Source organism: Chlorocebus sabaeus, chromosome 19, assembly GCF_047675955.1.
Source record: "Chlorocebus sabaeus isolate Y175 chromosome 19, mChlSab1.0.hap1, whole genome shotgun sequence".
NCBI classification, from domain to species: Eukaryota; Metazoa; Chordata; class Mammalia; order Primates; family Cercopithecidae; genus Chlorocebus; species Chlorocebus sabaeus.
In genome coordinates this window covers 16,589,624-17,743,056 of record NC_132922.1, presented here as the reverse complement: position 1 = coordinate 17,743,056, position 1,153,433 = coordinate 16,589,624, and the positions used below count along the sequence as shown (strand labels likewise).

Genomic DNA, 1,153,433 nt, shown 5'->3' with positions numbered 1-1,153,433 from the left:
AAAATGGCAATTAGATGCAGGGGCGCTTAATGGTTTCTACTGAAAATTCAATGTATTGTACACTTCTCAATATATATCACCAGCGGTTTTGCAGTAATGAGGTTCTGCCATCATGCATTGGAGGTCAGCTGCATTCTAGCATTATTTATTCTTATGTACTGAGCTCATGTAATGAAAAACACCTGAAAACAGAAAATCACCTTCTGTAGAGTCAGTCCCTTTTGCTCCTATCTCCTCTACCTTAGACATCATTTAAAGCTGGAGAAATGGCTTATGATTTTATAAATTGCTGAGTTTTGTATACGAGAGTCAACATGGATTAGGAACCAGGAGACCTGACACTGAGCCCTTGAATAAGTTCTCTGAACCTTCTTCATCAGTAGAATGAGAGCTGACAAAAGGTAACTTCCTAGAAGATTTTTAAATTTCTATTTGTACTCCATGTTTCTTTCGGGGGAATATATATATATTTTTTTTTGGTATGGTGACCTGGCAATTCCCGGAGACAGATTCTTTCACAATTTGCCAATCCTCAACTCCCCCAAAAATCCTTGAAGAAAGGATGTCATCTAAGTTGAGCCAATTGGATGCTCACTCCTGGGACTTTCCCTCTCCCAAAAGTGACAAAGATGAAGAGAGAAATTGGACATAAGACTGCTTGCTTACAATGATGGTGGTGGCAGCAGTTTCCTGGACTCTTGGTCATGAATCTTGTCGCCCAACCTCAAGAATTTCCTAGATTTCTGTTTCTTAAGTCTGGTCCTGCCATCCCTGTCCCCTCCCCAATCTCATTTGGTGAGTCTCCCATCTCTGTTAAACTGTCTTCTTGTATTAGCCACTCCAATTACTTCTCTTGCTTTTAACCAAAAATCCTCATGGATCTAGGAAGAAAAGAAACACATTGCATCATATGATCCTTTCCCCAGGGCAGCAATTCAGCGCAGGAATTTGCATACAGATGGATGCACACACGGCGATAGGTATACACGTTCCCTCACTACTCAGTAAGAAATCCAACCCCGTGGGATGGTGGTGGTAGTGTTTAAAAGGTTATTTATTTATTTATTTTTTTAAAGAACCCAAGTCTGCTATTCTTAACAGACCTTTTTTTTTTTTTAAGTGAGCAGGCTCTTATAATAACAAAACCACTCTAGAAATAGCCCTCTCGTATGTAAATTTTGTAGTTTTTCAAAGTACTTTCATATAAATTCCCTCATTTCATATGCACTCCTGTGAAGTAGGCAGAATAGATAGTATTCACAGTTTATAGATTATTATAATCATAGCTACCATTTACTGAACACATGTTATGTACCAGGCACTGCTAAATGCTTTATATACCCATATGCCGATCTTGTTAAGGAGGTATTATTATCCTCATTTTATGGATGAAGAAATGGAGTTTGGCCCAAGCTCACACAGATAATACATAGTTGAGGTGAGAACTCGAACTCAGTTATCTGTGACAACAAAGGTCATGTGTGGTTTTAGCACACACAGCTTCGTGTCATGTAACATAGCTGGTGAGTGACAGAGCTGTACCTGGGAGCTAGGTCCTAATTCAGGACAGTTTCCACTTCATTCAGCTAAGGCTTAATTATACTGACCGGCAAGAGTGGAGTGTTTTTGGTTGTCCATCTGCAGCAAGCTTTTTAAGGCGATAGGAAAAGCTTGTTAATATTTTCCCCTACATACCTATCATGGTGCCTAAACTCCACATCATTAAAGATGAATTGCTAGGTGTGAAAACTGATGGGAGTGTGGGTACAAATTCAAACCTGTCCCTGAGGGGTAAAATGCTAAGTTTTACCAGCTGGAGGAGTAAAGTTCTCTTGCGTCTTTTCAAAGAGGTTTCAACGACAAGGTGAAAGTAGGACAACTGCTTGGTTTCACCTGTTTCCTATTTGAATTAAAAAAAAATATTTTAGGAAGATGGGGAAGTTAAGGATAGAATAAAAGAAAATTTGAAAATATAAGTTTATTCCTCAACATGAGGCAATTTATCTCTGAGACCTGGTCAAATGAAGAGAGTGTTTAGAACTTCCTAACATCTGTGGTTCTTTCCTGGGATTCCTGAGTAAAGGCACAGACGTGACAAGTCCTGATCGGGTGCTGAGGTTCATTCTGAGCTGAAGACGTTAGGAGATTTTTGTGCTAGCTTGTTTGCAGCACAGAGCATTTTTGCTGACGTTGCAAAGGATTGTCATGGCAACCAGAGAAATAAGTTTCCAAGTCCTTGGAGTCCCCCTTAAAGGGAGGCAGATGTCAGTGGGTGTTCATTTGTAATTAAGGGTGCTTGAAGGTTTTAGCTGATCATGTCACTTTCAAAGGTGCTGTTCTAATACATCTGCCTCCACGACTCACCAGGGAGCAGCTGCAGCAAGGCAGAGAGAAGACTAAGTCCAGTGGGAACAGCCATGAAAAACACCTTGGCAGCAGTTCTCACTGCTGGCTGCATGTTAAAATCACCTCTAGAACTTACAACGCACCAGTGACCTGGCCTCCGATGCCCTGGCCCCTGATTCCCCAACCAAACCAGTTGATAGGGAGCGGGGCCAGGGTTTCAGAAGGTCTATGTGTTTTTTCAGCCTCCCAGATGATACTAATGTATAGTCAAGGTTGAGAGGACCTGAGCTGAAGTTAACATCTCAGATCCACTTCCTGGACCTTGTCTAGCCTCTTCATTTCAACTTCTTGTCTGCTAGCGTCTTCATGTCTCCAAACTTCGGGTGGGTTGCAAGGTCAGTTCAAAACCAGCCTGGCCAACATGGTGAAACCCTGTCTCTACTAAAAATACAAAAATTAGCCAGGCATGGTGGCGTGCACCTGTAATCCCAGCTACTCAGGAGGCTGAGGCAGGAGAATCGCTTGAACGCGGGAGACAGAGGTTGCAGTGAGCCGAGATCACACCATTGCACTCCAACAGGGCGAGACTCCTTTTTTTTTTTTTTTTTTTTTAAAAAAAAAAGGTAAAATGGGCTTTGAAACCACACACACCATGGTTTGGGTTCCAACTCTGAACTTCCTAGCTGTGAGACACTCTTTATGCCTCAACTACTTTGTAATAATAGCTACTGCTTAGTGTTGAGAGGGTAGGGCTGAAGGTACCATTGACCCTGGAACAATGGGTATGAACTATTCAAGTGCCTTCTGATATTAGGGGCTAACTACACCCTAGTGAAGATCAATTTAGGACATTTCCTCACCAAACATTTTCCAATCCCAATCACGCATCCAGCTTGAAATGTATCTATTTTGTCCTTTATAACTCTAAGCCAATCCTAAAAACTACATTCTATTGAGTACGTACTATTTGTCAAGCCCTTTCAATAGCATTTGCATATTTTTATTTTACTTAGGTTTGACAAAACCCTCTAAAGTTAGCACTATTGTTGCTTAGAGAAGAGAACTGTTTGTTCAAGTTTTTAGCACTTCTTTGTTGGTTAAACTGATTAATTAATCCATGCATTGTGTGCCACCCTTCTGAGATAGTGTATTTATGTTCTTGTAAGAACCTTCTGGAGACTTAATGCTTTTTCTCTGAAGGAGGGCCATTAATAAGGGAACTCTCAGGGATGGTTGCAGGCTAACAGGGTTTGTGCTTTGTCAGGGGACTCTGGACACCCTTCAAATTCTTCCATTTACACATCAGCTTATCCCTTCTGTGCATGATCTATTTTCCAGACCCATCTGTTCCCGTGCATGTGGTGTTATTTAATCAAGAAAATATTTTATCTCATTTCCTCTTTGGTGTCGAAGGAATAATTCGGCAGCAGTAACCCTCAAACGACAATGTGCATCAAGAGAAAGGAGATGAGACTGTCTCAACATTTAAAATGCTCATATGCCATAAATCAGCTGCTTTACCTCTAGGGACTGTCCCTTATAACAGGTTCTCTCACGTGCTGAAGGAGGAGGGCACAATATGACGATACCCATTGTAGCATTGTCTGAAATCATCCAACAGTTCATCAATAGGGAATGGGTAAGTATACAACAGCAGGGCCATAGATGTGGAATATTACAAAGCAGTAAAAAGAATGTGGCAGATCCATATGTGTTCTAACGGCCAAACGTTATTGCTCAATGAATAAGGCAAATCGAAGAAAAATGGATGTAGCATGTATGTACACACATATACATACACATACACATCTACTCTAAGAACACAAAAAGGGCCAGGCTCACGCCTGAAATCCCAGCACTTTGGGAGGCCGAGGCGGGTGGATCACCTGAGGTCGGGAGTTCGAGACCAGCTTGATCAACATGGAGAAAACCCGTCTCTGCTAAAAATACAAAAATTAGCCAGGTGTGGTGATGCATGCCTGTAATCCCAGCTACTCGGGAGGCTGGGGCAGGAGAATCACCTGAACCTGGGAGACAGAGGTTGCGGTGAGCCAAGATTGTGCCATTGCACTCCAGCCTGGGCAACAAGAGTGAAATTCCATCAAACACATACACACACACACACACACACACACACACACACGCACAGAAAGTGCTAATAATTATCTCTAAGGGCAGCAAGGAGGGAACCTCGTTATACATGTGTTTTTATGGGTGGATTCCAAAGAAGGCTTTAGCCTTTTCCATTATGTTTAAATTTTTATGATGTTATAATTATTATGGATATACAGTAATTAAAATTTAATTAAAAATCCAAACTCTTGCAATTTATGTTTTTATTTGAACAATACAGTACCATATTTTAAAATGGGAGGTTTTTAGAATGGAAACTTGAAAAAGGGTTCTGTATTCAGTGCCATAAAAAAGAAAGCGCATGAGACTGGGAGTCAGGGCGTTCGGCTGTGTGACCTCAGGCAAGTCACTTCCCTCCTCTGGGTCTCTGTTCCTCCTCTGTAGAATGAGGGGTTTGGGCCTACTCAATGGTTTTCTAATTACTTAGGATTAGCCAGGATTTGCCAGAGGTGGCTCAGGTGCCCCAGGATTTGCCAGAGGTGGCTCATGTGCCATTGCAAAGTGTGTGCATGTGTTTGGAGCAGGGGGCAGTGAGGCATGGAGAGACAGAGATAGAGAGAAAAAGACAAAACAAAGAGGGTAAAAAAAGAGAGACAGAAGGAAGGAGAATTGAAGGAGGAGAAAGAGAGGGAGAGAGAAAGAGAGGGAAAAGATTTCTTTTGTAAACGAACCACTTTATTCAGATATGATTGACATGCAAAAGAGAGGATTTCTAAAATCCATTCAGCTCAACTATTCTAAGCAGAGGCAAGTAGCAACAGAAGCTAGACGACTGGATTTAAATTGTACCGTGTGTGTTGCGGGGAGGCAGTAGAGAAGCACCTGGCTGGGATATCTCTAACTTGACATCAGCAAGAACAGATTCAGCCTGAACTCCAGCCATCCGGCCACACACCAGTACCTCCACGCTGGACTCTAGAGACACACTGATGCTTCCAGTCCTTTGTGTCCAGCAGAACAGGCATGAGAGGAGGACCAGCTGACTGGCCTTTCTTCAGGCTCTATAAGTCTGGATGCTGAGTTCCGGCAGCATTCCTGGTCACCTTCTGCTCAGGCTGGCTCCACTGCACTGGGAGAGGGGCTCCCTCTCCTGGTTTTCAAGCACCTGGAAGGAGAGTAGAGCTTAACTTCAGAAGCAGATCGTTGCTTTCTTCAAAACTATCTCCATCTGGACTTACGAGGAGTAAGCATACCATATTCAGTGAAAGAAGGCATTTAAAAGCACTGCTTGGTCTAAAAAATACTATATCACATAGAAGTTGAAAATAATCATTGAAAGAATACATTCTAATGGCTTTTCCTTTCAAAGAAGAAATGAGATAATGGCAAAAATTTACCTTGGCATTACTAGAGATTTGGGTTCAAATCCCGGCTTTACCACTGACATAGTGTGTGTGATCTTAAGCAATAATGTTAATAATAATGATTAATAATAATACACTTATGCACCAACCTCTTTGCTAAGTGTTTAACCTTCATTATCTTACTGAATTCTTTCAGTGACACTTTAAGATAGGTATTAATATCCCCATTTTACAGATGGAGGCATAGGGGCTCAGAGAAGCTAGGAAACTTACTAAAGTCACACACTTTATGAGTGCCAGGGTCAGGAATTGAACTGAGGTCCACGTTCTTTGAAAAGCATTGCTCTTAATCATTCATTCTAAAGACTTTTCTGAGGCTGGGTGTGGTGGTTCACGCCTGTAATTCTAACACTTTGGGAGGCCGAGGCAGGAGGACCATGAGGTCAGGAGTTTGAGACCAGCCTGGCCAACACAGTGAAACCCTGTCTGTACTAAAAATACAAAAAATTAGCCAGGCATGGTGGCAGGCACCTGTAATCCCAGCTACTCAGGAGGCTGAGGCAGGAGAATCACTTGAACCAGGGAGGTGGAAGTTGCAGTGAGCTGCGATCACACCACTGCACTCCAGTCCGGGCAACAGTGCAAGACTCTGTCTCAAAAAAAAACAAAAACAAAAACAAAAACAAAACAAAAAAAACTTTCTGTCTATTGAAGTTCAGTTCTTTCTGTCTTGTGAGATGATCATAGGGATCAATTGCACCAATTTATGTGACCTGTCCTGTAATCCAGAACCTGGAATGTATCATTAAAAGCAAGTGACACAGAGAAAACCATGGCTTTTTACATGGAGGGAAATATTTTATTACTAATACTAAAACACACCTGTGGCTGTGATTTTTCTGATTGGGTCACTTCATTTTGGGCAGGTAGCATTTTAATCCCTTGAGATTGTGCATAAGGATTTTTACCACCTTCAAAATGGAAATTCTTCTTCTTTCCCCCAAATATCTCCATTACGCTGCTGTACTAGCAGGATGGGCAAAGCACATTCAAGACAGATAGAGTTAGGAATTCTGCAATGCACTCCTCTGGCTGTGGCCACTGCTCCCAGAGTGACTATCTCTGCTCATTCATTCATTGCTCTTCTGGGAATTGGTAGTCTCCATCACTGTGTTGCCAGGCAACCAAAACCACAACTGCGTCAGGAGGTGAACAAACCAATCAAAACGCTTGAAGGAAAAGCTTTACCTGGTTGGCCTCCAAGATGGAAAAGGGGCTCTCGGGGTGAACTCAGGGCTGTGGTTGCTGGAATCAGCATCAGAGTTGGAGGGGAACCCAGGAAACTAGAAACCTCTCCTTTTTGTTGGTTAAGTGGAGGCCTGTTTGTGTGAGTGTGAAGTCCACAAGGTTACAAAGAAACTCTGTGAACAAGTTGGATCTCCTGGTACTAGTCTAATGTTTCATTCCTTATACATCATTGCCATCATTTCAAGTCATGTGTGTGGCACCGTCTATGTATTAGACTCCCTGCTTGTGGTGTGAAGGATGCAGAAACCATTTAGACACCATTCTTCATTAGGCTATCTAACAATGCTTTATTTTACTTCCTTAATGGAGGCAATGAAGCATAGTAATTAAAGATTCAGACACTCACAGCCAGACAGAGCACAGGGTTCAGTTCAGCCAGTTACTACTTATGGGAGAATGGAGGTTACTTAACCTGTCTGTGTCACGTTTTCTCAAATAAAATGATGTTAAGTATGAGAATTAAAGCACAAAGGAAAGTTCTGTAAATGTTGGCCATCCTTGGAGATAACACTTGGGGCTCTTGAACTTAGAATCTGAAACTGGGCTGCCTGGGCTCAAGTCTCAGCTCAGCCTCATACTCACCACATGATCACTGTCAAGTTACTTACAATTTCCAGGCTTTAGTTTCCTTATCTGTAAAGTGAGTGTAATAATAGAACTTACTAGGTTCATTATGAGCTAAAACAATTTCATAGACATGAAGTGCTGAGAATAGTTTCTGGCATACCGTAAGTACTCTAAAATTTTTGCTAATACGATCCATCAATAAATATTTATTGAATACATTGTATGTACTAGGCACTGCCCTAGGGGCTCTGGATATTTAAAAAAATCAAAAAAAGGTAAGTGTCTCTCTGCCTTCATGAAACCATGACTGTTATTACATTCTTTTTTATTTTCTGAGACGGAGTTTCGCTCTTGTTGCCCAGGCTGGAGTGCAACGGCATGATCTTGGTTCACCGCAACCTCTGCTTCCTGGGTTCAAACTATTCGCCTGCCTCAGCCTCCCGAGTAGCTGGGTTTACAGGCATGCGCTACCACACCCAGCTAATTTTTTATTTTTAGTAGAGACAGGTTTCTCCATGTTGGTCAGGCTGGTCTCGAACTTCCGACCTCAGGTGATCAGCCCGCCTCTGCCTCCCAAAGTGCTGGGATTACAAGCATGAGCCACTGTGCCCAGCCTGTTATTACATTCTTAATAATACCTGTTTATTTCTCAATTCCTGCAAGCACCTGCAATTCCTGCAAGCATGCTAAATGCCCGGTATGTGTTTGGTTCACATTTTTATTACCTGTGCCTGGCCATGGGCCAGGTGTATAGTACATGTTCAGTAAATATTTGTTTAATGAATGCTGGACACTGTGCTATGTATAGGAGAATGGTTTGCAACCAGAGATGACTTTGATCCCTCTGGGGATATCAGGCAATGTCTAGGGTTGTCTTTGGTTCTCACAGCTTGTGGGATGGGATAGAGAAGGTGGTGGTGGTGCCCCTGGCATCTAGTGGGTAGCAGCAAGTGATGCTGCTAAAATCCTACAGTAACCAGCACAGCCCCCATAACAAAGAATTATCCAGCCCCAATATCCGTAGCATCAAACTGAAAAGCCTTGGTAATAGAACGGAGATAAACAAAGCCTTGTAATGCCCCCTTCCCTCCAAAAGCTCTTGTTCTGTGCAACCATGAGAGCATAGCCCACTAAGTGCTGGGCGGGGGGCGGGACTGTGAGAACATAGAGAAGAGGCACCTGTACAGCTGAGGCTTCTGGCGGAGGTGGTGTCTGAGGGGAATCTTCAAGAACATGTGTGAGTGTTCCAGGCACATTTTGCGTGTTCTGGGAGAAGCTGCAGGACTTGGGGAAATGCGCAGACAGGATGAACAGCATGAGCAAAGGCTCAAAAATAAAAAGTAGTTTGGGTTCCTTAAAGTGCAAGAACAGAACAAGAGTGGGAGCAGAGGCTTGGCAGGCAATCGTGGAGAGCTGGGTGTGATGCGATCAGCCAGAATCTACAAAGTCTGTTTTCTAAACACCAGTCCTTCAACACATGCCAAAAAAAAAAAAAAAAAAAAAAAGCCAACATCAAATAAGAATGAGAAAGTAGTGATTGCTGCCTCCTCCCCTTTCAGAGATTTGCAAGGCATGTTGGTATCATGCAGCCTCTGACAAATCCCGCATTAAAGAAACTTGACTGATTTCGGGTGCAACACACCAGCGTGGCACATGTGTACATATGTAACAAACCTGCACGTTGTGCACATGTACCCTAGAACTTAAAGTATAACAACAACAACAACAAAAAAGACACTTGACTGATTTCATTTAGTTTAACCCAGACTCTTCCAAAGGTTTTTGACCATGAAAACGTCTTTCCCAGACACTTAGGTACCTGGATTCTACAGACCACTCTTTGGGAGGAGGAGCCACAGGCTATGAAGATCTTTATGGATTGTCTTTCAGTGTTGGGATGATCTCTCTGACTCCTGTGTGAAGGTGGATTCAGTAGGTAGGAGACGTTTATATATGTTGTTAATGTGTGTGTCATGATGCTGTGATTTATTGATTCCTGGGCTGTCTCCTCCACCAGCCTCTGAAAGTTTTGTTGTAGGGGGCACATTTATTGATCACTGTACCCCAGTGCCTAGATAAGCCAGACAGATGACAGGCACAAGCTCCTATTTTTAAATGAATAAATGGATATTGTTTTCAGGCGTTGTACTACGCATTGAGGCTAAACAAGATACATGGAGTCCCTGTTCTCACACAGTTAACAGACCAACAAGCAGGTAGATGATACTTTATGTTAATACATGTTTATGGACTGGTGGAATGACTAGCGTGATAAATAAGACAGAAAGCAGCGAGGATCAGAAATTGGGAAGGGTCTATTAATCTGTATTGTAAACTAGTTACTTGATTACTTCTGATGTCCAGGGGCCCACATTTGGGAACTGCTGTGCTGCTAATCAGAGATGAGGTCTCTTTAATTGGCCTACCGAGATCAAGGCCCCAGCCTTCCTACACTGGCTGTTCCTGACTCTTCCCACTTGGGGCTATCAAGCCTCTGGATTCTCTGTTCTGGAGCTACTACCGTGCTGTTTCTGATCTTGTTTTGATCCTCTAAATGCAGCTTGGAGCACTACGGGTCCTTTATAGCCCAAACCCTGATGGGAACCATCACTTAACTGGATGCCAAATGGGTTGCCTGCTTCTGGTTTCTACCTCCCTGCCTTCCACGTGCAGAATGTACTCCTCCCTCATGGTATACCATCACATCCCTGGGTCCACAAGCGTGTCTCTCGAGATCTGCTCGAAAATGCCTATGAGGCAAAACACATTTCTGTTTTAATGTAGGCTGTGTACACAGTTAAGCTCTGTTTTATTTTTGATGTGCAAATTAAAAAGAAGAAGAGGAGGAGGAGGAGAAGGAGGAGGAGGTGGGGGAGGAGGAGGAGATGTCTGTGTGGTATTTTAAGAGAGGCTGGAGCACTTTTCTTCATTTTGTCCTGGATAGGATTTTCCAGGGAAATGAAAAACAGTAAAAAGGCCTTGATTGACTGGTTCATGGCAAGGAGAATCATTTATTTAGCTGGCTGATCAGGAGAGAATAGACAGTTGTGATTGACTTAACTGGTGGTTTTTCAAATTCCTGCTGGTGGATAAACTTCACCAGAATCATTTGGGAAGCTTACAAAAAAGTGATGCTCAGGCCTCATCTGAGATTTATTGAATCAGGGCTCCAAAGGTAAAGTACCTGAATGTATACTTCTAAAAACATTCCGTGGAGATACCAATGCACAGCCTGGATTGGTGGGTGGTGGACTAGTGTGGGTCCGTGATAGAGCACGTCTCAGCTTGGCACAATCTCATTCTCTCATTCAGTCAGTTCTGACTCTCTCTCCCAAGTCTAAATCCAAACTCAGCGTCGCCCACCCCAGGCCACAGGGCATAGCCTGAAGACCCTTTATGATTCATTCTCCCGCCCAGCTCATGCCAGTGAAGGTTGTTCACAGTCCTGGCTGTCAAACACTGGTCTATGAAACCCCAGGGCTAGCCTTCACTCTGGTCACACTGTCTGTGAATAATGCTCAGCACAGAGCATTTCTGGGCAAGGGAGAAAACCAATTTTTCCTGCAGCCGTCTCAAGGGATATGCATTTCCTATCATTACAGTTCATAATTTCCCTGATGATGGGAACATCATGTCAACTTTCATCCAATTTAAACAGGTCGTCTGTTGACTGATTTTTTTTCCCCATTGGGGTTGGGGTAGTGGTGAAATACCTTCTATTTCTGTTCAGGAAAAGACAGAGGATTTTGTTTTATGTACTTTAAACTTCATTCCTAAAGTTTAAATAAACTTTGCAGACATTTTCTCATTTGTCTTCATCAACAACTCTTCCGTACAATAAAGGGTCTTGCAGGTCCTAATCCATCTCTGTAGAGTGGGGCTGAAGTTTGAAGGATCTGTGTGCACATACATAAGCCTGATTATTGAACCCTGGACCAGCCTCTGAATATTCAAAATCATATTTTTAAAAGTCCAATCTACCAATCAAAAGGAATTTTAAAGGAGTTTCAAGCTATGCCTGGTTCTCTTGAAGACCAGTACATGGAATCCAGTTTATAACCTAGAACAATTTTCTAAACTCCTCCTTAGTCTTTCCCTCCATTCTCTCCCACCTCTTAGATGCTGTAGAGCCCACCCCTCATAAAGTCTCCTCCACTCTCTCTGATACCCTGCAACTTTTATTTTTATTTCCTCTTGGCATTTCTTTTGGATCTCTGAGCCTGTCTTCCCATTCACATTCTTCCTATTCTTTTGAATTGATATCACAAAACCCTACAAATTGGGATAGCAAACCAAAACAGCACTGATTGCTAACCAAGTAAAAAGAAAATTGCTTTAGTAGGAGTGAGATAGAGGATATGGTAGCCGAGAACATATACGTGCTAATAAACCTTATCTCCTTCACATGTACGTTTGGGGTTATCATCTGTACTCCAGACCACAGCCCTGCAGACAGCAACTGGAAGTAATGCTTTTCCTATAATCCTCCCATGGCAGCATGAGGGCATCCACATCTCCTACCTTTCCTAACTAGAAGCTTCCTTCCTGGCTCTGGTTCTCTCCTTTTCCCCTTAAACTCGTCCAGGCTTATTATCTGCTCATTCTGGTGATTCATACTATGTTTCTATGCTCTGGACTGATGTCAACAGGAAAGCAGCGTGACTGGCTGAATCAGCTGAGATCTAGCTCAGCACTTGTAAATGTCAGGAGGAGAACATGTGGCTTGGCTTTGTGTCTACCTCCTCACTCTTCTCCTTTATGGCCAGGATCACCTACTCCTTCACCGGGACCCCTTCCCACCTCTCTCCTCCATAGAATTCCATTCATTCATACATTGTTGTGAGTTGCAATAAAGTACCTTTGATAAGATTTTCCTACATAATCATGACCACAATGTGAATCATGATCTGAGCAAGGAATGGTCTTAAGAAAAATAAATATATAGAAGTCTTTGTTCCAGCTGGGTGTGGTGGCTCACGGCTGTAATCCCAGCAGTTTGGGAGGCTGAAGCGGACAGATCACTTGAGGTCAGGAGTTCCAGACCACCCTGGCCAACATGGTGAAACCCCATCTCTACTAAAAATACAAAAATTAGCCAGGTGTGGTGCCGCGTGCCTGTAGTCCCAGCTACTCAAGAGGCTGAGGCTGGAGAATTGCTTGAACCCGGGAGACGGAGGGTGCAGTGAGCCGAGATCACTCCACTGCACTCCGACTTTGGGCGACAAAGTGAGACTCCATCTCAGAAACAAACAAACAAGCAAAACAAACAAAAAAGGAAAAAAAAAAAAAACAAAAACATTGTTCCATAGTAAGCAGATCTACAGAGGAGAAAGGGTCCTTTGTCTTTAGTCTTATATCTGGGAAGTAAGTGAAGGGGGTCTTTGCCCTAGGGGCCTGGATTACTTTAGTCCAGCGTGTTCTCTATATATTTGACATTGAGTATTATGTACCAGATAATGTTCTAAGTGCTTTACACTTGTTAACATTTAAAATCATCATAACATAGGCATGTGATAGTTATTCACATTATCTACAATTTGCTGATGAGGAATTCCAAGCTTAGAGAGCTTATGTAACTTGGCCAAAGTTACTCAGGCAATGAGTGGTGGAACCAAGATTTAAACGCATACCAGTGTTATAGCCTGCACCATTAACCACTATGCAACACCTGCTTCTCCCTTTTAATCCAAGTAGCTAATTGGATTCTTTACCAAGAGATAGTGATAGCCATCATTTCAATGAAATAGCTATGTTTCTGTAGCCTGAAAAGGTAAAGGCTTAGCAGGGAGGGAGTTGTGGTAGCTATTATGTGACAGAGATGGAATCAAGTCCAGATCTTCTTACTCCAAGTACCATGGTCTTCTAACTTTAGAATAGTTGAAGAATTTCATTAGTAGTCACAAAGAAAATCCTGTGTCTATCTGTAGGAGGATTTACTTAATTCGTTTTATCAGAAAATGTATTTGATCTCCCTTAGGTGAATCAGTCACCTGTGCCTCATTTCCAAGCAGAGGAATGTTTCCTACAATTCTACACCATGTGGTGAGAAATTGTCTCATTATTCCTCAATGCCCCATTAAGGAATCCTAAGTAAAACAGCCCTCATCATATAGATAAGAGTACTGAGGCTTGGAGAATGTTAGTAACTTTCCATAATTACATCGCTAGTAGGTGGTAGAACCTGAATAATTGTTGAAAGGATCTTGGAGGAGAAAGATTTATGGCAACTCTTGTTTACTCAATGAAGACTTCTTTGAAAAGCTTTGCACTGACTATTATAGTAAATATGGTCTTGAGTAATTAAATCTATAATTCTATTTTCCTTCACAGTATCACATTCCTTCCCCTTCAAAGATGCTTCTCATAGCTATTATAATTGAATAGGATTAGAGAAACATAACAAATGGAAAATTTTCCTTTCATGAGCTCTGGGGACTATCCACCTAAAATGTATCTTCCAGATAAGATGATGTCATGCAGATTAGACATATCTTTAGAAAATGATAACACGTTTACTGTGAGTGAGTCACCTTCCTTTGGGATGTCAGAATTAGGCAGTATCAAATCTAATAAACATCGATAGGCTGGAAAGAATTCTAATGTATTCAACAAGGTCAAAGAAAGTCAGTGTCTATGGCAAGGACAGTAGTAACTTGGATCTATTTCTCTTCTACCTGACCTTGAAACTCATTTTCAACCTATGATTTCAAATATATTAGGAAACAGGAAATAATAAGTTATACTGTTAGGAAATAAGTCTCCCTAACTGATTGGATAAGAAATTTCTCTGATACTTAAATCAGAGTACCTGACTTCTTCCTTAATTCGTATTTGAGAAAGTGCCATAGTAAACCACACTCGTGTCACTGAAGATACACACAATTCTGCTTAATGGTGACAGTATACTTGTGATGGGATTTATTATAAGTAGATTAGTTCTAGGAACTTAGTTCTTGGCTTCGGCTGTGTGGCCTTGTGGATGCAATTTGCATTCTCTGTTCCAAGGACTTGTGTTTTGTAATTTCTAGGATTCTTCTGAAGATATTTTTGAGTACCTAATTGGATGTGTGTGTATCTGTTTTGAAGCACCAGATTTTCATGAATACTGAAAGGAAAACTTCAGATTTATTCTGTCAATGGGATTTTTCCTGCTGTCCGTGGTGCTGAATTGTATTATACAAGTCCTTCAGATTTCAAGTATGAATATTTCAACTAGAAGAGGGAAAGATAAAAGAGAAAGAGTTAGACTTCATAAACGCCTACAGATCTGTCAAATAGTGTTTATCCATATGTCTACAAACAAAATGAACACAAATAAGCTTAAAATAAGCCATATACCTATGGAAATCGTAACTTTTTTGAGAGAGAGACTCTTTCTTCTTTAGCCTTGTATCTTTAGAGCTGGGATGTTACTTGACCCCGAGTTCATTCTCAATGGATTTTTTTTTTTAGTGAACAGTGAATAAATTCAGTCACAGTGCTCAAAGAATTGGATATATATTTAATGCTCAAGTAGAAGGTCTCTGGAATCTGACTGCCAGGGTTCCTATCGGGGTTGTACGACTCACTGGCTGTGTGACCCTGAGCAAGTCATGTCACTTCTACCCAATAAGACTATCTCAAAGGGTTGCTATGAGGATCAAAAGAGTTAATGCACAAGAAATGCTTAAAATTGAACCTGCAACAGTGTAAGTGCTATGTATTATTATTATTATTATTATTACCCCTTGTTTGCATTCCTTTTCTAAAGGAGATTTAGGAATAGCACATACAAGTTACATAATAATAATTAAAGTTATTGGGTGCTTATTATGTACCAGACATACTAATTTACTAATTACTTACAACAGTACATGATCTAGGTACTTATTACTATTCCCATTATAAAGTGAGGAACCTCATAGAGTGCGTAACTACCCCAGAGTCAGATAGTAATTTTGGAACTCAGATTTAAACCTAGGCTGTCTAGAAATCTGGGCTCTTATTTAGGTTTTAAAAGACTAATAAGTCTAAATAAGACATGACTTTACTGCTTCTCAATATTTGGATTCCATAATGTTAGTAATGTAGAGAGCAGATTAGATATGAAAGGGGGATTTTCTGTAAGTGATCAAGTCTTTCTTTAATACTGAGCTATAACAGTCTCACAATAAATGAGATGAATTTCCACAATTTTAATCTTTTTTCCTTGAGGGGATAGAAAGAGAAGGGATATTTGTCCATGCCTTTTCCAATCAGTATAATTAGCATGTAGATCCTAAACATATACTATGCATACTTTACCTGATCATCTTAACACAGGGATTAGAACATTTTATGGTTTTTGGTTTACTGTCTTCACCTCTAATTCAGTTATTAAAATAATTTTGATGGTGCAGTTTAAGGTTCATTTCATCATTAGTCTAAATTTTAATACTGAACATTCTTCACTTTACATTTCACTTATACACTGAGTATAATAATCTGTAGTTCATGCCCATCCAGGATGAATGTGTTTATCCACCATTGCTTCGTTTCCTTCTTTTTTCAAAACTAGTCTCCTTTTCAGCGAAATCTGAATTGCATGTACTATTTCCAATTTGCAGTAGAAGACTGGCATGAAAAAGAAATAATGAAAGCTACATTAGTATTGTCCCAGAAAATAACTGGTAATGGTGTAATCAATTTTCTCAGATGATTTCTCTTTCCCTAGTTTTGACTGCTTTGCCTCTGTCCATATGAATAGGAAAAAATGCTGGGTGCTTTTGCTGATTGCTGTTGGTCGTGGACTAAATTACCTAGAGTCCTGCAGCTTACAGACAATTTGGTTTTCACCTCTAAGTCTGCCAAGTTGTCATCATTTAGCCATATTCATATGAGGCTCTTTTCTCATTAGTCAGTGATAGGCATAGCTATAATACATCTTTAGTGAGAAATGTACCAGGAAGCTCAGGCAGTAGGAGCCAACTTTTATTGAGCACCTACTATGTGCTAGGTTAAGTTCTTTGCTACATTATCTAATTTAATCCATGTAATAATCCATTACAACAAGTACTGTTATTATACCCATTGGATAGGAGGAAAATATTGAGGCACAGAAACATAAATTAGTATGTCCATGGTCATACCAGCTAGTTATGAAAATTACTGACTAGGATTCGAAGCCAGGCAGTCTGACTTCACAACCAATGCTATCTGTCACTATATTGTATCGCCTTCTGTGCACTCATGTTTTTTGAATCCTTACAAATCAATTTAATAACATTGAATTAGCCTTTATTTTGTGCCAGGGACTGTGCAAGACACCATAGATGCGAAGATTATTAAGATGTAGTCTCTGCCCCTAAACTACTCATGACTTAGTGTGAAATTTGTTGTAATAAAGGCAGAGAAGGTCACAGAAAAGCAAGTGACTGCCTCAAAGGAGAGGGTTAGAGGTGAGGTCAGGGCAAGCTCCACAGATGAGATGTCTCTCGATCTAGGTTTTAAAATGTCAGAGGAAACATCACGTGCGAAGGCATGGAAGTGTGAAACTGCATAACACCTTAAACAGGTGAGAGACAGCACAGCACACTAACTACAAGCATGGATGCTGGAGCCGGACGGCTTTAGCTTGAACCTGGCTCTACTTGGTGTCAGTGGTGAGTTCCTTAGCTTCTTGTGCCTCAGTTTCTCATCTATGCCATGAGGATGGTAATACTAGTAACTCCCTGGTAGTGTAGTGTGATGGTTAAATGATTAAGGTACATAAAGTCCTTAGAAGCAGCAGTGCCTGGCATAAGTCTCCATGATATCTAGTTATCATTCTTTTTTTTTTTTTTTTTTTTCTGTCGCCCAGGCTGGAGTGCAGTGGTGTGATCTCGGCTCACCGCAAGCTCTGCCACCCTGGTTCACACCATTCTCCTGCCTCGACCTCACGAGTAGCTGGGACTACAGGCGCCCGCCACCAAGCCCAGCTAATTTTTTGTATTTTCAGTAGAGACGGGGTTTCACTGTGTTAGCCAGGATGGTCTCGATCTCCTGACCTCATGATCCACCTGTCTCCGCCTCCCAAAGTGCTGGGATTACAGGTGTGAGCCACCACACCCGGCCATCTAGTTATCATTCTTATTACCTACAAATTTTATTATTTTTGATGCCTATTGACTCCTCACTGCTATGTTACTGATAAGATAAGCTAGAGTGGACCACACTCTATTATTTGCTTTCAAGTGTCTCTAAGCTTTTCAGAGCTACCAACCCAGTTTGTTTAAGGAAACTCTAGTTTCCTTACAAAGTTGGTTGGCAATAAATGACTTGTCCATTCTGCTTAGAAGAACCTAGCAAGTAGTGTTGCTTGGAACTTTCCCTTTAAGACACAATTTTACTCTGAGCCCTAAGAAAAGAAGAAGGAAGGAAAAGATGATCAGGAATGACCTATTGAGGGCAAAACCCATGAAAATTGATCACGGCTCTTTTCTCCGACAATGGCATCATTGGCCTGGCAGAGCACAAGAGAGCCATTGGGGGACCGTCCTCTTGCATGTGCTCAGGAACTTGTCCTCATTCCCTCGCAGCGCTGGGTTTCTTAGAGCCAGAGGTGGCAGGCATGTGGAGGTAAGGCTTCTGTGGATCCTCCCCTCTTCCTTTCAACTGTTCCTTTGTAGATTTAAGAATTAAAAAGTGCAGTAAAATTTGTTTTATAATTATAGCCACAGGAAACATGAGTTTTAGTCTTAGCTTCGACATTCATTGAGTAGTAATTATTGCAAGCACTTATATAGTGTCTACTATGTGCCAGATGTTTTGGAATCATGTTACTTGCATCACCTCATTTAATTCTCACAAGAGCTCAGTGAGTTGGTATATATGTGTATTTGTCAAGCTTAGCTAGGTTATGCTGTGATAAAAGCAACCACCAAATCTCAGTAGTTTGTTTCTCACTCATGCTCTTTGTTCATTGTAGGTTCATGGAAATTCTGTTCCACTCTGTCTCCACCCCAGGATGCAGGCTAGGATAATGACTTTCATATAGAATGTCTCAGATTTTGTGTCAGAGAACATAAAATTGGTTCTTAAAATTGGCTCTCACATTGGCTCTTAAAAGCTTCCACAAGGGGATGACACAGTCACTTCAGCTCGCGTTTCGTATCCAGACCTGACTTCATGTGGGCATGGAAGATATGGCTTATGTGCCTAGAAGTAGAAGAACCAGAATGCTGGTGAACAGCTCTAATGACTGATATAATATATAATTATTAGCAGCATTTTGCAGATGAGGAACTGAAGAACAGAGAGATTAAGTAACTTGCCCAAGGTTACGTAATTTATAAGTGGCAAAGCTGGGATTTGAATTCAGGCAGTTAGCTCCAGAGAATACTTTTATCTGCTGTCCATAAACATTTTCTGAGGCACTGAACCTGTCCACTGTTCAGTTTCGGGAAAAGAAACTTTTCTTCTATACCTTACAGGGATTCACTCAGAAGTCATCCATCCATTCATCCATCCATCCATCCATCCATCCATCCATCCATCCATCCACTCTTGTATCAATTGGCACATTGTTCTGGACTGAACTGTTTTGCCTCAGAATTAATATGTTGGATCCCTATGCCCCAGTGTGAGGTATGTGGACACAGGGCCTTTTGAAAGTAATCACTCTCTGTTTGCCATGTGACAGCATAATGAGAAAGTGGCCATCTACAAGTCAGGAAGAGAATTTTTTGTTTGTTTGTTTGTTTTTTGTTTTTTTGTTTGTGATGGAGTCTTGCTCAGTCACCCAGGCTGGAGTGCAGTGGCACGATCTAAGCTCACTACAAGCTCCACCTCCCGGGTTCATGCCACTCTCCTGGGTTCATGCCACTCTCCTGCCTCAGCCTCCCTAGTAGCTGGGACTACAGGTGCCCGCCACCACACCCGGCTAATTTTTTTTGTATTTTTTTTTTAGTAGAGACGTGGTTTCACCATGTTAGCTAGGATGGTCTCGATATTCTGACCTCGTGATCCACCCGCCTCGGCCTCCCAAAGTGCTGGGATTACAGGCATGAGCCACCACACCCAGCAGGAGGAGAACCTTAACCAGGAACTGAATTAGCTGGCACCTTGACCTTGGACTTCCCAGCCTCTGGAACTGTGAGAAATAAATGTCTGTTGTTTAAATTACCCAGTCTATGCAGCAATCTATAGCTGCCTGAACAGATTAATACAGATACAATAGAAAGTAACTGGAGAAGAGTCTTTGGATCAGGGTGTCAGGGAAGGACCATCTCCAGAAGTAACCTGTGAGCTGAGTTTTGCATGTGAAGACCTAGGGAGGAGAAAGAATGATAAGTAAAAGACTGAGGCAGGAAGGAGCATGGCATCTTTGAGGAACAGAATGAGTCAGAGTAGTTGGAATACAGTGATTAGGAAGAAAACAGTAGGCAATACGGGTGCAGAGGGAAGCAGGGGCCAAGTCATAAAAGAAAGATAACATATACCAGGGATTTTTTTCAGCCTTTTTGAGGGATTAACCCTTTTTGAGAATCTGCTGAAAACTATGGACATGTTCATCAGAAAAGACCACATTCATATGACACTTTGCAGAAAATACCAGAGGTTTTGTAGCCTTCTACCCTCATGTCTATCCAGAACCTAGACTGGGAACATCTGACAAATATAAAGGCACTTTGAATAGTACATAGGGAGAGGGAGGGGAGAAAGAGATTTTCATTGTCTGCAAGCTTTCTCTGTGCTGGGAACTCTGCCAGTTATGATAGATTAATTATTTAACATTTTTCATGATCCCATTTTATAAATGATAAAACCAAGATTCAGAGACGATAAGCAATATGCTTTAGGCTAAATGGGTAATAGACAAAGAATTTAAATCGAGGTCAGCTTCACTCCATAGATATTATTGTTGTTGTTGTTGTTGTTGTTATTAGGTGTAGGGTCTAGTTTTACCCTGCCAAGGATATTTTAATTATTTGGTGGAGGCTCTACCTTTTCAACCAGCCAAGGCCGTATCCATTTCCTTTTCACTGGCTCTAGTTGAATAGCAGAGCAGCTCAGATTCTAAGTTTCTATTTCTCTACTGCCACACTGATTATAATGTCGGCCTTTATTACTCCCAGCAGAGCAGTGAAATACAATCCCTACACCACTACCAATTAAAGCAGCTTCAATTCTATCTACATGTTCTTCCTCTGTGCAGATGCCAGCAGATCTGTTCCAAGACCCTTCCGGTTGTTTAGTATTCTGCTCAGAGGAGTCATTTGCAGATCATCTTCTTTCTTAATTAGGGATCTAATGTATTGCAGCTGATCCTTGAACAAGAGAAAGATGGAGACATGACTGGAAAGGAGGTGTGACCATTCATTTCAAGGTAATCAGCTTTGAAGCTGCTTGACATCTGATATTGATTTTCTTGTGCCTGGAAAATCTCCTGAGAGAGGTTTCTAATCTCAGAAGTCTGAGCAATCTACGCATTTACTTATTCACTCACTGTGCAAGACCAGGAAATGGCCTGCAATGAAATGAGCAAAGAAATACCTTCTCTGAAAAACCAAATGCATGGGAATGATTTCAAGGCTCCTTCCGGACCACAATGAAGGAGAGACAGTTAGCAACAGACAAGTTCCCTCCCCTCCGTAAAGCCTTATATAGAAACTAATACTTAATAAACTGCTGTTTACAGTAGACACTCTAAATATATCACTTCTAATATCAAAACACTGTTGGTTTTATTGCCCCTTCTTACGAACGAGGAAATTAAGGCTTAGAGATGTGAATTACTTTGCATAGTGTCACACAGCAAGTAAGTACCTGAGGTGGGGAGGAAAACCCATGTCAACGTGAGTTTCAAGTCTCTGTTCTTTCACTATGCTAGGCTGCCCATAATTTTCTAGATATGCATTTGCCTTCCTTGACTTTTCACTTGTTGTAATTTTGGGCCAGTTAAGTCAGCATCATTCAGATAGGGACTCCCTGCTGATGGAATTTGTCTTCCTTAGGTGTCATATCTAAGTAATTACAGAGTGCAGTAGAGCTAGATTACAATACTACACATTGTCAGTAGGTGTCACTATCTTATCTAATGTGATTATTTGTTCGACAGTACTCACTGAGCACTTGCTGTATGAAAGTCTCTAGGGATACAGTCATGAACTGACAGAGTCTCTGTTTCACTTAGCTTACATTTCAGTGGGGGAAAGTCTGAACCACGAAAAAATATATAATATTGTATCAGATAGTGATCAGTGGAATAAATAAATGCTGAAATTCAAGGCTAAATTAATCAGCTTTGTGAGTTTAAAGTGTGTTATATGAGGGAGGACTGTCTCTAGTGACACGAAACCAGCTGCCATACAATGTAAGATGTCATCTCTCAAGAAAGGTCCCTGCCACTGACTCAGTTCAATCAAGCAATGAAAATGATCAGTACTCCCATTTCCACAGTGAAACAGATTGAGAAAGGAAAACCTCCTGGAAATAGAGTTTACAGGGTTTACTGCTTGAGTGCTCAACTTTAAACCCTTAGCTGTCACCTATAGAATAAGTCCCAATCTTAGCACAACCTACCAGGCCCCACATGATCTAATTTGCCTCTTTAGCCTGATCTCCAGCCATATCTTCCTTACACTTTACACCCCAGAATTGCTTTTCGTCTCCCACATGAGAATGCTACTTCACTCCTATAGCCCATTGTTGATAATGACCATTCTATTGGAAAGTAATGTTTCTTTTTTCTCATTTATTTAATCTCTACTTCTCTTTTAAGGTCAAATCCAGTTACCACCTCCTCCAAGAAGTCCTCTTTGCTTTCCCCAAGCTGAGTTAGGTACACTCTCTGATGCTTCTTTAGCATCTTTGAATTCTATCCCTTGAGACTTCCACAGTGTTTTATGATGGGCTATCTCTGTGTTTAGTTTTCTGCTTGAGGGAAGGAACTAGGTCTTATTGATCTCTATACTCTCATTGCTGTCTGATAGAAATATAATGCAAGGCCAGGCACAGTGGCTCATGCCTGTAATCCCAACACTTTGGGAGACCAAGGTGGGAGGATGGCTTGAAATCAGGAGTTAGAGACTGGTCTGGACAACATAGTGAGACCTAGTCTCTCCAAAAAAAAAAAAAAAAAAATGCCAGGTGTGGTGGCTCACACCTGTAGTCCCAGCTACTTGGGATCCGAGGTGGGAGGATTGAGCCCCAAGAGGTTGAGGCTGCAGTGAGCCGTGATAGCACCACTGCACTTCAGTCTGGGCGATGGAGTGAGACCTGGTCTCAAAAAAACAAAACAAACAAACAGAAATATAATGTAAGCCACATATGTAATTTCAAATTTTCTAGCAGCCACATTAAAAAGTAAAAAGAAACAGATGAAATTAATGCTCATAATGTACTTTATTTAGCTCAATATATACACATATTACCATTTCAACATCTAATCACTATGGAAAATTATCAAAAAATAGTTCACATTCTTTTTATCATAACATCTTCAAAATCTAGTGAGTACTTTACATTGACAGCACATCTTTATAAGCTAATTTTTATCAAAAATATTTTATCTATATTTGGATTTTATAAAATATATTCTCAAAAACAGTAGAATTGGCCAGGCATGGTGGCTCATGCCTATAATCCCAGCACTCTGGGAGGCCAAGGAGGGTGGATCACCTGAGGTCAGGAGTTCGAGATCAGCCTTGCCAACATGGGAAAACCCCGTCTCTACTAAAAATACAAAAATTAACCAGGCGTGGTGGCACGCGCCTGTAGTCCCAGCTACTCGGGAGGCTGAGGCAGGAGAATCACTTGAACCCGGGAGGTGAAGGTTGCAGTGAGTTGAGATCGCGCCACTGCACTCCAGCTTGGGTAACAGAGCGAGACTCCATCTCAAAGAAAAATAAAAAAATAAACAGTAGAATCACATGCTCAAGCTGTTTGAAACATACTTAAAAGTTTTCCAAAAACAGAATGGAAGACCAAAACATCATTTTCATTTAATTTTTAAATATATATTGAAGAAACTGACTCATCATTTTTAGAACAATCAATTTGACTTTGAAGCCAAAGCATATTCCTTTCAAAATCATGTCTGTCCACCGTAAATTCACTAACTCATGTCAACTCAGTATCAACATTGGGTTCAAAAGGGTATTGCAAACATTGGAAAGCAGCTCTAAATTTACTAATATCAATACAATGTTCTTCAAATTTGTCTTGTCATTTTTGCAACCAATGTACATAATACTGTCAATTCCAATCTGCATATTAATTCACATTAGAAAAATGCATAATATAATTATTGTTGATTTGTATAATGAAAATTATAATTTCAGCAAATTCTCATACTGGTCTTGCTGCGTCACAGATAAACATTTCCTTTCCATGAAATTTCAAATGTAGCTTGTTTATGTGAGTGTGATATTGTCTAGGAATGTAAAATCACAATGTCATTTTTTGTCTTTGATTTGGTGAATTTTGCTTCAAGCAAGTCTTGAAATGAAGTTAATAATACAGTAAATTTTTGTATAACTGTTCCACCACATGACTGATGAACACTGGAAACATCACAAGATCATTAAGTTAACTGTTCTATTTTGTTCAATAGATCCATAACTGACAGTGGTTCACAACTTTTATATGTATATACTGAAGAATTTTAACACCTGTGCACCTGAGACCTTTCACAGAATATGCTTCAGAAAAATACACTTCAGAGTACAAATATTTTCACAGTACTTAGTGAAATGAAGCAATAAAGATAGTATCAGTCTGTTGTTTTAAATTCCAGTAAATCTGGATTTAAAAAAAAAAAATCTAAAATAGCTTGAACACCATCCACCATGATAGAAACATTTTTTCCCCCACATCTAAGTAAAATTCTTCTTTGGCAAATATAAAAGAGTTTAAAATAACTTTGCGACAAGTTCCATATTTTAGGTCACAGGTTGATAACAGATTTTTTTCTTCTTCTAAATTTGCAAGCATTTTGAGACAACCTGCCCCCAAGGTATCAATTGGGTACTGTCTCTATTATTTTCAACTCATTTAAAGCTAAAATACAGTCCTTTCAATTTTTTCAAATTTGAATAAATCTATCTTTGCTAGTGTTAGAAAAGTCTTCAATTGTATGGACAATTGTTTGGTGGCATAATGGAAGGTCTTCTACTTTTTTTTTTTTTTTGAGACAGAGTCCTTCTCTGTCACCAGGCTAGGGTGCAGTGGCGTGATCTTGGCTCATTGCAACCTCTGCCTCCCAAGTTCAAGCTAGTCTCCTGCCTCAGCCTTCTGAGTAGCTGGGATTACAGGCACGTGCCATCACACTCAGCTCATTTTTGTATTTTTAGTAGAGACGGGGTTTCACTATATTCACTAGGATGGTTTCGATCTCCTGACCTCGTGATCTGCCCACCTTGGCCTCCCAAAGTGCTGGGATTACAGGCGTGAGCCACCATGCCCGGCCCCACTTTTTGTAAAACATCATTTTTAGTCTTTTCCGTACTACAAGCTTGGATTCTGTTAAAAATCATTTAAATTTTTTGACTGATTAATTCTGATGCCAGGTGGCTAGTTCAGTTAATCATTTTTTAATTGTTCAGGAGGAACTTATCAAATTCACTAAGTATTTGCTATAAATGTCTCGATATTGTCTATTACATTTTTTTTCTGCTTTGTTTCTTTCTTTTTTTCTTTTCAAAACAGAGGGTTTCTTAGATTTGTTCTGCTGCAGTAAATTGCAATTGGAGTTGTAATGACCTAGTTTGAAACCAGGATACTGTTGGAACCCAGAGGAACTGGTGAGGAAGTAGATGGAAAGGAATCAGGAAAAGAAGGAAATTCCCAGAAGCTCATCCATGGGGGACTCAGCATGGATGATAACTAGAGGTTGGAGGGGTCTAGACAACCTTCTGTAGTTGACGGCATCATGGCGTCATGGAATAAGCACTGAACCTTGGGCCAAATGACTTGGGTTGTAGTTCCCATGCCACAGCTCATTAGCTGTGTGTGTTAGGTTTCCCTTCTTCAAAAGAGACAGCTTATAATACTCCACATATTTGCTGTGAGGATCAAATAAAAATATTTCTATTCACAGGTTTTAAAACACAGTCCAAATGTTAGTGTTTTTATCTTGTCTGTGCCAGTAGGAAATCTGTCTCGGGCTGAATGCCACCCCATTCAGAAAGTATCCGTGTCATAGGAAGCAGGATGGCTTTGCTATGCTGTCAGGGAGGCCCGTGTTACTGGCAGAGCATGTGTAGGCTCAGTCAATACCAGAGAGATGTCTCACTGTTAGTCAATCAGTTACACACAAAATCCAGACACTAGTACTTTTTGTTTTGTTTTGTTTTGTTTTGAGACGGAGTCTCGCTCTGTCACCCAGGCTGGAGTGCAGTGGCCGGATCTCAGCTCACTGCAAGCTCCGCCTCCCGGATTCACGCCATTCTCCTGCCTCAGCCTCCCGAGTAGCTGGGACTACAGGCACCCGCCACCAAGCCCAGCTAATTTTTTGTATTTTCAGTAGCGACGGGGTTTCACTGTATTAGCCAGGATGGTCTCGATTTCCTGACCTCCTGATCCACCCGTCTCGGCCTCCCAAAGTGCTGGGATTACAGGCTTCAGCCACCGCGCCCGGCCCCAGACACTAGAACTTAATCATAGTTTTGTTTGTTCTTTGGGCAGTGGAACTTAATAGTTAAGGGTACAGGCTCAAGAGACTAGGGTTTTGAATCCCCAACTTCTAGAGAATTTAAGATTTAGGATTAGGACTCGTATGACTTTGAGCACATTAACTTGCCATCTCTCATTTTTCTCATCTGGAAAATGGGGATAATACTGGGTCATATTTCACAAGGTTAATTACAGTCTGAGATATTTCTTAGAAAGTGTTTATGGCCGGGCGCGGTAGCTGACGCCTATAATCCCAGCACTTTGGGAGGTCGAGGCGGGCAGATCACGAGGTCAGGAGATGGAGACCATCCTGGTTAACACAGTGAAACCCCGTCTCTACTAAAATTACAAAAATTAGCCTGACATGGTGGGTGGCGCCTGTGGTCCCAGCTACTTGGGAGGCTAAGGCAGGAGAATGGTGTGAACCTGGGAGATGGAGCTTGTAGTGAGCCGAGATTGTGCCACTGCACTCCAGCCTGGGCGACAGAGGGAGACTCCATCTCACACACACACACACACACACACACACACACACACACACACACACAAAAAAAAAAGGAAAGAAAGTATTTAAAAGAGTGCCTGGTGCATGTTCAGTTCTCAAGAAATGGTTAGCAATTGTTATCATCCATGCTGAGTCCCCCATGGATGAGCTTCTGGGAATTTCCTTCTTTTCCTGATTCCTTTCCATCTACTTCCTCACCAGTTCCTCTGGGTTCCAACAGTATCCTGGTTTCAAACTAGGTCATTACAACTCCAGATCCGGTTCACCACTGGAGGAGACAGTAAGTCTTTCATTTTCTTCAGAACAGAGTATTTGTTAAGACAACGCTTCTTGCTGACTTTGACCACCAAATCCACCTCAGAGCTGAATTTAGATGTGTTACCATGCTAGGTTGTTTCTTCTTCTTCTTCTTCTTCTTCTTCTTCTTCTTCTTCTTCTTCTTCTTCTTCTTCTTCTTCTTCTTCTTCTTCTTCTTCTTCTTCTTCTTCTTCTTCTTCTTCTTCTTCTTCTTCTTCTTCTTCTTCTTCTCTTCTTCTTCTTCTTCTTCTTCTTCTTCTTCTTCTTCTTCTTCTTCTTCTTCTTCTTCTTCTTCTTCTTCTTCTTCTTGCATCTTCTTCTTCTTCTTCTTCTTCTTCTTCTTCTTCTTCTTCTTCTTCTTCTTCTTCTTCTTCTTCTTCTTCTTCTTCTTTCTTCTTCTTCTTTCTTCTTCTTCTTCTTCTTCTTCTTCTTCTTCTTCTCTTCTTCTTCTTCTTCTTCTTCTTCTTCTTCTTCTTCTTCTTCTTCTTCCTTCTTCTTCTTCTTCTTCTTCTTCTTCTTCTTCTTCTTCTTCTTCTTCTTCTTTTCTTCTTCTTCTTCTTCTTCTTCTTCTTCTTCTTCTTCTTCTTCTTCTTCTTCTTCTTCTTCCTTCTTCTTCTTCTTCTTCTTCTTCTTCTTCTTCTTCTTCTTCTTCTTCTTCTTCTTCTTCTTCTTCTTCTTCTTCTTCTTCTTCTTCTTCTCTTCTTCTTCTTCTTCTTCTTCTTTCTTCTTCTTCTTCTTTCTTCTTCTTCTTCTTCTTCCTTCTCTCCCCTCCTCCTCCTTCTTCTTCTTCTTCTTCTTCTTCTTCTTCTTCTTCTTCTTCTTCTTCTTCTTCTTCTTCTTCTCTTCTCTCCTCCTCCTTCTCCTCCTTCTCCTTCTCCTTCTCCTTCTTCTTCTCCTTCTCCTTCTTCTTCTTCTTTGTTTTTTATTTTTTGAAACAGGGGTCCTTGCGTTATCACTCAGGCTGGAGTGCAGTGGTACGATCATCACACACTGCAACTTTGAACTCCTGGGTTCAAGGGATCCTGCCACCTCAGCCTCCTGTGCAGCTGGGACTACAGGCAGGTGCACCACATCCAGCTAATTTTTACATATTTCATAGAAATGGGGGTCTCACTATGTTGCCCAAGCTGGTCTCGAACTCTTGGGCTCAAGTGATCTTCCTGCCTTGGTCTCCCAAGTGCTGGGATTACAGGTATGATCCACCATGGCTGACCTTTTTCTGCTTCTTTATGTAGCCTTACAGAAGAACTTCCTCTAAGAAGCGGACTGAGAGTGAAATGAAGTCTCATTCGTTTATCCCTGTATTCATTCTACAAATACTTACTGAGCACTTACTTTGTGTCTGATACTGTTATGTGCTTAGGAGTCAACAGAGAATGAAATGATTAAAAAAATGCCTGCCCTTGGAGTTCGAGACCAGCCTGGCCAAGATGGGTGAAATCCCGTCTCTACTAAAAATACAAAAATTAGCCAGATGTGGTGGTGGGTGCCTGTAATCCCAGCTACTCAGGAGGCTGAGGCAGGGAATTGCTTGAACCCGGGAGGTGGAGGTTGCAGTGAGCCGAGATCGCGCCACTGTACTCCAGCCTGAGTGATAGAGCGGGACTCCATCTCAATAAATAAATAAATAATAAAATAAAATAAAATAATAAATTCCTGTCCTCATGGAGCTTCCATCTTAGTAGGGTGAGTTGAACAATAAATAATTGTAAATAAGCTTATTATTCACTATGTTACAAAATCATAAGCCCTGAAAAAAATGAGCTGACTGAGGGAGATGGGAGGTGTGAGATGTAGGGTTGGGTAATAATTTAAACAGAATTCTCCAGGAGGGTCTTACTGAGAAGAGCACTGGGCACATGCTTGGAGGAGGTCGTGAGATAACCACATGGCTATTTTGGAGGAAGTGGGTGAATGGCAGAGAAAGTAGCACTGGAAAACTTCTCAGTTGAAGCACAGCAAGGAAGCTGATGTGTCTGGAGTGGAGTGAGAGCAATGGGGCCATAGCATGTAGGGCTTTGTAGGACCTTGTAAAGACCGTGAGTTTTACTTCCAACAAAATTATCTGGGGACACAGGATGTAACCATGGGGTTAGAGTTCCTATTTCCTCATTATTTCAGGTCTGATTTAGGCAGTGACAGTATAAATAGACCACAAAATTAGATTGCCTGAGCTGTCAGAGGCCTTTAAGGAAATTGAGTTCTCTTGCTTATCAATCCTCGAATTCTTTACAAAGCATTGGTACCATATAGTCAATTAGCCTCTTCTTGGACACCTGGTGATAGGGAGCTCTCTTCTTCCCAAGGCAGCCCTCTTTCTAGTCCTGTATGGTAGAAGTCTCCCTTTTATAGAGTTGACATCTGTTGGCCTGTCACTGCCATCCATCATCTTTATTTCTAACCCTTGGAGGCCTTTCAGGATAAACATAATCTCTCTTCCTCATGACAACCCTTCAAATATTTGAAGACGATTGCCATATCCCTGGAGTTTTCTCTTCCCCGAGCCAATCAACTCCAGTTCCTGCTATCATTTCTCACATGACAATTATGTCTGGCATCAGATCTCTCTCCTCTGACTCTGCTGCAGGTCAATATATTTGATGCCTAGAAGAGAACCCAGGTGTGTCCAGCTGGGGAAGACCAGACCAGAGACACGCCATCTTTGGGCTGGGCGCAGTCGTTCACGCCTATAATCCTAGCACTTTGGGAGGCAGAGGTGGGTGGATTGCTTGAGGTCAGGAGTTCAATACCAGCCTGACCAACATGGTGAAACTCTGTCTCTACTAAAAATACAAAAATTAGCTAGTGTGTTGGCAGGCACCTGTAATCCCAGCTACTTGGGAGGCTGAGGCAGGAGAATGGCTTGAAGCCATGAGGCAAAGTCTGCAGTGAGCCAAGATTGTGCCACTGCACTCCAGCCTGGGTGACAGAGCAAGACTCCATCTCAAAAAAATAACTAAATGAATAACTAAATAAATAAAAACAAAAAGAGACATCCTATCCTTGGTCTGGGCCAGGCTCTAGATGATAGCATGGTAAAGCGAAAAGACTTTGAAGTCAGATAGACATGGACGGAAATCCCAGCTCTGCCCCTTCAGTGTGGTGTGAAAGGTGGTTTAGTTTCTCTGAACCTTTATTTCTACATCTGTAAAGCGAAAATGGTAATACCAACCCTGGAGATCCACTATGAGAGTTTAGTGATTTGATGTGTTTACAGTTGCCTGGTACCTCATAGAGGTTCAAAGTTAATTTCTTTATCTCCTCTATTCCTTTAATATTCTTTTCCTTCCACTATCTGCTATAGAGTTTCATTTTCAGAATCAAATCCACAAATCCAGCTTCCTGAGTCCCCAGCAGAAATAGTCTTCTTCTCCTTCTCCTTCTCCTTCTCCTTCTCCTTCTTCTTCTTCTTCTTCTTCTTGAGATGGAGTTTCACTCTGTCACCCAGGCTGGAGTACAGTGGCGCGGTCTCGGCTCATTGCAACCTCCGCCTCCTGGCTTCAAGCCATTATCCTGCCTCTGACTCTTGAGTAGCCGGGATTACAGGCACCCGCCACCATGCCCAGCTAATTTTTGTATTTTTAGTAGAGACAGGGTTTCACCATGTTGGTCAGGCTGGCCCCAAACTCCTGACCTCGTGATCAGCCTGCCTCGGCCTCCCAAAGTGCTGGGATTACAGGTGTGAGCCACCGTGCCCGGCCTATGCTCTTCTTCTAAATCCTTAATAAGACTATCTAGAATCTCCAGGGTTTTTTTTTTTTTTTTTTTTTTTTCTGTTTTCTTCAACAAAGTAAGAAATACAGGAGAGAAGTTTCATTGACTCCAGGTCCAGCTCCTCGGAGGCTGTAGAGGTGGTTTGGAGTCATGGGCAAGTCCCATGGGGAGGAGGGGTTCAAGTGATCTGTCTATGTCCTGGCTGCCTAACCTTATGACAAATAAAGTGTGGACTTCTTTTCTTTTCTTTTTTAAATTTAAATTTTATTTTATTTTAAGTTCCAGGATACATGTGCAGGACGTGCAGGTTTGTTACACAGGTAAACGTGTGCCATGGTGGTTTGCTGCACCTGTCAACCCATTACCTAGATATTAAGCCCTGCATGCATTAGCTATTTATCCTGATGCTCTCCCTCCCCCTACCCCACCCCAGCCCACAAGAGGCCCCAGTATGTGGTGTTCCCCTCCCTGTGTCCTTGTGTTTTCATTGTTCAGCTCCCACTTATAAGTGAGAACACGTGGTGCTTGGTTTTCTGTTCCTGCATTAGTTCGCTGAGAATAATGGCTTCCAGCTCCAACCATGTCCCTGCAAAGGACATGATCTCACTCCTTTTTATGGCTGCAGAGAGTCTCATGGTGTATAGGTACAACATTTTCTTTATCCGGTCTATGATTGATGGGTACTTGGGTTGATTTCATGTCTTTGCTATTGTGAATAGTGCTGTAGTGAACATATGCATACATGCGTCTTTATAATAGAATGATTTATATTCTTTTTTTTTTTTTTTTTTTCTGAGACGGAGTCTGGCTCTGTCACCCAGGCTGGAGTGCAGTGGCGCAATCTCGGCTCACTGCAAGCTCCGCCTCCCGGGTTCACGCCATTCTCCTGCCTCAGCCTCCCGAGTAGCCGGGACTACAGGCGCCCGCCACTGCGCCCGGCTAATTTTTTTCTATTTTTTAGTAGAGACGGGGTTTCACCATGGTCTCGATCTCCTGACCTTGTGATCCGCCCGCCTCGGCCTCCCAAAGTGCTGGGATTACAGGCGTGAGCCACCGCGCCCAGCCGAATGATTTATATTCTTTTGGGTACGTACTCAGTAATGGAATTGCTGGGTCAAATGGTTTCTGGTTCTAGATCTTTGAGGAATCACCACACTGTCTTCCACAATGATTGAACTAATTTACGTTCAGATAAAGTGTGAACTTATTTTCACCCAGGAGAATGAGCTCCTTTCTTGACAATATGGGACAAAGATGTAACTAGAACTTTCTAACTATTTCAGAACATCATGGGCACAGCTCTGCAATGAGTCTGACTTTCATTGCTCATCTAAAGCTGATGATAAGGGAGACATTTTCTCTCAATGGTTGTAACTGTAGGGTTGAAAAAGAAAGGCTTCCCCATTGCCCTTTGAAGAGTCTCTGAAAATGAACTGACAATAGGCGAATTAATAGGAGACAAAGGCATAAAATTTATTTAACATGTATGGGGAAATGTCGGTAATTTTGAGGGGTAGTAAATAATTTCAGTAAAAGTAAATGGACCCAGGAGACAGAAATTATCTTGTGAAGGATTCTCTTTGGAATCTGAATGAGCCTGAGAGGGAGAAAATATCTTGCAACAAAGTCTATCCAGGTGTGGTTACATTCCTCAGTCTTCTTTCCTGCCATAGATGATAAAATTTCAGGGATGAGATGGAAGGCAATTGTGTTCTCTTTGGTGGGTCTAGTCTTAAGGCAGGTAAGGGAATATCAGAGTAAAATTCTATTCTGGGTATGGGGGCGGTGGGGTGGAGGGGCTGACCGGAGTGGTCAGAGAGTCCTTGATTCTAAGGCAACATTTTTTTTTTTTTTTTTGAGACGGAGTTTCACTGTTGTTGCCCAGGCTGGAGTGCAATGGTACAACCTTGGCTCACCGCAACCTCTTGCCTCCTGGGTTCGAGCAATTCTCCTACCTCAGCCTCCTGAGTAGCTGGGATTGCAGGCCTGTGCCACGATGCCCAGTTAATTTTGTATTTTTGTAAAGATGGGCTTTCTCCATGTCAGTCAGACTGGTCTCAAACTCCCGACGTCAGGTGATCTGCCTGCCTGAGTCTCCCAAAGTGCTGGGATTACAGGTGTGAGCCACTGCACCCGGCTATTCTAAGGCAACTTCTAAGGCCTTCCTATTTTAGCTCAAAGTGCTCAGCTTGCATTGAGCATACTTTTGGGAAATCATTTTCTGAGCCCAAAGCACCATTCTTTCAGGGTTATCATTTTCTGAGCCCCAGCATAACCATTTTGATATGGGAGTTAAGGAGCTGAGGAAAAGGCCTGTCTGGAACGTGATGAGGGCTGGTTGCTCTGCCAAATCAGGCCCTCTTCTCCACTGTCCGGGTTAGAGGCTCCCCATCTCCTGCATGGACCATTACACTAACTGATTTTACCAGGGCCCTGCCTCCCTGTCAACTCCAATTCCCTCTGTGACTGACGGTGATGCTCCCCTCAGCATCTCCCCTGGCAATCAGGCTCCTACACGATCCACACTCTGCTCTCAGCTGAACTTCCCAGCCTCACATCCAGCCTATCCTTAGCTACAGCCTTTCAAAGTTCTTTGCCACCCTCTGACAATACCATTCGAGTCCAGACCTCCAGTCCTTTGCATTTGCTGTCAACTCCACCTGATATAATTTCTTTCTCCAATTTTTTTCTTTTTTTTTTGATTAATGAACTCTTCTTATCCATTCTTTCACATCCTACTCAAATACCACCTCATCCATGAGGTTCCTTCAGGAAGAGTTTCTGACTCTGTCCTCTGCGTTCTGTTTTGTTTGTTTTGTTTTGTTTTTGGGATAGAGTTTCATTCTTGTCGCCCAGGCTGGAGTGCAACGGCACGATCTCGGCTCACTGCAACCTCCACCTCCCGAGTTCAAGCGATTCTGATTCTCCTGCTTCAGCCTCCCGACTAGCTGAGATTATAGGCATGCACCACCACACCTGGCTAATTTTGTATTTTTTAGTAGATAGGATTTCTCCATGTTGGTCAGGCTGGTCTTGAACTCCTGACCTCCGGTAATCCTCCTGCCTCAGCCTCCCGAAGTGCTGGGATTACAGACATAAGCCACCGTGCCCAGTCTGTCCCCTGTGTTCTTACAGCACTTTGCATTGCATTGCACTTTGCATTGTATTATTCTTGGCTTATCATATTACAACGTTCTGTTCATGTATCTATCTCCTCCACAGAGTCTATATTCCTTTCCTAGGGCTGCTGCAACGAAGTATCACAAAGTGGCTTAAATCAACAGATATTTATTGTCTCACAGCTCTGGAGGCTAGAAGTGCTAAAATCAAAGTGTCAGCAGGGCCACGCTCCCTCTGAAGGCTCTGGGGAAGGATCCTTCCTTGCTTCTTCCACTTTCTGATAATTATCAGCAATCCTGATTGTTCCTTGGCTTGCAGCTGTGTCACTTCAACCTCTGCTTCTGTTGTCATATGGCTTTTTTTCCTGTGTCACTGTGTCCTGTCCAATCTCCCTCTCGTTTCTCTTGTAAAGGCACTAGTCACTGGATCAGTGTCCACCATACTCCAAAATGACTTCATTTTAACTTGATACATACAGAGACCCTATTTCCAAATGAGGTCATATTTACAGGTACGGGGAGGGTGAAGACTTCAAAAATATCTTTTTGGAGGAGAACATAATTCAATCCACAGCACTAGAGGAGAACATATGTTTATGCATTGCCACTGTCTGTAAAAGGTGCATAAAAATGCCCATTAAATGATGAAGGAATAAATGAAAGAAGAAGGACAGAATAAGTTATCCCAATATACACATATTCGCTGTGTGCCCCATCTATGCTAGGTCCCATGCTAGGCACGGAGGTCACAGAGAATAAAATGTGGTTTCAACCATCATTTCCTCCCCGCGATGTGCCTGAGCTTCCCAGTAGTGTGTCCTCTGCAGTCCTCAGCTCACCCTGAGCCCCTTAGCTTTAAATAGACCTATCCGTGTGTTTGATACCAGAGTGTTCATGACTAATTCAGGACCTTCCTAGCAGTGAGTTTTGGAGCATGGGAGTCCAGCTGGAACCCCCATTCCCCTAGGATCATTGGATCCTGCTCCCACTTGACAGCTGTGGGGATTTTACTTTCTGCATCTAGGCATAGAATTAACCCATGGCCTCTTTTGAAACAAGTCCCACTTCCTCCACTCTGTTTTCCTTTGAGTTTTATTTCCCCATTAGTAGAAAGGAGACAATACCCAGGCCAGGTGCGGTGGCTCATGCCTGTAATCCCAGCACTTTGGGAGGCCGAGGTAGGTGGATCACGTGAGGTCTGGAGTTTGAGACCAGCCTGGCCAATACGGTAAAACCCCATCTCTACTAATAATACAAAAATTAGCTGGGCATGGTGGTGCATGCCTGTAATCCCAGCTACTCTGGAGGCTGAGGCAGGAGAATTGCTTGAATCCGAAGGCAAAGGTTGCAATGAGATGAGATCGTGCCACTGTACTCCAGCCTGGGTGACAAGAGCGAAACTCCATCTCAAAAAAAAAAAAAAAAAAAAAAAAAAAAAATTGTCAGCAATTTCTCAACTACCAGTTTCTCAAAGTAGTTGAGATAGGAAATATGGAAGTAATTGATGAAGCTAATTATTAGTTATTTAGCATTCAACATTTATTTTGTTCTTTTGTTTGTTTGGTTTTTGAAACAAAGTCTCACTCTTTGCCCAGGCTGGAGCGGCAACTGCTGTGGGAATAAGCCTAGGTTCATCTACTGGAGACATATGGCCCGGTCATCTCCATCACCCCAGCTAATAGCCAACACCAACTGTCAGACATATCAATGAGACCCTCCTAAAACAACAGTTCTCAGCTGACTTGTCAGCTGTGTGAATGAGCTAAGAAGGACTGCCCAAGAGATCTCAAGTCAAAGTGCCAACCCACAGAAACATGAGCTAATAGGTTATGATTGTTCTAAACTACTAAGTTGTGGGATTGTTGTTATGTAGCAAAAAATAACTGATACACTAGCTAAGTATCCACGGCACTTCCTTTGATACATACAATAATTGTATGTATTCAGCACTCTTTTAGGTTCTTTCAGACTATCTATACAAAGTACTCCCAGTCTTAGACTGAGTGCTCCCAGAAGCCATGGCCTGTTTTGTATTTGCTCAGTAATGCACATAGTCTGAAGAAAAAAAATCATCAATAAGTGAATATAACACTATTGATAAGGCTCAGGGCATCTGAGATTACTGGATTCCAAGGGCAGTCTGAACCCTGGGGAATACTCAACTGTAAAGTGTAGTCCAATATTTTGCCTAGGTTTGGCCAGGCATGGTGGCTTATGCCTGTAATCCTAGCACTTTGGGAGGCTGAGGTGGGTGGATCACCTGAGGTCAGGAGTTCGAGACCAGCCTAGCCAACATGGCAAAACCCCATCTCTACTAAAAAAATACAAACAAAAAAATTAGCCAGGCATGGTAGTTTGTAAGAGCCACCATAGCAATAGGGATTTTGAAGTATATCAATGATATTACTGGGAAATCCTAGAATAGTTTTGCTTTGAGCATGGCTGGATCCAGGGGTCCTAATGATGTAATCAAGGCTTCATATCACTCTCTGTCTCTTTGCTCTGCTTCTCTTGGTAATGTTGGGTTCAATCCAGGCTCCTTTTTTTTTTTTTTTTTTTTTTTGAACAGTGGAAACATGCCCTCCATCAGTTACTCATTTGTGATTTTTGTCAATTCATCCAGACTTAGAGGATGGGCTAAGCCAGGGCATCTCCAAGGAACTCTTCTGGGGTTTCTGGACTCATTCTTTTTAGAGTTTTCTGGAGGATCTGGAGCATTTTTAAAGTATCTGGGTCTATTCACTTGATGACCAGATATGTTCAAATCTGAGTTCTTTTACTGCAGATTATTGGCTGTAGTTTTAATCTGGGCAAGACTGGGGAACCCCCAAATAACTCTCCAGAGGCTTCTTTTGCTGGAATTGGAGTATTTTCCACACACACACAAAAGGAAAGAAGGAGTGAGTGTTTAAGTACCACCCTTGGGTGTCTTGGGGTTTTTATGACCCTCACCTGGGCCCCCTTACTTTGCCTCCTGAGACACAAGATGGGTAGCCCACGGAGGAAACACAGTACTGGAGGAAGAGATGGCCAAGGATAAGCCTTGGGCACATGTACATTCAGGGGATTGGCAAAGAAAGAAACAGTAGCAAAAGAAAAAAATGAGAGAGGTCGGGAAGTCTGGAGGAGAACCAGGAGAAAGCAACTCCATTTATTCTCCTTCCCCCAGAATGGCAGAATTATCAGACATCCTGTCTATATCTTGCCCTTCTGTCCTCTGGAGTCCTCTTCACCAGACAGTTAATTTCTTCAAAATGTTAAGTACTTCACCAATTGCTATAAACAGCCGTAAGGTGCACATTCAACACCCACCATGCAGATTAAACTATTAATATGGAGAAAAGGAGCAGCAGAAGAGACAATCAAGTTTAATTTGATTTTTCCCCAAGTAAAGCATAAGTCAGTACAGAGTGCTGTATGTTAATAACCTCTGAAGACACCTACTACCAAGATAATTAGCTCCTTTTCTCTGGATATTAGCACTACCGGCTCCAGTGCCTCCTATTAAGAGATCTTTGTTATTCCAATTATTTCTAATATGGTTATAGCTAATTAAAGAATTAACAGTTGAGGTCAAATAAGAGGAAAGTGGTTGTACTTTTTCTGATTGTCAGTTTCTTCATCTAAAATAATGGGTATAATATCACAACTCTCTCAGGGTTATTGAGGAAATTAAATGATATGTTTGTCCAGTCCTTTGAATGGTCCTGGCATACATCAAGAACTTAATTATATGGTAGCCATTACTATATAACTGAACACATGAAACCCTTGGAATGTCCATTTTTCTATGTCAAACATTTAGCATTTGCCTTCATAACGTTTTTATTGAAATGAGGCCATACAAATAAGCTAGTAAAATATATAAGCCAGGCACAGTGGTCTATGCCTGCAATCCCAACACTTTGGGAGGCCAAGGCAGGAGGATCTTTTTTTTTTTTTTTAAGACTGAATCTCACTCTGTCGCCCAGGCTGGAGTGCAGTGGCACGATCTCGGCTTACTGTAAGCTCCGCCTCCCAGGTTAGCCATTCCAAGTCATGAAGATCTCTTGAGCTCAGAAGTTCGACACCAGCCTGGGAACATGGTGAGACCTTGTTTTTACCAAAAGTAAAAATAAAAAAAAAATTAGCCACACGTAGTGGTGCATGACTGTAGACCCAGCTACTTTGGAGGCTGAGGTAGGAGGATCCCTTGAGGCTTGAGGCTGCAGTGAGCTATGATCACACACCACTACACTTCAGCCTGGGTGACAGAGCAAGACCCTGTCTCAAAAATTAAATAAGAAAACTTAAAACATAAAAATAAAAAACACAGTATGTGGAGGGAATCAAAATATGCCACCCCAAAATGTGCCACTTTGGTGCAAATCTTACTTTGAGCTGGAGGCATTTGTGGTTCAATAGATACAGAAAAAAGCCTTCCTAGAGCTTGCTTTCTTTAACTGAAAGTGGAAAGTTCTGAGAAATGAGGACTGTTATAAATCCCACCCCCCATCGCACTTTCTCCAGGGAAGTTTCATGGCCGTGAAGAGGACAGAAAGTGAGTGCCAAGATGGAACTGAATAAACAAGCTTCACACTATTAGTTTCCTGATATGCTTACCTTCCCACAGATGCCAACCTTGGAGGCCTAAGAGGCCTAAAACGTTATCCTTTGTTGATCATTTCTCTACAAATTTATTGTTCTTTGTTAAGATGCTACATAAGCCCAAATTCTAACCACCCCTTTGAGTTACCCATCATCAGGTTTCTCCCATGTGTTAATAAACTCTGTTTCTCTCCTCTTAATCTATTTTGTGTCAGTTTAATATGCAGGGTCCCAGTCAGAGAACCTAGGAGGGTAGAGGAAAAAGGTTTTCTATCCTTCTGAATACATGTGAAATGGTACAGAGCAAAATAAGGCATGGAAAATAGCTATGGAGTGTGGAAGAGGGGGATGCTAAGTTAATTAATGAATTAATTTTTTCGAGATGGAGTTTCCCTCTTGTTGCCCAGGTTGGAGTGCAAGGGCCTCATCTCGGCTCACCACAACCTCGGCCTCCCAGATTTAAGCGATTCTCCTGCCTCAGCCTCCCAAGTAGCTGGGATTACAGACATGCGCCACCATGCCTAGCTAATTTTGTAGTTTTAGTAGAGACAGGGGTTCCCCATGTTGGGCAGGCTGGTCTCGAACTCCCCACCTCAGGTGATCTGTCCACCTCGGCCTCCCAAAGTGCTGGGGTTACAGGCTTGAGCCACCGTGCCCAGCGAGGATGCTAATTGAAAATAAGATGGTGGGCAAGGCGTGTTCCCGGTGAACATTTCTTTCCTTTTACTTATGACTGAGGCATCCTGAAGGTTATATTATGTTTCCTAATAAGGTTTGATTGTAGGCTTGGACAGCTTGCAGTTGGCATTGAATATAGTTGAGTAACCAGAGGATGACACTAAATACGTGAGCATAGGAAAATGCACAGGTTGTTGAAGAGGTGCATAGGTGTGCCAGGCAGGGAACAGGATTGGCCAGATCATGAAATGCCTTCAGTGCTGTGATTTCACGCTTCCTATGACACTCTGGCCTGAGTCAGGAAGAGACTACAAAATCCTCCACTGCATTTCCATAACAGCTGTTTCAAGACTGGGCTCTTAATAAAACTTTACAGAGATTTTTGAATCACAGAGAAATAAACACAGGGGAACAATAAATCTAGAACCTGTAGTGTCTAAAATGGTAGCCACTAGACACATGAGGCTATTTAAATCTAAATTTGGCTGGGCGCGGTGGCTCACACCTGTCATCCCAGCACTTTGGGAGGCTGAGGCAGGTGGATCACCTGAGGTCAGGAGTTCGAGACCAGCTTGGCCAACGTGGCAAGACCCCATCGCTACTAAAAAAATTAAAAAAAAAAAAATTAGCCAAGCGTGGTGGTGCATGCCTGTAACCCCAGCTACTCGGGAGGCTGAGGCAAGAGAATCAGTTGAACCTAGGAGGCGGAGGTTAAAGTGAGCTGAGAGATTGCGCCACTGCACTCCAGCCTAGGTGACAGAACGAGATTCCATCTCAAAAAAAAAAAAAAAAAAAAAAAAGTAAGACTGCACTGGTCTAGGTAATATTTTTAGAGTGGTGCTACTCAAGTTTAATGTGTACATGTATTACCTGGTGATCTTGTCAAAAAGCAGAGTTTGATTCGTTAGATGCAGAATGATTAATTAGGTGCAGATTCATTCATTCTGCATTTTTAATGAACTCCCTGGCAATCCAATGCTGCTGGTTCACTACCACCATTTAGTAGCAAGAGCTTAGAGACTGCATCTTGTTCTCCAGTGCTTCTAGAAAATACGTGGTGCCAAGGGAGCTTCTGCATTAACTTCTCTTTTTTTATTTTTTTGCGACGGAGTTTCACTCTTTTTGCCCAGACTGGAGTGCAATGGTACGATCTCGGCTTACTGCCACCTGGGAGGCGGACTCCCAGGTTCAAGCAATTCTCCTGCCTCAGCCTCCTGAGTAGTTGGGTTTACAGGCATGCACTACCACACCCAGCTAATTTTTTATTTTTAGTAGAGACAGAGTTTCTCCATGTTGGTCAGGCTGGTCTCAAACTCCTGACCTCAGGTGATCTGCCTGCCTCGGCCTCCCAAAGTGCTGGGATTACAGGTATGAGCCACCATGCCTGGCCTGCATTAACTTCTTTCACATCCACTCGTGGTCTTATTTTGCCTTTGGAGGTAGAAGACCTGCAGTATATAATCCTCACCATTCCTTACTAGAGGTTCATAGCCTATGGCTGGTGCATGGACTAAAGACCTAAATCCTTACATTAAATTTCTGGCTTTAGCATTTATCAGCTGTGTGAACTTGACCAGGTCACTTAACCTCTCTGTGTCTCAGTTTTCATAATCAAAACAGGGAAAATAATAATATCTTAGGATGTTATCTGAAATTCTGTAAGTAATCTATACATGTTAGCTATTGTATTTATTAATCAAATAGGTTCGATTGCAAGACTCATTTTCTCATGTATCTACGCTGTGCTAGGAACTAGGAAAAATAGATGTGATCAAGTCCCAGTTTCTGACCTTGAATGACTCTCAGACAGGATTCCCAGATGTCTGGCATTGGCATGGGTCTTTGGGAATGAGATTCTATATATTGTGTTTAATCAATGAAGTAGATGTCTCACGATGTTAGATGGCACACATTTCTATGAAAATCAGTGCTTCTCTTTTAACTTGCTGCTTGGTGTTTCAGCTGACGTTATAGGGCAACCCTGCTTGTAGCCTAACCAGGCAGATAAGGTACCTACATGTGCAATAGGAAGATATGTCACCAGGCTCAGTCCCTGCACAATGTCACATTCAAGGAAAGACAGTGCAGCAGCCAACATTATTCAAAACAAATTTATGTTGTCGTAGGTTCCTTTCAAAGCATGTCCCGAAGGATGCAATTTATAACTGAAAGCAGTGCTTTTAAAATCTTTTTTTAAAATTCCTTTCAATTTCCTTTCTTATTCTTTTTCCTACCAAATGGTTACCTGAAATGAAGTCTGTGATTCTTTCCTGCCTCTTTCTCTCCATTTCCCATTCATGCGGTGGCCTGAAGCCTCGCCTCTCTCATATGCCCATCCCCTCGCCCATAAGCTGTTTCAGTTCCTTCCTCTTCCTCCAGTCCTGATGTTCATAGGCCCAATCCCTTTCTCTCTCTCTCTCTCTCTTTTTCTTTTTTTCTTTTTCTTTTTCTTTTTCTTTTTCTTTTTTTTTTTTTGAGACAGAATCTCATTCTGTCACCGGGCTGGAATGCAGTGGTGCAATCTCGACTGACTGCAACCTCTGCCTCCCGGATTCAAGCGATTCTCCTGCCTCAGCCTCCTGAGTAGCTTAGACTACAGGCATGTGCCACCACGCCCAACTAACTTTTTTGTATTTTTAGTAGAGACGAGGTTTCACTATGTTGGCCAGGATGGTCTCAATCTCTTGACCTCATGACCTGCCAGCCTCAGCCTCCTAAAGTGCTGGGATTACAGGCATGAGTCACCACGCCTGGCCCCCCTTCCTTCCTTCCTTCCTTCCTTCCTTCCTTCCTTCCTTCCTTCCTTCCTTCCTTCCTTCCTTCCTTCCTTCCTTCCTTCCTTCTTTCTTTCTTTCTTTCTTTCTTTCTTTCTTTCTTTCTTTCTTTCTTTCTTTCTTTCTTTCTTTCTTTCTCTTTCTCTTTCCTTTCTTTTCTTTCTCTACTTTCTTTCTTTCTTTTGTTCTTTCTCTTTTTCTTTCTTTCTCTTTCTCTCTCTTCCTTTCTTCCTTCGTTCCTTCCTTCTTTCCCTTCCCTTCCCTTTTCCTTCCTTCCTTCCCTTCCTCCCTTCTTTCTTTCTCTCTCTCTCTCTCTCTCTCTTTTCTCTCTCTCTCTCTCTCTTTCTTTTCTCTCTTTTCTCTCTTTCTTTCGACGGAGTTTCACTCTTGTTGCCTGGGCTGGAGTGCAGTGGCAGGATCTCGGCTCACCACAACCTCCGCCTCCCAGGTTCAAGTGATTCTTCTGCCTCAGCCTCTTGAGTAGCTGGGATCACAGGTGCCCCACCACCATCCTAGCTACTTTTTTGTATTTTTAGTCGAGACCAGGTTTTGCCATGTTGGGCAGGCTAATCTTGAACTCCTGACCTCAGGTGATCTGTCTGCCTCGGCTTCCAAAGTGCTGGGATTACAGGCATGAGCCACTGTACCTGGCAACCCCATTCCCTTTCTACGAGCCTGCACTCCCGGCCCTTTCCACACCTTGCAATCTCTTAGGAGAGGAAATCTGGCTCCATTTCTCACTGTGTCTGGGTTGAAATCTACCCATTTCCTGGATAACAAGGGAGAGTCAGAAACAGAACCCCCCAAGAAAACTTCTTGCTTCATAGAAAGGATCTTGGAGGATGTGGTATGCAGAATTTTTGGACGTCCCCTAGGATCGCCTCTCCGCTCCCGGTGTATAAGCCCTACATAATCCCTGGGTCTGTGAACATGATGGATATTATTCCTGTGATTAAGTTATGTGAGATGACACATTCACTTTAAAAAGGGAAATCATTCGGCTGGGCACGGTGGCTCATGCCTGTAGTCCCAGCACTTTGGGAGGCCGAGGCGGGTGGATCATGAGGTCAGGATATCGAGACCTTCCTGGCTAACACGGTGAAACCCTGTCTCCACTAAAAATACAAAAAATTAGCCGGGCATTGTGGCAGGCACCTGTAGTCCCAGCTACTCGGGAGGCTGAGGCAGGAGAATGGCGTGAACCCGGGAGGCGGAGCTTGCAGTGAGCTGAGATCACACCACTGCACTCCAGCCTGGGCAACAGAGCGAGACTCTGTCTCAAAAAAAAAAAAAAAAAAAAAAGCAGGGGGAAATCATTCAAGGTGCACTTGACCTCGCATGCGCCCCATCTCTCCTATGGAGCGTTTGACAGTGACCAAATGAGTTCTTTAAAAGCAGAAGTGTTTCTCAGGTTGGTCACTGAGGAAGGAGTCAGAGCGATGCTCTTGCCGGGCTGGAAGAAGTAACAACCATGTCCCAAGCTGTTCATGAGGACCATGTGGCAAGGAATGTGGGTGTCCTATAGGAGGTAAGAGAAGCCCCTGATAAGGAAACAGGTACCTCAGTTTACAACCCCAAGGAGCTGATTTTGGCCAACAACTTTAATGACTTTGGAAGTTGATATCGTTTGGCTGTGTCTCCACCCAAAACTCATCATGAATTGTCGCTCCCATGATTCCCACGTGTTGTGAGAGGAGATAATTGACTCATGGGGGCACTTTCTGTTCTCGTGGTAGTGAATATGTCTCACGAGATCTGATGGTTTTATAAGGGGAAACCCTTTTCACCTGGCTCTCACTTGTCTCTTGTCTGCCACCATGTAAGATGTGCCTTTCACCTTTTGCCATGATTGTGAAGCCTCCCCAGCCACATGGAACTGTGAGTCCATTAAACCTCTTTTTCTTTCTAAATTACCCAGTCTCAGGTATGTCTTTATCAGCAGTGTGAAAACAGACTAATACAGAAATGGATTTTTTTTTTCCCCCAGAGTATCCAAAAAGAAACACAGGCTGGCTGACACCTTGATTTCAGCCTTGTGAGACCCTGCAAAGAGAACCCAGCAATGCCGTCGCTGGACCTCTGACCTATGTACAACTGTGAGCTAATAAGTGGGAGTTGCTTTGGACCTCTAAGTTTGCCATTATTTGTTACCTAGCAGTAGAAAATCAACACAGAGCGAGAGTAAAGACAGATAGGATAAGAAAGCTCCTACATGAATGATTTATGTTTCTGTTGGAGATGAAAGTATTACTAGTCACACAGAGCAAGGCCTAGGGGCTAAATGAGCTGCACTGATGGTAAATGCTGATAGAGGCCTGTGGAGGGGACCCTGTGAGCCTAGAGCAGCAAGAAATGCTCCATAGGAGAGATGGGGCACATGCGAGTGACAATGGGAAGAATTGGTAGCTGGAGAGAACAGGGAAAGCCTTTGGGTAAGGGGGGGGGTGATTTAAGCACAACTGTGTGAGCAGAAATATGCAAGGGGTGCTATAGGAAGACTAGGGAGCTGCCACCGATCCCATCTATCTTCCCTGTCTGACTTGGCTGAGGCCATTCCAGACAATTCTCTGAATATGTTATGCATTTTCATATCTCCAGGCATCTGCAGAGACCCCTTCTTCTCCCTATAACTCCCTTTCTGCCTCCCTCCCTTGTCTTTCAAGACCCAGCCCAAGGCTCTTCCCCTACAGCATCCAGCCTCAGAAAGGTGAATCTCAAGCCCATGTTTTCACGGCTCATAAATAGAAGCTGGGACTTCAATAGACTTGTTCTTTCTTTCTTTCTTTTTTTGATGAAGTCTTGCTCTGTCACCCAGGCTGGAGTGCAGTGGCACGATCTCTGCTCACCGCAACCTCCACCTCCCGGGTTCAAGCGATTCTCCTGCCTCAGCCTCCCAAGTAGCTGGGATTACAGGCGTGTGCCACCATGCCCAGCTATTTTTTTTTTTTTTTTGTATTTTTAGTAGAGACGGGGTTTCACCATGTTGGCCAGGCTGGTCTCGAACTCCTGACCTCGTGACCCACCCGCCTTGGCCTCCCAAAGTGCTGGGATTGCAGGCATGAGCCACCGCGCCCGGCCTAGACTTGTTCTTTCTACTATCCCACATTTAGTAAAGAAAGGAAAGAAACTCTTTGCCACGTCAATAATCAACCTCAAATGTGTCCTTTTGCTCGAATTCTCATTTCCAAATGGCAGGCTTTCTTACAGCGGGGCGCACCCCCCAGGCTGGCCAGGCTGACAGCCCAATTCTGTAGGAGCCTTTGGCTGTGAATTTCTACAGCAGCTGGAACTGCGAGGAGCTTCCCGAGGCTCCCCGAGAGAACTGGAGGGCCCCAGGCTCTTCCCACGGCATCCTTGATCGTGTTCTCGTTTCCTCCTCCAGAAACATGGGGCTAAAATAAGCCCAGAAGCTGAGCAAGGGCTGAGTCAGACCCTCAGAGTGGAGCAATCACTGCACGGCTGCTCCTTGTAAGAAACATCCCGTTGCGCCTGAGTTGTTTATTGCCAAGAGCTGTAAGTGAAAAATGAGCTCTCCTAAGACAGGCTGGGAGCAGGCTCCTCTTTGTGGAGATGGCACGATGCTTCACAGCTTGGAAATGTTCTGTGCCAGTATAAAAGGTGTGGCATACATCCCTTGGAGCAGGAAAATCTGGTGACAAAGGGGAAGGAACCTAGGCTGGAAGCCAAGTGGCACGAGGGTTAGTCTCAACTTCATTGCTTACCAGGCACATCAAATGAATGATGCCCTTACCTGCTGAGAGTCTCCCTTTTCTCAGTCGCAACAGGAAAAGGTAAGCCCAGATGATGTCTGCATTTCTTTCTGGCCCCGGCTTTCTTTTGGTTTGTCCAAGCAGCTCCCCAAACTCACTCTCAGGCCCTAAATAATGGGAGCTGGTAACGGTGGAGAAAGGAATTCCGACGTGGCCTATGGCAGCCATTGCTTCATTGAGTCAGGTTCAATCATCACCCACTGATCCGACACCTCTGCTGTCCAGGCATCTGGGAAATGGCTGGGGATACAGAGGTGAAAAAGACAGGGTTGCTTCAGGAACTCACTTTCCAGCAGGTGAGAGTATGAGTAGAAAATGTGGAGAAAACCAAAAGCTGACCAACAACACAAACTCCTTTGCTAAGCCCTGAATGAATGATCTGGAAAAGTAGCTCAGAATGAAGAACGGTTCACAAGAGTTCAGATGGGAGTGGGCTTCAGCTGGAAATTCAATTCTGTTACCATTAGGTTGGTACAAAAGTAACTGCGGTTTTCGCCACTCCTTTTTTTTTTTTGAGACGGAATCTTGCTCTGTCGCCCAGGCTGAAGTACAATGGTGCGATCTCGGCTCACTGCAACCTCCGCCTCCCAGGTTCAAGAGATTCTCCTGCCTCAGCCTCCAGAGTAGCTGGGATTACAGGCATGTGCCACCACGCCCAGCTAATTTTTGTATTATTAGTAGAAACGGGATTTCACCATGTTGCCCAGGCTGGTCTTGAACTCCTGAACTCAAGTGGTCTACCCACCTCGGCCTCCCAAAGTGCTGGGATTACAGGTGGGAGCCACCGTGCCCAGCCATGCCATTACTTTTAAATAGCAAAAACCACAATTACTTTTGCACCAACCAAATAGATTTTTCCCGTGTCAGTCAAGTTTTATTGAGAAAGAGGTCAGTAAAAAATGATTAGAGAGATCAGAATTTACTTTCTTCCGATGATCTAACGTTTTAATGTCCATGTAGTTTTTCCCAGACAGCAAGAATAATTCAGGTTGGTTTTTATCCCAAGTTTCCCCATACTTAAGAGAAAAACCATTCATATGTGGCGATGGGGACCACTGAACTGAAAACAGTTCTAATGCAAAAGAGTAAGAGACTAAATCATTACTGAAGAGTTCAGGTCCTATTTCAATGACACTCTGTCTCTCAGATTCACCACAGTCAGCACTTCCAAAACGTCTTTCAAACATTTAAAAAACATGTATTCATGGCATTTGCCTTTTAAGCTATAATTAAAACAAATGTTAAGATTTAATGACATATTTTAATATTTCTAAATATCACACTGGACGCAATGGCTCATGCCTGTCATCCCAGCCCTTTGGGAGGCCGAGACAGGCAGATTGCTTGAGCTCAGGAGTTTGGAAGCAGCCTGGGCAATGTGGCAAAACCCCATCTCTACAAAAATTAGCTGGGAGTGGTGGCATGCGCCTATAATCCCAGCTGCTTGGCGGGCTGAGGCAGGAGACCTGCTGGAGCCCAGGAGGTCGAGGCTGCACAGACCCACGTTCGCACCACTGCACTCCAGCCTGGGTTACAGAGCGAGACTTTGTCTCAAAAAAAAAAAAAAAAAAAATCATTTAAAAGGTTACATTTAGTTGGGCACAGTGGCTCACGCCTGTAATTCCAACACGTTAGGAGACTGAAACAGGAGAATCACTTGAGGCTGGCAGTTTGAGACCAGCCTGGGCAACAAAGCAATACCCTGTCTCTACAAAACAAAAAAAAAGTTTTAAAAATGAGCTGGGCACAGTGGCACATACCAGTTGACCTAGCTACTAGGGAGGCTGGGAAGGAAGGATCACTTGAGCCCAGGAGGTCGAGGCTACAGTGAGTTATGATTTTGCCACACTACCCCAGAGCGAGATGCTGTCTCTAAAATAAATAAATATTTTGAAAGGTTTTATTTAATTTTATGATTTCCTCTTTGGGATTTTTTTTTTTTTTTTTTTTTGCCATCAACTTTTTAGTTTGAAGCTTGAAACATGAATTAAAATAAGCAAAATTTGAGACATCATGCATGCGGAAAATGAATAAAACAAACGGAAGACTGAATTAAAACGTACTACATTATATATTTATAAAGCAAATGCTGTATAACCACAAATCAGGTTCTGTGGTTCTATAGATTTCCTCTGTTTTCATCTAAATTACACGTGTGCCGCTTGTAACCGTAACTATAATGCAGCACATAAGGCACCTAGGGTGCTTCCTGATATACACTCAGTACTCATAGGTACTTATCCTAATTGTGAGTCAGTGATTCATTCAACAAACATTCACTGAGTTTATATTCTATGCCAGCTTTGTACCAAGCACTGGAGAAAGAAAAATGGCTAGACATAGCGCCCCATCCCAGCACCACGAGGGAGACAGACACGTGCAACTGAAAGTGACTACAGCTCAAGTTAGTGGAGCGCTCTCCCCAGTGGCCCCAGGGTGTAGAAGAATGAATGGTTTTTCTGCAGAAGGAAACGGAGTTTGCCAGTGAGCATGGTGGGAAGAGAGCTGTTGTTCCACCACCACAAGTAACGACATGAACCGAGACACAGACACCTGGGTGAGCAGGCTCATCCCTGCGCACAGTGGGGCGGGAAGGATGGGGGTTGGGAGATGGATCAGGGGAAAGCTGAACTTTTTCTTTGGGAACAAGGAAACTAGTAGAATCATGTAAGTACATCAAACCTATAGCGAAGATTTTTCTCACAATGGGGTGGAAGGTTTTTTTTTCTTTTTCTTTTTTCTTTTTTTTTTTTTTGAGACGGAGTCTCGCTCTGTCGCCCAGGCTGGAGTACAGTGGCCGGATCTCAGCTCACTGCAAGCTCCGCCTCCTGAGTTTACGCCATTCTCCTGCCTCAGCCTCCCGAGTAGCTGGGACTACAGGCGCCCGCCACCTCGCCCGGCTAGTTTTTTGTATTTTTTTTTAGTAGAGACGGGGTTTCACCGGGTTAGCCAGGATGGTCTCGATCTTCTGACCTCGTGATCCGCCCGCCTCGGCCTCCCAAAGTGCTGGGATTACAGGCTTGAGCCACCGCGCCCGGCCAGGGTGGAAGTTTTGAGCTTATGTGGAAATATCTTTTACTTCCACATAGTAATAATAATAATTACTGATATTATTATTAGCAATTATACTACTGCCGCTGAGCCTCCTGAGCATTGCGTATGTATTATGTCATTTATCACCACAAAAAGCCCCTGAGGTGTCTACTATTATTACCAAGAGGCAGTAGAATTTACTTATTATGAATGCATGCTCTGAAGCTAGATTATTTGCATTAAGGTCCTGGCTCCACATTTAGGCAAATAGCTTAACCTCCCCATGACCCAGTTTTCTTATCTTTATAATGAGGTAATAAAAATGCCAAGCTGATGAGGTTGTGGGAAGGATTTAATAAGATTCTACCTGTGAAATGTTTAAAAGAATGTCTGTCGGATACATTGTGTTAAGTGAAGGTTGCCTTTTATTGACCCATTTCACAGAGGAGAAAACTGAGGCTTGGGGAGAGGAGGTCACATTTCAAAGGTCACCTAGCCAGTAAGTTGAAAGTTCTGGATTCAAACCCAGGAAGTCTCAACACAGAGCCCCATCCCTCCACCATCTAACAAGCCAGGTTTAGTTGCTAAAGTTGGGGTTTTCTCTGGCAAACTTTTGACATGCTTAACTCTGTTTTAAGGACTTTCTTTCTTTTTTAAATTAAAAAAAAGTTAACAGACAGGATCTGGCTCTGTTGCCCAGGCAGGAGTGCAGTGGCTATTCATAGGAATGATCATGGCACACTGCAGCCTGGAACTCCTGGGCTCAAACGATTCTCCCGCCTCAGCCTCCTGACTAGCTGGGACTACAGGCATGCACCACCATGCCTGATTCAAGGACTTATCCTAAGTCATCCCCTGCCAAAAGGTCCAGCCAGAAGGCGATGAGGAAATGTACCTCTATTTGCTTATTGCTACCTGAAGGAAACATTAATTAATTAATGGATTTTATCAAACATTTATTCACTTATGGATATAGTTTCAATGTTTGCCACCTCCAAATCTCATGTTGAAATGTGATCTCCAATGTTGGATGTGGGGCCTAGTGGGAGCGGGAGGTGTTTGAATCCTGTGGGCAGATCTCTCAAGAATGGCTTGGTGTCCTCCCTGCAATAATGAGCTCACTGGAGATCTGGTTGCTTAAAGGAGACTGGCATCTCCTCCTCTCCTTCTTGCTCCTGCTCTTGCCATGTGACACCACCTGCTCCACCTGCATCTTCTGCCATAATGGTGAGATTCCTGAGGCCCTCACCAGAAGCAGACGCTAGCAGCATACTTCTTGCATAGTCTGTAGAACCGTGAGCCAAATAAACCTCTGTTCTCTATAAATTACCTGGTCTCAGGGAATCCTTTATGGCAATGCAAAGTGAACTAACACACTTACTCATCCTCTAAGTGTTCAGCATCGAATTTTGTCATTTCACATATGTTATCTCAGATACTGTCCACCACCAAAACTGTCTGACTATTCCCATTTTCTAAGTGGGGACATTGATGTTCAGAGGAGTTAAATAACCTGTTCAAGGCCAGACAATTGCTATTGACTTTGCAATGTCTACCCCACACCATCTGCACGGGTGGGGCCTGATTAATGTGAGCTAGTCACAGAAATCACATCTCCGTTTCCGATGGGAGGATTCAGGCCTAAGCCAATTAGTGCAGAGCATCCTGCCAGCTGTAGGGATTCGTTCAGAAATGAGCATACATTTGAGTAAAAATGGTGCAAGGGGAATGTTTCTGGGGCTTCTGCAGATATTGGCCTGTCTCTCTGGAGAAAGCCTCAGCAGGAGACAGTTTGATCCTTTGACATTGCTGTGTGTGGATATGAGGTCTGGGGATACTGCAGCCACCTCACAATAAGCTTGTGCATGACACTGGTGCAGGGGTGGGAATGGCCAGGCGAATCACAGAGACCGCTGGATAAAGCCAATCCTGAAGCTTCCTGCTATGTGGGCCAACAGATGTCCTTATTGTTCCAACAGTCTGAGTAAGAATTTCTGCACGGTTTGCACAGCGCGGAACTTGGTTCCAAGTCCAAGTCCAAACTGGGGCTACTCCCCAGTCCGTACCTTCCTAACATGCACGGCTGCAGACATGGTTCTTCTACTCAAGTTGTTTACCATCTGGCAGGAGGTTTTTGGCATTCTGCTACAGTGGCAGATTTGGTCATCAGTCACCATGCCAAGCTGGTGGTGGTTTGAGTCATTGTTTTTCTGTTGGCCTATTTCTTTCATAATAAATATGTATTGCTTAGATAATAAAAACAAAAAAGGGGAAAATTCCATGGGAGGCAGAGGTAAACAAAAACGCTGTGCTTTTAGGAGGCTTATATAAAGATCAAGCTGTATGATGTGTGTTAGCATGATTTAAAGAATGCTAAACTGGGTGGGGCCCAAGACAGATAAAAGAGGCTAAGCCGGCCGCGCGCGGTGGCTCAAGCCTGTAATCCCAGCACTTTGGGAGGCCGAGACGGGCGGATCACGAGGTCAGGAGATCGAGACCATCCTGGCTAACACGGTGAAACCCCGTCTCTACTAAAAAATACAAAAAAGTAGCCGGGCGAGGTGGCGGGCGCCTGTGGTCCCAGCTACTCGGGAGGCTGAGGCAGGAGAATGGCGTAAACCCGGGAGGCGGAGCTTGCAGTGATCCGAGATCCGGCCACTGCACTCCAGCCTGGGCTACAGAGCCAGACTCCCTCTCAAAAAAAAGAAAAAAGAAAAAAGACGCTAAGCCTTTTATCGTACCACTAGGCACTAGTGACTTTTGAGACCTGATGATTAATTAGGAAGAGCTGGTTGTAGTTATTATCAAACCTCCCTAATTTCCCCAAATGAACGGATGCAGGCTGGGTTGAGGATAGATGGGGGAAAGGTGGTAAGAATCCTCTGAAGCCCATTTCTGGAACCTTGGTTTCTCAGGATCGCTGCTTCCTTGGTGGATTTCCTTTCTGCTCTCCTGCAAGTGACCCTTGTGAGCCTCTGACTCCGTAGGACCAGCCCCAGCTACCCTTTTTGCTAAGGATGTATCATCTTGCTGGGCTTTACCAAGGGCGTTACTAAACCAGCTTCTATCATTGTAGCCACACAAAGGTAGGCAAGGAAAAGACCCTAATCTGGAAAGCAGAAACCCAGTCTCCAGCTGGAGTCCAACTCCTGACCTTTCCACCCCCAAAGGCATAAGCTAAGATTCCTTTCCCCTCACTGACTGGATTAATTTCAGCCTGACAATTCCCCCCGCCTCCAGACTCATTTACCTACTGTTGTTTATAGCCTCAAAAAACGTCATGGCAACAAAGATCAGAGGAAAGATCAGTGTCTGGAGTCAGAGAGATATATGCATTTGCATCCAGACTCTGCCTGTTGCTAGAACTCTGATTTTGAGCAGGTTCTTTGAGGTCAGCTCCCTCATCTGCAGGGGTTTGAGATGAAATAAATGATGTAATAGAAACCTTATAAATGCATGAAATTACTGAGGAATTTATGTGCTTTTGCGGAAATTATGAGGCAGGGAAGCAAGAGAGATGCCTTTATTTTCTCCCAGGGATGAGAGTGGAAGGCAAGGAAGCGTGTTACAGCTGAGCGAACAGACGGTGGAAGGCCTGGGGACAAATAAAGTCCAATATAGCTGGAACGTAGAATATAGGAAATAAATTAAGCCTGGAGAGCTAAGGGTAATCAAAGTAGTTCAAAGCCATATAAGGAGTTCACACATTATCCTAAGAGAAGGGAGGAGCCATAGAAGGGTCTTAAGCCAGAGAATAGCTTGACATGTGTTTTTAAAACTTTACTGTGCCTGTGTAGAGAATAGTTTGCAGGGGGTCAAGGCTGGAACTGGCAGCCCAGTTAGGAGGCTGATGACCTAGTCCAGAGGATGGGTGGCGGCCTGAACCAGAGAGACAAAAGTGGAATCAAGAAAACTGGATGTCTCTGCCACTTGCTATGGCTTCAAGGAAGTTACTTACCCTCAGTTGAGTTACTTAACCTTCACTGAGTTCAGTCTCAGGTTTTCTCCCCCATTGTTTATGGAGGACAGTAATAGTATCTGTATCCTAGAGTTTTTAGGGAATGAAACGAGAGAATGTATATAGAGCGCATTGCACAGCATCTGCCACATCATATGCGCTGGCAAGATGGAAGCGACTATTACCATTGTTAGTAGTGGAAGTCATGTGGGCAAATATCACAGGGTGCATTCGGGGCATGCTGCTTAAATGAATGAAATAAGTGAATAGTCAGTGAGTGCCAGAAAATGCCCTTTTCAAGACTGAAATCTTGTTTAAAAGGTATAAATAGCCCTGGTGGGGAAGGACAGAGAGAGGTAGGGAGGGTTGTTGTCTAAAGAGGTCAATGCGCTCTCTTGGTGAGCTCTTCTGAGAGTTAGGACACAAAGAGAATGTGTCCAAATGGTGAACAGGTGGGGCAACCAAGCTGGAGTCCTTTTGAAGAGGGTCAGGAAACAAAAGCCTGCAAGCAGCACAGATGTGTGAAAAAGCTATTTTTAGTCTGGTACAAGAAGCCCACAGGAGAAGTACCACCCCTAACCCTAGTCCTCTTTGTCTCTGTCTTCTCTGCCGGGAAAATCAATCATCATGTCAGGAGGGCAGGTGTTAAAATTGGTCAGAGGAAATAAAAATCCAAGAGAGCTGAAGATATAGTGAGAGAATGTCATGCTCTATTAAATGCATTCAAGTCTCATTGCTCAGAGAAATGACATGTTAGGGTTCAACTGAAAATACAAATGTTTTGTTGTTTTCGCAGGTTTTAAAGGAATATATGCTCATTTTAAGACTCCAACTATCAACAGAAACTATTTTGAGCACTAACTGTATGGCAGGAAGTAAGCCTAGAACTTTATGTATATTTATGTCACTTTATTATTATTATTATTATTTTGAGATGGAGTTTTACTCTTGTTGCCCAGGCTGGAGTGCAATGGCGTGATCTCAGCTCACCACAACTTCTGCGTCCCAGGTTCAAGTGATTCTACTGCCTCAGCCTCCTGAGTAGCTGGGATTACAGGCATGTGCCACCACACCCGACTAATTGTGTATTTTTAGTAGGGACGGGGTTTCTCCATGTTGGTCAGGCTGGTCTCAAACTCCCAACCTCAGGTGATCTGCCCGCCTTGACCTCCCAACGTGCTAGGATTACAGGTGTGAGCCACTGCACCCAGCCTGTCATTTAATTATCACCCAAACTTATTGTATGCCTAGTATCACTTACCCATTCTACAACTAATGAGCCCAAGATCAAGAGAGCTTAAGTGACTTGCCCAGAGTCACACAGCTAGTTCTATGACTTGCTCATTTGGACAAGTTACTTAATCTCCCTATGCCTCAGTTGGTTCAACTGTTACAGAGGATAAGGACTCCCAGTAGACTGAAGTGTGCTTAGACATTAGAACCATACTCTCGTTCAAAATCTTCTTGTATAACTTACTAACTTTATGCCTTTGGGCAAGCCATATAGCCGTGTGCCTCAGTTCCTCTTCTGAAAACTGGGGATCTTAATAGTGACAATGGGCTGTTGCAAGGATTAAATTAGCTAATACAGGCTAAATGCTTATAAAAGTACCTGCTCTCTCATAGCTAATAGCTCGTATTAATATAATTGGTAGCAGTAGTATTTCTATGCTGTCTCGTTAGGACAACATAACTTATTCCAGCAAGGCACATTAGAAGAAAAAGAATGGACTTTCCAGGGCAGGCAGATCTCTTCTGAGAATTCAAGGAGCTCACACTGTGAAACACTCAGAATAGTGCCTGGAAAATAGTCGTGCTTATGCCCATGTGTTGTTATTATTATCTATAAATTCCACAACACAAGCTCTTAACTTCTATTTGCTACTTCTTCACACTGCATTATCAAACCTAAAAAAATCTCATCATCCAGAGACAAATAATAGTTTCTAGTGTATCTTCCTTACTTTTGAAGCAACTGCATAAATGTGTTTCTATGCCATGTTCGCATTTAACTGAGTTAAACATAGTGGGTGTGAACTCTGGCATTGGCAGATACTAGCTCTGTGACCTTAGGGAGGTAACTTCACTTGCCTGAATCATCGTTTCTTTATCTGCAAAACAAGGAGAATAATCATAGTTTCCTTATCTGCAAAATGAGGATAGTAATCTCATAGAGTGGTAGTGAGGACAAAATGTAGCATTTTAAGGCACTTAGAACAGAACCTTGTCACACAGGCTTGAAAAAAGACTTAGTAATTTAAAATAGGTGTTCTACACAATGGCCAGAGTAATCCTTATAAATCAGACTGTGTTACTTTTCTGCTTAAACTCTGAAATTTTCTTACTGTATTTGGAATTAAATTCATATGCCTTACCTTGGTCTATGTGAAGGGTCTTGGTGTTCTGAAAACTGTTCTTTTCATTTCCTACCTAGTTCAGAACTGAGGGAGATACAGATGAATGTTTGGTGTGTGTCGTTTAAATCTGTGGGATAGTAGGTGTTATGAACTAAATTGTGCCCCCCACCCTCCCAAATTAACATGTTGAAGCTCTGAACCCCCAATGTGACCATATTTGGAGATAGAGCCTTTAAAGAGCTCCAAAATATTCCAGTTGCAGTCCTAGCATACGGAGACATGAGAAGTAGGGGATAGGAATTTTCCTACTAAGAATCTACAAAGCCAGGCTGGGCGCGGTGGCTCATGCCTGCAATCCCAGCACTTTGGGAGAACGAGGAGGGTGGATCACGAGGTCAGGAGTTCAAGACCAGCCCGGCCAAGATGGTGAAACCCATTCTCCATTGCTCCTGCCTGGGCGATAGAGTGAGACTCCCTCTCAAAGAAAAAAAAAGAATGTACAAGGCCATGAAGGAGAGGCCCTAATTCAATATGACTGGTGTCCCTCTAAAGAAGAGGCCGGGCACGGTGGCTCATGCCTATAATCCCAACACTTTGGGAGGTCAAGGCGGACAGATCACGAGGTCAGGAGATTGAGACCATCCTGGCCAACATGGTGAAACCCCGTCTCTACTAAAAATACAAAAAAACTAGCTGGGCATGGTGGCACGCACCTGTAGTCCCAACTACTCAGGACACTGAGGCAGGAGAATTGCTTGAACCAGGAGGCAGAGGTTGCAGTGAGCCAAGATTGCATCACTGCACTCCCTCCTGGCAACAGAGCGAGACTCCTTCTCAAAAAAAAAAGAGACACCAGGGATGCACCTATAGAGAAAAGGCTGTGTGATAACACAGCATGAAAGTGACCATCTGTAAGCCATAAAGAGAGGCCTCAAGAGAAACCAAACCTACTGACACCTCCATCATGGACTTCCAGCCTCTAGAACTGTGAGCAAACAAACTGCTGTTGTTTAAGTCATGCAGTCTGTGGTATTTTGTTATGGCATCCCTAGAAAACTAATACACTAGGCGTCCTAGGACAGCACCCAAAAAACAATCTTATATTCCAGATCACAGGCAAAGGTGGACATTGACGAGGGTGGACCTAGGGACTTAAACAATGGCAGGACAACGTCTTTCTCTTCATATTTCAGATCCATCTACCTTCGTCTCCTGCAGGAGCTCTTACTGTAGCAGGTCGATGGCGACTGGCACTCCTAACCCTCCATCCTTAACAGGCCATTTTGCAAAAGGAGGGGAGATTTGTTGTTTTCCAGCCACCTAAGATCAAACCTTAAGGTACTCTTTTGCCTTTCCCTGATTGGTTTCAATGATTATTTCTGGGCCAATCACTGACTGGCCAGACAGCCTCATGCTCTGGGTGGAAACAAAAGGGAACATGATTTTTAGCACGCTGTGAGGTTTTCATAAAGTGGGGATGGAGCTGGTTGTTGAGGGGAGGCGGGGATTCCTATGTAAGTCACAGCTTAGGAAAATAGAGCATACTCCATGTTTTACAAGTACCACGGGATTTAAAACAGAGCATTAGATGCTTCTAAAACTACAGTAAGGGGCAGAGGGAAATAAGAAAGGTCACAACTAATATTCGTATGCTGCTTGTTTTCAAGGAAACAGGAAGGTGGAGGGCCCTAGGAAACTGCTGGCAGTGACAGATACCTTCAGTACTGTGGTGGGTGAGACACAGGAAAATGCCTAGAGGCCTCTCAAAGTCTCACGTCTACTGAAGTTCATTATATCTTATTGCCGTTTCCAAAGGAGCAGTGATTCTCTGTCTCTCTATCAATCATCTAGCTACCTAGTTACCTTCCTACTTACCTATCTAATTCTGGTCTTCCAAAACTTGTGTAAATTCCTCACACTGGCAGACCCTAGTTTTCAGAGATTCTGGGATATGTGACTCACAATCACAGGTTTCTGGCCCCTTTGATACATGGAAGAGCATAGACGGGAGGATGGCATTGAGTTGCTAACACACTCTGGTGTAGATCCTCAGAGAAAAGGATGCTGGACAAACAACACCTATGCTATCCTGAGTCATAGATATTGTAAGTATTTCTCTCACATTATTAACTTTTTTTTTCACATGTAAGGGTTCTAAGGGAGCTTAATCTGTTTGAACAGCTTAGGGAGTCTTGAAGACATTGAGGAGATTGGGGAGGGTCAGGTTACAGGAAAATATTTTCATTTCCAAATAGAGAAAGAAAATCAAAGTCATAAGCTAAAAGTTGGTAAGCTTGGTGGAAATTCTGGGGGAGTTTCTAGATGGGAACATCAAGATGGTACATGAGGACTTGGAAAATAAAACAGTACTTACGAAAAGGCATCAGACATTTACAAAGAACAGATTGTACCACAATCACCTTACTTATTTGTTTGTTTATTTATGAATGACTGAGGGGATTACTGGACCCATGGAGCATATGGATTTTCATGAGGCATTTACCAAAATCTCATTATGTCTCTGTGAACAAATGGCGAAATGCTGGTGGCACTACTGCTAAGTGCAATCATAACTGAAGGGCTGTATCCTGAGAATGTCGACTAATGGACCCATGTCAGCCTGGAAAAATGGTCTCAGTTAAGCAGTCCTGGCTTTGGTTTTGTCCGGTTCAACCTTTTAATCATTGTTTCCTTTCAGAGCAATGATGGCTCTCTAATCAAATCTGAGGATGCACCAAGGCAGAGAGAAAGGATAAATGGATTGTATAATAAAATTAGGATTCGCCAAACTATCAATAGCCTGGCATGAAGGGCAGAAGGAACAAGTTGAATTGTACTAGAAATAAATCTAGAACATTGCTTCTAGACCTCCAAACAGTACAATGAGGGGAAGAGGGGGTTGGCTTAAGAGCAGACTCTGAAAAAAGAATTGTTACTATTGTAAACCACCTTAGACTGTCGGGTCGCATTAAACTGTCAAAATAATGAGATGACATTTTGGGTGGCATTTATAGTATTGCTTTGAATAGAATAATGCCAGGCACATAGTACATGCTCAACAGATAACTATGTAAAATAGCATATGAATTAATGTCTTTTCTGGAATATTATGTTTGATGCAGGGCAGGTTCTCAGCTTCACTCAGGAAAGGATTCGAGAGAGAGCCAGTGATGGAAGAAAGCAGCTTTATTGAGGCGGCAGCAGTGTTACAGCCCTTTGTGACTGCTCCTTGCAGGGCAGGGCTAGCCCGTAGGCAGTGCATCAAGAGTAGTAGCATACGGGTGATTTGCCGTCATATTTATACCCACTTTTAGTGACATGCTAATTAAGGGGTGAATTATTCAGAAATAACTAGAAAATTAGCGGTGACTTCAGGGTGTTGCCATGGGGTTGATGGGAGTGTCTTACGGTGCTGGGCAGTGAGAACAACTGGAGGTGCTTCCGGCGCCTCTTCCCAGTTTCCACCAGTCTTCAGTCTGGTGCAGAGATGAGTCCTGCCTGCTTCCTACCTCATTCCCCACTTAGAGATCAGAACTTCTCCTTAATCTTCAGAGGGTTGCAGAAAGGCAGAGGTCCATCTTCCGTAACTGCTTCCTTCAGATTTATGGGCATAGGCCCTGCCTGGCATTGAAGAAGGAAACATTTCTGGATTCCTGATTTAAGAGGCCCAAAGGCAGGATGCTTTTATGCTTTGGGTCAGAAGACAGGATAGCGTGGAAGCCTTGTGCCAGCATTGTCCTCACGTTGAACTGTTGTAACTTGGAAGACACAAACTTTACTAAGACGTTAAACAAGCAAGGGCCTAAAATTAGTAGTAACAAGACAACTATCAAAGGTCCTAGGAGAGATAAAAACCAGGTGAGACTTGGCAGGGCATTCTTGTTGATCAACCAGATATAGTTGGGGTTAGTTAGTGCCCTGTTATATGTATGTAACCAGGTATCTTGCTCATAAATCTTTTGAATGTTAACCTCAACCTTTCTGGGGTTGTTCATTTGTGTGCAGCAGGTTTTATTAATACCTACATAGATTCCACCTTTTTCAGCTAGTAAACAATCCAATGCTAGTCTGTTTTTAAGAACTATATTTTCCAAAGAGTCTAAGGACTCTTGAATTTCCTTCATACCTGCCCTGTGTTGGTGGCTTATGATTATAATGATTCTAAAGTTTGAGTGAAGTTCTTTAGGGTTGACTTGTGGTAGGCGAAGCCACCCCGGGGGGCTGCTAGTCCTACTGCTCCCCTGATTTCTGCCAGAAGGATTTCCGTTGATCATTTATTTCTGGTATTCTTGGGTCTTATGGAATATAGATGGTGACCCCTGGAGGGGAAAGGGTGACCAATGCACATTCACCCTGTTCCAAGTGTTTGTTATACAAGGAAAAACAACTTCTAAAATAACAGGTGGCTCCCCAGGGAGTCAGGAGTGGTTATGGGGTATGACATTTTCTCACTCGTGACCACAAAGAAAATGAGCCCAGGTGGGGTGCAAACAGAGGCCCTATGGGGTAGGACATCTATATTTTGCTGCTAAGTTGGGTCCATAGAGATATGCTTTCCCTGCTCCAATGGAGGTGGTCAAACAACTCCTGTTTTCCAGAAGTGAGCTATACTCCCACTTTTCAGAGTAGGCCGTTGTTTTTCCTCCTGTATGTTTTGATGTGGGAGGAGGCACCATCTATGCTTTTCTTGCCCACATCTAGAGTAGGATCAAAGCATTACAGGGAAAATTCTGCCTTTGTGTCATTAACACCACAGTGGGTGTGAAAGGTAGACTCATTAGTGCACTGGAGATACAGATACCCACCTTCCCAGGTCCAGGTAACGGTGGTGGTGGTGGATGGGGGGCAGGTGGAATCCATTAAGTTGGGGAACGTTCCACCCAACATGAAGGGGTCTAGGGATTTGGGGATTGCTATGGTTAGTTAGGAGGTCTAGGGAGATGGCTGTGAGATTTTCCAGATGAGTCAGCAAATGGAACCGTCTATCCTGGGGTGTTGATGGCAAATCCAGCATCCATGAAGATGATTTCCTGATGCTATAATTTTTGAAATATTTACTATAGAGTTTTGTTCCTACCTGCACTGGATTAGGTTAATTGGGAGAGTAAACAGGATTAACAGTGGCAGCGTACTGTCCAGTTGGGCTTTGGAGTAACCTTTACACCTAGTGTATTAGGCTGTTCTTACATTGCTATAAAGAAATACCTGAGGCTAGGTAATTTAGAAAGAAAAGAGGTTTTTGGCTCACAGTTCTGCAGGCTGTACAGAAAGCATGACCCCAGTATCTGCTCAATTTCTGGGGAGACTTCAGAAAACTTACAACCAAGTTGAAGGCAAAGTGAGAGCAGGTACATCACATGGCAAAAGCAGGAGCAAGAGTGCAAAGAGGAAGGTGCCACACACTTTTAAATGACCAGATCTCACGAGAACTCACCAAGTCAAGGACTGTCCCAAAAGGGTGGTATTAAACCATTTATGGGAAACTGCCCCATGATCCAATTGTCTTCCACCAGGCCCTGTCTCCAACATTGGGAATTATAATTCAACATGAGATTTGGGTGGGGAGCCACATCCAAACTATATCCCAGCAAGGACAAAAGACATGTTTCCCAGGAGGAGGCAGTTGGACAAAGCATTACAAAAGAAGTATTATGGATGGGCACAGTGGCTCATGCCTATAATTCCAGCACTTTGGGAGGCCAGGGTGGGAGGATCACTTGAGCCCAGGAGTTCAAGACCAACCTGGGCAACATAATGGAACCCCATCTCTACAAAATAAAAATAAAAATAAAAATAAAAATAAAAATAAAAATAAAAAATCAGCTGGACATGGTGGGATGCACCTGCAGTCCAAGCTACACAGGAGTTTGAGGTGGGAAGATTGCTTGGACCTGGGAGGTCAAGGCTGCAGTGAGCCATGATCGTGCCACTGCACTCCAGCCTGGGTGACAGAGAGGGACCCTGCCTCAGAAAGAAAAAAGAAAAGAAAAGAAGTATTACAGTCAGGAGGAAGAGAGACAAACAAGGACAATTCCCACCCACAGTATCTCATTACCACTTCTGGCTGAGTGTTGATTCTTTTAAATAGGTAGCAGCGTTGCTCCAAAAGTTCACAGATGCAGGCTGTGGTATCCTCCTTTTGCACATGTGACTCATAAGTAACAGATCTAATCTTGGTCCCCAACCAGTTATTTCCTGGAGTTTAACAGTAGTGCGGGTACTCATTACCACCTGATGACCTTTCTCTTTTGGTTGTAATTGATCTTCAGAGGATCCATCTTTATAAGGTTTCACTAAGACTAAGTCTCCTAGCTGAATGGGAGAGTTTATTTTTTTTCCCCCGTGGGAAGAGGTAATACTACATTTTCATATTCTTGAAGGGTCTTTTGAACCTGTTCTAAGTTGATAATGTGGGTGAACAATCTATGTGTCTCTTCATCAAACAGGAGGTCTAAAGTTAACAAGGGCCTTCCATTAAGTCATTTCAAATGGACTAAACTTTAAGATTTCCTTTGGAGCAAAAAGGGCTATGGGTGGGAGAGAAACTGGGCCTCTGAGGTCTCTTGAGAGTTTTGCTAATGTCCTTTTAAAAATATGGCTGGCATTTTCTACCTTCCCAGGGTATTGAGGACTCCAGGAGGAGTGAAGATGATAGGTAATGTCTAAGCTAAGGAAAACTGCTGAGTCACCTTAGCTGTGAAGGAAGGTCCGTTATGACTTTGCAAATATTTAGGTAACTCAAATCTTGGGATGATCTCTTTAAGTAAGAATCTGGACATTTCTAATGCTTTTTTTTTTTTTTTGAGCTTTCTAGGGAATGCTTTCTTTTATCCACTCAGTGAAGTGCATATGAATACTAGCAAATATTTTAGTTCCCTATAAAGTGGCATCTGGGTGAAATCTATTTGCCAGTTTCCCCCAGGGTATGTTTCTCAGTGTTCTATAGGTTTGAGTAGGGCGGGGGGCATGGGATGGCTTCCTAGGCTGTTATGGGCACAAAGTCCCCAGGCCCTGATGCCTTTTTTTCCCCCCATGGTCTAGAACAGTTCCTCAAAATGTGAGAAGCCAAGTTGAATAGATTCCTGTCCCAAATGTGAATACTCATGGAAATATTTAATTATTTTCAATGACTTAGCTTCAGGGAGAAAGAATTTGTTGCTTTCTAGCAACCACCCTGAGGGGTCTTTTTGTAAGCCTTTCTGTTCTACCCATTTAATTTTGTCAAGGGTATTGTAGGGTGCCACATGTGGAGTACCTGGTATTAGTGCAGTGACCTGTAATGCTGGTATTTTTTTCAGGTGTGGCCTTGGCTGCCGTGTCTGCCAGAGCATTTTCTCTGATAATCGAGGTGTCTCCTTTTGATGTCCCTTGCAGTAGATAGCTGTTGTCTCCTTTGGGAGCTGAACAGCAGCTAAACGTTCCAAGCTCTCAGAGAGATGTTGTATGGGGGATACCCTTGCTGTTAATAGTCTTTTTTTTTTTTTTTTTTTCATATGGTCACATGAGCATGGTGCACCAGGAACCCATATTTGAAATTAGTAAATACATTGACTCTTGCAGTAAAAAAAGTATATATTTTTATATGCTTAAGAGCAAATATGTGTGTGTATATATATACACACACTCTCTTAAGTCTCTCTCTCTATACACACCTATATGTGAATACTCATGGAAATATTTAATTATTTTCAATTGCTTCGCTACAGGGAGAAAGAGTTTGTCGCTTCCTAGCAACCACCCTGAGGGGTCTTTTTGTAAGCCTTTCTGCTCTGCCCATTTAATTTTGTCAAGGGTATTGTAGGGTGCCACGTGTGGAGTACCTGGAATTAGTGCATATATATATGTGTGTGCATATATATCACTCTTAAGTCTTTTCCCAATCGGAGGACCCTAACTAGAGTCATTAATTCTGCTTTTTGAGTGGAAATCTGGAAAGGTAAGTCTTCAGCTACCATGACTTCTTGCTGGATAACCACATCATAACCTGTCTTTCTTTTCTTTCTTTCTTTTTTTTTTGAGACGGAGTCTCATTCTGTCACCCAGGCTGGGGTGCAGTGGCGTGATCTTGGTTCACTGCAGCCTCCGCCTCCCCGGTTCAAGTGATTCAGAGTCGCTCCCTCAGCCTCCAGGGTAGCTGAGATTACAGGCTCCTGCCCCCATGTGCAGCTAATTTTTGTATTTTTAGTACAGACGGGGTTTCACCATGTTGGCCAGGTTGGTCTTGAACTCCTGACCTCAGGTGATCTGCCTGCCTCAGCCTCCCAAAGTATTGGGATTACAGGTGTGAGCCACCACATCCAGCCATAACCTGCCTTTCTTACTCCCTCATGAATAAAGCTACTCCTGCCTGTAAACCACTCAATATCAGGATTATGCAGGGGCTCATCTTTGAGGTCAGGCCTGCTAGAAGAGGTCTGTTCTGTGGTTTCCACACAGGAATAAATGAGTTGGGGGATCTGCTTTTTGGGATGTGAAGTTTGGCAACAGAGTAGCAGGGTTGAGAACTTGACATACTTTAAGGGTAACATCTGTGGTGTCAAGCAGAAGGGCCTGATATTTAAACAACTGACTCCCTGTTAGCCGTTGATGTCCTTTTGCCTCTAGGACCCCCTGTACTTGGTTAGGGGAAGGGTAATGACATCTAATTGTTGTTCCAAGGTAAATTTACTGTCTTTTATTTTCTCCCCAACAGAGCAATGGTAGGCACAGCTCAAAAGCATCCTGGCCACCCAGCTGCCAACTGGTCTAGCTGTTTAGAAAAGTAAGCCACTGGTTTACGATTATTCTTGAGCTTTTGAGCTAGAACTCCCAAAGATGTCATTTGCTTTTGTAGTCACACAGAGAGTGAAAGGTTTGGGACCTGTTCCCAGCATTTCTTTTAGGGTTAAGAATGCCTGTTGTGAGGTTCTGTTCCAATTCAAAAAGCTTGTGATCACTCTCTTTTAGAGCTTTATAGAGTGGTTTTGATATGATCCCAAATCTGGGAATCCAAATCTGGCAGAATCTGGCCATTCCCAAAAAGACACTTAACTGTTTCTTAGTCTGAGTGGGCTGCAGTGCCAGGATGGTCCTTTCTATTCCTGGGCTAAGGTCTTTGTCCTAGGAGTAAACACACATCTCAGATACTTCACCCTTTAAGCAGAAATTTGGGCCTTACGGGGAGATACCCAGTACTCTTGTGTATTAGTCTGTTCTCACACTGCTAATAAAGACATACTTCAGACTGGGTAATTTATAAAGAAAAGAAGTTTAATTGACTCATGGTTCCACATGGCTGGGGAGGCCTCACAATCATGGCAGAAGGCAAATGAGAAGCAAAGTCATGTCTTACATGGCAGCAGGCAAGACAGCTTGTATAGGGACCTCCTCTTTATAAAACCATCAGATCTCATGAGACTTATTCATTATCATGAAAACAGCATGGGAAAACAGCTCCCATGATTCAATTACTTCCCACCAGGTCCTTCCCATGACACATGGGAATTATGGGAGCTAAATTCAAGATGAGATTTGGGTGGGGACACAGCCAAACCATATCCCCTTGTTTTCCCAGAAAATTAAGAATCTGGATTTTGTTTCTGTTAGAGGATTTTAATCTTTCCCCTGAGTTATTTCTCTAATCTTGTCATAATAACTGGCTTGACCACACACTTTTTCATGCCTTCTATTAAACAAGTTAGCATGTGATTTCTGCATTCAAGATCTTAGGAACTGATATGGACCTGCCTAACCCCCCCACACAATAAATGGTGTGGCCTTGGTTATGAGTAGCCACTCCATCTGCATGTTCGTGGACAGTATCTAGAATCTAGAATCTTTTTTTCTTTTCTTTGTTTTTCCTTTTTTTTAGACTGAGTTTCACTCTTGTCACCCAGGCTGGAGTGCAATGGCACTGTCTTGGCTCACTGCAACCTCTGCCTCCAGGGTTCAAGCGATTCTCCTGCTTCAGCCTCCTGAATAGCTGGGATTACAGGTGCCTACCACCATGCCCAGCTAATTATTATGTTTTTAGTAGAGACAGGGTTTCTCCATGTTGGTCAGGCTGGTCTTGAACTCCTGACCTCAGGGGATCCATCTGCCTCGGCCTCCAAAAGTGCTGGGATTACAGGCATGAGCCACTGCGCCCAGCCTCTTTTATTTTTTTCTATGGCATAACAAGTGAATATTTGCATGTCATGCCACTTTAAATCAAAGGACATGGCCAATTTAACAAACTCCTTTACAAACTTTCCTGGATCCTCTGAAAACTGGCCACATTTTCTTGCATAAAGCCAAATTGGACATGGAAACGGTACATATATTCTGATTGTTCCACCATCTCTGTCAGCTACCTCCTTATACGGACACAGGTTTGATTTGAGGGGCTGATACGGGGCCCTACTCCTGGTGGTACTGGTTGGGCTTACTTCCTTGGGCAGCAGGGGGCATAGGGTGGGATCTGTTGGATAAGGGGGAGAAGTTCTTGATGACCTTGGAGTGGAATTCTGTGCTACAGAACTGGTGGGAACCTTCTTAGAAATGAAGGACTGAGGAAGTTCCAAGGCAGGCATGCAGGTGTTCTAGCTGGAGCAGCTAGGAAGGGGTAATCTAGGATATCTGGGGTAGCTTCTTGGTGCCAGAGGTGTTATGAGCCAGACACATTCTACAGCTATCTCTGAGGTTAGGATCTTGGTAGAAGGCCATAAAAACTTGCATATAAGGAACTTACCCCCATTTTCCTTTCTTTTTACAGAATAAATCTCATAGTAAAATAGCATTATAACATAAAGAGCCATTTCTAGGCCAAATTTGTTGATTCCCCAATTTGTATTCGACCCAAACAGTGTTGCCTTTGAAAACGAGGGGTTTTTTCCTCTTTAAATCATCTGATTTGAATTTACTCCACTTGCCTAAAAGACATCCCAGTGGCAAGGCCTATAGGATATTCACTGCTGTTCCCACGTCTAGTAAGGATTTCTACAGGAGTTTTTTAGTTAGTCTAAGTCTAGCAAAAGCTTAGTCACATTTTCCTTTCAAATTTTCACTTTTGGCAAAGAAGGTGTAAGTATAGGTAGGAAAGCATTACAAAAGCCAATTATGAGCTATAAATGAGTAGCAGAATGATGAGAGTGAATTCTACAGAGAGCAATGAAAGCATCTTAGTTTGGGTAGAGAGGGGCTAAGCAGAAAGTAACCACAGAAGGGAGGAAGGGAAGGGGTGACCAGCATTTCTCAAGGAGAGACCTTGGGAGTCCTGATTCACCAGAGAACGTACTCAGCAATGGAGACACCTGTGTGCAGGAGCCAAAATGGTGCCAGCCAGGCTTGTGGAACTGGGCGAAGGCCTGCTTAGGTGACCCCTAGCTTGGGTGGGCTTGGCTGCTGGAGGGGAACAAGTGTGGAGACCAGCAACCTGCCAGCTGAAGTGGCAGGTCCCACTTGAGGCGGTGCTATGGCCACTTGACTGTCCTCTTGGCTCCACTGCCTGCCAGGATAAATGACGGCTCCGGCCAGGCGTGGTGGCTTATGTCTGTAATCCCAACACTTTGGGAGGCCAAGTGGGGCAGATCACTTGAAGTCAGGAGCTCTAGACTAGCCTGGCCAACATGGTGGAACCCCATCTCTACTAAAAATACAAAAATTAGCAGGCGTGGTGGTGGGTGCCTGTAATACCAGCTACTCAAGAGGCTGAGGCAGGAGAACCCCTTGAGGCAGGAGAATCTAGGAGGCAGAGGTTGCAGGTTGCAGTGAGCGAAGATCACACCACTGCACTCCAGACTAGGCTCCAGAACAAGACTCCATCTTGAAAGAAAAGAAAGAAAGAAAGAGAGAAAGAGACAAAGAGACAAAGAGAGGAAAAAGGAAGGAAGGAAGGAAAGAGGGAAGGAAGGAGGGAGGGAGGGAAAGCAGGAAGGAAGAAAGGAAGGAAGAAAGAAAGGAAAGAAGGAAGGAAGGAAGGAAGGGAAAATGATGGCTCTGAAAAAACTTTTGGTTAATGTTACATCTCTCTGCAGTGTTAGCAGCTCTTTGGTATTACAGTCTTAGTGTTACTGCTCTTGCAGTTTTGATCACCAATTTCCTCACCATCTCTTGCTGTCTTACTGATTGTTGCCTCTTGCTGTCTGTCTCGCTGCTTGCTGTCTCTTGCCATCTCTCACTGTCTCACCAACATTATCTCTCACCATTGCCTCATCAATCACTGGCCACCATCTTCTCTTCGCTCCCGGCTGACTCATCACTGATGCAGGCCAGATTCTTGACTTTGCTTAGGAAAGAACTCAAGAGCCACCTGTAATCCCAGCCCTTTGGGAAGCCGAGGCAGGAAGATCGCTTGAACCCAGAAGTTCGAGACCAGCCTGGGCAACATAGCAAGACCCTGTCCCTATTTAAAGAATTCAAGAGCAAGCTGGTGATGAAAGAAAGCAGCATTATTGAAGTGGCAGCAGTGTCACTTCTCTGTGACTGCTTCTTGTGGAGCAAAGCTAGCGCATAGGCAATGAACTGAGTAACAATATATGGGTGGTTTGCAGTCATATTTATATCTACTTCTAATGGCATGCTAATTAAGGGCAGTTCTATTCAGAAATAGCTAGAAAATGGGTGATAACTCTCTGGGTATTGCTGTGGCAAAGGGTAGTAACTTCAGTCATCTCCAGGCATTGGTAAACTGTGGTAATGTCTTAGGGGATGGACAGCAAGAGCAACTGGAGGTTCTTTCAGCACCTCTTCTTGGTTTCTACCAGTCTTCAGTCTGGTCCAGAGATGAGTCCTGCCTGCCTCCTACCTCATGTGGAGTTACTCATTCAGGCATTCACTCAACAAATATTTTTTGAGGACTATAGTCAGAATTTGGTTAGGTGCTGGGTACACATACATGAAAAAACAGACAAGATCTCTACCATGGAGGAATGGGGACATTTATTGAGCATCCTACATGTATCATGCACTGTATTGAGACTGTGAAGATGAGTACAGTTCCCGCTTTCAATTTTTTTTTTTTTTCGAGACAGAGTTTCACTCTTGATGCCCAGACTGGAGTGCAATGGCATGATCTTGGCTCACCACAATCTCTGCTTCCCAGGTTCAAGCGATTCTCCTGCCTCAGCCTCCCAAGTAACTGGGATTACAGGCATGAGGCACCACGCCTGGCTAATTTTGTATCTGTAGTTGAGACAGGGTTTCTCCATGTTGGTCAGGTTGGTCTCAAACTCCTGACCTCAGGTGATCCGCCTGCCTCAGCCTCCCAAAATGCTGGGATTACAGGTGTGATCCACCGTGCCTGGGCTTTGCTTATGGGGATGGGCAGCTTTGCTTTCAAATTCTTGTTAAAGAAACAGATATAAACAGTCACAGTCCAGAAATTTTACATGCCATTACTAGAAAGAGGAAGGGTTCTAAGAATTGGGTACAATGAACTCATTATAGAGGGTGTCTGGGAAAGACTTGCAAATTATACCAGTATCACCTTGTTTGCAGGTTTGTTTATGAGTGGGACATAAGCAGGTTGTTTTTTGTGCATGTGATGAAGAGGTATTTGATCATAATCGGGACCCACCTTTACAGATTTGTTCAGAGTAAGGCAAGTAGAATTGTGGGTAAGCCTGAAACCTGTATCACATAAAGTAACAGTAGTAAGGAATTTGGATTAGGATTATTATTATTTTTTGATACAGACTCTCACTCTGTTGCCAGGCTGGAGTGCAGTGGTGCAATCTCAGCTCACCTCCGACCCCCAGGTTCAAGCAATTCTCGTGCTTCAGCCTCCTGAATAGCTGGGACTACAGGCGCACGCCACCACGCCCAGCTAATTTTTGTGTTTTTAGTAGAGATGAGTTTCACCATGTTGGCCAAGATGATCTCGATCTCCTGACATTGTGATCCACCCGCCTTGGTCTCCCAAAGTCCTGAGATTATAGGCATGAGTCACTGCACCAGGCCTATTTCTTTTTTAAATACATTTTTTTTAAATTTTATTTTATCGCCCAGGCTGGAGTGCAGTGGTTCAATCTTGACTTGCTGTAACTTCCGCTTCCTGGGTTCAAGCTATTCTCATGCCTCAGCCTCCCAAGCAGCTAGGACCACAGGTGCCTGCCACCACGCTCAGCAAATTTTTGTATTTTTTGTAGTGACGAGGTTTCACCATGTTGGCGAAGCTGGTCTCGAATTCCTGACTTCAGGTGATCCACCCAACTCAGCCTCTCAAAGTGTTGGGATTACAGGCATGAGCCACAGCGTCCGGCTGGAATTTGGATTATTTCTATAACCTTGAGATGAGAAATCCTAGGTGTGGGATTTGCTTAATGGGCACACAACGTATGAAGAGCTGTTATATAAAATGAAGAATGGTCATGTACTATGTGGCTGCCAAGGATGGCTTTAGGACATGGCTGGAAGTTTCAGGAGCACACTCAGGGTTAGATGAGGAAAATCTTTCTAACGGAGCAGTTTATCAGTGGAAAAATACATTTCTGAAGTAGGCATTTCCATGTGATTGAAGACATTCAAACCAAAGCTGGAGAGGCCACTTCTAACATGTGATGAAGACTTACTCACTGATTTGTGTTTTGGACTAAATGGCCACTGAGGTCACAGTTAGCCCTGAAATTCTTTGATTTTATAAATCTTTATATGTTGCATTTAAAAATTTTTATCATGCATTGCTATTTTGCTTTGTGTATATAAATCAATATTTGCTTAATTCAATTGTGAACTTCCCCAGAGTCTGAAAAAAAAGACTGGGTGGTGTATTGAAGATATGGATTTGAAATCTGTTCTAATACCAGAAAGTTGTGTTCTTTGTGGGCAGGGTGCTCCCCTTCTCTGCAACTCAACTTTCACATCTCTAAGATGTATGTAGTCAAACTTAATTTATTCTGTTGCATTGCTATGGGACAAGATATAACGTGTGGTAAAGCACTTTGAACAGAGTGACATACAAAATGCGTGCACATTTAATGGAAGTTCTATTTGCTTCACTTCATTCTCATATACTGCTACCCCACTGGCACCTGACGCTGTGAAATTCACAGATAAATTCTGTCCCCAAAGATATTGGAAGATGAAGGCCAAATGCTGGTTGCAATACTGTGGCCTAAGCCAGAGAATCCAGCATGGCTGATTCTTTCCCCAAAGGCAGGGGGATTTTGCTCCGTATTCTGTTCTTTCATAGCTCTCTCTTCTCCTTCTTTGCACTATTCCTTCCTGGGATCTTCAGTGTTCTTCACTTTAGGTACTGAAGCTGCTTGTGTCTGGATCAGTGGTTTCTGAGCACCCTCTAGAGACAACAGAGGGATTTGTTCCATTTGAGAGAATAGATTTTTCTCATCATGTAGTTGCTGGATCAAATGGAATGCATAGGAGCGCGTGAGGAGGACCCAGTTTTCTTCAGCCCAGCCCTCCCTAGCACTCCAGTGGGACTGCCTTCTCCTATATATCCAGTCCCCAGGTGTCCCTGAGACAATGAGCAACTAGGATTAACAAAAAGATTCCCTTCTCTTCCTAAGCACAAGTGGTCAGGTAAGAGTGTGTCTCAATGGGAACATAACTGAATCTCTAGTGAATTCTGAACAAGCCAGTGACTCAAGTCCAGAGTCAAACTCACTAAATATGATGCATAAATGACCTCTTCTGACCCTTCAGGAGGCATGTCTTGCTCAATCCTCAGGAAAAAGAAAAGAAAAACTTACTCAAGTACCATAAACCACAAAAAGCAATATGAACTCTTATTTTTCTTTAAATATTTCATCTCTAGTTCTTTCTCATATTCAGTTCTTTTAAAGATCCACATCATTCCTGTCCCAAAACACACTTAAAGAACAACGTTCCTGTTTCTAGGATAGTGGGGAAGACAGTGAGGGGTAAGAGAACAAGGAACTGGGATAGGTAATAATAAGGAAGGTATGATTTCAAAAACCCTTCAGGATTGTCATGCCTTGAATAAGTAGGAAAAATGATGGACTTACTGAGAAATCAGACCACATATCCCTTTCTGAAAGAAAATGATATAAATTTCCTAGAATCATAGACTGAGATATTGGGAGATAGAATTTCTGACATCTGTCTTGGAATTCACTGAGTTCTTGGCACTGCAAGTTAACGTTGTTCATCAAATCTGGAACATTTTGTCCATTCTCTCTTCATGTGCTTTCTACCCCTTTTCTTTCTCTTCTCTTTCTAGGATTCCCCTCATGCATATATTAGTATGCTTGATGATGTTCCACAGATGTTTGAGGTTCTGTTCAGAGGAAAACCATTTTAAAATTATTTTTCTTTATTCTGTCCTTTTAAAAATAATTGCTAGCTTTGATGAGGCTGTGGAGAAATAGGAATGCTTTTACACTGTTGGTGGGAATGTAAATTAGTTCAGCCATCATTGTGGCTCATGATGGAAAACAGTATGGAGATTTGTCAAAGAAATCCCTTTGACCCAGCAATCCCATTGCTGGGTATATACCCAAAGGAATATAAATCATTTTATTATAAAGAAACATGCATGAGTATGTTCACTGCAGCACTATTCACAATAACAAAGACATAGAATCAACCCAAATGCTCATCAGTGATAGACTGGATAAAGAAAATGTGGTAGGCCGGGCGCGGTGGCTCACGCCTGTAATCCCAGCACTTTGGGAGGCCGAGACGGGCGGATCACAAGGTCAGGAGATCGAGACCATCCTGGCTAACACAGTGAAACCCCGTCTCTACTAAAAACACAAAAAACTAGCCGGGCGAGGTGGCGGGCGCCTGTAGTCCCCACTACTCGGGAGGCTGAGGCAGGAGAATGGCGTAAACCCGGGAGGCGGAGCTTGCAGTGAGCTGAGATCCGGCCACTGCACTCCAGCCCGGGTGACAGAGCAAGACTCCATCTCAAAAAAAAAAAAAAAAAAAAAAAATACAAAAATTAGCTGGGCATGGTGGCAGGCACCTTTAATCCTAGTTACTCGGGAGGCTGAGGCAAGAGAATCTCTTGAACCCAGGAGGCGGAGGTTGCAGTGAGCTGACATTACGCCATTCCAGCCTGGGGGACAAGAGCGAGACTTCATCTCAAAAAAAAAAAAAAAAAGAAAATGTGGTAAATATACACCATGGCATACTATGCAGCCATAAAAAGGAATGAGATCATGTACTTTGCAGGGGCATGGATAGAGATGGAAGCCACTATCCTCAGCAAACTAGTGCAGGAACAGAAAAGCAAACACCACATGTTCGTACTTATAAGTGGGAGCTGAACAATGAGAACACATGGATACAAGGAGGGGAACAACAATGAGGAGAGTTGGGGGAGGGAGACATCAGGAAAAATAGCTAATGTGTGCTGGGCTTAATGACTAGCTGATGGGTTGACAGGTGCAGCAAATCACCAGGGCACACGTTTACCTATGTAGCAAACCTGCATATCCTGCACATGTACCCCGGAAATTAAAATAAAAATTTTTAAAATTGCTAGCTTTTAATTGATATTTTCTATTTGGTGAGTCATAACCTCAAAAGACTATATATTCTATTATTCCATTTATGTAACCTAAGTAAATGATCAAATCTAGTGATGGAAAACAGATCAAGGATTGACAGGAATTAGGGATGGAGAGGTGAGACTACAAAGGGGTAGCATCAGGGAGTTTCTCTGGGATGAAGAATCAGGTTTTTATCTTAATTTTGGTTGTGGTTACATGCATGTATACTCTGATGCATTTTCATACAATACTTAACAACAACAACAACAGAACAAAAGAAAAATACAAAAGCATATGAAAACTGGTGAAATCGCAGTAAGGTTTTATACTTGATTACTATACCAAGGTCAATCCCGTGGTTTTGATCACTGTATTAGAGTAATGTAAAAAGTCATCTGTATTAGTCCGTTCTCACACTGCTAGGAAGAAATGCCCAAGACTGGGTCATTTATAAAGGAAACAGGTTTAATTGACTCACAGTTCTTCATGGCTAGGGAGGCCTCAGGAAACTTACAATCATGGTGGAAGGCAACAGAGAAGCAGGCACCTTCTTGACAGGGCAGCAGGATGGATTACGTGCAAGCAGAGGAAGTGCCAGATACTTAAAATCATCAGATCTCATGAGACTCACTATCACTAGAATAGCATGGGGCAAACCACCCCCGTGATCCAATTACCTCCACCTGGTCCAACCCTTGACATGTGGAGATTATGGGAATTACAATTCAAGATAAGATTTTGGGTGGGGACACACACAGCCAAACTGTATCATCATCGTGGGAAGGTGAGTGAAAAGCACACATGAGCTCTATTATTTTTGCAAATTTCATTCTAAAACTATTTTAGGGCCAGGCACAGTGGCTCATGCCTGTAATCCCAGCACTTTGGGAGGCCTAGGTGAGTGGATCCCTTGAGGCCAGGAGTTTGAGACCAGCCTGGCCAACATGGTGAAACCCCGTCTCCACTAAAAATACAAAAATTAGCAGGCATGGTGACGCATTCCTGTAGTCCCAGCTACCCGGGAGGCTGAGGCTCAAGAATCGCTTTAACCCAGGAGGAGAAGGTTGCAGTGAACTGAGATTGCACCACTGCACTCCAGCCTGGGTGACAGAGCAAGACACTGTCTAATAATAATAATAATGATAATAATAATAATAATTACTTTAAAAAATTCGAAGTCCACTTGCTCAGAGGCCACACAATGGGCATACTCCAGGCTATCTGTGCAAATGGGTTTCAGAAAAATGAATGCCAACTGGCCCAATTGCCTTCTAGCTAAACAATAATGAGGTTACTAGCCCCCGGTCAGGAAAGACCAGAAAAGTAAATATTCAGTGAAATCAAAGTGTTGGACTATTCACCTCAACACCTTGACCCTCAGCAAGTGAGACAAGAACAGGACAGGTGAGAAAGCAACCATAAAAAAACTTCATCTGTAAGTCATAATGCTTCGGGAAAGTTTCTGAAAGAGATCTTCCTATGAGATTTGCAAGTGGGTGTACTGTTTAAGGACTAGAATAATTAAATACATCTCTTGTATTAGAACTACTTTCCCTTCTTTTAACCTGCTATTATAGCCCAAGGTAAGGATCCGTGTAAAACCTACAAAGTTTCTACTTTTGTCTCCATCCCTCTCTGTCTGACTGTGTTCTCTCTCTCAGTGTGCCACTGTGACTCTCTGTTTGAAGTTTTTCCTTTTTTTAATGGCCTTTTTCTGCCTTCCTTTATCCCTATACCCATATGTTTTCTCATGTCTCATTGCCTATTCTCTCCCTAGCCTCTTGTATTAGTCTGTTCTCACGCTGCTAATAGAGACACACCCTGAGTCATTTATAAAGGAAAGGGGTTTAATGGACTCACAGTTCCACATGGCTGGGGAGGCCTCACAATCATGGTGAAAGGCAAAGGAGAAGCAGAGACACCTCTCACATGGTGGCAGGCAAGAGAGCATGTGCAAGGGAACTGTCCTTCATAAAATCATCAGATCTGTGAGACTTATTCACTATCATGAGAAAGTATGGAAAAGACCCATCCTCAAGATTCAATTACCTCCCCCTGGGTCCCTCCCAGGACACATGGGAATTACGGGAGCTACAAATTCAAGATGAGATTTGGGTGGGGACACAGCCAAACATATCACCTCTGTATTCGTCCGTTTTCATGCTGCTGATAAAGACATACCCGAGACTGGGCAATTTACAAAAGAAAGAGGTTTAATTGGACTCACAGTTCCACATAACTGGGGAGGCTTCACAATCATGGCAGAAGGCAAGGAGGAAAAAGTCACATCTTACATGGATGTGCAGAAAATCTCCCGTTTTTAAAACCATCAGATCTCATGAGACTCAGTCACTATTACGAGAATGGCCCAGGAAAGACACACCCCCATAACTCAATCACCTTCCACCAGGTTCCTCCCATGACACATGGGAATTGTTGGAGTTACAATTCAAGATGAGATTTGGGTGGAGACACAGTCAAACCATATCAACCTTCATAACTATTTATTTATTTATTTATTTATTTATTTATTTATTTATTTGAGACACGGTCTCACTCTGTCACCCAGGCTGGAGTGCAGTGGCACAATCACACCTTATTGCAGCCTCGACCTTTCTGGCTCAAGGGATCCTCCCCACTCAGCCTCCCAAGTGCCAGGGGCTACAGGCATGCACCACCATGTCTGGCTAATTTTTGTGTTTTTTGTAGAGACAGGGTTTCACCATGTTGCCAGGCTGGTCTTGAACTCCTGGGCTCAAGGAATTCTCCCACCTAGGTTTCCCAAAGTGCTGGGATTACACGCATGAGCCACTGCTTCTGGCCTCCGTAACTATTTAAATGTAATGTTGAATTGAAAGTCATTATTAGTATTTTTGTACTTAAAAATTTAATTTGGAAGCTCAAGTTTTTATGAAGCAAAGGATTTTTTACTTTTGATTTCTCAGCCTAATAACTCCTCATATATGATAGAACACACAGCACTTAAATTAAAATTCATTACAGAGAGTCTGGTTGTCTAAGATTTTTTTCTGGCCTTTCAGCATCTACAGGTTCTTTGGTCCTTCCTTGATGTGTCCAGCCTCCTCAAGTAGCAAATCATTTGCTTCTTTTATTCCTCCTCTGATTCCCACCATATCATTTCCAGACTGCCCTGGGAAAACGAAATTCTTCGTCTACTATCGTGAGTGTAACATACACTTCTAAGACGATAATTTATTGTTTCCCATCTTATACTTTCTTTGTAAGGCTCTGGTTATTGTGTCTTGGGACATTTAGGGCAAGGTAGGAAGCAGAAGCTTCTTTAAAGATATTTCCCCAATTGGTTTTTATTTCGAAAAGACTAAGGCCATTGAAGAAATTATGTCTCCTTTCTTTCTTCCTGGAGAGAGATGAAATAGTTTTTCCTTTGAGGAAGATGTTGAAGAAGGGTTTGTTCACATAGGAAAAAAAGATTTCAGGAGATTATGGAGAAAAATCACTGGGTCCTATAGGAAGAAGAAACAATTACCTGAGCCAGGACACTTATTTTTATTTTTTTTATACTTTAAGTTCTGGGGTACATGTGCAGAACGTGCAGGTTTGTTACACAGGTATACATGTGCCATGGTGGTTTGCTGCACCCATCAACCCATCATCTACATTAGTTACTTCTCCTCATGCTGTCCCTCCCCTAGCCTCCCACCCCCCAACAGGCCCCAGTATGTGATGTTCCCCGCCCTGTGTCCTTGTGTTCTCATTGTTTAACTCCCACTTATGAGTGAAAACATGCAGTGTTTAGTTTTCTGATCTTGTGGTAGATTGCTGAGAATGATGGTTTCCAGCTTCATCCATGTCCCTGAAAAGGATATGAACTGATCCTTTTTTATGGCTGCATAGTATTCCATGGTGTATATGTGCCACATTTTCTTGATCCAGTCTATCATTGATAGGCATTTGGGTTGGCTCTAAGTCTTTGCTGTTGTGAATAGTGCTGCAATAAACATACGTGTGCATGTGTCTTTATCATAGAATGATTTATAATCCTTTGGGTATATACCCTGTAATGGGATTGCTGGGTCAAATGGTATTTCTAGTTCTAGATCCATATCGCCACACTGTCGTCTACAATGATTGAACTAATTTACACTCCCACCAACAGTGTAAAAGCGTTCCTATTTTTCCACAACCTCTCCAGCACCTATTATTTCTGAGTCAGGGCCTTTTTTTTTTTTTTTTTTTTTTTTTGATGGAGTCTCACTCTGTTACCCAGGCAGGAGTGCAGTGGTGCAATCTTGACTCACTGCAAGCTCCACCTCCTGGGTTCACGTCATTCTCCTACCTCAGCCTCCTGAGTAGCTGGGACTACAGGTGCCTGCCACCATGCCCGGCTAATTTTTTGTGTATGTGTATTTTTAATAGCGACAGGGTTTCACTGTGTTAGCCAGGATGGTCTCAATCTCCTGAGTTTGTGATCCACCTGCTTCAGCCTCCCAAAGTGCCGGGATTACAGGCATGAGCCACCGCACCCGGCCAAGCCAGGGCACTTATAAAGAGAATGTGTGCTGGGTTAAAGATGATTTCTCATTTTAAGTCTTCAATATATTATTTTTCATAATGATCATAAATCATTTAATAATTCAATAAGCATATTTAAGAAGTAACCATGTTCAGGGAGATCAAATAAATACAAAAGTTCACAGTACAATGAAAATCAAAGACAATCACTCCTTTGACTAAGTCAATGCTACACTAGGATGAGTGCTGTGAATGAGGGAACCACAGGAACCAGAGAGGTTCAGGAAAGTTAACTTCCCTGTAAACCAGCAAACCAAATTTGAAACTTGATGCATTTATTTCTAAAGTCAATGAATGATCTTGTGCCAGTACAGGCTGTAATTCTACCCACGTCATAGTCTGCACTCACAAAGAACTCCTCTTTTTTTTGAGACAGTCTTGCTCTGTTGCCTGGGCTGGAGTCAGTGGTGTGATCTCGGCTCACTGCAAGCTCCACCTCCCGGGTTCATGCCATTCTCCTGCCTCAGCCTCCCGAGTAGCTGGGACTACAGGTGCCCGCCACCACGCCCGGCTAATTTTTGTATTTTTAGTAGAGACAGGGTTTCACCGTGTTAGCCAGGATGGTCTCGATCTCCTGACCTCGTGATCCGCCCATCTCGGTCTCCCAAAGTGCTGGGATTACAGGTGTGAGCCACTGCACCCAGCCAAGAACTCCTTTTAATTTCCACATTCTAGGTTTTAGGATAGTGGTCATACCTGTCTTAACAACAGCAGTCACTGAGCATGTAGAAGTTGCTGGAGCTCCAGCACACCCCAAGGCCCCAGAAGAAGTGGGGCCTCCTAGTGCACCAGCTAAGAAGTCTGTTTCTTTTGCTTTAAAACGCCCCTCTCCTTTTCTTCTTTTGGCTGGGAATGTCATCCTTCTCCTAGGCTCAGAATCTTGGAAAACTGATCACTGTAGAGTGATCATCAGCCCGAATCATAGATCCAGTGGGAAAAAAAAATGAAGCTTTCTGGACCCAGATTTCTTTTATATGTGAAGAGTCAGATTCGTAAGTGGAGGCAGATCTATGGTAGGGACTGTGAAGCAGAGTTACCACTTGTGATCAAAGGGTGCTGGGGCTGGGTCATCTGCCTGGTTTACGGCCAGGAAAGAAAGGCAGCAATAACTTTAGCAGGGAAGACAGCCCCAGGAGAAAAGCAGGCTTGAACCATATTAACTGGGCCAATACCAGGTTATCCTTGGGTTGGCTCTCAGTGAGCACATGGGTGTAGCAGAAGGATTCATCTTAGACACCACCCACTGTGGAAAAGGCCTGCAGAAGTCATTTCCTTTCAAGATTGGCTCAGGAGTGGATGGGACTTGATGCTTCTCTCCCTGTAGCTGAGTAAGGCTGGATCGGATGAGAGTTTCAGAGAAGTCCACACATTATGCAAAGGCTTGCTTTCTTCTAACAGCATAGTCACTGGATATCCAGGTGTTGTCCTGCCTTGGGTTCAAGAGACTATTGGTTTGGTGACTTCCAGTCTCATTTATTTGAAAGATAAAAGAACAAGATTCTTGGATTCAGAATCTCCAGGAAGAACAGTATCATTAAATGCATTTTAGATTAATCAGAATTAGGGGAAAATAAACAACATTCCATAAATTTGCTGCTACATTTTTCTAAACCTTCATCATGAGCACAAAACCTAATCTAAAAGTGAGAAGCCGACCAGACACAGTAGCTCATGCCTATAATCCCAGCACTTTGGGAGAGCGAGGTGGGTGGATCACCTGAGGTCAGGTGTTTGAGACCAGCCTGGCCAACATGGCAAAACCCTGTCTCTACTAAAAATACAAAAATTAGCCTGGCATGGTGGCACATGTCTGTAGTCCCAGCTACTCGGGAGGCTGAGGCAGGAGAATTGCATGAACCCAGGAGGCAGAGGTTGCAGTGAGCTGAGATTATACCACCACACTCCAGCCTGGGCAACAGAGCAAGACTCCATCTCAAAAAATAAAAAATAAATAAATAAAAGTAAGAAGCCAACAGAAATAAAATAATAGTTTATATTCATTTAGAGTTGCTGTTTCCCTGACACTGTGTGGTAAGTACTTTTATTGGATTGTCTCTTTCCTATCTTCTTGAAGCTTCATAATAGTCCTATGATTATATGATTGTTTCCTCCTCCTCCATTGTGTGGTCAAAGAAACGGAGTCTTGGAGAATTTAAGTAACTGGACTAGGTGCTGGACAATAGGACAGAGGTGAAATGTGGTTTGCTCTATTTATAAACCAAAAGTTCATATACTTAAAAATGATGCTATGCCAAATGTATTAGTCTGTTTTCGTGCTGCTGATAAAGACATACCCAAGACTGGGTAATTTATAAAGAAAAAGAGGTTTAGCAGACTCACAGTTCCACGTGGCTGGGGAGGCCTCACAATCATGGTAGAAGACAAAAGGCATGTCTTACATGGCAGCAGACAAGAGAGAATGAGAACCAAGTGAAAGGAGTTTGCCCTTATAAAACCATCAGATCTCATGAGACTTATTCACTACCATGAGAATAGTATGGGAGAAACCGCTTTCATGATTCAATTAATTTCCACTGGGTCCCTCCCACAACATGTGGGAATTACTGGAGCTATACTTCAAGATGGGATTTGGGTGGGGCCACAGCCAAACCATATCACCAACAAAGCAATTTTTTTTACAATTAACCTACAACAGGGTGATAATGTTGAATTGACACCCTAATCATTGCTTGGGATGGTTAGGGCAAAATAGGAAATACTTGAGCAAGCATGGGGGATTTATTATAAATCCTGGGAACTTGGGAAGGCAACACAAAGCCCCAAGATCCAATTAGGTTCATGACCATTTAGGTCCAGAAATAGCCATGGTTGAAGTCAAGGATAATGAAGCTTGGGACATGTGATCCAGGGAAAGGTAAGTATACGGATCAGGGTGGGGTGGGAAAAAAAAGAGTAGGTATTACATTCCAAAGTGGGTTGTTTTGAGGGCTCTGTTAGGGGAGGAGAAAACTGAAGCTGATATTAGAACCACAAATATTAGGATCAAGAAAAAAATAAACTGGTGACCTATATGTCTCAAAGAGAGCTTGTGAAGTTCCATAGCCATGAAATGAATGACTAAATGTGCCCACTGAGATGTCAGCTGCTCATTGGTTATTTCTCATTTTTCCTGGAATGTCCTGGTGCCCCAGGTTCACCACAATGTACAGGAGAAATAAGTGAAATGACAAAATGCCCCTGCCTAATATAGAAAGGTCAGCTTTTACCGTGAAGCTCAGTGGAAAACTTCCTCCTCCTTCCAAGCCCATCATCTTCACAGGAGTCGTGTACAATACCCAGAGGGATTTAAAGGAGGCCATGGAAGTCTCTGCTTGCAAGGTGCCTGGGAATTACTACTTCAGCTTTGATGTTGAGCTGCATCATTGCAAGGTGAAGGTTTGACTAATGAGGAAGCAAATATTGGCTACTGAGGAAGAAATTTCTAAGCAGCAAAGCATTCAAGAGGTAACTTGGGTGCTGTTAAAGGCATTCAGTTTTATAAGGGAGACAGAGCCTAAGAGTTCAGAAAATTTGCACCCTGACAATGTAATAGAAAAGAAAAACCCATTTTTTGAGGAGAAATTCAAGCTGGCTGCAGAAATTTGCATATGTAATGAGGAGCTGAATGTTAATCCTCCAGACAATGGGGAAAATATCTCCTGGGCATGTCAGAAGTCTTCACAGCAGCCCATCCAATCATGGGCCTGGAGGCCTAGGAGAAAATGGTTTTGTGGGACAGGCCTAGGGTCCCTGTGCTGTGTTCAGCCTAGGGACTTGGTACCCTGTGTCCCAGCTGCTTCAGCTGTGGCTTCAGAGGGTGCAAGCCCCAAGCCTTGGCAGCTTCCATGTGGTGTTGATCCTGTGAGTACAAAGAAGTCAAGAATTGAGGTTTGGGAACCTCCAATTAGATTTCAGAAGATGTGTGGAAGCCCCTGGATGTCCAGGTAGAAGTTTGCTGTAGGGGCAGGGTCCTCATGGAGAACCTCTGCTAGAGTAGTGCAGAAGGGAAATGTGAGGTGGGAGCCCCCACACAGAGTCCCTAGTAGAGCTGTGAGAAGAGGGCCTCCATCCTCCAGACTCCAGAAGAGTAGACCCACTGACAGCTTGCAGCATGTGCCTGAAAAATCCACAGACACTCAATGCCAGCCTGTGAAGGCAGCCAGAACAGAGACTGTACCCTACAAATACATAGTGGCAGAGCTGACCAGGACCATGGGAATCTACCTCTTGCATTATCATGACCTGGACATGAGACATGGAGTCAAAAGAGATCATTTTGGAGCTTTAAGATTTGACTGCCCTGCTGGATTTCGGACTTACATGGGGCCTGTACCTCTTTGTTTTGGCCAATTTTTTCCATTTGGAACCACTGTATTTACCCAGTGCCTATACCTCCATTGTATGTAGGAAGTAACTAACTTGCTTTTGATTTTATGGGCTGGTAGGCATAAGGGACTTGCCTTGTCTCGGATGAGACTTTGGACTGAGGACTTATTTTTTTGAGGGGGGCAGGGAACAGACTCTCACTCTGTCATCCAGGCTGGAGAGAAGTGGTGCAATCTAGCTCACTGCAACGTGCACCTTCTTGGTTCAAGTGATCCTCCTGCCTCAGCCTCCCAAGTAGCTGAGATTACAGGTGTGTGCCATCATGCCTGGCTATTTTTTGTGTTTTTAGTAGAGATGGGATTTCACCATGTTGGCCAGGTTGGTCTCAAACTCCTGACCTCAGGTGATCTGCCCACCTCGGCCTCCCAAACTGCTGGGATTGCAGGCATGAGCCACCACACCTGGCCAGGACTGTGGACTTTTGAGTTAATGCTGAAATGAGTTGAGACTTTGGGGGATGGTTTGGAAGGCATGATTGGTTTTGAAATGTGAGGACATGAAATTTGGGAGGGGCCAGGGGTGGAATGATATGATTTGGCTGTGTCCCCACCCACATCTCATCTTGAATTCCCATGTGTCGTGGGAGGGACACAGTGGGAGGTTATTGAATCATGAAGGCAGGTCTTTCCCATGTTGTTCTCGTGATAGTGAATAAGTCTCACAAGATCTGATGGTTTCAAAAAATGGGAGTCTCCTTGCACAAGTTCTCTCTTTGCCTGATGCCATCCATGTAAGACATGACATGCTCCTCCTTGCCTTCCACCATGATTGTGAGGCTTCCCCAGCCATGTGGAGCTGTAAGTCCAATTAAACCCTTTTCCTTTATAAATTACCCAGTCTTAGGTATGTCTTTATCAGCAGTGTGAAAACAGACTAATACAGGTGATATCTCATTGTGCTTTTAATTTGCATTTCCCTGATAATCAGTGATGTTGAGACATTTTTCCATGTGCTTGTTGGCCATTTGTATATGAATTGTCTATTCATGTCCTTTGCCCACTTTTTGATGGAATTATTTGGTTTTTTCTTGCTGATTTGTCTACTCCTTACTCTTTTTCCTCTCCTTTTGTTACTTCCTTTACACATTTGTCAGTTCAGTTAATGGGGTCCTTCATTTCTCTCAGACTGTTTATTTTCTCTCACTCTTTTTTTCCTTCTTAGGATCACAAAACTTTTATCGTTTTCCTTCAAGTTTGCTGATTATTTCTTCTGACAATTCAAATCTATTCTTATACCCCTGTAGTAAATTTTCTATTTCAGTTCTTTGCTATAGTTTTTAACTCCAAAACTTCCACTTTCTTTTTTATTTTATAATATCTATATCTTTATGTGCTATTCTCTATCTGGTAAACTAGCTACCCTATGGTTTAGCTTGCTATTCTCATGGACCTACTAGCCTCTTCTTAATTGGTTACAACCAAAATCTACATTGCCCTTAAGGGAACTCTTAGGCTTGACTTTCCCCATGCTCTTTTCCAAAGCCAGTTAGCTCCTTTGGGGAAAGCAATGACCTTTCTCTGTGGTCATTGCCTTTCTCTCCCCATTTGCAAATAATCTCTGGGCCATTTCTTCAGAGCTAGTGGGTGCAGAGGTGGTCTGATTCTTTTGGAGTGACACTCTTGCTTTATGATCAGGAAGCTGGGCTGGAGGGCTGCCTCTGGTCTTCTTGGCTTGCTTCTCCAGAAATGGAACCTCTGCCCTATGAATGAGTTGCAGGAGATGGGGGTGGGGAGGTTAGGGCCCCATTATTCTCAGCCTGCTGTGTCTGGGGTAGAACTTCCTATGAGTAGGGGCTTGGTGGAAGAACTCTGGGCTGCCCTCTCCTGGAATTCAGCCTCTGGAACATGGATCTGGCAGGGGACTGGAGATGGTGGAAAATGCTGGCAGCCTACCCCTTCTGGGAAGATGCTGTGGTCCTCAACTGGGAGCTGGGGGAAGAAAGACCAGTCTAAGTGGCCCTACCCACCCAGAGCAGAGCTCCATCATACAGAACAGTGGGTGCAATGGGAAAGATGGGGATAAATTGTAGCTCAAGTGCTATAGTCCCTTGTTCTTACTGAGATTTAGTAGATGTGATGGTTAATATTGAGTGTCACCTTGATTGGATTGAAGGATTCAAAGTATTGTTCCTGGGTGTGTCTATGAGGGTGTTGCCAAAGGAGATTAACATTTGAGTCAGTGCGCTGGGAGAGGCAGACCTACCCTCAATCCGGGTGGGTACCAGCTAATTGCTGCCAGTGTGGCTAGAATATAGCAGGAAGAAATTGAAGGGGCTTGACTTGCTGAGTCTTTCAGCTTTCATCTCTCTCCCGGGGTGGATGCTTTCTGCCCTCGAACATCAGACTCCAAGTTCTTCAGCTTTTGAACTTTTGGGCTTACACCAGTGGTTTGCCAGGGGCTCACAGGGCTTCGGCCACAGACTGAAGGCTGAGCTGCTGGCTTCCCTACTTTTGAGGTTTAGGGGCTCGGACTGGCTTCCTTGCTCCTCAGCTTGCAGACGGCCTATTGTGGGACTTCATCTTGTGATTGTATGAGTCGATATTCCTTAATAAACTCCCTTTCATATATACATCTACCCTATTTGTCCTGTCCCTCTACAGACACAGAAGATTTTCTTGAAAAAAATATTTCTTTTCTTACTGCATGCCCTTAGGACAATTTAAAGATATTTTACATTAAAAAAATTGTAACAATTATGGTTGCTGGTGAAGGAGTCATTAAAGCTCTTCATGCTGCCATCCTGGAGATCATCTTTGCCCACAAATATTAATAATTAGAACATAATATCTACTTAGATCTGTGGAAAAAATGATTTACACTCTGAAAGGAGTCAAGCCATTCTCAGAATCTCTCTCTCACACACACACGCACACACCACTTTGAAATTCACATAATAATCTATCCTCCTTATATGACAAAAAAGAATAGCTCTAAAAACTGGCCTCGAAGATTGCGCATGAAGGGTTCGGCAAACTTCAGTGTTCCTTGTAGAACTTGTAGAAGTTACATATCACTGAGAAGTGTTAGTGTTTGAAGAAAAATAAGGAAAATATGAAGACCAAGTATATGATCTACATTTTATCTGCTGTATTCATAAAACACTCAAACTTTATAGCAAAATAATTTTTTTTGTTTTTAAATATTTCTTGCCTTTTTATAGTTACAGACATATAGGTATAAAATACATACAAATTATATCTATATTATACTTATATGTATGGATAATTTTCTCATCCAAAGGAAAATTTTTAGAGTAAAAAGGACCGTAGTTATGATGCTGTCTAATACAATATGAAATTGTATTGGCATGGTGTATATAAACTGAGGCTGTTCCAAGCCATTTAAGACAAGCGCTTACTCTACATACAATATGAAGTGAATTGTGAAGGCACCAGGGTGCGTTTTTGGTATATGTAAGATAAGTTTCTTGAACATATTTATAACAACTGTTTTAGGTTTTGTCTGCTAAATCTAATATCTGGGCCTCTTTAAAGACTATTTCTACTGATTACTTTTATTCCCTGCAAAAGGGTCACACTTTCTTGTTTCTTTGCATATTCTACATTTTTTGTATTTGAATGTCATTACTAGTAGATTGTAACAATTTTGGATTCAGGTGTCACCAATTTATTCCATACTCTGTTGCCACTGATGTCTCTTACAGCTCAAAATTACTGATTATTTAAAACAACAACAACAACAACAAAACTATTTTTATATCCTAAGCCTGGCTTTCTAGGGATTGCCTCAGGGTCAGGATAGGTTAGTGGTCAGCCAATGTTTGATCAGAGCTTGTGCTTAAACAAAGGTCAGGCGATGTTCAGCTCTGTCTGCCTTTACTTTCTGTGTTTGCAGCCTTCATAGTCAGCCAGGGACAATTGGCTTTGTGCTGCTCCTTCTGGTCTTTTCCTGAGCTTGAAAGAAGCCTGTGCATGTGAACAGCCTTCCAGACCACAATGGATAAATAGGATCTTATCAAAGCCCTTGTTGGCTCTCGCATTCCCCCAACTCCCTCGTCAAATTTCTTGTGGATCTATTGCTTGCTCCGGCTAGTATGAAGAGCTCAGACTAGCTGTGGCGTTGGCCTTCCCTGATCATGTGCTACTTACAACGCTGTTGTTTCTGGCAGTGCCCTTGGGCATATTTCCCTCTTACTGCTGAAGATAAAGTCAGTACCTTCTGCTGCCAGTCCTCTCTGCCTGCCACACACTGGTAGAACTTCTACACTCCAGAGCTGGAAGTTAAATGAGAGTAACCCCAAAGGAAGAAACCACAGGCTGTCCTTCCTGAGATTCAGTGGACAGTTTTGAATAAATACTCAGTTTTTGGTATACATTGGTCATTTTCCAAAGTTTTTCGTGTTTGTTTTTTGCTATTTTGCCCAGTTTTATTGTTGATTTTTGTGAGAACTGCCAAGCTCATCCTCAACGATTTTCAAAGGCTCACCCTCAATTAATTCAATTTTGATTAACTTGGGTTTACCTTGGCAAGCACAGAGCCTCGCTGGCACATGTGAGGATGTCAGTAGAAGGATTATTATAGCAAAGCAGAAAGTTATCAGAACATATGGAGAGCAACGGAGAGACAGACACTGGAGGAAAATGTTTGGGCTCTAAATTAGGAGGCAAATCTGTATTGTCCTATATTTAACCCCGATTTGATCAACTAAGCCACTTCCTCTACCTGGCATCATTTTTTCAGACTATAAAATCATGGATTTAGATGACAGGAAATGAGACCTATTCCTTCTCTTATGTCTCTGGAATAGCCAGAGATGGGTTCACAAGGTGATATTGATGAAATGATCAAGAGAAAGGGAACAGCCAAAACACAGTTGATTGGCATAAGAGGCCCAGGCTTGGCTATAATTGGAGGTGGCTGGCTATCAGAAGTTGGTGAACATAAGTGTTTCAGTTTGAATGTCAATGGGTCAACTTTCCTTAATGTATTTAAAGATTTAGCTACTCTGGTTAAAAAATAACCCTGACTTCAGCCTGATGAGGCCAAACAACCAAATATTGAAGGAAATCAATATATTAAACCATCTACCAAAATGTTTCAAAAATCAAGCAGATATATCAGTCATAGGACAGGTAAGAAGACGGTCACCAAAGGAGCTTCAATGCCCAGAGAAAGGGGAAAAGCTCTTTCTATGAGCATTGCAGGTAAGTTTTCTTATTAATATCTATCACAATAAAATTAACCCATTGCATGAGTACAGAGCACGTTCTTTATTTTTTATTTATTTATTTATTTTTGAGACGGAGTCTCACTCTGTCACCCAGGCTGGAATGCAGTGGCACGATCTCAGCTCACTGCAAACTCCGCCTCCTGGGTTCAGGCCATTCTCCTGCCTCAGCCTCCTGAGTAGCTGGGACTACAGGTGCCCACCACCACGCCCGGCTAGTTTTTTGTATTTTTAGTAGAGACAGGGTTTCACCGTGTTAGCCAGGATGGTCTCGATCTCCTGACCTCGTGATCTGTCTGCCTCGGCTTCCCAAAGTGCTGGGATTACAGGCGTGAGCCACCGCACCCAGCCCAGAGCACTTTCTAAAGCACTTTCTTTTCCCTGCATGTGCCTTTTTTTCATTAGAACAACTCTGGAAGACAATTACCCATAATTCTGGACAAAAAGAAAGACACCTGCTTAACCTTGCCAATTGGATATTACAAATAGAAGATATTAAAAAGAGTAGAAGCCAAATCTAGCAACCAAGACTCTTGCCTTCCATATAGAATTAATATCAAATCATTCAAATTAAATTGGAATCATTAGTACATAGATAAGCAAGAGTATGAACAACAAAATCCATTATACTGACTTTCAATTAAATCTTAAAATTTAAAATGAAGATGCTCATAGTCAAAGTGAACCAATAACATACTACATTGCTTATATGTTAAAATTTTCTTAATGTCTTAACTCTTCTTGGTATCTGTTTCTGTTTCTGCCTTTCTTTATATTGATTTAATTCCCAGATGTATTTTGTTTGACCATCCATTATGTTTACTCTTTATTTTATTTGATTCTGTTTTCTATTTACTATCTCTCTTGTCCTAAGTCTGTTTCAATATACTGTTCATTATCTTTCAACTTTTCTTTTATAACTTCACTTCAGTTTTGAAAGAGTATCACTTGAGTTGAAATTACGGCCTGATTTCATGCCCAAAAAAGTGATTGATGGCTTGTTTCAATTTGAAGGCATGTTCTCAAAGTTATGGTTACTAATACCACTTAGAACACTCTACTTTCAAGGTGTAATTGATCATATTGAAGTTAATTGTGTTTCCTGAAACAAAATTCTATAGTTTTTAATCATAAGATTAATAATTCTATAGTTGTTGCATAGAATCAATAATTCTATAGTTGTTGCATGTATTGACAACTACAGAATTATTGATTCTATAGTTGTTGCATATATTGAGTTATATGTATATATATACACACACATATACAGTTGTTGCGTATATAGTTGTTGCATAAATGTTGAGGTTGATTATTGGAGGCAAATAACAGATTCAGGGTTTAATATAAGAAGTGCATTCATAGAAGTGAGAATAATGCAACCAAATTGTTATTGGTTTGACATCTCAGAGTGAAATGAAAGCCACTTAACTAAATAAAAATGCCAAAGGTGGTGGAAAAGAGTAGCTGGCTAATTCAGTGTTTGGTATTAATTCATTCACCATCTAAGAATTATTCATCATACATCTTTTATGTTCCAAGCACGTAAAGATAGAGCAGTAGCCAGAAGACATAGAATGGGAAATGGGCAAAGCAAATGCTCAATCATCATAAGAGCATGATTCCTCAAACTGATTATTTAAATATAACTGCTAAACAGATGGCAGGAGGCTCCAAGTCCCCAAGAAACAACCTCTAGAGTTGGCATGAGTTTGAGAAAGCAGAATAGTTTTCAAGCAGAATGTATTCACGCAGAATGATTTTCTTGTGCCCAATATGAAAGCACATCAACTCAAAGTGCCTCATAACCTTTTATGTATGTGTCATAACATCGATGCATGTTGTGTTTGCTAGACCTGAAGACCAAAATAACATTGATTTCTTGGAATTGTAAAACCATGTTGTTACTTGACAAAGTTGGTAGTACTATTCCTTCAAGGACAGCTGACCCATCTCCCAGCCTACTTGAAACTTTGTCCATTTTCATCTATTCCAGGTTTCTGGATTTTGGCTTCATTCATCTCATTGCTTGTGGTTGATGTGCAGTCTTCAGGAGATCCTCCACCATTTGAATCTTGAGAACCCCTAGGACTTCCACAGCCCAGAAGTCTTACAGGGCTGCCTGGTCCACCAAGTGAAAAAACCCATTTGCTCTATTAGTCTTTCATCGTTTCTCTTTGATTGAAATGTTCATAGACCCAGTTGAACTCTTGCAGGTGATCTGATGAGAATATTGATCACTGAGTTAAGTCACTTTTGGTAACAAATGACAATAAGATTTTTTTTCCTCAACTCTGAGTAACCACAAGATTGATTTGCTAACAGCTTCTGAATCCCAAGAAATCTGTATGTTAAAAGAACTCTATGGACACATGCAGTCCAACTTGAGATTATCCCTGCAGCTGTACATCAGGGTAAATCACTCACATTGGTGTCAGACAGGGTAGGTATTAGTTTATTTTTTAGATTTTTTTTAATTTTTGAGACAGAGTTTCGTTCTTTATTGCCCAGGCTGGAGTGCAGTGGCGTGATCTCGGCTCACTGCAACCTCTGCCTCCTGAATTCAAGCGATTTTCCTGTCTCAGCCTCCCGAGTAGCTGAAATTACAGGTGCCCACCACCATGCCTGGCTAATTTTTGTATTTTTGGTAGAGACTGGGTTTCACCATGTTGGCCAGGCTGGTCTCAAACTCCTGACCTTAGATGATCCACCCACCTCAGACTCCCAATGTGCTGGGATTACAGGTGTGAGCCACCAGGTATAAGTTTATTAAGTCATACTTCAGGCACATGGAGTCAGCAGATGTGTTGGCCTCTTGTTCTCTTGTCATCCTGTTGAGAGGTATACCAGGCTAAGCTCAGATGGGAATCCTGTCAACTCTGAACTTCTACTGAAACTCTATGGCTCTACAGCAATGATTTTCAAATCTAGTTGAGCACCGGAATCACCCATGGACTAGTTAAACATGTAAGTTCCCAGTCTCCATCCCCAGAGATTCTCATTCTCAAGGGCCACAGCATAACCTGGCCCTGAGGGATGGGGAGATAGGTTGGGGGCAAGGCTCCACAACTGGCTATACTAAACAGGCATGTTAGGACACCACTGCTTAAAACTCCCATTACATTCTGGCATATGTTACCTGGATTTTTTTCCAGGTAACTTTTTCCCACTAGTGATCCCTCAGCTTTATAGTAAAGACATCACAGTGCTTGTCTGAAGATTGATTTATATATTTATTCATTTAATTATTCATTCACTGAATATACTTCGAGGGCTAACATTAAAACTGATACTGAGAATGACATTTAGAAACAAAATTGAGTAAGACCTTGGCTCCCAGTCTAGACAAGAGAGGAATTTCAATTATTTGTGATCATCCTTTGTAGCTATGGCAACAGTAAATACCAGAGGTGGTATCTCATGGCAAAGACATAAAACTTTTCCAAGTCTGGAGTGGAAAGGAGAGGCTTCTTGGAAGTAGTAATGCTTCATTTGGGCCCTGACAGGGGAGGAGAAAGTAGTTGGAAGGGGAAGGAGGGAGATGTGCACGTACTATGAAATACAAAACCTTGAAGTTATATGATTCTATTTTATGTTTCTTTTGGAATCTAGGACCCCAAGGTATACCAGCACGAAGAGGCCCACCTGGGTTACCTGGAGGTATTGAGACATGCCACCCCTACCACCATGTGCCTTCCCTATAAAGCTGAATGGGCCATTACCAGGACCATCCCAGTCCACTGTCTTCCAGGAAGCTCTCTACAACCATCAGAACCATTCTGACCTGGCCACTGGAGTGTGTTCTTCATTCTCCTGTACCACCCCAGTGTAATACCACTTTGGTTCTGACATTGCACTGTTTCAGAATGCTGTCAAGGTGGGTCTCATGAGGAATGGCATCCAGGTCAGGAACAAACAAGGAGAGGCCAAGGACAGCCATGAGCAAGTTTCAGGAAGTTCCATCACACAGCTGAGAAGGGGGATATGATGTGGCCACAGTCTAAGCTGGACAAAGCGGAGTCTGAAAAAGGAACTTCTCTGACTGTATTCTATGGGTATTTACTCAGTGGAAATTCAGAAGGCTGGAACTAACAGCACGGGCCTTTTCCTCAAGTACCTCTGCACTTAAGAAAAGATGCTTTCTACTCCTCTCAGCCCAAGTATTCCCTCTAGTGTCATTCAATGGTGAATAGCTCACCAAATTGGCAATGGCTAAGCTTGAACAAAATGAATGTATTAGCAGTGACTGAAACCAATAAAGACCAACAACTCATCAATTTGTTGACAGTTTCTTATTTGTCATTCTCAAAATTCAACATCCTGGGTGGCAAAAGTATGGGGAAAATCAAACAGAAACCTCACAATGAAACAGGGAGAGATAGGAAGCTACCCAGCCAGTTTGCTAGGAATACACCAGGAAAACTCCCATTCAATTCCTTTATTAAGCATTTTTTCCCACCTCTCTAAGGGACAAAAATCTTGCTCAAATTCCAAACCTGCATTGGGAATTAAGTATATGAATATAAAAGTAAACATCCTTGGGACAAATAGCAAGTTACTTAAAGGACCTAATGAAAATGCTTCCCATCAGGAGATTTCCTTAAAGCACAATTGCATGGGTGGTGGTACCTGGAGACAGGAGGTCAAAGACAGAAGTGAGAGAATTTCTAAGGCTTCATAGATTTTAGACTTTTAATTTACTTCAGACTGTTAGTTACTTACCTAATATCCATTCTCCCTTTTTCCTAATTTCTATTCTAGCTAATTTGTTTGAGTTGGCTCAATGAGCCCAGTTAAGATATCTAATACAATTGGTCTCTATTACAATCAGGGGGGCTATAAAAAGCACCGTCCTTTCCAATGACATGTAAGTTAGTAGTGCTTTCAGGATTCATATTTAAAAAGGGAAAGACTCAGTTGGCTTATGTCTTCAGGCTTTGGCCTCTGCCCTTTACTCTCCATTTCTTCCTTTGAAGATTGTGGTTCTCGGGGTTGCAACAATCATCTTGCAGGCAGCAAACCCAAGCCACGTATTCCACGGTGGAGCAGGAGAAGTGGCCCAGATCCTTGCATACTTCCCTGAGCATCTTGTCAACTTTATACTACTTAGGACTAGACTTTGGAAAAAAAAAATCTTGGCAGGTTTATTCAGGTTTTAGTCAGCAGGAGAGATGATTTTGAGACTGATCTCCCATCTCCTCAGCTGCAGCACCCGATTAAAGGCTTCTTCCCTGGCAATCCTCATTGTCTCAGTGGTTGGCTCTCTGTGGGCAAGCAGCAGGACCTGTACTGAATCCCTGGCATTTCAGGAACAATGTGATTAGATTGGGCCCATCCTGAAAATTCAGGATAATCTCCCCAGTGTGAAGTCCATACATTTAATCCCTTCTACAAAGTTAAAAATATGTGTTCTCAAACTCCAGAGATTAAGACATGATCATCATTAGGAGGACATTCTGTTTACCTCAAGATTTATCATTCATATTTAGTTTCTGTATAAAGTGTGAGACTTAGGTTAAGGTTCAATTTTTGCCTATGGAGATCCAAATATTCCAACATCATTTGTGTAAAAGGCTATTATTTTTCTACTGAATTGTGTTTGCATGTTGGCCAAAATAAATTTGCTTTTTTACTTGTATGGGCTTATGTGTGGACCCTCTCTTCTATTCTATTGATGTGTGAGCATATCTCTTTGTCATACCATCCTGTCTTGATTACTATAGCTATACAGTAAGTTTATAAATCCTGTAGTTGTAGTGTGATTCGTCAACTTTTTTTTTAGTCAAAATTGTTTTCCCTAGTCTAGTTCTTTTTCTTTTCAATATAAATTTCAGAATCAGCTTATCTGTATCTCAAAAAAATTTGCTGGGGGTTTTGAGAGGCAGTGCATTCAACCTGTAGATATTTCAGGACAACTGACATCTTTACTATGCTTAGTCTTCCCAAACATTAGGCACAATATGCCTCTCCATTAATTTTGGTCCTCTTTGATTTCTTTGAAGAGGAGCATTATGTAGTTTTTAGCATACATTTCCTCTATAGGTTTTATTAGACTTTTATGTAAGAATTCAATTTTTAGAGCTATAATTTATAGTATTGTGTTGTTTAAATTTATATTTCCAATTGTTCACTGCTAGTATATAAAAATATGATTCACTTGTGTGTGTGTGTGTGTGTGTGTGTGTTTACCTTGTATCCTGTGACCTTGCCTAACTCACTAAGTACTAAGAGTTTCCTTTGTAAATCCCTTGAAATTTTAATGTAGACAATTATGCCATCTGCAAATAGGAACAATTTTATTTCTTTTATTCTCAGTTGGATGTCTTGTATTTCTTTTAATTGCTTTATTCCATTGGCTTCTAGTGCTATGTCAAATAGCTGTGAGAGAAGACATCCTTACCTTTTTCCTGCTCTTAACAAAATGGAATTCAGTCTTTCACTGTTAATGGTATGATACTAGCTATTGTCTTTTTGTTGTTGATACTTAATCAGATTGACGAAGTTCAAGCTATTCATAGTTTGATAAGAGGTTTTATTGTGAGCAGGAGTTGAATTTTTTTGAATGGCTTTGTCCATTCATTGAGACAACTGTGAGACTTTTCTTCTTTAATCTGCTAATATGATTGATTTTTGCTCACTGAAACAGCCTTGCATTCCTGCAATAAAATCTGCTTGGTTGGCCAGGCGCGGTGGCTCACGCCTGTAATTCCAACACTTTGGGAGGCCGAGATGGGCGGATCACGAGGTCAGGAGATCGAGGCCATCCTGGCTAACACGGTGAAACCCCGTCTCTACTAAAAATACAAAAAATTAGCCGGGCGTGGTGGCGGGCGCCTGTAGTCCCAGCTACTTGGGAGGTTGAGGCAGGAGAATGGCGTGAACCCAGAAGGTGGAGCTTGCAGTGAGCCGAGACTGTGCCACTGCACTCCAGCCTGGGCGACAGAGGAAGACTCCGTCTCAAAAAATAATAATAATAAAATAAATAAATAAATAAATCTGCTTGGTTGTGGTGTATTATTCTATTTATATATTGTTGAATTTCTTTTGCTAATATTGTATTATGGATATTTGCAACTAGTTCATGAGGAATATTGGTTTGTAGTTTTCTTCCTTTGTATTATCTTTGTCTGATTTTGGTATTGGGGCAATGTTGGCCTCAAAAAAAAAAAAAAAAAAGAGTTGTAAAGTGTTCCCTCATCTATTTTCTGGAAGTGATTGTATAGAATTGTGTTTATTTTTTCTTCAAATGTTTGATAAGAGTTGCCAGTGAAATCGTCTTGGCCTGGAGACTTCTCTTTTTGGAAGATTTCTAACTTCAGTTTATTTAATGACCCTGTAGGCATTTACACATTCCTAGCTCTGCCAGCTCGTGTCTCTCCAGGCCTCATGATTTCCTTTCCAATGCCAATCCTTGCCTGAAGAGCAAGTTTTCCTCTAGAAACATACCAGCCCACTATTGCCTGCATCAGCTGAGAATTCTCCACCAGCTACAGTGACATTCTGATTGGGCCCAGTGGCATGCTGACCGGTGCTGGCTGATGCTGACCAAAACTGCACCTCTTCTGTGGTGCAGGCAGTGTTTCAAAGAAATATTTCGATTCCTTGCCTCATGACATGTGGGAAGAGAGTGCCTACTGGCCCTAGCATTGTGCTGGCCATAAGATTCCCACTGGTCCCAAAACACTAGCTCATATTGGATCACACCAGCTGAGAAGTCTTTTCAGTTCTAATCATAAGTTGACTTGTCACCTATTTTTATGGAATATAACTTTTTTTGATTTTTGATTTTTATTGTTTTTAAATTTTTAACGGTTAAATTTTAAATATTTGTGGCTACATAATAGGTGTATATATTTATGGGTTACATGAGATATTTTGAAGTATATGCCTGTGATCTGCATAGGAGAGTCCTTACAACACAGTGAGTGGATAATAAGTGTTAGCTGTTATTTTATCATAATTTACAGCAACATATTAATTGTATTTCTGGAAACAGTGGGTCTGAATACTGAACCTGCCATTAAACAGTTCTAAAGACATAAATTATTTAAACTCCCAAATACTTATTTTCCTCACATATGAAAGGAACTTCTCTACAACTAAACAAAATGTGGGTAATCTATGTGAATAATCTAATCAAGAGTGGTTCTCTACTTTGGTTATGTATTAGAATTTGTTGCCTAGAATATTTTTTAAAATACAGATGCGTCTGCTCCACTTTTAGGAAGCTGAATTGAAATCTACTCAAATAAAAATTCTAAGCATAGGAGAACCAAGCACATTTTGACATTATGTCCACAAAAAGTGGAATAATGGTCTAGTTCCTACAAAAATTAGAGACAGAATGGTGTCATTGAAAGGATCCTGGGCTGGAAAGCAGAAGGACACTGAATATTGCAACTAACTGGCTCTTTCATTTGAGTAAATCACTTCATCAACTTAGAGCTGATTTTCTTCACAAGGAAAAATTTAAAAGTTGGAGTCATTTAACGGGTATCAATTAATGACCTAGTGAAGTAGGCACTTGAATGTCAATTCAAGTTGCAAAAACACTATTTTTTTAGACAAAGTTATTTCACATTTAGAGTTCATGCACTTAGCTTTATATTTTGAGAATTATTTCTGCTTATCTGCTGGTGAGTATAAACAGATAAAAAAGGAAGATTCAACTAAAAAATACTATTAGTGAGAAAACTCAAGAACAAGCAATCATGTTAAGTTCAAAAGTTTGTTTTGGCTTGGGTTATAAACTCTCGTTTTTGGAGTTTTGTGATGTTTACATATAATATAGCATGTTTTCTAAAAATAAAATTCATTCCAGTTTCTATAAAGAAATTATCAATCTCAATATTTTATGGAGATCTGCAGTTAAAAAAAAGGAGCAAACATTCTCTATCACATAAATCCCTTTCAGAATAATGAATAGAGTATTATAATTGTGTTTTCCCCAAATTTCTCTGTAATATGATTTTTTTCTGGATATTGTTTATGATGCGAATTCTCCACCCCTATCCTAGGAACTCTGATTAGTATATTTTACCTCCTAATAATAATGTGCTAAGTATCATGTAATAAGATTATAGTGCTCTATTCGAGAACTTCATGAAGCATACACAAGTATCAATAGTTAAATTGATCAAGTGGAAGACAGGATATCAGAGATTGAAGATCAACCTAATGAAATAAAGTGAGAAGACAAGATTAGAGAAAAAAGAGTAAAAAGAAATGAACAAAGCCTCCAAGAAATATGGGGTTATGTGAAAAGACCAAATCTACATTTGATTGGTGTGCCTGAAAGTGACAGGGATAATGGAACCAAGTTGGAAAACACACTTCATGATATTATCCAGGAGAATTTCCCCATCCTAACAATGCAGGCCAACATTAAAATTCAGGAAATACAGAGAACACCACAAAGATATTCCTCGAGAAGAGCAACCCCAAGACACATAATCATCAGATTCACCAAGGTTGAAATGAACAAAAAAATGTTAAGGGCAGCCAGAGAGAAATGTTGGGTTATCCACTAAGAGAAGCCCATTAGATTAACGGCATATCTCTCTGTGGAAACTCTAGCCAGAAGAGAGTGGGCGCCAATATTCAACATTCTTAAAGAAAAGAATTTTCAACCCAGAATTTCATATAGAATGAAACCAAGCTTCATAAGCAAAGGAGAAATAAAATACAGACAAGCAAGTGCTGAGAGATTTTGTCACCACCAGGCCTGCCTTACAAAACCTCCTGAAGGAAGCACTAAACATGGAAAGCAACAACCGGTACCAGCCACTGGTAAAACAGACGAAATTGTAAAGATCATCGACACTATGAAGAAGATGCATCAACTAGCAGGCAAAATATCATAAAGATAGGATCAAATTCACACATAACAATATTAACCTTAAATGTAAATGGGCTAAATGCCCCAATTAAAAGACACAGATGGCCAAATTAGATAAAGAGTGAAGACTCATCAGTGTGCTGTCTTCAGGAGACCCATCTTACGTGCAAAGACACATATAAGCTCAAAAAAAAAGGGAAGGAGGGAGATTTACCAAGTAAATGGAAAGAAAAAAAAAAAGCAGGGTTGCAATCCTAGTCTCTGATAAAACAGACTTTAAACCAACAAATATCAGAAGAGACAAAGAAGGCCATTACATAATGGTAAAGGGATCAATGCAACAAGAAGAGCTAACTATACTAAATATATATGCACCCAATACAGGAGCACCTGGATTCATAAAGCAAGTTCTTAGAGACCTACAAAGAGACTTAGACTCCCACACAACAATAATAGGAGATTTTAACACCCCACTGTCAACATCAGACAGATCAATGAGACAGAAAATTAACAAGAATATTCAGGACATGAACTCAGCTCTGGACCAAGTGGACCTAATAGACATCTAGAGAACTCTCCACCCACAATCAACAGAATATACATTCTTCTCAGCATCACATTGCACATATTCTAAAATTGACCACATAATTGGTAGTAAAATACTCCTCAGCAAATGCAAAAGAATGGAAATCATAACAAGCAGTCTCTCCAACCACAGTGCAATCAAATTAGAACTCAGGATTAAGAAACTCACTCAAAACTGCACAACTACATGAAAACTGAACAACCTGCTCTTGAATAACTACTGGGTAAATAACAAAATGAAGGCAGAGATAAAGATGTTCTTTGAAACCAATGAGAACAAAGACACAACATACCAGAATCTCCGGGACACATTTAAAGCAGTGTGTAGAGGGAAATTTATAGCACCAAATGTCCACATGAGAGAGTAGGAAAGATCTAAAATCAACACCCTAACGTCACAATTTAAAGAACTAGAGAAGCAAGAGCAAACAAATTCAAAAGCTAGAAGAAGACAAGAAATAATTAAGATCAGAGCAGAACTGAAGGAGATAGAGGCATGAAAACCCCTTCAAAAAATCAATGAATCCAGGAGTTGTTTTTTTGAAAAGATCAACAACAAAATAGATTGACCACTAGCCAGACTAATAAAGAAGAAAAGAGAGAAGAATCAAATTGACTCAATAAAAATGATAAAGGGAATATCACCACTAATCCCACAGAAATACAAACTACCATCAGAGAATACTATAAACATCTCTACGCAAGTAAACTACAAAATATAGGAGAAATAGATAAATTCCTGGACACATACACCCTCCCAAGACCAAAGCAGGAAGAACTCGAATCCCCGAATAGACCAATAGCAAATTCTGAAATGGGGGCAGTAATGAATAGCCTACCAACCAAAAAAAGTTCAGATTCACAGCCGAATTCTACCAGAGGTACAAAGAGGAGCTGGTACCGCTCCTTCTAAAACTTTTCTAAACAATAGATAAAGAGGGAATCCTCCCTAACTCATTTTGTGAGGCCAGCATCATCCTGATACCAAAACCTGGCAGAGACAGAACAAAAAAAGAAAATTTCAGGCCAATATCCCTGAGGAACATCGATGTGAAAATCCTCCATAAAATACTGGCAAACCAAATCCTGCAGCACATCAAAAAGTTTATCCACCACAATCAAGTTGGCCTCATCCCTGGGATGCAAGGCTGGTTCAACGTACCCAAACCAATAAATGTGTTTTATCACATAAACAGAACCAATGGCAAAAACCACATGCTTATCTCAATAGATGCAGAAAAAGCCTTTGTCAAAATTCAACAGCCCTTCATGTTAAAAACTCAATAAACTAGGTATTGATGAAACATATCTCAAAATAATAAGAGCTATTTATGACAAACTCACAGCCAATATCATACTGAATGGGCAAAAACTGGAAGCATTCCCTTTGAAAACTGGCACAAGACAAGGGTGCCCTCTCTCACCACTCCTATTCAACATAGTATTTGAAGTTCTGGCCAGGCAGTAAGAAAGGAAGAAAGGAAGAAAGGGAGAAAGAAAGAAGGAAAGGAAGGAAAGGAAGGAAGGAAGGAAGGAAGGAAGGAAGGAAGGAAGGAAGGAAGGAAGGAAGGAAGGAAGGAAGAAAGGGAGGGAGGAAGAAAGAAAGAGGAAGGGAGAGAGAGAAAGAAAGAAAGAAAATTCAAATAGGAAAAAAGGAAGTCAATTTGTCTCTGTTTGCAGATGACATTACTATATATTTAGAAAACTCTATTATCTCAGCCCCAAATCTCCTTAAGCTGATAAGCAACTTCAGCAAAGTTTCAGTATACAAAATCGATGTGCAAAAATCACAAGCATTCCTATACACCAATAACAGACAAGCAGAGATCCAAATCACGAGTGAACTCCCATTCACAATTGCTACAAAGAGAATAAATTCCTAGGAATATAACTTAAAAGGGATGTGAAGGACCTCTTCAAGGAGAACTACAAACCACTGCTCAACACAATAAGAGAGGACACAAACAAATGGAAGAACATTCCATGCTCATGGATAGGAAGAATCGATATCATGAAAATGGCCATACTGCCCAAAGTAATTTATAGATCCAATGCTATCCCCATCAAGTTACCATTTACTTTTTTCACAGAATTGGAAAAACTACTTTAAATTTCAAATAAACCGAAAAAGAGCCTGCATTGCCAAGACAATCCTAAGCAAAAAGAACAAAGCTGCAGGCATCACGCTACCTGACTTCAAACTGTACTACAGGGCTATAACAACCAAAACAGCATGGTACTGGTACCAAAACAGATATATAGACCAATGGAACAGACCAGAAGCCTCAGAAATAACATCACCCATCTACAACCATCTGATCTTTAACAACCTGACAAAAACAAGCAATGGGGAAAGGATTCCCTATTTAATAAATGATGCTGAGAAAACTGACTAGTCATATGCAGAAAATTGAAACTGGATCCCTTCTCTACACCATATACAAAAATTAACTCAAGATGGATGAAAGACTTAAATGTAAGACCTAACACCATAAAAACCCTAGAAGAAAACCTACGCAATACCAGTCAGGACGTAGGCATGGGCAAAGCCTTCAAGACTAAAAGACCAAAAGCAATGGCAACAAAAGCCAAAATTGACAAATGGGATCTAATTAAACTAAAGAGCTTCTGCTCAGCAAAAGAAACTATCATCATACTTAACAGGCAACCTATAGAATGGGAGAAAATTTTTGCAATCTGTCCATCTGACAAAGGGCTAATATTCAAAATCTGCAAAGAACTTAAACAAATTTACAAGAAAAAAACAAACAACCCCATCAAAAAGTGGGCAAATGATATGAATAGAGACATCTCAAAAGAAGGCATTTATGCAGCCAACAAACTAAAATGCTCATCATCACTGGTCATTAGAGAAATGCAAATGAAAATCACAGTGAGATACCATCTCACGCCAGTTAGAATGGCAGTCATTAAAAAGTCATGCTGGAGAGGATGTAGAGAAATAGGAATGCTCTTACACTGTTGATGGGAGTGTAAACTAGTTCAACCATTGTGGAAGACAGTGTGGCATTTCCTCAAGAATCTAGAACTAGAAATACCATTGGACCCAGCCATCCTATTACTGGGTATATACCCAAAGGATTATAAATCATTCTATGATAAAGACACATGCACACGTATGTTTACTGTGGCACTGTTCACAATAGCAAAGACTTGGAACCAACCCTAATGTCCATCAGTGATAGACTGGATAAAGAAAACGTGGCACATATACACCATGGAATACTATGCAGCCATAAAAAAGGATGAGTTCATGTCCTTTGCAGGAACATGGATAAGCTGCAAACTGTCATTCTCAGCAAACTAACACAAGGACAGAAAACCAGTCACCGCATGTTCTCACTCATAAGTGGGAGTTGAGCAATGAGAACACATGGACACAGGGAGAGGAATATCACACACTGGGACCTGTCAGGGCTGGGGGACTAGGGGAGGGATAGCATTAGGAGAAATACCTAATGTAGATGACGGGTTGATGGGTGGAGCAAACTCCCATGGCACGTGTATACATATGTAACAAACCTGCACATTCTGCACATGTACCCCATAACTTAAAGTATAATAATAAAAATTATAATTTATGAAGAAAAGATTATAGTGCCTTATTAAATAAAACAATAGATATGGATATTTAATATATTAGAGAGAACATTTATTCTTTTAATTATTCATTTAACGAACATGCACGGCATGTCAGTTCAATGTCAAACTCTACCCTCTAAATCTGGATGCAGACTTTGTATCTCCTGCCCCAAGTAACACAAAAAGAGAGAAAATATAGAATTAAGACAAGGTTCAAAATTCCTATGACAAGGACTATCATCAGTGTTAGCACATAATGCTGTGATTCTCATATCTTAGAGGATAAAGGAAAAAAATCTCAGTCTAAAGTAGATAAAGAAGAAATATTTGAGTTGAATCTTAACAGATGACTAGAGGTTGCTTGGAATGGGCGGATGTGGGATGGTGTAGGAAACCACTTAGCGTGAAAAGGATCAACTCAGAATCACCCTGTCTTACTTGATATGGTTTGACCCTACATCTCCACCCAAATCTCATCTCAAATTGTAATCCCCATGTGTCAAGGGAGGGGCCTGGTGGAAGGTGATTGGATCGTAGGGGCAGTATTCCTTCATGCTGTTCTCATGATAGTGAGTTCTCACAAGATCTGGTTGCTTGATAAGTGTGTGGCTCTTCCAGCTTCACTCTGTCTCCTGCTGCCACCTTGTGAAGAAATTACCTTGCTTCTCCTTCACTTTCTGCCATGATTGCGAGTTTCCTGTGGCCTCCAGCCGTGTGGAACTGTGAGTCATTTAAACCTCTTTTGTTTGTAAATTACCCAGTCTTTATAGCAGTGTAAAAACAGACTAATACACCACTTTTATTTATTTTATAATTTAGGAAGTCCTGCATCACTAGGATAACGAGGGCCAAATGAGTTTCCAAAAGATATTGAGCAGTGTTCATACACACAAAAGTCTTCCTCTGTCATGAAGCTGAGTGATATCTTCCCAGGCCCCTTCTACCCCCTTGCCTTAAAGGAAGTTCTGCACAACCATTAAGGCCACTTTGATCTGAACACTGGAGTCTTTATGCCATTCCTGGAATCCACCACTTTTGTTTTGATGTTGAAAGACACCAGCATCCTGTGAAGGTGATACTCACGAAGAAAGGCATTCAAGTCATGCAGAAGAAGGCTGAGGCTTAGAATGGGCATGAACAGGTTTCAGGGACTGCTGTCTTAGAGCTGATAAGTAGGAACAGGGTTTGGATGGAGTCCAAAGTGAACCCAGAACATGAAAAATGAATTCATCAAACTATAGTTTTTGGGATTTTGCTTTATGAAAGTTAACTGGGGGAGAAGCAGTAATTTTTTTTCCTTTCTTCAAAAAGTCTGACTTGAAGAACAGAATATTCTCTTCCTCCTTAATATACCTAAGAGGATAGTAGAGTTGAATAATTCCTAGTATACCAATGTGAATTTAGTGCTAATGCTGAAACCATACATATTATACCAATTTATATTTGAACGCTCAACTATAAACTACTGGCATCCTCTCATGTTTCCAGAATTATAATAAAATTTATATGTATCCTTGTCTTACTCCATTTTCTGTTGCTATTCCTGAGACTGGGTAATTTATAAAGAAAAGAAATGTATTTCTTACAGTTTTGAAAGCTGAGAATTCCAAGAGCATGACACTGGCATCTGGTGAGGACCTTCTTGCTGCATCATAACAGTGCAGAGGGCATCACACGGCAAGAGGGCAAGAGCATGCGTGTCAGCCCAGGCCTTGATGTTTCTTCTTATAAAGCTACCAGTCCCATCATAGGAGCCCCACCCGAAGAACCTTACCTAATCCTAATTTTCTCTCCATTATCTCACCTCCAATCAACATATGAATTTTGAATTAGGTTTCCAACACATGAAATTTGGAAGGTATATTCAAACCACAGCAGTCCACACATGCAGCTATGGGGGCAAAAGCTGTGAAGGAGTTATTCTAAATCAGAACCACCCACATGTACAGAGGAAGACAGCTGTCATTTAGAATGAAGTTGGAGCACTAGAAAAGCCCTTTGCTCCCTACACACTTATACCTGGATCTTTCTTTTCTTGAGCAAAATCATTCCCATATTAATTAAGGACGAGGTTAATGACAGAAATAGTCCTGGGAAATATAAAGTTTTTGCTTTTATTACATGAAAATTTATATGGCTTCATGATGCTTTCTGTGAGGCCAATTTCATGACAGAAGAGCAGAGAAGGACAAGATGCATGGGTACTGTTTGGGGAAATATTTCTGTTATTCTGTCTTTATGAAGTTCCACTGTGGTCTCCTGGTAGCTCCTTAAATCAGTCTAGTGTTTTACTCTTCTGTATATCCCAACAATTTTTCTCCCTATTATTAAACTAATTTTGGGGTTACTCATTTATTTGCTGGGTTTCTATTTGCATTCAATTAGACTAGCAACTGCCAGCAGACTCCTTGTTACGGAAATGGTGGGCAGGTTCAAAGGTTTTTTTGTTGTTTTTTGTTGTTGTTGTTGTTTTTGAGACGGAGTCTCGCTCTGTTGCCCAGGCTGGAGTGCAGTGGCTGGATCTCAGCTCACTACAAGCTCTGCCTCCCGGGTTTACGCCATTCTCCTGCCTCAGCCTCCCAAGTAGCCGGGACTACAGGTGCCAGCCACCTCGCCGGGTTAGTTTTTTTGTATATTTTAGTAGAGACGGGGTTTCACTGTGTTTGCCAGGATGGTCTCGATCTCCTGACCTCGTGATCCGCCCATCTCGGCCTCCCAAAGTGCTGGGATTACAGGCTTGAGCCACCGCTCCCGGTCCAAAGGTTTTTTACTTCAAATACAATTTCCTCCTTACTGATTTACTACTTTAATCCCCTGCTATGGTTTGAATGATGGCATCTGTTCCAAAATTTGTGTTGAAACCTAATGGCTACTGTGATAGTATTAAGAGGTGGGGCCTTTAAAAGGAGATTAGATCATGAGGACTCTTCCCTTGTGAATGGGAGTAAGGCCTTTTTAAAAGAGAAGTCATGCAATATTTTGCCTTTCTTGCCCTTCTGCCTTTTGCCATGTGAGGACACAGCAGTCCTCCCCTCTGGAAGATGCAGCAACAAGGTACCATCTTGGTAGTGGAGAGACTGGGCCCTCCCCAGCCAGCACCTTGATCTTGGACTCCCAACTTACAGACTTGTGAGAAATAAATGTCTGTTCTTTACAAATCACCCAGTATCAGGTATGTTGTAACAGTAGCAGAAATGGACTAAGACACTCCCCTTCACACCTGAGCGATATAAATTTGAGTGGCATACATTTGAGATAGTTGATAAAATAAACAAATGTAAATGACATACGAAGAGCACATGAAAAGATGCTCAACATCGTTAGCTATAGGAAAATGCAGATCAAAACCACAATTAGATACCACTTAGGCCCACAAGAATGGTTATGATTTTTAAAAGATAACAGGTGCTGATTAGATCATAGAGAAATTAATACTCTTGAACCTGCTAGTGGGAATGTAAAACGGTGCAGGCACTGTGAAAAACTGGCAGTTCCTCAGAAAGTTAACCATAGTGTAATCATGTAACCCAGCCATTCCACTCCTAGGCATATAGCCAAGAGAATTGGAAGCATATGTTCACACAAAAATGTGTCACAATTATTCATAGCAGCATTATTCGTAACAGCCAAAAGGTGGAAACACCGAAATATCCGTTAACTGATGAGTGAATCAATAAAATGTGATAAATTCTTGCAACAGAATGTTATTTGGCAATTAAAAGCAATGTAGTGTGAATACATGCTACAACCTGGATAACTCTTGAAAACATTGTTCTAAGTGGAAGAAGCCTATTACAAAAGGGCACATATTGTATGATTTCGTTCATACGAAATACCCAGAATAGGCAAAGCCAGAGACAAAAAGTAGATTAGTGATTTCTGGGGGCCAGGATCGGGAATAGGCATGAGGAGTGACAGCAAGTAGGTAGGGACTCCTTTTGTGGATGTGGTTCTAAAATTAGACTGTGGTGACATTTGCATTACTCTATGAATAGAAAAACCATTGAGCTTCACACTTGAAAGGGGGTAAATTACAAGGTTAGTCAATTATGTCTCACTAAAGCTGCTTAAAGACATGTAAACAGGAAAGAAGGCGAAGTTTTTCTTTATAGTAGAATGTAGAACTATATAAGGAATAATAGAGTTATACATTTAAAATAGAATCTAAAATCAGTGGATGAAATTTTTATGAAGAACAGGTTCAATCCAGCAGTTTAATTAACATAATCTTTATTTAAAGATACATGATTTTATGGAGTATGTACTGTATACATGATATTCTCTTTTTATGTATTTTCATTATTATACCATATCTCAGATCAATTGATGAGCATAATATCTCCATTTTAAAGATTTGTTACTGAGGCTCACTAAACTTACCTAACTAGTCTGAAGTTACACTGCTAGGAAGTGGCAAAGACAGTATTTGAACTGAGACATTCTTCAAATGAGCACATTGTTAGGCTATTAGGCTGCATTACTTTTTTTTTTTTTTTTTAATGTAGTCTCACTCTGTCACCAGGCTGGAGTGCAGTGGCGCGATTTTGGCTCACTGCAACCTCCGACTCCCGGGTTCAAGCGATTTTCCTGCCTCAGCCTCTCAAGTAGCTGGGATTACAAGCACCTGCCACTACACCCGGCTAGTTTTTTTGTATTTTTAATAGAGACGGGGTTTCACCGTGTTGGCCAGGATGGTCTGGATCTCCTGACCTCGTGACCCACTCACCTCGGCCTCCCAAAGTGCTGGGATTACAGGCGTGAGCTAGTGCACCCGACCTTTTTTCTTTTTTTTAGATGGAGTCTTGCTCTTTTATCCAGGTTGTAGTGCAGTGGTATGATCTTGGCCACCTCTGCCTCCTGGTTCAAGCAATTCTCCTGCCTCAGCCTTCTGAGCAGCTGGGATTACAGGTGGATGCAACCACACCCAGGTAATTTTTGTATTTTTAGTAGGGATGGGTTTCACCATTTGGCCATGTCGGTCTCGAACTCCTGGCCTCAAGTAATCTCCCTGCCTTGGCCTCCTAAAGCACTGGGATTACAGGCATGAGCCACCGCACCCGACAGGGTATATTACTCTTGACTATTTTGCAGTCAGTAACCAAATATTGAAACTAACAAATGATTAAGGTAAAATATAAATAGTCCAATAGACTTGAAATGTTTAATATTTGAGTTTAGAATTTTTTATTATATATTAGGGTTCTACAGTCCCACAGCATAAGTGACCAGCTGCAAAATTTAGTACATAACACTCAAAACTTTTTGCCCTTTTACACTTTCCTGTTTCTGTTTGTTTTCTCCCTTTCATATTGTGTGTGCGTGTGCCTGTGTGTCTGTGTGTCTGTGTATCTGTATCTCTTTCAGTTATGTGTTCACGATTGATTGTCAACAAGGATGCCAAGACAATTCAAAGAGAAAGAATAGTCTTATAAAAAATTGTGTCAGACCCTGAATAGTCAAAGCAATCTGGAGAAAGAACAAAGGTGGAGGCATCACACTCTGATTTTATTGTATTATAAAGCTATAGTAATCAAAACAGTGTGGTACTGACATAACAACAAATTGATCAGTAAAACAGAAGATAGTCCAGAAATAAACCCATGCCTATGTTGTCTACTCATCTTTGATTACAGAATACACAGTGAGGGAACAACAGTTTATTCAATAAGCTGTGTTGTAAAAATTGGATATCCACATGCAGAAGAATGAAATTAGACTCTTATCTCAAACCGTATACAAAAATCAACTCAATGGATGAAAGAGTTAAGTGTAAGACCTGAAACCGTAAAATGCCTAGAGGAAAACATAGGAGAAAAGTTCCATGACATTGGTCTTAGCAATGATTTTTTGGATCTGATATCAAGGGCACAGGCAACAAAAGCAAAATTAAGCAGGTGGGAGTACATCAAACTAAGAGCTTTCTGCAGTGTAGGAAACAGTCAACAAAATGAAAAGGCAGTCTACAAAATGGTAGAAAATACTTGCAAATCATATATCTGACAAGAAGTATCATGTATACATATATTAAAATATGATATATAAGGTATATAAGGAGCTCATCTCAATAGCAGAAAAGTTAAATAACCCAATGCAAAACTGGGCAAATGAACTGAATAGACATTTTTTCAAAGACATACAAATGACCAATGGCTACATGAAAAAATGATCAACATCACTGATAATCAGGGAAATGTAAATCAAAACCACAATGAGATAGGACTCACACTTGCTAAGATACCTATTATCAACAAGACAGGAGATAACAAGTGGTAGCAAGGGTGTGAAGAAAAGGGAACCCTATACACTGTTGCTGGGAATGTGTATTGTTACAACCTTTATGGAAAGCAATATGGGAATTCTTAAAAATAGAAATACCACATGATCCAGCAAGCCCACTTCTGGGTACATATTCCAAAGTAATAAAATCAGTAGTGGCTCAAAGAGATGTTTGTACCCCTATATTCATCCCAGCATTATTCACAATAGCCAAGATTTGAAAACAACCTAAATCTCTATTGACGGATAACACACACACACACACACACACACACAGAGTAAACAACCTAAGTCTCTATTGATGGACACACACACACACACACACACACACACACACACACACACAGTATTTAGCCATAAAAAAGAAGGAAATCTGTGATGGCATCAATTGCTCTGGAGCCCATTATGCTAAGTGAAATAAGCCAGAAACAGAAAGGTGAGTACTAGATGACATTCACTATATGAAAGAGAGATTATATGTGGACACTAAAAAGTCAAACTGACAGAAGCAGAGAGTAGAACGGTGGTTGTCAGGGGCTGGGGGAGGGTAGAAGAAATGGACAGATGTTGGTCAAAGGGCACAAACTCCCAGTTATAAAATGAATAAGTTCTGGGGATCGAATGCACAGCATGGTGACTATAGTTAATGATACTGTATTATTTACTCAAAATTTGATAAAAGAGCAGATTTTAAGTGTCCTCACCGCCCCTACCCCCCCACACAGTGGTAACTATGGGTGGTAATGGGTGTGTTAATTAACTTTACTGTGGTAATCAGTACTATATATATATATATAAAATACATATAATATCTTTATGCTATATACCTTGAAAATATATAATTTTCATTGGTTAATTAAATATTTTAAAATAAAAAATTGAAACTGTGTTGAGAGACACATGTTGAGCAATGACACAAGGCCAAAGATTTTCAAATGCTTGAAATCTTATAGAGTAAATAACAGGATTACAATAGAAACAAATTATAATAAAATACTAGAAAAGCTGAAAATATTTAGAAGGTAAATGCTACACTTCCAAACAAACAAGAGTCAGAGAAGAAATCACAAGAGAATAAAAAATATTATAAATTTAATTATAACATAATTACATCATATCATCACTGTTGAGAAGTATCTAAAGTAATTCTTTACAAAATTTTATATCTATAAATTTGTGTATTAATAAGAAAAAATGGTTAAAGTAAGTTACCAAAATCTTCACCATAGGAGTTAGAAAAAGATAAGAAAATTAAAATTACAGTTAATAAAAAGGAAGTAAATTAGGAAGTCTACCAGAAATCAGTGAAAGAAAAAAAACAAAAAATTAATCACGGGAATGAAAAGATAAGCTACAGAATAGGAGACAATATTTGCAAAAACCTATCTATACAAAGAACTCTTAAAACTCAACAATAAGAAAATGAACAACCTAATTCTAAAAATAGACAAAAGACCTGAACAGACATCTCACCAAAGAAGATATACAGATGGCAAATTAGCATGTTTAAAAATGCTCAATATTATTTGTTAAGGAAGTGTCAGTTAAAACAATGCCATGATATCACTAGACACCTTTTATTATGGCCTAAATCAAAAACATTAACCATATCAAATGCAGACAAGGATGTGAAGCAACAGGAACTATTACTCATCGCTTCTGGGAATTCAAAATGGTACAGCCACTTTGACAGTTTGATAGTCTCTTATAAAATTAAACATAATTTAGTGTATGATCCAGCAATCACTCTCTCTGGTATTTATCTAAATGAATTAAAAACTTATGGCCACATAAAAACCTTTATAGGAACATTGATAGTAGCTGTATTCACAATTGTCCAAACTTGAAAGCAACCAAGATATTTTTCAGCAGGTGACTGGGTAAACAAACTGTAATACATCCAGACAATGGAATATTATTCAGTGACAAAGATATGAGCTATCAAGCCATAAAAAGACATGGAGAAAATTTAAGTGCGTATTACTAAGTGAAAGAAGTCAATCTGAAAAAGTTACATAGTGAATGATTCCAACTATATGGCATTCTGGAAAAGGTAAAATTGTGGAGACAGTAAAAAGATGAGTGTTTGCCAAGGATTCAGGTGGTAAGAGGGATGAATTGGTGAAACATGAAGGATTTCTAGGGCAGTTAAACTATTTTGTGTGATACTATGATAGTGAATCCAACTCGTTATAAAGTCATAGAGACCCACAGAATATCTAACACCAAGAGTGATCCCTAATGTAAACTGTGGGCTTTAGGTGATAATGATGTATCAGTGTAGGTTTACTGATTGCAGCGAATGTTCCACTATGGTATGAGATCTTGAGAGTGAAGAGGCTGTGTGTGTGAGGAAGGGGGCGTATGAGAACTCTCCGTAATTCCACTCAATTTTGCTGTGAAACTGTTCTAAATATAGTTTACTTACAAAAATTAATAAAACCGAAAGTCTGTTCTTTGAAGAAATTAATAAAATCGTTAAGTGCCTTTGAAGACTAATAAGAAAATAAGAGAGAAAACACAATTAGCAATGTTAAGAACAAAAGAAGCTCTATTATTAGTGATCCTACTGACGTGAAAGAATATTAAGGAAATATTATAAAGAATTTTTAACAATAAGTTTGACAAATTTGATCAAAGAAAAATTACTAGAATTTATACCTTATCAAACTAGCACAAGATAAAATAGAAAATCTGAATTACTCTGTAGCTATTTAAGAACTCAACTTTAAAAAGTTCTTTATAATCAAAACTTACAAAAAAATTCTGGGCATAGTTTCACTGTTGAATTTTATCAACCAATTATGGGGGAAAAAAATCAATCCTCACACGAATTCAGAAAACAAGGAAGAAACAACATTTTCCAATTCATTTTATAATGCCAGAATAATACTGATACCAAAACATAACAAGAAAATAATATGTCAACCAATACTTTTCAGGAATATAGATGCAAAAAATCACCAAATGTTAGCAAATCAAATCCAGTGATACATAAAAAAGTTAACAGATCATAACAAAGTTTATCTCACGAAGGCAGGTTTGTCTTAACATTTGAGAAGTAGCTAGTGCATTAACAGAATAAAGATAATGAATTATGTTGATTAATGTAGCAAAAGTATACGACACAATTCAGCACCCATTCATAATGTACCTCCCAGCCAAATAGGAATAGAAAGCTTTCACTGCAATCTGAAAAAAAGTCACATACAAAAATCTTTGAGCTAACATAATTTTTAATATTGAAACACTAAACACTTTCTCCTAAAGATTTGAAATTAATTAAGTATGACCACTCTTATTACTTCTACTCGACATTCTACTGGGAGTCCTAGCCAGTGGAATAAAGTAAAAACTAAATAAATTAAAGCATAAGTATCAAAAAGAAGGTGATTGTTTACATTGAAAATTCTAATAAATCAAAAACAAAACAACAAAGTAAAAATCTATTAGACTTAATATATGAGTTTAGCAAGGCCACATGATATAATATTGAAATATATAAGTCAACTGTGTCTCTACATGTTAGCAGCAAACATTGAGAAATAAAATTTTGAAAATTAATTCATAATATAGAGATGAAATATTTACATATATAAATTTATGTATCTGTATATTTTCTAAATGTTCAAAGCCTTCAGTACAGCAAGATGGTAGGTTCATGAATTATGTATCCTGTCTCCATTAGTGTCAGAAATAGATGCACACTTATATGGTCAATTGATTTTTGAAAGGCACCAATGTGATTCAAAGTATAGCCACTATGAAAAATAGCATGGAGGTGCCTCAAAAAAACTAAAATTAAAACCACCATATGATCCAGCAGTCCCATGACTGGGTATATATTCAAAGGAAATGAAATCAATAAGTTGAGGAAGTATTTGGTCCTCCATGTTCATTGCAGCATTACTCACAGTAGTCAAGATATGGAATCAAACTATGTGCACATCAATGAATAAGCTCAATAAAGAAAATGTGGTATATGTACATAACAAATACTATCAAGTTTTTAAAAAGAAGGAAATCCTGTCATTTGTGACATGGACAAACTTGGAGAACGTTATGTGAAATGAAATAAGCCAGGCATAGAAAGACAAATACTGCGTGATCCGACTTATATGTGGAATCTAAATAAGTTGAACTCACAGAAGCAGAGAGTAGAAATGTAGTGCTCGGGGATGGGAGTGAGGTGGGATGGGATGGCGAAATGTTAATAGAAGAATAGCAAATTTTAGTTACATAAGGAAAATAAGTTCAAGAGATCCATTGTACAACATGGTGACTGTCATTAATAATGATGCACTGTAGTCTTAAGAATCACTAAGAGGAGGCCAGGTGCGATGGCTCACGCCTGTAATCCCAGCACTTTGGGAGGCCGAGGCAGGCGGATCACGAGGTCAGGAGATCGAGACCATTCTGGCTAACACAGTGAAACCCCGTCTCTACTAAACAAAATACAAAAACAATTAGCCTGGCATGGTGGTGGTCACCTGTAGTCCCAGCCACTTGGGAGGCTGAGGCAGAAGACTGGTGTGAACCCAGGAGATGGAGCTTGCAGTGAGCCGAGATTGTGCCACTGCACTCCAGCCTGGGTGACAGAGTGAGACTCGGTCTCAAAAAAAAAATAGAATCACTAAGAGGATGGATTTCAAGTGTTCTCACCACAAAAAGATAGTGTGTGCGGTAATGTCTATATTAATTAGCTTGATTTAGCCATTCCACAACGTATACATATTTCAAAACATCATGTCATATATAATAAACATACTCAACTTAAATGCATCAATTAAAGATTTTTCTAAAAAAGAAAATGTTTTTGCTGATAATAAATAAATAGTAAATAAATAAATACTCTTGTTCATAAGCCACCCATCCTATGGTATTTTGTTATAGCAATCCAGACAGACCAAGACACAAAATTAAGGAGAAACTCTTACTGGACACTAATCAAGGCAGGATGCATAACTCATGAACCCACCATGCTGCCGAGGCCCAATCTGCCCATTTTGAACCGGGTCAATACTATCCTAACCAATGAGGAGGGGCGGGTACAATACAGGTCCATCACTAAGGGGAAATGGGATATACAAGACTAAACTCACTCCAGGCCTGGTGCAAATGCTACTCGACAATGGGCAGCCTCTTGCGGCATCCAATAGACGATGCATGACTCATATCATCCTCAAGCTGCTGGGCTGAGAGAACATTACAAAGAGTGACTAAAGCAACAACTAAGGTGAGGGTCACTGCAGGGCACCTTCAACGGCTGAACAACGAGGTTGACTAAAGCCATCTGGACTCTAAATACAAGCACACGGCAGAAGGGAACCAGGCACTGAATCACTTGCTTGGATATAATGACAATTGGAGCGGGAGGAGTTGCCAGCCTCATTCTTATGGTAGTCCTACTGCCCACACTCCATACTCCGAACCACCCTATATGATAGCCAGACCACTGCCAATTTGTATCTCATGTGAGGGGATCTGCCTGCTTTGAGTTTTGTGATCCCCAGGAAGGCACTTGCAGGAGGTTGTGGGACAAGGGCACCTCTCTATTGCCTGTCAGCAGTGACCTATAAAATAGGTGCAGTCATGGGCTATGTCAACGTGGTCACCAACATTGTCCACCCAGTGGGCTTCAATGACCACGGACACAAGGTATGGGCACTCTCAGCCAGGGTTGGGTGCCCAGTAAAGTTATGATCCTTGGGCAAAGCCAGAAAGACTGGGCAATACAGGCCAGTCGGGCAATCCCCACATTGCCAGTTTAAGAACATCTGAGATCCCAAGAGGTCCACAAAGCTGGAAAGAGTGGGAATATCAACCTTTCTTCTCATTTCTACAGTAGCCTTTGGTGTGCCTCGCAGGGCAACATCCTGATAAGAATTAGCACAGCCATGCCAAGAGAAGGCAAATGCACACAATGCTGGCTTTGTCACCCCAGAATGAAGTCCCCAAGCTCCCATTGTAATAGCTTGGCCAGTACACAATGACTTGGACTTTCCTCAAGACCAACAAACTCACTAAACTCCCTATCCAAGGTGGTGATGGATGACCAAATAATCCTCAATTATCTGACGGTGGAAAAATTTTGGACATTCTACCTTTTTCTTTCTCAGTTCCTTAACACACACACACACACAAGCATACACACACGCACAAGTACACACACACACAAGTACACACACACACACACACACACACGATATTCACTCTTTTTATTGCCCTACTTTCTAGTGGAAAGAAGGGACAATCACATGACCTCTACTTCCCTAACTAGGGAAAGGATCTCCAAGATTAACAAATCTTTATAAAATTTGTGGGTGGTTCCAGTAACAAAGACTGCCACATAATTCCCCAGATGGAGGTTGTAAGGATGGAGGACAAGCCCCAGTGCTGCTGGAATGTGGGAAAGAGCATTGTGGAAATGGAGTGGTGAGATGGTCAGCTGGGAAGAGAGGGCACAGACTGTTCCATCAGTTTTCCACACATTCACAGAAGCAAGGAATATTCATCGCAATATGCCCCAGATCCAGAGTTAGGAGTTGAAGGTAGACGAGTATTGGGAGTTACACTATCGCAGGGAGAGGGCACAGCAAGGACAGCCAGGCTGGCTGCATCTAAGCTTTTGACACCAGAATTCACAAGAAGTTGTCCAAAGGGACAAACGGACAAAGGCTTTTCCTTCCAGGGAAAAGCCAGGCTACTTCACCTGTCTACACTACTGGGATTATCTAAGCTCATATTTTTATGAGATAATTAATATTTAAAACTGACTTGAATTAGCAGTAAGCAATGAGAAGAGATGTGTAGCTTGGAGCTTGGTCAATATTTTTTTTTTTTAGCAGCAGCTCAATAGTGCTGGGGGGATTATGTAGAGAATTGGGAAAGTAAGATTTGCTCTTAAAACCAGGTCTTCCTGGAGACTGGGAAGAGTGCTGTTACTCCCCAGCCTTCTTAATTTCCATAGAGTACATAAAAAGAACGGAGTTTGAATATTTCCTTTTTCAGACTTCCTATGGCTTAGACCCCAGCCAGACCATGTCTTCCTTCTCCAGCTGCGATACGGCTCCTTCTCCAGCTGCAGTATGGCTTCAGCTGCAATATGGCAGTTCCTGCTCATAGCCATCCTTGGCCACAGCATCTTTATTTCTCATATGGATGTCATTCCTCATAATACCCACATTTACACAGCTCTGAAACAGCTCAAATTCAAAACCAAAGTGGTACACATGAGGGATGGTACAGCTGAATCCTCCACTAGAGAGATGGAAATGGAACTGAGTATTATAAAGGGCTTCCTTGAAGACAAGGGCTAGAAGGGCACTGGGAGGGGTCTGATCAGTTTTACCGCAAATGCAGATCTTGGTGGTGATGAACATTTTTCAATATCTCCTTCTACTGCTCTTGGCCTTTGTTGTCCATAGAAACTAGGGACTCCTAGACTCCAAAATAAGCAGAAGGTAGAAATAGATGACTTTGAAATAATGCATTTTATACTCAATGTATTTCTCCCTTCACTGCTACTTTCTTTTTCCTAGTCAAGGCTCAACTTAAGCATCTTATAGCCTGGGAAATCTTTTTTTGCCTTTCCTGCATTTGGTAAAGCTCTCTCCTCTGCACCCTGGTAATAGGAGCACCTTGTGCTAAGTTTTATCACAGCCCTTAGCACTATGAATTGTAATTTCTCTTTTTAAACACCTGTTTCCTTGACTAGGCTGTGAGTCTATGTTTTCTTCAATGTGGTATCTTAAGCACTCGCACAGTGTGTGGCATAGTTGACAGTTTATGTATGTTTGCTAAATGAATTATTGAATAAATTTATAAGATGTTTTTTCAATATTATTTTACACAACTGCCCATAGGGTTTCATTACATAAAATATAGAGTTAAAGATGAATATTGGGATATGATGATAGAAACAGATAAAGTTATGTAAAAAGTACATTCTGCTACAACTAAAAAAGAATTTAAACAGCAGTTCCTAAACTTACTTATTTATTAGAACCATTGACAGAGATAGTAAAAATAAAATTGCATCTTGGCTATTCTCTGGCTTTTCTGAATCAGAATCTCTGGAGCGGTGCCCAGGAACTGACATGTTTAATGAGGTCCCTGTTTGGGAAAGCCCATAGGTCAGTCTGATGCACAACCAGGTTCAAGAATCCCTGCGTTTGAAATAATGTCATTGGTTTTCAAAGGGTCTTCGTGGTAAGATCAGATATTTAGAACTAAAAGGAGACCCCAGATTCCTAGTCCATGGTTTCACCCACAATGCTACTCAGACCCCAGAGTTACAGGTGCTGTTGAAATGTTGGCCAGTGGTGCTGGCAAGGTGAGCACAGACATGAGTGGGCCACGTGTCGGAATGTAACTCTGAGAGTGCCACAACATAATCTACAGGGTTTCTAGAAGGGTCATGTAGGCATTGGTGAGTGGCCCTTTCAGTGTCCATGTTTATTTGTCCAAAATACATTACAGGAATAAAGTATTTAAAATTATAAAAATTTAAAATTGAATAGAAGGGATCATGCAAACATATTTCTTATGATGTGTTCACTAAGCAAACTAATCATAGATTTTTCCTACTAATGAATCCTTAAACATTTTAGAACTGGGCTCTCATATGACTTCAAACATAATCAGAAAAATTTTTCTGAAGATTCTTATATGAAAACTGAACATTAAACATATCTAAACATACTTCTTACTTTCCAACCCTGGATTAAGTGTCAAACTAAAAAGCTTTTCATTTTATCTTCTGATTTTAAGAAAACTACTTTAAAAACTAATCTTAGTATCTATTGTTATGAAAGATAAATGCAGTGACTACATAAAATTTTGTGGAAGAGTTTTGCATATCATTAGGGGTAACATTAGTAAAAGGAATTATTATTTGCCCTTTTAGAAGTGAGGGAACTGAGACATCTAAAAGGTGTTTTGATGAATATCTCACTTGTGTGTTAACTCTCAAAGCTCCTTGATGCTCTGTTGGAACCACTGCCCATTAAAAGAACTTTTTTCATAATCACCATCCCAGCAGGTGTGAGGCGGCGTCTCATTGTGGCTTTGATTTGTATTTCCCAGATGATTAGTGATGTTGAGCATTTTTTTCACAAACCTGTTGGCCATTTGTGTGTCTTCTTTCGAGAAATGTCTTTTCAGTTCTTTTCCCCTTAAAAAAAAATCTGGTTGTTTACTTGCTATTGAATTGTATGAATTTCTCACATAGTTTGGATATAAACCTCTCATCAGATGTACAGTTAAATATTGTCTTCCATTCCATGGGTTGTCTCTTTGCCCTGTTAATTATTTCCTTTACTGTGCATAAGCTTTTTAGTTTGATGAAACCCTATTTGTCTAATTTTGCTTTTGTTGCCTGTGCTTTTGGGATCATATTTAAAAAAACTTTCCCCAGATTATTGTCAAGAGGCTTTTTCTCTGTTTTCTTCTAGTGGTTTTATGGTTTCAGGTCTTATGTTTAAGACCTTAATTCATTTGGAGTTGATTTTTGTGTATGGGGTGAGATAAGAGTCCAAGTACATTCTTCATATGTGGATAATTAGTTTTCCCAACACCATTTATTGAAGAAATTGTACTTTCCTCAATGTATCTTTTGGTATCTTTGTCGAAGATCAATTAGCTAGTAAATTAACATTTTGAAATTGCGTTTTAATTTTTCCATTTGTCCTAGTTTTCGTTTTATTTCTTTTTATTTTTCATGTGTAACTTTATTCTGATTCCATTTATTATATGTGTGTGTATGTGTATGTGTGTGTGTGTAATACTCCGGATGCAATGAGGAAAAAAGAATAAAGAGGGAGAGACTGAGAGAGAAGAGAGTGGGTAAACAAAGGAATGAAAAAAGTATAGTTTAGCTAATTTCTGGATATTTTCATCTAAATCGTTAAGTACAACCCATTTTATTACTTTTTAAAAATATTATAATCAGGGAAAAAGCAAGAGAATTTAAGGAAAGAATAGGCAGGAAACCATTTAAATAATATTGGCGAAAAGCAAAAAGAGAGACAGTAAAGAAATCAAAGGAAGAAATGATAAAATAGGAGGAACATCACAGCAAATCACATATGGGTAGAGCAATAAAGAAAGAAGCAGAGATAGATATAAGAAATCAGAAAGATAATCAGAATGCATTAATGTGCTGTGCAATGCATTACACATCTGGTTAATACAATATAGATGTCGGCTGGGCACGATGGTTCATGCCTATAATCCCAGCACTTTGGGAGGTCAAGATGGGCAAATGACTTGAGGCCAGGAGTTCGAGACCACTCTGGGCAACATAGTGAAACCCCATCTCTACTAAAAATGTAAAAATCAGCTAGGTGTGGTGGCGCATGCCTGTAATCCGAGCTACTCAGGAGGCTGAAGCATGAGAACTGCTTGAACCCAGAAGGCAGAGGTTACAGTGAGCTGAGATCTTGCCATTGGACTCCAGTCTGGGTGACACAGTGAGACTATCAAAAAAAACTTATAAATACAGTGAGACTATTAAAAAAACTTATATATATGTTTCTATGTTTTATATATATTGTTTTTATATATTATATAATGTTTTATATATGTTTATATATTATATTATATATGTTTGTATATTATATATGTTATATATTATATATGTTTATATGTTATATATGTTTATATATGATATATAATTTTATATATAAAAACATAGATGTCACATTATTAAAACAATATGTGTTAATAAAATATAAATTGTATAGTATCTGCTTTATTCATGTCATAAATTTTTATACTTATTTTTTATAATTCATAGTTATTTACATAAAGACTAAAAGAGAATTGGTCCCAATTTGACTTCCTTCTCTTCTTCATTCTGTTTCAAAATCTATTGGTAAAGCTAAATGAAATCTGTTTCTTTGCCCAAAGTTATGGTGAAATTGTTTCCTGGGGTTGTTATGGGCATCAATTAATTGCAGAAGAAAGTGCTTTGAAAAGAGTTCTAAACCAAGAAAAATGACTTATTTTATTGCAATCATCCTTAACATAAAAACTCACCTGAGAATTTCATGGCATGAACTCTTAGTCATTCCTCAGACATCCAAATTTAAAGGACAGAAGGTCATTTGCCAAGTTTTTTTTAGCTGTCATTTTCCTACCCCATCAATTTGATTTTCAAGGTTTAGAGATGGATAGTTTATTCAATTGATTAAATTTTGGATTTTAGTCTCTTCTGAGCCTAATGTCTGAGTTATATGAAATAGTTTTATTCTAGATATTAGGAGAAGTTGACATTGAATGTTAAGAACTTCCATCCATCCACTTCTTGCAGTCTCTACTAAGATTAAGGGTCACAACTGAGCCTTGGAATTACACAAAGTTTGGTTTGTGGCTTCTTCTCTGGCCTCTTTTCAAGCCCCACCCTGCAGGCCACATTCTTGAGATGCCAGGGACACGGAACGATAGTGCTGGAAGGCTCATAAACTTCCATATTCCAACTGCATAATCTCACAGAAAGGGGAAGAGAAAGCCAGAGTGAGAGAGTGACTTTTGCCAGTGAAATCAGCATTAAACCTAGGTTGATAGAAAGAGTTCTCTTGACTCTCAGCCCAGAGTCTTAACCATCTGCTATTCCCCAAATCTCTAGACAACTCATTGCTCCGATATTTTAACTACCCTGTCAACAGCCTAAAGTTGCCCAAGTTTTTTCAGCTTGCTAAGGGGATAATACATTAAAGGAATAAATTAACCAACGATTTCTTTTTTAAAATCTCTGTTCAAGCGTTTATCGGGAAATGGTGTAGTGTATGTGTCTGTATCAAGTTATCAGAACTGTCATATCTCAATCAAGATTTAAACTGGTTACTTTTAGTATAGGAAAATACCCTTCTTTCAAACAGATGCTCCTAAATATGATAACTATGTATCTCCAAAAGGGGTAAGTTGACAACTCCATAATTAGACCTTTGGGCATTCCTCACTCAGCAATTGGTAAAATAGTAAGCAGAGAAATGATCTGAACATTATGAACTACTCTGAACTAACTGCTATCTGTAGAAAACTCGACCCAATAATTGCAGAATACATATTAATTTTAAGATTTTATATTATATTTATCAATATTGGCTATATTTTGGGTCATAAAATAAATCTTAATAAATTAAAAGATTGAAATTACCCAGAATACTTATCTGACATCAGCAGAATTAAATTAGACACAAGTAACAAAAGGGTAACTAAGAAAACCATAAATATTTGACATTATAGATTTAAAATAATGTATGGGTCAAAGAAAAAATCAAAAAAGAAACTAGAAAACTGTTTAAATTAAATGAAAATGCAAATATATCAAAATCTATATGATACAGCTAAGGCAATGCTTAAAGAAATATTCATGACACTCTACACTTCTATTAAAAAAGAAGTAATGCCTAAAATTAATTTCTTTTTCTTTTTTTTTTTCTTTTTCTTTTTGAGACAGAGTCTTGCTCTGTTGCCCAGGCTGGTGTGCAGTGGCGCCATCTCGGCTCACTGCAAGCTCCGCCTCCCGAGTTTACGCCATTCTCCTGCCTCAGCCCCCTGAGTAGCTGGGACTACAGGTGCCCGCCACCACGCCTGGCTAATTTTTCTGTAGGTTTAATAGAGACGGGTTTCACTGTGTTAGCCAAGATGGTCTCGATCTCCTGACCTCATGATCAGCCCACCTCGGCCTCCCAAAGTGCTGGGATTACAGGCGTGAGCCACTGCGCCCGGCCTAAAATTAATTTCTTAACATACTACCTTTATAAACCAGAAAAAGAAAAGCAAAGTAAACCCAAAGTAAATTAAAAAAAAAAAAAAAAAAAAAAAGGAGTAAGGATAAAAACAGATATCAACAAACTAAAAAAGAGAGAAACAATGGAGAAAAATAATAAAGCCAAAAATTGTATCTTTGAAGAGAGCAATAAAATTGATAAATTCCTAGCTAAACTGGGCAATAAAAGACAAAGAGCACATATAACATATAGGAAAGAAAGCAGGGTTATCACTAGAGATGCTGCAGACTTCAAAAGGGTATGAAGCAAATATCGTGAACAACTTTATTGCATTCAATTTAATAAGTTAGATGAAATGGGGAAATGTATTTTTAAAAGCAGTTACCTAAAACAATGCAAGATAAAACAGAAATTCTAAGCAAACATATATCTATTAAAAATAAAATATGTAATTAAAAATTATTTTTATTAAGAAAACATCATGCCCAGATTGCTTCACTGATAAATTATATCAAACGGCAAATGAAGAAGAAAATTCACCTTAAATAAAATTTTTCACAAAATAGGGAAGAGGGAACAGTTAGTTCATTCAACTTTGAGATCACCATAGCAATAATAGTAAATACTAATAAGGATATTATAAATGAAAAGAGCAAAAGGATGAGGAAGAGAGAGGGAGAGAGGAACTGAAGAATAAGAAAGAGTAATAAAAAAAGTAGAAAGAAGAAGAGGAGGAAAAGAGGGAGGAGGGTGAGAAAGGATGAAAAAAGAAGAGAAAAGATAATTACAGGCCACTATGCCTCATGGCTTTACACTCAAAAGTTCTTAACTAGCAAAATGAACTACACAATACTAGCATAATGTAAAAAAAACATACATACAACATACTAGCATACTGTATAAAACGGATAATTCCCCATGATGTAGTTTTCCCAGAAATTCCATGTTAGATTAACATTTGAAAATTAATGAATTAATTCAATATATTAACAGAATAAAAGCACTTTTGATTATTTCAACAGACACAGAAAAAAACATTTGACAAAACGCCATATACTTTCATGGAAACAAAACTCAGAAAAATAGTAAGAGAAGAAATCTGTTAAAGAATAGCTACAAAAATCCCCCTGCCAACATAATTAATGGTGAAATATTAAATAATTTCCCACAAGAGTGGAAACAAAGCAAGGATACCTGCTCTTTTAACTTATATTCAACTTTGTATAAGAGGTTCCAGCAGTGCAGTAAGGCAAAGATACGTAAAATAAAACAAAGAACACAAATGTTTGAAAGGAAGGAAAACTGTCTTCATTTACAGAAAAGGTGATTGTTTATAAGTAAACTTCAAATAAATTATAAAAATAATTACTAGAGTTAAAAAGTGAATTTATTAAATTTGCAGAATATAAGGTTAATAAAATTCAATTATTTTATCTCCTAGGAATAAAAAATGATAAACTCAATTAAAAATTAATTTCATTTATACTAGCACCAAAAACATAAACATAAATTTATTTAGGATTAATTTAATAAAAGAAGTGTATTATCCCTACTATAAATAAAGAGTACTGTTAAGAGAACAGTAGTTCTAAATAAATGAAGTTCTGAATAAATGAAGAGATGTACAATATTTTTAAAATTGAAGTCTCAATTTTGTAAAGATGTCAATTCTCCTCAAATGAATTTATATATTCAATGCACTCCCAATCAAAAGCCCGAAAGGCTTTTCAGAGACACTGATAATCTAATACTAAAATTGTTATGTAACTATAAAAGGCTGAGAATAGCTAAGCAGTTAAAAAATAACAGGGGTAGAACTGATATCAAAATTGACTACAACTCTGTAGCAATCAATTAAGTATGGAATTGGTATATAAACAGACATATGGATCAATGCCACATAATAGAGTCCAGAAACAGACCCACTAAAATGTGGTCAAATGATCTTCAACAAAAGGCTGTGCAACAAAAAGACAAAATTTGTATATATATAAAACATTGACATCGACCCTCAGCTCAAACCACACATGCATACAAAAAATAGTTTGAAGTGGATCACAAATCTAAATGTAAAAGCAAAAATATACAACCTCCTGAGCAGTGCAGTGGCAGGGCGGAAAAGGAGAACGACATTGATTAGGAAAATAATTTTAAAAAATATAACAAGTACCAGGTATTAAGAGAAAAATACTAATGAATTGTATAAAGATTAAGAGCCTTTGCTCTTTGAAAGACATCTTTAAGGAAAGACACTTTTAAGACATCTGCAAGCTATGACATAAAATGTATGTATTTGAGACAGAGTCTCACTCTGCTACCAGACTAAAACTAGAATTTTTAGAATTTTTGGAATATTCACCAGAATAGTGAATATGGTACCCAGTAGGTGATTTTTCAATCCTCACCTCCCTCCCACCCTCCAAACTTTTATAGTATATATACACCATGAAACACACACGCACACACACACACACACCCACACACATATGTATATATAATACTCTACTACATGGAATGTGAGATACATATATATAGAACATTGTCTTCATCCAACCCTCTGTAGATGGACACTTAGGTTAATTCCATACCTTTGCTATTGTGAATAGTGCTGTGATAAACACACTAGTACCAGTCTCTTTTTGATATAATGATTTGTTTCTCTTTGGGTATATACCCAGTAGTGGGATTCCTGAATTGAATGATATTTAGACTTTTAGTTCTTTGAACAGTTTCCATGTTGTTTTCCACAAAGGTCATCCTAAGTTACATTCCCACCAACAGGGTATAAGTATTCCCTTTGCTCCGCATCTTTGCCAACGTATTGTTTTTTGACTTTCTGATAATAGCCGTTCTGACTGGTGTGAGATGGTATCTCACTATCTCATTGTGGTTTTAATTTGCATTTATCTGATGATCGTGATGTTGAGCATTTTTTAATATATTTGTCGGCAGCTTGTATGTCTTCTTTTCAATAATGTCTCTTTGTGTCCTTTGCTTACTTTTTAATAGCATTGTTTGTTGGGTTTTTTTTTTTTCTTATTGAGTTGTTTGAGCTCCTTGTAGATTCTAGATATTAGTCCTTTGTTGGATGCATAGTTTGCAAATACTTTTCCCCATGTTGTAGGTTAACTGTTTACTTTGTTGACTGTTTATTTTGCTATGCAGAAGATTTCTAGTTTAATTAAGTCCCATTTATCTACTTTTGTCTTTGTTCCATTTGCTTTTGAGAACTTAGTCATAAATTATTTGCATAGGCCAATGCTCAGAAGAGTTTTTCCTAGGTTTTCTTTTAGGATTTTTATAGTTTCAGGTCTTATATTTAGGTCTTTACCACATCTTGAGTTAATTTTTGTATATGGTGAGAGTTGTGAGTCCAGTTTCATTCTTCTCCATGTGGCTATCCAATTTTCCCAGCACTATTTATTGGATAGGGTATCATTTCTTCAGTGTATATTTTTTTGACTTTGTCAAAGAGCAATTAATTGTAAGTATGTGGCTTTACTTCTTGGGTCTCTATTCTGTTCTGTTAATCTATACGTCTAGTTTTATACCAGTACCACGCTATTTTAGTTACTATAGCCTTGTAGTATAATTTGAAGTCAGGTAATGTGATGCCTCCAGCTTTGTTCTTTTTGCTTAGGATTATTTTGGCTATTTGGGCTCTTTTTTGGTTCCATATGAATTCTGGGATTTTGTTCCTAATTCTATGAAAGATGATGTTGGTAACTTGAGAGAGATTACATTGAATCTATAGATTGTTTTGAGCAGTATGGTCACTTTAACAATATTGATTCTTCTAATGCATGAGCATGGAATGTTTTGCCATTTGTTTGTGTCTATGATTTCTTTAATCAGTGTTTTGTAGTTCTCCTCATAGAGATCTTTCACCTCCTTGGTTAAATATATTCTAAGGTATTTTCTTGTAGATATTGTAAATGGGATTGCCTTCTTGATTTGCCCCTCAGCTAGATTATTATTGGTGTATAGAAATGCTACTGTTAATGACCTCCAGTTCCATTCATGTCGCTGCAAAGGACAGGATCTCATTCATTTTTATGGCTGCATAGTACTCCATGGTGTATATGTACCACATTTTCTTTATCCAGTCTATCATTGATGGGTATCTAGGTTGATTCCATGTCTTTGCTATTGTGAATAGTGCTGCAATAAACATACACATGCATGTGTCTTCATAACAGAATGATTTATATCCCTTTGCATATATTCCCAGTAATGGGATTGCTGGGTTGAATAGTATTTCTGTCTTTAGGTCTTGCCATTATCCTTAGCAAACTAACACAGGAACAGAAAACCAAATACCGCATGTTCTCACTTATAAGTGGGAGCTAAATTATGAGAACACATGGATACATAGAGGGGAACAACACACACTCGACAACACTTCCCTTTTGGAGGGTGGAGAGTGTAAGGAGGGAGAGGATTAGGAAGAATAACTAAGGGGTACTAGGCTTAATACCTGGGTGATGAAATAATTTGTATAACAACCCCCCATGACACAAGTTTACCTTTATAATAAACCTTCACTTGTACCCTTGAACTTAAAATAAAAGTTAAAAAAAAGGAAATGCTGCTGATTTCTGTATCTGAATTTTGCATCCTGAAGCTTTCCTATTCATTTATCAAATCTAAGAATTTTTTGGTGGAGTTTTTAGGGTTTTCTAGATATAAGATCATATCACCAGCAAACAGGGATAATTTGATCTCTTTGTTTTCAATTTCTTTTTTGATAAAAGGATGCCTTTTATTTATTTCTTTTTCCTGATTGCTCTGGTGAGGACTTCCAGCACTGTGCTCAATAAAAGTGGTGAAAGTGGGCATCTTTGTCTTGTTCCATTTTTCCCCATTAAGAACAATGTTGGCTGTGGGTTTGTCACATAGGACTTTATTATGTTGAAGTATATTCTTTCTATGTCTTGTTGAGGATTTTTATCATGAATAGATGCTGAAATTTATTAAATGCTCTTTCTGCATCTATTGAGATGATCATATGGTTTTTGTCCTTAACTCTCTTTATATGATGTATCATGTTTGTTGATTCATGTATGTTGAGCCATCCTTGCATCCCTGATCAGCCCCACCTGATCATGGTATATTACTTTTCTTTTTTTTTTTTTTTTTTTTTTTTTTTTGAGACGGAGTCTCGCTCTGTCGCCCAGGCTGGAGTGCAGTGGCGCAATCTCACTGCAAGCTCCGCCTCCCGGGTTCACGCCATTCTCCTGCCTCAGCCTCCCGAGTAGCTGGGACTACAGGCGCCCGCCACTGCGCCCGGCTAATTTTTTCTATTTTTAGTAGAGACGGGGTTTCACCATGATCTCGATCTCCTGACCTTGTGATCCGCCCGCCTCGGCCTCCCAAAGTGCTGGGATTACAGGCGTGAGCCACCGCGCCCGGCCGGTATATTACTTTTCAAGTGGACATTGAACATTCACCACAATAGACCATATGCTGGACCATGAAACAAGTGTCGACAAATTATAAAGGACTGAGATCACACAGAATGCAACTAAATATTAAAAATGCATGCATTTAAAATAAAAAATTAAGTCAAAGAGAGTGAATTATTTGTATCCTGAAGCTCTCACTGCCATGTGGCCATAAAACTGGACCGTCAAGGTGTCATCCTATATAGCTCTTGCTTATTTGCACTCTGATTAGGACATTTGCCTGGGTGAGTAACATGGTCATAAACAGGTCCAAGAAACCAACTGCTTTATCTATGTAAAGGATGTTGCTCAGAATATTATGCTATTACACCATGGGAATAATTGTATTTCTCCTTAGCAACAGATTTGCTTTTATTTTATTGTCCAGGTATCAATATATTAATTCAAATAATAACTTCAAATAATTAACTTGCCAAGAATTCATTTTACAGTGACTGAGAACATTCATATTCAACTCTGTGTCTTACCCTCACAGCAGATATGAAGGACTTTATGACGAGCATTTGCATATTCGCTTTGACCTTGACTCTACTTTATGTTTTATATTTGCTTCCCCCCCACCCCCGATTTATAACATATTGTTTTACAGTATCTCATTGAGACCAGCCTGGCCAACATGGTGAAATCCCATCTGTACTTAAAAAAACAATGAAAAATTAACCGGGCCTGGTGGTACGTGCCTGTAATCCTAGCTACTTGGGAGGCTGAGGCGGGAGAATCACTTGAACCTGGGAGGCACAGGTTGCAGTGAGCCAAGATCGCACTATTGCACTCCGGCCTGGGCAACAAGAGCAAAACTCCATCTCAAAAAAAAAAAACACAAAAAAAAAAACAAAAAAGAAGTGTTACAGGTGCTAAGAAATGCCAAATGTGATTATTGTTATCATCAAAACTGACAAAACAACAACAACAACAAAAAAAAAAAACCAAAAAACCATTTACCAAGCAGTCCTTTTCATTTACACTGGTAGAGGAGATTTTTGTCTGGAAAAATACCAATTTGAGTGGCCCATTTTCGTCATACCATATAAATGTAAAACAGTAATCGGCCTTTCTGTTTGTTTTGAAGGAAAGTAATATGAGGTTTTGGGGGGCAGGTTGGCAAGCTTGGCTTCATGTCCTAGCTATAGCAGTTGCCCTGATCTTCAATTTTGTGTTCTCCTACAATTCTTAGGTTGAAATCTTAATTCTCAAGGAGATTAAGAGGTGGGGCATTTGGAAGGTAATTAGATCCTTTGTAAATGGGATTAGTGTCCTTATAAAAGAGGCCGATTGAACCTGCTCACCCCTTCCACTGTAAGATGAAGGAAAAAAGTACTATCTTCAGGAAATGAACCTTCAGCAGACACAGAATCTGTTGGCACTTTGATCTTGGACTTCCCAGCCTCCAGAACTGTAGGAAATAAAGTGCTATTGTTTGTAAGCTATCCAGTCCATGGTATTTGGTTATGGCATCCCAAACAGACTAAGACAGCAGCAGAGAGAGTCCTGATACCTCACATCCCCACATCAGTTGAGATAAAAGGCTAAAAGGCTCTTGGGAAGGCTGGACACATGTGCATAGGAGAACAGAGCCTTTTTTGAAAAAATGATCAAGGCCGGGCGCAGTAACTCACGCCTGTAATCCCAGCACTTTGGGAGGCCAAGGCAGGTGGATCACGAGGTCAGGAGATTGAGACAATCCTAGCTAACACGGTGATACCCCGTCTCTACTAAAAATACAAAAAAAAAAAAAAAAAAAAAAAATTAGTCAGGCGTGGTGGCGGGCACCTGTAGTCCCAGCCACTCGGGAGGCTGAGGCAGGAGAATGGCGTGAACCCAGGAGGCGCAGCTTGCAGTGAGCCAAGATCACGCCACTGCACTCCAGCCTGGGCGACACAGCAAGACTCCGTCTCCAATTAAAAAAATAAATGATCAAGATTGTATCCTCTTCTGTATGGGGTCGATTCTTATTAGAATATCTCTGATAAACTAGAGAAATCTTGGTTGAGTTTACCATCAAGAAAGATGACTAGGGGTACCAAGCAGAAAACATATGGTGAGAGAGAGTTAGGGGAGGAATTGTGCTTCTGGAACTTAACACTGGCCCTGTGTTATTGGAGAGGGCTGGTTCTACACACATTGAGTAGCTAATGCTAACATTTCTTTAAGCCAGCTGCCCTGGCATTGCGTGTTGTCCTAGTCTAGCCTGCTAGGTGTGCAGATATGTTTATGCATGTACTTATTATGAATGCTTGTATGTATAGGTGACCCAAAAGAACAGTGGTTAAGAGCACAAATTTTGGGGGCAAATTTTCCTGAGTACAAATTACAGTTCCATGAACTACGTGCTGCATAATCTTGGACAAACTACTTAATCTCTATGATACTCAGTTTCCTCACTTGAAAACGAGGAAACTAACAGCGTCTGCCCCATAAAGTTGTGGGGAAGATTGAGTGAGTAACTACGGTGTCAAACAGTAGCATGGAATAAATACACAACAGTATTTACTGTTTTCTATGTTTATTTCAATTTATCCAACTAATTATTATCGTGTGCTGTCTTAGTCCAAGGTGTCACTATAAAAATACCATGGACTGAGTGACTTATACAACAGAGATTTATTCCTTGACCATTTTGGAAGCTGAGAAGTCAAAGATCAGTGTATCAGCCAATTCAGTTCCGGGTTGGAGCTCTCTTCCTGGTTTGCAGACCACTGCCTTCTTGCTGTAATGTTCACATGGCGGAGAGAGAGAGAAAACAATCTCCTTGGTGTCTCTTCTCATAAGTGCACTAATTCCACCATAAGGCCTCCACCCTCATGACCTAATTACCCCCAAAGACTCTATCTCCATATATGTCACACTGAGGATTGGGGTTTCAGCACAGGAATTTTTGGAGGACACATTCAGTCCATAGTATGTGCCTGGTATGTGCAGACATTCTTTTTTTTTTTTTTTTTTTTTTTGAGAAGGAGTCTCACTCTATTGCCCCGGTTGGAGTGCAGTGGCACAATCTCGGCTCACTGCAACCTCTGCCTCCCGGGTTCAAGCAATTCTCTGCCTCAGCTTCCTGAGTAGCTGGGATAACAGGTGCCTGCCACCACTCCTGGCTAATTTTTGTATTTTTAGTAGAGACGGAGTTTCACCATCTTGGTCAGGCTGGTCTCAAACTCCTGACCTCAGGTGATCTGCCCGTCTCAGCCTCCCAAAGTGCTGGGATTACAGGCATGAGCCACCATGCCCGGCTGACTCTCTTTTAATTGCTAGGAAACGTCAGTGAACAAAAGCGACCAAGATTCTTCCCCTTATAAACTTTCATTCCAGCAGGGAGAGACAGATAAATAGAGTAAATAAGTAAATTATATAGAATATAAAATACCATAAATCACAATGAGATATTACTTTACATCCATTATAATGGTGATATCAAAGAGAAAATAACAAGTTCTGGCAAGGATGTGGAGAAATCAAAACCCTCGTACATCGCTGGTGGGAATGTAAAATGGGGCAGCCACTTTAGAAAATATTTTGGTAGTTCCTCAGAAAGTTCAGCGTGGAGTTACTATGTGATCCAGCAATTCCACTCCTAGGCATATACCCAAAAGATCGAAAACATATCTCCACATAAAAATTTCTCACGATTTATTCATAACAGCATTATTCATATTAGTCAAAAAGTAGAAAAAACTGGAATGTTCATCCACTGATGAATGGATGTACAAAATGTAATATATCCATACAACCTGGATATGTCCTACAACCTGGATGAAACTTGAAGATGTTATGTTAACAAAGAAGGCAGGCACAAAATGCCACAGATGTTGTGATTCAACTTACATAAAATGTACAGAATAGTCAGATCCATAAAGACAGAAAGTAAATCAGTGGTTTTCAGGAGCCAAGCAAAGGAAACATTGGAGAGGGAGTGCTAATGGGTTCAGAGATTCTTTGGGGGATGATGAAAATATTCTGGAATTAGACAGTGGTGATGATCGTCACAACTTTGTGAATATCCTAAAAAACCACTGAATGGTATACATCAAAGAGGTGATTTTCTGGTGTAAGAATTATCTCAATTTTTTTTAAAGGTCATGGTTTCTATGAAATGAAAGAAAAATAGAACAGGGCCGGGTGCAGTGGCTCTCGCCTGTAATTCCAGCACTTTGGGAGGCTGAGGCAGGTGGATCACTTGAGGTCAGGAATTAGTGACCAGTCTGACCAGCATGGTGAAATCCCATCTCTGCTAAAAATATAAAATTAGCTGGGCATAGCAGTGCTTGCCTGTAACCCCAGCTACTTGGGAGGCTGAGGCAGGAGAATCACTTGAACTCGTGAGGCAGAGGTTACAGTGAGCTGAGACTGCGCCATTGCACTCCAGCCTGGGCAGCAAGAGTGAAACCCCATCTCAAAAAGAAAGAAAGAGAGAAAGAGAGAGAGGAAAGAGAGAGGAAGGAAGGAAGGAAGGCAGGAAGGAAGGAAGGAGAGAGACAAGGAAGAAAAGAAAGAAAAGAAAGAAAAGAAAAGAAAAGAAAAGAAAAGAAAAGAAAAGAAAGAAAGAAAGAAAGAAAGAAAGAAAGAAAGAAAGAAAGAAAGAAAGAAAGAAAGAAAGAAAGAAAGAAAGAAAGAAAGAAAGAAAGGAAGGAAGGAAGGAAGGAAGGAAGGAAGGAAGGAAGGAAGGAAGGAGGGAGGGAGGGAGGGAGGGAGGGAGGGAGGGAGGGAGGGAGGAAGGAAAGAGAAAGACAAGGAAGAAAAGAAAGAAAAGAAAAAAAGAAGAAAGAAAGAAAAGAAAGAAAGAAGGAGAGAGACAAGGAAGAAAAGAAAGAAAAGAAAAAGAAAGAAAGAAGGAAGGAAGTAGAGAGACAAGGAAGAAAAGAAAGAAAAGAAAAAAGAAGAGAAAGAAAAGAAAAAGAAAGAAGAAAGAAAGAGAGAGAGAGAGGGAGGGAGGGAGGGAGGAAAGAAGGAAGGAAGGGAGAAAAGGAAAAATAGAACAGGTAAGGGGTAACTGAAATGGATTGGGCAGACAGCTTGGAATTTGAAATAGAGTGGTCAAACTTATTTTCACTGAGAAGAGGACACCCAAGCAAGAATTTTCCCAAGAATGGGAAACGGTCAGGTCATCATCTGGGAGAGGTACTCCAGAAAAAGCAGAAGGACAGGAGGGAATTTGGGAAACAAGAAACGCCCAGTGTGGCCTGAGTAAAGAAACAGAATGGAGGGGACTGAGGGTCAGAGAAGTGATAAGGGCCAGATCCTGCTGGGTCTCGTAGGTCATCATCAGAACTTGAGCTTTTACCATGAACGAAATGGAGATCCACTGAAGCGTTTTGAGCAAACAAGTAGCCTGATCCAAGTTACATTTCAAGAATCATTCTGGGCCGGGCATGGTGGCTCACGCCTGTAATCCCAGCACTTTGGGAGGCCGAGGCGGGTGGATTACGAGTTCAGGAGATCGAGACCATCCTGGCTAACATGGTGAAACCCCGTCTCTACTAAAAATACAAAAATTAGCTGGGCATGGTGGCACTTGCCTGTAGTCCCAGCTACTCGGGAAACTGAGGCAGGAGAATCACTTGAACCAGGGAGGCGGAGGTTGCAGTGAGCTGAGATCGTACCATGGCATGATAAAAAATAATAATAAAAAAAACATTCTGGCTGCTGTGCTGAGAAACGTAACAATTGTTATTACATTAGGAGCTTAGATCTGCTTTGATATGAAGCACTGGGACAGTGGACCAGAGAGTTACTCTCCCCACTCCAAACTTTAGAATCCAGCCCCCGACAGGTGAATATGATCCACCATTTCTATACTGTGAACAGAGTCTGTGCCACATTCAGCAAGAGTGGTAGGTCTCTTTGACCTCAGTGCTTCCTGGGGTGGACAGACTATGGCCACCTTATCTTTCCACATGATAACCGTACTTCCTTTCTCAGGCATGAAACCATAGGCCAGCTTGGCCTTCTTAATCAAAGGGATCTTGAGGGCATTCATTTCATTCATTTTATTTCAAGAAGACATGAAATTATGTTCTATACCAGGCCAATCAAGGATGAGACATCATTTCCTTGGGCTTACAATATTTCTGCCTTTGGAAAGGTGTCTGGGAACTAAATAACCCGAAGTTTACTGTCTAATACAGTACAGATTGACAGCAGCTGCTCAATAAAGCATAGTGCCATTCTTCCTATCCCTTTCTCATTCGCCTTGTTTTCCCCAAGGTCTTCATTTTCAGAGATGGTAACTGATAACTAGAAACCCCATGAAGTTCTACAGTGTTTACATCAATCCCTCAAATCTGGTTAAGCCCAAGAGCCAGAGACCTGCTGATTTCTCTGGAAAAATGTCTGTCTTAAAGAACCAAAGGACACAGTGGAAAACACAGCACCTAAAAGTTAGCATGGATGGAAGAGAAAAGTTCCTGGAAAGCAAGGCATTAGCAGAAATTGGCCAAGTTCTTGTCCGCCCTTTGCTAGTGATGGTTCATTTTTGTAGGATAATAATATGATAAGGCTTTAAAAATTAAATTTTTAAATTTTAAAAAATTAAATTCTAAAGTTTGATAGGCAAGATAGAACCTAGAAAAATAGAGTCTAAACTCTGTGTGTGTGTATGTGTGTGTGTGTGTGTGTATGTGCATGAGAGAATGAGACAGAAAATGACAGACAGACAGAGAAAGGCTGGTGATTCAATTCAAGGTCCCAGTGAAGATAAACAGATTCACTCTTTCTACTCCCCAAACAAAACTAGATTTTTTTATCTGTCACACTTGAAGTTTCATCTGCTTTCCCACTCCCTCGTTAAAATTCCGAGCTACTGCAAGACAGTCTCATACAGGATAATTAGAGCCTGATCTCCCAGGAGAATGCTGGGAACCAGGCTTGTGAATTAGCCTTTCCTCTTGGTGGGTGGACACTGCCACCCTGTGTTCAGATACTGGGAACCACTGAGCGGTGATCCTTTTCTCTGGCTCCTTAACTTCATACTGCTCAGTGTATTCCCAGGTGTGCCCACAATATCAACATGTGTTGGTTATGGTGTGAAGGCTGCCACAGCTGTCAGTGTTTTCAGCTGGGGGATGGAGAGGTTATAGCGAGGGGAGAGAGGCGTGAGATGAAGCTAGGGAGGCAAGCAGAGGTGATAGAACGTATGCTGGCCGGGCGCGGTGGCTCAAGCCTGTAATCCCAGCACTTTGGGAGGCCGAGACGGGCGGATCATGAGGTCAGGAAATCAAGACCATCCTGGCTAACACAGTGAAACCGCATCTCTACTAAAAATACAAAAAAAAAAAAAAAAAAAAAAAAACTAGCCGGGCGAGGTGGTGGGCGCCTGTGGTCCCAGCTACTCGGGAGGCTGAGGCAGGAGAATGGCGGGAACCCGGGAGGCGGAGCTTGCAGTGAGCCCAGATCGCACCACTGCACTCCAGCCTGGGAGACAGAGCGAGACTCCGTCTCAGAAAAAAAAAGAAAGAAAGAAAGAAAGAACGCATGCTAAGGAAAACCCCACGAGGAACTGCTCTGGATTTCCCCCAGCAACTCAAGCATTTGGGTTTCTGTGACTTTGTTGCCGCTGCTACCTCTTCCCAGAACGCTTTTCCCACAGACTCTGCCTTGCGAAAGCCCAGGCCTCTCAGAGATCTGGCTGAAGCCTCACCTTCTCTGCGAAGCCCTGCCTGATCACCACTCCTCGGGCCCTACCCTGGTAGAATCAGGGATTTCATTCTGCCCCGTCATAGCCTCTTCCCTACACAACTTAAAGGTGGGTCTCAACATTTCCATATTTTTCTTCCATGAACCCTGGAGGCCCTGGAGTGTGACTGAACTTGTCTTACTGTTCTGCATGTCCCTAAGGCTTAGCAGATCTTTCATTAATATCTGGGAGAGCAAATGAATGAATGAATGAATGAATGAATGCATGAACAAAATAAACAGTATGCATATAACATTTGGAAAAATCAGATTAAAAGCCTTTAAAGCAGGAAAATCAATGTTATTAGGAGAGGGGAGAAATACCAGAACTGAGGAAAGAAATACCAGAATTGAGGGGCTGGAGAGAGCTGAAAACTGATAGGGAGTGTTACTGAGTTGTAGAAAATAACTCATTTCACTGCCAGAGAAGGAGCTATTGATGTAATACCAGAATTAATATAATAATGGTTATTATCTCAGAAGCACAAGAGAGTCATAGAATGGCTTATTTAAAGGGTTGCAACTCAGAAGATCACTAAAATCATCAGAGAGGATTCCAGCTTTGCATTTCACTAAAATGTAAGACCTTTTGCTTGAAAACGTCTCACTTAACGGGCTTATCAGCTTCCCAATCTCGGTATCTTCAAGACTCCTATAAACCTCCACTCTCCCTGATTCTAACACCTAATTAATCAAAGTCAAGCACTGTTATCCCAGAAATGTCTCTTAAACACCTTAAGTCACCTCCAAACACTTACACTTCTCCAAACCTTTGAGCAGAAATGTGCTATTTCCTCTAATGTGAATATGTTTGGATCCCTTTTTTTAAAAAAGGTAAAATTAGAGGTCTCCCTTAGAGACTCAGCTTTGGGAAGAGACTTCCCCAATTTCACACAGCAAAGGTGGCCATTCCTCAACTGTGTTCCCCTTGCACTGTGTTTATGCCCTAATTCCCGTGTTTTTTTTTTTCAAGCCTCTATTGTAGGAATTACGATACAAAGTTTCTGTTGAAAGTATCCTGACCTGTTCCCCAGTGTCTGAAAGCAACATAAGGGAGGTACACAGCTTCAGTATCTTTGTAGTCTTCCATTCTAGCACATGGATGAAATATAGCAAAGGAATGCTCAGAACACATTTATGAAATAAATGAATAAAGAAATGGAAACAAATGAATGGACAAGCATGAAGGACATGTTAGGCTGAAAAAAAAAATAGCTTTACCAGTCTGTGTAGCTCCCGATCACAACAGTATATACTGGTCACACCTTGTCCCATTATTTCCACCCCAAATCATACCCATTCTTTAAGACCTGTCTCAAATGCTGCCCCCTTCCAGCTTCTGTCTATAATTGATCAACATACAGCCCTTTGCTTCTGGGCAATGCTCACATGGCACTCACCACTTACTACATTTTATGAAAGATCATGCACTAAAACAATAAAAAATACACAAAATAAATTGGGAGGCTGCTCTGTGCCAGCCACAGGGAAAGTCTCTTTCCAAAGCTGAATCTCTAAGGCAGACCCCTAATTCAGCTTTGAAAAAGTTCCTGATGCTGAGCACAAAGACTTGAACAAAATAGAAAAGGTCTCTGTTCTTTTGAAGCTTATATTTCAGTGGATGGAGACAGATAATAGATAGCATATAAGCAAATAAATAAAAAGAGAGTTTCAGTGTTTTAAGGACAATGAAACTGGGTAATGTAATAGTGTTTCCCTCAACATTCTCATCTGTAGCCGACAGAATTCAGTTTCACAAAAGGAGAATTTATTAAGTAGGATTCCTCCAAAAATTCATCAGAAAGACCCAAGAAACAGGTTTTTGTCAAGTTTCCAGCAAGAAAGAAAAAAAAATGGACATTTCATCTCTAGCATATGATACATGTGGAGAGTCACTGATTTAGTACTACTCAAGACAGGAGAAAACATTCATTGGAATCTGATTAAATTGTGTGACTTTGTTATTGTTGTTTTGGTTTTTTTTGAGACAGTCTCCCTGTGATACCCAGGCTGGAGTGCAATGGCCCGATCTCAGCTCACTGCAGCCTCCACCTCCCAAGTCAAGCGATTCTCCTGCCTCAGCCTCCTGAGTAGCTGGGATTACAGGCGCCCACCATCGTGCCATGCTCTTGTTTTTTTTTTTGTTTTTTTTTTTTTTAATTGAGAAGGAGTCTTGCTCTGTCAACCAGGCTGGAGTGCAGTGGCGCGATCTCCACTCACTGCAAGTGCCGCCTCCTCCTGCCTCAGCCTCCCGAGTAGCTGGGACTACAGCCCGCCACCACGCCTGGCTAATTTTTTGTGTATTTTTAGTAGAAATGGGGTTTCACTGTGTTAGCCAGGACGGTCTCGATATCCTGATCTCGTGATCTGCCCGCCTCGGCTTCCCAAAGTGCTGGGATTACAGGCGAAAGTCACTGCACCCGGCCTAATTTTTGTGTTTTTAATAGAGACGGGTTTCACCACATTGGCCAGGCTGGTCTTGAACTCCTGACCTCAAGTGATCCTCCTACCTCAGCCTCCCAAAGTGTTGGGATTACAGGCGTGAGCCACCGCAACCGACAGAATTGCATGACTTTTTATTTCCATTTTGCCATGCAAGTTTTCCCTTCCCTACGGACTGACTTACCTACAGATTCAGATGTTTTTAAACGAGTTTACGCTTTCTATGACTTTTTGCATTAGGGTTGAAACTTTCATTCACAAGTCCTTTGGGACAGATAACTTAGTCTAGAACAAATGACCAGTCACGTAAGGACATATATGCAGGCTGGCATGCCTGCAGTCAAAAAGAAACCGTATGGAAAGCATAGGACAGTCAAAAGGGTCTCTGCTCCTCCTTAATAACTCTCTTTGAGAAAAGTTGGATTCTGTGTCTAGTGTGAAACTCTCATAGTTTTTTGAACAATCATGTACATGGTGGACTACAAGACAAAATGATTTTATTTTTCTTCTATCAGTCTTCAAACAAATGCTGTTGGCTGTTCCTTTCCAGATCCTTCATGGCATATAGGGCAGATCCCGCAGGTGGTGTTAAAATGTCCAGACCAGTTAGTCCAGCTTGAAATTTTATTTTTATATTCAATTCAAAGCATTTCCTCTCTCCAGTGCAGAACTGCCTTGCACACTGGGAAATAGGCCCTTTTGATTCTCCTTCATTACCACTTCCCGTTTCCTCCTAATGCTTTGAAGTTCTCTAAGATCAGGATCTGAAAGCGAGGATTATGGGTAAGTGGCAAAAGCTCTTTTACTTTGCAGCTACACAGTTGACGCTTCTTCCCTGCTATTTCAGTGCTTCCGGAGGTCCCTGAGGCCTCTCACTGCATAATTCTCTTATGTGGGAGAACCTTTTTGACTTGACTTCCTCCAAATATCTATTCCCCTTCTGCCCCAGGTAATACTTTCCAAAATACCTTATTGCTATGGTACTTCTCCCCTGCTGGCTAGATTCTTTGCAGGTGGGAGGGAGGGCACTGGCAAGACAAGCTCAATACTGGCTGACTCTCATTTCCATGTGGCCCATTGAAAACTCATGATCCTCAGCCACCACGGAGTGAGAGTACCGGTGACCCCATTACAAGCTTCTTTTTCCACCCATCCATTGTTCTATTTCTTTCTTTTTCCTTTGCTCACACAGACAGATTGAAGATTGGCAAGTCCACTGCTCCAACAGGTATCCAACAGGGCAAAGGGGATGCCAGGTTCTTGTCTTTTAGGCATGCGTAGTCTCTGCAAGAGGTCCTTGCAGAATACTCCCTAGTTTGACGTGGGTGGGGAGCAGGCCCCATTAGGAGGGGAGGGGAAAGGGAAAAATAAAGTTTTTCTCCCCTAAAGGCACAATTACTCCACATTTTCACAAATTCCATTGAGTTGAGGCAATGTTTTCAAATTTCTAGTCTTTTCTTTAGACTGGAGAGGGTACGGATGAGTGTTGGCCGTAGAACTAACTTTACCTCATTTTAACAATCCTGAAGAGGAAAGCCATGCTTTCATTTTACAGAATGGGATGCTTAAGGCTCACTGCGCTGTTTCAGGGCACTAGCTTCCAGTATCACCAACAAATATATTTACCATCTTATTATACCTGTTTAGATGCAGGTGTTCTAGAAAAGAGAGGAATTAGGGTGAGGATTTTAGAAATGGAAGGCCAAGGAAATGAGATCTATGAAAATTGTATAGGCCACATAGAACAGGCTGGACGATCTCCCTCTATTTTTTCTTCCAAGAAACTAAGAATATGTCAGTCCCCTCCACCTTGCATGGATGTTTTAGGTTTCAAGCAATCCAGGTCTTCAAAGACGCTTGGGTTTCTTAGCAATCAACAAGATAAGTACAAGGTAACTATGTCACGAAGATCAAACATTGTTATTCATTGTAGTCACTGCATTCCAAACTTTCCCAGTGTAGTAGTCATTGGAGGTCTATGAGCATCCTTCTAGAAGAAAGGAGAGTCTCAAATGGACTCTTTATTAACCTTTAAAAACAAGTCACTTTTTTTTTTTTTATTATTATTATACTTTAAGTTCTGGGATACATGTGCAGAATGTGCAGGTTTGTTACATAGGTATACATGTGCCATAGTGGTTTGCTACACCCATCAACCCGTCTTCTACATTAAGTATTTCTCCTAATGTTATCCTTCCCCTAGCCCCCCACCACCGGACAGGCCATGGTGTGTGATGTTCCCCTCCCTGTGTCCATGTATTCCCATTGTTCAACTCCCATTTATGAGTGAGAACATGCAGTGTCTGGTTCTCTGTTCTTGCTGAGAATGATGGTTTCCAACTTCATCCATGTCCCTGCAAAGGACATGAACTCATCCTTTTTTATGGCTGCATAGTGTTCCATGGTGTATATGTACCACATTTTCTTTATCCAGTCTATCATTGATGGGCATTTGGGTTGGTTCAAAGTCTTTGCTATTGTGAGTAGTGCTGCAATAAATATACGTTTGCATGTGTCTTTATAGTAGAATGATTTATAATCCTTTGGGTATATACCCAGTAATGGGATTGCTGGGTCAAATGGTTCCTTGAGGAATCGCCACACTGTCTTCCACAATGGTTGAACTAAACAAGTCACATTTTAACAACTGTGTATTAAGCCCTTTACCGCTTTCATTGCCTAACTTTCTTTCTATAGCTCTTTTCCACCACCTTCATCCTCCAGAACTAACAACTGCAAAGGTAGGAGGTAGCAGATGCTATATATGGTAATTTTCCTCCAACATTAGGGCTCTTCAGTGATAGAATATTATGAGACTCACACAGGGTGCTACATAAAATGTATGTTTGTTAGATACCTTTCAAATTAAATTCAATCATATGAAAATATGATGTGGTGGGTTCAATTTCCACACTCTGACCCCTGCTCCAAAAAATCCATTCACTTTCCTTTATTCAGTTTTGCTCATAAAAACAAACTCCTAGAGTACATTTCAACTGTAATTCAATTGATAAATATTTGCTCTATGTACAATATCTGGATTCACAATCGTAGCCTACAGTAGCAGTTCTCAATCGTTTCTTTTAAATAATAGAGACGGTCTCAGGGTCTCCCTCTGTCTCCCAGGCTGGAGTGCCGTGGTATAATCACAGTTCACTGCAGCCTCGACCTCCTGGGCTCAAGTGATCCTCCCACCTCTGCTTCCTGAGTAGCTGGGACTACAGGAGTGCACCACCAGGCCAGCTGACTGTATTTTTATTTTTTTGTAGAGATGGAGTCTGGCTATTTTTCTCGGGCTGGTCTCGAACTTCTGGCCTCAAGGGATCCTCCCATTTCAGCTTCCCAAAGCACTGGTATTACAGGCATGAGTCACCACGCCCGGCTGTGGTTCTCAATCTGAATCATCTTGGCTCTACATTAAAACTACTGGGGGATTTTTCAAAACGCTCAGTGCCCACCCCAATCCTCTACTAATTCACACAGAAGTTCTTGAGGTTGGGAACCAGGCATCCTTTTTTTTAAAGCTTTCCTTGTATGCAGCCAAAGTTGAGAAACACTGTTGGAAAGTCATCCGGAGCTGTGTTCTCCAGATCCAGGAGTCTGTCGCTTTCCATTAGCTCCTTCTCAACCTTGGTCCTTGACCCAGCGGTCCCCTACCAGCCGCCCTCGCAGCCTCCACAGGCCTTTGGAGCGTGTATCCTCGTCCTCTTTGCCCTCCACAGAGCACGGCCTGGCGCAGATAGACGGGGTGGCACAAGGGTGACATCTAGTGGTTAAAAAAATGAAGTTCGTCTTAATGGACCCATTCTCTGTAAAATGACAAGAGAACGACACCCGTGGAATCTGGTCTGTGTGCCGCCGGGAATTGGCTCAGCCATGGTTTCCTGTCCTCTGCGACTGACGATGTTCTGGGAGGCCTACAGGGCTGAACCTCATTCTTGGAGGCCTCAGAGGGAGGTCCTCCTTGAACTCAGTCTTAGCCTTCATGATGTTTCGCCTACCCCGCCACCAGGCCCGCTGCTATGGTGGCTGTTCCCAGCCCTTGTATCACCGGCAGACATGACCTGATGGCATCTTGCCTCAAGCCTGACCCATCGCACCATGCATACTTCCACTCTTGGTGTTGTAGAGAAGAAGTGGGCGCTCACACGCCACAGGCTCACCTGGCCTGGTTCCTTGGACTGCTGGCGGATGGTGGACCGCTCTGACCTCTCTGGCTCTCCCCTGTTCCCAGGCTGCCCCTATGCTCTCATCACAGATGCCTCTGTGGCTCCCCAAAAATGTGGGGGAGTCATTGCCCAGGGGCCTTGCATTCCTTGGCTCTGGCTGCCGTAACAAGGTACAGGCAGACCTCGTTTTCCCGCACTTCGCTTTATTGAACTTTGAAGATAGTCGCATTATTTACAAATCGAAGGTTTGTGGCAACCCTGCATGGAGCAAGTCTGTTGGTGCAATTTTTCCAACAGCCTGTGCTCACTTTGTGTCTCTGTGTCACATTTTGGTAATTCTCAAATATTTCAAATTTTTAATTATTATTATTATATCTGTTACGGTGATCTGTGATTTGTGATGTTACCACTGTAATTGTTTGGGGGCTCCAGGAACCGTGGAAGACAGAGAACTTAATCTACAAATGTTCTGACTGGCCATTCCCCCATCTCGCTCCCCTCATCAGGCCTCCCTATTCTCTGAGACACAACAGTACTGAAATAAGGACAATTCATAACGCTACAAGTGTTACACTCACAAGGCTCTAAGTGTTCGAGTGAAAGGAAGACACACACCTCTCACTTTAAATCGGAAGCTGGAAATGATTACACTTAGTGAGGAAGACATGTTGAAAGTGGAGACAGGCCGAAACCTAGGCCTCTTGTCCCAAACAGCCTAGCTGTGAACACAAAGGGAAGGTTCTTAAAGGGAATTAAAAGTGCTGTGAGGCTGGGCGTGGTGACTCAAACCTGTAATCCCAGCACTTTGGGAGACCGAGGCGGGTGGATCACCTGAGGTCAGGAGTTCGAGACCAGCCTGGCTAACATGGTGAAATCCCGTCTCTACTAAAAATACAAAAAATTAGCCGGGCGTGGTGGCACACACCTGTAGCCCCAGCTACTCAGGAGGCTGAGGCACGAGAATTGCTTGAAGCCCAGAGACGGTGGTTGCAGTGAGCCAAGATTACACCACTATACTCTAGCCTGGGCAACAGAGTGAGACTCCGTCTCAAAGAAAAAAAAAGTGCTGTGACTCCAGTGAATGCACACATGATACAGAAGCCAAACAGCCTTATTGCTGATACAGAGGAAGTTTGAGTGATCTGAATAAAGATCAAACCAGCTATAACATTCCCTTAAACCAAAGCCTCGTCAGGGCAAGACCCTAACTCTTCAATTCTGTGATGGCTGAGAGAGGTGAGGAAGCTGCAGAAGGAAGTTTGAAGCTAGCAGAGATTGGTTCGTGAGGATTAAAGAAAGAAGTTGTCTCCATAATACAAAAAGTACAAGGTGAAGCAGCAAGTGCTGATGGAGAAGCTGAAGCCAGAAGATCTGGCTAAGATCGTTGATGAAGGCGGCTCCACTAAACAGCAGATTTTCAAGGTTAAAACAAACAAACAAACAAACAAAACAAACAAAAAACAGCCCTCTAGGACTTTCTTAGCTAGAGAGAAGTCAATGCCTGGCTTCAAAGCTTCAAAGGACAGGCTGCCTCTCTTGTGAGGGGCTAATGTAGGTGGCGACTTTAAATTGAAGTCAGTACTCATTTACCATTCCAAAAACTTTAGGGCCCCTAGAATTATGCCATATCTACTCTCTGTGTTCTATGAATGGAACGACAAGCCTGGATAACAGTGTATCATTTACAGCATGGTTAACTGAATATTTTAAGCCCAGTGTTGAGCAATATTATTCAGAAAAAAGATTTCAAAATATTACTGCTCATTCACAATGCATCTGGTCATGCAACAGTTCTGAGGGAGATATATAAGATTAATGTTGCTTTCATGTCTTTTAACACAACATCCATTCTGCAGCTCATGAATCAAGAAGTACGTTTAACTTTCAAGTCTTCTTATTTAAGAAATACATTTTATAAGGCTATAGCTGCCATAGACAGTGATTCCTCTGATGAATCTGGATGAAGTAAATTGAAAATCTTCTGGAGAGGATTCACCATTCTAGATACTATTAAGAATATTTGTGGGCCGGGTGCAGTGGCTCACGCCTGTAATCCCAGCACTTTGGGAGGCTGAGACAGGCGGATCACGAGGTCAGGAGATTGAGACCATCCTGACTAACACGGTGAAACTCCATCTCTACTAAAAATACAAAAAAAATTAGCCAGGTGTGGTGGCGGGTGCCTGTAATCCCAGCTACTTGGGAGGCTGAGGCAGGAGAATGGCGTGAACCCAGGAGGTGGAGTTTGCAGTGAGCTGAGATCACACCACTGCACTCCAGCCTGGGCGACAGAGTGAGACTCCATCTAAAAAAAAAAAGAATATTTGTGATTCATGGGAGGAGGTCAAAATACCAACATTAATAGGAGTCTGGAAGAAGTTTATTCCAACCCTCAGGGATGACTTTGAGGGGTGGAAGATTTCAGTGGAAGAAGGAGTTGAAGATGTGGAAATACCAAGAGACCTAGCATTAGAAGTAGAGTCTAAAGAGGTAGAGCTGCTGCAGCCTCATAATAAAGCTGGAATGGATAAGGCGTTGCGTCTTATGCATCAGCAGAGGAAGTGGCTTCTTGAGATAAAATCTATCCATGGTGAAGCTGCTGTGAACACTGTTAAAATGACAATGAGGTATTTAGAATATTACATAAACCTAAATGATAAAGCAGTGGCAGGGTTTCAGAGGATCAACTCCAATTTCGAAAGAAATTCTACTGCGGATAAAATGCTGTCCAACAGCATCTCATGCTGCAGAAAATCTTTCATAAAAGGAAGAGTCAATCAATGCGGAAAACTTCATTGTTGTCTTATTTTAACGAATTGCCACAGCCACCCCAGCTTTTAGCAACCACCAACCTGTCAGTCAGCAGCCATCAACATCAAGGCAAGATCGTCTGCCAGCAAAGAGATGAGGATTCACTCAAGGTTCAGATCATTGTTAGCATTTTTGGGGCAATAAAAATTTAAAGTATATGTAAATTAAGGTCTATACTTTGTCTTTTTAAAATATAATGCAAATGCAAACTAAACAGACTGCAATTTAAACATTACTTTTATATGTATTGGGAAACCACAAACTTTGTGTGACTCACTTTATTGTGATATTTTCTTTTTATCTTTTCTTTTTTTTTGAGACGGAGTCTTGCTCTGTCTGTCCCCCAGGCTGGAGTGCAATGGCACGATCTTGGCTCACTGCAAGCTCCGCCTCCTGGGTTCACGCTATTCTCCTGCCTCAGCCTCCCAAGCAGCTGGGACTACAGGCACCTGCCACCATGCCCGGCTAATTTTTTGTATTTTTAGTAGAGACAGCATTTCGCCGTGCTAGCCAGGATGGTCTCCATCTCCTGACCTCATGATCCGCCTTCTTTATTGCAATGGTCTGAAATGGAACCTCCAATGTCTTCAAGGTGTGCCTATGCCACAAACTGAGTAGCTTAAACAGTAGAAATTTATTTCTCACAATTCTGGAGGCTACAAGACCAAGATCAATGTGTTTACATGGTTCATTTCTTCTGGGGTCTCTCTTCTTCACTTGTAGATGGCCATCTTCTCCCTGTGTCTTCACGTGGGTTCTCTTTGTGTATCTGCTTCCTTGTCTCTTCTTCTTATAAGGACACAAGTAATATTGGAGTAGGGCCCAACCTAAAGACCTAATCTTAACTTAATTGCCCTTGAAAGTCCTGTCTAGTACTTCAACACACAAATTTGGGGGGTTGGGAGGAGCAAAATATATAAATAACAGGCATGTTTGGCCAGTGTGAAAAATGTGCTCAAATAGAAAAATTCCTCTCCTTTCCTCTTCCCATCATGTATTTGAAGACAGTCATCTGAGGCAGCCCTTCGGAGGATGACCTCAGAGACCAAGGAATCTCCTGGCCCTGTACAAGGCTGTGACCAGTCGCCAGCACACTCTTCCGTTTGCTCTCCCTCCTTCCTTGCTGCACTCCCTCTTTGATCTCGTACCTTCTTTGCTGAGAGAATGGCTCCCTACTGAAATGTTTGCATGCAGAATTTTCCTTCAGGTTCCATTTTCTAGGGAGCCCGGTCTTTCACATGAAATGTATCTGTTTTCACCAACCTAAGGCAGAATTAGAATTTTCTGGGGCATTGACTTTGCAATGTGGCTTTATTCGTTTGTGTTACAGCCTGGTCTCAGCTGGGGCAGGTGAGGAGTGCTGGACCAGAAAGGAGGGAGTAAAGACTTGAGGTGGCGCTGGACAGCAAACCCCAAGGTCACACGAGCACCCTGGGTCCTCCTGGTGCCCTGGAAACCACTCTGCCCCCAAGGCCCTACTCTGGGCCTATAATGTGAGGAAGAACCTCAAAAATCTCTGATATACTTTCAGGGGCATTCTTCCATTTTCTTGGTGACTACAACCTGGCTTTCTTACTTGGCCACACCCTTGATTTTCTCTCCAAAATGTGCTTCTTTATTTTTTTCACATGGTCATGCTGAGAATTTTCCAGATCTTTACATTTTGCTTCCCTTTTAATTATAAACTCCTTCTTTAAAGCATTTATCTCTTCTTGCATTTTACTATAAGCAGTTAACAGAAGCCATGCCACACCCTGAATGCTTTGCTGCTTAGATATTTCTTCTGCCAGATATCCTAGTTCATTGCTCTTATGCCCTGCCTTCCATAAAGTCCTAGAATATGACATAACTCAGCTAAGGTTTCAGCCCCTTTATAACAAGGATGGCCTTTCCTGCAGCTTCAATACCTTGTTCTTTATTTCCATCTGAGCTCCCGTCAGAATGTCCTTTACTATCTATATTTCTACCAATATTCTAGCTTGAAACCTTGTTCCTGATTTCCATCCCAGATCTCATCAGAATGCCATTTACTATCCATAGTTCTACCAATATGCAAATTAAAACCACAATGAGATACCACCTCACACCAGTTAGAATGGCGATCATCAAAAAGTCAGGAAACAACAGGTGCTGGAGAAGATGTGGAGAAATAGGAACACTTTTACACTGTTGGTGGGACTGTAAACTAGTTCAACCACTGTGGAAGACAGTGTGGTGATTCCTCAAGGATCTACAACTAGAAATACCATTTGACCCAGCCATCCCATTACTGGGTATATACCCAAAGGATTATATATCATGCTGCTACAAAGACACATGCACACACATGTTTATTGTAGCACTATTCACAATAGCAAAGACCTGGACAAGCCTTTTCTATGCAAGTGAAACTCTCCCACATGTACACAATATTCATAGCATCATACAAAAGAATCTGGAAGCAACCTAAATATCTATCAACAGTAGAATGAATAAATAAATTATGATAGGTAGTTAACAATAACAGCAAAAAAATAAATAAAATAAATAAATAAATAAATAACGAGCAGTAGTTCTCCAGGACTGATAGCATTGGCATCATCTAGGAACTTATGAGAAATATTCATTCCTGGGTCCTTAGCCTGACTGCAGAAACTCTGGGGGTTGAGCTCAGCAATCTGTGTATTACCAAGCCCTTCAGGCAATTTTAGTGCACACTAAAGTTTGAGAACCACTGAAGTTGAGCTATGGCAGCACAGATTAGTCTCCCTAACATAATGTGGGGCAAAAAGTCGGGTACATGATAATACGTTCATATGACACCATTATAAAAAATGTTTAAATAATCACTATATTATTATGCCCATGAATGCATATATCTGAAGTAGTAAAATGAAACAGAAATGCATGGGAATGATAAATACTAAGTTCAGGCTGGTGATTGCCTCTGGGAGGGAAACGAATAGGATATATAGTTTGCAGGGGTATACAGGGGACTTCAACTGTATTGATAATACGGTATTCCTTAAATAATTTATCGTATTATTCCTTATAATAGGAAAAATGGTTTAAAAAACATACAACATGAAATTTACCATCTTAACCAGGATCTCACTGTGTTGCCCAAGCTGGTCTTGAACTCCTGGCCTCAAGTGATCCTCCTCTACTTAGTCTCTCAAACTGCTGGTATTACAGGTGTAAGCCACTGCAGCTGGCCTTATCATAACTTTTTTTTTTTGAGATGGAGTCTCACTCTGTTGCCCAGGCTGGAGTGAAGTGGTACAATCTTGGCTCACTGCAGCCTCTGCCTCCCAGGTTCAAGCTATTCTCCTGCCTCAGCCTCCCAAGCAGCTGGGATTACAGGTGCCTGCCACCACACCCAGCTAATTTGTATATTTTCAGTAGAGATGGAATTTCATCATGTTGGCCAGGCTTGTCTCTAACTCCTGACTGCAGGAGATCCTCCCACCTCAGCCTCCCAAAGTTCTGGGATTATAGGCATGAGCCACCATGCTGGGTCCCATAACTTCTTAATTATCTTCTTGAATACTTCATTTTTCTGACATTTAAGTCACCATCACTCACCTATATATTTCAACCATATTAAATGTCCTCTGCACATCTTTAGTCCTTTTTCTCTGCTATGCCTATATGCATACCATTGTTTTTGCTTGGAATACCCTTATCTCATACCTTGCATGCACAAATACTATTCATCCTCCAAAACGCAGTTCATAGGTCAATTCTTTGAAGTCTTCCCTGATTTCAATATTTGTAAGTGGTCTCTTCCCTGTTCCAAATCCCCGTAACACTCTAACTTCTCCTTTCTCAGGGTACTCACATCTGACTACCTTGTCTGTACATGCCATGATCTCCCTGGGACAGAATTCATAACTAACAGCTAAAATGTATTGGGTGCCTACTGTGTGCCAGGCACTGTACATATGGTATCATATTTATTTGCTCCTATGATCCTTTTATCAACCTGATGAGGTAGGCAGTGTTAGCTCCATTTTACAGATAAGGACAGTGAGATTTAGAGACTCAGCCAAGTTTACACAATGTGGCAAAGAAGGCTACGGTCTGGCAAAATGTGTTGTTTCATTGCCATGATATAGAGTGGTTGCATGGAAGCGGAACCCAACATGATTATTCCCCAGCCACCTTGCATCTCGGCAGGACCTGTGACTAGTTCTCAGCAACAGAATCCAAGTGCAAATGATGTGTGTCCATTCCAAGCGAAGGCATTTAAGAATCAGTTGGCCGGGCGCGGTGGCTCAAGCCTGTAATCCTAGCAGTTTGGGAGGCCGAGACGGGCGGATCACGAGGTCAGGAGATCGAGACCATCCTGGCTAACACAGTGAAACCCCGTCTCTACTAAAAAAAAAAAAAAAAAAAAAAAAAAACTAGCCGGGCGAGGTGGCGGGCGCCTGTAGTCCTGGCTACTCAGGAAGCTAAGGCAGGAGAATGGTGTGGACCCGGGAGACCGAGCTTGCAGTGAGCTGAGATCCGGCCACTGCACTCCAGCCTGGGCCGCAGAGCAAGACTCCGTCTCAAAAAAAAAAAAAAAAAAAAAAAGAATCAGTTGTGCCTTTCCCCACTTCTGCCTTTATCTGCTATCCGGATGCAGAGAACTCTAAGGAGGCCACCGGAAAGAAAGGCTCTTGAGTCTCTCTGACTACACCAATCAACCAGGAATATCCACCTGGAAGCACCACCTACATGAGAAACAAATGTATTGAGGCACTGAAATTGGGGAGTTTACACAGCAGCTGGCATTATCTTAACTAATTCAAACAGCTAATAAGAGGTGGAACTAGGCTTCAGATTTTAGAGGCTGTGATTGATATGACTCCATACTATAAGATCAGAAGCCTGCCCTTTACTGTTTTTTGTTTTGTTTTGTTTTGTTTTTGAGACAGATTCTCGCTCTGTGGCCAGGCTGGAGTGCAGTGGTGTGATCTTGGCTCACTACAACCTCAGACTCCCTGCCTCAGCAGGTTCAAGCAATTCTCCTGCCTCAGCCTCCCAAGTAGCTAGGATTACAGGCAGGTGCCACCATGCCCAGCTGATTTTTGTATTTTTAGTAGAGACGAGGTTTCACCATGTTAGCCAGGATGTCCTCGATCTCCTGACCTCGTGATCCACCTGCCTCAGCCTCCCAAAGTGCTGGGATTACAGGTGTGAGCCACTGTGCCCAGCAGAAGCCTGCACTTTTCACCACGAAGCCAGTGTCTCTCATCGTGTCAGTCAAGGGTCATTTCTACAAGGATTACAAAGCTGCCTGTAAAAGATGTAGACATGGGACCTCACTCCAGATTTTCCAAATTAAAATCTTCTGTATTTGTGATTAAAATCTGCCTTGTTAACAGTCTTCCCAGGAGAACCTGGCATAGGCTAAATATTGAGAAAGGTTTTTATGAACGATATCGTCTCCCTCCTAATATTCAGCACAGCATTTTACAGAGAATAGGGGATCAGGCAGCATTGCATAAGTGAATGAACAAAAGTGTGAGCCAATAGGGCATTTCTGCGGAAAGGGACCCCAAACTTTCCATCTCTTCTGGATCCTAAATCCAGTGCTGACTCCTTAAATCCTAGTGGACAGCATCCCTCAGGATTCCTTCTCGAGTCAGAAAGGCGTTCAGCCATTGCCAGAAGTGATCCTCTGCTATTCTTGATGCTGAAGCCTCACTTTGAAGCTGCCAGAACTCAGACGCCATGCCTGGTGGATTTACCGTTCAGCCTGCCCACGGAGCAGGTAATTTGTTTGAAACACAGAGCAACAGTGAAGGTCAAACTCCCCCAATGTCACAAGGGACCCTTTGTTCCCAACAATCTCTCTCATAAAGGACCTGGAATCCTCCCCTGACACAGCCTTAGTCCTGAGAAGAGAGAGAGAGAGAGAGAGAGAGAGAGAAAAAAAAAGAGAGAGAAAAAGAAAAATGCTTTCTCATAACAGTCCACTCTAACCTTGGTTTTTGTTGTAGCGTTCTACAAGGGCTGATAACTGCTGGGATCATACAGCCGACGGTGAATTTGATTCAATCCTGAATTCCACTGCAGAGGGCTCCTGTGAGAACCGCTAACCTGTGTTAATGGAAGAGGACAAAGAAAGGCCACCTTTGGATTTGTGAGGTCACGCACAGCCCAGGAGGAATGAAATTTACCGAGTTTGCTGCAGTTCAAGCCATTTTCTCAAAATTACCATCTCTCTAGGGAGAGATATTATGTTAATACTGTTAGAAACTCGGAGGCTAGGTAATAAAACGATATACGTTTGCTGTTTTGTCAGCTTTGGTTTTGGCTTTAGCAGTTTAAAACGTGAAGAAAATCAAGGAAGAACAGAAAAATAAACAGGCAAAAAGACTAAAGAGGGAAACGGAGAGTCAGCATACAAGGGGGAAAGAACAGAGTAAATATAGAGACAGATAAAAGAACAGGGTGGAGTGAAAGGGGAAAAAAATAGATTCTACCTCCCTCCCTTTTCATTTGAAGAAAGCTTGGACATCAGCTTTTCACTTTCCTGACCCATAAAAATTGTCAGCGACCCTGTTTCTTCTCTCCTCTGAGTCTGGAACAGGTATTGAGGGATAATCTTAGAAAGTTTTAAATTGCCTGAGCACGGTGCTGAAGCTGCCCATTGACTACCAGGAGTCTGGTGTGTTCAACAGAGGATGCAGAACAGAAAAGGAATCAATCTCTGAATCTTGTACCTTTATCGGCCCATGCTGGCTGCCCTCCTCGCTCTCCTGCCATCTCCCGGAAAAGCTTTCAGCTGAATCCTTCACGCTCACTCTCTCGGATAAACAGCTGCATGTAATCCCTTGCTATGCAGGGGACAGAGATTCGGCCTTGCACGGTTAGAGCAAGGATTCTGGGCTCTGATCTCGCGATTCCTCTCTCTCTTTCTCACTCCCACAGGAATGAGGCCCTGAGAAACTGGAAGATCAGGGAAGATTCCTGTGGGACCCCTGGGTTTCCCCTTCAGCACACCCTCCCCAGACACACCTGAAGGCAAAAGCAGACATCCCCCTATCACTAAGAAACTTACAACATTATAAGGTTCATCTAGCTTCAGCTTAATACCTTGCCGTTGTTAGAGAGAGAGAGGGAGGGAATAACACAAAGGAATTAAGCCAAAGGTTATTTCCACACACAATTCTGATTACAAATTTAGTGCCGTTTATATCTCTAGCAAGGTCAATTACAAACATCGAGGGGAAATGGCTGTGCCGTTTTTTTCTCATCTCTCCACTCTCTCTCTCCTGCCAATCTTGATATTCTTCTGCAAGGGGTCACCTGCTGAGTAAAGGGTGGGACATAGTTTTAAAGTCAAAATTTTGCTGCTTCTTAGCATTAAAAAGATGCAAGTTATTTAAAAATGGATATACATCTTCAAGGTCACTATTCTGGAATTTAAAAATCAAGCAAATGTGGATTAATCAAAGGAAATTTGCATTTATTTCAATAATTGAGGAAAAAAGACTAGGAAAAAATGTAACCCAGCTATTAGATGGGTATCTCCTTATCCCCAAAAGACGGACTTATATCGGCTTGTACCTCTCCCCAGTCCACGGCCTGTGGAAGTTCAAAGCTCTTTTCTTGTATTTTTGAAAATTCTTGGAATCTTCCTTTTCCATACCCCCCTCTACTTCCTGGATACTGACTCATTGTGGACTGCCTCTTTTCTGGGCTTTGGGTTGACCCAGATATGAAACTTCCTGAAACCTCCACACACCAAATAGGAACCAGCCCCACCAATCATTTGTGAACACTAAGCCTATACTAAAGATTTTAAAAGGGAAAGGAGGTTTATATGATAGCAATAAGAACACCATAGTCCTCATCCTTCTTAAAATATCTATGGGGGGGCTATATATCAGCTAAACATTTTCTTTGGCCCCTCAGCTTGTTCCACTTAATTCTGCTAGCTCTTTGCCATTTTTCTCCCTCCCTCTCTTTTCCTTCCTACTTCTTTCTGGAGCATTAAAACATAATTTCTCTCTATTTCCACTAAAGCCTTAGCTCTAGCCAGCATGTGGGATGGGTGACAAGGGAAGGACTCACCAAGGAATCATTTCAAACATGACACTTAAAATACATTTAAGAAAAAAGAAAAAGGGCAGAGAAGTTGGTGGTCACCACTGATGATGCAAGCAGACTGCGTGGGACCTTCCTGTGCCTCTAGGGTGCTGCATCTGAGTGCTCCAACAGGAGAGACAGCCAGGATTAGGGGTTAGAAGGGAGGGGTCTAGAAGGGAGGGTCACCAGCATGAACCTGGGGTCTGCACTGCTGAGAAAGAAGGGCCTTGGGGAGAGCATTTATCCTCCATTCTTCATGTTTTCATATTGCAGCATGTTGAATGGTGCCGCCTCCAATATATATATATATATGTGTGTGTGTGTGTGTGTGTGTCTACATCCTAACTCCCAAAATGTGCAAATGTGACCTTCTTTGGAGAAAAGGTCTTTGCAATGTAATTAAGTTAAGGACCTCGAGATGACATTATCCTAGATTATCCGGGTAAGCTCTCAGTCCAATAGCAAGTGATGTTATAAGAGCTGGAAGAGGAGACTCACACACAGGAGGAGAAGACCATGTGAAGACAGAGGCAGAGACTGGAATGATGCAGCCACAAGCCAAGGAACCCTAGAGCCACCAGAAACTGGAAGAGGCAAGGAGTAGAGACTTCAAGGGGAGCGTGGTCTTGCCCACACTTTGATTTGGGACTTTTGGCCACCAGACTGCAATAGAATAAATACCTGTTGGTTTTGGCACCTGATTTTTTGGCAATTTGTTACCGCAGCCCTAGGTACCTCATTCACACCTAGAGGGGTCTCCATTTGAGTAATATTCCTGGCCTTTTTCCCCAGAGGAAGCAACATGACTTAAACTACAGAGTTTCAGAACCCCCCCACCAGTCTCCCCTAAATGGGGTCTGCCTACCTGCACACTTTTTCTCACCTGCTCGCTTACATGTTGTAAAGAGCCTGCCCCTATCAAAGGAGACGTGTGGGTGTGAAGAGGTTGTGCCAGCATCTGGATGAATAAACATGCCTTATCCAGGATTAGTTAGCAAGATGGCTTTCCAACAGGCTGACCCACTGTACTCCAGTTTCATTCGTAATAACGGTGATATTTTCATCTCCATCTGCCTGATTCTTTGGCCTCTCGGGTGGAGAAAGTAGACTGTTATTCGTTCGCTTCCTAAAGCCTTGATATAAGTCAAAGGGACAAGACAGATGCTTGAGCAGAAAATGAGCCAAGAATTTGATGGTAGGCAACATCCAGATTAAAAAAAAAAAACAAACATGATGCCTCATGTGATGCCACTTGGGCATTTCAAGAATCGACCTGTGCATTTGCTAAAGGCACCTTTTCATCAAGATACTTTACTTCCATCTACTAGAAAATGATTATAGTGGGCTGATCGGGATAGAACCAGAGAGTTTACTGTCATCTGCCTGGAACTGCCACAATTCAGATGCAAGCAATGCCTAAGATGAGAATGACGCCCTCCAGGGTTGTGTGGTGCCCGATCTGTCAAGTGGTCAGTAAGTGATGGTTCTTATACCATATTAGGGAAAAGGGTGATACCCATACACCACACTTCTCCCTCCCTCATTCAATAGAAGCAGCTCTCATGCAATTCAGCCCCTCAAAGGTCACCTACTGGATTAGGCTTGCATGTCTGCAACTCGGTTTAGACTCAAGGAACCGTGCTTGTTATATGCTTACCTAAAAATGTCAAGTTCTGCCTGGACCAGCCTTTGACGTTATCTTACTTTAGGTCTGGTACCAGACCCTTCCTCTCAGAACTACAAAGCACCTGGCCCTGCAGCTCGTTTTTGCTATACACCAGTCAGTCAATCCCAAAACAATTCACAAATGCTCACCCAGCCCCACCACTGGTCGGCATCCTTGTATGCTCACAGCCACCTGTAGGCCCCCAGCTCTGCAACAGCCTAGGATAGTGAGGGGCACATAGAAAAGTGCTCAGGCCGGGCGCGGTGGCTCATGCCTGTAATCGCGGAACTTTGGGAGGCCGAGACGGGCGGACCACGAGGTCAGGAATCAAGACCATAATGGGTAATGCGGTGAAACCCCGCCTCTACTAAAAATACAAAAAATTAGCCACGCGTGGTGGCGGGTGCCTATAGTCCCAGCTACTCAGGAGGCTGAGGCAGGAGAATGGCGTGAACCCGGGAGGTGGAGCTTGCAGTGAGCCGAGATCATCATGCCACTGCACTCCAGCCTGGGTGACAAAGCAAGACTCCTTCTCAAAAATCAAAAACAAAAAAAGAAAGAAAAGAAAAGAAAAAAAAAATGTGATCCAAAAGTGCTGGGTGAACAGATAGATGAATAAATGCTCTGCATGTGTAGACAGCTCAGCTTCCTCCCTGAGTCAAATTTGCCTACATGGTATTCTTTCATAGATTGCCTTCATGACTTTTTCCATACCTATATTCTGCCAACACTATTATCTCCTTTCAATTGACTCACTGTTTCCCTTAAGTGATTTGAGTAAAAAACCTAACCTAAGGAGGAGCTCTATATGCTAAGTGAAAACAGGTGTCTTTCTACTGCAGTAAAGTGTTCAGTCCACGTACCACGGAAAACCATGTCATCTGTTACCCGTTGTGCACATACGACACTTTGAGTAGTGTGGGTCTAGGACTTGGGTCCACTGTAACCTAAACCGAGATCCAACAAGCTCCTTGGTGCCAGCTGAATAGTGCGTCTGATCCCAGCCTGCATGCCTTGTCAAAGGCAGCACAGAGTGTCACACTTGTTAGCAACAGGACAAAAAGAGCTGGTGTCTAGAAGAACAAGGAGAGGTAGGCCACAGGCTCACAGGATGTCAGCCCCTGTCAGAAGAAGACAGAGCCAGGCCTGCCAGCCAGAGGAAGTGAATCAGAACAATGATTCAAAGTCATTTGTTTGGAGGACAAGGGTGAAGAGATTGATTTTTCTTCTTTTGCAGGAAATGCTTAGGTGAGCGCAGACCCTGCAGGGTAGGCAAGCACCTGCCAGGTCACTGGCTGGAAACCCAGATAATTCTATACTCCACATTTTCTGGATGAAGGTCCCTCTGGCATGGGCTGTCAGGGCTGTCAAATTGTTCATTGAGAAAGCTCTGCTCAGAATGCCAACAGAAGACACTGCTTTTCCACATCCACTCTGATGTCGGGGAAGAGGTGTCCCTGGGTGGTACAGCCTTGCGTGTGATAGAGATCAATCAGGAGAGGCAGGGTAGGACGGTCTGCTTGGCAAAGCAATTGAGGCTGTTCTAGGCCTGGGAGCAGGACACAAGGAAGCCACTGCCCTCTTGGCACTAGTTCTGGGTGCCTTGGGAGGACCTTAGTTCACAAAGGATAAAAAAGAAAAATAAGGGGATCAATGATTGAGCATCTGCAATGTGCTGGGCACTGTGTTAGCTGCTTTAAGAATAAACATTGGATGCCCATCTTCTACAGATAGTTAAATCTTTATTATTATTATTATTATTATTATTATTATTATTATTTTGAGATGGAGTCTCGCACTTTCGCCCAGGCTGGAGTGCAGTGGCGCAATCTTGACTCACTGCAAGCTCTGCCTCCCGGGTTCACGCCATTCTCCTGCCTCAGCCTCCCGAGTAGCTGGGACTACAGGCGCCCACCACCATGCCCAGCTAAATTTTTTTGTATTTTTAGTAGAGACGGGGTTTCACCATGTTAGCCAGAATGGTCTCGATCTCCTGACCTTGTGATCCACCCGCTTCGGCCTCTCAGAGTGCTGGGATTACAGGCGTGAGCCACTGCACCCGGCCAAGTCTTTATTTTTAAATAATCAAATAATATAAGCACTCATCCTACAGCTTGCTGGAAGGTCAGGGCATTTTCCAGGCATTTCTGGTTTTTTCTTTTCATTTCTTTATTTTCTTTCTTTTTTTAACTTGTATCTTAGGTTCAGGGGTACATGTGCAGGTTTGTTATATAGGTAAACTTGCATCATGGGGGTTTGGCGTACAGATTATTTTATCACCCAGGTACTAAACATAATACACAACAGTTTTTTTTGTTTTTCTGACCTTCACCCTCCACCCTCAACTAGGCCCCAGTGTCTGTTGTTCCCCTCTATGTGTCTATGTGTTCTCATCATTTAGCTCTGACTTATAAATGATAACATATGGTATTCTGTTTTCTGTTCCTGCAGTAGTTTGCCGAGGATAATGGCCTCTAGCTCCATCTATGTTCCTGCAAAGGACATGATCTTATTCTTTTTTATGGCTGCATAGTATTCTATGGTGTATATGTACCACATTTTCTTTATCCAGTCTGCCATTGATGGGCATCTAGGTTGATTTCATGTCTTTGCTGTGGTAAATAGTGCTGCAATAAACGTTTGCGTGCATGAGTCTTTATGGAAGAACTTACATTCCTTTGGGTATATACCCAGTGATGGGATTGGTACATTGAATGGTAGTTCTGTTTTTAGTTCTTTGAGGAATTGCTACACTGGCATTCTGAGAATTTCCAAAGACTAGTTTATGTTTCAAAAATATTTTTGCTGCTTGTCCCCTCTCCTATTGGGCTGCTTCTCTGAGCTAAAGTCTGTTCACCATGGTTGCCTTGAAATCATGTCTCCACATTGCCACCAGCCTCTCAGGGCCACTTTGCACATTTATTTCTCCACCATAGTAGACCCAAAGGTCTTCTCAAAGTCCCAATACACAGCAAACACAAGGTCTTCAGGTTGGATGTGTTTTGCCAAAGTGCAAAAATAAAATGAGGACACTACACTGTGACTGGATGTCAGACATCATTTCTTCTAGGACACATCCACCCTGTCTGTTCCTAGGAGGCCACTCCTGTCACTAGGACCTAAAGCCACTGACCTGTAGCCATGAGGAGCTCAGCTTCACTTATCTACCCAGACAAGAATCCACCTTTTAAAGTCCTACAATTCCAATTCCAATACCTTCTCATTCTCTGGACCTCACAAGAGGAAGTAACAAAATAAAAAACTTAACGAAAACATCTCACTAGAGATGCATCCACCTATGATAAAGATAACTTTTAAATTATTAAGTAGAGGTTTTAAATAAGTGTCCAAAGCATATGCATTTGAAACTCACCATTCATCTTTAACTCTGAGTGACTATATTATTTATTTATTTAACAGATCCTTACGTGAACACCTACTAAGTGACAGCTACTAAATATTAGCTCATTTAATTTTTTTTTTTTTCAGAGAGCAGAGGTGCTCTCTGCAAAAAAAAAGAGGTGTAGAGAGCCTTGCCCAAAGTCATACAGCCAGCTAGTGGCAGATTAAGGTTTACAGCAGGTCATTTGGCTCTGTAGTTAGTGCTCCTGACTACTAGACCATGCTGCTCTGCAGTGGTTCCCCTTCTGCTCAGAGGGAGAGCCAATTCCAAGGACAAACCCAAACTTAAATGGTGAGGCCTTAGAGAAGAAATGATGTGTCCACTCCTTCCATCATTAGGAGTTCAGAAGTACTATGACTCAGACATGGAACTCCCTCACCCAGTTACATTATCTAAATTAGTCTTCAAAACAGCCCTACTAGTTTATCTCTCCATTGTTCACTCTACAAGTGGGGAAACTGAGATACAGGAAGCAGTAAAGTTTGGATTTGACCTCAAACCTGTCTTTTAAAAATATGCTCTTTCCATTATACAGAACATTGTATCTACAGGATGCTACCAAAGATCATTTTAAAATTTGCTTTATTTCAAGTCTTCTATCTGCAGTTCTAAGAACAGAAGATTTTAGAAGAAGTAAAACTGGATCTAAAAGAAAAAGTTCCACAGTGCTTAGCTACATAAGTAGTGTGCTTGGAGCTATGTATGGGGGGAAAAGGACAATTTGTCATGGTTCTAATTAAAAAGTAAACCTTTGGGCTGAGCACATTCCTATGCAACCTACTTAATGTAATTCTTGCCTGTAGGTTTTCTTGTTCATCCATCGTCTATTTGCTCACAGTCAGCAAGGATCTATTTTAAATGCATTCTTCTTCCCCAAAGATAATGATGATGATGACCACAGTAATGGTAATAATTTCAACACATTTCTATTCATTCATTCAACATATGTTTATTTAAGTGCTCACTTAAATAAGTATGAGGCTGTAGCATTAGAATGCCCAGATTTGAATATTGGCTCTACCACTTGTGTGACCACGAGCAAGTTATTTATTCTCTCTGTGCTTCAGTTCTTTGTTGTAAAGATAAAATGGAATTATGTATCTAAGGTATTTAGAGCACTGCCTGGCACATAGGTAAGAGCTCAATAAATGTTCTTTGTTATTCTTTGCCAACCGTAACAATGGGTAGCAGTGACACAGATAAATGCAGCATAGCTGCAAGTCAAATTAAATCATTATAACGAAAATGGAAGTGCATCCTTACCCTGACTGCTACATTGTTAGGCAAATGTTACACGGGAGTAAAATTTTACCCAGCACAATTGTTCTGCTTCTTGACTAGTGTCTCAAAATCAGAGTGGTGCTATGGAAGCTACTCTGAAGTTAACCCTGCAAATTCTTTCAAACATTGGCTCTATCTGAAAACTAAAGATTCATGATATTGGGTGAAGGCAACCTCTAACAACTTGGCAGGCTGAGCTCATGTTGCAGGACTTCCTTAGTACCATAAACACTGGCCAAAGTCAGGAAAAAAAGTAATACACAGTCTTTTAATTAAATACATCTTTCTCAGCAATACCAGCTTTGCTGCTGGCCTTTATGCTGAGCTCAAAGGAAAGAAAAAAATACTTAAGGGATAAAAACAAAATGGAAAATTAAGGCAAGAGTGTTAAGTAAGAGATAATGTTACACTGATTCACAGGAATCTTATCAACCAGTGACTGGGAGTTTTACAACCACACAGTGAGTAGGAGATTTGGCCTGGGGAGGTGAAAGGGTGGAGAGATAGAAAAAAGGGTAGGTGGAGAAAGAGAGAGAAAAAGGAAACAAGTTGTAACAGAGACCCTTGCATAAGGCTGGGTACCTTTAAATGCCATTCCATCTATGAAAAGGAGATAACATTTAATTCAGCTCAAGGAATTTTTTATCTAACTGTAAGTGAGAAAATAAAGTTACCATAAGAAATGGAAATGCCAAGCCTGAAGCTTATGTTGTAAGTGATCTAAATTCACATTATTGCCATAATTTTTAAAACTCCAAATAAGAAATAAAGACAAAATTTGTTTTGAAATTAGTGTGACTACAAGGATCTTGGCAGCTACAAATTCAAAACCACTGTGTAAGAATAGTTCCAAGACACATGACCCTCCCACAGAAGAAACAACATCATCCAAATATGAGTTTGCACTTAAGATTATAAACTAACAAAATAAATTATAATGAAGGAAATTCAGCAAGTAATAATGAGGAAAATTAGCATCTCACCAACTAGAAAAAATAATTTACATATATATGCGTGTGTGTCTGTGTATATATATATATAATTAGAGACAAAAAGACAAAACAGAAATTATAAAGGGAATACGAAAAAAGAATATGCATATTTTAAAAATAAATAATACTTTGAGGAATAAAAGATAGTCATTAAAATTGTAAGCAGCATGGTAGATTTAAATAGATTAGATGCAGCTGAAAAGAGACTTAGTAAACTGGAAGATAAACACAAGGAAATAAAGTAGAGTTTAGAGCTTGTCACAGAAATTATGAGATATTTGAAAATAATAACATAAGAAGGTTCAAGGACATATCTTACAGGATGTTCAGAAAAGGAAAATTAGAAGATTCTAGTAGGAGGAAATAGAAAGATGGAGTGTAGGCAATATTTGGAGAGACAATGGCTAAGAATTTTTCTGAGTGGAAAAAAGATGACTTGAAACAGTACACTGAGTCCTGAGAAGAATAAATTAAAAACCAATCCATATCTTAACACATCATGATAAAACTTCTGAACAATAAAGACAAAAGCAAAACCTTAAAAGCAAGGAGAAGGGGAAAAATATCCTACAAAATAATTATAGTTAGATTGACAGCAGAGTCTCATAAACAACAACTGAATTCAGAGAACTATGGAGTGACATTTTCAAAGTTCTTTGGTTTTTTTTTTTTTTTTTTTTTTTTGAGACAGAGTTTTGTTCTGTCACCAGGCTGGAGTACAGTGGTGCGATCTCTGCTCACTGCAACCTCCACCTCCTGGGTTCAAGCAATTCTCCTGCCTCAGCCTCCCTAGTAGCTGGGACTACAGGAGCATGCCACCATGCCCAGCTAATTTTTGTATTTTTTTCTAGTAGAGATGGGGTTTTACCATGTTGGCCAGGATGGTCTCGATCTCTCGACTTCGTGATCTGCCCAACTCAGCCTCCCAAAGTGCTGGGATTACAGGCTTGAGCCACCACACCTGGCCTCAAAGTTCTCATGTAAAATAACTGCCACACTGAAATTCTGTGCCAGCTCTCTCATATTCAAGAGCAATGGTGAGACATTGCTTTGGTGAGATTCCTAGAGTAATTATTTCTAAGTCTTACTCTTACAGAGCAGCAGATTAGAAGGACCCTGAAAATCAGAGAAAAAACCAGTATTTATAAACCTAGAATTTCCATAAAGAAAACAAACATGTCTTTTTCTCCCAAGAAAAAGAAAGGAAGCCCAAAGCTGGTAAGTTTGAGCTAATTTTAGGTTCTTAATCTATTCCAACTTCTGAGAGAAAATCCCTTCTCAGAGATAGGTGGGGCTCATATTATAGGTGGGTAATTGGACTGGCCCATGGGGCCTTAATGGTGGACACACAGTTGTCTGCACTGGTCAGAAGAATTTTGAAATTGTCACAGATCTCAAAGAGCTTATAAATAGCTTACTAAAGGAAATAGGTAAGTTCATAATCATAAAGCATGTGTGTGCTCAAAAAGAGACCATTCAGACCATCCATAGACACCTCTATGACCATCCAGAGAGCAGGTGTCCAACTCCTCATCATCTGTAGTTCAGACTTAGATTGACATTCTAGGTCTTTCGCCATCATGTCCTATTGTAAATTTTCAATATAATATAATCTTTATTATATTGAAATATAATCTTTCAATTGTCCCAGAATTAACCCTCTCCTTCTCCAATGGACTCTTCTTTAACCCTTAAAAAAAGTCACATTTTAATAACTATGATTAAATAAATATTGGTAAATACTGGTTGTTTGTTGGTTGATTTGTTGACTGTTTTAATAAACAAAAACGGTTCTTATGTCCTTATATCTTGGCATCTAATCTGTGCTAAACCACTGTTGACAAATTATAGCACAAGACTGTACATTAAAAAAATGTAAATCTTCTCTATCAAACATGCAAGCCATGTGTCCTCAACTCTGGGTTGTGACAACTTTCATGGTATAGTACAGAACAGGAGTTTAGACAGAAGTTTTGGAGTCAGGTTCCTGAGCTGTAATTCTGATTCTCCAACTAGGTCTGTAACCAGGGGTAAGATATTAGATTCCTTTGTATTTCAATACCTAACTATAGAAATAAAATTATGATATATTTCACAGGGCACTTGAAAGAATTTAATGAAGCAATATGTGTAAAATTGAAATGTGTTTGATACATAGCACATGCTCAATATAAGTTAGCACAGGGTGCCATTATTTTTATTAGCATTTAAATCACACAGAAGAAGTAAGAAACATCTGCTATTCAATTTATATGTTATTGCAGGTGAAGAGAAGGCATCTAAATGAAGATTTGGAGGAGACCATAAAACTTTTCCAATTTTCTGTAATTCTATACTGACTCTCAAAATGTTGAGAAACTATGAAGACTAATCCAAGTCTTTTGATTCTCAGTCTACCACTTACTCCATTAATTCAACTGCTTGTACAATCCAACTCTCCTGGCTCCTCTCTAGCACTTTCCATCACTTTACTTTTTGCTATTACAACTACAACTACTACTAGTACTCATAATACTACAACTATTGCTATTACTACTACGACTACAACCATCATTAATTCTGCTGTTGTGCTCTCCTCTCTACTAGAAACCATTTATGATGCATAACTTTTGCCAGACACTTTAAAGGTATTATCTCTAATCATCACAACAATCCTGAAAGAATTGTATGCATGTCCCCATTTTACAGATGCAGAAATTGTTAACTGACTGACTTACTATTCACAGCCAGTGAGCAGAGGGGTCAAGGTTCCAAACTAGACCCCTCTGCTTCATAAGACCATGCATTTTCATTTTACCAGTCTGCCTCTCTGCCTAAAAGTTATTTGAACACAATAGAACAGATTTTCACCAAAGTCTTACAGCTGTTTTTCTCAGCCTGCAAAACAGATTGCTCCCAGTTGCTAAGCCTAAAGATCTGTGCCAATTTGTCAAAACGCCCATGGCGTTTTAATGCTTTAGAAATGCACAGGCCAATAGCTTTTTCTACACACAGCAGATGCCTCTGTTCCAAGAACTATAACAGCATCAAAGTGAAGGGCACCCACTGATTTGCAATGTTTCCTGCAAGTGACAAGTCCATGGATTTCATCTGCTGGGAGACAGGGGGAACCAATGGCAAGGATGAGTTCTATCATGCTCATCCGCCAGGAGAAAGGGAGCAAAATATGACCAAGATAAAACTACCTCAGGGTGGGAATCTGGCAGAGGATGGACTGAAGATTAGCTTAAAATAATCTTTTCTTCCTTCTGGTATTTGGAAAGCCTTCCCTTTAGCTAAACCCTTTAGCTTTCTTATTTTGGCTTTTGCATTCCAGCTCCTGGCCTGATTATTTTGATAAGTGCATCCCTAAATGATGGTCTCACTGGAGTCTAGTTGACAGAAATGCAGAGCAGTAAAGGGAAGAAGAAAGCTGTGCAGCATGGAAGCCGCAGATAAATGGGGCCTATTCTCAAGGCAGGGTGAAAAATGGGGGAGTAATGGCAGCCATTTTGCAAGGTGCTTGACTTATGGACTCATAAGTCTTTTAGAAACTGGAGTTAGTGCTTCAAAATGATGGAGAAAAACGAGGAAATGACTGCACACCAAATATAACCCATGTTTCCGGGGACAGGGAGCAGGAGCCTGTGCTTACGCCTCGTGTGGTATTTCTGTGCACCATTCATCATCTGGCCTGGGGGATTCATGAACCCTGGAAAACTCTGCAAAGCTTCAAAGGTTGAATGTGCTTTGAATTCTAAGTTATTTGAACTCATTCAAATTCTCATTTTTCCAAGGGCTGCTAAACCTCATCAGGAGCTTGTTTTCTAAAGCAGGTCCAGACATCTGAGCATGCAAGGTAGCAAGAAGAAATTTCGAGTAGACTCTGGGGAGAGACAGAACAGAATGAGGGTGGAGGAGAGGTAACTTCCAGGTATAGGAAGTTGTCTAAGTCAGGTTGTTAGCAGCCTGTGTGGTGGTGGTGTTAGTGATGATGATGAGATGATGATGATGATTGATGATGACAACAATGATGATACAATAATAGCAGCTACCACTAGTAAAGCATTCACTTTATGCCAAGCCTGTGCTAAGAACCTTTATATGTGACATGTGTCCTATGTCTACAGATGTCATGTTTTCTCCTTCCTCTTGTCCTCTCTCTGGCTTTCACCCCATTCCTTCTTTACTTGGCCTCCTTCCTCCCTTATGTTTAGTCTAGGATTGAAAAGTCTAGGCTGTGTGGGGTCTCAGACCATGGAGAATGCATGATCAGAATTCCTGGGATAGAGGTATGCTTGGGCAGATGAGAAAAGAGTTCCCAGACAAGGGATAGGGGAGAGGGAACACCTAGCTGCTGCTTTTTTTTTTTTCTTAGACTTTTGATATCCTCAGTCATTTTTTAATTATTATTATACTTTAAGTTCTAGGGTACATGTGCACAATGTGCAGGTTTGTTATATAGGTATATGTGCGCCATATTGGTGCGCTGCACCCATTAACGCGTCATTTACATTAGGTATATCTCCCAATGCTATCCCTCCCCCCTCCCCCCACCCCACCACAGGCCCCAGTGTGTGATGTTCTGCACCCTGTGTCCAAGTGTTCTCATTATTCAATTCCCACCCATGAGTGAGAATATGTGGTGCTTGGTTCTCTGTCCTTGCAATAGTTTTCTCAGAATGATGATTTCCAGCTGCATCCATGTCCCTGCAAAGGACATTAATTCATCCTTTTTTATGGCTGCATAGTATTCCATGGTGCATACGTGCCACATTTTCTTAATCCAGTCTATCATTGATGGACATTTGGGTTGGTTCCAAGTCTTTACTATTGTGAATAGTGCCGCAATAAACATACATGTGCATGTGTCTTTATAGCAGCATGATTTACAATCCTTTGGGGACACCTAGCTTCAATGTTGGTGAGAGTCCCTAAGAAAAAGGCCTCGTAGTTTGACACCCTAAGAGATAACTTTCTTTGCTTTTTAGGGCTGCTATAACAAAGTAACACAAACTTATAACCAATGGAAATTTATACATATCCTCATGATTCTGGAGACTAGAAGTCCAGAATCAAGGTGTTGACAAGAGGAGTTTCTTGTAAGATCTCTCTCCTCGACTTGTAGATGGTGTTTTCTCTCTGCATCTTCAACTGGTTCTTCCTGCCATTTAGATTGGCGTGCCTCTGATATACTAACTGTGAAATATTTTGAATACATCTTGCCCTATACTTCTATATTACACTGCTTCCCATGAACCAAAGTGTCCTACCAAATGCCTTCGCCCTAGGAAATGCATTGCATCATTCAAGATAGGCTGCAGTAACAGCCTTCACACCCAGCAAATTAATCTACAAAAGTCTTACTCATGTTACATATCCAGCGTGTGTCAACAAGGAGTCTCTGCTCATCCAAATCACTCAGGGGGCTAGCAAATGAAGCCTTCATCTCACCATGTGCTTGCACAATGAAAATGCTTGCAGAATGAGACTATGGCATATTAAACTCTGACTGTCAATGCTCCTTCAAGGAAGTGACATATATCATGCCCACTTAAATTTCATTGGCCAATGTGAATCACATTGGCATATGCCTGCCTTCAAAGGGAACAACCCTGCTCATCATGTGTCTGGAAGGAAGAAAGTAGAAATGTTTGGTGATGAGCATTAATGACGGCCCCACATACCTAGCACTTAGTGACAAGACAACAGAACCTGAGAATCCTCAATGTTTTGAGATTATGTTTATGACACAGTGGATTTATAATAAAAAAGCAAGTTGATTTTTTGTTGTTGTTTCTGTTTGTTTTTTGAGACAGAGTTTTGCTCTTGTTGCCCAGGCTGGAGTGCAGTGGCACTATCTCGGCTCACTGCAACCTCCACCTCCTGGGTTCAAGTGATTCTCCTGCCTCAGCCTCCTGAGTAGCTGGGATCACAGGTGTGAGCCACCACGCCCAGCTAATTTGTATTTTTAGTAGAGGTGGGTTTTCTCCATGTTGGCCAGGCTGGTCTTGAACTCCCCACCTCAGATGATCTGCCTGCCTCAACCTCCCAAAATGCTGGGATTACAGGTGTGAGCCACCACATCTTAAAAAAGCAAGTTCTAATAACATTAATTGTATTTTTTAAAAATCTGAGTTCCCCAACTGGAATGTGTACATGCTACACATAAATTATTTCATCAAATAATTATAAGAGCACTTTGAGATGAATATTTTGATTCCCATTTTACAGACCACAAAACTGAGCTATGACAAATTAAATAACTTGCATGAGGACTGAAACAAATGGTACAGCTAAAATTTGGACCCCAGTCTACTTGACTCCCTTCTAACTTGAAAACACATACTTTCATTTGTTTATTCATTCAACATTTCTTTATTGAGAATCAACTATGTGTCCAACACTGTTAGGTAGTTGCCAATAGTGCAGTAAGCAAGAGAGACAAGGTTTCTCCTGCATGCAGGTTAAATTTTAAGGGAAAGAGTAGGAAATCTGGAATAAAAACCAGTAGACAAATACATAAACAAGAGAGTTTCAGATATCAATAAGTACTATAATGAAAATAACAGGGGTTATGCATTTGAGTGGCTATTTTGAGGAGGTAATATTTGCCCTCAGACCTGTATGTTAAGGAACTGTCCATGTGAATGCTTGAGGGAAAAGTCATTTGTACAGAAGGAAGAGTTAGTTCCAAGGCCCCAAGTTTGGGACAAGCTTGGTGCATTTAACAAACAAATCTCTCACGTAGTTGCAAATGTTGGCTAAGGCTGTAGTCACATGAAGGCTCCATTAGACTGAATGTCCAAGGTGGTTCAGGCATATGGTTGGCAAGTGATGGTAGCTGTTATCTAGGAGCTTAACTGAAGCTCCATCTAAACATCTTCTCCCTACATGTAGCTTCTCCGGGTGGCATGGACTTCTCGTAGTAGGATGGCTTGGTTCCAAGAGAAGATGTCCAAGACCAAACATCGTGGGAGGCGAAAAGCAGAAACTAGCTTGAAACAGGCACAGAATCTCTCCTCCAGTATTCTAGTGGTCAAAGCAATCACAAGACCTGCTCAGATTCAAAGGAATTATACTGGGTAGAAAATGTCCTCTACAATTTCTATCTGCCCAGAATGTTGGGGTATGGCTTTATTTTATAGGTTCTTTGCAGGTATAATTAGTTAAGATGAGGTCATACTGGATTCCAGTGGGGCCTAAATCCAATGGCTGATATTCTTACAAGAGGAGATATACACACACGGAGGGATGCAGGGAAGAAAGCCGTGTGATGATGGAGGCGGCGATGAGTGATGCAACCTTCAGTCGAGGAACACCAAGGGTTGCCAGCAACCACCACAGCTGGAGAGAGGCATGGAACAGATCCCTCCTTAGATCCCCCAGAAGGAACCAACTCTGCTGTCACCTTGACTTTGAACTTCTGACCTCCAGAACTGTGAGAGCATAAATTTCCCATTGTTTTGAGCCTCCCATTTTGCATGACAGCCCTAGGAAACGAATACACAAGTGGAGAAATACCCGGCCCGAGTGGGTTAAGGTTGCATTACAGAATAATACAATGATGGGAGACTCTGGTGCCATCTTTGGAAAAGACAATCTGCTACAACTCTTTATATCCAAAAGCAATAATAGACTCAGTAGTTGCCAGCTTGGTTTCCTTTTTCTTTGGGAATTCACATGTTCTGTTTCTGTTCATGACTGTGTGTATGTGTTCCTTGTGATAAGTCTCCCAAAAATCTTCTTTGGGAAGTGCTGGAACGTGAGCAAACCAACATTTTCCCCTGGGTTAGTACTACAGCTTACACCTCAACCTGCAAGTTTCATGATTTTTTCTGCCAGATTGAATTTCAAACACTTTCTCAGCAGGATGTAAACACTGAACTCAAGCTTTGACAATTTCTGAGCTCCTGCTGTGGCTGAGATCAAGGAACCATAATTAATCATGAAGGTGTTGGTAGATGCTGCTGCTCCTCTCCATGCTCCTTCCCACAAAGCATTAGGACCAGTCTAGCCCAAACCTACCAGGAGACCACAGGAATTGGGTAGATGTGGCAGCTACCTCAGGGTCTGAAAAGATGGAGTCTGTTGCAATCATGGGAAAGAGAGACTGAAGTAAGTGTCCTGGGCCTTCTGAACATGCCTGTATAGGATAGGAGATTGAAGACATGAAGCCTAAAGACCATCGAATCACTGGCATCTCATTGTCAAGTAAGACAGTGGATGTGGACAAGCTTTGACATGTAACAAATGTAAGAGAGTAGAGATCATCATGGGCAGTTAGAATTGAACCATAACGGTGTTTTAGTCCAACTCTTAACAAATCCTGCCACTACATCCCTCTGGAGATTATGCAGCTTGGCCTGAATTTCTTCACTGACAGGGAGCTCACTGCCATATGGACATCTTAAGGATCCAGCCATCAATGGTGAGGAAACTTGCTCTCTGTCCAATTTATTAGCAAAATGTCATGACTTTGCCATGCATGAGTGTAAGAATTAAACATGCATGGTATATGTAAACCGTGATAAGTTTAAACATGCACAGTAAGAAACACAAGTTGAGAAAGGAAATCTAAAATTAGCTCAAGATGCTTGAACTCTGTGGTTTCCTGGTTCTCTCCTCTTGATTTAAAAGCAAAAAAAAAAAAAAAAAAAAAAAAAAAAAAAAAAAAAAAAAAAAAAAAACAAAAGTAAATCCTGCTAAAGTTGACTTTGCTAGGGAAAAAAAGAATATTTAATGAAATGAATATTTATGAGGTGATGTAATAAGAATTACTCCCCCTGAAAAAAAACAACCTGCAACTAATACATTAAATCTAAAAGAACTAGAAGTATATTTCAAATGAACAAAGTAAGAAGAAATAGAAATACTGTAACTGGCAAAAGGGTCTGGCTGCTCACCACTTGTGGAAAAAAGTCAAAACTAATAACGAGTTGTGATAAAAGGGAGTGAGATTTCATTATCCATGCTAGCAGGGGAAGAGCAGAAAGCAATTCCACTCTTCAGGCAGGTGTGGATTCCATCCTTGAAGTAATCTTTTGTTGGAAAGAGATATCCAGCGGTGCCTGGCCCCTATCAAGATCCGACTCCTGAAGCTTCTAAGGAAATCTATGACCAGATGAGACAGCATGGTCCATGCTTAACAAGCACTTAGGTAAATAAATGTGCATAAGGCATGGGAGTATAGTATGGTAAAGGAAAGGAAGTGGAGGTTCACAGCACATTCAGAGGCTGTATTTTAAGATGAAAGGTAACATATATGCATTCTGTCTCAAAATTACGTCTTGAGACTGGGATGGGGAAGAGGAAAGGGGACAGAAGAAAAAGGTTTTAAATGCAGTTTGAGGCTCAGCTGCTAAGCTGCTAGTTACAATAATAATAAATTGGAAACAACCACCAAATAAAGCTGTTTAGAATTTTTAAAGGAGTAACAAATATAACTATAATTAATTAAAAACTCAGTAGTTAGGTTAAAATCAAATTAGATGCAACTAGAGAGAGAAGGAGTAAACCAGGAAAATTAGCCAGAATGCAACAAAAAGAGATAAAGAGAAAATATAAAATAAAAGTTAGAGACATAGGTGATAAAATGAGACTGGAATATATCTTGAACCTGGAAGTGGCTAGCCAGAGAACCTCAAAAATTGACATAATTGCAAAGAAAAAGTAATACATCTATAATCATAGGGTGTGATTTGACAATGTCTGTGCCAGGAACTGATCTATTTAGTATACCAGATATTAGTGGGAATTAGAACATTTAAATAATCTCATGAGCAAAGTTGAGCTAATGAACAAAATAGAGAAATTTACCACTAAAGAAAATACATTTGCTTTCTGGCTCATATGAAATTATTGAAAAAATTGACCACAGAATAGCCTGTCAGTAAAATCTCAGCAAGTACCAAAGAATAAATATTTTAGAGTGCCATAAAAGTAGAAATCAATAAAAAGAATACAGAGTCACACTCACTTGGTAACTGAAAATACACATCTTTATAATTCATGGTTTGAAGGAAAAATTACAATGGAAGTAGCAAACATTTAGCATCATATAACAATGAAGTACATACCGAACCCTTTATGACATTACTGAAGTAGTGGTTCATGGAAAATGTCTAGCCTTAAATTCATAAATTGAGAAATAAGGAACACAGAAAATAATTTAGGAAGTGGTTACATTTAAGAAGATCAAAGAGAAATAACAGATTAAATCCAAAATGAATAGAATGGAAACAATAATAAAAGTAAGAGTCAAAATTAATAAAATAGAAAAAAATAAGATCAACCAAATCAAAGTTATCTTCAAAAAACAAATAAATTAAAACTTTGGCAAGATTAATCACAAAAAGGAGAGAGAAAGCAAAAATTAACTTATTAAGAATGTGAAAAAAAAACCTCAACAGACCTGCATATTTTATAAACTATAATAGAATGCTATGCTAAACATTACTGTTTCTCTGTTCATGCTGGAATTTAAGGGGATGGGTACATACCTAGTGAAACTGCTGCATCAAAGAGTGTATACATAGTCTACTTGAATACATATTGCCAACTTCTTTCCGAAGTAATTAGTGTAATTTACAGTCCTACCAGGAAGATACTGCCCACTTACACACAGGCTGGCCAGCATTTAGTATCGACAGATTTTTGTTGTTGTTGTTGTTGTTTGAAACCAAATGAGTGTGAAATGGTATATCACAGTGGTTTTAATCGCACTTTCCTGGTTACTAAACTGACGATACTTCCATATGTTTCCTCCGTGAATTACCTTTTCACATCTTTTGCACCCCTTCCTATTATATTCTTTGCGTTTTCTTTTAGATTTGAAGAACCTCATTATAAACTCTAGCACTAATCTTATGTCAGTTAAACGCATAGCAAATATCTCCTGACGTGGGAGAATATATATTTGCAAATCTTCTTGTGAACATATGTTTTCAGTTCTAGGGACCCAGATGCCTACGAGTGAAAAGCCTAGTCATCGTGGAGAAGTGCATTCAACTTTGTAAGAAACTGCCAAAGCTTTATTCATAATGGTTGTATAATTTTTACATTACCACCAATAATGTATGAGGGTTCCAGTTGCTTCACATCCTCACCAGCATTTTGTTTTGTCTTTTTTCCTTTGGTTATTCTAGTGGGCATAAGATATAATAGTGTCTCTTGTGGTTTAATTTAAATTCCACTGAAGACTAATCACATTTGCATATTTTTAATTAATAAGCCTTTTAAAGTTACTTTTCAAGTCTTTGCTCATTTTTATTAGATATTTGCCTTCTTATTGATTTGAAAGAATTATATTTATATGCTTATATTCTGGTTGTAAGTCCTTTGTCATTATTTTCCAAAACAATATTCAGTTGTTTCTGTACCACTTTCCTTGCTCTTTTGAATTGATTTGGTGCTTTGGCCAGAAATCAATTGACCACATACGTGTGGGCGCATCTCCAGACTACCACATTCCGTGTATCTATTTGTCTCTCCTTGTGCCAATAACACTCTGTCTTGATAATGGTAAGTTTTGAAATCAGATTGTGTCAATCCTCCTAATTTTTCCTGGGTTTTCAATATTGCTTTGTTTTTTAAAAAATTTGTATTTTCATTTACATTTTAGAATAAACTTGTTAGTGGGATTTTGATTGGCATTGCACTGAACTCGTGGATCAATTTGGGGAGATTGGGCATTCTTATATATGGATCCTGTGGCCATCAAATTTAAGAACTCTTTCTCATCCATTACTAACTCAATCTAGGTTCAGATGCTACTTGTTTTCTGCTCAGTCTGTGTCTGAGCCCTTATGCTCTTCATGTTGTCATCCAATTAACCTCAGCTTTGCATCAATACTATCTCTTGCTTTGGTGACTCTTACCTCTCCTCTAATCACCAATCCACAACTTACCTCCAAATTCAAGGCATGTCTCATTCTTCCGAGGGAAGTGCTGCTCAGTCTATCTACTTAGTTTTTTTTTTTTTTTTTTTTTTTTTTTTTTTTGAGACGGAGTCTTGCTTTGTCGCCCAGGCTGGAGCGCAGTGGCCGGATCTCAGCTCACTACAAGCTCCGCCTCCCGGGTTTACGCCATTCTCCTGCCTCAGCCTCACGAGTAGCTGGGACTACAGGCGCCCGCCACCTCGCCCGGCTAGTTTTTTGTTTTTGTTTTTTTTAGTAGAGACGGGGTTTCACCGTGTTAGACAGGATGGTCTCGATCTCCTGACCTCGTGATCCGCCCGTCTCGGCCTCCCAAAGTGCTGGGATTACAGGCTTGAGCCACCGCGCCCGGCCTATCTACTTAGTTTTATAATCTCTCTGGCTTGGTATCAAGGCACTCCCATTTCTGGCTTCCATGAGATATCTCAGAGGGCATGCCGGGTGTAGCTGCGTGGTCAAGCTTCTTCATATCTCTCGCCTCATCACTTAAACTCACTATTTTGTACTCCTGCTTCAGCTATAGGGAGCTACTGTTGGTTTCTTGAACACCTATGCTCTCTCTTTCACACATCTGGACCTGAGCACATCCTGTTACTGCTGCTTGAAACAATGTGATCCCCAGGCACACCCCATTAGCTTAGAAGCTTCCCCTGATTCTTCAAGGCTGGTTGAGTCCCTTCTCTGTGCTCTAATAACAACAGTTTGCAATTCCTCGTTGCAGCACTTAGCTCATGATGCTGTTTGGAGGCAGAGACTGAATTTTTCTCACTATTGAATTTCTAGCATTCATCACAGAGCCTGGCACATACAAAGCCCTCCATCATATGTATTGAGTGGATAAATGAAAAAAAAATTACATATATATGTATATGTTTGTGTGTGTATATACGCAATGTGTATATATACACAATGTACATATATACAATGTATGTGTGTGTGTTGTTGCTGTTTGAAACCAAACGAGTGTGAATATATACCAAACAAGTGTGTGTATATATATACACACACACACACAGTGAAATACTATTCAGCCTTAAAAAGGCGGGGAATCCTGTCATTTGAGACAATGTGGTAAACCTAGAGGACACTAAAGGCAAATCCCACATGTTCTTATTCACAAAATCTAAACAAGTTGAACTTGTTTAGAGTAGAGAGTAGGATGATGGTTACCAAGGGCTGGAGGACGGGAGAGGATGGGGAAAGCAGAGCTGTCCATCAAAGGGTAGAAAGTTTCATTTAGACAAGAGGAATAAGCTTTAGTGATCTATTTCACAGAATGGTGACTATAATAAACAATAATGCATTACATAATTCAAAATTGCTAAAAGTATATCTTAAATGTTTTCACCATAAAAAAAAGTATGTGAGGTAGTGAATATGTTAATTAGCCTGATTTAATCATTTCACATTGTAAACATATGTCAAAACATCACATTGTGTCCCATAAATATATTTAAAATATTATTTTTCAATTAAAAATAAATTTTTAAAGATCAAGAATGAATAGTAAGTAGACTTTCAGTATATTCATAGAATACTGTTAGCAGGTGGGAACCCTGAATCACTAATGACCTCAGGGCAGTTATGTACCTCTGGTGGGGAGAGGTGATTCATTCTGCTCCTGGCACTTGTTAAAAATATCCCTTAACCAAATTCAATTTATATGCACCTATCAATCTTCTAGTCTTAATGCACTTCCCCAAGTAGATTTCTTAAACTGGAACAGAAATGTGTTGGCAGAGTGATACATTCTCGGTCTATTGCTAGATAGATTGCACACTGTAAGTGAGTATGTTGGCTCTGTACTTTTTAAAGCTATTTTACATAATTTTGGTTGACATGGACGCAGTCTCAGCACTCCTGCTGGGAACTAACAGAACTAAGTTTTTCTTTCCCTTTTTTTCGTATATATGTTATCCAAGGAGGACAATTTTTATTTACATTTTTCTCACAGGGTCTTGCTGGTGCTCAATTAACATAGTTGAGCAGTTAGTGAACTGAGAACTAAACTCTAGGGATATGTATGAGTTTGCTAGGGCGACTGTAACAAAGTACCACAATTGGTGGCATATGAACAGAAAAGTATTGTCTCATAGTTCTGGAGCCTAGAAGACTGAGATGTCACATAGGGTTGTTCCATCTGAGGACTGTGAAGAACAGCCTGTCCCATGTTTCTATATCAGCTTCTGGTGGTTTGCTGCCAATCTTTGACGTTTTTGCCTAGTACAAGCATCACCTCCATCTCTGCCTTCCTCTTCACATGGCATTTCCCCTGTGTGCGTGTCTATTTGTCTGAATTTCCCCTTTCTCTAAGGACATCAGTCATATTGGATTGGGTGCTCACCTTTCTCCAGGATGACCTCATCTTATCTAATTCCATCTGCAATGACTCCATTTACAAATAGCCACATTCTGAGGTAGCAAGGGATAGGACTTCAACATATGAATTTGCATGGGGGGCAGGAGAGCTAACTCAACCCATAAGAAGACAGAATTAACAATAACCATTGAAAGCTTTAAATAAAGCTTTATATCAAAACATACTTTTAAGTAAAACTTTATTCATATATATTTATGTATATTTTAAGTGTACATTTTGATGCATTTTGACACAGGTACACATCTATTTAACTTCTACCACTATCAAAATATAAAACATTTTTATTACCCCAGAAAGTTCCTTTGCTTCTCTTTTTAATCAATATTCCCCACCCCAGTCACCATTCTGGCAACCACTTATTTGATTTCTGTCACCAATGATTAGTTTTGCCTGTTCTAGAACATCAGATATTCCTTGGAATTATATACTTTGTAGTCTTCAGTGTCAGGCATTTTTTCTGTAAATGTAATGCCTGTGAGATTCATCCACTTTATGTGTATCAGCAATTTTTTCCTTTTATTGTTGAGTAGTATTTCACTTCAAGAATATGGCAACATTGGCTGGGTGCGGTGGCTCACGCCTGTAATCCCAGCACTTTGGGAGGCCGAGGGGGGCGGATCATGAGGTCAGGAGATCGAGACCATCCTGGCTAACATGGTGAAACCCCGTCTCTACTAAAAATACAAAAAAATTAGCCGGCCGTGGTGGCGGGCGCCTGTAGTCCCAGCTACTCTAGAGACCGAGGCAGGAGAATGGCATGAACCCGGAAGGCGGAGCTTGCAGTGAGCCGAGATCGCACCACTGCACTCCAGCCTGGGTGACAGAGCCAGACTCTGTCTCAAAAAAAAAAAAAAAAAAAAAAAAAAAAAGAAAGAAAGAAAAAGGAAAGAAAGTGTTGAGTCATGCATAAACAGTTTTCAGGTCACTTTTTTTTTATTCTGAAAGTGGTAAAATCAGCCAAGCACTTCATTGGCATTAGCGACTACTCGTGGAGCCCATTCTTGATAAAAGTCCTGAAACCTACTCCAGGCAAAAGTGTAGGTTTCATCATTCCAGTAGTAAATAATATGGTCATTTCACTTTGTGTGGTGGTTTACAGTTTTTAAAGTCTTTTCATATTCATTGTCTAGTTCAATTATTGTCACAGATTCTAAAATCTGAGCAAAGATGACCATCCTCATTGTGCAGATAAGGAAACTGAGTCTCAAAGAAGCTAAGCAATTATTTAGAAGAGAGCTGGAATATGAATCCAAGCCTTTAACTCATCATTTTGTGCTCCCTGAACTCCATTCTTTAGCCTCAATTTTATCCAAAATTCAGTTTGTTTGGATCAAAGTGGAAGGGAGTCCCTAGAAGAAGCACTTTGCAGGACAACCTAAGCCCCTTTGAACATGGGCACCAGATCTGCCTTTAGGGGTCTTCAAAGAAAAGATATACCCTAGTTTCGGTAGGCAGTTAGAAATCAACTATGCCTGCCACAGCTAAGGATCTTTAACTGATGGCGTAAATCATCATGTCTAAAATCTGATCCATTCATGAAATAATGAGAAGAAAGAATGTTGAAATAGTGGAGCTCTTAGTGATCACCAGGATGCTTGTAATCATAGAGTGTATGTAAGGAGGGGGAGGGGAAGTGGATAACAACTCCAACAACTTAAACAGTGGCAAAAACAACAGCCCCTACCCTCAAAATGCCCCATCAAGTCTTCATACAAGGGGACTTCAAAAAGTTTGTGGAAAAATAAAATTAAAAGATAAAAACAAAAAATACAAATTGTATTTCTCAACATAAGCGCCATCAAGTTCAAGACACTTTTGTAAGCAATGATACCAGCCATTTAGTCCATCCGTAGAGAACTGAAGGTCCTGGGAATTTAACTATGTCAATGCCCTCTTTTTTCGTTATTAACTGAAGAAAACTGAGCGCCCTTTAAAGATTTTTTATGATAAGGAAACAAAAAGAAGTTAGAAGGAACCAAATCAGGACTGCAAGGTGGTTGTCTAACAATGCATTGAAACACTTGCAAATTAGCCCTTGTTTGATGAGAGGAATGAGCATAAACTTTTTTGTATTGTTAGTAGAGACGAGGTTTTACCATGTTGGGCAGGCTGATCTCAAACTCGTGACCTCAAGTAATCCCCCCCGCCTTGGCCTCCCAAGTGCTGGGATTACAGGTATGAGCCACCGCGCCCAGCCTGGGTCTTAAAGAGATATTTGTACAACCACGTTAACAGCCGTATTATTCACAATAGTTGAAAGGTAGAAGCAATCTAAATGTTTACTGATGAATGAATGGATAAACAGAATGGGGTATACAGTGTACATATAATGAAATAACTTTCTGTGTTAAAAAGAAAGGAAATTCTGGCACATGCTACAATATGGATGGGTGTCGAGAACATTATACTAAGTGAAATAAGCCAGTCACAAAAGGATAAATACCATATGATAGCACTTATAGGAAATGTCTGTAGAAACAGAAAGAGGAAGGATGGTCACCAGGGTCTAAAACAGGGAGAAGTTGTTGGCAATGGGTGTAGGGTTTCAGTTTTGCAAGATGAAAATGTTCTTGAGAACTACTGCACAACATGTGAATATACTTGTAGCACTCCTAAACTGCACCTTTACAAGTGGTTAAGATGGTAAATTTTTATGTTATGTGTATTTTATCACAATTAAAAAATTTTTTAAGTTGTTGGTTCCCTACTTCCTCCAACTTCAGAAATCTTTTCCCAGCATTTTTCACAGGCGGTTACTTGCTTTTTCTCGAAAGCATCCAATGATGACTCACTGCAGATGGACTAAATGTCATTGTCAGACAGTAACATTCAATTTTTTAAAAAAGTATTTCTATTTGGAGTTTAAATCCCCTGCTCTGTAGGTAATGAGATACAGATTTGTTGACTGAAGTAACATAGAATAAGTCGACTCCTTCTATGTGGTAGACTTTCAATGATTTGAAGAAATTTCGGTCTTTTCTAAGCTAAATGCACAGGACATAGTTCCCAAACCATTTGAGTGTTGGTCTGGGCACCTACCCTTGCAGACTATGAGATTTTTAACGTCTCAAACATGCTGAATCTCAATTTTATTCATTCATTCATTTAAACAATCTTTATTAAGCACTGATACTTTAACCAAGCATTGTCTAAGGTACTAGGGAAATAACATGGAAATAAACAGACATAGTTGCCACCTGCATGAAGCATGGAATCCAATGGGAGTAATGATAACGAAACAAGCATAACATGAAACTGAGACAGGTGTCCTGAGGTGGAAACTACAGAATTAGACAGAGGCATGGAACAGAGTTATTTAATGTAGAAAGTACAAAGTTCCTCTTCAAAGTTTCCCTTCTTATTAAAGAATAAATCATAAGTGTTAGAAATAATAGTTTCTTTTAAAGACTAACTTCCTTCAAGCTTCCTTGCTTTGTGCTAATAACTCTTTATTAAGCCCTATCCTATGTAGCTGTTAAATATGCTCCCAGGCACGTTCCAGCTCACAGCCTATGCCCCTTCCGTATTTGGCATAAGCAACTTCCTCTTTTCCTTTGTCTTTCCAATACTTTTACCTGTTTAGAAAAGTTTTAAACTGAGAGCCAATCGGATTTTAGTTTATATTGTGAGGTCTGGCTCCAGCCAATGGAGCCGGGATACAGTAGGAAGGACAAACTGTGTGCTCTTGCCATTGTTCCATCTGTGATGAGCACCCTTTCTGCAGAAAGTGAAAATGGCCTTGATGAGAGAATTAAATTTATGTTTGAGTGCTATTTATTTGCAGCACTGGGGAACAAGCATTCTGTTTCTAAATAAACATTTTGCATGTAACATCTAACTTTGGGAATTAGGGTGGAAAGCTTTTAAGATTTGCCCCGAGGAGCGACATCTAAAGGAAGTCCTTAAGGGTATAGAGTAGTTAGTTAGGTGATGAGAATGTGGAACCAAGCTTATGGAGTTATCAGGAAGATTCAACTGGATAAAATGATTTAGGTAAATGTTATCCTCATACTCCCATTTATCCCTATGGACTCAACTCATTCAGATTCTACTGTCATTTACTGAGCTTCCTACTGTGTGTCAGGCTCTGTGCTGGCTTCTCGTATCTAATCTTGTTTCTGTATGATGACCTCATGAAAACAACTCTTAAAGTGCCACCATCTTTTAAAAAGTGAAAATAAGAACTACCACACTTTGGGCCAAATAATGCAAACTGCAATAGGAAAAAACACACAGAGGATGAAAATGTTTTGCTAAAACTGTATTGTGAAATGATAAGCCATTATTATTATCATTACTTTATCATGTATCTATGCCTGGATATGGTTATTAATGTAGCCTGCATTAACGTAGAGTTGCATTAATGCTCTAGAGACTGAACTGGCACAACTGAATTTGTGGTGCTACAAATACCCTCGCTTTCGTTCTCGTAAGAACTCTGTCCATTTGGGTGTCCTTCCAATCTACACTGACACAACTGATTTTTTAGAACCTACACACACATTTTCATTTGACACTATACAAATTTACTTAGTTGATTTAGACACGTCATTCCAGTCTGTTGGGATAATCTTTTAAAATATTTTTTTATTATACTCTAAGTTCTGGGATACATGTGCAGAATGTGCATGTTTGTCACATAGGTATACACGTGCCATGGTGGTTTGCTACGCCCATCAACCCATCACCAACATTAAGTATTTCTCCTAATGCTATCCCTCCTCTGCCCACCAATCCCCCAACAGGCCCCCGTGTGTGATGTTCCCCTCCCTGTGTCTATGTGATCTCATTGTTCAACTGCCACTTACGAGTAAGAACATGCTGTGTTTGGTTTTCTGTTATTGCGTTAGTTTGCTGGGATAATCTTGAGTCCTGTTTTTGTCATTCACCATTAGATCTTACCCAGTGGGTGTGATAAGCTTCCCTTCGGTGAGTACATCTGGGGTTCTGATAACAGATTATAGCCCCACTTTAGTTCCTTTGCTTCTGCTGACTCTGGGCTCAGGAATCTGGAGCCACCATTGGCTTTCGCCTCTCTCAAGCTCCTGAGAAGATCTGAGCTGAAGCAAGGTTCGATTACCTTCTCCCATCCCTTATCAGCAACAAAGCTTTTTTTTTTTTTTTTTTGAGATGGAATTTCGCTCTTGTTGCCCAGACTGGAGTGCAATGGCGTGATCTTGGCTCACCACAACCCTCGCCTCCTGGGTTCAAGTGATTCTCCTGTCTCAGCCTCCGGAGTAGCTGGGATTATAGCCATGCACCACCATGCCTGGCTAATCTTGTATTTTTAGTAGAGAGAGGGTTTCTCCATGTTGGCCAGGCTGGTCTCAAACTCCTGACTTCAGGTGATCCGCCCGCCTTGGACTCCCAAAATGCTGGGATTACAGGTGTGAGCCACCGCGCCTGGCCAGCAGCAAGGCTTGTAGTTAAGTCTTGCTCTCAGACCCTGTGAGTTGGTGGCCCAGCTATGCCTTTAGGTCTCTCTTCTGCCTCTGATTAGGGAGTGAAGATGACATGCTGAACCATTCCTGGCATGGTACATTCCATTCCACGTCCTGACCTCTTCTTCCCCTACCTCATCATTTCCAGCTGTGTGCCAAGAGTATACACCCTACCCAAAATAGCCAATGGTTTACAGGTAGTTTGGCAGTGTCAGAAATAAAAGTCAGGAAATAATTTTGTTCATATATTTGAAATTAATTAGAATTAGTTATAATGTTTATAGCAATCTCATTGTTTCCTAAAATCATTACATTCTTAAAAGTTTTATGCATACCACAAAGCCATCCTAAAACATTATATATCATTTATATAATTAGTGTGGTTGCTTTTATTTGTTAACTTTTCATTTTACTATATTGTGCTACATTATGATCCAAAATGTTCTCTAAAAAATGTACCATTGGCTTAAAGTAGTTATTTAAAACATAAAAGTAATGAAAATAGTAATGATATTGTAAGTATAAATTGTGGAAAAGTGTTTCTACAATATAGAGTAAAAAATACTCATCCGCCTAGGCGCGGTGGCTCACGCCTGTAATCCCAGCACTTTGGGAGGCCGAGGCAGGTGGATCACGAGGTCAGGAGTTCAAGACCAGCCTGGCCAAGATGGCAAAACGCCATCTCTACTAAAAATACAAAAAAAAAAATTAGCCGGGCGTGGTGGCGGGTGCCTGTAATCCCTGCTACTTGAGCGCTGAGGCAGGAGAATCGCTTGAACTTGGGAGGCGGAGGTTGCAGTGAGCTGAGATTGTGCCACTGCACTCCAGCCTGGGTGACAGAGCAAGACTCCATCTCAAAAACAAAAACAAACAAAATTCATCCAAAAACTGAAAAATGTAAATAAAAAGATAATACGAAGTATCTGAAAATGTATTTTATTGAACTTGCAATTCATTGGCTTCTGCAGCTCAGGGAACTGTCAATCTTGAAACCTTGCAAATACTGCTGTAGCCATAGAAATGTACCATTTTAAAATAAAATGGCAACCTCTTTGGAAATCCAGTGAAGTTCTTTCCTCAAGTCCTTCCACCAAATAATGCTTTTTAGGGTGATATGAGAATTTTATGTTCAAGTGTAGAAGAGTCCAAAACTGAAGAGACATCATTCGAAACATGTACAAATCACACCATTGCTAAAAACCCCACCATACTAGTCAACACTTTAATGGAAATTTTGCCAAATTTCTTAATCAAGTAACACTTTGGGATATTATGTACTGTCAATGATTTTATAAAGTAAAGTGGCCAGGCGCGGTGGCTCACCCCTCTAATCCCAGCACTTTGGGAGGCTGAGGCAGGTGGATCTCCTGAGGCCAGGAGTTTGAGACCAGCCTGGCCAATATGGAGAAACCTGGTCTCCACCAAAAACACAAAAATTAGCCAGGTGTGGTAGTGCGCACCTGTAATCCCAGCTACTTAGGAGGTTGAGGCCAGAGAATAGATTGAACCCAGGAGGTGGAGGTTGCAGTGAGCCGAGATCATGCCACTGCACTCCAGCCTGGGTGCCAGAGCGACACTCCATCTAAAAACTAAAGAAATAATAAATTTTAGAAAGTGAAGAGAAATGATTAAGAATGAATTTCCAGCACATATTTTGCTTTACATTTGGATTAAACCACTGATATGCAGAGTATGAATCAATTTCTCAAATATGTGTAATGTATATATGACACAGAGTGTGGTCAACAGCTTCTTGTCACTGAAAGCCTGTGGCACAAGAAAAGCCTTTAAAAACATTAAAGTGATTTTGTGAGCCATGAGAAGAACAGCACAAAATGTGTTGGGATCTATGCCAACAGTACACATAAATTTTCTCTAGCATTTTATTCACAGAGAATAATCAGTAGCCAACAACATGTCTCACTTAAATCTTGATCTACGGTTGAAAGACACCGTGAACATTTTTACTGTGAGAGAATTGCAGCCAGTATGTGTGTGTGTGTGTGTGTGTGTATCTTTTCAGTGTGATGTGTTAAGAAAAGGTCAGTGAATATAAAACTCTACTTTTAAAATACTGGTACATAGTGGTTCAATAAAAAAAAAAAATGTTCTTTTTTTAAAAAAAAGTTAGGCATAAAAAGGAAATATTTCTTTGTGATTTAATGACTTCAGTTACTTAGAATGAATTGATACATTTCAAAATTGTAGTCAGTATCTAGAATAAACTGAATCTATCATTTCAGAGCTGAAGGAGTATAATTTATAATACTCAGGACACAATATTAGAATGTCTTAAGAAGACCAAGCTGTGAAGAAATTTGTCAATCATTGCAGCTGATAATTTTCTTCCTTTGTCAGTGAAAGAAACTAATGATATATTATTGATGATGTTTGAAAAATCACATCCAGATACTGCCACAGATCATGTAAAAATATTTTCCAGAGACATATTCAACCAAAAAAATTGACTGATATTCATCTTTCAAGTTGAAAGATTAGCTGAAAGCTAAATCTTTACACATGCTGTGTTTATGTCTAATGAAATATGGACAATAATCGTCAGTGACAAATCTATTCTTTCTGCATCAATGTTTTATTTGAATATCAATAATTATCTAAGTGTTCTTATAAGTGTGAATGGGAATCTTCCAATATTGATGGGATAAAGAACAAGGCAGTGTACTGATTGTTGAGCCTGGACATACGTCTCAAGCTATTCATTATCAAGCTAGATATAGATAACCTGACTGGTGCCTTGCCTGCAACAGATGCCCCTGAGCTGGTCTGGAAATGCAGAGGAACTGAGAAACACTATTCCAGAAATTCTCACTAGGTTTCTCTTACTTCTGAAAGCCTCTGACCCCGGACCAGGGAATTTACCCTGAATCACCAACTCTTGACAAATTTAACAATAGTACTCATTCTTGCCATTTCCTTTTGCCAAGATTGGAACCTCATAACTGAGGTTTGACCCGTGACTCTTTCTGATTTCTTCTTTTTTAAAGTCTTTACTTTTTAAGAGCAGTTTTAGGTTCACAGCGAAATTGAGAGACGAAGATACCGAGAGTTTCCATATGCCACCTTCCCCGACACATGCAGGTGTAGCCTTTGTTTTTTTGTTTGTTTGTTTGTTTTTGTTTTTGCTTTTTTTTTTTGAGACACAGTCTTGCTCTGTTGCCCAGGCTGAAGTGCAGTGGCGTGATCTCGGCTCACTGCAACCTCTGCCTCCAGGGTTCAAGCAATTCTCTTGCCTTAGCCTTCTGAGTAGCTGAGACTACAGGTACATGCCACCACGCCTGGCTAATTTTTTTTTGTACTTTTAGTAGAGACGGGGTTTCACCATCTTGGCCAGACTGGTCTTGAACTGCTGACCTCCTGATCATGATCCACCCACCTCAGCCTCCCAAAGTTCTGGGATTACAGGCATGAGCCACGACGCCCGGCCACGTGTAGACTTTCTATCAGCACAGTCCACCACAGTGGTCCATTGGTTACAATTGATGAACCAACATTAACGTGTCATAATCACCCAAAGTGCATAGTTAAGAGTTTACTCTTGGTGTGGTCCATTCTGTGGGTCTGGAAAAATGTATAATGACATGTATCCACCATTATAGTATCATACAGAGTATTTCCACTGCTCTAAAATTCCTCTGTGTAGTCAGCTCCCAAGGCTCCCTCCCCAACCCCTGACAACCCCTGATCGTTTTACTATCTCCACAGTTTTGCCTTTTCCAGAATGCCATATAGTTGAAATCATACAGTGCATTGGCTTTTCAGACTGGCATCTTTTACTTAGTAAAATGTGCATTTAAGGTTCGTCCATGCCTTTTCATGACTTAATAGCTCATTTCTTTTCAGAGCTGAATAATATCCCATTGTCAGGATGTACCACAGTTTATGTATCCATTTACCTACTGAAGTGTATCTTGGTTGCTTCCAAGTTTTGGCAATTTTGAATAAAACTGTTATAAACATCCACAAGCAGGTTTTCGTGGACATAAGTTTTCAACTCCCTTGGGTAAATATCAAGGAGTGTAATTGCTGGATCATATGATAAGAGTGTGTTTAGTTTTATAAGAGGCTGTCAAACTGTCAAATCAAAGTGGCTGTACCATTTTGCATTCCAAAAGAAATAAATGAGAGTTCCTATTGCACCTTATCCTTGCCAATGTTCCAGATTTTGGCCATTCTAATAGCTGTGTAGTGGCACATTTTAATTTGCATTTCTCTGATGGTATATGACATAGAGCATCTTTTTATATGTTTATTTACCATCTGCATCTCTTTGGTGAGATGTCTGTTAAAGTCTTTGACACATTTACTAGCTGGCTGCATTTTTTCTTATTGCTGAGTTTTAAGTGTACTTTTTATACTATGGTTAGCCGTTTCTTATCAGATGTGTCTTTTGCAAATATATTCTTCCAGTCTGTGGCTTGTCTTCTCATTCTCTTGATATTGTCTTTCACAGAGCAGAAGTTTTCTATTTTAATGAAGTCTAGCCTATTAGTTATTTCTTCCACAGATGGTGCCTTTGGTGTCATATCTAAAAGTCATTACTATACCCAAGATCATCTAGGGTTTCTCCTTTGTTATCTTCTGGGAGTTCCATAGTTCTGGGTTTTACATTTAGGTCTATGACCCACTTTGAGTTAATTTTTGTGAAGGGTATAAGTCTATCTCTAGATGTATTTTTTGCATGTAGGTGTCCAGTTGTTTCAGTAACATTTATTGAAAAGACTATTTTTGTTCCATTGTATTGTCTTTGCTCCTTTGTCAAAGATCAGCTGACTACGTTTATGTGGGTTTATTTCTGGGCTTTCTATTCTGTTCCACTGATATAGTCATTCTTTCACCAATTCCACAGTGTCTTACTATCACTTTATAATAAGTCCTTCAAGTCAGAGAGTGTCAGTCTTCCAACTTGATTTTTCTCTTTCAATATCATGTTGGCTATTCTGGGTCTTTTGCTCCACATACAAACTTTAGACTCAGTTTTCCAATATTCACATGATAAACTTGCTGGGATTTGAATTTGAACTGCATTGAATCTACAGATAAAGTTGGGAAGGTCTGATATCTTGGTAACATTGTCTTTCTATACATCCATGTACGTATCTCTCCATTTATTTAGTTATTTGATGTAATTCATCATTATAGTTTTCCTTATATAGACCTTATGCATATTTTGTTAGATTTTTACCTATTTCATTTTTAAAGGTGTTAATGTGAATAGTCTTGTGTTTTTAATTTAAAATCCCACTTGTTCATTGCTGATATGCAAGAAAGCAATTGATGTTTATACATTAACCTGGCATCCTGCAACCTTGCTCTAATTGCTTATTAGTTCCATGAGTTTTTTGTCAGTTCTTTCAGATTTTCTACACAGCCAATCACGTCATCTGTGAACAAAAACAATTTTATTTCTTCCTTCTCCATCTGTGTACTCTTCTTTCCTTTTCTTGTCTTATTGCATTCACTAGTAATGCCAGTATGATGCTGTAAAGTAGTACAGGAGATATCCTTCCTGATTTTAGTGAAAGAGCTTTAAATTTCTCCCCACTACATGTGATATTAGCTGCAGGTTTTTTGTATTATTTATCAAGTTGAGAAAATTCATCTCTATTCATACTTTACTGAGAGTTTTAATCATGATTGACTTTTTGATTCTGTCAAATGCCTGTTATTCATCTACTTATATGATCATGTAATCTTTCTTCCTTGGCTTATTGATGTAATGGATTACATTAGTTGATTTCAAATGTTGAATCAGCTTTGCACAGCTGGGATAAATCTTACTTGATGGCATACAATTCTTTTTATGCATTGGTGAATTTGATTTGCCAATATTTTGTTCAGGATTTTTGCATTTATGTTCATGGAAGATATTGTTATGTAGTTTTATTTTCTTATAATGGCTTTTTCTGGTTTTGGTATTAGGATAATGCTTGCCTCTTAGAATGATGTAGAAAGTATTCCCTCTGTTTCCATCTTCTGAAAGAGATTGCAGGGAATTGGTACAATTTCTTCCTCAAATGTTTGGTAGTCAGTCTTATCTCTTAGTGTTGCTCACTACCTGGGCCCTTGACACTCTACACTACTGGCCTTCTCCTACAGCCAACTGCTTCCAGCTTTGGCAGTAAGATACTGTGTCTTTTGGATATGGAACACCCATGTGTCCATTCTGGAGCTCATTGTTAAGAAAGACGTGCCTCTTCTTTACTCCTGATGGCTCTTTGTGGAGGGAGCTCAACTAGTGAAACACACCTGTACTTAACTATTTTTGTTTATCTGATTTGTGATTTTTGGAGAAGAGACTGGGTATGCATCAGCCAGTGACTTCCTGCTCTGTTTTTTTCTTGGTATCATGCCAAACATGAAATAGGGTCTGTTGTCACATGGGCAATCTGGACATGATTCAACACTTCCTGTGACATGGTGGATATATATGCTTAATTCTAGTACTAAAGATTCTCCTGGCCTGAAGATGTGTTACACTTATCAATAGCAACTCCTGGTAATAAAGGCAGAATTTTGGTTTTCCCTTTACTTGTTATTTTTATATCTCTCACCCTTTGGTAAATTAAGTTGGAAAAAGAGGTGCTGTTATTTAGCTTATTTCAAACCCCATTGCAAGCCTCTATTGCCAGATCAGTTTCTGCCATAGCTGTCCAACTTTGGTGATGGGAATCTGCACAGTCTTCCAGCTCAATCTTTCTCACTGTTTGGGGAACAATATGCCTGGCTCATAAAGAAGTGCAAACTATGGTAAGGCTGACAATTAGACAATAACCTCTGTCTATGGTGATCTATCCAGCTGAGTCAAAATTTAACAACTACCAGCCAGTCCATATATCTCCATCTGGTCCATAAGCTATTAGAGTCTATCTCACAGAGCTTGCTGAAGTCTAAATGCATCCCAATGTTCTATTCAGTCGGCAAAAGCAACAGAAAAGGAAGTGACACTAAGTTTGTCCTGACCTTTTGTTAGTAAAGGCTACGCTAGATGGATGGCAAAGCTAAATCTTATAAATTTTTTATTACCTCTATATCTGGGATATACTGCACAGTCAACAAATGTTTCATGAATGAGTTAATTACTCAAATAAACTTTTGCTAACTCCTCATAATTATCTTTTTAAGTTATAAATATTTATAAGCCACCTTTTTAATGATAATTCCTTCAGTTTTCCCCCCTCATTTCAAACTTATTAATACATATCTAGAATCCCTCCTTTTTTCCTTGTTGGTAAAACAAATCAATATTTACCTTACTCTAGTCTTCCAGCCTAACTCTCCTTCTCCATCATTTCTTAATGAGTAGTAATGATGACTTCATCAACATGCATGCATTTTATTAATACATTCTGTGCCCTGAGATGTAATTATTCTGGTCCTGGGAATTTGAATTCATTTAAAGCATATTAAATGTTCTCTTATTATTATCTTCTATCTTTAGGGAAGTGTCCTCTTAAAGATAAATTTTCTACCATTTATAGTTAGGAATTGTTCCCTTTGGCAGTGAAGCAAAGTAGGAACTGAGTCATTTATTTTTCTGCCTTTTAAGTTTTAACACTCTAACATTTGCCCAAAGACGTGTACCTTCCTTTGTTTGTTGGTGCTGTTATTTACAACTTTGTCAGCCTCTGCTCTTCCAAGCCACATTCTTTTGGGTTCATGTAATTCTTTGTTGGTTTTTCTTTTTGGTTATGAGTCCCATCGTATTATTTACAAATGCTTAAAGAACAGAGTTTAGGAGACACTCTTTCGGGTCACTCCCTTTTTCTGAGAGCCCACTGCTAGATTTAGAATTTGTGTAACGTCATCATGCTCTTTGACCAAAGTTTGGTAGACAAGGGATGGATACATGAGGAATCAGACTCTTTCTCCCAGCAATTTGGAGCTGAGACTGAATTGGCATTTTTGGTCTGGGCTGGTCATCAGAATGGGGAGAGTATGAGCTCAGAAGGTGTGAAGTGGAATGTGACTGGATTGTACAAAATGAATTGTTGAAAGGAGAATGAACGGACGTGTCAAGTGAAGTGGAGACAGCGAACCAGGCTATGAGACCCTGAGAAAGCTGCTTAGCCACTCTGTTTGCTCGTAGATATAACAGGGATGATGCTGCCTATCTTATAGGGTTGTTGTGACCATTAAATTGATTAAAAACATAAAGTTCTTAGAACCATTATAATCATATCATAAGGGAACTAGTAAGTGTAAGTCATTTTTATTACCCTTGTTTTTCCCCCAAGCCTTAAACTAATTAAAGAGTAGTACTACATGTCTCAGAGGGTGAAAGAAGATGGAGGAATGCCTCTGAGACCATGAGTGTGTTGGGAGGAAACAGACTAGGTAAAGAACAGAGATTACATGGCTCATGCCTGTAATCCCAGCACTTTGGGAGGCCTAGGTGGGCCTTAAGTGGTGGATCACTTAAGGTCAGGAGTTTGAGACCAGCCTGGCCAACACGGTGAAACCCTGTGTTTACTAAAAGTACAAAAATTAGCTGTGTGCAGTGGTGGGCGCCTGTAATCTCAGCTACTCGGGAGGCTGAGGCAGGAGAATTGCTTGAACCCGTAAGGCGGAGTTTGCAGTGAGCCAAGATAGCACCACTGCACTCCAGCCCGGGCGACAGAGCCAGACTCCTTCACAGGAAGAGCAGCACCTCGTGCAACACTCTAGAGTAGTGTCTGAGGACGGGGCTGCACCTGGGAGGGGAAGGCTGCCTCCTGAGTCTGAGAAAGCAGGGCCTGACTGGCATGCTTTGCCAAAGATCCCTATGCCCAGGGGATGGTGGGTATGACCAACACTGCTAGCTCCTTCCCAATTTTCATTCTTTCCTTCTTCTTTTGTTTTTTAGTAAAAGAATGCCAAATCTTTAGCTGGCCACCTCTGTAAAAGACTACATTTCCCAGCCTCCTTTTAACAAGGTTTGGTTATGTGACCAAGTTCTAGCCAATGAGATGTGTGGGAATAAGTGAAAGTTACCCAAAGCGGGAGCAAACTGGCTGTTTCTTCAGAGCTTGCTACAGCAATGAAAGCAGCCACCACCACGTGCATTTGGCAGGGACTTAAAGACAGGCTGAAGAGTGGGAAACCTTTTCATGAAAAAAAGGGCAAGGCTTCAGGAGTGCTCTGATTGGAGGTTTTTGGCCTGGGGAAGCTGGAGGTGGGCTAACTAGAAATGGGACATTGTGCGTGACTGGTTTGGGGAGGATGTTTGGATTTCTCTGGTTGGGCCTGTGTTGGAAGCAGTGGACAAAAAGTAGGACAGTTGACAGTCTTTGACCAAGCTCTGACAATACTAGGCCCATTGTTGAAGAGGTTGTGGTTTGCTTGGTTGCTACAGAGGTTGTGGGTTAGAGTTCCAATGTCAGATATGGCCTGGCCATTGTCCACTTTATATACAGTTTCTCCGAGCTAAGCAAATGTGCTACATATCACTCTGGGGACATCTCCTTTCAAAGGAGGGATATCTAAGGCTATAGACTCCAGAGTCAGAATGACTCAGTTTAAATTCCAGGTCTGCCACTTAGAAGCTGTGTGACCTTGAGCAAGTCACCCAACCTCTCTGTGGTTCAATTTCCAATTCTTAAATGGGATAATAATAGAACCTGCCTCACTGGGTTGCTAGAAAAAGTAATGAAATAATATGTAAAGCACTTAGGACAGTCTCTGGTCCATAGTACTTACTAGGTTTATTGATAGTGTCATTCTTTTTTTCTTTTTCTATTTGGTCTATAGTTCAAGGTCTTTAAACTATCTTGGATCTTAAAGCAGAATTCTGAGGCTGGAGGTGGTGTCATAAAAGGAGCTCATATCTAATAATCTCGTAGCCACTGTCCCAGTCCTGTATGATCTACCTCTAGATTTCTTTTTTCTTTTTGAAATGGAGTCTCACTCTGTCACCCAGGCTAGAGTGCAGTGGCGAGATCTCAGCTCACTGCAACCTCCGCCTCCCAGGTTCAAGCAATTCTCCTGCCTCAGCCTGAGTAGCTGGGATTACAGGCACCCGCCACCACGCCCAGCTAATTTTTGTATTTTTAGTAGAGACGGGGTTTCACCATGTTGGTCAGTCTGGTCTCGAACTCCTGACCTCAAGTGATCCGCCCGCTTCGGCCTCCCAAAGTGCTGGGATTACAGGCGTGAGCCACTGTGCCTGGCCTGGGAAGTAAACTTCTATCTTAGTTGAGTCACTGCTATTTTGTTTTTAACTTTCACATTTTGGTAATACAGAATCCTTTCTCATATAGCAGGAAAGTAGTCAAGTTGCTAGATCTGAAATGCAGACTAAAACAGCAGGAAAAACGGAACAATGCATGGGCACTCTGGACTGCTGACCAAATGCTGGAGAGGCTTCCTCTGCTCTCTGGTAGCCCCTTGGATGAAATTGGGTGAGGATGTCTCCAAAACAATCAAAATTTTGTGTCCCTCTAGTCTGGCAAAATGAGAGAATCAAACCCAGATGTAAGTTGATTTTAATCAAAGGAAGTCATGCAATATTCTTGTATATCTGAATTTGTTGCTTGAGATTAACAGAAAGCTACACAGGTGTAGCTGCCCTTGGGTTTTTAAATTTATCCCAGAATCCTTCAAATGCATTCCCCTTTATTTGATTTTTTCAGTTAACTCAAAGTGAATTTGTTACTTGCATTCAAAAGGACCCTACCTAAAACATAGGTTGTATCTGTGCAGCCCACATTCGTTGCTTAAACTATCTTCTTTTATCTCTGGCTAAGAATATTTTGAATTATATTGTCAGACTCATTTTGAGGGTCCTGTTATTCAACTTGAGGTGTTTTGCTTTTGAAGAGTCAGTTCCTGGGATCAAGTCCATATCTCACTTCCCATTTGACAGCCGCATTGTCAAAGTTTAGTGCCCGGGGCTTCCTGCCTTCACCCTCTGCAGATTCCACGCTGACCTGTTTCTTTCATTTCCTCGTCATCTCCAGACAACCAGTCAGTTGTCCCTTAATGTTCTAAATCGAGTCCAGAATGGCAGTTCTTGCCGCTTCCTCTGCCAGCGAAGCAGGGAACTGTCAGCAAGACAAGCCAAGAATTTATCAGCTGTAATTCTTCCTGCAGAATTAGTCTACCTAGAGAGGTACAGCTTCTTCAATCTTCCAAATGTGGTTTTGCACATCTGGAGGACAATAGAAGAGATTCTCAGGTGTGGTATGAGTAATATCTATGGGGAACGTCTGTGTTATTTAAACCATTCACAGAGCCAACGTTCTTTGAAATGGGTTGACTGTTAAATAAACTGAAGCCGAAAGTTGGAGAGACGTTGAAAAGAACACAGAGAAAAATGGGCACCAGGAGTGTGAGACTTAAACCTCCTGCTCTGCCACTAATTCACTGTGATCCTGGGCAAGCCATTTTCACCTTCTAGGCTTTACTTTTCTCATCTATGAAATGGGGATAATTAACCTCTTTTCTGGATAGCTCACAACACTGTCTGGTAAAGTGTTAGGGAACATAACAATGTATAATATTGCCATGACCTGAATATGCCAACAATCCCAGCCTTCCATTCCCATATTAATTCTTGTTCCATCATGCATGTGGAAGGAGAAGAAAGAAAAGTAGCATCGATTCAGCACCAAGTAGGTACCAGGCACTATGCTAAGGATGTTACACATGCGTTTTCATTTCACCTTCACCCTAGCATCATGCGGTCTGTATCAACTCATATATTTCTGTTCATTTTCTTTGTATATTCATTTTGTTCGTATATTCATTTTGCAGACAAGACTCAAAGAGTTTACATGATTAGTTAACCACAGTCTCAGAGCTGGTAAACTTCAGAGACAAAATTCAAATTTCTCCAAAGCTGGTGATGACACACAGGTGAGGCTGGGTGTGGTGGCTCACATCTATAATCCCAGCACTTTGGGAGGCCAAGGCAGGTGGATCACCTGAGGTCAGGAGTTCGAGATCAGCCTGACCAATACGGAGAAAACGTTTCTTTACTAAAAATATAAAATTATCTGGGTGTGGTGGCGCATGCCTGTTAATCCCAGCTACTCGGGAGGCTGAGGCAGGAGAATCGATTGAACCCAGGAGGTGGAGGTTGTGGTGAGCCGAGATTGCGCCATTTCACTCCAGCCTGGGCGTCAAGAACAAAACTCCATCTCAGAAACAAACAAACAACAATAACAACCACAATAAAAAATGGAGGCGAAGGTTGGGCATAGTGGCTTGTGCTTGTAATCCCAGCACTTTGGAAGGTGGAGGCGGGGGGATCACTTGAGCCCAGGAGTTTGAGACCAGACTAGGCAGCATGCTGAAATCCCATCACTACAAAAAATACAAAAATTAGATGGCACACACCTGTAGTCCCAGCTACTTGAAAGGTTAAAAAAAAAAAAAAAAAGGCAGAGGTGGGAGGGAGGGAATGAGTAGCTGAAATTCCAAGTGAATCTTAAAGAAGCCACTTTCTCCTGACTGTGAGGAGGACGTAGACCTCCCTCGGAGATAACATGTCTCCCCACAGGACACCGAAAGCCTTTAAACAGCTGTGAACAGGATGGGAGCAGGAAGGGCTTTAGAAATCACCTCAACACACCCTCCCATGCTAGGGACGAGGAAGAGGAAGCTCAAAGAGGGGAATAATTTGCTCGAGAATGAGCAGCTGTGGAGAGGTGGGTTTAGGAAGAGAATCTACATTCACTCGTCCACCCATTCATTTAACAAATACCTGTGGCCGGGCGTGGTGGCTCACGCCTGTAATCCCAGCACTTTGGGAGGCCGAGGTGGGCGGATCACGAGGTCAGGAGATGGAGACCATCCTGGCTAACATGGTGAAAACCTGTCTCTACTAAAAATACACAAAATTAGCCGGGCGTGGTGGCGGGCGCCTGTAGTCCTAGCTACTTGGGAGGCTGAGGCAGGAGAATGGCATGAACCTGGGAGGCGGAGCTTGCAGTGAGTGGAGACTGCGCCACTGCACTCCAGCCTGGGTGACAGAACGAGACTCCATCTCAAAAACAAAATAAAACAGATATCTATTTAGGACCTACTACATGTTAGGAACTGTAGCTACTCTGGTGAATAAAAACAGTTCCAGTTCTTACCCATATGTAGAAGTCACAGCCTTGAGAGAGAGGTAGTCATCAAACAAATTGTTGCACAAACAAATGTGAAATTTGGCAGTGACTGGTGTTAGGAAGGAGAAGTACTTGGTGTTGTGAGAGCATAGGTTGGGGGGATTGACCTGGATCGGGGGGATCAAGAAATGTATTTTTTTTTTTTTTTTGAGACTACGGAGTCTTGCTCTGTCACCCAGGCTGGAGTGCAACCTCTGCTCTTGGCTCACTGCAACCTCTGCCTCCCGGGTTCAAGTGATTCTCCTGCCTCAGCCTCCCAAGTAGCTGGGATTACAGGCACCTGCCACCATGCCTGGCTAATTTTTGTGTTTTTTAGTAGAGATGGGGTTTCGCCATGTTGGCCAGTCTAGTCTTGAACTCCTGACCTCAGGTGATCCACCTGCCTCGGCCTCCCAAAGTGCTGGGATTACAGGTGTTAGCCACCATGCCCAGCCAAGCAATGCATTCTTGAGGGAAAGATGCTAGAACTGAGTGCTGAAGAGTGCTTGAGAGGTTGCTGGGTAAAGGAGCAAAGGCCATTTTAGGCAACTGGATAGAGTGTGGTGTTAGATGTGGAGAAATGGAAGTGTCAGAGGCGTTTGAATCAGAGCAACTCCATCTTGAGTGAGGACTAGGAACATGAGGCTGGGACTTTCTGGGCTGCATTTCCAGAAAGTTCGGTATTTCTAGTCTGTAGATGTTTATGGTTAAAGGAACAAATTAATACATTTGCTAAACAAACCCAGATTGGGAATGTCCTGATATCCTGATATCTTGAGAACAGAAGCATTCCTAATTTTGTTTTAAAGATAATAATATCAATTCTTGCAAAATATAGTAATTAATGTGGTAATTAAGAAAACTAATTCTTTATTACAAACCCTTGTAGCAGGGTACATCTCCCCATGATCTTTTTTTATCCTATATATAAACAAGTATTGTACCTAGGGTGGACGCGTTCCTCCTCTTACTTTGGGAACAGTTTACTCTGCTTACAGAGTAGCTTTACTTTTACCAGTTAACTTTCTTCATAAACTAGCTTTAGCTTTGTTCCGTGGACTCGCCCTGTTTCCTTTACCTCTCTCAAGGCCTGGATTGGGACCCCTTTCCTATAACAGAAGGAGAGAACAGAACCTGCAGCACCATGTAGGCCTTGATATAAACTTTATCTTTATTCTTTTTTTTTTTCCCAAGACGCAGTCTTGATCTGTCACCCGGGCTGGAGTACAGTGGTGCGATCTTGGCTCACTGCAACGTCCGCCTCCCAGGTTCAAGCAATTCTCCTGCCTCAGCCTCCTGAGTAGCTGGGATTACAGGTGCACACCACCACACCTAGCTAATATTTTTGTATTTTTAGTAGAGACGAGGTTTCACCATGTTGGCCAGGATGGTCTTGAACTCCTGACCTCGTGATCTTCCTGCCTTGGCTTCCCAAAATACTGGGATTACAGGCGTGAGCCACTGCACCCGGCTGACTTTATCTTTATTCTAAGAAATGCTGAAGGGTTTATCTGATTCTTGTTCTCATTTCTTACCTTTAACCACACTGACAAATGATGTTAAGGACAAGTGAGAGAGAAGGCAGATTCAGTTACTATCCATAAGAAATCCAAACAGCAACACACACACACTTAGGAAAAAATTCCTTCAGTTTCTTGCCACATCATAGTTTTCTAGCAACCTGGCTGGTCAACTGCCTTCCGTTTCCCTGCAAGCCTGATTTGTGTGTGCACAGTATGTGCGTGTGTCCATGGACAGACACACACTTTACATGTACGTCTTCATCTTAGCAAACAATGTCTTGACATTTCTGATACAGGAACTACAGAGCTTATTCTGATTGATCTCATTAAATTCCAATTAGTTTACCCACTTGGGTCATTGAATCCACAATCACTTGCTGTCATGACGCTGAAAAGAATGCCCATCCTGGCTTCTCCAAATGACGAAAATTCAATGGTGAGGTCTCTCCTGGTGTGATGAAGTTCCACTGTCTGCTTCCAGAAGTTAGAGAAGACCCAGGAGTGCCATTCTTAAGCCACTTTGGAAGGTCTGTGCGGCAACCTGCCTGCCTTGTTGAGTGTTGCTCTCCTGTATCTACCATGTGTGTCTGGTATTTTGACATCTGGGGCCCTGCTGACCCTGGAGAGACTGGCCCTCCCAGGGCTGGCCAGTTTGCCTTCCATATGCAAATTAACCAAGCCCATGCTTATAACCACCCTCAACTCCCTTAATCAAGCAGTTTCACTTTGGGCCATTATTCCCTTGCTGTAAACATATCAGGGCCAAGTACCGAGCAACTACAGATCACCCTTACACCGCAGAGCTCACTGAAATTGTTCACACTAGCCAATCCTAAGCCTGTTTATCCTACCTCACCTGCTCCTCCCCACTGAAACCCCCCAAAGGCTATTGCCCACGTTTTCTTCCCACTCCCCTGCCTCCTGACCCACCCTGGTGCTTCCCCTGTGGCCCTGTAAGGTGTGGCATGCCCCCTCCTCTCCTCTGGAACGGTGCGTAACAAACCACCTTTTCAACGGCATCCCTGAATCGTAAAACCAACATTTCAAAGCACCTTTCTCAGACTCTCGTCTTTCCTTTGCTTCTGAGAATCCCCACTTGAAATCTCTCTGGCCTCCTTGGCATGTGCTAACTGGAAGACTTGGGTTTTGGGGTCTGGCTGGCCTGAGCTGATAGCCCCACTGTGCCCCTTTCCAGCCGCTGGACGGTGAGTGTCTTATGCCACCTTCTCGACCCATCTGGAGAAAAGAGGATCACGGCATCTCTTTCATAGGGTTGACTGGGGATTAAATGAGATAATGCCGGCCATGCATCCAGCAGAGGACCCGGGAAAGGGGTTTGCTTAACCCACATTAGTTGCCTTCAGTGAACCGAGAGCCTCCTTTGCTGTCTGCCTCTGCCTGCCAGTTTTATTGTTCAGTCACGCAGGAATCTCGAGAAAAACCGTGGAAGATTTATTGCAAGCTTTCCAACCTTTGCTTCCTTTATTTGTTCACCTCCATCCAACCAGAGTCTTTTATTTTCCCCTTCATAAGCCCCTTGCAGGCTCTGGCAGGCTCTGAAAGTAGTTTTGATGAACCGCTTGGACCCAGCGCTCACCCTGGCTGCTCTGTCTTGCTGATGGCTCATCGAAGAGTGCTCCAAAGAGCATGGAACTTGAAAAAGGCACATCCCCACCCTAGAAATGTCAGGGTTTTCAAAATGAAATGCCAGTGCATTGCCCAAAGGAAGAACCATGCCTGGCATGACCCAAAGTAAGAGCAGTTCAGTCTCCGGAACATTATGGAATTTCAGTCAACACTCATTCAGCATGCGTGTACCAGCACCCCTTCGTGCTCGCCTGTGTGCTGGAGGTGGGGACACAGCGGTGAACAAGACACGGTCCTTTCTCTCAAGCAGTGCCCAGGTAAGCCTGAAGACAGGAGGGTGGAGGTGGTTACTTATTGTGACAGCTAGAGGCTTCTCCACACAGTACTGTAGCTGATATTCTCGTGGTTTCCCTTATCTATTCTATCTTGATGGAAATTTTGCCATGTTTAAACTTCCAGAGAACAATGAAATGGAGGCTTCCGGAAGTGTTCTGGGGCCCTATATCAGGCTCCCTTCTCTTCTTTACCTATGCTCACTCCTTAGACGATCTTACGCTGCCTCTTCCAAAGGCACTTGGGCCATTTTTCTGTGTCCCAAATTCAAATTGTAATTCAAACGTGGCTCTCAGAAGGAGAGCGTGTGTGAAAATCTTGTTTCTTTTATAAAAGGTATGAAAAAGAAAAATAAATGAACAAAAACCAAGACATAATACAAAACAAAAATCAAAAAAGAAAAAAAAAAACCATAACCAGCATTTGATTTGTATTTGATTCCAGAAGTTGAGGAGAGTGAATTATACTGACTTTCTGTCAGTGTGGGGAGGTGTGAAGAAAATGAGACTCAGAATCAGAAGACAATGACTGCTCTGCTAATGAGTTTAGAAAATAATGCTCTTTTTGCCTGTTTTCTCATCTCTGAAATGATTGATTCTCTCTGTAGTAATCAAACTGTACAGCAACCAGTTACAGTGCTGCCTGTGATGTTTGCTCTCAGCTCTTAAGAGCAATGCCTCAGAGGAATCTCTGTTGCAGGAATGTTCTTAAGAACCAAACTCTTGGCTCCCTTTTCCCACTTAATGAAGCACTACGTCTGAACAAGAGAAAAAAAATAACGGATAAAGAGTTCTCTAGCAAACGACGCCATGTACTGATGGGATGTTTGGAGTTGACAAAGTATCATAAACACTCGTGTTAGCGCCTTTCATCTCCACGAAAGCCTTAACAGACGGGCAGGATTTCCTCCTTTTTTATAGTTGAGCAAACCAAGGGCAGAGAAGTAAATCGGCTTCACCACCACCCGGCTGTCTAGCGGTGAGTAGAGACAGCGGCCCTGGCACGTCCGACTTCAAGAATGGAGCTCTCATGACCAGGTCCACCGCTTCCTAAAAGAACTCCTGGAAATTCTCCCTTTTCCTTTGATTTCAGTCAAACCCTTTCTGGGAGTACATGGAATGGTTAGGAAAGTCCCATTCCTTTCTGTTGGAAGCCCCATAGTCAGTCATCACTGTGGTTGCTGGTCTACGACTGGGCCTCCTGTAGCCAGGGGACACAGGCTAGAGAGGGCCCTGGGTGCCCGTCAGTGGCCCCAGACCATTGCTCCTCCTGAGCACACCTGCCACTCCTGCCATCTTGCTTCCCCATGAACTGTTTCCTCTGCTGGAAGACCTTCAGTGCCCCACCTGTCAATGTTGGACTCAGAGTCACCTCCTTAGGAACCCTTCACTGATGCCCAGCCTGGGTCAGGCAGCCCCTCCACAGTCCTGCAGCACTCTCTTATGCCTGCTGGTCAGGATGATAACCAACGATCTCATTCTCTGTCAGAGGCAGTGGGCTCCCCTTGCAGACATCCTTTCTTTGATCACAAATTCCTATCGGAATTCCCCTCTGTGGCAGACAGACTTCTAAGAGGCCCTCCAAGATTCCCAACCCCTGGTGTATCCCCCAGCATAATTTCCTTTCCTTGAAGATGAACAGGACCTGGGAATGTGATGGGATATCACGCCTGTGATTATGCTGTTATAGAAAACTCAGGCTCAGCAGGATGAAGGGAGAGGTGCTCTTGCTGGCTTGGAAGAGGTGAGCTGCTACATGGCAGAGAGGACTCCTTTGCAGGGAGTGGTGTGTGCTCTCTAGGAGCTGAGAAAAGTCCTGGCTCAACGGCCATCGAGAGAGCAGAGCTCTCAGTCCTGTAACCACCAGGAACTGAATTCTTCCAACAACCAGTGAATGCCACACACGCTGTTAAGGCTCCACAATATCTGCAAAATAAGGGGATTCTTAAAGGTGTAAGGAGACAGGGTTATGTGTGGTCCTCTGCATCACAAGGGGGTTCGTTAGAAAATGCAGCATCGCAGGCAGCACCAACAGAGTCGGACTTTCCTGAGACCCTCATGAACGATTCATATACATATTCAAGTTCGAGAAGCACTGGCATAGGCCAAGGAAAGGCACATTCCCCAAGAACTAGGCATATTTTAATGACTAAAGTCCTTTCTAAAGCAAAGATTCCTTAATCTTGTGTTCATCTGAATCCCTGGTAAACTATCAAGACAAATGAAGACATGAAAATATAAGATGGGATAAAAATCAGTAAGCAAGAACTCAATAAGGAAAAAGAAAGAAAGAGAAAGAAAGAAAGAAAGAAAGACAGACAGACAGACAGACAGACAGACATGAGCACTGGGGCCATCTCAAAAAAAAAAAAAAAAAAAAAAAGCCCTGAAAATCAAACCTTCCTTCCTTTCTTCTTTCCTTTCTCTCTCTCTCTCTCTCTCTCCCCCCTCCCTCCCTCTCTCTCTCTCTCTCTCTCTCTCTCTCTTTCTTTCTTCTTTCCTGACCTCAGGTGGTCCACCTGCCTTGGCCTCCCAAAGTGCCGGGATAACAGGCATGAGCCACGGTGCCCAGCCAGGGCTCTTATTTAAAACCTCTCTGAGCTTCTGTTTCCTTATCTTTAAAATATAGAGAATACTACATCATGCTTCCCATTGCTGATTAAATAAGGAAACGTATATTGTCCAGCATACGTTTGTTCTCCATGACTCTCCAGCAAAAGTATGAAAAGGCTAAGATGCTAAGGGGGGGCGGGAGAGAACAGCGGGTCTGGCTGAGCCTACATATGACGGGTTTGGGAACATCATATGAGGCCAGCCAACAGACTCCTGTCTGCTGATTTACTCCATGCTCCCTGTCCTTATACCTCACACTCATTTCACTCCCATTCAGGAAGCTGTAGAGAACAGTCTTGGAGTCAGAGGGAAAAAAAAAAAAGAGTTTGATTTATGACTCCACCAATTACTCAATCTCACCAAGCCTCAGTTTCGTCGTCTAGTAAAATAATAATACCTTCTCATGGCCAGTCACAGTGATTCACGCCTGTAATCCCAGCACTTTGGGAGTCCGAAGCAGGTGGATCACTTGAGGCCAGGAGTTCGAGACCAGCCTGGCCAATGTGACAAAACCCTGTATCTAGTAAAAATACAAAAATTAGCCGGGTGTGGTGGCGTGCGCCTAATCCCAGCTACTCAGGAGGCTGAGGCACAAGAATTGCTGGAATCCAGGGAGGCAGAAGTTGCAGTGAGCTGAGATTGTGCCATCGCGCTCCAGTCTTGGCAACAGAGGGAGACCCTGTCTCAAAAGAAAACAAACAAAAAATCGAAAAAATCCCTTCTCTCATGGGAGTCCTGTAAGCTACAGAAGCAACAAATTTAGCACACCAGCACCCAAGTGCTCCATCGATGGTAGCTGCAATTGCTTAACGACAGCTCTGAACAATATTAGAACGTTGAAGGCAGATCTGTTGTCAAAGGACAGGATTACATCAAAGTCTTCCATCAATTTCTTTCTGCTGAATTAGACATGGGTTGTGTTCAAACAGCTCAGCGTTAATGAAATTGTGAAGCTCAGAATTGCCTTTTGTTTACTACAAGATGCACTAGACTGCAGAACACGTTACTTACGAGGTTTTCCTGGGATTCGGGGGTCGGTCTGAGAGTGATCAGCTGATTGTGACCCAGCACCCACGGACCACCAGGAAAACAGAGGCATTTCTTAGAGACTTCTGAGTGGAGCTTTTGGCTTTGAGGCCGGATTGCCAGGCCACTGCACATAAAGAGGCTTCTATGCTCTCCCATTGCATTGGTATTGGAATCAGGAGGGTGAGGCAGTTTTCTATCACTTCCGTAAAAGATGTTTCTGCTCTTCTCAATGTTAAATGTTCATCTTAACATTCATGGGGAAGGAAACCAAGTCACTCAGTTTTATCTAAGTATTACATAATCTTTGGGGAGGGTGAAGATTCAAAACTGGAATATTAAAGAGCTAGATTATGTGGACCCATGCATAATGGGAAAAGTCAATAATTTTTTTTTTTTTTGAGACGAGGTCTTCCTCTGTTGCCCAGGCTGGAGTTCAGTGGCGCAATCTTGGCTCACTGCAACCTCTGCCTTCTGGGCTCAGACGATTGTCCTCTAAGCCTCCTGAGTAGCTGGGATTATAGGCACCTGCCACTATACCCGGCTAATTTTTGTATTTTTAGTAGAGATGGGGTTTCACCAATGGCCAGGCTGGTCTGGAACACCTGGCCTCAAGTGATTCGTCTGCCTCAGCCTCCCGAAGTGCTGGGATTACAGGTGTGAGCCACCATGCCCAGCCCCCAAAAGTCAAAAATTCTTACATAGCCGTTTTGATATATCTTTCTCCTTGTATATATGAGAAACTAAAAAAACTAAGAAGGTTCACATTTATATCCACACATAATAGACATGCATTCTCACACAAAAAGCATTTCAACTGATAAATATATCTTAATAGCTGTTATAAAACTTTTTCTTTTTTTGAGACGGAGTCTCGCTCTGTTGCCCAGGCTGGAGTGCGGTGGTGCAATCTCGGCTCACTGCAAGCTCCGTCCCCCGGGTTCACACCATTATCTTGCCTCAGCCTCCCAAGTAGCTGGGACTACAGGGGCCCACCACCACGTCCAGCTAATTTTTTACTATTTGTAGAGACAGGGTTTCACTGTGTTAGCCAGGATGGTCTTGATCTCCTGACCTCGTGATCTGCCCACCTCGGCCTCCCAAAGTGCTGGGATTACAGGCATGAGCCAACGCGCCCAGCCTAGTTGTTATAAAATTTTTAAGCAGGTAGAAAATAATCACTTTCATTGTCTGGTAATAAGGCGACTAAGTTAGTGACATACTATGGTACACATTGCGTTAGGGACCCACCTATTGAATCATCTCAGAAATGTATACATCATGATGGTAAACCTTCTGAATCTGGCTTTTTAGCACTACCAGCCATAAAATTTTGTCACATAATATGCTATATAATATTAATAAACTCAAAAAATCACATATGCATACAGACATATGCATTGCCTTGTGTATGCATGCTTATTTTTCATTCCAAACACTGAACTAACGAAACAACTTCTGAATTTAACCCTTGTATTTTGGTTATACAAGACAATGTCATGTTTTTAAAAAATATTTAAATTTAAAGGGGCATGGTATCTACAATTCATTTTCAAATGTTTGAGGAAAAAACTATGAAGATTATGTGGCAAAATGTTAACAAATGGTTAATCTAAATGTAAGGGATAAAGTTCTTCATATTATCCTTGCAATTTTCTTGTAAGTTTTCAAACTTACAGCTTCAAAAATAAATGAAAATAAAACAAAACTAAAACTGTTTATGTGAAAATCATAAGGTGAAACCAGCCTTGGCATTATCTATTTACTTTTCTGCTGTCTAGTGAAGTGCACTTACATCAAAGTAGACTGTACCTGGTTCACTGTTGCATTCATAATGTCCATCACAGAGTAGATGCTCAATAAATTACTTGTGGAATTCAGAAAAAAATGATAAAAAGTACAATGAAATTACTGATGTCACTGGAGTCCTTCTTTTCTTTCTTCAGCACCACTGCAACATTACTTACCCAGGAATCTGTCAAAGCTTTGCTCTCAGTAAGCCCTGTCAATCATTTCATGACATTGTCCTGGCCTCATTGATCAGATGGCCTTGGTACCACACTTTGGGCAACACTTTCCCAGACTGCCTGGCATGTTTTCATTCCAGAAGACATTATCTCTTTTTTTTTTTTTTTTTTTTGAGACGGAGTCTCGCTCTGCCACCCAGGCTGGAGTGCGTTGGCCGGATCTCAGCTCACTGCAAGCTCCGCCTCCCGGGTTCACGCCATTCTCCTGCCTCAGCCTCCCGAGTAGCTGGGACTACAGGCGCCCGCCACCTCACCTGGCTAGTTTTTTCGTATTTTTTTTTTTAGTAGAGACGGGGTTTCACCGTGTTAGCCAGGATGGTCTCGATCTCCTGACCTCGTGATCCGCCCGTCTCGGCCTCCCAAAGTGCTGGGATTACAGGCTTGAGCCACCGCGCCCGGCCTATCTCTTAAGACTATATGAATGTGTTAGAACAAACCAATGACCAAATCCATTAAATATTCACAATCAGAAACCCTACATTTTTGTGGCACCCCCATTACCTCCTTTTGGATATCACCAGTTATTCCTTGAAATTAAAGGACCCTCATTAAAAGTAGTTTTGTTAAATGAATGAAAACAAAGATCATGGTATGTCCGACATTAGATTCTATGGGTCTGAAACCTCTTAGAATGCATATGGTAGATAAGTGACATTTCATAAACTTGAATGGCACTAAGCTGAAGAATAAACCCCTAGGGCTAAAAAAATAAGGAAAACAAACCATATGAAGCACATGAAGATACGACTGTATAAGCCTCGCAGCTAAGCTGATTTCAGTATTGTATGGGAAGGCAGTAGTACATTTTAGTGGGAAGACAGGGGTTTTTGAAGCCAGCCAGATTTTGGTTCAAATTCTGGCACTCCGTTAGCAGCCTGTGTGATCTTGGGCAAGTCACATAATTTCTCTGCGAATTAGTCTTATTAGCTAAATAATGGGGATAATAATACCTCCCTTATTTTATAACATAGCTGTGAGGATCCATCATTGCCAACTACCATAGAAGTCTTGGTTCAATAAAGGGTAGTTCTTATTATCTCTACCAAGAGTGGCAGGAGCTGTGTCTGAGAGGGGATTTTAATCACATTTCTTTCACTAACACAGAGCTCCCTAAAGGCCTGGTGACCACAAATGAAGCCTTAACTCAAAGACAGTAGAGTCTTTGAAAAGAACAGAATTAAAGTAGGGTCTGTCCTTTCATGATGGGGCACAAAGAGGCTATTAGTCAACTCAGCAAATATGTGCTCTGTAAATCAGTTCAACACATTCAGAGAGATCACTCTGAGGCAGCATCCTAAGTCGGAGTACAAGGCAGAGCTTAAAACTTAGTGACTCTACCTGAGCCATGTAATCTAAGAACCAACCAAGGAGAAGCAATCAATTACTACCCCCTAGAGTGGAAGCCAGCTGTCTGAATATGATTATAGATCACCCAGGTCTATTTCAAATGAATTTTCAGGAAGTCCATGAGCATAGCAAGATTTTGAGTTATTTTAGGAGACATTACTGTCTGGATTGTGTGTGTTATTGGATGGATGTTGAAGGAAGAAGACTAGAAATCCAACAATCTTCCTACATAGGCTCAAATTCTCTTGTCTGTCACTGTTTCATGTCTGTTTCCTTCTTATTGGGAAAGGAAGTAGCATTGCAGGTTATGTGGCTTTGGATTCAAAGAAGTAGGATCTGGTTTAAATTCTAGGTCTGAATTTCGGGGGAGTTACTTAATTACACAGAATGCAGTCAGGTTCCCCATCTAGGAATGTTAATATCCACTTTGCAGTTTTGCTCCAAGGGTTTGGTGAACTCATGCGTGCCAAAGGCTTCAGTACATAGTGATTACTGAAAACATCTCAGTTCCCCTGCACACTGACTGTTAAGGGGACCAAAAGAGGGAACCTTGTCCTTCCTCTCAACTGAAAGCCAAGATGGTATTGGCTTATTTAAGCATGAAAACATCAGTGTGATGCATTTAAAAGCCTGTTTTACCCCCCAGGGGAATTGATGCAAAGGAATCAACATCTTTTGCAATTACCTCTGCCCAAATGGCTGCAGCTTCCCACACAGGAGCCGGGGCTGGCAGTGAACTGCTGCTCCCAATGTACGTTCTGGGAAAGCAGGCCGTTGGCTCTGCGGACCTCAGCCTCCATTGAGTTGGCAGCTTCTCTGTTGAAGTTGGGCATCCGCCAATGTCTGAGTTCCAGCTTTAAGTGAGACTGGCTTACGGTGTCAGGCACCTGTCTTTGGGGAAATAGGATTTTCTCCTGTTGGTGTGAGTATCAGTTTCTGGCCTTAATAAATTCACTGTACATGAAGCTACATCGTCTTCTAGTTTACGCCTATTGTGTAAAAATAATTAGCGCCTTTCATTCTCAGAAGTGACCCGGTTTAGATGACAAATTATATAGTCACCAGCTATGCCCATAAAAATGCAAGTGAAAGCAAGGTGGCTGGGCAGGAGTCAGGCGCCAAGCAAAATTTTAAAAATAAAAAGGCTTTAGAGAATTAAAAATTGATTTTTAACATTGAGGAACCAGTGCTGCCACCAGGTTTTCACTTGGCTCAAGTAGTCGGTAATGATTAACTCAAAAACTGTATTGGTACATGTACATCGCCTAACAGTGATTCTCTCTAGGGAAGGAGGAGAAATTAGTGAGTGCCTCTGTGTCTGTGTATCTGTCTGTGTGTACAAAGGGGACAGAAAAAGTCAACGATGTGCTGCTGGTAAATATTTAACAACCAGTTCTTGGGGATGGGCAGGGAGGAATCACTGAACATGGAAACTGGAGATACGCTCACAAAGATCTTGTGGGCATGTAGAAGCTGGCATGGCACGCCACTGAAGAAATTGGACTTTTGATATGTACTCTGAAAACTTTCTTTGTTCTGCTTTACACATATATATCATTTTATTTATAAATGCTTATATATATGCTATATATGTATATGCTCTATTATATCTCTCTACATATATACATAAGCCTAGCTATATGTATGCAAAAATTAGTCCTAATTGTAATTTTCCTAATTCTTGTATAAATTTCAGTGCAACATCCACGTGAACGTGTTAACATACTGAGTGATCTCACAAACCGGATTGCTATAGGGTGCCACATGACTACCAGGCCCAAGGATGGAATGTTTCCTTTACAATTGATTACCAGGATTTACCCTCCCAGCCCACATCTGGTAGAAGACAACATCTGGCTTCAGTGTTGAGAAGGATGCTGAATGGAAAAACTTGAAGATGGTTTGAGTTAGAGACAGAGTGGGATCTAACCTCAGGCAAAAGGGGGAAAAAAAGGGTTAAAGTTCAAATGATGAGAAAAATAGAATGGGGGAACAGAAAAGTGTGAAGTTGCTCTTTATCCATTGCAATTTACCTCTCTCTGTCAAGGTGTGTCTCAGTAGCTTCTTGCAAGAGTGGGAGGGGAATGGGGAAGAAACAGTCTGTACTTTCATTTATTAAATGCAGCTTTCGCTGGTCACATTGCAACTCAATACAAACAGCCCAGCAGAGGGTAGGGCATTAACTCTCGTTCTCATCAATGTAAACACAACATTAATATTGAAGATTAAAGAAAATGGGTAAAAAGTCCAGTGTCTCCTCAATCTGTGTGAAGGTGAAGGTGGTTGCCTACCCTTGGCCAGGTCCCAAAGGGAGACTGAGGTTGTCACCTCTTCCCATCCACAGTGAAGCAGGCAAGAACCAGAGGAACCCAATTGCGTTCTTCCTGTAGGTCTCTAGATGGATACGTCGATCTTCAGAACTGGGCTTGCATGAGTTATTAAAGTTCTTCTAAAGGCCTGAGAGGTTCGTACCTTGCGTGTGCACTGAAATAGTTCCTTCAAAGCCCTTTCCCATGAATCAGTCACTGCCAATAGAAAATGTGACCGGTGTAAAACAGTCAGCCCTCGTAATTCCGCAGTCCCCATCGTGGCCCCTGGATTCTGGACAGTAGGGAGTTCAAAGTCACGGGAGCCTTGGTGATCATCCTGAAGGACGCTGCCCATGTTTCAATATTGGCTGAAGATGGTTAATCTCCTTCCCGGGCCACTGCTGATAGAGGGTGATTGGTAGAGGCAGCTGATTTTCCTGCAGAGCCTCAAAGGATCAGATTTTCTGTTTTGGATTGCCAGTCCCCAAAATAAACAAACAAAATCCCCAAAGAAAAACAAATAAAAACAAAACAGGAGTGGCTTTGGGGATAAGGAAACCTATTGACCTCACCTCCAGGACCCTCTGGCTACAATGTCCCCATTGGGTTTTTCCATGTGGTTGGTTCAGGTCATTGGTTTCCCCTCCATCTGAATGCCCAGCTACATTGCAGGGCAAAGGGGAAAGTTTCCACTAAATAAAGACAATTTCGCTTCTATTTCCTGGGATGAATAACCCCTAGCACCCTGACTTCCCTTTCTCCCTAGTTATGATGCGAAGTATAATTATTAAAAAGCAACCAGAACATCCTAAAGCCCTGCCTTGATCTTGTGGCTTTGCAGTAAGATGAAAACCCTTTTACTCCCTCTCACCCCTTGATTTCCCATTCTTGCAGAGACTCATCTAGGTGGGCTGCATATCTAACCTCTGGGAATGCAGGGTTGTGGGCCAGAGAGGGACTGGCTGGATCCTTGTGCAAGGTCTCTGTAGTGAGGGCAGCTTGGCTGGGCCAAAGAGATAAATAAAAACAAACCAAAAAAGCATGGCTCAATTTTGAATTTGAAGGCTGGGCCCCAAACAGCGAGTGGCACTTCCTCTGCAGCATGTCTCCCCCTAGTGGTGGGCGTCTTGGTGCTAGCTGTTGTTCTCGGCTGTGAGATATTTCAGGGCAGCAAAGCCATAGCGGCGGGACATGTCCTGCTGAAACTCTTCCTTGAGGGTTTTGAGACAGATGCGGTATTGCTTGTTGGAACGGAACTTGGTAATGTCGAAGCTGGGGGCATGGGGCATGTGGATCATGTAGGCGTTAGGCAGCACAATGAATTCATACTCCTGGAAGAAGACAAGAGCGGCGTGAGAACCTGCCAGAGCCTGGCCGGAGTCGTGCATGATGAAGGCCCAAGCGAATGACTGAATGGTTAGTGAATGAATGACTTGATAATGGCACCCACAAGCACGGGGTACATGGACAGCATGATAGTTTTGGAGTGGGGCAGTTCAGGGCTGTTTCCATGACCTTGGACCAGGAAACTGGCTTCTCTGAGCCTTCATGTTCTCATCTATAAGGTGAAAGTAATAATATCCTTGAATGATGACCATGACGGGGAAGCCAATACTGTATAAACAGTGCTGAGCCAAGCTCATGGCCTAGAAAAGGTTTCTTAATAGATGTGGGCTCACACCCACATGGACACTCTAGGGTGACACACGCCATGGGATATTCTCTTGCTCAATTAACTGACATCTGTTTATGATTCCTCATAGGACTTAATGTGATCTGACAGCCTCAACAGATGAGTGCAAAAGAAGGTACCAAAAAAAAAAAAAAAAAAAAAAAAAATGAGCGACACGGTGAAATAAAAACAAATGTTTCGCTGGACGTAAGCTCACCAAGAACAAACCTCTCCCTGACACACCCTTATAGCAGGTCACACTGTCATCCCGTATTCTCAGCTTGGCAAAATACAGCTTAATTCTCAGGCCAAAAATAAAAGGCCACTGAAGAGCCAAAACAGGTGACCCAGATTTAGGTCATATCGCTTAGAGGAGAACTCAGCACACTTTTACTCACATCTATTTACTCTCATTTTGGACATATTGTCTGATAAGCTTTTGTTATCTAGTTTCCCAGCCCAGAGCAGATAAGAATAAACTCGGGGAAAATTGGGATGGGGAAAGGGGGCTGTTATAGGTAGAAGAATACAACAGCAGCCAGAAAAGACAGTTGCTGGTGAGGAATGAGTGAGAAAAACCATCAAAAGAAAATGCAAGATCTCCCAGAGCTGGACTGTCTGGGACATTTAGTGGAGGGACAAAGATCCCCCACCAACCGCACTAGCTCCATGGGTATGCGTGTTATTACCTGGCAGGTGTGCACTCATTGCTTCCTTAAGGTATTGGAAAGGGTAAGAGTATGTCTGGGACATGCTATTGGCAGAGAAAAGAAAATATGCAACATATTTTCAAGAATTCTGTCAAAATTGTCTAAAACAAACAAAGTCCAGGTCTCATGGCTGGAAATATTAACTTTCTTTGAACCAGTTCATCTCACAGCACTGCCGGACACATGAACATGACATTCCTTTGAAGCAGAAGCTGAGGCAGACTGAACACTGTTGCCCGTGAGTAGCACTCTGCTCATTCAAAGTATTATCAAAAATATGGATACTGACAGCCCTGCTTTCTGTTGTTAAACATGGACATGATTCTATAACCTTCTGTCTACATCAGTGGTTCTCAACCCCAGCGCTTATCAATCACCTGGGACTGCTCTCAAACACTGGAACTATGGGAAGGAAAGTTCTCCTGATGATTCTCATGAATGGCCAGCACTCGCTGTCCAACCTTAGCTTTTTCTGAATTGGAGGTGCTCTTGTTGAAAAATATGTGCACTGTGCACCAGGAGGAGAGGTCTTGGAGAAGAGCGCGCGCACACACACACACACACACACACACACACACACACACCAAAATTGGGTTGGAGGGACCCAGGAATCCTTCTTCTAATTCAACCAGAGCAGCTTTGCTTTTGTTTGTTTAACACAGGGGCTGAAAAATTAGAGCATGTCTGGCCCATTTCATGTTTTTGTAAATAAAGTTTTATTGAAACAGCCACACCCATTTGTTTAATGACTATCTAAGACTGAACTACAATGGCAGAGTTAAGTAGTTGAAAAGGAGACCTATAGGTCCCATGAAGCTCAAAACACTTACTATCTGATCCTTTACAGAAAAAGTTTGTTGATCCTTGGTTTCACCTATTAGAATTCTGTAGAGGATCTACTTTGAAGTAGGAGTTCAATATGTATCAATCGGATGAATGAAGGAGTTCGTGACTAAACACAGTCTCAGAGTCACCACTCTGTTAGTAATGATATATGCATCTACAAATCTTTTAGTAAAGGGTGGAATAATTAGCTGCATCTTAGCAGCATGCTTTGTCGTGTTACGTGACTCAAAGGCCAAGTGACGAATGGTCACATTTGCGTGTCTTCATTACCAGGTTGGGTGAGGATGAGGAGGTGAAATGGTTTGTCACAGGAAACTCATGTTTAACTGGGTCCTGGCTAAGAACCCAACTCTCACCCAAGGGTTGAGGAAGGAGCAACGGTTTGGGATCAAGAGCCCGAGGATCAGTACTACTACTGGTCCTCGAGCATACTTTGTTCCCTCTTAGCTCTTGGCTTTCTCGTCTCCAAGGTTCCCTTAAGCTCTAGGATCTAGGCCTCTCCCCGGTTGGTCGCACCAGGTGGATGCTCCGTTCTTCTCACCTGCACATCCAGTTCCATGATATGCGCCACTTTGTTCCAGCCGAAGCCTACAAACCTCCGGTCGTACTCCGGGCAGTCGCGTCTCACGACAACATACGGCTCAAAATCGGCCTCCCACTCCACCCGGTAAGGCGTGGTGGCGGTACGCCACTTGGCGAAGTTTGTGGGTGCGTGGCCTTTCGTCCAGACGTGGTACCTGAGACACACGGAGAAAAGCCACTGGGTGGAGGGAAGGAAGGCAAGCTCTCCAAATGCAGCCGATGTGGAGGAGGAAGAGGTGTACCCGGATGTAGTTCTCGGGTGAGTGGAACTGTCTCTCTCCCAAAAGCTATGTTGAAGTCCCAACCCCCAGTACCTGTGAATGGGACCTATTTGGAATCAGGATCTTTGCAGATATAATGAGGTTATGACAAGATCACAGTGGATTGGGGTGGGCAATAATCCAATGATTGTTGTCCTTATAAGAAGGGGAAAATTTAGACACAGAGACACACCACAAGAATACCATGTATAGGCATCGGCAGAGATGGGAATGATGGGTGCATCTGTAAATCAAAGATTGCCAAACACGACTGGCAACCACCAGAAAGAGGCCTAGGACCTCAGGGAAGAAGCACGGACCTGCCGACAGCTTGACCTTGGACTTTCGGCCTCCAGAATCGTGAGAGAATAAATTTCTATTGTGTTAAACCATCCGGTTTTTGGTATTTTGCTGCAGCAGTTATAGGAAACCCTAATCCCATCTGCTATCTGCACACTTCACTAACGAGGAGATTGCCAATATGAAAAGGAACTCCTGGAGGGCTCCATGCTATTTCTCAGGAACTGACTGCAGGTCAGCTTGTGTTCAGTCATTGCTGCCAGAGGCCACTGTGGTAGGCAGGAGTATAAGACGGTCCCCCATGACTCTCACCCTGTACAGTACTCTCCCCTTGGGGCAGAACCTGTGAGTATATATGTGATCGCTCCTGGGATTATGTTACATTATATGGCAGAAGGGATTGTTGTAAATATAAATGAGGTTACTCACCAGTTTACTTTGCATGAAAATGGGAGATAATTGAATCATGTGACCCTTTAGACCTGGGTCTGGAAGAAAGCAAGGAGCTACGTTGGGAGCTGCCTATGGGGGCCATGTGGCAAAGAACTAGACTCTAGGAGAGCAGTCCCTGGCCAAAAGCCAGCAGGAAAATGGGACCTTAGGCCTAGGAATGAAAGGAAAGAAATTCTGCTAACCACCAGTGATCTGGGAAGAGGAGAATTGCAGGTCTGCTGACTCCTTGATTTCAGCCCAGTGAGATCCCGAGCAGAGAATCCAGTCATGCCGTGGCCGGATCTCTGATCCCTAGAGACTGTGAGATCACAAATTTGTTTCAAGCCGCTATGTTTGTGATAAATTGTTATACAGTAGTAGAAAACGAATACAGTCATATAACCACAATAAGAAGCAGCTAATATTAGTTAACCACTTACTGTGTACTGAGACTATTTTAAATCTGTCTCTCTCTCTCTCTCTCTCTCTCTCTTATTTTTGAGATGGAGTCTTGCTCTGTTGCCAGGCTGGAGTGCAGTGGTGCAATCTCGGCTCACTGCAACCTCCGCCTCCCCAGTTCAAGCATTCAAGCGATTCTCCTGCCTCAACCTCCCAAGTGTCTGGGACTACAGATGCCCACCACCACACCTGGCTAATTTTTGTATTTTTAGTAGACACGGGATTTTACCACGTTGGCCAGGACGGTCTCCATTTCTTGACCTCGTGATCCACCTGTCTTGGCCTCCCGCAGTGCTGGGATTACAGGTGTGAGCCACCACGGCCAGCTGGGTCACCTCTCTTACATGTCCCTGTCCCCCACACTTCCTGGCCTATTGAACGAGTACTCAACAATCGTGCACTAAACTGAATGAATGAATGACTAGCCTAACAACATGACAGGCACCCGAGATGGGCCCACGTGTGGGATGGCAATATGCCTCTGGAAGCTACAGAGAGATGGCAGGAAGCTGGGCGTCTAGTGAAGGAGTAAGCAGGGACCAAGAGAAGGGTTAGGAAAAGGAGTATCCAGAGCTGGAAAGAAAAGCTTCATGAAATGAAAACAGGACAGAAGGGTGGGAACCCAAGAGCTTAGCTGCAGAGAGAGAGGAAGTGGAAGTCCTGGATTCTATCTCATCCTGCGGGCAGACTCTCCAAAGCAAGGAAGGCGTTCAGTGAGGGTGAGTGTTCTGTGTGGCCAAAGGGACACTTTCTGGCAGGGAACGCAGCTGCTTCCTTCTTTTGGTTTTCTACCACTGAGGCCGGACTCCCCCTAAACCCTCAGGGAACTGGCCAGTGTGGATGAACGGGCACTGGCCAATAGGTGGGCTTTGATCAAGCTGTGCTGTTGGGTGAGACAGCCAGGCTGAGGGAGGGCAGGAACTTGAACTTCAGCCCCATCAACACAGCAAGTTCCATCAAAACCAAAGCCACTTAAATGGAAGAAAAATGAAAGGTGAAGCAATGTTATTTTCATGGAGTGTGGAAAAGGGATATTGCGGGAGATGTCAATCTTGGGTATGATCCAAAAATCAGGCCCCAAAGCAGTTGCTTTTCCATTTGCGAACTTGCTGAACGGACAGTCTTGACATCTGATGCCTTCGACAGAACTGGCACAGCACAGCTGATGGCCGTGAACTTGTATGAGGTTTAAAGCACAGCACAATGGAGCGATCAGGCCAGGGTTCAAATCCCACCTCTGCCACTTAGGAGCTGAACGCCTTGCAGAACCAAATGCTTTAACTAGGCATTAATTTCCTTTTGTGTCAGCTGGGGAAAATAGTACCTATCTGGTTGAACTGCCAAGGAGACTGAATGAGAAAATGTAAAGAGCCTGGCACAATATCGGCATAGAAGAGGAATTCAATAAATGCTAGTTTAACAAAGTGGTTAAAAACAATGGTTCTGGAGGCAGCCTGCCTGGGTTGGAATTCTGTCATTCAACAGGTATGGGTACATTAACTAATTGGCACCTTTGTTTCCTTCTCTTGGCAAAACAGACATAGCTGTATCTACTTCATAGATTTGTAATGATTATGTGACTTGATTCACACACAGTACTGAGCAGTTTCTGATACATGGTAATTCCTCAAAAAAAAAAAAAAAAAAAAAAAAAAAGAGAGAGAGAGAGGCCGGGCACGGTGGCTTAAGCCTGTAATCCCAGCACTTTGGGAGCCCGAGACGGGTGGATCACGAGGTCAGGAGATCGAGACCATCCTGGCTAACATGGTGAAACCCCGTCTCTACTAAAAAATACAAAAAACTAGCTGGGCGAGGTGGCAGGTGCCTGTAATCCCAGCTACTTGGGAGGCTGAGGCAGCAGAATGGCGTAAACCCGGAAGGCGGAGCTTGCAGTGAGCTGAGATCCAGCCACTGCACTCCAGCCTGGGCGACAGAGCCAGACTCCGTCTCAAAAAAAAAAAAAAAGAGAGAGAGAAAATTCTCTTTATTATTTTTCCTTGTTTGCTTCCCAGATATGACGCCGATTCCTAGTGGTCTTGCTCTCAGTGATATTGACAGCCATATTACTGGCCATCCAATTTTAGAATCTAAACTGTTGGACAATGATAATGTGAAAACGAAGGGAAAAGAACAGGGGAGACGGTGCCATTGCACTCCACTGTAGGGACAGCTGGGTCAGTTCTACTCATCTGGCTGAGGAGGCAGCTTTGATCACTTCAGCCTGGACACTGACAGCCTGCTGAATGGCTGGGCAGCACAGGGTGCAGTCAGGTTACAATGAACCTATTGTTCAAACAAGCCCCAGCCTGCGAATGACCTATTGCCAGGCCAGTAGACACTGAACTTTGAGTCTTGCTGTCTGAGACTAGCAATGCCAGGTAGCCTCCTTCCCCGCTCAAAAAGGGATGGGAAGACGAGAGAGGTTTCCTAGGTACGCCTTACAGGATGCTACTGGGGAGAGGAGATTTGGGGCACTTTGCTTTGAGCAGTGGTTCTCAAACTTAAGTATGCATTAGAATGATCTGGAAGACTGGTTCCAACTCCAGAGTTTCTGATGCAGGAGGTCTGGGCTAGGCTTGAGCCTCTGCATTTCTAACACGTTCCTAAGTGATGCTGAAGCTACTGGCCCAGGGACCACATTCTGGAGCCACCGCCCTAGAGGACTTGTAGGGTTGCAGACGCTTTCTCATTCCAGGTGTGGTAGGGAGCAGATTTCGGCTGCTTAGAGGCTGAAGGGTTTGTTATTTGGAGAGCAGGTGACAATAGCAATCTCTCAGAGACAGGGGCTGTAATATAGCACTTAGCATGATGGCTTGCAAGCTGCTGGACACAGCGGCAATCATGGACACAGCAGGCCACACCCCAGCTCTTGTGGCCACAAATGTGGCTGTGAAATGAGAGTTCTCGGTTCACCGTGGTATGAAGATGGCAGGAAGGATGCCTTGGAAATGTATCAGATGCTCAGACTACAGCATCCATGGGAGACTTAGACTCAGGTTTGGTCTGAAAGTCTCAATTTCGAGGAGCAAGTTTTTACCCTGCATTTTAAAACACTGGGTTTAAAAAAAAAAAAAAATCCAGGACTCAGTCAGTAGCCAGATGGTATTCTGACGAAGAACACACAGGTTCCTCAGACCTGGGCAGAATCCAGGCTCTGCTATTCACTGGCTGTGTGTCATTGGCAAGTTATTAAACTTCTCAGAGCCTTAGTTTCATTATCCAGGCAATGGGGATAACAGTATCTGTCACATAGATTTATTGTGAGAATTAAATATGTAATCACAGTGCCTGGCACATGCTAAGCACGCAATAAGTGGTAGTTATTTCTTTCAGAAAAGAAGGAAGGCTTGGGTTGGGTGGGGGCCTACTAACTCTTCCAGGTCACTTTCTAGAATTCTCGATAGAGGAAGAAGGCTGGAGTTTGAGTCCTGGCTCTACTGGGACCTCTCCACTCCTGTTTTTTCGTCTGTATAAAATGTGAAAAATGATAACCTCCGAACTGTTGAATGAACTACCCATCTCATAGTTATTTTCACAAGATATAGTTTATTTGAGGAAACTTTCTAGAAATTTCTAGAAACTTAATCGTGGTATGAAAACCCAAGTTATTATGACTATAGTGTTTTCAGTAAAACTCCGATGGTCTAGAAAGGTATGATTTTTAGCTCCAAGGAAGTGTTGGCCGTTCTGACATCATTCACAACAGTGGCCTCACTTTAAAACTGGAGCAGGGCCAGGTGCGGTGGCTTACGCCTGTCATCCCAGCACTTTTGGGAGGCCGAGGTGGGCAGATGACCTGAGGTCAGGAATTCGAGACCAGCTTGGCCAACATGGTAAAACCCTGTCTTTACTAAAAGTACAAAAATTAGCCGGGTGTGGTGGTGGGTACCAGCTACTACTCAGTAATTCCAGCTACTCAGGAGGCTGAAGCAGGAGAATCGCTTGAACCCGGGAGGCAGAGGCTGCAGTAAGCCAAGACCACGCCATTGCACTCTAGCCTGGGCAACAAGAGCGAAGCTCTGTCTCAAAAACAAACAAACAGACAAACAAACAAACAAACAAACTGGAGAAGGCGGAAGCACCAGCCCTCTCTTCAGACTGCTCAGTTATGGCACCCAGCAGGCCACCTACTTTTCCCTGGATCACTACATGTAATGCTGCTGCCTGTCCCCAGGACATGGAACCTGTTTGCACTTGTGCAGTGGCACAGACTCCTGCAACACTCGGGACAGGTAACAGGGGAGCTCCCTGGCAATGTTCCTGTAGGACTCAGGGGCCTGGGAAAGAAGGAAATCAGGGTTCCATTTGCGACGGTCAGTTGGGCAACAGGAAAGCTGGCTGCCACATGTGCTGGGTCACCTTGATGACTTGAAGTTGTTGACACAACGGCTACACATCCCCCAGGCCTCAGGGGCTCAGAGAACAGACCACTCATACCACAAAGAAGAAGGAAAACCACCGCCATGGTGCTAATAGAATGAAACCCACCTACCAAATGAATGGATGGACAAGCACACAAGAGAGAGAGCTCGGAGCCAGGAGATGGGAGCAGGAACCTAAACTGAGTTTAGTAAAAAGGACAAACAGAAATAAGCTAAACCTTCCTACCCTTCAGCTCTCCAAACATGCCTACGCTTCCATCTGAACACATAACGTCTGTCATCCATGCACAAAAGAGTACATGGCACGTACCGGCATGGGGAGAGGAGGGAGATTACACAGACGTTGTCTGGAGAAAGTGGTGCTTTCCTGGAGTCACAATGGACTAAGGTGAGCAACAAACTTCCAGATCAACAGCTTTGGCATCTGGGTTTCCCAGGAGAAAGAAGGCCTTTGAGCACCCCCAGAGTACAGCAGATAGAGCCACTCACCTGAATGTGAAGAGGGTCCCCATGTCCAGCATTGACAGCAACTCCGCTTTCGACTTGGGGAAGGAGAGCCGGTAGCGCAGCGTCTCGAATGCGGGGACGATCATTGCTTTCTTGGTGTTGGCAAGGTCGAGCTGGATGACAGACTTCCTGAAAAGAGGGGACAGGCAGAGAGACAGAGTCCCTGTGACACCAGGCCAAGGTCTTTTCCCCATGAGGGCGGGGTGGTCACTGGCCCAGGGAAGTGTGGGAGAGAAAGCTCAGGTCAGCCTCTCTATTAAAGATGGGGAAACTGGGCCAGGTGCGATGGCTCACATCTGTAACCCCAGCCTTTGAGAGGCTGAGGCAGGCAGATCACTTGAGTTCAGGAGTTTGAGACCAGCCTGGTCAACATGGTGAAATCCCGTCTCCACTAAAAATACAAAGAAATTGGAGGGGCGTGGTGGCGCACACCTGTAGTCCCAGCTACTTGGGAGGCTGAGGCACGACAATTGCTGGACCCCGGGAGGCAGAGGTTGCAATGAGCTGAGATCATGCTGCTGCACTCCAGCCTGGGTGACAGAGATAGATTCTGTCAAAAAAAAAACAAAAAACAAAAAACAAAAAACAGGCAAAGAAAGGAAAGAAAGGGAAGAAAGGAAAGAAAAAAAAAAGGAAAGAAAAGAAACAGAAAAGGAGGAAAAGAAAGAAAAAGAAAGAAGAAAAGAAAAGAAAAGAGAAAAGAAAGACAGGGAGCCCTGGGAGGCAAAGCAGCTTGCCAAACACTTGGGGAACCCAGAGTGGAACGAGATCTGTTGTCCCCGAGACAGAGAGCTTGGTCTTCCTGGAGAATAAACAGAGGGCAGATCAGACTGAGGGGCTGGGAGAACCTCCCACACATTTTCAGTGTGTGCTCCTGCCAGAGTCAGACACAGAAGGAAGGCTTCAAAGGACCACAGAGGTTACAGCCCAGCCTGCTTGGTTCCCTGGGCTGGTCAATCACTCCGACTGCAGCCCTGGCCACACCAGAGCAGGTGGACGAAGAGCCAATGAGAGAATCACCCAACTGGGTACTTGCAGGTTCCATTTCAGTGACTCCTCAACTCCTTGAATTTTCCAGACTCCAATCCTTTAAAGTAGCCAGAGCCACCCTAGGCAGCCAGCGCTGGGAAGACAGCTCTGGTAGCCCCCTTGGGGGAAGATTCTGCAAAGTCTTGCCTTAGAGCCTGGCTTTCGACTCTGCTCCTCTGAGCCCCGATCCTGCACGCCTGTGTTTGTCTGCCTTTTCCCTGCTCTGTGGCTGACACTTGGAAAGGGAGAAAGGCTCATGGTGGGCCATAAATGGCCAAGCATCTAGTGCCATATGGTATGAGGACTTTTTTTTTTTTTTTGAGACGGAATCTGGCTCTGTCACCCAGGCTGGAGTGCAGTGGTGTGATCTCAGCTCACTGCAATCTCCGCCTCCCAGATTCAAGTGATTATCCTGCCTCAGCCTCCCGAGTAGCTGGGACTGCAGGCGCCTGCCGCCACATCCATCTAATTTTTGTATTTTTAGTGGAGACGGGTTTCACCATGTTGGCCAGGCTGGTCTTGATCTCTTGACCTCGTGATCCGCCCGCCTCGGCCTCCCACAGTGCTGGGATTACAGGTGTGAGTCACCGCACCTGGCCAGCATGAGGTTTTTAATAAACACAGACTGGATGTGAACCCCGGCAAGGTTACTTTATGGGTCCTGCCATCCTGGGAAAGAGATTTAGCTCCTCACTACCTTCGGTCCCTCATCCCTAAAATGACGGCAATAACATCTACCTCCTGGAGACTGAACAAAGTCATATACTGCCACTTGGCACATGTGGCCAGGGGCAGGCATGCTGTGACAAGTGGTCACTATTCTACTGCAGTGCTATCATGACTCTGACTTGGATCTTCTGTGATGTCTTTCGGCCAGGACCTAGGAATTCATTCTGGCCTCCTGCTTGGACACTGACCCTTGGGTCTCAAGGTCATCATGGCTGTCGGTGTCTGTCTCTAAAATAGAGAATGCAGACTTTCCTGGGGAAGAGGTAGGCATTGTAAGGCATTTTGAAAAAGCACTGAAAGTAGCAGCCCTCCGTGGCCATAAAACTGTCCATTGAAGGCAGGCACAGTGGCTCACGCCTGTAATCCCAGCCCTTTGGGAGGCTGAGGTAGGTGGATCACAAGGTCAGGAGTTCGAGACCAGCCTGGCCAATATGGTGAAACCCTGTCTCTACTAAAAATACAAAAATTAGCCAGGTGTGGTGGGGGTGCTGGTAGTCCCAGCTACTCGGGAGGCTGAGGCAAGAGAATCACTTGAACCTGGGAGGCGGAGGTTGCAGTGAGCCGAGATCGTGCCACTGCACTCCACCCTGGGCGACAGAGCAAGACTCTGTCTCAAAAAAACAAAAAACAAACAAATAAACAAAAACCAAAAATCAAAAAACCGTCCTCCACTGCTGTATTATTAAAGTTGCTTCACTCAACCAGACTTGGAGCGTGTGCATTAGCAGGGACTAGAGCTGGCATGCAAAGAGGAATCACACCATAAAGAAGTGACTAAATCAGCCCAGGCCTGAATGGGACAAAACAGGGTGGCAGTCCCAGAAGGACACAGGACATCAGCAGGGCTTCGTATCACTGAATGATGAGGGGGAATCTGGATCAGGTCAGAATAAGGACAGTTTCCTAAAACCATCCTTGGTTAATGAATCTCATCAGCTCCCAGTAGACAGGGGGTGGTTGGGATGGGCTGGAAGTTCATTTTGGAACCCTCTGAATATCATTTGCAGTTCACTCTTTACCACAGTGCTCACGTTAACTACATACCAAATAACATATAGCTCTCTCACCACTATTCCAGAGGAGGTTCCTAAAGGACGACAGCAAGATATAGCATGTGGCGAGCTCTACTCAGCCAGTCTGAGGGCTAGAGGTTTGAGTCAGCCTGTCCTGGCCTGGATTCTTTTCCCACTTTGTCTGAACAATGTTAGTTTTCAAACATCCAAGATTCCCTCCTCTATGGCCAGGCGTCTAGTGTCAGCTAGCACTCTCCTTGGTATCAAACCAGGATTAGATGTGGGCAGAGCTAGGCTCTTTACCATTGCCCCTGGAAAGGTGGGTACCTTATCTATTGATTCTGGGTATTGGGGGTGGGATATATGGGTCTAAAGAATATCCTTGGACCAAGACAGCAAAGTCCTTGGAATCCCTGGGGCAGGGGGGAAGGTGTCCCTGTACTGGTGGGTGGTTGCTACCCATTCGACTATCACCCAGCACCTATGATGTGCCAGGCACGTGAAGATACAGGGTGAAAAGAACAAGCAAACTCTCTGCCCGCATGGTGCTTACATTCACATAAACATCTCAGGATGCTACAAGCCTAGGGACAAATCTCTATAAACTGGGGCCCCAGACTGTATTTATAGCTGATTATTTTATAATACAATGCTATAGAAACAGAATAGAAGGCTGCGAGGGCAGAACTATAAGGGGGGTGGGCAAAACATAAAGACACATACACATATATGTGCAATGGATACAGAGCTCTACAAACATGGATGTTTGTATCTATATAAGGCTCAGGTTACTATTATCATCAGTTGCTATAGGAGCTGCTTCTTGGAGATTAATTCCTGCTAGAAAATAATTCGCCTTTCTATGGGAGCAACCTGCCCCCTATACATAGAAGCAAGCTCTCAGAGTTCTCTGCCTGTCCTACCTGCACCTCTGGCAAGGGCAGGTTTTTTAGGATTAGACACTTGACCCAGGCTGAGCAATCGTGGGCCATTGTCTTAACACTCCGGGCTTTTGTTTCCTTATCTTGATAATAATAAATGCTTTATGGACTTGGTGATTAAGAGAATGAAGATAATATATTCATCAATTAATGAATATTAATGAAGCCAAGACCTAGACGCTGGGTACAGAGCTAAATGAACAGATATAACCTTTGTCCGTGCATAGCTCACAGTGTAGGGAGGGAGGAAGACAGAAGCATACTCCTCTCTGGGTGTAGAGTCATGAAGACTTCTCATCACAGAGATGTGTTCCAATCAAGAAGCAGGAGTTAGCCAGTCAGGAAAGGGTGTTCCAGGTTATTTGCAAAGCTCTGATAACGAGGAAGCATATAGGATTGGAGAAACTGAATTTCTTAGCACCTGCCTGGTATATTGTAGGTGGTTGATAAATGATAATAAATGCTTACATGCATTGGGTATCAAGCCCTATGCTAAGTGCTTTATATGCATTACTTCTCTTAATCAGTGCAACCTATGACTTACGTACTCGTGTTTTCAGTTTAATGATAAAGGTATTAAAGTTCTGAGAGGTTAACAAGTAACTACCACACAGCTAGTAGTTATCGTCATCATCATATAATGATGTTAGTAAAGTCTGCACCAGCTTAAAATTAAGCAGGAAAGATCAATAACCAATAAAGATATATTGGGGCCAAGTGTGTTAATGCGGGGATTGTGTCTGTCTTCCCAACCCTGAAACTGGAACAATGAACTTCTTTGAGTTCATGGGTCAAGGCAGTGGTGGGAGAGTGGCTGGGAATGGAAAAAAGGGAGAAGACAGGAGGCTACGATGTGTGTACCTATGTTCCTTAAATGCAATCTCATCCACATGGCAGATTCCACCTTGAAGAAGCAAACTGCGGTGGAGGTCAGAAAACAGAGAGTATTATGAGATTAGGAAACATGTATACTGATCCTACATGTCACTGGCTGACTGAGCCTCCTACACTGGCTATTTCCTTTCATTACCAGCCATGAGTTTCTCAAACTACTATAATCTGTCTTTGACTCTATGATCTGGCCAAAGTCAGCAATGTCCCCTCACTGTCAAGTCTAATAGATTTGTTCATTCTCACCTTGTTTGAATTCTCTCTGAATTTAGCACTAATGACCACTCCTACTAGCCTTATCTCAAGAAGCCCATCCCATAATTCTGAAGGCATCTTTCTACTCTCTCTTGTTCTCACCAGGGTAACTGCCGTTCAGCCCACTGGATGCTGGTAACCATTTGGGACCTCTTGTGGCCCCTACTCCTTGGGCAGGGGTTGGGGAGTTCCCCCCCGGTCTCTGCTGTGCAGGTTTCCATGCCTGTAACAGCAGTGCCCACGCTGACTTCTTTGTGGTGTTGCAATAAATGGTGGAGGCCAATGCTGACAAGTGACAAACTATTGGGAATCGCAGAGCTGAAGGCACTGGGGCTGCTGTCAGAAATGCCAGGAGAGAGCCACACTAGTCAGCTCTCAGAGCCCTGGGTTTCCACAGCCCTGTTCTGCAGCATCAAATGTCAGAGAGCCCACTGTTTAATGAAACCTGAGTCATAAGAAATCCATGTGGTTCTCATACAAGTTCTCAGGGACTCCTATGAAAGTTATATTAAAAGGGGACGGGAGGAGGTAAAGAAACCTGTGCTGGAGCGTGCATCTGTTTCAGAACCCCGGAACAGCATCGATTTCTCCTAAGGCTTGGTGCACAGGCAATTAGAAAAACTTGCCTCCCCGCACCTCCCTTCCCCACCTCCGTGGGCCTTGATGTGTCTCCCTTCAGGCTCCCCTTCACGTTGGGTCTGCATCTTCTTTGGGACTGGTTCATCCTAGGCTGTTTCGCTCATTGGTGGTGGCTGCCTGTGCATGCACCTATTAGCCCTGCCGGGCTTGAGGTCTGGGGTGAGCCGCTGTTCATGGTTACGTTTCCAGGTGCTGCACAGTGCCAGGCAAACAGTAGGCGCTCAGTAAGTGTATAGGGAATGGAGGAATCTATTTGTAATTGTCCTATGCGGTAGAGAGGATGGGACTGTGAAGAGGGCTCTTTGGAAGTGACAAAGACCTGAGTTGACCTGATAGCTCTGCCATTTAAATACCTACGACCTTTGGGCAAACTTACCTTCTGTGTTTTAATATCACTTGTATAATGGGAATAAAAGCACTTATCTTTGACTAGCTTGTCATAAACAAGACAACATTTGCCCAGGGCCTAGCACAGCACCTGCCACGAGAGAGGACACTTATAAACAGTGTTTTTTCCTTATTTGGTCCTTCACAGATGGTCATGCGCTCATATTCTGATGGATGCTCGTAAGAAGTGGATCAGCCAGTGGGGGTCAAACACAAAGCAGAGGCCCGGGTCTGAGATGCACCATCATTTTCTTATTTCAGCTTATTCCTGGCAAGGTATGTGGGTATGAACCAGTGAGCTAGTGATGTGCGGTAAGGAGCAGCAGGGCCAGTGCAGCCACAGGTGCGATCAACCAGTGAGAGGCAAAGAAGGGCACACGTGCGTGTGTGCACGCGTGTGGGTGCTCATGTGACTTTGGGAGACTACGAGAAGCCCTCTTGTCTCCAGCTGTCCCTCACAGCCGTTTAAACTGACATCATAGTGCTAGACGTAAGCGCTGCTTTTGACCAGTGCAATGGGAAATCATGTGAATGACACCTGAGGATTCAGCGACCTACCTCAGGGTGACAACCCGTGGGCAGAGAGGAAGGAAGGAGTCATCTGTGCTACTCACTCTGGAGGCAGACCTCAGCACAGCCCCGTCCTCCTCTTGTCTCATCCCTAAACATAAAAGCCAGGGAGTAGGGTTTGCTCGATTCTACGCCAGTTGTCTAGGAAATGAGTTCTTGGCAGACTGGCTTCCAGGAGCTATGTGGGGACAACAGCAAGGACTTGCAAACGCAGGAGACAGTGCGGCCCACAGGGTGCCACTGTAGAATACACACGTAATACACGAAGTCACACATGGGCATGGCCTCTGAGAGCCAGAAGGGCTCCCAGGCATGTGCAAGATCCGGTGGCTCCTTAATGGATGGTGTTAAGATTTCCAGAGGGAGAACCTGTCAGTCAGAGAGGGGCAGGTGAGAAAGAGAAGCTAAGAAGCTTTTGGGGCAAATGTTACAAATAACCAGTAATAACGATTGCCACAGTTTACTGAGCACTTGACCATGTGCAAGGCTCTGGGCTAGAGACTCTGTGTCCATCATCTCAGGTAACGCTCAACATTCCTCTCTAATGACCCCATTGTCCTGATGTTTACTGTTACTAATAACAGCTAAACACTGTAGAACACTTGCCATGTGCTGGCATAGAGTTAAACCCTGGCTGGGGATCACGGGGGCCTGGCACTAAGGAGGGCAGCTGTGTGGCACACTGCCCAGATTCAGAGACCACCTGAGTGGACACTCACCAGTCATACTCTTGAACACATTCCATCTTTGTGCCATCACAGTTTTCTCCTCTGTGAACTGGGGACTGTATTAGTACCTGTGCTGTGCGACTTTGTAAGAACGACACGGATTATCTGGTGCAAAGATTAAAATAGTTCCCTAGTGGATAGGATACACTTGGCAAATGCAAGCCACGATGACGGTCATAGCCATCATGATGAAGAGAAGATGGGCCTATCGGGCCACTGGATCAATAAACAGGCTAAGCATAGAACACCTATGGATAAGCCTAAGATGAGCCAGTTATCCTTTTTCTTTTTCTTTTTCTTTTTTTTTTTTTCTTTTTGAGATGGAGTTTCTCTCTTGTTGCCCAGGCTGGAGTACAATGGCGCAATCTCGGCTCACCGCAATCTCTACCTCCCGGGTTCGAGCAATTTTCCCGCCTCAGCCTCCTGAGTAGCTGGGATTACAAGCATGCGCCACCATGTACAGCTAATTTTTGTGTTTTTAGTTGAGACGGGGTTTCTCCATGTTGGTCAGGCTGGTCTTGAACTCCCGACCTCAGGTGATCTGCCCACCTTGGCCTCCCTAAGTGCTGGGAGTGTGCCCAGCCCACCACTTATCCTTTTAGTACTGCTGTGCCCGTGGGCATGTTACTTAGCCTGAACATCCTCATTTGTAAGATGAATTGCGGTGAGCTTTAATGGTAAAACACAGGTGAAAGGGCTCGTAACAGTGCTTGGCGCATAGTAAGTGCTCAATAAATGTTAAATGTTATAGATACAGCAGAGTTAAAACAATGAATGAGCCCAAGGAAATGTCACCTGGTAATGTCTCCGGGCAGGCAGCCAGTCAGCTTCGCCTGGTGCCACCCCTACCTGGCTTTGTTCACATGTCTGCACTCATTCAACAAGTATTTATAGAACAGCCATGATGTGCCAGGGAAAATGTAAGGGGGTAGGTGATTAGATGTCAAGCTGGGCAGAAAAGAATCAAACAGAAAGCTGGCATTCCTACACAGTGTCAGAATATAGTCTCTACCCAGTGTGGCACATCTGTCCTCCAGAAGGGTGCCGGGTGCAGTGGCTCACGCCTGTAATCCCAGTACTTTGAGAGGCAGAGGTGGGCGGATCACTTGAGGTCAGGAGTTCGAGACCAGCCTGGCCAACATGGCAAAATCCCATCTCTAATAAAAAATACAAAAAAATTAGCCAAGTGTGGTGGCATGTGCCTGTAATCCCAGCTACTTGGGAGGCTGAGGCAGGACAACGCTTGAAACCGGGGGGCGGAGATTGCAGTGAGCCAAGATCAAGCTATTGCACTCCAGCCTGGGCGGCATAAAACTCTGTCTCAAAAAAAAAAAAAAAAAAAAAAAAAAAGAGGGGTTTGTCCCCAAGAAGGCAAAGGCAGTGAGGACAGGAGAGATACTTTACATTTTGGGCATGGATTAAAGATGAGGATTCTTCACGCCTGTAATCCCAGCACTTTGGGAGGCCAAGGCGGGCGGATCACCTGAGGTCAGGAGTTCGAGACCAGCCTGGCCAACATGGTGAAACCCTGTCTCTACTAAGAATACAAAAATTAGCCGGGCGTGGTAGCAGATGCCTGTAATCCCAGCTACTCAGGAGGCTGAGGCAGGAGAATCGCTTGAACCTGGGAGGCAGAGGTTGCAGGGACCGAGATCATGCCATTGCACTCCAGCCTGGGGACAAGGGCGAGACTTCATCTCAAAAAAAAAAAAAAAGATGATGAGGATTCTGCAGGGTCCGCGAAAGGGGTCAGAAACCTGTGCCAGTCTCATGAATGTGGAAAGTCTCAGCAGAGTGAAGCTGTCCAGGTCTTGGAAATGCCACGATGTCTCAGGCCCTTCTCTCCCCTCATTTAGAGACCTTCAGTGTGCACCCACGTCGGGTCATTCGCTTGTTAGTTTAAGCTCCTGTATCTCTCAGCCTTCTATCTGTGTGAATCCCGATGCTAGCAATGGCACATACAGTTGCAATGACCACCAGGGTGCAAACCTCTGAGGCCCAGAACTTTGTCTTCCCTGTTCACTGTTCTAGCCTCAGCACCTGAAACAGTGCCTGGTCACGCAGACACATGGAACAAAGAATGTTTCGGGCATTCCTGGGTGCTTTCCAAATACTATTAGCTCTAATCTTCTCAGTTCCTTAAGAACTGGGGAAGAGGAAAAAGCAGTATGATTCCCATTTCACAGATAAAGCAAGTTAGAGAGGTTAAGTGCATTTCCCAACGTTAAATACATTCTAAATAAAGAGTACTCAGCATCAGTCAGTCACGGTGGTTCACGCCTGTAATCCCAGGGCTGTGGGAGGCTGAGGTAGGAGGATTGCTTGAGCCCAGGAGTTTGAGACTAGCCTGGACAATATGGTCTGGGTTATGTTTATTTTTCTAAAAGGAAATTTAAAAATTAGCTGGGCATGGTGGTATACACCTGTAGTCCCAGCTACTTGGGAGGCTGAGGCAGGAAGATTGCTTGAGCCCAGGAGTTTGAGGCTGCAGTAAGCTATGATTGCATCACTGCACTGCAGCCTGGGTGACAGAGGAAGACCCTGTGTCTAAAAAGAAGTAAAGGAAAGAAGAAGGAAAGGAAAGGAAAAAGGAAAGGAAAAGGAAAGGAAAGGAAAAAGGAAAGATGGAAAGAAAGAGAAAAGGAAATAGAGAGAGAGAGAGGCCGGAAGCAGTAGCTCTTGCCTGTAATCCCAGGACTTTGGGAGGCCTGGGAGGGCAGATCACTTGAGCCCAGGAGTTCAAGACCAGCCTGGGTAACACAGCGAAACTGTCTCTACAAATGGTTAAAAAAAAAAAAAAATTGGCCGGGAGTGATGGCGCATGGCTATAATCCCAGCTACTGGGGAGACTAAAGTGGGAGAATCACTGGAGCCGGGGGAGGTTGAGGCTGCAGTGAGCCATGATTGTACCATTACACTCCAGCCTGAGCAACAGAGAGAGAGAGAGAGAGAGAGAGAGAGAGAGAGGAAGAAGCATGGAAAGAAGGAAGAAAAGAGAGAAAATGAGAAAAGAGAGAAAGAAAAAGAGAGAAAGAAAGGAAGGTAAGGAAAGGTGTGGAGGGGAGGGGAAAAGAGGGAAGGGAAAGGGGAGGGAGAGTCCTCTGCACTGAAATGCAGGTCTGAATGACCCTCAGGGACAGCAACGTCGCCTACAATGTAGTATACTGCCTGGCACATAGTAGATACTCACTACATAGTTTTTGAAAGAATGAGTATCAATATACAGTTTCTCATTTTCAGAAAGAGAAAAGATGTAGATGGTCACATGAAGCTGCCCAGGCTGCACAGAAGGTGGCAGAGTTTGCAATGGCAGGGGTTGGGTTGGAGCAGGGGCCTAGCACAGAAGTCCAATCAGAAGCCCAATAGTGAATAGGCCAAGGGGCAGAAAATGAACTCCCCCTGCTGGGCACCTACCATAACCCCACAGGAGGCTATGATCAGCTCCTATGTTAATTGAGGAAGTGAAAGAATGGGGAGATGAAGCAAGCAGCCCCAAGCCACACACTTGATTAGTGTTGTGGAACCTGGTTTCAAAGGCAAGCCTGTGCAACTTGTGTCATGCCCCGCTGACTTTCACTTGACATTTCTGAGATCAAGAGTGAAAGCTGGACATCCAGGAGCTCATTCTTTAGAAAAAGTAGGTGACGGGGCTGGAAGGAGATTTTTGGACGGGGCTGGAAGCAGCTATTGTCCATGCATACAGCTGATTCCATTATTTTCCGATTGATCTGTTTGTTATGGCTGTACTATTAGCTTGTTGCTAAGCAACTGCTCAAAGAGCTAAGATGCTGAACTTTTTTTGGTAACCAAGTAGAACCCCAAAAAGGGTGATATAAATAAGTGTTTGGGGGTACAAGCTGAGGGCTGCCAGTCAGCCTGCTCTGGTGCCCTGGAGGTTTGGGAGTAACCTGGCCCCTTTGACAGTGAGCAGGCTGGCATGGAGGAAAGCTGCTTTCTTCCTCCTCTAATGCTAACATTTAACCTCTCTGGGGCCTCAGTTTGGTCACCCATAATGGTAGTTACCTTAAAGAGCAGTGTGAAGAACAGAGGTAATGACAGAGCGCAGCTGGCAGGGTTTCTGGTGCATGGTAAGGGCTCAATAACTTGTAACTGTCATCATTTTTCATAATTAAAAAATGTGTTTCTTTGAGATAGGGTGTTGCTCTGCTGTTCAGGATGGAGTGCAGCGGCACAATCATGGTTCATTCTATCTTCCATTGCCTGGGCTCAGGCGATCCTCCTGTCTCAACCTCCCGAGTAGCTGAAACCACAGGTGTGCTCCACAATGCTTGGCAATTTTTTTAATTTTTTTTTGAGATGGAGTCTCACTCTGTTGCCAGGCTGGAGTGCAGTGGTGCGATCTCGGCTCACTGCAACCTTCACCTTCCGGGTTCAAGCGATTCCCCTGCCTCAGCCTCCTGAGTAGCTGGGAATACAGGTGTGTACCACCATGCCTGGCTAATTTTTGGTATTTTAGTAGAGACGGGGTTTCACCATGTTGACCAGGATGGTCTCGATCTTCTGACCTCATGATCCACCTGCCTCAGCCTCCCAAAGTGCTGGGATTACAGGTCTGAGTCACGGTGCCCTGCCAATTTTTAAAATTTTTCATAGATATGGGGTCTCACTATATTGCTCAGGCTGGTCTCAAATTCCTGGGCTCAAGCGATCCTCCCGCCTCAGCCTCCTAAAATGCTGGGTTACAGGTGTTAGCCACTGCACCTGGCCAATATTAACATCTTGATAGAGCTTGGGTAGAGCATTTTGTGGGAGATCAGTGCTGAGGAAGTCAGTTTCTAGAAGGGTCTGGGGGCTTCATTGGAGTCCTCAGCTGCCACAGCAAACAGCACCCTTAACCTCAGCTCACACCAGTGATGCTATGGTGTGTACAAGGGGCATCTACTGGTAACGTCTGGATCAGAAACGAATCTGTCTACTCACCTGAAAAAATGTCCCTGAAACCAAGGGTAAGTTGAAGTGATTACTTCATATGAAAAGAACAGTGCCTGCTTATTTGGGGCTTCGAAGAGAATCACATTCCTCATTGATTCTCATAAATACTCTGGTGGCCTCGGAATTGTCTAGGTCAAAGGTTACACTCTGGTCGTTTGGGGTGGGGTTGTGCGGGGTCAAGGCAGCCTGAAGACACATTTGGTCGGCCTCAACAGCATTCGAAACAATTTTTTTGCTCCAAATCATCATCCAAAAACAATTTTTGAAAATTAGTTGCCAACATTAAAGAAAACATTTTATATGAAAATCCAGATTCCCAACTCCTCTTGAAAAATATGAATACCCAGTAACCTTCCCTGCCTCCCTAAAGCAATAATTATACAATTGTGTGGAGAGATGACTGGCTCCTTGAGACCAGGCTCCGGTCTCTCTATTGAATTGTATTCTGCATTCTTGGGAAAAGTCTGGGAAGAAGGTAATAAAGTTTTAAAACCAATTTGCAATATTTCAAAACCCCTGAGGGGAACCACATACCTTCTTGTGACAAGGTGGCTAAGGCCAACTACTACCTCAAGTGACTCTGCATTAAGCAAACGCTAAGTAGAAGGGCACACGAGCTACCTCACATCAAGTAGGGTTTGCATTAGCAGTGAACGATGTCTTTAATTAATAAAAACATAGAAAGACAAAGAAAAAAAAAACCCAGCCTGTTCATACGTATTGTTTTTTAAAACATGATGCCCACGAGGTCAAATAATTAAACAGTCCTTGCACAGGAAGAAGAGAGACCACAGACTCATATGGGGCCAGCTCACTTTCAATTGGTTGGAGCGATGGAAGAGTCCCAGAGGGGTGGAGGGTGGGCAGGGGTCCAGTCCTGAAGCCTCTTTTCTTGGTCTAGGGTGGCACTTACTCCCATCATCTATCTGTTCCCTTGGGAGCCTGTCATCCCGCAACCTGCCCAAGTTTCAGAATCTGCAGGGATCAGAGGCTGTGAGCCCCATCTGGCCACATGGGGGCACCCTGGCTCCACACACTGGATTCCAAGACCCAGCAGGTACTGGCACAGGTGCTGGGGCTGGAGGCAGAGCACCCTTTCTGCAGCCTGGCGGTTCAAGGGTTCAGGCTTATGGTGCTGGGTACCACAGCACCTTCCATCCCTGATTCAGGGTCATGCTGCCTAGGGGTAGCTCACGTTACTGTTTTTAACAGAGTCTGGTAGGGACTCCTCCCGCCCTGGGGGAGGGATTGACACTAGGAAACCCGAAGATGTCCCTGGAAGGACACAGACTCAGAAGCCGGAGACAGAGCACAGGCTGCCTAACTTTGCTCCAGAGAGCGCAAGGCATGGAGGGTACGCAGACTAAACCGATGCTTTAGCTTCTCTACAGAAGGTTTAAAGACTCCTAGAAGCTCTTTTAAGAGAGAAAGAGACAGAGGCGGTAAGAGAAAGATACTAAGAGACAGAGAGACAGAGTCAGAGGGAGGGAGGGAGAGCAAGAGAACAAGAGAGAAAGAAATCAGACCCTGTCTGGTTTGGGACAAATAAGAAATCCCAGCGCACGCCAACAATGTGTAGCAGCGTGACCGGCAGACCTGGGGCTGCAGACGCTGGTTCACACCCTGGCACAAGCTCTCGGGACTTGAACTGTTATTTTGCTTCTCTGAGCCCCACTCTTCCTCCCTGTAGAATGCAGGTAGCTGTACCTGCCTCTGGGGCTCGATGTGTAGAACCAATGGGATGACATATGCAAATCACCTCTCCTGGTACCTGGATCTAGGCAGGCCTAATTCATGCTGACCAATGGCAGTAAATAAAGGATTTTTTTTAAAAAATGTCATTGGACCATGATCCCGTGTAACTTTAGTTTTCTCGTGTGAAATGGGACCTTTGGGCCACGTGACTTCCAAGGTTCCTATCAGTCGTAATTGTGTACTATTCTACAATAAATGCACCCTTCACACAGCCATCCATCTAAGCCTTCCATTAGCCGAGTGCTTTCTCCAGCTGCTGACACCCTGTCCCACGAGGTCGGGGGAGCTGGAAAGGGACACTGCAGATTCACAGAAGCAGTCGTGATGGTCCTTACGTACTTGGCTCTGCCGTCAGACTGGCTGTTTTGACCCCAGCTTCCCTTTACTAGATGAGTAACCCTGGGTCAGCGGCTCCTGGTCTCGGTCCTACAGTTCCCCGTTTAGAAAAGGAAGGTCATATTACCACCCATGGCAGGGGCTCTAGGGGAGGAAATGAGATCCTATCTGTCAAGCACTCAGAACAGTGCCTGGCACGCAGCAAACACTTCCGTAAATACTAGGCATCGTCATCACTTAGATTTGTTTAAAAGGCTGGGCAATAATCTTTCTTGGGTTACATGAAGGTTGTCTGGTCTAAAACCGGAAGAAGGAGGGTATGTTTTCTTTATTATTATGATTATTATTTGAGACGGAGTCTTGCTCTGTCACCAGGCTGGAGTGCAGTGGAGCGATCTCCGCTCACTGCAACCTCCGACTCCCTGGTTCAAGTGATTCTCCTACCTCAGCTTCCCAAGTAGCTGGGATTACAGGCTTGTGCCACCATGCTCAGCTAATTTTTTTGGTATTTTTAGTAGAGAGGGGGTTTCACCATGTTGGCCAGGATGGTCTGGAACTGCTGACCTCGTGATCCACCTGCCTCAGCCTCCCAAAGTGCTGGGATTACAGGCGTGAGCCATCGCGCCCGCCTGAGGAGGGTATGTTTTCATAGATGCTACAGAAAAAGCAACAGACTGGCAGACAAAAAGAGATGTTCCCTGGACCAAGCTCTGCCATCAGCATTTCCTTCTGCAAACTCAGGTTGCAGTCTGTTCACTGGGAACTCTATTGCTGGGTGGCTGTGGGCAGTTCCCTTCCGCTTTCTGGGTCTCTGCTGCCCCATCTGGAAAAGAAAGCTGTTGGACTAGACGATGACTCTAAAGGCCTTCTGGTCCTGGCACTGCATGGCCCTATGTGCCTTCTGGCCTGATGGCCAGGCCCCTGCAGGTCCTTACCTGAGGTACTCATAGAGCCCATACATGGGCAGGAAGTCAATGTCAGACAGGAACATGTAGGGAGTGCTGATGTGCTTCATGGCCACGTTGCGCAGCAGGTTCACAGGGTAGAACTGGCCCTCCTTGTACACGATGTGGTAGCCCACGTTGTGGCGGCTCATAAGCACCTCGGAGCCCTGCGCGTAGCGGAGGAACTGCTGGGCCTCAGCGTCTGACAGGTAGAGGGCCAGGCTGATGGGCCCCTCCCAGTGCTTGCAGATGGCCTCCAGCATCTGGAGCCTGGAAGAGACAGGGAAGGTGAGCCGTGGGACCTGGGCCATCCAGGCATCATCTGCCCGGCCTGTCGTGGGGCTCTGCCTCCAGTGATGCTGGATCAACCAGCTGTGGATCAAATCCCTGCTTTCAATGTGACTCATTCAGTTCCTTTACCTATAAAACAGGCACCAACACGCTTACCTTGCTGGTTCTCGTCCTTCCCTGCTTCCAACTGAACATGTGATATCAAGTCGTATCCCACTATAAGCCTCGGACTCCTCATTTCAAAGCCGGGTGGTGAGTATATTAAATGATCTGAAGACCCCCTTCCAGCCCCAAAGTCCTACACTTGTCTCTCTGCAAACGTGTAAAACAGCTCTGCTGATCTCCTAAGACAGTGACCAGCCAGAGAGGACTTAGACAAACTAAGAGGCCACTAAGTTACAGGAATGGTAAAATAAACAGTAAACACAAGAGCAACAACAACTATAATAGAAGATGTGCTGCGATGTGCCAGGAGCTTCCCAGAATTCTCTCAACAACCCCAGCACTAGCTGTCATTCTCCCCATTTTCCTGATGGAGGAATGGAGGTGCCATAGGTTCAGTCGGCTCCGCCTCTTGCACTGAGAGGCTAGACATGTGGAGACAGGTACCCTGATGGGACCTTGGAGTCAGTGAGAAAAACATAACACTAAAAAATGGAATAGAAAAACATGTGAATGTTGAAAACAAAAGTCTACCTGGGGTGATGCCGTCATCACTGTCTTCAGAGCCCTTACTACCCCAGGGTGCCAGTCAACTTTGCAAGGCTACCTCAGAGATGCTGAGCCAGGGAGAGGGGGAAAAACAGAGCCCAGTGAAAAAAAATACAAAAAAAAAGGGCGGGGGGTGGTTTGCAACAGAGAGGGTTCTGCAAAAATGTTTGAAGATAAATCTATAAAGATATTTTCTTTCAAAGGCGTTAGAAGTGTCTGGTACATAAAATCTATGGCTAAGCAACAGCAAAAGCCTACCTGAATTGTTTTTCCTTACCCAGCAAGAGGTACATAATCAGCAGTCTTCTGGTCAGAATGCCCACTTTATTCGGACCATTACCAGGAAATCGATTGCATGCATTTCCATGCTTCTAAACAAAAGGAAATGGGCACACCTATCTTTTTTCAATGGCCTTTTTGATGACTTCCAGAGTTTTCTCTCAGTAATTCTGTGAATTGGCACTGCCTAGATTAGCCTCTCGTTCAATCGGGAGGGTTAAGATATTCACCAGTGCAAAATGCTCTCCGTTTCTCATCCATTATAACGCTTGCTAACCAAATTGACCAGAGCCATTTCTTACAAAGGCACTGCATTCTCCATGACGCCTAATGGCACTGAACTTTGTGCCAGGCTTCTGCTGCGGGGGCCTGCCCTCTCCTGGGCTCTGAGGATCTGCAATTTTGAATTATGCCTCCTGCACCTGTTTCACCTTCTGCAAATGTGGGGGACTCTGCGCTTCACGAGAGGCCATTTGTACAAATCCTCTGAGAACTGGAGAGCAAAAGGCAAGAATAATTTCCAGCATGTAGACATGAGACCTGCTGAAGGAAGTGGGCGGGAGGAGGGAGGTTTGGCTGGGCATGAAGAGAGGATCACCTCTTGGGATTCTCCCACTGGCTTGGTTTTTGCCTCTGTGTCTCAGTTTTCCAAGAAAGGAACCCCTCCCCTGCCCAGTGACCTGCCACAGGCCCTCTCCTAAGCTCAGTCAAGAGTTCAGAGTAAGAACACAGAGGCCAGGCATGGTGGCTCACACCTATAATCCCAGCACTTTTGGAGGCCAAGGCGGGCAGATCGTTTGAGGTCAGGAATTTAAGACCAGCCTGACCGACATGGTGAAACTCCATCTCTACTAAAAATACAAAAATATTAGCCAGGCGTGGTAGAGCACACCTATAGTCCCAGCTACTTGGGAAACTGAGGCAGGAGATACTCAGGAGGCTGAGGCAGAGAATCGCTTGAACCCAGTGGGGCGGAGGTTTCCGTGAGCTGAGATTGCACCATTGCACTCCAGAGTGAGAGTGTCTCAAAATAAATAAATAAATAAATAAAATTTAAAAAGTAGAGAAAAAATACTCAAGGTTCTCAGAAGAAAGGTGCTCTGCACGTGAAAAATAAGTCGAGCTTTAGAGATAACGCAGCTGGATGTTGTCCTGTGGAACCTCCACAAGCGAGACGGAATGGTGACACAACGCACTGCTGTTTCTATGTCCCCCAGCCCCAATCTCTCCAATCTTTAGTCCCTTAGAACCAACCTTCCTGCCAGGACCTGAACAACTGTGACAAACCGAGCTTTCTATAATGATAGTAATATTTAAGGTGTGATCATGATCTCAGTCATCTCTCCCTTTACCTGCTGCTTGCCATGTCTTTGCCACACTGTGGCTATCACATTTAATCCTCATAGTAACTAAAACATTGAGATTCTTATCACCATCTTACAGGCAAGGAAGCTTAAGGGGATGAAATAACTTCTTTCACGTCACCCAGTCACAAAGTGAAGGACCTAGATTCACATTCGGGTCTACCTAACCCCAAAGCCCGGATCCAAGTCATTATTTAATACGGATTGGAGTTAGGCTGAGAACAAAGTTCCCAAATACCTTTGCTTCATTGCCTGTTTCCCCAAGTAAGAGCATGTTCTCCTCCTGGTGTCAGTGCCTCCCTACTCCTTCCCCTCCTCAGTCCCTCTTGGTATCTGTCTCAAAGTTTCACAATCCCCTCGGCCCTCTCTTTAGGTTCTATTTCTGCCTCTGAAACATGTCTTCACCTAATACAAATTTGTTATTTCCAATGCATCAGGTATACGACACAGACAAGGCGCCTAGGCACCTGCATTTCAGGAGCCTTTATTCTAGTGGAGAAAAAAGACAAATCAACAAACCAGAGGTTTGATTAGGGAGGTGATTAGGTTATGAAGGTGGAACTCTCATGAATGAGGTTCATACCCCTTTTCTTTTCCTTTTTTTTTTCTGAGACTGAGTCTCACTCTGTTGCCCAGGCTGGCGTACAGTGGTGCAATCTTGGCTCACTGCAACCTCCACCTCCCACGTTCTCTCCCCTCGTCTGTTCCCTAAGGGTCGTCCCAGTGCAGTTCTTGCTGATGCCAAGCTCTGTGGCCAGACTTTCTTTCGCTGGATGAGTCCATGGAAGAGCTGATCCTAAACCCAGAAGGCCTGTCTCTGTCCCATGCTGGTTCCCACCTCCCCATGGAGACCACCATTGCTTCACCTAGGGAGGGGCGGGCAAAGGCTCAGAAATGTCTGGCAGATCTAGAAACAGGCGGGGGCTACTCCATAGAGTCCCACTAAGGCTGGAAGCCTCACGCAGTCTCTGTAGTCATAAAGGAGCAGGTAGGGAGATGGCCGGGTCAGAAACCCAGAAGACCAGGGCTGGAAGGAATTCTAGAGCATCGGTAGGACCAAGCAGCGCAGGCAGTGACCACTCAGTGTCTGCTGGGATAGGGAACTCACGCCCACCAGGGCAGACCATTCTAATCCGGTGTACGGCCCGTGAGGCAGGCTGCGCAGCATATCACACAGCGTGCAGCTGTAGGTTTTGGGGTCAGACAGACCTGGAGTTGTCCTCTGAGCTGTGTCAGTATTCCTGGGCAAGTGACAGTTCTTTGGGCTTCAATTTCCACATATGTATTTTGGGGATAATAATGCCTTTGGTAGATTACAAAATAGCTATAAATCATCCCTCTCCCTCTGTCCATACCCTCTGGAAATAATCTCCCATGTGAATTCTGGCCACACAACTTGCTTTGGTCCATGGGCTGTTAGCAAGCATGACATGAGCAGAGATGAGATAACGGGCTTGTGCCTGCTGCCATGTGAACTAGCCCTACACCACCTTGCCCTGGTGTAACCCTGGTCTCTGCTGATAGCCAGACAACTCCCCCAGAAAGCTACCTAGTTTACGGCAGACACACGAATGAGCCCAGCAGAGTCTAGCCCACACTGCCAATCCAAAGAATCACAAGCTCATTCCAGTTCCTGTACTAAGCTGCTAAGACTCAGGGCAGTTTGTGAAGCAGTAACATCTAGTTGGATTTGAGGATTAAATGAGATAATGGTACAAAGTGTCTGGTGCAAAGCTAGATATACAGCAGGTACTCGGTATACGATAGCTGTTATTTCCTCCTTAGGTTCTATTTCTGCCTCTGAAGCATGTCTTCACCTAATACAAATTTGTTATTTCCAATGCATCAGGTATACGATACAGACAAGGGGCCTAGGCACCTGCATTTCAGGAGCTTTTATTCTAGTGGGGAAAAAAGACAATCAACAAACCAGAGGTTTGAATAGCGGGGTGATTAGGTCATGAGGGTGGAACTCTCTTGAATGAGATTCGTGTCCCCCCGACTTTTTTTCTTGAGACTGAGTCTCACTCTGTTGCCCAGGATGGGGTGCAGTGTTGCGATCTTGGCTCACTGCAGCCTCCACCTCCCAGGTTCAAGTGATTTTTCTGTCTCAGTCTCCTGAGTAGCTGGGATTACAGGTGCCTGCCACTATACCTGGCTAATTTTTGTATTTTTAGTAGAGACGGGATTTCGCCACGTTGGTCAGGCTGGTCTCGAACTCCTGACCTCAGGTGATCTGCCTGCCTTGGCCTCCCAAAGTGATGGGATTACAGGCATGAGCCATCGCACGCAGCCTTCATGCCCTTTCAAGAGGCCCAGGGAGCTAGCTGGCTCCTTCCACCATGTCCCACACAGTAACAAGGCACTCTCTGTGAACCAGGAAGTGCACCCTCACCAGACACCAAATCGACCAAAGCCTTGATCTTAGACTTCCAGCCTCCAGCACTGTGATAAATACATTTCCAGTGTTTATACACCAAATAATTTATGGCATTTTGTTATAGCAGATAATGAGAAGGATCTGGCATTGTGAAAAGTCTGGGGGGAAAGCTTTCTAAGAAGAGGGGATGGCCCTTGGGGTAACAATGGGCTTAGCATGTTCAAGCTGGAAGAGACGGGACCAGTGTGGGTGCAGCACAGGACAGTGAGGGGCAGAGGTGAGATGAAGGCATCAGGGGTTGTACAGATGCCAGGCTGGATGGGCCTTGAAGACTACAGCAGGCAGGTGGGACACTGTTCCACATGTAACGAGAAGTCATCTGAGGGTTTTAATGACGTGACCCGATTTACATTTTTAAAATATCACTCTGCCTGTTACATGGAGAAATAATTACCTTTCACTCTCTAGAACGGTCAGTGCTTTCAAATGTAAGCTTGTTTAAGATCACCTGGGGGGCTTATTTAAACCCCCACTTCCAGGCCCCACCCAAGAGATTCTGGTTCAGGAGGTCTGGGGTGGGGCCTGAGAATCTGTATTTCTGACAAGCTCCCGTGCAATGCTGTGTTGCTGGTCCCAGGAGCAGGCTTGAAGCAACACTGTTCTAAAGAGTGGGGCCTTGTGAGCCCAGCACATTCTCTCTCCTTTACTAACAGAGAGCAGAGAAGTGACTCGTCATTCCCATGAGGCCCCGCAACTGTAGTCAACACTTAACATCTTTGTCAAAGACACACTAAAGAACCAGGCTCTCCCTGGACAGGTGTCAGAAGACAGGTGACCCCCTTGTGATCAGCTCCCTCTGTCCCTTCACCACTAGTGTCTTCTGCTGGGACGGGAGAGAAGGGTGCTGAGCTGCTGAAGGAGAAGCAGATCTCCTGGCTTCACGGCCATGGTTGCAACGTTCACTCTTTCTGAACGGAATTCCAGAGGGAGCTAGGCACGGGAGCACGAAGGCCGGCTCTCCTAATTTGTTGTGGCATTCACGTAGGGCCTACTTCTGACTCGAAGGTTTACAAACACATCTGAAACGGTTCTTAAATTAAAAATCAATCCAACACGCACCAGTCAGCGTGCTGCATTGTAATCGGATGTGTTGACAGAGTAGAAGTGGCTGCAGGAATTTCCACCATTCTACATCAGCCTGCAGTGCCACTTTATCATTTTTAATTGCGGCCCGCTAAGCACCTCTCATTAGGGCTTGGAATCCCTTGGGTTCTCTTGAGATATTGTCCTGATGGTGATACATGTCACAGTACAGGAGTGGGTATCGTGTGTCTGCTACACGTGGGCTGTCCAGGCTTTGAAGGGAAGACCGCTATGGTCAGTGCTTGCTGCAGACGTGAGTGGGGCCTAGACTTTTTTTTTTTTTTCCGAGACGGAGTCTCGCTCTGTCGCCCAGGCTGGAGTGCAGTGGCACGATCTCCGCTCACTGCAAGCTCCGCCTCCTGGGTTCATGCCATTCTCCTGCCTCAGCCTCCCGAGTAGCTGGGACTACGGGCGCCTGACACTATGCCTGGCTATTTTTTTGTATTATTTTTAGTAGAGATGGGGTTTCACTGTGTTAGCCAGGATGGTCTCCATCTCCTGACCTCGTGATCTGCCTGCCTCGGCCTCCCAAAGTGCTGCGATTACAGGTGTGAGCCACCGCGCCTGGCCACAGACTTTCTTTTAAATGGATTGTGTCTGCAGTCCAGACCAGAAGGATGGATCCCACTGGCAACAGAAGGAGGGACTCGGTTTTGCCTGTATTCTCTTCTTGCTAACAAGTGTATACAGAAGCATGGGTTTGAGCTGTTAATAACTAGAAACATGTTTGTTCTACTTGTTTGTAAATTCCAGATAGCAAATTCTATAGTCAGCAGAGAGGTGAGAAACCTTAAGAAAAGAGAAATCAATATTTGTTCACATCAACTACTTACTAGGCACTTTACATCTTATTTTGTAGAACCCAGACAAGAATCAGTGAATTCCGTGACATTATCATCATCTCATAGATGAGTCAAGTGAGGCTCAAAAAGGCTAAGTAAGTTGTTCAAACTTACACAGCTAGGAAGTGGCACAAGTGTAGTTTGAATCCAAGTCTTGCTTTTTTTTCTTTTCTACTACATCACTTTACCTGTCCTAAACAACTGTCATGTGCACATGCCTTCGTAAGAATGTTCAGATCTAGCCAGTATTTACTGGATGTCAAATACGTGCTCAGGGCTTTTATAGAGGATCTCTTATTTACTCCTAACCAGGACCCTATGAGGCAAGTAATTTTAACCCTCTTTTATAGGAGGAAACAGAAAACCAATGATGTTAAGTGACTTGCCCAGAACACCAGCTGAGGATTGAATGAGTTGGTGGGATTTGAACCTGGGGCTCTCTGTCCTTCCGATTCTGGTCAACATACTGGTATCATTTAGGGAGCCTCTGAATGTATGTTAAGACTAAGCACCGGGCATGCCTTCTCTCATTTGATCTTTACAACAACCTTAGGGATAATGAGGATAATGATATAATTATCACTTTCAGAATACAGATGAAGACACTGAGGCTTAAAGAAGTTAAGTGATGCACTTTGGGAGGCCGAGGCTGGAGGATCACGAAGTCAAGAGATTGAGACCATGCTGGTCAACATGGCGAAACCCCGTCTCTACTAAAAATCCAAAGTTAGCTGGGCGTGGTAGGTGTGCGCCTGTAGTCCCAGCTATTGGGAGGCTGAGGCAGGAGAATCGCTTGAACACAGAAGGCGGAGGTTGCAGTGAGCTGAGAGATTGCATCACTGCACTCTGGCCTGGCGACACAGCAAGACTGTCTAACAAAAAAAAAAAAGTTAAGTGACTTGTCCAAAAACAAAGTGACAGGGCAACGAACAACCCACAGTGCCTGACTCCAGGGACCAGGTGTCCTTCACTGTTACGCTACTCTTTACTTTGATTAGAAAGTATATCAGATTTCTTTGGAAGCCACTGGCCATTAATCTTGACTCAGAATATTTTGCTGATAATCTGAATGCATTATCAGGAGGCCTGAATGCAACAGAGAGCCAGCGATGGTTGGAGAGATGGGGACCTGGCTTTAAGTGAAACCCTCTCATTTGCACGGATTATAGTACCTGAGTTTCAGGTAGCTCACGGGAGGGGCCGGGTGCAGTCAAAAGAGACCAATCCAGACCATCATTCAGCACTGATGTGGAGTATTAGATTTTTTTTTTTTTTACTATAAATGCCATGGAGGAGAAGGAAACACACATGTGAAAAGAGGGACTTCTGTGGTGAGGTGGTTTCCTGATGTGGCTGCTTAGTGGCGGGGAGCCTGGGTGTCCAAACTGAAATCTGGTTTGTGAGAAGCCAAAGGGGCTTGAGAATTTTAGGGGTGACTCTGGCACACTAGTTGGGTGTCCCTATGGAGCCCCACACAGGATGCCAGATTTGAGCCAGAAGGGCTGGCCACCTCCCCTGGTTTCCCTGAGGCCCTCTGTGATCCAGCCCTGTCTACCTGGCCATGTGTATTTGATCTCTTTCTTCCTCCTACACCCTAAGCCCTAACCACACTTCACTATTGTGTTCCCCACTGGGCCTGACTTCCTCTCTGTCCCGTGAACATGCTGCAAGCACTACCTTGGGGAGCCTTCCTTCTCTCCTTCTGTGCCTTCTACTCTCAGTTTACCCAGCCTCCCACTCAATTCAGGTGCTACCTCCCCTTGGACACATTCCCTGCCTTTTCCTTTTTCCACCTCTGTGGGATCTCATCGCATTGGTGCACCTCCTGCACGCCACTCAGAACTCAACATTCTACTGTAGACCTGTTTACCTGTCAGCGGCAGGCAGAGTTCTATGAGGGCCCCCCAGATTCCCACCCTGCTGGTGGACATGCCCTGTGTAATCGCCCTCTCGGGTGTGGGCAGGGCTTGTGAATATCACATTGTGATCACGTGATGTTATAGAAGACTCCGGTGTCGCGGGCCAGAGAGAGATTCTCCTGCTGGCCTTGAAGAAGTGGGCTGCCCTGCAGGGACGGGGCTGCATGGCTGGGAACTGAGAGTGGCTTCGAGGGGCTGAGGGGGACACCCATCAACAGCCAGCAAGGAAACGGGACCTCCATCCTGGAACTGAATTCTGCTCCAACCCAAATGAGCGTGGATGTGGATGCCAATCCCCAGATGATATCCCAGCCCTGGATAATCCCTTGAGATTTCAGTCCTGAGACCCTGGGCAGAGGGCCCTGCTAGCATCTTCCAGATTCCTGACCCAGAGCGGCCACAAGGTAACAAAGGTGTACTTTTTAAGCTGCTCATTGTGTGGTACGTTGTCACCTAACAAGAGAAAACGAATGGGTTGCCTGAGCCCCCAATAGGCTGCATACTCCTTAAAGACAGGGATAGCTCTTTTAACACATATTCCTCTCCCCTTAAGTGCCTGGTGCAGAATGGTGAGCCGTATTTGCTGAGTGATCACGTGGATGTGGAGATGAGAAAACTGTGGCCACAAGAAAGGACAGGCCTCGCTAGGGCCCTCACAGCAGGTCAAGCATAGAGCTGGTGCTAGAGCCTCCGGGCCTGTCCCTTGCTCTTTTGTCCCATGCTGTCTTTACCTGTTACCTGCTAGGATCTGCAAGTTCTCTGTGCACAGGAGTCCCCGTGGCCTTTCTCCAAGTTCTTTTGGAGCTGTGACTCCCCAGGAGACTGCCAGCCCCTGAAGCCACTGAATTATGCATGTGGTCATTCGCTTGCATGTGGCGGGACTCACAGAGCAAGGAATCCACTTCCTTGAGCCACCTTCAATATGAATCATCCCACGTTGCCTCCAGTGCAAGGTTCCTCTCACTTCCTGGAGCTCTCAGGTGCCTTTACGAAAACGTTTTTGCGTCCAGGTATTTGTTCTTTCATCTGTTTGTTTATTCTTCAGTCATTCATGACTAATAATACCTGGCATTTATGGAACACTTATTATGTCCCAGGCACTGTTCTTCGCATTGTACAGGCATTAGCTCATTTAATCCTTAGAACAATCCCATGGAATCTCACCCATAGGCTGGATAGGCATCTCTGAGGTGGCTCAAAAGACAGAATGAGGAATCAAATTTCCTTCCTAATTGTAGGAGCTGAGCGGGGATGACACAAGAGGGAGTTGGGGCAAGGGCAGCCACTGTGGGCCATGTGTGAATGGAAGCAGAAGCCAGTCAGACAAGGCGGGAAGGGGCACCTGAAGTGGCCAGGTATAGAAAAGCCATGTAGCCCTGGCTGAGTGACCTTGGGGCTTCAAATCCATTCACTTCTTGGCAGGCAGAGAAGTTTTTAAAAATATATAAATTAGGATGGGTGCGGTGGCTCACATCTGTAATCCCAGCACTTTGGGAGGCCAAGGTGGGAGGATCACGAGGTCCGGAGATCGAGACCATCCAGGCCAACATGGTGAAACTCTGTCTCTACTAAAAGTACAAAAAATCAGCCGGGTGTGGTGGCGGATGCCTGTAGTCCCAGCTCCTGGGGAGGCTGAGGCAGGAGAACTGCTTGAACCTGGGAGGTGGAGGTTGCAGTGAGCTGAGATCGTGTCACTGCACTCTAGACTGGGTGACAGAGCAAGACTCCGTCTCAAAAAAAAAAAAAAAAAAAAGAATATATATATAAATTACATTAGGTCACTGCATAAATTTGTTCAATAACTCCCTACCACACTTAGGATATCTCATGAGTGTCTAACCTCCTACAGTCTTATCTCATGCTGCTTTCTTCCCAAGCCATTGTTATACTGTGGCCACTCTGGTCTTCTGTGACGTTCCTGAATGTGCAGGCATCTTTCCCACTACAGGCCCTTTGCACTTGTTATTTCATCTGCCTGGGAAACTCTTCTCTCAATAACTCGCATGCCTGACTCCTTTTCTTGTCCTCCAGGTCTCTGTAGAAATGTGCCTTCCTCAGAGAGCCTTCTCCCGACCACACGACCTAAAGAGGTCTCCAAGCTGGCATTGGGATTATCCTCCCAGTGCCTTCCAAGCACTTATGCAATTACAGTCATTTAAAAAAATTGTGTATTGCTGTTTATGTGACTAGCTCCATCTTCTCAGACCTGGCTATACATTATAAGCTTAAAACAAAACAATGCCAAGGGCTCTGTCCTACAAAGGTCCTTATTTTACTGCTCTGCAAGGCAGCCTGGACGTGAACATGTTATACAATTCCCGAGGTGATTCAATCTCCCTGGACAAGGTTGAGAAGCAGTGCATGGACCTGTAAGCTACATCAGGGCGGAACTCATGTCAGTACTGCCTGGAAATGCTTGACGGATGTTTGTTTCATCAATACACATAGAAGGAAAAGAAACAGCATTGCTTTCCAGTCGCAATTGTGGCTCCAGTCTCCCCACTCCCCCTCTTCCTGGGGTAATTCGAGTAGGGCTCTACTTCTTAAGAATCGATCCTTTCATCTATCCTCAGACAACAACCATAAGACAAGAGCCCTTGGTTTTCAGTGCTGGGGCGGTGGGGGGAATGTGACCCAGCTCACCCTTATCAGTACTCTTTTTTTATTTTTACTTTTTTGAGACGGAGTCTTGCTTTGTTACCCAGGCTGGAGTACAGTGGCATGATCTCTGCTCACTGCAACCTCTGCCTCCTGGGCTCAAGCAATTCTCCTGCCTCAGCCTCCCCAGTAGCTGGGATTACAGGCACATACCACCATGCCCAGCTAATTTTTGTATTTTTAGTAGAGACGGGGTTTCACCATGTTGGCCAGGCTGGTCTCGAACTCCTGACCTTGTGATCCGCCTGCCTCGGCCTCCCAAAGTGCTGGGACTACAGGTGTGAGCCACCGCACCCGGCCCAGGCTTCAATATTCTAAGCCCGTGCGCCATCTCTTCCTGCTCCATCCTCCAATTTTAGCACGTGTGCTGTGGAATCGAGCACACCCTTCTCCATTCTCTATCCTCCATGCAAAGCGCCGCCGTGAGGAGACTGGGGTGGGTGAGGCCGTCTGCCATACCTGTCCATGGACAGCTGAGCGACCAGGGTGACGTCCGTGCTGTCTGCCGCAGGCTCGTACTCGTAGTGCAGGAAGTACAGGTGGGTGCGGTGGACAGTGAAGCGCTCTCGCCGGAACTCATAGCACAGGTCATCCTCGTCCAGCTCAGACAGCTGCTTCTGGAGCTGCAGGGTAGGAGAGAGGGCTTGGGCACGTGAAGAAGAGGTCCCAGGGTGCCCATGAGCTTGCCCCTCGAGCCCTGCCCTCCCCGGAGTTTATCACCCATCAGGACATTGACGGGTCAGAGGTACATGGAAGGGATCACCACTTTTATTTCCCTGTGCAACTTAATCTAATTTCAAGAAGGTGGTAAAAATCAGATGCCTGGGGACCGGGTGTGGTGGCTCACACCTGTAATGCCAGCACATTGGGAGGCTGAGGCGAGCAGATCGCTTGAGCCTGAGAGTTCGAGACCAACCTGGGCAACAAAGCAAAACCCCATCTCTACTGAAAATAGAAAAATTAGCCAGGCATGGAGGTGTGTGACTGCAGTGCTACCCAGGAGGCTGAGGTGGGAGAATCAACTGAGCCCGGGACATGGAGGCTGTAGTGAGCTGAGACGGCACCACTGCACTCCAGCCTAGGCTACAGAGCAAAACCCTGTTTCAAAACAAAAACAAACAAAAACAAAAAGCAAACCAAAAAAAGAGGATGCCATTAACACCTGAGAAACAAATCCCCTCTTAGCTAAGAACAAAGGTGGTGCTCACTGAAAAACATATAACCAACCATAAACTCCTTAGAAACAAATCACAAATGTTTTCCTAGACAACTCAGCATAAGAATTTCAAATAACATGGGAAAACGGGCCAGGCACGGTGGCTCATGCCTGTAATCCCAGCACTTTGGGAGGCCAAGGTGGGTGAATCACCTGAGGTCAGGAGTTCGAGACCACCCTGGCCAACGTGGGGAAACCCCGTCTCTACAAAATATATAAAAATTAGCCGGGCGTGGTGACGGACGCCTGTAATCCCACCTACTCAGGAGGCTGAGGCAGGAGAAGCTCTTGAACCCGGGAGGTGGAGGTTGCAGTGAGCCGAGATCGCACCACTGCCCTCCAGCCTGGGTGACACAGTGACATTCCATCTCAAAAACAAAACAAAACAAAACAAAAATAACACAAGAAAATGCCCAAAGAAGAAAACGGTCAAAATTGACAAGGACCTCCGTATGACCTGATGCTTTTTTCTCCCTAGAGCTACTGATTTCAATCTTTGTACTAGGTCTTGGAAAAAACAAAACAAAATAAAACCAGCACACTAACAAAACAGAAATTCTTTTCCTTTCATTTCTCCTAAGTTTGGGTGAATGACCTAACCTTTCTGAGCTTCAGGATCCTCAGCTGTAAAATGAGGACAATGGTCACTACCCCAGAAGGTTATAGAAGGATTCTGAAAGGTGCTGCATAGAGAGAAAACAGCGGTTGAAGAAAACCTTCAATGGATGTCACTTATTATCGTAGCTATTATCACAGGAAAGGGAAACACCTGGGCCCCTGAACACACCTACGTGGACACTTTTTGTCCCCAAACCTCACCTGAAGGAGACTGTATGGCAAGGGCCCAGAGACAGGGTTTCACCATGTTGGCCAGGCTGGTCTTGACCTCAGGTGATCTGCCTGCCTCAGCCTCCCAAAGTGCTGGGATTGCAGGCACGATCTACTGCATCTGGCCTCTCCTCCTCTATGTGCACACACAGGTATATACCCTTGAGTTGGGGAAAAAGACATTTCCAGGTAAATGGTTCCAGGAACCACTTTCTAAAAAGCACCATATGGTGAGTTCCTAAGAGCAGGAGCTATATCCCCTTCATTTCTGAACCATCTGAACCTAGAATATCCAGGTTCTATAACGAATGTTGAAGATTTTCTGAGTGGTGGATTCACAGATGAATTTTATTGGCTTCTTTACACTTTTCTGTAGTTAATTAATTCCCTGCAATTTTCTCAAATGAGCTAATGCATGTGAAGTGTTTTGAAAACTATAAAGTGCTGCAGAAACCTAAGCAATGTGGTTATGATTATCTCATGTACTTTTTCAAATTCTAATCTAGACTTGCTTAGTGCTGACTGCGTGGCCGATGTGATCCATCTTGGATGCTCAGCAAGCCTCTGTTGGATGTGCCCAGCCCCTGCATATGACGAGAGGGAGTACTGATGAACGGAGGTGCTCTCAGGGCTTCTAAAGTACACCCTGCCTTACTGGGATTGACTAGGGCAGTCCTGGGGAAGAGGCCACCTCCAGCTCTGAACTTCATGGTACCAACAATGGGATTCGGTGGTATCCACATCCCAAGCTCACCTGCAGTCCCTGCTGTGGTGTTTAAAGGGTATTACCTAGAGAATACTGTCATTTACCAACCACAGTGGGTATTGTAGAAAAAAAGTCAGGTGGTCGGGCACCGTGGCTCATGCCTGTAATCCCAGCACTTTGGGTGGCTGAGGCAGGCGGATCATGAGGTCAGGTGATCGAGACCATCCTGGCTAACATGGTGAAACCCTGTCTCTACTAAAAATACAAAAAATTAGCTGGGTGCGGTGGTGTGCACCTGTAATCACAGCTACTTGGGAGGCTGAGGCAGGAGAATCACTTGAACCTGGGAGTGGGAGGTTGCAGTGAGCCGAGATCTCACCATTGCACTCCAGCCTGGATGACAGAGTGAAACTCTGTCTCAAAAACAACAGAAACAACAACAACAGTGGCAACAACAAAAAGGAAAGAAAGAAAGTCAGATATGCTGTCAGACACACCTGTTCCCAGGACTCTGGGCCAACCAGTTGCCATCCTTGAACTTGCATGTTCATTTCTCCTCTACATGGTGTTTTGTACCTTGATGTAGCTAATACTAACTAGGTACCTACTATGTGACTGATGCAATGCTAAATGTTTTCAGGTGCATTGCTTCATCAGTTTAATCCTTCAGCACAGATATCTGTTGTACAGAGGAGGAAACTAAGGCTCAGAAGCTTTCAGTAATCTACTTCAGCGAGCAAGAAGCAGTCTGGGATGGGAATCCAGTCTTCGCAACTCAAACCAGGGACGTTTCACAACACAATTACCTCTTCCCAGGGGATGGAGGTGAGAATCAAATGAGATGGTGGAAGACCCAATGTTCCATGAACAAAGCAGGCCATAAAAAAATGTGGTCCCAATGCAGGAAAAAGACAAAAGAAAAAAGAAAAACCCACTCAAAAATAGAAGGGAACACATTACAATGTTAACAAAGATTTTCTGAGTGGTGGATTCACAGATGAATTGTATTGGCTTCTTAAACTTTCCTGTAGTTAACTACTTCCCTGCAATTTTCTCAAATGAGCGAATGCACGTAAAAGTGCTTTGTTAACCTTCAAGTGCTACACAGACCTAAGCAATGTGGTTATGATTATATTATGTACCTTTTCCAATTCTAATTTAAGCTTGCTTATTCCTGACTGCGTGGCTAATGTTATCTCAGTGGTGAGACTCTAGCAGTTTAGGAACTGCCTCCTTGGCCAGATGCGGTGGCTCATGCCTGTAATCCCAGTAATCCCAGTACTTTGGGAAGCCGAGGCAGGCGGATCACCTGAGGTCGGGAGTTTGAGACCAGCCTGGCCGAGATGGGGAAATCCCGTCTCTACTAAAAAATACAAAAGTTAGTTGGGTGTGGTGGCGGGTGCCTGTAATCCCAGCTACTCGGGAGGCTGAGGCAGGAGAATAGCTTGAACCCAGGAGGTGGAGGTTGCAGTGAGCTGAGATCACGCCACTGCACTCCAGTCTGGGCGACAGAACAAGAGTCCATCTCAAAAAATAAAAACAAACAAACAAACCCCCCCAAAAAACCAAACAACAACAACAACAAAAAACAAAAACAAAACCTGCCTCCTTTTCACCCAGGGTTTGGGTAATTTCTCTGGAGGGCCGTGGAGCCGGAGGGAGTATTTCATTAATAGGGTCTGAATGCTACTCTGCCCTGCTCTCCAACCACTGCCACAGGGAACAGAGGGTTCCCGACCAGGGAGGCACAGAAACAAAAGACAGATTTCTCCTGAGATAAAATGCATTTGCTAAATTGCTTCTTTGGGCAGCCAGCTGAGGGAGATTTGGACTCACAGGAAAATGGCCCTTTAGGCAGTCTGCATTTATTTCTCCTCATCCATAAGGACAGTGGCCTAGATTGACCTTTTGAGCTGCCGGAAATGATGGCTGGTTATGCCCGAGGATCCAGAGGGAGTACAAGTGCATCCTGGGCTCTGGCCTTACAGACTTCTGTTCACAGTTGGGCAAACTAAGGAGTGAGATTATGGGGATAACTGAAAAGCGAGACCTGATGTCTCTGACACTCATTTTCTATGTGACCTTGAGCAAGTCATGCCTCTGAATTAGTAAGACAAAGGGTTTGGGATTCATAAAGTGACTCTCAAGGATCACACACTCACTGGATCAGGTAAAGAGGGGAGAGCTTTGCAGGTTCTTTCTCATGTAAGACTCACACCAACTCTATAGATTAGGAACCACTCTTAGTCCTCTTCAGTAGAGGAAGACATCCATCATCTGAAAGGTTTAGCCATTGCTCAAGGTTACACAACGCACGAACAGAGCAGCTGAGATTCCAACCCAGGTGTATTTCCTCTGTATTCTTGCAGGTAACCAGGTCACTACAATGCCTAGTTGGTCAACCTCTGGGCTTCTTTCTCGTTCTAACAGTAAACAATTCTGTGACTGCAGAGGACTCAACACATGTGTTTCATGCGGTGGCAGAAACATCCCGTGCTCACCAATATCCATATTCTCCTCTCTTCCATGGCACAGAACTAGGCTGTATCTCCAGCCCCAGTTAAGAATAACTCTGTGATAGAGCTCTGGCCAGTGGCATCTGAAAAGGCTCTGGCTAGTACACGGACCACTCTGAAGCCTTGCTCAGGCACAACCTTTACTGACCTTCTTTTCCTGGCTGACAGCCAGAGCAAGAGAATCCTGTAGAGCAGGCTGGGGTTCTGTGGAGGGCGGAGCCACAAGATGAAAGGAGCCTGGGTCCTTCAGCCTGCAGGAAAGCTACCTGCCAATCATGAACACCCATTTGGACTTTCTGCAAGTAACAAACTTCCAGCAGGTTGAGCCACATTACAGCTGCTTGTGCTACCTTAACTAACAGGCACATTTGAATGCTTGTAGCCTGTAAGTGATGGAGATATAGTACAATGGACCAATTAAGGAGTCTGGGAGGCCACCGTTTCTTTCTTCCTGGGACACCCCTCCTTCTGATGTCTTGGGGCAACGGGTGAAATTGCTCATGGGGAAATCTCCACTCAAGCATGTTGCTTTGCACTTTGAACTTGCTTTCACTTTTTAGTGGCTTCATATCCACTATTTCATTTTTTCTCCTCCCCAGTTCTTGTATGAGACAGGCGAGGCTGCCCTTAGGGCCCTCAGTTGACAGATGAGGGACCAAGTGCTCAGAGAAGCTGGGGCTCCAACTCTGGTCTCCCGAAACCTAACCCAGAGCTTGTCCCTGTGGTTTCCACAAAGCTGTTACATCTTCTTAAGTCACACAGACAGGTAGAAAAAGCTCACGACCTCCCTCGTTGCCTGCTGTGTGTATTAATCAACAAGTTCCAGGAACCCGAAGCATTTTTTACTAAGGAAACCAAACTATGAGTCCATTTTCATTCTTTTGCAGGGAGGTAGGGGCTGCATTCAGGACTGTTGAGTGAAGGTTCAGAGAGGGTCTGCCCAGCCCTGACCTCGACTTAGAGGAGGTAAGAAAAAGGATCGGTCTCCTCCCTCCCAGTTATCAGTATTAATTGACGCATCACATACAATTCGTAGGCTCTTATTTTATGTCAAGTCTTGTGCTATGAATGGGGAATGAGCTCCCGCTTCCGCATTTATATTATTCCTATGGTCTAGGAGGAGAGGCAATGAAGTCAGTCACTAATTACAAACACAGTGCAATCATAACACAAACCTTAATTTTGGGGGGCCTCTGCCATCTGCCACATTGTTCTAAGCTCCTGGCCTGTCTTACCTTCTTGATTCTTCTTAAGTCTATCAGGTAGGAATAACTGATTTCCATCTTACAGATGAGAAAACTGAGGGGCAGGGAGTTTAAGCAGATCGCCGGGAATCCCGCAGCTGGCAGTCCAGCTGGGATTTCACATGAGGCAGCCTCATTCCAGAGCTGCCTCCTTATGTACTGCACAAGTAAGAGACGCCACTGGAGAGAGGGAGCTCTAGTAGAAAGGAGAGGAAGGGAGTGCGCTGCTTTATAGACAAGGGAGGGCCGAACACCTGGCAAGTACGGAAGGATGACAAACAGCACCCAGAGGGGTCAAACAGGGCTCTGTGTAAGTTGCAGCCGAACAGGATCAAAGCAGCCAGGCCGCAAGGGGAAACCGGGGCCCAGACTTGTATCCACTGAGTCTCCTGATCCCACAGCTCCTCTTCCCTTCACTCCCTCTGCTCTGGAGCTTAACACATTCCTAGAGGGTCTATGAAGACTGGCCTTGAGCAGCCTAGCCTGTCTTAGGGTTTGGGGTGCTGTCCATCCTGGGCTCTGCTGCCTGCTGTGTGACTAAAGAGTTGGTGACATGTGGCTCGCACGTGAGAGCAGGAATGCATTCTGGGCTTTCTCCGGGGTTTTTCTGAGATACAGCTGTTTCCACAGAGCCACCTGTTTCCTGGTATTGCCTTGCAGGGTGATGCCATAAAGTGTTTATAGAATCTGTGTATATGTGTCTTATTTTTAACTTCTAATTGAGGTGATGCTGTTGTCATTTCTTCTTAGTGGGCTGAGTGTCAGGGAACGTGGCCTTGGAAGTGGCCTGTCACCTTCATAGCGTGAGAGAATTGAGCTCGGAAGCCTTCTTCATTTCAGAAGTGAGGCAGTGATCTCACAGCAGTTGAGACAGCGGGTAGCCAAGGCAAGCTTTCTGGAAAGTACTCGTAACAGTAACTGCCTAGGTGGCGCAGTTAAAGGGGTTGAATACTTTAACCCCTTTAACGTTCCTCAAAGAGCCTGGTGTGGGTACATTTACTGACCATTTTACAGATGGGAAAACTGAGGTTCATATAAGGCTAGAGTTAAGCCTAAAGTCATAGGTCTAGTCTAGGGCCAGAGGGTCTTGTTCTGTCGCTCAGGCTAGAGTGTGGTGGTGCCGTCTCGACTCACTGCAGCCTCGACCTCCCAGGCTCAAGTGATCCTCCCACCACAACCTTCTGAGTAGGTAGGACCACAGGCATGTGTGGTTTGCTTATTTTTCACAGAGACGAGGTCTCACGATGGTGCCTGGGTTGGTTTCAAACTCCTGAGGCTCAAGTGATCTTCCTGCCTCAGCCTCTCAAAGTGCTGGGATTACAGGTATGAGCCACGATGCCCAGCTTGGGCCACATTTTCTGCGTCCAAGTGGAGGGATGTTTCTGGCACACCACAAATGCTTCCAGAAAAGGACTTGTTATAGTTCATTTGTTCAACAAGATTTATTGAGCATGGATCCGGTGCCAGGCACTCTTTAATGAAGATATACTGATGAATAAAACAGATAAAAAGCCCTGTAGTCACAGAGCTTACATTCTAGTGGGTACAGACATAATCAACAAAAATAAATAAGTCATGAATATATTAGTGATAAGTACTATGGAGAAAAATGAAGGAGCCCTGGAGAGAGGGAGTGCTGGGGTACGGGGCAGGCATAGCAATTTTAGAGAGAGGAGTATTTTAAACAGCCGTAGAGAGACCACTCAACTATGAATCAGGGCTTGATACTGGCTTCAGCTCTGCCACCAACCTGTTCTGTGAATTCACCTCTCTGAGCCTCTATTTCCTTCTGTATAAAATGCAGATAACAGCAGTGGCTCACACCTGTAATCCCAGCACTTTGGGAGGCCGAGGCGGGTGGATCACGAGGTCAGGAGATCGAGACCAGCCTGACCAAGATGGTGAAGCCCTGTCTCTATTAAAAATACAAAAATTAGCCAGGTATGGTGGCAGGCACCTGTAATTCCAGCTACTCGGGAGGCTGAGGAAGAGAACTGCTTGAATCCTTGAACCTGGGAGGTGGAGGTTGCAGTGAGCCGAGATCGCACCACTGCACTACAGCCTGGGTGACAGAGTGAGACTCCGTCTCAAAAAAAAAAAAAAAAAAAAAAAAAAAGAGAGAGATAACAGGAACTACCTTGAAGGGTTAGTGAAAGAGTAAGAAAACTGTATCCATATAACAACTAGGAGAATTGTGGAATAACCTGGATATATGTAATAATGTAACTTGCTATTACATTAATACGACATACATAGCTACATCCATTTGGGAAGCTGTTCCTTGTCTTGTGGCTTTAGAGTTAGGTAGACATGATTTCTAATCTCGCCCCCAGCACTCAGGAATTGTGTGGCCTTGAACAAGTAAATCATTTCTTTGAAGCCTTCCTTTCCTTATCTGTGAAATGTGACTCATAATGCCTCCCTCCCTTTGTGGTGAAGATTAAAGTTGTATTTGCCTTTCTCTTTCTTTCCCTGCAGAAAATTTCCAATTCCCAAAATCTAGAAGCAAGCAGAGAAAGGTCTTAGAACAGCACAAAGAGCTGTGCTCATGCAGGAGAGACCAGAATGACTAATACCTATCATAGGGATACCGAGCAGGCTTTGGTTCCCTGCTATCACTAGGAGGCTAGGAGACCAATACTGATTACTCAGCGTGCTGTCTTGAGGAGGAGAAAGAAGTTGGGCATAGATGAATAATGCAGCCATCAATTAGTGATGTCTGCTGTGGGCAGGGGAGGGAGACACTGGCTGTTGACTTGCAATTCCATATATATTCAAAAATTCACTGGTGTCCAGTCTTTTTTTTTTTTTTTGGACTTTGTGGATGTTTGGTATGTTTCATAATCTAGCTTTTAACATAACAACAGATCATTCTTTTACCATCAGGCTTTCTAAATTAAATACCTCTGTGGGGTTTTGTGGGTTTTTTTTTTTTTTTTTTTTTTTTTTTTTTTTTTTTTTTTGCGGGTTGGGGGCGGGGGGCGTTGGCTGCCTTGGAAAGAAGGAACAAGGAAGCGAGCCCAGAAACGGTTGTTCTGAAGCTGATAAGCAGAAAGTGACAGCTGTCAGAAAGGAATTCACAGAATAAGCAGTGAATAGTCTGGGGCCATTTCCTGCCAGGATAAACAGTATGTTTCCTCCTCTGGCCACCCCCGCAACCTCCTCCAGCCTTTTCAATGCAACCGTAGTCATCAGAAATTGTAAACTGAGTTTAATACTAAACTGAGTTTAGTATCTGGTTAATAAAGGAAGGGCATATGCTTTAGCAGCAAGTTTCCTGTCCAAATTGGTTAAAACCCATCTATTTTAATGGGTTTTGCATTTAAAAAGATGAGGTTCCTTTACTTGGAAATACCCTTAGGTGGAGTAAGGCCCTTTTGATGATAAAGCATCGCCCTACAAATATGATACTTAGGGGAGTCCTGTGTTTCTAAATAGCAAACTGAATGGAAACTTCCTATGCTATCTTCTGGGCTGTCAGGTACATGGGAGGTGGAAGGATCCTTATTTCCTTATGTTTCATTAAAAAAACCCAACAAAACACACACTCCAGAGGACAGGGCTCAGATCAGTGGGTTCTTTACAAAGGGGAATATTTCAGCCCAGCATGAGGTAGAACAGTTTAGCATCTGGAGCTTTCCAACAGCAGAGTAAGCTGCCCTGAAAGGTGGTGAGCTCCCTGTCTTTGGGAGGATTCCAGCAGAAGCCAGATGCAAGCCTATTAGGGATACTGTGGAATGATTCTGAATAGATAAAATGGTTGAGAATAGCTCTGATTATCCAACTATGTCCTGGGAGAGTCCCGGGGTTTCTTGGATATTCTTTTATAAACTTAATTTAATTTTAGGGATGGGGTTTCGCTCCATCACGGAGGATGGAGTATAATGGATCGATCATAGCTCACTTCAACCTTGAACTTCTGGGCTCAAACAATCCTTGCGCCTCTGTCTCCAAAAGTGCTAGGATTACAGGCATGAGCTACTGCACCCTGCCATTTCTTGGATATTCTTCAAGGGCTGGGTTGCTAAGGAAAAGGGAGAGAAATGCTAAGGTACAGAATTCTAACCTCCGTCCCTATTTCAATCAATCAACTAATAATAACCAATGCATACCAAATGCTTACCGCATTACATATAGAATTTACGAGTTCCAGGGAGAGATGCCCAAACTATGGGAGACAAGTGCCTGTAGCCAATCAGCTGCTGTCATTCCATAGCACTGGGGGAGCCTGTTCTCTTGCAAATCAAACTGTCTTGTCCTAGAGCAAGTAGCCCAACCAGAGGCTCTGAAATGGGGCTCTGCCTCTCACAGCTTAGCTCCTTGATGAAGAATTGCATCTCTGACTAGATGGATTTATTTTTATTTTTATTTTGGCAGCAAGGCAAACCAAATGGCCTCTTCTTCCTACCCTGAATTTCTGAATTGATGGGGATACGCGGGATTGTCTGACCTACAGCAAATGTGAAACCCCCTCACATTCTTCACACACAGATTTCTCAGAGACTCTACGGGTGCCCTTCTCTGCTAGATCTTTTTATCCGAGTTGCTAATAAAACCCAAAGCCTATTTGTGGAACAGTGGATTATGATCACATGGGCCAGACACTGGGGTCTGTGAAGAAACTCATCCCACGGCACACTGTGTTCCTGGTGCCAAGTCCTTCTTTTTTGGCCATAAATTGTCCATAAAACCCCATGGCAATGGCGCCATGGACCCATTTCTCAAATGGTAAACCCAAGGCTTAGAGCATTTAGATGACTTCTCTGAAGTCATGTGTCTATTAAATGAGCGATTCAGATTACCAGAGAGCTCACACCCTCATTGTCATTATCAATTTCCCAGTGAAAAAATTAAAATAATGCAAAAATTCACTTGTGCAGCCATTTCTTTCTTTCTTTCTTTTCTTCTTCTTCTTCTTTTTTTTTTTAGGATGGAATCTTGCTCTTATTGCCCAGGCTGGAGTACAATGGCATGATTTCAGCTCACTGCAACCTCCACCTCCCTGATTCAAGTGATTCTCCTGTCTCAGCCTCCCGGGTAGCTGGGACTACAGGCGTGCACCACCATGCCCAGTTAGTTTTTGTATTTTTAGTAGAGACGGGGTTTCACCATGTTGGCCAGGCTGGTCTCAAACTCCTGACCTCAGGTAATCTGCCCGCCTCAACCTCCCAAAGTGCTGGGATTACAGGCGTGAGCCATCATGCCCGGCAGGTTCCTCCTACTTTATATCTCCACAAGCACCGTGTGTTTCCCTTCCTAACACATGGTTGTCATTTTACACTGAAGTGCATTTGCATGACTCTGTAGTTAATGTCCACATCTCACACTAGGCTATAAGCCACTGAAAATCACTTGCTTTGGGCTCGAAGTGCTTTCGGCCTCCCGAAGTGTTGGGATTACCGGAGTGAGCCACTGTGCCCCAGGTGCAACCATTTTTATAGTTCTCACACTGCCTTCATTTGAATCTGAGCTCCCAACAGGTCCTGGAGTGATCACGCTTGTGTTCGCTCCTGGTCTCCAGTGCTCATGCTGCTCCCTCCCACTCACCAAGTTTACCCTTCAGACTCCTTCACTTCTACTTATTCATCCTTTAAATCTCACCTCCTCCAGGAAGTCTTCCTTGATGCACCTTCTCTCCCTAGTTGTGTAAAATGCCCTTCTCGTGTGCTCTCAAAGCACTACCACTATTCTGGCGCTAATCGCACTACTTAATAATCCTCTGCTTGTCTGTATCCCTCTCTCAACAGGCACTGCAAGAGCCGAGCTTCAATCTGTAATACTGCCTGCTGGAACACTAGCCCTGTGTCTGGCAACTAAGTGAATTATCAACTGGGTAGATGATATGGTTTGGCTGTGTCCCCACCCAAATCTCATCTTGAATTGTAGCTCCCATAATTCCTACATGTTGTGGGAGGGACTCAGTGGGAGTTAACTGAATCATGGGGGCAGGCTCCCCTCATACTGTTATCATGGTAGTGTATATGTCTCATAAGATCTGATGGTTTTATAAGGGGAAACCCCTCCCACTTGGTTCTCGTCCTCTCTCTTGCCTGCCACCATGTAAGACGCCCCTTGCTCTTCCGCCATGATTGTGAGGCCTCCCCAGCTGTGTGGAACTGTGAGCCAATTAAACTTCTTTCCTTTATAAATGACCCAGTCTCAGGTATGTCTTTATCAGCAGCATGAAAATGGACTAATCCAGTGGATGAAACGAGTTTAAAGTCACTTAGATACTGCCATCAGAGCCTGCTCCCATCTAGGATCTCAAGTCCAAAGAAGAGGTTCCTGACTTGGTTTCTTTCAGACTCACCACCATCTGTGCACTTATCACAGTTCTAATGACCTCCTGCTACAGAGCTGGGAGCATCGGCTTTGGGCTGGATCCAAGATCGTACCCTTTTCCTCCGGTTGTGTTTGCAGATAACACTTGACATGCTGCGGAGGACCAGGTGGTAAACTCCCTACAGAGCTGTGGTTCAGGAGTGCAATATTTACAGACTCTCTCTTTGCCCCAACTCCAGCTCCAGCCCCTGCCAGCAGAGGAATGGGGCTGGAGCAGGGCACAGGAACCTGCTTGTCTTGATTTATGAGTGCTAGCTGCACCTGCTCCTATGTTCTTAGCACCCATGAAACAATCCATCTGCTCTCTCCATTCCCACTTCTACTGTCCTAGATCAGAGACGCGCCCAACATGTTTTTGCCTGGGATGGGGCATGTCCTTTAAGTGGTCCCTCCAGTTTTGTTTTTTTCATTTCATCCTCTACCTTGAGTGATTTTTCTCTAATATAAATCTGCCCATCACTAAAACCCTTTGGGGGCTCCTCACTGCCATGAGGAGAAACTCCAAGCTTCTAAGCACAGCCAGGGTGCCTCCTGGTCAGTTTCGTTCCTAGCCATGCCCCCAGCATGCCTGTGCTCTGGTACACAAACTTCCAGCATGTTCTCTTTCAACAGTTCACTTTTTCTTCTGCTCTTCCCTTTACTTGGTGGTACTTCATTCTTCCTTCTTAAATTTGCTTAGTACATTCATCCAATAAAGATTTATTAAGTGCTTATTATGTGCTTGATTCTATCCTGTGCTAGGGCGGAGAACCTCAGAGGTGAATAGCACAAAGTCTTTAAGAGTCTTATGTTTTGGTATTACATTTATGAAAAAACCTAGGAAACAAACATATGAATCGGGTAATTGTAAACAGGAGTAGATGCTCTGACAAAAAGAAAACAGGGGCTGGGCACAGTGCCTCATGCCTGTAATCCCGGCACTTTGGGAGGCTGAGGTGGGTGGATCACCTGAGGTCAGGAGTTTGAGACCAGCCTGGCCAACACAGTGAAACCCCGTCTCTACCAAAAATACAAAAAAAGTTAACTGGACATGGTGGCAGGCACCTCTAATCCCAGCTACCTGGGAGGCTAAGGCAAGGAGAATCACTTAAATTTGGGAGGCAGAGGTTGCAGTGAGCCGAGATAGTGGCACTGCACTCCAGCCCAGACGACAGTGGGAGATTCTGTAAAAGAAAAAAAAAAAAAGTCAGGTGCAGTGGCTCATGCCTGTAATCCCAACATTTTGGGAGGCCGAGGCAGGTGGATCACAAAGTCCAGAGATCGAGACCATCCTGGCCAACATGGTGAAACCCTGTCTCTACTAAAAATACAAAAATTAGCTGGGCGTGGTGGCGTGTGCCTGTAGTCCCAGCTACTTGGGAGGCTGTTGCAGGAGAATTGCTTGAACCCGAGAGGTGGAGGTTGCAGTGAGCTGAGATTGTGCCACTGCACTCCAGCCTGGCAACAGAGCAAGACTCTGTCTCACAAAAAGAAAAAAAAAAAAAATCAAAAAGAAACACGGCATGCCATAGACAGTGACTTAATAGGTTACTTTGTGTGCAGGTGGGGGTAGGGGATTGGAAAGTTTCTGTGATGTCACAGCTGAGATATTTAAACACAGAGGGACAGGTATTCCTGCCAGTGAGAACAGCAAGCACCAAGGCCCTATTGTGAGCCCAGAATGGAGGCACAGAAAGGAGGTGGGTGTGGCCCATAGTGACTGCTTAGAGCAAGCTGCTCTCTCATTCTTGGGCCTCCTGGGCAGACCTTCCTCTTGGCATCTCTAAGAGTTGTTAAGCGGCAGGCCACTTACATACAGTGGGGGGCTCAGTCTCTAAGTTCAACCCCCGTGCTCTACATGGCACCTGGCAGATGGCCAGCATTCACGCATTGTTCCTGAGCAAATAAGCAAATAAATATGGTCACAGACTCCGAGAAAGACCACCGACGACTTCTTCACCTCGACGATCGACGATCCCCCCAGGGGAAGGAGATGGTAGGAAAAGCTGGTGAGTCACTTATAAAACGAGTCTCATTTCTTATGACACTGAGCAGCAGCAGGGCACGGGAACGCACCGATACAGATGATTAACTGACGGCTTCATCCTGCAAGGCTTTTTATGGGAGCCTTGTCCATGGAGGGGGGAAATAAACGAGGCACGAGAACAGTTTCCATTTAACGTTTGGAAAAATGTGCCGAATGGACCCTCGAATCTTGATGATGACAAATACGGATGTGAGCAAAGAGAACGGAAGGAAAAACCGAAAGAACAGTGTTTGTTGAGCCTCTAAGTGCTTCCCAGAATCTGAGAGAGTTGGAGTGCCTGATGGTTTTTTTTCTTTTATCACCAGATGTGAAGGAGGGCAGATGCTGAGAAGGCCTCTAGGGTGATGGGGAGAAGGGCCAGGGCCAGTGGCAATCCACTGTGACTTGGGGACCCGATCACAGAGAGTAGGGGTGCACTGTGACCAGCGTCATCCTGATAAAAGACCAGGCCAGCACAGGCCTCTGGTCCTTCCATAGGTGCCCTTCCCTGCCACTGGGAGCCTAAAAGAATTCTCACTACATCCAAAATAACTATAAAAACAGCAACAACAACAACAACAACAAATCAAAATTCCGACTCTTAAACCCAACATACAACCTCATACCAATCTGGCTCCTGCCTACCTGAGCCTTCCCTCCCCACCAGCTCCTGGGCACACTGGCCATCCTTCTGTTCCATACCCCAGAGCTGTCCTGCCTCAGGGCCTTTGCACCAGCTACTTCCTCTACCTGGAATGTGCTCCCCTTGCTCTTCTATGGGAGGCTCGTTCATGTCATTTAGGTTTTAGACTCAACGTCACCTCCTCATAGAAATCCTCAAACCAGTGGAGCTGCTCAGCTGCTCACTAATACATTGCTATGTAGCGGTTGCCACTGGCTGATCACTGTTTTCTGAGACTTTAGTTATTAACTGTGTCTCCTCCACCAGAATACAAATATCATGAGAACAGGAACCAAAGTCCTTTTTCACCTATGACTACTCAGTGCACAGAATAAGTACAAGGTCCTCAGTAAACGTTTGCTGCCTAAATGAATGAACCAGATTCTTCTGTGTCTAATACTAAGGGTCAAGGGAAGAGCAGAGTGCAAATATTTACTAAGCATCTAACACAGGGCCAACACTGAGCTAGGTGCTTTGCATGCATCTTCTCAGCTGCTCTCAAAACATCCCACGTAAGATTTACTTATTGATTGATTTATGTATGTATGTATGTTGTTTTTGAGACAGAGTCTCACTCTGTCACCCAGGCTGGAGTGAAGTGGCATCATCTCGGCTCACCTCAACCTCCACCTCCCGGGTTTAAGCAATTCTCTTGCCTCAGCCTCCCGAGTAACTGGGATTATAGATGCCTGCCACCATGCCTGGCTAATTTTTGTATTTTCAGTAGAGACGGGGTTTCACCATGTTAGCCAGGCTGGTCTCGAACTCCTGACCACAGGTGATCCGCCCGCCTTGCCCTCCCAAAGTGCTGAGATTACAGGCATGAGCCACTGCGCCTGGCCCCAGAAAAGTTTTTATTCCCCATTTGACAGCTGAAGAAAACGAAGCACAGAGGTTGAGTCACTTATTTGAGATCACACAGGTAGTAACCGGAAGGAATTAGAGTCAGGTCAGCCTGACTCCCCATGCCCTGCTTTTTCTGTTAAAGTGTCTCTTCTCTATATCCTAAGAACTCACAAAAAGTCTCAACATTGCTCCTTGTTTCCTGTGGGACCATGGGCAACCTGCCTAATCTCTCTGCGCCTCAATTTACTCAACTCTAAAAAGTGGGTTTGGCCGGGCGCGGTGGTTCACACCTTTAATTCCAGCACATTGAGAGGCCGAGGCAGGCGGATCACGAGGTCAGGAGATCGAGACCATCCTGGCTAACATGGTGACACCCTGTCTCTGCTAAAAAATATAAAAAATTAGCCGGGTGTGGTGGTGCATGCCTGTAATCCCAACTACTTGGGAGGCTGAGGTAGGAGAATCGCTTGAAACTGGGAGGCAGAGGTTGCAGTGAGTCGAGATCACGCCACTGCACTTCAGCCTGGATGACAGAGTGAAACTCTGTTTAAAAAAAAAACAAAAAAAAAAATTAAAAAAGTGGGTTTCTATGAACATCAAATGAGATACAACATGAACAAATTGTAAGTGGTGAAGTAACAGAGAAACGGGAATAGCTATAGTAGACTATAGCCATGGCGGTGACTGAGTACCTGCCTAACACTGTCTTCACTCATGCTGACCCCTGAAAGAGCCAGTTACTTGTGAAAAGCTCTTTTTGTGTTTCCCCATGCACTGACTCCACTGAATCCTGGGTCTCCCATGCGGATATCATGTCCGCAAAAACGCTGGCATTTCCTGGCTATGAGAGACACTTGATCTTTCCTTTCAATGGTGGTTTTGCTTAATGTTTTTCTTCTGCTTGGAAACTCACTTCTGACTTCACCCCGTCTGGATCAAATATACTCTGTCTGCATCCACAGTGACCAGCATGCGAGGGACCCGCTGATGTACCTGTCTCCCCCACTAGACGGTGGACCCTGGGCACCGATGGCATTGTGTTCATCTAGGTCCTGCCGTGAGCCTGACGTAGAGCCTGGCATGGGGGAGGTCCTTGATGATGGATGAGCAGAGAAGCCGCCCCTTCCCTGTCGAGCCTTATGAGCCACTTACGTTTTCACTGTTGACATCAGCCTCACTGGGGCAGCCAAACAGTTCCCGCCTCAGAAGATTGCCGTCATACTCCAGGAAAGTCAGGTAGAGGTTACGAAAAAACTCCACGTGCTTGTTCTTCACCCGGAGCTTCTTGGGGGAGTTCCAGTGAATGACCTGGCAGGGAGATAAGGAGGTGGTCATGTGCGGCATGGGTGGGGGGGCCCTCATACCTGTAGGAAGCCACAGCTCAGCACTAGGCTAAGCATTATTTGAGGGTCTGCTCGTTCACTCATTCAACAGTTTGGCAGAGTGGTTAAGGGTAAGGGCTCTGAGGCCAGGTCGCCTGGGATCAAACCCTGACTCTGCTCTAGGTAGTCCTTTAATCTCGTACAAGTGACTGAATCTCTGTGCCTCAGTTTCCTCATCCGTGAAATGGAAATAATCTGTGCCAGTTATTACACTGTCATCTCTCAGCCCTAAGATGTGATGCTTAGGATGCGACTCTGCAAACCCTGTTTCTGCTTGGCCACCTGCTGCCTGTAGGTGCCGCCCAGAGGGGGCATGAGTGGGCCATGTTGCCCAGGCTGGTCTCAAACCCCTGGGCTCAAGTGATCCTCCCACCTTGGCCTCCCAAAGTTCTGGGATTAAAGGTGTGAGCCACTATGCCTGGCCTAGAACATTTAAATAGTACTAAAATTTGTTCTAAGAAAGCACCTTAATTTATTATTAATATCTGGTGGCATTCATTATTAGTATTAAAAATGATTCATTATTACTATAGAATAACCATGATTAGTAAGACATAATTTGTATTAGTTTATTGAATACTTATAACAGGCCTCCGGGCAGCACGATTATTAACTTCATTTTACGGATGGGGAAGTAGAGGCAGAAAGACTCTGTAATTTGCCTGTGGTCACAGAAAAGTAGGCTTGGAACCTCTGTAGCCTGATTCCAGAGTCCACCTGCTTAACTACTCACTGGGCTTGCACTGTGTCTGAGATCAGCACACAGGGACCGAGGAGACTGATGACTATGCCAATGAGATGGTCTCTCACAGCTGAGCCACACGAGCTGAACCCTGAATGATGGGTGGAGGCAGAACATCCAAGGGGACAGGTCGAGTCCAGATGAGGGAAATCGCACACCATCAAAAACAGCTAAGCCAGGGAAAGACCCCAAGGGGGCTGCACTGTGAGGTGGCCCTGGTCACATACGATCATATTCTCAATGCTCCTTGGCAGATACCAAGGCAAGGCTGAGCGCAGTGCAATGGCGTGAATACCTGAGACAGTCTCCAGAGAACCCTCCATGGGACACCTGTCACGGGAAAGGGAAGCCTGTACTGAGTGGCCACTTTTCATGCCCTTGGCTGGGAGCTTCTCCTGAGGGGCTCACCCATGGGTTGAACACTTCACCAGCAGTTTTACATTCACTGGCTTCTTTTAGTCCTCACAATGACCCTAGCAAGGCATGCAATCATAAAGAGGAAGAAACAGTCAAGAAGTAACTTGCCTATGGCCACCTGGCTGGTAAACATGGGAGCTAGGCTTCAAATGTAAGCATGTCTGATTTCCAAGCTCACATTCTTTCCTCTACACTGTGGAGGACAGAAGTGAAGCTTTTAAAACGTTCTGTTTCATGCTTTGTCTGATTATAGAGGAAACAAAATAGCCTTTCCCTCAATGGCCCCCTACTGCCCTTACTCTCTCCTCCTGCGGGAGTTGAACAGTATATCAAATGTAAGGGACTGTCTTCCACTCCCCCACAAAATTCACATGCTGAAAGTCTAATTGCCAAGGTGATGACATTAGGAGGTGGGATCTTTGAGAAGTCATTAGGTCACGAGGGAAGAACCCTCATAAGTGAATTAGTGCCCTTAGAAAAGAGACTGCAAAATGCTCCCTTGCTTGCTTCCACCATGTGAAGACAGATGGGAAAGGTGCCAACTATGAACCGGAAAGCATGCTCTCACCGTACACCGAATCTGCTAGCGTCCTAACCTTGGACTTCCCAGCCTCCAGAACTGAGAAATAAACATCAAGCAGCCAGACTGGACTAAGACACTGAAGGAAGGAACTGAGTGTCCACAGCTCAGTCACTTCCTGCTTCCCTCCTTTGGTTGGGTTCTATCTATGAGAGTCTGCAGCAGGGTCCAGAGCCTGCCATCCGAAGGGAGGACTGGAAGACCCAGCTCCCTCTGCCCTGTTTTGGGAATATGCATTAGCAATACCCATTGAAGCTGGCTGGATAAATACTGCTCTAGAAGACCAATTTTCTCTCTCATGGCATAATGAAGGATGGGAAACCTATTTGGTCCAAACCACATCCCCACGACCTCCCATAACTAACAGTGAATGATACAGTAGCCAGAGTTCGAACTATGGAACTCAGACCAGCTGAGGTCTGGATCCCAGCTATGCTCTTTACTTAGCTGTGTGTGTCTTTGAACAACTGGTTTCTCTTCTTGGAACCTATTTCCTCAAGTGCAAGGAGGGGATCAGCAAGCTGACAAAGTAGGTAAGAGGGTTAAATAAATGCCTAGCTCTGTGCTTGCATGTCAGAGTGGCTCCATAAGTGTGGGTTTCCTTCCCTCTCAAAGATGCGGCAGGGAAGGAGGAGTTCTGCCCTCCTTTCTCCTTGCTGCCAGCATCAGTCAGGAAGCAAGCACTCAGCATTCAGGAGGGTACAGAGGGCTGGCAGGGATGAAACTATTTGATGAGGTTTACATTTCAGGGACGGATGAGTGTGCAATATGTGGTTTTCTTCTTGTGCCTTTTGAAGGGTAGGAGAGGGAAGACTCTCCCCTGAGAACACATTCGATCTGGGCATAAGAAGATCCTGGGCCATGCATTAAAATAATTGCATGTGGGCTGGTGTCACTCATACCCAGTGGGGATCGTGTCTTCTCTGAGAATGATTCTGGTGCTTGCCAAGTGCTGAGCCAGCAGGAAAGGTGATGGATGTGGATCTGACTGAGGAAATGTAAGCTTCCTCAACAGGCAGAAACTTAAACTAAGTGAAAAGAAGGGCTGGCCTATGGGCCCACAAACAAACAAAGCTTGATGTATTGTGCACAAATCTGCCAGGTACTTAAGAGACATGGTCTCATTAAATCCTCCAAACAAGCCCATTTGAATCCCACTGTCCACTCTATGGAGATGGTATGTGACTTGCCTGTATCTCACAGCTGGTAAGTTGCAGAGCTGAGACTGGAAGCCAGCTCTAAAGCCTAAACCTGAGGCTCTTACCTACTATCATATCTAGTCCTAAAGGGCTGAGCATTTTACAGACGAGGAGAGTGAAATTTACAGAGAAATGAGTCCGCTCCACATCACATGGTGAGTCTGTGCCAAGTCAGGGCTGGAACTAGGACCCAGGTCTCCTGGTGCCCCACAACACACCCCAAGCCATCTGTTAGCTCATCAAGCCTCATCCTGCTCTGCAACTGTCTAGTCTGTGTATTCACAAACTAGATCTGGGTTTGTGTATTTACTTCAGGCAAGTGCTGGTGTTATATAAGAAGGAAGATTGGGGACTGGTCATGGGCAAGCAAAGGGGGTTCTGAAGAGTTCTTTGCAATCCAGCTCCCTCTGACCGGCAAGCCCATTCAAAAGTCTATTAAGGTATATTCAGATTTACATTTTGCTCCTGAGTTTTTAATCATCAGGATCTAGAATATTCCATTACCTTGTGCTAGGATCTAAATAAATAATATTTAGTTCGGTGCAAAAAGTACTTGTGGTTTTTGCCATGAAAATAGCAAAAACTGCAATTACTTTTGCACCAACCTAAATACTTATCATGTATCTAATACCCATTATATGCTAGACATTAGGCTGGTGTTTTTTGTTTGTTTGTTGTTTTGGAGACAGGGTCTTCCTCTGTCACCCAGGCTGGAGTACAGTGGTGCAATCTGGGCTCACGGCAGCCTCAGTCTCCCAGACTCAAGTGATCCTTCCTCTTCAGGCTCCTGAGTGGCTGGGACTACAGGCACACACCACCATGCCCAGCTAGTTTTGTTTATTTTTTGTAGAGATGAGGTCTCACTCTGTTGCCCAGGCTGGTCTCAATCTCCTAAACCAAAGTGATCTTCCTGCCTCAGCCTCCCAAACTGCTGGGATTACAGCACTTTGAGCCACTGCATCTGGCCAGGCCAGGGTTTTTAATGTATGTGTATATCCATATACATATATATGAATATTAAATATACAATACCTATTATTTACTTCTCTACATTGAATATGATCATGGGATTAGACAGGAAACAAAATAGCTCTCACCTTTCCCTGAATAGCCCCCTATTGCCCTTACTTTCTCCTGTGGGGGTTGAATAGCTTATTAGACGTAATGGACTATCTCCCACTCCTCTTCAAAATTTATGAATGTGATCATGAGATCACACTCAATCAAAACGACCTGGTACGGTGGTTTCTATTATTATCTCCATTTTTACAGAAGATGAGTCTGAACCTCAGACTAGCCTAGGGTCACTAAGTGCGTACGTGCTCAAGCTTAATACAAAATCAGATCTGTCTTGCTCAGGATATTAGTCAGGGTTCTCTAGAGGGACAGAACTAATAGGATAGATATATAAAGGAGTTTATTAAGTCTTAACTTACACGATCACAAGGTCCCACGATAGGCTGTCTGTAAGCTGAGGAGCAAGGAGAGTCAGTCCAAGTCCCAGAACTGAAGAACTTGGAGTCCGATGTTTGAGGGCAGGAAGCACCCAGCACGGGAGAAAGATCTAGGCTGGGAGGCTAGGCCAGTCTCTCCTTTTCACGTTTGTCTGCCTGCTTTATATTTGCTGGCAGTTGATTAGATGGTGCCCACCAGATTAAGGGTAGGTCTGCCTTCCCCAGCCCAGTGACTCAAATGTTAATCTCTTTTGGCAACACCCTCATAGACACACCTGGGATCAATACTCTGTATCCTTCAATCCCATCACGTTGACACTCAGTATCAATCACCACACTCAGAAATGATTTTCTTTCTTTTATATCTCATGTATTTATTCAACAGAGAGTAAGATGAGCACTGATTTTGTGCCAGACACTGATCTAGGGGCTGTGAATGCAGAGATACACACAAAAGAGACCCTAACTCTCTTTCTGAAACTTACAACTTAGAGAGGAAGGTATCATAAAACTGTCCATTTTTAAACTGCAAGTATGATAATGTGCATTTAAAGAGGCAGTTGGTGATTCTTCCTGGGTAGGGTCACATTAAGTGGAAAGAAACCAAGGCCCAGCGTGGGAAAGTGACTTACCCAGAGTCACACAGCAGAGGTAGAGGTAGAGTCCAGCTTCTGTCTACCGGGCCACTGCTCTGTCCACTAAACCACATTTCTCACTCTGGAAATCTGACTTAGGATCTGTGTTGCTGATATATATATATATATATTTTTTTATCACTGCTTGTTTGACTACTAAGAAATGTCATGTCCTGGTCCCTTGAGGGAAAGAATCACCCATTATTGCTGGCTTGGGGGCAGCAAGCTGGTGACTACTAAGAAATGTCTTGTCCTGGTCCCCTGAGGGAAAGAATCAGCCATCACTGCTGGCTTGGGGGCAGCAAAAGCTGGTGGTGTAGACATTTATTGACAGGCTTTCACATCTGGGACACAGTGACACTGGAGAATGCACCCAAAATAGATTTTTCTGAGGAGCTGATAAGTGCATGTGGATCTACAAGGATTGTGATAAAAATCTACGATACCTTGTTCCACTTTCTGAGGCATATTATCACTGTAGTAATAATAATAATGATTAGCAGCTAACATATATCCAACACTTACTGTACGCCAGGCACTGCTCTGAAAACTTTACTTCTAATAGCTCGTTTACTCTTTACACAACTCCATGAGACAAGTGAAGCTCTCACTATGTTACCTGTCAGGTGAGAAAAGTTTAGCACGTTGCCTGAAGTTACCTAGCTAGAAAGTAGGAGAGTCAGGATTGGAACCCAAGCAGATAGAAAAATTAGAAATCTGTGTCCCTTATTTCCCCCATATCTGTCATCACATTAAATAACTCTGTTTACAGAAATGAACACGAGACTGACAAAAGATGACAGGATCAGAAATGAAACCTACTTTCCCCTTCTAATACCCACCCCGGGATACTAAGGCTGCAGGGTGATTCAGGATTTCCCAGATACACAGGTGGAGCCTCCAGTCTGGCAGGAAGTAGAGAGAGCGGAGCATGGAGGTTGCATGCCAGGTGGACTACGGGAGCTGCCAAGCATCAGGGGCCCCATGGGTGTGATCTGATTGGATCTGAAATGCCTATAAAGGCGGAGTATATGTGCAGACTTGGAGTCAGCCTCTACTGAGCCAGAGAAAATTGACAGAAATTGATTACTGTCCAGGAAACTTAAACATCATCTGGGAAGGCAGCAGAAGTCAATGTGATTAAAGGAGACATGAAAAACTCTATCACCCATCAAAGGCACAGGAAAAAGCAGTTCAAAGGCAGAAACAAGACCTCAGTACAAGGACAAGGCTACGGAAAGAGTTCAGCCAACACTTCTGATGCACTCAGACCCCAGAGGGTTCCTAAAAGTCATTAATGGCGCAAAAGAGCGAAGAAATCAGAGCCTGTGTGCAAATGCCCAGGTGAATAAAAACATAGATCTTATCTCTTCCAAGTTACTGGGATAAGAGGCACTGGAAAATGGGTCTCCATCTCAACACTCCTATCGACCTTCTACGATCCACAGAATAACACCTAGTCTGACAGGTAAGCCTGATGCAAACTGCCTTCCACTTATGATTCCAGCACTATATCTAGGCTAAAAGCATTCCTGGTATTTCTTAAACGTGTTTCTCATGATGCTGGGTCTTTCCATATGCTCTCCCCCTTGCTAGAATGGCCTTACTTTCTCTCTACAATGCCCTACCTTCTTTTCTTTTCTTCTTTCTGAGACAGAGTCTCGCTCTTGTTGCCCAGGCTGGAGTGCAATGATGCGATCTCAGCTCACTGCAACCTCCACCTCTCAGGTTTAAGCAATTCTCCCGCCTCAGCCTCCCGAGTAACTGGGGCTACAGGCATGCACCACCACACCTGGCTAATTTTTGTATTTTTAGTAGAGACGAGGTTTTGCCGTGTTGGCCAGTCTGGTCTCAAACTCCTGACCTCAGGTGATCCGCCCACCTTTGCTTCCCAAAGTACTGGGATTACAGGCGTGAGCCACTTCACCTGGCCTCCTACCTTCTTTTTTTTTTTTTTTGAGACGGAGTCTCGCTCTGTCGCCCAGGCTGGAGTGCAGTGGCGCGATCTCGGCTCACTGCAAGCTCTGCCTCCCGGGTTCACGCCATTCTCCTGCCTCAGCCTCCCGAGTAGCCGGGACTACAGGCGCCCGCCACCTCGCCCAGCTAGTTTTTTGTATTTTTTAGTAGAGACGGGGTTTCACCGTGTTAGCCAGGATGGTCTCGATCTCCTAACCTCGTGATCCGCCCGTCTTGGCCTCCCAAAGTGCTGGGATTACAGGCTTGAGCCACCGCGCCCGGCCCCTTCTTTTCATACCAATGCCAGCTCATCCTTCATGGCTGAGCTCAAATGCACATCTTCTGCAAAGCTTTCCCTGAACACTCACGGTAGAAGGTTGCCTCCTTGCGTGTCTCCCCCTCCACCCCATTCTTCCTAACAGAACACTAATTTTGTTTGTAGGTGCAATGTCCCCCGCCCCTGTGAATGGATCATGACCCAAGATTTAAGCCAATCATGATCCAAGTCTCTGATTTCCCAGACTACCTTGCAGTCAAGGGTGGCCACGTGACCTAGGAACGCCTAAAAAGTTACATAGGGAAGCACTGATTTCCTAATAAAAACGTTCACATATGGCTAGTGTCCTCTTCTCACTTCACTCACCTTTCTATCGTAAACAGATGTGATGACTAGAACCATGACAGCCATCCTGTGACCATGACAGGTCAACACATTGCTCTCCTATGAGCCAATGTCTGTGTTTGCCTACTCTGGAGTCCTTAGGTAAGACAAACCCCCTACTTTATTTTAAGCCACTGCAAATTGGGTTTTCTGATTCACATTGTAAGTATTCCTAATATAACACCCTAGGCAGTTGCTAGGTCCTTCTCCAGTGCTCTACAGGCTCTTGCAGTTAGCTCTATTAGAGAAATCTTTGTATGCTTCTTGTAATTATTTATTTACATGCCTGCACCTGGCAGCACTGGGATGTGAATTTCCAGGCTGGCAGGGAACTTGACTTGTTATTCTTTTGGAGTGCCACAGTGCCTGGCACGTAGTTAGTATTCAGTAGCTGCCCTTTGGTTCAAGAATGGAAATAATGATGATGACATTCTCAATAATCCTCACATTCTGTCTGTCTATGGTAAATCAATTATAAAAGCTCTACTAATGTGGGTTTTGGAATGGAGAAACATATTCCCCTTTTCTTTGTCTAAGGGACAAACAGCTTGTCATTTTTTCTTGAAGGAGTTTAAGCTCCCGCTGTTATCTCCTTGTTTGGATTTTCAAAGAGAAGGGCAATATTTTCACAAGTCCTTTTCCTTGTCATCTTTGGGATTACGACACATGAGAGAAAAGGAGGAGCAGACAAACCTACAAGCCAGACCCAGCTCCAGCTCTGATCTGCATTTAGTTGTTATGTAACTCACACCTAGTTGCCTAATATCACAGAGACAGCCCCTCATCTGTCGAAGGAGCATAACCACAACTACTTTGCAAAGTTGTGGTCAATATCAGGACTGATGCAATGATGGAGATAAAGGTATATCGCATGTGTTCATTCAGTTATAAAAGACATCTGGTTTAGACTTCATGAAAGAGTCACCTTACCAATGAAGAAGGCTGGATGAAAACAGAACCTGTATGGGGGAAGGAGGAGTAAGAAACAAGATTTTAAATAAGGGACTGCAGATAGTCACACAACCTGAGGGGCAAGGATAGGGAAGGTACAGACAACACAGCCCAGAGATTAGGACAAGGGCAGGTCCTCCTGGCTAGACTTCAAGGAGAGACCGGAAAAGGGGACTATTCTGAAACACAGGCACTTTAGGTTGGGTTTAAAGTACTGGGCAGATGGGAGGCGGAGGTTGTGATGAGCCAAGATTGCACCACTGCACCCCAGCCTGGGCAACAGAGTGAAACTCTGCCACACACACACACACACACACACACAGACACAAAAGTACAAGGCACAGATCAAGAGTGCTATTGGGCAAGGGCAAGGCACTGATCTGGTAAGACTTAGGTTCAAATTTTACCATTGCCTTTTCTGTCACTCCAAACTACCTACTATATTTGAACCTCTATTTTCCAAACTCTTAAAAGAAAATAATAATACCTGCTGCATAGGATCAATGAAACAAAAGCTGTAAAGGCATTGTGGTAGGTAATTTTATGTATCAACTTGACTGGATCATGGTGTGCCCCGATATTTGGTGAAGCAATTATTTCTAGGTGTGTCTGTGAGGGTGTTTGCAGATGAGATTAGCATCTGAATTAGTGGACTCAACAAAGCAAATGGCTCTTCCCAGTACAGGAAGCCATCGTCCAATCCATTGAGGCCCTGAATAGGACAAAAAGCTGAGGAAGGAGAAAGTTGCCCTTTTTTTTTTGGCTCACTATTTGAGCTGGGACATCAGTCTTCTCCTCCTTTCAGACTGGGACCGATATGGTTTGGTTGTGTCCCCACCCAAATCTCATCTTGAATTGTAGCTCCCATAATCTCCAGGTGTTGTGGGAGGGTCCTGGTGGGAGGTAATTTAATCATCGGGGTGGGTTTTTCCTGTGCTGTTCTTGTGATTGTGAATAAGTCTCACAAAATCTGATGATTTCATAAAGAGCAGTTCCCCTACACATGCCCTCTGGCCTGCTGCCAATGTAAGACATGTCTTTGCTCCTCCTTTGCCTTCTGCCATGATTGTGAGGCCTCCCCAGCTCGGTGCAACTGTCAGTCCATTAAACTTCTTTTTCTTTATGAATTACCCAGTCTCAGGTATTTCTTCATAGAAGTATGAAGATGGATGAATACAGGGACTTAACCATCAGCTTCCTTGGTTCTCAGGCCTTCAGACTCAGACTGAAATATATCACTGGCTTTCTTGGGAATCCAGCTTGCAGACAGCAGATAGTGGGCCTTCTCTGCCTCCATAATCCATGAGTCAATTCTCATAATTAGTATCTTTAGATAGATACACATTCTATTTCCTATTGGTTCTGTTTCTCTGGAGAATTTAATGTAGGTGTCCACCATGGAGCCTGCAGCAGATCTGTGCTCAGTGCTTGTGATATGAATCAAGTCTGTGGAATAGACATACTCCATTCCCACATGATGCTCTCTCTGAGGAAGGCTCAGCATTAGCTGAAGTGACACTGTCCAACATCCCAGATTGTTGGATCCTTGAATGCAAGAGCTGTGTTCTATCCAACTTTGCAGGCAAAAGGAGACTTGGCCAATGTTTGTTGACTCCCCGTGGATTGTACCTCAGCTTCCCCATGAGCTGCTGAAGTTTCCTTCACTCTTCCTTTTCCTTTTCAATTCCTGACAATTATCAGGTACTGCCATTACATAAAAATTAAATTAAAATGGTGCCCTTTATACCAAGACATCTCTTTCAGCCACAAAAGTTTGCCACAGTGCATTCTGGGGTCCTGGCACTCATAACTCTTTGGCTCCTGTCACACAGATTCCTGTTGCCTTTTGGTTTTTAGTAGTCTCAGCCAAAAAAGAAAAGAAAAATTTCTTCCCAGACAAAAAATACATCATTATCCAGGAAAGGGGAAGAAAAGAGATCCAACTCATTCATGACTTAGTCTTCTCATGTGGAAAATGTAGACACTTAGGCCAATGCATGAATCCCAGGCCTTGCGTTATATCCTATCATTTCTTGTTCTGTCCTCTGTAACATTTCTTATTTTTCCCTGCCCAAGGAGGTAGAGGCTAAGGAGGGGACAAAAGGACAATAGGAAAATGGAGACTCTTCACAATATTCAGGGCTGGGAAGGTCATGAATCCATGAGACGATTCAGCTGTATTTTCTCTAAAGTTCATCATGTTCAATGTGTTGGGTTCCTTTACGCTATAAAATGGGGGTAAAAACCAATTTGAACTGGATTATGTTACATGCAAAGAATTCCTGATGCTGCCTTGATAGCAGGACATGAAGAAAGATGCAAACAGCGTTAAGTGTCCTCAATGACTGCTGCCTTTATGCAACTTCCCTGCAGACAACCCACACAAGACCAGGAGTGATAGCCAGCCCGTATTCTTCCTGTCTCTCTGGAATGAATTACTAAGACTGTATTCACATTTTAGCCTCCCCACAGTGTCCTCCTTGGGGGTGTGATTGGAGGACAGGCAGGCTAGAAGGAAGCAGATCCCAATTCTAGAGGTTGGCATGGGATCCTTAGCTGAGGAAATTGGCCAAGGTGGGTTGAGGAGCAGCTGGCTTGAGTCCCATGGGATGTTGCCAACTTGGCTGAATTTCAATAATGTCCTTGGGGGTGAGCACCATAGGATTCGCTGCTTGGAAACCCTGGGAGAGGCAGCTGAGCTTCCTGGTTCCCAGCAGGCACCTTCCATGGGGCCCACTATCGCTCTTTTGTCTACCCTGCATCACCGTCCTTTGCAGAAGTAGACCAGGCCTTCTTCCCATGATTCTTCTAATGGGGTTGTCAGTCATGCCTGACCTGCCAGAAGCACGGACATGGACTCTGACCATTCCTAAGAACACACAGATGGGTTCTTGCACGGACACCTGTCCCACGAAGGGTCAACAGAGTCCTTTTGAGGAGACATCAAGAGCAAAAGGCCTCTCTCTTCAATCTGGGTTCATGAGTACTAGTAACTCTTCCATTAGCCTTTGCTTCTTTTATGTTTTCATTGCACATTTTGCCTGAAATGACAATTGATCGTTTGTTTTCTTGTGTGATAGCTGTATTCCACACTAGAATGTAAGTTCAAGGACAGCAAAGGCCTGGACTGCCTTGTTCATTGTTGCGTAACCAGTGTCTAGGTCATAGCAAGTGTGCAATTAATATCTGTTGAATGACTAAGCTCATAGCAAGTGTGCAATTAATATCTGATCAATGACTAAGCTCTAACTACTGGCTGGAGGCCTCAGGAAGCCACCCTGCCATAGCAGAGAAAAGCAAAGGCAGAGAGGGAGAGGGAGAGGCTAAGTCATGTGAGCACCCATATCTAGCTGCATCAATGCAGAAGGCATGATACGGTGGCACTGCGCTCTCAAATATTGAGGTGTTCTGGCAAAGTCTTCTACCAACCAACTATACTATTACTTATTCTTAGTGTATTTCATTAGCATTATAATTACTAATACTTAATTAAAATAGCCCTCACAAAATGAATGGCTTAAAGAAGAGTCCTGCATTATAACCCAAAGAATAAAATAAATGAGTGCATATAGATATAAATGATTTTTAAAATAAATAAATATAAATGGAGAAAAAGTGACCAATCTTCAATTTCAGAGAAATTCTAATAACATATGTAGATACTACTACCCCCTTTTTGAGGAGACGCATCTTAATCCCTCCATTTCCAGTGCAGGGTAGATGTAATGACTCACTTCCCAAAAATAGAGTATGAAAGGGAAAATTAGAAACATTTATTTATTTATTTATTTATTGAGACAGAGTAACCCAGGCTGGTGTGCAATGGCGTGATCTCGGCTCACTGTAACCGCTGCCCCCAGGGTTCAAGCAATTCTCCTGCCTCAGCCTCCCGAGTACCTGGCACTACACGCACGCACCACCACACCCAGCTAATTTTTGTATTTTTAGTAGAGACGGGGTTTCACCGTGTTGGCCAGGATGGTCTGGATCTCGTGCATTCATGATCCGCCCGCTTTGGCCTCCCAAAGTGCTGGGATTCCAGGCGTGAGCCACTGTGCCTAGGAGAAAATTAGTACCTTTATAGTGGAGAAACCTAGCCAACATTGCCTTTACTACATAAGAAGGGCTAACATCCCTAGTAATGCTGTGTGTGGGCATCGTGTACCTCCTGATACAACGTGAGGAGGAGGGCACTTCACATCCGTGATATTCTTTCCAAAAACCTATCACCTCAGTCTAATTGTGAGAACGTATACTAGACAAACCTACTTAAGGGACATTTTAGAAACTACCTGACCAGAACTCCTTAAAACTATTAAGGTCAGTCAGAAAAACCAGGAAAGACTCTGAAATTATGACAGACCCAAGGAGACTGAGGAAATAACGCTTAAATGGAAAAATCGAGTGAAATGCAATGAAAACTTGACGTTTACTTGAAAAGCAATATATTGATGTTGGTTTGTCAGTTTTGATGAAGGTACCACTGTTAGAAGATGCTGGCCAGGCACGGTGGCTCATGGCTCATGCCTGTAATCCTGGCACTCTGGAAGGCGGAGGCGGGCAGATCACCTGAGGTCAGGAATTCAAGACCAGCCTGGCCAACATGGTGAAACCCCATCTCTACTAAAAGAAAATACAAAAATTAGCCAGGCGTGGTAGTGGGCGCTTGTAATCCCAGCTACATGGGAGACTGAGGCAGGGACAGAATTGCTTGAACCCGGGGGGTGGAGGTTGCAGTGAGCTGAGATCGTACCACTGCACTACAGCCTGGGCGACAGAGTGAGACTCCACAACGCCCCTCCACCAAAAAAAAAAAAAAAAAAAAAAAGATGTTAACGTGAGGGGAAAGTGAAACCGGATGACAGATATATACAAACTCTTTATGCTACCTTTTAAACTTTTAAGTCTAACATCCTTCCAAATAAAAGCTTATAATTAAAAAAGGGAGTTCTACAAAGGAGCTACAGACGGAGAATAGCAATAAGACCAGTTGATGTGAGTAGTAAGAAAACAGCTGAGCTGACACTTCTGTTCCCAGTACAAGCTCTTCCTTAGCTCCGTTACAAAGTAGAGAAATGACTCCCTAATTGGATCTGACAAGAAATTGGCAAAAAATTTAAATTCTCAAGACTATTTGAAATATGAACTTACAACCACTATCATTCAGGGAGAACTTCAAACTGTGTATTACGCCTTGAGATATTACTTAATGTTAGTATAAAGATGCGTGATTAGCAAGACATTTAAAAACAAAAGCATTCAGAATACGCAGACGAAGTCTCCCTAATTTCTGGATGATGTTTAAAGTCTTGTGATAGTCGGTCTTAAGCTTAACAATGTTTCACTGAACTCCGTGAAAAGAGGTTAGAAGTCTCTTTAGAGATTTCTTTCATCAGAATAAAGGATAATGAAGTCCAGTTAGGAGAATACTTGCTTTTCTTACTTTTTTTTTTTTGCCTTGGCAAAAATGGCTGTAAAAATATACAAAGATAATATGGTAAGAAAATGAACTAAGTTCCTTTGTCAGCAAATATTGCAGGAAGAGTCAGAGAAAACTACGCTGAAGGACTGAAGCAACTAGTATTAGACTGAATTACATGGGAGATTTGCTATGGAATTACATCAAGGTACAGAGTACTGTGTGTGGGCTTACGCTATTTGATAGATTCTGTTTAGATAATGAAAGACACAAAGAATGACTTTTTTGTGAGTACTAAAGGCAAGATGTCCTGCAGAGTTATATACTGAGCGGTAAATTCCTACTTTAATGATAACAATATTTTATGAAAAGAGAGTATGTGGAATCATTAGCGGTACAGTGCTTTAACTGGAATAACAAAAGGATTCTGGAGTAAGGTCACAGAGTCGGCAACCTGCAATGAATTCCTTTGACTCCATCATTGCTAAGCAAGCCTGCAACAAAGTACTTGAAACCAGCAGGCACAAGCACTGCTAGATGCCATTGATTTAGATAATTTTATACAGGCAAGACTAAAAATAGCATTACAATTTTACAGTACTTTCTAATGACATGAGAGGGGGCAATGAAAATGTGTGTAACACACAGCTTTGCTGGCTAACTCAAAGCAAAGGACATGTAAGAGATGGCACACGTGAAGAAAGGATGGTTGCTGGTGGTATTCTATCTCACACTTTTGAAAAAACACACCTACTTTAAATCTGACCCTTCAGTGGAAAGGTGACAAATGAGAAAGTAAATATTGTGCGTTCAGACGGAAACTCTGAAACAGGATAGAGCTTTTAGAAAATAAATGTTTGAAATTGTTTCCCTCATTATGGGATTGCGAGGCCAAAAAATGATGTTACCTATCAAAGCCCTCATTTCTATATACTTAGAAAACTTCAAAATAGATTTAACCTTCCAAATGAACTTCCAAATAAAAAACATTACAGTCTTCACTTAAAGTTGATAGATACTTGGAGGCTGCAGCTTTAAGTGAAATTATATACCCTATAAAGAAATCAATTTACCTTGTTAGTTGTTAAACAAGAGTTAAGTTCTTATGACACATAGTGTGTTGTTTCACTTAAAAGTCACAGTTCCCGTGAACCTGTTGACATTAAAGTGAGGACTTACTGTACAGTGGGTTTTGAATGTGTTATCAAAATGCTAAAGAATATTTAATAAATTATCAAAAGCAAATGATGGTCATTAAGAGAGACTTAAATATAATAGCTGACTGCTACAAATATTTTTGTATGACTTTCAGATTAAACTGAAACAATGAGTATAAAATATATGAAGCACAGTCAATGATGTACTTTATTTCCATTTGGATCTGTGAATTTTAGGAGGCATCTTTTTTTTGCAGTCATAGCCATTAAATCCAAGTACTTGTATAACATGCCTTTAAAAGTAAGACTACGAATCACTGGGTCATAAAGTACTAAACCAACATTTCAAAAATAATGAAGCACATTCAATAATATTGCTATGTTTAAACATGAATACTTATAATGTTTTTCATAAGAGCAAAAGGGTTTATTATTACTAAATTACTTGAAATTACTCAATATATAATAAAATGAAACTTTTGTTTTATAGTATATTCATGTGCCACGATAAAAATATGTTTGCACTGGAATAGGTTAGATAAGAAATATTTTAGTACTGTGACCCACAGAGTCCAAGCTCCTTAGTACACAGCCTGAACTCTCTGCCTATTTCCTTGTTATTTCTGGACACCATGATCTTTTAGGCCCCTGTGTTCATTCATACTATCCCTTTTTATGTAGCACCTTCATTTCTGACCTGGATACCTCTAAGCAATATTGCACAGTATTGTTTACATTATGTGGAAATTAGCAGTTGAAACTTCTGTCTCCCCTGTTTGTGAGGCTCTTTGAGGGCAGGAATTATGATGAACTTGTCTCTATATCCTCAACTTCACTAAGTGTCTTCAAACCCTTGCATACAACGGGCACTCAGTACTGGGTAGCTTGTGAGGCTGAAATGCATTTTGCAGCCCTTTCCTCAAGGGTAGTTTGGATCTTCAGATGTACACCTGGATATGCTACCTGTCTGCCCCCTTCGTTATAACTGGAAAATTAAACCTTGGTCTCTTGCTCACCTTGGTTATTCTTCTCTGATCACGGCCAAGCTATGAACCCATGATCCATTCAATTTATGGTCTTTTCCAGAATCTCGAAAGTAGATCTTCTAACTCCTCCTAGACCACCCTTTCTCTGCCTAGCCTGCTGGCTTTCTGAGGCCCAGTGTTAATATTATGCACCTGAGCCTTCTGTATGGGAGGCTCTCAGTTAGTGGCTCAATGTCCATGGTCGTCAAATACTGCTTTACAATGGTGCTTCCTTTGCTCAAAATTGTGTTCTTCTTAATAGAGCCAGTATTTATGTAAGGAAGAATGGGCTTCTAAGGAACTTGTCCAACCAGGCATTCTATAATCAAAGGGGTCTTTCCTGTGTGTTGATATAAAATAGATGTGGAAAGTGCTGGGATCAATAAAATCAATCAGATTTTCTGGCTGCAAGACTTTCTAATACAGTATTTGGTATGCAGTACATAGAACTCCTCTCTCCCCATCCTCCTCTCCAGTTCCCCCATTTTATTTATTTATTTATTTATTTATTTATTATTTTTTTTTTTTTAATTTATTTATTATTATTAAACTTCAAGTTGTAGGGTACATGTGCACAACGTGCAGGTTTGCTACATATGTATACTTGTGCCATGTTGGTGTGCTGCACCCATCAACTCGTCATTTACATCAGGTATAACTCCCAATGCAATCCCTCCCCCCTCCCCCCTCCCCATGATAGGCCCCGGTGTGTGATGTTCCCCTTCCCAAGTCCAAGTGATCTCATTGTTCAGTTCCCACCTACGAGTGAGAACATGCGGTGTTTGGTTTTCTGTTCTTGTGATAGTTTGCTAAGAATGATGGTTTCCAGCTGCATCCATGTCCCTACAAAGGACACAAACTCATCCTTTTTTATGGCTGCATAGTATTCCATGGTGTATATGTGCCACATTTTCTTAATCCAATCTGTCACTGATGGACATTTGGGTTGATTCCAAGTCTTTGCTATTGTGAATAGTGCTGCAATAAACATACGTGTGCATGTGTCCTTATAGCAGCATAATTTATAATCCTTTGGGTATATACCCAGTAATGGGATGGCTGGGTCATATGGTACATCTAGTTCTAGATCCTTGAGGAATCGCCATACTGTTTTCCATAATGGTTGAACTAGTTTACAATCCCACCAACAGTGTAAAAGTGTTCCTATTTCTCCACATCCTCTCCAGCACCTGTTGTTTCCTGACTTTTTAATGATCGCCATTCTAACTGGTGTGAGATGGTATCTCATTGTGGTTTTGATTTGCATTTCTCTGATGGCCAGTGATGATGAGCATTTTTTCATGTGTCTGTTGGCTGTATGAATGTCTTCTTTTGAGAAATGTCTGTTCATATCCTTTGCCCACTTTTGGATGGGGTTGTTTGTTTTTTTCTTGTAAATTTGTTTGAGTTCTTTGTAGGTTCTGGATATTAGCCCTTTGTCAGATGAGTAGATTGCAAAAATTTTCTCCCATTCTGTAGGTTGCCTGCTCACTCTGATGGTAGTTTCTTTTGCTGTGCAGAAGCTCTTTAGTTTGATGAGATCCCATTTGTCAATTTTGGCTTTTGCTGCCGTTGCTTTTGGTGTTTTAGACATGAAGTCTTTGTCCATGCCTATGTCCTGAATGGTACTACCTAGGTTTTCCTCTAGGATTTTTATGGTATTAGGTCTAACATTTAAGTCTCTAATCCATCTTGAATTAATTTTCGTATAAGGAGTAAGGAAAGGATCCAGTTTCAGCTTTCTACTTATGGCTAGCCAGTTTTCCCAGCACCATTTATTAAATAGGGAATCCTTTCCCCATTTCTTGTTTCTCTCAGGTTTGTCAAAGATCAGATGGCTGTAGATGTGTGGTATTATTTCTGAGGACTCTGTTCTGTTCCATTGGTCTATATCTCTGTTTTGGTACCAGTACCATGCTGTTTTGGTTACTGTAGCCTTGTAGTATAGTTTGAAGTCAGGTAGCGTGATGCCTCCAGCTTTGTTCTTTTGACTTAGGATTGTCTTGGAGATGCGGGCTCTTTTTTGGTTCCATATGAACTTTAAAGCAGTTTTTTCCAATTCTGTGAAGAAGCTCATTGGTAGCTTGATGGGGATGGCATTGAATCTATAAATTACCTTGGGCAGTATGGCCATTTTCACGATATTGATTCTTCCTATCCATGAGCATGGTATGTTCTTCCATTTGTTTGTGTCCTCTTTGATTTCATTGAGCAGTGGTTTGTAGTTCTCCTTGAAGAGGTCCTTTACATCCCTTGTAAGTTGGATTCCTAGGTATTTTATTCTCTTTGAAGCAATTGTGAATGGAAGTTCATTCCTGATTTGGCTCTCTGTTTGACTGTCACTGGTGTATAAGAATGCTTGTGATTTTTGCACATTAATTTTGTATCCTGAGACTTTGCTGAAGTTGCTGATCAGCTTAAGGAGATTTTGGGCTGAGACAATGGGGTTTTCTAAATATACAATCATGTCGTCTGCAAACAGGGACAATTTGACTTCTTCTTTTCCTAACTGAATACCCTTGATTTCTTTCTCTTGCCTGATTGCCCTAGCCAGAACTTCCAACACTATGTTGAATAGGAGTGGTGAGAGAGGGCATCCCTGTCTTGTGCCAGTTTTCAAAGGGAATTTTTCCAGTTTTTGCCCATTCAGTATGATATTGGCTGTGGGTTTGTCATAAATAGCTCTTATGATTTTGAGGTACGTTCCATCAATACCGAATTTATTGAGCGTTTTTAGCATGAAGGGCTGTTGAATTTTGTCAAAAGCCTTTTCTGCATCTATTGAGATAATGATGTGGTTCTTGTCTTTGGTTCTGTTTATATGCTGGATTATGTTTATTGATTTGCGAATGTTGAACCAGCCTTGCATCCCAGGGATGAAGCCCACTTGATCATGGTGGATAAGCTTTTTGATGTGCTGCTGAATCCGGTTTGCCAGTATTTTATTGAGGATTTTTGCATCGATGTTCATCAGGGATATTGGTCTAAAATTCTCTTTTTTTGTTGTGTCTCTGCCAGGCTTTGGTATCAGGATGATGTTGGCCTCATAAAATGAGTTAGGGAGGATTCCCTCTTTTTCTATTGATTGGAATAGTTTCAGAAGGAATGGTACCAGCTCCTCCTTGTACCTCTGGTAGAATTCAGCTGTGAATCCATCTGGTCCTGGACTTTTTTTGGTTGGTAGGCTATTAATTATTGCCTCAATTTCAGAGCCTACTATTGGTCTATTCAGGGATTCAACTTCTTCCTGGTTTAGTCTTGGAAGAGTGTAAGTGTCCAGGAAATTATCCATTTCTTCTAGATTTTCCAGTTTATTTGCGTAGAGGTGTTTATAGTATTCTCTGATGGTAGTTTGTATTTCTGTGGGGTCGGTGGTGATATCCCCTTTATCATTTTTAATTGCATCGATTTGATTCTTCTCTCTTTTCTTCTTTATTAGTCTTGCTAGTGGTCTGTCAATTTTGTTGATCTTTTCAAAAAACCAACTCCTGGATTCATTGATTTTTTGGAGGGTTTTTTGTGTCTCTATCTCCTTCAGTTCTGCTCTGATCTTAGTTATTTCTTGCCTTCTGCTAGCTTTCGAATGTGTTTGCTCTTGCTTCTCTAGTTCTTTTAATTGCGATGTTAGAGTGTCAATTTTAGATCTTTCCTGCTTTCTCTTGTGGGCATTTAGTGCTATAAATTTCCCTCTACACACTGCTTTAAATGTGTCCCAGAGATTCTGGTATGTTGTATCTTTGTTCTCATTGGTTTCAAAGAACATCTTTATTTCTGCCTTCATTTCGTTATGTACCCAGTAGTCATTCAGGAGCAGGTTGTTCAGTTTCCATGTAGTTGAGCGGTTTTGATTGAGTTTCTTAGTCCTGAGTTCTAATTTGATTGCACTGTGGTCTGAGAGACAGTTTGTTATAATTTCTGTTCTTGTACATTTGCTGAGGAGTGCTTTACTTCCAATTACGTGGTCAATTTTGGAGTAAGTACGATGTGGTGCTGAGAAGAATGTATATTCTGTTGATTTGGGGTGGAGAGTTCTATAGATGTCTATTAGGTCTGCTTGCTGCAGAGATGAGTTCAATTCCTGGATATCCTTGTTAACTTTCTGTCTCGTTGATCTGTCTAATGTTGACAGTGGAGTGTTGAAGTCTCCCATTATTATTGTATGGGAGTCTAAGTCTCTTTGTAAGTCTCTAAGGACTTGCTTTATGAATCTGGGTGCTCCTGTATTGGGTGCATATATATTTAGGATAGTTAGCTCTTCCTGTTGAATTGATCCCTTTACCATTATGTAATGGCCTTCTTTGTCTCTTTTGATCTTTGATGGTTTAAAGTCTGTTTTATCAGAGACTAGTATTGCAACCCCCGCTTTTTTGTGTTCTCCATTTGCTTGGTAAATCTTCCTCCATCCCTTTATTTTGAGCCTATGTATGTCTCTGCGTGTGAGATGGGTCTCCTGAATACAGCAGACTGATGGGTCTTGACTCTTTATCCAGTTTGCCAGTCTGTGTCTTTTAATTGGAGCATTTAGTCCATTTACATTTAAGGTTAAGATTGTTATGTGTGAACTTGATCCTGCCATTATGATATTAACTGGTGATTTTGCTCGTTAGTTGATGCAGTTTCTTCCTAGCCTTGATGGTCTTTACATTTTGGCATGTTTTTGCAATGGCTGGTACCGGTTGTTCCTTTCCATGTTTAGTGCTTCCTTCAGGGTCTCTTGTAAGGCAGGCCTAGTGGTGACAAAATCTCTAAGCATTTGCTTATCTGTAAAGGATTTTATTTCTCCTTCACTTATGAAACTTAGTTTGGCTGGATATAGAATTCTGGGTTTAAAATTCTTTTCTTTAAGAATGTTGAATATTGGCCCCCACTCTCTTCTGGCTTGAAGAGTTTCTGCCGAGAGATCTGCTGTTAGTCTGATGGGCTTCCCTTTGTGGGTAACCCGACCTTTCTCTCTGGCTGCCCTTAAGATTTTTTCCTTCATTTCAACTTTGGTGAATCTGGCAATTATGTGTCTTGGAGTTGTTCTTCTCGAGGAGTATCTTTGTGGCGTTCTCTGTATTTCCTGGATTTGAATGTTGGCCTGCCCTACTAGGTTGGGGAAGTTCTCCTGGATGGTATCCTGAAGAGTGTTTTCCAACTTGGTTCCATTTTCCCCCTCACTTTCAGGCACCCCAATCAGACGTAGATTTGGTCTTTTTACATAATCCCATACTTCTTGCAGGCTTTGTTCATTTCTTTTTCTTCTTTTTTCTTTTGGTTTCTCTTCTCGCTTCATTTCATTCATTTGATCCTCCATCGCTGACATTCTTTCTTCCAGTTGATCGAGTCGGTTACTGAAGCTTGTGCATTTGTCACGTATTTCTCGTGCCATGGTTTTCGTCTCTTTCATTTCGTTTGTGAGCTTCTCTGCATTAATTACTCTAGCCATCAATTCTTCCACTTTTTTTTCAAGATTTTTAGTTTCTTTGCGCTGGGTACGTAATTCCTCCTTTAGCTCTGAGAAATTTGATGGACTGAAGCCTTCTTCTCTCATCTCGTCGAAGTCATTCTCCGTCCAGCTTTGATCCGTTGCTGGCGATGAGCTGCGCTCCTTTGCCGGGGGAGATGCGCTCTTATTTTTTGAATTTCCAGCTTTTCTGCCCTGCTTTTTCCCCATCTTTGTGGTTTTATCTGCCTCTGGTCTTTGATGATGGTGATGTACTGATGGGGTTTTGGTGTAGGTGTCCTTCCTGTTTGATAGCTTTCCTTCTAACAGTCAGGATCCTCAGCTGTAGGTTGTAGCTGTAGGAGATTGCTTGAGGTCCACTCCAGACCCTGTTTGCCTGGGTATCAGCAGCAGAGGCTGCAGAAGATAGAATATTTCTGAACAGCGAGTGTACCTGTCTGATTCTTGCTTTGGAATCTTCCTCTCAGGGGTGTACTCCACCCTGTGAGGTGTGGGGTGTCAGACTGCCCCTAGTGGGGGATGTCTCCCAGTTAGGCTACTCAGGGGTCAGGGACCCACTTGAGCAGGGAGTCTGTCCCTTCTCAGATCTCAACCTCCGTGTTGGGAGATCCACTGCTCTCTTCAAAGCTGTCAGACAGAGTTGTTTGCGTCTGCAGAGCTGCTGCGTTTGTTATTATTTACTGTGCCCTGTCCCCAGAGGTGGAGTCTACAGAGACAGGCAGGTTTCCTTGAGCTGCTGTGAGCTCCACCCAGTTCGAGCTTCCCAGCAGCTTTGTTTACCTACTTAAGCCTCAGCAATGGCGGGCGCCCCTCCCCCAGCCTCGCTGCTGCCTTGCCGGTAGATCACAGACTGCCGTCCTAGCAATGAGGGAGGCTCCGTGGGTGTGGGACACTCCCAGCCAGGTGTGGGATATGATCTCCTGGTGTGCCTGTCTGCTTAAAGCGCAGTATTGGGGTGGGAGTTACCCGATTTTCCAGGTGTTGTGTGTCTCAGTTCCCCTGGCTAGGAAAAGGGATTCCCTTCCCCCTTGCGCTTTCCAGGTGAGGCAATGCCTCGCCCTGCGTCAGCTCTCGCTGGTCGGGCTGCAGCAGCTGACCAGCACCGATCGTCTGGCACTCCCCAGTGAGATGAACCCAGTACCTCAGTTGAAAATGCAGAAATCGCCGGTCTTCTGTGTCGCTCGCGCTGGGAGTTGGAGACTGGAGCTGTTCCTATTCGGCCATCTTGCTCCGCCCCGTTCCCCCATTTTAAAGAGTCCAATTAGGACATATACTCTGGAAAATGCTGTTGTAGGGTAAAACTTCCAGAGACATCACTTTGCTTCTAGGAATCTTGTTGCTGTGTCTAGCAATAACTGCATCAGAAGTTTATCAGCTATGTGTAACAAAGCCAATGAAGGACAACTGAAATCAATAAAACTCAAGAGTTCAGTTCTGAAAATTAACCATGAGCAAAAAATGGATGAGTGCTGAGGGAAGACAACAGACTCAAGCTTAAGTCATCCAAGGTCCCGTCTGCTTAGCCTGCCATTCTTCGGCATGATCCAAGGACACATGAGGTGAAGGTCAGGTACTTATCTCAGCTGTGCCACCAACTGGTGTTTAGCCTTAGGCAAGTCATTTCCCCTTTGTGTGTCTCTATTTCCCATCTTTGAAATAAGAGAGTTGGCCAGGCGCAGGGGCTCATGCCTGTAATTACAGCACTTTGGGAGGCTGAGGTGGGTGGATCGCTTCAAGTCAGGAGTCTCAGACCAGCCTGGCCAACATGGTGAGACCCGTCTCTACTAAAAATACAAAAATTAGCCGGCGTGGTGGTGTGTGCCAGTAATCCCAGCTACTCGGGAGGCTGAGGCAGGAGGATTGCTTGAACCCAGGAGGCAGAGGATGCAGTGAGCAGGGATCATGCCATTGCATTGTGCCTGGGCAATACAGCAAGACACCAACTCAAAAAGAAAAAGAAAAAAAAAGAAAAGAAAGAAAGAGAAGAGAAGAGAAAAGAAAAGAAGACAGAACAGAGAAGTAGGAAGAATGCCTTTTTATGTGTCTGCCCACCAGCCAAATGGAAACTACTTGCAGAGAATGCTTATACCTTGTTGGTGGGAATGCAGATTAGTACCTCTATGGAAAACAGCATGGAGATTTCTCAAAGAACTAAAAATAGAGCTGCCATTCGATCTAACAATCCTACTACTCAGTATCTACCCAAAGGAAAATACATCATTGTATCAAAAAGAGAGCTATACTTGTGTGTTTACTGCAGCACTATTCACAATAGCAAAGATGCAGAGTCAGCCTAAGTGTCTCTCAATGGATTAATGGAGAAAGAAAATGTGAGGTGTAGGTATATATATGTATGAATACTATTCAGCCGTGAAAAAGAATGAAAACATGGATGGGACTGGAGGCCTTATTTTAAGTGAAATAATCAGAAACAGAAAGCCAAATAACCACATGTTCTCATTTTAAGTGGGAGCTAAATAGTGAGGGCACATGGACGAAGAGTGTGGAATAATAGACATTGGAGACTCTGAAGGGTGGGAGGGTGGGAGAGGGGAGATGGATGAGTAATTACTTAATGGGTACAATGTACATTATTTTGTGTGATGGTTATCCTGAAAGCCCAGACTTCATCACTATGTAATATATCCATGTAACAAAACTGCACTTGTACCACTTAAATTTATACAAAACAGAGGCCTGGCACAGTGGCTCATACCTGTAATTCCAGCACTTTGGGAGGCTGAGACAGGCAGATCACCTGAGACTGGGAGTTCAAGAACCAGCAGGACCAAAATGCAGAAACCCCATCTCTACTAAAAATACAAAATTAGCCGAGTGTGGTGGCCCATGTCTGTAATCCCAGCTACTCAGGAGGCCGAGGCAGGAGAATCGCTTTAACCAGGGAGGCGGAGGTTGAGGGGAGCTGAGATTGCACCATTGCGCTCCAGCCCAGGCAACAAGAGCGAAACACCGTCTCCAAAAAGAAAAAAGATATATACACAAAAGAATAATAGGTTTACTGGAATGTCTCAAAGCCTTGTACTATTTTATGTATTGTCCCTTTTAAATCTTTCCATCTCTTCTATAAAGTCATGAGGATGACTACAGTCATGAGGAAAAGTTCCTAGCTTTTCAGATGAAAAGACTTGGTTAAGGTAAGCTAAAGAACTCAGTGACAGCCTGGCCCAGAGTGGGTACTCTGCCATGTCTGCTGGGGGAATGAGAGATCCCTGCGTACAAGCCACAGGGCAAGAGTCCCAAAGGACAGGCTACTTAAACAGGAGCCAGCTGCCTCATATTTCATCCTGAGGACTCCTTGAGTTTACTGGTCACAGCAGTGTACACAGAGATCATAAAACACTGACAGCCCTTGGACGTAGGTCATGCAATGAAATGAAATCGGCACTGGCCTGAACTGAAAAAGAAGTCTGACTGGAAGCTAGTAATTCGAGATTTTAGATCTTCTCCCCCAAACCAACTGTTTTTTTTCTTCCTTGATCTATCCCAATCCTCCAAAATCAACCTTAACATTCATCATTCTTATTACCCTGTGTTTTCCTTGCCTCATTTTTCACTGTAGTCTGCTTAGCTGTGACATGTTCAGTACGCTGATATATGGTAGCCCCTCATCTTCCCCCAAAGATGTAGAAACTGACACAACTCTAAGTATTATAAAATGTTTCAGTGCTTGAGTTATGGGCTACTCATTTTATGCAAATGCTACAAATTGCCCCTAAGAAGATACATCATTTCCTCCTATGGCTGGCATGTTTTCTCTTGGTTTTTCTCTTCTGCTTTAGGATTTTTCTTTTTAGGTGTACTCAATTCCCAATTTATAAATGGACTGGGGTCTAAAATTCAGCCTCGGAGTCTGTTGTTTAAAATTCAAATGTCCTGTCCGGGTGCGGTGGCTCATGCCTGTAATCCCAGCACTTTGGGAGGCTGAGCCAGGTGGATCATGAGGTCAGGAGTTCAAGACCATCCTGACTAACACGGTGAAACCCCGTCTCTACTAAAAAAAAAAAAAAAAAAAAAAAAAAATAGCTGGGGGTGGTGGCAGGTGCCTGTAGTCCCAGCTACTCGGGAGGCTAAGGTAGGAGAATGGCGTGAACCTGGGAGGCAGAGCTTGAAGTGAGCCAAGATTGCACCACTGCACTCCAGCTTGGTGACAGAGTGAGACTCCATCTCAAAAAACAAAAAAATAAAAAAATAAAAAAAATAAAAAATTAAATAAATAAATAAATAAATAAAGAAATTCAAATGCCCTTTCAAGGATACAGTTCTATTAAGGGTCTCTGTTCTGGAGTTAACCCTCGAAAATCTACTTAATCCAAACAGAGTTCACGCAGAATAGCCCTACACAAGAGGGCTGCATACAGTTCCCACACAATAGTTCTATGTAGTCATTATGTTATATATCATGTTTTCGTTGGAAAATATCTTCTTTTTTTTTTTTTTTTTTTTTTTTTTTTTTTTTGAGACAGAGTCTTGCTCTGTCACCCAGGCTGGAGTGCAGTGGCAGGATCTCGGCTCACTGCAAGCTCCACCTCCCGGATTCATGCCATTCTCCTGCCTCAGCCTCCCAAGTAGCTGGGACTACAGGCGCCCGCCACCACACCCAGGAAATTTTTTGTATTTTTAGTAGAGATGGGGTTTCACCGTGTTAACCAGGATGGTCTCGATCTCCTGACCCCATGATCCGCCTGCCTCAGCCTCCCAAAGTGCTGGGATTACAGGCGTGAGCCACCGCGCCCGGCCGGAAAGTATTTTCAGATAGAAACTCACTGCTGTATCAGACGAAAATGCTGCGGACTTTTGAATCAGACAGATGTGAGTTGGAACCTCAGCTCTGTCATATTTAGCTGCGTGACTGGGCAAGAAAAGTGACTTCACCTGTGTGATCTTTCATTTTCTGACTTATAAAACAAAACAAGATTTACCTTGTGACACTTGGGAAGATTAAGTGAGGCCAGGCCTGGAACACTATTCCCACCCAATCATCCTGGAAAACTCCTTTTCATCTTTTGAGGCCCACAATGAAGCTGTGACAGCTTACTTCTGTAGGGTAAACACACCTGAGAACAGCAACTTAAGCATACCCTTAGAATGACCCTGTGTGGCAGACTCATCTTAACGTGTGCTCTGAGCTAGATAATCTAGGAGTGGCCAACCCAGAGATTCCTTCCTTGTCTCTAAGGAACATCTGAGCCCATATATGGGACCAAAGTCCGGAGTTTTGGGTTAAATGAAGGTTGCCAGTTAAGAGTTCTGTATTAGTCCATTCTCACATTGCTATAAAGAAATCACATCTGTAATCCCTGCACTTTGGGAGGCTGAGGCGGGCAGATCCCTTGAGGTCAGGAGTTTGACACCAGCCTGGCCAACACAGTGGAACTCCGACTGTATTAAAAATACAAAAATTAGCCAGGCGTGGCGACGTGTGCCTGTAGTCCCAGCTACTTGGGAGGCTGAGGGAGGAGAACTGCTTGAACTTGGGAGGTGGAGGTTGTAGTGAGCCAAGACCATGCCACTGCATTCCAGCCTGGGCAACAGAGTGAGGCTGTGTCTCCAAAAACAAAAACAAAAAACCCTCAGAGCTGGTAATTGATAAAGAAAAGAGGTCTGATTGGCTCATGGTTCTGCAGGTTGTACAGGAAGCATGGTGGCATCTGCTTCTGGAGATGCCTCTACTGGAATTTTCCATTACTCATCAGTTAGGTCTCACTAGAGACTTTCCTGAGAGCAGGAACCATGGCTTACTCAGTTCTTGGACTCTAGAAACCCCTAGAGAGAACCATTGGTAGACTCTCTGCTTGCCCTTTCCTGGTCATTAACAACTGATTCTGACCAGAGCTTCATTCCCTAATGGTCCAACAAAGGCGCAAGAACTAGAGCAAAGTTTCACAGAATCTCTCTCATGCTGCTTTCTCTAAACCAGCACACTACAGAGTCTGGTCTCCTAAGAGTTTGTGCTACTGGTAAGTGATAAAAAGATGCTCCCTTGGGCCTTTCCCTTCTCTTCTTAATTTAAGACTCAGCCAGGGAAGGCTGAGTCATCAAGCGTAAGGACTAAAGAGATAAAAATGAAGGTCTCTGAAACACAAAAGAATGAGGTAAAGTCAAGTGTATTTCTATGGACCACTCAAGGGGCATGGCTGAGAATGGGGCAAAGAATAATGGCTTCAATTTTCTCAATAATATAACTGAACCTGGGAGAGGTTAAGTGATTTACTCAAATCCCTCGGTTGGTAAGAAGCAGAACTGTCATCAGAATTTACAAGATTGCTTGGCTCCCAAAGGATATACACTTTTGCCTCTTCAGTGAAAACACCTCTCCCCTCAGAAGTTCTCTTAACCAACCTCTACTTAGCACAAAGTTCTCCATGGACACCTAGGGCAGACTAGATGCCCAAGGCTGGTAAGCCTCTCGCTAGCAGGATGTCAGAGGATGTCTGTTCCTACAAATGGGCTCTATGCTCAGCAAGAGTGAGCTGTGATTGTTACCGAAGGTGTTTTTATATCTTGTAGTTCTAATGCAATTTGAAATCTAATTAGATATTATTTGAGTTCATGGCATGTAACTGTAAAGAATTGCTGTTTCCCTGAAAGGCAAACTAAATGCTTTGCAACAGCTCAGTGAAAAGAAGTCTCTAAACAAATTTGCCTTTGCGTTAGGTGTGGGTGAGACTAAAGAGGGGGGAAAAATAGAACTAACCCAGGACTATCCTCCAATTGTTTTGGAAGAGTCCTTGAGTTCTTGTTTCACTTTGAATGAAAGGACACTGATAACCGTAGAAGATTCATTGGGGTGGTTTATGCAAGTTAATACAGCACTCAATTAGCAGACCAAAAAAACTGGCCTGTGGATGAAAAGAAAGCAAATCAAGGTTAAAATATTTTTATGATTCTTGCTTTAACTGACATTTTCAATCATCTGACCCAGCATGGGGCCCCCGCATTTCCCACAGGTGGGCTGTGCAGGTTGACTTTCCTTTGAAGTAGCAGAGTGTGAGCTGAGGGAGACCAGGAGAGGCGGGATCTCCCTGACTATAGTAGTATCTGCACACATTCCAAGACTCAGAACGGGTGCCTGAAACTATGCAATAGTGCTGTATAATTCCATTTTCACACTGCTGATAAAGACATACCCAAGACTGGGTAATTTATAAAGAAAAAGAGGTTTAAGGGAGAACTCACAGTTTCATGTGGCTGGGGAGGCCTCACAATCATGGTGGAAGGTGAAAGGCATGGCTTAGATTGGCAACAAGCAAGAGAAAGAACGAGACCCAAGTGAAACAGGAAACCCCTTATAAAACCATCAGATCTCGTGAGACTTACTCACTACCATGAGAACTGTATGGGGAAAATCGTCCCCATGATTCAATTACCTCCCACTGGGTTCCTCCCACAACACCTGGGGCTTATGGGAGCTACAAGTCAAGATGAGATTTGGGTGGTGAGACAGCCAAACCATATCAAGTACCTAACCCCACACCACGTTTTCTCCTATATATGCATACTTATGATTAGTTTAATTCATAATTAGGCACAGCAAAAGATGAATAACAATAACATAATAAAACTGAATAATCATAATATGTCAGCACCACTGCTTTTGTACTTTGGGGCCGTGATGAAGTAAAATTAGGGCGACTTGAACACAAGCACTGTGATGCCCAGAGAGTCAATCTGATAACTAAGATGGCTACTAAGTGATTCGCGGGCCAGTAGTGTAGACAGCATGGAGATGCTGGATGAAGGGAAGATTCACCTCCTGGGTGGGACTGAGCGGGATGGGGAGACCCTCTAGGTCCTCTCGGTGCCTGGATATTTCCGTGGAGCCCTCAGGGATGACCTAAGAACTCCGTGTATCCCACCAGGCCAATCTGGGTCTCAGAGTCCTGGTCATAGTGCATCTTTGCTATTTTCATTCTTTTTCCCCGCTTCCTCCCATCTTTTGTTTTTTTTTGAATCCGGTTCCACATTTATGAAGGACCTCCTGTTTGCTGTTTTTTATGTTCCTCCCTTGGGAGTACAACAGCCCCTCTTTACTTGCGGTTTTGCTTTTCTCCACTTCAGTTACCAGCGGTCAACCGCTGCCTGAAAATATTACATGGAAGATTCCAGAAATAATTCATATTTTAAATTGCATGCCATTTTAAGTAGCATGTTTCATGCCACTTTACATAACTCATTTAAGTGAAATAATACAGTATTCGTCCTTTTGTGTTTGGCTTAGGTCACTTAGCATAACGTCCTCAAAGTTCATCCAAGTTATAGCATATGTCAGTTTTTTGTTTTGTTTTGTTTGTTTTTGAGACAGGGTCTCACTCTGTTGCCCAGGCTGGAGTGCAGTGGCACAACCACAACTCACTGCATCCTCTGCCTCCTGGGTTCACGGGAACATCCCACCGCAGCCACCCAAGTAGCTGGGACTACAGGCACACGCCACCACGCTCAGCTAATTTTTGTATTTTTTGTAGAGATGGGGGTCTCACTATGTTGCCCAGGCTGCTCTCAAACTCCTGGGCTCAAGCAATCCACCTGCCTCAGCCTCCCAAATCTCCCAAAAGAGATTACTGGCATGAACCACCACGCCTGGCCTTCAGAATTTCATTCCTTTTCAAGGCCTGCCAAAGTTTTTAGTTGTACTTATTTTTATGGAATTTTTACGTTTTTATTTTTGATATAAAAAGACTTGAGAGTTTAGAAGTCTCCTGTGCCATGCCTGGTCAAGAAATGTCATTTATCAGGAAGACACAGGCCTTCCAAAGCACTACTTCTATCTGTTGTAATTTGCTCACTGATAGCTGAATCTGACTTTCTTTAGAAAGTCATCCACTTCTCCATTTGTGACCAATTACATCCAAGACCCAGATTGTAAGGTATATTCCACTTCAATTTTTCAATATAGTGCCAAAGTGTTTTCCAATTTGGTGTATCCATACACACTCCTATGGGTAACATAAGAGAACACCACTGATCAACTAAGACTTGATAGTATCACTCTTCCAATTTGGTGGCTATAACATTATTTATGATTTTAATAATGTGGTCTTCCTTTTCATTTCCCTGATTAACAGTGAGGCTGTATATCTTTTCATGTGTTTATTGGCCATTTGCCTGACAACCAAGTAAAAGGACTGTTTACATCTTTTACAGATTTATCATTCATTAAGAATTGTTTATATATTTTGTTTACTGCTCTTCTGTCAGTTACATGTGTTGAAATATCTATCTTTTGCTTTTCTCTCTCTCTCTCTTTTTTTTTTTTGAGACGGAGTCTTGCTCTCTTTCCTAGGTGGGAGTGCAGTGGCATGATCTCGGCTCACTGCAACCTCTCCACCTCCCGGACTCAAGCAATTCTCCTGCCTTAGCCTCCCAAGTAGCTGGGACTACAGGCCTGTGCCACCACGCCTGGCTAAGTTTTGTATTTTTAGTAGAGATGGGGTTTCACATGTTGGCCAGGCTGGTCTCGAACTCCTGAGCTCAAGTGAGCCACCTACTGTGGCCTCCCAAAGTGCTGGGATTACAGGTGTGAGCCACTGTGCCTGGCCTGCTTTTCTCTTTTTAACGCCCCTTTGATGGAGTTATTAATATCAATGTGATTGAATTTACGGATTCATTCATTTATGATATGTATTTTTGATGTCTTGTTGAATACATACTTCTCCATTCTGAAGTCTTAAAGCTAGTTTCCCTTTTCATTTAAAAAATAGTTTATTTTAGCCCTTCACTTTTTCTAATCCATCTGGAATTAATTTTGTGCATGGTATGAGACAGAGATCCACTTAAATTTTTTCCATGTGGATAATCAGGTGTCTCAGCACCGTTTATGGGAAACTTAATCATTTATTCAGTGATCAGGTATGTCGCCTCTTCATATACCAAAATACTTTCATAAATGTGTGCGTGCTCTTGCACATTCTCCTCTTTCCAACTGATTAATTGGCACGACCCAGAGCAAATGCTCGCAATAGTTTACTGTAGGTTTTCACTAGTTACTATTTATGAGAAGTTTTATCATGAATGAGCATGTAATTTTGTCAAATAACTTTACTTCATCTGTTTAGATGATTATTTGGTATTTCTCCTTTAATCTATTAACACGCTGAACAACACTTGTGGATTTTTCAATGCTAAATCACTCTTGTCTTTCCTGGAATAAACTCAACTTGGCCATGATATATTATCTATTTTATACATGGCTAGATGTGGTTTGCTAAATATTTTGCTTAAGATTTTTGCATCTACATTCATGTGTGAGACTGGCTTGCAATCCTCCTATCTTGTGAGGTGACTTTGCTCCTCTTTTGCCTTCCGCCATGATTGTGAGGCCTCCCCCGGCTCTGTGGAACTGTGAGTCCGCCATGATTGTGAGGCCTCCCCCGGCCCTGTGGAACTATGAGTCCGCCATGATTGTGAGGCCTCCCCGGCCATGTGGAGCTGTGAGTCAATTACACCTTTTTACTTTATAAATTACCCAGTCTTGGGTGTGTCTTTATTAGTAGCATGATAACAGACTAATACACTTTTTTTTGGTCTGATTTTGGTGTTGATAATATCCTGCTTGTGGAATGGGTTAAAAAGTGTTCCTCTTTTCATATTCTCTAGAAAAGTTTATTTAAAGTTGGAAATGTCCTTGGATTAAAAAAATGAGTAGAACTTATTTCTACTTACTGTCTAGGGGTACTGTTTTCAAAGGTTCAATGGCCATAAGATAATCTAAACTTTATATTTTTTTCTTGAATCGGTTTTGGTAAATAACATATTTCTAGGAATTTGTCCATTTAACAAAAATTCTCAAATTTATTGACATAATGTTCACAATATTCTATATTTTTCACTTCTGCTAATTGATTGAAAGCTCCACCAACTGAGACTGTTTGCTTTAATCTTTGCTGTATATCTAGAACTCAGAAGTCACTTGCTCAAAAACATTGAGAGAATGAGTAAGTGGACCTGGAATTATGCATCCCTATTCACTTCTTGGTGAATTCACTTTCTTTTTTCTTGATGAGTCTCACCATAGATTTTACTGGTCTCTTTCAAATTTTTGACTTTATTGAACCATTTGTTGACCAACTTCAATTATATTTTATTTTATTTGAATTTAATGTTCTGTTTTATTGTGTTTTGTTTTTAGAGACAGAGTCTCATTCTGTTACCCAGGCTATAGTACTATGGTGCAATCATAGTTTACTGCAGTCTGGAACTCTTGGGCTCAAGTAATCCTGCCTCAGTCTCCCTAGGAGCTGGGACTCGAGTAGCTACCACCACTGCCCCACCCCCAATCCTGCATTTATTTATTTTTTTGCAGAGACGGGGGTCTTGCTATGTTGCTGAGGCTGGTCTCAAACTCCTGAACTCAAGGGATCCTCCCATCTCAGCCTCCTGAGTTGCTGGGATTACACGCATGAGCCACCATGCCCGGGTGACTCTCACGTTATATTAATATATCATCTTGATTTGTAAACTTGGCTTATTAATTTTCAACTTTTCTTCTTTTCAATATAAATATTTAAGGATATACCTTTCCCTACATGTTATTTTATCCCACTAATTTTGACATATTATTTTTATTTTCATTTAGGCTCTAAGTAGTTTTCAGTTTAAATTATGATTTCTGTTTAGAACCATGAGTAATGTGAAAATATGTTTTCAATTGTAATCAAATAGATTTTTAAAAATCTTGGCCAGGCACGGTAGCTCACGCCTGTAATCCCAGCACTTTGGGAGGCTGAGTCGGGAGGATCATGAGGTCAGGAGATCGAGACTATCCTGGCTAACACGGTGAAACCCTGTCTCTACTAAAAATACAAAAAATTAGCCGGGTGTGGTCGTGGGTGCCTGTAGTCCCAGCTACTCGGGAGGCTGAGGCAGGACAATGGCGTGAATCCGGGGGGCAGAGCTTGCAGTGAGCCAAGATTGGGCCACTGCACTCCAGGCTGGGCAACAGAGCAACACTCCATCTCAAAAAAAAAAAAAAAAAAAAAAAAAAAAAAAAAAAAATTGTTACTGCCTTCTTATTTAATTTTGCTTTCTTCAGAGAACTATGGTGTAATATCATTCTTTGAAGTGTACTTATGTCTAGTACTTGATTTATTTTTAATTAATGTTCCATATGAGCCTAAGAAGGATGTATACTCTCAGATCACTAGGTGCAAGGTTCCTTATTTGCCCAATAAGTCAAGCATGTTAACTGTGTAGTTTAAATCTTCTATAGTCTTAGTAATTTTTGTCTTTTGATATTTCAACATTTGAAAAAAATATGGGCTGGGTGCGGTGGCTCATACCTGTAATCCCAGCACTTTGGGAGGCCGAGGTGGGTGGATCATCTGAGGTCAAGAGTTTGAGATCAGCCTGGCCAACATGGTGAAACCCTGTCTCTACCAAAAATGCAAAAATTAGCCGGGCATGGTGGAGGACACCTATAGTCCTAGCTACTTGGCAGGCTGAGGCAGGAGAATCGTTTGAACACGGGAGGCGAAGGTTGCAGTGGGCTGAGATCATGCCACTGCACCACAGCCTGGGCAACAGAGCAAGACTCTTTCTCAAAAAAAAAAAAAAAAAAAAAAAAAGGAAAAAATAAAAAAACATGTTAAATATTTCACAGTGAAAATGGACTTATGAATTTCTCCCTGGAGTTCTAATGAGCTCTCTCTGAGAGTGTGTGTGTGTGTGTGTGTGTGTGTGTGTGTGTGGTGTATTTGGACAGATATATACATATACAGGCATAACTTGGAGATATTGTGGGTTTGGTTTCAGACTACTGCAATAAAGTGAATACCACATGAGGCAAGTCACATTTAAAAATTGTGTTTAAACTACACTGTAGTCTGTGAAGTGTACAACAGCATTATGTCTAAAAAAAATGTACTTTAATTAAGAAATACTGTATTTCTAAGAAATGTTAATGATCACCTGGCCTTCAGTGAGTCACAGTCCTTTTGTGGGTGGAGGGTCCTGTCTTGGTGTTGATGGCTGCTGACTGATCAGGGTGGTGGTTGTTGAAGGTTGGGGTGGTTGTGGTAATTTCGTAAAAGAAGGTAACAATGAAGTTTCCCACAAGGATCGACTCTTTCTTTCATGAAAAGTTTCTCTGTGGCAAGTGATGCAGTTTGATAATTTTTACCTACAATAGAACTTCTTTCAAAATTGGAGTCAGTCTTCTCAAATCCTGCCGCTGCTTTGTCAACTAAGTTTATGTAGTATTTTAAATCAGATATAATAATAATGAATATTACCAAAATGTCACAGGAGGAGAGAGACACGAGTCCAAAATCCTGACATTCTCTGATAGGATTTATGGAATTTTCTTTGCTCTCAAGAGATTGATAAGAAATAGAATGGGATTCTCCAACATGAAGATGTGCCAGGTTTTCAGATTCCAGCCAATTACAAGGCTTTCCTCATGCATGTTTTTGGATCAGCAGTCATAACACGGATCATTTGAACTCCCCAAGCTTCTTTTTTCTTGTTTTTTTTTTTTTTTTTTTTTTCCCCAAATTAAGAGTTTGTGATTATATGGATAACACAAAGAGTCTTCTTAGTTCTCTATCTCTACTTTTTTTACTGCCTACTTTAAATCTGTTGACTTTTTTTCCTTTTCTTTTTTTTTTTTTTGAGACAGAGTCTTGATCTGTCGCCCAGACTGGAGTGCGGTGGCACAATCTGGGCTCACTGCAACCTCTGCCTCCAGGGTTCAAGCAATTTGCCTGCCTCAGCCTCCTGAGTAGCTGGGATTACAGGTGCACACCATCACACCTGGCTAATTTTTATATTTTTAGTAGAGACCAGGTTTCCCCATGTTGCCCGAGCTGGTCTTGAATTCCTGATCTCAAGTGATCCACCTGTCTCGGCCTCCCAAAATGCTGGGATTACAGGCGTGAGCCACTGCGCCTGGCCTACATCAGTTGACTTTTCTGCTGGTGTTGAGATAAAATTCAGTGCTTATGGCATTCTAGCCAAGATTAAAACAAAAAAGTGTTAAAGGGCTTTCAAATAAATGGCTTTACATATTAAACAGCTCCACAGTAACCAATAACCTATACATCTTTTGCAAATGTAAATTTGGGTTTGCCTGGCTACCAATTGCTTAGGGTGCTAGAGCAGTTAATTAAGGGGATTGACAGCCTAAAACAATAAAAATTAGATAAGTGATTATGAAGGTTAGGCTCTCAGGTCAAAATCTTGAGGTCAGAGCAGTAATACAAGGTATCTCTTTCCAGCATAAAAACTGTTGTGTCTGCCATACAGAGGCTGTTAAAAAAAAATAGCTGGAAAACAAAACTCTTGTTAAGATGCTTCCCCATAACCATTGACTAGCAAAGGGGATCAGCGAACAAAAGATAAATGTGTTACTAATTCAAGGCCACTGGCGATTTTGTTTTTCTTATACAATTCAGTCAGTCCCAGCTAAAATGTAAACTCATTTGAAGCTGAAGAAAGCAAACAAAAACAGGTAAAAGAGGTTTTTTTAAAAAACCAAACTGCTTTATCCAAAACTTCGATCCATTCAATTGCTTTGATAGCATTCAATTGTTAGCCTTCATTAGATTAGCAATTGAAGCAAATAAAGTTTAGCCATGTAAAAAGGTGCCAGTTTTGTTGGAAACATAATTTGAATCCAATCGTTGTTTTGTAAATGGGTGAATTTGTATTACTATCTCATGGCTAAAATTCTAAAATAAAAGCAGTAAGATCTTTGTGTATGTGTGTCTATGTGTTTAGGTGTGGTTACCAACATGTACAGGTATTATGTTATATAATATGATGTATTTACAAAGTAAAATCTGGAATAGTTGTTATAATAATACATGTTATTATATAACATTATTATATATTATATTGTATGAATAATACACATAACAATGAATATTATGTTAATGAATATAACATAATGAATAATATTCATAAAACATAACATGAATACATGTTATTATGTAACATTTATGTTTTATAATGTTATGTTATATCTACATAGTAAAATCTTAGAAATGTATAATAAAATGTATAATGAAATATGTTCATAGTATATTATTCATATAACAATGTGAATACCTGTTATATAACATGTTATATGAATAATACATACTATATAACATATTATGTTATATAATATATGTTATGCTATAATCTACATAGTAAAATGTGGAACAGTTGGTCAAAAAAAATCTAAGAAATTTTATTTTGATTGGCTTAGATGAATTATCACACATATAAAATACATAGTAATTAACCCAAATGCCTTTTAGTTCCTGTGACTTAAATAAAACTTTGATAAACAAGTTGGTTTTTAAATCACTGGTAAAGTAAAAATACAAATATCTTCAAAACTGGCAGCACACATTTTTGCTGGGTTTTGTATTTGTTTCTGCTACATGTTTTAAAGTCATGAAATATGAACTCAACTTGAAAACAGAATAATCTTTGTGTAACTCTTTGATAAGTAGGGCTAATTTAATATTATTGGTTTAATAAAAACAGTTGTAGCTTCTGAGTTATACGCAAAATACTCATGTATTTTACTTTCAGGTTCTTACTTAAGCAAATACCTGGTATTCACAAAATACAAAAATGGTTAACAGTAATATAACTTGAAATGATGATTCGCTTTGTGTAGTATTTCAGTTTTCATAAGCAATGTAGGTGAATTGTTAAAAATAAGTAAATTAGGTAAATGTAAATGGAGTAAATGTTTATAAAATAAACATTCGGAATAAATGGAATGTGGAATAAATGTTTATAAAATAACTTTTCATATACTTTAAAATCATAAGGTTATGCTATGTTATAATAAATAATAAACACTCATCAAATGTCTGGGTCATTTCCATAAAAATAAGAACAAATTGTTGAATATAAATAAATAAAAGTTGTTTTTGGCTTCTTAAATATATTTGAGTCTATTAAAACATGTTTCTAAAAATTATGAAATGATTCTTATTATAAAATGCTGACATGTGACAAAGAATTCAAAATTTTGGCTTCCTAGATTTTCACTAGAAATTCAGGTTACTAAGAATAAAATCCTAATTAATTTATATATAATTCTGTATACAAAGTGTATTAATCCATTTTCATGCTACTGTTAAAAACATATCTGAGACTGGGTAATTGATAAAGAAAAAGAGGTTTAAGGGACTCACAGTTCCACGTGGTTGAGGAGGCCTCCCAATCAAGGTGGAAGGCAAAAGGCAAGTCTTACATGGCAGCAGGAAAGACAGAGTGACAGCCAAGCAATAAGGGAAATCTCTTATAAAACCATCAGATCTCGTGAGACTTATTCACTACCATGAGAAGTTTATGAGGGAAACTGCTCCCATGATTCAATTATCTCCCACCAGGTCCCTCCCACAACATGTGGGAATTACGGGAGCTACAATTCAAGACGAGATTTGGGTGGGGACACAGCCAAACCATATCACAAAGTATACCAAAATAAGATGTGTTTTTGATGAGCAAAATTACAATGCATAAAAAATACATTCCTTATTGAGAAAATAGAATAATTTTGTCCAGTTCAGAGGTTACTTAAAGGTTGCCTTGAAAAGTAAATTTAAAAAAGAAATAGAAACAAGATAGGAATCAGTAAGCAGGAGAGTAATGTGAAGAAAGTTATGGATATAAGGATATATTTTTGGTAAGGACAGTTAAAAAGAAAGAATTTTCTATGAGAAAGAATCTTATTTGGTAAATTTTTGTCTTAAAGTAAAATGACTGGTTATTTAATAAAGAGAAAGTAAATAACACAGCAGAAAGCTTAAGCATGTTGTGAAAGGTCTGAGTAAGTCATGATAAAGTTTGTAAAGGATGAATTTATAAAAGAAATTGCATGTGTGATCCAGTTGCCTGTAATTAGAAGGGAATTGTTTCTAAGTCTTCCTAAAGATTGAGCTTTGCTATCAACAAAATACATTAAAACAAAACTAAAAATTTCATCCCCTATGTTAGAACAAGGTTTTCTTGAGGTACTGATCTGCTCTTAGTAAAACCCCAAGAGATTATAATTTTTAATTCTGAAATCTGTTTAACTGCCATCTTCTGAAGAGCAGTTTCTATTTCTGCAAAATTTCTTCCTGAGATATATTTAATTTCCCCAGTTTCAGGTCAGAACTGCTGTCTTCTTCACACGTATAATCCAGCACTTTGGGAGGTCAAAGCAGGTGGATCACCTGAGGTCAGGAGTTTGAGACCAGCTTGGCCAACAAGGCAAAACTCCATCTCTACTAAAAATACAAATTTTAGCCAGGCGTGGTAGCACATGCCTGTAATCCCAGCTACTCAGGAGGCTGAGACAGGAAAATCGCTTGAACCTGGGAGATGGAGGCTGCAGTGAGCTGCAATCGTGCCACTGCACTCCAGTCTGGGCAACAGAGCAAGACACCATCTCAAAAAAAAAAAAAAAAAAAAAAAAAAAAAAAAAAAAAAAAAAAAAAAAGAAAAGAAAAAAAGAAAAAGAAATGCTGTCTTCTTCATTTAGAATGGTAATTTCACTTCCTGAGGTAGAGTTTTCCTCTGGAAGCTTTTCAGATTCATATCTCAGAAGTTCAACTTTTGCTGTATCTTGCTGCATGTGATTTTCAGGTCTTACATCATTGCCTTCTGCTCGTCCTCTTTCTACCATTGAAAAGGCCTGGGATAACTCTTTCCTTTAAGTTTTTCATTCCTTCCTGTAACTTCCCACCCCTACCCCCACCCCCACCCCCACCCCCACTCCCACCCCCCACCACCTGTTCTAACTCTGCTGTTATGGCTTGTCCATTAAATGTTTATCTTGGGCCAGGTGTGGTGGCTCACACCTGTAATCCCAGCACTTTGGGAGGCAGAGGTGGGCTGATCATGAGGTCAGGAGATCAAGATCATCCTGGCTAACATGGTGAAACCCCATCTCTACTAAAAACACAAAATATTAGCCAGTGTGGTGGCATGCACCTGTAGTCCCAGCTACTTGGGAGGCTGAGGCAGGAGAATCGCTTGAACCCGGGAGGCGGAGGTTGCAGTGAGCCGAGACTGTGCCACTGCACTCCAGCCTGGGGACAGAGCGAGACTGTCTCAAAAACAAACAACAAAAAAGTTTATCTTGAAGGTCTAAAAAGGCAATGTTTTCACCAGTATACCTTGATTTTGTACCCTTGCCTTTTCTTGACATGTCTGAATTATCCCATGTAACCAAGAAACTTCCCATGCTATTACTAAGGGCCATGTATTCCCCTGCTCAAGGTGCTAGTTTTCTTGTTTACATTCCTGTATAATATGGTCTACACTCATAACCTTGGACCCATTCCTTCTGTGTCAGATTAAACTCAAGTACCCTTTTCATCAGGTCGACTACCTGGTTATCTATTATACATTGGCTTCTCATAAGGAGAAGCAATCAACCTGCAGAAGTTGTTTTTCACCTTTTTAGTAATTGGCCTAAGAAACAAACATTTTATATGTTATCAATATAATTTCCTGTGTTATCTTTCTTCAGTATTTGATTACTTAGGAAAATGGAGTTTTGAAAGCACTAAGCTTCCACGTAAGTTTCCGTATTGTCTTTTGATAATCGCTCTGGTTACATGAATGACTATTACTTCACAGTAACTTCTCATCAAGTGCTTTCAACCTTTTAAAATCTTTGGCAGGTTTCCCTGAATCAAAATTCTAACTTAAGTTTTATTGACCTGAAATCAACTTTTGGATTTTCCAGAAGGACCTCTGGAGAGTCTCAAAGAATGTATCTCTTATCTTATAGAAATATTAAATGATTAGTCTTATTTTGTGAACTGCATGCTAAATGCTATCAAATAATAAGTGATGCCAGATATTTGCATTACATTTATGGGTATGTACCCAAATTATATAAAATTCTTAAAAATCTAATATGACATTAGTTAAAATTCTAGACATGATGTCATGTGGCACAAAAATAACTAAATTTCCATGTTAATTGCTTATTATAATGAACTCCCATCAGATTTTTAGCCATGGGTATTCTAAGTTTTTATTCACAGCTATTGTTTTGAATTCTTCTTTAAAGGCATTTGCAAGCAAATTTATGGAAGCGACTCCAACAAATACTCCTAGATATAGGTTAATAACTTTAAGATCAATGGACTAAATGCAAATGTTTGAGAACTCTAATGAAGAAACATGAATTCATGAAACTACTAACCAAGCTCAAGCAGAACAAAAATAAACTGCATGAGATTAAGTAACTGATAATGTTTTTGACTTTTATTTAAAACACGGTTAGTTCTTCACTTAAATGTTTTGTTTTCCAGACTGAAGGAAATTTTCTTCCCTAAGCTATCTATAGTACACAACAATTTGGTACACTATACATTTGTGAACAAGGTAGAAGCATTTCCTTTTTCTTCCAATTTTATCTCTCCAAAGTTTGGAGAGTTTTTGTGAGTATTCTTATTTTTATGGCAATATGGTTATTTGTACAAGTTCAATAACATTTGCTCTCTCCACTTGCCACAGTGGCTCATGTCTGTAAGCCAGGTGGGCAGATCACTTGAGGCTAGGAGTTTGAGACCAGCCTGGCATACATGGTGAAACCCTGTCTCTGCTAAAAATACAAAAAAAAAAGAAAAAAAAAAGAAAAAAAAAATTAGCTGGGTGAGGTGGCACATGCCTGTAAAGCCCAGCTACTCAGGAGGCTGAGGCATGAGAATCATGTGAACCCGGGAGGTGAAGATTGCAGTGAGCCAAGATTGTGCCACTGCACTCTGGCCTGGGTGACAGAGTGAGACTCCATTTAAAAAAAAAAAAAAATTACCCTCTCTTTATAGCAGGATACAATGGAAACAATTTGTTATATTATCAAGGCTTTGACTGAAATGTCATATCCGAGAATATGTATAAACTGCCTGACTTCTAGGGTTCTCAGCCTTATAGTAAATGAATAAAAATTATCAATTCCTGGCAGGTCCAGGAATCTTAGGACTGTAAGTATAACCTAAAGTCTGTCTTGGGTTATCTTATTAACCTCAAGAAGTTTTTATTTATGTTTATTATTTTTTTTTTGAGACATGGTTTCTCTTTGTCACCCATGCTGGAGTACAGTGGCACAATCACAGCTCACTGTAACCTCAAACTTCTGGGGTGAAGCAATTCTCCCACCTCAACCTCCCCAGTAGCTAGAACTACAGGCACTTGCCACCAGCTTAGCTTCAAAAGGTTGTTAGATCTGAGATTACTCTGTGGTTAAATCACTATTCTTGCAGGCAATATTTGATAAAAACTAAATTTATTTTAGAAACAAATTTGTCTTACTCTATTTTTGGAAAAGTCAATATCACTGTAGGAGGAAAAAGTTATGTTTCTTTTCTTTTTTTTCTTCCAGAAATATTTTAATAAAAATTGATCATTTCCAAGAAACACTCACTGCATGCCCATCAATAAAAGAGAACCACAACAAAATAGAAAATTTACCATATGGCTATGATTTAAAGAAAAAAATGCAGACATGAGTTATGTTGCTAAAGAAAAGCTAGAATACAACTGTTATTAGATGATAGCTGTGTGCACTGTTCTCAAGTTCTTATTTGCCTATAGAGCAATTTGCTATTTGTTATTTGCCTATAGAACTCTTCTAAATTTCTACAATCCTCCTTTCTTCCATGCAGTTACCAAAAATGGCAATTTCTGTGTTTTGGAAGCCCTATAAGCTGAAACTAGATGAATTTTAAGAAATAAGTCTCATGCCTGATGTCTAGGCCACACAAAGTTCACTAAACTGCCCGATGCCATTACCAGAGACATTCAAACTGCAAACCAGGATGAGAGTTGATTGTTTCCATGCTGTAGATAGCTTTTTTCAAGATGTCAGAACAAGACTCTATGTCATAATGATATAGTAATACCCACCTTTTTCACTTGGTAGGTTAATGGTCATTTTGTTTATTTAATTGGTTGTCTTTAAAGCCTAGGTTTATTGCTCAAAGTCCCTATGCAAATTGTTCTTGTCACATCACTATTAATTTTACTTTGCATTTTCTTCTTTAATTTTGTATCTGTTACTTGTTCAAGTTTTTTATGAAGTACAAATCCTAACAGTATAATGCTAACCCAGCACTTTGAGATGGTAACATAGGCCTATGGAACAGACAAAATTGAACTTAATTACAGACTCCAAGTAGACAGCCAGGGAACACCCTGCTTAAACTTCCTCAAGCTTAAACTTAAGCTCAAATGTGGTTAAAAAGGTTTTGACATTGACTCCTAGCTGTCATTCATTCTCTCCAATATGAAACAAGACCAGAAACCTGGGAGAGGTCCATCCTGGCACTGAAAGACATGAAAAACTAACTAAAGGATGATTGATCAGTGACACTTTTGGAGAAACATCTTGATCAAAAGGGTGAAATGTGAATGTTGCCAAAATAAAAATGGAGTCATTTGTGTTAACAAAACCCTGACAAACAGAACCAGGAAGGCCACGGAGACAGGCTTTTCAGCCATAAGTGTCTGGTAACGAGAATGATCACAAAAGACTCCGTAAAAACCACAATCTTGCACAAATGCCATCGTAACTTTACACACACAAAATAAAAACTTTGGCAGGCATGTCTGCCCAGCAACTGCCTGTCCAGTCTTGGACTGGTGTCAACTTTGTTACTGATCCTTTGGCCAAAGATAATTATGTCCAATTATAAAAGCCTCTTCATTTTTCCCTTAAAAACCTTTCTCTTCTTTTACTTCCCTGGGTATGCACATAGTTTGCTATGGCATGTATATTCTCATTGCAATGCACTATTCCAGAATAAATATAATTTTCTTTTAGAGAGAATCTCTTCGCTATTAAGGCTGACAATACTTTATAAGTTTCTTTGCATGTTTGCAGAAAATTCTCTTTGTTATCTTATGCTTAAAAGATTATTCTTATAGGTATACAACCTCTTATTGTTTCTTGGCATACTGCCTCACTTCCAATTTTCTCTATTATCTCCTTCTGATAGTCCAATGAGACATATCCCAATTTCTTTGCTTCTTTCTCAGTTTTTCTCTCTCTCTTTCATTCTGTGTTGAATTTTGGGTAATTTCTTATACCTCTTCTAGTTCACTAATTCTCTCTTCAACTGTGTTTAAGCTATTGCTTAACATATCCATTTAATTTCAATAATTATATCTTTCACTTCTAAAAATACTATTTAATCCAAAAGGGCTATTCATTTTTTTGAGAATCTACTATTCCTTCATCCTACTTTCAATATTCATTTTTTATTCCTATATGTAAATAAAAATACTTATGTTTTATATCGGTAAGTCTAATATTTGCAGTCTTTCAGATTTAACTCCAGTCTTCAGTTTTTGCACTTTCTCAGGGTAGCCTACTTCCTTATGTGTTTTTTGATTCCTAACTGAGAACCTTGCTTTCCTTGTAACTTCCCCTAAAAAATTTTGAAGACTTGTTTTTAAGAATATTCTTCTAGATCAGATTTATTAGTTTCTGCCAGGTACCTGGCAAATTTTTTACTTTTTTCTTTCCATTTTTGCTCCCACACATGTAATTTCAGCCCCCGAAATAATATAGGCATAGACTTAAAATAAAATCTCAAAGGAAACATTTCCCCCTTATTCTACCTAAAACCAAGGATGAAACAGACAACAACCTCTACTGTCTTCTTCTACACTCTGAGTTTTATTAACTGTTTATCCACTGAGGATAATACTCTTTATGGATCCTGATTTTATGTGAGGCCTTTATGTGAGGTCTTTCTTCCTGCGGGCCTAAGGTCCTATGTATAGTATGTCAACAGAATAATTCTATGTTTTGCCTGTTGGCCTATTGTCCCTCTGTAACCCATGATAGCATTCCCTTGTTTGCACTATAAATTATACAGTTACCTATTGAGAAAAACCACTGTTTTTCTATACTCTCACATAGAAGACTTCTGATGCCGGATATTGTGGGGTTATTTTCCTACAATGACCAGTTCTCCAACACTAGCTGGGTCCCCATACTTTAATACAACAGTGACACTACCTCCTTGAAAAAGCATCAGACGCTATGGGTTAGTGGCTTAGTCCCATGAGGTGGCCCACTTCAGATGCCAGTTGCAAGTCCCGGCCTTCTGTCCTCTGACAGATTTGCTGTAAATCAAGGATTCCTATGATCCCCTCCTTGGGTTCCATAATTTACTAGAATGGCTCCTGAAACTCTGGAAAACACTTACATTTACCAGTTTATTATCAGTAATGGAACCTGGGAACAGTCAGAGAGAAGAGGTACATAGGGCAAAGTATGGGGGTGTGGGGTGAGGCGGGTATGGAGCTTCCATGCCCTCTCTGGGCACATCACCCTCCAGCAACAATAGTGTTCACCAACCCAGAAGTTCATCAAATCTTGTTATTAAAGAGAATTTAAAGAGCTTGATTTCTAGCACACCCTCCTGCCTCTCGCCTGGAAAGGCGAGCTACAACAATATTGGAGGGAAGAGCTTCATGGACAAACCTGTTAATTAAGATATAATTTATATTTATGAAAATTTGAAAACAACTAAGGTCAAGGGAGTGGCTAGGTAATAGTCTATTAACTGTTGGATATAATGTTCATTAACACCATGTGGCTGACCCAGAAAACGCTTATGATATGAAACAAATGAAAAGCAGAAAACCACATTTAACATGCATTATGACGTAAATAAGATATAATATCCACATGGGGACATGGATCAGAAGCCAAGTAGAAAAGACTAATTTATTAGAAAAGCCAGCTTTGCAATCCTTTTTCCTTTTTAGAACTTGCAATGGATATAAACTTCATATGAAACAAACTCTTTAAGGATGCATGTATCTAAATCCTCCGTGATACAACCTGAGAGGCAAATGACCTTGCTGTCAGACAGGCCTGTGTTGAAATCTTCGTTCTGTGTGAATAGTTCTGTGAATAGTTGTGGTCAATTCTTTACTCCTTCCACTGTAGGGAGGAAATTCTGACACACACCTTAACTCACACTCCTTACTCAAAGTAATCATACGGGATCAGCTATATGGTTACTTTGGCCAATGAGGGATGTTAGCAACCATGACTCAGAGTTGTCTCCTGTGTATTAAGGCTTCCTCTGCCACCTCTGCCTCACCATGAGAAGACACCACACTGGCCTGCTGAAGGGACAGAGGACACACTAGAGGACAGCCAAGTTGCCCCAGTCACCAGCTGTCCCATCTGAAGCAGACCACGGATACTCTGTTAAAGTAGTAAAAAAACGAACCATCCAACCAGCCTATAAACTCATCAACTATATAAATGGTTGCTGATTTAGGCCACTATCAGAAAGTTTGTTATGCAGCATTATCTATAGCAGTAGATGACTAATACACCCTGTCTTCTTCCTCTTTCTATAGCCTGGTCCATCCACAGTGTTTGGTACCTACAGAGTGGTGATGAAGGCTTTTTCTGTCATTGTCCCCCCTCTGTGAGGAAGAATGAGACATTTATGCTTGCATCTCCCCCACTCACACACCCACACCTGTCACAGCACTTGTCCTTTTTTAAATACCTACTTCTTTGCACATTTCTCTCCTCCTCCAAGTCATACATGAGTTGGAAGCAGGTTAGTTATTCACATCCACATCTACAGCACCTGGCAGAGCAGGCCCTCAATAAATGTTTTTGCTTGAGTTGAATGAATAGATTTGGGGAGCTGACATGAACCAAAAGAGCCAGCAGCAGATGGTAAGAATAATAACCACACAAGCTGGTTCTTACGCCAGGAGGCTTCAGGCTTTCCAGAAAGCCCAAATAAGGGTGGAAAAAACCCAACACCCCACAAAGATGAAAAGCATACTTGTTCTGGTCTCCTGTGCCCTTATCTCTCCCACCACATTGCACATAAATCTCCTCGCCATCCATGCCCCTGAGAGGTCCCCTCAGCCCACCTCACCCTACCTCCGGGGATGTGCCTGTGTTGACCCTACCTTTAGATCAGACACGTCTCTGTAACACTGCTCGGAGCGGGTGTGGTCCGACAGCTGCACATTCCAGAAGCAGGGGAGCTGGTACACAAGGAACGGGTTTTGTTTGATGACGGCATTGAAAATATCCTGGGGGATGAAAGCCAAAGACACAGTCAAGACAATCGGATGGTCCAGCTGCCCATTCTGGCTCTCAAGGCACTGCATCCCCTGTGATAGGGCTTCTCTTGAACCGCCTGCTCTGAACACAGGCTGGCTCGCACTGTGGGGCATCTCTCTTGCCTGTTATCTCTAGGAACCAAGCAATAATGTTTGGATAGAGACTGGGGAATGCCCCAGGCTGACTGGAAGCTCCAGAGTCCTGCTGGTCTCATAAAGCCCTATCCAGTGAGCTCACACATGCAGACATGCGGTGTCTTCCCTACCCTCGCTGGCATATGAAAAATGAAGTCTCCTTCCCCTCTGGCCTCCTAGGCAGGAGCCCTGTGTTATCCATCCTGAGCCTCCTGGAGAGGAAACTGCATGATGACAAGTGGCCCCACTCATTCAGGGACTGAGACAAATTACAGATCCTCCCTCTCAGCAGTGCTTCCTGGGGCCTGCGGTGGACTCAGTGATGGATGCTCCTTGGATTTCTGCAAGCCATGGTGCCCAGGATATGCATTCTCCATTTCAAAATCCAACCCTGACTTGTCTGGGGAGGTTTTACCTTTTCTGGGCTCTTCTCCAAGCTCTTGCACCAGGCCATACTTATTAACTAGCTGCTGACAGGTGGCGCCGGGAGGTGAATTATGGGCCTTCGTGGCAGAAGATGGCTGAATAAACTATCCTCACTGGACACGGGCACACAATCGCTAGCTTTGGGGGACATGCTCAAGTCACGGTGACCTGACTTGAAATATGAGGCTGGTGGACGATTTCCCCCTCAGGTTTAAAACAGCTACCTGGGTATTATTTTTTTCTTAAACTCATTCATTATACTCTATCTCATGTTCGAAAAAGGAAATCAGTTTCTAGCTGCTTGGGAAATACTGAATAATAATGCTTTAAAAAATAGGAAAGTAATCATGCAGGGTTTCTTGTTTCCTCCGTATTATGAAACTTTGCAGGCATTCGACGAACCAGGAAATTGCACTTGGAACAAAAACATGCAGAGTGAGCTGGCTCTTTGGATGAAAAGGAAAGGGTGAAATGCAGAAAACTCAGAGAAATCATCTTCGTGCTTGAAGACAGCTATCAGTGCCACAGGAAGATGAAAATTTAAATGAGTGATTCTGGTAGACTCAAAGTCAAAGACTGGAGCCCTCTGACTTTCCTAGGACGTCAACATGAGGAATGGGTTTTTACAAAATGAGTATTTGTTGGCTGGGTGCAGAGACTCATGCCTGTAATCCCAGCACTTTGGGAGGCCGAGGCGGGCGGATCATCTGAGGTCAGGAGTTCGAAACCAGCCTGGCCAACGTGGAGAAACCCTGTCTCTACTAAAAGTATAAAAATTAGCCTGGTGTGGTGCCGCACGCCTGTAATCCCAGCTACTTGGGAGGCTGAGGCAGGAGAATTGCTTGAACCCACGAGATGGAGGTTGCTGTGAGCCGAGATTGCACCACTGCATCCCAGCCTGGGTGACTGCGAGACTCCATCTCAAAAGTAAAATAAAATAATAAAAATAAATAAAAATGAATATTTGCTAACAGTTTGGTGGAGTTTCTGAGGCTGTCTGCATAGCAAGGTGGTTTCCTGGCAGTTTATCCTTTCTATTTAAGTGCATTTCCCTTGAGTAAAGGGACACTAGTGCAGCATCTAAGTAAAAGGCTTAGATTAAAGGTTAGACTTGGGGCTGGGCACGGTGGCTCACGCCTGTAATCCCAGCACTTTGGGAGGCCGAGGCGGGCAGATCACGAGGTCAGGAGATCGAGACCATCCTGGCTAACACGGTGAAACTCCGTCTCTACTAAAAATACAGAACAAACAAACAAACAAAAAAATAGCCGGGCGTGGTGGTAGGCGCCTGTAGTCCCAGCTACTCAGGAGGCTGAGGCAGGAGAATGGCATGAACCTGGGACACGGAGCTTGTTGTGAGCCGAGATCGTGCCACTGCTCTCCAGCCTGGGCGACAGAGCAAGACTTCATCTCAAAAAAAAAAAAAAAAAAAAAAAAAAAAAAAGAAAAGTTAGATTCTATTTGCCAGCAAGGCAAGTGAAATCTTGCCTGGGAAATATGCTGTGGCATTCTGGGGTCCCAGAGAGCAGGCCCTATGCACTCCACCTGGCGATGAAGAGGTCATCAACATCTCCTTATAAGTCTGCATCAGTAGACTCTAAGCTCTATGAGGGCAAGTGTTGCGTCCTTCGTCTATTTCTGTCATCCTTTTTCTGAACTTGGCTCCTGGTGTACACAGTACTCAGTGCGAGTCTGCTGAACAAACGAATGAACAAAGGGAAGGCACTAAAGAGTTGAGCTGCTGTCTCAGACTGGCAAGGATAAGGCAGCTGTATCAGAGCATACACCAGCGCACTCAGGAAGAGCTGTACCTTCGGACCTGGCCACTCACCTGGTCAGCTAAGGATGTAGAGAGCATGCCCATGAGCTCCCTCTCTGCAGTCAGCCTCCACATCTGCTCCCATTTCATCTTCCGCAGCTTATCCAGAAGTAACAGGATCACCCCTGGGCAACAGCACAGGATAAAAGAGAAAATTAAAACATAAGAAAGTAAGGTGGAGAGCTAGGCACACCTACTCACAGCACAGCCACAGTCTCTCGGGGATGACTGTCTTATGCAGACAAGAGGCCTATGCACTGCTGCAGATGAATCTTACTGGTCATACAGGCCTCAAAGGACTGTTGTAAGGAGTACGTGAGGAGGGCAGGGAGAGCCTAGCATTGTCTGGAGATGGGCAGTGGTGGTGGCTGCACAACAGTGTGAATGGACTTCATGCCACTCAACTATATGTGTAAACATGGTTAACATGGTAAACTTTTGTTATGTATATTTCACCACAATAATGAAAAAAAGATTCTAGCTCTGCACTGGATGCAGAGCACATTCTTTATAGATATTAGGTTCTCCTGTGTTTTTCCCCAGAGATATGACCACCTACTAGGTTGAGCTGACAGGTGGAATTTGTACGATGTATACCATTTATCTGTACACACAAAAAGCAGCTCCTCTGTGACTTTATTCTGGGTATGGCTTTGCCAATTTGTTTGATGATTACTGACAAGCCACATGGGCCTGTCTCAGTCTTCCTGATTTCAAGGGGGTCTTTATGGTCCACCCACACTGGGTCTTTAAGGTGAGCTCCAGAAGCCTGTAAGCTCATAAGAAATGAATAATAAGAGGTGGTTCCTCTTTCTTGATACATTTTCTTGGTTATTTTCTGTGGGAGGGACCTGGGTGAATGGAGGGTTGTTTAGGGAGGGAAATTCCCATTGTTTATACCCTTTTGTATTTTTTAAAATGCTAAAACAACAGTGGGGTGCAGTAGTGGCTCTTGCCTGTAAACCCAGCGCTTTGGGAGGGCAGGAGGGTGGATCACCTGAGGTCAGATTAGCCCGGCCAACATGGTGAAACCCGTCTCTACTAAAAATACAAAATTAGCTGAGTGTGGTGGTGCATGCCTATGATCCCAGCTACTTGGGAGGCTGAGGCAGGAGAATTGCTTGAACCTGGGAGGCGGAGGTTGCAGTGAGCTGAGATCGTGCCACTGAATTCCACCAGCCTGGGCGACAGAGCAGCTAAATGTAATATTCAGGCAAAAAAATAAATACATCAGTTAAAATCTAAAAAGGAAAAATACATTTAGGCTTAGCTGAATGGCTGAGAAGCAACTATCTACCATCAGGTCAGTTAGAGCAAGCAGAAGAAGCCCAGAGCATAGAACACAGAAAGCCAAGAGAATTTCCCTGCAGGCCACTGCAGTCAATTTGGTGGGGGGAACTGTAGCACGCACGGGCCCCCAAATCAGTCCTCTTCAGGATGCTTAGCTCAGCAGAATGGTCAGTCGGGAAGACTCAAGGCAGTTGAAATATGATCTTAGTTGAAAACTAGTACCTGCATTTCCAAGACTCAAGGAAAGAAACGGATTTCCCCAAATCACATACACATGCCAACTCTAAGCCTTTTTACTTATTCCAGTGGCACATATTTGGAGAAAAGACATATTCACCATTTAGTGAAAGGTGGTTGGCCAGGTAGAGTTGAAACAAACAAACAAAAAATAGTGTCTATATGGTTATGGGAAGAATGGGCTAATACCCAGAGATCTGAACTTGTAAGTCTGATGGGCAAATTATATCTGCTGCATAGGTCCTTTGTGATTTGTTAGGTTTACATGACATATCATTTCCCCTAATGCTCCTCCAGATCTCTGTAAGATAGATTTCGATGTCCTTATTTTATAGGTGAGGAAACTGAGGGGGCTAAATCACATACTTGTGAATTCACAGTTCAAAAGTAGCTATGTCAGATTCAAACTCGGATCTGCCTGATTCCAAAGCCAGGGCTTCTTCCACTCAACCACATAGACTACAGCTCCAGCAATGTCACTTTGGGACCATGGGACTCAGGTCAAGACTTGTCTTTCATTGACTCTCAGTTTCTACAAGTGTTGAATGAGAAAAATGCTACTTGCCCTGCACAGCTCAGAAAACTGTCAAGCACTCTTGTAGTAGGCTGGTAATATTTAACCATCAGCTCTCTGGGGGAAGCAAAGGGCCAGATTTGTAGCATTTGCCAATTGCCAAGGTGTAAACACTCCCGTCATGGCTAATTTCAAGCTAGCAATGTGATGTCACTGAACACCGAGTTGGGGAGGAAGGTATACAGTGGAAATTGTTCACCATAAATGTCTTATCTGATTGTTTTACTCAGATAAACAATGGGGAGAGGGCTAGAAAGAAAAGAAACATTTAGAAAGTTACAAACCAAGAGAATATATTTATGTAAGTCACTGGTGACTAAGAAAATATATTCCAGTCAAAAATACGAATGAAGCTTGGCATGGTGGCTCACACCTGTGATCCCAGCACTTTGGGAGGCCAAGTCGGGTAGATCACTTGAGGTCAGGAGTTCAAGACCAGCCTGGCCAACATGGTGAAACCCTGTCTCTACTAAAAATACAACAAAATTTGCTAGGGATTGTGGTGTGTGCTTGTAATCGCAGCTACTCAGGAGGCTGAGGCAGGAGAATTGCTTGAACCCAGGAGGCAGAGGGTGCAGTGAACCAAGATTGCGCCACTGTACTCCAGCCTGGGTAACACAGCAAGACTCCATCTCAAAAAAAGAAAAAAAAAAAGAAAAAAAAAAAAAAAGGGCGGGCGGGCATGGTGGCTCACACCTGTAATCCCAGCACTTTGAGAGGCCAAGGTACGTGGATCACTTGAAGTCAGGAGTCCAAGACCAGCCCTGCCAACATGGCGAAACCCCATCTCTACTAAAAATACAAAAAAAACTAGCCGGGTGTGGTGGCACACGCCTGTAGTCCCAGCTACTCGTGAGGCCGAGGAATAAGAATAGCTTGAACCCAGGAGATGGAGGATGCAGTGAGCTGAGATTGCACCACTCTCCTCCAGTGTGGGTAACAGAGTGAGACTCTGTCTCAAGAAAAAAAAAAAAGAAAGAGAATATCATTAATCTTATTACAAAAATGAATTATAATTAGGTTGGATAGATGCTCCAATGAACTAAAAAAATGAGGGGGGATGGTGGGAAGCTAGAAACAAGCATGAAATACATTAATGCACATTTTGAAGCCTCTAGAGAGGTCCAGGATAAATCTATGAGTCTCTGGAGACCAAGCTGAGAACTGATGTTTTTAAATGGTGTGAAACTTGGCAAGTCCTAAGTGGCAGATGTGATTTGCCAGGTTGCTTGAAAAGTGTCCTGTCTAAAAAACAGATTGCTGAATGCAGAAATGCAGGATCATTCTCCCTGTTAGCCAGTCTTTTCTTTTGTGTGACTTTCATTTTTAAGATTATGAACTACTTCAAAATAACAGGAAAGCACAGAAACTAATGTAATGAATACCCACCACCTAGATATAATGGATCCTAGAATACATTGCCACCTTTACTATTAAAAAATTAAAGCATTACAGATAAATCTAAAGTTCATCTCATTCTATCTCCTCTCTTCCTCAAAGGCAGACAGTATTCTGAGGGATCTGTGTTTTATTTCTAGGCTTGTTTTTACATTTTTATCCTCTATGCATATAATAACAACACATGGTATTTTTAGTGTGTTTTGGATTGCGTATTTCCTCTTCTAACTTGCCGTTTCACCCACTGTTAGGTCTTTAAGATTTAACCATGTTAGTATTTCCTATGTAGTTTAGTCACTGTAACCATATCATCCATTTTATACATATGCCACAATTTATCCATTCCTCTCCTGAAGCACATTTTGGTTGTTTACTATGTTTTTGCCATTATAAATAATGCTGCAATAAATATCCTAATCTTGACTGATGTCTCGAGAGCTTAGCTAGGTACAGCTTCCAAAGGTGGACCGGGATTGCTGTGTTGAAGGCGCTCCTTGTCTGGAGACATCTTCAACTACTCAGTCTTCCTTTTCTCTTACAGTCAGTCATTACTGAGTCCACAGATTCTAAATTTAAAATGCCTTTCACATTTCTTTTATTCATTCATTCATTCAACAGTTATTTATTGAGTAGCTACTATGTGTGAATTTGTAGAAATAGCCTTGTACTTATTTTGCTTCCCGACTTTCACCAATCTCATGGGCTTTTTTATTTATATTTTTTTAGACAGAGTCTTGCTCTGTTGCCCAGGCTAGAGTGCAGTGGCGCGACCTTGGCTCACTGTAACCTCCGCCTCTCGGGATCAAGTGATTCTCCTGCCTCAGCCTGCCAAGTAGCTGGGATTACAGGCACCAGCCGCCATGCCTGGCTAATTTTTTTTTGTATTTTTAGTAGAGACGGGGTTTCGCCATGTTGGCCAGGCTGTTCTCAAACTCCTGAACTCAGGTGATCCACCCACCTTGGCCTCCCAAAATGCTGGGATTACAGTTGTGAGCCACTGTGCCTGGCCAATCTCATGGGCTTTATTCAACATATTAGCTCAGCATATATTTAGTGGAGGTATAACATTCATTCTTTGCCAGGCCCTTTTGTAGAAACACACATAAGACACGTACATCATTAGGATTCAACGTGATGACTGCAAACACTGAGAACACGCAGTACTTATGAAGAGAGCTCAAAGGAGGGAGGCCTGAGTGGCCTGGGCTAGGACTTGGTCAGGCAGTTGGGGAAGCTGTCTGAGGAAACACCATGGCCAAAGCATGGAGGTAGGAGATGCATGATAAGAGTGGGCTACACAAGAACTAGAGTGTATCATGGCCAGACGGTTTCAATAGCAGGCTCAGGCAAATGCCAGGACAGAAGCCTGAACACACGAGCAGGCAATAAATCAGGAAGAGGGTCGCATCTATGCAACACAGGTGCATTCCAACCATGCTTATGACATTTCCTACAGAGAAAATACTATTCGTAAAACCTACTGGGAGTTAAGGGGCTTATGGCTGGAAAGGCTGATCCAAGGGTTTCAGAGGCCCCAGGCCCTACCAAAGTGTCCCCAAGGCTGAGGAGATCATTTTGTTGGCACTTGTCACTCATGTGTGACACACTGCTTGGGAAGCCCTACCGAGGACAACTAAGAGCCAGAGAAGGATGTGGGGCAAGAGAGTGACTGCAACAGAATGTTTTAGAAAAGCCAAACTAGCTGGGCGTGGTAGGTCACGCCTGTAATCCCAGCACTTGGGGAGGCTGAGGCTGGCAGATCACCCGAGGTCAGGAGTTTGAGACCAGCCTGGCCAACATGGTAAAACCCCGTCTCTACTAAAAATACAAAAATGAGCCGGATGTGGTGGTGCGTGCCTGTAGTCCCAGTTACTTGGGAGGCTGAGGCAGGAGAATCACTTGAACCTGGGAGGCGGAGGTTGCAGTGAGCCGAGATTGCACTACTGCACTCCAGCCTGGGTGACAGAGCGAGACTCAGTCTCAAAAAAAAAAAAAAAAAAAAAGGAAAAATCCAGGCTAAAATGTTGCTGTCATTTATCCTGTCATTTCACAAGATCAAAGGCCTCCAGTATTTCAGGGTGGTCTTCAGAACAAGCTATAACCCCTTGGTTGGGGCCAGACGATCTGGTTCTCGGCATAATTTAATTTTCTTTCATCAAACCACTTCTTCCAGGAAAACTGGCACAATGGCACTCTGCCATAAAACCACCACAACCTCTGCCTCTGTGAACTTGATGAGCTGATTCTCAGGCTGCTTTTCTCCTTGGAATTCCAGAAAGTTTACTAAATATGCCACTCTCTGTACCCCGATTCAAGCAAGAATCAGAATCCAAAACAAACACAAACGTTCATGAGCAAACATGTCACAAAGCTTATGAATTTCACTCTCAGCTTCCCAAGCCGCCTCTAATCTCACAACATTCTTAGAAAGGGGGCTGGTTACACATTCCTACTGAGTTTGCCTCGATGTGGGAAGCGAGGTGCTGAGGACAGAGGTGATGTTTCCAGTGTCACAGTGCTGGCAAATGCTTCCTACTGCCCTGTTTACCTTACAACATTAGAACTGATAAAGACCCTGTGCTTCCTGTGCCAGCAGAACCCATGGATGGCTCTTCTTTGTACCTCGACATTTTTAAAGACCATGCTTCTTCCTCTTAAACATGAATGTCACATGTGTGTTTGGCTGACATAGGCTCATGTGGGAATCAGGGCTCCCAGACACAACAGCTGGGCCACAGGCAAGCTGCCTTTGGCATGCCAAACCAGAGGGGACACTGTCTGCCTTTGTTGTGTGTGTGTGTGTTTTTTTTTTTTTTTTTTTTTGAGACAGAGTCTTACTCTGTTGCCCAGGCTGGAGTGCAGTGAGTGGCACGATCTCAGCTCACTGCAACCTCTGCCTTCCAGGTTTAAGCCATTCTTGTGACTCAGCCTCCTGAGTAACTGGGACCACAGGTGCCCGCCGCCATGCCTGGCCAATGTTTTTTGTATTTTTAATAGAGATGGGGTTTCACCATGTTAGCCAGGCTGGTCTCGAACTCCTGAACTCAAGTGATCCGCCCACCTCGGCCTCCCAAAGTGCTGGGAACACAGGTGTAAGCCACCATGCCCAGCTGACTCTGTCTACTTTTAATCACAGGTCCTGCATTCAGAAGGTATTTCGTCTATGATTCCTTTCAGAAATTTTTTTATTTGAGCACCTGCTTTGGTTCTATTCATTAGTTAACTGGGGACTTGGAAGTTTTTAAAATACAGTCCTTGTTCTCAGGGAGCAAGGCCTGATAGGGAAGGGAGATAGGTAATCACAAAAACACAACGCACTGTGAAAAATGGGAGGTGGGGAAGAACTATGGGAGCTGGGGTCCAGGGAAACTGACTGTGTCCCAAGGGAAGCATTAGGGAAGGGCATCTTGAAATGATGTCTACACTGAAACTTAAGGATAAAAAAGGTTATATAAGTGAGACACAGGAAGAACAAAGGTCAAATCAGACAGGCTTCTCTCTCTAGGACACTGATTTCAAAGGAATGGGTTGCTGAATATCTAGCAGGTAGCAAATACTGTCCACTACATTTGAACTGCAGACCTCAAAAGGTAATGACCCACGTCCCCCCTCTTCTCCCCAAAAACAAAAGTTTAGAAAGGCTGCATAAAGTTGTCTAGCATGGGTGAAAACATTTGTGTTTGCTCATAAATCTATAATTAACCGCAGGTTCTTTCTTTCTTTTTTTTTTTTTTGGGACAGAGTCTTGCACTGTCTCTCGGGCTGGAGGACAGTGGTGTGAACTCGGTTCACTGCAACTTCTGCCTCCCAGGTTCTAGCGATTCTCCTGCCTCAGCTTCCCGAGTCGCTGGGATTACAGGTGCCCACCACCACACCCAGCTAATTTTTTATATTTTTAGTAGAGACAGGGTTTCACTATGTTGGCCAAGCTGCTCTCGAACTCCTGACCTCATGATCCACCTGCCTTGGCCTCCCCAAGTGCTGGGATTACAGGCGTGAGCCACTGTGCCCAGTCTACCACAGGTTATTCCTGTAACTGATATCCTCACATCCTCAGAGTGACATAGCAGAATGAATTCTGGGAACACAGGCTTATTATTATTATTATTTTTTGTAGCTATCTCAGAAGGGGAAGGAGTTGCATATAAAGAAAAAACTGCAGTGGACCTGGAAAACACACTCCTGGCTCTGAGTGCTGATATCACTTAGTATCAATATGATTCTTGAAAAAAGTCACTGTGTTTCCAAATCTCAGATCTTTATTTGTAATATAGTGACAATCCCACATTAACTCCAAGGTGATTATGAGGAACAAAAAACAAAATGGGGGCCAGGCGCGGTGGCTCACGCCTATAATCCCAGCACTTTGGGAGGCGGAGAAGGGTGGATCACCTGAGGTCAGGAGTTCGAGACCAGCCTGGCCAACATGGTGAAACCCCATCTCTACTAAAAATACAAAAATTAGCCAGACGTGGTGGTGGGTGCCTGTAATCCCAGTTACTTAGGAGGCTGAGGCAGGAGAATTGCTTGAACCTGGGAGGCGGAGGTTGTGGTGAGCCGAGATCACCCCATTGTACTCCAGCCTGGGCAACAAGAGCGAGACTCCGTCTTAAAAACAACGGGCCGGGCGCAGTGGCTCACGCCTGTAACCCCAGCATTTTGGGAGGCCGAGGCGGGCGGATCACGAGGTCAGGAGATCGAGACCATCCTGGCTAACACAGTGAAACCCCATCTCTACTAAAAAAAATATAAAAAATTAGTCGGGTGTGGTGGCAGGTACCTGTAGTCCCAGCTACTCGGGAGGCTGAGGTAGGAGAATAGCGTGAACCTGGGAGGCAGAGCTTGCAGTGAGCTGAGATCCCACCACTGCACTCCAGCCTGGGCGATAGAGCAAGACTCTGTCTCAAAAAAAAAAAAAAAAAAAAAAAAAAAAACCCCAACAAAAACAAGAAAAATAGCATCTTTAAATTATCTGGTACAGCAGAAGAGTATCCATCAGTGCTGTAGTGGGAATTATTAATGGATAATTAATGTCCACACCTAGTAAATCATTTCTCTCTATAATCCACTGATTATTCTAATAATCTTTAAAATTTCCATCAGTGTGGAATGTACTGGACAACTTGAAATATTTGCAATATTTGGAAATAATTCCAGGCCCATAGCCTTCTCAGTGTTCTGAAAATAGTTGACTTACAGTGTCACAGCCTGCATGCTTAGGAGATCTCTTGAGGTTATTCGAAGTGGCAGCTAAGAGATACATCCACAGGAAGGAAACAAATAATAAAGGAAAGAAAATCCACTGTATGGAAAATTATGTGCATAAATTGTATTAAGCAGCTAAGGAGTCTGTTTAGGATGTTAAATATAATCATCATATTGATATGAGCTTATAAGACTATCTGCCAGTTTCTTCAAAGGTTAAGAGTTTGCACCCAGGTCATAAAAGACTTGAGTAACAACATTTCCAAGAGAAACAGAACTCTATTTATTGACCTTGCTCCTATGGGGCTGTGGAAATATCCTAATTAATGGTTGTAAAGGGCTTTCAAAATATGAAGTGGTATATAAAAGCTTAATAAATGACAGTTACAGAAACTATACATTTCCTCATTAAGGTGCCTAATTATCCCTCACTGAACTTGCATAATTCCTACTGGATTTCATATAAATTATGTGCATGCGTGCAAAATAGAAACAGGATTTTTAAGTGAATACTGCTTCAAGTTATGAAAATGGCTCCGTTTGAAACTGGACCCTTTTAAGCTGAAACAAAACGGATTCGGCTTTGGAATGCATGCCCCAGATCAGACTTTTGACCCTGCTTTTCTGCTGTCAGGAGGAAGGTGGTGCCCAAAAGCTTGACTTTGACTTTTGCCTGGCATTTGTTGCCGCCTGATCCTCCCATTCCCATCCTTGTCGTCGGGGTCTGGGAGCTTGGAGCAAGCCCCTTGCCCCTGAGTGCTCTGCGCAGAGGCAATGTGCCTTAAATTTGACAAGCACTGTCAAGGGAGCTGGCTGGGATGCATGTGACCCGCAGCGCTTTACCTACAGCTGTTGTGCTGGGAGCATAGAGACCAACGCTAAGTAAATAAATGAATAAATAAATTAAAAATCAAAGGATCCTCTCGTGAACATCTGGTCAAGTGGTAGGGCTTTTCATGTGTGGATCAGAGGGCAATGTTTTCTTTTTAGCAATAGCTCAGTAATCAAGATGGCAGGGAAAGAAAAGGTGGTATCTGCGCAGAGAGGAAAGCGAGAATAATGCTTTTTTGTGAGCTAGACATTATTTTTTGCCAGTGCAATTGCAAAAAAAAAAAAAAAAGAGAACAAGCTAAAAATGGTGACGATGATGATAATACCTACCATTTATCAAGCAACTGCTGTATACTAGAGAGAAGGAACTTAACTTAGATGACCTCTGATTTTTTATTTATTTATTTTTTTGAGACAGAATCTTACTCTGTCACCCAGGCTGGAGTGCAATGGCACAATCTTGGCTCACCGCAACTTCTGCCTCCCGGGTTCAAGCGATTTCTCCTGCCTCAGCCTCCTGAGTAGCTGGGATTACAGGCACATGCCACCACGCCCGGCTAATTTTTTGTATTTTTAGTAGAGATGGGGTTTCAGCATATTGGCCAGGCTGGTCTCGAACTCCTGACCTCATGATCCACCTGCCTTGGCCTCCCAAAGTCCTGGGATTACAGGCGTCAGCCACCGCACCCAGCCAGATGACCTCTGATTCTTATGACAAACTTGCAAAGTAGATGGAATTATCTCCATTTTACAGATGAAGAAACTAAAGCTTCCATATAGCTAATGTGTGGCAAAATTAATTTCACTCTTTGATTTGTGGTCTCAACCATACCATGTTGCCTCCTGAGATGTGTGTGTGTGTGTGTGTGTGTGTGTGTGGTGTGTGTGTCTACGTACATGATCATAACTAAATATGGTGAGGCTTTGATGAATCAGGGGTCTAAAACCAAAACAAAAGAGTAACTCCTGGAGGAGCAGTAAGTAAATGTTTGAAGGGCTTTGAGAAGACCACAGGTTATAACCAGACTGCCTCTGTAAAAACCTGGGAGGATCCCAATCATTATAAAAGGCCAGAAAAGGGCTGGGCGCGGTGGCTCAGGCCTGTAATCCCAGCACTTTGGGAGGCCAAGGCGGGTGGACCACGAGGTCAGGAGATTGAGACCAACCCGGCTAACACATGGTGAAACTCCGTCACTACTAAAAATACAAAACAATTAGCTGGGCGTGGTGGCAGGCGCCTGTAGTCCCAGCTACTTGGGAGGCTGAGGCAGGAGAATGGTGTGAACCCGGGAGGCGGAGGTGGCAGTAAGCTGAGATCGCACCACTGCACTCCAGTCTGGGCGACAGAGTAAGACTCTGTCTCAAAAAAAAAAAAAAAAAAAAAAAAGCCAGGAAAACTAGGGCTTCCCTGAAGACAGTCCTGTGTGAAAAGGAAGCTGTAGGCCTAGGGTAGGGCCTGATCAAGATTAGTGATAGTGGGTAACCGGATGGAGCCAAGATATATTCAACTCGGGACACTGCGTCAGCGCTAACTTATGTCAGCTTTCTCTCCTGCGTGTTAGGGAGACTCCCTTCTTTCCGCATCTGAAACTACCCAAGTAACTTCACAGCATGTGCAGGACTACTTCTTGCAGGCAAGAACTCTTTAAAACTTTTTCAGCAAAGAGGAATGCCTTAAGCTTGCATTATGAAAACTTACTGTTTAAGAAAAGGTTCTGCCACTATTCCCTCCCTGGCCCATTTTCATTCTTTAGCCCCGCTACAAGAATGTAGCTAGAATTGGGTTGGTCAATTCAGACCACATGCTTCCTTGGCTCAGGAGGAGAAAGTAGGACCCAAAGTTCCTGGATGACTCCTTTGAATGAGGTTCAGAGCAAGTTTCAGATTAAACCTGTTATTCCTAAACTCAGTGCTTCTCACAGCGTCTGATGTAGCATTCTGTAGGATGCTAGTAAATGTTGTGGAAGCAGGGCGAAATAAGTTAAATAAGTGTAGGATATTATTTATTAGGGTTAAATCAAGTTAAACAGGGTTTGATATATCAATGTGCACAGTGAATCTCAAAGGTGGTTATGGCTTCCAACATTGTCAGAATGATTTGCCCCTTTCCCCCCAGGAATCTAATAGGATATTGCTTGTCCCTTCAGTTTGAGTCCTCACTGGCTTCTGTCTGCACTTCTTCGCCTCTCCACCTGTCATGCAAGAGCCACTATGTGAAAATGAAGATTAGATCCTTAGTCCTTCAGTGGTTTTTGAGGCTCTGCTGGTTTGAATCAGAGAAATCCTAAGTGGACCCAGTACAGCTGCTCAGCAGGAGGCTCTGGGGAGTGCGAGGACTCTCATCTCCGAAATGCTGATGAAAATCATCCTCACAATCACGACCTTCCTCCCTTCTGCTTTGAAGCACTAGAGTTCTCTTCTTATTCATAATCCGACAGAAAGTAAGTTTATTAAAAACCACTTAATTTAAAATCCCCTGCTGATTTTACCTGGGACTCACTTTTGATCATATAAATGAAAAGGTTCTGTAATTCAGCTTTTGCTTTTTAAATTATTTCTTCCTGAAAGCTTTTTGAGAGAGAGAAAGAGAAAGAGACAGAGTGAGAGATAGAGTGAGATTGAGTGTGTGTGTGTGTGTGTGTGTGTGTGAGAGAGAGAGAGAGAGAGAGAGAGAGAGATAGGGAAGGAGGGAGGGGTGGGAGAGAAAGTGGAAATCTTTCCATCTCAAACCTTCCCTAACTTGCTTGGGTTTTTCTCAAGTGTGAATGGAATGGAGTGTGGTCATCCACTCACTCATTCATTCAATAAATACATATTTTAGCAACTTCTACAGGCCAGGCACAAGGTACACAGAGACAAAGAACACAGTGGTCCCTGCTTGAGGGAGCACGGAGGTGTTATAGGTGCTCAAACAGAGGTATGTTCTAGGCAGACAGGGTGTGGTTGGATCTCATGTTGCGGGAAGTGGTCCTTTTAGACAACACTTCACCTTTCCTCTTCATCTCACTGGACAGAAATCATCTGGCCAAGGTTGCGATAGAAACAAGAACACAAAGGGTTTGGTGGCTGGCAAATACTTTCAACAAAAACTTGCAGAGTACTTTTGTTTTTTACTTTTATAAACAAACTTTTTATTAGAGTGGAATGTACATTCAGAAAAGTGCATAGATCCTAACTGTATAGCTTAATGAATGTTCACAAACTGAATAACTAGAACCCAGACCAAGAAACAGAGTATTACTAGACCAGAATCCTCCTTACAGCCAAAAACATACCCACTATCTTGCCATCATCTCTCCTTCTTTTTTTTTGAGATGGAGTTTTGCTTTTGTTGCCCAGGCTGGAGTACAATGGTGTGATCTCTTCTCACCGCAACCTCCGCCTTCTGGGTTCAAGCAATTCTCCTGCCTCAGCCTCCCGAGTAGCTAGGATAACAGGCATGTGCCACTATGCCCGGCTAATTTTGTATTTTTAGTAGAGACGGGGTTTCTCCATGTTGATCAGGCTGCTCTCAAACTCCCGACCTCAGGTGATCCGCCTGCCTCAGCCTCCCAAAGTGCTGGAATTACAGGTGTGAGCCACCGCGCCTGGCCTTGTCTCGCCTTCTTACACAATAGCATAGTTTTATCCATTTCTGAGCTTTATATGCTTTGGATCATACCGTACATGCCCTTTGTATGAATATTACGTTTGTGAAATCCATCCATCCTATGCATGCTGTTGTCATTTGTTCGTCTTAATGCTGTATAATAATCTATGACGTGAATATCTTACTCTACCCATTGTGTCACTGATGGACATTTGGGCTGTTATAAACATTCTGGAACATGTCTTTTGACGGCATGTGTATGCATTTCTGCTGAGTACAAACCTCCAAGTGGAACTTCCAGGTCATTGAGTGTGCACGTGCTCAGGTTAAGTAGATGTTGCAAAGTGCTTCTGAAGTATTCCAATTGCTCCATCGTCCCACTAAAAACTGGCATTATCTCAATGTTTGCATTTTAGGCCTTCGGGTAGGTCTACACTTTGTATAGTGGTATAGCAATACGGATTTTAATTTGCATTTTTTCATGACTAATGAAGCTCATAGTCTTTTGATATGTTAATTGCCCATTTTGTCCTCTTTTGGGAACTGCCTATTCTTTGGCTCGTTTTTCTATTGGGTTGCCTGCCCTTTTTCTTACTGGTTTGGACGAGTTCTTCATATATTTTTCTTTCCACTTTTAAAGCAAAGGAATGTGGGTCCCAAAGCTGACTGGAAATGAGTGAATTTCTGGCTTTGCGTGTCCAGCTATGCACCAATAGAGACCCCCTTCTCAAAGTTGGCTGGGCGATGCCTGCTGCCTACTTTGCTAGTCTTTTCTGGAATCTATATCAAGCTAGAAAAAAAAAACTCAAAGAAGGTTATCAAATCCATGTCCCTTCTCTATCCCCATTGGCTTGAGGAAACTGAGGCTCAGAAAGGCTAAGTGGCTGGTCAAAGCAAAACAACTAATACAAAGTTAAAAAAAAAAAGGGTCAAGGATCTAAGTCCCTGAGACTCCTGCCACCTTTCCTCCTGAGCTATTTCCTACGCCTCCAACTCTCTGCTTCTCTATAATCCATCTGTTTAAGCTCATCTCAGCTTTCCTTAGTCCGTTCAGACTTACTTGCCAAACTAGAGGGATAATTCGTGGTCAACCCCGCAGATCTGAGGAGATTCCACAAATAGTTTCTTTTAACCACAGAGTGCTTTGCAAATAAAAAGTTGAGGAAAAGTGTTCTTATGGAATCAGTCAGGATCCTTCCAAAAGGTATGTTCAAGTCCTGACCCCCAATGCCTGTGCACGTCACCCTTTTTTTGGAAACAGTCTTTGCAGATGTAATCAAGTCAACATGAGGTCGCAGTGGATTAGAGTAGACTCCAACCCAAGGGCTAGTGTCCTTATAAGAAGAAGAGATAAGAGACAGACACGAAGGGAAGAGGCCCGACAGAGGCAGGGGTTGAAGATACGCCCCTAAGGAATGCCTAGTGCTACCAGAACTGGAAGAGGCAAGGAAGAATCAGAAGAATCCTCCCCTAGAGGCTTCAGAAAGAGCGTGGTTTGGCTAACACCTTCACATGGACTTCTAGCCTCCAGGACTGTGGAAGAATAAATTTCTGCTTTTTTTAAAAAAATTTTATTTTATTTTAAGTTCTGGGATACATGTGCAGAACATGCGGTTGGTTACCCAGATATACATGGGCATGGTGGTTTGCTGCACCTATCAAACCCTCATTTAGGTTTTAAGCCCTGCATGCATTAGGTATTTGTCCTAATTCTCTCCATCCCCTGCAAGAGGCCCCCATGTGTGATGTTCCCCTCCCTGTGTCCATGTGTTCTCACTGTTCAACTCCCACATATAAGTGAGAACATGTGGTACTTGGTTTTCTGTTCCTGTGTTAGTGCTGAGAATATTGGCTTCCAGCTTCATCCATGTCCCTGCAAAGGACATGAACTCATTCATTTTTATGGTTGTATAGTATTCCATGGTATATATGTGCCACATTTTCTTTATCTAGTCTGTCACTGATGGGCATTTGGGTTGGTTCCAAGTCTTTGCTATTGTAAATAGTGCTGCAATAAACATACGTGTGCATGTGTCTTTACAGCAGAATGATTTATAATCCTTTGGGTACATACCCAGTAATGGGATTGCTGGGTCAACCATTGTGGAAGACAGTGTGGCGATTCCTCAAGGATCTAGAATCAGAAACTTCTGCTTTTTTTAATTTTAATTTTTATTTTTTGAGATGGAGTCTTGCTCTGTCGCCCAGGCTGGAGTGCAGTGGTGCCATCTTGGCTCACTGCAAGCTCCATCTGCTGGATTCACGCCATTCTCCTGCCTCAGCCTCCCAAGTAGCTGGGATTACAGGTGCCCACCACCACACCCGGCTAATTTTTTGTATTTTTAGTAGAGATGGGGTTTCACTGTGTTAGCCAGGATGGTCTCGATCTCCTGGCCTCGTGATCCGCCTGCCTCGGCCTCCCAAAGTGCTGGGATTACAGGCATGAGCCACCGTGCCCGGCCAACTTCTGCTTTTTTTAAGCCACTGTTTGTGGTGCTTTGTTATAGCAGTTCCAGGAAAGTAATACTACTGTCATTTTCCAGATTTGGACAGATTTTCAGCTAATCATTAAATCACAGAAGGCAAGTAATTTTGCACATTGTAGACAGTAAATGATAAGAAAAACCCAAGGCAGAAAGTATGCTCACTGGTCTGTGGTCGTCTCTTCTCCCACTCAGAAATCCACCAAGATGTCGAGTCCCTTAGACGTCCTGCTCTGAGACAAGACAGCTTTCACAGGCAGTCCATCAGAATGCGGGAGATAACATTTACTGAATGAAGATATTCTGGCTGTGTCCAGGTCACCGCAGTTAAAGTAGTTACTAAAAACTCTCCAGCCTATTTCAGGAAGGAGGAAGTATTTTCTGCAGCTGTATAGCAGGAACAATATACAGAGTAGTGCCAAGATATTGGTGTTAAAATTGGCACTAAATAAAACAGAGCACAGTGCAATGATTGGAAGAGCTGGGGTAGATGCAGAAGCATAGAACAGCACTGCAGAGCCACCTTGGGGAGGGATGGGAGGGTCTGACACCCCACGGGCTATATACCAGCTACTGAAAAATGGCTACAACTCTCAACAGAAATCGGATCTGCTGTCCAGTTTGTTGGATGGTATGGATATTTTAATTTTTTTTTTTTTTTAAACAAATAATGAATCTGCCTGTCTCTATCAGGCCGGCTAGATGCTTCACGGCACACGATGTCTCATCTGCGTCCCCAGAAGGGCAAGATGGCGTGGATGGCCGAGCAGCTCTGACCAGTTGAACGTGTGCTGGCACCTGCTGGAATGTGGAGCTCCTAAACAGCCGAAAGGGCAAGAAGCTTTTTGCAACTTCTAGCTTAAACAAAGTGAGCCTGCATGGAAGGGCACAACTGAGTACGCCTTCATTATTCACTCATTCACATGCTCAAAACAAAGCAGATGCTGAAAACACACTCCGGGAGGGATGCAGAGGTTACAGGCGTCTTCTCCACTTTTCCCTTCTCGTTTATGAGGTGGGAAGGATGAACACTTAGTGAGTGCCCCTTCTGTGCCAGACACATATTCTCAGTTTTTCCACTCCCAGGTCCATACTCTGCCCTTCTCTGTGCCCGGGGATCACCTGGCATCCCTGGTGGCTGGTTCCTGATCGGAAGCTTCGGCAACAGCTTGGAGGGTGGGAGGAAAGAGAGTGCGTTTCTCCCTCGCACACTGTTGCCTGTGGGCAACGTTCCCAGCAATGGCTGTGTCCTCCATTTCAGCCTCTGCTTGGCAGCTATCTCCATGGTTCAAGCCTTCAGTAGCTTCTGGCATCATTATTGCTTCTCTTTATATCTTGTTACGAGTTGATCGTGTCCTCCCCCAAATTCATCTGTTGAAGCTCTAATCCCCAGCAACCTCAGAATGGGACTGAATTTGGAAACAGGGTCTTTAAAAACGTGATTAAGTTAAAATGAGGTCAGACGGGTGACCAGTGCCCATTCAACTGGTCAGAAATGCTTGGCCATCCACACTGTCTCGTCCTTCTTGGGAGGCAAATGAGACATCATCTTGTGCAGTGAAGCATCCAGCCAGATTGGTGGGGAGAGGCCGGCCCATTATTTGGAAAAAAAAAAAAAAAAAAAAGAAAAGAAAGAAAATCTCCATGCCAACCAGCCAGTCAGCAGATTGGATTTCTGTTTAGAGAGTTGTAGTCATTTTTTTAGTAGCTGGTATATAGCCTGTGGGGTTTTACCCTCCCCTGAAGAGGCTCTGCAGTGCTGTCCCAGGCTAATCCAATAGGACTGGTGTCCTCATGTGAAGAAGCAATTAGGATGCAGACATGCGCAGAAGGGAGATTATAGACGTAGGCAGAGGAAGCATCTATATATACAAGCCAAGGAGAGAAGGGTGCGATAAAACCAACCCTGTCAACACCTTGGTCTCAGACTTCTGGCTTCTAGAACTGTGAGAAAAAAATAAATCTATGTTGTTTAAGCCACCCAGTCTGTGGTATTTTGTTATGGCAGCCCTAGCAAACTAACACACATCTCTCAGCCCAGAACTGATACCAGCTCTCAGCTCCAGCTAGTCCCTGGGTGCCCCAGCATCCCTTGCTGATGCCTTTGATCCTGCCCATTCACCCCCATATGCAGTTCCTTCATTCAAATATGTTGACTCCCAAGGGCAGATGTCTTTTGTGATGGTATCCTGATTGTTATGTTATTTCAGTGAGTCCTCGGAATAGCTCATGAAATTGGTTTATGCTTGTTTTTACAAACAAGGAAACTGAGGCTCAGAGAGGTCACACAGCTGGTGAGTGACAGAGCTGGGGTATCAGCTGAGGTCTTTCTAACTCTGATGACATCGTGTGCTGGCTTTGGTAGATCTGCTGTGTGATGAACGAAAGAGCCATATCCCAGAACCAGAGGCCCAGGGGCTGGGCGTCACTAAGTCAACGTCTTCATTTTATAGATGAGGAAACCAAGACTTCGAAGTGAAGTCAGTGGCCTGAGGTCAGGAAGCTGATGCAGTGGTAGAATTTGGGCTTGAATACAAGTCTCTTGATGCTAGATTTGGTACTTTTTGCTGCTTCTCTGACTGATATGGGAATGACAGCACAAATCGACTCACTGCAACCTCTGCCTCCCGGGTTCAAGCGATTCTCCTGCCTCAGCCTCCTGAGTAGCTGGGATTACAGGTGTGCGCCTCCATGCCCGGCTAATTCCGTATTTCTAGTAGAGACAGGATTTCTCCATGTTGGTCAGGCTGGTCTCGAATTCCTGATCTCAGGTGACCCGCCTGCCTCAGCCTCCCAAAGTGCTAGGATTACAGACGTGAGCCACCACGCCTGGCTAATTTTTGTATCTTTAGTAGAGATGGGGTTTTGTCATGTTGGCCAGGTTTGACTCAAACTCCTGACCTCAGGCGATCCACACATCTCCCAAAGTGTTGGCATTACAGGCGTGAGCCACCACGCCCAGCCCATACTAGCTCATTTCTATAAATTTCTCTTTCCCAGTTTGCAAAGTAGTTATGATGCTATCATGTTTTTCGTTACACCAGTATGTTCTGCAAGTCTCCTATGTACCAGAACCCATCTGAAAATAGAAATCCTTGTCCTCGGGAAGCCTATGTGCTAACAGAAGAGGGATAAACAAGTAAGTAGGTTAAACATATAGTCTATTGTATGATAATAATAAAGCAGGGAGGGGAGATAAGGAGAGCTCAACTGGGAGACGTGGGGAAATTTTCAATGAGTGGTCAGCGAAGACTTTTCCGGGAAGATGATGTTTAAGACAGGATCTGCAGGAGGCGAGGTAGCATGCCATGCTGATAAGGAGGAAGAACTCAGGCAGAATTAGCCACAAGTGCAAAGGCCCTTAAGCCAGCTGATAAATTGGAAAAACAGCAAGAAGTGCCTGCCTCCTAGGCTGCTGTGCAAATTAAATAAGATCATAATCCATTTGCAATGCCACATTCATAACCACTGCTCAATAAATGTTAGCTAGGACTATTAACATTATTTCCGGGGGCAGGTAACGGTCCCCTACCTACTAGAAAGTGGCTCTGGCGGCCATAAGGCCATAGTAATCCTTGGGGTCTGAACGTGCTCTCACAAACGAGCCTATCTACCCTCTGCCAGCCTGATCTGGGCAAACCCACAGGCTGTCCTCACGAGGGAGGATTTCCTAGAAATTGGATTAGCGAGGTGCGCATTTAGTGCTGGGAAGTAAGAAGGGAGAACTAAATCCAGCTTTCTCGTGTCAATCGTTTAAACAGAATGTGCAACATTACCCCGGCTCAAGCTTTCAGGCAAGAGAGTGATAAATGTACTTTCCTTGATCACTTTTCCAGTATTCAACAACCCCAAAGTAAGGGGGAAAGGGATTGGAGCCAAACTGCGTGGTTCTTTGCAGGATCTACTGAGTGCAGGGTGAACTTTCTCCCTAGCAAGGAATTTTGCTTCTGTTCAGTCGGGGGGAAGGAAAGTGTGGTGAAAGCTATACCTGAGTAATTATCTGGGGTGATTCTTAAGTCATCATGGCCACACAAGAGGCTCCCAGTTGGAAGGACTCTGCACTTTGCATTGTGTAGTGGGGAAAAGGAGCATAAAGGAGTTTGCTGTCCTCCTCCTGTTGGCTTTTAAGGGAAAGGGACTGTCCTAAGCTCTGCGTCCTTTATTTTTGTCTTTGTTTCTTTATTTCTTTCTACGGAGAAAGACTGTCCTGCATTCAACAGATCCTTAAAAGGACAACGCAGTTGTACCCCTCGTTCCCCTTACTTTGGAGCTGGTGAACGTTGGATCCCTTGAAAGCCGATTATGGATCTCTTTAAGATTCCAGAATTCTGAGCTCTAATTCAGCGAGGTATAATTCTCTACTTTTCTGTCACTTGCATTTGCTTTTTCTTCATCATTTCTTCATTTGCTTTCTACTCTCTCTTCTCTTCCTTCTCTGCCCAGCCTTCTCTTCTGAAGTCTTCCTGGATCCTCCTGGCAGAGATGGCCACCTGCCTTTGTACCTCCACTCCACCCTGATGCAGTCTGGTGAAAACGTTGATCTCCTTGCCCAGCAGTTGTTTGTTTACAGGAACCCCCCACTAGACGCTGAACTCTCTAGGACACAGCTGGTGTCATCTCTCTAGCCCAGGGCCTACCAGAGGCATAGCAGACAAACTCAGAGAATGTCTAGGAATGAGCTGGCGAATGGATGAATGAGTTCAGAAGACAGACAGTGGTCCCGCCCACTGATGGTTAACAGAGACTCAATTAACATCTGCAAAATGACTAACTGTAAAAAGTGCTGTGACACTCATCCATTGACTGATTAAAAACAAGGATCCCAGGGACTCTGGAGGAGGTAGTTTGTCCTGGATGAATGGGTGGGGTAGGGGCCCACCTAGCCCCTGTCTTCAGCAGAAACCAAATAGACCATGTGGTCAAAACTCATCTTCCGTTAAATGATTACCCATCTCCACTCATGGCAAGAGATGTCAAAAACTTTGCCATCAGGCAGTTTTCTCTAGCCAACTCCCCAGCCCATTTGATATTTTCAGGCCACTGCAAAGGTACTGGAAAGAGCCTGGTCTCGGAGTCAGATCTGGATCTGAACCTGGTCTCGAACACTTTCTGGCTGTGTGACGCTGGGACAGTGAACTAACCTCTCCGTGTTTCTGTTCTTATCTTTGTAATGAGAGCAACAGTACAGTCCTTTTCCCCAAAGGTAGGTTTCTATTAGGGAATAGTCAACTCTGGGCAGGATGATATCTGTGGATCTTGTCCTCTAACAGAAGCTTTTTAACTTTAATCATACGAAGATTTTGAATGCACCTGTTGGTGATAATTCCCAAAGAAAGAGGAAATGGGGGAGCAAGTCAAAGTGGTAAGTAATGCTGCAGCAGCCCTCCTTCCCGGGCCCCTCATTCCAGCGTCCTCTGGACTATCCTACCCTGAGTGCTGGAGGGAGCCATAAGGGGTAGTGACATGAAGCTGGTATATCTCTGAGAAACACACAATGATTAATAAAGGCTACCAAGAGTCTATTTTGTCCCAATAATCTAAGCCACAGTTGGAACACTGAATTAGGAATCATACAAACATTTGGTGAGAGGACCAGAAATGAGGGATGGGTGGAGAAACACCTCTTAGAATGCCTGTCAAGCCAAGTAAAGGACATTAATAAACAGCTGATTGAAATGCATGGAGGTGGTCCTGTAAAGTTACTACTGAACAAAGAATGATGCATATAAATTAATCGTGCAATACTTCTTATTGCTACTGTTCAGAAGCTCATGGATATTCTCAGTCAGGTGCCATCTTTGCCAGTGCGTTACAGAACAAAATGCAAATTCTGTGTCATCACATCATGGTCCAGGAAGCTCCAGCCTAGCTCCCCACTCTCAGCTCAGGTTCCTCCTTCCAGCCTCCCACCTGTCAGTTCCAGAACAGGCCAAGCTGGAGTCCCCATCAGGGCTGCTCCATTCTCGTTCTCTGGCCGATTGTGTGGCTGGCTTCGGGACACGCTTCAGATCTCGGCTAAACTGTCACCTCCTAAGAGAGGTCTGTCTCTGTTGTCATTCATTACACAATCCTAGTTAATTACTTTCGGGAGTAATCAACATGACTATGTGGAATTTCTTTCTTCCCTCTTCCTTTTTCCTAGGTGGGGAGTGAAGATTTCAACAGACCACATACACTACAGACCCTGCACTACAGGGCAGGGGCCTTCTGCTTTCAATACAGAATGGTCCATGTTCCAATCTTGACTTGGCTGCCAACTAACAGTGACATTTTGAATAAATGGTATAATGTTCCTTATAAACGATATAGTGGGCATTAAGTGAGAGAAAGTACAAGAAGCACTTAGCACAGGGCCTGGTGCAGAGTCAATGCTGAATGAAAACTCGGTGATTTTAGTACAACACTGGGCCCTTACTATGTGTGAATCCCTTCCTTGCTCTCTGTGAAGATCGATAGTCCCTGTTTACCAATCTGTGGTTACGTTAACTCATTAAATGAAGTCCATTAAAAATCAGAGTCAGGAATCTTCGGAAAGATTAACAATCGCAATGGGAATGCACTGCCATTTCCCTTAACACATACATTTCCTCAGTCTTATCCAATCACTAGTATAGAGTCAATCCAAAGAACTTGGAAACCAGAAATAAACGGTGAAACTAGGCTGAATATGTGTTTGGTAGAAACAGGTATGGGATTCATTATAAGGGAATCTGACGATACATTCTTATCAGATCTCCAGACATAAAGCAAGTGAGTAGTGACTGCAATCTTCTCAAGTCCAATCCTAAGGCTTCCTCCATGACCACAGCTCTTCTTGCCTGGCCACACCCGTTCCACAGCCTGGTGTGTGCCCTCCACCTGCAGGTCTTCCCTTTCCTGTTCTGTTCAACAGTCTGTGCAGTCCCATCCCTTGAGACCTGGCCCATGAAGCTGTTCCTTAAACAATGATCCTTGCCAGATTTGCATCTTGAGACCTTGCAGGATTTCCTGCTTACTACCACACCAAGACAGAGTTCAAAGAAGCCTGTGTGAGGAAACATCCATGTTTTGACTTGAATGCACACACCCTCCCTGTTTGTCTGCCTTTCCCTCTTTTGGATTGCAGAGCTATCTGGCACACTTTAAATCTCATTCAGTCTTCAAGACGATCCTACGCAGTACGTTTTCCCATGACCTGCATTTGCAGGTGTGAACACTGGCACAGAGAAGTTGGCGTGCCCAGGGCTGTGTGATGGTGTGTGGAGGAGCAAAATCTGGGGCGTCATCCTGATGATGACTCCACAAGTAAAACGTTTGACAAGTATATCAATTATTAAGAGGGCTGAATGCGAAAATGCATTTATTTATTTTTTTGAGGAGTTTCGCCCTCATCACTCAGGCTGGAGTGCAATGGCAGGATCTTGGTCCCCTGCAATCTCCACCTCCCAGGTTTAGGCGATTCTCCTACCTCAGCCTCCTAAGAAGCTGGGATTATAGGCACCTGCTACCAGGCCCAGCTAATTTTTATATTTTTAGCAGAGATGGGGTTTCACCATGTTGGCCAGGATGGTTTTGGTTTTGAACCCCTGACCTCAGGTGATCCACTCACCTCAGCCTCCCAAAGTGCTGGGATTACAGGTGTGAGCCACCACGCCCAGTTGAAAATGCATATAATATATACTGCACGCTATGCCTTTACCATATGCCAGGGACCACTCTATTATTACTTTTTTAAAGACCAGGTCTTACTATGTTGAGCAGGCTGGAGTGCAGTGGCCATTCACAGGCATGATCATCGCACACTACAGTTTTGAACTCCTGGGCTCAAGCAATTTTCCTGACTCAGCCTCCCAAGTAGTGGGAACTATAGGTGTGCACTACTGTGCCCAGTAGGACAACTCTGGCTGCTGGGGAAAAAAGGATTGAATAAGAGTGAGAAGACTCTGCTCTTATAAAGTATCCAATGAATGTATTAGTCTCATTCCCTTTCCTTCTATTTCTTGTGCATAGCTTTCCAGTTGAGAGTAGAACTAGCCTCATGTAATTCTATCTTTCTTTTTGTGCCTATATAGGAAATTATATTTGTATATAATTAAGGTGGGTGAAGGTAACCAATATTTACTAGGCCTCAATACTAGTTCTAGATCACTGGGGTTTATGTTACCTTTACAGTGGCTTTATTCAATCTCAGCCTGTTAAGAACATGTTATTATTCCTATTGACTAGATGTAGAAAGCTAACTGGCACAGGCAAGATCCTAACCCAAGTCTGCCAGACTCCACAGACCATGCTCTTTCTGCTATGCTGTGGACCTTGATCAGCAAATTGTTTCTGAAAGGGCCAGTAAATATGTATCTTTGGCTTTGGAAGCTAAAAAGACTCTGTTACAACTACTTAATTTCTGTTTTTGTAGCCTCAAAGCAGCTGTCAATCTAAATAACAAGCAGAGAGACACTCTATAAAAGAAAATATATTTGGGAATTAAATATTGTAATGGGAATACGCATGTCATAGTGAAGTATGCGTGCATTCAGGGTGGTAAAGAACATAAACTGTTTTTTTTTTTTTTTCTTTTGAGACGGAATCTTTCTCTGTCGCCCAGACTGGAGGGCAGTGGCACGGTCTCAGCTCATTGCAACCTCTGCCTCCTGGGTTCAAGAGATTCTCCTGCCTCAGCCTCCTAAGTAGCTGGTATTACAGGCGTTCACCACCACGCCCAGCTAATTTTTTTTTTGTATTTTTAACAGAGATTTTTGTCATGTTGGTCAGGATGGTTTCGATCTCCTGACCCCAGGTGATCCATCCGCCTCGGCCTCCCAAAGTGCTGGGATTACAGGCGTCAGCCACCGTGCCCAGCCAAAGATAAACATTTTTAAAGGAAAAAATAAGGAGGAGTACATAATTGTTTTGAGTAATTATCTTTGGCTACAAAGATCAATAATAAGGATGACACTGGTCCAAGGCTGGAGACGCAGATGTCCTTGCACAAATGTTTTTGTGTAAGGTTGTGAGGTCTTTGTGCAAGGTGGTGGTTTTTGTAGAGTCTGTTTTGTTATCAGGCATATAAGTGTGAGAATCGTGCCTTCGTGGCCTTCCCCTGTTTATCAGGGTTTTCTCATATTAGTGATTCCATCTTGATCCTGACAACTTTCATACAGCCACGGACAAAATAAAAATGAATGCTGTGGCTGTGAGCCCATACAACTTTATTAGCGGACACTGCAATTAGAATTTCACATGATTTTCATGTGCCACAAAACAGACCTGTCTTCAAGTTTTCTCAACTATCTGAAAATGTAAAAACCCAGCTTGGGATATACAAAAATGGGCAAGGGGGTCAACTCCTGCTGTCAATAATTAAACATTCAATGAACAGATATTAAATAGGCGTTGAAAAGGGTTAAAAAAGAAAAGCATTGTTTCCTCCGTATATTCACTCGGCCACTCCAACTTAATCCTGGGTTTGTTGACAAGGGCTGTGTTTTCTATTTCTTTTGTTCCCTCCCTTGAGCCTTGCTAGAGGTGAGCCTGTTTGCATTGAGCTGGGTACGAAGTCTGCTTCATAAACATTGGCTCAATAAGCAAAGCAGAATGATGCCTGCTGAGATGGGCTATTTCTCTTAGATAATTGTCTTCATGGAGATTCCCTTCACTTGGAGCAGTCCCCCAGGGCTCTGCCGACCAATTCAGGGACCCTCTGTGCCATTCGGATTCAAATACGTCTGACCTGCTGTGGTGAAATGTCAAATATGCAATAAAGGAGATGGCAGCAGGCAAGGGCTCAGGGGAACAAGGAGGGGCTATTGAAGCAGAATGGTGGATGACAGGGAACAGTTTACAGTGAGACAGAAGGAGGAGGAGGAGGCTGGTCTCTTTCTCTATGTGATGTCACTGGCAGCCCCAGGGGAAAGTGTAGGATAACAGGTCAGGATCCAGGCAACAATAGGGATTTAAATAAGCCACTGGTGGTATATCACTGCCTGTCCCCTTTTGCCTGCTGTCTAAGGGCTTTCTCCATCAGGGCACTTCTGCATCCAAATGGCTTGTGTCTATAGGTCTTCCTTGACAGCAGTCTGAGGCTAGGATCCTTTGTTCCACTGAAGCATCCCCAGAGCCCAACATGGGGTCTGACATTATACACAGTTAATAATAAAAATAATAATAATAAAAAGTCCACTTGGGGAGGCCAAGGTGGGTGGATCACAAGGTCAGGAGATCGAGACCATCCTGGCTAACACAATGAAACCCCATCTCTACTAAAACTACAAAAAATTAGCCGGGTGTGGTAGCACACGCCTGTAGTCCCAGCTACTCAGGAGGCTGAGGCAGGAGAATCGCTTGAACCTGGGAGGCAGAAGTTGCAGTGAGCTGAGATCACACCACTGTACTCTGTCACCTGGGTGACAGAGTGAGACTCCATCTAAAACAAACAAACAAACAAACAGAAATCTTGGTTGAATGTTCACAAATTCAAGCAGCTAAGGAGTCTAGGAGTCCAGTCATGGTTAGAAAAATAGGGTACAGGTAATGAGGGAAAGCAGGTACAGAGTGGCTGCATTACAAATGGTATCTTTATAATGCAGGCTTTGGAAGGAAACGAGGACATGCCTGTCCAGTATAAAGGGATCACCTGCTTGGTTTTAGAAACTACTGAAGGAGGAGTCTCACTCTAGAGGTTCTAATTTAAGTGGTTTGAGATAAGCCCTGGATGCCAGGATTATTTCAAATCTCCCAGGTGATTCCAATACGCAGCCATGATTGCAAGTACTACTGTAAATTTAGTAGACAGCACGATGTTGTTGTTATGGTCCATAGCCCTCTAACCTTATAGACTGGGGAGGGAGCTAGAAAAATCCCCAGAGCTAAGTAACTGCTTGATATGGTTTGGCTGTGTCCCCAGCCAAATCTCATCTTGAATCGTAATCCCCATAATCCCTACATGCCTAAGGAGAGCTATGGTGGGAGGTGACTGAATCATGGGAGCGGGGGGCAGTTTCCTCTATGCTGTTCTTGTGACAGTGAGTGAGTTCTCACGAGATCTGATGGTTTTATAAGGGGCTCTTCCGGCTTTGATGCTCACTCTTCTCTCTCCTGCCGCCATGTGAAGAAGGTCCTTGCTTCCCCTTCACCTCCCACCGTGATTGTAAGTTTCCTGAGGCCTCCCCAGCCATGTGGAACTGTGAGTCAATTAAACCTCTTTCCTTTACAAATTACCCAGTCTCCGGTATTTTTTTTTTTTTTAATAGCAGTGTGAGAATGGATTCATATACTGCTCTACCAACCACTTTCAAGCACTGAAGGCCCAAGAAGAGATTGGAAGGCAGGCTTAAGCACTGGGCTCTGACATTTACTGGTTCTGCTAACTTGCGAAATCAACGAACCTTGCTGAGCCTCCATCAGCTTCCTCTGTAGAATGGGAATTACATGAGCTAGTGCACATGAAAGCACAAATCAAATCTAAGCAATTAGTACTGTGAACCTGAGAGGCCCCAAAGAAATCAAGTGCCTCTTCCCATCACAAATATGTCTTCAAGGAAACCATGTGCTGAATGATGGCCAGATTATTTTCCTTATGTCAGGAAGAGTTAGGATTCAGGGGAGTTAGGATCATATCCTTCCTTCTTTCCTTTCTACTGCACATGGAACCATACAGGTGCCTGGGTGCTTGGGTCATAACTCCTGTTAGCTCTTGCAATGCTAAAGACCTGAGTGAGTGACAGAGAAAACCCCTGACCTTGTATGGGTTAGCAGAGTGGGGCAGACACATTTTCAGGAATGGCCACCTCTGTGTAACTACTAAGCCAGGTCAATTCACTTAACCAGGTGTTGGAATGTTGGAGCCAGGCAGAGTTAGCCACAGCAAGGAAACGTCTTCATTTCACTTGGCCACTGGTCAACGATCCATGGCTTCAGACGCCTGGACCTTTTAGTCAGAGATCATCTCCCTAAATTGAAAAAGCTCAAGTTGGTTTCCCATGAAGTAGCTCCTTGGAAAAATACTGATTCTTTGCAAATACACAGACTGTATGCCCAACACAGAAAACAAACAAGCAAAACACATGCATACATAAACACGCACACATCTGTTTAATTTAAAATTTTATCTCAATTGTAAACTGACACATTTGGCAAATTTAAATTTTGATCTATCAGAATTTAAAATATCCATAACATTTAATATAGCAGTACCACAATAGCTTAGGAGCTATTGTGTACGAATACTTGAATAAGCAAACAAACATGGGTAATGAGAAGACTTATGTATGGTATTGTTTATAATTGAGGGGAAAACCTAGGGACAGCTAAAATACCAACTCATAGAAAATGGAATAAATGAATTACAGTACCTCTAGCAAATGGCAAACTATGCAGTTCTTAATAAGAAAGAAGAAAATATACCATTGTTATTAATGTAGAAGATACCCAATATTTTATTTTTAAGCAAACAAGTCTAGTCTATTCAAAAAGAATATGCATATATAGAGAGAAGTAGATAGTTACATATGTGGAAGGCAAACTGTCAACAGTACTTACTTTCAGGGAATGTGAAAAATATATATTATTGGCTGGGCGCGGTGGTTCATACCTGTAATCCCAGCACTTTGGGAGGCCGAGGCGGGTGGATCACCTGAGGTCAGGAGTTCGAGACTAGCCTGGCCAATATGGCAAAACCCCATCTCTACTAAAAGTACAAAAATTAGCCGGGTATGGTGGCATGCGCCTGTAGTCCCAGCTACTTGGGAGGCTGAGGCAAAAGAATTGCTTGAACTTGGGAGGTGGAGGTTGCAGTGAGTCTAGATCGTGCCACTGCACTCTATCCTGGGTGATGAGAGTGAGACTCCATCTCAAAAAACATTTTATATATATATATATATAATTATTATATTTCTGTTGTATGCTGGTAAATGTTCAACAACTGACTCTTCAGAAAGAAAGCAAACCCCTGATGGTAGTGTTTTCCAATTTCCAGGCTATAATAGTCCCACCAGGGAAGATTTCAAGCTACCAATGCAATGCTACTGAACGGTTATGAAGACATGTGCAACAGGACCCCACTGCACGGCATTTCCACCATACAGACACAGCAGATGCAAACAACCTTAGAAGCATAGAGAGTAAAGTGATTCGGAAGTAACAGGTTTTAAGAGTTTTGAGTAATTGTTACCTTTGGTTTTCAAATGACATATTTCATTGTAAGTTTACATCATTTGATTTTTATTTTATTTATTTATTTATTTTTGAGACAGAGTCTTGCTGTGTCACCCAGGCTGGAGTGCAGTGATGTGATCTCAGCTCACTGCAACCTCTGCCTTCCTGGATCAAGCGCTTCTCCTGCCTCAGCCTCCCGAGTAGCTGGGACTACAGGCATGTGACCTCATGCTGGGGTAATTTTTGCATTTTTAGTAGAGATGGGGTTTTCCACATTGGCCAGGCTGGTCTCGATCTCTTGGCCTCAGGTGATCTGCCTGCCTTGGCCTCCCAAAGTGCTGGGATTACAGGCGTGAGCCACCGTGCCTGGCCTTGATTTTTAATAGTGGCTATGTTTAACAATTGGATCCCATATTTTCTAAAAATTTAACAATAGGCTTTCACTAGCAGATGTGACCTAGGAACCCAGCACATCACTGCATTTCCGGACTATTCGTCCTTTGTAACAAATGTCAATATGAGTTGTCAAAATTCTATTAATAATAGTCTATTAACAGACTATTAAAAATAGTATTAAAAAATCCCATTCTTCAGTGGTAATCTAGAATCAGAATCTATTGATTCACTAATAACTGACAATGTCTATAGTGGAGTTTTAAAGCAACTGAACCACTCTTTCTGAAAGAGTGGGTGTAATTGCTTTCTTTACTTCTAGACTTTATAAGATCTCCAATATGCACATATGAATCTCCAAAGGGTAGACACAGAATGCAGGTGCGATCTCGGCTCACTGCAAGCTCCTCCTCCCAGGTTCAAGCGATTCTCCTGCCTCAGCCTCCTGAGTAGCTGGGACTACAGGCGTGTGCCACCTTGCCCAGTTAATTTTTTTTTTTTTTTGTATTTTTAGTAGAGACGGGGTTTCACCATGTTAGCCAGGATGGTCTTTATCTCCTGACGTTATGATCTGCCTGCCTTGGCCTCCCAAAGTGCTAGGATTATAGGTGTGAGCCACCGCGCCTGGCCTCTGTTCACAATTTCTAAACACACATTCACATCCCTTGCAATGACTTCTGGAATTAGCCTAGAAAACGCTAATCTCCAGGGGTTATGATACTAGCGCAGCGCTCATGATGAATTCTGGATCTCAATCATGGAAGAGGCTCAAGCCATACTAACTTTTTTTGCAGATATGCAAACACTTCTCTATTAGACTATAAACTTTTTAAAGGAAGGTTCTTGGTATGACCCATTAAAAAAAAAAAAAAACAAACAGTTTTCTACCCTATCCTTGCCAGTATTATAGGTATTCCGTAGCATGTAATGAATGAATAAATTATATTTAAATGTAGTTTCTCTGGATGCAATTATTACAGACAGAAATCACCCAATCACAGTATTCTTTCAGAACATGAAGAGATCTTAGTTCCTGACAGCAGAGACAATTAAGATGCAGAGAAATGAAGGGACTTACCCAGGGTCCCAGAGTGCTGGATGTCAGAGGCGGAAGTAAGTTGAGCCTAGGTTGCGTATTTCTATTTATCCCACTAAGCTATTTGTTTAACAGTCCTCTGGCAAACTGTCCAATGTTTTCTCCTTTTGAATCTCTGCCACGAAATTTTCCGTGGTATCTGACTTGACGGCCCATCACCTTCCATGGTTTGCTCCAACCTCAGAGGTCAGTCCTTAAGCGTTCCAATTTTGTTGTTCTGCAGAGAAGGATTTCTAGAGAAATTCTTCCTCCCTCCCTAAACAGCCAGGTCTCTCTCTGCCTGTCTCTGCCCTAATTTGGGGGCTGGATGAAACAGGATACATTTTATTTTTAAATTGTTTTAAAAAGCACATTCTCTGGCTAGTGTTACGCCCTTCAACTTGGGGAGGATGCACCTTGTGCTTCAGTCGCCTTTGGGATCCCATGCAAATAAACCTATCTGCAAACATGCCATCTTCTTTCTACCGATCTGCCTTCCCTCACCTCATTCTCCAATCCTCTGCTACGTTTAGCCCTCCTTCCCCTTTTCTTTGCTGTTGTTTTTAAGATATTCATCCATCAGCTTAGGAACTGAAGAGAGCTGAATCTCAATGAGCCTGTCAAAATCCTAGGTGTATTTTCGTTGTTGTTGTTTTCTAAGTCCTGCTCACAGCTGAATGCTGGCTGAATGACAGCTTTTTGCATCTAGGAGATGATGCCTGGGCAGAGTGGCTAGAAACGGACCCATCTCCATATAAGACTGTGAAAGACGCGCCCGTAATTCCACCTGAACAGTTATGGGCAAGAGCTTTGCGCTAGGATCTGCCTGGTTATCCATCCGAAGCTGCGGTGGCTCAGTAGCTTCTGGAATTAAGTTGGGAACAGCTCTAGTAAGAAGGGAAGGAGATAAATGGGAGATGGTGGAAAGAGCTTCTCTAATCTTTTGTGGCCGTGTAGGCTTTGAAAATGCAGACTGGGAAAGAAAAGCAAACAAAGAGAACGGGGGATCCTGACTGGCCCTTGTAAGAGGAAAAGTCTAGTTTATAAGATAATGCAAGGAATTAACAAAGCCCACGCACGCTATGGTGCCTGGTGTGATGCCTGGTGGAATGAGTGAATGAATGAATGTGTAGTGAAGAGGCCGTGTTTGATGTCTGCGGTTGAATCTGAATTACCTGAAAAGAGTTATTCAGTTGGGCTGTGGTTAGGAGGATAAATACAAATCACAACCAACTTCCTAAAGCACTTTGGTTTACCAGGCACACATGGCTGCACGACCACAAGGGAGCCTCTGAGTGGGTTCCGAGGTCCCCAGTTCACAGATGAGAAGCCCAAGCCTCCCTGAGCTTGGGGAAGCTTTCTAAAAGGCACAGAATTTAAACGCAACAAAGCCAGGTCTTGAAGGTAGAGCTTCCAACACAAACATCTCGTATGCGTTTTCTGGGGATTTTCAAAGTAAAACACAGCGAGGAAGCTGATATTCGAACTAAACAGTCATTTTTTTTTCAATGTGATACAAAAAGCTAACCTTTTCAGATAGTGAAGAGATACAGGAAACGCTGCTAGGTAGCTGGATTACACCTGGGGAAAGTAAAATACTTGTTCTTTCTGACCGAAGGGCTTGGGAGACCTTAGCAAACCCCAGTCAGTCACATAACCTCCTTTTTCCAGTGTGTAAATCTCATTTCCTGATAGAGCAAGGAGCAGAAAAATGCAAGAGGAGAAAGACTAAGATTTACTAAGTACTTATTTTGTACCCTCAATCAGGCTAGGTTCATTAGACAAGTTACAACATTAATTGCTAATCCTCACATACTAGGTTTGTTATTTTATTTTATTTTATTTTTTTTGAGACAGAGTCTCAGTCTGTCGCCCAGTTAGAGTGCAGTGGCGTGATCTTGGCTCACTGCAACTTCTGCCTCCTGGGTTCAAGCAATTCTCTGCCTCAGCCTCCCGAGTAGCTGGGATTACAGGCACCCACCACCATGCCCAGCTAATTTTTTGTATTTTTAGTAGAGATGGGGTTTCACCATCTTGGCCAGGTTGGTCTTGAACTCCTGACCTCATGATCCACCCACCTCGTGACCTCCCAAAGTGCTGGGATTACAGGCATGAGCCACCAGGCCCGGTCTTGTCTTATCTTAAAAATGGAGGGAACTGAGGTTCAAGGAGTGAAGCAGCTTGGCCAAGTGCATACGAAGACGAAATGTACTGCAGCTGTAACCCAGATCTGCCTGGGTTCTTAACATCAAGCTGAAGGCATACGACAGGAGGCTCTGCTGGAGATACCCTTTTTGGAGGCTTCAGATGTGCTGGGATTTAGGGTGGCAGGTTCTCTCCAGTGGTGTCCTCAGTTTCCATGAGAATCTACATGTCTGGATGACTCATTCACTGTGTGGCGCAATCCTTGGTTTTAAAGCGACACATCCCCATCGTGAAAGCCAATGCATTTTGATGTTGCCTAAGTGCTTTCATAATAATCACTCAGTGTCACTGGCTTGTTTAAATGAACACATCACTTCAACAGGGCTTTCCCCCTTCTGCTCTGCCCTTTCAGTACCAGCGAGGAGGGAAGTAACTCACTGCCTTGGCATATCAAGTGGGAACTGGAGGTGGTTTATGTGCTCCTGTGTCTCCTGATGCTACATTCTATAGCAAATAGGGACGGGCAGGAGGAGACATGTCATTTTGGTCATAATAAATTCCCCAGTGTGCTATATTCTTCTTTTCCCTGCAAACCCGGATTGATGACCACTGGCTTTTGTTTTACACAGGTAACCGTGATCTTGATGCAGCATCCCTGAGGCACTGCAGTATATTTCTATGTGACATTTTCTATTATGTATTTTGGAAGACAGAAACGAAATGTATACACCAGGGTTTTCCTGAGATTTCCTTTCTCCCACCCAGAAGCTTGGGTGTCTTCACCTCCATGAAAGTTTGGAAGGAACGTGTCTGAAAATCCAGGCACAAAAGATCAACACGGGGTGACTAGTCGCTTGCCAGAGGAAAGCACGTGGAGCCCCCGTCCCTGGCCTGCTGTGGGTTCATGGAGGGTCCAGTCTCCAAGGTTCTGAGAAAACAGCATCTGGGAGAGCTTGCTGGGGCAGGAAACGGAGTGTCATGTTTAATCAGAGCAGACCCTTGGATATTTCTGCCCCAGAAACATCCTAGAGGCTTCCTGTAGGGCAGAATCCCAGTCTCCTGCACAGAACCAGTCAATCAGACTCTTGAAGGGCAGAGCCCGGGAATCTCCATTGTTGGAAAGTGTTTAATGCTGAAGCCATTAAAGTTCAAGCAAGACAGGTTGGTAGTTAACACCACAGCCTCCTTGATTTTTCAGCGTTGCAGCCTTCAATGCTCTAAGCTTCAGTTTCCTCTGGCATAGAATACAGATAAGCATGGCACCTGCCTCATGGGGTGAGTATGAGGATCAAAGGAGACTGACACCCATAAAGCACCTAACATGGTGCCTGGCTAATACTCAGCTGATATATAGAGGCACTGGCTGACCCATTATTGAAAAAGTGAAATACCTCCTGACCTGCTAAGAGAACCACTGCTCTGATGCCCTCAGTTGCCTTTCCCCAACCCAGCACCTCTCAGGAACTCCTCAGACTTCCCCACCATCCAGCAACTAAAGGGTTAATGCCCAATACAGCATGGGAGACTCCAGGGTGGGGCTCTGGGGTCTGTGAAGGGCTGGTGGTTGACATTCTTCAACTGCAACCTCTGTTACCTGGTAGGCGTTACAGGAAAAAAAAATTGCATAGCACAAGGCATATCTAATACTCAAGCAAATGTTAGCTAAGGAATATCCCCGTCTCTCAGGATGGCCTTCAACAGAGGTCTCCCTGGCTGCCAGGCCACCTCTGGACATTGATGCTGGACTTTCTTTCCTTGTCCTCCTCCAGCTTTGACCCCCATTCTGACCCCATCTATGAACTCTCACCTCTGCAAGCTTGACTCATGTCCCTTCTCCTTTGTTCTCTGGGGCCCTGTGTTTGCATTAGACTTTTCTGGAGTCTGACCATCAGCTCTCAGAGTTTTGATCTCTTTTTGGCCGATCCCACTACAGACTGGCCTCAGCCTCCAGGGCAGGCTTCACCTATCACTTTTAGGTGGTACTGTCCCCAGAGTCAGATACCTGTCGCAACCCACCTCATTTGCTGGTCTCAGATGCCAAGTTCCAGCGCTTCTTGGTCTCACCCACCCTACTGTTCCCTGAGTTCCACATTCTAGTCTCATAAAGATCAGGAGTCTGCATCCTTTGAGAATGGGATACCACAGCAGTGGCAATGAGGATGGAGGAGAGAGGCAGAAGGATCCAGAAGCATTTCAAAGATAGACACTGATGGGAATTGAGCCTCAGGAGGAAGAGGCTGCTCTAGTTTCACTGCTTATATACTCCATGAGGTCATGGACTGTGTCTGCCGCAGCTAGCATAGGGCTTCGTACACAGTAAGCATCGAAGAGATAGCTGGTGAACAAGAAGGGTTGATGGATGAATGAAGGACACCAATAACAGAGAAAGAAACTAAAAAGGAGACGCAAGTTTGGGGCTAGTAACAAGGTAGAATAATGGATTTTATTTTAGACATATGGTTAGAGGTCTGTAGTCCTCAAAAGAGCTGATTACCAAATATTTCTGCATTTTCTCCTGCCAGGCACATGTGGTCCTCAAAAGTGCTGATTAGCAAATATTTCTGCCTTTTCTCCTGCCAGGCACATGGTAGACTGCCCTTGCCCACACTCTTTGAAGGGAGGCATGGCCACACAACATGCTTAGCCAATGAAATATGAAATTGTGTCACTTCTAAACAGAAAACTTTAAGAGATAATACGACTTCTGCTACTTTCCCACCACATACATGGAAGTGTGCATGGAGATGAATCCTGAATACCTACAGTGAACCCAGATCCCTGAAGACCTCAAGTGGACGTGGAATGTGATTGGCAAAAATACATATCCGTTGTGTTCAGAAACTGAAAAGTTGGGGTTGTTACTGAAGAATGATCTCTGGTCCATATTAACAGAGCCAGGGAATGTACAGGTCATACTGATAAAGATATCCAATAGGATTTGGATTAGAGGTCAGGAGAGGGGCTTTCTGGTGAGAGACGCCACAGACTGCCATGGCCCAACAGCTACTCCACCTGTGGCTACAGCACCAAGAAGGAACTGGAATGCCAACTGCCCACATACCATCCACTGCTGAATTCAAGCAATCAGGTGGCCTCCTCCTGAGCTTTTGCAATCTCCTCTCCTGAGAAAGGAGCACTGGGCCCTCACATCACCTTTTGCAACTCTGCCCATACCACGCTGAGGATTTACCTGTGTTGTAGCCCCTTCCAAGGGCTGGCCATGGGCGGTGATTTTTCCACAGGTTTCCAAGGTACCAGTCACTCTGGTTCTCCACCAAGCCCAGGACTTGCTGACCTGTAAAGTACAGAGAATACAAACACCTTAAAAGGAGAAGCCAAGCCATCTGGATCAGTGACTACTGAACACACAGTGTAATGACAAATCATCACAACAATAGTATTCACTTATCGAGAGGTTTTATGAAGTGCCAGCCTCTCACCTAAGAGCTTAACTTGCAATAACATATTTAATTCTCACCATTAGGCAGCTATTTTTATTATTTCCATTTTATAGAGAAGAAATGGAGGCCCAGAACAGTTAATTGATTTGCCCCAGGTCACCTAGTGAATCTGATAAAGCTAGAATCCCAAACCATGCATTCACTCACCATGCATTTCTTTCCTAACTCATGTAGCACATATTTATTCACCACAATCTTAACCCTAATACCACTCGCCTCCCTAACTGAAAATAAACTACTCAAAGGAACCTGTCCTTGTAGTTATTCTCAAGCATTCCCATTCTGGTATTTCCCGCTGTACATTCATTTACTGGTTTTCTGGGCAAGGACTGAGATCGGTTTCTCACATCAGGGAGGAGGGATTACCCTTGTTTGCTCAGAGAAGAGCCCAAAGAGAAGAGCCACTCTTTGTCCACCTTCTTACAGGGATTTTGTTCTCACCCTCACTGCTTCCTCTCAAATATATTTATCTTGTGTCAACAAGCATCATGTCAATATCATATTAATACAAGAGTGTTGTCTAGATAACAGCTGCTCCTCTGTCCCCAGAACTGGCGTTGATGTTGGCCTCAGTCTCTGCTGCATCTTAGCAACTTAGGCAGTTAGCCTTGTAGTCAATCTCTTAGGGCATACATGTCTCTGGGCCTCCGCATCAGATCCACAGACAACTCCATCACACAGAAGGTCTTCTCTTGCAATTATAACCAATACCACGTCACAGCCTAGGAAAAAGGCTCACAAAGGACCAGTGATGTGCACAGCTAAAGATGGAGCTAGGATACACATCTACATTTGTTTGAAACAAAGATTCCTCCCACTGTCTCGATACATTATTGCTTATCCTTACAAAAACAAGTATTTGAGGTAGGAATTATCAATCCACATTTTGTAGAAAGGGAAATTGAGGTTTAGAGAGTTTAAATAACTTGCAAAAGTCACACAACTAACAATGACTCTCTTCCACAGCTAACCAATACCTTTTGAATTTACGCTGTTATATTGTTGGCCAATCTGAGAAATAAAGACCTTTCTGACCAAATGAAAGCCCAGTTGCACTTAAGAAAACAGAGTGGTTGTTTCGGAACACCACGCTGGGTGATATAGAATCTCCTTCGTAGGATGACAGCTCCCTGAAACGATGGTGTGTGGGTTTGGGGTAGTTTATTTGATCAATTTTATTAAGCTCCTATCTAAATCACCACCCCGGGCACAAATACATAAATTAGAGGCATGGGGAAAACACTACCACCCACTTTGTCATTGTATATGATTACATCTAAAACTTGTAGAATTCCTCAGAAAAACATCTCACCAATTCAGGGAATATATGAGTCAATCAATTCCATGTGCAACAAGCTTAGGACATTTGTGCAGAACAATTAGATCCGAAAGGCGTGGTGCCCTTAGTTGGGAAAGCCGTGTGTCCTGTCCTGATGCTATGCCCCGGCTAGAGACCTCATTTAATAACCTCACAATGAGGATGGGACGCAAAGGGGAAGTGTCATTGTTGGGGGAGAGGGGTGATACATAATTACTAAGGCCCCAGGTGGGTATCCCAAGGGTTTTTTTTTTTTGAGACAGAGTCTCACTCTGTTGCCAGGTTGGAGTGCAGTGGCACAATCTGGGCTCACTGCAACCTCCGCCTCCTGGCTTCAAGTAATTCCCCTGCCTCAGCCTCCCAAGTAGCTGGGACTACAGGCGCGCACCACCACACCCGGCTGATTTTTTGTATTTTAGTAGAGACCGGGTTTCGCCACGTTGGCCACGATGGTCTCGAGCTCCCGACCTTGTGATCCGCCCGCCTCAGCCTCCCAAAGTGCTGGGATTACAGGCGTGAGCCACCATGCCCAACCTGGGAATGATCTTTTATTGAATTTAGGGTGTCCATCTAAATTTCAGGTAAGGTCATCTTCAGATATCTGAAAGTCCAAATTTTATACTGTGGCGTCCCATACATTTTATTTTGCCTGTTTACTTCTTCAGACAAATACTCTATGAGCTACCCTTTATTCCTGCCAAACAAAAATAAATACTTTTGTTGCCTGTGGTCTAATTTCTTTTTTTCTTTTTTTTTTTTTTTGAGACGGAGTCTCGCTCTGTCGCCCAGGCTGGAGTGCAGTGGCGTGATTTCGGCTGTCGCCCAGGCTGGAGTGCAGTGGCGTGATTTTGGCTCACTGCAAGCTCTGCCTCCCGGGTTCACACCATTCTCCTGCCTCAGCCTCCCAAGTAGTTGGGACTACAGGTGCCCGCCACCACGCCTGGCTAATTTTTTGTATTTTTAGTAGACACGGGTTTTCACCGTGTTAACCAGGATGGTCTCGATCTCCTGACCTCGTGATCTGCCCACCTCAGCCTCCCAAAGTGCTGGGATTACAGGCGTGAGCCACCGCGCCCGGCCTCTTGTGGTCTAATTTCTACCTTGCTCATATAGGTCTCCCTTGGCAGGCATTGCCCTTACCCCCCTGCCAATCCCCACCCACAATCCTTTCAAGGCCCGTCTCTAGCATGAAGCCTAATATGAATAAGCCCAACTCTGAACTTTCAATTACTTTATCTTCATTCCCATATTAGATGGAAGACATCACTATTTAGTACTTCCTACTGTTTTATTTTGTTTTGTTTTTGAGATGGAGTCTCACTCTGTTGCCCAGGCTGGAGTGCAAATGGTGCCATCTCGGCCCACTGCAACCTCCGCCTCCCAGATTCTAGCGATTCCCTCGCCTCAGCCTCCTGAGTAGCTGGGATTACAGGCGCCCGCCACCATGTCTGGCTAATTTTTGTATTTTTAGCAGAGACAGGGTTTCACCATGCTGGCCTGGCTGATCTCCAACTCCTGACCTGAGGTGATCCGTCCACCTCAGCCTCCCAAAGTGCCGGGATTGCATGAGCCACCATGCCTGGCCCCTACTGGTATTTTTGCCATCAGCTGACTGACACCCTATAAAGGATGAAGTTGGTAATATTCAGGCACATGCACACCCCATTTGTAAATATCCACTTCCTGCATTACTCCAAGGGCAAGATACTACAAGGTGTAGTACTGAACACGCAGTAGGTGGTTAATAAATGCCTGCTAAATAAATGACATCTGGTGGGTAAATCTTTCCTGACTGGGTGTGTGTTAGTGTCCCCACAAATCATTTCACCCTCTCTGCAGTCAACAACATTAACAGACCTTCCACCCAGCTCTGGGAACTCAGGTACCCGCCTCCCCTGTATGTAAAACTGCAAAGATGGGGAGGCAGCACCCACTTGGGTTGCTCTACCTAAGCCTTAAACTCAAGGTCTTAATTTCCAGAGAAGGAATGATTTTCATGGTTAACCTAAAGTCACGTTATCCCAAAGAATAATATCCAAATTGCTCTTCTCTCAATTTGCACCTGGGCTGCATTGCTTTTGATAGTACCCCATAACCCTTTCACGCATGCCAATCCTCTTAAAAAAAATCTTTCATTAGCAACATGATAGTTAGAACTTTAATATCCATTGATGAGAAAAAAAACAGAATAATCAACAGCTACTGAGACTTCACTTCGCTTTTTAAAAGAAATTCATTAGCTGCCATATCAATGATCAAAACAGTAGTAAGGGTAAGCGATTTTGCTTAGCCTGTCAACGGTGTTGAGTTTTGCTTTCAGGCTGTGCTTTCCCTGCTTCTGTGTGAAGAGGGAACCGTGAACGTCAATATAGTTGGAGATAAAGAGTGTGGACTAGGCGGGGCGTGGTGGCTCACGCCTGTAATCCCAGCACTTCTGGAGGCCGAGACGGGTGGATCACAAGGTCAGGAGATCGAGACCATCCTGGCTAACACGGTGAAACCCCGTCTCTACTGAAAAATACAAAAAAAAAAAAAAAACAACCTAGCCGGGCGTGGTGGTGGGCGCCTGTAGTCCCAGCTACTCAGGAGGCTGAGGCAGGAGAATGGCGTAAACCCGGGAGGCGGACCTTGCAGTGAGCTGAGATCCGGCCACTGCACTCCAGCCTGGGCGACAGAGCGAGACTCCATCTCAAAAAAAAAAAGAGTGTGGACTGAACTCAGGCCGCCTGGTTCCACTTCCTAGCCCTGCCACCTTCTAGCTGCGTAGCCATGAAAAAAATTACTTAACCTATCTCTGCCTTGCTATCTAAAACTCTTAGAGGTGCTGTGATTTCACATGCTAAAATGACTTCATGTATGTTCAATACTTAGAAGCTGGAACTCTAAGCACTGTACATATGATAGCTGTTTTGAAATGTCATTGTCCATCCAACCGGTAAGCCCCTGACAGACAGAAAGCTTATCCATGAGGTTTTCTTTGGAGGTCATCCAGTACAACAATTAGGCCATTCTAGAACTCTGCCTCTCTAAGTATGGTCTGAGGACTATCTGTTTCAGAAACACCTGAGGTTCTTGCTAAAAGCACAGGCTCCTGGGCTTCACTCAACCTAGGAGTTAGTGGGAGGCTGCTTTCCCCTACTTCTCTGGTTTCTAGAAGGAGGGATTTCCTGGCATCTTGAGCCAACCTTTTCTCTCCCCCATGGGTGTGGAAGGAGTTAACTGACTAGTGACAGTTATGTGACTGGAGACAGATAACTCCTTCCACATCCATGGGGAAGAGAAAGGTGAGTTTCAGAGGGAACCAAGTTGATGTGGCCTAGCCTTTTCCTCTGTCCTTTCTTCCAGGAGCCAGCATGCCGACAGATAGCCTGCATCGAATCTGTTCTTTCATGCTGTTAAGTTGCATAGAGCAGACCTCCTCTCAATGAGGCTGTGGTTGCCTAACACTTCTTGGGATAGCTGAGCCAATTCCAATTTTGGAGCTAGGAATAGCCATTGTAGATACTGAAGGGCTCTAAAGTTGAGTCCTCCAATTTCACCTTTATCACTAAAATAAGGTGACATCTGGCTCTCCCTCCTTTATCTCTAAGTTGGTTCAATATTGGCAGGGGCGGGGATGGTGCATATGGGGAAGTAATATCCCATATTAATTCCCTCACTCCACAATATTTCTGCATAAGAATTCTGGCCATGGGTCTAGTAATCTGAATTGAAATAAACCAACTCCCCAGGTAATTCAGATGCATATTAAAGTTTGAGAATCACTGATTGGAGTTTGGAAGCTCTGGCTCTGCTTTAGTCAAGGGTAAACCTGTAGGGTGACTGGCACATAATAAACTCATGTGTGTCTACATTCACCTCATAAACCAGCAGAATTCATTGGTAGTCTCCAGTACCATACTTCTTGAGTACAGTAAAGAGGCGAAGAAAATGAACACCAGGGCCAGACGCTTGGGCTCAAATCCTGGCTCCTCCACTTATTAGCTGTGTGACCCTGGACAAGGTACTTAGCCTCTCTGTGCTTGCTTCTTCATTCATTTGTAAAATAGAGATAGTAAGTACATACCTCACTGAATTCAATTTTTTTTCCCTCTAAGCACAAGTTAATTTGTGAAAATGACACTGTGTTTTGTGCTTATTCAAACATTACCACTAAAAGCGTCGAGAAAATAGTGAAGCGTTCAGTAGGCATTTGCTCTTCTGGAAGCACCCAGAACTCCCTGTCCCTATACCCTGCTCCATCTGCCTGGACCTCCAGCTCAGCCATCTCCTCCCGCCCTTAGCTGACATGGCTCTTAGTTTGCTGAGACAGTGGTTCAGCTTAGTATCGATTGAGGGTTTGATTTGTGTCAGACATCACACAAAATACTAAAGACAAATAAAACATAGTTCTTGCCCTGGGGGCAGCTAGAAGAGGGGAAAGTAAACAATTCTGAAACAGCATGATATTAGCAATGACAGAAACACTGAGAAGTTGGAGGAATAATGAGTAGGGAGTAATTGATTCTGTGGGAGTAAGTGGGTGATACCTGCTTCGCAAGCTGGATGTGTCCCCCCGCACTGAGTCACCTACCACATCCCTTGCAGCACTGCAGCCAGGCCTCCCTAAAAGCTTTTCCGATAAGGGTTCTGTCGGGTAACACCCTTCTAGGAGAGAAGTCCCCTCTGCTACCAGGTGACAGCATGGATGATACAGGTGATCTGTGACAGCTCCGGCAATTCCAGCCCATCAACCAGGTGGCATCTAAATCCTGGTCTCCAGAGGCCCAAGTCTAAAGCTGTGATGTTGATGATGCAAACATCTTCGGCTTGTGTGAAGAGGTAAAATCCCAGGGGATTCCTTGGGGGAAGATGACACAGGTGGCCACAGGGTGCTGGCTCGCTCAGCATGCTGCACCGCCTGTCTCGTCTTCTTAGGAGTTATTGTAATAAAACACTGTGACTCACGGAAAAGGCTTTGTCATTGTTTTCCATGCTGGGCCTGTGGTTACGATTAAGTGTGCTGTTCTCCATCTTCCTTACTCTAGGCACAAGTTAACTTATGAAAATGAAGCTGTCTTCTTTGCTTATTCATACATCACCACTAACAGCCAGACAAGAGCGAACAAGCTTGCTATTCTGCTGGGGCCCTGGTGTTGGTGTCACCAGCCAGCAGACGGATGGCTCTAGGCAGGGAACTCCCTTCTCTTCTCCCTTCTGCAGCTTTTGGCTCAAGGCCCGGCTCCTGCTGCTCAGGAGGTGAGAACCAAGGAGCAGAGAACCACAATTCTTCCATACGGTGCATCTGGCATGAAAAGGTTGAGCTGAGCATTTGTCCATTGGGTATAAAGAAGGCAGCATGATAAATTAGGAAGACAAAGGATTTTAAAACTTGGCAAAATAGGGTTCTAGCCCCACTTGTGTATGATTTGACCAAGGTAGAGCTTCTCTGGGCCTCAGTTTCCTTATCATAAAAGGTTAAGTATAAAATCTATCTCTGACCTCCAAGAATGGATATTCAGATCAAATGAAGATGATATAAGGCCGGGTGCGGCGGCTCACGCCTGTAATCCCAGCACTTTGGGAGGCCAAGGTGGGCAGACCACTTGAGGTCAGGAGTTCAAGACCAGCCTGGCCAACATAGTGAAATCCGGCCTCTACTAAAAATGCAAAAAAAAATTAGCTGGGTGTGGTGGCATGCACCTGTAATCCCAGCTACTTGGGAGGCTGAGGCATGAGAAGCACTTGAACTTGGGAGGCGGAGGCTGCAGTAAGCCGAGATTGTGCCACTGCACTCCAGCCTAGGGAAGAGAGTGAGACTCCATCTAAAAAAAAACAGACGATATATGCAACGTGCTGGCTCATGGTAGATGCTCAACTAAAAGCACTTCTCTTCCTCCCTTTTGGGATGAACAGTGTTCACAGTGTCTAGGTTTTTCTACCCAAGCGCTGACATTAGCTGCACAGACTGGACTCTGCAAAATCTGGCTACATTACCCCTCACCCCATCCCTGCTGTCTCTGGATTTCACCCCACTCCACCTTTCTGAAGCCTTTAGCGCCTGTGACATCAGTCCCTTGGCTGATGTACTCCCTCTGAACATCCTTCCACTACCTCCTCCATGGGGCTTCCCTTTCTCCGCCTCCCTTAACATGCTGGTGCTCCCCAACTCCCCTTCTTGGCCCCCTTTTGTTGCTCTCTATTTTATCCACAGATGATGGGATCTACTCTGGTGGCTTCGGATACCATCGACTAGAAGATGATCACCAATCTCCGTGTTCAGCTCAGACTTCTTTCCAAAGCGCCCTACTCTTCAATCTATGTATCAGCCCACCATCTTCTTAGGTGATTTGGCTGTTCCACAATGACTTTCAATGCAGGCTGACCAAAACTAACTCCACAATCTTCTCCTCCTACAAAATAGGTGTGACCCCTACCTGTTTTCTTGGCTGGCAGCATCAAGATCAAACTTGTCACCAAAGCTAGAAGCCTTTTAATCAACCTTGAATGCTCTTGCTCCTTGTTCCTCACGTCCTCGCCACGGCCAAATCCCACAGATTTTATCTATGGAGTATTTCTCAAATTCATCCCTTCCCTTGCTCTACCATGCCTTCCTCCTCTCTCTCTCTCTATCTCTCCTGGATTAGCAGATTTGTACCTGATCACATTTTCCTTAGGGTAGCCCTGTGCCATTCCATTCTGCCTACCTAGCCATAGAAATGTTCTGAAAGGACAAATTTGATGATTCTGCTTCCTTGATTAAAAAGCTTCAGAGCCCTAGGGGTCCATTATACTGTGGGTGTGTGGATGAATGGATGAATGAATGGGAGAACGAACAAAAAATAAACATTATCCACAACCCACCATCCTAGCTCATCTGGAATTGGTAAGTTCTATCTGAATGGAGTGGAAGTAGGTGCGTACTAGTTAACTTCTCCAGGTAAACACCAGGAACAGGCGGCTCGAGCTGTGATCTGCAGGAGGCTTTCAGTGCTGTCTCCTTTTTTCCACCCCCAGAAAAGCTCCTGGGCACACAGAGGAAGTGTGCCAATCACCGCTGCCTATCAAACCAGTTGTGCTTATACCACTAGGTGAATATTAAAATATTAAAACCAGAGGCTGCCCTGACTATTAGCAGAGAACCTAATAGTGCTCTCCCAACCTCATATTCATTCTAATAAGCTATTTTAAAATAGAAAAGCCTTTAATACTACCATTCAATGTGTGTCTGAGTGTAGGATGTCTATAAACAGGAAAACATATAGTATCATATTACCGTTTACTAAACATCCTGAAAGAGCTTCTATACAGCCCCAGGTGTTCCTGGCTAGTCAATGTAGAATAAGAAAACATTTTCTGAGAAGATGCACACAGAATGATATTTAAACAACCCTGAATAGATCGAAAAGGAGAAGTTCTGAACCTGCGTGTTTCACAGCTCCTACTTTGCAGTTCAGCTCCAGCTCAAAGCACCCTAGGATCACAGACAGTCAGATGAGCTGTGATGGTCTTAATGACTTCTCTGGAATTACCTATTACTGCACATGAAGCCCGCCAAGGGTGAGAAGTGTGTATAGAAACACGCAGTCAATGGAAGAGCCAGGAGCCAAAACTCTGGCTTGAAGCTCTTTTTTTTTTCTATGCGTCTCAAACTCGGCTGCTTCTTCTTTCTTTGAACTTTTTTTTTTTTTTTTTTTTTTGAGAGGATGTTTTGCTCTTGTCGCCCAGGCTGGAGTGCAATGGTGCAATCTCGGCTCACTGCAACCTCCACTTCCTGGTTCAAGAGATTCTCCTGCCTCAGCCTCCCGAGTAGCTGGGATTACAGGCACTTGCCACCACGCCCGGCTCATTTTTGTAGTAGAGACGAGATTTCATCATGTTGGCCAGGCTAGTCTCGAACTCCTGACCTCAGGTGATCCGCCCGCCTCGGCCTCCCAGAGTGCTGGGATGACAGACGTGAGCCACCGCAGCCAGCCTCTTTGAACTTGAATATAATTTTCCACCTGGTTTAAGTTCTACCTCTTCTATATTTCATAGGTAATTCTCTCTCTCTCTAATAAAGAGACAAGGTCTCACTATGTCACCCAGGCTGGAATGCAGTGGCACGATCATGGCTCAGCGCAGCCTTGAACTCCTGGGCTCAAGCTATCCTCCCGCCCCAGCTTCCTGAGCAGCTACAGGACTACAGGTGTGTGCTACCACATCCAGCTAACTTTAATTTTTTTTTTTTGGTAGACATGGGGGTCTCACTGTGTTGCCCAGGCTGGTCTTGAACTCTTGGCCTCAGATGATCCTCCCACCTCAGCTTCCCATAGTGCTGGCATGTGCCACCACACCCAGCTCATAGGTAATAGTGAGTAAACTCTCAGTTCTTTATTTTTCTCATGTGTAAAATGGTATGTATTTCATAGGGCTTCACTGGGACTCTGAAGCAGGTTTGGGAAGCCCAGGTTTATTTATTTATTTATTTATTTATTTATTTATTTTTTGAGACGGAGTCTCGCTCTGTCGCCCAGGCTGGAGTGCAGTGGCCGATCTCAGCTCACTGCAAGCTCCGCCTCCCGGGTTTACGCCATTCTCCTGCCTCAGCCTCCCGAGTAGCTGGGACTACAGGCGCCCGCCACCTCGCCCGGCTAGTTTTTTGTATTTTTTAGTAGAGACGGGGTTTCACCATGTTAGCCAGGATGGTCTCGATCTCCTGACCTCGTGATCCGCCCGTCTCGGCCTCCGAAAGTGCTAGGATTACAGGCTTGAGCCACCGCGCCCGGCCGGGAAGCCCAGGTTTATATTGCATGTCCTTCAGATGGAATCTATGTACTCCAACCCATTGCCACTCAGTTTGATTCCTCGGGTTTCAGTTACTTGACGAAGCACCTCTACCTCAGTTTATTCATCACTCGGCCCTCATTTCACTTGGAAAAAAATACTCTACCCTTACTGAACTATGGCTCAGGGATAATCCCTTCTCAGAGGAAACAATCTGTGTCACTCTTGAAAGAAGAGTTAGGTTGAATGAGTGAAGATGAGAGGAAGAAAGATTTTGCTTATTATAAGCAAGACCATAACTAGCCATCAGTTAATCAAAACAGAAACGAGCTGCCTTTCTAGGGAGAAGCTTTCCGTCACCGGAATGGTTCTGGAAGAGGCTGTGTGATTCAGCCCTCATCCAGCAGGTATTTATGGAGTCTCAACTCTGCACCAGGATCTGTGCTAACTGGTACACACACAGCAGGGAAGAAAACAGGCATGCTCTCGGCCCTTCTGAATTTTATCTTTACAAAGAGCTTCTCAAACGGTCCAGCTACCACTTGCCAGGCTCTGCCTCAAATCTCACAGATGCAGCTACTCCCAGGCTGAGCCCTGGGAATTTCTTTTTCAACAATAGCCCCCATTAATTCTGATATAGGGTAGGTTTGGGGACCTCTGAAAGGGGGTGGTCACCTACCAGGCATGCTGTGGGAAGGGGGATTTCTGCACTGAGCAGAAGACTAGATTTGAAGACCTCAAAGCTCCCTTCCAACCTGATGGGGAGCTCTCTTTATGCTATGCCAATGATGAGTTTTCTCAACATCCTCATCAAGAACATCCCCATACTTGTTCTTCTTTTACTTGTGCCGTCTATGTGTGTATGGACAGCTGCCCTATGAGTAGAGTCAGTTTTTCTCAGTGCTGCTCCCTCTAGTTAGTACTTGGTGTAGGCACTAGGATAGTGATTGCTTTCTTTTTTTTTTTTTTTTTTTGAGATGTAGTCTTGCCCTGCCACCCAGGCTGGAGTGCAGTGGTGTGATCTCCGCTTACTGCAAGCTCCGCCTCCCGGGTTCACGCCATTCTCCTGCCTCAGCCTCCCAAGTAGCTGGGACTACAGGCGCCCACCACCATGCCCAGCTAATTTTTTGTATTTTTTAGTACAGACGGGGTTTCACCATGTTAGCCAGGATGGTCTCGATCTCCTGACCTCATGATCCACCCGCCACGGCCTCCCAAAGTGCTGAGATTACAGGCGTGAGCCACCGCGCCTGGCCACTGATTGCTTTCTATGCATCATCAAAGAGATACAATAATACCACGAGGTGGGCCGTGTACTTATTTCTACCTTTCAGAAGGGAAACTGAGGTGCAGAGAGTTAAAGTCACATGTCAAGGTCAAGAAATCTCAGAGCAGGGGATTGCATTCCCACCTCTCAGTTACAAAAGCCCATGTTTTCACACCTACACTCATGGTTAGGACCATCTGCAAAGCATTTCTCTCCCCAAGGCAACGGCTACAGCGGGCACCAGCATGGGGCAGACTCTAAAGGGCACAGAAAGAAAGAGGAGAAAGGGTGGTCGAAGTGCATGTGCCCAGCCCACCTGTTCCTGTCTGCACTGCCACCTGGGGTTACAGGCAGGAGCCCAAGCCCCTCTGCAGAACCCTCTGGTGCCCACGGGGATGCTCCGAGTTTAATTTCTTTTGGCGTTAATCCCAGTACACTGAGCTGACAGGACATCCTACCCAGGGCACCTCGGGAGCATAGAGAAGGAAGGCCCAAGACGCAGAAAAATGTATCCAATCCAATAAAGGTCCAGATAATGATTCCTTCTGCCAAGATCCAAGAACAAGTCCACCCTCCCAACCCCCAAGACATCCCCAACAGGCGCACGTTAACTTAATTTACAGGTTAAAACTTCAGTTCCATCTGAAATAATGATTTTTCTCTTCTTCCTCCCGTGATCTTTGGTCTTTAGAAATGGGAAAAACTAAAAAAGGAATGCAGAGCTGCTGGGCTCTCTTCCAAGGCTGCTTTTATCCCACTGACTCCCAGGACGCATGGCTGCCACCACCTCTCAGACGAGGCCTCCACGAGGCGGCAGAGCCTACAGCTACAACCTCCATCCATGGAAATTTTCGATTTGTCTTTTTTAAAAAACAGAATTTGTTGGCATCTTTTAGATACTTCACTCACAGACATTTCTTTGACTTACTATTATTAGTGTCTAGGAGAAATTGTTTGTTAATTTCTCCAGAATGCTGCAAAGAGGGGTTGTAGAATAAGCACTTGTATACCTACAGGATAAGGCCAACATTTAAGTTCTGGCTTTTTCAAGTATGAACTGTGCCACCTGGGTCAAATGACTCAATTTCCGAACTTTAATTTTTACTTTTTTAACAGTGAATAATAGTAAAACTCACCCTATTCCTATCATAACATTGTTTTGACTGTAAAATGAATTGTTAAATTGTAAAATAACTATCCAATTTTGATTAAGTATTATCACTATCACCAAAAATTTCTGAGTTTTAAGTAGTTATCGCTTAATTTTTTTCCCCCCTGTAGTATTCCTTTTATCTTTTTTGAGATGGAGTCTCGTTCTGTCACCCAGGCTGGAGTGCAGTGGCACGATCTCCATTTACTTCAACTCCACTTTCTGGGTTGAAGCAATTCTCCTGCCTCAGCCTCCCGAGTGGCTGGGGTTACAGGCATGCACCACCACGCCCAGCTAATTTTTGTATTTTTTAATAGAGACGAGGTTTCACCATGTTGGCCAGGCTGGTCACAAACCCCTGACCTCAGGTGATCTGCCCGCCTTGGCCACCCAAAATGCTAGGATTACAGGCATGAGCCATCGTGCCCAGTCCCCCTGATAGTATTTCGAAAATTACCTTATTACTCACGGCTATTTTACTTTTCCAAGAGGCTGGACTTTACACAAATGTTATTCTCTGAAACAGAATCTGAGAGATGAAACCACGGATGAGAGAGGCCCTCCTTGCATGGTGAAGTGGTCAGGAAACTTAAGCAGAAAATCTCGTTATATTCTTAAGCCTGTTCCTTGGGCAGATTATAAAGATGTAGTAATTCTTGTTGAATGAGAAAGAATGTGGATGAAATTCAAGCCAGGGCTTAACAAAAGGATAAAGGTATGCTGGCTTGGTACCATTCGGTATAAGGTTAATGAAAGGCATATTTCAAAGGTCTCTGTCAACATCATGAGATAAGTTATTCATCTATTCAACAAATATTTATTGCATCTATATCAGAATCACAGTCTAGCACCACGCAGGGCAGAGGCGGTCCCTTCCCTCGGTGGAGCTTACAGTTTATTTTATTTTTATTTTTTTGAGACGGTGAGACATTGTCTTGCTCTGTCGCCCAGGCTAGATTGCTGAGACAGAGCTCTTAAACCCCTTGGAATTTCCTGGGTGACAGGGGCAACACCTTTTGTTCTAAGGGGGCCACTCTTTTTTTTTTTTTTTGAGACCGAGTTTCACTCTTTTCGCCCAGGTTGGAGCACAATGGCGGGATCTTGGCTCACTGCAACCTCTACCTCCCGGGTTCAAGCAATTCTCCTGTCTTAGCCTCCCGAGTAGCTGGGATTACAGGCACCCGCCACCATGCCTGGCTACTTTTTGTATTTTTAATAGAGATGGGAGTTTCATCGTATTGGCCAGGCTGGTCTCAAACTCCTGGCCTCAGGTGATCCACCTGCTTCAGCCTCTCAAAGTGCTAGGATTACAGGCGTGCGCCACAGCGCCCGGCCCTAAGGGGGCCACTCTTACTAGGCCCCTAGAGAGCTTCAGAATGGGGACTGGCTGACAGAAATAATAGGGCAGAATTAGAGGGTTGGAACTTTGAACTCCACCCTCAACCTGAAGGAAGGGGGCAGTGGCTGGAGATTGACTTAATCACCAATCATTACTGACTTAGTCAACATGCCTATGTAATTAAACCAACATTAAAACCCCTAAATGATAGGGCTCAGAGAGCTAGTGGGCAGGGAAACACATCCAGGTCTGGGAGGGTGGCATGTCTGGAAAATGTATGGGGGCCCCACGCCCTGCCCCGATAGCTCACATCTCTTCCATATGGCCGTTCCTGGGCTGTATCCTTTACAACAAACCTGCAACAGAAAGCAAAATAACTTTCCTAAAGCTCTGTATCCTTCTAAGAAATTATGGAACCTGAGGTGGGTGCTGTGGGAACCTCTGACTTTGCAGCCTGAGGACCCACTACGTGTGGCTGGCGTCTGAGGTGATGGTGGTTTTGTGGGACGGAGCTCTTAAGTCCTTGCAGCCTGACACTAATTTTGGGTAGTTAGCGTCGGAATTGAATTGAATTGAATTGCAGGACACTTAGTGGGTGTCTGCACAGAATCTGATCATCGCTTTGTGTCGGGAGGGAAAAAACACTTCCGAAGGGACTCAAGGTCAATGTGGCTGAGACGAATAGACCAAGGAGGAGATGGTGCGGGAGAAGAGGCTCAAGTCAGGAGGGCTGGTTTGGGGGCCTGTGGTCACGGCCAGAGTAAGCGGGTTTCTCCATGAAGGACAAGCAGGGGGAACCACTGAAGGGGGCAGGTGGGCAGGACCATCCTGCTGTATGACACTGGGGCATCGTCTGCACAGAGGCAACGTGAATAGTGTCCCTTGGAGTTGAGTGACATGGCGGTGTTGAGAGTAGGTGCTGATGTGGTCAGAACTGTGGGTTTTGTTTGTTGGTTTGTGTTTCTGAGATGGAGTCTTGCTCTGTCGCCCAGGCTGGAGTGTGGTGGCACCATCTTGGCTCACTACAACCTCCACCTCCCAGACTCAAGCGATTCTCCTGCCTCAGCCTCCCAAGTAGTTAGAACTACAGGCGTGCAACACCGCACTTGGCTACTTTTTGTATTTTTAGTAGAGATGGGGTTTCACCATGTTGGTCAGGCTGGTCTGGAACTCCTGACCTCAGGTGATCCATCCATCTTCGCCTTCCAAAGTGCTGGGATTATAAGGCAGGAGCCACCGCAACCGGCCCAGAATTGTGTTTTGAAGAGAACATCCTTGCTGCTATAAGGGAATGATTTGAGGGGGTGGAAATCAAATGTTTACTTTTCATTCTTTGTTTTAGAGATATTCCATGATGGATACACAAACCCGGAGATGAGGGCAGAGAATCATGGTCAGCAACATCATCCGACGGGCTTGTGTGCAGGTGACATGCAGGGGCTGAAGGCCAAACCAGGAGCCGGGAGGCGAGAGTGCTCGTCTCCCCTGTGATCTACGTAAGGGCTTGAGCCCAGAAGGAAGGGGCACGGCGGGCTCTGCAGCTCTGGTAACCCCAGCATGTCCCAATGCACAGCCTCCTAGCACTCTCTTCTTGCTTGCTGAACAGAATCGTTGAAAAGGCCACACTGTGGCTTGTGTTAGGAGCCAATCTGGCTCTGCCAAAGAGGTGGTGAAGGTGAATTCAAGGAATGACTATGGTGTGTGTCTTGGGGATGAAGAAGAGGTGCTGCTGGGCGTGGGGTAAGTCCCTCGGGAGCAGGTGGGCTGCACCGGTGACACAAAGGCAGGTGCAGCACAGACAGGAGGAGGAGGGACAGGCTGGGCAGAGCAGGTGGAAGGAGGAAGGGCTCAGCTAAGAACACTCATGCACACTCTGAAGCTGGTGCGGGGAAAGGAACGGAATAATAAAATAACACATTCAGCCATAAAAAGGAGCACAGTACTAACAGATGCTGCCACCTGGATGAACCTTGGAAACCTTATGCCAAGGGAAAGATGCCAGACACAAAATGTCACATATTGCATGATTCCTTTGACATGATATATCCAGAATAGCCACATTCATGAAGACAGAGAGCAAATGAGTAGTCAATGGGAGACAAGGAGAGGGGGTGTGGAATGATTATTTGGTGAGTTCGGGGTGTTTTCCTGGGGTGATAAAGACGTCTTGAAACTAGAGACATCAAGTGGCTGCACAACATTGTGAAAACACTAAATGCCACTGGATCGCACCCTTTAAAACGGTTAACTACAGGGAAGTATGTGAATTTCACCTCCACAGAAAATGATGAAGCTAGCATGAAAGTAATACTTGGAGGTAATGCGTATGTCAAGTAGCTTGATTTGCTCATTCCGCAATGTGCACAAATATCAAAACATCGGCTTGTATACCTTAGTATACACAATTTTATTTGTTAATTAAACAATAAATTAAGAAAAGAAAGTATTATTTGGTATATGTCGATAATATTCTCACATAGTTTATCCTATTTAGTCTTCACCGCAAATGCTGGGGCTCCAGGACCCAGTCCTCAGAGCTCTGCTGCTCTCTGTGTACCCCTGTGGCCTTGGTTGTCCCCTCGCGGCCACTGATCAGCTCAGCATCTCTGACTGTAAAGTGTCCCAGATCAAACCCTTGTTTTCATCCCTCATACCTGCTCTTCCCCCAGCCTTCCCCATGTCAGTCAACGGCAATCCATTCTCTCCCTTAAGCCAGAAAACTGTGGAGTCATCCTCCCTGCCTCCCCAACTTGATTGAAGTACCATACAATTCAATGAATTCACCCATTTTAAGTGCAGTTGAGCAAATGTTAGTAACTGGGTACAGTCATGGGTCCAGTGGCTACAGTGTACCATAACCATCAAGATACAGAACTGTTCCAAGGACCTGAAGTCTTCTCGTGTTCTTTTTGGGTGAATCCACTTCCCCACACACCCGCTCCAGGCAACCACTGATTTTCTTTCTGTCACTGCAGTTGGGCTTATTCTAGAATTTCATATAAATAGAATTATAATCATATAGCATGTAGTGTTTCCTGTTTGACTTCTTGTACTTGGCATGATGTTTTTGAAATCCATCCAAGTGTTATGTGTATTAATACTGCCTTCCTTTTTATTGCTGAGTGGTATTTCCAAGTATGGATATACCATAATTTGAGTGGAATCAAGACTTCTGTTTTCCCTAAGTTAAGCCTGAGATCCAAGCTGCCTGAGATTCAAGTTATAGATTTGCATATCATTGGAACATGAATAGTATTTTAAAATGTGAGCTCATTTAAAGGAGACGCTTATAGAGAAGACCAAGGCAGAGTGTTGGCGCTCTCCGATGCTTAGCTGTTGAGCAAAGAGGAAGGGAACGAAGAAAAGGAGTCTCCCTGGGCAGGGCTGTGCAGAGCTCCCTCAGGGTAACAGCAGCAGTTGACTCTGTGGTATTGTATTAATACAAAGGGGAGGCAATGGAAAATCCACAGGCGCGGGTTTTAGATTATCAAAGTAGCAGAATTTTCCAGATGTAAAATTTGCAGTTGAGCACTCTGACTCCAAAGATGGTATGTATTGCCAGTTCATTACAGCTACAACCTCATTTCACTCACAAGACAAGATGCTCTGTCTATGGTGAGATTCACAATTGGCTTCCTTAACATCCTCAGTGAAAAACCAAGGTTTCTGAATCATTCTCATCAACTTTGGGTTAGGCTGCCTGGTATATATACAACTCAATGCACATGCTTCGAGGAGAGCAATCAATTGCCAGTCTTTTGCCAATGGAACAATATGCTGGCCAAGCTGGCCCACTTTCAAAAGAAAGCTGAGCCCCAACCCACATTCCTGGCTGTCAGTGCCCTGAAACTGTCCATCAAGAAGACTGTGTCCCTCATGTTTATAAACAGTCTGCTATGTCCTGTACTGAGGATGAGGCTTTCGTATTTTTTATTTTCATTTTTTGAAAAGTCTTGCTCTGTTGCCCAAGCTGGAGTGCAGTAGTGCGATTTTGGCTCACTGCAACCTCTGCCTCTTGGGTTCAAGTGATTCTACTGCCTCGGCCTCCCAAGTAGCTGGGACTACAGGTGCCCGCCACCATGCTCAGCTAATTTTTGTATTTTTACTAGAGATGGAGTTTTTCCATGTTGGCCAGGCTGGTCTCGAACTCCTGACCTCAAGTGATCCATCCGCCTCCACCTCCCAAAGTGCTAGGATTACAGGTGTGAGCCACTGCACCTGGCTGAGGCTTTTGTACTTTGATCAAATTTGATGCAGCATCACAGCACGGGAATCAGAGTTGCAACCGTCTGTACGATGTTTTGAACCAAACTTCTCACTTGAATGATGAGAAAAAGAACATGAGAACTCCAATATAAAGAAGAGATCCCTTGGGAGGCTGAAGTGGGCGATCACGTGAGGTCAGGAGTTTGAGACCAGCCTGGCCAACATGGTGAAACCCCATCTCTACTAAAAAAAAAAAAAAAAAAAAAAAAAATTAGCCAGGTGTGGTGGCAGGCGCCTGTAGTCCCAGCTACCTAGGAGGCTGAGGCAGGAGAACAGGAGAATTGCTGGAATGCAGCAGGCAGAGGCTGCAGTGAGCTGAGATGCTGCACTTCAGCCTGGGCAACAGAGCAAGACTCCATCTCACAAATAAATAGATAGATAAATGAATGGATATCCCAATATGGTTAAAAATATTACACCTGGAAGAAAACCTTAATATTCATCTAGTCAACCTTTTCATCATATTACTGATAAAAACTGACTTGCTGTGAGGGTAAATGATATTCCCAAGATCACACAGATGAGTAAAGGCCGGAACCCTTGTTTCCTAACAAAACGGTCCTTATCAGCCACGTGGTATCAGCCTGGAAATGAAGGTTGCTGAAATGAATAGCTAGAATGGGGTGTCTGGATGGATCCTGGCTTTGTTTAGGCCATTGCACAAGAGCCTTCTCATCCAACACCTCCAAATGCTGAACAGCACACACTCACACTCCACATAAACCACGGGGTAGAGCAGAGTGGGCTCTGTCAGCAAAGCCAGTGCAGATGCAGCCCGCTGATCTCCCTCTTGCCACTGCCCTCTTCGGAGCGGATTCTCCCTTAGCAAGCCAAGGAGAACACAGCTACAATGGCCAGCTAGTGGTCTTCTCCTGGCATGGCATTAAATCACCAAGAATTCCAATGTGTAAGACCTTGCCTTTTCATAGTTTTGATATCCTTTCCGACGGAGGCATCCAAGTTCAGGGTAGAAAACAACTTCGCCTGGCAAAGTTTCAGAGATGGGGGTGGGCAGCAGTGGGAGAGAACAAGAGAGGGAACACATTTATCTATGTGCACGTAGGTGACCACCAAGAAAAGAACGCTCAGCTGCCAAAAAAATTCTTATCTTACTTTATTTCAATAGGTTTTTGGGGAACAGGTGGTGCTTGGTTACATGAATAAGTTCTTTAGTGGTGACTTCTGAGATTTTGGTGCACCCATGAATCGAGCAGTAGACATTGTACCCAATGTATAGTCTTTTATCTCTCACCCCCTCAAACCCTTTCTCCCTGAGTGCCCAAAGTCCACTCTATGGGACTCTATCATTCTTACGCCTCTGCATCCTTATAGTTTAGCTCCCACCTATGAGTGAGAACATACAATGTTTGGTTTTCCACTCTTGAGTTACTTCACTGAGACTAAAGGTCTCCAGTTACACCCAGGTTCCTCTTCACAAGGAGCCAGAGACCGCATTCCAACCTGAATTTGCTCATTTGTTCATTCAGCTGTTTGTTTATTCATCCACACATCTATTCATACAAAAGTTACTTATTGAGCGATGATCATATGTCAGGCACTATTCTGGGCTCTGAGTGTTAAAACAAAAAAAACAAAAACCAAAAAAAACACAAAAACCCAAAAAATTCCTGCCTTGTTGGCACTTTCATTCCAATGCGGAAGCTAGATCACAAATAAACACCTAATGAAATGCTAAGTGGTGACAAGAGATGCTACAAAAAGGAAAGCAGACAAAGGGACACAGCAAGGGTGCAGGGCGGGTGGTCTATGTAGAAGACAGAAGGTGGGGCTTGGGGAAGCACAGCTGAGGTGACATTTGAGGAGAAAGGCCATTGCCCTTGCTCAGAGCACTGCCAGCAAAAGAAGAAAGAGTGGCAGAGAAGGCAGAGGTGGCGGCTTTTCCTCCAGGGAAGGGTCCATGGCAGGCCTGGTACACCTGTCTCAGGTGAGCTGGCCATATAAACAGGCTGTTGTCACAAGCTCAATCTGGAAAAGGTCACTAGTTTAGTAGCAAGTGGCAGGGCAAGTCTGCCTGGGGGGACGTCTGTTCCTTATTTAGGGCTCAAGGCCACTTGAGAATTAATCGGTGACGAAGGCCACGCAGCGGATTTGTCAGCAAAGCATTTCAGCGCCATCAAAGGTGCTGGCAGGAATGCCCATCTCAGGTACACAAAGAGGACTGCATAGAAACAACACGCTCCCTTAGCTCAGAGGTCTAGATGTTTAAATAGGACCCCTTGAAAATAGCTGAGGCATGTCCATCCTTTTCCTTACTCAAAATTATTGCAATTTTAATTAATGGATACTATAGCTTACAAAATGCTCATTTCCTTTACTTCAAGAAATGAACCCTGCACAATCTACTGTATATGGCTTGCCAAAGGCCTGGTAGAGAGGAGTTACCATGATGGAGGATTGTTTGAAAGGCAGCAAGGAACCACAGAATGCTGTGTGCTTAAGCCATACCACCCTGGCCTGCCCTCCAGCTTTCCCAAAAGGAAACTGAATAGACAGAGACAAGCCATCTTCATCATCTCTACAGAAAGGTTTGTAGTGCTAACGCTAAGATGTTGGAAGGTTGTTGTTTCAGGCCAGGCGCGGTGGCTCACGCCTGTAATCCCAGCCCTTTGGGAGGCAGAGGCGGGTGAATTATGAGGTCAGGAGTTCAAGACTAGTCTGGTCAATATGGTGAAACCCCATCTCTATTAAAAATACAAAAATTAGCTGGGCATGGTGGCACGCGCCCGTAATCCCAGCTACTCAGGAGGCTGAGGCAGGAGAATCGCTTGAACCTGGGAGGCACAGGTTGTAGCGAACCGAGATCATGCCACTGCATTCCAGCCTGGGCGACAGAGGGAGACTCAGCCTCAAAAAAAAAAAACAGTTGTTGTTTCACTCTTAACTTGGACAGCTACATACTTCAGTTTGGTTTCCTAGGGAGCAACCAAAAGTACCACCACTGGTGGTGAGGGTTTATCAAACTACCAAGAATATGTAGACAGTCAGCTACAATCAGTGAGATAATAGTTCACTCTTATCACTGAAAAGCCAGGTCCTCTGCATGCACCGTGATATGGAGTACATCTGACTGGCAGTCTGAGGCAGTCCATCTTCATTCTGTCTGTGTCCGTCTGTCTCTCTCTCCTGGGTCCTCGTTTTTTGCACTTGGTTCTCGCTAAACTCACCTAGAAGTGGACTTCGTTCCAACTTCCAGTTTCTATGATGGTTTTGCTTCCACTAGAGATCTAGGTTCTCTCAAAGTTTTCTCATAAGGGACTTCTAATAAAATCTCTTCTGAAAAATGGGAAAACCAGGTATTTATCTTTTTCCTACTGCATTTTGAACATCTCTCAGAGGCTGTTTCATTTGAACGTCTAATCAACACGCTGAATTAAGCAATTGAGATAACACAAAGGATCAGATTCACAAACATCAGAGCTCATGCCTTGGTGTCAAGTAATTATTAGGCAAGGCAGAGAGAAGCCCAGGACCACCCAAGCCACCCTCCAATTCCTTGGCACATGGAAAAGTGTTCTGGCCCCGATTTAACACATGAGGTCTCTGAGTTGTGTATGCATCACTGCTTACACTAAACGGAGCTCTGTGGGTCATGAAACATCTCAATTTTATATTCCAACAATGACAGAGTTTCTGTGCTATTTTCCAGGGGGTGCATGTCCCATAAACCCATTAATTACAGATTTGTTTCCCATAGTAATCCTAGTCCAGGTATGTATCAGTCCATTCTCACATTGCTATAAAGAAATGCCTGAGACTAGGTTAATTATAAGAAAAGATGTTGACTTTGGCCGGGCACAGTGGCTCACGCCTGTGATCCAGGCCCTTTGGAAGAAGGCGAAGGCTGAGGTGGGTGGATCACGAGGTTAGGAGATCGAGACCATCCTAGCCAACATGGTGAAACCCCGTCTCTACTAAAAAACAAAAAATTAGTCAGGCGGGGTGGTGTGCACCTGTAGTTTCAGCTATTCAGGAAGTTGAGGCAGGGGAATCACTTGAACCCAGGAGGCGGAGGTTGCAGTGAGCTGAGATCACGCCACTGCACTCCAGCCTGGGCGACTGAGTGAAACTCTGTCTCAGACCAAAAAAATAAATAAATAAATAAATAAAATTGCTATTGGTTTAAACAACTGGGAAGGATAGTAGAAGTCTCCCCAGAGTCCGCATTCTTGTATTTGAAGAGTGAGTTTGAATACTATCTTTGCTTTAAGTAACTGGTGTTTGAAACTGCATTGTGGGTATAGGCACTGCAGGAAACACGACACCTAATTCTAATTGGTGGACCCTCACTCAGTGACAAGATTGTGACTCCAAAGTATCCCTACCCACAGCCATTCTCTCATCACACAGCAATGACTTGTCTGTACATTTTCTCCGTATGCTATGGCCAGCTTTGTGGCTGGCTGAGCAATTACTACAGGTAAGCACTGGAAACAAGCAACAAGAGGTCTGAGTTCCAGGCTAGGCCCACTTGTTGTTAGACCTGGACCTCCACTCTTGCAAAATAAGATTATTAATATTTCCACAGAAGAACCCACAAAGATACTTGGAGTTCTGACGGTCCAGGATTCTGTGGTTGCCAATTATTTCATAGCTGTTAAGCCGCTGAAGACGCTAGACACAATCACCAACCCCATCTGAACCGAGACTCTTCCAAATGATCTAATGACTCTGACCTACCGCATTTGCTGTATCCATACTCCCCAATTTGGGGGTACCGTGAATTTTTCTTGGAGACAGGCCGATTTTGGAAATATTATTGTTTTAATAGTTTTTGAAACATAAAGCTTTTGGCTTGCCTGTGGCTTCCACATCTATGCCTCATCAAAGCATGGAATAAGGCTAAACATCTTGTAAAGTCCTTTTTGCTTTTTGCCTTTGTGCTTGATCTTTTCCATTTCAATTAACTTTCTATTGAAGTGTCACTGAATGAAAGACATCACAGAAATGGCAGAACCTGTTGTAAATGCAACCTTTTAGCTCCTGAGAGATTCTAATTCCATTCCACTTATGCAATTTTTGAGTGACAATGACCCAGTAACTCAGGTGTAAGTCTCCTCATGATGAATCATTTTAAGAACTTGTTCACGGGAGCGGCTGCAGCTCTGAGCTAATAGAACTCAACATGCGGTCCAGTGACCTTCTGTAAATGTAGAATTATGTGACAGGTAATGAAGAAGCTGGAGGGGCCACAGATAAAGACCTGGACTGGGAACAGGAGATACGATCAAGTCAAATAAACTTCTGCAACTTATAAAACTTGAGTAGACAGAAGCTCCTTCACTTGTGCACTTGCAATGTGGAAACTTCACAGAGAGGGGCAAAGCCAGGCACTAGGGCAAATGTGTGTCAACTTTTTCCCCCGCTAACAGATGGTAGTCACTTGTATAGCATCACTGAAGATTTAAGGACAAACATACTTAAGAATGTATCTGTCTAACAACCTTTCTGAACATTTTATTATTTATTTATTTATTTACTTATTTATTTATTTAGACGGTGTCTCACTCTATCACCTAGGCTAGATGGAGTGCAGTGGCGTGATCTTGGCTCAATGAAACCTCTGACTCCCAAGTTCAAGCGATTCCTGTGCCTCAGCCTCCCAAGTAGCTGGGATTACGGTGCCTGCTACCACACCTAGCTCATTTATTTATTTTTTTGTATTTTTATTAGAGACAGGGTTTCACCATGTTGGCCAGGCTGGTCTCGATCTCCTGACCTCAAGTGATTCGCCTGCCCACCTTGGCCTCCCAAAGTGCTGGGATTACAGGCGTGAGCCGCCGTGCCTGGCCTAATTTTTATTTCTTAATTCAATAAACATTTAATAAACATCTACAAAGCATAAAGGTAGTCTGTATTAAATAAGAAAGAATAAGATATAACTGCTGAGTTCAAACATGCTACAAATAAGTGCAAGAGACATGTATACGCCTAAGAGACATAAGACAAAAAATGGAATATAAGTGTACAAAAAAGTGTACAAAAATGGAATGTAAGTAAAATCCCATGAAAATATTGAAAAAGAGTAATTTTTTTTTTGCACCTGAGGGAGCCAGAGCCTCTTCACAAGGGAGGTAGCATTCGTGTTAGGTCTTAAAGGATACGAAAGAGTTTATTGGGCAGAGTGGGATGTGAACGGCCTTCCAGGCTGAGGAAAGGCCCTGAGCACAGCAATTGTGGTAGAGAAGTGTAAGGTGAAGGAGAGGCTGTGTATGTATACAGAAAACAGCAGAATCTTAGTTTCAAATCCCAGCTTACCCACTGGCCAAGAATATAATCTTGCAGCATCGTTTACTCTCTGAGCTTTGATTTGCTCCTGTCAAATGAAGCTAATAAAACCTACCTGGAGTTTATTATAAAGACTAGAGACCAGCCAGGCGCGGTGGCTCGTGCCTGTAATCCCAGCACTTTGGGAGGCCAAGGTGGACAGATGATGAGGTCAGGAGATTGAGACCATCCTCGCTAACACAGTGAAACCCCATCTCCGTACTAAAAACACAAAAAAAGTTAGCCAGGCATGGTGGCGGGTGCCTGTGGTCCCAGCTACTTGGGAGGGTGAGGCAGAAGAATGGTGTGAACCCAGGAGGCCGAGCTTGCAGTGAGCCAAGATCGCACCACTGCACTCCAGACCCTGGGCGACACAGCAAGACTCCGTCCCCCCAAAAAAGACTAGAGACCACGTCTGTAAAGCATCTAACTTGGTGCTGGATACTTCAGACTTGTTTAATAAATGAGACTCGTTTAATAAATTTTAAAAATGTATATTTTTACTGTTATTTTTTATTTTTAGTTTTTGAGACAGAGTTTCGTTCTTGTTTCCCAGGCTGGAGTGCAATGGCACGATCTTGGCTCACCGCAACCACTGCCTCCTGGTTCAAGTGATTCTCTCAGTCTCAGTCTCCTGAGTAGTTGGGATTATAGGCATGTGCCACCATGTCTGGCTAATGTTTTTGCATTTTTAGTAGAGACGGGGTTTCTCCATGTTGGTCAGGCTGGTCTCGAACTCCCAATCTTGGGTGATCTGCCCGCCTCGGCCTCCCAAAGTGCTGGGATTACAGGCGTGAGCCAACGTGTCTGGCCCATTTTTACTTTTTTTATTAGGAACTAAATCTAGAAGGGAAGAGTTGGCTCAAGCTATGGATACATAAGTCTGGTCTTGACTTGAATGCAGAGGTGAGCAGGCATTATGTATGCTAAACACAAGAACATGGAAATAATTCTTGCCCTACTTATCTGTTAGAGTCTTTCAGAATCACAACAGCAAAAATAATAAACAGAAATTTCCACTAGATACCAGGTACAGTATAGGGCATTTAAAATACATTGCTTCACTTAAGTCTTGCAATAACTTTAGAAGATAGGTATTTTTTTTTTTAATTTCTTCTAAAAAAAGAAAAAAGTGTGCAGAACATGCAAGTCTGTTACATAGGTATACGTGTGCCATGCTGGTTTGCTGCATCTATTGATCCGTCTTCTAAGTTCCCTCCCCTCACCCCTCGGCCCCCACCCGGCCCTGGTGTGTGCTGTTCCCCTCTCTGTGTCCATGTGTTCTCAATGTGAAGATAGGTATTTTTACCTTCCATTTAATAGAACGAAAACTGAAGCTCGGAGACAGTGAAATTCCTTGTCATGCTGCTAATAAGTTGTAGAGCTGAGATTCAAACTGGGTTTTTTCCCTCCAAATGCACAGGCCTCAGGCACTGTTAAGCATCTGCTCTCAATATGAATCGAGGAGCATGATCCACGGTGAAAGTCTTTTACAGGGCAGTGAACAGTAAAATCAAACAAAGCTCTCTCTCTCTCTCTGACATTGCAGGGTTTCGTATGGCTCTGGGTTGTGAAATAATAGAATCCAACCTTCTGAGAGTTATCCCCTCTACAGAATCCTCCTTGCCACATTTATCTGATATTTACATTGCACCGCCAGCCCAGACAGCCCAATTCATAACCCCAGCAGCACCAAGAACAATGCAGGTAAGTTCCTGCTCTGTAAGCTGGTCCACAGTGGCTCCGAGCCTAGGCAATGGGCAGGTAAGTGGATGGGCACTGACAAATGCTAGGGAATCTTATCCTACAAAGTGGCCAAGTCCCACGACCTTGCTCCACACACCGTGAGATGATGGCTGCCTCTGGACATTCCCCTGGGGTCTTCAAACACATGGCATGATGCTCAGGTGCTTACGTACCGTCAAGTTAACTGTAGCAGTCAAAGGATGAGAGGAAATGTTTAAAAAAGGCAAAATGCAATTTCCTCCTCTATAAAGTCTTCCTCAGTTTTATAGGCCAAATTTAGCTCTCCTGTTGAGCTTCCACGGCTTCCGGACCATGTCTTCATTATAATAATTATCTTTGACAGTGACAGGCATCAGCATCCTCTGGGGAGGTTTTAAAAAAACACATATAGGTAGCTGGTACCCATCTCAGAAGATTCTAATTGCTAATTTCCTAACTCTAGGTTGGGCCGGCAAATTCGTATTTCTAAAGAGCTGCCTGGGTAGTTTGGTGTCCGATACCATAGAGAAAAATAAATCATGGAAAACAAAACTCTGGCATAAAAATGCTACGTGAAAATAATGTATGTATATATGCACATAGGTGTGTTTATATGTGTGTAACAGAAATAGATGAGGAGGCAAGAACATAAGGCAGATCCTCAGTCAATAATGGAAACTGATAAGATAGCACAAACCCTGAGAGCTAAGCAAGCTGAAGGCAGTGCCTGCCCTGGGAAGGATGCCTATCACTAGTGGAATTAAGCATTAGTTTTAATGGCGCAAACACAGCAGAAGGAGATGAAGACGAGGATTACATAAAAACACCCCGGAGAACAAAAAGCAAAGACAGGATCCCCCAGAAGTCACACCTTTGATGGGTAAAGAAGGAAGGAGCCAGTTCTATAGGAAATTTGCCTGTCTTAGCCTCGGGTCTGGGTAAAAGACATTGATCTCCATTGAGAATTCTTAATTCAAAGCTCATTCTCAGGTAGTTTGGGGGCCAGAATCATAGCTACCTTGTTGGTCTGAAAGCCAACAATCTTGTAGCCTGGCAGAAGCAAATACAAATCCTATTTAGAGGACTGTATTTTAAAAACTGGCCTCAAAGATAAATTTCCAACAACGTGAACTTACAACGACAATAAACAAAAACTGCAGAAGTAACAATGAATTCAACCCCAGAACACTGATAAAATCATCATGCACAGAACATAAGGAAAATGTGTTTAATATATTTCAAGAAATAATAGGAAGTAGGTGGTGGTTTTAAAATATGTCTCCAGGGATTGCTAGAACCCAGGAATTGGAGGTTACAGTGAGCTATGATTGTGTCACTGTGCTCCAGCCTGGGTCACAGAGTGAGACCCTGTCTCTAAAAAACAAACAAACAAACAAGTAAAATATGTCTCTAAATTATTTCCCTTTCTTCTCTTTAAAATGCAGAGATTCCCTCCCATTGAATTGTTTCAGTGACTCATTTCTAATAAATAGAATGGGACAGAAGTGATAATAAATAGAATGGGACAGAAGTGACACGTGAATATAAGTATCAAAAACGTTATGACCCTTGGACACAGGGTGGGGAACATCACACATCGGGACCTGTCATGGGGTAGGGGGAGGGGGGAGGGATAGCATTAGGAGAAATACCTAATGTAAATGACGAGTTAATGGGTGCAGCACACCAACATGGCACATGTATACATATGGAACAAACCTGCGCATTGTGCACATGTACCCTAGAACTTAAAGTATAATTACAAAAAAGAAAAAAAAAAGAGAAATTAGAAAAAAAATGTTATGACCCACGCCTGGTGCACACACGCGTGCGCGCACACACACACACACTCTCTCTCTCTCATTGTTTACTCTCTTTGGAAGAAGCCAATCTCCATGTTGTAGTGACACTCAGGATGCCCTATGGAGAGGCCCACACAGAGGAGAAATGAAGCCCCTGGCCTACAGCAGGGCCCAACTTGCCAGCTACTTGAGCAAGCCACCTTAGAAGTCAGTTATCCATCCCATGCTAATGTGTGACTGCAGCTGCAGGAAAGTTCCCAAAGGACATTTGCTTAGCTGAGCTCCTCCTGGATTTCTGTCTAACAGAAAATCTGAGACATAATAAATCCACTTATTTTAAGCCAGTAAGTTTTATGGTAATTTATAACTCATGAATAGATAACTATACAGAGTATACAATTTTATGATAAAAGAACAAGAAAACTGTCAAAAATGACCAGGTGTATTTGAAAAGGAACCAAACAAACGTTGCAGAAGTAAAAATTGCCTAGCAACTGACTTACCAACAGAGACAAGGTAAGCCTTAAGGGAGTGGAATACCTTCAGTGTACTGAGAGAAAATAAGTGTCAACCGAGAATTGTAGATCAAGGAAAAACACCCTTCAGGATGGCAAAATAAAGATATTTTTTCAGATAATAAAAAACAGATGCTACTAGTACCTGACACCTACATGAAGGGAAATTTTAAAAGATATACTTCAGGAGGAAGGAAAATAATCCCAGAAGGAAGGTCTGAAATGTGAAGAATAGTGAGAAAAGAAAACAGCAACTTTATAGATAAACATTTTAAAATATACTAACTGAGGCCAGGTGTGGTGGCTCAGGCCTGTAATCCCAGCACTTTGGGAGGCCAAGGTGGGTGGATCACGAGGTCAGGAGTTTGAGACCAGCCTGGCAAACATGCTGAAATCCTCTCTCTATTAAAAACACAAAAATTAGCTGGGTGTGGTGGCGCGTGCCCATAATCCCAGCTACTCGGGAGGCTGAGACAGGATAATCGCTTGAGCCCAAGAGATGGAGGTTGCAGTGAGCCAAGATCGTGCCACTACACTCCAGCCTGGGTGGTGGAGCAAGACTCCATCTAAAAAAAAAAAAGATTATCTATCTATCTATCTATCTATCTATCTATCTATCTACTGAAAAATCAGCAAGGATATCTAATTAATGAAATTAGAACAAACACACTTTTAAAATAACAAGCATGTAACCCAGGAGGAGGTGATGAAACTTTCTAACATTCTCACATTGTGTTGGAGAAGAGTGAAGATATTAATTTCGGACTTGAAGTTAAATATTCATGTTAAGATTCTTGGTGTATAACTTTCAATCTAGTGGGGGTTAAAATTAGAATGAGAAATAAAAATCTACAGTCATTCTAAAGAAGGTTAGAAATGAGAAATGAAGAAATCTAAAAAGTATGCCAACTAGAAAGCACAATATCAAGTAGTAGAAATAACACCTGCCATCTTGGTGGCCGCAATATTAAGAGTAAATAGACTCTTACTTTTTAGGTGAAAGATTTTCATTTGGAAATTTAAATAAATCCGACTATATATCAAAGAAAAACTCTGAAAATAAAAAGAGGGAAAAAGAAAATACAAATACAAAAAAAGATGATGAATTTGTATTCAAAATAGACAAAAGATACATTGCTAGATATAATCTTTACATAATAAAAAATTGAAGTCTACTGATAAATTATACAAGATGTGTAAGACTTTAAGGGGAATATTGTAAAATGTTATTGGATGATATTAAAGAACAAATAAAATAATAACAAATCAGGTTTATAGATAGGAAGATTCATTATCACAAAGACAATTCTCATCAAATTGATTTACAGACAGAAATAAAATTGCAATGAAAATCCCAATGTGTGTGTGTACATATGCAAGGAACTTGACAAACTTATCCCAAAATATATACAGTTAAGAACGGCCAAGATTGTGACAATTAATTGAGCTGGTACTATACTTTTTTTGAGACGGGGTCTTACTCTGTCGCCCAGGCTGGAGTATAGTGGCGCAACCTCGGCCCACCACAACCTCTGCCTCCCAGGTTCAAGTGATTCTCCTGCCTCAGCCTCCCTAGTAGCTGGGATTACAAGTGCTTGCTGCCACGCTCAGCTAATTTTTGTATTTTTAGTAGAGATGGGGTTTCACCATGTTGGCCAGGCTGGTCTCGAACTCCTGACCTCAGGTGATCTGCCTGCCTTGGCCTCCCAAAGTGCTGGGATTACAGGCGCGAGCCACTGCACCCGTCCTATATATGTTTTTAATAGTTCAATTTTTAAGTCATAAAAAAGAAAGGAGAGCAGGTGAGAAAACTAGCACTACTAGCTATCAAGATTATTACAAAGGCATAATAATCTAAACACATGTAGTTTTGACTTAGGAATACATAAACAACTAATGGAACTTATTCATTCATATATAGGAACTTGATCTGTGACAAATAAGCGTGGAAAAGGTAATAAAAAAAATATTGGGACAAATCATTACCATACAAAAAATATTTAATCTCATATGAATGAAGGAGTTAAATGTGAAAGGCAAAGCTTTCAAAAACCTGGAATACAATAAGAAGAGCATTTTTATGACCCTAGGTTTTAGTTTATTTTCATAAGTCGAATCCAAAACCATGTAAGATCGTAAAGAAAATGACTGATAAACTCAACTTCAGTGCAGAACTTCAGCGCATCATAAGACATCATAAAAATTAGACATGCAATAAACTGAGGGCTGATATTTGCAGCATATAAAATTGGCAAAGGCTTAGTTCGCAGAACACATAAAGTGTGGCTACAAGTCAATATGGAAAAGATGAGCACCGAAAAAAATGGGCAAAAGATATAAACAGATATTTCTCAGAAATTCTACCAGCCAATGAACATACTAAAAATGTACCACCTCATTAATGATGAAAAAAATGCAAATTAACATCTCAGGTATCGTTCTTCTAGATTGGAAAAGATCATAGCATGTAAAACGATAATGAGTAAGAACTGGTTAAGATGGGTGGCAATAAGAACTCTTCATCACTAGGGTAGGGGTATAAACTGGAATAACCAAACATTTTGGAAAACCACTGGCAGCCACTAATAAAGTTGACTGTGTGTATACACACGCACGTGCATACACACATGCACACACGTGCACATGCACACCCACGCGAATACACACATGCACACAAGCACGCATGCACACATGCTCACGAGCATACATGCACACACACGCACACACACATGCACATATACACACACGCACATACACATGCACACATACACACACGCACACATACACGCATTCTCTAACCCACTCCTATGTGTAACCTCTCAGGAAAACCCTAGGAGATATATAAATAGTACTCATAGAAGTATTAGGAATAGCCAAAAATGGCAAACATCCAAACGTCCTATGACAAAAGAATAGATCAATCTAATGTGACTTATTCACATGCAGCAGTGAAATGAATGAACTCAATGTATATGGTGCAACATTGATGCATCTCACTAACATAATTTGAGCAAAAGAAGCAAGTCACAGAAGTATTAATATAGAATGCTTCCACTGTATAAAGTTAAAAGAGGCAAAAGAAATACACATTGCTTGTGACCGTGACTGTTAAAACCACAAAGTACATGGAAGTGATAAATCCAACATTTGGTGCAATAGTTAGCTCTGGGGCAAAGACAATATGGAGCTCCAAGTCTTTGGGTGAGGATGTGTCTTAAGCTAGACGCTGTGTGCATGGATGTTAGGTTTATTATTCTTTAAACAGAATGTAAACATTATATATGTCCCCCCCCAAGTAGAACATATGCCACAGATTTCACATATACCAACAAATACAAAACAATAATGATTGCAACAAAACAAACATGGGGGTTGTGGATGAGGGAACAATAGGCTTTGCAGGACATTCTTCAGAAAACCTCTAGGTGGATGCCAGTACCATAAGGCATTCTTTAAGTGTCTATTCACACATCCATCTTCCTGTTCTGACTGTGAACCCAGTGAGGGAAGGAACTGCATTCTTTTTTTTTTTTTTTTTTTTTTTGAGACGGAGTCTCGCTCTGTCGCCCAGGCTGGAGTGCAGTGGCCGGATCTCAGCTCACTGCAAGCTCCGCCTCCCGGGCTTACGCCATTCTCCTGCCTCAGCCTCCCGAGTAGCTGGGACTACAGGCGCCCGCCACCTCGCCCCGCTAGTTTTTTGTATTTTTAGTAGAGACGGGGTTTCACCGGGTTAGCCAGGATGGTCTCGATCTCCTGATCTCGTGATCTGCCAGTCTCGGCCTCCCAAAGCGCTGGGATTACAGGCTTGAGCCACCGCGCCCGGCCAAAGGAACTGCATTCTACACTTGTTTGCTTCTCCAGCCCTGGCACAGACAAAGTGCACTGCTGATGTGCCATGAACTTTCCTTAAAAGGCTGAGTGACAGTGACTCCATCCTCCTAGTGTGACTCACAACAGAAATCTGCCAGTCTGCCCAAATTCCTCCTCTCCCTCACCAATGGCATCCTTGTCATGGTAACTCCAAAATATATCTTGGATCTTGCCACCTCCACCTGCAAATGCTGCTGTACCAACTTCCTTACCTGGTCCTAAGTGGTCACCTTGTTTCCATGACATCTTCTCCCATCCAGTTCCCTACTTGAAAATTCTAGACATAAAAACCCAAACTTACTGTGGTGGTCTATACGTCCCTATCCAATATGCCCCTGCTCGTTTCCATCCTCACTTCCTAATACCACCTGTCACTCCCTATACCCCTGCCATGTTGGACTTTCCATCCTTTCAAGACCACCTGCTCTGTCCTGTCTCAAGCCCACACACATGCTAAAATGCTCCCCCCAACTCTTGTCACGGTCAGCGCCTTTCTATGTTTCCAGCTTGAATTTCTCCTCCTTGGAGAAGCCTTCCTTCATGTCCCTCTCTCCAAAGTAGCTTTCCCTGCCCTTCCTTACTCTTGTTCTCTCTCTGTTGCCTTCTAATGCCCATCACTGTTTTTTTCTTGCTTTTTCTCTTGCCTCTCTCTCTCTCTCTCTCTCTCTTACTTGAACACCCAGGCTCTTGAGGGAAATCTATGACTTATTATTTCTAGGACCCAGCAGGAATATAGTAAGTGCTCAATAAATATTTGTTGCAGGAAAAAAAAAAAGGAAGCCTGGATTAAGTCTGAAGATATTTCTTAGATGAGCTGTGAATGTTACCTGTCATCTCAGATATTTCTTTTTTGTTGTTGTTGTTTAATACCCTTATGTAAATCAAACACCCACTATCCCAAGGAAATAACACTTCCCTTGTAGAAAGGGCAGCAGATAATGAGCCCTGGCCTCATTTACCTCTCTCTCTCTCTCTCTCTATACACACACACACACACACACACACACACCCCTTAAGAGTTTGTTCTTACCAGGCATGGTGGCTCACACCTGTAATCCCAGCACTTTGGGAGGCTGAGGCAGGTGGATCACCTGATGTCAGGAGTTCACAGCCTGACCAACATGGTGAAACTCAGTCTCTACTAAAAATAAAAATAAAAAAAAATTAGCTGGGCGTGGTGGAGCACACCTGTAATCCCACCTACTTGGGAGGCTGAGGCAGGAGAGAATAGCTTGAACCCAGGAAGCAGAGGTTGCAGTGAGCCGAGATCATGCCATTGTACTCCAGCCTGGGCAACAAGAGCAAAACTCTTTCAAAAAAAGAATCTGTTCTCTCATGTTGATCCTAGTTTTCATTACTTACAAAGGAATGATATTGTTTCAACTGGGTCTCCCATTCTTCCAGAGGCAAGTGTTAATTCCAAGAGTGAGGACATTCTCTCATCTCTTGGCCACCCTTCTTTGCTCTCTCTCCCACCCCATAGCTGTATCTGAATTTGTATAAATTGTGACCCTCAGCTCGGTGTGTTCAGTGTTGAGATATTTCTCAAAAGGAAAGAACAATTCAAAATAAATGGTGTTGGCTGATAAGCGACCCAGTGATTATCGGCAAAAGTCCTCCAATCTTGAGCTGTTTTCCTAATTAACTAGTCCCTCTTTCCTTAAACGACTGCATCTTCCAATGTTTTATGACAGCTAATTCATTAAGAGGCAGAATCCAAAGAGAAGGCCTTTAGACTTTCCTCAAAAGGACTCAGTTTAAAAGCAAATAGGTGAAGGATTAACAGAAGGTTCAAGTTTCATTAAGTAGATGTGTTGATGTTACCGGAAAGTAAAGTGCAGAGGGCTGAGTCTTCCATCCTTTGGACCACAGCATCGCCCGTAATGAATTCTGTACAGCATTGCTTTCAACCCTGCGATATTTCATTCATTGATTTTATTGTCAAATGAAAAGGCACTGGTTCCAAGTGGCATTTAGTGAGACAGATGGGGAGTGACCCAGACTTCATTACTTGGCGGTTGCTCTCTAATTTTAATGCTACAGGGGTGGAAAGCAACAGAGGCGCCGGATGCTCTGGCTCTAACATCTGGAATTGCTTTGGTTTTTGTCCAAGTTACCAAAACTTGGCTCTTCAGTTCCATCTGTCTTTGGAAATTGGCAGAGCTCAGTCTACCTTAAATGCCAGTGGAGTGCCTGACTGAGCTTCTCTCCTGTCATTCTGAGGCTTTGAGGGGCTCATTTGAGGCTGTGACCTCAATGTTCAGGCAAACCTTGCTAGCTGTGGCAGAAGACGAGCCATCTGAAAGGAATGTAGATCTTGAAGGTAACATCTGGAAGCAATCCGCCATGTTTCCTAAGATGGGGTAACGCTAATGAACAGCGTTGACGAGCGCATGGAACACCAACAGCCTGGTCTCTGTTCTGATCTTCTGACTCTTTGATCAGAGCATTCACTCCTTTGTTGAGGACTCTCCAAATCAATGTCTCTGCACAATTCACCCCTCTCAAGTCTCAGTTGAGTTCTGGCCCCATATCACCAATTCTACACCAGACATCTCAACTAGGCTGTCACTCAAAGTTAACATGTCAAAAACCCATTGATCTGGGTACAGTGGTGCATGCCTCTAGTCCCAGTCCCTTGGAAGACTGAGGCAGGAGGATCACTTGAGTTCAGGAATTCAAGGCCAGCCTGGGCAATACAGCAAGATCCCATTTCTTTTTAAAAACACAAATAAACAAACCCCAACATCTAATTTTTTGATTACAGTCACCATCTTTAGCCAGCACATTCTGAAGCCTCAAATCCCATTACTTATCAACCGCTGATCAATCATTCCTTTGGCAAAAAGGAGGACACAAAATCAAAACATTTATTGAATATTGCCTAGGAACACAAGATCTGCATACATCTATTTTATTTTTTCCAGTGGCTCTCTGAGATACGTATATTAATCCCCATTCGTATGGATCAGGAAACTAAAGTTGACAGCTTAAGCTACTTGTCCAAGGGCACATAGCTAGAATATGGTAGAGCCAGAATTCAAATCCAGGTTTGTCTGACTTCAAAGCCCTGTTCTTTCCATCATACAAAGCTACCTCCCAAAAAGTCTCATAGAATCTGCATCCTATCTTCCCCAGCAGACTCCCTGTGGGCCCAAATCTCCATCAGCCCTGCATGGGCACATGCTCTCCCTCACCTCCCTGGAAGGGCCCCTCATTCCTCTCGTCCATAAGCCCTCCTCACCTTGTGAGTTCCACTTCCTCCACACTGACCTCGACCTCTTCGTGGGGAGCACTGGCTTCTCTGAATGCAGGACCCCATTCTGGTCTGGCCCACACCATCTAATATTTCATTTAGATTCAGTTCAAATGCCTCCTTTGAGGAAAAGGCAGTGTAGTCTCATAGAAACACCATGTATGAATCCGAGAGAGCTATTTTACAGCGTGTGACCCGAGTTTCCCTGAGTGTCAGGTTGGACTTTTGTAAAATAGAATATTGAGTTGGTTGTTGTGAGGACCATGTATGGCAATGTTTGTAAAATGACTTATAAATGTGGTAGGACTGATGAGACTTAATAGTCTTTCTTCTTCTTCTTTTTTGAGAGAGTCTCGCTGACTCCTAGGCTGGAGTGCAGTGGCGTGATCTCTGCTCATGGCAACCTCTGCCACCTGGGTTCAAGTGATTCTCATGCCTCAGCCTTCCAAGTAGCCGCGGTTACAGGCACACGCTACCACACCTAGTTCATATTTGTATTTTTCGCAGAGACATATTTTTAGCAGAGATTTTTAGCACCATGGTGGCCAAGCTGGTCTTGAACCCCTGACCTCAGTTGATCTACCCACCTTGGCCTCCCAAAATGCTGGGATTACAGGCATGAGCCACCACGCTCAGCCCAGTCTTTCTTCTAACAACAAGATATTGATTCTGGAAAGCCCCGAACAACCCCATAAAGTATAAACACAATAATAATAATAATAATAATAATAATAATAATAATAATACCTCTTATTATAACCGTTGCTTTTATATGCAAAGCATTTGCTCAATTTTCCAATGTGGCTCTTTAATAATTTATTATGGTCTCTTCTCTCTCCTCATGAATTTTTTTGTATTTTATTCATTGCTTGTTTCCAACTCCTGCGCCCCACCCAAAAGAATGCCCATATGAACCACGCTGAATAACCGGTTAGGATCAAACACAAGGCTGCCCAGGAAACTCTTCCACTCAGAGAGGTGTAGGCCTCCTTCCCAGGTGCCAAAGTACAAAAAGAGGCTGAAAGCACTGGGCTGATCTTATGATCAATAAAAGATAAGTAGGAGTGGCTCGCCCCTGTAATCCCAGCACTTTGGGAGGCCAAGGCGGGTGGATCATGAGGTCAGGAGTTCAAGACCAGCCTGGCCAAGAGACAGGCCTGGCCAATATGGTGAAATCCCATCTCTACTAAAAATACAAAAACGAGCTGGGCGTGGTGGCGGGTGCCTGTAATCCAAGCTACTTGCGAGGCTGAGGCAGAAGAATTGTTTGAACCCGGGAGGCTGAGGTTGCAGTGAGCCGAGACTACACCATTGTACTCTAGCCTGGGTGACAGAGTGAGACTCTGACTCAAAAAAAAAAAAAAAAAAAAAAAAGATACAGAGTAGAGCCTCAGTGCACAGCCAGGGGAGACAATGGGAGGACCATCCAATCAATTCAGTTACAGGTGGAGCTGAGCAGGCAATCCTGATTTAATGCCATGGGTTATCTTTGAGCTGATTCATTCAGTTGATTTCATATTGTCAAGCATACTTTAAGCTCTCTGGAGGCAAAGATGGTAGTTACCTGCAGACTTTCCCAAGCACTTTGCAGGATGTTATTAAACACAGAGAAATTGTCAACAGTTTGTACTGATGAAGGAGAAGGAGAGGGGCATGCAGAGGGAGAGGAGATAAAGAAAAAGGGATGACAGAGAAAGGATCTCACGGTTGCTTACCTCTTTTTCAGTATTTCTTTCTTTTCAAATATCTAGTATAGTGGTTTCCAATGAGAGCAGGACTGATTCCTAGCGGGGTATTTTGGAAATCTCTGCAGGTGGTTTTTGTTGTTGCTATAATTAGAGGATGCCATTGGCTAAATTTAGAAGGTGAGGTCAAGGGATGATCAATATTCTGCACCGTACGGGGAAATTCCACACCACACACAATAGTCCCTTGCCTCTCATGACTTTCAAATGTCTCAGCAGATTGTCATTTTCGTGAAAAAGACGTCAATAAGCAGCTATGTATAAAATCTAAACCACATTTTACATTTAAACTCTGAGTGTTTCTGCACATTTTAATATATGCTGACTTTTCCAGCAAAGCCTCTACCATGTAAATTGAGGGAAGATCGTACTCTGCTTTGTTTGGAATTTTACCAAGAGCTGCTCGTCATTTTGTAAAGTAATGATACCAGTAGCAGTGCTGCTGGCAGCATCTGAGTCATCAAACGACGCACCTGTATCTTTCTGCATTTGTAGCTGTCACGTGTACAGGAATTCTGTTGATGCCTGCACAAGACCATTTCATCTTGTCTTCCAGAGCATTGGGTGGTCAAGTATCTTGGCTTGCCTGGGACTGAGGAGTTTTCTGAATGTAGAACTTTTAATGCTAAAATTGGGAGAGTTCCAGGCAAACGAGGATAAGCGAGCCACTCTACTGAGTATTAACATATTGAGATGCATTATACTTTCAAAATGATACAACCTATACTTTTTCATCTCTCTCTATCTTTTTTTTTTTCTTTGAGATAGAGTTTTGCTGTTATTGCCCAAGCTGGAGTGCAATGGCACAATCTCGGCTCACTGCAACCTCCACCTCCCAGGTTCAAGCGATTCTCCTACCTCAGCCTCCCGAGTAGCTGGGTTTACAGGCACCCACAACCACACCTGGCTAATTTTTTGTATTTTTATTTTTTGTTTTTTTGAGATGGAGTCTCACTCTATCGCTCAGACTGGAGTGAAGTGGTACTATCTCAGCTCACGGCAACCTCCGCCTCCCAGGTTCAAGCGATTCTCCTGCCTTAGCCTCCTGAGCAGCTGGGATTACAGGCACACGCCACCACCATGCCCAGCTAATTTTTGTATTTTTCTAGAGACAAGGTTTCACCCTATTGGTCGGGCTGGTCTCAAACTCCTGACTTCGTGATCCACCCATCTCGGCCTCCCAAAGTGCTGGGATTACAGGCGTGAGCCACCACGCCCAACCAATTTTTTGTATTTTTAGTAGAGATAGGGTTTCACCATGTTGGCTAGGCTGGTCTTGAACTCTTGACCTCAGGTGATCCACCCGCCTTGGCCTCCCAAAGTGTTGGGATTACAGGTGTGAGCCACTGCGCCCAGCACTTTTTTATACCTTCTACATACACAAGGTGCTGGGCATATGAAAAGTGATGGAAAAAATATTTATTAAATGAATGGGAGAAGAGGGAGAGAAAAAACAGGCCATTTTCTCAGAGTTGCTAAAATTAATCCTGTTCTATGACTATGCGCCTTTCTAGGAGTGTGCAGCTGATACCAAGGCACACCTTCTCACCATCCCACAGTTTGAAGACATCTCATATTCTTATATTGCAGAAAAAGTATTCTCCAAAACATCTTTGGAAGGGAAAAGAGGTTGGCCTGCCTTCTGAAAAGGAATCATGGTATCACAGAATCACACATTTCACGGGAACTTCAAGGTTACTAAATCTCGATAATCTTTTTCACTCAAAGGGCCTCAAACATATATTGTTGGTCAATGTATCGTGCCTTTTATTTTTATCTATTGATTTATTTTTTGAGACGGAGTTTCACTCTTGTTGCCTGGGCTGAAGTGCAATGGTACAATCTTGGCTCACTGCAACCTCCGCCTCCCGGGTTCAAGCAATTCTCCTGCCTCAGCCTCCCAAGTAGCTGGGCTTATAAGCATGTGCCACCACACCCGACTAATTTTGTATTCTTTAGAAACAGGGTTTCACCATTTTGGTTAGGCTGGTCTCGAACTCCTGACCTCAGGTGATCCACCCGCCTCGGCCTCCCAAAGTGCTGGGATTACAGGCGTGAGCCACTGTGCCCGGTCTAGTCTGTCTTTTAAAAGGCTATACAACTAGACATATATGTGCTTGGTGACAATGGTAGAGACATGGCACTTACTCCCTTACACCCGGCACGCTTTGCATATTGACAGTGCCTGCCTTCCACCTGCATATATGTGAGTCTGAGACCTCACTGTTATCAGGACACAAATCACCTCTGGAGTCTTGATAAGTCATCCTGAGCCTCACCTTGAACATCTGCTTTGAGATAATAAGGAATAACTGGGAAACAGTTCTCTTTTTGATTCGTTTGCGGTCACAAGAGGAAACCGACCACAGCTTACAGGAAAATAAGGAGCATGGAGAAAGAGTGGGGTGCTGTGGGTTAGCCGATGTCCCTAGAGAAAACGCAGCTGTCAGCAAGATGGCAACGCCCCTGCATCCGAAACACAGCTGCTCATCTGTAATCTTGAGGCAATTTTGTTCAGGGGATAACTGGCTGAAAAGGAGAGAGCAGAAGCGAGAGGCCAGGAACTTGTTTCTGACAGCAATATCAGAATAATATTATGGAGACGGAATGCCCTCTTTTGTCAAACCGCACCTCTTTTTACTCCACCATCTACAGGAGGTGCTCCAGGGACGGGGAGCCAGGCTGAATTTGGGGGCAGGGAATGGCATAGTCTCCTCGCTAGAACAGAGTTTTTGTGTTTAATATGATGAGTTTAGAAGCTTTCTCAGGAATCTTGCCTGATCCCATAGAGAAGATGAATACTGGGGTGGGACTACCAGGGTTTGAATCTCTGTTTCTTCCTATCGGCATCACTTTACCAGTCAAGGGCAAGTTGCGTATCTCTTAATCGGATTCCTTACTTGTTAAACAAGGATGATGATAATAGGATTTATGTGATAGAGATGGTTATGAAGACAAACTGAGGGAGATCAAGGTAGAGAAAATATGTAGTCCAGTTCCTAGTACTTACATGATAATCAGCATTAGTAAGTCATTATTTTTATTTATTTATTTATTTATTTATTTATTTATTGAGATGGAGTTTCGCTCTTGTTGCCCTGGATGGAGTGCAACGGCGTGATTCAGGCTCACTGCAACCTCTGCCTCCTGGGTTCAAGGGATTCTCTTGCCTTAGCCTCTCAAGTAGCTGGGATTACAGGCATGCACCACCATGCCTGGCTAACTGTTTTGTATTTTTAGTAGAGATGGGGTTTCTCCATGTTTCTCAGGGTGGTCTCGAACTCCCGACCTCAGGTTATCTGCCCACCTCAGCCTCCCAAAGTGTTGGGATTACAGGCGTGAGTCACCGTGCCTGGCCTAAGTCATTTTTTTCACAGCTTTACTGAGATATAATTAGCACACTGTACAATCAGCCATTCTTTTCAACCATGTCTGCGGCCCAAACACCATCCAGAGCCCCTGATTTGGATAGGTGTTATTAGAGAATATTGTCTGTGAAAGGAAAATAAATCGTGGGACCCCAAAATCAGTAAGCCAAAGAAAAAAGTCAAGCTGGGAACTGCCTCAGGAAAACCTGCTTCCCATTTTACTCCTAAATAAGATAGCTACAAAGATTTTTTAAAAAGCTACATATCTCCCTCACAATTTGCCCACAAGGAAATTCCCTGTGAAACTCAGTATCTTTATTCTACAACAATTCTGTTGAACTTCACCTGGCAATGCAAATGGATAGATGATTAGCTGACCTTCACAGGTGTGGGACAGAGAGTCCTCCTCCCTCTGCTCACCTGAGACAAACACATACCTGATTGCTTCCTCTGCCCCATTTATGTAAAAATGCAGATTCACTGAGCCAGACTAAGGCATAAGTGACTAATTATCCACCCCTCTTCTCACTCTAAATGGTGGATTCAGTGAAGGGATGATCAAAGACTCAAAAGAATGCAACCCTTTGTCTCTTATCTACCTATGACCTGGAAGCTCCCCCCACTACTTCCACTTGTCCCTCCTTTCTGGACCAAACCAAGGCACATCTTATACATACTGACTGATGTGTCACGTCTCTGTAAAGTGTTTACAAGCAAGCTGTCCCCTGACCACTGTGGGGCACACTTTGTTAGGACATCCTGAGGCTGTGTCACAGGCACATCCTTAACCTTGGCAAAACAAACTTTCTAAATTGATTGAGACTGCTCTCAGACACTTTGGGTTCATATGTCGTTTAAATGAAGTAGCATTTCCTTTTTGGTTCTCTTCCCTATCCTGCCCCCCAGCCCCTCAGCCCAAAGAATACTAGGGTATTAATTACATCCAAAAGGTGCTCTCCAAAGGTATATACTCATGAACAGATTGTAAACGAGGAGGGCAGAAGCAGAGAAACTCAAATGGCGATGATGTCCGAGTGTGGATAACTAACATTAGCAGAACGTGCACGCAGGACCCTCTTCATGCACGCAACAGGCAGCTTGGGTGACATGACTCGGATGTGAGTCATGAGGTGCTGCCCTGCGATTCTTCGGCTCAGTGACACTCGCTGGAATCGAAGGACAGTGGGGAGCCTTCTGAGCCTGTCACAGTGCTCTTTTCTTAGGTCACAGACATAACTTTCCTGGGAAAAGTTTCCAAAGAGATAAAAAAGAAACAGCTCAGAGCTGCGTGGCGACTCACCGTTAAGTTTTCAAAGTGCCGCTGGTGACAAGAAATTCTGGGAGGAATGTTCTCAGAAAAAGCCCCACCTGGAGCGTGAGAGACCCTGGCACTTCGTATGTATAGATTTCTTCCTTCTTAGATGAATCAGGAGATCAATGGACTATAATTACGGGGCTGCAGCAAAAGCAAGGCAAGGCCGATGGGTCCCTTCCAAGAAAGGGTTTGCTGTCAGTTCCAAGGAATGGGGAATTTTGCAATCTCTAAAGAGCTCTTTGTTAAAAGTTTCTACTTGATAATTATGTCTTCTAAAGATTCTTTGTCAAAGTCCCTCTTTGTTTAGCAACTATGCTTGCTTGTTCTTTTGGGTTCAACAAAAGATCAGGGAAAGATTTGTCAATCTGTATTCCAAATAAGGTAAATGAAAACTGCCTGTCCTCATGGGACCTTAATTTCATGTCCAAGAAAAGTAGTAAAAGCATTCAGAATACCCCCAAAGCTTGCCTGTGGTTAGACACAACTCCCCCCAGCCATGCACACACCCACCCCCACGTTCCCCACAAAATGCCAGTGAGCTCTTCCAGGTCTTAGGGCTCAGCTGAGTAATCCACCTTCAAGCAATGGGTTAGAACCATTGACCATGACCTAGGAAAGTACTAAGCATTGCAATTCATCGGTAACAAATGGAGAATTAAGGCCTTTGGTCACCATCAGTCTGTTGATGTCCTGCAAATTCCACTTCATTGCAGTAAAAATGGTCCAAGCGCTTGGATAAAGGATCCTTGACTGTCGCTGATCTAAAATACCCTCTGCCGAAACCTAAACCTCTTTCTACATTTCTCAAACAGGCAGCATCTCTATTTGCATCTGAGTCACAGGTCTAACTCCTTCCTTTCCTGGAAGCCCTTCTCTAACTCAATGGCTCTTTCCTCTACCTCTTCAGGGTTAAAGGTGAGCCCTACTTCACTCACCCATCCTTAGGTTGATTAAGCTTTAATTATGTCAAGTTCAATGGGCACTGGAAGAGGGAGGAGGATAGGGCCCCATCTCTGCCCACAGTCCAGAGGGAGCAATAACATGGACCACAGGGACCATTCTCAGAGGAGAAGCTCATGAAATGCTTGGGAAATAAGCAGTACTTTCCAAATGGGCTTCCACTGGACACCAGTGCCCTGAGCCATTGTGTGCCTGCCATAGTTTCTTCTTTGAGCTTCAAAACACATGGAAGTACACTGAAGGCTAAAGGAGCTCCAGGCTTAAACCAGTTTCACCCAGAATCTCCCCAGTGTATTTAGCCATGGAGGCTCTTCTGCTTAGAACACTGATTAACATCTTGTGTTCTGCAAAATAGTCTGGGAAACAACACTGCATTGCGAAGTAGGATGAAATAATGGCCATGAAAGAACTTCAAATAAAGAGCCAAAGGGCGAAACTTCCTCCATGCTGCTTTCCTAATTGCAGAACGATGAAGAGGTCAAACAGATTTGTTTGGGAACTCAGTTTTGCGGTTTGCTACCTGTGACCTTGGCCAAGTGAATTAACCTCTCTGAACCACAATTTCTTCATCTGTAAAAACATAATGAACTGTCACAGAATTTCTGTGTGAATTAAATGAGATAGCACATGAAAGCATCTGGCACAATGCCTAGGAGGAATCTAGTAGGTGCTCGATAGGCGTTTCTTTCTTTCTTCTCTTAGTTCCACTGTGTTCCCATAACAGGGATGGTCCAAGTCCCTGATGTAGCACTTAAAGATGTGAGAGAGCATCGCTAACTATCTTCTCCAGTGGACAGATTTCCTAGAACATGGATGTTGGGTACTGGGGGACTTAGACCTTCCATTTAGCCTCCGGAATGGAGCAGGTGGCTCAACATGTAGTTGATGCCAAGGATTTTTATTGTACAACAGCTTTTCCCCCAAGGAACCTCACCATTCATATCAGTGTTCCTGGTAGCACGTGGCATCCTTTTTTGTTTAAGCCTGAATTCCTGAGGCCAACTTTCCTCCTGCCAGCAGGTGCCAGTTAAAGAGGCTCCCATGCAACCCTTGGTGCTGCCCTGGGGTTATACCTGATGTTGCATTTACTAGACAGCCCTAACATTGTCCCCTTCCCCCGATGAGACCCTATGCTCTTTCAGAACGGGAACACGGTCTTGTTTATTGGTATCCTCCAATGCCTAGCACAGCACCTGGCACCTGATAAGCATTCGGCAAGTGATGGGGGATAAAATGAATGGATGACTGGATGGACTGTTGGATGAACAAACGGAAGGAAGAGGGAAAGGGAAGGGAGAAAGTAAGGAAGGATCTGTCTCCATTCCACGGGAAGATAAACTCCGTAAAAACAGGGACTTTGTCAGTTACTTCTGTAGTCAACAGGACTAGAACAGTGCCTGGCATAGAACAGAAACTAAATCAATGTTTCTTTTTTTTTTTTTTTTTTGAGACAGAGTCTCGCTCTGTTGCCCAGGCTGGAGTGCAGTGGCCGGATCTCAGCTCACTGGGAGCTCCACCTCCCGGGTTCACTCCATTCTCCTGCCTCAGCCTCCCGAGTAGCTGGGACTACAGGTACCCGCCACCACACCCGGCTAGTTTTTTGTATTTTTTTAGTAGAAACGGTTTTCACCGTGTTAGCCAGGATGGTCTATGTTTCTTAAATGAAAGGATGAATGACTGAATAAGCCAAGCTGCTATTTGGAAAATGAGTGGTAAATAATTGCTACTCACCGACAAATCAAATTGCTCTGAGATTACCTCCTGATCTGTTTGTTCCCCATAATTACTAGAATAGTTTAATATTCATGTAAATCAAAATGAGGAGCAAGGGATATTAACAAAAAATAATGTCTTTCTTATTTTATTTTATTATTTTTTTGAGACGGAGTCTCGCTCTGTTGCAGCGCTGCAGTGCAGTGGTGTGGTCTCGGCTCACTACAACCTCTGCGTCCCGGGTTCAAGCAATTCTTGTGCCTCAGCCTCTCAAGTAGCTGGGATTACAGGTGTGCACTACCACACCCAGCTAATTTTTGTATTTTTGGTAGAGATGGGGTTTCACCATGTTGGCCAGGCTGGTCTCCAACTCCTGACCTCAGGTGATCTGCCTGCCTCCACCTCCCAAAGTGCTGGGATTATAGGCGTGAGCCATCGCACCTGGCAAGAACGCCTCTTGTTGGTCAAGCAATATACAAAGTTCAGTGATTACATCAAGATGCTGACCCCGCCACCCAGGAACTACAGAAACCAATGGTGCCTAAACTGAACACAGGAGAGTGAATGACAACCGAGGCACAAGGAACAGGTACCCTGGACGGCTTCACACAGACCTTGGAGCAGGGCCGCGCCATCCCAGCTAGAGTGTGTTCTACTAGAAATGCAGAGAGTGACAGCATCAATTAATCCCTTCATGATTCTAAAGTCAGAAATGTAAGCCTTTTATGATGCAGTAAAACAATTTTTATGGGTTTTCCCATCCGTCTCACGTCTTGATGTATTTTTTAATCAAAAAGGATAAGAACGAGAAGTCAAGCGGGTATAAATCTCCTGCTCATTTCTCTGGTTCTCTGCCCAGGGAGGGGAGGTGAGCCCCGCAGAGGTTCCTGTCCTCCCAGGGAGTATTTTCCAGAAAGCAGCTTTCTTCCAGTAGAGGAGAACCAGGCCCTGCTTTAAGTAATGTATACATTCTCCAAGGGCCGCATGATTACATGAAATCTCAGTAAACCAAATTTCATGTTTCCAATAACGTTGGATGCATTTTATCTTTATTTCTGATGACAAAACCAAAAAAATCCTTTCATGAAATGTGCACACTTGAAAAACCACAAAAAGAACAAAAGTTACTTGCAATCTTACCACTTAGAGATAATTTTATAATGCAATCTTAGACTTTCATTACGTGTTTAGATATACTGATATATATTTTGACAAAAACAGGATAATGGTAGAATTACTATATAACCTACTTACTTTTAACAGCTGTTCTATAAATACGTTATTAACATTTCCCAATGTCGACACTCCACATTTTATGTATGATTTCCATGTTATTCAATTGTATAGATACATCAAAATTTAACAACTTAAATTTAAATGTATCTCTTTTTGGAAGTTGCGTATGTTTTCAAAATTTCCTCATTATCAATAATACTAAAAGCTCCCTATTTTTATCTCTTAAAATTTCCTGGAAATGAAATGGCTGTATCAAATACATACATATTTTAAAACTTAGATACATACTTTCAAATTGTCCTGCAAAAAAAAAAAAAAAAAAGCTTTAGTGATTTATACTTTTTCCAGCAAGGAGAGGTAGTTATATTTTAATACCTTTATTATCATTGGTACTATAGATACACAAATACACACACACACAAACACACGTACACACACATATTTCTTTTTTTTTTTTTAAGCACTGCCACTGTTTAATTACTGCCTTGGTTTTCAAGTTTTTGTTTACTTTGTGAAGTAGAGTTTTTTTCATGTGTTAAATGACTTATTTGGGTTTACTTCTTCAGTGAGGAAACTTCATGTCTGTGGGCCACTCCTCTCTTTATTTTTCAAATGATTTGTAGGAACATTTTACACATTGAAATACCGATCCATGATTTTTAATCTATGGTGTAGATGTTTTCTAGAGTAGTTTGTTTCAAACAAAAATTTAATGGTGTTTTGTTACCTCTTCTTACGCACCCTACGAATTTTTCATTTGGCTTCTTACTTGTCAAACAGTACCTAGTAAAGTCATACTAGGGCAGATGAGAGAAACACCACCATGCACGGCAAGTATATCACTAATTTATCTGTTGGATGAGCAGAGATTTCATTCAAGGTAGATATTCCCTAGGTAAACCTCACCCATTAGAGCAACTGCCAACATTCAAGGTGGATATTCCCTGGGTAAACATTGCCCATTAGAGCCACTGCCCTATCGAAACAGAGGCTGACAGACGATGTAAAAATTGGTCATAAAGAGATTGGTACCAGTTCTCTTAGCAAAAGTCAGGCAATGGCTGCCTCATTTAGGACAGTAAAATTTTGAGTGACATACAGGTCACAGACAGAGTCAAGAATCTGCAGTGAGGAAACCTGCATTAGAGTTTCTTCTTTTCTACCTACCAGGCAGTTAGGTCAACTTCTTTGATTTTCAGCTTTCTTACTGCCTATCAGATATCATTACCATCATGATCATATCTACCGTACTCCACAAACTAGCTCTTAAATCTAACTGAAAGCGCTTCCTGAACTGTTAAATGTTATCAAAATGATTGCTACATTTTATGACCGATTTGAATCAGGAATTAGGTGGAATTACTTGGTTTGAGGTCAAAAGCAGGAAGGAGTCTTGGAAGCTGACTTGCAAGAAAGGCCATAACCTAGAAAAACCTCTTGGGCACTTTATCCCTCTTGCAACGGGTTGGTGATGGCTATAATATTAGCAAATACAAGGTGTTGTTATTCATGCTTTTCTCCTCCTCTTTCCTTTTTCCTTTCTTCTGTTTTTGTATTTCTCACACATTTATCGGGCATTAACCTATGGTGTTCTATGCTGAGCCCTGTCCCAGCAACTGGGGTCTCAGGGATGAGCAAAATATAATAGGGATCCTCAAGGGACTCACAGTTTCTGGATTTGGAAAACCACTTCCTGCTTGTTAAAGGAGGGTCTCACTGCGTGTTAAAAGAGCATCACACACTGGGGCCTGTTGGGGGGCTGGGGGCTAGGGGGATAGTATTAGGAGAAATGCCTAACATAGATGATGGGTTGATGGGCACAGCAAACCACCATGGCATGCGTATACCGATGTAACAAACCTGCACATTCTGCACATGTACCCCAGAACTTAAAGTAGAATAATAAAAAAACCCAAACAATCCAGTTATACTCTTTCAGTTATTTTAAAATGTACAATGACATTATTACTGACTGTAGGCACCCTATTATAAAAAAAGACTCTTGTCCCTATTGGGGTGTTGGGAAGCAAAACCGAAAGTTGGCTCCATAGATCCTGGCAATGCCAAGAGTTTGAGCACTTGAGGCAGCTCCAGGATGGTGGGGGTACAAACGGCACCTTCTCCACCTGATGCTGGGAAGTCAGGAAAGCAGAGATTTCATGCGGGATGGATAGGACTTGGAAGCAAACCAACCAATGCAGCTCTAGAAACCATTGCCGTGTATCTACATTAGGTTGTTGTTATGCGTCCTGTGATCTGTTTACTATTATCATTTTCTTCCATGACCTTTCTACCTGTAAGATTTCAATCTTTTCAAAAGTCTTGGCTGGTCCGCCTTCCATTTGGTTGACACTTGAGTGAGAGCACTAAGGGTTACATGGCATCATCCGGAGGCTGGGCAGAGACGTCTCACCTGGGAAGGTCAAATTCAGACGACCCCAATATGAGCTTTCATTCAGCTCTCTCTCTTAGAGAGGAAGGTATTTTTACTTCCAGAGCCACTCTGGAGATCCAAGATTTCATTTTATTAATGGAAATGCTTCCCCTCGCAACCGCCAGTCCAGCAAAGCTTGGAAACACACTGATACTGGGGGCAGAGGTAGTGTCATGCAGAACTGGCTATTGAGTTCTCATGTCCAGAGGACGGAGAGGGTGATGGTGAACAGATGGGGACAGAAAGGACGGAGGTAAAATGGGGACAGAAAGGACGGAGGTAAAAGAGTAAGGGCAGTGAAGAGGCAGGTTAAAGACGGTCAAACAGCAGCTCTAGGCATTTAAGGAAAGAGACAGGTGAGTGTAGGCAAGGAAGTAGCCAAGGGGAACGAAAGAGGAGGGGTTGGGCTGAGATAATGAATGCTGGTAATGATCGCTGATGCTCTTAATTATAACCACAAGGCACTGAAGATCCTGCCTCGTTAAAGGACGATTAAATTATCTTCACTCTGTTAAACCGACAGAGGCAGGACAGTGGGCCACTCGCTTTTAGAATTTTCTTGAGCGTGTGGGGTGTAAACAGTGAAAAGCTGTGACCTGGGCCTCAGTGCTACAAATACATTTATCTACCTGGGTTGTACACGTGACACCTTCTAAAGCTGCACCTCGCCAAATACACAAAGAGCCTGGGATAACAGACACCTTGGGGAAGAGTTTGATGTTCCTGGGTTTAAAAAATTAGTCAGCTACAGTTCTAATGTTCCTCTCACTTCATCACACAATCTTTCCTGATAAAATCAATAAATATTTATGGGGCTAGGTGCTATCGGTGATTCAAAGAAAAATGAGCCAGGTCTCTAACCTAGAGGAGTTTCAGCGTAACGATTATATAAGAATCTTTCTTATTCTAAAACCAAAGTCATCATGATTTAAATGCAGCAACAGGACTTATTCAATAAATCTTATTGTGACTCATACTTGGAAAGAGAATAACGTTTCTGGAAAACAAATGTTAAAGGATGATCAATTTCCTCTTTTCCTGTCTTCTTAGAGTTTCTGCATCTTACAGGCAAGAGCTATGTTAAAGGAGGGTTTGCAGGAAGGCTCTGAGGGGCTGTGACTGTTTCCGGAGATCAGAGCTTCAAAACTGGAGTTCTGGCCTCCATGACAGAGGGGCTTCCATGACAGGAGAGCGGTGGGTTCTACTGCCTTGCTGACTTTAAGTTAATGAGTCAATTAATGGTTGCTTTTACTTTCTTTCCTCCAAATTCTTTTGCGCCCGTCTGTCAATAAGTACAGCATCAGGACTAAAGCCATGCCCCCCGCCCCATCTGGTTATTTCTGTTCAGTCTCTCTTCCTCTTTACATCCTCTGACCTCTCTTACCCATTCTTCCTTATTGTCACTTTTGTGACACTATTGCCACAATTGTCACTATTGTCACTTATTGTCCTAGAGTGATATCCACTCACCCAAAGTAATTAATGAGTTTTTTGCTTGTTTGTTCGTTCGTTTGTTTTTGACAGAGTATCGCTCTGTCGCCCAGGCTGGAGTGCAGTGGCATGATCTTGGCTCACTGCAACCTTCAACTTCAGGGTTCAAGAGATTCTCCTGCCTCAGCCTCCTGAGTAGCTGGGATTACAGTTTCCCACCACCATGCCCGGTTAATTTTTTGTATTTTTAGTAGAGACTGGGTTTTGCCATGTTAGCTAGGCTAGTCTTGAACTCCTTAGCTCAGGCAATCTGACTGCCTTGGCCTCCCAAAGTGTTAGGATTACAAGCGTGAGCCACCGCGCCCAATCTGAGTCTTTTGTTTGTCTGTTTGTTTGTTTTGAGAGAGTCTCACTCTGTTGCCCACGCTGAAGGGCAGTGGCACAATCTCGGCTCACTGCAACCTCTGTCTCCCAGGTTCAAGCAATTCTCCTGCCCCAGCCTTCTGAGTAGATGGGATTACAGGCATGTGCCACCACACCCGGCTAATTTTTGTATTTTTAGTAGAGACAGGGTTTCACCATGTTGGTCAGGCTGGACTTGAACTCCCGACCTCAGGTGATCCGCCCGCCTCAGCCTCCCAAAGTGCTGGGGAGTCATTTTTTTTTTTTTTTTAAATAAAAAAAGGAATACATGTTCCTTGCAGGAAATTTGGGAAATAAAAATATACAAAACTAGAAATAACTGTAATCCCATTAACTAGAGATTGGGATGGTTAACATTTTAGTGAATATTCCAGGACTTTCTGTCATTTAGATGTTCAGTTGTTTTTAAACTCTTGTCCTGACTTCTACCAAATTAGGTTCTAAGTTAGATCATCTCCCAAATTCAACCCTCAGTTCCAATGCCACATTATCCATGAGGCCACTCTGATCCACACCCCCTATTTAACACAGCATCGCCTCTCCCCTCACACTCTCAACCGCACTTACTCAGCTTTATTTTCCACCATGGCTCGTATCACCATCTGACATACCATATATACATTTATGTATTTCCCCAGGGGAGAACAGAAGCTCCATGTGGGCAGAAATTTTTGTCTGCTTTGTTTGCCGCTATACCTCTGGGGCCCAGGGATACATAAGCCCTGATTATCTCAAGAAGAGCAGGTGCTTCTCTTTCACAACAGTAAATCGCTCGTAGAGACAAGGACCATTGCTCAGGACAATGGCCTCGCAGATGTGCTCCCTGGCACTTCTGCCAGCAAAGGGAAGAAGAGGAAAGATATTCTGAGACTTGGCTCTCAGTGTCAGCTCTGTTGCTAACTCTCTGGGTGATCCAGGTCATGTGGCTTGCCCACTCTGAGCCTCAGTTTCGCACTGATAGAAATGAGAGGGCGGGGTGTGGGTGGTGTCTGAAGGCGCTTCCATGTCTTTGTTCAGTGAGATGATACAGCGTCTAGAGAGAAGACAGCATGAAGTTCCTGGGGCTCTAGCCCAAAGCCACGGAAAGCAGGATCTGATCACCTATCCCTCCTTCCACTGGTGCAGGACTTGACAGTTTACAAAGTGCTTTTGCTTAGATTATCTCATTACTTTTATCAATTGGCTAATCAGCCCAGGAATCTCAAACAGAGCATCAAAATCAAGCATGGAGAGCACCTAAAATGGCATGGCAGAGTCAGCAGGACTAAATAGAAGAGAGAGAGAGAGAGAGAGAGAGAGAGAGAGAGAGAGAGAGAGAGAGAGAGACAGCCAGGAAAAGACTGAGGAAATCCATTGGGGAAATTAACTGCAACTTCAGAGAGAGGGAGAAAAAGAGCACCAAAAGGCAGCAGAGTTAATTTTCACAGAATTCATCCAATTCTTATTTAAATACCCCTTTGGCAACCATCAAACTTCACCAATCCAATGGGAATTACACAATCTGCTGTTGATCTAGCCGTCTTCACTGACTCCTGTCGCTTTCTCCTTGTCCCTCTGATGGAGAGGGAGGACCTGGATGAGTGTCTCCGGCTCTCGCCCCCCAAACTTGGCTTGAAGGTTGCAGAATCCTCAGATATCTGAGGCTGAAACTTCTGCAACACATTTAGAAGAACATATCTAGGTCTCTGTCAAATCTGTTTACTGGGTTATATAACTGTGCTCTTATTGTAATTCTGTGACTTTTATCAAAAGGCTAGATCCAAATTGCAGACGCGAATATTCCTTTTTACATTCGCTCTGGATGACTGACTATAGCCTAAGTCTATTCTCTAGCCCTTTTGGATTGCTGCAAGCTTGCAGGAGCAAGCTTCCCCACTCCACCCCACCCCCTCCACCCCCTTAAGAAGGAGTGTGCTTCAGGGCAACAGTAAACTTATGCTTCTCAAATTATTCATTCATTCACCTGTTCATCCATCTGATGGATAATTACTGTGCCTGTAACATCAACAAGACACTGATTCAGGCAATCGGGATAAAGAGTCTCATTCAAACTGGTGAGAAAGATGCAATTCACTAGCATCAGGAGCTGGAAAGCTGCCTCCTGTCCTCACCACAGGTCTGCTGAATTCCCTGATCTCCACTCCATGTTGGTGATGAAAATCACCAATTCCTCTCATTCTGATTTGCATCCGTCTAATGGGTTTCTTGACAGCAGCCTAAGGTCCTTCCCCCCAGTATCTACTCCTCTGCTTGCTTTTCCGGCTCATGAGTTTCTCAAGGCAGGACCCTTTGGAGAGTACTTTAGTTGTAAAGGCATTTCCTCCAGCTGCCAAGCTGGGTAATCAGAGAAAGTGCCTATCCATCTCTCAGGGTCAGTAGACTTACTGATCAAGAAAGACGAAGAACCTGCCACAAAGGATGCAGAGCTTGTGCTGTTGGTGAGATGACCTCCTTTAGCTGAGTAAGAGGATAAAACTCACTGAAATCTAGAAAATAAGATTGCTTCTTGGCCTGGTGTACTGGAAAGCACACACCGACAAGGAAGCTCTGCTCTGCTGCTCATGACGGCAAGACCTCCTGAGCACTTGATGTGAAACTGAGTTTCTGTTTCCCTATCTGCAAAACAGAGATCATGATATCTCCCTTTAGGCTTGCCATGAAGATTAAATAATTGTTATCATTTATTAAGCATTAACTATAAGCCAGGCACTGTGTGAAGCAGCTTATCAACCAGAATCTTATTTAATTCAATTGTGCTACTCACGTTAGCCTCAGAGTGAAAGTACTGGGGAGGAATTTTGCCATTTGTTTCCCAGAAAGAGGCTTTGGTGCCCAAAGGACTTGGTGAAATTTCAAACAGAGTTGACTTCCAAATGTCTAGAATTGTGCTTGTTGAACACAGCAGCCCCTAGCCACATGTGGCAATTTAAATTTACATAATTAATCAAACTCAGATTAAATTGAAACTCAGTTCTTCACTCATGCCAGGCACATCTCCTGTGCTCAGTGACCACATGGTAGTGGTTACCATATCAAACAGCGCAGATGTAAAACATTTCCATCAGTCCAGAAAGTTATGTTGGACAGAGCTTAGGGATGGAAAATAAGACATGGGAGGAGAAATAAGAGAAAGTGAACGAGAAGGCAAGAGAGTCAATTCCATGGAGGTTTGTAAAATGTTGGCATGTTTTCAATAATTTTTCAAGGCTAACAGAGTGAGGCTGTTCTCATTTTGAGGCTGTCTTAAGTACTTTCTGGGGTATTTGGATGGTTTCATAGGACAGCTTTAGTAGCTATGGTTACTAACAGTTCAGCACCATTCAGAAGTATTGTATCTTACTAATTAGTAAAGATAAAAATAAAGACATTAAAAAGTCATACAGAATCCATTGCCATAAGCCAAGTGGCTCACCTACTACCATGTGCCCTGACAATGTTAATTATAATAACCTAGCACTTAAGGAAGAGTTTCCCCAAAATAAATCACGCACTAATCATGATCTGGGGAAATGCTTTGTAATATTCCAAGATGCAAGGAGTCATCATTCCAGACATAACCTACCTCTCTAAATCTCCCTGGGACCACACCAAATGCTCCTTACGAAGTGCAAATGTAATCACAACACCCAACTTCAAAAACTTCACAAAGCAATCCTTTCCCTGGAGTGCCTATCGAAGTCCTTGGCTTGGCATAGGATCATCGGTTTTCTCAAGATAGTCCCAAATGTCCTTGCGCGATCACCACAAACTCAGTGATTGGCCCAAGTCATTCCTGGGTGCCACGAACAGTAACTGGTGTGCAGCATTAGAACAAGGGGACACGGCCTTGATTCTCTTCTGAGTAACATGAACTGGCATTTCTGCCACCCCGATCTCGGCTGCCAACTCCAAAGAAGTCGTGAACCCCTTCACAACCTACCTGTAGTTCACCACCTCCCCCTATCTGCTCAATCCGCCAGCAGTCGTCTCATTTGGTCATTCATTTATTCCACAAATATTTATCAAGTGCTTCTATGTCTACATATGATGATAGGTGCTGAGGCAACAGAGGTGAAGAAAACAGAATGCAAAGTCAGGTGCCTATCCTCATGGAACTTATACTGTAGCAGGAGAAAACGGGCAGCAGAAAAATAAATATTGAAGGTACGCAATGCCAAATGGTGATAGGTGCTACGAAGATCACAAAACGCGTGGTGGTGGAGGGAGAGGGAAGAAGGCAACTTTATGTTTAGATGTTACCTTCCCATGTCTTTTCAAACTGTCATTCATTCATTCAAGAAATTTTTATTGAACACTTTACTATGTGCAGGCCAGCGTTCTGAGCGCTGGGATGAGGACAATGATAGGGTCTGGCTGTGTCCCCATCCAAATCTCATCTTGAATTGTAGCTCCCATAATTCTTATGTGTTGTGGGAAGGACCCAGTGGGAGAAAACTGAATCATGGAGGTGGTTTCCCCCATACTGTTCCTGTGGTAGTGAATACATCTCACGAGATCTGATGGTTTTAGAACAGGTTTCCCCTTTCGGTTGGCTCTCATTCTCTTGTCTGCCACCATGTAAGATGTGCCTTTCCCCTTCTGCCACGACTGTGAGGCCTCCCCAGCCATGTGGAACTGTGAGTCCATTAAACTGTGAGTCCATTAAACCTTCTTTTTCTTTATAAACTACCCAGTCTCTGGTGTGTCATTATCAGCAGCATGAAAATGAACTAATAGAAACAATGAACAAAACAAAGTTCTGGCTTGAGGGAGCTAACATCCTAATGGCAGAGAGAAACAAGAAGCAAACACCACACTGCAGGCGCTCAGATGAATGTAAGTGCTAAGGGGACACTAACAAGCGTTGATGGGGCTGGGTTGGGTGGTGTTGCTGTTTCCAAAGAGGGTCCCTATCCTGGGGAAGGCAGTGACTTCACATGCACATCTTATTATTTTGCTAGAACACAGTTTCCCTGCCTTGTATCCCTGGCCACTTCCTCCTTTTCCAACTCCTGACTCCAGCAGCACTTTCCTTCTGGAGCTGATGGGGGGCAGGGGTGGTGCTCTGCTCAGGCATAATTACTTGCTCCCTCAACTGGATCATTGTAAATTGTAAAGAACTTGATTAATCTAGCATCATGTAATATTACATCATATTTATATATTTGGGTAAGTTATTCCTACCAAGTTCACATTACTAAAGGGCTGGGACTGCGTTGTATCCATCTTCATTTATTCACGCCAGAAGCTCCATGGAACATCAACCATGAACCCTGCCCCGCTTCCCTACCAGAGAATGAAGAGGAATCCCTGTCATTTTTGTCCTTATTTTCTTTCCACCTCATTCATCTCTCACAAAGGACTGAGGTGTTATTTAAATGAAATAGTGCAATTTAAATGAAATAGTGCATGGAAAGTGTTTAGCACAGTGCCAAGAACATGAAAACGGCTCAGTAAATATGTGTTGTTTCGGTAACTATTACTACACTAAATAGAATTATTTGTATGCCAACTGTTTTCTAACTACATCACTCCATTCGTTATCCAGTACACTGCTGCAGCACTTCTGATTTTAGTCTCCAACTAGAATAAGATCAATCTGATAGTGGATGCCACAGGACCTGGGAATCCCATACAGCTTCCCTGCTCACTAAAGAGAAGGTTCACATTTGAAGGCATTGCCCCGAGTTAGAGGCAGTTACTGACTCTTTACATCATCTCTGACACTCTCTATATTCAAATACGGTGGAGATGCTTTGTCTTCAAAACCCAGAGGACTGACACTTCGGTAGCTCTTTGCCCGTGACCCTGAGCTGCAGAGCTGCTCCACTTCTTGAGTTTTCTCTGTTGTTCACCTCTTCCTACCATTGTCACCAGTTTGCTGGGCACACTTGTCTCTTATTGCACTTTTTCTCTTTATTGTTCCCTCCATGTTCTCTGGGAGAAAGTGGCAAGAATTTCAGCAACCCAGCCAGACAACTGAGCCTGATACCCAAACATCCCCCTTCAATTGCTGTGAGACCATCTCAGCCAGACACATCTTTGGTCTCAAGATCTTCTCTTGTACAATTAGGACAACACAAAGCTGCTTTGAGGGCAGTTGAGTGGATATACATCTCTTAAGATGACAGTGTTGGTACACAGTATATGGAATTGTTAATAGTATTGTTGTTCTATGCCTAACTCCAAATTTAGGGACATTCTAAAAGCTCGAGGGCACTAAAATGCTGTTTCCCGATAGCTGGCCACCTACTACCTGTAATAATGTAAAAATGCAGTGCAAGAATTTTTAAGTAGGAAAGAGCAGGAAGCGGTTTTACATATAACTGCATACAGCTAGAAAGAGGTTGGGGTCATTATACCCACATGCATGGAGAGTCAGATAGAACCTCTGATAAAAGTAGTTAAAAAAGATGAATGCATTTTCCCAACTGAGCTATCCCATCCAGCCCACATTCAATAATTTAAAAGACAATGCTCGACGCTCACTTCAAGGTGAGAGAAAATTCTGAAGATGCAAGAATCTTCTCAAAACTTCCTTTTAATTAAAATGTTGGTTGGCTGGATTTCTCCTGAGCCTCAGCTCTTTGCCTATGAAAGAGAAATCACGAGGGGCTCTGCCTAGACAATAAGACACTTAATCTGAAATTGGAACTCAATCATAAGTCAGTCTTATAACCCCATTTTTGTGCCCAGCATTGGGTAGGTGCTAAAAGCTTTGGAATAGTATGAATTTATCAGTCTTGAAGGCTAGTGCTGCATAGCTGAAACAAAATAAAACTGTCAAACTCAAACAGAAAAGACGAGGAATTCAAGATGTGGCTAAATTACTATGAAATAAAGCCAAGGTCAGGGCCAAAAGAAAACCATTCCTGAGGCAGCTGAAACGCAAAATTTTTGCTGCGATGAAAGGCCGACCCCTTGATGTGACTGTATGGCTCCATAAATGGTAAGAAGAGTTTCATGGAATATTTCAAAATAGAAAGATACAGAAGTGTCACTGGCAGTGCTCTAAACAGAGTGGGTGCCAGAATAGTGTTGAATTACTAAATGAGTGATGACAGAAAGAAGAAAAAGCAGGTAGATAAATAGGTAACAGCAAGACTGATGGGGCCTTGTCGGCCACTGGCAGGTGACAGATGAGCCAATGCATCATCCCGGGAGATGCAAGGGAGGCATGGCGACACTCCAAGCTCCCAGATGAAGCCCCTATAGCTGAGAGGCACAAAGAGCAAGGAGCTGGGGCCGCAGAGTCCAAAGTCCAGGCAGGAAGCAGGCCCATCCTGATTCTCCAATGTCTGTTCTGTGTGGAACATTGCCAATGACGCGTTTGCATCTTTCAAGCGAAGGCAAAGGAGTGGGGGGATGACAATGGCTGCAAACCACCTCCTGGGCACCGCACTCTCCCTTTACATCTGTGAATCTCCTTTGTCCCCCAAAACCCTTTGAAATGGAAAGTGGTATCTTGATTTTCAGCAGAGGAATCTAAGCCTCTAAGTAACAAACTCCAGTTGCACAGCAAACAGGAAGCAGAGTGGGGACTCAGCGCTGGTCTGTCTGAAGGCACAGGCTGTAAGCTCCCAGAGCTTTGCAAATTCTTTCATTTACACAATTCCCAAGAGCCCTTGAGAATGAATATACAGCTCAAATTAGCCTGCCAATGAGCCAGTGATTTCTTTGAAGTCTCCATTTTTAATCAATTGTGCACATTTTAAATTTTACCTCATAATATGGTTGTTTGTGTGCTAACTGAAAAAAGAAAAGTTTTAAATTACTTTCATATGGAAGGACGTCCTGTCCTTGTCCTGGGCGCTTTGAACAGCATCTGACAAAAACCGAATCTCCACAGCGGGGGAGGAGGGAAATGCAGGCGGTGGCGGTGGGCAAATGTGTATGTACCCTGTTTTGAAAGGCAACATACTCTACGGTGATGCTTCCTCTCTAACAATCCATTTGCAGGACAAAAAAGAAATTATCAGGGTATCCCATTAAAGTCAAAACTGTGCTTAATGCCTGTGTAAGTGAGAAGAGTAGCAGTGCTCTGGCATATAACTCGAGGGTCCTCTTTCAAATTCCTTCCTGCTAAAACTATCTTTGTCTAAATGGATATCCCTACAAGCATGGTGGGCTTTTTTTTTTTTTTGAGACAGAGTCTTGCTCTGTCGCCCAGGCTGGAGTGCAGTGGTGCAATCTTGGCTCACTGCAACCCCTGCATCCTGGGTTCAAGCAATTCTCCTGCCTCAGCCTCCCGAGAAGCTGGGATTACAGGCGCGCACCACTACGCCCGGCTAATTTTTGTATTTTTAGTAGAGATGGGGTTTCACCATGTTGGCCAGGCTGGTCTCGAACTTCTGACCTCAGGTGATCCTCCCGCCTCGGCCTCCCAAAGTGCCGGGATTACAGGTGTGAGCCACCGCGCCTGGCCTGAGCATGTTGTTTTTGAATATGTTCACATCTGACATTTGTGGAGGTGACAAAATGGTTCAGCCTAATGGTGATGACAGCGGAGTCTGAGTGCTGGTCCAAGTATTGGGCAATACGCTTTATTTATGTGGATAGTTCCAAATCAGCACCCACCCCTACACCAGCAACAACCCTATGAAGTAGGCAGTACGATCATACCCATTTTGCAGATGAGGAAACTGCAGACAGAGGGACTGAACCACTTTTCCAAGGTGACCCAGTTGGGATGTCCTGGGGCTGGGATTCATAGCCACACAGCTGCACTCAAGATCCTTGATTTTCAACAATGAGTCGAAGTACTCAGCCTCTGTGGCCCACATCTGCATAGTACAAAGCTAATAAATATCAGTGTGCCCAGACTCCTGAAATAATTAAGAGGCCCTCCAAACCCAGGTGCTGACAGGGGCTCTCCGTCTTCCGACTGGGTGGCAGTCATAAGACACTTTCTATTTCAAAGTACGCAGCAGTTGCTCAATCTCGAGTGAAGGCTCTCATTTAAAAGGTGCTACTTTGTGCAAGGCGATGCCCACTCTGGCTAACACAGGTCCAAGGACAAACACGAGAAATTAACTTTTTAAGCTCTTCAGCACAGATGCCAAGTTTGAACACTAGCTAATTTACAGACGGCACTGATGCTCAACAGCTGTATAAAGCTTGGCTGAGACAAAGCTTTGCATATGGTCTTTAATGAGCTCTGAAGCCAGCCGGGCACGATGATGGCTCACGCCTGTAATCCCAGCACTTTGGGAGGCTGAGGCGGGCGGATCACAAGGTCAGGAGATCGAGACCATGGTGAAACCCCGTCTCTACTAAAAATAGAAAAAATTAGCCGGGCGCAGTGGCGGGCGCCTGTAGTCCCAGCTACTCGGGAGGCTGAGGCAGGAGAATGGCGTGAACCCGGGAGGCGGAGCTTGCGTGAACCCGGGAGGCGGAGCTTGCGTGAACCCGGGAGGCGGAGCTTGCAGTGAGCCGAGATTGCGCCACTGCACCCCAGCCTGGGCGACAGAGCGAGACTCTGTCTCAAAAAAAAAAAAAAAAAAAAAAAAAAACGGTCTGAAGCCAAAAAATCCTGGGGGTGGATCTGGAATTTTTCCACTTACAGGTTATTGGGTCCTGCCTGGGCAATGAATTGAACTGATGTGCCTCAGTTTTCCCACCCATAAAATGGAGATGGCCTGTTCGTGCTGCTGTCAAGATTAACTGAGGAAGTTTCCCTTGGTTTAATGCTACTTGATCGCTTACGTAAATGAATGAAGTGACTGAGCTGCTGCTAAAATACAACAAAGTTTAATGTATGTGGAAGTGCTCAGTACAGTGTCGAACAGTTAGTGCTCAAAGTAGTAGAAGAAAACGATGATGATTCCATTAAAAGATTAGATATCACGCCACCATATTCGATTTTAATTGGTTAGATCCATAGCATGGATGTATTCCTTACCAATTCGTATATTTTAAATGGTTCCAAATTCTTTTCCCACCAATTTTCCCAACTGATATTCACGACTACCCTAGCAGGTAGGCAGCTTAACTACGATTACATTCATTTTGCAGATGACAAACATGAGGTTTCGTGAGATTAAAGGACTTGCTCAAAGCCACTAGGTTACTTGGTATCTCTGTCGCAGCTAAAGTGAGAAATCTGAGTCTTGTTTTCTCCTCTGCCGGTGCTGTTTCCAAACCGCCTGCAGGTTCTGCAAAATCACAGTGAAGATCATCGGCCTCTCTGGGATCACAGGGCAAATCTGGGAGAGGGCAGGCAACTGTCCTCAAGTCTCTGTTCTCTCTCGGCGCTGCCTCTATGCAGATAACTGCATGCTAGGGCTCAAGGGGAGAGCCACACTCCGCTCAGTAATGCTATCCCAGTCTGGAACTGCTGCTGATTTCCTCGTTCCCTCTATTCTCTCCTCACAATTCATCAGCAAGGCCCACGTGAACATGATTCCACTGTCTAACACTCTCTTTCCCACCCACCCACACACACACAGAGGCCTCCTTTCTCTCCATCAAACATCACAGGCTCTCTTCTTTGCATCCTTCTTTCCTCTGCTTAGTACACTTCCTCAGCATCTTCTCTTGGTGGAAGCTTCTCATCCTTTGAATTTCCCTTTGAGTCTCCATCATGTTGCAGTCTTACATCTTTCATAGCACTGACTGCTATCTGAATTATCTTGCTTATTTACGCTCTCCCAAGCCCTTGACTGCCTTGGTCGCCTTATGCAGTGCATGCTATATAGTGTAAAAACAAGTTTTCCATCCCCTGCAGCACTTGCCCAGGACACAGCAAAACTAAAGTTTGGCTGGATGTGGTGACTCACGCCTGTAATCCCAGCACTTTGGGAGGCCCAGGTGGGCTGATCACTAGGTCAGGAGTTCGAGACTAGCCTGGCCAACATGGTGAAACCCTGTCTCTATTAAAAACACAAAAACTAGCTGGGCGTGGTGGCATGCACCTGTAATCCCAGCTACTCGGGAGGCTGAGGCAGAAGAATTGCTTGAACCTGGGAGGGAGAGGTTGCAGTGAGCTGAGATCGCACCACTGTACTCCAGCCTGGGTGACAGAGTGAGACTCTGTCTCAAAACAAAACAAAACAAAAACACTAAAGTTTGTATTTCAATGCGACTGCTTTGAAACAGCTGAAACCATGAAGGGATCATGATCATGGCAGACTCTAACTGGATCTGCTGTGGTCTGAGTGTCTGTGTTCCTCCAAACTCCTCTGTTGAAACCTAGTCCTCAGTGTGGTGGTACTAGCAGGTGGGACCTCTGTGAGTGTATTAGTCACGGTTCTCTACAGGGACGGAACTAATAGGATAGATGTTTCTATAAAGGGGAGTTTATTAAGGAGTGTTGACTCACACACAATCACAAGTTGAGTTCCCATAATAGGCCGTCAACAAGCTAAGGTGCAAGGAAGCCAGTCCGAGTCCCAAAGCTGAAGAACTTGGAGTCCACCTTTGGAGGGCAGGAAGCATCCAGCACGGCAGAAAGATGGAGGCCAGAAGGCTAAACTAGTCTAGTCTTTCCACGTTCTTCTGCCTGCTTTTATTCTGGCCGTGCTGGCAGCTGATTAGACTGTCACCACCCAGATTGAGGGTGGGTCTGTCTTTCCCAGTCCACTGACTCAAATGTTAATCTCGTTGGCAACACCCTCATCAACACACCCAGGAACAATACTTTCCGTCCTTCAATCCAATCAAGTTGACACTCAATTTTAACCATCGCAGTGAGTGATAATGTCAGGAGGGCAGAGTCCTCATTAGTGAGATTAATGCCCTTATAAAAGAGTCCTCAGAGAACTACCTTGCCCCTTCCACCAAGTAAAGACACAGCGAGAAGGGTAATCCATGAACCAGGAAAATGGCAATTACCAGACACCAACCCGGGTCTGCCAGTAACTTGAACTTCCCAGCCTCCAGGACTGTGAGAAATACGTTTCTATTTATGAGCCATTCAGTTTACACTATGTTGTTAGTCGCCTGAACGGACTACGATAGGACTAAAGAAACATTCTTCTTTTCTGGCCAATGAACTATGCTATTGTTTTCCACAACTTTGTACAAACCTATGAACTATTCTGTCCCGCCCAGAGAACAGTTTTCAGACTCAATCTCTCATTCCACCTCTTTCATCCCACTTTTGTACTTAAAAACTCCTAACTTTCTCTTTGCGATGCACTCAGTAAATTTTTACACTGGCATCTGTTCTCTTGCCTATCAGAAAGTAAATAATAAATTCAACATTGTTCGGTTTATCTTTTTCATTTTATTTTTGCTTTCTGTTTATTTTTGTTTGGGATCTTGTTCATAAAAATAGGCTCTTTCTGAAGAAATCTTATACTTGGAAAGGCAGTATATGCAGGGACTCAAATTCCAGACTCAGGAGAAAGACTGAGAAGTTGGAAAACTAGTTCTGCTATTTTCTTTTCTTTTCTTTCTTTTTTATTTTTTTTGAGGCAGAGTCTCACTCTGTCACCCAGGGTGTGGAGTATAGTGGTGCAATCTTGGTTTACTACAACCTCTGACTCCTTGGTTCAAGTGATCCTCCTGCCTCAGCCTCCCAAACAGCTGGGACTACAAGTGCACACCATCATGCCCAGCTCATTTTTGTATTTTTAGTACAGATAGGGTTTCCCTAAGTTGGCAAGGCTGGTCTCAAACTCCTGACCTCAAGTGATCCACCTACCTTGGCCTCCCAAAGTGCTGGGATTACAGGTGTGAGCCAACACGCCCAGCCTGTTATTTTCTTAGGCAAATGAAATGACCACTCCATGTCTCAGTTTCTTCACTATCAACTAGGGACAAAAATAACAATGCCTGCCTTATGGTGACTGGCCCAGAGTAAGGGCTATGTAAATACCAGCTATCATAATTATTCTGCACAGTGTCTAAAAAGAGTCTTGTGCTTCAGCAGAGATGATTCACGTAAGATCACTGCCAGAAGCTTAGGGCTATATTCTTGTCAATTCGATGTGACAAAATATACAAAGTGTCCAGTATGTGTTCAGTAAAGGACAGTAACTCTTCTTCTAGAATAAGGCATCAATACATTATTAATTACTTATAACTACTTACTAACACTCTGCTAAATAACTGTAGTTCATATAAGTAACTAATGCTAATGATAACAATTCTATATTACTGGCATCTTAGTGGTTTAGAAGAGCTTTTGCGTACTTGACCTCAGTTCATCTGTACTGTACAAAGCAAGGAGTACAGGGTGCTTACTTTTCATTTATTTACTTGTCTATTTATTTATTCATTTATTTATTTTTGGGACAGTCTTGCTTTGTCGCTCAGGCTGGAATGCAGTGGTATGATCTTGGCTCACTGCAACCTCTGCCTCCTGTGTTCAAGCGAGTCTCGTGCCTCAGCCTCCCGAGTCGCTGTGATTACAGACGTGTAACACCATGCCCAGCTAAACTTTTTTGTATTTTTAGTAGAGACGGGGTTTTGGCATGTTGGTTAGGCTGGTCTTGAATTCCTGGCCTCAAGTGATCCATCCACCTCGGCCTCCCAAAGTGCTGGGATTACAGGTGTGAGCCACTGTGTCCGGCGGGGGTGTTTATTTTTCAGATAAGAAAACTGGGGGGCGGAAATGGAATTGTGCCTCATCCCTGGCCCCGTGGTGGAGGGGAGGGTTCAGATTTAATTTATTTTGCAAATTGCAAGATTTCCTTCAGCCTCAAATAACAGTAACAGGCCTTCAGGCAGGGCTGTTCTCTTGAAATAATCTCTAGAACTTTTTAGAATGACTTGGTAGGAAAAAGCAAGCTGTGAATAGAACATTTTCTTCTCCAGAACAGTCATCAAGGAGGCTGGATACATATATTAACGACGGTGCTATTGTTAAAATTACCACTACAGCAGCCAAGGGTTTTGGAACTGCCCTCAGATTCTAAAACATACTCTTCTAAACACGTAAGCGTTGGCATACTTTCCCTTTCAGAGTTGATTTAATTTTCAGAACAAGCCAACAATCCCATACACTTCCAAATCATGTAAATAAGATGAGTACTAATAGAGGATAGTAGGACATACCCTACTGGCCTGTTTTATTTTTTATCAAGAATATGCCCTACTCACAGTGGCTCACGCCTGTAATCCCAGCACTTTGGGAGGCCGAGGCGGGCGGATCACGAGGTCAGGAGATCGAGACCATCCTGGCTAACACAGTGAAACCCCGTCTCTATCAAAAATACAAAAAAGTTAGCCGGGCGCGGTGGCGGGGGACCTGTAGTCCCAGCTACTCGGGAAGCTGAGGCAGGAGAACAGTGTGAACCCAGGAGGCGGAGGTTGCAGTGAGCTGAGATCGCGCCACTGCACTCCAGCCTGGGCGACAGAGCAAGACTCCATCTCAATAAATAAATAAATAAATAAATAAATAAATAAATAACAGTATAAAACAGAGACTCTTGTGGCTTTAAAGGCAATTGTGTATATGATTTTTGGGATGACAGACATCTGGAGCAGTCTCTTTGATACTGCAGTTTACCTGCTACCTTTCAAACCATGAGGCTGTGCTTAGTAGCAGGGTGGACTCTAGGGTCAGAGTGGAACCCAAGCCCAGGGCTTTCTGCCTTGAACAGGATTAGCATGCCCCAGGAAGGTGCCTGTAGCCGGCTAGTGCTTACAGTTTCCTCCTATTTCCTACTCTCTTCTCTCATTTTGTGACAACTGTTAGGTGTAGATGGAACTAACCTCATCCCTGTTCAAAATACGGGCCCTGTCTAACTAAGGCAGTCGGCAATTATCCACTTATTTAGCTATAACGATTGTTTAAGGAATGGGCATGTGACCTGAGATGGCACAATCACGGTGCAGCACAGGACTCTTCCTCCCTGAGAAATAAGAGTGGAAGCCTGCAGCCCCAGGGGCAGATGGAAATCATCCACTACCAAAAGGGGAGCCAGCCTGAGGACACGGATGAGAGAACCTTGGAGAAGTGAGCCAGAGGCCGATGACACCTTTCCTATCTGTTTTTTCAGTTATATGAAGCAATCCATTCCTTTATTATTTAACTCAATATGGTAGAGATTTTCCTGACTTACAGGCATGAGGAGTCCTAAGCTCCTCTGTCAGTTCCTACAGCATCTTACGCAATTATGTGTTGTAATAGGTATTAGGTATGTAAAGATAAAATATGCAACCTTTTTTTTTTTTTGAGATGAAGTCTTGCTCTGTCACCCAGGCTGGAGTGCAATGGTGCGATCTTAGCTCACTGCAACATCTGCCTCCTGGGTTCAAGCGATTTTCCTGCCTCAGTCTCCTGAGCAGCTGGGATTACAGGTGCATGCCACCACGTCTGGCTAATTTTTGTATTTTTAGTACAGAAGGGGTTTCACCATGTTGGTCAGGCTGGTCTCGAACTCCCGACCTCAGGTGATCCGCCTGCCCCAGCCTCCCAAAGTGCTGGGATTACAGGCATGAGCCATCAACCTGGCCTAAGATATCTAATTTTATATCATAAAGATACCATGTATACATTGAAATATATATATATATAGTATATCTATAAGATAATATGTAAATCTGCTTCTATGTTTCTTTTTTCTTTTACACATAAAAGCTTCTCAAGTAGGAAGTGGGTCTAATTCACCTTTGAATCTCCCGTGATTAGCACGCTACCAGTTAGGTGCTAAGTGGGAGACGATTTTCTCAAAAGACCATTCAATTTAAGCTTTGGAACATCTTCAGGCAGCAAAGGAATTAACAAGGCACTTACTTTATCTCAATCTTCGAAAACTCCTAATCGTACCTGTCCAATTATAGGTACAAACACTCTTTGAGGACCATGATGTTGACAATTAAAGCAAAAGAAAAACATCATTAAAGTGTGGAATATCCCGGGGGAGACTATTTGGCTATAAAAATTCTAGTGAGTTTGTTAAAGAAAAAGAGGTCTCACAGCTTCCTGGTTTACAACGTGGGTAAGGGGACAGGGGAGCATCCCTCTGCCTGACTCGAACTGCAGAATCTCTCCTTGGTGACTCTTTGACTTCAGGCAAACCACTTAACCTCTCTAAGTCTTTGCGTCCTCATCCATAAAATGGGGATGATGAAAGCACCTTTGCTTACATGATTGTTGGGAGATTAAATAAGGCAGTACACAGGAAGCCATTAGTCTCATGAGTGGCATTATCAATAAATGGAATGGATCATTATCATCATTACTTCAACACCGGCTTTCACAGAAGCCCATCCAAACAAGTGGTTTAATGGAAATTCACAGCTAAACCACAGGAAGGACTGTTAGCCCCAGAAGAAATGGAAGAGGATCATTCACTCCCAGCAAAGGTGCCAGCTCAGGGGAGAGGGACGACTATCATTATCAGACCAGTGAAAAGGGTTTAGAGACTGGATGGAGGTGGGGGCGCCCATGGAAGGCTTCCTGGACGGCCTAGGACCCTCCACAACTAGAACACCCCGAGGAGGAACCAAAGGCGGAGGGTGGGTGATGACACTTCAAAGAGGCTCCAGGGCTGTATTTGAGAGGGAAAGAATTGAAGTGGTACATTAGAGAGTCATACTCAGAAGGAGAGTGGATTAGAGCCACTCTCCAAGTAAGGGACGAAGCTAACGAGGCTTTTCTTGTCACCATGTGTAAAAGTTTATTACGTAGACTTCAAAGGCAGTGAGCGGCAGAGGGGCTGGGGAGAGGGGGTGCTCTTCACAAAAACAGGAGCAGGAAACAGAAGACGCTGACCTGGGGAGAGGATGCGAGGTCGCCTCTGTGTCTGCTATGAAAGGAGCCAAGCCCTAGGGGGGATGAATCTGGACGCTTACACCTGCGATAATCGGTAGCTGGAGGTGGCCAAAGGGGAGAGGAGGATGGAGATGAAGGAGGATTGAATATATAGAGTGGGAGATGGGCTGGTTTCCCTGGAACTGCCCACGGGCAGCCCTCGATTCTGATCTCAACGCGCTCTGGGTTTCTCTCCTGGAACTGTTAGCAAATGCTCCAAGTCGTTCTTAATCTCAACCTGCTTACCACCTGACTGTCCATCAACACGTATTTGAATTGAACGCCAGGCCTGGCACCCGGATGGGGCGGCAGGCGGCTGGACTATATGACTCTCCACTCACCCAGGCATGATGTGGGTGATGCTCTCCTTCGAGCCCAAAGCAAGTGATTTTCAACGGCTTATAGGTCTAGTGGGAGACGTGGATGTTAGCTACAGAGTCATGCAAATGCACTTCAGTGTAAAATGACAACCATGTGTTAGGAAGGGGAAACACACGGTGCTTGTGGAGGTACAAAGTAGGAGGAACCGGCCGGGCGTGATGGCTCACGCCTGTAATCCCAGCACTCTGGGAGGCGGAGGCGGGCAGATCATCTGAGGTCAGGAGTTCGAGACTAGCCTGGTCAACATGGTGAAACCTCGTCTCTGTATTAAAAACACAAAAAATTAGCCGGGCATGCTGGCAGGCGCCTGTAGTTCCAGCTACTCAGGAGGCTGAGGCAGGAGAATCGCTTGAACCCAGGAGGTGGAAGCTGCAGTGAGCCGAGATTGCGCCACTGCACTCCAGCCTGGATGGCAGAGTGAAACGCCATCTTAAAAAAAAAAAAAAAAAAAAATAGAAGGAACCTATCTGGACAGGTGACACACTCCCAAGGCAGTGACAGCGGGCTGAGGTTGGAAAAACATGCAGAGATCAGTCAAGCAAGGGTGGGATGGTCGCCTAGGAAACAGAGGAAAGAAAGTTCCAGTACGAAGGAAGAGCAGGTGTAAAGGGCCTGAGGTGGAGGGAGAGTTATTTGCTTTGGAAACAAGGGACATCAGGGTGTCTGCAGAAAGTAAGCCACGGAGCAGGCATGTGGGGAGAGGTGAAGCTGAACAGGCAAGCAGGAATGGAGAACTGCCTTTCTTCATCCTCCAAATGTAATGTTGTATAGGTACCGCCCACCTCTGCATATCCTGCCACCTGCTTTTATTTTTTTTTGAGACAGTCTCGCTCTGCCACCCAGGCTGGAGTACAGTGGTGTGATCTCCGCTGACTGCAAGCTCCGCCTCCTGGGTCCGTGCCGTTCTCCTGCCTCAGCCTCCCGAGTAGCTGGGAGTACAGGCGCCCGCCACCACGCCCAGCTAATTGTTGTGTTTTTAGTAGAGACAAGGTTTCACCATGTTGGCCAGGATGGTCTCAATCTCTTGACCTCGTGATCTGCCCACTTCCGCCTCCCAAGCCACGTGCTTCTACAATGCACAGCAGAAATTGAAGCGTAAGTGCTGGGTGAATGAAAGAGTGCTTGCTATGCTCTAGGCCTTGTACCAGGCTTTTATACATCATTATCTCATTGAATCCTCATATCCATTGTCTGATACAGAAAGAATAGCTGAAAAACCCAAGGCCACTGAGGTGGTGAGTCCAGGTTGAGATTTGAATCAGGTATGCTTCAGAAACTCTATAGCATGGCTGCTTTGTGCAGGGAGGTCCAAAACCACCAGGTGAGTTGCTGAACTAGAATAAAATGGATGTGAGAAGGGTTATCCGCAACACCGAAGACGTGATTCCTTTACTCAAAAATGCAGTGAAGAACAGTGGCCGAGAAATGGTCCAGCTGCTTTGGAAAATGGCTTAGGAGTTCCTCTTTCTCTCTCTCTTTCTTTCTTTCTCTCTCTCTCTCTCTCTTTCTTTCTTTCTTTCTCTCTCTCTCTCTCTCTTGCTTGCTTTTTCTTTCTCTCTCTCTCTTTCTTTCTTTCCCTCCCTCTTTCTTTTCTTTTCCTTCCTTCCTTTCTCTCTCTTTCTTTCTTCCTTTCCTTTCCTTTCCTTTCCTTTCCTTTCCTTTCCTTTTCTTTTCTTTTCTTTTCTTTCTTTCTTTCTTTCTTTCTTTCTTTCTTTCTTTCTTTCTTTCTTTCTTTCTTTCTTTCTTTCTCTCTCTTTCTTTCTTTCTTTTCTTTCTTTCTTTCTTTCTTTTTCTCTCTCTCTCCCCCCCCTCCCCCCCACCCCCCTCTCCCCGCCCGCCTTTCTTTCTTTCTTTTTTGAGATGGAGTCTTGCTCTGTTGCCCAGGCTGGAGGCCAGTGGCATGATCTCAGCTCACTGCAACCTCCACCTCCTGGGTTCAAGCAGTTTTCCTGCCTCAGCCTCCCGAGTAGCTGGGATTACGGAGCAGTTCCTTAAAATGCTCAACACAGAGTTACCATATGAGCAGCAACTCCATTCTAGGTACATACGTACCAGGAGAATGAAATACACATCCATGCAAAAACTTTTATGTGAGTGTTCATAGCAGCATTATTGACAATAATTAAGCACTTTGGGAGGCCAAGGCGGGTGGATCACGAGGTCAGGAGTTTGAGACCAGCCTGGCCAACATGGTGAAACCATGTTTCTACTAAAAATACAAAAATTAGCTGGGTGCGGTGGTGGGCGCCTGTAATCCCAGCTACTCAGGAGGCTGTCGCAGGAGAATCACTTGAATCCGGGAGGTGGAGCTTGCAGTGAGCTGAGATCGCACCACTGCACTCTAGCCTGGGCGACAGAGCGAGACTCTGTCTTAACACCACCACCAAAACCGTGAGAACAACCTACCTAAATGTCCATCAAACTGATGAATGGATAAACAGAATGTGGTTGGGCCATATCGTGGAGTATTATTGTGCCATAAAAGGAATTCCATACATGGTATGATGTGGACAAACCTTGAAAATGTCATGTGAAGTCAAAGACACCAAAGAGAAAAAGCCCATATTTTGTATATTATTCATTTACAGGAATTGCTTACAATAGGCAGTTCTGCAGACAGAGAGTAGATTAGCAGCTGCCTAGGACAACAGTAATGGGAAAATGGGGACTGACTGCTAATGGATGCAGGATTTCTTTTGGGAGAGTTGAAAAGTTTAAAGTTGGATTGTGGTGAGGTTCACATATCTCTGAATATACTAAAATCCCATGAACTATACACTACAAATGGGCGAATTTTTATTTATTTATTTTTAGTCAGAGTCTCGCTCTGTTGCCCAGGCTGGAGTGCAGTGGTGCGATCTCACCTCACTGCAACCTCTGCTTCCCAGGTTCAAGCAATTCTTCTGCCTCAGCCTTCCGAGTAGCTGGGATTACAGGTGCCCACCACCATCCCTGTCCAATTTTTGTATTTTTTAGTAGAGACAGGGTTTCACCATGTTGGCCAGGCTGGTCTCGAACTCCTGACCTCAGGTGATCTGCCCGCCTCGGCCTCCCAAAGTGCTGGGATTACAGGCGTGAGCCACCGGAAATACATATTTTTAAAAAAGAATATTGACTAAAAGTTCAAACATTAGAGACCGGCAGGCTGGTTTCAAATCCCAGTTCTACTCATTACTAAGCCATGTGAAATAGATCAGATGAATTTCTCTCTCTTAGCTTTAGTTCCCACATCGGTCCAAGATGTGTATAACACCAACTCACGGGGTTGCTATAACTATAAAATGAAATATTTCATACGAAGCATTAGTCTCACATTTGCTATAAGATATTCACATTAAAAAAAAATACATAGAGTAGTTAACAAAACATAATACCTTAAATAGACAATGATTTTGGAAACCACAAATGGCATTTAAAAGCACAACTAATGAAAATTCGCAGGCAAGTACTCTACTGCTAAAGTGTATAGCATCTATCCTCATTTGGATGCAGCGATAGGGCCAAGGTGGCAACCTCCAGGTGGCAAAGGCGGTAACCTCAAGCCATGGCCAGAGGCATCACGTATGAGGAGGCAACTACATCTCTAACTCCTCAATACTGAAAGTTAAAGCCACTCAACACACAGAGGATTCCTGAACAGCCTGTATTACTCAATCTTGTGAGCACTCAACAGGCACGCAGTTTCAACAGCTTGTCTGTCTCCTGTCCTGTCCCCTCCCTGTGTCCCGAAGTACGCAGAGGAGACCTGGGCTCAGGACAGAGCCACGATTAGTGGAACAGAGTGGCCTGCTAGAGCAGACGTCCGTCCTGTAGCCTCTGCAGAGGCTGGGTTAAGCTGAGGCTTTGAACTGTCAGGTTTGCAGGGGCATGCCAGGTTTCTCTCTGGAGCTACTGCTAATACCATTATTGTAGTAGAGATGAGAGGATCCAAATGGGCTTTACTAATCCTCTGCCCAGCTCATGTGTCATCCCCACCCCTAGAAGGGAGGCAGGGACTGGGCTGGTTTCCCTGGAAGAAGAAAAGGCTCACAGGGCCCATTATAGATGCCTCACACATCTGAAGGGTGATGCTGGGAAGAGAGATTTATTCTGCATGGTGAGGGGTAACACCCAGAACAAAGGGAGAAGTTACAAGAGGAGATTTGGGGCTGAATATGAAGAATGTTCAAAAGCCAGAGCTCTTTGTAGACACAACGAGCTGTCATGAGAGGCAGCGAGTTCCCCGTCACTGGGGAGTCTGTGCACAGGCTGCCTGATGACTTGGGTTAGGTGAGTGGCCATCCCAGGCTTTCAGGATTCCTTGTCATGCTGAGACTGTGTCATTTCGGGAATCATCTCTCGATTCCTGTCACTTCCAATCAATTTCCCTTCTTTTCTCTCACTTACCAATGCTTAATAAATGATGGATCTGACAACTTTGCTTTCAGAGTGCTCTGTGTTCTGCTCTATTATACAAAGCACCAGATAGTTTGCATTGGACAAAATTATCATGCCAATCCCCAACACCCCAGAGACCTGAAGCATAGTAGGTGCCAATGTGCAAATCAAAGTGGCAGCATTCTGCAGGCTTTACAACTGCCACTCAATTAGGGGACTCACAGCCACTTACTCAGCTTCCCTTTGAGATTAGATCTTCCCTGAAGGGAAGAATGGGGCCTCATTTCAAACCTTCCCCTCAAAGGATGCCCTGAACATAGTATGTGCTACACACACACACACACACACACACATATATATATATATATAATGTGCTATATATAATATAGCACATATATAATGTGCTACTGCTGCTTTTGAAACAATTTTCCATTTAAACCGAGCAATCACCCCTGGACTAGGCACAGCAGCCATACATCTCTTGAGGCCAGAGATCAGCGCCCCCAGAGCAGGGATCTGGCATCAGAGATATGCTACTATTCCTGTGTCCTCCAGGAAACCCTTCCTCTTCCCGTAGGCTGAATCCAACACGTACAATCCCACCTGGGGAGGAGCTGAGAAAGGGGCATGGAGCCAGATGATGACTCTGCCTCGTCACAAATGTATCAATTTCTTGAGTTAAAACTGGAGGAGAATTCTGTCTTGTCTGGCGTTTGTCTAGCAAGCTGCCCACCTCTTCTTAAGACTCAGGAGAATTGGCCAGGCATGGTGGCTCACGCCTGTAATCCCAGCACTTTGGGAGGCTGAGGCGGGTGGATCACCTGAGGTCAGGAGTTTGAGACCAGACTGGCCAACATGGTGAAACCCCTTCTCTACTAAAAGTAAAAAAATTAGAGGCTGGGCACGGTGGCTCACGCCTGTAATCCCAGCACTTTGGGAGGCCGAGATGGGCGGATCACGAGGTCAGGAGATCGAGACCATCCTGGTTAACACGGTGAAACACTGTCTCCACTGAAAATACAAAAAAGTTAGCCGGGCGCAGTGGTGGGCGCCTGTAGTCCCAGCTACTCGGGACGCCAAGGCAGGAGAACGGTGTGAACCCAGGAGGCGGAGCTTGCAGTGAACTGAGATCGTGCCGCTGTACTCCAGCCTGGGCGACTGAGCGAGACTCCGTCTCAAAAACAAAAACAAAAACAAAAACATTAGAAAGCTGGGTATGGTGGCACGTGTCTGTAGTTCCAGCTACTCAGGAAGCTGAGGCAGGAGAATCGTTCGAACCCAGGAGGCAGAGGTTGCAGTGAGCTGAAACCGAGCCACTGCATTCCAGCCTGGGTGACACAGTGACTCTGTCTCAAAAAAAACAAAAACAAAAACAAAACAAAACAAAAAAACTCAAGAGAATTATTGAATTACTTGAGCCAACAAAGCAACAAAACACAGACTGTACCCCAAGACTTTATGTCAGATATTTGGGAGACACAAGAGTGAGGCAGAGTCTGCTTTTAAGGTACTCACAGGCTGAAGAGGTAAGGGAATCAATGGTCATGATGGTATCACATGCTGTGATCCAAGTACACATTCCCCAACCCCTGCCAAGATGATAGTCAAGGGAAGCCTTAAGAGTGAGCTGGAATTCAGCAGGCTGATGACATGAACATCCCAGGCACAGGGACCAGCTTCTGCAGTGGCATAGAGACCTAAGAACGGGTAAGCTGTTTGCATCAGAAAGTTGCAAATGAAACAAGGTTGTCTGAATGGGCATCTGGTGCTGGGAGTTAATCCTAGAGAGGGGCTTTGAGTGCATAGCCAAGGACGCTGACAGTCCTGAAGTATATGCCCAGGGGAGGGAAATTCTCATACATGCTACAATATAGATCAAACTTGAAGATACCATGCTAAGTGAAATAAACCAGACATACACTAAAAAAACAAAACAAAACAAAACCAAAAAACCAAACATCGTATGACTCCACTTATATGGGATACCTAGAATAGTCAAATTCATAGAGACAGAAAGGAGACTGGTGGCTACCAGGGGCTGGAAGAGGGAGAATGTAAAGTTATTATATATATTAATGGGTATAAAGCTTCAGTTCAGGATGACGAAAACATTCTGGAGATGATGGATGGTGGCAATGGCCGCACCACAACGTGAATGCACTTAATGCCACCGAACTATGTACTTTAAAATGGTTAAAATGGTAAAATTTTGTTAGGTGCATTTCACCATAATAATGTTTCTGAAAACAACATGCCAGGAAGCATGGTGTTCTGGTGGAAGACACAGGTATGACCACCCTTTTCTCATCTGTGGAAGTTTAGGAACCCCAGCTTGCTATACACTGGTGTGGTACCAGAATTATATACCTAGGGGGACTACTGGGGATTCACACGTTACAATCTAGCAGCTTTTAACAGCTATCACCTCCTGGAAGAGGGGGGCCTTTAAATCCCACAATTCCTGCCTCCTCCTCATGTTTCTGACAAACTTCCCTAATTTTATACCTTTGGGTTGAAGGAAGAAAAGAGACAGAACTGAAACAGCCATGCTTCCCTTTGATAATGTGCTCCCTCTCCTAATTAACAAGACCTCGCACAACTAAACATCTGCCAGCCTCAAAAACTTTCACAGAGATGAGCTTTGATCACAGTGGAGCACATGGGATCTACACCGAACAAGAGAATTTCACACAGCCAAAACCAGGTGGTGCTGGATCCAACTCTGCTCAGTTTAATCTGACATTCTGAAGACTCTACTGGTGGGTGTCACCCTGGGCAAGGCACAGGGGCCACTGGAGGGCACTGGGAATGAGTAAAATACAATCACTGGGCCGGGCGCGGTGGCTCACACCTGTAATCCCAGCACTTTGGGAGGCTGAGACGGGCGGATCAAGAGGTCAGGAGATCGAGACCAGCCTGGCTAATATGGTGAAACCCCGTCTCTACTAAAATACAAAAATAATTAGCTGGGCGTGGTGGCGGGCGCCTGTAGTCCCAGCTACTCGGGAGGTTGAGGCAGGAGAATGGCGTGAACCCGGGAGGCGGAGCTTGCAGCGAGCCAAGATCGCGCCACTGCACTCCAGCCTGGGCGGCAGAGCAAGACTCCATCTCAAAAACAAACAAACAAGCAAACAAACAAACAAAAAAAATACAATCACTGCCAACTTTAAGGAGCACATGGGTCCAAGGCAGCCTTTCTCCTCTTCCAATGCACACTACACTCATGGGTAAGCAGGTAAGAGGGTCATGTTAACTACACCCTTACAATTTTTTTAAAAGGGTTTTCTAAAGCCTACATTTGGTAACTCAACACTGAAGTGCACCTATTTGACTTTCTATGTGAAAATTCTCTTCTCTTGGTTTCTCTTCTTTCTCGCACCACTCTCACCAAATGCAGAGAACTGTCATGTGGTGATCTCATCCAACAATTCGTTACGCTCATAAATCACTTTTTGCTCCCTGGAGAAAGTTACAACGTACATCCATGACATCCTGTCGGAATTATGTGGGTGTATCCAAAAGGTTGATTGGCAACTTTCATACATACCCCAACAGAACAAGCTCATCCTGGCAAGCATTAAAAAACTCATCGCCTATTATTATTTCACGTGACATTTGTCTCCAGAGAAGCATCCATCCAACTGCGATGGTGCCTGCATGCAAAAGGAAAATATGACAGGGAAGTGTGGGAAAAAACCCAGAGTGAATTCAAATGGTGGGGATGTCTTTGAACCACAACTGTTTTCCTCTCTAGAGTCATTAGTGCTAATTACTAACAACTACCCTGGTGACAAGTGCTGGCAGTTACTTAGCTGCTAATTGGCTTCAATTTACCGCTCTGATTGTGTGGTCACAGGTATATATTTGCCTGGGGAGTGAGGAAAAGAACAGGTATATCGGGCCTTAGGCTGTCTTTCCAAAAGACATCACCTGCCTCAAACGATCCACCTAACCCAGTGAGTTTCAAATTTTCCCATGCATTATAATCACTGACGGCGCCACCCCCAGGGTTACTGATTCAGTAGGCCTGGGGCGCACCCCAAGACTTTGAATGCCAACAAGTTTCCAAGTGATGCTGATGCTGCTGGTCCCAGGGCCACCTGTTGAGAACCACTGGCCTCATCAAAACTCTCCCTCAACCTGATCCAAGGCACCCTCTCCCCATCTCATCTGTCTCATCTGCAAAATGGAGGCAATGCAACAAAAACAATGGTTTTGGAGGTCCCAAGCACACATTCCATTGCAAGGATGAAATGGTGCCATGTTTAATAGATACACCTCTATGGAAAGAGGGAGGTTTTTTTTTTTTTAAGAGACAGGGTCTTGCCCTGTCACCCAGCCTGGAGAGCAAAGCACAATTATACCTCACTGCAATCTCAAAGCCCTGGGCTCAAGTGATCCTCCCACCCCAGCCTCCCAAGTAGCTGGGACTACAGGTGCATGCCACCACACCCAGCTAATTTTTAAACGTTTTGGTAGAGAGAGGGTCTAGATATACTGCCCAATCTGGTCTCAAACTCCTGGGCTCAAGTGATCCTCCCACCTTGGCCTCTGAAAGTGCTGGGATTACAGGTGTGTGCCATTGTGCCCAAGATTTTATAAATGTTCTGTGTTTTTATAAATGATCTGCGTTTTGCCCAAACCTAATTGGGCAATTTAAAATCTCTCTCGTCTGCTTTCATTTAGACAGAAATGAATCACAGCGAGTGAAGGAAAAGTGAGCGATGCATGTTTACCTGGGCTTCACCGAGCTATGACAATTTGGCATTTGGGAAAAAGTCTCGCCGCTCCCCTTCGAGCCCTCATCTCTGACCTTGCTTTGATCTACATTGGAAACCTAAAGAACAAGAATGTGTGAGTACAATAATAAAACCAAATCAATATTCCAGCACCTACCTAACAGATTAGAGAATAAACCTGAGAAATGAGCTCATTATTCTACTTAATAAACTACCATAAGCAAGCAATGTACTGGGAGTTAAGGATGTAAACACAATCATAGTAACTACATTTATTAAGCACCGACCATGCAAGAAGCAGTCTAAAGATGCAAGTCTTAATCCCCGCAGCCACCTTGTAAGGGGGTAGTGGTGATGACAGCAAATTCGAATAATGTGCCTACTAGGTCCCAGGTCTCCTCTAAGCATTTTATACGTATTTACTGATTTAATCAATAATGATAGGAGTTAGGAACTGTACAGATGAGGAAATTCAGCCATAGAGAGAAGACCTCTACCAATTGGCTTGTGTCTCTGTGCTAGCAAAAGGTGGAGGTACAGTTGGAACCCAGGTTGCCCGTCTCCAGAGGATGTGCTAATGACTGCTATACTCCATCAACTCTGCTGGTAAGTAGCATTACCCACATTTTACTGGTAAGCAAATACCAAAGCCCACAGAGGCTAGAAACTGGCTTGTTGCTTTTTGTTTTGTTTCTGAGACAGGGTCTGGCTCCAGGAGGGTAGGCTGGGGTGCAATTGTGCAATCTTGGCTCACTGCAAGCTTGGCCTCCCAGGCTCAAACGATCCTCTCACCTCAGCCTCCTGACTAGCTGTGACTACAGGTGCATACCACCATGCCTGGCTAATTTTTTGTATTTCTTTGTTGCTGTTGAGACAGAGTTTCACTGACTTGCCCAGGCTGGTCTTGAACTCCTGAGCTCAAGCAATCCGCCCACCTTGGCTGCCCAAAGTGCTGGGATTACCAGGAGGGAGCTACTGCACCCGGCCTGGCTTAGCTTTTGGTTCTGAAGTCTGTGCTACATGTCCCAGGCTCTCCGATGACTGGCAAATGGTCCCTGTTCTTGAGAGAAGGCAAACAGATATACAAACGAACCCAATTCAAGGCGGTGGGTGCCGATATAGTTCTGTATTGTCAGGCAATCCATCACACACATAGTGATTTTCTTCCTGTTTTACTGATGGGCCATTAAATGACTGATGAGACCAAACTGGGGCAGCCAGACTTTCCTCCCATTTGGACAGATGTTTCCACATGTGGCAGCTGTACTCAAGGTATCTTCACACGCAGCTTTTACTGCTGCTATTTCTTCATGTTGCTGAGGCCACCCACATGAGTTGTACCTATGTGTGTACTGCCTTATGCCTTGAGGTGGGGTAATCTGGAAGCTTAATACCCCATGTGGTAATATTTATTGAGTATCCTTTACACTGTTAAGAATACTTGAAGAGTCTGATACAGACAACAAGGGTGGTATTTCCCTGGCATTTAAAGAGGTTTTCTGTGTTGTTACTCAGAGTGAAGGGGGATTCGGTTTTGCATCATAAACTCCAGGGCACGTCTAGCTCTGTAATCATAGTTCCCAAATACTCTATGGATTTTAGGTGACCTAAGAAGTACAACAGTGGGATTGACCTCATGATCCAGTCTAGAGAATGGACCCTTCCTCACCCCAGCAGCTGTGATGTTTGCAGACCCTATGACAGCGATGGAGAGCTTTACCCTGGAAAAGGACTTGGTAGAAGGGATGCATTCAGCTATGCACGGCCCTAGTCTGTCTTCTTATCTCTGACTGCCTCCACTGTGAACTGTGTCTCTGGCAAGGCAGTTTCTGCTCACTCCATCCTGGTAAGACAAATCTGAGTAATGTCAAGGTTGCTTGTTTTCCATGAAACGAAATGTCATTTTTCTACTTAGTACCCAGCCTTTCCTCCTTTGATTCCACAGCTAGAGATGGCTTTTGTCAAACTGTCTAACTGCAATGGCTACCCCCCCCACAAGTAGATGGGACTGCAGTATATCATCTTGTCTCATCTCTTTATTGTACCTGAAGCCCAGGAAAGGGAACTGTTTACTTGTGGGTTGATCACACAGTTGCTTTTTGTAAAGCCATGTTCTTTTCCTTATTCTTAAAAAAGTCCTGTAAAAAATTAATGTCATAGAACTTCATTATGAGCTAAAATATTAAATTTACCTCTGACAAGGCTCTCTGACATTTTGGTTGCAGTATAAAGAGACACTTGCCTCTTAGGAAGGAAATTGACAATATAGATTAAGAATCTTAAGAGAGGCCGGGCGTGGTGGCTCAAGCCTGTAATCCCAGCACTTTGGGAGGCCGAGACAGGCGGATCACGAGGTCAGGAGATTGAGACCATCCTGGCAAACACGGTGAAACCCCGTCTCTACTAAAAAATGCAAAAAACTAGCCGGGTGAGGTGGCGGGCGCCTGTAATCCCAGCTACTCGGGAGGCTGAGGCAGGAGAATGGCCTAAACCCGGGAGGCAGAGCTTGCAGTGAGCCGAGATCCGGCCACTGCACTCCAACCTGGGCAGCAGAGTGAGGCTCCGTCTCAAAAAAAAAAAAAAAAAAAAAAAAAAAGAATCTTAAGAGAATTCAAATCCTTTGACCCAGAAATCATACTATGCTAATTTATGTTAAAAATGAATCTGAAATAGGGAATGTTGTATGCCAAAGAAATTCAACAGTCTTTAATTAAATCTTCAAAATACCAGAAACATCCTAACTGGCCCAAAATAGGAGAATGTCTTTCAAAAAATTATGATTTATCACTAGATGGAACATTACCCAGCCAGTGAAAGCAATAGTTATAAAGATCCATAATGTTAAGTGAAAATAAAAGGCAGAAGTCAGAATTACATATAGGAGGAAAACAACTGTCTTAAAAAACACACAGAAAAGTAGATTGCAAGTAACTAATCAAATAATGGTGGGCCAGGCACAGTGGCTTATGCCTGTAATCCCAGCACTTTGGGAGGCTGAGGCGGGAAGATCACTTGAGGTCAGGAGTTCGAGAAAAGCCTGGCCAACACGGTGCAGCCCCATCTCTACTAAAATACAAAAATTTAGCCGGGAGTGGTGGTGGGCCCCTGTAATCCCAGCTACTCGTGAGGCTGAGGCAGGAGAATCACTTAAATACGGAAGGTGGAAGTTGCAGTGAGCAGAGATCACACCACTACACTTCAGCCCAGGCGACAATAGTGAAATTCCATCTCAAATAACATAACATAACATAACATAACATAATAAAATAATGGTGATCTTCAGGTAGTAAGAGATTCTTCTCTTTCCCCTTAATTTTCTCTTGTCTTCGACGTACCCTGTGATGCTCACAAGGTACTCTATAATAAGCAAACACATTCACTGTTTTTTTCATACTGTTTTTTAAACGCCTGAACCAGATGTGTGACATCACTCTAACCCAGGTTTATGCAAAAGGAGGTGCCTAATGCCCGAGGATCCCAGAAGATGCAATTCTTCCACCTAGATGGTTTTGCTGGGGATACACAAGTGGAAGGATGGCTGTCGGGATGTGTACGGGTGTGACTATTAATCAAACCACTCAAAAGTAAGGAATGGAAAAGAAAGGCACTGCGGGAGAATCCCTGTTGCAGAAAAGGAACCTTGTGCTGGCTAGGAAAAAAGATTTGTAACAATGCCGCCAGTTAGTAAGATTAATGAAAGGAGAAACCACTTTGCATGGTGGTCAATCTTCAATAATTTAAGGGTAATCGAGACTAATTTCAAGGTAATAAGAAAAGCTACCCATGTCTAAATTCTGGCTGAGATTCCTCTGTGAGCTGAATGGGCTAAACCTTGTGAAATCCGTGCATTATGGAGCATACAGCAACTCAAACACTTTTTGGTTCCTGTTCCAGATTGTTGTATGGCCAGGGTCCTGAATCTTACAAACGGCATATCCAGAATGATGGAGACCAGCAGCAGCAAGAACACACTCTGCCTGAAAAGAGTGTTGACAAGTAGATCCAGGAGGCAGCGAGATACAACTCTCTCCAATACACAAACAAAACGGACACGTGCAAGAGAGGAAATTAAGTAAAATCTGTCTGGATTGCAACAGGACTGATAGAACCCTTGAGTTGGAAGAGACATGAGTTCATTTTTCTAATCCCGGAACGCTCCCGCATGTGACAAAGCAGCATCTCTCAGAGATGGGAATGTTGGCTGAGAGACTGCAATGACAGACACAGAAAGCTCTGGAGACTTAAGAGCTGATGTACACACACACACACACACACACACAGAGTCATGTGCCACACTGGTGACAACAGACAGTATAGTGTTGTGGACCCATAAGATTATGACACTCTATTTTTACTGTACCTTTTCTATGTTGAGCTACACAAACGCTTACCATTTTGTTACAACTGCCTACAGTATTCAGTATAGTGACAGGCTGTACAGGTTGTAGCCTAGAAGCAACAGGCTATACCATAGAGCCTAGCTGTGTAGGAAGCTATACAATCTATGTTTGTATAAGTACACTCTGTGATGTTTGCACAATGATGCGATCACCTAATGATGCATTTCCCAGAACATATCCCCATCATTAAGTATCACAGACTGCATATATGTTTATGCGAATAGTCTCCTGTGGATACTGAGGGACGACTGTGTGTGTATATATCTCACATAGCCTTCTTTCAGTTGGCTGGTCTATGTGTGTCCACACACACACACAAATGACGCATAGTTATGCCTACATATGTGTGTATATATGTGTATATATAGACATATGCACACACATATGTATCATAGGTGTATACAGCCAGCCTTCTGTATCTGCAGGTTCTACATTTGCGACTTCATCCAAATGTGGATCAAAAATATTCTAAGAAAAAAACAATAAAAATAAAAGTAAACAAAAGTAATAAAAAATTAAAAAATTAACACAGTATAACAACTATTTACATGGTACTAAGTATTATAAGTAATTTAGAGATGATTGAAAGTATGCAGGAGATGTGCACAGATTATATGTAAACACGACACCATTTAATACAAGGAACTTGAGCATTGCCACATTTTGGGATCCACAGGGTTCCTGGAACTAGCCCCCTGTGGATGTCAAGGGACAACTACGTGTACATATATCTCACATAGCCTTCTTTCAGTCGCCTAGTCTACATGTGGAGGAGAGACAGTCACGAGTTTCAGTACTATTAAAGTGAATCAGAAACACAGACCTATAAAGGGCTGAAACAACCACTTCATTTGACAGAAGGGGAGAGCCAAGGCCCAAAGACAGTGACCTTAGCTCACTGAGGCTGTCAATAACGTGAACACACAGCCCTGCGTGAACAGCACGAACCAGGCACTGTGCTCAGTGCTTTAGATAAAGGATCTCCGCGCAGGCAGGTAATGTTCCTATCCCTATTTTGCTATTGGAAACAAAAACAAATTGATACTGAGCAGGTCATTTGTTCAAGTTCTCAGAAAACAGTAGAGCCAAGAATGAACCCCTCCCATTTCAGCAGGTGTAGCTAAAAAAAAAAAAAAATAAATCAATAAAAAATAAAAAAAAACAACAAAAAAGAATGAATCCTGCATGATGTGATGCCAGACCACAAGCTCTTGACCCCAAAGCCACCCTTGTTGGTGCTGAGGCCTTGAAACCTCGATTTTAATGCAGGTCTCTAGACTTTTGCTCCAAATACTCCTTTTACAGCATTACGAGTGGCTTTTCCAGTGCAAACTGATGCAGAGAGACCTAGAAAGACAGCAGCAAATCTATCCATGACAAATTGTTCATCCCTGCAGACATCCATGAAAAGGTAAACTCCGGAGGGTGTGCTTGCTGTGTGTTGCTACTGTATTCTGAGGGCCTGGACGAGTACCTGACACATGATCGGCACGTGATACGTATTTGTTGAACAAATGAACTAATTTTCACAGGGAGCAGAAAATAGACAGCCAGGACGATCTTTCCCAGAACACTGGAGCTAAACAAGAACTCTGGACTCATCAACAACACATTCAACGAGAAAAGAGCCAGAAAAGCTGCCCCAGAAACCCCCTCATATTTTATACACTGAAGAACTCAGGTAGGGGAGGCGGCAGTCCCTGGACTTTATCTGCCCAAAGGCGGTGCATGGAAGGTTCCGTGGTCAGTGCCCTGGATCTTACGAAAGGCATCCAGAACGATGAACGCTGGCAGGAAGATGATGCTCCTGCCGGACAAGATCAGGACGAGAGGTGACGAGTCCAGAGTCACCCCTTGCCCTCCCCTTGGCGCCTCACCCTTTGGCTTGCCTTCCCCAGTTAGTAAAGAACACTCCTACCTGTGTATTCCACACATACAGCATCAGCCTGGCACCCGGCACCTTGTCAGCCTCAGAGAGTCTGGGAGTGAGCAACGCCACCTTACCCAGGCCCTCTAAGAGCGTGCGCTTTACCAGCGTGAGAAGAGCGATAAATGGTAAACAGATAAATCCATTGTGAAAGCTGAGTGTTTGTTGTAGAGGACGCAGGGAGGGTGTGAGGGATGCTGTTTGAGAGAAGACTGATGGGGGAGGACCCTCTGCTAAGGTGAGCTCTGGGCAGAAACCTGCAGGAAATGAAGCAGGGAGCGCTAGGGCTATCTGGGGAGAGAGGCTTAAAGGCGGGGGAACAGGAAGCACAAAGCAGGCAAAGCAGATGTGTGACTGCGGTGATGAAGGCAGGCAAGACATCCAGAGGGCTGAAATGGTGTGGGAATGTGGGGAGAGGCCCACATCCCTATGTCTCACCAGGGCCAGCTTCAGGGACACAGGATCTAAAGGGCCTTGTGCCAACAAAGACCCTATGCTTGGTTTAGTGGCTTGCTGTCACCATTCTGAAATTCCTAACACTTTTTTTTTTTAAAGGAAGCCCCACCTTTCATGGTGCACCAGGCCTCACAAATTATATAGCTGATCCTGCATCTCATCAGACTACTGAGGATGGACCAAGATGATGGGGTGGAAGTCTCCCCTACTTTCTCTTATTATTATTATTATTATTATTTTTGAGACAGAGTCTCGCTCTGTCGTGAGGCTGGAGTGCAGAGGCGCCATCTCCGCTCACTGCAACTTCCGCCTTCCGGGTTCAAGTGATTCTCCCACCTCAGCCTCCCGAGTAGCTGGGACTACAGGCACGTACCACCACGCCTGGCTAATTTCTTTATTTTTAGTGGAGACAGGGTCTCACCATGTTGGCCAGGATGGCCTCAATCTCTTGATCTCACGATGCGCCCCCCTCGGCCTCCCAAAGTGCTGTGATTACCGGTGTGAGCCACCGTGCCCGGCCCACTTCCTCCTATTTAAGCACCTCTGTCCCCTGTTTACTAGAGGGTAGTAAGTACCCAAGGGGACACATCATTTTCTTTTTATACGTTGACTATAGCCTTAAAAGGCAAACACACACTCTTATATTGCTACCAACTCTTTGTTATCTACGTTAAAAAAGGGACGAGGAGTGTGAATAATTCCGAAGAGCTGATGAAAATCCTCAGCTCTGGGAAGCAGCAAGTGGCTTTTTTTTTTTTTTTTTGCCTACAAATTCCCCTTAACTGTGAACATGTATTAACTGATAATTCCAGGGCCGTACACCTGACCACTGGAAAGCTAACTCTGGATGACTAAGAAAAGCTACTAGAGGATGAAAAACTGGGAAGTGGTTACAAGCTTATATCCCTCAACCCCTCCACACCGCTCTCTGTCCCATCATCACCCAACAAGTACTAAAGACGCACTCTAGCCTCTAGGAAAGTTGCCCAATAAAGAGGGCTGAACTCGGTGGAGTAGAGCTACAAAAACATACATATAATGCACAAAGAATTTTTTTTTTTTGAGACAGTCTTACTCTGTCGCTCAGGCTGGAGTGCAGTGGTGCGATCTTGACTCGCTGGGTTCAAGCGATTCTCCTGCCTCAGCCTTCTGAGTAGCTGGGAATATAGGCACCCGCCACCATGCCCGGCTAATTTTTGTATCTCTAGTAGAGACGGGGTTTCACCATATGGGCCAGGATGGTCTCGAACTCCTGACCTTGTGATCCGCCTGCCTCAGCCTCCCAAAGTGCTGGGATTACAGGCGTGAGCCACCGTGCCCGGCTGCACAGAGAATTTTGTATACAACTTTTGAGAGAGTCTGAGAAGCTCTGGAATCCACCCACGGACCCCAAGTAAGAAGCTCTTAGGAAGGGGAACGCACGGCAAGAAACTGGCTCAGTCCTGCCCTATGTCCGCATCCCACAGATACAGCACACCTTAAAGAAGAAGGGGGAGATCTGGGTCAACAAGAGCAGCTTCATCTGGAAAAAATCAGGCTACAAAGTTGAACTGCAGTGAGCAGGACTGGTCTGAAGATTACAAGGAGAACTGGGTGAGGCCCCAAATTTACCTTCCTTGCTGTCATTAGATCACTCCAACCCCTACTGACTTTTCTGGGATCTGAGGCTCCCTCTCTTCTCAAGGCAATGGGAACCAGGATTCAGCTTGGTCGGGGATTAGAGTGGGGCAGAGAAAGGGGTGTGGTACTGACTGTGGGGGTTTAAGTGTCGATTCTGATCACATCCTGATGTATGTCGAAAAAGACGGTCATGTGTACATATATCCAGGGACCCGCACATCCAGGGACCAACATCCTAGATGTTCGTGCCCCTGGATGTATGCACATATGACTGTACACTAGCTGACCGGATGGAAGTCAGCCAGCTGGAACTTACCTAAAACAAGACAGCTAGTTGGAATCTGTTTTAGGCAAAGGAAAAGAAAAGAAACACTTTCACAGGCAGTTTGATTCCACAGAGCACTCTGGTTTTCCGCAGATTAAAAAAAAAAAAAAAAATCTCATGGATATACTCAAGCTGAAGAATGAAGATCCAAGACAAGACAGAGGAATCCTGACTCACTGCAACGATATCTGGCAATTCTGCAGGTCCCTGAGCTGCCCGTGTGTGTGTGTGTGTGTGTGTGTGTGTGTGTGTGTGTTTTTGTGGGGAGTGGGGTGCGGGGGTCACATATGCCCCAGAGAGGAGCTTGTCTCAAAGGAGACTCAGGGGGGGCTCCCCAGGGGTGGGGGTCGGGTGGTGAGGAGGCACAGCCAAAGCATAATTTCTGCCCCAGTTTAAAAGCTCCACCCTGCCACGGGAATTTCTAAGTTATACTTAGAAAAACCTCAACTCTTTATTCATTTGCACCAGAAGGGGGCACTGTTACCTTTAAAAACCCATCTCAGGCCACAGGTCCCCATAAAATAAAGCACCAGCGCCTGCACTGGCTCCCAAAGACACCCAGGTTCTGTCTGAGGCTCCAGACGCTCCCCACCCGCACTGGGAGCTTCTTCCCAAATTAAAAACACAAAAACACGTAAATGATGATTCTCTCCCAGCTTTCTTTGAAATCACTATTTTTACATCCTTAACTGCTCTACTCAAGCAAGTCTGTCATTTAACCAAAAGAGGAAACGTAGTATTTTAGAAGTGAAAAACAAGGCAAAAAAAAAAAAAAGAGAGAAAGAAAACAATTCATTCTTGGAGAGGCCTGATCTACATGACCGCATCACCCGCCCACATTCTGTTTATGACGCTGGGTAAAAAGAGAACATTTCCAAGTCGTGTTCTTAAGCACAGGGGAATTTGTCTCTTCTTGATACTTAGTTGAAGTAGCACTTTCTTTTCTTTAGGATTAAAAAGTTTGTACTCCCTGGCTTCCTCTTGCTGAGAAGCTAAGAGGCTGTTTGTCTGTTTCAGTGGTTTTTCTTTTTTTCTTTTGAGACAGGGTCTCACTCTGTCACCCAGGCTGGAGTGCAGTGGTGTGATCAGAGCTCACTGCAGCCTCGATCTCCTGAGGTCAAGCAATCCTCCCTCCTCAGCCTCCCAAGCAGCTGGGGCTACAGGCCTGTGCTGCCACGCCTGGCGAATTTTCTACTTTTTGTATCGCTCAGCCTCCTGAGAAATTGGGACTACAGATGTGTGCCACCATGCCTGGCTAATTTTTTATTTTCTGTATTGATGGGGGGGGGGTTTCACTACGTTGCCCAGGCTCATTTTGAAACCCTGGGCTAAAGTAATCCTCACACCTCAGCCTCCCAAAGTGCTGGGATTACAGGCAGGAGTCACTGTGTCTGGCCTCAGTGCTTCTTAAACCATCCTGTACCTGAGATGCATGGGGGTGGCTGTTCCCCGAATCCCACAATCCTTCAGGGAGACAGCACGTTTCTGCTCTCTGACAAGCACGGGAGGGGACTCTGAACTCTCTGCAGAACACAGCGGTGCTGAGCTGGGCCATCTCTAACCTACTTCCCCACCACCACCTGCCCCCACTGCCCACCTGGGCGTTCAGCTGAGCCACATCGGCTCGCAGCTGCTTTCTGTTCACATCTGAATCCTAATCCCAGTCTGCTCTGCCTGACTCCCGGAAGCTTTCTGCGTCTTTCTGTCCTGGTTTTAGTAATGCTCTATGAGACATGATCTGACAGAAATTCATGGGATTCCTGTGCAAAACACGAGCTGCTGTTTTGGAACTTCTGTGTGGGCCTCTCTTCCTTCACTGTAAAAAGAAAGTGTGGAGTGGCTCCGTGAACTGATTCCCACCAGCTCACTTCCAACAAGCTTCTAGCTGTATTCTCATTGCACTGATCAATGCCTGAAATCGATGTATCTATTAATAATAAAAATAAATAGTAATTGTATTGTGTTGTTTACATGTGTCCGTGTTTGCTGGCAGATGAGTTCCTTGAGGCCAGGGCACCGATTTTCAGTCCCCAGCGCTTGCCGAAGACGAGCCTGGATGAGTGTTTTTTGGCACTGTTGCCTGGTTGCAAAATGAGATGTCCCACTGGCTGGGAACTATGGGTTATTTCAGGAATGACTATAGGACAGTAAAAAGAGAACACAGTGAAGAAATACGTGGCTCTTAAAAACCTTCTCAAAGAAGTAGCACACTGTTTCAGTTAGCATTGCTGTGTAACAAGTAATCCTCAAATGTAGTGGCTTAAAATGCAAGTAGGCAAGCTGGCCTGACACAGCTGGGCTGTCCTGGTTTGGGCTAGGGTGCTCATGCCTCTGCAGTCGTAAATACAGCTGTTGGATCAGCTGGACTGGCTCCTATAGGGTGGCGTTGCCTGCTAGCACAGGATAGCTTGGATGATAGGGCCTCGCTCCACATGGGCGTTCATCCTCCAACAGGCTAGCCTGGATTTGTTCACAAGAGGGCAGAACGGCTCCCAGAGTGGCAGGGGGAGCCCCAGTGCTCAAGTACTTTCCAGGTCTCTGCTTGTGTCATGCTTACATCATTACATTGGCCAAAACAAATGACAGGATCGGCCCAGATTCAGGAAGTGGAGACAGATGCCTCCTCTTAATGGGAGGAGCTACACCGTCTTAGTGAAAGGAACCAATGTAGGCAGGGGACAAACTTGTGGCCATCTTTTGCAAACACATGTACTTATACCACTTTTTTTCCACTCACAGTCTTCCTAATGCAGAGTACTAGCAATGTCTGCAAGGGAAGCTGGGAGGTGCAGCTCTGTGTTAGTCCACATTGCTATAAAGGAATACCTGAGAATGGGTAATGTATAAAGAAAAGAGGTTTATTCTGGCTCATAGCTTTGCAGACTATATACAAAGCATAGTGCCTGCATCGATTTCTGGTGAGGGCCTTAGGCAGCTTCCAATCATGGCAGAAGGCAAAGGGAGAACAGGCAAGTCACATGGCAAGAACAGGAGCAGGAGAGAGAAAGGGCGGGTGCTAGTTTCTTTAAACAACTAGCTCTCACGTGAACTCGGAGCAAGAAGTCACTCATTACCACGGGGATGGCACTGAGCCGTTCATGAGGGATCCGCCCCCAAAACCCAAACACCTCCCATCAGGCCCTACCTGAAACCCTGAGGATCACAGTTCAGCATGAGATTTGGAGGTGACAAACATCCAAACTATATCAAGGCCTTAGCTGCTGAGCTACTTCCCAGCTGTAACTGCATTACTGAGGAAGGCAAGACAAGTGCTGGTGAAGTCAGCCACCTCTGTCACAGGCATTTTGTGGCTGAAAAGCAGTTCACAGGGGCGTGCTCATTTGCACTCCCACTAGCATCACCAACAGAATGTGTTACCAAACTTACAGATTTTCAGTAGTCTGAGAGTTAATAAATGGTATCTCTGGCACACGCCTGTAATCCCAGCACTTTGGGAGGTGGAGGTGGGCGGGTCGCTTAAGTTCAGGAGTTCCAGGGCAGCCTGGGCAAGATAGGGAGACTTTGTCTTTAAAAAAGAAACAAAAAAGGCCAGGCGTGGTGGATCACGAGGTCAGGAGTTCAAGACCAGCCTGGTCAACATGGAGAAATCCTGTCTCTACTAAAAATACAAAAATTAGCTTGACATGGTGGCATGCACCTGTCATCCTAGCTACTTGGGAGGCTGAGGCAGGAGAATCACTTGAACCCAAGAGGTGGAGGTTGCAGTGAGCTGAGATTGCGCCACTGCACTCCAGCCTGGTCAACAGCAAGACTCTGTCTCAAAAAAAAAAAAAAAAAGAACAAAAACTAGCCAGGCATGGTGACACACACCTGTAGTCTCAGTTACTTGGGGGGCTGAGGTGGGAGGATGGCTTGAGCCCGGGAGGTAGAGGCTGCAGTGAGCCAAGACTGCGTCACTGTACTTCAGCTTGGGTGACTGTTTTTTTTTTGTTTTGTTTTTTGAAACAGAGTTTCACTCTTATTGCCTAGACTGGAGAGAAATGGCGTGATCTCGGCTCACTGCAACCTCTGCCTCCTGGGTTCAAGCAATTCTCCTGCCTCAGCCTCCTGAGTAGCTGGGATTACAGGCACGTGCCACCACACCCGGTTAATTCTGTATTTTTAGTAGAGACGGGGTTTCATCATGTTGGTCAGGCTGGTCTCCAACTCCTGACTTCAGGTGATCTGCCCATCTTGGCCTCCCAAAGTGCTGGGATTACAGGAGTGAGCCACCCTGCCCAGCCCTCACTATTGTTTTCATTTGCATTCCTTTCTTTTTATTTTTGTGAGACAGAAGTTGCTTCTCTTTCTGTGGTTAAAAACCAACAATTTGCACTTCTTCCTCTGTGAACCATGTGTTGATACTCTGTGCCATGGTTACTGGTCTTTTAAAATACTAATTTCGGCCGGGCGCGGTGGCTCACGCCTGCAATCCCAGCACTTTGGGAGGCCGAGACGGGCGGATCACGAGGTCAGGAGATCGAGACCATCCTGGCTAACACGGTGAAACCCCGTCTCAACTAAAAATACAAAAAACTAGCCGGGCGAGGTGGCGGGCGCTTGTAGTCCCAGCTACCCGGGAGGCTGAGGCGGGAGAATGGCGTAAACCCGGGAGGTGGAGCTTGCAGTGAGCTGAGATCCGGCCACTGCACTCCAGCCTGGGCGACAGAGCGAGACTCCGTCTCAAAAAAAAAAAAAAAAAAAAAAAAAAAAAAACTAATTTCTAGGGGTTCTTTGTACATAATTTTGAGATTAGCCCATTGTCTGTGACATGAGTTGCAAACATTTTCCTCTTGGAAAATCTTAATGAAGGCCACTGCATTAGATGCAGTGTGGTTGCCCTGTTTTAAATGTCACTATTTGTCAGGAGCCGAGTAGAGGTTATATCTGCTTAATGCTATGCCATTATCTACATTGTCCATCATATCATTTCTTTTTTTTTTTTTTTTTCCCTATTTGTGTTACTATTTCCTTTCCCCATTCCAGGTTTTAAAAATAACTTTTTATTTTGAAATAACAATAGATGCATAGGAAATTGCAAAAAACATACAGAGAGGTCCTGTGTACTTATTACTCAGTTTCCGCCAATGTTGTTGTCTCAGATAACTCTAGTACAATATCCAAATGAAGAAACTGTCATGGGTACAATATCTGTTCATGGTTCTATGCCATTTTATCGTATGTGTTCAAGAAACCACCAAAGCAATCAAAATAGAGAACTGTGCCATCATCACTAAAATCTCCTTAAATCTACACCTCTATAAAAATCAAGTCCAGCCAGGCGCGGTGGCTCACACCTATAATCCCAGCCCTTTAGGAGGCTGAGGTGGGCGGATCATGAGGTCAGGAGTTCGAAATCAGCCTGACTGACATGGTGAAACCCTGTCTCTACTAAAAATACAAAAATTAGCAGGGTGTGGTGGCACACACCTGTAATCCCAGGAGGGATTAGTACTCCTGAGGGATTAATATTCAGGAAGCTGAGGCAGGAGAACTGCTTGAACCCAGGAGGCAGAGGTTGCAGTGAGCCGAGATTGCAACATTGCACTCCAGCCTGGGCAACAGAGCGAGACTCCATCTCAAAATCAGTCAATCAATCAATCAATCAATCAATCAATCAAGCCCATTTCCTTGCCAGGCTCCCCACATCCCTAACTCCTGGTACCCACCAATATTATCACCTTTCCAACCTATTTTTTTATTTACCCTCTTGTCATCTTACAAAATCTTCTCTAAGAAGTTTCTTAGTACAGGATCAGATGCAAAATTTGTTTACTTGAGCAAAAGAAACGTCCAACTCAATCCTGGGGCCACATAATGTCTCACCCCTCATCACTTTCCCATGCTCTCCCATTCGCTCCAACCCACCCCTTTCCGAAAACACATCTGGTACCAGACAACGATTTTCCTCCCGGAAGGCGTGGAGTAAGCCCTCTTTTCCCACTCCCACATGAGTGTGAGAAAGTGGAACAAGTCTCCCCCACGGTGTGAGAAAACCACTTCACTCTTCCTGGTTGGCTGAAGTCACTGATCTGCCAAAACTTTCTAGGTAAAGCTAAAAAAAAAAAAGCAAAACCAAACCAAACAAAAAAACCCTAAGTCCCACAAAAGCTATAAGCAAAGTACAGCCCACCGGGAAAAAGTACTGCAAAGAAGGTCCTTTCTGTCCCATGTTTATCTACTGAATTTATCTCCGGACAGCAGAAGTAGTTTGTCTTGGTAAAGAAACCAGGCAAGAGGCATCCCAGAGAATTGTCTGAAATCCAGAAAGGTTGCCAAACACTGAGATGGTTTAGTACTATTTCTTTAGCACACAGATCTTCTGGATTAGGAAGGTGTAAATGTTAAATCTTTTGTTTAGCATCTTTCCATCAGGCAATGTGTTGATGTCATCAAGATGGAACTCATGGCTTACTCAAGACAATTAGGCTTACTCAAGATAATTAGGGCACGGAGGAAGGAGGAAGAGAATTAAACCTGACTCCATTCTGCAGGTCTGCCACAGAGAAGAGAGGGTCCCTTGACCTTCTGACAGTAATATGCTCAGCTTGGTCCTTCAAGATTGAGCCTCAAAGAAAACATGTCTTCAATGAAACTGCTTCTGCTGCAAATTCCACTACTACCCCACGCCCATAGTACCACCGTGATTTGCAGCATAAGAAGTATGATCTCCAAGAAGAAACTGGAGGTATTCAGAATCTTCATCGTGACTACTGGGCAAGGTAGACAAACAGACTGAAGCAAGCTGAAAGCTGCACAAAACAGCCTCTCAAATAAAGCTTCTCTTCTGTGGCATGTCACTGAGAATAAAGAAAAACAAATGCAAGTGATATTTGATCTCTAATTAAGATGCAGGTCCCAGACATGAAAATCTATTAAGGCCGGGTGCGGTGGCTCAAGCCTGTAATCCCAACACTTTGGGAGGCTGAGACGGGCGGATCACGAGGTCAGGAGATCGAGACCATCCCGGCTAACACAGTGAAACCCCGTCTCTACTAAAAAAATACAAAAAACTAGCCGGGCATGGTGGCGGCGCCTCTAGTCCCAGCTACTTGGGAGGCTGAGGCAGGAGAATGGAGGGAACCCAGGAGGCGGAGCTTGCAGTGAGCTGAGATCCGGCCACTGCACTCCAGCCTGGGCAACAGAGCGAGACGCCATCTCCAAAAAAAAAAAAAAAAAAAAAGAAAATCTATCTATTAAATACCATCCTGCCTTTAGCTCATGGTTAAACAACTTCATCTGTTCCTAGGAGACCCGTAAGTCCCGGGTCCCCTGTGTTTCCCCCCAGCATACTGGATCCACTCATTATTTCTGAATGGGTGCTCAGAGAGGCTACAGGGACAGGAAGCTCCGGCAGGTCTCGACTCCACATTCATCACCTGTGTTTCACCTGTCTAGTTAGCTGGCATTCAGTGAAGACACAGCATATTGGTACGTATTGGTACGTATTGGTATTCTTAGCACATGAACAGCTAAGTGTAAAATACAGGCTTGCAAATGGTGCAGCCATTTGGAAAATAGTTTGGCAATTCCTCGAAATGGTAAACGTGAAGTCAACATATTACTTGGCAGTCCCACTCCTAGGAATATACTCAAGAGAACTGAAAATGTATGTCCACACAAACTGTGTACATAAATACTCATAGCAACATTATCCATGGAAGTCAAAAAGTGAAAACTGCCCAAATATCTATCAACTGACGAAAACATTAAAAAATGTGGTATATATCCAAAAAGGGGAGTCTAACTTGGCCCTAAAAAATATGCTACAGACACATGCTACAACATGGACAAACCTTGAAAACATTATGTCATGTGAAAGAAGCCACAAAAGATAACATGTTTTACAATTGTATAGAGAAAAAAGCTATATTTATATGAAAAAAATTCTACAGAGGATTAGTGGAAAGCCTGTCTTCAAGAGTTTCTAGTCTAATGAAGGAAACGTACACGTGAACAAACAGGTACAATGTCAGGCACTTAAAGAGGCCTGTTTTTGCCACAGATGACACTTTTTTTTTTTTTTGAGACGGAGTCTCGCTCTGTTACCCAGGCTGGAGTGCAATGGCGCGATCTCAGCTCACTGCAAGCTCCGCCTCCCGGGTTCACACCATTCTCCTGCCTCAGCCTCCCCAGCAGCTGGGACTACAGGCACCGGCCACCATGCCTGGCTAATTTTTTGTATTTTTAGTAGAGACGGAGTTTCACCGTGTTAGCCAGGATGGTCTCGATCTCCTGACCTCGTGATCCGCCCACCTCGGCCTCCCAAAGTTTTGGGATTACAGGCGTGAGCCACCGCGCCCGGCCCAGATGACACTTAAGTAAAAGAGAGATGGACCTTACGTGGCTTGAGGCGCGAGAATAGGCTTCAGAGAAAAGACAGTATTGAATATTGGACTTGGGGCCTTTGGAGGCATTTATCAGATGAAGAAGGCTAGTAAGGGCATCTGTTCACATTTCAGCTAGGTGCCTGGGCTAAGGGTTTTGCTTGTGATGAAACTTCCATAGTGTACAAGATTCAGAGAGTGCAGTATCCGTGTGTTCTCACATGGCTCAGCAGAGAGCCTGCGCTGGACAGATGCCGGGAAGAGTTCAGAGTGAGAACATAGAACGCAAGTCCATCAACTGCAAAGGTCGTTCTGATCTTCCAGGGCAAGTTTGATTTATTCTATTTTCCTTTACTCTTGAGAAACTAAAACTTTCCATTTCCTGGACTTCCTTCTGTTCTCTTTGTACACTAATTAATCAAATACTCAATTAATCCACCATTCGATTAAAAAAAACACACAAGGTGAGGGGTTGTGAATACAAAGAGAGAGTCACAGACATGCTCCTCTGCAGCTCACAGTTGACTGCAGCATTTCTCAAAGCATGGCCTGAAGACAGCACCTGCATTACCAAGGGAGTTGCTTTAAAATGCGAATTCCGGCCGGGGCGCAGTGGCTCATGCCTGTAATCACAGTACTTTAGGAGGCCGAGGCGGGCGGATCACCTGAGGTTGGGAGTTCGAGACCAGCCTGACCCACATGGAGAAATCCCATCTCTGCTAAAAATACAAAATTAGCCAGGCATGGTGGCGCATGCCTGTAGCCCTAGCTACTCGGAAGGCTGAGGCAGGAGAATCGCTTGAACCTGGGAGGCGGAGGTTGCGGTGAGCCGAGATTGCACCACTGCACTCCAGCCTGGGCAACAAGAGCAAAACTCTGTCCCCCTGCCCCCCCCCAAAAAAGCGAATTCCAAGGATAAAAACCCCCATAGCTCTGATGAGCTAGATTTGGAAATCTGCTTTCCCAAGGGTGCCCCAAATGGTTCTGAGGCAGGTGGTCCACACACAAAGATAACGGCATTACCACGTGAAAGGAGCTCAAAGGGCCAGTGAGGTGACGCAGTGGAGACACAGAGCCAAGGCGACTGGATTTATCTTCCCAGGGGACAGAAATTCTGAACAGCTCTTTCATCGGTGGGTGGTACTCGGATGAGAATCAGTCCAGAGGCTCTCTCAAAGATGCGTGCCAACTTTAACCCCTCTTGCTGTCTTTCTCTGTCAAGGTGACTTGACATGCTCCTGTATCAGTGTGACACCCACTCCACCCAGAGTCTGAGGTTCCCTGGCTCCTCTACACCCTCTTTAGAGGGAAGGTAGAATCATCTGCCCAGATGTGGAACCCATTAAAGGAAGGTGACAGCACAAAGAGAAAGTGACTGTCTGGCCGCTTGGCCAGAACAAACCATAATAACAAAAGGCAAGAAAGGAGGGAGAGAAAGGGCCCAGGAGGCAGTGGAGGAGTTGCAAACAGTGGTTCCCAAATGACAAACCACACCTGCTCCTAGAACAGCACTCAGCCGGCTGTAGGCAGAGGTGGAGTCCCTGTACAGAAAAACAGGACAGCTTTGGTGCCAACAACTTTCTGGACTTGAACAAACAGCTTAATCTTTCAGGGTCCCCCAAATTTTCTGCTCTGCAACATCAGAATATTAATATTGATCTCTCAGGCTGTTGGAAAGATTAAACAAGAAAAAAAAAAAAGTATGAGTAAGGTGTTCTAGCAACAGATCCTTGCACAAAGTAGACATACCCACTTTGTTCTTCAAACTGTGGGTCCTGGCAGAGGTTGGGGGGGCGAGGCGGGGTAAAATCTCACAGAACGTCCAATATTAAGGATAATATAGTAGTGTCAATTAAAGAATGATGAAGTTCATAAATTTGGAAAGGAGAGCTTTATTTCTCATAACAGGTCGCAGCCTGCAGGGTGGTTATTCTAACAGGCTGGGGGCTATAGACTCCAGCCAGAAACCAGCAACAGACTCTTCACCAGAGGGAGTAAGGAAACAAATTTATGCTGAGCAGGGTGACCAAATATACGTATTCAATAAGCTATAGGAGGAGTCATGAATATTTATAAAAGGAGACACGTGCCCATGTGCAACTGAGTTTCATGGCCCTTCACGTGTCTCATGTACAAAAAATGGCACAATTAGCATTATCCAAGGGTGGAGGTTTTGATCCTCTGATGCCAAAAGGTGAAGCAAAGGACACAAAAAATCTTACTGTGCACTCTCCAAAGACTGGCCAGAACCACTCTGTTGGGTGGTCTCTGATCAGGTGAAAAAGGAGGGGTAGCATCAGTAGGTTGGTGGATATCAGTCTTTTGAGAGGGCTGGTTTATGTTAATCCCTTGCAGAAGAAAGCCTAATGGTGGTTAGCAACGGAGGGAGTACAACGAGGTATGTCTGACACTGATACCCCCATCCCATCATGGCCGACAACTTAGTTGTCAAGGTTACTCTGGGGTCTCCTTGACCAAGAGATGGTCTGGTTGGTTGGGGGGCTTAGGATTTTATTTTTACTTCTCAGTACTTAACACTTATTGAGTGTCTACTATATGCCGGGCATTGTTCTATATCTATACATTGTGCATGTATGGAGTCACTTCTTCTTTAGAACAACCCTGAAAGGCAGTTCATGTCATCAATCTCATCTTTTACAGGAGAGAAACTCATCAACTCACCACTTTCCTTATCTCACTTCCTGCACATGGAATAGCATTTTTTCTCTAATTATTCTCTCTTTTGTCCTTCCTCAGTATCTTTCCTACCAGCTTACACCTTAATCAAAGGACACTCTCTAAAGAATTGGGAAGGGACTTTAAAGGTTATCTTGCTTGTTTTTCAGGAGTGGAAATGGCGAGCCCTCTCTAACCCCTGGCTCATCGCCTTTGAGTGCCATCATGGCCCCTTGCCTTGGCAGTCCAAGCCCTGAGCTCTCTATCCTTCTTCCTGCTCATGTGTCCCTCGGGTTGAACCAGCAAAACATAGTCACAATCCTACCACTGAGGTGCATCAAAATGCAATAGCTCGAATTACCTTCCTAATTTACCGTGGATGCCCCATTACCTACTGGGAATCCATGCAAGAGCACTTACCAATGGGGATGCTAAAGCAAAAAATGATAGCAGACAAGTATACACAAGACAAAAGCAGCCCCAACGTGCCTAGCGATTAGCAGGGCAGAAAATACTAAATGCCAAAAGGAAAGATGACAAGGCTCACAGCCTGCCAAATAGGCCAGTGAACTTAGGTGAATCACTTCCCCCATGCTGGCCATCATTTTCCCATCTGTGAAACGAGGGCAGGGGATCGGATCTTTTTCTGAGGTTTGCTGGAACAGAAAGCATCTCTGGTTGATGAGAAGGCTGCGTGGTCTAAGATGCAGGATGGTAAAATAGGAAGCATATGGGCTTCAGAGGCAAACCTAAATTTGAAAACTGATTCTGTCTTTGCTGGCTGTGTGTCCTCGGAAGATTATTTCTCCTTTCTGAGCTTCATGAGGGATTCTCACCATTATTAATATCTACCCAAACATCTTCCCCCTTCTCACCAGCTAACAGAACCATGTGTTTGTGTTTTGGCAACAGCAGGAGATTGCTGATTTCAGGAAAGGTGGGCCTCTTCCTATCCCCAGGGAATAACTCATAATCTGTATAAACCAGCCACGGTAATCCCCTTCTCTATTAGCAGCAACAGGGTCTAGGGTTCAGTTTATGACTAATTTCTAAACTATGAGATGTAAAAAGCAGTCTGCTTTGGAGGTTCCTATCCTGAATAAAAAGGCAGAGACTTCTGAGAAGAAGGAATTTTAGCTTTGCTTCTTGCTTCCTGTTTGGGACTCTGAAGACAAGACACCTGGGGCCATGGTAGCCATCTTGCAACTATGAAGTGGGAAGTATGAAGATAAAAATCCAATGTGCTGAGAATGGAAAAACGATGGAAAGAATCAGGGGCCTTGGAAACACTGCTGAGCTGTTGCAAAGGCAATGGACTCTCTACCTCCTTATGGCTTAGAGCACAGTTACTTGCAGCCAAAAGCTCTCCTAACTGAGACTATATAAATAACATCTGGCACAGAACTTGGAAACGTAAGAGTGCCCATTGAAAGTTAGCAAACACCATTGCCTATTGGAAAAGACTCTTGCTGAGGCAATTATTTTAGCCATCAGATAAGCCTTCTAATGATACTGTTTTTATATTTTCCTGATAAGTTAAAACGAAAACAAAACAACTAGGCAGAAAACTTCCTTCCCCTTTAAGCACTCTTGTTTTCTCTGACCTTACAAGATTCAGCTCACTTAGGCATTTAGAAGCTAGGCATAGTTGTGCTCTGAGGACTATGTCCCATGAGGATCATGCATCAGCTTCATAAGTACAAGGCCTATCACACAGTCCCTGCAGAGCCTGAGTCTCCAGGGATGAGGACCAGGATCTAAAAGCTCCCTGTGTGATGAACTATCATGCAGATTCAAATTTGAGAAACAGCAGCCTACATGATATGCCCTGGACTCCGATGCAATTATTTGGTTATCTAGTCATTTTCTTTGCCACTAAAAGAACAGTATCTTATTGACTGGCCATTAAGTACCACCGAGTACACACCAGAGACTCAGGAACTGCAGAGCCTGACTCTATATCCAGTCATTCAATGTGGACAGGGCACTGATATCTGGTCTCACTCCTCATCTTTACACTAACAGATGTGACAGTCTTGGTGACTGACTTGACCTAATTGTACTTTGGCCTCTCCATCCATAACCCGAGACCTGACAATATCAAGCTGGTAGTGCTGTACTTATAGACAAATTGGATCACCTACTCCATTCTTGTTTTTATTTTTTTTCTCTTTTTTTTTTGAGACGGAGTTTCGCTCTTGTTGCCCAGGCTGGAGTGCAACGGCACGACCTCGGCTCACTGCAACCTCCTCCTCCTGATTCTCCTGCCTCAGCCTCCCGAGTAGCTGGGATTAAAGGCGCCTGCCACCACGCCCAGCTAATTTTTGTATTTTTAGTAGAGATGGGGTTTCACCGTGTTGGCCAGGCTGGTCTCGAACTCCTAACCTCAGGTGATCCACCCGCCTTGGCCTCCCGAAGTGCTAGGATTACAGGCCTGAGACACTGCACCTGGCCAGCACTCTTTTGAATTACATCAATGATCTCTCCAACTACCTGGATGTGGACACAACTGTGACCTCCACACTTCCTTTTGAGGAGTCTAACGCAGATTAATTTACTGACTGAAGACCACACAGCTAGAAAATGGCACAAGGAAACATGAATATGTTGCACCGATGTTGGTTTTGTAATGTGCTGCTGTCTTAAGATAAAGATCCCGGTGACCTTGGAATCCTTCACCTGGAGGAATGCAGAATGGAGGAGGGAAGCCACCCAGGAGGCCCTGATAGTAGACTCCAATTACCTGAAGGACGGTCACAGTATAACCCATCAGCCTCAGCTATAGGGTCTCAAGGACCAAACTCAAAGAAGGCGGAGGAAGTTAGAAAGAATGGTTTAGGATGCAAGGTTTGCTCAAGCTGCCCAGAACAAGAGAAGCTTATCTTGCCTGGTGAGCTTCCTTCCAATGGATCCATGCAACAGACGCTGCAGGCCTGCAAGGTGGGGATTGCAAGGAGGTGTTTGAAGCCTCAGGAGTGCCAACATGATCTAGAAAGCTGTTTCAGTACATTTTTGCAATCAACTTAGATGCAGTAGTGATGCACCCCTCTGATGTGCCTACCATATAGTAGGCATTTAATTAACATTTGCTAAATAAACAGAATAGAACAGGGATGAAGAGGACCAAATCTACCCCTTATTTCATTCCCACCACTTGCTAACTTTAATAATCTGTCCACGCTTTTGTTTCCTTGTACAAGGAAATCTTGGGCTTCAGAATTTCTTTTGATGTTTTATTTCCTCCCCACCCACAAAACCTGTTTTAACCACCTTTGAGAAATTTTAGGAGACTAAAACGTGTGATACAGTAAGCTTCTTGAGGAAAAATGTTCTGTTTTATACTTGTTTCTGTCCCCACAGGCTCTAGGTTGGGTCTGTACCTGTAGCAGAGAAGTCCCTAGATGTGCAAGCCCTGACAAGGGGGAGACTAAAGAACAGTCATTTCCCGAACCCCTACTCTGTGCCAGACACCAATCCATATATTTTACATACATTATCTCAAATGATCCAGACACCAACACTCTAAGGCAGAGATTTTCATCCCCACTTTACAGATATAAAAACTAAGGCTAACAGAGGCTGGCTGACACCAACTCAGGGTGAGAGGTGGCATATGGTTCTTGCTTGCAAATTATTCTTATCATCATTATCATCCGTGCTTAAGTTTGAAGCTTCTTGGGTCCTTCTGTTGACATTTCTAAGACATAACATTCAGACTGTGCTGATCTATCAGAATGCAAGAAAGAATTCAGCCCAAAGATCCTTTTCCACTATACATACAACGAGAACGTGTTCATTCCTTGGTGAGTGCCAAGCAGTGTTAGGCACAACGACCCTGGAACCTGCTGCTTGATGATGTCCAGTTAGTTGTTTACTTGAAATGGCCACTGAGAGCGTGAGCTAGAGCCGCAAAGGGCCAGTACAGAGCAAGACATGGTAGGTTAGAGCTCAAAGAGGTGCATGTTGAATCCAAATGTTTGATTTCATGGTCTTTCAGTGGAAGGAATGAGAAAAGTAAAAACAATATTGAGAAAAAAGAAACAGCAAGTATATGCATGTCTACTGCAGGGCCCATGTTAAAGAAGGGGGTAAAACCCTACTACATTATGAGCATCCTCGGCTGAGCGACGTACCAAGGGCCAGCCATTACAATGGGTACCAGTCTTCCGGGAGCTAACAGATGTTCGTTTTACGAGCAAAGACAAGTGCTGTTCGGCTTTTTTAGGTACCTATAAAAATGGGATAATTTTAAGCTATTCTAATAGCCGCCTGACAATTTTATTAACGTCGTCAGCTGCCAGGTGGCCCTGTCCATGCCTGAAAGACCGAGTCCTCACTTGGGACTATTCATATCAGCTGAGTTCCATTTGAGCACCTTCCTTTTTTTCAATTAGCTAGACAATGAAGAGGCTGTCTCCCCTCATGGCCCCTTGGAAACTTTGCGGCAGACCACTGCGTCTGGCGTACGGTTCTCTTTCTCAGAGGCGATGAGGCTAACAGAAGCTGTGAAATCAGGCAGGGCTCCCTCAGCCTTAGTTGTTTAATCCAACAGATGTAAAATGCCCAACTTTGTGGATTTTTATCAGTAATAAATGGGCTAATATCAAGTTGGGAAACGATAGCCCAGCAACTGCACTCAATAAATGTATGTTTTTGTTTATTTCTCATGAGTCTAAAGTCATCTGAAAGAACCTAGATGGTAAATTGCCCCACTTCATCTTCTGATTTTTAACCCATTTTAAAAAATGTCAACACTCACGCTTTTAATTTCCTAAAGCTCTTCCTTGTTGTTCAAAGCCGCCTTTTTTTTAAAATGTAGGATCTTGTTCATATTTTATGAGTGAAATAGCTGTTTCATCTTTCTGAGGCCATTAATTTCAGGGTTTTTTTTTTTTTTTTTTTTTTACGTTTTCTGCTCTTCTCTGTCTTGTCTGTTTCCTATCCATTTCTTTTTTTTCATTTTGTCAAAACTAAACTCTGACTTTTTTATCATAGCTTTTCCTCCAATGTCTAATAAGCCTGTAATCCCAGGACTTTGGGAGGCTGAGGCAGGCGGATCACGAGGTCTGGAGATCGAAACCATCCTGGCTAACACGGTGAAACCCTGTCTCCACTAAAAATACAAAACATTAGCCAGGCGTGGTGGTGGGCGCCTGTAGTCCCAGCAACTCAGGAAGCTGAGGCAGGAGAACGGCATGAACCCAGGAGGCGGAGCTTGCAGTGAGCCGAGATCATGCCACTGCACTCCAACCTGGGCGACAGAGTGAGTCTCTGTCTCAAAAAAAAAAAAAAAAAAAAAAAAAGGATGAAGTCACTCCCTGATTTCTACTGCATCTGCAAGTTGGGGTCCAGTCAAGAAACCCCAGCTAGAGGAACTTTCATAAAGAGCTGCTAGCCAGGCGTGGGAGCTGTAAGAGCAAAGGGGGAATGCTGACATGTCACACAAATGGCGACTGCAAGTGTCAATTGCAATCCAAGGGCTGGGGTAACACAGAGAAAGAGTGTGGATTATTAGAATTTGGAGCCCCATGGTGCTGGGACCCAGGAGGGGCTGCCCCAGTACTGGTTCTGGGTTTGGGGAGAGGATGGACTGCAACTAGAATCAAGAACACAACCAGGTGAGGTTGCAATGCTGGGCTGATTCTGACAAAAAAACAGGAAGCAGACAGGCAGGAGCAAGTCTCTTCTTCCCCTCTGGCCTCAGTCTCCCCATGGCGCTCCATCTGTAAAACCCCCAAAAGATACTGGTAATGCTGAAATACAGAGTCCCATCCCCACTGTCTCAGAGCAGGGTCCAGTAGGGTGGGTTGAAGCCAAGAGTAATAACTTAATACAACTTTACATGAGCACATGGCATATCCTAAGCATCAGTATCACAATCTTGGGCTGCGCTGTTTCCCCAGAGGGGAATCATACAATCTCTTGTCTGGAGGACAGGAAACTGGCCTCAAGCCTTCTGACCGCTGAGTAGAGGAGGGGCTGAGGGGCCTCCCCTGTCAGGGCGTACACCTTCTGTTCTCTCCTTGGTTTCACCCCAGCACCCTGCTGCGACTCCATCTGTGCACAATGAAGTGTGTGTGTCCAGAGCCACGCTGGTGCTGTGGGTCCAAGAGAAAAAACTCCAGCAAGCCGGGTGCGGTGGCTCATGCCTGTAATCCCAGCACTTGGGGAGGCTGAGGTGGGTGGATCACCTGAGGTCAGGAGTTTGAGACCAGCCTGGTCAACATGGCAAAACCCTGTCTCTACCAAAAACACGAAAATTTGCTAGATGTGGCGGCAGGTGCTTGTAATCCCAGCTACTTGGGAGGCTGAGACAGGAGATTCGCTTGAACACGGGAGGTAGAGGATGCAGTGAGCTGAGATCGCACTATTGCACTCCAACCTGGGTGATGAGAGCAAAACTCCGAAAAAAACCACAAAAAACAAAACAACAAGAACAACAACAACTCCAGCAGTATGCAGGGACCAAAGAGGAATATTTCCCTGGCTGTATAGGCTGGAGGAGGGGTAGGGATTCTAACTATTTCTTATACAAACTATTGACCAACCCCCTCATAGGGCTGGGGATCCATTCCATGTGGCATTTGGGAATACCTGGAGCCTCTCATGGCTGAGCCCTGTCTGGGATCAGCAAAGCCAATCAGTCTCCTCCTTGCCTTGCTGCCCGATGGGACTGCTGATCTGTGATGCTGGTTCCTCCTGTCCCATCTGTATTTTCACTCCTCAAGTTTGCCGGCAACCCTTGTCTCTATTCTCCTCTTCCAGTATCTTAGTCCTTGTGAACGATGCCTTCTTTCATTCCTTTCCTGACATCTTGGTGGATTGTGAGAGAGCATGGAAATGAGCTCATGTGTTCAAGTTGCTATGTTTTACAATTCACGTTAAACAAAAGAGTCCGCACCATCACTTAAAACACATGTGCAAGCCCACTTTGTCCTCTGGGCCATCCGCTTGCAACATCTGCAGGGCATTACAATACGGCACTCTGAACAAGGGAATGCCAAAATAATTTGGGTCATTTTGCTTGGAAAGAGAAGGCTGAAGAACAAATTAATGGTAGAGACGAGACTATTTGAGGACAATCTGCAGCTGTTCTCTTGCTCTGAGAACAGAACGAAAGGGCATGAGCAGAAAAGTGCAACATGAAGGATTTTAAGTAGATATGAAAAATCATCTCTCATGAAGATTACTGTGGTGGCCACACTGGCCTCCCTACCTGTAATCTCTCTCTCTCTCTACAAATGGCCTTCTGTACGTTTCATGATTTGGGATCTCCAAATAGAACAGAGCATGCATTTAATCAGTGATCAATTAATTATAGAAGGCTTAACATGCTGAGCGCCGTGCTATGCACTGAGGAGAGAGTGATAAAGCAGACAGATAAGGCCCTTTCCACGCCACACTTGTAGCTCAGCCAGAAACAAAGACAAGTCAACAAGCATTTTCAATAAAGCATAAATCTGACCCGTGATTACCTCTCCTGTTTCGTCTTTATCTACTTCCATAAATAAATTCGGCCTTATGATGTGCCACAGAGCAGGCTAAGGCCCATGGTTCAGGACACGTACACCGTCCTTACCAGAAGGAGGTTTACTCGATGAGGTTGCCACTTCAGGCATAATGACTCCCATCTATCCCCATTTTCACACATGAGGACACTGAGGCTTACAGAGGTGGCATAAAGTTGAAAGGCCATTTTATTTATTTATTTATTTATTTACTTACTTACTTCTTTTTTGAGACAGAGTTTCACTCTTGTTGCCCAGGCTGGAGTGCAATGGCACGATCTCAGCTCACTACAACCTCCGCCTCCCGGGTTCAAGCGATTCTCCTGCCTCAGTCTCCTGAGTAGCCGGTATTGCAGGCGTGCGCCACCATGCCCGGCTAATTTTGTATTTTTAGTAGAGACGGGGTTTCACCATGTTGGCCAGGCTGGTCTTCAACTCCTGACCTCAGATGATCTGCCCGCCTCGGCCTCCCAAAGGGCTGGGATTATAGGCGTGAGCCACTGTGCCCGGTGAAAGGCCATTTAAAGAAGTGTGTCAGTTTCCTATTCCTTCTGTACCACATTTCACCACAAATGACGTGGCTTGAAATCATACATGTTTGTTCTCTTACAATTCTGGAGGTCAGAAAGCCTGAAATCAGTCTTAGCAGGTTAAAGTCAAGATGTTGGCAGGGCTGGTTCCCTGCGGAGGCTCTGGGGAGAATTCTATTCCCTGCTGTTTTCAGCTTCTAGTGACCGTCTGTATTCCTTGGTTTGTGGCCCTTAACTCCATCTTCCAAGCACATCACTCCAATCTCTGCTTCTATCATTACATCGTTTCTTCTCTATGCAGTCAAATCTTCCTCCACCTCCCTCTTCCAAGAACACTCATTCTATTTAGGGCTCACCTGTATAGTCCAAGATACTCCCACCATCTCAAGACCATTAAATTAATTGCATATGTAAAGTGCCTTTTGCTATACAGGGATTTTTTTTTTTTTTTTTTGAGATGGAGTCTCATCTGTCACTCAGGCTGGAGTGCAATGGCATGGTCTCAGCTCACTGCAACCTCCACCTCCTGGGTTCAAGCGAGTCTCCTGCCTCAGCCTCCCAAGTAGCCTGGACTACAGGCACATGTCACCATGCCCGGCAATTTTTTTTTTTGTATTTAGTAGAGACAGGTTTTCACTATATTGGCCAGGTTGGTCTCAAACTCCTGACCTTATGATCCGCCTGCCTTGGCTTCCCAAAGTGCTGGGATTACAGGCGTGAGCTACCGTGCCCGGCCCTATATGGGGTATTTATTTTTTGCAGATTCTAGTGCAGGGATTAGGCTGAGGATGTCTTTGGGGGCCATTATTCAGCCTATCACAGGTAGAAATAGGAGGACCTGCGATTCCAACCTAAGTCCTAGGCCTCTGAGGCAGAGTGCCCAACCCCTTGCAGGCCTGCTTCCGGTGAACTCTGACCTCTAGGCACATCCACAGATTATGGTGCCTCAAACAGCTCCTGCAGGATCATGCCTCCATGCCCTTCCCAAGGTGCTGTTTTTGCCTGGAATTCCCTGCTATTTGGACCCAAACAAAGTGCTGCCTAGTCTTCAAAGCCCAGCTCTAGTGCTTCCCCTCAACCTCACCTACCCCAAGTGGAAGTAACTCTCCTTCATCTATGCCTGCACTGCGCTTTCAGAAACTCTCTGCACAAGCAATGGCCATATTACTTTGTAGTTACTTTTGCTTTTTTCTTCCCCTTCTCCATTTACACAGGATTTCCTTCAGAGCAAGAATCACTTCTTTTTCTTGTGCGTTCTTTAGTGTCTTCTGTGTGCAACATTACCTGGCACATAGTAGGCATATTTCCATACATATTTCTGAGCTGAATTGAAGCTAGTTAAAAAATGAATGGCATTATGAAGGTACACTGTGCAATCTTTCCTGAAGGTTAATGAAAAACAAAACTGGAGCCACATTTTTTATTTTGTTTCCCCATCAATTTATGGAGCCCTATGTTGAGCCTTATACTAGATGCTTGGAATACAGAGATTAAATAAAACAGGAAATCTGCCTGGGAAGTAAGGAAAATGAGATGTAAGACTCCCCTCAATGCGTGGCAGCCACCATGCTTGGCACTGCCACACAAAGTAACTCAACGAAGGGGAGGGCCACTGGAGGAGAAGGAAGCCATCTACATGAGATTACCCACTGCCCCGTTCGGCAAATGGGTTCTAGAAAATGAGCTTCTGATCTCCTCTCTGATTGCTGGCAAGTTTGCTGAATTTCACAATGCTTAATACAGAGTTAAAAGGCATTTTAGGATATCTTCCAGTCCAGTGTTTTTGAAACTAGAGTTTGCAACACATTTTGGGGATTGTGAAAATAATTCAGTGGATCTGAGCAAGCATTTTAAAAATTAAAATACCTAGATTAGAAAAGAAATATAAAAATTCACTGAACATAGTAAGGTCAAGCATTGTTTTATGACAATATTGTTTTAATTGCTAATCTGCATGTGTGTGTGTGTATATATATGTCTGTATAAACATACATACACATATATGTCTTTTAAATTGTGAGGAAAAATGTATTTCTGACTGTAGGATACAATCAAAAAAGTGTGAAAAGTATTGTTGGCCCTACATCTACACTTCATAGATTCTTTGTCAAAATTTTCTGATCAAAAGAAATAAAAAAAAAAAAAGCAAGTCCTGGTCATAGAATCCCACCAGCTCTTTTAGTAAAAGAACTGGTAAATAAATTCCCCACGCCCACGGGCATCCGTATTTCACATTCATCCTATCACCTAACCCTGAGGACTAGATGTTCTTTTATTAAAGGAGCCAGAGGGATTCCACGTAGACCCAATGGGGTAAGTAACTTGCTCAAATGTATCTTGTTCTATTACCTATGCTGGCTTGACAAACTTATGTGGAAAGTTACTTTCAACAGCCTACAATGCAATTTCCTTGCCTTACGCTCCCAAAGCGCTGGGATTACAGGTGTGAGCCACTGCGCCTGGCCCTCTAATCTCTTAAGATGTATAGTAATAAGAAGAAATACAGGCTTTCAAATTCTTCTGACCCGCGATAAAATTCCCAGCTCTACCCACCACGTGACCTCAGATGCCTGCGGGGGCTCAGGTCCCTCAACTGCACCACTGGCAGTGGCCTGGTGCACGGGGCCAGTCCTTTTCACCCGGCAGAGGCCTGCAAAAAATAGGAGCTCGGTACACATTAACAGTTCCCGCCTTCTACTCCCCTTCTCTTTCTATGAATATTTACAGAGAAGTTAAAAAATAACCACATGCCAACTACACTAATGAGTCAAGGAGAAGGACTGCTGAGAAAATGGCATTTCTCCTCCTTCGACAAAAACAACAGAGCAATGTGAACCTCCATTCTGTGACTGGGGCGCCAAGTGGCCGGGCCTTGCCAAGTTCCCCGCTCCGTGCTGTTTGCCAGTGAAGAGTTTGGAGTTGACTAAGTGCCAACCTCGGCTCGGCTGTGTGTGCTCGATCCTATGAGCAGCCCAGCCCTGACCTTTTCTGGTATTTATGATGTCAGATTGGATTTTGATCACTGTTTGAGTTCTTGACACAAAATAAACAGGTTGACCCTTTTCCCTGGGAGGCACAAGTGCCAGGATTTTAATCCTGTCTCCAAACACTCCTCCCAATCCTGCCCCACTGCCCCCATGGCAAAACAGCCAAGACACAGTGTCTCTTTTGTTGCAGTAGCCAGCAGATCCCGAGATAGTAACCTCAGGGCAGTGAATCTCAACCCCGGCCACACTTCAGCATGATGTAGGAAGCTTTTAAAAATATGGCAGGCCAGTGCCCATACCAGAGCTTCTGACTTGGCCGATGTGGGGTAGACCTGGGCATCATTATTTCTTCACGTGCTCCCCAGATGATTATAACTTAAAGGCAGTGTTGACAACAACTGTACTCAGAGAAGAGAAGGTGCCCAGTTTTCCTATAAAGGAAGTATGGCAGGTGGGCACAGTGGCTCACACCAGTAATCCCAGCACTTTGAGAGGTGGAGATAGGCGGATTGTTTGAGCACAGGAGTTCAAGGCCAGTTCGGGCAATGTGGCAAAACCCCATCTCTATTAAAAAGTATACATATATAAATTAGCCGGGTGTGGTGGTGCACACCTGTAGTCACAGCTACTCATGGCGGAGGGGGGGAGGGGGGGCGGAGCAGTGGAAGAATCAGCAAGCTCAGGAGGTTGAGGCTGCAGTGAGCCGTGATTGTGCCACTGCACTCCAGCCTGGGCTACAGAGCCAGACCCTGTCTCAAAAAAAAAGTGGAGGAAAAAAAAAAAAAAGAAAATATGGCAGGGAGAGGTTAATTGGATCACCAAGATTACAGAGCCAAGGCTGGGACTTGAACACCGGGCCAGCTGACTTTTTGACTTTTATGTTTTAGTGTAACAAGGAAAAACGGTTGTGAAGAAAAGTTAAGACGAAAAAGACTGGTATACAAACGGGATTATATTATGATCTCAATTTTATAAAAGAATCCATCCTATATGCACAGAAAAGCATCTGAAATATTAACAATAGCTAACTCTAGGTAGTAGACATAAACACAATTGAGTTTCATTCTTTACCTTTGTGCTGATACGGACATGCATTGTTTTATTCATGACACACATGTATAAAGTGGATCAGTCTGGAGAACCTTAATGATGCCTCCAGCAGAGCAATCCATTCTTGAAAAGGTCTAGTCAATTCTTGTTTTTATCTTCACTATTACAATGAGGCCCAGAGGGCCTTTTTGTGCTGACTGCCCTCATCCTGTCTGGAGTTATCCTCTTACTGTTCTACAAGGAAAACACATTTTCTTTCCAAAAATTAAAAAAATAAAAGATAAAAAAGGCAGTGCTGATGTCATGGGATATCTAAAAACTTAGATCAAGGAAACGAACATTTGGGTTTCAGCCTCTACTGTATGTGTCTATGAGAAACATCAGGAGCTATTCAAGGGCCGGGCGCGGTGGCTCACGCCTGTAATCCCAGCACTTTGGGAGGCCGAGGTGGGCGGATCACGAGGTCAGCAGATCAAGACCATCCTGGCTAACACAGTGAAACCCCGTCTCTACTAAAAATACAAAAAATTAGCCGAGTGCAGTGGCGGGCGCCTGTGGTCCCAGCTACTTGGGAGGCTGAGGCAGGAGAATGGCGTGAACCCGGGAGATGGAGCTTGCAGTGAGTCAAGATCACACCACTGCACTCCAGCCTGGGCGACAGAGCGAGACTCCGTCTTAAAAAAAAAAAGAAAGAGCTATTCAAAGCTGGGCACGGTGGCTCACGTCTGTAATCCCAGCATTTTGGGAGGCCAAGGCAGGCGGATCACCTGAGGTCAAGAGTTCGAGACCAGCCTGGCCAACATGGTGAAACTCTGTCTCTACTAAAATACAAAAATTAGCGGGGTATGGTGGCAGCCGCCTGTAATCCCAGCTACTCAGGAGGCTGAGGCAGGAGAAATCCTCGAACCTAGGAGGTGGAAGTTGCATTAAGCTGAGATCGCACCACTGCACTCCAGCCTGAGAAACAAGAGTGAAACTGCGTCTCAAAAAAAAAAAAAAAAAAAAAAGCTATTCGAAAGCCCACTTCCATTGTAACTGCCACCAGATCTGTCTCCAGAGATATAGACTACAATCTAGCATGATTTGGAAGCCAAATGTTACGTTTTGAGATTGTCCCTGGGCTGAGCCAACAGGTCACTATTCACTTAGTTGAACTCTCCTGGGAACCCTGTTTGGGGCAGATTTCATCATTCTTCCTCGCTGTGTCTCCATTCCTGCCTTGGACAGTGTTTCATGCCTGGATATCAACTCAGCAATTCAAGTCCCCCTTGGTGACTTCAGGGTACCTGTTATTTGCTACTTTAAAGGAACAGAGGGGAGAAAAATGTATCGTAGAATCCAAAGAGCCCAGAGGCCAGAGACCTAATTTTGTTTATTTAGTAACTAATATTTTAGTATCTATTAGACTTGGGTAAGTATAGAACCTTGAAGGCAGAGACAGCAGGACTTACTGGAAGATAAATATAGGGTATGAGGACAAGAGAGGCACCAAAGACACCCTCATTGATATGGTTCTGGCTTTGCCCCTGACAGTGTGACTTTGCATCAGATCCATAGAACTGAAAGAGACACTGAGTCCACTACTCAAATCCATTTATGTTACTAATCATTCACGCTTTCTACAGTCATTCAGTGAAGTACTTACTGAACAGACAGCCTAGGATCAGAAAGGTAGAGGGACTCGCCTACAGCTAGTAAAGATGAAACACAGACTTGTATCCAAGCGAAGTCCTCTTGAAATTCCATCACCCAAGTCAAAGACCTTCCTAGACCTTTCTTGACCTTTGCAACAAAAGGCACTGAGCTAACTCATGACCTCTAAGATCCCTTCCAGTCCTTCTTTCCTACATGTGTATGTGTCAGTAAAGCACTACAAAATGCTCTGTTTCCCGCCTCTTCTGTACAAGACTGGAAAGAAAATTTATCTTTCGACACATTCCTTTCCACTTTGACACTAATTTCTTTTTTAATTGATCTCCCAATAAGGTACACAGCTAATTGGCTTGAATGGTGACACGGTTAATTAGGCCAAACAAGAAAAAAAAAAAAAAAAAAAAAGCCCAGGATGGTGAGCCCAAGTAGGAAGTACTACTTAGTCAGAGCAGTGGCCAATTGCTCAGTGAAGAGGAATTTGTAAAAAGGGAAGCTCAAAGAGATAATTCAGCTTGGTTAGAATTTTAGTTTAGGTTACTTTCGTGGATAAATAGGCTGCAGGTTCTACCTTTTCCATCTAAACAGATTAATCCTCTAAACTGCTACAGAAAACTCATTCATGCATCAAAAATTTACAAATGTCTATCATAAGCTGCGTGCTATGCTAGGCTGTGGGGGTGAAGGCCCTGTCAAGAAGGAGGCCCTGACAATTTAAGAAGGGAAACAACGAGGGTAGTAAGTGGAAAAGAAGTCAAAAGAAAACATTTTATTTACCTAGCATGGGTTCTATCAGCCAGCATGCTTCTTAAGGTTGCAAGTGACAGAGACTTTACTGAGACTTAAGCAATTTTTAAAGAGAGAAATTTTGCTTCAGGCATGGCTGGAACTAGAGACTCCAACACAATGTAATCTAAAATCTGTCTTCTCTTTTCAAGCTCTCAGATCTGTTTGCCCTCTCAGACAAAGTGACTGTGTAGGAAAGAGGTAACACAGCAGGCTTGACACTGCTGTCCTTAGAAGGATGACGATGAACTGCTTGCAAGACTGGCCCTTGGCGGGCATCTGAGAACTGGGGTTTTGGGAAGCTTCCTGCTATTCTCTAAGAGCGCACTGTGTCTAAACTGTGCAAACAGAATGGTTTACGATACATGGCTGCTTTCCTTCTGGGAGTCTAGAATTTTGGTACGGCCTAGAGGATGCCTACATGACCAGCCCCCAATAAAAATCCTGGGTGTTGAGTCTCTCATGAGATTCCCTCTTGGGCAACACTTCACGTGTGTTGTCACAGTGTGTTTTGGGGGGAACTGGCATGTCCTGTGTGACTCCACTGGGGGAGGACTCTTGAAGCTTGAGCCTGGTTTCCTCTGGACTTCACCCCATGAGCCTCTTTCCTTTGTGGATTCTGCCTTATATCTTTTTGCTGTAATAAATCGTATCTGTGAGTATGACATATACTAAGTCTTGTGAGTCCTCCTAGCAAACCAGTGAATTTAAAGGTGGTCTTGGAAGCCCCTGGCAGTGTCAAAATGACAAACGGTGGCTCCAGCTTCACCTCATCACAGTTTAGCAAATACAGTGGAACGAGTGCCTTTCTGCCGGGCACGGTGGCTCACGCCTGTAATCCCAGCACTTTGGGAGGCTGAGGCAGGCAGATCCCCTGAGGTCAGGAGTTTGAGAACTGCCTGGCCAACACGGTAAAACTCCATCTCTACTAAAATTACAAAAATTAGCCAGGTGTAGTGGTGCGCCTGTAATCCCAGATACTTGGGAAGCTGAAGAAGGAGAATCACTCGAACCAGGGAGGTAGAGGTTGCAGTGAGCTGAGATCACACCACTGCATTCCAGCCTGGGCAAACAGAGCGAGACCCTGTCTCAAAACAACAACAACAACAACAACAACAACAACGAGTACCTTTCCCAACAGCGCTAGCAAAAAGCCTTGGTGTAATGCTTACTAGTTCTGATTGGTAACTCAGAGTTACTAGTTCTGATTGGTAAGCTCAGCTTGGGTCACATATTTGCTCTAAACCAATCACTACAGCCCGGGAGATGTCTGTGGTCTTGCAGCTGGCCAGGACTGGGTCATGTCCTTTTCCCTGCAGCCAGGGATGAGATCAACACCCCTCACACACACTAAAAACCAACTAAAACAAGCAAGGAGAGAGACGGTTTTCGACAGAAAAACAGCCATTCTGCTGATGTTAGTGGAAGGAAGAAATGTATGCTGAACAGGCAGAACACCACAACTACCACAGTAGAGCACAAATGTTGTATATCACGAGGAAGCATGTGTTATAGTGAAACATCAAAAACACAACAACAAAAAGAAAAGTCACAGACATAGAAGAGACGAATTCATTCTCACTCTAAATCTGTGCTTCCTTTTGTATTCCCCACCTAATCTGTAAACTGGGAAAGTAGGTCATGTACAAATCTTTTTTCTTTTGTACTACATCTGACCAGAACACCTATCTTTCTTTTCTTTTCTTTTTTTTTGGAGACAGGGTCTCAGTCTGTTGCCTAGGCTGGAGAGCAGTGGTATGATCTCAGCTCACTGCAGTCGCAGCCTCCTGGGTTCAACTGATTCTCCCAACTCACCCTACCAAGTAGCTGGGACTACAGGTGTGCACCACTACACCCAGCTAATACACACACACACACACACACACACACACAATTTTTTTTGAGTCGGAGTCTTGCTCTGTAGCTTAGGCTGGAGTGCAGTGGCGCAATCTTGGCTCACTGCAACTTCCACCTCCCGTGTTCAAGTGATTCTCCTGCCTCAGCCTTCCAAGTAGCTGGGACTACAGGCACACACCACCATGCCTGGCTAATTGTATATTTTGCAGAGATGGGGTTTTGCCATGTTGGCCTGGCTGGTCTCGAACTTCTGACCTCAAGTGATCTGTCTGCCTCAGCTTCCCAAACTGCTAGGATTATAGACATGAACCCCTATGCCCAGCCAACACTCAGCTAGTTTTTATATGTTTTGCATGGACAGGGTTTCGCCATGTTGCCAAGGCTGGTTTTGAACTCCTGAGCTCAAGGGATCCACCAGCCTCAGCCTCCTAAAGTGCTGGGATTACAGGCATGAGCCATAGCAGATGCCCTGGACACCCATTCTAACCCTTTAATAGCATTTGATTCTGCTTTTGCACTAAACCTCTGCCTTAGTTCAGGCCATGATCATTCCTTACATGAATTATTGACATAGCTTCCTAATTGGACGCTCTGTTTTTGGTTCCTCCAAACCATTTCTCTGACTAGCGCACACTCACCTTTCTATACTGAGGACTGATTAGTATGACCTGGTCAGTCTTCTCCTTATGAGACTATCAGTGAATTTTCAGTGTCTTCCAGAAAAGGTCAAACTCCTCGGCATGGCACAGCATGCTGAACTCTCCATGACCTAGCTCCTACCCACTTTTCAATCTGCCATCACCTTCCCAAACCCTCCCCTCTCGCCAACCACCTGATTCTTTGTACTAAATATTACAGCCATAGGGAATGCAAGTGACAAAGGGAACATACCACGCTCTATCTTGCCTTCCTGCCTTTGGTCCATTCTGTGCCTTCTGTTTGGAACGGCCTGTTCGTTCTCCTTTTCCCAGGTGGAGAGCTCCAGCCAATCAACAAGGACCGATTTCTCTTAGGTTATGGGGGATGCCTTTCCCAGGTTTCGAAATTAATGACTCTCTCCATGGCAATACCACTATGTTTGGCACACGCCCCCTTTTCTCTCACCATCGTCCTTTATCTTTGTCTGCCCTTCTGAATTCTCAGTTAGAACGGGACCTCCATGAAGGCAGGTGGACCATCTTATCCATTCTTTTTTTAAATTTTTTATTGTTTTTGAGACACAGTCTCACTCCGTCACCCAGGCTGGGGTGCAATGGTGCGATCTTGGCTCACTGCAACCTCTGCCTCCCGTGTTCAAGCAATTCTCAGCCTCAGCCTCCCAAGTAGCTGGGACTACAAGCTCGCGCCACCAAGTCTGGCTAATTTTTCATTTTTAGTAGAGACGGGGTTTCACGACGTTGGCCAGGCTGGTCTTGAACTCCTGACCTTAGGTGATCCACCCGCCTTGGCCTCCCAAAGTGCTGGGATTACAGGTGTAAGCCACTGCACCCGGCCCATCTTATCCATTCTTACAAATTCAGTACTGATTTAGAGATTGATGAGGAACAGTGTTTCAAAACCTGTGGAGTAAATGAACCCGTAATAGTGGAGATGGTTGTAATCTTGGCTCTGCCACTTGCCAGTTAGATGATTTTAGTATTGAGTATTATTTAACCCTTTTAAGCATTTTTTTTCTCTTCTAAAATGGGGACAGGACTATTACTGCTGGGTCTATTGTGAAGATGAAAGAAGTTAATGTATGTAGAATACCTAAATTGTACGTACAGCAGTTCCAGACCAACCTTTTTGGCACCAGGGACCAGTTTCATGGAAGACAATTTTCCATGAAGGGTGGTGGTGGGGGGAAGGCAGGATGGTTTGGGGATGAAACTGTTCCACCTTAGATCATCACATCATCAGGCATTAGCTAGATTCTCATAAGGTGCACGCAACCCAGATTCCTCACATGCGCAGTTCACAACAGGGTTTGAGCTGCTATGAGAATCTAATCCCAGCGCTGATCTGATAGGAGATGAAGGTCAGGCCATAATGCTTGCTCGCCTGGTTCCTAACAGGCCACAGACCACACCGGTCTGGGGCTCAGGGTTTAGGAACCCCTGGTCTAGACCATACCAGGCTTCTTATGGCTCACACCTGTAATCCCATCACTTTAGGAGGCTGAGCAGGTGGATCACGAGGTCAAGAGTTTGACCAGTCTGACCAACATGGTGATACCCCATCTCTATTTAAAAAAAAAAAAAAAAGAAAAGAAAATTAGCTGGGTGTGGTGGCATGTGTCTGTAATCCCAGCTACTCAGAAGGCTGAGGCAGGAGAACTGCTTGAATCCGGGAGGCGGAGGTTGCAGTGAGCTGAAATTGTGCCACTGCACTCCAGCCTGGGTGACAGAGTGAGACTCTGTCTCAAAAAATAAAAAGCAAGTTCTCTAAAAAAAATGTACCATATTAATAATAAGGGGAACAGGCTGTAGGGTATATCAGAACTCTCTGTATTATCTTCATAATTTTTCTGTACACTAAAACTGTTGCCATAAAAAAAGTTATTTTTAAAAAAGAAAATAAAAAGTCCATCACTGCCGACCAACGCTACGTCACCCCACAACTCCCAATAGAAGGCAGGTGCTTCAAGGATTCATATGGTTTGGATCTGTGTCCCCACCCAAATCTCATGTTCAATTGTGATCCCCAACGTTGGAGGTGGGGCCTACTGGGAAGTGAATGGTTCACTGGGGTGGATCCTTCATGAATAGTTTAGCACCATCCCTTGGTATTCTGGTGACAGAGTTCTCATCAGATCTGTTTTTTAAAAATGTGTAGCACCTTCCCTACCCTCTTTTGCTTTTGCTCCTGCCATGTAAGATGCCTGCCCCTGCTCTGCCTTCTGCAGTGACTGTAAGCTCCCTGAGGCCTCCCAAGAAACAGATACTGCCATGCTTCCTGTATAGTCTGCAGAACTGGGAGCCAATTAAACCACTTTTCATATTAATTACCCGGTCTCAGGTGCTCCGTTTTTTCTTTTCTTTTTTTTTTTTTTGAGATGGACTTTTCGCTCTTGTTGCCCAGGCTGGAGTGCCATGGCGCAATCTCTGCTCACTGCAACCTCCACTTCCCGGGTTCAGGTAATTCTCCTGCCTCAGCTTCCTGAGCAGCTGGGATTGCAGGCGTGTGTCACCATGCCTGGCTAATTTTGTACTTTTAGGAGAGACGGGGTTTCTCCATGTTGGTAAAGCTGGTCTCGAACTTCCAGCCTCAAGTGATCCAACCTGCCTCGGCCTCCCAAAGTGCTGGGATTACAGGTGTGAGCCACTGGTCCCAGCTCAGGTATTTCTTTACAGCAGTGCGAGAACAGACTAATACAGGCTCCCTCTATTATCTATATTGTAGCATACATCATCTCAACAATAAAATATAAAAAGAGGATTATTGCCTGGATTTGGGAAATCTTCTGTTTTATCTCATAAGAATTTTTGCTAGTCATGGGATATGACCTGTGGTCATTTTTGACATCTAAGCAGTAAAGAAGAGAAGCCTAAATTCAACATGCCTTCTTTGTCGCTAAAATTCATCAGAAGGCAAATAAGAAAATAAAAGCCAGACCTTCCTTTTCTGATGGAGGTGGTTATCAATGAAAAAGGTATCCCTTTGCTTCTAGGGACGCTGGTAATTTCCACCAGGACCTACTCTAGTTGACAGTGTTCCTTTAAAAGGCCCCTCCATTCATCTCAGTAAGGCCCCTGCATACATAGCTCTGCCTGCTGCATCCTTCCAGATGGGCAAGCCCAGTGCATGATGCAGAGAAGAGACCAGCATATTTCTCTTCATTGACAGGCCACGTATATCTCCGTCATATATTAGATGCTTCTAATAATCTGTGTATATGCATTTAGGAGGGAAAAAAAGATTGTGTCCTCTTGATAGTCATAGAATGGCATACACTGGTTCCCCTCTTCACGGATATGCAGATGAGCTGCAAGTTCTGCCCTCTTGTAATTTCGAGGGAAGATCATACATTCTAATGGGTCCTAACTGAATCCGTGCCTTTCTGTGGATGGGAATGCTTTTGAGTCTGGTTAATTCGATCACCCTTTCTCTTGGTATTGTGTATCCTTCTAGATCCAGGGGAATGAATGCATTTATTTATCATCTGAAAGAGGAAATTCACTACTAGATGTTCAACTATCTGTGGCCCTGGAAGTGAAAAATCACAGGTCATGCATCTTTTTGAGGCTAGTGTTGATTACAAATAAGAAGGAAGTCAGAAGCACATACAACAGGAGTTTAAGGAAGTCAAGTCAAAGAACACACGGATCGGGGACTATGAGTTATGAACTGAAAAAGAAGTTGTGGTGTTCCCCCACTTCCTGTGTCCAAGTGTTCTCATTGTTCAATTCCCACCTATGAGTAAGAATATGCGGTGTTTGGTTTTCTGTCCTTGCGATAGTTTGCCCAGAATAATAGTTTCCAGCTTCCCCCATGTCGCTACAAAGGACATGAACTCATCCTTTTTTATGGCTGCATAGTATTCCGTAGTGTATATGTGCTACATTTTCTTAATCTGGTCCATTGGGGTGGGGGGATGGGGGAGGGATAGCATTAGGAGAAATACCTAATGTAAATGACGAGTTAATGGGTGCAGCACACCAACATGGCACATGTATACATATGTAACAAACCTGCACGTTGTGCACATGTACCCGATAACTTAAAGTATAAAAAGAAAAAAAGAGGTAGTGGAAGGTTTAGATTTCATTTCTTGGGTCAGTCGTTACTAAGCACTTAAAACCACCAAGTCCACTACATATTCCTCAAGGACCCTACACAATTCCATCAGTAACAGTGGGTCATTAAGGAAGTGGTTCGCAACAGGGAAAGATATTTCCCCAAGGGGACATTTGGCAATGCCTAGAGAGATTTTTGCGTGTCATAGCTGGGGGGCGTGGGATAGAGGGAAGAGGCTAGGGATACCGCTAAACATCCCACAGTGTGAAAGACAGCCCTTCCACCACAAAAAGTTAGGAGATATCATCTTAAACTCAGACAGAATGGCCATTATTAAGATAAAAAATAAAAGACATTAGTGAGGATGTGGAGAAAAGGGAACTCTTATGTACTGTTGGTTGGCATGTAAATTAGAAGAAAACAGTACGGAGATTTCTCGAAGAACTAGGAATAGAACTACCATTCAATCCAGCAATCCCACCACTCGGTATCTCACCAAAGAAAAAAAAAAAAAACCATTATATAAGAAAGACACCTGCACTCATGTTTATCACAACACTACTCACAATAGCAAAGACATGAAATCAACCGACGTGCCCATCAATGGATAAGGCAAATGTGGTATACAGACATATACCACAGTACAACGAAATACTATTTAGCCACAAAAAAGAATAAAATCATGTCTTCTGAAACAACATAGGTGGAACTGGAGGTTACCATCTAAGTGAAACAAGCCAGACAGGGAAAGTCAAATATCACATGCTCTCATTTATAAATGGGTGCTAAAAAATGTGTACACATGGATGTAGAGAGTGGAAAAACAGAAAATGGAAAGTTGGAAAGGAGAAGGGATGGGAAGGGGGTGGATGATGATAAATTAATGGGTACAGGTTATAATCGCATTATTTGTATAATAGATACCCTAAAAGTCATGACTTCACCACTACAAAATCTACGCATATAATTGTATATGTACCCCATACATTTGCACAACTGTTAAAAACACACAAAGACATATCCAGCCCAAAATACCAATAGTGCCAACATGGAGAAGCCCTGTACTAAGGCAAAGATTCTCCAGTCACTGGTGATGAGCAGGCCACTGTGGAGTGATGAGAGTGGACATGAACCTGTGCAATTTGAAAAGACCCTACAGGTAATTCCAATACTTCAGCTACCCTCCTCCCCATGGCTCTGAATCACTGTTCAAAAGGCAGAGCTGTCAATGATCATGAGGTTGTTGTTTAGCCTTCACATGGCTATTAATTCAATTTGGCCTGTTGCTTACATAGAGTAGGAGTAACCCTAACTTTCATGTAGGATTCCCAGCCAAGATACATCTAGAATAAACAAGAAAAAGGAAACTGGCTTCTTTTCTTAGCACATGATTGAAAAGGTGTGGACTTTATCTCTACAAATTCATTCAACAAGCATTTGTTTCTTGCCTCAAGGGATTTATTGCCTTTATTAGGTCCTAACCTACACTCACTCACCCTCTTTGTCCAGAATGTCCTTGGAAAGCCCTGTCCCCTCTATGCATCCACAATAGCTGTGTTTGCGATCAAAATGTCTTGAACTCAAGGCTGCTGATGTTAAAAGTGACCTAGCAACCCCATCTCTACTAAAAACAGAAAAAAAATTAGGCGGGTGTGGTGGCGGGCACCTGTAGTCCCAGCTACTTGGGAGGCTAAGGCAGGAGAATGGTGTGAACCCGGGAGGCGGAGCTTGCAGTGAGCTGAGATCACGCCACTGCACTCCAGCCTGGGCGACAGAGTAAACCTCCGTCTCAAAAAAAAAAAAAGTGATCTAGCTAAAAAATTCACATTAATCACGTGTAATGCTAAAATGTTCCCAGAAATATCAGATCTTTTCAAGGAAGGCTAAGTCAGTCATATGAATTTCTAACGGACTGAGTATTAAAGAGTATAACTTGTGCATCTGGTAACAAGTAGGTGCTCAATAAATATTTAAAAACGTCTGAATGAGCAAGAAGAGACACCATGGCAGAGCAGCTTCCTGGAGTTCTGGATTTAATGCTGTTCTGCTTTTCAATATTTCTTCCTGATATTCTCAAAGAAATTCCAAATGTTTCTGTACCACAACTCTGTGCCTTGACCTCCCCTCTCTCCTTGCCCCCAACCTATACAAACACTTGCTTCCAGGAAACAGGCAGTTGGTCTCCACAGGGGAGGGCTTACCAAGAGATGGTACCTATTCCAACATGGGAGACATAAGTAGGATATTTACAGAAGAAAAACAAAAATAAAAACTAAACAAAAACAGTAATGGTGCAGATGCTCCAGGACCCTGTGGTCAAAAAATAAAAGTTAATCAAGGAATAGTGTGCTAAGACCACCAGATCCTCTCTTTGACTGACTCCGCTCTTTCTTCTTTAGTCTATGGTCCTACTTGCCCTCCTTCTCCCCTGTACAACTCAAAGATAAAAAGAAAAGCTACAGAGATATTGCTAATAAAAAGAATCACAACATATTTTCTGGATTCTAAGAGGCTGCTGATTGTACGATATAGCAAAACATTTGCCAGGAGGAAAAGACCATCTGTCGAGTTGCTTTGGTAAGTGACATCTCAATTTTGGACATGGGAAAATGTGAAAAGTCCTGTATCACAGAACTGAGATAATATGGCAAAATACTTGCAAAATACTAGGTGAGTTACATATTTTGCTCCTAACATCATATTCCCATTGAGAATGAGAAGCTGAATTGTAAAGTGCAGGGAAGAGTGGGGCCTCAAACCCAGGTCTCAGAATCATCCCACTCTTACAGCCTGTACTTTCCCCACTGGGACCCACGGCCAGCTCTTTCCAACTAGGAGCAAACCTCCAACTCCTATGCTTTTCCGTAACCATTTCTCAGGCTTTTTTCTCCATCTTCATAGAGATTACTTTGGGAAATGTGTTTACTCCAAGGCCTAGTATTGTCTCCTCTGATATTCAGAACCTCTCCCATCCTGACTTGTTTAGAGATATGTACACAGCCATCTTATTGTGATTACAATAACATGACTCAGTTGGGCACAGTGGCTCATGCCTGTAATCCCAGCACTTTGGGAGGCTGAGGCAGGAGGATCGCTTGAGCCCAGGAATTTGAGACTAGTCTGGGGAACAAAGTGAGACCCTGTGTCTGCAAAAATTAAAAATTAAAAAAAAAATAGCCAGACGTGGTGGCACATGCCTACAATCCCAACTCCTCTGGAAACTGAGGCGGGAGAATCCCTTGAGTTCAGGAATTTCAGGCGGCAATGAGCTATGACCCCACGACTGCACTCCAGCCTGGGTGACACAGCAAGACCCTGTCACAAAAACAAAACAAAACGAAATAGCTCTAATATTAATAACAGCAGAAGCTAACACTGTCAAGAGCTTACTGTGTCAGGAACAGCACTAAGACTTTGCTATGTATCATGTCACGTTACCCTCACACCAATACCCCAGGAGTATCATTCTCCCCATCTTGCCCACAGGAGACAGAGGTTTAGAGTTGAGCCCAACGCCCCGACGTTGCAAAGATGGCAAGAGGATGCAAAGCAACCCCAAGGAAGGGCCCTTGACACCATCTGTCCCTCCACCCTTGGAGTGAATACTTGAGTTGGGAAAGGGAGTGGGGAAAGAAGCATCTCACATCTACCTCCAGAGATGTCTCTCCTCCCCTTGGTGAGGAGCCTCAAAGTGTCCTCCAGCTCACCTCCCTGAGAGTCTGAGCCCTGTGTATCTAAGAAAGTCCCCAAACTGATAGAAAGGTCTGTGGAATCCTGGTGATGGATCCAAGAGGCTCCTCTGCCCCACCCAGTAAGCAGCACAGAGCCAGGAACCCAGGGCACGGCTGGCTTTACAACGCAGCGGCAGCTGGAGGCAGCAGCGAACACCATTCACTGGGTGTGGGCTGTACAAGGAGCAGCTCAGGACACAATCAGGGCGAGTCCAGGGATCCTGCCTCATGAATTCTGCTCGGCATCCATTCCGTTCCTCCTCCTCGCAAATCACAGCTTGCCAATCACACCTTGCCCAGGCTTTGCGCCTGCTGATTTCATCCTGCCCCCATCCAATGAGCCCTGTTTTAGATTCATCAAATCCTCCCCCATGCCCCCCTGCCCCCCAGCTCTCCCTGCGGGGCATTTACATTGTATGAGGCATTACAGGGCTGTCCCCACTGGATTCTACAATGGGGCTCACCTGACCATCCAGAAAAGGAAACTGTAACCATCTGGTGAGAATATCTATTTTAACACCAAAAAAGCTCTATTTCAGAAGACAGCTTTTTGGAGGAAAAAAAAATGAAGAGACACCTAGCCCTGACCCTTCTTGTAAGATCTAGACCTGTTTACCCCATCTCTGCATGTCCGAAACCGAACTCACCATCTAGTGCTATCCACTCTACGTCCCCATTCATCTCTAATCTGCATCCCTCGCTCTGCCTCCAAGGCTAACATCTGGCTATGGGCCGCAATGGTCTTTTGCTGAGACTGGAGCCTCCTACCTGCTGCCAGCTCTTTTTGAAAGTACTGTTTCCCTGTCTCACTCTTCAGATCATCCCCACACGTCAGCCAAAGGGATCTTTTCAAATCTTCTGAACTGAATTTCAATGACCTTTGGAGAAGACCCAAAGCCAGCACGTAGTTAAGACCCTTCATACCTCTCTTGCCTTATTTCCCACTACTCACTTCACCAAGAAACATCCACTTTACTTGTTCATTTGACAAATGCTTATCAGGCACCTTCTATGTGTCAGGCACTGTTCTAGGTGCTGGGACACATTAGGCACACAACAAAGATTCCTGCCTTCCTGTTGCTTATGCAGAGTTAGCCCACCACACCCATGGGTTCTGCATCTGTGGCTTCAACCAACCTGGACTGAAAATATTTGAAAAGAAAATTGCATCGGTACTGAATATACACAGACTTTTTTTGTCTTCTTACTATTCCCTAAACAATACAGTCTAACAATGATTTACTTAGCATTTACATTGCATTAGGAATTATAAATAATCTAGAGATGATTTAAAGCATACAGGAGGATGTCCACAGATGATGTGCAAATGCACTATTTTATATATCAGGGACTCGAGCATCTGCAGATTTTGGTATCTGTGGGAGGTCCCTAGAAAGAACACACAATAATCAGATGGAGCCAGCTGTATCCTGGTACCTCGGTCTGTGCTGCCTACGGGGTGAGGCAGAGCAGCCCTCTTGATAAGTAATTACATACTCATTAGAAGGTGATGAGTCCTCTCGAAAAAAAATAAAAATGAAAGACCCGTGGAGAAAAATGGGATGGTGTCTCAGGCTGTAGGATTCAACGGGACAGTCAGGAAAAGCCTTGCTGAGAAGCTGAGGTTTGGGCAAAGAATCGAAGGGCATTATGGTAGCGAGACAGGGAATGATCTGGAGGAGAGAAGCATTCCAGGTACAGGGAATGTTACAGCAGAGGACCACAGGTAGAAGCCTGTCTGGTCTGTTCGAAAAGTAGATTGAGGGGCCGGGTGCAGTGGCTCATGCTTGTAATCCCAGTACTTTGGGAGGCCGAGGCAGGTGGATCAACGGAGGTCAGGAGTTTGAGACCAGCCTGGCCAACATGGTGAAACCCCATCTCTACTAAAATACAAAAAATTAGCCAGGTGTGGTGGTGCATTCCTGTAATCCCAGCAACTCGGGAGGCTGAGGCAGGAGAATTGCCTGAGCCTAGGGGGCGGAGGTTGCCGTGAGTGGAGATCACACCACTGCACTCCAGATTGGGTGGACAGAGCGAGACTCCATCTCAAAAAAAAACAAAAAAAAAAACGGTAGATTGAAGGTTTCTTTCAGTTTCTGTCTGTACGACTCTCTCTCTGGATCTCAGGTCTTCGCATTTGCTGCTCTAAGTGAGACTAGAGGCCAGTGCATCCACCTCTTTCCCTTTAGAAACCCTCCTGACTCCCTCCAACTTCCCTCACTAGCAATGCTTTCCCTAAAATGTGATTCAGTCTCACCCGGACTTTTCCCTTTCAAGAGACTTTCTACACTTGCATGTAACTATGTGTTCAGATGTATCTAGAATCTAGTGGTTAAGTATGGGCTCTGAGATCAGCCTGGCTTCAGTCCAGGTTTTGCCACTAACTTGTAGTTAAGTGATTTCAGGCGACAGACTTAAAGAGTTTTTTTACAAAGGCTAAATGAGATGGTCCAGGGCACGACACATAAAACACATTGAATAGATATAAGCAACAGGAGGATAGAGCTGGGTCTGTCTCAGTTAATATTTTACCCCCAGGGCCTAGGGCAGGCCAAGAGGCTGAGAATGTAGTAAATTAATGAAAGAATGAATGACTGAATGGGTGCATCAGGCAAGGAAGGAAGGGAGGGAGGGAGGGAAGGAGGGAGGGAGGGAGGGAGGGAGAAAGGAACTCAGGAAGGTATGTAGAGGTTAGGGTTAGTTTCTGCTCTGTGAACTCTCCAAAATTTCAGGCTGAAGAGCAAGAAAAAAAAAAAAAAGAAAGAAAGAAAGGCCGGCCGCAGTGGCTCACGTCTGTAATCCAGCACTTTGGGAGGCCGAGGCGGGCAGATTACGAGGTCAGGAGATCGAGACCAGTCTGGTCAACATGGTGAAACCCCGTTTCTACTAAAATACAAAAAATTAGCCAGGCGTGGTGGTGCACGCCTGTAGTCCCGGCTACTCGGGAGGCTGAGGCAGGGGAATCACTTGAACCCGGGAGGCAGAGGTTGCAGTGAGCAGAGATCGTGCCACTGCACTCCAGCCTGGCGACAGAGTGAGACTCTGTTTCACAAACAAACAAACAAACCCCCCTAAGACACAGAAAGAAAAGAACGGAACTATCACTTATTAGGTATTGTGCAATACAGAGCCATTATCTGACTTAATCACCAAAATAAAGCCTATGGGGCAGTTATTAATGCATCATTCCCTCACTTTCATAGAACAACAACAAAAATGAGGCTCTGAGAAGTTAAATGATCTTTCGAATATAGTAAGACGAGGCAGATTTGCTTCAAAGTTAATCTGAAAATAATTAAAGCCTCTTTACCCAATTCTGCCAGTGAAAAAATCCTTGGGGTTGCTTCAGTGGTGTACATCTGGGCTGGACCAATGGAAGAACCAGTAGCGTCTATTAAGAAAATCAAAGCGCTAGTTTCTGATTCTGAGTAGAAGGCAGGCTGGTTAAGAGAGGCGGAGAAAGCAGGAGGGTACAAGGAGGAAATAATGGAAGAGGTCATCAAAATTCTCCAAGTGGAAAATCAACTAGGAGCTAGAGGACGTTTAAAGACCTAAACAAAACCATGAAAACTGGTAGTGAGGAGGGAACTTTATCAATACGGAGAGTGCAGGAGAACTTTTTATTGATTTATTTTTTGAGACAGAGTCTTGCTCTGTCACCCAGGCTGGAATGCAGTGGTACAATCTTGGCTCACTGCAACCTCTGCCGCCAGGGTTCAAGCAATTCTCCTGTCTCAGCCTCCCAAGTAAATGGAATTACAGGTGACCGGCACCACGCTTGGCTAATTTTTTATATTTTTTAGTAGAGACAGGGTTTTGCCATGTTTGCCAGCCTGGTCTTGAACTCCTGACCTCAGGTGATCCACCCGCCTTAGCCTCCCAAAGTGCTGGGATTATGGGCGTGAGCCACTGCGCCCAGCCCAGGAGAACTTCTAAAGGCCCAGTATAGATTAAAAAGAAATGCCCAGGGTGATTGCTGACCAAGAACAAGCCCAGTCTCGCTCTTTCCCAGCTGAATTCCAGTGCCTTCTGTAATAGGAGCGCATTGCCTCTACAGACACCAGCTGCTGGTGTCATTTTACAGGACTTTGAGAATTTCATCTTTTAAAGTTTCTGGTTTTTTTTCCCCCGTGGCAAAACAGTCTCTGAAATTTAGGAACTGTCAGGAGTGAATGTGAGATGTGTGGAAATCTGTCTATGCTGAGCCCTAGAAGGGGGCACACTGGGTCAGCCAAGAAGGGAAGGCTTTAATCAGGGAAATCAGGCAATCCCATGAGGTTATGGAATTGTCTTGTAAGGTCTTCTTTGATTCCTTTCCTATGGGCTAACAGGGCGGGGGACACTGAGCTTCATTTGGAGATAAGGGAAGGCAGGAAAGGAGAAAGATTTAAAGTCAAGGAAAAAGGGGCCAACGGGACAATACCAAATGTAACCACAGGAGACAGGAGGAAGGAAAGGGGAAAGAAACACACAAGGCCCAAGTGTCTGTTTGGTACCAGGATCACTGAATCGCCTCCTCAAATTTCACACAACCACTCTGAGCAGATGTCAGTATTTTCTTTCTACAGGTGCACAGGCGAGGTCAAGAGGGGTTCAGTGACCTCCCTTAGATCACCTTGCTGATACAGAAGACCAGCAGGGACTTGAAACTTGGTCTCTTCTTTGCTAAGCTCTTCTGACTCCACCAATTCCATCAGAGGAGACAGGCAGGGCGGCGAGTTAACAAAGAAAGATGAGACCTGAAGAAACTTCAAAGAGTGTTAAAAACTCCTTCGAGGCAGCTGATTATAAGCATAAAATTTCTACAAATGTATTACTTTTCAAAAGTAATACTTCAATGTTCTTCATGTTCAGCTTTTCTACATTATTTTACAGCCCCAATGGCTCTGTGGACAGAACTGTGAGCTAATGGAGCAGACACACATTAATGATGTCCGTCATCATCCCATTCACTCTGGCAGGAGTCCTTAGAGAAAATGGAATGTGGAAAAATAATGCACATTATCTTGTGCAATTCTCACAAAGACCCCGTTAGCATTATTCCTTCTCTGAGCCTAAATCAACTAGGATAACTTGCTGTCTTATTCAGTTTGAGCTGATATAACAAAATATCTGATACTGGGTAATTTAAAAAAAGCAGAAATTTATTGCTTGCAGTTCTAGAGGCTGGGAAGTCCAAGATCAAGGCACCAGCAGATCAGATGACTGGTGAGAACTCTCTGTCTCATTGATGGTACCCCTTTTTTTTTGAGATACAGTCTCGCTCTGTTGCCCAGGCTGGAGTGCAATGGTGTGATCTTGGCTCACTACAACCTCTGTCTCCCAGTGTCAAGCGATTCTACTGCCTCAGCCTCCTGAGTAGCTGGGATTACAGGCATGCACCACCAGGCCCAGCTAATTTTTGTATTTTTAGTAGACGCAGGGTTTCGCCATGTTGGCCAAGCTGGTCTTGAACTCCTGACCTCAGGTGATCCACCGCCCTCGGCCTCCCAAAGTGCTGGGATTACAAGCGTGAGCCACCGCACCCTGCTGATGGTATCCCTTTTACTGTGTCCTCACATATAAGGGGTGAGCAAGGTCTGTCAAGCCTCTTTTACAAAGGTACTAATCCCACTCATACAGCTGTCATGAGCTAATCACCTCCTAAAGGCTCTACTCTTAATGCCATTGCACTGGGGGTTAGGTTTCAACGTAGGAACTTTGCGAGGACACAAACCTTCAGGCCACTGCATGTGCCTGTGGTGACAGAGTCATCAGGGTGATCCTGACTTATTCTCTGGACATGCTGAGTCTCTGGGTAGAGCTCTTGGATCCCACCTCCAGCTACTTAAAGACGATGTTCTGGGAAGTGATATGCTGGGCCAGAATTCTGGAGACTGGGATTTTATTTCTCCAATCCTGGGAAAACTACACTTTTCTATGCTAATTTTGCTTCCCTGCCTTTGTTCTCTAAATGCCTGGATCGCCCTGGGCCCACCCTCTACAAACTGGTGTGTATGATCACTTTGAGTTCTTTCACGAATCTAACTTTGGTCTCTCCAAAGACACTCTTAACTCCACCCACATGACAATGATTTCTCTTACTCCTCTTCAGGGGAAAGAAGGGTGCAGAGTAAAGAGGACTGGATTCAAAGTCGGACCTTTGGGTTCAAATCTCAGTTTCATGACTTAAGACGTGAGGCTCCAGGTAAACTATGCCTTCCTAAGCATCAGCTCCCAAATCTCTAATATAGGAACATGAACAGTAATCACTTCATGGGAGGGTTGTGAGGATTAAATAAGTTTATCCATAAAGTACTTAACAGAGTGGCTGGCACAGACTAAGTGCTTAAACATGTTAGCTGTAAGGAACCACATAGAGTCTATTAGGCCCTGAACGATACCCAGTGGCATGGCACATCTGCGGTGCCATGAGGGTGAGGAAGGTAGTGCCCACGTATGCCGGATAGTTTGACCGTACCTGCTTAGGGTCAGAATTTTACACTGTGGCAATAAGACCCTCTTAGAGGGGAGGCATCTGTGCTTATGGATCAAACGCTATCTTGAATATTCAGCACGGCCTTCTTCCAAAAGCTTCAGATTATGGGTGTGCCTGTATTATTTATGTCTTCAGAACAGCCTCCCCAAATGATGACAATCACATATTATTTCCAGTGTTTTGTGCAGTAAAAACCAAGGCACGCAGGGGTCCAAGGTGACAGGTACTTGGCAGTCACACCTGTTCTAAGTGCAGCACAGCCTCCTGGGTCAGTGGACAGAACACAGACTCTAAAGCCATATGGACTGGGGTTCAATTTTGGTATGTAATAGCTCTCTGAGCATGTAATTTAATCTCTCTTGAGCCCAGTTTATTTAACTTCTTTTTTTTTTTGAGACAGAGTCATGCTCTGTTGCCCAGGTTGAAGTGCAGTGGCATGAACTCAGCCCACTGCAAGCTCCACCTCCCAGGTTCACGCCATTCTCCTGCCTCAGCCTCCTGAGTAACTGGGACTACAGGCGCCCACCACCATGCCTGGCTAATTTTTTTGTATTTTTTTAGTAGAGACGGGATTTCACTGTGTTAGCCAGGATGGTCTCGATCTCTTGACCTCCTGATCCGCCCGCCTCAGCCTCCCAAAGTGCTGGGATTACAGGCGTGAGCCGCCAGTTTATTTAACTTTCAAGTGTGCAAAGCTTCTAGCTCAGTGCCCAGAACCCAAGACGTGCTTAAGAAATGGTAGTTAGCTTTCCCTGTGTTTTACAAACACTCATTTAGCCACTTGCCTCCTCACCAGCTCCATGTGGATGTGTGTTAGGCATCTCAGATTTCACAAGCCTCATACGAAACTCCTGATCTTCCCATACACCCTGTCCTTCCTGCAGTCTTCTGTGTCTCACAGACGTCATCTCACCCAGCCAGCCACCATGGGGTCATCCTTAAGCCCACTCTTTTTCATTCCCCATATCCAATCAGTGGAACATCCCGATGACTCGAGCTTCAAAATGCGCCCCTAATATGATGACTTCTCCCATCTCTACTGCTCCACCTGGGTCTGAGCCAAAATCATCTCTCCCCTGGATGATTGGATTACCTCCTAAACCTTTTGAGGATAGGTTTTACTGTTCATCCCATTCTCAAAAGGGCAGCCAGGGCGAGTCATTAACAATATTAAATCAGACTGAATCACGCCTCTGCTCAAAGCCCGCCAATGGCTCCCCAAACCACTGAACAGAAAGGCAAAGTCTTCTCATGGCCTGACAAATAAGGTCCCCACAACCTGACCTTTGTAGCCCCGATGACCTGAAATTAGCAGCCCCCCAGCATGCCCTTGGGCTCCCTCTGCTCTGATCCAACCTCCATTCATTCCTGAAACAGGCCACTCCACTCTGCAAAGTTCATCCTTTCTACCCTTAGTGCCTAGGGCGCCTTGCACTCTTCCTCTGGATAAAGGCAGAGCGTCAATCACCTCTAACACATTATATACTTTACTTGTTTATTTTTCTGTTGTCTGTCTCCCTCCACTCAAATATAAACTCACAGGGGGAGGGACTGGGTTTTGCTTTGTAGTGAATTCTTGTAATTTTCTGTTGCCTCGTATTCATTTGGAACATATGTTTAACTTTCATATACTGACACAGGGCTCAGTCACCCTTGACAGGGTTTCTGGTTCCACACCAAACCGGGGTGGCACAAGCTGGTGGCCGAAGATCAGTACATAGACTGGGCTCCTTGCTTTTCCCACTTTCTTTCTCTCTTCTTCTTTTTCTTTGAGACGGAGTTTCACTCTTGTTGCCCAGGATGGAGTGCAATGGCACGATCTCGGCTCACCGCAACCTCTGCCACCTGGTTTCAAGCGGTTCTCCTGCCTCAGCCTCCAGAGTAGCTGGGATTACAGGCATGAGCCACCATGTCTGGCTAATTTTGTATTTTTAGTAGAGATGAGGTTTCTCCATGTTGGTCAGGCTGGTCTTGAACTCTCAACCTCGGGTGAACCGCCCACCTTGACCGCCCGAAGTGCTGGAATTACAGGCATGAGCCACCGGGCCCGGCCAACTTTTCCCACTTTCTTTAAATGGAATATTCAGGCATTTGTCCTTGAATTAACAGTGACCCACACCCTATTTGCTTAATCTACTGCTAGGTGTCTCTCTGTGCCTGACTCTTCGTTCCTGCCTCGTGTGACCACGGACGGAGGACTGCCCTTCTGATCCACTGCGTGTTCCCTGTTCAGGATTTGAAAGTAAAAAATCGGCCAGGCACAGTGGCTCACGCCTGTAATCCCAGCACTTTGGGAGACTGAGGCAGGTGGATCACTTGAGGTCAGAAGTTCAAGACCAGCCTGGCCGACATGGTGAAACCCTGTCTCTACTAACAATACAAAATTAGCCAGGTGTGGTGGCGTGCACCTGTAATCCCAGTTACTCGGGAGGCTGAGGCACAAGAATCACTTGAACCCAGGAGGTGGAAGCTGTAGTGAGCCAAGATCCGAGATCGCGCCACTGCACGCCAGCCTGGGTGATAGAGCGAGACTTTGTATCAAAAAAAAAAAAAAAAAAAAAAAAAAAAAAAAGAAGAGGTAAAAAGTCTTTGAACTTGTTTCCATTGTAAGGGGGTGCTGAATTTGCACTTTCCATTGAAGAACCAGGGGCTGCCCCAGGCCGGTTTTCCCTGGTATGCCAGGGAGAGGACAAGGTCAGGCTCCCAGTGGCAGAGTAGTTGGTGGTCAGACAGGTAGAAACTGAACACAGGTCAGACAAGAGCTACAAGGACATCTGCCTATACAATACGTTTCCCATATGAGGGACCCCTGCCAGGTACACCAGATGTATCTCGTGAGAAGCATACCATACCCACATCCAGTTCCCCTGAATTTTCTGTTAGGACAGGGCTGCTAGCCACTCTGGTACTTGCACCCCAGTGTAGCTAGGGGCTCTCCAAACAATCTTATTCTTCCAACAGTCCCAACAGTTATAAAACTATCTGGCACCTAGAAGGCGCTCAGTAAATATTGACCGAATGGGTAACTCCTGAACCTGGCCAATAATGGTATGTCTGATTCTTTCTGCTAAGAATGGGTGGTTCTGAAAATCTTCCAGCTGCTGATGCAGGCTGGGGAAAGGTGCAAACCACTGACTTGGGAGGGAGGTATCTGCTACTTAGCTGAAGTTGAGCTCAGGGAAGATGGGGACATCTCTAAGAGGCTTCTTCTGGTAGAGGCTGAGGATGGGTCCAAGTCCTTAAAAAGGCTTCTTCGTAATTCTCCCAGTAATGAATTTAGGAACAAGGGGCTTTCACAGCGTGCCACAAAGGAATCTAGTCTACGTGCGATCTGACCAAGAGCCACTGCAGCCCCAGACAACCAGGTGTTCTCAGAGAGAAAAATTAGCCAGGCCACATTGTATCAACATCATGCCAACTGTTTACAGTGAAAGATGTCAACGACAATTGCCTTTATGAAGGACACTCTCTCTTGGATCGGAACATTCTACATTTATGGGCCTAACAGGCTTTCTTCCTATTCCATGACCTGGCTTCTGATAGTTCGGTTGAGAAAAACGATCACACACATCCGAAAGTGATACAAAATAGGGACATATGGAGAAGAGATGAGCTTACTTATTTTCTTTTCATCTCTGTACTTTTCCAGAAAAATTAGGGTGGGCATGAGAAAACCTCTGATGTTTTGTACTCGTTTGCTGGTGATAGATAAATGCGCAATGCGCTCTGCCTTGTTATTGAGTTCCTTGAAGGCAGGTGCTGTGTTCTCAACAGCTTTAGGTAACAACAGCCTCTAACGTATTCCTCTTCACAGTGGGGGCCTACCAAATGCTAGAAATAAACCAACAAAAGAGCGAACAAATAAAATGCAGCCCATTAACTCAGCTCCTTGCATTCAAATTTACCTTGTCCCTGTCCCGACCTTGGCTCATATACCCTGCTCAGCCCCAGGAGCTGCCTTGAATCTGAGAGTCCTCCAAATCAAGTCCTTGGGCCAGCTATGGGAGCAGCAAGAGCTCTGGTGCCTTCCCTTGAATGGATGATATCAGCGTATTTAAAATAACCATGATAATTCATGTTGTTATTGGCTACAGAGCTCCACTAGCACTATAGTCATTGCAAGCTGCAAGAGAATAAACGTGATTTCCTAGCTACAGCTCTACAATTTCTGATGACCTGTTCTGGTGACTATGGTGGTTATACTTATCGAACGGAGACTTATAGCTCTAACTGTATGGTGCAGGTGGAGTATTTTTGGAAAAAGACTCTGAGATGGAAGTCAGCATACAAGAGGTTTCTTAGAGAGCTCTTGAGAACAGCACCTATGAAAGAGAAGGGGAAAGCAGGACTAGGCAGAGGGGAAAATCGACCTGTGAGGCAGTCTCTGAGTGTAGCAGATGATCCTGCAAGATCTCATGTCCATCAATCATTCCATGACGTGTGGCGTCCTGGGAAGGGGTGTGGCCACAGGCATGGCCACTCACTTCAACTAAGGCAACTGCAAAAAGGGCTGATGCTGGGGAGCCCCTTCTGCAGGGACTACTCCCAGCAGCTGGGGTAAAAAGGTCTTTATTCCCAAAGGAGAATGTGGGAGTCTAGTGAATACGACCACCATTCTCACCCGATGAGACAGAGCACAATTAGGAGCTCCTCCGTGACACCTTCCCAGCTACCTTCTCTAACCCCCTCTAGGAGAGGTGACAACTCTCACTGTGCCCTCATTACTCATCTCCTTATTTGCAGAGCCAGCCATACTGCTTGACACCCAGTAGGGATGCAATAAACGCCGGTTGAAGAAATGCATCACTGAACACTCAACATCAGCATAAAAAAATGAATAAAACACCATGTAATTATAGAAAAACTCCCCCTCGTGAGTTCCCTGTGATCAGAAAGAGAAAAACAAAGCAGACGCGATAGGGGAACTTGAAAAGGGCAGCGGATGGAAGCCAAGACACAGGGACTCTGATCTCAACTCTGGGAAAATCCTGCATGCCTCTGGGCTTCCGTTTCTTTCTTTATGAAACAAAAGGACACGTCCACGCATTCTATGAAGATTAGAGAGCTGTGACATACTCAGTTTCAACAGGTGTCCTAAATGAGGTCATTGTCAGTGTCATTATTGACATGAATAAGAAAAGTAAATTTTGATTCCGATAAGGGAAAGAGTCCCGGGGATCACAATCTCATTCCCATGATTTGGTGAAGACTTTCCTCAATTAGCCCAGAGCTCAGACGCCCTGAGAAGGAAGCAGGGAGTGACCGGGGCAGGCAAGGAAGTTCACTCTCTGTTCGTGAATAGAAACAGAAACCAACAGGAATATCCTGTGATTTATGAAAATGCTGTGATTTAAAATCATTAAGTAGTATCTTGCTTTCATAGCATATGGAGCTAACAGGAATGGCAGAAGGCATTTTAAACACAGAAGGGGCCAGTGTGCAATTAAAAAAAAAAAAAAGTAAAAGTTTCACTGTCGAATTTCTTTCTCAATGTACTCATCCAATATAGAAGAATTTTTAAAATAATGTAATTTTTAAAAAGACAGCTGGGAGAGGGGTATTAAAATAACAGCCTGAGATTTGTGCTAACCTGCCACTTCTCTCACATATCCATGCCACAGTTAACACACCTACCGAGCTCACGACTTCCCACGAGGTACTCTCCTATACCTCGAGGCTGTGACGAGAGTTACAATAATAGCTATAAAGAAACCCACCAGAATAGAAAGAACGTCTTGTAAAGCCAAACACATACATCTCCTTAAAATGATAAACCACAATGTTAATGAAAGCAAAAGCTGTAAGAACATTTTCAAAAACTTTGGAATCAATACTCAGCTCTACTACCTCACAGGCTTTCCTGGCAATTAGACTATCTGTGGATAAAAAGAAAACCAATGAACGCACGTCCCGACACCAGTATGTGAACACTCCACTATCTGCATACAAAATACACACATTTGATATTCATCTATTAAAAAATCTTCATTTACTAAAGAAATGTAAACAAGTTTCTGTTTTACTCTATTATTTTTCAAATCCAAGCAGAGCTGATATTGAACAATATTTGTAACTCCTTACCCACCGCATTAGCACGACCTCATTCGAAGTGACCTCACCTTTTTTAAAGAATCAACCCCTGTTCTTGGCAAGCTGATACCTACAAGGATATCAGGAAGAAGCAAATGGGCTACCATTACCTTTGAACTTGTGGAACACAGCCCACAGCTCCGCAATGTCGGTGGCAAAGGTGATATCCGTGTCAAGGACGATGACTCTCTCCAGGTTGGCAGGAAGAGTCTTGGTCAGGACAAGCTTCATCAGACCGTAAATCCCGGAGTAATGTTTATTGGGGATCCAGGAAACTTCAGACTAGACAGAACAAGGTAGAGAGGGAGTTGGAGAAAGGGAAAAAAAGAAAAATCACTATATTAATTCTTTGCTTAAACATCATAAATAGGGCATAACACACAAAAAGTATCCAATACAAATTTGTTGAATAAATGAATGAGTTTTCTTTTAAAGATTTATATAATTTGCATTTTGACATGTGAAGTTTTCTGGAGGAAAATGTATCTGAATTAAGGGAGAGGAAAAGTAATAGTTGTGAAATAATTATTACTGCAAATCCTATGTTGAGATTTTTAAATAAAACTTTTGTTATTATAGAAATAAAATAGATCCACTAGAGAAAAAAAGGATATGCAAAAACATAAAGGTCCAAAAATTGAATCCCATTACATATACTTTTGCAACAATATCAAATTGTTCCTATGTACGTATATTTCTTTAAATCATATTCCATATATGTGTCATTAAAGATTAGTGGGTAATGGTATTGTTAAAGCTTATGCTTATTCTTTTAAAACTGTAATTGAATAGATTGCTACTACTGCCTTCTCTTTATTCTCAGATAAACCCACAAGGAGGACCTAGTCATCATGCGACACTCTTCACCTGACAGCAATAGAGGACACACACACAGGACAGAAATGAACCACCCATGGAGCACTGACATTATGATCCTCACATAATATAACGGAACAATCAATGGCTCGCAGATGGGCAGAGTCATCAGCGAGGCACACACACGGGTGCCATTTTGTGTCCAAAGGCAAGGATAAAAATAAAAGCACCAGTGTGATGAAAGCTCTCATATATGCACAGTCACTTATAAACATCATTGTGGGCAGAGGTTCCAACCTGGCCACTGCAGGGAGTGTCCATGGGAGCCAAAGCACACTTATTTTCAAGAGGGTAACCCTTTTAATAGAACCCTTTAAAATGGGGAATATGGCCACCTTACCAGGATTCCAAAAAATATTCATCTCCTTTGACCTTACCTTTGACCATGTTACGGAGATGTTCGTTAAAAAATTCAGATTTAAAAATTTTGTTTAAGACACCAAAGATGTTCATCACTGTGTTACCAAAGGGCAGCCATCAAAATGCCCCAAAATGGAACAATTAATTCAAACATGATACTCTTTTTTTTTCTGATAGCAATTGTTTAAAACAAAGTGGATTAAGATGTAGTTTCTAAAAACCTACATATGATGTTAAAGGGGGAAAAAACAAGCTTTAAAACTGCTTTTACTTAAAAGCAACTATGTGTAATCAAACCAAATGAAATACATTCACCCAAATTTTATGCAGAGAAAGAAAAAATAGCAGCAAGACATCCAATTGTGTCCGGAGTTGGTTCCTTCTGGTGGGTTCTTGGTCTCACTGACATCAAGAATGAAGCTGCAGACCTTTGTGGTGAGTGGCACAGCTCTTAAAGGGGGTGCAGACCCAAAGAGTGAGCAGCAGCTAGATTTATTGTGAAGAACGAAAGAACAAAGTTTCCACAGCTTGGAAGGGAACCCGAGCAGGATGCCACTGCTGGCTGGGGTGGCCAGCTTTTATTCCCTTATTTGTCCCTGCCCACATCCTGCTGATTGGTCCATTTTACAGAGTGCTGACTGGTGTGTTTACAATCCTTTAGCTAGACACAGAGCAATGATCCGTGTGATTTTACAGAGTGCTGATTGGTGCACTTACAATCCTTTAGCTAGACACAAAGCGCTGATTGGTGCGTTTTTACAGAGTGCTGATTGGTGCACTTACAATCCTTTAGCTAGACACAAAGCACTGATTGGTGCGTTTTTACAGAGTGCTGATTGGTGCACTTACAATCCTTTAGCTAGACACAAAAGTTCTCCAAGTCCCCACTCGACCCAGGAAGTCCACTGGCTTCACTTCTCATCAGTTTCAAGAAAAAGCATCCCTAACTCTGCGTATGAGACCCTGTCACCTTACACCCAGGCATCATGGAGGAGGGGAAAAAGGACAGGAGTTCAAATCTGGGCTCTAGCCCCACAGAGCATTTGATCTCTCTAAGCTTTGGTTTCTTTACCTGTAAAATGGAGTGTGTTTCAGAGATGGAATGGGTCTCATGAGTCAGTATGGGGAGCCTATCTCATAGCTTCTCTAAACTGGCCTCCTGTGTGCCTGTTTTCCCACCATCACCAGACTATGACATGTTTGAAAACAATGTGGTTACTTAGTTTTTCTTTTAAGAGTAGTTGCTCATTTTTAAAAGCTGGTAAAATGGAGATGATGCCCACTTCACACGGTGGTATAAAAATTAAAATATATTAAAGGACTCAAGGGCCTGGTACCCACCCTTCTTCCTGATCCCTCTATCTTATTCCAAGTATTTAGATATCAATGCCTCTTCCAGTACTTCCTGATGAAGGTAAGGGTCTCCAGGATGTATGCAGGAGAGCAAAAAACAGGTGGCAGAGTCAGACATGCCTGGATTTAGATTCTAGTATCATCACTTAATCGCCATGTCACCTTGGACAGGTTTGCTCAGCTTGTCTGAGTTTCTGCTACTTATAAAGGTCATCCCTCCTTTTTAAAAAAAATTTTAAGTTTAGATTCTGGGGGTACACATGCATGTTTGTTACATGAGTACACTGTGTAATGGTGGAGACTGGACTTCCAGTACACCTGTCACCTGAATGTTGAACATTGTATCCAGCAGGCAATTTTTCACTCCTTACCCAGCTCTCACCCTCTCTTCTTTTGGAGGCCCCAGTGTCTATTATTTCCAACTTTGTATCCATGTATGCCTATTGTTTAGCTTCCACCTGTAAGTGAGAATGTGTGATATTTGATTTTCTGCTTCTGAGTTAGCTCACTTAGGATAATGGCCTCCAGCTCCATCCATGTTGCTACACTTACTTCATCCTATCAGGCAGGGTATGGGTGGAAACAGCACACTCTCCTGGGGAATCTCAGGAAGATTTAATAAAAGGACTATTTGATCTAAGTATATGCAGAATTGGGGCAGTTTAACAAGAACTGTGCAGTTACTAGAGGAGGGGAAGAGTACTTGGGGCCATTACTACCCCAAGGCCAAAAGGGTCTAGGCCAACAGATGCTGGAATCCAGAGAGAACTGCTATATGAGTAAGGCCACCTGGCTGAGGCAGTGACCTTCAGCAGAGGGACACAGCCTACCTGTGGCAACCCATAAGCTAGAACAGGAAAAAACATCTCAATGTCACTCTCCTCCTGCCCACCAGTATCCCGGGAGGGCAGCCCTCTGGTCAACCCTAATGGAAACCAGAGCGAAAGTGAGATTAGAGATGCTTTATGCATCAGCCTCATGGAGCATAAAGTGAGGGTTAGGGCAAGAGAGTACCTAGAAGGAAAAAACTCACACAACCAACAGAGTCATACCATTAACACAAGCACAAATTAAATGAACAACAACAAAATCAAAGCACAATGCCTTGGCCGGGTGCAGCGGCTCACGCCTGTAATCCCAGAATTTTAGGAGGCTGAGGCGGGTGGATCACCTGAGGTCAGGAGCTTGAGACCAGCCTGAACAACATGGAGAAATGCCATCTCTACTAAAAATACAAACTTAGCCGGGTGTGGTGGCGCACGCCTATAATCTCAGCTACTTGGGAGGCTCAGGCAGGAGAATTGCTGGAACCTGGGAGGCAGAGGTTGCATTGAGCAGAGATCACACCATTGTACTCCAGCCTGGGCAACAAAAGCAAAGCTCTGTCTCAAAAAAAAAAAAAAAAAAAAAAAAAGCACAACGTCTTGTATATAATAGGTACAAAACACATTTCTGGAATGGATGGATGGATGGATGGATGGATGAAGGATGGATGAATGATGCATGAATGGATGGATGGATGGATGGATGATGGATGAATGGATGGATGAATGGATGATGGATGGATGGATAGATGATGGATGGATGGATGGATGGATGATGGATGAATGGATGGATGGATGGATGGATGGTTGGATGATGGATGAATGGACGGATAGACGGACGGATGGATGAAAGGATGATGGATGAATGGATGGATGGATGAATGGATGGATGGATGAATGGATGATGGATGAATGGATGGATAGACGGATGGATGGATGAAAGGATGATGGATGAATGGATGGATGAATGGATGATGGATGGATGGATAGATGATGGATGGATGGATGGATGGATGATGGATGAATGGATGGATGGATGGATGGATGGATGGTTGGATGATGGATGAATGAAAGGATGATGGATGAATGGATGGATGGATGAATGGATGGATGGATGAATGGATGATGGATGAATGGATGGATGGATGAATGGATGGATGAATGGATGATGGATGAATGGATGGATGGATGGATGGATGGATGATGGATGGACGGATGGACGGATGATGGATGGCAGGCAGGCATAGGAAGGCAGGCAGATTTGTCTACAATCCCACAGCAAGCAAGATGCAAAGCTCTAAGAGTCACAGTTTGCCAGGAGAAGGTTTGTGTTCTTTCCCCAAACTACATTATCCTTCCTTTGGAGTGAGATTCCTGACTAGCCATCACAGTAGGATCCGAGGACTCAGTGAGGAATTCCCTCCCATGTGCTTTGTAAACATCTTCCTCATGAAAGCCCTGGCCTTTGGGGCCCAGCTCAGCCTCCTCTCTCCTCTAACAATCTGCCTGAACTGAGGCTTGGCAATCATCAGTCCATGCTGCAGAGCTGTGCTATTTAATCAGACCTTTGATTAACTTACTCATCTATTTTGGTTACCATCAAAGCAGGAGAGCTGGGTGAAGACGGAACACCAGAGTGATGGGTTAAGCTGTCTAATTAGATTGCCCTGACTCTCCGTTTTATTTTTAACACACATGTGAGGCACTCAGTTACGCTGCAAAACAGGAAGACTACAGGAATAAATTAATCTCAACATGAGCCCAGTCCTGAATGTCGCTCCAAGTCCCCAACTTAATGCATAATCAATTAAGTCCGAGTGTTCAATTAGTCATAGGCAATGGGATGAGTTTGTATCCAGAAAGAAAGCCCCAGGAAAAGGTGGAAAATTAAGAAATTTTGTGGAGGGGAAAGAACGTGTGGTAAGAAGCAGGTACATTTATTACGAATAGCTCAGCCTCTTAGAGACAGCATGATATCTAGCACACTCTTCCCCCACATCCGTCCATACTCTCCTCCTCCAAGTCTCAACTTAGAAATCACTGCCTTCCAGCCACCACCACCCCCACAGTCCCAGGCTGGATTAGGGGCTCCCAAAGCAAGAAGCAAGCTGTTTCCCTTCCTCTAGCACAGCATGTTATCCTGCTGGGTTCAATTTTCCATGCCCCTCTCCTGCACTTGACTGAAACTCCTTGAGGCAGGGACAATGTCTTTTTTACTGTGGTAACAACATAGTAATTACTCAAAAACTGTTTGATGAATGTGCATGACTATGGAGTCAGCCAGGTCTGAGTTCATTTTCCTCTGACATTTTCCTCACCTAGGAGCAGAAATGTTCACGATTGCTAAAATCCAGGGTCAGTACGGTGCAACGGAAGAGGCACAGTTTGTTGAGCCCCGAAGCCTGGGCTATAGAACTGGTTCCACTTTTAATGAGCTGTGTGACCTCAGGTAACTCACTTAACCTCCTTGAGTCTTAATTTTCTCATCTGGAAAAGGGGGCCTACAATGTTATGGTATTCACAGGAGAAGGTGTAGCATCCAGCCTCATGCTGGGCAAGCAACAGGTCTCCGCCAAGCCCATTTCTCCTCTCTCAGTGAATGCCTATCAGCAATATCCAAGTTCAGGTGACTCAGAATTTGGGGCATGATAAAAGCAGCAAATTCTGGTACCTTTGAAAGTAAAGGGGAAGTCAGGAATGCAGATGGTTTTGTCACGGGAAATAAGCTACTTACCACCTTGTCCCATGTTTCTGTAAAAAATGAGGCAGGCGGATCATGAGGTCAGGATATCGAGACCATCCTGGCCAACATGGTGAAACCCCGTTTCTACTAAAAATACAGAAATTACTTGGGCATGGTGGCGGGCTCCTGAAGTCCCAGTTACTCAGGAGGCTGAGGCAGGTGAACTGCTTGACTCAGGAGGCGGAGCTTGCAGTGAGCCAAGACAGCACCAATGCACCCCAGCCTGGTGACACAGCGAGACTCCATCTCAAAAAAAAAAAAAAAAAAAAAAAAAAAGAAAAAATCACAGGCTGAAATCTGGAAAATGTAAAGTCCCTCCCTCTGGTAGATCTCCAAAACTGGACAGCACACTTTGGGTTTGAGGAGGAGGAAAAGTACGTGGGAGTGATTAGCCATGCAACCTTTTGGGGCAGTCTCTTCACGCAATCTACACCGGTATTAATCTCATTTCCACGCCGCAACACACTTCAGTCCAACCAGGAACTTCTTACATCGTGGGCTCAACGGAGAGAAGAGCACCCTCGAAGGCAGGTTGAGGAAACCTGGAGAGCACCACGCGGATTTCCCATGAGCATCCCATACAGAAGACAACACCTGGCAGAGTAATAACCCACCATGTTGTTCATCATTATCAACACGCCAAAGGGTTCATGTAATTAAAAAGATAATAAAAATGAGAGTTAGTTTATTCTAAGGGGCAGATCATTATCCTTGCAATGGCTGTTAATAATTCTAAGCAGCATGGTCTAAATTTCAATCAGCAAAAATGCAGTCATGCCCAAGATTATCACCTAATTCACTTACGTAAAGGGAGCATAGGCAACCCCAGGTTTTAAGGGTTTTATGTAAACTGGGGGGTGGGAGATGCTTTCAAAGGGAAATTTGCCTTCCTGAAGAAGCTGCCAATTACCAGGTAGACCCAAAGGGGAGCATCTATGAGGCGGTGCAGGTGATTCTAGGGTAGATCTGATGTCAGGGGGTCCACAGAAAAGTTGACCAGATGAGCAGTATGAGCATGGAGGCAGAGGACTAGACAGCGGACACACCTCACTTCCTTCTAACAGTGACTGCCCAAAACACAGGGGATGGAGGAAAGCCATGTCTCAATGGTGATGACACATTTCTGACCTTTGATAAATAAGGGAAAGACAGGAAAAGAGGCTGGTTTTGTCAGGAAATGATGCTCACTCCTTCTTCAAGATGTGGATTTCCAGGAGTCATTGAGATACCCTAGTCAAGAAAATAATAGAAAATACGCCTAGCACATACTGGGTGTCAGGTATTGTGGCAAGACCTTTACATGGGCTGTCCTATTTCAACTCCTCCTAACAAGCTTAAGGGTTGTATATTATTTAGTACCCAAAGTTTGGGGGTCCTTTTCCTTACCTCAACTTTCAGTCCTCTAGTCCTAGATACTTTACTCCGAAATGATGTGTTTCTCTCTTCCCCTCCTTTCCCACTGGCCCTGGCCTATTCAGATGTGCTCTTCACTCTTCTGATTTACTGTAGGGTCAGGACTGAGCCTCTGCCTCCATCCAGACAAATTTTCATTCTCCAAGCAGTTTTTCAGATAATTAGGTACAATGTCTTTAGAGCTGGGCATTCCTGGCTTCCAAATCTCTCCAGGCCTTAATTTTCTCACCTGTAAAAAGGGTAATAGTAGAATATCCTGCTTCCTTCCTAACGTGTTACTATATTTGTAATCCGTAAGCTCCCCTCTACCATACTGGAAATATTTTTTGCTCAAAACAGATTGCTTACCCTTATTAACATTTTGCTGTGGATTGCAAATCACCTTGACATATTTTAAAAAATTAAAAAAAGAAGTCATCCCAGCTGCAGAATGTTTGAAAAGTCATTTGCCTTTCATGTTGTTTCTGAGTGGTTGTCTTGGCAACCAACCTATATGTTCAGAGTATAATTGTTAAGAAATAGAAGTGGAGTGGGGTTTAAGATGCTGGGACAGAGACACTGGCGGATGACTTGGAAGAAGATCATGAAATGAGCATGAGCTTTGGAGTCTGTCTGGCCCAATTCTGAATCCTGACTCTACCATAACCAGCCTGGCAAACTCACCTAAGTCTCAATCTCCCCACCCATGAAACAGAGAAAACAATACACATTGCATGAGGTTTGAAAAAGCATTAAATGAGGTAGTAGAATCATGGTGCCTAGCACAATGCTTGCCACATAAGGGCTCAATATGAGTGTTTAAAATGGTTCATGACACACGCCATTAATCCCAGCACTCTGGGAGGCCAAGGCGGGTGGATCACTTGAGGTCAGGAGTTCAAGACCAGGCTGGCCAACATGGTACAACCCCATCTCTACTAAAAATGCAAAAATTAGCTGGGCATGGTGGCGCCTGCCTGTAATCCCAGCTACTTGGGAGGCTGAGGCAGGGGAATCACTTGAGCCCAGGAGGTGGAGGCTGCAGTGAGCTGAGATTGCACCACTGCACTCCAGCCTGGGCGACAGAGTGAGACTTTGTCTCAAAATAAATAAATAAATAAATAGAAATAAAATAAAATAAATTAAATAAAATAAAATGGTTAACAACACATACTCTGGAGACTGTCTGGGTTTGAATACTGGCTCCATCATTCACTGTCTGGGTCATTCTGGGCAAGCAGTTAAACCTCTATGTACCTCAGTTTTCATCTGTAAAATGGGGCTACTTACAGCACATATTCCATGGGATTGTGAGAATTCTGGCGCTATATATAAGCAATGGCTATTGCTAACTGTTAATATTATGACTGATGATAGTAAGAGCAAAAGACAATATTCACCTCTATTAAAGGCATCTGCTGTCGCACACCTGTAATCCCAGCACTTTGGGAGGCCGAGGCAGACAGATCACCTGAGGTCAGGAGTTCAAGACCAGCCTGACCAACATGGTGAAACCCCATCTCTACTAAAAATACAAAAATTAGCTGGATGTGGTGGCAGACGCCTGTAATCCCAGCTACTCGGGAGGCTGAGGGAGGAGAATCACTTGAACCCAGGAAGTGGAGGTTGTGGTGAGCTGAGATCGAGCAACTGTACTCCAGCCTGGGCAACAAAGCAAGACTCCATCTCAGAACAAACAAACAAAAAGTCATCTGCATTTGTGAGTATTCATCCTTGGCAGCACAGAGAAACTCCAGTGTAGCTCAGTTGAGATCATTTAATGGGACATTTATGGAACACCTTAATATAGGGCAGGTAGTGAGAAGAGTGAGGGACCAGGGTCCATGATGAAAGAAACATGGCTGATGTTCTCAAGGAGTCTGTGGTCTAGTGGATATTCAGTATCCAGGACTGCACAACAAGTTACCTCAAAATGCAGCAGCTTAAAACAGCAACAGTTATAAACTCAAATGGTTTCCGTGTGTCAGGAATCTGGGATTGTATTCGCTGGGGATGGTTCTTAGGATTCCTCATGAGGTTGCAGTCATCTGAATACTCGCTCTGGGATGTAAGATCTAATTCTATGCTGGCTCCCACATACGTGCCTGGCAGGTGATGCCAGCTGTCAATAAGAAGGCTCAGGTTTTTGCCACATGGACCACTCCAGAAGGCTGCTTGAGAGTCTTTACCACATGCTGGCTGGTTTTCCCCAAAGTGAGGTCCCAAAGACAGCAAGGTGGAGGGAAGGTTATTTTGAAGACTTGGCCTCAGAAGGAACATGGTATCATTCCTGCAATGTCTTACCGGTTATACAGGTAAGTTTATGCAACGTGGGAACGGACTAGACATGGGAGTGAATGAATGCTAGGAGGTGGGAATTACTGGGTGCCATCTTGGAAACTGGCTACCACATCTCTAATTATAAAATGGTATGAAACTGCACTGTGATAAATTCCAAGTACAGCCATCCTTGGAGTCTGTGGGGTACTGGTTACAGGACCCCTCTTGGGTATCGAAATCCAAAGATGCTCAAGTCTTGATATAAAATGGTGCCATATTGCATATAATCTACACGCATCCTCCTGTATACTTTAAATCATCTCTAGATTACTTCTAACATCTAATACCGTGTAAAAATTACGTAAACAGTTATATTGTTTTGGGAATGACAAGAAAGTCTATACATGTTCAATATAGATACAACCATCTGATTTTTTTTTTTCCAAGTGTTTTCAGCCCTTGGTTGGTTGAGATATGTATAGCAGTGGTCCAGTAGAAGGACAATTAAAGGGGAGTGATAAGAAAGGAAGGACAACAATCAGATAGAGATGTCTAGAGGAAATAAACCTTAAATTTGGTCTTGAAAAATGAGTTGAAAATTGAGATTCTCAAATATTGGGAGAAAAGGATGATAGGACAATGAAGGCACAGATAAATAAACGATTGTGTGTGTGTGTTTGTGTGTAACATAACTACAGTCTGATACACTTAATGAAAAAACTTACAGCTGAAAATGATAGAGATGGATATGGAAAGGCAGGACAGGATCAAATGTTGGAGAAGACCAGGACCATATGCCATGCAAAAGAGCACTGGATAATATCCCAGAGACAGTGGGAAAAACAAAACGGGTTTCATTAGCTAAGAAATGTGATCTCATCTGTATTTTTGGAATATACTCTAATGATTTATGGAGGAAAGATTAACAGAAGGCAGCTGAGAGGCATCAGAACCTTGGAGGAAGCCTGGTGAAAATGCAGATTCCCAGGATCCTACTGAGAGGTTATGATTCATTAGATCTGTGGAAGGGCCTAGAAATCCGTATTTTAAAACCAGCACCCCGGGTGACTCAAAAGCAAGTCTCCATAGATTACACTCTAAGAAACACCAAGTTAGGAGACACAGAAAAGGCTATTTCTCAAGGTCTTCTTGGCTGAATCATTTGCACTGGATCAACAACCAACTTACTGTTCAGAAACAAGTCATAAGATAGCCCCAAGCTTAAGTGCCCCATCTGAAACTGATACTTTGTTGGATTTATAGGGAGAGTAGACCTTTCTCACATATTAATAAAAGAAAGTGTTGATGTAAGGTCAGGAGTTCTTTAGCTATCTCTATGCCTCATAGGTAGTTAATGACAGTGAGGCCAGGAAGGCTTCCTGGCTGCACTTCTCTTTACATTTAGAAGTCCTATTTCAATACAAGCAGCTCTAGGTCAGCTACAGCAAAATTCTTCGTAACCAGCATCAACAGGAGAACTGAATTACATATTTCATGTCTTCTTACATTAGCGACTTAGAGGAAAATGCTGTGAGAGCCTCAAAGCTGGTCTTTGCAGGTGACAGTAATCTCCCGTAAGCATCAATGAACATTTATTCAGACATACCACCCTAGTCCAAAATAAGATTAGCTGGCTTGCACCTGAAGATGCTCATTATTCAGAGGTCTACTAAGAAATGATCTTCTGCAAACATCAGTCATTCCAGAACGACGACAAAGGCGAAGTGAACCAAGGGGAATGTGATCGTGGATCTACAGACACGTCCCTCCTTCTATTGGTGGCACAAAACCCCTTCCTCTCTTATCACCCAGCAAGAAGCATCCTCTGTTTAGCTTTGCGAAGCTTGAGGGGATTGGTCACTGGAGCATTTACAGATTGCCTGAACATCCCTCAGTATTTTATGTTATGAAATGGAGCATTTCAAAACACTGGGAGTTCTGATTTGTGAACTGGACTGTTACAGTGGTTTAATTTCCTAAAATATAGCTGCCTTCTTAACTAATAGATTTTTCAATGCACTGAGGAGAAAATTGCATTAGCTCCTGCGTAGCCTGATCTTAATATTTTTAGAAGCTGCAATTCTTCTTATTACAGTGCACAGTATGTATTTATGTAGGCAGACTTAGCACAGTGTCTGACACATAGAAGGCACTCAATGAATAGTTTTGAAAAAGCAAAACAATGCATTTATACAAACACCATTTATTGAGAACCATTGCTTCTGATGGGGATATACTGATGGACGGACCCGCTTCATTCACTCATCATTCATTCACTCATTCATTTACTCAACAAACACTTCAGAGACTTTTAAGTGTAAAGTTCTGTGCCAGATGATTGCTTTGAGGAAATAACAGCAGTTTTTGAAATTATTATAACAAATAATATTTGTTATACTATTTATTTTATTTTTAAAATATATATATAATATTTATTTATTTTATTCCAAAATAAGTTTCAAAAAGGATGATCACAGCTGTCCCGGTAGTGGTTTACCCTGATAGGAAGTGGGAGTGAGGGAGGCTGGGGCATGGGATAGTGAAGATATCCAGGTGGCTTTGGTGCTATTGTTCTAGTTTTAAGTTAGAAGACATGGTGCTTTATCAGTGTATGCCATAACCTGTCTATCTGCAGTCTTTATATGTATGTGAATATGCTCATATGTACGTATATCACCAGTGATGTAGGTACAAGAGTGTGGCCTACAGAGAAGATACATTGGTTAAACTGGACCCTGACTGTAACTGAAAGTCATATGTATGCATATGGATACATACGTGTGTGTGTTCACATACCCTCTCTATTTGTGGGGGATTGGTTCCAGCACCCTCAAGGATACCAAAATCCTCAGGTGCACAAGTGCCCTGATATAAAATAGTGTAGTATTTGCATATAGCGTAGGTATATCCTCCCATATACTTTGTCATCCTAGGTTGCTTATTAATACCTAATGCAATGTAAATGCTATGTAAATGGCTGTTATACAGTATTGTTTAGAGAATACTGAAAAGAAAATAAATATCTATACATGTTCAGTTCAGGTGTACCCATCTATTCATTTCCCCTGAATACTGTCAAGTCTTGGTTGGTTGAATCCAAGAATACAGAACCCACAGATATATATAGGTGACTATATGTGTGTGGTATATTTAGTTATATTTAATTCCCATTCAAAGTGCTAAGAAGAGAGATAATCATTCTGCTATTAAATGCAAGCAGAAAAAAAGACTTCGTTTCTGTTACCATAAATTTATTCTATTGCATGCATTCTTAACAGATACAGGTTGGTTCTTGTGGGGATCAAAAAAAAAATCAGATATTCCAATGGTTTGGTATTAAAATCTCATGTTAGAGGTTTAATCAGGGAAATAAAAAGTATAAAAAGGCACACAGGAGAGGGGAGTGATGTTGTTTAAAAAGAGATTAAGAAACACCACCCTCCAGGATCATACAACATTAAAATAGTCACAAAACAGAGAAGTACGCAAAAGCGCACACGCACACACATCTCAAAAACCTGCTCCCTGATCTTAGCCTCTGCTGAATCCAACAGTTCTTTCCTGCCTTTTTGAATTTAATCAGAAGGCAGCTGAATCAGAAAACACACTTCTCTGTTGTCAAGTTCATCCGGATATTTGGGGAGCAATTTCTCTCGCTCTCACGACCATTCCTTCTTCCACTCTTACCTCCGCCTTCCCATGGAGCCATCTAAAAAGGGCAGCCACATAGGCTGCAATTAAAGAAGCCCCACACTGCTCTGCATTAATGAGGCATTTTGCTTTTCATTTTTAGAGGGCTCTTTAGCACTTTGTAGGTGACATCCTTGCCTGTGACAATCTCTGTTGCCAGCTGTGGAGATCTACCTTGCAGGTGAATTTAAACACACGGGCAGCAACTTACATGCAGGCAAAAAGAGTGGAGGAGGATGACCCAGAGGTGTCCCTTTATTAATTCCTGGTTGGTTTAAAAACTGTTTTCTTTCACCACACATAGAAGGCAAAAGTCTCTTGGTGTAGTGAAAGGAAAACCTTGTCAATGGCAGTCCGAATTTCTTCTGGCTGACAGCCAAAATGAGTCTCTTCGCTGGTCACCCTGAAAAGATGATGGCTTCACTCAGCTCTTGTAATGCATCTAACGAACATTAACCAAAGGTCTTATTGCAATTTTGAATATTTTTAACCTTGACCTTGAAGCCCTGCTTCAGAAGATTTAGACCGTGGTAATGTTGACATTCACCCCCAACAACAGGCCCTTACTGTTTAATATGATGGTTGTCAAGGCAACCAGATTGTGAGGATGGCTGTCTAACCTGTCTAGATTTAGAATTTATCATACATGAGAATGCAGAAGGGAAAAATGTCACCCTTAGAAGGTACTATAGAAGACAGTACGTGGTACAAGGTAATTCCATTATGCTTTTACTTCCACTTGGGGATTTGGCTACTGATCAAAGGAATTCCTAATGCTCTAAATCTCCTTTAAAAAAAAATCACCTAATTCCAAAAGTGACTCATTTATCTAAACATTCATTGTGTGTGCCAAATTCTGTACTAGATCCTAAGGAAAGAGGACTACATGAAAAATGTTCCTCTTTCTTAGAAGATCACCATTAAATGGGAGAGAACATTATTATGTTTATAATAACAATAACATTTGTTGAATGCTTACTATGTAACAGTATAATAAAGCAATTTACAAGTATCTTTTAATTCACACAATAACCTTTATTACTATGTGTGATGTAGACATCAAGGAAATCACCCAATTATAATGAATTATAGAAGCTGGGATTAAAAATCAGATTTGCCTCTTTCCAAAAACCTTAATTGTTTTTGGAAACTGATTCAAATACGATACTCACATGATGGTTACGCAGTGAAATCTGAAATTCTTATCAACATTCTCAGAACATAGCAAAATTAATTGTACTCAGAAACGGGAAGTAAAATCAGGAAAGACGAAGGTGACTACTAGATTGGGCTCATACTTTTAGCACAAACAAACATTCCAGTGTAGTTACAATAGAGTCATATACCTTCTCAGCACAAATGTTTCTCCAAGGACTGCAAGTGGCCAGTAACACTCAACTGAGACAACTGTTAACACCAAAATACAAAGCAGGAAGGGACGCTTGGAAACACGTCCAGACCCAGGAAGATTATTATAACGGATTTTTAAGTTCTGTACTTTACTATCCAAAGAGTGTGTGATATGGTTTGGCTGTGTCCCCCCCCCAAATCTCATCTTGAAATCCCAGGTGTTGTGGGAGGGACCTGGTGGGAGGTAACTGAATCATGGGGGCAAGTCTTTCCCGTGCGGTTCTTGTGACAGTGAATAAATCTCATGAGATCCGATGGTTTTAAAAAGAGGAGTTCCCCTGCACAAGCTCTCTCTTTGCTGGCTGCCATCCGTGTTAAGATGGGACTTGCTCCTCCTTGTCTTCCACCATGATTGCGAGGCTTCCCCAGCCACGGGGAATTTTAAGTCCAGTTCAATCTCTTTCTTTTGTAAATTGCCCAGTCTCGGGTATTATCAGTACCATGAAAACGGACTAATACAGTGTGCCAGGGAAAGTCTCAGCCTTCTAAAACTAACGGTTAACATTTGCACATAACACAGGGTCCTGAGCAGGAGCCAAGCGGAGCCTGGGTGTCCTCCTTCAGGACACTGACAAAGACCTGCTGCAGCCCCAGCCCAGGGCTGGCTACACTTTGGAATCACAAGGGCCCACAGTACTGGGTCTGCCCCAGAAAAACTAAACTACGACATCTAGTGGTAGGGCCTGGCATTGCTGCTTGTTTGGGTTTGGATCACAAGCCATGCTCAAGTGTCATCCAGAGTGGCCCCTAGCATTGTTTTGGGCGTGTTGTTTTGTGTTACCAACAGTTCCAAGTGATTCTTACGTGCAGTCAAGTCTGAGACACACAACAATTGGGAAGTGAGCCAATTAATTAATTCTAACTGGGGAAGATCAACACCCAACTTAAAAGCACAGCTCTGTAACTTTATTTTCTGTTTGCACAGACATTGCTGAGTTCCTACATAGTATACATATTTTTTAATCTCCTGGGAATATTTAAGCATCCTTGATCTAGAAGCAACATGGAATGATGGCACGAGCACTGTCCTGAATACAAGCTGGAGTGTGGTCAATTCCTTTCTCTGGATTTCAGGTTCTACATCTGCAAAGCAGACACAAGGCGGCCAGGCATTGTAGCTCATGCCTGTAATCCTAGTACTTTGGGAGGCTGAGGCGGACAGATCACCTGAGGTCGGGAGTTTGAGACCAGCCTGACCAACATGGAGAAACCGCATCTCAACTAAAAATACAAACTTAGCCGGGCATGGTGGTACATGCCTCTAATCCAGCTGCTCGGGAGGCTGAGGCAGAAAAATCGCTTGAACCCGGGTGGTGGAGGTTGCAGTGAGTCAAGATCGCACCATTGCACTCCAGCCTAGGCAACAAGAGTGAAACTCCATCACAAAAAGAAGGGGAAAAAAAAAAAAAAAAAAAAGCAGACACAAGGCCACCTATTGCTCTGTAAAAGTGAAAATGGGATGATGTACAGGAAAATACCCAGCAGAGGACCTGACAGAATCGAGCTGCTGCTTCATTCTGAATCAAGAAGGAAGAAATATTTCATTATGTGACAGGTGGTATAAAGGCCTGATCACAGTGAGTGAGCTTGAGATGCTAGTCCTTTACCACATGTCATTAGTTGTGATTTTCTCTCCTTCTTTATAATGGCTGGTTTTGGAGGGTGGGACTTAGGTATATATACAGTGTAAAGGCAACACACACACTCTGGAACACAATGTACATTAAGCAATAGCAGCATATTAATAATAACAGGGGATGAGAAAGGGGAGTTTCAGCAGTGCTATTATGCCTCTGAATAAGATGTTGATCATTGCTTGCTATTTTCTCTTCAAACATGTTATTTAGCCAGTAGTGAGCAGATTTAAAACCCACTGGGGTTCTTGAATTCAGCCTGGCTGAGTGGTTAAATCCAATGAAAATATTCTAGTTAGATGGGTTTTTAGCCAAGGGAGTTGACGATACAAAACGATACATAACCGGTCAGTTTGTAAGACGTCCATCTTTCAAAAATGGTAATAGGAACAATGATGATGGTAATAGTAATAATAAGAATGTATGTGCAGCATTTCATTTACAAAAAATTTTTCCATCTATCATTTCATTGGATGCTTGAAATAAGTCTGTGAATTAAGCAAGTAAGGGATTCATATCTCTATTTTACACGTAGGAAACTGAGACTTAAAAACATCATTGTCTCAAATTGCACAGCTAGTAAGTGGGAGAGTTACAGTTTGCCCCTTCTGACCTTCAGGAAAATCACTGTTAAAATGTCGAGGGCCTTCTAACACCAGCACCTAATGCTGGAACTTTATCATGGGAAACAGATGGAATTAAGAGACTGTGAAGTATCATCTATTGTTTTCGGCAAGAAAATTCACATTTTGATACCTTTGTGCACCTTTTCCTAAAATCAGCTTGGTGAAATAGTACAACCAGGGATGAAGACTTGAAATGTTTCCAAGTTTCCTATCCAAAGTTAGCTTTGTTTAGAAATAAAGTTATTTTGTTTACATGGCTTGTTTTCCATGCTTCAGTTAGAAGACAGGGAGAATCTGGCTGGGCACAGTGGCTCACACCTGTCATCCCACCACTTTGGGAGGCCGAGGCAGGCAGATCATGAGGTCAAGAATTTGAGACCAGCCTGACCAGTATGGTGAAACTCCATCTCTACTAAAAATACAAAATTAGCCGGGCATGGTGGGGCATGCTGTAATCTCAGCTACTCAGGAGGCTGAGGCAGGAGAGTTGCTTGAACCTGTGAGGCAGAGGTTGCAGTGAGCCAAGATTATGCCCCTGCAGTCCAGCCTGGGTGACAGAGTAAGACTCTGTCTCAAAAAAAAAAAAAAAAAAAAAAAAAAAAAGAATTTGACCCAACAGTGTCCCAAATGAGGAAAGAGAGTAATGAAAGGACATCATCATGGGGTCACCAGGTGATGGCAACATCTTAATGCTTCACATGGTTAGGAATAAAACGACACAAATCCATTGGACTGGCCTCTGACTTGAGTGCTTCCATTTTCTATCCCATCACCTTCACAGTCAGCACCTGCCTAGGCCGTGGAGTCACCCCAATTGTGTCAGTTTCTAATATGAAGGGCAATTTTGCCCCCAAGGGACACTTGGCAATACTTGGAGACACTTTTGGTTGTCATGACTTGGGCATTGGGGTGCTACTGGATCTGGGGGGCAGAGGCAAGGGATGCCACACAATATCCTCAGACAGGACGGCCCCCACAACAAAAAAACTATCTGGCCCAGAACATCATGAGTGCTAAGGTCGAGGCACCTTGCTCAAAAGTACCAGCTGAAACTCAGAACAAAATGGATGTGGATGAAGAGTCTTTTTCCTGGTACATGAAAGTACACATTTTGTCCAAGTTTTGGCCTAATGGAAAATACTGCATTATCTGGAGGTAAGAAAGACCTTGAAAGAGGAAAAAAGATGAGTTTGAAGTCCTCAGAATCCTTACTTAAAGAAAGAAAAATGACAACTCTTTAACTCCTACATATAAGAGAATTGAATGAGACTTATACATGAGAGAGTATAAAGTTTAGATAAGCTAGATTATCCAATGACTGACTCAAGGACATCTCTCTTGGCTGGAGGCAATGAACCAGCCATTGGTTGCCATTCTCTTAACAAGAGGGATTACGCCTTTCCACCCTACCTAGGCACTTTGTCTACCCAGCAGGTATGCTTCATCCTCAACCCAACTTCACACTGAACCAAGGTCTCCAAGCTCCAGGTGCTGGACAGTGATGTTACCTGGCATTCCCCTAAATACTTCCATCAAAGTTCAGACTCTCAGCATCTGAGTCCCAAATGGCAACTTCACTAGGTCAAGAGCACCCTCATGCTTGTCTTGTACAAAAAGAAGAGGAGAGTGAATTCCTTCTGCTAGATAGTAGCTCCAAGCTGTACCTGGCTCTGTTTTCAACCAGGAATACCTCATTGCAGGATGCTTAAAGAATGGGAATTTGTGCCCCCTGCTGATACTGTACTATGTCATTGTTCAGGGGAAACAAACCACATTAAGTATGAGCAAGTGTCTACCTTGGACAGCTCTGTCACATATATTATAGCTTGTCTAGATGACAAATAGGACTTCTGTTCTTCCTGCTAAAGCTCAATCCTTCCTCAATTTTCTCCATCTTCCTACCACCATATATACCCACCAGCTTGTTCCAGAATTCTAGGAGCTAGACACGATCCCTCTCCCCCACATCCCAGATCTACCTTTCTGTCACAGCTACTATGTCAAACCCTCCTTGTCAAGTCAGCTGTAAAAATGAATCTGCCTCTCAAGGCAGTCACCTCCACAGGATGAAGGCAGTGCATGGAAGTACTTTTCCACCAAAACCCCTGCTTTTTGAGAATCATCACAGGGCAAAACACTAAGTCTGGAGAAAATAATCAATTTTATCTCTTGATTTTGTACTCATCCACCAAGAAGATTCCTACCCTCAGGATCCATACTGTCACCAGGTTACTGGACTTGAAAACCTTTAAGGTCAGGGTTTTGGACTTAGTAGCAATCAATGCCTCACAAGGTACACAGCTGGCAGCCTGTTGCAAGTTACCAGACAAATAAGAAAATGAGAACCTCGGAAGGAAATTTAACAATGCCTATCCCATTCAGCTTCATCATCTGCCCCTGAACCCACTGAATGGGTCAGGGACATTGACTTTAACATGGATTCTGTACACTGTAAAATGAAAGTTCAATTCTCCAAATACAAGGACAGTTGGGTCCCCATCTATCCAGTATGAAGCGTGCTTCCCTCGCCTTGTTTACCCTTTCAGTAAAGAACTTGAGTACACATATATCTCCCCCATAAGAACACCCTTTGTGATAGATATTTACTATTTTTACCTTGGAAACTCCTTTAGCACTTTCCAAGACACATATATAGGCATTCCATTTATTTGCTTTCTTTTAATCAAAACGTGGACATACTGACTATACTGATACTGAAACCTCAAGAGATAAAAATTGGCCCAACTTTCCCCGCTACAGGCATCCTGACCAGTCCTGGATGTTAGTTTTAGAGATCTGGTTTACCAGTTTCCTCAATTCTCAAAAAAGTATGCCCTTCATAAGCAAAAAAGGGAAGGAAGTGTCAAGCAGAGAAAAGAAATGCATTCGTTTCTTTTCTAATAGAAAAAGTTTAATGATAAGAGTATTAACTTTTATAGCTAAGCTGAGCAGATAATAAGCAGGTAAAAGAGTTTTGTTTGGGAAAAGGTATTCTCTTCTTTGGGCAACAAAAGCCTGTCACTAACTCAAAGAGCAAGATAAAATGCTCTTACGCCTCCTCTTCACCTCCTCCTTAAAGCTTCTGTGTTCTTGATAATGATGTATCTAGCATGGGGAACACCATACTTCTGCTCCAGTCCTGGAAATCACAGTGGCCCCCAAGGCTCGGCTCAGGGTCCCCCTTTCCCTGTGAAGTCATTCCTGACTATCCAGCTGGTAAGTGATTTGCATTACACTCTTCCCTATTTCATTAGTTTTCACTAAATTCTTGGAGAAGACATGAGCTTTTCCTCATCTGAATTCCGGAACAGTGTGCATTCGGCAAATCCTTATCCACTGACTGATTTGTATCAAGGTACAGACCTGAGTTGCTTCCTCCTAATCAGATGAGAATTCAGCTACCTGTTAAATAGAGTTAGCATCAGGTTTTCCAAGCCAGCTGGTTTCCCTGCGCTATGGAAAAAAATGAAAACTCAGCTGACGGTCCATTCATCTGAATCTTGAAGGAAGTGGGATCTTCCCCACATACGTACTAAGTGTCTCGGAAAATCCTAACGTGATCCAACCTAAACTCCAAACTGACTTAGAAGTCACAGATGAAAAAGAGAGAGTGGGCTACGTGCACTGGTTCATGCCTGTAATCCCAGCACTTTGGGAGGCCGAGGCTGGCGGATCACTTGAGGTCAGGAGTTTGAGACCAGCCTGGCCAACATGGTGAAACCCTGTCTCTACTAACAATACAAAAATTAGCCGGGCGTCGTGATGCGCGCCTGTAATCCCAGCTACTCCAGAGGCTGAGGCACGAGAATTGCTGGAATCTGGGAGGTGGAGGTTGCAGTGAGCCGAGATCGCACCACTGTACTCCAGCCTGGGCGACACAACAAGACTCCGTCTCAAGGAAAAAGCAAACAAACAAACAACAACAAAACAATAACAACAAAAAACCACAGAAAAAGGAGTGTGAGAGGAGAAACTCACTTATATATATTAATCATTCCTGCTCCCGAGATAAGCATTTTCTTCTCACAACAAATCTACAAAAGAAACGGGGGAGATTCTTTCGGTTGCCTATCCAGAGAGCTACACTTCAGATTCCCTGCTGAGAAGGCTGAAAACACACAGACACACACACTGAGACACACATAAAAACACAAACACAGGCAAAGACACAAAGAATAGTCACTTTCTCAGTCTTCCCTGAAGACAGGTCACGGGCCTGAGACACCAAGTTGGCCAATGTACCTGAAGCGAAGTCTCCTAGGAAATCTAGGGGAGAAGATTCCCTCTCTGGTAATGAGAGAGAGAGAGTGCATATGAGAATAAGACTGCCTTCCTTCTTCTTATCTCCAGTCCTGTAAACAGCAGACCTCTGGATTTATTCTCACCCCTCGACCATGACAAGCCCATGAAAATTCCCACAGTCACAACCACTACTCTTGGAACTGCCAATCTATGGGCTTCTTGACATTTGAGACACAACTAGCACATTGTTTAAGATACTTTACTCAGGTTATATATAAGATCATAACATAAAAGATCAGGCAACTGACCACCTAGGTAATAATGGTAGGAAACACTGTAGCTGCACAAAAGGATGTAAGTGAGTCTTTCGTGACCTCTCCCCATTAGGTTCCTTCACAGTCACCATGCCCGGATAGTTTTTGTATTTTTAGTAGAGATGGGGTTTCACCATGTTGGCCAGGCTGGTCTCCAACTCCCGACCTCAAATGATCCACCCGCCTCGGCCTCCCAAAGTGCCGGGATTACAGGCATGAGGCCCAGCACCCGGCCCACTCTCTCTTTTTCATCTGTGACTTCTAAGTTAGTGTGTTTGGAGTTTGGGTTGGATTACGTTAGGATTTTCTGAGTCACCTCGTAAGTATGTGGGGAAGGTCCCAGTTCCTTCAGGATTAAGATGGATGGCCTGCCAGTTGAGTTTTCATTTTTTTTAAGGAGCACAGGGAAACCAGCTGGCTTGGAAAACCTGATGTTACTCTTCACGTGTTCCCAAAAGACACCTCCAAAATGATCTAAGTAAAAAGGGTGGGCGCTCGAATGCACACAAAGCCTCTATAAGTTTGTGGGTGCTCTTTTACCTGGATTATCCCTTGCAAGCCCTTCTTACAGAAACAATGACACCCACGACAGTCACAAGTCATACACAGGTGAGCCGAACCCTGCAGTACGCTGCGCCCTTACACCTGTGAATACTCCATGCTGTCCCCAAACAGGGAGAACAACAAGGTTTCTGTTCTCATTATCTATCTATTTGAAGTCATTACCTTCCCTTTCCTTCCCTCCCTCTGTTCCTTGCAAAGTCGAGAGAAAAATGTATTTTTTAAAACTGCTACTACAGAAATTTTGCAAAATGCAATGAAAACAAGAAAACTAGAATACCAGTACCCAGAGGTAACATATTGAACACTGCCATATGATCTGCCTTTGTAAATAATTATATAACCCTAAAGACATTTTTAAACTTTGAAGGGAACTAGTTTTGTGTCTTTCATTTTAAGCTTAATATTACATCAAGAGTATTTCCCTTTCCATTTATTCAAGCAACATTCAACGTTGCTATTAAATCAATAAAATGTTATTTAAAAATGGTTTGGAAAAGCTTCAACTATCTTATTGCAACGATGTACCATGATTTGTCTACTCTTTCACGAATGTTGGGATTTAGGTTGTGTCTAAGGTCTACTGTTGCAAAGAAACAATACCGTGATGAAAATCCTTTGATTCCACCTTTATTTCCTTGGAGCAAAGAATTTCTGCATCACAGAATCTGTATATAATTTTTAAGAATCTTGATATTGCCAAAATATCACAAAAAGGGTATTCTGATGTTGACTTACAATAGACAATTTAAGGAGGGTTGGCCCTCATGGACACTTGCCATTAATAAGTAATTTAAATTTTTAAAGACTCCTATACAGATATAAAATCTTATGTCTGTAAGATTTTTTTTACAGATTTTCCTCTTTCTTTGAATATATTTATATATTTTTACCATTTGCATTTTTTCACGAGTTCCCTTATTCTTATCCTTTACCCATTTTTCTGTGGGTCTGTATTTCCTATTTATCTGTAACAGCTCTTTATGTATTACATGCTATATCTGTTTCAAGTACAAATTTTCCAATTTATCACTTGTCCTTTAATTTTGTTTCAGTTTATTCAGAATTTTTCCCTTAATTTTTTCCATTGCAATTAATCAAATCTACTGGAGTTTTCCTTCAAGATTTTTTTTTTTTTTTTCATTTTCCAAATCCTCTATCACATTAATGCCTTTTGTTGCATAAATCTATTCATTCTCTACAGGTTGGAAATTCTTCCTTGAGCAAGAGACCATGGATACCCAAAACTTAAGTTATCGGCCTTCTCTTTTTATGTTCACAGCAGACAAAATAACGGTACTGGGATTCCTCTGTGCTGAATGAAACAGCCTCAAAATTCTTACCAAGACTTCTTCATTCAAACACCTGGTTAGAGTCAATTATGAGCAAGCACATGCTAAGAATCAGGAAGCAGAAGGAAGAGCAGAGGGGTCCATCCACGTAGGCTCCACACTGTAGTGGGCAAGTGAGACGTACATCCACCAATACCCATGCATCAAAGGTATTTAACAAATAAGTACACGAGGATCAGTGTCATAGAGAATGAAGTAACAGGTGGAAAGACGACCTTTAGGAAGGGAACCCAAATTTGAACAGAATACTGGGCCCAGAACACTTTCCTTGAGATGATAACTGAGTTCTAGAAGAAAGATGAGGAGGGGAGATCCCTATTTCAGGTAACATAGTGAACTAGATAACCTCAAAACCCTCACAGTGAAAACATTTGGAAAAGTTAACAAGTAACATATATGTGTGCGTGTGTGTTTGTGTGTGTGTGTGAGTGCGTGCATAAAACTTGAGTTGGCATCAAAGCAAAACTACAAAAATTAAAAGCAAGTCCAAGTTGGAAAATTAGAATATAAGTAATTCCTGAAACTCAGTATTGCTTTGAGGGGAATGGCTCTTGAACTTCTGCTTAGAAGATGAGGCCCATGGCCTGGCTTAAGGGGGAGTCAGAGGGAGAACCTTTGCATAAAGTTAGGACCCCAAATCCTACACTCTTAGCATAAAGGTGATTTAGACACAAACTCCCCCACACAGAAGGGAGGAACAGAAAACACACTGATTTTTATCTGGATGACTACTAAAGTGGGGGCAGGAGGCCTTCCCTGAGAATTAGCACCCTCAAGATGGATCACAGAGTGGTGTGTTGTCTGGACTCAAGCTACCTGGTATCTGACAGACCTCAAATGTAGAATTTAATTCAAAGTGATTAGGACTGCCATTGCCTCAGGTGACTGGCCGCAATAAATGCAAATCTTCTTTCTGGCAAACACAACATTACACCTCCAGGCTTTCATAAATCTGCATGGAATTTCACAGAGAGTTCAACTGCAGTAAGGAAGGAGGAAAGGCTAGGGCCCAGGGCTAGGGTGAAGGGCTCAGTTCTTGTTTCCACCACTCCACAGCTAGAAGTCTTGGTCTAGTTGCCTCTACTCTCAGGTTCCTCCTCTGTAAAAGATTATCACAGCACTAATTTCAAGGGTCTGTCATGAGATTTCAATAAGATAATCAACACTAAATGTTTAGTACTATGTCTGATACATGATAAATGACAAGTGAATGTTGGCTATTGTTGATTTTGATTACCATTTTTCAAATTTATATTGTTGTATACCATCATATTCATTGTTTTGCTTATTAATATTTCCTCCATTGTTTTATTAAATTTACCAGAGGTTTGCCATCTTCTTATATATGGAAATTAATTAATTAAAAATAATATTTTAATTAATGAAAATATTTGTTTAGTTTAACAAATATTAGAAAAATATTTGTTTTTCTGTTTATTATTTTTCTTACTTGATAGACTTCTGCTGTGAACTCCACTTCCCTTCTGCTTTCCTTAGGGACACACCATTGTTCCTATTTCAATTACCGCATGAAACGTAAGATTCATTTATCATTATCTTTGTTTTTGAATAATGGAAGAAGTGGAGGCTATTAAAATATCTCCAGTGACAGCTTTGGGCACATTCCATAAACTTTACTGTGAAATGTTCCTCTTCTGCTGATACCAAAACAGGCTATAATTTTAGTTTTTATTTCCTTTTGGATTAAATAGCATTTAGGAAAATTCTTCACCCTCCTCTAGTTTCCAAGTAGTTTGAATTTCCCATTTAAAAGTTTGTTTCTGATATGTAGTTCTGCTGCACTGTGGTCAAGAGTAGGGCCTGTGTAATTTTTATGGTTTGGAATTTAATGAGGTTTCTTGTGCCATAGTATCAATCATTTGTGTAATTTTTTTGATAAACACTTAACTCATTTTCATTCCACAGGATAGGCAGTTCGGTAACTATTGATATGTGTTTTAAAAATCATTTCTGTCATTAACAAGATGATTCATCTTACTTTTCTGTGGCCGAAGCTCTCCCAACATATATTTCTATCAATTTTTGCTTTTTGTGTATCTGGAAGTTTTCTACTTGGAAAATGACTTGGCTATTATATCCTCTAACAGGTATTAAGTGCATCAATTTAAAATTATTAGTTTTATATAATTAAATATATTTTATTGTATTTGAGTTAGTCTAAAATTAACATACACCATATTGCTATTTAACCAAGAATTAAAGTTGCTTTCCAGTAATGGAAGAGTTTAAAGTATTTACATTTATTAAAATAATTGATGCTTGATTTTACTTCAGTAATAGTATTTTTATGCATTCTTTTTTAGCTTTGAGAAAAACATTTTACGTCGTCACAATTCACCCCTTTTAAATGGACAATTCAATTTAATAAATGTATACAGTTTGCAACAACCACCACGTCAATCACTTTATAAAACAATTCGATCACCCTCAAAAATTCCCTAGTGCCCCTTTCTGGGTAATCCCCACCACACCACCCTCTGGTTCCTATTAACTTTGTCTTGCTTTCAAGAATGTCACATATATGGAATCGTTTACCATGTAGTCTTTTGGTCTGGCTTTCTTTCACTTAGCATCAAACCTTTTCATTGGTATTGCTGTATGTGCCATCATTTCATTCCTTCTCATTGCTGAGATATACCACAGCTGTTTACCAATTCTTCAGCTGATGGACAGTGAAGTCCTACGAATAAAGTTGCCATGAATATCCACATACAAGTTTTCCAGTGGACATAGGTTTTATTTCTCTTGGTTGAACACCTAGGAGAGGAACCTCTAGGTCATACTGTGAGTATATGTTTAACTTTTCAAAAAGCTGCCAAGGCCGGGCATGGTGGCTCACGCCTGTAATCCCAGCACTTACATAAGAGGAACATTTCACAGTAAAGTTTATGGAAGGCTGAGGCAGGCGGATCATGAGGTCAGGAGTTTGAGACCAGCCGGGCCAATATGGTGAAATCCCATCTCTACTAAAAAATACAGAAATTAGCTGGGCGTGGTGGTGGGTGCCTGTAATTCCAGCTATTCGGGAGGCTGGGGCAGAAGAATCGCTTGAACCCGGGAAGCAGAGGTTGCAGTGAGCTGAGATGGGGCCACTGCACTCCAGCCTGGGCAACGGAGAGAGACTCTGTCTCAAAAAAAAAAAAAAAAAAAAAGAGGGTGCCAAGCTGTTTTTGGAAGTGGTATACCATTTTTCACTTCCATCAGCCATCAGTGATGTCAGAGAGTTGCAGCTGTTCCACATTCTCACCGACACTTTGTATTGTGAGTCATTTTAATCTTAGCCATTGTAGTGGGTGTGAAGTGGTATCTCAGGATGGTCTTTAATTTGCATTTCCCTGATGACTAATGATGTCATTATTAATTTGCATTTTTCAGGGATTTATTGGCCACCTCATCTCTCCTCTGCCGACATGTCTCTTAAAATATGTTGCTCATTTCTAAATTGGGTTATTTTCTTATTGGTATAAGACCTCTCCATATATCGCAGATACAAATCATTCCTCAGATAGATGCTTGGCAAATTCTTTCTTTCAGTCTGTAGCTTATCCTTATTAATGTAGCTTATCCTTATTAATGTCTTTACTAAAACAAAAATCCTCAACTTAGATGAAGTCCAATTTATCAATTTTTTTCTCATTTAGTTTGTGCTTTTTATGTCTTATTTAAGAAATCTCTCTGCCAGGCATGGTGACTCATACCTGTAACCCCAACACTTTGGGGGGCCGAGGTAGCAGGACTGCTTGGGCCAGGAGTTCAAGATCAACATGGGCAATATAGCAAAAAAAAAGTGTTTTTTTTTTTTTTAATTAGCCAGGAGTGATGATAGCATGTGCCTGTAGTCCCAGCTACTCTAGAGGCTGAGGTGGGAGGATTGCTTGAGCCCAAGAATTTGAGGCTGCAGTGAGCTGATTCTGCCACTGCACTTCACCCTGGGTGACAAAGGGAGACCCAGAGAAAGAAAGAAAAGAAAGGAAAAAAAGAAAGCGGAGAGGAGAAGGGAGGGGACAGAGGAGGGGACAGAGGAGGGGAGGGAAGGGGAGGAGTGGAGGGGAGGGGAGGGGAGGGGAGGGGAGGGGAGGAGTGGATGGTAGGAGAGGGAAGGGGAGGGGAGGGGAGGGGAGGAAACCTTTGCCTAACTTGAAGTCACTACAACTTTCTTTGTTTTCCTCTGTAAGTTCTACAGATTTAGCTCCTATATTTAAGTGTTAAGATTCATTTCAAGTTAATTTTTGTATGTGGTATGAAGTGAGGAGCAAGATTTATTTTTTCCCATGTGGCTATCTAATAGTTTATTATTTATTTCTTTTTATTATGTTTTTCTGTCTCATCTTCTTTGCTTCTTACCTATTTTACTTAGGCTTTATTTCATTGGAAATAATCATCACTAATCAGGTAGATCTAATTCTACTTATTTCATCAGGGGTCACGTCTGAGCTTTGCAGAAATATCTTACCCTTTTTCCCAGGATGATCAAAGTGAAGAGTTAAAAGATACCACCTAAGTTACCCCAGAAAATCCCCTATATTTAACAGCTTTTAAACCCAACTCATACTCTCCAGTGTGTTTTAAAAATGGATGTGATCAGCTTATTATTTGTGTATGTTCTGAGGGCAAATATTTTTTGGCATTTGCAATCAGCCTTGCAACTGACTTAAAACAATTATTTCCAGATCACTCTATGTGTAACTCAGTACGCACTGTCTGCCCTTTATAACAATACCTTTTCATTCCTGAATATTCATTTTGATCACTTTTTTGGGGTGGCTTGCAAATAAGCTATAGTTTCTTCAAGAACAATACACTTGTGTATATATATATTTTCTGTTTGCAAAAAAATTTTAAATCTATTTATTTAGAGACCAGGTTATAAGACTGGCTAATTTGTATATTTTCTTGGTAGAGACGGGGTTTCGCCATGTTGCTCAGGTGGGTCTCGGACTCCTGGGCTCAAGCGATCCACCCACCTCAGCCTCCTAAAGTGCTGGGATTACAGGCGTGAGCCACTGCACCTTGCGTTTTGTTGTGTATTTTCTGGGTTCCTGCACAGCCTATCATTTTTTTTCTATTGCCTTATAACATGAGAGAACTTGGTTGGTATTCTTGGATCTCTGTCTATTTTGCTCAAAACTCTACAGACATTTTATTTGGACACCTACTCTTACAGTACAAAAGCTGAGGCGGGATTTTTATTCTTCCAAGATAATAAGCTTGTCTCCACCCTCGGCCCCGGTATTACCATGTAGTGTGAGAAACCAAGCTCCATACCTTGTCCACAGCCATCAACAACCATATGTGTTACTGAGCACTTAAAATACGCGTGCCCAAAGTGAGATGTTCAAAATATATACCAGTTTTCAAAGACTTAATATTTACAATCTGTAAAATATCTCGGGAATTCTTAAAATACTGATCACAGGTTGAAATGGTACTATTTTGGATAAATAAAATTAAATAAGATCTATCATTAAAATGTATTGCAGTGGTTCTATTCTGCTTTTCAAAGTGTGACTACTGGAAAATTTAAAATCACACAGATGACTTGCCATTTTATTTCCACTGGACAGTGCTGCTCAAGAGTCAGACGACCCAAAATTTATGTTTTGGTTCTACAATGCATTTGCTGAGTAATCTGAACAAGTCTCTTTCCTAAGCTTCAGTTTCCTCACCAGGAAATAGTAGGGATAAAAAAAGATTATGCAGGTTAAGCATATTAGGTTGGCACATAATCAACTCTTATTAATGAGAATTATTATTCTTAAAAGAAGGATTTTGTTTTAATCCTTGCAATTCAAATAATTTTCTAGGGTGTACGCTAATGTGGGCAACTTATCACTGATTTTACCTGGATTGTAGAGGCTCCTTTTGATCTGCATGTATACAATTCTTTTCGGTGCTTGACAATTTTCCTTGAGTTCCATCATCCTAGGGATGAAGCAGCCAGCACCCTGGCTCTTGCAATATCTAGAGTCCATAGTTTTCATTAACTTTTTCCAACAACACCTCAGCCACTCAATCCAAGGCTAACATGCCAAAAAAAAAAAAAAAACAACCCAAAAAAGGGCCCCATAAAAATACCAAATCTCTAATATCTCACTCCTCAAATCTAGCCTTTTATTCTTTCATAACATTTGGACAAAGACTCTGTGCTCAGTGCAAAAATTTCCTAACCTCATCATAATTTCCAGTTTACCCTGCCCATCGCTTTCTCATTATTTGTCAGACACTTCTGGTCTGTCTGTCTTTTTTTGATCCAAACTCCATCATTATAACCACACCCTTGAATCAATGAAGTTTTTTGTCTTTGTTTTTTAGATGGAGTTTTGCTCTTGTCGCCCAGCCTGGAGTGCAATGGCGCAATCTCAGCTCACTGCAACCTCCGCCTGCTGGGTTCAAGCAATTCTCCTGCCTCAGCCTCCTGTGTAGCTGGGATTACAGGCACCCACCACCACGCCCGGCTAATTTTTGCATTTTTAGGAGAGACAGAGTTTCACCATGTTGGTCTGGCTGGTCTTGAACTCCTGACCTTAGGTGGTCTGCCTGCCTCAGCCTCCCAAAGTGCTGGTATTACAGGCATGAGCCACCAGGCCCGGCTGAAGTTGTTTTTTAACTCAAGTTTCTGGTAGGTAAGATTTGTGGTGCATGAGAACAGCACTGCAGGGAAGGCTCGCAAGAACGAGATTCTGGCATCCGCTCCATCCAAATGCTGCTCTCCTTAGCAGCATTTGGTTAATTGTTTTGGCAAATTCCTTAGAAATAAAACATCATAAAACACATGTCCTCTCTGTAGCATGGAGTTCTTGGGAGGACACAATGAAAGTAGGTATATGAAAGCATTTCTCTCTGTTTTTTAATTTTTAATTTTATTTTTTGTGGGTCTATAGTAGGTGTACATATTTATGGGGTACAAGACATGTTTTGATACAGATAAAGTATTTCCTTCTCAGGTGAATGAAGTATGAACGAGAAGACCACAATAAATAAGAATGAGAAGGAAACAACACTCAGGATGAGAAAAAAGGTGAGCTGGGACACTTCACTGCTTTTAAAGGAGTTTAAGACTCTGAGCTCAGACCAATCGTAGCTCTAGGTGGGGCATGTCACATATGCGGATCTAGACCAAGTGCTGTGATCTGCAGAACCACGGAGAATGTCTCTATCTATGGGATGGAGACACAGTGGGGAGCACATTTAAGCAAGTCAGCAACCTGGAAGGCGTTATTGCGCAAGCTGATCAGAAGACATGTTTAAGGGTCAACTGCCAACTAGGCTCCATGCACTGTCATTTCGGGGACAGTTGAAGAAATGGAGTAGTGATTACTGAGAAGACAGGACTCAGTAAATGTGTCAGGTCTTCAAACAACTGGTTGACCCACACTGTGTAGCTCAACACATAGAAGCCAGGCATTTGTTGGAGGCCGGGATTGGCCAGATTTTGTCCAAAGGCTGGGCATGAACATAAATGTTACAGACCTTGTCCTCTAGGTTCCCTCTGTCCAGTAGAGAAGGCAGAAGAGGGAACAGACACATGGTACACAGGCTTGCACTTGAGCTTCACTAATGCTCAGGTGGACCAATGAGGAGAATAAAAAAGATGAAGACTTCGCTAAAGCCTAAGGCGAATATTTCTAATAGAGTTTCCAAATATGGAACAGGGTCCTTTGGGAGGTAATGATCTCTTATCTCTGGAAGTATTCAAAAGCAGAAGATTAATGACCAACTCTATAGAATATTATAGAAGAAAGTGGGAGGTTATGCTAGATGACTGCCAAATTTCTTTCTAATTAAGATTCTATGCTTCTCAAAAGGGGACAAGACCCATTCATTAGAAGACTGTTAAATAACGAAAAATCTGCCTGTGTAAAAAGTGAATTGAACAAATGACATAAAAAGATTATTTTCTAATGCAGATTAGAGTTTGCGTTCATTGTCTAAAATTTTCCATGTCCAGTATTTCACAGTCAAACATCAGTCTTATAAATACACAAAGGTATGCTTTCAAGTGCTTTATGCTTTTCCATGTCCATTCTGTAATCTTGCCCTCATTGTGTGAGAGAGAAAAGCCCATGACAGAGGCCAGAGGTACACTGCTGACCTTACAGAACCAGGCTTCACATTCAGAAACCACACAGATAATCCAAGAACCAATAAAACAATAAAGAAAATGGGAAAGTGGTAATTTTTCCAGACCTGCGCACAATATTTAACCTCTGTCACCCTGCCGAATAACACAGGACCACAAAGGAAAGAAGGAACAAGAGCACAAATCCATCAACTATTCTAGAAAAATAAGCCATAATGTAGACCCTCTGATGAGAGGTCGGCAGTCATTGTTGGAGGAGAAGAGGAAGGGTTGACATGGTGGGCTTAGAAAAGAAAAGATTTAAGAAGTTAATTACAGTCATCTTTAAATCTATGAAAGGCAGCCACATTAGGAACAAAAAGAAGAAAGCAGGATTTCTTGAGTGCCTATTATGTGCCAAGCACTGCTTTCCATTACGAGTCCTCATTTAACTGCATTTAATCTTCACCAGTAAAGGAGAGCCAGAAATAACTATTTTGATAGGCTATTTATTCACCTCTGTCCATTGCTCTGGGTATTAACACGTTATTAGTTATCTGGGGGATTCAGAAGGCCACACACACCTTACTTCATTTCTCATGTTTCTACAGGGCATCCCAGAGCAGATAATGCCCTTCCATGAGACGTATCTACATCTTCTGTCTTTCCTCTGCAGGCCCAGCTTCACTGGAACTGCTCCAGCCTCATGAGAGCATTTGGTCACAGCACCTGAAGTTCAACCATTGTTAAGTGTGGTCCCCACTGAACTATAAACCAGGCTCAGCAGCCAGAAAACCCAGATCCCATTCTGGGAAAAGGTATATGTTAGAAAGAAACATATGTGATATCTTGTTGGGCAATTCAGTTGCCCTTCTTTGCCTAATTCATCAAAAACAACAACAACAACAACAACAAACTAAGTATTAAGCCTCCTTCCCATGCTAGAATCCTATGATTTCACATTCTCTTCAGTCTCTCCCAGAAGAAAATGTCCAGTATTCAGGAAGCACAGCTTCCCAGGAAACAGACAGGGTAGGCAGCAGCTTACCCACCCCTACATGAGAGGAACAATGAGTCTGCCTCCTAAAGGATGGCAGGGGAGCTGAAAGATGACAGTTATCTAAAGACAACCTCTGCCATCCTCCATAGAGACCAGCACAAAGGCAATTAAGGATGAGTAGGAGGCCAATTTTTAGAGTCCACCCTCAATATTTTCTGCAACCACAATCCTGAATCTCACTTCATCATCTTTCTGATGTTGGTAACAAGCGGGCATCGAGTCTAAGAGAAAAGGAGATAAATTAGGGTTCCCAGCTGGACAGGTGAATCATGAAACAGCCACTGCCCTGCCGCTTCCCTTCCTGAGCTCGGGATCATGCGCACCCCAGTGATGGCGTGGGGGTGACTTTCTGGGCCAGCTGGGGCAAGATCAAAGGCTGGTAGACATGTAGGGCCTTGTCTGAAAACTGGCAAGCAATGTTTTCCTGATTTAAAGCCAACTATCTAGAGTGATGACTGTTAGTTTAGAACAGGATCCTTGGATGGAAGTGACAGGGCTATCCCTATTCTCAGCAGCATCCTTAGAAGGGCTCCCTTTTATCCCCTACAGGAAGTACCATTCCCAGCAGGCCTTCCACGCAGGGGCCATGCTTAATGTACTGGTTCTTCAGTAACAGCCAGAGAAGGAACGCCCCTCGCAAAAGCTCAGAGAGTCCTTGTCTAGACGCAATGACAGTAACGTAGCTGAAATAAGCCACAGAGAGGGAAATAGGACATAGGATAAAGGGCACAGATTCTGGAGTCAGACAGTTCTGGATATTCACCCTGGCTCTGCCATGTACCAGCTACGTGATTTGGAGTTAGTTAACTCCCCATGCCTCAGTTCCTTTGTATATACAATGGGAATAATAACAGGACCTAGTCCATAGAGGTGTTGTGAGAAACAGACCATGAGAGAACCAGGTAAAACATGAGAAATGAAGTAAATGATTCTTTTTTATTATTATTATACTTAAAGTTCTGGGATACATGTGCAGAACATACAGTTTTGTTATATGGGGATACACATGCTATGGTGGTTTGCTGCACCCGTCAACACATCATCTACATTAGGTACTTCTCCTAATGCTGTCCCTCCACCAACCCCCAGGCCTCTGACAGGCCCTGGTGTGTGATGTTCCCCTCCCTGTGTCCATGTGTTCTCATTGTTCACCTCTCACTTATGAGTGAGAACATGCGGTGTTTGGTTTTCTGTGCTTGTGTTAGTTTGCTGAGAATGATGGTTTCCAGTTTCATCCATGTCCCCGCAAAGGACATGAACGTATCCTTTTTAAAGGCTGCATAGTATTCCATGGTATATATGTGCCACATTTTCTTTACCTAGTCTACCATTGATGGGCATGTGGGTCGGTTTCAAGTCTTTGCTATTGTGAATAGTGCCGCAATAAACATACATGTGCAGGTATCTTTACAGCAGAATGATTTATAATCCTTTGGGTATATACCCAGTAATGGGATTGCTGAGTTAAATGGTAGTTCTGGTTCTAGATCCTTGAGGAATTACCACACTGTCTTCCACAATGGTTGAGTAAGTGGTTCTTAAGCAACAGATGTTAGACCACAGCCTGTGGGATCCAAAGTCATGGAAAAGAGGAATTTTGAATTCAAGTGCAACTCGACGGTCGTTACCAACAGTCATTTCCCAGGGGCTGTGGCCCATGTCTTTTAACTTCCCTTAAGATCTCCAGCACATCCATGCCTACTGAATTATACAATCCTCTATCTCATGTCATTTCATCGGGGAAGGGAAAAGTCGAATATCAGCATCAGCACTTGTTAGCAGCCTAATCTTCAGCAAATGCTCTTCAACCCCGCACTTTAACTTAAGAATTATCTGTGAGATGGAGGTAATCATACTTCTCTTTCCAACCCCCAGGTTCGTCATGAGAAGTGAGTGACAGCACGCACCACTGACAAAGCTCTACGCAAAAATAAGTTCTCCTCCTGTAGACAGGAGCTGCATGTTTTGAGTGGAGTTCAGAGGAGAGGTACCTTCAGTCCTGGTAGCCTGTTGGTACCAGGACTTGGAGGCCAGAAACAAATGGGCCATGTACACATCGGGAAGACCAATGGGCATTTCACAGGCCACAGAGATAGGCAGGCTGAGCCATCACTATTTGCAAATCCCTCCCTAATTGGTCATTACAGACAGAAGCGCACCGGTCCACTGCGAATTTCCCACAGTTCATTTTTAATCATGTACAATCCCTCACAAAATTCCTGTTCCCTATTACTTCATTCTCCAGCACTAACAGATATCATAAGGGGCCCACAGGAGCATTTCTGAGAAATGCCATTTCCAACAGCTGTATCAAGTGATTTCTTGGAGCTGTATCGGGGGAGACCGTCACGTGTGTCTGCTGAGGGTACTGTCTGACATGCTTCCTGAACGCAACTGCGGACCACAGCACAAGGCCATTTCTCTCCTGTTCTTTCTCCTTCCCTGAGGTTGTCTACTGGATGGTGTTTTAATGTGTTTCCTTCATAGCGTACCTGTCATGGAAAGACACTCACCGGTCCCAGAGCTGCTCTTAGGAGGCGAGCTGGTGCAAATGGAGAGGCCTTATCTATGCGACTTCAGGGTGGCTGGTGGGCAAACTGCTGGCTGCCCACACAAGCCTCCCGCACACAAATAGGTATTAGGAATGTGGTGACCCTGGGCTCCACCGTGATAAAGAAACGTGAACTCCTGGGCCTGACAGTGATAGAGAAACTCCTTGCCATTGGTTTTATTATTCTTAGGGATCCAGCTCTAAATTCATCGTGTATCAGTCATTTAATAAACATCTTTACAAGCCAGTCATTTAGCAAGCATCTTTATAAGTTGTAGCACACATCTATAAAACTTCTTTGAAAAATGGTTTAGCAAACATCTTTAAAAGCCTCATACCAGGCATTTGGGATACAAAGGTGGTGAAAACAGACGTGGTCCTGGTTTGGGAGCTTACGGTATAGGAGACAGACAGATATTTATTAGCTCATCACACAAAAGCATGAAATAATACCCTCTGTGTTGAGTTTACCAAAGAAATGTATGTGATTCTAGGAGAACATGTAACAAAGCAACCGCAATGAAATGATAAAGGCAGGGAAAGTTTCCCTGAGTACATGTAACTTTAGAAAAGGAACTTGTTATTCATTAGCAATGGGAGAAAGGAAGGAAGTTGGGGAACAGTTTAACAAATAGAAGAAATCACCTGTTCAAAGGTGCTCTGGTGGGAAAGACAGAGCAAAGTGAATCTGCAGGACTGGAGAGTGAGGAAGGACACAAGTGGTGCGAGTACACCTTGGAAGGAGGCAGGAGCCAGAGTCTGCAGAGAGATGCGACTCGGTTAAGAACTGTGGCCTTGGCCGGGCACGGTGGCTCAAGCCTGTAATCCCAGCACTTTGGGAGGCCGAGACGGGTGGATCACGAGGTCAGGAGATCGAGACCATCCTGGCTAACACGGTGAAACCCCGTCTCTGCTAAAAAAATACAAAAATTGGCCGGGCGCGGTGGCGGGCGCCTGTGGTCCCAGCTGCTCAGGAGGCTGAGGCAGGAGAATGGCGTGAGCCCGGGAGGCGGAGCTTGCAGTGAGCTGAGATCCGGCCACTGCACTCCAGCCTGGGCGACAGAGCCAGACTCCGTCTCAAAAAAAAAAAAACAAAAACAAAACAAAAAAACTGTGGCCTCGGCCGGGGGCAGTGGCTCATGCCCATAATCCCAGCACTTTGGGAGACTGAGGTAGGCGGATCACTTGAGGTAGACGGATCACTCGAGGTCAGGAGTTCGAGACCAACCTGGCCAACTTGGTGAAACCCTGCCTTTACTAAAAATATAAAAATTAGCTGGGCCTGGTGGTGCGCACCTGTGGTCCCAGCTACTCTACTCAGGAGGCTGAGGCAGGAGAATTGCTTGAACCCAGGAGGTGGTGGTTTCAGTGAGCCGAGATCATGCCACTGCACTCCAGCCTGGGCAACACAGCGAGACTCCATCTGCAAAAAACAAACAAACAAACAAACAAATACTGTGGCCTCTATCTCACAGCAGTAGGAAACCAGGGAAGGTTTTACCCAGAGGAAAAGAGTGGCATGACTGCACTTGTTTTTGGAAAGCTGACTTTTGCTAATGAGAGAAAAGATATGGGGTAGGAGAGGTGAGCAGTGGAGGGAAGAGACTAGTCTGAAAACCACTTGCCATTGTGCTGGGGAAAGATCACAAAGCATGGGCTAGGTAGGTGCAGGGGGTGGTGGAGCCACACTAGGGTGTGATATGGTTAGACCCTAAGGTCTAACCCCTAAGGGCAAGAGAAAGGGACAAAGATGAGCTCTCAGTTCCAAATCAGCAACTAAGCAGATGGCGATGCCACTGCAGAGGGAGTTGTCAGGATGGTGGAGTAGGCAGATCGTGGCTTTGGGGTTGTTGATCTGGGTTATGTATAAACTAACACATAAACAGATGTATTATAATACATCTAATAGATCATGGAGTCAGGTCTGGGTTTTCATCCTGGCTTGGCCATGAATCATATTATTATTATGAAAAAATTACTTTTTATAAATACTTTCATACTCACTGTTGTACTGGATTCTGACAACGCTCTCAGGGGACTCAGGAATGTGAGAGAGATAGGTGGTTAATTGGTAGGGGAATAAAAAGCAGGTGTCAGGAAACTTCAGTGAAGTCTTCAATAGTAGAGATGGGGTTAGAGGACAGGACTCGAGACAATATTCTCTTGAACTATCAGATTGCATTTTCTAAATTATCATTTTTTAAGCTATGAAGGATTCATTTCGGATGTATTAAAAAAAAAAAAGCCAGCATGTAAAATAACAGACAGCTGGTCTCCCTGGATTAAAGTAGGCATGACGGAGTCAGAGCATCAGTGTTTCCTCCCCTTCTCCCCTTTCATCCGAGACCTCACGGAAGGGGCTTCCAGGAGGGAATTCCAGTCCATAGTACCTTACTCCTTCCACTTCTTAGCTGTTGATGGATTTCACAACAGGCCACACCACCCAAGTGCATTTTAAGTCATTCTGGCCTTGGCTGCAAGTGGAATGAAGCATTTTTAAGAACCTGCCATGTTGTGTACACTGGGCCATCTTATTTCATCCCTTCCTTTGTGGCTGACTCAGTCCCAAGCCATCTGAGAGCTGAGAGAAGCAAGGTTCAAAACCAGTTAGAGAATTCTTCAACAGTAAACCAGGATTTGAAAGTAGTTTTTTTTCCCAATCACTTTGTATTTTCTTTTCCTTTTTTCCTTTTTTTTTTTAGAGAAAAAAAAAGATACATTCATTTACCCATGATCTTACCACTATGATCATACCACGTCACACCACATACCACTACAATCGTACCGCATGCCAGCTCTATCACCCAGGCTGGCATACAGTGGTACGATCATAGTTCATTGCCGTCTTGAACTCCTGGGCTCAAGTGATCTTCCTTTTTCAGCCTCCAGAGTAGCTGGGACTACAAGTGCAGTCATCACATCCAGCTAGTTTTGTAGGGGCAGGCACCTCACTATGTTTCCTAGGCTGGTCTCAAACTCCTGGGCTCAAGTGCTTCCAGAGGACCTGCCTTAGCCTCCAGAGCAGCTTCGACTGTCTACAGGCGTGTGCCATCATACTTGGATAATTTTTAAAATTTTTTGTAGAGGTGGGGGGTTCTCACAATGTTGCCCTGGCTGGTCTCAAACTCCTGGGCTCAAGTGATCTTCCCGACCACAGCCTCCTGAAGTGCTGGGATTACAGGTGTGAGCCATTACGCCCAGCCCACTTCGGTGTCTTCCCTGTGCAGGCTCACAGGGGACGCGGCACTGGACTCCGACCGAAAGAAAGGCAAATGGTGAACGCAGCGGCAGAGGCATCCTTGGGAACCAGCTGCCGCTTCTCCTTCCGGGCTGCTTTTCCCCATGGTGTTGGCGCTAAGACCCTGGGAGACAGAGTGGCTTGCTTTCACCTTAATTAGCGCAGCAATTTGCTAAATTTTGTTTTTCCCTTTTTAAGAGTGTTAATCAATTTTAGCTCAGAATAGATTGGAATGGCACGCCAATTACCACGACAATCCCCAAATGCTAAATTCCGAACATCTCCATCAACCTCAGAGCCTGAAATATGTGAAAATCGGAAACTCTGGCCGGCATGTCAGTGATCTATTAAAAATGTTATGGCTCTAAAATGAAAAGATAATGGCTTTATGAGGTTTGGAACAAGCAATTTGCCAGAGTCAGCCTCATGCTTAGGTGTTAAGTCCTTCCTAAAGTAATCGGAGACAGAGCATCAGTGTATTTCTGCAAAGTTACATGTTCCTCTAATCACAGCAATTTGTTAAATCCACAAGCATTAGCAGGTACCTACTATGCACCAGAAATACAGAAAAGAATAAGATGCGGCTCCTCTCCTCTTATCCCATTAAGAAGGGTCCAGTAGACAGAGAAGTGAACAAAAAATGTCTTCCTCTTTCCTGTGAAAGTCAGGGGTTTCTTAAGAGGAGTTGGCACTGCAGCTGAGTCCTGAAGGATGAACAGGAGTTGTGGCAAGATAGGTGGGAATGGCATATCAGATGGAAGGAACAGAAGAAGCAAAGACTCAAACACAGAAGAGGGGGCCAAGGGAACCAGAGGTGTGCTCTGCTACTTAGAGTTAAAGGAATAGTAAAGGTTTACAGGAATGCCAGTGACAAGACCGGAAGTAGAATCAAGAGCCAGAATATTCAGGACTTCTTAATCGGGCTGTGGGTCTCAACACGATGCAAGCAAAATGGTACTACAAAAAAACTGTAAGGGGATGAGATAACCAAGAAGGTTTCATTTGGTTGAAATCCCTCCAGCCTGACATAACCTTTAATATTTATTCAACAGTGTCTTTTTAAAGCACATTGAAATATATTCTCACATTTGAGTCTCTTAATTATCCCCATGAGTTTGGTATTTCATCCACCTTCTCTACTGATGAGAAAACAGGTCCAGCAGAGGTGCGTGGTTTACTTTGTGTCTTTTGACCAGTAAGTGACAATACGCAGATTTAAACTCCAGCCCATGGGGGTCTGAGTTTAGCATTTACTTCACTGGGTAATAGAACTCTCTAGATGACAGCTACCATAGACGACTTTCAGATTCTACACCAGGCCAATGGCCTGCAGCGTCTCCAGAAAGACTTGGTGGTCAAGACTCAGACCAAAGTGGATTCTGTGCACACAAAGTGGTTACTTTAATACTTTTGATAATAAAATCAGATTCTGGTGGCAAACCACCTCATTATGCCGTAGGCACTCTCAGTTAGGAGCTCAGATTTCTGGCATTGCTACAGTCTACTAAACCACAAGCAGTAACGCTTCCAGCTAGAGGAGATCACGGAGGTGCCTCCCCTCCTGCCCATACCTTGAGCTCGTCTGCATTGTAGAAGTCCACACGCACGGCGGGCACCATCCAGGTCTGGAAGAGCGTGGCCAGGATCTGCTCCGCAATGGAGTCGGCAATAAGGTGGAAGTGCAGAGGGTTCCGTCTGTGGGGAGTGTGAGAAGAAGGGTCAGGAAGAGATGTAAGGGTCTTTGAATTACAGCTGCAAAAACACACTCTTCACAGTTCCTATGGCGGGGCTCGTTTCTAAAGGCAATTGTGAGAGTCAATCTGGCATGTTACAAAACCAGTACTCACTGGTGAGGCTGCAGGAGCTGAAAAGGAGAGAAGGCATCTCACCCAACCTCCGTGATTCAGAGAAGTGACAACCAACCGCCAATCACTACTGACACCCAATTCAGGCCAAATGCCATACCTGTTATGAGGATATTCATTTTTTTCTGAAAGTCCTAAGTAGAGCGTGTGCTAACAACTTGGTCAACCTTTATATCTGCCACCTGGACTTATCAGCCTTAACGCAGAAACACATCAACATAGGGTAAGTTTTTTAGACTGGCTGCAGGCGGCTGGCAAGAGACTTCTCTCACAGCATGGTGTAAGTTCAGTCTTCTGCGTGTTCCTCTCCAAAAGAAAACAAGGCTTTAAGATGGAGTCATCCGGAGCCCCCATCACCCAGTATCGGCTTGTCCTCACTTTTAATATTTCTATAGCTTTTACCTATCCAAAACAGACCACTTTCAGATTGTACACCAGGCCAATGGCCTCCAGCCTCTACAGAAAGCCTTGGTGGCCAGAACTCAGACCAAAGTGGATTTTGCGTTAACAAAGTGGTCACTTTAATACTTTTCGTAATAAAATCAGATTCTGGTGGCAAACAACCTCATTATGCCCTGAACACTTTCAGTTAGGAGCTGAGATGTCTAATGCTGCTTTTACTGAGGCAGCACCCAAAATATCAAAGAGCATTACGCAAGGGCAAAACTTCCAGAGATAAATGGAAAAAGGGTTCCAAACCCAGGTCTGAAATTTATGAGTGGGAATCTTGAGCATGTCACTTACCCTTTTGCACTGCTATTTCTACATTCTGGAAAATGTGGAGAAAGACCTTCTCATAAGGCTGCTGTGTTGATTAAATACGATAAGAAGTGCAAACTATGGCACATCAAAAATAAACATGGGATAATAATCAATAGCAGATGTGCCCTAATGAGGAACCGGCTAGACGCAAAGCAGTACGTCAGTCAAGACCTACTAGCATAAATACTATTGCGCTACTACAAATAATGACATACAGCGTAATGCCATGAGTTACAGCGTAACTCATTCATGGCATGAGTACCGACTAGCAATAGAGCACTGTGGGAAATACAAAGATGAGAATGACCCGGACTGCTGACCTCAAAGAGCTCATACTGCTCAGAGACAGATGAGCACAGTTAAATATAAGCACGGCGCGGAATGTGATAAGGACTACAAAAGAACACAACGTTCCATGGGAGTGAAGCAGCAGCCAATTCTGACAGGGTCAGAAGGACCTGTAAGAGGAGAGGGAAGCTGTGCCCTAAAGGGAAACGCAGGACTTTGACAAGAAGAGAAGGCAGAGGGGATGCAATCCCAGGTGAGCAACAGGAGACAAAGGCTGGGCCCAGGTTGTATTAGGAGTGGGGGCCGGGGGCGGAGGGGCTTAGCAGGGCTCCACGGTTGGAGCAGAGAACGACAGACACGAGAATGTAATGAAAGTTTAATTAAAACAGTCCAGACCGGGCACGGTGGCTCACGCCTGTAATCCCAGTACTTTGGGAGGCCAAGGTGGGCGGATAATGAGGTCAGGAGATCGAGACCATCCTGGCTAACACAGTGAAACCCCGTCTCTACTAAAAATACAAAAATTTAGCCAGCCAGCTACCTGGGAGGCTGAGGCAGGAAGACTGCTTGAACCTGGGAGGTGGAGATTGCAGTGAGCCGACATTGTGGCACTGCACTCCAGCCCGGGTGACGGAGCGAGACCCCGTCTCAAAATAAATAAATAAATAATAAATAAATAAATAAAATAAAAACAAACAGACTAGACCTCAGGGAGGTGTTGGGGGCAGGATGACTGGCCTTTTAGCTTTCAGCTGTCGGCTTGGTCACTCCCCAGCCCTATCTTATGTTCCAGACATACAGACTCTCTCTCTGTTTCCCACCCCCTACCCCGTGCTCTCTCTCCACCCTGGACCTTATCATGTTTAGCTTGCTCTGCAGGGAACTGTCCCGCAGTTGCTCATTCAATAAATCCTTACTGGGAACACCCCATTTGTCAGGGGATGAGCCGGATGCTGGGGGCCACAGTGGTGAGTCACACACACCCGCACTGTCCCCGTTGTCATGGAGCTCACAGTCTTGCCCACCCGGCACCTCCACGTTCAACACTTGGTTTTATCTCTTAGTCCGCTTTAGGGCCACCATCATTTGCTCCTAGAATCCTTTCCTGACTCCCCACGTCTAGGTCCGGGGCCCTAACTGTTATCCCAGCCACATGTACCCACCTACTCATTCTTAGGTAGTGGTTGCCTGTCTACTTGTCTACAACCCCCCTGGGAGCTCAGCAAGGTCAAGGATCACATCAGATGTGTTCAAATGGACAGATCCATGATCTACAGCTCAGTGCCTAGAAGAGAGGGAGAGTTTAATAAGTGAACTGAATGGATAGATGGGTGGTGAGTTGTGGACCGATGAGGGGAACAGATGTAGACATGTCATTTAGGAGATCATTAGACTTGGGGGGTGTGAAATGAGAATCTGATTAAAAGAGTGCTGGCCAGGTGCCGTGGCTCATACCTGTAATCCCAGCACTTTGGGAGGCTGAGGCGGGTGGGTCACCTGAGGTCAGGAGTTTGAGACCAGCCTGACCAACGTGGAGAAACATGGAGAAACCCTGTCTCTACTAAAAATACGAAGTTAGCCAGATGTGTTGGTGCATGCCTGTAATCCCAGCTACTTGGGAGGCTGAGGCAGGAAAATCACTTGAACCCAGGAGGCAGAGGTTGCAGTGAGCGGAAATCGCGCCATTGCGCTCCAGCCTGGGAGAAACTCTGTCTCAAAGAAAAAAACAAAAACAAAAACAAAAAAACACCCCAAACCAGTGTCTATGCCAAGAAGAGCGACAAGGAAGCTGGATGTAGAGGAGATATGAGAAAAAAAGAGAAGGAGGAGCAGAAGGCAATATTGGGGTTCCTGGGTGGGTGGCAATGGCTCCAGGACTAGGGATACGATGAGAAAGGCACCGTGGAGGAGGACAGTGAGTCTGGGATTTGGGCACACCAAGCTGAAGGCGGGGGTGGCAAAGCCAGTGCTGTTGCTGAATGGGTGGGTCTAGACCTGAAGAAAGTCAACCCGCCATACACGTGACAGGTGCCTGAGGGTAATAAACCAATAAACGAATCAAAAAGCAGTCAGCACTGCAGAATTTCCCCATGGGACCCACTGCCTAAAGACTGCAACTTTCCCGTAAAATTATCCACACTCACCACGCTCAGTGGAAAGGGGTGTATCTTCCTTATAGCTTCCCTAAATGCCCTATAAGAAGCTGCCACTGGGCCGTGGTGATGTTTGGTGGCATGAAGGGACAATGCTGTGTTTGCCCATTGGCCAGTGGCTTCCCTGAGGGCCGAGTCAGAGGCAGTAGGACAAAGTCACTGGGATATAGATGGTCCATTTGGCCCTCACCGTTTCCACGACTGTCTCCCAAGGTCATAGTTGCCATAATGGAGTCTTATTAATGGAGAATGGATAAAGGTAAGCCTATATCATGGTCAAGTTGCATGTTCATCTACAGTGAAGGAGCAGCTTAATTTGAGCCAGGGGGTGACAATAATAAAAGGACCAAGCTTCTTATATTTGCTCTAACGCATCATACTTCCCACATTTCTGTATCTTCCTGTTCCCTCTCCATGGAATGCCCTTCCCTGCTTGGAAGCCCCACGAATTCCTATTCATTCTTCAAAATTCCCTGTGTAAGTCACCTCCTCCTGGAAACCTTCTTTGAGCCCTTCCTTGTGTCTTCTCCTGCTAACTCTGCGCCTTGTGTGAAAAGCTCACCTGCCATCTGTAGAAAGGCATTATGATATGGATTCAAACCGCTGGCTCCCTGTCCCTATTGTGAGATCACAGGGGACAGAAACCATCTTTTCATCTCCATCCACAGTATCCAGCAAAAAGCCTGGTGAATCATGGGTCCTCCGTAGATATTCCTGTAACAACAACAAAAAGCCAGTGCCCCTCCTTCTGTTATCACTGTAACCATCATCATAGGAGGGCAGAAACAGTTGATGGCACACTCCGTATCAAGAGTTTGGAGTTTGGGCTGTGTTCCAGAATGCCTGGCTTGGCATCCTGGCTGCAGTACCTGCTGAGTGACTGTAAGCAAGTCACTTCATCTCTCAAGGCCTCAATTTCCTCATCTTCAAAGCAGGAGAGAGAATGGGAAGCAAGGAATATTATATTGGATAATTGTGAGGATAAAGTGACATAATAAACATAAAGTGCTTAGTAAAGTACTACCTGATATATGGTAAGATTTCAATACAGGTTATCTATTATCAATATTAACTTCTGATACTGCTTTTTTTTTCTCTACTACTTCTGCATCGACTGTTCGATGAAGTATTTTCAATTAGTTCTTCCAAGCACAGACAAAAAACGGGCTGAATGAATAAATATCCAACAAAGAGCTATTAAGCAATAACTACATATAAGTCACAACAGGGATATAGGTGACGAATGAGCTATGAGTGTTCTCTTCAGGCAGCTTGCAATCTTGGAGAGTCAGAGGAAGACAGATTACAAAAAAAGTCCACACACATCAGAACATGGATTCACCACTATGCTGGGCTGCCACACACAACTGCAGAGCTTGAGAATGGCACACTTCCCAGGGAGCCTTCCACAAAGACTAACGGGTAATAATGTGCAAGATACTCTTAGAATTAGAAGGAGCACAACCTGCACAACCGTCCATGACGATTCTACAAGGAGGAGCACAAAAGCTACGTGGCGGTGAGAGTGAGAGAGATGATATTTTGGTAGTGAAGAATCTGGGAGGTTTCCATGAACTATGTGGCAAGTAAACTGGAGCTCTAAACGGGTAAAGGAGGAGGAGAGAGGGAGGTATTCAAGCAGGAAGTACAGGTGACCCTTGAGCAACACAGGGTTGAACTGTACGGGTCCACTTACATATGGATTTTTTTCAACAAAACCTGGAATGGGAAACTCAAGTATATGGAGGGCTGATTTTTCCCACAGACAGTGATATGGTTTGGGTATTTTTCCCCATCCAAATCTCATGTTGAAACATAATCCCCAATGTTGGAGGTGGGGCCTGATGGTTAGTGTCTGGGTCATGGCAGCGGATCCCTGGAAGCTTGATGCTGTCCTCATGGTGTGAATTTTCTCAAGATCTGGTTGTCTAAAAAAAGAGTGTGGCACCTCCCCACGCTTTCTCTTGCTCCCACTCTCCTCTTGCATGTGATGTGCCTGTTCCTGCTTCACCTTCTGCCATAAGTAAACACTCCTTGAGGTGTCCCTAGAAGCCAAGGAGATGCTGGTGCCATGCTTGTACAGCCTGCAGAATCATGAGCCAATTAAACCGTTTTTCTTTATAAATTATCCAGTCACAGGTGTTTAGAGCAATGCAAGAACAGCCTAACACAGAAAAAATTGGTACCAGGAGTGAGATACTGCTATAAACATATGGAAGCAACTCTGGATCTGGGTAACGTACAGGGGCTAAAAGAGTTTGGAGGGCTCAGAAGAAGACAGGAAGATGAGGGAAAGTCTGGAACTTCTTATAGACTGGTTTAACGGTTGTGGTCAAAATGCAGATAGTGACAAGGACAGTGAAGTCCAGGCTGACAAGTTCTCAGATGGGAATGAGGAACTTACTGGGAACTTGACTAAAGGTCGCCCTTGATATGCTGTAGCAAAGAACTTGACTGTATTGTGTCCATGCCCTAGAGATCTGTGGAAGTTTTAACTTAAGAGGGACAACCTAGGGTATCTGGCAGAGGAAATTTCTAAGCAGCAAAGTGTCCAGATGGAGGAGAAAAGAAATAATCTAAAAGTTGGAACTTAAAGAGGGAAGCAGGGTGTAAAAATCTGGAAATTTTGTAGCCCAACCATGAGGAAAAGAAAGAAAAGGCTTTTTAGGATGGTGGTGGAGTTGCAGGGAGAAGAACTCACAGCTTGCTAGAGATGTTTGGCATAACTAAAAAGGGGCAAGGTACTGACAGCCCAGACAATGGGAAAAAGGCCCTGAAGACAATTTCAAAAGTCTTCCAGGCTGCCCCTCCCATCACAGGTCCAGAGTCCCAGGAGGAAAAAATGGTTTCCCCGGCCAGGACGCCATTGCCCTGCACCACCCTAAAAGGCTGCTCTGCATCGTGGCCCCTCCAGTTCCAGCCTCAGCCCAAAGGGCCCAAGATACAGCTCAGGCTGCAGCTTCAGAGAGAGCAAGCTATAAACCTTGGCAACTTCCATGGGGTGTTAAGCCTGTCAGGACGTAGAATGCAAGAGGGAAGGAGGCTTGGCAGTCTCTACCAGATTTCAGAGAATGTATAAGAAAGCCTGGGTGCTCATGCAGAACCCTGCTACAGGGGCAGAGCCCACCAGAGACGTTCTATTAGGGCAGTGCTTAGGGTATACGTGGGGTTGGAGACCCCACACAAAGTCCCCTCTGGGACACTGCCTAGTGGAGCTGTGGGAAGGGGGCTACTATCGTCCACGTTCTAGAATGGTAGATCCACTGGCAACATGCACCTTGTGCCTGGAAAAGCCACAGGCACTCATCTCCAACCCATGAGAGCAGCTGCAGGGGCTATGTACTGCAAAGCCACAGGAATGTACCTGCCCAAGGCTTTGGGAGCCTGCCCATTGCACCAGTGTGCCCTAGATATGGGACATGGAGTCAAGAATTATTTTGGAGCTTTAAGATTTAATGACTGCCCTGCTGGGTTGCAGACTTGTGTGGGGGCCTGTAGCACCTTTCTTTTGGCCAGTTTCTCCTTTTTGGAATGAGAGTATTGACCTCATGCCTGTACCACCATTGTATCTTGGAAATAAAAAACTGCGTTTTTTATTTTACAGTTTCATAGGTAGAAGGAACTCATCTCTAGATGGGACTTTGAACTTGGGACTTTTAAGAATGGAATAAGACTTTGGGAGGCTATTGAGAAACAATGATTGTATTTTGAAATGTGAGAAGGACATGACATTTGGGGGGCCAGGAGCGGAATGATATAGTTTAGATATTTTTCCCCCACTCAAATCTCATGTTGAAATGTAATCCCCAGCGTTGAAGGTGGAGCCTGGTGGAAGATGTCTGGGTTATGGGGGTGGATCCCTAATGGCTTGGTGCTGTCCTCACAATACTGAGTGAGTTCTCACGTGAGCTGGCTGTTTAAAAGAGTGTGGCACCTCCCACCCTCTCTCTTGCTCCTACTTTCACCATGTGATGTGCCTGCTTCTCTTCACCCTTCTGACATAAGTAAATGCTCCCTGAGGCCTCGCCAGAGGCCGAGCAGATGCTAGCACCATTCTTGTGCAGTCTGCAGAACTGTGAGACAATTAAATCTCTTTTCTTTCTAAACTGCCCAGTATCAAGCACCTCCCCCCGCCCCCATCCCCCGCAGAAACAGAGCTTCGCTCTTATCATCCAGGCTGGAGTGCAGTGGCACGGTCTTGGCTCACTGCAACCTCTGCCTCCCAGGTTCAAGTTATTCTCCTGCCTCAGCCTCCCATGTAACTGGGAATACAGACGCCCGCCACCACACCCAGCTAATTTTTGTATTTTCAGTAGAGATGGGGTTTTACCATTTTGACCAGGCTGGTCTTGAACTCTTGACCTCAAGATCCGCCAAAGTGCTGGGATTACAGGAGTGAGCTACTGCATCCGGCCTCAGGTATTTCTTTACACAAGAATGGTCTGACAGAGGTAGGTGCCATAGGGCTGACTACAGGACTTGAATATGTGCAGATTCTGGATACGTGAGTTTCCTGGAACCAATCCCCGCTGTATACCAAGGGATGGCTCTGATAGAATAAGAAAGGAACAACGGTGGCAAAGTACAGAGCAGGTCTGTGCAAGAACAATACTCGTATTTGGGTGGATCATACAACAACATTTACTGGACACCTGCTTCATGCCAGAAATAGGGAGCATAAAAAGAAAAAAGAGAGACTACGTCTTCAGGACAGACTGGGCTAGAATGTGTGAGTTTCTAAGAACTGCAAATTGCATTCTCTCAGAGAAACAGCCAGACAAGGTTTGGAGGCTCGGCAGGTAGCAAATCGAAGTTATAAATCTGGGAAGTTTTAACCCGGTTACAGAGCAGAAGTTGGACCAGTGTGGGGTAAGAGGAGCAAGCCCTTAGAGAAAGATGCTGCAAACATTAGGATGGGGCTTCCTCCTTCCATCTTCTGCCTCTGGTCTATTTAAAGCATCTCTCTAGAAGGCTGAGTAAATCCAGAAAGAAGCCTCAGCCTCACCTTTATGGCAATAGTAGGTGTCTGCATTGTCAAAGGGAATAGAGTGTCTCATTAGCTTCCCTGAGAATATAAAAATGCTTAATCAGAAAACACATGAGCCCCTCAGCCCAGGTGAACACCAAGACCTTGGCAGTTCGCTGACACTGTCTCAGCAATCAAAGGCGGGCTATCAGCAGCCTGTGTCTGACTCCTATCAGACAGTATGCTTGAGGGGTTCCATTAATATTCCACTTTGGGTACCATGATAAGAAGTTGGGCCCAGACTGCAGTTCCTGACAGTGGCCTTTTTCTTTTAGGCTCACCGAGCCATGGCACAAGCACCTGAAAATACCGCCCAGACCACCTCTCCCGCAGCTTCTGTGTGAGCCGAAATAGTTCCCCCGAGCTTTCACCTGTAAATCTGACTGCCAACCAGAGGGCCCCACTTCCACATCCCACAGGTCCCTGGGAATCAAGAAGCCCCCAGTTTCAATGCTACTGCACACCAAGTTTCCAATGATTTGTGGAGTGTTTGTCTGGGACCTGTCTCTTCTTTTGAATGGAAACTCCTTGAGGACAGAGACTGGGTCTTGCCTTTACTGCTGCATCCTAGCAACCAGAACACCGCCTGACACAGTGAGCAGGGGCCTGTGTTTATTACGCAGGACTGCGTGGATGAGTGGCTTCCTCAGTGTCCAAAACAGAAATCAGTTTTCCCTCTCTTGGTCCCTTACGCAGGTTTCCCCTTGAATTTCCTGCCTGGGTTAAAAGTGCTCCATTCACCCAGTCTCATAAGCTAGAAATGGGGGCACGCCCTGGGCCCCCTCCGCAGCTATATGCCCCACAACCAATCAACCTCAAGTCCTGAAAGGCAGCTTAGCTTAATGGTTAGGAGCTGGGTCTTGAAAGCACAACTGCCTGTTTTTTTTTTTTCTTAACTTGGTTCTGTCATGAACAAATGTTCAAACTTGGGAAAGCTGCTTCACCTCTGAGTCTCAGTTTCCAAATCTTCAAAATGGGCTTGATCACAATAGCTCCTACCTTACAGTTATTGTCAGATCGATTGAGCTAAAACATATGCAGCACTTAGAACTAGGACTGGCAGGAAGTGAGTAAATGTTAGCTTCATTATCCTATCCAACCTTGGGGATATCTCATGAATATATTCACTCTTTTTTCTCATGAATATATTCACTGTTCTTCTGACTCTCTTACTCTCTCTGATATATCCTCTAGCCCCTAAGCCATATGTGTGTTTAACGTAATCACACAACCCCCTGCTCACTGTACAATATATACGCCCCAGCCTCTTGCATGCAGCAAACAAGACCTTCAGCGATCTCACCCTATCTGTGCCTCAAAACTCATGTCTTCACACCCTTTCCTTAAACCCTGCACTCCAGCCATTTCTCCCTCAGTTTTACCTGTGACCAGCTCCTGCTCCTCCTGCAGGAATAAAGTCAAGAGTCACATTCCCAGGGAAACCTTCCACGACCACCCCATCCAACACAGCCCCATCTCCCCCATCACTCTCCATCCCACTGTCCCGTCAGATTTCTTCCTAGCATTTGTTACTACTGGAAATCTCCATGTTAACCTCCAAGACTATCTCCTACACTCCACGAGACTGTCAGCTGTGGAGGACAGAGCTTCTCCAGCTTCACAAACTACCTCCTCTCTTGTTTACTCTTTCTCTACAACCCCAGTGCTTAGAGAGCATCTAGCTGGTCTCGGGTGCAGTTCCAGGGTTGAGCATGCTCTCCTGGCAGGCTTGTGCCCATGCTGTTGCCCTTTCCTGGACCATCTACACTTCACCCCGCTAATTGCGTCTGGCCTTCTGTTCTCAAGTTAGACACCAAGGCTCTGAGGAGGCCCTTCCACTGCATCAGATGCCCTTCTTAGTGGCTCCAACTGAGTCTGTGCTCAAAGCTTAGTTCAGGTATTTGAAATAATCTACTATTTACTTCTTTGTTCCCTGCTAGATGGAATCTTAGCATGGGTGCCTTATTTTGTTAATAATCTTATCCCTAGATTTTTTCTTTTTTACAGCCCCTTACAGGTAGAAACACTCAGTGATTGTTTAAGGAAAGAATGAATAAATAAACACATGAATAATTACCAAAAAGATCCAGATGCCCTCAGATTGACACAATTGCTAAAGAGATTCAAATGCCCACAGCTTGACACAATTACCTGGAAGTTAGGTACAGAGGCACTTAGAAAAAAATGTAGGAGCAAATCTTTTAACATTGGGTTAGGTAATTGTTTCTTAGATATGATACCTGAAGTGCAAACCATGAAAGAAAAAAAAAATAGATTTCACTGAAATAATTTTTTAAAAATGCTTTCTCTCTTTCTGCTGTCTGCCATGTGAAGACACAGCAAGAAGGTGGCCATCTGCAAACCAGGAAGGGGGTCCGTCCCTACCAGAACCTGATCTTAGACCAGCACCCTGATCTCAGATCTCAGACTTCCCCAACTTCGGAACCATATGAAATAAATTAGTGTTAAGCCAAAAAATAAAAAGAGGAAGAAATTTTGTGCTTCACAGGACATGATCAAGAAAGTGAAAAAGAACTACCAGAATGGGAGATGATATTTTCAAGCATATATTTGATAAGCAACTTGTATCCACAATATATAAAGATACTGTACAGCTCAAACAATAAAAGGACAAGTAAGCCAATAAAAATTGAGCAAAGGATTTAAATAACCTTTTCTCAAAGAAGATATACAAATGGCCAACAAGCACACGAAAAGACGCTCAACATCATTAATCATTAGGAAAAAGCAAATCAAAACCACAATAAGCTACTTACCCACTAGAATGGCAAAAATAAAAAAGATATATAACAAACGGTGATTAAGAATTTGGAGATATTGGAACCCTCAATGGTTACCGGTGGAACTGTAAAATGAAGCAGCTGCTTGGAGAAACAGTTTGGCAATTTCTCAAAAAGTGAAGCATAAAAATAAAAATATCTATAAAAATATGAAAACAGATGTCAACACAAAAGCTTATACAGAACATTCTTAGCAAAATTGTTCATAATAGTCAAGAAGTGGATGGCCGGGCACTGTGGCTCACGCCTGTAATCCCAGCATTCCGGGAGGCGGAGGCGGGTGGATCACCTGAGGTCAGGAGTTCAAGACCAGGCTGGCCAAGATGGCAAACCCTGTCTCTCCCAAAATTAAAAAAAAAAAAAAAAAAAAAATTAGCTGGGCATAGTGGTGGGCACCTATAATCCAAGCTACTTGGGAGACTGAGGCAGGAGGACTGCTTGAACCCAAGAGGCAGAGGTTGCAGTGAGCCGAGATCGCGCCATTGCGCTCCAGCCTGGGCAACAAAGCAAGAGTCTGTCTCAAATAAAATTAAAAAAAAAAAAGGCGGGGGGGGGGGGGACTGAAATGGCCATCAGTTGATAAATGGATAATGCAATGGGGTATATCCATACAATGGACTATTTCTGGATAATTGAGATAACTGAAGAACTGATACATGCTACATCAGGGATGAACTTTGACAACATTCTGCCAAATGAAAAAAGCCAGTCCAAAAGACTAAATATTGTATGATTTCACTTCCATGAAATGTCCAGAACAGGCAAATCCAAAAAGACAGACAGCAGATTAGTGGTTGGCATGAGATGGGAAGAGGAGGAAATGAGTAGTATTGGGGCTGGGGATTTCTTTTTAAGGTTATAAAAATGCTCTGATATTAAATATCGAGGATAGTTGCACAATTCTGTGAATTTACTAAACAACCACTAAATTGTAAACTTTTAAAGAGCAAATTTTATCGTATTTACTTATTCATCTCACAGGAATAGGTAAATATTGGAATGTGGGTCTGACCTGCGTATTTGGGAGAGGGAAGGAGGTCTGCCCTGCTTCTGTTTCTGGGCTTCCTTCCCTAGGGCGATGTGCTAAGCAGTAAATGGTGTGCCCACGTGGGAAACCCTGCAATTGTCCAGGCTGGCCTCTGACTGGGACGTAAGTCCAATTCATGGAGACATAAGTGAGAGCCCTATTTGTGGCCACAGTTGAAAGAACATCCTATATTCAAGACTAACAGCAATAAAGTTAGAGACTATTTCATTCTTCATATGTGTGACTTCTGAGCCTCATTTCACATTTGGTTCCTAACTCAGGAAGGTAAGAAATAGTGTTAATGACAGAGCCCAGCAAATTCCAAAATCAGCCAAAGCCTGTGAGTCTACATCCTATTCTCTTTTGTTCAAAGGGAGATTAGCAAGAGTTAGACAGATGTTAAGGACATATTTACACCAAAGAGAATTTCACCAACTGCAGATAATAAAAACTCATTCAGAGGAATAATTTTCTCAATATATGATTCAAGGCGATTCAGTTTTATATTTGTATAACATCTAAAATAGTCTTTTATGCCAGCTACCAGTTATAAATACATTTGCGAGCATTGCCTGAGGCCTATTAGGAAAAGCTTCTGCCTGGACAGGCCAGCCTGGGTACACATCTTAACACAAAGTGGTCCCACATAGCACGCCTGGGTTACTGCCACCCAGATATTGCTTCAGACATCAAGTGTGGTCCACAGACAGACCAGACCACAATTCTACACCAAAGAAGGAAGCAAGTGTATGCTTCCTCTCCAGCAGAGCCTGCAGACTTCACTCTTAATGAGCAACGCTCCTGCTGCCTCTGGTTTCCTTAACTGCTCCCTTGTTCCAGGCTGAGATGCAATAAATATGGTACTACAAAGAGGCAAAGATGATTAAACCATTGCTTTCCTCCTGCCACTCTTTCTTATTTTGTCAGGATTGCCGCGGTCCCTCCAAGGCAATCTAGGGCCTGTTTTCATTAAAATATACAAGGACATTTGAGCTGAAATAATCTTTAATTATTCAGTTTACAATGCAATGGTAATCTCAGGAAAAGAAAGTGCCTGTGAGGCAACTTGAATTCTCAGTGAATCTGTTGCACTTACAGATTTAATAGGACTTATGTCAGAAAATCACCACAGCCAAAATGAGGGTTTTTCAGGAAGTCTTTCATTTGAGAGTGGCCAAGTGCCTTTGATGATACGGGAAGACTCAAGGACAAGTCGGTGCCATATCAGAAAAGCTTTCCAGAAAAGAAGAACAGAGCAACTTCCAAGAAAAATCAAGGCCAGGCGCGGTGGCTCACGCCTGTTATCCCAGCCCTTTCGAAGGCCAAGGCAGGCAGATTACGAGGTCAGGAGATCGAGACCATCCTGGCTAACACGGTGAAACCCCGTCTCTACTAAAAAATACAAAAAAATTAGCCAGGCATGGTGGCGGGCGCCTGTAGTCCCAGCTACTCGGGAGGCTGAGGCAGGAGAATGGCGTGAGCCCAGGAGGCGGAGCTTGCAGTGAGCTGAGATCGCGCCCCATTGCACTCTAGCCTGGGCAACAGAGCAAGACTCCGTCTCAAAAAAAAAAAGAAAAATCAAAAGACCTTCTAATGCAGTAAAAGCAGCATGGATTTTAGGGGCTGGCAGAGCCCAGGTTGGAGACTGATTCACCTGTGACCTTGAACAAGCTATTCAACCTCCCTGAGCCTTGGTTTCCTCATCTGTTTGTGGGGATAATGGCATCTACTGCACCAGGTTGGGATGACATTCAAATGCAATAGCCCATGTGAAGCTTAACATCTTCACTATAAAAAGCAGTTCCCTTTGGTTTTAATATTTGTGGGTATGACCAAGTACCATTGATCTCTTACCTGTTCAAAGATATCACCTGCCCATGCTATTTTCTTCAGACTTACTAGAAGCACCGATGCCCAGGCCTTTAAAACCTGTATTGATTCTACACTTAACACCTCAAAAATACATACCTGGAAGGGGTGAGAACTGATAGAGGCAAAAGGCAGACAAATGCCTAGAGAGAAAGGAGCAGGTCCCTGGTGAATTCCAACCTTCAAGCCAGAAACAGTCCTGGGTAAATCCTTGAACTGGACTGAGAACCCACCTTACTGTTTGGCATGTTTTCCTCTAATTAATCCACATCCTTCACCTATTTTACACATACCTACCCTTTCCTAATTGGTTTTCCACATTATCATGTCCACCTTTGTGTGGTGTCTTTGCTTTAACCTCTTTTGCATAGTCACAAACTAATCAGCATGCATTTCCTACTCTGAGCCCATAAAAAGTCGTACACTCAGCCATATTGGGAACTCTCCTGCCTTTGGGTAGGGGGACCACCCCCACATCCTCTCCCACTAAAAGCTGTTTCATCACTCAATAAAACTTCCCATCTTGCTCATTCTTTGAGTGTCTGTGTGCCTAATTCTTCCTGGTCACAAGGCAAGAACCCAGACCTAGCTGAGCTAAGGAACAAAAAATCCTGCATCAAAATGATTATGGAGATCACAATGTCTACACTATCAGCCAAAATGAATATCAAAAGAAAAAGTAAGAATAATGAGGCTGGGCAAAGTGGCTCACACCTGTCATCCCAGCACTTTGGGAGGCTAAGGCAGGCAGATCACTGGAAGTCAGGAGCTCGAGGCCAGCCTGGCCAACAACGTCTACTACTAAAAATACAAAAATTAGCCAGGTGTGGTGGAAGGCACCTGTTATCCCAGATACTTGGGAGGCTGAGGAAGGAGAATTGCTTGAACCTGGGAGGCGGAGGTTGCAGTGAGCCGAGATTGTGCCACTGCACTCCAGCCTGGGTGACAGAGTAAGACTTTGTCTTTAAAAAAAAAAAAAAAAAAAAAAAGCATAAAAATGATAACTTCTTTGTGGTGAGAAGCTCAGATTCCGAAGCTAGACTGTCTGGTTTCCAACCGGGCTCTGCCCATCTTCTCCCTGAGACCTTGAGCCATGACTTAGCATACTGTTCCTTAGTTTCACTCTCAGTAAAACGGGCATCATGCTAGTGCTCACCTCCTGAAGGCATATGAGGAATCAATGCATTAGTATTTGGGAAACACTTGGAACAGACCCTGATACAGAGCAAGAGCTACATTTGTGTTTGTTAAATAAATAAAATACAGACAAGTTTTACATAGAGCCTATCTTCCCATATTCAAAACGGGGCTCTATGGCAGGTTGAGAAACAAGTCAAAGCTCCCAGATGTAGAGTTACTTGCTTAGGGTCACCCAGCTTAGTCCTGGTAGGAGCAGAACCAGAACCTAGGCCTGCTTGTTTTATTCAAATTCTATGCACAACTTAGACAGTTCTACAATGCATTCGAGCCTGAATAAGGGAAAAGACAATTAAAGGCAGATACTGGTCATGAATATGCTCTTTTATTCACCATGTCCTTCAGGGGCACAAGTGAGGTTTAAAAAAACAAAACCAAAAACAACTACTTGATATGCAAAGTAAGGCAAATAACCCAGCTTCATCCTGCCAACAGGGCTGTAGAGTGTGAGAGTAAGTAGATCATGCTAGCAAACAAATATTAAATTTTTACAAGCTGATCCACCTTCCTGCCCAGGAGGTAAACACTTAGTTGCTAAATAAATATTTCTTCTCTCTGCTCCCTAAGAGTTTAGTTTCTTTGAAGACCAACAATATTTCCCAGTTTATTTGCAACTGGTATTGGAGTCATAGGCATGCCCCCCAATTTTCCTCTGAATATCCTGCCGTCTACGTGATACAGACATATATTGTGCCATTTTCTACTGGGTAACAAACAAACCTTTGTCCTTTATAATTTGTATATATTTTTCTCATCCATCTTTCTTCTTCACCATAGAGGTTGTATGGTGACACAACCAAAAATACATTTAACACTGAAAACAAAAACACGATTATGCCCAGGCACGGTGGCTCACACCTGTAACCCCACCCAGCTCTTTGGGAAGCCGATGCAGGTGGATCATCTGAGGTCAGGAGTTTCAGACCAGCCAGGCTAACATGCTAAAACCCCATCTCCACTAAACAAATACAAAAAAAATTAGCCAGGCGTGGTGGCGCATGCCTATAGTCCCAGCTACTTAAGAGGCTGAGGCAGAAGAATCGGTTGAACCCAGAAGGTGGAGGTTTCAGTGAGCTGAGATTGTGTCAAGATCAGGCCCACTGCACTCCAGCCTGGATGACAGGACAAGACTCTGTCTAAAAAAAAACACAAGATTACCTTTATTTCTACCACCCAAACACAACGTGCAAGAGTTCTATTTCTTATGTATTTTCTGCTAGTCTGTATTTTGACCCTGTATATGTGTACTGTCACATATATGCATGTGTTTATATATTGAAATATATACTATACATCCCATTTTAAATTATATTTTCCCTTATTTTATATAAGCATTGCTTCATGGTATGCCATACTTTTCAAAACTGAGTACATGGTTTACTATAAGAGAATGTTCCATTTGTTATTCTGTTCTTAAGTATTATCCAATTTTATAATTACAAAGCACTATTTTATAAAAGGCTTTTCTATTGTTAGGGTTATCTTTTTAAGGGAGAGTCCCTAAGGTGGGCATACTGGGTCAAGGTCTTCCCACATTGTATGAATTTCTCTCCAACAGGTCACAGCAATTGTCAGTGTTGGCATTAGTGTGCAAGTGTGCCTTTATTCCTCTTTTACTATCTTTTAAAAGATGTCATCAAGCATATGGCAGAAGTAAAATTGATTTGATGTAACAAAGCAAGCCTTAAATGAAAATTTGCTAAAAATCTTGTCTGGAAAATAAATTTAATTACTGTAATTAACAGTGAAAGCCAAAAGAAGCATCCTGCACCACTATTATTATATTATTATTAACATTAGTAAGGTACTTCATTTGTCAATGCATTTTATAACCATGTATTAGTTAATCCCCATAATGTGCTTGGGAAGGAATGAAGCTATTTATAGCTGGACTTTCTGAGCCGAAAGTCTTTCAAAAGTCCTTTTGTCTTGATATCTCAACTCATCACCAGCATATCAATTCACAGAATCATTCCCATTTGTATAATTTCAGGGATGACAGGAACTTCCATGGTAATTTGGTCCAAGGTGGTCAGTAGTCATTAAAATGGTGTATGGTAAATGCACCTGACAGCAACAACTTAAGCATACCCTGAGAATGACCCTGTATGACAGATGCACCTGAATGTGTGTTCTGAACTGGAGAATCCAGGAGAGGCCAACCTGGAGATTCATTCCTTGTCTCTAAGAACCTTTGGAGCTCCCAAACTGTCCCACAGAATACAGGCCATACGGGGAACTGAGGCCCTGAGTTTTGGGGTGATTGAAGTGGTGCTACTTGGCAACCTCCTGGTGCCACCCCGACTGGAGGTTGTTAGGGAAAGGGTGCTGGTATGGGTAGGCTTTGTGTCCCCACCCAAATCTCATCTTGAATTGAAATCCCTATAATCCCTATAATCGCCACGTGTCGAGGGAGAGACCAGTTGGAGGTTACTGAATTATGGGGGTGGTTTCCCCCAGGCTGTTCTCATGATAGTGAGTGAGTGAGTTCTCACCAGATCTGATGGCTTTCTAGGGGGATCCTCCCCCTTCACTCAGCACTTCGCCTTCCTGTCGTCTTGTGAAGAAGATGCCTCACTTCCCCTTCACCTTCCGCCACGATTGTAGGTTTCCTGAGGCTTCCCCAGCCATGCTAAGCTGTGAGTCAATTAAACCCCTTTCCTTTATAAATTACCCAGTCTCAAGCAGTTCTTTATACTAGTATGAAAATGGACTAATGCAGGTACTAAGTGAAAATGTTATATAAACTTGCGTGCCTTTCATAAGTAGTTGCAGTTTTCCTGCCCAGCCTGCTGCCACTGCGTCCTGGGGTTCTCCTGACCAGCCTGTTGCCACTGGGCTGTACATAAGGCAGATCTGTCCAGCCCACTGCCACTGGAATCTCTTCCCATACATGTAAGTCCCCAATTAAACCCAGTGTCTCATTTGCTGGCCCTGGGTCTCTTCTTTGGCCTCTTGAACCTGGTGCCATGTCCACTGGAGTAGACAGGGGCTCAGCATAACAAATGGGATGCAGAATTTTCATGGCACTTACTAAGGATTTGTTTTCTTCTCAAGTCCCCACGCCGCCTTAGAAGTATGACATGCCATCAGCAGTTAATAATACTACTACTGCTATTTTTAAATTTAACATCTTTGTGCTGCACTGTTACTGTAGGAGTAAAAGTTTATACCCAACAGGATTCTTACAATTTCAACAACTATTAGATTATTTGATGTGCAGCTAAAGCAACAGGAATAAAATTTACACACAACATCAGAGGTTTTTATGACCTTTAACTTTGCCATAATTGAGAAATCGCATAATTGAATACCTATAATCATGCAAAGGCCCTTTCGTAGAAAGTGGGCCTTTTTGTTGTAGTTGTTGTTAATCAGGGAGGGACCTGATACATCATGGCAACAAGTAGTAAATACATAAAAGGCTGAAGACCACTCATCTACTTCAATGCTTAGTGTACAAAATGCCTGGTTTTAAGCCACAAGATGAAGGCCGTAGTACTGAAAGGAGCCTTCAAAACTGCAGAGAAACAATAACAATGGGGAAAGGGCATCTCACCTCAGTTCAGAAGACAGTAGCTCAAGCCCCATTTGGTCATTCTTTATCTGGTGTTCCCATTTCCTCCTCAAATATACAACTGAAATCATAACTCCAACTGGACAGCGCTATGACGAAGAACTGACAGCCTCTATAGTGAACTGTTATCTATTCGTTGATTGCTTACTTCTCCTATCCACTTCCTCATTCAGGCTGGGCAGTGAATTTGACGCTTGCTAACTTGCCAGCTTGCTGCAGGCACATAAGGGGCTCAGCAAAAGAACCGCACTGGTGAGTCCAGTAGAAACAACTGAACTAATATGAAAATGTTTTAGGCCAATAAGTTTTAGGGTGAACTGACACACAGCAAAAGTTAACTGATTAAAACAACTAAAGTCTAAAGAGTTAAAACGGCTGGGGGCAGTGGCTCACACCTGTAATCCCAGCACTTTGGGAGGCCAAAGTGGGTGGATCACCTGAGGTCAGGAGTTCGGGACCAGCCTGGCCAACATGGAGAAATCCTGTCTCTACTAAAAATACAAAAATTAGCTGGGTGTGGTGGCGGGCGCCTATAAAGCCAGCTACTTGGGGAGGCTGAGGCAGGAGAATCACTGAAATCCAGGAGGCAGAGGTTACAGTGAGCCAAGATTGCACCATCGCACTCCAGCCTTGACGACGAGAGCGAAACTCCGTCTCAGAAAAATAAATAAATAAAAATAAAGTTAAAATGAACCTGCTGAAAATCACTCAGCTATATAGTGTCATGAATGTGGAACTGAACTAAGTCTGGGCTGGATATATTAGTTAATTGATTGAATAATAAATATCTTCATGTTCTTTTAATGAACTCCCCCAGATTGACTTGTCAAATAAGTTAACATTTATTGAGCATGTAATATGTGTCAGGTACTTTGCTAAGATACCAGAGACATAGAAAATGATGGCATGGGTTCCGCCTTCCAGAAAGCCCACATTCTGCTATAGCAGACCTATAATGAATACATATATAAAACATAATGTAATAAATCTAATGATGGAAAGATGCATAGGGTATTATGGGCTGATAGATGAGAAACCCCAACCCAGGCAGAAGGTTGGCTTCCTGTTAGAAAAGATGCTTATGTAAAGTCTGAAAGGCTAAGAGGCAGTTTCCCAATGTGAGGGTGGGAGGAAATGCAGAAGGAGGGAGAAATGGGTAGACGGAGCAGCAGAACGAGACACAACAGGCCGGACATGCTATGCGGGAGCTGGGGAGCTACAAGCAGTTCAGAGCTGCTGGAGTCTGAAGTCAAAAGCAAAAAGAGGAGACAGAAAGCACCACGGAGACCAACCTGGTCTTTGTGCCATGGTAAAGAGGTTTGATTTCCACCCCTTGACAAGGAGAAGCCGCTAAAAGGTTTTGAGAAATCAGATGTGCCTGTTTGAAATGTCATTCTGGAATCACAGCAGATGATCTGAAGAGTAGAAACTGGGGAGGCAGGAAGGACACATGAAGGTGAGAGGACAGGTGGCCCTGAACGACATCAGTTGCCGTGGGGATGGAGAGAAAGGGGGAGAAAGTGAAAACTATCTCAGAGGGAGAATCGCAAAGCACTGACTGTAGATGGGCTTGTTGGAAGACAGAGAGAAGGTGGAACCAATGATCCTTGCAGGGTTGGTAGGTCTGGGAAGCCCACCATGGCTCCCATCTTTGTTCATGCGATTGACAGGTTCAGGTGCAGCATTTTACATGGATCTCTGTTCAGTTGACCTCTGAAAACTTTTCACCACTATTCCTACTATGGAGAGCCTCCTGGATCCTGACTCATCCACCCAATAGGTTTCCATGCTGTTGGCTACAGCTGTGGATAAGCTTCATCCAAACCTTTCGCAAGAGTTTTAAAGCAGAGCCAAGGGCACTGGCTGGAACCGTGAACGCCATTCTGGATAGGACCCTGGGTATGCGTAGATGCCAATCAAAATAGTGAGGAACAGAAGAAAAGTTCCCTGAGAAAGCAGAAGCCAGTGCTGGAAGTGTCACAAGGAGAAGTGATGAGCATCCAGAGGCATTATCACTTCCAGGTAGAAGAACCACCAATCCTTAAGAAGATGGTTCCCATGGGGGATCCATCAGTCAATGGGGATCACCCGCAGGTTGGGAAACTTGAATGTAAGGCAGGACTTTTTTAGTCAGAAATGCTCAGTAGTGGGACAGCCCACATCAGAATAGAGGAAGTCAGTGGAACACCACGGACTAGGTGGATAAAACAAGAGAAATTTATTTTCCCACCATCTATGGGGCTAGAAGTCCAACATCTTTTGAGGCCGCTCTCTTGACTTGCAGATGACCTCCTTCTCAATGTATGTTCACGTGGTCTGTGTTTGGCACATGTCTGTATCCTAATCTCCTTTTTTTTTTAAAGGACACCTGTCACACTAGATTAGGGCCTACTCTAATGACCCCATTTTAATCTAATTAAATACCCTATCTCCAAATACACTCATATTCTCAGGTACCAGGGATGAGGGCCTCAACATAAGAATTGTGGTGGACATAACTCAATCCATAACACAACCTACCGACAAGGATGTATAACAACTGAGGTCTGGTAAATGCCACGCAGGGGAAGCCGATAGAGAGACTGAAGCATCAGATTGGAGGCATCCTTTAAGAGTGCATTAGGTCTGAGAGTTACAATTCTAAACATGGCAAGACAGCACCTAATCGCTGTCATTAAACATGGTTAACACAATCATCTCCTCAGGGTTTCAGACAAAAATTACACTTTTATGGCAGCTAGAATGATTGATGAGAAATTTTGCTGTTATTTAACCCTTCCCCAAGGAAATCCACAGGCAGGCAGTGACAGACCTCTGCCCACACAGCACAGAAGTTCTTCTTACCTATGGAACAGGACGGATTTGACCAGGGTGACGACATCCCGGCTGGCATTGTATCCGGCGCAGACAATAGCAACGTGGATTGTCTGGAAGAAAAGAGGACAGGGTGAGCAGTCAGACAGACGGAAGGAGGCCTTCCTGGTGCTTCAGATCACACTAGAAAGAAAAATTGCCCTGATTTCTTTTTGGCATCATTAGAAAACAAAGGACACCGTCTGCAGCTGTGGAAAATAACTCACGATAGTTTTATTAAGGCCTTTTTAATCGGTTTATGGAGCTATTATCATTTGGAAACCATTAAGTCTCCTTCCAATTACATTTTGGGGACAAGAGAGATGGTGATTGGCTCAAATAGGCAAACAGTGAGTCTCCTGTCCCCAAGCTGAGTGACAATGACAACTGGTTAAACAGAGAGGAAAGAAATACGTCCTGAAAGTATGAACCAACAATCGGGGATCTCACACTAAGAAGTCATGGCTCGGAGAGTTTGTGAAATGTTCCCACAAGATGTGTTGGGTTAGAGTCAACCTAATAAAAGGGCCAAAGGGGATACATGAACACCCCTGCACCCCATCTGGGATACAGTTCAAAGAACGGAAGACTGGCAGAACTGAAGGGAACCCAAGGGCTCATCTCAACTAAGTAGCCAGGAGCATGGGCCTCAGACATGAATCCTTGAACCCACGGTGACCCTTGGAGAGCTGCAGGGTCCACTAACTCATTGCCACTTAAGCGTCACGACACGTGTCTTGCAGGATGGTGCTAACGAGTGAGGGAATACGCTGCCCACCACACTGAGTTCCAATGACGCCAGAAAAGGACCTCCAGAGCCGGGCTTCCCAAATGGAGTGCTGAGGCACCTCAGTGTGCCATGATTGAATCACAGGTGACAAATATACTCATCTGTTTACGCCCTCTGAGTTACTGGGCAGGGCTGGTATCCTCAAGCAACTTTTCTATTTTCCTCCTGCACCACAGCAGTTATCATTTTCTATGTGTAGCACAACTTGAAAAAGATCGGAAAGCACCATCCTAGGGCATCCCAGGCAAGACATCATCATCCAGCCTCGGAAAGAATGGAGAGTTCACACTTCTGGATTTTGTCCTTTCTACTGAAGCACAGCCTTCCTTGAATGGAAACCTGCCTCTTAACACCCACTCCAGTTGCATTCTGTCCTGGGCGTATTGCAGAACGATGACGTTTCCTCCAGTACTCAATACATCCATTAAAGGAGGGCACCTGAGAGATGCCTTTTCTTTTCCAGAACTCCTCAGCTCTTGCTCCCATGACATGGGCTTCCAGATACCTCGTTATCCCAACGACCCATGTCAAAATGCAGTTCTGATATCTGGGCCCCTCCCATACAGGGTGACGTGACAATATCCTCTGGTTCCCAGGCCTCCTTCATCACCCCACTTTCTTACATCAGCACGGGAGGTTCGGCCATCAGGGATGAACCATCCCACAGCCTCAAATCCACATCCATGACCCATTTAACCCCAATGACCTTCACCCCACCTTGGACACCTATTCCCAGTACGAGAAACTGGACCTTGGCTTCATATAGAATCTAATTTTCTCAGAAATCCTACAATTAGGAGCTTGCCATATGAATACGACTCTCAGAGCCTCATATCACTCTACCACTCCTCTTCCTCTATGGAGGCTCTCTTTGCCCTTGACTGTCAGGCTCCATGCCGGCCCCCACCAGGGTTCATCTGAACCATCACCCCACTCTGCTCTCATCTCCCCTATAAACCCTACCCCTACACTCAAAATGTAAATTCCCAACCCAGATGGGTGCTACAGTCCCAGCCTCTGCTCTTATACCTGCTTCCAAGAAGAAAGAGGAGGGGAGATGAAAGAGAGGAATGAGAAGCATCACGAAAGCTAGTATGTAGTGAGCAAATGATGACATTCCAGGCACTGTGCTTAATATTACCAGATTTCAGGCTCACAGTTGTATGAGACAGGTACAACATTATCATTTTAGTATCACAGATCAGGAAACTCAGGCTTAGAGAATTGGGATTTGAATTCTGGAACAGATTGGTTTTGCTGTTTTCTGAGACAGAGTCTCACTTTGTCACCCAGGCTGGAAAGAAGTGGTGCGATCTCGGCTCACTGCAACCTCCACCTCCTGGGTTCAAGCGATTCTCCTGGCCTCAGCCTCCTGAGTAGCTAGGATTACAAGCACCCACCACTATGCCCAGGTAATTTTTGTATTTTTAGTAGAGCTGGGATTTCACCATGTTGGTCAGGCTGGTCTCAAACTCCTGACCTCAAGTGATCCACTCACCTTGGCCTCCCAAAGTGCTGGGATTAGACGTATAAGCCATTGTGCCCCGCCTGGAACAGATTCTTAACCCTAGTGGTACATCAGAAACACTCAAAAGATTTTGAAGATATACTCTGTGCCCCAGGCCCTCCATCCCTCAGACCAGTAATTCACAGTCCCTGATGCCCATGAGCTTCAAATGCTCCACTGGAAGGCAGTACTTCTCAACCAGGACAATTCACCTCCCTATCCTCCAACCGTCAGGAAATCTGCAATGCCTGGAGGCAGTCTTGGATGTCACTACTTGGTGGGTCTGGGGTGGGGGGCAGGGGGATGCTACTGGCATCTGTGAGTAGAGGCCAGGGATGCTGCTAAACATCCCGCAATGCACAAGACAGCCCCCAAAACAAAGACCTATCCTTCCCCAAAGGTCAAGAGGACTGCTGTTAGAAAACCCTGTATGAGGGATGAGGGAGCAAAATGAAGCAAAATGAAGTGATATCAGATCGCTCTGGGTTTTCTGGTACCTTTTTTTCAGGCTAATTTATGCATATTTTAATTTCTCCACCTGTAAAAGAAAGATGCATGGCTTATCTCTGGATAATATCTGTAAAAGACTCAGGATGAAAGATTATAATGCAGATGTAACTGTCACCATTTCAATCACGAGGGAAATGAATAGGAAAACGCCTGCACATGGAAGACATAACTGGGAAGGGGATGAGAATGGGGGAAAACACGCTGAATCAGGCTCTTCAGAATCGCAAATATTGAAACATACGGCCTCAGAGATATCAAACTTTGTCTTGGCTTCAGGGTTCAGGGACTTTTTAAAACGGACCCATTAAATGCAAGCACAAGCATGCACATTCTCAAACATTTTACATAATTTTCCAATCTCTTTAGTTTCATCGAATACACCTGCCACCATGAATAAATGCATCATCTGGAGGCGTAGCAGCAGGGCCCTGCTACCCGGGAAAGCAGAAAATCACAGTGGCATCGACTATGCTCTTAGAGGAGTTTTGGGTGGTGCAACATTTGGGGTCACAGAAGTGAACCATGAGTGGGGCAGGGGTTGGAGTGAGAATGGGGAGAGTAGGGAGAAAGATAAATGATCCTCGAAAGAATGGGGTCACAAAAATGGTTCTGTCCTATGACTTTAGGGCTTGAAGCTATTAAGTTCAATTTTTAAGTTTCTTGGTGTGGTAGATTAAAAATGGTTACAACTACTCCACATTCCTCCTATCAAAGGGTGGGGTCTTGGCTCAGGCCTGTGGCTCACTCTGGGAGGCCAAGGAGGGCGGATCATCTGAGGTAAAGAGTTTGAGACCAGCCTGGCCAACATGGTGGCACATACCATCACTGCTGGCTCATTTTGCCGGGCGCGGTGGCTCAAGCCTGTAATCCCAGTGCTTTGGGAGGCCGAGGCGGGCAGATCACCTGAGGTCAGGAGTTTGAGACCAGCCTGGCTAACATGGTGAAACGCCGTTTCTACTAAAAATACAAAAAATTAGCCGGGCGTGGTGGCACGTGCCTATAATCCCAGCTACTTAGGAGGCTGAGGCAGGAGAGTCGCTTGAACCTGGGAGGCGGAAGGTGCACTGAGCCGAGATCTCACCATTGCACTCCAGCTTAGGCAACAAGAGCAAAACTCTGTCTCAAACCCCACTTCCCCCCTCAAAAAAACCCAAAAACCAAAAAACAAACCAACCAACCAAAGGTTGGGATCTGAATGTCAGAATCAGTGACCACTAGTCCTTGCACTAGGCCTTCCTCTCTATACCCGCAGTTACAGTCATGCTTTGCTTAGCAACACAGATGGCCGGGCGCGGTGGCTCACGCCTGTAATCCCAGCACTTTGGGAGGCCGAGGCGGGAGGATCACGAGGTCAGGAGATCAAGATCATCCTGGCTAACACAGTGAAACTCCGTCTCTACTAAAAATACAAAAAAAAAAAAAAAAAAAAAATAGCCGGGTGTGGTGGTGGGCATCTGTAGTCCCAGCTACTCGGGAGGCTGAGGCAGGAAAAAGGCGTGAACCCAGGAGGCGGAGCTTACAGTGAGCCGAGATCGCGTCACCACACTCCAGCCTGGGCAACAGAGTGAGACTCTGTCTCAAAAAAAATAAATAAACAAAAAACCACAGATATCTTTTGAGTAGCCTATCATCGTCAGGTGACTTTGTCTTCCGAGCACCTTTAGAGTGCACTTACACAACCCTAGATGGTATAGCCTTCAACACACAAAGGCCATATAGTACAGTCTATTGCTCCTAGTCTACAAATGTGTATACATGATACTACACTGAATCCTGCAGACAACTGCAACACAATGGTGAGTACTTCTCTCTCTTAACATAGAAAAGGTACAGTAAAAATATAAGAGAAAAAAATGGTACACCTGTATAGGGTATTCATCATGATTACAGTTCCCAGAAATGGAAGTAGCTCTGGGTGAGTCAGTGAGTGAGTGGTCAAAGAATGTGAAGGCCTGGGACATTCTAGTACACTACTGTGTACACTTAGTTCATAAACATGGTACACTTAGACTACACTAAATTTATAAAAAAAATATTTTTCTTCAATAATAAATTAAACCTAGCTTATTGGAACTTTTTTACTTTACAAATTTAAAATTTTTTTTAACTATCTCTATTTTTAAAGAGATGGGGTCTTGCTATATTGTCCAGGCTGGAGTACAGTGGTTATTTACAGCCATGATCACAGCACACAACAGCCTCGAACTCCTGGGCTCAAGCAACCTTCCCGTCTCAGCTTCCAGAGTATCTGGGACTATAAGTGCGCCCCACTGTGCCTGGCTCTTAACTTTCGGACTCTTTTATAACAACACATAGTTTGAAACACAAACACCTTGTACAGCTGTATGAAAATATTTTTCTTTATATTCTTATTCTACAAGCAGTTTTCTATTTTAAAAATAATTTAACTTTTAAAACTGTTTTGTTAAAAACTAAAACACAAACACACACCTTAGCCTAGGCCTACATAGAGTCAGGATCATCAATATCACTGTCTTCTACCGTCTTACCTTGTCCCACTGGAAGGTCTTCAGGGGCATTAACACACACGGAGCTGTCATCTCCTGGGATAATAATGCCTTCTGAAATACCTCCTGCAGGACCTGCCTGAGGCTGTTTTACAGTTAACTTAAAAAAAGACATAAGTAGAAGGAATACACTACAATAATGATAGTATGATAAACACATACACTAGTAACAGCCATTTTTTATCAAGTATTATGTACTGTACATAATTGCACTATAGTTTTATACAAAGGGCAGTGCAGTAGGTTTGCTGACACCAACATCACCAAACACGAGTAACGTGTTGCACGTGATGTTAAGACGGCTATGATGTCACTGGGCAATAGGAATTTTTAGCTCCATTATGATCTGATGGGAGCAGGGTGGTATATGCAGTTCGCTGTTGACAGATGTCATTATGCAACACGTGACTGTATAGACGTAACGCTCATGTTTCTTTGTCACAAAGTCCAGATGCAGGAGGATATGATGTTCTCATTGGCCCCTCCAACTCACTCTCTACCCTTCTCCTAATTGTCCTGCGTCTGGAGAGTCTGGCCTTTTGTTTAGCTTTTTGAGACCGAGTTTCTATCTGTCGCCCAGGCTGGAATGCAGTGGTATGATCTCAGCTCACTCCAACCTCTACATCCCATGTTCAAGCAATTCTCTTGCCTCAGCCTCTCAAGTAGCTGGGACTATAGGCATGCGGCCATCATGCCCAGCTACTTTTTGTATTTTTAGTAGAGATGGGGTCTGGCCATGTTGATCAGACTGGTCTTTAACTCCTGGCGTCATGTGATCCAGTCACCTCGGTCTCCCAAAGTGCTGGGATTACAGCTGTGAGCCACCGTGCCTGGCCGAGTCTGACCTTTATAGACCAAGTTAAGTGGGCTCCTTTTGCCTCAGATTTCGGGTTGAGTTTGGTCGCTGGGAGGCACCAGTGGGGGGTCTCAGAGGTCAGATTTCCCCGGCTTCTGTCAGGGGCCCGATCCCACAGTTCCAGTCCTTACTGGGTTCCTTAACACCTTCCTGCCTGTGTATTGCCTCCCCTCAGTGCTGCCCACACCTCTTGGCCCCTCCTGGAACCATTTTAGCCCCTGAGCATGCAAACTGCAACCTGCCAGGACCTGCCCAACACTGAGGGCCTTTCCTCAGCATCCCACGTATCCTGTTGGCTGGAAAGAAAGCACAGAAGACTTTCAGCCATTCATAGATAATTTCTGATCCCTAAAGGAAACGGCACCAATGTAACCAACTTGAGAATTTATACATTTTATACTTTTTAAAAGTTTTACAAAGCTCTTGAATAATGAACCATAAAAGCTCTTTCTAAGGCAATGCTAAGGCTTCTACTCATTTCCTGCCATCCTAGACATGGTGCCCAGCACACCTTGAATCTTGCAGGCTGTACCTGATGATACAGGGAAGGTAGTGCAGAACTGTGAACTGGGTTCATTCCTGACCTCGCTGGGGTCGAGGGATGACCTTTGTCTTAGAACCTGCACAAAAGATTCATAACATTGATGTTTTTAGAGTTGCCAGCGATCCAGGCACTGTGCTGGGCTTGGAGGAAATAAAGGTACATTTTAAGACAATCCCCATTCCCCAAAGTCAGGTGCAGAGACAATATGATAGCTAACCAGGAGATCCCACAGGAGAATGAGAACGATCCTATGATGGCAAGCTCGGTGTCTCTGTATCCCACAGTGGCCAGCATCACCCAGATAGAGACGATGCAGGGAGAGCATCCTGGAGGAGAAGGCATTTCAGTGACTACACAAGAGCAACTGGTGATATCAGGGCCAGCCTGGATTTGTGACTTTGTGCTGGTCAGGCTCTATGAAAACCTGAAAAACAAAGTTCTCCATGCTCTGCCTCCCGGAAGGAAAGAATCCCCAGGGGGCAGTTTTTCACACACAAATACAGGGAAAAAAATCATCGTCCCAGAAGAAATTCACACCAAACTAACGGATGCCAGGCAAGCTGTGGCCCTGGCAGAAGCCTTCAACACACTGTCAGCCCTGCTTCTCTTGCCCACAGGGCCTGGTGCTCCCTTCAGGCCATTCTGCCTGGGGGCACGATTCAGTTAAAGCCTCTCCTATCAGAGAGACTGACGGAGTGAGAGGCGAAACCCATTTAAACTTGGGCATCAGGTGTGCTATGGAAAGACAGGCTTAGCCCAGATTCTGGATGGCAGCTGCAGACTTTTGGTGGGGTTGAGGGGGACAGGCAAGACCTCCCAGAGGACAGATGCTCTGAGAGCTGGGGAGAAGCAAACAGCTGGGGTCAGACAGGCAGTAGCGAGGGTCAGAGGCAGGCGCAACGTAGTGTGAAAATCCCGCAACAAGAGTAGAGAGATCTTGATTGGAGTCACAACCTCAAAGCTAAGTGGCCGTGTGACCTTGGAAGAGTTATTTAGTGTCCCTGAGCTTCACTTGCCTCATCTGTAAAATGGAGATAAAAATAGCTACTGATTGGGTTGTGTGAGGATCAAACAAATAAGTGCAATAAAGTATCCCTAATAAATCCTTATTAATGTTTCCTGAATGAACAAACTGTACAAGACGCTGTTCAGAGTCTTCCTGGTTTGACTTCATCATCTGTATAACAGGGGACATAATCTTAAAGGGCTTGTTGAGGACACAGAGTACGTGGCTCTCCAACTCCAGGATGCATCAGAATCATCTGGGGGACTTGTTAAAACAGTGCAGGCTATTCCCCAGTTTCTGATCCAGGATCTCTGGAGTGGGGGTCTGAGAACAGTCTGCATCCAGGCGACATTTCTGCAGCTGGCCCAGGGACCACACTTTGAGAACTGCTGCTCTAGCAGAAGCACTTTGAAGAGACTCTATAGTAAAAACTCAACAGATGTTAACTGTGATTATTTTGAGAGAGTATGAGGGTGTGCAAATAATCTATTTCCAATTTCTCTGAAGTAGACAGCACCACTTTTCTTCACTTGGATAAAACAAGGAAGGGCTGCGTTCTTCTTACAGCTACTACCACGTGTCCCAGGGCCTTGGAATTTGTTACTCTTTTCAGGGTGAGGAAAAATGGAAAGAGATGAGAATGGGTGCAGGCTTCTACCTAGGCAATTTCTGAGAATGACCATATGGTCTAAGAAGGATGTGTGTTTGGAGTTCTGAGCTAAGAATCCTAGGCCAAGCGCGGTGGCTCACACCTGTAATGCCAGCACTTTGGGAGGCCAAGGCAGGTGGATCACAGGTCAGGAGTTCGAGACGAGCCTGATGAAGATGGTGAAACCCCACCTCTACTCAAAAAATACAAAAATTAGCTGGGCGCAGTGGTGGGTGCCTATAATCCTAGCTACTTGGGAGGCTGAGGCAGGAGAATCACTTGAACCTGGGAGGTGGAGGTTGCAGTGAGCCGACAGTGCGCCACTGCACTCTAGCCTGGGTGACAGAGCAAGACTCCATCTCCAAACAAACAAACAAACAAACAAACAAACAAAAAGAATCATGGAGTGTCCAAACCCCGGCCCATTTCCTGGGATGCAGACTGTATAGGGGAACGAGGCCCTTTATTTTTGCTTAAGTGATGGTTGCAGGGTGGAGACCACTAAGTGAAAACACGATATCAACTGCATGCTTTTTACAAATGGTAGCAGTCCTGCTGTTCAGCCTGCAGTCACTGGTCCACCCCTGTATGTAAGTTCTCCATAAACCCTGTCTCCTTCACTGGCCCTGAGTCTCTTCTTCAACCTCTCGAACATGGTGTTGTCCTTATTGGAGTCAACGGGGGTCCAGTATGACACAGTTGTGCCAGCTAAGTAATCTGGGGCAAATTATCTAACCTCTTGGATCCTCAGTCACTGCCTCTATCAAACAAAGGATTTAGAATTTCTACACAGCATTTTCCTAACATCCAGGTTTTTCCCAAACTCAAGCTGAAGAAGGTAAGACACAGAGTGGTTAAGTAACTTGCCCAAGGTCCGAGGGCTCAGCTAATCCATGATGAAGTGATAGGTTGAATTCACGGTCCTGCTGTTAAGCCTGCAGTAATGGCCTCAATAAAACACATACGTACCTATTAACATTTTAAAAACATATGGCAAACGTGCCCTCTCAAATCATCTTACAAACCTCCAGGATGTGGGACACCACTGATCTAAATCTGTCCACTCTAAATGCTGAACCACAGACGCAAAGACAAAATTATTTCAACTATGCAGAAAATGGAAGGAGATGTACCTCCTGGCTTTGTAAGCCAAGCCTTCAGGGACTCAGCAAGGAACAGGTGTGACCACATGGGTTCCAGGGCCTGGTGTGAGAACAGGGAGTCTCTGGGTGTCCCCTCCATGGACAAGGCACATAAATGGATGATGAATGAATGAACCATCTGGGATTTTCTATCCTGCATATCCCAACCTGCTTTAGGATTGACTTGTTTGTGTTATAAAGAGCATAGCCACCTGAGAAATCAGAAATCCAAATTTTACACAGAAAAACATATTGAAGGATGAGACCGATTTTGGGGTCGGTGAAGAGAAGTGCAATCAATACAGGGAGACCCATGTCTGGGCTAGGTGGGTTACCTAACAACAATCCAATACGGATCCATCATGGGGGCCTCTGGAAGACTGGCCTGGTCCAAAAAGTCCACACGTATTAGCCAGACAATCAACAATGATCACTGTAGCGCTATGCTATGGTCATGCTAGATGACTCATCAAGCTTTCTTGCTTTTAGAATGTGCCTTCATTCTAGAATGCTCTGCCCCTTCACCTCACCTATCCAACTCTTCCCCACATTTCAAGACATAACTCTACCTCTTGGGACCTCAGTTTCCTCATCTATAAAGAGGAGTAAGAAATGTGTCAACTATTTATTTTAGAGACAGGGTCTTGCTCTGTCACCCAGGCTGGAGTGCAGTGGCACAATCATGGCTCACTGCAGCCTCAAATTCCTGGACTCAAGTGATCCTCTCACCTTAGCTTCCCAAGAAGCTGGGATTATAGGTGTTCTCCACCATGCCCAGCTAAATTTTGTATTTTTTTTTGAGAGATGGGGTCTCGCTAAGTTGCCCAGGCTGGTCTTGAAACCCTGTGTTCAAGTAATCCTTCCACTTCGGCCTCCTAAGGTACTAGGATTACAGGCATGAGCCACCGTGCCCAGCCCCATGTTGGGCAAATTAACTGAGATGACTCGCATAAAGGGCTTAGAGCCTGGTACCTTGTAAGTAATGGGTATGTATCAGCAATCATCAATAATCATAACAATTACAGTCTATTGTAAGCAGAAGGTTCTACATTTAAGGTCTGAGCCCAAAATTTCCTCAAATGTCAGGCATCAAGTTCTTTTCTTCTTACTCTTTCCTCTACCTTCAAGTAAGGTTGGGATAGTATTTTTCCCATCATTGAAAGGAAGGTCTCCAAGGTACCCAATTCCCTCTGTTCCATCAAATGCTGACATTGCCTGTCTCCTCTCCCCAGATAACACAGGAATGAGGAAGTGAGACACCTGACTCATTATCTGGGCTGTGGTTGCAACTTTGTAACCTTAGGCAAAACCCTTTCATTGTTTTTAAAATGAGAGAGTTGCATCTTTACTTGTTGTTATTCTCAGTGGCACAATATCTAAAATAAATTTTACAAGAAAGCACAATATGCAACAACAGAAGGCTACTCTGAGGCCAGCAGACAAGGGGCTGGCAGAGATACGGTCCCTTGCTTTGGCCATAGTGTGGGAGCCAGCCTCCAAGACTGTCCCCAAAGATCCCTGGCCCCGGTTTTCAGGCCCTGTGTGAAAACCCTGTGCCTATACTGTGTCAGAGCTGGGCTGTAGGACCAATGGAATTCGGAAGTAATGGTATATGACATCCGAGGCTAGGTTATAAAAGTCATTGTAGCTTTTTACTTCTTCTCCATTTAAACTGCTTACTCTGGGAAAAACTAGCTGTTATGTTATGAGAACACTTGAAGGAAATGAGAACTCCAATCATGTGAGTAAACTACATGGATGCAGGGTTCAGCCCCAATCAAGCCTTCGGATGACTGCAACCCCTGATGTCATCTTAATTGCAATCTCTTTAAAGGCTGAGAGTCATAATCCCCAACCAAGCTGCTCCCAGATTCCTAATTTTCAGAAACTGTACGAGATAATAAATGCTTGACATTTTAAGTTGTTAAGTTTTGAGGGTATCTGGCTGTGTAGCAATAAATAACTCATATACAGGCAGGGTACCTAAGGTGCCCTGAAAACAACTGCACGAGACAATACCACCAGGTTCCTTCCAGCTGTAACATCCCCTAATTCCAGGGCCTGAAATTTAAAGAAGACATTTTTATTTTTGTGGATTTACATCCTTGAAGAAGCCCCAAAGAAGGCATATGAAGCTAATGAAATGTGAGCCTAAATGCTATGATAGTATCCTCCAACAGCAATGTGGGATATGGGAAGATAGCTGGCAAATCCCCTCGCTGCTCGGTTATCATGTAAAGTCCATGAAGATACAATAAAAAAAGAAAGAAAAAGTGCATCAAAATACCGTAGGGTTAGTTAGGACCCAGAATATACAGGTGAGAAGCATTGAGTTTTATAAACATGTTGCCTCCAGCAAATACCAATGTCCCACTGAGCTAATAAATACATCCATAGTCTGGAAAATAATTTAAAACATTCCAATTTCTTTTAGAAGAACAGACAGATCTTTGCCTAAACTCACTGAGGAATGATTACCTCGCAGGGCTGCTAAAGCCCCCAAGGTGAAAGATGATCCCCATGACTGGTGACCCTAAAGTCTGCAGAGGTGAGGCCCCTGTGAAAAACACAATAAGGATCTGGGCTCAGCAGCTGATGAGAGTCTGGGTCCTACAAGCTCTAATTCACAGAGCTTCAGTGCAGTGGTTCAAAGAACAGGTTTTAGAATCAAACTGCCTAGGTTTAATCCGAAGCGCCACCTCTTTCTGGCTGTGTGACCCTGAAATAACAACAAAACCTTTCCTAGCAGTTTTCTAATCTGTCAAATGAAGAAAGTACGTTGTGTGAATTACATGAGATATTTTATGTAAAGCTCTAGCATGATGTCTGATACATTTCAAGGACTGATTAACTGTTATTACTATAATACATTACTACTGAGAAATGAAGTTCAAAGCAAGGAGCAGAAGGAAAAATAGGTACTTCCTTAAGGAGGGGTCTGACATCAGAGGGTAACATGCATTAACTTTCCATAATAACAATATCCATTGTGTCAGTTCTTAAGTACATCAACAAATTCCTAGACATTACTCTCACTGAGAGATGGGTATGTGCTGAGTGGGCTTCTATGACCATTTCAACTAACAGAAAACACTATCAGCAGAAGTGACACTGTGTGGCTTCTGAGGCCAGGTCATGAAAAGTGCTTCCTTTCTCCTTTGCTTACAGGAATACTTGTACTTAAAGCCTTTAGCTGCCATGTAAGCAAGCAGCTGACTACCTAGAGCCGCCATGTTGTGAGGAAGCTCAAACTAGCCCATGCAGAGACCACATGAGGACCTAAGTCTAAAAGAAAGGAAGGCTGGGTCAGCACCCACTGTTCCAGCATTGTACTGTTCCAGCTCCAGCCACACACTAATGCCACCTGTATGAGGGACCCCATACCAGAACCACTCAGCTAAGCCCTTCTCAAATCTCTGACCCACAGAAACCATGAGAGCTAATAAAATAATTGGTGCTGTTTTAAATCATTTAACTGTTAGCTGATTTTTCAGGTAGCAGTGGAGAAGTAGAATATTTATAATGAGTATATGCGACACTCCTACACAGTTAGCTTCCTCTGCCTCCACCTCATTTCATCCTCACAATTGCACTGGGAAGAACATGTTATTATTTTCATTTTATAATGATGAAATAGACTCCCAAAAGGTAACTGAATTGTCTAAGGTCACAAGACTAATGAGTAGCAAAGGAAAGTCTCCTGTTCAGGAATTCTGACACTAGTTCCAGTGACTGTTTTTTCTTCTGTACAGTAGCTGAGTCCCAGAATAGACCTGAACTGGAAAGGCAAGAAAAATACACATATCCATACACACATGTGAATGAGTGAAGATCAAAGGCGATCATTTTGCTCCAACTTCTGAGGCACACAGAGGCCAGGCCATCACTGAAACAGCACTGCCCAGGCAACAGAAATAAGCAAGAGTAAGACAGGCAGTTATTTGAAACACACATAATTACCAAATGATAAGAGGGCAAAGGGACTGAAGAGGGCCCGTTGTTCCTATCACCAGATAGCTCAGCTGACAGCCTTGGCATTGTGATAGAAGAGTTTTCAGAAATGCTTTTCGGAGCCCGGAGAAGTTTCAGCAACACCCACAGATGGTGGCAGCATCCCTGGTTACGTGGCCCTGTACCATGACAGGATGTCAAGATGAGCTTCAGCACTTGGAACCAAAAAGCTCTGTGATGAAGAGAGTTTCTATTTTGACTCCACTGACTGACATTTCTTGTCTGCCTCTATGGCTTTTTCATTAAAATCCTTAAAGACACCAAACTATGGAGACAGAGGAAGCGTACTGCTCACGGGCAGGAGGCCAGCAGCTTGCGGAGAGTGTGCTTTGAAATATGGCTGCAGCAGGCCAAGACTTTTAAGCGTGTCTACTGGAGCTTCTGAACAGGACCAGGGGTTCATCACAGAAGAATTCTACCAAAAATAACTTTTTAAGAATCTAAGAAGTTAACGTGATCAGTAAACACAAAGAAAGAGAAGAAAAACAAAACCTAAATCTCAGGTGCAAAAGACTAGAAAATAAGTTATACTAAAAGTCAATGTGGCTGCCCAGGCAGACACCCAGCTAGCTGCAGGAATTTTTGTTCATACCCTGGGTGGAGGCTGGAATCCCAGCGAGACATAACCGGTCACTCCCCTGGAAAGGGGGCTGAAGGTAGGGAGCCAAGTGGTCTCACTCAACAAGCCCAGCAAGCTAAGAACCACTGGCTTGAAATTCTCCCCACCAGCACAGCAGTCTGAAGTCTACCTGGGATGACTGAGCTTGATGGGGAAAGGGGCGTCTGCCATACTGAAGCTTCAGTACGTGATTTTTCCCCTCACACTGTTAACTTTAACTGTGCAGAATTCACCGCAGCATGGCAAAGCACCTGGGGCCAGACTGCCTCTCTAGATTCCTCCTCACTGGGCAGGGCACCTCTGAAAGAAAGGCAGCAGCTCCATTAAGGGGCTTAGAGATAAAACTCTCATCTCCCTGAGACAGAGCACCTGGGGGAAAAGGCAGCTGTGGGTGCAGCTTCAGCGGACTTAAACATTCCTGCCTGCTGGCTCTGAAGACAGTAGTGGATCTCCCAGCACAACACTCAAGCACTGCTAAGGGACAGACTCTGCCTCCTCAAGTAGGTCACTGACACCTGTACCTCCTGATTGGGAGACACCTCAAACAGGAGAGCTCCAGATGGCATCAGGCAGGTGCCCCTCTGGGACAAAGCTTCCAGAGGAAGGAGCAGGCAGCAATCTTTGCTGTTCTGCAGCCTCTGCTGGTGATACCCAAGCAAACAGGGTCTGGAGTGGACCCCCACCAAACTCCAGCAGACCTGCAGAAGAGGGGCCTGACTGTTAGAAGGAAAACTAACAAACAGAAAGCAATAACATCAACATCAACAAAAAGGATGCCCACAAAAAAAAACCCTATCCAAAGACCATCGTCATCCATGATCAAAGGTAGATAAATCTACGAAGATGAAGAAAAACCACTGCAAAAATGCTGAAAATAACAAAAACCAGAATGCCTCTTCTCCTCCAAATGATTGCATCTCCTCTCCAGCAAGGGCACAAAACCGAATGGAGAATGAGTTTGACAAATTGACAGAAGTGGGCTTCAGAGGGTGGGTAATGAGAAACTCCTCCAAGCTAAAGGAGCATGTTCTAACCTAATGCAAGGAAGTGAAGAACCCTGAAAAGAGGTTACAGGAAATGCTAACTAGAAAAACCAGTTTAGAGAAGAACATCAATGACCTGATGGAGCTGAAAAACATAGCACGAGAACTTCGTGAAGCATACACAAGTATCAATAGCTGAATCGGTCAAGTGGAAGAAAGGATATCAGAGATTGGAGATAAACTTAACGAAATAAAGCGTGAAGACAAGATTAGAGGGGAAAAAACAAAAAAGAAAACTAATGAACGAAGTCTCCAAGAAATATGGGACTATGTGAAAAGACCAAACCCACATTTGATTGGTGTACCTGAAAGTGACGGAGAGAATGGAACCAAGTTGGAAAACACTCTTCAGGATATTATCCAGGAGAACTTCCCCCAACCTAGCAAGACAGGCCAACGTTCAAATTTAGGAAATACAGAGAACACCACAAAGATACTCTTCCGGAAAGGCAACCCCAAGACATAATCATCACATTCTCCAAGGTTGAAACAAAGGAAAAAATGTTAAGGGCATCCAGATAGAAAGGTCAGGTTACCTATGAAGGGAAGCCCATAAGACTAACAGTGGATCAATCTGCCGAAACCCTACAAGCCAGAGAGTAGAGGCCAATACATTTGTAAAGAAAAGAATTTTCAAACCAGAATTTCATATCTAGCCAAACTGTGTTTCATAAGTGAAGGAGAAATAAAATCCTTTACAGACAAGTAAATCCTCCTGAAGGATTTTATCACCACTAGGCCTGCCTCACAAGAGTTTCTGAAGGAAGCACTAAATATGGAAAGGAAAAACTGGTACCAGCCACTGCAAAAACATACCAAATTATAAAGACCAATGACACTATGAAGAACCTGCATCAACTAATGTGCAAACTAACCAGCTAGCATCATGATGACAGGACCAAATTCACACATAACAATATTAACCTTAAATGTAAATGGGTCAAATACTTCAGTTAAAAGACACAGACTGGCAAACTGGATAAAGAGTAAAGACTCATCGGTGTGCTGTATTCAGGAGACCTATCTCATGTGCAAAGACACACATAAGTTCAAAATAAAGAAACTGAGGAATATTTACCAAGCAAATGGAAACCAAAAAACAAAACAAAACAAAAAAACAACCAGGGAATGCAAGCCTAGTCTCTGATAAAACAGACTTTAAATCAACAAAGATCAAAACAGACAAAGAAGTGCATTACATAACAGTAAAGGGATCAATGCAACATGAAGAGCTAACTATCCTAAATACATACGCACCCAATACTGGAGCACCCAGATTCATAAAGCAAGTTCTTAGATATCTACAAAGAGACTTAGACTCCCACAAAATAATAGGGGGAGACTTTAATACTCCATTGTCAGTATTAGACAGATCAACTAGCAGAAAATTTACAAGAATATTGAGAACTTGAACTCAGCTTTGGACCAAGCAGACTTAATAGATATCTACAGAACTCCCCACCCCAAATCAACAGAATATACATTCTTCCCAGCACCATAAAGCACTTATTCTAAAATCAATCACATAATTGGAAGTAAAACACTCCTCAGCAAATGCAAAGAAAGGAAATCATAACAAACAGTCTCTCACACCACAGTGCAATCAAATTAGAACTCAGGACTAAGAAACTCACTCAAAATCGCACAACTACATGGAAACTGAACAATGTGCTCCTGAATGACTACTGGGTAAATAACGAAATTAAGGCAGAAATAAATAAGTTCTCCGAAACTAATGAGAACAAAGACACAACATACCAGAATCTCTGGGACACAGTTAAAGCAGTGTTTACAGGGAAATTTATAGTACTAAATGTCCACAACAGAAAGCAGGAAAGATCTAAAATTGACACCCTAACAACTAGAGAAGCAAAAGCAAACAAATTCAAAACCTATCAGAAGACAAGAAATAACTAATATCGAGCAGAAACAAATGGAAAAACATTCCATGCTCATGGATAAAGGAGACAGAGACACGAAAAATCCTTCAAAAAAAAATCAGTGAATCCAGGAGCTATTCTTTTGAAAAGATTAACAAAATATATAGGCCACTAGCTAGACTAATAAAGAAGAAAAGGGAGAAGAACCAAATAGACACAATGAAAGATGATAAAGGGGATATCACCACTGATTCCACAGAAATACAAACTACCATCAGAGAATACTATAAACATCTCTACACAAATAAACTAGAAAATCTAGAAGAAATGGATAAATTCCTGGACATATACACCCTCCCAAGACTAAACCAGGAAGAAATCAAATTCCTGAATAGACCAATAACAAGTTCTGAAGTTGAGGCAGTAATTAATAGCCTACCAACCAAAGAAAGCCCAGGACCAGATGGATTCACCACCAGTTCCTACCAGAGGTACAAAGAGGAGCCGGTGCCTTCCTTCTGAAACTATTCCAAACAACAAAAAAAGAGGGATTCCTCCCTAACTCATTTTATGAGGCCAGCATCATCCTGACACCAAAACCTGGTAGAGACACATCAAAAAAAGAAAATTTCAGGCCAATATCCCTGATGAACATCGATGGAAAAATCCTCAATAAATACTGGCAAACCGAATCCAGCAGCAGCACATTAAAAAGCTTATCCACCACTATCAAGTTGGCTTCATCCCTGGGATGCAAGGCTTTCAACACATGCAAAGCAATAAATGTAATCCATCACATAAACAGAACCAATGACAAAAACCACATGATTACATCAATAGATGCAGAGAATGTCTTTGATAAAATTCAACACCCCTCCATGCTAAAAACACTCAATAAACTAGGTATTGATGGAAAAAATCTCAAAATAATAAGAGCTATTTGTGACAAACCAATAGCCAGTATCATACTAAATGGGCAAAAGCTGGAAGCATTCCCTTTGAAAACCAGTACAAGACAAGGATGCCCTCTCTCATCACTCCTATTCAACACAGTATTGGAAGTTCTGGCCAGGGCAATCAAGCAAGAGAAAGAATTAAAGGGTATTCAAACAGGAAGTAAGGAAGTAAAATTGTCCTGTCTGCAGATGACATGATTGTATATTTAGAAAACCCCATCTTCTCAGATCAAAACTTCTTCAGCTGATAAGCAACTTCAGCAAAATTTCAGGATACAAAACCAATGTGCAAAAACCACAAACATTCTTATACACCAATAACAGACAAACAGAGAGCCAAATCATGAGTGAACTCCCATTCACAATTACTACAAAGAAAATAAAATACTGAGGAATACAACTTACAAGGGATATGAAGGACCTCTTCACGGAGAACTAAAAACCACTGCTCAAGGAAATAAGAGAGGACACAAACAAATGGAAAAACATTCCATGCTCATGGATAGGAAAATCAATATCGTGAAAATGGCCATACCGTCCAAAGTAATTTATATATTCAATGCTATTCCCATCAAGCTACCATTAACGTTCTTCAAAGAAATAGAAAAAACTACTTTAAATTTCATGTGGAACCAAAAAAGAGCCCGTAGAGCCAAGACAATTTTAAGCAAAAAGAACAAACCTGGACGCATCATGCTACCTGACTTTAAACTATACTACAAGGCTACAGTAACCAAAGCAGCATGGTACTCCTACAAGGCTAGATTAATCAAAACAGCATGGTCCTGGTACCAAAAGAGATATATAGATCAACGGAACAGAATAGAGGCCATAGAAATTAACCGCACATTTACAACCTTCTGATCTTTGACAAACCTGACAAAAACAAGAAATGGGGAAAGGACTTCCTATTTAATAAATGGTGCTGGAAAAACTGGCTAGCTATATGCAGAAAACTGAAACTGGACCACCCCTTCCTTACATCTTATACAAAAATTAACTCAAGATGGATTAAAGACTTAAACATAAGACCTAAAATCATAAAATACCCAGAAGAAAACCTAGGCAATACCATTCAGGACATAGTCATGGGCAAAGACTTCAAGACTGAGACACCAAAAGCAGTGGCAACAAAAGCCAAAATTGACAAATGGGATCTAATGAAACTAAAGAGCTTCTGCACAGCAAAAGAAACTATCATCAGAGTAAACAGGCAACCTACAGAATGGCAGAAAATTTTTGCAGTCTATCCATTTCACAAAGGGCTAATATCCAATATCCACAAGGAACTTAAACAAATTTACAAGAAAAAAACAAATGACCCCATCAAAAAGTGGTGAAGGTATGAAGAGACACTTCTTAAAAGAAGACATTTATACAACCAACCAATATATGAAGAAAATCTCAGCATCACTTCTCATCAAAGAAATGCAAATCAAAACCACAATGAGATACCATCTCATGCCAGTTAGAACGGCGATCATTAAAAAGTCAGGAAACAACAGATGATGGAAAGAATGTGGAGAAATAGGAATGCTTTCACACTGTTGGTGGGAATGTAAATAAGTTCAATCATTGTGGAAGACAGTGTGGTGATTCCTCAAGGATCTAAAATGAGAAATACCATTTGACCCAGCAATCTACTGGGTATATACCCAAAGGATTATAAATCATTCTACTATGAAGACACATGCACATGTATGTTAACTACAGCGCTATTCACAATAGCAAAGACTTGGAACCAACCCAAATGCCCATCAATGATAAACTGGATAAAGAAAATGTGACACATAAACATCATGGAATACTATGCCGCCATAAAAAAGAATGAGTTCATGTCCTTTGTGGGGACATGGATAAAGCTGGAAAACATCATTCTCAGCAAGCTAACACAGGAACAGAAAACCAAACACCGCATGTTCTCACACGTAAGTGGGAGCTGAACAACGAGAAAGCATGGACACAGGGAGGGGAACATCACACACCGGGACCTGTCGGGCGGTGGGGAGCAAGGAGAGGGAGAGCATTAGGACAAATACCTAATGCATGTGGGGCATAAAACCTAGATGATGGGTTGATTGGTACTGCAAACCACCATGGCACATGTATACGTATGTAACAAACTTGCAAGTTCTGCACATATATTCCAGAACTTAAAGTTAAAAAAACAAAAAAAAAGGTCAATGAGTTCAACGTCTGAATTCCTATATGACTATTTTATTTTTCAAGGAACACAGGGATAAAGAAAATTCATCAATCCTATGTGCTGCTCCTTAAAGCAGTGGTTTCCTTTTTTTGTTTTGTTTTGTTTTTTCAGACGGAGTCTCACTCTGTTGCCCAGGCTGGAGTGCAATGGCATGACCTCAGCTCACTGCAACCTCCGACTTCCAGGTTCAAACGATTCTCCTTCCTCAGCCTCCCAAGTAGCTAGGATTTCAGGTACCCTCCACCATGCCCGGCTATTTTTTCTGTATTTTTAGTAGAGACAGGGTTTCACCATGTTGTCCAGGCTGGTTTCCAACTCCTGCCCTCAGGTGATCCACCTGCCTCAGCCTGCCAAAGTGCTGGGATTATAGGCATGAGCCACTGTGCCCAGCCTAAAGCAATGGTTTCCAAACAATCTCTCCTATCTTAGAATCATCTGGATATATTATTTTGTTAAATACCCATATTCTCAGGTGCTACTCCCAGAGATTCTCAGTCAGTAGGTCTGGGGTAGGTCCCATGAATATATATTTTTGATATGTAATTCAAACACTCAACTAAGTTTGAGAACCACCCATGTGATAGACATTGTTCACTGTGACCATAGTAACAGAATTCCAGAACATTCCAAAAAACATGGCTTCCTTGAGTAAAATCTTATCTGTTCCAGGGTCTCTTGGACCTAGGTGGCAGCTAAGTGTATCCCTGTAACTAAGTTGTGTCAGTAGGATCTAAAAGGATCTGAAGTGTGAAATTTCCAAGATATGTTCTTTAAAGAAAGTGGTATGTCCCACCTTAACACTTCTTTCCTGCCAGCTGGAATGTGGACAAAATAGCTGAAGCTCTGACAATCATTATAGGTCATGAGATGATCTTGGGAATGTCAATCAAGTAGGCTGGGGTGAAAGACAAAGAAATCCCAAATCCCCAATACTGCCATCCCTACACTGATGGCCTCTAGACAACTTAAACACAATGAGAAAGAAGATGCAAACCTTGCTTAAGCTAGTGTTAGCTGAGATTTTTGATAACCTGCAGTGAAATCTAAGACTGACACAACTAACTATGTTAGAGGTTCCCTCAAGTTCCAATATCTATTGCCACCACTGAAATAGTAGGGGGCAGGAACTTGATATTTTTTTTCTTTCTTTTGAGATGGAGTTTTGCTCTGTCACCTAGGCTGGAGTGCAGTGGCAGGATCTTGGCTCACTGCAATCTCTGTCTCCTGGGTTTAAGTGATTCTCCTGCCTCAGACTCCCAAATAGCTGGGACTACAGATGTGCACCACCACACCTGGCTAATTTTTGGTATTTTTAGTAGAGACAGGGTTTCACCATGTTGGCCAGGATGGTCTCGATCTGTTGACCTTGTGATCTTCCCAGCTCGGACTCCCAAAGTGCTGGGATTACAGGCGTGAGCCACTGCGCCAAGCCCAGAACTTGATTTTAACCCACAGTTTGCAAATGAGGAAACTGAGCCAGAGAAAAGTGATCTTACTTGCTCAAAGCTACATAGCTATTAAACTAGAAATGGGGCCAGGATTTAGACTCACAACTCCCAGCTTCAAAAGCCAATGGTCTTTGGTCTACACAATTGTGCAGGGGACTCCCAAATTACAATGAGCATTTCTCAGAAAACTGAATGAAACTCCTGGCTAGAGAGATTACAGAAGGAAGAGAAACCTCCCCACAAACACAACTCATTTTCTCTCCTTTATGCCTTCTTTTCCCCTTTTCCTTTTTTATTTTCCCCCTCCTCGATTCTTATTTGTTCTTTAGGTTCTACGTCATAGTAGTGTAAATACACTTGGGGAAAAAATTTGCTTGCTTTGGGCCATCTCACCTGGGTAGCAGAGTTCCCTTCCAAACTAAGCCTTTCTCCTTTCTTTTTTTTTTTTTTGGAGACAGAGTCTCGCTCTGTTGCCCAGGCTGGAGTGCCGTGGCTGGATCTCAGCTCGCTGCAAGCTCCGCCTCCCGGGTTTACGCCATTCTTCCGCCTCAGCCTCCCGAGTAGCTGCGACTACAGGCGCCCACCACCACGCCCGGCTAGTTTTTTGTATTTTTTTAGTAGAGACGGGGTTTCACTGTATTAGCCAGGATGGTCTCGATCTCCTGACCTCGTGATCCGCCCGTCTCGGCCTCCCAAAGTGCTGGGATTACAGGCTTGAGCAACACCGCGCCCGGCCCAAACTAACCCTTTCTTAAACCAACACTATGGCTGTGATCTGCTAGCAGAGAACCTGAAAGAAATCAAACATGCCTTCACCAAGGCAAGAACAGAAGATATTAGGGACCTCCCCAGACCAGCCTAGACTAAAGGAATTTGTAAACGTGGCAGAATGCCCGTTTTCATACATAGAGATATTAAGTAACACAAGCCACTGACAGTGGTTGTCAAAGACTAAAGGGCAGTGGGCCTGGCATACAGTCAGGGCTGAATAAATGTGCAGCATTTATCATGTCCTGACATTTGTATTTGTTTATTTGTTTATCATCTCTCCCCCTACCTCCGATGACAGAATGTAAGAACCAGAGGGAAGGGGGTTCTGTCTTTTTTATTGTTGCTGTTCACTGCTGTTTCCCAACACACAAAACAGAGTGAGATGCAAAACACGAGTGCAGTATGTTTGCTGAATGAATGGATAAATAAATGAATGATGATGATGCAATAGAACCACCTCCTTGCCTGGGTTCTCTGGGCTTGGCTGAAAGACCAACTCACAATGTCCTGAATCCTGCTATGACGGATGTTTGTTTCACATCGTTCCTACTCATATGACACATTCCTCTTTGGATATCCTCTGTCGGACGTCCTCTACCTCTCTACCAATCCATACTTCAACCAGGCTTGAGAAATCTGAGAAATGATCCTATCCTCAAGGGCTCTCCTTGTCCTCCTCCCTCATCACTGAACTTCCAAAGAACTTAGTCTACATCACTGAGGAAGCCATTTTTTAGTGACATTGGATAGTATCAGCAATATTACTAATAATCCCGTTCACACGAATAGTATACTACAGTTTGCAAAGTGTTCTCTCTTTAGGGAGTTTCAAGTCTAACCACTCTCTATTCCAGAAAATGGAATAAAGAAAGAGCAGGTCCTATCTGTGTTTAAAAATAGTAAAAGCTAACCATAATTTTGAAAATGTACTATGTACCAGGCGCTAGTCAAGGCTTTATATGGCCACCCTGTTTAATTCTCACAAATACTTCATGAAGCAGGTATTATTTCCTGAAGTTTACTGATGAGACACCTGGAGTTCACAGAAGTTACACAACTGGCTCAAGGGAGCTCACTGCATAAACCACTAAAGCTGGGATATGAATCCAGTCTTGCCCGTGTCTCAAAAGGCATTCCTGTGAATAGGCATGCCCTAATTCGTCTCCACCACGAGAACTGGAAATAGTGGAGAATGAGTGTATGTGTGTTCACTGCACATAGAAGCATGGATGCAGGTATTTGAGGAAATAGAGGACAATAAATACCCCACATTTCCAAAGAGCTACTAAGAAAGCATACCCTAAAAGGGGAGAAGTGATATTAAGCTATAAGAGTTCAAATTACTGCTTTAGATAAGGAACAAGTCTGTGGTTCTGAATTGGAGAGGTTGTTTATACAGTGAAGTGATAATGAGGTCTAAGAGAACTGCCCAACTGGGCCACACAACTCCGGGTGTACCATTCACACCATAGTCTAAGAAACAGGGGCCTACAGGATGACAGCTAGGTGTTGAAACCCTGACCATGTCAAAATGAGCCACACAGAAACAAGCGGTAGGTTCCATCAGTTAGCTCCTCTTAATATCTGTAGATTACGCTTTCTTATCCCCGTTTTCAGACGGGAAAACGGAGGCTCAGAGAGGCTAAATGACTTGTCAGGCCATTCAGCAAAATTAGCAAGCCAGACTTACACACCCGGGCTAGAATCAAGAATACCAGCTCTTGGCATCTGCCTGTGTTTCCAGGAGGCATCTGCAAGGGGTGAGGGCAATCGAGACTTTGGACAACTTCCTCCCCAGGCTCCAGGTGCCCTTTACCTCGCATTTCTCCACGACCGGCTGCTGCCCACACTCGGAGCTGTTGCCTGCCACGATGCCAGCCCGAAGGTTCTCGCTGTCTCCAGTGCCCTCCTCCATGGAGTAGGTCTTGGAGTGATTGCCTCGGCGATGGGCTGGGGCTCGGCCCTGGGCCAGGCTGAGCTGCCTGCGGAGGGCGCGGTTCTCCTCTTCCACCTCGCGCATGCGCACCTCCAGGCTCTCACGCTCCCGCTGGCTGGAGGCTGTGTACCTGGGGCTGTGGGCCTGGGACTCCAGCGGAGACAGAGACACTGGCTTTCCATCTGGGGAGCAAAACACCAGGGAAGCGTTAACCTGGATGAGCCATGCCTCAAGCCCCTCCAAGTTCCCCAGACAGCCATTATTACATGGTGAGGCTCCTTGCACAATCCCATGTTTAAGGGAAACAGATGGAAAGTGAGTTACAAATAAACGCATCCAGATTGAACTGGGAACAAAGTTGAGAACGGAACAACTTATTATGGCGATAAAAGCTAATATGCCTTTTAGAGGAGGCAATCATAATAAAATTGTTTCTAATTAAATGCACTGTCTTCCTCTCCCTACTTGTCATGTTTCTAGGTAGGTTTCTTAACAATAAAGAACTATGAATACAAAGTGGGGGGATTGGGGAGAAAGACAAGGGAGGGGAGAAGGAGTACCAGGAAGTGGAGGAGAGCAAAAGAGGAAGAGAAAGAGTAAAAATAAAAAAAATAATAGGCCAGGCGCGGTGGCTCATGCCTGTAATCCCAGCACTTGGGGAGGCCAAGACAGGCCGATCACGAGATCAGAAGATCAAGACCATCCTGGCTAACATGGTGAAACCCTGTCCCTACTAAAAATACAAATAAATAAATAAATAAATAAATAAATAAATAAATAAATAAGCAAGCCAGCCAGCCGTGCGTGGTGGCATGTGCCTGTAGTCCCAGCTACTAGGAAGGCTGAGGCAGGAGAATGGCATGAACCTGAGAGGCGGAGCTTGCAGTGAGCCAAGATTGCGCCACTGCACTCCAGCCTGGGAGACAGAGTGAGACTCTGTCTCAAAAACAAAACAAAACAAAAAAAAAAAAAAAAAAGAAAAAAGAGAATAATAATGACTAAGTTTATTGAGCTCTTCCTATGCAGACTCCCATACATCTTTCAAAATCCTGTTTTGAAAGCATCACCTCTCAGGGGAAACCTTCCTCCATTTGCAGGCAAGGTATCCTTCCACATATTCCAATAATTTGTATGTAGCGCTATGAAAACATGTATCTGCCATACTATATTTGATAAACAGCTTTACTAAATGTTTCCTGTGAAGATTGGGAGTTCAATGTAGGCAAAGGCGGGTCTTACCTGTCTTTGTGGTAACATGTCACAAAGTCTGAGAAATGCTGGAAGGGTGGATGCATAGCTCCATGCCAAGAATAAAATAATTAAAGGCAACAAGGACAAAAGAAGTAGAAGCATGACCCATCTCACAGTTTTCCCAGAAAAAGTTACCACTAAAGTGAGTGCCAGCAACACTCCATGTAACAATCATATAACCCTGCAATAAAAACTGAGGCACAGCCGGGTGAGGTGGCTCACGCCTGTAATCCCAGCACTTTGTGAGGCCAAGGCGGGCCAATCACGAGGTCACTAGATCGAGACCATCCTGGCCAAGATCTAGTGACCAATCACGAGGTCACTAGATCGAGACCATCCTGGCCAGGATGTCATCATCCTGGCCAGAGACATCCCCTGTCTCTACTAAAATACAAAAAGTTAGCCGGGCATGGTGGCACGCACCTGTAGTCCCAGCTACTCGGGAGGCTGAGGCAGGGGAATTGCTTGAACCCAGAAGGCAGGGGTTGCAGTGAGTCGAGATTGCACCACTGCACTCCGGCCTGGCAACAGAGCAAGACTCTGTCTCAAAAAACAAACAAATAAACAAATACAAAAAACTGAGGCACAGAGAGGATCAGCGGTCTCTCAATGTGACACCACCAGAATGGTGGTATCAGAATTCGCACCCAGGTCTCTCTGGTATCTGGGCCTGTACACTCTCCACTTCAATAAACTTTCATTATAGGCTATTCAGAGAGCTAACATGGAAAAAAAAATTATTAGTATAAAAACCCCATCTCCCAAAGATATTTTAATCACCTTGTATACAGTAGCTGCTCAAGGCATGCTTACTGTTCAGGAGTCTCAGTGGCACAAGGCATACCCAAAGCTATCACTTAAAATTTCTGTTTCCACTCTGCAGAAATCCTGGGCTCCAGCTACATTGACGGCCACCTCAGGGGTTACTAAGCAAAAAAAGCATATCTCTAGAAAATCATCCTCTCTCAGCTGCCTGTCAAAAAAATGCTCCTCTTTTTCCACACTTCAAGTTTTTCCTTCCTGCCCAGACCCCATGAGCTTCAAAACTGTCCCAGAGAGTCTCTGTGACTCACAAACTTGAGGATCAAAGAATGTGATGAATTACACCCTGCAGGTCTCACTTGTGCTTGTGTCGGCCTCTGCCCAGGGCTTTTTGATGTATCTTTGGACCTTAACAAATATGACTCATTTTTCCCCCCCCCTTAATCACCTCAGGGTTAAACGCCTAAGCTCCTGGTCCTCTCCTATCAATGCAACAAATATGGCTCAATGAATTGCACTGCCTGGGACCACAAATCAAAGGCCAGGGCAGAATCGGTAGGGGATGTGAAATCACAGGTTGATTAGGGTTACATTGTCACCGGACTGGCCAATTATAAGCTCCAACCCGAGCTTTTGAAACCTGTCTCCCTGTTTGGTACAACTGAGAATGAAAAAGAATAGGCAGCTATTAATAACTGCATTTTCTCAACCACCATTGACCCTTTGGGCAGGGGTGGGTAAAGATGAACCTCTGGCTTCCCCAGGAGTGACACTTTCTGTAGTGTCTATCATGGATCTGCATCACGCTAGGTAGTTCACGCTGATAACGCCTTAGGTTGCCATCAGTACAATGAAGTGGTAATAGTTATCCCCACTGCTGATGCAGAAACCGAGACTAAAGTTTAAACCCTGTTCCTATTATGTTGCAGCCTGACTGTAAACAAGGTCTCCCGGACTTTGCACTCAGCTATGCTCCTGCATTTACGTGCTAAGTTAGAGGTAAAGACGCTCCGGAGACCAAGAGGGTCTTCCTTCTCGGGAAAGGATTTTGGAGCATTTGGGCAGAAATGCAGGAAGCTCAACAAGGTCTCAGGGTCTCTAGAAAATTAACAAATGGGACCTGTGAGATTCCTCATTGGAGGAGTTACATCAATGCTCTGGGATTCGATTTTCTCTACTGTGAAATGGGGACATAAAATGTTCCAGTAAGAATGATGGGAGGCTGAAGCAAGATAACAAAATACAGAGCACTGTGCCCCTTACTGGGAGGCGCTTGGCATCAGGGAGTTCCTGTGACCCTTTCTCAGTGAGGGAAGGTGATGTCATGGGTAAGATGAGTTGATGATGTAATTTAAGGTGTAAAGCACTGTGTATTTTCAGAACACAGGGTTGTTCCATGCGTTATATGGGGGAAGAAGTAGGTAACAGACCTTGGCTTCCTTTGAGATATACTCTGAGAGGAGGCACTGCTGAGTTTCCTGCTTTCATCCTTAGCCAGGTCATGGTTCATCCTTAAGAACATGGGGGAGCAGGCAGGCAGGCTTCACCAAAGAGGCCAGGTCACATTCTCTAGCCCATCTCCTAAAAGTCCCATATTTTAAACATTTATGTAAATTATGATTTTCTGATTGTTGGCTTAAAAGAAATGCTATCGACATCCTGTGTCCATTTCTCAAAAGCCCTATAGATTTGTCACCAATGAAGCCACACTAAATAATTAATGTCAGGTCTCAGAGGAACCAATGTTGAAAAAAGCAACGTTCATGCTGTGCCCAAATCCTGGCATGGAGGAAGTGCTCAATCAATGGCAGAATTGTCATTTCTGGTTTGTTTGTTTGTTTTAAAGGTCCATTGTCTTGAGCTGGTCCCTTTTCCTCAGCCAGTTTCACCTTCTGAAAGGCGGGGTCCTGCAGATGTGCTCAGAGTCCCCTCTCAGCCCTAACTCTCCACAGCTGTGAGGTCCAGGTGATCCCAACACCGCGCGATCAGAAGTGAATACAGTGGGTCCTGCTGCCTGGCCAGATTCACAGCTCATTCTCGTTTTATTGATCCTGACGCTTGCTTTTATTCCTGACTATTCTTTTTTCTGGTTCCTGACCTCTTTGCTCAGGCTTCTCCTGACTCTCTGGGAGTCGGAGGAGAGGGGGTCAGGGTAGTGAACAGCCAGCCTCCTTCAATGCGGTCTGCATTTCTCTGTTATGTTTCACAGGTACTGGTCCCTCCCAGGAACGCTCCCCAAGCTTTATGTACAGGTCACAGTTATAAAGCCCACTACATAGGATTTTATGGCTATGTAAACAACTGTGCCCACACAGATATTTCTCAAACTACCAGTGGTGAAGACAGCAGGAGAGGCACGGAAGCCCAAGGAGCTTGGGGGAAGAACCAGTTTTTCTCCTTCCCCCAATCCATCCTGGACAAAAATTTGCCCCTAACACTCAAAGGTAAAATAGAGCTTGGCCCATGTGTAACTCACCACTTGAATTAAACAAACTGCTCTACACTATGCTAATCAAGATTATCATACACTTGATGCCGGCCACAAAGTCCACTTGCTCTAGATGCTTCTAAATGCCTAGTCTCAAGTTCCATATGTATCTTATTGCAGACTAGCAACAGTTTGAGGGCATGGTTAATTTTATGTGTCAACTCAACTGGGCCAGGTGGTACCCAAACATATGGTCAAACATCACTTTGGGTGTTTTTGGATGAGGTTAGCATTTAAATTGGTAGACAGAGTAAAGCAGGTGTCCTCCCCTGGTGTGGGTTGGCTACCTCCCATTAGTTGAAGGCATGAATAGAACAAAAATGCTGACCATCCTCCAAATTCAAGAGAACTCATCTTGCCTGACAGCCTTTGAATTGGGACATCATCTTTTTCTTGCCTGTGAACTCAAACTGAATCACCAAATCTTCCTGGGTCTCGAGCCTGCTGGCATTTGGACTGGAACTACACCCTGAGATCTCCTGGTTCTCAGGCTTTCGGACTCAGACTAGAACTACACATCGGCTCTCCTGGGTCTCCAGCTTGCTGACTCACCCTGCAGATCTTGGAACTTGTCAGCTTCCATAATCACGCAAGCCAATTCCTTACAATAAACATAGCTGTATATGAACTCTCCATTGGTTCCGCTTTTCTGAAGAGCCCTGACAAATACAAGGATGAACAACGGCCTTCAGATTACACCTTGAGTGGCACTGCCAATCTCTAGTCTCCATCCCCAGGTCCTGGCATGCTCCCTATACTTAACAAGCATTTGAAGAAGAGAGAAAGAGAAGAACTAACACCTAGAACTTTTTGTTAAAAAATGGTGTAAAATGCCTAGCACATCATAAACTGCCAGTTATTTTAAAATACATCTCATTATAATATTAAATGCTGGGGAAGAGGGAGAGAGAACTGAGAAAAGCAAACAAATCAAGTAGATTCGTAAGAGCATGGGATTTGGAGTAAGAAAGAGCTGAGCTTGAATTATGGTTCATCCACTTACTAATAAATAACTTAGGCAAAATACTTAACTTTTCTGTGACTCAGTGTCTTCTTATGTAAAATGGGGGACATGGGAGCGTAAGCATAAGAGTGTGTGTGTGTGTGCACGCACAAATATTACTTCATATCAGGCTTACACAGAGTAGATACTTGTATTAGTCAATTTTCACACTGCCGATAAAGACATACCTGAGACTGGGTAATTTATAACAAAAAAGAGGTTTAATGGACTCACAGTTCCTCATGGTTCAGGAGGCCTCACAATTATGGTGGAAGGTGAAGGAAGAACGAAGGCACATCTTACATGGCAGCAGACAAAAAGAGAATGAGAGTGAAGCAAAAGGGGTTTCCCTTATAAAACCATCGGATCTTGCGAGATTTATTCACTACCACAAGAACAGTATGAGGGAACCGCCTCCATGATTCAATTATCTCCTGCTGCGTCCCTCCCACAACATGTGGGAATTATGGGAGCTACAATTCAAGATGAGATTTGGGTGGGGACATAGCCAAACCATATCAATACTCAAACCCCCTGCTCTTCTTCCAGCCCAAGCCCACTGAAGCTGTAGGCAGGACACATAAAGGCAGCAATGGGCAGGATCCGTTGTGTGTTAGTGCCTTTACCTTTGTTTCTCTATTACCTTTCCTTCCAGGTTTCTACTCTTTAGATATACACAGTCTATGTATGAACATAATGTATCATTCTATCACGGAATACGTGTGTGTGTTGATCTGCAGTTCAGCCCACTTTCAGCTTAAAATGTCAAACAAGACATTATTCAAAAACTAAGCTGACAACATCATCCTCCTCCCTGCAAAACTTCTCAACAAACATGAATTTATCATCGACTCTGAATCTCTGAATCCACTTGAGATGAATGTTCTGAATTAAGAATCAAAACATCTAAGATTCAGAACAAAGAAGGTAAATTGAAAATCAACCTCCGTGCAGTGCAGTGACAGAGATTAGGGACTTACCATCCAAAATGTCCTAAGTGATGATCTCAATCAATCTGAATGTGCTGAATATCTCTGGATCTCTCCAGAGGGCTGGCATGTGGTACTGCGTGTGGGATCCAGCACTTTGAAATGAATAGCACTGGGACTCATTAATGCAGGCAGGGCCGGGGCCTTTCAGGGGTGACAGACCCACATCTCTCTAGTCTAGGAAAGCAAACTCTTGCACTCAGCGCCAGATTTCAGGGAAGTTGTCCTGTTGCATCATCCTGCCCGTGATAAAGACACTACATCCCTAACCTTTATATGGCAAAATCTCCCTACGTACAATCTGTCGCCGAAGCCTGCCAATTCTTCCTTCCTGATGTTTGAAGCACTTGCTCTTCTCCTTTGATTTCAAACATCTCATCCAAAGCCAAGCCTCTTAATCTTATCCTAAAACAGGGGTCATCAAACTTTTTCTGTAAACATCCAGAGAGTCAATGTGCTTTACTTTGCAGGCTACGCTATCTCTGCTGCAAGCACTCGACTGCCTTTGTAGCATAAAAGCGGCCACAGAAATACCTAACAAATGGCTGTGGCTGTGTTCCAGTCAAATTTTATTTCCAAACACAAGCAGAGGGCCAGATCAGGCATACTTTTTGGCCAGAGATTATGGACCCTGTCCCAGAGCATTGTGTGGGTCTCCTGGGCTAGTGCCCCGGCCTCCGATTTCTCCCTGTTCCTGTCAGCTCACTTGCAGGTGCCGTGGATAACATTCTTCAATCCTACTTCCACCATGTTTGCAGTCTGATAATGCACAAAAACAACTCTATCTACTTCAAGGTCATCCGTCGAATTCAACAAACACTTGGTCAGTTCCCCCTGAGTACATGTCCTTGGGTGCTGTGTCTGCATCGTCTCATTTTAATTTATGCAACACTGTCATGAAGTGGGTGTTCTATTTCCATTTGACTAATGAAAACAAAAAAAAACAAACAAACAAAAAAAAAAGAGCGAGAGGCAGGCACATGATATAGTTCAATGTCATCCCAGCAACAATAGCAGAGGGATAGTCTTGAACCCAGCTTCAGTGTCTCCAGATAAATGGCTCTTTCCACACCAAACCAGAATGTCTCCTGTTCAACAGTCTCCAAACAAATCCAGCCTAATTTGTGGTTGTGGCAGTTGTTTCCGCTTCATTCCCTGGTCCATCAGGCCAGTGGTTCTCAATCTGGGCTGCCATTACATAACTTGGGAAACTTACAAGTATGAATGCGCACAGGTCCTAACCTAGATGAATTCACATAGCATCTCTGGAGGTGGGGGTGTAGTTATTGGCATTAAAAAATTTTTTTTATTTAATTTTAAGGTCCAGGATACATGTGCAGGACGTGCAGGTTACGTAGGTAAACATGTGCCATGGTGGTTTGCTGCAATAGATCAACCCATCACCTAGGTATTAAGCCCAGATTCCATTAGCTATTCTTTCTGATGCTCTCCCTCCCCCGCCAATTCCCTAACAGGCCCCACTGTGTGGTGTTCCCCTCCTTGTGTCCATGTGCTCATTGTTCAGCTTCCACTTATAAGTGAGAACTTGTGGTGTTTGGTTTTCTGTTCCTGTGTTAGTTTGCTGAGAATGATGGTTTCCAGCTTCATCCATCTCCATGCAAAGGACATGATCTCATTCCTTTCTATGGCTGCATAGTATTTCATGGTATATATGTAGCACGTTTTCTTTATTCAATCTATCACTGATGGGCATCTGGGTTGATTCCAGTCCTTGCTATTGGGAATAGTGCTGCAATAAACATATGTGTACATATATCTTTGTAACAGAATGATTTATATTCCTTTGGGTTTTCAGCATTTTTAAAAGCAGCCACTCCCATGGGATTCTCATGTGTGATCAAGGTTGAGAAATGCTAGCTGAGGCATTTCCCCAAACTCTCTAACTTAAATGCAAAGGAACACTTAGCATTGCCACACATAATTATAGTATTGCTTTTACCCTGCACCCCATTTCCCTTACACAAGCCTCTACTGTATTCTTTCAGCAGCTCCCATGATGTGACCCAGACCCACATGATTTCCTGGTACTCTAGCTCCTCCAAGCATAAGGCCTGCTTTGCTCTTTGGCATCCCCCTGCTTTCTGGAAGACAGTCTCCTTCAAAAGCAGTTCCCTTCTAGCTCAGCTGTCTGACTATCCAGCTTCCCTGGTTTCTGGCTCCCTTCTGTTGACCAATCACAGGTCATCTTATTCCAAGAAATGTTTCAATTTTTCATTTTCCATGAGACTCTCTTCATTGAGCAATTTGTAATTTTTGTTAGAAAATGCCCTCCTTTTAATTAACATAAAGATTTCATACCCTCATCCAATGCCAAATATCCAATATCATTTGATATTTCAAAGTAAATTAAATATTGCAGCCAAAGTCATTTTAGAAAAATTTAGATAACTCAGTTTGATCTTAAAAGTTAATTTTGATCACGAGATGTCCACAGGAGAGCTGAATCTGCCAACGTGTCATCAGCTTTTCCTCTCTAGGCAGTTTATAAGTCACAGCAAGACACAGGTCCAGGTTGAGTTTCAAAAGCATGTAATCAGATTTGCTGTGGGAAGGAAAATGGCAACGATGACACACAAAGGCTGCTCGCTTGTTACGAGGTACACAGGGAATGTTTTACCCCAAAATTCCCCTAAGTGATTTTCTGGAAGTTATCTTTGGCAACCAAAGCAAACTTGAGTTCCAGCAAAGGCCCTGGAGACAGATCTTCTGACAAAGACGGAAGAACAGTTGAAAAAAAAAAAAAAAAAAAAGAGAGAGTCCCTCACAAGCTTCTAAAAAGAATTTGCAACCACAGTGCCAGGGAAAAAGAGGCCTGGATTCATTGCACCATAATAGGCTGAATGAGATCTGACTTTTGTCTTCCATAAAATCATTTCCAAGAACGTTAGCTTAAAGAGCTTCATTAAGTCAAGAAAATGAAGACATTTTTAGCACCAATTTGCTGTACCCATACCTGGGTTTAGACTATAAATGCTTGAAGTGTGTTCTAACGAGCAATGATACCAGTTTTTGTCTCTTGAAACTTCAGGTTCAATGATTTCAAAGCTTCAGATGTTTTTTTGTTTGTTTGTTTGTTTTTTTGACACAGAGTCTTGCTCTGTCGCCCAGGCTGGAGTGCAGTGGCGCGATCTCGGATCACTGCAAGCTCCGCCTCCCAGGTTCACGCCATTCTCCCGCCTCAGCCTCCCGAGAAGCCGGGACTACAGGCACCCACCACCACGCTCGGCTAATTTTTTGTATTTTTAGTAGAGACGGGGTTTCACCGTGTTAGCCAGGATGGTCTCGATCTCCTGACCTTGTGATCCGCCCGCCTCGGCCTCCCAAAGTGCTGGGATTACAGGCGTGAGCCACCGCGCCCAGCCAGCTTCAAATGTTTTGTTGTGTTTTTTGTTTGTTTGTTTGTTTGTTTGCCAAATATGCTAAGTTCTGAAAGTTGGAGGCAGTTGGTCTTTGAACTGCTGTTACCATTGGGGGGCAGCCGCGTCTTCCTGCTTCTATAACTGGTCCATCATATCCCCAAGGAGTCTGAGTATGGACAAAAGGGCTTTGTTAGTAGCATTCAAATCGTCACCCAACAAGGCCAGAAAAAAGATAATGTATTTAGTGCTCTGTTTCCTAGAAAAATGAAAGGACTTGACAGCAGAGTCAAGGTCTTCTCTTAGATCACCAGGTGGTTTAGAAAACCGTCACTGGAGGGTAACGGTAACAGTGTATACTAGAAAAGAATAGATATTCACCGCAAATCCTGACCATTGATCTGTGTGTGAGAGCACAATAAATTCACATTCCCATCATCTTTGAAGAGCCTCTGTCCCGTTAGCTCCTAAACTTCAATCACTTTTTACATAGCCTCCAAGACACCACCAGCGTTAGTGGCGGTCTCCAATGGTTGAATTTGAGAAAGCAGCCTTTCTCCTTCCTCAGTTCCTTGAGTCCTATTTCATACATATGCCATAGTTGGACACAATCCCCTTTGTTGGTAGATTCATCAAAACTAAAAGCTAAACAACCATAACGATTTTATCCTTTGCAAAGCGTCAACTGAGTGTCCTCAATGTGGCTATTTACTATAAAATCAGATGCGAAAATACTATAGAATTTCTTAATTTTCTCTGTAGCAGCACTCAAGATGAAAGATTTCATAAGTGTTTTTTCCACTGATTTAATTTTTTAAAATCTTTGCAATAAATGTGTTATTTTATATGAAATATTCATAGCCCTTATAAAATCCCACTAAAATGTTCCAAGAGTGAGGCGAATCACATGTGCTGAGAAGAATCATATTTTACAGTAAAAATTTTTAATGAGGTTTGATTTTTTTTTGTTGCTAAAATCTTGTTCCAATCAAAAGACCCACATGGGATGAATTTTTAGCAAAGGTTTTTAATTTTATTTTGCATTCACCACATTAAGTATGTTGAAAACTATCCTTTTCTCACTTTGTGAATCCATAGTTGCTGTAAGCCTCAAATTGTCATTCTTATTGGCCATATTCATTTACCAAAAAAGGTTCTGTGATTTCTTTTCTTTTCCTTTTTTTTTTTTTTCTCTTTTTTTCGAGCCAAGGTCTCACTCTGTTGCCCAGACTCGAGTGCAGGGGCTTCATTTCGGCTCATTGCAACCTCTGCCTCCCAGTTTCAAGTGATTCTCGTGCCTCAGCCTCTGGAGTAGCTGGGATTACAGGCGCATGCCACCAAGCTCGGCTAATTTTTGTATTTTTAGTAGAGACGGGGTTTCACCATGTTGGCCAGGCTGTTCTTGAACTCCTGACCTCAAGTGATCCATCTGCCTCAGCTTCCCAAAGCGCTGGGATTACAGACGTGAGCCTCTGCACCCGGCATTTCTGTGATTTTTTTTTTTTTTTTTTTTTTTTTTTTTAAAGAGGAGCACTGACAATAATGTCTGGTTTGGGTTACAGAGGATGAAAGATTTCAATGGCAAACAGCAGCTATTTGAGGACACCAGACAAATCAGCAAAGCCCTGACCCCATTCATTCCTGCTCCTTGGGCTTCTATGCTCCTCCTACTTCACTTCAGGGGTGAAATATCCAAGTGAAATTGAGATCTACAGAGAAGAGTTAGGGACCCTTATCAAAAAAGAACCAACAGAATGATGACCTTACATCGTGAGTGTGTCTCTAATTGGACTGCATCAGAATTGAACTATGGTGTTCTGCTGTCCTCGGGAGGGAGGGGGACTACCAGATAACCCACTTAGACTTTGATATCCTTCTCCGTATTTGGAAGACAGTAGTTCCATGAATGTCTTGGAAGAAAACTGAATGTGAAGCACAACTAAAAGTCTAGAGCAGGGGTGTCCAATCTTTTGGCTTCCCCGGGCCACACTGGAAGAAGCATTGTCTTGGGCCACACACAAAATACACTAACACTAAGGAGAGCTGAGGAGCTAAAACAAAACAAAACAAAACCAACCAAACAAAAAAAAGCACAAGAATCTCATAATGTTTTAAAAGTGTTCACATTTGTGTTGGGCCTCATTCAAAGCTGTCCTGGGCCACAGGTTGGACAAGCTTGGTCTAGAGTGTTCTTCAGGCTACGCGTCAGGGAGAGTGGTCAGTTTGCCTATCGGACCACTGCACCTGAAGGGGCGCACCTGCCAAACCTGAGTAAAAGTTCTCTTCCCTTATACGGCACGTAAGCAAGATCAACATGGGAGGAAAGCCCCTGCCCCATCTTTTCAGGAGCTCCAGCATCAGGGAGGATGGACTTGATTTGCACCATATTCTCGGGGCCCTGTGACATACCCCATCTCCTCTATAGTCAACTGGCTTTGAGACAAACCACCGCCCTTCATCCAAACTCCCCACCCCTTGCCCAGCCTTCTATGGAGACCACCTGGCGTGGAAGCCACACTTCACCAGAAGTGTCCGACTCTGGCCTGCAGTGTTCACTGTATGACAGTGGAACCAGATGAGAGAAAGAAATGATGAGGCTGGTAAAAAGAGGAAAAGAAAGAGCTAGTTATCAAAGATAAGGAGGACTCTGTACTTGTTAAAGTTAGCAGTGGCAACACAGCCATCCAACAGCATGAGTAGCTGCCATCCAGAATATTCTAAAAAGAAATGGAAGCAAGTAGTTTTGTGAATGTGGCTGATTCCCTCAATGGCATCCCTCTGCTGTCAACGGCCCCTTCCCCTAAATCAGTGTTATCTTCCTCAGCTCCATTGTAAATTAAAAACAAGAGAAGACAAGTAAAAAGCCTGCCTGGACATTCCTTTGCCTATAAATGACTGTCCTCCTTTTTCCTATCTTCTTTTCCTTATTCACAGTAGTGTCCAACCCCCCTTTATCAGTTTGACTTACATTAAAGTTATATTCCAATTCCCACAAGTATCTACATTAGAAAAAGAAAGGAGGAGGAAAATGAAAAAAAAAAAAATCACCTATTTTTTCCCCCTTTCCTGACAAATCCAAACCATCCCTTAGGAGAAAATCAGAATGAGGAATGAGGTTTTATCGAAATAGATCAGGGAGAGAGGGGAATAGAAGATTTCATCAGGAGTTCGGCTTGACAGAAATAACGCTTTATCGGGATGGGCACTTGGCAAAGATAACATGTTACCAAGAGCAAGATAGATGTTTGGGTAAAATATTGTGCTAATACCTCTTAAGATCAAAACCCAACATCTCTACTTTTGACGGACGGGTATTTTCTTCCAAGTCCTACACCAGAGAGTTTTTATAAGGTGCTTCCTGCAGTCTTATAAAAGTAAAAAGAATAAAACTAAGAATGCTCAACTCAACACCACTAAAAGGCAAAGTCAGGATTTTCCTCTGCAAGTTGAGAGGAAGGATGGGCTTGAGTGCAGAAAGCAGTAACAGGCACAGAGGACCAAGGGGAAGTCTATGATGGTGAAGCCTCCAGTACAGGATCCCACTTTCTGACTCCAAAGAGAAAAGCCCCTTACAGGACAGACGCCCACCTGAGGGACTGATCTCAGAGACCGTGTCAGGATGGGGATGACGGGGCTGATCTGCCAAGAGGAGATCCTGGTTCAAGTCTTGCTAAACTTTCTGAAATTGCTGGTGAAATCTCCTGCACTTTATACTTCCATGTTCTGGCTCTGAAGCATCCTCAGTGAACCAATAATCTTCATCAACAAGGATTTCAGAGGCCCCTACACATACAAGCCCCAGGCCAAGTTCCTGAATGCAAGGCTGGCAGTTGGAACAAGCATTGAGAATTTTGTGTTATTTCCTTTGCATGTTTTGTCATTTGGTGAATTACCATGGACCCTCAACACCTGGCTCAACAATCCCTTCTAGAAACCCTTCTCCAATCTGCCCCGGGTGAGCCGGCTCCTCCTCTTCTTTCACCATCTCGGACTTCCTACTACCTTCCACAACACAGATAAGGTAGTGGCTCTCACTCCACGTGTAACAGCTCTTTATTCTACCTCCATTGTCTCAGCATGTCAACTGAACACCTGTTCAGGGCAGGAGCCAGGCTGAATCATCTGGGTTTCCCAGTGCTTGGCACAATGTGCATACACAGCGGTCATTCTTATGCTGCCACAACACTGTGGAAGGAGATGATGACTTAGGAGTCCTTTCATGTCCCCACATCCAAACAACAGCCTTGGATTTCCGCCTCCAAAACCTTCCTCTTCTTTTCTCAGCAAATGTCATTACTTTTGTTCCCACTGCACAGGCCAAAAAACTAGGACTCACTCCTGAATTTCTTTCCTCATGTCCCACACGCATGTCATTAGCAATGTATTTGAATATTGGTTTGATCTTCAAAATATACCCTGGATACAAACACTTCCCCACAACCCTCACCACTATGACCCCAGTTCTGGGACCTCTTACCTGGACTCACTCAATAGCCACCTAACAGGTCACTCTGCCTCACTCATTCTACTTGTCACTCACAGCCAGGTGGCCTTTAAAAATGGTTATCAGGGCCGGGCACGGTGGCTCATGCCTGTGATCCCGGCACTTTGGGAGGCCAAAGTGGGTGGATCACAAGGTCAAGAGATCAAGACCATCCTGGCCAACATGATGAAACCTCATCTCTACTAAAAATACAGAAATTAGCAGGGTGTGGTGGCGTGTGCCTGTAGTCTCAGCCACTCGGGAGGCTGAGGCAGAAGAATCGCTTGAACCCGGGAGGCAGAGACTGCAGTGAGCCAAGATTGGGCCACTGTACTCCAGCCTGGTGACAGAGCGAGACTCCATCTCAAAACAACAACAACAGAAAAAAACTGGTAATCAGACCACATGTCTATCCTGTTCGAACCCAGGGCTTCGAACCTGCCTTCCCAGGGCTTCCCATCAAACTTAAAACAAAACTCAAATACCTTACAGTGACTTACACATAAGATCTCAACCACAGTTATCTTTCTGATGTCAAAATGCTCCTCTGCTCCCCGGGCGCCAGCCATGCCGGCCTGGCAGATGCTCCTGGGATACACAGCAAGCACTCTCCCACTCAGGGCCTCTACACTTGCTGTTGCCTCTCACCCTGTTCATTAGGAATCTGTTTAAATATAATACCATTCTTCAGAGCAGCATCTGTAAACCGGCCTTTAAAACCCCATCCCTGCCCACCCTGAGGCCAAAGTGTTTCTTTCACTCTGTCCCCTGGTTTATTCTTCTCCACCCCACACATCACAACACCCTCATCAAGTATAAACTTATCTGTTTCCTTTTTATTTGCCTGTCTCCACCTCTAGAACACAAGTTCAATGGTAGCAGAGTCTTCTGTGGATCTGTTTCAACAACAGTATCTCTGGGGTCTGGCACCAAGCACATAGTAAGCACTCAAAAGACACATCTTGAATACTAAATCTAGAATGCAGGTGAATACAAGCAACTATTGCAGCAGTTCAGTGATGAGAATCAGATTTCAAATGAGGATCATGATCAGGACTCCCTTACTGACCAGCCACTTTGGCTGGATGAATGTCATACATTATCTTATGTAGTTATTTCAGTTCTTGGAAACAGGTTTATTGTCCCCGTTTTAAAGAAGCAAAAACAGGGCCAGGCGCTGTGGCTCACGCTTGTAAGTCTTGCACTTTGGGAGGCCGAGGTGGGCAGATCACAAGGTCAGGAGATAGAGACCATCCTGGCTAACACGGAGAATCACCTCATCTCTACTAAAAAAAAAAAAAAAAAAAAAAAATTAGCTGGGCATGGTGGCGGGCACCTGTAGTCCCAGCTACTCAGGAGGCTGAGGCAGGAGAATGGTGTGAACCCAGGAGGCGGAGCTTGCAATGAGCAGAGATCGCGCCACTGCACTCCGGCCTGGACGACAGAGCGAGACTCCGTCTCAAGAAAAAGAAAAAAAAAAAAGCAGACATAGAGCCTCACTGGGCTTAAGTAACTTGCAAGATTTACTGCAAAAAGAAGTTATTTAAAAAAAAAGATCAAATTGACTCCAAAAAAACTTTGATTTTCATTTTACTTTCTGCATCTAATATCTCTTTCCAGGAAATAAAGGTTGTCGTTCTATGCAACAAGCTGAGGATACCCTCTTGCGAGATACCACTTGCACGAAAGACAAGCAGCAGCCTCGTTTCAACAAGATTCAGGAAAGTAAGGAACTCAGTGCAGAAAGATGAATAACCAAGAGAATCCAAATCATACCATTTTTAAAATTTTTTTAATTTTTTTATTATTATACTTTAAGTCACTTGGACACAGGAAGGGGAACATCAAATCATACCATTTTTAACAGTCTGCTGAACTCTACCAAGGCCCAGCAAGAACAAGCGAGGCTGATAAAGCAGCCCAAGTATACTATTATTACACTCAGAGGGCAAGCATGGATGCAGAAGAAAGGAAAGAAGAATCAGAAAGAAGGCGATTTCCTGACATCTTAATCTGAACACCCTGGCTACCCTGCCTGAGTTGTCCTGTGTCCTTTCAAAAGGACACTGGCAGCTGCCTAACCAGGAGAGCGACTGTGGAGAGTGCATGAGGCCATTATTTCTAGAGCTGTAAGCAATCCTGCTACTGCCAATAGAGATGGATCTATTCTGCCTTCTGTAGCCTACAAAACAGAAAGGAGGTGGGAGCAGGGAAGAGATGCATACATGATAATAAAAGGGGTCAGGAGGTCTCAGCTGCCAGGCTCAGGTCAGACAGAAGTGACACACAGGGGGAATCAGAAATCTTTTTCTGCAATCACCAGTGGATTCAGAGGCTGGTCTGAGGCAGCAGTCTCTAGGATGGCCTAGAAATGGTTAATTCACAGTTTCTCTACTGATGAGTAGCTTCAGCTGCTCATCAATAGAATCTCCAGCTGATAATTATTAAGTGAAACTTGGGGCTTGCATTTGCATATGTAAAGCACACTTCCCTCCAAAGCCACAATGGGAGTGAGAATGCACTTCCTGATTGTACAGCACTGGGGAGGCTTGGGTGGGTGGGGCTCCAGCCTGCTTTGCATGTGCTTCTCCACGCTAATCAAGCCAGATATTCAGCAGAAATAAACCCCACATCCCAAAATATGCCATTTGTCAAAATCCAGAGCTCACATAAGAGACCTCTCGCTCTCCAGATCCCAGAAGGCTGCATTCCACCACAATAAGCCCCTATAAGGGTTATAATTACTCAGCCCGGTGCACGCACCCACGTGCACACACCCTCGCATCTACACACACCTGGGTTGTTTTGCTGGATGATGGGAGTGTTATATGAGTTTCTCCAGAAAGAAGGCTTCCATCCTTCTCACATATTCCTGACACTTTTTTCCATCTTTGCACCTGTGGACTAAGAAGCATCAGCCCCAAAGAACAAGCCAGAAGGAAATGCAAACAGCATCAAATTCGAAGTATCTGATGGTTTATCTCTATCATGACGTTTATCTCAGTTTGTGAGGAAAGTCACTGAGCTCCTCCTCCTACAGGAAAGGATGCCTTAACAGAAAAGCCATCACTCCCAGGAGAAAAGCCAGGGACACCGGCCTTAGCCTGGCCTGAAAAATCAGAGACTTCTAAACACCAGTGTCAGTTGTAGGCACTACAGCCCGATTGTAATGAGAAAGCCACTGGGCCCAAGAAAAGGTGCCTAAAATTATACTTCAAACATTCGAAAGACAGAAGCAGACAACAGGATTAACAAATAATATAAATTATGAACTCTGGGTCTCTTCGTCACTGGTTAAGATCATGATCCCCTGGTCCTCACTGTCATCTGTTAAATGGGGGTAAAAATAGGCATACTCTTATACGGTACCATCAAGGCATGTATAAACTAGGAACACTTTAGCTTATCACATACAAACATGCATTCATTGGACAATTTTTGGATAGGGGGCAAAGGCCTTTTCTGTAAGGACAGGCCCGCTGTCTGAAATCCTACATTGCCTTCTTTGCATAAATCTCGAAGACACTGCCACACACTTTTATCTTGTTTTTTTGGTTGGTTTGTTTGTTCGTTTTTATAGTGTGGGGTAAACTTAAAAGATATCTGTAAACTAATCAGAGTACAGAATTCCTTTCCTATTTTGATCTTTTCCCCCAGTTTTTAGTTGTCTTGCCAACATTTTATTTGACAGCTCTTTTTAAGGCAATTTGCCTTTAGGCTACTGTTCCAAAACACGCAACTTCTTATTTCTTATAGAAACACTCCTTCCTACACTCATATTTCACTGCTCTATGGAATAATTAATTAAACTGTACTTGTTAATTATAGGTAAAGATGTGCCATAATAAGCTTGATAATACTAAGCACATCGTTTAACTGGTTTAACTGGTGCAATCAGCAAGGCTAGTAGAAAGTAAGCTGGTAGCTGGAGACTCCACATTCAGTGGGCAGTGAACCCTCCTTTGACAGAGGGAATGGAGGAATCCTTGCTTATTGGATGTGTTCTTCAGTGGAGGTGAGTTAAGGGCACTTACCTCGTGGTATTGTCGAATAAATGAGAATGAAGCACTAGAGGCATTTAGCTGCCCCAGCTAAGTATGAGATAAGGGCTAGACAAAAGTTCTTATTATTTACCTTATTATATTGGTTAAGTCACTTTCCCTGTAAAGTGTGAGTGTTTCTCTGAAATAAACTCCCATATACTTCTGAGAAAAATAATACTCCCTGAGATCGGCAGAACTTGGAGACGGATTTTGGAGCATCTGAGGCTGTGCTAGGCATTGATCTCTCATGTCCACTGATGCAGGTACAGAAAAGCCAGTGATTGTGCACACTCTACATGAGGCAGGTGAGACCGAGAGACTCACAGGCACTTGCCTAAGATCTGCAGGAAGGTTGGAAGCAAGACCCCAGAAAGAATCAACTCCTTTGCTCTTTTGTTAGTTCCCATTCCCTGAACCTGCTTTTAGTACACATTTCGCTGCTTCTTCTCACCTTCCTAACTTTGGAAGCAGTGTAAGTTATGTAATGGCGTAAAAAGATGGATAGAAACAGATCCTCCCTCACAATAATGAAAGGGTAAGAGAGGGTTGATTTGCAGCACTCATGAAGACCCTTCAGCAGACCTCTGTCCTTCCTCATGACACATTTCAGCCAACCTTGAGTCTTGACACCTCAGGCTGTGCTACTGGCATCTTCCAGACCCACAGAGTGGCAGGAGAGTGGAGAAAAGGCTCCCCTTGCTTTGCAGCAACTGAGCCATTACAAAGGAGGACTCAGAAGAGTTACCAGCCATGTTGACCTTGGGGAAGTAATTTTATATCCCTCAGCCTCAATTAACTGGGAAGAGCTTTCCATCTATCTTTCAGGGCTCTTTTGAAAATGCATTTTTAAGCCTACAGGAAAGGCCTAGGGAAAACAGGAAATCTTAAAGGAATGGGACATGACCTTTTCCTTAAGTGGAGATGCACAGGACTGACTGAGATTACTATTACTGTTATCATTAGCCAACATTCATGCACCACGCTCTTCAATTTAGTCATAAAAACAGCCATCTGTGGTAGATTATAGCATTAGAATCCTCCTATTATGGGGATAAGGCAAAACCGAAGCAAAACAATGTCCACAGAGCTCAGAAAAGCCACTTGAGTTCTTTCAGTCTGGAGGATGAAATGCACATCCCTCTTCCTTGATATTCATTGTATCAGAAGGTTCCTGATGTTCTATTAGTTCCGGAAACAGAAATACCTGCTAGCTGAGGCCTGGGGAGACCTTTCCCACCTGCTGTGGGGTAAAGCCTAAGATTTGCTCCCTGTGATCGGAGCTGCGCCACAGTCCCCAAGCCTCCATCACCTCTAGATTAAATTACTGCAGCACATCCGTATTTTCTGTAATGCTGCAATATGCCAGGAGTTTGAGCCATCAGGGAACTTAATATATTTCCCTCTAAAGGAAAGAACAAATACATTTGAAGCAAGTTATACCTACAATTTCTGAACAGAGACATGCATATGGGTGAATGTCTCACAACATGAATAAATGCAAACGGCTCATATTGACCTGCACTGTTGTTTGTATTATAATTCATGAGGCCTTCTGCTATAACTAGGGAGTGCCATTGTGTGCAACCAAAGAGCATGTGAGGTCGCAGGATGCAAGAGACACTGCACGTCCCCACGGTGAGGCTTTTACAGAAGCTCTTCTCCTACAAATGAAAGGAGCCCTGTACTTGTCAATCAGTTTGTTTATTTGATTTTCTCCAGCCAACAAGTTCATTCTGATTAAGATCCAATAGTAGTTATTCATTCATTCATTCACTCATTAAAGTCATACATTTATGAAATATCTGCAATGTCACTATAGAGTCCCTTTCCCTATCAATCACCATAAAGCCTAGGAGAAGAAAAAAGATAAAATCACACTGCAAAGAGAAAAACAGCAGGGGGAAGAACAGAGTGCTGAAATAGCATTTAGAAGCATCTCCTAGCTCCGTCTTAAAGGGAAAACTTTGAGGACTCATCATGTACATGTTGAGATGGAAAAGGTGAGCACCAAAATGCTGGATTGAGAGACATGTTCAAGCAGAGGAAGTGGCATATACAACATCTTAGAACCATGGTTCCCAAACTGTGTGCCAAGGTGCCCCAGGGAGCCAAAGTGGACCCACGGGGGCACCGCAGGATACTTTAAAACTTCTGGAGAAGGGCAGCAAATCTCAGCACCTGCTGGACACAGCCTCAACTACTAGCTCGAGGTAGTTCACAGTTTCATCATGAGAATGCACTAATTCCTTTGGTGGCTGTATTTAAACACAGCTGAATTTTCAGAACTTGCTATGATAAAAAGCAATAACTGCATGGAAATCAGTGTGCAACACCTGTCCAATCTGATGTCAGAGTTTGAAAAATTGTAGTGTCCAACAGGTGCACACATCCCATAAGCAAGTAAATGTGGATAAGAGTGAAATAATTGTATTTTTCCCATCAATTTATACCTATTCTTTTTTTCAGACAGCTACTAAGTTGTTAGGACATAAATGCTTAATAAACAAAATAGGTATTTCATTTTACCTACCTGTGCTGTGAAAAACTTACTGAGATGCCAAAGGCACCAAAAAATGAGAAAATGTGAGATCCTATGGTTGGAGATCAGACGGAGTAGAGTTTCCAGTGAACATAAAATACTGTGATATGACTCAAGCCCTGGTCGAGGCGGGGACCAGTGAAAGAAACTGCTGGCAAAACAAGTGGATCCGATTCCAGAGGGCCTTCTAGGCACACCAAAAAACCTGAACTTTATCCTGAGGCCAGGGGGAGCTAAAAAAGAGTTGTTCTCTAAACCTCCCTGCTGCAGGAAGTACACCACCACCTGAGTTTTACCGGATTTCCCCAGTTCCCAGAATGGCTACATTTCACCATCTATTATGTAGATACCTCACTGTTGAGTCCATACTGAGTGAGATGAAAGCCATCATGAGACGTCTAGAAAATGGCCTGCAATTACACCTAAACACTGAACCAAAGTAAATACTATATGTAAAGTGTAAAATGCTTTATGAAGAAAAGTTATTACCTAGCATTCACATACGTGTGCTTCATACTCTACAATTAGTTAATCTACAGCAAAGTTGAGTCCTGCCTCAAACCCTCAAGCTGTTAATGTCTCCTTTCCTGGTTCCATATTATTACCAAAGCTTATGCTAGATATAGCTAGAACCACTCATTCTCTAATCTGTAACACAACATTTGGATATGAAGAGAAAAGGCTATACGGTGAAATCTGAACTGCTTAACTTCATGATGCAATATGTTCAGCATGCACAATCAACATAACGTCCTTTCTCTGAAGCATCGTGTAAGATTTTTAACCGATATATGCCTAGTGTTCCATTATTGGAACACTAAGCACGTGAGGGTTATTGATAGCCTCTTGTTCAAGGTCATCGCTAAGGTCTAATTGCAAAAATTCAAAAAATTGCAACCTCCAGCGTAAGTGGGTTAAGAATGATGGCCATTCTTGTCTGCATGTGTGATATACTTGACAATAAAGAATACTGACAATCGATCTTCTAAAACATTTTACACGAAGATGTTTTACCTTTCAAATGTTATGTTTAGGAGACATTTCTTACCAGCCACAAAAAAATTTTATCCATCTTAAGCTACACTTGCTCTATCAGCCAATTTATCAGGCAGTTCCAAAAGTTAGGAAACATTTACACACTAGGTAATAAAAAATCATCACGTACACCCCTGAGTTCTAGAAAGAAGAACTAAGAAGACAGATGTTATAAAGGCTGTCCCAGATAAGCACAGAAGAGGAGACAGGTACCCACATGGCTCTCATGCTCTTTCTTATACTAGACAGAAAATGGTCAGAGGACCAGAGACTTTGGCCACTCATAACACCTCCCTCAGAAAAACCAACAGCTCTGAAAAGTGTGGCAAGAAAAACTATCCCATCTATAAGCTTAAGAACCAAAGGAGTTGGTAGGGAGGTAGATTTAAAATACCCCAAATCATCTGCATTTCACAAATATCTATAAGGCACCTATTATGTGCAAGACAATGCCAGATGCTGAAGACAGCTGGTGAAGAAGGCAGATACGGTCTCTACCTGTGTGTTCTTTACAGCTTATGAGGAGGACAATCGATTGCCCAAATAATTATTTAGTTACACTGTGATAAGTACAGGGTGCTCTGAGAGATTGTATCAAGACGCTCTGTGTTGGCCAGGTGTAGCGGCTCACACTTGTAATCCCAGCACTTTGGGAGGCTGAGGTGGACAGATCACGAGGTCAGGAGTTTGAGACCAGCCTGGCCAACATGGTGAAACCCGTCTCTACTAAAAATACAAAAAAAAAAATTAGCCAGACATGGTGGCACATGCCTGTAATCCCAGCTACTTGGGAGTCTGAGGCAGAAGAATTGCTTGTACCTGAGAGGCGGAGGTTGCAGAGAGCAGAGATCGCGCCACCGCACTCCAGCCTGGACAACAAGTGTGAAAACTCTGTCTCAAAAAAAGATTCTCTGTGTTGGTAAATGGCCCCACCAGTTGGATAAGGCTGACCCACAGCCTCCCTTGACGCTGTACTCTTCCATGCTGCCAACCGCACCACAGCTAATCCATCCCCTCTCACCTCTCAGATCCATCTCCACCTCCAACTCCACATCCCAAACTCTCAGCAGGTCTCACTGTCTGACTGCTGCAACAGCTTGCCAGCTGATCCCCTTGCATCCATTCTTGTCAAAAAAATTATTAATCGTGGTAAAATATACATAACATAAAGTTGACCATCTTTACCATGCGAAGTGTACAAGTGGACAGCTCAGTGGCATGAAGCATATTTTCACTGCTGTGCAGCCATCATCACTATCCCATCTCCAGAACTTTTCATCTTGTAAAATGGAAACTCCAGACCTAATGAAATAACTCCCCATTCTTTTTTTTTTTTTTTTTTTTGAGATGGAGTCTTGCTCTGTTGCCCAGGCTGGAGTATAGTGGCGCAATCTCGGCTCACTGCAGCCTCTGCCTCGCGGGTTCTAGGACTTTCCTGCCTCAGCCTGTTGGGTAGCTAAGATTACACGCTACCACACCCAACTTTTTTTTTTTTTTGGTATTTTTAGTAGAGACAGGGTTTTGCCACATTGGTCAGGCTGGTCTTGAACTCCAGACCTCATGTGATCCACCTCCCTCAGCCTCCCAAAGTGCTGGGATTACAGGTGTGAGCCACTGCACCCTGCTAATTTTATTATTATTATTATTATTTGTTTTTAGTAGAGATTGAGTTTTGCCATGTTGGCCAGGCTGGTCTCGAACTCCTGATCTCATGTGATCTACCCATCTCGGCCTCCCAAAGTGCTGGGATTATAGGTGTGAGCCACCACACTCAGCCAACTTCCCATTCTTCCCTCCCCCAAGCCTCTGGTAGCCACCATTCTACTTTCTGTGGCTTTGACTTTGACTACTCTAGGAATCTCACATTATTAGAATCATATAGTATTTACTCTTTTATTACTGGCTTGTTTCACCGACTATCATGTCCTTAACTGGAATCCACTCTTGCCTCTCAATCTATTCTCTGCATAGTGGGAGCTGTTCAAAATGCCAATCCGACCTTGCCAGCCCTCCACGCAGCTTTAATTTCTCAAAAGACTAAGACCAAACTCTTTCGCACCGCTCAAGTCCGTGCATGCTCAGGCCCCAGTGACTTCCCAGCATGCCACTCCCACTCTCAGTGCCCCGGGTGCAGCATACTGTCTCATCCATCTCTCCTACTGCCAGGCCTTTGTATGCCATTCCCACTGCATGGATCACTCTTCTAGTATCTTGTCTACACACTCCCATTGATCCTTCAGATAAGGGCCCATGATCCTCAACCTCAGGAGTCTCCCCTGAAATCTCCAGCACATCCGATTTGTTGACTATGAGCTGTCTTGGCAGCATGGCTTTCTCCCGTGTGGAGCTCAATCGCGGTGACATCAAAATCTATCTGTATGCTTGCATGCTTGCAATACCTCTCTCTTCTGCTGAGCACAGAAGTTTCAAATGAGGAGAGGGAGTGTATGTTTTAAATTTCCATTCTATCTGCAGCATCCAGCATATGTACTGGCATATAGGAGGGGCTCAGAAAACAAATGTTTGCTTGCTTACAAAAGAACACAAGGGGTCGGGCGCGGTGACTCCCGCCTGTAATCCCAGCACTCTGGGAGGCCGAGGCAGGCGGATCACCTGAGGTCGGGAGTTCGAGATCAGCCTGACCAACATGGAGAAACCCTGTCTCTACTAAAAATACAAAAACTTAGCCAGGCGTGGTGGCGCACGCCTGTAATTCCAGCTACTTGGGAGGCTGAGGCAGAAGAATCGCTTGAACCCAGGAGGCAGAGGTTGCGGTGAGCGGAGGTTGCAGCGAGCCGAGATCACGCCATTGTACTCCAGCCTGGGCGACAAGAGCGAAACTCCATCTCAAAAAAAAAAAATAATAATAATAATAAATAAATAAATAAAAATAAAAGAACACAAGAGCAGAACCTGACCAAGACTGGTTCAGGAAAGGCATGCCTGAGAAAGTGAGATTTGATCCAAGAACTTTAGAACAAGAAGGAATGAAGAAGAAGAAAATAACCGGGAAGTGGGGCGTCGACTGTGCCAGAGAAGCACATATCTCCGATTGGACAGGTACAAAAGCCGTGGGGTCAGAAAGAGGTTGATTTACTTGGGTAACAAAAAAACCACAAAATAAGACAAAACAAAGGCCAGTGTGGGTGGAACAGGGTGAATGAGGAGACCCAGCGATGAGCTGCCTGACCTAAAGACAATGGCAAATTGGTGGTCTCTGAAGACTTCTGGTTCAAGGAAGTTCTATTATACGTGGTACCACAATGTTGAGTCACTTGCCAAAGGACCTGTCTCTAAATAACTCTCCAAGACCACTCCCCTCACAAAAGGCCTTTATGACCCAAACTGCTTTATAGGTATCTTCTCAGTTAATCCCTTCAACAGCCTCTACAATTGGTGTTCACTCCAATTTAGAGGACAGCATATTGAAGGTAAGAAAAGTCAAATAATTGGAAAGTGAAATAATTGGCCCAAGGTCATTCAGCTGGTAAGTGAAAGGGCCTCAGGTGTGAACAGAAATCTGACTCCAAAATCCACGACATTTTCACTGAACCATAGCTCCTATGAAGCCTGGAGGATTTTTTTTTTTTCAATGCTTATTTAAATTCTTGTTCCAAAGAGAGTTCAATGTTTTTATGCATTAAAGGCACTAGCAGTACAAGTTGTAGAGTGATATTTTAGTAACAAAAGATATTTTTGCACAAAACATCAAAAAGTGGCTTATGCAGATTCACTGCTCACTATACTGGCTGCAGAGACTTAGGTCACAGCTTGAGTTTCCCCCAAAGAGACCAAATTCTGGAGATGAAACTGGACAGTGAGAAGCCAGTCAGCTGCAGGTGGGAGAATCCTCTGAGAGATGTCACCAACTACATCAAATTATTTGCACATGAGAGAATACGTCCAGCAGGTTAAACCTACACATCATATATTACAGATTCAATGGCAAAAAAAAAAAAAAAAAAATGCTGGCTGGCTAAAAGCATTTTATAACAATAGTGATAGATAACTGAGGATGACATAAAACATCCCAGACTTCTAAGTGAAAAGCCAAAATACATATCAAAGACCAAGATATCTATACAATAAAATAAAAAGCTAAATCTACAATATCTGCCATCAGCAGGTACAGGAAAAGAAAAACACCACTAACAAAAAAATAAGAAAATCTACAATAATAAACAACATGTATATCAGAAGAACGTTTTATTAATTCTCATCAAGACTGTAAGATCCTCGAACAGGCATTGGCAAATGTTTCCTACAAACGTCTAAATACTAAATATTTTAGACTTTGTGGGTCAAAATATCCAATGTTGCCATTGTAGCTTGAAAGTGGCCACCAGAGATCGAGACATGGTTCTGGTTCAATAGAAGTATATTTACAGACACATGTAGAGAGCAAGATTTAACCTGCAGGCCATAATCTGGCAACCTGTCCTTAAAGGTCAAGAAGAAGTCTTCTCAGATTCTTCAAAGCAATAGCATAGAGTTTTAATATCACAAAAGAAGGAAAATTAAAATGTTTCCAAAAGTTTTATTTTTCATGAAACCCTATGTCATAAAGCAAATATCATTTATCCTCATTTTACAGAAGAAAAAATCAACGGCTCAGAGACCTTTGACCATTTGCACAGGGCCGGCCAGCTCACAAGTGGCAGGGCCAGGATTAGAACCCAGGTGTGTTGATGTGTTAACGATCAGGTTCTTCTCACCATCCCAGGTGGTTAACTGCTTAATGACAGAGAAACAATCCCTCGGTGAAAAAGACAGGGGTGGATAATAAAATGATCCTCAAGATGTAACAGCTCCTAGTGTGATTCAGTCCAGTCTTCCAGGAGAGAAAGACAAGAAGAAAGAAGGAAAGAAGGAAAGAAGGAAAGAAAGAAAGAAAGAAAAGAAAGAAAAAGAAAGGAAAGAAAAGAAAGAAAGGAAAGAAAGGAAGAAAGGATGGACGAAAGAAAGAAAGAAAGAAAGAAAGAAAAGAAAGAAAGAAAGAAAGAAAGAAAGAAAGAAAGAAAGAAAGAAAGAAAGAAAGAAAGAAAAGAAAGAAAGAAAGAAAGAAAGGAAGGAAGGAAGGAAGGAAGGAAGGAAGGAAGGAAGGAAGGAAGGAAGGAAGGAAAGGTGAAAGAGAGAAAGAAAGAAAGAGAAAGAAAGAGAGAGAGAAAGAAAGAAAGGAAGAAAGGATGAAAGAAAGAAAGAAAAAGAAAGAAAGAAAGAAAAGAAAGAAAGGAAAGAAAGAAAGGTGAAAGAGAGAAAGAAAGAGAAAGAAAGAAAGAGAGAGAGAGAAAGAAAGAAAGAGAAAGAAAAGAAAGGAAGGAAGGAAGGAAGGAAGGAAGGAAGGAAGGAAGGACAAGAAAAGACAAGAAAAGACAAGGAAGGAAAGGAAGGAAAGAAAAGAAAAGAAAAGAAAGAAGGAAAGAAAGAAACTCACTCGAACTGTCCCAAGGAAAAAGGACAGTTTAACATAAACACATAAACAATGGAACTAGTATAGGAACAAAGTATTCTGATTCTTGCAGGAACTGGATACCCACTGGAAATTGCGACAGTTATCTCTCCATATTTATCTCTGTCTCTTCCATCTATCTCCCCCTTACCCTCCCTCACTCTCTCCATATTTCATATTTTTCTCCATCACTCTTTATCTCCTCCCTCCTTCTTTCCCCTTCTCTCTTCTTTCCCTGTGCCCCACCATGGCCCTCAGTCAGAAGCCTAAGCTTTTCTCATTTGTGTTTTACCTGGGGTTTGCAGCATGCTCTCTTTTCTACCAGCTGGTATCTTCTTTTGCCCAAGGGTGCCTGCCTCTCCAGTCGACAGGGGAACAAGGATGCCTGCCAGAGTGGTACCATTGCCCTAAGTCAGCTTCTCCTGGTCCAGATCAACAGCTTACACCCCGTTTATCTGACCAAATTCCTGAGACCCAATTAGTCACACGTGAGCACAGGAGTTAGCTAGGCATGGGTTACAGGTGCAATCTTAGTCCAGTTACGGCCAAAGATGGAACGCGGTCCTCCAGTACCAGACATATTTCAGAATGCAGGAGCTAGAGACAAAGTCAGTTCTTGACAGCTGGGCACACACCTCAATGTGTCTAGTGTCAGGAAAAGCGAGAGGACTATAGGGATCTACAATCTGAGAAAACCAGCAGACAGATCAGAGGAACAGAAACCAACTGGAATAAAAAACACATTTCTAAAAATTACATAAAAGAAGTGGGACATATTTACTCAATTCAGGAAGAATCTGGAGAGCTCAAAAGAGACCAAATAAGAGTGATAGTCATATAGATGAGAAATCCTATGTAAAACTATATTATGCATGTAGAGAGGGTTCTTATTTTACGTAAAGGGATACTATTTCCACAGCTGCGAAAAGCTGCTTTTTATCCCTATAAAGGAGAGAGTGAGAAGGAACAATACCTCGAGCTGGGGCCTCCTCTTTGACTTAAAGAATTTGACCATATATTCTAATATAGGTTGCTTATGGATACCATGAAATATCTAAATTAACATAGACAACCTAGTATAAACCACCACCTAAATGCATACACAAAACATTTGGGGGAGGAGGGGTGACTGATACTGCAAAGAATTCCTCACTTTACATAAAATTGTACCACGAAGACGCTAGAATAGGAAGCCTCATTATTGTCTTTAATTTCTCCATTCTAGTGGTGCTTAGGAGACGAGAAGATAAATCTCAGCTCAAGTTCTATTTTCAGCACCAGCACTAGCAGCTAATTCTCTCTTTCCTGCTTCTCCAAGCTGACCCAGATCTCTCAGCATTTCTTAATGACATTCGGAGATCTGAAGGGAGTGTGGGTAAGATGACATATCCTCCACGAATGAGAGCAGAGCACACCATGGGACAGAACCCCGCATAACTACCCTGAGGAAGAGGCACATCTGAGACCGTCTTGCCATGCCATGGTCAAAACACTGTGGTGGGAACTGAGGTCCACTGCCCATCCACTTTCCTTGATGCGCGTCCAATGAAACAGTTGACCGCTACAGAAATTGTGCCGATGCATTAGGGCAGCGATGTTTAACCCTGAGAGTGTAGCAGAATTAACCTTAGATCTTTGTATAAAAAAAAATAGATGCCAAGCCCAGACTCCCTCAATTCATCAGGTAGTGGTGGGGACCCCAGAATCGGCCACCTGCAGAACTCTCCAGATGGTATTTATTGTTTAATATCTATCTCTGCCATTAAAATAAAAGCTTCTGAAGATCAAGAAGTCTGTCCGCTTTGGTCATCCCCTTATCCCCAGTATCTAGAACATTGCCTGATTCATGCACTCAAAGATTCACTCAATGAACAATGAATGCATGAATCCATCATCTATGTGCCACATACTTTGCTCCTCACAGAGCGTTATGGATTTAATTGTGTCCCACCCCTAAAATTTATATGTTGAAGTACTAACCCCCAGCACCTCAGAATGTGACCTTATTTGGCAATAAGGCTGTTGAAGACATAACTGGTTAAGATGAGGTCATACCGGAGTAGAAATGGCCATGAATCCATTATAACCAATGTTCTTACATAAAGGGGAAATTTGGACACACACACACACGAAGAATGCCTTGTGAAGATTAGAGTCATGCTGCCACAAGTCAAATAACTACCAGAAGTCAGGAGAAAGGCCGGGAGCGGTGGCTCACGCCTGTAATCCCAGAACTTTGGGAGGCTGAGGCAGGTGGATTACGTGAGGCCAGGAGTTCGAGACCAGCCTGGCCAACAGGATGAAACCCTGTCTCTACCAAAAGTACAAAAATTAGCTGGGTGTGATGGCAGGCACCTGTAATCTCAGCTACTCGGGAGGCTGGGGCAGGAGAATTGCTTGAACTTGGGAGGTGGAGGTTGCAGTGAGCCGAGATCGTGCCACTGCACTCTAGCCTGCGCAACAAGAGCGAAACTCTGTCTCAAAAAAAAAAAAGTTAGGAGAGAGGCCTGGAACATCTTCCCTAGCATCTCCAGAAGGAGTACTGTTTAGCTAATACCTTGATTTTAGGCTTCTAGACTCTACAACTATGACACAAATTTCTTTTTTTTTTTCAGTCATCCAGTTTGTGGTACTTTGTTACAGCAGCTGCAGGGACTTCAAATGGAGGGGATTCCATTCCAGTCTAAAGTGGCTCATGGCCCTGATTTGGCCCACTCAAAACAATGTGCTTCAGGTCATGCATCCAGTTTTAAACACAGAGTTCCCTCGGAGTCTGTGAACACCGAGGAAGGGCGCTAAGAAATGGCAGTAAGTGGAGAAGTGAGTGAGATGGTCCATTCCAGGGAAAATACAATCAGAAAAAATGCAAAGGTACAGGTGTGTGTATGACAAAATCAGTCCACGGTCTATGCCTGGACTTTTTGAACTCCAGAATGGGGCTCGGGGCGGATGCAGAAGAGACCTTTAATGCACAAAATTGATCAGGCTTTACTTTTACAATAACTACTGACAGAGAGCAGATCCCACTCTATCCATATCAAACCCTTGGGAGATTTCTAACTCCAGAATGGGGTGGGGCGCAGAAGAGACCTGTGATGTACAAATCTGTACTGATCAGGCTTTATTTTTACAATAACTACTGGCTGAGAGCTAGATCCCACTCTGTCCATATCAAACCTTTGGGAGGGTCGTGAAAAACAACCTCAACAGTTGCACCATCTTCCTGGTTTCAAATGAACAGACTGTTAGCTTTTGGAGAGGGTGAAGGCCGCGCATGAGTGTGAAAGATGCAGATGCTTCCTGTGTCTAACAAAGAGAATCCTGACTTTCAGATGTCTCATTGAGACATTATCCAGAAGGCAAGTCATTATTTCAACTCAGATGTCTTCTCAGAATACCCCCTTGTCATCTGCTTTCGGAAAAAAAAAACTGAAAAGATGATGTTGTGGGAAATGTCATCTGCCTGTTATGCAGAAGTGAAATTGAAGTGCTCTTTGTGTGAAATGTGACAACCATCACACTTGAAATCCACAGTATAAATGTTACTAATACCCTCTGCAGTCACCCACCCAGTTATCAGCTGGAGGAGGCTGCAAAGACAGATTCAGGTTTCTTAATTTTGCACTTATTTTTTTCTTGTTAATTTAAAAATATCACAGTGTTTTAATTGCACTCAATTTAATGTACTATACCTGCCAGTTCCAACACACTTCATTATTTATATTGCTAGAAAAGCACTTAAAAATCAAATTGCATAATTTGTACTTGTACATCTTTAGGTAGATTTATATCTGAAATTGTCAAATAGCTGGGGCCACATTGCTCTGAATATTAAATTTTAACAAGCTGTCACCCCAAAACGTTTGCAGGGGATAATGTGAATGGGCCATTAGTTATTTGCATAGAAAGTTATTTAAAAAGGCGTTGAAATGTTAATTCATACTTTCAGTTGTAAGAAGCGAGGAGTCAAGGGCCAAACTACAAGGGTTCGCGTCCCAGGTCTGCTGTTTATTAACCCTGTATCCTTAGGTTCATGACTTATGATTTCTGGGCCTCCTCGTCCTCTTCTGTTAAATAGGAATACTAATAACACCTACCTCATACAGATATGGTAAACATTAAAACACATAACATATCTAAAGTTCTCAGAACAGTACTTGGCACATGGGAAGCAAAATTTAAGCACTTGCTAGAATCAGTATTTCCTATACTATTAAAGATTACCATCATTTGTACAGTAACAATCATCAGTCTCCCACTCTACATTAGCATGATTTAGTTAACCAGGTCTCTCCAAAATTTCTCTTTATCACTGCTGTGTCTCAAATGTCATAGTGGCTGGGGTTTCTGTGTTTTCTAAAAGTATTTGCTAATTTGGAATTTTTACTTTGATAATTATCTTTTAAAAATGTACAGAGGCACATTCAGGGTCATCTGGACAGTCATCTTTTAGCGGAACCCAATGTCATAGCCCACTTTTGTACCTAAGTCTATGCTCATGCTAGCCCCAGGTTGTACCCACTATCTTAACTGCCCCAGGCTGATCAGAAGATACCAGCAAAAGGCTAGATACCTAAATGATGAACTTCTACCATGCAAAGACCAAGAATCTGCCGCAAAGTGGTTGGGTGTTCTCTGGTTGGAAAGAAATATGAGCCACGGTGTGGTGCGTGGTCACTGCAAATTCCATGCCAAAGTGATCCACACCATGTTAACACAGTATCACCTGACACGTTAACATGCTGATAACTTAAACTTCGTTAGTTTTATAGTTTTGTTAGAATTTACTATATAAATCTGTTGTACTCCTCCAGTTCATGCAGGCTATCTCTATACAGAGGTTGCACCAAATTACACATTTAAGTAATATTAAAATGAAAAGAATTTACATGAACACAGCAATCTGTGAAAATTGTACCTTGGGATGGCAAGATACCAAATTGAAGAAACTGAGTCCAAACGACCTGTGATCTGGCCCTGGCCTCCTTCTCCCACTCTTCCCACCTCTTCTCCTGCACCAGGACATCCCCAGGCTGTTCCCTGTGGCCCAGGCAGCTACTATTGCCCCCAAATGGGAAATTCTTACTCAACTCTCAAGTCTCCCTCATCATAAATCCACGAGAAATCTTCTTGACTCCTGCTGGTGGACATTAGCACCTCCTGACTGGTTCCTCTGCCCTCATACCATCCTCCATTTCTGCAACCCTCTCATTGTATGAAATCCTTTCTCATCACATCTGAGCTCTTGGGAAACAGTAGGTACTCTGAAATCAAGAACCATGAATCTTTGAATTACTGGATCTCTAGTAACACATACAATGGCTGGCACAGAGTAAAAACTTGGTACAGTGTGTGACCTGCTGTGAGTCAGGCACTCTGCTGTGAGCTTGCTGCTATGTTATCTGAACCCAAAGGAAAACCAGAGACATATGGTTTTATTTTACAGAGGCTCAGGCCCAAGTCCATACCAATGGCAGGGAACAAAGCCAGTGGTCCCATCCCAAGTTTGCTGGCTCCAACCCACTTCGGGTTAGTAATGAAAACAATGATGATGGCAACAACAAAGATGATGGTAGAAATGATAATGGGTAACATATACTGAGGGTCTCCTATATCACAAGAATTGTTCTAGCCATTTTGTGCTCTTATTTTATAATACCATAAGATATATGATGTAATCTGTGATGGTAATAAATTGACTTGACTGGGCTACAGGGTGCCCAGACATTTGGTCAAACATTATTCCAGGTGTGCCTGTGAGAGTGTTTCTGGATGAGATTAACATTTGATTTGATAGAATGAATAAAGGACACTGTCCTCCCTAATGGGGAGGGGCTTCATCCAATTCACTGAAGATCTGAGTAGAATAAAAAGGCTGAGTAAGAAGAAACTCTGCCTGCCTGACAGCTGAGCTGGGACACTGGTCTTTTCTTGCCTTTAAACGTGAACAGAAATACAGCTGTGGGTTTTGAGTCTGTTGGCTTTCAGACTGGAACTATATCATTGGCTCTCCAGGGTCTCCAGCTGTGCTGACGGAAGATCTTGGGACTTCTCAGCCTCCATAATTAAATGAGCCAATTCCTTATGATAAATCTCTTTATATATTATATGTAACAGAATCAATAGGATGGATAGATGGACAGATGGATGGATGGATGAACAGATGATAGGTAGAGAGAGAGGAAAACTGAGAAACAGAATGGTTAGACAGACAGACAGACAGAAGATAGATGGAGATAGAGGAAAACTGAGGAATAGAATGGTAAGGCAATATACCCAAAGTCACATAGTTACTAAATGACACAGATACTATCTGAACTCTGCCAGTCTGGGTCCATGTCTTCTCTACCCAGCAAGTTGACTATACACCACCAAGATAACAGAGTATACTCTCTCTGGAGCCCTTGATGAAAAGCCCAGCCCGGGTCCAGAAGTACTAGCATGGAGCTGGGGGTTTACTGTAGGTAAAGCACCACCAGAGTCTGGTCCATGGCAGTTATCTCAGCATCACCAGTGGTTGTAGGAATATCAGCAGGACGGCCCTCGCTGGAAGACCGTCCTTTGGCATGACAGCCAGGAGGGTAGGAAGGTGCTGAGAGTAAACCATTCTGAGATACTAACAGTTTTGTAGTGAGCAGCAATTTAATAAGACACAAGGCAAGATTTAGTACTGAATGTGCTTGCTCTTAAGTCAGCAACATCAGAAATCACTGCAGGTTGTACACCCGGTGAATGTGGAATGTGTTTGGGGAACGAGCGCTGTTGTGCGACACCTCCCTCTGGAATCCCTTCTCTATATCATCCACTCCCTTCTCTGCCCTCGCTTCCCACCACCGACACCTTGGTAACAAACTTACGTAAGAGAAATATACAATTATCAAGGCCAACGAGAGTGCAAGGACCTAGAGAAGAGCCTCAGCCTCAAGCTCAGGCTACCCATGTGATTTATACTGTTCACATCCCCGGCTCCCACAGGCCCTGATCTGCCCCCGAGAAACAAGACAGATGGAAGAGAAAAATCCCACAGAGGTCACTTTGAGAACCTTTCCTTTGAGAATGAATCTGGTGTTTCACTGCTCTTCTAAGTTGCGCTGCCTATTAACTAAGGGATGGCCCATTTAGGGACAGTTAGTGGTTGCCTGTAACTCCATGAGGAACTGAGGAAATTGAGAACTTAGCTCAGTAGAGGTTACTCTGTGCATAATGATAAGTTCCTCATTAGGACATGCAAGAATGAAGAAAAACATCGCCAAGCCAGTTAGGGTGGAGCTAAAAAGCTGAGAACTCATTCTAAAGCTCACCCCAGGATGCTACCCAACCCCATGTGCTTCCTACAGTGATGGTCTTCCCTTTGCTCCATCAAAAAGGGGGAGGTGTGGCCTAGGAATCTGCATTTTAACAAATCACAGTTGATTCAGATCAACTTGTTCCCCCACTTTTCAACCAAGGTTGTCCATATTTCATTTCACTTCTTCAAGGTGATGAATGATGTTTGCTGAGGCTCCGTGTCCATTGGTTTCATTCTGAAGATTTTCAGGTGTACAGGGGGTGGAGCCACCAAGCACAGACCAATCCTAGCACTGCAAGCTCCTCACTCCAGAGATTTCCCTTGAGATGAGATGGGATGGAAACACAGTCAATGGGAACCCATCCTAAACCACACACACAAGGAAAGGGCAAGAGCTTCTGGTCAAGACAGTGACTGGGGTAGCTGGCACAGGCTCTGGAGAGAAGAGAGTGGAGAGAGGTAATGTGATGGTGACCTGGAAACTCTGGTCACTGGGAAGTGCTGAACAAATGCCAGGGGATATTAAAATACAAAAGAAATCCCAGCCATCCTGCCTGAAATGCTGAACGAAGCACTTCCTGAAGGCATCTAGTAAAGCATGTGCAAATGCCTAAAAACAGGAATATGAGTGACATCAGCCTGTAGTCAAACTTGCATCCTTAATACCCAAAGTATAGAACCCAGTCATATTCCTTGGGATCATTTGGGGGACAGGGTTTTCTCTTTGGCATGATTAAGGCAAAGTCCTACAGCATTTCCCAAAGCAGATACAGGAATAATGGCATCTGAATCAACTGTGGTTTTGTTAAAATGCAAATTCCTAGGTTACGCCCCCTGTCTGACTGAACTAGAATTCTAGGCACGAGACTCTGGAATATGTACTATAAACAAATTTGCTAGGTACTTGTTACTTCCACTAAAGTCTGTGAACACTGCTCTATGAAGTTCTGGAATCAGAACTGGGTTCTAATTCTAGCATTTAGGATTGAGGCAGCTTTCCAAGATGGGCCCTCATCTAAACCATGTTCCCTCTGAGAGCTGACTGTGGGTCTGGGAGATACATGGGTCAACAAAACTTCAGGAGAGAAAGAAAGAACCATGACACCATAAAGCAAATACAGTAGAATGTGTGTCACACTCTCCTGAGTCTCGATTTTCTTAGCTGTAAAATGTGGACCATCACAACACAACCTCACCTGTTGTGAGGCTCAACCAAGAGACAAACATGCAGAGCAATTAAGTAGCAGAGAATCTGGCACAGGATAAGTGCTCAAAAGATGATGAATTCATTTACGGTAGTATTTATCGACTCATCTATCTATACAGAGTGCATAAAAATTCACTGAGAGTTCAAAAAAAAAAAATGCAGCAAGCCATGGCAAATTAAATCAGCCGACTCTCTGTCCTTGTGGGCACCTAAAGCTAACCCATCTAGAGGCATGTGGGTTGGGCTCAGGCAAACAAGTGGGGACTTGGTGTACAGCCAACCGGGCCCTGAGATGCTCAATATCCCTCCCTGTAAACTGGAGCTTAGGATTGGCTCTGTCTGACCGCCCTCTTTCCCTGGTGTACCCAATCCACTCACAAGCTACACAGGCATCACAACATACCCCCAAATCCAAACACTTCTCAGTATGTCCATTTGGCCTATCATGGCCCAGACCAGCCATGCTTTGGTCTTGGGGACTATGGCGCCCTTCCCTTCCTGGTCTCCTGACCGCTTGTTTCCTTCCAGCCCAATGTTCTCTCCACACAGCAGATCCCTGCTCTGAGCTCATCAATGTAGGGTTGCCAGATTTAGCAAACAAAAATATAGGATGTCCAGTTATGTCCAAACCAAACAATTATCCATCGTTTATCTGAAATTCAAATTTAACAGGCTGTCTTCTATTTTCTCTGGCAATCCCAGTGCCAGTGGCTTCCCACTGCACTTGGAACAAAACTCAATCTCCTGGCTAGCATCTGTGAGGTTCCCAATCATGGATGCTGGCCTGACTCTCTGTTCTCATCTCTTCCTCCTTGTTGTCCCTTGAACATGCCAAGCTTGTTCTGTCTCGGGATCACTGCACTGGCTGCTCCCTCCATCTGGAATATTCTTCCCGCAGATCTCTGCTTGGTTTCCCACTCCAAGATGACCATCCTGCTCCAAGATGACCACCTCTTCTCTCTCTCTCTCTCTTTTTTCTTTTTCTTTTTTGTAGAGATGGGGTTCTGCCACATTACCCAGGCTGGTCTCAAACTCCTGGCTTCAGGCAATCCTCCCTCCTTGGCCTCCCCAAGTGTTAGGATTACAGGCATGTGCCACCGTGCATGGCCTCAAGCTGACCTCTTCAAAGAAGTCCTCTCTGACCTTCTAAAATCCTACTCTCCACCCAGTGCCCCAGTCTCCATCTCTTTACCTTGCTTTTTTTTTTTTTTTTTTTTTAGTAATATTCATCACCAGCTGATAGAACTTGGTTCTTATCCATTTCTCTTACTGGAAAGTAAGTATTATGAGGGCAAAGACTGCATCTGCCTTGGTCACTAACGTATCCCCAGGGCTGAGAACAACAGGGAGCACAGAGTAGGTGAGAAGCAGACATTTGTTGAATGAGTGAAGGTTCCAGGAGGCATCACGTGTTCTTGAGAGCCACACCAGAAGCTGTGCCAGGCTGACACACCCCAGCAGGTGTTACTGACTTCTCAGTTATATCACGTGTTAGGGAAAGTGTGGAGAGATGGGAGGGGAAGAGGAGCGCTCGGGACCAATGCACCCACTCACATGGAAGAAGGAGGAGTGGGGAGGTGGGAAGAGAATCTGCCGTTCACCAGGTAGGCCTGATGCCAACCTGAGTGCTACCCACTTAAAAAGTAAAAATACCAAATACTAATATTTGTCCTATTCTTTATCTGATGGCGCCTCCATTCACCTTCTCTCTTGATGGTAAACATAATATAATGTCACACCTACAGAGAACTTCCATATGCTTATTCCCTCCCTATACCCACCACAACCTCACATGGAAGGTATTCCTGCCCTCATCTTCCTGGGGAGAAAGTCAAGGCTCAAAGAGGTGAAGAAACTTATCCAAGATAACACAGCATGTAAGTAACAATGTCAGGATTTAAATGCAGCAAAACGGAAGTAATGAAGTGCATCAACCCTGAAGCCAGGCTCCTTGGGATGAGATCCTACTCGAATGCTGTCTCTATCTCAATGTCCACCTATAAAGTAGAGGTGAGAAGAGTCCCTCCCCACAGAGCTGTGGTCAAAATTAAATGGGTGAATACTAACTTGCTGGAAACAGTGCTAGCCCATAGGAAGCAGTAGGTAAGTTTTCATCATTACTTTATGCTCAGATTGTCTGAGTCCAAATCCCCTGCAGTTTGCATTGTTTATTTTTTCTTTTTTTTTTGAGACGGAGTTTCGCTCTTGTCACCTAGGCTGGAGTGCAATGGTGCGATCTCGGCTCACTGCAACCTCCGCTTCCTGGGTTCGGGTGATTCTCCTGCCTCAGCCTCCTGAGTAGCTGGGATTATAGGCATGCGCCACCACGCCTGGCTAATTTTGTATTTTTAGTAGAAACGAGGTTTCTCCATGTTGGTCAGGTTGGTCTTGAACTCCCGACCTCAGGTGACCTGCCTGCCTTGGCCTCCTAAAGTGCTGGGATTATAGGCGTGAGCCACTGCACCCAGCCCTGCATTGTTTTGAACTCAGACTTCCAAAAGTCATGCACCTTCAGCCTCCTCCCCTGGCTGTATCATCCTTTCTCTCCAGATCTTGGTCTCCTTTGCAAATGGAGGGATGGTCGTAGAGCCTCCCTCCCTTGCTGGTCTGGTCATTAAGCCTCCTATCCTGACCAACTGTGCTGTCCCTAATGTGTCTATTTCTGCCACTTCTGATTGGCAGGGCACACTGATTGGTCCCAGGGGGCCCATTCCACCTCCCTAACTTTTCCCACCACTCCTGAACCTCCTTCAGTGACTTCCCCCAGCACTGGCCCTAGATTTGAAAAGTTTTATGCCTTTCCTAAGCACACACAGAAATGTAAAAACACTACATGAAGCATCAAGCCCTGGTTTAGAGCTTCAGGCCAGTATATTAAAAGTTATAGTTCCCACAGTAACCATCCCTCTTCCTACTATGCCCATATTTAGAACTGCGTGCTACTGTAAGGCCTGACAAATTTATTGTCTCTCTCTCTCTCTCTCTCTCTGTGTGTGTGTGCGCGCGTGCACGTGCATGTGTGTATGTCAGCTTGGCTGAGTTTATGAGGAGTGCAAAATCTCAGAACTTTTCTGACTCTGGTGAGGTTAAATTCTCAGCAGCAGTGGGTGCTGTATGGTTGCTCGAGCAGGAAGAACTCCAGAGCACACCCTGATGAATGCCCAGGAAGCTGCACTCAGCGCATCTCTAGGGCTTGGTTGGGCCAGTATCGTGACAGATAAAACACAGAGAGACGAGACAGACGGCGGTGACCGAAGGGAAAAACCAAACAAGCAAGGAGCAGGGTTAGGGGAAGAGTGATTTGGGGAGCACAAAAGAAAGAGGCAAAAAGGAAATGGGTACTGAGAGGAAGGAATATATTGGGGACTCCAAGAAGTAGAAATGACACAAAGAAGAAGAGATAGGCAAAATACTACTTCTTCAGTCAGAAGAAGGAAATGTAAAGAAAAGGGTGGGGTAGGGAGGCAGGGGGAAGAATTAAAATGGAGAGAAGACCAGGCACGGTGGCTCACACCTGTAATCCCAGCACTTTGGGAGGCCGAGGTGGGCAGATCACGAGGTCAGGGGTTCGAGACCAGCCTGGCCAGCATGGTGAAAACCCGTCTCTACTGAAGATACAAAAAATTAGCCAAGCATGGTGGTGTGTGCCTATAATCCCAGCTACTTGGGAGGCTGAGGCAGGAGAATTGCTTGAACCTGGGAGGCAGAGGGTGCAGTGAGCTGAGATCGTGCCATTGCACTCCAGCCTGGGTGACAGGGTGAGACTCTGTCTCAAAAAAAAAAAAAAAAAAAAGGAGGGAAAAATTATACAAATAACTAATCTTATACATACTGTACATATATATATTTTCAGAATGTACATTATAATGTACATCTTTCACATTACACATTACAGAGCTTTCACTCCCACATGATCACTAGATATCTGTCCTCCATCCCTCCCGTGCTAGCTGTTTCCATGGGAAGTCTCCGCAGGGTATGAAGGGTAAGAGAAGGTACTCTGTGGCCAGGCTGCCCTGGGTTGCCTGGGGCAAAAGAAAAAGGCAGAAAGGAAATGGAGACAGGAAGAGGGAATATGGAACCCAAAAGGTAGAAATGACAAAAAGAAAGAAGAGTTAGGCAAGATGACGTAACAGCTAAGTGAACTTCAACAAGCTGGTTAATGTTCCCACGCCTCAGTTTCCTCCTTTATAAACTGGATAATGGCCGCCATCTCATGGGCTGTCCTCAGGACTAAGTGTACTCATGAAGCACCAGTAAGTGCTATGTGAATGTAAAGACTGTAAAAGTTTGTCATTCAGTCCTCCCACAAACCCCAGAAATAGGTATCTACATCCTCAGGTGAGGCTGGAGGAAGCTTGACCTGAGTGACTCTCCCAAAGATCAACAGGAGGCGGAATTCCAACACACCTAATGTTCCTTCTACTAGAGACCAGGGGAAAAGGAGTGAGGAAAGTGTGGAAAACAGGGAAGAAAAGAAAGGGAGAAGGACCTTTCCCTGTAGGGTGAGGGCAGACAGAGTGAAAAGGCAAAGAGACCAGAGTAGAGAAAAAAAAAAAAAAGAATGGTAAGAGAAATCCTGAGGTCCCTTGACAAAGGCAGCCAAGGTGGAGGTTGGCTTGGGGCCCGTCTCCATCTGACATCAGGGGCCCTGCTAGCTGGTGAGGTTGGCACTTGATGTTGCAGGCTGCCGGCTCCCTGGCAACTTCCCGCTATTCTGCCCACGTGCCTGTCCATCCCTCCATCCACACCTTTCCATGGTTCCATCCATCACCCTCCCGGTCTCATCTAGAACCACAGAACCACTGCCACAACACAGAGCAGGCGCCCATGTGGACCTTGTCGTGGCGTCTCCACAACAAGTCTGCCAGTTCTTTCCTAACTCTGGAACCTACACCAGAGCTGGCGGGGCACCAGACCCCAAGCCCTCATCTCCGGGGGAACCCCAGGTTGACTGGGCAGCCCATGGAACAAATCAACCTTTGGCTTGAGAGCAGTGCAAATTTGCTATGGATGTCATTGACAGAAATAAATATAGAAACCCCAGAATGGCTCTGGGCAACTGTTTTCCAAAGTCCGGCCACACTCTGTTAGCAGATGTGGAGGCAGCCACAACTGCAAAATGTTAATCCAATTGACATTTTGAGGGAGGGAGGAGAAAGGGAGGGAGGAGGAGGAGAAGAGGCTTACTGGTCAGGAGAAATGGTTTCAGCCATTTCTAAAAGATAGGAAGGAGGAGGGAATTAAAAATAGATTTGTTGCTGCCTTAACACTACAAGCCATGCACACGCCATTGATCAGAGAGAGAATAAGCACGGCAGAGGATCCGATGCACCAGGACCAGTGGGCTCATTTCTCACCGGCAAATATTGATTGCGCAGTAAGAAACTCAAGACTGGAATACGGCTCCTCATGGGGCAGGAAACCAGTCAGTCAGCAAGCAAAACGCATGCCTCTCTGCTCACGTCCATACATCTCTACACACGTTCGGACATAAAAATCTGCTAAGCCCCATTAATCTAAGATTCGCCGCATGTCCTGGGCCATCATGGCTGATTTCTAACAAGCATTTGCAAAGGCCATGACTCCACTTAACAATTAGCCTCCTCCTACTGTCTGGGTCAGATCCTTCAATGGGTCTCACAGGAAGACAACGGGAGACCCACATGGAACTTAGAACGGCCTTGGCCTAGGAGGGGTGGCCTCTCATCTTCTCTAGGCAGCTCCTTGGACTCTAGGAGAGCAGTTCTCTTCCTCCCTCCACCCCCATATTTCTTTTCTCCTAAGTGAAAAGGGTTACAGTATCTTGAATAGACCTTAGAGAAAAGCATCTCCCTCATTATGTAACTGATTTGTTTCTGAAAATAAAATGTTTTGTGCCAAAAGGCCACCATGGAACCAATCTCCTATTATTTTAAGTAGGACAAATTATAATTAAAATTATAAATTACAATTAAAAATTAAAATTTATTGTATGCTAAGCAAACTGCCCACTTCTCTTTCCAATCAATGTCCAAAATAGAAAAGAAAGTACCATTAGATATTTGTATGTAAATGACAACTTCTCTTGTTAGGATGCAAAATGCTTAAAACACTGCTTCCTGATCTCAAAACTATCTATGCAGCCATCAGCCAATAGTGGCTATGCATGCAGTAACACGGCCTTCCCCAATAACAGCAAGTTTTATTTTATTTTATCTTATTTTATTTTATTTTATTGAGATGAAGTTTTGCTCTGTCACCCAGGCTGGAGTGCAAATGGCACGATCTCGGCTCACTGCAACCTCCGCCTCCTGGGTTCAAGTGTTTCTCCTGCCTCAGCCTCCCGAGTAGATGGGAGTACAGGCACCCGTCATCACACCCGGCTAATTTTTGTAGTTTTAGTAGAGATGGGGTTTCACCATGTTGGCCAGGCTGGTCATGAACTCCTGACCTCAGGTGATCTGCCCACCTTGGCCTCCCAAAGTGCTGAGATTACAGGCATGAGCCACTGCACCCGGCCAATGGCACCATTTTAGACCCTGATTATCCTCTTGCTGATGCTTAAGGTTTTCAAAATGTGTATACAGCATTCTGACGTTCTACCAATTGTATCAGTCCTGTAACTCAATATTTATCACACACATCGTTTTGTTAAAAGTATTGTATTAATTTTTACAATGTAAGTATAAATTCTCTGTATGTAAACATCACTCCAAAAATATGACGTATGTACTTTTTATGAAGTTTAGGTATTTAAAAAAAACCCAAAAGGCAGAGAACTACCATTCAAACCTGCAATCCCATTCCTGAGTATATACCCTAAAGAATATAAATCATTCTATTATAAAGACACATGCACACATATGTTCACTGCAGCACTATTCACAATAGCAAAGACATGGAGCCAACCTAAATGTACATCAACAGTGGACTGGATAAAGAAAATGTGGTGCATATACACCATGGAATACTATGCAGTCATAAAAAAGAATGAAACCATCTCCTCTACAGCAACCTGGATGGAACTGGAGGCCATTATCCTAGGCAAATTGACGGAAGAACAGAAAACCAAATACCACACGTTTTCACTTACAAGTGGGAGCTAAACTATGGTTCACAAAGGCAGAAAGAGCAGTACAATGGACATTGGAGACTCAGAAGCGGGAAGGCTGGGGGAAGTAAGAGTCAAAACATTACCTGCTGGGTACAATGTACACTACTTGGGTGACAGGTACACTAAAATCTCAGACTTAACCACCACACAATTCATTTTTGTACCCAAAAACCACCTGTAACCTTAAAGCTACTGAAATTAAAAAAAAAAAAATGGAAAAAGAAAAGAAAGAAAAAGAAAAAGAGAGAGAGAGAGGGAGGAGGGAAGGAAGGGAAGGAAGGCAAGGAAGACAAGGAAGGCAAGGAAGGAAAGGAAGGGAAGGAAGGGAGATAATATTTATTTATTTATTTATTTATTTATTTATTTATTTATTTATTTTGGAGACAGAGTCTCGCTCTGTCATCCAGGCTGCAGTGCAATGGCGTGATCTCGGTTAACTGCAACCTCCACCTCCTGGATTCAAGCAATTCTCATGCCTCAGCCCCCCAGGTAGCTGGGATTACAGGTGTCTACCACTACGCCCAGCTAATTTTTGTATTTTTAGTAGAGACGGGGTTTCACCATGTTGCCCAGGCTGGTCTTGAACTCCTGAGCTCAGGCAATACGCCCGCGTCGGCCTCCCAAAGGGCTAGGATTACAGGCATGAGCCACCGTACCCAGCCAGATCATGTTTTTTAAAAAACCAAGGGGCAGCAGCATTATTAACACTAGGCAAGGTGGAAAAAACACAAACGTCTGTCTACAGATGAATGGGTAAACACACTGTGGTACGTACATACAATGAAATGCTACTCCGCCTTCATAAGAAAGGAAATTCTAACACATACTACAACATACCTGAACCTGGAAGACACTGTGCTAAGTGAAACAAGCCAGACACAAAAGGACAAATCTATGATTCCACACAGAGGAAGGATCTAGAGTAGTCAAACTCACAGAAACAGAAAGAATAGAGGTCACCAGGGGCCAAAGGTGGGGGATGGAGGTGGGTAATGGGGAGTTCTTTTTTCATGAATATAGACCTCCTGTTGGAGGTGATGAAACCATTCTGGAGATGGGCAGTGAAAACAGATGCACAACACTCTGACTGTGCTTCATGTCACCGAAGTGTACACTTAAAAATGGTGAGAATGGTACATTTTGTGTTATGCATATTTTACCAAATTAAAACAAACAAACAAGACTCATTCTACCATGAAAACCTCAACTCATGGCCGGGCACAGTGGCTCACACCTGTGATCCCGGCACTTTGGGAGGCCGAGGTGGGCGGATCACGAGGTCAGGAGTTCAAGACCAGCCTGGCCAACATGGTGAAACCCCAACTCTGCTAAAGATGCAGAAGGTTGCCCGGGTGTGGTGGCACATGCCTGTGGTCCCAGCTGCTTAGGAGGCTGAGGTAGGAGAATCACTTGAACCTGGGAGGCGGAGGTTGCAGTGAGCTGAGATTATACCATTGCACTCCAGCCTAGGTGACAGGGTGAGACTCCATCTCTATTTGAAAAAAAAAAAAAAAAAAGAAAAGAAAAGGAAAAAAAAAACAAAAAACAAAAAACAAAAAACAAAAAAAAAGAAAAAGGAAAAGAAAAGAAAAGCTCAACCCAGAAGCACGCTGTAGGCTTTGCCTATGCGTCATGATAGACTTTATATGATAAGTCTTAGCTTGCCCTGCAACCCAGGTGTAGCCAGTGACCGTTTTACTCAGGGGCGCACCCTGGAGGAAGAAGCAGTATCTGCTCACAGTATCTGAGGCCGGATACAGTCCTGAGGTGGCTCCCTCTGTTACCACTGTCTTGATAGAGTGAATTCTGGAATCGGTTTTTCCTGGTGACATTAGCAGCATGTCAAATGACATGTTAGATGTTAGGAAAGGGCTCTCATTGGTAAGATAAAGTGCTATCAACAATGTGGACTGGCTACAGTTTATTAGAGATACTCGCCACTTTTTCTAACACAGAATGAAAATCTAGAGAGGCTGACATCAACATTCTTAGTGATGCTGTCTAAGGGGTGATCCACAGCTAGCCTGTTTCCAGCTGCTGCTTAGAAGAAACTCTGTTTGCCTAATGCCAACTATGAGGGTGACAGCAATGGTCCCTGTCACAGTGTCACACTTGCCTCTAGTGAACCTTTCTGTAAGAGAGTGGTCAGAACATCTGAAAGGACAGAAGGCAGAAACGTATCTTTACTGTTGGCTGAATCATTGTGTGCCTACTAATGAATGTTTGATCAATAAATGTCTTTCTGTGTGGCAGAATCTGGTGGAATAATTTTTTTTTTTCATCACAATATGTTAGTGAAGTTCTAGTTTGAGGTTCTTTCATCTTCAACTTTTTGGCCACTACTATTACCTACAAATTCAGCTAAGAGTTGTCCATGACCAAATTGATTTAGGTAAATTCACACACTGACATACACACACACAGAGAGAGAGAGAGAGGGAGAGATAGGAGGGGGAAGGGGGAGAGAGAGGAGGGAATGAAAAAAATAGGATCAGGTAGTCCCCTAGTCTCTTCCAACCATAGAAGTTTGCACTGAACCTTACCTAAGAGATGACTAGTGGTTGCGTTTGCATGGGCAGCACTGACTCTGGAGGGGCATGAGCAAGGATGAGGAGATTAGAGAATGAGACTTTGGGCTTATCTTTACAAAGTAAAAGAAATAAATTGCTTACCGAGCATCTTTAGTGAATACTGTATCCAGACCATATCCCCAACCCCAGTTATTTCAGTCCCCTAAGATTTTAATTTTGTGTACTCTCTATTCAATTCAGCAAAAATCACCCTTGTCCCATAAAGCAATGATCAGATAGCTGCAGTGATTTTCTTTTTTATTTTTTTTGAGACAGAGTCTCACTCTATCTCCCAGGCTGGAGCACAGTGGCACGACCTCGGCTCACTGCAACTCTGCCTCCCGGGTTCAAGCAATTCTTGTGCCTCAGTTTCCTGAGTAGCTGGGATTACAGGTGTGCGCCACCATACCCGGCTAATTTTTCTATTTTTAGTAGAGACGGGGTTTCACCATGTTGGCCAGGCTGGTCTCGAATTCCTGACCCCAAGTGATCCACCCACCTAAGCCTCCCAAAGTGTTAGAATTACAGGCGTGAGCCACAGCACCTAGCCGAGCTTTTCTTGACAAACAACTGCCACCTGATGTAGACGAAGAATGATACCACACATCCTATATGATTTTATTTTCAGATTTTTCCCTAAGGTTTTATTATGAAAAATTCCAAACACACAATAAAGTTGAAAGAATTTTACAATGAACATATATATAGCTGCACCTATAATGTACCATGACTGTCTTACCATATTTGCTTTATCATATTTATCCTTCTATCCATCCATCAACACATCTTTGTTTTTTTAAATGCATTTCAAAACAGTAAGACAGTCAGCAGCACATTACTTCCTAGGCATTTTAATATGTATATCATTAACCAGGGTTCAATAGTGTTTGTGGGACTTTTCCCCCACCTTCAATGTAAAAGTTACATACAATGAAATGCACAAACCACTGGGCAAATTTTGACAGTGCATACTCCTCCGTAACCCAAACACTTTTCAAGATGCAGAAAGTTCTGGAGTGATGAGGAAGTTCCCTCAAGCTCCTCCTTTGACAATATCTGCATCCTCCCACCAGAGGCAATCCCTTCTTGATTAAGCTTAGTTACAGATTGGTTCTTCCTGTCCCCAAACTCAATCTATTAGGAATCCTGAAGTACACACTCTTTGAGTAAGCTTTCTCTCATAGCATCAAGTTTCTGCAATTCATTCAAGTTGTTTCATGTACTGCTAATCTGTTTTTACTTACTGCTTGGTGAGTGGCATACCATAATATTAACAGAACACAAATTATTTATCTATTCTCTCAGTGACGAATACCTGGGCTATTTTTGCAATAACAGTTTCATAGTCCAGCGATAACTACAACTGCAATGGAAGGGTCAGAGGGTAGATATCTATTCAGTTTTTTTGTTTGTTTTTTTTTTTTTGAGACAGAGTCTCAGTCTATTGCCCAGGCTGGAGTGCAATGGCGCGATCTCGGTTCAATGCAACCTCTGCCTCCCAGGTTCAAGCGACTCTCCTGCCTCAGCCTCCTGAGTAGCTAGGACTACAGGTGCACATCAACACACCCAGCTAACTTTTTATATTTTTAAAAGAGACAAGGTTTCACTATGTGGGCCTGGCTGGTCTCGAACTCCTGACCTCAAGCAATCTGCCCGCCTCGGCCTCCCAAAGTGCTAGGATTACAGACCTATCTATTCAGTTTTATAGGAAATCACCAGACCTTTCTTTAAAGGGGATGAACCATTTATAGTCCCACCAGTAATGTGTGAGAGTTACAGTTGCAACACATCCTTACCAACATCTGTTGTTGTTAGTTTTGTTTTATTTTAATTTTAGCCACGCTGGTGGGTTTGAAATGGCATCTCATTGTGGTTTTTCCTGCTTCCTGTGAGTTACTTGAACATTTTTTAGAATTCCATTGTAATTTACCTATGGTGGTTTTTAATGCATCTCTTTGTATAGCTTTTTGAACGGTTGCTCTAGATATTACATTACATATGCACAATTTATCAAAGTCTACTGGGGCTGACATTTTACCAGTTCGAGTGAACTGTAGCACACTTAACTCCTATTGTATCCCTTTATCCTCTCTCATTTACAGTAGGATGGCCTTAAATATTTCCCTTACATACATCAAAAGCCACATTAGACATTTTCCAAACTCCTTTATAACTTGGACTCTGTTGTGAAACTCAGTTTCCACCAAGCACACACACCTGCATGAGATGACAGAGGCAAAAATGAACGTCAGGAGGTAGAGGATGCTCTTGGGCTTCTGCTGCTTCTGCTGTTTTCTGGCAAGCATGAGCAAGGGATGTTATTTTGCTTTTGAGGTAGCTGTTGTTAGAGCTCTGAGTCTGGTCCCAAACTTCTCAAGTATCAAAAAGTATGATTCTCGTCCTGCTCACACAGTTCTCAGCAGACGCAGCAGGGTCCTTAAGGGAGCAGCCGCCCCGTGGCTTCTTAACCACAGTTTCCTTGGTGGTCTGGTTTGATACAGTTCTCGCCTGTGCCTCTAGTCTCTCTTAGGATTCTGCAAGGCACTTAAGAATAGCAATACACTGGCCGGGCGCGGTGGCTCATGCCTATAATCCCAGCACTTTGGGAGGCCAAGGCGGGCGGAACACGAGGTCAGGAGATTGAGACCATCCTGACCAACAGGACACTCCAGCCTGGCAACAGAGCGAGACTCTGTCTCAAAAAAAAAAAAAAAAAAAAAAAAAAAAAAAGAAATACATCTTTTTCTGTTGAAGCTCATGCATCCACTTGTCTGTAACTGAACTCTAATGGTTATAGTCCCACATCTAATTACTGGCAGAGCTGGGATCAAAACTCAGATCTCCGTTCTTTCTTCTGTAGTACGCTGCAGAGTCTTTCTCTCAACAATGTTCTTCAAAGAAGAAAGAGTTGAAAGTCCCACATTCTATTTTGAGAACACACACTGGGAATGAAATGTTTGTATTTCTCTGCCACATCCTTTTCACCCTATATGTGTGGTTATCTTTGCCTGGGTGAGTTAAACCACTGCTCAGGAATGAGACACTGTGGGTGTTTCTTAGGCAGCACAATGGTGACAGCAATGAGCGTATTTTTCTCCCGTGCCTTGCTACTGGGCTGGATTAATCAAGACATTTGTTTCTTAAAAGATTCAACTCACCCCAGTAAACAGAGAAGGATGTAATCTGCAGTGGCTTCTCACACTTCATTGCATGTGGACAAACCCTTATCTTATTTATTATTTATTTTTTAAGATGGAGTCTCCCTCACTCTGTCACCCAGGCTGGAGTGCAGTGCAGTGGTGCAATCTCTGCTCACTGCAACCTCTGTCTCCCAGGTTCAAGCGATTCTCTTGCCTTAGCTCCCCAAGTAGGTGTGAGTACAGGAGCATGCCACCACACTCGGCTAATTTTTGTATTTTTTTGTAGAGATGGGATTTCACCATGTTGGCCAGGCTGGTCTTGAACTCCTGGCCTCAAGCAATCCACCTGCCTCAGCCTCCCAGTGATGGGATTATAAACGTGAGCCACTGCGCCCAGCCAACAAACCCTTAGCTTAGAACTCAAAGATCTGGATGGACATTTCAGCTCAGCTACATCCCAGGTAAGGCCATTGACTGAACCTTTACTGAGCTTCCACTCACTCAGCCCAACTGGCTTCCTTGCTGATCTTCCAACAAGACAAGCACACTCCTGCCACAGGACCTTCGCACATGCAATGTCCTCTGGATGGAATCTGCATCCTCTTGATATTTGTGTGCTGTGCACCCTGACTTCACTCTACTGTCTGCTCAAAAAGCTTTCCATAACACCCTGCTCCCCTGACTTACCTTTTCCCCCATAACACTCAAATGTCTCAATCTTATATACATACCTATTTCTTCACTGATTATCCCCTGTGACTGGCACATAGTAGGAACTCCATAAATCTTTCAGGAGTGAATGAATGTCTGCCTGCAAGTTTGACAGAGACTCGGGGTCCTCCTCTGTAGGCTGACCTCCCAAAGCTGACCTTGAACAACTGCTGTAAATATGAACTGAGACTGGTTATATGAAAACCCATGATCGTGAAAACATGTGCTCAACAAGTAGTGAGCATTTTACAAGTTTCATTGTTTCTAAGAAAAACTATTTTTCACATTCTAACATCTCTGAAGTCGAGAAAGTTTGAGCAATCACTGGAGATCACAGAGCACAGGTAGACACAGTTGTTCCCATTAATGCCTCTTCGCAGAATGGGTGTCAGAGGCTTCAGTGAAAATCCCAGAGACAATGAAGGGAGTCACTCTTTTAACCACTATGAACCAAATGGTTGTGGGAAGAGGCAGGAAGAAATGGAGAACCAGATGTGTTTAGCAACATTTCTAGAAGCAGAGCCAGGAGGAGGCCAGCTCCACAGAACTGCAAAGTGGGTTAAGCGTCGTCTTCACAGGATTCTCATAAGAAATGCTGCATGCTCACAATGATGCACGATATAGACAGATGCAGGAGACGGCACTGAGTTGAAAAATGATTTCTGAAGAGTGAGACTCCAAGAGAAGAAGCTTTTGCAATATCTGAGCCAATATATTTGCCTATACTTTCCTTTATATGTAGGCATAGCAATAAAACATGACAAAAACCCAAGTCTAAAATAGTTCTTTCAATAAGCATAAAAGAAAGATTCAAAGGGATTAAAAAAAAATTGTGCCATGATTTAATTAAAAGATTTCTTGGCTTTACATAAAATAATGCCATGTCTTACACTCAGTAGCATCTAAGGTTAGGTGAATTTGTTTGAAAAAAAACTGAAAAACAAGACTTCAAAGCACTCTTGACCCCAGACACTTCTCTACTGGTTCATCCATTGACCTAATTTCCCTGTATTTAATTCCCATGTCTATTTTTAAGACTGACTCACATTGCGGATTCCAAAACAACCACTGACTTACATTGCAGGTTCCAATGTAACTACTGTCCTTAATGTGTACATAGATTTGTTGCCTTCTCTCCAGGGGCATGAGATTTGTTGCCTCCAGGAAAGGCAACAAAACTATGTATTCCCTAAGGACAGTGGTTCTCAAAGGGTTGTCCTGGGACCAGCAGCATCAGCATCACCTAGACAGTAGTTAGAAATGCACATTTGCCGGGCGCGGTGGCTCACGCTTGTAATCCCAACACTATGGGAGGCCGAGGTGGGTGGATCACGAGGTCAGGAGATCGAGATCATCCTGGCTAACACAGTGAAACCTCATCTCTACTAAAAATACAAAAAAATAGCCAGGCGTGGTGGTGGGCGCTTGTAGTCCCAGCTACTCGGGAGGCTGAGGCAGGAGAACAGCGTGAACCCGGGCCATGGAACTTACAGTGAGCCGAGATCATGCCACCGCACTCCAGCCTGGGTGACAAAGCGAGACTCCGTCTCAAAACAAACAAACAAACAAACAAACAAAAAACCAAAAAAAAGAAATGCACATTCTGAGGCCTCCCAAGACCTGCTAACTCAGACACTGGAGGAGAAGAAGGGTGTTCCAACAAGTCTTTCAGGTCATTATGATTCATGCTATAGAGTTTGAGAATCGCTGCTCCAGGAGAATCACCCAGTACCATCTACCATCAACTTGACCACTCAGATGTCACCACTCATTGAAGCTTAACTAAAATGTCCAGAGAATTAACTGTGCACCAGGCACTATGTGGAAAGCTGAATGCTGCCTCACAATCCAAAGTGGTATGTGTGTAAAAAATACAAAAATGGGATGACATGAGGGCTGGCGGGGGCGCCAGAATCATGCTCCGTTCAGGGGAATAGAGGACGGATTCTGATCCCAGAGTCCCGGTGGACTTCATCTCTGAATTTTATAGGTGAAGAAGCTGTTCAGAGCCCACTGTGGTGCTCTCTTATCGATGGAGAGGCACAGTCCCTCTCCCCCAAATGCTGGTGGCCTGGAGGCGGTGTCTGAGCTGGCCATGAAGAGTGAGTAGTAAACCCTCAAGTAGGCAGAGGTCTTAAAGGACATTCCGAGCGGAGGGAAAAACAGAAACAAAAGTAGGGAAGTGTGAAAGTAATTATTTTGTTCAGGGAAGAGTGGGTAGCAATCTGCAGTCGTGTAGGTACCTTTTAAGTTTGTAGGAAAGGCTGATGAGTGAGAGATCGGGAGGGACAGGAGAGCATAGCCCGAGAGTGGATTTCCACATCCACGGTCTGAGGTGAGCAGCTGGCAGTGAGGACAAAGATGTTGACAGCAGTGTTTCTCACCCTGTAAGAGGAAAATGGGATTTCCTGGAATCTCGTTCAACTGCGGGATCTGATTCATCATCTTGGGATGGGCCTGCAGTTGTGTCTTTTTGAGCAGCTCCGAGGTGACGCTGGGATCACACTCGGAGTGGTGAACGCAGGTGCTATGGGGAGAATGCATGAAGATGCTTGGAAATGATGCCTTTACGTTGCTGTCAGGATACATGGTTGGGTGGGTCCATGATGGTGTTTTCAGAAGAATGGCAATAGATGGAAAGGAAAATGGGAATTGGGGGCAAAAGTTTTTTATAAAGTGAAGGCGGAACACGGAGTTCTGCAGACGAAAAGGAGGTTGTTGGAAAAAGAACAGTGCATCCACCGCAATTAGTCTCGGCAGTGTGTGACAATAAGTTCCTGATAATGGTGGCTTAAACCAGAGGGACTTTTATGTCTCTCTCACATCCAGAAAGTCAGTAAGTTGGTAGTGTAGGGTGGAATGTGATTTAACAGTGCCATTGGCTTCCCAGGATCCCATCATTCTGCTTTGCCATCCTCAGCTGTAGGTTGAGGCCCCTCAGTGTCCAATATCATGCTAGAGCATCAACATCCTTGTTGCAGACTGGCAGCCAAAAGTAGGGGAAGAGAAAGCCAAAGACAGGGATGCATCTCAACAGCAAAAGTCATTGTAAGTGGCTTCCCTGAAGTTCCATGGCTATGCCCAACTGCCACAAGGGTAGGGAGACATAGTCATTTCTCTGGCTCTTTTGCTCTCCTGAATGTAAGCAGAGGTCTGTTCCTAAGCAGAAAAGGGACAATGGATATAGGGAGGCAACGTGGCAGTCCTTGCTGCAAGTGGAATCCATGGTGACAACTCAAAAGGGGGAGGGCACAATGAAGTAATCAGATTCTTAGGGGATACTTGAGTGTCAGCCTCCTGTGCTCACGGATGTCTGAATCTACTTGTGTCTTGCGATTTCGCTAGTACATTAGTGTGAGTGTTCCTCTCCTCTGTCATAAAAAACCTGTCCCAATCCTTCTCATCAACAAGAGCCAGCTCCACTGCCATCTCCTCCGATAATGGTGGCTGCATTTCACAGGGTTGTTCAAGGAGATAGTTCAAGAAGTCAAGGAGATTGTTCAAGAAGTCAAGGAGATAAAACACTTGGAACAATGCTTGGCACATATTATGCACTGGGCACATAATAACCACTTAATAAATGCTAGGTATGAATTATATGCACCAAGACCCAGCATGGGTGCAGACACACAGTAGGCACTCAATATGCATTGGCTGAATCTAATCTGTAGCTTCTGGACTGACCTCTGTGCCTTAATTTTCTTCCTGTGGCTCATGTGTCCACCACACCTACCATTCTCCAAGGCCCAGCCAAAAGCCAGAATCTAGCCCCAACAGGGACATTATTTAGATGAAAGAACATTTTTCCACAGCCATCCTAGTTTTCAGGGCCTTGCCAAGAAATAGAAAAGAAAAGCAATATAAATGTTAATAGGAAATTGTCTATTCACTTTTACTTAGGCTAATCTATGGCAGACCAACAAAGAGGGAATTAGACAGCCGGAGGGACAGGAAAACACGGGACCTTGACAGGCTGAAGCCCAACAGACTGCAGTTTCCAGGAGGAAATGTAATTCCAGGCCAACAACGAAGGCTACATGGAAATCAGGACAAGGGGTTTCTCCTTGGGATGCCTCTATGGTGTGAGATGAGGTTCCTACCGTGGTCCCTGTTTTCCTGGGCATCCATCAAATTAGTGCCTACCATATGCAGCCACAGGTCTGACTGGTAGGGACAAAAGGGTGATTATAGCAGCTCCTGTCCCCAAGGACTACAGAGGCAAGAAAAATAAACCAATAACTACAATACTGTGTGAAGTAAATGTTACTAGATGTGTAGGCTCAAGATATTAGATAAGCAAGGAAGAGGGGCAGATTGCCAGAACAACAGAGCAGGAGAAAGATTAGGTACAAAGTTGTCTTCTTGTAGAACAGAAGACCCTGAGGTGGGGTTCTAAAGGGTGAATAGGAGTTACCCTGGCAAAGAAGGCAGGAAAAGGTGTTCTAGGAAGTGAGACCACCAGGTACAAAGACTAGAGAGCATGAGTTCACGTCCTTTCCAGGGACACTGATGAAGCTCAAAACCATCATCCTCAACAAACTAACACAGGAACAGAAAACCAAACACCGCATTTTCTCACTCATAAATAGGAGTTGAACAACGAGAACACATGGACACAGGGTGAGGAACATCACACACCAGGGCCTAGCTGGTGGGGGGAGGGGTTGGAGGCAAAGGGGAGGGAGAGCATTAGGACAAATACCTAATGCATGCGGGGCTTAAAACCTAGATGACGGGCTGACAGGTGCAGCAAACCACCGTGGCACATGTATACCTATGTAACAAACATGCACATTCAGGTCGGGTACCCCAGAACTTAAAAGTGAAAAAAAAGAAAAAAAAAGACTAGAGAGATACATCATTATAGGCTAAATAATGCCTCTCAAAGATGACTACCTGATAATTCCTGAAATTTGTGAGTATCACATTACATAACAAAAAAGGACTTTGTAGGTATGATTAAAGACCTTGAGGTGGAAGACGATCCCAGATTATTCTGCTGGGCCTGATATAATCACAAAGGTCCTTGTAAGAGAGATGCAGGAAGAGTCGGCGTCAGAGGGAATGTTGGTGTGATAATGGAAGCAGAAAGTGGTGTGATTCATTTGCGGAGGATGGGGCCACAAGCCAAGGGATGCAGGTGGCTGCTAGAAGCTGAAAAAGGCAAGGGGATGGGATTCTCCCTCAGAGCTTCCAGAAGAAAACAGCCCTATGGACACCCTGAATTTAGTTCAGTGAGACTGATTTTGGACTTCCGACCTCCAGAACTATAAAAAGAGTAAATGTGTATTATTTAAAAGAGTAAATCTGTATTATTTTAAGCCATTAAGTTTATGGTGATTTGATACAGTAGCAACAGAAAACTAACATACACGTGTTAAGGGTGTGCCTTCCAGAATGTTAAGGAAGAACATCAGAAAACTGCATCAGAGGAGGTAGGCTCAGGCCAAGTCATGGAAGGACCTGTGCACCAGCCTGAGTTTAAGTTTTATCCTCAATGCGGAGCTTCCACTAAAGCATCTCAGCAGAGGGATACTAAAGTGCTGACTTGTCAAATTTCTGGATCTTAAATCTTAGCAATGACCACATGTCTAATTCTCCATTTTATTGACTCATTTCTTTTATTATAGACTGTAATGACTGTATAAAACAAAGGAATAACCTAATGGAATATGGAAGGCTATTTCATCCCTCCAAATTCCACTCTAATGTTCTTGAAGATGCATACACGTATCTGCAGGGCTGCGATCCAGTGTGAGCATGGGTGTGCAGACAGGAAGACTTATTGGAAATTGGGGATTTCTCCCCAGAATCCTGGCCTGATGACTGCTGTATGGCTACAAAGGTCTTGTTCAAATGTCCCACCCTGCCCCAACTCCAGAACAGGATAGGCAACCCATGTTCACTGAGTGCTCTCTTAGGGCCAGAAGCTTTGTGAACATCCTATCATTGAGCTCTCCACGATCCTTCTGGGCAGTACCCGCAGCTGCTGGGAGCCTCTTGTAACTGAGCCTGATTCCCTGAGCACTGCTGTTGCAAGGCACGACACCCATCAGTGAAGCCTGGAAAAGATGATCATCCACCTACACATGGTCCCTACCTACCTCTGCCCAGTCTCCGTCTGTACACAGAAAAGCCCTGAAGAGTAGAATTCCAGCCGGCCTCCTCCTTCTCACTCACTCTTGGTACACCAACCTTTACATACTCACACACCCCGCGTCAGGGCCCCTGCCAGCTATGTCTTTGGCTTAATGTTGCTTGCTGCCAAAGGAATCACTTAGGTGGCCTCTAAGCAGCCCCGGATCTGACAAGCTGGGTCTGCTCTAGCACTGCCGCTAGACCCCTGAGGCCATGGCCAGACACGCAGAGGCTCTAAAGCAGTGCTCTGGCTGTTGCCAGAGCAGGGGACCCAAACTAAGGAGGATCCAAGGCACAAGAAGCCTGAGTTCAAATCCTCACTGAGACACTTCACGGCTACGAAACCTTGGCCAAGTCACCGTCCTTCCATCAAAACAGGAGGGTATGGCCATCACCTACGCTTGCCACCATGGTGCACCCCACAAGTTAGAAAGAGACGCTTCCCATGCATCTGACAGGTCCCACAGCCACAGAGGACTCTGTGGTGGAAACACAACACAACACAACACACACCTGGCAACACTGGGCATGCTGAAGCCTCAAATTTGAGCTGTTTTCAACAGTGTTGTCATGAACAGATTCTTGCAGTCTATTCCACCCCCTTTCATCTTTTCTTTTAGAATCTATATTTGGAGACAGTACTTCCCTGGAAATAAAAGCATTGAGTTGAAGGGTCTATCATGGAGTGAAAGGATATGCACAATTTATGGTTCTTGTGATGACCTGGCTCTCTCCAGGAAGAGCAATGTCGATCCCACCAAGTCAGATCAGACAGCACTGCTCGTGTCCCTACTTCATTCCAGCATGGAACCAAGCATTTCAGTTATTCTTTTCCAATACCACACAACGCTCAGCCCCATTTGACTGATGAGGAAAGTGAAGTTATGGAAAGCAAAGCGACTTGCCCAAGGCAATGCAGTTATTTTGATACAGAGCTGGGAGAAGGATCTGAGTCCCTGGAATCTTCCAACTCCATTGTATCTGCTGAATTATTCAGGTCTTTGAGTTATCCCACACTACTTCAACAGCTCTCGTTTATTACACATAACCATGGGCCAGGTTCTAGAGGTTACTTTATTATATACACTACCGCGTTCGTCCAAGTCAATGAGGCAATAAACATGATAATGTTGCTGATGATGATAGTAGCACCTACCTACTACTGAATGTTTAATACGTGCGGGCATTGTGTAAGGCACTTACATTATTTTAACTCTAAAGATCTATGAGTTAGTCTGAACATGCCCAGTTTATAGATGAAAGAACTGGAGCTCAGAAAAGAGACATCCCCCAAGAGTCCCACAGATGATAAATGGAAAACACATCCATCAATAAATGGATTTGAACACAGGGCTGGCTCCTAACAGTTAACTGCCCCAGGTGGGCGACAAGAGAGATGGTTTCTAAAGATGACAGTGAGAAAAATCAGCATTCCGTGTTGGTTTGTCTTCCCTGCAATGTGCCGGCTGTGTGTCGTTTGATCAGTGCTGCTGAGTTTATTTCAACCCCATCAGACTGGCTGCATACAAATGCATGTCTTTCTCTTCTGGGGGCTGCTTCCCATTATAGCAAACATGGATCACACGGCTCAGCCCACACCCCCACACAAGCCTCCAGGGTACCGCCTCCAGTGGCCAAGAGGGACCTCGTCAGGGCCTGAGAACAGAGGGAAAGCTCCCTCTCAGGGCACCATCTGCACTGCAGAGGAGGACACAGGAAGGGGGAGCTCCTAGAAAGCAGCAAGAGTATCCTGGTATAAGGGATGAGCTTCGAGGCTAGGAAAGAAGCCACAGGTTCAAGTCCCAACTCTGCCCATAACTCAATGTGTGACCTGGGGTAAGTTAGTCTTGGTCACAGGACAACTAATAAAATTATTAAACAAGTAACTTGATGTAATTTCAGATTTCCCTCCTGGAAGGGGATGGAAGAGGTTCTAGTAAAAATAAACTGAATCGCTTTAAAGAAAGGAAATGATTTGGCAAATCCAGACAGAAAATACCTGGGCACCAGATCATTTGCATAGCTAACCCACCTTCTTAGAAGTTCTTTTCATCAAAAGACAGAGACATAAATCCCTGTGAATTGGCCCTTTTCTGCCCTCAGGCAGGTACAATCTCAGATTCTTCCCGATCCACAGCATCTCAGATCCTGAAACCACTGCAGAATGAAAGCAGCCTGAAAAAGAAACCATTACCCCATCATCGAGTAAGAATTCTGTCATCTTCAGTAGATCCAGAACTGGCACGCGAGACCAACTCCAGCTGAAAAATGTCATGGCTACTAAAGACGTGGGAGGGAATGGGGAAAACATGCTGGCTTCACTCCTTCACTGCCCTGACACTAGATGCATCTGCCAGGTGAGAAAGGGAGAGCTCCCGGGGCCACACCTGCCCCTTGGCACAAGCAACCCCATCATTTTACTGTGAGTCCATTGGTAAAATACAGGGAGTATCCAGGTGAGTAGGAAAAGCATTCAACCTCCATATAACGAGATTTATAAAATCAACGCTGGCTTGCCAGGGATCTCTTTGCCTGTAACTTAGAGAGTGTCAAGGTGTTAACAGCTGGAAGTGCTTATTAGGTTCCTGAAATCCTATAGCTGGGGTTGATGGTTACATTTCTGATGCACAACAGCCAAGACTGTCCAAGCACACGTGCATGATGCTCCCTCCCTTCTTTCTCCAACTGCTCTGGCTTTGCAGCCAGTCCTACTCCCTGGTCTCAGTTCTTGGGAATCAAGGGAACTTTCTAAAATATCAAGTTGCTTTAGAGAAGTGTCAATTTGTAAATTCTCCACTTGGCCCTGTCTACCTGCAGAGATACAGATAAGTCCGGGGGAAGCAAAAGAGATTTTGTGTCTCTTTTTAGTTTCCAGATGGAGCTGCCTCCCACGGTCGACCCACACACCCAAGTGGCTGATGTCACCGTTATGATTTTAGTAGCACTGTGAGGGCCCTGGGGGCGAGAACCCCCATAAAAATCAACAATATCAAGCATATCTGAGGAAGCCAGAGAGACAGAAACTAGGGAATCAGAGTGTGCTTAGCTCTGGAAGGGTCTGCAGAATCACTGAGCAGAGATGCATCATATGGACATCTGTGCAAACACACAGGATGGAATGAGGCAGGGCCTTAGAGAGGATGACACCTGACCAGGCTGATGATGTCCACGCTGCTGAGAAGGATCCAGTCCCAAATATCACCCAGTACGACCCTTTGGGAAAATTCCCTTGGCCACTGTGTAGAATGTCAGGCTCGAGACTAAGAAAGCACCAGAGGAGAAAAGAGTGTTTTCAACCAAGCTTGGCACTGTGGTGAGTCCAGCCTCCACGGACTGAACAGAAGTTAGAAGTTGCTGATGCAGAACTGCTACTGCAGGGACGAAAGGAGGGAGGGGAAGAGAAAAGAAAAATCTAAGGAATATGACAGTGCACTGGGCACTGAGGCTGTCCGTGGGGAAAAGAGGCTCTGGAAGGGGGCTGTGGTGGCCACTGTGTAGACAGAGACTCTCATACCCAGCCCAGCCAGGAGCCCTCCTGAGTGCCCCTCGCCATAACACAGACATTACATGCCTGCCTGAGGCATTTCATCCCTTCAGGTGATTGTCATTGTACTATGTTGCTAGGGCGGATGTAACAGAATACCAGACTGGGGGGCTGAAACAACAGGACTTCATTCTCTTAGAGTTCTGGAGGTTGGAAGTCTGATATCAAAAGCGTTGGCAGAGTTTGTTTCTTCTTTTTTGTGTATGTGAGACGGAGTCTTGCTCTGTCGCCCAGGCCGGAGTGCGGTGGTGTGATCTCGGCTCACTGCAACCTCTGCCTCCGGGTTCAAGCGATTCTCCTGCCTCAGCCTCCTGAGTAGCTGGGATTGCAGGCGTGTGCCACCACACCCAGCTAATTTTTGTATTTTCAGTAGAGACGGGGTTTCACAATGTTGGTCAGGCTGGTCTCGAACTCCTGACCTTGTGATCTGCCCACCTCAGCCTCCCAAAGTGCTGGGATTACAGGCATGAGCCACTGTGCCCAGTCCAGAGTTAGTTTCTTCTGAGGCCTGTCCTTGGCCTGCAGCTGGCCGTCTTCTGCCTGTGTCTTCACAAGGTCTTTCCTCTGTATCTGTGTTCTAATCTCCTCTTCTTACAGGGACACCAGTCGCATCGGACCAGGGGCCACCATAATGACCTCACTTTACTTTAATCACCTCTGTAAAGACCCTATCCCCAAACAGTCACATTCCTGGGTACCGGGGGTTAAGGCTTCAACACATAACTTTGGAAATGGAGGGGCACGATTCAGCCAATCACAGTCATTATCACTTTCATACCACTGAGCAAAACGAGACACACAGGAAATAAGTGACTTCTCAGAAGCCACACCGCTCACCTGCAGCAGAGCCAGGATTAAAATCCAGACCTCCAAGACCCTGAAAACACGATCCCACCATGCCCCGAAGCTGCCTAGACCTGTGAGGTTGCTGGCATCAGGCCCTGTTTAACAAGTAAGAGAGCCAAGGCTGAGGAAGGTGAAGGAACTTACCAGAGGGTCATGGATCTAAAAAGAGTGGCACTGGGACTCATATCTAGGGTCTATCTAGCTTTACCCCTACTAGTCATTTGCGTTGAATGCACGCCAGGACTGACTGCACTTGGATTTAACTCTTCGTTGGTGAGGCAGTGGCGCCCTTCCTTCATAACTCGTTCTCTATTCAGGGTGGTCCAGGCAGCAAGGTTGTTTAGAGGTACCTATTCTCCATTTTCTCCATTTTAATTCTTTAATTAATTAATTAATTTTTTTTTTTTTGAGACGGAGTCTTGCTTTGTCGCCCAGGTTGGAGTGCAATGGCGCAATCTCAGCTCACTGCAACCTCCGCCTCCCGGGTACATGCCATTCTCCTGCCTCAGCCTCCTGAGTAGCTGGGACTACAGGCTCCCGCCACCACGCCCGGCTAGTTTTTTGTATTTTTAGTGGAGATGGGGTTTCACCGTGTTAGCCAGGATGGTCTCAATCTCCTGACCTCGTGATCCACCTGCCTCGGCCTCCCAAAGTGCTAGGATGACAGGCGTGAGCCACCGCGCCCGGCCTAATTCTCTAATTCTTAAATTAATTTCTTAATATTTACAAATCTTAGGAAAGGTATTTAAAATCCTTCATTAAAGGTCATTCAACTATATGATCACAGCATCCTTCAGTGAGTCACCATGTAACTGACATTGGCTCTCCGATTTGTACTTTATGCTTCCTTGGGGACTCTCCGTGGTGCTTACTATAAAACCTTGTACTTAGCAGTTTCCCAATAAATATTTGCTGAATGCATGAATGGATAGACGGACAAAGTGGTCCAAGGAACCTCAAAAGGCCCTTCCCAGCTTTAAGCTTCATGATTCTGCTCTAGGGGGTGACACAGTGGGACTGCTGCCCTATGGCTGAGCACTGCATTAGATCTAAACCAGACCTTTTGATCTCTTCAGTGTATCTTCCTCCAACAAAGCCAGCATGTCAGGGCAGCATCACCAACCAAATCAAGGCAGGGATAAGAAGCTGCCTTTGAGAATAATGGGCTTTGCCCAGGCACAAAATGATACAAAGCTCTGGGAACCAATTAAACTTTTCCTTTATAATTAAAGCCAACACTTTTTTTTTTTTTCCCCCTGAGATGGAGTAATGCTCTGTCACCCAGGCTGGAGTGCAGTGGTATCATCTTGGCTCACTGCAACCTCCATTCCTGGGTTGAAGCGATTCTCGTGCCTCAGCCTCCTAAGTAGCTGGGATTACAGGCATGCACCACCACGCCCAGCTAATTTTTACATTTTTCGTACAGACGGGATTTTGCCACGTTAGCAAAGTTAGTTCAAGGCTGGTCTCGAACTCCTGACCTCAGGTGATCCGCCCACCTCGGCCTCTCAAAGTGCTAGGATTACAGGTGTGAGTAACCATGCCCAGTTGGCCAGTGCTACTTTGATGTACTTTCCTCTCTCATCAGACCTTTGCTAGGTGGAAAACAAAAAAAAAAAGGAAAACTTCATCATCACCGTATAATTCCACTGTCCCTGCTGTCTACGTTCCCACTTGGAAAATGCTACTGCCGTTCAACAAATGTCTGTGTGAGTAGCCATACAAGCAAAGAACTACCCTGGGCACTTTCCAAAGGAGCAGAAGACAACAGCTCATGACAGCAAGGCACTTACAAGCAATTCATGGAGATTAAAAAAAAAAAAAAAAAAAAAACAAACTTAAGAATGCAGAATAATGTAATACAAATTGTATTCAGTGTTAAGCCTTTGAGGAATAACCAGTCTGGGGAAAGGTTTTAAAAGACTAAAGTCTTCTCAGAAGAGAAGACACTGAACCTGTGAATCAAAGAATCAAATTAAAAATGAAAACTGGAAGAATTGGCCCCAGAAAATGGCTAGGTCACGGTCTAATGGACGGCCATGGTGATGAACTGGCCAGGGAACGGAACAAGTTAGGAAGACAGTGGCAATAAAGGCTCCGAAGCCAAACTGTGTGTCAAGGGGAAAGGGACAACTCGTCCCTGGCTGGCTGGAGAAAGGAGAATGGGAATGACAGCAGCAGGTGCAGAGAGTTCCTGGAGGACCACAAAAGGTTCTTTTAATCAGAGGCATTTAGACTGGTCACAATGGGCACAAGGCACTCATTTGATTTTTCTGAGCAGAGGAATAGAATGATGCAAATTCCTGAGGAATTCATAACATTCCAACAGCTCTGCTGTCATTTGAGTAGAATAAATCAAGGATCACCACAATGGCAGGTATGCCGATCCCAGTGTAATGGGGTGGTCCTACACACTAGAGAAGGAAATGGCAAAATTCTTTAAAACCAGGGGCACATTTCAACGGGAAGTCATTATTTTGAAAAAGAGGCATTAGAATGCAAGATAAATGCTGTATGATGTTTCTTCTCAAAAGACAAGTTAAAACTTAGAAATGTCCAAAGCAACAAATCACACAGCTGGAAAAGATCTTTGGTAGCAAACTGTCCCAAAGCTTTATGTAGGAAATTATTTGCTCATCGTTTATTGTGCCCCTGCTGTGTACGAGGCACTGTGCTGGATACAGATCCCAAGCAAGCAAGAGTGAGCCAAGTGTTATAGGAGCAGTTGTACGGTGACAGACATCAAGCTCCAGCTTAACCCCACAGAGGTGCAGCAGTTTCCCCAGGTGAACAAGGTGAAGCAAGGCAGGAGAGAGAAGAGCCCAGCTAAGTTAGGAGCTGCGCAAGAGCAAGGTGTGGCCACCAGGCTCCCACGTTTGTAACCTGCCGGAGCGAAGGGTTCCAGGGATCTGAAGCAGGAAAGGACACAGGGAAGAACCAAGATCTGAAGGTTAGAATAGACTGGTCTCTTTCAAGGTTCTAACCCCTGTGTTAAAATCCTCTGCTATACCATGCCTCAATCTAGAATTCTTCCCACTTTCGTTCAAATGTGTCCTAAAATACTGAATAGAACATGGGTCTGAAGGATACCCTGGAAACCATGAATGAGGCCGACCTCCTTACTGGAGAGAAGTTAGGTGAGCTGTCCACAGCTGACTGATACACAGGGTGCTGTTCAGGAAAACTGACTGCTACCTATGGCCAAATGATACAAGCAGAAAGAAGACTAAAAGGAAAGAGCACACAGAAGGGAAAAGGTAAGAATATGAGTTTGTCTGTGTTTGTTTCAGAGTTGGGGTCTTGCTTTATCACCAGGCTGGACAGCAGTGATGTGATCATAGCTCACTGCAGCCTCCAACTTCTGGGCTCCCAGCGATCCTCCTTCCTCAGCCTCCCAGGTAGCTGGGACTACAAGTGAGCACCACTATGCCTGGCTAATTTTTATTTTTATTGTTTTAGTTTTTTTTTTTTGCAGAGATGGGGTCTTGCTATGTTGCACAGGTTACTCTCAAACTCCCGGCCTCAAGTAATCCTCCTGCCTCAGCCTCCCAAAGTGTTGGGATTATAGGTGTGAGCCACAGTGCCCGACCTAGAAATACGGGTTTTAAACAGGCATTACCTTCTCCAGATTTCAGAAAATAAAGGTAAGAGCTAACGTGTGCTGCATATTGAGTAGTATGCCATTTTGTAAAGGAGGAAACTGAAGTCCAGAGAAGTTGGAGTAACTTGTCCCAACCAAACCATCCAACGAGTAGAGCAAATGCCAAGATTCAACCCCAGGCAGTATGAGTCTGGAGAATGTTAACCACTACCACTATCCCATTTGGCACAACCCTGGGGATGGGGGGCGGGGAAAGGGGAAATCCTACCTGGACAGGGAAGCTGGAGCCTGGATGGCAGGCCTAACACTGGCAATGAATGGCCTTGAGCCAGTAAAGATGCCAGCCTCAGTGGGAGAAATGACCCTGCACTGAGCATCTCAACAGTCTTCAGGCAGGCAGCAGCAGACGGATCACAGGCTCGAAGGCTTCTAGAGGAGACCAGCACAAGAGGGGCATGTTCACTGAGGCCAGGAACCCACTGACTACAAGGTGCGTCCAGCCATGGGGTAACTAGGTGAGTCACGCAGTCCACTCCGTCATCAATGGAAATTAATCAGGAAACCCCTCCTTGACTCCAAGTGGTGAAGAGATGAAAGAAATGGGTGGAGAAGTATGGGTGCAGAAGTGTAGGAAACAAACAGTAATTAGAGTCATAGAAATTGAGGGGTGAGGGGTACAGAGAGTGTGTGTGTGTGAGGGGTGAGGGGTACACAGTGTGTGTGTGTGTGTGTGTGTATGTCTACATGTGGGTAGCATGCACCCTGCTGAGGCCAGCAAGAAAAGCCACTAACCTATTAGTCTCTAAAAAAGAAAGCAGAGGCAACAACACAGGGAAGAAACCTTGACCCTGAGCATTCTTCAACAGCCTCAACCAGAGTGAAATTTAAATTATGTTTCCATGGTGTGGACTCTGTGCCTCAGGAATTTGCTCTGCATCGCCTTTGTACTCACAGAAGGTATATCATAAGTATTTGTCAACGGTGAGGATGACAGCTACACGTTTAAAGGCACCTAAATTGCCTATCCTGTGGCTAATTTGTTGTGTGTTTGTTCTGAAAAATCGCCCTTTATGGAACCTCTCCATCTTGAGAGCAAAATCCTATCACTTGAGGGCTGAGATGTGCTAAGAAGAAACTCAGTGCTTCATTTCATATCTATTTTCTTATAATTAATCAGTTTTATTTTAAGAGGAGGAGGGGGATAGATATATCTACAGATGAAGGAAAATAGATTCAGCTTAGAGAAGGATTATACATGATAGTCCCAGAAGGTTTGGCTGTTCAGATGATCATTAAAGGAATGGATAGAGTTGGTTTTTTTAAAAAAAGTCCCAGCTCCCCCAGGATCAGATAAAGAAAAATGAGAGGGCTGTTTCCACTCCTTTCTGGAACCACATTAAAATGTATCCCTAAACAGCCTTTTGCTAGGAATCCCCCCTGCTATTCCACTAGTACATAAATGCAGGGAACCATATCTGGCTACTAGGAGGCACATCAATCACAGCTCAGAATTCATTCATTCCGTGGTCACTGGTGGTTTATTTGAAACACACAAGCCAGCACACACAGCTGGACACAGCAAACTAGGTCGGCACTCTTAATTACCTAATTGGTGGTTCTGTTTTAGGCTCTTTTTTTCTTTTTCTTTTTTTTTCCTTCAGGTTAAAGTTTCTTAATACATAAATGATCAATCCATGTATTTGTTTACTCTTCCTCCTTGATATTCAGCACTTTAAAATGAGTGCCCAGGACTGGGCACAGTGGCTCCCACGTGTAATCACAGCACCTTGGGTGTCCAAGGTGAGAGGATTGATTCACCCCAGGAGTTCAAGACCAGTGTGGGCAACATGGCGAGACCCCGCGCCTACAAAAAAATTTAAAAACTTAGCCAGCTATGGTGGCGTGTGCCTGTGTTCCCAGCGATTTAGGAGGCTGAGGTGAGAGGATCACTTGAGTTTGGGAGGTTGAAGCTATAGTGAGCCAGGATGGTGCTGCTGCACTCCAGCCTGTGTGACAGCAAGACCCTGTCTCAAAGAAAAAGTATATAAATAAATAAACAAAATAAAACAATCAAAACAAAACAATGAGTACCCAGTAGTTAATAATGAAAAGCGGAATCATCCTGAAAACTGGTCCATGCAGACTGACTCCTGCCCTCCTACCACCACGGTGATCGGCAGGCTAAAAATGCTGCCCCTCTTCCATCACACACATGCTCAAGTAACTCCAAAGAAATGCAGAAAGCTGGTCTTGGCCTGGAAAAATGAGGACCCCCTTGTTCAGAGAATAGCCTCATATTCAAGAGCATGGGGACAAAAAATCCCAGCTCCAGAGTCAGATACGGCTGGTTCAACCCTCGGCTTCTCTGGTGGGATACCATGGAGACATTCCTTACCCTCACTAAGCCTGAGGCCTCATCTGTAAACTGGGAGACATAATTATACCCATTTAATAGAATTAGATGACCAAAGTCGAAAATGAGATAAAAGACAACACATAATCTACTCAGGACAATGACAAATAATAACTGGTTTAATCATATAAATGCCAAATTAAGAACAGTAATATAAATTTATCTTGATAACAAATCAATAGAAGAAAGGAAAAACAAAATAAATTGGCAGGATAATTTTCACTGTTCGGGTAAAACTGACCATGGCATGGTCCTGCATTGTTACCCAACTTGTTGTCACTCAGGCCTGTGGCCTCCCTTGGCCCAACTGGCCTCAAGTACTTGTATGAAGGAACAGCAACCACATGCAGCTCTCTGACCCATTCAAACCCCACTCTGCTTCCACATACTCTAAATTCCAATCTATGCCATCTCAGGTTATGGAAAGATTACCTCTTGTGTAATGAACATAGGACACATTCCTCACCCCCTTCAGATTGTCCTCTGGAATTCAAAGGCAGTCCCCTCTCATATCCTTTGGAGGCATGCTGCCAGAAGGACATGTTGGCAAGAGGTGGAAAGAAGTCAGGAAGGAGAAGAGGCTATTTAAGTAGCAGGAATACCTGAACTCCATGCTTAATTGATGGAGGCTCCACTTCCACCATCTTTGGGCTCCTACCTTTGCATGAGAAGCTTGAGCTAGAAAGAATCAGAATTAGAGTCGTTCCTTCAAAATCTTCACTTTACACAATCAGAAATGGAAGTCCAGAGAAAATTAAGCAGTTGTATGAGGATCACTCTGTTAAGTTACTGGCTATGTCAGGCCTACAACCCAGAGTTACCGGCCTATCACCTCAGGCTTTTCCCATTTCTTAACATCACTCATGAAATCTCTTTTTACCACTAATAGGATGGTCTTTTCCCAAGCTCACTGAGTCCTCCAACACTTCTTAGAGGTACAACAGATCCATGTTGTCCTGGTTCTTTGAATTAATGTTCCTATGAGCAGACTGGTAACTGGATACTGGGTAACACCTGAGTGACTTTTTCAAAATGGTCTTCCTCGCTGGCTGCGCTCTCATCCCCACACTGCATATGCAGTCATCCTTTTAACTGCAAAGCAAACATTCTTCCACAGCGCCATCCCCTTGTACCATCTTTAGCAGTGGCTCCTAAATTTTATCCAGCATTGAGGTCCTCTGGAGGGCTGGGTGAAATGTAGGATCACCAGGCCCTACGTCCCCAGAACGTCTGCCTCTGAAACAGAGTCCAAGTATTTGTATTTCAAACAAGTTCCCAGTTCAGAAATTCTCTTCCCCTAGCTCCCCAATCAAACAACACGTGGCAAGGATTGGAAAGCAGATGAGCCCCCAGTTGCAACTGCAGTGGCATCGCACAGGCGAGGCTAAAGTTGTCACTCTCCCAGGATCACAGACAGACATCACTGAGCAAAGGGCCCCCATGGAAACGCGGCAGATCCCAGCTGACAATGACTTTCCTTTTACTGTTCTGAAACCAGCACTAAGAAATTTCTCTAAAGAGTTACAAACCATCCACAAATTTATTTAATTCTGAGTTAACTCCCCATTACTAACTACTAATTCCAAACTCATGTTTCCCTCCAGATAAATTGTCCCAGTTCCTTGCACAATGTACACTCAAATTTCCATCTCGCCCCATATGCTTAATTAAGTATGATCAACACAGGTCACAGGTAGCCCTTACTTGGGGAAACAGAGATAAGCCTTCAAATCTGTTCCCATAAAATGATTCCTATATCCTCGGGTTGACAAATTTAGCAAATTAAACTATAGGATGGCCGTTAGATTTGAATTTCTGATAAACAATACATTTTTTTGTATAAACATGTGCCCTGCAATATTAGGATATATTTATACTAAAAAAATTGTCCATTGTTTATGTGAAATTCCAATTTAACAGAGGGAACTACATTTTTATATGGCAACTCTACTTCATCTGTGCATTTGTTCAGAAATTTTTTTCTTTTAATTTTCTTTGTTGTTGCTGTTGTTGTTTTGAAACAGAATCTCAGTCACCCAGGCTCAAAAACAGTGGTGCGATCACAGCTCACTGCAGCCTTGACCTCCCAGGCTCAAGCGATCCTTCCATCTCAGTCTCCTGAGTAGCTGGGACCACAGGCGTGTACCACTACACCCAGCTAACTTACATACTTTTTGTAGAGACAGGTTTTCACCATGTTGCCCAGGCTGGTCTTGAATTCCTGCATTCAAGATCAATCCACCTGCCTCAGCCTCCCGAAGTGCTAGGATTAGAGGCACGAGCCACCACACCTGGCCACCCCCAAAATATTTACTGAGCCTCTACTATGTCACTTGCTGTGACTACAAGACATGGAGCCAGAGTGTGTTGGTAAATGTTTAACAACCGGTTAGCGAGAAGGGGATAAATGTTACTGTTGGCTCATGGTTGGAGACCCTGCAGCCATCCTGCAAATACGAGAAGGCAAAAAGACCTGCCAAGATGCCTATTCAGAGCACAGACATTATGGAGCCACAAGACCAGGGTCAACAACCAAGATCTCATTATAGATCAAATGAATGAGTTCTTACTTGTTTAAAACATCCAACTGATACCCAAAGGATACCTCTCTTCACTGTACACGTTGCACTCTCCCTCTCCAAATATATCAACACCTGTTCCTGCACGGCCCACGTTGGTGGGTCTCTTCTTTCCTCCCTCCATCTCCTTCATGTATTCACTCATTCACCCCCTCACTCATCTTCCTACCCATTCATCCATCCATCTACCCCCACAGTGTACCATGGATTTATCGATTCATTTTCTTGTAATATCCAATGAAACCAGGCTCTAGAACTATTGGGAGGCATCCCAATGAGTGCTTCTGACTGACTCTGAGTCAATCACTGACATTTTCCATCAAGGACCTCTTTTGGAGGTGTATTTTGTGAATCCACTCTCAGCTGCTACGACAGAATAAGAGCTTTTTCTTTTCCTTTCCAGTATTGATACACTCCTGGACTCTCTGTTGACCCAGTTCTCCTCCTCATCTACTCAATATTTCCTTGGGGTCAGATTATAATCTTGCAGAAATCCAAAAAGCCACAGAGGAGCCCTTAAAGATCAATACACCCACTTGAGAACACTCAAATCCCCACAGTGGAATCGAGGGCTCGAAGCCACAGGTTACTGGAGAAGGCTTTTGACCCAACAGATGCTTCTTTTGTGAACAGTCCCAAGCACTAGTGAATGTACTCAAGAAACCAACTAGCACTAGTTCTCTGATGTGGCAAATGAAAAAAGAAACAAGGAATGAAGGATGAAAATTAATAAAACCATACAGAAAACCACTTAACTAACCATTCTGAAATCCCATGTCAAATGCATTCTGCCAAAGTCGCTTTGTCCCCATGAGCCAGAGCGTCCACCCCTACTCCAGGCCTCTGTGCCAGGCCTGCCCAGTCCAGTCACCACTCATGTCCACCCTGAGCAATCTCTTTATTTGTCATCACTCTGTTTTCATTCCTTCCATCTCGGCTCTAAAGTTTCCCTTTCTAATCTCCAGGTTCCTGCCATACTTTGTGAGATGTGCCATTTGAAGAGAGGCTCAATCACAACACTGCGGTAGAGACAACTTTTCCATGTGGTTGCAGAAAATTCTGTACACTGTCTAGGCTTTCCCTTCAAGCACACCAAATACGCTGCTATTTACAGTCAGCTGAGGGTCCCTTATTAGCATATCGACGAACTATGTCCAGAGAACAAACGTCTGGGGATCAATACCAACAGGCTGACCAAAGCAGAGGCCCATCCTCCTGCTCTGAGAACCCCCGGCTAAGTGTTACCCATCAGGACCTCAGCTGCTCACCGAAGACAGCGCTGTGCAGAGCCAGACAACATGCTGGGAAAAAGCTAAGACAGCGACCAATTTATGAGAGGAACTAGACTGGACAAACTGAAAGGCACAGAATGAGGCTAAGAAAATAAACAAGACAGGAAGTCTGTTCACACTGAGGATAATTAATGTGTTGAACAGACTCCCAGAGGTAGTCACAGAAACTGAAGCCATGATTATTTTTAATAGACATAGGTTCTTATTGGGTGAAAACAACACGAGCTTTTTGGCTGGCCACGTGGCCAATGGGCTAAGTTCTCTCCATCCTGATCCATAACTATTTTGTGGTGAGGTGGTTTCCTTATCCTAACTCCAACTCAATGCATGTTCATGCCCCTGAAGAGCTCTCAGTGAAAGAAAAAGTGGAGATGGAAGACAGTGATACTGAAATCCTGAACCTGTGTGGGCCTCAGCTAAAGTAAAGTGTGCACTTGTATCTTCGTTTTCTCTTCTTTTTTTTCTGACACAGTCTCGCTCTGTCGCCCAGGCTGGGTCACCAGGCTGGAGTGCAGTGGCACAAATGTGGTTCACTGCAACATCCACCTCCCAGGTTTAAGTGATTCCCCTGCCTCAGCCTCCCAAGTGGCTGAGATTACAGGTGCCCGCCACCATGCCTGGCTATGTTTTGTATTTTCAGTAGAGATGCGGTTTCACCATGTTGTCCAGGCTCATCTCAAACTCCTGAGCTCAGGTAATCCACCTGCCTCAGCCTCCCAGAGTGCTGGGATTATAGCCGTGAGCCACCACACCAGGCTGTATCTTTGTTTTCAACAAAAAAGTTTAGAAAGTAAAAATTAAAAGATTTTAAAACAGCAAAAAGCTTACAGTGTAAGGATATAAAACACTTTGGTACAGCTATACAACGTGTTTGTTAGAAGCTGAGTGTTATGACAGAAGAGTCAAAAAGTTTACAAATATTTCAAAGTTTATAAAGTAAAAAAGTTACAGTAAACTAACGTAGCATGACTAAAGATGGCAAAACAGTTTTACAAATTTACTGTAGCGTAAGTGCATAGTGTTTAGAAAGTCTATTGCGGTATACAGTAATGTCCTAGCCCTTCACATTCACACACCACTCACTCGCTGACTGACCCAGAGAAAGAAACTTCCAGCGCTGCAAGCGCCATTCACAGTAAGTGCAGGTATACAGGTATGCCATCTATACCATATAATATACATACATACATATATATTGTTTTGTTTTGTTTTTTGAGACAGAGTCTCATTCTGTCACCCAGGCTGCAGTGTAGTGATGTGGTCTCTGCTCACTGCAACCTCCGCCTCCTGGATTCAAGTAATTCTCCTGCCTCAGCCTCCCAAGTAGCTGGGACTACAGGCGCACACCACCACACCTGGCTAATGTTTCATATTTTTAGTAGAGACGGGGTTTCACGTGTTAGCCAGGATGGTCTCGATCTCCTGACCTCGTAATCTGCCCGCCTCGGCCTCCCAAAGTGCTAGGATTACAGACGTGAGCCACCGCGCCCGGCCCATCTATACCATATTTTTACTGTACCTTTTCCATGTTTAGGTGCACAAATGCTTACCATTGTGTTACAATTGCCTCCGGTAGTCAGTACAATCACATGCTACACAGGTTTGCTGCCTAGAGGCAACAGGCTGTACCAGCAGTCCCCAGCTTTTTTGGTACCAGGTACCGATCTTTTTGGAAGACCATTTTTCCACAGACAAAGGTTGAGGGAAGGGGATGGTTTAGGGATGATTCAAATACATTATCTTTATTGTTACTTTATTTCTATTATTATTACATTTCTAATATATAATGAAATAATTATACTACTCCTCATAATGTAAAATCAGCATGAGTCCTGAGTTTGTTTTCCTGCAACTTAGATGGTCCCATCTGGGGGTGATGGGAGACCGTGACAGATCATCAGGCATTAGAGTCTCATAAGGAGCCCACAACCTAGATCCCGCTCATACTCAGTTCACAGTAGGGTTTGCAATAAGCTAATGCCACTGCCAATCTGACAGGAGGCAGAGCTCAGGGGGTAACGTGAGTGGTGGGGAGTGGCTGTAAATACAGATGAAGCTTCTCTCACTAGCCAGCAGTCCCTAACCTCCTGTTGTGTGGTCACGTTCCTAATAGGCCACGGACTGGTACCAGCAGCTGAGGACCCCTGGGCTATACCATATAGGCTAGGTGTACACTCTATGATATTTACACAACAATGAAATTGCCAAACAATGCATTTCTCAGAATGTATCTCCGTCATATGCATGACTATACTACAAAAGTACTACAATAACTTTTTTTTTTTTTTTAAGACAGAGTCTCACTCTGTCGCCGAGGCTGGAGTGCAGTAGCGCAATCTCAGCTCACTGCAACCTCTGCCTCCCGGGTTCACGCCATTCTCCTTCCTCAGCCTCCCGAACAGCTGGGACCACAGGCACCCACCACCACACCTGGCTACTTTTTTGTAATTTTAGTAGAGACGGGGTTTCCCTGTGCTAGACAGGATAGTCTCGATCTCCTGACCTTGTGATCCACCCGCCTTGGCCTCCCAAAATGCTGGGATTACAGGCGTGAGCCACCACGCCTGGCTACAATTACTTTTTAGTAATTTGTTTTCTTTTCTGAGAGTGACTGTACCGGCACACACCTGAGGTCCAAGTCCCAGAGGCCAGAGAACGTGGCCTGTGGTTACATAAGACTGGAAAAGAAAATGTCAGAGAAGGAACTGGCTACAAAGTGGACAGGGTCCATATCCCACAGATCCTTGTAGGCCTGAAGAAGTGCAGCCTGCCTTAAGCCACGGGTGGTTTAAGCAAGGGAGTGTAGTGGTTGGTCTGCTGATCTGGTGTCACAGCAGAGATGGTTCCTAAGAAAACATAAGGCAACTGAGGCCAGGGGGCTGCTGGAAAAAGAACAGCCCAATTCCCAGGAATGCCCTCCTCAAGCAGGGAAAGACAGCCTGCTCTGGGAGGGTAATTTTGGGGTCCTTTGTATGTATGAGATTCCTGGAGGAGTGAAAGAAAACCAGAAATCCAGAGCACGAAAGTAAACCAAATCTTCTTGATGGAAAACAAAGAAATGGAGGCAAAGGAAGTAGAATTCAACAGTGTGGTGTCAACCAAACCACAGAACTGGGCTTTATCATTTGCAGCTGCTACAATATTTAGTGAGGTTATCTATGTAGAAGTGACTTTGGAATCAGGGGTTGTGGAGGAGAAGAGGACTGACTTGCTAGTTCGGCCGGGCGTGGTGGCTCACGCCTGTAATCCCAGCACTTTGGGAGGCCGAGACGGGTGGATCACGAGGTCAGGAGATCGAGACCATCCTGGCTCACACGGTGAAACCCCGTCTCTACTAAAAAATACAAAAATTAGCCGGGTAAGGTGGCGGGCACCTGTAGTCCCAGCTACTCGGGAGGCTGAGGCAGGAGAATGGTGTGAACCCGGGAGGCGGAGCTTGCAGTGAGCTGAGATCCGGCCACTGCACTCCAGCCTGGGCGACAGAGCGAGACTCCGCCTCAAAAAAAAAAAAAAAAAAAAAGACTTGCTAGTGCTACACTGGAATCCTGGCTTTCCAGATGTAGGACCTTGAACAAGACATTAAACCAGAGCAAAACAGACATTCCTTCTCAATTGCAATAGTCTCACTCACAGAATATGGGCAAAAATTCCTGTTTCCACCAGTGTATGATGATGATTAGGTGAGAATTTGAATGTGCAAGTTTCTCATGGGTGTCGTGCTTGATAATCACAGGGGACTATTATCAATTCATACAATATCGAAATTCACCCACTTACCTTAAATGTCTGGGTGAAATAGGGAAAGGCAAAGAACAAGAAAGTACACACACCTGTGAGCATAAACAGGCAACACACTTGTGAACATTCTCAGCAAGTGTCTTTAAAGACGATCTTCTAAGGCAAATCCATGCCCCCAGCTGAAGAGCAGCTTATAAATTTGCCAAAGAATCAGAGCAGCCATATAGTAAATGCATGTGCTGCTCCTTTTAAGCTTATTAAATGGTGTAGGTTAAAGGTATTGTAGAAAAACTCTTAGGGGGCATAGAAGGACAAAGAACTTCTCACAGAGCTCTGGACTATGCATCCTGACTGGTCTGAATGGTATCTTTTTCCTCGGTACTACGCAGAACACAAAAGCCTTACGTACAACCCCTATACTGTTTTGTACTCTTTATTTTTGTCTTTGGTGTATTGTTTTATAGGCAGCAGTCACAGCCACAGTGGAGATCCTTGCATAAGACATTACTTTGTTGGCCGGCCGCGGTGGTTCACACCTGTAATCTCAGCACTTTGGGAGGCCAAGGCGGGCGGATCACCTGAGGTCAGGAGTTCAAGACCAGCCTGGCCAACATGGTGAAAACTCGTCTCTACTAAAAATACAAAAAATACAAAAAATGGTGGCAGGCATCTGTAATCTCAGCTACTCGGGAGGCTGAGGCAGGAGAATCACTTGAACCTGGGAGACGGAGGTTGCAGTGAGCCGAGATCATGCCACTGCCCTCCAGCCTGGGAGGGATAGAGGGAGAGAGGGAGGGAGAAAGGGAGGGAGAAGGAGAGAGGGAGGGAGAAGGAGGGAGGGATGGAGAGAGGGGAGAGAGAGAGAGAAGGAAAAGGAGAGGGAAAGAGAGAGAAGAAAGGAAGGAAAGGAAGGAAAGGAAAGAAGGAAGGAAGGAAGGAAGGAAGGAAAGAAGGAAGGAAGGAAGGAAGGAAGGAAGGAAGAAAGGAAGGAAAGGAGGGAGGAAGGGAGGGAGGAAGGGAGGGAATTACTTTATCAATTATAAGTCATTAAGAAGATACTAAGGACAATGATGTGATGACAAAAATAACAGTAACAAATACTGTGACATATACAATGGTAAAAGTCCTTGAACTGAATGAAAACGTGCTGAGCACCTACGATGTGCATGAACCGAGCTGCACATTATGGGAGAAATACATCATTCCTGACCTTAGAATTGAATGAACAGACAAAAACACACAACAGAGTCACAGCAGAAGGCACGTTATAGTAAGTCACCCAATGGAGGAAAGTATAATGGCAAGACTAAAGACAGAAAAATAACCCTGATAAGACAGAATGGAAGAAACAGGGAAGAGGGACTCTACAGAAAAGGTGAGGTAGGTCTAGGAAGAAGAGGGTGGACCTTTCACAAGTTAACAACTCAGAGACAGAAAAGGAACACGTGCATTCGGGGAACCACCTTGGCCGTGCATGGGCAGACTGATGATTGGGGTCACAAGTGTGAATTGAGGTGGGAGCTTGGGGCTGAGCTGTTCTGATGAAGTTGTAAAGGGAAATTAGAGCGAGATCCTAGAAGGCGGTAAGTGAGCCACTAACAATATCTGGCCTTATTCGTTTGCTTTCTAGGCAACGAGGAGTCACAGAAAGCTTTTGAACAGGGAGTGGCACACCCTTTGAGGAAGATTCCTCTGGAATCTATACGAAAGGCTGGAGGATAAAAGGAGGCAGAAGGCAAAGTCAAAGGGGTCAGACAGGAGCTAGCAAAGGCTTATTCGAACAAGGCAGCCATTAGAGACAATTACAAGAAAGAGAAGTTTCTAGTTGAAAAGAACTTTATGAAGTTCTCGTCAAAAAGAAAATGCAGTCGTGAATTTCCAGGTTGGCTGCAGAGCAAGCCCAGATGTGGGTTCACGGTGTAAAGAGTGCAGCCTTCAGGATCCAGGGACAAAGGGAAGCATGCCATCTTTCTTTCTCCCAAGAAACAGCTCCAGGATGTGGGTGATGTGCAAAGAAATTCTAGAATCAGCTCACATCTATAGATGTTTGGGAAATCCACTGTGTCCAGTGAGGTACTGTAAGGTGATGAGTGGAAACAAGAATGAAAAAGGTGCTTGCTGATTCCAAAAACCTTACACACAGACACACATCTCTGATATCAGGCGGATTTGGGTAAGGGTCATGTGAAGTTAATCAAGGAATCAAGGGAAAAGGGAAAAGGGACATGGAATTTGGGAAACGACTAAGAAATGTTGAAAGATAAAATGTGTGGTGTACCTTAAAGAGAAACTCCTGTATATCAGGAGCCTGCCATCCACACAGGCATTCTCAGCCCCCTTTTTTTACCCCCTCTACCCATTTGTGATGGTCTCTCTGGGGGACCTCATTCATTCACACAGCTCCCTACACCACCCTTAGCCTGAGAAGGGGCCTGGCTGGGCCACCAACCCAATTGGGATTCATCACTGAGCCCAGCCTTTGGTTGCAGCCAAAACAGGAAAGAGAATGAAGGAGGCTAGAAATACCATAAAGACAAACTTGGAGCTAGTGCCGACCAAACCAGTTCCCTGCTTCAAAAATGGAACGATACTGAAGCGTCAGCTGAAGAAGGCTGCACAGCTTGAAAGAGGAAGCGTCAAAGGAAACTTGGTGGAGAGGAGAGTGTGAATAGGGAAGTGCCAACAGGGACACGTGCAGGGGGTGGGAAGGCAGGCAGCATGCCCAGTGAGAGTGACAGAGGCCAGCAGAGCACGAGTGTGCAAGGAAACACAGGGAACGAGAGGCTGCGTGGGTGACGGAGTGTGCCGGGGTGACAGGCGGATACAGCACATGACGCAGAGTGGAAGACAATCACAGGTAGAGAAGCGTCAGCAAAGGAATGCATTTTTTTCTGCTCTCCTAACAAGATGGCATGTATCAGATAGGAACGGTGAAGGAGGAGAGCATGAGACGGGGTGAAAAGCAGAGCCAAGGGTCAATGAAGGACTAAGTCCCAGAACACAAAGACCAAGGGTTTTTTTTTTTTTTTTTTTTTTTTGAGACGGAGTCTCGCTCTGTCGCCCAGGCTGGAGTGCAGTGGCCAGAGACCACGGGTCTTTCTTGACTAGGTTGATGATGCTATGGGGGCAGAGGTGGAAGTGCGAATCTCTGGCTCTCAGCCACAGTTCTTTAAGTGTCACCTTCATGCCCTCATCTGTATGCCCCAGTGGGATCATTACAAGGACAGAATTATCTCTAGATGGAGGAGGGAAGAGTTGATATAATGTAGACCAAACTACACCCAGCTATGCCCGTAGGCTATGGTACCGGAGACCCATCCCTCCCAGAAAATGGTGAACAAAGGCTCTGCATGCACTTATCAACTTTATAACAGTCACAGGAACTTCTCCTCCTTGGTTCATTCATTTATTCATCCATCGATTTATTTGCCAATTATTACTGAGTATCTGGGACAAGCTGGGCACTTCTAAACATACTGAACATGACCAACCAATCACCCGCCCTCAGGGATTTTACAGTCCAGCGGGAGAACACAGAAAAGAGACAGTCTCAACAGCCAGGAAATACAGTGGAGGCATCAGGCAGTGATCAGAGTTGTGAAGGAAATAAAGGAAGGAAAGGTGGGGTGGGAGGAGGAGGGTTCTGACTTCATAAAGGGCCCTCTCTTACAAGGTGAAGTGTGAACAAATACCTATAGGAAGTAAAGGGGCTACAAGGGATCCATGGAAAGAGCATTCCCAGAACTGAGGCCAGGGCAGTGCACACAGTGAGGAGAGCAAGAGAAGACACAAGGGTGGGGACCATGGGAGGTAGAGCTAGGAGGGCAGGGCTGAGGGGCTCTGGAAGCTCTGGGAAGGCCAGCGGTCAGGTCTGATGGTGGGTCTGAGCAGAGTCGCTTTGTGACACCCTTCTGCTACCGCATGGGGCAAGGGAAGAATCCCAGGATGTGGTCTGGGAGGCAGGAGCACAGAGGCGCCAGGGTGGTGACCTGTCCATTGGCCTCGGGCGGTATTCTGAATGCAAGGGTCAGCAGCAGCAACTGTGCAACAGTGCCCTTCTTTTCAAAGAGCCAGCTGCTCTGATTCAGAGACAGTCCCTCCCAGTTGAGGGTTCATCAGGAACTAGAGGACCAGCCAACAAGGTCATTACCTGTCGCCATTGCTGCATTTACTGGTAACCAAAAGGGGCAGGGTACGGTGGCATCACGAACCCAAAGAGAAGGTCTGGGAGCATGCAGATGTGCCTCTCAAGCCTCACAATTGTCCTTTTGCTAAATTTAGGTTGGAACAACACGTTCAAAGCCACCTCGAAAGCCCATCCCCGTGTGTGTGACTGTGAACCGCGTCGTACTCTCCTAGAAAGCGAAAACATCAGGCTTACATTTTTCACTTGCCTCTCAGGGCTCAGTGCTCTGCAGTATATACGGGAAGCACCAAATGAATACTTTTCAGAAATAAATTAAATAACTGCAGAATAGTCATAACAACAGTGTTCTTTTTTTTAACAACATTTAATAATTGCTTACTCTATGCCAGTACTTTACAGACAGGGGCAATATGCCCCCTGCCCCGGAGACATTTGGCAATGTCTGGAGACACTTTTGGAATCACAAATTAGGGGAGAGATGCTGCTGGTACCTAGTAGATTAGGAAAGCTACAAAATATCATACAATGTACAAGACAGTCCTCCTCGGCCCCCCGTAATGAAGGATTTTCCAGCCCTCAAAATCTAACGCTTATAAACCACTCAGCTTATTTAATCTTCACAGCTACTCTTTTTTCCCCAGTTGAGGAAACTGGGCCCTGAGACATTAACTTGCCCGAGAGATCACAGTGGGTAACATTCTAGAGCACAAACGAGGGAGCCGACAGGTAAATAAATAGATGGGTAGAGTGCAACAGATAGGAGACAGATGGAGACAAAAATGGGAAAACTGGGAAATACGGAAAAGAACAGGGAATGGATGAAAAGCAGTCCTACGCCAAGTTCTGCCAAGAAATGACACATGGCCCTGGGCCTTCCTCTCCTGACTCTAAACCTGAGTGCACACAGCTATAAAATTACAGGAGGGTGTAGAAGATCACTGACTTCCAGCTTTAACATTTTCAGGGCAAGTTTTTCCCTGCAGCTGAAATATTAGCTTTATATAAATACTCGTAAGCATGTGGTACTATTCCCCGTACAAATCCTAAATTCCTTCCCCTTTACTCAGCAAAGGCAGGAGATGCCAAATGCCTTATGATATACTCCTCCCCTCCTCCTTTCCTTGCTTCTAAAAATATCTGTGAACAGTCACCTGTGCCATGCATTGAGCCAGGGCTGGAAATATTCTAATACCAGATGTGCAAAGCCCCTTTTAATATGGTGCATTTGTGAAGCGTCCATTACTGAACCAGGCCCAAGGTGGGCAGTAATTTCCCTACTGCACAGATGGGGCACCACACTGGGACTCCAACTAACTTTATCAGCAGCAGGCAAGACTGGGGGAATTGGGATGCAGGGACAGAATTCCCTCCCCATTCGGATCATGCCTCCCAGCCAGTGTCAATATCTACTTCTCTGCTCAATAAATCCTAATGATCATCTTAATAGAAATCAATACCTACTAAACGGCAAAGGAATGAGAAAGCAAGGCAATATGGATGACAGAAAGAGGTTTTGAGATGAGATGGGAGTAGATTTGGAAAAGCCAGGTGGGAAGAATCAGTTTGTCACGGCTACTATGGATGGGTCAATGCCAGCAGCAGGAATGAGGCTCCCTGAAGGTCAAGGTGACGGGGAAGCCAGGAGGAGTTGGAAGACAGTTATGGATGGGCTCCAAATTGGTCCCTAAAGAAAATGATGTTTTCTATTTCTTATGACAATATTGTTACAGGGCTGTTAACAAGAATCAAGAAATGTCAGACTGTACCAAGGGATGACATCCAGTCATAGCCTGAGCTGGTTTGATTAAGCCATTTAATTAGCATTTATTTGGGGCTGGGCACTGAGCAGAGGGTGATCCATTCACCATCTGATTCAATTCTCACATTAAAGGACGTAGTAGGTATTACTCTTGTATATATCACAATGAGGAAACCAAGGCCCATAAAGGTGCTAATATTTTGCTAAACCAAATAAAGTAGAAGAGTGTATCTAACACCCTGTTTGTCTCACCACCTTACAGCAATGGCAGTGAAGATGGACAACAGAACGTGGAGAGAGATGTAGCTTACTAGAACCCTGTGGCTTCAATCCCCACCATGAATGTCCTTTAAGAGGAAGGTGATCAAGCCCAAATTTGTATTTGCTTGAGGAAGAATACAAATGTATGTCTGTTTATCTTCTTGGTCTGGAAAGTATTATTATCATGTCCATTTTATAGATGCAGAAAGTAAGACCCAGAAAATCTCATGATACACATGACATCACAAATCTACCGGCTGATAAGGCTGGGACCTGAAACTAGTTCCTCTTTCTAAATGGCTAACACAGAAAACCAAGGCAAAGACAGGGAAGGCAGGGACTTCCCGAGGCTTGGAAAGGTCAGCGGAAGCTTCTTAAGGCAGGTGAGATTTGAGCAGAGCAAGGCCAGTATTGAAGACATCAGCAGGGAGGAGAGGTGAGATCAAAGGACTGGGGACAGGTAAGGGGCATTCAGGGGTCAGGTAGATGGATCTGCACTCACAAGCCCTGATATCAAAGGCCAAGGGTCCACATAAACAGAGAGAAAACCCAAGTCTGACCCAGCAATGTCTTGCTCAAAGCCCTTGAAATGACTTCACATCAACTGTGCTACTCAATTCATGTGATCTGGCTCCTCTCTAGTAGCCCCAACTCCACTTGGAGTATCCCAAATTCATCATCTACACCTATACACACAAGCAGGCTGTTCCTCCAGCCTACAGACTCTTTATCCCACAAATCAAAAATATTACAGGATGGCAGGCTCGGTGGCTTACTCCTGTAATCCCAGCACTTTGGGAAGCCAAAGCAGGTGGAGCTCTTGATGTCGGGAGTCCAAGACCAGCCGGACCAACATAGTGAAATCCCGTCTCTACTAAAGATACAAAAATTAGCCAGGCATGATGGTGCATGCCTGTAATCCCAGCTACTCAAGGGGCTAAGGCAGGAGAATCGCTTGAACTTGGAAGACGGAGGCTACAGTGAGCCAAGATCACGCCAACGCACTCCAGCCTGGGGTGCATTGAGCAAGACTCCGTCTCAAAAAAAAAAAAAAAAAAATTCCAGGGGATTTCTTCCAGGTCCACCACCAGTGGGAAGTTGTCCCTGACACTCCAGGACAGATCCACTCTAGGATGCTATATACTGCTACACTAGACTGTCCTGCTATGTACCCCTTCCTCACTAGCTACTAGAGGACAGGACCCATAGGTCTACACCCATGCAGTAGACACTCAGTAATTATCAAGTCTATAAAGAGACAGTTACGAATAGAGGAAGGGAGCAAATATAGCATGAGATGAATGAGACCTTGGCCTACGGTTGACCTCAACTTTCTCTACTTTGTCAAAGAAATAATACCCAGCTTTCTTTACTTGTCTGATAATGTTTGTAAAAAGATCCAGAAGCTCAAGGGTATTAACTGTCATAAAACAAAATAAAAAAAAAATTGTTAAAGGTATTCTTGGAATGAGCCTTTATTTCAGAAAAGAAACTAATTTATGCAGTGTCATCATAAAATAATGCATAGAGATGATGAACTGACAATGGTATAGTGATAAGAATTCTTGTTTCGTTTATAATATAAGCCTTAATTCCTGCCCTCCCCCAAAATGAGTTAACTTACAATTAAAATACATGTATATAGAACACCAAAGTGCAGATTAAGCAAAAGGCGACATGCAATGGGGAAAGGAATTGGGAAGGAAATAATTACACGAAGTCACAGCCAAAGATATTGACTGCAATCAACCATCCAATTTTAAGGCAGCCACAGAAGGAAGAGAAAAAGACATGAGTTGAATTAGGTCTCTCTCCTGGGACAGAAGGGACATTGAACAATGTCATGGGAAATGGGTTAAGCCTCAGCCTTTCAAGGAATATAAACTATCACAAATGCATTCCAGAAGATGAGGATCAAATTTACTTGCTGTGCTCAATATCATAGGAGATAAATGTGCTAATAATATGATCGGTTAGGGTATATAACCCACCAGACCTTCTCTGTCTAATGACTCTGTCTGCTTCAAAGTAGCCACATTAGGAGGCTTTTCGTTTACTTCCACTGAAAATGCCACCAATCCCTCAAAGAGCTGGGTGCCCTTATTTAAGGGCCTGCAAAGCCCATTCCCAAGCAACAGGCAATATCAAGGACAATGAAGATCGACAACAGGAACGCAGGATGGACACGGCCCTGGCCCCTTCCCTAAGCCTTGGTTCCTACAGTTGCAAAGATCATTATCTCTGCTTCCTGAGGAGGGCTGTCAAGAGACGCAAATGAGTTCACGTACACACATGTAGAGGCTCTCATGCTTATCCGCTCTCCCCTCATCAAGTCTCTGACCTATAAGATGCCAGGCATGAGTCTCAATGTTGGGGTATGGAAATGACACAAATCCCTGCCCTCATGAAGTGCTTGCTTGCGTGTGTGTGTGGGTGTGTGCGTGCGCGCGTGTGTGTGGGTATTGAGGGAGATAGAGAACAAAATACAGCTGACCCTTGAACAACACGAGTTTAAAGCGCATGAGTCCACAAATACACAAATTTTCTCTCGCCTCTGCCACCCCTGAGACAGCAAGACCAATCTCTCCTCCTCCTCAGCCTATTCAACATTAAGATGGAGATGAAAACCTCTATGATGATCTGCTTCCATTTAATACATAGGAAATATATTTTCCCTTTGATGTTCTTAATAACAATTTCTCCTCTCTAGTTTACGGTAAGAGTACAGTATATAATATACAACATACATACAAACTACATGTGAATCAACTGTTACTGTTAAAGCTTCTGGTCAACAGTAGGTTATCAGGAGTCAAATGTTCAGGAAGTCAAAAGTTATATGCATCTCAACGGTGTGCTTATTTCACATTGTATGCCTGTACCAAAACAACTCATGCACGCTGTACATCTATACACCTACTACGTATCCATAAAATTGTTTTGAAAGCTTACACCAATTTTTGACTGAGCGGGGGTTAGTGCCTCTAATTCCCATGTTGTTCAAGAGTCAACTGTAAATAACTGTATTATACAACATATTAAAAAGTAGTAAGGAGAAAAATAAAGTAGGGATGAATAATGAGAAGTGGAGAGGGGGTTGCATTTCTATTTTATTTTATTTTATTATTATTATTATTATTATTTGAGATGGAGTTTTATTCTTGTTGCCCAGTCTGGAGTTCAATGGTGCTATCTCGGCTCACTGCAACCTCCACCTCCCAGGTTCAAGCGATTCTTTTTCCTCAGCTTCCCAAGTAGCTGGGATTACAGGCATGCGCCACCATGCCCGGCTAATTTTTTTTTTTTTTTTTTTTTTTTGTATTTAGTAGAGACAGGATTTCACCATGTTGGTCAGGCTGGTCTCGAACTCCTGACCTCAGGTGATCCAACCGCTTCGGCCTCCCAAAGTGCTGGGATTACAGGCGTGAGACACTGTGCCCAGCGTGCAGTTTTTTTTGTTTGTTTTTTTTGAGACAGAGACTCGCTCTGTCGCCCAGGCTGGAGGGCAGTGGTGCAATCTTGGCTCACTGCAAGCTCCGCCTCCCAGGTTCACGCCATTCTCCTTCCTCAGCCTTCCGAGTAGCTGGGACTACAGGCGCCCGCCACCGCGCCTGGCTAATTTTTTGTATTTTCAGTAGAGCCGGGGTTTCATCGTGTTAGCCAGGATGGTCTCGATCTCCTGACTTCGTGATCCGCCCGCCTCGGCCTCCCAAACTGCTGGGATTACAGGGGTGAGCCACCGCGCCTGGCCCGGCCTGCATTTCTAAGTAGAATGATCCGAGGAAACTTACTGATATGGTGATATTGGGGCAAAATTTGGGTATCTGAGGGGGTTAAATTCAGGAAAGAGAACGGCTAGTTGTATTCGTCAGAGCTGCAGCAGGAAAAAGAGGGCATACTCAAACTGGGTAATTTGAAGAGTGTGTAATAAAAGAGTAGAATGGTGCTTCCTGGGGCTGGGGGGAGGAAGTACTGGGGAGGTATGATTCAAAGGGTACAGAGTTACAGTTACGCAAGATGAGTAAGTCCTAGAAAGCTACTGCAAAACACAGAGCCTGTAGTTAACACTACTGTATCTATCATAGCCTTCAAAGTTTGCTGGGAGGGTAGGTTTTATGTTAAGCCCTATCACTAAGAATAACTGAAGAGAGCAGCAGGAAACAGAGGTGATGGATTATAGACCGTGGTGATGGGTTCACCAGTGTACATTTATCTGCAAACTCATCAACTTGTACACATTAAATATGGACAGCTTTTTGTATGTCATTCATCCTCCATAAAGTCGTTTTAAAAACAAACAAGGCAGCTTTAGATACAGTCACTGAATCAGTAATTAATCTACTTAAAAGTCCTTGTATTCAGACCATATTTCTCTACAGGAAAATAACGATTAAGCATTCAAATGCCTTGCTTTTATTCAGCTATACTATGTCTTCTGAAATCACCTTATCTATTATGCAGTAAATTCATGAAACAAAACAAAACAAAAAAAAGCAGGGCTTAGGGAAACGACAAGGGCTTCGGTAGCCCTGGGTTAGTGATAGTAGGCACCATGCCACTGCTAGGCCTGAAGTGGTCCCAGAAAGGAGATCAAGAATGACACAAGAGAACAACACAGAAAGGTAGTGTGCAGGAGCTGTAGTCTTCATTGCTTCATTCCTTCTGCCCACAGAGAAGCAGCCCGGGGCAGGGGGCGGGGCTGGGGAATCCCTGGCTTCCCTCCTTTCCTTTTGGCTGATCTTCTGAGACCTCACAACAGGGAGCGGGGGGCCAGGAAGCCCTGAAGAATGAGTAGATCTAAAAGGGCAGTAGAACAGAACCAGAATCCAGTGCAAAGGCCCTGAGGCAGGAGTTTGCATGAGGAGCGGGTAGAAGGAACCAGCCTATGATCCAGGAACACAGTGAATAAGATTTGGAAAGTTGACAGAGCATACGAAGCCTCCTCTCCAAACAGAAACTCCAGGAGGCTTGGTTGATTCAGTGACACATGTACAGTGTTGAGCATAGTACCAGATACCAGAGTCTGTGTTCCAGAAATGGAAGAACAGGTGAGTCACAAAAGGCTAAGTAAGCAAATTCTTTGCAAAAGGAGAAAAGATTGAATGTATAGGACTGCATATATCAGAAGCCCCCTGGAATATCTGCATCCAGAAGATTGGAGTCACCTTCGAAGCACTCACCACCAGAGGCCACTCGCACACTCTCCTGTGGCAGCCATTCACCTCGGCCCTTTTCCTAGGGATTTGCCTTCAAGTCCCTGCATGGGCCTCAGGGTCTTTGCATGGACCTCAGGGCCTTTGCATTTGCCTTTCTATGAGTCTGGAACACCATCTATCCCCTCACCTGTGGGCAGGCAAAGCACCTCCTGTGGTCATGTCATCTCCTGTACCAAGCCCTTCCTGATGACCAACTTGGAGCCGGGTGCCCTCTATCCACGCCTCCATGGCCCCTTGTGACAATGTCCCCCATATCACTCATCATTCTGCTCGTGAATTTGGCTTCATTCATCTCGCAACAACCCCAGAGTATAAAGCCACCGGAGGGTGGAAGCTGGTGTTTTCACCTCTGCAACTCTCATGCCCAACAGAGTCCATGGCACAAAGTCAGCTCTCAGATTTTACCTGCATTTCTGAATGAAGGAATCAATAAAAGTCACACAGCATTAAGTGGCAGACTCTAGTAATTTAATTCCTGGTCCTGGGCTCTTTGATATAAAATAACTCTTCTATTTTTAATACACCCCACATTCCTGAAGATGACACTACTGCAAAATTAAAGAAATGTGATGAACAGCTTACAACCTGCAACACACTCGGCAGCTCAAAATGACAACATTAATTTAATGAACTTAAACACTGGTGAACTTTTTAACACATCCGGAGTTATTTACACTGGGAAATGCATGCTTAAGATTGCCTGCCAAAGAGACTCAAATAGAGATGACACATATATCTTTCACATGTTAATTTGCATTTTAAACTTTGAGCTTTGATACAAGTTGGTTTTTCTCTCTTGGAATGAATAAATCAAAAGATTGATGTTTTACCCATCCATCCATCTATCCATCCAGCCAGCACATCTTTCCTAAGTGACAGGTAAATCACTAGTTGTTGGGAATGCGAAGAGATAAACCTTGCCATCACAGTGTATTTAGGGAGACAGACAAACAGCAGTGAATATAATGTAAATTAAGTATAATAATCAAATGACAAAGTGCTAGGGGATACAGCTTGTTGAATGGCTTGCTGGGGAGAAGCAGAAAGACCATAGCATTCATGGAGATGGTGGGTATTCATTTTCCAGGGCTGCCACAACAAACAACCACAACCTGGATGGCTTACACAATAGAAATGTACTGCCTCACAGTTTTAGAGGTTAGGAGACTAAGACCAAACCATCAACAGGACTGGTTCTGAAGGGTGTGAGGGAGGGATATGCTTAGGGCTTTCTCCAAACTTCTACTAACCTCAGGAGTCCTCAGCTTGTAAATGACATCCTCCATGTGTCTCACATCATCTGATTGTCTGTACACGTCATTCTGTGTCCAAATTTCCCCTTTGCACAAGGACACAGTCAAATTGAATTATAGCCAACTTAATGACCTCATCCTAGTTTAATTATCTGCAAAGACCCTCTTTCCACATAAGGTCATGTTCACAGGCAGCAGGGGGTTAGGACTTCAACATCTTTTGTGGAAGACACAATTCTAGCCATATCATAGTGATGTGTTGGATCTTGAAAGAGGGACATGAGCTTGCCTACAAGGACGGCAGAAGAGGGTACTGATGTGGTCAAAGGAACACAGGATGGGAGACCATGGGATGGGGGAGCTGGTGAAGAGGTGAGGGATGACACTGGTGATGAGAGGCCTTGATGCTGGACTTCATCCTATTAGTGGTGAGAGATCATTGAAGAGTTTTATGAGAAGAACTACTACAACCGTATTGTGCTTTGAAATACTCTTTGTCCATCTGTGGGAGGGCTTTTTGCTTTCTCTCTTGCTTGTTTCTCTTTGTCCTAGGAAATTGCATGGGAGCCCTGTTTAGCTTTCATGTTTCAAGGAAGGAGAGGAGTTTGGGGTTCATGTTTCTCCTTCCTAACAATCCTGGCCTCAGTTATGGTATAGGACTGGTCTATAAACTAAGTGGCAAGTCATCACAAAGACCTTCTCCCACTTCTATTTAAACTGGGAGAGTCGGTGGTCACGCCCCTTCAGAGTAAGGGGTTCAGAGACACAGGCAAAAGGAAACATCTTCCATGCTACCTCTGGCTGCCATGGGATGCTTCACTCCTGTTTCCTGGAAACACACAATAACCACGTTGGAAGGATCTATAGAAGTCCTCCAAAACACGTTCCTGGAACTTGGAAGGTGTAGGAGATCAGAATCTGCCAGCCAAAAATATGTCACTTTAGCAAAAGCATTATTTTGAATGAGAAACAACTGAGAATAAACAGAATATAAGCTTTTTGCCCTCCCACTATGTGCCTAAAAGCAGGACATCAGCTTACAAAGGTAGCAGTGTCCTTCCTCCCCTTCTTCCGGAAAGAACAAAGGTTGATCATGAAAGAAGCTTTGGCCCTTCTCAGCCTGGAGAAGGCACTGGAGGAATCTACTTAACAAATTCCCATGTATTTGATATTTGCCTTCCCGCAGTTGCTGCACCTAGGGACTTGAAGCCTTTTTCCTTTGTTTTGTTACTTATCTAAAAACTTACTGTTCTTTGTCGAAGACACTATATAGGCTGGATTTCTAAACCACCTCCTTGAGAACCATGCATTCCCTGGGTGTGCACCCTGCATACATGAAATGCACACCTTAATAAACTTCTGTTTGATTTTCTCCTGTTAATCTGTCTTTTGTTACAGAGGTCCGTCCCAGCTAAGAGCTAAGAGTAGAGGGAAAATTGATTTTTTTTCTCCCCAACAAAGGTATCTCAGAAAATACCCCAGCAGCAGAGGAAAGGGAGGGTTGAAAGAACCAGTGAATGAGGGGATCCAAGTCTCCTGGTCCTGTTTTGCCTTCAGCAGCTCCATTTCCCTTCTTTAAATAATAACTCTATTGAGATATAATTTATATACCAAATAATTCACCCTTTTAACATGTACATTTCAGTGGTTTTTAGGGTATCCACAGAGTTGTGCAGCTATCACCACTATCTAATTCCACAGCATTTTAATCACCCAAAAAACAAACACTGACCCTCCCCATATTCCCCCCTTCCCCAAACCTTCAAAACCACAAATCTACTTTCTATCTCTATGGACTGGCTGATTCTGACATTTCACATAAATGGAATCACATATACATATGTGGCCTTTGGTATCTGGCTTCTTCTACTTAGCATGTTTTCAAATTTCACTCACATTATAGCATGTATCAATACTTCATTCCTTGTAATAGCTGAAAAATATTCCATTGTATGACTAGGCCACATTTTGTTTATCCATTTATTAATTGATAGACATTCAGGTAGTTTTCACTTCTTGGTTATCACGAATAATGCTATCTTGAAGAATTCTGTACACATTTTTGATTGAGAACCTGTTTTCAGTTCTTTTGGGCACAGACACCTGGAGCGGAATTGCTGGGCCACACATCAACTCCACATTTCACTCAAATGTTTTCCAAAGTGGCTGTTCCATTTTATATTCCCACCAGCAATGTATAAGGGTTCCAATTTCTCCCTATCCTCTCTAATGTTTGTTATTTTCTATCTTTTTGATAACAGCCACCCTAGTGAGTGTGAAGTGGTATCCCATTGTGGTTTTGATTTGCATTTCCCCAATAACTAATGATGCTGAGCATTTTTTCATGTGCTTTTTGACAACGTATGTATCTTCTTTGGAGAAATATCTATTCAAATCCATCACTCAATTTTTTAATTGGGTTATTTGTCTTTTCATTGTTAAGTTATAAGAGTTCTTCATCTATTCTGTACATAAGTCCCTTATCACATATATGACTGCAAGTATTTCCTCCTATTTTGTGTCTTTTAATTTTCTTGAAGGAACCCTTTGAAACACAAAAGATTTTAACTTGATGAAGTCCAATTTATCTATTTTTTTCTTTTGTTGGTTGTGCTTTCAGTGTCATATCTCAGAAACTGTTGTCTAATCTAAAGTTACAAAGATTTACTCTTAACGTTTCCTTCTAAGAATCTCACAGCTTTAGCTCTGATCTTTTGGTTGATTTACTTTGAGTTTATTTTCATTTTTACTCTTTTTAGAGGATAGCAATCCATATAAAATGTGTTTTAACTCCCCCAACCCCAAGCCACCATATTTTAGATTCTAGAAAGGAGATAAATAACTTGCCATGGTCACAAAACGAGTTTCAGGCATGGATGGACTCAGAGGCAAGTTCTCTGCCTCGATGTCAACAGATGACTCTGGCTTCCTACAAAAGTGGTACAGGTCAAACCTCCCCGACACGCACGAAGACCTGGATGCTGTGTAGGCCAGAAGGGATCCTCTCCTCTCTTCACAGAAGACTGTGGCACCCCCCATGTAAACAGTCAGATTCAGATGTGCAGCAGCCTGAAATGACCCTGTGTCATTTGCTTATTTGTCCCATAACTGTTTCTGATGAATCTCAGGCCCTACACTCCTTCCTCGAAACCTTCCCCAGGTATAGAGGGAACAGAATGTCTTCTTCAAAGCTTTTATCATGGGCTTTTGTCTCATTCACTCAGCTGAACTCACTAAGCATTTCCCAGGTACTCTGTCTTTGGCTTTGGGGATGCAAAATTGAACAAGATGACACAGCCCTGCCCTCCCAGAGCTGTCAGTTTTGTGGGAGCGACACACGCTAAGTCCCGGCATTTTAACATTTTGTCAACATTTAGTCATAACAAGCGTTAACTGCTAATATTAATTGCTACACACCTGGCTCTATTTTTGTGCTTTAGGTGCATTACTTAAAAGTCCATAACAGCGTTATGAGGAAGTAATATCACTGTTCCCTTTTCCAGGACGTACCACACACCAACCCTGGGTAAAGCACTCTACTAGAGATCAGCGCTAACAGAGGAATACCCAGAGGCCTCCAGGAGCAAAGAGTGAAGAGTTTGGCAAGCCTTCAAGTACAGGGGGAAGTGGGTGGAGTTTTCACTGTAGAATCTTTCCTGGAGAAAAAGCAAAGAGTGGGGCAACAATAAACGCATTAAAAATACCTGTGAAGTTGAAGAAAAAGTGAGTCGTGATGTGGCTGGATTCTAGGGAGATGGGGCTGTGTAAAGGCAGAGTGTACAAGCCTCTGCCAGAATTCACATTCACACACCACAGCCAGAAGAGCCGGCAAATTACATGGGGAAAAACCCTGTACAAGCTCGCCTTGTGCTGACATGTACTATTATTATACACTCTGTGCCTTTGAGACAACCTGCCACGCACACACACAAAGCCAGCAACTAAAAGGAAACTGGCATTAACACAATTTGGTGTGAGGGTATGATCTGGGGGTGTGGAGGTGGAGATGAGGTTGTTTTATTTCTTACAATAATACTTGTATTTCAGGTAATCGAATTTGGTTCTTAGCGCTAATGTCATTTTCTGCTAATTTAATGTCCCAGGAATCCCTCCGAGTAAGAAGATTGCTGGTGGAATGCAAATAAAGCTCATTCTGGGAAAAAGAATCATTTCCCCAACCCAGGTGTGCTCAAAGGCTGAACAAAGGCCAATCCCACAGAGTAGAGGGAGTTAAATAGATCCTAGGAGGTGGTCTGAGTATGAAGGCTCCTTGCTGAGCCAAGGGGCAGTGGTTATTTGAGATTCTTCATTGTGAAGGCAAACTAATCAGGCTCTGTAGCATCAGGCATTTGGAAAGCCAGCAGGGCACTCAGGGGCCTCAGATGACTCAGATGGGAGGAGAGGAGGGCAGGGAAATGAGGAAGGGGGAATGGTGTCCATCTGGCTAGCCCTGCTTCCAAAGGAGCATGGAAGTGTTGGGCAGTAGTAAGAGACCGTGCTTCTCAGTTTCCATGGACCACTCCCCATGTATGTCCCTATCCCCCTTGCATTCTTAACAGTGTTCCAGGTTGGACAAGACATTATACATCATCCTAGATACAGTGCGCAGAGTGTGACAGGAAGAGTGAAGAAAGCTGAGACAGAATTTGCAAGTCATGTAACCTCAGCCTAGGTACTTGCTCTCTCGGGCCTTAGCTCCCTTACTGGGAAAATGGAATAAGAGTACATGCCTGGCAAGCTTGTCAAGATTAAATGAGATACCATGTGTCATTTACCGTGCCAGCCTTGTGCTCACTGGGCACATGCAGAAACTCGATGGGTGCTGAGCACACCGGCAGGACCAGCCTGGGATGCCCGGCTTTGGGTCACTGGCTGTTGGTGCGCACCGGCAGGACCAGCCTGGGACGCCTGGCTTTGGGTCACTGGCTGTTGGTGCGCACCGGCAGGACCAGCCTGGGATGCCCGGCTTTGGGAATAGCTCTTTTCCATCCTAATTGCCTGATGAACTCTCAAGCTTCCCTGTCTGCTGTTCCTGCCCCTGGGCATCTGACATCCTCAGTTCATAGCTAATCACCAGAATCATAGCATGAAAAGAGGCATACTTCTCCAAGGGCTGAATAGGATTTCATAAAGCAAAAAGCCTACAGCTTCCAGCGGCGGTACTGTCCTGGTCTAATTTACCCTGCAGCAGCGCAAGACAATGAAGTTGGGAATTTCTATTTGAGGGAGTATTTTTCCCCTTCTCTCCCTCTCCTGACAGTGGTCTTCAATTACAGCCTGTGAAGCTCTGGGTGCAGGGAGGCTAAGGGATGGAGTCAGAGAAGGGAACCTCACTGAAATCCATCTGCAGAAGCAGATGACTCCACGTCCCACAGACAGTGGTACAGCTGACAGCACCTGAGCTCAGTGGGGCAGCCTGGGGAGAGGAGAAGAGCAGAAAAAAATGAAGCTCTTCCCTGGGCCTGATGAAGATTAATATCTCCTCCCTGATGAGATGAGGCAGTTTAATCGCAGCTATTAATACAGAATCACTGAAAGCCAAAGATGAGGGCATGGAAGGAGGCGGGGGAGGAGATGAGAGCACCTCAAGGTATGAGTGCAGAAGCAGAGAAGGACCCCCTGAAAGTTGAAAGACACAGCTGATTTTCTGCAGGGCTGAAAAGCTAACAGAGAAATTTGAGAGCTGAGGCACTGTGTGGTATGATACAGTGTTTCAGACTCGCTGTGTTGCTTTTCCCACTGGGATCATCTGACTGATTGGGTTAAACCAACACCACATCTGGCATATGATCTCAGCACACTGACCTTGACCATCGCTTCCTGGAGATCCCAACGATAGCAAGACTCAAGGGTGGCCTTCTGACTCCTCTCCTTGGCCTACTCCTAGGCATGCTTCAAGATTCAGCCCAGGTGGCATCTTCTTCCACAAAAGCTTTTTTGGATGTCCGCGGATATTTAGGTGTCCCTTTTTCTGGATTCCTGAACACCAGCATACATAGTTCTATTATAGCAAGTATGTTAAATGGCAACAGTGAGTCCTCCCCTCCAAAAGAAGATTGCTCTCAGCCTTAAATTCTTGCTTCCCACCATTCTATGATTTCCCTTTTTACTCATTAATCAGTGTTGCCATCATCTCATCTCCTGGTTTCCTCCGAGGACCTATTATCTTCAGAAAATGACCACATGAAGAAAGGTCATTATCACCTAAGACTAAAAAAGAACAATTTTCATCAAGGCAGAAACTATGTCTTAATCTTACTGTCTTTCTCGGACACTAGTCCAGTATCACACGTATACTTGGTACTTAATAAATATGTGCTCAGTATGCAATGATCTAAAAGAAAAACAAGGGGTTAGGGCATAAATAGAGGCACCAAAAAATCAGCTGGCCACCCAGGGGAAACCTCCACATCCAAAAAGAAAGGTGCAAAACAAACCACTATGGAGGCCTTGAAGCCCTGCAACCCGCTCTTACCTGCTCAAAAGCCACAAGATCATTCTCAAAGGTGCGCCATTACATAAAAGCTAAAACAGTTCATGTCCTCCCCCGCCACCTCCATCCTCACTCACTCAAGCTCTGGGTGAATTTTCAACTCAAATATGCTCAGGATTCCCGACTTTCCAAATCCCACACCATCTGACATTTGGGCCTAAGAGTTTGAGAAATGTGAAACAGGCATGGAAGAATCCCAGAAGAGTGGGCCTTGTGCCGAGCAATGTTTACCTTCGATGGTCACAGAATCATCTGGAATGATTTCATTAAATAGAAGGAAAATGGCAAATGTGAGGGCTACTAGTTTGGGATTCACAAAAGAAGGCAAGCCTTTGCCAAAATATGTCTGTTGTGTGTATGATAAGCGGCACACTGAGCATGAAGGCCACACGTGTGGAATAAATGCTGCAGCATTATAAGCACCGAGGCTTCTGGGCCCCAGCAATTAATTAGATTACAGTCTTGGCAACAGCTCACCTGATAGATCATGCAATAACATGCTCCCTTGGGTAGGTTAAAAACGCAAATTAAGTGTCAGAAACAGGAACACCACCTCAACTACTGAATGCCTTCCCACTAAGTGCAAAGCACAGTAGGTGGTTTAAAGAGGCCCAACAGCCAGTTTTAACCTTCAAGGCACTTACAGGTTGATAGCAATATAAATATCTATAGAAAGACCAACAACTGTAACATCAAATATTAGTCACCCGGATTAGCTGCAAACATTTCTGGGCGAGGGAGCTGAGACTCTCCTACACACCCAAGTGTGCTCGAGCCAAGTGCAGAAATGCGGAGCCAACAACGGCACCCAACCCCGCTGGGCTTGGAGTCACAAGAAGAGCAGGTTTCTGGCAGCACCAACACAGCCTGCAAACACCCATGACCATCATTTCTCATGATGCCACAAGCAGGATGAGGGGAGGACTCCATGAGAGCGACTGCACAGAAACAGACACTGAGAAAGCACAGCCCGAGCGCCTGGAATGGCAGCGGGAAGAGAGAGAGAGCTCTGTGGTCCTGCAATCACCTAGCGAGAAATCCAACCTTTCCAAAGCCCAGGGCCAGGAGTGGAGTGCAAGAGAATGTGAGTGGGTGCCACGCCCACCCTCCAGATGGATGGAGCCTCTGTTCAGGACAAACAACTGCTCCTTGGCTGAAGGTCTCAGCAGAACCAGCTTTGGACATCCCACTTTTAACCACTCACAAGTGAGAATGTGCTGGTTGTCACTAAACTGCTGTGCTTCTGTCACGCATTTAACCATTTGGAGCCTCCGTTTGCTCATATGTAAGATGAGGCTAACAAGGGTTCCTCCTTACATGCTGAGACAATATAGCGTGGTAAGCAAAAGCACGGTCCCAGGAGACAAGATGGTGAGCCCTGGAGTCCTCCTGACTCTACTTCCCAGGGGAGTGACTTTGGGAAAGTCATGGAACCTCTGTGTACTTCAGTTTCCTCGCCTGTAAGCAGGGATAACAGGACCAGCCTCACAGGGTGGTTGTGAAGACGGAAAGAGTTAATCTAAGTAAATCACAGAGAACAGCACCTAGCATATAGCAAGTGCTTCACAAGCCATCAGTGACTACTCTTGATGTGAAGACGTAGCTGTCCGTTCCTATCCTGTTCTCCTAAAGGAGGTGATCACTCACTCGTCAACCCTCATGCACCGAGCACACTGTGTGCAAGGAACCTGTCATGTAGGATGAGTTCCCTTACTTAGCATACCAGCCCCTAAAGCAAGGACTAGAAGCCCACTTGGTCTGAGGTTCAGAAAGGTCAGGGGACCCCTCCAAGGCCACGTAGCCAGCGAGTCACAGCATCAGATTCAGGATCCAGGTTTTCCGGTACAAGAACCCCTGCACTTTCTACCCTATCACATGGCGAGAGCACTGCCTAGTAAAACCACGTGGACACTTCAGCTTTACTTCAACCGGATTTTTCTTTATAATAAAAATAAAACTACAATGTCTTTTTCACACTGGAAATTTTAAAAAAGCATCCCAATCTTTCTTTCTATATAATGTCTATATAATGTCTTTTTTACTGTTTTCCTAGTAAAGATGGTTGACACCGGCTTCTAGCTCACCTCACTATTGGATGTCACTGGTTCAGGTGTTCCAACACCCAGTGATAGAGTCTGGATCTTTGTCCCCTCCAAATCTCATGTTGAAATCTAATCTCTAAAGTTAGCAGTGGAGCCTGGTAGGAGGGGCTTGGATCATGGGGGCAGATTTCTCATGAATGGTTTAGCACCATTCTCTCAGTGCAATTCTTGTGAGATACGGTTGTTTAAAAAATGTATGGCACCTCCCCTTACTCTCTCTCTCCTGCTTCTCCTTCTGGTCACGTGACACGTCTGCTCCCACTTTGCCTTCTGCCCTGATTGTAAGCTCCCTGAGGCCTCCCCAGAAGCCAAGCAGATGCTGGTGCCATGCCTGTATAGCCTGTACAACCATGAGCCAAATAAGCCTCTTTTCTTTATAAATTACCCAGCCTTAGGTATTTCTTTATAGCAACACAAGAATGGCTCAATATACCCAGGTAGGAGCATGTCAGAAGTTCACTGTCAGATCTTTGATCAGTTACCAATATGCCCTGAACCAGCCATGGATCACCTGTCCCACACAGCTCTTCCAACCAACCTCTCTGCCAGTATCCATTTGCTCAAGTCAAAACCTGGAGTCATCATTGACTCTTTCTTTCTCTCTCCTTCACAACCCAAATATCACCAAGGCCTGAAGCCTCTACCTCCAAAACCTATCCCCAGGCAGCCACTTCTGCCTCATCTCCATTGCCACTGCCACCATCTAAGTTCACATCACCTCACTGCTTATCTGGATAACCATGTTGGCTAGCCAGCTGGTGATCTGGTCTAAATTCCTGCCCACCATAGCTCATTCTCTATACAGAAGCCAGGCTTATTATCTCTCTTCCATCTGACCTCCACCACAACTCTTTGAGGTGGCCAGGGCAGATATCACCACCCCCATTTTACAGATGAGGAAAGGGAGTCCTCGACTTGTCACATGGCTATTTAGTGATGAAGTTCATTATTCTAGGATCCAGTAATTTGACTTGCACAAGACATTCACCTTCCCTGGGTTTTCATTTTCTCTAAGACACAGATAATGTTAGCCCAGCTTGACTCACAGGGCTGTTATGGATATTCAACAAGAAAGTGAGCTCTTTCACGTACCAGCTAAGTGACCCTGAGCAATCCACTTAGCCACTCTCAGTTGTCATTTGTGCAATTTTCCATCATGCCCCGCTGGCTATGAATCCAGTCCAACTGTGTGCAAATTAAGCCTTTGCTTTATATTTATTGAGCAACAACTATATGCTGCAACAGACTTTTTTAATACTCTATTTTATTTGCAAGCACAGATCTGAAGTTTGTCAATACATGATACCCTCAAAAAAGAAAGAAATAAAACAAGTATCTGCAATTTACTGAGAGCCTAATATGTGTCAGTTGCCTGCAAATGTCATCATTCTTAGACTTTCAAATACATCTGTGAGGCCGGTACTGTTGTTTCCACTTATACATGAGAAAACTTACAGAAGGCAAGAGACAAGCCCATGGTCACCCAGCTAGTAAGTGGAACAGACAGGTTTCAAACCCAGAGTGTTCTGACTGTAAAGCCCACATCCGCTCCAGTCCTACCATCCCCACTCCCAGGAGGTGGATGCTCTCTGTGATGGGAATGGAATGGCGATGCCTGGCGTACCTGGGAGCTGCTAGTTTCCCTCTTGCCCAGCCTGTGTGGCTCCTCTGTGTCTTACCAAACGACAATGTGCTTTCTCATGGGTCACCAGAGCATGCCTGCTGCCATGATGCCCTCTCCTGACCTCTGGCCCTACAGGGCCCCATTAGGTCTTGCATACTGTGTTCTCATCGCACTGGGGACACACTTGGACTTCTGGATGGCTCTGCCACGCTCACGCCCAGGAAAACACCTCATTCGTCCCTCTTTCCTGACTGGTACGGTGCTCAACACAGAGGAGGAACTAAAGCCAAATGACTGCCACAGAAGGGAGGGAGGAGAAGGAGGGAAAACAGGCAGCAAGATGCACTGTGTGTATGGTGGGTGAGAACGTGGGCTCCAGGCCACACAAGCAGCTCTGCCACTCCCAGGTTGGGACCTAGGGCAAGTTTCTCAACATCCTGCACCTGCCTTTCCCTCTAAAAGGAGGGTGACACTAGTGCCTCCCTGGGTGATGTGTCATCAACATAAATGCAAGTGCTTTAGAGAAGCACACACAGCAAAGCCCCATTAAGTGTTAACTTCTATTATCCCATGCTAAGGACAGAGGGAAGGAAACGCCTTGAAGCCTGAAGGAGCTGAGGGATTTCACCCGAGGAACAGAACAAGCGAAGAAGCCAGGAAAAATACAATCCCAGGGTCTCTTTCTGATGACTATCTGTCACCGAAGCATCTGGAATGCAAAACAGGGATTGTCTAGAGCAGAGGTGTGGACCAAAGGGAAAACAGGCTCCTTTCTATTTGTCAGAGAGCCATCAGAGCAGCAAGAGCTATTAGGAAGAAGACTGGTGAGAGCAAAATGAAAAAATTTTGTAAATACTCACTCTCGGCGATCTTTGCTTATCCGCCCCTTCATGCCACTCACTTCTCAGTGTTTATCCAAAACATGAAATTAAGCCGTGGGTGAGGTGCTTGTCTCTCTCAGACCTGTCTCCTTCAGTGTTGGCTCAGAACCAGTGCCTGTGTGTGTCCTGACAATCTGAGCACCCAGAAGACTTATATTCATGTCTGCACTGGGGATCTGAAGAGTCCAAGAACCAATCTGCCCCCAAACTGCTCTCACGTGAGTTGAGAACAACATTTGGAGAAGCGCTAACTCACAGGTACGGCTTCTAGGAAAGGAAAGGGAAGGGCCTGGTTCTTGCTACTGCTTGGAGCAGGCTGACCCTGATCTGCCCTGAAAGGCTGGATCCAATCATCCATCAGCCACAGGAGCCAAGGCAACTGGCACATGATCCCAGGAGGCAAAGAAAACGCATGGCTTGAAAAGTGACAAAAGTCAACACAACCGAGCCCGCTAAGCCTGGGTGGAAGTTCCGATCTAGTTCATTTCCTAGGATCTGTGAAGCATTATTCATACACAGGGAGAGAACCAACTCTACCGAATCTCTATGGAGAACTAAGCAGGAGAGAGCAAACTTACCCAGAAAAAAAGAGATCTAGAATCATGTCCATTTAAGAAATGAAAGAAACCTTTGAGAGATCACAGAAGACACGCCTGCCTGGGTTCAAGCTCAGCTTTACCTATTATCAAACTTCTCTGTGCCTCTGTTCCCCCATCTGCACAATAAGAATATTAGCACCAAAATTAGCTGGGCGCGCTGGCCGGCACCTGTAGTCCCAGCTACACGGGAGGCTGAGGCAGAACGGCGTGAACCCGGGAGGCGGAGCTTGCAGTGAGCAGAGATCGCGCCACTGCACTCCAGCCTGGGCGACAGAGCAAGACTCCATCTTAAAAAAAAAAAAAAAAGAATATTAGCACCTACCTCATAGCACAGTTCTGCGGAAGAAATTAGTTACTACAAGTCAAAGACTTGTGCTTGATGTACAATAAATTCTCCATAAAAAGTAACTAATATTATTTTTATTTCTGGCACTTCAAGATTCATTGAGCATCTACTCTATTTCAGGTATTTTGCCGAAGACTAAGGATTTGGATATGACTATGGAAAGGTGAGTCCTCACTATCTGAAGTGTGTGAAATCCAAACAAATAATAATAACAATGATTTTGCCAGCACTCAGTATGTGCACTTTTCTAGGCGATGTTATTAAGAGTCCATAGGAAAGTTCTAAAAAGGAAGTATGCTATATAAATGAAGTGCAATTCAACATAATAAATGATTAACAGAAGTACAAACAACATAGTGGCCAGGCACTTGGTGTGGAGACTAAGATTTAAGTCAGAGCAGATAAAATAGGGAGTGAGGCTGTTGGGCAAGACAAACAGTAGGCACTCCATCAGCAATGTCGTTACCACGCTGGTTATTATTAAATCCCGGAGCCCAGGATAGGAGGAGGGGAGCTGAGACCAGGAACCCAGAGGCTGTACTTTATCCAGGTCAAACTTCTCAAACGGGCCAGAAGAGAGGCACTTGTTAAAAATACAGGCACCTGGGCGCCTCCCCTGAGGAACCCCATTTAGTAGATCTAGGGCAGGATTCTGGGCTGTCTTGTTCATTAAGTGCCCCAGGGTGGACTGGGAGTCTATATGTTAAACAAATGCCCCAGGTGATTCTTACCAGCTAGCAAATGCTGGAGCCAGAGATCTAGGTGACCTCCTTATAGGCAAGAAGAGGAAATACTCTCCTTCAGGTTCCTCTGAACTTTGATTAGCAGCTAGAGGCAAGTCCAGATTGCAAGGACTAAGCTTCCTGAGCAGAGGAGAACAAGGAATGAGAAGCCAGAGGTCAAGGTGCCAAGATCCACTTTGCAGGCCTGTGTGATAGGTCCCCGCCTACGCTTCCTGACCTCATCCACCATGCTGATTCTCCTCCTGACCTCATCCACCATGTCGCTTCTCCTCCTGACCTCATCCACCATGTCGATTCTCCTCCTGACCTCATCCACCATGTCGCTTCTCCTCCTGACCTCATCCACCATGTCGCTTCTCCTCCTGACCTCATCCACCATGTCGCTTCTCCTCCTGACCTCATCCACCATGTTGCTTCTCCTCTCTTCTCTTTCTCTCCAGCCACCCAGACTTCTCCTTGGTATCCTACAAAAGCACCAAGCACTCTCCATCTCTTGCTCTTCTCCCTGCCTGAAACACTTTTCCTTCCCCTCGCCACCTGGCTCTGTTTAATGTCACCTGTAAGAGAGGGCTGCCCAGATCACCCTACTAACAGAGCATTTCCCTTTCCCCACTCCTCTCATTGCCCTGGCACTATCATCTCACTCTGCTTTCTTTTTCTTTGTTGCACTTATTATCAACACTCAGCAAAACCTAATGCATGCTAGGCACCATGGACTCCTTTTCATCTTTGCAAAAACCCTCAGCAGCACCCCCAATTTATGCAGAGGCAATTTGGGGTAAGAGAGGTTCAGTGACTCCGCGTGGACACACAGCATTTAAAAGGAGGACTGGGACTTAGCTGCATCTGACAAATCTGTTAGGAAAGGGATTAAACTCTGCACCAGAGGATGGCCCTTTCCTCTTTGTTCTTTAAAGTTCTCACTACAGGTCATTTTGGTGAAATAATTTAATTTTCTCCAAACATGGCCAATGCATTCACAAGAAAGTGCCAGTGCATTTATGACCACAGCTACAGTATGTTAGGGAGTCTCCCCCTGCCCCTTTCTAATGCCTGAAGAAGGCTGCTGAGGCTGTGAGATTCATTATACCACAGTTTTCTAGGTTTCAGTTCCTCAGTTGCAAAACAAGGGTCTCTCTGGACCAGGTGGGTGATGTTTTGCATCCCTCCCAGGAGCCTTTCCAGGATTCTAGAAAAATATGAGAATGAAAGGAAAAACAAAGATTTGTTGAATGATCACTGTCGGATATAACAGGATATTTAGTCTTTGTAACAGCGGTGTAAGCTATAGGTTGTGCTCTCCTCTTTTTTTTGAGATGGAGTTTCACTCTTGTTGCCCAGGCTGGAGTGCAATGGCGCGATCTCGGCTCACCACAACCTCCGCCTCCCGGGTTCAAGTGATTCTTCCTGTCTCAGTCTCCAGAGTAGCTGGGATTACAGGCATGCGCCACCACGCCCGGCTAATTTTGTATTTTCAGTAGAGACGGGGTTTCTCCATGTTGATCAGGCTGGTCTTGAACTCCCAACCTCAGGTGATCCGCCCGCCTCGGCCTCCCAGAGGGCTAGGATTACAGGTGTGAGCCACAGCGCCCAGCCCTGTGCTCTCCTTTTAATGGAGAAGAAACTGACCTGCAATGATGTTGAGTAACTTGTCTGTTTCACTCTGTGATTTAAATGGTGTCTACTAAAATTCAAACTCCCATCCACTTGTCCTTGGGGGCTATGTTCCCTCAACCATCAACATTTGCCCTATAAAAAGTCCTTCTGTAATTTTCAAAGGTTTTATCTGCTTAGGTTGTAAGCCTGCGTAGATGACTCCTAATGTCCATTCCTTCTCTTAATTGTATGAGTCTATGACAGAAACAAAATGCAAACTGCATTAAAGAATTAACTGAATTTTTTCATTATACTGGTTTATGAGAATCCTGCTAGCCAGAGAATATCGTGTGTCTTCTCTCTTGTCCAAGATACCCCATTTTCATTTGTCTCAGGGTTTGTCTTGTCCTTGTCTAAAGCTTGAGCTTATTGACTTTGAAATGTTATCTACCAGTTGTTTCTATATCTGCAAGTTCTTGGGTGACTATAGAGTAAAGGACCTTTTTAGACAAGGACAGGCTCCCTTGCTTGCTATCTTGGTGGTCTTGCTCAAACGGTACAACGTCCCTGAGCCTCAGTTTCCTCATCTATAAAATGGGACGAGGATGAAGTTGTTTGGGGGAATAAGTGAGATAATATGTGTAAAATTCCTAGCCCAGCACCAGGCCAAAAGGTGGAAACTCAAAAGTCTAAGTGAGCCAGACAGGGTCAACCACTGCCATACGCAGATACCAGAAGCTCTTCCCTCTCAATTCTGTTATATGTAAACAACAGTGCAGGGATGACACGGGATCAACAGGGAAGGATGGAGACCGTGACAAAAGGGATTATCCGAGCACTGTGCACATGGATAGCCAGTACTCAGCTCCATCCAGTAGCTACTATGATGAAATGAGGGTCTGGTTTTGCAGATCTTTTCTTTTTTTTTTTAGGGAAAGCCAAAAATCATGGCTTTGTATGTGCAATCTCTCAATGTTTAACCATTAGCAACAAATTCAGAAATGGTAAAAGCAGTAGGCGGGCCAAAGCCAACACAAGTGCAAGCCAGATGCAGCCAATCTTGGTTTAACATGCGATAGATTGCTACAGTTTCCATTATCGTTATAGTTTAAATAGTACGTTTCCTTATTGTGTTTCTATATCTTCCACAATACAATAATAAAAGGGGTTTTTTTTTTTCCATTTCCAGGAATCAGGATTTTATGAAAATGCCTGTTTGTTGAATAACACAAAGAAGAACATTATCTAATGTGGCCTGGGGTCAATTTCAAGCAGTAATATTGTTTTAATATTAATTAGAGTCGTGTCATTGCAAGAGCCGGTAAGAATACTGGTCTTGTTTCCAACTGATGAAAACACTCATACAGGTTAGGGATTTCATGAGTAAATTTCAGATCTTGAAGTCAGTGCTGTGATCCACTCTCACAGGGTAAATATCTGTCCAAATGGTAAGGTATATCAGAAAGGAAAAAAGCCAATGTCATAACATAGAAGTGTTAAACAACGATCCCTAAAGAAAAGCTTCATTCTTAAAAAGCATTTGAACTTCAAAGTTGAACAATGACATAGATTCATAAATCCAAAAGGTTAATACAATTCCTCTCATCTAAAAACAATGCAAAACCTACAAAATCACTTCAAATTCTGCTACCATCAAGATTTGCATAGGTTTTTGAAAACTAAAATAACATATTCAGAAAAATGAACAAGTCCTGAGTGAAACACTTGGTGAATTATCATAAAGTGAGCCCAGCTATATAATCATCACATAGGTTAAAATTCAAATTAAATTATTAGCAGCATCCTAAAGTCTTCCTTGGGTCCTGCCCCAGTCTCTGTTTTATCCTCCCTACCAGAGTTAACCACCATCTGGGTTGGTAAGAGCCTACATTAATTTTTGCCTGTTTCTGAATTTGTATAATTGGAATCGTATAGTATGTATTATTTTGTGTATGTCTTCTTTTGCTCAGTACTGAGAGTACTTTCATTTTCGTCACTCTATGGTACTTCAGTATATAAACGTACTACTATTCTTTTTTTTTGAGACAGAGTCTTGCTCTGTTGCCCAGGCTGGAGTGCAGTGGCATGATCTTGGCTCACTGGAACATTTGCCTCCAGGGTTCAAGCGATTCTGCTGCCTCAGCCTCCCTATCAGGTGGGGCTACAGGCACGCTAATTACTACCTAATTACTACCATGCCCAGCAATTTTGTATTTTTAGTAGAGACAGGGGTTTGCCATGTTGGTCAGGCTGGTCTTGAGCTCCTGGCCTCAAGTAATCGGCCCGCCTTGGCCTGCCAAAGTGCTGAGATTACAGGTGTGAGCCACCACACCCAGTCCCACTATGCATTTTAGTGTTCATGAACATTTCATAGTTTCCTGTCTGGTGCTATTATAAATAACGCTGATGTGAGCACTCTAGTACTAGTCTTTTGTTCCCACCTACGTGCATTTCTCTTGGGTGTATGGCTAGGGGTAGAGCTAAGGGATCACGCGGTATGCTTGGCTTTGCTTGGTGATACTTTGGGTAAGTTTTCCAAAGTAGTTATATAAATGGTTATCCTTTTCTTAAAACTGAGAGACCTACTCAGACATCAAAAGGACCCTTGAAATAAAATCCTCACTCCTTTTGTTAAATTCGTATCCAAAATCAACAAATAAAATAAAATACAATTGACTTAAAACCAGGAAACCCGCAACAAAGAGCAGATATTCTGAACTTATCTTTTCAGAAAACTTTAACTCATCATCAGTTACTGATTAAACACCAGTCATAGATGAAGTATTATGGTCTTTAATCATTCAGACGACTGAATACAATGCCTTTCTCATGAGCTGTAAAGGAAATGTTGGATACATGTATGTCAAATTCAAATGCAAGAATCCAAAACTCCAAGGGAAGGATAAGATGTCCATATGAAAAGTGCATGGCACATCATCTCTGCTCTATCCATAAAGCACAAGAGGAGGATGGAGAGGATGTGGGAGCACGGGACTATGGGAAAGTGGTACGGAAGGTGGAACAATGACCCCCCAAAAGATGTCCGCATCCTAATCCCCATGGCCAATGAATATGTCATCTTCCATGGCCAAAAGGGCTTCGCCAGTACCATTAAATTAAGGATTTTCAGATAGGGGAGTTATCTTGGATTTTCTGAGTAGGCTCAATATAATTACAAGGGTCCGGCCGGGCGGGGTGGCTCACGCCTGTAATCCTGGCATTTTGGGAGGCCAAGGCGGGTGGATCATGAGGTCAGGAGATAGAGACTATCCTGGCCAACATGGTGAAACCCCATCTCTACTAAAAATACAAAAATTACCTGGGAATGGTGGCGCATGCCTGTAATCCCAGCTACTCGGGAGGCTGAGGCAAGAAAATCACTTGAACCAGGGAGTCGGAAGTTGCAGTGAACTGAGAATGAACCACTGCACTCTAGCCTGGTGACAGAGCGAGACTTTGTCACACACACACAAAAAAACAGTAATAATAATAATAATGATAATTACAAGGGTCATCATAAGAGGGGGGTAGGAGAGTCACAGTCAGAGAAGGAAATGTAACAATAGAAGTAGAGGTCAGTGTCAGAGAGAAAGATTTGAAGATGCCACACTGCTGGCCTTGGGGATGGAGGAAGGCGCCACAAGCCAAGGAAAGTGGGCAGCCTCAAGAAGCTTAAAAAGACCAGGAGACAGATTCTTCATTGGAGCCTACAGAAGGAACCAGCCTTGCCAACACCTTGACTTTAGCCCAGTGAGAATGATTTTGAGCTTCTGACCTCTAGAACTGTAAGATAACGAATGTATGGGTTTTTTAAGCCACTAAGTTTGTGGTGGTTTCTTACAGCAGCCACAGAAAACTCATACAAGTTGCATGTTGGGAATCATGGCAACCACATTTCCTGAGTCCTGGTCCAGGCCTCTTGCCATGACTTCTTAAAGGAGATGCAGCCAACAGATGCAGCAGGGTCATTTTTTTCCACCCTAGCAGGACGGCCAATACTATTTTAAGATCAAAGGCTATGTATAAGAAAAGTAGAGGTCAGGTCAGGCGCAGTGTGGCTCATGCCCATAATCCCAGCACTTTGGAAGGCGAAGGCGGGCAGATCACCTCAGGTCAGGAGTTCAAGACCAGCCTGGCCAAGGTGGTGAAACCGCATCTCTACTAAAAATACAAAAAATTAGCCAACTGTGGTGGCAGGCACCTGTAATCCCAACTACTCAGGAGGCTGAGGCAGGAGAATTGCTTGAACCTGGGAGGCAGAGGTTGCAATGAGCTGAGATTGTGTCACTGCACTCCAGCCTGGGCAACAGAGCAAGACTCCATCTCAAAAAAAAAAAAGAAAAAGGAAAGTAGAGGTCATCTTTGTAACCATCTCACAAATAATTGGGATAGGCTTTACTGCCCTCTCAGATGTCAAGACCTTAAAGAGACTCTTAATAGTCCTAAGGTAAGAACTACAGACACATGCACTAGGCGTTTTTCAGGATGCACGTGTCACCTGGGCACTATTCTCATTTGTTGCAAGATTTTGCTCAAGCTCAGCACTAACAGTTATTAAGCATTGGCTGGAAAAGCCATTTTTGATCATTTTTTTAAAAACACAACTTTTGTGTTTTTGATCTATTTTTGATCTATTTTTCATTTTTGATCTTCATTTTTGATCCATGTTTTTTAAACACAACTTTTGTATTATACGTCACATTTCATTTTGCATCCAGCATCCTATGTTCTTATACTCCGTAATACCCTTATTAAATGATACATTTGGACCACTGGCAGGACAGCAAAAATAGGCTTTCCTGCCAAAGCTGCTGCATAGCCTAGACTTGGGGGATACTGAAAGCTCCAGCAGAATATTCACCAGTACCCTGTACAGTCTGACTTCCCAGACCTTCCAGCACATTCTCTGTCTGGGCTGAGAGATGGGGGAGCAGACACGGGGATGGGGAATCAGTCATGTCTGGACAAGCCCTCCTTGGGTAAAATGCACCGCCCTCATCTTGCCTATTCCACCACACAAGTGCCCTGGGATTCCCCCATAATAATAATGCAAAGAAAAAGCTTTAACTTACAATTCTTTCATTCTCACTCTAACTCTTCAAAATAGCCCAGTATCGGGACCTCATTTCTTTCTGTTGAGATTTACTGTGACAACACTCAAAAACATTCATTTCAGAGGGGGTTCATATCGATAAAAACGGAACAAACGGTGAACTCGGGCTTCAGGATGACAAAACAGGGGTACAGGCTGGTATCAGTTCAGAAGTGAAGATCCTCTGCCTTTTCATGACACTGGTTTTGAGTATTCAGGACTTTGCATCCTCTGAAGACATTTGCTTTTAAATAACACCCACATTGTCCCGGCCTGCCTCCCTGACAATGGGAAACCTTGCACTGAACTGGTTATGAATTATCAGAGGGCAGCATGTGTGAAGAGTTTTCTGAATGGCTGAAAAGCACCCTTTTTCCACATGCTGATAAGTCTCTTAATAGCTGAACGTATCTCCTTGATGGACAGAAAAGAAGACCCACATCCCACAATAAAACCCACTGGGCTCTGAGAAAAGGTGATTCTGATAGAAAATAACAGGCAGGCTCTAAATTCTAATGGGGCTGTAGTTGAGCAGATTTATTCCCGTCCTAGAATTAACATCACGACCAAATGAAAAAACCATGTCCTCAGGTCTCAAAAATCACAGATGCTCACAGCACCAGGAGCCCTTCCCTACCGGTGGCTCCTGCATCCCTCCATACCAGAGCCCTTCTCAGGAAACATTCACTAAGGACACATTAGGAGTGAGTGCTCAGTTCGACACTGGGAGTGTAACGATGAGTAAAACACTCCCTTCTCTCAAGAAACGCACAGGTAAGTGGTTAGAAGGACAGCAAACAAGCAAAATCTCTTTCAATGAGTGCTGGTCATAGAGGTTTCCACATGGGATCTGGCATTAGGGGAAAAATGACATTGAATATGGGCATCGAAGGTGTTGGCTGGGAGGGAGGGTTATGGAAAAAAAGAAGTGAATAGTAGGCAGAAAGAACACAAGAGTGGAAATTAAGAATCAGAGTAGTAGTTTTCTCAGGGAGTTTAACAGGGTATTATACCCTGAAGACAGACAGTATAGATTGGGGAAAAAACAATTGTGGAAGACCCCAGAGTCATGGTAACGAGTCCACAGTGGATCCAGGAGGCAATGATGAGACCTGTCAGCACTCCAAGCCAGAGGAGGGCACATGTGTTCGTTCACTCATTCATTCAACAAACATCTGGGGAGCAAATCTTCTCCCAGCACTGCAGTAGGTGCTAGAGGTGGAAGGGCAGGCTAAAGATACCTGCTCCCTCCATTCCCAATGCTTGTCAATCTCTTGTGAAAACAAAAGATTATAAAAACAAGAAAAATAAAGAGCCCTGAGTATTAAGGGTACATACAAGGAGTTAGGTAAATGGGAGCCAAGGAAGCCCGCTAGTTAAGGGTCAGGAGACATTAATTGTGTTTCAGCTGAGAACCAAGGATCAAGGCAGCCAGGCGAAGGACAGGAAGGAAACAAGAGCAATAGAGGGTGTCAGGGAGCAGGAAGAGCAGGTGGGAAGAGCAGAGCCCACAGAGGGCGATGTACGCCAGGACTTACAGGAATCCGGCGTGGCTGGACAGAGGATGCCAGATGATGGGAGGCAGGATGGTGGGGGTTAGAGGATGGGCCAGAGGGGCTGAGAAGGAGCAGAGAGGTGCTGTGATTTAGCTCTGAGGGCTCTGAAGAACGAAGGTGACCTGCAAGAAAGTGGGCTGTTGTGTTTAGTCCTAATCACAAAGGAGGAATGGCAGAGCCAGGGCGAAGCAGTGGTGAAAGCCGGGAAACAACCGACGTAGCTACAAGGCCAAGCTTAGACTCAACAGGAGGTGGCATCCGAGACACGGAGTGAATGAAGGGAGACAAGGATTACTCTCAAGTTTAGGGCCTGAACAGTGTGGAGCTGGGAATGCTGACTGAGGTGTCAGAGAAAGAAAGGTGGACTGAGAAAGAAAGAAAAAACAAGGAGTTGGGTTTGAGAACTAAGGGGTTAATGCACTAACAAAAACACCACCTGATGAGCGTCCTTCACCAGTGGTCACTGGGCCTTCAAAAGGTGTCTCAAGGAATGGGAATCTCATCTCTTTCCCAGATGGTGAACTCCATGCCTGACAACTGAGTTGCTGGAACAGGTGTTTTTTTCTTACAGGGAGACAATGCCTGCCTCCCCATAACATTTATGCATTGATCCTGCTTCCACGCTCAGGAGCAAATCACAATAAACCGACTCCCTCTTAGTGTCATAGTTCCCCTTAATCGGGGAAGAGTCTGGTCATTTTCAATTCACTTACATCAGATGTTAGAATCAGAAGCTTGAAGGCCGGGCGCGGTGGCTCACGCCTGTAATCCCATCACTTTGGGAGGCTGAGGCAGGTGGATCACAAGGTCAGGAGATCGAGACCATCCTGGCTAACACGGTGAAACCCTGTCTCTACTAAAAATACAAAAAATTAGCCGGGCGTGGTGGCAGGCGCCTGTAGTCTCAGCTACTCGGGAGGCTGAGGCAGGAGAATGGCGTGAACCCAGGAGGCGGAGGTTGCAGTGAGCTGAGATCGCGCCACTGCACTCCAGCCTGGGTGACAGAGCGAGACTCCGTCTCAAAAAAAAAAAAAAAAAAAAAGCTTGTAGGTAGAATGTCAGTGCCCTGCTACGTACAGGCGACAATTTCATTTCACATTGGAAGAAACAAAGGCCTAGCATGAAGAGCAAGTGTGCCCCAGATCACCCAGCTCCTCTGGCTGAGCTGATTTGAGATTCTGAAACAGCTGATCCCCTCCAGGGCTCTCTCAATATATCACGCTGTGGCGTGTAATCCAACTCCAAACTCCTATGCTGAGAGCATCCACGTCTCGGAGGGAGTTCTTGGCTCTGCTCTCAGAAGATCCATTGAAATTAAACAAAGTCAAAAACTAAATAAACCCACATAAAGTATGAATAGTATTTCCATGAATACAGGCAGCAACTCTGCCCCTTATTTATGGCTTCACCTGCCACAGAACCAAAAACTCAAGGGTGTCAATAAATGGATTGTAACGTTGTTGTGATGTTTAATTACAGAGAAAATAATGTCTCTGCGGGCCCTTTGGGAAATGCACTGATGTCTGCGGCAACCGGCAGGGAGCTTCATGGAGGTATTATTGCCTTTGTGTTCTGATAAATACTCAGCCTTTCCCAAAGCCTCAGGATCTCTGGGTCAGGAGCGGTCAGATGGGTTACCTTGTGTAACTGCCCCTCTCGCTCAGCTCCCTCTCACGATACTGGACTTCTGTTTCTGCATCTCTCATGCCAGGTGTTTCACTACCCCCTGGGCAGCTCACTCCAGCTCTGGACAGAATGGTCCTCATTATGAGGAGCTTGACGTCTGGCTCCTTGCCACGTCCCTCCGTAGGTTTGGGGCCACCAGAGCAATCCCAATGTCTCATTCAGGGGACAGCCCTTTGTCTGTTTGCTGAAGCTAAGCATGTCCACCCTGAGCCTCTGCTTCTCCAAGGTAAACATCCTCAATTCTTCCCACCATTTCTTACATAAACAGATTTGAACAGGCTCTGTCACTCACCTGGATTTTCCTAAGCGTGCTGCCGCATCTAGATTGTCCTTACAGTGTAGAGTCCACAAATACAAATGCAGCAGCCCTAATGCACACTGACACTCAGTAACAGAAATCTGCTGCCTTTGTCATCCTAGCTGAAATACCGTGTTAACATGCCCACATCACCCAGCCCCTACTAAACGCTGCTTGTGATTTGGTCCCAAGCGTGGGGTTCATTCTAAAGGATCACGTTGATAGATACAGCATCTACACCCAGTCTGTCATGCTGCCTCAAAGTATTTTCATGATCTTTCCAGTTTCCCATCATCCATCTGCCAGTCTGGTCCAATTGCTCAAAGTTAGTGATCGCAGTCACTCCACTGGTCATGATGGTTCTAAGCTGCCTCCAAACTGACCATAAACACATCTAACCATAAACACAGACAGTTACGAATTGTCCATACTCCAGATCAACTTCTAATCTCTACTCTTTGGGAAACCATGCCATTTGCCTTTGGTGGCCACCCCAGTCGCCCAATCTCATCCCATGTGTTTTAAGCAACTCTCCATCATCCTGTGACCAGAAATAGGCACAGGGCTTCAAGTTAACAAAAAAGTACCAGCTTCCCTCACTACCCTCCCATAACCGCAGTGACTGGTTTCAGGAGTTACCACAGGCAACAGAGGCACTATTAGGGAATTAGAAAAAGGAAAAAATCCTCTTTCTACTGGGGTTGGTGAGGACAGGATGCAAGCCTAAAACTTCCTCCATGTAGATAAAGTCACCCTGAGAAAAACCAAGGCAGAGAAAAACAGAACAAAGGGATAGGCAGAGATCTAGCTACAAAGCCCCTGGATCCAGCTCTGCCTGAAGCCTGCCCTATCTCTGAACTTACAAATCCTATTAACTATCAAATTCCCTTTTCACCAAAAATCAACTTGGGTTGGCTTTCTGCCAAAGAGTGCAAATCAAAATTCTGCAACTTTCCTCACCCAGACTATGTGACACCCTGTCAAATCCCTGACCAAAGTTTAATCACTCATTGAGGCCCCAATCTATAGCATGGTATTGCGGTTAAAAACTCAAGCTCTTGAGTCCAATCCGGGCTCCATCTTGACCGCCTTTGGGGCCATGGGCAGATCACTGAAGCTTATCTGCCTCATCCTCCCCATCTGTAAAATAGGTGTTATTAAATGTACCCGCCACAAAGAATCATTGTGAAGAAAGAGTGAACACATGTAAAAGTCCTTATAACAATACCTGGCCTGTAGAAATACGCAAAATACTAGTTGTTGGTACTGTTGTCATCACTGTGATGACAGAATCACAGTGTCTGTCATCATAGTCATTGTTATTCCATTATTATTATTACCAGCTTAGTTAGTTAAAAGTCAATGTTTTACTCATTAAACCTATACTAGCATGGGTACCTCTGCCTTCTTTTATAAAAAGGGCTTTTCCATGATCTCTGGGAGAATGTTTCTTTATATCAAGAACAACATCAACTTCCCTTCCCCCCTCTTTAGTCCCTTTTCCACAAACTTACCATCCACTGCCATGGCATAATGGACTCTATCTACCTGCTTAGATGAAGGTTCTGACTGCTCCAGGGATGCAGCTCAGGGGTGGGAACAGGGACAGGGGTGTGTCACCCGGCCTCAGCCCTGGGCTAAGCATCCTGAGCCCTCCCTGCTAGGCAGGCACACAGTTCCACCTTGTTTATATTCAGTCTAGCTAACTCAAGGCAAATCTCAGAAAGTGAAGCGGAGATCCTAATTAAAAGGTAGCCTTGAGCTGCCAATAAAATTATGCATAAAGGAAACGTTTAAAAACACAGTTGTGACTTCCTTGAGACAGATTTTCATTTGAGATCTTCATTCTTAAATTCAAGGGTGGGGGTAAATAAAAATAAAGTCAGCTCTTCACCACTGCCGTTCCCTCTCTCTCTGAAGCCTAGAAAACCATCTTTGATAGGCAAAACACTGCACTGTATTTGAAATTGCTGGCTAGAAAAATGGCGAGTCTTGCTGTTCCCACTGATTTCTGGAAAGTAGCAGGGATCATCATTTCTTTTTATTTCTTTGGGGAGAGCAAATCTTTTGTTGCCTCCCTGTGCTCGGCCCATCATGTAACTGATCATCTTTCATCCCTAGACCAGGCCTGACAGCTCCAACAACCCTCTCCCACAGCACCCTGCCTTCCTCCGTCACAATGCAGGTCACAACGTGCCGCGATGGTTTGTTAGCCTATCTGTCTCCTCCACTATCCTGTGAATCTCCAGATCTGTTATCTCCATATTCTCAGCACCAAGTTCAGTGCAGGCATCCAGTAACAACAACCACACGGCCGGGCGCGGTGGCTCACGCTTGTAATCCCAGCACTTTGGGAGGCCAAGGTGGGCAGATCACAAGGTCAAGAGATCGAGACCATCCTAGCCAACATGCTGAAACCCCGTTTCTACAAAAAATATAAGAATTAGCTGGGTTTGGTGGCAGGCGCCTGTAGTCCTTAGCTACTCGAGAGGCTGAGGAAGGAGAATCGCTTGAACCTAGGAGGGGGAGAGCCACAATCGCACCACTGCACTCCAGCCTGGTGACAGAGCGAGAGACCATCTCAAACAAAACAAAACAAAACAAAAAAACCCATACAAACAAACAAAAAACACCACCACCACCACGATGTTGAATGGGTGAATGAATGAATGAAAAGATGGACCAACTCTTGAAACACATGGCTCCATGAATAGCTCAGTAATTTCTCTAGAGCCCAACCTTTTCCCCCATTATCTACAAAGTAATTGACTTGATTTGACATTTCTGTACCCACTACCCTCCCACCGCATCAAGGTATGCCTTATTTTGCTTGTTTTTCCCTTTTTCTCCTCACATTGTTGACTGTTGCCAACTACCCGTGTGACCCTAGACAAGTCACTTCCTGTGACTGGAAATCCACATTCCCAATAGATGGCTTTGAGTTTCTTTGCTAGGGTTCTCTGACAGCTAATGTTCCCTTTCTTCCCTCCTTCCCTCTCACTTTGGCTTCCACTCTTACCTTCGAAGCTCCCAGAAAACAGGTAAATCCAGGTGATGGCTGGGATGCAGAGAAGACTCAACGAGGCAGCCAAGAATTTCCGTCTCCCCCTGCAGATTCCCAGCATCCTCTCGGAAGTGGCAATCCCTAATCCCAGAGCCGTTTCTCTGTCCGGAGCATGAAGTCCTCGGCCTCCCTCATAATACTTTCTGAAAGGAAGAGCAAAGAGGAAGGCCTGAGTTCTTAGCACTGGAGATGGATGTAAGTTACGGAAGAGAAATATCTCATAGATCCCGAAAGGGGTTTGACGGATCTAGGCTTCCTGTAACCTTTCACCCCAAGAGATGATGCTACAGTCTCGCAGTCTTCAAAACTGGGACAATAAATAAATAAGTAAATGACAAAAACTGTGAGATCTCTGTCTCACACACATGCATACACACGCATGCGCACACACACACACACACACACACACACACTTTATAGTACAGGTTAACTTTGGGACCTGAACTAACATACTTAAAGGAGCATTTAGTTAGCACCTATTATGTACCATGTACGAACTATGTGCTGTGTTTCAAAAAAAGACGAGAACATGCAGGGCGCGGTGGCTTACGCCTGTAATCTCAGCACTTTGGGAGGTTGAGACGAGTGGATCACTTGAGATCAGGAGTTCAAGACCAGCTGGTCAACATGGTGAAACCCCATCTGTACTAAAAATACAAAAATGAGCGGGGCATGGTGGCATGCCTGCAGTCCCAGCTACTCGGGAGGCTGAGGCACGAGAATCGCTTGAACCTGGGAGGCGGAGGTTGCAGTGAGCCGAGATCGCGCCACTGCACTCCAGCCTGGGTGACAAAGCGACACTTCATCTCAAAAAAAAAAAAAAAAAAAAAAAAGAATACTAGAAGAGAGAATGGATTCAAAAAGTGTAGTCTAATGAGGTAGATCAACAGAAAAGATCTATGAGAACCCCAAGCTGAGATCTGCATGGACCACTCTGGAAGGGCAGATAAAGGTGCTGACTGCCCTGTGTGTGGTCAGGATGGCAGAGCGGTTCCAGCATTCTGGGCAGAAGAGACTGAGAAAGGCACTGGTAATCGACTAAAGAGCACATGCCAAGGCAAGGAGATGGGAGAGGCCACCACCTCCATCTGCATGGGACTCTGTACCCTAATCACAGCTGAAAGCTTAAATACACTCACTAAGGACTGTCTTCACAGCTTCCACCTTCAACACGGAAGAAGAGGTCCAGAGAACCACAGAAACCATTAAAACATGCAGAGAAGGGATAAGAACAAACGGATAGCCTGGAGAGGGTATATCCTCAGACCATGGCAGCAGACTGGCCGTGATGTGTCACCGGAAGAGGGAGCAGGTCAGTGCAGACACAGTGGACGGCCCCTGATCCTTCACCTGAATATTTGACCAGGGAATCGTGAAACCTACAAAGGAGTTAAAAAACCAATGGACCCTAAGACCTCATCTCTACCCACCTCCTAACATAGGTGTCATGCTGACTATAGGTGGAAAGAAAGATAAACCCACATGGTGCCTCCCTAACAGAGTGGAACTCACCCATTGCACACAGCTATAAAAGGCCTCAGATTCCCAAGGAACAGATGTCTATAAAACAGCTGGCTTGGTTCTCCCCTTCTATATTCCCAAATGCATCCCTCCCTCTTGGGTAACCCTTATACCACCATGACGAAGGTCTGGTTGAACTGACTCCTTTCCCCACCAGCCTTAGCATTTCCAGAAGACGGGTACCCGCCCCATCAGATCCACCTCACATTCTTTAAGACTTAGCATATTGCCTGTCAGCTGCAGGTGCCTGACAACCGTCTGCTAAATGAATGCATGGAATCACATTCTATCCAATGGCCACCCTCTCAAGCTTCAGGAGTTTATGTTCAGCGAGCAGCCGACAATAAACACCTACCCGAGCCGATCACAACTGTCAACACTGAGCCTGCCTCTGCAACCACTCTGACACGGTTTTCTAAATGGCCTTCTTTTGGAACAGATGAAAGACCACAGGGCTGGAGGGTGTAGACTAGAAAGTAAAACTGAAAAAAGCAACATCCTTTTGAACAGAGAATGTTGACTTGAAAAAAGTCCCCTCTAGGGAATGTTCATTCTAAAGCATGGAAAACAAACCCTACGTACACATTCCACTAGTGACAGAGAATGAGAACCACCAAGACCCGTGAATCTCTTAGGAGAAGGAAGTGCAGGAAAAGAGGGCTGTGCAGTTAGATAGAGGTGGGTTCAAGCCCAGATGCTGCACTCGGCTGGCTGTGACCTTGACAAGTACCCTGTCTCTGGATAAACTTCCTTATTCATCTATAAATCGAGATGATACCCTTTATCTTGGAGGGTTGCTTCGAGGCTCAAATGAGAGCCCTTGATGAAGTGCTTACCAAAAATATTTTAAGTACATTTCAGGGGCGATCCTTCCTTCCTGGAGGGCAGAAAAGCAGCCTTAATGAGGTTTGTTTTGTTTGTTTTTCCTTTTTGGAGACAGAGACTTGCTCTGTCACCAGGCTAGAGTACAGTGGTGCGATCTTGGCTCATTACAACCTCTGCCTCCCGAGCGATTCTCCTGCCTCAGCCTCCTGAGTAGCTGGGATTACAGGCACACGCCACCACGTCCAGCTAATTTTTGTATTTTCAGTAGAGATGGGGTTTCACCATGTTGGCCAAGATGGTCTCAATCTCTTGACCTTGTGATCCATCCACCTCAGCTTCCCAAAGTGCTGGGATTATAGGCGTGAGCCACCACACCCGGCCCTTAATGAGGTTTTTCTCTTTCTCCACTCCCTCACGTCCCCCACAGCGTTGGGTAGGAAACAGATCCCAAAAAATAGGTATTGCCCAATAGGCCAGATAGGTGATTTAAACCTGAAGGATCCACCTACTCAATTCTCCTACGAGAGTTACCATTTTCCTAAGGATCTGTGAGGGGTTGGTTCAGGACCCCCCACAGACACCAAAATCCACAGATGGCTCAAGTCCCTCATATAAATGGGCATAGTATTTGCATATAACCTACACCTATCCTCCTATATACTTTAAATCATCTCTAGATTACTTATAATACCTAATGCAGGCCGGGCACAGTGGCTCATGCCTGTAATCCCAGCACTCTGGGATGCTGAGCGGGGTAGATCACCTGAGGTCAGGAGTTTGAGACCGAGGCAGGTGAATCACCTGAGGTCAGGAGTTTGAGACCAGCCTGGCCAACACGGAGAAACCCTGTCTCTACTAAAAATGCAAGAATTAGCCAGGTGTGGTGGCGTGCACCTGTAATCCCAGCTACTCGGGAAGCTGAGGCAGGAGAATCACTTGAACCCGGGAGGCGGAGGTTACAGTGAGCCGAGATTGTGCCACCGCACTCCAGCCTGGGCAACAAGAGCAAGACTCCATCTCAAAATAGTAATAATAATAATACATTTTTTAAAAACTTAACAAAAAAATGCTGAATGCAATGTGAATGCGACATAGTTATACTGTACTGTTTAGAGAATGACAAAAAAGTCTGCACATGTTCAGTACAGATGCAACCATCTGTTTTTTTTCCTGTAGATTTTCTTTTTTTTTTGAAACAGAGTCTCGCTCTGTCACCCAGGCTGGAGGGTAGCAGTGCCATCTCGGCTCACTGCAAGCTCCGCCTCCCGGGTTCACGCCAATCTCCTGCCTCAGCCCCCCAAGTTGCTGGGACTACAGGCGCCCGCCACCACGCTCGGCTAATTTTTGTATTTTTAGTAGACAGGGTTTCACCGTGGTCTCGAACTTCTGACCTTGTGATCCGCCCGCCTCGCCTCCCAAGGTGCTGGGATTACAGGCGTGAGCCACCGCACCTGGCCTTTTTCCTGAAGATTTTCAATTGCAGTTGGTTGAATCTGTGAATGTGAAAGCCTCTGATATGAAGGGCTGACTGTATCACAACATTCAAATCGCAATTTTTGTTTTCACAGTTTACTTACAGCAATAAGTCAAGGCAACTAGCAGTAAGCAGCACTTCTATGTCAAGTACTTTTCTGTATTTTTCACATATAACTGCTTATGTAATTCTCAAAATAACCTATGAGATAAACACTATTTCCAGTCCCCACTATACGGATGGGAAAATTAAGGCCTAGAGAGATTAATTAACTGGCCAAGGATTACACACTACTAGTAAGAGGCAAAAGCACCTGAGGCTCTGCTCTCCCTCAGCAATTGATTCTAAGAGAACTCTTGCCAGACGGCGTTTTTCCTTTTGCTTTAACCCAAATCCTTCATATTGAATATTATGATTATTTCTTTCCCAGGGTCAAATATATCATAACTGTTCACTCTCATTCCAGAAAAAAGTACAAAAGAAAGACATTAAAAAGCTACAGACTAGGGTTGGGCGCAGTGGCTAACACCTGTAATCCCAGCACTTTGGCAGGCTGAGGCAGACGAATCACCTGAGGTCAGGAGTTCAAGACGAGCCTGGCCAACATGCTGAAACCCCATCTCTACTGAAAAATATAAAAATTGTGGTGGTGCACACCTGTAATCCCAGCGACTCGGGAGGCAGAGGCAGGAGAATCATTTGAACCTGGGAGGTAGAGATTGCAGTGAGCCGAGATCACGCAATTGCACTCCAGCCTGGGCAACAAGAGCAAAACTCCATCTCAAAAAAAAAAAAGAAAAAAGAAAAAAAAAAGCTATAGATAAATTGTAAAGGAAGGGAGGAGGATAGGAACATGAACTCATTTGGCATTAATAATATTCAAATAACACTGGGAAAAAAAACTCTTTAATAAAACACTTACTTTTCTCTTCTCCTCTCTCCATCTGCAGAAGTTAATATCAACACATACAATGTGTACAAAGTTTTAAAACAGAATCTATGGTGGTTTCCCTTTTATGATAACACGGGCATCTGAAATTAAACCCAGCAGGTAAAAAATATTCCTTCACGGATTTCACTTTTAAATGACACCTCTGTGCACTAAAAACACATTTTTAAGAAAAATCTCAATCTATATCAGAAGTTACTCCAGGAAGTCAACACAGAAATCAACACAAGAAGAATGGAAGGAAGAAACAGGAGGTTGGCTGGAAATTACATCCCAAACATGGGCAAATGTTGGCGAATTAACTGGGAAAACCAACTTCTAACCTGCTCTCTCCCTACTGCTGCCTGGTGCGAGGGAGGCCTCCCCACCTGTTAACCCAGGTGTCTAAGAGTCATCCCCAAACACCTCTCCCTCAACTCCAACATCCAACTCTTCGGCCAAGCTGGCCAACTCCTCCTCCTAAACATGCACTCCATCTGTCATCTCCCACCTGTCTTAACCAACGAAATTCACATTTATGAAGAACATTGTACGAACCCAAAAAAATCACCACGATCTGTTTGTTTTGTTTTTGTTTGAGACAGGGTTTTGCTCCTGTGGCACAGGCTGGAGTGCAATGGCGTGATCTCAGCTCATCGCCTCCCAGGTTCACGTGATTCTCCTGCCTCAGCCTCCCAAATAGCTGGGATTATAGGCGCCCGCCACCACGTCCAGCTATTTTTTGTATTTTTAGTAGAGACAGGGTTTCACCATGTTAGCCAGGCTGGTCTCAAACTCCTGATTTCAGGTGATCCACCTGCCTCGGTCTCCCAAAGTGCTGGAATTACAAGTGTGAGCCACCATGCCTGGCTGATCTGTTAAACTACAAATACAGAATTCAAAGCTAAATGTATTATATAATGTGATCACAAATATCCTTCAGTCCAAAGCCATAAATTTTATATATGTGTACAAATACCTACATACCGATATACGAAAAAAAGGCTTAAATGTTGTAAATTATCTTTTGGTATAGAATATGACTAATTTCAACACATTTATATATATGTGTATATATACACACACACACACACACACATACATATATATATATACACACTTCCTGAAATTTTATACAAGAAGCCTACATCGCTTTGTGTGTGTGTGTGTGTGTGTGTGTGTGTGTGTGTGTGTGACAGAGTCTTTCTCTGTTGCCCAGGCTGGAGCGCAGTGGCGCGATCTCAGCTCACTGCAAGCTCCGCCTCCCGGGTTCATGCCATTCTCCTGCCTCAGCCTCCTGAGTAGCTGGGACTACAGGTGTCCACCACAACGCCTGGCTAATTTTTTGTATTTTTAGTAGAGACGGGGTTTCACCGTGTTAGCCAGGATGGTCTCGATCTCCTGACCTCATGATCCGCCCGCCTTGCCCTTTCAAAGTGCTGAGATTACAGGCGTGAGCCACCGCACCCAGCCTGCATTGCTTTTATAATTTGAACGTTATTTAAAAATTGGCTAGGCACGGTGGCTCACACCTGTAATCTCAGCACTTTGGGATGATGAGGCAGGTGAATCACCTGACACCAGGCGTTCAAGATCAGCCTGGGCAGCATGGTGAAACGCTGTCTCTACTAAAAAAATAAAAATAAAAAAAAAAATCAGCTGGGCGCAGTGGTGCATGCCTGTAATCCCAGCTACTGGAGAGGCTGAGGCAAGAGAATCGCTTGAACGTGGGAGGCGGAGGTTACAGTGAGCTGACAGCTTGCCACTGCACTCCAGCCTGGGTGACAGAGCGAGACTCAATCTCATAAATAAATGTTATTTAAAAGTTTTGATCTCTACGTCTTAATTATATTGCTTGCAATTCAAAATACCTCAGCACAGACAGTATAAAATATATATATGTGTATATATATGTGTGTATATATACATATATATAAGCATATATATATATATATATATATATATAAGCTTTAATTTACAAGTTCAGTGCAGTGAGTTAACATCTCTCGTGTCCTAATTGGGAATACACCCTCCAGGGATGGCTGGTTACCATTTGAGAGACTCCAGTCAGAAGCCTACATTTCAAGCATGTGCTCCAGCTATCTCTTGTCAGCACCAGAGGCTGTCTTTTAATTAGCATCATGGATGTTAGAAATGATTTTTCATGGGTGTTCGAGATGTGTGGATTGTCTAGAAACACTGCACATGAAGAAGGAATAAAAATCTAAGAAAATATATATATACACACATACACACAAACACACGTATATGTGGGGAACAAAATGACTCAAACCCTTCAGAGTTGCTTAGGATTCCAAACTGATCCTAGGTGCATATAACAGTTGGAGGATTTGGACCACTGATTCTAACTAGAAGATTGCCTGAATCCTGCCACTCTCATATGGTCACTCATCTTCAGTGAACCTTTCTTACAAGGTGCTGTCCCAGCACCTGAAAGAGAAAGAGCTGGACATCACCGAGGTTTTGTTATAAAACAGGTCTTATAGGCCGGGCGCGGTGGCTGATGCCTGTAATCCCAACACTTTCGGAGGCCAAGGCAGGTGAATCACAAGGTCAGGAGATTGAGACCATTCTGGCTAACACAGTGAAACTACATCTCTACTAAAAAATACAAAAATTTAGCCAGGTGTGGTGGCAGGTGCCTGCAGTCCCAGCTACTCGGGAGGCTGAGGCAGGAGAATGGCATGAACCCGGCAGGCGGAGCTTGCAGTGAGTCGGGATCACACTGCTGTACCCCAGCCTGGGCGACAGAGTGAGACTCCGTCTCAAAAAACAAAACAAAACAAACAAACAAAAAACCGGTCCTATGGCAGATGGATCATTGAAAGATGTTAGCTTTATTATCATTATTTGTATTACTGCCATTATTATTTTCCCAATGCACACCTTTGCCCAAGCCACACTCTCCCATGCACACACACACACACACACAGAGACACACACACAGTCTCCTGCCCTGCCTACTGTATTCTGGACGTCTTTCCTCTTCTCTGGGACTTCAGTAGAATCAAGTCTTCACTGCTTCTATAGGACCTCTCTGTCAAGTCTAGTCCTGAAGGCTCTCCCTTTTTGCTTCTCAACTCCAACAGGAGTCAGCAGCACACTCCTAATCACTTAATTATCTTCTAATCATTTCCTGTGCATTACTTAATCTCTCTTCATTGGACTAAAACTCCTTCAGGGCAAAGGATCTAGGGTTAGTTTTAAGTCTCTCCCTGAGACCAGCATCTAAGACCACGGAATGTTTACACTAACCCACCTCTACTCAAAGGTGTTGGTCCTTGAATCAACAGCCATCAGCATCAGCTGATCTCTTCAGATATGCAGAATCTCAGGCCTCACCCTAGCCCCACTGAATCAGAATTGGTATTTTAACAAGATCTCAGGTGATTCATGCATACATGAGTGTCTGAGAAGCCTATACTAAAGCACTTAGTAAATAACTGGTTAATAAACAGAGCTGGCCGCCCCTTCTCCTCTCAGCTCCCCGCTTCACCAGAGCAGGAATCCGCCAGGGCAGTAGGGCAAACTGTTCACATCCTAGACTTCCTTGATTGCAAATTTGTTACAACAGCTTTCTGAGACATGAAAGCAGAGTTTCTAAACACGTGCCTTTTTCTAACTAAACAAAAACATCTATGGACTAGGGTTGGCTCTGATGACGTGCTGGACTTCTCATCAAAAACTTCCCCCACCCGTGAATACTGACTGAACGGCACCAGCACCACCCACTTCATTATACCCACCGTACCAAAGGGAAAACTGAGACTAAGACAGGCTAAAGACACCGATTTAGTGGTTGGAAACCCTGGCACTCAAATTCTCATATTGTTTCCTTTACGGTCTATCTCCCCTATCAGACCATCAATGTCACAAGGGCAGGGACTTGTCCATTTTGCCCACTGCTGCCTTGTTCATTACTGGCACAGTATCTAGCGTATAGGAAAGAAGCTGATCAATAAATATTTATTGAATGGATCAACGACTGTCTCCATCACGGCAGCAGTCTCCCTGGATATTCATTACCATACAAACTACTCCAATCGTACAACACCCCTCAGCCCACTCTTCCCCTCCAAGCCCATCTATGGAATGCCGTGGAACTTCTACTATGAGATCAGAAAACTCCTCTTTATATCCAACTTCCTTCCTCTCACATCATTCCACCTCTTGCTTTTATGTGACAATGGAGCTGTCCCCTAAATCACTGCTTCCCCTAAAAGAAAGATCTGCTCCCCTCTTGCAAAGCATGTACCCAACTAAGGGATAGGAAATAGGTCTCTGTCCTTCTGGCTTCCAGCTGTCTCTACTGGATCCTCCTGCCACTCTCTCTTATGAAGACCCCTGTTCCCACTGTGGCTCACCATCGTCCTGTCCCTCACAACTACTGGTCACGGCTCTCATTCATGTTTTTAAGCCAATAGGTTATAGTAATTTAGTTCACATAAGAACAGCATATTTCAGGCCTACGATTTCCATGTAATATCAGCAAAAATAATCTGTATGGAAAACCCAAAAGCAACGATAGAACATAATACACAAAATGCGCAAATGTACTTCAAACTGCAAGTTATTCTACGGCATTAGCAAGGTAGAACATCACAGATATTAAGGAATCCATCTCATTGTAGCTAATAATCTTTTTGCATATATAGCCAATGCAAATATACAAATTACAACTTAAGTGTTGATGTTAAAACGTGTAACACATCCTCAGATCATTTATTTGAAGATAAATAAATGAAGAAAATAATGTCATGTTTATGTTTCATTATTTAAGAAAGTCTTCAGCTCATTTCCAACGCTTCATAAAGCATTGCACTGATAACGTATGTGTGGCCAGGACAAACTGTTCCCTGAACTTAAAAGGTGAAAGACATGCCAGGCAAAGTGGCTCATGCCTATAATCCCAACATTTGGGAGGGCAAAGGGGGAAGAACTGCTTGAGGCCAGGAGTTCAAGACCAGCCTGGGCAACACAGAGAGACCTTCTATCTCTAAAGAAATGTAAAGACTTTAGCTGGGCATGGCGGCATCTGCCTGTAGTCACAGCTACTCCGGAGGCTATGGGAGGATGGTCGCTTCAGTAAAGAGTTTGAGGTTGCAGTGAGCTAAAAATCACACCACTGCACTCCAGCCTGGGCAACAGAGTGAGACACTATCTCTAAAAAAAAAAAAGAAAAAAAGGTGAAAGGCAACATCCTATATTGCTATTGCAGATGAAAAATATATATATGTGTGTGTATGTGTGTGCATGTGTGTTTGTGTACATACAATCCCCCATATCACACACAAGCAATCACCCATAATCCATAAGGGGAGGTCATTCCTGATAACTGTAATCTCCGCATGACCATTCTCACACTGTTCCTCCTCTCCACTCACTTCCGTGATGAAAATGCCCATCCAAAATACCTGCCACTTCACATGAACCACGTTCACATTCTAGGCCTTGTCACCCAAAGCAGCACAACCTGCATCGTTTCAAATGTCAATATCCCCCACAATCCCCTACAGTCCCACTGCCAGCCCTCTAGCGCTACAACTGCACAGATATTCTTTACTGTCATCATGACCCCCAATCCACTGCCCTTCTTTATCACACTCTCTATCCAGGTCTAGTTTTTTTGTTTGTTTGTTTATTTTTTGTATTCTCTCTTGTTCGGTGTAGATGCTGCCACGGTTCGTTACTATAATCCCCTTCTGTAAGCACTCGCCCCTCCCTTGGCCCTTTTCGTTTCAGACCGCACTAGCCTGGGAAAATCCAATGCTTCAGATGAACGCAACTCTCCTTGCTGTCACAGCTTTACGTGTGAAGCCAAATGGGGTAGGGAATCACACTATCAGGCTAGCAGATATGTTTCAGTTAATCATTTCTGATTTCAAATGGGCAGTCAACTGCTCAGAAATGCTACTGCCTTTTTCTAGTAAGCTCACTTCCCCAACCTCTGAGATACTTACTTCATAGATTTTTTCCTCAAACCTCTTCCGTCCTGAATGATAAATTTCAGGAGTATTCCAGGATTCAATGTGGGGTCCACACTTTCTATTTCTCCCTAGGTGAAAACCCCCATGCCGACAACTTGCAAAACAATCTCCAGGCTGACGACTCCTATATTCCTCCCTGTAGCTCTGGCCTCTCTTCTTGGCTCCAGGTCCATGTGTACAATGACCTTCTTCCTATATACCCACTGGATAAATCCGCATGCATCTCAGACCTCAACTCCTGATTTCCTCCTCCAAACTTGCTCCAGAAAGGGCAGTATCATTGACTCCATTGCTCAAGCCACATATATGGGAGCCATTCTCAATTCCTCACTCAAACAGCTCATCTTGGGCAATCCACGCATCCTCCAATTCAGGCAAATTTCTGCTATTCCATGCCTCGGATACATCTTCCTCTCTCCATTTCTCCTGCCACTATATGAATCGAAGCTGCCATTGCCCCATGCCCATGGCTTCTCCATTAGCAGCCTCATTCAAACTCCGCTTGAAATTACTCCTTGTTGGCCGGGCGCGGTGGCTCATGCCTGTAATCCCAGCACTTTGGGAGGCCAAAGCGGGCGAATCATGAGGTCAGGAGATCGAGACCATCCTGGCTAACACAGTGAAATCCCGTCTCTACTAAAAATACAAAACAATTAGCCAGGTGTGGTGGTGGGCGCCCTTAGTCCCAGCTACTCGAGAGGCTTAGGCAGGAGAATGGCGTGAACGTGGGAGGTGGAGGTTGCAGTGAGCCAAGATCGCGCCACTGCACTCCAGCCTGGGCGACAGAGCGAGATTCTGTCTCAAAAAAAAAAAAAAAAAAAAAAAGGGAAATTACTCAGTGTTTCTCATCAACTCTTAAATCCAAACTCTTTGCTCCACCTAGAAGTACCTGGCTTGACCTCGATCTCTCCAACCTCGTCTCTGGCCACTCTTCTCTGCTCTACTCCAGCCACCCTGACCCGTTCACTTCTGGAATACGCCTCCGCGTCTTTGCGAGTGCGCTCCCTGTGCCTGAAATGCTTATGTTGGGCTCTTTGCTGGATTGCATCCTTCTCCCTCTAGACTAGATCTTGAATGCTGTCGACTCAGAGAACTCTTCCCAGACAATCCTGTGCCTCAGTAGCCCCCCTCCCCGACTTTGTCCATCACCATGCTGCGGTCGTTTCGTTCAGAGTACTCATCAGATTTCTACATTAAACAATTATTTGATTGATTACTTGCTTAATAGCTGCTGCACCCACTAGATTTTAATCTCTACTTGGGCACAAACCATGACTACTTTATATTCAAGGTATATTCAGACACATGGGAAGCAGTCAGGGAGTATCTGCAGAATGAATGAATGAACTAATGAATGAACGAACGAACGTGCCACCATCAGGCAGCCTGCAGTCACTCTCGTACTGCTCCAAGAAACCCTTTCAAACAAAGGTCCAGGAACCAGCTGTCCGACCGTACAACATCTGTAACATGAGAAATGAAATCCACGCAGCATCCCACAGAGGTCCCTGTGGCAATGAAGTACTGCCCCTCAGACACCCTCTCGTACACGTGAGGTCATTTGCAAAGTTCACTTTGGTAACTTTCTCTCCTTCTCCCTGCTCCATGGGAATGACCACACAGGAAGTAACTGGTGCCTCCCTCTGGGTCCGGGGCCACGCGAGGGTCTCTGTAGAATTTCCTCCCTGAAGGTGATCCTGTGGCCTGTCAAACTGGCACTCCCTAATGGCACTTGGCCTTGGAGGGACTATTAAAAAATTCATCGTGTAAACTCTAATTTAAAGGCTGCATGCAATATGCTCTCAAACAAACACTGAGAACTTCGAGTTCACTATGTTGAAAGGACCACAAGGGTCCACTCCTGCCAACTCAGTTTGTCTGCATCCTGCTGTGAAGTCAAATTCTCTAGCTGCAGCGAAACATGTACATTTGCCCTCGGAACCACTGTGATGTCACAGATCGGGGCAGTGCCCCCCCCCCCCCCCGGCATCCAACACAGTCCTCAACCACCCATTTTCATACAGCTCTGCAGTCAAGACACATTACTTGTCACCTGAGTTTTGCCCATCTTGTCTCTGTTATAAGACAAGCAAACTCCAACGCACAGTTTGCATTTCACACGGGCCTCACAGCATTTACAAAGCTCTGGGAGTCGGGAAACCTGGCCTCAAGCATCAGCTCTGCAGATACAAGCTGCAGGAGCCTGGCAACTGATTCGTTATCCTGGAGCCTCCCATCATTTTTCTGGGAAAGCCCATGGCAATATCAGGCACTCGTGGTTGTTCCAAGGATTCCAAGAGATCAAATGAAACCCAAAATGCGATTATAAAACAATATGAGATGCTATGTAGTATTAATATGACTAAAATAAACTGATCGACTGTAGTTGCTCGACTGATCAAAATCTAAGGACAGTACAGACACTACTGTTTCCTTGCTTTGATAACCACAAATCAGGTGTGAGGTGGGGAGGATGTGCTCTGATTCTGCCTCAAGGCTGTGTGTCTTGGAAAAGGAAGAAGTATTGAAAAAGGAAAGAATACTCTTACATGTACTAGAAGGCAGGGGGAACTCCTCCAAACACATTATTCAATATGTTACTGCTCTTTTTGAAGGAACTATATCCATTTTTCAAAAGAGACCATCCCCATGAAACAAATTCTGTCTCAAAATTTAGCACCAGGAAATGATTCTCTCCTAAGAGTCAATAAGGCTGCCTTAGATAAGACAATGGCCATTCTTACAAAACTTACCTTCTTCTCCATAGCTGACTTAAAAAAAGGGTTAAAAAAAAAAAAAAGGAGATATTAATCTTTTTTGTTTCTTTTCTTGAGACAGAGTCTTGCTCTGTGGCCCAGGCTGGAGTGAAGTGGCATGATCTCGGCTCACTGCAAGCTCTACCTCCCGGGTTCAAGCAATTCTCCTGACTCAGTCTCCCGAGTAGCTGGGATTACAGGCGCGTGCCAACACACCCGACTAATTTTTCTATTTTTAGTAGAGATGGGGTTTCACCATGTTGGCAAGGCTGGTCTCAAACTCCTGACCTCAGGTGATCCATCCGCCTTGGCCTCCCAAAGTGCTGGGATTAGAGGCGTCAGCCACCACGCCCAGCCAGACATTAATCTTAATATTTTATTTAACCTAGTATGCTTAACATATTAGCATGTTAACATGTAATCAATACAAAGCATCACTAATGAGATGCTTTAGTTCTTTTTCTCATCTCAGTCTTCACAGAACGCATCTTATCATTGACAGCACATCTCAGTTGGAAGCAGCCACGTTTCAAGTGCTTAACAGCCACATGGGCTAGTGGCCATGGTGCTGGACTGTGCAGGTTTCAGTATTTTCCAAACCTTTACATCTGACTGTTTGAGAATGGAGTTGAGGCAGAGAGCCCGGGAAGCTTTGCCGTAATACAGGCTGGATAAATAGCAGTAGGAGTTAGTGGCAGCAGAACTATAGAGAACCGGATTTAACTGGATGTGACAGTGCTTCGGAAAGAAGAAAACATTTATTGGGCAACTAGGATAGCCAGGTACCATACTGACACTTTCTCATGGCCTTAATTCACTCGGCTTTTACAATCCATCTGTGCAACTGCACTTAACAGAGAAGGGCACTGAGGTTCAAAGAGGTTAAGTGGCTTAGGTCCCACAGCTGTAAGAGAGACGCTGGGAATAACCCCAAGATTTCTGGCTTCAAATTGAATGTGCTTCTCTCAACATGGTAGCAAAAGCCTCCAAAATCTGATCCCTGTCAACCTCACCTTTCCAGCTTCATACCCTGGCATGGTCCAAATCACGCCTTCTAATCCAGGAACACCACATGGGCAAAGCTGCTATGTGGCCTCACACTTCTCTGCCTTTCCACCTGCTGCCTCTTTTAACTGCTAGACTTTCCCGCACCAACTGTGCTTTTCCCCATGGGGAGCCTCTAAGTCAGTGGTTCTCAATAGGGGGTAATTTACCCCCAGGGGACATTTGGCAATGTGGAGACGATTTTGATTATTAAGACTGGGGGCTTGGCCAGGCACAGTGGCTCATGCCTGTAATCCCAGCACTTTGGGAGGCTGAGGTGGGCGGATCACCTGAGGTCAGGAGTTCGAGACCAGCCTGGCCAACATGGTGAAACCCTGTCTCTACTAAAAAATATAAAAATTGTGTGGTGCGCACCTGTAATCCCAGTGACTCAGGAGGCTGAAGCAGGAGAATCACTTGAACCCGGGAGGCAGAGGTTGCAGTGACCCGAGATCGTGCCACTGCACTCCAGCCTGGGCAACAGAACAAGTCGTTGTCTTAAAAAAAAAAAAAAGGGGCCGGGCGCGGTGGCTCAAGCCTGTAATCCCGGCACTTTGGGAGGCCGAGACGGGCGGATCACGAGGTCAGGGGATCGAGACCATCCTGGCTAACACGGTGAAACCCCGTCTCTACTAAAAATACAAAAAAATAAGCCGGGCGAGGTGGTGGGCGCCTGTAGTCCCAGCTGCTCGGGAGGCTGAGGCAGGAGAATTGCGCGAACCCGGGAGGCGGAGCTTGCAGTGAGCGGAGATCCAGCCACTGCACTCCAGCCTGGGCGACAGAGCGAGACTCCGTTTCAAAAACAAAAACAAAAACAAAACAAAACAAAACAAACAAACAAACAAAAGACTCAGGAGGGTGGGATGCTACCAGCATTGAGTGGGTCAAGGTCAGGAACGCTAATAAACATCTTACAAGGCAGAGGACGGTCCCACAACAAAGAAGGATTATGCCCCAGATGACAACAAGGCTCAGACTGGGAAACCCTGGTTTAAGGCAAGCACTTCTTCAGAGAGGACCCTTCCCTCACTGAAAAGCTCCAAGGATGTTTCAATCCAGCACAGGCACAAAAGATGACCTGCAAATGCACTGTGGTCATCTTTATCTTTTCCTCCAGAGTCATCTCCCTTGGCTTGGGGAAGTGAAGTCCATTGATCTGCATCCCAACGAGTTTTCTTAATTTCCACCCTTTGTATTGTTTTCCACACAATCTGGATTGTGCTTTAAAAGGGCAGGAACTCAAGTTTAATTGAGCCACAGGCAGGCACGTGGTGTGGACATTACTTCTAGCATAGAGCTCTCTCTGGGGTGACACAGGTACAGAAGCAAATGGGGAGAAAGAATGGAGACGTAATCAAAAATTTCCACTTACAATATTAACCTCTTTCAACAATGCATTGCCAAAGAGATCTTTAATGCAAATTTATCTTTCCTGAGGATATACCTTCTTCCCAGGGTCAGACTACAGCTTCAGGAAGGCTGATTTTTATGTTTTTCTTCTGAATGTTAAATCAGCCCTTAATCACATCCATGAGGCTACCTATGAAGCCCTGCCTTGGAGTATTTCCATCTTCGTTCTTCTGATTTTCATTCTGGAAAAGGACGATGTAAGCAGGCAGGCCTCACATTTCCATTCTGCTTAAGCAAATACTCATAAGCATTTCACAAGGACCCACACTGGGAAATGCACTTCGGTATTCCTTAGTGTTGAACGAACCTGCCTTGTCTGATGTGCGGTGTCTTGTTCCTCCAAGTTCCAAGGTCTAGGGAGATTTCATGTAAATATCTCTGGTGTCAAATGATACAGGGAAGACAGCTATTGCTTTACCTTTTCTCTACCTCTTGCCATTCACTACAGTCCACAAGGAGCCTAGTGACTGGGGTACACGGCTAGGCCAGGTCCAGGGCTGGAGAATGGGGATGCAGACGTGGACAGGACATGGGCCCCCGCTCTTGAGGGGCCTTAAGAGAGTGTACGGGACAGTCCGGCAGACACAAACACCACAAACATGAACATAAGTTGGGAGCCAGGGACACATGATTCTCAGGGAAAAATAAGCTGAGCCAGAGGATGGCACAATTTCAAAAGAGAGAGAAGGACAGAAAAATCATTCCTGGCAGAAAGAACCACTAGAAAAAATGAAAGGCCTGGAACCAGGGTGTGGCAACCAACCGCTCCTTCCAGAAGAAAAGGTACAGAGAACACTCAGATAATGGGACTGGGACAGGATTTGAATGCTCAGTGAAGGAGAATTTGAACTTCTTTCCACAGCCCCTAGGGAGCCACTGGAGATTCCTGGGCAGGAATGATGGGATCTGTGCTTAAGACATCCAATGGCCAGGCACGGTGGCTCACACTTGTAATCCCAGCACTTGGGGAGGCTGAGACTGGATGATCCCATGAGCCCAGGAGTTCAAGACCAGCCTGGGCTACAACATGAGACCTCATCTCTACAAAAACGATTGTACCAAATTAAATTAGCCAGGTGTGGTGCCACGTGCCTGTAGTCCCAGCTACTTGAGAGGCCAAGGTGGAAGGATCGTTTGAACCCAGGAGGTCAAGGCTGCAGTAAGCCACGATGGTACCACTGCACTCCAGCCTGGGCAACGGAGAGGGAGGGAGGGGGAGGGGAAGGGGAAGGGGAAGGGGAAGGGGAAGGGGAAGAGGAAGGCAGACGAAGGGAAGGCAGGTGAAGGGAGGGAAGGAGGGAGGGAGGGAGGACTAATGACCCTGAGGCGGAGCACAAGAAGGGCTTGTTTAGGTGGAGGCCCAAAGGCCAATGTGAAACTTTCTTCTGGGATGCCCTTCTGGGAGCCCTAGCAACAGTCATGCCCCTGTTTTGGGGGTCTTTCCTTGTTAACACATTGCAGATTCAGTCACACTATGCTGAGGAGTGGGGCCTCTAGCTGCAGGGGATAAACCATGACTGGTCTCATGCTTTAGAGCAACATCTCCTTTGCCCAGAATCGGTTCAGGGATGACCTGTGACACAGTTCTAGTTATGAGGTGCAATGAAAGGAGAAGTCATCAAAGTGTCACCAAAGCCACTACAGGAGGAAGACAGTCAGGAAAGAAATTCTTTTAGACAGATGGAAACATTAGTTGCCTCAGGTCATAGAAAAAGTCTCTGTAAGGATAAAGCACAGATTCTGAAGGGACTCTTGATTCCAAGAACCTTGAATTGTACCATGTGATGGTTTCCGACAGTAATGTCCTTTAACCCTTGTTTCAATGTCCCCCGATCTGAGCCACATAAATATCCTTGTGGTGAGATGGGCTTTTTCTTTTTATTGCAGCAAAATACACATGACATAAAATTAACCATTTTAACAAGTACAATTCAATGGCATTTAGTGCATTCACAATGTTGAGCAACCACTCCTTTATCTAATTCTAAAACATTTCCATCAGTCTGAAACAAAGTCACTTCCCATTTGCCCTTATTCCTCGTCCCTGGCAACCAATGTCTGCTTTCTGACTCTACAGAGTTAGCAGTTCTGTATACTGCATGTACGTGGGACCATTCAACACGTGGCCTTCTGTGTCTGGCTCCTGTCACTCAGCATCATGTGCCCGAGGTTTATCTGTGTTATAGCACTTGTCACACAGCATCCTTTTTTTTTTTATTTTGAGAAAGAGTCTCACTCTGTTGCCCAGACTGGAGTGCAGTGGTGCGATCTTGGCTCACTGCACCCTCCGTCCCCTGAGTTCAAGCAATTCTCCTGCCTCAGCCTCCCCCGTAGCTGGGATTACAGGTGCACGCCACCAAGCCCAGCTGATTTTTGTATTTTTAGTATAGATGGGGTTTCCCCATGTTGGCCAGGCTGGTCTCAAACTCTCAACTTCGGGTGATCCATTTGCCTCGGCCTCCCAAAGTGCTGGGATTACAAGCATGAGCCACCGCGCCTGGCCTGGCATCCTGTTTCACAGCTGATTCGCATGGATGTGCCACATTCGGTTTATCCTTTCATCAGGTGATGTTATATTTGGTATGCTTTTACTTTGGACCACCATGAATAGTTTTGCTACAAACATCTGCGTGTGAGTACTTGTTTGAGAAGAATGCCTTTTCTTAAGGTTGCCTAAATCTCTTTGATCTGCATACATGGGATTTATCTTTGTTATTATTAATGATTCTAAATTTCTAGAACCTAGCACATAAGGAGCTCAAGGAATGGTAGCTATTTCATTATATATGTCTGGCTCTACGGTGGGTGTTAAATCCACCCCAAACTCCTAATATTTATCTGTCATTATTTCACCCATTATTGTACAGATCAGACAAGCACAGCTCAGGGTGGGTTAAATAACATGCCATATATCATACACAATAGTATGGGGCAGAACCAGGATTAATCATGGTAGAAACATACCTAGCTTGTAATCTGGCACCCAGCAGCTCTACAGTGAGAAGTAATTAAGTTCTTAGTGATAGTCTGATAATTTTAAAACAGAAGGCCGGGCGTGGTAGCTCATGCCTGTAATCTCAGCACTTTGGGAGGCTGAGGTGGGTGGATTACCAGAGGTCAAGAGTTGGAGACCAGCCTGTCCAACACAGTGAAACCCCATCTGTACTAAAAATACAAAAATAGCCAGGTGTGGAGGTGTGGTGGCTTATGCTGTAATCCCAGCTACTTGGGAGGCTAAGGCAGGAGAATTGCTTGAACCCAGGAGGCAGAGGTTGCAGTGAGCTGAGATCGCACCACTGCACTCTGGCCTGGGCAACAAGAGCAAAACTCCGTCTCAAAAAAATTTAAAAAATTAAAAAAAGAACTAGAGGGTGGTAAGAAGGTACAGTCTACTGTATCCTCCTCTCGTAATTCTACTTTCATGGCATAGAATGCTTACTAAGCTACTGTATCAGTTTGCCAGGGCTGCTGTAACAAAAGTGCTACAAATTGCGTAGCTTAAACAGCAGAAATTTGTCTCACAGTTCTGTAGGCTAGATGTTCAAGATCATGGTGTGAACAAGGGCACGCTCACTCTCAACACACTAGGGAAAGATCTGTTCCAGGCCTCTCTCCTAGCTCCTGGTAGGACCTTAGCTTGTGGCAACACAACTCCAGTCTTCACGTGGCATTCTGCCTGTGTGCACATCTGTGTCCAAACTTCCCCTGTTATAAGGACACTGGTCATAATGGATTAAGGACCCACCTGGTTCCAGTATGACCTCAACTAATTGCATCTGCAACAACCCGATTTCCAAATAAGGTCCCATTCTGAGGCACTGAGGGTTGGAATTTCAACATATGAATTCAGGAGACGGAATTCAACCCGTAACAGTTACCTGCACCATCGAGTAAAAGACAAGAGGAAACCACAGTGAGACGGAGTCAAAAAGAGGCATTTCAGTTCCACGAGGCCAGTGACACCCAGTCCCCAGCAGCCCCCGTCGAAAAGCAGCGGGGCTGACTCCAGGCAGCTGGAGGATGGACAGGACGGCCTGGACGGCTGCCACAGGCCTCAACATTCTGAATGGTGTGAAAGAAGGAACATGAAGCAAAGCTTCAGGAAATCTCAGTCAGCGACTGACTATGACCCTGATGAACACAGCCTCTCTGAATCTCAGCATCCAAATTAAAATAACTGTGGGTTCAATAACTGATCTCTAACATCTAACACACAGCATCTGCTTATCCATTCCAAAATCCATCAGGAGATATAAATTGCTCCTCTGCAGCAGTGCAAAACTATTTAGGGCTTAGAACAATTTCTTGCTTTCCTTGCTGCAGCTAAGAACTTTTAGCTAATGTTCTTGCAACCTTCAAAGTTACAGAGTGAGTCTCAGGCATCCTCTCAGCCTCTATACAAAATCGAATTGTTTAGATATATCTCACTCACGCAACACATTAGACAGATGTAGCACCTAAAGTAAACAGTCTGGTTAACAAGTGCTAGGTCATCAGTTGTGGGGCTGTCAGTAGAACTCAATAACTGTGACAGCACACAAAGGTGCCCCCGTCTTAGAAGTCAAGCTAAATGTTTTCCGTTTTTATCACCCAATTCATAACCCTGTTGCCTGGTTTTAAGAATCAATAGCCTGGTGGTTTTGGTATCCAATAAATTTGTCTTAGTTTGGACGTTTTTCATTTCCCATGCCACTTGAAGAGAGCAGGGTAAGGCAAATTGCTCTTCTCACAGCATTTGCTTTTCCAAATCTATAATTTCACACTGACGGCTGGGTGCGGTGGTTCACACCTGTAATCTCAGCACTTTGGGAGGCCGAGATGGGTAGATCACCTGAGGTCAGGAGTTCAAGACCAGCCTGGCCAACACGGGGTGAAACCCCGTCTATACTAAAAATACAACAATTAGCCGGGCATGGTGGTGGGCGCCTGTAATCCCAGCTACTTGGGAGGCTGAGGCAGGAGAATCACTTGAACCTAGGGAGTTGGAGGTTGAAGTGAGATGAGATTACGCCACCGAATTCCAGCCTGGGCGACAGAACGAGACTCTGTCTTAAAAAAAAAAAAAAAAAAAATCACACTGACGTGTTCCAGAAACTAGTGAAAGCAAAGAGGAAAGAATGCAGACAGCAGAAGCCCCATCCAAAGACCAAAAACAGCTTCCAACTGAGATCATTTAAGACAACTCACTGAACAAGTTCCATCTGAGCAAATGTCAACTGGTCTACCCCAGGGTGACCGATCACTCACTTAGCAAATAATATTTATCTAGCACTTAGTATGTGCCAAACCCTGCGTGAAGTAATTTATGTAAGTGACCTCATTAGTCCATAAATGCCACTGCTTTATGCACACGCACAAATAGATATACATAAGATATTTATTTCTATATTTAAATAGTACACTGATAAAAATAGAAAGCAATGCCAGCTCTGTGGATAACAGAAAGCAGCAAGAGACTGAAAGAATCAGCACATAGTAAAATAAAATCAGTGTGTGTGTGTGTATTTAAGCCTGAAAGAGAGCTTGGGGAGAAGGTAGTTCTCTAATACAATGTAAATTAACTGCATGGGGAAAATGAGGCTCAAAGAATTGGCATGTCCAGAGTTAGCCAGAGGGCAAAGGACAGAATTAAGTCTGGAGTCTGAGTTCTTGTTTCTGGGTTCTGCTGTTTCTGTTTTATCTTCCTCCTCCTCCTCAAATCAACTATTTTTAAAAATGTTTAAAGGACTAAAATATGGCAAGGTTCATGACTGCGAAGCATTTAAGATGGGAGGGAGAGTAACCCTTTATGACTCAGCCAGTCCAAATCCACAGAGATAGAACATGGTTATCAGGAGCTGGGAGAAGAGGAGAGTGGCAGTGACTGATAATGCATATGGGGTTTCTTTTGGGAGTGAGGAAAATGTTCTGGAATTAGTTGTGACAATCACACAACCTTGTGAAAATACTAAAAACCAGGGAATTGTACACTATATGAATTGCACATTTTAAACACATATTTAAATGTGTTCTTGTTTTTTTAAATCAGTGACACGAGAACAATGAAGAGTCAGGGTTTCATCACACAGATTAGCTACTACCAAAATAAAGAATCAAATTGGGCCAGGCGCGGTGGCTCGTGCCTGTAATCCCAGCACTTTGGGAGGTCAAGGCGGGTGGATCACGAGGTCAGGAGATCGAGACCATCCTGGCCAACATGGTGAAACCTCATCTCTGCTAAAAATACAAAAATTAGCTGGGTGTGGTGGTGCATGCCTCTAATCCCAGTTACTCGGGAGGCTGAGGCAGGAGAATCGCTTGAACCAAGGAGGTGGAGGTTGCAGTGAGCCGAGATCACGCCACTGCACTTCAGCCTGGCAACAGAGTGAGACTCACTCTCCCAAAAAACAAAACAAAACAAAAAACAGAATCAGGTTAAAAAAAAAAAAATGAGTGTTCCACTCATCACACCCTTATTTTTCCTGATCAATTCCCAGACCGTAGCATGTCAGGCCGTACACTACAGTGCTTCAGCCTGGTTTACTCGGCACTGTAATCCTGTGACATAAATGCTATGGTCCTCAATTTACAGACGAAAAGACTAAGTATCCCAAAGGTCAGGAGATTCCTTCAAGATCACTTAAAGGGCCAAAAGCTTGTCTTCTAGGTCTCCTATCACAGCACTTAGCAAAACATGTTAATCCACTGGATCTGCTTCTCTCTCATCAGAGTGATGAGAGTTTCTTTGAGCAGAGACTATGTTTCTTTAGAAAAAAAAAAAATTTGCAAGAGCAGTTTGAGATTATAGCCAAGTCATGGGAAAAGGGACTAGAAGGCTGAGATATTTAAAATTTTGTTTGGGAGGCCAAGGCAGGTGGATCACCTGAGGTCAGGAGTTTGAGACCAGCCTGGCCAACATGGCAAAACCCCATCTCTACTTAAAATGCAAAAATTAGCTGGGCATGGTGGTGGGTGCCTGTCATCCCAGCTACTTGGGAGGCTGAGGCAGGAGAATCGCTTGAACCTGGGAGGTGGAGGTTGCAGTGACCTGAGATTGTGCCACTGCACTCCAGCCTGGGCGACAGAGTGAAACTCCATCTCAAAAAACACAAATTTGTATGGAGAGTTACCACGAAAGGAAGAAGAGGTGTCTACTAAAAGTACTCTCCACACAGAAGAGCAATATTTTGTTGTCGTTGTTGTTGATTTAATCAAACAAGCATCCACTGTGGCCTACTATATATGAGAAATTGCTTGCAACCCAGCCAGGGGATATGGTCACGGGACAAGAGAATGGCAGTGCTGGTACCACTGCATGATTCTGACAATCGCTGCTGGAGAACGGGCTCTAACTTCCCTGGCGGTTATTGACCACCAGGCTCTACTGAAAGTAGTGGGCAGGCAGTGGGCGGTAGAGGGAGATTAGAGTGGTCTTTCATCAATGGACTCTAAAGAGGACCTATGTGTTTAAAAGGAGCTTCCAAGTCGGTAAAGCCAATCAATTCTGAATCAGTAAAAGACAATCTCTCTTTCTTCTTTCTTTTTCCTTTTTCCCCTTTTTGTGCATGGCAGATCCAAGATGACCTCCCATCCATCCTTCAGAGACCTCCTCGTTGGTAAAACCAACTCAGACTCCTCTGAGCTCTCACTAGACTTTGCTTAATTAGAATGCCTTTGTGTTTCATTTTGTTTAACAACTGCAACAACGCTTTACTGCTAATGAATAAAACAGTGACATTACGACTTGTAGTAGGTTTTTCTATCATATACTGGGCAGTACCTTTCTGCCAATGCCAAGCTCTACATACATGAGTGCTTTACATACGTTGTCTTACTAAAATCCAACCCTGTAAATTAGGTACTACTATCCCCAATGTACAGAAGAGGAAATAAAGCAATTTGCTCAAAGTCACAAGCCAGTAAATGATGGAACAAAAATATAAACCCAGCAATCTGACTCCAGAACAAATACTTGCCACCATATGGCCCATGTATAGCGTGGGAGCTCCTGGAAGTTAACTAAAGAACTACTAACTTCTTGCATAAATTTGAGGGAGCAAAAATGGAAGGTAAGGATTTCTAGTGCCCTAAGTTACTTTTTAAACCAGTTCAGAGTTTAGGTGCTCTAGTGCAAGATCAATAATGTATTGAAAAGTTAGACTAAAAGTGACATTCTACCCTCAAAGAAGTCTGTCCTGCTTTCGGGAGACAGTCACAGGTACTCATATGCACAAAATGAATCTTTATTTTATTTATATATATATATACACACACACACAGTTTATATTTGTATATAAACAATATGTATACTGTATATTCATACAGTATGTATACTGCATAGTATATATACATACACACATATACATATATATGTATAACGTATACAGACACAGTTGATATTAGTACACAAATATTTATACTATATATTCGTACAGTATACTGTATATTATATATGTGTGCATATAGACATGTGTATATATGTATATGTCTATACATACATACGTGTATATATGCATGTGTATATATGCATATATACATGGGTATATGTGTATATACACACACACACACATCACTTAAGTTAACCATCCATTTTATGAATTAGAAAACTGAAGTATTCAGATGTTACACAATTCATAAGGTCACTTGATGACTAATGGGTGTATCTCACCCTAGGCCTGCCTGTTCCACATCCAGCACTCTTTCTAATACCCTAGCCAATGAATTCCAGAATGGCTAGCATCAATCAGCTACCCTAGGCTAAGTGCACAACATGAAAGGAATCAAAACAGGAAGAAACCCAGTGCCTGGTTTCTACAGACCTCTGACAAGTTTAAAAAAGAAACAAGCAAACAAAACTGTAAAGCCCATGTGTAGTGATCACGGGGCCAACTGGAGGGAAAAGAACATAATTTGTTCGTTTACAAATACTTTTAAGCTGTTTGTCAAACAAAATGAGTTTGTCTGCCAGATGAGATCTCAATTTTCTAAGTTCATTAGCAGCTGACGAACAGAAAGGGTCACCTGGTGATTTCATAATTTGGCCCTGACTCTTGTCAAAGCCACTTAAAAAAAAAAAAATCCAAGCTGTCAAGAGAGAAAGGAAATGCCATTTTATCTAATTTGTGCACTATTTCTGTGCAAACAAGGGGTAGATATTTAGACATGCTGTATTAAGTTGCCATAACCAGGGCAGGGTGGTAAAAAAAAAATAAAAAGGAGAAGCAGCAGGACTGTTTAAAATGCACAGTATCAGAAGCCACAGGCAGCACTAAATTGCCTGGAGGCCAAGTCTGACAGCATCTTTATTATTTTTATTTTTTTAATCCCGTAGGTAGCAAAAACATGCTTCTGAAGTACCAAAATTCCTCAAGAAGTCCATTGTCTTTTGGGCATAAGTAGGGCACAGTATTCAGGTGCTGGGAAAACTAGGAAGTGGCTTTCCAAGTTCTAATAAGGCCCTTGTTAGAAGAAAAAGGCTCTTATTTTTACTATTCATTCATTTTATGCTGCAAAGGAGGACCAAAGTTCTTATTGAAGCATATTAATTGGAGAAAAGCATCCCCAATATATTCTCTCCAAATTGCTCCACCAGGAGTTATCAAGGTGAGATTCAACATTGCTACTCCCAGCCAAAACACACTTCTCTTTTGAGGAATTCATTAGATTTGGTCCCAGTCACAGCCCTGGAATTCCATCTCAGCCTCCCCAAAGCTGGGAGAGGTTACCCGGGAAAGGGTGGACTCTTCTCTCCAAGAGATAGGAAACAGTACAAAATATTCCAATCTTATAAAGAGGCACCCTGGAAGGAGGTTGGGGACCTCTCTCTCCCCCTACTCCCTTCAGAGGGTCTCTGAGAATTCTCCTCTTTCCAGAGCCTCCCCTCCTGAGGGGGTCCTCTGGCATTTCCTTCAGGTCTCACTCAGTTTAATTCTCACATCCTTGAAAAGCCTCCCTCAGTACCAAATACCTGTCCTGCCAAATACAACTTAACAATAAGATAGGCTGGGTGCCTGTAATCCTAGCACTTTGGAAGGCCAAGGTGGGTGGATCACCAGGTCAGGAGTTCGAGACCAGCCTGGCCAATACAGTGAAACTCCGTCTGTACTAAAAAATACAAAAATTAGCCAGGCATGGTGGTGCATGCCTGCAGTCCCAGCTACTGTGGAGGCTGAGGCAGGAGAATCACTTGAACCCAGGAGGCAGAGGTTGCAGTGAGCCCAGATCACACCACTGCACTTCAACCTGGGTGACAGAGCAAGACTCCATCTCAAAAAAAAAAAAAAAAAGTAAGATAATGGTGCACATGCACTGTAATGGGTCTCCCCTCTCAGAATGTAAGCTCCCTGTGAGCAGAGGCTTGCTTCGTTCCAAGTTAAGTGAATGGCATGCTCTACTTCCACCCAACAGCTAGTATTATCTTCTACCCAATTTTAAGCAGGAACTAGAGAAGATCTTCAAGACTTCTGATTTGCTGGTTAACCTAAACCTCTGGAAAAGCACTGGAGAGGCAAGTTTTACAGACTATGCTGCACTAGTTAGACTGGTGACCTTATTCCCAGTGGTGATGTTATCGTCCATGGCAATAAGTGAGTGCACTGAGCAGGGCATCTTCCCTGCACTCCTCCTAACAAAACAGGATTTTCATGGGTGATATCTCAATATTGTTCTGAAATAGCTTTTAATTTCCAGAATTTCAGATTTCTACAATTGACACCTGATACAAAATAATATTTCAAAAACAAATAAAGGCAATTTTATGACCAGTCCGGCCTCCAAACTATCTTCCTTCCAAGAAAACTTCAAAGTCTTCTTCCAAATCCCATTCACCGCAGGCTTGCTGCATGAAGCCCTTCCCATCGTGTTGCACTCAGCTCAATCAGAATGAGAAAAATCAAGTATTTAAGTCAGCCTTAAAAATATTCATCTCTCGGTTCAAAAGGACTTAGTGAGAAAGTTACCCTTCCCCTGACAACTCTTCTAATGCATTCCAGGCAAGTCTCAGTACATTGTTAGTGTGTCCTTACAGTCCTTCAACACTTGGTAAGAGGGAACTGAACGTTCCCGTTCAGATAGCTTTTGGCTAGTGGCAGCATCCAGCTAGACTTGAACATGGTTTAGTTCCTTTGATTCCCTGCTATTTACAGAGAATGACATAAACTTCTTAATGTCTTAAATGTATTTAAGTAAATAACAATGTCTTAAGAAGATGTGGCCAAACACTATAAACGGAGATGAGGATGACAGAGTTCATGAAACCCTGCCCAGTAAAGTCCAGGAGGCCAGGGACCAAGCATCCAGCTGGTTCTCAGCTATGTCCACCATACCTGGTTTTATTTGTTGGCTGTGTCCTCAACCAAATCTTACCTTGAATTGTAATAATCCCCACATGTCACGGGCAGGGCCAGGTGGAGATAACTGAATCATGGGGTCGGTTTCCCCCACACTGTTCTCATGGTAGTGAATAAGTTTCATGAGATCTGATGGTTTTACAAAAAAGGGCATTCCCCTGCACAAGCTTTCTTGCCTGCTGCCATGTAAGATGTGCCTTTGCTTCTCCTTTGCGTTCCCAGTCATATGGAACTGTGAGTCCATTAAACTTCTTTTCTCTATAAATTATCCAGTCTTGGGTGTATCTTAATTAGCAGTGTGAGAACAGACTAACATAGTAAACTGGTACCAGAAGTGGGGTGCTGCAATAAAGATACCCAAAAATGTGGAAGGAATTTTGGAACTAACAGGCAGAGGTTGGAACAGTTTGGAGGGCTCAGAAGAAGACAGGAAGATGTGGGAAAGTGTTGAACTTCCTAGAGACTTGTTGAATGGCTTGGACCAAAATGCTGATAGTGACATGGACAATGAAGTCCAGGGTGAGGTGGTCTCAGATGGAGATGAGGAACTTGGTGGGAACTGGAATAAAGGTGACTCTTGCTAGGTTTTGGCAAAGAGACTGGTCACATTTTGCCCCTGCCCTAGAAATTTGTAGAAACTTGAACTTGAGAGAGATGATTGAGAAAGAGGATTTAGGGCATCTGGTGGAAGGAATTTCTAAACAGCAAAGTGTTCAAGAGGTGAACTGGGTGCTGTTAAAAGCACTCAGTTTTAAGTATTCACAAAGATATGGCTTAGAATTGGAACTTATGTTTAAAAGAGAAGCAGAACATAAAAGTTTAGAAAATGTGCAGCCTGATAATGCAATAGAAAAGAAAAACTCATTTTCTGAGAAGAAATTGAAGCCTGCTGCAGAAATTTGCATAAGTAATGAGGAGCCAAATGTTAATTGCCAAGACAATAAGGAAAATGTCTCCAGGGCATGTCAGAGGTCTTCACAGCAGCCCCTCACATCACAGGCTTGGAGGCCTAGGAGGAAAAAATGGTTTCGTGGGTCAGGCCCAGGGCCTTGCTGCTTTCTGCAGTCTCAGGACTTGGTGTCCTGTGTCCCAGTCATGGCTAAAAGGAGCCAATGTACAGCTCAGGCCACTGCTTCAGAGGGTGCAAGGCTGAAGCCTTGGTGGCTTCCACATGCTTTTGGGCCTAGGGGTAAAGAGAAGTCAATAATTGAGGTTTGGGAAACCCAAAAAAGAATTTCCATACATCCTTTTGGGATTTCAAAGGATGTATGGAAATACCTGGATGTCCAGGCAGAAGTCTGCGGCAGGGGCAGAGCCCTCATAGAGAACCTCTGCTGGGACAGTGTGGAATGGAAATGTGGGATTGGATCCCCCACACAGAGTGCCCACTAGGGCACTGTCTAGTGGAACTGTGAGAAGAGGGCCACTGTCCTTCAGACCCTAGAATGGTAGATCCAGCAACAGCTTGCATCAAGCCTCAGGCACTCTACACCAGCCTGTGAAAGCAGCCAGGATGGTAGCTGTACCCTACAAAGCCACAGGGGCAGAGCTACCCAACTCCATGGGAGCCCACCTCTTGCATCAGCATGACCTAGAGGATGTGAGAATAGAAGGAAATCATCTCAGAACTTTAAAATTTGAGTGCCCCATATGATTTCGGACTTACATGGGGCCTCTGGTTCCTTCATTTTGGCCAATGTCTCACATTTGGAATAGGTGTTTTTACCCAAGGCCTGTACTCCCATTGTATCTAGGAAGTAACTAACTTGCATTTGATTTTATGGCCTTATAGGTGGAAGGGACTTGCCTTGTCTCAGATGAGACTTTGGACTGTGGACTTTTGAGTTAATGGTGAAATGAGTTAAGACTTTGGGGGATTGTTGGGAAAGCATAATTGGTTTTGAAATGAGAGAACACGAGATTTGGGAGGGGCCGAGGGCAGAATGATATGGTTTGACTGTGTCCCCAAAACTCCCCTTGAATTGTAATAATCCCTACATGTCAAGGGTGGGGTCAGGTGGAGATAACTGAATCATGGGGGTTTCCCCCATACTGTTTTCATGGTACTGAATAAGTCTCATGAGATCTGAGAATTTTATAAATGGGAGTTCCCCTGAAAAACCTCTTTCCTGCCACCATGTAAGACATGACTTTGCTGGTCATTCACCTTCTGCCATGATTGTGAGGTCTGCCCAGCCATGTGGAACTGTGAGTCCATTAAACCTTTTTCCTTTATAAATTACCCAGTGTCCAGTATGTATTCATTAGCAGCATAAGAACATGCTAATACACCTGGCATAGCAACTGACACCCAGTAGCCCCTCAATAACTATTGTGAAGGGAAACTGGCCTAGACTGAACCATCCAAGGATACAGCAGGAATTTAAACCAATATTTTTTTTCTCTAAGTCCAAAATACTTTCAACTCTAGAACTCTACACTCAACTACTTCAAAAGCCAATATATATTTGTTAAGCGAATAAAAGAAAACTAAGATAGTTCTTTTCCTTGAGGTATTTATAACTCAACAGAAATACTTACAATTCATACTGCTCGGAGATTTCCATCTATCTTTTTGCCTTCAGATATATGATGAAAGACCAGGTTATGCCTCTCCGGAAGCTGACCAAAGTTTAAGTGTATCCTACCTGTCACAAAGATTGAAAAACTCCGCATCCAGAGCATCTACTAATCTGACATGTCAACTTCTCAAGTTCCACAAAATATAAGATAAAACTGACAGGTACATCTAAAAGCTCTTTCGAATTTTGTTTTCACAGCAATACATACCCAGAATATTTATTTAGATAACTTCAGAAGTTTCAATCCTCTTTTTATTTTGTTTTTGCTTTAAAATGCCCACAAGCACATATCGTTTCAAGGTGAACACCAGGTAAATTCTACCAAAAACAATGGCAATAACTTTTCATTGTACCTACCACAAACACAATTTTCTTAAGAACATAAAGAATAGATGGTCTGTTTTATAACCTGTACCAGTTATTAAAAAAAAAAAAAAAAAGCCTTCTAAATGAAGAATGAAAACTTTATTCTATAAGTAAATGAGAAAAGCTCATGAGTGAGATAAATCGTTAAAATTAAAATGTCTTTGTGCTGTACACTGGAAAGGCTGTAGCCACCTTTAAACTTTCCCCAGGCAATTTAGGAATGGTGAGCAAATCTGCACAGTACCATGAGGGCTGGCCAAAAAAATTAAAAAAGAAGAACAAAGAGCAGTCTCAAGAATTAAAAAAGCGTGATCCTTTGAGGTCGTATACCCTAGGAGTAAACTTTTCTGCACACCTCAGTAATTTCCATGGATTACAATATGGCACAAAGGGGAACTGAGTCATATTACAAAAAAAAAATTAATTATTTTCAGCCTTTTCTGTTTGCAAAGGAAGAAAAATACTAGTTTAGAAAATTTTCCACAAAATGATTATGCCTCTTTGGTTTCATTTTGTGCTTAGAAATGTTGCTGCCCAAAGGGAAAAGTGGCTTCATCTGAAAATTCATTTCTATGGAATATTTTACTGCTAACAATGCCTTATCATTAGGTTATTGAGCACTTCGTGGATAAATTTCTGTTGGAAAACTGCTGCTAAAGATCACAGATCATTATACAGAAATCATTATAGACTTTCATTATGGAAGCCAAGCCAAAGACTTACTACTTCTATTACCACCAGCACTAGTGCTACTACTATCACTGCCAGCACTAGTACCATTACTACTCATATTACTACTTACAACTACCACCATCATACCAGGAAAAATACTCTAAGTCTTGTGACCAAGGGAAAAAGAAATCTTTATGTGTCTTATTTGTGAAGTGCATACTGCATGCTAAGATAGGCACTTGATAACATTACCCTGTTTACTACTCACAATAGCCCCAAAGGGTAGGCTTTTTTATTATCTGTTCCCTTAACTATGTGAGAAATAGATGCCCAGAGAGCTTAAATGCAGAGCCTCAGGGTCCCAGAGCACTTAGTCAGCAGCAGAACCAGTGTTCAGACTCAGAGACGTCAATTCCCTAAGACAGAACGCACTATGGCCGCAGACACCCTAGGATTATACTTGTTAGGAGGTGATATGCTTTGGCTGTGTCCTCACCCAAATCTCATCTTGAACTGTAGTTCCCATAATCCCCACATGTCATAGGAGGGACCTGTTAGGAGGTAACTGAATCACAGGGGGCGGTTACCCCCATGCTATTCTCGTGATAATAAGTGTGTCTCAGATCTGATGGTTTTGTAAGTGTCTGGCATTTTCCCTGCTGGCACGTCTCCTTGCTCCCACCATGTGAAGAAGGATGTGCTTGCTTCCCCTTCCACCATGATTGTAAGTTTCCTGAGGCCTCCCCAACGATGCTGAACTGTGAATCAATTAAACCTCTTTCCTTTATAAACTACCCAGTCGATGGTATGTCTTTATTAGGAGCGTGAGAATGAACTAACACAGGAGGGAAAGGTCTAACCAGGAAAATCTGTTATTGGAAACCCCTAAGAGGGCAGGATGTTGGGGAACCAGAAAATAATGAGGCATCTTTCATTCCCTAAAGACAATGTTACAAACCAGAATAATCAAGTCACATATTCAAAAACAAAAAAGCAAAGCACAGAAGCAAAAAAACACAAGTTTTGAAACTCTTCATCCATAGGAAATGTAGGAGTTCCCAAGCTCTCTCCTAGTACCATCCACATCCTCCTTTCTCTCCCCTATCCTTAGCCAAGATTTTCAAATTACTCAGGAGAAAACAGACTCCCTTTCTCACTGTGTTCAGGGACTTCTCCAAATCCCACCCATGGAAAAAAGAAAGGAGAAGGTGGGGCCAGGGGAGGGGCTAAAGAAGACACTGACATTGAGCACCTCCTCTAGGCCAAGTACCATCTCCTTTAATATCCACAAACAGCTTTTCACCCAAACAGCGAAAGCCGGTGAGCGTGCCCGTACCCAGAGGAGGAGACGGAGGCAGGGAGTTCCACGACTGGCCATGCTGCAGCGAGCAGTGCCACGAAGATTTATGAGATGTTTACCACACTCCTACAGCATCGCACAGATAAGTGTTCAATGTGGCATTATTATTCACATTAGCAATCCAAAGAAGAGCTGAAAAACATGTTCTGAAACTTTAAAATGTCAGTCTCTCTCTCATCACCCTGGATCACAATGGGGCTGTCAATGTTAAAAATACCACGGCTGGAGGAGAAAAGGAAACAGCCAACCACCCCACATCTGATAAAAGATACTAGACTTTTCCAGGCTTCAACGAGGAAGGACCAAATCAGTCTCCGCTCCCACCTGGCATACATCATGCCCACCAGGACTGAATGGAAGATAATCCTCCGAAACAGGGAGCAGCAGCTTCCAACAGCTCCCCCATGTTTACTGAAATTAAGACTTAACTGTGGTTTTATTTATTGCAATTCCATTTAGGAAATAAAAGGTTCAAATGTCCAATTCCCACTCCCAAACCTGAAACCCGGCACAGGCTGTGAGAAGTGAAGAATGTTGCTTCTTTTCTCAGGAGAATGACTTTTATTCCAGAATACGGATAGCTACTGTCACTTCCAGAGTCCCTCCTACCTCCCGCAAGAACACAGGAAAAAATCCTTCTCCCTAAATAGAACTTTTTCCAGTTTCTCTCTTAAGCTACGTGGTATGTGTAGCTTCATCACTGCAGATCTCTGCTTTCTCATATAAGGCAAGCACCCCCCAAACTTTTTTTTTTTTTCATAAGAATCTGTCCTCTTAGTGGCGTGACAATCTCTTGATTTCACGCAAATGGATCTAAAAATAAAGGAAAACTAATAAAGAAGGAATTGATAACCATAGTTTGTTTTTTGCCTTTTTCCAAAAGAAGATATTTTTGTTTCCAAGTTTTCTATAGGGCCTCTGTCTCCTACAACTGCAGGGAAAATAAAGTTTATTCATGTTGAGGGGAAAACAGGGCCTGTATATTGTAAGGCTGCAAGCATGAAGATGGTAAGTTTACACTAGATGTGATGCCTGACCCCCAAACTCACATATCCAGAAGCTTCCCAGGACCCACATTCAAGTCCACGACATACGCAGTTGGGCCCCACGTGTCTGTGTATTTAATTTGTGAATAATTTGCAAATGCTGATGGAGACTGTGCAGCCGTCTTTTCCCAAACACTAGACCACAAAAGATGGTGTCTGAGTTTGATCCTTCTCAGGAGGGAGGGAAGGGGGAAGGGAACCCTGAGATCGCCCAGACACCACCAATCACAGGTGGGCCCCGAGGGCTCAGGCTGGGGTATGGAGTACCTCTGCCTACAGAACTTGTTTTTAAAGCCAGAACTGCTCTCAAAGAGGAGCAAGAAGGCAGCAAATACCAGGAGTCAGACAGCTGTCAGGGTGAAGAGCCTGACCTCTTCAGACAGACCAGAGTTCCAACCCCAGTCTATCCTTTTACTGCTGTGTGGCCTTGGACAAGTGGCACAAATTCTCTAAACTCAGTTTTCTTATCCGTCTAGAAACCATAGACTCATTTGCTGAAAGTGGGAAATTTTTTTTTTTAGACGGAGTCTCGCTCTGTCACCTAGGATGGAGTGCAGTGGCACAATTTCGGCTCACTGCAACCTCCGCTTCTTGGGTTCAAGAGATTCTCCTGCCTCAGTCTCCCAGGTAGCTGCGATTACAGGCATGTGCCACCACACCCAGCTGATTTTTATATTTTTAGTAGAGATAGGGTTTCACCATATTGGCCAGGCTGATCCCAAATTCCCGACCTCAGGTGATCCGTCCGCCTCTACCTCCCGAAGTGCTGGGATTACAGTTGTGAGCCACCGCAGCCGGCCTTAAAATGGGACAATTTCAAGAGTAAAAAGGAACACCATTCGCATAAAATGAGGCCAAAATCCCTCAGTGGATGTTTGAAGTGAGACTGAGTAAGCATTGTTTTCCTTTATCTTTAGCATGTCATAGGACTCAATGAATGGTAAGAGTTGTTGCTGATCCTATTTTAAGAGAACTAGTCTTTAAAGAGGTTTGAATTCAGGCTCCGTCTTTGTAAACTGTGTAATCTGGCATAAATTAATCCTAAAACTCAATTTCATCTAAAAAGTAGGAGGAGGATAAATACAGTAACAAGTTGTAGGGCTGCTGAAAGCTCAGCATGGGAGAATTTAAGTACTTAGCACTTAGCACAATTGCTGGTATACAGTAAGTATTTCATCAACTGTTAGCCATAATAATTACTACCACTACTTACTTATACGTACGTTTACACAGATGCAACTAACTTGATCCTTGCAGTAACCATGACTATATATATTAATGGATCTATGTATAAGGAGTTTTAGGAGGCAGATGGAGAGGGAGAGAGAGAGAGAGGGAGAGGGAGAGAAAGAGAGAGGGGGGGGGAGAGAGGGAGGGGGAGAGAGAGAGAGAGAGAGAGAAACACATTAGAAATAGTGGTTAAGAATATAGGCTGTGGAGCCAGAGACTACCTAGGTTCAAATCCTACCTTTGCTATTTCTAAACTGTGTAACTTTATGCAAGTCAATTGACATCTCTGGGCCTCAGTTTCTTCATCTGTAAAATGTAGCATTCGTATGTACCTCATAGGAATTCTGAAGTTTAAATAACATAATCAAGGTATAATAATTAAAACAAATTAAGAGTTCAAGTATTACTCAAGTATATATCCATACATATACATACTCAAAGTAGCTAATTTAATATGTCATCAGCACTTTTTCTAAGACTTGGTTTCAACGAGAAGTGGAGAGGAGGCAGCTAGAGATTCAGAATATCAGAAGAGAAGGAGGCAGACAGAGTTTGGAGGGAAGGCTGCAGCACTGACCAGCCTCACCGACTTCTGACTCGGAGGACACCAGGCAAAGCAACTACAGAAAGGAACCTCTTTTGAGGTCCCATTAGACTCAAATTCCCAGGGAAAACAAAAAAGAGAGAAACACCCAGAATAATCCAGAAGATTCATAAGAAAAGCAAAATATAAATCTTTTAAAAATTAATCAAAGAAGGAGATAGGTCAGAAATATTATTTTCCAAGTAAAATTATCCCACCAAAAGCACCATACCAAAACACCAATAAAAACACTGCAGAAAGAAAACAGCAAAGTCCCTCTTGTGGAAGAACTTGGAAAATGCAAAGAAACAGACACAGGGAGGAGGGGAGATTTGTACCTTAAAGGTGACGCAGTAAGACTTGGGCTTCCCCCCCCACCCAGATGGGATGTCTGTCTCCTAGGCTGGAGATCTCAGCTCACTGCAGCCTCCCCCTCCCGGGTTCAAGCAATTCTCCTACCCCAGCCTCCCGAGTAGCTGGGATTACAGGAGTGCGCCACCACACTCGGCTAATTTTTGCTTTGTTAGTAGAGACAAGGTTTCACCAAGTTGGCCAGGCTGGTCTTGAACTCCTGACCTCAAGTGATCTACTCGCCTCAGCCTCCCGAAGTGCTGCGATCACAGGCATGAGCCACCACGCCTGGCCAGACTTGGGCTCTTTTAAAAGCATCTCCAAAGTTGTTAATTAAAGAGAGTGGGAGCTTGGCAAAGAACATCAGGGACAGAAAAGGGTGATGGACCTGTGAATGGCTGGGTATTTAAGTCAGCACAGAAGAAGCAGGCAGAGGAAAAAGACAAGAAGGGCGAATCCCTCTGGCCAGCTTATTTGCCTTCCCTAGCCTGCACCTCCTCCCTTTTCATCTTCCCTTCACCAAGACCTTAGCTCCACCTTTCTCTGCCTTTGGACATCGTCGACAGGTATTTTCTCCTCTTCCTTCTTCCCAAAAGGATCTAGGATGCCCAGAAGTCTGGGTTTGGGGAGGTATCCCACCACCCAAATTTTACAGATGGTTCTGTAAAACCATTGTGTTAACCTACACAACCAGTACAATCAAAGCCCCCCTTGCCATAGTGACTGATTCCAGTGGGCATGAGCCGGGGTTACTCCAATGCTGGAGGAGCCAAAGGTAGTTGGAGGAAGAGGAGAAGCACATGGAAGAGGACAGAGCCTAGGAAACTGCAGGAGACAAGTGATAGCCCTGACCAATCTCCCCTAAGCTGGCTCTGCCTCTGGGGTTCTCAGTTATGGCAAACTTCCAGTATATTCCCTCACCTGCTTAAGCCAGTTTGTACATTCTTCTCACAACCAAAGGCACAAAGGCATCCTAACTAATACAGGCACTTTGAGGTCTGGGATCCTCCCTTACTTGCAAAATGGTTCTGAAGATAAACTGATTTTGAGTCTTATCTCAGCTTTGCCATTTACAACTGCAACCTAACCAGCCCTCCTCACCTAACCTCCATGTGGCTCACCTTTTATAAAATGAGGATCGTAATCCTAGTGCACAGAGGTGTTGAATGAATTACATAAAGCAATACATGCTATCATACCTACACATTAAGGTACCTAGATGTTGGCTGGGCGCCGTGGCTCACGCCTGTAATCCTAGCACTTAGGGAGGTCACGGCGGGCGGATCACCCGAGGTCAGGAGTTCAAGACCAGCCTGGTCAACATGGCGAAACCCCATCTCTACTAAAAATACAAAATTTAGCCGGGTCTGATGGCAGGCATCTGTAAGCCCAGCTAGTCGGAGGTTCAGGCAGGAGAACTGCTTGAACCTGGGAGGCAGATGTTGTAGTGAGCCGAGATCTAGCCTTTGCACTCCAGCCTGGGCAACAAGAGTCTCATGCATCAAGTTCATTCCCTTTTCTTGCTGAGTAGTGTTCAATTGTAAGGATATATATTTTGTTCATTCATTCACCTGTTAAGGACTTTGGGGTAGTTTACAAGTTTTGAGCTATTACAAATAAAGCTCTTAAAAAGATTTGTGTACAGGTATTTCCATAAACACAAGTTTTCATTTTTCCAGAAGTGTGACTTCTGGATCATACGGTGATATGGTTTGGCTGTGTCTCCACCCAAATCTCAACTTGAATTGCATCTCCCAGAATTCCTACGTGTTGTGGGAGGGACCCAGGGGGAGGTAACTGAGTCATGGGGGCTGATCTTTCCCATGCTATTCTAATGATAGTGAATAACTCGCACAAGATCTGATGTGTTTATCAGGGGTTTCCGCTTTTGCTTCTTTCTCATTTTTCTCTTGCCACCACCATGTAAGAAGTGCCTTTTGCCTTGCACCATGATTCTGAGGCCTCCCCAGACATGTGGTACTGTAAGTCCAATTAAAACTCCTTTTCTTCCCAGTCTCCGGCATGTCTTTATCAGTAGCATGAAAATGTACTAATACATATGGTATATATTTAACTTTTTAAGAAATTGACAGATGGTCATACCATTTTACATTCCCACCAAAGACACAGTTTCTCTGCAACCTCACCAGCATCTGATATTGCCAGCAAATTTTATCTTATTCATTTTAATAGGTGTGTAGTGGTAGCTAATTATGGTGTTAATTTATATTTCCCTGATGTTGTTGAACATCTTTTCATGTGTTTATTTGCCATCTGTGTATTTTCCTTGGTGACATGTCTAAGTCTTTTGCCCATTTTCTAATAGGATTGTTTGGTTTTTAATGTTGAGTCTGGAAAGATTTTTATATATTCAGGATATGAGTCCTCTGTCAAATGTGTCATTTACACACTTTTCTCCCAGTCAGTGGCTTCTCTTTTCGCCCTCTTAACAGATTCTCCTACAAAGCCACATTTTAAACTGTGATTAATTCCAGTTTAGCCATTTTGTTTTACGAATTGTGCTTTTGGTGTCTCAACTCATTTTAAAATCTAAGATCAGAAGAGGTACTTGGACAAATTACCTGATACCCCCTTCCCCAATGACTAGTTTCCTCATATGTAACATGGGGAAGATAATTATGGCATCTACTTCATACATTGTATCAAAAGAGTAAAGCTACATAAAGCACTTAAACAGTGTCTGACATCCCTAGTGCTTGCTGTTATTATTTTTACTCTCTAATGAAAATAGTATCTCTGTTTGTTCAGACTACCTTATGAAAGTCCTCCAAGAAAATGCCTGATAACTAACTCTGGGAACAAAAAAAAAAAAAGAGGGATTAATAAACATAAGTGCAAAGGAATGATTTGGTTGAGAGGGAGATGACTAATGAATCCTCTGAACACAGACATCATGCCAAGTTTCTCAAATAAAAGGTAACTCAGAAACAAAAGAAATTCTGACCCCAAGCAGAGCCAAAAAGAAAAGTAATAATTTGCCTCCTCCAACTCACAACTGCTAACTCCATCAACACTTATTCCCACTGCAAATGGCTCAGAAAGGCAAGGAAAGCACTACAGAGATGGCTTCAGTCCCATCATCACTTAGAGAAGAGCTCTTAGGCCCTGCTGAATGTTCCAAACTAGGCAGGCCAGGAGTCTTCCTTTGATTATTATTGGCAGGTGAATGAAGGCAGCTGCCATCTACCTTTAGGAATGGTTATGTCCCTAATTGTGTATTAAAGATGGCTCTGAGTAATCTTAAAGCCAGATGAAAATAATATTTTAAATTAACTTTCAGGGAACTCAAAGGAAGAGGTTCTCTTCCCCCTTCTTTACTTAAATGGTTATGAAGACAGGGACACGAGACATCTCCTGCACTGATCTCTTCGGATGGATAATCTGTTTAGATATACAGTAGGTAAGGTGACAAGTCTTATTTGTCACCCTGCCCCTCTCCCAACTCAACCCACCAAGGTGCATATGTACCTGTGTATCCCTAGAAAGAACTGTGCACATCTTTCTATGTAGGAATAAATATTTATTCCCAGGTCTATCTCCCTCTCCCTAAACAATACCACCAGGGTACGGATTCATTAGTCATCTCCCAACCAACCAAATCATTCCTTTGTGCAAGAGGGCAGGGACCCTACTCAATTCACCCCAGGGCTCCAGTGCCTTGAACACAGCCTAACACATAATCAAAGCTCATGAATGTAACAAGCTGCCTGGCGGTGCTGGATAGATGGGTGGGTGAGTGGGTAGACAGACGACTGGATGGACAGGATGACGGGTGAATAGATCAACACGAAAATGAAAGCTAAAAGATGACTAGGGATAGCAAGGAAGATCAAAATATTCTTTCTCAACACCAGCAAAGTCCACCAATGCCTTAAAGTCACTTATCTAACTCCCCCAAGATAGCATTCATGACCTTCCTCTTAATAAAAGCTACTATTACATTACGGAATTGGTAGAGCACTCATTTTCCCCAGTGTCCTAGGGGTTCTGCTTCTATACAACTTACATTTCCTATCTCAAATTGAGATTTCATTGGTCTAGACCCTCAATCATCTCTGTAGCTTCCCTATTGCCTGATATCTGGAAATGTCTTGGGAATGAGTTACTCCTGGACATATTTGGTGGTGTGACTCACTTTCTAAGGCAAACTGGAGTTTTACAAGTATGTTGTACATAGCTGGAATCCAGTAAATGCTAATGGAATTCATAGCTCCGTAAGATGATGTGACTGGCTGTTTAACAACAACAACAACAACCAAAAATGCAGAGGAGGTGAGGCTCAACGATTCACTAGGAGGACTCGCCAGACTCAGCATATAGATGTGGTTATGACTTACAGCATCTCATGGCTATGACTCATCACAGCAAAAGGACATAGAGTAGAACCAGCAAAGGAAGAAGGTAAATGAGGCAAAGTCTGGAGGGAACCAGGTTCAAGCTTCAAGAGTCCTCTCCCAGTAGAGTCACACAGGACACACATAATTCCTCCAGCAACGAGTTGTGACAACATGTGTGAAAACATGTTTACCAGGGAAGCTCATTAGAGGTTCAGTGCCTAGGGGTTTTACCCAGGACTGGTTAGGCAGGCATCCAAAACTGTAGACTCCCAGAAGGAAAACAGATGTTCAAAGTAAACTATATTGTTTGCATCAACAGTTTAAGCACAGTGACCCAGTCTTATCGGGTCTGAGAATGGTGGGAACCCTCCTAAAATCCAAGTCCCCAGATGCCAGCCAAAGCCAACCTCGTAAGCAGGCCTGTCTAAGGATGGCAGTCAGGATTGTGATGTTAACTGTCTTCCGTACTCTCTTCTTTATACAGAAGAGAATTAACACAGCCATCCTGGCTGCCATCCTGTACTCTCCTCCCTATACAGAAGACAACATAGCAATCCTGACTGCTATCCTTAGAAAGGCCGGCTTAACATAACTTTTTGGGAAGTTAGTTGGTGATTCCACTAATGCTGCCTTTGGCGACAACAGTTTTGGATTTCTTTGGGAATTGCCTTTAGAGCCCTCTATCTATCCAAACTATAATAAATCTCCAACATTGAAGGCAGACTTGATCTCTAATAGCCAACGTATATGCAAAAACCTCTTTGGTTCAAACTACGAGTCAACAATAAAATAATAAACTGCACCTTTCTACCATGGTCTTCAGGCACAAAGGGCAAAGACCATTTATCCATTCATTCCAGGAACATGTATTTGGCACCTTTTGAATACAAAACAATATGCAGGTTGACTGCTTGAGACACACCTATGAAAAAGGAGGCTCCAAGATCTTGATCTACCGTTCAGCTCCCTGCTGCTCAGTAAAACACACACTTACCAGGCACACACCTGGCACCTCTTCCCATGAACACTTTGCAGAAAGCCAGCTGCATATCTGTGTGTTTTGGGTACCTTGAGCAACCTACTTTGATTTTCCCTGAAAGTAAGACTAAAATGCCTAGCTTCAACAAAAACAACAACAACAACAAAACCCCTGTTTTTAAAAATGACTGAACTAGCCTCCAATGTCCCCAGTGCAACCCAGATTTTTCCAGAGCATGCAGAGAGTGCAGTCAAGTTCAGCCTCCTCTTCTCTACCTTCATTCATTTTCTAGCTGATCCCAGTCAGGTTCATGGCTTTCAATGGCCTGTAAAGGCCAGCAACCTCCAATCTGTATCTCCCACCCTAACCTTGCTCCAGAACTCCTGGCTCATATCCCACTACCTGGCCCAATATATTCACTTGGATGTATTGAAAAAGCACCACTAATTCAATGAGACTGAAACTGAACTCCTAATGTTCTCTCCCAAACTGGTTTCTCTTGCAATCTTCCCAGTTAGAATACATGGACAGCTCCCGAACTCCACCAACTTCATTCCTTTAACTGCTCAAATGAACTCCACCAGCTTCACTCCTTTAGCTTCCTTTAGCTTTAGACACACCTTTGACTCCTCTTCCTCTGTTAGTCTCATATCCAATATCTCTGAAAATCTTGCTGAATTTACCTTGAAGACACACCTGGATTCGGACTATATCCCAACCCTTTGGCCACTACAACGCTTGGTCCAAACCACCAGCATCACCAGCTTGAATGAAACAACTGTCTCAGTTTCCTAACTGATCTCCCTGCCTCTACCCTTGTCTGCAAGCTATTCTCAAGTTAGTAACCAAGGAGATCTTTTAGAAAAGCAAGCCAAGGAATCTCTTTCCTCTGCCCCAACCACTCCAGTGGCTCCCAACTTCAGAGTAAAGACTTGACCCTGGCCAGGTACGGTGGCCCACACCTATAATCCCAGCACTTTGGGAGGCTGAGGTGGGTGGATCACCTGAGGTCAGGAGTTCGAGACCAGCCTGGTCAACATGGTGAAACCCTGTCTCTACAAAAATACAAAACTTAGCCAGGCAAGATGGCAGGTGCCTGTAATTCCAGCTACTGGGGAGGCTGAGGCAGGAGAATCGCTTGAACCCGGGAGGCAGAGGTTGCAGTGAGCCCAGATCACACCACGGCACTCCAACCTGGGTGACAGAGCAAGACTCCATCTCAAAAAATAAATAAATAAATAATAAATTAAAATAACAACCATCATTATACCTAATGTCCGATTTCTCTTCCACGTAAAAAATGTTCACTGTCATTATGAACTTCGTCTAATGCTTCCCTCCCCTTGCTACATTGTTACGATTATTATTTTTTGAAATTTATTAAGGTGACATTCACATAAAATAAAATGAACTATTTTAAACAACTCAGTGGCATTTAGTGCATTCACAATGTTGTGCAACCACCACCTCAATCTAATTCCAAAACTTTTCCATTAACTCCAAAACAAAACCCCATGCCCATCAGGCAGCTTCTGCCCTTTCTCCCTCCCTCCCAGCCCCTGGTAATAACCAATCTATGCTCCATCTCCGTAAATTTACCCACTCTGGATATATCTTATGAATGGGATCAAACAATAATGTGACCTCTTGTATCTGACTTCTTTCTCTGCCCCCTGCTAGAAATTAAGTTTATGACAAGAGTTTTGCAAGCTTCATGTGAGGTGTTGGGAGGATCAGATACTGAAACCAAAACCAGGAGTGGGTAGCTGCAGCAAATGGAGCGAGAGACGCAAGTGAGCATGCTGCAGTCCACAAGTCTGGCCTCCAGGGCAAACCAGAGTCTCACCAATAAGCCTGGCACATTTTCCAGACCCAGTGTTTACAGGATCTTCTGCAGAAACACTTCTTCACATAATCACATACAGCAAGAGGACAAACGGTTCCTTGAACACTTTCCAAGAACATGGCTGTATCATTACATTAAAATTACCTGTAATGTGACATCTCGTCAACTATAAGCTCCTTGAAAATGGGGCAAGAGCTAATTCATCTTTGAATCTGGGTACCCAGAGCAGTGTCTGGGCCTTGGAAGGCGTTCAGTGATGCCAGCTGTGCTGCTCGAAGGAAGATAAGACTCAGAGCTGACTTCAAATCCTCTTCCTTGCAATTTCAAACCATGCAACTTCCAGAAAGACAGCTGGATAGGCAGTTTGTTGCAGCAGGTAAGGCAACAACAAGTCATTAAGAGCAAAGCCCTAGAGACAGTGTGTCTGTGTGCAAATCCCAGCTCTCCCACCTCCAAGCTATGTGACCCTGAGTTAATTTCTTAACTTCTCTGTGCTCAGTTTCATTATCTGCAAAATCAGGAGGACAGTCATGGTACCTACCTCACAGGACTGTTTGGGATTAAATAAATTACATGGAGTGTTTAGATAAGGAACCAGCGCATTGTAAGTGTTCAATAAGCATTCACTTTTATAACCAGGTCTTCCCTTTTTTAAAAATAGACTTTATTTTTTAGGATCACAGCAAGATAGGAAGGCACAGACAGATTTCCTATATACCTCCTCCTCCCACATATGCACAGATTCCTTCATTCTCAACATCCCCCATCAGAGTGGTAAGTTTCTTACAACTGGTGAGCCTACACTGATACATCATTATCGCCTAAAGCCCACTGTTTCCATTAGAGTTCATTTTTGATAACTATTCTATTGGTTTTGAGGAATGTGTACTTACACATATCATACAGAGTAGTTTTACTGCGCTAAAAATAGTCTGAGCTCTGCTGATTCATCCTTTCCTCTTCCCAACCCCTGGCAACCACTGATCTTTTTACTATCTCCATAGTTTTGCACCTTTTCCAGAATGTCACAGTTGGAAAACAGTAAGTAGCCTTTTCAAACTGGCTTCTTTCACTTAGTCATATGTATTTAAATTTCTTCCATGTCTTTTCATGGCTTGATGGCTCATTTCTTTTCAGCGCTGAATAATATTCCATTGCCTGGATACATTATGGTTTATTTATCCATTCACCTACTTAAGGACCCCTTAGCTGCTGCTTCCAAGTTTTGGCAATCATGAATAAAGTTGCTTTAAACATCCATGTGAAGGTTTCTGTGTGGACATAAGTTTTCAGCTCCTTTGGGTAAATACCAAGTTGTGAGATTCCGGGTTGTATGGTAAGAGTATGTGCAGTTGCATATGAAATTGCCCAACTGTCTTCCAAAGTGGCTGTACCATTTTGCATTCCGACAGCAACACATGAGAGTTTCTGTTGCTCTACATCCTCACCAGCATTTGGGGTTGTCAGTGTTCCAGGTTTTGGCCATTTTAATAGGTGTGTAGCAGTATGTCACTGTGGTTTTATTTGCATTTCCCTGATGACATACGACATGGAGCATCTTTTCACGTGCTTATCTGCCATCTGTGTATTTTCTTTGGGGAGGTATCCGTTAAGGTCTTTGATCCACTTTTTAAATTGGGCTGTCTCTTTTCTTCTTGTTATGTTCATCCAACTCCTTGTGGGGAGAAAAGAAAGAGGAAGCCTTGCCAGAGTGCTGAGAATCAGCAAGTAGACAACAGCAGCCGCTCCCTGCCCCTACCACCAAGGTGCGTGGCACAAGTAGGTGGGGGGTGGGGGGGAATCCAGATAGTAAGTCTTCTGCAGTAATAAGCAAATAGAATCAAACAGTATTTATGGAATGTTTACAAACCACGAGGCACCCTGCACGATGCCGGGATCATAAACAAGAATAAAGCCCAGTATTCCCCTGCCCTGATAATGCTCACGATCCCACATGTGAGTCGGATCAATTTCACACAGTGATACGTACACTAGAATTGCACTTCTTTGAGGATGTAGCAAAAGGAACCAGTGTTTCACACAAAGACTATCCTCTTTGCATCTCCCCATGAACTGTTTGTGAACTTCCAAAGCAGTAGTTGAAGACAGACCCAAGAGCACCATTGAACCTATTTCCCCCTCAGCCTCAGAACCTGGGCACAAGCTCTTGACACTGCCTGCTGGGTCTCAAATCCCAGACCCATCTTCATCCATTCTTCTTACCTTATTCAGAATCTTGGTACATCCTTCCCTAGCCCCGCCCACCCACCCCATGTATTAAAAAGATTAGGTCCTGCCAGGTGCAGTGGCTCGCGCCTGGAATCCTAGCACTTTGGTAGGCCAAGGTGGGTGGATTACCTGAGGTCAGGAGTTCGAGACCAGCCTAGCCAACATGGAGAAACCCCGTCTCTACTAAAAGTACAAAAATTAGCTGGGCGTGGTGGTGGGCGCCTGTAATCCCAGCTACTTAGGAGGCTCAGGCAAGGGAATCGCTTGAACCCAGAAGGCGGAGGTTGCAGTGATCAGATTGTGTCACTGCACTCCAGCCTGATGACAGAGTGAGACTCCATCCCCCCCAAAAAAAAAATTCAGGTCCTGTGTGATGTATTTCCCTAGCCTCCGGGACTTTGCTAGATGGAATTACCATTTATACTTATGAACATATACAACTATATGATTAGCTTCCATGCCCCCACTAAGCAGTGAGCTCAGATAATGTGCCTGTTTTGACCAGCACTGGTTCCCAAAAGCTTAGCACAGCACCTGTGCACAGCACATAGGAAGTTGTCAATAAATATGTATTATTAGATGCAAGGACAGATGGATAAATAGTCTAAATTTCCAGTGAAGCATGGGCCTCACACTCTGTATGTCTAAACCAGCACTTTCCAATGGAAATATTATATAATGCTAGTTAGCCACATGTGTAGTTTTTTTCATTTTCTAGTAGCCACATTTTAAAAAGAGCTAACAGGTGAAACTACTTTAAATAATATATCTTATTTCCTCCAATGTCTGAAAATACTATCATTTCAACATGTCATTAATATAAAAATGACTGAGATATTTTATAGTTTTTCATACTAAATATTCAAAATCAGATGCATATTTTACACTTCAGTATATCTCAATTGGGGTGCTAAATTTTCAATGACAGAAGTGAAATAGTCCCTCCAAAACCAGAAGCTTGTGTTAAACAAACAAACCAAAAAAAAAACCACACACACACATTTTACACTGCTTTAGTTTTTAGATGTAATAGATTTTAAAATTTGCAGTTCAGTTCCTCAGTGGTACTAGCTACATTTCAAGCACTTGGTAGTTATAGGCGGGTTTTGCTACCACCCAGGAGAGCACAGAAAAAAACTACAATAGTCTGCATGCAACAGACACCAATCTCTCACTCTGAATAAGACACAGCATGGGGGAGGGGAAGAGAACCAGCATTTATTATGACAAAATTATAAAACTTTCCAACCCATTCTCTCATGGAATACATAACAATCCTATAAAATAAGTATTGTTGTTTTCACGTTTGCAGGTAAGGAAAGTGGTTGAGAGCGTTTACACTGACCAAGATCATATAGCTAGTAAGTGCTGGTCAGGATCTGAACCAGTGAGTGGCTGAACCCAAAGCCATAGCTCGATACTCTTGGTCCCACAGTACTCTCTGGGCCTCCGATGAAGGCAATAAAATTTCCTTCTTGACTCCCCAGAAGCAAATTACATAAGGCACATGAATGCACGACTCGACCATGATGTGGTGACTCTCACATTGTTCACAAATATCAGCTGTTTAGCTCTGAGCACACCAAGATAGAACTCCTCTGCCCCAGAACAGCCATGGGACCTACTCTGGCCAATGAAATAAGAATGCATGCAACTCACTGGAAGCTTTAGGAACCATTATGCACCCTTTTCTCTCTACCTTAAGGACTAGCAGTAGTCCTGATAGAGACTGCCTCACTATCAGGATCCCATAATGAAGACAACATGCAGCAGTGCCATGAGTAGCCTGTGATGCACTTGTAGTTTAGGGAGTGGGATAAATTTTTTTTTTTTTTTTTTTTTGGGATGGAGTCTTCACTCTGTTGCCCAGGCTGGAGTGCAGTGGCGCGATCTTGGCTCACTGCCACCTCTGCCTCCTGGGTTCAAGCGATTCTCCTGCCTCAGTCTCCTGAGTAGCTGGGACTACAGGCATGCAACACCACGCCTAGCTAATTTTTGTATTTTTAGTACAGACGGGGTTTCACCATGTTGGCCAGGATGATCTCGATCTCCTGACCTTGTGACCCGCCCGCCTCGGCCTCCCAAAGTGAATTTTTTGTTCTCTGCAAGATTTGTTACTGCAGCAAAACCTAACCTGCCCCCGACTCATATACACATGATTAACGCATGAGCGGAAGATGGGCAAATTGGGTGTTCAGGGAAAAGTGGGTGATTCTGAGCTCTTGCTTATGTTAACTGCAATAACCCTGCAGTCTGCTCCTCCCTAATGTCAATCAAAAGATTATTAGACCACCAACTGCAGTGGGGTCTGGTTTCATCCCTACTGGTATTACTGTATTTCTTACAAATAGCTCATTAAGGCAATTATCAGTCATTAGCACAGTAGCCTGAGCAACAGTACAAGCACACACATTAATAAAACACAATTCAGCAGAGCAAGTAAAGACATGAACAAACTAGGTTCCCTTGTGGGACACTCATGGCTGAAGAGAATTTCCACTACACTAAAGCCAGGTACTCCGGAGAAGTATGCCAATCTCAGCACCTCTTAAGTGATCATTTGCATGAGATTCAGTTCAACCAACAAAACCTGAGTCTTGAAGGATTACTAGGAGTCTGACAGGGAGAAAAAGTGAACAGGCTTTCCAAGCAAAAAAGGATTTCCCAAATATTTGTAACGTGGAAGAGCATGCTGAATTTAGGAAGGGGTAAAATCATGATTTGGTATACAGAGGTGGGGCCCAAGACCAGGAAAGAAGGCCGGAGCCCAACTGGGAACAGCTTTATTACATCAGGGTAAGTTGTTCAAACTTTTTCTAGGGGCAAGAAGAAGTAATCAAAGAGGCTCAAGCAGGGAAGGCCATGAGCTGCTCTGAACCTTAGAAAAGTCATTCTGGCAGTATAAGAATGATGGATTAGGAGACACAGGGAAGAGGAGGCCGGAGCATCAACTAGTGCAATACTTTAGGCCAGGGATAATGGGAGCCCAGCCCAGAACTGTGACAGATGGAAAGAAAAAGACCAGCACACAGGAAATGGGCTGACCAGGGCTGAGTGCTCAATTGGATGACCTAAGTAAGAGAGGAACAAGGAAAGGGGAAATTGGATAGAGAAAGTCTCTAAGGATAACTGTGAAATTTCCACCTTGGGTATATAACAATGCATTACAGGGGACCACTGGAAACTAATTTGATAGGTTTAACCCAGGTGGCAAATGCAGAAAACCATTAACGACAGGTACACACAGACATTAAAAACTCATTTATTTTCCCACTCAAGGGCACTTAATAACTAAGGTTCCAGGAGCACATGCCCAGAGGGCTGGACCATGAAGTCAGGGCTATGCTAAGCTCCAGGTATGCTCTAAAACATACTGAGAATTGTGCCTGGCCTCCCCTGCCTTCTCACATTCTGACATAGCATCTCACCTGCCCAGAACTTGTGATAGTCACTTGGTTTCATTTTGGACGAGGCTCTTTTTGACATGTAATGTCTTCTATTCATCACTTCCCACAGACACATGCACAAGTGACGACTCTCTCTTTGCATACTACGGTGCCTTTTCTCTTCATTCAAGTCTCCTAGGAAAACTGAGATTCAAACCAGAGCCTCCTGGTGTGCATTTTCCAGCCAGGATGCATTGTCATTGGTGAGGCCTCACTCAATCACACATTCATCTTTGATCTGCCAGGTTGAAGGCACAGATGGCCCAGGCCTTGCCGGGCCATCCTGTCCATCTATCAGTCCCTCTGCAATGATCCCCTTGGGGTTCTGGGCTATTACCAAGTTTCCCTTTGTGTGGATATTTCATTCCATAAGCACAGTCAAGCCTCAACAGCTGTCCAGGCCAACACAGATCGAGAAGTTTCTTCACAGTTTATTTGCTCATCCAACAAATATGTACTAAGACCTGACAACACACCAGGCCCTGTGCTAGACAATGAAGCACAGAGATGAAAATGATCTGTCCTTCAAGAAGTCCACAGCCTCCTCAAGGAGACAAAGATACTAAAAGACAAATAAGACAGAGATATTTAATGCAACTAGCACTGTTTGCCTTCTGGTTTTCTCCCATTAGGTGGTTCCAAATTGGCATATGAATACAGACTATTCTCTTAGTATTGGTGTAAGTGGTGGTATGAAGTACATCCACTGCATTAAGAAGTGCCACTCTAGACGGGGCATGGCTGCTTACCCCTGTAATCCCAACTCCTTTGGGAGGTCGAGGCAAGTGGATCATCTGAGGTCAGGAGCTCGAGACTAGCCTGGCCAACATGGCAAAATCCCGTCTCTAATAAAAATACAAGATCGCGCCATTACACTCCAGCCTGGGCAACAAGGGCAAAACTCTGTCTCAAGGGAAAAAAAAAAAAAGTGCCACTCTTAAGAAGCAACAAGCTTCCTCAGGCAAGACTGTCAAGCCCTAGTCCTAAGAAGCTTGTGGAAATATACCAGGATTGCATATTCTTTTGTTCACCTCCGATAGTCAAATGCCACAAGACCAGAAACAAAACATAGTTCCAGCAATGTCCCACACAAACATCCTGGTGGAGGACAGATGTGTCTGACATCTGGGATCTCTTCTGCTCAACGGCCCGTCAGATACATAAAACAGAATTGAGAATGGTGACCATTCATCTTCAGAAAAGTTGAAGTCTAGTCACTCCCATTTGGACACAACCGTTGAGGAACAACATGCAGCTTCTGTTCGACCTCGGCTGTGGCTCGATGACAAAACACTATTGCAGGATGTTCCATCTTTTCTGCCTAGTAAAGATCTCATAGTGAAATGCATCTTCACAGTGAAGAGAGGAAGCCCAGGTACCCTTGAACTCCATCCTTTTCTCCATCTTGACTGCTATCTCCAGTAGTTCCCAAACTCTTGCATTCTGCGATGCTCCAAACTTCAGCCTTAAATACCTTACAGGAAAATCTTCACATTAGAACAAATGTCACATCAGAACAACTCAACAAACACTGAACAAATGTGCAAGGAGGGAAACAATTATTTACTGAGTGTTTAAATCATGCCAGAGATACTCCACACTCTTGCAACAAGCCTAAAACATAAGTATTAATTTTGCCTGTTTAGAGGAAAACCTTAAAAAGCATCACTGAAGTTAACTTACTTATCTCAATGGGGGAAGAAAGAGATGCTGAGGCCAAGAGTGTAAATCATATCTCGTCTCCAAAATTAATATCCTTTCCATGACATAGTATTCATTCTCATTCGTTCATTTCAAATTCCAGAATGCTCTCCAAGAAAGGCTAGTCGGATGGACTGTCAACCTCTTCTAAGTGCCTCTATCACTCAAGTCAATCTCTTCAACCTGACCTCACCCCTGATAATCTATCTCTAAAGCTAAGACACTGAGCACATGACAGGCAAGCAAATGATGCTTTTCCAACAGTCCCCACCTGGGCCCAACAGGGTCAAACACTTTGGTTCTGGACATATCAATAATAATGACTGTGATGGTTAGTTTTATGTCAGCTTGGCTAGGCTACGGTCCCCAGTGACTTAACCAAACACTGTCCAGGTGCTCCTGTGGTTATTTTGTAGATGTGGTTAATATCTACGATCAGTTGACTTTAAGTAAAGGAGACTATCTTCTATTGTATTGATGGGCCTCATCTAATCAGCTGAAGGCCTTATGAGGAAAAACCGAGTTTTCCTGGAAGAAAAATTCTGCCTCAGGACCACAGCTTTATTTTCTGCCCAAGTGTCCAGCCTGCCAGTGTGACCCAGAACTTTGGACTTAGGCCTACAATCACATAAACTAATTCCTTAAAATCAAGGTATATGCGCGGGCGCGTGCGCGTGTGTGTGTGTGTTTTTACACAACTACACCATCCTATTGGGTCTGTTTCTCTGGACAACCTTGATTGATACTAACATATGCATAATGTAATTTCATACAGGCTATCTGATACTCACAACAGGTCACCTATGTTAAGTATGATCGCTTTTTGTTCAAGTGAAGAAACTGCAGCTCCCTGCCTGCAGCTAAATAACATGTCCAAGGAACACACAGATATTAAATGACAAGGCCATAATTTAGACTCATATCTTCAACTCAACATGGTATGCTGCTTTCCACAAGACACGCTGCCCCGGAAAAGTCACCATAATTCCTAATGAGAATAGCCCAGGCAAGGAGGAGATTTAATGATCTGCCACTGAATATATCTAGAAAAACAGTCCAAGATGCAAGCCCACAGCCCAGCCAAACTGGTTCTTCTCACCTTTTGTTGGGGAGGCACAGTCTGGCAGCCTAGCACGTTCAATTTCTCCCAGGACAGTAGTGAGACCAAAGGAGAACTGAGGAAGGGGCCAGCAGAAGCTAGAACTTCCTCCGGTCCTCATCACCTCGTCTAAGCCAGGGACCTCACAGTCTGCACCCTTATCACTGCTGTCCAGCTGTTCAACATGAATGCCAAAATCATTGTTCTTCATTAATTCACTGGAAGCCTTCATGCAAACCTCATTAAGAGACACAGTAATTGTTCTGTGAATATTGCCCATTTTCCAATTATGTTCCTTTCCTCATGCCGGGAGAATGCGCCATCGGAGAAAAAACACTGGGTTGCCTTCATCTGTTTTAAAATAAGTAGGTGAGGGATTGGCTTTTGATGGTGGCTTCTACAACCAGAAAGGACTCTTCAGCCAAGAACCATTCTTAGTAATCCAATGGCGTGCAAAGTACAAGCATCTGTCTGTCAACCCAGCCCAGGGACTCGCACACCTGGGCTTGCCACTTCAGGGAAGAGACTGCCTGGCCATGAAATCTCAGCACAGAATTGTAGCAAGGATCTAACTCAGTCTTTCTGTGAACCACACCGGAAGGCATGTAAGTATTCACATCCATGCATATGGCTAGGCAGAGCCCTATGAGTGTGCAGTCTCATGCATCTGCAGAGAACCAGAAAGGGTTTGTGGTGTGAGTAAAATCACGAGGAGAGGTGCCGTGGAAGTAAGACATTCAGCTGCTGAACCATTTGCAGATCATCATAAGTACTACTTATGAGACTATCAACTGTTCATCACCTCCAAAAACACAGGCAACCCTCCTGAGTCCAATTATCTCCAAACTTTTCCTCTTTTGCATTCAATTTTGTCATTAAATAAGCAAACAAAGGCATGGCCTGGTGTTCCGATGCCCACACTGTTTTCACAAATAAAAAGGGTCTAAGAGTGATGGGAACTCCAGGCCTGACTCAGCGAGCAATGCCTGTGGGCTGCGGGGGAAGAAATGAAGAGCAAAAATTCATCCATGAACAGGTCAGGACAGCACCTGGATTTTCATGCCTGGTTTCATCCTCCATAAGCAGTCTGGCTTCCAGGTAGGTAGGTAGACTCTTAATTTGTTCGAGTTGTTATAACAAAATGCCACAGACTAGAAAGCTTATAAACAACAGACATTTATTTCTCACAGTTCTGGAGGCTGGGAAGCCCAAGGTCAAGGCCACAGCAGATTCAGTGTCTGGTGAGAGCCTGCTTTCTGTTCACAGACGGCCATCTTGCTATGTCCTCACATGGTGAAAGGCTCCCTTGTGCCTATTTTTAAGGGCACTAATCCCACTCATGAGGACTCCACCCTCAAGACCTCACTGCCCAAAGGCCCAACTCCTAATACCATCACATAGCAGGTTAGATTTCAACATGCAAATTCTGACATACATTCAACACACACATTCAAACCATAGCAGGCAGGCAGGCAGGCAAGCGGGTGGGCGGGCGGCCGGGTAAGCAGACAGACGGATGGATGGGTGGATGGACAGACGGACGGACAGACAGATAGATACAGACAATGTTGGGGCCAAGATTCAAAGTCAGCCATATCTGACTGCCAAAATTAGTATCTTTTTCACAACACAGTATTCTCAATCATTTCAAATTCCCGGATGCTCTCCAGGAAAAGTCAGTCTAACACACTGTCAACCTCCTCTAAGTGCCTCTCTCATTCAAGTCATTCTCCTCAACCTGACCTCACGCACCACAATCTGCCTCGACAGCTAAGACCCTGGGAAGTGTGTGTGTGTGTGTGTGCGCGCGCGTGCGTGTGTGTGTGTGTGTGGTGGGGGGGTCATGTATATACACACACATAGACATTTATATGTGTATATGTGTTTCTATACATACACACATGTGTACATGTATACAGACATACATATATGCATACACATATACATACAATCAAATATATACACTGGAGGCTCAACAGTTTCCCTAAGGTTCACCTCAGCCAGGCACACAAGTTTCTTCACAACCTGGTGCTTGCCGACAACCTTGTCTCCCATCTAGCCCCTTTGAAGCCACATATTTTCAAAGTTAAATGTCAGTACATTTGCAGGTACTGATACCTCCACTTAGAGGTATTTAAAGTACTTGTCTACTGGATACTTTCTAAGCCCTTTGCATATATATACATTCATTTAATGCTCTAAATAGCTCTGTGAGGGAATCAGTACTGCCACCCCATTTTACAGCCATGACAGATCACTTGTTTGTGTTTCTCTCTCTCTCTTTTGCAGGGGAGCCTTGGGGCGGACCCCACAACCTTCATGGCTGCATACCCAGCATACTATCCATTGTTCTCATGACAACCAAGCCCAATTCACTGCACAAGAGTGTTTGAGTTGTTGCACATCCAGACAAGAAGGGACCACAGAGAGGTAACAGCCAAAGTCTAGAGCACAGAGCTGCTGGAACTGGATTCAGCTGCCTGATAAAGGTGGGGGCAGGGAGATTCACGCTGGCTAAACAGCTGCCTAATAAATCTGCCCTCCCGTCACAGACAGGCTCTCACCGATATTAGCATTCAGTAGCACACCTTCTATTGGCAAATGCTTCATTGTCATTTTTATTAGTTATGCCTTACAACTTCCCCGCTAGGTCAATATTATCAAGGGGGTCAGCAGTAAGGTAGGACAAAATCATTATGCACTCATGATAGATGGAGAAGCTGAAGGAGGGAGGAAAGGGGGAGGGGAGGAAGGAAGAACAGGGTAGCATGGTGGTGCAGGCAGCTTGACACTGCGGAGGAAGGGCCTTTACAGGCAGATGACCTAGGTTCGATCCCCAGATCCACAACTAATGTGACGTTGGGCAGGTTCTATGCTTTAGTTTCTCTCCTATAAAAATGCGGATGGTTCATGTCTCCACCCTTGGATTAGGCACTAGTCCCCCACCCACGTGGTGGTTCCTTCTCATCGAGACTCGGACCTTCCCATCCAGCTGTGCTCCATCAAGTCACGTACCAAACCCTGCCATCTTCAGTTGATTCAGGGCATGGGTTAAAATCTGAAATCACCCTATTTGTTTATAGTTTGTTTGTAGTCTGTCGCTGCAAGGAGAACACACACTCTACAAGGACAGGGACCCTATCAACTCACTCAGGGTTGTCTTTCCAGAGCCTGATAAATTGTAGGTGTTCAATGAATATTTTCTGAATAAATACAGGACAGGGGAGGGAAGGAAGAGTAAGAGGGAGAAGAGAGGAGGGGAGGAAGTTCATTCAGCAGCTGCACTAGATGGTAACTGGCCTGAGAGAAGGAAGGTGAACTGTGGCCCTGAGAAGAGCCCCAGAAAAAGGGAGGTTCTCAATCAGTATTTGTTGACAGCCTGTAAAAGCCTGACTTTTCCCTCCTGAATGAATGAAGCTCGTTCCTTCTGCTTCTTGAGGGTAGTCTCTCTGTATCCTGCCCTTCCATGCTTCATGGACCTGAAGAAATGATACACAGCAAATCCCTACCGAATAATGAAAACAAAGCAGATTTGCCTGTGATTTCTGTTGGTTTTTAAACACATTAGGCACCCCAGGACCAGGGAGCCCAGTGGCTTTTTCATGGCAAATTGGCAGGGTAAGAACTCAGCAGGGCAAGAGTCCAGGACTTCCCCACCTTCAGAAACTTTGTGCACTGTGGTCTCCCTTGGGTGGGCGGAAAGTTCTATTAGTCCCTCCACAGCTAGATTCTGACTAGGGCTGCAGACTACACAGCATTCCTATTTCCTGGCACCATCCCAGGAACGGGCGCCTAATTACTACTTGGGCACATGGTATGCACTCAATAAATACTGACTGACAGGCTGATTTATCATCATGCCCAAAAACAACTTCAAAGACCACCAGCCTGAGGAGGACCGGATGGACTGACGTCACCAGCAGCACAGTCCCAGATGTCAAACCACTTCAGAGTTCGCATGGGCTCCTGGGGGCTTTATGATCCAAAAGTATGGATCATAACAGCCAACTTTTGTCAGTCCCATCATCATATCTCATTATGTCTCCTCCCAGTGGTGTGTGAGTACAAAGCTCTTCATTGCGCTAATATTCTACAAAGTTCATGGCAGAGCTAAAAAATGAGCTATTTCACACATATGAATGCTCTGGATGACTTTTTTAAAGTTCAGACCTTCCAGTCACAAGCTCTATCCCTCTGCTGTCATCTAACAATCTCAGGTTTTTCTCCCCTTGCCAATTATGCCACTATCCAGGGCAACTCCAGCAGGCCTGTGGCTATCCATCCACAGGCTGTTTCACTAAATCCTTAATTTCCCTGATATCAACAAACCTCCCCACCGAACCTCCTTAGCACCAGCTCCAGCCCTTGACATCATCTAAGGGTTGAAGTCAACTGCCTAGACTTCAGATAATTAAGTTACCTTTATTAATTACCTAATCCCACTAAATCCACCTCATTTAATCCTCACCTCCTCAGCCACCCCTTCCACATTTCCCATGGGGTGAAAGACTGCCCTGAATCTGAACCTTGCCTACTCCGTATAAAATCTCTGTAACCCTAAGGAAGTTTGTTTCTAAGAAACTCCATTTATTTTCTTACACTCTGGGCCACTCGTGGACCAGTCGTTCACCAAAGCCTGGGCACAGGGTGAGACATTTCCTAGCCTCCACACAGTGAAGTGTGACCACGTGACCAAGCCCTGGCCAGTAGGACATGCGGAGCGTGATGAGGGTCCTACCCACAGGTAATGCCCTCTGCTGGCTGAACATCAGTGTCCAGAGTTTGCATGTGGATGATCTAGGGTGTTTCCTTAAGCCAGGGTCACTGTGTGGAGCAGAGACACCTCCCCTGCTTTCATTCACTCCACACAGTCACTCATTCTGTGAGTGCAAAATAAACATCCTGGGTCATTATGCATTTTGGGGTCCATTCAGCCTGCTTTAACTAATGCACCATTCTTCCTGCCTAAAGGAATAGTTATGCTGATCAAATAATGAAAATTTGCAAACCTCCCCATATAAGATCTGACGTAAGGCCTGACAATAAAATAGATGTTTTTTTCTTCCCTTTATTTTCTCCCATAGCATTTTGCCATAACTTCTATTCTCATTTTATGTTTATTAATTTTTTTAGAGACAGGGTCTCACTTTGTCACCAAGGCTGGAGGGCAGTGGCATAATCATAGCTCGCTACAGCCTCAAACTCGGGGGCTCAAGAGATCCTCCCACCTTAGCCTCCTGAGTACCTGGGACTACAAGAGCATGCCACCATGCTCAGCTAATTTTTTATTTTTAGTAGAGATGAGACGTGGTCTCATGGTGTTGTCCAAGTTGGTCTAGAACTTCTGGCCTCAAGCAATCCTCCCGCCTCAGCCTCCCAAAGTGCTAGGATTATAGACTTGAGCCACCGTCCACAGTCTCATTTTAAAGTCTTGGGGCTAAATACCATAGGATAAAATAAAGAAGAAAAAAATTAATCACACACCGATTATATTGCCAGACCCTATACTTCCTCTCTTCCCCAGTGCTACCATCTGATTCACCACCTTCTCATTCGTCGTGGCACCTGAACCAGGCTTGCCATATCCACACTTGCCCTTTTCTTCTGGTTCTTCTCCCTGCTGCTGCTTAGGAGACACATCCAGAGGCTCCTCCTGGGCTAAGTGCACCACCTCCTCTTCTGCCTCCCACATGCTCTCTGCTCCAGGGTACCTGACACCCTGCACCAACACCATACATTTACTTATCAGTTTCACAGCCCTGGACTGCAAGCTCCTTGAGGGCAGGAACCTTCCTTAATCACCACTGTATCTATTGCAGACATCTGTTTAGTCACCAGGGATACAGTGTGAAGAGAACAAACAAATACCTCTGTCCTCCCAAGATTTTCCTCCAGTTTAGGAATCTCTAATTGCTTCATGGTTGGCAGAGGTGGTGACAAAGGCAGAGAAGGTGTTAGGAGAATCCCGGCTTCACCTACAAATGCTGTTGCTTCCTAAGCACAGATGACCTTGGTTACCTTCTCTAAGTCTCAATGTCGTCATCATCACGAAGTTAGAAAAAAATGGCAGCTACGGAGGGCTACTGTAGGGTCAAAGGAGACGGTGTAGCCCAAAAAAAAAAAGCTTGGAACAGTGCCTGACACACAGCAAGCAAATACTAGTTTACCTCCGCACTCTGAAATGATAAACTCCTAGAGTGCAGAGGTCATGCCTTACACTTCTCATTCTTTCTCCACCATGCCTTACGGGTATAAACCACGTCTGATGAATGTTTGTCTGACCAATGAGATGGTAAGGATGTCCAAGAAAGTGAGCCAAATGTGTTTAGAAAGATTTCTCTCCACCAGCCTGCGTAAAAAGCATCTAAGAGCATGCCGAGAAGGGGAACAGAGTGGAGGTAACAGGCAAGGCTGCTCCAGTGATGACTTGTACCCTCCTTAGCCCCAACCAATCACTGCCTTTGACCAATGAAGCCCATATTTTTCCCAGCAGAAAAGTGTGTGTATGTATACATATGTGTGTGTGTATATATGTTATCAAAGGAGTTCAATTTTCAACACATTATTGGAAATCTTCAACAATCATTAAGTATGATGACTAAGAAAAAGAACAGGAGCAGAGGAATTGGACTGAAAAGCCTGCCCAAGTGCATGAAAAACTTCATATGAAGGAAATGGAAAACTATAAACAGTGATGTCCCAATCACTCGGGTTCTGTTTAAGTGACTTTTTTAGGGTAAAAAAAAAAAAAAAAAAAAAAAAAAAAGATCTCTTTCTACTGCGGATACATTTAGTTTTAACTAAGTGAAAAGACACTTCCCTGATCTTGTAATCTATAATAAATATATTCTAAATTTTTCTTAATGATCCCGGTTAATTATATATTCCCAACCTTGGCCGGATGCCTGGCATAGGCACTGTGTAGCATTAAATCTCACTGAAGCTGCCAACAGCACTATGTGTGCCCTTGGGAGCTATAAACACGTCTGGACAATCAGCCCTACCCTATGCCGTGGTTCCATTCTGCCCCAGTTTGAGTTCTCACAGCTGGAAGGCAGGGCTTTCTTACACTTCTCCTAGAGGTCAGATTGTCACTTCTTGCTCATGTTTCTGGCCAGCTTCTGAAGTTCCCCTTTCAAATGCATTGTTGTGCTGATCTCCTGTAGCATTAGAAATGCAAATGTAGCCCAGGTGCAGTGGCTCATACCTGTAATCCCAGCAGTTTGGGCGGCTGAGGCAGGAAGATAACCTGAGGTCAGGAGTTTGAGACTAGCCTGGCCAACATGGTGAAGCCCCGTCTCTACTAAAAATACAACTATTAGCTGGGTGTGGTGGCAGACGCCTGTAATCCCAGCTACTCAAGAGGCTGAGGCAGGAGAATCACTTGAGCCCGGGAGGTGGAGGTTGCAGGGAGCCAAGATCACGCCACTACGCTCCAGCCTGGGTAACAGAGTAAGACTCCATCTCCAAAAAATAATATGAATTTAAAAAAAAGAAATGCAAATGTAAAAAGCTGGTCAGAACAAAGGGGAAGTCATTAAGGCTATCAGAAATCCTCTGGTTTCTATCCTTCCAGCCACAGGTAGGAATGATCTTCCTCAGCTCCTGGAAGCGAGCAGTGGCCATGTGACTTGCTTTGGCCAATGAACTATAAGCAAAAGCCAGAAGTAGAACGTGATCCCCCAACTTCCAATTTCCTCTGGCCACAGTGATCTGTGACACTCCAGCTAATGGAAACACCTGCATCCCAGGGTGTAAGTTACCGGGGGAAGAATAAAACCCCCAACCTGCATACCAACCGCAGATGAACATGTTGCATAAGAAATAAATCTTTGTTTTTTTGAACTACACAGATATATTGAGGCTGTTCATATAAATAGCACAACGTAATCCATCCTGACAAATATAAATGACGTATTAAAAAAGAATAACAAGTTCATGACTCATCAGTCAAGAGGCCTTCCAATGAGAAAAAGTCATGAGCTTAAACTCAGACCATAGCACATACCTCGGCTGCCCATGTATGGACACATGTATAAACGCTTTCACAGGACCATGTTATACCTATTAATGCTGGCTTCCTTGCCCGTGTAATAAGCTGCCCAAAGACAGAAGCCTTATGTGTTCATCCTGTCTTCCCAGAATCTGATACAGTGCCTGGTACAGAGGAGAGGTCAATAGATACTCATCTCAGTTAACCATCTTGCTATCTATCAGGAAGGAAAAAATAATTACAATAGCTTATCCAAGTTTACGTGGAACTTGTAACCAGAAAAGGAAATGAGGTCCGGCCATACTTCCAGAACAGAGCCTCACGCACCCCTCAGAGAGGTCCGATGACATGGTTTGTCCCTGTCCTTGCCCTTCGCATCTGAGGACACAGCAATGACTCATCCCTATACACAGTGTGACTGTAGACAGATGCATCTGCACACAGCCAATGACTTAGCCCGCCCATTGTGCCTTCCCCATAGATAGTGAGGAATTTTCCAGCTAGGCCAGTTTATGGAGAGAGCTCTTTCTGCTGCCCTTTGGGGTCAGGATATCTTTGTTCGAACTGAGTCATCTGCAGTTCATGCCTCCATGCTGTCCTATTTAAAGGGCACGTCTCGATACAGGGCTTCACAGTTACCTGAGAGCACCACCCCACCGCCTAGTGATGGTTCATTCCTCATTTGCCCTGTTAAGTGCCTACCAGTTAATAGTAATTATTGCCATTAGCTGAGTGCTCAGTAACTTCAAGCCATCATGGTAGGTACCTATATTATTATCCCATCACATCCTTAGAACAATCCTTTAAGGCTGATATCATTATCCTCACTTTACAGATGAGAAAACGATAGAACCAAAAGGTTGATGCCACACGCCCGACTGAGTTTTGCTAACATTTTATTGATGAACATTTTTTCATTATATGTATTTCCCCATGTCCATGATTTACTATATTAGTCCATTCTCACACTGCTATTAAGGACTACCTGAGACTGGGTAATTTATGAGCAGAAGAGGTTTAGCTGACTCCCAGTTCTGCAAGCTGTACAGGAAGCATGGCTGGGAAGCCTCACGAAACTTACAATCATGGCAAAAGGCAAAGGCGAAGCAAGCATGTCTTCACATGGTGGCAGGAGAAAGAGAGAGCAAAAGGGGATATGCTATACACTTTTTTTTTTTTTTTTTTTTTTGAGATGGAGTCTCGCTCTGTCGCCCAGGCTGGAGTGCAGTGGCCGGATCTCAGCTCACTGCAAGCTCCACCTCCCAGTTTACATCATTCTCCTGCCTCAGCCTCCTGAGTAGCTGGGACTACAGGCGCCTGCCACCTCGCCCAGCTAGTTTTTTGTATTTTTTAGCAGAGACGGAGTTTCACCGTGTTAGCCAAGATGGTCTCAATCTCCTGACCTCATCATCTGCCCGTCTCGGCCTCCCAAAGTGCTGGGATTATAGGCGTGAGCCACCGCGCCCGGCCTGCTGTACACTTTTAAACAATCAGATCTCGTGAGAACTCATTCACTATCACAAGAACAGCAAGGGGGAAGTTCACCCCCATGATTCAATCACCTCCCACCAGGCCCCTCCTCCAACACATGGGGATTACAATTCGACAAGAGACTTGGGTGGGAACACACAGCCAAACCGTATCACTTACCCACTCATTCAGTTATTCCTTTCACCTATAGACATTCATTAAGGACCCGTGCTGGAACCACATTACCGCCACTCTACACATGAGGTTTATATTTAACCAGAAAATGGTGACTCCAGAATTTAAAAGTCTGACCAATTATAAAGTCCAAACATTTTCTACTAATAGTAGCATGTAACTCATATAACTATAATGAAAATGAAATGACTTAATACAAGAAAAGTGTTGAGAGAAGTACTGATACGCAGTATGGCTTCAATAAATGTCAGTTTATAACACTAAATATAATAACAGCTATTGTCCAACAACACATTTTTGCACAGTTTTGGGGAAGAAGGGACAGACACAGGTGGGCAGCAGGGGCCAAGTATAATGCTATATTCCACTACAGCTCATCTCAGGAACACTTTGGGTCTTTGTTTTCTTATTTGCAAGATGAGGAAACTGAATTTGGTCATCTCCAGAGACCAGTCTTAAAAAGCTATGATTTGTCATTCTAGCAGTTGATCAGTCAATGAGCAACTTAAAGACTGAGCATCCCAGACAATTCCCCCAGTTTGCTCTGCAGAGAATGCTGGCTTCTACTAGAAAGCACTATGGAGCGGCCCAAAACGACCTTGCATTATGAAGGAAAGCCTTTGTAAAGGAATGTTCCAGAGGACAATTTGTTCATTTCAGAATATGGATGTTTATCCAATCCCCAAATACAGGATGCTGTATTAGTCTTGTTCTCACACTGCTCATAAAGACATACCTGAGACTGGGTAATTTAAAAAGGAAAGAGGTTTAATTGACTCATAGTTCAGGGTGGCTGCAGAGGCCTCAGGAAACTTACAATCATGATGGAAGGGGAAGCAAACATGTCTTTCTTCACATGGTGGCAGCAAGGAGAAAGGCTGAGCAAAAGGGGGGAAGTCCCTTCTAAAACTATCAGATCTCGTGAGAACTCACTCACTATCACCACTAACACAAGGGCAACAGCATCGGGGTAACTGCCCCTTGATTCAATTACCTCCTACCGGGTCCCTCCCATGACACTGGGGATTACAGGAACTACAATTCAAGGTGAGATTTGGGTGGGGACACAGCAAAACCATATCAGATGGTGAAAGAGAGAGGGAACAAAGCCCACTGTGGCTTTTTCCCACTACCCATCAATCCTGACTCCAACAGAGACTGGAAGCTGCTAAATTCCCCAGCTGCGATTAATGAAACAAAACAGCAGGTGTGGACATGAGAAGGCGTTATAATGGAGGGACAAGGCTGGGAGACAGAAACTGCCACTCCTGAGTAACAGCGCAGAGCTGGGGAGGGCAGTGCCGAGAACATACATCCTGCCAGGAACCTTGATGCCAAGGACAGAGAGACCCGCTGTCCAGATCACATTTCAACACAGGAGTGTTCATTTCTCTCTCTCTCTCTCCCTTTTTTTTAATATAGTGGTAAAATTCCACATCTGCTATAGCACAGACTTGGTGGCTGAAAACAACAGAAACATACTCTCTCACAAGTTTGGAAGCCAGAAGTCCAAAATCAAGACGCTGCACGGCTGTGCTCCCTCCAGGCACTCTAGGGAAAATACATCTATTACTCAACTCTTACAGCTTCTGATAACTGCCAGCATTCCTTGACCTGTGGCTGCATGACTGCAATCTCTACCCCCACGGTCACACTGCCTTCTGCTATGTGTTCAGTCTCCCCTTGCCTCCCTCTTTTTTTTTTAAGATGAAATTTCACTCTGTCGCCCAGGCTGGAGTGCAGTGGCGCAATCTCGGCTCAGTGCAACCTCCGCCGCCTGGGTTCAAGCAATTCTCCTGCCTCAGCCTCCTGAGTAGCTGGGATTACAGGCTCCTGCCACAGCACCCAGCTAGTTTTTGTATTTTTAGTAGAGATGGAATTTCACCACCTTGGCCAGGCTGGTCTCGAACTCCTGACCTCATGATCTGTCCACCTCAGCCTCCCAAAGTGCTGAGATTACAGGCGAGAGCCACCACGTCTGGCTTTGCCTCCCTCTTATAAGGAGACATGTGATTGCCTTTAGTACCCACCTGGATAACCCATGCTTCTCTCTTCTCAGGATCCTTAACTTAATCACATCCACAAAGGGTCTTTTCCTATTTCCAAATCAGGAAACAGCTACAGGTTTCAGGAACTGGAGCCTGTTATCATCGGCCTACTACAGTTCTCATCTTACCTCACTTTTTAAACAATAAAAAAAATTTAACCTTTTAAAACAGATAAATGAGAGTCACCACCCATCTCACCCTAGAATATCCAAGCTGGAAGTAGCCTTAGAAATCAGCTAACTCCAGCCTCCTCCACCTGAAAAGGGTCTGGGATGGAGGTAATTCACCCTGGATTATCCAGAAGATACAGCCTACCAAACAAAAGCTACTCTGATCAATGGTTTCTCCTAAGACATTTAAAAGACTTTGCTGAAAAGAATGTCCTATTACCCTCCTCGCCCCTCCGTCCCTCTGCCAAAAAAAAAAAAAAATCATGCATAAACTTTTGGCACATGGACTGAAAAAAATGAGACACATCTTTACAGAGGGACGTAATTTACACTTAAAAAGCAACTCTGGGTTAGCCCTGAAGAGTGGATATAAGTGCAAAATGTCTGGCCTGAATTCACTCCTGGACAACACGAACTCAGATCTGTCCCATCGTGGCCAATGCAGGAGCCACAGAGGGCGTGTGATGAGAAGAGGCATCAGATCAGGACTGTTCTCTTTGTAGAAAAAGCTGACATCGTGGTGTAGAGTCAAGTGGGCCCGTCATGGAGACTGGGAAGGAAGCTACTTCCACTGTCTACTTCAGCAGTTCCCAAACTTTAGGAACATCACTGTCACCTGGAGAGCTTTGTTCAAACAGATTGCTGCCCTCCCCTCAATACCACCTCCCCCAGAGTTTCAGAGTCTAGAGATCTAGGTGGGATTCGATAATTTGGATTTCCAACAAGTTCCCAGGTGATGCGTACTGCAGGGCCGAGAAGCACAGTTTGAAAGCCATTGTCCTGTGGAAGACTTAGCCCAGGGAGCAGAAGAACTAGAAAAAAAAAGATGGTATCAGAGAGAGCATTACAGAAATTGCTAAGATTTGGGCAAACAAGAAGAAATTAGATGGCAGAAACAGAAGGGGACACAGGTGTATTCACCAGAACAGACGCAGTGTAAAGGAAGAATTATCAGGAGGGGAGAAGATGAGCTCTCCACTGAAGATACTAAGTTTAAAGGTGCCAGCAGGACAGATGGGGTAACTCACATACCAAGGGAGTAAGTTCATCCATGAGAAGAAGTCACAGAACCTGGAGTTGACCTGACTTTGAAGGGCAAGAAGAGAGATGCTGACAAAGGTGATTGGATGGGAGTTCTCAAAGAACCCAGGGTATCCTGAGACAGTCTTCTTCAAGGAAGGCAGACAGAAAGGCTTCTAAACAAGGAAGGAGATGGTCAATGGCATGAAGTGCCACTGCAGAGTTCAGAAAAGATGAGGATGGAAGAAAGGTGCTTAGATCTGACAACTAGGTCATTAACAGCACATGGCAGCAGCTTGTGGGAAGGAAGCCAGGTTTGGGTGGCAAAGTTAAGAAAGTAAAAACTTTGACCGCAGGCTCTTCTCTGAAGCCTAGTGATGAAGGAGGAGTGAGAAGGAAACGACATTGAGAAAGACAATTCTAAGGGTACCTTCCAGGCCAGCACCCAGCACCCCTGCGGTTTCCCCAAAGGAACATACTGAAGTCTAAAGTCCCAGTTCCTAACGTTGTGCCCAAAACCAATGTTACCCTCAGAAAAGAATTACTAAATGAATGCATGCATAAATGCATGAATGAGAAAACACAACAATGCTACAAGAAGAGAAGAAAAAAAGTTCTTTGCACATACATTTGGTGTGTAGCATTCCCTAGCTTCATTCAGCCACCACAGCCTCCTCGCTAATCAAGGTCCTTGTACTTGCTGTTCCCTCTCTCTGGAATGTTCTTCCTCAATTATCTAAGAGGTTTGCTTTCTCACTTCAGACAGTGCTAGATCAAATGCTACTTTCTCAGAGACACTTTGTGCAGTCTCTTTTTCTTTTCTTTTCTTTTCTTTTTTTTTTTTTTGAGAGGGTCTTGCTCTGTTGCCCAGGCTGCAGTGCAGTGGTGTGATCTCGGCTCACTGCAACCAACTCCTCCTGGGTTCAAGCGATTCTCCTGCCTCAGCCTCCTGAGTAGCCGGGATTACAGGCACGTGCCACCGTGCCCAGCTAATTTTTGTATTTTTAATAGAGATGAGGTTTCACCATGTTGTCCAGGCTGGTCTCGAACTCCTGACCTCAAGTGATCCACCCACCTCAGTCTCCCAAAGGGCTGGGATTACAGGCGTGAGCCACCGCGCCTGGTCTGGTAGTCTCTTTTTCTAAAACAACATCATCCCACCCTTCATGCATGCCCCAGTGAGCCTTTGACCCCAGTACCATTAACCTGCTGTATCTCCCCTTCTCAGCACTCTATGCCACCTGATATATTTCATACCTATTTGTTTGTTTACTATAAGATCCACTGGAACAGGGCTTTGCTTCAATCATTCCTGTATCCCCGGTGCCTAGTACAGTTCCTGGCACACAGCAGGTGCTCAATAAATATTTATTAAGTGAATGAATCCACTATATTACCTCTCAAAAATTCTCCCAGCCTTCATAGCTCCTTTAAGGGTTCCTGGAGGAACGTGCTTGAACACTGGAAGGCATGGGAAGTACTAAAACCCCTCCTCCTCCCTGCACCTGCACAGCAATCAGACGAAAACTGATGACTGGCAGAAAAATCCAGCCACCATCTGGCTGTTCAAGGACCCCTCCCGAGTGCTGACAGCATTGCCATTCAAGATAATGAAGATTAAAACCAACAGTGATCCAGGGGGACAGGTCCTCAGGAGGCAGCCCGGGTTGGACTTAACCCATTCTGAGCCAAGGAGCTCCCAGACATCCTGAGAAGAAACCACCATTCCCTGCAAGGGTGAAGGCAGGAGGCAGAGGAGGCCCCTGCTTGAGAGATTATAGATGACTTGTCCAAGGAAAGGATGAGATGGAAGCAAAAGTGCTTTGGCAAGATAATGTCTGTAGGAAGATGAGGAATTCTCTCGCAACGACAGATGTAACATACCATGTGCCCACCAGTCAACAAGGTCCTTTGGGCTGGGCGCCAGCCATGCTCTCTGCTCATTTATTAAAGCAACCGTGTGTGCTCCCACCGTGACACCCAAGGCCTGAGACCCATGGCCACTCTGTCTTCAGGGGACACTGCACCTGCAAAATTTACAGAGAGAACCTGTCCAGCTAAATCAAATTCCATAAGCAAATGCTGACCACATTTGATTACAACATAAAACTCAGGGGAGCTCTACAGAGAAGAGGAAACCAACATCACGCAGATGCCGAGGCAAAGGGAGTTGGCTGCTGTCGAGTTCTTCCTTCCTTCCAGCTCACAGGTGAAGGAACTGTCAGGGACACGTTTCCTCCGCGAGAGGCAGGAGGAAATGGTTCAAAGCCTACTCTTGTGCCAGATGGCCTGCCTTTGAACTCCAGCTCTGCTACTTATCAGCTGTGTGACCTTGGACAACTTACTGAGCATTTCCCTGCCTCAGTTTCCTCAAGGGTGAAATGAGGATGCAACAAGTATCTAACTCCTATGGTTACTGTGAGAATTAAACATACCTCAAGCAAATGCTGATGCACACAAGCTTATAGAGGCTGGAGATGATGACAGAGGCGGTGGTGGTTGTTCTCTTGGCCCATTCAGACTGCTTTAACTGAATACCATAGACTGGGTGGCTTATCAACAAATTCTCACAATTCTGGAGGCTGAGAAGTTTAAGATCAGGAAGCAGCGGATTCGGTGTCTGGTGAGGGCACCCTTGCTGCTTCACAGTGGTCTTCTTGCTATACCCTCACGCAGAAGAAGAGGTGAGGGAGCTCTCTGAGGTCTCTTTATACAAAAGCATTAATCTCATTCATGAGGGCTCTGCCTTCATGACCTAAGTGTCACCTAAAGGTGACACTTAACCATCACCTTGAAAGTTAGGTTTCCTATGGATTTTGCAGGGGCACAAACATGTGGTCCATAGCAATGTTGACGACAATGGTGGCGATGACGACGATACTGCTCACATATTAGCAGATATTCTTTTTTTCTTTTTTTCTTTTTCTTTTTTGAGGCAGAGTCTCACTCTGTCACCCAGGTTGGAGTGCAGTGGCGTGATCTCGGCTCACTGCAACCTCCCCCTCCCCAGTTCATGTGATTCTCCTGTCTCAGCCTCCTGAGCACCGAGCAGCTGGGATTACAGGCGCCCACCACCACGCCCAGCTAAGTTTTATATTTTTAGTAGAGACAGCGTTTCACCATGTTGTCCAGGCTCATCTCAACTCCTGACCTCAGGTGATCCACCCGCCTCTGCCTCTCAAAGTGCTGGGATTACAGGTGTGAGCCACCATGACCCGCTCATTATCAGAGATTCTAAGGGTTCACAGGCAAACTCGTGACACAAAAAAAGGAGTGTCAAGAAGAGAATTTGTAAAAAGTCCCTTCTAATCCTGCATGTGGATACATACATGCTCCTCCCTCTGCTTCTGTCTTCCTGTTCCTCCAGAACACTCTGAAGACAGGCAGCCAGGGCCTGGAGGGCTGGAAGATGTCAGGTGAGAGGGCAGGGAGCCCTGCCATGAGGATGGAGTGGGAAGGCTCATCGGAAGCTGCCTCTTCTCCTCTTGCTCTAGGACCGATGCCTGCCCAGGTCCCTAGGTGGCCCCTGGGGCCAGAGGAGCACTCTCAAGCCACTGACAATGGCTTCCCGAAACCAGCGATTGGATTGGAAAAATATTCCTAAGTTTTTAAAAAAGATAACTGGACAAGAACTTGCACAGTTTGCAGACTCAGACACAGACATATCACTAGGCAACAGTGGAAGCTATAGGGTCAAGTCCTCACACAACACACACGCGCACGCATGTACACACATATACACGCATACACAGACACAGACACAGACTTGAGCCCCCAAAGAGGGTAACATTCAAGCTGCTTGGCTTTGCACACAAAGCCCCTCCCAGTCTGGCCCAGGCGTAATCCTGAGGCAACCTCTTCACCTTTCCAAATCGTAAGCTTCTGGACATTTGTAGTAACAGCCCTAAAATAATGCTCTCTTTCACACCTCAAACATTTCTCACCTTTCTGTTCCTGCAGTTCCCACTGTCTACAAAGCCCTCCCTTCTTCCTTTCACCCGGCTAACACCAACTCAGCTTTCAAGATTCAGGAATCATTAGCCTCTAGTCAGGTGGCCCCTTTCCTGGGCTCCCATAATTCCATGCTTTTCTTACTGGAGTACTTTCAGCATGAGTTCCGACACCTATCATAATAACCAGACTCCCAGAAAGCTCAGACATGCAGAGCTCACTTAGCTCGAGCTCCGGAACCAGAAGAAAGCACACAGCCATCTTCCTCTCTCATGTATGGAGTCCCATTCTCATCAGTGAAAAGTCCCAGACAGCAAAACCCAAGTCCGAGGTACCCTGTGAGCTCTCGTCTGAAGAACAAGACAGATCAGGAACAGAACTGAGAGGGAGTGGAGGTACAGAGGTCCAAAACACAACTGGAGGGCCCATGGGACACACTCGAGCCTTAACACACACAGTGCTGTCAGTGACCAAGGCAGCCTGGACCCAGAGCCCCCAGGCTTCATGCAAGCTGTGGCTCGGATCCTCTAATACAGGCCTCAACAGCATGGAAGTAAGGAAGGATCGATTAAGATGGGGCAACCCCAGAGGGCTCTCCATCAGCTGGTTGTACTTACTGGGCACAGGCTGGGTAAGCTGCAGCCCCAGACTTGCTACTGGCTGGGGCTCCCAGCTGCCACCAGAAAGATACCTTCCCTGGGAACTGGTCCAGCCCAGCAGGTAAGAGAGCACAGAGCCTGACACAGACTCTGGCACATACTGTGTGGTCCTGGGGCAGTTAACTGGAACTCTAGACTGAGGCCCATCAGGATCTATGTCCAGTATACAGTAAGCACTCAATAAGTGCTAAATGTTATTAGACAACTGTTGTTGGACTGGGCCAGACATGGCCTGGCAGGCACTACAGGCCCATCTGGTCTGAGGTGTGGTGCCTGCCCTCAGAGGGTAAACACAGGCCACAGTGATTCAGTAAGTCTCAGAGGCACCTGTGCCTTCATCCTTCGGGATAACTGCAGGATACCCTAGTACAGGGGTGGCAGTCAACTCCAGAGCCCCAAGAGCACGGTGTTCACCAAGCAGATGATGTCTCAGCCTGTAGAGGTAGCTGACTTTTATGTTAACCTTTAATTACATTATCTCCTCAATTAGATTTGAAACTAATGTAATACCGAAACATCTGAATGGCAGGTTCCCGATTACAAAGTCTAATCAAACCAGTGACCCTGGGTTACAGGCTTAACTGTGCCTCCCCTAAAATGCATATGTTCAAGTTCTAACCATCAGTACCTAAGAATGTGATTGTATTTGAAGACAGGATCTTTAAAGTAGTAATTAGGGTAAGATGGGAATGTATGAGTGGGTCCTAATCTAGAATGACCAGTGTCCTTGTAAGAGGAGATAAGGATACAGACACATAGAGAGGGGGGAAACCATATAGAGGTACAGGAAGACCGCCTTCCACAAGCCAAGGAGAGAGGCCCCGAAGAAACCAACCTTGCTAACAACTTCATCTTGGACTTCTAGCCTGCAGAACTGTGACATAATATATTTTTATTGTCTAAGCCACCCAGTTTGTGGTACTTTGTTATGATAGGGCTAGCAAACTAATACACCAGCTGAGGTCAGTCTTGGTGAACAATTATTGTCATTTTTATTTATTTATTTTTATTTTTGTTTTTGGAGATAGAGTTTCACTCCTGTCGCCCAGGCTGGAGTGCAATGGTGTGATCTCGGCTCACTGCAACCTCTGCCTCCCGGGTTCAAGCGATTCTCCTGCCTCAGCCTCCCAAGTAGCTGGGGTTACAGGCATGCGCCGCCACACCCGGCTAATTTTTTGTATTTAGTAGAGACGAGGTTTCGCTATGTTGGTCAGGCTGGTCTAGAACTCCCGACCTCAAGTGATCCACCCATCTCAGCCTCCCAAAGTACTGGGATTATGGGCATGAGCCACTGCGCCCAGCCCCATTATTGTCATTTTAGCAGAACACTGGAATTCGGAGAAGCTGAGTAACGTGCCGGAGCCACTCAGTCACTAAGTGGGAAAGCTGGGATTCAAGGTAATAAAGTCTGACTCCTTCTACCACCAAGAATATAATACTCAACTGATATTTGTTTGGCATCTATTATGTGCTAAGATCTTTTTAAAGTGCTAAGGATACTACAGCAGTCAAAAGGGACAAAATGTGTTCTCTAGTAGAGCTTTCAGACAAATAGGGAGGAAAAATAACCATAATCAAGAAAATATAAAATATGTACCTGTCAGGCCTCCGAGCCCAAGCTAAGCCATCATATCCCTTGTGATCTGCACGTATACATCCAGATGGCCTGAAGTAACAGAAGAATCACAAAAGAAGTGAAAATGGCCGGTTCCTGCCTTAACTGATGACATTACCTTGTAAAATTCCTTCTCCTGGCTCATCCTGGCTCAAAAGCTCTCCCAGTGAGCACCATGTGTCCCCCATCCCTGCCAGCCACAGAACAACCCACTTTGATTGTAATTTTCTACTACCTATCCAAATCCTATAAAACGGCCCCACCCCTGTCTCCCTTTGCTGACTCTCTTTTCGGACTCAGTCCGGCTGCATCTAGGTGATTAAAAAGCTTTACAGTTCACACAAAGCCTGTCTGGTGGTCTCTTCACACGATCGCAAGTGAAAGTACCTTCAGCAATAACTGGAGGGTGGTAGGAATAGGAGCAATTTTTTTTTCACATCCCATTCTACAGTTTTTACTATAAACATTTAAGCCAAACAAAGTTTTCTTTCAAAAAAGCCAAATGGTAAAAGTGAATTTTCAAGAGAGCACCGCTCACTCCATTCACTGGTCTTTAAGTGTATGAAAAAAATCAGGCAGAGGCAAGTCATGAGCCCCAAGGAAAAGTTTCTATCACGTTAATATGCCTCAGCAACAAAGCTACAGCTTTAGAAATGATACAGTTAGCATTTCCCATGCAGGATAATTTTTGCTCTGAAGTTTGAGGCCAAAGCTATTTCAAAGAATAACCATGTTCAGAGAAATGGATTTTGTTTCTCTTCACCCAGATGAGAATTCACACAATGGCTCGCACTCACCACCAGGGAAAATTCTTGCAAAACTGGATGGAGCTGAATTTCACTTTACTGCTGGTGCTTATGCAGAAATGATGATTTGCATGTTCATAAGGGTTTCATGGTGGTATAATATTTTACTGCTAGAGAAGCATTCACACAATACGTGGCATCTTTACGTGTCCCGTCATTTACAATTCTACACTTTGGAGTCTGTAAAGGCAGGCAAGTCTTTGCAAACCTCCTGTGATTTTCAACCCCCTGGACAGCTTGGCACTGTCTCAGCAGGGATTAACTGCACTGCTGCCTGCAATAGAGGCTGCAAGGACTTCCTAGTTCTATAACCCTCCAAGAGGGTGAGGTGCTTTCACAGTCATGTTAATGAATGCATCGGATGGCATTCAGGATAAAACCAGAAATTCAGCAGCATTCCCCGGGCTGGTGGATCTGAGCTGCCTAACAGAGGCAGGTGAGAAATGACATTTGAGGGTCTGGCAATATCCTCAAGCACTCACTTATTCATGCTAAAGACCTGCTGGCACTAACTGCAGCCTGACTATTTTGAAAGTCATTATAATGAAGAGCTAAGTTAGAAGCCAGGTTCTCCAGCTCACCTGGCATGGATAAATTTCCAAGTTCCAAGCTTCCGTTTATCGTCTTTAAAATAGGGGAAATTACGGCATAGGGTTAAAGGGGTCCTGAAATAAAATCGAGCATGTGAGGTCTGGGTCTGGAACCTAACACACATTAGGTACTAACTACCCAGAATGAGCAAAGTCACTGCTAATCGGGAAAAAGATCCAGATGAAGCCAGTAGTTAGCAATCACTACATTCCTCTTCCTCTCAATTGTATTAGCCCTGGTTTAGCTTGACTTTACAAGGTCAGAATAGATGGGATTCAGTAAAGCTCCAGATTTTGCATTCAAAACTGTGTGCATGCCGTACACAAACAAGCACTTCTGGGGGAAGAGGCCACATTTCAAGAGACTATCAAAGGGATAAGGTTGACAATGACTAGCGTGGAGGGTCCAGTTCGGCCTGCTTCCTACAGAGCTGGTGTGATGGAAAGGAAAGACAGCGGAGGCAGATGATTCCAAAGTTTAAACTCTGGCTCTGGCCTCTACTCACTAGTTGATCCTAGGGGAGCTCTCTACCTCTCTGACCATGGTAGCTCCTATGTAAAATGGGAACATGGAAGCAAGACCACCAGCTGGCAGAGTTATTAGGAGGATTAAATACCGTAACAAACGCCTGGCACACAATGGTGTCAACTGTGTTCATCTCCCCATTCACAGTCTCTGCCAGAAAACTGGAAGGTTCCCTCTGGCCAGCAGGACCAAGGACCAGCCTTGTCATATTTTTCTGTCCATTTGCTTCCTGCACACCATGAACCCTGCAACTTCTACAGCTGCTGCACTAGGCCAGGCCCAATCTCACTTACCTAGGTTGGCCACCCATCTACAGTTCAGTGTTCCCTCTGTTCCCACCAAGTTCCACACCCAGGCATCTCAGCTGCATTCCACAGCTTCAAGTGGCAGCCCAAGGTAGCAAAGAGTATGAGCTTCAGCAACAAGCCACCTGGGTTCAAGCCTCACTCCTCTCATTTCCTAGTTGGTGGCATAGACCAGTAACTTAACCTTTCTATGATTCTGATTCTTTATCTGTAAAATAGGGATGGCCATCATTATCTACCTTACTGGAAAAAAAAAAAATTAATCCATGTAAAGTGTGACGACAAGACCTGGAACACGGTAAGTACCAACTACCATTATGCCCTGATCACAAGAAACAGAGACTCAATAAGCCAGTTCAGATAATAGCACTTTGCCATGAACACATTGAGGATGAAAACGGAGATGGGCCCGCACATGAATCCCAGAATAGTAAGTGTAGTAAAACCGAGCAATACAGAAGATGTAGCTAGAACCCAGGCAGCACACGGGACCTCTGTGGGGGAGAATGAGCTCTGTGAGCTCCGTGCGGGAGGCTGAGCTTTGCCTCCAGCTAACTCTGTAAGGTCTGGCTCTGTCTTCTCCAGCCTCCTGTCCCACTGCTACATCCATGATTGTGATTAAAATGCCAAAGGCACATGGATTTTGCAATACTCTTAATTTACGGGCAGTGAAATTTAATTTTCACATGCCACTCCATATATATATGGAGTATTACATATATACACACATACACATAAACACACATATATATGTATACATACATACATACATATACATATGAATACGAACAGGATATATACACACATGTATATATAGTATACATATATGTGTGTATATATGTGTGAGAGTGTGTGTATATGTCCTGTCTCCCCCTGCAACATTACAAATTTTTAAATAATAAACACTTTCATACATGCCCTAACATCTTCAAGAAAGGCTAATTGAAGTGGAGAGACCAGGACCAAAAGGATTATGAGAGATAAACATAACCATTGAAAACAGAGAAAAAGCGAGCAGCCCTAAGTGAAAAGCATTTGTAAACTGCGAAAACCTTTGTGAGACTTAGCTACGTAGATGACTATGATCATGTGAGTCCAGGCATCCTGAAGATGCCTCAGAAGAAGAGCTGACCCAGGTAGGCATGTTAGTATCAAACAGCTGCAGGTAGGGCTGAAACCTATGTCCACAGCTGGCTCTCAGTGAGAACTTCTAGAGGCTCTGCAGCAAATGAGCCTCGGGTGTGCTGGGGTGGTGCTTTCAGCCCCAGGCCAGCGAGGTATCATCCACTTATCCCAGTATGCTGAACAAACATCATTTTCCACAATGTTTCAGGGTGGGAAAGTTAAGGATACTCTACTTTAGAATACAGGCCAGCAAACTTTTTATGTGTAAGGTGAGACAGTAAATCACGAAAGCTCTGCATGCCATACCATCTCTCTGGCAACTCTCAACTCAATGACTGTAGTAGGAAAGCAACCACAGATAAGAGGAAACAGGCATGGTTGTGTGCCAAGAAAACTTAATCTATGGACACTGAAATTTAATTTTCACGTGCTACAAAACACTACTCTTGTTTTGATTTTTTTTGGACACTTTAAACATGTAAAAGCCCTTCTTAGCTCATGGGCTACAGGAAGACAGACTGACCCATAGCGTGCCAACTCTTGATCTCAGTCATTACCCCAACACGATCTCTAATAACATGGAATTTCAAGCTTCTGACTATGGCTGCTGAAATCTCGTCTATTCAATCTTTGGTGACTCATACAGTACTAGGATCTCAAAAAATGCTTTTTAAAAAATTGGACAGGTGTAGTGGCTCATGCCTGTATTCCCAGCACTTTGGGAGGCCAAGGTGGGAAGATTGCTTTAAGCCAGGAGTTTGAGACCAGCCTGAGCAACAGAGCGAGACCCCATCCTTACAAAAAGTTTAAAAATTAGCAGGATATTGCTGAGCGTGCCTGCAGTCCCAGCTACTTGGGAGACTGAGGCAGGAGGATCGCTTGAACCCAAGAGTTTGAGGCTGCAGTGTGAGCTATGATTGTGCCACTGTACTCCACCCTGTCCCCCAAAACAATAAATAAATAATTGTCCTTTAGTGATTTCTATCCTAATAAAACATCTTTGGCACTAGATCTCAACTGCATTCTGGAACAGTCCGTCCTACTGATGGGGAGCTCCAGAGGTTAAAAGTTCTTCCTGAGATGATGTTCATCTCCCTCACTCCCCCATGCAAGGGCTCCTGGGTCTCCCTGACGGTGTCCGCAGAATTAAACAAATCCATCTTACCCATGACAGCTCTCCACGTTTTTTGTTTATATCAGGGGAGGAAAAAAATGAAAGGAATGAACTACTCCCATAATAGAAAAATCTTTGCCAGGAGAGGAAGTGAATGTAGAATTTCTAATAGCAAACAATGCTTTACCTAAACAGTGGCTTCAGAAATAGCCCAGTCCATAGACCTACGAAAAAGTCAATAAATAATTTAGGAGAATATATTAATCTATTTTTGCATTGCTAGAAAGAAATTCCTGAGGCTGAGTAATTTATAAAGAAAAGACGTTTAATTGGCTCATGGTTCTGCAGGGTTGTACAGGAAGCATGGCACCCACATCTGCTGGGCCTCAGGAAGCTTACAATCATGGCGGGAGGTGAAAGAGGAGCAGACATGTCACATGCCAAAAGGGGAAGCAAGAGAGAAGGAGGAGGTCTCAGACTCTTTTAAACAACCAGATCTCTCATGAGTGAGAACTGTCTCATCACCAAGGGGATGGTGCTAACCCATTCATGAGGAATCAGTCACCATGATTCAGTTACCTTCCACCAGCCCCATCTCCAACACTGTGGATTTCACTGCCACATGAGATTTGGAGGAGACAAACATTCAAACCATATCAGAGAGAAAAAAGGTTGTTTTCCTCAACCCCTGGCAGAGAAGATCCCCATTTACACATATGTTGGAACAAACAAATAAATAACTGAACAAGTAAGTGACCATATGCTAGCATACCAATAGAGAACATTCTCATTCTACCACAGCCTGTATAGATTACAAACACAGAACAACTAGTGAGAATAAGATTTAGTAGCCTAAAGAATTAAAATATGAATGCTACGGGGACCAATTGATTCTTTTAATAACATTCTTAATTTCCCTAGAGACAGACTGACTGCCTTCAAACCACACGTTTCCATTAATTAAAAAAATAAGAAAAGCGATTATTAACTACCTACCAGGTATGAGGCACTTTGACTTACATCATCTCATCTAACTTTCATGCATACCTGCTACAGGGAACTATGCCCCTCACTGTTCCGGAGAAGATCACCTGAACCCAGGGAACATGGGGGCTCCAGGTTTCAAACCTAGATGCGTTCAACCCTAAAGCCCAGGCACCTTCTGCTGTAGGAGACATAACACTCTGCTGATCCCATTTACTTATGGATCATGAGGTCATTATCTGTGGGCCAGATCATTAGAGAAAATGCCTCTAAAATGCCTCTGAATCGAAGGTGGTAGGAAACTATGTAAACCAATACAGGAAAATGAATACGCAGGAAACGCACACCCATACTAACTAGGTTTAGGATTTTGCCCTACTTCATATTCAATTATAAAACTATTTGATTTAATAATATATGCAAAATAGCACTGCACCAAATCAGCACCCCCTCAAGAAAATGCACATCCCCCCACTGTAAAATCTAGGAAAAATAATAGAATCCATGCACAAAAAGAGACTTTTTTAAAAAATAAAAATAAAAATGGTCATAAAAATGAGTAAGAAATCCTGTTGCAGTCTTACTTCCCGTCTTTAAGAACTCTGTATACATATATCCTTTTAAAACTATTTTTGGAGACCAACTCACTTTGGCAATATACTGAGAGTGATACAGTTTAATCTCTATTAGCTTGGAGCTGTGAAACTACATTGTTGATTTATTTCTAACACAAAGAGTCAAAATTTGGTGTGAAAGGTTTTGGCATCTTTTCTCGCAAATATCTAGTATTTTACCACTTTTAAAGTGCTGTTGGATCTATTGCCCTCCTTCATCTTTACAGCAACCCAAGGTATATGGCAAGTACAGACAGTCCCCGATTTAAGATAATCTGACTTAGATTTTTCAGCCTTTTTTTTTTTTTTTTTTTGAGAAAGGGTCTCTCTCACTCACTCACCCAGGCTGGAGTACACTGGCGTCATCACGGCTCACTGCAGCCTAAACTCCCCAGGCACATGCCACCATGCCCAGCTAATTTTTTTAGTTTTTGTAGAGATAAGATTTTGTCATGTTGCCCAGGCTGGTCTCGAACTGCTGGACTCAAGTGATCCACCCGCCTCAGCCTCCCAAAGTGTTGGGATTACAGGTGTGAGCCACCTCATCTGGCTGACTTTTTAGCTTTATGATGATGCAAAAGCAATATGCATTCAATAAAAACTGTACTTGAAGTACCCATATAACCCTTCTGTTTTTCATTTTCAGTATAGTATCCAATATATCTAGGCTTAGGTTGCATGATTTTGCCCAAATACAGGCCAATGAAAGGTAGGCTAAGTTAAACCATGCTGTAATGTAGGTTAAATGTATTAAATGCAAATTCTGAACTTGATATTTTCAACTTATGATGGGTTTAGCAGGATGCAATCTATACTAAGCCAAGGTGCATCTGTTCTGTTACTCTCATTTTTTTTTTTCTCTTACAAATGTAGAAAAAAGGTTTCAGAGTTTACGAGGGAGCTTTCCAATGAAAGTGACAGAAAATCCAACTCAAACTAACGGAGGCAAAATAAAGGACTGAATAGTTCACAATCTGTAAGATCCAGAGGAGAATCTACCCTCTGGCAAGGTCTGATCTGGGTCCAGGAGGTGATCTGGTCCCTCTCCACCTCTCAGCTCTGCTCTCATCCACATGGACTTCATACTCAGGCGTCACGCAGTGGCAAGACAGCCGCTAGGGTGGATGGCGCTACGATATCCGCAGCTCCACCCACTGAGGTTCAAGGACAGTGGAAAAGAACACATGTGCCTCTCAACAGCCCCAACAAAAGTCTCATCACATCTTATGGGCTCCAACTAGGTCATGAAACCACCTCTAAGCCAATTACGAAAAGCCAGTATCAGGAACAATCTGAGTCCTATGTCTCCCCCCGAAGCCCCGCACAATATCATCTCCACCAAAGTCCACGTGCTAAAGGGTGGGTGTGAGTGTGGGTCTCCCTGGGAAAACTGAGCAGGGTGAATAAATACAAAGTCAGAAAGCCAAGAGATCCTCAGCACACACTTGCCCAGAGTCACACCGCGACTAAGAGACAAAATCAGGACTCATGCACAAATCTCCCGGGACCGAGCACTCCAAAAATAGTGGCAAATTATTTTAAAACACACGGGTGAATCACAAAAAGTCCTCCAGACTGAATCTCTTGGTCACAAATAACAGTCTAAAATATTAACAAACTGCCGACAGGACTTCAAAGAAAGCCTCTTACAAAATAGAAAGTTTGTTAAATTCAACACGGTTACTGTTATCGAAATCAAAATCCCTTTATAGTTCTAAATGGTTCCTTACCATCTGGAAAGTCAGAACACTGTACTCAAAAGAAAAAGGGAAAGGCTTTTTGACCTATTTTTGTCTCTACATGGACGTAAAGCACCGAATCCTATTTATTAAGTGCCTTCGACGCATGCTACTGCTCTGGCGATTTGCAACTCGAAAATGACACTTATTATTCAGCTAGAGATTAGAATCTCAAGCAGTAGGGCATTTTTTAATAAAAAACAAAATTAAAAATAGATTTGCCATTGTCTGTTTAATAAAACTAGTAGCTCTGCTGGCTTAGAGGGGAAATAACATATTTCTTGGGATTTTTATATATTCATCTGAGCAGTGCTAAAAAAAAAACAAAGTTACTAATATTCATATCTTGAGCAACTGTACATTGCTTCTAACTATACATTCAATCTCTCTGGCGCATCCACTGTGGCCCTAAGCAGCCAGTGCAGGCTCTTCTACCAAAACAAAGCAAACCCCTCTGAAACCTGACGTGTGCAGGTGTCAAAAAACACCAGGTGCAGCTTGACAGATGTGAGCCAAATAAGGAAATATTCAGCCCAGCACTGCCCAACAGAACTTTGAGTCATGATGTATATTTTCTACATCTGTGCTCTAAAATATGGTGGCTGCTAGCCGCATGTGGTTATTGAGACTAAGGAACTATATTTTTAATTTTATTTCATCTCAACTCATTTAAAGTAGCCACATGCCGCTAATGGCTACTAACCGGGAGGGCAGCTGGGATGTTACCCTTGAGAATTTCTCCGCATTTTACCTGTTGCTCTGTCTCACTCACATTTCCTATTCTAACACACACACACCAAAAAAAAAAAAAAAAAACACCTACAGTTCTCCAAACAAGGCATCTGTTTTGTTCCTCTGGGGTCCTGTCTATGTTACTCATGTGGCCCTGGATTTCCACACCCCTAGCCTTCCTGGTAGACATTCCTTTTCATCCTCACAACCCAACCCAGGGTTTATCTCTTCTGTGAAGCTGTCCTTGATTTTCCGTTCTATCTACCCTGCTTGTGAATGGGTGAACTCTGCTTCCCCACTGCCCCGTGCATGTGAACGTCTCTGTGGCTATGTTCATTATACTGCAATGGGTCGGGAGCACGTCCCTTCCACAGTGGAAGGCAGAGAGGGTGGCTGTAAGAATGAGCACTTTGGGCCGGGCATGGTGGTTGACACCTGTAATCCCAGCACTTGGGGAGGCTGAGGCGAGTGGATTACATGAGTTCAAGACCAGCCTGGCCAACATGGTGAAACCCCGCATCTACTAAAAACACAAAAATCAGCCCGTTGTGGTGGCATGTGCCTGTAGTCCCAGCTACTTGGGAGGCTAAGGTAGGAGAATCGGCTTGAACCCGGGAGGCGGTGCTTGCAGTGAGCTGAGATTGCGCCACGGCACTCCAGCCTGAGCAACAGAGCAAGACTCCGTCTTAAAAAAAAAAAAAAAAAAAAAAAAAAAAGCACTTTGGAGATGGCTGCCTAGCATTAAATTCTGTCTCCAACACTTACTACTACCTCTAAGATCTCATGCAAGTTAGATGATCTCTCCAAGCCTTGGTGTCTCATCTGTAAAATGGGGTTATTAATGATAACCCTTCTTGATGGCTGTTGCAAAGATTAAGTAAATGTCCAAACACAAGCACAACATTTGCCTGGGTACGTGGCAAAGAGCAAAAATGTCATAACATTAATCTCTTATGTATTGTTTTTCATTATATTATTAGACTGTGCACTTTTAAGTATAGACTAGATCTTAGCCATCCCTGAAACCCAGGAGCACAGCACACAGTGGGTACTCATTAAAAATTAAAATGACTAATGATGCCTCCAGTGGATGGATGCCAGCCCTGACCTCAATTCTAAGTATTCCCCCTAATGCTAAAGGGTCTTGCTCTAAAGGTCAAACTAGGAAACTAAAAAGATGTCTCAGCTAGGCTCAGTGGCTCATGCCTGTAATCACAGCACTTTGAGAGGCCGAGGTGGGTGGATCACTTGAGGTCAGGAGTTGGAGACCAGCCTGGCCAACATGGTGAAACCCCTTCTCTACTAAAAATACAAAAAATTAGCCGGGCATGGTAGCGCATGCCTGTAATCCCAGCTACTCCGGAAGCTGAGGCATGAGAATTGCCTCACCCCAGGAGATGGAGTTTGTAGTAACCTGAGATTGCACCACTGCACTCTAGCCTGAGGGACAGGGCAAGACTCCCTCTCAATAAATAAATAAATAAATAAATAAATAAATAAATAAATAATTAAAAATTAAAGAGGTCTCAACAGAGGTAGACAGAGGAAAAGTAGTGAGCATGCAGGAAGATCCAAAATGCATACGGGGGTTTATTCAAACTGCACTCAAACCCTCTAGTGGGACACCACCATCCTCCCCAGAGGTCCCACCCCTGCCCCAAGCCCTCCCTGAACCCACAACCTGACCAAACCGCTACTAAAAGGTTACTGATGAAAACAAGCCTTATCCTGCAGGTTTGAATGGAGTAAAAGAAGTTTAAAGGACACTGGTCTAACAAGGCCGTAAGAGAATATATGTACAATTCAGTTCCCACAGTCTGTTCCCGGCACCCTTCCTCCCACTCTAGTTTACTCATCTCCTTTCTTTCCTAGGAGGCCAAGCGGGGGGGGGGGGGGGGGGGGGGTTCACCTGAGGTCAGCAGTTCAAGACCAGGCTACCCAACATGGTAAAACCCCGTCTCTACTAAAAATACAAAAAATTAGGTGGGTGTGGTGGCGGGAACCTGTAATCCCAGCTACTCAGGAGGCCGAGGCAGGAGAATCACTTGAACCGGGGAGGCGGAGGTTGCAGTGAGCCGAGATGGCACCACTGCACTCCGCCTGGGTGACAAAAGCGAAACTCCGTCTCAAAAAAAAAAAAAAAAAAAAAAAAAATGGAAACCCTCCGATTTACAGACAACACTTGTAACCCTAGATTCTAACTGTGCTCCACAGTGTCCCTAACCCTGAAAGACAGGATACCTCTTGAGACCCTCCAAGGTTTCTTGGTTTTATTGAGGGCAAATAAACATGAGCAGCAGATGAAACAAGCACTTAAAAATGATTAAGTGTTCCACATACAGGTTTTCTAGCCCAGGAAGAGTCCCAGTGGGACTGTTTGTTTCCCAAATTCAATGTCTTCCTCCTGCTACAATGCTCCCTGGCACAGGGAGTTTAGTAAAAGAGCAAGCTGGGAGCTGGGAGCATGCAGTAAGTGCATCTCCAATGGGGCTTTCCTTTCGGTGCTTTGAACGCAGAAAGTGATTTCCATTTCAGCACAGCTCCCACTTAGGAGGATCAGGCAGCACTGGAAGCCTGCATGCAGGTGAACTATCTTCCTTGGGGCCCCTGTGCAAGATCTTGGTCTAAAGGGTAATGACTGGGGACTGGCGTGACTGAAGAGTGTAAGAACAGCTGCCATGCGGTCTGAGGATTGGCAATTCCTGCTGTGCGAACTTGGTATATCACCTCCCCTCTGCGTGCTTTGGTTGCCTTGTTTATAAAACAAGAGTGTGGTTTCCAAACTTTTTTTTTTTTTTTTTTTTTTGAGACAGAGTTTGGCTCTTGTTGCCCAGGCTGGAGTGCAATGGCGCAATCTCGGCTCACTGCAACCTCCGCTCACTGCAACCTCTGCCTCCCGGGCTCAGTGATTCTCCTGCCTCAGCCTCCTGAGTGGCTGGGATTACAGGCATGCGCCACCACGCCCAGCTAATATTGTATTTTTAATAGAGACGGGGTTTCTCCATGTTGGTTAGGCTGGTCTTGAACTCCTGACCTCGTGATCCATCCGCCTCAGTCTCCCAAAGTGCTGGCATTACAGACGTGAGCCACCACACCTGGCCCCAAACTTTTCTTTCTGTAAATAACAAGCCCCCTTTTTGTCCCCAACAAAATCTTCTGGGAAACACAAAGATCTAAAACGTACAGGTGACGCATCTGTGACTGAAGTGTATTTACAGGATTCTGAAGTCCCACTGACCTGAGTCTCTCTCCCTTACCTCCCCCGCCCCCAGGAAACCCAGAATCCTAGAAGTTCATGGAATGATGTTAGGGAACTACATCCTCTTTCGAGCATCACATCAAGTTGAAAAATTCCAGGATGTTACTTATAATGGCTCTTACTTATTTTTATTTTTTGAGACAGAGTTTCACTCTTGTTGCCCAGGCTGCAGTGCAAAGGCACGATACCTCTGCCTCCCGGGTTCAGGCGGTTCTCCTGCCTCAGTCGTCCTGAGTAGCTGAGATTATAGGCATGCGCCACCACACCCGGCTAATGTACTTTTAGTAGTGACGGGGTTTCTCCATGTTGGTCAGGCTGGTCTCGAACTCCCGATCTCAGATCATCTACCCGCCTCAGCCTCCCAAAGTGCTGGGATTACAAGCGTGAGTCACTGCACCCGGCCTATAACGGACCTTATAATGCCTATCTTTAGGAAATGGCTAAGAAACAGACTAAATCATTATTTCCTTTAACATTTGCATTATGAAAAATGTTAAAAACATTAAAAAAAAGAGAGTCCCTATATATCTGTGACCCGGTACCAGTAATTATCAAGTCATGATCATTACAGTCTTATCTCCTCTCTACCCTACTCATTCCCATGACTCCCTCTCCCCCAACCCCGCAATTACTTTCAAGCAAATCCCCAATATACTATCACCTTGGTCCTAATGGTTTCAAAATCTTTATTTTTAAATCTCAATTTCATTACCACACTAAGAAAAGAACATTAATTCCTTAACTTCATCTAACATCCACAAGCCACTGGCACCATCAAATTTTCCCCCTTACAATTCCCTTGATGAAGAACAGGGTTGTTTTTCTATAGAGTTCTCTACTGTCTGAATTTTCAAGACAGAGCCTCTGTTTGTCATCTAACCTGCGTCTCTGCCCTCCGTGTATTTCCTGTGACTTCCTAGCTAGACAGAGGGTCTTGATCAGATCCAAGTTCCACTGAGAGGCACATGATATCTGGTTGTTTCTCTTTGGTGATGCTGGCAACCACAGATTAAAACACTGACTTCATTAGACTGATTATTTTACAGCATCTCACCCATCTTCCGAAATGTTTGATGCATACACAAATATAGAACATTAGATATTCAGTTTTACCCAAACTGCATTCAACTACCATTGTTCTGAAACTTTTCATTTAATGACATGGGAGTAATAGTTTTTAAAAAAAAAATCGGAATTCTGTAAGATATGCTTCACATGGTAACAATATTGAGTACAGTTGAGATTCCAACAATTCAGAAGACATTTATTCAGAATAGTGCTTTATACATAGAAGGTAAATAATAAGTTGTTGCTGAATAGCCAGTCCCATTAAATCCAGTCCACTTCTAAGCAGTGGTATACTGTGAACTGATCTGTACAAGGACGCCACCCGAGGTACTTACTAGGCCAACAGACTCAAGTCTTCTAAAACTCCCCAAACATCTTTCTTCTCTCATTGTAAACTAGAAAAAGTCAAACAGTTCCTGGTTTTCACCATTTCTTACTTTGTGTTGTTTTTGAAACAACTGCCTAAAAACCCAGCATGGCTCCATCTTGTTACTGCCTTAACTCACTCATTCACGCTTTCTCCTCCCTCCAAATAGCTTAAGTATAAGCCATAGCCCCTGATCAAAAATCAAACCGGTAATTTCTGCCACCCCCACTCATGCTAACTGGTGGTTACAAAAAAAAAACTGACAGCCTGTTTCAACGTTGCCAGAGTCTGAGGGACCCCAAAATGATCAATGTCACCATTTTGCTTCATGACTAGGAGCTTACTGTGCGAAAAGCAGCAACTCCCTATAGTCAATTAATATTTCCGTGAAAGAAGCCAGAGACATGAGCAATCAAAACTAAATCAGGCAGCACATTTTTTTTGAGTCCTCCGTATTTTTTTTTTTCTAGAATGCTGCTGTGAAAGCTCAGAATATAAACAAGTCATTGCTTATTAGGAAAAGACTAGTTGAAAATCTTTCACCCAGCACATCTCAGCCACCGCAATAGTTTTCCTCATCAACACGCTTACATCTCAAGGACTCAGTGAGTGAGAATGAAAACAAGGTGCTGGATAAGTGGTTTTTAAACCAGGTTCATGGGCCCTAGGGGTAAGAAAGGGCAGGTACTGAGACTTTTTGGCCAGCACCTCTATTTCTCTCTCTACCCCCAGCCCTGCACCCCCACAGGCCACTGAATGACTCAGACTGAAAGTCATTCTCTCCAGCACCCACAGTAACCTGTCCCCACAACAGGAGCCCACCCCAGCCTGACTCAAATTCTGCCTTACTCAGGAAGGGAAGGAGGGCTCTTCCTGAAGCCACACTGTGACAAAGATGCCCCAGGCTCCTTGCACACTGCCAGACACTGGACCCAAAAACCCCAGTGGTTTCACCAAAGACAAGCCTATCCCCCAACTAAAGACCCCTCATTCTGAATAAACCAGTATTCAGTTAATTACTCAAGACAAGTCCCTTCAATGGATCCCAGAGGGCCTCTGAGGCAGAGAGAGGGACCTGGGTCCAGGTCCTTGATCCATCCCTAACTAGTACTGGGCAAATCACTTGCCTGAGATGCCTCTTCTGGTCTGTAGACTGGAGGACCATATTCAGTACCTCCTAAAGTTCTTAAAGAACCGAAAAGGCTAATTGCATAATAAAGGCAAATTCTTTCTCCTCCACCCCAGCTTGTCCCACTTCACTCCCTCCTGCCTCATTGTTCTTCATGGGTTTATACCCCATATTTCGTCTGCACTCAGTCCTGGAGAACAGTTCTTGGCCGGTCCACCCAGCAGATACCTTCTCTGTCACAGGGACTGTGTAGAGAAAGAAAAGCAGGATAATCCTCTCTGCTCTTGCACCATTTCTGGTCTAGGAATGATAGTATGTCATCAGTCTCACGAATAGGCAATGCTTTTGCCTCCCAAAGTCACCCCAGGATAAGACGCTGCATCAAAAGAAACCTGTCCCCTCAACTCCAGGTCCAGCAGACACACAGGCCCACTTCACAGAACATCTCAACCACCTGGGTGTCCTTAGCAAGCTAATGTCGTTTTTACATCAATCAGTCCCTCTCCACTCCGCCTCCCAACACCTCACCATCTTCACCATAACGTCAACAGTATCCATGTATCTCAGAGGATATTAATTCCACGGGGCACGGGCAGGAGCTCCGGTCTACTGAAAAAAACTCAAATTAGGATTACATCCTTCAAACGAGGGATGGGATATATTATTAACAGGCACTACTTACTCAAAACTTACCGGGTACTAAAACGCCAAGCTACGAGTTTTCAACATATTAATCTCTTTAGTTTTTTGTTTGTTTGTTTTTGAGACAGGGTCTCACTCTGTTGCCCAGGCTGGAGTGCAATGGTGCAATCTTGGCTCATTGCAACCTTCGCCTCCCAGGTTCAAGCAATTCTCCTGCCTCAGCCTTCCAAGAAGCTGGGATTACAGATGAGCACCACCATGCCCAGCTAATTTTTTTTTTTTTTATTTTAAAGAGAGATGGGGTTTCACCATATTGGCCAGGCTGGTCTCAAACTCCTGACCTCAGGCGATCCACCTGCCTCTGACTCCCAAAGTACTGGAATTACAGGTGTGAGCCACTGCGCCCAGTCTCCTTTAGTTCTTATTACAACACTAAGGCATAGGTACAGTTGTTATCCCAATTTTCCATACAAGGAAGTACAAAGGGACAGAGAGATTAAAGAAGGAGCCCAGGGTCAGATGGATGTTAGCGGGTAGAGGTGCAATGAGAGACCAGATAATCTGGTTCTGTAGCTTCAGGGCCTTTTCCACAGAAAAGTAAAAGGAGGACCATACTTCTGTTGTAGAAACTGCCAGTGACCACAACCACCCATATTTTAAACCCATCAGGAGAAAAGTCCTATTCACTGTCTGGACTAATGATCAGAAGACCTCAGGCCTCACCCAGGACCTACCACCAGCAGCAGCAATAACATGGCCTTCAAACAGGGATTTCACTTCTTCTAACCCCTATTTTCTCATCTAAAAGATGAGCATCCTAGATAATAGTTCTCATATCCCAGGATTATCTGCAAGGAAACCAGGGAGCAGAGTCTTAAGTTTTCCACACCTGAGGTCAGAAGGACCTAGTTCAATTCTGTGCTGTGAGACCAGCTGACTGGTGACTGTGGGTGGGTAATTTAACCTCTATGTTTCTGCTTCCTCATCTGCAAAGAAGGATAACAATGAATTTATTTCAAGTACTAAATGAAGCAACACCCACAAATGCTGAATTCAGTGTCCAGCATATAATAAACACCTAATAAATGACAGACAGTCTTATTATTAATATTACCATTATTATTATCAAGATCTGAAATTCCACAGAAGGAAATCTTCCCCTCTTTAATACGGTAGACTTTATAACCTTATTTGGAAGGATAATCTGGCTAACACATTTTCCCATTTAAATCCTTGAACAACCAAGTCTGACTCAGAGTGGAGGGGGATAGGGCAGAGGGTGTAAAGGTAGCAGCTGGATCCTAGGCCCTTCATCTGATGGGGGAAGGGTTTTGCTGGCTCCTTTCTCTAATTCTATCCCTGCCTCTCTCTTATACCCCTCCCACCACACTCATGCTCCCAAGACCCTATAAGTAACCTAACTGGTCTTAAAAAAAAAAATACACCACCAAAGCAAGTCTACAGCTGCTGAATGATAATGACAAGGTTCCTATGGCAACCCTCATCTCTAAAGTTTGGGTGGTGGAAGACAGAGAGGGATCATTTAGCAACTGGCTTATGGGTGAAACACCTTGAAACTGCGTGTTTTTTGATTCTCTCCACAATTAGAGCCAGGCCTTACACTTTTCCAGCACAGGACACTTTATAAGGTGTTTCACACAAATTAACTACTATGTGAGATAAGGAGGAGAGATGACGGACCCTGTTTTTTACAAATGAAAAACCTAACTACTGGAGTTGTTAAGAACTCATATGCAGTAAATCCAGGAGAAGACCTTGGGTCTCTTGACTCCTAAACAAGCGATTTACTCAAGACCCCACTGTCTCTTCCAGCCCTACCCACCTTCTCCTCTCTACCACCCCAGACTTCTAGGCTTTCTCCTTCTCTCAACTTACTCACTTCGAGGCACACTTACCCAACCTTTGCATTTCCGCCTTCTGTCACATCCTGCTGTTTCCACAATTATCAAGTGACTCAGCTCTCCAATTAAGCTGTGTATGAGTCTATTCAATACCATTCAGCTGTAAAATAACCTACACATTTCTACAGTGATGCCTATGACAAGGTTTTATTCACCAAGCGACTGTGCCACCGGCTCCAGTTAAAGACTACCAGGAACATACCTGGAGTCAAACAAAGTTGGGTTTATTGGTTGACTGCAACAAGGTGGACACGATGCCAGGCAGAATTTCAGATATCTCAGCAAGAGGATGTCAGCAGGAGCTCATTATACAATTTGGACTGTGTTCAGTGATTTAGGGGTAGGCTCAGGGAAACACAGTTTTGCTCTGAACTGGGTGCTGTCAACAGAGCAGAAATTTTATGATGACGTAGCTTCCTAATTTTTATCTAAGAGGCAGGAGGAACAGAATGAGGCTAAAGCCACAATCGGTAAAGAAACATTCATGTGAGCTGAGACTGGGGAATGTTTGGTCATTTCTGTGCCTCGCAGGGATCTTGCTTTTATCTGTGCTCCGTGTTGATGATTGCGCGGTCTTGTTTTTGCCTTGTTCTATCACCAATATAGAGTAGCTCCATCCTATGTCCGTATTCTGCGAAACTCTTTATGCTCAAGAAAAGAACACACAAGGGCCGTAGCTATTAGAGCCAGGCCAGCTCTAAGCAAATAGCAGCAGAAGGAACTATTCTTTGTAATTTTCTCGACAACTTGTTCCACAAGTCACAATACCTGTTTGTGGTATTTACTTTGTACTTTTTCAAAATAAGACTCATGATGGAGAAGGCTGATATGAGCCGATCATGAAAGGTCAGCCCTGGAGCTACAAAAAGGGGCCTCTGAGCTGAGAAACTGAAACAGATGCTCCCAGATCAATTTTTTTTTTCCCTACCATCAACTGCTGAAGTCACTTTTATTTCAGAATTTGTTTTATATTTAACAAAGCCTCCTGAACAGCCCTTCATGGCTTCAAGGTGGTCTGGGCACAAGATCGATAAAGATTTCACTCCTTAATTAGGTTACATTCCAGTAAAGGTAACATTTCTTTTTTGTTTATAAAAATAAACACAATAAATTTAAAAAAGCATACAGTCTGTTAGAAAGTGGTAAGTATTATGAAGGCTGGGCGCGGTGGCTCACGCTTGTAATCCCAGCACCTTCGGAGGCCGAGGCGGGCAGATTGCCTGAGCTCAGGAGTTCAGGACCAGCCTAGCCTGGGCAACACAGTGAAACCCCATCTATACTAAAAACAAACAGACAAAAAAAATTAGCCAGGTGTGGTGGCATATGCCTATAGTCCCAGCTACTTGGGAGGCTCAGGCAGGAGAATGGCTTGAACCCAGGAGGCGGAGGTTACAGTGAGCGGAGATTGCGCCACTGCACTCCAGCCTGGGTGACAGAGCGAGACTCCGTCTCCAAAAAAAGAAAGAAAGTGATAAGTGCTATAGTGCTATGAAAATAAAGAAAAAGCAGAACAGGGTAAAGAGGGTTGGGAATGCCAGGCAAGGGTCACTGTGATCAGTGAGGCAACCAGGCAAGCCCTCCACCATGTGAAATTTAAACATGAGAAGTCTTGATGGAAATGAAGAGGGGGACCCAAATAAAGCCACCAAAGAGAAATTTATCCAAGGAGAAATTAATCCAAAGGGAAATCAGCACCATTGTCTCATTTCAGATATGCGACAACTGAGAACTAGAGACGTCTAGGAACTTGTCCGAGAACACACAATTTGCAGGCAGAACCAGATGGAACGTGGGTCTCCAGATTCCCTGCCACAAGCTTCCTTCCCTGTAATGAACAGGATATCAGAGCATTCTGTATAGGATCAGATCCAGATATAACTCCAGAATCACAGGCAGAAAGAGCCTCGGTTTTCCAAGCACACACAGGTTTACAATACCTGTGTGTATCCACGCCAACCTGCAAAGTGTTAACTACCAAAAGATCCTATGAGGTCCAACCTTTAGCCTCATTCAAAACAGGGGAAGAGGAGGAGGCTGTGAGCATTTAAGTCCCTTGTTCAACATTTAGATGGCAAAAGGCAGGATTTATTTTCAAACCCCAGCTGCATAATTTCATAGCTCTATTATGCAAAACACCACACACCAGTATGATGTTCACAGATACATGTGGCCTACAGAACCCTTAATAATGCCTACTTCACAGAGAGTTGTGAGGTTTAAATAAGTATGCCCACATATGCCGAAGATAGCAAGGATATGAAAAAATGCCAGTTCCTTTCCCACATGTGCTGAGTTGGAAACAGAGCACATCCACAAGGACAGGGACTGCCTGTTGTGCCATCTGCTGTATCCTCAGAACCTGCCTTGGGGCAGGCACTAAATAGTCACTGAATGGATGGAAAATAGAAGGATGCAAGTTCTTCCTTCTGCTCTTTGTTCTCAATACTCTAGGGATCCCTGAGAACACCTCTCAGTTCAGCTGTGGACAAGAAGCAGCAAATGTGAAAGCGAAACCGCTCTCAGCAGGTCCTAACTGAGTCCCTACTGGGCAGGCTCATGGCCAGCCAGATGCCCAGACCGGCCATACCAGACAGTCCTTGTAGAGGCTGAACAAGATAAACTGCCTCTTGTCGATTAAGAAATCTACCAAAGCACTCTAAAATGGATTCCAAGATCCATTTGCATCAAAAACATGAAATCAAATGAGGATCACATTCAAGGAGCTGGCATATCACAAAGTCAGAGTTGATCAATGCAATTATAAACGCACTTAAGGGATAAAAAAAAGAAAAACAAAGGACCTTGCCCTGGGTATGAAGAGAAGCCATGAAGGACTACTCAGAAGGCTTTGTTAAATATATAAAACAAATTCTAAAATAAAAGTGACTATTAATTACTTCGGCAGTTGATGGCAGAAAAAAAAAATCTTGATCGTGGAGGATTGGTTTCAGTTTCTCAGCTCAGAGACCCCCTTTTTACAGCTCCAGGCTGAGCTTTCACCATCAGCTCACATCAGCCTTCTCCATCATGAGTCTTATTTTTAAAAAAGTACAAAGTAAATTCCCCAGTGTTCTCATCAAGCTCCCTTACTTACTTGAAGGGTAACCTTCATAGAAAAGAGGCCACTTGATAAATTCCAAGGCAAGTAAAAATAAAACATAATGGAAAAGATAGTCTCATCATCATAGCTAATTACAAAGGAAGAGTACATCACTTTTTTCTCCCCAAGTGTCTCCAGTTTATTAAAAAAAAAAAAAAAAAAAAAAGGACCAATTTAACAAAGACATTCTGTGTTACTGATCTGAAGAGAAATAGAAGGAATCTTGGGAGATGCACTTGTGATTTATAAAACCAAAGAGTTAGCTGTTGAAACAGTTATTCATAAATGTATTGGTGACATATGTAAATATATATGATATGCCAACTGGATGCAAGAGCCCGGCGAAGGTGCTGTGGGGTGTCATTGCTGTATCAACCGAGGCTGTGCCCTCCACAAGCTTATGGCTGATTGCAGCATTACAAAACCCCAGAGGCAGGACCATGGGGCACTCAGCAGAGAGAAAGAGAGCACTTTCCAGCTCAGAAGGCCCGGGCAGTCGCTCTGGAGAAGGTGCCATTTAAAGGGGGCCTTGAAGAATGGGTGGGAGGTAGAGAGGTGGAGTAGGAAACTGTCAGAACCCTAACCATTTGCTAGACACTCCGTGTGTCCCCAACCTGCCCAACCCAGAAAGGATCCGGCAAGAGAACTCAGAGGCTAGAGGGTCCATCACGCCTCACCAGGGCTGTGGAGCAGAATCCCCAGGACCCATGTTTCAGAACCCACGGGCCGCACTCCAGCCAAGATGGCAGGAATCAGAATTTCAGGGGTGGGGCTTGGTCCTGTGCTTCTGGGAAAGGCCCTCAGGAATTTCTGATGAGCAGCCCTCTCCCCGCAGGAACCACAGATTAACACCAGTACCTTAGTTTTCAAAATTGGGCAAATGAAACTCAGAGTGGAGGTTCCTTAGTTTTTCATCATCATTCTGATGAATATGGAGTGAATACCAACCTCAGGATACAAAAATTAATAAAGCCCATACCTGCCCTCATTACACATTTTTTGCTCATTGAGTCCTTACAGCTAACCACGAAGGACTACTGTCATCTCTTCACATGCCCCCTTTTCATTAAGACAACGAAACTGAAGCTTAAAAGGTTAAGAGAACTGGAACAATCGATGATGGAGTCGGGATCAAGTCTTGGCATCCTGAGACGCAACCCTCACTTTAGTGCTGCTTACTGGAGGCTTCCAGGGCACCCAGCCCTACGCTGGCACCTGGGTGATGACCATGCATAAAAAATGGCCTCTGATCTCAGTAGGAATAGGGGATTCAGGGGACAGCAGAAGAGAGCTGTCCAAGAGCCAAGCTTCCACTGAAAAGATTCCAAAACGTTTCATGTGCAGAATCCAACCAGAGTGCTGAACTGTGGCCATCCCCGGACCAGTTCTCAGGGGGCCATCCTCCTCTGGAAATGTCCTCCACCCAGACAGCCACACACCTCTCCATGGAAGAGGGTCGGAACCATTCCCGATAGAACAAGCTGGGTGGGAGGGTGGTGGGTCTAAGCAGCCACTTCCCCCTCAGAGCCTCGGTGAGGTCCATATGAAGAGGCTGAAATGAAGCCGCAAGGCGCAGCTCCTAGGAGTGATAAACAGATCTACTGATCATCAGTCAAGAGAGGAAGACACAGGGGAAATCCCACCAGAACTGGGAATTAGATCCCGTTTCCAGATCCCTCTGACGCAGCCACTGTGTCTTCTTTGGTGGAAGAACCAGATTACAGCCCTAAACTTAGAGGCGGACAACGCCAAGCCCTAGGCTGGTGCTTCTACTTTTAGCTGTGTGAGCCAAGCGAGGTAGCTTACTTCAGCACAGATTGCCCAGCTGAAAAACAGCAACTTGCAAAGGTTTCTGTGAGGATTTAATAAAACAGCTTTGAAAACGCTACACATCTTACCTGGCTCACGACAGGTGCTCTACAAACGGCTGATGGATCTGAATCTGTTTCTTAATGTAGGTTCTGAAAAATAGACAAGGCCTCTTTAAGGTAAGATGAACTTGTCATTATCCTTTTTTGTCTCCTCTCTGTTCCCTAATTTTTGTTTTTCCAAGAGCAAGCAGAAAAAGCTAAAATAACTTTTTTTTTCTTTTTCTTTTTTTGAGACAGAGTCTCGCTCTATTGCCCAGGCTGGAATACAGCGGCGTGATCTCAGTTCACTGCAACCCCTGCCATCTGAATTCAAGTGATTCTTGTGCCTCAGACTCCCCAGTAGCTGGGATTATAGGCTCAGCTAATTTGTGTATTTTTAGTAGAGACGAGGTTTTACCACGTTGGCCAGACTGGTCTCGAACTCCTGGGCTCAAGGGATCCGCCCTTCTCAGCCTCCCAAAGTGCTGGGATTACAGGGGTGAACCACCGCACCCGGCCTAAAATAACATCTTTTAAGGGAAGGTTCATGGGGCAAATAGACTAGAGGCTCTTTTATTCTAAGCTGGAAGCCAAAAGAAACAGACTCTCCTCAAGGGCAGGAGAAAAAAATCCATTGTGAGCTTTTGATACCCAGACAGCTGGGAAGCCCCAAAAGGCAAGAATTCAATAAACACTCCCACTGGACATGCAACTGCAAGAAATGACGCAATCAGAAAAAGGCCAAGTTAAATTACAAGTTCACTTGCAGTAAGTTTTCAAGGAAACATACTAACAAAACACTTACTGAAATATTTCTTATAGTTGTTTATCGGTAAACGTTAGTAATTAGTAATTAATGCTCTCCTACATAAACAAAATGCCTATTTTAAATAGAAAACGGTAATCGAGTGCATCAGAGAGAATCTCTGGCCTATCACACAAGAGATCTCGCCTTTGACACCATAAACCATATTACTGCACACCCAGGGCAGCTACCTGCTTAAGACCTGGGCTTGAGAAAAAATGACTCGCCTCCAGGAAACAACAGATGCTGGAGAGGAAGTGGAGAAACAGGAACATTTTTACACTGTTGGCAGGAGTGTAAATTAGTTCAACCATTGTGGAAGACTGTGTGGCGATTCCTCAAGGATCTAGAACCAGAAATACCATTTGACCCAGCCATTCCATTACTGAGTATATACCCAAAAGATCATAAATTATTCTACTATAAAGACACATGCACACGTATGTTTATTGTGGCACTATTCACAATAGCAAAGTCTTGGAACCAATCCAAATGCCAATGATAGACTGGATAAAGAACACCACGGAATATTACGCAGCCATAAAAAAGGATGAGTTCATGTCTTTTGCAGGGACATGGGTGAAGCTGGAAACCATCATTCTCAGCAAACTAACACAAGAACAGAAAACCAAACACTGCATTTTCTCACTCATAGGTGGGAGTTGAACAATGAGAACACATGGACACAGGGAGGGGAACATCACACACCGGGGTCTGTCGGGGGATGGCGGACTAGGGAAGGGATAGCATTAGGACAAATACCTAATGTAGACGACAGGTTGATGGGTGCAGCAACCTGCCACAGCACATGTATACCTGTGTAACAAAACTGCACATTCTGCACATGCATTCCAGAACTTAAAGTCTAATTTGAAAACAAAATGACTAGCCTCAAGGGAGCTCACCTTACAAATGCAAACCTATATCATGATAATAATGTTGTATTACTGTACTTCCTAATTTCAGAATGACATCTCATCACAGTCATTTTTAAAACATGGAAACAAACACACGAGTTTTGGAAGAAGATTCAGCAGATGAAGAAGTGACACTAGGAAAACAACGGGCACCCAACAGATAGAAACAAAAAGCCTTTGTCTCACATTGTGGCCGCTGGCGGTATAAACTGGGTCCCCACCAGGCTTCTGGAAGAAGTGCTGTCTGAGCAGTGACTCAGAAAAAAAGGGGAGTTTTCAACGGGCCCAAAGCAGTTTCAGGCTTAACAAAGGCCATATTAGTATAAAATTCTTCTCAACTCCTAAAGCTGGAGGATCCTTGGAAGTAAAAAGCAGTCAGAAATCGGGTATCAAACAGAGACCGGGGGGCTTAAATCCAGGTGTGTTTTCTTGGTCTTGAGTGATTAACGAAATCAACAAAATGTAGCCAGGAGCTGGAAGCAATCCATTATGACACGTAAGATTCATCAAGGACGTGTCCAGCAACAGGTAAATGGGCAAACCAATGTGATATGTGGCAAATACATACAGTAGAAGGAAATATCATCACACGCTACACCATGTGATACAAACTTTGCAGACCTCATGCTAAGTGAAATACGCCAGTCACAAAAGGAGAAATGCTGTGTGACTCCACTCATATAAGGTACCTGGAGGAAACACACCCATGGAGAATGCTGCTTGCCAGGGGCTGGGAGGAGGGGAGAATAAGGAGTTCTTGTTCAAAGGATGCACAATTTCAATTCTGTAAGATCCAAACAGTTCTGGAGATTGGCTGCACAACAATCTGAAGATACTTAACACTACTGAACTTGTCCACCCCAAAATATTTAAGATGGTCAATCTTATGTGTATTTTACAATTAAAATATTTTAAGTTTTTTGTTAAATTAATTTTTTTTTTTTTTTGTACAGACAGGGTCTCACTATGTTGCCCAGACTGGTGTTAAACTCCTGGACTCAAGTGAGCCTCCTGCTTCGGCCTCCCAAAGTGTTAGGATTACAGGTGTGAGCCACGACGCCTGGCCTTTTTTGAATTTTTTAAGTCAAGAAGCTGATACTTAACCCCATAAGTATCTTAAATAAAATAATGTACACAATCTAGCCATACCACCTGGCATACCATAGACGTTCAAATAAACATTTGTTTCTCCCACTGCCTTTGTTTTCCGATTAAGAAATAAAGTTGTGGCCAGAGAAGTTAAATGCCTGGAGGGGCAATCGTAGTGGTTCGGAACTCCAGGGTCACAGTGTTCTGGCTCCACACTGGATTCTCTACTCAGCAGTAAGCGTGGCCTCGGAAAAGTGACCTAGCCTTTCTGACACTCAGCGTCCTGAGCTGTGAAGGTGGTGGTGTGATCAGCACCTCAGAGGGAGCTCTTCTGAGGATGGGCATGCAACGGTGATCAGGAGAATGCCTGGCCCACACAAACATGACTTCAGTGCTCACCAGGGCAACGTGGGGGCAAGACCAACACGTGCAAACTACCAGGCCACTACCCTGACCCTCCTGGGCTAGTCCTCAACTCCAGCTGCCCACAACAACTAGAATGGTGCAACTGCCTGCAAGCAGGAGCCAGCACAGGGAACACTGTGGGCCCGGCCAGCCTGAGGTCTCTCTGATAACCCACTGTACTGCCACCACAGCCACGACCCTAGCCCGCACATCCACGCACCCTCAGCAAGGTCCTTGGAGGGTGAAGCCTGCACTCCTGCCCAGTGCAATCCTGGGCACTGTCGCTAGAGAGATTTCATCCCTGAATCTCAGGGTGGGCAAGGATCCCTTAGGCTGAGAGTGGGTAAGGAAGCGGCATCGCCCAGGCAGCCTTTGCCTCGAATACCTCTCTTCTTCCTCCTTTTCTTCCACTCCCCTTATTCCCATCTGTGTGGCGAGGAAAAGGTCAGTAAGCACAGCTCCATCTTGGTATTCTCCCCAAAGCTCCACATTAAAGGAAAACTGACATCTGTGAGGAGATAACAGCTAACTCGTTTTTCCCTCCGTTAACTTGGTGGCCGAGTGCAGCCACCACCTGAGCTAAGCATGCCAGCCTTTGCTAACACCCACTCTGCAAGAGGACCAAGCACTGCAACTCGGCTAGCTGTTTCTCACTCCCACTCCTCACCCACCTACACACACACACACACACACACACACACGCACACACCCTTAGCCTACAATTAACAGCAACAACAAGAAATCACAACAGCGAATGGTAGCATATTGCCATAGAACAAGCCATGGAATTTGCACAAGATTCCTCGGACAAGCAATTAACCTCACTAAGCCTCAGGCTCCTCACCCACAGAATGGCCATGCAGACAAGCCTGGCCTCTCCATGCTGCCATGAAGATCCTTGACTGTCAAATTTGAAGAACTCTCCCACGCAGCATTTGGTGCCACTCCTCAGTCCTGCCCCCCAACACTTCACACCAGCCCCAAGAGCTCCTGCACCAGCAAATAAATGTTTTCACTGGGATGATGCAACTCACTTCTGCTCACCGCCCTTCAGTCAGAATGAGCCTTGTGGCCCTAGAAAGGGGCAGGGAAGGGGGCCATTCCTGTGTCCTCAGTAGAAGAGAAGTGGATTTTGGGAACCAGACGTTTCCTTTTTTTCTTTTTTGAGACAAGGTCTCACTCCGTCACCCAGGCTGGAGCAGCATGATCTCGGCTCACTGCAACCTCCATCTCCTGGGTTCAAGCAATTCTCATGCCTCAGCCTCTCGAGTAGCTGGGATTACAGGCACATGCCACCATGCCCGGCTCATTTTTTTTTTGTATTTTTAGTAGGAGAGGGTCTCACCATGTTGGCCAGGCTAGTCTCGAACTACTGACTCTCTCAAATGATCCACCTGCCTCAGCTTCCCAAAGTGCTGGGATTACAGGCGTGAGCCACCGCGCCCGGAGGGAACCAGACGTTTCTAACGCAGACACATCCTCTGTCCTCGAGAGCTCATGGCAAGTGGTGAAGACAAGCTACACAAACCCCTGGGAAGAAAATATCATGGAAAAGCTTCCAAAGATCCTGTAAGCTGCCACGGGAGCAAAGGAAGACTCTATTTACCCCACCTGGGAGCCTGCGACAGAGGTGTGTATGTCATCAGGGAAGGCTTCCTGGGGGAGGTTATATCTGAACATCTTGAACAATACAGGTGATCTTCTCACGAAAGAGGATTGACAGCAGTCACTGAGTAGAGAGGCTCCTGGCCTTGAACAACACTGCAATCTCGTCTTTTCCGGTGTTGAGGCCTGGGCTCCTTTATAACTGTATCATAAACCCACTCCGAGTGGGTGTACCTGACCCTGTGACCGCCAGGGCAGAATCACCAGGAACACGGGACGCGGAGGGCCAGCCGGACACCTGGGTCCCAGGGGAAACGGTGTGGGGACACAGAGGCCAGACAGGCCTCTGTTCCAATCCCAGCTCTGTCACGTGTCCTCGTGGGCCACTATGACGTTAGTTTGTGGGCTTGGTGTTATAAAACATAAGCTCTTTTTGTGAAAGCTGTGTTTTCATTGACCCAACAAATCTATTAACAAAAAAGGGGCAGTCCATGGTCAAAATTGCTACCAGAGGTAAAAAGTCAAAACAATATTGATGATTGATGTTTCTACTACACCTATATATTTGTATCTATCAGAGGTAGCACGCACTGAGTCCTCGCTAAGGGCCTGGCCAATTTCTAGTCTACTATTATTATTGTTGTTATTGTTATGCTCTTTCGCAGATGAGAAAATTGAGGCACAGAAGTCAGTTAAGCTGCCCAAAAGCATAGGAATGTGTTGCAGAAAGCGGTTTGCCTCCATACTGAGCCTCAGCAGGGAACTCACCATTCCCACTTCTCACTCAGCACCGTGGCAGACAGGAACACGGGAGCCGACAGTTTAGGGTTCAAGTCTCAGCTCTGCCACTCAGTCACTCTTTGATCTCAGGCGTGTCACCTCTGCAAGCCTCACTTCCCCCATTTCTGAAATGGAGGTTAATCCAACCTCATCAGGTAATTAAGGCAAAGCACTCACCACAGAGAAGCGTTCAATAATGCTGTCGTCTTTATTTCCTTTAGCAGTCAAGACGGTGGGGTCCCTGCCCTCTCAGCCTGCCCAACAGTCTCCTGTCTCAGGGGAAGGGCCAGGGGATAGCTGACAATGCCATCCCCATTTCTAGAAGACCTTATAAGCTCAGATAAACTTTATTAGAAATATAAAGGAGAAGCCGGGCCCGGTGGCTCACACCTACAATCCCAACACTTTGGGAGCCTGAGGCGGGCAGATCACAAGGTCAGGAGTTCGAGACCAGCCTGACCAACATGGTGAACCCTCGTCTCTAATGAAAAAAAAAAATGCAAAAATTAGCCGGGTGTGGTGGCGCACACCTGTAATCCCAGTTACTCAGGAGGCTGAGGCAGGAGAATCACTTGAACCCAGGAGGCGGAGGTTGCAGTGAGCCAAGATTGTGCCATTGCACTCCAGCCTGGATGACAGAGTGAGACTCTGTCTCAAGAAAAAAAGAAAAAAAAAAAAAAAGAGAAATGAGAGGAGATAGGAGTACTTTCATTTTCTAAAAATCGAAAATCGTGGTTCCTGAACTGGAAGACACTAAAAGTAACCCGGAGTTTTGAGGAGGCCAACATCTGGGGCACGCTCCCACTGGATTGCAGTTTCACTTGAAGGCAAAGTCATTATGCAAAATCCCACATCTGTTAATCTGGCCTAACTAAGGCCTCCCATGTTTCCAGGTGAACGTGAGGCATATGGAGCTATGACAAGCATCACAGAACTTCCATCTCCAGTGAGGTGTGCAGTTCCCCTTTCTTCTTCCATTGCCTGGCAATGGTTTGTACAGAACCTACCAGGCAAGTAAAGTCTTGACCTGACAGAGACAGGAGGAAGTTGGGAGGCAGGGAAGGTCAAGAAGACCCTTCAGACCACTGAGGACTATTAAGGTTCCTTGCAGGTTTAAGGGGCTCCCAATTACTTCAATAATTCTGGAGCCCCCATCAATGCCTACCACGGAGCCGGGACCCAGTGAAGACATGGAGGCCCCTATGTTCAGGAAGATTATTTACAATAAAGATGCAATAAAGTGCTAAGCTGATATAAATAGCCCAAAGCACAATAGATACTAAGCACATACACGATAAAGACAAGAAGGGAAGTAAAAAAAACCAATGCTGGCTTCGTGTTGCTGGGGAAAGCTACACAGGCAAGGTGCAGGTGGCCTTGGAGTGGAGAGCGCCTAAGTGTTCTTCCTTTACTTTTTTCAAAAATGCATACTTCTGTACATTTTACCAGGCAAGATTGTAAGCTCCTTGAGGGTAGGGATGGTGCCCTGTTTACCACACTATCCCCAATACCATGCATAGAATAGAGACTCAAATGCTAGATTGATGAATGGATGAATGGATAGATGGGCAGATGAAGAGTCAGCGCGCAGTCGCAGAAGACATGTAAGAGTTAAGTGGCCAAAGCCCACAGAACAGGGCTTTCCCCAGAGGCCCATGGCCACATTTTCCCTGTTCCTACTTTCAGAACCTACAGCGCTCTTAGCCTGCAGTCCCTGAATTTCACAATCACTGCCTATATTTGGACTGTACTCCTGATGTGGCCTCATCCTGCAGGCCTCTCTCACTCACTCACTCTCTCACACGTCTCTCTCGATCACCTTTAACCCACTTCTGCTCCTGACCCAGACCCCTGGCCCACCCCCAGGTTGGTTCACAGTTTCTGAAAGAGCCACAGCTGTGGGTGTCAGGCCCAGCCCAGCAGACAGCACATGTTTGGCTGCACAGTTATCATAAAGTGCTGCTGACCTCTACTGTGGAACAGAATTCAGTGACCTCTGCTTCCACATCCGTGCAGGACAAGCTCCCTCTGCTTTTGCTCCATAGCCCCAAGTCTAGCACAAGAACCTACTCCCCTTCACCCATCTTCAAGAAGGAAAGGCACAGCTCGGAGCTGTAAAATGTCACTATACCCACAAGCTGCAACCGTTTGTTCCCTCCAGCAAGACTGCAGATAATTTCAGCTGGACCTTCTCTTCTTCTCACTCTGACCTCGAAGTAGATTCTGTTTCATTTGTTTGTTTTCACGACAGAACATCCTGGTAGGGAATATTGGCGTCTTTTTTCTATTCAAAGTGACATTGACACAACTCCACTTTGTGCAAATAAGTATTTTCAACCTAAATGAGTCATTTGGTTGGAACAGTGAGTTCCCAAGTCTGCGTATAGGCTGACCTCTTTACCAAGAAGGGTGGCGGGTAGCACTGTGTTTAGGGCTGACAAATATTATAAACAATGAGATCTTTTCCATGGTGATATCCACTGCTGTACGCAGGGAAAATAAGGAGAAAAATAGGGTGATAGTTTAAAACTCTGGGCCAGGCAGAATCCAGCTACACTAGTATCTTTAACTTCTGACTCTTGTTAATTCATTTGTGGTTGTCAGGATTAACTTGAAGCATTTACTACATGTAAAACATCTGAAAAATACTCAGTGTATAGTAAGCATTCAATGTTAGCTGTTTTTTGTTTTTTGTTTTTTGAGACAGGGTCTCGCTCTGTCATCCAGGCTGGAGTCCAGTGGCATGATCTGAGCTCACTGCAACCTCTGCCTCCCAGGCTCAAGCAATCCTCCCATCTCAGCCTCCCAAGTAGCTGGGACTACAGATGAACACCACCATGCCCAGCTAATTTTTGTAATTTTAGTAGAGACAGGGTTTTGCCATGTTGCCCAGGCTGGTCTCCAACTCCTGGGTTCAAGCAATCCTCCTGCCTCAGCCTCCAGCCTCAGCTCTGGGTGGGCCCAGAGTTAACTATCCCGTGGTGGATGGATGTGGCTAACTCAGCTGTTGCCAGGTGACACTCATAAATGATCATAAAACAGTCTGCCTCAGCCTCCCAAAGTGCTAGGATTATAGGTACGAGCCACTGCACCCAGCCTGTTATTGTTCTTTAGAGACAGCATATAGGGGGCTGTGCTGCCCAGTATGGGAGTCACTACTCACATATGGCTATTTAGATTTCATGAAAATTAAACAAAATTAAAAATTCAGCTCCTCGGTTGCACTAGCCACCTTTCAAGTACTCAGTAACTACCCACGTCTAGTGGTGACTACATCGGATGGCGCAGATGGAGAGCAGTTCCGTCCTGCAGAAGGTTCTATAGGACAGTGCTGATAAGGAGGTGAAGGAGTGACGTGAAGCTTGAGGGTCTGTCTGACCTTGGGCGAGTTACTTCACCTCTCTGTGCCTCATTTCCTCATTGGTAAAATGGGGTAATGTAGCTACCTTATTCCGTCATAATAAGGACGATGGGCTCTGCAAGCACTCACAATAATGTTTATGATAATGGTAAACACTCACCAGATGGAACCCTAGAATGGAGGACAGACACCCTTATGGTGCAGTGTGGATTGCTGCAAGGATTAGAAAGATTTTTATAGAAAGCACCTCCCACAGGCCCAAACATAGCAAACACTCAGTCCATTCACTTTTTTTTTTTTTCAATAAATATTCACAGAGCACCTACTATGGGCTAGGCATTCTTCTAGGCACCCGAGACAGAGAAATGAGCAAAGGCCTTGCTCTCATGGAGCGTACAGTCTCACTAAAGGGGTTGATTATTGCTTACGCTAACAGGAACACCAACACGTCCAGCATATTACATATTCTCAGCAACGAAAAAGAAATGCCAACCACAAAGCTACCCACAAAGGTGGCGTCTGACAAAAGGGCTCTATTGAACGAATGGATGGATAGATTAATGAATGAGGGTGTGGGGACGAGGCTCAGTAATGCACAAGCGATGAACTGGGCTCTGGGTGGGCCCAGAGTCAATCACCCCACGGTGGACGCATGTGGCGAACTCAGCGGTTGCCAGGTGACACTCATAAATGATCATAAAGCAGTCTGCAAACAGTGTTATGTATAAAACCTTCATCATCATGAACAGGAATCTTAAGATCCAAATGACTGGGATAAACATGGCCTTTACGCACATGCCCTCTGGCTTCTATTCTGGACTCTGCTCTGACTCATCCTGTGGGCTGGGGCTGTTCACTCAGCGGAGGGACCAAACAGCCTTTCACTGGCCCTGGACAAATGAAACCCCCTAAGAGGGAGGTGTCCCACTGCCCAGAAAACCCCTCCCCAGCCCTCGGACTCACCTGCCGGCCTGAGCAACGTGCCTTCTAGCTCTGGTTCTATTATTCACGACAAAGGGGCTTTCCCGGGAGACGGCAAGTGGCACCACACGCCTGCCTGCGCTTCTATTTCCAAAATCTGAAAGCTCTGTTTCATAGGTTTGCAGCTCCCTGACAGCTAAATGTCATGGGATGGAGCCACGTTGAATCACTGGATCTACTCCTTACCAGCAGGCTGGGCCTCAGAAAGTTATTTCAAGTCCTCTAGTCCCGATCGCTCCTTTTTTGTTTAGTAAGTAAAAATAGTGCATGCTTCACAACGTTGTTAGTAGGATTACATGAGAGAACTCAAATAAAGTGCCCAAGTCTTTGGTAGGACCCAGCTCACATCCCATCTAGAATGCCAAGACGGCTAGACAAGAAGAGGAGATGCAGCTCAAGTACCAGTGCAGGCACTATCTATCGGGGCCACCTGGTCTACCTGTGCCTTGCCCAATGCCCTCTTCATTCAAAAGGGGAGGGCCACACCGGATCTGTGCCGCTTACCCTGCGATCTCTTGCAGTATACTACCCGCTCCATTTTCCCACACCCATGATGCATTTCATCCTGCTGAAAAGAATACAAAGCATATGGAAATTCAGTGCCAGAATTCATACCAGCAACCTCGTCCATCTGCGTAAGCCTTAGTTCCAAATGGTGACAACAGGCCTTTTGCTCATTCCAGGTGTCACATGTGCACGGGTGTGTGGGAGCAGCAACCCTGGAATCCATGGGACTGAGAGGGAACTACCACGGCCTGCCTCGTCGGAAGCAGAAACCCCTGAGGAACGCCAGGTTTGGAACGCTGCTTATATGTGGTTTTTAGACATGTGCTAAAATAAATAGCCAAGTTTTAATGTAAAAATGCCTGTCTTGAATATCACACTTCAAGACGAGAAGATGTCTAAGGGTCTTCCTGTGTCTGATCTACAAAGATTCCTGATAGGAGGTCACCTGGTGGGGAGGACAGGGCTGAAATGAGGTTAGGTGATGCTCCCCTAAACATTTTAGGTGGCCTAAAACGATTACTGTCCCTCACTTCTCCCCTCATCATCCCAGCCAGCATCTGCCACACCATGACCTCCTCTTGCCCACGGCCCTCCCTAACCTGTCCTTAATTGAATTACAGGCAATTTCCACTCCCCCAACCAGGCAGATTCCTCCCATCAAAAATCGTTTCTGTGCCTCTTATTGAACTCCTTCTTATTAAACTGCTTACTAAACTCCTCCCTTTCTAGTGATTGCCCACCCCCTGGTTTGGTCAACCAGAAATCACCTCTCATGTCAAATCCCAACTCATCATGCATTCTCTGTATGTCTACCCCATGGCAGGCACAGCACACAGACTCGACAATGACCACGGCTGACCTTGAGGGACTCAAAACCAAATGGAAGGGGGGGTTGCAAGGTACGTGGATTAACGGCCAAACTAAATGGGCAGTCACTAGTACTTCAACAGAATTCAAAGATGCTAGACATTCAGGGGAGGACTGGCTGATTCCAAAAGTGGGGACGTGGAAAGACGGGCCATGAACGAGGCTCCAAAAATGAGCAGAACGTAGACAGGGAGAGCAAAAGGGGGAAAGGGGAGGCCCTTTCATTTGAAATCCGACTTTCTGATCAATGCTCATCATTCCGGCCCTCTCTTACCCTTGGCGCCAGCCCCTTTGGATCCACTTAAGATTTCTACTGTGTCCTCCTCTTGTCTGTTGGTTGGCTACTCCCTGCTTGATCTGACCCCTGCAGACCTACTCACCTTCCCTACTCCCTGGGCTCTGACCCAAAACAGCACTCTCAGAGTTGGCATTAAGTATGGCAAGGCTAAAATTAGGACTGTTTCCATAGATATCTAGACTTGTCTGTAGCAAATGCTTCAGCTCCCTCCCAAGTGGAAAAAAAAAAAAAATGTATTTTCCATTCTGACTGCAAAGCAACCCAGGGGTCTGGAAAATCGAAGCCTCCTCACATCTGGACATGCCTCTGAGCTTCCCAACCCCATGGGAAGGAAAAGAGGAGCCTCCTCGGGTCTGTGCAGTGGTTTGCAGGGGAACTACAAAAGCCATTTGTCCTCACTGGACAAGAAAACACCAGGCAGAAAAGGAGGTAGCAACCATGGGAAGCACTCGCATGTCCAGACCACCAGCACATACGTGCACACCCTCGTGTCATCCTGGGAGGGGATCCCTTCTGGGAGGTGGCTCGCCTTTCTCCCCATTTCAGAGATGAGGCAACGCAGACCAGGAAAACTACATAATTCAGTGTCACTGGAAGACGAGCCACACCACAGTGAAAAGATGGAAAACGGAAATTCAAAGATGTTCAGAGAACTGCCCAAAGCCACTCCGCAAAGGGCCATCAGGAGGACAGAGAAGCAACAACAGACACCGCTGATGCTGAAGGCACTGTTTTGTTCCAGGTTCTGGGTTCAATACTTCATGTGAAGTCTTGCATTTCACCCTAGTTATGAGTTGAGTTGTGTATCCTCCACAAAGATGTGCTGAAGTCCTATCCCCACTCAGAATGTGATATTATTTGGAAACAAGTTCATTACAGGTATTATTCAGTTAAGATGAGGTCATACTGGAGAACGGTGGGTCCTTAACCCAGTCTGACTGGTGTCTTCCTAAGATGATGGCCATGTGATGAGACACACAGAAAGAGTTCCAGTGATGACAGGGGCTTAGAGTAATGCATCTACCAGCCAGAGTGCCAAAGAAAAGCTAAGCAGAGGCCAGGAAGGACACAGGTTTCAGAGAGCATGGCCCTGCCAACACAACTTTGGCCTCTGGAATCGAGAGACACTATTGATTCATTTCTGTGGTTTTGAGCCAACCAGTTTGTTAGGGCAGCCTTCGGAAACGGACACAGTCCTCACCACAATTCTATGAAGACAGGTACTGACACGGTTGGGTTTTACACATGAAGTCACTAAATCTTCATTAACAATAAATAATACCAGTGACAGATATCAACATGGTACCAAGTGCTCTACAGACAAACTCATTTTATTGCCACAACAACCCTAACCCCACAACATCCCCATGACTGTCCATTTTGGTTTTTGTTTTTGTTTTTTTTTGAGACAGTCTCAATCTGTTGCCCAGGCTGGAGTGCAGGGGCGCAATCTCGGCTCACTGCAACCTCTGCCTCCTGGGTTCCAGCAGTTCTCCTGCCTTAACCTCCTGAGTGGCTGGGATTACAGGTGTGCACCACCACACCTGGATAATTTTTGTGTTTTTAGTACAGACAGGGTTTCCCCATGTTGACCAGGCTGTCTTGAAATCCTGACCTCAGGTGATCCACCTGTCTTGGCCTCCCAAAGTGCTAGGATTACAGGCGTGAGCCACCGCGCCCGGCCTGTCCCATTTTAAAGGAGGGAAAATTGACGCATAAAGAGATTAAATCATTTGCCTAAGGGCACAAGGCTTGTATGGGGTAGAATGTGGATTCAAACCCAGATCCAGAATCTGTGCCCTGACCCACTAGGACCAGAACAGTGTCTGATTGCAAATGGAACTCAGAAGGTCTGGTGATGCAGCCCACATCCCTTGCCTCTTTAAAACTTGGTATTCCACCTGCTAACAGAATGCCCTGCACTCAGGAGCACCTTAAAACATGTATTTCATGGCATAAACAAATTAATTAGATGGGTAGTGGTTTGCATATATCCCATTAGCTCAAATTAAAGTATATTTATATTCATTTTAAGGCTGACCCAGGTCTATAGCAGCAACAGAAATCAGAATAGGAATACCTGGGGTGTCTAGAGTACAAAGCAGGCAGAGTAAAATAAAGCTCCTGTCTTACAAAGCTTTTATGTGCTAGGTCATTTCAGTAAGCATTTAATGAGCACATATTGTGTGCCAGCACTGTGTCAGGTAAGTGGGATACAAAAGACACAGACTCAGCCTGGCAGGTGCTCCATCTGGAAGGACATGGAAATGGCCACATTACCATATATCCAGGTACGTACCAGGACTGAAGTCAGAACAGAGATGCTATTAAAGGACAGAGGAGAGGTATCGAAATCTGCCCAGGTAAATAGCAGATGGCTTTAGAGCATCTGGTACCAGACCTTTACCCTTAATTTCAAGCTTCTTACTTTAAGGCTAATTTAAACACCACTACTACCAACCTCCTTCCCCTGTGGGCACACAAGCGCCCCCGCGCGCACACGCACACACACGCACACACACACACACACACGTACTCCTCTGTCTTCCCTCATTCTCTCCTTTTTTCTTTCCCTCTGCAACTTTTCACTGAAACACTTGATTTTTTCACTGCATGAACCACACTGGTGACCCACAGAACAAATGGCAATATTCATCTAATGATTACTAATCCATAATGAAGCAAATAAAGCTAATTGATGACCTTCAGAAAAAAAACTTTAAGGTCAGAGCCTTGAAGTACTAAAGTTCATAGCTAACTAGCAATGGTGATTAGTGTTAATTCATCTAATAGGTCTCAGCACCAGGAATTCAAGTCTATTTCTAAATCAGCAAAAGAAAAGAAAACAATATTGGTGAAAGGAATGAGGAACTAGGGTGGCAGGAGGTGGGGGTGACAGGGGGGGGTTCCTTCGAGTTGAAGAACCCAAAATAGAGCATGCTCTGACATCAACCTTTCAGCCAGTCACTCGTCCACCCACAGAGGCTGTTCACTCCACACAGAGCACACTGTCTTGACTGTCATGTGGCTTAGCAGTGAGAATGCAGACTCTGACGTGACGCTGCCTTCATTGCTTGCACTGTGAAATGGGCCCAGCATCCACTTCACAGAGTCATTCTCAGGTTGAGTGTACCAAAAGTGCTCAGAACCTTCCATGGCACAGAGTAGACACTCAGTCAATGCTATCCATTATTTTTATTATTTCTAGCACGATCTTTGCCACCAAAGAATTTAACACAGTTCCTGAGAAAATACACAGCAGCTGCTATCCACCTTCATCACCACCATCATCATCGCCATCCCCATCATCACCACCAACACCACCACTCCACCAGCAACACACAAGCTGTGGGCACATCCTTTACGCCCTTGAACCTGAGGTTCCTACAGCTATGAAGCAAGTTTCATGAGAATTTACAGACTGAACGCTAAGTGCAGGGCACCCTGAGGGCTGGCTCCGGCTCCCTGCGAGCTGGTCTTACGGAGCACACTGGCAGGAAGAGCCAGAAACCAAGTGAATTTGGAGCATGGCAAAGAGCCATGGCCATGCGCGGTGGCTCACGCCTGTAATCCCAGCACTTTGGGAGGCTGAGACGGGTGGATCACCTGAGGTTAGGAGTTCGAGACCAGCCTGGCCAACATAGCAAAACCCTGTCTCCACTAAAAATACAAAAAATTAGCTGGGCATGGTGGCGGACACCTGTAATCCCAGCTACTCAGGAAGCTGAGGCAGGAGAATCGCTTGAACCCATGAGGTGGAGGTTACAGTGAGCCAAGATTGCACCACTGCACTCCAGCCTGGGTGCCAAGAGCAAAATTCTGTCTCCAAAAAAAAAAAAAAAAAAAAAAAAGCCATGGAAGTGATCTAGCTGGGAAAACACACAAACAAGCCTCTTACATTAAAATTGGATCCTTTTACCAGAAAGCACACCCACTCACCTCTGCCTGAAGCACCCCCAGCAAGAGGGAGGCCCAGGGAGGAGGGTGCAGATTTGACCTGATGATCTGGAGCTGGGTGGCCCTGACAGAGCACACCACCTCATTCCTGGGTGGCCTGACTTTGTCTTTGGGTTTATTATTTCTGCCCTGCCCACAAAAGGCCCTTGGGATCAGGCGTATTTCTTTTTTTAACCCCCCTGGCATGAGCAGCGCACGACAAAGGCATGCCTCGATTAGCTGGAGCGTTCCCGGCCTAATGAGACAAGCTGTGGAGTTACTTGTATAGTCTGTTCTGAATGGTGTCAGATGGAGCACTTCCTGCCCCCAGCTGAAAGCCCCGAAGGCCACGTCCCTCCTGGGGCCTTCTGGGAAGCTGAGATGTCAGCGGGCAACACAGGACGGGTGGAAGCACGGAGCAGGTGGCACTCAGCGTGCTCGTCTGCCTGGGGTCCAGCCTCTTCACCCATCCAGAAAGGCAGCATGTCACCACCACAGAGCATTGGAAACAAGCACTGACCAGGGGCCGACAACGTGCCTCCATTTACCCATCCACAACGCTCCATCACCAATTCTGGCACTAAAACTTGTATGATCCTTTCTCAGATTCACATGCCATTCTTTACCCTCCCACTGTCTGCTACCTCACATCCTTCCTCCTCCTCCTTCTTTCCACCAGGCCTAGGATCTGCCTCCCACTTGGGTCCTGCCCTGCCCTGCCCTCCATGTCACAAGAAGTCAAACCCAAGTCACTGGTTTCACTTCCCTCCTCCTCCACTGTGGCTCCATCCCCTCTCCTCTCACCTCCCAACCCTGACATTTCTTCCTTCCTCCCCACCTGCCTGTATTCTCTCTCCCTCCCTCTCTTCCTCCCTCCCTCCCTTCCTCCTCCTTTATTCTTCTCCTCCTGTCCTCTATTCTCCTGCCTCCACTCAGGGAACTTAAATGAGAAAATGGTACATTATTTCCGCAGGCCGCTCTTTGCATCCTATCTCTGTCAAACGCAAAACCTCTTCTTCCCTGGCTAACTCGGTCCTTTGTTACAGCCTGCCTGAATCCGAGGACAGGACCTAAGACATGCTGAGGTTAGAGGTTCAAGGGGCCAGGGCCACAGGCACGCCTCACCTCAAGGAAACCTCGTGCAGACAAAGGGTAGAAAGCTGGTCTTCAGGTTTTGACTTCTCTAAGAGGCTACTGCAACTGCCCTCACTCCCCAGGACACCTCCTCTTCCAGAAGCACATGAGCCGCTGGTTTGATGTGACCTCACAGCTTGTTCACAAATGTCTCAGGGCATGACTCAAACAGCAAGGCAATGTAACATGTGGCTGCTGAAACGGAGCAATTCGCTCAACCAACGGTGGCTATGCTCATTATTCTAAATGGATTATATAATAAAGAGTATTTGTCCTGTTTTTACTGCAAGTGTTAGAGTCTGGGGGTATCTTTTTTGAAATATATTTCATTTTTAGATAATGCATCTTGGGCAAGACACTATTTCCACCCAACAATCGCTGGGAAGTGTGGAGTCAGGTTCCTCTGGGTTCAAATTCCACCTTGGTACTTACTGAACTTAGGCCAGTAACTTAGCCTGTCTGTGCCTCAGTTTCCTTGTCTGTTAAACATGGAATAGTAAAGTACCCACCCCAGGAGATCAGTCAGAGGACTGTAACTGACTCCACCCACATTACACACATGTGTATGGAGCCACTGACATGTCAGACGCTATTCCAAGCGCTTTCCATGGATTAATAATTCACACAGCTCTAAAAGGTAGGGACTGCTGTGATCCCCATATTACAGAAGGTTGGCGAAGTTGAAAAACGTCCAAGATGACATGGCTAAGCAGAGGACACAGGATTCACCCCAGGCAATCCAGCTCCAGAGATACACCACTCCCTCTATGAGGTTAGGCCCAGTGGCCAGCAAAGAATAAGCTGCTCGGCCGGGCGCGGTGGCTCAAGCCTGTAATCCCAGCACTTTGGGAGGCCGAGACGGGCGGATCACAAAGTCAGAAAATCGAGACCATCCTGGCTAACCCGGTGAAACCCCGTCTCTACTAAAAAATACAAAAAACTAGCCGGGCGAGTTGGCGGGCGCCTGTAGTCCCAGCTACTCAGGAGGCTGAGGCAGGAGAATGGCGTGAACCCAGGAGGCAGAGCTTGCAGTGAGCTAAGATCCGGCCACTGCACTCCAGCCTGGGTGACAGAGTGAGACTCCATCTCAAAAAAAAAAAAAAAAAAAAAAGAATAAGCTGCTCAACAACTCACTCACGAGGATTATACTAAATATTACTGGCTTCATTTTTATAAGAGCCATTGCCTCCAGACGGGCAATTTTATTTGAGCTTTTGAATTAAATTTCAGACCCGGGGCACTGACCTTCATGTAATAATATGTATCTTTACCCACACCCCACCTCCACCATTCTGGAGAGAAAGCCAGGCTGGGGGAACTGCCTGCTTGCAGCTTTATGGGTCAAGCTGCAGTCTCTGGGCCAAAGAAGCTGGGGGTGTCTCCCTCCCAGAATTGTTGGCAAATCTCTCTGTGGCCAGGGCCAACTGCAGAATGACAGCCACCACCTGTCCCTCTTGACTGGGGAACTGTGGGGGCAGAGGGCCGTGCCACAGAGAGAGCAAAGCTCCTCCTGAATACACATGCCCATCTCCAACGATGCCAAGGGGACTCCAGGCTGAGCAGAGACGGCCCTCCCCTGCCTGCCATGCCTGCTGCATCCCCTGAGCAGTGACTGGTGCTGAAATCCACAGCCACCGACAGGCAGCAGCCCTAGCCATGCCTCACACCGCAGAGCAGGTGACCGATGAATTTAGCTTGCACTTGGCAGCACAGGGCATTTTCACTTTGGTGGGAGGAAGTCGCCTGATTTCGTTTAATTGAAAGTTTCCCTCGCCAGTGCCTGAGAGTGCCTGTCAGCAGCAGGTGGAGGTGGGAAACACAGGGCAGTGAGAAGCCTGCCTGTCCCACGCTCTGACACCTCCGGCAGCCCCACCCAATGGGCTCTGCTAGCCAGGTCACTTCTGCTAGGTGAGGTGCAGCCTTCAGTGACCGGGCGCCAGGAGCATGCTGCATCTGGGATCTGGGATGCAGAGCTATGGGTTCCTCCTCCACAGTTTTCCAGCAGCCACTCCCAGATATGGCTCAGTCCAAAGATCTCAACACATATATCCCAATCTTGGGATTTTAGAACAAAATGTCATAGAAGAAAACATAGAGGATGGTCAAGAATGCAGTCTTTGGAGCAAGAAATCTCTGTGTCTGAATCACTGATCTATTCTCTAATCGTGAGACCCAGCAGGAAGCATGGCCTCCATGGGCCTTAGTTTATCATCTGTGCCATGAACATGGGAACCAGGATAGAACCCCAGGCCTGGGGATAAAACAGGACTGAAACTAACTGGACCCCCATACCAGTCCCCATGATAACTCCAACCATTAGGATTTGCTCAAAAGTGTGGGCCCACGAAGGTAATTTATGGAGTCACAAATCAGGAGAGCAGATACCCTTGGAGACACAGGGGGCAGTGATGGGAGAGGGGGAATATGCACTCGGGGCACTGGTAACGTCCTAATTCTTGTTACGGGAGCTGGTGATACAGATGTGTTACCTTTGTGAAAAGTCACCAAGCTGCAGACTTACGCTTTCTGTGCTTTGCTGCTGGTATAATATGCTATACTTCTATTTAAAACCAGACTAACACAGGAACAGAAAACCAAACACTGCATGTTCTCACTCACAAGTGGGAGCTGAACAACGAGCATGCATGGACACAGGGAGGAGAACGACATACAACAGGGCCTGTCGGGTGGTGTGGGGCTAGGGGAGGGAGAGCATTAGGACAAATGCCTAATGCATGCAGGGCTTAAAACCTAGATGACAGGTTGACAGGTGCAGGAAATCACCACGGCACATGTATACCTAAGTAACAAACCTGCACATTCTGCACATGGATCTCAGAACTTAAACTAAAAAATAAATAAATAAATAAATAAATAAAATATAAAATACAAATGTACTTTAAAAAAAAAAAAAAGCATTGGTGTGGGACATAAAAACTGGCCTTCATGACTCTCCTCAGCTCAGAGCAAGAACTCCATATCTGAACACTCTGGTGGTCATCTCTCCACATAAGCCCCCTTCACCCAGGGCTGTCTTTACAAAACCCACCATCTAATGGTACCACTGTGTTTGCAGATGCCCCAACAACTCTGAGCGATCATCATATCCAGTGACTCCAAAGCATCTTCCCTGCCTTCCACAAGTATTTACTGAGCATCTTCTATGTACCAGAAATGGATCCAGAGGTAAACAAAACTAAGAAAGTCCCTTTAAAAAAAAAAAAAAAAAAAAAAAAAGCTGATTTTATGCATCTGAAGAGAAGGGAAAGGATACCATTTACTGAGGCCCTGCTATGTATAATAATGGTGTCCTGGGTGGTGCATCTGCCGTATAATTTTATCATTAGCACTGTCGCGAGGTTCAATCTAGTCAAGGTTATCCCTCCATTTGAGGTATAAACTACCCAGTCTATGCCAAATGGCAGCCCAAAGTCTCCTCCAAAAAAAAAATTTTTCCAATATTTTTTCAGAAACTAGCACAGCAGGCTCTGGAGACAGGTTATTTGGGTTCAAACCTTCATTGTATGACTTCAGGCAAGTTTCTTAATCTCTCTATGCCTCAGTTTTCCCATTTTCAAAATCAGAGAAATCATTACTTCTTAGAATTCTGGAAGGATGCGATATGATGATCCAGGAAAATACTACAGAACACTTGAAATATAGCTGCTCTTAAGTGAGCCGTGCTATAAATTAAAATACAGGCCAGGCACAGTGGCTCACGCCTGTAATCCCAGCACTTTGGGAGGCTGAGGCGGGTGGATCACTTGAGGTCAGGGGTTCGAGACCAGCCTGGCCAACGTGGTGAAACCGTATCTCTATAAAAATACAAAAATCAGCTGGGCGTGGTGGTGCACACCTCTAGTCCCAGCTACTCAGGAGGCTGAGGCACGAGAATCGCTTGAAGCCAGGAGGCAGAGGCTGCAGTGAGCCAAGATCATGCCACTCCACTCCAGCCTGAGCAACAGAACAAGACCCTACCTCAAAAAAATAATAAAAATAAAAATAATAAAACAAAATACATACCAGAGTCCAAAGATAGTATGAAATAAATAATATAACATACGAATTTATATATATATATATTTTGGTTATGCTGGGCTAAATACAATATATAATTAAATTAATTTTACCTGTTTCTTTTTACCTTTTTAAAAATATGACTACTAAAATATTTAAAATTACATATGTGGTTTATATTGTCCTTTTTTTTTTTTTTTTTTGAGACAGAGTCTCGCTCAGTTGCCCAGGCTGGAGTGCAGTGGCGCAATCTCGGCTTACTGCAACCTCCACCTTCCGGTTTCAAGTGATTCTCCTGCCTTAGTCTCCCAAGTAGCTGGGACTACAGGCGCCCGCCACCACGCCCAACTAATTTTTGTATTTTTAGTAGAGACGGGGTTTCACCATATTGGCCAGGCTGGTCTCAAACTCCTGACCTTGTGATCCGCCCGCCTTCGCCTCCCAAAGTGCTGGGATTACAGGCATGAGCCACCACACCCGGCCAGCTTATGTTGTATTTCTATCTGGCACATGCTGTTCTAGCTTACCAAACTGTTTTCCTAAACAAAGGCAATTCCTTTCTCAAAGGAATTTTCAACCCCAGCTCTTCAGAGAAAGTGTTATATCTCAATGTATAAATACGTTAACTTCATGGATGCAGAAACTAAACATGAACCTGATGATGTGCCTTGCCTAAGGTCAAGTGGCTAACAAAGGTAAGGCCAGAATCTGACCCCGGATCTAACTCAATGCTGAACTCAGCTCTTTTTGATACTCAACACTCATTTACCTCTACCTCTAAATCTAATCCTTAAAAGAGGGGTTTCTCTAAGCCATCACCCCAGGAAAGACTCCAGAACTAACATTCAATTACTTGTCACTGGGATCACCAATGGGTGGCTGTGTTTAACAGGATAAGAGTGTTTGACAGCTTAAAATATGGTTTTAAAAGAGTGAGGGTAAATGTTTACAGAGATATCATCAGGATGCGTGATATTCAGATGCTTTCAATACTTGGCCATAGTGACATTTCTAGTCCTAGTTTCTTTCCTTCTTTTTTTTTTTTTTTTTTTTTTTGAGATGGAGTTTCGAGCCCAGGCTGGAGCGCAATGGCATGATCTCAGCTCACCGCAACCTCCGCCTCTTGGGTTCAAGCGATTCTCCTGCCTCAGCCTCCCGAGTAGCTGGGATTACAGGCATGCGCCACCACGCCCGGCTAATTTTGCATTTTTAGTAGAGACAGGGTTTCTCTATGTTGGTCAGGCTAGTCTCGAACTCCTGACCTCAGGTGATCTGCCCACCTCGGCCTCCCAAAGTGCTGGGATTACAGGCGTGAGCCACCACGCCCGTCTCTTTTCTTCTTATACACAGCACATCAGAGAAAATGGGATGTCTCAGGGCTGTAATGTTCAGGAGGGGCCGCCACCTCCCAAGCACACTAAACTAACATGGAATCCTCCCAATAGCCCCATGAGACATGGATCTTGCATCCCCACTTGACAGACGATGAAACCACTCCCAGGAAGGCTTACTGATTTGTCCACAGCCACCCAGCTAGTAAGTGGCAGAGTAGGCTTCAAACCCAGTCCACACCTAGTCTTCCCACTTAACAACTGCAAATCCACCCCTCATTCTAGGCATCCTGTCTTCGCTCCTCTAGCCCCGCTGTGCTGGAATGTCTTTTCCAATCGACTTATTCTGCCAGGTCTGGCTCTAACCACTTTTTCTTTAAAGCCAATACCGTTCTCTCCCTTTTCCTAAAAGTAATTAACCACTCTTTCCTTCGGTCACCCGTGAACTTGAAACACCATCTGTCCTGCACTCGCCACGGTGTATTAGAATGTGTTGCTTCTATGTCTGTTACCTCCGCAACAGCACGGGCCTCTCTTCATAGAAGATGCTGTGCCTAATCCGAGTAGGTATCTTTGGCTGCTGGCACAGTATCAGGTACACGGGCATTACTCAGTCAGTATCTGCCGATTAAATGAAGGCAATAAGCAACCGGCTCATCTTGACACCCTGTTTTTTGTTCTGAGTACCTTTTTCCCAACCGGTTTCACTCTTCTGAATTCTGATGTTCTTCCCCATGGGGTGCTTCGCCACCAATCTGCTTGCATGGAGAGAGGCCAAATGCACTGCTTTCAACTGGAACTTGGTAACACCGATTGTCACCTCTCCATTTTTATTAATTGCTGAGTTAATCAAGCACTCCAAATGGTGTCCACCCACGTTAACATGCTCTTATTTCTGCAAGCGTTTCCGGAAGGCCAATAAAACAGGTGTAAGCTGAAGGAAAAGCCAGAATCCCACGGCCTTTTGGTCCCAGCATGATTGCCACATTTTTCCAAATATTTGGGCTCAAGTCAGATCAGACGAAAGAAAGGTCTTGACCAAAATCTCAACCAGCTGCAGCTTCTAGGGAGCAAACAGCAGAGCAAACTATGATATACTGTCTCATCTGAACATTCTAACAATCCTGCAAGACTGCCGTTACCATGCCAGCCTTCAGAGAAGGAAACTGAGGCTTAACGGAGAAATGTACTATAGTCCAGAGCCAGAAGAGACAGAGATAAGGCCCAGACCTTATCAGTGCACAAGTCATGCCCACTCTCTGCCAGGTGGGGCCTGAAGAGTACACTCTTACCTGATCCTGTGGCCTGACTCATCCTCCCAGACTTAATAGCCATGTTCTGGTCATTTCAGCGAAGCAGAGCCACCCCACACAAATGATGCGTTCTTTCCTCTAGGAAAGCTTTGCTAAACCTCCCAGTCATAAGGGACTGAGATGTTTTCTTTCATCTGAATCGTCAACTAGATGTTGCTTTAAATTCCGGGGGGAAAAAAAAAAAAATCATATGGATATTTTCATTCCCTCTGCTCCTCTCACTTTGGACATATATATTAACATAGGTAAATGCTTCTCCCTCACACCTGCCTTGCCGTACACCATTCTGTGGACAGCAAACCCAGCAGCAGAGGGACGAAGCGAGATTTATTTTACACGTGAATGTACTTTTTATTAGAATATATTTTATGTTTAATATACTTTGTATTTATGTTAATGTGCTTTTTCGCCTTCTGATTGCAAAGAATAGATGCTATTCTCCCAAACCGTCCTCTTCCAAATTGTCCTCTTCTACTTAATAAGTAGCTTTTTAAATTTTTCTTTTCTTTCAATAAAGATGCCACAGACGCTGCTAGGCCAAAACGCAATGACATTCCCTGACAGGCTCCCATATGGACAGTCTGACGTTCCAGATGCCTTCTTGTGTACCAGGTTTCCAGAACACAGTTACAGCCCCCCTGGGGCCACAAAAGAAGCTCTGCACACATAACACGCTGCACGGCTTACTGTCCAGCTCAACAAGCAACCTGCTCAAAGCCTGTAGCGGCCCTGGTGCCCCCAGAGGTCCCTGCACTAAATCGCCCAGGCGAAGTCACCTCCAGCTCTCCAAAAGAGCAGCTGGAGGACTCAGAGGAAAGGTGAGCATCTGTGTGGGAAGGCTGGTCTAAACCTCATCACCTGGAAAGGATTTTGAGAAATGAAAGGTAAAAAATAAGAATTATAACTGGCTTTCTCAAATGTGGGTAATAACTTGACCCTTTTTAAAAAGGAGAAGTGTGGTTAAAAGGCACGTACGAAAATATGTTTCCATGGCAAATTATCACAGCAAAGAATCACAGCCATCTGTTTTTCAGATTCATCAAAATATAAACCCCAATTGGAATAGTTTTGTTTAAATAGTTCCCTCTCCTAAAACATACAAAGTATAGACCCGTGGATCTTATTTTGAAAAAGACCCATCTACAGAATATGTTTCTCTCATGTTAAGCCTTGGGGATTCAGGAAACAAATTACAATGTCTCACTACAAAGGGTTAAGGAAATAGGAACCCTTAAGTGAGTGACCATCTTCACGAGCCTGAATATGAAAACAGTGGCACACCGGGCTGGTTCTCCAGACACCAGACTAACACTGCAAAGCCCTCAGGGCAGTCTGTAACCAGGATGGCCAAACATGGCTCAATGAAAGCCTCCAACAGCACTTTGATAGAGGAGATAAGGTATTAACACCCTTGCCACACCAGCAAATGCTATCAATTCTCTTTGCCTTCTATGAAATGATAAAAGGTCAGTAATCTGGGGCAAATGAAATGCCTGTTTCAAGTCAGTGCAGGCTACATCCAAATCATGCCAGGACGCCCCCTCCCCCCACCCAGTTCCCTGTTGGGCAGTGATAAAGGGGCAGGCGAGGGAAGCAGAGGCCAGCCAGGAGACCTCTCAGCAGGGGGGCATTGTTAAAGCTTAGGAAAAACACCAAAGATGAAAGGCAGCCTCTCATCAGTAACACTGGAACAGCAAGGCTAATCTTTATCATAGAAGGCAACTGAGACTACAAATAAGGTATTTTGCAAATAAGAGTTTCATACATTCCACAGAGTAATGGGATGCACTGAATTACCTCACCTCAGCATGTCTAGGAAACCCGTGAGATTCGATCATGGGACGACAGGGAAGCATCCCCTGCTTATACAAATGGGCAGAAATCTTAATTTTCTCCTGCCGTTCTCCTACCTCTGCTACCATTAACTTGAACTCCACAAGCCCCAAATGATGGAGTTTTCAATAGGCTGATGGAGCGCTCTTTTAATTAATCACTCCATAATCCGATTTTCCTCACGTGGGTCTACAAATCACCCCCATCTCTCCACAGATCCAAGAGGCCATGAGACATGACACACAGCTGGATGAATTATGTCGAAAATGGGAAAATTCATCACTTTGGGCCCTGGATGGCAAATAATAACCAAGAATAGGTTAGAAGATTTCTAAAGATATCCTCGGATGCCAATGCCGGAGAAGTCTGTGCAGCAGGAAGCTGCTGTTATCTTTACATTTCAGCCTCAGCAGCTTAAGACCCTTCTGGTGAGATATGATGAAAAGGGCCATGCACACACCTCCAGCACCCACAGTGTGGGGGAGCGCTGCTTTGCAAGCAGGCGGATGCTTGGCTACCAGCTTGCAGCCTCCCCGAAAGTTTCGGTATTATTATTTCCATTGCAGAGTCAAGAAAATTAAAGTATAATAAGATAAAGTAACTCAACTCGACCAGGGTCATAGAGAATGCAAGCAACAGAGACCCAGACTCATGTAGTTCTCAAAGCCTTCCAGTACTGCACCCTGGCCCAAGTCACCCTCATCTCCTGCCTGAAGTACAGCCCTCCAAAGTCTCCCTGTTTCGACCTTTGCTACCTGGGGCCAATGCACAACCAAGGAGTAGCCTCGCGATCCTGATAAACATGACTCAGCTCACCTATCTCTTCCAATGCACACCATGCCCAGGAGACCCAGAACAATTGGGTTGCTCTTTGTCATCCTCTCCCGGTACTTTTCTAGGGGCTTGCTCCCTTCCAGGCACATGATCCCTCTGTGGTCTCTCCATGGGCAATTAAGAAATGGCCTGAAGGCCTTTGCACTGGCATGGGCCTCGGCTCTTTCCCCAGAAAGCCCCATGACTCATTCCTTCGCCATCTTCAGGCATCTGCTCCAGTTACCTCTGCACACCCTCCTGGACCAACCTCTTTAAAACCGCAAACCCTACCCCACTCCTGTCAACACACACACTCCACCCTCCCTCTCTCTCCCTTCTGTATTTTCTTCTCTCCGAGTATTTACTACCACAGGAGACACAGTCTGTTTTCCTTATTTTGTGTGTTCGTCTATCTCCCTCTGCCAGAACACAAACTCCATGAAGGCAGGGACTCGTGTCCCTTGGTTTACTAACAGTCCCACAGTACTCAGAACAGTGCCTCATATACAGTAGCACACAATAAATAGTTGTGTGATGAATCAATGAGAAAAATAAAGACTTGAACCTATCCAAGTCAGGCTGGTCTCTGCCCACTGACCATACCACCTGTCTCACCTTCAACAAGAATGTCAGCTCATTCAGGGCAGAAACCGAGGCCATGCAACTGGCCTCGGTCAATGCCAGCCTCAGTCAATGCCAGCTTCCTCCGTGTACGAATCATTACTGCAGCTGTCCGTCCACGCTGCTGGGAACACACGACTTTAAAGCGATTGCACGCTTGCAGGGAACATTATCCTGGGTCACTGTACGTTGACCCTCTTTCCTCTGATGGCATTAACGAGTGTGCTCTTCACACACGGCTGTCATTCAGGGTGAGTCAGTGCGGGAGAAGTAGCCCACTTATCAAATCCCACTTCTCTTCTGAGGCCCCCATATTGTGCCAGCCCACGCAAAGGGCCTGACTATGGGAAGGCATGTGCCACATCCAAGGGACTGTCAGTTTGGCTGGAATGTCACAACTATGCAGGGAATCTGTGGGAGACCAGGCAAGACCAGATTGGGGAGGCCCTGAAAGGCCAGATGCCACCATCCCGCAGAGCTGCCAGATTCTCGAGGTCACCGCTTGCACTGCGGAGGGCCGGCAACCCCGCCTTTAATCTGCCTGCCCAGGGAAGGAAATCCTCCACCTCCTGCAAATCACCCTCTTAGTGGCATGCATGCACTTACTCCAAAAGTCAACCTTTGTCTACAAAGGACAATGACAGGAGCGACCCTAGGTTTCCTGATGGCACAAATCAACCTCCCCTCCTGTTCTCTGAAGCCCAAGCTTCCTGCAGCTTCTGAGATGCCTGCCAAGCACACAAAGGCGGAGTCACCCTGAGCCCATGATGGCACCAATAGCACATGTATTTGTGAGGCTTTCCACAGGGGGGAAAAAAATTAGTAAAAGGGCAGGTAAAATCTTCGGAAGAATACGAATAATTACTGGAACTTGTTTAAATGCTGAGTTAGGCAGTTTTTAAATGATAACTCACTTCATCCTAAGGCTCTGATTAAACATTATCATCCTCATTTTGCCCATGCAGAAACTAAGGCTCATCTGATAAGTAATCGACATGAGCCAGAAAGTGACAGCCCTCGCTTCCAAACCTAGGTTTACATGGCACGAGGGTGTGTGTTCCACAGGCGATCCCACGCTTCCTAATACCAATGACTCTATCACTTTTTAAGTTGCTGAAAATATAATTACATTGCTACTGAGCCACTTTATTTCAAGCTGGTATCTTAGCCAACCCTCTGTGGAGGGGGCAGCTCCAACTCCAGCCTCTGAGACTTCATCCCAGGAGTAGGACTGGGCTACACACCAGTACTTCAGATGGCTAAATACACGTGAAGTCCCAAGCCCCAAGTTCACACCAATCCCCCTAAACCTCAGTCTGTTCATCTGCAAAACTAGGAATGTTTATGTCATATCAACATCATAAGGCTGCCTTAAGGAACTACTGAAATTGATAGAGCAATACGAAGCTTGTTACTGTGCTTTATAGACTCTGAAAGGCTATTAAAACAAAGAATTATAATGAAAACTAGTGAGTGACACCCATTCATAAGTCTCACTGCAGGTAGAAGCAGCTCAGCTACCCTCCAGATGAAACACCCACGCTACAACTTCCTATTCACCTTCCGCTGGAGCCCGAGTTTCTCATAAAATGTCATAAAAGATGTGGCCAGGCATGGTGACTCACACCTGTAATCCTAACACTTTGGGAGGCCGAGGCAGGTGGATCACTTAAGGCCAGGAGTTCGAGACCAGCCTGGCCAACATGGCAAAACCCCATCCCTACCAAAAAATACAAAAATTAGCCGGGCATGGTGGTGTTCCTATAATCCCAGTTACCGGGGAAGCTGGGGTATGAGAATTGCTTGAACCTGGGAGGCAGAGATTGCGGTGAGCCGAGATCATGCCACAGCACTCCAGCCTGGGTGACAGAGTGAGACTCTGGTCAATAAATAAATGAATAAATAAAATAAAGTAAAATATGTGAGCCCCAGGAAGGGTATCGCTGAATTAGAACTTCCTCCTGTGAGCATCTCAGGTAACCACGCAGCCAAGCTGAGATGCAGGCTAGATCCATGGAAGCCAGTCCACAGCAATCCTGCTCCCTGGTGCTCAGTAAGGACCCAATAAATTCCCACCTCCCATTTTCCTCTCCTACACTTGGGGGCTCAGACACTTCCTGCTTAGGCCCTCCAGCCCTCCTACAGGATGTTCCTGGGACTTGTATGACTAGGGGGCACATTTACAGAAAAGCAACTGGCAGATTATCTAGTTTGGGCTTAAATTGTTTTTATTCCGATGTTATTTAAACATTAAAGTGGGCTGGGCACAGTGGCTCATGCCTGCAATCCCAGCACTTTGGGAGGCCAAGGCGGGTGAATCACTTAAGCCAGGAGTTCAAGACCAGCCTGGCCATCATGACGAAACCCTATCTCTACTAAAAATAGAAAAATTAGCAGGACATGGTGGGCCATGCCTGTAATCCCAGCTATTTAGGAGGCTGAGGCAGGAGAATTGCTTGAACTCGGGAGGTTGCAGGGAGCCAAGATCATGCACCTGGACAACAGAGTGAGATTCTGCTCAAAAAAAGAAAAAAAAAGGAAGGAAGGAAGGGAGGGAGGGAGGGAGGGATGGAGGGGAGGGGAGGGGAGGGGAGGGGAGGGGAGGGGAAAAAGAAAAGAAAAACATGTAAGACATTAAAATTAAAAAAGTATTTGTATAGTAAATGTTTATTGAGCACCAAGTACCAGGTACTGCGCTCACCACTGCAGGATACAGTGGCAAGGAAAATGACAAAAAGACATTCCTGGCTCTCGTGAAGCTTCCAGTCCAGCAGGGAAGAAAGAAAGGAATGTGAACATCCCATAAAAGCCTTTAAAGTCAACTGGGAAAAGTGCCTGGCAGGGCTTTACAAATGCAGAAGGCAAGTTTTGACCTGGGCGAGGTGGTGAGAGTAGGCTGAAAAAGCGGTAATAAAACAGAGACCCGGGTCAGAGCAGGAGTTATCAAGGCCGGGGTGGGGAAGTGAAGGAAACAGAATTCCAAGTGAAAAGAACAGCACGTGAACACCGAATGAGGTCTGCTGTGGTCTGAATACCTATGTCCCCCCCCCAAATTGCTTTGTCAAAATCCTAACCCGCAATGTGATGGTATTATTAGAAGGTGGGGCCTTTGGGAGGTATTCACACCATGAAGGTGGAGTCTTCGAGAATGGGATTACTGCCATTAAAACAGAAACACCAGAGAGCTCCTTGCCTCTTCTTTCAGGTGGAGACACAATGAGAAGGCCAAGAGACAGCAGGCCCTCAGCAGGTGCTGAATCTGCTGGTATCTTGATCTTGGAATTCCCACATTCCAGCACTGGAATGCATAAGCTTGTGTTATTTAAAAGTCACCCGGTCGGGCGCAGTGACTCACAGCTGTAATCCTGGAACTTTGGGAGGCCGAGGCAGGTGGATAACCTGAGGTCAGGAGCTTTAGATCAGCCTGACCAACATGGTGAAATCCCGTCTCTACTAAAAATACAAAAATCAGCCAGGCGCAGTGGTGGGTGCCTTGGGAGGTTGAGGCAGGAGAATTGCTTGAACCCGGAAGTGGAGGTTGCAGTGAGCTGAGATCGTGCCATTGCACTCCAGCCTGGGTGACAAGAGCAAGATTCCATCTCACACACACACACACACAAAAAAAGTCACCTAGTTGATGGTATTTTTACTTCAGCAGCCCGAACAGACTAGGACGAGGTTCTCAGGCCTACGATTTTTGCTCTAAAACAATCTTGAAATCAAAACAAACTTCCAAGGTTCTTTTTGAAGATCAATGCCAACACAAGTTTCAGTGGACACAACATACGTTTGTTTCTATTCCCCTGATCTAAACCACCACTTCCCAGGGGGAGTAGGGTCCACTTTGCTCAGGCTGGCCAGGTTCTCCTGAAGATGGTGGCCTCACCCTGCGCATGGAGCTCATTCCGTCGCTCCTTCCAAACGTAGACAACACTGTGGAACCACCAATGCTCCCGTTCCAGTCAGGTCCCTCTGCACTTCCTTCTCTTTCTTCAATTGAAGAGGCACCACTCTGTACCAAAGCAATGCCTCACTGGTACAAAGCCGGGGCCAGTATTTGGTTATAAGTGGTCACATTCATGACCCAGAAGATGCTTATATTAATTTTAGATGACATCAAAACGTCCATTTTTATTAAAATAAATTTTAAAAAAGTAATTAAAAAAAAAGTCTTACAGAACATCCATGAGCCCATGAAGGAACACTGTTTGAGAAACAAACTCCTTCCTCCCTTCCATTTTGTCACCATCTTTTATGACCTCAAGAAAATCCCTTCCTTCTGCATTTGCAAATGCCCTTCCATTTCCCTTCCAACCAAGAAAAGATGTGGACATGGTGGACAACTCTGCTAACAAAGCTCGTGATAAAGAGTATTCCTATCACACACGGGGGAGCTGGGTAACATTTATGGAGCCCCCAACTACCTACAAAGCACCTTCGAACATATCCTCACACAGGCCGGGTGCAGTGGCTCACCCCTGTAATCCCAGCACTTTGGGAGGATGAGGTGGGTGGATCACCTGAGATCAGGACTTAGAAACCAGTCTGGGCAACGTGGTGAAACCCCATCTCTACTAAGAATACAAAAAATTAGCCAAGCGTGGTGGTGCGTGCCTATAATCCCAGCTACTCGGGAGGGTGAAGCACAAGAATCGCTTGAACCCAGGAGGCAGAGGTTGCAGAGAGCCGGGATCGCACCACTGCACTCCAGCCTGGGCAACAGGTCAAGACTCCGTCTCGGTAACAAAACAAAAAACAAATATATCTTCATACAACACTCACGGGTCTTGTAAAATACTTCATCCCTTTTAGAGATGAGGAGACGGGTGGTTTTTGAGTAACTTACTTAAAGTCAGTTACACATTTAAGTTCCTGATGTAAATCAAAATGTGCCTGACCCTAAAGCCTGAGCTTTCAAGCAGGATATCACCTCACTTCCCCAAAAGAAAGCACATACTGTCATCTGAAATCAAAATTTGCACAATAAATAACAGATGCCACCTGCCCCTAAAATTCTTACCAAGCTCCCTTCAGAAGCGTCTTCATTCTCCTTTTAATTTCGTGAGATTTTTCTCAAGCCCCCTCACTCAATAGAAATGAAAAAGATTCTTATTCTACTGTATTGTCTTCCGTTTTAATTGTCAGGTTTGCAAGTGCATCTGTCTGACAATTTTCGTGGCAAAGGTCCAGGAAGCTCCCTCCTGGGCTAGGCAGACTTCTGCACACCGGCAGCATTTCTTAGCGCCATTTATGACATCTTTTTCAATGAGAGAAAAGAACGTGTGTCTTTTGGAGCCCATCCATTCATAAGTTTGAGATTCTGGAGCTGGAATAATACATATCTGGAAATTTCGCTAAATGGTTTCCTTAAATAGAGCTTTCATTCTTGGTCCCCTCTAAAGTCTAGCAGAGGCATAAGTCGGGCTCTTCTCAAACAGGGACTCTGTTCAATCAGCTCACGCCAAGACCATTGATTGGGAACACCCAACATGGGGAGGCAGGCTCTGGGTCTGGTGTTTGCAGGGGTCCCAGGGGGGCTCATGGGCAGGAAACAAAGGAAACACAAGCAATACTCACGGAGGCACCTACAAGGGGATGGGGTCATTTGAACAGAGTCTTGAAGGGAGAGTGGTCTGGAGTGACGAGAATATAGGGGAGGGGAGAAGTGAATGAAAATGTATTCATTCATTCATGATTTTCTGAGTGTTCCATGAGGATATGAAGGACATGAAGCTCGGTGCCAGAAACACAATGTGAACCAGGAAAACGGTAACGGCCCCCACCCTTGTGTAGTGTGAAACCTCATGGGATAGACAGATGAGGAACATACAGACAAATACAAACTAGCAGCCATGTCAGTGCTGAATGGGAGGCCCCAGGTTTCTGCCCCCTCAGAAGCGGGGAGCCAGGCCAGGGCCCTGCCAAGCCCTCCCAGCCCAGCTGGCCCACTGGCTCCTCAGGTCTGGGAAAGAGCAATGACAGTGGTCTGAAGACAGAGGGGAACTAGCGACCCGTGTGCACCTGCCACATTCTAGGAACACAGCTACTATAGCTTCAGGGTTAAGTCAGTAATTCTGGTGTTCAAATCCTAGTTTCTCCCCTACTCAGCTGTGTAACCCTAAGCAAGTTACCAAACTCCACAATGCCTCAGATGCAAGGCGGGGCTCCCAGTCCTGTTCATTCCATCTTAGGGTTTTCTGTGAGGATTTAAAATGTCAAATGAATTCATTCATATAGAGGCTAAAAAGAGTGCTTGGCACAGTAGCTGGTGCTTAAAAAAAAAAAAAAATGAGCTTTTTTTCTTATTTTTTTTCAAATTAACCCGCACGGCAATTCTAGGATGCATATTTTCTCTCTGTTTCACAATTGAAAAAACTGAGGCTCAAAAAGCTGCAAGAAATGAAAAAACTGAGGCTCAAAATGCTGCAACAGAACTTCACCAAAATCTCACAGGTACGTGCCGGAGTCTGAGTCAAGTTGAGAATCATCAAAAAACTGTTTCAACAACCAAGAATCACTGCACATAATGCTGTCAAGGTTTAAACTACAACAAGCTATTTCCAAGGTATTTTACATCTGTAAAATTTCCAGATCTATTCAAAAGGACCATGACCTTCGTGATAAGCCAGCCCTCATAGGCAACAATTCCTCAGGTTCTTTAGGACAGAGTGGGTCATAATTTTGGGGTGGGGATGGGGGGGGTGTGCTGCCTCAGTTTCCCTAAAGCAACAAGCATTAGGCAGGTGGAAACAAGGGGTTATGATACTATAGAGACTCAAGTGTTCACGGCTTTACTGGGCATAGCTGCTCACAGATTTACTGCCCTCGTGCCAAGGCATGCAACAGCTCAGAACAACAAACATTTACATCTGAGCACCTACCTGTCCCCGAAGCTACCCTGGGCTCCATATGGTTCTGTGCATATGGGAAGCTGTATATGGTTCTGCAAACTCTCGTCTCCTCAACAGGCAGGCCCCTTGCTTCCCCCTTGCCTCATTCAGATCCCTCATTTGAGACTCATTTCAGAGTTCACCAGTTCCCGAAACATTATCTTTTGAGGCTGAATCAAGAGGCTCTCCTCTGTGCTCTACCAAATGCCTATAAAAATTTCCAGTATCTCCACCGCTAAACTTGCCCCTTTGTTTTACAGCAATTAGTCCAGAAATTCATTTCCTTACCGGCTGCGACTTCCATATGGACGTGGATGAAGCCATTATTCCTTTTTAAAAGATTTATTCACTTTTTCTTGAACAAAAACATCTTTTTGAGCAACTACTATGTGCAAGGCACCATGCTATGTGCTAGCCATAAAATAAATAAATAAATAAAAATTTAAAAACAATACTGAGAGGATGCCATCCTAGTAGGAGAGACAGGTGCACGAAGAAGAATGAGAATATGATGTTACTGTATAACCTTAGCAAGTAACTTACCCTCCTCTGGCTTGGTTAATTTACCTGGAAAATTGACCCAACATTAGTACCTGCAACTCTTAAGATGATGAGGAGGATTACATGAGATCATACCTATAAAATGCTTAGCAAACACATCCCTGGCACACAGTACACAGACCAAATACATGCAGGGTAAAATTCTTTGTGATAAGCAATGTAAATGTTGGCTATTTTCAAAAGGAAATGTTCTCTGACAGCAACTTAGCTTTAAGTTGTAAGAGTCTGGTTTGGGTTCATCCAAAGTCAATAGAAATTTAATGGAAAGTTGGCATCGATGCATTGGCTGTGATTAAATCGACTTTGAAATATCACGTATTTTTAACTCACAATCCTAGTCGGATAGGATCCTAGTCTAATAGTTTCTCTATTCTCGACTTCGACAACATCATCTAAAAATGCCTTCTCAAAAGCCACTCCCACCACGGGTCCTTTCTTAAGATGTTTCGTACCTTCTCTACCACATACGAGAGTTCACAATCTTGTCCTGGCCTTCTCACCACCCTCGCAAAACTATAAAGCTTCTTCCAAACAGGATTCATGTCTGAATCATGTTAGTAACCCACTACATCAGTCATTAGTTGCATAATAATGCTACCTAATGAATCATCCCAAAACCAGTGTCTTGAGTTAATGATCACTTATTTCCAGTCATGCACCTGCAGGTCAGCTGGGACTTGGCTGATCTAGACTGGGCTTGGTATCTCACTGACGGCCCATGAATTGGCCGCGTGTCTCTGCTCCCCTCTCCTACTCCTCTTCTGACCAGCAGCTGGCAGGGCACACTCTTCGTGGCAAAGACAGGGACACACAAAAAAGCAGAAATGCTCAAGATCTTTTAAGGCATAGGCTTAAAACTGGCATACCATCCCCTCCACCTCATACTTCAGGCCAAAGCAAGTCACGTGGTGAAACTCAAAGTCGAAAGTCAAAGGAGCTGGGTAGGAATTCAGAAAGGTGTGAAGATTTGAGGCCATGAATGCAATCAGCTTATCACATCCACCACTCAGGTGCTTCATGCATATAAAATGATCATCTGGCTCTGAATAAATGAACAAATGAATAAATGAAAGAAGACTGACTACATTTCACAGCCTTGTCAAGAGACATGCCAGTTTCACTAGCAGCCACTGTGAATTCTAAAGGTGGTACAACAGTGGCACCCTCGTTAAATATTAGTTTGCTACAGGTCCCTAGACTCCACTGTACTTTAGTGGAAGAGGCAGCATTTCAAAAATTTGTATGTTCACAGTGTTATTTTTTCACGGATCTCCGATTATGAAAGAAATAAATACTCCCTTTCACACACAAGAGCCCGTGCGCAGGCACACATCATGCCCTATTTCTCAAAAAAGAAAAATGCAACACTGCTTGGCATATGTGGAGTGAGGGAAGGCGATATAAAGGGAGAAGGTGAATAGGTGACTTTGAATCCAACCTACGGTGGTTAATTTACATTTAACTATCTAGCTGAGACTAGGGGTTCAGCAGAAGCACATTAAATTCTGTGAACTTATGAAACGATGCATTATTGAAGCCACAGCGGGAGGAAAGGACTCGGTTTAGAAGACATAAAAGACTAAAACCAGCAGAAGTGTCATCTTCCATTACAAAGTAACTGCTAAAGAAAATACATTTTAATTGAGAAAGAAAACACCAGCTCCAAAAGGGTACGTACGTAAAACAAAATGTATCCACAGCACTGTCTCCCTTCCCCTTCCCACCACCCCAGTAAATCCTGCAGTTCCTCCTGGAACTCAACCAAGGAATAAATCTTAAACTATTCTATGTCCTTTCTGGATCCACTAACACTAGTAGAGGCCACCATTTACTCCATTCACTCAACAAATATTTATTGAGAGTCCTCTATGCCTGAGACACAAAAAGACAGACACCCTGCCATCATCAGCTCACATTCAGATAAACGCACAGCATATTAACAAATGGTGATGCTACAGGAAAAAAACAGAGCAGGGTAAAGAAGGCAAGGGTAGAGTTAATCAGAGAGCCACAAATTTAAATACACTGAAAACCACCAAGTTTTTCACCTCCGTAAGTGACCTGAAGGCTTCTGTGCTTCAACTTTCTAAAGCTGTTGAAATCAATCATTAATTTAAGTGGTACACGTAAACCATCACATCACTCATTCTAGTAGACACAAATATTGTGTAACCACTCACAAGGTGTTTGCAATCCAATCCCTCTCATCGAGTGGTATTCAGGTCACATGGGACCACCACAAACCCCACGTTTAACCATGAACTCTAAGCAATGACAAAAGGCAGTCCATGCGTACATATTATTATTATTTTTTTTTTTTTTTTTTGAGACGGAGTCTCACTCTGTCGCCCAGGCTGGAGTGCAGTGGCGCGATCTCAGCTCACTGCAAGCTCCGCCTCCGGGGTTTACGCCATTCTCCTGCCTCAGCCTCCCGAGTAGTTGGGACTACAGGCGCCCGCGACCTCGCCCGGCTAGTTTTTGTATTTTTTAGTAGAGATGGGGTTTCACCGTGTTAGCCAGGATGGTCTCGATCTCCTGACCTCCTGATCCGCCCGTCTCGGCCTCCCAAAGTGCTGGGATTACAGGCTTGAGCCACCGCGCCCGGCCACGTGCATATTATTAAGGCCCACTGAATGTCACAAGTCTCACAGGGCACCTCCACCCCTTTCACTACATGTTGAATAGGAAGTGCACTGAAGGCACTGAAGATGCGGGAAATCTATCAATTCCACAGGAAAAGCATGAGCAGGCCTCACTGGGTCCCCAAACTGGGCTCCCGGCCCTGAAGACCTGGATGCTCTAAGGGTCAACTCCCCTCCCCATCTGGAGGATGACCCCATGAGCACTCAGGGTCACCCTCTAGATGGCGAGGGAGGTTGCGCTGTGGGTCCGAGCCCCGCCCTTATCCTAAGGCTGTGTCTTCTCTACTTCCTCCTCAGCCTGTACCATATGGAGGCCTCCTTCCCAGTGTTCTACATCTTGGCCGCCTATACAGATCACCTGGGGAGTTTTTGATCCTGGTCCCCAGGATGCATCACAAACCATTAAAATCACTATTTCTAGGGGTGGATCCCAGACATCAGCACCAGTTAAAGCTATCCAGAGAATTCCAGTACACATCCTAGGTGAGATCCACTGTGGACCCCTACTCCACTCACGAGGGTGGCTACCCCAGCTGCAACCTTACTCCTGACCCCCTTATCTCCTCTCCTTATTTCAATTTGAGGCTTTAGTTGTGTCCCCTACCCAATACTGTCCCACTGTTGTCCATCAGAATGAATTATCAGAAAACTCTGAGTAGCCTCCGTGTGCAGCAACTCTATTTTTCAAACAAAACTGGGACATGGGAGCTGGCAGAAACACTACTGTGCTCTTCTGAAGCAGTGGCCCCAGGCAAGTTAGGACTGGGCTTTGGAGTTCTCATCCTCATCTGGACCCATACCTGGTCTGAGGTCACACATGTGACCTAGAGCGCTCCCTAGAGAACTAGAAGCAAGTCACATGTGTGTGACCTCGTACAAGGAAATGAACCTCATTTGGTCTTAGCGTGCTCCTCTGTAAGTCAAGCACCATGACAGCCACTTCATCGGGCTGTTGGGATAACACAATGAGAATCATGAATCAAGCATCTGACGTTCAGGAGATGCTCAAAAAATGGCAGCAGTGCTTCTCCATTTGTTATATGGGAGCCAGTCCAGGAAGAGCTTATATACCAAAGTAGAATATCTGGGACAGTTTAATGGTTTATGGGGATAACAAATGGGGCAGAATATTTGAAATTAGAGCCACCCTAGAAAATCTGATCACTGATCACCTGTATTTTGTGTCATGAACCTTATACTGGAGAGGCAAGTGGGGATGCTGTGGGGGATGGGGAAGAGCGTACACCCGTACAGAGGTGGGCAGAACTGGCACCCTCAGTCTCTGGATGGGACACACAAACCGGAAACCAGAGAGAGCAGGAAGGCACAGGCAGGACGAATTGGCTCTAACAATGAATGCATTTGAGCATAAACAGAAAACAGAAAAGCAGGCCATCTGCCCACTCACAGAGGACAAGAGAAGGAAATGGGAGACCTGAGGTGACCAGAGTGGAAAACTAGGATGGAATGGACTCAGGCAGGTCTCCTGGGAGGCTACATATTAGTTTTCTATTGCTGTGTAACAAACTTGTTTGTTGATGGCTCAAAACAGCACACATTCATTATTTCACAGTTCCTATAGCTCAGTGTGAGCCTGAGCATGGCTTAGCTGTGTCTGTGGTTCAAGAATCTCAAAAGGCTACAGCCAAGGTGTCCCCAGGGGGCTCTGGCGCCGAATCCACCTGCAACCTCCCTCCTGTGCTGGCAGAATTCATCTCCTTGTGCCTGAGGTCCTTGCCGTCTTGCTGGCTGTCGGTAGGGGTCACCCTCTGCTCCTCAAAGCCACCCACAGTTCCTTGCCACGTGGGCTCCCCCAATATGCCAACTTCATCAAGCCAAGAAGGAAATCCTTTAGGGCAAGTCTGCTACAAAGATGGGGTCTTATATAAGGAAACGTAATCACAGAAGTGACATCCTTCGCCTCTGCTATGGTCTTGTTAGAAGCAAGTCACAAGTCCCTTGCACACCCAAGTGAAAAGGACTACACAAGAGCACATCAGGAGGTGAGGATCATGAGGGCCAACTTAGAGTCTGCCTGCCAAAGACACCTTATTTCACTGTAGTAAAATACACTCCACATAAAACTAATAATTTTACCCATTTTTAAGGGAACAGTTTGGTAGAATCACATTCATATTTTTGTGTAACCATTACCAATACCCACCTCCAGAACTGTTTCATCTTCCCAAACTGAAACTCTGTCCGCCTTAAAAGCTCACTCCCAATTCTCTCCCTCCCCTAGTCCCTGGAAATCACCATTTTACTTTCTGTTTCTACAAATTTGACTACTGTAGGGACTTTACGTAAGAGGAATGATACATATTTATCTTTTTAATGACTGACTCATTTAACTCAGCATCATGTCCTCAAAGTTCATCCATGTTGTCGCATGTGACAGGATTTCCTTCCTTTTTAAGGCTGAATAATATTCCATTGTATGTCTACACCACATGGTGTTTAGCCTTTCCGTTGATGAACACTTGGGTGGCTTCCACATTTTGGCTATTGTGAATGACACTGCTATGAACATGGGTATGCAAATATCTCTTTAGAACTGTGCTTTCAACTCTTTCGCATATACACTCAGTAGTAGAACTGCTGGATCTTACGGTACCAGGGGGCACATCTGAGGCCAAAGTGTACCGTGTACTGGGGTCCAGTGGCTTGGGAGCCTGTTAAAACTTTTGACAGAGGCATAGGAAAGTAAAGGGTGCCCGGGTGACTGAGAGCAACGTCCTAATTGTTAGCACCATCTCTCCCTCGATGATGCCGTCATCTTGCTAGAACGTGCAAACTTCACAGTGTCCGCAGCACTCCATCTACTGAGGCCTAGTGATGCTGACCCCTCCCGCTCCCAGCTCCCACCCCTGGTGTGCTTGACTTTCGCTGCTGCTCCTGCATTTTAAAGGAGTCTTTTTCAGTTACACTGTTTGAGTTTTCCGTAATTAGATACTCACTTGTTCTCTCTCAGTATTCAGAATGAAAGCAATGCTCTCTCCCAGCTGTGCTAGAGGGGCCAAGTGTCAGATGCAACCCAGAACCAGAACAGCACCTTCCCCGCCGACCAGACCTGATGGTGGGATATCAGAGAGAGGGCCTCAAAGAGAGGAAACACACGTGCTGCCCTGGAAAAGAGTGGAAGCTGCTTTTCTGGTTATCGCCCCGTCTCTCACTTCCTGGATTTCTTCACCCCAACGTTAGCAAATCAGAGACAGTTTTGCAGGAAGGAAGGCCAGTGACGTCTCCTTTGTGGAGCTCCCTGGAGAGCTTCTACCTCCCTTCCCTCAAAGCCCAGGAAGAAGCTGAAATGAAAGCCTCAGGTTGACTCACTCACAACTGTTGAATCCCACACGCCCTTCTTTGCAAAGCAGCTGGCTACCACATTCAGAAGGCACTACAGCCTTTAAATCAAGCCCATTCTTTTGCAAAACCCCACATACCCACTCCTCCGCTTTTATTTTTGCTCACCCAAAAAGCTGCAAGCAGTAAACTCTCATTGGTGGTCTAGGAAGATAAAGCACCAGGGATCTATTATTATTTCAGGCAGAATAAGGGGTCTGCGGTCCCAAAGTAGCACAAAATGAAAGCAGGAGGCAGGCTGGGCCTGGAGAGCCACCGAGTTAAGTCTGGCTATCAGGCAGAAGCCAGGACAGGGCAGCATGACGGGAATACTCAAGGGAGGCAGCCCTTATCTAGATCTATCCCAGCTCAGCCAGTGAAGGTGAAATCGGAGGGGGAATGCCAATGAAGCCAGCGGAATCTACAGACAGCCAAAATGTGGCGCTTTATTACGGGAGTCTAAGTGACTGCAAACAGGCCATTATCAAATCTCTTCAGTGACAAAGCTCCGTGTTGAAGGGGACAAATAAAAATAAGTACATTAAGCACAATAAATCACAGGGACCTGTCGGTGAGACCCATTATCCCTGGGGGATTACGAGGCTGTTTTCCTCCCTGCTTTCAGCTATTGGATCCTGGTTTTCCCATCATTGTTTTAATATTGCAGCCATTACTCTCTGTGCCACGAAGAGCCTGCTGTTTCTCTGTAGTTCTGGGTGGCAAGGGCATAATTTGTTTTATGATTTGCTTGGGAGGGTAGCTGTTTTATATTCATCTTTAAAAGATACATTCAATAATTGTAGCAATGAGACTCCTATTTAAAAAACAAGAGACCCAGTCCTGTCACTCCTTTCAGCATACACGTGGCCGCAGCTGTAGCCACCCAAAAGGTACCCAACAATTACCAAGAGGACGATGCAGTTTCTTTGGGGGCTCACACGCCCCAAGAAAGCTTGAGTCAGGCTTAAAAGAGCTAGTGAATGATGTGGAAGACAGCCTGGGCTTGAGGGAGAAAACAAAAGGTTGCAGGTCAGGTGGCCTGGATTTTATCATTAAGTTGGTGTGACCCCACACGGTTCCCTTGATCTGGGCCCAAGTGCCCCCATCCACAAAATAAGGCATCCCATTGGTCCACATCCCTCTTGAGAGCTCAAAAGTTCTGCATTTCTCTGAGATGCAGAGGCAGTGTGAAGCACTTTACACCAGGTAACACTCCTTTCCTTCCACAAGATCATTACAAGATTCTTCTTAAGAATGGCTAAGTGTGGTGGCTCTCATCTGTAATCCCGGCACTCTGGGAGGCCGAGGCAGGCGGATCACCTGAGGTCAGGAGTTCAAGACCACCCTGGCCAACGTGGGGAAACCCCGTCTCTACCAAAAATATAAAATTAGCCGGGTGTGGTGGCACATGCCCATAATCCCAGCTACTTGGAAGACTGAGACAGGAGAATCGCTTGAACCTGGGAGGTGGAGGTTGCGGTGAGCCAAGATTGTGCCACTGCACTCCAGCCTAGGCAACAAGAGCAAAACTCCATTTCCAAAAAAAAGATTCTTCTTAAGATAAAAACGACCCATTATGCAATTCTCCAAGACATCTTCTACTAGTTCCTTCTCCTATCCTTGCAGAAAGGTTCCCTCCTGCCTCCTCATTCCCTGAGATGTTGTTTTCCAGGACCATTCATTATAAACAAGTCCTCACACAACTGTATCCATCAGGAAGTGAATGTAAGGGCAGGCATGTAAAGACAGGATGTGCTATTTATGCTGCTCCCTGTCAGAAGTGAACAGGACCACAAACCCCCTCTGCTCTTCAGCAAGATGGCTGTGGACTCCTCCCTGCCGTATGGAGACATCAGTAGTCCTTTCAGGAATTCCCATTTCAATTACCACATCTCAATCTCACCATGAAATGTAAGCTTCCAGCGTGACACTGTACAAGGCGGCCATATAACAAAATTGATCCCAGAACTTCATCGCCCACCTGAGAGGCACTGACATCAAACCCGCCTGATGCTGCCTAACTCTCAAAATACCCTATAAACGACTCAAAATCAAAACAGGTAAAAAAGTTACAGGCTCTCCCGTGTCAAAAATGGAACTGGGTTTCATGGATCATCAAAGCCTGTTGAGCGGACTCTTGGGAGTGGAATAAAGACGATTCCTTCTAACCAAACGATGCATCAGGCTTTGCAAAATTTGATGTAACGAACCAATAACTACCAAGAGGAGTTATGCATATGGTAGTTTTTAGCCCAGAACTGCAGGTGGCAAGTGACAAAAGGGATAGCTTTGCCTGGAAGCATGACAGCCAGGGGTCGACCTAATCTCACAATGAACTAAGCCGCACAGAATGAGAGTTCCATGCAAGCAGGGACTGGGACTTTGTCTTGTTCTCCTCCTCACCCGCCCCCTCACTGTGCCCAGCACAGTGCTTGGCATATAACAGAGGGTCAGCAACTGTGTGTTCACTGAATCAGCAAATGAAGGAATGAATCTGAGCAAAGCGACATCGATGACCAGCAGCCCTCAGAAACTCTGATCCAACTGATGGGAATAACATGAAAATCTATTTAACAAAGAAGTGAGACTTCTGCAGTGCTTTGGGCCTCTCAAAGAATACATCCAGATGTATATATATTCAGACAGCAATCTGTACGATGCTGTAAGTAAATGCATGTAAAAAGCACAAATCCTTTAAATACCAGTGTGTGGGTTTTGAGGGTTGTTTTTGGCGTATTTGTTTTGTAGCTTTTTTCCCTAACCATTGCAAGTTATTAGGAAGAAACAAAAGAGAAATGCAGTCTGAAAACATTCTTAGCCTCTGCCCCAAGTGAACCTCTTTTGAATAGCAAAATACAGCTCAGAAAAACAAACCAATAAAACCAGAATACATTCCCACGCTCTCCATGAAAGATTCAAGAGTTGGAACAGCTATCTCAGGATTTACACTCAAATTGTACCACAGGGCAACAGTCACTGGCCAGCAAGTCAGGACGAAGAGGAACTCAGCAGTCCTAATATCTAGGAAGATGCAGCTCAGCTCCTGGGGGTGCTCCCCTTGCAAGTCCAGCCTCAGCTCACTCTATGTTTCCACCGCACACACAGCTCAGGTCCAACATTCTTACTTCCCAAGGACGTACAACTGAAAATTCTCACAGACCACGTCATGTGTCAGACCCAAACACTCACTAGATGTCACATGCTTGGAATGAAGAGTCTCTAATGTCCAATGGGCATCCGGCCATCACCCACGGGATACGATTTCTAGATTGCTTTCTCATGAACTTGGGTTTGATCCTTCCATTAAAGGTGAGAACAGATGACAGACCATGTTTTACAGAGGAGAAAGAAAATGAAGCTCAGAGGGTATTAAGGGTTGAAATAATCCCCCAAAAGACATGAGGAAGTCCCTGGTACCTAAAATGTGACCTTCATTGGAAATAGGGCCCTTATAGAGATAATCAAGTTAAAATGAGATCATTAGGTGGGCCTTAATCCAATATGACTGCTGTCCTTATAAAAAGGGGAAGTTGGCCGGGCGTGGTGGCTCACGCCTGTAATCCCAGCACTTTGGGAGGCCGAGGCAGGCAGATCATCTGAGGTGAGGAGTTCAAGACCAGCCTGCCCAACATGGCGAAACCCCGTCTACTAAAAATACAAAAATTAGCCAGGCGTGGTGGCGGGCGCCTGTAATCCTAGCTACTCAGGAGGCTGAGACAGGAGAATCGGTTGAATCCGGGAGGCAGAGGTTGCAGTGAGCTGAGGTTGTGCCACTGCACTCCAGCCTGGGTGACACGAGCAAAACTCTGTCTCAGAAAAAAGGGGGCGGGGTTGTTTGCACACAGAGACATGTACAGAGGGAAGACAATGTGAAGACACACAAGGAGAAAACAGCCACGTAACTGGAGGGATGGGGCTACCAGCCAAGGATCACCAGGGATTGCCAGCCATCACCAGAAGCTAGAAAAGGCAAGGAAGGGTTCTCACCGAGAGCCACTGGAGAGGGAGTGTGGTCCTGCTGATGACTCCTCCAGACACCTTGGCTTTGGACTTCTGGTCTCCAGAACTGTGAGACAATTAATGTCTGTTGTTTTAAGTCATTCAGCACGTGGTACATTGTTACAGCTGCCATAGGAAATGAATGCAAAGAAAGTAAGCGCCTTACCTAAGGGGAGCCAGGAAATATTCGCATGGGAATAACAATAAACCACGTTCTGCCAAAACTTCTTGATCCTATGTCCTACTATCTCGGAGACTGTGAAATGTTTTCCATAAAGACAATCCCCCAATTAGCCGGGCGAGGTGGCACATGCCTGCAAGTCCTAGCTACTGGAGAGGCTAAGGTGGGAGAATCACTGAAGCCCAGGAGTTCAAGGCTGCAGCGAGCTAGGATCACACCACTGCACTCCAGCCTGGGCAACAGAGTGAGACACCATCTCTATAAAAAGTAAAATTAAAATGTTGAAAAGACAATCTTCCCATCAGTTAACACAATCTACGTTGGCAGACAAAGGGGTGATGATACATGGATGACTGATTCAGGCCCTCAACCTGAACATATGCATACTTTAACCACATCGTATAGCAAATGGCTTTCTAAGATTGTACTGAAATTTCTGATTTGCAGGCAAGCAAAATTTGGGAAGGGGATTTCTGAGTTCTGATGTGAAAAGACTACAATTTGAAAGCTGCTACCTACTCCCCTCATCTTTTCGACTGTGATGTTTCATTCTAAAGAGACAGACCAGACAATGAACATACAAGCCACATTAAAACAGTAATTAGTGCAAGAGCGAGAACAATGACAACTTCTTGACAAAGTGGAACAATGAACAGGTTTGTTATAGGCAGAACCTTAAAGATTAGCTCTGAGAATGAACAGAAATCATTCCAACACAACAGTGGCACTTTTACCACTTGGGCCAAATGGACTCATAAAACCCCACACTTGACAACGTTGGTCCCTAAGACACACAAAAACACAAGATGACAAGACTCTCTCACACACAGGAGTGCTGGCATGCCCAGCAGAGCTCTTGGCCAATCCACTGCTCCAGTGAAAAGAATAACATGAGCTTTGGTCTGAAAGACAGAGTCGTGCCTTAGGGCAGCCACCCATCCCATTCCCCAGAAAGTCATAACTCATTTCACAACCCAAGTCCACCCTCAGAGTATCTCAGAGAAGCCGTCATCTGCAAAGACAATGCTACAATTCCCACATGGCAGCACTGAGCCTAGGGAGGTGAAAGGTCTGGGTTCTCACTATCCAACCCCAAGCATTTTTCACAAACCCACAACCAGTTCTCATCTGTACGCTTTGTCTTCTCTCTACTCTTAATAAAGAGAAAGCACTACCCAAATAATAAACTCTACATCAAACTGAACCATCCCTGAAACAGTCTGCACTGCCTAGGTGAATCTGTTACTAATTTGTGTTGCAAACAAGATACATACATTGTTTTTCAAAATACAACTCATTCACAGCGTTAAAACAACAGATGATGGTATAGGCTGAGTTCCATCCCCTCCCCCAACTTTGTATGTTGAAGTTCTAACCCCCAGAACCTCAAAATGGGACCGTTATTTAGAGACAGGGTCTTTAAAAAGGTGATTAAGTCTGGGCGCGGTGGCTTATGTCTGTAATCCCAGCACTTTGGAAGGCCAAGGTGGGTGGATCACTTAAGGTCAGAAGTTCAAGATCAGCCTGGCTAACGTGGTGAAACCTTGTCTCTACCAAAAATACAAAAATTAGAAATACAAAAATTAGCTGGGCACAGTGGCGGGTGCCTTACTGTAATCCCAGCTACTCTGGAGGCTGAGGGAGGAGAACTGCTTGAACTCGGGAGGCGGAGGTTGCACTGAGCCGAGACGGAGCCATTGCACTCCAGCCTGCGCAACAAGAGCGAAACTTCATCTCAAAAAATAAAAAGGTAATTAAGTTAAAATGAGGTCATTAGGATGGGCCTATGACTGACGTCCTAATAACAGGAAGAGATTAGAGCACAGACACATGCAGAGGGAAGACTATATGAAAACAGCAGGAAAAGACAGCTACATATAAGCCAAAGGGCGAGGCTTTTGCCAACACCCAGACCTCAGACTTCAAGCCTCTAGGACAGTGAGAAAATACATTAATATTGTTTAAGCGCCACAGTCTATGGTACTTTGTTACGGCCACCCCGGCAAACTAAAATAGATGGAATTCCACCATTCAGAATTTTTTTAAAAAATAAATACAATCACATAACGGTTTAAAAAAAAAATGGCAAAACACATTGTCAGGGACTCTAAAAGTCTTGAAATTGGCCGGGCGCAGTGGCTCACACCTGTAATCCCAGCACTTTGGGAGGCTGAGGCAGGCAGATCACGAGGTCAAGAGAACGAGACCAGCCTGGCCAACATGGTGAAACCCTGTCTGTACTGAAAATACAAAAATTAGCTGGGCGTGGTGGCAGGCACCTGTAATCCCAGCTACTTGGGAGGCTGAGGCAGGAGGATCACTTGAACCCGGGAGGAGGAGGTTGCAGTGAACCAAGATCACACCACTGTACTCTAGCCTGGCGACAGAGGGAGACTCCGTCTCAAAACAAAACAAAAAAAGTCTTGAAATGACCAATGCAGGGAACAGAAGGTAGCACTGACGCCATTGTGTCAATGGGCAGATGAGTATCCTAGCAGGGAAAGTGCTGACTAGCACTGGTAGGGGAAGTACACACAGGACAGTCAAAAGGTTTTATAGAAACCTGTGGTCTCTTTTGTATGACTTCTACATCTTCAGACTAATCTTCCTACTGACTATTTTGGGGCATTCTGTCTACCCAGCTTCTCTCCTAGAACCACTCCTTCCCTACTCTTCAAGGAATTCAAATAGGACTGACCCCTTTCCTCCTACTAGCTCCAGGGATCTGGTGGAGGTTCTTCCAACCAGATTACAACATGGGCTTTTTTCTTTTTTTTTTTTTTGAGATGGAGTCTCACTCTGTTGCCAGGCTGGGCTCACTGCAACCTCTGACTCCCTGGTTCAAGTGATTCTCCTGCCTCAGCCTCCCGAGTAGCTGGGATTACAGGCGTGTGCCACCACACTCGGCTAATTTTTGTATTTTTAGTAGAGATGCGGTTTCACCATGTTGGCCAGGTCGGTCTTGATCTCCTGACCTCGTGGTCCACCCGTCTCAGCCTCCCAAAGTGCTGGGATTACAGGTGTGAGCCACCGTGCCCAGCCACAACCAGGACTTTTGCCAGATATACTGGAGCAAAGATGCTTTTCCTCAGCTGCGATGGTGAGGTGGGTCAAACGTGCACCCAGGGCTCCCGGCATCCCCGTGGTGACAGGCTGCCTGAGAACCTAGCCAACACAGAAGAAGGCAGAGCCAGGCGTGGGGCAGCAGAGTCAGTGATGCTATTCGAGGACTTAGATTCAGCCCTGCCTGACACTGCCCTCGGGTTTTCAGTTACTTAAGCAGATAAAGTGGAATGGTATTTTAACATCACAATGAGTTCCGTTTCTAGAATTCGTACCTGAAACAGTCCTCAGTGAGCCCCTGAGGCACTCTGGCATACACGATCACATGACTAGCTACATGTGTAAAAGTTTCATCAACATTTAAAGGATGTTTATATTAACCTGAAACCCCACAGAATTTCAAGTGTGCTTTATCAGGAGGGCAATGTATGAGCTTTAGGAAATACTGATGTCCTTTAAATTCTATGGAAAAAAATATTCAGGTGTATAAGGGTCTATGGCAGAAAACAACTCAAAAATTACCCACTCCAAACTTCAGTATCTGAGACAGAATAGTACAGAGGTATAAGTATTTAAGCTTTTTTTTTATTTTTTATTTTTTTTATTTTTTTTTTTTTTGAGACAGCATCTTGCTGTGTCACCCAGGCTGGAGTGCAATGGCATGACCACGGCTCACTGCACCCTCAACTTCCTGGGCTCAAGGAATCCACCTCCCAGGCTCCCGAGTAGATGGGACCACAGGCATGCACCATAATGCCCAGCTAATTTTTTTTTTTAACAGATGGGGTTTTGCTATGTTGCCAGGGCTGGTCTTGAACTCTTAGGCACAAGCAGTCCTCCCACCTTGGCCCCTCAGTGTGCAGAGATAACAGGCATGAGCCACCATGCCTGGGCCCTTGAATTCTGAAATTTGAAAAACGTGTACTGCCGTGCCTATTTTTAGTCTGACATGAAGTTTTCATCCTAAACTACATAATTTCTAAGGATACAATTTTCAGCATATTGTAAACATTAACATTTTAAAATAAAACTTTCACATCACAGTTTTAAATGGAATCTAGCAATCTGATATCCATCATTCATTTTCAAAATCCAACAGCAAGTTATTTTTTAAGAACTGAAAATGCTGTATCATTCTTTCACATGAGAAAGGGGCTTAAATGTCCTGTTTCTGGCACCAAGTTTCAACAGGGAAAAGACAAAAGGGAAAGGGACAACCATGTGGCAGTGCAGTGATTAGAAGGACCTCAACATACCAATTTCGAAGAGTTCCTTTGTTAGGTGGCCCTTGGGGTTTTCATACCCAGAGCAACATGCCAGAATAAGACTACTTCTGGCTAAGAGCTGCGCCTTTACAAAATGAGGGAGGATAGGGCCAGGCACAGTGGTTCACACCTGTATTCCCAGCACTTTGGGAGGCCGAGGAGTGTGTATCACCTGAGGTCAGGAGTTCGAGACCAGCCAGACCAACAAGGTGAAACCCCACCTCTATTAAAAATACAAAAATTAGCCAGACGTGGTGGCAGGCACCTGTAGTCCCAGCTACTCGGGAGGCTGAGACAGGAGAATGGCTTAAACCTGGGAGGCGGAGGTTGCAGTGAGCCGAGATTGCGCCACTGCACTCCAGCCTGGGCGACAGAGCGAGACTCTGTCTCAAAAATTAATTAATTAATTAATTTAATTAATAAAAATAAAAATAAATAAAATGAGGGAGGATAACCATGAAAGGTGGATTGGGAGAATCGTGGAACAGACAGGGATAGTCTCAAGTCGATCAATTTCAGGGAAAGGCACATATGTGAGGCTGGAGATGTGAAAACTGATTTTCTTAGAACTACCCACATCTGCATAATTCCATGAAAAGTCTTCATGGATTTCCCAGGGGTATGTATATTTCTACTATCAGGATACCTGGGTTGTTGGATTATAGGACAGAGATTAAAAGCAAATATTCTGAAAACAAAATTCATTTCCAGTCTCTGCACTTTATTACTTGAGCAAATAACCTCTCCAAGCCTCAGTTTCCTTAGCTGTAAAATGAATCTACTCAGCTTAGAAAGCTGTCAAAAGGCATCATGCTTGTAAAGCACGCCTCAGTACTGCTTCTAACAAATTGCTAAGGAAAGGGCCTTTCCTATCCCATTCATTGGCTCCCATCTCTCTTAATTGTCAGAGCCCAAATTTCCTACGAGAGAAAAGTGTAAAGTGGACAGAAAACTCCTGAAAAATTGCCTCAGGTGATTAGGGGGCAGGCTTTTGCTTTTACCTTCAGGGCCTCTGCAAATTTTCTGAGATCTCTGGACAGGGCTAAGAAGAGAGAAAGACTATGGCCTCTTCCTCATCCCCAGGAGCTCTTGGTTTTCTGGTTGAACCAAGCACAATTACCACAAAGTGGCGAAGGCAATGAGATGAAGGGAAAGGAAATGAAGCAACTCTAAATAACTGAGTGCTTTCTCAACATAACACACACATTAACAAATTTAATGAGCTCAAAAATGCTGTATTTCCAAAGGAGTTATGGATCATTCCAAGCAGAGGAAAAAGGAAAATGGCAGAAGCTAAGACCCAGAGAAAGCATCCGTTGGTATGGATTAAATCAGACCACTACTGGAGAAGCAGCAGGGCTTCCTGAACCATAGAACCAACACCGCATGCCAAGTGCAAGTTCATAAAGTTTTGCTAGTGCTTGGATCACACAAACCCTCTGATATGCCCAGGGCTCCTCTGTCACTCCTCTGTGATTTGCTAAGCAAACCTATTCATGTAGCGCTCACGCCTGGCTTACAAGGGCAGTGCCATAAAAATCCAAATGGATCTCACAAATACTAGAGGCAATACTAAATATTCCGACATAAACATGTGGTTATATGGAGAAGAGTCTTTAGGCACCGCTGCTAAGCTCCAGTACAAATTTATCCAATCCTCCCGAGCCACTCCCCATTACTGTCTGATAATTTCTCCATCAATTATGACTGCCATTCTGCATCTGGCTCTTTAAAGAATGGGGAATGCTATTAAACATAAAAGGTACAAGGTTCTTCAAGTCCTCCTACCTGCTAATCCTCCACTTCAATACTCAGCCCTTGAGAGCTTGTGTGAAGACACTTCTTTTTTCTTTTTCTTTTTTTTTTTTTTTGAGACAGGAGTCTTGCTCTGTCGCCCAGGCTGGAGTGCAGTGGTGTGATCTTGGCTCACTGCAAGCTCCGCCTCCCTGGTTCACACCATTCTCCTGCCTCAGCCTCCCGAGTAGCTGGGACTACGAGTGCCCACCACCACGCCCGGCTAATTTTTTTTTTTTGTATTTTTAGTAGAGATGGGGTTTCACCATGTTAGCCAGGATGGTCTCGATCTCCTGACCTCGTGATCCGCCCACCTCGGCCTCCCAAAGTTCTGGGATTACAGATGTGAGCCACCACGCCTGGCCTGTGTGAAGACATTTCTAGGTCTGGAGTGATTACTAAGATGCATTCTCCCTCACCAGCACCACCAGATTTCCTGAAGGCATCAGTGCACCCCAGGAAGGCCCAATAGCCATTCTGGTCATTGGTGAGGGGGGAAGGTATTCTTCAGATTCTGAATACTTTGAGAGGCTAATTCACATCAACCCATCTACCCCTGCAGCACAGTATGATACTCAAGGTTTAGCCAGAAAGGGTTACATTATGCCTGAGTCAATGAAATCTAAAACGACAACAACTATTTATTGTATTGACTGCATGTTCCAGGCATACGGTAAAACCTAGAAGATCCCCTGAGATGCAGTTTTACTGAAAGACTCCCGCTCTCTAGCAAAACAGTCAGGTTATTGCACAGAAAGTGCAGCCACAGAAGTCAGACTGAGGTGCAGATGCAGTTCAGTGCTCAGTATCAGGAAAAGCTTAAGAGGCAGGACTACCTGAGCCGGGTTCTGAAGGAAAAATACAAGTGTCCCGGGCAGATAAAGAAGCAGAGAGCTTACCGGGCAGGAGGGGTTATGTGCACAGCTTGACAGGTCTAGGGGGGAAATAATCAGTAAAGAAGAAAATGATTAAGTTACAGATTGGTGATGCATGAAATGGGGTGGCCGGGGTGGGGGATGAGATTGCAGAGAAAGGCAGGCCTGGTTCATAACAAGCTTTGTGTGTCCCAAGAAGAGAGCTGATGCTTTCCAGGGGCTGACAGTGAGCCAGCGAGGGCAAGTACACAGAACATTCTAGAAAAACCCTCGTTCCTTAAAAGATTAAAAATAAAGACTTGCTGTCTGTAAGGGATTAGATTATCCTATTTGAGAAATTCTGTCATCCAGAATGGCTTACCCCACAATGCTGGAAAGTATGTACTGTAATTTCAAAGCAAGCTCCTCCTCAGGCACAGAAACACCAGCCATCAAGGAAGCAAAAGAAACTGGCTTCACTTTTAAGGTGAATCCAGAACCCAGATGTCAGAGCTCCAAGCATTTCGCTCTCAGCTCCGTGCAGCTGCTTTAGGAGCCACTCATGAGGAAAAGAAGAATTTTCTCTATTATGCCCCTTACTGGGTGTCATCCAAGGCTAGGAAAAAGGTTGTTCTATAACCCTGAGCCCATTTAAACAAATCCCCAATAAGAGAGGCCCCAAAAAGTGTATTTTCACCAAAGCCCTACCCCAAGCCAAGCCAAAGGAGAAAGTGCTATTTTAAGACTTGCTGCTTGTGTCACGAGTGGACTTTATTCCAACAAGGCCATGTTACAGTGGGCAATGAAAGCCATCTCAGACTTCCATACCAAGCAAATGTGTGTGAGCCAGTGATTCAACAGAGAAAACTCCACAAGCTTCCCCGGGCTTCTGTCCTCCTATAACAGTTCCAGCCCGGCGGCCCTTAGAACTCCATATATGAACTGGTACAAAATCCTGTCCAGTGGTCTCCCTGCCTGTATCTCTCCTCGCTTCAATCTGTCCCCGGCATGATGCAGGTGCACCTTCCAAAACAAGGGCCTTGAGCACACCACATCCTCCTGATGAAAAGTCACCCTGCGTTCCCAAAGCCCACAGGCCCTAACTAACTCACCAACTTCATCTGCAATGCCTTGCTAACAGACACCCAAGGTGGCTTCCTCTCCAACCTGAAAAATATATTTGTGCTTGCCAAACTACCCTCCCTTAATCCTTCCATTCAGATTTTACCTGTCTTGTATCCAAAGACCCAACTCAAGTCCCACCCCTCCTTTCAGTTTGAGAAGCTAAAGGAAGCTCCCACCTCTGACTTCCCATCCGTGTTCAGCCTCCACAATGCACACATCCATTCACTGCACTGCTACATCCTTTCTATTGTTGCTCAGAACTGTTCATTTAATCTTCTATTGTTGCTTACCTTATGACACATTTTTTCCAAGCTCTCCAACTATGTCCCTGAGGGCAAGGACAGGAGGCTCTGAATTTAATTTAACAAATGTTTAGTGGAGGAGTAGTAAGTACTAAGAGCTTAGCAAGGTGCTTTCATAGATACAAGGATGGGTGTCACCTAGTCACAGCCTCTAATATCTAAGTGAAGGGATAAGAATTAAAGTATGTAGACATTGACAATGCCAAGCCGAAGATGGCTAAACACAGCCCTTGATTTGGTTGGTGTTTGGTGATGCCTCCTGCTACCCTATCCTCCCATCTCCTAATCACTAAGACCCAAATCAGATATTTTCATCTTGACCTCTTCAAGCAAAATGCTACCTAATACACTGTCCTCTGGGCCCTCTGAATGTCACTCATCCCCTTATGAGACGCTTCCTCCCTCACCAAGATGAGGCTCCTGAAAGGATGATGAGTAACTCTGCACCTCTGTGTTCTGCTGTCAAGCCAGGACCTGCACACAGTAGGAGCTCGATCAACGTTGGCTGAGCAAGTGAAGGAAATGCCACAAAGAGACAGAATGCCACAGAGCCTACAGTCAGGAAAGATTTCAGCCAGACAGAGACAAGAGAGAGGATGGGGGCTTCGATCCAGCAAAAACAAAACAGCATAACAAGGCCACTTGAGTGGGAAAACAAGGGGCATTTTTAGGCGACAGCTAGTAGGCTGGGAACAGAGAAAACCTGGAGAGGAGTCCTAGGAAATACAGCGAGGCCAGAGAGGCAGGGGAGCCAGGGGCAAGGTCGGTCCTGGAACAACAAACTGAGTAGTCTGAGCAGCTGAGAGTTGAGTCCTGTCTCCTTCTACATGGCTGTGCACAAGTGTCAGTTTCCACATCTGTGAAGTGGGAGAGTGAGTACAACCCCCTCCCAAGGTTGCTGGAAGAATAAAATAACAAAAACGATCAAATGAGAGAGTGCCTGGCACAAAAGAAACACTCGAAGAAGGTGCTTTGGGTGCAGATCAGATGGAAGCGGAGCATGCTGCAGAGAAGGGAGGGCTGAGGACCAGCGAGCCTGGGTTCCGGTTCCACCTCTCCTCTGAATAACCATCTTGACCTCCCTTAGGTCTGGCCTTAGTTTCCACAGATGTAAAATGAAGGTGTTGGTCTAGTGGGGCTCCAAGGTCTCTTCCAGCCTTGGTAGTCTCTCAACACAGCAGCTCTACCTTACAGAGGGTAGGCATCAGAGAGCACTCGTATAACTGAGAAATCCAGCAGGGAGGCAGTCATATTGGGAAAGGGGTAAAGACACCATTATGGCCGAGGAGAGTTCTTCCTGCTGGGCACCAAGTACTGAGTCCCTCCCTCCATTCTCCCAAGTTCACTTCGTCCTCCTGACACGGGAGCGCCTGTCTACATCTAAGTCATTTCATAATCATCGTCATCCATGCTGGACAACAACCATCCTAAAGCTTCTCATATTGAAAATGTCTTCCCAGGCATTTTCAAGGCAACTTGGCATGTAAATGTGAACAAGCTTGACAGCACGTCCATTCTTCTCATTCCAGATAAGTTAAAATCCCTACAAACTCGGAGGAAAGAAAGCACGCATTTCGGTATTGTACTCTCCTTGCCTTTTTACAAAGCCATCAATGTTTGTACCACAACAATGATCCTTCAGAGAATTCATTCTGCTGATCTGAAATATCCTTCACATTTTTAAAATATAAGCTGCTGGGAGACGCCTTGAGTTCAAGTCTATCTCATCACCATTTAAGTCTATTGTTACTCACCCTCATCTCCCTCCCCCATCACCTCCACCCCAGTAATGAAAACACGACCATTCATTCACAAAACAAATCATTCAGTGTGGACACGACTACTTACTAACTGCAGACCTACTAAGCACCAGCACCAGCGCCACTCTTGAAGAAAGGAAAAGCCTCACCGGCCTATCAGCTTGCCTCTATGCCTCCCTTGGCTCCCGAAACGACCACAAAATGCCATTCCCAGGTGAGAGCTGACATCAGTCAAGGAGGCTATTAAACAAACAGTGGTAGCACATGAAGGATCTATGCCAACTGTTCTAAAAACAAAAGGGGAGGGGATGGCTTCTAGTTAGCGGCAGCAAGGTTCACCTTACTCGATAATAACAAATATGCATTTAATGTATCCAAGGCAGACGCAGCAATCCCTAACCACAGAATAACACTCAAGAGCCCAAGATTCCCTTATGAATTAAAAAAAAAAAAAAAAAAAACGGAAGAAAGAAATCCCTAGATGCCCATGTTCTGCTGTAAATCCTCCTAAATTCTATGGCTACCACAGAGAGCTGGAAAGATCCACAAGTCCTTTCTTCCCAATTTGCCTTGGTAATTCAGAAAAGGACTATGTTAAGAGCAAAGCTCTGTCAATAGTCAGGGTTTCATCTCCATCTGCGTCTGCTGCCTGTCCAAGGCACAGCCCCATAATGTGACAAAAGAGGCTTAAATTATGGGTGAGGCTGCATTTTCAATTCCAGCCCTAGCCTGTGATTACCTGCAACTCCAGGTTGCCCAAAATTACCTCTGAAGCCTTAAACGCCTTACATTTTATTCCATTCCTAGAACAAATTCTTTTTTGGAAACCTTCGTAAGAGATAAAGGAACAACAACAATGGAAAAAAAAAAAAACCCTAGATATTTCCATTACAGTGAAGGAAGAACCAGTAGACAAGAATGATTTTGATTTTTTATTTTTTTATTTTTTGAGACGAAGTCTCACTCTGTTTCCAGGCTGGAGTACAATGGTCGTGATCTCGGCTCACTGTAACCTCTGCCTCTGGGGTTCAAGTGACTCTCCTGCCTCAGCCTCCCAAGTAGCTGGGATTACTGGCATGCGCCACCACGCCCGGCTAATGTTTTGTATTTTTAGTAGAGACAGGGTTTCACCATGTTGGCCAGGCTGGTCTCGAACTCCTGACCTCAGGTGATCCGCCCACCTTGGCCTCCCAAAGTGCTGGGATTACAGGCGTGAGCCACCGTGCCTGGCCTGATTTTGATATCTTTTGATGTCTCATACACACCGCCTCTCCTGTATACTCAAGCAGAACAAAATGAATTCCATGTTTCTGCAATTATAAAAACTCAGAATCCTGGAAACTCTTACCTAATTTAATTTTTAAACCACTTCTGTTCTTGATATATTCTTACAGGTAGAATGTGCGGGTGATTAAGGAACTTATGAAGGTGGGTAGGTGAATACTGTTATCTCCAGGAAGAACAGTAGTTAAATAAGTAATCTGCCGAAAGTAAGTAAGCGATGTAACTCCACGTGTTAGGTTAGCAGTTATGACAGTTTACGTAACCACCATACTACTTTCTGCAATACAGTTGAATACTAGGCTCCTAGTGGGTTATTTGTTAAAACATTCTAGTTTATGTTTGAAAAGTCCTTGGTTTTGTTTTTGTTTTTTTGTTTGTTTTGATTTTTTTTTTTTTTTTTTTTTTTGGAGACGGAATCTCGCTCTGTCGCCAGGCTGGAGTGCAGTGGTGCAATCTCGACTCACTGCAACCTCTGCCTCCCAGGTTCAAGTGATTCTCCTGCCTCAGCCTCCTTTGTAGCTGGCACTATAGGCATGCAACACCACGCTCAGCCAATTTTTTTTGTATTTTTAGTAGAGATGGGATTTCAGCATATTGGCCAGGATGGTCTCCATCTCTTGACCTCGTGATCCGCCCACCTCAGCTTCCCAAAGTGCTGGGATTATAGGCATGAGCTACTGTGCCCAGCTGAAAAGTCCTTGGTTTTACATAACAGGTGAGGCTCCCAAAAGGGTCTGTCATGATTGTGTTTGCCAAATAATTTGAAATATAATAACGGAATTAGCTATTAAAAGGAGACTCACTATGAATCCCTTTAGTAAGGTAAAAATCTTTTTGTACTGCAATTAACCTATCTTAAATTATTTGGTTTTAAGATCCCATTTTATATGCCCACTTCTAAAATAGAGCACTTCTCCACTGGCTTCAACTCCCAAATAAGAATGTAACAAACCTTCTATTTACACCATACTTACTTCACATCTCCTCTCTCCAATAAGCAATGCGTTCTACCCCCAGGAGATCAGCCATAGTGAGGAGCCCTCTTTCTAGCAACTCCCACATTTGGAGGCATCAAACTAAGTCACTTTGCAGTTTTCCTGACTTGTGTATCTACCCAATTGCTCTTCTAGTCTATTTTTCTTCGAAAGACCCTTGGTATTCACCCAACAGCTCCCCCACAAGGTAATCTCCCATTCAGGCCAAATGAATGGGTTTCCCTTTCCAAGTTACAGTCAGGGCTTTGCAAAATCCAGAGAGGTCAACTCAGCTTTTATTTACTTAATTATGAAATAATTACAATATTCAGCATTGTTGCTGTTGTTTTTAATCACAAAGCACTTAATTCTCAAATAGTGGTCAAGGAACAGTGTGACATTTCAGAATTAACGGGCTTCCACCATACGTAAGAAGTTAGCAGGCAAGTCTGGCTGCTACTGTATGAAAATGGCTATGACCAATCACAGACTTTGTGATTCTTTTCTTCAGCCTTATGTATTTGTAGTGCTTTACATTTCAAGGAAGAGTGCACCTTTGAACTGATCAGGCCTCTTTCTTTCCATTTCAGAGGGAAAAAACTAGAAAATCTAAAGAGTGGTCAGTGTAGAGGCTAAGCTAACGGACTGAGGCAAACCCTTTCCCTCCCTGGGCCTCTAAATTCCTACTTACAAGGTCAATAACACGCTAATGTATAGAGACAGCGCCTGAAGCCCAGAGATATCAAGAAATATTCTAAGGTCACATAGCAAGTTAGCACAGGATAATGTAAGACTAAACTTCAGATCCCCCAGGCTTGATTAAAGCACCCTGTCTCCCAATCAACATAGGGATGGATGATAGAGACAAGACAAATATACAATCGTAAATACACAAACAGACACACAGATACACACACACACACACACACACAGAGGCACAGAGAGAGGCTTCTAACTTTTATCCCCATTGTCCTTCTGCTTGCTGTTTCTAAAAAATATACTAAATATACCTGGCCCTGGAGATTGCTGTTACAACTGTGATTTTCCACGCTCTCTAATATCCTTTAGGCGGTTACATTGTTGCTTGTTCTTCCTCACCATAGTTTCCTCATTTCAAGAAACACACACGTGCAGACATGTGCACCTAGGCTCCCATTCCAAATATTCAAAACTGTTTCTTTTCTAACAGCAAAGAAAGTTTAGACTAGAACTGAAATGATTATAATACAAGAATCTTGTTCAGGTGTTAGACACAACCATAACTCTACCCAGAGCAAATCTGACAAAATGGAATTTGTTCTCACCTGTGTTTTTTTTCATACTATATCATTTGTCAGGTAACACTGTCATTTTTCCCACTGCTGCATAATGACATAATGAAAGTGCCAAGTGTAATTCATGTACACAAGAGGGCAGACTTAGGGTTGACAAGGGACCCTTTCTTTATTTGCATTGCTAATAGTTTTTTAAAGAACAGACAAAATGCTATATGTAGAATGATAATGGACAAAAAAGGAAATTTTCTGTTTGTAATAACAATGAGGAATAACCAATTAGCATTCTCAGATTTTATCTCGCAACCATTCTTGCCACGATTTGAATACACAGAGAAAGAAGCTGGGGCACGGTCCTCAGCATGGAATCCTATTAAATTATTTCTCTTCTAACACTTCATTTCCCTTTGGGCACATCCCACCTTCCAGCCATACTAACTATGACTATTCTCCATACACACCACAATAGATAACTTTAGGGTTTCCATGCTGTTCTGTCTGCCTGCAATTCCCTTCCTTCCTACTCCCCTGGGAAGTTCAAACTCATCTCTTGAACAAGTTTGCAGGATAGTACTTACTGGGTAATAATAGCTGAATGTCTGGGCCGGGTATGGTGGCTCATGCTTGTAATCCCAGCACTCTGGGAGGCCGAAGCAGGTAGATCACGAGGTCAGGAGTTCGAGACCAGCCTAGCCAAAATGGTGAAACCCCGTCTCTACTAAAAATACAAAAATTAGCTGGGCACAGTGGCGGGCACCTGTAATCCCAGCTACTCGGGAGGCTGAGGCAGGAGAATCGCCTGAACCCGGGAGGCAGAGGTTGCAGTGAGCCAAGATCGTGCCACTGCACTCTAGTCTGTCTGACAGAGAAAGACTCCATCTCAAAAAAAAAAGAAAAAACAAAGAAACAAACAAACAAAAAAAAATAGTTGAATGTCTGCCTCCCATAAAAGACTAGAAGCTAAATGTAGAACCTCTGTAACCTCCACACACAGCATGGCACCTGCCACAGGGTAGATGGTCTATTATTACTTGTTAAACGAAAAGATGAAAAGTCTTATAAAATACATTTAATGAAGCCTTAACTTCACTGGTTGCTGCCTGCTACTCTCCACATGCCAATGTGACAGAGAAATGCTGAACACCTCTCAATGGTAAATACTCCAGGTAGAGCAGCCTCACCAACACTAAGCAGATTTTGCAAGGTGGCTGTATCCCCAAGGTGTGTCAGTGGCAGGGTGCCTGGAGCTCTCAGTCTTTTGGGTCTTATATCCCCCACCCCCAATTCAGTATGCTCCTCCTTTCTGAGAATCTCTAGCCAAAAAGACACCTTCATTTTGTTCACGGACCATAAGGAAGGCCGGCCTCCTGCCTCTACTTCTGCCATCTGGCTTCCATCACATTCGTAAGACCCCATTCATGTCTTAGGATGACAGCATATATCCTCCACAGGATCGGTTTTCAATCGTTGGTGCTCAATGGCAAACGCAATGGTATTTTCCTGTTCCAAGCTCTTACCCCTTGGCTGTTCTGCGCCCAAGAGAATCAATCTATAAAGCCTTAATGTTAGAAATAAAGCTTTCTGCTGACCATTTTTCCTAGACCACCACAATAGCTCCCCTTCAACTACCTAAATATGCACTACACATATGGGCAAAGGGTCACAAATGCAGTCTACCAGACCCCAGCGTTCAGGGAGAAGTAATAACTCAGGTGGGTTCACAGGTTTCAAACAGAGTCTAACTCTACATGCTGAACTGGGCCTTTAGGAATCCAGTATGACCAACATCTTGGAGATATTTACCTGTTTTTGTGACAGTATTCTAAACTGAGCAGGCTCTTCTTAGCCTCTACCTTGCATCTTGCCTGTCTCCCCCCACCTCTGGAATCAGCTTTGATAAGACTTAGCTACTTGGGTAAATCTCGGCAATGGGGCAGTCAGTGCTCTTCAGGGAAGCACAATGATCTTCCAATTCTGCTGGAAGGCCCGGAGACACTAATGATTTCATACTATTAAAAGTGCAGAGAGCATCCGAGATGGAAGTGCAACTACGCTGTCAAAACATCTCTAAGTATAAAGAATGCATTTTTAAGGGGAATTTGAAGTTTGATGGAGTCCACTGCAGAGACATTCTGAAGCCACGTGATTTTATGATGACTGCAGGAAATACGCCGTAAAAAACCAAACAGAAGTGTTGATTACAAACTGTTAGGGAACTTAAAGTTAGGACGGTCTAATATTCAAAGGATAGAGCCTTTGCACAGTCCTTAAATACTTAGAGATTATAACTGAGTCTTTTCAGAATGTCACATAACATTTTGCAGTTAACTGGTTCTAAGTTGTCCAAATGACAATTTAGATGTGAGCAGTCTAAACCGTTAGGCACTCAGAATCCACTCATTCGTGCAAGCATGTACTGGATACCAAAAAGTTTGTCTCATGAATCCTCAAAATTAAACCAGTCTCACGAACCCTCAACATAAACCACAGGCTCATGAACCCTCAAGATAAACCACAGTAACACGGGCCCTGGTGTTTTCTTCTTCAATGGTGGAAAAGATAACTAGTCCCCCCTAGTGTCCTGCTACTGTAGGTGGCTGAAGGATGGCAACACTACAGGACGCACCCTCCCTGCACTGTGCATCAACTTTAAAGCGCAGCTCAGGAACCCAGAAACAAAGGGAACCTTCACAACCTTCCCAAGAGATGGAAGCACTTCCGAGACCTATGATGAGATGAAAAAACCCTTTCATTTCATTTCTAAGGCCCTTCCAGGTATGGTTTAAAAACCAAAGGTATCTGCATTAGCTCACATCAAAAAGTTAATCCACACCCCAGCACACTTCATTAGGTGAAGCAGGAGGGCCCACACTTGTCAGCGGCTACTGCTCAGTCCACAGCAATCCCATCTTCCCTTTAAAACCCTCTCTGTCCTGCTAGGGGCATTTGATTCCTTTCCTCGTCACTCTCGAAAACCCACTAACCTCTAAATCTTGGTGACTTTTGCCTCTCTGTTCAAGTGAGTTTTCTTCCTGGCATGGAATTAACAGGCTCGATAAATGTGTTCTCCACAAGCAATTTTCACTAAAGTAAAGTACTCTTGAACAATAAAGGTACACTAAGAGATGTGTGAAATCTTAAAGCCGGCGTTTTTCTTTCTTTTATTTGGATCCCTAGTGAGGACCAAGTGTGCCGGTGAGTAATGTCACCCATTTGTGAGAGATGGGAAAATAAACCACCACCACTTGTTCCTTTCTTCATTTAGAAGCTTTCCTTATCTTAAGTCTATCGAAGCTGACTCCTGAGGTGGGAAGAGAGGAGAGGTGAGGAGAAAAATTAACCTGAGGTGACCGCCTCCACGGAATGATAAGCAGTTCAGGTCTCCACACCTGTGTAAGAGAGAAAAGGCATCTGCATATCAGGGAGGTGGACGCCCCCACCTGCCACCCCCTCCGTTCCTTCCCTTGAAGGAAGCAGGAGCCTGATCTCCCCCGACTCCCTCCTCTCTCTCTCTCTCTGGGCACTTACATAAGACCCTGTAAAACTTCCAGTGACATTCACGGAAAATGTAAGCTGCTATTTTGCTCCCTCAGGAGATCATTTTAATGGACTGAGTGACAAAATTCACGGATTCTGAATTCAGCAGAAACCTGCTCAACCGAGGTATATCAGCATAGGGACAAAAAAAAAAAAAAAAAATCCATCCCCATTAAACAGGGTCACCCAAGGGATGGATTCAGTGTGCAAGAGACAATCTGTTCCCTCCGAAGTGACCCACTTAAAATCAGATTGTTCTGGGGGAAGCTCATAGGTTTAATAAATTTCAAACAGGCAAGGACAGGCTTGTACAACTGAGGTTCCTTAAGAGGAACATTTAAAAGAGGATAAGGCAATGAACTAAATAACTTGAGGATACACAAACTTTGGAGTCCTCACTCCAAAACTTCAAAAGCAGTGACATTTACAAGAATGTCTGGATAGCTGCACACTGATCACTCCTCACAAGCAGCTTTGCCTAATAGGAAGGACACGCTGGCTGGGTTCCCCCCCTACAGATAGCAATGCCAACCAACCACTCTGTCCTAAAGAGGGACTCGCAAGCTGTAGCTGCTCGCCCCCAAATTGCCCGGGACTGTCTGCAAGAAGAAACAAGAAAAGTTATTCACAGCATCACACCAGGAAAGGTAGTAGCGTACCGCCCAAGACGGGCCTCTCCAAACACGGCAGGCTCCGCAAACCACAGGTGCTCACCGCTAACAAGTGAGGCCCCGGGTGCGAGTATCGGTCACATGCACTCCGGGTGTTAACCAGAAACAACTCCCGGCTCGCTCCCTGCCAGCAGCCTGTGTGCCCAGAAGTGGAGCAGGCCCTGAGGGGGTCCTCGGGACGTCCGAGACTGAGGGCTTCCACCTCCAGCCTCTCCAGGGCTCCCGGCCAGGGCAGCAGAGCGTGTGCCCGGCCTCCCCGCCAGCATCCCGAGTACAAGGGGTACCAGCGACAGGTTCGGAGAACTTGTCCGGCGCTGCACACCACGGCGCCCCCGCGGCGACTCTCGCGCTCCGGGGCTCTTACCTTAGACGTGACTGCCGCCAGGCAGAGGGAGACGCGGAAGAACGGGGTGGCGCGGCGGCGGCGCCGCCTACGAGGCGCACGGGGTCCGGGTCAGGGTCCCGGCAGGCGCTGCCCTACTCGGAGCGGCGGTGTCAATCGCAGAGTTCGGGACTGCCCCCGGCTCCAAATGCCGCGGCCAGGGTCCGGGTCGCCCAAGCTGAGCACTGTCCCTTCTTCCTCTTCCTCGGGGGCCGCTGCCTGGAGCTGCTCCCGGCCCGGGGGACTCTTCCGAGCCAGGGGCGCCCCGCATGGGCAGGGGCCTGGGTCCGCCTCGGGTTGGGTCCAGGGAGCGGCCGCCGGGGCCGACTCCACCTCCCGCGCTCCCAGCCGATTCGTCCCTTCAGGGCAGGGCCTGCCCGCGAACGGCCAGGCGAGGCGAGCGCGGCCGCGCCCCCAGCTTCGGGCGCCCGGGCTCCAGCGCGGCGGCGGGGCAGGAACACACCGGCCGGGCCAGGCGCCGAGCGCGGCGGCGCGGGGGGGGGCTGCAGCCGGCCGCGGCGCGCTCTCCCCAAGGGCCTGCGCCGCCCGCCCGCGGCTCCGCGGGAAGGAGGCGCCGGAGAGGGCCTCGCCCCGGCCTGGGGCGCGGGGCCGGGGGCGCGGGGCTAGGAGAGGTGCCGCGGGAAGGTCACGGGAGCGGAGGCGCGGCGAGCGGATCGCGGTGCGGTGGGTGCGGGGAGCCGAGGCGGGCGGCCCCCGCCGCCGGGAGCGCTCGCCGGCCTCGGCCGCCGCCGCCTCCGAGATGCGCCGGCTTCCCGGAGCGCCCGGCGCTCGGAGCTGGGCGGCCGCTGCAGCCGCCACGGGCAGCCGGGCGCCGCTGGCCGGAGCCGGCGCGCGATCCCCGCCTCCCGCGCCCGGTCAGGAGGGGGCTGCCGAGCGGGGGCCGACAGGGGCGGGCGCTGGGGTCCGGGCTTCGGGCTGGCCCCGCCGCCTCCGCGTGCCCAGAGCGCCGGACTCGCTCAGCAGCTGCAGTGACTGTGTGTCTGTGTCATGTCTGTGCAGCCGGGGGGGACCGCGAGCCGGGGCTGGGTTCCGAGCAGGGGCGGGGCCGGCGCCCTCCTCGGCGCCCGCCTCCGACCCCGTGACCGAGCGGCCGACCAATGGCAAGCTCCGCAGCCGCGCGGACCGAAAGTTCGCCCCCGCACAGGCTCCGCCCCCCCGGCAAGACTCCGCCCCAGTGCTTCTTCAGCTCGCTGGCAGGCAGGCGGAAGCAACACCCGGAGCCGGGATCCCGGGCCGGGTCGGGATGAAAGGGTGCAAGCTGGGAGCTCCCCGCCCTTCTTCCCCCCCACCCCGGCCGCTCCCGGCCGCCTCGGGTTTGGCATGCCTCGGGGAAAGAGGGGGAAGGGAAGCGGGACGGGCTTGCAGCTGCCGTGTTAGAGACGCTCGCAGGCTTGCAGGACCATGCAGCCTGCTCCCCAAATTGCACAAAACAGCCGTCGTGAGAAGTAGGAAGTTTCCCCGCCTCGGGTCGCCGCTTCTCTCAGAGGTGGGCATGGTGTGGGGCAGCTGGAGTCTGTGAGGAGCCCCGCTGAAGGGCTCTGACGGCATCTTTCTGGGCTCAGTTTCCAAGAATCCTGTCCAAGGCTTCCTGTTCCTCTGAGGAAACTACATTCTGTTTCCCGCACCCCAAACACACACCCCGTGCACGCACAACACGCCCCTCCCCTGCTGGTTTTATTCTCGCTCTTTCCCTCTTGGCATAAGAACCCGGCGCGCAACATCCCTTGAATGGACTTCCAGCCTCCCACTTCTAGGAACGAGGGTGGGGTGCTGAGAGTCCTCCCAAGCCACAGGAGGAGTGGGTGAAATGGGTCGGGGTACAAGGGCGGGGGTGTGAGAATGGATGGAAGGAGGATGCCCTCGAGAGAAGACCCAGAGGAGGCGAAAGCAGAGAGGCAGGGAGAGAAAGAGGACGCCGAGGGCTGCACAACTCCGACTCGGAGACCGGAGCTCCGGGCGCGCGATCCAGCTCCCGGGTTTTTCCCTAGCTCGGTCCCAGGGCTTCTGGGGTCCCCTTCCCCCCGGGTTTCCACCTCTCCCCAGCCGCGCGGGCCGCCGGGTCTCTGCCTCCCCTCTGGGCGCCTCTCCGCGCTCCAGGACTCTGGCGAGGCAGCGGGAAGCCCACCCTAGTTCTTGGAAGGGACAGGGGAAGGATAGGCTGGTGAGGGGGCGCGCGGGAAAAGGCCGCCGAGCTGACCCCACTCCTCGAGGTGGGGCTGGGGGTGGGCAGGGGCTTCCGAGGCTCGGCCCCTGCTCCGCTCCGGACCTGGGTAACCACACTCTCGGCCTTTGGCTTGACCGAGCTGGGACCCTTCTCCCATCCCCCTTCCCTCCAGCCTCTTGAAACAACGACCCCCACCAGCAGCAGCAGCTCCCGCTCTGCCCCGGCTCCGGGGCGCTGTTTACCTAATCTCAGCGGCTGACGGAGCCCAGCAGAATGCGAAGGGGAGGCAGCGGTGGCACAGCAGCGTCCCCGGCGAAGAAGTAAAAGACGTTTGCTTTGGAGCTTCGGGATAAGTTAACTGCGAAGCTGGGGTCCTGCTGTCTTATCTCTGCGGGGATAAGTCTCACCGTGCACGTTGCAGGCACAGCCGATCTGTTTTGATGCCATTACCGTGTCGGAGAAGAACATTATATGAAAAACTATTATCTAATATTCTAGAGACCATTGAAGTGTCAAAGTTTAATGCCAAGTGTTTTAGCTCGAAGGCTGCTCAGTTCTTCCTCTGACGTGCAGCTCTGTTCTAGAACGCGCTGAAAACAAGGGGATCATTTTTATTTTGTTGCCGCCCGAATGTCCTTCCTTCCTACTCTCTTCCTCCTCTCTCACCCCCACCCCCGCCCCGGAACCGGGTAAAGTTAAAGCCAGAATTTGTACTTTCTTTTTACGTTTTGCTTTGCTTCACTTCATTAGTGGTGTAAAATGCATTGTTACAGCATATTAGCAATATTAATAAAGATAACGTGACTGAGGAAAGGAAAAGAGACCTAAAATTTACAAGCGAAGGAGAAATAATTGAATAACATCAGAAACTAAAAGATAAGCTTGCGGGAAAGAAATATCTCCATTATAATTACTCAAGTGTACATTCTCTAGATAGAATCTAAGAAAGAAAAATGTGACCATCGTGTGGGAGATAGCAATGTTCACGCTGGTCAGTAACGCATGTTGAAGACATAATGCCTTATTAGTAGATTTCACAAAATGTACTTGCATTGGTCGATAAGCACCTTAAATGTGGAAAAGCTTTGTTTTATCAAATAAAGGTTGCAAGTTCCTGCAGTCACTGGCATAGCTAATGCTCTAAATGATATTAATGTTGTCAGACTTAAATATGCCACATACTGAGCCCTCTGGTTAGTACATCAAGCCCCAACGTTTAAAGTATTACGTTGGAAAATTGTAAAGCACCTCAACTCCCCTGTCCAAGCAACTAAATATGTATATGAATATACATGGAAACCCTGAAGTAGGATGTAGTTACTAGGAATTATAGCCCTTTGACACAAACCAAGATATAAATGTCTTAAAAGGATTTCCTCTACGATATAGTATGAGAATGCAGAATAAAATATGTAAGGTGATATATCTGTTATTTCTAAAGAATGAGCACAGCTTTTGCTGAGAACCGAAAAATAAAAAAAAAAAATTGAGCTATCTAAACCAACTGTTATCTATTTATCTCCACACAGTTATTGTACCTGTCACTGAAGAGATTCGGAAAGGTCTCTGATTTTTTTTATTAGGGTCAAGGAGACCTAATCCTAAGAAACCTGAGGTCTTAAAACAGCCACTAGGGGGCCCTAAAGGCATCTCAAAGAGGAAGCCAGAAAACACTCCGTTTTTCTGTGTACCTGATACAAGGAACTGGGGAATCTAAAGACACGTTAAGAACACTGTAGTCCCAGCACTTTGGGAGGCTGAGGCGGGCGGATCACATGAAGTCAGAAGTTCGAGACCAGCCTGCCCAACATGGCAAAACCCCGACTCTACGAAAAATAGTAAAATTATCCAGGTGTGGTGGTGGGTACCTGTAATCCCAGCTACTCAGGAGGCTGAGGCAGGAGAATCGCTTGAACCCGGGAGACGGAGGTTGCAGTGAGCCGAGATCGCACCATTCCACTCAGCCTGGGCGACAAGAGCAAAACTCCATCTCAAAAATAATAATAATAATAATGCAAAGTTTGGAGGCAAATCTAGTTTTATGTAATACATGACCTGAGTCCAATTTTGACTCCTAAGTCAATCTAGTTTCTCAACTCTTTTCTCACCTCCAAGAAAGGAAATATTGTATCATTGAGAGGAGGGTTACCTAATACTCTCAACCGTCTTAAGGTCAGCACAATTCTGTTTGCCATTCCAAACAGGACGTTCTTTCAAAGATTTGAGGACTGCTTTCTGAATGTTTTGCACATTCTTCAAGAGCCAGATAACAAGACGATTGAATTCTCACAAAGAGGATATTTAAAAGATTTAGCAACCTGTACAGCAGGGCACCCACCTGCCAACTTATTTGAAGTCAAGCCAGCCACAGGGGCACTAGCATTAGAGCTGAGTCCTGAAGGCCTCTGCTAGGCCAGACATGTATTCTTTAGTGCCGGGTTCTGGTGAAATGGTGGTGTTGATGTTGGGAGGAAGGAGAGGTTCCTGCAGCAGGCGTGAGGAGGCAGGGTATAGTGGGAATGGCAGCCAGTGGTAGCGGAGGGGTTCTTACTGCAAGGGCAACTTAGCCAGTAGGGAAGGATTGCAGTATCTTAATGTTTTATTTGTCAAAACAACTAAATGTCGGGTCTGATCCTACAGAACGCTGCCTAAAATTTTTAACTAGCAATCAAGTTTTCAGGGCTTCCGGATCCTTAGCAGTCACATAATATTTTTTCCACATCTTACCAGTAGGTAAAGTTAAGATGTCCTTTATGAGGGTCAAGAATCAAACAGCATTCAGATAGCACGGGTTTGAAAAAGCCCTAGTTTTCCTTAAACCGATGCTAGATAAATATCTGCCAAAGATGCTGTGTCCCGACACACTTCAAGCAAAAATTTAAGCACCTGGCATGAAACATTGCTCTTTTATTTAGACCAATAATCAAAAGACATTCCTGAGCAAAACAAATGCCTCCATCAGGGCTAAGCAAAGAAGTCACTTGTTAGGTAAAGAACGAAAAAAACATCGCAAAAGCCACCGAATTAACACTAATGGAAGTGTGATTTGAACATAATTTAAGTAAAAACAAAGCAAGTCCAGAATGGAGACATGAAATAGGGAATGGGGACTGTCTTTCTTTGTGGAATGAAAAATATTTTATGTTCACATCATCATGTTGATTCACAGGCAAGGTACAGGTATTCTCAAAATAGCATTATTAACCTCCAGAAGACTTGTCCTGCAAAGCTGAGAGCCAGCTAATTAGAACAAATTTGGCTGTAGATAGAGAATCCCATTGTCTTTAGGAGAGAGGGTTTATTCGCTCGCCAGCTGTGAAAGTCCATCGGAGTAGGACTTTGTCAGGTGTTGGCTCTCTGACCACCTTATGATAAAATGCTGAACTGGGGAGCCAAAGACCCTCTAGAGACAGAAAGGAAAAAATCAGTGCCAAAGAGGTCAACTCAAAGGACAAAGGGAGCTTTTCTTCTCAAGGAAAGGGGAGCTCAAGCTAGTGGGCCATAAGATCCTCAAGACAAAAATGAAAATGAAAAATGTAAACATTGGTAAAAGCACCAGAGTCCTGAAATGAAAGATGATGACATATATGTTTTGGAGCTTTTTAGTGAGAAGCCCTGTTTGAAGGGTGTGTTTTATCAATTTCTGTTTTCTCCTCCCTCTGTTTAAGAGAGCTATGAGGCAGAACATCTCAAAGTTGACTGTGTAGCCAGATCACCTGGGGAATCTTTTTAAAATGCAGATCCCGATTCTGTAGGTTTGGGGTGAGGCCTGAGACTCTGTTTTTCTTTCCTTTTTTTTTTTTTTTTTTTTTTTTTGAGACACAGTCTTGCTCTGTCGCCCAGGCTGGAGTGCAGTCTTGGCTCACTGCAACCTCCGCCACCCGGGTTCAAGAGATTCTCCTGCCTCAGCCTCCTGAGTAGCTGGAATTACAGGCGACCGCCACCATGTCCAGCTAATTTTTTTATTTTTAGTTGAGACGGGGTTTCACCATATTGGCCAGGCTGATCTCGAACTCCTGCCCTCAGGTGATCCGCCCGCCTCAGCCTCCCAAAGTAGTGAAATTACAGGTGTGAGCCACCACGCCTGGCAAGATTCTGCTTTTCTAAAAATCTGCCAGTCGTGGACCATGCTTTGAGTAGCAAGAATGTAGAAGACATGTGTTGGTCGTCGACAACATCCTTCCCTCTCTTTCCTCTTCCTAAGAGTATTTCCTTGGTTAGGATTCTTCCAAACACTGAGACAAGGACTTTGGGGCAAGCGTATTTGGAAGGTGATTCCAGGAAGCAGAGTGCTGCAATTTGGATATTTCCTGAAGTTCATATGTTGAAAGGTAATCACCAGTGTGATTGTATTAAGAGATGGAGCCTTTAGGCAGTGATTACATCATGAGGGCAGGGATTAGGGTCCTTGTAAAAGGGCTTGAGGGAGTGGATTTATTTCTTCCGCTTTTCTGTCATGTGAGGATACAGCAGGAAGGCCCTTACCAGACACCTAACGCCAGTGCCATAATTTTGGACTTCCCAACTACCAAAAATGTAAAAAATAAATTTTTGTTCTTTATAAATTACCAGTCTTAGATATTTTGTCATAGCAGCACAAATGGACTAAGAAAGAGTGAAGATGTGAGGAAACAAAATAGGTAAGGAAAGAAGGCTAAGAAAAGGTGAATTAATAAGTGATCAACATGTGCTCAGTTCTGAGAGGATGCTCAGAGAGACCATACAGAATAGCACTGCCCAAAAGAACTTTCTGTGCAATGGAATGACCTATCTGCACCGTCCAATATGGTAACCTCTAGCCACATGCAATTGTTGTGCACTTGAAATGAGGCCAGTGTGACTAAGGAACTGAATGTTTCATTTTGTCTATTGTCAATTAATTTAAATTGTAATAACCACATGTGTTGGCTTATTGTGTTGGACACTACAAATGTGGAACATAAGAACCATCTCACTAGATCAAGAAACCTAAAGAAATATTTATCCATCAAACTCCATCATCTGTTGAGGGTGGTTCCTGGGAATTGATAACGCCTGAGACTTCACTTGTGCTTCCGTGGCCAGAGAATAACCTTAGCAGAGAGTTGCAGGTGCTTAAGGTCGGAAGTCTTTAGTGTATATGGAAACTGCCCATCAAAGGTGGAGGTGATCACCAAGGTGAGCCAGGAGATATGAGCAAGGCATTGAGGGCGTTTGCTAAAAGAATCCTGGTTTTATTTTGATTCTTATTCTCAGTTCCAGGAGCAGATCCTGAATAGCATAAACTAATCAATATATTCCATATCACTGACCACTATCCTTGGTTCAAAGCTGAGTAGGTAACCTAGGCTGGTCCAGTCAAGGTGAATCTCACAACTCTTATGTGTATGCTGGATCACTAAAAGTGTGTTTTTACCTTCTGGACGAATGTGATGTACAGATACAAAGCTTAGTATTTCTGCAGTCATTTTGCCATCACAGAGGATAAAGCTGACACTGAGGATAACAGAGCACAGAGACAGAAAACCCAACCCATATCAGTTAGCAATGCCTTGAGCTGCAAATAACAGAAATACCCAGCTAACCTTAAATAATAATGATCTCACAGAATGAGAAATCTCAAGGTCAGTCAGTCCAGGTTTGGTGCAGCCACTCAACATTTTCATCAAGGACTCAAGATCTTCTAGTCTTGATATTCTGCCTTCTCAGCCTATTGGCATTCCATGTTTCCTCATGATCACAAGATGGCTGTGAGAGCTCCAGACATTGTGTTCTCAAACCAGCATCCAAACTGAGGCAGAATAGGTAGTCAAGTAAGTAACCATGTCCTCGCGATGCAGGAACTGTACTAATTGCACCATCAACACAGTAAGCCCCAGCATTCATACTGTAGTCAAGCCCACTCAAACAAAGCCATCTCCCTTTGGGAATTTCCCCTGTGCAAAATGCATGTGCATTTTTATTTTACCTGTCCTCAGACTGACCCTTTGCTCATTGTAATGATTAAAAAAAAAAAAAAAAAAAAAAAGCACGTCTGGGTGGATATTTAAGATCCTAATGAGACATGCAACATATGAATAAGCATATACAGCTACTGCGCATGGGCTCCTAGAGGACCACCCAGAACATGATTACTAGTAACACCTCTCCCCACCCCCTTATGAATAATCATATAAGACGCCAATAAAGTGAGTCTCCCTAGTGCCAGTCTTTGCTGTCTCATCCTTAGGAGCAGCCCGCCCTGAATCTTTTCTCAGGTTGTACCGTCAATTTCGCACCTAGCTTTCAGAGTATACTTCCTCCTTTGCAATAAATTGCTCTATGCTGCATCTCCTTCGCTGTGTGTCTCTTGTTTAAAGTATTTTAAACAAAGAAGACAAAAACTAAAGTTTCACAACAGTCATCAACAGAAGCGGGGGGTGGGGGGTGGTAAAAAGCGTGTAGAAAGAGCCTTCCCTTTTATTAGTAGACTTCTTGTGATTGACTTAAGTTTGTCAAGAATCACCATCTAGAAATGGAACATTTTTTGATTTTGTTAGCAAAGGAGGAGAAGAAGTGGCTCTTGGGTACCAACTAACTACCTGCTCTAGGACCCTTGATGATATATCATTGAGTCACTGAATGAAACCAACCCGTTTGTCCTGACTCCAAGCTCCTTGTTTATGTGAGCCAAAAAACACCAACTATTGTGTAAGTTTTAATTGAGTCTTCTCTTACTTGAACATCCTAACCGATACAGGTAATAAAGACCTACTGCCAAAAGGTTCAGACTCAGCAATTCTCATCCACCCTATTCCTGGATGTAATTATAGCCAGTGCTGGAAGGGTACAAGGAACCCCCTTTCCTCCAGAGTGAAATTCAGTTTGGAAATTATTTACTGTTCTATAATGGTATGAACAGAGGCCTAGATGTCCCATATGCATAACTGTATTAAGAGGTGGAGCCTTTAGTAGGTGATTAAGTCATGACGGCAGGGATTAGGGCCCTTATAAAAGAGCTTGAGGGAGTAGGTTTGCTTTTTTCCACTTTTCTGTGGAAGAAAGAAAGTTCCCATCCTCCACCCAACACTCAGCACATATGGTTGTTCTGCTCAACCACACCTTTCTTTTGCCTGGGGGACTAAATATCATTCTAATTTTGTTTTGCATCTGCAATCAAATCCTGAGACCTCACCTGCTTGGTTGGTCCTTCTGAGACCCCACCTTCTCGGTTGGTCCTTTAACCATCCTTGCCTCTGCCGTGTAGTTCCTGCTAGTGTTTCCGTCGTGGGACCTGGAGTCTGCTTCCAGAACGCTTGCTTTAACCTTGGTAGATCTACACTCTGGCAAGAATCTGACTTGAGAAATGCTGATGATTTAAAGTTCCTGTAACAGGTCCTTTATTCACCTTGGCACTTGGAGCTTCGGCTTTGATTTTTGTACAGTTGGACATGAGTGCGCTGTGCTCACAGAATGTGGGGACTTGGATTGATGACCTCTGTGAGAAAAGGGCAAGTAATTGTGTCCCAGTTAAACTCCCAGATCCAAGCCTCAAATTGGTCTTCTCTCTCTTGGGAGATTAAAGAATGTCTGGATGCCAGGGAGGGGCTGCTTCCGGCAGTGTTTTATCCAGTCCTGCTACAAAGTGAGGAATTTCTTATCTTAAACAATATTTTAAAAGAATTTCTAACTTAAAAAGATTTTACATGCAACCTGAGTATTTAGGAGTGGAAACTGAGTGGTTATGTGGCCCATGATTTATTGGGTAGCTACTATTCACATCATAGCTCAAGTGCTATGCATTCTACAGGGTGAGAGTAGTGGGGAGAGTGTGCTGAAAGAAATATGGATATGATTCCTATACTTGAGACTCTCCAGATCCAATTCATGGAACAAAGTCTACTTTTATGAGTTAAATGACTTTGCAAGTATTAGATAAGTGGAAGAGTTGTCACTGAGTAATCATGAAAGATGCATTGAGGACAACCAGTGCCGTGAGTCTGCAAGAGCAAGGCTGCCATGGTCCATGTTGTCTTTGGAAGACTTCTAAAAGGAGGAATGCCCTTGTTGGACTTTGAAGAGTTGTCAAGATTTGGCCATCTGTAAAGGGAAGAAGTTTTGAGCTTTGAGAAACAGCGAGAATGTTAAGCAGAAGGTGTGATTGCTGTGGTAAAGCATTTGTTTAAGAGATCAGAGACTGAAAAGCTAAGTTCGTTCTAGCATTAGTTGAAAATACATCCCTGCTTTGTGTCAGTTACTATGCTGACCATGGAGGATTTTAAGAAAAATAAGGACAGTTCTTGTTCTTTTAGTGGCTCACAGTCAAGTAGATAGAGATAAAACACTGAAAGGTAATAAGTTGAATTCTTAACTATTCATGAGCTTCATCTACTGTTTTTCCTTAATTACTAATCCCTCTCCAACCTACCTCAGAATATCCCTCAAATCCATTCCTTCTGCTTCATCCAAACTGTTACTGTCTTAACTCAGACCCTATTTCTCACCTGGAATCTCACAAAACCCACCTGTCTATCATCAGCCTCCTAATATAACCTTTCCCCCACCCACCACCCCCCCACCCACTGCATCCCCCAGTTCCTAAATTCTAACCAAATTGCCCCCACAGAGTGCATCTGGGCATATTTCTTACTTTTTTTTTTTTTTTTTTTTTTTGAGACAGAGTCTCACTCTGTCCCCCAGGCTGGAGTGCAGTGGCCCGATCTCGGCTCACTGCAAGCTCTGCCTCCCAGGTTCACGCCATTCTCCTGCCTCAGCCTCCCATGTAGCTGGGACTACAGGTGCCCACAATCACACCTGGCTAATTTTTTGTATTTTTAGTAGAGACGGGGTTTCACCATGTTAGCCAGGATGGTCTTGATCTCCTGACCTCGTGATCCGCCCGCCTTGGACTTCCAAAGTGCTGGGATTACAAGCGTGAGCCACCGCGCCTGGCTTTCTTACTTCTGTTTGCTTATTTATTCTAGTTCCTTTCAATAAATATCAGTAATTCTAGTTTGACTTCCCTATGTGAGGATCTGGGATACTAGCCCCAGACTGTGGTTTGGGTAGCATTCAAGAGGTAAGGATAAGATTTCTCCATGGCCTCCAGAAAGTACAGCCAAGAGAGAACCCAAAATCTAGAGCGTCCCTTAAAAGCCTCAAATGAAATATCAACCCTGAAGTACTAATTGGGGTTGAATAGAAAGGAAGAAACCAGGGACAATGTAAAAAATTAGAATAATGATTTACCATGGAGTTGCAATTTGCAACTAGCACCATTCAAAACACCTTCACGCATTAGCTCATTTAATTATAGTAAGCCCTGTGAGGTGTTAACAGTTACTGTTACTGTCACCATCATGGCCACTTCACAGATTAGATAACTAGGACCTAAAGCAATCAGATAACTTACCAAAGATAACACAGTAACAGTAGACCTGGAATCCAAACACAGGTGGTTTATTTCTAGATGTGTGCTCTTAACCACCATGCCACCTTGCCTCTATAAAGTGTCAGTACTTTAAAAGAAACAAACAAACAAACAAAAAAACAAAGGAGATCAGAATAAAAGGTAAGACGTGAAGACATGAAGTTGGAGGGACAACTCTGAGCCACTAGAAGCAAAACCGCAGGGGCTTTCTGAAGGTTGTTCACAATCTTTTTTTTTTTTTTTTTTTTTGAGATGGAGTCTCCCTCTGTTGCCCAGGCTGGAGTGTAGTGGCACGATCTCAACTCACTGCAACCTCCGCCTCCCAGGTTCAAGCAATTCTCCTACCTCAGCCTCCTGAGTAGCTGAGATTACAGGTACACGCCACCATGCCTGGCTAATTTTTTAGTTTTTTGGTTTGCTTTGTTTTGTTTTGTTTTTGAGACGGAGTCTCGCTCTGTCGCCCAGGCTGGAGTGCAGTGGCACAATCTCGGCTCACTGCAAGCTCTGCCTCCCGGATTCACCCCATTCTCCTGACTCAGCCTCCCAAGTAGCTGGGACTACAGGTGCACGCCACCACGCCTGGCTAATTTTTTTTGTATTTTTAGTAGAGACGGGGTTTCACCATGTTAGCCAGGATGGTCTCGATCTCCTAACCTCGTGATCCACCCGCCTCGGCCTCCCAAAGTGCTGGAATTACAGGCATGAGCCACCACGCCCGGCCATTTTTTGATATTTTTTGGTAGAGACGGGGGTTTCACCGTGCTGGCCAAGCTGTTCTTGAACTCCTGACCTGGTGATCCACCTGCCTCAACCTCCCAAAGTGCTGGTATATCAAGTATGAGCCACTGCGCCCAGCTAGTTGTTTGCAATCTTTTTTTTTTTTTTTTTTTGAGATGAAGTCTCACTCTGTTGCCCAGGCTGGAGTGTGGCACGATCTTGGCTCACTGCAACCTCCGCCTCCTGGGTTCAAGCAATTTCTCCTACCTCAACCTCCCAAGTAGCTGGGATTACACGCACGTGCCACCATGCCTGGCTAACTTTTTGTATTTTTTTTAGTAGAGGTGGGGTTTCACCGTTCTGGACAGGCTGGTCTTGAACTCCTGACCTCGTGATCCACCCACCTCGGCCTCCCAGAGTACTGGGATTACAGGCATGAGCCACAGCGCCCGGCTGGTTGTTCGCAGTCTTAACTAAAGAACTGAGGAGGAAGTGGGTAAAGATTCAGGATAGTGCCTTGTACTTTTTCTCTGTATGTGCCATCTAATATAAGTGTCATTCACTATCTCATTATTTTCAACCCAAATCATTGATAAATGCCTTCTGAGAGGGCAACCCTGGTTCATCTTCCATATTAGACTTAAATTTCCATATGTTCAATTCTGCTCTTTACAGCTTCATTGTAGGCTTTAATTTTTCCATTTCTGTTCCATTTTTCATTCTCCTTACAATCCTTATTTATGTCACCCGTCTCCCTTTTAATTTCATTTTCTTTGTCTTGACATCTTGGCCTTTCTGCTACGGTTTTATCAATGTCAAGCACATTCTAAAGCATTACTTTATTTCCCATAGTAAATCATTTGCAGACAATTTCTCTTTCTTTAAGTCTTTAAGATATTCCCTTTCCTTCCCTTTCTCTTTTTGGGCAGTGTTTGCCACTGACTTAGTGTGGTTGGTGCTTTCTTCTCATTTATCCTCAAGTAAGAACAAATCCATCTACTCCCAGTGTTTACAAATACCCTAGGTTGATGGATTTCCCATCGCCCAATTCTCAGAGTAGTAGTTTTGAACTATTTTTCAGCTCTACAGCTAGACAAAAGGTTGATATGCACAAATAACTCCTGGTTGAAAGTCCCCTCCCTGGCTGACTCGCATCTTATGTGGCTTTGCTGAATCAATACTAAAAAAACTTCTCTTTCCCTTCCAACTGGCTTTCTGATACTCTGAACAAGTGGAGTGTGCAAAACTACAATGCCCAGCTCTTCGTCTCACTGTGCGTCCCTATTCTGCTTTTCCTGTGGTGTCTAGACCTTTCAGAGTCTGATGAGTCAATACCTAGAGTTTCTGAAATAGAAGGCAGGTGGTTGGAGTTCTGTTGAAGGGTCCGTCTATGAATTCCAGGCTCCTGCCATTTCTATAGGCCCAATAAAGGTAGCGCATGACTAAGCTTCTCCATCTCCACCAATAGCTGTGTAGTTGAAAATAAAAACTCCGCCAAGTGCAGTGGCTCACGCCTGTAATCCCAGCACTTTGGGAGGCCCGGGTGGGCAGATCATGAGGTCAAGAGATCAAGACCATCCTGGCCAATATAGTGAAACCCTATCTCTACTAAAAATACAAAAATTAGCCTGGCGTGGTGGCATGCACCTGTAATATCAGCTACTTGGGAGGCTGAGGCAGGAGAATCACTGGAACCTGGGAGGTCGAGGTTGCAGTGAGCCAAGATCGCACCACTGCACCCCAGCTTGGCGAAAAAGTGAGACTCTCTGTCTCTCAAAAAAAGAAAAAAAAAAAAAAGGCCCGGCTCAGTGGTTCACGCCTGTAATCACAGCACTTTGGGAGGCCGAGGCAAGTGGATCATGAGATCAGGAGATCGAGAGCATCCTGGCTAACACGGTGAAACCCCGTCTCTACAAAAAAAAAAAAAAAAAGAAAAAAATACAAAAAATTAGTCAGGAGTGGTGGCAGGCACCTGTAGTCCCAGCTACTCAGGAGGCTGAGGCAAGAGAATGGCATGAACCCAGAAGGCAGAGGTTGCAGTGAGCCGAGATCATACCACTGCACTCCAGCCTGGGTGACACAGCAAGACTCCGTCTCAAAAAACAAAAAAAAAACCCAAAAAACAAAACTCAACTAACAGGCCCACTTTGTATTGTGTGGTGCAGCTTGTTATGTTTCTGCAGTTACATACATATCATTTTTTGGTAAAAAAATTGTGAAAGGCAAGGTGTAATTGGACAAAGGTATTTCATGCTCATGAGGGAGTGGTTGTAGCTTATTATTTTTTTGCCCCATGATTCTAGGGCGTCTGTTCGTGTGCATCGACTTCTGGAAGATGTGCTTGATGCTGTGTAACTTTAGTGAAAAGCACGTCCTTCAACTTCCTGAAAGAAACAGGATGGGGTTGGATAGGGGAGGGGAAGTCAGATACTGCTGCTTTTCTTGGAGACAATTGTCCACTTCAACAGAGCACAGGAAAACATACTTGGAATGGGGAGATCACCAAAGTAAGCCAGATTAGCCTAACCAAATTATTGTTTTAGATTCATCCTTTTATGGACACCAGTGTGGTAAGGGAGTTAACTCTTACCACATTGCTTAAGACAGGTAAAGTCCATGCTGAAAACTGGTGGAAAAGGTCTCTAATGGAGACATCAGAGTTGATGAATATTAATTCATTCAACCAGGATTAATTGAGGGCCTACCGTTCTAGACTGGTGCTAGTAATCAACAGAACAGACATGTCCTTTGTCTCACAGAAGGTATTCTCTAGTTGCACAGACAAACATTAAGCAAATGAACACAACTATATACATAATTATTAAGTGGGGCAAATGCCACAAAGAAAATGAGAGAGGTACTATGGGACATAAGCAAAGTTAGAGTTCAAGACAGTCTTTCTGACAGTGTGGCAATTCCTCGAGGATCTAGAACCAGAAATACCATTTGACCCAGCAATCCCATTACTGGGTATGTACCCAAAGGATTATCGATCATTCTACTATAAAGACACATGCACACATATGTTTATTGCGGCACTATTTACGGTAGCAAAGACTTGGAACTAATTCAAATGCCCATCAATGATAGACTGGATAAAGAAAATGTGAGACATATACACCACGGAATACTATGCCACCATAAAAAAGAATGAGATCACGTCCTTTGCAGGGACATGGACGAAGCTGGAAGCCATCATTCTTAGCAAACTAACACAGGAACAGAAAACCAAACACCGCATATTCTCAATCATAAGCAGGAGTTGAACAATGAGAACACATGGTCACAGGGAGAAGAACAACACACACCGGGGTCTGGCTGTGGGGCAGGTCGGGCAAGGGGAGGGTGAGCATTAGGACAAATACTTAATGCGTGCAGGGCTTAAAACCTAGATAATGGGTTGATAGGTTCAGCAAAGCACCACGGCACATGTATACCTAAGTAACAAACCTGCACATTCTGCACGTGTATCCTGGAACTTAAAGTAAAATAATTTTTAAAAAGACAGTCTTTCTGAGGAAGGGACCTTGAGGCTGAGATATAAAGTGGGAGTAATGGGCCGGGCACGGTGGCTCATAACTGTAATCTTAGCAGTTTGGGAGGCCGAAGTGGGTGGATTGCCTGAGCTCAGGGGTTCGAGACCAGCCTGGGCAACATGGTGAAGTCCCATCTCTACTAAAATACAAAAAATTAGCCAGGTGTGGTGGCATGCACCTGTAACCCCAGCTACTCAGGAGGCTGAGACAGGAGAATCGCTTGAACCTGGGAGGTGGAGTATGCAGTGAGCCAAGATGGTGCCATTACACTCCAGCCTGGGTGACAGAGCAAGACTCCATCTAAAAATAAATTAATAGATAAATAAATAAAGTAGGAGTTATTCAGAGAATTAGTGAGTTTAAAAAGCATTCCAGGTAGGAGGTAGAGCATGTGCAAAGCAATGAGGCAGGAGAACTTGGCTTGTCTGAACAATTAAACAAAGGTCAGTATAGCTGGAACTTAGTGAGTAGGAGGGAGAGTCTTGAAGAGAAGAATAGGACATGCACAGCTATAGACGATATTTAGGGGAATCAAAAGAGATGAATAAATGGATTGCCAAGTAGCAGTGTGGTCCTACTGAAATGAGTTTTCAGTTACCTTGAAAAGGTAATGAGGTTTGAGTTACCTTGAGTTTCTGATTCTCCTGCCTCAGCCTCCCAGGCAACTGGGACTACAGGCACGCACCACCATGTCCAGCTAATTTTTGTATTTTTAGTAGAGACAGGGTTTCGCTAATTCACTTAGCATAAATTAATGCTGATCCGAGTCAGCACAGTTCTGGAACCTTCTCCAACAATATTCTATCACCCTGTCTTCCACTTTTGCCTCTGCTAGGAGGAGCAGGAAACCCAGCTCAAACTTTTGTCATGGTACATCTTGTGCCTTCAACTGCATCCCTCTAATTCTCACTGGGAGACAGACTTAACCTCCTCATGTAGCCTAATCTTAAACCCTATTCTGCAAACACTGTGTCTTCAACAGGGAGCTTACCTGAAAACTGTCAGTGCTTCTTTGACTCAAAACTGAATTGGTTTATGCTATTCTCTCTCACCCTCTCCCCTTCTACCTCCCTCCCACAGGGGGAATAGGATGGCCTTTTAATAATCATGGATTCGGCCCAGCGTGGTGGCTCATGCCTGTAATTCCAGCACTGTGGAAGGCCAAGGCAGATGGATCACGAGGTCAGGAGTTCGAGACCAGCCTGGCCAAGATGGTGAAACCCTGTCTCTACTAAAAATACAAAAACTAGCCAGGCTTGGTGGTGCGTGCCTGTAGTCCCAGCTACTTGGGAGGCTGAGGCAGGAGAGTCGCTTGAACCCGGGAGGCAAAGGTTGCAGTGAACTGAGATCACACCACTGCACTCCAGCCTGGGCAGCAGACTCCATTTGAAAAATCATCATCATCATCAACATCATCATCATCATCGTCATCATGGATTTACTGGGACTACTTCCTATCAGCTTCTTGGCTCTGAGCTTCCATTTTAGAGAGCTCGTGGCCCATCCCAACTTCCCTTTAGAATAAAATTTATCACCTTATTTTATAAACCACTGGCTCTTTTTTTTGGTTCAAGCATCCACCTTGACTTCTCATTCTGGAAAACCCCTAATGTTACATGGATAGCATTTACATATGGCATCTTTAATCCTTCCAACCGAATGTCTGGAGGTATTTCTCAGTGTTAACTTAATCTTCTCCACTTGCACCAAAAACTAATTTCCTATTCTTTAGACCTTGGTAGAAACCAGACGATTTGGTCACCACTCTCCATGTGGAGGCAATACTTAAGTTACAAAAAATAATTAAATCACCCTGTTCAACCTTCCTGTTGCCAGACTAATTTAAATTCCTGAAACCTTTTTTTCCCTTTAGATCGCATATTTAGACCCTAGGTACTTAAAGGGTTTTTAAGGGCAAGTCTTATTATTTACCAGAGTAAAAGCTTTCCAGAAATAATAACCACCACAAGGACAACAATACCTTGCAACTTGATAGCATTTAACTTGTTTTCCCAGTGGTTTTTTTTTTTTTTTTTTTTTTTTTTGCAAATACATATCTTCTTTTGCTCACTTAATGACTATGAATTAGGGAAGATAGATGTTATTTTCTCTGGGAAAATCAATAAAACTCAGCCTGGAGTTACTCTGGTAGAGGAATAGGATCCAGTTGGACCCATGTAAGGCTTTGACCACATCAGTATAGCCTCCCTCAGAACCTTAGCTGATGTGCTTCTCTGTGGAATGCCTCCATATTTTATCAAAGGTCACCCAAGGATAATAATAGCCAACCTTTCTTGAGCATTTAATGTATGTCAGACACTGTACTCCCCTGAGTGCTTTATATGCATCTTATTTTTCCACCGTCATGATGAAGGAGATGTTCTATTATCAGACAAGTACGATAAAGCTCAAGGAGGTTAAAGGACTTGCTCTGGATCATCTCAGCTCAAATAGCAGAAGCTTCAGTCCCTGTGTGCTTAGATAAAAGGCTTTACTGCCCCAAGGATCAACTGAATGGACCTCTCCCCTGTGTTCATTGTGGAATTCTTGGTGACGGCATTGTCTCTCACCTTATGGAATGTTTTTGTTGTTGTTGTTGTTGTTTTTGAGATGGAGTCTCACTCGGTCGCCCAGGCTGGAGTGCAGTGACACGATCTCGGCTCACTGCAACCTCTGCTTCCTGGGTTCAGGCCATTCTCCTGCCTCAGACTCCCGAGTAGCTGGGACTACAGGCGCCCACCACCACGCCTGGCTAATTTTTTATATTTTTAGTAGAGACGGAGTTTCACCACATTAGCCAGGATGGTCTCGATCTCCTGACCTTGTGATCTGCCTGCCTCAGCCTCCCAGAGTGCTGGGATTACAGGTGGGAGCCACCGTGGCCGGCCAGAATGTTCTTATATAATACCTGCTTTCGGAAAATTCTCTCAATAGTTACAGCATGCTTTCTTGGCGGAAAAAATTTGTTGTTGTTAACATTGTGGTTTTTGTTTCGGGTTTTGTTTTGTTTTGTTTGAGACGGAGTCTCGCTCTGTCGCCAGGCTGGAGTGCAGTGGCGCAATCTACCTCCACCTCCTGGGTTCAAGCGATTCTCCTGCCTCAGCCTACAGAGTAGCTGGGATTACAGGCGCCAGCCACCATGACCGGCTAATTTTTTGTATTTTTAGTAGAGACAGGGTTTTGCCATGTTGAACAGGCTGGTCTTGAACTCCTGACCTCGGGTGATTCACCGGCCTCGGTCTCCCAAAGTGCTGGGATTACAGGCATGAACCGCCGCGCCTGGCCTGTTTTGTATTTTTATCAGTACTTTCAGTGAATGAAAAGGTGTGTCCTAGTGGTAAATAACAAGAGTTAGGAATTAGTTCTGGCTTAGAATGCTCACTGGGAATCGAAACTTGATGGGTTCAGTTGCTGCTCTGTCACCTGCATGCTTGTGTAACTTTATACAAGTTGTTTTATCTCTTTGAGACTTGATTAATTTAATTTCTAAAGTGACAAAGTCATAGCAAATTTAAGGATTGCTATAAGCGCTGGAGATAATACATGTGAGAATACTATTGTAGTATTAGCGTGTCATTTCTGTGGGGGCAGAGGACTACCCAAGGGTGGAATACCCTTCTTTTTTTTTTTTTCCTGTGTGTGTGTGTGTGTGTGTGTGTGTGTGTGTGTATGTTGTGCTGCTGGAGTGCAGTGGCATGATCACAGCTCACTGCAGCCTCAACCTCCCAGGTTCAAGTGATCCTCCCACCTCAGCCTCCAGAGTACCTGGGACCACAGAGGCATGCCACCACACCCAGCTAATTAAAAAAAAAAAAAAAAAAAAGTGTAGAGACAGGATTTCACCATGTTGCCCAGGCTGGTCTTGAACTCCTGAGTTCAAGTAATCTGCCCACTTGACCTTCTAAAGTGTTGGTATTACAAGTGTGAGCCATTTCTCCCGCCAGAATATCCTTCTTATTCAGGATGAAATTCTCATTACTTTGGTCTTAGTGGGAAGCAGGGTCCCAATTTCTTTTTTCTTTTTTTTTTTTTTTTTTTTTTTTTTGAGATGGAGTCTTGCTCTGTTGCCAGGCTGGAATTCAGTGGTGTGACCTCGGCTCACTGCAACCTCTGCCTCCAGGGTTCAAGCAATTCTCCTGCCTCAGCCTCCTGAGTAGCTGGGACTACAGGCACGTGCCACCACACCCAGCTAATGTTTGTATTTTTAGTAGAGACAGAGTTTCACTGTGTTGGCCAGGATGGTCTTGATCTCTTGACCTCATGATCCGCCTGCCTCGGCCTTCGAAAGTGCTGGGATGACAGGCGTGAGCCACCGCGCCCGGCCCAGGGTCCCAATATCTGATGTGGAAACTGAAGTAGAGTACACATCACCAGCCAGGGGCTCCTGACTTTGATCAAAGCAAACTGATTCTGGATGACTAAGCTGAAGAGAGCTAACTTATGTCATTGGGAGGGATGAAGAAATAAACTCAAGAGCTTAGGAGCAATGCCCAGAACCCTGCTGGAGAGTTGGCCTGTTGAGGAAACTGCTGTGCTGCCCCTGAGTACTAGAGTGTGCACCCCTGTTAGGATCTCAGTATCTTACTACAGCTTCGAGGCCACTTCTGCATGACAAACTCAACTTTGCGTCTAGCAACCCCACAAAATGGGTGCTCCACACGGAGCCTGGTTCCCTGTGTAGTTCCCTGCTGATGGGTGAAGCTGAGGTCACATGTCTGGGTCAGAGCGGTAAAGGTACCTGGAGGAGAGATTTTTTTCAAATTTCTACCTTGGGAAGGTGGGACCCATCGGGGCAGGTGGACTACTTAGAGATTACGAGATGTTCAGAGCAGCCAGAACACATGGAAAATAGATATGCAAATATCTATTACAGGGCAGAGATTCCTTTCTCCACACTCTTGCAAGGAGAGCACGAGCATGTGACCTAGGCTGAACCAATCAAATGTCCCGTTTGAGGAAGCAAAACAAACATCCAGGGCAATATAAAGTTTGTTCCTGGTGGACACAGCAGAATAAAAAATCTGTGGCAGCAGCAGTGACTCTCGAGAGATGACAGTACCTATGGTAGCACCCTAACCACATTCTCTCTGGGAGACATGGCCTTGATCGTGGTTTTAGTGTCTTCACTTTCTTTAATGCTACATTTGTTTTGAGCGTTAATTTCAATTCCTTCCGTATATTCTGTGAGCTATATGATAACCTTCCAATAAGGTAATTTTCTGTCTGATGTTTGCAACCAAGAACACTCATTGGTAAAGAAATTGCCGCTAGTAAGTAGGTTACAGACAATGGTAGACTATTAGGGGAAAGGGAATAATCTGTAATAATTTCTAGCCTAATTGGGGTTGTGAGAATCTGGCAGACTAAGGTATATGGTGGTCTTACGGTTAATTAAATCAATGCATCTGATCCCCTCAAAGGCATAGTGAGTGTTTGCTGTCATAGAACAATCTAAAGGATGTTATGGAAATAGTCTGAGATACTTTGTTTAAATAAGAAATCTAACAGAGTGAAAATGTTTATTTAATTTTCTTACATCCACGCATGTAGTATAAACAGAGAAGTACTAATAAAACCCTTCTGGTTTATCAAAGAAACTTCATGAGTATTTGTAGCCTTTATAAAAATGAGGCTATCACTCTACATATTATATTCAGGCATCAAATAATTAAAATAGCAGACAATTGCAGCTTTTCTTCTTTAGGTTAAAGGGAACTTTTCCAGACCACTGAAACCATCTCATGTCTGAGAGTTTTACAAGACTCCTTTGTTGTGAAAATGTACTTGCATGTGTGGCATCCTCACACAAAATCATATCTGCTTTTCTGTAGCTGAAGGGAAAGAGTGAACATTTATCTCTTTATTTTTCTTGAGATAATAGTATCTTTAATGAGATTTCTTTCATCAGAGGTTAGAAGGGACAGCTTCAAGCTTAGTAATTAAATCACATTGTTAGCCGTGAGGGGGGTAAACAGGTTGAGAAGCTTTGAAACTTAAAATATGGAAAAGACAAAGGCAGAAAGAGAGTGTTATGTGTCATGTTTGTGTCGTGTTTTGTATCTACAAGAGCATGAGGAATTCATGGACTATGGATGACTACGTAAAGAGATGAAATGACATCCTCAGATCTCTAAAATGTTGGCTCAGAACTCAGAAACCAGGAACTTTGAATGATTAGAGTTAAATAATCACCTATGGATTACAGCTGTAAACCAAAAGCAAAGTTTGATTCTGTTGACTGCCAACGCAATGTCTGTTGAATTCACGGCATCACCAAATGTCTTTTAACTAGGTTATTGTATACACTAGGTTATTGTTGACAAAATAGCAGGCCCTTAAGAGTTGGAATAGGGATATATGAGAGGATTCAGAGCAGTGGACACTCCCAGCCCTCAGTAATTCTCCCACTTAGAATTAAGTGAGGCAGCTGTTCCTCCTCATGTTTGATGAGGCTCTTTTCCTCTTGCTTGAAGGTATTAAAACTCTCTTTCCTAAGGCCATTATCTTTGAAGAAGAAGCTAGTTCTATTTATGTGCTCCATGCCTATAAATAAACTCATGCTAGCATGCTCAGAGCTGGGAGTTCAATTAAAAACCATAGTCTTAGTGAAAAAGGGTCAGTTGCAAGATAATTTTGATCTGGGCACACATTCTTTAGACTCAATCCAGTGTACTAGTTCAAACAACTGCAAGTCATTCTAATTGATGACTTGGTTGGTTCACTAAAATATATATATACACACACACACAAAGACTGGGCCCCAAATGATTTCGAAGACACAAATAAGTTGCATCCATCCCTTGCTCAGATTCCAAGTATACTTACTCCTTTTACTTTGCTGCCATTCCACATCTATGACATCATGAGATTTTTCCAATGACAGAGGAGGAAACCTTTGAGTTGGGTGTGCTGTGAGTCTGCCCTGTGCACATAAGCTAAGATCTAGCACTGTGGTGGCCCTCATGGGTGGTCTTGCAGGAGAATGAAGGAGCACCATCTCACCATAGGTAGTGTTTCAAGTAGAACATTTCATAGCTCATTTTCAGTTGTAAAAAGGATAGCTGCATGGGTATTAGGTTAATGGAGAGCAATCTTTTAAAGTCTTTTTTTTAAATACAGGAAGAAGGGTTATGGACCTCAGTGACCCTTTATTTATCTGTTAGACTATCCAGCACCTGAATATCATTCTGTTTCTTTTTCCGGCTCAGAATTCTTTAATGATAATTTCTCAGAATGTACAGTATATAAATTCTTTTTTAATATATAGTTTATTTTATTTTTCTTTAAGTTCTGGGATATATGTGCTGAACGTGCAGATTTGTTACATAGGTATACATGTGCCATGGTGGTTTGCTGCACCTAAAAACCGTCATCTAGGTTTTAAGCCCTGCATGCATTAGGTATTTATCCTAATGCTCTCCCTTCCCTTTCTCCCCACCCGCAAACAGGCCCCACTGTATATGTTTATTGCAGCACTATTTATAATAGCAAAGACATGGATAAAGACTGGATAAAGAAAATGTGGCATATATACACCATGGAATATTATGCAGCCCCAAAAAAGAATGAGTTCATGTCCTTTGTGGGGACATGGATGAAGCTGGAAAATATCATTCTTACTATGGTGAAATTCCCTTGTGGAAGGACCTTGGTGAGATACAACTCCCCATTCAATAAGGAAGCTGAGGAAAGGCAGAAGTTCCCTTTCTCTGGCAGCTAAGACATGTTGCACTCAATAGAGGCTGACCAAATGAAAGCCACAGAGTCCCAGGGAGGCATACGCAGTTGTTCAGATGTGGTCGTGTCCTAAACAGACTAACTTTGAGGTACATCCTTCCCTGTGGTCTCAGTTTCCTGGGCCCTGTTATTTCCTGCCGGTTTTCAGTATGGAGTTTACCAGCCTTTCCTTCCCAAAGTGTCCGTTTCTGCTCCGCTTAACCAGAAACGGTTTCTGTTGTTTGTAACCCTAAACCCTGCTCATTGGAAGTCTCACTGTATGATGCTTGCCACATAATAGACGACCAATACATAAGGACTATTGTTTTTCTTGTTAACCTTTATGATTTTATTAACTAATCTCCAAAACCCTCTGTCACATTCTATCAAGTACAATCATTGTTAGGTCTATATTAGAATGATCCTTCCATCTACTTTATCATTTTAGTTGTCTTTTTATAGAAGCTTTCGTGCTCTTCTGAGTTGGTGATACTAGCAAAATCGGAGGTTTCGGGACTATTCAGAAACAGCCAGTGATCTCACTGATATTTTGGCTACAGATTTTGGCCAGATGGTGTAAGCCCATCTACCTTTAGTTATAACATTCAGAAATTCTACTTAAAAATTTTTAAATGATTTTGATTAAGACTTTAAAGAGTGATATATATTTTACAGTATATATTTTATTTTCTCTGTGAAGAGTGGGTACTGAGTTAACTCATGAAAGCTAACTCAGAAGAGTTGCGATTGATCTAAAAGTACAAAATATTATTGGTAAAGGTGGGAGATACATGATTATCACTTAAATTGTGGTAAACAAGAACCAGATTTGAAAACTTTAGTGGTCATCATGGAAAACACTGTTGAGCCAAGTGTCTAATACGATGATACTTACCCCTAAAAAAGCTTCAAAAAGCTGTAGTCTGGCCTCATCAGACATGCAACTGTCACACAGCACAGTTTCTATGAGAGAGAAATGCATTCTCTCTTGGGGTTTTAAAGGGCAAAGCACACATTTTTGATTGTGAGTCTTTATTCTTATTTTTCTTTCTTTTTTATTTATTTATTTATTTTTTTTGGAGAGACGGAGTCTGGCTCTGTTGCCCAGGCTGGAGTGCAATGGCGATCTTAGCTCACTGCAACCTCCGCCTTCCGGGTTCAAACAATTCTCCTGCCTCAGCCTCCAGCCTCCCGAGTAGCTGGGATTACAGGCATGCACCACCGCACCCGGCTAATTTTTGTATTTTTAGTAGAGGCAGGGTTTCACCATGTTGGCCAGGCTGGTTTTGAACTCCTGACCTCTGGTGATCCACCCACCTCTGCCTCCCAAAGTGCTGGGATTATAGGCGTGAGCCACCATGCCTGGCCATGAGTCTTCATTTCTTAATCTCCCTTCTAGCCCTTCCTACATCTCAGGAACACCTTAACTAGCTGGGCTCCTTTTTCATTAACCTCTTCCTACTGTATTTCCCAAGGAATCAATTAGGAAAAAGAAAAGCAGGGCTTTTGTTGCTGTGGTTGTTTCATTTGTTTGGGGTTTATTTTTATGAAGGTTTTAAACATTTTACTGTCAAGCCTCACTAAATTTGTAGTGTAACAGATGCTTCCAGCCAGTGGGTCACAGGAGGAGTTTGGAGCTTCCATTGTCCACAGAAAGTTTTTGATTAGTTGCTATAAATGTATATCCAGCAGGAAACAACCCAAGGCAGTGTTTCCAAAACTGTTCCTTCATCAATCTTAGCACAGCAAACCAGGCCTTTGTTAAATATTTTTTAATAAAACACTCTTAGTTGGCGGGGCGCAGTGGCTCACGCCTGTAATACCAGCACTTTGGGAGGTCGAGGCGGCCGGATCACAAGGTTGAGAGATCAAGACCATCTTGGTCAACATGGTGAAACCTCGTCTCTACCAAAAATACAAAAATTAGCCAGGTATGGTGGCGCGTGCCTGCAGTCCCAGCTACTTGGGAAGCTGAGGCAGGAGAATCGCTTGAACCTGGGAGGCGGAGGTTGCAGTGAGCTGAGATTGTGCCACTGCACTCCAGCCTGGCGACACAGCGAGGCTCCATCTCAAAAAAAAAAAAAAAAAACGAAACAAAAAAAACCAGTCTACTCAATATACTTTTGCATTGAATAAAGGTCCTAGGAAGCCTGATTATTCTCTACTCTTTAAAGCAAAGCAACCAGTCTGCTTACTGCTCACATGCTGGCCAGGCAGTAATTCTGCCATACACACTGTGTCCATTGCCTACTGCCAGGGCCATTCGCCCTCATCCTTGCTAGCAAAGTCTCAAGCTTCAAAATCTACCATCTAAATCTGCATCTCCCCTGCCGGACACTTGTTTAGAAATGTGACTTAGTTCTGGCCAATGAGATGTTAGAAATATGCTGAAGCTTTGGGATATAGTTTTCACTACTGACAAAAAAAGACAGTGGAAGAGAGAGGCTCTTTCCTTCCTTTGGACATTGCAGTGCTTGCACGCAGTGCGTGGAATGGCAGCAGCCATCTCGTAAGCATAGTTTCACCAAGGACAAAGCTGATACAGCTAGCACCGTGGTACAGTTGAAAATTAGAAGAGGCTGGGCGCGGTGGCTCATGGCTGTAATTCCAGCACTTTGGGAGGCCGAGGTGGACAGATCACGAGGTCAGGAGTTCGAGACCAGCCTGACCAACATGGTGAAACCCCATCTCTACTAAAAATACAAAAATTAGTCGGGCGTGGTGGTGCACGCCTGTAATCCCAGCTACTCAGGAGGCTGAGGCATGACAATCGCTTCAACCCAGGAGGTGGAGGTTGCCATGATCCAAGATCATGCCACTGCACTCCAGCCTGGGAGACAGAGTGAGATTCTGTCTCAAAAAGAAAAAAAGAAAAGAAAAGAAAAGCAGAAGAAATATGGGTCCTTGGTGATGTCACTGGACCCTGAATTAATTGACTCTGAAGCCACTCTCCTTCAGGATGCTGGTAATTTGAAATTTCAAAATTTCCTTAACTGTTTAGATTGAGTGGGTCCATGTTTTCTGTTACTTGCAGCTGAATGCATTCTCATACACATATCTCAAGAGCCATTCACTTAGGTCTCCCAATCCCCCAATACTTGTAACAATCAACTTTATAGTTTTTAAACTCTACTATGTATAAAAGTGTTTCTTTTTGGTAGCCCTCTGTGGTCACCTGCCTAATGCTCAAGAATTACCAGTGATAACATGGAACACCCATCATCAAAGTCCTAACTGGAGATGCAGAGGAATTAAGTCCTAGAAACAAGAACAACAACAAACACTTATATATGTTTACTATGTTCCAGGTACTATTATTCTAGGTGCTTTGTATCATGTGTTTTGAGAAGTGTTCCCTGTTAAGAGATAAACAGAGAAGTAGCTTGAGGATCAGGGAAGGTTTTTAGCAATAGTACTCATATGATTTTCCTGGCACCAGCCCAACCCCCACAAAATTTAAGAGTATGTCTGTCAGCCAGGTGTGGTGGCTCACTCCTGTAATCCCAGCACTTTGGGAGGCCAGGTGGGCAGATCACCTGAGGTCAGTAGTTCGAGATCAGCTTGACCAAAATGGCAAAACCCCGTCTCTACTAAAAATACAAAAAAATTAGCCAGGCATGGTGGCATGCACCTGTAGTCCCAGCTACTCGGGAGGCTGAGGCAGGAGGATCACTTGAACCAGGAGGTGGAAGTTGCAGTGAGCTGAGATCAGGCCATCGCACTCCAGCCTGGGTGATAAGAGCCAGACTCAGTCTAAAAAAAAAAAAAAAAAAAAAAAGAGTATGTCAGTCTTCAGCCCTTCGATCATCTACTCGAAGCAAAATTGTGTTCTGAAAGCCAAGCCCTTAGTCTGAACTCATGTTATAGTTGCCAAAAGGCACAGCAGAGAATCAGTGGTATCTGAGGACTGACGTGTACGCATAGAAGAGAAAAATCTTCCTTGGTTAAGCCTCATTAAGATGACAATCATTCTGCACCAGTGGAAGAGAATCTGAATGATTCTGAAGTTAAAGTTCATTGAGAGAAATTGCCCATCACGTGCTTAATTTTGGCACTATCCTTTTACTATATCTGGGGAGGGGATTTCATCTATGTACCTATTTACCACATAGGCAGCAAATCAGGTCTCTGCTGTAAGAGTGGGCAATTCAGATATGTTTGCCTTCTTGAGAAGTTTAGAAACACTTGTTGGTCCTTGCTATCTCTAGTTCTCCTGCCAGTTACTCTTCCACCCACTCCAGTAAAGTTTCTGATGTCGTTACTTCCAGGAAAATGACTCTCGCTAAGGTTGCCACTGACCTCCACCTGTCTGGACTCAGTTCTTATTTTTGACTTCTTCAGTAGGAAGGGCGTTTGCCTTACTTAAGTATACTTCATGCCCAGTTTAGCATCTGGCACATACTAGGTACTCAATAAATATTTAAGAATGAATGAATGAGTGCATACTCTAGGTCACATGATGTGTTGGGGGCAGAACCCAGTCTATAATTCAGAGTCCAGAATTCTTGCTATTAAAACATAGTTTGACAGAGCTTTACACGGTAAGGCTGAGGTGTATAATTTTTACATTTTTGAAATAATGGAACCAAAAGAATGGTTTTGCCTCCTTGCTTTGATCAACAACAAAATCCAGCAGTACATTAAGTGTAGGAGTTACCTCTTCTTTTCAAAAGTTTTTCTCAACAAATTTCACTGCCCAGCAAGCAGGTGCATGATGGAACGTTTTCAGAAAATTTGTCACACAGACTTCAGTTTTGTTTTAGTTTCCACACCTTCCCTCAACTCTTCCAGTAATGCTCTGAAAGAACAATTAAGCCCTGCATTTTTGACCAGGGGGGCAGGAAAAAAATCTGTTTTTAAAAGCTCTGTTATCTATCATTTAAACTGCCAGCAAATTATCACAGCATACCAAATAGCCAAAAGTGATGAGAATTCTTTGTAGAGATCGTGTCAACATCCAAGAGCTGGGCCAAGAGAAACCAGCTGGGAAGTCCTGCTGCTTAAACCAAAGACAAGCTATGAAGTCCACATAACTTCCCAATTTACCACTTACACAGCAAATCAGGATTTTAGTTTTGGGCTTTTCTTCTTCTTCTTCTTCTTTTTTTTTTTTTTTGGCACAAAACCTTATGAAATTCCGGATAGAAGCAAAGGCAGTTGATTTCATAGCTTCTTTTGAAGGGAATGGCCTCATGTCATTGCCAATCTTTATGGGAAAGACACGTGTTAGCTTATTCTAGAGAATAACTATGCTTGGCTAATAATCCTTTCTCTCTCTCTCTCTCTCTCTCTCTGTCTTTCTGTCTCTCTCTCTCTCTTTAAATGGAGACACTATGGAAGTGCCCAGAAAGGTATTTACTCATTGCATCTACAGGCAGAGTAGCTGGAGAGGGTTTCTGAATGTCAGTCAAAGTCATTGCTTGGAAAGAAGGACTGAATATTAGGCTTTCAAGATGGACCAAGGCTGCTAGCTAGAAAATGGATAACAGGATTCGAAGTCTGGGGAATTGGGACCAGGTGAGAATGCAATTTGCTGAGTGGTCCTGGGAAAGAGGGTCAGACCAGGTGACACTGGGTATTTGAAGTCTAGGTTTATGAATCAGAGACAGGTTCTTGCAGGGCTGAATACCAATGGCCTTTTGCACCTAGAAATATTCTTCTTCACATCTTAGGACATTGATAAGATGCTTTCATGCAGCCAACACAACCTTACCTGCTAACCTTTGTAGGTTTCGCTTCACTACAAAACTAATAGCAGAAGACAATTTGGTGCCTGCTTCGTTATCACCAGTTATGTGTCTTGGTTGCCTTTAGAATAAAACAAAAATTTGTCTGATATGTGCAACACTTTGCTTTGGGGGCTGTTTTCTCTCTGAAGGACAAGTATACCCTCAAACACATTTCTGCCAATTCTTCCAATCTCCTATATTCTATAAACACTATGATAGCTAATTGTTAGCCAAACATGGATATTGCAAAGGTTGAAATTTAGGGTAACAAAGTAGGACATTTCAAAATCAGGCATCTACTGAATTAATAACCTATTTTTAGTGAAGATTTTTTATGATGACCTCTCTAAGCTCATATTATATTTTTTATTTTAAAGCAGAGACGTTGGGAAAAGTGGAACATTCACATTTAGTACAGTCCATGGCCTTGAACTTTCCAATAAACAGGGAAAACACAGGTATCTCCATGATGATGAACCAAGAATTTAGGAGGAACTTAAGATTGCTATGTGGTGGCCGGGCGCAGTAGCTCACGCCTGTAATCCCAGCACTCTGGGAGGCCGAGGTGGGCAGATCAAGAGGTCAGGAGTTCGAGACCATCCTGACCAACATGGTGAAACCCCGTCTCTACTAGAAATTCAAAAATTAGCCAGGCATAGTGGTGCGCGCCTGTAATCCCAGCTACTTGGGAGGCTGAGGCAGGGGAATTGCTTAAACCCAGGAGGTAGAAGTTGCAGTGAGCAGTGAACCGAGATCGTGCCACTGCACTCCAGCCTGGGCAACAGAGCAAGACTTTGTCTGAAAAAAAAAAAAAAAAAAAAAGTTGCTATGTGGGGCCATTGCTAGATGTGTCTGGTTACGTAGTAAGACCAGGGAAGGTGAGAGAGAGAGACAGGAGGGCTAAAATCATCCCATTTGTGGGGAATGGAACCTTTCACAATAGCAAAGGAAGGATACATTCTAATATTTAAGTGTTCCAGTCTCCATTGACCACCCCAGTATTCAGGTTTCCCAACAAATGGGTGGAGAACATCTTCTGGAATTTCATACACAGAGACGTCTAGACGTCTAGATATACAAGTAGGTTACTCCTTCCACAAAGGTCCATCAACAGGTAGTCAGGTCCAGGCACAAACTGGTGCTCAAGAGTAGAACTTTGATTCCTCAAGGTCTATAAGAATTAATTGTGTTACATTAATTCTGTAATCTCCAGGGTATTTTTTTTTTTTTTTTTTTTGAGATGGAGTCTCTCTCTGACACTCAGGCTGGAGTGCAGTGGTGTGATCTCGGCTCACTGCAAGCTCCGCCTCCTAGGTTCATGCCACTCTCCTGCCTCAGCCTCCCAAGTACCTGGAACTATAGGGGCCCATAACCATGCCCGGCTAATTTTTTGTGGGTTTTTTTTTTTGTATTTTTAGTGGAGACGGGGTTTCACTGTGTTAGCCAGGATGGTCTCGATCTCCTGACCTCATGATCTGCCTGCCCGCCTTGGCCTCCCAAAGTGTTGGGATTACAGGCATGAGCCACTGCACCAGGCTCCCCAGGGAATGTCTGTAAGTGGCCCAATGAATGAATGGCAGGAAATGATGCAGAGCAGGTCATGCCCCCATCATGGGTCTGGAAGGAGACACCAGGCAGATTATTGTAACAGAAGCCAGTTACAAGGGACAAAGGGTGGCCTTAGGGGACAAAGAGTGTCATTAGCTTCTCTATATTGGGTCACTCAGAGGGGACTAAAGCTCCTGAATAAGGCTGGAGTCCAGCTTTCCAACTGGGGCAACCCATCAGATTCAGATAAGAAGAGAAAGGGCTTGATGCCAAGTCCCAGACTAGGGCTCCAGAATGCTCCTGAGACCTGGGCTATAGGTGAGCATCAAAAGGCTGCAACTGCAGGAAAAAGGACAGGGTCCCTAAGACTAGAGGACCTTCACCTTGGAGAAGGAGGAAGCATTGGGTTGGTGTTGGGATTTATCTGGCTAATATCTTTTTTTTTTTTTTAATCCCCTCTGTTTCTCCTTCTTCAATCAAAACTACCAATGGCAAAGGCTACTCTTAGTCGGATTTTTAATCTGTTTAAAGAACCAAAGACCCACATGCTTAAGTCCTCCAGGGGCTGTATACCAGGCTAATATTCAGAAATACACCAAAACAGGCATACTGATGGTTAAAATACCGAAACATTCTGTGCGGGTGGGTAAACAGCTGTGATGTTGAGACCGCTGAGTGGTCCTGGTCCTGTCCTGACCACCCAGCTTCTCCCCTGGAGAATTGGACCTTTCCGTGAACCAGCAGCTAAAGGGGTAATTCTGGCACAGGAGGGGCTGAACTATTCTGGGGGGTAGAAGAGACTCTGCCATGCAGATCATTAAAGGTTTTGAGTGTCAATCACACTTGGATTCATCCCCAAGGTTAAAGGAACCACAGGATCACCAGTGGATGGGGGGTGTCTGAGAGATATCTTTAAGTAAGTAGTCTTATGGGGGTGATATGGTTTGGATTTGTGCTCCTGCCCAAATCTCAAGTCGAATTATCATCCCCAGTGTTGGAAGAGGAGAATGGTGGGAGGTGATTGGATCACGGGGGTGGACTTCCTCATTGCTATTCTCGTGATAGTGAGTTCTCATGAGATCTGGTTGTTTAGAAGTCTGTAGCACCGTCCGGGCGCCGTGGCTCACGCCTATAATCCTGGCACTTTGGGAGGCCGAGACGGGTGGATCACGAGGTCAGGAGATCGAGACCGTCCTGGCTAACACGGTGAAACCCCGTCTCTACTTAAAAAAAAAAAATACCAAAAAACTAGCCGGGCGAGGTGGTGGGCGCCTGTAGTCCCAGCTACTCGGGAGGCTGAGGCAGGAGAATGCCATGAACCCGGGAGGCGGAGCTTGCAGTGAGCTGAGATCCAGCCACTGCACTCCAGCCTGGGCGACAGAGCAAGACTCCGTCTCAAAAAAATAAAATAAAATAAGTCTGTAGCACCTTCATTTTCTCTCTCTCCTGCTCCCACTGTGTAAGATGTGCCTTCTTCCCCTTTGCATTCTGCCAAGATTGAAAGTTTTTCTTTTCTTTTCTTTTTTTTTTTTTGGAGAGAGTCTCGCTCTGTTGCCAGGCTGGAGTGCAGTGGCATAATCTTGGCTCGCTGCAACCTCTGAATCCCGGGTTTGAGTGATTCTGCTGCCTCAGCCTCCAGAGTAGCTGGGACTACAGGCATGTGCCACCATGCCCAGCTAATGTTTGTATTTTTAGTAGAGACGGGGTTTCACCATGTTGGGGTCAGGATGGTCTCGAACTCTTGACCTTGTGATCCACCCACCTGGGCCTCCCAAAGTGCTGGGAATACAGGCGTGAGCCACCGTGCCTGGCGGAAACTTGACTGAGTCCTCCCCAGCCATGCTACCTGTACAGACTGCAGCACCATGAGCCAATTAAACCTCTTTTTAAAATACTCAGTTTCAGGTATTTCTTTATAGCAAGTCAGGAAAAGACTAATATATAGGGGTGTTTGGTAAATAGAGGCCAGCTAATCTTTACCCTCCTTACACTGAATCCAGGTGTATTAGTCAGGTTCTCTAGGGGGACAGAACTAATAGGATAGATGTATATGTAAAGTGGAGTTTATTAAGGAGTATTGACTCACATGATCACAAGTCGAGGTCCCACAGTCAGCTGTCTGCAAGCTGAGGAGCAAGGAAGCCAGTCTGAGTCCCAAAGCTGAAGAACTTGGAGTCCAACCTTCGAGGGCAGGAAGCATCCAGCACAGGAGAAAGATGGAGGCCAGAAGACTAAACCAATCTAGTCTTTCCACGTTCTTCTACCTGCTTTTATTCTAGCCGTGTTGGGAGCTGATTAGATTATGCCCACCCAGATTGAGGATTCGTCTGCTTTTTCCCGCCCACTGACTCAAACGTTTATCTCCTTCAGCAGCCTCCTCACAGACACACCCAGGATCAATACTTTGCATTCTTCAATCCCATCAAGTTGACACTCAGTCTTAACCATTACACCAGGCCAGTCCAGCAAAGAGCAAATCCATGGTCTCAGCCTTGTCCACACAGCCTCATGTACTGACCACTGCTTGTCTTTCTTTTCTTAGAGCTGCTTGACACCCAGGAACTCAAAGAAGTACGGATTTATGTCTTGGGTCAGAGTGTGTTGGGACAGGAACTAAATTTTGGAAGGCTGAGAGTTTCTTTCTTTTCTTTCCTTTTTATTTTATTTTATTTTTTGAGGCTGAGTCTCGCTATGTCGCCTACTAGACTGGAATGCAGTGGCGTGATCTTGGCTTACTGCATCCTCGACCTCCTGGGCTCAAGCGATCCTCCTGCCCCAGTCTCTCAAGTAGCTGGGACTATGGGTATGTATCATACCTGGCCAGTTTTAAAATTTTTTTGTGGAGACAGAGTCTCACTCTGCTGCCTAGGCCAGAATGCAGTGGCATGATTACAGCTCACTGCAGCCTCGCAATCCTCCTGCCTCAGCCTCCCAAGTATCTGGGACTATGCACCACACCCTGCCAGTTTTTAAATTTTCTTATAGAGACAGGGTCTCACTATGTTGCCCAGGCTGGTCTCTAAATTGTTTCTTGTATGAAGTCACAAACCAAACTCATGGTGAGAGCTATATTTTTGTGTGTTCTTTGTTTACCCTTTCTCTGGTTCTAGCTCACCTTTCACAGAGTATCCTTCTCACCTGCTCTTGCAGTTGCATAACTCTATCGAGGTCAATCAGATTTTCTCCCAAAGGAAGTGGAAGATGCGAAAATTCGTCTGATTGGGGCCTCCTGGGAAGTACTGTGTTCCTGTGTCTGACATGCCCAGAGTGGCCCCGGTTCCCATCTGACTATTCAGCTCTATGACTTGCTAAGTGATCTCATTGTCCTTCTGGTAAGGCTTCTTTCCTTATTCCTGTTGCTCACATCCTAAGAATTTTGAATGGTGCACCTGGATAATAAGAAAACAAATTCTCAGGGAAAAAAAAAAATGTAAGCGTACTGTCATTAAAAACCATGTACACGATTATTTTACTTTACTCCTGCGTGGACACACACACTGGGAAACCAGTCAATAGTTTTATCTGTTGGATTTGAACTTCAGAAATAAGTATTCCTGGAAATAAGTATTGGAAATAAGTATGGAAATAAGTGTCCCTGCATCTAAAATACTGTCGGCTGAACATTTTCTAAATACAATTATACTTAAAATTGGTTTGGCTCCTGTGCTGTGTGGCTATTGTCTGTTTGTCACTTGGCAGAACCGTAGGAAAAGAACAAAAAGGGGGTATTATTGAAAGGCTGAACGTTGATAGACTGAGCCACAATGAACCAGCCCATGTCTGACATTCTTTCAGGGAAGTCTAGTTATTTAGTAATTCATTTCCTGCAGGAACAATTTACTTCACGCTTTTCTCTCATCCTCAGAAGACTTTGGAGGTGACAAGCACCTTCTGAGCTAACTCTAGGGGCTCGGATCAGGAAAAAATATCTTGGGAACAGCAGTGGGAGAGATTAGCAAGGGTGAATAACTCAAGTTTACAAAACAGTAAATGGAGAAACCAGCGATTTCGGATGCTGATCATTTATTTTGACAGGTGTAGTTTATCTCTGCTCATTTATAATAATTATACATTGTGGAGACTCATTATCCTGCCCTCCTCCTGTCTCAGTGCTGAGAGCAGTTAAAAGTAAATTTGGCAAGTCTGTAGCGGGAGTGAGATAATGGGTGTTAATGACCAAACGGGAAATCTATACTCGAGCCACTTGCTGTGAGGGTGGCATTCTGATCATTGAAGGTGTGCAGTCAGGCTTTCAAATAACATTTTTAAACTCTTGGGATTGTTTTCTTCCTTCAATGTTTCGTTGGAATTGAACATATTCGTAGACGCACCCTCCCATTTCTTGTTAGTCTCCCTTCTCTTAAGAACATTAATCTTGGCCGGGCTGGGTGGCTCACGCTTGTAATCCTAGCACATTGGGAGCCCAAGGTGTGCAGATCATGAGGTCAGGAGCTCGAGACCAGCCTGATCAACATGGTGAAACCCCATCTCTACTAAAAATACAAAAATTAGCTGGGTGTGGTGGCACGTGCCTGTAATCCCAGCTACTCAGGAGTGTGAGGCAGGAGAATCACTTGAACCCTGGAGGCGGAGGTTGCAGTGGGCCGAGATTGTGCCATTGCACTCCAGCGTGGGTGACAGAGTGAGACTCTGTCTCAAAAACAAACAAACAAACAAAAAAACCACATTGATTTTTGTTTTTGGGATTCAAAGTTCAGAGAAATACTGGTTTTGGGATAAGATCAATATAGACGTTTTGAAAGTTCCTGGTATGGTTGCTATTTTGACCAAATAATTTGGGCAGACAGCAAAATTGATTGGTTAATCACATGAATGTTGGAGCCAGAGAGGTTATAAGCTTTGCTACTTACTAAATGTGTTTCCTACAACTCGGTTTTGCTATCAGTTTCATGGGGATAATAATGGTTCCTCCCTCAAAGGTCTGTTCTTCCAACAAGAGTAGAAATACCTAGAACCATATGCTGGCATGTATTAAGTACTATGTAAGCATTTATTATTATTGTTATTAGTAAAAGGGAGGTAACTATACCTTATGAGCTTTGCAATGAGTATTAAATAATATAATTCATATAGTGCTTTCAAAAAAGATTAGTTAGGATTAGTATCTATTCTGATTTTGTGGTTTTAAAGTTCTGAGCTCAGAATTGCCTGAGAACTGAAACTTCACATTATTACATGCAGCATTTTATACAATTTAGTTCAAAAACATATATATATATATATATATATATTTTTTTTTTTTTTCTTTGAGACAGAGTCTTGCTCTGTTACCCAGACTGTAGTGCAGTGGTGCAATCTCGGCTCACTGCAGCTTTCACCTCCCGGGTTCAAGCAATTCTCCTTCCTCAGCCTCCTGAATAGCTGGGATTACAGGCACCTGCCACCACGCCTGGCTAATTTTTTGTGTTTTTTTTTTTTTTTTTTGTATTTTTAGTGGAGATGGGGTTTCAACATGTTGGCCAGGCTGGTCTGGAACTCCCAATCTCGGGTGATCTGCTCACCTCGGCCTCCCAAAGGGCTGGGATTACAGGCCCGAACCACCGCACCAGGCCCCCCGAAAATATTCTGAGTGTTCACTTTTGGCCAAGTCCTGGACACACAAAGATAAATAAGGTTATGATCCTAACCCTCTGAATAGGAAGGAAAACACAAAAGCAAATATATTACGAGGGCGAGAAGAGACCTTGAGAGAACCACTACCCCAGGAAAAATTGATGTTAAAACATCATACATTGTCCTTTGGAAGACTTGCTGAAAAGGCTGTTCTCGATGATTCCTTAGAAAGAAACCCCTGGGTCTCTTTCTTCACTCTTAACCTGAATGTCTCCCCCCATAAATGAGATCCACATCCTCCCATGTTATACACATGAAAAGTACTCTGTTGCCTCTTCAACATATGCTCTGATTCTGCTTTCAAATTGATTGACTCAGGACTGCCATTTGTCCATCTAATGTCTTTGCTCAAATTAGTAAAGGATGTTTCTTGAAATCGGGAAAGTGTGCCCTGGTGAAGAATAACTTGCACAATTGTAGGGGAAAGTGCTGTGATTCTCGACTTTCTAACTTTGTTGACATCTCAACTCTGGGTAACTCTGCAAACTGAGACATCCTTTGAAATCTCAGTGCTTAAGAAACTCTACATTAGGGAAGCTTTTTAAAAAGGCGAATTTTGCCATATTTTTAAAGAGGGGAAGCAATAAGTGAGTTATATAGAGAAAGGTTTTGGATGCTAGGTGCGGTGGCTCATGCCTGTAATCCCAGCACTTTGGGAGGCCGAGGCAGGCAGATCACCTGAGATCAGGAGTTCAAGACCAGCCTGGCTAACATGGTGAAACCCCATCTCTACTAAAAACACAAAAATTAGCCAGGTGTGGTGGTGCACAACTGTAATCCCAGCTATTCAGGAGGCTGAGGCAGGAGAATTGCTTGAACCCAGGAGGTGGAGGTTGCAGTGAGCCAAGATCGCACTATTGCACTCCAGCCTGGGCGACAGAGTGAGACTCTGTCTCCAAAATAAATACATACATACATACATACATACACACATAAAGAGAGAAAGGTTTTGGCTATATAGAGAAAGTGATGTAGAGGCTTTATATTAAAACTGTCGTCTGTCACTTCTATGACTTCTGGCCTTATCTACCTATTAGAGGATGGGATGACTTCACACTGATTCTCAAATTGCAGTGACTCGGAAGCTCTCCATCCCACATCTCCTCTCCTGCTTCAGCTCTCATCATTCACCTCTACTACTTTGGCATCTGCTTAAAGGATCCCTGCACGCAGCTGTCATTGCTGTGATGTCATGAGGATGCCTAGGTCCACGCAAGTGTGGAGTGACTCAGTTCTTTCCAAATTGCCAGTTCTTAGGTGCAGCGTTCTGTGCAGAGGTAAGGAGAGACACCCCATAATGTAACCCACCACACTCTTTTGTGTGTTTTTTTTTTTTGAGACAGAGTCTTGCTTTGTCTCCCAGGCTGGAGTGCAGTGGCGCGATCTCCGCTCACTGCAAGCTCCGCCTCACGGGTTCACACCATTCTCCTGCCTCAGCCTCCCGAGTAGCTGGTGCTACAGGTGCCCGCCGCCACGCCTGGCTAATTTTTTGTATTTTCAGTAGAGATGGGGTTTCACCATGTTAGCCAGGATGGTCTCAATCTCCTGACCTCGGGATCCACCTGCCTCAGCCTCCCAAAGTGCTGGGATTACAGGCGTGAGCCACCGCGCCCGGCCCCACCACAGTCTTTAAAGAGGTCCCCAGAAGTCTTTGAACTCTTGGTAAGACCATCTACCTCCCCACAACAAACTACTCACTAGGCCAATCCCTAAAGGGAGTCCATAGTGAAAATTGCAAACTCACCTTCCCCTACAAGACCACTAGCACTGATCCCGTTATGCCTTCCTGAGATCCATCCCTGTTACCTCAGTCACCATCACACTCCCAGGCCTCTCTGGCCATCCCTGCCCCCGGGCACATCTCTAGAACACCCCACACATCCACTAATTTGACCCAATTTCATACCCATTTACCTTGTCCTCTGACACACACTCACAAATTCTATAGCTATAACCCCTTCTCTCTGAACCCCTTCCCCTCATTACCCTAACTCCTCTGAGAGCACTGCCTCCTTGGCAGCTCTTTCAAGAGCTGGTTGAATGGTGAAACTCCATCTCTACTAAAAATACAAAAATTAGCTGGGCATGCTGGCGCATGCCTATAGTCCCAGCTACTTGGGAGGCTGAGGCAGGGGAATCACTTGAACCCAGGAGGCAGAGGTTGTGGTGAGCTGAGATTATGCCACTGCACTTCAGCCTGGGCGACAGAGACTCTCTCTCTCAAAAAAAAAAAAAAAAAAAAAAAAAAAAAAAAAGCTCATTGATGTTCTCTATCTGCACAAGGGTCACCAGGCTAGGAGGTGAGATATGTGTCCTCAGTGATTGTCATCGTCTCTTCTACCTACTGTCCCTCCATTCTGAAGCTATAGCTGTAAACCAAAGTGCAGAAAGTCCTTGCCTTCATGGTGAGCATGGTGACAAATAACAAATGCCCATGTAACATGTTGGCTGGTGATAAATAGCACAGACAATAAAGCAGGGTGGGCAGGGGGATGGACAGCAGTGAGAACTGTAAGAGAAAGCCAGTTAATAGGGAGTAAACTGTGCAGATATCAGAGGGGAAGGACGTGTAAATACAAGACATCAAGAGCAATATTTAGGTAAGTGATTCGCCCAACACCCAGGCCTCGGTCTTCCATTTCATACCCTTCTCACCTCACAGGATCTCATTCTACCCCCAAATGTCAAGGATCTTTTCACATGGTTAAATCATAGACCTTGTCATTAGCCATAGCTCAGCTATCTTCAAATTCTTCATTTAAACATCCATTTGCTTTGATAACCACTTTCTGTTTTTCCAGCTCATTCACTTGACTACTACTCTATCTCCACAAACACACTCTTCCATAAATAAATAAAATTGTTTTTACCAGGGCCTCCATCGACCCTAACACTGTTTTACTATCTGTCACTCCCTCCTTTACTCGGTGTAGATAACATTATCCATCCCTGCAATCAATCCCTGCTGTATACCCTGTGATATTGTTTGGATATTTGTCCCATCCAAATCTCATGTTGAAATGTCATCCCCAATGTTGGAGGTGGGACCTGGTGGGAGGTATTTGGGTTATGGGGGCAGATCCCTCATGGCTTAGTGCTGTCCTCAGAGAGTGAGTGAGTTCTCCCAATATTTGGTTGTTTAAAAGTGGGTGGCACCTCCCCACCCATCCATCTTGCTTCCACTCTTGCCATGTGACTTGCCTGCTCCTTCTTCACCTTCCACCACGGGTAAAATCTCCCTGGGGCCTTCCCAGAAGCCCAGCAGATGCCAGTGCCATGCTTGTACAGCCTGCAAAACCGTGAGTCAATTAAACCTCTTCTCTTTGTAAATTCCCCAGCCTCAGGTATTTCTTTAGAGCAATGCAATAATGGCGGCATACTACACCCTGCTTTCCTTCTCCCTCCCTGCACCTCCATTAAATGAGCGTGCTACACCCCATGTACTCTGCTCTCCTCCTTATGTGTTCCTTTGCCTAAGCAGCAGAACACAGAGGTAGAAAATGCACATAGGGACTGAGCTGGTGGATCACAATTCAAATTATGATAACGACTCCTAGTTGGACTTTAGCATTCTGACTGTCCTAGATTTTCCTAATCCACTCATTCTCTAACCCTTTAGACTGGTATTTAATAACTTCTCTCCCTCAACTTCCATCCCTGCTCCAGCCTCTTCAGTCCAGCTGATGACCTCATGTCTTATTGTGCCGTGATGATGGAATCAAGCAGAAGATAACTGCCTCATCTTGACACTTTCTAATCTACTCACCAATCTTCTTCACTTCCCCGATACTCTGCTTCTTCTGCTGTGACAGTGGGCAAATTGGTCCAGCTCCTGAATTAGGCCAGCTCTGGCTGTTGCGCCCTGGACCTTATCCTGCCCCCACGATTTTCAGACTTTCCTGCCCCTTCAATTATCCCATCTATTTCTTGCATCATCAACTTCTCCCTTTCTACTGACTCATTCCCACCGCATATACACATGTAAGAAATATCTATGATATTTACACAAAATTAAACTATCCTTAGGTTTTGCTTCTCATTCCTGGCCTAAGTAATTTCTTTGCTCTCCCTTAAAATGAAACTTGTAAAAAATTTGTCTATACTTGCTGACGGCAATCCACTCAACCAAGCCACTCCAAATCTCTCTCTGCTTTAATTTATTCTGTTTAACACTCCTACAACACTGTCTGCACTGAAGTTGCTCTTTTCAAGGTTCCTGTGTCTTCCAGCCAAATTCCATGGTCAATTTTGTGATCTTTATCTCACTTAGCCTCTCAGGAACATTGGGCACTCTCTTCTTCTGGACATTTTTTCTTCACTTGGCATTTGCGCCACCCTTACTCTTTTAATCTTCCTCTTCTTCCACTGGCTGCTCCATCTCAACTTCCTTAGCTGGTCTTTCCTCTGCTTCCTGACTGTTTATGCATTGGAATTTCCTAGTGCACAATTGTATTTACTTTCATTTCCTCTGTGAACTCACTTAGCCCCGTGGGATTACATTTATGACTCTCCAGTTATTTTTATACTCTCATTTCTTCTCTGAGCTCCAGAATTGTATACTCAGTCATCTATTTTGGATTGTTATCTTTTTCTTTTTTGGCGGGGGTGGGGGATGGAGTCTCACACTGCTGCCTGGGCTGGAGTGCAGGGGCACGATCTTGGCTCACTGCAACCTCCGCTTCCCGGGTTCAAGTGATTCTCCTGCCTCACCTTCCTGAGTGGCTGGGATTACAGGCGTGTGCCACCACACCTGACTAATTTTTTGTATTTTTTAGTAGTGTCTGAGTTTCACTGTGTTGGCCAGGCTGGTCTCGAACTCTTAACCTCGTGATCTGCCCGCCTTGGCCTCCAAAAGTGCTAGGATTACAAGCATGAGTCACTGCACCCAGGCTATTTTGGATTCACCCAAATAGGTGAATGTCTAAATTCCAAAAGCACATATCTTGGTTCTTTATTCCAATTCTCTTCTCCCTCCTCAGTAAATGGCACCATCATATATCCAGTTGTTCAGGCTCCAAACCCAAGGAGATCTTGCATTCTCACTTTTCCTTAACCCAGGTCCAATGCAATAGCAAAATCTATTGAGTCAGCTTTCAAAATTGATACCATATAGATCACCTTTGACTAGTTCATCCATTACTTTTCTAATTATAGCATATACCATGCTATAATCCCTGTGGCATAATAAAATAGTCTATTGGTTAATTTTCTCATCCGCTTTTGCCACCCACATTCAATTCTCCACATAATAGGTGGAATGTTCTTTTAAAACCATAAGTGAGTTCATGGAGCTCTGTTGCTTACAACCTATTCATGACTTCCCATGACACTCAAGATAAAATCCCCAACTCTGTCTCATGACCCCCAAGGGCTTGTGTAATCAGCCCCTGGTTATCTCTTCAAACCCGTCTTCTACCATTTGGTTTCTAGAATGCTCTTTCCTTCATGCTTTTGCATAGCTTGCTCTCTCACTTTATTTCGGTCTCTACTCAAATGTCTTCTCTTTAGAGAGACCTTCCTTGCCCACGCTGTTTGAAACAGTGCATCTCATTACTCTTACTCCCTTTAACTTGTTTGTTTTCCTTATTGCATTTATTCTATGACTTTTTAAAATGTATCTGTGTTTAAAGATTCGGTGTAGTTCATATATTAACAGACTAAATTTAAAAAGCCATATGCCATAGTTTGAATAACGATGTCCCCTCCAAAATTCATGTTGAGACTTAATTTTCAATGTAGCAGTATTAGGAGGTATGGCCTTTGGGAGGCTCTACCCTCATGAATGGAATTAGTACCCTTATAAAAGGGTTTAAGGTTGAAGAGAGAGAGTTCTCTTGCCCTTCTGTCCCTTCCATCGTGGGAGGACACAGTTCATCCTCCCCAGAGGATGTAGTAATATGGCACCATCTCAGCAGCAGAGAGCAGCCCTCAATAGACACCAATCCTGCTGGTATCTTTCTTTTTAATTTTTGTGGGTACAACATAGGTATATACATTTATGCAATGCCTGAGATGTTTTGATACAGGTATGCAATATGTGATAATCACATCATGGAAGATTGGGTATCCATTCCTTCAAGCATTTATCCTTTGTATTACAAACAATCGATTTATAATCTTTTCTTTATTTTAAAATGTACAATTAAATTATTACTGCTTATAGTCACCCTGTTGTGCTATCACATACTAGGCCTTATTTTTTCACTCTATTTTTGCCCCCATTATCCATACCTACCTCCCCCTCACCCACCCCACTCCCCTTCCCAGTCTCTGGTAACCATTCTTCTATTCTCTTCTCCACGGGTTCAATTGTTTTGATCTTTAGATCCCACAGATAAGTGATAACATGTGATGTTTGTTTTTCCGTACCTGGCTTATTTCAATTAACCTAATGACCTCCGGTTCCATCCATGTTGTTGCGGATCGCTGAATTTCATTCTTTTTATGGCTGAACAGTACTCCATTGTTTATAAGTGCCACATTTTCTGCTGGTGCCTTGATGTTGGACTTCCCAGCCTTCAAAACCATAAAAAATCAATTTCAATTATTTACAAATTATTCAGTGTGCAGTACATTGTTACAGCAGTACCAATGGACTAAGATACCATATGATTATTTCAACAGATGCAAAAACATATTTAACATAAGTCAATGCCCAGTCATGATAAAAATCTCTCTACAAACTAGGAACAGAAGGGAACGTCCTCAATCTGTTAGAGGACGTTTTATTTATGTATTGATGTATTTATTTTTTGAGAACAGAGCCTTGCTGTGTCACCCAGGCCGGAGTGCAGTGGCACAATCTCAGCTCACGGCAAGCTCCACCTCCCAGGTTCACGCCATTCTCCTGCCTCAGCCTCCTGAGTAGCTGGGACTACAGGTACCTGCCACCACACCCGGAGGACATTATAAAGAACGTATGTATCTAACATCATAATTAATAGTAAAATATTGAATCATTCCCTCTAAGATTAAGACAAGGATGTCCACTGTTATCATTCTATTTATATTGTATCATTCTATTTATATTGTCTTAGCCTTTACAATAAGGCAAGATAAGGAAATAAAAGGCATAAAGACCAGAAAGAAAGAAGCAAAATTGTCTCTATTTGTAGATGTCATGGTAATTTACATAGAAAAGTCTAAGGAATCCACAAAACAACTACTAAAACTAATAAATACATTTGATAAGGTTGTACAGAATGTTAATATAAAAAGGAGCTATTTTTGTATATTAACAGCAAACAATTGGAAAATGGAATTTTAAAATTCCATGTATAATTGCTTTCAAAACACAAAATACTTAAAACTAAATTTAATATGAGTCAAGATATAATCACTAAAATTATGAAACGTTACTGCAATACATAAAATAACAAAATAAATAGAAACATATACCATATTCAAGGATTGGAACTCTCAAACTTACATGTTTTTGTTTATATGTTTTTTATCTGCATCTCGCCATAGAACACAAGCTCTTTGAGGTCAGCAATATTTTTCTGTTTCATTTCTTGATGTAGCTTCAGTGTCTATTAACAGTGTCTGGCAGACAGTAGTTGCTTGTTAAATATGTCTTGAATGAATAACCATCCTAAGCCCCAAAGTAGCTTTGATTTTGCTCACATCTCAAGGAAAACAACAAACAAACAAACAACCTGCCTGTCTTGTTCCTATCTAAAACCAGCTCTTGTAGCCAGCCAGATGGAGGACATTCTCTTCATAGTCTTCATCTCTTCTGTCCCCAGACCCCAGCAAGAACACTAGTCTCTACCAGTAGTCTCTAACTAGAGGCCCCCAGAGTAAATGGCATGCACAGATTCTTTGCAGTACCAAAATACATTCTTAGAACAGGCTCTGTTTGACAAGGGTGAAGAGGAATAGATTTGGGATCAGGCACAGTGACACACCTGTAATCCCAGCACTTCAGGAGGTTGCAGTGGGTGGATCACCTGAGGTCAGGGGTTCGAGATGAGCCTGGCCAACATGGTGAAACCCTGTCTCTACTAAAAATACAAAAAGTTAGCCAAGTGTGGTGGCACACACCTGTAATCCCAGCTCAGGAGGCTGAGGCATGAGAATCACTTGAACCCGGGAGGTGAAGTTTGCAGTGAGCTGAGATAGTGCCACCACACTCCAGCCTGGGTGACAGAGAGATCCTGTCTCAAAAAAAAAAAAAAAAAAAAAAAAAGGAATAGATTTGGATTTAGAAGCAGAGTTTCATAGAACTGGGTAGTTAGCTTCATGCAATCAGGAGCCAGAAATCTAGTCACAAAGAGGGAAGTTAAACTGTGTGATGATTCCCAAGGGGAAAGTGCAGATTAGAGCTGTGAGACAAAACCAAAGAGCAAGTCAGAACCAGACCTGGCGCGGTGGCTCGCGCATGTAATCCCAGCACTTTGGGAGGACGAGGCAGGCGGATCACGAAGTCAAGAGATCGAGACCATCCTGGCCAACATGGTGAAACCCCGTCTCTACTAAAAATACAAAAATTAGCTGGGCGTGGTGGCGCACATCTATAGTCCCAGCTATTCGGGGGGCTGAGGCAGAAGAATCGCTTGAACCCGGCAGTTGGAGGTTGCAGTGAGCTGAGATCATGCCACTGCACTCCAGCCTGGTGACAGAATGAGACTCCGTCTCAGAAAAAAAAAAAAAAAAAAAAGAAAGTCAGAACCTGGAATGAAGTAGAAAGAGCGAGCATAGAAAAATTGTTAGGACCAGGCTTGCCCCTCTTCGGGGGAGCAGAGGATGGCTCATATATAAAGGGTTGGAAACCTCAAAGTACCTGAAGTCAGCTATGGGCTTGAAGCCCAGGTATATATGCATGGGGAAAGCTCTGACTTTCCTTGAGGAGAGTTTCTTTTTCCATAAAATAGAAATTTTCATGCCTGCCATGGCTACTTTATAACATCATTGTAATGATCAAATGAGGTAAGATAGGTACCATGGAGATTATTGTTATCTGTTAGTCAGCTTTGTCACGTTTAAGGTTCTGAAGAGTACCCACATTTAAGTTCTCATGGCTCATTATTTAATTTGAAGTGAATTTCTCCTAATACAATATTCTTCCATATTCAAATATAAATATAAGAATTCATTTCTGCTGCCAGATCTAGGCTTGTAGAGAAGATAATTCATATCTTTGGTTACCTGCAATAGTGTACGGAACTGCTAGTGACTATACCATCTTCTCATATAGTTGGAAATCATCTTTTCCAGCTTCTTTTCTTCAATTCCACACTTGATTTTGTTTTCTAGCTGCAGAATAATCCATGTCTGGGGCTCTTTTATAAATTATCCACATTTTTTTTTTTTGAGACGGAGTCTCGCGCTGTCACCCAGGCTGGAGTGCAGTGGCGCAATCTCGGCTCACTGCAAGCTCTGCTTCCCAGGTTCACGCCATTCTCCGGCCTCAGCCTCCTGAGTAGCTGGGACCACAGGCGCCTGCCACCACTCCCGGCTAAATTTTTGTATTTTTAGTAGAGATGGGGTTTCACCGTATAAGCCAGGATGGTATGAATCTCCTGACCTCATGATCCACCTGCCTTGGCCTCCCAAAGTGCTGGGATTACAGGCGTGAGCCACTGTGCCTGGCCAATTATCCACATTCTTAACAACACACAAATAGAGCACAAAATAAATACAAGATTCCAACAAAGAAGCATCCAATACCTGGAATAAAGACAGAATTAACCAAAAATAATTACATAAATATCCAAATAATAGAAAGAAAATCTCAAAGTGGATCACTCTTAGCCACAACATTAAGCAGTGGGCCACGTTCAGCTTTAGGTTTATAATGAAATCTCCCTGGTTAACTCAATGATTTAAAAAAAAAAAAAAAAAAAAAAAAAAGGCCTTCCTGGCTCATACAATAACAAGCATAAAATAACTAGAAAGCATCATTCAAATTAACTATACATTGTGCAGAAGTAGAATATTTGACAGTATTGAGTGCTTTGTCATTTATTACATAGAAGAGCTCTAAGTAGGTCAAACCAGCGACAAGACATGTCATATCATTCCAGAGCTTCACAGACAGGCATGCGTGTTGCATGTTTGAACATTTGCTTCTCATCATTTTTTTCTCTTAGCAAGTTTACCTGACTTTAGATTGGTCTGTGCCCTCCTCTACAACTATAAAAAGCAATTTCCCAGTCTAAACCTCATCTACAACTATAAAAAGCCATTTCCCAGTCTAAACTGTTGTTTCTGTGGAGCTAATAGGTAGACAAGTGAAACTTAGACATACAAGTGGAGGGAAGAACATGTTTCTGACTTGTCTAGATTCTAAACGATACTAAGACATGAGCCATATGGCCAAGGCCTCAAAGCTAGGAAAAGGCCAAGCTGGAGTCTTAACTCAAGTCTGATTCTAAACATTGTTCTCTTTTACAGAAACAGCTCTGTCTCTTGTGGGAAGAATCACATCAGGCTTATAAAGGGTTTGGATAAAAACTAGTGACAACCAGAAATGTAACAAAAAGCCATTTTGTACAATGGTTTGAAATATTCCATTCCCACTTGATATAGGGATTTGTGATGGTTTTCATGACCCTTCACATCAGTGACAAAAATAGTCACTGGCCCAATTGCTTAGAACTTGAAATAAATCAGATAAATGCAATCAATCAGTCAAATATTTTTTTGAGTGTCTTCTGTTTGCTCAACACTAGACTAGACTCTGTGGGAAATGATAGCTCACACATCAAAGTTCTTTGGAAAGCAGGAAGTGAATGTCAAATAGTACTATTAGGGAAAACCTGCAGGAGGTGGTTCAGCTTCAAAGAACTTAAAATCTTAACGGGGGAGGGGGTTTGCAAATAACAATCGATCTTCATTATCCAAAGTAGCATAGAAAATGTAATTAATTGGTGATTGGACCAGAGACCAATACACTTTTTCTTTCAAGAGCCAGAGAGTAAATATTTTAGGTTTTGTGGGCCATATGGTCTCTGTTGTAGATACTCAACTCTAATGCTGTAGAGCAAAAACAGCCTTAGATAATACATAAAGGAATGGGCATGACTGTGTTCCAGTAAAACTAGCTACAAAAGCAAGTGGCCAATTGGATTTGATCTATACATAGGCTCTTTTCCAACCCCTGGTGCAGACTCTGAATGTGAGAGAAGGGTACAGACGTGATTACTCTTAAACAGTCAGGGAAGACATAGATATAATCATCTTTCATAAAGGGTTCGCCCTTCCTCCAGGCACTCTATTATAGCTCATTGAATTTTGAGGCCTCCAGGGTGAGTTGCCCAAGGTTACACAATTTAGTAATACATTTGCCTAGACTTAAACCTAGGTTTAAACAACCTCCATTCTGTATTCTTTTACCACAATAAACTGTCACCTTTAGCAGAATCACCCATGTTGTCCCCTCACTGTATATCTTAGGGAACACAGAACTTGAGCAATGTGGACCACTTTGTTGCACAGACCAGGGCTCAAAACTCACGCAGAATACAATGGTCTCTTGGAGAATCAGTGCTCACACTTTGCCGCACATGCTAATCTGCTGGGAGCTTTAGACAATTCTGATGCCTAGCCCATGCTACATACCAATTAAAATCAGAATTCCCTAGGGGTGGGACCTAGGCATTCATATTTTTGAAATATTCTCAGGTAGTTCCAAAGTCCCGCTAAGTTTGAGAACCACTGCTCTGAAGCATGATGTCATCTTATGTGTGTCATATATAAATGGTATCTCCTGGAGTGGTGCAAGGGGTAAACCTCGTTGACTGATTAAACAGGTGCCATTAATTAAATAATTCACAAGATATTTATAGAACACCTTGTTGGTGCCAGCCACTGTCGTAGGTCCTGAAAAAACAGTGAAATGGAACGGGCTAGCTATGGAAGAATCAGAAACCTGCCCTTGATTATGTCGAACTTTGTAGTATTTCTTGAATTTTCTTTATTTCCTTCCTGTCTCTGCTAGTATTTAGCAAAGGCTTTGAAAATTACAGCCACCTCTTCTCCTTGCTGATAAAAAGCACTTTCTCCCAATTCTGATTATAGTAAGAATATAGCTAACGTTTACTGAATACCTATTATCTTGCAAAGGTTTATGTGTGCAGTGTCACACCAGCTCTGTTTGTGCTTACTATGGTCATCTTTGGTTTACATAAGGTCAAACAGTTTCAATGAGTTGCTGAAGGTTGTCTGGAGAATTAAGGCAAAGGTAGGATCTATATTGCGATCTGTTTGATTCCATAACCCAGTGCCTAATCACTAGGAAATACTGCCTGGGTCACCTCCTCAATAAAAGTTGACCATCCATTGAAATGATGAATAATGAAAGAAAAACCTTTCCTTTGGGCCAGATAATGAATAATGGAGGAAAAATGTCCCCTTGGATGTGAGGAAGGGATAACTATGGAAAATAATGAAGAAAAACATTTCATGTAAGAATTTCTTTAATTGACAACTTCTTGCCCACCTGGAGGATTTCATTCCAGAGCTTTCCTCTATTCAAATCCTACAACCTGCATTTTGGATTCAGAGTCAAAGCTGTTACATTAGAAGCAGAATCTTGAAGAATGTGAAGCATCAGGATAGTTGGAGAAAAGAATGTCTTCCAGACTCAAATGCCACCATTTCAGTGAGGAATTCCTTTCCCTTTCCACTTCCTCCAGACACAAAAGAGAATGAATAGTTCCTTCCTCGTTGAGTCCAGAGCACTTTGTGCCTACCCGGAACCTATAGTCCTCATCACAGGTATTTCCAGTTATTATTGTTCCCTCATCTGCCATCCTCATTATACGTTGAAGAGATGTATTACCATATTAACCTATATTGTCGCTAGTGTATCCTCAGCCTAGCATAGAACCAGGCACAGAATAAGTGGTAGATTAAAGTTTGTTTTGTTCCAGAGGGTATACTTTCTTTCTTTTTTTTTTTTTTTGAGACGGAGTCTCACTCTGTCGCCCAGGTTGGAGTGCAGTGGTGTGATCTCAGCTCACTGCAAGCTCTGCCTCCCGGGTTCACGCCATTCTCCTGCCTCAGCCTCCTGAGTAGCTGGGACTACAGGCGCCCGCCACCTCGCCCGGCTAATTTTTTTGTATTTTTAGTAGAGATGGGATTTCACCGTGTTAGCCAGGATGGTCTCGATCTCCTGACCTTGTGATCCACCCGCCTCGGCCTCCCAAAGTGCTGGGATTACAGGCGTGAGCCACCGCGCCCGGCCCAGAGGGTATACTTTCAACATCTAATAATAATAGCTTCCAATTTAACGGTTCCACTTGGGTGCCAACTATATGCCGGGCATTGTGCTCTATTTCAAAGACCTTAGTTCCTTTGTTCTCACAACAAAGATGTTGTAACATTATTCCTATCAGAGTGGGCATTTGCCATTTGGGTACCCAACTGCAGCCGTTTTGGAAGAGCTCAACATGTACAGTCATGCTGGAGGTAATATCTACCTCCAGTGATGGAGGTTGAGGAGGCCTCTTTTATCCTAGGAGAGATAGCAGCAGCTTGTGAGTGATATAGCAGTCATAACTGAAGACTTTGAATTTTGAGCCAGGAACCCAACAACACAGGGCCAGTTGGAGGTGGTGTTCATGCCAGCAGCTGCTGTGTGGTTTTTCCATGGTTCCTTCCACCTAACCCTCTGGTGTCTTATCTTAGCAAACTTTTACCAGTTTCCCAAACTGTTCTTCCAGTTTCTCATTGACCCTGCAAGCATCTACTATACTTCTAATGAATTGCTTTTTTGGTTAACATTGCTGAATCATTTATGTTGATTGCAACTGTAAGCTCTGATGGACTTACTCATTTTGAAGATGAGAGGGCAGGTTGCTTTTTCATGGTGTTGACAGGTAAACAGAGACAATATACCTTTTTTTTTTTTTTTTTTTTGAGATGGAGTCTTGCTCTGTTGCCCAGGCTGGAGTACAATGGCGCGATCTTGGCTCACTACAACCTCTGCCTCTCCGGTTCAAGCAATTCTCCTGTCTCAGCCTCCCGAGTAGCTGGAATTACAGGTGCCCACCACCACGCCTGGCTAATTTTTGCATTTTTAGTAGAGATGGGGTTTCACCATGTTGGCCAGGCTGGTCTCGAACTCCTGACCTCAGGTGATTCCGCCTTCCTTGGCCTCCCAACGTGCTAGGATTATAGGTGTGAGCCATTGCACCTGGCCCACAATAACTTTTTTTTTTAAAAAAAGAGTTTATTTGAGCAAAAAGCAGTTCATGAATCAGGATGCTGTGAATCAGAAAAGGCTTTTATAGAGTGAATGCAGAAATAATCGAAAGAAAATATTTAATTGGTTATAAAGTTGCCTTATTTGGTCTATCTCCCTGAAAAGTTCCTGGTCATCTAATTATAAATCATTGGCTGCTTCTGGTTGGTTGAGCTGAAGTTCTGGTTTTACTTCCTACAGGCATGAAAAGAAATAGCTCGAAGTTTAGTTTTGCTTGTGTTTGCATATCAAGCAAGGTTAAGGTAACTTATGAGGTCTAACTGGCTTTTTCTGCTCAGGGATTCTTCTGGCCTATTTTTTGTCTTAATTTACTTTAGTAATGGCCACATAGCTCATAAGAGAGAAGGAGGATCCTAATGTGATTCTGTCTTATACTAAAGCCCGTGCTGTCTCCTTCTGCTCCACTGTTTTAGTAATCGAGGGTGCTCAAGGTATGTTTGCTGTTTATGATGATGCTGCCAATATTCTCAGGTTAATTATTTTCTTCCTTTTAATTCAGGAGCCATTTAATTCTTTATAGCTCTAGCATTTTCGTGTGTGTAAGTATTTTAGTCTGGTATCTGACATTTAGTAAGTATTTACATATAAAAAGGTGATTATTCTTGTGTTCACTTATTTCTAACCTTTATTAAGTGTTTACTATGCGGCTCCTATTGTATTCGGTGCTTTATCTGAATTTCCTGATTCGCAGCACTGTGACAGGGTACAACTAATTCTTATTATTCCCATTTATAGATGAATAAATAGGGCCTCAGAAAGATTATGTATCCTTTCCAAAAGTCATGCAACTGATAAGTGTTGGACCAAAGAGTCACTGAGGACTGATTCCCTAATGGATGACCCCAACTTTATACTTACTGGAGTTACTAAATTCGAGCCAATGTGCACCCCCAAAAGAGTGAGTTTAACTTTTCAGATTAAAAAGAAACTTAGAGGTCATTACTGCTGCAAATAATTAGCTCAGGCTCATTTGAAACTCACTCCCTTAACAAGATCTGGTTTGATAATTCTAACTCCACATCAAAGGTTGGGAGACATTTCTTTTAGGACCAATAAAGCTTGGAGTAAATGGTTCTTTCCCATCTAGAATGAATTAATGAAGGCAGAAAAGCACTGTGCAATCATATTTTACATATCATTTTACCTATGGATTAGCTTCTTGATGGTGTTTTTAATTATTTAAAAGTATTGAGAAAAAAGCTCAAAACAACAGGTTTTTCCTATCTCTGGCTGGTTTCTGTCTGTTATGGGCCGTCCATTAAAATCACTTGGGGTTGGTTACCTAGGAAATGGCTGACAGGCTGGGGCTTTTAGATTGATCACCTGATTCATGGCAGGAAAGTGAGTCATGTGATGGGAATTTAGTTGCTTCTAAGTGGAAGAGTAGAAATTGCTGAGCATTAAAAAGGAACCACTGGAATCCTCATCCCCCCTTCCTTAATTTTAAAGATGAAACAAATGATTTTCTTTCAGGAAGATATGGATATCTAAATTTATCTCCAGAGGAAGAGAGTCTAATGATTCCAAGACCATCTCAGACTTCATAGGTATGAGACACTATATTCAAGGGGTGTGTGTGTGTGTGTGTGTGTGTGTGTCTCAGTGATAAAAGCAGACACAGCTACCTCTTAGGTTAATTTCTGTGCAACCTGTTCAGTTTCTCTGAGAGCTAAAACACTGTTATCTGTATGATAAACAGAGAATTAAAATTCATCAGGAATGAACAGAACTGATCAAATTTGGAGTTTCTTTCTTTTTTTTTTTTTTTAAGAGACGGGGTCTTACTTTGTTGCTCAGAGAAAAACAAAGAAAACTAACATTCGCTGACTAGTAACTGTGAGAAGTACCTTCATTTTGTATCTCATTTAATCCTAAAATGAAAAAGAGCTATTAGTATAATAACTTTTAGAATTTTCTTCACCAAACATGTATTGAGCACTTTATATATTTCTGCACCAAGGTTTAGAGAAGATAAGTAATTTATCTAAGGATTAGAATTTATTTTTGTTCTTCTCCGAACGTTTTTTCTCAATCAGTGTATTACTTTTCTGCAGGGTATTTTTATATCAGAAAAGAAAAGTGGAAAGTTAATGAACAATATGGAACTATTACTGGAAGAAGTTATTTAGCTTGCAAAACTCAGATGTTCATGCATGCACACACAATTTTCCTTTTTTCAAAAAATTCCTCTAGCAGGTCAAAATTACTTTGGAAATTGCCATCTCTCTTGAATTTGCCTACCATGATATAGGAGTGGATTATTAGTAAACGCAGCAAACTTTTTTTTTTTTTTAAAACAGAGTCTTGCTCTGTCACTTAGGCTGGAGTGCAGTGGCGTGATCTCAGCTCACTGCAAGTTCTGCCTCCCAGGTTCACGCCATTCTCCTGCCTCAGCCTCCCGAGTAGCTGGGACTACAGGCGCCCGCCACCATGCCCGGCTAATTTTTTGTATTTTTAGTAGAGATGGGATTTCACAGTGTTAGCCAGGATGGTCTCGATCTCCTGACCTTGTGATCTGCCCGCCTCAGCTTCCCAAAGTGCTAGGATTACAGACGTGAGCCACTGCGCCCGGCCTCGCAACCTGAATTTTAAATAAACTCCACAGGTGGTTGTGTGGTCAGTGTCCTGAGGACTGTGTTTAGAGACTGGTTGTTCGTGTCTCAGTATTGATGTCTAAGCGGTGTGTGCGGCCTTTCCATTGTTTCGGTCTTCACCCTATAAGTCTGCACAGCTGATAAGAATTCTGGGTTCTGGTATTTAAATATCACATCATCATTGTTTTGCTACTTAACTAAGGCAGGTATTTTGAATTCACCTGGCCCGAGGCTTTCTCATTTTAGAGGAGCCAAGCTCTGATTCAGCTCCTGGGTCGGCGTGGTGTGGGCTCCCAGCTTTCTCTCTCCCTTGACTACCTGGGCTGAGAGGGGCTGTGTCTGCTTCAGCTGCTTCTGACTAAATTACCCTGTCATCCAGCAGGCAATGCCAGTGTGCCTAGCTTGGAAAGGACAGACTGTGCCTGTTCACCGTGGCATCCTGGTCCTTGGCATTTCACACAGGGCCCAGAACACAGTAGAAACTCAATAAATGAACTATTTATGAACTATTTACGTGTGTTAGGCATCGTGCTGAATACATAATCTCTTCAATGCCAAGGCAACCCTGTAAGAGAGGAGCTATAGTTACCCCCCTTTACAGACAACAGGATTAAGCATTGGAACAGTTAAGTGACAAGTCCAAGGTCACGCCCCAGTAAACGGCAGATTCATTTTGTTCATTTTTTGGTACCTAGGTCCAATTCGAGTTCATTCTCATAATTACTGTGACATTTGCTTTCCCTTCGAGCTAGAACTGATTTTCCTCACCAGCAAGTGGGAGCGGACATCAAAGATTTTTAAACAAAAATTATGGGAGGAAAATTGAAAGCCCTCTGCATTAACATAGTTCCCCTGCAAATGAAGAAATTAATACGATCCAATTTTGTTAGGAGAACACCTCAATTCAGAGTATAGAATGTTTTTTGCTGCAGCAGATTTTAAAACCAACATTCTGTGCGGAATTCTCAGGAATCTTCACGTCTCCACGTGACATTTTATACTCCCTAACTTGGTGCCAGGGCAGGTACCATTCATGAAGGGGTGGGGGAATTTCTTGCTGTGAGGTTTAAATAGGATAATGCAGGTTCAGTGCCTAGAAGAATACTTAGCCCAAAGTGAGCATCAACACATAGTAACACTCCATGTACAATAACAACCACTGTATATCATAGAATTCATTTATATAATAAGGATACATCGATACTATTCATTTCAAGACTTAAGATAACCACTTCTCCCCCTCTCTTAAAAAAATAAAATAAAATCCACTGGCTCTGAAATTCCACCATCAAAGCTTTGTTCCTTTCCCTTTAGGCTCCAAGGCTGTCTAAAGTGCAACTAGTCCAGGGAAGTTGTCAGTTACCTCAGAGAAAATGAAGGGTTTCAACCAGGCTTAACTGAAGGGAAGCGGGGGAAGATCACAGAAGCAAGGTGTTAGAGCAGGGAGGGCCTTTTTTTCGCTATCACCTGATGGATGAAGAAACTGGGATGTAGAGAGAGCTGGTGAGTCGATCTTTCTTCTTTAACATTTGACCCATTCTCCACCACGAGTGAAGATGTGTGTGTGTGTGCACGTGTGTGTGTATGTTTACTTATTTTATGCACTGGGGGAGTGTTCGAGTCACTCATGTTGTGTAACAAACCACTCCACGCTGAGTGGTGTAACACAATGCCCATTTTGTTAAGCTCACCGATGATGTGGGTTGGGAATTCATGCAGGGAACAAAGGGGATGGTTTGTCTCTGGGCCACAATGTCTGGGGCTTCACTGGAGGACACTCAGACAACTGGGAGCTGGAGTCCTCTGGAGGCTCCTTCACTCACATGTTATCATCTGGTCCCTGGGCTGGGATGACTCAAAGGCTGTGCACAGCTGGGCCTGTCAACAGAGCACCTCTGTGTGGCCCCTCCATGTGGTATGAAGGCCCATTTCCAAGAGGGAGTGTCCGCAGAGGGAGCATTCCATGAAAACCAGGTGGGAGCTGCCTGGCCTTTTCTTACTCAGTGTTGGAAGTCACAGAGCACTTCTGCTGCATTCTGCTGGCTACAAGGAAGTCCTACAATCAGCTCAGGTTTCAAAAGGAGGAGAAGTGGATCCTGCCTCTTGATGGAGGAGTGTCAGAGTCACATCGTAGAAGAGCCTGAGGGATGGAAATGGTGCTGCCGTCTTTGGAAAATACAATCTGGCCCGGGGAGGAAAGCAGACATTTATCACTTTTCCATCATTTGAAAAGACCTTTAAAATGTCTCCCTTGTCAGCCAGGAGTGGTGGCTCACGTTTGTAATCCCAGCACTCTGGGATGTTGAGGCAGGAGGATGGCTTGAGGCCAGGATCTCAAGACCAGCCTGGGCAACATAGTAAGACTCTGTCTCTACAAAAAAGTTTAAAAATCAGCTGTGTGTGGTGGCTCAGGTCTGTCATCCTAGCTACTCAGGGGGCTGAAGTGGGAGGATTGCTTGAGCTCAGGAGTTTGAGGTTGCAGTGAGCCATGATTACACCGTTGCACTCCAGTCTGAGCAACAGAGTGAGACTCTGTCTCAAAAAAAAAAAAAAAAATCAAGAAGTCCCAAATGTCTAAAATATCTCTCTTTCCATTCTCCAGGCACCTAGCGGTCTCCCCAGACATCTTCAGTTCTGGCTCCGAGTGGGGTAAAGTGAGTTCACGAACTCTCAAAGCCTCCCATTCAAGCCCGGCCGCTAAGAGGAGCATGAACAGTTTCATAGTTTTGGTCTCACACTTAAGTGGCCACTGGGCAGTTTCCTCCCTACAGCAGGTTCCCAGACAGGACCAGGTAGCTGCGCAGAGCACCAGGGAGGTCACTGGGCCCTGGGGAGGCATTGGTCCAGCAGGACTGCCATGTAGGAATTCACGGGTGTGAGAGGGAGCCTGAACAAGTGAGGCTGTAATAAAATGAAAACTTGACGTTGTTGGCAACAGGAAGAAAATAAAGTTGTGTATAAGTGCCTGTGTGTGAGCGTGTGTGTGTATGCTGCTGAGATTGGGAGTAGAAAAAAAGACCCCAAGGAGATGAAAAGACTTGGGAATCAGGCTAGCAATGCTAGAGAATCTAGAAACTGCTGTTCCTGGGATTAATTTTTCCAGGTCAGCACTCATTTAAGAAAGGAAAGAAACCAGCAAGGGTTGAGAATCTACTAGATGTCAGATGCTCTGTCAATTACTTTTACAAATTTTCTTATTTAATTCTCTCAGCTAATTGACTAAGTTGGAAAGGCTAGTAGCCTCATTTTATATCAGAGCAAACGATCGAAGTCACACAGATTCTGGTAAGTGCCAGAATCTAGATGACAAGACATTTCTTGGTACTCCTGGACCTGTGATATTGTAAGAAAACCTACTTATTTTAAAATAATTAAATAAATGGGAAGATATTCCATCCTCATGACTTGGAAGAATTGATATTGTTAAAATGTCATAATACCCAGAGCAATCTACAGATTCAATGCAATACCTATAAAAATGACATTCTTCACAGAAATAGAAAAAACAATCCTAAAATTTGTATGGCGTCACAAAAGACCCTTAATAGCCAAAGCAACCTTGAGAAGAAAGACCAAAACTAGAGGCCTCAAATTACTTGACTTTGGAATATGCTGCAAAGCTATGATAATCAAAATAGCATGGTACTGGCATAAAAACAGACACATAGATCAATAAAACAGAGTAGGGAACACCAAAATAAATCCCTGCACATAAAACCAACTGAATTGAAACAAAGGTGTCAAGAACACACAATAGAGAAAGGACATCTCTTCAGTAAAGCATCTGGGAAAACTGGATATTCACATGCAGAAGAATAAAGCTAGACCCCCTATCTCTACTAACCATATGCAAAAATCAACTCAAAATGGATTAAAAACTTAAGTGTGAGACCTAAAACTATGAAACTACTAGAAAGAAATGTAGACTTCATTACATTGATCTGGGCAAGGGTTTTTTGGATAAGACCTCAAAAGCACAGACAACAAAAGCAAACATAAACAAATGGGATTACATCAAACTAAAAGCTTCTGCACAGCAAAGGAAATAAGCAACGGAGTGAAAAGACAATCTACGGAATGGGAGAAAATAATTGCAAACTATGCATCTGACAGGGTGTTAACATCCAGAATATATAAGAAACTCAACTCAATAGCGAAAAACCAAAAAATCTGATTTAAAAATGGGCAAAAGACCTGTTTAGACATTTCTCAAAAGAAGACATACAAATGGCCAACAGATATACAAAAAAATGTTCAACATCACTAAACACCAGGGAAATGCAAATCAAGACTGCAACAAGATACCATCTCATTCCAATTAGATTGGCTATTATCAAAAGAAACCACACACAAATGCCAGCATGGATGTGGAGAAAGAAACTCTTATACACTGTTGGTGGAAATGAAAATGGCAAAGCAATTATGCAAAACAGTATGGAGGCTACTCAAAAAATTAAAAATAGAACTACCATATGATCCAGCAATCCTACTACTGGGTGTATAGCCAAAGGAAATGAAATCAGTATGTTGAAGAGATATCTGCACCCCCATGTCTATTGCAGCACTATTTACAATAGCCAAAATATGGAGTCAACCTAAGTGTCTTAACTACAGATGAATGGATAAAGAAAATGTGATATATGTATATATCCAGGTATGTATACAAATATATATATATATATATCTCCACGTATACAATGGAATACTATTCAGTCACAACACAAGAATGAAATCCTGTCATTTGGAGCAATATAGATGAACCTGGAGGACATTATGTTAGGTAAAATAAGCCAGGAACAGAAACACAAATACCACACTATTTCACTCATATGTGGAATCTAAACATTACATTGATTTTGTATAAGTTGAGGGTAGAATAATGGATACTAGAGGCTGGGAAGGGTGAGGGGGCAGTAGAGAGAGACTGGTCAACAGATACAAAGTTACAGTTAAATAGGAGAAATAAGTTCTGGTGTTCTATTGCACAGTAGGGTGACTATGGTTAACAATATTGGATTGTATATTTCAAGTACTAGAAGGCCAAAATTTGAATGTTCTTATCACAAAGAAATAACGTGTGAGGTGATGGGTATGCTAAAACCCTGATTTAATTTGTACACAATGTATACGTGTATCAAAGCATCACACTGTACTCCATAAACATGTACAATTATTACGTGTCAACTAAAAACAAAAAACAGGCCGGGCACGGTGGCTCAAGCCTGTAATCCCAGCACTTTGGGAGGCCGAGATGGGCGGATCACAAGGTCAGGAGATCGAGACCATCCTGGCTAACACGGTGAAACCCCGTCTCTACTAAAAAATACAAAAAACTAGCCGGGCGAGGTGGCAGGCGCCTGTAGTCCCAGCTACTTGGGAGACTGAGGCAGGAGAATGGCGTAAACCTGGGAGGCGGAGCTTGCAGTGAGCTGAGATCCAGCCACTGCACTCCAGTCTGGGTGACAGAGCGAGACTCCGTCTCAAAAAAACAAAAAACAAACAAACAAAAATGAAATATAATTTTAAGAAGCATTGAATTTCTTTACAGACAATGTTATATGAAAAATCATAAAAGAGACTAGAAATAAGTAGTTATGGTTGAAGCAGGGATGAGAGACTAGAGACCCACATGGCTGACCTCTTTTTAGACCCAAAATTGTAGCCCCCAGTAGGTCTGGGGAACCACAGGGTTCCATAGGACACTATTTGAAAACTCATTTAGTTAGTATCTTTAGTATCCCCAAACAAGACATCATAATGTGTTCTCCAAGGTCTTTGTTCATATGCTGAACTACCTGAAGGCATTCCTGTCTCTTTATTCATCCAAATCTTGTTCATTCTTCAACGCCATATCCTCAGGAGATCTTCCCCTGGGTTGGTGTATTTTCTTTCTCTACGTTCTTGCCTCTGGAAATCTATAATAATTTCATGGCTCTACTTAGCTCCATGTAATAATAGTTCTCCAATTTATAACATCAGTTCACTATTTCAGCCATCTCTTTTGAGTTCCTGACTCACATATCTAAAATTCTACTAGACATCTCCACACAGGTGTTGAGTGGGAATGTAAAACTTAACATATTCAAAATAGAACTCTTGATTTTCCATTCTCATACTCTTCCCAAACAAGGATTAAAAAAATTTTTTTTCCTCCTCATCTTCCTTATAAATGGTACCGTTGTCCATCCTGACCATCGTGAGATGGTTTCCAAGACCCGAGTCCCAAGGCAGTGGCCAGGTTTGATTCTGATTCAGATCATTCTTCAATATGGAAGTGGCTGCAATGGAGAGAGTAGATAATATCTCAACTTGAGGTAGACTGTGCCAATGATAACACTGTCAGTAATTAGAGCAGGACTGACTCATTCCCACCTCCTCAAGCAGGCTAGATTCATCGTGGGAAAGGCATACCCCAGGAGCCAGGAGACTCAGAACATAGAAGATCTGATATATTTCAGCAGAAGTTAGTTACTGGTGAAGATTCCTGAGATCCTGAGAGTCTGGGCTCCCCTTCACCCTGGGAGACATTAGTGTCATTGTCATAACTATGTTTGTTCTTGGACTGAGCAGAGACTTCCCCGCTGGATTTAACCTTGTTGAGATTGGAGGTCATGACATGGTCTTCATATCATCTGCTCTCATACCTTGTGTATAATTGCTTCTCAACAAAGATATGAGATTGATTTGCTTATTTAGATGCCATAAACAATGGATGACAAAGCTGGTACATTAATGTGATTTCATATTTGAATATAAATTCATCTTCTTAGAGGAAATGCCTCTGAGGAAAAGACTGAATACTTTGCACAACTGTGCCTCAAATTTCTATACCTTGGTGCATTGTTTGTACATTGCTCAGATAACATAGCATAGGGAAGGTGAGAGGAACTAAAATTCGTTAGGCATGCCCCGATGCTGTGATATTTATATACGTATTTTGTTTCACTCTCACCACAGTTCATTGAGGAAAGCAAAGCTAAGAGAAGCCTAGTAAACTCATCAGGTTCACCTTGCTAGTATAAGTAAAAGGGTCAGAATTTGAATCTGGATTGAGTTGATTCCAATTTATAGGCAAGGAAGCTAAGGTTCAGACAGAATTAGCAGTGTCTTCAAGTTCAAAGCTAAGACCTGTGTCTATATCTGTCTGATTCTTAAAACTATGCTCATTCCATTGTATTATTTCTCCCATAAATGCCAGTTCCATCTCCGATAACATTGATCCTGATAGGATGAACTATATGAGAAGTATTGGATCCAGTTCTTTTGACTGAAGGCAAAAATCTGAGAATAATTTCCCGTAAGAAAGTTGCTAAGCCCTGATATCTCCTAGGAATACTGAGAATGGAATGTAGTTGAAAGAATTGGTAAATGCCTACTATAATTTGTTTAACGTTTATGCCTCCTCTTGGTCACCTTCTTGCTGGAAATAAATAGTGTTGTTCTGAGGTACTGAAAGAAATGTTTTTATAGTGGAAATATCAATTTATTTCCATAATAGAAAATTGACTATGTTATTGATCAATATGTCCCATCTGCCAAGTCTTCGTAATTATAAATTTGAAAGGTGCACCTAATAGCATAGTAACTGTCAAACAATTATTGATGGAAAGCTGTTGCTATAAGTCTTGATATGGGTTCCTCTAATGACAAACTGACAAAGAATGAGACAGCAAATTAAATATGTTTCATTTACTAAGTAAAGTGTTTTTGTCCCAATCTCTCTCCTCAGAGTTGATTAACAAAATAATCCCGTGAACTGTTTACTCCTCCAGAGACGTAGGACCTCATCAAGTGACCTGGACTTTACCAGGACCTCACCAGCCCTGAATAATGCTTACAAAATTAATATCTTGCATCTCAGATTAAAGCTGTGCTAATTTTAAAAATCGATTGGTTTATGTAGCTTTTTATTTTTGCTATCTGCTCAGAGATTCTCACCATCTTCATTCTGCTTCACTTTATGCACAATAATTTTCTCACTTAAATGTCAACATCTCCAATAATATTATCCAAACAGATTGTTACATGAGATTTCAAAAAACATTTTGTATGTTTTATCTGCATTTAAAAAATCTCGAGATGGTTCCTTATCATGATTTCCCCTCTAATTTGGCAGGGATTAAAGCTTTAGTCTGTCACAGGCCAACACTATGTCAAACTGGATGAACTTCTGATGAATACACACTGCAGAGACTAATAAACTCTAATTACACCACAACCCTCTTCTGAAATGGACACTTCCAATTCCCTACACCACAAATATTGGCCCTGAATCAAAGATGAATTAAAAATGAATGTTTTTATTTCATCTTAGATAACAGAGAGAAGTCCCGTTGAAGATGAGAGAGAAAGGAAGCTACCTCCATAGAACGATGTGCCTAGCATCAAATGTGAAGGGTAAAGGTGGGAAACCTCTGAGTCCTTCTTGTGCCGGGTACCCACATTTATGAGGTCAAAATAATGTCTTTCTCATTCAGACTGTTCAGCATTCGTGTGCCCTTTAAATCGGAAGCCACACATCTTTCTTTAGCTGTGAGAAATGTTTCTTTCTCTTTTTCATGTTACTGTTATTTCTCCTATATTTGCTCCATTCTTTCTTCTGGGATTCCTATTTGAAGATGCTTGGGCTTTTTTCTAGTTATTTCTATGTCGTAATCTTTGTTACGTTCTACCTTTTGACACATTGAATATGTCGCCATATTCAAATTCCCCCTACTTATAAGAACTGCAGTCGTTGAATTAGGGGCCTGCCCTGATCCAATATGACTTAATCTTAACGTGATTACATCTGCAAAGGCTCTATTTCCAAATAAGGTCACATTCACAGTTATAGGAGTTAGGACTTCAAGATAACCTCTTGGTGAACCTATTTCAAGCTAGGATATCTCTCAAGGTGTTGCTTTTCTCTGATAATCAGTGAGTTCAGGCCTCATGCCTATCTTTGCATTTGAACTTCCCTACCTGCCTGTCCGTGGCTTCTTTTTGTTTGCTACCATCTATCTTGAAGGTTGCAGAGAAGCAACAGGATGTGATTACAAGAAGGCCTTTCAGTAAATTCTTTTCTTTAACAAATGGGGGGTCCCCATTCTTCTTTGATGTTACCTTGGTCTTGGTTCTTTTTTGTTTTTTCTTTGAGATAGAGCCTCACTCTGTCACTCAGGCTGGAATACAGTGGCGCTATCTAGGGTCACTGCAACCTCCACCTCCCGGTTTCAAGCGATTCTCCTGTCTCAGCCTCCCAAGTAGCTGGGATTACAGGCATGTGCCATCATGCCTGGCTAATTTTTGTATTTTCAGTAGAGACGGGGTTTCACCATGTTGGTCAGGCTGGTCTCAAATTCCTGACCTCCTGATCCGCCCGCCTCGGCCTCCCAAAGTGCTGGGATTACAGGCGTGAGCCACTGTAGCCCGGCCTGGTCTTGGTTCTTTAGCCAAAACAACCACACTCCTAATTCTAGCCTGAATGGGGATGGGGGTGGGGTCAGAGCCTTTACTGCCCCTGCTCGGCATAAGAGGGTACAGAAGGCCCTAACGTAGCTAGATGCTTAAATTAGGGTCTCCCAGCCAATCCTCTTGAGATTTTCTGCAGGTCCCTTACCTGCTTCTCATGTGCATTATCTCTAATCTTGGAACTCCCCCAGTATCCGGCAAGCCCCTGTCGATGTTTTAGGTCATGTCTTCCTCCATGGGCCTGATCCTGTTTGCCTTCTGATCTCTCAGATATTCCTCTGACCCACTTGTGCTTTAATGGTTTTCATCCCTGCTATAGACGTAGCCTTTTTCAAATATATCCTCCTAGTTATAGGGTTTTGGGATGCGAGCAGGATGTAGGGCCATGTAATTGACCTTTCCTCCTGCAAAAAGCTACCTACATGTAAAAGAAAAGCACCTGGTGAATTGGAGGAAAGGGTCATGGGGAATCAAAAAGAATAAGACTTTGTCGGTCTTATTCTTCCCCAGACATTCCCCTCTGCAGGATGGGCCCAATTGCTTAATCTGGGAAGTTGTAGAGCAAATGGTAGTTAAGAGCACGAATGGGGGATTGGACAGATCTGAGTTCAAACCCAAGTCCTGCCTGTTACTGACTCTACAGTCTCGAGCAACCTTAGGAACTTCTCTGGCCCCTTTTGTTCTTCAATGGCAAATGAGAAGGATAGCATTCCTTTTCTTGTAAGGATGTTGTAAATGTTAAATGAATTAATCTGTGTAATGATCTCAGGCACACAGTCCGTGTTTGATAAAAGGAAACAGTAATGTAACTCTTTTTTTTTTTTTTTTTTTTTTTAAATCAAACACTAGCCATCCCTTCCACTCTGTGAGCTGGCTTTCCTCTAGTTTTGAGCTGACCTTCCTACAAACATTGACCCTTCGTTGACTCCGATGCCAAATTCAATTGTATTGTAGGTTTTGTAGTTTTGGTAAGCTTTTTTGCGAGAAGGTAGTGCAGAGTATGTAGAATCCCCAGCAAATAGGTTAGAAAATATCCTATGGACTTACCCAGGATGCATCCTGACTGAGTGGCCCAGAGACCCCGTGTCTACTCCCAAACTGAGTGGTTACAGGCACAGATTTTCTATGACTCCACAGAGGCTATGCCCTTGACATGGGTTCACGCTACCTACCTCTTGTCAGTTCCTTTCCTAAGGGGTGAGGGTGGATCTAGCCCTGTCCTTTGCTTCCTGGTTACTAACAGAGGGCCTTGAATGAGCCACCATGTCACTGGATTTGAATTCCAAATGCCATCCCATTGGATTGGGTCTTCTCAGATCCTTAGTCTGTTTTAATCTTCCCTAAGTGTCCTGTGGACCTTTTGACATTATGGATTATGCTGTCTAGCTGCCCTTTTAGGGCCTCTGTTTCTCCATCTGTACAATGGGGATGATTGAAATAACAAACACCAGATTGGAAGTTCCCAGAAGGCAGGAACCACATTTGGCTTGTTTTATACTAGGCCCAGTCCACTGTAGCTACTATGTGAATGTCTGATAAACAAATGCATGAGTATATACAGTGTCAAGGATAGAGACTGTGTTACTTGGCTAGGGCTGCCTTAACAAAGTGCCACCAACTGAATGGCTTAAACAACAGAAATTTGCTGTCTCACCCTTTTGGAGGCTGGAAGTGCAAGATCAAGTTGTCAGCAGGGCTGTTTTTCTTTTCTTTTTTTTTTTTTCTCCCCGAGATGAAATCTCGCTCTGTCACCCAGGCTGGAGCACAGTGGCACAATCTCAGCTCACCGCAACCTCCAACCTCCCGTGTTTAAGCGATTCTCCTGCCTCAGCCTCCTGAGTAGCTGGGATTACAGGCACGCACCACCACACCCAGCTAATTTTTGCATTTTTAGTAGAGACGGGGTTTCGCCATGTTGGCCAGGCTGGTCTCGAACTCCTGACCTCAGGTGATCCTCTCGCCTCTGCCTCCCAAAGTGCTGGGATTACAGGCATGAGCCACAGCACACAGCTCAGCAGGGTTGTTTTTTCTGAGGCCTCTCTCCATGGCTTGCAGGTGGCTGTCTTCTCCGTGCATGCCCACACTGTCTTCCCTCTGTGCACATCTGTGTCCTCATCTCCTCTTCTTAGAAGGACACCATCATGTCGGATTAGGATTCACCCATTTGACCTCGTTTTACTGTAATCACCTCTTTAAAGACTTTGTCTCTAAGTACATTCATTCTGTGGTGCTGGGGGTTGGAGCTTCAATATATGAATTGAGATGGGGGCAAAATTCAGCTCTTAACAATGCCTGACAATTAGTAGTTATTCAGAAAGTGTTAGTCCCTCTTTTCCTTCTGTCATATTTATTGCCTTCTCTTGCCCATCCTTGCAATAATCACTGGCATCCTGGTAAGAATACCATAGGTACTAAGTATATTTTCATAAACAAATTATACCTAGAAGAAGTGTGAAATGCCTTTACAGAAGAAAAACCAGGCTAGTCTTGCACAACACGCGGTAAAACTTATTTAAATATAAAGCTATCCTTCTTGTATTTAATTTTCCCCACATTCCTTTAAGAACTAAGAAAATTCAGTTTGGGAGTCTAAGGAGGTAATATCACTTGAAGCCAGGAGTTTGATACCAGCCTGGGCAACAGAGTAAGACCCTCTGACATGTGCCTGTAAGCCTAGGTACTTGGGAGGCTGAGGCAGGAGGATTGCTTGAGCCTAGGAGTTTGAGGTTGCAGTGGGCTATGGTCATGACACTGAACTACAGCCTGGGCAACAGAGAGACCTTGTCTCCCACCACCACCAAACAAAAGATCTAAGAAAGTTAAAAATTCATCAAGTAGCTTCTATCTGCTGGGCATATGCTTATCTCATTTAATGACATCAACCTGCTTGGCTGGGCATTGTTCTTCCCATTCTGAGATGAGGAAAGTGGACATCGAAGGCATTAATTACTTGTCAAGGCACTGGGTAGGGACAACTTTGTGGATACCAAGATAGGGAAGACTCTGGCTCTGACCACAAAGCACTTTGTGAGTGAGAGGGACCACATTCTGCAGCTGACTCAGAAGTCAATTAGAAGGTGACAAATGCCGTAACTGAGTTTAAATCCAAGGCTTTTGGGGGTATGCTTATTTAATTTAGTCGTTTATATTTTTTTGTCATTCAGGCTGGAGTGCAGTGGTGCGATCTCGGCTCACTGCAAGCTCCGCCTCCCAGGTTCATGCCATTCTCCTTCCTCAGCCTCCCGAGTAGCTGGGACTACAGGCACCCGCCACCAAGCCCGGCTAATTTTTTTGTATTTTTCATAGAGATGGGGTTTCACCGTGTTAGCCAGGATGGTCTCGGTCTCCTGACCTCATGATCTGCCTGCCTTAGCCTCCCAAAGTGCTGGGATTACAAGTGTGAGCCACCGCGCCTGGCCTAGTCTTTTTTTTTTTAAATAAAATTTTACCCTTCCCTAAAATAGAACCAAGGTATAACGTTCCCAATACATCCTGCTATGTGGAGGATTCTGTGGCCTTCTGGAGGGATTCCTTCCATGCAGACTGAGGTACAGAAGGAGGGAGATGAATAGGAGGAGGATAGGTGGAGTAGGGGTGGCATTCAAGATCAGTGAAGATAAGTAACTTTTTCTTACCATTAGAGGCATGAGTACAGTACATGGAGGTCCTGTTATCCACCTGCAGCATGGTATTTGCCCAAATGGAAATAAAATGAAAGTCACGTGAAGACCCAGGAGTGCAAAATGCTTTGCAGATGAGTGAAGCAGTTAAATACTTGATAGATCAGCAAGTCGTCCCATATTTAATGTCCAACAAACAAGAACTGCTGAGGATAGAGAATCAGGTCCCGGTTTTGGATTAGAGGCAGGATAGAATTGTGGAAAGATTGTGGGCTTTGGAAAGGCCAGACAGACTTTCTGTTGCTGTGAGATTCTTGGTGTGACCTTAAGCAGGGCACGTATCCTGTCTGGGGCTCGGTGTTCTCATCTGTAAAACAAGAATGCAAACAGCTAATTGAAGGGCGATGTGGGGTTAACTGAGATGAGTGATACAGCTCTGTTGGAAGCTGGGGAGTAAATCTTGTCTTCCCAACTTAATGTGCCGATTATTCACCAGACTGCCAAGAGCACTCCTAAAACCCTCACAAATCTCCGTTCCTGCTGCCATTGCCCTTCTTCCTCTACTCATCATCTTTTGTCTGGATGGAAAGGGTCACCTTCTAAATGTCCTCCCATCTCCAAAATGCAAATTTAGTAATGGTCTTCATCTGTGTAGATTCTTTCTTGGACATACAATTATCTGCAGAGTGAAATTCACACATCTTTATGGAGCATGTCAGCTCCTCCCCATTTACTCTTTGCTTGCTCTTTCATCCTCCCCTCTTCTCCTGTCTCACCCCTGCCCCATCTGCCTCTCCCGTTGGAGAAACATCATGTCCTCTCTAAAATGCCTTTTTCCCACTCTTAATCTACCTCACAGCCTCCTACTTTTTTTTTTTTTTTTTTTTTTTTCCTGTTCAGCGTTTTAGCTTAGGCCATGTGAAATGGAACTGTCAATATTTCTAAACTTTCTTCACCTGGAAAATGGGCTAAAAATTTTACTTAATAAGCTGATCATGAAACTCAGCTTAATGAAACTACAGTATTTAGCATGGTGTCAGATATATAGTAAGTGCTCAATAGATGTTTACTACTACTATACTACTATTATTATTTTTATTAGAGCACGAAGAAAGTAGAGCTTAACCTCTGGATCAAGGACCAAGGACATTTTCCTAGAAGAGAGGACGATTTCACTGAGCCTCAAGGTATAATAGTCTTTCTCTAAGTGGGAGACAGAGAGGAGGAAGGGCATTCCAGTTAGCGGAGCGGGACATGCAAAGTCTCAAAGGTGAGAAGGGACATGGTATGTTTGGGAAGTGGAGAGAAGATGAATATGCTTAGGTTAGGATGGAACAGGAAGAGGAGGGTGGTGGACCTGGATGGAAGCTGTCCCCGTCACCCTGCCTCCTTCCACTCCCCAGACATCTCCCCTTTCCCCTCCCTCAGTCTGCAATGCCCTCCAGCCCATCTTACCTAACATTGCCTGTTACAGCCTGTCAAGTCTCATCCCATTCTAAAGTCTAGGTCCAATATTACTTTTTCCAGGCAGACTTTTTAAGTCTCACGAGGGCAAGGACCACATTCGTTTTACTCACTGTTGTATTCCAAGCACCTAGCATAGTGCTTGGCATGGACTAGGTACTCATTTCTTTTTCTTTTTTTGATAAATGAATTGCAGCAAACCCTGTAGTTACTATCCAATGTCTGTTCCCATTTTCTCCTTGCCAACAGAATGTTCCTGTAGCGGAGGATAGCAATTTTCCCAGCCTCAGGCAACAGATCATGATTAGTCTAGTACAGTGCTGTCCAATAGAAATATAATGAGAGCCACAAGTGTGAGGCATGTATGAAATTTAAAATTTTCTAGTAGCCACATTGAAAAAGTAGGTAGGAATAGGTGAAACTGAATTTTTTTTTTTTTTTCCAGACAGAGTCTCACTCTGTCACCCAGGCTGGAGGGCAGTGGCATGATCTCGGCTCATTGCAACCTCTGCCTCCTGCGTCTTGGATTCAAGCAATTCTCCTGCCTTAGCCTCCTGAGTAGCTGGGACTACAGGTGCCTGCCACAATGCCCGGCTAACTTTTATATATATATATATTTTTGAGATGGAGTCTCGCTCTGTCACCCAGGCTGGAGTGCAGTGGTGCAATCTCAGCTCACTGCAAGCTCCACCTCCTGGGTTCACGCCATTCTCCTGCCTCAGCCTCCCAAGTAGATGGGACTACAGATGCCCACCACCACATCTGGCTAATTTTTTTTGTATTTTTAGTAGAGATGGGGTTTCACCATGTTAGCCAGGATGGTCTCGATCTCCTGACCTCATGATCCACCAGCCTTGGCCTCCCAAAGTGCTGGGATTCAGGTGTGAGCCACTGCGCCCAGCCACTTTTGTATTTTTTTTAGTAGAGATGAGGTTTCACCTTGTTGCTCAGGCTGGTCTCAAACTCTGGCCCTCAAGTCATCCACTCACTTCGGCCTCCCAAAGTGCTGGGTTACAGGGGTGAACCACCCTGCCCGGCTGAAGTTGATTTTGATAATATATTTTATTTAACCCATTATATCCAAAATATTAACATTTTAACTTATAATTAATTTGAAATAGATTCATTCACTAATTAATGAAATAGTTTACATTCTGTTTTCTGTGTTGTCTTTGAAATCTGATGTGTATTTTGTGCTTACAGCACATCTCTATTTGGACCAACCACATTTCAAGAGCTGAAGAGGCACCTGTGGCTAGTAGCTCCCCTATTGGCCAGGTCAGGTCTAGCCAATTGTAACAATCCATTTCCTACTTTCCCAGACTCCTCTTCAGCAAGAGGTGGACATGTGACCCAGTTCTGACCAATGAGATGAAAAGGGAGGTCAGCTGGGCCTTCTGGAAAAGCTTTTGCTTTCCTGATTAGAAAGACAAATATGGCTATGACACCCCTTCCCTCTTGTCTTTCTGTCTTTTTGTGTGTGGGGGGGTTATTTTTTAGAGATAGGTGTTCACTTTGCACTCAGGCGGGAGTGCAGTGATGCCATCATAGCTCAAACTTCTGCACCCTCAAACTTCCGGGCACATGTGATCCCCCTGCCTCTGCCTTCTGAGTAGCTAGGATTCTTCTTGTCTTGAAAGCAGACGTGCTCTTGGAGGTATGACCATTGATTAAGCAATCATAAAGAGCAGGGGTTGGAAAACTTTTTCCATAAAGGGCAAATAATAACTATTTTAGCCAATATTTTAAGCTATGTGCATTATACAGTCTCAGTTGAAACGACTCAGTTTTTCTATTGGAGTTCAAAAACCACAGACAATGTGTAAACAAGAGAGAGTGGCTGTGTTCCAAAATAACCTTTCTTTGCAGTGCATTGGATATGCTTGTGGGCCATAGTTTGCCATCCTCTGATCAAGAGAACTGGAGAGACACCAGCCCGGACATTGTAAAGGCACTTCCAGATTTTTTGTTATATAGGAAAACATAGATCCCTGTTTGTTGAAGCCACCGTGAATTGGTTTTCCTGTTACTACTGTGGCTGACAGAAATCTAATGGATACTTGAAAAATAGAATCAGTGTGCCAGTTACAATTAATAGCCTTTTCTTTTTTCTTAATTAATTAATTAATTGTAGAGAGAGGATCTCACTGTGTTGCCGAGGTTGGTCTTGAATTCCTGGGCTTAAGTGATCCTCCTGGGATTACAGGCATGAGCCTCCATGCCCAGCCGTAATTAACCACGTTTTCTCCCAAGATACTGTGCCTTTTAAAAATGTTAAGATCAGTATGATGATCACAACAACATTAATACCATCAGTTGAGAACTGCATTTTTATAAACTTTAATTCTCACAACAACTGCTAGTATTCCTGATTCTTTGAGGAGGAAATTGAAGCCAGAAAAAGAAAAAAAGAAGAAAAAAAAAAAGGTGGTCCTAGGTTACGTAGCTAATAGACAGCAAAAAGGATTGGAATCTAGATCCTATCTGATTCAAAAATGAATCAGAAATATTTGTGAATTACCTATGAAGTTCCAGGAATTCTTCTGGTGCTTGGCAAGAGCAGTGAACGGAAACAAAGATTTCCACCCTTTGGCTTACCATTTTGGGTGGGGGAAGAAGGCAATAAGTAATCTGCAGTAGTTTAGGAGGTGTTTGGATAAACTATAAAGGAGAAAGTCAAGCAGGAGTCTTCTCTTTGTGCTGCCTGCATCTTTGTACTTCTTTGAGTTACATTTATCAGAGGCTGCTTTATGTAGGGATGACGTGAACGTGTGTCTGCGTTTTCCCCTAGACTGCAGCCTTTGGTGAGGAGGACCTCTATTTCATTGATCTTAATACAGCTACAGCAAACAGCAGGCATTCCATGCTTGTTGGATAAAAATTCAATTGAACTCACTTCGGCATCAGCTGTCAGGTTGGAAGCTGCCCAAGAAACATATGGTTATTAGAGAGGGTAAGTTCAGTTCAAAGGTTCAACAGATGTTTTTGTGAATGCCCAAGTGCCAGGAACCATGCTGGGCTCAGTGCTTCTAGGAGACGGGTCAGTCTAAGGAGGTGGATATCTGGGGAAGCACTCGGCTGGCCAGAAGCAAGATAAACAAGCCAGGGTTCGGCAACTTAAGCAAAGACTCTAGGGACAAATCCTTAGAGGGAGAGACCTTGCCAGGGACTCCCAGTAGTACCAGCTATAATTGTCCTCCCAATCTGTCACCCACTCAGATGGTGGAATGTTTATTCTTCTGTCAGTGACTCTTGTTCCCAGGCCAGGGGCATGTGCTTTTTTGTTTTACTCTTTTCTTTTCTTTTCTTTTCTTTTCATTGAGATTGAGTTTCTCTCGTTGCCCAGGCTGGAGTGCAATGGTGCAATCTCAGCTCACTGCAACCTCCACCTCCCGGGTTCAAGCAATTCTCCTGCCTCAGTGTCCCAAGTAGCTGGGGTTACAGGCATGCACCACCATGCCTGGCTAATTTTGTATTCTCAGTAGAGACAGGGTTTCTCTATGTTGGTCAGGCTGGTCTTGAACTTCCAACCTCAGGTGATCTGCCCGCCTGGACCTCCCAAAGTGCTGGGATTACAGGCATAAGCCACTGCGCCCAGCCTGTTTTTCTTTTTAAGGATGTCACCAGTGCATACAACCTCTGTTTGTGAACCTGCCACAGAGAGAAAGTGTGTGCAGAATGTATTTGCATTTCGTTTGGTGCAGGTGAGTGCCTTTCAGGGTCTGACTAAGGAGGTCACTTGAGCACTCAGGGTTTGGAAGACTCAAGCCAGTTACAGGGATTCAACAGAGTGGGACAATGAGAGATGGTGAGCAAAACATTCCTGAGACCTGAGATCTGATCTCGGGACCAACTCTGCCAAATACCCAAAGACCAACACAGAAAAATAAGAAGGCCCATGGGATGTAGTTCCTGTTCAGGATGGAAGTCACTTTATAAATCCTCTGGGGTGTGAGGAAGCCTATTCTTGACTCAGATGATTTGCTTTACTGGAGAGAGGAATCTAAATGAGAAACCCGACTCTGCTTTTTAGCCATTTAAAAGTTAATATACAAGTGAATTTCAGTGATGTCAATTTGATCCCAAAATTAGATCTGGGACTGTAACTCAAAGTTAAATGGACTACGGTTAACTTACTCTGGGTCCAGGAACTTGGACAGGTCACATCTGCTCTCTGAGACTCAGTTTTCTTATCTGAAAAATGAGGGGTGAGAAACTAAATTATCTTTAAGCTCCTGAGAGCTTTGCCACTTTAGGATATACTGTAAATAGATTCATAATGACAAGGACCCAGGGTTTCCTAAACCTAGCATCAGGAACAGCTAAGGAGTGTGTTAAAAAATAAAGATTTTTCTGATCCAACCCTGGAGAATCTGATGCAGTACGTCTCAGTGAGGGCCTAGACATACGTATTTTTAACAGGCTCAGGTAATTCTTCGCCGCTTATGCTCACCCTGGCTGGTATTTGAGAGCCACTAGAGGAACTGAAAGCCCTTTGCAGCCAGCCCAGATCTGGGTCATTTTCATCATTTCAAAAAGTCTCATTGGATAAAAACTCTGACCTCTCCCCAGTTCCCTTGGTCCCCATCCTGCATCCTGGGCCTTGAAACCAGCCACATTTGTAGATAACTTTCAGCTGCATTATTCAGCGTCATTTGGGGGGAAGGGGAGAAGGCTTTGTATTTTGCATTTTTTTGATGCCCTTTTGTTAGAATACAGTCCCAAAGAGGCGGTGGGTTTTAGAGAGGGGACAAAACCCTCCAACTCTGACTTAACTCACCGTGTGATGCTGGACCAGGAACTCAGCCGAGCGTCCCAGTTTTCCTGGTCTGGAAAATGGGGAACGTGAGCTGTGGCCTGTCCCTCATGTCACATGCCGCTAGCAAAAATTTTTTAAAGCTTACAAATGCTTTGAGGATTAATAAGGTGCTTGGAAAAAGGGCAGTTTCTAAAAACGTGGTGTTTGTATTCAACATTGATGGGGAACCAGTGGTGCTATGTGTGCTGGAAAGAGCACAAAATTAGCGGTGATCTGATTTGATTCCAGGGGACTGAAATATCTAAATACAAAATCCAGGCGAGACAAGCCTTGACAAAGGACAGGTGTCTTCTCACAATGTGACAGTTGAGACAGAGGTCCTTCACTGAGGGTAAGGAAGGAGGAATGTGGGAAAGTCACCTGGCAGAGTACGAGGAAGACAGGAGTGGGAAAACATGGCAGGTCGGCCAGGCAGGATGAGGGCCCATCTGAATCTCAATCTGAATTTAAGGAGAGGGCTGTCAGCTAACTCGTGTGTGTTTTCTCAGCCGCATTCAACTTCCCGGGGCAGACACTGAGCAGGCTGAGTGTTGAAGTTGACCAGGATTTAGGTTTCACCAGATTAGTACAATGGGGAAAGGGCAGAAGAGGGAGTCGACAGAATATGCAAGGAGGGGACTGGTGATGCCAGGCACCCCATGTAGAGGCAGAGTTGCCCCTTCAAAACTCTCCAGGGAAGAGCCGTGAGATGCATGCATTCTCTCTGAGGGAATGCAAGAGAAGGTGGCTGGACTAATTTTCCAAGGATTTCAATCTCTCTTCCCCTCCCAGTGGGGATAGAGATTGGAAGTATTACAAAAATGGAGAGTCTCTCTGAGAATGAAGTTTCACTCTTGTTGCCCAGGCTGGAGAGCAATGGCGTGATCTCAGCTCACTGCAACCTCCGCCTCCCGGTTCAAGCGATTTTCCTTCCTCGGCCTCCCAAGTAGCTGGGATTACAGGCATGTGCCACCACACCTGGCTAATTTTGTATTTTTAGTAGAGATAGGGTTTCTCCATGTTGGTCAGACTGGTCTACGAACTCCTGACCTCAGGTGATCCGCCCCCCCTCGGCCTCCCAAAGTGTTGAGATTACAGGCGTGAGCCACTGTGTGTGGCCGAGAGTCTTTTACTCAAAGTAAGAAAGCAGCAGGCATGGGAAAGGAGCTCTATTCCCACCCAACAGAGCGCCTGGAAGTTGGCACTGGGAGCGTTGCAGGGCAGGAAGGGATGATGCTATCTGTGTGTGACTCTGAGACCCCCATTCACTCAGGACAATGTTTACTTACAAACTGTATGTATGTGTGTATGTGTGCTCGGTACTAATCAACTATGTACATGGTAACACACACAAACATATCAGACATTTAAAAAAGAGATTAAAAGTACCTATAAATCGAAATTCTAATATTTTCTTCCCCCACCCCCAGTAGATCAGTGGTTTTATTCCCTCACTAACACTCCTCCTTTTGGAGACCAATTCTCTAGCCCACGCTTCCATGAGAATCACCTGTGGATCTTAAAAATGCATATTCTTACCTGGTGCGCTGGCTCACGCCTGTAATCCCAGCCCTTTGGAAGGCCAAGGCAGGTGGATCACTTGAGGTCAGGAGTTCAAGATCAGCCTGATCAACATGGGGAAACCCTGTCTCTACTAAAAATACAAACTTAGCCGGGTGTAGTGGTGCATGCTTGTAATCCCAGCTACTTGAGAGGCTGAGGCAGCAGAATTGCTTGAACCTGGGAGGTGGAGGTTACAGTGAGCTGAGATTGCACCACGCATGTGCCACCACGCCCGGCTAATTTTTGTATTTTTAGTAGAGACAAGGTTTCTCCATGTTGGCCAGGCTGACCTCAGGTGATTCGCCCACCTCAGCCGCCCAAAGTGCTGGGATTACAGGCGTGAGCCACCGCCCCCAGCCAACACCTTGCTTTTATTTTGTTCCTTTTTACAAAAAACTGGATCCTTTACTATGTCGTCTATAGGTATGAGTTTGCATCTTGGCTGCATTCCTAATGAATACGACCTTGGGTAAGTCGCTGAACTCTTTGTGTCTCAGTTTCTCCATCTGTAAAGTGGGGGTAACAAGAACACTACAATAGGGTTATTGCCAGGATAAAATGAGTCACGTGTAAAGTGCCTGGACCACTCCCTGGAAGATAGAAGGTGCTCAGTAAATATTATTAATTATTATTTTTATTATCTTTCCTGCCAAAAGGAGAAGTCATCTTGCTCCTGGCCTGTGTGTACTATAAATGGTATATACTAGATATAGCAGGTTGCAGCACTTCTCAGACTAGATGGAATAAGCTCACCAGGTGAGGGAAGTAGGAGACATTCTCATTGTATATGTGCTTCACACACCCTCCCCCTTGAGGTTCGACTCAGTAAATTTGGGTTAGGGGTTAGCAATCTGAATTTTTTTTTTTTTAATTGGGGCCTCACTCTATCACCCAGGCTGGAGTGCAATGGCACAATCATGGCTCACTGCAGCCTCAATCTCCAGGATTCAAGCGATCCTCCCGCCTCAGCCTCCTGAGTAGCTGGGACTACAGTCATGTGCCACCATGCCCACCTAATTTTTTTGTTGTTGTTGAGATGGAGGGCCTCACTACGATGCCCAGACTGGTCTCGAACTTCTGGGTGGCTCAAGTGATCCTCCCACCCCAGCCTCCCAAAGTGCTGGGATTACAGGTGAGAGCCACTGTGCCTCGTCTAGCAACCTGGATTTTATTTATTTATTTATTTACTTATTATTTTATTTTTATTTATTTATTTATTTATTTTGAGATGGAGTCTCACCCTGTTGCCCAGGCTATAGTGCAGTGGCGTGATCTCTGCTCACTGCAACCTCTGCCTCCCGAATTCAAGCGATTCTCCTGCCTCAGCCTCCTGAGTAGCTGGAATTACAGGCGCGCACCACCACACCCAGCTAATTTTTGTATCTTTAGTAGACACAGAGTTTCACCATGTTGGTCAGGCTGGTCTCGAACTCCTGATCTCGTGATCCACCCGCCTCGGCCTCCCAAAGTGCTGGGATTACAGACGTGAGCCACCGCGCCCAGTCCCGCAACCTGAATTTTAAATAAGCTCCACAGGTGGTTGTGTGGTCAGTGTCCTGACGACTGTGTTTAGAGAAAAGCTGGTTGTTCGTGTCTCAGTATTGATGTCTAAGCGGTGTGTGCGGCCTTTCCATTGTTTTGGTCTTCGCCCTATAAGTCTGCACAGCTGATAAGAATTCTGGGCTCTGGTATTTAAATATCACATCATCATTGTTTTGCTACTTATCTAAGGCAGGTATTTTGAATTCACCTGGCCCGAGGCTTTCTCATTTTAGAGGAGCCAAGCTCTGATTCAGCTCCTGGGTCGGCGTGGTGTGGGCTCCCAGCTTTCTCTCTCCCTTAACTACCTGGGCTGAGAGGGGCTGTGTCTGCTCCAGCTGCTTCTGACTAAATTACCCTGTCATCCAGCAAGAAATGCCAGTGTGCCTAGCTTGGAAAGGGCAGACTGTGCCTGTTCACCGTGGCATCCTGGTCCTTGGCATTTCACACAGGGCCCAGAACACAGTAGAAACTCAATAAATGCTTGCTGAACGAATGAATCAAGTTGCTTTAAATAACCTGTGCAAACAGACTCTCGTTTTATAAAACAATCAATGTGTGTTGATCAAAATGAACTCACTGCAGCTACCTTACGTTAAAATATGGGTCAGAAACCACCACCTTGAAGACATTTTTCAGAAGCCCAACCAGCTTAGTATGTACTCCTTGGCTCCAGAAGGAAATCCTTAGCTGAGAGAGTGCTGGAGAGGATGCAGTCACATGCCTGGCCCAGAGAAGGTACTCAATCAACCCACAGAAGGGGCATAATCAACCCACGGAAGGGGCTCCTGCCCTCGTTCCTCTCCTATTCAAAGAGTCTGTAAATTAGGATTCCAAATGGTGACAGCTCTGGACAGATGAGGAAACCAAGGCCCAGAGAGGTCAAGTCACATGCTCTAAGGCACACAGCAAGTAAACGACTCATTGGGGATTTGAATCAGAGCCAGATGCTGCTGCCTGACTCCAATCTCTTTTCACCTAATTGGTTAACAAAGGTTGACTCCCTAGCCATAGCATCAAATCACACCTAAGGCTTGTTAAATGCAGAGTCATGGGTTCCCCTGTTGATCAGAACTTTGTGGGATAGGGGCCAGGAATCTACATTTTTAATAAAACACACTGGGTGTGGTGGCTCATGCCTGTAATCCCAGCACTTTGGGAGGCCAAGGAGGGCTGATGATCAAGTGATCAAGACCAACCTGACCAACATGGTGAAACTCCAACTCTACTAGAAATACAAAAATCAGTCGGGCGTGGTGGTACGTGCCTGTAATCCCAGCTACTCAAGAGGCTGAGGCAGGAGAATAGCTTGAACCTGGGAGGTGGAGGTTGCAGTGAGCTGAGATCGCGCCACTGCACTCCAACCTGGGCTACAGAGCAAGACTCCATCTCAAAAAAAAAAAGTAATAAAAAATAAACCAAGCAGGTAAATTGTATGTGTGCTAAAGTTTGAGATCCACAGCCTGCCAACATCCTGTCTAAGTAACTAAGGAGATCCTTAAGTTTTATCTCAGAGATGATCAGTTTCCAAACTCCACTCAATCATTATTTAAAAAATATGTTTCTAAGCTGCTGCAGCAAATGCCTCGTTGAAACCCACCATTAGCTGTCGGTAGCACTGAATAAATGGTGTCATCCTGTCTAAACCTCCTCTTCCTATCATCACCACCCCAATAGCAGGTGCTCTCATTCTCCCTCTCACCAAAGAGCAAAGGAGTGACTTTTAAAAGCCATTTAGAAACATAAGGACCAGCTCTTGGAAGACCCCAGAGAGCCCTGCCGACTTTCTTATATTCAGACCCTGGAGTCATTGCCTGACCAGGATGGGTTCTGCAAGGGAGCCGGGGACAGGAATTAAAACTTGCATTTTTCAGAGGGTAAACTGGAGTCCCTGATGAGTTAACCTTGGGAGGAAGAGGTGTATGCCAGAGACACTGTAGACAGGAGTTGTGCTCAGGATAACAAAGGCAAGGACACAGCACTCCCTGGATTCCTTAGCAATATGCCTTCACCTGCAGTTTAGCTAACAGTGTGTCTCTAGGGCTTCTGTTGTTATCAAATTTATGCCTTATGAAGTGTCAAAAAGGAAGCGCTGATTCTTCAATACCGCAAGAAATTTCTTTCCTTTTTCTTTCTTTTTTTAAAATTTATTTATTTATTTTTTTCACGTAATGCCCTCCTGCTGGAGGACTTTTGCAACCTGGATAAATATTTCTCTTTCAATTCAAATGGAAAAGCGCTTATCACTTCTCAGGGAAGACACTATTGCCTCTTTATGAGGCTGTTCTGCAAAGCAGACGAGTCAGGGCATCTTGGTGCGTGCCCAACACTGAGCGTTTGCATCGAGAGCAGAATCACACACTCCTTTACCCAACTGAGTTACTGGAGAAGAGAAATAATGCATTACTGTTATTAAGCAGGCAGCATTTCTCTTTTTTGCGTAGTGCCCAGCAGCCTGACCATACAGAGGAACTGCAGACACCTCTAAAGGCTTTGAAACAAAATGGCCTCTGAGTCTGATCCATTCTTCCCAGGTCACACCTCCTCCAGGAAGCCTGCTGGGATTTGTGCAGACCACTGATTATTTCCACAGGGAAACTAATATGTCTGGGGCCCCTACCGTGGGCCAGTTGCATTATAGACATTATCTCATTTATTCCTCCATGCAACCTCATGGTGTGAGGATTATCAAACTCATTTTATAAATGAGGAAACTGCAGCTCAGAGTTTAGGTTGAGGAATTAAGCAAACCTGGAGAGAAATATCACTTTCCCAACTATTTAGCTGGGTGATGTTGGGTAAGTTCCTTAACTCTTCTAAGCTTTATGTCTTCATCTATAAAATAAAGATTATATTGTACTTTTTAGATTCATGAGAATCAGTGACTGCAATTATGTATATATTGGGCTCAGCGTTGTCAACACTAAGTAAAATTGTGGCTATTGCTATTGCTATTATTATTATTATTACTCTGGAACTCTCCTAAGGTAGAGAGGGGCAGAGCAGGAATTGGAACCCAGGTTTGGGAGGTTTCAAAGCCCATGGACTTTCCCTGGGTGTGCCCATTGATGTCTGCATTTGTGAAGCCGTGTAATGTTAGGGTTTTATATTTATGTGCTTTTCTGTGCCATTTCTCTGAGGACACGACCATGCAATAAACTTCCTGGGCTTTCACCATCTTGCTGGGTGCTAGTGTCCAGGGGGTGCACCCTAAACACTCGGAGATGGCTTAACTTTGCCCTACCAAGAGTAGTGATGGCTTTCTGGTCCTTTCTAAGCAGTGGTATCAAAGTAATGAGTCCTTAAGAAAACTCTTTTGGGAGATCTATGAATTACCTTGAGTATTTTTTTTTTTTTTTTTTTTTTTTTTTGAGATGGAGTCTCGCTCTGTCGCCAGGCTGGAGCACAGTGGCATGATCTCGGCTTACTGCAACGTCCGACTCCCTGGTTCAAGCGATTCTCCTGCCTCAGCTTCCCGAGTAGCTGGGATTACAGGCTCGTGCCACCACGCCCAGCTAGTTTTTGTATTTTTAGTAGAGATGGGGTTTCACCATGTTGACCAGGATGGTCTTGATCTCTGGAGTTCGTGACCCGCCTCGGCCTCCCAAAGTGCTGGGATTACAGGTGTGAGTGACCACGCCCGGCCTACCTTGAGTATTTAAAAAAACAAACCCACAACCTGATTTTGGGGGACAAAAATACCCCAAAGGAACAAACCAGATTAAATCAAATTAAATGTAGAACTGATGACATTACAGCCAAAGCCCCCGCCCCGTGCTGACTTTCTTTGGCTTAATTGAGAAAGACCCCCTCAGCAGATCCACTGAGTCCCGGAAGAAACCTGAAGCCAAGTGGAATAGATGGGAATTCTACAGAGTTGTTGGTCTCACCTTGGTTTGCCTTTCTCATTCTCTTATTTGGGAAAAATTACCCAATCCTGAAAAGATGCAGGCAAGGATCTGAAATCTCCTCCTCTATTTGGCTGTGCTAGACTTTGTCTTAAAGACCCCTCAATGTGGCCGGGCGCGGTGGCTCAAGCCTGTAATCCCTGCACTTTGGGAGGCCGCAGCGGGCGGATCACGAGGTCAGGAAATCGAGACCATCCTGGCCAACACGGTGAAACCCCGTCTCTACTAAAATACAAAAAAAAAAAAAATTAGCCAGGCGCGGTGGCGGGCGCCTGTAGTCCCAGCTACTCGGGAGGCTGAGGCAGGAGAATGGCGTGAACCCGGGAGGCGGAGCTTGCAGTGAGCCGAGATCACGCCACTGCACTCCAGCCTGGGCGACAGAGTGGAGACTCCGCCTCAAAAAAAAAAAAAAAAAAAAAAAGACCCCTCAATGTATAAGGAGGCAGTGTGGTATAGCATGAAAAGCAAGACGTCTGGCGACACTAGGACAGACTCTCCATGAGAGCAGGGGCTCTATTATTCACTGCTATATTCCCAGAAACAGGAACAGTGTTAAATGAATGACCATGTAAATGAATGCACTAAGACTGCTTAGGTTTAAATTCTGGCAACACTTCTTTGCTGGAAGCTCAGATGAGGTTCTGAACTTCCTCTATTAGTTTTCTATGCTGCATAACAAATTACACAAAACTTAATGGCTTAGAACAATGCAAATGTATTATCTCACAGTTACTATGGATAAGGAATCTGGGTGTGGGTTGGGAGGTCCTCTGCTCAGGGTCTCAAACTTGCTGAAATCAAGGAATTAGTTGGAGCTGCAATTCTCATCTAAGGCTTGAGGTCCTCTTCCAAGCATATAGGCTGTTGACATAATTCATTTTCTTGTGATTGTAGAACAGAGATTCCATTTTTCTGGTGGCCTTGGCCATAGGCTATTCTCAGCCCCTAGTTCTTAGCATGTAATTGTCACAGACAGCTCACAACATAACTTTTTTTTTTTTTTTTTTTTTTGAGGTGGAGTCTCACTCTGTCGCCAGGCTGGAGTGCAGTGGCATGATCTTAGCTCACTGCAACCTCCAACTCCCTGGTTCAAGCTATTCTCCTGCCTCAGCCTCCCGAGTAGCTGGGATTACAGGCACGTGCTGCCACACCCAGCTAATTTTTGTATTTTTAGTAGAGACGGGGTTTCACCATGTTGGCCAGGATGGTCTTGATCTCCTGACCTCGTGATCTGCCCACCTCAGCCTTCCAAAGTGCTGGGATTACAGACGTGAGCCACCGCACCCAGCCAACTCTTTATTTTCTTCTAGGCCAGCAGGAACCTGTCTCTCTGTCTTCTTTAGTTTGTGACTGATGGACTTCCGTATTAAAAACACACCTGAGTCAGCCTCACCCAGGATGATCTCCCTTTTGAGTAACTCAGCTGATTAGGAACCTTAATTACATCTGCAGAAACTTATTTTGCCATACAACACAACCATAGGAGTGATAACCCATTGTCTCTATAGATCTTGCCCACGCTCCAAGGAGAGGAGATTACATAAGATGATGTAGTTTGGCTGTGTCCCTACCCAGATTTCATCTTGAATTGTAGCTCCCATCATCATCGCATATTGTGGGAGGTAATTGAATCATGGGGGCGGGTTTTCCCCATGCTGTTCATGTGATAGTGAATCAGTTTCATGAGATCTGATGGTTTTATAAAGGGCACTCTCTGGCCTGCTGCCACGTAAGATGTGCCTTTGCTCCTCCTTCACCTTCCACCATGATTGGGAAGCCTCGCCAGCCATCTGGAACCATGAGTCCATGAAACCTCTTTTTCTTATAAATGTCCCAGTCTTGAATTTGTTGTTATTAGCAGTGTGAGAATGAGCTAATACATAAGATCGTGAGTCACTGACAGTGATTTGAGAATTCTACCTGCCACAGTTTCGTGTAGAAAAAGGATGATAATACCACCTATCTAATAATATTGTTGTGAAGATTATATCACATGATCTAGAATAAAGGCTTGTCATGGAAAAATCATGTGCAGTTAGCATTCAACTCCAAAATACACGTTCGTTTTAATGATATTAACTGTTTTCCCCCTCTGAAAAAAAAAATTCTGAACAAAACGGATATTCCAAGAACAGGTACCAAATTTATCCTGCCTCTTTTAAAATTCCCTGATACATCAATGTGTTTGAATATCCCTGTTGAGAATTACAGCCCCAGAGCGGTAGAGCAGCAGTCTCCTAAGCTTTTTATCTCCCTTATTATATACCATAATCAGGAAAATATTTAGCATATTTTTAACATCTGTATAATTATTGATAACTTACATGCATGTACTATAGAATTATATATCAAATACATGAAAAGGATAACTTACATGCATGTACTATAGTATTATATATCAAATACATGAAAAAACATATCAAAACTGGGAACTTGTAAAGGATGCAATGGGGAGTAAATATGATTAGACGTTCCAACATTTTTTGCCTGTGCCCCAGTGGATCATTTTGTAAAATCCCTGGTGTAGACGCTTCCTTTTGGAGATCACTAACCTAAAGGATGTGGTATAGATTGTACCGGCTGTCACCTATCTTCCTGGCCCCACCCCATGTTGTAAGGAAGGTGTTTTGGTGCATGACAAGGCAAAAAGAGCTGTAGGGAACCTCTCCTTACACTTTTCATAGCACAAGAAGCAAAACTTGTGGGGAGAAGGATCAAAGACATAAAAAAATCTCCTCTCTGCTCTCTTTCTCTCTCCTTTTTTTTTTTTTTAAGAGCAAAAAAGGCCCAGAGTGGAGACTAGGGGAGGTATTCCACAATTAGTGAGCATGTGCTTTGTGTCAAGTTCTGTGCTAGGTAGCTATTAGAATTCCTGTTTGACACATGATGGACATGGAGGACAATGGATGGACAGAGAAGTAATAAAACTGAGCCTAGCTCTACCCAGTGGAGTTAGGATGTTAACTTCAGTTTCATTGCAATGTCTGAGTTTTAACCATTGTATGATTTTTAAAGAGATTAAAGAGGGACCGTGTGGGATGGGCGCAGTGGCTCATGACTGTAATCCCAGCACTTTGGGAGGTCAAGGCAGGTGAATCACGAGGTCAGGAGATTGAGACCATCCTGGCCAACATGGTGAAACCCCATCTCTACTAAAAATACAAAAATTAGCTTGGTGTGGTGGTGCACGCCTATAGTCCCAGCTAGTTGGGAGGCTGAGGCAGGAGAATCGCTTGAACTCGAGAGGCAGAGGCTGCAATGAGCCAAGATCATGTCATTGCGCTATAGCCTGGGTGACAGGGAGACTCCACCTCAAAAAAAAAAAAAAAAAAAAAAATTATATGACCCCTTTAAGAATAGATAGGGAGCTAGACCTATCGGATACTCCATTCTACTCCTCTATAGTTTGCAGGCTGAAGTTGAGCCAGATGATTCTTGCTGAAAGGGTCTTCAGCAATCACCTAGACCAGGGATTGAAAAATTATGGCTTGAGGGTCAAATCCAGCCTGCTTCTTATTTTTGTTAATAAATTTTTCTTGGGACACAGCCAGGCTCATTCATTTATATATAATCTAGAGGTGCTTTCATACTACAACAGCAACATTGAGTAGTTTTGACAGAGAACGTATGACCTTCAAACCGAAAATATTTACTCTGTGACTCTTTACAGGAAAAGTTTGCTGACCTCTGATCTAGTCCAGAGGTCTGCAAGCTATTTTGATATGCACATGCAAAAACATTAAACACACATCCTTTAACCTACGTATGTATATTTGTTTACTTCCAAAGTATTTAAAGGTACTACCATTCTAATACATTTTCTATCATAAACCAGTTACCAGAAATAGAAATATTAAAACGAGTTGAAAATAAAGAGAAGGTCTAGTATGTCTTCTAGCATCACTCAGGGTTGTTTTGTCCTTTCTTTCATCAAGAGATATGAAAACTGATCCAGAAAATGATTCTTAAACTTGATGCCATAAGGTGTTCCATAAAAAATAAAAGAATTATGTCCAACGATATGAATTAAAATTCAGTGAAGCCCTGAATTTCTCACATTTGTCCCTCTGCTATATTGTATTTATATGACAGATTTCATTAAAAAGAGAGTTTTGTTGCTAAAAATTGTTTCAAAATGGACCAGAATCCTGTTTTCCGTCATGATAGAATAACTGGAAGTGGACTTGTCCTCCCACTATAAACTACTAGAAAACAAGATGAAATATATGCAACTGTTTTTAGACATTGGGCAGCAGGCAGTATAGGGCTATGATCTCTAAGAAACGTGAAACAAACATGTGAGTCTCGGCATCGTCTTGGCTTTCTGCTTGGAGGCACTATCCTGACTACCTTGTATGGTAGTCTTGCTGAAATAGAGATTAGGATTGGAATTCAGGGAGGCTGCAGTGGCTGGTATTTATGATACATAGAACCAGTGAGGAAGGAGAAATGCAGAGAGCTCCTACATAGAGATCCATTCAAGTCAGTTACAGAATACTAAGCTATGTGTGTAGGGTGAAACTGCATGAGGCTGGCCAAAGAATGGCTGGTGAGCTATAAGCTGATGAGTTCTCAGAGTTCACGCAGGGCCAGAGATATATGAATTGTGACCAGCCAGAGTGGAAGAGCTCACTGGACACTCAGGGTATTCCTTAGAGATTCAAAGGGATCATGCCTTAACAGTAGGCTGGGGTAGTCATAGAGAGTATTATGTATCTGGCCTGACACAGTTGAATTTTTAAAAATTCAACACCTGTGAAAAATAGGGAAAAACATTTAAAAGGAAAGAAAAGAAAAGGAAGCTAAACTTGAAGTAATGTATCTACCTGCCAGAAAAGATCTCACATTCTTTAAAGGAAAACAATAGAATTTAATCCAATAATAAAAGACAATCTCACATACAAAGAAACAGAAAAATGTGACCAGAAAAAAAAATTAGGCAATAGAAATAGACCTAGAAATGACAGAGATGATGAAATTATCAGACACGGACACGAAAAAACTATAATAAATATGCTCATGGCTTTAAAGGAAAATATGAACACAATAAGGAGAGTAAGATATAAAAATGAATTAGGGCCGGGCGCAGTGGCTCAAGCCTGTAATCCCAGCACTTTGGGAGGCTGAGACAGGCGAATCACGAGGTCAGGAGATCGAGATCATCCTGGCTAACATGGTGAAACTGCATCTCTACTAAAAAAAAAAAAAAAAAACTAGCAGGGCGAGGTGGTGGGTGCCTGTAGTACCAGCTACTCAGGAGGCTGAGGCAGGAGAATGGCGTAAACCTGGGAGGCGGAGCTTGCAGTGAACTGAGATCCAGCCACTGCACTCCAGCCTGGGCGACAGAGCGAGACTCCGTCTCAAAAAAAAAAAAAAAAAAAAAAAAAAAAGAATCAGATGAAACTCCTGGAAATAAACAAACGCAATATCTTAAATGAAAACCTTACTGGATGAGATTAACAATAGATTAGGCACTGGAAAAACATGAACTTGAAGGCATAGCAATTGAAATTTTCTAACCTAAATCAAAAGAAAGAAAAAAAATGACAAAAAAATGAATAGAATCTCAATGACATGTGACTCTTGATATTGTGAGACACTATCAAATGGTATAGCATGAGTGAAATGGAGTCCCAGTAGACAGGAGCAGGATCAGAAAAAATATTTAAAGATGTAATAATTGAAAATTTCTAAACTTGTTTAAAACTATAAACCCACAGGTCTAAGAGGTTCAGCAAACCTTTAGCAATATAAGCACAAAAAACACAACCAAGGTATGTCCAAATCGAATTGCCGAAAACCAGTGATAAGGGAAAAAGCAATCTTAAAAACAGTCAGGAAAAAAAAAAAAGACATTATGTGTAGGGAAGTAAGGCTAAGAATGACTGTAGGATCCCGACAGAAAGAAAGCAAACTAGAAGACAATAGAATTGCATTTTTAATGTACTAAAAATATTAAAATCTACTGTTATACATGAATGTGTGTCTCCACCCCCTCCACCCCCAAATCATATGTTGAAGCCTTAAATGCCAGTGTGGCTGTATTTGGAGTAAGGAAACAGTTAAGATTAAACAAAGTCATAAGAGTAGGGCTCTGTTCTGATGGTATTAGTGTCTTCATAAGAAGAGATACCAGAAAGCTCGCTCTTTTTCTCTCTACCATGTAAGAACACACTGAGACAACGGCTGTCTACAAGCCAGTAAGAGAGCCTTTACCAGAACTGACCATGCTAGGCCTTGATCTGGGGCTTGTAGCCTCCAGAACTGTGAGAAAATAAATTTCTGTTGTTTAAGCTGTACAGTCTATGATATTTTGTTATGGCAGCCCAACCAGACTAGAATACACACCAAATCTCAAACTCTCCCAGTACAGAATTTCATACCCACTGAAAATATTATTCAAATATGAAAACAGAATAAAGACGTTTCCTGAAGAACAAAAGCTGAGCGAATTTATCATTAATAAACCACACATACAAGATTTATTAAAGGAAGTCATTCAGGTTGAAAGGAAATAGGACTGATGAGAGCTACACAAAGTAATAAGTAGCTCTAACAATGATAGCTGTGTAGGTAAATATAAAATACTTTCTCTTCTCTTAAAAATTGTCTTTAAAAGATAGCTGACCATTCCAAGGAAAAGTAATAGCAATATATGCTGTGGTTTATAACGTATGTAGAAATAAAATGTTCAGTAACTGTTAGAAAATATGAGAGGGACAGATGAAACTATATAGTTGCAAGGTTCTTATATGTGAAGTAATATTATTTGAAGTTAAATTGTAATCGTTTAAAGATTCATGTTGTAAAATCTACAGAAATGACTGAAAAAATAAAACAAATAAATCATTTATAATAATAAGCCAACAGTGGAGATAAAATGGAATATTACTAAATACCCAATACAAAAGAAGACAGAAAGGAGAAATTGGAAACAAAGAGCAGATGAGACAAATAGAAAACAAATAGCAAAATCATAGATTTAAAAGATAGTCATATTGATAATTACACTAAATATACAGGGTCTACGTGCTCCAATAAAAAGGCAGAAATTGTCAGAATGGATATAAAGAGCAAGACCCAAATCTATGCTGTCTACAAGAAATTCACTTTAAATATAAACTCAGAGATAGGTTAAAAGTGAAAGGATGAAAAATGACATGCCGTAGAAACACTAAGCATAAGAAAGCTGGAGTAGCTATATTAATATCAGACTAAGTGGACTTCAGAAGGAAGGATACCATTAAGAATATAGAATCACATTTCATAATGGCAGAAAGGTCAATTCATCAAGAAGACACAACAGTCCTTATTATTTCCATACCTAATAACAGTTTAAAATATATGAAGCAAAACTTGGTGAAAGTGAGAAGAAAAATCCACAAATTCACAATTACAATTGGAGATTTTAGCACTCCTCTCTCAGGAATCGAAAGAACAAGCAGACAGAAAATCAGTAAGGATTTAGAGACCTGAACAACATTATCAGTCAACTTGACCTTATCAGCATTTACAAAACATTTTACCCATCAATAGCAAAATAGACATTTTTCCAAGTGCACATGGAATATTCACCAAGATAGGCAAGAATTAAGCTGATATGTTCTCTGAACACAGATAATTAAGTGAAAAATCAATAACACAAAGCAGTGTGGGATATACCCAAGTGTTTGGAAAGTACACAATATATTTCTAAATATTCAATGAGTCAAAACCTAAATCACAAGAAAAATTATAGAATGCTTTGCATTAAATGAAAAGACACATAACATATCAAAATTTGTATGGTGCGCTAAAGCAATGCTCAGAGGGGAACTGACACTTTAAAATGCTTATATTATAAAACCACTTCCTTCTTATGCTCCCATTTTGCAGGTAAGAAAAAAATTGAGATGCAAGCATGTTGAGTGATATACATAAGGCTACATATTGGTTAGGGTAAGACTTATGAGACTCTTCTGGATGGATTCTCTTTCTCTTTTACTGTGCCTTTTAATCTTGTTTTTTGGGACTGTGCTCAGTGTTTTCAGAACAATGTGTCCACTCAGTGTTTTGTCACCTCACTCTCTGCTGAACTCTAACCCTGAGTCATTATTCTTTATAGTTATTAATAAGCATGTTGGGAGGATGCAGAATGTGTGAGTATAAAGCAGATGCTGAGAAATCTCAGGTCAGGGGAAACAGACTGGCAGTGTGGAAGAGATGGTTGCTGCTGTGCCCTCGAGGGCATCAGCAGCAAGGGGACATGGAAGAGGGCATCTGTGGAGCACCTACTCTGTGCCAAGTGCAGTGCAGGTTGATTTCACAGCAACTCTGATGTAGTTCAGTAACCTGCCTAATATTATGCAATGAGTGTCGGCTCTTGAATTTGAACTTCGTACTGTACAAATCGAAAAACCCATGCTTACGAGGGGCTGAATTATTGCTGCTTCTATTGGGCTTCTGTTCAATTCAGACTCCAGAACTCTTATCCATTGCAGCACATTTATTCCCCTTTCAGGCAGGGAACAGACACAATTACGCTTCTCCTTTTCTGACGATTATCCACCTTTCCTGGTTTTCATCCCCAGCTGTGCCCCCGAGGGTCTTTCCTCTCAGGAATCTACTCTCCCTGCATTACCAACGCTGTGCTTGCTACGAGTCAAAGTTGCCTCACTCCATTTCAGTAAGAGTTTTTCTTTTATCAGGCAGTAATCCTTTTCCTTTTTGGGAGCTGCCAAAAAAGGCCATAATCTCAATCAAAAAAAGATTTTGTGTTTGAAGTCAAAGCTGGCCAGTGCAGCCCATGGGGGTTATCGGGCAGGGACACTGTGAGAACGTCCAGCCTGCTGGCCTTGTGCACGCTGAGCTTCCTGCATGTCCACAGCTGCAAGCCAGTGTGTGCCTCTGGGTCACTCATCTGCAAAGCTGGACACCCTCAGAGGGGCAGGCTGTGCCCTGTCGGAGATTACCCTCATAGACATCCTGTGCCTCCAGATGTCTCATGGGACATGGAAAAGGGGCAAGTCCATGTTCTTTGGATGGCTTTTCTAGCAATGCTCTGATCCCCACACATAGATTTAAGTTGGTGCGAGCAATAAAGCATAATGTGGCCTCTGAGCCAGGCCTGTTAGTGTTTGAACTCCGATTCTACAACTTACTGGCTATGTGACTTGGGCAGGTAGTTCATCTCGCAGCACTTCAGTTTTCTTATTTACAAAATGGGCATAAGACTAGTACTTACAAGCCAGGCATGGTGACTCACACCCAGCACTGTGGGAGGCTAAGGCAGGTAATTCACTTGAGCCCAGGAGTTCGAGACCAGCCTGGGCAACATGGTGAAACTCTATCTCTCCAAAAAATACAAAAAATTATCTGGGCATAGTGGTGCACACCTGTAGTCCCAGTTACTTGGGAGGCTGAGGTAGGAGGATCACTTGACCCTTGGGAGGTTGAGACTGCAGTGAACCATGATGACACCACTGTACTCCAGCCTGGGTGACAGAGTGAGACCCTGTCTTTAAAATAATAATAACAATAATAATAATAATAGTTCTTACCCATGAAGTTGACTCCAGAATGCTTATCCATTGCAGCACATTTATTCTACTTTCAGGTAGGGAACAGACACAATTATGCTTTTCCTTTTCTGACAATTATGCTTTTCCTTTTGTTTCCTGATTTTTATCCCCAACTGTGCTCCTGAGGTTGTGAGAATTAAGTGAGTATTCACACACACTCACATACACATACACACACACACGCACATACACATACACACACACAAACACATACACGTACATATATATCACAAAGAAGAGCATTGTTGGCTTATAGTAGTATGGTATAAAACATTAGTGAACATTATTTTTCAGCTTTTCACTAGGAATCTTTGTTGAACAGGGTCAGTGGTTCCCTCTTCTCTTCTATGTTGTTCTGCAATCTTGGTTGCAAGTGACAGAAACTGAACTCCGACTGGCTTAGGCCAACATGGAAGTTCAAGGGTAGGTCTAGTTTCAGGCATGCCTTGTTTAGAATCACATCTAACATTTGCAAATATGAAGTAATAAGTAATAATCCTGTGAAAAATGGAGTGAGTGGCCTCATTCAGAGAGTTTTTTATTTTTATTTTTTATTTTTATTTTTTGAGATGGAATCTTACTCTTTTACCCAGGCTGGACTACAGTGGCATGATCTTGACTCACTGCAACCTCCGCCTCCTGGGTTCAAGCGATTCTTCTGACTCAGTCTCCTGAGTAGCTGGACGACAGGTGCATGCCGCCAAGCCAGGCTGATTTTTGTATTGTTGGTAGAGATGGGGTTTCACCATGTTGACCAGGCTGGTCTTGAACCCCTGACCTTGTAATCTGCCCGCCTCGACCTCCCAAAGTGCTGGGATTACAGGGGTTAGTCACCGTGCCTGACCCAGAGATTTTTTAAGGACTTGAATATGAGATGACTTTATTTCTGAGGCATAGTTTTTTGGGGAAAAACACCTTCTAAATATCCAGGTACATTTAGATGCCTAAAAAATTCCTCTTCTAATATTCATTCATTTCTTCAATTAGTCAACAAATATTTACTGAACGCCAGCTGTGTGCCTCTCTGTTTATAACACAGGAGATAAAGCATTAACATCCCAGACAAAAAGCTCTGGCCTCCTTGAGGGACTTATATTGTAGTGCTGGTGGGAAGAAAGGGGCTATCAATACAATAAATGAGTAAATAATAGAATATGTTAAAAGAATATCAGAGCTGCAAGAAAAAAAAAAAGGGGGGGATGGCAGTTGGTGAGTGCTGGGATTTGTTTCACATGAAAGTGTGGATTTTAAAAATTACTCAGAGCATGGCATGGATAAGGGGGATGTTTTATAGACTGGAGACCAGCCTAATGTTCAGAAACTGACGACAGTTACCCTTCTCTAGAGGGAGACACAAAGCCCAGGATTTGCGAGGGATTTTGAACTTTTAAGTACTTTTGTCATTGCTCTCCACAGCATCTCTAAGGATGCAAATGACCCCAAGCTTTTCCAGTTAATAATGCGGCAAGACAAAGGGTTCCCGCAGGGAGGCAGTGAGGGTCCTGGTAAGAAGGCCTGAGTGTGACACTCACGTGTCACCATGCCTCATGTGAGGTGAGGAGCCAGGAGGGAGCCAGCCTGTGTTACATACCCGAGGAAGGGTTCTTCACTTTCATTTGTGACCCCAAAACTCTGAATCCCCCGAGAGCTATTGCATGGAGGCACCAGCTCCATGTGCCGCTGAGGGCAGGGAAGCCAGTACAATGTCTGCACTCATTCAGGCTGGTGTTGGAAGCAAGACAGGAAATGACATTCTACTCTTGAGTAAACACCCTTCTTCTGCTGGGAATGAGTCTCAGGCTCTGCCCGCGTGGCCAAAGCCTGGAAAAACGGTATGAAGTTACTACTCCTTGCATCTTTTGAGGTCCAGGGCACCCACTGGGCTGTGCTTTTCTTTTTTCTTGTTTTCATTTATTATTTATTTGTTTATTTGTGTTATACTTTAAGTTCTGTGGTGCATGTGCAGAACGTGCAGGTTTGCTACCTAGGTATACACGTGCCATGGTGGCTTGCTGAACCCGTCAACCTGTCATCTACATTAGGTATTTCTCCCACGGGCTGTGCTTTTCTACAAAATCAAGGTCACTGTGACCACAGAGACATGAACCCCAACATCTACACGCCCTTATCCAAGAGACTGTATGGAGATGTGGACTTAGGGGCTCCCTTGAGGAGTTGGTTGGCTCTGTGTCTCTGGCTCTGTCTGTCTGTTCCTTGCTGCAGGCCTGCCTGAGCATGCTCATCCCCGGAGTCAGAAGGCAGTAGGATACTCAGGCCTCTATCTGAGCCCCACACTGCACAGCTGTGATGTATGAGGCTCAAGGGAAGATCTGGGTGAAGCACAACCTTGGCAACTATTCTGTAACTGTTCTTCCTGTGTAAACACAGGGGCTGGTTTCTGGGCCAGGGTCTGAGCAATCCTGTACTGCTAAGAAGCATGGTTAAGAGACTGAGAGTGGAGACCTATCCTACAAGAAGAGATTCATGGCTAGCATGACATTTTGGAGTCAGGCAGAAACGGGTTCAATCCCAGTGTATGAGTCCATTTTCATGCTGCTGATAAAGACATACCTGAGACTGGGGAATTTACAAAAGAAAAAGGTTTAATTGGATTTATGATTCCACATGGCTGGGGAGGCCTCACAATCCTGGTGGGAGGCAAGGAGGATGCAAGTCACATTTTATGTGGAGTGGCAGCAGGCAAAGAGAGAGGTCTTGTGCAGGGAAACTTCCATTTGTTTAAAACCATCAGATCTTGTGAGCTCCATTCACTATCACCAGAACAGCACAGGAAAGACCTGCCCTCATGATTCAATCATCTCCCACTGGGTCCCTCCCACAGCATGTGGGAATTATAGGAACTACAAGATGAGATGTGGGTGGGGACACAGAGCCAAACCATATCATTCTGCTCTGGCCCCTCCCAAATCTCCTATCTTCTCATTTCAAAACCAGTCATGCCTTCCCAACAGTCCCCCAAAGTCTCAACACATTTCAGCATTAACTCAAAAGCCCACAAAGTCTCCTCAGAGACAAGGCAAGTCTGTTCTGCCTATGAGCCTGTAAAATCAGAAGCAAGTTAATTATTTCTTATATACAATGGGGGTACAGGCGTTGGGTAAATACAGCCATTCCAAATGGGAGAAATTGGCCAAAACAAAGAGGCCATGGGCCCTATGCATGTCTGAAATCCAGTGGGGCAGTCAAATCTTAAAGCTCCAAAATGATCTCCTTTGACTCCGTCACATCCAGATCACGCTGATGCAAGGGGTAGATTCCCATAGTCTTGGGCCGCTCTTCCCCTGTGGCTTTGCAGGATATAACACCTCTCCTGGCTGCTCTCATGGGCTAGTGTTGAGTGTCTGTGGCTTTTCCAGGTTCATAGTGCAAGCTGTCAGTGGATCTACCATTCTGGGGTCTGGAGGATGATGGCCCTCTTCTCACAGCTCCACTAGGTGGTACCCGAGTAGGGACTGTATGTGGAGGCTCCAACCTCACATTTCCCTTCTGCTCTGCCCTAGCAGAGGTTCTCCATGAGGACTCTGTCCCTACAGCAAACTTCTGCCAGGGCATCCAGGTGTTCCCATACATCTTCTGAAATCTAGGCAGAGGTTCCCAAACATAGGTTCTTGACTTCTGTGCACTTGCAGGCTCAATACCACATGAAAGCTGCCAAGGCTCAAGCCTTGCACCCTCTGAAGTCACAGTCCCAGCTCTACATTGGCCCCTTTCAGCCACAGCTGGAGCTGCTGGGATGCAGGGCACCAAGTCCCTAGGCTGCATACAGCACCAGGACCCTGGGCTGGGCCCATGAAATCACTTTTTCCTTCTAGGCCTCAGGGCCTGTAATGGAAGGGCCTGTAATGGGAAGGTCTCTGACATGCCCTGGAGACATTTTCCCCATTGTCTTGGAGATTAACATTCGACTCCTCATTGCTTATGCAAATTTTGGCAGCCAGCTTGAATTTCTCCTCAGAAAATGGGATTTTTCTCTTCTATTCCATTGTCAGGCTGCAAATTTTCCAATCTTTTATGCTCTCCTTCCCTTATAAAACTGAATGCTTTTAACACACCCAAGTCATATCTTGAATGCTTTGCTGCTTAGACATTTCTTCCACCAGATACCCTAAATCACCCCTCTAAAGTTCAAAATTCCACAAATCTCTAGGGCAGAGACAAAATGCCACCAGTCTCTTTTCTAAAACATAACAAGAGTCACCTTTGTTCTAGTTCCCAACAAGTTCCTCATCTCCATCTGAGACCATCTGAGACCTCATCTCCATCTGAGCCTGGATTTCATTGTCCATATCATTATCAGCATTTTGGTCAAAGCCATTCAACAAAAGTCTCTAGGGAGTTCCAAACATGACCATATTTTCCTGTCTTCTCCTGAGCCCTCCAAACTGTTCCAACCTGTTATCCAGTTCCATAGTCGCTTCCACATTTTTGGATATCTTTTCAGCAGTGCCCCAGTCTACTTATACCAATTTACTGTAGTAGTCCATTTTCACACTGCTGTTAAAGACATACCTGAGACTGGGCAATTTACAAAAGAAAGAAGTTTAATTTGACTTGCAGTTCAACATGGCTGGGGAGGCCTCATAATCACGGTGGACGGCAAGGAGGAACAAGTCACATCGTACATGGAACGGCAGCAGGCAAAGAGAGCTTGTGCAGAAAAACTCCCGTTTTTGAAAACCATCAAATCTCATGAGACCCATCCACCATCACGAGAACCGCATGGGAGAGACCCGGCCCCATGATTCAATCATCTCCCACCGGGTCCTTCTCACAACTTGTGGGGATTATGGGAGCTACAAGATAAGATTTGGGTGGGGACACAGAGCCAAATCATATCACTCATGCAGCCTGTAAATTACTTAATCTCAATCTCCTTCTCTGTGTAATGAAAATAATAGAACTTGTCTTTCAGGACAGTTGTGATGCAATTGAGTAATTATATGTATGTAAAATCAAACATAGCATTATGCAGTGCACATCTGTGCATTGCAGAGACTATACGAGAAAGAACAGGAACAGTATTATTTTATTTTATTTTTATTTATTTATTTTGAGACAGAGTCTGGCCCTGTAGCTCAGGCTGGTGTGCAGTGGCACAATCTCGGCTCACTGCAAGCTCTGCCTCCCAGGTTCGCGCCTTTCTCCTGCCTCAGCCTCCCGAGTAGCTGGGACTACAGGTGCCCGCCACCACACCCAGCTAATTTTTTGTATTTTTAGTAGAGACAGGGTTTCACCGTGTTCGCCAGGATGGTTTCGATCTCCTGACCTCGTGATCTGCACGCCTTGGCCTCCCAAAGTGCTGGGATTACAGGCGTGAGCCACCACACCCGGTGGAACATTATTATTATTAAATGTTGAGGTATTATCCAGGGAGATATTCATGTCTCCTCCCTGGACACCCTGCCAGATACAGATGCTGGTTTGGATGCCCCATGACGTAACTCACAGTGGCATTTGCTGTGCAGCAAAGGCAACAAAGAATAGTGGAAGAGACATCAGATTCAGAATCACAGGGTCTGAATTGAAATGCCAGCCAGCTCTGCCACAGACTAATTTTGTAACCCTAGGCAAACAAGCTGAATCTTAAAAATTGATATAAACTCATACATGAAAATAAATATTTAGAATATAGTAATAATGTATAAAAGACAATAAGCTGAGTACAGCCACCCAGATCATCATCACCAATACCTCTGAAGACTCCTGCGAATCCTTTGCTCCTCTTATCCCTCCCCACTGTCTGCTCTATGCCATCTTCCTCCTCCCTACTGAAGTTTAAATTTATCATTCCTTGCAAGTAAGATTTTTTTTTTTTTTGAGGTGGAGTCTCGCTCTGTTGCCAGGCTGGAGTGCAGTGGCGCAGTCTTGGTGCACTGCAACCTCTGCCTCCTGGGTTCAAGCAATTCTCTGCCTCAGCTTCCTGAGTTGCTGGGATTACAGGTGCCTGCCACCATGTCTGGCTAATTTTTGTATTTTTAGTAGAGACGGGGTTTCACCATCTTGGCCAAGCTGCTCTTGAACTCCTGACCTTGTGATCTGCCCGCCTCAGCCTCCCAAAGTGCTGAGATCACAGGTGTGAGCCACTGCGCCCGGCCGCAAGTAAGCTTCTTAAGTTCTCATACATTTGTTAAGAAGACTGAATGAACCTCGTGTATGGACAGTGCAATGCAGATGGCCAAGCCAGTTTTTAAATCTGTAATCATTGTGTGGCTACAGACGGAAGACTCAACGCCCACTCATTGCTTTTTTTGCAGCAAGACACCCCGATTTCAACAGTCGAGTGCTCGCTCTGTGCCTTATTGTAGGGTGGCACCTTCTGTAAGTCCCATCTCATCTGTTTTGGGGAACTGAGAAATCAGTTAAGTCAAAATTTTTGTAACTGTGTCTGAAAGGAACTGTCTCTCATTCAGCCCAGGGTGTCCTGCTGGAGAAGATGGCATGAACTTCATCACCTGCTCTTAGGGACATTTGCCTCCGTGGTTCAGAGGCCTCTGTTAGTTCCTCAGATGTGGGCCGTGTGCTGAGGAGGACTGGTTCTCCATATTTAATCTTTCTTGCATTGCTACTCTACTTGCTCATGCAGCAAACCTTTATTGTGTGCCAAATATGTTCTACAGTTGACCCTCGAACTGCAAGGGTCCACTTATATGCACTTTTTTTTTTTTTTTTTTTTTTTTTTTTTGAGACGGAGTCTCACTCTGTCACCCAGGCTGGAGTGTAATGGCGCGATCTCGGCTCACTGCAACCTCTGCCTCCAGGGTTCACGCCATTCTCCTGCCTCAGCCTCCTGAGTAGCTGGGACTATATATAGACGCCCGCCACCATGCCTGGTTAAATTTTTTTTTTTTTTTTTAGTAGAAATGGGGTTTCACCGTATTAGCCAGGATGGTCTTGATCTCCTGACCTCGTGATCTGCCCGCCTCGGCCTCCCAAAGTGCTGGGATTACAGGCATGAGCCACTGTGCCTGGCCAATATACGCACATTTTTTTTTTTTTCAACTAAATGCCTATTGAAATCCAGTATTCTTGGGATGGGAAAGCACTAATAGGGAGGGCTGACTTTTTGTAGCTACAGTTCTTCAGGGCCTACTCCGGGATTTGAGTAGCGGGGACTTTGGTATACACAGGGGTCCTGGAACCAAGCCCCCACATATACCAAAGGACAACTGTAGTTGGAAGTAGTTTTGAAGTACAGTTTTTTTTCCCCCAAGGAGCTCCTGGTTTTGTGGGGCAAGGGAATACATGGATAGTTATGCCACTGAGTACTCTGTGCACGTGACAATATGCTTCAGGTGCTTGGGGACAACAGGGGAAGAGGACTAAACCTGAGTGGTCTAGCAGTGTTTCCCGAAAGGGATACCTGAGCTGGGTTCTGAAGGTAGAGTAGGAGTTGGCAAGGCCAAGATAGTGGGGAAGGGCATGGGAAGCTGAAGAAATAGCAGTACAAAGGCGTACTCCTCAAAGAGAACAGCGTGCTCATCCCTGAGTCTTTCTCACCTTGGCCAATGGTACTTTTTGTTTCCAGGATGCTGGACACCAAGGAGTCCTCCTGGGTATTGCTGCTTCCCTCCTACTCCCTGTCAACCCATCTTACATGCAGTCCCACTATCTTCCAAGGGACTCTTAGGACTTCCCCTTCTTTCCTTGTCTATGGGAACCATGCTTGCCCAGCTACACTCCTACTTAGACTTCTGGGATAGACTCCTAACTGCTCTGCTCAAATCTATCTTTGCCCTAATCTGATCTATTCTCCATCAGTCAGAGTGAACTTTCTAACAGTAATCTGTGTACTCTCCTGCTTAAACCTTTCTTTCTTTCTTTTTTTTTTTTTTTTTGAGACAGAATTTCCCTCTTGTTTCCCAGGCTGAAGTGCAGTGGCACGGTCTCGGCTCACTGCAACCTCTGCCTCCCAGGTTCAAGTGATTCTCCTGCCTCAGCCTCCCCAGTAGCTGGGATTACAGGCATGCGCCACCACGCCCAGCTAATTTTGTATTTTTAGTAGATACAAGGGTTCTCCACGTTGGTCAGCCTGGTCTCAAACTCCCACCCTCAGGTGATCCACCCACCTTGGCGTCCCAAAGTGCTGGGATTACAGGCGTGAGCCATTGCACCTGGCGCTGCTTAAACCTTTCGAAGGCATCCTATAATTCTCAATATACCCTCCTAATGTCTGTACTACAGCCTTATGGGACCCTCGTGGAGAACCTGTACTCACCCTCCACTAGCACCTCCTGCCTCTCTCCCCTTACTCCTCACAGCAGCTATGCTGGCCATTTTCTCTGGCTTCTTTTGGGTTTTCTCTCTCACTCCTCTTTTCAATGGGACATCATACATTTATCTGTTATGTGTACAATTTAAATCTCAGAAAAGAAACTAATATGAAGAAGCCATATACAGAGATAATATCTAAAACTGATAAATTAAAACACAGATTGAAAGATTCTTAAAAATCCCAAGAAGGATGTATACGAAGAATATAGAAATTTGTCAGAGGACCTAAAATTATGGTTGGCATGTAAACAGAAACAATGGAAGCCAAAAGGCAATGGAATTATATCATCAAAGTGCTTTTTTAAATAAAATAAAATAATTTCAACTTTTATTACAGATTAAAGGGTATATGTGTAGGTTTGTTACATGGGTAAATTGCATGATGCTAAGGCTTGGGGTTCCAATAATCCTGTCACCCAGGCAGTATGCTTACTTCTAGGTTTTCTCTTTGTCTTTGATTTGTCATCATGCTGGCAGTTTTTAAGCCCTCAAAAGCTTCCAGCTCATTCCTTTCTCAATATCTTAGCACCTGCTATCCATTCTGCTTCCACTTGCTGTCTGGCCAATTTAGACTTCACTTTCAGGTCTTAGTTTAAGTACACTTTCCTCCGAGAAGTCTTCTCTGAGCCTCCAGTATTTAAAAATTTCTTCTCCTAACACATTGTAATTTTTCCTCCTACAGGACTTATCGTAGATGGTAAATGAAGCATCTACATGTTTGTTTGTGTCTTTTACCACACTCTAAGTTCCAAGAAGGCAAAGAGTATGGTTCATTCATCACTCTATACTCAATGTCTATCACAGTGCACAGCACATAGTAGGTCTCAATATGTGCAAGGTGGATGAATGGATAAAAGGAAGGAGAGTGGTAGGGAAACACGTATGTCTGGGTTAGAATAGTAGGGAAGGTCCGTTTATGAGTTTCCTATTCATGCATAGCAGTTACCACAAATGTAGCAGCTTTAAACAACACACTTTTTCTCACAGTTTTTGTGGGTCAGGAATCTGGCACAGCTTAGATGCGTTCACTGCTCAGGTCTCAAAAGGCTGCAATCAAGGTGTTGGCCACACTGTGGTTCTCATCTGGGGCTTAGAGTCCTCTTCCGAGTTCACTGTGGTTATTACTGTAATCAGTTACTGTGGTTGTAAGACAAGGTCTCAGCTGCCTGATACTGCCTTTCTTTAGAGGCAGCTGACAATGTAGCTGTTTGCTTCCTTCTTTGATACTAGCAGGATAATCTCTCTGAGCTTCACTTTTTTTCCCAAAATAAACTTTTAACTTAGGATGTTTGAGATTTATGAGAATGTTAAAAGATAACACAGAGAGTTCCCATATATCTCATACCCACTTTTCTCTATTATTAATATCTCACACTAGTATGGTACATTCTCCAACATTAATGAACCAATATTGATGCGTTATTATTAACTAAAATGCATACTTTATTCAGATTTCCTTAGTTTTTTCCTAATATCCTTTCCTGTTCCTGGTTTTTACACTGTTACATCTTTCTTACATTATTACTCCATTTGCTCATGCAGCAACCTTTTTGTTTTTGTTTTTGTTTTTTTTTAAAGACAGAGTCTCACTCTGTCACCCAGGTTGGAGTGTAGTGGCGCGATCTCAGCTCACTGCAACCTCCGTCTCCCGGGTTCAAGCGATTCTCTTGCCTCAGCCTCCCAAATAGCTGGAATTACAGGTGTGCACCACCACGCCTGGCTAATTTTTGTATTTTTAGTAGAGATGGGGTTTCATCATGTTGGCAAGGCTGGTCTTGAGCTCCTGACCTCAGGTGATCCGCCCACCTCAGTCTCCCAAAGTGTTGGGATTATAGGCATGAGCCACCGCACCTGGCTCATGCAGCAAACTTTTACATCCAGATGCCACATTGTATTTATAGTTTGTAATATATATTTATAAATACAGTCAGCCCTCTGTATCCATGGGTTCCCCATCCCGAGATTCAACCAACCTTGGATCAAAAATATATGGAAATAAAATTAATAAAAATTTGAAAAAATATGGTATAGCAACTATTTACATATCATTTATATTATATTAGGTATCATAAGTAATTTAGACGTGATTTAATGTATGTGAAGGATGTGCATAGGTTATAGGTAAATACAGTCATCCTTCAGTATCCTTGCAGGGATTTTGGTTCCAGGACCACCCGGGGATACCAAAATTCTGGGATACTCAAATCCCTGAGATAAAATGGCATAGTATTTACATGTAACCTTATGCACATTCTCCCATATACTTTAAGTCATCTCTAGATTATTTATAATACCTAATACTATCTAAATGCTATGTAAATAGTTGTACTGTATTATTTATGGACTAATGACAAGAAAAAAGTTTGTGCAGGTTAAGTACAGACACAATATTTTTTCAAATATTTTCTGTTTGCAGTTGGTTAAATCTATGGATGTAAGACCCATGGGTACAGAGGGCAAACTGTACTATGCCATTTTATGTAAGAAACTCAAGCATCCCTGAATTTTGGTATGCAGGGTCCTGGAACCAATGCCCTGTGGATACTGAGGGACAATTATAATTGAAGTCCTCTTTCACATAGCACTACTCCACTTCACAGGTTGTACATGTATCTTAAGAGAGTATTCCCAATTCTTCCCTTCCATCTCTTATGATATAGCAGTTATTTATTACACTTATTCATATGACGCAATCATCATATATATCATTCCAGTTCTTTGTTCTTTCTTGCTTTATGCACATCCATGTTTGTGACCTGTATGATTTTCTTCCTGCCTGAAGAATTTATTTTAACACTTATTGTAGGGACATCTGTTAGTGATAAAAATCTTCCCATTTTTTTGTAGGGACATCTGTTAGTGATAAAAACCTTTCCCATTTGTTTGTCTGAGAAAGTCTTCGGTTCTTTATTTTCATAGATATAGATTTCTATGTTAGTGAGTTTGTTTTCTTTTAACTGTACATATTTTGCTTCACTCTCTTTTTGCTTGCATAATTTCTGATGCAAAGTCTCCTGTAATTCTTTTTGTTGTTTTTCCATAAGTAAAGTGTATTTTCCTTGTGTCTTCTATCAAGATTATTCTATTTTCCTTTGGTTTTCTGCAGTTTTAATATGATACATCTAGATATTTTTGTTTTTACTGTTACTGGTATTCTCTGGATCTATGGTTTTATGTTGTCATTAATTATGGAAAGTTCTTAGCCATTATTACTTCAAATATTTTTTCTTCTCTATTCTTTTTTTAGAAATGGTACTCCAATTATGCATATGTTACACCTTTTGATGTTGTTCCACAGTTCTTGAAAGCTGTGTTCTGTTTCTATATTTTGTTTTTGTTTTTCCTCTTTGTATTTTATTTTGGGAAGTTTCTATTGACTTATCTTCCAGTTCCCTGATTCTTTTGTTGGCTATGTTGGGTCTACTGATGAACCCACTGAAGTCATTCCTTATTTCTGGTACCGTATTTTTTGGTTTTAGCATTAATTTGGTTGATTTTATTTTAGAGTCTCTGCTTATATTACCCGTCTGTTCTTGAATATTGTCTCCTTTCTCCATTATACTCCATAATATATTTATCATGGTTATTTTAAATTCTGTCAGATCATTCTAACATCCTATCTGAATCTGATTCTGATGATTGTTCTATCTCTTCACTGTTTTTTCTTGCTTTTTTGGCATACCTTGTCATTTTTTTGTTGTTGTTGAAGGCCAGACATACTGAGTGAGATAACAGGACTGGGGATAAACAATCTTGCTAGAAGTTGAGCTCTGTTTAATATTTGCTGTCACTATAATGCCAGAGGCTTCAAAAATCTCTACTGTCTCCCTTCTTTAATTGTGACTGATTTTTTCTCTTCAGAGAGAATCTGTGTTGCAGGTCTTTCACCTGTACACTGCTGTCATTTTACTGGAGCCCTGTTAGTATAGTGGTAAGGAATGAGCAAAGAGGAACATTCTATAGCCTTCCAATTAAATCTGTCTTCCAGTGAGCTTGTATCTTAGAGCTGTGATCTTCACAAGTATTTCTCCAGTCATATAGCTTTTTATTTTTGCCACATCTCCAGTGTTCCTGGATATTTCTTTGAAGCCCTGACTTTGCTAACTCTCTCTCTTTCTTTCTTTCTTTCTTTCTTTCTTTCTTTCTTTCTTTCTTTCTTTCTTTCTTTCTTTCTTTCTTTCTTTCTTTCTTTCTTTCTCTTTCTTTCTTTCTTTCTTTCTTTCTTTCTTTCTTTCTTTCTTTCTTTCTTTCTTTCTTTCTCTCTCTCTCTCTCTCTTTCTTTTCCCTCCCTCCCTCCCTCCCCCTCCCTCCCTCCCTCCCTCCCCCTCCCTCCCTCCCTCTCCCTCCCTCCCTCCCTCCCTCCCTCCCTCCCTCCCTTCCTTCCTTCCTTCCTTCCTTCCTTCCTTCCTTCCTTCCTTCCTTCCTTCCTTCCTTCCTTCCTTCCTTCCTACCTTGACAGAGTTTCACTCTTTCACCCGGGCTGGAGTGAAGGTGGCACAATCTCAGCTCACTGCAACCTCCGCCTCCTGTGTTCCAGTCAGTTCTCCTGCCTCAGCCTCCGGAGTGGCTGGGACTACAGGCATGCACCACCATGCCTGGCTAATTTTTGTATTTTAAGTAGAGATGGGGTTTCGCCATGTTGGCCAAGCTGGTCTTGAACTCCTGACCTCAGTTAATCCACCTGCCTCAGCCTCCCAAAGTGCTGGGATTACAGGCGTGAGCTACCTCATCCCAGACCCTGCTGACTTTGTTTCTTTTCCTCTTAGGTGAGATGCTGAAGAGGACTGGAGTGGGAAGAATTCTTTTCCCTCCAGCTGGATCCTTTGGAACTTCTCCTGAAGTGAAGCCTTTGTTACGGAAAAGATTAGTCTAGGTGTATTTCTAAAGGATTACTCTGCCTCTCCTCCTACCAGAGCCAGAAAGAGGATCTTTCTTGCATCTCGCAAACTTGGGAAGGTTCCTGGAGGTAAAGTTCACAAATGCGACAGACCCTCTAAGAATGTGGCTCCAGGAGTTTCTCACTCATGGTTGTCTACACTCAAGCTCCAGCAATTTGCCAAAACTGCCACTTGAGTCTTCCTACCAGTTTATGATTCCAGAGGTTTCTCCTCGAGGTGAGCTGATCTCATCTGTGTTTCTCTGGACAAGACCGTCTCTCCAGATTTTAGAACAGCAGTTTTCCCCACCTCTTCAGTTCTCTTATGGGTCCAATAACTTTATTCATTTTTATGCTGTCCAGTTTGTTTCAGAGTATAAGGGTGGGACAATTTCTAAGCTCTTTATGTGTTTAAGCTGAAACTGGTAGCCCAGTGTTAAACACCTTTGAAGGAGTTTACCTGATTAGGTCAGGCTCTCTCTGGATAAGCTACCTTTGGATAAACCTAATCTCAGGAGAGATGGTTCATTGTAGTCATAGGTACGACTCACACTCGAGAAGAGGTGGTTCTACAAGGTGTGTGCACCGGGGGGCTGCGATGTTGAGAGACTGTCTTTGAATTCTGCCTACCTCAGCTTGCTGGAGGAGGTGATGCTTGTATTTCATTCCAAAGGATGAGTGGAATGAGCTGACCTAAAAGATGGGAAAAGCATGCAAAGCAGAAGGAACAGCATGGGCAAATAAGTAAGAAAGAACACAGCATAGATGCTAGCAAGATCCAGATGCTATGCCCAAAGAGATCCAACTGTGTCCATGAAATATGTGCAGTTTTTAAACTATATCAATGATACCTCAATACAACTTAAAAAAAAAAGATCCTTATGCTGACTTCCTTTGCTTTGGGGTTGCCTCTTGAGATAAGCAATTTCCTCTAGAGCTCACTTTGAAGAACAGAGAGCTAACCAGCAAGAATTAAATAAAAAGAACTCTCTCCGTTGACCAAGAGAATCTTGGATTATTAATTCTGAATGTCAGCACGGCGGGGTCACCTCTGGTGATGTTCTAGGTAAGTATGTTTTTTGTATTTGTGGTGGTTGGGTTGATGGATGTGGTTATTTCCTTCCAGAAATGTTGCCACCTTAACTCTAATGAACTATAGCTTTAATGAACAAGGTCTTTCCACAGAAGTGTTGTGTCTCTTCAATTATGTCTTGTTAAGCAAACTTTTTCCTTTTTTCTTTCCCCAAACAAAAAAGGTAAAAAGAAAAAACAAAAACAAAAACCCTACACCTTTTTTTTTTTTTTTTTTTTTAAATCCAGGGGAAAGGAGTTGGAATAATTATAGATTGTTTCCCTCTTATAATTATATAAATGTCATTCTTTGTGTGCACAGTCCTTTTACTGGACATTTTTAAAATCAAAGATGTTTACATTTCTGCAACACATTTGAAACAAATGAAGCAGCCATGCTGCAGGGAAATGGCATTGACGGTTGCCATGGGAACTGTGTGAAGTCACGGAAAGTAGATTATCTCATAATGCATTACCCAGTGTCAGAAACAGGCAGCCTGACTAGAGAACAAACTACCAATTAACGAGCGAGGAAACAGGGCCAGAGAATTGGAACAAAATACAAGGCTGCCTCCGAAAGGTCATGTTCAAGCTAATTTATTGGTTACTTTGCTCTACCCAAACCAATTATTCTGATTGCTTTCCACCCATATAAATCTACTGTAACCAGTTCAGATTTGTATATGAAGAATATCCAGAAAAGTAGAACTTTATATTTTGGAGAAATTTTCAGTATTCATTTTTGTTTTTTTTTTTTAAATCCTTTTGCTCACTCAGTGAGATTTTTAAGTTATTATCTTTGTATTTATGAAAACATTTGGGCAGCAGTATGTGTAATTAAAGGTGTGAGTTCTAGTATCAAATTGTTTGAGTAAGAATTCCAGCTTTACCTCTTTTTAGTTTTTTGGTTTTATACAAATAACTATGCCTCTAAGCATTGGTCTCCTTGATTGTAAAGTGGGAATAGTAATACCATCTATCGCTATATCTTGTAGTCGTATTTTGTGGATTAAATGAAACCAGTCCAAACAAAGAGCATAATGCCTGTGTTTTGCAAGAGTTTGGTGGTGTTTATCTAAAGAAGGTATCCAGATTTTCTACGTTAAATGAAGCCTGTTTTTGCCAAGTCAGGAATTTCAAAAACAAAAAAAAAAGTTCATCCTGTTAAAAAAGAGAAAGAGAGAGAAAAATATGTGTTGATTACAAAGTCTAACTTCAACTGTCATCAAAATCACCTAGAAAGCTTTATCAAACCATAGGTTTTAGGGGCCCACTCTAGACCTACTGGCGAGAATCTCTTGATACGGGGCACAGATACTTGTATTCTAAATAACCTCCCTGAGTAAGTCTGTTTCAATTTAGTCACCTAAGAATCACTTGTCTCCTAAGAGTCATTTGGTTGTATCCATTGGAATGTGTTTTTCTAAATCCTATTTTCTGGGTTTGGTCAGCTCATGCGGGGTGCTGCCTGGGTAATGAAAATTTCAACAGGCCTCTTAGGTGATTCTGATGCAGGTAGTACAAAAAGCATAAAGGATAAAAAAAAAAAAAAAAAAAAAAAAGAGTCTTTCCAGGTCCTTTTCCCACTCAACCTCACTTTACCACTTGGAAAAAGAGGCTCTTGTGATGTTCACAGCTGCTTAGGAGTACGGATGGAGTTTTTCACAGGAAGAACAAAGAGGCTAAAACTTCTTTCTTCCATGTATCAAGCTGTTCTATCTCTTTGGTAACCCAGGCTGCTTCCTTTCCTCTACTTTCCTTGTAAGGCCAAATAGAAACCAGGCTGGAGGCTGGGCGTGGTGGCTTATGCCTGTGATCTCAGCACTTTGGGAGGCTGAGGGTGGGTAGATCACAAAGTCAAGCGATCGAGACCATCCTGGCCAACATGGTGAAACCCCCATCTCTACTAAAAATACAAAAATTAGCTGAGTATGGTGGCGCATGCCTATAATCCCAGCTACTTGGGAGGCTGAGGCAAGAGAATCACTTGAACCCAGGAGGCAGAGGTTGCAGTGAGCCGAGATCACGCCACTGCACTCCAGCCTGGAGGCAGAGCAAGGCTCCATCTCAACAAACAAACATACATACAAAGGAACCAGGCTGGGACCACTTGGAAGGAAGCCTTCCGTGAGTGGTTTAGCCACTTCTATTCTCGGTGAGGAAAAAACATCCCCTTTGGACTTGTTCTTCTTCATTTCCTTTGGTTACTGGAATTGAGAGAGTCAAGGAAGTGATGTGCTGGCTTAACACCTGGGTCTCAGAAAAACATACATACATGCAAACAAGCCTGGATTTGTAGCCCTTGCTGATTCCCATGGTGTAAATACGCCAACCTGTGGCTGATTTCAAGCTGCCAACCATGAAGTTACTGAATGCAGATGTGAGAAGAGACATGGATAATCTGTTCTCCTGAGCCAATCCAAGCCAGCTCCAGTACATCTCAGGGTCATATTAGATGACTAGGTTGTGGACCCATTAGAAATAAAGCCACAGAGGAATAGGCCACTTGGCTGAGGTCTTCTAGCCTTGGCCTTAAGCCAGAGGGACAGGCGTAGGTCTTCCTTAATGATGTGTGACTCAGCTCAGCTTTCCAGGGTAGACAACCACAAGAAAGTGTAAATAAATTTCTTTGCAAATGCTGCCTTCAGTAGGTTGGTAGTTGCTGCTTGGGGTGCTGTGTGGAAGGATGCAGAGGCCCTCTCTTGGCCTCACAGGATGATTACTAGGATCATTAGTGAGGTTCAAAGTGATTTGAGGTTTGAGTGAAGGCACATGTGTTTGCAATCTGCAATGTGGGGATTCCATTCACTCATTCATTCAGAAAATACTGAGTTTCCGTTAAGTTTCAGGCACTGTTCTACGTAAAGAGATGAGCAAGATAAAGGTCATGTGGAGGTTTGTGGGATTGGGCCCAAAGCTCTAATTAGTAATAAGAATTTCCCATCTGCATGCAGTTTTTATACCTAAATAGGTAGTTTGCCAAGAATCCAAGGGTCTTAGTCAAATAGCTTTCCATTAGAAAATGAATGAATCCAGTATTGAGAAAGGCTGTAGGTCAAGACCCACCTCTGGAAGGAGGAAAAGGGAAAGTACAAGTGTATGAGAGGAATAAACGATACCTGTTCTGTCAAAGATGATGCATCCAATGATACTTCATTTTCAGGAAGGAATGAATGAATAGACAAATAGCTTAATATATTTTCAGTTGTGGGCATTTCCTATGCCAAGACAAAAACTCTGTGGTCTAGCTAATTCACGTGGGGCTTAATACCTAGATGATGGGTTGGTAGGTGCGGCAAACGACCATGGCACACGTTTACCTATATAACAAAACTGCACATTCTGCACATGTATCCCGGAACTTAAAATTAAACAAACAAACAAACAAAACTCTGTGATCTTACACACAGAGATAAGTTGGCTCTGTGGAAAGATGCAAAGATTTTGAAGACTGATAGGAATGGATCTGAATTCCACTTCTGCCACGTTCTTAACTTTCCTTTGGCAAATATGTACCAAATGCCTATTTTCTGCCAGGTCCCATGCTAGGTACTGGGAAGCATAGGGGAGTAAGATCCTGCCCTCTCTTTAGGGAGCTCACGGTCCATTTAAGAGCTGTGTGAGAGGTGTAGGGCAAGACAGTCAACCTCACCAACTTCATGTGTAAAATGCATATAATAACTTTTTTTTTCTTTTTTTCTTTCTTTTTTTTTTTTAGATGGGGTCTCACTCTGTCACCCAGGCTGGAGTTCAGTGGCGCAATCTCGGCTCACTGTAACCTCTGCCTCCCGGGTTCAAGTGATTCTCCTGCCTCAGCTTCCCGAGTAGCTGGGATTACAGGCACGTGCCACCACGCCTGACTAATTTTTGTGTTTTTTTGTAGAGATGGGATTTCGCCTCGTTGGGCAGGCTGGTCTCGAACTCCTGGCCTCAGGTGATCCACCTGCCTCAGCATATAATAACATTTCTGATGTGCAAATGCTGCCTTCTGAGTTCTTCTAATAATACTGTTGAAGGGCATAGGGGATTGAATGAGATAATGTAGAAAAACAAAACTAGTGCCTAGAGACACCCAACATACAATGGTTTCTATGTCCATGTTCCATTCCATGTTTCCTTTATAGCTGTGGGAGGTTAGGGCCACTCATGTGATGTGTTCTCTGCCTGCTCCTCTAATCTGGTCAAAATAAAAATCAAGAGCAGCCTCAGGAGGAAAATAATTCACAAAAATGTACCATGAGGTTGGAGGAGTTGGCCTGATGACTGCAGGCTCTTTCTCATCTGATTCGCTTCATCCGGCTCTAAGTCCACCTTACCTTGGCAACCATAAATGTTATCCTAAAAATCCACTCACATTTCAGTTGTTCAAGACTTGAAATAGTTTATTCACAGAGAAGATGTTTTCACTGGGTTGAGGGCAACCCACAATGACACATGAAGTTGACATGCAATTTCATCTAATTTAGAAGTTCTGGAGGTTCCCTGAACCCCAGGCTTCCATGAATGTTGAGTTCTCAGGGGACACTAGGCTGAGATTCAAGAACCTGGCCCTGGGTAGCATGAGTGGAAGCTCTCTCTGCAACAGCCAGAGATGATAGTGCTGATCAACTCATTATCAATATAAAATGATAATGAGTAATGGCAATATATTAGAGATAGTCTCCATATAAGCTTCAAATGTTTTGCTATCTTTCCCTCTTGCTCTCTCTCTCTCTTTTTTTTTTTTTTTTTTTTTTGAGATGGAGCCTTGCTCTGTTGCCCAGGCTGGAGTGCAGTGGTGCCATCTCCACTCACTGCAACCTCTGCCTCCCAGGTTCAAGCATTCTCCTGCCTCAGCCTCTGGAGTAGCTGGGACTGCAGGCATGGACCACCACGCCCAGCTAATTTTTCAAAATTTTTAGTAGAGACAGGATTTCACCATGTTGGCCAGGCTGGTCTCAAACTCCTGACCTTGTGATCTGCCTCCCTTGGCCTCCCAAAGTGCTGGGATTACAGGTATGAGCCACCGCACCCGGCCTTGCTCTCTGTTTTTAAAAGCAAATTCATCTCTTCTCCCTTCCTTGCCAAGTCATCTACCGGCTGGTTGGATCCTGGAGAAGTGGAGTAGTTTTGGGGAGACAGTGGGAACAGGGAAAAAAGGGAATGGAAAGGATGGGAAAGGGGCAAGTGAAAGGGGAAGTAGGATGGGGAAGACTTGAATTATTAAACATTAAGGAAGGCATTTGTTTTGATTTTCATCTTGTCCATAGAGACGTAGCAAATGTAGTGGGTGATGGAATTTGTAATACCACATGTGAAAGTGTAAATTCTAGGGTCACTTGGTGCCCGTCTAGTGGAACCAGTAGATTTCCAGCTGGCTGTGTGTATGCATGCATTTAGATGCTCTGAGCATGTGATTCAGGGAAGACTGATGTCTCTACACTCTAAGCCTTTATTTATTTACTTGCATATGACATATTTAATTCCAAGGTGCTCAAGGCATTTTGCAAACATTAAATTAACTGTTAATCTTCTCTGTGTCTCTATAAAGCAGTGTAAAAAGTTTTTTATTATAAAACATTGTGGACTAAATCTGAAAAATAGACTTAACAGGAATAAGGATAATTAAGAGGGACAAAAAGAGAAAGACGCAATAGGAAAAGGAGACCCGAATGAAAAGAAAAGCCTTCTGTGGCTCCCTGCCAAGGACAGAAACCTCTGAGAGATTTTCTCCTCAGCATGGGGCCAAACCAGATGTCCAGCATTCCAGGTGATGACTCTGTATGTGTGTTTCTAGGTTTACCTGGTAGCTACATAACCTGGAGTAAGGTACGTCCCCATGTGAACACTACATTTCCATAGCTTTAAAATGGGGATTACAACACTATCCACCCCATAGATTTATTGTAAAGAACACACAGTAGGTTTGCAGTATGTGTTACCTGAATTATCATCATCCTCAACCTCATCCTCATCATCATCATCCATAAACATCAAGCAAATTTCTATCTTGATCACTGTTGGTAAAGGGATTGTTCTGCCCCAGCCAAAATTGAGTCCGAAAACTCCCGATGGTAGATATCACAGAAATGTCTCCAATTTGCCACACCTCCCTATATCAATACCCTTAACAGTGTGACTTTTCAGTTCCTCCTGCGGGGTGTATTCTACTTACTTATCTCTTCAAGATGGATTTTGTGACTTGCTTTGGCCATGAGAATACAAAAGAAGTAACATTGTTCCAGTTCTGAGTCTAGACCTTAGGTGGCCTTGCATGCTTTGATTTGTTCTCTTGGAAAGTTGTCCTGCCATCATGAGAACAAATCCAGGCTAGCCTCCTGATGATGAGAGAGGCGTGGTCCAGGAGTCCTCAGCACCCCAGCTGACAGTCATCCTAGACTGCTCAATCCTCAGTCACCTGCAAGATGACTGCAGACACAGGAGTGAGGAGGTTGATACAGGCTGTGCCCGGCCCAGATTAGTAGGACCACCTGTCTTACCTATAAATCCATGAGCAATAAAAAATGATGGCTGTCTTGGCCTGGCACGGTGGCTCACGCCCGTAATCCCAACACTTTGGGAGGCCGAGACGGGCGGATCACGAGGTCAGGAGATCGAGACCATCCTGGCTAACACAGTGAAACCCCGTCTCTACTAAAAAAACACAAAAATTAGCCGGGCGCGGTGGCGGGCGCCTGTAGTCCTAGCTACACGGGAGGCTGAGGCAGGAGAATGGCTTGAACCTGGGAGGCGTAGCTTGCAGTGAGTGGAGATTGCTCCACTGCACTCCGGCCTGGGCGACAGAGCCAGACTCTGTCTCAAAAAAAAAAAAAAAAAAAAAAAAAAAAGATGGCTGTCTTAAACTGAGAGGTTTTGAGAGTGGTTTTTTATGCAGCAATACCTAACTGCTACCACCCTCTTTTCAGATTTACTTTTTATTTATTTACTTATTTGAGATGGGATCTTGCTAAGTTGCCATAGGGAGGGTTGGTGGGAAGGTCGGTGGGAGCCACATAAAGAAATTCCTCCAGTGTCTCTAGAATTGTTACTGCTGTGGTCTGAATGTGTTTTCCAAAATTCATTTGCTGGAATTTGATTGCCAATGTGATAGTAATAAAAGCTGGGGACTTTAGGACATGATAAAGTCATGAAGGCAGGCCCTCATGGATGCAGTTATTGACCTTATAAAAAGGCTTGAAGGGGCTGGCCCATTCATTTTCCCCCTTCCGTCTTCTGCCATGTGAGGACACAGCAAGATAAATGCCCCAGGCTCAGGTATTTTGTTATAGCAGCGTGAACAGACTGAGACAGATACCTATCTGTCTTAGTTCACTCAGGCTGCTGTAGCTAAATGCTATAGATTGGGTGGCTTGTAAACAACAGAAATTTACTTCTCACAGCTCGAGAGGCCTGGAAATTCAGAGCATATTTTGTGACTGGTGAAGGCCCTCTTCCTGGATCATAGATGGCCTTCCTCTTGCTGTGTCCCCACATGGTGAAAGGGGCAAGTGAGCTCTCTGGAGTCTTTTTTTATAGGGGCACTAATCCCACTCATGAGGGCTCCACCCTCATACTCTAATCACCTACCAAAAGCCCCACCTCCTAATACCACCACGTTGGTGCTTAGGTTTCGGTGTATGAAACCTAATATGGGATGGGGGCACAGATATTTCATCCATATCATGATCTCTCCATCCAGTTTCTCGACCTTCCCTCTGATCTCCTCCTTCTAGTCTTGCCTACCCCCTCCCTCATCTCCCACTCTCCAATCCATTCTTCTGTCAGAACAACTTTTTTTCTGAAATGCAAATCTTGTTCTGTTGCTCTCCTACTTCAAATCCATTGTGGACTTTCAATTGCCCTCAGGACAAAGCCAGACCCATAGCATGGGATACAGCACTCTCCATGGTAATCTCTCCCCTGTCTCCCACCTGTTATGTACCTGCCTGTGCCTCCCACTTGTTGCCTACAATCTAGCTGTGGCTTTTGGAATCTCTGAGGAGCCCAGGCACAGGTTTATCCTTTCTCTTCTGGGTTTTGAACACATTGACAGAAATAACCCAAAGGAATCAGAATACCAAGATATCACTTCTCGTAGTGATAAGAGCTATGTTAGATGACACAGCTTGTGTGAGTAGCATGGACCCACTAGCTGAATTCCTTGAACTGGGCAAGTTACCCATCCAGCCACAGGCAGTGCAGGCTCAGGGAATCTTCAACCAGTAAATATTAAATGCATGACGTGAATACGCATAGAACTCCCACTCTTTGCATGTAATTTGCTCCCATGAAAATAAGGGAGATCTATCTTATTCTTTCTAAATTTACCAATCAGATAAGTCAGTCCACCTCCCCTGGGATGGAGTGAGTAAAGGGTGAAGAAAGGCCATCTGAAAGACTGCAGGAGAAGGGATGATGTATCTCCCTATCAGTATTGAACACTCATGGTCCTCTGAATACACTCTGCCACTTCTCTCATAGCACTGTGTTTGAAAATGCTGGTGGTTCTGCCTGGAACACTCTCATCTGCCCACTCCTTGTCTATCCCCATTTGTTTAACCCACTTCTACTTAGTCTTCAGAACATTCTCCTGAAAATTAAGTGAGAACTATTAGTTGGCTGTCTAGGAAGTGTCTGGAAATTGAGAGTCCTTTAATAATTTCTTATTGAACACATGGAAGTGGTATTTGACCTTGACCTTGATCGAAGGGTAAGATCTGGACAAGTAAGCTTGGATAGTAGAGGAGAGGCTTGAATAATTTTTTTAGGCAGAGAAGATCTCTTGAGAAAATTCAGAGATGAGAAACACATACTGTGAGTAGGTTGGTTTGGCTAAAGCACGGACCATACAAAGAGAAGTTTGTTACATTAACTTAGAAAAGTTGGTTCAAGCTAGATTGTGAAGGGTCTTGAACGTCAGCCTAAATATTTTGGTAGGCAGTAAAGAGCCATTAAAGAATTCAAGCAGATTAGTGCAATCAATAATGCATTCCTGACATTTAGGCCGAAAGTGTCTAGTTTTGCCAACTGGCAAGTTTTTCACCTGTTGAGATGAGTTTTAGCTATGTCCCTATGTGATTTTTCTCAGCACAGCACCTTGGCTTGCTAATAATTTATTTCAAATCACTTTCACTTAAAAAGAAGTAGAGAGGGTAGTAGAGAAATAAAATGCATGAGAAATTCCTGTAATTCAAAATAGACAAGGTTTTCCTCCTCCTCCTCTTCCTCTTCCTCCTCTTCCTCTTCTTCCTCTTCTTCCTCTTCCTCCTCCTCCTCCTCCTCCTCCTCCTCCTCCTCTTCTTCTTCTTCTTCTTCTTCTTCTTCTTCTTCTTCTTCTTCTTCTTCTCCTTCTCCTTCTCCTTCTCCTTCTCCTTCTCCTCCTCCTCCTCCTCTTTCTCTCTCTCCTTTCTCTCTCTTTCTTTCTTTCCCTTCTTTGGAGGTGTCCTGTGGAAAACAGTACCACAGTTATCTTTTATTTGATGATGAACAAATGTAAATCTCCAATGTTGGTGAAGGAAAGTTAAGAGAAGTTTGTTTGTACTCTCCTGGTTTACACTGTAAGCTACCATATGGGAGGTCCAGATAGAAAAGTTTCTCCAATTTACTGTTGGTTGGTTGGCAGCAGCTGCGAGAGCTTGGGAATTGACTTCCTCAACCATGCTCAACTCATAGCTGCACTTCAGGTTGTTATAAAATGAACTCAGGGTCATCATGGGCTCTGAAGACCACACCAGCCCTTCAATGTTATGATTAGTGATGCAGGCAGCTCTATGGAAGTCAAGAGGGAGAATGCAATGAAATAAGACTCGGCAGGAGACCCAATGTGATAGATTAATTGCATTAATGGTTCGAATTCCTTTCTCCTCCCTATATCCGTACGGCAACCATGGAACTTTGTAGCACCTTCCCACTCTGAATCTGATGCTGGGTTTAGCCATGTTACATGCTTTGACCACTGGGATGTTAGCTAATGTGACTCAGGCTGAAATTTAAAAAACGTTTAGGTGATTGGAACTGCGTTTGCACCTTGGCTATCACCATAAGAACATTCTCGGGCTCGCCTGTGGGAAGATGAGAGAAATGTGGTTGCCCAGTTACTCCAGCCAGAACTATCCTAGAGTAGCTGACAAGTAGGCAACTCTCACGTATGTGGGCAAGTCCACACAGCTGACTCCAGACGGAGTCAGAAGAGCTGCCCTCCTGAACACGACAGATGTGCAAATGGTAGATGCTATTATTGTATGCAACTGAGGTTTTATGGTTGTGTGTTACATGGCATTATTGTGACAATAGATAACTGATACAGCCAATGACTATAGTTGGTGTGGGAAAGGGACATTTGCAGAGTCAGGCAAACACCTGGGAGTTTCATGCCCCATGGCTGTGGCACTCACACCTGAATGAGTCTCCTTGCTTCCCTTCTTGTCTTATTAAAGCAGGTGCTATCTTCCTTTTTCCCTAAAGTTTTAAGTTTTAAAGTTGAAGTTATACCTTTATCAAAGTTGAGAGAGAGAGTATAGCATGGTGTATATTCTTGGGTTCACGAATAGCATTTGCAGGATCTATAAACTAGGATGGGAAAATACTGCATTTTTCTTTTCGCTAATGTCTTCCCACAATTTACTCTTGAATACAGGGAGCTGAATAATATATGGTTGTGTTAGCAGTACCTGAGAGACTTTGTCAAGAATAGAAACTGATATTTTTATACTCCATTAGTGTTATTGCTCATGGCTACTTTGCAATTGTGGCAGATACTAGACCCATCACTGAAACGTGCTGTTAATGTGGTAACAAGGAAGCGCATATATTGTCATATGGCATTTTAAAATATTTTGATAACTCTATCGAGATACAATTAGACTCTACTGGAATTCTATGGGCTTTTAATATTTTCAACATCTGACACAAAGGAGATCCTAGGCTTCACCAGAATGCCAAGGGGTAAAGGCTTAGAAAATGTTAAGAACCCTTGGTAGAGTGTTTGAGAGTGGCCACACTAGATCTAGTCTGCTGGATTATACTCCAGCTCTGCTGCTTACGAGCCCTGTAATCATACAGTAATTACTTAACCCCTCTGAGCCTCAGTTGTCTCATCTGCCAAGTAGAAATAATAACAGGGAAAATCTTGTAGAATTGCTGTGAAACTAAATGAGAATAATGTGTGCAGACTGCTTAATACAGCACATGGCTCAACATAAGTGTACCTTATCTTTCATATCTTTAGCTCTATTAAAATATTATTCTTCATGCATATTGTTTAAAGGTTAAATCGTTGTACAAGCTGTCTTGCATAAAACGCCAGTTCTCTGCCCCTTTTGTCTAGCCTTCCTTTCCCCAGAAACCATACTTGTAAGTTTTTAATGGACAATTTTGATATTTACTTTTCTGTATCTAAAGAATTATCTTGTATTGCTACTTGTTGATTTTTCAGTTTTAGACATATCTAAGAATTGGTTCCACCAGACGTGCATTTATTTATTTATTTTTGAGACAGAGTTCCACTCTGTTGCTCATGCTTTAGTGCAATGCTGTAATCATGGTTCACTGCAGCCTCAACCTTCTGGGGTCCAGCAATCTTCCTGCCACAGTCTTCTGAGTGCCTGGGACTATAGGCACATGCCAGCATGCCTGGCATATTTATTTATTGATTGTAGAGACAGAGTCTTGCTCTGTTACCCAGGCTGGTTTTGAACTCTCAGGTTCAAGTGATCCTCTCACCTCAGCCTCCCATAGTGCTGGGATTATAGGCATGAACCATTGAGCCTGGTCAAGTTGTGCATATCTTTGCCATACTTTCATCCTCCTAATCAACATCATGATTTTGATTAGATCAATATTGTTTGTTTATATTTTCATGACTGTGTAAATGTTATTCACAGTTGAGCAATGTAGTACGTTATGATTACTTTTCCTTCCCTGTAAACTTGGTTTTCCCTGGAGCTATTGATTGTCTTGTCTTTTAAATTTCTATGTTCTTATTAGTAATTGAATCTAGTCTTTTCCATTTGTCTAAATCTCTTCTTTTCTCAAGATGTAAAGATGTTTTGGTTGTTTTCTACCTATTTAATATTTGTGAGTAATATACACTGAGCCTCTAGGTCTGTTCCACCGTGGATTACTAGCCCTTTTACTCTTAGAGCACAGATCTCATCTTGTAATATTCCTTATCAGTCATTCTGGGGACTCTTTTCACCTCTTTCCTGGAGACTATCTCTTATTTCTAATATCCTGTATCTTCCCTGTGGGTTACTCTTTCTACTTTGTGGTTCATGTTTGCTAGTAGTTTCTTGAGAAAGGAGTCATAGAACTTCAAAAAAGGATTTGCATGTCTGAACAATAATAAATAACATATCTTGATTGGTATGTTAGCTAGGTATAGAATTCTAGCTTGGAAATACATTTTCTAATGAGTTTTAAAGACATTCTGCCCCCCTCAAAGTACCACTTCCTTCTAGTATCTGGTGTTGCTATTAAGAAGCCTGAAGACCTTTTTTTTTTTTTTTTTTTTTTTTTTTTTTTTTTTTGAGATGGAGTCTTGCTCTTGTCGCCTAGGCTGGAGTGCAGTGGCGTGATCTTGGCTCCCTGCAATCTCTGCCTCCCGGGTTCAAGCAATTCTCTGCTTCAGCCTCCTGAGTAGCTAGTATTACAAGTGCCCACCAACATGCCGGCTAATTGTTTTTGTGTTTTTATTAGAGACAGGGTTTCACCATCTTGGCCAGGCTGGTCTTGAACTCCTAACCTCATGATCCACCCACCTCAGCCTCCCAAAGTGCTGGGATTACAGAGGTGAGCCACTGCACCTGGCCTGAAGACTTTTTGATCGTTTGTCTTTCGCATGTGTTGTTTTTGCCCATTCTGTGTTGAGAACTTAAAAGATCTCTATCTCTGGTGTTCTAAAATTTCATGATTATGTCATTTGATTTGGGTTTATTTTGACCCATTTGTGCTGGGCATTCAATAAATTTTCAAATCTGAAAAATTATGCTATTTCTATATATTCTTGAATTATTTTTAGATGCCTCTCTTTAATTTTTTTTGTTCTCCTTTTCCAGGACTTTTAATAGATTACATGTCATCACCATGTAATATGTACATATGGGAGTATAATTTTGACTTTGTCACATGACTTCGATGACCTTGGCAGTTAAAATTTTTTTTGTTTTATAAATTTAAGGTGTATAACATGATGTTTTGATATACATATGTATAGTGAAATAATTGCTATAGGTGAGCAATTTAACGTATCCATTATCTCACATAGTTACCTTATTTTTTGGTGGTTAGGCCACCTAAATTCTACTCTTTTAGTGCAGTACTCATGCAATACTGTAGATCTGTTTTACTCATTCTGCATAACTGCAACTTTTTACTTTTAGACCTGCAACTCCCTATCTCCTCCACCCCTAGCTGCCTTTGATAATCACCATCTACCTTTTTTTCTGTGTATTTGAGAGTTTCTTCCTTTAAAAAAAAAATCACATATAAGAGATATTATACAGTATTTTTCTTTCTGTGTCTGGCTTATTTCACTTAACATAATCTCTTCCAGTTTCATCCATGTTGTCCAAAATAGTAGAATATCCTTCTTTTAAAGCTGAATTATATTCCATTGTATACATATACACCTCAGTGTTTTCATCCATAAGAACATTTCGGTTGTTTCCATGTCTTGGCTATTGTGAATAATACTGCAGTGAAGCTGGGAGTGCAGCTATCCCTTTGGTATGTTGATTTCATTATCTTGGATATATACTCTTAAGAGGCATTGCTGGCTCATATGGTAGTTCTTTTCTTTTCTCTCTTTTCTTTTCTTTTCTTTTTTTCCCCTTCCTCCCTCCCCTCCTTCCTCCCTCCCTCCCTCCCTCCCTCCCTTCCTTCCTTCCTTTTCTTTACTTTTCTTTCCTTCCCTTCCATCTCCCCTCCCCTCCCCTCCCCTCCCATCTCCTCTCCTCTTCTTTCCTTTCCTTTCCTTTCTTTTCCTTTCCTTTCTGATGGAGTCTTGCTCTGTCACCCAGGCTGAAGTGCAGTGGCACAATCTCAGCTGACTGCAACCTGTGCCCCCTGAGTTCAAGTGATTCTCCTGCCTCAGCCTCCAGAGTAGCTGGGTCTTCAGGCGTACACCACCGCACCTGACTACTTTTGTATTTTTGTAGAGACAGGGTTTCACCATGTTGGCCAGGCTGGTCTTGAACTCCTGGCCTCAGATGATCTGCCCTCCTTGGCCTCCAAAAGTGCCGGGATTACAGGCGTGAGCCAGTGTGCCTGGCCGGTAGTTCTAGTTTTAATATTTAAGAGATGATCCACATTATTTTCCATAATGGTGGTACCAGTTTACATTCTTAACCGATAGTGTACAAAAATTCCCTTTTTTATTTTCTACATATAGGATCATGTCAACTACACTCTCACTCACACTTATCTCTTGTCTTTTATATAATAACAGTTTGAATAGGGGTGAGGTAATATCTCAGTTTGGTTTTCATTTGCATTTCTCTGATTATTAGGGATGTTGAGCATTTTCTTATATTTTGGCTACTTTTATATATTTTCCAGAGAAATGTCTATTCAGGTTCTTTGCCCATTTTTAGTAAGTTATTTGTTTTCTCATTGTTTAGTTTTATTTTGTTTGCTATTGAATTGTGTGAGTTCCTCATATATTTGAGAAATTAACCCTTTATCAGAAGCATGGTTTACAGATACTTTCTCCCAATTCATAAGCTGCCTTTTCATTTTGTTGATTGCTTCTTTCATTGTACAGAAGCTTTTTAGTTTGTTGTAATCTCATCTGTTTATCTTTTCCTTTTGTTGACTGTACTGTTTGTGTCCTATGCAATGAATCATTGCTAAGACCAATGTCAAGGAGATTCCTCCCTATGTTGTTTTCTAGGAATTTTATAATATTAGGTCCTATGTTGAGGTCTTTAATCCATTGTGAGTTGATTGTTGTATATGGTTTAAGATAAGGGTCCAAATTTATTCTTTAATTTGTGGATATCCAGTTTTCCCAAAACTACTTATTAAAGAGACTTTCTTTTCCTCATTGTGTGTTCTTGGCATCTTTGTCTAAAATCAATTCACCATAAATTTATGGATTTATTTTTGGACTCTTTATTCTTTTCCATTAGTTTATGTGTCAGTTTTTATGCCAGTATCATACTGTTTTGATTATGATAATTTTGTAATATAATTTGAAATAAGGTAGTGTGATGCCTCCAATTTTGATTTTCTTTCTCAGAACTGCTTTGGCTATTCAGGATCTTTTGTGATTCCTTAACATCTTAGAATTTTTTTCTATTTCTATGAAAAATGCCACTGGAATTTTGATAGGAACTGGGTTGAATTGTAATCACTTTGGAATTTTAAACATTTTTAACAATATTAATTCTTCCAATCCATGAACAGGGGTTATGTTTTCATTTATTTGTGTCTTCTTCAATTTCTTTCATCAATATCTTAGTTAAGTAGTGTACAGATCTTTAGCTCCTTCACTTAATTTATTACTAAGTATTTAATTTTCTGATGCTACCATAAATGGGATTAAAAAAATTTTTTTCAGATAGGACATTGATGTACAGAAGTGCAACTGATTTTTGTATGTTGATTTTTTATCCTGCAACTTTATTGAATTTGTTTATTAGTTCTAACAGTTGTATGTGTATTGTGTGTATTGTGTGTGTATGTGTGTATGTGTGTAGTCCTTAGGGTTTTTCTACATATAAGATCATGTCATCTGCAAATATGGGTAGTTTTACTTCTTCCTTTCTGATTTTGATGTATTTCTTTTTTTTGTTGGACTGCTCTTGTTAGTAATTCCAGGACTGTGTAGAATAAAAGCAGAGAGACTGGGCATCCTTGTCTTTGCACCAGATCTTAGAGGAAGAGTTTTAATTTCCCCCCGTTGATTTTGATGTTAGCTGTGGGCTTCTCATAATAACTTTTATTATGTTGAGAAAATTTCCTTCTATACCTAATTTATTAAGAGTTGTTATCATGGAAAGGATGTGGAACTCTGTCAAGTGTTTTTATGCATCTATATAAATGATCATGTGTTTTTAAATTTTTTATTTGGTTAATGTGGTGTATCACATTAATTGATTTGTGTATGTTGAATTAAACTTGCATTCCAGGGATAAAACCCACTTGGTCATGGTGTATAGTCTTTTTGATGTGTTTTTAATTTTGGTTGCTAGTATTTTATGGAGGATTTTTGCATGTATGTTCATTACAGATATTGGCCTACAGTTTTCTTTTGTTGTAGTATCTTTGTCTAGCTTTGGTATCAGTTTGGAAGTATTCTCTCTAGTTCTATTTTTGGAATAGTTTAAGAAGAATTCATATCAATTCTTCTTTAAATGTTTGGTAGAACTCAGCTGTGAAATGGTCTGGTCTGACCTCTTTATTGTTGGAAGGTTTTAAATTGCTACTTCAATTTTTCATTTGTTATTAATCTGTTCAGGCTTTTTATTTCTTCTTATTCAGTCTTGGTAAGTTGTATGTTTCTAGGAATTTATTTCCTCTAGGTTATCCAATATTTGGCATATAGTTGTTCATAGTAGTCTCTTATTATCCTTTTTGTTTTTGATGTGCCTGTTGTAATGTCTCCACTTTCATTTCCGATTTTATTTTTTGAATCATTTCTCTTTTTTTTCTTAGTTAATCCATCTCAGAGCTTGTTGATTTTGTTTAATTTGTTTAAAAAACACCTTTTAATTTTGTTGATTTTTTTGCTATGTTTTTTCTATTCTTTAGTTGATTTATTTCTGCTTTGTTCTTTTACATTTCATTTATTCTGCTAACTTTGGGTTTATTTTTTTCTTTTTCTAGTTCCTTGAGATATAATTTCAGATTGTCGAGATTTTTCTTTTCTTTTCTTTTTTTCCATAATGTTACCATCTATTACCCGAAACTTTTCTGTTAGAACTTCTTTTGCTGCTTCCCAGAGGTTTTCTTATGTTGTGTTTCCATTTTAATTTGTCTCAAGATATGTTTAAATTTTCCTTTTAATTTCTTCATTGACTCGTTGGTTATTAAAGATCTTCTTTTATTTTACCCTCTCCAGAGAAACAAACCTTTTATCTTTTTCAAAGTGGAGACCAGTTACTCAACTTTGTGTCAAGAGAAAGGTGATCTGCATATCTGTAAACTTAGGACAATTTTTAACAATCTTTCTTACTTTTATATTCTTTCCTCCTGCTTGTAAATTATCTAATGGCACCAGTTTCTGAGCTTTCTGGGTATTCTGTTATCTAAGTTGAGTTGTTTGCAGTTTTCCATACTTCCAACAGAGGAATCTGCTAAGTCATTTACCACTTATGTGACTTCCAACTTTGAGAATTTTGTTGTGCCTTTGTTTTCATTATTTTGGGTGTATGCCTTAAAACTTAAACTAAATAACTTCTGCACAGCAAAAGAAACTATCATCAGAGTGAACAGGCAACCTATAGAATGGGAAAACATTTTTGCAATCTATCCATCTGACAAAGGGCTAATATCCAGAATCTACAAAGAGCTTAAACTGACTTACAAGAAAAAAACGAACCACCCCATCAAAAAGTGGGCAAAGGATATGAACAGACATTTCTCAAAAGAAGACATTTGTGTGGCCAACAAACATGAAAAAGACTCATCATCAATGGACATTAGAGAAATGCAAATCAAAACTACAATGAGATACCATCTCACACCAGTTAGAATGGAGATCATTAAAAATCAGGAAATATGTTAATATATTTTTAATAGAGTTACACAAGGGAGAGAAAATAATTGTGTGTGTGTGCATCTCTGTCTTTCTGTTCATGGGTGTAACCCATTGTGATTACCCAGTTTTTATAATCTTCACATTGGCATCAGAATGGTCTTTTAAAAATGTGACACAAAAGATTATATCCCCTAGATGAAAATCTCAACTGGCTTCTTTTAACACTTAGAATTAATGCACATTCCTTGTCATGACACTGCATGTTCTGGTGCCTTTCTACTTTTCTAACTTGTTTTCATACCTTATTTAATACTCACTGTATTTTGGTCATGCTGGTCCTCTTTCTCTTCATCAAAGATGTTAAAATTAATTCAACCTTTGGGACCGTTGTCCCTGCTGTCTACCCTGTCTGAAATGCTCTTTCCTGGATCTTCTGATCACTAGTTCCTTGGTTTCATTTAGATCTCAGTTCACATGGGTCTTTTACACAGAAGCCTTCCTCCCCCCTCAAAACATGCCTGGGGTAGAGGCTATTGCTGATTATGTGTTAGCTAGTGTGTAAGTAAAGGAAACTCTTTTAATGACCTCCTCCTTCTTGAAATGTTCCTGCCTCATAGAGCAGTATTCAACAGCCTACAACCTGGAAGAGAGGCAGAGGGAGGAGGTGAAGGTGAAGAGTGTAAATTCTGTGCTTTAAGAAGTTATGTCCACATGGAAGGTTCCATGCTTCGTGCCTATCCTCCATGGTGGGCTTCTATATAGCAACGTCTACCTCTGCTGCTTTCCTGTGGCTTATCGCCAGACCAGGAATAAGCTTGCTGTCATAGTTGGAGGGGGGCAGGTACTTAAAACTAAGCCAGACTTGAAAAGAAATGGAAGTTTTGCACCTTAGGTTTTTCCTTTATTAGATCTGTTTTTCTTGTGGGGGGCTTAGTAGTAGTCTCTGAATATTTTTGCTTATTAAATCTAAAAATAATTGTAGACAATAATATGTCCCCTCAAAAGGTTTTGAATTGACACCTACAATTTGTATCTTAAGTTTAAATAGTTGCCAAGGAAGTAATTTTCAGTGAATTATAAATAGTAATGTTTTAAAATAAAACTGTCACATTGTGCTTAAATGATCCATAAGCAATTAGAAATTTACCATCATATAGTAAAAATATACAAGAGTAATTTATTTTTGGATAACAGGATATTTTACATTCTTAGGTAAATATCATTAGGCATGGGTCAAAGTATTGATTTCTAACACTAAGCTTTGCCCTTATCAGAAATGTTTACAGGACAGGCAAATCAAGGCAGTCCTGTGGAGCCCCACGATTTAGTGTGGCTTCCCACACTCCAGTATTTCAACCAGACCCATTAGTGCCTGGTAAGTTTTCATATCTCTAGACAAGACACCATGGTAAAATTCAAGATGAATAAAGGGCATGTCTTTCTTTTAAAGTGAAAGAAGATGATTGAAAGAGAACATGGAAGCAGAGAGCCTCTGCAGAAGCCTGTTCAGGCATATCAGTTTTAGGAAAGAATACATTTGGAAGCTGACTATCAGGACATTGATTTCTTGAAAACTATGCCTGTCCAAACATTTCTTGAAAAGACTTCATCCCCAGGGGCATGTGCACCCACCTTTGAAGGCCACATATTTACCTGAAAGTGCTCTCTCCTGGGATTCTTCCCATCTCTGGCTATGTCTTTCATCCTCATTCTGGCATTCTGGTCATATGCCTTGTTCCTAAAAGCTGGCATGCTTCACAGGCTCTGTCCATGGTAGACATCTCTTCTCAGTACATAATTTCTTTTGATAAACTCATCCATACCCTATATTTGCTGATCAATCTCAAGTCTATATCTTCAGATCAGACCTCTCTTCTGAGCTCTGGATCCATGTAGCCAAATTTAAGATGAATTTCCACTCTGTGACTCCACACGCCACTGCGGTTCTGACCAGTATCACCCTCCTCTCCTTCCCTCATGTTTAATCCTCCACCAATATCCAACCACTTATAGTTTCCTTAGGGAATCATGCTTTCCTGCATCACTGTCTTTTTGCACATGCTTTCCTGGAACAGCCACACACGTGAGTCAGCCTGCCCAACTCATCCCTCAAGTACCAGCCTAACCATTACCTAATTGATGATGCTTACCCTGCTGTCCCAGGCAGGATTTTTCTCTTATGTTCTCACTATACTCTGTCCTATATACACAATTAAGACAGTTGTCTTTTTGTTTTGTAGTTGCTTATTTGCTTGATCTAATTTGCATTCATTCATTTGACACACATTATTGAATTTCTAATATGTAATTGGTAATCTGTTAAGTCTTGAGAGAAGGAAGACAAAGAGAGCACTCACTTCAAGAGGCTTATGTCTCTTGAATACCCCCCTTATCTATTCACTTCTTCTCTCATTCTGTTCTGCATTCCTCCCAACAACTGGACAGGAGTCACTGTATTAAAAGAGGCTTAGTAAACAGAGAAGCTCTGCAAGTAATTGAATAGATCTAACCTTGGTGCTTTGGACTTTGTGAAGATGCTTTGAGATTTCAGCTGTAGGCATCAGGAGGGCATATGCTGATACCAGGTACCCTCAAAGGATTTATGGCCTCACTCAGAGTAGTGAGAAGGGTGGTTCATATATTTGTGTGTGTATTTGATTATAAATTATATGCTCTGTATTGTCCCCTAACTTTTGAGAATAAAGAATATTTCCTAGGAACTGAGTTATTTTTAAATGATGTAAGAAGTCGGTTTTTCTCCCTGACAATTTGTGTTCTTTAGTGGTTATAGCCTGCTTCCTCCCTACTACCTAGCAGCTTCTGTCTCTGTCTCTATCTCTCTGTCTGTCTCTGTCTCTCATGCCCTCACCCTCTATTCACTTCTTCTCTCACTTGGTTCTTCATTCCTCCCAGTGACTGGACAAAAGTCACTGTATTAAAAGAAAGGAAGGAAGACACTTCCAAGGCATTGATTTTTCAGAACCATGGACAGAGGGGTTCCTCAACTGTTTTGCTCATGGTGTTCTTACTTGCTAGGTTTGAGCCCAGTATGGAGATGGGGAGAACAGTGGGCTAAAATCATGAAAGAAGAGCAGGCAAAGGTGGGATGCTGATAACTCCTGGTGAGGCAGAAGCTGCACATGGTTCCATCAATTCCAGGCCTGTTTATCTAAATGTTTATGGGTGTCTTCATTCTCTTGACTTTGTGTTGAGGCCAGGCCTTCAGCAATGAAGTTTGTCAGAGCAGGGAGGAAGAGCACAGCACATTGACTTCCTAATTAAGATTTCCTAGGACTAGGATTTAAATTGGCTTTTGTTTCCTCTGCAAACACTAATGGACAAAGAATCAAGAGTGGCTGATAGCACACTGGTTGGAAAACAAGGGGCATTTGCAGATGGATTAGGAAAGAACATGTCACACCCAGTTAATCGAGATTAGGAAATAACCAGAGTGTATGTACAAAAGAATTTTAAATCCCATGTAAGCTGGCTTCATAGGCTTGCTAATGGAATCTGTGCAGTACCTGAGACTGAGGGGACAGAGAAGAAATGGAGACATGTCAAGTTAATCTTTTCAAGAGTTTTTCTTTTTCTTCTCTAACTATCTGAACACTTAATTGATTTTTCAACCAGCCTAATTTGGGTAACATAGTAAATACTTATGGTAGAATGTATCTGAGGTTAAAAGCCCGTATTTAGTTGTCAGATATACACATCACCTAAATTTAAGTAATTGATCTACTTTTTGATTTCCATGTAACCTTGGGCAAGTTATTTAATTTCCATAAAGTCCCAGCCCTATATAGTCCTTGTGAATGGCAGTCTTGGAGTTGTACAATGCATAAATCTCCTGGCTGTATACAGCTGCTGGAAGCCTCATCATCTCATCTGAAAATAGGGATGACATCTTCCTCATGGCAATGATGGGAGAGTTAGGTAGGTTAATGCACATAGATTGCTTTGTTGGGCAACCAACATAGAGTAGTTGTGTAAAAACTGTTGGTTATTAATATGGTTATGTGCCAGAGATTTTATAGGATTATTAAATTTAATTCCCACAATCAATCCTATAAGGAATACCTTGCCCAGGGTCCTACAGCTAGTAACTGAAACGTCTTGCCTGAATTTAATTTAGGCAGTCAAACTCCAGAGCCTGTGCTCTTAACCCGCATATAATGAATAACATGTGCATTTTCCTTCTTACCTTCCTCCCTCCCTTTTTTTCTCCTGCCTCCTTCTCACTGCCTTTCCCTCTCTCCATCCATTCATCTTCACCATCATCATCATCACAATCATCATTAGTCTCTATTATTTACCTGTCTACCTATCTCTATCAGCCTATCTTTCTATTTTATATTTACACATATTTATGTACCTATAGTTAGCCCAATAATACAGAGAACAAAACTGAAGCTTACAGAACTCAACAGACCCCAGATAACTGAGCTGGTTTTGTAGTCTAGAGCTGTCTGACTCCAAACCTGTGCTGGAATGGTTTTTTCACTACATCAAGATTATGACTAAATGTAGTTGTAATTCTTTCTCAGCACAGTTATTTTCAATTGCACTGGTATGAAAGAAAAATATGAAAGTGTCAGCTCTCTCCCTCACCCATTTGTGCTTCTAGCAAACAAGAAGGCAAATTTTAATAAGAGGCATCAAAGCTGATATTTTAGGGATGGATGGTACATACTTTCAGGAATTAGGACATCACCCTTTATCACTCACGCACCGTTTTGAAGGCTGTGATGGCTTCGTGTCTGGCTGTTCTGTCCTTTTTCCAAGCACCACCACAAATACTACTACTGTTTTAAAAGCAATGAGCTTGCCTAGAGAAAAGCGGCACCCACAAAAAGTGTGACACGCCCTGCACATGTTTATAGAAAGACACTCTATGGAGCCAGCACAATTATCTGTGGTAACAGAGAAGGGTTGGCAGCATACAAATCTAAAACAGCAGGCAACCCTCGAATCATCACTCTTTGGCTTTGCAATACATAGAATTCATTGGGATAATTTTGCATTTGATTAACTTTCCTAATTAGGTTTCCCATAAACCAGCATGACCTCTTCAGCATCTCTCCCAAAATACATAAATCCCTTGGCAGTAGCTTCCAGTAATTTGGGAGCTGACTCCTGGTTAGTGCCCTTTTCCCTCTTTGTGTCAATTGCTCAGATGTATTGCCTCTCTCCATAATGTCCTGTGCTTCAGCCTACCCTGCTCACTCTCAGTAGATGACCTCACTCCAACCCCACCAAGAAAACGAAGACCTGCCAGCATAATTTTGTTCAATTTCTCTCACATCCATCTCCAAAGAAGATTTCTAAGTAAGCATGTGTCATAGCTTTCCTGGAAACTCATTTTTAATTATTCTTTCCTATTTTCCCAGTAAACCTTAGAAATCCTTGGAAATGCTAATATTTTTGAACTGAATGCAAATGTTCCTAGATTGCCTGTCTTGGACCCCAAATGACACAAACTGCTTTGTGTTCAGATATTCAGTGGAAAAATACGGGCACTTGCCCAAGTCTACTGCTTTCCTTACCACTTCAGAGGAAGAGGTGGTCCCCACTCCTTTCCAAAATAAACCATCCTCTGTGTCCTGGTTCTGATTTCCTTTCAGGAGACAATGATATTTCTTGTTTTCTTCTATTTTTGAGCTCTTCATTTCTACTGGCTTCTTTCATTGGCCTCCAAAAATACTTTGGTGGTCTCCTTACAAAAATAAAAAGAAAGCAAAAACTCCTTACAAAGACAAAAAGAAAGCAAAAACTTTTCTGGAACTCAGCATTCTCCTCAAGCTTCTCCTTGAGGAAGGTAATTTTTTTCTTCTCTTTGGTTGCTGTGATGTGTCTTTATTTCACTCATTACCCAACCTGCAGTGATCTTGCTTTTGTTTTACCTTTTCACTGAATGTGTACTTTGTAGGGAGACCAATCACGTCCATGTAAACATTTTTCACATGGTATTGTTTTTGATGTCTGTTCTCTCCCGCTAGACTTTCTGCTCTGTGAGGCCAGGGAGCCTTATTAATTCTGTGTATCAGAATTCCACACAGGTTGTAGCATATTGTAACCATATGAATCTGTTCTCATGCTGCTAATAAAGACATACCCAAGACCAGATAATTTATAATTTATAAAGGAAATTTATAATTTAGCTGACTCACAGTTTAGCATGGCTGCAGAAGCCTCAGGAAACTTACAATCATGGCGGAAGGGGAAGCAAACACGTCCTTCTTCACATGGCAGCAGCAAGAAGAAGTGCCAAGCAGAAGAGGGAAAAGCCCCTTATAAAACCATCAGATCTCGTGAGAACTCACTATCACAACAACAGCATGAGGGTAACTGCCCCTATGATTAATTATCTCCCACTGGGTCCCTCCCATAACACATGGGGCTTATGGGAATTACAATTCAAGATGAGATTTGGGTGGGGACACAAAGCCAAACCATGTCCCTAACTTAGCTAACATTCATAGAATGAAGGAGCTCTGCAAAATTCAATGTATCCTTTGCATTGTCACTTTGATGGTCTTCTCAGATGCGTTTGCTGCTGCTGACTCTCCATCCTTCTTGCAATTCTCATATTCTGGATTCTAGGCTATAGCTCTTTTTCTCTATTCTTATCTCAATTTGCTCCTAGAAGTAATGAATAGGGTCTCATTTATCCTGTACCCCTAGTGTCTTACACAGGATTGTAATGAATTGAATGGGTGAATCACACTGGATATGTAAAAAATTCCTGTATTCTGCTTTCATTCCAAGTCAGGTATTACCTAAATAGGTTTTTAATTCTGAGAAATGTCTGGTCTCTTTAGTGTGTGATAGTTTGAACTCCACCTTATTTATACCCATGGATCGTAAAACACTTGCTGCTAATAAGTATGGAATGCTCTCTTTGTATTTAACCTCACATTTTTTTGAAATAAGTAGCCTAAAGAAGTTTTAAATCAAATTTCAACTAAGATATCTGATTGAAGGTCAAGTGTGCCTTATCTCTTTTGCAAGAAGAGGCAACAAATGTGCCCAAAGCTACCTGCAAGATGAGTGGTTAATGTGAAATTAAAAGCTAGACTTACTGCCCTCAAGACTATGTGATAGGCTGATTATAAAAACCACCTTAATTCTTCATACCTTCCTGTATCCTTGCCCTTTGCAATGTGATTTTATTCAGCAGCCTTCTCACCCCTGCCCTTGCACCTTGGCTGGCTTTATGACCTGCTTTGGCCTGTGGAATGGGTGGAAGTGATTGTGTGCCAATTTCCAGTTTCAGCTTAGGGTTGAAGCAGTCTGGCAGGCTTCCATTTGTTGTCTTAGAACCCCATCATCTCCATGTGAGCAAAATCAGAGTAATGCATTAAAGGAAAAATCATGTGAGGTGGAGGTGAATCACTTCAAATCATACCATCCTAGACCAGCCGACTCTCAGCCACTGGCCTGCTGACTGCTGATACATGAGCCAGCCCAGCCAAGATCAGCCCAGTTCAGTCCAGCCCAGCCCAGCCCAGGAACATCACTCTGTAAACCCACAAATTTATGAGCTAAATAAATGCTGGGCATTTCAGGACATTGTATTTTAGGATGATTTGCATATCTAGACAATAGAAAAGGCTGAATCAAAATTGTCTGATTGGTGTGTCTGACCATCTTAATGATGAAATCATAACAACTGTCTGATTGAGCCAGCTGTTGTCTTGGCTGTTTTTTATAACAGCTTTATTGAAATATAATTCACATGCCATACAATTCATCTATTTTAAGTGTATGATTCAATAGTTTCTAGCATATTCACAGTTGTGCAACCATCACCACGATTAATTTTAGGACATTTTATGGCCCTCTTCCGCAAAACCCCATACCCATTAGCAATCACTCCCCACTTCTCATAACCTTCTCCCCCAGCCCTAGGCAAACACTAATCTACTTTCTGTCTCTATAGATTTGCCTACATGGAAATAGCATATACATGGAATCATGCAATATATCATCTTTTGTGATTGGCTTCTTATACTTAGCTATGTTCATCCATGTTGTGGCATCTATCAGTACTTCACTTATTTTTAGTACTGAATACTATTTCATAATTGGGATATAGCATGTTTTATTTTTTCATTATTCACTTGATTAACATTTGTGTTGCTTTCACTTTTTTGGCTATTATGATTAATGCTGCTGTGATCATTTGTGTACAAGTTTTTGAGTGAACATACATTTTCATTTCTCTTGCATATGTACCTAGGAGTGGAATTGTTTAGTCATATTGTAACTCTATGTTTAATCTTTTGAAGATTTATTATATCAGATCATATCAGATTATATTCCAGAGTGGCTGCACCATAGTTCATTCCAACCAGCAGTATATGAAAGTTCTAATTTTTTCACATCCTCACCAATACTTGTTATTATTTGTATTCTTGATTATAGCCATCCTAATGGGTATCTTGTTATGTTTTAATTTGCAATTCCTTGGTTGCTAATGATGTTGAGATCTTTTCATGGGTTTATTGTCACCATTTGTATATTTTCTTCGGAGACATGTCTATTCAGGTCCTTTGCCCATTTTTAATTGGGCTATTTCTCTTTTTATTGTTGAATAATGTCTTGATTTCTAGTTGCTGTGTCTAACATTTCAGTTGAAATTCATTTCCGCAATATTTTTTACTAAACATTGCTTTAGGTCAGTGGTTCCCATCATGACTGACCATCAGATATAAAACCTTTTTGAAAACATGACATCTTGGGCTGGGTGCAGTGGCTCATGCCTGTAATCCCAGCACTTTGGGTAGTCGAGGCAGGTGGATCCCTTGAGATCAGGAGTTCGAGACCAGCCTGGCCAACATGGTGATACCCCATCTCTACTGAAAATACAAACATTAGCCATATGTGGTGGCACATACCTGTAATTCCAGCTACTCAGCTGAGGTACGAGGATCGCTTGAACCTAGCAGGCAGAGGTTGCAGTGAGCCAAGATTGCACCACTGCATTCCAGGCCGTGTGATGGAGTGAGACTCTTTCTCAAACCAAAAACAAAAACAAAACATAACATCTTGGGCCCCACCTTTGGAAAGTCCAATTCAGTAATCTAGTAGGGAAGGGGAAAGTTCAGGAGTTTGTGTTTCAATTAAAGTACCAAGGTGACACTACCAATCAGCTAAGTTTGGAATCACTGTCTTGGCCCGTATATCCCTAGGTGAAGTAACGTTGAGAATGAGGGGACTTTCTTGTGTATTGCAGGTCAAAATCAGAAAGAAAATAAAAGCTTCCAACTCATGTACCTTGGTATATTATTTTCACTATGTTTTGTAGGTTTAATAAATGTTGCGTTTGGATAGAAGCAATGAGTAAAGGATGCACGGGTTCAGCTGTAATACTTTATGAACAGCTATTGGGAAGTACAGACTCACTTTCTGTAAATTGTAACTCACAGGCTCCAGGGGAATAAACTAACAAGAACTCAAAAAAAACCAAAGATATTTACTATCCCCTGCTATGCCCAGTAGCGGTTGTCCAAATAAACCCCTGCCTGGGAGATGGGGAGGGGAGTGGGAGAAGGAGGCACTGAGCAGATTGTGGAGGACAGTCATGCAGAGATGGGAGCAGGGGAATGGTCTTGAGCATATAAAATCAGAGTGTAGGTAAACATCATCAGCTTCCATAGTCCAGATTCAAATTCTGAGAGAAAAGTGCCATCACGGACCCTATGACAAAAGGTCTGAGAAGAACTCCAACTTTTGGGCTGAGCACTACTGCTGGCAGTAATAAATGTACTTTTCATCTTTACTCTGTAAGAATTCTTTACAAAGAGATTTACAAGAGTTAGTTATGTAACCAATCCATTTAAAAGCAGGATATGAATTTGTAAGCCATCATCGCGCCTGCTTAAATTAGGACAGAAAAAAGCCTAGAAGGAAGTAAACCAAAAGATTAATATTCTGAACATTATCATTTTTCCAAAATCAGAATTAAGTGATTTTTTAAAAAATTAGTAAATTTCTTTTTCGAGGTAGGTAACATTTAGATTTAAGTGCATGGAATCAAGAGCCAGGCTGCCTGGATTTAAATCCTAGCTCTGCTACTTATTAGCTGTATGATCTTGGAAAGATTAATAACCACCTCTCTGTCTCAGTTTCATCTTCTCTAAGATAAGAATAATAGTAAGATATTCTTCACAGAGCTGATGTGATGATTAAATGAGCTGATCTATTTAAAGTGCTTGCTATGGGTACCTGGCATTTAGTAAAGACTATATATGTTTTAGACACATATATAGTCAACACTATATATGTGTTTACTAAATAAATGTATAGTGTTTACTAAATAATATCATCATCACCACGGTTTTAATGCCATTGATTTTTTGACTGGCTCATTCATTCATTTATTCATTCAATTCATTCATTCATTCATTCATTCATTCATTCATTCAGCATTTGCCATGTGCTAAGCCCTGCATGAGGTATTGACGATACAGAGATAGAAAGGTGGGGGTCTTGTTCTCAAGCTCATGAAGTTCCAATAGAAAACCACTCTCCTGGCCAGGCACAGTGGTTCACGCCTGTAATCCCAGCACTTTGGGAGGCTGAGGTGATGGATCATGAGGTCAAGAGATTGAGACCATCCTGGCCAACATGATGAAACCCCGTCTCTACTGAAAATACAAAAATTAGCTGGATGTGGTGGCCTGCACCTGTAGTCCCAGCTACTCAGGAGGCTGAGGCAGGAGAATCACTTGAATCCAGGCAGAGGTTGTAGTGAGCAGAGATTGCGCCACTGCACTCCAGCCTGGGGTGACAGAGCGAGACTCCGTCTCAAAAAAAAAAAAAAAAAAAAAAAAAAAAAGAAAAGAAAAGAAAGAGAGAGACAAAGCAACAAAGAAAGCCACTCTCCTTTTCTCCCTTTCACTTTGGGTGGGGTGTTCACAGCCTCGGGCTGTATCTAGTCTACAGGACTGCAGAGCTGGTGCCATGCCCATTTTCTGAATTCTACTTTATTCTGTTTCTGTTCTTCACTGTTCACTCACAATAGTACCTTACGCACATTGTGCAGTTAATAAGATGCAAGGCAGCATGCTGAGTGCTTTCTAGACATCAGAGTATTTGAGACTTATGTTTCCCCTTCAGGGAGAATATTCTGATTTCCATTCTTCAGATGAGAAAAATAAGCCTCTACAAGGCCAAGTAATTTGCCCAAATTCATAGAACTACTAACTGTGAACCCAAAGCAGAAACTATTAATGGAGATATGATTTTCTCTCTGAAGTTTCAGTTCATGCCTATTGGAATAGGCATTTTCATTAACCTCTTCAGCAGTAGGTCCTAGTAGATTTGCTATTGGGTTTCACATCACATGGAACCAGGTTTGTGAAGAAAGGTGTGAAGGTTGAGGAGATATCTGAGTCAGAAGAAAGCATTCATTCAAATGACTCATAGGTTGCAGTCACAGAAATGTAGTCAAAACTCCTCGCCAGTAGAAGTAGATCCTGTGTCTTTCAAACCTTTCTCACCTTCCCAAATTCCAAAGTGATGAACATTCAGATGAAACTCCTCAAGATACGAGGCAGAGAATTCCTTTTTTGTAGGAAGTATGTACTGGGGATTTTTGAAGAAAGGCAGCCTCCCAAACCCATCTTAAATGTATTTTGCCCCACACTTGGAGATAAATATTATTTCTTATGTTGAAGATGAACCCCAATCAAGGTAGTGTTTCCAGCCAACCCATCCTTCCTGTGCTTTGAAAGACTGCTGTGTGCTTCTCTGGCTTCCAGGACACAAAGGACTAATAAGCCATAGCCTGAGTGAGTTTTTATAGAAAACTTTCTTTTTCAGTCTGTTAAAGTTTGGAGAAGGTGATGAGGAAGATTTGCTGCTTTATCTCAGTGCATTCAATGCAAATGTTCAGCGCCTGAAGAGACATTCAATACCTGACACCATGTTGGTGCTATATTTTGGCTGCCATTATTATCATGGAAATTGTTTGGCAACTGGAAGGAAACAAAAAAAGACTTTGATTCACATGGCTGATTCCAGATTCTTAGTCTTTGGACATTTTTGTACATAAATTATTGAGTTCATTTGGCATTGTGTTTCTGCAGTCATTTAAGTTCTGATGAGCAAAACCGCTAGAGTGAAGTTGAAGTTTGTGCACACAATTCTCTGCACCCCTCAGCCTGGTCTGAACCCCTGGGAAAATTGTGCCATAGTAGGAATTAACCTTTGATTGGTTCCTTTCCCTGTAATTGATCAATTCACAGCAAGATTCATTTTTGGTGTCTGTTTATCATTCTTGTGGATTTGGAAAGTAATTGGGCATTAGCTGGTAAAAACTTAAGGTTTAGCTTTGTTGTAGGACTTGTTTAAAACATGTTTATGGTGGACTTTCAGGTGGCATGACAGGTAGGAAGAATGATTTGTAAAAAAGAAAATAGGTTGAAGGTTGGCCTCTGCCACTCTGTCATCTATGGTGATGGAAAGTTTTTCTAATGAATCAAATTTGCCTTGCAAATATGCTCGTAAAGTATGAAGTGATCAGTATTTCAGGTTACGGTAGGATAAAGTTGCAAGGTTTCTGGAGTCCAGCTGTGGGTAGAGTGAAATACTGAGGGATAGTGCCTGCTAGGTCTGGAGTACCTACCAAACCAACCTCAGGTTTCCAGGTGGAATGTAATGCTGGGAAAATGTAGGCATTCTTTCTATCTCATTTTAGTAATACAACTGAAGACAAAGTCTTTCTAGCTATAGGAGCAGAAGAACAGGTTGAAGAGAGAGAATTAAACTGAAGCCTAATCCAGTAGCTTTCCTGTTTTATAACCTTTAATAGAGACACATTTGTTTATTCTTGCAAATATCTTCTGAAAAATAATAGATTCATGGAGTAAGGCTACGTTACTGGCTTAAGGTTCCACAGCTAGTGATTTCCAGGGCAAGTTCAAATCTGGGCAATCTAGTAACTGAAATAAGGTATTGCATTTAAAGGGAAAGTTATCCTAATTAGAATACACACCTAGGTAAATGTTTGACATATTTATTAATGTAAATAAATTTAATAAAACACACTTTCTGGTGTTCCAGATATGATAAAGACATCTAATTCTACATAGGAAATGTTAGGGCTGGGTAGAAATTCCCAGAACATCTAACTCAATTACTTCATTTCATAGATTAAAAACAAACAAACAAACAAAACAGAAACAAAAACCATCAGAGAGGCAGAGAAGAGAAGCGATCCACCCAAGGCCCTCCCAGTTAATAAGCTGCAGAGGTGGAGGTTTTTCATCTTCCAATGCAGTGGACCATACTTTTCTCAAAATGCAACCCACAGGGTTTTTCAGAGGCTAACATATGAAATAATGGAAGCATAATTCTGAAGCTCAAAGTATTTTAGGTTATGTATACTACAAATATCCTTGGTTGTAAAATTGGGGTCACTTACTTGGGAGAATATTGAGGAGTTGAAAAATGCCTCTTCATGGGATATGAAAAATACTTTGTCTGAAGCAACTGAGCTGCTTCACATCCAAACCTATCATTCATCCATCCATTCATTCATCTATACATTCATTCATCTATCCATTCATTCATCCATCCATTCATTCATCTGTACATTCATTCATCCATCCATTCATTCATCCATCCACTCATTCATCTGTACATTCACATCCTAAATTCTTTTCTTTCCTTGTCCAACATCCAGTCAATTACCATGTTCAACATTGTAGTTCCTACCTCTTTAATATATTTTGCATCTACCATCTCATCTCCATCACCACTGCCCCCACCTACAGTCCCCAAATTTACCCCAAGTCAGGGCAGCATGTCAGTTCCCCTGGCCATACACTGCAAGAAGAAGAGTCAACCTGCTCTTCTGCAATGTCATTCCCTAGATTAAAATCCTTCTAGGCTTCACCATAGTTGCAAGATAATGGTAATTTCCTCTTTTTAGCATAGTAGGCTCTCTATGACCTCTTCCACCAACTTTATTTCCTCTCACTGTCCCTACCTCCCATCCCTACCACCACCTGTTAACTCAGAACATATCTGATACACATGTGCTATCAATAAATGTTTGCTGAACTGGTGAATGGACAGCTACAACAACCCACTTGCCCTTCCCTGAATGTGCCATTTGCTCAAGGCTTTAAAGACAATAATGGAAGTAATAGTAAAGGCAGCTACTAATATTGGGTGCTTATGTTAGACCAGGAACTATGTAGATAATCTCATTTGATCTTCTCAATACCCATAAAGTTGGTTCTACTCTTTCCCTGTTTTTACGGAACTGAGATAACTAGGTAACTAGATAACACTCCAGTTGGGAAGTGTGAAGCTGGATTTGTGTCTCAGCCTTTCTGACCTCAGAGCCACCAGTATTCATCATCATTATGCTTATCACTTTACTACTTCTATCCCTTAGAATATTCTTTCCCCAGTGCTTGAAATCCCAATCCCCCTTTTTATCCAGTTCAACAAACTCTTATTTTGTCTTTTATTATTTTATGTTATTTTAAAATTTTTTGTAGAGACAGGGTCACCCAATGTTACCCAGACTGACCTTGAACACCTGGGCTCAAGAGATTTTCCTGCCTTAGCTTCCCAATGTGTTGGGATTATAGGCATGAGCCATGGTGCCCAGATTTTTTTTTTTTTTTTTTTTTTTAAGACAGAGTCTCACTCTGTCAACAGGCTGGGGTGCAGTGGTGTGATCTTGGCTCACTGCAACCTCCACCTCTTGGGTTCAAGCGATTCTCCTGCTTCAGCCTCCCGAGTAGCTGGGACTACAGGCGTGCACCACCACATCAAGCTAATTTTTGAATTTTAATAGAGACAGGGTTTCACCATGTTGGCCAGGATGGTCTCCATCTCTTGACCTCGTGATCCGCCCACCTCAGCGTCCCAAAGTGTTGGGATTACAGGCATGAGTCACTGTGTCCAACCGGTGCCTGGCTTTTTACTTGTCTTTTAAACCCTAGGTCAAATATTACCTCCTGTGATCCTTGTATGTCTTCCCTCTTTTTCTGTTTGTTCTAGGTTCCCCTCTTCTGTTTTCCAAACACCAACTAGGGTTGTAAACCCCCATAAAATTGCCCAGTATGATTCAGTTTCCTACTTTTACAGATGAGGAGACTGAGGCTTAGAGCAGGGAAGAGACCAGCCCATGAACACATTCCAAGTGAGACGCAAACTCGGACTAAAACCCAGGTTTCCCAAAGCCCAGTGTGTTAGGCCATTCTTGCATTGCTATAAAGAAATACCTGAGACCAGGTAATTTTAAAAGAAAAGAGGTTTAATTGGCTCATGGTTCTGCGGCTGTACAGGAAGCATAACACAGGCATCTCCTTCTGGGGAGTCCTCAGGAAGCTTCTAGTCATGATGGAAGGTGAAGGGGGAGCACACATCTCACATGGCAGGAGCAGGGGTGAGAGAGAGATGTGGGAGGTGCCATACACTTTAAAATCATTAGTGATTTTAATGTGATCTTGCAAGTTAGTGATTTGAGCAAATTAGTGATTTAAGAGTGATCTTGCAAGAACTCACTCATTATTTTAAGGCAGTACCATGAGGATGGTCCTAAACCATCCATGAGAAATCCACCTTCATGATTCAGTCACCTCCACCAGGTCCCACCTCTAACACTGGGGATTACAATTCACCATGAGATTGGATGGGGATGCAGATCCAAACCATATTACCAGTCCATTTCACCACTACACAGGCCTTTTCCATATTCTTGCTGGTTTTTGTAATAGTTGGTAAAGTTCTTCTCTCATAGAGTAGCTGTGTAACCTTGGGCGAGAGGCTTGATCTCTGTGAGCCTCACTTTCTTCATTGAAATTGCACCTAGTGATATTGTTTATACAGAAGTTTGTTGTGATAATTAATTGAGAGAAGCTTCATAAGGTGTTTAGCGCAGTGGTCTGCTGCATCGTACAACTCCAGGGGCACCATTCCCATTGGATTCCTACATGTTTGTCCTGTTCAATAAATAGTACTTCAATCATTGTTTTTTATTTGCTAAGAGATACTTCTCTTATGTACCTCCTTGCCTAGGTTTTCCCCCACTGTGGCTTCTTGTTCCCCATGTGAAGGCTGGATGCCTTGGGAGCTAGGAGGGCTAGCTGACTCTGCTCTCCTGGGTTCAGACCAGCAGCCTGGTGAGAACACCAGTCAAACCAGTGTTTTTACCATTAGGTTACTCAGCCAAACTGATCTGGACTTCCTAACCTCTGAGTATTCCCTGTACATCTACTGGCTGTAAAAGTGACTGGAAATCTAGCAACCCTGAACTAATGAAAGAAATACAGTTTCAGACGGCTTTCAAATTTAAAGGGCAAATGCTACTTTGAAGAAAGGTCTCTTGATGAGGTTGTTCTTTCATTTACAACAGAATGCGGATGCAATCGCCTGGAACATCAGTAGAGAAGTCCTGGGCATAAGGATGACAGTCCTTAGATTTGAGGGAGTATCAAGTCCTTTAGGAGCAGGCAATATTATGAGCCTGTATCCAAAGTGAGTTTTGGAATTGAAATTGCAGGGCTGTGATGATGAGCTGTTAAAACTGGAAAGACTCGAGATAGATTCAATCTGGATTTCCTACTTTCTGCTTGTGTCATGTTTCACAAATTACTTGGTACTTCTAAGGCTCAGGATCCTCATTTATAAAATGAGAATATTCACAATATCTGTGTTGGAGGATTGTTCATTTGTTATTAGGTAAATATTTATCAAGCACCTAGGATGTGTCTGTCCTAGACGCTGGGATAACATCATTGTCAAGAATCAAATGAGTTAATATAAGGCAAACACTTCGCTCAGTGCCAGGGTGCAATAAAGTGTGCAATAGATGGCAGCTATTTGTATCACATTTTCTTATTCACTAAACTGAACCACGATGTGTTTTGAAGGCTGTCCTCTTCCCATGCATGATATGCAGGATCCTTGTAATTTCAATAATTGCCTGATCCATAGAACTAGAATGCGGGGGAAGGGAAGAAATCCAAGCACCAAAATGCTGAGCCAAGGGTCACAAGATATCAAAAGCTTTCAGGGGATGATGGAAGGCTGTCCCCTGAGACACGGCTTCCTAAATTAGGGACAAAGGTCTCAGTGGCAGGCTGATTTCTTTCATCTCTTAATATTGTGTTTTCCAGCTCCTTTTAACGGGCTATGTTGGGGAAGGACATAAAATAGGACAAGAATCAGACAGTATGCAGGAAGGGGTTTTTTTAATCATTAAAAGAAATCAACCTTGCTCAAGAGGTCAGTTTTCTAAAATATAGGTGGTAAATTCTACAGCGTATCTATGTCCATGATAACCCTGATGAAGACATGTTTCTCCAGATCCCTAAGGGCTGGGCTCCAATAAAGAAAATCCTAGTGTCAGATGTAGAGAATATTAAAGACAACAAATACCCATCTAGAAACTGTATTGCAGGTCAATGGGGGAGGAGACAGGAGAATCTTTTCAGGCATGTTCCACGTTCTGGACATTGTGCTAGAGATTAGGGATGTGAGGGTGATGAGACAGGCAGGTAAGGTCTCTGCCTTCGTGGAACCCACAGTGAGGTGCAAGACACAAGAAAGAGGTAAAGCACGCTATCTAGTTACACATTGTGTCTGCAGGGATCAAGAGGAAACCACCACTTTAGATGGGGGTGGGAGGGTCAGAGAGATCTCTCTGAGCAGGGGCTCTTTAAACTGAGACCTGAGAACCAAAAAGAAGCAACATGAAAAACAGAGAAAGAAGTGACCAAGACAAAAAGATAGCATGTGAATAAACCTCGAGGTGAGGAAGGACTTTGAAGGTTGGTGTTTTCTAGGAACTGAGAGGAAGCCACAGTGGATGGAGTTTGGGGAGCAAGGAGAAGGTAATAAGAACTCATATTAATAGATAGGTAGGCTGTGGGAAGGAGTCAGTCCTAGTCCAAGATATTCATTTTAAAAAAGAAATATCTTTGGAGCATTGGAGGACTAAAAACATTTTTAAAAATTTTGGCGGGCGGATCACAAGGTCAGGAGTTTGAGACCAGCCTGGCTAACATGGTGAAACCCCATCTCTACTAAAGAAACAAAAAAATTAACTGGGCATGGGGTGGCACATGCCTATAATTCCAGCTACACTGGAGGCTGAGGCAGGAGAATCACTTGAACTTGGTTGGCAGAGGTTGCAGTGAGCCGAGATTGAGCCATTGCACTCCAGTCTGGGTGACAGGGCAAGATTCCATCTCAAAAAAAAATTTTTTTTTTCAAAGAGTTTTATATTTACAGATGAGTTGCAAAGATACTACAGAGATCTCTCCAATACTCTTTTCCCAGTTTCCACTAATGTTCATATCTTAGTTAACCATGGTACATTGATCAGAACCTACAAATTAACACTGGTACAATACTCCTAACTCCAGATCACTGGAGGATTCCAAGCAGGGAGTTGATTTACTTTGGTTTATGTTTTAAGGAGATAGCTTAGACTACTGTGGGAGAATGATCAGAGTAGGCTGAGACTGGCAATGGGGGACCAGTTAGAAGGCCTGGGCAGAGAAATAAGTGAAAGAAGTAGGGTGTGGCGCTGGCAGTGAGAATGGGGGAAATGAATGAGTGTGGGACCCAGGGTTGGATGCGAAACAAGGGAAGAGTGAGGGAGAAGAAAATGATGCCCCCTAAACATCGGACCTGGCAGTAGAACAAATGCTAGTGATGTTAGCTGAGATGAGGAAGACTGCTAAGGTGAACCAAGGATGGGAGAGCTGTAGGGAGAAAATAAAAGGTTTGGTTTCAAACATGCAAGTCAATGTGTGATGTCTTGAATTTTTTAGATAACATTCTATGTAAATAATATTGATCATTATTACCACTGGAAGAGAGCCTCAATTAGGGGCCTATTTGAACTTAATACTCCTTTCCAACTCATACCCTTTTAACTAGAAGGAAGTAGTAGTATTAAACATTATTGAAAAGTCAAATGCTAGATTGGATTCCTGTTAATTGGATTCTATTAATTGGGTTCAATCCATAGGATGGCTTTTCGCAATGGAAAAGATGCTGTAGTACGGCAAATATTTGAAGAGATGAACTCTCTGGATTGCACTCTGGAAAGGGAAATCAAACAATGACACACAAATCACGGCCTGGGAAGCACCCAGCCAGACGTTGTACAGGGCTCTGCTTCTTATTGGCTAGAGATCTCTGGGCTCAGTTTCCTTACCTGCAAAGTGGAGACAAGAACACATCTTTTAGGGTTGTGTCAATTACACGACACGACATAGTTTATAAAGTGCCTGGTGCTTGGCAGGTAAATCTTGGTTCTTTACTCCTCCTCTCGAAGATTTCCTTGGTTAACAACAGCAACCTCTTGCAATTTAAAAACACTTTTTAATTTTTGCAGTGCTTACATGTACAGTCTAATTTTCTCAGAAATCAGAATAAAATGGAAGTATTTTTATTCTCTTCAAAGCGAAAGAAAACTTCAGAACATAATTAAGTGATCTGAATTGACTTAATTTGGTACAGAATTGAGGGCTCTCAGCATGGGCTGATATCCTTGACCATCACATTAACCTCCGTAGACTCAGAATCTAATGATCCCAACACGTCACTACCCAGGCATCTTAATGTCCTCACTGACCTTTTGCATTGAACTCTTTCTCTTTATCTCATCATCAGTTAGTGGCTTCTCACCCACTTTGGACAGAACATAGGATAGGGAGTGTCACATGCCCTACACTCAGCCTTTATTATGAGGCAGCTGGTCTGGGGTTGCCATCACTGTCCTAGGGTTCAGGTCACCCCTTCACCTTCTCCTGGGATTCCTCTGCCCCTCTCATTTTCTCCACCCTTCCTTCTGGACCATCAAAAGCCGAAGCTGCACAGGTAGGTATTGCTGCATGGGTAGACATGCACACCTTGTCATACTGCCTGCCTTCACGGACACTCGTAAAACTCTTCTTGTCTCTGGAGTGTGTTTCCCAAACTCTTAAGCAGACCTCCTCTTAATTTGATTGAGGAATTGGAGGTCATTTTCTCAGAGCTCCCCGACCCTCTGTTTCCCTGTCATTCATTCATTACCTTCTTTATCCTTTCAATAATTCCTTCTGTTACTCAAATATTCAGTAGTCTGCCTCTCTCCCTCCATCCTACCTTTCCCCCTCATTCTCACTCTCTCGCAAGAGGTAGGTAGGGTCTTTAGAGCTACAGTTTTTGAAAGTGACAGGCAGGTGGCTCTCAACTGGTATTTTCAGGACTGGATACATACCAACAAATCCTTAAGGTTAAGGTTCATTCTTCATTCTTCTAGTTACTGAACTCATTTACCTTTCACCAGCAAGTACGATTATTATCTAGAGTATTATCTAGAGTAGAGTTGATTTGGCTCCAATAATGGGGCCTCAGAAATCATTTTGTGCACTGTGTCCCATCCCAGAAATGAGAAAATGGAGGCCCAGAAAGCTGAGCTGGCTCCTTGAGGTCAGCAATGTGACATAGTGAAAGTACCTGAGCTATAGAGTCAGACAGATAGGCACTACACCCTTGCTCAAGCAACTCCTAGCTATGTGTCCTTTGGCAAGTGACACCCTCTCTCTGAACCTCTTTTCTTTCTTTCTTTCTTTCTTTTTTTAACGGAGTCTTGCTCTGTCGCCAGGCTGGAGTGTGGTAGCACAATCTCTGCTCACTGCAACCTCTGCCTCCTGGGTTCAAGCGATTCCTCTGCCTCAGCCTCCTGAATAGCTGGGACTACAGGTGCGCACCACCACGCCTGGCTAATTTTTTGTATTTTAGTAGAGACGAGGTTTCACCATGTTGGCCAGGATGGTCTGGATCTCCTGGCCTCACGATCCACCCACCTTGGCCTCCCAAAGTGCTGGGATTACAGGCGTGAGCCACCGTGCCCGGCCTCTCTGAATCTCTTTTCTTATTGAAACACAAGACAACAGTACTTATCTTGCAGAGTTGTTGTAAAGAGTTATTCTAAAGAGTGGTTCTAGAGAGCCTAGTGCATTACCTTACAAAGAGTAGTTTCACCCTAAATGATGGCTATCGTTAGCTGAGACCCAAACGCAGAAAGCCAAGCTCTTAGTTCAGCACTTTTCCATTACCCTGAGCTGATGCATACTCAGACTATAAGGCTTAGCTCTGAGGTCTTTTTTCTGCAAAGTCTCCTAGTATTTCCCCTTCAGAGTTAATCTCACCTTTCTTTTTGGTTTATGGGGTTTTCCTTTTACCTCTTTTTTTTTGGCAGTCATTTTCTTCTGCCTTGTGTTATAAGTACCTGTGTACCCTTCTGTCTCCTTCCCTAGATTGCATAGCTTGAGTGCACAGCAGTGTCTATAGATTTTTGTGTCTCTTTAACACAGTAATCCTCAAACTCCAAAGAAGATTAAAAATCCTCAGGGAGGTTTGTTAAAAATGCAAATTACTCAGTCCTACCTCTAAAGCGCTGATTCAATAGGACTGGTCCATGAATATGGATTTTTAACAAATAAAATGTGAGTGATTCTAATGTAGGTGAATCACAGCACTCGGGGAATTATAGCTCATCTGCATATTTTAGCATATACAGGGTGCTCTAGAAATCTTCATTAAGTGAATTATAATAAGGTGTACTATATCATTTATCTATTGCTACATAATAAATTACCCGTAAAACTCAGTTGGAGGGTTTTAAGCATGGGAATGGCATAATCTCATGGAAAGTTCACCGTAGCTGCTATATAAAGCGTAAGTAATGGAGACAAGAGGAGAAAGAGAGGACTCAGTCAGAAGGGTATTGCAGCAATCCAGGTGAGAGGTGATACGAGAGCTGATGGAGCCTCAGCTGAGGTAGTGGCAGCGGAGGTGGCCTAAAACAACAATGCTTTATTATATGATTCCTCATGGTTCTGTGGGTTTCCTGTCTGGATGATTCTGTGACTGGGCTGGGCTCCTGTGGCTACATTCAGCTGGAAGGTCAGCCGGGGCTGGATCAGCTGGGCCAGCTGAACTTCTGTCTCCATGGGGTCTTTCATCCTCAAAGAGGCTACACCCAGTTTCCTCACATGGTGGCAGCAGCATTCCAAGAGGACTAGCTTCTTTCCACAAGCATTTATGAAGTCTCTCCATATGTCGTATTTGCTGATATCTCATTGGCCAAAGCATGTCACATGGTCAGAGCTAATATGGGAGGGGACTATAAAAAAGTGTGACTAGTGGGAGCCATGATTCATTGGTAGAGTTGCCAGAGAAAATACAAGATAACCAACTGAATTTGAATTTCAGGTAAGTGAAGAATATATATTTTTAGTGTAAGTATGCCCCATGCAACATTTTAAATACACATGCTAAAAATCGTTGGTTAATTTTTGTAATGTAAGTATGTCCCAGGCAATATTTGGGACATACTTACACTAAAAATTATCCTTTGTTTATCTGGAATCAGAATTCAACTAGTCATCTTATATTTTTATTTGCTAACTCTGGCATCCCTATATTGGGAACCATTCATATAATAATCCCTCACTTGCACTATTGTCTTTTTTAACCTTTACTATGAAATTGCTGATTTGGGCTTTTCTGCCTCAGTCTATTCCCCAAAAACAGAACTCCTCCCACCACTTTTTTTTTTTTGTTACCCGTGTGTACAAAGAAGTACAATGTTTTGAGTTCTCCTACTTGATGTTTTCTGGATTTTCTGAGGCACAGTTTCTCTTTTCTCACATGTGGTATCTCACCTCTTGCATCTCTTCTCCTTGAGATCAGGTTTGCTCCTGCTGTCACTATCATCTCTAGTCTTCCTGAAGCAATTCTCTTCTGCTGGGGCAATACTTTCTTCTAGACACTGTCTCTTTATCTGTTTTATATTATAGATTCCTTTGGCAGTCTAATGAAGCTTATGGACTCCTTCTCAGAATAATTATTTTCAATGCATAAGATAAAACACGGCCGAGTGCGGTGGCTCACGCCTGTAATCCCAGCACTTTGGGAGGCCGAGGTGGGCAGATCACCTGAGGTCAGGAGTTTGATACCAGCCTGGCCAACATGGTGAAACCCCATCTCTACTAAAAATGCAAAAATTAGCCAGGGGTGGTGGTGCATGCGTGTAATCCCAGCTACTCAGGAGGCTTAGGCAGGAGAATTGCTTGAACCCAGTAGGCGGAGGTTACGGTGAGCCAAGATGGCACCACTGCACTCCAGCCTGGGTGACAGAGTGAGACTCCGTCTCAAAAAAAAAAAAAAAGATAAAACACAAAGGAGTACCAAATAATTATAGTCAAATTCAGTTACTAAGATAGCTATAAAAGAAAAACCAAAATTATATATAATAATGCATGTGTTTCTTTATTAATACATTAAATAATAAAAACCTACATGTACGTGTTCTTTGAAGTAGATGAGTGTAAATGGTATTTCCAGGTATCTGCAACAACTATAATATGATATAAAGATATTTGTGATTGATTTTGGTGACAGAGTCAAAGATACTGAAGGAAATGTCAAATATCAGAGGTTAGTGGATAATGATGAACAAATGTTTTGCTATCTAAATTCATAGACCCCTAAGTTCTATCCACAGCTCCCCAAAGTTTTTAGGTTAAGAACTGCTGGATCTAGAACAATCTGAATCAGCCCTCTCCTTTCTCTGGTATTCTTCTGCCTCTTGTAACGGAAGCATCTCATTTCACTTTAAATTACAACTGATTAGCTACAGTTGAAAGCATTGCAAAGCAATTATAAGTTGCACATTTAGACTTTTAGAAAAATTAGTGGAAACTTTGGAGACATTAGCCAAAGAATGAAGTTGAGTACACAGTGAGTTTTTCTGTCCATTTGTTTTCTACCTATTTTAGGGACTGAGGCTTTCCAGCTTAAGCTCTCAAAATTAATGCAAACCGTGATCTGTAATTTTAGCTTATGATTGTTGTTTGAACCAAATTGTTCTTCTGCCTGATATGGTTATTGATTATCATATAGTTATTTACTCAACATCATTTCCTCTGGAAGTGCTCCCCTTGCTCTGTGGAGATGACATCACTGATCGAATGTCCTTCCAGATGGGGTGATTTGGACTTCTCTGTCCTATTCAGCTGCTGAAGCTCTTGGCTTCAGGATACCATCCTCTCCTGCCTAGACTCCTACCTCACTAGCTTTCTCATTGTCCTCTGCTGACTTATTATCCTCTAACTGGTTTCAAAATAATAGACTGTCCCTGGGCTTAGTTTAGGCTTCCTGTCTTGTTTGTATCCTTTCCTTGAGTGATCCAATCCAAGGCTTTGTAAACTATGTATTTGGTGATAATGCAGAAATTATCTCTGATCCTGACCTTCCCATGTTCCAGATTCCCATACCCATCTGTCTGTTTCACATGTCCAGTTCAGCAGCCTATGAACACCTGAAGTGTAACATCAGCAGAGTTACCAACTTTACTCTCCAGCTTTGTTGTTCTTCTAGATATCTCAATTTCAACATATGTCAACATTATCCATATAGTAGCTCAAGCCAAAACAATGAGAAGGCATTCCAAATCCCTTTATTCTCAGTTTAAGGGAGCTTAACCCCCAACAACAGCAAATTCTGATGGCTAACCCTCCCTCCAGAACCTGACCACTGTTTACCATCTCCACTGCCACTCCTTCTGCTGAGGCTCCACCATCCCTAATATCACCTCTTACCTGGATTGCTGCAATAGACTCCTGACTGATTCTTCTCCTCTTGCCCCTATTACCTACTCTTTATATAGCATCCAGAGTGATCTTTCAATTAGATTATGCCATCCCCATGCTTCAAACCTCCAATCACTTCCCAATGCCCTTAGAATAAAATTCCCACTCTTGGATGGTCCATGAAGCTCCACATCGCCAGTTCCTGCAGACCTTTTGGACTTCAGCACTTACCACTTTGCCCTCACTAACTGAATTCCAGCCACACTGGCTATCCTTCTGTCTTTGAATGTCCCAAATGTGTCACCTGCTCAGGGCCTTTGCACTTGCTGTCCTATCTTCCTAAAACCATGATGCGCTCATCATTTTTCTTTGCCCATGTTTCTCACCATGCGGAACTCAGCTCGTTGCCACTTCCTCAGTGATGTCTTGACCTCTGAGCAGCCTTATCAGTCACTCAACATTCCATTGTTGGGTTTGGCTTTTCCATAGAACTTAACACTAGTTTGAGTTTTGTTGTTCATTTTCATGCTCACTTGTCTACTGACTGTCTCTTCCCTTGAACACATGCTCAACAGTAGCAAAGCTTTTGTGAAATATATTTACCCTTGAATCTCCAGCACTTAGAATGATGCCTGACATATGACAGTTGCTCAATAAATACTTGTTGACCAATTTGGAAAATGACTGGGCTACGATATATATGTTTTGTTCTCTGAGTACCCTTGATGACCGAACCATCAGAGTTAGTGTGGATGTTAGGGATTCTTATCTCTGACCAAGACATACAACAGTGTTGTTGGGACCATTTGTGAATTTTATCCAAAGGCTTGTTTTGAAATTTGGTACACGTTTATACCCATTATAAGACTTTATATATTCAGAGACTATTTTTTCTCTAATTCATTGATTTACTTATTTTCTTTTTATATGTATCATTTTCTTTTTATTTATTTTTATTTTTTCTTTTATTTATTTAATTTTATTTTTAAGATAGAGTCTTGCTCTGTCACCCAGGCTGGAGTGCATGGTGCAATCTTGGCTCACTGTAACCTCTGCCTCCCAGGTTCAACCAATTCTCTTGCTTCAGCCTCCCAAGTAGCTGGGATTACAGGTGTCCGTCACCACACCTGGCTAATTATTTTTGTATTTTTAATAGAGATGGGGTTTCACCCTGTTTGCCAGGCTGATCTCAAACTCCGCCTTGGCCTCCCAAAGTGCTGGGGTTACAGGAGTGAGCCACCACACCTGGTCTATCATTTTCTTTTTAAAATTCAACCTTTACTCTGTGCCTTTACTGTGGCAGACACTGGAAACTGTTAAGGCACTATGTACCCTCATAAACTGCTGTAGGAAGAGGACAGGGAAATCCCAGTTGTTGGGTTTAGAACCCACTCTGAAGATGGCTTTTTGGAAACAGTGGTGAAGAAAGTCGGATAAAGTTCCAAGGCAGGAGCTGGAGAGAGTCAGACTCGGTTGGGGCAGTGGGCAGGGAGCTATTCTAGGTAGAGGAAGAAGCACATGTGAAGGATTGGGACAGTGAGTATCTACTGTTTCTAGGAAATTGTAGGACATCCATCAGGTCTGGAGTTTATACTGGTGGAGAGAGTTGTAAAAAGAGGCAAGACTGAAGAAAGAGGCCAGTAGAGGAGAGAGCATAAGGAGAACAAAGGTAGTCATCAAAGATTTATCAACAGAGAAAAACACAGTCATGTTTGCATTTCAGGAAGATCATTCATAATTCTTGGATGATGGCTTAGAGGGGGTGATGACTGAAAATAGGGGAGTTGTCTGTTCAGGTCTAAAATTTGGGACAAGAGGTGGGAGAGAGGACTCCTTATATCAGTTCCTTGAGTAAGAAGCAATTTGGGACCTGTAATAAGCACAATAAAACACTGGATGCCCACCATTCTGCTAAGTGCACTAAGTGTGGAGATATGCGTGACTCATTTTTATGTCTGGGGCACTACCCTGGCCAAATTATTTCTCATATTCTATGATTAGACAAAGAGAACTTTTAAATTTTTAGATTTTTCTATCTTTGGTTACCTCTCTCAGTTGATCCTTTAGTTCCATTGCATAATCCAATAGCAGTGTCAGATCCAAGAGAAGTTCCTCTTCAAAGGTTTTGTTTAGTTTCTTTGTTCTCTACTTTCAAGATCCAACTGCCTTATCCTTTGCGCCCCCATGCTTCTGGTTACAGTAAACAACTCTCCGAGTGGTCCTTATCTACAGAGCCCACATCTGCTACTCACTCTATAATTTACCCGCCCCTGCTGTAACGGCTCTTCCCGCCAAAGCTGTCTGTCGTGTTAGCCAGTTGGGTTCAGTTTAGATTGTGCGGTCCAACTCCAGCCAGGGGAGACAGGACACAGTGGTAGGGACAAGCTGCATTAGGAATAAAAAAAACCCTTTCCCTCCTTTGTTCAGTGTACTCTCATGGCAGTCAGCCCTGCGAGAAGCACCCTTCTACAGAAGTAAATTTGCCTTGCTGAGAAATCTTTTGTTTGAGTACTTGTTTTCTTTGTGACTCCAAGCTTTACTTCCAACAGAAGGAAGCTCTTTGGTTCTGAAACATTTTTACCAGTCACCAGGCTGTTCTCTGAGTAACCTCTGAGTAATAAGGGGTTTACTGATATTCCAGCCATTAAACTGCCTCTGTATGACAATTGAATTATGTCATATAATTGCCCCCCAGGTTGAGGCCAGGTCTGGTCCTGGATGGGTACTGGTATGTATAGGTGGGAGGGCTGAAATGGGGCAAGAGAAAGGAGGGAGCCCAGGCCTGGGGGCATGACTGCTGCTCAGCAGGGCTGAGGAGTAGGACAGCCTGGCAGGCAGCCAGGGTACCTCCCTTGCTGTAATTGCCAAGTGTCAAGTGAATAAGCCATTCCACCTGCTGGGAAGCAAACATTTGACAAAGAGACTCAGGAGCGGGAGGATAAATGGTACCTGTGCAATGTAGGCCAGGAACGCTCATAGAATCTATTGTTGAAAGGGACTTTTAAGATTCATGTATCCAGATAAATGCTCCTCATCTTGCTGTACTTGGAAAAAACCAAGGCTGTGGGAGGGAGGAGGGAGGAGAACTGTCAAATTCACAGAGCTATTGAGTAGCAAGCTTAGACTCCTGCCTCCTTAGCGTAATTTAAGGAAAGCAAGAAGCGTTGTGAAATGAGGATGGGATAAGATGCTAACTATATTCCAGAATGGTTAGGATATTTGGTCTTGGTATGGGTCCTAGGCAGGCAATGATAAATTCCTGGATCATACTCAGATCTTTGTTCAAATGCAAATCAGCCTGGACTTCCTACCTGGGTCTCAGTTACATCTATCCAGTTGCTTCTGTATAATTTCTGCATGACTTTTTCACAATCACCTTGAGCTACTTGTGGTGGTCTGGCACCTAGTATTCATTCCAAACTCCTTCTAGAGTACCTTCCTATACTAGTGAGACTAGAAAGCTAGCAATATATTAATTATACTTCCCAGACTCCCTTGCAGCTGTCATTGCAATGAATCAGGTTAAAAATCAGGTTCTACCAATTAGAGACACTTTCATGATATTTGGAAGGTAAAGGACATCTTCCTGCTTCAGTAGCTGAAAGGTTGGATTTTTCTTCCTAGGGGTTCCAGGCTCCTGTCACTGCCTTCCAGGTTGTGGAAAAGCTGTTGCTGCTGAAGTGGCAGCAAGAGTGACTTGGGTCGATCCTTGGGTCACAATGACAATGGTGTATTGTGAAAGTCAGTGGTCCTGGTTGTGGCCTCTGGATTTTCCAGGTTCCGGATTGTGGCAGAGGTAGAAGTTCCCCCAGCAGGCAAATTCTCACTCATTCCTAGAGGCTGAGCATGGGACATGTTTCCTCAGTTCTTCCAGTGATTTTCTAAGTGCCTGGGGTACATTGTTTGCAAAAAGGGCCACGATCCCTTCTTCCTCTTCATATCTATGCCTATTTACAATGAGGCTTTGCAGCTCATTCCATCAAGAGGTAGTCTGTTTTTCCCACTCTTAGAATTTGGGCTGGATGGCCAGGCTCACTGGTTCATGTTTGTAATCCCAGCACTTTGGGAGGCTGAGGTGGACAGATCACCTGCAGTCAGGAGTTCAAGACCAGCCCGGCCAACATGGCAAAACCCCATCTCTACTAAAAATACAAAAATTAGCCAGGCATGGTGGTGGGTGCCTGTAGTCCCAGCTACTCAGGAGGCTGAGAGACGGGAATCACTTGAACCCAGAAGACAGAGGTTGCAGTGAGCCAAGATCGTTCCATTGCACTCCAGCCTGGGCGACAGAGCAAGACTCTTTCTCAAAAAAAAAAAAAAAAAAAAAAAAAAGAGAGAGAAGAATTTGGGCTGGATTTGTAACTTGCTTTAGCCAACAGAATGAGACAAAGTGACATTGTGCCTACACCTTAAGAGGCCTCGTGTGCATTTTCTCTTTAGCAGCTCTTCCAGGAGTCATTGCTCGAGCTAGCCTGCTAAGTGATAAGAAAGACGCAGCTTAGTGATCCTCATCACCCTCAACCAGTAGCCAGTCAATGCCCAGAAGCAGAGATACTTTAGCTCATTTACAAGTGACCACAGACAAGAGTGAGGCCAGCCAAGAGCAGAAGAACTAACCATTTAAGCCCAGTTCAGATCAACAGCCTGTAGAACTGTGAGCTAAGTAAATGGCTCTTACTATAGGCCACAGAGTTTTGGAGTGGCTTGTTATATGGTAAAAGATAACTGAGAGAACACATAATTCTGGGAATTACATCCATTACTGCTTAAAATAGCTAGAGTGCTTGTTGCCTGCAATTGAGCCTTGCCTATGATACACTTAAATTCAGCATTTCCAAAAGCAAGCTCATCCATATTCCCTGACTGAACCCTGGTTCCCTTCTGGTGTGTTTGCATTGAGTCATTTGCAATTCTTTCTTCTCCTTTACCATTGGTATCTGATCCATAACCAAGATTTGCCATTTTTATTTCCAGAATATATATTGTGTCTGTCCCCTGTCCACAACCACCCTTATCCACATCACTTTTATTTCTTGCTTGGGTAACAATAGCCTCCCCATTGGTTTTTCTGCTTCCATTTCTGTCCTATTCCTAGCTCTTCTCTGCAAAGCAGCTGGGTGGATATTTTTAAAATGGAAATCTGATTGTGGTCTACAAGCCCCTCCAGGATGCTCTTCACTAACATTACAAGGCAGCACTTTTACCTTGTCTTTCCAAGCGAAACCCTCTCCCTTTCCTTTAGTTTCTATAACCTTTTTTTCTTTTTTACCTTTCCATCTGAAGGCCTTTGCATATGCTATTCCTTACGCCTGCAATACTTTCTCCCTCTTTATCTGGTTAGTTAATACCCAGTCTTCAGAGCCTAGCTGGAAAGTAATTTGGCCCACAAGGCCTACAGTGCTCCCTCTATACAAGCGTATAAACGGAGACAAGGTCAAATCCTCCCATTGTATGTTCCAATGAAACTTGACATAATTGAAAGGTAATAATAGCTTTTGTCATTATTTCTATACTCTCTTTTTCCTCTTCCAGGTTCCTTGAGGGCAGGGACCTTGGTTACTATTTATTCTCAATAGTCAGCAAGGTACAATTTGGAAAGGAGACACTCAAGAAATGTGTTACATGAAAGAATAAAGCACAGGCTCATCCCTCAGGTTGGCTGCTGTTTAGGAGACACTTTGATGCACAGAACTCTCGCTTGGGTGCTTACTAATACACAGATTGTCCTGGGCACTGTCTCCTTATGTTCTGATCTGGCAGGCCCGGGCTTATATCTGGGTATCTGCATTTTCAGCATGATTTCCAGGGAAATCTCCATGGACTTCACTTGGGCCAAAGATCTAGACATAGGGTTTCAAGGAAACATGTAGGATTCCCTCATTTGTTCAGTAAGTATTTGTGATGCACCTGCTATGCCTCTGGGTGTGTGGAGGATGCGTAAGTCATGGACCCAGATTTCAAGCGTTTCATTTTAACTGGGAAGTTGAGCTTTTCAGCATCAAGCATTTAAGTGGATGGCATATGATGGGATTTCCTAAGAAGAGATTTCTTTTATGGAACAGAGATGTATGGGGAAGGGAGAAAGCAAAGCTCTTAAGAGGTTAATTTCTCTCTTGAGCCTTGGGAGGAAATGTGGCCTATTGGGAAGAACCCTGGCTTTGGTGTCTCCGTGGTTTGGCATTCCATCTCTTCTTGAAATAACTGTACAACTTCAGGGAAGTTGTTTTACATTTTTTGAGGCTCAGTATCTCCAGTCCATAACATGGGGATGAAGGCAAGAAAATAATTTCTATCTTACAATGTTGTGTGAGTACTAGAGATATTAGAGGTAATGTACTTGGCCCAAGGCTTACACTTATGGTGAGTCCTCAAATGGTGAATTGTGTTATCGTTACTGAATCATCAAGCCGTACATCACTGTTGCCCTGCCTAATTGTAACTCCAGGCTTCAGTGTGAGAGAAGCTTATATGACTAAGGAGAGGGGATCTGGGTTTAAATGCTCACCTTGCCATTTATTAGCTATATGACGTTCACCACATGCTTTGCATTTTGGATCTCAGTTTGTTCATCTTTAAAAGGGGTGAGAAGATCTACCACATTTTCTTATAACCTGAGTTAAATGGGGAAAAAAAAACTTAGGTAAAGAACCAGTCATAGTGTCTTGAGCATATGAAGTACTCAAAAAACACACATTTAGAAGTTTCCAGTACTGAGATTAAAGGAGTCCTCTCAGGAAGGATTATCTACCTGCTATTCAAGAAAGGGGCTCAGGAGTCACAGAGAATAAAGTAAACAAACATTAACTAAAGACCATGTCTCTGAGAAATTTATGAGAATCTGGGAACTTGTCAGTGAAAATACAAAGTTCTTTACAAAATCTAACCCTAATATGCTTGAGGAAAAAAAATTAAACCTTTTACGTAACTGATGTCTTATGCAATTGACAAGTTCAGGAGCAGGGATAGCTTCAGACATGGCTGTACCCAGAGGCCCACATGGTCACTGTGATGCAGTCATGCTGTCCCACCTCATCTTCTGCTTTTCACTGTTGAATCCGTTGGCAGGCTCCCCAGTGGTGGTGGCAAAATGGTTTCCATCAGCTCCTGGCCTTCATCCTGTTCTCCCCCCAACTTAGGCAGAAGGACCATTGCTCTTCCCCTACCTTTAGGATAAGTCCTCAAATTAATGATAATTGGATTGACCTGGGCCATTTGTCCACCTGTGAGCCTATGACGATGAACAGAAGGATGGAATAGCATGATTGATGCAGGCCTGGGTCTCGTGCCGACCCCTGAATCTAGTGTGGCTGAGGCTAGCTAGACCCAGATCCTAAAGACTCAGAGTTAAGGAGCAGTGGATTCCCCCCAAATGTGAGGGTTACAATTAGAAGGGGGAATGGGTGCTAGAAAATTAAAAACAACAGATTCTACAAAGACTTATTTGTTTTTTGTACTATTATCATTCACCCCGTCTACTTCTCAGTCCTGAAACCTCAAGAATAAAAAGACAGTGTGCTTGTTTTCTTCAATGAAAATTGGGAGTCAGGACTGTATCCTGATCTGAAACTAGTCTGGTGAGAGACAAAGTGTGAAAAATACAGGAAGTTTTGGCAGCTGTGCTGAGGACCAGGAAGCAGGATTAGTCCCCGGAGGCTGTCGGAAGGAAAAAAAGATCCAGGGGGAGTCAGCCTGGGAGAAATTTACTTACTTCAACGGCCTCATTCTTAGACACTGACTGAGCTACCCAATATCTTCCTTCCAACTCTCACTCAGAAAATGCGGCTTATGGATCAAGGCAGCCTTGCCTGGCCTGAGTTCCTCCTCACGGGTCACCTGCTGAAGGGCAACCATCCTTTTCGGAGACATGGCCGTATCCATTGGGTGGCACATTAAGCTACTCCCCAGGGGGGCCAGAGCTATTAAAATAGACTCCATCCCCAGGAACTGAGCAAAATACATTGACCAGCCCTGCATCAAAGCAGCGGCAGGAGCCAGGTTGCAGCACCAGCAGGCTCCCTGCGCTCAGCATTTTCCTCGCAGAAAACAAGATCATCAAATGACTTTCCACATCCTCCCTTCGCCCGTGTACCCCAGAGACTGCAAGCAGCCCTTGCCAGTCCATGCATTTGCTTTATCTCTGTGCTCATCCATTTTTCTTCCTGTCATAGAAAAAGACTTAACAAAACACTCACATTAATAATTCTGATCCCCTGTAAATGGCCAAATCCTCAAGAGAGCACCTCGGCCTCTCTGTCCACATTGCCTCCTCCCCTCTATCATCTTCACGGCAACACAACAACATCTCTTTACGTTTATGTCAGTCCAGAATGGGGTAATAACTTGTAGCTCTATGCATTCTGGTTCCTTCATTATTAATCATTCCCTACTGAAAACATTAAAGGTTTCTGACTTGGACTTTTGTTTACAAAAACAATGCTGATACTTCCTTAAAGAAGCAATTTCATCAGCTTGTCAAGGAGCTGGCCCTAAAGCAGAGGTCACCCATAGGCGAGGCTACAATTAATTGGAAATCTGAAATGATTGTGGACCTGGGTAAAAACTTGCTATTATATTTTAAGCTCCAAGGGAGATTTTCAACTGTGTAACCCAGTGTTTCTCAATTAGGGCTCAGTTCCTGGCTCCCTAGTCCCCCACGGAACATTTGGCAATATCAGGAGACATTTTTCATTGTCACAATTCTGGCGGGGAGGGGTTGCAAGGAAGCTACTGGCATCGAATAGGCAGGTGCCAGGGATGCCCCTCAACATTCTTGAATGCACAAGACAACCTCACAACAAAGACTTACCGTGTCCCAACGTCAACAGTGCCAAGATTGAGAAAGCCTGTTGTGTAGACTAAGGATTAGTTATAATGCATTCATTAATTCTTTGATTTGTTCATTCATTTAGCACTTGGCTATGAAATACCCTCTGTGTGTCAGGCATTATTCTAATATCATGAATTTCGTTGTGACTGCAACAGTCAGAATGCCTGTTTCCATGGAGATGTTATTTTAGTGCAAAACTCTGGCCATAAGTAGATAAACAAATAAGATGACTTAAAAGGTGATATATGCAATGAATGAATGAATGAATGAATGCATGCATGCATGCAGCAGAGCTAGTTTGACGTCGGACCAGGCCATGTTAAATGGGGAGATCGTGGGAAGCCTCCCTGAGAGTCAGCAATGTGAGAGCTGGAAAGGGAAAGGCAGCCAGCCCAGGGCGAGGGAAGGCATTTCAGGCAGGGAGAATGGCAAGTGTAAAGGGCCCGAGGCAGAAAAATCTGGGTTTGTTTGGGGAAGAGAAAGAAAACCAACGTGACTAGAAATTCTTGAGTAGAAGGGAGAACGAAAGAGATAAGAAAGGAAAGGTTGACCTGGATAGACCATGGGGATCAGAGGTTTCCAAACTTGTTCTGTAAAGGGACAGATTGTAAATGTTTTCAGCTTTATGGGCCATGCTGCCTCCATCACAACTACTCAGCACTCCTGCCATGGTACAAAAGCAGCCACAGACAACATGTAAATACATGGGCATGGCAGTGTTCCGATACAACTTTATTTATAAGATCACATTGGCTGGGTGCAGTGGCTCACGCCTGTCATCCCAGCACTTTGGGAGGCCGAGGCGAGTGGATTGCCTGAGCTCAGGAGTTCGAGAATAGCCTGGCCAACGTGGCAAATCCCTGTCTCTACTAAAAATATAAGAATTCGCTGGGCGTGGTGGCACTCACCTGTAGTCTCAGCTTCTTGGGATGCTGAGGCAGGAGGATCGCTTGAACCCAGGAGGAGGAGGTTGCAGTGAGCCAAGATTGTGGCATGGCACTCCAGCCTGGGAGACGGGGATTCTGTTTCAGGAAAAAAAAAAAAAAAAAAAAAAAAAAAGATCCGGTTGTGGGCTGTAGCTTGCTAATTTCTGGTATAAGACTTTGAAGGACATGGGAAAGGGTCCAAATTGTGTTTTAAGTACCCATGGACAATTTCAAGCAAGGAAGAATAATTACATTTTAAAACTGGGGTTCACAAGAATAACCCAGTTCCCGGCTTTGTGATCTTTAGCATATTATTTTCCCTCTCTAGGTCAGCTTTTCCTCATTTAAAAAATAAAAATTGGCTAGTTACCCGCTTAGATTGATGTCAGGAGGTTGACATAGATGGAATGAGTGAAGTGCAGTTTGCAAAAGCGAGTTATTGTGATTGTTAAAAGTGTTTCCACCTGTGGAGGCCCCAAAGCCCTTCCATGTATTTTTGCAGCCTTCTAGTATGAGGGATGGCTCTGTTTCAGAGCTGGAGGAACTTCCTGGAACTCCAGGAGGCAAAATTACTCACTTGCAATCGCATAAGGCATAAGCAGTTGTGTTTGGGCTCCCGCTCGCCTGTCTGCATGTTTTTCAGATCAAATATAGACTTAGTGCTCACTGCCTCGTGGGTGCTGCTTCTCTGCTAGTAAGCCTATGTAGGAGCTTTATTTTCTTTGCAGAAGAGTCACCTCTCCATGAAAAATGCCTTTGCCTTGCTTATCCTTGGCAAATGCACCCAGCAATCTGGCTGGTCAGTGCTGGAGGTTGGGGGGAGGTGGGGGTTCAGAACAAGGAACAGGGCAGGGAACAAGATGGACAGGAGCTCAGACCTAGAAACTGGACATGTCTACAAGAAAGGAACTGCCTCTTGGAAAATGCCTAGTGACGCCTTCCCTGCCTCTAAGGCGAAACCTAGTCAGGGTCTCCCTATTTCTTAGGACAGGATTGAGAGTGCTTCCGTGGCCCCTATAATCTGGCTCTTAATCATTTTTCTGCCTTACCTCCTATCAGTTACTCACCTTGTGCTGGCCACAGTGCTCTCCAAAGATGCCAAGCATATTCTCTTCTCTGGGCTTTTGTGTGAGCTGCTTCCTCTGAGTTACATTTCCTCTACCTCTTTCTTGGTCTGGTGACTTAACGTAGGTCTCTTCATTCACATTACATCCTCAAAGTGGCCTTTGTGACCAACTTATTTTGAATTGCACCACACCCTTCCCACCGCTTTCTATCCTTTCATTCTACTTTATTTATTTACTTATAGCATATCATAGTCCTAGCTGGTATTATGTTCTATGTTTATGTGTTCACTGTCTGTCTGTCCCATTAGAATATAAGTCACCTGAAGGTAGAGATTTGTCATGTACATGGCTGCATTCCTACCTCCTTTCAAGTGCATTACACATTGTAGGCGATTAATACATTTGTGTTCAATGAATGAAAGACCTTTAGTTGCAAAGGGACAGATGCCAGGCAGATGGTCATTAGTGAGTTAGTCTGGCAGGAGTTGAGCTCTCTAGCAGGTGGCAGGAGCCCAGCAGTATAAGATCAGGGTATACATAATATGCAGACTGTATTAGAGTAACACCAGCTGTTAAAACAAATAAACTCCCATATTTCAGTGACTTAAGACAACGTTTATTTCTCACCCACATAACACTGATTTTCCTATTCATGGGAGATTTTTCTCCGGTGGTGATTTAGGAACCTAGGCTTCTTCTGTTTTGTGGTGCTGCCATCCCTAAGGACCGTGAATTTCTCTGCCTCCAGTTGGCAAATGGGAGAAGAAAGAGTGGAGAAGGTACACACACTTCTCACCCACCTTGGCTCAGAGGAGACCTTCACCACTTCCACTCCACTCCATTGGTGAGAACTGATCACATGTACCTACCTAGCTATAAGGGGGGCTGGGGAAAGTTGCCTCTCACTGGGCAACTGCTTCCCAAGAATAGCTTTATATTAAGAAACACTCTGTACTATGCACCCGAAATGTTGACAGGTATTTGACTATCTCTATTAGATAGTCCTAGCTCTTTCATTTCCTTTCCTCTGTTCTACCTTGACAATCTTGCCCAAGCTCTAGTTCCTACAAATAGCCTGTAGACACACTCATGTTTCCCACCCTAAAACCATTTCTCCAGACCCAAAGCCCTTTCAAGCTACTGTCTTCCCTTCATTATTGATGAACGTCTTGAAAGAATCCTTTACTGATTTCACTTTTCCCACATATTATTTATTCCTTGGCTTACTGAAATTGCTCCAACTCAATGTCACTAATGACCTGCATCCTCAGCCTTAATTCTGTCTGTCTCCCCTGCAAAAATTTGACACTGTACAGCACGTCATCCTGCCTAGAGTGTATGACCTTCTGAGTCTCGACTCTCCCACAGTTCTCATCTTACCTCCCCCACTGCCCTTTCTCAGTCCCCATTCTGTTGTTTATTCAATGTTGGGGTTGCCTGACTTCTGTCCTTAGGTTCCTCTCTCTTTTCTCACTATATATATATATAGAGAGAGAGATGGAGTCTTGCTCTATTGTCCAGGCTGGAGTGCGGTGGCACGATCTCTGCTCACTGCAACCTCTGCCTCCTGGGTTCAAGCAATTCTCCCTGTCTCAGTCTCCCAAGTAGCTGGGATTACAGGTACACACCACCATGGCTGGCTAATTTTTGTATTTTTTAGTAGAGATGGGCTTTCGCCATATTGGCCTGGCTGGTCTTGAACTCCTGACCTCAGGTGACCCCCCGCCTTGGCCTCCTAAAGTGCTGGGATTACAGGCGAGAGCCACAGCACCTGGCCATTTCTCACCATATTCTGAGACTGAAAATGCCTTGCATGACTGAAACTTTTTTGTGTTAGTTTCCTGAGGCTGCTGCTATAACAGATGACCACACACTGAGTGACTGAAAACAACAGAACTGTATGCTCCCACAATTCCGGAGGCCAGAGGCTCAACAGCAAAGTGTCAGCAGGATTGGTTCCTTCTGGAGGCTCTGAGGGAGAATCTATTTCATGCCTCCCTCCTAGCTCCTGGTAGCTCAGGCAATTCTTGACATTTCTCGGCTTGCACTGCGTCACTCTAATCTCTACCTCTGTCTTTACGTAGCATTCTCTCTGTGTTGTCTCAAACCTCTCTCCCTTCTCTTAGAGGGCTAACAATAATTGGATTTAGAGCCCACTGTAAGCCCGGAATGATCTCATTTTAAGAATCTTTAACTTAATTACATCTGCAAAGACTTTCATTTTACATAAGGTCACATTCACAGACACTGGGGTTAGGACTTGGCCCTGTCATTTTGGGGAACGCTATTAACTTGCGACACTTCGTAAATCTGTACCTCTGACACCAGCTTCTCTCCCGGGTTCCAGACCCACATTTCCAACTTCCCACCACATGTCTCCAACCATAAGATGCAGAAGAACCTCACATACACATGTCCAACCTGGCATTTAGCATTTTTTCTTCTTAATTCTAATCATCCTCGGCTTTCTCTTGTGGGGGATGGCTTACCATCTGTCCACTCTTACAAGCGAAGAGCATGAGACTCATTCTGGATTCCTTCCTCTCTTACCTCCCACCTCCAATCAGGCACTGAGTTATGTTGATCCTCCTGGGACATATCTCCCAAACTCCTCCATCCCCAGCATCTCCAGCTTGGTACAACTCTCCATATTTCTCACCACCGGTTTTCCGGTAGTTTCTTAACTAGCTTCCTTCTCTGCTTCCTCCAGTTTATCTTTAAAACTGCAAATAGAGTTTTCCTCCTAAAGACTGCGAATCTGATCATGGTAGAGGTCCATAATCTTTTATCTAAAACTTTGAGACTTCGAGAGATTCAGAATCTTTTGGATGGAGGAAAAGCCAGAGGTAGTGTATTATGTAGGTCTGGCATTGTACTACGGGCAGTACCCCACACCCAAACATGTAAGAGTGAGATACATGAATATTCACACGAAGAGGGATAAATAAAGACCATAAATAGCCTCCTGTACACTCAGACAGTGTTTGCTGCCAAGTGATTTTATGCCAAACTTAGGGGAAAAAACCTTCAGTTGTCAGTTTTTAAAATTTCAAGAGTGTGGATAAAGAATCGTGGTCTTGTACTTTCTTTCTCGAAACTTCTGTAGTTTCCTTTTGTCTCTTTTAGAAGGGTTTGAAAAACAGTGGAGGAAATGAGCTCAGAGATTATGCAATAGCAGGATGGTCTATTATGTGCCAGGCCTCACCATGGACTAGCAGGCCCATTGGAACCTGATTCTTGCCCACCTCTTGACCTGAATTTACACTGCTGTGTCTCCTTCCTTTTCCCTTTGCCCTACCTCACCAGTAGACATTTCTGTTCCTGAAATAGTCCTGACTCAGGGCTTTGCACATGCTATTCCCTTGTCTTCAATGCCTCCCTTCTATATGCAACTGGTTTCTTCTCCTCATTCTGACTTCACCTTAAATATCATCATCTTTTCACTCCATCCTACTAAATATCTCTTCCACTTTCCCCTAGAGAAGGCGATTGACTTGCCACCTGTTCTGTAAGTCGAGTTTTATTCCTTATTCCTTTACTATTGTCTACTATTCTTTTCCTATTGTCTAAGGCTGCTTTCATAATACAACAGGAGAGTTGAGTAGTTGCAACAGAGTGTGTGGCCCCAAAGCCAAAAATGTTTACTCTTAGGCTCTTCACAAGACATGTGTGCCAGACTCTGCCCTGGATTTACTATAGAGCAATCAGCTATATGAGCTTTATTACATTACTCTATGAAATTATCTTATGTGTTAGTTCATTCTCTTCTTCTCTACTGGAATGTGAATTTTATGAGAGTAGGGACCTTGCCTCTGTTTGCTCATGGCTATAATCCCAGGACATCTGAAGACATTCAATAACATAGTTTGTTTGCAGGACTAAACTGATACCTGCTGGGTATACGTTGTGAGCAAAGTTAGTCTGACAACCTGCTGAGGGGCTCAACCTGCCAAATAGGTACCAGTTGGGGGAGGAAAGAATGGGATCAGGAGGTGGGGTGCATTTTCCATCTTTGGATTTTGGTTTCTCAAAGTAAGTAGCCACCCACCTTCCCATATCTGTCATTTAAAATGTGCCTTAGTTTGTTTTAGTTTGCACTGCTATAGCAGAACACCTGAGACTAGGTAGTTTATAAAGAAGAATGATTTATTTCTTATAGTTCCGGAGGCAGGGGAGTCCAAGATCAAAGTGCCAGCAGGTTTGGAGTCTGGTGAGGGCTTGGTCTCTCTTCCCGAGATGGTGCCTTGAACACTGCGGGAAACTGTTCATCACATGATGCAAGAATGGAAGAGAAAAGTGAGGGAGAAGGAGAGAGGCAGAGAGAGAGAGAAGAGAGACAGAGAGAACGAAGTGGGGTGGGGGGGGGGGAGAGAGAGAGAGAGAGAGAGAGAGAGAGAGAGAGAGACCAAGACCCAAACTCATGCTTTTACAAGGAACTCACTTCCATGATAATGCATTCATTTACTCACTTCTGCCTCATGGCCTAATCGTCTCTCATTAAGTCCCACTTGTCAACACTGTTGCATTGGAGATTAAGTTTTTAACATATGCTTTTTTGGGGGATGCATTCAAACCACAGCAAAGCCTGCAAATAAAATGCAAAAAAATCAACTTCACAGCCCAGCTTAGGATTTAATGGTGCACTCTCTACAATCGGCTATTGAGGTAATGAGGCTCCCAACCTTCTCAAAGGGCTCCAGCAACCACGTGACAAAAATGCATGCAGCTGGCTCAGGCCTCTTCCCTCCAAGACACCAGACCTCCTTAAAAATCAGCACATTATTAAAATGTTTTGGTTTCTAACACTCCCCTGGCTTTGTTGACTCACATGTCTTTACCACCCCCACAATGGGGCTGCAATTGATGGAAGCCATCATCCTTTACATAGTGCTTTCCTGGGTACAAACGATTCTTTACAGAAAAAAAAAAAAGGACACCAGCTTTTTCCAAATTACATTTTGCTGGATAAATCAATAGCAATGACTTTCAGGCTCAGGAAGTACTTTTGAGGAGCGAAAGATGCTCCCTCAAGTGAAGGTGGGCTGGGGAGTAGGAAGAGGCAGCCCGGCCGTGCTGGGTAGATTTCACACTCAGGCACCATCTGCTGGATGTGGAGGAGAGATGGAAGCATGTCCTCTCTAGAGGCCTCTGAGTAATGGGGATGTGTTATTTTAGAAACGCTGAGCGTACAATAACCACTCTTGACTCCTGTCTTTCCCTCGCCGTCTGCACCCAGTACACCAGTAAGTTCTGTAGGTGCCACCTCTGAAATACTTTCTGCCCCATTACCCCCATTAGTATATCTTGGTCAGCCACTGTCAGCTCACACACTTGGACTCATGCAGTGGCCTCCTAACTGGTTTTCCTGCATCTACTCCTGCTATAGCTTCAAAAACCCATTCTTGTCATCTCAGCCAGAGTGATCTCACCAAAACATAAGGCCATCTGTTCTGCTTAAAACCCTCTGATGTGCTCACCATGGCCCAGGAGGCCCAAACAGTCCTGCTGTTGCATAGTCTCTGAGCTTATCTCTTTCTTCACTCCCACCCTTGGGACCCCTTGGTCCCCTGGCCGTACCCCCAACACCCTAAGCTTGCTCCTCCTAAAAGCTCTTCCCCAGGCTGTTCATTTTTCCTGGCCCAGCGTTACTGACTTTTCCTGCCAGCTGCTTCTGGTCGTTCGGATCTCAGGTCAAATGTCACTGCCTCAGGGAGGCTGCTCTGACATCTTGTCTACAAGACCCCTTTAGTAACTTTCTCTCATATCTCTGCATGATTGTCTTCATCACACTTATCCCTCTCTAAAATATCCTGTTTCTTTTTTCTTTTCTTTTTTTTTTTTGAGATGGAGTCTCACTCCGTCACCCAGGCTGGACTGCAGTGATGTGATTTCGGTTCACTGCATCTCTGCCTCCCAGGTTCAAGTGATTCTCCTGCCTCAAGCTCCCAAGTAGCTGGGATTACAGGCATGCACCACCATGGCTGGCTAATTTTTGTGTTTTTGGTGGAGACAGGGTCTCACCACGTTGGCCAGGCTGGTCTCGAACTCCTGTTTCTTTATTTCTGTACTTGCTTCTTATCTCTCTTGCTTTGCTTAATCCTTCAGCCCAACACTGGGCACAATGCTTGTGTGCCCAATGCAGAATAGGCACTTAAGAAATAGCTATTGCAGGTCTGAATGCTACTTACCTAAAAGTAGTAAGTCCCTTATTAAAGAACTGGACACATCCTGATCATTCATTCATTCAGTACCTTTCCTGAGTGCCTGCTTGCTGCCAGCCACTGTGCTAGATAAATACCGCAGGCAGAAATAAGAAGACACAGTGCTGCCCTTAAGTAACTTTTTCTATGGGGTGGAGGACTGATGTACCACTGGTGGCAGGCAGAGGTTTCAGCCTGGTAAGTGCAGGTTCACAGAGCTGTGGACAACAACAACAAAAATCTCACAGAAGCACCCGAGGCTGGAACTTCTATCCTTCAATAGAGTGGAGAAGACTTCCTAGAGGAGGCAGCATTTGTGTGGGGTTTTGTAGGATGATTAGGAGATTGCTGTGAAAAGGGATGGAAGGGATCTAACGACTAGTCGAAACTAAATGTAGCAGAAGTAGAAATGACATAGGAAGATTAAGAAGGAGATAGATTTCCATAAAGCTTTGATTCTGTGTTATTTCCAGCAATGAAAAGGAAGAAGAGGGAGAAAGAGGGAGTTCCAGGGAGAGAGGAGAAGTGGATGTGAACAGCCATTCTTTACCTTCAGTCTTTTCTTCCAAGTGATTGTGATGCTATATATTCCTTCAATTAGTTATCCCACAAATACTGAGCAGCCCGGTGTCAGGAGCACCCAGGTGCTGGGGATATAGTAGTGAGCAAGACGAGCAATAATGCGCTCTTGGGCAGTTCATAGTCCAGAAAAGGACAGATTCGTGGACAAAAAGCCCAGCATGGATGTGGTCCATCTGGCCAGTGTTTTATCTGGGAAATTGAGTTCTTGCAGCACTGGCAGAAAGGCTATGGTGGTTACATGTACCGGCTCTGGAATCTGATCACACCCGGGTTCTGATCTGGCCTCTGACACTAACTGGATGTCTGATGTCGGAACCAGAGTTTCCTCTGGAGAAGCTGTGGGTCTCAGTTTTCTCTCAGGTAGTAAAATAAAGCAGATCATCTGGTTTCACTGAAGCAAGGGGATGAACTGAAATAATGCATGTAAAATCACTGGTGATGTCTAGCATATCACAGGTGCTCAGTGCACGCAGCTGTCGTTACCGTCATGGCCCCTGTTAGTAGAGCCCTTACTATGGGCCAGGCTGTGTGCTAAGTGTTTTACTTGGAGTTTTCCAGTTGTCTTGGTCTGTTCAGGCTGTTGACAAAATACTGTCAACTGGGTGGCTTTTAAACCACAGAAATTTATTTCTCATAGTTCTGGAGGCTTAGAAGTGTAAGATCAAGGTGCTGGCAGACTTGGTGTCTGGTAAGGGCCCGTTTCCTGGTTCCTAGATGGCTGTCTTCTCACTGTATGCAGAAGGGGGAAGGGAGCTCTCTAGGCCTCTTTTAATAGGTGAATTAATCCTATTCATGTGGGTTCCATCTTTATTACCTAATCACTTCCCAAAGGCCCCACCTCCTATTATAATCGCATTGGTGATTTTGTTGCAACATGTGAATACTGGGTGGATACAAGCATTCAGACCGTTGTACGAGTGAATCTGCACAACTCAGTGATAGAGGTAGTATTATTATTGTCATCTACCTTTTGTAGCTGAAGATGCTGAACAAAGGCATTAAGTAAATTTCACAAAGTGATACAGCTAGTAGGTCACTCCAGCAGTGGGTAACTTCAGAACACTCTGGACAGTGCCTTGTCTCCTGATGGCCACAGAGACCCTGCTGCTCCCCTGGGCCAGGTCTGGGCATCAACTGAAGACTCACCCAATGTGACATCTGCCCAAAAATGTCTGAGACTTTCTTCACAACTCCTGACCTGTTCTTCTGACCCTTTGGCCCACTGACTGTTACTTTAGGCCTGCAGTTTGCCTTCTGACCCTCAGTTTCTGTATCTGTCAAATGAGGGAGTTGTACCCAAGCACTCCTGAGATTCTGAATCCCTGTGTTGTGGGAGAGGCTGTTGGAATGAACTGAGCAGCAATGAGAAGTCCTCTGGGTCCTCCCTGAGAGCCTGAGCATTTGGGAGGGAGCTCCTCACCTCACTTCATGAGTCACTGCTTGTTTCTGGGAGAGCGCTGTCTTCTGGTTCTCCTCTCCACCCGCTGGCACCCTTGTTGGAAATTCATTCCTATAGGATTATCTGGCAAAGCGCATGGCCCTGGGCTCCAAGGGGTCCTCAGGACAAGCTTCAGCTTCAGGCAGAATGGGAGCACGGCTCTGTGATTCCAGTGAACAGCTGAGATTGCTTCCGGGCAGCAGTGAAGCCGGGATATTTAGTAGAGAAAGATTCTTTGGCCCTTCTTAAATTTATTGCGCTTGGCGGGGGTCAGCCCCTCCTTCACCCCCAGAATCCATCGCAGTGAGGGAGGTTGTTCTCTCCTCTGCACAGACAGGACTCAGCAAGGATGTCGCGAGCTGCCTCAGACCAGGTATCTGACCTCAGGTTGGAGGACCTGAATTCCAGTTTTGACTCTTTCATGGCCAGTGTGGTGGTGTTGGCCAAGTCACATTGTCTCTCTGTGGCTCAGGTCCCCTCTGGAAGATGGAAATAATATTTTTCTTACAGATTAATTGTGAGAAACATGAAACAAGGAGCAGGTAAAAGCTTCACACGAAGCACCCTGGACCTGTGTAAGTGCTCAGTGCATGTGAAGAATGAATGAAAGTAGAGGGATATTTGGGCCCAATGGGGAAGACTCTTGGAGGAGTCAGACCTGTCCCAGGAAGGGGTCTGCTGGCTCTGAAGGTCATGAGATATCATTTACTTGGTCAGACTGAGGTAGGACAGCCACTTGGCACTTGGATAAGTTTCTTATATGTGTTTTGTTCATGGCTTTGTGTTGCGTATATTTCAGCACCTGGCACAGCACAAAATAGGTGCTCAAGAAATGCTTGGATGAACGAATGACTTGGCAGAACGAATTGACGCAGTGGATGGGGTGCAGGGTTAGGCTGGAGAGTGTTTAAACTTGCTTCCAGTTCAGAGACTTCATGAATGTTTGAACTTTAGAAGGGGCCTTAACAACAGTATTCTCTGTGCTTTCATGAATTAACCACTGTCCCGCCTTAGCCATCTCAGGCAAATGCTGGTCTGAGGGAGAAAGACAAAGAACATCTCTTCCTCTGAGTTACCTGGAGAGTGTGTTTGGAGAAGGAAAGAGGGCTTTTTATGGAAGAAATGATCTTTTCTGCCCTTTGTGCCACCTGCCCACCCCCACTTCTGAGGATCAGGACTCTGAGACAGGGAGAGGGGAGGTTCCTTCCTGTTGGACACACTTGGCCCTCTTCTGTTAATTCTCTTGGGCTTTCTGAGACTGCTGAACATGCTTCAGTCTTCCCCTACAGCTGCCATTTGTGTCTATGCAGACAGCATGGTTGGAGAGATTAGAGGGAGGAGATATTGACAGGAGGGCAGAAACAACAGCTTCCTCCTCATCTCTACAAGGCAGAGTGATTTCCAGCCAGCTTCTTCCTCCCAGACGCCCCAGCCTCCCTAAGTTCTCTCCCTGGTCATCCACTCCTCTTATCTGTATTTCCTCAGGCCCAGGGAGTATCTGAGAAAGGAGAACTGTAAATTATGCTGTTAAATTGGATGGTACAAGAAGGTGGCAAGGAGATGAGAGGCAGGGCCTTTCTAGATAGTAGCCAGATGAAAACAGCTTATAAATAAGACATGGAGGTCCACTATCTGCACACTCTGTCCTTGACATCTGTGCGCAGGCTCCATGTTCTTGGCAGTCAGCCAAAGGCCAGTCTACAGATTTATTTCCTTACCTCGCCTGGCATGAAATTGTCCTCTGGATTGCACCTGTGAGCAGCCCATTCACATTGCCTGGTTTTTGACCCAGTTCTCTTTTTCCTTTTTGTCTAAAAGGATGAGCTGTGTGACGAACTGAATGTTTGTGTTCACCCCACACCCCCAATAAACCCTGAATTCATATATCAAAACCCTAATCTCCAGTGTAATGGTATTTGGAGATGGGGCCTTTGGGAGGTAATTAGTTTTAGATTAGGTCATGATGGTGGAGTCCCAATGATGGGATTAGTGTCCTTATATAAAGAGGAAGAGGTCACAGCCCACTGTCTCCCCACCTAATGAGGATACAGCAAGAAGGTGGCCATATTTAAGCCAAAGAGAGGACCCTCACCAGACACTGAATCTGCTGGCACTATGATCTTGCACTTCTTAGCCTCCAGAACTATGAGAAATAAATGTATCATTTATGTTATCTAATGTGTGGTATTCTGCTCTAGCAGCCGGAGTAGACTTAGACAAGCTGCAAATGCCACCTGGATTGTGGGCTTCATGAGGTTGAGTCTGATTTATCTTTGAAACCCTCTGAGTCTAGCTCAGTAGATGTGGTTACACAATAAGCATTTGTAAAATGAATGAGTGAACAATTTTTTTCCAAAGGCAATTGCCCGTTCTTACTACCATCTTCTTTCTCCAGATTGTTCCTGATCTTCTTTAGCTTCATGTAAGTATGAATATGTAAACGTGCATATGGCTGCAAATAAAAGAAAACCTGGATGATCGTGGATGACACCATTAAGCATTTGTTGTTTTCTTAACAAGACAGGAGATAGGTAGTCCCAAGTTTAGTGCATTGTCTCAACAATGTCATCAGGAACCCAGGTCCTTCTGCCACTTCCTATTTTGCTATCCACTGGACACTTCCCATGAATCCTGTAGAGTTATGTGAACCTTCTCTTTTTCCATACAGACTTTTTTTAGGATGAAGATAAGCCTTTAGTGCACTGGTTTTAAACTGATGGCTTCATGACATGTGTGTTTAGCTTTCAATGTTTTAAAAAAAAATTCAGTTAACTTCCAACATTAAACTAAAAAGCTTCCACACAGCAAATGAAAAAGTCAACAGAGTGAACAGAAAACCTGCAGAATGGGAAACAAATATTTGCAAACTATCTAACCAGCAGGGATCTAATACTGAGAATTTATAAGAAATTCAGACAACTCAACAACAACAACAACAACAAAATCAATCTCATTAAAAAGTGAGCAAAGGATATGAATAGACATTTTTCAAAAGAAGACATACAAATGGCTAAAAAGCATATGAAAAACTGCTCAACATCACTAATCATCAGAGAGATGCAAATTAAAACCACAATGAGATATGATTTTGCACCAGCCAGAATGGCTATTATTAGAAAGACAAAAAATAACAGATGTTGGCAAAGATGCAGAGAAAATGGAACGTTTATACAGTGTTGGTGGGAGTGTAAATTAGTACAACCTCCGTGGAAAACAGCATGGAGATTTCTCAAAAAACTGCAAATAAAACTACCATTCGGCCCATTAATCCCTCTACTTAGTATCTACCAAAGGAAAAGAAATGCTTGTATCAAAAGTATACCTGCACTTTTATGTTTATTGCAGCAGTATTCACAATAGCAAGGATATAAAATCAGCCTAAGTGTCCATTAATGGATGCTTGGATAAAGCAGATGTGGCACATATACATAATAGAATATTACTCAGCCATGAAAAAGAATAAAATCATGTCTCTTGCAGCAACATGGATGGAACTGGAGGTCATTATCTTAAGTAAAAGAATTCAGACACCAGAAAAACAAATAGTGAACATCCTCGGTGATAAGTAGGAGCTAAACACGTAACACATGGATATCGAGTATAGAACGACAGTGGAGACCTGGAAGGGTGGGGGTGCAGGAGGAGGGTGGGTGATGAGAGAGTCCTTCATGGGTACAATGTAGGTTTTTCAGGTGATGGATATACTGAAAGCTTTGGCTTCACCATTATGTAATCTATCCATGTAACACATTTGCACTTGTACCTCGTAAATATATACAAATGCAACCTTTTTAAAAAATACGGGATGTTTTACATAAAACTCCAGAACTTTGAATTCACTTTAAAAATTACAAAATCTGGAAACACGGCATGGCCACAGCAAACAGGAACTGGTGGTGGTTGCCCTCTTTAAATAGGATGAGTGTGGTCCAGTTGTCCCATGTTCCACCACTCCCTGTTGGTTACACCAGATCAGCTTTACTCATTCATGTTACCTAAAAAATCCCTGCAGGTAATTGAGTCTGAACCCCTACTTTAAGGGATTTTCACTCCTTTGGCCTGTGGTTTAAGGCCATTCATGCAAAAGCTTTGGTGGCTACTTACCTCCAGATTGCTCTAGACTACATCGCCAAATCTTCAATTGCTGGTTCTTTGTGAATTCCACCCATTGGCTCTATAGGAATCTCCCACCATCCCACTCTTTGAACTGATGTTTTAAACATCCCACTTCAAAATGTGAGGCACTATCAAGGTTTTGTATGCATGAGACTATAAATTAATACACTAATGTTGTAATAGATTCGGAAAATGCAGAATAATGTAAAGCAATGAGAATCAATCATCTTTTCACCACTTATAGAAGCCTATTAATACTTATGAATGTATATATTAATATCGTATTGGATTTATTGGACACTTACAATATGTTAAGGTCTATTTTAAGTGCTGTACGTACATTATTTTATTCAATTCTCCAAACATCCTTACAAGGTAGATATTATTCTTATCTTCCTTTCACAAATGGCAAAGTTGAGTCATAAAGAAGTTTAATACATTTCCTAAGGACACACAACTAATACATGTTGAAGTCTTGCTTTAAATCAAGCAGTGTGGCTCCAAGATGCACATTCTTGTAAATGACACCACACTACTCAGTATGTGCATGCATGCCTATTTCATTTATAGTTTACTGGAGATTGCCTCAACCACTCTGGGAAATAGTGCAATGGAAATCCCCTGCTGAGTTTTTAAGGAACTCACTGAAATGACCCAAGTAAGTCCTAGTATTTGGGAGTAGTTCCCTTTATTTTTCTATTTCAATTGCTATTCCCTCTTAGCTTCCTCCTGGGCAACCAGACTCCTTGTCTTGTTGACTCAAGGGGTCAAGACATTGGCAAGGCATACCTTTCTACATTTGGTGTTCCTTATTAGTAATTTGCTATAGTACCATTATGATCTTCTATTACATGATATGTACTTTTCAAGCACAAAGGCAACAAATAAATCTCTTTTGAATGAATGAATTTAGTGACAAATACTATGTGACAAGAATGAAGGTCTGAAGGAAAGACAGATAAGTAAATACACATATACAATAGTGTGATCTATATAACCAAAGAAATGTTCTTTTATTGTCTACTATCCATTGACAAACATGACAATGTTTTTGGAAGTTTTTTCATTATATTTTAAGTTCTGGGATACATGTGTCCAATGTGCAAGTTTGTTACATAGGTATACACATGTCATGGTGGTTTGCTGCACCCATCAACCTGTCATCTACATTGGGTATTTGTCCTAATGCTGTCCCTCCCCTAGCCCCCCACCCCTAACAGGCTCCAGTGTGTGATGTTCCCCTCCCTCTGTCCATGTGTTCTCATTGTTCAACTCCCACTTATGAGTGAGAACATGCGGTGTTTGGTTTTCTGTTCTTGTGCTAGTTTGCTGAGAATGACGGTTTCCAGCTTCATCCACGTCCATGCAAAGGACATAAACTCATCCTTTTTTATGGATGCATAGTATTCCATGGTGTATATGTGCCACATTTCTTTATCCAGTCTATCATTGATGAGCATTTGGGTTGGTTTCAAGTCTTTCCTATTGTGAACTGTACCGCAATAAACATATGTGTGCATGTGTCTTTATAGTAGAACAATTTATAATCCTTTGGGTATACACCCAGTAGTGGGATTGCTGGGTTAAATGGTATAGGGTCAGGGGAAAGAAGCAAAGGAAATGAACTTTTATTTCAGAGCTATTGTGTGTCTGGCACTTGACATTCATGGTCTCACAATGCCCTGTGCAAATGGGCATTATTAGTTTCCTTCTTTTTTTTTTTTTTTTTTTTTTAGATGAGGAAAGAAAGACAGAGTCATGTGTCCAAGGGCACACAACCAAAAGCAGCAGACTGGAATTCAGATCCATGTGGAGCTAACTTTAGAGTTCATTTTTTTCAACTCTTCCGTAACATGCTATATTAGATAGTGTCACTAATTATAGTTGAAAACATAGCCATCACATAATTTTGTCAGAAGAATTATGAATAATCTGTTGAGAATGTTGTGTGTCCTTTCTCACGGGCATCACTGGGAGATACACGTCATCATGTAAGTGGTTTAATTTATGGGTACACTCACTTTATGTCACCGAGCTGACCTTGAGAAAGCTGGGTAAGTTAAAGTTTTGAACATAGAGTAACTTGGAAGCACATTTTTGTGCACTCAATTTAAAGTTGGAACCCTAATGTATTGTAAATCAATTTAAAGGGGGAACTGTATTGTATTCCTTTGTAACACACGTGTATTAGTTTGTTTTGTGTTGCTACAAGGGAATATCTGATTGGATAATATAAAGAAAAGAGGTTTATTTTGGCTCACAGTTCTCAGGCTGTACAGGAAGCATGGTACAGGAAGCATGCTTCTGGTGAGGGCCTCACAAAGCTTCCAGGCCTCAGTGTGAGCTTTTCTCATGCTGTGAGAGAGGGAGCAAGAGAGAGGAGGACGTTCCAGGCTCTTTTAAACAACCAGATCTCATATGAGCTCACAGAACAAGAACTCACCCATGACCATGAGGAAAACACCAAAACTGTCATGAGGGATCTGCTCCCATGACCCAAACATCTCCCACCAGGCCGCACCTCCAACATTGGAAGTCACATTTCAACATGAGGTTTGGAAGGGACAGAACATCCAAACTCTATCAACATGGAATATAACTGCTGTGTCAATCTCTCTTTCGTGAAAAATCTGATTTTCTTTTCTTTTTTTTTTCCAAGACAGAGTCTCGCTCTGTCACCCAGGCTGGAGTCCAGTGGCATGATCTCGGCTCACTGCAGCCTCTGCCTCCTGGGTTCCAGTGATTCTCCTGCATCAGCCTCCCAGGTAGCTGGGATTACAGGCATGCACCACTATGCCCAGCTAATTTTTGTATTTTTAGTAGAGACAGAGTTTCACCATGTTGGTCAGGCTAGTCTTGAGCTCCTGACCTCAGGTGATCTGTCCGCCTCGGCCTCCCAAAGTGCTAGGATTACAGGCATGAGCTACCACGCCCAGCCAAAATCTGGTTTTCTTAAAGGGAGTTACCCCTGTTGTTATGATGTATAACTGTACACAACTACAGTTCTAAACCATCTTTGATTTTAAAAATTCTCCCGATTTATTAGAGCAGCATTATAGTACCATTTATGATCTTCTATTACATGATATGTACTTTTGAAGCTCAAAGGCAACAAATAAATGTCTTTTGAATGAATGAATTTAGTGAGCAAATACTATGTGACAGGAATGAAGGTCTGAAGGGAAGACAGATATGTAAACACACATATACAATAGTGTGATCAATATAACCAAAGAAAGCTTCTTCTATTGTCTATCATCCATTTATTCAAAAGCGTTTAATATTTAGCTCCAACTATGAGCCATGCTGTAATGTAAAGGCTAGATACACATTGAAGAGAAAAAGATATGTGCCCTTGTTCTCTTGAGCTTATGGTTTTTCCACACATATCTGCACAAAAGGCAGCATATTATAGTGTCCACGTGCGTAGGTACTAGCCCCAAACTGCCTGGGTTCAAGTCTTCCTACTTGCTAGCTCTATGACCTTGGGTAAATTATTTAACATTTCTGTGCCTTAGTTTTCTCTGGTGTCTTATGGACCCTAAAACAGTATAATACCTACCTCATAGAGTTGTTATGAGGATCAAATCAATTAGTATTTGAAAATACTTAGATTAATGACCTTCTCATAGTGAGGGCAAAATGGCATTTGTCAATGAAGCAAGTAGAATGGTATATAATAAACCTGAATTGTTCTACTTTTGTCAGATCTGCATTCCACCTGTACTATCTGTTATCTTTAAATGGACACATTTTAAAACTTAAATGTTTATCTATGTACTACCAAACATCACAACTAAGCCTCATTTTGCCAGGTGGGATACATTGTCATAAATCTAATGATGGCACAGGGCACTTCCTCTGTGAAGCCCTGTTTGTCCTCCAGGCAAGATCAGCAATACTGTCCTCTGTGCTTTCACAGTACTTTGTGGCAAACTCCAGTAAGCGCTCATCAGAATGCCTAGAGCTCAGTCCTTACTCTTGGCCAGTTGGCCCATAGGAGGCTGATCCTTGGTTTGCCCTGCCCTTGTGGTCCCAGACCTATAAATATTGGAAATCAGAAAAATTCCACTTTTTGGAATTTTTAAGACATAGGGACAACTTGGAAAAGCTCTTTGTATGAAGCGTTCAGTAACTATCAGATATCTTTATAGGGGTATCTGTGTGCTAATGTGTCCATCAAGAGAACATACACAGAAGTGACGCTTGCCAGGTAAGGAACACACCCACCTGAGATTGAGGGGGCTTTGGAATGAGCATGGGGCAGAGCTAAGGAGGGTGTGTGTCTGGAGAGGGTGGGAATGAAGGGTCATGGAGCTTTGGAATAAGCATGGGGCAGAGCTAAGGAGGGTGTGTGTCTGGAGAAGGTGGGAATGAAGGGTCATGTTGTGAAGCTGTTTCTGACTCCATCTTTATGAGGTAGGAAGGAAAGGAGCAGAAGCTCATGCGTTCTGCCTGAATGGCCAAGAGTGGGGGCTGAACTCGAAGATGTTGCTGCAGAAGAGAGGAAATGAATACCTTTTATCTTGGGGGTCTGGAGGAAACCATGTTTCTGTTTATTTCAAAGGGTTTGGAAAGGGGTTCACCAGATAAACAGTAATAAAAATTCATCCTAGGTAGAGGGAACAGCACAGAACAAATGCACACACCACCATGAAATATTTGTTTGATTATTGACATTTTGACAGTATTTGAATGTAACAGGTCACCTGAAGAGTTTCTAGAGAAGAGAATATAGAAGTAAGTAGAGAATTAATCACCAAAGTCCTTGAGGGTCCCAAGATGCTCCTGGATGTGTTAAGAAGTTGAATAAGAATGAAAAACTCCCCATGCTGAACCACTCCTGCTGAGTGCATTCTGAAACAAATTTTTGAAAAAAATAGGTTTCTTTTTAATACTTCTGCATTAACCAGTCTGAGGAATCTGGCATTTAAAGACATAAATGTTTCTGAAATACCCCACCACTGCAAAATATCTGAAAATGTTTCTTAATTGTTAGAAAAAAACTATTTCTGTACGTGCCTGGAATGAGTTTTTTTAAACACCACCCTTCAGCAGACCATCTTTCCGGCCCCAAGTGGTTGAGGATTGGTGGTGCTAAGTGGTTTAATAGAGATGCTGTTGTCTCTCTCTTGCATATCACGCCTCCACTTCAATGTATAATTTTACTTTTTTGCTGGGTAAGTGCCCTAAAAGGTTGCTATAGATGTATATCCCAACACGTGAAAGAGTGTCAGATGATCAGTCAAGCTGCCTCTATATAACCGGCCTGGCAAAGGCATTTGAACATCCTTTTGCCAAAATCTACTTGGATCCATCCCATTTGAATGAGCTCCATGCACATTCACCACAGCCATCACCTTTTCAATCTGCCTCAAGCAAATACATGTCCTTAAACAGCTTCCTCTGGAAAGCAAACTTCCCAAGGGGAAGCAAGAGGAAGGTCATGCTTACTTTACGGTGGAAGGCGAATGAAAACGTGTTGGATTCCATTCTGAGCCTTGGACAGTGGGCCTCTCTGCTGCCATACCCACTCCAAGAAATACCCCTTGCCCTGGCCCTTGGTGTTCACTGACCTTGTCCTTTCTTGAATGCACGTATTGATTAGAGTTGGTACTGGGCAGTTTAGTTCATGGATATCGGTTGTCTTGAAGTTCTCTCTAATTGTCGTTGTCATTGCTATAGGCATCAAAAGTGCTTATGGCTCCAGAACATGCCAAACTCTCTCATCTGTCTGGGACTCTGCTACTGCGCCTGCACTCTCTCACCCCTGTGTGCTGCTCCTGCTACTTGAAATGCTCATTCCCTCTCTCTGCTGCTAGACTGTAGTCATCTGCCTGGGTTGCTTCAACAAAATGCCATAGACAGGGTGGCCTCAACAACAGACATTTATTTTTCACTTTTCTACAGAAGAGAAATTTCAAGATTAAGGTGACAAGAGATTCAGTTCAGGTGCCAATTGTTCTGGAAGGCCTTACCTAATTCCTTTGACATGGGTTGCATTCCCTCTCTGCAAATTCCTCTATCACAGCTCAATTGAGCTGTGCCACTGCAGACCATTTATTTGCCTCTTTTCCTCACTAGATTGTGAGCCACTTGAGGGTGGAGGCTTGTCTTTCATTTTTTGTACTATGCAGTGTACGTAGGAGGTAGGAAGTGTTCAAATAACGACTTAATGAAAGTAGGAGCAATTACTTTGAGAAGAAATGCATAATGGATAAACTACTGTCCACTCCTGATAATACCACCAATCACTACTCTTTGTAGGGCTTTTACTGTTTTCCTTGTTTCCTAGGGAAATAGAATTCGTGATGCTTGATTCCTCCTTGGATGGCTGTTTCTAACCCTTGCCTGGTCAGACCTCATGCAACTCCCCCTATGCCTCTTGTTCCATCTGTGTCAATATGTGTATGTGTAAGTATGTGTGTGTGTTTCTATAAGTTCTCCATGGGCTGTATAGCGGTGGTTCTCAACCCTACTTATATGTTAGAATCACTTAGGAGCTATTATAAAGTTAATGCCGTTAGTAGAACAGATCATGAATGTCAATTTATATTCCAGATACCATGAAAGCAGCTTTCATTTGGGCTTCCTAGTTAACCAACCTCCTAACTAGGGTAGGGGAAGGAAAATAGCTCCGACATCTGTTCAGTGGGACCTCGACTTTTCAGCCAATATGTTCAATTCAGTCCTTGTTTGATCACCCAAAAAGTCATCAGTTTAAGTCAAAGTATATTTCTGAGTTCAGGAAAGCAGATTCTTGGGACAGACTCTCTAGGAGTGACTATTCATTGGGCAGGATGGGAGAATCCTTTTATTCATCAGTCTCCTACACTTTGCAACTTCTTGTTTTTTTTTTGTTTTGTTTTTTTTTTTTTCACTTTTTCTAACAGTCTTAGATCTCTGGGCAATATGCATGCTTCTGGTGGACAGGGAGGAAATTCACATACATCAAGATGAAGAAAAGAAAAGCACAATATCAAATGCCTGTGCTCTGTTCACAGCTTTATTCTGGCATATAGTAGTTGCTCAGGAAATATTTGTTGAGTGGTTGAGTGACTAAACATTTTCTCCTTACACTTCTTTCTTTGGCAAAATTTTGTGTTTCTCCCTTCCTCAAGAATATTAAGGTTTGTCTAGGAATCCCCATTACCCTAGACCAAATATAGGGTGGTGGTTCAGGCAGGTTACTGAACCACAGTCTTTAAGCCTGGAAACAGTTTTCTTTGTGGATGGCACTTTCACTATTTTCACTTTGTGTGGTTAGTATGTGAGTCTAGACACCTGGTGAGTGTTCACCTCCTTCATTTGGAGCTACCCACCCATTTCTGTTTCTTCCATTCTACATTGTAAGCCACATCCCCTGATCACTGCACTCCAACTTCCTAGGGTCTTTACTGTTCTCCTAGTCTCCTAGGGCGATAGAAGAAGTGATGCTTGATTTCTCCTTGGATAGCTGTTTCTAACCCTTGCCTGCTCAGACCTCATCCTACTCCTCCTGTGCCTCTTTCTCCATCTGTGTCAATATGTGTATGTATGAACATGTGTGTGTGTTTCTTTTCTTTTTTTTTTTTTCCTCAGGCAGAGTCCCACTCTGTTGCCCAGGCTGGAGTGTGGTGGCACAATCTTGCCTCCCTGCAATCTCTGCCTCCCAGATTCAAACAATTCTTATACCTCAGCCTCCCAAGTAGCTGAGATTATAGGCACATGCCACCATGCCTGGCCAATTTTTGTATTTCTTTCTTTCTTTTTTTTTTTTTTCCTTGAGACAGAGTCTTACTCTGTCTCCCAGCCTGGAGCACAATGGCGCGATCTCAACTCACTGCAACCTCTTCCTCCCTGGTTCAAGCTATTCCCCTGCCTCAGCCTCCTGAGTGGCAGGGACTACAGGCGCCCGCCACCATGCCTAGCTAATTTTTTTGTATTTTTAGTAGAGACAGGGTTTCACCATGTCAGCCAGGATGGTCCTGATCTTCCGACCTCGTGATCCGCCCACCTCAGTCTCCCAAAGTGCTGAGATTACAGGTGTGAGCCACTGCGCCCAGCCTAATTTTTGCATTTTTAATAGAGATGAGGTTTTGTCATGTTGTTCACTGGGGCCTGCTGGGGGTGGGGTAGGGGGAGAGAGAGCATTAGCAAAAATAGCTAATGCATGCAGGGCTTAATACTTAGGTGATGGGTGCAGCAAACCACTATGGCACATATTTACATATGTAACAAACTGGTACATCCTACACATGTACCCCAGAACCTAAAACAAAACAAAACAAAACAAAACAAAAACCTCTCCTACCCTTTGTTTCACTGCAGTTGAGTTCAGATTGCGTTCTGGCCTCTCTTCCCAATTGCAATAGGCTTGACTAAAGCGTGCCTTGCTGTTTTTTTTTGTTTGTTTGTTTTTCCCAAAATATTGATATACCTAGTTGAATTTCTTCTTTTCTGTTTTGTTCCAGGTTTCTAGAACAGGCACGGCAAATGAATTACTTGGAAAATATCACACAGTTAATATCGACCATAGAAGCCACGTTGCACGTCAATAACAGTGCAGATGCTTCTGAAAAGCCAGGTGTTTCCCCATCCACGTTTTATTTATTTTACTATTATTATTATTTTAAATTAATTTTTCCACAAGTTATTGGGGTATAGGTGGTATTCGTTACATGGGTAAGTTCTTCAGTGGAGATTTGTGAGAACCTGGTGCACCCATCATCCGAGCAATATACACTGCACCATATTGATTGTCTTTTATCCGTCACTCCCCTCCCACTCTTCCCCCCAAGTCCCCAAAGTCCACTGTATCATTTTTATGCCGTTGTGTCCTCATAGCTTAGCTCCCACATATCAGTGAGAACATACGATGTTTGGTTTTCCATTTCTAAGTTACTGCCTTGTTGCTGAACTTTACTCAGTGCACTTTTTAATTCTGACACCAGGTATACAGTAAGCGTTCAATAAATGTTATGTAGTAAGTCTATTATTATGCTGCAGTTTCTGACCTTAAGAACTTGTTATGGTCTTCAGGTGAACAGTGTGTGACGTGACCAAGGTAGGGCCTGGCACCAAGTTAGGGCTCATTAATAGTTAATCACCTGTGATTTCTCCATAACTGTGTGCAGGATGTGTGTAAATCATGAGCATGTAGAGGTATGTAAGAAGTAATCACTGCACCCACCCCATGACCTCATAGTCACAAAGACTGTCACATAACAGGCATTCTATAATCATGTGGCAAGATTTTAGAAGAGGTTGCACAGTCAGCTAGGGGAGTACACAGGCAGTGACAAAGCTCAGCCTGGTGACTGGGGAAGACTTCATTTCACCAAAAAGGGAACAGCAGGAAGAGGAAAAGGGAGGACACAGAGTCAGAAAGGCGTGTGGCATGTTGGGAAGCAGGGAGCTGTTTCCTGTAGCTGGGGTTCAGTGTATAGAATTTGGATTGGGGGCCGGGAGCAGTGGCTTATGCCTGTAATCCCAGCACTTTGGGAGGCTGAGGCAGGTAGGTCACCTGAGGTCAAGAGTTCAAGACCAGCCTGGCCAACATGGTGAAACCCCTGTCTCTACTAAAAACACAAAAATTAGCCAGGCGTGGGAGGTGCCTGTAATCCCAGCTACTCGGGAGGCTGAGGCAGGAGGATCACTTGAACCCAGGAGGCAGAGGTTGCGGTGAGCCAAGATCACGAGACTCCAAACAAAAATTGGATCAGGGAAGTGGGAAGAGATGAAGCTGGAAACGTCAATTGGAGCCTGATTGGTGAGGTCATTTTATGGCCACAGCATTCGCAGTTGATAAGCAGACATGTTGCATGGAAGGCTTTTAAGTAATAGGTGCTATAGCCAGTGTTTGATTTAAAGAGGTCAATGCTGACAGTGTGTAGGTGAGATTGAAACGTACAGGGTTTTCATCAGGAACAGGAAGGTTAGCCATGGGGGTTATTGGAATTGTTTGGATAAATGATGACACAGGACTCAACAGTGGCCGTGGAGGTGTAGAGGTGGGGAGGGATGTCAGAAATTTGTAAGATATTGGCAGGGAAGAAAGTGGAGTGTAAGGTAGAGGAAGGGATCATGTGAGGTTGGGAAATGGCATAGATTACAGTAACATTAACCAGAGCAGAGAGTGCAGGAGGAGAGGCTACATTGGAGGCAGAAGTGAGGCAGGGAGAGAGATGATGGATTCAGCTTTGGACTTACTGCATTTGAGGGGTTTGTGGTATATCAAGGTGGAGTTGACAATTAGACCTTTACATTTGAGTCTGGAGCTTAGTTTAGAGATAAATGCCTGGGATTGCTTGGCATTCAGGTTACCACTGAAATTCCAGGCACGATTGAGTTCTCCAGGGGGAGTATGATGAGAATAAGAGAAAAGAAAATATAAAGGGGCTAAGATAGGTGGACACAAAGAATCCAAGTTTATGAGTCTATGTCCCCATAATTGGAAGCACTACTAATAAGAACCATTCTTCCAAAAGAAATTGACACAGTTCAATGGGACCAAAAGAGACCACATCCTTTTAGGGAGCCCCGTTAAACTACAAACTCCATGAGGTCAGCTGGCACATCTGCCCCAGTGCATAGCACAGTGCTTGGCACATGAGCATCCCTCCTCTGTGTTATGAATGAATGAGTATTCATTATAGTTGGAATACAGCAGACTAAGAGAGACCTGAAGGCTGTATCCTGAAAGGTTTGAAGAGCCAAGTGGACACCACAAGGGTCTTACTGGTTTGAAAGTTCACAACTGTGGCATGGACATTACAAAAAAAAGTAAATTTCAGCTGTTACATCAAAGAAGAGCTTTCTGAAAAATGAAGGATTGAGGGCCAGGAGCGGTGGCTCATGCCTGTAATCCCAGCACTTCGGGAGGCTGAGGCGGGTGGATGGCCTGAGGTCAGGAGACCAGCCTGACCAATATGGTGAAACCCCGTCTCTACTAAAAATACAAAAATTAGCTGGGTGTGGTGGCGTGTGCCTGTAGTCCCAGCTACTTAGGAGGCTGAGGCAGGAGAATTGCTTGAACCTGGGAGGCGGAGGTTGCAGTGAGCCAAGATTGTGCCACTGCACTCCAGCCTGGGCAACAGAGAGACACTACATCTCAAAAATAAATAAATAAATAAATAAATAAATAAATAAATAAATAAAGGATTGAACAATGAGTCATGAGTTTGATGTCCCCAGAGGCCATTAAGCCTGAGGCTGGGTGGTCTTCAGGGATGCCAGAGAAAGGATTCCCTATTGCCTGAGGGTTTGAAGTAAGCCCCTCTGAGATCCTTTCTGCCGTGAATTGAGACCTAACTTGCAGGATTAATGGAAAAGACTTGTATATTAGAATGAAGTTCATCAACATTCAAATACCAGGTTGGTGGCTTTTTAGCTGTGTAATCTTGGGCAAATTATTCACTCTTCCTGAGTTCCAAGTTCTTTGTTAATACCGTGGGCTTACGATGCCTATAGTAAACGTTAGGATTAGGTTTTGCTACTTATCACAGAAAAGCTCAGATACCACTGACTTGAATGAAATAGAAACGTGGTTTTTATTACTCCCAGAAATGTAGTGTACAAGTAGGGATTCTAGGGCTAGTGTGCAAGTTTATTTTTCTGCCCCATCATCCTCATGTTCATCCATCCTCATGTTCACCTCAGGATTCAAGCTACATTTAAGGACCATCCCTACCCCTACCCCCACATTCTAGGTTGCAGGAACTGTGGGGTTGGGGTAGGGGAAAAGACAAATACAGGCCTGTTTTCCTGCTGAACCAGTTTCCTTCTGCTTTTATCTAATTGGCCACAGCTTAGTCTCATGGCCACAACTGACTGTCAGGGAGGCTGAGAAATGTTCTCCTTGCCCCTCCTTCCCCACACAATTATGACTCTGTCACTGAAAAAGAAGGTAGAATGGACATGTGAAAAATAAAGTAGAAGTTCCTCTTCAAAGACTTTCCTCCCCATCTAATTAGGAATAAATAGTAACGTCTCTTAAAAAGCAAAATGTATTCAAAGACCTGTGCTAACATTCTTAAATATCTGCTAGCCGTAATCAATAAATTCATGTACTTTATGTTCTTAGTTTCCACAATGTAGCCTAAATATTTGCCCTGGCATGCTTATACTAGTCCAAGCAAGCATTAAGTCATAGCCTGTTCCTCTTCCTTATTTGAAGGTGTTTTTACCTTTCTCAGCATTCCACAAGTTACTTCCTCCTTCCTTTGTTCTCCTCTGCCTTTGCCTGTTTTAAAAAGTTCTAAGTTGCTAGCCAATCAAGACAAACATAGAATGTGAGGTACCGTTCCAGCCAATGGAAACCGGACACAGCAGTAAGGCTGATGCGTCAGGTTATAAATGACCCTGTCTCCTTTGTTCAGTGTACTCTTGTGGCAAAACTGCTGGCAAGTGTACCCTTTCTGCAGAAAGTATAAAAATAGCCTTGCTGAGAAAATTAAATTTATGTTCAAGTGCTATTTCTTTACGGCACTGAAGAACAGGCATTTCAAACAGATATCACGGCACAATTGCCACTGTCTGCTCCTCCCCCTGGCAGAGTTCCATGTGGGTGAAAGAGATAATCCAGTATATATCAAATGCCTGAGCATAGTAGCTGCTCATTAAATTGTCATTCTATTCTTACTCTACAGTAATTTGCAAGCAGATGGGACTTCAATATGGCAATAGAGAAAGAATCAATTAGACCAGAGTCTCCTCAGGAAGACTTTCTATAGGTAAGACAGAAAAAAGAATTGTTGTTTCCATTAATTGGCAATAGTAGGAAGAGTATTACAGAATAGGGAAAAATAGGAGGATAATTGTAATGACCATTTGCTGAGGTTATGTGCCAGCCACTGTGCTTAGTGCTTGGCCAATGTTGTTCTCATTGAATTCTCATAACGACCTTATGAGATAAATGCTATATTTGACCCTGTTTTACAGAAGAAGAAAATGAGACTTTGAGCAGTCCACTGACTTGCCTGTGGTCAGGTGACTACTAAATGTTCAATCCAGAATTCATACTCAAAGATATCAGGTTTTGAAGCCTGTAGTTCTAACCATGAGGCTGTATTACCAACACCATTCATTTATTCCTGCAAGCATTCATTCATGCAATGCATATTTATTGAATTTCTACTCTATGCCAGGTGTTGTTTAGAGCCTTCAGATACAGAAGGGAACAATACAGATAGGGTGTCTGTTTCAACAAATTTATATGTTGGTGGTGGAAATAAGTAAGTAGAAATAAGTAAGTAGAAATAAGTAAGTAGAGCCCTAAGTGAACAATATAATTGCAGGCAGTGATAGATGTCATGGAGTAAATAGAACAAATCGAAGACTTGGCTGGTGGGAGAGGCTACTTTCAACAGGGTCCAGGAAGGCTTCTCTGAGCTGGGGACTGAATGGGAAGATCCAAACAAGCAGCCAGGCACAGTGGCTCACGCCTGTAGTCCCAGCACTTTGGAAAGCTGAGGCAGGTGGATCACCTGAGGTCGGGAGTTCAAGACCTGCCTGGCCAACATGGTGAAACCCGTCTCCACTAAAAATACAAAAATTAGCCGGGTGTGATGGTGGGTGCCTGTAATCCCAGCTATTCGGGAGGGTGAAGCAGGAAAATTGTCTGAACCCAGGAGGCACAGGTTGCAGTGAGCCAAGATCATGCCACTGCACTGCAGCCTGGGTAACAGAGGGAACTCTTAAAAAAAAAAAAAAAAAAGAACCAAACGAGTAATGATTTAGGTCAGGGAGATTCAGACAGAGGGAGCAGTGCGTCCCAAAGGAATGCACCTGGCTTGTCTGAGGAAGGAAAGGAAGACAGCTGTGCCTGGGGCAGGAGAAGGAACACCTGTGATCGCAGAGCCTTAGCCACTGCAGAAAAAAAGATTAGATTCTTTCTGGAACAAGGACGCTGGAGAAAAGGACAAGGCACTGTTTCTTTCTTGTGTTTTTAGAGTAGTTCCCTCTTATCTGTGGCGAATGCATTCTAAGACCCTCAGCGGATGCCTGAAACTGTTGATAATACTGAACCCTATACATACAGTCTTATGTTTTTCCTGTATATACATACTTTTGACAAAGTTTTTAATATAAACTAGGCACAGTAAGACATTAACAACAATAACTAATAATTATTAGTAGTGAAGCAAAAATCAAGTAAAACAAGGATTACTTGAACACAAGCACTATAAAACCTCAAGAGTTGAATTGATCACTGAAATGACTATTGGATGACTCTGGGGGTGGTAGCACCTGCAGCATGGATACTCTGGACAAAAGGAGGATCCACATCTGGCCAGGACCTAGTGGCAATTTCTTCATGCTACTCAGAACAATGCACAATTTAAAATGTACAAATTGTATATTTTGGCCAGGCATGGTCGTTCACACCTGTAATCCCAGCACTTTGGGAGGATAAGGTGAGAGGATCACGAGGTCAGGAGTTAGAGACCAGCCTGGCCAAGCCAACATGGTGAAACCTGATCTCTACAAAAAAATACAAAAAAGTAGCCAGGTGTGGTGGCAGGTGCTTGTAATCTCAGCTACTTGGGAGGCTGAGGCAGGAGAATTTCTTGAACCCAGGAGCCGGAGGTTGCAGTGAGCTGAGATCGCACCCCTGTACTCCAGCCTGAGCGACAGAGCAAGACTCCATCTCGGAAAAAAACAAAAATGAAAAACAGAAAACAAAAATTGTATATTTCTGGAATTTCCCATTTAATATTTTCAGATTGAAGTTGACTGAGGGTAACTAAAAACCTGAAAAAGCAAAACCACGGATGGATAAGGAGAGACTGCTGTATTTATAATTTTTTCTTTATTTTTTGGTGTCGGGCATGTCAACCCATGAGACAAGGAGAGTGACATTTTGTTCTGTTTAGGAGTCCATCTGATTGCACGTGGCCCTATCTGGTTCACCTCATTAGTGACTATTCCGGGGTGGCCTTTTTCCTCTTTTCAGGTTAAACAAGTGTTTGTGGTTGCTGTGGAGAGTGTGAGAATGATGGAAGGAGGTCAGCAGTCACCACTGAGGATTGAGCACACCCTGCATGCATGGTCCTGTGCAGGACGAAGCTGTCCCTGGTCAGGGAGCTGCAGAACCACAGCTCCTGCAGAATGGGTAAACGCTAAGAGCATCATTTGGAGCTGTCCAAGGTACAACACCAGCATGTGGCTACTTCAGCATCTTACCCTTGAGGGGTAGACTCTGAAGTTAAGGAAACACAGGGTGAAGGTTTTGCTTAGCAGATGGACTTTAGATCCTTGGGCAATCCCAGAGTCTGGAGCCCAGGACCAGAGTGTCTGGTGGGAGAGCGATGAGGCCCAGAAAGGGAGCCAAAAAATGTCCTTCGGAAGACCTGCTTTACTGCATTTTGTGTAGTCCTAGATCATGACAGTTGAAAGGCTGCAGAGACAATTGAGAAGAAAAAGTGGGCAAGATTGAAGAATGTGAGAGGTATCAGTCCTGAATGCCAGGAAGGGTAAAGGGACAGAAGTCAGCTGTTCAGGAGAAGGAGCTGACTTTGGACTTCAGTGTAGAGTCCTGGCAAAGCACCCGGGTAACATGATGAATTTTGGAAATGAAGCAGGGCTGATAAACGCAGCTTTAGGAATCTCCTGGTGAAAATTTCAGGTCAACAGTAAAGGTTTTTGCAGTCTAGTGAGCCACAGGGGACAATTAAATCAGGTATCTAAGGTGGTGACCTACTAACCCACACCTCATGCTGGCCTTGAAAACTGTCTGAACAGGGCTAGGCTGGGGCAATGGGAGCTGCTGCTTTGGGGTTGGGATTGCAGGGACTGTGAAGGGGCTTGGCTCTCTGAGGGATGCAGGAAGGTCACACCCTCCTCTTTGTGCCCCTTCTGTGTGGCTGACCCCTCCATCTTTTAACAACCCATTTTTCTTAAGTACTAAATGATAGAAGACAGACAATTAAACCAGAGCCCAAGTACTTTGTCTGCTGTTAGTTTCCTTAATTGTATTTCCTACACATTCTTTATAAATAGATTTAAGCAAGACACTATGTTCTTTAAATTGTGCATTTCTGTTGCTATGGAAACGGTTGCTTTTATTTCCACCCCCTACCCCCCCAGCCTAGCCATAAAGTAGAAGTTAGCACCTGTTTTTCTAGACAGGTGAATTATCTACTAATCCCTCATCTTTTAAGGAAGTCTCAAAGAGCGGGTCAGAATAACCTGCTGACGGTGTCTCTTCAAGAGAACCATCCAGTGAGCAGCTGTGATTTTCAGAAGACACAATCCATTATTGCTAACCTTTCTATAAGCGACTCATAGATTCATAAACTGTAGGAACTGGAGAGGAATCTCTAAAGAGATAATTCTCATAAAAACAATTTGGAATCACCTTATAGTATGCATTCAATGTGTTAATTAGTTTCTAAAGGAACTCTGAAATCAAATCATTTGTTTGAAAACATTTATTGAACATTAGTACTGAGCTGGAGTAGACACAGGTAATCATCCTGGAACACTGCATTGTGCCTGTCACATGAAAGAGACTCAGCAACTATTTCTCTGTGAATGAATAAAGTTGCCCCCTCCTCCAGGCTGGTGGGAGAGATGGACATTTTACAGGTTATAAGGTTCTATGCCATGTGCATGGATATGGCATAGGAGCATACAATGGGTCACATCTCTGACTCCTCTGTTTTTTTGCAAGAGATGAGGAAATTTAAAGTAGAGGATTGGCCGGGCGTGGTGGCTCACACCTGTAATCCCAGCACTTTGGGAGGCTGAGGCCAGGAGTTCAAGACTAGCCTGGCCAACATGGTGAAACCCTGTCTCTACAAAAAAAAAAAAAAAAAAAGAAAAAAAGAAAAAAATTAGCCAGGCATGGTAGCAGGCTCCAGTAATTCCAGCTACTTGGGAGGCTGAGGTGGAAGAATCGCTTGAACCTGGGTAACCCTGTCTCTACAAAAAAAGAAAAAAAAGAAAAAAAAGAAAAAATTTAGCCAGGCATGGTAGCAGGCTCCAGTAATTCCAGCTACTTGGGAGGCTGAGGTGGAAGAATCGCTTGAACCTGGGTAGCCAAGGTTGCAGTGAGCCGAGATTGCACCACTGTACTCCAGCCTGGGTGACAGAGCAAGACTCATCTTAAAACAAAAAGTAGAGGATTAGAAGAGATGTTTGTCAAAATGTTGTGGCTAGTCAGTGTCAGAACCAAGTCTAGGACCCAGGTTTGCTGAATCCCAGTCTGACAGCATTTTCCTACATCCCATGGACTTTGAAACGGGGCTTCTGATACATCAACAGCCACAGGGTTGACCTGGGGCTATGTACTGATTCTTTGTGGAAAGGAAAGGATCAAAGCAGCCTCAGGGTCTGGCTAGCAGAACTCATGGGCAGCCCCTTCAGGGGACAACTGTCAGGGTGAACCTTTCCATTTTAAGACCTATGTCGCTCTACTGAAGAAACAGTTTTCCAGGGAAGAGAGCCTCACTGACCAAGCTGAGGTCCAGGGCTGACTCCTCAGCCAGGGGAAGTTTGAGAATTTTGAAGGACAGTTCCACGCATACTGCGTCCATTGCAGCAGTGTCATTCCAAACGTGAAGCAGAGATACTTTCACCAGAAGAAGCAGGAATGCATGCCAGACTGTCAGGAGAAACAGGTGTCCGATAAAGACTTTCTCCAGCTACATACCCATACGTCCACACTCAATTAGCAAGCAGCCCTATTATCTCACCTTATCCATTGCTAACTGCTTGGTCCAGGCTAGCCTGTCTCCCATGGATCACTACCTTGCTCCCAGTTATCTGCCTGCTCCATGTTGCCCCCTGCAGTCTGTTCTGCACACAGCAGTTTGAGAGAGCCCTTTAAAACACAAATGAGATCAAGTTACACCTTTACGCACAACCTCTCCACAGGAATTCTATCCTGGCAATTAAATCCAAATGCAAAGTCTACACAATTCTCTGCAAGGAGCTACCTGCCTTCCCCTTAATCTCTCTGCCCTCCTCTCCTGCCGTTCTTTCCGTGGCTGTCTGTACTCCAGCCCCACTGGACTTCTTCCCATTTCCTGCACCTGCCAAGATTTTCTTATCTCGGAGTTGTTGCATTTGCTCTTCCCTCTGCCTCCTAGTGGCATTGTTTATTCCCTTATTTAATTCAAATCTCTGTTCCTATTCCGTCTTCTCAGAGACAGTTTCCATTTCATGTTACCTGAAAAAGCTGCCGGCCAGCCTGGACATTCTTTAGCCTCTTAGCTTTATTATTTATAGAAATATATATTCTTTCAGTGTTTCTTTTCTCATTAGAATGTAAGCTACACAGGATTTCTTTTGTAGCTCAAGAGCCCAGGAAGGAGTTGGCATTAGTGGGTATTGTTGGAAGAATAAGTGAGCATACATCTATGTTTAACACACACACACACACACACACACACACACACAGATCATTTTTCCTGTGATTTCAGGTGGTCCAAAGAATTCTCTTACTCCAAGTAAAACTAAAGTCCTGGCTGGGTGCTTCCAGGTCCTCTGAAGCTTGGGGGTCCGTGCATCTTAGGTTAGAAACCTCTGCTATGATCCAAGTGTCTCCATTGCTGAGTGAAAGGGGTCATAGTGATTCAGGAACTCCCACCACATTCTTCTTCCTCCTCAAGCTGGCTTTTCAAAGGGCCATTCCATTTTCTACCCTTGAGTGACAGTGACACAAACAGAACTACAGAATAATTACCGTATTAGGTTGGTGCAAAAGTAATAGTAGTTTTTGCCATTAAAATCAATGGCAAGACCACAATTACTTTTGCACCAACCCAATAAAAATAAAAATTAACACTTGTCCAAGGCACATAATATAGTATGTTCATTATAAGGGGCCTAGAATATCATTTGCTAAATACAAGGGCAGGACAAAATTTCAATTCAATTCAACAAATATTTATCGAGCAATCAACGTGTGTCAGCTCATCTGCTAGGTGCCAGGAGAATGGCAGCAAAGAACAGTAGCACTTACTCAGGAGGCTTACATTCAGGAGGGAGTGGGCAGACAATGCCATAAAACTGGTTATAGGTCTACTGGAGCATAAATAATAAGGTGACCAAGACAACAGACAAAAATAAAATCAGGGAAGGGGAACCGGCAATGTCATTGATGGAGAGTGTGCAATGATAAATAAGGTTTTTAGGGAAGACCTTGCTACTAGAACAAAGAGTTGAAGAAGTGTGGGAGGATGTGAAGATAATCTCGAGAAAAGCATTCTAGGAAGAAGAAAGAACAAAGGCAAAGGCCCTGAGGTGGGAGTCAGATTCGCCAAAGCTAGGAGGTACCCATGGCAGGGATGGAGGGAGCAGTGAGAAATGAGAAGGAAATGTGGTCGGTTGAGAAAGTGTATGGCTTTTGGTGCCTTTGCAAGGACTTAGGGTTTTTTTGTTCGTTTGTGTTTTGTTGTTGTTGTTGTTGTTGTCGTTTTTTTGTTTTTTTGTTTTTTTCTGAGACGGAGTCTCGTTCTGTCCTCAGCCTCCAGAGTAGCTGGGACTACAGGCACGCGCCACCACGCCTGGCTAATTTTTGTATTTTTACTAGAGATGGGGTTTCACCATATTGGTCAGGCTGGTCTTGAACTCCTGGCCTCATGATCCACCCACCTCGGCCTTCCAAAGTGCTGGGATTACAGGCGTGAGCCACCGTGCCCGGCCAGGACTTTAGTTTTACTTGGAGTAAGAGGAATTCTTTGGACTTCTATGAGCAGAGGTGCAACATGTTCTGATTTGTGTTTTAACAGCAGCATCCTGGCTGATGTGTTGCGAGTAAACTGTAGAGAGCAAGCAGGGAAACGGGGAGATCATTAGGAAGATCAATCATCATCAAACAAACAAAACCTACCTTTATTCTCTTTCCTGCTCTGGTGGGTCTCCCTTGTAGTCAATATCCTGGGAACTCAGAAAGATTTCATTACTGTGGATGAATAAGTTTAGCTTGGGGAAAGAATTGCCGTTCTCTCTGGGTATGTCCCAAACTTCTCATACAGAGTAAATCAAGATGTGTGTGTTCGTTCCTTCCAGGTGGACAGTCCCCTGGAGAGCCCATTCCGTTGGAAGATGTAGAATATTCATGTAGGTATACAGCTGGCAAGAGACTGGGTGATGGGGAAAATGATAAGAAGGGGCGCTTAAATCAGGAGCCATCTCACAAGTGGAAATTAGTTAAATTCAGTCAATTGCTGACTGATTTTATGTTATGGAACTCAAATGCTCTGAGGCCCAGTCAATCGAAACTCTGTTTCGAAAATGAGCCAGTTATGGATGGATCTGCTGTTCTATTATTAAAAGAAATGGATCTGTTCAGAGAGTAACATACATAACACTAAGAGCCCGCTTGGTGGATGAATGCACTTGGTTTTTCTTTATTGCCTCAGACCTGGGATTAAATTCTGGAGAAAGTCAGAGACCTGCAGAATTTTTACTGACGAGGCATCCTAGGTATCACGTGATCACCTTCATTTACTAATCCTAAAACTGAGACTCGGAGAGGGCCAGTAAGTTGCTGTGGTGAACACCTCCCAGATTTTGGTGGCTTCCTGCAATAAAGTGTTATTTCTTTCTCTCATCACAGACCAGTGTGGCTAGGCAGGGGCTCTGTTCCACAGAGTCCCTCAGGAACCCAGGCTTTTTCTACTATACCTCCTGGTTCCTCCCATCTGCAAGTCATCAGAGACATCTTGGTTTAGCTGGAGAAAGAGTATAAGGATCATGAGAGGTTTGTATGAGTCAGACTTAGAAGCGGCATGTATCGGCCAGGCATGGTGGCTCATGCCTGTAATCCCAGCACTTTGGGAGGCCGAGGTGGGTGGATCACCTGAGGTCAGGAGTTTAGGACCAGCCTGGCCAACATGGTGAAACCCCGTCTCTACTAAAAATACAAAAAAAAAAAAAAAAAAATTAGCCAGGCATGGTGGCAGGTGTCTGTAATCCCAGCTACTCAGGAGGCTGAGGCAGGAGAATCTCTTGAACCTGGGAGGCAGAGGTTGCAGTGAGCCGAGATCACACCATTGCACTCTAGCCTGGGGAGGCAAGAGCAAAACTGTGTCCAAAAAAAAAAAAAAAAAAGAAGGAAGAAGAAGAAGAGAGAAGTGGCACGTATCATTTATGCTCACTGGCCGAACTCAGTGTCGTGACCACAACAGGAAAATATAGTCTAGCTATGTATCCCTGAAGAAGAGCAGGTGGATATTGGTGAGCACTGGCCATACCCACCAGAATCGGTGGGTACTAAGCACTAAGTGACGGTACCAGGCCAGAGAAATGCCATGATGGACAAGAGGGGATATGCCCAAAGCTTCTTTTGATCCTGTCCTTTCTTCCCTTTTCCCTTTCTCTCTCTCCTCCTCCCTCCTTCTCTGCTTCCTTCCTGTCTGTCTCCATCTATCCTTTCCTTCTTCCGCACTCCTTCTGCTTATCACTCCCTTTCTTTTCACAGATATCTGGTGAGCATCTGCTAGATGCCAGGGATGGGGAGAGTCAAGCTGAAGCAAGCATGAGCCCTCAAGGACTTACCATTTCAAGGCAAGAAGTAGACACAAATACAGTTATGCACAGCATAATAATATTTCATCAATGACAGGCTATGTATCTTGATCCCATAAGATCATAATAGTGTGTTTTTACTGTCCCCTTTCTATGTTTAGATATGTCTAGATACACAGATACTTACATCGTCTTACAACTGCCTATAGCATTCAGAGCTGTCACATGCTCTACAGGTTTGTAGCCTAGGATCCATAGGCTACACCATACAGCCTAGACGTGTAGTAGGCCAGACCATTTAGGGTTTGTGGAAGTGTGCTCTATGAGGCTAGCACAGTGACGAAATCTCCTAACGACGCTTTTCTCAGAGTGTATCCCCATTGTTAAGGGAGGCATGACTGTCCTTAGAGCTGAGGTGGAAATGACAGCTGCCACAGGGCTAGGGTACTCTGGAAAGAGCCGGAGGTGAGGAACAGGAGACAGTGGGTGGACTTCCAACGGCATCATTCCCTAACTGTGCCTTCTGGACCCGCGTAACCTCTCTGAGCTTATTTCCACACCTGTGCAATACAGACAGCAATATCCTTCAGGCGGTGGTGGGATGGAATGAGCATTTCTGAAGAGGCTGCTACAGTGTGTTGTTCTGCTCCATGCATGTTGGTATTTTCTTTGGCCAGGAGGAGGGGGAGATAACCTCCTCCCGTTGAAGCAGAGAAGGCTGAGGATGCAGGTGGCATCTGAACTGGGTCTTGAAAGATCAACTCTTCACTGTACTGGGATATCTGAGGGTCAGCTCTGGGCTGATTGAAAATTTCCGCATCCACATGACAGTGGCTTGGACCATGGCATGTTAATTTCCTATTGCCGCTATACCAAGTTGCCATGAATTTCGTGGCTTAAATAATACAGATGGATTCTCTTTCAATTCTGGGGGTCAGAAGTCTGAAATGGGTTTTGCTGAGTTAAAATCAAGGTATTAGCAGGACTGTGTTCTTTCTGGACACCCCGGTGGAGAATCCAGTCCCTTGCCCTTTCCAGCTTCTGGAAGCAACCTGAATTTCTTGGCTGCTAATCCAGACTGAAAACCAGCAGCATGGCCTTGCAATACTGTCTGACTCTGATCCTCCTGCCTTCCTCTTACAAGGACCCTTGTGATTGTGTTGGGCCTACCTGGATTGCCTGAGGTCATCTCTGTGATGTAAGGTAGCATATTTACAGGTTCTGGGGATCAGAATGTGGACTTCTAGTCAGGTGTGGGAGGGCGGTGTTATTCCTTCTACTACACGTGGCGAATCTGATTTTCACAGAGTTCTCACTCTATTAAATACCTTGTACTGACTTGGGTACTGGGAAGAGTATTTCATGCCTTGTTAAATACTGACCAATCTGTACTGGGTACCACTTCAATGCCACGCAATACAAGTTTACTCCTCTAATTTCCTAGGTGCAGGATGGGGACAGAGAGGCATACAGCTGATGTCTCACCACCTGCTAATCATCCCTCCCCTCAGTTAGCTAATCCTGGAAATCCCACACTGTAGATATTTATTTATTTACTTTAAGCCTTTGATTCTTTGAAAAGAATGTGTGGAAAAAAGGAAATGGTGGAGGGAGAAAGACAGTAACATTATTTGTTGTCAGTTGTTTGAATTTCAGTATGAATTAATTTTTGATTATTTTTGTTGTTGAGAACAAATTTAATGGAGATAAGAAGAGACTAAAAGGAACTTTAGTGTTTAGTTGTGTAGAAGGAATGGAATCCATCAGACAATGTGTTGGGGGTGGGTTTGGGTGGAGGTAGGAGCTGGAGAACGTGATGCTGGAGGCTAAAGATCACGTAGCTTTTTCAAATATGGTCTCTACCAACCAGTCTTGGGCTTCGGCTTTTCTGGACTGTTTTGACTGGCATTTCTCACTAAGTGCACCTTGAATCAATATGTTTATCCAGAGTCTGCCGTTTGAATGTGTAAGGTGCCTCTTCTCCACTGCTATGACCGTCACCATTGGAAGCCCTCTAGTGGACAGGATCTAAACATCTCAAAACACACAGGATCCATACTCAGGTTGAAAGGGATCTGGAGGGCAGAACCCTCGGGTGTGACCCCTTCCCCTAATATGATTACCCAGGCAAAGGGACCCAAGCCACCTCTCTGTACTCCGGAGAGCTCCACAGTTCTTCCATCCTTTTTGGCACAACCTCAGGGTTGCATTAATGGAAACAGGACACTCATTATTGAGCTGGTTTTGGAGGGCTAGAGTAATGGAGAGCTGCAAGCTGGAAAATACACTGGATTAAGGACAGCGTAGTCTTTCATCAGCACAAAAAGGAGCCATAGGTCAATATAGACTTTCTGCTTCTGCGGAGTTAGCCCTTAGTGTTCCATGTGGGGTGAGCAGGGCACGCCTTTGAGTGACCAGCAGAAAGTGGCCTAAAGGAGAGAGGTTATCAGTGATTCGCTCCAGACCCCAAAATATGACACTCAGGAACTATATTAGATGGCTCAGGATGCCATAACACAATACTAGACTGGGAGGCTTAAACAACAGAAATTAATTTTGTCAAAGTCCTGGAGGCTAGAAGTCCAAGTTCAAGGCGTGGCAGCGTGGGTTTCTTCTGAGGCCTCTCCCCATGCCTTGCAGATGGTCACCTTCTCACTGTGTCCTCACATGGCCTTTCCTCTCTGTGCAGGCACTCCTGGTGTCTCTCTCTCTCTTCTTATAAGGACACCAGTCCTGTTGAATCAGAGACTTGCTCTTACAACCTAATTTAACCCTAACTACCTCCTAAAGACCTTATTTCCAAATACAGTCACATTGGAGTTAGAAGTCCAATGTGAAAACATACATTTTGAGGAGGATACACAATTCAATCTAATAACATGGATGGTTATTAAAACCATCTAAAAACACATATAACTTGTAAGACAAATGTCTATTCAGGAAAAAAGAAAAAACAGCTACTGGAAAAAAATTTCATTCTGGAAAAAGTATCCTATGGAAACATATACTTTCCAGCAAAAACACACTGGAAAACATACACATCGGGAATTTTTTAAATTAAAAATGCCCCCTCCCAATAAAATAAATTCTCTGGGGATAATTTTCATTATGAAAATGCTCACTGTGAAAGTATTTAATAGGAAAAGTACCCATTGGAAAAATCATTGCCATAAAAGCAAGGGAGGGTGATGACATGCTGGAGAAATATTCTTTCTAGGAAAAATGCCTACCAGGAAAAATTTTACTAGGAGAAATGATGACTCAAAAAAGATGCACGAGGTGGGCAGATCATGAGGTCAGATCGAGACCATCCTGGCTAACATGGTGAATCCTCGTTTCTATTAAAAATACAAAAGAATTAGCTGGGCGTGGTGGCATGTGCCTGTAGTCCCAGCTACTTGGGAGGCTGAGACAGGAGAATTGCTTAAACCCGGGAGGTGGAGGTTGCAGTGAGCCGAGATCGCACCACTATGCTCCAGCCTGGGTGACAGAGCGAGACTGTCTCCAAAAAAAAAAAAGAAAAAAAAAAAGATGCACAGAAACATATCCTGAATGGAACAAACACCCACTGGGAAAATATGCATAGAAAAATTATGTTCATCATGAAAACAGCCTTGGTCTATGTACCTGTAAAAATCAGGAAACTATCATTTATTTTGTAGACACCATGTGTCATGCATTCTTCTCAGAGTTTCCCACCTATGAATTAATTTATTCCTCGTGAGAACTCTATGAGGTAGAGTTCTCTATCTATGCTCCAATTTACATATGAAGAAACTGATGTGCAGAAGTTGGGTGACTTGCCCAAGTTTGCACACGAAGTAAAGGGCAGTCCTGGCTTTGAACTCAAACAACCATTCATTGATGCAACATTTACGGAGCACCTCCTGTGTGTCAAGCACTGTGTTAGGGAATGAGTTCTAACACTGGCTGAAACATAAGCCTCAGTTTTAAGAAATTAATGTGGGAGATAGATTCATAAGCAGCCTATGAAACTACAGGGAAATGAGTCTTTGTACATGCACCTTCACATTGGAAATTGAAGCAAAATGCTCCCACCTGACTGAAATTTCTCTGTGTGTGTATGAAAGAAGCTGCTGTCCTGGGTCTGCAGCAAACCACAGCTCCCCTGAGAATAACAGCCACTGGGAAAACAGAAACACTCAGGAGAACCCTCATGGGTGCATTGGGAAAACATAATCCCAGGAGAAAGTATTCATCAAAACATGTACCTGATGGGATACTTATTTGAAACCTAGTCTGGTAGGAAGTCTTCTCTCCTCTTTCCAGTCCAGGTCTTTGCTCTTGGCCACATGAGCTCAGAGATGGCCAAGTAATGCAATGGCTTGAGTAGTTGAAATGGGCTGCAGGAGCCTTGTTGCAAGGAGGGAATTGGATGAGATCTAGTAGAAGTTCTGAGTTCTCTTGATTTTTAAAAACCATTACTGGTTTATGGTCTAACCCCACTCATATGTTAGCTCCATGAGGTCAGAGCTCCCTGCCCATGTGGTTCATCTATGCATCCCCAGTGCTTACAAAAGTTGGTGCTCAATAAATACCTAGTTCCAAAAGAAGGGATGTTGACCGTAGTTATAGCAGAGATGTTAACTGCATGGATGCTGGAGATGACCTAACCTGAATCCCACTTCTACCATCCTGGCTGCACAGACTTGGCTAAGATACTTGCTAACTCTGAGTCTCAGTGTCTTCACCTGTGCTGTGGGGACAATAATATTGTTTTGGTACGGCTCTTGGAGAGATTAAATGCCTGTTGAGTACTTAGCCTGTACTGGACACTAGGTAGAGGGTCAAAAAATAATCGGAACTTGTCCCTTCCTTCAGGAAGTTTACGGTCAGGTGGGCTATCCTCCAGCGACCAGCCCTTCCCACAAAGCTTCAAACTGGAGGCAGGGTCCCAGCAAAGCTGGTTATTGAAGTCTGGAATCTGCAACTCAAGTTTTCTTTCTTCCCTGTTGTCTCTAGAGATTAAGTGTGCTGTAGGGTTCCATCTGCTTCTGTAATAAAACATAAATTATTAAAGCCATAAAATATTGATGAACTGTTTTATAAAACAGAGAGACTTTAATGTATTGATTATGAATTGAGAAAGCCTTAATGAGTTTCAGGAGGAGAAATAATTGGGCAATGATGCTGTGCCGATTCCTTCTGTGCCCCTGAACCAGAGGCAGTTACGAAAATAAGTTCCTCTTGTCCCATTTTGCATCACTGTCATCTTGCATTTGTGCCATGGTACATTTAAAACCTACGCTTCCATGAACATTAAAAGCTAACCAGAGAGAAAGAGAGAGAGGAAGAGAGAGAGAGAAAGGGAGAGGAAAATTCCTTGTTAAAAATCAACAAAGTATTTTAAGTGGAAACTTCCTTGCTTTTATTTAGCTCCCTAGGTGGCTCCCAGAGGCTCTGGAAAAACTGACGGTTAACATTGTAGCGGTTTCATTTTTAGATGGTTCATCCAACAACAGTCTCTTATTAAAGTTCAGGAAGACTTCTCTCTTCCTTTATTTTAGGATGAAGGATCCAATAGCCAGAACTGAACTTGTAATAAGGCAGGACAACGCACTTATTTTACAGTCGAGAAAACTGAGTTCCACGGAGAGATAATATCTTGTCCAAGATTCCACAGTTGATTAGTTTTTAAGACTTGGCCTGGCACCTGGGTCTACTGACTCTGGTGTTGGTGATTCTTCTTCTTCCACTTCTTGAAGGAGGACTTTCGGATGATGAGAGTTGTTTCAATGTGGAGCGGGTTTTTGGGTTTTAGTCTTGCTGAATAGCATGGAAGCAGAGAGACTAAATGGCCTCTTGACCTCTTGGAAGGCATGTCACAGGGGGATTTGAAATTCCATGGAGTAACACAGTCACTGCATCAGTCATCCATAACTGGCCTGCTGGTCTTCAGAATCTCCCAGGTCAGGCTCAGGCTGGCAGCTTCAGACACAATCACGTCGTTGTGATTCTCAGGAATATCCAGCGAGGGGAAGAGGCTGCTTTTGTTACTGATGCATCCCTCACAGCTACTGTATGAGATGGGAAGGATAAACGTAAGTATCCACGAAGGACTCAGGCTCAGAACATCAATGGAGTCGCCCAGGTTCATACAGCTCATTTGTGGCAGAATCAAGGGCTAGGACTATTATCTCTGGAGAAGTAGGTTACCATTACTGTACAAATGTTAAATACCATACTGCCTTTTTATTATATTTGGAAGAGTTCACTGCAAGGGCAAGACGGATGTGTTTTCAATGAGGCTGGCCCCTGCTGGTCTCGTTGAAAACACATGAGGTGAGGGGTTGGTGGCTGACTTCATTTTGCCTTCGCTTGTTAGATCTGATGTTTGCCAGAGAAGTTGTTGGGAAGGACACGGTAACATTTGCAGCTAACATTCATTGAGCACTTTTGCTGTTCCTGACAACTATGCCAAGTACCTTTGCTCCCATGAGCTCATCTCTCTTTCATAGCAACCTTTGAACTAGGGAATCTTATCAGTCCCATTTTATAGAGGAAGGAATTGAGGCACAACAAGGTTAACTGAGTTAGACAGTGAAGCAAGGATTTGAGCCCAATGACACAGGCTTGGGAGCCTATGGGCCTAACTGGGTAATAATTGCAGATATGTTTCTTCTTGTCTTGAATCATGCTGCTTCGTTTGATGGTACCTCTTGTTTCTTCTTGAAGCTGTTACTTATTTTGGCCTCAACTGTGACCACTTCTGGGTCTCTTTCATTTACCTCCTTCCTGCTGCCAGCCACAGCCTCTGGTAGTTTTGCAGTGTTCTCTCATAGCCTCCAATTACTTTCACTAGACGTGGGCTCCTTGGGCAATCCCAGAAAATTGCATGCATTTTACATTACCTTGCTATTAACTACACTGCTGACTGTCAATTCTGTATTGCCAGCCCTGAACTCTTCCTGGTATCAGGGTAATCCTGGTCTCATAAAATGAGTTAGAAAAGTGTTCCCTTTGCTTATATTTTCTGTAAGAAATTGTGTAGAATTGGTATTATTTCCTCCTTAAATGCTTGGGAGAATTTGCAAGTGAAACCATCTGGGCAAAGAGATTTCTTTTTTGGAAGGCTTCTTAAAACTCTGAATTCAATGTCTTTAATAGTTATAATTCTGTTCAGGTTATTTCCTCTTGAGTGAGTTGTAGTAGTTTGTGGTTTTCCAGGGAATTGGTCCATTTTTGACGATTAGTCAAATTTATGTGAGTTGTTTAGTAGAGTTGTTCATAATAACCCCCTTTTAATCCTTTCACTGTCTGTAGGGTCTGCAATGATATTCTGTTTTTTATTTCTGATATTGATAATTGGTGGCTTGTTTTCTTAAAATCAGTCTCACTAGAGGCTTATCTGTTTTTTAATCTTTCAAAAACAGTTTTTGGTTTCATCGGTTTTATTTTTTCAATTTTATTGACTTCTGCTGTTTGTTTTTTCTTTTTTGCTTGCCTTGGGTTCATTTTGCTTTTCTCTTTTTAGGGTTTTAAGGTGAAAATTATTAATCTGAGTCTTTTCTTCTTTTCTAATATAAACGTTTGATATTATAATTTTCCCTCTAAGCAATGCTTTAACTGCAGCTCACGGATTTGGTATAGTATATTTTCATTCAGTTCAAAGTATTTTACAATTTTTCTTGACACTTTCTCTTTGATCTATTGATTATTTAGAAGTGTACTGATAATATGCAGGTGTGTTGAAATTTTCCAGACTTCCTGTTATTGTTTAATTCCATTATAGTCAAAGAATATAACCTGTATGATTTCAATTCTTTTTAATTTGTTAAGGTTTGTCTTATGGCTTAGAAAGTAGTCTATCTTGGTGAAAATATTCCATGTGCATCTGGATAGAATGTATATTCTACTGTTGGGTGGAATGCTCTATAAATATCAATTACTTCCAATTATTAATGTTATTGTTCAGTTGTTTGACCTTCTTGCTGAGCTTTTGTCTATTAGCTCTATCACTAGAAGTTTTAAAATATCAAAGAGAAGTTTTAAAATGTCAAAAAACAGTTGTATATTTGTCTATTTCTATCTCCAATTCTGTCAGTTGTACTTCATGTATTTTGAAACTTTTTGGCTTGCATATACATTTCGGATTATTATTTTTTGTGTTGAAACAGGCTTTGCCCCTGTTTATTTCCTGATAATTTTCTTTGCTCTGAAGTCCAGTTAGTATAGCCATGTCAGTTTTCTTTTTATTAATGTTTGCATGATATATCATTTTTATTTTTATTTTTATTTTTTTTTTGAGATGAAGTCTTGCTCTGTCGCCCAGGCTGGAGTGCAGTGGCTGGATCTTGGCTCACTGCAAGCTCCGCCTCCTGGGTTCACATCATTCTCCTGCCTCAGCCTCCCGAGTAGCTGGGACTACAGGCGCCCGCCACCATGCCCGGCTAGTTTTTTTGTATTTTTTAGTAGAGATAGGGTTTCACCGTGTTAGCCAGGATGGTCTTGATCTCCTGACCTTGTGATCTGCCCGTCTCAGCCTCCCAAAGTGCTGGGATCACTAAGCCACTGTGCCTGGCCAGTTTTTTTTTTTTTTTTTTACTTTTAACCTATCTATATCATTATATAAAAAGTGAGTTTCTTATATACAGCATATACTTGGGTCATGTGTTTTTATACATTCTGAAGATCCTTGTCTTTTATTTATTGTATTTAGACCATTTACATTGAATGTAATAATTGATATGTTTTGGTTTAGATGTGTCATTTTATTTTTTTATTGTTTCCTTCATTTTTATTCCCCTATTTCCCCCTTCCTGCCCTCTTTTGTGTTATTTGAACCTTTTAAAATATTCTATTTTAATTTGTATGTATAGATTTGGACTGTATCACTTTTTATAGCAATGTTAATGTTCAAAAAAGGGATAACAATATACATACTTAACTTACCATCGTGTACTTATAATCAAGATTTCATCACTCCAAGTAGACTGTAGGAACCTTACCATCATATAGGTCCCTTTACCCTCCTACCTTTATTTTATCTCATATATTACATCTAAGTTTATTAAAATTTTCATCAGAAAAATGATTTAGTTTTACTTTCAACTGCGAAATGCATTTTTAAAAATGCAAAAGCAGATAATTGTCTATTATATTACCCTGATATTTCATATTTATTTTGCCTTCCTCTATTCTTTTTACTTATTTTTAATTGACAAAGAATAATTGTATGTATTTATAGGCTATGGTGAGAGGTTTTGATATATTTATACATTGTAGAAAACTTAAATCAAGCTAATTAACATATCCATCACCTCACCAAGTGACCATCTTCATTCTTAATATTCCAAGATTCTCTGGGTTCATGTCCCTTCTGTCTGACAAATTTCCTTTAACAAATAATCTGTACTACAAAGCTCCATGACACAAGTTTACCTAAGTAACAAACCTTCACTTGTAACCCCTGAACCTAAAATAAAAGTTAAAAAAACCCCCCAGTGAACAATTCCTTTAAAGCAGGTTGCTTTCAAGAAGTGTTATAGAGGAATTTGGTTTGTCTTCATCTGGGAATGCCTTTATTTTCACTTCATTTTTGATGTAGATCACTAGCTGTAGAATTCTAGATTGCCAATTCTTCTCTTTCAGCATTTCAAAAATAATAGAGAACTAATACTACAAAAATACATATTATTACTGTATTAGTAGTACCACATACTACTATTAGTAGTATTACATAAGTAGTAATATGATAGTACTAATATTATAATACTCAATATTGTAGTACCAACATTAATAGTGCTATTATAGTTCTGGTCTCCATGATTTCTGATGAGAAATCTTGTCATTTGAATTATTGTTTCCCTTTAGGTAATATGTTGTTTTTCTCTGGCTTCTTTCAATATCTTTGTCTTTGCCTCCAGTTTCAGCAGTTTTTTGTTTTGTTTTGTTTTGTTTTTGTTTTTGTTTTTTGAGATGGTCGCCCAGGTTGCTCTGTCGCCCAGGCTGGAGTACAGTGGTGTGATCTCAGTTCACTGCAACCTCCGCCTCCCGGGTTCAAGTGATTCTCCTGCCTCAGCCTCCTGAGTAGCTAGGATTATAGGCGCATACTACCACACCCAGCTGATTTTTGTATTTTTAGTACAGACGGGGTTTCACCATGTTGGTCAGGCTGTTCTCAAACTCCTGACCTCGTGAGTTGCCCACGTTGGCCTCCCAAAGTGCTGGGATTATAGGCGTGAGCCACTGTGCCCACCCCAGTTTCAGCAGTTTGAGTGTGATATATCTGTATGTGGATTTCTTTGTAAGAATCCTGTTTAGGATTTAGTGAGCATCTTCAATCTATAGGTTCTAACTTTTGCCACACTTGGGGAGATTTTTAGCCTTTATTTTTTCAAGTATTTTTTCAGCATCACACTTTCTCTTCTCTTTGGGCTCTGATGACATGAATATTATATGTTCTGTTTTGCTATGGTGCCGCAGGTTTCTGAGGGTCTGCTTTTTTTTTCAATCTTTTTCTCTCTCTGTTTTTCAGATTGGATAATTTCTATTGATGTGCCTTCAAGTTCACTGAATATTCCCTCTGTCGTCTTCAATCTGCAATGGAGTCCATCCAGTGAGTTTTTCTTAAAAATTCGATTATTATATTTTTCAATTTCTATGTGATTCTTTTATATATCTTCTATTTCTTAATGAGGCTTTCTTTTTTAATTAATTTCGAATTTTTTTATGATTGCTAGTCAGAACATTTGTGTAATGACTACATTAAAGTCTTTGTCAGGTAATTCCAACATCTGTGACATCTGGGCATTGACATCTTGCCAGATGTCATTTGATCGTTTACCCCATGAGAGTTAAGCATTTTCTGGTTCTTGGTATGCTGAATAATTTTGGACTGGATCTAAACATTTTGAATAGGATGTTATGCAACTTTGGGCCTTATTTAACTCCTATATAATTTTTTTTTTCCAGCAGGAAATCAATCTGGTTAGCTTCAAGTAGCAAGTTTCAAACCCCTTCTGTGGACTGTGGTTCCAATATCAATTCAGTTTTCAAACCTTGGTAGTGTTATTTAAATTCACCAGATGTCTGTACCACCCAGTGGTCAGTCTAAGAACCTGGGGTGTGGTATGTTAGTTCAGTTCTGAGATCATTAATTATGCCAATTAGGATCAAATCCATGCAGGTACAGCTTGGATAGGAGCACAGAAATTCACGAACCACTTTATGCAGTCACTTTCTTGAGCTCCTCTCTCTTATGTCTCTGGCACTTTACATTTGCCTCAGACTCTCTTTTTCTTCCTTTAGCTGGAAAGCTGGGGCTCTCGTTACCTTGCTCTGTCATGCACTTAGCTGTGCCTGTATCCAGGGTTGAGCTGCAGGAGGACAAAAGAAAGGAGACTAATGTAAGATTCTTTCTTAATAGTAGGGACACTGGGTGTGGAGTATTTAGAAACTATAACTTTTCTGTAAATCTAAAAGTATTCCATTTTTTTAAAGCAATCAGTGTTTGCCTCATCTCTTGAGTCACAGGTCCCTTCCCTCAGAATGTTGGCCCCTGTGACCTCCTGTAGAGGCCTCTGTTCCCAACATCACAGGATGGTTTGTGGACTGGGTATGAGCAAACAGAGAGAAGGAAGAAGTGGAGATCTCCACATTCCCTCTGAGTGTGAGCAGTTCTCTTTCCTGTGCCTGGAGCCAGAACTAGAAGGTCTCTATTTGGAGTTCAGTCTGTTCACACACATGCTCGCTTCCCAATTTCAACCTGCATTGCATTCAGGTGGAGGGATACTGGAGGAAAAGCAATGGTAGACTCACCTTGGTTTGGTGCTGTAAATTCCCGTCTTCTCCAGTCCACCTGCTGAGACTTACTTTTCAGAATCTTTAGCTGCTCCATGAATTCTGCGTTCAGTTGAAGGAGAAAGGGGGAGTGTGTTGTTTTCATCTTTTTTTTTCTTTCAACTTGACCTCTTTAAAAATGTTTTAATTATTATATATAATACAGATAAGAAAAGTACATACAGTGTAAATATATTGTTGTGTGAGTATAAATTGATAACTGCGAAGCAACCATCCAGATTAAGAAAGAAAATATGAATGATAGTCCCAAAGCCTCCATGAGAACTCACTCTCTTTCTGCTAGAAGTAACCATTATCTCCTGATTTTACGGTAGCTATTTCCTGACTTAACTGTTATTTACCGCCTATACCATACCTTAGTATGATTTAGTTATATCTTTTTGAACTTTATAGAAATGAAATCATACTTTATGTCATCTTTTGTGTCTGGCCTCCTTTCATCATTGTTCATGAGATTCATCAATGTTGTCTGTAGCTGCCATTAATTAATGATCACCTTTGTATTCCATCGAAAAAAATATATAACAATAGATTTATGAATTCACATGTCAGTGGGTGTTTGGGTTGTTTCTAGTTTGGGGGCTGTTATGAACAATACTTCTGTGACATTTTTATACATTTCTCTCGAAGTGCATGAGCTGGGTTTCCCTGGGATAAATACTGACCCAGTGGAGTTACTGGGTCATATCATATATCTTCAGCATCAATAATAGTGGCAAACTGTTTTCTCAAGTTTTGTTCCAATTTACACTCTTACCAGTAGACGAGAATCCCTGTGGCTCCACTGGGGCTGTGTCTTAGTCATGTGTGTACCTATCACGTGTGACACAAGTGATGTTCAATCTGCATTTGCTAAGCCGTTGAACTGACAGCTGGCTATGACTGTGTTGTGTGTGACTGGGATGCAATTCTTTAGTTCAGATTTTGAAGAGCTTTGGGTTACGCTCTATTTTCATTAGAAAGAAATCGAGGACATATCACAACAACGATCTCCTGTGAAAAAATGTGCCTAAGAGAGCTAATGATGATTTGTGAAGGGGAATGAAGATGTTGAGTCTTTTGAAGACTTTGATGGCATATCAAAGGCCATCATCTTGTTACCTGAGAGTGAGAGGTTTGGTGGAAGACCGTGGACAGAGGGATAGAAGCAATATAAAAGAGGAATGATTTCAAGAACCACAGGACAGGAAAGAAAAGAATAACTGAGTAAATTCCACGGTTAAGGAATAGCATGTATGGATTGGTCGTTGTGTGTCAAGAATTACAATTCACTCCATCAAAGCAATGGCATTCAAGACTCGATGGAAAGAATTCAAACTGTACAGTGTTGGAACAGATGAAAACGCTCCATATCTGGACTCCAATTTTGGGCATTAACTTTGTCTCAAACTATTTTAAACAGATGAATCTGAAAAATCTTTGAAATCTGGGTGACAGGTTAATATGTAGGCATAATCTCATGGCCTCACAAGGGTAAACTACTAAATATATAAAATCCTTCTGAATCTGGTTCACATGAAAAAGTTGCTATCAGAAATAGGATGTTCAGAATTAAGTGAAAATTATCTTACAAACTCACTGAAGGGATAAGTTTTTGGACAACTAAATAAAATCCATTCAATGTAGCAGCTGGACTAAATAATGACAGTAAACATTCATTATTATTACATTCATTTTACATGCCAAGCTCTGTCTGCATGCTTTTTGTGGATTTTCTCAATGAATCCTCACAAAAACTCTATGAAGTTGAAAATATTATCCCTATTTTACAAATTGGGAAAGGGAGGCAAAGAGGGGTTTGAGTGACTTGCTCAAGATCACACGGCCAGTTAGTGATGCAGGCAGACAATATACAGGCAAAGAGATCCCGGAGCCTACATTCTACTCTCTCTTTTTTTTTTTTTTTCAATTTAACTTCATTTATTGAGATATTGCACACAGCCAGTGGAAGTGGGGATCTACTTGCTCATCTCACAGAACAACCAAATCACTAAGAAGAAACATGATAAAGACTATTTTTTATTATTATACTTTAAGTTCTAGGGTACATGTGCACAACGTGCAGGTTTGTTACATATGTATATATGTGCGTGCCATGTTGGTGTGTCGCACTTGTTAACTCATCATTTACATTAAGTATATCTCCTAATGCTATCCCTCCCCCCTCCCCCCACCGACGAAGACATTTAAAAAAAAAAAATCTGAAGGTTAGAAATAGTGATGTGTGCTGCCTTTGGATATTACTATTATGAAATGAGAAAAAAGTTCAGGTTTTTTAAAGAATAAACTTCAGAATTGCAATTTTACAATATATACTTGGCACTGCTATCTAGTACTTGATTAAGAACAGACTCTGGCGTCAAACCCTTTGGGTTCAATGCCCAACCCTGCCATCTACTACCTCTGGTGACCTTGGGTAAATTTTATGACCTTTCTATGTCTCAGTCTCCTCATCTGTAAGACGGGGATGTTGGTGCTCAGAAATGAAGGCGCCCCCAAAATGAAGGCATGAGAAGCAAAATTCTTCTCTGACCTTCTCCTATTCTCCATCTCTTAGTCTCGTTTTCCCCTGAGGCTAGTCATAGAAAGTAGAATCCCTCTTTCCCAAGGCAGGTCACAGAAACCAGAACCCCTTTTCTCCAAAGCCAGCCATAGAATATAAAATTATTACTCTAATTTTTCCTCCTCCTTTCTGTGCAAAATCTATTCATAAATTATCTGACCTACCTTGTTCGATTGTAGGGCAAAAGACCCCCATTCCAGGGAAGGCCCTGCGCTATAGCCAGAAAGATGCAATGCATGCTCAGCAAAGCCAAGGAGAATCTAGACAGACAGGCCTGTCTGGGTTCCCCAGCTCAGTCTACTGCATTAGATCATAGCCTTTTTGTCCAGTCATATTTCCACAGGGCTATTCATTCATTACTGAAGCTAAGCATAAAAATGGACAATTTCCTCTGTATCGTTGGGCCTTCATTTTTAAAAAAATTATATTTTAGGCCGGGCGCGGTGGCTCAAGCCTGTAATCCCAGCACTTTGGGAGGCCGAGATGGGTGGATCACAAGGTCAGGAGATCGAGACCATCCTGGCTAACACGGTGAAACCCCATCTCTACTAAAAATACAAAAAAATTAGCCGGGCGTGGTGGCAGGCGCCTGTAGTCCCAGCTACTCGGGAGGCTGAGGCAGGAGAATGGCGTGAACCCAGGAGGCGGAGCTTGCAGTGAGCCGAGATAGTGCCACTGCACTCCAGCCTGGGCGACAGAGCAAGACTCCGCCTTAAAAAAAAAAATAAATAAATAAATAAAAATAAAATAAAAATTATATTTTAAGTTCTGGGATACATGTACAGAATGTGAAGGTTTGTTACATAAGTATACACATGCTATGGTGGTTTGCTGTACGCATCACCCCATCATCTACATTAAATATTTCTCCTAGGCTCCCTACTCTTTTTCTCCTGGTTTTAAATATTAATATGTGTACAGTAAAACTCACTTTATTTTGCTGTACAGTTGATGAGTTTTAACACATACACAGTTTTGTATAGCCACCATCGCAACTGTGACACAGAACTACCTCATCATCCCAAAATTATCTCTCATGGTGTTCCTTCATAGTCCCACCCTTCCCTGACCCCTAGTTTTTGGTTACCACTATAATTTGTCTTTTTCCAGAAAGTTGTAGAAATGGAATCTTATAATGTGTAACCTTTTCAGATTGGCTTATTTCACTTAGTATAACACTTATGAGATTCATCTAAGGTTGTGACTGTAACTGTTTATTTTTAAGTTCTGGTTGGGTGTTCCGTTGTGTGGATGGACCACAGTTTGTTCCTTCATTCTTCTGTGAAAGACATTTTCATTGTCTCCAGTTCTGGGCAATTTTGAAGGAAGCTGCAGTAAATATGCACGTACAGGTTTTTGGCTGAACATATTTTCGTTTCTCTAGGGTAAATATTAAGAGCGTGATTTCTTGGTGAGGTGGTATATGTTTACAACTTTATAAGAAATTGCCAAAATGTTTTCCTGAGTGGTTATATTATTTTTCGTTCCTACAAGCAATGCACAAAATATCCAATTGTCTCACATGCCCATCAGCACTTAGCAGTGTCAAATTTTTAAAAAGTATTTTATGTTAGCCATTCTCATGGGCACTGACTTTCTCTCTTAAACTAGTATAAACAAATGAATCTGAAAAATCTTCAAAACCTGGGCAACAAGTTAATAAATAGGGATAATCTCATGGTCTTACAAAAGTAAACTACAAAATGTGTAGGTGTGTCCCATGATTTTAATTTGCATTTTGCTAATGACTAATGATGCTGAGCATTTTTTCTTGGGCTTATTTGACATCTAAATAACTTCTTTGACAAAGTGTTCAGATCTTTTGCTCATTTTCATCAGTTGGGTGTTTTCTTCTTGGTGAGTTTTTAAATATATTCTAAATACATTTTTTGGTATGATATGTGGTTTGCAAATATTTTCTCCCGGTCTCCAGCTTATTATTTCATTTCTTAACACTGCCTTCAATGGATCAAAAATTTTTAGTTTTAATGTAGTATAATTTTTCAATTTATTATTTTATGGATCGTGCTTTTGCTACTGTGTCTAAAAATGTTTTACCTAACTAAAGGCCAAGATGGTTTGCTACAGTGTTTTCTCTGGGGCTTTATATGATTATGTTTTTCATATACATATATATTTATGTATATAATCTATTCTGAGTTAACTTTTTATAAGGTAAAAGATATAGGTCAATGTTTATTTTCTTTCATATAGATACTTAATTGTTCCAGTTCCATTTGTTGAAAAGACTATTATTTGAATTGCCCTTGAAACTGGAATTGAAGAAATCCACATAAATTTACTCATATTTTGTCAAAAAAACAGGTGACTAAATTTGTGCACATCAATTTCTGGACTTTATTTCAGGGGTTGGCAAAGTTCTTCTTAAATGACTACATGGTAAATATTTTAGGTGTGTGGGCCATGAAGTCTCTGTTGTGTGAAAGTAGACACAGACAACAGATTTAGGAATGGGACGGGCTGTGTTGAACATGGGAATTGAGAAAAAGGGAAGAGCTGAAGGTAACCCTCAGATTACCTTTTAACCTAAAGTTATTTGAGCTTTCTGTTGCTGGAATTCTGGATAAAGAGTAGTTAACTATATTAGCCACCTATGTGTCCTGTTCCACGATACATAGGCTAGGGTTCTCAAATTTGAGTATGTATGAGAATCACCTGGAGGGCTTGTTAAACTAGACTGCTGGCCTGGCGCTGTGGCTCACGCCTGTAATCCCGTCATTTTGGGAGGCTGAGGCAGGCAGATCATGAGGTCAGGAGATGGAGACCATCCTGGCTAACACGGTAAAACCCCGTCCCTACTAAAAATACAGAAATATTAGCCGGGTGTGGTGGTGGGCGCCTGTAGTCCCACCTACTTGGGAGGCTGAGGCAGGAGAATCACTTGGACCTGGGAGGCAGAGGTTGCAGTGAGACGAGATCATGCCACTGCACTCCAGCCTGGGCCACAGAGTGAGACTCAAAACAAAACAAAAAAACAGACTGCTGAGCCCCAGAGTGTCTGACTCAGTAGGTCTTGGGTGATGCATGAGAATTTGCATTTCTCACAAGTTCTCAGGTGACACTGATGTTGCTGGTCCTCGTTCCTGCACTGACTGCCCAGTGAATGCAGCGTGCCATGTTTTCCACCCTGGGGGATCTCTGGATTTGTGGCATGGGATTGTAGGATGCTTGTGGGGAAGGTGCCTGGCACTCAAACATGTGCTACCTGGAAGTGCAAGGCAATTAGTACCCCATGGCATGGCGGACTCTTGAACCACAGGGGATACGAGCTGGTGAAGAAATGGTGGTGGACAATTCTGAGATGCATTCTCCAGTCCTCCTCTGAAGGTCCCAGGGGTATTGTGCCCCAGTTGTCCGCAGTGGTAACCAACTTGATATCATACATCATGCCCTTGTTCTGTGTTTCATTATCTACAGCTTCCCATTCTGCTCCCAGGATCACTTTCCAAAACAAACTGCCTGCACACAAGTCCTTGACTCGGGGTTTGCTTTCCAAGGGGAGCTCAATCTAAGACATTTGCTGTGGTTCACAATCTCAATTAATGAAACATCCTAATAGTTACCTGGCATGAGAAACACAGAGATCCTTGGACTTGGTGGGCAGGGATTAGGTATTACTCATTTTTGTACTCACTGCACACATGGTAGTGACTGGCATGTAGTGGTGTTCAGAAAAGTATGGAGAAATGAAACAGTTGAAGTATTCTTAGACTTATTAAATGAGAGTCGGTAGACAGGGATGAGCAGGAATGAGTGGCAGATGTGCAAGGCTGGGTGGAGAGAGAAGGCTAGCTTGCGTGCATCCAGTGGAGCACCAAGCAAGATGGCAGCTAACAAAATGCTCATTAAGATTTGAGGCTATGGAGATCTCAGCTGGAATCCAAACTCCACCATTTCTTAGCTTTGTGGCTGGGGGCAAGTTTCCCTTTACACTTTGCTTCCCACATCCATAAAATAGAGGAATAGTAATACCCACCTCATTGAGCCAAAAGTGTGAGGATGTATAGAAAGCACCTAGCATGCATCTTGGCATATAATAGGTATTTGAGAAAGGTTAATTCCTTCTATGTCTGGCCACTTACTCACCAAGGGTACAGTGGCAGCAGGTTGCAATGCACGACATCTAAGATTTGTTTCACTTCCAAGACTGTAGGAGATTGTGACGGGGGCCAGGTACAGGTTATTAACATTAATAATGAAAATAAGAATGCTTATCTGTAGTAGCTAATGTGAATATAGTGCTTGGTAATGCCAGGCACTGTTCCAAAATATAGATTTGATTCTAATTTAATCCTCAAGCTACTCTATGAGATAGATTGCAGTATACAGGACTCTCAATTTTAAAATGATAAAACCAAGGCACAGAGACGGTGAGTGACTTGATCAAAATCACATAGCTAGTAATAGGTGGAGCTAGGATTGAAGTGAGGCAGTGTTTCTCTTAATGTTGTGCCATCTTGCTGGGGGTTGACTGCTATTCCTCTCAGCACCTAGACCAGTGTGGTGCATTACAGGAACTACTACGGTTTGTACGGCAATTTTATGTGTATCATTTAACTGAACATTACAAGTGGAGAAGGGGAAGAGTGTTACAATATCTCCTATGGAAGATATGTACAAAAAATAGCTTTTTCCATAGCTGGTATGTTCATGCCACTTGACCCCACTCCATATTGTTAAATGCCTCATGTTGAATGAGCTGTGTACTGAGTTATGTAGAAGTGAGGAGGACATCACCTCTGCCAATGAGGAGCTGCCTCTACCCTTAAGAAGGGTGTAAGAGTGAACACATGTGTAGAGAAATGCTGTGTATAAGTTGTGGAGGTCATTGTGTGGAGAGAGCACAGCAGGAGGACGTTGACCATGCCTGGGAGGTCTGGGGTGGATTCCAGAGGAGGCCACCATCATGCTGGTATCTCCAATGCCACCCTTCTTCCTCATCTGCTCTCTGTTATTGAAATTGCTCTCTTAGCCTCTTCACCTTCCCCCAAAGAAGGACAGGTAGAGAGAGAGAGAGAGAGAGAGAGAGAGAGAGATTATAGCCTGAACATGTCAACAGGTAAGAGGTTAAAATGAGAATTATTGGTGTTTGCACAAAGCATTTGCCTCCTGTTCATCTCTGGCTATTTATCTGAAAAGTTGCCCCAAAGAATGTCAGGTTGTGGAATGAGCAAGACTTAGATGCCCAGGCATTGCTTGGCCCCTTTCATGCTGTTTGTGTACATGGGAAATGCAGAAATCCAGTGAAAAGCCTTTTGTTTTAAATTGGTTGTTCGATGCATCTGAAATGGATAGATTATGCTGCTGGCTTAATACAGACAAAAATCTGTCTCTGTACTCCTCTCACAGAGCCTGGGCATCACTGTTTCCTTTTCCATGAAAGGCAGGGGGCAGGTAGACAAAAGCAAGAGGTGACTGAACCCTGCTCAGGGGAGTCCTTTTTCTACTGCTGTTTGCTTGATAAGGACTTTCAATGGCACCTCCAGACCTTTTACACCTCCTACCTCCAGAGCGATGGAGTGAATGGTTGGGGGACCACATTTCTGCTTAAATGAATGTAGCCAAGGGGACTAATTTGATCTCTCTCCTTCCTCCTCCACATGATCAATAGAAGACGAATGTCTGGGTAAATGCCTCTGCTTCTCAGACGCAAGCATCCTGCTGATGTGCTGGTCCTAGTTCTGGATTAGGAGGTTAGAAGATAATGGATCCATGTAACAATCCCGCCTAAACCCAGATCTCCCAAAATGGGTTTTGTGCCAGATGACTTTTGTTTGCACCTTCAGGTTCATTTCCTACCCTTTTCTATTCTTGCTGCATCCCAAACTACATCCTGCATCAACAGACTACTTTGCCCTCTGGTTTCAGACTGAGGAAGTCTGGAAGGAGATTAAGAGGCAGGAGGAGAGTAAGGTCAGGGTATTTATTCCCTCAGCTCTCTCCCTCTCTTTGCCTGTCACCATTGGTTGGCTGAGTCTCTTAACTGGAGTCTGTGGCTCTATCAGGTAACCTCCCCCTCCCCTGGTCTCTTCCCTCCCAGGCATAGTACCAGCTTCTAATGTACCTGGGTCTGGTTGCTTTTCCCTAAACCTTTCCCACACCCTTGGAAATAGTCACTTCATTAAACTCTCCTCTGTAACTTAGCCGGACTGGTTAGCTTCCATCAGTGGGACAGACTGCATTTTCCCAATATGGCTACACCAATCTAAATCTCATCCCACATGTGCCCCTACAATGTGATGTTGAGACTCCTCCAGCAAGAGGTGGGAAGTCTATGCTCCTTTCCATTAACTCTGGGCAGGACTATGAAAATAGCAGAAACAATGCCATGTAACTTCCAAGGCTAAGTCATAAAAGACAATATGCCTTTTACTTTGTCCTCTGGGGGTGTTTGCTCTTGACCCCAGCCAGCATATGGAGACAACAGGTATCAGTGTCCTGGCCATGTGTCCCAGCTGACAACAGCATCAACTGCCAGGTATGTGAGCAGATGATTCTAGCTCTCAAACTTTGAGTTGCTCTAAATGATGTAGAGTAGAGCAGCACTGAGCTGTCCCCAGCCACCATCCAGGCCTGTCCAAATGGCAGCTGTATGGGCAAAAAAGATATATATATATATATATATTTTAAAAGTCACTCAAGTTTATAGTGGCTTGTCATATAGCGATAGATAACCAGATAGTCAGCAGTAAAGTTAATATTTGACCTCTATTTCTATTCTTGTTTTTTATTTCTCTCCTTGTTTAGAAATCTGGGCAGGGAAGAGAAGTAGATTTACTGGGTGGCCTCAAAGATGCCAGCATTCACCTGCCACATTCCAGTCCCTCTAATGGAGATTTTACAACATCTCCTCATGTATCCCTCACCACAAACCCAGGTGAGAGGCGTTATTGTCCACATCTCCCAAGCCAAGAGATCATGGAGGCAGGTGAAAGATGAAGTAACCAATCCAAGGTCACTCTGAGAGTCAGTGAAAAAGTCTGAGGTGTAACCTAGGTTGGCAAAACTCCAGGTCCTGTGTTCCTCATATGGTGCAAAGCTGTTTTATCTTCTTATAATATGGTTATAAGAAGTGCTATTCTCCGCCGGGCGTGGTGGCTCACGCCTGTAATCCCAGCACTTTGGGAGGCTGAGGTGGGTGGATCACAAGGTCAGGAGATCGAGACCATCCTGGCTAACACAGTGAAACCCTGTCTCTACTAAAAATACAAAAAATTAGCCGGGCGTAGTGGTGGGCACCTGTGGTCCCAGCTACTTGGGAGGCTGAGGCAGGAGAATGGCGTGAACCTGGGAGGCGGAGCTTGCAGTGAGCCGAGATTGTGCCACTGCACTCCAGCCTGGGTGACAGAGCGAGACTCTGTCTGAAAAAAAAACAAACAAAAAACTATTCTCCATTGTGACTCGCTCACCAGTTTTCAGTCTGTAGAGTCTGCATCCTTTTTATTTTGAAGGGAAAGGAATACTTTCTGATGTCCTGGCTGTCATTTATTGAATCCTGTTTCACCAAGTCGTTGTGTGATGCCCTTGGAGTGTGTTATCCCACTGGGCACCCCTGCTTTCCCAAGTGGCCCCTCAGAACCTCAGGCTGTCAATGTTCTTCATACACACTAATGGTGTGCTCCTTGAGGGCAGAAGCTATGACAATTTGTTCTATACCTCCACCTAGTGCCTATAGTTTCACTTAACAAGAATCTGCAGAATGGGCAGGGCGTGGTGGCTCATGCCTGTAATCCCAGCACTTTGGGAGGCCAAGGTGGGTGGATCACCTGAGGTCGGGTGTTTGAGACCAGCCTGACCAACATGGAGAAAACCCATCTCTACTAAAACATAAAAAACTTAGCTGGGCTTGGTGGTGCTTGCCTGTAATCCCAGCTACTCGGGAGGCTGAGGCAGAAGAATCACTTGAACCTGGGAGGTGGAGGTTGCAGTGAGCTGAGATGGTGCCATTGCACTCAAGCCTGGGCAACAAGAGCAAAACTTCATCTCAAAAAAAAAAAAAAAAAAGAATCTGCAGAATGTCTGAATGCATGTTTGTTTGTTTTCTTCAGGTAAAAGGTTGGATCTGGGCATTCTTTCCTTCTTTCATTTCTCATCTTAAGTCCTCCTCCATCATTGTATCTGACCTCTAGGCAGACAGAATTCACCATGCTGGGGACGTGTGCTTCATTCTTGGGCCAGAGAGCCCATCCTGCCTGGCGTATAAGCTTCAGTTTGCTGATACCATAGTCCCAAAGTGTCTGTCACTCACCAGCTTAGAATCTAATTTTTAGTCTTTTTCACTTTTTCAATGGCTGTCTCCACTATACCAAACTGCTGCTAGAGGAGTTTTCCTGAAAAACACACATTCGATAAGTATATCGTCCTGCTTCATCTGCCATAACCCATTAGTTTCTTCAAGATACACCCATCACTTGCCAAATGTATTAGGATTCTCTAGAGGGACAGAACTAATAGGATATATGTATATATGAAAGGGAGTTTATTAAGGAGAATTGACTCACAGGATCACAAGGTAAAGTCCCACAATAGACCATCTGCAAGCTGAGGAGCAAGGAAACCAGTGGTGAATCAGCCAGAGTCCCAAAACCTCAGAAGTAGGAAAACCGACACTGCAGCCTTCAGTCTGTGGCCAAAGGCTCAAGAACCCCTGGCAAACCACTGGTGTATGTCCAAAAGTCCAAAAGCTGAAGACCTTGGAGTCCGATGTTCAAGGACAGGAAGCATCCAGCACAGGAGAAAGATGAAGGCTGGAAGACTCAGCAAATCTGCTCTTTCCACTTTCTTCTTCCTGCTTTCTTCTGGCCCCACTGGCTGCTGATTAGATGGTGCCCACCCAGATTGAGGGTGGGTCTTCCTCTCCCAGTCCACTGACTCATATGGGAATCTCCTTTGGCAGCACCCTCGCAGAAACACCCAGGAACAATACTTTGCTTCCTTCAATCCAATCAAGTTGACAACCAATATTAACCATCACACCACATGTAAGATCCTTCATGAACCCTCTAATGCTCTCCGGAGTTGAGGGCACCCTGGACTTCTCATCATGGCCGGGACAAAAACCTGACCTCTGTGATTTTGTGACTTTGTTCTTGCTGTAACATTCTCATCCTTTCTTCTCTGCCTGGCGAGTTCCTCAGCTTAAATGTTACCTCTACTGTGATGCCTAACTCCACCAGGCAGGTAAGCTCTTCTCCACTCTGTATATTCACAGCATTTTGTTAATGACTCTATTCTAGTACTTAGCATATTGTTTAGTCACTTGTGTGTTTACATGTCTTATGCCCCCATTAGTCTGCAAGCTGTTTGAAGGCCAGGATTGTGGTTTTGTTATTAATGAAGCTGGATGATCCTGCTTCTGCTATGAATCACAATTTCATAATAATTAAGAGTTGAAACTTTGGAATCAAATTACCTGAGTTGAAAACCTGGTTCTAGCCTACACTTACTGATTCTGAGACCAAAAAAAGTTACTTAACTTCTTTAAGCCTCAATTTTACCTCATTTCATTTTCTCTTTTCTTTTCTTTCTTTCCTTCCTTCCTTTTTTTTTTTTTTAGAGCTAGGGTCTTGCTCTGTCACCCACACTGAAGTCTGATGATGGGATCCTAGCTCACTGCAGCCTTGAACTCTTAAACTCAAGCTATCCTCCTGCCTCATACTCTCAAGTAGCTGGGACTACAGGTGTATGCCATCATACTCGACTAACTTTTTTTTTTTTTTTTTTTTTTTGAGATAGGGTCTCACTATGTTGCCCAGGCTGGTCTTGAATTCCCAGCCTCAAGTGATCCTCCTGGATCAGTCTCCCAAAGTGCTGGGATTACAGGCACGAACCACTTTACCAGCTTCCTTTTTAAAAATAAGAATAATAGTACTTATTTATAAGATTGTGAGTATTAAATGATTTATCCCATATAAAACTCTTGGCGCACAGTAAACACTTAAATATTACCTGTGAGTATTATTATTCACACCGAACAATTAACCATGTGCCAGTTTAGTTCATCAAGTCTCACAGAAATTCTCTTAGGTAGGCAGCTGTTATTATTCCCATTCTATAGTTAAGGAAACTGAGCCTCAGGGAGAGTAAGGAACTTTTCCAGGCTTGTGTGGTTGATGGGTGGTGGCACATCCAGGCTGGGATGCTTACAAGGGGCTCAGTACAAGCTTGTCGAATTTATTTGAGGAGACTGTTCGGTCTTTATCCTTTCTTGTGAGCAGTGCAGACTTCCAACTGCCTTTGTTGCTGGAGCTAGAGTTCAGTCCCAGGGAGTCGGTCCAGTTTTTCTGCACTGTAGCCTTCCACGTTGTTCAGGTTCTGAGCCTGACTGCGTATGGGCTGGGTTTGTTTGGTTTTGACTCCATTGAGAAGATGTCTTCCGGCCCATTCCCGGGTCAGTACACAATCTCATTTCATCTGCCTTACAATTAAGATTCAAAAGCAGGCGGCAAGTAAATCCCTCCCTGTGTACCGATTCCAATCAGCAATTATGCTCTTAATGACCAGCTAAAAAGGAATTCACAAAAGCAAACCACAGTATTAAATATAGAATTGTATTGATGCTGATCTGCTGAGAGCACTTTCTGTTCCTTTTCCAGAGCGATGTCTGAGAACAATGATACAATCTTCCTTCCCCAAACATTTTTTGCCCTTTTAAGTAGAGTCATCTCTAAAATAAACATTTGTGGGCCAGGTGTGGTGGCTCATACCTGTAATCTCAGCACTTTGGGAGGCCGAGGCAGGTGGATCACCGGAGGTCAGGTGTTCAAGACTAGCCTGGCCAACATAGTGAAAACCCATCTCTATTAAAAATACAAAAAATTAACTGGGCAGGCGCCTGTAATCCCAGCTACCTGGGAGGCTGAGGCAGGAGAATCGCTTGAACCCAGGAGGCGGAGGTTGCAGTGAGCCGAGATCGTGCCATTGCACTCCAGCCTGGGCAACAAGAGTGAAACTCCATCTAAAAAAAAAAGAGAGAGATTGTAAGGAGGTAGCCATTCCCCAGAAGACATGAAAACACCATTTTAAAGCCACAGTCCAGGGTCACATCATATTCTCTGTGAATTGTCATAATGTGATGAGGCTGCAAGCTCTGCCTCCTCAGACCCACCCGTTTGGTGATTAAGACGTCGTCTCTATGGATGAGTCCAGGTGAGCTGGTGCTTGTGCCAATGCATTATGGGAAAATGGAAGAAGAGACATTTGAAAACCAAACCAAAAATTATAACAACCTTGTTGATGATCACTTATGCTAGGCCAACCTCTGTGCTGAGATCTTTGGGACCTGGGAAGAGTCCTCGGAAGGGAACCACTGCCATTGCTCCCTTTTAACAGATGAGCAGAGTTCAGAGAGCTGATTTAGCCAAGGTCACCTAATGATGGCCTAAAAATCTCCACCCAAGTGTAACTGATTTGCAAACTTTGACTTTTGACTACAAATTCACAACAGAATAACCCTGAGTCCCCTAGTTGTGGTGATGGGAATGCTTTGAGCATGTTTTGACTGAGTGTGTCCCGGAATGGTATTTAGTGTTTTCACAAACATTAGGCCACCTTAGCCTAACAAGCACCTTCTTGGGTAGGTACTGCCGATTTTTTTCATCATGGTGGCCCAGCTCCTAAGTGGAACAGCCTGGGCTTATCCTAGTAGATCACACTGCCTCTCTGGTAAGGCGATTGGGGTCAGCAGTGGGGATGGGCAGGATGAAGCTTCTGCTCTTTTATGGGGTGAAGTGGGTGAGAGTAGCCCCTTCTTCACTGAAGTTGCATTCTCCATTTGGAGAAGGCCAGCTAAGAATAGAAACTCACTCTCCACTCTTTCCCATGGAGCTCAATGGCCCAGGGAATAACTTCAGAGAGACTATATTAGTTTGCAAGCACTTCTATAATAAAGTACCATAGACTAGGGGCTTACACAACAAAAATTTTTTTTCTCATAGTTCTGGAGGCTGAAAGTGTGAGATCAAGGTGTCAGTAGGGTTGATTTCTTTCAAGACCTGTCTCTTCCTAGCTTGCAGATGGCTGTCTTCTGTCTGAGTCTTCACCTTGTCTTTTCTCCATGCATGTCTGTGTTCAAACATCTTCATCTTACAAAGACAGCAGTAGTATTAGATGTGGGCCCACCCTCATGACCTCACTTTACTTAGTTATCTCTCTTTAAAGACCCTATCTCCAAATATAGTCACATGCTGAGGTATTGGGAGTTAGGGCTTCAACATACAATTTAGGTCATAGCAGAGACCCATTAGAGTTTTTTTTTTTTTTTTTTTTTTTAATCAAACATCCATAACTTAATTTTTAGTAAGTCCATATGGCAAAAACCCCCAAATCTCTCTAATTGTCAGGTTCCACATTTCTGAAACTGGCAGGTAGTTGTGAAGAATAAAATGGGACAATATATTTAAAGCACAAAGCTGTTTAGGTTCTCAAAGCATTAGTTCCCAGCACTGCTGTACAGACTCTCTCTCCAACACCACAGCTGTGGCTAAGTCCTGATTCTACTCCCAAAATGTTTCTGGATGTTCTGTGGGTGGCTAAAGGCTAGGGTCAAATGCATTTCATTTGGGGAAAAAATGCTGCTTGAATTTGTAGTGGTGAACTTTTTCTTGCCCACTCTCTCTGGCTTGTACTTCTACGGTGGTAGAGACAATGCTAAGTATTCACAAAATCTTGTTTAATATTCATCTTCTTGTGCATGCAGGCAGAGTACTGTTCCCCGATATCCTGCAGGTAGGTTAGAGATACATGACTGGTTTCTCACCAACAGCATGTGGGCAGAGGTTACATAATCTACTCTCAGGCCATGCCAATATTTTGGATCATTTCTGACTAACAGAAAGGTTATAAGGATACTACAGAAACTTCCCATGTATCCTTCACCCAGCTTCCCCGGATGTTAGCGTCTTGCGTAATCAGGGTACATTGGTTAAACCTAAGACATTAACATTGGTACTTTGCTCTTAAACAACAGACTTCAGATTGCGCTTGTTTTTCCAGTGATATACTTTTTGTATATTCCAGAATGCAATCCGGGATATCATATTGCATTCAGTTATCATGTTTCCTTAATCTTCTCCAATCTGTAACAGTTTCTCATTCTTTTCTTCTTTCATGACTTTGACAGTTTTAAGGAGAACTGATCAGATATTTTATAAAATGTTTCTCAGTTTTAGTTTTTCTGATGTTTTGCTCATTGTTAATTTGGGATTATAGGATATAATCTTATAAGGAAGAAAACTACTGATGTAAAGTGTGTTTCTTATTGCTTCATGTAGGGGTACATGAACTCCACGTGACTTAGCACTGCTGGTGTTAACCTTAATCCCTTGGTTAAGGTGGTATCTGCCAGTTTTATCTACTTTAAGGGTAGTACAGATACTCCTTGACTTGCGAGGGGTTACATCCTAATAAACCCATTGTAAATTAAAAATACTATAAATTGAAAATGTGTTTAATACACCAAACCTACCAAAGATCATAGCTTAGCCTAACCTGCTTCAAACATGCACAAAACACTTACGTTAGCCCACAGTTGGACAAAATCATCTAACACAAAGTCAGCTTTGTAACAAGGAGTTAAATATCTCATGAAATCATGTAATTTATTGAATAGTGAAAGTGAAAAACAGAAAAACTGTATGGGTACTTGAAGTACAGTTTCTACTGAATTCATATTGCTTTTGCACCATCCTAGAGCCAAAATATCTTAAGTCAAACCATCATAAGCTGTTTCCCGTCTCCATAATTTAATCCTAGGAGATGAGTCAGTAAGTCCAGCCTACTCTCAAGGGTTTATTCTAGCCTCCCCTCTTTGCTTATTTTTAACTTCTTTTCTCTGACAGTAAAAAATGTAGTTTCCATTATTTACAATTTATTTACTTATTTGTTAATCCCAGTATACAATCAACACACCATTTTTCAAGGTTAATTAGGTCAATTCCCTTTTTTTTCTACTCCCATCAGTGAGGTTATATGATATATTTGTATATTTGTAATACAGTTAGATTTATTTTTCTTTCCTTTCCTTTTTTTTTTTTTTGACAGAGTCTCACTCTATCCCCCAGGCTGGAGTGCAGTGGCGTGATCTCAGCTCACTGCAACCTCTGCCTCCTGGGTTCAAGCGATTCTCATGCCTCAGCCTCCCTAGTAGTAGCTGGAATTACAGGCACCTGCCATCATGCCTGGCTAATTTTTGTATTTTTAGTAGAGACGAGGTCTTGCCCTTGCCATGTTGGCCAGGCTGGTCTTGAACTCTGGACCTCAGGTGATTTGCCCGCCTCGGCCTCCCAAAGTACTGAGATTACCGGCGTGAGTCACTGCGCCTGGCCTATATTTATTTTTCATAGCCTGGATTCCATCCTGGTTTCCCTGGACATCCTAGTTGCTTTAAAAAAAAACTGTGTACAGTACGATTGACTCCGTAAGAATTTTGACTAATACATACAGTCATGTAACCACCACTTCAGGGCCACAGAGAATCATTCCACAACCCCGAAAAATCCCTTCTGTGGACTCCATGTAGTCACCCCCTCCCCTTCTCCCAACCCTTGGCAACCATTGATCTGTTTTCTGTTCCTAAAGCTTCGCCTTTCCTATCATATCGTATAAATAGAATCATATGATATAAATGCTATGAAGTATTTTGGTTCTGGACTTCTTTCAATTGACAAAATACATTTAAGATGTATCTATGTTGCTGTTGAATTAACAGCTCGTTAACTTTTTTTTAGAGCTGAGTAGTATTCTATTGTATGGATGTGCCACAATTTGTTGATCCATTTAAAACTTTGCATATTGTTTCCTGTCCAATAAAAACTTTGCTGTCATTATTATTGTAAAGACCTCATGAACGTCCTGTTTTTGTCTTGCCCTAACCTTGAAGTGGGACTCAGTACCTCTTTATAATCCGCCTCTGAAAAGAATCCTCTTTTCAAAGCATTAGTGAACAATGAAAAATTTTGCTGAAGATTTTGTAGAGGGAATTCAGAGGGGCTTTACATGGTACACTCTGCAAACACCAAATTGTTTGGTATTTCCAGATACTCCATCAACTCTCTGTGTGTGTGTGTCTTCTTTCTCTTTTTTTTTTTTTTTTTTTTTTTTTTTTTTGGTGAGACAGAGTCTTGCTCTGTCGCCCAGACTGGAGTGCAGTGGTGCCGTCTCGGCTCACTGCAACCCCTGCCTCCCAGGTTCAAGCGACATCCCTGCCTCAGCCTCCCGAGTAGCTGGATCTACAGGCACCCGCCACCACGCCCAGCTAATTTTTTGTATTTTAGTAGAGACAGGGTTCCATCATGTTGGCCAGGATGGTCTCGATCTCCTGACCTCCTGATCTGCCTGCCTCAACCTCCCAAAGTGCTGGGATTACAGGCATGAGCCACCGTGCCCAGCCTCTTCTTTCTCTTTTACCCTACTCAGGGCTCCAACATCCAGGTGGTGCCTTCCAACTCCCAGACCTTCTTCCTCTCCCCTTTCCATTACTCTCTCTCATTCCCTGTCTCCTGATAATCTAGAATAATTTAGCTCTGATTCCTCCAAGCTTACCTTCCACAACCATCACCCTGCTCAGCAAACAGAAAACCCTGTCTTCACCAGATTTTATCTTTCTCAGTAAGTAATGCCTATGTTTTCTATCATATTATTTTTTACAACTTCCTACTGTTGATGTGAAGGCTACCTGAATGAACAAGGTAATGTCTATGAAGCCTTTTACACAATAGCTGGCATATAACAAAGTATTAAATACATTATAATTTTTATTATTGTCATTTTATTATTACTACTCCTGGTAAGAGAGGGCTAATGTAGGAAGTTACAAAATAAAGAGGTGTTACTTAGATCTTTCATGGCTTGTTTTACTTTTGACAAGAAAAGAGACTTCTAGAAAGAGGCCTGTTCAAGGCCTCAGAAAGACTTCAGGAAACCAGGAACCCCTACCTCTGAAGAAATTCTTGAAAGCCTTGGTAGGAGTGAGTATTGATTAAGTCTCTGCAGTTGATCTACCCCAGGGGTGAAGGTTGCCTGCTTACTAAGAAGAAAACCTGCTGACCACTGGCCTTGCTAGACACTGTTAGGTTCCTGGAGAGGTTTCCTGGCCGAGATTGAGAGACAGAAATTCGCCCATCTGTTAGAAATGTTGGAGGCCCAGCCCAGCTTGAAAAGCAGGGCCATGTACATAACCTTGGGCCTTTGCTCACATCTTCACTATTCTGATCCTCACAGTCTGTTTTGAGATTCTGGCTTGCTTACTGTGCAGCTGGATGGTATCAACAAGGTGTATTTTTAGTCTTACATGATCCCTTTTAAGTTAGAACCAAAGTTGTCATCTTCCTCTTAACACAGGCCTCTCCTCTTCCAGGGTTCCCTTTCTCAGGAAGACCAGCACCATTTACGCAGGCATCCCCTGAAGCCTCTCTGAATAGTTTTCTCCCTGATCTAGTCACTTTTTCTGTCCTGTAGATTCTACCTCTACAGCATCTCTCGGCTCCATCCCACTCCACTGCCTCTGGCTTCCTTTATGCTCTCATCAGCTCTTTTCTGGCCCAGCTTTTGCTGGTCTCACTCCTGCTATAATAAAACAAAGCAAAACCTAAGTGACGCCCTCATCAGCCAGGCTATGCTATCTTATAAATGTAACGAAACAATGAACTCCAAAATCCCCGGGGCCTTCAGCAACAAAGGCTTATTTCTCACGCACACACTGCACACTTCTCACTAATTGGCCATATTTCTCTGTTCCACATTACTCCAGGCCATACTCTGGAATGGAGCAGCTACCTTATGGAATAATATGGCCCTCCTGTCTGAGTCAAAGAGAAGGGGCCGGGCATAGTAACTCACACCTGTAATCCTAGCACTTTGGGAGGCTGAGAGGGAGGATCGCTTGAGCTCAGGAGTCTGAGACCAGCCTGGAAGTATAGTGAGACCTCATCTCTACTAAATACGAAAAAAAAAAAAAAAAAAAAAAATAGCTGAATGTGGTGGCGCATGCCTGTAGTTCCATCTATTCAGGGGGTGGGGGTCAGGGGTGCTGAGGCAAGAGGATCGCTTGAACCTGGGAGATGAAGGCTGCAGTGAACCATGATCAAGCTACTACACTCCAGCTTGAGCAACAAAGCAAGATTCTGTCTCAAAAACAAACAAACAAAAAAACAAAACAGAAAGAGAGGGAGCATTCCTTCTATGTCACAGGCTATGAAAAAAAAAAAAAAAAGAACATGGTGAATTGTTTCTAAAACATTTTCTTGGAAGTAACACAAATGACTTTTTGTCATATTTAGTTGACCAAAACAAGTCTTATGACAAACCTGATTTCAATGGAATTTGGAATTATACTTTTTTTTTTTGGCAGAGTCTCGCTCTGTCGCCCAGGCTGGAGTGCAGTGGCGCCATCTCGGCTCACTGCAAGCTCCGCCTCCCAGGGTCACACCATTCTCCTGTCTCAGCCTCCCGAGTAGCTGGGACTACAGGCGACCACCACCACGTCCGGCTAGTTTTTTTTTATATTTTTGGTAGAGATGGGGTTTCACCGTGTTAGCCAGGATGGTCTCGATCTCCTGACCTCGTGATCCGCCCACCTCGGCCTCCCAAAGTGCTGGGATTACAGGTGTGAGCCACGGCACCTTGCCTGGAATTATAATCTTAATCAGATGTTGGTAAGCAGTTGGATAGTCTGCCATACTCCTATTATATAAAGTCCTAGACTTGGCAACGATTGATATCCATTGGGGTTTTGCATCACATCTGGGATGAAATCCGTTGGCATTTGTATGTACTTTTCCATTAGGATCTGGGCACTCATTCACAGCTCCATTTTTCTAACCATCTATCCATGAGATTATCTAACCGATATATTTTCAACCAATTCTTGTGTAATTGGGGCTACAGGGATACATAAGACACAAAACTTGTCCTCAAAAAGTTCACAGATGGAGAGATATACAAATAAGTACACTAAAAGCTTGATTATAGAAAATTATGAACATATTCAAGTATGAATAACCTAGTCTCATGAACTCCCTTGGACCGACATCCAGCTTCAGCAATTATCAATTCATTGCCATCATCTTTGTCTCTATCCCCACCAGTATCCCCCATATTATTGTTTTCTAATTGGAATTTTTTTATTGAGATCATTGTAAAATCACATGAAGTTGTAGGAAATAACACAGAGATCTGTGTATCCTTCATGCAGTTTTCCCCAATGCTAGCTTCTGGCAAAACTATATACAGTACAATGTAACAACTAGAATATTGACATTGATACAGTCTATCAATTTTATTCATATATTCTCAGTTTTACTTATATTTATTTGTATGTGGATGTATTTTGTCCATGTTATTTTGAAGCAAATCTGAGACATTATATAATTGCCCGCTGAATTAGTATAGTATATATGTTTACAAAATAAGGACTCCTTAAAAAATATTATCATTACCATACCTTAAAAAGTTAACCCTAATTCTTCAATGTCATCAAATATTAAAGTAGTATTCAAATTTCCGTTTTCCATAAATGTCACTTTTTAACAATTTGAATAAGGCCCACACCTTGTGATTGGTTGACATGTATTTTAAGGCTCTTAAAATCTAATGTATACTTTTCTCCTTCCTCTCCCTCTCTCTTTTCCCCTTGCAACTATCTCTTTTGTCCTTTATAGTTTCCCATGTGTGATTATATCTACATGTTATATTTAAAAATGTTTCCCTGTCCTCTTTGTTTCCTGGACATTGGCAGTTGGATCTCAAGGTGTGGTCAGATTCAGCTTCAATATTTTTTGGCAAGACTCTCCCAAAGGAGGCACGTAAAGTCTGGCTGTCTCTCTTTCTGGTGACATTGGTGTTCCTTGTTAATGTTGATTAATCAGAGGTTACGAAATGGCAACATTCTGATTCTATTGCTTCTTTCTGATTCAATATAAAATTACTGATTCCAGAAAAATCAACTTATGGCCTCTACCATTTGGTTACCAAGAAGGCAGGTATTTAAATAGTAAATTGAATTCTCTAATATCTTCCAAAAATGACCACTTAATTTAAAAATTTTAAGCATCATTATGTATTCATGAGTGAAAATACTTTTTTTTACTTTTTTATTTTTATTATTATACTTTAAGTTCTAGGGTACACGTGCACAACGTGCAGGTTTTTTACATATGTAAACATGTGCCATGTTCTCAGCAAGCTATCGCAAGAACAGAAAATACATTTGATGTATTTTAATCAATTGAAATTATTTTTCGTTCCTGTTCAACGTGTTCCATTTTTGGCCTGTGGGAATCTCTTCAAATTGACTTCTGATTTTTTTCAGCATTAATCTTGGTAGTCTTTGATAGTTTCCTAGGAATCTGGTATGGCAAAATGTTAGACTCTCTGTCCATTTCCTGCTCCAGACATAGAGTCAGTTGTTTCTCCATGGAGTCCTGATATATTCTACTCTATGTGTATGTGTGTTTAATGTTCACATGTAGTCCTTGTGTTGCTTTAGCTACGGTGATTTTGGCTAACTGAAGCTCACACTCACGTGGCGTATACCCAAGAAGGGCTCATAAAAACAATATTAGTCCTTTTTTGATGACAACCCATTCGTTTAGCTGCCTTTTTGTTTTTGGCAGGGTCTAGCTCTGTCACCTAGACTGGAGTGCAGTGGCAAGATCAAAGTTCACTGCCCTTAAACTCGCAGGCTTAAGTGACCCTCCTACCTCAGCCTCATGAGTAGCTAGAGCTACAGAAATATGCCACTGTGCCCAGTTAATATTTTTATATTGTATTTTGTAAAGACTGAGTCTCATGTTGTTGCTCAGGCTGGTTTCAAACGCCTGGCCTCAAGCAGTCCTCTCGCCTTGGTGTCCCAAAGTGCTGAGATTCCTAATGTGAGCCCCTTTGCCTGGCCCATTTGTCAGATTTTATACCTTTGGCTGTATGTAAAATTCTTGGCTCACATTTTCTTTCTTTTGGTACATTAAATATGTTATCTATGGTCTTCTGACATAATGTACTGCTATCAAAAAATTTGACGGTCATCTGATATTCTTTCTCTTATATGAGACTTACTCTTTGCACTTGGATACTCTAATACTTTTTCTGTCATTTTTTGACTTTTTAATAATAGCCATTCTGATTGGTGTGAGGTAATATCTCATTGTGGTTTTGATTTGCATTTCTCTAATCAGTCATGCTGAGCTTTTCTTTATACGTTTGTTGGCTGCATGCATGTCCTCTTTTGAAAAGTGTCTGTTCATGTCCTTTGCCCATCTTTTAATGGGGTCATTTGCTTTTTCTTTGTAAATTAAAGTTTCTTATAGATGCTTGATATTAGATCTTTGTTGGATGCATAGTTTACAAATATTTTCTCCCATTCTGTAGGTTGTCTGTTCACTCTATTGATAGCTTCCTTTGCTGTATAGCTCTTTAGTTTAATTAGATCCCATTTGTCAATTTTTGTTTTTGTTGCAATTGCGTCGGTGTCTTCATCATAAAATCTTTGCCCATTCCTATGTCCTGAATGGTATTGCCTAGGTTGTCTTCCAGGGTTTTTGTAGTTTTGGGTTTTACATTTAAGTCTTTAATTCATCTTGAGTTGACTTTTGTATGTGATATAAGGAAGGGGTCCAGTTTCAATCTTCTGCGTATGGCTAGCCAGTTATTCCAGTACCATTTATTGAATAGGGAATCCTTTCCCTATTGCTTGTTTTTGTCAGGTTTGTTGAAGATCAGATCGTTGTTGGTGTGTGGCCTTATTTCTCGGTTTTGTATTCTGTTCCGTTGGTCTATGGGTCTGTTTTTGTACCACTACCATGCTGTTTTGGTTACTGTGGCCCTGCAGAATGGTTTAAATTGGGTAGCGTGATGCCTCCAACTTTGTTCTTTTTGCTTAGGATTACCTTGGCTATTTGGGCTCTTTTTTGTTTCCATTTGAATTTTAAAATAATTTTCTCTAGTTCTGTGAATAATTTCAGTGATAGTTTAATTAGCACTGAATCTATACATTGCTTTGGGCAGTATGGCCATTTTTTTTTTTTTTTGATATTCTTCTTATCTATGAGCATGGAATGTTTTTCCATTTGTTTGTGTCATCTCTGATTTGTTTGAGCAGTGTTTTCTACTTCTCCTTGTAGAGATATTTCACCTCCATGGTTAGTTGTATTTCTAGGTATTTTATTCTTTTGGTGGAAGCTGTGAATGGGCAGTTGTGAATTGCTTTCCTGATTTGGCTCTCAGCTTGACTGTTGTTGGAATGGAATGCTAGTGATTTTTGCACATTGATTTTGTATCCTGAGATTTTATTGAAGTTGTTTATCAGCTTAAGCAGCTTTTGGGCTTAGACTATGGGGTTTTCTAGGTACAAGATCATGTTGTCTACAAACAGGGATAGTGTGACTTCCTTTCATCCTGTTTGGATGCCCTTTATTTTTTTTTTCTCTTGCCTGATTGCCCAGGTCAGGACATCTAATACTATGTGGATTGTTGACAGAAGGCATTCTTGCCTTGTGCTGGCTTTCAAGGGGAATGTGTCCAGCTTTCACCCATTCAATATAATGTTGACTGTGGCTTTGTCATAGATGGTTCTTATTATTTTGAGGTATATTCCTTCAATATATCTCAATAAACCGGTATAGTTTATTGAGAGTTTTTAACATGAAGAGGTGCTGAATTTTATTGAAAGCCTTTTCTACATCTATTGAGATAATCATGTGGTTTTTGTCTTTAGTTCTGTTGGTTAGACGCATCACGTTAATTGATTTGTATATGTTGAACCAACCTTGCATTTCAGAGATAAAGCCTATTTGATCATGGTGGAAAAGTTTTTGATGTGCTGCTAGAATCAGCTTAAAACAGCATTTTAAAGTAATTTTTTTTGAGTTATAGTTTTAGGATTTATTTTGTTTATTTTCATTGGCTTTTTTCTTCTAGCACTCTATGCATATGTTGGGTTATCTTTGATTATCTTCTGTATTTGTCACTTTCTCTTGTGAATTCTTATTTATTTCTTTTAATAAAAAATGTCTTCAGTTTATCTTCTGTCTCTTTTACGGTGCTATCTGGGCCAGGTGCAGTGACTCATGCCTGTAATCCCAGCACTTTGGGAGGCTGAGTTGGGCAGCTCACTTGAGGCCAGGAGTTGGAGACCAGCCTGGCCAACATGGTAACCCTGTTTCTACCCAAAATACAAAAGTTAGCCTAGTTGGGCATGGTGGTGCTCACTTGTAGTCCCAGCTTCTCAGGAAGCTGAGGCATGAGAATTGCTTGAACCCAGGAGGTGAAGGTTGTAGTGAGCTGGGATCATGCCACTGCACTCCAGTCTGGGTGACAAAGCAAGACTCTGTCTCAAAAAAAAAGTACTACCTATTGTTTACTGTTCTGTTCAGTTTCTTCTATTTTAGTCTTCATTTCTGAGCTTTTTTTTTTTTTTTTTCTGAGATGTAGTCTTGCCCCGTTGCCTAGGCTGGAGTACAGTGGTGCACTCTTGACTCACCACAACATCTGCCTCCCAGGTTTAAATGACTCTCCTGCCTCAACCTCCCGAGTAGATGGGATTACAGGGGCCCGCCACCATGCCCAGCTAATTTTTGTATTTTTAGTAGAGATGCAGTTTCACCATATTGGCCAGACTGGTCTTGAACTCCTGACCTTGTGATCCACCTGCCTCGGCCTCACAAAGTGCTGGGATTACAGGCATGAGCCACTGTGCCCAGCAATTTCTGAGCTTTTTTTGTTGTTTCTAATTTTTTCCTGAGTTTTATCATTCTACATTTTAGTGTGTTTTATTCTGATATGTGATGTTATTTTTAAAATATCTTCCATTATTGCTTCTAATTAATTTTCATTTCTTTTGAAATATTAGGTTATAAACAGTTTCATCTGTTCCTTCCAAAAATTTTTGTCTTGCTTTCATGATATGTAAGGACATTATTTTGCTCTTAGTTCACTGTTTTTATAATTATGCATGAGAATTAAGCATAACATTTTCTGATGCTCATTTTTATATGAAAGTTATTTTTCTGCAATTTTTGGAGGAAGAGGTAAGTCAGGATAGATTTTATAGCATTAGAGCTTTAGAGTTCTCTTTTATGCTGTTTTTGTAAAATGTTAGAAAGTCAAGGACTTAACTAATTCTCAGATCTCCTGGCTCCTTTTCCTTCTACTTTAGTCTGCACTTCTTTGCCTTTTGCCTCTGTTGTTTCTGTCCTGCTCAGCTTCAACTCTATTCCTAATATGTCTCCTCAATGTGAGACTTGATGTTGAAAGGGTATTTATCACATGTTGACCAGTTAGTTTTGGGCATTCATAAAGCACACTACTTCATCCCCTTTGGATCTTGTGTGAGCCCTCTTGTATTCAGTTGCATATTATAGAGGAACAACTCTTCTATAGTGATATGGTTTGGCTGTGTCCCCACCAAATCTCAACTTGAATTGTATCTCCCAGAATTCCCACATGTTGTGGGAGGGACCCAAGGGGAGGTAATTGAATGATGGGGTCCAGTCTTTCTCATGATATTCTCATGATAGTGGATAAGTCTCATGAGATCTGATGAGTTTATCAGGGATTTCTGCTTTTGCTCCTTCTTCATTCTCTCTTGCTGCCACAATGTAAGACGTGCCTTTCGTCCTCTGCCATGATTATGAGACCTCCCCAGCCACATGGAACTGTAAGTCAAATTAAACCTCCTTTTCTTCCCAGTCTCAAGTATGTCTTTATCAGCAGCATAAAAACGGACTGAAACACATAGCAATTGCTATTGTCAAGTTGATATACTGCATTAATTAATGAATATGTAATGAATTGGGAGTAGTTCTGGTCTCAGTCTGTCAGCAACTCTGTTGCTTCCTTCTACCTTACACACAGGTGCCGATGCCATGCAGCAGGAATAGCAGTGGTTTGTCATCTCTGGGTCTTATTTTGGTGTTTGTGTGGACATCTTGTCACCTGGTTTTGCTGTAGATATTGTCTGTGGAATTTTGGCTTTGCTATCTTAGTTGCTCCATTTTTTGTTTGTTTTTTTTTTATGGGAAGGGATTCAAAAACTACCATATGTCAGTAGCTGTCTTTCCAGGACTGCAAAATGTGGTTTTAGAAGTGCTAAAATGGCTTAGGCACAGGCTGCTGCTGAAGTGCAGAGAAAGTCAGTGGAGAAGGGGGTGCAGGGAGGGTTTGACTTGGAGATCAAGGAAGGTACCTACAGGAGGTAAATTCTGTCTGAACTGGGCTTCAGAAGGAGTCATTTGAATACGAAAAAGGGAGCAAGCTATGAAGGCAAAGGTAACAGCATTTGTGAGTGGTCAGGTTCATAAGATGGTATGTTGTGAGTGGGGAATGAAAGGTCCTAGCAGATGCTAAATGAGTGTCTGTTGGGCGTGGAAGTGTGGTACCTCTCTGAATGTAAGCCTCTGTTTCCCTGCCCCAGCAACCTTGTTTTCCAGGGTAGATTGGTTTTTATATTTTGCTAGTTCTCACCTTTCTGGTCCCTGTGTAATTCTCATTATTCATTGCTTTTTACAATCCTCTCAGTTGAGAGCCATCTGTGAAGTTAATTTCAGCACTGTTTACTCTTTCCTCCCAAATCATTAATGAAGATGAAACATTCAATAGAATTGAGCTTTGCAGCCATTTCTGGGAAATTCCACTGAGGCTTGCTCCTGTTCCAGGTAATCATCTTGAAATCAAACATGTTATCACCCTTTGGTCAGTTGTTCATGAGGCTATTAAGTTTAAGTTTGTATTCATTTAAATTCATTTTTCTAAAAAGACTCTATTAGGTAATCCAGCTTTAGTTTTCAACAAAAGAATACAAAAGGTTTAATCTCACTAGTAAACAAAGATATGCAAATTAGGACATTATTGAAGGGTTTGTGTTTTTCACTGACAGTATTTGTAAACATTTTAAAATTTAGCACCCACTGCTGGTGAAGTGTGTTGAAATTAACATTTCTAAATGCTTTTAGAAATCAATATGGCAGGCCTGGCTTGGTGTCTTACGCCTGTAATCCCAGCACTTTGGGAGGCTGAGGCAGGCAGATTGCCTGAGGTCAGGAGTTCAAAACTAGCCTGACTAATATGGTGAAACCCTGTCTCTATTAAAAATACAAAAATTAGCTGGGCATGGTGGTGCTCACTTGTAGTCCCAGCTACTCTGGAGGCTAAGGCAGGAGAATTGCTTGAACCCAGGAGGCGGAGGTTGCAGTGAGCCGAGATTGCACCACTGCACTCCAGCCTGGGCAACAGAGTGAGACTCCATCTCAAAAAAAAGAAATTGATATAACAGTTTACATCAAGGCTCGTAAGAGCGTTTACCCTTTTCTTTGTTCCCCCCCCTCTTTTTAAATTTTTTTTTAAAAAAAGGGAATTTATCTTGAGAAAGTATTTCTAGAAGAAAGAAAGAAAAACCTTGTATGAATATGATTGTTGAAATATTTATCTTCACGTAATAAAAATGGAAACAAACAAAATCTACTGGCAATGGGAGAATCGTTAAATAAATTAAGTTCCATCAACTGAATGAATAGAAAGTTATAAACACATAGAAGAATCTCAGTAATGGGTTGCTGCTATTATTATTGTTATTAGTATCTTCGTTGCTGTTTTTATTCTTTGACCCTACATACATGTTGCTTTTTTCCCCAGGGCACTCTGACTGCAACTCCAGTTTACTAATAAGAACATATTTTGTCCCCTAAAATAATTATCAAGAAATGACATTAAACCAATAGTTGTAACTTAGTGCTAAACTGTGGTTTACTATAAATAAGAACTTTGTAATATTAATACACATCTTCAAAGATGAAATAATATACGAATCTTCATAACAGAAAGTTACTTATCATGCCCTTAAATTGGAACCAACCCACATGTCCATCAACTGATGGTTGGATAAATAAAATGTGGTATCTTCATACAATGAAATATTATTAGGTCATAAAAGGAAGGAGTGATACAAGCTATAACATACATAAACCTTGAAATTATTATGTTAAGTGAAAGAAGTCAGCTACAAAAGTTCACATGGTATGACTCTATTTATATTAAATGTCCAGAATATGCAAATCCATGGAGATAGAAAGTAAATTAGTGATTGCTTCAGGCTGAGGGGGATGGAAAAAGTGGGCAGTGACGTGGGGTTTCTTTTTGGGGTTAAAACAATGTTATAAAATTGATTATGGTGATAGTTGCAGAACTCAGTGGCAATACTGAAAACCATTGAATTGTGTACTTTAAATGGGTGAATTGAATGGAATGTGATTTATATCTCAATAAAGCTGTTACCAAATAAACTGACTACACAAAGCCCAATTATCTCACCAACCTCTATAATAAGCAATGATTCGACCTTTGAAAAACTTAAATAGAATGTTGCAGCATTCATGTAAGCAATTCTGTAATAACACAATCTCAACTTTTCATAACTATTCCGTAGAATAGTAGAGCTCTGATTTTAACATCCCCTCATTTTTCTAGTTTTCAAGCAGTGAAAGCAGTTTCTGGCAATTTACAAGACTCTGGCAAACCACCTGCACCTTTCAAACTAAAGATTTTGAACTGTTTGGTCTCCTTGTAAGTTTAGAAACAATATCAGTTAAAATCAAATTAGGCTGAAAATGACAGATACCTTGAGACATAATATTAAATTAAAGATAATAGATAAAAGTTTATTTCTTCCTCATGTAAACGTATTTAATCCAAGGAGGACAAGGCAGTTGTATGATCACTGGGGACCCATTCCTGTCTAGCTAGTTAATCTACCATTTCAAAACAGTGTTGACCTATTACCCAAGCAGTGTACACTGTATGCTATATGCCCAATAGGTAGTCTTTTATCGCTCGTCCCACTCCCATCCTTCCCCATCCAGTCCCCCAAATCCGTGATATCATTCTTATGCCTTTGCATCCTCATAGCTTAGCTCCCACTTATAAGTGAGAACATACAATATTTGGTTTTTCCATTCCTGAGTTACTTCACTTAGAATAACGGCCTCCATCATGGCTGCTCAGGTCCTGCCAACCTGTCAGCATTCCAACCAGGAAAAGGAAGGACAGAGAGAAGGGCACTTTTTTAATGAATGGATTTATTCTAGAAATCAGACACCACTTTCTTGTGTCTCTTTGCTAGAACTTAGTTACACACTATACTAGGTTGCCAAGGAGGCCAGAAAATGTTGTTATTTTGGGTGGCCACGTGCCTAGCTAAAATTTGGAGGGTTTAGTGTTATAGAAGAAGGGGAGAATGGATGCTTGGGAACTACCGGTTCCTGATACAAAGTGTCTCTGCCCCTAATTTTTCATGTGCTTCCTTCAGATGGGGTAGAAATGCATTCCAAATTCTTGGCTTTGAATTTAAACTCTGTCCTAGAAAACCACCTAACCTTCATGCAACTCTTTCCTCTCCTACAAAGTGAGAAAATATTCTCATCTCATTTGACTGTGGGAAGGGTTAAGCATATTCATATATGTTGAAAGTGTTTTATAATCTATAAAGCAGTGCACACATGATAGATTTAACTTGAAAAAGAGTATATATAGGTAGGATATAATCGTGGTTTTAAAATGTCTGAAGCACTCCCTAGGGAAGTCAGAAACTTAAAAAAAAAATTATCTATCACTCTAGAGGGCAAAATGGGTTCACTAGTGAAAGTCAGAGGGAGGCAGATCTCAATGGAGTCTGCCTTCTCTACAATCCAGGGCTGTTCAACAAGAAGATGACTCCTTTCTGGCCAGGCACGGTGGCTCACCTGTAGTCCCAGCACTTTGGGAGGCTGAGACGAGTGGATCACTTGAGGCCAGGAGTTCAGGATCAGCCTGGCCAACATGGTGAAACCCCTTCTCTGCTAAAAATACAAAAATTAGCCGAGCATGGTGGTGTATGCCTGTCATCCCAGCTACTCAGGAGGCTGAGTCAGGAGAATAGCTTGAAGCTGGGAGGTAGAAGTTGCAGTGAGCCAAGATCATGCCACTGTACTCCAGTCTGGGCAACAGAATGAGACCCTGTCTCAAAAAATAAATACATAAATAAATAAATAAATAATAAAATGTTTCCTTTCTGCATAACTGGGCTCTTTGTCTTTATCTTATCTTCTTGTGGAGGGCTTTGACCAGTTGTTGGAGATGGTGTGTGTTGATGCCTCATCCATCTGCAAAGCAGGTAAGCCAGTGTCCACGGTCTCAGAACCACTTCCTTATTACCCCTGTCTTGCAGTGTGGCTTTCTCCTTCTTTCTTTCCTTCTGTCGATCTAGGATCCTTAACAGACAAGCTAGATGGTTTGCTAATATGCAGGATATCTAGGTTGGAAAGTGAGGTGAGGATGAAATCATTGACATTTTGGCCTAAGACAGTGCATTCTTTGAAAGCTCATCAAAGATAGATCTTGTGTCTTTAAAAAAGCGATTTATTTTTGTTTCAATAGTTTTTGGGGTGCAGGTGTTTTTTGGTTATATGGATAAATTATTTAGTGTTAGTTTCTGAGATTTTCATGCACCCATCACCCGAGCAGTGCACACTGTACCCAACATGTAGTCTTTTATCCCTCACCCCACTCCCATTCTTCCCCCTTGAGTCCCAAAATCCACGATATCATTCTTATGCCTTTCATCCTTGTAGCTCAGCTCCCACTTATAAATGAGAACATACAATATTTGGTTTTCCATTCCTGAGTTACTTCACTTAGAATAATGGCCTCTGACTCCATCCAAGTAGCTATAAAAGACATTATTTTGTTCCTTTTTATGGCTGAGTAGTATTCCATGGTGTATATATACCACATTTTCTTTATCCGCTCATTGGTTGATGGGCACCTAGGTTTGTTCTTAATTTGAGTCCATAGCCCTGAGCCTCAGCTGGGGTCGGAGCAAAGGAAGACCTGCTGAACTTGTTTTGAAACTTAGGTCTGTTGCTGAATAGCTATGGGACTAATACAGTTCCCTTTCCTCATCTGTAAAAATGACACTATTAAAAGGTGAGAACATTCAGTGCAATGAAAAAACTCATTATACATGCCTGTATCAGTTTCCTGAGGCTAGTGAAACAAATTACCACATACTGGAAACTTAGAGCAACAGAAATGTGTTCACTTACAGTTCTAGAGGCTAGAAGTGCTGGGCTTCTTTTGGAGTTTCCAGGCAGGGAACCCATCCTTCTCTCTTCTGTTTCCCATGGCTTCCAGCATTCCTTTACTAGTGGCCACATCACTCTAATCTCTGCCTCCATCTTCAGAGCACCTTCTCCTCTTCTCTCCATCTTTTCTACTATCTCTTTTAAGGACACTGTCATTGGATTTAGGACCTGCTGGATAATCCAGGATGATTTCATTGCAAAATCTTTAATGTAATTACATCTGCAAAGACCCTTTTTTTGAAATAAAGTAACATTGAAAGGTTCTATGGATTTGGACTTGGACTTATTTTGCTGGGAAGAGGAATGCCATGCAATCTGCTATAGTGCTGTTCATCAAGCTTACCTTCCCAGCAGAGTCTAACGTCCCACATAGAAAGGAACAACACACACTGGGGCAAAGGCTGGGAAGAGGGAGAGGATTGGGAAAAATAACTAATGGGTACTAGGTTTAATAGTTGGGTGATGAAATAATCTGTACAACAAACCCCCATGATGTAAGTTTACTTACATAATGAACCTGCACTTGTACCCCTGAACTAAAAATAAAAGTTAAAAATTCGGGAGGCTGAGGCAGGAGAATGGCATGAACCCGGAAGGCAGAGCTTGCAGTGAGCCAAGATTGTGCCACTGCACTCCAGCCTGGGCAACAGAGCCAGGCTCTATCTCAATTTTAAAAAAAAGTTAAAAATTGTTCACTGAAACAAGTATTGTTATTGTGCTCTCATTTAACAAACCCTTGGTATTCTGGTCATGAGCTATGTTGGTTCATCCCTGGGGATACGGAGATGAAGAAAACCCAGTCTCTTTAGAAGCCTAGTCCAGTGGAGTTAGTTCACTTGAATAATCCTAGAAAATCTGTAGGAGAGTAACACATGTGCCTCCGTGGAAGCCTTAATTCACGTACTAATGCATTCTCCAAACAATCATCACGTACCAGGCTCTTTGATAAGTGCTGTGGGAGATTCAAAGGTGGCTAAAACACAATATCCACTGTTAAAAAGCTTATAATAGAGAAAGGGATTTAAAATACATAAAAATAATAGTTGCTCATACTGGAAAGATAAATAAAGTGAGACTGGACTTTAGGACCAATGCAATGAAAAGAACATGTAAACACTGGAAATAAAGACTCCTTAAGCTCGTACCTTCTTAAATACACCATGCAGTTAAAAAAAAAATACTCGTTGAATGTTGAATACTCTCAGCTCAGAGATAATCAAGAGACAGTTCATTCTTGAGAGTGCAGGTTTTCAGAATGTTCTGAGAAAGAGTGAATGATTTTAAGGAGAGTTAAAGTTGAAGTGTAGTTGGGAATTGAGGGAGGGGAAGGGTGTGGAAAGATTCCAGTAGTAGTATTAAGAAAATTGATTGAAACTACTCCACTAAAAGTAGGAGGAATTACATCAATAAGACAAATAGTACTTCCAGTAACTTTGAACTCAGTATTGATAGAAGGGTGGATGGAGAGATCTGGGAAATCAATGAAACTATCTCTAAAATTTCAAGGCAATTGATTGAAAGGGAGTAAGGAAAACAGGCAAAAAAAAAAAAAAAAAAAAAATGCCTTTCATCATTGCAAATGAGGCCACACTGTTGATCACCTGTTCTTAAAGTCGGACTCAATGCAAGCTTCAGGAGGAAAAAAAGGGTGTCACATAATCTGAAAATAGGTTAGGCTGCTCTGTTGTATTTATAGGAAGAGAATGATCTAGTTCATGTATTCTAAGTAGTTCAACTTTTATATATGAAATCAAATCAGCCACATTCAGAATGATAGACTCTTTACTGTCTTAAATACCCATCCTATCACTCTGCTTGTGTAGAAAAGAAAAAATCAAAATGTTCAATCAAAATGTTCTGATGCTAACACGAAACGCACGATGGAGGGTGGTGCAGGCAGTTTCACCCCCGGTGTCTCCCATTTTCTTCTTCACAAACTCCTAGTTCACTTTTGAAATTCTTGACCAAGAGTCTGTATAACCCCAAGCCTTATCCTCAATCAACCTCAATAGTTTTTCCTGAACTTAAGTTATTGAATAAACCTAGTATTTTGGATCAGTGAGGAAAAACCTGAACTTTTATGTGTGTTATTATATATGGTACCTCTCAGTTATGGGGAATTCTCAGGAAATGGATTGACCTGATTATTAGATATTTTTATGTAGGGATATAGGGTGGCCAGTATCTGCCTAACATTCATTTCTGCTTCTTCCGATACAATCACCATAATTTTTTTTTTCAAAAGATAGCTACCCATCCTCAGTCTTTCCTTCAACAAATGTTTGCTGAGGCCCTATGATAGGCTTGGTACTATCATCAGTATTAGGGATACAGTATGAGCCAGACAGACAAGATCCCTGCCCCCATGGAGTCTACATGATGGCGGGGAAGACAGGAAATAAACAAATATATAATTTATGGAAGTGACCAATGTTATCAAGAACATTAAAGTAGGTAAAATGTGGAATTTGACTGGAGAAGACTGGAGAAAAGGAATATGTGTCAGGGAATTTTCATTGAGGAAATTCACTGATTTGGAAAACTGAATAAAGTAAGGGATAGTTCCAGGGATGAGCAAAGCAAATGTGAATCCCTGTGGTGGCAGCAAGCTTGGCATTTTCAAGAAATTGCAAGATGATCGGTGTGGCTGAACAAGAATGAGGAACAGTGAGTGGAATAAGATGACAGCAGAGAGATAAAAGTGGGATCTGTATCATGTAGGACCTTGTGGGTCTCAGAAAGGAATTTAGATCTTATTTATTTATTTATTTACCTCTTGGGACAGAGTCTACCTGTGCTGCCCAGGCTGGAGTGCGGCGGTTTGATCTCAATCTCGACTCACTGAAACATCTGCCTCCCAGGTTCAAGCAATTCTCATGCCTCAGCCTCCCAAGTAGGTAGGATTACAGGCGTGCACTACCACACCTGGCTAATTTTTAGTATTTTTAGTAGAGACTGGGTTTCACTGTGTTGGCTGGGCTGATATTGAACTTCTGACCTCAAGTGATCCACCCACCTCAGCCTCCCAAATTGCTGGGATTATAGGCGTAAGCCACTGTGCCCAGCTGGAATTTGGATCTTATTCTGAATGGCATGTATGCCATTGGAGGGTTTTGGGTTGGAGGGAGATTTATATTTTTTAAAGATTACTCAAGCTACTATGTGGAGAAAAAACTATAAGAAGTCAAAGAGGAGTTTTTTTTTTTTTTTTTTTTTGTTTGTTTGTTTGTTTTGTTTTTGCCAGGAGTTCAGTTGGGAGGATACTGCAAAGTGAGATGGAAGAGGTATTTTGAAGGAGGAGCTAAAAGAACTTGCTGGTGGATTGCACTTGGAATGTAGAGGTAGAAAAACATCAAGGTGATCTCTCAGATTTTGCGTTGAACAACTGGCTGGATGCTGGTGCCGTGTAATAAAATGGGGAAGGCTCAGAGAAGAGACGGGCTGCAAACCAAATATTTCATTAAAAAAATTAAAACTTGAGATGAATAATAGACATGTAAGCACCAATTTGTGTAGGAGACAGTTCCATACACAAGTCTGGAGTTCAGGAGACAGGTCAGAGCTATGGGTATATATTGAGAGTCTTCCAGATGTCAATGCTATTTAAAGCTGTGGGACTAGATGAAATCATCTAAGGAAGAATTGTAGACAGAACAAAGAAAACCAAAGACAAAGCCTAGAGGTTATCCATGAAGTTCAACGTGAGTGGACTTAACCTCCAGCTCCAAGTGTAACTGTGTAACCCAAAATATGCATCAGAGGTAATCTCACGACTTCTGGGGCTACGAGGAGGAAGGTGTTCTCTTCTTGGCTGAATTGAACTCAGGGATATTTAAGCCTGGGGTTTCTAGGCGCAATTGATGGAAGAGAACCTATCTGAGAATGAAGTCAACACCAAGAAAAGGAGAGCCAACAGATGAAAAGAAACATTTCTAATGATGCCACCCAAGAACTTGGATCCGGGCATATCTCAAGCTCAATTAACCCCTGTTTTTCTTTTCTGTGACACGGGTCAACAAGATCCCTTTTTCTGCTATTTTGAATTGGACTTTATGTCTTTGGTGGCTCTCCCTCACCATCCTACTACATATCCCATACAGGCTAAATCTCAAGTGTTCTGGTTAGTTGTCCAAGGTTACATTTTTTTTTTTAATTTTTCTTCTTCTTTTTTTTTGAGATGGAGTCTTACTCTGTTGCCCAGGCTAGAGTGCAATGGCACGATCTCGGTTCACCGCAAACTCCACCTCCCGGGTTCAAGCGATTCTCCTGCTTCAGCCTCCTGAGTAGCTAGGATTATAGGAATGCACCACCATGCCCATCTAATTTTTGTATTTTTAGTAGAGATGGAGTTTCTCCATGTTGGTCAGGCTGGTCTTGAACTCCTGACCTCAGACAATCCACCTCGGCCTCCCAAAGTGCTGGGATTATAGGTGTGAGCCACTGCTCCTGGCCCAAGGTTACTTTTCACTACATCTTCCTACCTGTATCGCTTACTACCATGTGTAACTTCCTCTTTCTTTCCTTTTTTCTTTTCTTTTCTTTTCTTTTCTTTTCTTTTCTTTCTTTCTTTCTTTCTTTCTTTCTTTCTTTCTTTCTTTCTTTCTTTCTTTCTTTTTCTTTCTTTCTTTCTCTTTCTTTCTTTCTTTTTCTTTCTTTCTTCTCTCTCTCTTTCTTTCTTTCTTTCTTTCTTTCTTTCTTTCTTTCTTTCTTTCTTTCTTTCTGTCTCTCTCTCTCTCTCTCCTTCCTTTTTTTTTTTTTGACACAGAGTCTCACTCTGTCACTCAGGCTGAAGTGCAGTGGCGCAGTCTCGGGTCACTATAACCTCTGCCTCCTGGGCTCAAGCAATTCTCTTGCCTCAGCCTCCCGCATAGCTGGGATTACAGGCATGTGCTGCCACGCCCAACTAATTTTTGTATTTTTCGTGGAGATGGGATTTCACCATATTTTCCAGGCTGGTCTAGAACTCCTGACCTCAAATGATCCACCCGACTTGGCCTCCCAAAGTGCTGGGATTACAGGTGTGAGCCATCATGCCTGGCCCACACTTTCTATACTAATCTAATTTAGGTGATTTAATCTATATATAGTTTCTATATTAATCTAATATAGATGACTTAATCTATATACAGCTTCTATATTAATCTAATTTAGATGATTTTCTGATGGCTGTGGAATGGCATGTGTGTGCACACAAGTGATATAACTGGATCTTCCTCTTGGGCTTAAGCAAGCTGAATGCCAGCAACAATACCCATTCTGTTAGGGGCTCAGTTTTGTACCCTTAAAATTCATATGTTCAGGTCTTAATTTCTAGTACCTCGGAATGTGACTATGCTTGAAGATAAGTTCTTTAAAGAGATAATTAAGTTAAAGTGAGGTCTTTAAATTGAGCCCTAGTACAATGTAATGTAACTGACGTTGTACTAGGAAGTACATCTCAAAGAAGGTAGCCTTGGGAAGGGAAAACACAAAAACCTTCCAGAGGGGCCTCCGAAGAAACCAAACTTACTAATACCTGGGGCTCAAATGTCTAACTTCCAGATTTGTTAGAAACTAAATTTTTGTTGCTTTAGCCACCCAGTCTGCGGTATTTTATTCTGGCCCCTCTAGTGGACTCATACCCAGTCTGTGAGAAGAAGGTGGGAATAGAGAAAGTTCCATGTTGGCTCCCACCAGCTTGTCCGCCATTGTCGATGGCTCCAGCCATGAGCGCCTGTGCTAAATGATGGGCTCTCTGCTGTAATCAGTGGCATATTTACAGCAAGAGGGCAATTGTGTGAGGTCCAAATTCTTAGTCTTGGGCTGAAAATAGCACTGGCTACATAGATTTCTATGAGAATAGCCAATGAGTTGCCACCTCCAACATCGTCCTGTCTCTGGGTCTCACAATTTTGCACTTGGGCAGGGAAATTCTCCAAGGCCCAGATACTCATCCGTGGACCAGACGTTTAGTGAGCCACTTCTGTGTTCCACAAATTATGCTGAGTTCTGGAGACATATACTAGGTTAGGAGCTTGTCCTGCACCCTCACAGTCTAATATGGGAGACAAACATACAAGCTTGAGGGCCATGGGATGAACCCTATGACAGAATGAGGTACTAAGTGCTGGGGGCACGCAGAGGCCAGCACGGTTCTGGAGGTGTGCAGAGGCCAGCCAGGTTCTGAGTGGGTGATCACGGGCATCTTCATGGAGGTGGGGGTACCTTAAACTGGACTTACTAACTTAGATGTTTCCAGGAACCAAGATGGAAAATGAATACTTAAAGTGATGAGATACAGGATGATAGGGAGAGGGAATGCCTCATGCAACTGGAGAACACCTGTCTTCTCCAAAGGGCATGCAGATTAAACCTTTAAACAACATTGGGACCGGGCATGGCGGCTCATGCCTGTAATCCCAGCATTCTGGGAGGCCGAGGTGGGTGGATCACAAGGTCAAGAGATCAAGACCATCCTGGCTAACACAGTAAAACCCCATCTCTACTGAAAATACAAAAAATTAGCCAGGCGTGGTGGTGGGCGCCTGTAGTCGCAGCTACTAGGGAGGCTAAGGCAGGAGAATGGCGTGAACCCAGAAGGCAGAGTTTGCAGTGAGCTGAGATCGTGCCACTGCACTCCAGCCTGGGTGATGGAGCGAGACTCCATCTCAAAACAAAACAAAACAAAACAAAAAATCCCGAGGATAGGCTCCTTCTCATCAGGGAGAATACAGCACTCCCAGGGTGAGGCAAAGAGTAGACACAATGTGAAACTTCTCCTGGCTGGTTGATCTCCTTGCCTGATCCTAATGCCTCCTATTCAGACAACACTCAAGCATTCTGGACCATCTGAATGCTTTCCATTCAGATGGTCCATTCAGGTCCATTCTGGACCATTCAGATGGTCCAGAATGCCATCTTTAGCCTTACATAGGCTATTTAACCAACCTTTAAAAATTTAGCCATGCTTTTTGGATCCTGGTCAAAGTGGCAACTTCATCCTCACTCTTTGTGTACACTCTGACCTCAGCTTGCCTTCCTTTTGAAACAGTCTCCTCTGAATTTTGAAGTTCGCTGAAGGCATGGATTATATTTCATAATAACAATTATCATGGTTGAGGGTTTTGAATCAAACGCTCAGGTGGAAATCCTTACTCCTCAGTTACTAGCTGTATAACTTTGGAGAAATTCACAAATTGATATACTTCCTCTCTCTGAGCCTCAGTTTCTATTTCTGTTAAATGGGTATAACGAACCTCACTTCATTGTATTTATATAAAGAACTTGACACAGTGTGTGGCACATAGGCAGGCATCGCTCTGAGGAGATGAATGGACAGTGAAATACCACTTGCATTCCCACTCTCAAACTTATGCCTGGTCCCTAACTTTGCCTCCATTGCCAGATTCTGGACTCGTTCTGGGTTTGCCCGTTCATCTGCTCCATCCATATCCTCTACTGATTCACTCTCCTAGGCTCCCAGACAGCCTTGTAACTGAACTCAGATTGGGTGCTCTCTACTCGAACAGCCAGACACACAGGAAACGGGGTTTGGTGAAAGGAAAGCAGTTTGGACTATTCAAGCGTTAGCAGGCTGGGAGATGGCCAGACTCAAGTCTCAAATTCTCAGGCTGGCTATAGAGGTGTTAAGGGGAAAGGTGGCATGAAAACTCTCAGCAGGAGTGGCATGGGGTGTAGGTTTGCTTGTCTGATTGTCATTTTCTGAGGGCTTTTTTTTTTTTTAAATGGAGTCTTGCTCTGTCACCCTGGCTGGAGTACAGTGGCGTAATCTCAGCTCACTGCAACCTCTGCTTCCCAGGTTCAAGTGATTCTCCTGCCTCAGCCTCCTGAGTAGCTGGGATTACAGGCGCGTGCCATCATGCCTGGCTTATTTTGGCATTTTTAGTAGAGACAGGGTTTCTCCATGTTGGCCAGGCTGGTATCAAACTCCTGACCTAAAGTGATTCATCCACCTCAGCCTCCCAAAATGCTGGGATTACAGGCGTGAGCCATCATACTTAGCCTGATGTCTCCCTTGAGTAATGGACCATTCAGAGGCTTGGTTGATATCACCTCGGCAGGGGTTGGGTTATGGATTAACTGCCATCTCTGCTTCATGCCTGTATCATTTTAAGATTGGTCTTTGGAATTTTCCTTTCTTTTATTTATTTATTTATTTTTGAAACAGACTTTTGCTTTTGTTGCCCAGGCTGGAGTGCAATGGCACGATCTCAGCTCACTGCAACCTCTGCCTGCCAGGTTCAAGTGATTCTCCTGCCTCAACCTCGCAAGTAGCTGGGATTACAGGCACCTGCCACCACACCCAGCTAATTTTCTGTGTTTTTAGTAGAGATAGGGTTTCACCATGTTGGCCAGGCTGGTCTCGAACTCCTGACCTCCAGTGATCCGCCCACCTCAGCCTCCCAAAGTGCTGGGATTATAGGCGTGAGCCACTGTGCCAGGCCAGCCGTTGGAATTTTCAAGCAAACAGGCAGTTAGAAGTAGGTGTAGCAAGAAACAGAGTGCGGGAGGAGTCGCTTTTGGAATAGGCTAGCAAACTGACTATGCCACTGACAGCCTTAGCTTTCCAGCTGTTCCGTCCCTGCTTGCATGCGTCCTGCTCTGTTTTTGCTGCTGGTCTTGGTGTTGACATGGGTGGAGCTGACTGCAGACAAGATATTAAAACCCATCCATCAGGATCAGGAGCTTTTTCTCAGCACCCGATGGAAAAAGCTCTGGATCATTCTGTTCAGAGAAAAGAATCCAACTTTTCCCTCTGATGACCCTCTTGGTCTTGCCGCCAGGGTTCTCTCTTATTTTCATTGACAAATAACACTCCCTGTTGGCAACAAGACATCCCAGGCTCTGTGTTTCAGTGGGAATTGGTAAACTTCTAAAGCCACGCAGTCTTCAGGCTGGGATTTTACAGCACCCCCTGTGGTACTCCATAATTGCTCGGAAATGCATGGTGTCTCCCGTCATGTTGCGTAATTAAAATTCGGTTCTGTTTAACAAAGTCACAATTAAGAGGTGTTTTTTTTCTTTCTTTCTTTCTTTCTTTTTCCTGCTATCATTTTCAGACCCCTGATGGTGACGTTTCCTTGCTTAATTTGGAAATTGTTTGAAAAATATTTCCATGGGCAGTACGTGAGGGCCTGGCAGTTACCATTGTAGCAATGCCTATGTTCTATTAAATACATAGGAAGTAGTACTTTTTGTTACTTGTGTTGTTTGATCTGCTTTTGGCGGGTCATTATCCTCATTCCTCCGGAGCAGGTAACTGAGGCTCAGAGAGGTTCAGTAGCTTGCCTAAGTTTGCATTTTAATTTCAGAAGCAAGAAATTAAAATGCAGTCAGCTGTCTTGATCATGTCATGGGATAAATACTAAAGGAATGAGAGGTAGGTGGATTAAAATACCCTCACAGAGAATGAGTTCTCAAATATCGAAAGGTTTTTGGAAGAAATTCACCAATGATGACTGGAGAGATGAAATCCAGCTGCGACCCTCCCATCCTCCTAAATTTTTGAGAACGAGTCAAATAACTGGTGTGTCTTACTAATTTTTCTTCTGTCAACATCCAGAGTAGGTCCAAACTGTGGTCAAACCCTCTGTGCCCCATGTATTAAATAGGTACCTAATCAACACTTCTTCAATTAAAAAAATAATTTGCATAGTACAATTACAAATTGAAATTGCATTAGCAATGCTCAGTGTCTAAACGCTCTTGAGAAAAATGGCTCTTTGAAGCACCGTCCTTTTCTCCACAGCAGGACTCCACGGGAACTGAATTCTGACCACTCTGACTTGGAGTTTAGCATTCAAGAATTAGGAAGATTATTTCCTTGAACTAGTCTCTTCTCTCTCTGTAATTCCAATGCTAAGAAAGGATTGACCCTGGCTCCTCTTCCCCACCCCCTCCCAGGGTAATTATCTCTCCAATTAAAGAGCAACCAAGGGACGACTGAACTGGAGGTTCTGCAGAATTACAATGAAGCACGCAGCCGAGGAATCTACTCAGCTTTGATCTCTTATCGCTCTGCACACACAACCCTTTCTCTGTAAGACTGGCTGCTCTCAGCATCGCTGTGTCTAATCAGACGTGTCATACCTCCACTGAGGTAAATTGGGTTTATTGGAGAAGGGAAATTAAATTAAGTCTGTTTAGGTATTAATTGTGACTGTCTAGGTTTAGTCTATCATATTATCCCATTGTGGTGTATCAGGATCAAAATCCGCTGACCCAGTTAAAATATATACATAACCTTTATAACTAGAAAATAGGCATAGTGTTTTGGGCAGCAAAAACAGCAAAAGGAACATGAAAACTTAGAAATGGAAAGGCAGAAGATACACAGGATATCAGCTGATTCACTTTAGAAAAGAATGTAAAACAAGGTTACAGACACCAAATACCCCTCAGTTTACACACACATGAAGATATAGTGGCTGGTGTATAATAGGTGCTCAATAAATATTTATTTAAATGATTGGAAAAATAAATTAATGAATGAATGGGTACATTGTCATCCTCTTTATCAACATGATCTAGAGGTCTTCATTGAGCCAAGAGTAAGCCATGTTACAGGGTAGGTACTTTCTGTTCAAGAGCAAAACAAGTATTTATTAAAGGCCTACTGTATTCTAGGAACTGTGCTAAGTTCTAGGGACATAAGAAAGACCCACTTTCTTCCATCATCTAACATTTAGTCTAGGGGAGAGCACAAAACACTGAATGTGTGATGAAGGAGACCTCCGTGATTAGAGGATCTGGGATGCTGTAGAAGCAAATAGTAAGAGTCATAGCAAGAACTGGGACATGTTTCATGGGAAGTGACCACAAAGCCTACCAACTGGGCTTGAGCAACATGAACAGGGGTTAACAAGAGGAATATAAAATTGCTTAGGTCAGTTATTGATAGGGTTATCGATTGGGACAGTCCTGCTTTATACTTGGTTTCCTGCTGTAATTGTAATAGTGCCAACTTCAACTTCCAAAAGTGCCCCAATTTGGATGATAAATTATGCACTTATTCTAGTTGTTGAAAATTTCTATGTGCTGCTGATGTGTTCAAGAGAGTAGCAGTTAGTAGCTGTCAGCTAGTGGTTCTATACGGTGGAGCATGAAGAGCTGCTGGTGGCCTGGGATGACCTGATTGAGAAATCTTGTGCCAAAGAGGCTTTGAGAAGATAAAGTTCAAAAATGAAACCCTACCTCTTCACTTCCAAAATGTTGATTCTTTAAGCAGCCTATATTTGGTGATATTCTTTGCAATGTATGGTGTGGGTGCTTTATTCCCTAATGGTAAGAGAAACAACAAACAGATTGGAGGTTTAAGTCACTGGTCAGTGGAGATCAGCAACCCGGCTTGGGCAAGCATTCATCAGCCACTTGCAGATAAGGAGGCTACAAAACAGGTAATTAGAAAACCCTGTCTAACGTATCACCCAGCTGGAAACTGAGTGATAGAGACCCAGTAAAGAAGAGAAAGCCTAATTAGACTAAGTGGGAATTTCTTCTGGAACAGGAAACTGTCAAGAATCATGCAGAAACAATTTTTTTTTCCAGTAGCATTTGAAACTGGATAAATCCATTTATTGTCTTTGTATAATCATATAATTTCTTTTACAAAATGAAATATCAATATTTCTTTTACAAAATGAAATATCAATATTTCCTTTGCAAAAAGGGACACAAGGGAATCTCTCTCTTATCTGCCCCCCTACACCCAGAGTAATTAAACAACATTCAAGGAATAACAAAATGAAAAAATCTGGACAGAGACTGAGATCCCATCACTGAAAATAAATTTAGATATGCAGGCAATTTAAATAATAAATAAATGTGATAGGCAGGCATTTAAAAATTATCATCTATTGGTGAATCAAACTATACTGCTTCCAGATTTTTTCCTCTCTCTCCCACTAAAATCATCATTATTAATGAGTGCTAACATCTTAAATTTTCTAATAACTCAAAATGGGAAGATTAAAGAAGGAATAGGTAGGCTATCAGTATAACCCATTTTCAATTTCAAGTTGACTTTGTTTTAATCCTTTAAAGATACACTAGAACTTCCTCTGGGTAAATTTGCTAAAGAATAAGAACCTAGTATGAGGTAGGCACTTTCTTTGTATTCATTCATTTATCCACTCATTTTATTCAAGAAAGATTTGGAGGATTCCTGGCACATAATCATATGGCAGAAATTAGAGATGACTAGAACGTGGCTCCCATCCCCAAGGAGCTCCTATCTGGAAAAGTAGAGAGATAAATCCATGATTATGGCAAAATAAGGTATATATGGAACTGCAGAAGTGTGCAAAAGGCAGCAAAATGGAGAGCTAAAGAGTTAGCTAGGCAGAGAGCCATGGATCAGCCATTTCAGGAGAAGCAACTGGAGGAAAGGAATGAAGGCAAGAAAGAGCACGGTGTGTAGGAAGCTCAACTGGGCTGGTGTTAGCAGCATATTAAGTGGGGGTCTAAAGTCATAGGTAGGGGTCAGATCTCTCAGGATGTTTCCAACACCTCAGATTTTATCTGGAGGTAGAAGGAGTCCTTGAGAAGTTTTAAGCAGGAGCAACACTCAGGTGTACATTTTGAAAAGATCACTCTGACTGCAGTAATGCTGATAGGACAGAAAGTCAGAGAAGAGAGAAAGGAAGGAGATAAGAGACCTTATGAGGAATCTAGGTGAAAAATGATGAGGACCTCATCCAGAACAGAAAGAGGCAGAAGGAAATGAGCAGATTTCTGAAATATTTAGAATTGAAATATTTCAGCCCAGAGCATCTCATTATGGAGTTGCCTCTGCTATAAACTGTAGGAGAGTGAGAGCCCTAGAGGCAACCTTGTACCAAACTCCAGGCTAGAGAATTCTGTTTCCAAAGACCACCATCCTCTGAACACCATGAGTCTGAACTCCTCGTCAACCACCCCTCTTCCTTCACAGATTTCAGCTCCTGGAGGACACATTACCTGTACTGTAAAACACAAATCATGAAACTCCAGCTTTCAGATGTTTCCGAGCGCACGCTGTGGTTATTTCATTTTCACAGCCTAAGCTTCCATATTTCTTATTGAGTGAGCAGGGTGTATGCAGCTGAAAGCTTGGTGCCTGTGTTCTTTTGGAAAATACGAGTAAAGCAAAGGGTCCTAAATAATTTACAACTGTCCTAAATTTTTCCAGCTGCCTTCCTTCTTCCATCTCTCCAAGGGATGCAAAAAACAGCCTCCAGCTCTCTAAAATGTTCATATTTCTAGAAGCTCTGGGAGAAAAGAAGAAAAACCACAAATGTTCCCTCTTTAAAGATTCCTTGTATCATATATTTTTTCCTCATACCCAGCGATGACAGGTAATAGCCACAATTTTACAGAAAAACTTGGTCTAGTGAAAAGATCTTGCATGTTTCTCATGGTGACATGGAATCATTGAATGTTAGAGCTGAAATTTGAATTTAGAGGCAATCTACTCCAGAGACAGAAAACACCTGGCACGTGTGTTGTAATTCTCCTCGCCCACATCAATGGCAGACATTGCTAATCCATCACTATAGTCTTTATAAGCCCAGGTGTAGCCTCAGATCCTGTCAACACAGTGCTTAAGTGTCTACTGACTGATAGGACTTGGCGCGCAAAATGAAACTTATCTGTCATCCTTGATCTAGTCCCAGCAGTTGCACAGGGGGAAACTGAGAGGTGGAGATGACCCAACAGCTTGCTATCAGTGGGTTTTGATGCTCAGACCTGCCTCCAGGTTCTTTACTCTGAATAAAGGCCCTTCTAGTCTTTACGCTTAATCTTTCTCTCCAGTGTCGGTCTCTGCATCCCTCAGAATCTCCCTGCCTTTCTCTTTCTTTGAATCTCTGAACATCTATCTGCTTTCTGCATGTCTTTGAGCTACTGTCTAGTTTTCTGGCCACAGCTGTATCTCAATATGTCTCAGCTCATCCACTGAGTAGCTTTGGGACCCCATGCATGCCTCTGGACTCTTCCACGTGTAAATTGGGAACTGTGGTACCTGCTCTGCACCAGAGAGCTTTTGGAGCCTAGTTGCATTCAGTGACAAGAAAAAGAGAGTAGGAATCACATGGCCATAGATAAAGAGTTTACTGGAAGATAAAGTAATAGTTTGATGTGTGATCACATGGGAGAAAGATTTTTCTGGGACAACAGTAATGTCGAAGCACGTTTGTGCATAAATGGCTTCCATGTAACTAGTAGCAGGAGAAAGCCCACTGTGGAGGAAGATGGGAGCCAAGAGGGGCAAGAATGAATGGGAGTTCACCATGTTTGGAGGCAGGCAGTAGTTACTTCAGTGTGTTTGCTCTTTTTTCTTTGGTTGGTTTGGTGGAGGGAAGGCACACTCTCCCATGGTTTTACTCAACCCCGGGGAGACTGTATCCCTCAGAAGGCCTAGACACAAGCACTGAGTTTGGGGAGTGCTCATAGCATCCTCAAGCTCATGGAGGAGGGACCCTGGGCCCTCCTCACTTTCAGGCTTGGTTTCCATTTCATGGTCCGAAGACAGATTTCTAAAAAAAGAAAATAAGTCTCATCTCCTAACTATGACTTGGTCAGAAGCCGAGAACCTACTTCGACGTTTGACCCATAACCTTCTCTTGAGATGATGCGCTGACTTTTTCAATGCACGAGTTTGCCCAAAGGCTTGATGGGAAAATCTCAACATTTGTCACCTAAGAAAGAGGATGATTCTTACTTTGTTTAAAAAACTGCATATGCTTGAACTAGTTTACAGTCCCACCAACAGTGTAAAAGTGTTCCTATTTCTCCACATCCTCTCCAGCACCTGTTGTTTCCTGACTTTTTAATGATTTTCATTCTAACTGGTGTGAGATGGTATCTCATTGTGGTTTTGATTTGCATTTCTCTGATGGCTAGTGTTGATGAGCATTTTTTCATGTGTCTGTATTGCAAGAACAGAAAACCAAACACCGCATGTTCTCACTCATGGGTGGGAATTGAACAACGAGATCACTTGGACACAGGGTGAGGAACATCACACACCGGGGCCTGTTGTGGGGTTGGGGGAGGGGGGAGGGATAGCATTAGGAGATAAACCTAATGTAAATGAGGAGGTAACGGGTGCAGCACACCAACATGGCACATGTATACATATGTAACAAACCTGCACGTTGTGCACATGTACCCTAGAACATAAAGTATTAAAAAATAAACTAGATTTATAAATATTTCATGTTAAAAAAAGAACTGCATATGCCTTTATTTTTCTTTTAGTTCCCTCCAGCTTTATTAAGGTAAGATTGATAAATAAAAATTGCATATATTAATGGAGCACATAGTGATGTTTTGATATATGTGTACATTGTGAAATGATTACCCCAATTAAGCAAATTAGCATATCCATCAACTCTTGTAGTTACTATTTGTTTCTGTGCCAGTGACAACACTTAAGATCTACTCTTTTAGCCAATTTCAAGTATAAAAAAAGTATTATCTATAGATTCCATGCTGTACGTTAAATCTGTAGAACTTATTTCTCTCATAACTGAAGATTTCTACCCTTTGACCAGTATCTCTCCTTTTCCCCTTTTCATTATCCCCCACCCTGGTAACCACCATTCTGCTCCATACTTTATGAGTTTGACTTTTTTTTTTTTTTAAAGATTCCACATAAAAGTGAGATCATGCAGTATTTGTCTTTCTGTGTCTGGCTTATTTCACTTTGCATAATCTGCAGTTTCATCCATGCGTTGTGCAAAACTCCTGTGAGCCTCCACAGGGGAGGAGCCAGGTTCAAGCGGTCAAAGAGGAGACCCAGAGCTATTATAGCAAACTAGACATGGGGTTTCATCAGGCGCTTACTCCTCCTGCAGGAGAGAGTCCAGCGGTGGCAGGCTGGACAACATATTTGCCTTCCTGCAGTCCAGTGGCGGTGGGCTTGACAACAAAAATCACCTTACCTATCGTCCAGTGATGGCAGGCTGGACGACATATCTGCCTTACATACAGTCCAGTGGCAACAGACTGGACAACACATTAGCCTTCCTACAGTCCAGTGGCAGTGGGCTGGGCAACGTGTCTGCCTTCCTATGGTTCAGCGGCAGCAGGTTGGATAACATAATCCCCTTATCTATGGTCCAGTGGTGGCGGGCTGGACAACGTATCTGCCTTACGTACAGTCCAGTGGCAGCAGACAGGACCACATATCAACTTTCCTACAGTCCGGTAGTGGTGGGCTGGACAACATAGCCGACTTCCCATAGGCCCTTGGTGGTGGGCAAGAGAAGATAGCCGCAGGACCCAGTGGTGGCGGGCTGTGCAGGAAACCTGCAACCACTTGCCAACAACATGCAGTTTACAGAGTGTTTTCACTTAACAGCCTTCTCTTAACAACCTCCACTTGGCGACTTTCACTTAACTCAAAACTTAGGGCCTCAATCCCCTGTACACCCCATGTTCTACAGGGTGGGATGGGGACTTACATGTTGCTCAGGACAAGGAATGAATCTCCCGGTTGGCCCCTCCGGATTCCCTAGCTCAAAATACACATTCAGGTGCATCTGCCATACAGGGTCATCCTAAGGGTATGCTTAAGTTATTGCTATCAGGGGCATTTACCCTATATCATGTTGTTGCAAATGGCAGAATTTCCTTCTTCTATAAGACCAAATAATATTTTGTTATATGTACACACACACACACACACACACACATGCACCACAATTTCTTTCTTCATTTCTGTGTAGACAGTTTGTTTTCATATCTTGGCTATTGTGAATAATTCTGCAATGAACTTGGCAGTGCAGAGACATTTTCATGAAAAGACGTCCTCAAACTGAGGCATGCCGTGAGAATATAGCCCCAGCATGGTCTTAACAACTTACAAGGCTCTCCCAGAACACGTCCTTTCTTCTGCCTCTCTCCTGGAGCCTTCCAGGAGCTCAAGTATAAGGGGTTTCTTTTCAAGGTAGGAAATTAGAGATGTGTTTTTATAGCGCTAGTGCTCAAACTTGGTTGCACATTGGAATCACCTGGGGAGTTTTTGAAAATACTGATGCCTGGATCCCACCCCTGGAGAGTCTAATTTGGTTGGTACTGGGTTCAGTCTGAGACTGAGGTTTAAAAAAATTTCCCTGGTGGTTCTTACATGAAGTTTCAAAACTTCTGTTCTACAGTTCCCAAACTTTAGAAACCCCACTGATTTCTTCCTTTGGATTATCTGTATAATTTCTACCAAAATGGGAGCTCAAAGTGTCCCACTACTGTTTGTATTGTCTGACAATTCAAGCTTGGGATGCAATTATCCCCGCAATTGCTAACAAGCAAGGAGCAGGTGGTACAGTCAGTTATTGGCTGGATTTCATACACTAGGAACATCTGGATTTACTACTACAGTTGCCACATCAGGGGGCATTCTGATGGTGGTAAATAGGGCACTCTTAGCTAGTTGAAGTTATATACGTCATCAAATAAATAGGAAACCTATCTAGAGGAAAAATTACACCCTAATATTTTTCTAAAATGAATTGTCAGTATCTCTTTTGCATAGAGAACCAGATGATACTTCAGATATAAAGGTTCACGTGCAGGAAAAAGAGCAGAAGTTAGAGGATATCTAAGTCACTCCAAATGTGAAATGTCAAATTGGTATTTGTGTTTGCTCCTGTACTGGAACCTGAAACACACTTAGATGGCTACTACAAGGTTACTTAACCTCTGAGCCTCATCTTCTCTTCTGTAAGATGAGTTTAATCAAACCTACCAAACTAAATTATTTTGATGATTAAAATAAATTATAAATTTAAAGTTTATTGCCTATATTAGGCAAGTCTCAGTCCTAGAATCCTACAACTCTGCCAGGAAATATAAAGAAAACCTCAATTTAAAAATTAGTAGAACCATGAATGGGCAATTCGTTGAAGAAAAATATATGTAGCCAGTGAAACGAAAAGAAACATAGCATCACTAGTAATCGAGACATTTCAATGAAGATGAGAATACTATTCTTTTATCTTAAATTGCCTATGACTTATGTTGTGGTGAGATAGGTTCTCTCATAACCTGCTAATAGGGGTATAAATTGATTTAGTTTTTCTAGAAAGCAATTGGGCAATATCAAGAACCTTCAAAAATGATTTTTTTCAAATAAGTAATTCTACTTCTCTAATCTATCTTCAGGAACCATATAGAATTGTTTATAGTTGTTGACCTCAGTGTTAGTTATAATAGTGAAAAATGGAAATAATTGAATTACTCAAAATATGTGAAAAGTTAAGTAAATTATGATACACTTTCAAGATATTTTTATGTGCCTATAAAATTAAATGTATAAAATTATCTACTGACACATAGGAAGATGTTCTTGGTAAGGGAAAGGGTGCGATAACAAGCTTTATTTTTTATATTGTAGCTTTACTTTAAAATTATATTTTATGTATTGATGTGCTTTTATTTTGCTAGTAACAGACCCTGATTCAAACTGACTTAAATGATACAGAAGATTTATTAGCTCATATAGTAGAAAATATCACCAAACACATCAGACTCTAAAATTGGTTGATTTATTGGTCAGCATTTTCATCAAGGATCCAGGTTTCTTCTCAATCTCTCTGCCATCCCCAGGGTTGTCTTCATCTTTAGGCTGGAGGTGTCATATCCAGATCCAGTGGTGTCTAGAGAAATGAGACTACTCCCCCTCTTTGCTCATTCATGTGCTCTTCTTATGCTCCCTCTGCTCGTATTCCCCATCTTTGATTGGAAGTGAAAATTTTTTTTGTTCACTAGCTCACCTGCAGAATTCCTCTCCTGTTTTATATGCCTGAATTGGGTAGTGCCCATTTCTGAACCAACCCCTGGCCAGGGAACTGAGACCACTCTTAGACCAATTAGGATCAATTTCTGAACTCAGAGGGCTGGGTTTCCCATTGCCCATGTCTTGTAGAGGAGGGGCGGGTCCCTGAACACAACTACTGTTCAGTTAGGGAGGAGGAGATGCAAAGGCAAGCAGCCGAGTGTGTGCATGATGGGTGTGCATCAGTCCAAGAAGACACACACCTTCCTGCTGGTATGACCACAAGGAGGAAGTATGATGGAAAAATACCCTAACATGAGAAGGAGGTTTCTAGGTCACATACTTGATGAAAAGATTTTGACTGAAGTCTGATTCCAAGTGGAACTCTTTCAGAGCTCCTGGGAAAGAGAACCAAATGCAGAGAGTAAACCAGGTAGAATGTGACCTCTGATGACAAGCACTTCAGAAATGGGACAGAGGCTGCACTGCCTGGCTGGCTCTTCTTATCTCTCTGTATGATGTGCTCATTGCTTGTCATGGGATACAGCTTATTACAGTGATGGGTGCTGGGGGTGAAACTAGGAGGACTCTAAAGTGTCAGAGAAAGAGCAGAATTTTTTGTGACTTGTGTAAGCCTCAGTTAAAATTCACCTAGTGAATCAGGCTGGAGATATTCATGGCCTTGTTTCTATGATGTCATGAGAAGAAAAGTTCCAATAAAATCTTCCGAGATTCTGCAAACCGGTTCACTCTCTGAATTCTCTTTATATTATTGGTTCCCCCAAAATACTGGAAACCGAAAGAGGGTGTCCTTCCATAAGAAGTACATGGATTTATTCTTGTATTCAATGAGCATTTAAATCACACGATCGTAACGATAGGTAATTGTGTTAGTTTCCTAAGGTTGCTATAGCAAAGTACCACAATTGCGTGGCTTGACACAACAGAAATTTATTGTCTCATGATTCTGGAAGCTGGAAATCTGAATCAAAGGGTCAGCAGGACCATGCCCTCTTTCTGGAGGCTCTGAGAAAGGCTCTTTCCTTGTTCCTTGGCTTCTGGTGTTTGACAACAATCCACGATACTCCTTGGTTCGCTGCAGATGCATCACTCCAATCTCTCCCTCCCAATCTGCTCACATGGTGTTCTCCTGTGTCTTCACATCGTCTTCCGTATATATGTATATATGCCCAAAGTTCCCTTAGTTATAAGGGCATCAGTCATATTAGATTAGGGCCTACCCTAGTGACTTCCTTTTAATTTGAATACATCTGCTAAGACCTTATTTCCAAATAAAGTCATATTCATAGATACAAGGGGTTAGTTTCATATAATTTTGGGGGGAGATACAATTTAACTTATAACATTATGTTATACACAGACACTGTTCTAAATGCTTTCTGTACTTCTCACAAAAGCTCTATGAGATAGATCCTATTATTCTTACTTTATAGGTGAAGAGACTGAATCTCAAAGATGTTTATTAACCAGTCCAAGGTCACACGGTTAATTAGCAGTGGTTCTGGAATTTAAACTCACGTAGTCTTAGTTCAGGGCCCATAATCATAACAGCTACCTGGCACTGCCTCTTTATTATGCAGTATATATTACATACTTTCTTACCGTGTGAAATAAGTTGCTTAGACCAGGAGCATGGAGTTTAGACGACCCATGCATGTACAAGGAAGAGAGAATGAAGAGAACGAATAGAGAGAAGAAAGATATGACTTTTCTATTATTCATTTATTTTCTAGAAAATATTTACTGGACAGCTACTAGACATAAGCATGCAGAAATGAATTAGAAAAATTCCTCACCCTGTAAGTAAAATAAATTAAAATATATTTTATAAGAGAATCCCCATCAATTTACTTAATCATTTGGTGAATCGGATGTCTTTTCTATGCTAGAAATTGTGGGCCTTCAAATGAATGATAGATTGATGAATGATATATTGCATATCCCCATCTCACTAAAGAAAATAGGCAGAGAGGCAGTGAGATGCTCCAAGTCACACAGCCAGTACTTAGCAGAGTCAAGACTGCATGGCTGCAAGTCTAGCACTCTTTCTCCCTAACCACAAAGCTGGATGGGATGAATGTCATCATGGAGATATAAAAAATGCCTCTCTGAAAATCCTATTGGCTGGTATGAGAGAGCACAGCCCTGAGTAGACAGGACATTGGCAAACACATTGTGAGAGTGGAGCAAAAGGAAGGCTCTGGGCCCTGGGCACTGTCTGGGCAGGACATATATTTAGCAGTGGCCATTTCAGGGAACTGGGCTGAAGATTCAACCATATAATTGGGAGGCTGAGGTAGGCAGATCTTGAGGTCAGGAGTTCAAGACCAGCCTGGCCAACATGGTGAAACTCCATCTCTACTAAAAATACAAAAATTAGCTGGGCATGGTGGTGTATGCCTGTAATCCCAGCTACTCGGGAAGCTGAGGGAGGAGAATTGTTTGAACTGGGACCCAGGAAGCGGAGGTTACAGTGAGCTGAGATCACACCACTGTACTCCAGCCTGGGCTACACAGTGAGATTCCGTCTAAAAAAAAAAAGATAGGTGTCATCATATTACCAGAAGGGTAATTAGAGTCAAGGGTAAATGACTTATAATTAGTATCTATAATATGCCAAGCACTGTGCTAATTGCATGGCATCTGTAATCTCATATCACATATCTTTATAATGACTTGGAAGTCCATTTCTATTCATCTCTACTTTATGGAAGAGAACACTGAGGCCAAGAAAGGCTAAGTTTTTGCCCAACGTCACATAGCTAGCAAGCAGAGGAACTGTTACTGAACTCAGCTACATGAGACTCTGCAGACAGTACAATGGGCTACATTCATGCTAGAAGGCCCTTTACTCCTGTTACCATGAATCTGCGAATGATTAAAATAATAACAACAGTCAATTTACGTGAAAATGTATGAAGTAGTAAGCATTTTAATATTGTTGAAAGTGATGATAAATTTAGACCCTATGGCCTGGAGACCTAGACATGTCCAAATTACTTTCTAAGACCAATCACATAATCTTTTAAGGAGATTGATATGACCAAAGAAAGATAGAAAAGTGATGTTTATTAGTTGGTGGGGCTTGGTCCTAAACCCTGAAGTTGAAGTCTAGTGGGGTGGGCTGGGCTATGTAAGTCAGGGCCTGCAAAATTTTTCAGTAAAGGAAAAGATAATACATATTTGTGGTCTTGCAGGCTATATGGTCTCCTGCAGATATTGACCTTGACTCTGCCACTGGAGCACAGAAGCATCCATAGCAGACAATTTGTAAATGAATGTATATGGCCGTGTTCCAATGAAACTTTATTTCCAAAAACCCATGTTGGGCCCTGTTTGGCCTAAGGGCCAACCCTTGAAGCAAAAGTTTATATTTCTTTCTGTAAAGACAGCTCAGCAACCAAAACTGGAGCAGCAAAATTCTGTGTCTCTTAAACTCAGACCAGAGCATCAGAACATGCCACTGCAATGAGACAAGGCTTCTCTCCAGCGCTAGAGAATATAAAGTTGAGAATCAGAAGAAAATCATCAGCTACAACGCCTGGAGCTGCCACCCTTAGTCTTTCTTAACCTGGACCAGTAGATATTAGGAGGGAGAGAATTGGATTGAGAGCCTTGAATTCAGAGGCAGCTCCAGCCCTTACCATAAAGAGATAAAGAGGAGCAGAGACCTGGTGCATCTTTACCTTAGAATGCGTAGTCCAATTGTGCCTTGGAATCCAATTCACCAGCTTGGCGCCTCTCCTTTTGAGGGGGGTGGAGATATTTTTCCTAGATCCTGACTCACCCCTAAAGAGCAGAAATGGTATGTGTGTTGGGGAAAGTGGGGTGGGGAGGAACGGGGGTAGCGACCAAAGCATGTGGAGTAACCTCTAGAGGTCAACACATACATTTTTATCATTTAATGCTTACATCACCATTACCCCCGGAAGGTAGGTATCATGCTCCTATTTTACAGACTAGAATACTGGGACTTCTTAGAGGCTAGGCACCCTCCCTAAGGTCACCTGACTACAGACCAGTGGACCTGTTATTAGACTGTGCACCTCCAAAGTATGTGCCTCTTCCCATGGCCCCAAGCCTTCTGAATAAGCAAGTAGCAGTGCTTGCTCTAAAAATGCTATTCTCAGTAGGAGAGCATGACTCTGACTTCCCCTGCAGTGTTCAAAGCTGTGCTGGCTCTTAGAACATCTGAGCCCCCACTGTTTCATCTTTAGAGGATCCCAGCTGCTGGGGTGGGAGGCCAGTGCTGGAGCCAGCAGTCTCTGACCCAGAAGGGACCTGAGGTGCTAAAGAAAAGTAAGTTTACCCTCTTCGCTAAGCCTCCAGACCTGCTTCAAGAATAGCTGTGCTTATTGGTTGCCACATTTGTATTTGGTGCAGGGAGTTGTACTCAGTGACTGGAGCTCGTATTTGGGACTAGAGATCCCGTAGGAATCTACAGGGGAGTTGAGAGTTTTTAAGTCCTAAGGAGGCAATGTAAGTAGACTGAGGAATAGAATGGAGAAAGCAAAAGGGGAAGAGAATTGATGGTAAGCAGGGTACCTCTGGGGTCTTTCCAAAATGGAGAAGATTCAAAAGGTAGGGCTTCCAATGCTGGCTGCATTTGCCAGTACACATCTCCCATCCTCTCTTCTTCTGGCATTGGCTCCATTTCCTACACCCTGTCTATGTGATGTAAGTGGGAGTGACCCCATCCTATGCAGATCCAGCAATAAGTGCATGAGTCAGGCTTGGACAATCACTGAAGTGCCCCTGGTCAGCATGCTTGGTTCATGCTTGAACACTTCACTTTAGTTAGCCCAACTGGCATGAATTCCAGAACTTATCAGGAATAAATGAAAAACCCATAGCTCTTTTTTTTCCCACAGGGTTCATTATCTATAAAGATAATTTAAGCTTGGGGATGCAAAAATCTCCATGAGTGAAGGATTTAAGGGTGAAGCCAGCTCCGTGGGAAATAAGGCCAAGAGATGGGAAAGGAGTAGAAGGAGAGAGAAAGACAGAGACAGAGACAAAGAGTTAATAGTGTAAGGAATTGGACCCAACATGACTCAAATCAGCAAGCATCCTTTTCAGTTACAGAAGTCAATAATTGTTTTGTTAGACTGAGATTTTCTGTCAATTGCTTCTGAAAGCGTTCTAGGCTTGGATGGGACATGTGTGGTATCTTAGTCTATTTGGGCTGCTATAAGAAAAACCACAGACTAAGCAGCTTGAACAACAAACACTTCTTTCTCACAGTTCTAGAGTCTGAGAAGTCTGGAGGCTGAGAAATCAAGTCACCAGCAGATTCAGTGTCTAGTGATGGTCCACTTCTTGGTTCACAGATGGCTATCTTTTCACTGTGTCCTCACATGGTAGAAGGGACAAGGGAGCTCTATGGGGTCTCTTCTGTAACAGTATTAACCCCATTCGTGAGGGCTCCATCCTCATGACCTGATCACATACCAAAGTTGTTTTCACTTCCAAAAGACCCCACTTCCAAATACTATCACAATTGGGATTAGATTTCAACCTATGACTTTGTGGCAGGGAGGGGACACAATCTTTAGTCAGGGTTTGTGGGAACATTTTGACCTTGGTCAGGTCCCTATATCTTTGCACCTTATTTTCTCTTTGCTAAAATAAAGAAAACTTAATATTCCAGATCAATTTTTTTAGGAGTAATCATAAATATCTCTAATATTCATTGGGTACTTGCTATATGTGCAGTACTCAGCTATTTATGGTACTTGTTACTCATAACAATCTTATGAGGCACATGTTTTCATTATTCCCATTTGACAGATTAGTAAACTGAGGTGCAAACAGGCAAGTGATTCTCCCAGAGAGTTGGTAAGTGGTTTTGCTGAGATATGAGCCCAGTGGTCTGTCCCCGCAAACTGTGCTCTTAGTCACAAGACTACTTGTTCAGTATCTGAACAAAACATTCAAGAGCAAAACATTTGGGCAGATGCACAGCAGGTGACAGAGCAAAAAGGGACTTGGCTGGGAATCAAGAGGACCACAAGATAGTCTCAGTTCTGCTGCTTAGTTTTCAGTGCTGGACAGGTCCTCATTTATTTTCATTTGTTCAACAAGGGAGGTGGACTAGATGTTCTTTAAGATCCTGTCTAGTTTTAACATTCTGTGATCAGAGACAGAAGATGTTAAATAGATCACGTTGATTGTCGTCTCATGTATTCATGGGATGTTTTCAGACCCTGGGCTATTGGGCCCAGAGCTGATGTCATGCTGACCTCAATGGCAAAAGAGCAGCTCACAAGCAAGCTTGCCTCATGAACTTGCTTCTTTTAAAACCTAGGTCATTTAGCCTTTCTCATGGCCTTTTCTTGAATTCAGGCCAATGAAGCACCAGTTTTGTAAACTATAGAGATTGTTTTGGGAAAAAGAATGAAACCAATCAGGGTTGTGGGTTGCAAACAACAGAAACCAAAGCTGGATTTCTTAAGTGAAAGGGTGTTTACTGGAAGAATGTGGATAACCCACAGATCTAAGGGAGGCTGGGGGAATGGGCATGGAAATTGGGAGGAGCTGGGGGAGCTCTGGGGACCTCACAGTAGGAGCCCCAACCATGGTTCCCAAGGAATGAGTCCGGTGTGCACATTATTTCTGTGATGATTGATTGCATCTCCTCTTTCCATCACTCACCTGAGTCCTGGAGAGAGCAGCCAGTTGGTCAGCTTGTGTCACAAGCCCTGCCCTTGGCTATACTATTGTAGGAGGAAGGAGACTCGCTCTATATAGAGAAGCTCTGCAGTGGGAGGGTCTTACCAGGAGCATACCTCTCCAAGACATGTAGGTCAAAGTGCTCCCTAAAAGATAGTCAGGTGCATTAGCCGGGTGTGGTGGCAGGTGCCTGTAGTCCCAGTTACTTGGGAGGCTAAGGCAGGAGAATCGCTTGAACCTGGGAGGCAGACCAAGATCGTACCATTGCACTCCAGCCTGGCCACAGAGTGAGACTCTGTCAAAAGAAAAAAGAAAAGGATAGTCAAGTGGTTGTACAGAAAAAAAAAAAATTCCTGGACAGTCTAATGATAAGCATTATCTTTAAGGGTTTAAATTATAATGACAGTTATGCTTTAAAAAACTCAGTAGCAAATATAGAAATATTCTTTTAAAATACAACAAAAATTATTGCATTTCTCTACCTTTCTCTGTCCTTTTCTCCTTCCCATCCTCAAATATTTTCTTGAACATCCTTTATTTAGATAGACGTATTGCATCAAGCCTCTAGAGTCAGGCTGCCTGAATTTGAACCCCATCTCTGTTACTACTTCATGATGTAACTTTAGATAACTTATTTTTTATGGTTTATTTCTTCATTTACTTATTTTTTGTTCTAAAATAATTTTCTCCCCAGATTCCTCATGTTTTTGTTTACATGCCTTGAAATTTAAAAATTAAATGTAACTTGATATGCCGAAATTACAATGCAATATTTTTTTATACCTAGAGCTTGCATCTGGGGAAAATATTAAATTTTTACATTAATTCTATTTGTGATTCAGTTATTAAATTTAACAGACAAATTATAAAAGCAAATTTTAAAAATAATGAGAATTTATTGTTTACAAACAGCATGCTTTATTTTTAATTTACTATTTTATTAATGACACGATAAAAATTTTCAACAATTGCAGTTTTGATAACCACTGTAATTTTTTATTGTATATATTTAAGCTGTACAAAATGACACACACACACGCATACTTACACACCTATACATACATAGTGAAGTGATTACTGCAGTGGAGTAAATTAAGATGTAAATAATCTCACATAGTTACTTTCTTTTTTCTAAGAGTACCTAAAATCTACTCTATTCACAAATATTCAGTGTAGAATATAATATTAATTAACTATAGTCCTCATTAGATCTCTAGACTTATTCAGACTATGTGACTGCTACTTTTCACTCTTTTATGTAGGTATCCCCAATCTCCTCTGCCTCTGCAACCACTTTTCTACCCTTCCTTCCTTTCCTCCTTCCCTCCTTCTCTTCCATTCCCTTCCCTTCCTTCCTTCTTTCCCTCCTTCATTCCTTCCCTCCTTCCTTCTCCTCCTCCCCCTCCCACTCCCCCTTCCTCCTTCTCCTCCTGCTCCTTCCTCCACCTCTCCTCCTCTTCCCCTCCCCTTCCCCTCCCCCTTCCCCTCCCCCTTCCCCTCTCCCTCCCCCTCCCTTTTCCTCTCCTTCTCCCTCTCCTTCTCCCTCTCCTCCTCCTCCTCCGCCTCCTCCTTCTCCTTCTTCCTCTTCCTCTTCTTCTGTGTAGATGAAGTCTCACTGTGTTGCCCAGGCTGGTCTTGAACTACTAGCTTTAAGTGATCCTCCTACATCTGATTCCCAAAGTGTTGGAATTACAGGCATGAGCCCCCATGCTTGACCTCTACTCTGCTTCTGTGTATTTCCTTTTTTTTTTTTTTTTTTTCTTTTTGGTAAGATTCTACAAATTGTTGAAATCGTGACATTTTTCTTTCTATCTAGCTTGTTTTACTAGGCATAATTGTTTCATTCATATTGTTGCAAGTGGCAGAATTTCCTTCTTTTTAAAGGCTGAATAATATTCCATTGTGTGTGTGTGTGTGTGTGTGTGTGTATACACCACATTTTCTTTATTCATTCATCTGTTAACACTTAGGTGGTTTCCATATCTTGCTATTGTGAATAATGCTGCAATGAACATTAGAGTGCAGACATCTTGACAAGATGGCGATTTCATTTCTGTGGGCTTTATACCCAGAAGGAGGATTGATGGGTCATATGATATGTCTTTAGGATAATCTCTGTATTGTTTTTTTGTCATAGCTGCACCAATCTACATTTTCACCAACAGTATACAAGAGTTCCCTTTTTTCCACACCCTTGCCAAAGGTCGTTATCTTTTTTCTTTTTTTTTTTAAATGATGATCATCCTAACAGGTGTGAGGTGATCCCATTGTGGTTTTGATTTGCATTTTCCTGAGATAGCTTATTAAACCTTGCTGGCCTCAGTTTTTTCACATGACAGATAGTAAGCTTCCTATGATGTTTAGATGTTGTTACAAAGCTGTAGAAAGAATAAGATAGAAAGCTTGCCTTCTTGGAATGCACAATCTAGTAAAAGAGATCAAATTGCTCTGATGGGTATTTTAGTCCGTTACTGCTGCATATTTTGCTCACATATATGTTGAATTGGGTGGGGTTTGGCTGATCTAGATGAGGCTAGGCTTGATTCTATGCTGCAGTTTGGAATGCAGATATACTCATGTGCCTCTCATACTCCTTGGACCAACATCTGTCCTCAGGACATTCTCCTGGCAAAGAGCAGAAATGCAAAAGGCCAGGCCCAACTATGCAAGTGCACTTCAAGGCTCCTCTTATCAAACATTCTCTAACAATCCTATTGGCCAAAGCAAGTCACCTATTCAAGCCCAAAGCAGCGTACTTCTGGCTATGCCAAAACTGTGGTTATATAATATTAATTACCACAGGGAGATAAAACATTTATGACTGGCGATTCAACTTACATCATGCTTATGTAATAACAAGTAGGAAGTCAGGGGTACTGTAAGAGAGATATAGAAATGTCAAAATCATTCAAAAGTAGAAGAATTCACTTCTAACTGTTATAGAGTTCAAAGGAAATATTGTGGAAAAGCAAGGGATTAAAAATCTTGCAAGACTGATTAAGAACTAGATTCCTAGCCATTGAAAAGGAAAAGAAAAATCCAGGTGGAGAGACTAGTATCAGCAAAGGCATGAAACCAGGGGTATGTTCAGGAATAATGAGAAGTTTAACTTGACGAGGTTCATAGAAGAAAGTTATGGTTATCAGGAAAGGTTGGGACCAGGAAAGACTCTAATCAGTGCTTACTGACTGAATAAGGCCTGTGACTTGGCAAGACCAAAAGGTTCTTTTTAGACATTCAGGAGCAAGTGATCATCAATAACTTTTACTAGTCAGAGAAAACTTGATTGATGGTCCACACAGGCAAAATACAATGTAAGATGGCAGACCCTTAAGAAGAGAGTAATGTTACGTGTAGCAGCCTGGTTGGCAGCAACATTAACCATCTGGGTATGAGCAGTGAGGAGTTCAGCCTAAAGAGGCCCCGGAAAGAAAGAGTGATTAAGAAACCCATTTGTTTTGCTTGCCCAGGAGAGACTGGTTTTGGGTTTCCTACTCAATTTAGAAGGAGACATAGTCATAGACGTTCAATGACTTAACAGGTAGAAGAAAGAAAATGAGATTTAGAGTCAGATCATGAGGTTAAGTCTCAATTCCATCATTGACTGGCTGGGTGACCTTGGACATTGTATTTCATTTTTTTGGACCTCAGTATCCTCATTCACAAAATGGGGGTTATATACCTATGGTATATATATACCGTAAGTCTATACTTATATATAGTAAGTATATACTGTAAGTATATAGGTAAATACCTATGGCTATCAGAATAAGCAAACATGACAATATGTAATACAGAGTAACAAAGATATTTGTGGGAGAGAACTGTGGGTTAGGGAAAGAGGATTGAAGAAATTGGTGTTTACAGCAGCTAAAGGATTGATAAAGTGAGCTCAGCAGGGAGAAGAAAATTTGACCAAAGCTGAGCATTTTGCGTAGTTTTGTTCATCATCTGCTCCCAATTTTTTCTTACGTGCTTTTCTGTACTTGACAAAACTGTCAAGCTTTGACATCTAAAGACTGGGCATCTAAAGTTTGGGCATCTAAATACTGCTTCCTCAGTTGAAGGTATAATTTTTGATGTAGGGTTATCCCAGCCAGATACATGTGAGACTTGGGTTCACAACTAATGTAAGTGGAAGGAGGCAGAGGAAATAAATCAAGTGTGTATTTTGCCAGGATCTGGACTTACTCTGGCTCTGGAGGTCAACATTCTGATGGCAGCATCCTGAACCCCAAACTTCCCTTAAGGAGAATTGTTCCTGGACCCCATAAATTTGGCACTGGGTCTGAGATGCCTAGATTATGGCTCACATGATGAGATCCTGGAAGCAGCAGTTAGAACACTGGCTTTCTGTTTCCCTAACAGCCCCTCTGCTGCAGAGATTCTCTTGGCGGGTCAGTTCTGGGATGCTCTTCTAGAGACATTCCAAATCGTTTCTTACCTAGAACTTATTTCTTCAGCCCTTCTAATGATTTCATAAGCTCCTGATTTCCTGTCTCACACAGACACCCCCCCACACTTTTTTTTTTTTTTTTTAATTTAAACTGCTTTGGTTTTTTTGTCACCTACATTTGAGCCCTTACTGGCACATTGGAGTGGACACATCTCTAAAGGAATCAAAGGCTCCCATTTGGCTCAATTCTCCTCTGACTTCTTCAGGCTCTACTTCCAATAGCTTCCTTTAGATTTTCTGCTATTACCAGATGGCTTTCCCAAAATTAGCGATGGCTAATTTTATTTGTCAATTTGACTGGGCCAAGAAATGCTTAGATGCTTGATAAAACATTATTTCTGTGAGGGAGTTTATGGATAGATTAACATATGAATTGGTGAGCTGAGTAAAGATTACCCTCCACAATGTGCGTGGGCATGAAACAATCCACTGGGGACCTGAATACCTTTTTGTATGTATGTGTGCGTGTGACAGAGTCTCACTCTGTTGCCCAGGCTGGAGTGCAATGGTGTGATCTTGGCTCACTGCAACCTCCGCCTCTGAGATTCAAGCGATTCTCCTGCCTCAGCCTCCTGAGTAGCTGGGATTACAGCCATCTGACACCCTGCCCAGCTAATTTTCATTTTTAGTAGAGATGGGGTTTCACCGTGTTGGCCAGGCTTCTCACCTGCCTCACTGCTTGAGTTGCAACATCAATCTTCTCCTGCTCTCAGCACTCCTAGTTCTCAGGCCTCCGGCACTGGATTGAAATCTATCCCACTGGTTCTCCAGCTCTCAGGCCTTTGAACTGCATCAGTGGTGGGTCTCCTGCTTGCAGAGGGCAGATTGTGGAGCTTTTCAGCCTCTGTAATCGCGTGAGCCAATACTTTAACATCCCCCTCTCCCCTCTTTCATTTGTTCTATTGGTTCTGTTTATCTGGAGAACCCTGATTAACTAATATATCCTGCCTCTTGCTACATACTGTGGTCAGATTTGTTGTCTTACAAGTAAATTACTCTTCATATTTCTTGTAATTTCTAGTTTTAAAATAGTGAATATAGAGAGTATTTCTTCTTTCTCCTCTTGGAGGTCACCCTCACAGCAACAAAGACCACCTGGAAAGAAAGGAGCTCTCCACTTCTGATGAAACCAAGGGACATCCATAACCCTACACCACAATCTGTAGAGAATAGCTGCCACATGCAGTGAAGATCAAATAAGATGAGGGAGGAACGGGAAAAGATGCTCATAGTTGCAGATATCAGGAGAATATTGCCAAACACATTTCTCTAAATACCCGGCACACCCAGAGGGCAAACCCAGCAAACCCTTACATGGAGCAATGGAAATGGTTGTGTGGTTGACGTCAGGAGCTTTGGTGGCCCAGTTTGGCCTGAAAGAGAAGACAGGGCTGAATAAAAAAATTCACATAGACGAATCATAAATTCAGAAGACAGTCTGCAGGTGAGGCAAGGCAGACAAAACAAAGTCCCACCCCGACTTTTTTTTTTTTTTTTTTTTTTTTTGAGCAAGTTGAAGGATGAAATGACATTTACTTGGACGTGGAAAACTGGTGGAGATGGAAACCAGCTGGATGATGTCAAAAGAGAATGAGAGGTGAAGAAGTGCCCTGTGAGTTTCGCAGTCTCAAAAAGCAGAGCTGCTGAACTGACCAGCAGCAGACCTTAGACACATGAGTTAGCCCAGTTAAGTGCAGCAGCAGAACTAGTTAGCTGAGCCTAACCAAGATTGATGACCGTGAGTTTTGCTACAAAAGGGAACAGAGTAACAGGGTAGTGGCTGCAGGAAGATGTGGCTGAGACGCATAAGCAGGTTAGTGTGCTGATGGTAATTATCTACAGGAGAGATTTTGATAATGTAGGAATAAGAGCAGTCAAATATGAAAACTTTTCTTTTTTTTTAATTTTTATTTTTTAAGATGGAGTTTCACTCTTGTTGCCCAAGCTGGAGTGCAATAGTGCTATTAAGGTTCACAGCAATCTCTGCCTCCCAGGTTCAAGTGATTCTCATTTTTCAGCTCCCAAGTAGCTGGGACTACAGGCGCGCACCACCATGCCCAGCTAAGTTTTGTATTTTTAGTAGAGATGGGGTTTTACCATGTTGGTCAAACTGGTCTTGAACTCTTGACCTCAGGTGATCTGCACGCCTTGGCCTCCCAAAGTGCTGGGATTACAGGAGTGAGCCATGGTGCCAGCCAAGAGCTATTTTCTTGTGGAGGTGAGACAAGATGGGATCCATTGCACAGGAGAAGGATTTGGCTTTTGATGGAAACATGTGCAGTTCATCTTTGACAATAGAAGGAAACACAGTATATGGGAATGAACCTGATAGTTTCATGTATGTGGTGGAAGGAGTATGTTGGAGTTCTCGTTGCTTTTATTTTTTCAAAGAAATAGAAAACATCATTATAAACTGAGAGTAAGGTAATGAAAGAGTTGTGGGAGATTAGGGTAGAAATAAGAAAAGGCAAAATTATTATCTAGGAGGGTGGGAGAATGAAAGAGCTAAGGAAAGTTATGATTACTGAGTGCTTCTAAAGGGCTGATGTGAATTTAGGCGTGATAGGCTTAAGGTGAACCCAGTCAGCGTGTGAGTGTGTGTGTGTGTGTGTGAAGTGGGAGTCAAATGGTGGTTGAATCAGTACATTGAAAGTCCTCATTAAATTAAGTAATTAATGATGTTGAGATAATAGAATCAATGAGCAGGAAAGCTCAAAGAAAGTAAGACTAAAGATGCCTGAAACTGGGTTCAAGAAGGTGGGGTGGGTGCAATTAATATTGATGATAAGATCTACCTGTGATTATAAGAATGAGGAACTAAGTTAAGGGGAGAATTAAATTGCTGAAATAGAAGAGACAGAGAACCTTGGAGACCATGGTACTGGGAAGATCACACATAAGAATATTGAAATCATGGCTGGGTGTGGTGGCTTGTGCCTGTAATCCAAGCACTTTGGGAGGCCGAGGTGGGTGGATTGCCTGAGGTAAGGAATTCCAGACCAGCCTAGAAAACATGGTGAAATCCCATCTCTACTAAAAGTACAAAAATTAGCTGGTTGTGTTGGCACACACTTGTAATCCCAGCTATTCCGGAGGCTGAGACAGGAGAATCACTTGAACCTGGGAGGCAGAGGTTGCAGTAAGCCAAGGTCGTGCCACTGTACTCCAGCCTGGGCAAGAAAGCAAGACTCTGTCTTAAAAAGAAAAGAGAAAAAAAGAATATTGAGATCACTCAGAATACTACTGGGGGGAGTTGCAATGGCCTTGAGGCTAAAATCCTTGAGGGATGAAGGGGATTGGCCCAGGTTTGTATAGATGACTACAAAAAGGAGAGGTAGTGAGTGATATAATCTGATAGTATAATCTTCAAATCCAAGGTTTTTTTTTTTTTTTTTTTTTTTTTTTTAAGGGGGAAGGGGTGTAAATTGTATTAAAAAAAGCAACAATAAACAAAAGGGGCAAACATCATACCTTCAGGTTCAATGATATAGAGGAATATGGGGAAGATCAGCCACCTTTGGAAAGCTTTGTAGGAGATAAACTGTCCTTAGGTGCAGCCAGGTTTCACTTAGGGGTGGAAGATGAAGGGATAATTCAGAGACGTTGAGAATATAAGAGATTTTGTTGATAATGGACTATGAGTTCCAGAGGACATTTTCCAGAAAACAAGATAGGTGAGTGGTTAGATTAAGGAATATATTTTGCCACATGGAATTGAGAGCCCAAATGATAACTAATTATATGCAAAGAATCTTAGAATTCTGGTGGTGTCTGACATAAATAGGAATATAGGGATGATGTGGATTTCCAAGGAAGTTTGTGGTGGTGAGGTTGGAAATGTTTTCTTTGTATGTAAGTGAGTGTGTGTTGAGGGGGCAGTGGTTAAACGGTTGATCTTTTCAAGATCAAGCAAAGTTCGATGGCTTTATGATTCTATCGTAAAAGTAGTAAACTTTAAAAGATATTTTATTACTAGGTTTTAAAAAACACCCCAGTGAAACAATTGCCTTCATAAAATCAAGTGTAAAATGGCTATACAATAGTTCTTAGAAAATAAAGTAAACTAAAAAAAACGAAAGTTTAAGTATGTACTGGCAGGACTCAGAAAAGGAATAAAAATAAAACCCTCACAAAAATGAAGGTTTCCTATTGGAAGAGACACATAAATAAAGACTATGCATGGCTGAAAACATAATAAGTGACCTAGAGGAGGGGATTAAGAAAAGTGATTTAAGTAAAATGCTCAAGGACAGAGGGTTAAAATGGATTAGAAAAAAAATGATGGCAATGGAAGATGAATAAAGAAGATACAACATACTTGTAATGGACATTTGTATTTTGCTTTTGGAGTTTGTTTTAACATGGTGATAAAATATATCTTTAAAATAAATCAGAAAAATAATTTTATATGTAAACACATATATTATAATATGTATTTATATATGCATATATATTATGCATATTTATATATGAAGGGACAGACATGCCCTGGAGACACTGGCCTGTAATGATAAACCTTGAGACATATATTGGTTAGGTTTACTAGACTTCAAAGGTGAGAATCAACACTTTAGGCAACCGAGGAAAGTATCAAGTCAAAGTTCTCAGTCTTCTCCATGGCAATTCAGATTTGGAGAGCAGTGAAGCAGTGCTTATAAAATCTGTAAGAAAAAATGATCCTTTTTAAAAAAACACAGCAGAACTGTTGCTTGTGTATAAGGGCAGAAGACTGATATTCTTGAGCAGGCAGTAACTTAGAGAATGTATTTCCTGAGAATCCACTGGAGGATGAACTTCAGAATGAAAGTCGGAAGTATGGAAATAGGACTTACGGTGACCGTGAAATTCCACGTAAACAGTAGGACCAAGACTAAAGTAAATTTGAAGATTATGATTGCAGAACGAAACCTTATAAGCTCGCCCAGTGTAGAAATGATTTCATTAAGAAAAGCTGAAAGGAGAAGAGGGAAGACAAATGGTAAAAGATATTGTAATATATGCTGTCATTCTAATCCTTCACAGCCAGAGGTTAAAAGATATCATGTCACAGATGTGATATTTAAACATATAATAATCCACTAAAATAGGGTTGTAAGGAACAGGAAGGGCATGTGGCAGGGAGTTGCCAGGCAGGGACTAGAGAATAGAGGAATAAGTATTGAATTAATAATAGTTATAAAGACAACCACGAGAATAATAACAACCCAAAAATCAAACCTTCGAAAATATCAGCAGAAAAACATGTCCACTCAATTAAAGAAAGAAAAAGAAATCAGACTTTTGAACGACAGATTTAAGAAGATTAAGTGATAAAAGCAAAGGAATATTGAATATGGTTGTTTGGGGATGGAAAATGCTTTCGCCATTCTTAATGTTTTCTTCCATGTGGAAGCAGCTTAGTTAGTTTTACCACTTCTGGCCTCTCTCTGCCTCTTTAGGCACTTTGCCCTAGGAAAAGGTGAAGTGATTTCTGTATTTGGTAAATAGGAAAAGTGAAGTTACCATGCTCAACTCAGCTCTTTCTGTTTCTCCTTGAACGTAAACTGCCCTTAGAGTAAATGAGTTCTAAGCAGCTGCTTGAGGCAGTGAGTCTTACGTCTGCATAGGGCTTGAAAACTCTCCCCTGCTGGGATAGGTATCTGAGAGGGTACATTGCTTAAATTCTGGATTTCAGAATTAGAGGGCTCACCTGTCTATGAATAGAACTCACGTCTTCCAACGTAGTCTTTATTAATAATAAACATTGTATTTTGGCCTGATATTCTTGTTCTTGTCTCTCAACTTATTTAGTACACAGGTGTGGAAAGATATTATGTCTTGGACCCAATCGTAAGACCCTAATAACATTGATGTGTTGAGGTTTTTGAGGGGCCAATTCAATGAGTGGTTATATCTACAGTCTTAGGACAGAGTCTGGCACATCGTAGGCACCTCATACATTGTGGTTAAATGACTAAGTGGCAGAACTTGAGAATTTTAGAGGAAAATGGCAGCTAGTTGGTCTCTGATGTGGCTTGAAGGTGAAAGGATGGAAATGCAGGAACTGTAGAGTAGCTATCTTCCATCTTGCACACAGAGCAAAGAGACGTGTTTTTTCAGAGAGAAAAGAATGAACCAGACGCTGCAGAGTTCAGCTGAGAGTTGTTGGGGACACAGGGGAGATCTAGTTGTGGTTATCTTATTTATTGTGGGTTTTTCCAATTTCCGGTTCCAGACCCTCAGGGGACTCTTCTGGGCTCTGCACCCTTGGATTCTGTGAGATGTACTTGTATACTCCTAATAAACCCCTTCCCTTCTCCCTTTACATTTTTCCTTTAACCTAATTTAAAGTGGATTGTTTCACATGCAGTTGAAAGACTCTTAACTAAAACCTGAGATGCTGAAGTCCAGAGCAGCTGGAGAATACTTTCTAAGTTTACACATTTTTGAGAATTTTGTGTCTGGGCAAACAGCCAGAATGCTCTGTAGGCAGAGCAAGGGCACTTTCATGGCAAAGAAATAACCACTGGGTTTTCCTCAGCTGACTGTGGTTTGTGAGTCTGAAGTCAAAGTCTCACAGGACCATCAAACTTGGAGAGAAGCCATAGAATCTAGGAATATTTTTTAAGATGCAAATGCTAATATAAAGCAGTTAAAACCCCCAACTTCCCACCTCATGAATCATCAGCAAAGTGTAGAGCTCCTGAATGCTAACAAGTTGGATACTACATCAATTCTACTCTGTAATTCTCTAAATTCTACCAGTATCACAGATGGAGTCCAAAAACAAAATAACAGCCTGCTTCATTCTGATTTAAGTTCTCATTTGCCTGTGCCCTGCTTTCCCAAGAGCCCAGTGACTGATTGCAGACCCTTGATTTCTGTGAGCTTAGACTAATAGGTATGGCAGTCATACATTCTGGGCTGAAGGTAACCAGAAAGCCAGCAACTCAATGGAGGAACATTCATTGCACAAGCTGAGAGTGAAATAATCTTTTCTATCAGGTGGATAAATAATTCCAGTTAATAAAGCAATCCAAACTTTTGTTGAATAAGGTGAGGTTGTCACCCCAGCACCCACACCAATGTCTGGCACCCAGTAGAGGTGCGACAAATATTTGTTGAACATTGAATGAAGTCTGTTGAGTCTTTCTAATTTTTCTCATATTTTATGTTTCTGTTACCGCAATAACGTCTTCATTTACTTAAGCATTTATGTGACCGATGCCTATTTTTTCAACTAGAGAAGTTGCAAGGGCGAGAGACAGTGTCTATTCCATTCCTGTTGTAGTAACAAAGTACTGGAGACTGGATAGTTTATGAATGATAGAAACTCATTTCTTTCAGTTCTGGTGGCTGGGAAGTCTAACGTCAAGGTGCCATAAGGTTTGGTGCCTGGAGAGAACCTGGTCTCTGCTCCCAAGATAACTCCTGTGGCTGTGTCCTCTGAAGAGGATGAACACCATGTCCTTCCATGGCAGAAGAGCAGGAGGGCAAAAGGGTCTAACTAGTTGTCTCCAGCCTTTTCATAAGGTGACTAATCAATCCATGAGTGTGATGTGCTCATGACCTATTTGCTTATTAAAGGCCTCACCTCTTAATACTATCATATTGTGAATTAAGTTTCAACATAGGCCGGGTGCAGTGGCTCACGCTTGTAATCCCAGCACTTTGGGAAGCAGAGGTGGGCGGATCACCAGGTCAAGAGATTGAGACCATTCTGGCAAGCATGGTGAAACCACGTCTCTACTAAAAACACAAAAACTAGCTGGGTGTGGTAGTGCATGCCTGTAATCCCAGCTACCTGAGAGGCTGAGGTAGGAGAATCGCTTGAACCTGGGAGGTAGAGGTTGCAGTGAGCCGAGATTGCGCCATTGCACTAAAGCCTGGGCAACAAGAGCAAAACTCCACCTCAAAAAAAAATCTTTTTTTCAACATAAATTTTTGAGGGGCCATAAGCCCTCAAACCACAGCAAACCACGTTTATATTTTCTCATTTTTTTCCCCAAGTGCCTAGCACAGTGTTTGCATATTGCCTGACCTTGAAAAATATTTTCTGGATGAATAAATGCTGTCTTGATTTACAAAGTGTATGCTTGGCAACTGCTGGGCTCAGAAGACTGAGTGTTTAATTTACATGGAGGTCCATGTTCCTGCCTGTGACCATTTGACAGATCTCTTGGCAATGATACGAGTTTTCTCTCTTTTCTCTTGCCTAGATGCTAAGGGATTGGCACCTTAGCACTTGGCCTGTTCCTTCTCTTCTGCTTGGAATGGAAGGGCTGATCTTTATCAAATCAGGATCTGCCAAAAGTAAAAGTAGCAATCCTAGCTGTCTGTCCCATCAACAAGAGGAGATTTATTATGTAGGACCAAAGGGATATGTGTTACAGCAGGAACACTGCACAAGTCGTCTGCAGGCGATGCCATCTGGGGTGCTGTCTCAGCTCTGTGGACCTTCTCTTTTGCTGTCACTTTTGTATGACCAACTGGGTCTGCCCTTAAGACTCTGCAGTAAAGCTGGAGAAGGGAATGAAAGGTTGGGATTCAGCTGCTCAAGAAACCCGCAGGACCCAGACCTCGCAATGGGCGTGGTTTCTTTGGGGGCTCAGGAGAAACATTTTGGCTATAGTAGGACAGGGTTTCCTGCCTTTTTCTCCCCTTTTTTTGTTGCTTTTATTCTTCACACCTGATCAACAGGGGATCTCTTAGCATAATAAGATGTTGCATTTATGCTTTACAGGGTGGTCAGCATCAGCGAGAGAGAAGGTTTGTGTTTTGCTGGGGCTTTCCTCTGCATCTTCGTGGACTTGATGATACAGATTGGAGGGAGACAGCTGAGATGGACCTTTCTGGCCTGAACACAAAGGACTACATCAGACTACTCTTAACTAAGAGTGGAATGGGCATAATTGGGGAAAGCAGTGGAAAAACTAGGAGAGAAACTAAGGGATTATGGATTTTAGGAGATCATGAAGGCAAGAATTGGCACTGATTGGAAGGTGATCTACATTCACCAGAACTTCATTCGCAAGTAGCAAAAACTTAGTTTCCAAAAGCTTAGGAAAGGAAAACATAAGAGGGATGAGGGATTTATTGACACAGATTACTGAGACGCCTCAGAGGTAAAGGAAGCATTTAGGCATGGCTGGATGCAGGGGCTTAGGAAATATGACCAGGAATTAGTCTTTGACTCTGCTTTCTTCTACAAAGGCTTCATTCTCAGGGAGGTTTTGTTCCTTCCTTGTGTGGACAACAAGGTTCTGTTAGTTTGAGACTGACATCATAGAGTTTCCAGATTTAGTAAATAAAAGTAAAGAAGGCTCTGTTAAGCTGAATTTCAGATAAACAACGAATACCTTTTTCAGAAGAAGGAGGCCCCAAGTAGTATTTGTACTGTCCTAAATATCGCATGGGATCTTTATTTATGCTAAAAGTGTACTGGACATTCTGTATTTTATCTGGCAACACTATGACATCATCCTCACAGCAATGATTTCAGAGGAAACATCATGGTTCCCTCTCTCACAGGGTCTGTTCTTAAAATGGTTCCGATAAGTCAGCTTAGGTCACGTACTCATCCCTGTGGTTGGTGAGGTAGGTCCATGTAATGAAAGACCGCAGTGGCAGAGGCAGTTCAGGCAGTTAGTAAATCTTTGTAAAACAGTGCTTTGTGCCAGGCCCCCTTCTACATGCTGGAGATCCAACTGTGAACAAGACAGAGAGGTGCACGGCTATAAGAAGCTTTCTTTCTAGTTGGGGGAGGGTTGGGTAGGCAATGAACGCATGCACTTATAAATAAATAGGATAATGTCGCGTACTGAGAAGCAGTATGGAGATGTTAGAATAGGGTATTGTAGGAAATGTCAAATGTCTGTGGCTGTGTGTGCGTTGAGTTGTTCCCCGCCTCCCCCAAAAAGGTTGTGTCAAAGTTCTAATGCCCAGTGCATATGAATGTGGATTTACTTGGAAATAAGGTCTTTGCAGATGTAATGAAGTTAAGATGAGGCCATATGGTGTTAGGGTGTGCCCTAATCCCATTAATGGGAAATTTGAGACAGACACAGAGAGGACAATGCCACTGGAAGTCATGCAGCCACAAGTCAAGAAATGCCATGAATGGCTGGCAGAACCCTAGGAGATCGGCATGGGGCCGATTTTCTCCTAGTGCCTTCAGAGAGACATGACCCTACCAACACTTTGAGTTTGGATTTTTGGCCTCCAGAACTGTGAGTGAATGAACTTATGTTTTTTGTTTGTTTTGTTTTGTTTTGTTTTTGAGATGGAGTCTTGCTCTGTTGCCCAGGCTGGAATGCAGTGGTGTGATCTCAGCTCACTTCAATCTCCACCTCCTGGGTTCAAGCGATTCTCCTGCCTCAGCCTCCTGAGGAACTGGCACTACAGGCACACACCACCATACCTGGCTAATTTTTTTGTATTTTAGTTCAGATTAGGTTTTACCATGTTGGCCAGGATGATCTCGATCTCCTGACCTCATGATCTGCCCGCCTGGGCCTCCCAAAGTGCTGGGATTACAGGCGTGAACCACCACGCCCGGCCAACATGTGTTTTAAGTCACCAACTTTGCAGTCATTTGTTTCAGCAGCCCCAGGAAACTAGTACAGGCACAGAAGTGTGGGCTGGGTGGTCAGGGAAGACCTCTCTGAGTAAGTAACATTTGGGTTGAGGCCTAAAGGATGAGGAGGGTGCAGCTGCAGGAACATCTAGTGAAAAAATACTTAAAAGACAAGGAAGAGTAAGTACAGAGCCCTGGGAGTGGACGTGGCAGCACTGGGGCCAGTGTGGCAGGAGTGTAAAAGAGAAACCGCAGAGAGGGGAGCGCCCACAGCAGGGCAGGAAGACTTTTAGAAGAGACTCCTGGGCAGCAAAACTTGGTTTGTATTCTAGTTCTGCTATTTCCTCATTGTGTGATCTTGTTTCTTCTTGGAATATAGATTCGAGTTTCTTCAAATATAAAATGTCTGTCCATGGAAATGCTTCTGAATCTATCAAGTGCTAGCTCCTAGGTCATTCTGGTTTGTTACTTCTGTGACCTTGAATTTCCTATGAAATTTGAAATTTCCCATCCTAAACCCATTTGGATTTTTACTGCCTTTCCTCATCATTTGCAATCTGTTTTAGCCATACCTTCCAAAATGCTTTGGTATTTAGAAAGTCCATGTTCTCTTGACTTCTAACAATGTCTGTGTCCATTCCTGGTTCTGCTTTTACTGCCCCCTGCAGGGTGCTTGGTGGCTCATGGCTGTGAGCCTGGCTCCATTAATGCGACAGTAGTAGTAATTTAAGTGAGTTAGCTTTGGCACTGAGACATCCATAGTTCTTTTGGGACTAAATAGCTTGCAGTTGCACAAAAGCTAGGGTTAGGGGATTCAATGTGTGGTGTGAAATGTCATTGACTTGGATACATAAAGTTGATCCCCTGACCTTGTCCTCATAAGCAATACAACACAGCCAACTGGCCCAGAGTCATGAAACAAACCCTTCTCTCATATTAAATAAGAATGGCTTTTTCTTAAGCCGGTGATTCTTGAACCAAGTGATCAGAATCACTTGGAAGGCTTATTGTAGCACGTACTGCTGTTGTTGACCCTCAGATATCTGATTCAGTAGGTCTGGGATGGGGCCTGAGAATATGCATCTCTAACAAGTCCCAGGCGATGCTTATGTTGCTGGTCTGGGGACCACATGTTGAGAACCATTGTCCCAAACTGTCACAGAAAGAAGACGAATATCAGAAAACCATCACACCAATGGGGGGTTGAAAGTAGGCTGGGAGTAAAAACCTCCTGGAAGATGTTTCCTTCTTTGTCAGGAAGCAAGAATTGATTGTGAAATTTATGTACCTAAGCCCTCAAGAAACTTTTAATTTAGAAGACAGAATAAAGAGAAGAATTAAGAAAGACTGCATGGACAAGACATGTTTGGACCAGAGATACAGGTGAGAAACGATGGGGAAAGATATTTCCAGTGCTGGGATCAGTGTGGGTGAAGATGTAGAGGCAAAGAAGCATGAGAGATCATTGGCAGGTCCTAGGTTTTAGCCAGAACAGCAGGTTTCACATGTTTTTGACCACAAGCCACAGTGAGACAAACATTTGACCTTGTGTACTCAGTACAATATACATTTTCTACTGTAGTTGTGTGTGTATACATTTATATTTATCTCCAATAGATCTTCGTGAAACATTTACCATTGTATGTACAGAATGCCTTCAATTTTCTATTCTGTTCCATACGGTTTTACAGAATCTAGAATAAAGTTTTATTCCATATAGTGCATCATGGGCAGTATAGCAGAGTATGGCTTCTGATACAAGGCTGTCTGGGTTCAAGCCAGAATTAATCACCTTGGGCAACGTATTTAACCTCCCTGGGTCCATGTCCTTACCTGTAAAACAGGGATGGCAAGAGAGCTTATTTCCCTAGGGACAGTGTGAGAAGTACGTGAGTCTATGCAAAGTATTTGGAATGCAGCCTACTATACAGAAAGCCACATACATACTTGTTCTTTTGCTATAAACTTCATTTTAAAATGCTTTCGTCACATTCTTCATCGATTTCAGTACCTTCTCAATGAGCTGCCGCCTGCAGCTTGAAGGACTAGAACTGAGGTTGAGGTAGGTGGGGGTAAAGCAGAGGCGTGATGGAGTTGGGGCATGTGATGTTTGGGATCCACAATAGAGAGGCTCTTGAATGCCAGAGTGAGGACCCTGGACTTTGATCACTGGGTAGTCGGGGGCCATGAAGGAGTTTGTTTGGGCACAGTGGTGTGACCAAAGCTGCACCGAGGAACATTAATCTGGCTGCCATGTGAAAGCTGCAAAGAAGTGAAGACACCCTGGTTCGCAGAGAGGAGATAGACTGCGGTCCAGGTAAGAGGCGATCTGGACCCACCCGAGGGGAGAACGGTGGGAATGGAGAGAGGAAAGGAACATGAAAGGAACACTAGAGGCCACATCGAGAGCATCCAACACCAAAGAAAAAAAAATGGCTCCATGGACTGGCAAGTGAGCCGGAGCTCTGTGGTCTCCCTCTCCACTTGAGGATAGCATTGGAAGAACTGCATCTCCCTGTCACCCTAACTGAGAGAAACTTGAGTGGGACATGAGCTTCCCCTGAAGATGCAAATGGAACGGGAAGTCCAACACTGAAACGCGTTCTTTGTAGCCCTGCCAGAGGCCTAATCTGGGACCACTCCTCAGCAGGTCCTTGGAACTGGCAGCAGTTATGCCAATGGGTGAACAGATGAGTTATTCAAATGAGAGAACATTCCCCAGGAAAGCAACTGGAGTCGCTCTGGATGCTGAAGAATAATCGTTAGAGGTTAAAGCAGCATCTGTGACCAAATCTTCACAAAAGATCTGCTGCCTGAATTTTCAAGTTGCTAATGAGATCCTTGTTTATGATGTTAGATTCTTTCAGAGGCTCAGTGGGGGGGTAAGGAACCTGAGTGAGTGGGGAGGAGAGACCGACTCCTAAGAAGGTGGGTAATTAATCTTCTCCAAGGCTTAATCACGTCCTGATAATTTAAATGGTGCTATGAGTTCAAGTTGGTCTTTTCAGGATCCTGTGATATGGCAGGTTGGAGCAAACCCTGTTGTAGGCAGAGCAGACAAAATGCATTTGCCCAAGTCAGCTGTGCTCTGTGTATTCTGCAGTGGTTTTCTCAGATGCCTCTGGAACATTTATGTGGCTACAGCATGGTCAAGAGGGTGTGGTGCTGGCCCCTCAGAGCATCCTGTCCGCAGCACTCTATCCAATGAAGGCAACTCCCACGTCTCCTTCTTGAGGGTTTCTTATTTGGTCTTTCATTGACACAGGCTTGTTCTGTGCCCTGGATGGCCATAAAAAGAGCAAAGATTAAATGCTTATTATGAATCTGGTTCTGTTCTAATTTACTTACCGTATTACTTCATTTACGTTAATCCTGTGTACTATATTGTCCCATTCCATTTGAAGGAGAAGGAAACTTATAAAGACACACGTGATTTATGGAGTGTTTCTGAGGTCCCAGAGCACTCACTTGGTGGATCTGGGATTCAGACCCAGTCTATCTGACTCCAGAACCCACAAGTTCACCTTCCCGGAGCTGTCTTGGTCAGGATATAGGAACTCATGTTACTCTCTTCTCCAGGTGGATTTTTGTATGTCACTCTTCCTGTTCAGGTCTACTCTGGCTTCCAAGGTCCTCTCATAGTTGGTCACTTTAGTGCACAGGTAAAAGGCTGTCTGGAGGTGACAGCCTCACCCCAGCACATAATTCCTGGTCCAATCCAATCCAATGGAGCCTGATCTTCCTCTTTTGAGAATCAGGACACAGACAATGTCTTCCAACTTGGCTGCACCCTAGGAGGTTGGAGGCAAATCCTTCCATGATTAGACCTAGGGAACTGAGGCTGGGCAAGATTAGAAATTTTTCATGGATAATATTTTATAATTGAAGGGACAGGTGTAATTTCTATGGATGTAATCCAGACAATAGACACAGAGGGCTCCAAGTGACTTCTGAGAAGCCTCTCCAAACCTAGAAAATTATATTCATTCATTCATTCACACATTTATTTAGCATTTACCATGCACTGGAAACACTGTGGTAGGCACTATGGAATTGATGAATGAGATATCATTCCTGCCTCATGGCAACTACAGTCTAAAGGGGAGACAGACACTATAAAAAGGAATAAATATAAAATCAAAAATTGTCAAATGCAATGAAGCATCATTTCCCATTATGAACAAGGGTTCCTCATTTTTGTGGCTTAGTTAAGAAAGGAAGGGGTTCATATTGGGATATTTTCCATTATATTCACTACTGTGTTTGTCATCCATTTGGATAAAAATATTTCCAAAATGTTTACTTGGTGTGTAAGAGGATAAGTTTCCAGAAGGAGCCCCATCCATTCATGATCCCAGACTCAAGCCACATGTGGTTGGTTAGACAGTGATTAAAGGTGAAATGAGGGCCCTTCCAGAGGGCCCAACTCTCTGGTCCCTCTGGGACACAGTGTGTGTGGTCGACAAATGCTGAGAAAGTAAAGATGGACAGTCAGAATAAAAGGTATTTTGTACCTCTGTATGCCAACATCTCTTCTGGGCACTTTGATGTTTACTATATGTCTCAGATTTTCTCTTTAAAGCTCTGTGACCCAAGCATATTTTCCCCATCGAGGGGTTTGGAATTTAAAGACATGAATGAATTTCCCAAAGTTGTCCAGCTGGCAAAGGGTAAAACCAGGATAGAAAAAATCTAGATTTTTCTCACTGGAAAGTCAAATATTTGTATTATAAATTTCTCTTCTCAGCTGAGAAGAAATTATGGAAGAAGATCCTGGAACTAAATCACGTACAGTTTTGAGTATGGAGAACGCTATCCAGGTGCAAGGTTGTTTCATGCCATGAATATTAAGAGTTGTTACCTATGTTCTATTATCTACCTGACAGTGTCTGTCCTGTTGTATAATTCCATCACGTCACGTTGCATTGTAGTGTATTGCATTGCAGCTCATTCTATTCCCTTTCTTTCTTTCTTCCTTCACATTGCAGCTCATTCTATTCCCTTTCTTCCTTCCTTCCTTCCTTTCCTCCTTTCCTCCCTTCCTCTCACCCTCCTTGCCTTCCTTGCCTTCCCTCCTTCCCTCTTTCTTTCTCTTTCTTTCTTTCTTTCTCTTCCTTTCTTTCTTTTCTTTCTTTCCTTCTTTCTTTCTTTCTTTCTTTCTCTTTCTTTCCTTCCTTCCTTTCTTTCTTTTCTTTCTTTCTTTCTTTCTTTCTTTCTTTCTTTCTTTCTTTCTTTCTTTCTTTCTTTCTTTCTTTCTTCTTTCTTTTCTTCCCTTCCTTCCTTCCTTCCTTCCTTCCTTCCTTCCTTCCTTCCTTCCTTCCTTCCTTTCTTTCTTTCTTTCTTTCTTTCTTTCTTTCTTTCTTTCTTTCTTTCTTTCTTTCTTTCTTTCTTTCTTTCTTTCTTTCTTTCTTTTTCTCTCTCTCTTTCTTTCTTTCTTTCTTTCTTTCTTTCTTTCTTTCTTTCTTTCTTTCTTTTTCTCTTTGTCTCTCTCTCTCTTCCTTTCCTTTCCTTTCCCCTCCTCCCTCCCTCCCTCCCTCCCTCCCTCCTTTCCTTTCCTTCCTTCCTTCCTTCCTTCCTTCCTTCCTTCCTTCCTTCCTTCCTTCCTTCCTTCCTCTCTCTCTCTTTCTTTCTTTCTTCTTTCTTTCCACAAAGTTTTGTTCTTGTTGCCTCGGCTCACTGCAATCTCTGCCTCTCAGATTCAAGCAGTTCTCCTGCCTCAGCCTCCCAAGTAGTTGGGATTATGGGCACCTGCCACCACACACAGCTAATTTTTGTGTTTTTTAGTAAAAATGGGGTTTCACCATGTTGGCCAGGCTGGTCCCCAACTCCTGACCTCAGGTGATCCACCCACCTTGGCCTCCCAAAGTGCTGGGATTACAGGCATGAGTGCCCGGCTGAATAAGTTGCACAAGTCATTCAACAAGTCTCTGTGTGCCAGTTTCCTCAGATGTTGTCCTAGTCTGGGCGCCACACTAGCCTCTTGTAGGGGGCAGGGTTTCTGTGGTCTATCCATTTTGTTTAGGCTGAAGACAGGATCATTTAGGCTCTGTCAGGCCATTTTGCTATAGCTCAAGTGTTAGACATCACTGCCAGCTCCCTGGCGAGTTCCATTGTTTCAGTTACAAAAGCAGTTTGTTACCATCCTTAGCAACCCATCTGCATGAACAAGTTGAAATAAGTGCTTTTAACAATCATACTCTTAAGACTGATGTCCATTTATTAAAGAGTCATATGTAGCTCATTCCTCTTCATCTCCAATCCTTGGTTCTGGGGTGTGATAATCTCATGGGCTCATGTGACCATACTGAGTGCTCTCAGACAGTGGTTTTTGTAAGGGGAAAAGAACAGAGTCAAGTCAAGCAAACAAGCAGAATGTACACCTCATCAGTGCCACCTGTGACCACATTCAACCACCTGTCTTTTTCCTGCATCTTTAATCAGAATGAGAAGGCGACTTGCTTTTTACCACCCATCCATCCCAAATTTGCCCTCACAGAAATCAGGGCTTGTTTGTTTTGTTTTCCCTTCTTTTTAAACTTAAAAAGAAATACTTTAAAACTTACATAAAATTGCAATAAAATAGTATAAAGAATTCTACTATTGTATTCATAGTTTCCCAATTATGAATATTCTTTATCATTCAATGTCTATATCTATGTATCTATACTCATTAGCTTTGTCTCTTTGTCTCTTTAACCATTAGCTTTGCTGTTCTATATCCATTACTCTGTAAGTATGTATGTATCTATCTATGTATTTATTTCTGAATTATTTGAGATCAGGTTACAGGCGTGAGGTCCCTTTACCCCAAATACTTAAGTATTTCCTTAAAACAAAGACATTATCTTATATAATCAGAGTACAATGACCAAAATCAGAAAGTTAGCATTGATTTAATGATACTTATCTAACCTACAGACCTTATTCAAATTTCACCAGTTATCCTAATAATGTAAGTATATTATTATACAAATGTCAATAATACTTACATTTACAGCCAATGTAAGTATTATTTATAGCCAAAGCAATTGCTGGTCTAGAATTCCACCTAGAATCATGTGGCACATTAAATTGCTATCTTTTTAGTGTCTTTTAATCTGAAATAGTTATTCACTCTTTATCATTCATGAATTATTATTGAAGAATATAGGCCAGTTGCTTATAATAGCATATATTTCAATTTGAGTTTGCCTGATGACTAGATTCATGCGGTTATGATTTTTTTCGGCAGGAATACCACAGAAATGATGCTGTGTCCTTCCCAGTTTGTCTGTTGGGCAGCATACGATCACTGGTTTATTTATTAGTGGAGGGAGGCTTCTTCCCTAATGACTCAAGTTCATTTTTTTTTCTTAGTACAACAAGCACCAATAGCAGAAAGGCACACCGTTTGGTATTTAGCCATTGCTAGAAATTCCAAGATCACTTTGACTTCCTTAAAACACACTTTCAGTTCAGAACATGAACATAAAACATAGCTTGAAGCTTTCTGTTTTCTTTATCTTCTGATGTGAGACAGTCACAACAAAACTTTTAAGAGATTTGCTTCTCTTGCTATGCTAGCCCAATGAAGAGATGGGAGGAATCAAACGAGATAGTAAATGAGAAAGTGGCTTGTAAACTGTGACATGTGATAGAAATCCAAAGGGCTCTGATTGTGACGAAGATTATATTCTTCGATTTCATGGGGAAAAGAGGTTTCAGGGAGTAGGAAAACTAATTGTGTGTTTCAACTTGATTGCATCACGGGATGCTCAGATATCTGGTTACATGCTATTTATGAGTGTGTCTGTGAGGATGTTTCCAGAAGAAATTAGCATTCAAATAGTTAGACTGAATAAAGGGAATGGCTCTCCCCAATGTGGGTGGGTATTATCTAAGCCACCGGGGGACTGAATAGAAAATAAAGGATGACAAAGGATGAATAGAACATAAAGGAGGATGGAAGGAAGGAGTCTTTGTCTTTCTCTCTCTGCCTGACTGCTTGGCTAGAACATTGGTCTACTCTGGTGCTTCTCCTGGTTTTCAGACCTTCGGACTTGGACTGGAATCTACATCTAAATCTGCAAGCTCTCCAGCTCTTAGACCTTAGAACTATACCTAAATCTCTCTCTCTCTCTCCTCCTCCTCTCCCTCTCCCTCTCTTACAGGGCAGTTGTTTATAGAATATCTCTCAATTGGAGTTTGATGTTTTTGAGAGACAGAACATCTATCTATCTATCTATCTATCTATCTATCTATCTATCTATCCATCCATCCTGCTTCTCTAGAGAACACAGAGTAATGTAGGTGAGAACTAGGATCCCTCCCCCACTGAGAATTGTTCAGGGCCCTGTACCCCAGGGGAAGAACCTATTTCCTTTCTTTCTCTTAGATCCATTGCTCACCTTTTCTTCTGCCTACAATCCTAGAAGTTCCAAATCTTCCAGGAGGAATTCTCCGAGTTTGTCCTTGCTTCATCTCCACCAACCTGAGTCAGCGAGTTTTTCAACCTTGCTATTTGTACCCGTGTCCAGGTTGTTAATATATGTACCTGCACTGTGGGCTGCTGGCCCCTGAGTGCTGGAGGGCATGAAAATATTAACTTCTGTTCATGCAGAGAATTTGCTATTAACTCCAATGCTTCCTTTTTTAAAAAAATTTATTCTCAGAAACCTGACAAGATTTTTACAGCTTTTTCCAGTTTATCAACCCGATTCAAATATCATAGAGGTTATTTTACCTTTTCTCACCCTATACTTGCAAGATTGTTTTTAATAGATTTTTCTCTGCTTAAAAATAAATCATTCTCATGGTAGAATATTTGGAAAGATCAGGAAAATCTAAAGTAGAAAATAATTCCTCAAATCTTAACTCCCTGAAACCCTTATTCTCATCCTTTTTGGATTTGTGATTCCAGTCTTTTTTCCTTTGGTACATTTTTAACAGATTTAGAATATTCAATATTCACAATATTGTTTGTATCTTTTCTTCTCAATTTACTAACTCTGTTCCCACTTCAAGGTACTGTTTAATTCTCAGCTCATCTTTGAAATAACCTACTGACCCCCAAGCAGAATAGAAGATAAGCACTAGGCTTATCCCACCTCAGATGGAATAGGAACTTGCTTGACTCATTCGTCGGTTTATATATGGAGCAATGGAAGGCAAAACACCGGAGAGTAGGCACTTTAGGATGAAACGTGTGTGTTAGAGTCTCTGCAATTTGACTTATTTCGTGACGCTGGAAAACGTTTTCTAAATATTCCACATCTCAGTTTCTTCTATTGTAAAATAGGGATAATTACATCTACCTCTGCAAGTATGGTATAGATTAAAAGACTCAATGCTCATAGCGTCTTCAGCCTCATAGTACACACTCAGTTACTGGTGGTTCAATAACTTCCCTTATCTGTATAAAACATCTGAGTTTTCCTACAATGGACTCATTCCCCTTCTCTTTATTACAGTGTCCAATATTTCAGGAAAGCACTCCCAGCCCACTCAGTCATTGTGTCATAGCCCCAGGGATATAACCCCTAGCCCCAGGGAGAGATACCTAATCCCAGCTCAGTCATTGATAATATGATCTCTCTTTTACTACAGTTGGTTCAGGATGTGCCTGTAACCCAATCTGAAAATCAGTGAGATACTGTTATGGAACTTCTGTATGACTTCTGGAACAGAGAAGTTCTCTTTCCATTTGCCTAGAAGCTTGGATCATGTAAGCATGGAGCTTGCAGGAACTTCTGCACTCTGGCCCTGCTGTTTCTACCAGTGTGGCGAGGAAATGGCTGATAATTAAGCAAATGCAATAAAGAGCAGAGTTGAGGAATAGAAACTGATCCTGTCAACATTGTCTGACCCACTGGATCTAGCCTTACTTAAAACTAAATACAAAGCTTTTCCTTTGAATGAACCACAAACAGTCACTCCTCGACCCCTTTTTAAAGGCTGGCTTGAGTTGGGTTCTATTATTTGCAATCAAAAGAGATTTGATCAAGATACTTTTCTATGAATCCTTCCTCAGAGCAGATTAATTTGTATCAAGAATGGTCCATTCAGGTGCATTAGGGCCAAGTGGTTAATATTTACTGAGAGTACCTTCCGGCCTGGGGCCAGATGCAAATCTTCACCAAAATGGAGACAAATACACAGGGTGCTTGATAAAGCACAATGTGAATTAACATCAGCCACCCTGTACAGCTTGATGTGAAGGCTGATGTAGCAAAAGTTAATGAAGGACCAATATGCAGTTTGACTTCTCTTCTTACTATTTATTCCTAACTAGTATTGAAGGAATCTTTTTATTTTTTTAAATCATGTATTCTTTTTCAATTCTAAATCTTTCCCTTTCTCTCTCTCTCTCTCTTGCTTTAAGGAAACCCAGCTACTATGCACACCTCTTCTGTTTCACTCTTTTTATTATTGTGGTAAGGACATTTAACATGAAATCTAGCCTTTTAACAAATTTTTAAGTGGATAAAATCATATCATTACCCGCAGGCATGATGTTGTACAGCAGATCTCTAGAACATAGTCATCTTGCAAAACTGACACTGTATCTGTTGAATAGCAATTGCCTATTTCCTTTTTCTTCTAGACTCTGGCAACCAAAATTCTACTTTATGGTAGTATAAATGTGACTATTTTGGATATTTCATATAAGTGGAATCATGTAATATTTGTTTTTCTGTAACTGGCTTATTTCACTCAGCATAATGGCTTCCAGGTTCATCCACATTGATGAATATTGCAGGGTTTCTTCTTTTTCAAGGCTGAACAAAATTCCATTATATGTATATGTAAACACACACACACACACACACACATATTACATTTTCTTTATCCATCCTTTATCCATCAATGAGCATTTAGGTTGTTTCCGTATCTTGGCTATTGCAAATAATGCTGCAATGAATATGAGAGTGTAAATATCTCTTTGAGAACCTGATTTAATCCTTTTCGATAAATACCTCGAAATGGAATTGCTGGAATATAGTATTCTATTTTTAATTTTTTGAGAAACCTTCATACTCTTTTCCATAGCAGCTGAAACATTTTGCATTTCTACTAACAATATACAAAAGTCTCATTTCTCCATTTGCCAATGCTTGCTACCTTTTACCTTTTGTTTGTTTGTTTGCTTGAAAATGGCCATTGTAACAAGTGTAAGTTGATATCTTATATGGTTTTGATTTGTATTTCCTTGATGGTTAGTGATGATGAACATCTTTTCATATACCCGTTGGCCATCTGTATGTCATTGGACAAATGTCTATGGAAGTTCTTTGCTCTTTTTTTGTTTGTTTGTTTGTTTTTGAGATAAAGTCTCACCCTGTCACCCAGGTTGGAGTGCGGTGGCTCAATCTCGGGTCACTACAGCCTCCACCTCCTGGATTCAAGTGATTCTCCTGCCTCAGCCTTCTGAGTAGCTGGGATTACAGGCATCCACCACCATGTCTGGCTAATTTTTTGTACTTTTAGTAGAGATGGGGTTTTGCCATGTTGGCCAGGCTGGTCTCAAACTCCTGACCTCAGGTGACCCACCCACCTTGGCCTCCCAAAGTGCTAAGATTGCAGGCGTGAGCCACTGCGCCCAGCCTCTTTGATCATTTTTAATTGGGTTATTTGTTTTTGTTATTGATTTATAGCAGTTCCTTACATATTTTGGAAATTAACTTCTTAGCAGATATATGGTTTGCATTGCGAATATTTTCTTCCATTCCTTAGGTTGCCCTTCACTCTATCATTTGCTTTCCTGTGTAGAAGCTTTTTAGTTTGATGAAGTACCACTTGTTAACTTGTGCTTTTGTTGCCAGTGCTTTTGGCATCATATTTAAGAAAACACTGCCAAGACCAATGTCATAAAACTTTTCCCCTGTGTTTTCTTCCAGGAGTTTTGAACTTTTGGGTCTTATCTTTAAGTCTTTAATTCATTTTAAGTTGACTCCTGTGTGTGGAGTAAGAAAAAAGCAGGGTTTTTTGGACAGCATCTGTTGAAGAGACTATCTTTTCTTTCCCCATTGTGTATTCTTAGCCCATTTGTCAAGGATCAGTTAACCATATACACGTGGGTTTATTCCTGGGCTTTCTATTCTGTTCCGTTGGTCCTCTCTCTCTCTCTCTCTTTTTCTGTTGTGTGTGTGTGTGTGTTTTTTTTTTCCCCCTCTCTTTTAGACAAGGTCTTGCTCTGTTGCTCAGGCTGGAGTGCAGTGGTGCCATTACGACTCACTGCAGCCTCCACCTCCTAGGCTCAAGTGATCCTCCCTCCACCTCCTAGGCTCAAGTGATCCTCCCACCTCAGCTTCCCAAGTAGTTTTACGATCACACACCATAACCAGGTTGGGTTTATCCTTGAAATGTATGAATTGTCTAACACACAAAAATTAATTAATGGTATACAACAATACAGCACATTAACAGAATGAAGGAAAGAAATCATACGATCGTCTTAATGGACACAGAGAAATCATTTGGCTGAATTCAACACTGTTTCATGATAAAAAGTCTCTCAACAAACTAGGACTGAGAAGGATTTTAACTCACCAATTTGAAGGCTGTATGTGAAAAGCCCACGGCTAACATCATACTCAATGGTGAAAAGCTGAAAACTTTCCCTGTAGGATAGGGAAGAAGGCAAGGATGCTTGCTCTAGTCATTTCTATCAACATAGAACTGGGAGTCCTAGTCAGAGCAATTAGGCAAGAAATAGAAATAAAAGCATCTAAATTGGAAAGGTAAAATTTTCTGTTTACAGATGACGTGATTTAATTAGAAAGCCCTAAAGACTTCACACATACACATAAACAAAACAGAACTAATAAAAAAATTCAGTAAAATTGCAGGACACTGAATCAACATAAAAAAAACAGCTGTTATTTCTATATACTAACAATAAACTACCTAAAAAGGAAATTAACAAAAAAAATTCCATTTATGATAGCATCAAAAAGAATAAAATACTTAGGAATAAACTTAACTAAGGAAGTGAAAGGTTTATACAATGAAAACAATAGAACATTGATGAAAGAAATTAAAGAAGACGCGCCTGTAATCCCAGCACTTTGGGAGGCCTAGGTGGGCGGATCACGAGGTCAGGAGATCGAGAACATCCTGGCTAACACGGTGAAACCCCCTCTCTACTAAAAATACAAAAATTAGCCGGGCGCGGTGACAGTCGCCTGTAGTCCCAGCTACACGGGAGGCTGAGGCAGGAGAAGGGCGTGAACCCGGGAGGCGGAGCTTGCAGTGAGTGGAGATTGTGCGGCTGCACTCCAGCCTGTGCCACAGAGCGAGACTCCGTCTCAAAAAAAAGAAAAAGAAAAAGAAAAAGAAATTAAAGAAGACATAAATGAATGGAAAGATATTAAGATATTCTGGGTTAATGGATTGGAAGATTTAATGTTATTAAAATGTCCATACTACCCAAAGCAATCTACAGATTCAATGCAATACTTATAAAAATGCCAATGGCATATTTTACATAAATAGAAAAAACAATTCTAAAGTTCATAGGGAGTGACAAAAGACCCCACATAGTCGAAACAATCTTGAGAGAGAAAAACTAAGCTAGAGGCATTATACTTCCTAATTTCAAAATGTTTCACAGAGCTGCAATAATTAAAACTGTGTCATTTAAAATCTTCTTATAGTTAGAACAGAGGTGCTTAGAGAAATGAGATATAATTTCATTTTCTGTGGTAAAGCCCTACGATTTCATATATACATATGAAATCAGAATATATATACACATACACACACACATATATTTTCAATCGGAACCACATTTTCAAATCACTCAATCCCTTTTCATTTCAGACTGACTAATTATATAGAAGTTAGTGTTCACAGTTAGAGTACTACTGATATATTACTCTTAAGAATTCATTTCAACTATTCTGAAAAGGCCTTGTTTTTAAATATACAATTGACACAGTTCTATCCACTTACATTGAATCACTGATATAATACAATTAAATATAAAACTAAACAAAATAGAGGGGCTTTAAAATCTATTCAATGTATTTTATATTGTAATTTAGGTATATGTCTATTTGGGGATGAATGCTGTTAATTATGAATGTTTTCATTCGTGAATAACATGAAACATAACCCAGGATTAAACAACGCCCATTTTCAGCCCTCCCCATTTAGAAGCGTGTTGTTGGTTCCGCTGCTGTGTAATACAGTCAAAGACTATGCGTCTTTTCATCTTTCTGTTCCACTAGCCTTAGCAGGCTTGCTTTGCCTATTCACATTTATTACCTAATAAATGCAAAATGGTTGCTGCAGCTCCAGATGCCACATCTGTGTCCAAGGAGAAAGAAGGAGGAAGGAAGAGCTCCAGCAATCTGTCCTTTAATCAGGAAAGCAAAACCTTTCTGAAAAGTTTTCACCTATTTCACAAAAGCAGGGTCATATGGCAAAGAGAAGTAGAGTCATGATTCATCACTTGGGGATGGGCATGTGGCTACTCAGAATAAAATTGAGTTCTGTTAGAAAAAAGGAATGGTGGAGGAGGCTGCTGAGTCAGCAACTAACACTGCTTCATGTGCCCACTTTGGATAAATAAGTTTCATTTCTACAGGCTAAAAGGCATACATATGTCTAGGTATGTTCTTATATATTCCTAAATATCAATATAAACATCAATATTTAGAAATGAATTAGCACAGGTAAAATGTTTAGAATAGTGCCTATTAGGTGCCATAGAAAGATTTGCTATCATTCTTTTTACTGTTAGGTATCTATATATTTATATGTGTTTTACAGACAGTTTCTAAAAGTATTTCCTTTCCTCTTCACAATGGTTACAACATCATTTTTTCTAACTCTAGGGGTACAAGCTGGAAAAGGGGAGAAATGAATCAGGCTACAGGCCAAGTGTCCATCACTGATTCCCAGAGATGCCTGTTGTGTGGTGGGCACTTCCAATGTGGACTCTCTACAGGGGCACGTGCATGGGTCCAAGATAGGCATCCCTCAGCTCATGGCCTGTATTCCAGCTTGTAGACTTTTGCTGAGGACATCCCCTCACCAGTAACCAGCTCTGGTCCCAAGCTCCTGGCCGCATTCTTCCGTGTCCACAAACCCACAGAGGCTCCTCATCCTCAACTGTGGGATTGCAGCTTTTCCTGCTGGTTCCTCCTCTTTGCCCTGGCATGTCTCCAAATGTTGTTCTCCCTCTGCTCAAATAGGCATGGCGCAGGGGCAGATCAGAAAGCCCGATGTCCGACCATCCTCCAACCAAACAAAATGCTAGACTATCATCATTGCACGTGCCCCAGTCTCTCCTGGGCATACCTAAGAGTCTTCCTTTTATGTTGTGAAATGAGGAGTGACCCTTCTGCTCCCAATAAACAGACCCACACACATGACCTTGTCCTACTGATATCCTGGAATTCCATCTCTTCCTCCAGTCATTCATCTGCTTATATAGAAAGAAGATTTGGGGGTTTTAGCTTCCCCTTGATACCCTGAAGGGGTGTGTGTGGCCTCCTAATACTCATTTTCCTTTAGAATGTGGGCAACTAGAGGCCACTCTGCCATTTGCTTTGAGTTTTAGTAGCTAATTCTGGGTTAACAGTGAAAGTCCTATTTGATATCCTGCTACTCTTATTATTTTAACCTAATTAGATATTATATAAGTTGATAAAATGTGCATGTATGAGGAAATAGAGCAGTGTCTCCAAAAAAACTAAGTGAAATTAGTTAGAGAAGTTTGAAAAAGCTGTTATTTAAAAATGCTGTGCCATCAGATGTATGTGAGGTAATACTAAGCGGTTGAAAAACAATGGTAAGATGGGAAGTGATTGTTCACTCAGATTGTTTCATGTGTTTCTTGACACCCTCATCCCATTTTAAAAGATTTTAAACTAGAATTGAAATGTAAAGGAGGTTCATAAAAGAAGCTAGGGATATCCAATTTGCAGGCTCCGGCTGCAAGAACGGTGTGGGCCCCATGGCAAAAGGCAAACAAATACGCAGTCATATGTTTTAGGTTGAAACCAAAGCTTTAGGGTATGTATATTTCATTTTTAAAAGATTTCTCTAACCATCTTTTCAACTAGCTGTTTCTAATCATTCCGGATAACAGAGCTTTTATAGCAGCTCATAGTACCAGCTGCCAGCCTCCAGGTGCCCTTGCAGACAGTCTCCCAGCCAGGGAAGAATGTGGAGCAGACTCCCATCTTTCTCACCAAGCCCCCTTCCCTCCTCTTCTCCTTCTTTCTTAGACTATCATTCCCCAGCAATTATCGAGTTTTCAGCCTCCTTTTGTATCTCAGGATTCCTGCATCTGCTTCTGTTGCTGGCTGGGGGAGATGGAAAACTGCAAAGGCGAAGTGGCATGGGGAAAGATTTGAGAACCAGCTGCCTTGGGTTCCTTCTTGATTTTTTTTTTTTTTTTTTTTTTTTTTTGAGATGGAGTCTCACTCTGTTGCCCAGGCTGGAGTACAATGGTGCAATCTTGGCTCACTGCAACCTCTGCCTCCTAGGTTCAAGTGATTCTCCTACCTCAGCCTCCTGAATAATTGGGACTACAGGCACCCACCACAATGTCTGGCTAATTTTTTTGTATTTTTAGTAGAGATGGGGTTTCACCGTGTTGGCCAGGCTGGTCTCGAACTCCTGACCTATGGTGATCTGCCCGCCTTGGCCTCCCCAAGTGCTGGATAACAGGCTTGAGCCACTGCCCCTGGCCACTGCCTTGACTTTTTATCCCAGTTTTCTTCAACCACCTGGAGCAGTAAAACACAGCCAGGTATCTATTCCTGTGAGGGTTAATACTGCACCAATAATCCTCATCCAGGCTTATAAGGCTAGTTTACCACACTACCGTAATCTTTTGATTGACAAGCATGCCTGTCCTGTGTCTCTTTCCTACCACACATAGACCCTTTCTATGAATACTGAATGCACAGTTATGCTTTTCAAGTCATTAGCTTTTATCTTCTTACCAGAAGGAATAGGGAGACAGAGAATCCTGCTACCTATCTACCTACTTACATAGCTATGTGCTCATATATGTTTGTCTATCTACCCGTTCATCTTCCATAAAATGTTGTGCCTGGCACATAGTGAATGTCTGATAAATGCATGTTATTGTTACTCTCCATGGTGAATGTTGTAATATTCAGTAGCTGATGATTTGATTCCATCTGTAATTGGCATTTTGTAGTTTTGTCCTTTGGCCAACCTCAACTTCTGATGTCTTCCTTTGCTTCAGTCTGTGTCTTTCCTAATTTTTTCCCTAACTCCAGGCCTGTTCTGATTTCTGATATCCAAAAACTTTCTTTTTTCCTAGCCTTGGGTCCTCCTAGAGAGGAATGGAGAGTTTGATTCTCTGCTTTACCCCAAATATGGACACACAAAAAATAACAAACACGACTGCCCTTTCTGCCTCCTTCTTCCATTCTTCTGTTTTATAGCCCAAAAAGAAGATTTTGAGACAAACTGTAGATTTTTAAAACTTCATAAAATAAAAAAGGCAACCCATATATCTGTGGCACATATTAATAATAGCATCTGCCGGGTGCAGTGGCTCACGCCTGTGATCCCAGCGCTTTGGGAGGCCGAGGTGGGCGGATCATGAGGTCAGGAGTTCAAGACCAGCCTGGCCAACATGGTGAAACCCTGTCTCTACTAGCAATACAAAAATTAGCTGGGCATGGTGGCAGGTGCCTGTAATCCCAGCTACTCGGAAGGCTGAGGCAGGAGAATCGTGTGAACCCAGGAGGCGGAAGTTTCAGTGAGCCGAGATTGTGCCCTTACACTCCAGCCTGGGTGACAGGGTGAGACTCCATCTCAAAAAACACAAAACACAAAAAACAAAAACAAAAACAAAAAACAAACAATAGCATCCACTTGGGGTGGATATTGGACCATGCTTGGAAGTAGCAGTGGTGATAATGACAGCAGGAAGTTGAAAGCAGCTTCTATCCCATCACTCCATTTTCTTCAACAGCCCAGAACACCCAGCTCTTGGTTCACTGAGGCTATAAATATTTTCTGTCTAATTCCCTGCTGGACCCATTTTGTCTTTTCAAGACTGCTTCTTTGTCAGAAGGTTTGCAGGCTTCAAAGAGCAGAGATGGTGTGTGTTTTAGGTTTCAGTGGCATCTGCTGCCGGGACCAGCCTTAACTACGGTGTGAGTACTCAGCGGCTCTCCCAATTCCTGGGATGTGCCAGGTGCTAATCTCCACATTATTAAAGAAATAAGGGAGGGTACTCACCTCTACCTGATGCAGCACAAATGACTTCACGAGACTCACAAGTTCCTGCGTGCTCTGGCCCCTGCTTACCTTTCCATCTTCATTTCTCAACACTCCTCATTCCGCTCCCTCTTCCCCTAGTTCCCCGCCCATTGCATTACACTCCAGCAACAAAGAGTTGTTTGCAGGTCCCAGGACAAGCCTCACTGTCTCTCACCTTAGGGTCTTCCCTTTGCCTAGAATGCTCTCCTCTCTTCTACCATACGTTCTTATCCCATTCTCAGTCTTCCGAAAACTCCCACTTAGTATTCAAGTCTCAATTTAGATGTTGCTTTTCCCAGAAATCTTTCTCTATACCTCAAAGACTTAAATGCCTGCCAAGGAGTCAGGCTTTGTGCAAAGCACCTTTCACAGCATCACATGGGATTCAACTATCTTTTCACTTATTGATCTCTATAATTTCCATGAAATTAGGAACCATGTTAGCCATTATATCACCATGGCACATGTTAGGAACACAATAAAAAATGCATGCAATAATTGACTGTGAATAAATGAGAAGCTACAACTAAACCTGAGTAAGGCTTATGCTAGACACCTATCCCAATTTAGATCCAACTCAGGAGACTGATGCCAACCTAATGCCCAGGAGAGGACTTTTTAAATCTGTGCAGAGGGCACTTTTCAGCTTCCATGAGGCTGTTCATGCAAAGAGAGGTTGCTTTTAAGAGACCACTTACCCATCCAAAAAAGGGGTCCGAAGGCAGGGAAGAAGCAAGTGCCGTGAGGGTGACCACTGCCTGGATTTAGCACTGTAACAAGAGGAGAGGGAGAGAAACAGACCTCATCCCTACAAGGGTATTAGGCTTCAAGACAGCATATTTTAGGGAATTAAGAAATCTAATCAGCCTGGTGCACTAAGAGGGAATCTGCAAACTCCGGGGTGTGGAAGAAAGCCGAAGTATCCTCGGGGAGATCCTAATTAAAGCGCAGCCGATTACAATTCCTCTGAAAAAGGAAAATGAAAGGACTGAGAAACATCTGCTGTGGTTTCATGAAGGACTGCTCAAGGATGCAGAGTGTGAGAAAAAGAAATTCTTGACAGCACAGATGAGGCACAGAGCATGTTTGTTCTCCATTGGGCAAAGCTCGTGGGGGATGGGGCCTGACAACACAAAGGCGGGGGTTTAGGATTGTTTTAGACTATAGGGCAAAATAGAAGAGACCAAGGTTTGGTGGACATGAGAGGGAGAGGGGGCGCATCCTTCTTGTCCCTGTGCAGACAAGAATGACCCAGTGACCCTGCTGAGCTCTCTCCAGGTTGCCTAGCAACCTGTGAGCTGGGCCCGAGAACCCCTGTCTGATAGGAGAGGCTATGTACGACCTCCACTTCCCAAGGTCTCCAGGTGCTGGAGATCCCCAAGTGATCTTCCCTAGTGATCCTCAGAGCACCTCAAAATACCTAGACTTTGTCTGCTTGGTTTCAGAGTCCAAGATGTATATTTCTTTCTGCAAGGCCACTTTCATGCTCATCCCATATAAAGGCAGAACAGGCCAGGCACCGTGTAATCCCAGCACTTTGGGAAGCCAAGATGGGTGGATCAGTTGAGGCCAGAAATTTGAGACTAGCCTGGCCAACATGATGAAAACCTGTCTCTGCTAAAAATACAAAAATTAGCTATGCATGATGGTGCATGCCTATAGTCTCAGCTACTTGGGAGGCTAGGGCATGAGAATCATTTGAACCCAGGAGGCAGAGGTTGCAGTGAGCTGAGATCATGCCACTGCACTCCAGCCTGGGTGACAGAGCGAGATTCTTAAAAAAATGATTGTCCCAGGCCTTACCCCTGAAAAATCCCCAAAGAGAAGAAGTTCAGATCTGACTAGAATAAGTGCTCCCAAATCTTAGATGTAATCCTGGAATCGCTGAGCTGGAAGAGAGTTCAGAGGTCATACAGCCCAATCTCCTGCAAATATAGGAACATAAAAATGTAAAAGCCCAGGTAAGATTTAAACACAATTTTAGGCAAGAGTCATGTCAGAATTTTCAAAGGATTCAAAGTATTTTCAGGAAATACATACTATTGGTATGCAGAGAATAAAGTGCTGACCATGGCCTGGGGAGAGTCCACAAAGCCTTTGGGAAGCGGTAGGGATTAGTGTAGGTCCTGAAGGCCAAATTTCAAAGGTGAAGAGCAGCCAGAAGTCCTCTGAGAAAGAGATAAGGCAGGGCAGGAGAACCCTGAGGACTGCCTGAAGAAAGAATGCCCATAGACAGTGGTACTCAAAAACATGAATGGAGCTTACCTCAATGGTGTGCTTATGTTTCCAAATGTTCTAGTAATCTCTTTCTGTATAACTAAGTACCCCAAGATGTGGTAGCCTAGAATAACTACCATTTTATGGTATCTCATGATTTCATTGGTCAGGGATTCAGACAGGGCTCAGCTAGATGATTCTTCTGCTCCATCCTGCATCAACTTGAGTCACTCATGGTATTTGCCTGGTAGCTGGTCTGGGCTGCAGGGTACAAGATGGCTTGTTCACGTGCCTGGTGCCTTGATGGAGATGGCTGGAAGGCTTGATGTAGTCAGGCACTCTCCTTTTCCATGTAGTCTTGGGGCCTCTCCACAGAGCAGTCTGTCTTCTTACATAGCTGCTCAGGGTTTCCAAAGAGTATTTCAAGAAACCCAAGCAGAAGCTATAAGATTTCATATGTCCTAGTTTCAGAACTTCCCCAATGTCATTTCTGCCAAATTCTATTTGTCAAGTAAGTCACTAAGACCAGTACAGATTCAATTAGACTTTCCCCTCAAGCATCCATTTCCACAACAAATATTTATAAATTTCCTATTCTATGCCAAGCCTTTGCTTACTACTACTAAGGTTGCAAAAGTGAATCATTCATGTTCCTAATCTGGAGAAATTCGTGGTCTAATTGGTCTAATTGGAGGCAGTTGTATATTTATAATATCCATATCGTGTGATAAGAACTAATAAAAGTAGGGTCTAAATGCAAAAGAGCTTAGAGAAAAGGTAGCCTATCTTAGAATTTGACAAACTAAGTTCTGTGGGCTGAATCCAGTCTGTAGCCTGTTTTTATGAATAAAGTTTTATTGGAACACAGCCATGCTTATTTATTTACATATTGTCTGTGTCTGCTTTGGCACTATAATGGCAGAACTGAGTAGTTGCAACAGAGACTATTTTACCCGCAAAACCTAAAATATTTACTCTCTGGTCTTTGACAGAAAAAGCTTGTTGACTCATACCTCAGTAGGTATGGCTGAATTCCAGGAACCATAAATCCAAATTTGGGGCAATTGTTCAGAATTTGTTAGTGTACTTGGATACTGACATTTCTCCTAGATTTATTTCATTTTCCACCTTTTATTTTTATTTTAAAATATATTTTACTTTCCTTATACTCTGTATGTTTTATAATATTTTTATCATATAAAATTGTATTTATCCAGAACCGTCTATATGCAAACTTTGTACTAGACCTTGTTTGTAAAGAACTTACAGTCTAGTAGTGGAAAATCAAAGTATCAATTATTAAACAAGACAAAACACTAGGCAGAAGTATGAAAAAGGAACAAGGTTAAGACAAACTATATACCAGTCTTTGTATATTCATTTAAATTCTACAATAACCTTATGAGCTACATATTATGAGACCATTTTATAAATGTGGAAACTAAGGCTCAGAGAAATAAACTTAACCCAAGAATAGTTAATAGGTGGTATAACTGAAATTCAGTTAGAAATTTACCATTTGGCCTATGTATTTGTTCTATTACTATATGCTTCATTGCCACAATTTGTATTTGGTTCTTCCTCAAATCTGCTGGTATTTTTTTTTTTTTTTTCGCTCTGCTATTAAATTACTGACCCTCTTTCTTCCTTCATCTCTTTGAATATTTTAAACATACTTAACTTGAAAGCCCATCCCAATCTATCCTTGGCTCCAAACATGTCAGAATACTAGGTAAAATGTAACATACTGACGGCTAGAAAGACAGATAAATTTCCCTGACACTGAGTTACCATGTCTACAAAATAGTGCTGTTAATTTGTATTATTATTATTCATGGTTCTGAGGGTGTGACTCTAACATTTGCTATGTCTGACAGCATTCACTGACATTTATTCATTTTGAAGTTTGTAATTTTTTACTACAAGCCCATCTGTAGTGGCACTTATTTTCCTTTGTAAATTCTATTGTATATGTCCTGATTTATGGAGATGTCCTATTGAGTAGTTTAGCATTTGCCTGTATGGAGGACTTACTGGATTTACCCGTCTGGACCAACTTCTTCAAATGTTTTCTAGTTTGGAGTTCCTGAACAACATGGACAGTGTTAATTTGGATTCCATGCTTCATGGCACAGGATTGGAGCACTAATTATTCAGTGATGACTTTCTCTTCCTCTAGCTCAGGTGGTCAACAAGTTTCCTTGTTCTTTCTCCAAGTAGTAGAAGACAGTAAAGGTAATATGTTTTATTTTTGTCTGAAAGTTCTGCATCTCTATAATTTATCTTCTTTTGTGCCATCTGTGAATTGAGATTTATCATATTCTATTTTTCTTGAGACCAATATTAAAGGTATTACTTTCTCTTCTTCTAGTAGTTATCCTGGAAGTTTTCACATGTATATTTAACTTTAAACAAATCTAAAGTTTATCTTCTTGCACAATTAAAGAACTATAGAATGTTTTATGCTGCTTGCCTTCAAATGATACAAATGATGTTTATTTTAGTTCTTGTTTAACATCACAAATAAGGCATAATTTTATTCCTTTCCACATTCTAAGATTGTTTATATTCATCCATATTTACTTTTCTTCCCTTGCTATCTTTCCTTTAATCTGATGCCTCTTTTGAAGCTTGTTTTTCTTCTTTTTGATGTACAAACTTTGAAGGTCTCTTGGCACTAAATACTATTATTTTTTGTTTTCCTTTAAAAATATATTTATTTTTAAACCCTTGTAACCCTTGTTCTTGAAAGATGGCTTCTTTGAATACATATATTCTAGATTGACAGTGTTTTTTTAGTACTTACTAGTCCATTGTCTTCTTTTCTCCATTTTTGGGGATGAGAAGTCAGCTGTCAGTCTATAGGCCTTTTGACAGTAATACTAATTTTTGTTTTCTGGGATTTATTATATTCTGCACCTTTCAGTGATACCTTCTGTAATACCTTTCAGTGATTTTGAAAATTTTTCAGATAATGACCTTTTAAAATATGACCTCCTTTTCTCTAGTCTTTCCATTATCTCCTTTTGGATACCAGTTAATTATTGTTAGACCATCTTGCTCTACACTTTATGACTCCTGACTTCTTTTTCACATTTATTGTTTTCTGTCTTTCTTGACTGCTATCTTGGTAATTAATTAAACCTATCTTCCAGTTCACCAAGATTGTCATCATCTCTATATAACATGCCCTCTAATTTGTTCATAGTTTGTAATTCTCATTTATTCATTTATTATTTCCAAAAGTTCCATTTGACTTTTTTTTTCCATTTTTTTCTGACCAATTTTCATAGTTTATTTTAGGGAGAAAGAGGATACCTTTTTTCATACTTTCAATGCTTATTTCTTTAAATATGTTATCTATCCTAATTTTTTTTCTTGCTTATGTTAATTCCAACACTGATCATCTTTATGAGTCAGTTCTGCAATCTGGGTTTTGTTGTTATTCTTGTTTTATAATCTTAATCATGGTGGCTTGCTTCTATACATTATGTAATTTGTTACTGTGAGTACATATTTCATGGAATGTTATTCCTCACAGACCTGAGTTAAAGTACATTCCTCAAAAGAGGATTTTACTTATACTCTGCACTACTAAAACACTGGACTACTTTCAACTACATTTTTGGTTTGCAATATTTTTTTGGATTACAGTCACATGTGAATTCTGGACCCAAACTTATGTGCAGATGGGCTTGTGGGTAGAAATTCTTTGGGAGGCCTTAATCTACTTTATCCAGAAAAAAGCAAACATTCCAACCTTGCTTTCTGAAAAGCAGATTTATGGTTTTATTTTATTTTTCCTAAATCACTTATGACAATCTTGTTTTAACTTATGGGTTCCTAAATTCAACGTCCCCTCTGAGAAAGTCCTAAGTTTTGTCTACTATTCTTTTGGGTGCATAGTTTGTTAAATCCTAAGTTGTAGGTCATCAGAAATTGGTAGATAGTCTTAGAAAAAATACGAATTTTCCTTCTGAACTGTATTTTCCATCCTTTCAAACCTCTGGAGATTTCCTTAGTTTTTATATTTTATTCAGAATTTTAACGAATTCTGTGCCAGAAAGATTTCTTTGGTCATCTATTTCATCTGGAAATAAAAGTCATGGGCTGTTTTTCTAACCCCTGTCTCATGGACAAAACAGCAAGTCAGGCTACGCACCTTATGGAGTGAGAGTAGTTCCAGGGTTCTGCCTTAAGCAGGCCTGAGGTCTCAGTTCCTGCTCCTGGGTGGGTATCAAAACACTGGTCCCAGCCCCTAAGGTCCATTTTTTGTTCTAATACCAATTTGGATATTTATCTCAATGCCTGATCACCTCATCTTTTTTTTTTTTTTTTTTTTTTTTGGAGACAGAGTCTCTGTTGCTAGGCTGGAATGCACTGGCGTGATCTCGTCTCACTGCAGCCTCCGCCTCCTGGATTCAAGTGATTCTCCTGCCTCGGCCTCCCAAGCAGCTGGGACTATAGGCGCATGCCGCCATGCCCAGCTAATTTTTGTAGTTTTGGTAGAGATGGGGTTTCACCATGCTAGCCAGGTTGGTCTTGATCTCTTGACCTCATGATCTGCCCACCTCGGCCTCCCAAAGTGCTGGGATTACAGGCATAAGCCACCGTGTCCGTCCACCTCTTTGTCTTTAAATTCACTCTTTGTGGCACCTTGGAATTATCTTTTATTGCAATAAAATACATCTCCATTTTTATTTTTTGTTGTCATTACCTTTAACATTTCTATCTGAGTCACAGTGAAGCATCATCATTATGAAGGCAGTCTCTCAAGCTGGACTTCCAGGCTGTCCTGGCTCCACAACTCTCTAGTTGTAACATCTTGGACAAGTAATTTAACCTCTGTGTGCCTTACATCTCTTCATTGATCAGACAGGCATAATCACCAGGCCTGCCTCTTAGAGTTTCTGTGAGGATTCAATGAGTCAATCCACATAAAGCACTCAGAATAGTCCCTGGCATATGATCTGTGTGATCTGAGCATTAACTAGTATCAACAGCGTGTATTTAAACCAAGAGACTTTCTGTTTCAGCTCAGGCTTTCCCAGGCGGACCTCGCTCCCTCCAGGTCGAGGTTCTTTCCATTACACCATGAGGTCTACCCAGGGATAGGAGAGGGGTTAAGTCAGGAGATGTGAGATTTGGTGGGGTAAGACAGAGATCTCCTTCCTAAATTTGAGACATAAGGTAGAGGCTTGATTGTTGAATGATAAAGGCAAAATTCTACTTCATATAATGAGCCAAGTGTGATGCCTAGGGCTAAATTTAAGGAAGCACTGTTTCTCAGGGTTGTGCCCGTGGCATCCCTGCACTGATGTAACCTAGAGAGTTAGTACCCCATTAAATTTTGCTTGCTAGGCTCCTCACTGGCCTCAGTCTCATCTGACCGTGATCATCACCCTTGTATAGTGAGAGGATCAGAGAGGTCGTAGCTTGTCCAAAATCATATTTCTGAAAACCGACAGAGCTGTGATTGAAACCCAGTTTGCCTGACTCCAGAGAACTTGCCCTTAAATATTGGGTGCAACTGCTTTGAGTCTGATTGAGACAGGTACCATAAAAACAGAGTGAGAGTATCACATGGAATTTGTTCAAAGAGCTGGGACCAACTGGTGGACAACACACTTCAAGAAACAAGACTTCACTGCATTGAGTGCTCGTCTATCAAGGGCCACATGTCAACCTCAGCTGGTAGAAGGCAGCTGCCTTACCTCCCTGGTTCCCTGTCAGCCCCATCCATGGCTCCATCCTCTTTTGTTCCATTCATCTTGGGTGGCATTTGGTGTCCTCCCCTGGTAGAATACACCTGCAAGTCCAGGGGAATAAAAGCTGAAGTCAGGGCCTGGATAGATTTGGAGGGTAGTAAAAACTGGTCTCGGCCTGGCACGGTGACTCATGCCTATAATCCCAGCACTTTGGGAGGCTGAGGTAGGAGGATTGCCTGAGGTCAGGAGTTCGAGACCAGCCTGGCCAACATGGAGACTACTAAAAATACAAAAATTAGCTGGGTGTGGTGGCAGGCACCTGTAATCCCAGCTACCCAGGAGGCTGAGGCAGGAGAATTGCTTGAACCTGGGAGGCAGAGGTTGCAGTGAGCTGAGATTGTGCCATTGTACTCCAGCCTGGGTGACAAGAGAGACTTAGTTTCAAAGAAAAATAAAAAATTGGTCTCCAAGTTTGTGATAGAATAGACATATCAGTAGAAATTAATTGACCACAAATTAGATTAGAGGAAGGGCAAAGCCTGAACAGCTCAGGACTTATGTCCTTGTGTCCTTGGTGGAGACTAGCACAGTGCCTCATCTCTATTTAATATTTGATTGGCAAGTACTCTTATTAAACACAATTTGAACCTTTTCCTCTTTTCTAGGAGACAGATGAATTTCTGTCTATACTCAGTATGCTTAAGATTTACTAGAACACAGGCACAACTAGATAAACTATCCTGTGAAATTCGCCCGAATGTGATAAAGAGCTCTGCTACTCAGTGGTAGGGCTCAAAAAACAGTACCACACAATGAAAGCCTCAAAAGCAAACATTTTTCTTTGACTTTCTCCCACCCTCCTGCCTCTGACCCCTCATTCTTCCCTGAGACTACCCATAGAAACTAGAAATCTCTCTTCCCCAAGGCAGGACATAGAAACCAGAACTTTTTCCTCAAAGCCAGCCATAAAACCTAAAAATAGTATTATAACTTCCCTCTACCTTTCTGTGTAAAAATTGGCCATAAAGAAATTATATGGCTTACCTTGTTTGGTTGTAGGTCATAAGACCCTAATTCCAGAGGGTCCTACCCCATATCCAGAAGGGAGAACTATTGCACAGAGAATCTAAGAAGAATCTAGACAACCCTCGCTGGATTTCTCCACTCCATCTGTTAGCATTCAGTCATATGCCTTTTGTCCAGTCATATTTCTGCATGACTGTCCATACTTTGTTGAAGCTAAGCACAAAATGGAAAGTTTCCCCTGTATCTTTGGGTCTTTATTCCGCAGGCTCCCATGTTATGTAAAACTATGATCAAATAAATATGCATGCTTTTTCTCCTATGAGTCTGCCTTTTGTCAGTGATTTTCTGTGAACTTTCAGAGAGTGAAGGGGAAGTTTTCCCTTGGCCCCTACATCAGTTTCCTCAATACCTGCCATGCAGAAAATCTAAACTAAGACGTGTCAAACAACAAGGTATCCAGTTGGTAGAGGAGCTCTTCCTGAGTGACACCGGGGAGGTGTTGGGTAAAGATCTATTTTAGACTTTCAATTAATTATCTGAAAGCAGGATTCAGGAGTGTGAAGGGAGACTGGTAGGTGTATTCTACCAGGGGGAACAGCAAATGCTGCCCAAAAAGAATGGAACAAAAGGCGATGGAGCATGGGTGGGGCTGATAGGGAACCAGGGAGGTAAGGCACCTGCTTTCTACCAGCTGTGGTCAACATGTGGCTCATGATGGATGAGTACTCAATGGGGTGAAGTCCTGTTTCCTGAGATGTGTTGCCCAGCAGTTGGTCCCAGCTCTTTGAACACATTCCATGTGATACCCTCTCCCTGTTTCCATGGTACCTGCCTCACTCATACTCAACACAGCATCACCTAGTGTTGAAGCGCAAGTTCTCTGGAGTCAGGCAAACTGGGTTTTGATCACAGCTCTGTCTGTTTTCAGAAATATAATTCTGGGTAAGCTACGACCTCTCTGATCCTCTCACTATACAAGGGTGATGATCACAGCCAGATGAGGTTCAGGCCAGTGAGAAGCCTAGCAAGCAAAATTTAAGGAGGCACTAACTCTCTAGGTTATATCAGTGCGGGGACGCCATGGGCATAACCCTGAGAGAGAGTGGTTTCTTAAATGTGTAGCATTGGGCATCACGCCTGCCTCATTCTAGTGGAAGAGTGACTGGTGATGATTAAGTCTACCTCATAGAGTTGAGATGAGAATGAAATAAAGTCTTATAAGGAAAGTTAATTACAGAATGCCTGATACATGGGAACTGTGAGTATTCAGGTACCCGCCTCCTTCCTTAGCTTCCTAACCCATTCCCAGCATGTGCTACTCTCATCACTCAATGGGGAGGTGACCTGAGGAATCTGTTAGAAAGTTCAAGCCTTTTGAACGGTAAGAGAGTACCCATTAGAAAGAAGAGACCCTTGTCCTTTTCAGAGCGAAAAATGAAAGGGGGCTCAAAGGGCAGGCCCTCTGGGTAGCTGACATTTGCAAACAGTAATATACATTGTTGTATATAGAAAGAAGATGTTTTATTACTTTTTTTTTTTTTTTTTTTTGACAGAGTTTCGCTCTTGTTGCCCAGGCTGGAGTGCAATGGCGCGATCTCAGCTCACTGAAATCTCCGCCTCCTGGGTTCAAGCGATTCTCCTGCCTCAGCCTCCTGAGTAACTGAGATTACAGGTAGGTGCTCACCACCATGCCCAGCTAATTTTTGTATTTTTGTAGAGATGGGGTTTCACCATGCTGGCCAGGCTGGTCTCGAACTCCTGACCTCAGGTGATCCACCCAACTTGGCCTCCCAAAGTGCTGAGATTACAGGCATGAGTCCCTGCGCCCGGCCACATATTTTCCAATGGTGGTAACTCATTACTGCATGCACTGATGGCTCCTGCTCAGTTTCCATTCCTCTCACTCTTTTCTGGGAGAGACCACCTTTCACAACGGAAACTGAACAGAACTGCCTGCCTTCTCAGACTCCCCTTGCAGATATGGCAAGAATATATAAATCCGCACAGGCCAGCAGGGCTAGAGAAGAGGTTTCAGGATGTTTCTGGGAAGAATTTTCTTTTCTAATGAAGAGAGAGGCACTTAGGATGCCTCAATGTCACACAGCTGGGCAAGTAGTCCTGACCTAGGTTTGTTTAACTCGTATCTGTAACTATTAGTTACTGATATTGTTTGGCTGTATCCCCACCCAAATCTCATCTTGAAGGATACTCCCATAATTCCCACGTGTTGTGGGAGGGATCTGGTGGGAGATAATTGAATCAGGGGGCAGGTGTCTCTCATGCTGTTCTCGTGGTAGTGAATAAGTGTCACGAGATCTGATGGCTTTATAAGGTGGAGTTGTCCTTTGCAAGCTTTCTTTGCCTGCTCCTCCTTGCCTGCTGCCATGATTATGAGGCTTCCCTAGCCGCGTGGACCTGTAAGTCCAGTTAAACCTCTTTCTTTCATAAATTGCCCAGTCTCGGGTATGTCTGTATCAGCAGCGTGAAAATAGACTAATACAGTTACTTTGTGAATGCTTGGAGTACCGGAATTTCTGAGTCGAATGCTAATTTAGAAGTTAAGCTGGGCACGGCGGCTCATGCCTGTAATCCCAACACTTTGGGAGGCGGAGGTGCGGGGCTGTTTGAGCTCAGGAGTTCGAAACCAGCCTGGGAAACATGGCGAAACCCATCTCTACCAAAAATACAAAAAATTAGCCCAGAGTGGTGGTGTGCACCTATAGTCCCAGTCACTCAGGAGGGTAAGGTAGGATCGCTTGAGCCTGGGAGGCCGAGGTTGCAGTGAGCCAAGATCGTGCCACCGCAGTCCAGCCCAGGTGACAGAGTGAGACCCTGTCTCCAAAATAAATATATAAATAAAAGTTCCTAGGAAGCAAAAATTTGACTCAACTGTTTTCTTTATTTTTTAAAAAATTCCCCTCTACAGTTTCTGAATTCTTCTTGAAAGATAACTTTGTCCTATCAGATCTGGATAAGAGGGACAGCTTTTGAGAGGCATGGTAGTACTGACCAGTTAGGTCTGGAACCATGAGGAAGGACAGGGGAAAAATCAAGATGAAAAAGGTTGAGCCCAGTGTGGGCCCACCTGTGTCTTCTATCTTGTTCTCTGTGATTGTGAGGTTGGTCTCATTTCTGTGATCTGGAGGCTAGCAGTTGAGCTGTCAGCAAGCTTCAGGGGGCAGCCCTTGGCCCCAGCCTAGAGCAAGCACTGGGGGTTTGTCTGCAGAAGCAACTGCTGAAAGCAATTGTGGGACACCTTCAAATTGACAACACGAGAGATGGTGCAAATTAATAGTGCAGTGCCTTCATCTGGGGTGTGAGGGAGGCAATGAGAGAGAATAATCAGCAAAGCTTGAGCTGGGTGAGGTCAATTATAGAAGGTAATATGGAAGACGTAAGCTTGGAGATGGGAACTCAGAAAGATCACAGAATGGTTTTGATCCAGGAAGGGATACTGGAGATTTTCACATTTGGTGTATTTCCATCCAAATTATACTTTAAAGGAGATACATCTTTTTTGTCAAGGACTCAGTAGCCAATCGTTTTGGCTTTGTTGGCCTAAGTCTGCGTCACAACTACTTGGCTCCGCCACTGAGGTGCAAAAACAGCTGTAGATAATGTATAAATGAACGGGCATGGCTGTGTTCCATTAAAGCTTTATTAACAAAAATAAATGGTGGGCCAGCTTGGTCTGTGAGATGTAGTTTGCCAAGCCATAATATAGGATCCTGAAAAGATAGCTACAGTATCTCCTCTATGCAAGGCACTGTCCAAACCGTGGAAATAAATATAAAGAAAAAAGTCATGGGCTGGCCTATTTTTTTTTTTTTTTAGGATTTTATAGTTTCTTCCCTCCGGCTACCACCCCTTTTTTTTTCTTTTTTTCTTTTTTTTTTTTTTAAATCTCAATCACCATCACCACCAGTCCTTTGCATTAAGCATCTTCTATGGATTGACTCCATCCTAGGAGCTTTATATGTTATTTTTAAACTTCAGTCTCACGACATAGGTATTATCTCCATTTTACTGACTAAAGAAATCAGAGCTGCAGCTTGTCCAAAACTCTGGAGCTCATAGGTGCTAAAGCTGGAATATAAATATCAGTCTTTCTTATTTCAAAGTACCTGCTTATTCTAGGAGGCATTACGGATTCAGAAGAGGGAATCCGGATATAGCTTCTTGGAAGTGGATTCTGACATTGTGACTTTGGGCAAGTGATCTAACTTTTCTGTGACTCATTTTCCTTATCTCTAAAATGGAGACAATAGAAGCACTACTTTGGGTATGTGATGGTAGATTAAGTGCATCTCCTCAACATCCTACAATGAACAGGGTAGCACCTCAATAGAGTTTGGATATTTATCCCTGCCCAAATCTCATGTTAAATTGTAATCCCCATGCTGGAGGTGGGGCCTGGTGGGAAGTGTTTGGATCATAAGGTCATAAGCTTGCTGCTGTCTTTGTGATAGTGAGTTCTCATGAGATCTGGTCATTTAAAAGTGTGTGGCACCTCCTCCCCCACTCTCTGTCTTGCTCCTGCTTTCACCATGCGAAGTACCTGCCCCTGCTTTGCCTTCCGCTCTGAGAAAAAGCTTCCTGAGGCCTCCCCAGAAGCAGATGCTGGTGCCATGCTTCCTGTACAGCCTGCAGAACTGTGAGCCAATTAAACCTGTTTTCTTATAAATTACCCAGTCTCAGGTATTTATTTATAGCCGTGCAAGAACAGACTAATACACACTGTCACTCCAATAAGAAATAATGATCTGGCTGTAAATGTCAATATCACCAAGGTTTAGAAATATCCCTGCAGTGTTTTGAACAATGAGGAGAAATAGGGGGCAAGAGTGATTTATCTGCTCTCAGAGTTGTTTAGGGGTAAAGCTAGGACAAGAATCCATTTCTATAGCATCCATGTCCTGAACTGTTTCTCCTCCCCTACATTGCCACAGGGACAGCTGTGCATTGAGTAGTGGTGATTCAAATAGTGGAAACTATATGTGCAAAAAGATCGGAAGCAGGAAGAAACAGTACAAACTTTTGGTCTGGGACAGAGCAACCTGACTCCCTTGATTTGGATAGTTAGTGTAGGGGAGTCATGAGGAGCAAGTGAGAGAGGTGGAAAGGGGCTCCTGGTTAAAAGCTCAGAGTTTGTGAAGAGGCAATAGGGAGCCATGGTGGGTGTTTGAGCAGAGGAGTGATGCCTAGCTGTTAAAACCAGGGAGGATCTGGCTGTGCAGGAAGAGACTGGCGTCTGTTAGATCAGCTGGCAGGGGACTGCAGTTCTCTTGTCTGAAGGCCTGAGGCTCTAGACAAGATGGACAAGGTGGGGGAAGAGATGGGCTCTCAGACAGCTAGTGGAGGGGCCTCTGTGTGGCTCATAGATGGTACGTGTGCTGCCTTCAATCAGAGCCAAATAGAAGCTGATGACCTCTGACCATGTGTGCCAACCTTCCTCTGCACAGCCCCAAGTGATTCGGTGCCTGCTAATGAGATTTTCCGGAGGGCCGTTAAAGATCATTAAAAAGCAGTTTTTGCAAACCTAATATTAGCTTTTAAGTAGTTAGCAGGGGTGAGCCCTCGCTGCTCAGTGTTAACCAAAGCAAGTGATGACCTGCCACTCAGGAAACAGAGAGAGGCAACAGTAATCCTTCAGGTCCCAAGGACAAGGGGGGGGGGGGGGGGGGGGTGCTTCTGAGGCAATTCTATTCCATTTATTTCTATTTGATCCACAAAAATGTTCTTTGGACAATCTTTTCATTGCTAGAAATGTGCTAATCACTAGAGAATACTAATAGTGATGATAGTAATAAGAGCAGAAAATTTATTGAGTACCTACTCTAAGGAACTATACTAAGCACTTTATATAAATACTCTCTCTAATCCTGTAACTCAGCTGCAAAGTAAGTACAATTAACCCTGTTTTCAACATGAGAATTTTAAGATGAGAAAACTAAAATCCAGATCCTTAGAATCTCACTATCTAATGGGCCAAATGCTTAAACAGATGAATGTTATCTCATATGCTAAGAGTGGAAATAGGCAATCGTACTTACTAACATTTATTGAATGTGCCAGGTACTGTTCTACTTTTCTTTCCAGGTAAGAGCTCATTTATTTCTCACGAAACACTATAAGGTGGTTACTATAATCCCTGTTTTCCAGATATGGAAAGTGAGTCAGAAAGCAGTTATAACAAACTTACCTAAGATTAGACAACTAGTCAGAGGACAAGAAGGATACAAACTCAGTTATCAAGTTAGTTAATTGACTTAACATTCATTTTATTTACCTATGTTACTACATAAGCTTAACAAAAATAATTATCTGTGAAGGTTGTTGAAACGGTTTCAACTATCTGATCCACGTAAAATATTTAGCAGAATTCCTGGCATATTTTGCATGATTTATAACAGCTGCACCTGGGCTGTTTTGTTTACTCTTTATTCTCAGTGCCCAGAACCTTGCCTGGCACAAAATAGATCCTCATTAAATATGTACTGAATGTGTTAAAATGTCAGCTATTGTGATTGTTACTGAGGAAAGAGGATGCATAGCTTTATATCACAATGCAATGAAGTCATTTGACATGGCAACAAAGCGTAAGTTGTGTTGGAGTGAGAAAAGACAAGCATGGGGGGGGACTTCTCTGACTTACATAATCTATAGGATGGCTGAGATGCTGCAGGTGCAAAACAGCATCCCAAGCTTGGGAAAGTTATCTTGAGGTGTCTGGGGGAAGAGATGTGTGCGTAGCAGAGGTGGTTGCTATAGAAGTCAACACGTTCGCTAGCAGAGGAGGTGGGAACCTGGGGTAGAAGAATTCTGTGCTCAGAAGAAAGCCTGGGTTTCCTCTCTAGAGGTTGTGTCTCCCTACAGCCTTAGGAGAAAGGCAGCCAGTGAGAGGAGAAGAAAATAGGAAGGGTATCTTTGGAACTGGAGAGATTGAGAAGTCCAAGGTGGAGAGTTTCAAAAAGGAGGTTATCAACAATGTCAGACACTGCAGAGTTCTATTTTAGGACTCAGCTGCACGGGGGATAGCTCCAATGTCTGATCTAGGGTAGCACATATAAACACGTTGTGTGAACTTGCTGAAGGTCACAGCGTAAGTGATAGGTTCAGGGCTTGGACTCCAGTGTTTAATTCCCAAGCCTCTGTTCTTAACATTGTTTCTATCCTTATGTCACCTCTCAATGCCTCCCTTGACTTCTGAGCTTGCAAATCCCTTGAGCAGACCTCTCCTTTGTGCCCTTGATTCTTCCTGGAATGCTCATCCTTCTCTACATATGTTAGATCAATTTTTTTTTTTTTGTAATTTTTAAAAGGATTGGTCTTTCGTTATTAAGTCATATCTGATTCTTCCCAGCTGTAAGTCATTACATGTATTTTCTTATTTGTAATTCTTTTATAGCACTGATCTCGTTCTGCCCTTTATTACACAATTATTTGTCTATTGTTTTTTTGACCCACGTGGGACCCTTTAGGGCAGGATGGTGTTCTTTATCTTGGTGTCCCCCATGATACCTAGCACAGTGCTGTCGATGTAGCATGGGATCAGTAACACTTGTTAAGTTGAAATAAGACATAAACCAAGTGTATTTCTCTCCATCTGTTGCCTCCAAACTGGTCTTTAGAGATTCCTGTCGTCTACAGATCCAACATTTACATAAAATTTAAAGGAGACTCTAAAAATACTCTTGGGCAAAGAGATGCATGAAAGAGTGCAAAAATGTGTATGTAGATCAATAGGGCACTAGTTAAATAAACTTTGATATATTCACAGCTGTAACAAGGAATATGCTTATAAACAGCTATGGAGTGATCTTTAGATTATATTCTGGATTAACACAAGTAAATTAAACAGTGGAGGAAAAGATGCATGACTTAAAGTGGGGTGAAGAAATAAATTATATATGTATACTTTTATTTATGATGGGAAGATAAACCAAAAGCACAAATAGAAAACGTATTACATATCTGTAAGGTCAGTGAAGAAACAAGGGGGATGGGAAAGAAGCGAAATATCTCTGAATATACCTCGCTTTGTAGATTCAACTCTGGAAACAGGAAGATGTTTTACATAATCACAAAGCAAAATCAAATTTACAAAATAGCTATTTGTAAAAATTGAAGTCAAAGTGAAAGAAATATGCTTAACTGTGTGTGTTGGGATTATGGTCTAACCAAATAGAGAATTATTTCAAGTGATTTCAAAACACAGTAATTTGACTGCATCTCTAGTGGGATGTACTCTGTGGATAAAAATATCTATAAAATAAATTTAAGCATCTGCAGTAGTCAGTGTTGATGTAGTGTTGATATCTTGTTGATTATTCTGATGCTTTTTTGTGTACAGTATGAGATAAGTACTTACTGAGAACCAGAATTATTAGTGTAAAGGATATAAAAGTGTCAGATTGAAGAGATTAAGTGAAAATTCCATAGTCCTGAATTTGATTTGGAACTCATTAAGCAATTCATAATAGATTTCTTCATTTAAATCAACAATGACAACAAAACCAAACCTGTGTTCCAGCCCAAACCACTGATACAGCCTAGATGCAGTGACCCTACAACAGTGAACTCCCCTAGCTATCGTAATGTGGTCTCTAAATACCTTTCCCAATAAAAGCAACTAGGAATCTCTAGAGAAATATCTAATTCTAGATCTGGGAAAGACAATAAGATATACCTGAAATCATCTTCCTGAAACCCAGGAAGCCATTATAACTATGGGAATGTGTCAAGAAGACATGGAAGTCACCTTCATGAGGCATTTATTGGCAAAAAGAGAACAACTACAAATATATTTAAATCTGTATTCATAATGATATTTAAGCCCAAACAATATTTTTTATTTTTGATCAAATCACTCTTTTATCCAAACCTCTGCAATGGTTTCCCTTTTCACTCAAAATAAAGATCAAACTTTTTACAAAACCCCAAGGCCTAACTTGATTCGTCCCCATTCATTCTCTGAACTCATCTTCTGCTATTCCTTGCTCACTCTGGTTTAGCCCTACTGACCTCATTCTCATCATTGGACATGCCAGGCACCCTCCCATTTCAGAGCCTTGGCACTGGCTGTCCCCTGTCCTAAGTTGTGCTTCCCTCCAGGTAGGCACATGGGCCACCTTTACTTCCTTCAGAAATAATCTCAAATGTCACTGTATTTGTTTCCCAGAGCTTCCACAAACTTAGGCCACAAGTTTAGGCCACAAACTGAGTGGCCTAAAACAATAGAAATGTGGTTTTTTTGTTTTTGTTTTTGTTTTTTGAGACGGAGTCTTGCTCCATCACCCTGGCTGGAGTGCAGTGGCCGGATCCCAGCTCACTGCAAGCTTCGCCTCCTGGGTTTACACCATTCTCCTGCCTCAGCCTCCCGAGTAGCTGGGACTACACTGAAATGTGTTCTTTCACAGTTCCAGAGGTTAGAAACCTTAAGTCAAGTTGTGAGGACCAGTCTCTCTTGGAAGCCTTTAGGGGAGGATCCTTTTTTTTCCTCTTCCAGCATCTGGTTTGTTGGCAGTCCTTGACATTCCTTTGCCTGCAGCTGCATCAGTCCAGTCTCAGCCTCTGTTGCCACATGGGCATTTTTCTTTTCTGTGGGTCTCTGTGTTTTCAGGTGGCATTTTCCTCTCTGTTTATATTCAAATTTCTCTCATAAGAACACTAAGCTGGGTGTGATGGCTCACGCCAACATATCTGCTGACTCCATGTGCCCAAAGTATGACTTAATAAACTTACACTTTGTGGCTCATGCCTGTAATCCCAGCACTTTGGGAGGCTGAGGTGGGTGGATCACCTGAGGTCAGGAGTTTGAGACCAGCCTGGCCAGCATGGTGAAACCCTGTTTCTACTAAAAATACAAAAATTAGCCGGGCATGGTGGTAGGCTCCTGTAATCTGAACTATTTGGGAGGCTGAGGCAGAAGAATCACTTGAAACTGACAGGCAGAGGTTGCAGTGGGCTGAGATCGTGCCACTGCACTCCAGCCTGGATGACAGAGTGAGAATCCATCAAAAAAAAAAAAAAAAAAAACCAAAACAAAACCAAACAAACAAAAAAACACCAGCCATTGAATTTGGGGCTAATGACTGCATCTTAATTTGATTACAACTGTAAAGACTATTTCCAAATAAGGTCACATGCACAGCTACCTAGGCTTAGGTCTAGAACAGTGTCTTTTTGGGGGATGGAGTTTAGGAGTTTACCCACTACAGTCATTTTTAAGTGAGACCTCTGGCCACACCTATCTAAAATTGTGGGCCCTCCCCTAACACCCTCACCTCACTTTCCTCGTTTCCTTAACACTGACCAGCATCTAACATGTATGTTTTACTCATTAAAAGGTAACTGTCTCATCCCACTGGAATATGAGCTCCAGCATGGCAGGGAATTTTGTATCTTTTGTCCACTGCGGTATCTCTAACTCTCCTAGGCACTAAATAAACATTTGTTGAATGAATGTTGGGGAAGGTTAGGTATTTTGGCTATGGGTACACAACTTCCTTTCTCCTCTTGGCAGATTCATGTTGACCTAAGTGTAGTTTTTTCCCCATATGAGGAACAACATTGGTATAAACCAAAGAATCCCTGCAAATAGCTACAATTATCTTTATTTTACTATTTTCTCCGAGGTTAGTGTGTTTTGTGTCTACCTACTATGCCTGTTCTTAATCGTTTTCTCAAAGATTTTTAGTTATCTTAGGGGATTCTTGACTTCCATTTCATGAAAGGGACAGAGCAGTCACTGCTGAGGCAGGGGGAGCAAAGATATCATTAAATCCTCTTTCTGATTCATAACTATCACTGGCTCTTGTGGTAGAAAAAGCTCAAGCTTTTATCGTTCTTGTATGTCTTTATTTCCATCGCCACCCTTGATTTCTCTGCACCAGTGCTTTCTGAAATCCATTAGTGGGTAGAAAAAACAATTTACTGGAATGTTACTAGGATTCTTAAAATATATAATAGAAAGGATAGAAGATACTCAAATTGTGTCAGGTCGTTTCAGTATTCTTTCCTGAAACTTTTATTTCAGGTAAGTGCATGTGTTTGAGTATGTGGTGTGTTAGGTCTTGATATAAAACACCGTTCTAGATAGATAGTCTGTCTCCCTTCCCTGACTCTCTCTTAGTTTCTCTGTCTCACTCTTCTCCCTCTTCCAGCTCCCTCATCTGAAGTACAGCAAGTCATTGTTAGAATGGACACTTGGGGCACTCTGTCTCCTCACTTAAGTATCTTAATGGTGCTCCTTGCCATTCTAGCACAAGCCAGCACCTGACCTTGCATATCAGTGTGCACAAGGTACATCTGGGGAGATTGTTGAGAGGTACTTCCCAGGCCCTCTCCACGTTAGGGACACTGACTTGGTAGGGCTGCATTGAGGCTCAGCGTAAGAATTTTTAGCTGACTCCATGGAGATGCTGATGCAGAGTCAAGAATCACGTTTTATAAATACCTGGTTGCAAGAGGAAACAACGAAATCAACATGGGTATTTATATGGGTATGCCTGACTTTCCAATGTTACTCATCCCTACTGGGATCCATACCTAACTTGAGGTTGACAAACTTCACATCTGAGGAGATGAAGATGACTTTTTCCACTGAGGCAGCTTCCTTTTCTTCATGGAATTGCTAATTCGTTATTTCTTCCTCTTCCATTAGGAAAATTTTACTTGCACTGGCTTGTAGAGAACTTATTCCCAAGTTTTCCATCATAATACCATTGTGGCTCTGCCTTAAAGATTTTGTACTGCGTGATTGTCCAGTGATTGAGTCTTGTGAAAAGCAGAGCCACAGACCACATGGCAGATTCTATCAGGAAAATGGGATGTAAACATTAGGGGGGTGTTCTTGTTAGCCTTGGGCATTTGTTTTCCTTTTTTTTTTTCACCCCCCTGCACAGAGAATTAGATTCTGGTATCAAAGCAAAGCACCAATGTTTGAAAAAAATATCTACCCATTTTAGGCTTAAAACTTTGCAGGGCAGATGGCAGGACTGGTTAAGATAATGACTGAGCATACTTCCGTATCCTCAAAAATATTACATAAATACCTTACACTGGCAACTTTATGAATATATTATATCTGCTTCAATGCTTCATGGTCTAATTAATGCCCTAGAATTCCCAAACTCTTTTATTGATTACTTATTTATAGATATGTTACCACTCATAGCACAGTAAGGAGTGCTGAGCAATGGCTAAGACTCATCTTGGATATCAAATAATGGAAACATATATCACTCTCTCTTAAAATATGCCAGACACCAATGTAAGCAGATGACATGTATTGATTCATGTAATCCTCCACAGTCCTAGAGGTGATGACCGTTGTTAAACCTGTTTCAGTGCCGAGGAAACTAAGCACAGTGAGGTAAGTAAATTACTCCAAGTTATAGAACTTTTGGTATTGATACTTGAACCCAAATAGTCTTATTCCAAAGTCTGAGCTATCAACCACTAAACACATTTTCTCTTAATGGAGTTTACAGCCTAGTTAGAGAAGAGGACAGACTTTTTCTGCAGGGTAAACAAAGGAGCAAGCACGTTTTTTTCATGGATGAGGGGGAGTCATAAAAATATAGTATTAATGGAGCATGTTCCTAACCAGTGTTAAAGTTTTTATATTAGAAAATGTATAATTGATTCCAGTGGATTGTTACCTTTCTGACAAGATGGTTAATAGTAGATCATAGATATTTAGAGTTGTATTGGGGAGTTTTGCTCCCATTTCTGTTGGGTGGATATGAACTAGCTGGACTCGGTGAATCTCAGTTGGGCTTACTCATGTGTTTGCATTCAGTTGTAGGGTTGTTGGGGATTGGTAGGTTGGCTGGAGGGTGGCTAGTGCCAGCTGGCTTCATATATCTGGTAGTTTACTGGCTAGGAGCAATAAAGGTGACTGTGCCATGTGTCTGCCATCATCCAGCAGGCCAGCTCAGACTTCTTCACATGGTGGGCTAGCCCAGGCTTATTCAAATGGTGGCAGGTTTCAAAAGAAGTGAGAAAGGGCAAACCCCAGTGTACAAGTCTTTTGAAGAAGAATCTGTGGCCACCTTTGTGATCTGCCAGAGTTTTCCCTTTGTAAAATTGTTTACGTTTCACCCACATGCTTGTCCCATCTGCAAACCCTCCAAAATATTATCCAATTATAGCATCAAGATTAAAGTCTAGGATGCACCCAACACTAGAGCAGTTAAAAATATAAAGCAAACACTAATAGATCTAAAGGGAAAGATAGATGGCAGTACAATGATAGTAGGAGACTTCAACATCCCCGTCTCAGTAATGGGTAGATCGTCCAGACAGAAGAGACAAGGAAACATTGGAGTTGAACTACACACTAGACCAACAGACCTGACATCTGCAGAACATTTCACCCAACTGCTGCAGAATATACATTTTCATCACCACATGGAACATTCTCCAGAATAGACCATTTTTTTAGACCACAAAACAAGTCTCAACAAACTCAAAAAGATAGAAATTATATAAAATATTATATAATATATATAATTATGTTATATAAAATATAATTTCTGCGCACAATGTAATAAAACCAGAAATCAATATCAAAAAGAACCTTGGAAACTACACAAACATATGAAAATTAAGCTGTTTCCAAACAACCAGTGGGTCAGTGAAGAAATTAATAATAAAATTAAAACATATTTTGAAAACACGAAAATACAGTATACCAAAATCTATGGGATGAAGCACAAGCAGTGCTAGGAGGGAGGTTTGTAGCAATAAATGCCTACATCAAAAAATGGGAAAGACTTCAAATAAACAATCTAATACTGCACGTCAAAGAACTAGAAAAACAAAGCAAAAACAAAATTAGTAATAGGGAAGAAAGAATAAAGATCAGAGAAGGAATAAAATTGAGACTAAAAAATACAGAAGATCAATGAAACAAAATCTTTTTAAAAGATAAATTGGCAAACCTTTGGCTAGACTAAGAAAAGAACCAAATATAAAGATCGTAAATGAAAATGAGACATAACTGAGACCATAGAAATACAAAGAATTATTAGAGACTATTATAAACAACTATATGCCAACATATTGGATAAATTCCTGGACACATAAAACCTAAAAAGGCTAAACTATGAAGAAATAGAAAACCTCAAGAAGCCAATAGTCAAAGCTGTAGCAAAGTGTCTCCCATCAAAGAAAAGTGCATGACCTGGTGGATTCCAATTCTACTCAATCTCTTCAAAACAACTGAAGAGGAGGGAATACTTCCAAACTCATTCTATGAGGTCAGCATTGCTATGATACCAAAACCAGACAAGAACACAACAACAACAACAACAACAACAAAACTACAGGCTAATGTCACTGTAAAACATAAATGAAGAAAAAATTGTTAAGTCTAACAAACCAACGGCACATTAAAAAGATCATTCATCATGATCAAGTGGAATTCACCGCAGGGATGCAAGGATGATTCAGCGTAAACAAAATACATTAACAGAACCAAGAAAAATAACCATGTGATCATTTGAATAGATGGTGACAAAACATTTGATAAAATTCAACAGCCTTTATGATAAAAACCTCATCAAAATGAGTATAAAAGGAGCATACCTCAATATAATAAAGGCGGTATCTGACAAATCCACAGCTAACATTGTACTGACCAGGGAAAACTTTCCTCTAAGATCTAAAACAAGATAAGGACACCCACTTTTACTACTCTTATTGAGCATAATGCTGAAAATCCTGGTCAGAGCAATAAATCACACGAGAGAAAGAAAGGTCATCCAAATTAGAAAAAAAAAAGTCAAACTATCCCTGTTTGCAGATGACATGATCTTACATTAAGAAAACTGTTAAGACTCTACAAATAACTTAGAACTGATAAACAAATTCAGTAAAGTTGCACAGTAAAAAAAACCCAACACACAAAAATCAGCATTTATATACACAGTGAGCAATCTGAAAAAGAGGTCAAGAAATCCCGTTTATAATAGCTACAAAGAATATAAGACATTTAGGAATTAGTTTAAGCAAAGAGTAGAAAGAACCCTTAGGATAATGGCCTCTAGCTCTGTATCCATGTTGCTGCAAAGAATATGATTTCATTATTTTTTAAGGCTGCATAGTATTCCATGATGTATATGTATCAGAGTTACTTTATCCAGTTCACCACTGATGGGCACCTAAGTTGATTCTGTCTTTGCTGTTGTGAAGAGTGTGGCAATGAACACACAAGTGAGTGTGTCTTTTTGGTAGAATGATTTATTTTCTTTTGGATAGATATCCAGTAGTGGGATTGCCGGTCAAATGGTAGTTCTATTTTAACTCTTTCGAGAAATTGCCAAACTTCTATGCACAGTGGCTGAATTAATTTACATCCCCACCAGCAGTGTATTAGTGTTCTTTTCTTTACAATCTTGCCAGCATCTGTTTTTTTTTTTTTTTTGTTTTTTTTTTTTGAGACGGAGTCTCGCTCTGTCGCCCAGGCTGGAGTGCAGTGGCGCAATCTCGGCTCACTACAAGCTCCGCCTCCCGGGTTCACGCCATTCTCCTGCCTCAGCCTCCCGAGTAGCTGGGACTACAGGCGCCCGCCACTGCGCCCGGTTAATTTTTTTTCTATTTTTTAGTAGAGACGGGGTTTCACCATGGTCTCGATCTCCTGACCTTGTGATCCTCCCACCTTGGCCTCCCAAAGTGCTGGGATTACAGGCGTGAGCCACCGCGCCCGGCCCCAGCATCTGTTTTTTAACCTTTTTTTTTTATTATTATACTTTAAATTCTAGGGTACATGTGCATAATGTGCAGGTTTGTTACATATGTATACTTGTGCCATGTTGGTGTGCTGCACCCATCAACTCATCAGCACCCATCAACTCGTCATTTACATCAGGTATAACTCTCAATGCAATCCCTCTCCCTAGCTGTTCCTAAGTGAACTAACATAAGAACAGAAAATCAAATACTGCATGTTCTCACTTATAAGTGGAAGCTAAACATGGAAAAATAATGGACACAAAGATGGTAACAGTAGACACTGGGGACTGCTTGAGGGGCAGGGGCAGAGGGGGATATGGATTGGAAAGCTATGCTCACTACCTGGGTAAAGAGGTTATTTGTACATCAAGCTGTAGCAACACGCAATTTATGTAACAAACCTGCACATGTACTCCTGGCACATGACAGCAGAAAGTTAAATCGGACTACACCAAGTTAAAAAGCTTCTGTACAGCAAAGGAAGCAATCAACAAAGTGAAGGGACAACCCAGAGAATGAGAGAAAATATTTTTAAATTACCCATCCGACAAGGGATTAATAACCAGAATATATAAGAAGCTCAAACAACTAAATAACGTAAAGCAAAGCATCTGGTTAAAACATGGGTGAGATATCTGAATAGACATTTCTCAAAAGAAGACATACAAATGGCAAATAGGTATATGAAAAAAATGTTCAACATCACTCATCAGGGAAATGTAAACCAAAGCTACAATGAGATATCCTCTCACCCCAGTGAAAATGGCTTTTATGGAAAAGGGAATAATGGATGCTGGCAAAAATGTGGAGAAAGAGAACTCCTATGCACTGTTGGTGAGAATGTAAATTAGTATAGCCACTGCAGAAAACTCTAAGTTCCTCAAAAACTTAAAAATAGAACCACCATATGATCCAACAATTCCACTACTGGGTTTATATCCAAAAGAAAGGAAATCAGTGTATTAAAGGGATAGCTGTACTCCCATGTTTTTTTTTTTGTTTTGTTTTTTGTTTTTTTGAGACGGAGTCTCACTCTGCCGCCCAGGCTGGAGTACAGTGGCGCGATCTCAGCTTGCTGCAAGCTCCGCCTCCCGGGTTCACGCCATTCTCCTGCCTCAGCCTCCCGAGTAGCTGGGACTACAGGCGCCCGCCACCTCGCCTGGCTAGTTTTTTGTATTTTTTAGTAGAGATGGGGTTTCACCGTGTTAGCCAGGATGGTCTTGATCTCCTGACCTCGTAATCCGCCCATCTTGGCCTCCCAAAGTGCTGGAACTACAGGCTTGAGCCACTGCGCCCGGCCTCCCGTGTTTATTGAAGCACTATTCACAATAACGAAAATATCAACTCAACCTAAGTGCCCCTCAATGGATAAATGGAGAAAGAAAAATATGGTATATATACAAAGTGGAATATTAGCCACAAAACAGAATGAAATCCTGTCATTTACAACAACATGCTAGAGGTCATTATGTTAAGTGAAATAAGCCAAAGACCGAGAAATAAATACTGCGTGTTCTCGTTCTTACGTGCGAGCTGAAAAAGTGGATGTGTTGAAGATAGTAGGTTGGGGATTACCAGAGCCTGGAAAAGGTAGAAGTGGATGAGGGAATGAAGAGAGGTTGTTCAATGGATACAAATATGCAGTTAGATAGATTAATTAAGACCTAGTGTTCAGTAGGAGCAGTAGGATGACTATAGTTAACAATAATCTATTGTATATTTCAAAATAGCTAGAATAATTTGAATGTTCCTAGCATAAGGAAAGATAAATATTCAAGATGATGGAGATCCCAATTACCTTTATTTAATATTTACCCATTATATGAATATATGAAAATATCACATGTATTTCTAAAGTATGTACATCTATTATGTATTTCAAGATTATCTAGGACCTCCTGATCTACATCACATCCAGATATAGATGAGGCTTCTTAAGTATGGTTCTTTGAATGTGGGTATCAGTAATCTGGAGACTTTAAACTAAAAGAAATATCTGAACCCCATACACCCAACATACTCTATAGTAAGACAGGAAAGGACAATTATAAAAATGAAAATAACGGGAGACTCGTAGCAGTCGTGGTCCATAGCAATTCTGAAATCTCACCAGACAAATATTGCTCTGTCTTGTACACTGAAGACAAATTTTTCTTGATCAAGACCCAGTTTAATTCTTTGAGAGAGACTCCAAGTCTGTTGGTTTCAGTGATCTATTAACCTGATTTTTGATTCAACCTCTTGAGACCTTTTTTTTTTTTTTTTTTTTTTTGGGTGGGAGACAGAATCTCACTCTGTTGCCCAGGCTGGAGTGTAGTGGTGTGATCTCAGCTCACTGCAACCTCTGCCTCCTAGGTTCAAGTGATTCTCATGCCTCAGCCTCCCAATTAGTTGGGACCACAGGCACGCACTACCACACTTGGCTAATTTTTGTATTTTTTAAGTAGAGACAGTGTTTTGCTATGTTGGCCAGGCTAGTCTCGAACTGCTGACGTCACCTCGGCCTCCCAAAGCGCTGAGATTACAGGCATGAGCCACAGAATCCAGCCCATCCTTTCTTTTTTTGTTGGAAATGACACATGTTGATAGTTGACTCGCTTTTTTTGACCATTTGTGCCTATATAAAGGCACATATCACTCTCATCCAGTTAAAACTGATGGGTGTTTTATTGGTACATGTCCCTTAACACTTTGTGGGTTTATGTATCCCATTATAAGTCTACTCTACTCCATGTAAGCCTGCCTCTACTCTGGGAAAATGACCCTAAAGTTCTTATACACCCTTTTCTCTAGCCGACAATGTCTGATAGGCAGCTCGTTAAATCTTTCAGAGGCCTTCACAGTGTCTTAAAGTCACATCCTTGATTTCTTTTCCCGGTGGTCATTGCTTGCTTTGAGAATCTTTTTCTGGCTCAAAACCTGGGACTGAACAACAGACTTATGTTACCATCCACCAAATCCTGACTCCTCTATTTCTTCTAAATTCCGCTTACAACTGAACGATTCTTTATTCACCTACTCTTTCTTTTCCTGTATCTAATCATATCACCTAAATAAGCCAATCAACTTTCCTCATTATACATGGAAATACTTTTGCCAGTGTCTAAAAGTTTAAGAACCTTTGCTATCACCCTAGTTTCTGAAGATGGCAGCATTGCTAATTGTTCCATCCTATGTATCACATGTCAATACATTTTCATATTTCCTTTGCTGTTTTCTCGCTACTTTCCCATTTCTGCTAACAGCTTGCTCACCATTTGTCTAGTCTTCACTAACATTTTCCTTGCCTCTTTTCGAGGCTCCATCAGTTGGTCCCAAAGACAACGCACATGTTTTAGATTTCGGTTGTGGTAGCACCCCAATTTTAGGTAGCAGTTTCTGTACCAGTTAGATTTTGCTGCGTAATGATCTACTCCAAAATATACTGACATTCATTCTGCTCCTGATTCTGTGATCAGCTTGTTCCTCTGGTTTGAGTCAGCTTGGCTGACCTCTGCTGGGCTTGCACATGAATCTGCTGTCATCTGGCAGACCAACCAGTGATTGAATAGTCGTGACCTCACTCATACACCTGGCAGTTGGCAGACCGTCAGTTGGGGCAACTGTGTCTCTCATCCAGCAAGCTAGACCAGGCTTCCTCACATGATAGCAGAGTTTTGAGAATAGACATGGGAAGTCCTAGCCAGGGCAGTCAAGCAAGAGAAGGAAATAAAAGGCATCCAAATAGGAAAATAAGAAGTTGAGCTATCTCTCTTTACTGATGATATGATTCTGTACTTAGAAAACCCCAAAGATGCCACCAAAAGGCACCTAGAGCTGATAAACAACTTCAGCAATGTTACAGAATACAAAAGTAATATATAAAAATTAGTAGCTTTTATATACACCAGTAATTTTTAAGTTGAGAGCCAAATCAAGAACAGAATCATATTTACAATAGTCACAAAAAGAGTAGAAATCAGAGATGACATAAATAAATGGAAAAAATCTTGTGCTCATGGATTGGAAGAATCAACATCATTAAAATGGCCATAATGCACAAAGAAATGTACAGATTCAGTGCTATGCCAGTCAGACTACCAATGCCATTTTTCACAGAATTAGAAAAAAAAAAACTATTGAAAATTCATATGGAACCAAACAAGAGCCTGGATAGCCAAAGCAATCCTAAGCAAAAAGAACAAAACTGTAGGCATCACATTGTCTGAGTCCAAACTATATTACAAGGGTACAGTAACCAAAACAGCATGGTACTGGTACAAAAACAGACACATAGACCGGTAGAACAGAATAGAGAATCCAGAAATAAAGCCACATGCATACAACCATCTTATATTTGACAAAGTCAACAAAAATAAGCAATTAGAAAGGACTCCCTATTCAATAAACAGTGCTAGGATAGCTGGCAAACTATGCAAAAAAATGAAACTGGACTTCTGTTTTGTACCATATACAAAAATTAACTCCAGATGGATTAAAGATTTAAATGTAAGACCTGGAACTATAAGAATCCTAGAAGAAAACCATAAAAACCGTTCTGGACATTGGCCTTGGGAAATAATTTATGACTAACTCCTCAAAAGGAATTGCAACAAAAACTAAAACTGACAAGTGAGAACTAAAAAGAGCTTCTGTACAGTGAAAACCAGAAACAAAATTTATCAACACAGTAAACACACCCTACAGAATGGGAGAAGATATTTGCAAGCTATGCATCTGATAGATTCTAACATCCAGAGTCTATAAGTAACCTAAACAAATTAACAAGCAAAAAATAACCCCATTAAAAAATGGGCAAAGGGGCCGGGCGCAGTGGCTCACACCTGTAATCCCAGCACTTTGGGAGGCCGAGACGGGTGGATCACGAGGTCAGGAGATTGAGACCATCCTGACTAACACGGTGAAATCCCGTCTCTACTAAAAAATACAAAAAACTAGCCAGGCGAGGTGGCGGGCGTCTGTAGTCCCAGCTACTCAGGAGGCTGAGGCAGGAGAATGGCGTAAACCCACGAGGCGGAGCTTGCAGTGAGCTGAGATCCCGCCACTGCACTCCAGCCTGGGAGACAGAGCGAGACTCCGTCTCAAAAAAAATAAAAAATAAATAAAAAATGGGCAAAGGACATGATCAGACACTTTTCAAAAGAAGACATACAAGTGGCCAACAAACATGAAAAAATGCTCACCATCATTGTGTTACTCAATTTTGCATGAATGTAAAGGAGACAGGGTAATTTATAAAGAAAAGATGTTTATTTTGGTTCACAGTTCTGCAGGCCGTACAGGCTTAGCACCAGTATCTGCGTGGCTTCTGATGAGGGCCTCGGGAAGCTTACAATCATGACAGAAGGCAGAAGGGGTGGGTGTATCACATGACAAGAGAGTAAAAGAAGGAGGGAAGAGGTGCCAGTCTCTTTTTAAATAAGCAGATTTCACATGAACTCAGAGTGAGAACTCACTCATAACCAAGAGGATAGCACCAAGCCATTCATGAGGGATCTGGGCTCATGACCCAAACACCTCCTGCTAGGCACCACCTCCAGCATTGGAGATCACGTTTCAACATGAGATTTGGAAGAGACACACATCCAAGCTATATCACTAATCATCAGAGAAATGCACATCAAAACCACAAAGAGATACAATCTCACACCAGTTAGACTGGCTTTTGTTTAAAAAAAAAAAAATAATAATAACATGTTGGCTAGGATGTGGAGAAAAGAGAACACTTAAACACTGTTGGTGGAAATGTAAATTCATTCACCCACTCTGGGAGAGCAGTTTGGAGATTCTCAAAGAACTGAGAGTTAACTACCATTTGACTCAGCAATCCCACTGCTGGGTGTATACCCAAAGGAAAACAACTTGTTCTACCAAAAAGGACATATGCACCCATATGTTCATTGCAGTGTTATTCAAAATAGCAAAACCATGGAATCACTCAGGTGCCCATCAATGGTGGATTGTTTAAAGACAATGTACTATAAATATACTGTGGAATACTAGGTAGCCATTAAAAAAAAAAATTATGTCCTTAGCAGCAACATGGATGCAGCTAGAAACCATTATCCCAAGCAAACAAATGCAGAAACCGAAAACAAAATACTGGATGTTCTCATATGTGGGAGCTAAACATTGAGTACACATGGTCATAAACATGGAAATAGACACAAGAATACAAGGGGGGAAGAAGAGAAGTAAAGGTTAAAAAAAAAATACTGGGTACTATGCTTATACTACCTGCGTGATGGATTCATTCATACTCCAAACCTCAGCATCATGCAATATACCTTTGTAAGAAACCTGCACCTGTATCCTCTGATTCTAAAATAAAAGTTGAAAAAAAGAAAAAAATAGAGCACGCGCCAATACATAAGCAATTTTTAAGTCTGTTTGCATTGTCTTTTCTGCTGTCCCATCCGTTAAGCTGTATGGGCAAGTTCAGAGTTAGTGGGGTGGGGGGCTTTGCAAGGGTGTGATTAAGGGGAGGGAAACTATGGTGGCCAGTTTTGCAAACAATCTACCACAGACATAAAAATAGAAGAGAGTGGAAGGGTTTATTTGAAATCTATCCAAAAGACATTGTCACTTTCAGAAATTTATCTCAGTTCCTAAATGGTGGCAAAA

General features: G+C 43.3%; 1 protein-coding gene, 2 long non-coding RNA genes and 1 other non-coding gene across 9 annotated transcripts; 2 read left to right on the top strand and 2 right to left on the bottom strand.

Moving 5' to 3' along the window:
* The first annotated feature begins 48,234 nt into the window (after positions 1 to 48,234).
* Positions 48,235 to 56,367, top strand: LOC119627127 (uncharacterized). Its single transcript, XR_005243166.2, has 4 exons — positions 48,235 to 48,381; positions 49,192 to 49,322; positions 50,497 to 50,731; positions 56,281 to 56,367. It is a non-coding gene; the product is annotated as an uncharacterized lncRNA (long non-coding RNA).
* Positions 56,368 to 202,983: 146,616 nt separating this feature from the next.
* LARGE1 (LARGE xylosyl- and glucuronyltransferase 1) lies at positions 202,984 to 832,888 on the bottom strand. Of its 6 annotated transcripts, none has more exons than XM_038007533.2 (15): positions 832,020 to 832,888; positions 674,904 to 675,091; positions 562,531 to 562,832; positions 538,240 to 538,322; positions 516,402 to 516,525; positions 476,355 to 476,526; positions 342,516 to 342,620; positions 306,990 to 307,102; positions 304,442 to 304,567; positions 257,652 to 257,807; positions 240,574 to 240,737; positions 228,519 to 228,797; positions 213,340 to 213,486; positions 206,977 to 207,172; positions 202,984 to 204,538 (listed from the first exon to the last, which is right to left on the bottom strand). In XM_038007533.2, exons 2-15 carry the CDS (start codon positions 675,007 to 675,009, stop codon positions 204,341 to 204,343), a joined length of 2,271 nt encoding a protein of 756 aa, XP_037863461.1. In that variant the 5' UTR covers positions 675,010 to 675,091; positions 832,020 to 832,888; the 3' UTR covers positions 202,984 to 204,340. The 6 variants fall into 6 exon arrangements, with proteins under 6 accessions (XP_037863461.1, XP_007973773.1, XP_072862875.1 ...); XM_007975582.3 differs by lacking the exon at positions 832,020 to 832,888 and adding an exon at positions 829,575 to 830,612; XM_073006774.1 differs by lacking the exon at positions 832,020 to 832,888 and adding an exon at positions 774,819 to 775,009.
* On the top strand, positions 383,056 to 390,345 carry LOC140709096 (uncharacterized). The gene is made up of 3 exons (XR_012089467.1): positions 383,056 to 384,832; positions 387,167 to 387,284; positions 387,595 to 390,345. It is a non-coding gene; the product is annotated as an uncharacterized lncRNA (long non-coding RNA).
* Positions 618,331 to 618,465, bottom strand: LOC119627445 (small nucleolar RNA SNORA76). The gene has a single exon (XR_005243638.2). It is a non-coding gene; the product is annotated as a small nucleolar RNA SNORA76 (small nucleolar RNA).
* Positions 832,889 to 1,153,433: the final 320,545 nt, after the last annotated feature.

Coding starts and splice junctions, on each gene's coding strand:
- LARGE1 (XM_038007533.2), bottom strand. CDS start 675,009: ATGCTGGGAATCTGCAGGGGGAGACGGAAATTCTTGGCTGCCTCGTTG. Junction 562,833..674,903: donor GTTTTCTGGGAGCTTCGAAG/GTAAGAGTGGAA, acceptor TTTGCTCCCCAG/ATGGAAAGCCAGTGTCTCTG. Junction 207,173..213,339: donor GGGACCCTCTTCACATTCAG/GTGAGTGGCTCT, acceptor CGTGTGTCTCAG/GTACCACGTCTGGACGAAAG.